This window comes from Pelophylax lessonae, assembly GCF_965119305.1.
Source record: "Pelophylax lessonae genome assembly, chromosome: 3".
Classification (NCBI taxonomy): domain Eukaryota; kingdom Metazoa; phylum Chordata; class Amphibia; order Anura; family Ranidae; genus Pelophylax; species Pelophylax lessonae.
The window spans coordinates 244,121,356-245,223,550 of NC_138770.1; the positions used below are offsets into that span (position 1 = coordinate 244,121,356).

The window sequence follows — 1,102,195 nt, forward strand, 5'->3', positions numbered from 1 at the left end:
TTGTTTGCAAAGTGAAATTTCACCACATTCACTAAGCTTTGGCGCAAAATCCCTCGCAAAGTGCAACTACCCTTGCAAAGTGAACAGCCTATTTATCTTTAGTAAATCAGACCCACTGTAGATAAGATGAAGGAGAACACACAGTCAAGACCGGTCAAACATATTCTCAGTCACATACACTCTTGAACAAAGTTCACACACATGCACACCTTTTTAAAACTAAAATAATAAAACTTCCCCAGTTCTGGTAGATCATAGGCTTAAAGTGGAAGTAAACCCTTTTCTGGCACTTGTACCTACAGGCAAGCCTATATTAAGACTTGCCTGTAGGTACAGTGAATATCTCCTAAACCTGCACAGTTTAGAAGATAGTCACACTGCATGCTGCAGGTCATGCCACCGCCACATATGCTCTGAAGGGATGGTATGCATGCTAGCACAATATGCTTTTACCTTGCAGGGTTTAAAAAAAAAAAAATAAAATTGGTGCGGTTACTACCACTTTAATAATAGCATGCAATGCCAAGCTACGGTTTACTAAGCAAGCAAAGTCCTTTCTTGTATTAACAGAGGCATGGACTCCAGAGAAAGAGATACCAATTTGCCTCTGCACAAATCATTAGCAAAACCTCATTTGGAATATGCATTTCAGTTTTGGGCACCAGTTCTCAAAAAGGATATCGGGGAACTGGAGAAAATGCAGAGAAGGGCAACCAAACTGATAAGAGGCATGGAGGAGCTCAGCTATGAAGAAAGATTAGCTATTCTTAATTTATTCTCTCTTGAGAAGAGGAGATTAAGGGGGGATATGATCGACATGTATAAATACATAAGGGGGTTCATATAGTGAACTTGGTGTTAAGGTATTCACTTTGTCATCACAGAGGACAAGGGGCACTCTTTTAGCCTGGAGGAAAAGACAGTTCATCTCCAAATACAGAAAGGTTTCTTCACAGTAAGAGCTGTGAAAATGTGGAATAGACCCCCTCAAGAGCTGGTTTTGGCCAGCTCAGTAGATTATTTTAAGAAAGGCTTTTATTCTTTCCTAAATGTAAATGTAGCACCCTCCTGGGTAGGTGCTAGTGAGAGAGTATAGTTTTTGACTGTCTGCATATCAGAGGAGCAGCAGGCAAATCAATATTGCTTTCTGCCTACCAGAGAGCAGGATCTGTTAGTTAGGTCTGCTCAGTGTGCTCAGTATGTGATTCATTGGGTCTAGAGAGTGTTTTACACTGGTCCAATAGGGAGGCATGTTGGACAGTGGGAGGAAACCTGACCAATGGGTACATAGGCAGATTGGCAGAGACTGGCTGTCTCTGTGCATCCTGGGATACTGTAAAAAAGCCAGGAGCACATGTGCTCCAGGGTCTTTGGCTGGTGAGCAGAGTCCCGGAGGGAGGGTGGCGGCTGCCTCCTCCTCTGTAGCAGGGGCATGTGGCATCAGGAGGTCGTCCTGAGGGCCAGAGGAACAGGGATGATACCCAGAGGTCCAGGAAAGCTGACTGAGGGGGAGACACTGGAGACCCTAGAAAAACAGTATCGTGAGTACAGGGGGTCGTGTCAAGGGGCCTGACCGGAGGGGGGCCACCCCGGAGTAGGATAGTCAGAGGACAGGTGTCAGCGGTCGAGGATGCTAGGAAAGTGTCCTGAGGAGAATTTCGTTCAGGGATCCTCAAGCTACGGCCCTCCAGCTGTTGCGGAACTACATATCCCATGAGGCATTGTAAAACTCTGACATGCACAGACATGACTAGGCATGATGAGAATTGTAGTTCCTGTACAACTTGAGGACCATAGTTTGAAGACCCCTGATTTAGTTCATCAAGTCATCTGGATAGAGACTTAAACCCAAATTCACCTAAGTGGCAGGGTGAATCAACAGCCTGGCTGTATTGAGAATTAGAAGTCCTCCATCTTGTGAATTGTTAATTTGGAGTATCCCACTATTCCCTTCTCCCATCCCTATTTAAAGTAAAACACCAAAAACAACTACATACCCCTAGACTGATCATTGACTGAGCCAAGAAGTAAAGTGTTAAATTTGTGAATGCCAGTATTGCTAACAGTAACCCAGGGGGACCCGAAAGTGTAATATACAGTAGTCCTCAAGGGGGCAGTGCTACATAAATAATATGACTGAATACTAATATTTATAGGTACATTTGATCCAGGGAAGGTCTAATTGCCTCCTGGTGTATCAGGAAGGAATTTCACCCTGCTGGAGCAAATTGGATTATGCTTTGATGGGGGTTTTTGCCTTCCTCTGGATCAACTGTGGGTATAGGATTGTATATACAGTATCTCACAAAAGTGAGTACACCCCTCACATTTTTGTAAATATTTTATTATATCTTTTCATGTGACAACACTGAAGAAATTACACTTTGCCACAATGTAAAGTAGTGAGTATACAGCTTGTATAACTGTAAATTTGCTGTCCTCTCAAAATAACTCAACACACAGCCATTAATGTCTAAACTGCTGGCAACAAAAGTGAGTACACCCCTAGGTTAAAATGTTTAAATTGGGCCCAAAGTGTCAATATTTTGTGTGGCACCCATTATTTTCCAGCACTGCCTTAACGCTGTGTGGCATGGAGTTCACCAGAGCTTCACTGGTTGCCACTGGAGTCCTCTTTTACTCCTCCATAACGACATAATGGAGCTGGTGGATGTTAGAGACCTTGCACTCCTCTGCCTTTCATTTGAGGATGCCCCACAGATGATAAATAGGGTTTAGGTCTGGAGACATGCTTGGCCAGTCCATCACCTTTTACTCTCAGCTTCTTTAGCAAGGCAGTGGTCATCTTGGAGGTGTGTTTGAGGTCATTATCATGTTGGAATACTGCCCTGCTGCCCAGTCTCCGAAGGGAGGGGATAATGCTCTGCTTCAGTATGTCACAGTACATGTTGGCATTCATGGTTCCCTCAATGAACTGTAGCTCCCCAGTGCCGGCAGCACTCATGCATGCTTGACTGTAGGCAAGACACACTTGTCTTTATATTCCTCACCTGTTTATTGCCACACACACTTGACACAATCTGAACCAAATAAGTTTATCTTGGTCTCATTAGACCACAGGATATGGTTCCAGTAATCCATGCCCTTAGTCTGCTTGTCTTCAGCAAACTGTTTGCCGGCTTTCTTGTGCATCATCTTTAGAAGAGGCTTCCTTCTGGGACAACACCCATACAGACCAATTAGATGCATTGTGCGGCATATGGTCTGAGCACTGACAGGCTGAACCCTACCCCTTCAACCTCTGCAGCCATGCTGGCAGCACTTATACGTCTATTTCCTAAAGACAACCTCTGGATATTACACTAAGCACGTGCACTCAACCTCTTCGGTCGACCATGGCGAGGCCTGTTCTGAGTGGAGGCTGTCCTGTTAAACCACTGTATGGTCTTGGCCACAGTGCTGCAGCTCAGTTTCAGGGTCTTGGAAAACTTCTTATAGGCTAGCCCATCTTTATGTAGAGCAGAATGCTTTTTTTCAGATCCTCAGAGAGTTCTTTGCCATCAGGTGCCATGTTGAACTTTCTGTGACCAGTATGAGAGAGTGAGAGCGATAACACCAAATTTAATACACCTGCTCTCCATTCACACCTGAGACCTTGAAACACTAACGAGTCACATGACACCAGAGAGAGAAAATGGCTTATTGAGCCCAATTTGGACATGGTCACTTAGGGGTGTACTCACTTTTGTTGCCAGCGGTGTAGACATTAATGGCTGTGTGTTGAGTTATTTTGAGGGGACAGCAAATATACACTGTTATACAAGCTGTACACTCACTACTTTACATTGTAGCAAAGTGTCATTTCTTCAGTGTTGTCACATGAAAAGATATAATAAAATATTTAGGAAATGTAAGGGGTTTACTTACTTTTGTGAGATACTGTATATATTTTTTCCCTTCTATTGGTTGAACTGGATGGACTTGTGTCTTTTTTAAACCAGACTAACTATGTAACTATGTAATTTCATGCAAAAAAATGAATGTAACTTTAAAAGGATCAGTCCTATTAAAAAAAATATATATTAATTTGTATCATAAAAAGGCTATAATAAAAATTATTTTTGTATTTAATACCCCCTCTTTCAAGACTGCAGATAAATACAGAGAAGCAGATATAAAACACTATTCCTATTGTGGAATATATATATTCTAGGGATGTTTGCCAATCTGCTGTAGAAGAACTACAAGTCTCAGCATCAAGTACAGCATACTGGATCATATATCTTTAAGCTGCAGGTTACCTGATTGCCTAATATTTCCTTTTCATGTCTTGTGCATGAACCACCTCCAATCATGACAGCAGTGGAGTTCCCTAGGGATACTAGCAGGTCTATTTAATATTATTACAGGTAAGGTAGCAGATTCACTAGTTGCTGACAGCAAAGCTTCCCTCACCTGACTGACAAATGCACCATGTTATGTGTGATTCAGCATCTGCTAACCTCCCCTGGATTATCCTATACCTTCACCGGTCAATAACTGAAAACAAGCCTCTATAGCTAGGCTAGCTACTGGACCTAAACTGATCATCTCTGACATTGGCTCTATTTGTGCTTGTCATCACCACAACCTACAATATGTTAATTCTCAAGGACACCAAGATGTTCTGTCTACTTGTCACCTTGACCATCTGCCTACAGGACCAATTTGTAGACCATGTTCAGGCTCAGGAGTGCAGATTGATAGGGAAGTTTGATCTACATGGATTTGTAGAATCTACAAACCATGAGCTGATCATTGGAGGACTGTTCCCTTTTCACCAAAGAACCATACTGAGCAATGACACCGATATGGAGGAGCCCAAGTCTCCAAAGTGTGAGGGGTGAGTCCATTTTTTCTGATCTTGATAAAGGAAGAAATAAGAAAGTTATAGTTATAACTTTTTTTTTTAAGTGATCAATAAATCCAACCAATTTATTTCTAGCCATTCTGCTGTTGAATATAGTATAGCATTTTGGTATTGTATATGGCTTTACTGTATTGTATTTGTTGGTATAAATCTTTAGCTAGAAAACAAAGTAATCTTAATTACTGTAGAATTATAATATTATAAGTGACATATCTTAGCAAGGTTTTTTATCATTCATGTACCAGTAGGCTTAGTTTGTAAGGCTGTGCAGAGAACAGAGAGCACATATACGCATGTGTTTTGTGGTTTAATCAGTTTGGCCTATTGAATTTTTATGGATAAGAGAACTTCTTGCTTCATCATTACTCCCTGCTTCAGCTTGGATGAGTAGTTTTCAACTATCTCTAGATCATAGTTTTGGAATTTTATCTTTTCCCTTTTCACGAGAAACCTCATTTTTACTTTTTAGCACATCAGATGTAATCTTTTATATCACGAATATACAATTTATTGTGCTATATACTGTCTACTACTGTCACAAAAAAAGCAAAGATACGCAGTTATAAGAGTATTGCCACTATTGCATAATTACCAATGACTGTGTAACTACATGTATAGCAAACTGTAGCTTCTAATATCTAATATCAAACCCAATATTAAAGCAGGGTTATACAGTATGCCAGTATATGATTTTTTTTGGTTACAATAGCATTTGGCTCATACTTTTTAAATAAAAATCATAGGTTTGTTGTCAAGGCATTATATTTCTAAGAAAGTAATGTAGTGAAGGGTTTCTTATTGTGGAAAGTTCTTGGAAGAAATGAACCTGTGCCTACTTCAAACATCCAAATCTTTACAGAGAAGATCTTGTTTTTTAAAGCACCCCAATCTGATCCTTGATGTAAACACAAGCTTACTTCACTCATCTAATCTCAATTGTAGAATCTAGATTTTGTGTATGTATGTGTACGTAATTGTGAGTCATGTTGTATATTAAATAAAATTATTGATTGGACCTGTTTTACATACTTATTTATATGCAGTATACTCTAAAACATGACCAACTGTATTTTGCAAGGAAAGTTCCAAAGTGTCAAAAATTTTAAAAAGAATCGCTGAGCAGACAGGGACTTGCTAAGGGGGTTGCTAAGAGCAGGTTCTGGAAGTTAACTCGATGTAGGGCACTGAGCAGTTTTTTGAGAAAGATATTGAGCCTGATCTACAAAATGAAATGAACAAGGACAAAGATAACTCATGATACACCTGCATCGAAGGTCACATGAGCATAGAGATGTATGTGCATATTGTAAATGTGATCCCTGAGCAAATCCTACGCTGATGCTCAATGTGTATGGTGAGGTCTCAAATTAGAATGTGTGTTGACCATCCAAATAATAATTATTTTGTATTTTTTGTTCATGTAAGCTTCAAAACATTTGTTGCAATGTGTTACTGCCATCACAGTTTTTTTGTATTGTTTAATACAGGAATGTAATATGGATAATATGTGGATAATATAATAGGTATTTCATCTTTATTTGTGCACTTTACTGGAATTTAAAGATCGTCAAGTTACAGTAACTATAGGGAAAAGTTATTATATTATTTTATTTCATTTACATCGACATGCGGAGTTACGACAGGTGTGATATTCAGTTGAGATTTAAGCCTGCTAGCTGCAATTTATAATTAGGTAGTGCAACCCTCAATTACAGTGAGATGAGTTACTTCCCTCATCCTTGTTTATAAGAATCCCTCTGCATCATCTCAGCCTAAAAGCTGTGCTTGAACTGTAGGACATTGACATGAATCCTATAATAAAACAATCAAATTGCAATATACACCTTCATTTTGTTACTTAGACTACATGCTGATGGGTGCGTTTGCCCATGCATTGTAAAGACACTGAGTTGATTTAGTAAAACTGGAGAGTGCAAAATCTGGTGCGGCTCTGCATAGAAACCAATCAGCTTCCAGTTTTTTTTGGTCAAAGAGTAATTGAACAAGCTTAAGTTAGGAGCTGATTGGCTATCATGCAGCTGCACCAGATTTTTCACTCTCCAGTTTTGCTAAATCAATCCCTAAGTGTATTTCTGGTGTCTTCTAGCTAAGTACAATTGCCCATAGCCATTAATGGATGAAAGCGGCTGTACACAGCTATTTGCGTAAAGTAGTGCATAAGAACAGAAGTATTACACAACATGCACCTAAAGTGCATTTGGTGCAAAGGAACAGAAGTATTACACAACACGCACCTAAAGTGCATTTGGTGCATTATGTCTGTGTGCGTCCACTACTTTACACAAATAGCTGCATACAGCTGCTTTCACCCATTCATGGCTATGGACAACTGTACGTAGCTCTAGGACACTTGGGACACCAGAAATATGCCATGTCTTCATTCTGCATTGTCAAATGTGCCCATGTGCATGTAGCCATACTCAGTAGAAGATGTAAAACTGTATACTTACACTATGTTTAATTATAATGCATTAGTGGTGGATTTTTGCAATTGTTTTATTCTCCGGGTTAAAGCATGCTCCAGGTTATGAACTAAAATGTTCGACAACAGTGATAAATGCCTGCATGAAAGAGACTGAGCTACTATTTGATTTAGGGGCACTGGTCAGGAGATATTGTTGTGTGTACTGTCCAGTGCATGAACCATATTGTATTAAGCAGAAAGCCATGGATGACAGAGAACTGTGTGGTGCTACAGAGCTGCAGGATCCCAAGCAAGAGACCGACTGTTAAGAGCTACAATGGCAGAGAAGTATAGGGCAGAGCCACAAAACAAGGGCAGAAGGCCCTTGATTCAACAATCCTGGCTTGAAATGGGAGTGCTGTCAATTTGGTGTGACCTCTTGCCTGGCATTTACGGGACTGCCTGAGACCAAGTAATGTAACTGTGGTGAAAGGCCTCTTCGCCATAATTTACTGCACTTTATCATGCTTTGATCTAGTGCCTCAATGCTGGAACACTGTTTGTAGCCCCACTGGCATAGGAAGTACACTATCTAGATAGGCCATATGGTTGACCTAAAATACCTGTCTACAATTGTGCTGATCTTTATTTGTTACATAGCCTGTATTTTCATTTACATTTGCTATCTAACCAAACTTTTTTCTTGCAGGGCTTTGTCTATTAATAAAGCCCACTTAGTCCCACTGGTGTGTCTGTGAGTTTGAGTTTAGCCAGGGCAGGTCATCACTGAAGGAAGACTGGAGGCCCCATCTATCAAGAGACTCTTTCGGGGGTATTGCTACACAGCTAAGGAGTGTAAAGTGGGCACTCCAGTGGAGAGAAGGTCCTAGTGACTGTACTACGCGCATACAGGCAGGCATCTATGTATTTAGGTATTTTGTAAACAATGGCTTGGGGAGCCAGTCTGAATGATGAGGCCTCAATGTAGTGCACTGGAAACAAGATTAGAGGTTTATCGGATAAATTCTGGTGTCTCTTCTACAGACTCTGGATAGAAGTAACAGGTGCGGAAAAATTGATCTTGATGAAAGTGAGAATTGCCTTGCTGTCCAAAATTTAAATGATATTCACTTGTCAAACAGGTGTGGCAAAATTGGTCTTTGGGTGTCTGTAGCGCCTTCACACTGTACCCTATAGAGGCACTCTTGATGAAAGCAAGATTTGGCATTGCTGTCAAAAATTTAAATGATATGCACCTGTCAAACCACCTGACTCTCCATCACTGTTTTCGCCCCTAGATAATCGTCCACCATATGATGCAGATGCTGTCGATGGGATGTGGAAGCTAAGAGCCCTGGGTGGCGAGGACTAAAAAAGTTGTGAACTGCATCACTTAGGCGGCCACCTTGTCCACTGCTCCTCTTATGAGCAAAATAAGCCTCAAAACTACTTTTTCCATGACACTGTAAGCTACCAGAGTCAGGAAAAGCATTATATAAACTCCTCTTTAAAGTGTCCTCAAGAGATTTCATCTTCTGCACCCTCTGTGGGGATGGGATGAGTTCTGAGACTTTCTTCTACTAATGATGGCCAAGGAGGGTTGCCAACCAAGCGTGATCCTTCTCCTTGATGCCACGTATTATTGGGTCTTTTCGCAGGCTTTGAGCCCATGCACCACAAGTTTGAGGAGGCATGAGAAGCAGACTCCTCGGGGTCACTGAGGATTACAGTATCTGCAACTGCCTCCTCCCAGCCACGTACTACTCCCAAGGAATCTGGGGATGAAAAACCATCTGTTGAGGGTTGATTTATTTCTTCCTCTGCTTCAATGCCTCAAAAACTGCCAGAATCCTCCCCCTCCTCCCTCTCCTCTTGTGTGTTCTGTGGCGTAGGAAGAATGGTGTCTGCAAAATGTAGGCCTTGAGAGGAAAGGAAGTCCTCCTCCTCCTCCTGCTGCTCTGCCTCGAGTGCCCTGTCCATAATGCCATGCAGAGTCTGCTTCAGCAGGAACACAACAGGGATTGTGTCACTGATGCATGCATTGTCATGGCTCACCATCCTTGTGGCCTCCTCAAATGGTGACAGTACAGTGCATGCATTCTTTATCAGCAGCCATTGGTGTGGGGAAAAAAAGCTGAGCCAGGCTGAGGCTGTCATTGTGCCATACTCACACAGGTACTCATCGACGGCCCTCTGCTGCATGTGCAGCCGCTGCAGCATTGCCAAAGTCGAGTTCCACCTCGTGGGCATGTCACGAAGGCGGTTTACGGACCGGTGGAGTACCCGCTGAATTTCAATCAACTGACTGGCTATGTATGACCACCCAAAATGGCTATAAAAGAGAGCAGGGTCTGAGACTGCTATATAGGTAACACACCTCCATCCCTATTCGTACATAAAAAGAAAATAAAAACGCCCATGGGACTTTAAATGAGGTGGGTACCGTAGGCCATAAATGCTGCATTTTATTTTGTCATACAATACACAGTAGACAGGATCAAAAAGTAAAAATAGAAAAAAGTATACATATAGGTCCATAACAGTATAAATTGCAGATTGGTACATAAACATCTTGAGGCTCAATGCATTTCGTGAGATTCGACTCACTTCTTCAAGAGCAGATGTGTATTTGGTTTATAAATAAAATACAATATAGTGTCATAATACAATGCAGTAGTCGTAAAATTTTTATTTTAAAATGGACCTAAAGGCAGATAAGTACTCACATCGGCTGAGCCGGGATGAGAGACTTGTGCAACCCCCAGGTAGCGGTCGCAAACGCCTGATGCGGGAGTTGAAGGAGTGGAACAAACAGATAGCCTCCAAGGGGGGACATGTGGGAGATAAGTGTGGTATATCCAATGTGGGAAGATATCCCTTGTGCGCCATAGCGGTCTGCTGTAATAGATATATGTGTATATGCGTATATAAGAATATATAAAATTAATTAAATAAGGTCATCTACTATAAATAGTAATGGAGTAAAGGAGGTATCTGTGTAATATACATATAGTAGAGCACAAGCAGGAGTATGGAGCAAGAGATAAAAAGATCAAAGATGTATAGTGAAACAGATGGAGACCAGGAAAGTGGAGGAAAAATAATTAATAATACCAAGAGAGTATGGCAAAAAAAAAAAGTCAAGAAAAAGTGAGATGTATATATAGGGGTAGGAAAATGTGAAATCCATAGGGAATAACGAATATACCAGAGTGAGTGGAAGTCTGCCAAGGCATACAAATGTGAAGCCAGTGGTGTGGGATGATTCTCCTAGGTGACTCAGTGAGTCTGCAATTCCTGATGCAAAAACCTCCCCTATGTACCCCCAAGGAGGTGTGGTGAGCGCCACGCCCAAAGTCTCAGGGGAAGAAATGGAGCCAAAACTCCGGTTTCCCCAAGCCTACAAAAGGCGGAACAATCATGGCCGATGCAATGGCATCACTGGTGTGATCGTCAAGCAGCGGGCACGGTGCATGGCGCCGATGTGAAGGTGGCCCCGCCCATCCATGTAGTGAAAAGGAGGGGACAGCAGGGGAGAAAGATCTCCCCAAATCACATATTGCAACTCCTGGAGCAGGCCAGACCAACGACCAGAGGGAGTACAGGTTAATCAGAAATGGCTACAGACTCTTCTGGCCTGCTTTAGCAGATCTTAGCAGATCTTCCAAACCTGGGTACCTATTTAGGAAACACTGCACCACCAAATTGAGGACATGTGCCAGGCATGGCATATGTGTCGACCTTCCCTGTCTAAGGGCGGACGGGAGGTTTGTGCCATTATTGCACACCCCCATTCCTGGCTCCAGCTGGTATGGCGTAAATCACCTCTGGGCCTGTCCCTGCAGAGCTGCAAGAATCTCTGCTCTGGTGTGATTCCTGTGCCCTATATACACCAACTGAAGCACTGCCTGGCACATTTTAGCTTTACTCATTGAATAGCGCCTTGAACGCTTAGGGGTACCTGTGGTTCGTAGGACAATTCAGCAGAGGAGAGCATGGAGGAGGAGGAGGAGAGGGTAGAGCTGAAAAATCTTGCATCATCACCACTAGCTGTATGGAGACATTGCGGCACAACACGCTGCAGCACTGAGCCCTGTCCTGCATCCTTCCAAATCACAATCAGAGTTACAAAGTGTGCTGTGAATGAAATATAGCATCCCTAACCATGCTTGCTGGACCACGTGGACTTTGCGCCTGACTACCTTGCCCAACGATGCCACAACATTGCCTTCCACATGAGGGTACAGAGCTGGAATGACCTTACGTGAAAATAAATATTGACTGGGAACCTACCATTGTGGTACAGCACATTCTGAAAATTCAAAAAAGTAGACAGAATCCACCAGATGAAAAGGCAGAAGTTGTAAAGCCAGCAGCTTTGACAAGCTTGCATTTAGATGCTTGGCATGTGAGTGGCAGTGACTGTATTTTTTTCCCCGCTGCAGCAGATGGGGCAGAGACATTTGCCAGCTATAGTCTTCAGCTGGTGGTGTGTTACTGGCAGATGTCCTACAAGGACCTGGGACACCATGCGCTATACCATCATCCCTGTCAGTGGAGGCTGCTGAGAGGTCATGAGGTATAGCGGGGATAGACTGAGGTAAGTAAGGAGGAGGAACAGAATTGCTTCCCTTTTGTGTGGCTTTCAGGTGCTCTTGCCAACGGGCTGAGTGGTGGGAGGTTAAATGCCTTATCAAGCATGTGGTACCCAAATGGCTGTTGTTTTTGTCACGCTTGATGTGCTTGAGACAAAGTTTTCAAATTGCAATAGTGCGATTGGCTGCAGATGTGATAAAAAAGGCCCAGACAGCCAAGCTGTGGGAAGGGTCCCGGGAGATAACAGCTCCACAATCTGATGGAACGCTCTACTCTCTACTCTTCCATGATGGCTGCCTCCTTGGGGTTGTGCTTCACCCTCACTTTCCTCCTCTGCTCTATCTGGCACTCCAAGTAGCGCCAGTGACCTCATCATCATCATCTCCTCCATCCTCATTATCACTGGAGACAACTTGGCAATACGCTGCGGTTGGGGGAACATGACTGCCAATGTGTGTTCCAGTGTTCTCCCCTCTCTGTAGGCTCATGTTCCTACCTTGCTCAACCTCAGAACCAACATCTGAATCAAATAATGGCTGTGCATCGTCAAGGAGCAAGTGGCTGACGCTTGGGTTCATATAACTCAGCTGACTCTTCCATGCCTGATGCTTGGGCTATGGCAAGAATAGATGTGAACAATGAAGCAGATTTAGCCACTCTGGCAGCTGCAGTGGACTGCGCACTAGTCTCTGCTTGGGTGACAGAGGATTAGGAGGGTGAGGATGGTTTAGTAAGCCAGTCCACCACCTCCTCTGCATGCTGTGGTGTGCTGATAGCACCGGCAACATCACTAAACTGAGGAAATAATGCCCTGCCTGAGGACTGACCACTTCCACCTTTGCCTGTGGACACATACGCTGCTGACTCCCTCACAGTGCCATGGGAACATCTGCCTCTCCTTGATGGCCTCCCTGACTAGATGGGAAGGTGCTTATTAACAAAATGTAATAAAGATGTGGAAATGTGCACGTGGATGCACTTTAATCAATGGAAAATGGTGTTTGGTTCACTTTAACCTGAGTACTAACTACACAGACACACATACCGCCACACTACAATATACTGCAGTAAAATTGCATTAACGCACAGAAATATACTGCGTTAAATGTGCACTAACGCACAGAAATATAGTGTGTCAAATGGCATGTAAAGCACAGAAATATACTGCACTAAACATGCACTAACACACAGAAATATACTGCGTTAAACGTGCAGTAATACACAGAAATATACTGTGTTAAACGACTTGCAACACCCTGAAATATACTGCGTTAAACGCGCACTAACGCACAGAAATATACTGCGTTAAACAGCATTTGACGCACTGAAATATACTGTGTTAAATGTGCACTAACACACTGAAATATACTGCGTTAAATGGCATGTAACGCACTGAAATATATACTGCATTAAACATGCAGTAACGCACAGAACTATACTGCGTTAAACGTGCACTAGCACACATAAATATACTGTGTAAACGTGCACTAATGCACTGAAATATACTGCAGTAAATGGCACTTAACGCACTGAAATATACTGCGTTAAACGTGCAATAATGCACAGAAATATACTGCATTAAACGTGCACTAACGCACAGAAATATACTTTGTTAATGCACTGAAATATACTGCATTAAACATGCACTAACGCACGGAAATCTACTGCGTTAAACAACACAAAATGCACTGAAATATACTGCATTAACCTCCCTGGCGGTATGATTCTTTTGGATTTTAGGTGCTGAAAGCGGTACCATTATTTTGCATGTAATTCTTTTGAATGAGCAGCCCAAACCAACTGTATACATTTATTATATATATTATATATATATATATAATGTATACAGTTGGTTTGGGCTGCTCATTCACAAGAATTACGTATATATATATATATATATATATATACGTGTGTATATATATATATATATATATATATATATATATATATATATATTACGTATATATATACATATATATATATATATATATATATATATGTGTGTGTATATATATATATATATATATATATATATATACTGTATGTATGTATATACATATATGTATATATATATACATATATTTACATAAAAAGGACAGTAAAACTGCAGGAAAGGGCACTGGGGGGGGGGGGGGGCAATTTAATGTAAATTTTTTTTATTTTGAATGGTATCAGTGTGTTTGGTGTGTTTTACATTTGAATTTGCCGCCGGTTCCACCCCCCGGCGGACGTCACGTCGCAGGAGACAGAAGCCGGGGCTCGCAGACGATCGGGGGTAGCTCCGCCGCTGATTACCAACCGCATACTTCGCTGGATCCCGGAGAAAAGGTAAGTAAAACCTCTACCAGGATCCAGCGATCTTCCTAGCGGTACCCCGAGTGTGGCTTGGGGTTACCGCTTTTGGCTCTAAAATCTAACCCTGAGTCACGCTCTGGAATACCGCTAGGAAGGTTAAGTGGCAGGTAATGCTCAGAAATAAACTGCACTATAATATACTGCATTAAACGGCACATAACGCACAGAAATATAAGGCATTTAAACGTGCAGTAACACACAGAAATATATTTTGTTAAACGTGCACTAATGCAATGAACTATAATGCAGTAAATTTGCCCTGACAAAACAAACTGACACTAAAGTAAAAATGAATGGTCACTCACTAAACTCACTGAACTATCACTAGATTCACACTAAAGTAAAAAATGAACGTTTTCTACGCTCACACTGACTGAACTATCACTAGATTCACACTACAGTGACACTGAAGTAAAAATAAATGATTGCACTACACTCACACTGACTGAACTATCACTAGATTCACACTGAACTGATATTCTACACTGACAATAGAATCAGAATAGCACACTATAACTCTCTATCACTCTAGTAGCACTGAACAGAGCCCTGTTCTATCTCTCTCCAAGCAGATATCACACTACAAATGGCCGCTATTGAAAGAATACTTCTATAGTGTGGGGTGGGACTAAGAGCAATGAGCCATGATTGAACAGAGTCATCATTACTTTCTCAAATCATGGCTCTGACAATGCTCTGTGCACTGATTGGGCTTCCAATGCACCGTGCAACGGTGCAGTGCATTGTGGTAATTTGGGGGGGCGAACAAACAGTAGAATTCGGGTGTTTGTTGAACGGGCGAACAGCCAATGTTTGGCCCGAACTCATGCTCGGGCCGAACCGTTCACCCATCCCTAGTGAGCACTCACAGTAAAAAAAAACCTAAATTGTTATTTTTGGATTGATTTACTATAATACAAAGGATCGTCTGCAAAGTACAGTAAGCAATAGCAACCTATCATCACTCTGCTGCATTTTGGTTAATCAAGCCTAAATACTTATTGGTTGCTATGGTCTACTAAACTTTGAGAAAAGTTTTTTGGGCTATATTGTATGTCTGGGGTTGTTTAAAAAAAAAAAAAACATTTATAAAACTTCTAAGAGCTTCTTCACATCAAATGCAATAGAAAGCGTAGGTTAAATGACCCTCTGCTTTCAGTGCATCCCAGTAGCAAATCTTTATTTTATGCTTTTAAGGATTGTAGTATCATCTGTCCCCTACTGTCTGTATTAGTAAATCGCTATTGCTTGTTAATGTCACTGAGCGGTTTATGTACATCACTTCCTGTCTCTGTGTGAATAGGCTAGAAACCCCAGAGGGAGGAAGTAAAAAGGTTCTAATACCACATGTCCTGCTATGGAAGGGCTGCTGCTGAATTCAATCCAGAAGCAAGAATTATTAGGCACATGCTCCTATATTAGTTTACTATTGTTGCCCTTAGCTTCTGGGTGTATTTACTGTATTTATGTATAGAATGGTGACAGAAGTATATCTGTCCCCTTGTTATCTTACATGCACTATACCAAATAGTTCAGTCTGTGACACTGTAAGGTATACCAGATTCCCAGCACCAGAAAACCAGTACTGACTTATGTTTATATTCGTGTGCGTGCGCATTCTAAGCAAAGAGGCAATGTTAGACGTACTGTTCCATCATTCATGCTTAGGTTCGCACACACCAACTAGCATGCGCACTGCACATTTGGCGCCCAGTGGCCTATTTAACTGATTTGTCACCTTGAGCAGTTACTGAATGGTTGTCTGCTTGTACCTGTATTCTTGAGACCCTATCCACTGAACCTTATTACCTCATCTGATCACTCTGACCTCAGCCTGTTTCCTGGACTTGTCTTTGCTTGCTGATTCTGTACTGCACTGCCCAGCCTTTCCTTACTTTGGCCTGCTTCCTGGACTTGCTTTGTCTGCTGACTCGGCCCCTCATTGCTCTGCTGTTGCTGGTCATTGTCTGCAAACTGATTCTGCTGCCATCTCCCGCTCAGGAGCCAAGCTGCTTCAGCATCCTGTCCTGCGCCTTTAGCTTCATCCATCTAAGCAGCAGACTTCGCCAGCCAGCTACTCCTGACCTCACACTCACTGTTTCCACCTTCAGGAGTGTTGTGCAGGAGGTCCAACGGAGGCCTTCACAACATTCCAGTCCTCACCAGGTATGTGATAGATTCAGTGGGATTAGTGTTTTAGCTCAGGGCTCATAAACCAGCATAGGCTAGAGCAGTGGTTCTCAAATCCGGTCCTCGGGACCCACTAACAGGCCAGATTTTAAGTATTACCTTGGGGGATGCAGACTAGAATACTGCAATCACTGAGAAGCAAATGAGATCACCTGTGATGTAATTTAGTTATCTTGCAAACCTGGCCTGTTGGTGGGTCCCGAGGACCGGATTTGAGAACCACTGGGCTAGAGCCAGGTCAGGCATCCGATGGCCACTTCTGGTAGTCAGCCCTCTGGCTGCATTACAGATTAGAAGCTACTAGGGACCAAGAAGCAGAGTAGATAGGCTGACTCTGAGTTTAAGTATTATACCACTGTTTTTGCTGGTGAGAAGCATTGTTCCAAGCCAGTTGGACAACAGTGGAAGGATCTTCCCATCATTGCTGATCTTGTCTTTAGGTCTTCAGCATTAAGGCATATGCTGCATCGTGATCATCAGCAGGGGCCCCAGCAAATGGACTTTGATGCTACATTCATTTGGGGGTATCTTTTATTATTAGCTATATATATCCGGGTAAATATGCACAATTCCACTAAGACGCCTGTTGGGCCCTTTGCTGATATTACCTGCTTGTACAGTGGATGCATGTACAATTAAGAATATTTTAATACATAAAGCTCATATTATTTTCATAATGACGTGCATGTATATGCTTATGGTTAATGTTATAAACTGGTTACTGTAGATTCTCTGCTTCCTATTACTTGATTTAATTACTGGAAGAAAATCCCCTCTGTTCACAGAGGCCCTGTCCTAGATGGAGGCACTGCCAACTTTATTATCAAACCCACTATTAGCAAAGGTTTTGGTTCTCTTATTTACCTACAAGTTTAGTACAATATCCTGTTTGGGGAAAGTCATTTCCCAGAACCCCTCCCCCCACTCCAAAAGAATGCTACAATAACTTTAAAGTGAATATAAAGGCAGAAGGTTTTTTATCCTAATGCAGTTTATGCATTAAGATAAAAAAAAAACCTTTAAATTTACACACAATTACCACACCGGCTCATCCTAGATTAATTGAGTAATTGCCCATATGGGCAAGTCTCCAACCTATATACCCTTTCACCAATTATCCAATAGCTTGGTTGGTGTAGTCCCAAGACCTGACATAGAAGTAAAAAAATACAGCGACCACCAAGCAAGTCTCATATATTGGAAGAAAATGATACAGGTTACCAGTACTTCCTCAAATGGGTAGTCATGTGAATTAATCTTATCTTGCTGGACTGGGTTTCAGATAGCCTCCACTATCCCTTATATCCTGCTGCCATACTTACCCATCCCCACATTGAAGCCACTTATCCACACTTACTACTACTATTTCTACTGCATAGTGGCCTCTATATATATATATATATATATATATATATACAGTATCTCACAAAAGTGAGTACACCCCTCACATTTTTGTAAATATTTTATTCTATCTTTTCATGTGACAACACTGAAGAAATGACACTTTTCTACAATGTAAAGTAGTGAGTGTACAGCTTGTATAACAGTGTAAATTTGCTGTCCCCTCAAAATAACTCAACACACAGCCATTAATGTCTAAACCACTTGCAGCAAAAGTGAGTACACCCCTAAGTGAAAATGTTCAAATAGGGCCCAATTAGCCATTTTCCCTCCTCGTGTCATATGACTCATTAGTGTTACAAGGTTTAAGGTGTGAATGGGGAGCAGGTGTGTTACATTTGGTGTTATCGCTCTCACTCTCTCATGCTGGTCATTGGAAGTTCAACAAGGCACCTCATGGCAAAGAAATCTCTAAGGATCTAAAAAAAAAAAATTGTTGCTCTACATAAAGTTGGCCTAAGCTAGAAGATTGCCTTGACCCTGAAACTGAGCTACAGCACGGTGGCCAAGACCATACAGCGGTTAAACAGGACAGGTTCCACTCAGAACAGGCCTCGTCATGGTTGACCATAGGAGTTGAGTTTACATGCTCAGCGTCATATCCAGAGGTTGTCTTTGGTAAAGAGACGTATGAGTGCTGCCAGCATTGCTGCAGAGCGTGAAGGGGTGGGGTTGTCAGCCCTATGATGCCCTATGATGCACAAGAAAGCCTGCAAACAGTTTGCTGAAGACAAGCAAACTAAGGACATGGATTACTGGAACCATGTCCTGTGGTCTGATGAGATCAAGATAAACTTATTTTGTTCATATGGTGTGAAGCATATGTGGCTACCACCAGGTGAAGAGTACAAAGACAAGTGTGTCTTGCCTACAGTCAAGAAAGGTGGTGGGAGTGTCATGGTCTGGGGCTGCATGAGTGCTACCGGCACTGGGGAGCTACAGTTCATTGAGGGAACCACGAATGCCAACATGTACTGTGACATACTGAAGCATGATCCCCTCCCTTCAGAGATTGGGCCGCAGGACAGTATTCCAACATGATAATGACCCCAAATACACCTCCTAGACAACCACTGCCTTGCTAAAGAAGCTGAGGGTAAAGGTGATAGACTGGCCAAGCATGTCTCCAGACCTAAACCCTATTGAGCATCTGTGGGGCATCCTCAAATGGAAGGTAGGGGAGCGCAACATCCACCAGCTCTGTGATGTCGTCATGCAGGAGTGGAAGAGGACTTCAGTGGCAACCTTTGAAGCTCTGGTAAACTCCATGCCCAAGAGGGTTAAGGCAGTGCTGGAAAAAAATGGTGGGCACGCAAAATATTGACACTTTGGGCCCAATTTGGACATGTTCACTTAGGAGTGTACTCACTTTTGTTGCCAGCGGTTTAGACATTAATGGCTGTGTGTTGAGTTATATTGAGGGGACAGCAAATTTACACTGTTATACAAGCTGTACACTCACTACTTTACATTGTAGCAAAGTGTAATTTCTTCAGTGTTGTCACATGAAAAGATAGAATAAAATATTTACAAAAATGTGAGGGGTGTACTCACTTTTGTGAGATAATGTATATATATATATGGACATCATTTTTGAGGGTGGATGTGTTGGATGAGCGAGCATATGAATGGGTAGTTGCCTTATTCCCCTATTGTTTTTGGACATTGGCAACATCATTTTATTCGACGGTGAAGGTTTTTGTGATTATTGGTCACTTTTTTCTCTTTTTTGTATTAATGTCCAATCTTTAAAAAAACAAACCTGAATTAATACCTGAGTGTCCATATATGACGTGTGTGTGTGTGTGTGTGTGTGTGCGTGTGTGGTTTCATCTCTTTACTATTTTTCTCTGCTGTTTTTCTTTTTTATCTCTTTCCTTTCTTTCTCAACTCTTCTTCCCCCCCTCTTTTTCTTCTCCTCTCTCTTTATTCATCCTTCTGTTTCTTACTCTCCCCCTCCTCACCTGTCTTTTTTTAAAAAAACTTCTCTGTGAAGCAGCCCCCCTCAGCCCCCCCCCCCCCCATTTACCGGAGCTCAGTGGAGTATTTAGGTTTTGTGCTGCCCTAGGCCTGACTAAACCTGTGCAACCCCTGATTGAAATATGACCCACCCCTTCCTGTAAATCAGGGCACCATATCAGTGCAGCCCCATCAGTAAAACTTATCAGTGCTGCCTCGTGCCCATCAGTGCAGCCTCATCAGTGCCCATCAGTCCAGCATACCAGTGCTGCCTTATCAGGGCAGCCTTATTAGTGCCCAACAGTGCAGTTTATCAGTACCCACCATTGGCAACTCATAAGTGGCCATCAGAGCAGCATATTGGTGCCCATCAGCGCAGCCTATTAGCATCCATCAGTTCAGCATATCAGAGCATATCAGTGCTTATCAGTGCAGCATATCAGTGCTGCCTTATCAGCGCAGCCCCATCAGTTCTTTTAAGATATTTGGACTTGTGTTTGCTGCCACTGATTGTAATCATAGGATTATGTCACTTATTTGTATAATGACTAGGAAGTCCATAGTCATTATACAAATACGTGAAATAATCAGTGGTAGCAAACACAAGTCCAAATATCTTATAAGATTGGAGTAATCAGTGACATATTGGGATAGCACATATGAGGTGAGCAGGTTCAAAATATTCTTGCCATCATATACAATTAAAAGTAACTGTATATGATGCAATTCAATATTCTCGCTCAAGGACAAGGATGTTTAAAGAAATTAAATTATATTATTGACATGATTCCTGCCATACCTGGGGGCGGAGGAGAGTAGGCAGAGCATGAGACTGCAGTGCCACACTTATTAGCATTGGCCGTCAGTCCAGTTGTATTAAGTGTGGTCGGCGGCCTGCGGTCTCTCCGAATGTCCTCACCAGCCGGTATTATCATATCGGCAGGTAGCAGTGTGACCGCTTTATGGGGATGCCAGACTGATTTGCCTCCTGGACCCTGCCCTCAAGCCCAATTCGCCCCATAGTACTGCCACTAGACTAAAAGGGTAGCACAAGCCGGCAGGGACCCTTTTCGTGTGGGAGTCGGGAGGAGGCTGTTATTTTTTCGTGCGGGGTGCAGCTTTTTTGCTGCCCCCTCTGCAAAGTTCTGCCCTAGGCCTGGGCCTTGTTGGCCTAGGTCAAGAAACAGCACTGCCTGAGCCCCATCTCGATTCAGAAATGTTGCATGAGAGCCTCAGCTGTCCATATCTCTCCCTCCTGATTGGCTAAGACACAACAGCAGGGACCATTGGCTGCCGCTGCTGTCAATCAAAGTCCGTGAGCCAATGAGGAGAAGGGGGGAGTCACGGCTCGGTGTATGAATCGACACACAGAGAAGCGGCTTGGCTAGGGTGCCCCCATAGCAAGCTGCTTGCTGTGGGGGCATTCAGCAGGGGGAAGAAGCCATATGCGCTGGCAAGAGACCCGAGAAAAGAAGGATCTGGGCTGCTCTGTGCAAAAACATAAAAAAAATGAGACTTCAATATCACTTGAATTTCTTTGCATGGAAAATCATGTAAGTTGTTCCATGCATTTTTTTAGTGCTGTTAGGGAGTATAATTAAAGATGAGCAGCAGTTTTCAATGTCATTTCAATGCAGAGGACCTATTTTTCTGTAAATAAAGCATTATATTTAGTGTTGAGCGAACACGGACTGTATTATTCGTGTTCGTACCGAATAATTGGATTTTTTGTACCCAAACACGGACACGGACACTTTACTGTATGTTCGGGTAAAACTCCGTGTTCGGTCGTTTTATTTCCGGATTTTGCATGCTTTGGCGCTCTTTTCATGGCGGGCTTTCAACAGCCAATCAACAATCGTTTAACTGGTGTGCCTTAAGCCATCCCAGCCATGCCTGCAAATGTCTCAGTAGCTGTGATTGGCCGTCTGAAGCATGTGACCAAGTCTTTATAAGTTCCAGGCAGCCGCAGCGTCTTCATTCTGCTGCTTAGATCAGGGACAGAGCACACATCAATGTGCTGGCTGCTGATTAGGGAAAGACAGGCAGGAAAAAAACATTTGTGTCCGGATAGAATTGAGGGACAGGTCGGAGTGTTTAGGCAGGGCGAGTTGTAGGCATTTTAGGGATAGAGTCTGCTGAATTATAGGGTCAGTGTCTTCTACAAACTACAATCGATATTGCTGTGTGGGGGGTGGGGTCTGCACTCAATCCTGATCTACGATCTCTTCTCAATCCTGTTAGGGAGAGGCTGCTGCTGAATTTTAGGGTCAGAGTGTTCTACAAACTACAATCGATATTGCTGTGTGGGGTCTGCACTTAGTCCCGATCTACGATCTCTTCTCAATCCTGTTAGGGAGAGGCTGCTGCTGAATTTTAGGGAAACTGTGTTCTACAAACTACAATCGATATTGCTGTGTGGTGTGGGATAGGAGATAGGCAGGTGTCAGTGATCCACATCCATTTTTCTGTGTGTGAGCTGCAGTGAACACAATCTTTTTGGGCTGCAGTGAACACAATCTTTTTGGGGTGCAGTGAACAAAGTCCTTTTTGGGGTGCAGTGAACAAAATCTTTTTGGGGTGCAGTGAACAAAATCCTTTTTGGGGTGCAGTGAACAACATCCTTTTTGGGGTGCAGTGAACACAATCTTTTTGGGGTGCAGTGAACAAAATCCTTTGTGGGGTGCAGTGAACACAATCTTTTGGGGTGCAGTGAACAACATCCTTTTTGGGGTGCAGTGAACACAATCTTTGTGGGGTGCAGTGAACACAATCTTTTTGGGGTGCAGTGAACAAAATCCTTTTTGGGGTGCAGTGAACACAATCTTTGTGGGGTGCAGTGAACACAATCTTTTTGGGGTGGAGTGAACAAAATCCTTTTTGGGGTGCAGTGAACAACATCCTTTTTGGGGTGCAGTGAACAAAATCCTTTTTGGGGTGCAGTGAACACAATCTTTTTGGGGTGCAGTGAACAACATCCTTTGTGGGGTGCAGTGAACACAATCTTTGTGGGGTGCAGTGAACACAATCTTTTTGGGGTGCAGTGAACAAAATCCTTTTTGGGGTGCAGTGAACAACATCCTTTTTGGGGTGCAGTGAACAAAATCCTTTTTGGGGTGCAGTGAACACAATCTTTTTGGGGTGCAGTGAACAAAATCCTTTGTGGGGTGCAGTGAACACAATCTTTGTGGGGTACAGTGAACAGAATCTTTGTGGGGTGCAGTGAACACAATCTTTGGGGGGTCCAGTGAACACAATCTTTTTGGGGTGCAGTGAACAAAATCCTTTGTGGGGTGCAGTGAACACAATCTTTGGGGGGTACAGTGAACACAATCTTTTTGGGGTGCAGTGAACACAATCTTTGTGGGGTGCAGTGAACACAATCTTTTTGGGGTGCAGTGAACAAAATCCTTTTTGGGGTGCAGTGAACAACATCCTTTTTGGGGTGCAGTGAACACAATCTTTTTGGGGTGCAGTGAACAAAATCCTTTGTGGGGTGCAGTGAACACAATCTTTGTGGGGTACAGTGAACAGAATCTTTGTGGGGTGCAGTGAACACAATCTTTGGGGGGTACAGTGAACACAATCTTTTTGGGGTGCAGTGAACAAAATCCTTTGTGGGGTGCAGTGAACACAATCTTTGGGGGGTACAGTGAACACAATCTTTTTGGGGTGCAGTGAACAAAATCCTTTGTGGGGTGCAGTGAACACAATCTTTTTGGGGTGCAGTGAACAAAATCCTTTTTGGGGTGCAGTGAACAACATCCTTTTTGGGGTGCAGTGAACACAATCTTTTTGGGGTGCAGTGAACAAAATCCTTTGTGGGGTGCAGTGAACACAATCTTTGTGGGGTACAGGGAACAGAATCTTTGTGGGGTGCAGTGAACACAATCTTTGGGGGGTACAGTGAACACAATCTTTTTGGGGTGCAGTGAACAAAATCCTTTTAGGGTGCAGTGAACACAATCTTTGTGGGGTGCAGTGAACAAAATCCTTTTTGAGGTGCAGTGAACACAATCTTTGTGGGGTGCAGTGAACACAATCTTTGTGGGGTACAGTGAACACAATCTCATACTTCTGAAGATTTGAGGGTGCTGCCTGTTCCATACTCCTCCTCCTACTGCTCAACCATCCTTTTAGGGGTACAAACAATAGTAATTGGGGCCTAGTGTGGTGGTGTACGTGTGAGATACATACACTTTCTTTTTGATCATATTTTCTATTCCGCTATTCAATTAAAACCTTTGGGGATCAATTAAATTGCGTGATAGTCTGTGTCGGTACGTGTGAGATCCACCTTTCCAAGTTTTTGGGGTTCATCTCATACTTCTGAAGATTTGAGGGTGCTGCCTGTTCCATACTCCTCCTCCTACTCCTCAACCATCCTTTTAGGGGTACAAACAATAGTAATTGGGGCCTAGTGTGGTGGTGTACGTGTGAGATACATACACTTTCTTTTTGATCATATTTTCTATTCCGCTATTCAATTAAAACCTTTGGGGATCAATTAAATTGCGTGATAGTCTGTGTCGGTACGTGTGAGATCCACCTTTCCAAGTTTTTGGGGTTCATCTCATACTTCTGAAGATTTGAGGGTGCTGCCTGTTCCATACTCCTCCTCCTACTCCTCAACCATCCTTTTAGGGGTACAAACAATAGTAATTGGGGCCTAGTGTGGTGGTGTACGTGTGAGATACATACACTTTCTTTTTGATCATATTTTCTATTCCGCTATTCAATTAAAACCTTTGGGGATCAATTAAATTGCGTGATAGTCTGTGTCGGTACGTGTGAGATCCACCTTTCCAAGTTTTTGGGGTTCATCTCATACTTCTAAAGATTTGAGGGTGCTGCCTGTTCCATACTCCTCCTCCTACTGCTCAACCATCCTTTTAGGGGTACAAACAATAGTAATTGGGGCCTAGTGTGGTGGTGTACGTGTGAGATACATACACTTTCTTTTTGTTCATATTTTCTATTCCGCTATTCAATTAAAACCTTTGGGGATCAATTAAATTGCGTGATAGTCTGTGTCGGTACGTGTGAGATCCACCTTTCCAAGTTTTTGGGGTTCATCTCATACTTCTGAAGATTTGAGGGTGCTGCCTGTTCCATACTCCTCCTCCTACTGCTCAACCATCCTTTTAGGGGTACAAACAATAGTAATTGGGGCCTAGTGTGGTGGTGTACGTGCGAGATACATACACTTTTTTTGATCATATTTCCTATTCCGCTATTCAATAAAAACCTTTGAGGATCAATTGAATTGTGGGATAGTCTGTGTCAGTACGTGTGAGATCCACCTTTCCAAGTTTTTGAGGTTCATCTCATACTTCTGAAGATTTGAGGGTGCTGTCTGTTCCATACTCCTCCTACTCCTCATCCATCCTTTTAGGGGTAGAAACAATAGTAATTGGGGCCTAGTGTGGTTTTGTACGTGCGAGATACATACACTTTTTTGGATCATATTTCCTATTCCGCTATTCAATAAAAACCTTTCTAGGGCAAGATCTTAAATTACAGAAATATGAGGAGACCGTCAAATTAGGGCCGTGGCCTGGGTCGTGGTGCTGCTGGTAGAGCTCCTGTTGCAAGGAGAGGACGTGGTCGATCTGTGCCAGCTACACGCACAAGTGAAACACCTTCCTCAAGTGTGAGTAGGCGACAGAACCTGCATCAGTATTTGGTAGGGCATCATACGCCCCTAGAAGTGATGAGGCCAGAACAAGTGGAGGCGATAGTAGATTGGTTTGCTGCTGACAGTGCCTCCAGTTCCTTCACATTGTCTCCCACCCAGTCTACTGCAGAAAGGTCACAGTTGGCACCTGCAGCCGATGTCCAACCGTCTTTCACCTCACCCCCTTGCAAATCAGGCAAGCAGTCTGAGCCCCAAGCCATACAGCAGTCTCTTCTTCTTTTTGATGACTCTGTCAGCAGGGTTTTCCAGGGCCATCCACCTAGCCCTGCCCCAGAAGTGGAAGAGATTGAGTTCAGCGATGCCCAACCACTTATTTCTCAAGATGAGTACATGCAAGGATCATCGCAGCACGTCTCCGATGATGACGAAACGCAGGTGCCAACTGCTGCGGCGTTCAGCATGGTGGAGACCGACAAGGAGGACAGGGGTGAAGACTGGGTGGAAGATGATGTGGAGGACGATGAGGTCCTCGACCCCACATGGAATGAACGTCATGCAGGTGACCTGAGTAGTTTGGAGGAAGAGGCGGTGGTCGCACAGAGCCACCAGCACAGCAGAAGAGGGAGCAGGGTGCAGAAGCGGAGCGGCCGTGCCCTAGACACTACGCCCGCTACTGCCCAACGCAGCAAGGGAACGAGCGCACCAAAGTCAGCTCAAAGGAGTTCTCTAGCGTGGAAGTTCTTTAGAAAATGTGCTGATGACAGGACACGAGTGGTTTGCACCCTGTGCAATCAGAGCTTGAAGCGAGGCATAAACCTTCTCAACCTGAGCACAACCTGCATGATCAGGCATCTAAGTGCAAAGCACGAGCTGCAGTGGAGTACACACCTTCAAAACCAAGAAACGTCTCTGGCTCATCCTGCTTCCTCTTCTGCTGCAGTCTCGGCCGCTCCAGCCACATCTGTAGTGATACCGGCACCTGCCACCACGCAAACAGACGATATGTCCCGTGGAAGCGTTCAGCTTTCCATCTCCCAAACACTTGAGAGGAAGAGGAAGTACCCCCCTACCCACCCGCGATCCCTGGCCCTGAATGCCAGCATTTCAAAATTATTGGCCTTTGAAATGCTGTCATTCCGTCTGGTGGAGACGCACAGTTTTAAAAACCTTATGTCGGTGGCTGTCCCACAGTACGTCGTGCCCAGCCGCCACTACTTTTCCAGGCAAGCCATCCCTTCCCTGCACAACCAAGTGGGGGAAAAAATCAGGTGTGCACTGCGCAACGCCATCTGTGCCAAGGTCCACCTAACTACCGATACGTGGACCAGTAAGCACGGTCAGGGGCGTTATATCTCCCTAACGGCACACTGGGTAAATGCAGTGACGGATGGGCCTGAGGCGGATAGCAATTTGGCGCATGTCCTTCCACCACCGAGGATTGCAGGGCGCTTCAGTTTGCCTCCTGTTCCTAACTCCTCCTACTCCGCTTCCTCATCCTCTACTGCCTCCTCATCCGGACAGCGTAACACCTTCACCACCAACTTCAGCACGGCCAGGGGTAAACGACAGCAGGCAGTTTTACAACTTGCCTGTTTGGGGGACAAACCACACACCGCGCAGGAGTTGTGGAGGAGCATGGAACAGCAGACAAATGAGTGGTTGCTGCCAGCGAGCCTCAAGCCCGGCCTGGTGGTGTGCGATAACGGGCGAAATCTCATAGCAGCTCTGGGCCTAGCCGGTTTGACGCACATCCCTTGCCTGGCGCATGTGCTGAATTTGGTGGTGCAGAGGTTCCTTAAAAACTACCCCGATATGTCAGAGCTGCTGCAGAAAGTGCGGGCCGTTTGTGCGCACTTTCGGCGTTCTCACCCTGCTGCTGCTCGCCTGGCAGCGCTGCAGCGTAACTTCGGCCTTCCCGCTCACCGCCTCATATGTGACGTGCCCACAAGGTGGAACTCCACCTTGCACATGCTGGAAAGACTGTGCGAGCAGCAGCAGGCCATAGTGGAGTTTCAGCTGCAGCACGCACGCGTGAGTCGCTCTGCGGAACAGCACCACTTCACCACCAATAACTGGGCCTCCATGCGAGACCTGTGTGCCTTGTTGCGCTGTTTTGAGTACTCCACCAACATGGCCAGTGGCAATGACGCCGTTCTCAGCTTAACTATCCCACTTCTATGCCTCCTTGAAAAAACAATTCGGGCGATGATGGAAGAGGATGTGGCACAGGATGAGGAGGAGGAGGAGGATGAAGAGGTAACATTTCCAAGGCTTTCAGGGCAGTCATTCGCAAGGGGCTCCGAGGGTGGGTTCCTGCACACACAAACGCCAGGGACACAATTGTCCAGCAGGGGCACAGTTCTGGAGGATGAGGAGGATGAGGAGGAGGAGGAGCTGGAGGAGGAGATGGAACCATGTTCACAGCAGGGTGGCACCCAGGCCAGCTCATGGCCATCACTGGTGCGTGGCTGGGGGGATACAGAGGACACGGACGATACACCTCCCACAGAGGACAGCCTTTCGTTGCCTCTGGGCAGCCTGGCACACATGAGCGATTACATGCTGCAGTGTCTCCACAACGACCGCCGAGTTGCCCACATTCTAACTTGTGCTGATTACTGGGTGGCCACGCTGCTGGATCCCCGTTACAAGGACAACGTACCGTCCTTAATTCACTCACTGGAGCGCGATCGCAAGATGCGCGAGTACAAGCGCACGCTGGTAGACGCCATGCTGCTGGCATTCCCATCTGACAGCGGGGCCGCAGTGGAAGCCCAAGGCAGAGGAGGAGGAGGAGGAGGTCGCCAACGCAACCAGGGCACCGCCAGCACCTCAGAAGGCAGGGTTAGCATGGCCGAAATGTGGAAAAGCTTTGTCAGCACGCCACAACAAACAGCAGCACCAGCAGCTCAGATGGAACGTCTTAGCAGGAGGCAGCATTTTACCAACATGGTGGAGCAGTATGTGTGCACACGCCTACATGTAGTGAATGAGGGGTCTGCCCCCTTCAACTTCTGGGTCTCCAAATTGGGCACATGGCCTGAGCTTGCCCTTTACGCCTTGGAGGTGCTGGCGTGCCCTGCAGCCAGTGTATTATCTGAACGGGTATTTAGCACGGCTGGGGGCGTTATAACAGACAAGCGCAGCCGCCTGTCCAGAGACAATGTGGACAAGCTCACGTTCATTAAAATGAACCAGGCATGGATCCCACGGGACTTTTCCATACCTTGTGCAGAATAGCAATGGATACCGACCTTACCCACCCATTGTTCCATTTTTGCTCTTTCTCACTCTTTTGGGGTGTACCCTCATTTAAAATTTGTGAAAAGAAGCAGTGTTGGCTACCTCGTCCTCCTCCTCAGGGCCAGATTAACGTAGGGGCTATTGGAGCTGCAGCTCCAGGCCCCTACCTTTTATATAGGCCCCGGGTTGGCCATATTCACTGTTACCGCTCTTCTGTCACTTGTAAACACAGAAGTCTGGCTTCTATGCTCGCTTCCCCAGGCAGCACCCTCAGAACCTCCCCACACAGTGCGAAGGCCGGACAAGGAGGGACAGTTGCCGATGCATGGATGTGTTTATGGGCTTCAGAGACAGCATCCCATGTTGAATTAGGCATGCATGGCTGCACCCTTCCTCCTCTGGGTGCATGGCAAGGCACGGCCCTTAAGGCCCTTCAAAATCCTCAGCACCAAGCCCATGATGCTCTTAATCCGGCCCTGGTCCTCCTCCACCGCCGCTTCCACCTACACCGCCCATAGGTGTGCGCAGCCTATTGCATTAAGGTGTGTACCCCAAAGTTGAAATACACATGCATGTGTTTGCCAGCAGGGAGAGTAATGTATCGGGGCCATGTACCTGTAGGCAAAGAGAAATAGAGCAGAGCAGGTCCGAGGGAGATCTTTCCCATCTCCTCACTGGCAATGCTATGTGCCCTAGGTGATTAAGGTGTGCCCAGGCACACCCGGCACACCCTGTGCGCATGCCTATGTCACCGCCACATCCACCACCACCTCAACCTCCCTCCTACTCCATATGGGCCTCATCCTTCAGAGATGAAGAAGAACATTGTTTTATTTTTCTGTTTTTTTTTGTTGTTTTAAGTTATTTCCCTATCCACATTTGTTTGCAGAGCACTTGCCATGCTCTTAATTACGTTTTGCTGCCATTTGCAGCACTCTAGCCCTTTCCTTTGGTGTTTTAGAGCCATTTTAGTGCCTTAAAGTTCGGGTCCCCATTGACTTCAATGGGGTTTGGTGTCCGGGAAAAGTTCGGTAAAAGTCCGGGACACGGACCCGGACTTTTTTTTAAAGTTCGGCCGAACCCGTCGAACACGGACATCTAGGTGTCCGCTCAACCCTAATTATATTACAGAAGCTGAAGCCATGCCATAAATATTGAAACATCAAACATGGCATCGTTTTTTGCTTTTTTGACCTTAACAAAAAAAACATAATGCGTTAAATGTCCTGAGATGTATAGTAACTAAGTAGAACTACTTCACTACTGTACTTAAGTACCGAAAGGCGGTATCTGTACTTTCCTAGAGTAGAATTTTTTTCTCCTACTTCCACTTTTACTTCACTACATTTTTTCAATAATTTCTATACTTCTACTCCAATATTTTTTTTTGTGCTGCATAGTTACTCGTTACAATTATAAAAAATTACCACTGCCGGAACAGTAGATGGCAGGTTTCATGAAGCTCAAAACGTGTATTATCAGAGAATACGAAAATACATGCTACTGTAGGTATAAATAAAAGCTGCATTTGAAATAATAAAAAACAATATGATGTTCAAACTTTTGACTTCTTTCTTTAATAACTACATAACACTTTTACTTTCAGTGCTTGAGTAGCAATTTTTTTTTCAAAACTACTGGTACTTTTACTTTCAGTACTTGGTAGCAAAATTAAAAAAAAAACTACTTGCAATACTTAAGTAAAAAATTTTTTGAATACTTTAGTACTTCTACTCAAGTCACTTTTTGATCGAGCACTTCCACTTTTACTCAAGTCACTTTTTGATCGAGCACTTGTACTTTTACTCAAGTATGGGTTTTGAGTACTTTATACAACTCTGTAAATGTCAAATAGCTATTGTAAAATAATTGCTATCTAAATATACACATAATATTGATAATCAGCTGTGCAATGCAGAATATGAAATTATAACAAATACTTAAAGGAGTACTCTGAGAAGTATCTCTGGAAGGACAGCAGGCAATAAGTGTTGTATGGTAATAAAGTGTCCCTTCCCAGATCAAGCTCTCTGAAAACTTTGCCAGGAAGGCAGCTTTACTATTAGCTAATAGCTATATCCTTCTGTCCACATGATTTCCACTCCTGATGCCTTCTATTAGGGCCCATTAGATGTATATTGCAGTGACTAAGGTATATTTCCTGGAGCTCTTGTTTAATGAAATTAATAAAACAGACTTCATGCAAAAGGCTTAAGAAAGAGCCTAGGCACCCTGTCAGCAGAATAGACACACTATCCTATTACAGTGTGTCTTCCAGCATTCTGAGAAATCTAATGCTGCCCTTGGTCAGGGCCTACCATTAAAAATTGATATCTTTCTGTTTTAGTTTATACAGGAGTGATCCTAGCCTTTTGCTGCCCGAGGGAAAGTGTAAAATTGTGCCCCTCCTCCAGTTAACATTAACCCCAGAAAACAGCTTTAATTCATTATCATTTACTTTTAATCAAATGACCAGGGCAGCTCCTAATGAGGCAACCTGAGACTTTTGCCCCAGGCGGTCCCTTGTTCAGTCACATGGTGGTTGAATGGCAGCTCGAACATGCTGTGCAATATGCCTACCCAGTGGCGTAGCGCGGGGGGTGCAGGGGGTGCCGGCCGCACAGGGCGCAACATCTGGGGGGGCGCATCCTGCAGTGTCACTCTGTCTGACATTATATATATATTACAAACATGGTGTCATCACACACTGTTTGCGGCTGCTGCCATCTTTAGGCTGGGAGATAGCCGACGGGCGCCCTATGGCTGGGAATTGCGGGTCGAGGCGGGGCGGAGCTAGACTGTGCCTCCCCTGCCCATTGGCGTAGCGTTGCAAGCCAAGCCCCGCCTCTCGGCGACATGTTCTGCACAGCTCAGTCAGCTCAGCGAATCAGCAGCCTTCTTTTCACTCCCGCCGCTGTCACAGGAATCATTCATCTCTATCTTTCCAGTTGTGGCACTCAGCCAGCACAGCGTGAAGAGGACTGAAGAGAGAGTTGTGAGAGGTGAGACCATGAGAGATGTTTTTCTGGACTGACAGACACACAAGGCATCTAGGGAGGGAGGGGGGGGGGAGCAGCCTGGACTGGAGAGCACTGACTGCAGTAAAGTGAAAGTGGAACTGTAGGGGAGGTCAGTGTAGGTGTCAGTGGGGGTTGGGTCAGTGAAGGGGGGTCAGTGTAGGTATCAGTAGGGGGGGGGTTAGTGAAGGGGGGGTCAGTGTAGGTGTCAATGTGGGGGGGGTCAGTGTAGGGGAGTCAGTGAAGGGGTCAATGTAGGGGGGTCAGTGTAAGGGTTCAGTGAAGGGGGTCAATGTAGGGGGGGGTCAGTGTAGGTGTCAGTGTAGGTGTCAATGTGGGGGGGGGGTCAGTGTAGGTGTCAGTGAAGGGGGGTCAGTGAAGGGGTCAATGTAGGGGGGTCAGTGTAAGGGTTCAGTGAATGGGGGGTCAATGTAGGGGGGGGGGTCAGTGTAGGTGTCAGTGTAGGGGGGTCAGTTTAGGGGTCAGTGTAGGGGGGTTAGTGTAGGGGGGGTCAGTGTAGGAGGGGGTTCAGTCTAGAGATCAGTCTAGGGGTCAGTCTAGGGGGCAGAGAAGAAGGGTCAGTAAAGGGGGGGGACAGTGTATGTGTCAGTGTAGGTGTCAGTGAAGGGGTCAGTGTAGGGGGGGGTTTAGTCTAGGGGGGTCATTCTAGGGGGGTCAGTGAAGGAGGGGCAGGGATGGAGGGGCAGGGAAGAAGGGTCAGTGAAGGGGGGTAAGTGTAGGTGTCAGTGTAGGTGTCAGTGAAGGGGTCAGTGTGGGAGGGGGTCAGTGAAGGTGTCAGGTAGGTCAGTGTAGAAATCAGGAATGTCAGTGTAGTGATCAGGGTTGGTTAGTGCAGGAATTCAGGTAGGTCTGTGTAGTGGTCAGGTAGGTCTGTGTAGGTGTCAGTGTAGTAATCAGGTAGGTTAGTGTAGGAATAAGGTAGGTCTCTGTAGTGGTCAGCTAGGTCAGTGTAGGTGTCAGTGTAGTGGTCTGTGTAGATTTGTGTAGGGGGCGCAAATTACTTACCTTGCCCCGGGCGCCGACAACCCACGCTACGCCACTGTGCCTACCTGCTGTCCCCTTCATTAGTACAGACAAATGGCTCATTCCCCACTTGTCTGTACTGTCTTCTGTAGATGTCTTCTACTATCTATATCTACACCCTGCTCTGCCTGACTCTGACAATGCTCTTTATTTTTTTATATTATCCTCTGCTGCCATATGTTTAAACCTATATATTTAGTGCTAGCTCGTGAGCAGCATGACTGGTGATTGATTCTCAACTTCATTTGGCTTGAGTGATCAAGAGACTCAATAATCTTTTTGACCCTAATGTGAGTCTGTGGCTGGTCTGGTATTGTCCATCTCCCCTCCCATATTCATGTGTCTCAAATTAGATCCTAAAATGATCAATTGACAAATGCTTGCCTATTCAATCTCCCTATAAATTTAAAGCGGCCTATGGGGAGCACAGACAGGAGCAAGGCGCAGACACCATGTCTCTTTCCTGAGTGTCTCTGTCACAAGTGTTGCACAGTTTCACCACTGCAGTTTAACTAAAGCAAGATTACTAAAGTTTATGAAGATTGAACAAGACCTCTGCTCCACTCTCGAAAGATGGCAAGCAAACCAGCATTTCACATTTCAATTATTTGAAGTCCGATTCTCTCTCTCTATCCACTAACTACCCCACAGCATACACATATAAACCTCACTTCTACCCTATCCCTACTTCTGCACCCATCACCTCCTGCAATTGCTGAACCCACATGCTGACCTAAACACCAGGGTAGTCAGACATGTGTGCTCATACACATCCCACTCTCATCTTCTTCACCCTCCTTCTTCTCCTAGCCTCGGGGGGCATTTCTCCAAATCCTGGTCCTCCATTTTCTAACTGCCATCCACATATCCAACACTCCTCCTTTTCTGGCAACAGCTGCAATCCACTCAGTTTAATTTCTATCCCCCTGCTCCCTAAAATCAGCCCCCCAATCTCACGCTCGCCCTTTGGAATGCCCGCTCTATCTGTAACAAGCTCACATCTGTGCATGACCTTTTTTTTTACCTCTCATGGCTTTAACATACTTACCATAACTGAAACCTGGCTTTAAAATTTTGACTCGACTTCTCCTGCTACCCTCTACCATGTAGAAATAGATGGTGTAGCGCTTAAAAAATGTTAAATTAAAATGAACACCACAGTCCATGTAAAAATATCAATAATTGGAAGGAAAGTCCATGTCAGAAAGACGTGCTCCCAAAGGTGTAGCCAATCACTTCACACTCCAACAATTCTGTGCAGAGAGACCACCACCAAGATAAAAGATGGCCCCTTACCGCAATGAATGGATCCCCACTACAGAGATCAGATCCAGCTCTATTCGTACGTCTATATGACCATATCAGACCGTGCCCGGCTCTTAGTGACATCCACATCAACTCCAATGGTTACAGACACAGGTATGGATGCATATGTGAAGAAAAGGGGACAACTCCCATAGTGAAGTACAGTAACAAGTGTGTTTATTAAATGCACTGGCATAAAATTGGCAACTCACATTTAGCAGCAGATATTATGGCATGTCTCTCTCATGTATCGCCTTTCGGGTCCGGTTCCCAACCAAGAAAATGGCCGCCGCGTCCCTCGTGTGTCCCAGCGTGGCGTGCCACAAGCTCCTCCTACGCGTTTCGTCGATAGATGACGTCGTCAGGGGGTGTGGCCTGCGGTAAACCAATCACTTTTATACGCCGGACGGGACGGAAGAGGCGGAACTTTGCATAACCACCCAAAACCGGAAGTCGGGTATATGCGCTCCAACAACCGGAACTTTCGGGTCAGAGTACTATAATTCTCCATCCTGGCGCCCAGCGCTTGCACTCCAGCTCCCTGGAAACATGCGCTTCAGCAGTCGGAACCAGGAAGTTCAACCCTCAATAATCCATACCAGATGTCAATCTAATAACACTCCGAACACAGATCAGAATGTATGGATTGCGGATTGCGATATATATAAGCACTCAATCTAATAATAATGGGGATGCCGTGAAATCACATAATAACGTGACATGGCCAAATCCCCAATTCTGGGCAACATTGATACTAATGGGAATGGATGCTTAACTCTTGGCTTCCAAAATACCAGTGGTCCCCATACTTAGTAGCCAAATAGTGCTATAACGCACAAAAACAGCGCCACCATAATGGATCCACCAGGGTGCGCAGTGCCATTAACCGGTCACGGAAACAGACCCCAAAGGCTACATACTAAATACAGTGCCATTAATAAAAACAAAAATCAAAAGTACAATAAAAATACATAAATAAAAACAACAAGAAGAATATAAAAATTCTATGGGCATCTTTTACTAAGACAATAAATATACCCCAAATTAATAAATATTCTTAGAATTGGGACAAACGATCTGACCATGGGACATCGAGAGGACACATCACCTATGCATTATTGATGAACGCATTGATGTCCCAATCGATGTTTAACCCATGGGACCTCACACCCACAGGGGAGGGACTTCATACCCCCCCTTCGACCTGGGGGACCTTATTATCAGAGAGGGGATGAACAATGGGCCCGTAATACACAAGGCTATAACCCTCCCCAACCAACGCGCTCTAATCCACCTGGGGGATATGGACCTTACAGGCCACCTAATACCCCTTTTCAGGAGGGGACCCCCAGGAGCAAGAGGCAGAAAGAAGGAAGAGAGGGACTAGAGGGGGGAGGAGGGTCCGCAACAAAAAGAAGGCGGCGCTAAAAGATCAAGGTCTATTTAATTTAAGCACGGCTCCCCTCTCTATAGAGGAGAAGTATGTGCTTAATCATGGCCTGAAATATGCCCCCCCTAAGCCTTTGAACAAGTTTGACACGTTCATCGACCTACACAAATATGTGCGGAAGATGAGCATAAAGAGGCATTTCATGGGGAACCCAATTGCTCCCAGATCAGAATATGTTATGGGAGTAAAAGCTACACCGTTTGCAAACGCCTCGCTCTTTAATCCTCCTGGTTCCCTGGCTCCTTCCCTGACGGTGTTTCGGGATTTGGTTGCCAAGGATTTGGACAACCTTAGTCTTAAAAAGGTGCATCAGACCAGTATGTTTAGACGAGGAATGTGTTCTTTAAAAAAACGGGAGGACATTATTGTGAGGCCAGCAGACAAGGGGGGGGGGATAGTTATTTTGGACACCTCGGCCTACAATAAGGAAATGGAGAGGTTGCTATCCGATAGGGAAACCTATATCCCCCTCAGGGGTAATCCAACTGTGGCGTATAAAAAGGAGCTTATTGCACTAGTGGAAGAGGGATTTGAAAGAAAACTCCTAACCAAGAAAGAAAAGTCATTTTTGGTGCCTTCTGCTCCTAGGGTACCCATCATGTACTACTTACCCAAGGTGCATAAGGATGCGGTGAGCCCACCCGGGAGGCCAATCATTAGTGGCATTGATTCGGTTACCTCCCGGGTGGGGAAATACATCGATTTCTTTTTACAGCCACTGGTGATGAAAACACCCTCCTTCCTAAGAGACTCTATGCAGGTAATCAATATTCTTAAGGACATAGAGTGGAAGGATAGCTATATTTTAGCTACTGCCGATGTCTCGTCACTGTATACGGTGATTTCGCATCGGCATGGGAGAGATGCTGTTGAGCACTTTTTGGGACAAAGTAGTATGCTGAACTTTCAGAGTCAATACATTCTGGCCCTCCTTGACTATGCCATGGCCCATAACTTCTTCTGGTTTGGGGGCACCTTCTACAGACAGAACAAGGGTGTGGCCATGGGCGCGAAATTTGCGCCAAGTATGGCCAATTTGTTCATGGCCAAGTGGGAGGAGGATGTCATCGGTGACGTTCCAAGACCGGAGGTTGTCCTCTGGCGGAGGTACATCGATGACATCCTCCTCCTGTGGGATGGTGACTTTGAATCCCTGAATGTATTTATCTCGGAGCTCAATGCCAACGATAGAGGTATCATACTTACCCATGAATCTAGCAGTTCTGAGATCCATTTTTTGGATCTCAGGATTAGGGTTGCGGGTAATGTCTTAGAGACCTCTACCTTTTTCAAAGAGACTGACAGGAACGGATTTATTGACACATCCAGTTGCCACCATGTGTCGTGGCTTAGGTCCGTTCCTGTCAGTCAATTTCTCAGATTGAAGAGAAATTGCTCTAATAGGTCTGACTTTCTGCGGGAGGCGGATACCCTGAAATCCAAGTTTTTGGAAAAAGGGTACAAGGAAGAGGACCTTGAGAGAGCTCTTGTACAGGCAGATGACCGTAACAGGGAGGATCTGTTGCAACCGAGGGTGCGAGATGTGAATGAGGATTTTCAATATGCCTTTTTTTCCTCTTATTCTATCCAGCACTTCTCGGTCAAAAAGATCATCCGTAGGCATTGGCATGTTTTAAGGAATGACAGTATATTGGGATCTGTATTGCCGGAAGCCCCTAAGATCATTTTTAGGGGTGTTCCCCCTTTACGGTTGCAGGTGGCTCCCAACATCATAGATCCGCCCAAAACTGTTTCATTCTTCCAGCAGAGAGGGGGGTTTTACCCCTGCAGACGTTGTGCCGTTTGCAAAATCAATGCCTGTAGGACAAGAAGGGTTGAGTCGTTCTTCTCCAATTCCACCCAATTAGATATTAAAATTGAGCCGTTCATAACTTGCACCACGCGACATGTGGTCTACTTGTTGCGCTGCCCATGTGGCCGCGAATATGTGGGCCGTACGATTCGTATGCTGCATGTGCGCCTGCAGGAGCACGTGGCAAATATTATTAAGAAATTCCCAAAGCACAGTGTCTCGCGTCATTATGATCTTTGCCATGGGGGAGACCCTAAAGGCACTGTGTTTTTGGGAATTGACAAATTTTCTGGCAGCTGGAGGGGTGCCAATCGTACTAGAGGTGTTTCCCAGTTGGAAACCAGCTGGATTTATCGATTGAAAACGTATGCCCCCCATGGGTTAAACATCGATTGGGACATCAATGCGTTCATCAATAATGCATAGGTGATGTGTCCTCTCGATGTCCCATGGTCAGATCGTTTGTCCCAATTCTAAGAATATTTATTAATTTGGGGTATATTTATTGTCTTAGTAAAAGATGCCCATAGAATTTTTATATTCTTCTTGTTGTTTTTATTTATGTATTTTTATTGTACTTTTGATTTTTGTTTTTATTAATGGCACTGTATTTAGTATGTAGCCTTTGGGGTCTGTTTCCGTGACCGGTTAATGGCACTGCGCACCCTGGTGGATCCATTATGGTGGCGCTGTTTTTGTGCGTTATAGCACTATTTGGCTACTAAGTATGGGGACCACTGGTATTTTGGAAGCCAAGAGTTAAGCATCCATTCCCATTAGTATCAATGTTGCCCAGAATTGGGGATTTGGCCATGTCACGTTATTATGTGATTTCACGGCATCCCCATTATTATTAGATTGAGTGCTTATATATATCGCAATCCGCAATCCATACATTCTGATCTGTGTTCGGAGTGTTATTAGATTGACATCTGGTATGGATTATTGAGGGTTGAACTTCCTGGTTCCGACTGCTGAAGCGCATGTTTCCAGGGAGCTGGAGTGCAAGCGCTGGGCGCCAGGATGGAGAATTATAGTACTCTGACCCGAAAGTTCCGGTTGTTGGAGCGCATATACCCGACTTCCGGTTTTGGGTGGTTATGCAAAGTTCCGCCTCTTCCGTCCCGTCCGGCGTATAAAAGTGATTGGTTTACCGCAGGCCACACCCCCTGACGACGTCATCTATCGACGAAACGCGTAGGAGGAGCTTGTGGCACGCCACGCTGGGACACACGAGGGACGCGGCGGCCATTTTCTTGGTTGGGAACCGGACCCGAAAGGCGATACATGAGAGAGACATGCCATAATATCTGCTGCTAAATGTGAGTTGCCAATTTTATGCCAGTGCATTTAATAAACACACTTGTTACTGTACTTCACTATGGGAGTTGTCCCCTTTTCTTCACATATGCATCCATACCTGTGTCTGTAACCATTGGAGTTGATGTGGATGTCACTAAGAGCCGGGCACGGTCTGATATGGTCATATAGACGTACGAATAGAGCTGGATCTGATCTCTGTAGTGGGGATCCATTCATTGCGGTAAGGGGCCATCTTTTATCTTGGTGGTGGTCTCTCTGCACAGAATTGTTGGAGTGTGAAGTGATTGGCTACACCTTTGGGAGCACGTCTTTCTGACATGGACTTTCCTTCCAATTATTGATATTTTTACATGGACTGTGGTGTTCATTTTAATTTAACATTTTTTAAGCGCTACACCATCTATTTCTACAATTTTTTCATGATCTGTGTTTTCTAATTCATGATCAGGTGTTGGCAGCTTTCGCTTAGAGAGGTTGAGCTTTTATTCATTGTTGAGTGTGTAAGCTTATTTAATCATGTTTTAGCGCAGTAATTCCCATATTTTTACCCTCTACCATGGTAGCCTCCACTGAACTCACTCCCCCAGAACTAACGGACAGAAAGGAGGGGAAGTTGGATTTCTTCTATCCCCACAAAGCACCTTCCAAGTCTTTCCTCCCTCTCTCTCTCTTCTTTCGAGATGCACTGTATTAGTCTGTTTTCTCCCATTTCTCTGGGGATTGCAGCAATTTATCGGCCTCCTGGACCAGTATCACGCTTTTTGGATCACTTTGCTGCCACGCTACCTTACTTTCTCTCCTCTGAAATACCCACTATTATTCTTGGTGACTTCAACATTCCTGTCAATATTATCACCCCAGCTACAGCCCAACTTCTCAACTTAACCTTATCTTTTGACCTAACCTAATGGACACACACTTCCACTTACTCCAATGGTAATACCCTCAACCTCGTATTCTCCAAACTCTGCACTCCCGGCAACCTCACCAACACCCACTTTCCTCTCTCTGATCACAACCTCATTAGTTTCACAGCATCCTTGCCTCCACCATCCATCCCTCTAAGCAGCAAAAATTTACTTGTAGGAACCTTCGCCACCTTAACCCTTCTCTTCTATATTTTGCTACGGACCACCTACATGACATAATCTCTCCCCTGTTCTGTCCTGACCTGGCCACCTCTATTTACAACAATTAATTATCATCATCACTGGACACACTTGTTCATCTAACTACACGCAGAATCAGGCCTGACCACTGCCATAACTGACAACACTAGAAATCTCAAGAGACATTGCTGTGCTCTTGAACAACTGTGGCGTAAAACCAAATGCCTGCAGGACTTCACTCTATATAAATCTGCCCTTCTAAAATACAATTCCTGCCTCCATGCTGCCAAACAAGTCTACTTTGTCTCTCTTATTGATACCTTGTCACCGAGCCCCTGTCAGCTCTTCCCAACCTTTAACTCTCTGCTTCGTCCCCCACCCGCTCTACCCACTAACTCACTCACTGCCCAAGAGATTACCAATCACTTCAAAGACAAGATTGATGCAATACGTGAGGACACCTCCACTGTGCGTACATCTTCCCCACTCAACATACCTTGCCTAACAGCACAGTCAGCACTCTCCTCTTTTGAACTGACTACTACTGAAGAGGTTACAAAACTCTTCTCAGATGCCCTTCTAATCAATTGTCCATTGGATCCTGTTCCATCACAACTACTATGGTCACCCTCTTATTCAATCCTATGCTCCCTCACTCACATCTTCAATCTCTCCCTCTCTAGTGGCACCTTCCCCTCCCCTCTAAAACATGGACAGATCACTCCCATACTTAAAAGGCCCTCACTGGACCCCACCAACCTGAACAAATTAAGACCCATCTCACTGCTCCCATTCACCTCTAAACTTCTAGAACGCTTAGACTTCAACTGTCTTTGCTCCTACCTCAGTGAAAATTACCTTCTTGATCCCTCACAGTCTGGCTTTCGCTTGCAGCACTCCACAGAAACTGCCTTACTAAAACTCACAAACGATTTACTAACTGCTAAAACCAATGGCCACTACTCCATACTCCTACTACTTGACCTCTCTGCAGCCTTTGATACTGTTAACCACCCGATCCTTCTCAATAAACTCTATTCCCTTGGTCTCCAAGATTCTGCTCTATCCTGGTTCTCCTCCTACCTATCACAGGGCTCCTTCAGTGTTACCTACAACTCTTTCTCCTCCTCTCCATTGTCCCTTTCTGTGGGGGTCCCCCAGGAATCCTTCTCTTTTCTATCTACACCTCCTCCTTTGGTCACTACCATCTATACGCTGATGACACCCAAATCTATCTGAAAGAGGTAGGGGGTGGCGCTGTCTAATAGTCCAAGAAAAGGGGGTTATTTGTTAGTGCTATCACTAGTCACGTGTAACAGGTATAGACCCAATATATAAACGAGGTAGCTATTGTGTCAAAGTGCCAAGTATGTGTAATTCACCCTTAAGGTGCCTAATGCTGTACATATAAAAATGGATGTAAATGACACTTGAATGTCAGGTAAAATATTGCACAAGTGTGATATAACCAATAAATAATCATAAACAATTATAACCGTGCATAAGTGATATATCTATATAAAGTGACAAGTGCTGAAGTGAATGCTGACAATAATAATACAGTATAAGTGTATAGAACTTAATACAACATAATACATATAGATCTATGTGCAATCGTGCTTGGAAAGTAACTCAAATAGTCCCCAATGATTAAAGTGACCTGTGCAAATTAAATAAAATAACGTGACTGGTAAATAAGGGGGAATAATTTAAATGGTGATAATAAAGTGACATGTGCTCAAGACACCCAACATGAGTATCCAATGTCCAAAAAAATAGATGAGTCTCTATTTAGTGAAGCAGTGATGGGTGCTCATATTCTAGGAAGCTGTAACAGATTTCTTCGTGTGTCCTGTACACACCAATGGATAACCCCGTGGTGGGTAGTGAGGTGAACCGTGACCCCTATAGTAGGTAACACACTCACCAGAAATACCCACCCCACACAGGGGTATAAGGTGGGTATATGAGATGGATAATTCTCCCTCCTACTCCAGGTCCTGGGGGGGGGCAGCTGGGAAGGTCCCTGGTGGTCCAAGGGTTAAAGGATATCGACTGTGTACTGTATGGGTCTGGTGAAATTTCAGGGGTGTCCACTCCGGGGGTCCGCGGTGTGTATAAAGCAAGGGATCAAACGATAAAGAGGCACATAGTGTGAGACTGTAAATACAGTGCTTTATTCTGATAAGGCAGGGTAAAAGTACTCACAAACGTGGGTGATATATAGGCAGGGAAGTCGAGCGTCCGGAGCGCTATGCAATCCAAGCCTCGATGTGGGAACCGGAAGTGATGCGACTTGCCGGCAAGTCGCATCACTTCCGGTTCCCACATCGAGGCTTGGATTGCATAGCGCTCCGGACACTCGACTTCCCTGCCTATATATCACCCACGTTTGTGAGTACTTTTACCCTGCCTTATCAGAATAAAGCACTGTATTTACAGTCTCACACTATGTGCCTCTTTATCGTTTGATCCCTTGCTTTATACACACCGCGGACCCCCGGAGTGGACACCCCTGAAATTTCACCAGACCCATACAGTACACAGTCGATATCCTTTAACCCTTGGACCACCAGGGACCTTCCCAGCTGCCCCCCCCCAGGACCTGGAGTAGGAGGGAGAATTATCCATCTCATATACCCACCTTATACCCCTGTGTGGGGTGGGTATTTCTGGTGAGTGTGTTACCTACTATAGGGGTCACGGTTCACCTCACTACCCACCACGGGGTTATCCATTGGTGTGTACAGGACACACGAAGAAATCTGTTACAGCTTCCTAGAATATGAGCACCCATCACTGCTTCACTAAATAGAGACTCATCTATTTTTTTGGACATTGGATACTCATGTTGGGTGTCTTGAGCACATGTCACTTTATTATCACCATTTAAATTATTCCCCCCTTATTTACCAGTCACGTTATTTTATTTAATTTGCACAGGTCACTTTAATCATTGGGGACTATTTGAGTTACTTTCCAAGCACGATTGCACATAGATCTATATGTATTATGTTGTATTAAGTTCTATACACTTATACTGTATTATTATTGTCAGCATTCACTTCAGCACTTGTCACTTTATATAGATATATCACTTATGCACGGTTATAATTGTTTATGATTATTTATTGGTTATATCACACTTGTGCAATATTTTACCTGACATTCAAGTGTCATTTACATCCATTTTTATATGTACAGCATTAGGCACCTTAAGGGTGAATTACACATACTTGGCACTTTGACACAATAGCTACCTCGTTTATATATTGGGTCTATACCTGTTACACGTGACTAGTGATAGCACTAACAAATAACCCCCTTTTCTTGGACTATTAAACAGCGCCACCCCCTACCTCTTTCTTATACGCCATATAGTCTTCGGACTATATTATAGGGAGGCAGCAGTCTTTACTATATATCCAATTAAGCCCGAGGCGCGGAGTTTCCCAATTCATACACCCAAATCTATCTGTCTACTCCTCACCTCCCTCCTTCAGTCTCTTCTCATATTATTAACTTATTAACTGACTTAGCATGGATGTTGCACCAGTTTCTTAAACTAAACCTCTGTTAAAAGGAGCTGGTAATATTCTCCCCTGCCCATGCTCCCCTCCATGACTTTTCCATCAAAATCAGTAATGCAACCAATAAACCCCTACCTTATGCCAGGGTACTAGATGTAATCCTAGACTCTTACCTGTCCTTTTGGGACAAATCCAATCATGAATGCTGCTGCCAGGCTTATCCACCTCACCAACTGCTTGTGTCTGCCACCCCTCTCTGCCATCTCCCACACTGGCTCCCGAACGCCCAGCGAATTAAATAAAAAAAAAAACTAACCACAATATACAAAGCCATTCACAACTCTGCCCTGAGCTACGCTACCAATCTTGTCTCACCCAAACCGTTCTCTTCCTTCCACTTAAGACCTCCTACTATCAAGCTTCTTTGCTCATCTCCAGGATTTCTCCAGAGCCTCTCCCATCCTCTGGAAAGCTCTACCTAAGCCTGTCCGGCTATCTCCTACTCTAGTTGCCTTCAGGCAATCCCTGAAAATTCATCTCTTCAGGGAAGCCTATCACTCCTCCAACTAATCTTTTACGTCTTCCACCAGCTCATTCCCTAAAGGTTACAACCTTTTGTACCACCTGTCCCACCCTATTAGATTGTAAGCTCTTCTGAGCAGGGCCCTCCTAATCCTTGTATTTTATTGTATTGTAACTGTATTGTCTCCTTTTTATATTGTAAAGTGCTGCGTAAACTGTTGGCGCTATATAAATCCTGTATAATAATGTAGCACCCTCCTAGGTAGATGCTAAAAGAGAGAATATAGTTTTTGGCTCTTTCTGCTTACCAGAGAGATTGCCAGGTAAATTTATATTGCTCTCTGCCTACCAGAGAGTAGGATCTGCTAGTGAGGTCTGCTTATGGTGCTCAGGTGCAACTCAGTTTGTTTGAAGTGTTTCACACTGGTCCAATAGGGAGGCATATTGGACAGTGGGAGGAAACCTGACAAATGAGTGCGCAGGCATTTAGTACAGCTCTGGTGATTGGCAGAGGAAAGTGCTTCGGTGCATGCTGGAATACTATATAAATGCCAAGGGCACATGTGCTCGGGGTCTTTCAGCTGAAGAGTGGGATCCCAGAGGGAAGGGACGGCTGCCCCTCCTCTATAGAAGCTGCCATGCAGTCTCAGGTGGTTGACCTGAGGGCCGGAGAGTTAGAGAGGAACTGAACCCAGAGGTCCGGTAAAGCTGACTGGAAAGGAGACACTGAGGAGGATCTGATTCTGCCTACAGTGAGTACAGATCTGTGTCATGGGGCCTGTTCTGAGAGAGCCACCTTCTTATAGAAGAGTCAGTGGACGGGTATCAGTCAAGGGGATGCTAGAGAGTGTCTTGAAGATAATGTAGTTGCATCAAGTCTGCTGCTAGAGAGATCAAGAAGACCTACTTCTTCCATACAAATTGAAGTATGGAAAAAGCAGTGTGTCTGCTTCCACAAATAACCTGGTGAGACCAAGTGAGAGTTGCCCTTTTCTACTTTGAATAGTTCCAGTTTGAGTATCCCATTATTCCCTTCTCCCATCCAAGTTCCACAATAAATATAAAACCAAAACCCCTGGACTGTTTATTGAGTAACGAGCAACTGGCAGTAAGGATGGAAGTGTGAACTGTCCCTAAGTGACTGTCTGCAGGTAATCAGAGGAGGCCCAAGAAGTCATCACAAAGCAAGCCCTACGGGGACAGTGCTACAATAATAATAATACTGAAACCCAGTTGAGCTGAGTGCTGACTCTAACCACAACGTTCAGTGTACAGATCCTTCTGTACATCTTTTATATTTTACAAAAAAAAAATAAGGTAATGTATTGTGCTTAACTTTAGTGTAATTTTACTGAAAACAAATGTCCTAAATCATGTGACATAAAACTTTGCAAATACCACCATTTATTTCAGAGAATATATAATGTTTGGGGATTTTAACTAATCTTCAGGCCTACATTTTTTATTTTAATATGTGGGAACCCCCCCCCCCCCAAGAAACAAAATGGCTGTGAAATAGTTAAAGGCTTCACACTAGAGGATGTGGGGAATAACTCTTTACTCTTTGTCTTGAACTCTTTTGTCCTTGTGTGTCATGGGAAGGGTGCACAAGATGTTTGTAGCATGGTACAGGTGAGGCAGGTATTGGCCTATGCACAAGTTCAAGAAGATTTAACTGGATATCAGCCTGCTGCAGTACCAAATCAAGAGAAGGGTCATTTCAACCCTTTTAGCTGAGCTTTATTGTTGGAAAGGGTCAAAGTGATTCTAAAGGTTAGTTTTTTATTGTTTACTTACCTGCTCTGTGTAATGGTTTTGCACAGAGCAACCCCAATCCTCTTTTTCTCAGGACCCCCCTTCGCCGCTCCTCACTCCTCCCCCCTCCCCCTTGACCAGTGCCCCCAATAGCGTGCCGCCGGTGGCTATGGGAGCACTGGTGCATGATCGCTCCTGAGCCCTTCTCTATGTGACCATAAGACACATCGATCTGCAGCTCTGTCCCACCTCATGCTCTCTCCTCATTGGCTCACTGGCTGTGACTGATGGCAGTGAGAGTCAATGACTCCTGCTGTGGACTCCTGCTCTGGACAGCAGAGGCTCATAAAATGCATGAAGGCAAAAAAACTTCAGCCTTTACAACCACTTTACAGTTCATATTTCTTTCTTTAATAGTGAAGTTGTCTAAAAATATTTAGACCTAATAAGTAATTGAAGATGTTCAGGGTGACTGCATAAAATAGAGTTAAAGAAATTATCCTAAAGACCAATTAAACCTTGTATGTGGCAAGGATTGCTTTGCTTTCTTAGGTGGGGCCCTAATTCTGCCATGTTTATCTTGTAGCCAGGAAGACTTTCAAAGGTCAGTTGTCATGATGCTAACACCTGTCCAATATGCCTGTAATGGAAACTGGCATTCTTTGGCTACCTTATTGCACACTTTTATGAGGGCAATGATGCTACTGTTTCTCATTTTTACTGTTAGTGGCAATGCTGCTCCTGAAGTGTGGCTAAACCCTTCATTTTTTTTTTTGGATAGAGCAGAAAAGGGCCCTGGATGTGATGTTAGCACCCCAAGCAGGCTTTTTTTTTTTGCTGTCCGTGTCCCTGAAGTTTCTCAAAATTTAAAACTTCCAAAAAATCTTATCCATGGTCAACAATGAGCAAAGAATGCTTGTTGGCCTCGCTAAATTTCCATTATGCATGAACTTGCCCAGATAGCTAATCTAGATAATGCAGTTTATGTGTTTGCTTGCCAAAAGGCAAGAAGAGCACCTACTAATTGAATAGCAGGGCTCAAAATATAAAGTCCTGATATACTAGCCAGGCCTTAACGGTTACTCACCACCAATTGCCCCACCCAACCCCCACCCTGCCCCGCACCTAATTCCCCCCTAAACACGCCCTCATAAATTATCTCATAAAATGACAATGTTAAAGGTTTTTGCATAATGCAGAAGTTACAAAAAAAAAAAAAAATTAATAAAAACTTTATCAGTGCCCAGCAGTGCAGCCTCATCAGTGCCCATAAATGCAGCTATCAGTGCCCAACAGTGCATCATCATCAGTTAAGCTTACCAGTGCTGCCTCATCAGTGCCCATTAGTGAAACCTCACGAGTGGCCATCAGTGCAGCCTCACCAGTGCCCATCAGTGTAGCCTCACCAGTGAAGCCTGATCAATGCCCATGAATGCAGCCTCACCAGTGCAGCCTCATCAGTGCCCATCGATGCAGCTATCAGTGCCCATCAGTGCAGCATCATCAGTTAACCACTTCCGGCCCGGAAGGATTTTCCCCCTTAATGATCAGGCCATATTTTGCGATTCGGCACTGCGTTACTTTAACGCACAATTTGAGTGGTTGTGCGATGCTGTACCTAAATAAAATTGATGCCAATTTTCCCCACAAATAGAGCTTTCTTTTGGTGGTATTTTATCACCTGTGCAATTTTTCTTTTTTTGAGCTATAAACAAAAAAAAGAACGACAATTATGAAAAAAAACAATATATTTCACATTCTGTTATATGACATTCCCAAAACAAAATAATTAAAAATCTAAATTCTTTACCATTTTAGGCCAATTTGTTTTCTTCTACATATTTTTGGTAAAAAAAAAATGCAATAAGCGTATTTGGATTGGTTTGCGCAAAAGTTATCGCGTTTACTAACTACGGGAAAGATTTATGTCATTTTTATTGTTTTGTTTTCTTTTTTACTAGTAATGGCGGCGATCTGCGATTTTTTGCAGGACTGCGACATTGCGGCAGACAGATCGGTCCCCTGACTGACATTTTTGACACTTTTGGGGGGACCAGTAACATTACTACAGTAATCAGGGCTAAAAATATGCACTGTTACTGTAATAATGAAACTGGCAGGGAAGGGGTTAACACTGTGGGTGATCAAGGGGTTAAATGTGTACCTAGGGGAGTGTTTCTAATTGTGGGGGGGGGGGGGGGGGGGGGCTTGTGAAATGATCACAGAGACCAGTGTTCCTATATACCAGGATCACAGGCGCTCTGTGATCATTCCAGGGAGAAGAACGGTCAGCTGTGTTTACAACAGCTGCCCGTCCTTCTCTCTCAGCTGGGAACGATCGCGGGTGTCAGGCGGCAATTGGAGCCGCCTGCCCCATGCATTGGCTTTCCCTCTGACGAGCGGGGGCGGGATCGTGCCACCGGCGACACGGGCTCGCCCCCTAGCTGCCTGCGCACAACCGACGTATACCTACTGCGGTTCGTGCAGGTGTGGCTGCCTGCCACAGTATAACTGCAGCGGGCGGTCGTAAAGTGGTTAAGCTTATCAGTGCCACCTCATCAGTGCCCATCAGTGAAACCTCACCAGTGCCCATCAGTGCAACCTCACCAGTGAAGCCCATGAATACAACCTCATCAGTGCCCTTCAATGCAGCCTCAATAGTGCCCATCAATGCAACCTTAACTGTGCCCATCAATGCAGCCTCATCAGTGCCAATCAATGCCCCCTCACATTCATATAATCATATACTATACAAATTCAAATAGTCATATCATCTAATCAACATTTCAATATTTTCATGAGACAACAGGCTTAGCAAAGTATCAGGATACACATTCTGGAATAAATAGGGGAAAGGTAATATGGAGGGGACATTTAAGTTTTTAGGAAACATATTCTACACCTGAAAAATCTGCAAAAAATGACATCTCTAACATAAAAATACAGTCCTTCTTTCGGGATGTAACATGTTACTGTGCTCCAGTCCCTGCACCTCCCCCCGATCCCCCACTGTGACAGTGGGCGGTAGATCTTCTCCCTGCACCCGCTGGCCCTTTTTTTTAAAACAGAGCGGCTGTATGGGTCCTTCACAACTACGTTGTTCATTTCCACAATCCTGTCTGCTACCACAGCTGATGGCTTGTAGTTCTCAATGAACTACAAAGGCAGTGGTGAGTGCTTTCGCAGTTCATTCCTTTTTCCTGCAATTCAGTAACCGTCTGCCCTTACAGGAGGTATGGATAGACAGCTATATTGAGTGTCTGCAGGAACCCAACATTGTTAAAGTTTTACAGGCTGAAGTTTAAAAAAAATAAATAAATCAATGCACATTTTTTTTACCTGCAGAGTCATGTGCATTTATTTATTCATTTTTAAAAGGTAAACTTAGCTTTAAAAAAATCTAAAGTAATTAATAAAACCGCAAAAAAAAGTTTAAAGCCCTCTCACCCCCATGTGCAAGCACATATGGATATAAATGCATACGTCAAGGGTGCCTACGTATGAAAACACAGATTATGTAACACATGTTATGTATTGCCTCACACACTTAAAGCTTTATGCAAATCCATATAATTGCCGCGCTACATTCCCAATGATTTGCAAACATAATTAACAATTAATACAACAAAAAATTGTGCATAAAATAATATAATGTAACTTAAATTGTGTATAATAAACCTGCAGTATAAATGTGATATAATCCACATTTCATATATTCCCGTATGCTGTGTCTATTCCAATATAAACGTGATCAAAGTCATTATTCCAATTTGGTGCTCCAATCAATATTGTGCTCCAGTAATTAAGTGATCTGCCAGCTCACTCATGCCCCCAACCCTCCTGATTGAAGGCTCACCTCAAGAGATGTGACCCCACAATTAAGCTAGGTCAGAATGTGCCTGCGAACCTCTCTGGGTTCAATCAATATGATGTAGATCTCATTGCCACTCTGTTCACACATACAATGATCTTCCAGTCAGATGTGATGATACATAAAAATAAGAGGGCTACAATAGTGCTTTTACCATTCAAAAATCTTCCTTTATTTGTTCAAACAATTGAGTACTAACATGCTCATGGTACTTCCAGTGCACCAGGCTATGCGAAACAAATGTTAAAAGTCTCCAAAGCCGCACAACCATAAGGATTATCAGACTCCTCAACCTTGTATGAGTCCGACTGCCTTTACCGTCCTTGCTCTTTGCCTACACGTTTTGACACAGGATTTTGTGTCTTCCTCAGGGGAATTCCATCCTGAAGAAGGCAGATTTTTAACCGGTATAAGCACTATCAGGAGCCCTCTCATTTTTATGTATCATCACATCTGACTGGGAGATCAGTGTATGTGTGAGCAGAGCGGGCATGAGTTCTAAATATATGTAGCAAGGTTTCCAGGCCTATGGCCTGATGTGGGTCTGCCATTAGTACCGGTAATCTCTCTAGCCCATGTGAGTTGCGACCCTGGGTGTGACAACTGAAGCAGCAACAACTCCGGCATCTTTGTTTGTGTTTTTTTTTTATTGGAATAAAGGGGATGGGAGAAGGGAATGAGTGGGATACTCCTTGAGGCTTAAACGAATTACTTCTGAAATGCCCGTTGGCGCTTCCTTGACGCCAGCTGGCGCCAGCCAACGCTCACTGACACTGAGAACACTCTAGAACAGAAGAAGTGCTGAATTCTCAACTTATAGTCCAGAAGATCCAAGACTGAGAACTGTAGAACTCCTGACACTGTTGTACTATGAAAGTCACTGAATACTTCCCCCGCCTGGCAGCTAGAGGTAGTATATAGTAGAACTCTGTATAGCTGTCACTTTAACTGGCACGCTCTGTGCAATTCAGGGCCCTAACTGCAGGTGCCCCCTTTAACCTTGAACTCTTCAGGGTCCACTGACTATGTACTCCCTCTGTAGCTTCAGGGTCCTCAACCTAGGTACCCCCTTTACAGCTAGCTGACACTGGATCCCAGAACCTTTTAGAGTGGTCCCCTCTAACATCAGGCAGACCCCCAGGGGCAATCCTCAGTACTCATGACCTGTGTAGGCTTTCCTGGGACTGGACCCCTCTCTCTCCGCAGGCTCTCAGCACACCTGATCCCCTCAGCTCAACTCAGCACTCTCTGGACATTCAGGCGACACCCGCCTTCCTCAGACAGGAGGAGAGACAGCCGCACTCTCCTTCCTAGGACTCTGCTCCCGCCAAAGACACCATGCCACGCACTTTCCCCCAAACTTATACCCACTCCAAGAATCCTTTGCAGCATAATCTGCATTCTGGGGTAGTTACAAGCTGGGATGTGTCCCCTGATTGGGCTTCCCACACTGCCCTATGAGAAGCCTCTCACAGGAGCCAGTGGGGATACTTCTCCCCTCAGCAGGCACATCTGGAAGTCCTGGCACCCTAGCTAAATAAATCACAGCCCTGCTGTTAGGCAGACAAGGCCCACTATACATTTACCTAGCACCTACCTGTAGGGTACTACACATGTTTATTGAACCCAGGGAAGTTTGCAGGCACATTCTGACCTAGCTTAATTGTGGGGTCTCATCTCTTGAGGTGAGCCTTCAATCAGGAGAGGGAGGTGGCAGGTCACTTTATTACTGGAGCACAATATTGATTGGAGCACTAAACTGTATTAAAGTCTTTTTATATATTGGAATAATCCCTGCATATGAAAATATATGAACTGTGGATTATATCACATTTATACTACATGTTTATTATACAGATGTAGCAACCTCCTAGATAGGTGCTAGGAAGGAGTGTAGTTTGCTCTACTAGCTTAACAGGGGAGTAGCAGGTAAAACATAGTCTGTTCCATCTGCTTAATAGGCGAGCCTGATCAATAGTTATGCCTTTTGCATGTGTCCATGTGTGATTCATCTGGACTAAGGGAGTGTCCCCACTGTATCCAATAGGGGAGCCTGTTGGACAGTGGAGGAAACCCAGCCAGTGACACACAGGCTTTGTAACTATCCCAGTGGGTTGGCAAAAACAGTGGTGCATCCTGGGATATGCTATGAAAGCCAAGGGCGCATGTGACAGGGTGTCTTTGGGCGGGAAGCCAGGTCCCAGGAGGAGGAGGGTGACGGCTGTCTCTCATCCTGTCTGTTGTGGAAGGTGGTCACAGGCCATCGGCCTAGTGAACCAGGAGTGTGGTGCTCAGCCAGGAGGTCCAGGAAAGCTGACAAGTGGAGCTGGAGGCAGAAGCAACCTTGAGAAAAACAGTGTCTGTGATTACCGGAAAGCTTGCCAGGGTTCTGCCCAGGAAGGTGGAAGGCTCCAGTGGAGTGTCAGTGGACAGGAGTTCAGCACACACAGCAAGTGAGAAAGGGGGTGCCAAGCTAGGACCCTGAAAAGTAATTTAAACAGGATCATACTTTCTATCTTCACTTCAGTGGCAAGGTGAAGCAGCGGCATTGCCGTACACACTACAGTCAGTTGTCCTCAGAATTGTGCATAGTTTATAGTTGGAGTTTCCCACTCATCCCTTCTCCCATCCCAGTTCTAAATAAAACACAAAAACCAAATCCCCTGAACTATTCATTGTCTGAGCCAAGCATCTAAAGTGATAAGTTTTCACAGACTGTTGCTACGGGCAACCCAGGGGAATCCAGAAGGTGCAATTCTCAGCAGTGCTCTAGGAGGCTGTGCTACACACAGTTTAAGTTACATTATATTATTTTATGCACAGTTTTATGTTTTATTACTTGATGTTTATGTTTGCATAACATTGGGAATGTAACGCGGTACTTTTATGGATTTGGATTGAGCAAGCACATATAATGGGAGTGTGATCAGTTTCAGCAGCTGGTTCCGTAGCTTAATACTACTTTTACTATTAGTGGACTCACATGGTAGCTTGCGAGACTCTCTTTGTATAATTTTCGCTTTTAAAGCTTTACTTTTGGACAATTTATGGTAGTGAAGTTTGTCGCCGTTTCACAGGCACATGTAACTTTAAGATTGGACATGTTTGGTAACAATTTACTAAAAATCCTCATCTTTTATATTTTTTCAAGGAAATGGCCAATATCTTCATGTCGGTCTGGACTAAAATTAACTTTTGCATATTGTTTACTAAAAATAAGCATTTGATAAATGTGTTCTAATATCACGTGACACAAAAAAATTGCAACTACCATCACCATTTTATTTTTAAGGGTCCCTGTTTTCCTAAAATACATACCGTATATACTCGAGTATAAGCCGAGTTTTTCAGCACATTTTTTTGTGCTGAAAACGTCCCCCTCGGCTTATACTCGAGTCAAGGAAAAAAATGTCCTCTCCGACGGGTTTAAGGTTTAAAAATGGCGCCGCCCGTCGCATACATGTTATCGCGCACGCGCCGCCGCCGCTCGTGTAATTTCGGCTATTCCCGGCGCCGCTCGGGAGAGGCCGGGAATAGCCGAAAGTATACGAGCGGCGGCGGCGCGTGCGCAATGACGTGTCGGCGCCGGGCGGCGCCATTTTTAAAATGAAGGCGCCTCTGGAACAGGTAAGTGAAACAGCTTCACTACCTGCCATGGGCTGCGGGCACACTACGAGGGATGCAGTGCTGCGGGCATGGTCCACATGTACCATGTCCACAGCACTGCATCTCCTGTAGTATGCCCACAACCCCGGATCCTCTAGTACCATGCCAGTACCCTGCAATCTCCTGCACCATGCCAGTACCCTGCAATCTCCTGCACCATGCCAGTACCCTGCAATCTCCTGCACCATGCCAGTACCCTGCAATCTCCTGCACCATGCCAGTCACCCTGCAATCTCCTGCACCATGCCAGTCACCCTGCATTCTCCTGCACCATGCCAGTACCCTGCATTCTCCTGCACTATGCCAGTCACCCTGCATTCTCCTGCACCATGCCAGTCACCCTGCATTCTCCTGCACCATGCCAGTCACCCTGCATTCTCCTGCACCATGCCAGTACCCTGCATTCTCCTGCACCATGCCAGTACCCTGCATTCTCCTGCACCATGCCAGTACCCTGCATTCTCCTGCACCATGCCAGTCACCCTGCATTCTCCTGCACCATGCCCGCCGCCCTGCATTCTCACCCTAGGCTTATACTCGAGTCAATGATTTTTCCCATCTTTTTGTGGTAAAAGTAGGGGTCTCGGCTTATACTCGGGTCGGCTTATACTCGAGTATATACGGTAATATGTGTTGGGTTTAACTGTTGTTCCGGCCCTAACTTAACACTTTAACATGTGTGAGAAAAAAAATGCAAAAACAGATCTGGATGGGAAAGGTTTAAACTGAAGTATATGAAGTGTGGTACACATTATAAGAAAATCGGACAAACGATTGTCTGATTTTCCTCATTGTTTCACAGCAAATCAGAACCGATGAAAGAAAATTTGCATGAAAATTCTCATACGACAAGGAAACTTATGCAGACAAACAGAGACCATGCAGACTCCAGGCAGGTAGTGTCATGGTTGGGATTTGAACCAACAACCCTAGTGCTACCAGGAGCATGTGCTAGCCACTTAGCCACTGTGCTGCCCACCTGTGTTGCACAAACTGTCCAAGAAATTTCACGTCAAAACAAATATAGAGGAACACAAAAAAAAGTTACAATCAATATCAGACCCTCATCTAGGATAGGGATCTAGTATAGATATTGAGGGGAATCCTGGTTGTTTTAATAATAAACAGAAGGAAGCAGCTGGGAAATGTTATTTAAAGACAATTTATATTGTATTTTTTTTCTTTGTAAATTTCACTTTTGCTTTATTACATAGTACAGGTGCACCATTTGACATTTTTACATAGTACAGGTGCACCATTTGACAGGTGCACCATTTATCCCCAAGCATGGTATTTATAGGAAATGTTAATTTCTACAGTATGTTTTACTTTAAGCCTTATTGAAAGAGCTGCTCCATGCCGAATGGTATTTAAATAGTTTTTTTTTTCCCTTGGTACTTGTCCCCCCTGGCAATGATTAGTCCCCATTGTCCTTTACTTGATAATCGCTTAGCCTTAAAAAACGACTTTGTTTACTGACAGACAGAAGCTTGCCAGGAAATGTCATTTAGTAGCATATTTCTTTTGTTTTTTTAAATGTCACATTTGTTTACTGCCTATAGATGTGCCACATCGCAGGCAGATTTAAGGCAGCCCCAAGCGTGCTATTTAAAGGAATTGTATGTGTTTAATGATTGACTTTACATAACCTTAAGTGGCCACACGTTTTTTACAGTAGGCTTTAGTACACCCTACAGATTCACCATTTCATAGGCAGGTTAAAGTGATTGTAAAGGTTTTTTAACCACATAACGACCGTCCAACGCAGATATACTGCGGCAGGCAGCCGCTGCTGGGCAAAGTGACGTAGGGGTACATCACTCGCCCACGAGCCTCTAGGGGGCGAGCGCGTGCTGCCGGGGGCGCGCTCCCACCCCCGCTCATTCCCTGACATCCCCGCGCGAGTGACCGGCGGCTCCGATGTCCGCCGGCCACTTGCGATCTCCCGCTGGAGAGGGAGAAAGGCAGATGGCTGATGTAAACACAGCCATCTATCATTCTCCCTGATGTAACTGCAGAGACTATACGATCCTGCTATGTAGGATCGTATGTCTCTGTGGTTACATCCCAAGCCACGCCCCCCACAGTTAGAATCACGCCCCTAGGGATACATTTAACCCACTGATCACCAATAAAGTTAACCCCTTCCCTGGCAGTGTCATTTTCACAGTAACAGTGCATATGTATAGCACTGATTACTGTACTAATGCCACAGGTACCCCCAAAAGTGTCAAAAATGTCAGTCAAGGGTCCGATCTATCCGCCGCAATGTTGCAGCTCCGCAAAAAAAAAATCGCAGATCGCCGCCATTACCAGTAAAAAAAAAAAAACAATATAAATGACATAAATCTTTCCCGTAGTTAGTAAACGCAATAACTTTTGTGCAAACCAATCAAAATACGCTTATTGCGATTTTTTTTAGCAAAAATATGTAGCAGAAAACAAATTGGCCTAAAATGGTAAAAAATTTTCATATAAAAAAATGTGAAAAATATTGTTATTATTTCAAAATTGTCGCTCTTTCTTTGTTTATAGCGCAAAAAGTAAAAATCGCACAGGTGATCAAATACCACCAAAACAAAGCTCTGTTTGTGGGAAAAAAAAGACGCCAATTTCATTTGGGTACAGCGTCGCACGACCACGCAATTTTCCGTTACAGTCACGCAGTGCTGAATCGCAAAATAGGCCCTGGTCTTTGAGCAGCCAAATCCTCGCGAGTGGTGAAAAGGCACCCACTTCAGCTAACATCATAGACATGCAGGTTGTTAACCCCAGGCATATCTCTTCATTATGGAAGAACCTTGGGCCATCCTAAAACATTTTTAAGCTCAATTCCAAGTTTCAATTATATTTAATGGACAAGAGCTTAAGGTGTCTGTCTAAATATAAGAAAAAAAAACATACAACATCAAAAAATATTGCAACTCAAACAAGTGAGGTACTATCTGCCTTGGATTTGGCAGATCCTGTCGGATAATTTGATTGTGCTTTTAACATGCAATATAGTTACATAGTTACATAGTAGGTGAGGTTGAATAAAGACAATAGTCCATCCAGTTCAACCTGTGTAGGTGTGTGTGGCTGTACTCATCTCACATACCCCTGAATGTTCTGATCCTTGAGATGTAAGTCTAAGAGTCTTTTGAAAGCCACCATACTACCCGCAGAAACCACCTCTTGTGGTAGAGAATTCCACAATCTTGTAGCCCTAACAGTAAAGAACCCCCCACGTTGCCTGTGGTTAAAACGCTTCTCCTCTAATCGCATTGTATGCCCTCGAGTCCTCATGCAATCCCTTCGAATGAACAGCTTTTTTTCTAAGCTGGGATCCCCATTAAGATATTTATAAATTGCTATCATGTCCCCCCTCAGACGTCTCTTCTCCAGGGAGAATAAATCGAGCGATTGTAGACGCTCTTCATAGTCAAGGTCCTCCAATCCCCCAATTAGTTTAATTGCCCTTCTCTGGACTCTCTCCAGCTCCAACACATCCCTCCTGAGGACTGGCGACCAGAACTGGACAGAATACTCCAGATGCGGTCGGACCAGAGTTTTATAAAGTGGAAGGATTATAGTCTTATCTCTGGAATACATCCCTTTCTTTATGCATGCTAATATTCTGCTGGCTTTGGCAGCTGCCGCTTGACATTGCATGCTGTTGCCTAATCTATCATCAACCAAGACTCCCAGATCCTTCTCCATTTTTGATACCCCCAAGGGTTCCCCTCCTAACGTGTATTGTGTTTTTATGTTTTTAGTCCCCAAGTGCAAAACCTTACACTTCTCCACGTTAAACCTCATTTGCCATGTCGTTGCCCACTCTGTAATTTTGTCCAGGTCATTCTGTAGGATATCTGCTTCATGCTGTGCAGTTATTGCCCTGGCCAATTTTGTGTCATCTGCAAAAACTGATAACGCACTACTTATCCCGTCCTCAATGCTGTTTATGAATAAATTGAACAAGGTTGGTCCCAGGACTGAGCCCTGGGGCACCCCGCTTACAACCTCAGACCAGTCTGAGTATGCGCTGTTTATTACCACCCTTTGGACACGCCCTTTAAGCCAATTCCGTATCCAAGAGCAAACTCTGCTGTCGATACCTGCAGACCTTATTTTATAAATTAAGCGCTTGTGGGGAACTGTATCAAACGCCTTAGCGAAATCCAAGTACACCACATCCACTGGTCTGCCCCTATCTAGCTCACAGCTTACCTCCTCGTAGAATGCTAAGAGATTGGTTTGACAAGAACGCCCATTTGTAAACCCGTGCTGATTACTGCTGATGATGTTGTTGTCTTTAGCAAATTCTACGATATAGTCCCTTATCATCCCCTCCAGAAGTTTACATACTATTGATGTCAAACTGACAGGCCTATAATTTCCCGGGATATGCCTCTGCCCCTTTTTGAATATCGGAATCACGTTAGCTTTCTTCCAATCCCCTGGTACATCTCCTGTCCTAATACTGTCAGCAAAGATCAGGAACAGTGGTCTGGATATAACCTTACTGAGTTCCTTGAGTACTCTCGGATGTACGCCATCCGGGCCTGGTGATTTGTTTGTGTTAAGTTTATCCAGCCTTTCCCTGATTTCACCCTCTGTTAGCCATAGTGGCAAATCCTGTGTATTACTACTAACCATACAGTCATGGTCAGTGTACCCCTCCGTTTCCTGTGTAAAGACTGACGAGAAAAAAGCATTCAGCACGGTTGCTTTTTCAGTGTCCTCTGTAACCATCCCCCCATCATCGCTAATTATGTGTGCAATATGCTCTGCCCTAGTTTTTTTGCTGTTGATATATTTAAAGAATTTCTTTGGTTTTTTTTTACTATCCTCCGCTATTTGTCTCTCAAAGTTGATTTTAGCCATTTTGATTTCGTGTTTACTTTTCTTATTTGCCTCCTTGTATTGCTCGAAAGCCAATACAGTGCCCTCTGATTTATATTTCTTGAAGGCCAATTTTTTTCCCCTAATAAGTTTTTTAACGCTACGGTTTAGCCAGCCAGGTTTGGCTTTGTCTCTTCTAAATTTATTTCCCATAGGAATGCACTGCAAGATGCCTTTGCCTAATATGTTCCTAAAGCATTCCCATTTTTCCTCTGTGGTCAGGGATCCCAGGGTTTGGTCCCAGTTTACCCTTTCCATCAATGAGTACAATTTTGGAAAGTTTGCCCGTCTGAAGTTTAGGGTTCTTATGTTCCCCACTTGCCTTGTTATATTGTTATTTATACTAAATGTGATCATCCTGTGATCGCTAGAGCCCAGGTTGTCCTGAACTACTACCTCCGAGATTATGTCTGGGTCATTAGTGATCAATAGATCCAGGACTGCATTTTCTCTAGTCGGAGAATCCACCAACTGTGACATGTAATTATCCAGTAAGGTTTCTGTGAATAGGCGGGCCTTCTGTGAGTGTGCAGTCCCCTCATCCCAGTCAATGTCAGGATAATTGAAGTCCCCCAATATGATGACTGATCCCAATTTTGCCACTTTACTCATTAGTGCTAAGGATTCCAGCTCTACCTCCTCCCCTTGGTTAGGTGGCCTATAGCAAACCCCCACAATTACTTTCCCCTTTTCTCCTTCCCTATGGAGTTCAACCCACACAGATTCTAACTCCATGCTCATCCCATCCGTAATGTCACTCCTTTCTATCACCTTTATATTGTTCTTGACATAGAGACATACCCCTCCCCCTCTTTTTCCTACCCTGTCCTTCCGGTACACCGAATACCCTTGGATATTGGCCAGCCAGTCATGTGAGGGGTCGAACCAAGTCTCTGTTATTCCCACAAGGTCTATGTCCTCCTCATGTACTAACATTTCCAACTCATCCATTTTATTAGCTAGGCTCCTGGCATTAGCATATACCCCTCTTAGTTTTACGGAAGTTGAGCGCAATTGGTGGTTATGTTTATTCCTGTTTTGTCTGAGGTTTTCCCGCACAGACCTACCGATTGGAGTTGTGGACCTACTGTTGCTGCTGACCCTACAACTGCCTTCAGTCCTCTGCTCCCTCCTGACTGATTCTACTTCTGAGCCCTCCCCCCCGTCTCCTAGTTTAAAAGCCCCTCCAACTTGGTGGCCATCTTTCTCCCCAAAAGAGCTGTACCGTCCCCATTAAGGTGCAGCCCATCCTTACTAAAGAGCTGGTAGCCGACTGAGAAGTCAGCCCAGTTCTCCAGGAACCCAAACCCCTCCTTCCTACACCAGTTCCTCAGCCACTTGTTAACTTCCCTAATCTCCTTCTGCCTCTCCTGTGTGGCTCGAGGTACAGGCAGTATTTCAGAGAAAACCACCTTGGAGGTCCTTTTCCTCAATCTATTACCTAAGTCCCTAAAATCGTTCTTAAGGATCCTCCACCTACCTTTAACTTTGTCATTAGTGCCCACATGCACCATGACCGCTGGGTCATCCCCAGCCCCCCACATCAATCTGTCTGCCAGATCTGCGATATGCCGAACGCGGGCGCCCGGTAAACAACAAACTGTTCGGTTCACGAGATCTTTTTTACAGATTGCCCTCTCTGTCCTCTTGATAATTGAGTCCCCAACTACCACAACCTTTCTAACCTTTCCTGAGTTACGGCCCCCCTTCTTCCTGGAGCCGACCCCCCCCTGGCAGCTGGGGGAGGGTGCATGCTCCAGCTCTGCCACCCCTGAGTTGATATCCCCCTCAACCTGCAACTCGGCAAATTTGTTAGGGTCTATCAACTCAGGATTGGCCTCCCTGGCACTCCTCCCTCTACCCTTCCTAACAGTCACCCAGCTGCGTACCTCTGCTGCTTGCGTCTCCTCTGTTCCTCCCTCCTCTATGCTGGCCCCTACCAGCTCCTGATAGGCAATGTCCAAGCTCCTTTCCAGGTTGTTGATGCCACGCAGTGTTGCCACTGTGTTCTGTAGGTCCAGGATCTGGTCTACCAGAGCAACAAGTCGCTCACATCTTGCACAGCAGTATTCGCCCTCGATTGGTTCATCAAGGAACGCATACATGCAGCAAGAAGTGCACTGAGTGGCATCCGCAATCCTGTCGGACATTATTACCCTCTACTCTATGGGGATAATATTAACGACCTGCTCTTCCTTACCTACACTACCTCTGTCTCCCCTGGTACTAAACCTGGGGTCCTCACCAGTCGCTAAGATACTCACCAGTCACAAAGATCCAACAGACGGTAAGATACTCACCAGTCGCAAAGATCCAACAGACGCAAAGATACTCACCAGTCACAAAGATACTCACCAGTCGCAAGGATACTCACCAGTCGCAAGGATACTCACCAGTCGCAAGGATACTCACCAGTCGCAAAGATACTCACCAGTCACAAAGATACTCACCAGTCGCAAGGATACTCACCAGTCGCAAGGATACTCACCAGTCGCAAAGATACTCACCCGTCGCAAAGATACTCACCAGTCGCAAAGATACTCACCAGTCGCAAAGATACTCACCAGTCGCAAAGATACTTACCAGTCGCAAAGATGCTCACCAGTCGCAAAGATGCTCACCAGTCGCAAAGATGCTCGCCACCAGTCGCAAGATACTTACCAGTCACAAAGATCCACACCAGTCGCAAGATACTCACCAGTCGCAAGTCGCAGAGCACCTCTCAGTCTATAGTAACCCCTTAGTAACCTGTATTGCTTGTAGTGTTTGAACTTGTATGTAGTTTGTACTTGTAGTCCCCCCACCAGCCCGCCTCCCTACCAGGAGATCAGATCAGATTGTTTCCAACTTACGTCCCTCGGTCTCAGTCTGGTCCTTGTCTCCCCTGCACTGGTTCCCTGGTCCGAGGCTCCGAGCTCCTGCTTCCTAGTGCGGCTTCCCCCGCTCTCCTCCGCACGTGCGTCTCCTGCTTCCTAGTGCGGCTTCCCCCGCTCTCCTCCGTACGTGCGTCTCCTGCTTCCTAGTGCGGCTTCCCCCGCTCTCCTCCGCACGTGCGTCTCCTGCTTCCTAGTGCGGCTTCCCCCGCTCTCCTCCGCACGTGCGTCTCCTGCCCCCGGCTGTCCCCCGCACTGGTTCCCTGGTCCGAGGCTCCGAGCTCCTGCCCCCGGCCTCCTAGTGCGGCTTCCCCCGCTCTCCTCCGCACGTGCGGATCCTCCTCTACACACACACACACAGCTCTCAGCTCTCCTGGCTGTGTGTCGTTTCCGGTTTCCGGTTCTGTATAACGCACCAGTATTGCGCCAATATACACCAGTCAACCATAACATTATGACCACTAAAGGCTAAAGGTTTTTACAAGGGCTAAATTGTAATGGCTTGAGGATTTGATCAGAACAACTTCAAAACTTCACCTCTTGCGGGATGTTCCTAGTTTGTAGAGATCAGGGCCTACCAAAAGTGGTCCTAGGAAAGCTGGCCTGTGTACTCTGATTCCGTAGAAGAGCTACTGTAGCTTAGATTCCTGAAAAGGTTAATGCTGGTTCCGACAGAAAGGTGCCAGAACACACAGTGCATCACAGTATGTTGTGTATGAGGCTATGTAGCCGCAGACTCTTTAGGGTGCCCACACTGACCCATGTCTACAGCCAAAAGCACCTACAATGGTCAGGTAAGCATCAGAACTGGACCACAGAGCAATGGAAGAAGGTGTCTTTGGTGGTGTTGACATGGCCTCCAAATTCCTCAGATCTCAATTAAGCATCTGTGGGATGTGCTGGTCCAATCTATGGAGGCCCTACCTTGCACCTTACAGGACCTAAAGTGATACTAAAGGCTCAGTTTATATTTTTTTAAAATAACAAAAATGTCATACTTACCTGCTAAGTACAATGGTTTTGCACAGAGCAGCCCTGATCCTCCTCTTCTTGGGTCCCCCACCGGCGCTCCTGCCCCTCCCCCCCCAGCTGTATGCCATCACAGCAAGCCACTTGCTATGGGGGCACTTGTACGTGCTCACTCCCAAGTCCCTCTCTGTGTGTCTATAAGACACACAGAGTGGGGCCTAGCCACACCCCCACTTGATTCTCACTGGCTGGAGCTAATGATGCCCTCTGCTGTGTTTTAGCCAATGAGGCAGAGAGTTTGAAGAGCACTGCTCTCATGCACATTACTGGATAAAGATTGGGCTCAGGTAAGCATTGGGGACTAGGGGGAGGGGGGGCTGCATACTGAAGGTTTTTTATTCTATGCATTAAGGTAAAAACCTTTAGCCTTTAGTATCGCTTTAAAAGATCTGCTACTGATGGCTTGATGTCGAGTAACCACAGCATACCATCAGATGTCTAGTAGAGTCTGTACCTCAATAGGTCAGGGCTGTTTTGCTGGAAAAAGGGGGAACTATGCAATATTAGGTAGGTGATCCTATTACGGTGGGTGGCCGTAATGTTGTGGTTGATCGGTTTGTATGTTTTCTTCTTTTATCTTCAAGAACTCCATCTTATGTAAATATCCTACTTTTTTGACAACTACATATAAGTATGAGGTGACTCTCAGGTTATAGAGCAGGAGTCACTGTCTCCAAACTATGGCCCTCCAGTTGTTCAGGAACTAGAATTCCCATCATGTCTGTAAATGTCAGAGTTTTACAATGCCTCATGGGACGTGTAGTTCTGCAACAGCTGGAGGGCCATAGTTTGGAGATCCCTGTTATAGAGGATCTCATGCCCTGCCAATGAGACAATACAGTAAACCCCCCTCCATTGCGGGGGTTACGTTCCGGACCCAGCCGCGAAAAGTGAAATTCCGCGAAATAGAAAAACCCTATTAAAATGCATTGTAGGCATGATTTTTTTACTGTCACTGTACGTGTAGAAGCATTTTAAGGTCTTTAAACACACTTTTAAAACAATAGAAACTCATTTAAACACATAAAAGATACTTAGAGACAGAGCAAGAGCTAAGCAAGGCCCGGAGTAAGGGAAGAAAAACCTAGCGGAGGGCCGACATGACAGGGTTAAAAGGGGGTTTGGAGTAATAATTTAAGGAGGGTTTAATGGAAATAGTAAAGGGGATACTTACAGGATTGGTGGAGCGTAGGGAACAGGTGGGGCTTTAGGGGTCAAACAGTAGGAGGGTCCTGGAGAGGTCTTCAATCTTGAGAGAGACAACGTCAGAACAACTTCTGCTCCTGAGGCGCCAGGATCCCTCTCCTCTGGGGCCTTGGATGGTTCACTATATTTTCGGACATGGGGGCTAGGAGGCCTGCTTTTCAACTGCGAGTTGCTGCCACTGGTCGGGGACGGGCTTGGCTGAGGACCCAGGTCTGCCTGCTGCTGGGGGAAGGCGGGCTGCGGGCTTCTTCTATGGCCCCGGTACGGCTACACGTGCTGCCTGTTTGACTCTCTGGGGTCGGCGCAGCACTGGGAGCCACATTTGGGCCTTCCGGATCCCTCACCTTGACTCGGTGCTGCTGCGGTGCGGGATCGGCTGGGAAGGGTTCGCATGGCGGGAACGGCGGCAGCCATCCGGGTGGCCCAGCGTGGGAGTGTGGTGGCGGCGGGAACGGGCCTGTTGACAGTGTGTCCCTGCCTGGCATCCGGAGCGCTGCAGTGCGGCTCCTTGGGCTGCAACACACTAGCTGGGGTCGGCTCCTAGGCTAGTCGCCGGGCACGCTGCGGAGGACTGAGCGGGAGGGCAGCCGGTGATGAGGTCGGGAAGGGGCGGGTCGTGAGCCCTGCGCTGGCTGCGAATCGCTCGGTGCCTCCTCTGGTCCTCCTCACTGCGGATGGCGGACTGGATCATCCCAGCAACGGGGGATCGGCGCTATCAGCTTGGACGCAGGACCTGCGGCTGGTGGGGCTTAGTGTCCTGGGCAGCCTTGTAAGTATGTTTTTCTCTTATATTTTACTGGGGATTTAGTTCCGGTTGCTGGGGGAGTAGGTGGGGGATGTTAGGTACTGTGGGGTGTGGGGGGCTTGTTGTCTTCTTCGGTGGGCCGTGGTAACTAGCCTATTGGGGATGCCCTCTTAGCAGGTCTGCGGGTCTGGCGTTTAGCGCTTGTATGGGTTTGGGCGACGCCTTGTCTTCCGTGGGGTTCATATTATGGGATGGGGCTGCGGGGGATTTACTGTCGGCTCCGGTTTCCCACTCTCATTTGCAGCGCTATGCGTTGTGGCGGCGCCTGGCGCTGTGTTACTTGGGGGGATGCCTGGGGCAAAAATTGGACCCATACGGCAGAGTGGGTTATAGGGCTGCGGATGTGCCCCATTTGGCAGTTTCGCGGGATATGCAGTGTTCGGGTGCTTTGTGGGGCCCTGTCTCAAGCGGGCGGTGGACATTGGGATGTGCAGGTGAGTACTTGGTATTTTTCCCATTGCGTCTGCCGGATGAGTGCAACCAGATTAAGGGTGAGTATATCCAGCTCAAGGAAGATAACATGGGAGGGTAGATATTTGGTGTTCCGCGCTGTTGCCATCTTTGTTTGGGGGTATTGGGGTGATAACGCGGGACGCTGTTCCACATGGTTTATCGCTATTTTGGCGTTCGTGGAGTGGCTCACCGGGTTTATGGGATGTTGCCGGGGGTTGCAATATGGCTTGGGGGCCTTGGGCCGCTGGGGTGAGGTCTGCGGCAGGTGGCAGGGATGCTTCTTTTGCGACGTGGCTATACAGCTCCCTGTGCGGCCCATTCGGTGGGCGGGTATTGAGCTTGGGGTTCGGTTAGATAGGTGGCCATCTTTTGTTCCTTTCCTGCAGGCTCTGTTTGTCCTGCGGTTATGCCCAATGGTCCTTTTGTTTTGGCCAAGCTGTCCACAGGACAGTCGCTTGGGCCACAGGGCTGGTCCTTCTCGGACCCCTCGCTGGGACGGTTTCTAGGTTCCCCTTTTGGGTGCCGTCCCCAGTTTGTGTACCTTGATGAGTAAGACATACAAAAAAAAAAAAAAAAAAGGATCACATAACTAAATGAACCCAACGTGGTTGACTCATCCTGTATCTTGCCAGTGGGCTGTGTCAGTTTCAGCTCAGGCCCCCGGGCAGTGTTCCGTGCGATACGGGATGTGTAGGACCCATTCTATCATTGCCTGTTTATCCGGGGAGTTTCAGCTTTTGTGGGCCTGATGGCTGGCGGCTTAGTAGCCTGGCCTTGCTGCAGTGGTGGTTTGCTCTCTTGCACTGGCCTACGATTTTCAATTCCTGTTAGGGATGGTTGTGCCACCGTACCAGGGATTCTTTTGGTTTACCTTGGTGGGCTGCGTGCAGGTCCGGCGGATTTTCTAAGTACGCTGTCTTACTGATTTGTGGGCGGTGGGGAGTATTGGGCGTACCTTTGCTTTGACGGGACGGAGGATCTCTCCTTCGGTCCTAGTTTTGTGGTGGAGTTCTCCCACCGGTTCGGCGGGTGACCGAGGTTTCATTCTTTGAGTTTTCGTTTGCCTGTTTCCGCTTTCTAGGCATTTTGCTCACCACTGGGGTTGCGGGCGGCTGCTCTGTGGAGTATGCCCGGTTTGCCTTTCTAGGCTCTGCGGGGGGCAATTAACGGTGCAGTGCCGTTGCTTACAGCAGTTTCCATTTCTGTTGGACACACCTGGGTTGGCTGGTCTCCTCCTTCATGCAGCATTCCTACAATGGTTGGGTCGGCATGTTTGGGGGAGGCTACCAGTATTTTCGTCTTGTGTGGTTCGTGGTGAGCAGCGTGTTGGGGTGGGCTACTACGGGGGCTTTGGTTACCCCCTTTCCCCGGGCCTCCAGGTGGGGTGTAGGGGGCGGGGTTCCTACCAGTTCCCTTGCTGGCTTTCACCATTGTGCTGGCTGTGGCCGGTTTGGTGCATATTTTGGTTATCTGTAGGCCTGTTTCAATTGGGTTACTGGGGTTGCTGTGGTTGCGATTGCTAGAGTTTCGACAGCTCTCTATGGTTTCGCTCGTTGTGACATATTGTACTGTCTTGCTTGCATATTGAAACGTTTTTACGCCGCACCCGCGCCTGTTTGTACTAGCTCTCAGGTGCAGGTCAACGTGGGCGCAGTTTTTGGGGTGACATTGGGCTGTTCTGGGTCCTTGGTTGGGACTGGCGGGGGCATCTTGCTTTGTAATATCGGAGGCGCTGGAGCTGATTCGCCAATCGGTTGGCAACATCCCTGGTCGGTTTTCCCAGGTGGAGTGAGGGTGTTCATTTGGTTTCATGGTGTGGGGTGGTGTGGTTCATGCGGATCAGGTCCTTCTCTTATTTGCTAGTTTCTGGTAGTCATGGGGCTGCTCGGGTCTGTGGCAGCTTGGCGTTTTTGTTGGTCTTTGCTGGCAGGGGAGGTGAACAGTTTGGGATAAGGGTATGGTTGGGACTCATCGTTGGTATGTGTCCCTATGGTGCATTCCATTTACTGTCAGTTTAAAGGGAATTTAAAATGGTGGCACTGCGGGGAGTGGGTTGTCTCTGAGCTGGTGCCGCGGCTGGAGGCCTATCAGGGCACAGGTCCCGCAGTGTAGGGTTTGGAATTTATTTGGGGGGTGCCTCAAAGACCAACAGGCTTAACGACTGGTTTGTTTCTGTTTCAAGGAATGTTTTTTTTTTTTCTCCTTATGTTAGTTTTAAGTTTAAAGGGTTAATAAACGGGCATGTTGCATTGTGTACCAGTGGTTAGTGCCACTTGTCGTGGCAGGCCAGTTCGCTGCACCGGGTGGCTCGCCCTGGTGCTTTTGGCCTTGGGTCTACTGGGTTTTACAAGGGGGACGCGGGTTGCGGGCGTGTTTGGTACGGTTTTGGGTTTTGATGCCCGCCTACATTGGGGGTTACCTCTTTGTTATGTGCATTTTAGTGGGACCCCCCCCCCCTTTTTTGCTTTTGTTGAATTGTGGCCTGTGGCCTGGTCGTAGTGTTTGGTTGTTTCTGACTATGGGGTGTCGTGCCGTGGCTGCTGTGCTCAATTGCTTTATGTTGGGCATCATGGCTGCAGCTTGATTTTGCTTCTGTTCATAGACGGCGGTCCTTGGATCACAGGTCGGGGAGCTGCCCCTAGCTAGGTTACTTTTGGATAGGCGGCAGTCCTTGGATCCCTGGTTATGGAGCTGCCCCTGACTGTGTTACTTTTGGACGGGGAGAGTTTCTTTTGTTTCGGTATACCTTGTTCCTTGGTTGCTCGGTTGTGTGCAACCGACTAGTCGGGTATGGTTTCTTTTGGTTGGTTTGTTTATGGGCCAGCCTGACCCCCCTTTTCGGTTTCTCTGTTTCATGGGGCATTCCTTTGTTTTGGGGGGCCTGGTAGTGTCTGTGCGGCGGGGTTATAAATAGCTGGGTTATCTGCATTGGCAGGTGCGGATTGATGGCGGTGTGCACCTTAAGACAGGTGGTAGGTTTCATACCGGTGCTGCTTTGGCAGTTGGAGTCCTTGACGGGGGTCCAGAATATAGTGGCGACCGAACTCGTGGTGGGGCCTCATCTCGGGCATGGAATCCTATGGTTGGTCTGGTTCGGTCCCGACCTACCGGGTTGCACAAGGTGGTGGGGGCCTGCGGTCGGTTAGAATCGTCCTCGGGGCGGTGTTTCGTGTCTGGGGGCCAGGATCTACTTTATTGGTACCGCATTCCCCGAAAGTTGTGGCAGGTGATATCAATTAGAATCTGCAACCATTCTTTTGCCGGGCTTGGTTTGGCTGTTTTCGGTATCAGCAGGTTCAGGTTTTGTTTCATAACAGGCCGTACCGGCCGTTTATCCTTTTAAGGGGTAATGTTTGCCATACGGGAGTGCCTGGAGGGTCATGTGGCCATGTAGTGGGGGAGCTTTCACCAATTCCTGTGCCTCACCGGAGCTACTTACAGGTCACCGGTACCTGAGGGGGACTATGTTGGGGGTCTTTTCTCCATGTCGGAGCTGGTGGGGGTCTTCCACTGGATTTGCTACTTCTTTGTTTCTCCTTCCCTGTTTCTCCTTCCCTGCTCCCTTTCTTTCATGGTCAGAGACGGTAGCACATACCCAGTGGGTATGGCTCTCTTAGTGATGTTACACAGGGTTCGGGTGAATCTCTTCGGAGTCGGTTATCGTGGTGAGTGTGGGTGGCCTGGGGGTCGAACCCGGGAGTTGGAGTGGGACACCTGACAGTAATCATGTGGTGATGGTGTTCACATTGTGTATTGATGGGTGGGGGATAACGAGCAGAGGGCTCTGTGGGTGTGGTGGAGCGCTCAAACACGAGGTGTCATGTTTGTGCGCCGGTGGCGGGGTACAAGGTCCTTGTATGTGCTTTATTTGATAAATGGAAATTGGTAGGGACCCGTCTTGGGTACGGCTCCCTGTGGTTTTGTCTGGGTTGTATCTGCTAATAGTGGTGTTGTCTCCGAGTCGGTGTTTGCGGCTGGAGGCCTAAGTTTGGTCAAGCAGGTACGTGAAGTAGTGGTGCCTACAAGGACCTTGGGGCTCAAAATTTCAGAATGTACTTACTGTTGCTGGTATGAGTTATGTATGGTATTTATGCAATTTGGTTTAATAAAAGGCTGCTTTGGCCATTAAACTCCAACTATGGTGTCTAGTGTTTTACTTGGGTAAAGAAATAAGGGGGAGTTTTGGTCAAGCAGTATGGAGACAAAATCATCTTTTATACCCTAGTCAAGCAAGGCCCGGAGTAAGGGAAGAAAAACCTAGCGGAGGGCCGACATGACAGGGTTAAAAGGGGGTTTGGAGTAATAATTTAAGCAGGGTTTAATGGAAATAGTAAAGGGGATACTTACAGGATTAGTGGAGCGTAGGGAACAGGTGGGGCTTTAGGGGTCAAACAGTAGGAGGGTCCTGGAGAGGTCTTCAATCTTGAGAGAGACAACGTCGGAACAACTTCCCACCCTCCCTCCCCTTTTGTTTGGTGGTTACGTTCTTGGGTACTTTTGGGCTGTTTTCCTGGGTGGTATGTCAAGGCAGCTGGCGGGGTACAAGGTCCTTGTATGTGCTTTATTTGATAAATGGAAATTGGTAGGGACCCGTCTTGGGTACGGCTCCCTGTGGTTTTGTCTGGGTTGTATCTGCTAATAGTGGTGTTGTCTCCGAGTCGGTGTTTGCGGCTGGAGGCCTAAGTTTGGTCAAGCAGGTACGTGAAGTAGTGGTGCCTACAAGGACCTTGGGGCTCAAAATTTCAGAATGTACTTACTGTTGCTGGTATGAGTTATGTATGGTATTTATGCAATTTGGTTTAATAAAAGGCTGCTTTGGCCATTAAACTCCAACTATGGTGTCTAGTGTTTTACTTGGGTAAAGAAATAAGGGGGAGTTTTGGTCAAGCAGTATGGAGACAAAATCATCTTTTATACCCTAGTCATGAAAAACACAAAAATCTTTCATTTTTAATAATTTATATAGTAAAATAACATTACAAAAAAAAAACGCGAATTACCGGGACCGCAAAAACTGAACCGCGATGTAGCGGGGGATTACTGTAGACCAGATGTGACATGGGGGTTTCAGAGCTGCTACTTTGAGGATCATAGGTGTACGCGGCCTTTTGCATTAGGGTGAGCACCCCAAAGCTCAAACATACATGTTTTTCCACTGACATTTACGGACAGGAGAAAAGTGCCTGTTTTTTCCAAACCACATGTGAATTTATTGATGGTTGGCTGCCACTGTGATGCCTTGTTACGTGACCATGAATTCAGGAATTATAACCTTTGTTTTTGCTGTGGTTACAGCACCCGGTGAACATGACCTGCTCAAGTGTCTTGGTCTGTTCTGCAAGCACCCCACAACAGTGTGTAATGCAGATGGTTGTGGTATTCTAGTGCAGGATTCTAAGGGTTAAAGCAGGTGGTGTAGAGGTGATACAATGCCTCCTCACTACCTGCCAAATGCTCTATGTGAAGCATTCTGAATGCAGATAGCTTTTCAGAGACAAAAGCAAATGTGAACGAGCCCCTAAAGGGATGTTGGTGCTGGGTAGTAAGGGGTTATAACAGAAGCAGTAAAAACCCCATCAGTTTATCCTACTAGCAGATTGTCATCCATACCCCAATTGTACTAAGTGGGTGATTAGGATGTGCCCAGGCACACCCGGCACACCCTGTGTGAACACCTATGTTAAGGATTGATTTACACAGGGCTTTTTTTCAGCAGGAACACGGGGGAACGCAGTCGCGGCACCTCCGGCACTGACTGTAATGGCAAGGGGTGCTGGAGTGTACTGCAGGGTCTATTAATGCTGGCTGCTGGGGGATTTATTCCAGCTGGAGGGGATCTATTTTTTGCAGGGGAGGTCTGTTGTTGCTGAGGAGGTCTATGGTTGTTGGTGGGGCCCCTACTGTTGCTGGGGGTGGGTCTTATATTGCTGGGGAGGTCAGTTCTTGCTGGGAGAGATCTACTGTTGAGGGAGAGATCTATTGTTGTTGGCTGCAGGAAGATCTGTTGTTGCTGCGGGGAGTCTACTGTTGATAGGGGGAAATTTTGTTGCGGATGGTCCTTTGTTGTTAGAGGGATCTATTGCTGCTGGTGAGGGGCTATAATGTTGCTGCCTACAAGGAATCTATTTTACTGCTTTTCTTGTTATCATTACCATATTCCCAAAAAATTACTTAACGCCACTAAATGATACTTGGTTCTGTATTTTCTAAAAGGACAGTACTAGGAGGTAGGTAGGGGTAGAACCATGGAATGGTGCTTGGAGGTGGGTAGGATCAAGGAAAACGGGTGACTTGGAAAGGGGTTCCTGCACCTATTTTGTGAGAAAAAAAACCCTGGATTTACATATATGTTTGTTATAGTTTTGTGCTCACAACTGTTCTTTGAGTATATCTGCCATCTGCTGTTCAAGGAGCCATATTTTTTTCAATTGTGCGTGGATATAGTTTGGAGTTGTATATGGATACATGTAGCCTCAGTCCACCGCAATGATCTGCCCTGTAGCATGAACTGGGTTGTCATCATTACATTGTTGCTGCTGCCACTCTTGCACGTCCACCACCTGGGAAAGCAGAGAAAGCAGCAATTGGTTGCTATGCAGGCCATGCGACAGCAAAGTTTGATGGGAACTGCCATTGATTGTGGGGGATATAGTCCCTAGAGAAAATTTTCCTATGGACTGAATGGACTACAAATCCCAGCATGACAGGTAGCTGGGTTGATAAAAAACGGAGTTCCTGGGTTTGAGGCAGTTGTGTGCAGGATTGTGTGAGGTGCACATTAAAGTAGGTTGCTGTGTGAGAAATGCCTGCTGGAGGATTCACCATGGAAACAAAGAGAGACTCAGCTCTTGACATCACTAGGTCTGTGAGAGGTCATAATCGTTGAGTCTGATGTCACTACTTACATCTCTAGGCCTTTGGGGAGATCATCAATGCTGAATCTTGCAGCCTAGGTCTCTTAGTCCAGAAGGAGAGTGGGAGGGGGGAAATCCCAGGTCATTTGGAGGTGAGAGGCAGCTGGCCGCAACTTTCTGCCCACTGCCCAAGTGGCAAAATGATCTGTTTTAGGATACAGTTTGGCAGGGCAGCCATCAGAAATTTTGAGGCCCCTTACACAGTTTTAGGCCTGGGCCCCCCCCCCCCCCCCCGGGCCTGACCACCAACATTCCCCAGGGCCCGCCTACCATGTCGTCATCCTCCTCCTCCTCCAGTCCCATGTCCTCCTGCATCCCATGTCCTCCTCCTCCAGTTCCATGTCCTCCTGCATCCCATGTCCTCCTCCTCCAGTCCCATGTCCTCCTGCATCCCATGTCCTCCTGCATCCCATGTCCTCTTCCTCCAGTCTCATCTCCTCAATCCCAGGAACATAAAGGTGAACGGTTCTAGTAAATGCCGCTCCTCCTGTCCAGGAGTGAACAGCTGGAGAACAGGGGAGGGTTGGGCCTACAGCTGTTTGTGAGGGCTAGTGAGGGGCAGGACCCCCCACATAGTGCCAGTCTGCGGAGAATGGCGGAGCTTGCAATTGAATGGTATTGCAAGGACAGGTGGCAACCCTACCGTGTTTGGGGCCTCTCGGGACGCCTGGGCCCCCTACATGTGTATAGGCTGTACCCCCCTGATGGCAGCCCTGCAGTTTGGGTTCTTATGCCCAGTTTTGTGGGATTCACTCAAGTTTCAGCGCTCCAACCCAATAACTTTGAACCCCAATAATCACCAACACAAAGCCAGTGGGAGGCGTTTCACAGAGACTAACAGACCTTTAGTTTTTGGCACCACCCCTTAGTTAGGACCTTACTGCCTGGGGGTAGAAACATTGGGACAGTGTTCCACAACTTATGCATTTTTAGTACTTGTGCACTTGTTCGCTATATTTAATGTAAAAGGGTAACTGTATTGGTGCTGTGGAGAGTGTGGTGTTGTCCAGAGGGTCATCATTGGCACTGGGAACAGGATACCCAAAAAACAGTGGCTCCTATATATATATATATATATATATATATATATATATATATACATATATATTTAGAATTTTATATATTAAAAAATACTGTATACTGGTCTTTTGCCTCCCTGTTGAGTTCATTGACTTTTAATCATATAACCAAAAATCTGCCATAATAAAACAGACAACTTAGGTCAAGAACGTGAATTTGAAATGTTGACTCTGCAGATGTGACATAATTGCCTTGCATATACTGTATATTCTAAGGTACTTCTTACACTGGCACAGTAGGAAGGAACATATCTTGCAAGTAATTTCACCTTGTAACATAAGTCAGCTGCATCAATGTCACAGTGTTTGCCAGATAAAAGCATTTTCTCAAGTTGATCATACTATCTTTTGGGATGTCATATAAAATTCCATATATATGATTGTGTTCTCTGAGCTGCAAGAAGTGCTTCCCAACAGACTGTATTGCACAGTCTATGACTCGGTTAAGAAACTCCACTTTAAAAATGTTTGTGGGTCCTTTATCTGTTCATCCTTGGCTTTATATAGGAATAGTTTTTTGGGGTCTTTTTCGGTGGTGTATTCATCCATCCTTCACCAGTGGAACGCTGTCATCAAGTTTCAATTTTTTTTTGCTTGTTTCTGTGTAGGGTCCGCTCTGTCCCCTGCTGAATCGGACAATTTTGTTTTTTTTCCAGCTGTGGAAGTACATTAGAAACATGGAATTCAACTGTTTGGAGCTTTTTACCCATGACATTTATTTTAAACAAAACATTAACTTCCAACACTAAGCCACATATAGCAACATGAAGTAGCATATGTTGTTCTGGAGATACACCTTGCTTCTGAAACTGTTCTGAAGTGGGAAACAACTGCCAAATTCACCTGGATTCCCCATAACTGCGGTATTGGCATATTTTTGAAGTTTGATTCCGTAAAACTTTTACAGCATCAATGCAACTTTTCCAGCGAGTGGTATCTAATGGTTTCAGTGTGATGTATTGCCTTTAGATCGCTAGGTGGATTTTAAGATTTTGCCAGCGGTAAATAGTATCTGAAAAAATACATAGATGCTCTGGATGATATTAAAAATTCCTCAGCTTCCACACAGGCCAAAAGAGCAATGCTAACTACAAGGTTTAAGGAGTGGAAACTGCAAAGTACAAGAAAAGTCAGAGTCTGTACTCCACTGATTTTTCCTTTCATGTTTGCCCCATTACTGTAGTACTATAGCCGTGCCCTCTCAAATTATTATTATCAATGTACAGTATACCTCTTCAATATGTTTAATAAAGAAAGAGCTAGAGAAGCGTTCTTTAATATTTACAATGGCAGGTCCACTTTCAGTATTTTCCTTCACTGTAACAAATCTTATCTTTAGTGTCATTTTTTCAGTATGACTTGTATCAGGAGTACAGTGGAGTAATATTCTGCGGCATTTAATTCTGCCACAATTTTCTGCCTGATTTGCTGAGCAAGTAGCTGGATAACATAATTTTATATTCTGCTGCCAAGGTTATAAGTGTGTGTTTCATAATTCATAACGAATTGCTTTTTAGGTATTGCACCAAACTCGCTTGTTCCTTACACAAATTTTTAAGAAATTTCCATTGTTTGATGGGAAAAGTTGACTTGACTTTCCTGGCTAAATTTTATATTGCCAGGATTCAATCAATATAATTAACCTTTTTAAGCCATTGTGCCAGGGCAAAGTTTCAGCTTCAATTAATTCTGCAATTATGTCCTCAATTGTTCTTTTTAATCTGCGTCTTGTCTCCAGTTTTTTCCATTTATAGAATGTTCTAACCTTATCATGGTTAACCAAATTTCTATCTAGGTTCCTCCAATCATTTGTTCCAGTAGAGCACAGCAAATATACAACAAACTTTGGTGGGAAGAGTTTGCAGCAAAAACAGTAGGCAGCATATTTGCTCTCTGCACATGATACATGAACCATTGTCTTCCTAAAATTCCTCCATTGTGCAATTCACTTTTCTGATGCTTTCTGAAGTCAAATGCTCTTTTTGTTTTGATCATTTGGAAATGTAAAATGTGTCACTTGTTAGGGGCCATGTAATACATGGAAATCTCTCAGACTTTTGTTCATATCCATCCATATACCTGGATCCCATTGCAGTGAAGCACTAAGTTCCACATTGGACTCTGACTCTGGGATTGTCCAATAAAGACACAGCTGATACTTTCATGAGCTTCTACCTCCACATCCTTTTCTAACATTAAATTTGTCATCAGCATCACTGCCATGACATCTCTTATCTCTCCCTAAATCTAAAAAACTGAGGATGGTGTTGAACTAGTATGTTGAGGTGTCACAGGATTAGTAGGAGAAATACTTGTGCTAACTTCAATGTCAGAGCCAGCGTGTTCACTCTGAGTCTGTGCATCAGGTACACTCTGTGTGCAAGGTGATGTGCTTTGTGCTTCTGGAGTTTCCAATTACAAAATTGCTTCTTTCTGTGTAGGGAATGTACTGCCCTCTACTGTCTGTATTTGTAAATGCCTGGCTGCTGATATAATATGCATGCATTTCCTGTTTCTGGGCTGTTGGGCTGAAAACCCCAGAAGTAGGAAGTGGAGAGAGAGAAAGTCTGAGACCACATGTCCTGTCTATGAAAAAGCTGTTGCTGAATCCAGGCCAGAAGGGATTATTAGGCAAGTGCTTCTATTTTTAATAGTTTACTATTGTTGCTCATAGCTTCTGGATGTATATATCCGTAAACACTGATGACAGAACCATAGCTTCCAACTGTCCCTGATTTCGAGTGACTGTCCCTGATTTGGAACAATGTCCCTCTGTCCCTCCTTCCTCCTCATTTTCCCTTATTTTTGACTGATCTATATAGCTGTATACAGTATAAAATGCACTTTTTATCCTTCAAAAAGTGCTAAACCTTTCATCCAATTTCTAGATTGCTGCATTTGTAAATTTCAAAAGCCAGCATAAATGAATAGTAGTAATAAAGCACTTGTGGGTTTAACTAATCATATTTTTTTGTTTTCTCCTTTAAGCAGAGATGTATAGTAACTAAGTAGAACTACTTCACTACTGTACTTAAGTACCTAAAGGTGGTATCTGTACTTTCCTGGAGTAGAATTTTTTTCTCCTACTTCCACTTTTACTTCACTACATTTTTACGATGATTTCAATATTTCTACTCTGATATATTTTTTTTGTGCTGCATAGTTACTCGTTACTATTATAAAAATTACCACTGCCAGAACAGTAGATGGCAGGTTTCATGAAGCTCAAAAAAATGTGTATAATGTCATGTGTAAATCATACAAAAATAAATGCTACTATATGTATAAATAAAACGGTCTACATATCTGCTGTTAAGGGGAAAGAGAACCTCCCCCAACCAAGAAGAGTCACAAGCGTACATAGACCTTTTTTCTGGTAAGAGGCTGATTTTACTTTTTTCACTGGAAGTTGAGAGCACAGGTTTTGCAGTTTTGTTTCACTGGAAGAGTCTATTTGGATATTGTTTTGCACTTACCTTCATCCGCCGGGTAAGGGGGAAATCCACAAGGTGGTAGGAGTCTGCACCTATTATTTGGAATAGCACCTGTTTGATTCCTGCACCTTTGAAAATATATTCATCTTGTTTTGTCACATATATATGGTATTATGGCATTATATATATGGACTTTTTATTGACTTTGATTTCATACACTCTTCCTTTATTTCATTATTGGAATATATTGTTGTATATCACATTGGTTTATATATGATTTTGCGCACCAATAAGCTGTGGAGAAAAAAAACATGCAGGGAAGAGAAGGAGGGATGCTTTAAAGGGGAAAGGGAGGGACATACTTTATCTGTTTTTGTTTACAAAAAGTTACAGCCAAAGGAATTGTGATTGTCCTTTAGGTTAAGCATTTGAAATAATAAAAAACAATATGATGTTCAAACTTTTGACTTCTTTCTTTAATAACTAAATAACACAGTGCTTGTACTTTTACTTTCAGTTCTTGGGTAGAATTTTTTAAAAAAAAACTACTGGTACTTTTACTTTCAGTACTTGAGTAGCAAAATTTAAAAAAAAAAACGACTTGCAATACTTAAGTACAAAAAATGTTGAATACTTTAGTGCTTCTACTCAAGTCACTTTTTGATAGAGCACTTCCACTTCTACTCAAGTCACTTTTTGATCGAGCACTTGTACTTTTACTCAAGTATGGGTTTCGAGTACTTTATACAAGTGTGCCTTTAAGGGGGTGCAGCGAGGGGGGGTGTCCTATGCCTACATATATTTGCTAATAGGTGTCCCTTATTCCCATCTCAAAAAGCTGGGAGGTATGATAGAAGTATAACTGTCTCTTTGATGCTATCTAACATGCACAGTACCAGAAAGCTAGGTCTATTCTACTGTATGTGTGTAGTGATCACCTTTCAATATATTAGTACGTAAACCTGTTTATTGCAATAGAGTTAATATACAACTATTGCTATTTTAGTTAACTCTGTCCCTTTTGGTCTGGGGTTGTATAGCTAGCTTTAGTGTAGGTCTCAATAACCAGCATAAGCTAGAGCCAGGTGAGACATCCGAAGCCTACTTGTGATAGTTTGTGGCCCGGTTGCATGACAGATTAGATAACACTAGGAACTAAGGCTGGCCATACACTATACAATTTTCTTATTCAATTTCCTTTAGATTTACCTTTAACTATGTAGTGCAAGGGCCTGCCTGACTGCATACAAATTGAAAGTGTTTAGGTTTGACCCTATATTACATGGTTTTGGTAAATCTAAAGGAAAGTTGAACAAGAAAATTGTATAGTGTATGGCCAGCCTAAGAAGCAGAATAGAAAGGTAACTCTGAGTTCCAGTACCACATCACCGTTTCTGCTGATGAACAGCTGTGTTCTGAGCTGGTTGGACAATGGTTGGAGGATCTCCCCATCACCACTGATCTTGACTTCTTGTCTCTGACACAAAGAAGGATTCGTGCTACTTAACTTTGCTGCAACATTCAGTTGGAGAAATCTTTATTAATAACTATATATTACTGGGTATACAGTATCTCACAAAAGTGAGTACACCCCTCACATTTTTGTAAATATTTTATTATACCTTTTCATGTGACAACACTGAAGAAATGACACTTTGCTACAATGTAAAGTAGTGAGTGTACAGCTTGTATAACAGTGTAAATTTTCTGTCCCCTCAAAGTAACTCAACACACAGCCATTAATGTCTAAACCACTCGCAACAAAGAGGGCTGCATCTGCTGTTTAATATTATGCTACTGGGAGATGCTTCCTTTCATCAGATATTCTTCTGAGACTATGTTTTGATCTAAAGAAATGAATCAACACTTGCCTAATGTATAACTAATAGGAAACTAAAAAAGGAGAAACATAAATAATAAATTATCCCTGATTATCTTGTAGAAACTAGACTGGTAGTCTAAGCCTGGTTGGCACAGGAGGAGGGTCAATTTTTAGCACATAATCACATAAGTACTGACCTGGCCATACATCATATTGCACTATATAAGCAACTAAATCCTCCAAACATCAAGCAGTTTGAATAAATATTTAACTGTTAACTGGCTGTGAGAAGACATATATACAACGACAATACGGCCTATCAAAAAATAATTATTAAAGCAAGATAAGTTATCCTTATCCTCCTCCCCTCTCCTCATTGTAGATTTTTTTTTTCAGTGTGTAGAAGTTCGACCCCACTGCCGCAACTTCCTGGGACACATCACAGGTCCCAGGAGACTGTGAGACACTGAGAAAGCGCAGTAGACCCTATAACTTTCACACAGACTAAATAATATACATTTATGTGTTTGCTTTTTTACCAAAGAAATGTAGCAGAATGCATTTTAGGTAAAATTTATGAAGAGAGATGATTTATTTTATATAGTTTATCACAAAATGTAAGGGAAACTTTTTTCAATTATTATGGCTTTTTTTCTTTCCGTTGTATAGTAATAAATAAAGAAACCCTGTAGCTATAAAAAATACAACCAAAAGAAGACTCTATCTGTGTCAAAAATACAATAATTATACCAGAAATTATCAGTTAAACTACCACAGCACTAAAAGCTGAAAAATGGCCTAGTAATGAAGAGAAGGTAACATGCTGGTATAAAGGTGGTTATAAAAGACAATAATGGCGCTTTTGCACTGCATGGTACGGATCGGTTTGGCGCCTTTCCACTGCATGGTACCGCATGGTACGAGTTAGAACGGTTTGGTATGGTTTGGTACAGCGGCGCTTTTCCACTATATGGTATGGCGTCGGTATGGCTCGCTTAAACAGTACCACCTCGGTTGGGGTTCCAAGCAGGCCATACTGATACCATATCCCACAATCATTTGCATGCAGCATTGATTGTTTGTCACTACTAGCCACTGATTGGTCAGAGAATCGTTGTAATCCCAACCACTTACTACTAAGTACTACAACAATGGAAAAGCAAACCGAGCAGAGTAGAGCCTATACAGTGCTGAAAGGTGCCGACTCATACCATGCAGTGGAAAAGCAAACTGAGCCGAGCTGGGCCAAGCAGTGCCGAGTGGAGCCGAGCCAGTACTTGCAGTGGAATAGTGCCATAAGTCTCATTACACAGGTACTCCAAATAATATAAACACTGGTATGTCAACACATGTCAAGAATATTCTGTTATGCATGTTCACATGAAAGGAGTGTGGGGGCTGGTAGGGTAACATGGGAAATACGTTTTGGCTTTAGGTAGGTTTTAACACAATAGGTAAGCTTAAACAAAGACAACTGATACATGTAGGGCTCGTTCACACATGTGTTAATTCCCTGTGTTTATGCAGCATTTATTCAGCTTCATACCCACCCTTCAATGCCTGCCATGAATATTACAATGGCACCACACAGTGCTGTTCACACAGAAGTTGTAGCGTTGTGTTGTGTTAAAAATGAATCCGCATGTTACTTTCATTAGACATTAACACTTGCCAGCCACCTCCATTGATTTCAATGGTAATGCTCTGTAACCCCACCTTACCAGCACCTAGAACATCTATAGCAGTGATGGTGAACCTTGGCACCCCAGATGTTTTGGAACTACATTTCCCATTATGCTCATTCACAATGCAGTGTAGTTGAGTATCATGGAAAATGTAGTTCCAAAACATCTGGGTTGCCAAGGTTCGCTATCACTGATATTTGGCATGCTAGTTAAGCATTTACAAACTGTTAACTGACCACTGGGGGAGAGACAATGGAGGTATCTGTATCCCAGAATGGGCTTGGAAATAATAGAGAACCAAGACACACCAACCCCAGCCACTTTCTGTTCGTACAGAGCAACCATGTGGTAACACCATTAACTTCTGTGTGCAGGCAAGAGCATTAAACCAGCCAGCAATACTGCCAGTGCTAGGCAGGGGCATTTGTAGGCAGGTTGTTTATTTCTGCAATGGTTAGTTAGTGACTGGCCCAGGCTGAGGGGGAAAGAGTTAAGTATGCGTGTTCAGTTTCCTGGGCTTTTTGGATCCAGCCTACTCACCAGTGAAATACACCTGGGAGAAGGTTGGGTTCGAGGGTGAGTAGGCCACACCCATACATTAAGCAATATTGCCAGTGGCAAAGCTTTTTTTTCAGCAAAGTTGAGCTAGGTGTCAAAGAGTCAAAGTGTCAAAGAGATCAAAATATCTTGCAGAGAATTCACAAAAATGTCTGATATCACACCGCAACCTAACCACATCTCAAAGAAGATCATTTCCTCTAGATCACTTCTTCTTTAAGCACTTCCCATTAGAAAAGCAACTTTTCCATGGGCATTTATCAAGCATTCTTGAAGCTTTTTAAGTTCTTTATGAATACAACAAAATGCATCTTCGCCTAAGTGGACAAAAATCCTTGCACCGGCCCTACACAGAGACATTACTCAGCTGCATCTGGCTAAAGGTTTGTCTCTGATGGTACTTTTTGTACATCCTCTTCTGGCTCAGCAGGGAGATAAGTCTGGACCCTCAGTAGCCAGAGTGGCAGGACAGATTGTTCAGCTTGCCCAATAACAGTGAATGCCTTGGAGTGTGCATGGGTCATGGGCCTAAAACTCATGCTGCCTGCCAGTGGCAGGTTAGTGTCAATACTAAACTCAGCTGGACTTCAGCACAAAAAAGGGGGCATGAGCAACTTGTCTGTACTAACGAAGGGAGTGACAGGTAAGTATACTGCATTGCTAACATGATGCTCTGTATACCACCCCAGCATGTGACTGAAGCTGCTAAACAAGGTGATGTCTGAGGCAAAAGTCTCAGGATGCCTCATTAAGCATGTCAATATATTACTTGACTAATCTTCCGTATTCTGAGGGTAGTAGAGTTGGAGCCACATCTTAACTACTTGCCCACTGAGCCAATTCTGACTTTTCTCTCAGACATGTAAAAATCTGCATTTTTCCTAGCAAATTACAGAGAACTCCCAAACACGGTATTTGCGCAACAGCTTTTCAAATGAAATTTTTTTTGGAAAAAATACACTTTAATGAATTTTAGTGCACACAAATACAATATAACACCCATATTTCTGTAAAATATAAAATATGATATTATGCCAAGTAAATAAATGGCAAACAAGTCATGCTGTAAAATTGCCTGTGGAATGGCGACAAACTACAGTACATTAAATTATGCTTGAAAAGCCTTTACAGGTTACCAGTTTAGAGTTACACAAAGGTCTTACACTAGAATTATCTCTCTCACTCTGATGTCTGCGGCGATACCTCACGTATGTGGTGCATTCACAGTTTACATATGAGTTTGGGACTCATATGTGCGTGTTTGCATTTGCGCAATGGTATAAACAACATCCCTTGTGATAGCATGGGCCATAACGAGTCCTCTTTTTGGAAAGATTAGGGATCTGTTAGACCTCCATATCTCTCCTCTGGCCTCCAAAGCATCTTTTTAAACAGAACCTCAAAAAGAGACCCACCTAATGCCTTTAACCCTGATATAGGCGGTCCACAGGTTACGAGCATGATAGAGACTGTAGGTTTGTTCTTAAGTCGAATTTGTTTGTAAGTCAAAACAGTGCATTTGTAAGTGTAACTCCTGCCTACGCTGGGTTGTGGAATGTTCCGAGCGCTTTTGGGTGCACAGTCATGTTATCTGGGGCTCTTGTGGCCATGCAGTACTGCAGTGGGTGATGTATCCGGCGCTGCAAGTTGGCTGCTCGGTTGTATGTGGGACCAGCGTGGAGCACAAGCGGCTGGCATTGACATTCGTTCGTCAGTAGGAGTCGTTTATAACTCAGGTGTTCGTATCTCGGGAACTGCCTGTATCAGGTCATTAAAAATGTGTATCCTCCATTCAGGTCATTGTGGGTTTGGGGTCACACTGCAAGTCATCCACTGTTATCAATCTGTACTCAATCTCAACAACAAGTAGTAGACCAAGCAGAAGGCTTGGGTTGTAAGTGTGGATCAATGTTATTTAGTATGGAGAAAAATTTGTCCTTGCAGTAAAGGCGTCAATGGAAGGAAAAAGCTCCTCTGTTTTGGTGGTGTCACTGAAAGGAAAAAAAGCAACGTAGGTGTCACTGGAAGAGAAAATTGCCCCTGTTTTGGTGGTGTTTTTTTTTTCTGCTTATAAACTCCCCTGCCCCTAAACTACTGAAAATGCCTATAGTGTGCATTAGCACATATGCTAACATGAAGGGGAGTTTACAGGCAGAGACAAAAAAGCTCAAATGCCTGAAGAAGCAGCTTATCTGAGCTGCCGTGTGCCTACGTTTTAAGAGTCAGTGATTTGAATTTATTAGACAACCCTTAGTGCCACAAATTTATATAAAAAAAAAAGTTACATTTTACCTTTTCCTAGGATAAAAAAGGCAAAAACACATTTTTTTTAATTTACTGAAATCAAATCAGTTAAAAAATGTGATTCAATGTTAAATCAATAGCAAAAGAGTGCCTACTTAAATCTATGCATAAATATGTAAATATCATTCAAAAAAATATAGAAAACATCCATCATAAATAAAGTATAGTCCATAAAACATCTATAAGTCCATGATTAAACACCCAAAATGCAAATGAAGATCTTTCTGCCACCGTTGTGCTGATAAAGTGGAAATCAAAAACAACCAGTGATTGCTCCCATAAGAGAGCAGTTCATTGTCACAATCGATCCCTAAGATTAATGAAATATCGGAAACTGCTTTTGTTTAAACCATTCCAAACATCTGTCCTCATATTTGAATCCTGATCATAGATCCATACATCAATATGAATATGTGCATAGAAAAATAGGCTAACAATAGTGAAGTGCCACTTAAAAACTATTTCTTAAAAAAATAAAAGGTTACACCACACACATAGGAAGAAAAAATGCTGGCATGTCAAAAATCGCATAAAATGCAATGGATTCACACTCAGGTGCCACTAACTATGCACTCCCATAGCTCAAAAGTATCCAAGCATGATGACAACTAAGGATGGGCTTTATGTTTGAGTCTGAATGCATGGACACCCATGGCGCTCGGCGGAAAGCTTGCCCATCAACGAGCACCTTATAATGCACTACGCAATCACAATGCATTACGTGCTTGTGATTAGCCAAAGCATGCTGTCAGAGCCATGATTGGCCAAAGGCAGGGCACCTTTATCCAATCATGGCTCAGGGGCTAAGATCCTGACCCACACTATATAAGGCTGCTGGTGACATGGCAGCCATGTATAGTATGTTACAATAGGTAGGGATTAGGCAGGTAGTTAGTGGATAGTGTGTTTAGTCAGTTTAGTGCAGTCTGTGTAGTGTACAGGCATACTCCACTTTTAAAATGCATGAATATGTTGTAGTTCTGGGTCCCCTCTCGGTGCTCCCCAAGTTTTGTGTCCCTGTCACTTACAGTTCATGAGCAGTGCCATGTCAAGCTGACTTAGATTTCCCATAGATGTCAATGTTAAAGACAGGAAGCAGTGCTATGTCAAGCTGACCAAGATTTCCCATAGATGCCAATGTTAAATACAGGGAGCAGTGCCATGTCAAGCTGAAAAAATGACATGGACTTGCCCTTAAAATGGGGAGGGTGCTTTGGGGTGCCCATGTTGATTGGGACAAGGACCTCCTCCCGACAACCCTGGGTTGTGGTTGTTGAGGTCTGCAGGTTGAGGCTTATCGGAATCTGGAAGCCCCCTTTAACAGGGGGCCCCCAGATCCCACCCCCCCCCCCATGTGAATGGGTTTCGGGTACATCGTACCCGTACCCATTCACCAAAAAAGTGTAAAAAAAAGTAAAAACCACAGGAAACTGTTTTTGACAAGTCATTTATTAAAAAGAAAAAAAAATAGTGTCGCTCAATGTAAATCCATCATCAATCACGACGGCTGCTGAACCCGAAAAATAGAAAAAAAAATTTAAAAACGCTTCACCTCTTAAGAGGCTACCTGCTGTCCGCCTGATCTTCGGCTTTGACAGTTCTTTTATAGGCAAGGGGTGGGGCCACCCGGGTACGTCACCTGGTTATGTCACAGGATGTCACGGGTGATGAAGTCGGGTGGCCCCGTCCCTTGCCTATAAAAGAATTAACAAAGCCGAAGATTGGGCATACAGCAGGTAGTCTCTTAAGAGGCAAAGCGTTTTTTTACATTTTCTTCTATTTTTTGGGTCCGGCGGGTGTTTTGACTGATGATGGATTTACATCGAGGGACAATAATTTTTTTCTTTTTAATAAAGGACTTGTCAAAAACTGTGTTCTGTGGTTTTTACTTTTTACACTTTTTTGGTGAATGGGTACAGGTATGATGTACCCGATACCCATTCACATAGAAGGGGGCAGGGATCTTGGGGCCCCCTTGTTAAAGGGGGCTTCTACATTCCGATAAGCTCTCCACCCACAGACCCTGACAACCACAGCCCAGGGTTGATGGGAAAAGGCCTTTGTCCCTATCAACATGCCCCTCCTGCCCCTCCTGCCCCAAAACACCCACCCCCCCATATGTTGAGGGCATGTGGCCTGGTATGGTTCAGAAGGGGGAGGGGCGCTCGCTCCTCCCCCCTCTTTCCTGACCTGCCAGGCTGCATGCTCGGATAAGGGTCTGGTATGGATTTTGGAGGGGGCCCCATGCCATTTTTTTTAAATTTTGGCGTGGGGTTCCCCTCAAAATCCATACAAGACTCGAAGGGCCTGGTATGGACTAGGGGAGCCGGAAATACATTACAGCCACGAGCAAGTTTAAATGACATTTTTTCCTTTAGAAATGTCAGTGTTGCTGCAGCAGGCTCCATACATCGTACAAATGCACCACTTTACAGGCACATTAAGGGGACCCTCCAGGCACGATTTGGTAAAGGAATTTTTCTTTTTTATTGTTTCACTTTAGGCATCATTAAACTCACTGCTTCTTTAAAACGATTGTTTTTAAAAAAAATGTTTGCATTGATACAGTATCTCACAAAAGTGAGTACACCCCTCACATTTTTGTAAATATTTTATTATATCTTTTCATGTGACAACACTACAATGCAAAGTAGTGAACAGCTTGTATAACAGTGTAAATTTGCTGCCCCCTCAAAATAATTCAACACACAGCCATTAATGTCTAAATCGCTGGCAACAAAAGTGAGTACACCCCTAAGGTAAAATTTCCAAATTGGGCCCAAAGTGTCAATATTTTGTGTGGCCACCATTATTTTCCAGCACTGCCTTAACCCTCTTGGGCATGGAGTTCACCAGAGCTTCACAGGTTGCCACTGGAGTCCTCTTCCACTCCTCCATGATGACATCACAGAGCTGGTGGATGTTAGAAATCTTGCTCTCTTCCACCTTCCGTTTGAGGATGTCCCACAGATGCTCAGTAGGGTTTAGATCTGGAGACATGCTTGGCCAGTCCATCACCTTTACCCTCAGCTACTTTAGCGAGGCAGTGGTCATCTTGGAGGTGTGTTTGGGGTCGTTATCAATACTGCCATGTGGCCCAGTCTCCGAAGGGAGGAAATTATGCTCTGCTTCAGTATGTCACAGTACATGTTGGCATTCATGATTCCCTCAACAAACTGTAGCTCCCCAGTGCCGGTGTTCCGTGAAAAAACCCTACCCGTGAGAATGCCCTACCCTCGTCACTTCCGGTGCACCTACGTCATTGAACAACTGAGCAGCCTAGCAGTGCGCATGCTCTAAGCTCTGAAGGGTAGGGAATTCTGACGGGGTAGGGTTTTTTTTACGTTACACCGCATCAGCTGTTGCCGCGGTTACATGAAAACATCTCGGCTGCAACATGAAATCATCTCCGCTCCTACCCCTGTCATTTTCCTGAACTCGGCTACTAAATGTAAAAGCGGCGGCGGCTCTATGAAAATATAAATCACGGAGCCGAGATCTCCGTGATCTATATTTTCATACACCCGCCGCTTTTACATTTAGTAGCCGAGATCAGGGAAGTCTCAGGGGTAGGGGAGGAAATGATTTCTTGTTGCAGCGTAGATGTCTTCATGTAACCGCGGCAACAGCTGATGCGGTGTAACGTTACAACACACTACCATGAAAATTCCCTACCCTCCAGGACCTTCGAGCATGCGCACTGCTAGCCTGCTCAGCTGTTCTGTGACAGGAAGTGGCGAGGGTATGGAAATTTCACAAGGTATGGTTTTCTAACGTTACACCAGCACTCATGCAGCCCTAGACCATGACACTCTTACCACCATGCTTGACTGTGTGTTGAATTATTTTGAGGGGACAACAAATTTACACTGTTATACAAGCTGTACACTCACTACTATACATTGTAGCAAAGTGTAATTTCTTCAGTGTTGTCACATAAAAAGATATAATAAAATATTTACAAAAATGTGAGGGGTTTTGTGAGACACTGTACAAGTTCCCCAGGGCAGTACCCAGGTCCCCATACACTTTTTATGGCAATAACTTGCATATAAGCCCTTAAAATGAGGACTTTTTATATTTCATGTTCGTGTCCCATAGACTTAAACCACTTAAGGACCAGGCCTATTTCTGACACTTGTTGTTTACAAGTTAAAATGAGTATTTTTTGCTAGAAAAATACTTAGAACCCCCAAACATTATATATATATATATATATATATATATATATATATATATATATATATTTAGCAAAGACTCTGGAGAATAGCTGTCGTTGCAATATTTTTCATCACGCGGTATTTGCGCAGTGGTCTTTCAAACGCAATTGTTTTAGAGAAAATTTATTTCACTGCATTTTAAAAAAACTAAACAGTAAAGTTAGCCTAGTTTTTTTCTATAATGTGAAAGATAATGTTACGCCAAGTAAATAGATACCCAACATGTCATGCTTCAAAGTTGTGCGACAAACATTGGTACTTCAAAATCTCCATAGGCGACATTTTAAAAATGTCTACAGGTTACCAGTTTAGAGTTACAGAGGAGTTCTAGGGCTATAATTATTGCTCCCACTCTAACAATGGCGGGGATACCTCACATGTGTGGTTTGAACACTATTTACATATGGGGGCGTGACTTGCGTATGCGGTCAATTCTGCGCGCAAGCTCCGAGGGACGGGGCGCTTTAAATTTTTTTTTCTTTTTTTTTTTATTATTTATTTTGCCTTTTATTTTTTATTTTTACACTGTCCCTTTATTGTGAGATCTGGGGTCAAAAAGATCTCACATTTTCACTAAATAGCAAAAAAAATATATAAATTTTCATCATGAAAAAAATGGGCCCCTTAAGGCCGTTGGGAGGAAATGAGGTATGACGTCACTATGGTCCTCCAAGGCCATAGAGTCGAGTGGGGGCCAGCTTACCACTTGACTTCCTGCCTTGGAGGGGATAGGACCGGATCCTTTCCCCCACTACCGATGGCTCCGATAAATGGGAAAAACGACCGGGAAGCGCCGCCGCCCTAAAAAGTGATCCCGTGGCAAATCCGATGCTGGGGCTAATTTTATGTGAAAGAGGACCACCTACCCAGTAAAAAAATACTGGGTTTATGGCAGCTATCTGCTTCCATACACTCAGTATTTAATGTCAAAGTAGCGACGTAAAACTGCGGCAGGCGGTCCGGATGTGGTTAATAGAGTTCGCATTTTTGCTAGAACTTTTTTCCTGTTCGAGATGTTCTGGTGCAAACTGAACAGGGGGGTGTTCAACCCATCCCTAATGACAACATAGGAAATCTGCCCTACTCGTACTGTATGAGTTTCTTCTGAATGACTTCCTTTGGGGCCCTGAGAAAGCACTTTCAGACTTTCCGTTATACTTGGGGGTCAATTGATTGCTATTGGTTTAACATTGCATGTTTAATATTTATGAGCTGGCTTCCAATTTATTCCTTTTTTTGGATTTTGTATAATTATTACTTGGGCACAGCACAATCATTTTGTGTTTATTAGGCTAAAACCTCATATGCTAAAGTCAATTAGATGATACCTTGTGTGTTGCATATCACCACTGCTCTTTGCACTTCTGTACTGATTACGCCTGAAGTGAACTTTTTTCTTTCTCTTTTTCTTTGGCAGCTTCAACTTCCGGGCTCTGCGATGGACTCGAGCCATGATGTTTGCGATTAATGAAATTAATCAGCGCAAGGACATCCTGCCAAAAATAACCCTGGGGTACCAGATATTTGACACATGTTTTACTATATCCAAATCAGTAGAAGCAACTTTAACATTCCTAACTGGGCAGAATGAAACCCATCCAAACTTTAGGTGCAGTGCCGGAGCTCCCCTGGCTGCTGTGATTGGAGCAGGGGGGTCTGCGTTATCCATTGCTACAGCCAGAATACTGGGGTTGTACTATTTCCCACAGGTAACATGGTTATGGTCTTTATGATCTAATGTTTGTAGCTTTGTGGATATGTGTTTGTCTCTAAAACGCTAATACAGCAGCAATAATTATTAGAAGACACTTTTTTTGTCTCCTTAAAGCATTTAGAGACAAAATACAGGACACGTAATCTAAAGTTAGTTTTTCTTTCAGAAGTAGACTGGTTGAGGCTGGGCAGGCAATGTAAAATCTACTTGGTCACAAATACCTGCTCTTCAGATACCTGCTAAACTTGCCACATTACTAAACAGGACTAACGCTAGGTTTGCACCTATGTGTTTGTTGCAGCTCACGTTTAAGCGGGCACAGCAGCCTATTTATTTGAAAAGTCTGCTGTAGCTATGGGATATGCAAGATTCCTTCACTTTTCTAAACGCTGCTGAACGGAAACCACATGCCATTTTGGCACCTGTGATTTCCTGCACCTGAAAACATACTGCGTTTTCAGATGCATGGGGGTGCTGTTAAGAATGAATGGCAGCCCCTATGTGTCTGCAAAGAAACAGGGCATTTTGGCTTCGGGTGATTGCGGGTATGGGAATGGGTGTGATTTACATGCTGTCCCGCACCCACAATCATCTGCAACAGAGTGAACCTAGCCTAAGCAAGTGAAATCCATGGGTGTATGGACCCCCAGATTAATATTATTTTTATACAGGATTTAAAAAGTGCCAAGAAATTGATTTGTAACTCCTACAATTCTCTACCTCAAAGCAGCTGCTGTAACATACTGTAGCTATTACACTGTTAATATTATTATTACTACACAGGATAATATAGCACCAACAGTTTGTGTAGCACTTTACAGAATAAAGGAAGACACTACAGTTTACAATAAAAAAGACAATACAATTTGATACAAGAGGATTAGGAGGGCCCACTCATTAGAACTTCCAATCTAAGATACTTTCATATTTGTATTGCTTACTGTGCGGGAGCTTATTGATAACAGGGCATTCAATATGTATGGCTAAAGGGCCAGCCAAATTATAAACAGAGAGTCTCTATCTGTGATTTAACCCTGGTTCACACTAGTGCTGCTATGAAATCAATATACTTCAGCATGATTTCACATCTGCCCAATGAGTGTGATTTAGATCTCTGATTTCATTACAGTTTGCAACTTCATTTAACAGAGGTCAATGCAAGTCACAATGAAATCATAAAAAAGTAATGCAGGAACCTTTTTCAAAGTCGCTGTGACTTGAGTGGCAATGATTTAAATGGTTCCATTTCCGGCAATGGGGTGTGACTTGTCATGCAATTTTCAACTGTCAAATTGCATAATAAATCACATTGGTGGGAACCAGGGCTTAGGGGAGTAAAATCAAATACACCGGCCGAATGTCAGACGGCATCGGGTGGTTCAATAGAAACCGACATTCGCCCCATCTTTACTGTAGTTGGTCCGACTGTGGAAGGGGCATGACCTGAAAAAGATCTGTCAATCAACTCCCAATCAGCGCTCTCAGGCAATGGCTAAGAGTACTGACTGGATTGTGCTGGTGGAACACAATAGAACAGCAGGGGAGATTGCTGTACTAACGTCAGGTAGTTAGTACATTGGTTCCTCCTGAGTTGTGTTTTTTTTTTTTTTCATTCAGCCCTGCTGGGTTTACCGATAAAAAAAAAAAAAAAAAGGGAAAAAAAAAACTACTAGTGTGTACGAGGCTTAAGTTAAATCTCAAACAAAAGGATAAAAAATCAGCCTACAGGACATTACTTACCTTCAGTAACATGTGTCTCTTGTGCTGCTGTGTCCTTGTTTGGCCAAAATCTTCCCCCTCCGATGATCCCTCTTTCATAGAAGCTGTAGAAATGGCTTCAATGAATAGAGGAGTGGCATGGAGGGGGAAGAAATAGTTTTGAAATACAGGAAAGAGAGTGATAAACTGTGGCAGTGGGTTCATAAGGGGTGCAGGGGCGCTGCCCCCCCCTAGTTTGCATGAGGGGCGCTGGACTAATGGCTTTCTATGAGGTCTTTCATTTTTTTTACAAGCACGTGACTAGAGCCTGAGGCTCTAATTGGCTTGCAAAAGGTTGTAAGCCAATGCGCCCCAAATCCTCCCACTTTTATTACTAGCAAATCAATATTCGCCATTGGATTCCGACTTCTCATCTCGGCCAATCAGGACCGGATATAAAGAAGAACAGGTTAGCTGGGTGAAAGGTGGGGAAGCCGTGATGCCATGACCACTGGAGGGGTGAGTGCGGACCTGGGGGGGTTTGTTTCCCCCCCAAAAAATGTGAACACACGAACACCTGATGTTCGAGTCAAACTTACATTGGACTCGAACATCCAGCCCATCCCTACTCTTGAGCTAAATCGGGGTTTATCCACATAATCAAGGGTAGAACATTAGTGTTTTTTCTTAATATGGATTTACTATATACTGGTCCACATATAAAGCTTATTTATAGTATTTTAGTGCTCCCTGTTCCTATCTCATTCTGTATTTATCAAAATTTTCCTTAAAAATGATGATTCACAGAATAATCCCTTTTTTACATGAATGGTTTTTTATCAAAAGCTAAAAATAAACTTAAATTTACCCATAATCCAAGTATGTGGATATGGATCCATTTATGAGAAATGTCCTTCTCAAAAAGTAGTTAAAGTGTTACTAAACTCACAATAGTAAAATCAATGTGTATATGCAGTAAAGCATACTTGTTATATTCACCTGAACATAAGGGGTTAATCCTCTGCATTGTGTAAAAAGGCTGCTTGATCCTGTCTTCTCTGATCCTCCACTTCTTCCACTGTCCCCAATCCACCTCCTAAAAGAACAGAGCCTTGCGGGCTCTCTGCACATGCTCGGTTTGGTCTGTATTGCTAGAGAGGTTCTTTTTTCTTCGGAGAGTGCATGTGTACAACAGAGGGCCAATCAGCACTGTCTAGACAGAGGGTCAGGAGTCCTGCATCCTCATAGGACAGTCAGAGTAGAATGAACACTCCTCCTACAAGTTTTAACCAGACACTGATAGAAATCAGAAGATACTGCTATATAGTGCTGATGAGAAAATGTATTTCGCAGTTAATATTTACTAAAATAATTTCATTTCCATGTTCTGTGTACTGTGGAAGACCAGATATAGTGAATGCAGGGTCCGGGGTTTAATATCACTTTAAGTGTCTGCAGAATGTTTTCTTTTACAAATGGAAAGTTGTACAGTACATGCACAAAGCTGTATCAGCTGCTTTTAACTGTTCAATCAGCCAGTTATAAAAGTTGTAAGTAGAAACAATTATCAGTGTCTCCAGTGTTGAAAGGATACAAGTTTATTATTGGGTTACTTCCATCCAAAGTTCACCACATTTTCTCATAAACATTTTGAATACAAGATAATATCCACAGCCTTTCTCCGGACTGGGAAATCCTTGTGCACCCTATTCTTTAGAGCTACATGAATTGCACTAAGGGTCCTTTCACACGGGCTTTACGCCCTGCGGACTCCATTTTGCTCAGCGGCGATCGTTCCGCCAATCCCCGCTGAGCAGGAGAAGGACAGCTCTGTCTCCGCTTACTTTGCAAATCCCTGCTCTCCTCTATCAGAGATCAGATGAAAACGGACCGCCTGTCCGTTTTAATCCAATCCGATCCTCCAGACGGATGGAAAATAGGGTTTCCATCTGTCTGGATTTCACGGACCGCATCGGAGAGCAGCGGGTTTCAGCAGAGATGTCACCGCTAACATCCGCTGCTCCATAGAGGTACATGAAGCATCCGATCAGGTCCGCCTGAAAAACTCACAGCGGACCTGATTGGAAAGCCCGTGTGAAAGGGGCCCAGTGAGGGTTCCTGCAATTAGCTGCGAGAGGCAACGCCATTGAAAACAATAGGAGGCAGCTAGTTCCCTCAACTAACATGCCCATTCACATATAATTGCTCATGCAGCCCTCACATGCAAGTGATCGTCTCTGGACAAACACTGCCTGCATCAAGGGCTGATCACTCGCTTGTACCAATTAAATCAATGTGCCACGCTAGTGAACCTTAAACAATGATTTAAACATACATCCTCTTTTTGTGTATCCAATAAATAATAAAACTGATTTAAAGCATTTTTATGAAATACCCAGTAAATAAAAAAACCTGTGTCCTTGCAGATACAGTGATATATATCACATATAATAGTGCAGTCATTATTTTAAATCCGGTGATAATATTCAAAGCTATACTGCCATCCACCAAAATTTGCTGCTTGTAGTTCTCTAATGGTCTTTATTAGTGACTAAGTGCCAATTCACACTACTCCGACTTGTCAGGCGACTTGGAACCGTTCTAATAGGAGCGACTCGGGTCGCTCCGACTTAGAAAAAGGTTCCTGCACTACTTTTGGCCGAAGTCGGAGCGACTTGCATTGACTTCCATTATGTGAAGTCAGTGCAAGCCGCCCCAAAGTCGTGTCTCCATAGTGTGAACCGACTCTGAAGGGGATAATTTTGGGACTTTAAATGAGGCACAAGATACTGGACCAAGCACCTACATCCCTATTGGAAATTGGAAACAAGAAAAGTTTGAGACTTTAAATGAGGCGTGTGATACGGTCGTTAGAGTAAAAACATAATGGCATATTTATTGTTGCAATAATGGTACATAAGACATATAATCAAGATAAAAATCTCGGTAATAAATAGAAAGATATGAGCTAATATACATATTCCAGTATCACAATTTAATACATTGTTGCACACAGTAAAGTAGTATGACTGTAGATACACATAAATCATAGAACTGCATCAAAGTAGGCTCAACGCGTTTCTGTGGACTGTATTCCACTTCATCAGGAGCAATATGATGCATATCTGCAAAAAAACACGTATATCAAAGAAATACCAATGTGGTATAATGGTTATAGCAGGGGGAAAGAACAACTCCAATCAACTTACAATATAGCTCAAATCCTGCAAAACATGCTGACATAAATGCTGGACACGGCAGAAGAATGGTCTTTATTAGTGTATCACCACCCTCGTGCTTCCCTGTTATGGGTATGCTCTCACCTTGCTGTGTGACCTCACACTTTAGTTTGGTCAAAAGAAGCTTTTTAGCTTCTCTAGGGCTAAAGTGTAAGTGATCTGTGTCTCCTTCCATCAGATGGCATATGCAAAGAAAAAACACCAATAGTGCTTATACCTTAAAAACGATCCATCTATATTAAAAACATTTTGGGAAAATGTACTCTTTAAAAAATGTACATTTTAAAGGTGCTTTCAATGCACCACTCTGTACACGCTTCAATTGAGAGATGAAACAAAGAAAAAGAGAGATAAAAGGTAAATTTTACCTATATTTAGACATTTTGCATTTATTTTTATAAACATGTGAGTTTAGTGTCAGCAAAATTGGTTGTACATCATGTCATTGCCATTGGCTCTCAGGTGTCTTTGCCTATCTAGTAAGGAGTGCTATAAAACCCTTGGTGCACTGCAAGCCTTCATACACACATGCATGTCTGCATCTAGTTCCCATGTCTACTAAGCATGCTTAAGGTAGCATAATGCAAAACTAAGAATTTTCTATTTTTTTTTACAGGTGGGATACGCTTCCTCCTGCTCTGTGCTCAGTGATAAATTTCAGTTTCCATCCTTTCTGCGCACTATACCCAGTGATTTAGCCCAGTCCAAAGGCTTTGCTGATCTAGTAACATATTTTGGATGGACATGGGTGGGTACAATAGCAGCAGATGATGACTACGGCAAATATGGTATCAAAGTTTTCAAAGAAGAGGTAGAAAAACATGGCGTGTGTATTGCTTTTTCTGAAACACTTCCTCGGATCTACAACAAAGAAACGATAGATACTATTGTTAAAACAATACGTCAATCATCAGCCAATGTCATTGTCATCTTTTCTTCAGACATTGATCTTAGTCCATTAATGGAAGCCCTAGCAGAAACCAATATCACTGGAAAAACATATATCGCAAGTGAGGCCTGGACTACATCAGCTCTGATAGCTAAGCCACAGTATTTCTCATTTCTTGGAGGAACAATTGGTTTTGCAATCAATAGAGCAGAAATACCAGGATTTGAAGATTTCCTCATGGACATACATCCAGAACATGGCACTGGCACTGATGACCTAGTCTATGAGTTCTGGGAAGAGGCCTTTAACTGTACCTGGCCCACCCAGAGAGCAGCCTTTTATACCAATATCACTATAGAAGCAATTGTTGCAGGTCGAAAAAGAAATATTTCTCCAAAGCTATGCACTGGAAAAGAGAAACTTTCTGATATTTCTAACACATACAAGGATGTGTCAGAGCTTCGGATCACATACAGTGTTTATAAAGCTGTGTACACCATTGCTAATGCTCTCCATGATTTAGATATATGCGTTAAAGGGTCAGGGCCTTTTCCTGGTCATGAATGTGCAAATTTGCTTGATTTTGAGCCATGGCAGGTAAGTGTTCTGTAGATTTGATACTCATGAATATTTTGAGATGGAAGTCAGAGTAGTGTAAAAATTTTCAGAAAGTAATTTTTGAAGATTGGGGAAAGGGGGCTCACATCAATGGTCAAATATAACACTGACCATGCTTGGTACATGACTGGGGCCTGTCCTATGATGCAAGTCTCTGTTGGGAAAGAATAGTCTTGACTGTCAGAGTGTATTCTCTTTATTGTCCTAAGAGCCTCTTTTTACTAAGATTTAAAATGATAAAAAGTCTAAAATTTTGTGTTGCCATCAGAACAGAAATAGAACCGAAATCTTCCAATAGGCATACTTTTTCTAGTGACAACAGTATATGAGGGGTTTTCCTTACTTTGGAGTGACTTCCCGTCTTTTCCTGTTGTGTCTACAGGACAGGAAGTAAAGGGAAATTTCTCTAAAGGGATACAGACAGACAAAGTAAAATGGTCAGGGATTAAAACTAGTTCCTTCTTTACCCAAAAGTTTTTGATTTAATATATACTTTAACTATGCTCTGATATTATAGTTTATGTATGATTAAGGGCAAAATTACTTATTAGTGTTCTATTATTTTAAAAATGAACCAGATATCTGCATTATGGCTTTCTGGGTAAGCAAATTATCATAATATTTCACTTAACCAGAAAGCCATAATGCAGAATAATAAAGCTGTGCATGGAAAAAAAACTAATTGAAACTCTCTTTAGTTAAACTAAAGTGAATAGGTTGCTTGGGGTTAATGTAATTTTTAGTTTTTACATTTTACAGCTTTTAGGCTTTGCTCTACTTAATAATAAATAATAACATTACTAGCACATGGCTGCATTTTGCCCCTTGTGTGCCGTCGAGATATCTTGTGGGTAATTTCCCAGTTATCCCCATTACACTATGCTCTCCACCTTCCCACTTCTTCCCCCCCTTCCCACCCCACCTACTTCCCTGTGGACTAGTGACCATTATGGGTTGGTTCAATGGCGGTCATATGATGACTACCATTATGGGTTGGTTCGATGGAGGTCATATGATGACAAAGGTAATCACTGTAAAAGATACAGTGGCCTCCACCTCAGTTCGATGTAATATTTTCTCCAGAAAAGGGTGATTTGTGAATTTAGGGTATTCTGCATAGGTGTTTCTTGAGGGAAATGCTTTGAGTTGAAACGTGTACAGAGTTTGTTGGCAGACACCAGCCAACTGCCATTTTAAAAAAGATTGCATTTCAGTGAGGTACAGTGCTTTTCTCAGAATAGGGTAAGCAATGATTTTGGGCATACTTGGAGGTCCTCAATGAATAAAATGTTCAGCTTGAGACCAGAACCTGGATAGCATCAAAGAAAATAAGAGGCAGAGTAACAGTAAAAAAAGGTGAAAGATGATAATAGATGCTTTTTATTGCTAAAAAAAAGTTTAAAGAGGAGAAAGATGCTGGCAGCTGAAATAAATTTTACTTCTTTTGTGGGTCCCTGATATTCTGTGAGGTCTAGGATAGTGCTTTATTTGGGTGCTGTACATATTGTCTTTAGCACTACTGAATAAGCCTACATACATAGCTATTAGTTCGTGAGGCATGCTTGGTACATACTATACAATTCCAGCAATGTAAGGATCTCCTCAGTGAATTTAAATATTTTTACATTAAGATTTACACCAGAAAAGTTAGTTTTACTGAGGGAAAATATAACTTTTGCCTTCTTTCATCTCCATAGGGTTTATTTTCATTTTTTCTGCTTTTCTACAGCTTATGTACTATTTGAAGAACACCAAATTTTCAGTCTTCACAAATGAATCTCTCAGATTTGATGACGCAGGAGATGTGGATGGCTATTACGATATTTTAAATTGGCAGAGGCACGATAATAATACTCTATCATTTGTTAAAATAGGACATTACAAAGCTTCTGCAGGACGTAGTGAGCTCAAAATAGATAACAGCTCAATATTTTGGAATACACCAAATAGCCAGGTAGGTGTTATCAATATTAAAAAAAATAGATTGCCAAGAAACATATTTTAGTCTGCATTTTCTATATATACAGCCTTGACCAAAAGCTTTGAGAATGACACAAATATTAATTTTTCACAAAGTCCGCTGCCTCAGTTTTTATGATGGCAATTTGCATATACTCCAGAATGCAATGTAAATTGCAATTAATTGCAAAGTCCCTCTTTGCCATCAAAATGAACTTAATCTTATAAAAAAACATTTCCACTGCATTTGTGAAGGCTTCTGGGCATCCAAAAAAGTCTAGCATGTGCCAGGACCATCTCAGCTGTGGGATCGGGGCACGACCAGTGCAGAGCTTGCTCAGGAATGGCAACAGGCAGGTGTGAGGGCATCTGCATGCACAGTGAGGTGAAGACTTTTGGAGTATGGCCTGGTGTCAAGAAGGGCAGCAAAGAAGCCACTTCTCTTCAGAAAAAAAACCTTCAGAGACAGACTAATATTCTGCAAAAGGTACAGGGATTGGACTGCTGAGGACTGGAGCAAAGTCTTTTTCTCTGATGAATCCCCTTTCCGATTGTTTGGGGCATCCAGAAAACCTTGTCTAGAAAAGAAAAGGTGGGCGCTACCATCAGTCATTTGTCATGCAAACAGTAAAGCATCCTGAGACCTTTCATGTGCAGGGCTGCTTCTCAACCAAGGGAGTGAGCTCACTCACAATTTTGCCTGAGACCACAGCCATGAATAAAAAATGACACAAAAACATCCCCCCAAGAGCAACTTCTATGCATCCAAGAAAAGTTTGGTGACAAAAAATGCCTTTTCCAGCATGATGGAAATTTGGGGAACAAAACATCATCATTTTGGGTCCATGGCCAGGAAACTCCCTAGACCTTAATCCCATTGAGAACTTGTGGCCAATATTTAAGAGGCGGGAGAACAAAAAAAAAAACCCACAAATTCTGACAAACTCCAAGCTCTGATTATGCAAGAATGGGCTGCCATCAGTCAGGATGTGGCCCAGAAGTTGATTGATAGCATGCCAGGGTGAATTGCAGAGGTATTGAAAAAGAAAGGTCAACACTGCAAATATTGACTCTTTGCATAAACTTAAAGTAATTGTCAATAAAAGCCTTTGACTCTAATGAAATGCTTGTAATTATATTTCAGTATATCATAGTAACATCTCACAAAAAGATCTAAAAACACTAAAGCATCAGACTTTGTGAAAATTATTATTTATGTTATTCTCAAAACTTTTGGCCATGGCTGTAGTACATCGTCACTGAAAGTTCACAGAAACTGCTAACATTTTTATAATTTTTTCATGTAGCATTAAGAGAAATTGCCCTCCAAAATGGTCAACTAACTAATACAGCTCTAATCCCACTTTCACATACTGTATGTATCTGTTTATGTGCTTTGTTGAAAAGAGCCTTTTTTTTTTTGTTAGAAAGCTGAATAGCTCATACTGCTATTTACACATGCAACTGAATGTGTTAGAGGAGTGACTTAAAACCCCTACTTCCCACCTCTCCCCACCATCTCTGTTCAGATAACCAAAGAGTCCAGTTAGAGGTATCATGTGGCTCTTTAACGAAAGATAACTAAGGCAGACATGATACATAATATATATAAAAATCTGTATACAGAATTCAATTTTAAATACCCACCATAGCATACATACCTGTACATATATATTAAAATTAATTTTATTAAATATTTGTAAGATTAAAATACATACAAGAAAATCCCAGCAATGTAAGCAAAAGTGAGATGAAGGCCCCGTTGTTAATTAATAGTAATAGACCACTCTGTAATACTATAAACAGGGGTCTGCAGCAGGGGTCTGCTCCCAAAAATAAAGAGGAATGTTAATAACTAAAAATTACACCATGTCTTCTGAATTGCAATAATTTTCATCCTGGTAATTTATCTTGTTCCTCTGCTGGCAGAATTTATATGGCTGATGGTATAATAGCCTCAAACTAAACATGTGAAAAGCCAGGGCAGTTGTGTTTTATCAGTTCATTTACAATAATAGTAATAATAATGTACTTTATTTTATATAGCTCCTTTTAAGAGCCCATTCACACTAGGGCGACTTATGAGGCGACTTGTGTCGCCCCAGGTCGCTTTACATAACAAAAGCAATGTTAATAAATCAGTGCCGTCTTAATTGGCACTACTGAAGTCGCTCCGACTTCAGAAAAGGGTCCTGTACTACTTTGAGGTGACCTGTGATCCGACCTGCCCCATATACTTCAAAAGGGAGTCACCTCCTTATCTTAATTGACATGACTTGTGATCCGACTTTCCATAAAAATGGTATTGAACAAGAAAAAAAGAGCATTTTTCTTATAATTTTTATTACAACAGGAATATGGCTCCTCTCCACCTGGCCGTTTTTCTTGCAGGCATTTATCGGGCATTTTTGGAGGCAGGCATGACTTTTTTTGGATTAGTGTCTGGGGGGGGGGGGTCTAAAAAGTGTACTTGTGAAGTTTCAGCTCTGTAGAATGTCCAGAACCCAAAAAAATTATCATTTTTCTTATAATTTTTATTAGAACATTAATATGGCTTCTCTCCACCTGGCTTTTTTTCTTGCAGGCATTTACCTGGCTTTTTTTGAGGCAGGCATGACTTTTTTTGGATTTAGTGTCTGGGGGGTCTAAAAAGTGTCCCTGTGAAGTTTCAGCTCTGTAGCATGTCCAGAACCCCCAAAAAATTATAATTTTTCTTATAATTTTTATTAGAACATTAATACGGCTTCTCTCCACCTGGCTTTTTTTCTTGCAGGCATTTATCGGGCATTTTTTTTAGGCAGGCATGACTTTTTTTGGATTTAGTGTCTGGGGGGGTCTAAAAAGTGTCCCTGTGAAGTTACAGCTCTGTAGCATGTCCAGAACCCCCAAAAAAATATCATTTTTCTTATAATTTTTATTAGAACATTAATACGGCTTCTCTCCACCTGGCTTTTTTTCTTGCAGGCATTTACCTGGCTTTTTTTGAGGCAGGCATGACTTTTTTGGATTTAGTGTCTGGGGGGGTCTAAAAAGTGTCCCTGTGAAGTTACAGCTCTGTAGCATGTCCAGAACCCCCAAAAAAATATCATTTTTCTTATAATTTTTATTAGAACATTAATACGGCTTCTCTCCACCTGGCTTTTTTTCTTGCAGGCATTTACCTGGCTTTTTTTGAGGCAGGCATGACTTTTTTGGATTTAGTGTCTGGGGGGTCTAAAAAGTGTCCCTGTGGAGTTTCAGCTCTGTAGCATGTCCAGAACCCCAACAAAAATGATCATTTTTCTTATAAAATAAGATCCCAATAAGATAACCCAATAAGATCCCAAATCCATCCTCTGCCCTTATAAGCATTCAAACACCAAGTTTTCAAATCCTTTTAATTTTTAAAAATGGCTCAGTTGACATCCAGGTAAACTGGAAGAGATGTCAGGTCATCACTTCCAGGTTACCATAGCCGATCAAAGCTGATCCCGGCTTTGTTCGGCTCTCCAACCAACCGACGGATGTAATAGCTGGTTGCTCAGGTCTCCTGGTGGGATGGGAGAGCCCAAGAAAGTTTCAGAATGCAATCCAGCCGCTCAAAAAAACACTACCAGCAGGCATCATCTCGGTATAACCACATCACTGGTCGGGATGGGTATATGAGAAGGTTCAAGTTTTTAATGGGGCAAAGGTGTCATGGGAAGATGTAAGCAAATGAATAAGGGCATCTTTTTTTTACCAACAAGGGTGTCAGAGAAGGGGATACAGGATAGGGAACAAGTAACAAAATTTTCAAATTTAGGCTGATTAATAAAAGCCCATTTGTGTTCATTTACAGATAGAGACAAGTGTTAAAAACAGCTAATTCCAGAATGAAAAGAATAGCTAGGTGTTCAGATAGTCCTAAGTCAAGGGAAGAGCAGTCAGAGACAAGACAACAATTAGCAATGATAAGGTCCAGGGTGTGTCCTTTGATATGCTTGGGGGTGTAAACAAATTGAGTTTGGTCAAAGCATCCAGACAAAGCCAGAATTTTTTTTAGCTGACCTGGAAGACTCTGATTCAGTGTGTATATTAAAATCCCCAAGGATAAGGATTCTCTTAAAACTAAGGCAAAAAAAATGAAAGAAAATCATCAACTTACCTAAGAAGGCTCTACAAAGTCTTGGGTGGTCGATAAACAGTACCAACAACAGAAGAGTGGGGAACACAGACATTGAACAAGGCATTCAAAAGAAGAAATAGAGGGTACATTAACATGGAATAAACTGTAGAGCAAGTTGTAAATAACAATTATACCTCCACCTTTGCCCGAGAGACGTGGGAGGTCAAACAATCCACACCCCGGAAGGGTGAGTTGGTTGAAAAGGATGCCATCATTGTGTTTGTGCCAGGATTCAGGTAAACACAGAAAGTTCAACTTATTATCTGCAAAAAAGTCCAATATAAATAAAGCCTTGTTATTAGTGGAGCAAGTGTTTAAGAGCGCTGATCTGGCCTTCCTTGGAGGATCCATGGGAATCAGAGTGAAGCCAAGGCATGTCAGTAAAAGTAGGCTTTTGAGGTCCACGCCAGTCCGAGATGGTCTTGCAGCCTTGCGCTGACAAACAGGGATTGAGACAGCATAGGTACTTGAAGGGAGGAGACGGCGTCCTGTGCCACTATGCATGTATCTCTTTGGTTGTAAAATCGCCTTTAGCCAAGGAATAGTTCTGTTTTAGTTGCAGGAGCTGCAGTGCAGTGTGCCTCAGCAGCATGATTGAGAGATCTGTGTACAGTAGAGAAAATAATTGTCCAGTTATTCACAGCGCTATGCAAGAAAAGAGTTCTAGTGCAGGGCAGGGAAAGAGTTCAAGTAAAGATTAATAGGTGAGTAAGCAGCAAGCTGGGGCTGATTGTGAAACAGGGAGCCGTCACTTATAGAGAAACAATCCCAGAGAACGGAGAAATAAGAGAACTCAATCTAGGGAATCTAAAAATCCAATAAAGCAATCCTAGTAGTCGGAGTTTCAGAATTTTAAGTCAGAATTTAGGAAAAAGTGAAAAAGTTGAAAAGAAAATAATTAATTGTAAAATTGTAGCTGGTGTGAGGAGCGGCAGCCAAACATACCAGTGTTCCCTCCCCAACCAGGAGGTGAGCAAGCAGAGCTCCATCCACCTGAGAAGTCAAAGGCAAAGTCTTTACTACCCTCTGGGCCATTACACTCTTGCTAAAAATGCAAACAGGAAAATCAGCACAAGGGACATAACTTACAGGAAGTATGATTTGTCTCTTTTGTTGATTCTTCCTGTTTTAGGGAAATCTTCCTCCCCTCTCCCCCCTCCCACAGGGGAGGAGCTAGTAATCATCAATCCATCCCCCATTCTGAGATCCTGTGTCATTTATGGGAGCTGTAGTTTATAAATATAAAGATTTATTCTAAAGCAAGAAGAAACAACACAAGGAATACATCATATTAACTGTAAGTTATGGCCTATGTGCAGATTTTTCTGTTTGCGTTTTTAGCTAAAATTAGGCTTTAAATGAAAAAGAAAATACAGATGAATGATACATATACAACAAACATCATTGACGTTATTTATGCACATTTCTCTAGTCTCCCCAGTCGGTTTGTAGCATCAGCTGTATCCCAGGATCAAGGAAAGGCATTAAACAAGGAGAGCCGGTGTGCTGCTTTGACTGCATTGCATGTGCGGATGGAGAAATTACTAATGAAACAGGTAACACACTTTTTCCTTTATTATGATAAAAATCAGAGAAATGCAATCAGGTTTGCTATTCTGAAAAAAATTATCCCAGTCCTTTTTTTGGGGGGGAATTTAGCATTTTAAACAATAATCTTTAAAGTCCAACTCCAGGCAATGTTAAAATGGCCACTTGCGGTGGGGCTGTGCCTGCACTATAGAGGTTAATTACTCATTTTGTCAAGGTGAAAGGCCAAACAGTTTAAATTACCTGATCCCTGCTCCACCGGCCCACAATCCAACAGTGAACTGTCCTTCAGCATCCTCACGTCTTGGTGGCTTCGGGACCCTAGACTGGTGGAACGTGGGGATACAGACACTGTGGGGGCAGGTCTAGTTGAGGGGGGAGTGGAAGATCGAGTGTAAATCTTTTTTTTTGGTTTCCCTAGACACAAACGAGCAATTAACACTTGAAGTGTGGGCACTGTCCCACTGCAGGGGGATAATTTTTAATTTGCCTGGGGTTGGGCTTTAAAAACAAATTTTTTTTTAAATTCTGTATGTAGCGGGTGTTTTGTATCTCCCACGCCATGCCAGGCGGACCAAGGCTCTTACTGAAGGGATACATTGCCTGCCAGCATCTGCTGGGGATTTCCTCCCCATCTTCTCCTCATAAGACAGTGACTCAATTTTGTTCTGCTCCCTCCCACTGCATCCTCATTGGCTGACGCACCTGCATCGGCTGTCTGAATCGCTCCAGTGTGAGGTGAACAGTCAGGTTACCAGAAGAGCCTGCCTGTTCCAGGATATTCGTTTGGGCCCTCACTGCAAGATTGGTGAGAGGGCACTTGCCCATTTGCAGGAAACAAGGACACTGCACACAGACATAGTTATTTCACTTTGCTCTCACTTGCCAGAACCTGGGTCTTATTGAAGCCCTGTTAAGCAGTCAAAGTGTCTGCCTTGCTATCTAGATACTGTCAGCATACCACATACATTTTTGCTAAGCAGGAGTTCTAAGTGCATCAACTAAAGTAGCTAGCCGAAGATACAAGGCCTCATCTTTCTTCCAAGGGACTGAAGTAATTGGTGCCATACGGGCACGCACACTCATACTCAGGGCTCTGTATATGTAGTGTATGTTCAGTGTAGTCTGACTTGGGAGTTAAGTCACTAAGCACTGAATTAGGTACAGTGTTTGTAGTTGGGCCTGTGGTGTCAGGGGAGACAAGAGAGAAGTCTAACATAGGAGAAAGTCATTCTTCTGCTCTCCTCCTGCCTGGACTCATACCGCCAATTTAAGTAGAGGTAACCCAGCTTGTGCTAAACTGTTATATTGTGATATATTGTTGTTTAAGTGCTTGTCTCTGCTTCTGGGGTAGTTCATGGATGTGGAATTCCCTAGAATCAGTATGATATAATACATTGAGTAATATTGCTCTTATTCTCTGTGATTGCTAAGTCACTCAAGAACACACTTTTACTGTCTGTTATTTTTGCCCAGAAACCTTACAGTAAAGACATTTCTGTGTTTTATCATAATGTGTGTTTTTACACTATTGCCAGGTGTGCCAGAGGGGCGGAGCTTGTTCTTGGGGTTGAGAAGCAGAGTACAGAACCTATCATACTTAAGCGGCTCCTGCAGGATTAGCGCTACATGTATAGGTGTTACGATTTCTGTTTTAACCCTTTGTAAGATCCTGGCACTCTCAGTGCCTTCCTATCACATCATTTCCGGGTGCGTTCCATCTACCTAGGTAGATGAAGCACATATAGGTGTGTTTCCCTTTAAGAGTGCTGACATCATCATGAGGCGCCGGACTGAACAGCTATTTAAACCACCAGCTTTCACTCACATGTGTTCGTTCAATGTGCCTTGATGCTTACCTTGTCTTGTGCTGCCGGAGCTTCCAGCTATACCCTTTACCTGAACTGAACCGAACCGGAACCTCGCTACGGATCCCGTATCTCGCTACCGGATCACTCCTTACTACTGGACTTTGCTACTGCTAACTATCTAGTGATAAGTACCCCACAGGGGATCCCTTACTAACTTTACTTCACTATCATCTACTGCATATATCAAGACTATCTCTATCTAAGCAACTCCTATCATCTGCATAGATTGTGAGCTCTTGGGACTACCATCAACTATCTTTGCACTGGGTTACTCTATCTTCTATACATGATTGTTAGAACCTATCTGCATACTACCATCACCTACCACTCTCTTGAATACTATTACTGAGTGCTCACCATACTATCGCCTGTCTCTCACCTCTATACTATCATATATTCTATCACTCCAGGAACATCATATAGAGTGCATGTATATTGCATAACCAGGCTGTGCACGGTGATGAAGTCCTGAGAGTTGGATATGTTGTTCAACAGAATCTCTACACGACTACTGAGTGTAACAATTCTGCAGCTGCAAATCCATTCACTAACAAAAAACGCATGAGCGTTACACCCTTGCACAAAAACTGTGTTTGTCTGTGTCCATGATTGAGATGTCAAAAAAACTTGACGTTCTTTACTTTAATCAAAAGGAAATAAAACTGTTTTGGCCGGAGCTGGGTTTTAACCTCTTGCCGACCACCCGCTGCAGATATAGATGGCTCGGCTGCACGAATCGCTGTACCCATACATCGCACCTCGGGGAAGCAGTCGATTCACAGAGGGGAAGCTGATCTGTGGGGTTGGCGGGCACGATTGCACCCTCGATCACTCCCCAGGAAGACAGAACTGCAGTCTGCCGTTATAAACATGGCAGACCGTTGTTCTGTCAGCAATCAACACAGGACTCCTGTGTTCCTCTTATTTAGGAACATAGGTCCCTGTTTGATTCCATAAGACCATCCCCCTGAATCTCTACACGACTACTGAGTGTAACAATTCTGCAGCTGCAAATCCATTCACTAACAAAAAACGCATGAGCGTTACAGATTGAACGAACCTTAAAAAAAAAATATGGATTCAGCAGAATTGTCCACTCAAGTGACACAGTTAACACAACAAGTAAATGAATTAATACTTGCTCTTACTGAGGTAAAAGAGGAAAATCAGACATTGAGACAGCAGATAGCCCGTATTTCACAGCCTACTGCCGCTCAACCCCCAGAACCTCTTGTCTTTCTACCAGACAGGTTTGATGGTTCCCGTTCCTCTTTTCTTTTTTTTCGGATGGATTGTGAGCTCCTATTTGTCCTTAAACCCAGGACCTATCATAATGACTTTATTAAAGTTCATGCTGCCATTAATTTGCTTTCTGGCAAAATGAAAACATGGGCATACCAGAAACTGCAAGAAAAAAGTCCGATCCTAGACAATTGGGAGTCATTTGCAATTGCGATGCACTCCCAGTGTCTCCCCTCCCAAAAATCTACTCCTAAACCTGCTCCAGGTAACCGCAGACCCCGGCTACCTAGGGAAAAAAGGAAACCAAATGAATATGGTGATCCTGCCTGGTCATGGTACAAGCCTGCCTTAAACAGTCAGCCTTGTCACTCTGACACATCTCATTTGAACCCTGATCCTACAGAGATGGATGAGGAGCCTATGGAGATTGGTGCCGTACATACTAAGTTGTCCTTACAAAAAAAGATCACAGGAGAATCTGTGGCCTTTGTTTTTATTGTGGAGAAGGGAGACATTTCATTACATCTTGCCCAACCCGACCCCCTAGGCCTAAGGCTCTCCCAATGGAGGCCAGGCGAATCCGAACTGTCTTCCCTGAAAAACAGCCTGGAAATTGCCAAGGCTGTTGCCAGCCCTGTCCCCGTTCTATATCAGAGAAGGACACCCAGAAATTGGCAGATGTCGGTATAGATACTCCTATTTTGGCAAGCACACTTATAGCTCCCAATGAAAACATTGAGATTCTTGCACCTGACTGCGTACGCGCTTCTAATGGCACAGTGGTACGTAGGAAGGATCTGAGGTTATTTGAAGAAGCATTGGTTGCTATGTCTACTTCGGATGTTTATGCGTCCTATTTTAGTGAGGGGTTCATATAGCAGACAACCTGATCCGATTTTCACATCGGTTACCAACCTGATCCGATTCTCGTATCGGCAACAAGTCCTATCCGATTCCCCCATCGGTTACCAACCTGATCTGATTCTCGTATCGGCAACAAGTCCTATCCGATTCCCACATCGGTTACCAACCTGATCCGATTCTCGTATCGGCAACAAGTCCTATCCGATTCTCACATCGGTTACCAGTCTTATTCGATTCTCGCATCGGCAACCAGTCTTATCCGATTCTCATATCGGCAACTAGTCTTATCCGATTCTCATATCGGCAACCAGTCTTATCCGATTCTCACATCGGCAACCAGCTTTATCCGATTCTCGCATCGGTAACCAGTCTTATCCGATTCTCATATCGGCAACCAGTTTTTTCTTCCCCGATTCTCATATCGGCAACCAGTCTTATCCGATTCTCGTATCGGCAACCAATTTTTTTTTTTCCTTCCGATTCTCACATCGGCAACCAGTTTTTTTCCGATTCTCATATCGGCAACCAGCTTTATCCGATTCTCGCATCGGCAACCAGTCTTATCCGATTCTCACATCGGCAACCATTTTTTTTCCGATTTTCACATCTGCAACCAGTTTTATCCGATTCTCACATCGGCAACCAGTCTTATCCGATTCTCACATCGGCAACCAGTCTTATCCGATTCTCGCATCGGCAACCAGTCTTATCCGATTCTCATATCGGCAACCAGTCTTATCCGATTCTCATATCGGCAACCAGCTTATCCGATTCCCACATCGGCAACCAGCCTTAGAGGCCTTCCGGAGCCGGCCTTACGGGGGGGGGGTACTGTAAGATCCTGGCACTCTCAGTGCCTTCCTATCACATCATTTCCGGGTGCGTTCCATCTACCTAGGTAGATGAAGCACATATAGGTGTGTTTCCCTTTAAGAGTGCTGACATCATCATGAGGCGCCGGACTGAACAGCTATTTAAACCACCAGCTTTCACTCACATGTGTTCGTTCAATGTGCCTTGATGCTTACCTTGTCTTGTGCTGCCGGAGCTTCCAGCTATACCCTTTACCTGAACTGAACCGAACCGGAACCTCGCTACGGATCCCGTATCTCGCTACCGGATCACTCCTTACTACTGGACTTTGCTACTGCTAACTATCTAGTGATAAGTACCCCACAGGGGATCCCTTACTAACTTTACTTCACTATCATCTACTGCATATATCAAGACTATCTCTATCTAAGCAACTCCTATCATCTGCATAGATTGTGAGCTCTTGGGACTACCATCAACTATCTTTGCACTGGGTTACTCTATCTTCTATACATGATTGTTAGAACCTATCTGCATACTACCATCACCTACCACTCTCTTGAATACCAATACTGAGTGCTCACCATACTATCGCCTGTCTCTCACCTCTATACTATCATATATTCTATCACTCCAGGAACATCATATAGAGTGCATGTATATTGCATAACCAGGCTGTGCACGGTGATGAAGTCCTGAGAGTTGGATATGTTGTTCAACAGAATCTCTACACGACTACTGAGTGTAACAATTCTGCAGCTGCAAATCCATTCACTAACAAAAAACGCATGAGCGTTACACCCTTGCACAAAAACTGTGTTTGTCTGTGTCCATGATTGAGATGTCAAAAAAACTTGACGTTCTTTACTTTAATCAAAAGGAAATAAAACTGTTTTGGCCGGAGCTGGGTTTTAACCTCTTGCCGACCACCCGCTGCAGATATAGATGGCTCGGCTGCACGAATCGCTGTACCCATACATCGCACCTCGGGGAAGCAGTCGATTCACAGAGGGGAAGCTGATCTGTGGGGTTGGCGGGCACGATTGCACCCTCGATCACTCCCCAGGAAGACAGAACTGCAGTCTGCCGTTATAAACATGGCAGACCGTTGTTCTGTCAGCAATCAACACAGGACTCCTGTGTTCCTCTTATTTAGGAACATAGGTCCCTGTTTGATTCCATAAGACCATCCCCCTGGGGAGAATGAAGTGCGTTAGTTTACCTTTTCATTGTTTGTAAAAAGGTGAATCTTCACTTTAACCTTTAGATGGAAAAGGAATCAAAATGTTGGTGTTTTTTTGTGTTAACATGCATGTTCTTAGCTGCTTGTTGCAGATGATCATCCATGCACAAGCTAAACATATTAACATAGTATATCACCTGGACCAGTTTCACCCTTACACAGGAGCACACTATTTATACAAGCCCTCTGATAAAGGGGGGTGCTACTGAGTCCCCAAAATGCACTGGATATACATGCAGACCTTACTTGAACATTTATAGGAATACATGTTTTTTGGATCTTACCTTTGCTTTTCCACTAGAGGTTAGTGTTGACTGCTGGATACCTAACAATGCATTTGCGATTTAAAGTTATCCTGTTAAATATTTTTACACATATTCTTGGGTATTATACTGGCTTTTCAGTCAAACAGAAAAAGTTACAGTTGATAAATCTGTAATATTTTACCTTACAAAGATTTTTTCATTTCCTCCAGCCAACCTTGTAATTTATCTGCCTGTGCCACATTTCACATCCAGGAGGATCACACTACCATTAACTATAAAAACGGGAGTAGGAAAATGTATAAAAAACAACCCACTCACCCAGCGCTAAACATAAAATATTATATGATAATACACCTGATAATATCAACAGCTGCTGCTATAAATCCAAAGTATGTAAAGAGAGGTGTAACTTGTTCAAATAATGAATATAGAGCAAAGTAACACTAGCAGCGCTTAAAAGTAAAAGCAAAACAGGGACACAGTCACAGTGCAAAGCATGCAGGTGTTCAAACTTCACAGTGCCTAGATCTTCAGATATGTAAAAGTCCAAATAAAGTGCAAGATCCTCAAACATATAATAATGTGCTTCCTCCGAACACCAGTGCACCTCCACCGTCACTCCGTGCCACCCCCGTAAGAATGGACACTCACTAGAGATAGGTTAATAAGCGCCTGTATGAACTACTTCAATGGTACAATACACCAACGGATATGGATCAGCTTCACCTCAACTCCAATTATCTCTGTGTCCCAATGTGAATTAAACTCACGCCAGCATAGTCATGTAGGTGAAAGGACAAGAGCGGGGACTCATAGCATAACTTTGTAAATTTTATTCATACATCACACAAGGAACATGAACCCCGTTCCCTTAGAATGCTACTCACAATATTGCAATGTAATCAGGCGTGTACATAAAACAGTCCCGGTTGTCCAACGCTACTTACGAATATCCCGCCGTTCGGTACCTGAGCTGGCCGGAGACTGTAGCGTGACGTCGGGCGTAACCAAGGTGGCCACGCGTTTGTGACAATTGGAGTCGAGGTGCAGCTTATCCATATCCTCTGGTGTATTGTACCATTGAAGTAGTTCATACGGGCACTTATTAACCTATCTCTGGTGAGTGTCCATTCTTACGGGGTGGCACGGAGTGACGGTGGAGGTGAACTGGTGTTCGGAGGAAGCACATTATTATATGTTTCAGGATCTTGTACTTTATTTGGACTTTTCCATATCTGAAGATCTAGGCACTGTGAAGTTTGAACACCTGCATGCTTTGCACTGTGACTGTGTCCCTGTTTTGCTTTTACTACCATTAACTGGTTCAGGTTTAATACTTTCTAAATTACTTCTCTGCTAACTGGACAACATTGATTCAGCTTACTGGTAGTAGACTGGAGGCAAACATTGCATATGAGGCTGTGTTGCTAAATTGAGGAACAAGTTACTTCTCTGGCTTTGTAGTGTGGCAGATGTGTGTAGATAACAAGATTAACTTATATATATATATATATATATATATATATATATATATATATATATATATATATATATATATATATATATATATAAATAATTTTAAAAAAATTCGGCAAATATAACATAGGTAACAAACATGAATTGTGTATTGAATGCATTTTTTGTGTATTTAACTGTGTTCCTGGAGTTCTACTTTGATCATAGATATTAAAGGGGGGTAGGACATTCAGGCAATAATAATGGGCAAAATTATCCAGACAGACAGTTGCTAGTTTACATTTCATTGATGGTCAACTCTCAGTGTGAGGTACTGCAAATATATAGACATGAATAATAACACCCAATCTTATACAACAATTGTGTAAATAGAGAAATGGAAGCAACCTTTTTAGCATTTGACCTTTCAGAATAGGATGTTTCTAAAAAGTTTTCCAAAAGGTTTATCCATTGGTCCGTTATGCAGGGCAAAGTCAAAGGTTCATTTAACTGTCCTTCTCCCCAGCCCTAGCTTCACATATTTTTCCTCTTTTCAATGCCCCACTTCAATGCCCGGGGGATCGAGGTTTCGGGTCCTACCTCTTCGGAGGGAAGACCATACGTTTTCGCACACCCTGTGCACTTTTTGTGTTCTCACTTTGTGTGTGTGCACTTTTTTATGCACCGGGTGGAGTCTTTTGAGTGTGTTTCACACGCTACGGGCTTTAAGAAAAAAAAAAAAAAAAAAAAAACTTCTCTGTTCAGCTGCCAAAATTGAAGAAATATCCAGTACTTCAAGTTATGTGGAACATGTGTCTTACTGCCCATATTAAAACACTGGTTCTTGGTTATTCAAGAGGCAGGTATGGAGTCCTAAGCCCTGTGTAAGATTCAGTCATAAAATATAGGGCTTTCTGTCTTTCCTACCATCCAAATGGAAGGAATTTAAAGTTTTTCTATGTGCTCACATGACTGCATAGCACAGGCTTTTGTGCCTGTCTGAGAAGGCCCGACAAGACTACAGATTTCCAAGCGCTGTGATGTCATCCCATTGGCTTTCATCATTCTAAGGCATTGTTGGTTGGAAGAGTGTTCACACTCACCAACTGCACAAGTGACTGCATAGAAAAACTGTAAAAAATGGTATTCACATTGTGATTTAGGCCCCGTTCACATACAAGCGACGCTACTTCGCACCGCGACCTCGGAGCGGCCGCCACGGACTTCATAACATTGAAGTCTATGGCGGTCGCCTCCAGGTTGCCCCAAAGAAGCTCCGGACCCTTTTTCTAAGTCGAAGCAACTTGTGTCGCTCCTATTAGAACGGTCCGCAGCTTCCCTATGGAAGGCGACCTACGGCGACCTGTGAGGCGACCAGGTCGCCTCACAGGTCGCCTTAGTGTGAACGGGGGCTTACAAGAAAATGTATGCACTGAATATCAAAACAATGGTGGCACAATATTTAAAAGTCTGTTATTGTTTACCCTTCACTTCTACTTTATGTGAGTCTGTTGGTCTGTGCTCCACAGGAAAAGCAACAGGTTCACTTTAAGGCCTCATGCACACAGGGCAATAGAAAAAAACGAGCTGCAGAGCCACTACCAACGCCAGTAAAAAGCAGCTGTAAAAATGTGCTTTTAGTAGCTTTTTCCATTGGCGTTAATGCACGTTTAGCCTCGTTAGCTTTTAGCAGGGTTTTGCCGCCTCTATTGAAAATCAATGGTTGCCTATGAGCCGTCTTTGATACGGCTTTAAGCCCATTGATTTGAATGGAAATCGCATCCAAGTCAGATCATGATGATCCAACTCGTGGTGCGACTTGCCCTCTGAGGATCTTGATGGGGAACTCCACGCCAAAATGGAAAGAAAACAGCGTGGGGGTTCCCCCCAGGTTCCATACCAGGCCCTTTGGGTCTGGTATGGATTTTGAAGTGGAACCCCACACAAAAAATCAGCATGGGGTCCCCCCAAAATCCATACCGGACCCTTATCTGAGGATGTAGCCCGGCAGGTCAGAAAAAGAGAGGGGACGAGCGAGCTGCCCCACACCCTCCTGGAACATGCCAGGCCATACGCCTTTAACACGTGGAGGTGGGTGCTTTGAGGCAGGGGGGCCCTGTGCCCCCCCACCCCAAAGCACCTTGTCCCCATGTTGATGGGGACAAGGGCCTCTTCCGGAAAACCCTGGACGGTGGTTGTGGGGGTCTGCGGGCAGGGGACTTATCGGAATCTGGACACCCCCTGTAACAAGGGAGCCCCCAGATCCCGGCCCCCCTATGTGAATGGGTATAAAAATATACAAATAGAAATATCACCTAGCTCAATTTATGAAAATAACTACACCAAATGTTTGAAGTAATTACATTTTCATTACTGTTTTTTTCATAGATGCAAGAGAATGTATAGCATGCCTTCCAGATTTCTGGTCTAACGCACCAAAGAATGAGTGTGTTTTGAAGGAGGTGGAGTTCCTGAACACAGATGAAGCTTTGGGGATCACACTGATATTCTTGGCTGTGTTTGGTGCTTCCTTGGTTATTGCTTTTACTATTATCTATACTATTTATAGGGATACGGCATTAGTCAAGGCTAATGATCGCACTTTGAGTTTTCTAATTCAATTCTCACTGGTTTGTACGTTTATGACATCTATCCTTTTTGTAGGCAAACCAGTGGCATGGTCATGTATGGCCCGACAAACTACTCTGGCTCTTGGATTTTCCTTATGCCTCTCAAGTATACTTGGCAAGACTATTGTTCTGATGTTAGCAAAGCGAGCTGCTAAAGTTAAGAAGGGTAATAAGGGTGGTAAGGGTATTAAGGGTGATAAGGTTGAAAAGGTTGATAAGGTTGATAAGGGTGATAAGAGCTGTCGGATAGTCATGAAACCACTGTATCAAAGAATAGTTGCAGTAACTGGTCTAATTATTGAAATCGGTATAGTTACAGCTTATCTGATCCTGAAGCCACCTTGGGTTTATAAAAATATGGAATCCCAAAACATTAAGATAATTCTTGAGTGTAACGAAGGTTCCATTGAATTCCTGTGCTCTATGTTTGGGTTTGATGTCTTTCTTGCTATCCTTTGCTTTATAACGTCCTTTGTAGCCCGAAAACTTCCAGACAATTTCAACGAGGCTAAATTTATCACATTTGGAATGCTAGTGTTCTTCATTGTTTGGATCTCCTTTGTCCCAGCTTACCTGAGCACACGAGGGAAATTCAAAGTAGCTGTTGAAATCTTTGCCATTTTAGCATCTAGTTTTGGTTTGCTTGGTTGCATTTATGTTCCAAAAGGGTATATAATTCTCATAAAACCAGAAAGAAACACAGAAGAAATTGTTGGTGGTAAAGGCCCCACTAACGATAAGAGTGCACCAGCAACATCAGCTTCCATTACTAGCGAGATCAACAGTACAACTGTGTCCACAGTTGTGCTTGATGATTAAAAAGTTGACTAACGGCACATGTGGAGCTCTGGCCTTCTTTTCACATCATAAAAGGCTGTACACACGGGTTGAATATTGGGCGGCATTAGTGGGCAATAGCCCGCTGGGTTGAATGAAAAAAACGAAAAGTGTGTACCAGGCTTTAGCATGATTACTTGTCAGCTGTGCTGATAATAGCCCCTTGTTTACAGAACTCCAATGAGGCTTCAGAGTACTAACTCCTCTTTACCTCCATAATCAGATGGATAAATCTGAGATTTCAGTCAGCACCTATGCCCTGCTATGATCTCTTATTGGCTGACCCAAAAATTCTACAAACCCTTTATATTGTATTAAATATTTATTTGTAAAACAGAGATTGTAAACAGATAGTACAAAACAAGTATGTAACAGTTAAGAAATATATAAACTTAACAAAAACCAAAAAAAAAAAAAAATGACCCAAAAACATTATATGTTACCCTTAGGCTGTTAAATGTTGCTGAAGTAATGAGAGCTTATTTCTTATCGGCTGCTGTGACTTTCTGAAAATAATTTATTTTACCATTTTATTACACATATTTCTATCCATTGAAGATACAGAAATAATAAAATGTAAGAGTTTTTGTAACATATTAATAACTTTTTTCTGAAATATTTACTTTTTTCAGGTCTGGAAATAAAAATGAAAGCATAAAATATATTTTACAGAAAAATAAGGGGAAATGACATTTAAAATAAAAAAGTAGTAGCAGTGCACACCTAGCACTGATCTTTTTATATTTCACTGTGTTTGCATTATTGAGATCAGTAAGGTATGAGCATGAACAAGCAAATGTACTGTATGTTACACTTTATTGGATTACCTGGCTCTTATTAATAAAATTTAAAAGAAGGCGTGTTCTACATGTGTTTGTGCTATAATTAAAATGTAGTAATGTTTTGAGGCTTAGTTTTAATTTTGTTCCCCTTGAGATTCAAGCAGGGAGGTGTTTGATAAGGTTTAATTGTAAACGTATTTATCCCATTTAAAAGCAACCTGTACTGCATTGCTGACATCTGTTTCTATAAACGTTGCAATGCTGACACTTTGGTGCTGACTTAGAAAAAGTATGCAGATCAGAAGTTCTGACTTTTTAATCCATATGGTTGTTCCAGATCAATAAGTGTAAGGCTGGCCATACACTTTACAATTTTCTTGTATGACATTCCTTTATTTTTACCAAAACCATATAAGATGAGGTCAAGCCTAAACATTTTAATTTGTATGCAATCAGGCAGGCCCTTGCACTACATAGTTGAAGGTAAATCTAAAGGGAATTAAATAAGAAAATTGTAAAATGTATGGCCAGCTTAATATTACTGAAGACAAGCAGGCAATTAGTATTCTTAGGAATTCATCAGTGACAGCTCCTGTGTATCTCAGAACAGGGTAACACGGCATTCACACTGAAGCGGCACGACTTCGGGGGCGACCTGTGAAGTCGCGTGCAGCGCGACTTTGGCACGACTTGCACGGACTTCACAGAATGAATGTCTATGCAAGTCGCTCCAGGTCGCCCCGAAGTAGTACAGGAACCTTTTTCTAAGTCGGAGCGATTTGTGTCGCTCCTATTAGAACAGTTCCCGTACCACACAACGGACCGCGACGGACCGCGACTTGTCAAGCTGACAAGTCGCCTGACAAGTCGTATTAGTGTGAATGATGACTAAATGTGCATTTTTTTTTTCATTCTTAGGATTTGTATCAGATTAGATGCAAAACATTTTTGATGTAATTAACCATAACATCCTATACTTTTTTTTTGTGGAAATAGACACAGAAATAAGCATGCATCTTCTTATATTTTAGGTTTTAGCTAGACACAGGGAAGAATTGAAATTAAATCATTTTCAACATTTTAGAAAGAGTGTTGATGACACACTGTCATTTGTATCATTCATCAAATGTCTTTCTCAGTGATAAAGCTATGTGTATGAATGTTCATTATATGAAAAAAACACTATAATACACATTATTACACATATTGTCCTGTGATCTGTTGAAGCTGATTTGGGACAAATTCTGTATATGTATAGATTCTACTGATCATTATACAGCATTGCTCATGAAGGTTGGATGTGCATTGTACATTTTTATAATAGAAAAAATGACCCCAAGATACCATGCTCTCAATAGTCTACAAAAAATCTGTTGTGCTAAAGTGAACATGACCCAGTTTAAAACATTTATAATATAACAAAAGTTTTGAAGTGATGTGTTGCTTTGAATCACCTTGGACAGAAGTCAAGAACCTTCGTACAGGTTTGACCTATAATCCAAAGCAGATCACAAAAAACCACAGGGTTTACTTTGAAGACAAAAAATACCACAAAATACCCGCTGTTAAGCCTTGTTATTATTATTTTACAGGATTTATATAGCGCCAACAACTTGTGTAGCGCTTTACAACGTTAGGGCAAACAGTACAGTTACAATACAATTCAATACAGGAGGAATCAGAAGGCCCTGCTTGTTGGATAACCATTTACAGCTAAACTCCAGGGAAAAGAAAAATCCTCCCTCATGACCCGTACCCATGATCCGAAAACCGGACTAAAGATTGTCCAGTTTTTTTTCTTTTTTTTTTGCATGCTAGTCGAATATCAAAAGTGAAGAGGTTACTAAAGTTACGAAACATCTCGTATGAAAATATAAAAATTCAGAAGTGATGTCATGTATTGTACTGTACTTACGAAAGACAGCCATACTGAATAAAAAAAAATTGTACAATCTGATATTGGTAAATATCTCTAAAGCTCTGTACTAACAATCCAATTATCGTACGATCACTTCGAAAGCGGTATTTTTCATCAGATTTTTGGATCGCGTGTATGGGCCATTACGGTTGCATTGCCCCTGAGCTGCAAGGGTTTAAATGCTTGCTTAGCAGTTAGACCAGTGTCTGCAGTCTCTTCCCCCCATGTTCTGCCATTCGCAGGTCCTCTGAGGTTATCACATCCAATGCAGAGCACAAAGCCTTGCAATGGATGTAAATAAGCCAAGGGACAGTGAACTTCCAAAGCATAGGGGAGTAGACGAGAGTGCTAGCTGCCAGGGGATCAGAGGATTGGGCAAGTAAAACAGTTTTTTTGTCCTCTAGACCAAAATGAGCATATAATCCCTGCAGTGCAGGGGCAGACCTACTGCATGGGAGGAGTTTTGTTTTCTCTAAAGATGCACTTTTAGGTCGGTCAGGTTTACTTTAATGTCATTGCATTTAATCTAAACATAGAACTTCCCAAACCAACATCCAGAGCACAGACATTGCTAGCATGGCCACCTTTGCTCCTTCTAGATTTCTCTTAACTTAAAGGAGAAGTACAGCAAAAGCCCGCTGTCGGTTGATGTCACAGAGCAGGTCCACACTTGGGCAAAATCCTGACAATGGAGTCGAAATCTGCCCACATGCCTGGACCGGCACCTGGCTCAGCCTCCCAGCAAGCTGCTGAGAGCCTGAGCCGGCCGCTCCTGCCCCCTCCACGGCTTAGCACTCCCATGAGCACGAGGGAAGAGCAGACAGCTGCTGATTGACAGTCACCAGCTCTCTGCTCAGGGAGCTGTAAGAACCTAGCGATTGGTGTGTTTGATCGCTCGGTTATTAGTATTAAGGCACCAGGGGACAGATGCTGCATCCACCTAGGTAAGTATGAATCTTAAAACATACATCTTTTAACTAGGCTCTGTACAAGGATCATCCAGGTTGCCCACTACCACCTTTGGACCACAATATTTAATTTGTATATTTGAACAAACTGTATACTGTGAACATGTCTAAAATGTTAGGTTTTGTGGGGCAGAATTTAACAATTCTGTTAGGATTTACAAAAAGGTTAAAGTTGATTAAGATTCTTAAAAAGGACTGGTTGGATGGTAATACAATATGTAATTGCATTTATTTTTTTAATTAAAGAATATTTAAGATCACATTAATTTTATTATGCAGGCTTACAATCCAGGCTTAATTACAAGTAGCATCTTTTTGAACCCTTGTCTTGGTGGCTGTGGGAAAAAAAGCCACATCCTATGGAGCAGTAGTGGTCACAGAAAACCCTCCATTATTATATATGTGTATGCTGTATAAGTCGCAGCCTAAAAATTATAGTCCCTATTTACCTCTTGTGGCCATTGAGTGGTAACCACCCCTACGCTTGACCATTGAATGTCACAGTCCTGAATGAGGATGAAAACATAGAAAACTGTCAGTAATGCATGATGTACAATTATACCATGTTCGGGTACAGAATGTAATCTGGTTCTTCCATTACCCTGAATGTTACTTCTTATTGTTTCTAATTGTTATTCATGACACCATTGTACATTATTTAACAAATTGTTTCTTTGGATGGGTTTTCACATGAATAAAGTCTCTATAAGCAATAATGTTTGGCTGTGATTATGATGAAATGGATAAAATAAAGTCTCCAAATTTGTCAAATAATGTGTGTTTCCGTGAGTTGTTCTCAGGAATACAGCATGAGCCATAGGGATAAAATGTCGCTATACCAGTACATCAAAGTTAAGGTTACCCGATTTTCAAAATGAAATCCTTACTGAACACATCCATTTTAAAACACACCCTTATTTGTAGCCATGCACAAGAAAAGGAATGAAGGGTTTGGCCACATTGTGGTAACAGTGAATAGGGCTTGAGTAGGTATGGTTAAAGAGGAAGTGCAGTCTGCTCACGTAATCTATATTAAAAACATGCAGTTCTGAAGCTTCCCCCCAACCACTTTGCATATTATTTTATATATACTGTGATTCTGTACTTGCCAAGTATGCTGCAAAAATCTCCCTCCACTAAGTCTGGCTGCAGCCATTTTAACTTTGGCCAGCTGAAGCTGCTGCCTGTTCACTTTCTGGACTTACACAGACACTCACATACACACACACCACTGCTTGCCTGCACATTTCTCCTCATGGATCTCTGCAGTCTTCTGGTATCTCCACCCTCATCCAGCCCCCTCCAGCTTTGCAGCTCTCATTGGCTTTCCTATGAATCACACCTCCTCCCTTACTGGCAAACTCTCACGAGAGTTAGAGAGAGAGCTGTGCATGATGTCATTAGCCTAGGCTTTTTACCAGACAAGAAAGAGGAAGTGGGCTGTATAAGGTATTTACTGGCAGAAAAAAATGTTTTACTATCTAAAATTAAAACAACAAGTGCATAAGATTTAATAGATGGAAAGACGACTGATGAGCCGCTTTAAATAAAACCTAAGTCTCTGATGTTATAGATTAGAAAAATGTAAATCGTAGATTGTAAGGATCAAGATTATAGGCTAAGTTCATCTTTTTTTTTTTGTTCTAAAATGCAGCTCCTCTATGTACCAAAATGTCATTAATGTACCTTGGTTGCAGAAAAATACAAACTTTCTTTGACTTTGAAAACAAGTCCTTACCTTAGCCATTGCTCTATTTCTTAGAAAGCTTCAGAGACTCTCTGGTTTACAGACAGAAACAGAGAAACCAGTAAGACACAGGAAAGAGTTTATCCGGCTGACCTCATAAGCACACACCCATCAATTAAGTTTTCACAGCACTCCTGGCATTTCTCCATGCATGCAGTTGCCTGGCTTCCCCAGCAGTTATTCAGATGGACTCAGGCTGCATGCTAAACTCCCTGGGGCCGCATGCAGCCCACGGGACACCCCTGATGTAGTGCAAGGGCCTACCTGATTGGATACAGAGTGATTGGATAGATGGTGTGTCCTACTATTTTATAGTTTTGGAAAATCTAAAGGAGATTTTACAGAGATTGTATAATCAGATTTTATAGTGATTAACCACATTTATACACCTAAAATTACTTAGTTGCGCTTTTAGTGTCATTAATTGTTAATGGCCCACCAAACACAGGAGCAAACACACATTTTGACACGTAAAAAAAATAGGTGACAAACGCAGTAGAAAACGTGCAACTCGCACCACACTAATATGTCTTATGTACTACTTTGCCACGTGTAGAGGAGCCCATTGAAATCAATGGGCTGCATTATGTGTGTCACTGGAAAAACAAGCAAAAAAACATGTGCTCCCACTACTCTAGGTGTGAACGGGGGCCTGAAAATGAAATTGGTGTGTTTACACAAGAACAATGAGGCTCCATTTACATCTGTGTGTTTTTAAATGCATAGCATACTGCACAGAAAATGCATGCTTTGTCATGCCTTTCAGAAATGCTGCAAGTGCGCATTGTGTTTGTGTTGTCATTCATGTTAAAGGCACCCAAGTGAGGCAAATGCGCCATGCTCCACTCCAAAAAAGTTCTGGCTCTTCTCTGGGGCGATGGTTACATGTAGGGCGGCTTATTCAAGTGAATTGGCTGCCCTATGGGTAACGGTGAAAAACACCCAAAACAAACACATACGGGAATGTAAAATATTGTAGATGTGAATGGGGCCTGACAACTCCCTCCTATGTACTTGTATAAAAATGACCATACACTTTTCAATCTGTACAATCAATGTACAATTTCCTTTAGATGTACCAGAACTATGGAATACATTCAGTTTGTATCAAATCAGGCAAGCCCTTGTATTACATAGCTGATAGGAGATCTAAAGGGGATTGTTTAATCAGATTGTATAGAAAGTGTATGGAAGGTGGAATTGTAATGAGGGAGGTGTGGTCCAGAATGGTGAACACACCCCATCATGCCCTTTTCTGTGATTCAACAAGGAAGTGAAGGCTTCTAGGAGATGACCTAATGGGAAAAGAATGCTGAGAAAATCTGAAAATCATTTAAAAAATTCAAATAAACTGACAAGATTTTAAACCTCCGGTGGATAAGGTAAGTGAGAGAAATGCACATTGGGATGGCTGGACCAGAAATGGTTTAGGAAAACAATTCCATTTATTATGAAAAGTATAATTTTGCCGTTTTTTTTTTTTTTTTGTAAAATAACAAACATGTCCTACTTACCTGCTCTGTGCAATGATTTTGCAGACAGCTGCCCCAATCCACTTCTTTTTAGATCCCAAGCTGGTGCTCCTGGCTCCTCCCCCTCGAGCAGTGCCCCCAGAGAAAGATGCTTGCCCTGGGGGTACCACTGTGTGCTCACTCCCGAGCCACTGCTCTTTGTGTCCAAAAGGCTTATAGAGCCACGGCTCATCCCCGCCCCCCATTTTTCCCCATCCAGCGAAGGCTATCGTGAACATTGCTGGATTGGATGGCGCTCAGGTAAGGATTAGGGGGGCCGGGTGGGAGACCGCTGCGCACAAAAGGTTTTTTACCCTCATGCATAGAATGCATGGATGTAAAAAACCTTCAGCCTTTAGAACTACTTTATCCAGTTGCGGACCACCCGCCACAGTTTTACTATGGCAAGGTGACTCAGCTGCGCAAACCAACGGAACTGTACGTCGGACACGCGCGGGGGTAGGAGGTGCGCACACCTGCCGTCCCCACGATGTGCTGATTCGATTCAGAACCAAGCAGTCATCAGGTCCAGGCCAATGATTGGTTCTGACCAATTGCAATATGTCCTGTGCCTGTGTAATGTAAACACAGGCACAGGAAATGAAGATGCTCACACTATTAACAGATCTATAAATAATAAGAAAATACTGCTTCCTAGTCACCTGCAGTAGGTAAAAACCAACCGCTGACGGGCTTACTTAATTACAAAAAAAAAGGGGGGGGGGGGGAGAGGAGAGAAAAACTATACCCAGAATGCAGATAATTTACTGATCACTGTATTAGTGTCACTTGTGACGCCAGTTAGTGTGAGAGGCAGTTAGTGGTAGTTTAGTGGCAGTCCCAGATAGGTTTAGGGTAACCGCCATATATCCCCTAATAAAGATTTAACTCCCCGATCACCTCCTGTTAACCCCTTCATTGCCCTGTCAGTGTGTCACTATTATAGTGTACAGATCTTTTTTTGCTGATCACTGTATTAGTGTCACAGGTGACATCAGTTAGCATTAACGTTAGTTAGCGTCAATCCAGGACAGCGTCAGATTTCCCTCCACATATTTAATAATTTTATTTATTTCAGGTACTTATATAGCGCTGTCAATTTACGCAGCGCTTTACATATACATTGCACATTCACATCAGTCCCTGCCCTCAAGGAGCTTACGATCTAAGGTCCCTAACTCACATTCATTCATAGTAGGGCCAATTTTTTACAGGATCCAATTAACTTACCAGCATGTCTTTGGAGCGTGGGAGGAAACCGGAGTACCCGGAGGAAACCCATGCAGGCACAGGGAGAACATGCAAACTCCAGGCAGGGAGTGTCGTGGTTGGGATTCAAACCAGCGACCCTCTTGCTGCTAGGCGAAAAGTGCTAACCACTACACCACTGTGCTGCCCAATAATAAATTTTAACCCTTTGATTGCCAGTGCCACACACACTAAACACCTCCATGTAACGCTCCTGCGTTTTTAGTATAGGCTGGATTTGCAGCTGCAAAATCTCCACTCAGTAGTCATGTAGAGATGTGTTGAATACCAGATCCAACTCTCCAGGACTCATCACCGTTTGCCTGTCAGCTTCAACATACAGATATATACACACTCAATGAGATGTTCCTGGAGTGATAGGATGTATATGATAGTATGAAGGTGATGTGCTGAAGGGACAGGTGTGAACAGTGACAAGGATGGTAATCACTTGATAGGTTTGTATAGGAGAGTTCAAGATGGTATTTAGGAATGCAGATAGGTTAGTATCGAGTATGCTAACAGGTGGTGAGGACAGCAGATGACAAATACAGGATAGACTAACCCAGTGCAAGGATAGATAGTAGTAGACAGGAGAGCTAGCAATCTATGCAGCAGTGCAGATGATAGATGGTAGTAGGCTCAAGAGCTAGCAATCTATGTAACAGTGCAGATGATAGGATAGTATGGATAGGTAGTAACAGTCCTTAATGTGCATAGGTAGATAGTGCAATAAGGTTATGGAGGGTTCTCCTGCGGGGTACTTATCACTTGTAATGTTAGTAGTTTAGAGAGGTCCAGTAGATAAGGAATGATCCGGTAGCGAGATACAGGGATCAGTAGCGAGGTTCCGGTCTGCTCCAGGTAAAGGAAATAGCTGGAGGTTCCGATCGAGAGACAGGCTTGAAAGCATGTGGATAACAAGGCAGGTTGAACGAACAATGTGAGTGAGACTGCCGGCGGTTGAAATAGCTGCTCTGCGGCGCTCAGCAGTGACATCATCGTTCTTAAAGGTATATGCGTACCACCTGAAGAGAAAGGTGGGACGCATTACAGAGAAAGTGGTGATTAAGGGTACCGGAGGTACCAGAATCTTACAGTATTCCCCCCTTAAGGCCGGCTCCGGAAGGCCTATAGGACAGGTTTCTCTGGGTGTTTCGAGTGAAAGTTCCGTATAGGTCTAGGCGCATGAATATCAGAGGTATCTAGCCAGGTGTCGTCTTGGGGTCCATAGTTCTTCCATCTTATGAGATACTGGAGTCTTCCTCTATGGATGCGAGAATCCAAAATTTCCTTGATCTCATACTCTTCTCCGCCTTCAACTTGTATTGGAGGTGGAGGCAAGATGGTAGGCCTTATTCCTTGGTTAGGAACATGGGGCTTCAGTAGCGACACATGGAAGATGGGATGGATCTTGAGATCTGCTGGTAGGGTGAGCTGTACTGCAGCTTTTCCGATAAGTTTTTTAATTGGGAAGGGTCCCAAAAATAAAGGTCCAAGCTTCTTGCTAGGGATTTTTAATCTTAAGTTCTTTGTCGATAGCCAAACAAGGTCCCCAATAGCATACTGAGGAGAAGGTCTTCTACGAAGGTCGTAGTACTTTTTTTGTTGACTGTGAGCGTGTGATATAGTGGTATTGAGTAAACCCAAAGAGTCTTTTATTTGGGTAAGGTAATCCGAGGCTACTGGGTTACTCGATGGCAGGATGCGTGGTGGAAGAAGAGTGGGATGAAACCCATAGTTCAAGTAGAACGGACTTTGCTTCGTAGTACTGTGGGTTGCGTTGTTGTAAGCAAATTCTGCTAGAGGAAGGAGATCCACCCAATCATCCTGCAAGTATGATGTGTAGCAACGTAGATATTGCTCAATGCACTGGTTTACTCTTTCAGTCTGTCCGTTGGTCTGAGGATGGTAGGGAGAAGTGAGCTTTCGCTCAATGCGTAAAATTTGACAAAGTGCTCGCCAAAATTTAGAGATGAATTGTGAACCACGGTCGGACAAAAGAGTTTTTGGAATTCCATGCAACTTAAACACATGTTTCATCAGTAGTTCCGCTGTTTGTTTAGATGAAGGTAGTCTACGGATAGCAATGAAATGTGCCATCTTTGTCAAGTGGTCCACTGACACTAGGATGGTATTAAATCCTTTAGAGGGTGGTAGTTCTACTATGAAATCTAAGGACACAACTTCCCATGGAACCTGGGGTATTGGTAGACTACAAAGTAGTCCAGATGGTTTTGTAGTGTCAATTTTGGACCTTGCACAGATGTCACATGAAGAAACAAATTTTTGTACAGACGTCTTCATATCAGGCCACCAAAACTGCCTGGTGAGCAAATTAAAGGTTTTCGTTATACCCATATGTCCTGCCATGGGCACATCATGCAATAACTCCAAGATCTTGGTGCGCATAGTAGGGGGTATGTAGAGTTTGTCATTGTAATAGAGGAAGCCTTCTGCATCAGTACTTAGTTGTGGTGGAGGTGAATCCATTCTTATACTGTGCAAAATCTCTTCCTTCAAGGAACGGACAACACCAATAATGCGTTCATAGGGTATTATGGGAATGGAAGGGATTTCGGCGCAGTTATCGTCGGTTAATCGTGATAGCGCATCCGCTTTTTTATTTTTGTCTGCAGGCGTGTAGGTCACTAGGAAATTAAATCTTAAAAAGAATAATGACCATCATACCTGCCGGTGGGAGAGAGTCTTGTTAGTCTGGAGGTATTGAAGGTTTTTATGATCTGTATATATGAGTATTGGTAACTGGGTACCTTCGAGCAGATGTCGCCAATTCTCCAGTGCCAGCTTTATGGCAAGCAACTCCTTTTCACCCACTGGGTAATTCACCTCTGGGCTGCTTAGTGATTTTGAAAAGAAAGCAACTGGGTGGAGTGATGAAGTGTTTGTTGGTCGTTGGGAGAGAACTGCTCCTACTGCCATATTTGACGCATCTACCTCTAGAATATATTGGAGGGATGGGTCTGGATGGCGTAGTATGGGAGCAGAAGTAAAGCTTGATTTTAACAAGCAGAAAGCTTGATTTGCTTCTTCTGACCATTTGAATGTTTTTTTTATACTTGTCAGTTGTGTGAGAGGTCTCACAATAGCGGAAAAGTTCTTGATGAACTTCCTATAGAAGTTCGAGAATCCAAGGAATCGCTGTAGGGCCTTACAAGTTGTTGGTATAGGCCAGTCTAGAATACAGGATATCTTACTCATATCCATCTTAATTCCAGTTTTGGATATGAAGTATCCTAGAAATAATATTTCTTCTTTATGAAATAGACATTTTTTTAATTTCACATATAGTCTGTGTGAGAGCAGTCTGGACAACACGAGTCTTACATGTTTTATGTGTTCAGGCAAAGATCGAGAATAAATAAGTATATCGTCTAGGTATACTACAACACAGACATCAAGTAAGTCTCTAAAGATGTCGTTTATGAATCTTTGGAAAGCTGCAGGAGCATTACATAGCCCGAATGGCATCACAAGGTATTCGAATAGTCCGTATCTGGTTCTGAATGCTGTTTTCCACTCATCCCCGTCACGGATTCGGATTAGGTTGTATGCCCCTTTCAGGTCTAATTTGGTGAAATAAGTAAAGCCCCACGCACCTGTTCAATAAGTTCAGGGGTGAGCGGCAAAGGATAGCGATCCTTTATCGTAATCGTGTTCAATTGCCTATAATCGATAATAGGCCTGAGACTGGAATCCTTATTGCGGACAAAGAAAAGTCCTGCAGCAGTGGAAGAAGTAGAGGGTCTAATGAACCCTTTTGTCAAATTCTCATCCAAGTATTCCTTGAGATGAGAAAGTTCAACCTGTGAAAGGATATAAACATGACCGAAAGGCAATTTGCTGTTAGGGAGTAGATTGATAGTGCAATCTTAATCCCTATGGGGAGGCAACACTTGAGCATTTTTCTCCAGGAACACTTCGGACAGATCCTGATAGCATAGTGGTGCAATTTCATCTGACACCACAGACAGAATCTTCCCATAAGATGGGAGGTTACACGTATTCTCACAATAGTGAGAAGGGAAAACCAAAGTCCGTTTTTTCCAATCTATGATTGGTTGGTGTGTGTGTAACCAGGGAAGTCCCAAAATAATAGGAAAATGGGGTGAGGATAGTATGTCAAAGGTGATGGTCTCCACATATGATTCGTTGGTAGTGGCAAGGAGTGCCTGTGTCTGGTTGGTGATTGGACCAGAAGACAGTGGAATACCATTAATGAAACTAACAGAAACAGGCTTAGATTTTGAAATAATAGGTATTTTATTTAAGGTAACAAAGCGTGTATCAATATAGTTTCCACAAGATCCAGTGTCGACCATAGCCTTGGTGGTGATCCTAGTTTGGTCCCACTGTAATATTAAATGAACAAAAAGATAGGGGTTAGAAAAGGAAGTCGTTAATCCTCCCAGCAAGACATGTGAACACTCACCCTCTTTTTTGCGGACAAGGGGACAGGTGCTTATCAAATGATCCGAGGATGCGCAGTACATGCAGAGATTTCTGGATGTTCTTCTAGCTCATTCAGTAGTCGTTAAAGGTGGGCGTATGGTTCCTACATCCATGGGAGTAGGGTCAACGGCCGAAATCTGAGAAGGACTAGACAATGGCATTCCCATCTTTTCAGCCCTTCTTTCTCGCAGTCGTCTGTCGATGTTGATACCAAGTTGTATCAAGGCCTCCAAGGTGCCACGTAAATCCGCTCGGGCGAGCTCGTCTTTAACAGCTTCTGATAACCCGAGTCTGAATTGAGTTCGCAAAGATGTGTCATTCCACCCTGAATCAAGGGTCCATCTTTTGAACTCAGATACAAAGTCTTCTACAGGTCTCCTTCCTTGTTTTAAGGCCCTCAACTGAATATCAGCAGTACTCTGCCTATTGGGGTCATCGTATAAACTAGCGAGTTCCGCTAGAAATAAGGAATAGGTGTTGAGAATCTGATCATTATTCTCAAAGAGAGAGTCTGCCCAGGCCCGTGGATCACCCGTCAAGTATGAAATAACGGTACAGACTTTTATTTGATCAGTGGGGTATGTACGAGGTTTTAACAAAAAAAGCAATTGACATGCGTTTTTGAATTCACAAAATTTTTTCCAATCACCTGTAAACACTAGAGGAGGGTTTATTTTAGGTTCAGGAGGCTGAACAGCAGTAAGCCGTGAGAGCTGGGTTACCTACTGTGTCAGAGTCTGATTCTTTTCTTGTACGTCAGTCAGAGCAAGTATTAACGCTTTTACTTGTTGTGTTAATTGTGTCACTTGAGTGGGTAATTCTGCTGAATCCATTTTTAAGGTTCGTTCAATCTGTAATGCTCCTGCCTTTTTAGTATAGGCTGGATTTGCAGCTGCAAAATCTCCACTCAGTAGTCATGTAGAGATGTGTTGAATACCAGATCCAACTCTCCAGGACTCATCACCGTGGGCCTGTCAGCTTCAACATACAGATATATACACACTCAATGAGATGTTCCTGGAGTGATAGGATGTATATGATAGTATGAAGGTGATGTGCTGAAGGGACAGGTGTGAACAGTGACAAGGATGGTAATCACTTGATAGGTTTGTATAGGAGAGTTCAAGATGGTATTTAGGAATGCAGATAGGTTAGTATCGAGTATGTGAGGACAGCAGATGACAAATACAGGATAGACTAACCCAGTGCAAGGATAGATAGTAGTAGACAGGAGAGCTAGCAATCTATGCAGCAGTGCAGATGATAGATGGTAGTAGGCTCAAGAGCTAGCAATCTATGTAACAGTGCAGATGATAGGATAGTATGGATAGGTAGTAACAGTCCTTAATGTGCATAGGTAGATAGTGCAATAAGGTTATAGAGGGTTCCCCTGCGGGGGTACTTATCACTTGTAATGTTAGTAGTTTAGAGAGGTCCAGTAGATAAGGAATGATCCGGTAGCGAGATACAGGGATCAGTAGCGAGGTTCCGGTCTGCTCCAGGTAAAGGGAATAGCTGGAGGTTCCGATCGAGAGACAGGCTTGAAAGCATGTGGATAACAAGGCAGGTTGAACGAACAATGTGAGTGAGACCGCGGGCGGTTGAAATAGCCGCTCTGCGGCGCTCAGCAGTGACATCATCGTTCTTAAAGGTATATGCGTACCACCTGAAGAGAAAGGTGGGACGCATTACAGAGAAAGTGGTGATTAAGGGTACCGGAGGTACCAGAATCTTACACTCCATTACTAGCATAGTGTCTGAATGGATCAATATCTTTGATCAGATCAGAACTATACTAGCGTCCCCAATAGTTTAGTATAGTGTTCCCAAAACACAGCATTAGCAGGATCAGCCCCGACACCTACCAGAACCTGTGTTTAGCCCCTCCGCCCTGCCCCCAAGAAGTGCAGTATCAGCAGATTACTGTCACTTCCAATACACAGCACACAAAACCGCAGCGTTAGCAGAGTCAGGCCTGATCTCTGCTAGCACTAGCAGTTAAGTTTTTTGGTAGTGGTTCAAAAAGTCCTTGACAACCAGGTGCTTTTTTACCTGTGAGTCACACTAGGTACCTATAAATGTATTGGCCAAAATGTCCAAACAGAGGTACACTAGTGAAGAGGCCTACACGATGCTGAGCATGACACATGAGAGCGATGGGGAAGCCTCACTATCAGAATCAGGGTCAATATTTAAATCTGTAGAGAGCAGCAGCCCCCTGACAGATGGCTCTGATGATGGAGTAGTGGTCCCTGCTAGGGTCAGGCATACCCAACCGCATTCTTCTGTTGCTGAGGTGCAACAACCGCAGGAGAGTGTCAGTACTAGTCCCCCTCAACCTTCTGGTGAACTGGCAAGCAGCAGCAGCGGCCTAGTACATGGTCTTAATCAAGCCAGCATTGCAGTAACACTTGGTGAGGTGACAAGTCCCATAAGTGCAGTTTAAGCTAGTGCGGTGGCTAGCACAAGTAGTTTCCTGCAGCCACCAATAATTCTAAGACAGGACTTTAGAGCCAACCATAGTGTCCTTCCTGATGCACTTGCAAATCCTGATTGGGAGCCCACCACTTCCGCTGGTATAAAAAAGTACTTTTTCCAATTGGCTCTGCTGAATGCTTATGTGCTATACAAAGCATCAGGATGAAGTGGATCCTTCCTAAAATTCCAGAAAGAGATCATCACAGCCGTTCAGTATCCAGAAGGTGCTGTGGCCCAAATTCACAATCCAGATGCAGTAAGTCGGCTGCATGAGAGGCATTTTCCGGACGTCCTCCCTGGTACCCCTACCCAAAAAGCACCCCAAAGTAGATGGAGGGTTTCGGGTTCCTGGAGAGCTGGGCCAACTTCTCAGTCTGCAACCAGCTCTTCAGTAGGAACGGATTGCATCCGTACTGGGTGAGAAGATGTCCAACAAGTTAGAGGGGCTTTTAAACTAGGTGATGGGGGAGGGTACAGTTGGAGAATTAGCCAGCAGGGAGCAAGGTTCAGTGGGCACAAATGGGGACATTAGCGGTAGGGTGATCAGAGTTCCGAAATCCAAGGTGGGTATGGGGAAAAATCACAAGAGCAGCCTAAAAACAACATTGAATGAGGATATAGTATGCAACCGGACAAAATTACTTGGTTTGTATACCAATGGTAGAAGCCTGGCCAACAAGATGGGAGAGCTGGAGCTGCTGATGTATGAGGAGGACTTTATAGGGATCACAGAGACTTGGTTCGACAGCTCTCATGATTGGCTGGCGACCATTCAGGGGTATTCCCTTTATCGCAGAGATAGAGAAGGTAAAAAAGGGGGAGGGGTATGTCTGTATATTAAGAACAGTGTACAGGTAAATATGAGGGATGATATTAATAATGGAGCTATGGATGAGGTAGAATCCCTATGGGTAGAACTTCAAAGGGAAGGCACTATGGGGAAAGTAATATTGGGTGTATGCTATAAGCCCCCAAACCAGAGGGAGGAGGGGGAGGCGGACCTACTCTCACAGATTGGATTGCCAGCAAGGATGGGAAATGTCATTTTAATGGGGGACTTTAATTATCCATATATAGACTGGGCAGAAGGAACCGCGCATTCATCCAAGGCTCGGCAGTTCCTAAATGTTTTGCGGGACAATTTCATGGGTCAGATGGTAAACGCACCGACAAGAAACAATGCGGTACTTGACCTACTGATTACCAACAATACAGACCTGCTCAAAGATATATAGAAATACGGGGCAACTTAGGAAACAGTGACCATAGGTCAATTAGTTTCAGTATTAATCATAGTAATAGGAAACACAAGGGTAATATAAGGACACAGAATTTCAAAAGAGCCAACTTCCCAAAACTGCGCTCTTTGCTAGAAAATATCAAATGGGATAGAACCCTGGGAACGAAGAACACGGAGGAAAAATGGGAGTGCTTCAAGAGCATAATAAACAAAGGGATTGGCCAGTGCATCCCAAAGGGAAATAAATTTAAAAGAGCAAATTTAAACCCTGGGTGGCTAAACTCCAACATAAAAATTCATATTAAAACTAAAGAAAAGGCCTTCAAAAAATATAAGGCTGAGGGGTCATTGGCAGCATTCAAGCATTACAAAGAGTATAATAAGAAATGTAAAGGAAAAATCAAGGCGGCTAAAATAGAACACGAGAGACATATAGCAGAAGAGAGTAAAAAAACCCCCAATAAATTCTTTAAGTATATAAATAGTAAGAAAGCAAGGCCATAACACATTGGCCCAATAAAAGACGATGAAGGGAATCTGGCCACAGAGGACAGAGAGAAGGCGAAAGTGTTAAATAATTTCTTCTCTACAGTCTTCACAAAATAATTGGGGGGCTACACTAACCCAGCATGTAATTCAAAACTAAATAATACACCTCAGGAAGTACCCCCATAACTAACAGAGGATAGACTTTGAACTAAACTAGAGAAACTTAACATAAATAAATCACCGGGATTGGATGGCTTGCACCCAAGGGTTCCTAAAGAGCTCAGCCAGGTGATAGCCAGACCATTATTCTTGATCTTTAAAGTGGAGTTCCAGCCTCAAAATGAAAATTTGACATCCGCTTGCTCTAAGTAACCTAAAAAAGAATTGGATAATCACGATTTATTTTTTTGCTTTACTTACCTTGTTTTTGAAAAAAATATACTTACCCTCCCTCCTCTTCCTCCCTCTGCGGCCGCAGCCTGCGCCGTGACTTCCTGCTTGCATTGACTCCTGGGAGCCGAACGTCATCGCTCCCAGGAGTCAATGTGCCTGCAGGGCATTCTGGGACTCCGACATCACCGAAGAGGACGACCGAAGATGGAGCTCTGGCTTCAGCTGCCCACACCTGAGATGGCAGCGCTGGACAAGACATTTTCAAGGTAAGTATTTCTTCTAAAACGTAAGTGAACCCGGGGACAGTTCAGAGGCTATCATTGCTGAAATGCACTAGCCCTGACTGTCCCGGGGGTATTTTTATCGGAAAAAATGTTTTGAGGCCGGAACTCCGCTTTAAGGATAGTCTACAGAGGGGTATGGTGCCAGCTGATTGCAAAAAAGCCAACGTGGTACCAATATTTAAAAAAGGGCCGAGATATATCACGGGTAACTATAGGCCAGTCAGTCTAACATCAGTAGTCTGCAAAATTTTGGAGGGGATGTTAAGAGACTATATACAAGACTATAGTAATGAAAACGGTATTATTAGTAGTAATCAGCATGGATTCATGAAAAATCGTTCTTGCCAGACCAATCTATTAACCTTCTACGACGAAGTGAGTTGTCATCTAGATAAAGGAAGGCCTGTGGATGTGGTGTATCTGGACTTTGCAAAGGCATTTGACACAGTTCCCCACAAACACTTATTGTACAAACCAGAGGTGGGGGACTTGAGTCACATGACTTGACTTAAGTCAGACTTAAGTCACCAGTTTGAGGACTTGAGATTTGCTTGACCAAAACGAATAAAAGACTCGACTTGACTTTGACTTGGTATTCATGACTTGAGACTTAACATTGACTTGAGACATATGACTCGAAATGACTTTACTTTTTTAAGTTATTAAATATTTGCATTTTTTCAAGATGTGTTGAAGCAAAACTAATGTGCCTGTTATGTTTCTGACACCACAGTCACTTAAAACACCTCAATGTGTTCTGATTTTTAGGACACTGGCTGTTTAACAATGGAAATACTTAACATGTTATTAGTGACTGTGGTGTTGAAACATGACCGGACGATGGATTTTGAGCTGTTTGGACATTCAAAGTGTTTCTTTAATATGCCAAGAAAAAAGCACTTAGCAGTTTTGTTAATGTTGAAAATAAAACAAAACCTTTCCTGACCACTGACTTTTAACTGATTTAAAGGTGAAAATTGGGGTAGATCAGTATTTTGACTTGATTTGTGACTTGACCAAAATAAATGACTTGACTTGACTTGCTTGACTTCTAGCAGGGACTTGACTTGCTTGCTTTTCGCCACAGTAACTTGGGACTTGCTTGAGACTTGAAGGTTAAGACTTGAGACTTGCTTGTGACTTGCACATGTGTGACTTACTCCCATGTCTGGTACAAACTAAGGTACGTTGGTATGGACCATAGGGTGAGTACCTGGATAGAGAACTGGCTCCAGGGACGAGTCCAGAGGGTGGTGATAAATGGGGAGTACTCGGATTAGGCGGGTGTGGAAAGTGGGGTCCCCCAAGATTCTGTCCTGGGACCAATCCTGTTTAATTTATTCATAAACGACCTAGAATATGGGATATCTAGCACAATATCTGTATTTGCGGATGATACTAAACTAAGCATGCCAATATCTTCTATGCAGGATGTGGAAACCTTACAAGCAAACCTGAACAAAATAATGGGGTGGGCAACTACATGGCAGATGAGGTTTAATGTTGAAAATGTAAAGTAATGCACTTGGGCGTCAGAACCACGAAAGCAAGCTACTCACTGGGGGGGGGGGGGGACCTCTGGGTGTATCTAAGATGGGAATAGACCTGGGGGTACTAGTGGACAACAGGCTTGGCAGTGGCATGCAATGCCAAGCCACTGCAAGCAAAGCCAACAAAATACTGGCATGTTTAAAAAAGGGGATTCACTCCAGAAATAAAGAGATTTTTCTCCCACTCTACAAGACTCTGGTCCGGCCACATCTGGAGTATGCTGTCCAGTTCTGGGCACCAGTCCTCAGATAGGATGTGCTGGAACTGGAGAGAATCCAGAGAAGAGCAACAAAAATAATTAGGGGAATGGAGGACATCAGCGACTAGAGGAAAAATGGTTTAACCTTAAAATACGTAAGGGGTTCTTTACTGTCAGAGCAGTAAGGATGTGGAATTCTCTTCCACAAGCAGTAGTATCAGCAGGTACCATCGATAGTTTCAAAAAACTATTAGACAGTCACCCTAAAGACCACAACATACAGGGGTATACAATGTACGGTGAACACACACACACATCATAGGTTGAACTGGATGGACTGATGTCTTTTTTCAACCTCACAAACTATGTAACTATGATGTTGTGTCTGTAGAAAACGTGAATATAGGTGTGACACCCGCTTTTTATGTCCCTCCTGTCCTGGCCAACCTGGTCTCTGCATCACGGACTGTTTCTGTCACTACCATACACTAGTAGATTATTAGTATAGGGTACAGCACGACACAGTATAGGGCACACTTTCACACAGGGTCTCGAAAGATGTTAGATGGCTATCCCATTTTGAGAGACCCTAGCGTGGAACCTTTAAAGTTTTTTTATAGTTACAAAAAAAGTGTAAAAAAAAGTTACAAAAAAAAAATTTAAATGAAACAATAAAAAAGCCAAAAATAGTTGTCATTATATTGAGTTCATTTTCTGTTCTTACTGTTTTACTGTACTTTATAATATGCTGCTATACTGTAATAATTTATTTTTACTGTTTTTCCTATTTGTTGACCATAGTTTGCTTTTCAGAAACCACCATTCTACTGTTTTACTGTACTGTATGCTATTATAATGTAATTTTTTTGTTGTTGCTGTGTTTTTCATTGTTAACCATAGTTTTCTTTGCAGATGCCACCATTCTACTGTTTTACTGCACTATATGCTATTATATTGTAATGTTTTATTGTTACTGTGTTTTATTTTAACCATTGTTTGCTTTGCAGGTACGCCCATCAGCTGGAGCACTAATTTGTTTATTCTAACAGCAACAGAGTTTGCCGTAAAATAATGATTGCAGCACTGTAGGAGGTGATTTCCCCACTGCAGTTAAACAAAAGAGCATATATGGCGAAGCATAGGGGATGGGGTGGACACTGAAGGCGCATATAAAGTGCAAACAGGTATATATAAATATATAAAACGAAAAATATAATGTAAAAATATAAATATAAATGGTGAATATGTAAATAATACCACAATATAGTGAAATTCCAACATAAAATGGTATTGGGAATGAGTTAATATGAAATATATGAAAAAATATAAAAATATAATAATAAAATAAAGTGAAGTATAAATAACCACCAGAGTGCGTAGTATGAAAAGCAAAGTACTAAAATATATATATCTCTTAGTATATACCTAAAATAATAATATCAGCATGTGGCAATAAAAATACAAAGGCAATGATATAAAAGGTGTGCAAAAAGTGCAACAATTAAATTGGGTGTGCAGGAAACTTTTACAGAAAAAATATGAGTAAAGTGCGGGAAACTGTTTTTACAAAGTGCAACAAGAAGTGATGTGATCTAGATTCATGTGATAAATAGTCCGTATAATAATAAAGGTGCAAACAGTATTATGGGCAAGCTCAATGTGCAAAGAAATATGAACTCCAAGGTAGAAATGAGAAATGGTATTAGATCAGATCAGCTATTAAGATAAGTCCATATATAGATGGTTGTGCCCCGAGGAGTGGTGAATGGATAAGTATCCAGCGGTGACCCCCAAGGTGGGTGACTGGCGAGTGGTGGGGAAACCTCTAGTAGAAAAACCTACTCACCAGATGTACCCACCCCACACAGGGGTATAGGGCAGGTACTGTAGTAATATCCTGTTGGTCCTGGCTCTGGGTAGTGGTTCCCTTCCTGGGGGAGATGTAGTATAGGGTCCGCAGGGATATCCTAAAGTGAAATCCTATCCGGTAGTGGGATATCCAACGATCCGTGGGGTGAACTGATAGGGCCGCTCAAAGGTATGTGGATGGAGGGATCATATAAATGGAAAAGAACTCGATAGTGTGATACCGTTTTTAAAGTTTATTCCTTCCAGCAGTAACATAAAAATGGGTACTCACATAGATAAAATCAGTAAACAGCGAGGTAATGGCGTCCCGGAACGCAATGCGTTCCAACTGGAGACCGGAACCGGAAGTGACGTGACGGCGCTGTACGCGTTTCGTCATGTGACGTCTTCTGCAGCGTCCAGTCACTTCCAGCGTAAGCCCTTTTGTATATGGTGGTTGCTAAGCGACGGGGCTCATTTGTGAAATACAACGAAAAGTAACAGGTGTTCAATATAGACTGATGCCGTGGGTCAATTGCGAAAACGTGTGGTGCAACTAATAAGAAAATACGACCATGGCTTTCTTATTGGCAATTGCAAACCAAGTGTGTGTATATTTATATCCTATGATAAATCCAATAACCCACGTCCGCTTGGTTGAACCACCATATATACATACAGGGAGGTATACAACATATATATATATATAATAATAAAAAATACTAAACATTTTATTTATTAACAAATATTATAAAAACAGAGGATAAATATAAAATATTATATATTGTGTCGTCTGGTGGAAGAAAGTATGTAGAGGAAGAGGGGAAAGAGAAGAGGGAGGAAGAAAACGAAGACGAGAATTTTAGGTCAAGGGATTTTTAACCTTACAGACATTATTTTTAATGAGGATGAACTTCAACTTTTAGATCTTGGCCTCAAATTCGCTCCCACCAAGGATGCTGACCCCTTTGAAATTTTTATCGACCTTCACAAATTTTTAAGAAAATTGAATATTAAAAAATTTTTTAAAATAAAAGGACACACACAGTCTACTTCCGACCCCAATTTTGTACACTCAGGCCTCAGGAACAACTCGGTTTTTAACCCATCAGTCCCTGGGGGTGAGTGTATCAGCGCTTTTAAGAAGATGGTAGAGGAGGATTTGAGGAAGATAAAGAAACCACATAAAAAATTCAATAAAGTAAAAGCAGCTATCAAACAATTGGAAGACAGAAAGGGAATCATAATTCGACCCGCAGACAAGGGAGGAGGATTAGTAATTCTGAACAAAACTGATTACGAACAGGAAATGAATAATTTATTAAGTGTGGAAGATACCTACAAAAAACTGAAAAGCAACCCAACTACGACATATAAGAAAAAGTTAAAAGATTTCATCAATAAGGGTAAAGAATTGGGGATTTTGAACAAGAAGGAAGCACAATATCTATTACCCAATTCAAGTAAAATTCCAGTACTGTATTATTTACCCAAAATACATAAAGATCCCGTTAAACCCCCAGGAAGGCCCATCGTGAGTGGTGTGGACTCACTATTTTCCAGACTGGGGGAGTATCTGGATGGATACTTACAGCCGGCTGTAAAAATGGGAAAATCATACCTTAAAGACAGCTCAGAGCTGATAAAAGCACTAAAAGAAGTACAATTACCAGAAGGATGTATCCTGGCGACAATAGATGCTAACTCTCTTTATACCAGCATCAACCAGACGGAGGGATTAGAAGCAGTGGATATTGCTTTACATGAACGCACTAAGTTAAAACAAACGCAAATAAAATACATATTGGATGGTCTAAAACTCACTATGAGTAGTAATTTCTTCTGGCATAAAAACAAATATTATTTACAAACAAAAGGGGTCGCAATGGGAGCACGCTACGCACCTAGCGTAGCGAACCTGTTTATGGACCTTTTAGAAGAGAACATCATTTATAGCCAAAATATACCAGAATTGATATTTTACAGACGATATATAGATGATATCATCATTTTATGGGAGGGGACTGAAGAAACTTTGAGCAATTTCTTTTTAAAGATGAATGAGAATCCATATGGCATTAAGTTTACAGGAGATTGGAGTTTTAACCAGATAAATTATTTAGATCTTAACATTTTTAAAGAAAACAATATACTTAAAAGTAGGACTTATTTTAAACCTACAGACAGGAACGGATATATACCCAGTACCAGTTGTCACCATCCTAGATGGAAAGAAGGAATCCCAAAAAGCCAATTCGTCAGGATCAGAAGAAATTGTGACAATTTGGAAGACTACATACTACAAACGGATATTTTAATAAACAGATTTGAAGAAAAGGGATATGACAGACAGAAGCTAATTACGGCCAGAAATAAAATATTGAGTACGGATAGAGAAGAATTACTACATAAAACTAACGTGCCGGAACAAAAATCGAATGAGCTAGCTTTTATTACCGGTTTTCATCAAAACTTCAGACAAACAGAGAAAATTGTGAAGAAATACTGGCCTATTCTGAAGTCTGATAAAACTTTGTCCAAAATGCTACCCAGACAACCGAGATTTATATACAGAAAAGCCCCTAACCTACGCAACCAACTGGTTCACAATGCAGTTGATCCCCCCAAACCAGTGAAATTGTTCCCTGATTTAAAAGGGTTTTTTCGATGTAATAGATGTTTACCCTGTAGATCAACCAGCAAACAACCTAGAAAGACACTACATTTTAAATCCAGATGGAGTGGGGAAGAGTTCAAGATTAACAAACTAATAACTTGTCAGACCACCCATGTGACTTATCTAGTAGAGTGCCCTTGTCGGCTCCAATATGTGGGCAGGACCACCAGGCCTTTGTTTGTACGCATTAGAGAGCATGTTAAGAACATAAAAAAGGGGTTTACGAAACATAGTCTCTCTAGACATTTCGCAGAGGTACATAATAAGGACCCAAGGTGCCTTACTTTTGTGGGAATCGACTCCATTACTGGACACTGGAGAGGCGAAAATAAAAGAATCAAAATCTCTAAAAACGAAACTAGCTGGATTTACCGGCTTAATACACTTCAGCCTAGGGGACTCAATTTGGACATAGACCTCAACTGTTTTATTTCCAATTTTTAATTCTCCTTCTTTTTATCTTATTTTTTCCATTATCCCAATACTTTTATCTTTTATTTTTTATATCCACATTCCTTATTATCCTAATTTATCACTATAAAATGTATTTTAATTTTACATAACCTCCAATCTTATTTAATGCTATTAACCTACATCCCATATATATTTATATTTATATTTATTAGTCTAATCATAACATCTGAATATATTACATTCAATCCTTTTCACTTCATCTATTTAGCATCTTATTTATTTACTCTCGATGTAGTATATTGACCATCCACTAGATGTCCTTCTCTGTATTTTGCCTTTCATAATATACTATTTTATATTTTAATCCACATTACTTTTCACTAATTATCACATTTATATATTAATTTTATATATATATATTTATTTTACATCACATCTTCATGTTATATAAGCACTTATAATTATTGATATTCAATATTATCAACTGTATAATTTTTTATATTTTTTTATATTTTTTATATAATTTTTATAATTTTCACACCTTTATTCACATTGCCTTTCACCAATTACCACATATTAATTTTATAACTATTTTTATAAATCACTATCATGTTTTATAATTATTTCTATTTAATTATATACACACTTTTAGTATATACATCATATAGTTAATACCATATATATGTTTGTCCACCAGATGGCGCATTACATTTCTTATCTCCTCTACATACTTTCTTCCACCAGACGACACAATATATAATATTTTATATTTATCCTCTGTTTTTATAATATTTGTTAATAAATAAAATGTTTAGTATTTTTTTATTATTATATATATATATATGTTGTATACCTCCCTGTATGTATATATGGTGGTTCAACCAAGCGGACGTGGGTTATTGGATTTATCATAGGATATAAATATACACACACTTGGTTTGCAATTGCCAATAAGAAAGCCATGGTCGTATTTTCTTATTAGTTGCACCACACGTTTTCGCAATTGACCCACGGCATCAGTCTATATTGAACACCTGTTACTTTTCGTTGTATTTCACAAATGAGCCCCGTCGCTTAGCAACCACCATATACAAAAGGGCTTACGCTGGAAGTGACTGGACGCTGCAGAAGACGTCACATGACGAAACGCGTACAGCGCCGTCACGTCACTTCCGGTTCCGGTCTCCAGTTGGAACGCATTGCGTTCCGGGACGCCATTACCTCGCTGTTTACTGATTTTATCTATGTGAGTACCCATTTTTATGTTACTGCTGGAAGGAATAAACTTTAAAAACGGTATCACACTATCGAGTTCTTTTCCATTTATATGATCCCTCCATCCACATACCTTTGAGCGGCCCTATCAGTTCACCCCACGGATCGTTGGATATCCCACTACCGGATAGGATTTCACTTTAGGATATCCCTGCGGACCCTATACTACATCTCCCCCAGGAAGGGAACCACTACCCAGAGCCAGGACCAACAGGATATTACTACAGTACCTGCCCTATACCCCTGTGTGGGGTGGGTACATCTGGTGAGTAGGTTTTTCTACTAGAGGTTTCCCCACCACTCGCCAGTCACCCACCTTGGGGGTCACCGCTGGATACTTATCCATTCACCACTCCTCGGGGCACAACCATCTATATATGGACTTATCTTAATAGCTGATCTGATCTAATACCATTTCTCATTTCTACCTTGGAGTTCATATTTCTTTGCACATTGAGCTTGCCCATAATACTGTTTGCACCTTTATTATTATACGGACTATTTATCACATGAATCTAGATCACATCACTTCTTGTTGCACTTTGTAAAAACAGTTTCCCGCACTTTACTCATATTTTTTCTGTAAAAGTTTCCTGCACACCCAATTTAATTGTTGCACTTTTTGCACACCTTTTATATCATTGCCTTTGTATTTTTATTGCCACATGCTGATATTATTATTTTAGGTATATACTAAGAGATATATATATTTTAGTACTTTGCTTTTCATACTACGCACTCTGGTGGTTATTTATACTTCACTTTATTTTATTATTATATTTTTATATTTTTTCATATATTTCATATTAACTCATTCCCAATACCATTTTATGTTGGAATTTCACTATATTGTGGTATTATTTACATATTCACCATTTATATTTATATTTTTATTTCTCAATCACATCTGTGTTTTTACATTATATTTTTCGTTTTATATATTTATATATACCTGTTTGCACTTTATAAGCAGCGCCACCACTTCATATTTACATACATATTTATGTAGCCTTTGGCTATATTTTAAGTGAGGCTGCAGCTTACCTGTGCACGCATTTAATTTATCCTCTGACATCCTTAGCGCGGATTTATTTATATTCTACTGAAGGCGCATATGCTTCGCCATATATTTTTTAACATTATTCTTGGCAGAGATTTCTTCATCCACATCGATCAATGCGAATGGAAGGATCTGCTATGTTCTTTTTTTCCTTCGGCCCACGGGCTAAACAAAAAAAAAGATCATTGCATGTAGGCCCATCATCCCATAGGAGTGGGTGGATGCTGGGTGGTCTAATGGTGGGCATACCAAACACTGTCTGGCAGAGATTTCTTCATTTACATCGATCAATGTGAATCTGTTAGGTTCTCTTTTTTTCATGCAGCCCACAGGCTGCATGAAAAAAAAAAAACCTTACAATATATGCCCAACAAGGATCAGCAACATACTGGTACGTCGTTGGAATTTGAGTGGTCATACCAGGATGATGCCTTCAGATTTAGGCATCATCTTGGTAACGTGTTTTACAGCCAGTGGTCGGCTTTCATGTAAAAGAGGTCCTAGCGGCTAATTAGCCCCTAGACTGCTTTTACGAGCAGTGAGCTACCCCCCCCCCCCCCCGCCACCTTCCACGGTTTTCTCGGGCTCTCCTGTGCCACTGGGTAACACAAGAGTGGAGCCGGTGGTTCCATCAGCTGACCATAGAGCTGATTGGAGACCAGAATGGCACCAATCATCTCTATGGCCTAAGATACCGGAAGCTACGAGCATTTCCTGACTTTGGTTTCGCCAGATATAAACAGCGCCACTGGGAAATTAGGAAAGCATCTGATCACACCAATCTGGGTGTTTTTTCCCCCAAAAAATTGCGTTTGGAAAATCTCTGGGCAAATACCATGTGATAAAAAATTTGAAACACCCTCATTTTGTTCTGTAGGGCTTCTGCTTTAAAAATATATACTGTTTGGGGGTTCAAAGTAATGTTCTAGTAAAAAAAAAAAAAAAAAGTTTTAGAAAAGGCTTGGTCTTAGAGTGGTTAGAAGAGTGGGTGATGTGTGGCATAAGCTTCTAATATTGGGCATAAAATGCCAGGACAGTTCAAACACCCCCCAAATGACCCCTGGAAAGTAGACACCCCACGCTATTTGCTGAGAGGCATGTTGAGTACATGGAATATTTTATATTTTGCCAAAGGTTTCAGGAAAATTAACATTTTTTTAACACAAAGTTGTCACTAAATGATATATTGCTCACACATGCCATGGGTAAATGTGGAATTACAACCCAAAATACATTCTGCTTCTTCTCTTGAGTACAGGGATACCACATGTGTGAGACTTTTTGGGAGCCTAACTGACCCCAAAACCAATCACTGCCTTCAGATTTTCTAAGGGAATAAATTGCTCATTTTACTTCCTCACTACATTTCACAGTTTCGGAGGCCCTGAAATGGCAAGATAGAACAATTGATTTTCGGGGTCCTGTAGGTGGCTGGACTGCCAAAAAGTCTCACACATGGGGTATCCCCATACTCAGGAAAAGCAGGAGAATGTATTTTGGAGTGTGTATATCCACATATACCTATGGCATGTGTGAGCAATATATCATTTCAATGAAAAATTTGTGAAAAAAAAACCAAAAAAACATATATATGTATTTTTTTTTTTGTCATTTTTCAAATACCTGTGACAAAAAAATGTAATATTCAATGGGCTCAACATGCCTCTTAGGAAATTCCTTGGGTCTACTTTCCAAAAGGGGTAATTTAGGCGGGTGGCGGGGGGGGGGGCGATTTGTATTGCCCTGCCATTTTAGCACTTCAAGAAATGGGATGCGCAGTCAGAAAGTAAAAGCTGCGTGGGGGGGAATTGGTTTCCGCATGGCGCTGGTGAGTCTAACCGACCTAAATCATGGGAAAAGAACAGGAAGAACATTGACAGCTAAATCTGGCCACTTGGGGTCCATTAAGCGTTTTCGAGCAGCGGGGACCTAGGACTCGCTAGATGCCGGGGACTCAGCGGCTTTGCCGTGTGGAGTCCAGCTGACCCCGCAGCAGCCGGCATGCTGGAGGCACAGCTCCCTTGCCTCCTCATACTGCTCGGACTACCTCCCATCCAGAGACCCCCCCCCCAGTGACATCGATGTTGCAATGTTGGTGACGGTGAGTGGTCACCCCACTAAAAATAAACTGGCCTCCATGCTGCATAATTTAGAGCGATCTATCAAAAAAGAGGTCACTTCCATGAGATCAGAGCTGGCTCACACACACCACTGTGTGAAAGACACTGAACAACGGCTATATCACCACCATACAGCTATCCCTGACCTTCAGACCCATGTCCATCCTCTAGCTATAGCCCACTGCATGGCACTTTACAAACTAGAGGGCCAGGAAAAGAAACAATCTCCGCATTAGGGGTCTCCCGGAAGCCACAAGAGATGTAGATTTAGCTAACATGGTCAGAGGCATTTTTAATTCCATCTTGGGAAAGCCAGCCAGAAAATACTTACTCTTTGACCGAGTGCACTGGGCCTTCTGCCCCCATGTCACTTCAGACGCTCCAAGAGATGTGATCTGCAGGCTACATCACTACACAGACAAGAAGGCTATCATGAAGAAATTGAGAGATCTTCCCTTATACGACTTTAAAGGAGCGATTCTCACCATCTACCCTGACCTAGCAAAGGAGACCCTCGAATGTCGTTGAGCAGAGCACAATGTGAAGTTAATGCAACTTACAGATGGGGATTCCCTGCATGCCTCATCGCTACTAAAAAAGGTAGATCCTCCACCCTACGCTTCCCTGAGGAATTGGAAAAGTTTTGCCACGATCTGAAAATTGATCCACCTGACATCCCGGAATGGCAAGAATACCTGCCTATCTTCAAACCACTTCCAGGGCAACAATGGCCGCTCAAACACACCAGGCTCTTCACACAAAAATGGGTGAGATCTAACCATTCTTGTGAGCTTTAGCTCTTACTGAGTTACCTACTAGAGATCTGAAAATGGGACTCTAAGCTTTTTCTTTGGATTCCCCCGCTCAGACTCCTCCTTTATTTTTGAGTTGGTGCTAGTTAGCATGTTTTTTCGGTATTTACCATTTACTGACATAGTGCTTATTCTTTTACTCATGGATCCATCAGAATGGCTCCTCCTACGGAGAGTCTCACTGTCTTGTTGAATATTGGTTTCATTCATTACATCCATCCTCACGGTTATACCCCCCCCCCCATGTTGTCTTGGGGTTCCCCCTGGGCTGCGACCATGCTGTTGGGGGTCGTTTACCCTGACGGTGGGAGCGCTGAACAGGGAGTTCAAGCCCCAATCTACCACTACATTAATTTGCATGACTTACCTAATGTTGTTTGGTACTTCTCTTTGCATTTCTCTCTTCCCCTCTCTCATCCTATCTTTTTCCTCCTACTATCTACTTTCCGCTTCCAATACTCACCTTCTCTCTATTCTCCGTGCTTGAGATCCCAAATATATGTATTTGAAGCTGTATCCTCTCCTATCTCCTCATGGCGACTTTAAACACCTTATCATACAATGTACGTGGCTTACATACTGCAGGCGAGAGGCATCAACTATTACGTGAACTTCAGCGTTTCTCTTGTGACATTGCATTTCTACAAGAGGCACACCTTACCCACTCCACTTCTGTCAGAATTGCCTCCAAAACGTATCTCACTTGGTATTAGAGCCTTTCTGATATTCATAAGGCAAAAGGAGTCGCCATTGGGTTTCATAGGAATGTCAGCTTCCAATTACAGGACATGGTGGTAGACCCCAAGGTAGATTTATATTTCAGAAAGGACTCATTGGGAACACTCTTTGTACTCTAGCAACTGCTTATTCACCCAACAGCAGCAGGTGGATTTTCTATTAAAAATGCTAAGTAAGCTTTCCACCTTTGCTCAGGGACTAGTGATTTTTGCTGGAGACGTCAATATGGCCCATTACCCCCACATTGATACAAGGCTTGACTTATCTCACCAACAAAAAATTGTCTCACATGCGTAAATGCTTACACAAACACCAATTGATGGACACCTGGCGAACACTACACCCAACGGGACAAGACTACTCTTATTTCTCCACATTTCACTCCACGTACTCGCGGATTGACTACATCTTCATAGACCATCATCACCTAGAGTGGCTAAAAAAAAAAAAAAACAACATAGAGGCAGTGACTCTATCTGACCACGCCCCCGTTACAGCACAATTTATCATTCTGACATTACCCATCGAAAAAAAAAATATTGGAAACTCAATGACTCTCTTTTCTCTAAACCCGAGCGACGTCTCTATACTCAATACACATCTCTAACAGTATTTCACTGATAATGACGTGAAAAATATCTCCCTCTCACTAAGATTTGGGCATGTTGGCTCAACTTTAAGTCCACTCCTCACCATACAGAAATAATATCCACTGAATAGTTCTAATCCCACTCCAGGCTCTAATGTATTATTTTCACAATGGGAAATGCCTTAATGATACTACTACCCTCGGTACAGTTTCTCATCTATACGTAACCTCCTTATATGACATACTTTGGGATCCCGATACATAGCACAGATCTAAACCCTTCCCCTTTTCCCCTTACTTTTTAAGATGTCAATCATATCTATGCTCAGATATGTAAAAACTGCATGCCTCAAGACAATTTGTATCAAAGTGTTCAAAATATTATTCTGTATGACATGCTTAATCATCTCAATAAACATATATAAAAAAAAAATAAATAAATAATAGTAAAAGCTGCGTAAATTCCAGTATATAAACCATAGTTTGTAGATGCTATAACTTTTATGCAAACCAATAACTATACGCGTATTGAGATTTTTTTTTTTTTTATCAAAGACATGTAGCTAAATACATTTTGTCCTAAATGTATGACAACAATTGAGTTTATTGGATATTTTTTATAAGAAAAAGTAGAAAATGTAATTTTTTCTCAAAATTTTCTGTATTTTTTCATTTATATTGCAAAAAATAAAAATCGCAAAAGTGATCAAATATCACCAAAAGAAAGCTCTCTTTGTGGGAAAAAAAGGACATAAATTTAGTTTGGGTACAGCATTGTATGACTGCGCAATTACCAATTAGGCCTCATGCACACTGGACGGTACAAAAATGCCAGTAGCTTTGCAGTGAGTTTTTAAGTTTTTTAGCTTTTTTGCATTAGCGTTTTTCAGCGTTTTTGGGGGGTTTTAGCTAAAAATCACCTCTCTGCTATTTTAGTAACTCTGACTTTCCCGCAATGCAATGCTTACCAGAATTGCATCGCATGGGTGTTCACACCCATGCGATAAGATTTAGGTGCGGGGAGTTCTGTCAAGCTCACTGCATTTTGCAATCTGTTTCGGGGTATTGATCATGGAACATTAAGCCCCCGTTCACATCGGGCAGATTTAACATGTGATTTGACATGTCAATTCGCATGCCAAATCAGAGCCTATTGCTGGCAACGTCACTGTACGAATTGGTGCAACCCTGACTTTGCGGCACCGCACCGATTCCCAAAAGTCGTTTCTGCACTACTTTTGGCGACTTCAGGGTGATTTCAATAGACATCTGTGCATGAACCCGTACAGATGTCTGTCATCTGATAAAGAGAAGGGTGTGGCACCCAACCCTTGGAGTGAAATATACCGCCAAAGATCGTGAAAAGGCATGCAAAAAAAAAAAAAAAATCTGCTGTAGCCTGATTCCCCACATCCCTGTTTATTTTACTTTTTATTTATTTTACTTTTTATTTATTTTATTGTTTGTTTATTTATTTATTCATCTTTTATATTTTTTTCTATGAAGTACTGATTATATTGATTCTGGTTACGATTTAGTGTTGATCTGAAATATTGTATATGCTGCATATTTGATTGTACTATTTTATTTTAGATATCATGATATTCTGAAAGTCTGTTTAACGCTCACACACCATTCGGATCCTGAGGAAGCTGTTACAGCGAAACGCGTCGATCCATTAGTGGTCACGCGATGCATTCTAGAGACATATTGTTATATTTACATGACTATGGATAAAAAAATATTTATATATTTTACTGTATGTTATTCTTGTAATAAATTGATTATCTCTGATTTTCCTTATGTTAGTATCGATTTTTACCTCTTTAATATAGGCACATTGAAATCCCCATCTCCAGGTTCTGGTAGATTCATCTACCAACCTGGTAAACTTATACTATTTCCAGTTTGTAGGAGAAGTTTTCATTTCTCCCACAATTGTCCTATCAGGCTACAAGACCCTTTATTCTCTGTCTGAACATGTCTGGACAGTGCTGATGGGCCCTTTGCTGATCACATGTACCCTTCCAAGAAAAAAAGAAATCATCCATCAATAAAGATGTGACATCCCACCCATTGTGTTCTTTTTAGTTATTGGGCATGGGGGAGGAGGGAGGGACTGGACTTTCATTTAGGATCTCTATACAAGCCCACATGTGTGATGCTATAACCATGTGACCTGAATAGCTCAGCTAAAACCAGGAAGTGTTCTTTGAGCAATAGAGACCAAACTGAGCATGTGCAGCTGAACTACACTTAGGCCCCTTTCACACGAGCGATCCAATCAGATCCGCCTGTCAGTTTTTTAGGCGGATCTGATTGGATCCCCCATGCATCCTTATGGGGCAGTGGATGTCAGCAGTGACATGACACCCGCTGCCATCCGCATCCGATCCTGTCCGTGAAATCCGGACAGATGGAAACCCTATTTTCCATCCGTCCAGGGGATCGGATGGGATCAAATGAGAGCAGACAGGCGTTCCACTCTTATCCGATTCCCCCATAGAGATGTATGGGGCTCTGACATCCCCCTCTCCCCACACAGAGCGGAGAGGGAAATGTCACCTTCCTGCTCAGCGGGGATCTGTGTTTACAATCCCCTGCTGAGCAGCATGCATCCGCCTACGGATGTCTGCAGTCTCTGACCATCTCTTATATCATGGCTGCAGTCTCTGACCATCTCTTGTATCATGTCTGCAGTCTCTGACAATCTCTTGTATCATGTCTGCGGTCTCTGACCATCTCTTGCATCACGTCTGCAGTCTCTGACCATCTCTTGTATCACGTCTGCAGCCTCTGACCATTTCTTGTATCACGTTTGCAGTCTCTGACCATCTTCTGTATCACGTCCGCAGTCTCTGACCATCTCTTATATCACGTCTGCAATCTCTGACCATTTACTGTATCATGTCCTCAGTCTCTGATCATCTCTTGTATCATGTCCTCAGTCTCTGTCCATCTCTTGTATCATGTCCTCAGTCTCTGACCATCTCCTGTATCATGTCCTCAATCTCTGACCATCTCCTGTATCATGTCCTCAGTCTCTGACCATCTCCTGTATCTTGTCCTCGGTCTCTAACCATCTCCTATATCATGTCCTCAGTCTCTGACCATCTCCTGTATCATGTCCTCAGTCTCTGACCATCTCCTGTATCATGTCCTCAGTCTCTGACCATCTACTGTATCACGTCTGCAGTCTCTGACCATCTCTTGTATCAGGTTCGTAGTCTCTGACCATCTCTTGTATCATGTCCCCAGTCTCTGACCATCTCCTGTACTATGTCCGCAGTCTCTGACCATCTTCTGTAGTATGTCTCCTATCTCTTACTCAAACTTAAACACATTGTTAATAGTATTAGCTATCTGTTAATGCCAAAGGTAGGACTGTGCAGGGGAGGCAGAAAGTGCAAAAGGGGAACTGTGATTAGAGAGACGGGGGGCAGACTGCAAGGGGCACTGTGACGGGGGGCTGTGAAATGTGTGCAATAAATATTCTTGAAAGCATTACAAATTTTTGTGGGTGTTTTTACATTTTAAGTTTGGGGGGGGGGGGGTGCCAGATATAGGATCCGCCCTGGGTGCCAAATGCTCTAGGTACGCCACTGCTAATACTTCATAAACAGTTGTTTTCTTTTGGGAAAAAAGAGTTTACATAAATAAAAGCACCCCTATGTTATGTAATAGTTTATGTTTTTGGGGGTTTTCGGGATGTGCAATGAGAGATCACACAAACAATCACACACAAATATATAACATTTACTTGAGTTATGACAGATAGCATGGCAGTAGTACCAATGTAATAATATCAAAAGAATACATAAAGAGACTTAGCAGCAGTTAGAATATAGATGCTCTTTAAGAGTCCCTGCCCATTTTTCAATGGCTTGGCTGATGATCAGGGCAGACACGTGCTTATCGCAGTTCTGTTAGAGGACTGGTCTTTTCCAATTTTGGCTGTGGTATATACAGTGCTAATGAGTATGTAACAACCAATGGTAACTGTTTGGAAAGTGATATCAAGATAGGTCAGTTAAGCTGGATACACACTATCCAACTTTTGTGGTTAGATTTCCTTCAGATTTACCTTTTCTATGTAGTGCAAGGGCCTGCCAGATTGCATACAAATTGAAAGTGTTTAGGTTTGACCTCATATTATATGGTTTTGGTAAGTCTAAAGGAAAAAGTCTTCAGAAAATCTTATAGTGTGTATGGCCCATTAGGGACCAATTAACCAGGTTTTGGAGGCATTCTTTTACATTTGTGAGTCACAATCAATTGCAAATTTCCATCACCCCTGTCAATGGGAAATGGTTTGTTTCAACCTTCTAACTGCTGTATTTGCAGGATAGCTTGTTCTGTTGAAAAACAACAGACTTACTGGCCAGATCACCAGGTGAAAACAAAAGAAAGAAAGCCTAAACAAAAATGAATGCAGCCATCACCTCTAAGAATTGGTAAGCTGCAGTATACAAAATGTTTGCTTTTGAGTTTATTACCCTTTTTAATCCATTACTGGAGGAAAGCGATGTGTCTGTTTAGTATTGCATTAAAGATGCACACAGATACATATTCTTTACACCTGAAATGGTAATAAAACACTGATTATTTTTAACACAATAGCCTTTTTTGAAGGAAAAAAACAATAATTTAAAAACATGGGTACAGCAAAATTTCCTTTCCTAAAGAACAACATATAAAAGGTAATTATGTGTTCAACCACAAAATAATTTGTTGAATATACATATAAAAATATAGATAAGTGCACAAAGATTAGGAAAACATCTGGACAGAACGGTAAGAGCCCATTCACACAGGGGCGACACGACTTGCCAGGGCGACCTGTGAAGTCGCGGTGCACAGCTTGCACCGCGACCTTGGCGCGACATGCACGGACTTCATATCATTGAAGTCAATGCAAGTCGCCTCCAGGTCGCCCCAAAGTAGTACAGGTCCCTTTTTATAAGTCGGAGCGACTTGTGTCGCTCCTATTAGAACGGGTCCTGTGCTAATCAATGGCAGGCGACCCACCGCGACTTGTCAGGCGACCAAGTCATCTGACAAGTCGCGCTAGTGTGAATGGGGATTAACACAAGCAACATATGGACCAAAAAAGAAGTTTGTTTGTGAAACACTTATTCACGTTGCAAGAATACAGTACAAACCAGGGGATTCATAATATTTAATCTATGGCTACCAAATTTTCTTGAACAACAGTATGGAGTTGGATTTATTTGGAATCATTTCTGATATCATAACAAAGGTAATGCAGATCTGTTTTGCCTCTAGCAAGTGGGTTAGAGATTTCTGCATGGTTAAATATATGTTTTTTGGCAGCCATCGCCTTGGCCATGTGTTGGGTTAATTAGAGGCAGAGATTTCCTATTATATGTGGCCATGTATCTGCTAGTAGAAGGACCAATGGGATAAGGGGAACATTATTTTGGAAGATTCTGGATAGCAATTTATTGATCTGGGTCAAAAGGTTGATAGAACTGATAGATTATCAGCTGAATGATCAATCAGATAGGGGTTGATTTACTATAGGAAAATAGGCAAGAGAACATTTCCCAAAGCTTATTGAATGTGGTGAAATTACTCTTGGAAAAGAATACCCAATGCCATGCACTGAAAAAACCCCAAAAACAGCTGTTTCCTAAATCAATCAACAGGTAAGTATATCCAGTAGGTTCAATCTCAAAGATGCATACTAGATTTCTGACCCATACACTAATCAATGGGTTTAATAAAGCTTTTTTTGAGTCCAACGTCTCTGTGTTTTCCTTAAACCTCTTCACAATCTCTCCACTGTATCCCCCCCCCCCCCCAAAATAGAAAAAACTCATGTAGTGCAAACTTTATTACACTTTCCACTCATGTGCTCTAATGAGCACATGACATGGCAATGGCAGAAATTATTTTGGTCACCTACAAAGAGGTAAACATTTTAAGTTTCCAGAGACACTCTAAAATACAGTACTGATGGTATCAAAAATTGTGAAATTAAAAAAGTATGATCTGAGAGAGAGAGATTTTACAGTTTGTAATAAATGTTGGTGTTATCAGCACTATGGAGCTGCCTGTTTTTCCATGGCTCGGTAACTTCTGATCTTTGGGGTTGATTTACTAAAACCGGAGATCGCAAAATCAGGTGCAGCTCTACGTAGAAAACAATCAACTTTCATGTGTTTCTATCACAGCTTAATTGAACAATCTGAATTTAGAAGCTGATTGGCTACCATGCACAGCTGAACCAGATTTTGCACTCTCCAGTTTTAGTAAATCATTCCCTTTGTGACTGTCAGTTTGTCTGCCAGAATATCAGTGTGAACGAAGGAAAGTGATACAGCCATGCTGAGCTGAAAGGATTTGGAGGTTCGTACCTTGAGTGTTATTTTACCTTTCACATTGTGGAGACAGCACTTTTGGGTAAACATTTTTACTGTTTTAGGCCTCATGCACACAGGGCGTTTTTATAGCTGCTTTTAGGAGCGCCAATTTTTTATTTTTTTTGCAGCTTAAAAAGGCCCCTCCATGTTATTCTATGGCCTCATGCACACACAGACTTTTAGGAGTTGTAAGTGACATAGGCGTTTTTAAGCTGTAAAAAAACCCCAGGGCCAGCGCGTTCTGGATCAGCAGCGTTAAGGCCCGTACACACGATAAGAAAATCTGAAGGAAAATTTCATCCGACGAGCGATCTGCCAATTTTCGGATTGTTAGTATGGTGCTTTCCACAGCCGACTCCGACTTTTTGTCTGAAAAAATCCTGATGTGCAGGCTATAAAATTTTTATCGTAGTCCGTAGGTCCGTAGTCTCTGACCATCTCTTGTATCATGTTTGCAGTCTCTGACCATCTCCTGTACTATCTCCGCAGTCTCTGACCATCTTCTGTAGTATGTCTCCTATCTCTTAAGCCCCGTACACATGTACTGATCGTCGGCCGAACGATCGGCCGTCTTTTGTCCAGGGCTTTTGTGTCTGTTGAAAACTGCAAAAGACTAGACACGAATTTTGTCGGCCAACAACAGCCGACTGCAGAAGTGATGTCATGTGATGGTTAACTTTCCTTGTCTTTTTTTCTTTTCTGAGCATGCCCAGTCTTGCTAATCTGCTGTCTGTCGGCCGAAATCTGTACTGACTGGCGAACAATCGGCCGTTCTGGTGTTGGCCAACAAAAATTTTAATGCCTGCACGAAAGATTCTCTTCGGCCGAAAATGCGCTGTCGGCTGTCGGAAGCATCATACTAACAAGCCTACAATCGGCCGATCGTCGTCGGCCGAATATTTACGGCCGACAATCGGTACGTGTGTACGGGGCTTTACTTAACTTAAACACATTGCTAATAGTATTAGCTATCTGTTAATGCCAAAGGTAGGACTGTGCAGGGGAGGCAGAAAGTGCAAAAGGGGAACTGTGATTAGAGAGATGGGGAGGCAGACTGCAAGAGGCACTGTGATGGGGGGCTGTGAAATGTGTGCAATACATATTCTTGAAAGCATTACACATTTTTGTGGGTGTTTTTACATTTGTTTTCTTTTGGGAAAAAAGAGTTTACATAAATAAAAGCTGATCATTGTAAGCACCCCTATGTTATGTAATAGTTTATGTTTTTGGGGGTTGTTAGTATGGTGCTTTCCACAGCCGACTCCGACTTTTCGTCTGAAAAAATCCTGATGTGCATTAGTACAGTTTGACGGAAAAAAATCCTAAGAGCAAGACTAGGCATGCTCAGAGACGAAAGAACACATACAAAAAAATCCAACACATGACATCACTTCTGAAGTAGAATTCTGTCGTACGGGAAAATTCGTATGAAAATAACCTCTTTACTTTCCACATCAGATTAGCATGGCACAAAAAACGGACGACAGATCGTTCGATAATCTGATTGTGTGTACGAGGCTTAAGGCTGTAAAAAACTGCCTGACGCTGCTAAAGGCTGTTAAAGGCTACATACAGCGTTAGGCCACATCAGCCGTTTATAAGCTGTAGTAATTGGATTTGAGGTTGGAAAATAAAAGAGGGCAGAGAAAGGCTGCGAAACGCTAATGTTCTGTCTCAGCATCGATTGTACCTGTGACCTTCTTGTAGACCCAGTCTGAAAGTGTGTGCAGCAGGTTGAATGATGGCTTTAACAGATAGTTTACTCAATGAATAAAGACTCCAGAGGTTTTCTCCAATGCTTCTTTATGCTTCAAGTTAGCAAAGGCATAAACATAGAGACTTTTCCATAGGTAAATTTCCAATGAAGTTACACAGCTTCCACACTCTGCAGTCTCCTCATAACAACTAAACAAAATGGGAGTTACAGGAGGAAATGGAGGTGGGAGCAACCATCTAGCCGGAAACAGCAGGGGTGCAAGGATGATACCAATAACATAACATGTAATAACAACTGCTAGACAGTTAAAGCTGCGTGGCAGCACACTCCCCGCCTGGTATCGTGAGATACCACTACACAATTATTTTCCATAAACATACAATTAACATTGCATACAGTAGAATGCTATGTAGCCCTCTAGTCCAAGCTAACTATACTAGCGGTCTAAGTGACTCCTTCACATAACACTGAATCAGAATTTTTGGAAGCAGGCATAATTAGGACTGTCTCAGTGACTGGTCTCAGGAAGGTTTTTGGGCTCCCATCCTTTACAATCCTGACTTCCACACTTCGGACCTTTCCATCATCACTAGCAATGGCCTTTGTAATAACTCCAACTGGCCACTGGATCCGATTGGTTTGCTTGTCTTTTATAAGAACCAGGTCCCCTTCCTTTAAGTTAGGCTTCTGGGTTTGCCACTTTTTACGTCCTTGGAGAAGTGTGAGGTATTCCCTCCTCCATCTGTCCCAGAAACAATCTGCAAGGTATTGAGCGTATCTCCATTGACGTTTATATATGTCCTTTTCATCAAAGATGCTCTTTGGCGCTGGGATCTGTCCAATTTTCCGGCTCAATAATGCAGCTGGAGTTAAAACAGTCGGACATTCTGGGTCTGTGGATACAGCGGTCAACGGTCTTGAGTTGATTATTGCTGCGACCTCAGCAAGGAATGTAGTAAGTACTTCATGGGTAAGACGTGAAGAACTCACATCAAGCAACATAGAATCCAGTATGCGCCTTGCCATCCCAATCATACGTTACCATGCTCCGCCCATGTGTGAAGCGTGTGGTGGGTTGAATTTCCACATGCAGCCTAGATCACTCAAATAATTTCCAACTTGTTGTCGGTCGATCTGTAACTCTCTGCAAGCACCAATGAAGTTAGTTCCACAATCTGATCTCAACATCTTCACGAGACCTCTTAGAGCAAAAAATCTCCTTAGAGCATTGATAAAGCTCGAAGTATCCATTGACTCGATTACTTTGATATGCACAGCTCTTACAGTTAAGCAAGTGAACATTACAGCCCATCTTTTGCTGTTGACTTGACCACCACGACTTCTTCTAGCCGTTACTGTCCATGGTCCAAACACATCTATTCCGACATATGCAAAGGGTGTATCTTAACTCAGTCTGTCTGCAGGTAGGTCAGCCATCTGTTGAAACTGCTGTCTACCCCGTAACTTCTGACATTTAACACAGTTGTGAATGATTGTGGCTATTTGTCTTTTCACTTCAACTATCCAGAACCCTGCAATTCTGACTGCACCTTCTGTGTAGTGTCTTCCTTGATGTTTGACTCTCTCATGGTAATGCTGTTTAATCAATGTTCCCAAATGGTGGTTTCTTGGTATTATCAAGGGGTTCTGTTCTTTCCCTAGCAGGTTTGACCTTTTCAGTCGTCCACCGACTCGAAGCATGCCCTCGTTGTCGATCACTGGGTTCAGTGTGAATAGTGGGCTACATTTTGGGACTGGTCCATTGCCTCTTAAGCACTTAATCTCTTCCACAAAGACTTCTTCTTGCACACGACGTATGATGAACAGCTCAGCCCTCTCATACTCGAATGCGTTGGGTGACTCCTTACAGGTGTGCCATCCATGGCAAGAAGATGTCTGATTCGATTTGAGGAAAATCTGTGCAATATGAATCAATCTTGCTATAGTCTTCACCAACCTTTTCCAAGAGGAGAAACATTCAAAACGTCTTACCTCCAAATTTCTTCTTGAGCAGATGTTGGAACTCAATGCTACAACTTCAGGCCGGATGTCCGGGTCAGTATCTGGATCCTCCGGGTGGAAATCGATAACTTCTTCTGAGTTTGTAGAAGACTGGTCCATTAAAAACTTGGGTCTGTTGGAATTGTCTTTGAAGAACTCTTCATCCATAATATTGATGAACTCCTTGTCTTCGACTGAAGGAGCAATCTTGTTGTCATCACAAGTAGTCTGGTACACTGAATCACCAAAGTCCTTTTGAGAAGTGAGCTTGCAGTTAATACTTTGAAGTGCTTGATATGGAACTTCATTTTTGAAATCAAGTCTTTCCTTCACATAATAGTGTAATGGACATTTCATCAATCGACAGGTAAAATTAGTTTTGTAGGAAGCTACATCCAAGAGCTTGTGAGATTGGTCCAAACAGACTTCTCCTATTATCACCCATCCAAGATCAAGTTTCTGGGCCTGAGGAGCATCATCTGGACCGTTACATAACTCTCTTATTTTATGAACTCTAGGAATGTCTCTCCCTAGTAGAATCAAAATCTTAACATCCTTGTTAAGTGGTGGAATGTAGTTAGCAATGTTGCTCAAATGAGGGTGATGACGTGCAACCTCTGGTGTGGGGATTTCTTCTCTGTTGTTCGGTAACTGATCACATTCGATTAGAGTTGGAAGAGGAAACTCTGTGTCCTCATATTCTGATGCAACTATGAAGCCATGGGCTCTTCTTCCAGAAGTATTGATCTTTCCTGCACATGTCTGCAAGGTATAGGACCAGGTCTCTCCTTGAATGTTGAATAGGTCAAAGAATTCTGTACTGGCCAATGAGCGATTGCTCTGATCGAGTATGGCATACATTTTTATGGAATTTTGTGGACATCCTTCAGGAAAAACCCTTACAAGACATATCTTGCTACAAGACTTGCTATGAAGCCCTTCTCCACATACCTCTGTACACCTTGTGGTTACGGGGTTGGCATATTGCTCAGTTCTCTCCCCGCCATCATCTGATGTAGTCTTGGGGTTGCTGCCGGGTGAAGGTTTCCTTTTGAACAGGTCTGAATGAAGAGCGTCCACATGTTTGGCACTGTTGCAGAGAGAACATCTGATGGCGATCTTACAGTCTCTAGCTAAATGATCGGAGAATGCACAACACTTAAAACAGATATTATGCTCTGAGAAATGACTTGCGTTCTTCAATAGGCTTGTCCTTAAATGCACGACATTTGGAGAGAGAGTGTTAATCAACACTGTTGATTAAGATTGCTTGCTTTGATGTCTGCAGCTAAGACGTTGGATGCTATCGCGGTCTTCCTCACGGCAATAGGATGCCTTAAATTCTTGAATTTACTGTTGGTGGCAATACCCCTTGAAGTACTTAAAGGAATGGTGGTTGTATCTGGATAGAAGAAGCTTGGGTCATTCTTGGATCTTGCAACCTTCCGCACAAACTCTGCTAAATAACAAAAGGGAGGGAAGGAAACATGATGTTCATACTTATACTTTGATCCTACACTAGTCCACTTTCCCTGAAGATGACTAGGCAACTTTGCTACAATAGGATTTACGCCCTGAGCAGTGTCTAAATAGCTAAGAGCTGGTAAACTAGGATCTAGCTTAGCAATTTCAAGTTCATGAAGGAGGTCACCTAACTCTCTAAGCTTATGATTGTCCTTAACAGAGATTTTAGGAAAGTCGTTTAGTCTCTGGAATAAGGCAGATTCAATTACTTCGGGGCTCCCATAGTCTTTTTCTAGACGTTCCCAGGCAGCATCAAGGCCTGCTTTAAAGTTATAAATGTAGACAGATTTAAGTCTCTTTACTTGTTCTGAAGATTGACGCCCCAACCACTTTATTAGGAAGTCAAATTCTGCTTGAGGATCAATGTCCAAGTTCTTGGTTACCGCCTTAAATGTAGATCTCCAACTCCTGTAGTTCTCTGGGCGGTCATCAAATCTAGACAGTCCAGTTGTAATCAACTCTCGTCGAATCATATACTTGCTGAACTCTGCAATGTAAGTGCTTTCAGTTTTTATAGCCACAGGGGGTACTGATGGTGCGCCGTCTTGGACCATGGTTGGTATATGATGTTGGCTGGTAGGTAGAGAGAAAGGTGTTGCAGATGGGTTTAATCTAGGTAAGGGTCTGTCGTCTGAAGGTCTCTGAGCATTTGAAGTTAAAGAGAGCTGTATCAAAGGGGGTATAGTGTTCATTCTGTAGTCTTCTGCTGTGCCCTTGTAATCTATATGCACATAGGGTTGTGGTGGCACATGAGCTGCGTAGGTTGATTCACTTGATTTTGTGACGTGCGGTAGTTGTGGAGGGTCTCTGTTAGTAGGTGTGTCTAGTTGACCAGCTTTCTTTGGCGACAAAGTTGGAGAAGAATCTCCAACTGTAGGTGGGACTGTATTGTCGTGGTTCTGAGTTAAGACAAACTGTAGGGTCCTTTCAACAGGGTCTTGACAAGCAGCCAAGCTGGTACAAGCTGCTCCTTCTTCTTCCAATAGGGCTTGTTCCAAGACAGATAACTCTGCTAAAGCTACTTCCTTTTCTCTGTTTTTCTGAAGAATTTCTAGCTGAGCCTCTGTTTCTGCTTGTATTCTTGCTTCCTTGCATTTAGCTTCTGCCTTGAAGGCTGCATCTTTTTCAGAGCAGGTGGCTTGAACCTGGGCTACTGCAACCCTTTGGCGAGCTTTGAGAATTTGGTCGCTCAGTATTGACCTTATAGAGCAGGACCACAATGACTTAGAAGAAGATTTATGATATGAGCGGGCAGACCTAGAAGATTTTCCTGAGTGTCTGGAAGAAGCAGATTTACAGGATGTAGTTTCATGTAGCTGTGCTAATCTACCTTCTATCTGTGCCTTTGCTTCAAGATATGTGCTATGCCTCTGCTGGTCATTAGAAGTAAAGTCCTTTAATTCCAATTTAGCTTCCTCTATGTTGGAATGTGACAATAGGGAATAGTACTTCTCAGAAAGTCTTTTATAATTCTCAAATGTCTACTTAACCCTTGAGAGAGCAGTGTTCAATTGCCCAGAATTGTTGCTAGTTTCATTAGTGGCTGTTATACAACTTAAAGTCTTTTCCCATAATGCAGTCAGGTTACTAGATGTTTCTTCCTTACTTGCTTCATAAACCTCCCTTGCCTTCAAGGATGGATGAGGGGCTCTGACAGGACGAGAAGAATGAAGTAAGGAGTCTGCTTTATCTTGACTAAATGCAGGTAACTCTGTGAGATCTCTGTCAGACATAATAAGTACTGTATTTTTGGTGTCTTGTTAGAAATCTGCCAGAGCTCAGCTCTGTAAGTAGTGACTTCTGTTAGTAAGCAGGCTGGGCTGAGAAGCTGGGTATTTGTTGTTACAATAGCTAGCTAGTGCTGAAACTGGTTCAGACTGGATAGCTCATCTCAGAAGGCTGTAATAGTGTAACGCTCCGGCGTTTGTCTAGTGAACTGGATTTGCAGCTGCAGAATTTCCTCTCAGTAGTCGTGCAGAGATGTGTTGAATCACCATATCCAACTCTCCAGACTCATCATTGTGGCCCAGCCTGCCTCAGCATGCAAATATACAGGCACTCCGATAAGATGTTCCTGGAGTGATAGGTTGTATACGATAGTATAGAGGTGATGTGCTGAAAGGACAGGCGTGAGTAGTGATAGCAATGATAGGCACTCAATCGTAATGTTCAGGAGTGTTAGCAGATGGTGATAGATAGTATGCAGATAGGTTAGCAATCATGTACAATTAACAGGTGGTAGGGGACAACAGATGAAGTGTACAGGAATTGCTAACTCAGTGCAAGGATATAGATGGTAGTAGACTCAAGAGCTAGCAATCTATGTAACAGTGCAGATGATAGAAATAGTAATGCATAGATAGCAACAGTCTTTAGTATACAAGAGTAGATAGTGTAAGTTGATAGGAAGGAATCCCCTGCGGGGTACTTATCACTAGTTGGTTTTAGAGAGATGAGGGGTCCGGTAATGAGGAGAAGGATCGGGTAACGAGATACGGGATCCGTAGCGAGATACAGGAAATAGCTGGAGGCTTCGGCAGCGTCAGACAAGGCTGTGTAACAAGCGGTTTGCACAAACACCTTGTGAGTGAAAGCCGGCGATTGAAATAGCCGCTCAGAGCGGCGCCTAGTGATGACGTCATGAGAATTAAAGGGACAGGTAGCTATATGCGGAAGAAATGGGCTGGAAGGGTACCGAAGGTACCAGAATCTTACAAATAGTAATGAATCATTCAGTAGGTGGCTGGTTTCATATGCAGAGTAATGCTTCTGGTGACACACAGGCAAGTGTTTACTCACGTTTCTGAAGCTGCAGATACCTGTGATGGATGCTTCTGGAAATTTACTTTCTGAAGCTGCAGAGATAACCATGTGATGGATTCTTGGAAATTTACTTTCTGAAGCTGCAGAGATAACCATGTGATGGATTCTTGGAAATTTACTGTTCTGTCTCAGCATCGATTGTACCTGTTACCTTCTTGTAGACCCAGTCTGAAAGTGTGTGTGCAGCAGGTTGAATCATGGCTTTAACAGATAGTTTACTCAATGAATAAAGACTCCAGAGGTGTTCTCCAATGCTTCTTTATGCTTCAAGTTAGCAAAGACATAAACATAGAGACTTTTCCATAGGTAAATTTCCAATGAAGTTAAACAGCTTCCACACTCTGCAGTCTCCTCATAACAACTAAACAAAATGGGAGTTACAGCAGGAAATGGAGGTGGGAGCAACCAACTAGCCGGAAACAGCAGGGGTGCAAGGATGATACCAATTAACATAACATGTAATAACAACTGCTAGACAGTTAAAGCTGCATGGCAGCACAGCTAACACTGCTAAACGTGGCTAAAACGTGCATTATTTCCAATACAAAACGATTCTAAAAGCACGTTTTTACAGCTGCTTTTTCCTGGCGTCAGAACTGGCTTTGCAGCTTGTTTTTTTCAAATGCCCTGTGTGCATGAGGCCTTAAGTGAAGGTGGCACAATTTGGCTTGATTACATTGGGGGATGACTATTAGGCCTCATTCACTTAGGTGTAGTGTTCGGTACATCCATGGAGACAGACTGCATTCTGATTTGTGCATGAATCTACATTCCTAAATTTGTTTGGAGATCTGTGCAGATCTTTACAGCCATCTACCTGTCATTGGTTTTAACAGACTGCCTGCATGTAGGTGCACGGAACACCTGTGCTTCCTGTGTAGTAAACACACACATTTGCACAGGTGTATAAAACAGTATTCCCACATGAAACTGGCTCAATTATGAAGTGCTGAAAGTATATTACCTATACTTGAGATATTTAATCACACAGTATTATGTAGGCTACTTGCTAAGAATTGGCATTAAAAGAAACAAACTACAAAATACACAAATATAAATTTTATATTTTAATGGGTATTTAAATATATGTTGGTAAGAAAAGCTGTTGGTAGATTTAATGTGTGTGTAGATTAACTGCACCCTGAACCATAGTTCCTTGTCAATATAAATCTTAAATATTGTTCATTGATGTCATTCTAGCCCTGTATACTTGTAAATTGTGTAAAAAAGTGTGGCCCCCCACAGCTATATACTACATGGTTCATGGAATGTAAGACAGACTTCATCAGGTATCTGCTGTAGAATATAGGAATTAATAATACTACTGAGTGATTGATCAAGGGTTGGAAACCTCCACCTCACTGAATAACCCCCCTGGGGGGACGAGCAATGGAATGGCTGACTCTGACTGAATGATTACTTCGTTATTGAGGATTTGATATCACACTTATACACAGCAGAAAAACTCAAAGGAGTCCATATTGTCTTTCAGCTCTTTTAAGATCAAAATGGTTAATGATGAGCTTTGTACCCAGATTCTAAAACTACTACTGAAGTGTCTACATAGGTTTGTCTCTAGAAAATAATATCCCAATATGGTTGCCATCATCCCTAATATGATAAAATCACTGTTGTGTTGGATCCTCGACCGAAGAAAAGATGGAATTCTGTATGCAAAAGTATATAGGTGAATAAAACATAATTTTATTAAGATAAAAAATATATCATGAGTTTGCAAAAGGGTATGATAAACATTCCTCATAAAGTTTAGCACATGGTCAACATATGGCAACTAGGCCACATAGTTTAAACATTACTTAATGATAAGATGGTGACTCCCGATGTTTAGTGTGTAGACATCCAAGCGGGCAAGTGACTGAGGATGTGACTAAACAAGGGGAAACTGACGCGTTTCGGCTTTATTTAAAAAAAAAAACAAGCCTTTTTCAAGGTTATCACCAATTCATTCTGTGTGGAGATGCCGGGTTTGAAAATTGGGGAGTGCTTTCACCTTCCCTCCATCCCATGACCTACAGCAAGATTTAAAAAAAGTGGTGAGGAGCAGCTGGCCCTGTTGTGAGGGTTACTGGGATTAAATGTGTTTCCAAATAGGACTCTTGCTTGCAGAGGTGGGTCTCTACTGGTGTGCCCCAGTTTTCCAATCACAAAAGTGGATATTCCTGTTGCTGCACCCTTATGTTAGTGGAAGAAGGGAGTCTCTGTCAACATGAGGCTCTTGCTTGCAGAGAGGATCTACAAACGTGCAACACTTGGAAGCCAGAAGAGGGTGCCAGCCGGTCTTCCGAGACTCTCATTCCTATCCCTAGTGTGGGGAATGGCTACACAATCCCATCTTTTGTTCGGTCGAGGATCCAACACAACAGTGATATTACTGAAGTGTCTTGTGCAGAGGATATCTGGAAGGAAGCCTCTCCTGCTGCTATGATGGTTCATTATCTTGAACATTTTTTTTAGGGATACCAAATGACTGAATTATACACGCTTGCCCAAATGTGTAAACCAAGTTCAAAATTAAGTTCAAGTCAAGTCAGGTGAACATAGTGAAAAAACTATCAGCGCAAGACTAAGTGAAATTCAAATGTGTATAAATGTGCTAGAATAAATCAATATATAAATCCGGCTGCATACACAAATTGTGTCCACACCTCACAACAAAAACATAAAAATCAAAAAACGTGCTGCGCCAGAAGTGCACAAAAATAATAAGTGATTAATGAATCAACAAGTGTTATCAACAAAATATAGTGTCCATCATATGTGCTCTGATGAAACATAAATGTTCATATAAAGTGCTCCAAAGTAATGATTAGTATATCCAGGTGATGACAGGACAGCCTCAATCCCTTGTGAATCAAGCAGGAACCACCAGTGTGTGAACTCCCTCCACCAGTAAGATTGGCCTCTCACCTTGATACCAGACCCAAACGGGCCAGCATGAGCATATCAGGGGATAAACAGACTATCACAGGTAACCTCTCCAGCCTTCACCTCCGGGGGTCGCCAGGACATAAAATAAAGATAAAGCAAAGATCTAGTGCTCTCTGAATGTAAATAATGAGCTTTTATTGAGCATAAAGGGGTAACTCACATTTGTTGGGCACTTAGCCGTGCCTGCTGTTATGGCATTCAGTGTTAGAGAGTAGCACCCGAGCGATCGGCGTCAGGCACGCAGGCTCCGCCTCCCTATACGCGTTACGCCTGGAGCGTGGGCTCTGTTTGGCTTCTTCGGTAGGGGTGAAGTTTGCGTGTCCAGCCTCGCCTATTTACCAATGCTGCTAACGGTGGATTGGCCAGCGGTCACATGTCCTCCTCACTCTGAGCTATGCACAGGACACCGGAACCAAAAGATACACTTCCTGTGATCTTCGGTGTCACTAGCTATTATATCGAGGGGGCAATTTGAAACATATATAGATCTACTAAATCACTACCAGAGACCGCGTGACTGCGCCGCCATCCCCCGGGTGTTTCTCCTAAAATCATCGCATAAAAACATCTTTATTACATAAAATCGCATCATAAAATCGCATTAAATCAAATTATTGCCATAATGTTAAAAACTCACAAAATATATTATTGGTAAAAGTGGAATACCTCTAATATATTGCTAATTCTATAAAATGACACAAAAAAAAATATTTTATGTATATAAAAATATATAAAAATTAAAAATCTGTATAAAAACTATGACAAATGTCTATATATTAAATGATGAATAGTGAGTGAATCTACAGATATTTCAGGGAGGGGGGGCTATCTATCACTAATGAAGCAGTTGAGGTCAAAATCCTTATTTAACCCCCTGGGTGCCAATACTTTCGTCTCATACACCCAGAAGGACTCTCTTCTGCTTAATTGTCGAATGTAGTTTCCCCCCCTCCAATGTGGCTGGACATGTTCAATTCCCCAAAACTTTAGAGAATGAGGGTTTCTATCATGGACTTCTCTAAAGTGCTTGGAGACGCTGTGTGACACCTCACCCTTTTTTATATTTTTGATGTGTTCTCCTATTCTTACGTTCAGGGGTCGTGATGTGCGACCCACATATTGGAGTCCACAGCCACACTCCATCATGTAGACCACCCCAATGGTGGTACATGTAATTAAATCTTTAATATGGTATTCGTTGCCTGTGCTGTTAGATTTAAACGATTTTCTTTTCTTTATGTTTTTCCTCGTTTGTCGACAGACACCGCATTTCCCACATGCAAAAAATCCGGATAGAAACTGGAAAACAGTATTTTTCATACGCTTAGGGGGATCTACCACTCCCGGTGCTAACCTATCTTTCAACACAGGTGCTCGCCTGTATATGAAACCAGGTTTCTCCGGAAGGTGGGGTCCCAAAACTTTATCTTGTTTGAGGACACTCCAGTGTTTTTTAATGATGCGTTCAACTTGCTTGTGTTGAGCATTATAATCAAGCACAAGCTTAAAATTATTGTTCACCTCCCTTGGTGGTGTCCTCTTGTTTTCCAAAAGTTCAGTTCTATTTAATAATGCTACTTGTTGTAAATCAGAATTCACATGGAGAAAGTGAATTCTGATTTACAACAAGTAGCATTATTAAATAGAACTGAACTTTTGGAAAACAAGAGGACACCACCAAGGGAGGTGAACAATAATTTTAAGCTTGTGCTTGATTATAATGCTCAACACAAGCAAGTTGAACGCATCATTAAAAAACACTGGAGTGTCCTCAAACAAGATAAAGTTTTGGGACCCCACCTTCCGGAGAAACCTGGTTTCATATACAGGCGAGCACCTGTGTTGAAAGATAGGTTAGCACCGGGAGTGGTAGATCCCCCTAAGCGTATGAAAAATACTGTTTTCCAGTTTCTATCCGGATTTTTTGCATGTGGGAAATGCGGTGTCTGTCGACAAACGAGGAAAAACATAAAGAAAAGAAAATCGTTTAAATCTAACAGCACAGGCAACGAATACCATATTAAAGATTTAATTACATGTACCACCATTGGGGTGGTCTACATGATGGAGTGTGGCTGTGGACTCCAATATGTGGGTCGCACATCACGACCCCTGAACGTAAGAATAGGAGAACACATCAAAAATATAAAAAAGGGTGAGGTGTCACACAGCGTCTCCAAGCACTTTAGAGAAGTCCATGATAGAAACCCTCATTCTCTAAAGTTTTGGGGAATTGAACATGTCCAGCCACATTGGAGGGGGGGAAACTACATTCGACAATTAAGCAGAAGAGAGTCCTTCTGGGTGTATGAGACGAAAGTATTGGCACCCAGGGGGTTAAATAAGGATTTTGACCTCAACTGCTTCATTAGTGATAGATAGCCCCCCCTCCCTGAAATATCTGTAGATTCACTCACTATTCATCATTTAATATATAGACATTTGTCATAGTTTTTATACAGATTTTTAATTTTTATATATTTTTATATACATAAAATATTTTTTTTTTGTGTCATTTTATAGAATTAGCAATATATTAGAGGTATTCCACTTTTACCAATAATATATTTTGTGAGTTTTTAACATTATGGCAATAATTTGATTTAATGCGATTTTATGATGCGATTTTATGTAATAAAGATGTTTTTATGCGATGATTTTAGGAGAAACACCCGGGGGATGGCGGCGCAGTCACGCGGTCTCTGGTAGTGATTTAGTAGATCTATATATGTTTCAAATTGCCCCCTCGATATAATAGCTAGTGACACCGAAGATCACAGGAAGTGTATCTTTTGGTTCCGGTGTCCTGTGCATAGCTCAGAGTGAGGAGGACATGTGACCGCTGGCCAATCCACCGTTAGCAGCATTGGTAAATAGGCGAGGCTGGACACGCAAACTTCACCCCTACCGAAGAAGCCAAACAGAGCCCACGCTCCAGGCGTAACGCGTATAGGGAGGCGGAGCCTGCGTGCCTGACGCCGATCGCTCGGGTGCTACTCTCTAACACTGAATGCCATAACAGCAGGCACGGCTAAGTGCCCAACAAATGTGAGTTACCCCTTTATGCTCAATAAAAGCTCATTATTTACATTCAGAGAGCACTAGATCTTTGCTTTATCTTTATTTTATGTCCTGGCGACCCCCGGAGGTGAAGGCTGGAGAGGTTACCTGTGATAGTCTGTTTATCCCCTGATATGCTCATGCTGGCCCGTTTGGGTCTGGTATCAAGGTGAGAGGCCAATCTTACTTGTGGAGGGAGTTCACACACTGGTGGTTCCTGCTTGATTCACAAGGGATTGAGGCTGTCCTGTCATCACCTGGATATACTAATCATTACTTTGGAGCACTTTATATGAACATTTATGTTTCATCAGAGCACATATGATGGACACTATATTTTGTTGATAACACTTGTTGATTCATTAATCACTTATTATTTTTGTGCACTTCTGGCGCAGCACGTTTTTTGATTTTTAAGTCAGGTGAACAACTCTTTGCATATTTGATGAACCTAAAGGACAAGTTCAGTTTTAATTAAAAACACATTTCCAACCTTCCCTATCACCATAATCTATTCTAACCATGACCCCCTTCCCTCCCAAAGTTCCCTTTACCTCTTAATGACAATACTGCTCTCCTCCTATGTTTATCCTTGTACTCAAGCTAAGGAGGGTAACAGTGCAGTCATTTAGAGGTATGTAAGCACCTGGGTGTTGGATATGTCTTAGTTATATTATCTCGGGAGAATAGAAAGTGTGGGCTACTGGGCTTAAAATACAATTGGATGTGTACTTGAAGTAAAAAAATAGACCATTGCTGTACTATAGGAAACCTCTAAAAATGCTGATTGTACCTATGTATTATTCTAAAAATCTACCTTTTATTCAAATTTTTTCCTGAAAAATAACAATACATTTCCTGGTATGTGAGTGTGTCTAGAGCTTCATAGCTGTACTGTACATCTGCTGTATGAGATCATCAAAGGCACTGCTGCACACAATTGCGAGTCAACAGTTAGAGTGAGATTTAATGATGTCGCTACTGTGCTGCTTGCTGGAGGGGAATCTGCACTGCATGCATCCCCATGTTTCTTCAATTAATCTGTGGAACTGTGCTTTGTGAACCACCCCTGCTGCTTTTTTTTTTTTTATATTTTTCTAACAGTTATTAGATCGTCAGTCATTAGAGGCAGCTTTGAAAAGAGGAAGAAAGTCATGTTCCTTTAAAAAGATGAAACACAGAAACAGTGCAGAACAAGGAATGGTAAATCAGTAATGGGAGAAAAGGCCAGCTGCAGTGAGACCATTGACAATAGTGATGACTAGTCCTTTCACCGCTGCACGCCTTTTTCGGGCACAGCTTCCAGAGTTCAGATCTTCTTAAAAGAATACGTTCACCTTTTGACAAAAAATAATATATGCATCATTTTTTGCTGGTAATTATTTTTTGTTGCAGGAGCCTTTAAAGCGGTTGTAAACCCTAAAAAATAAAAAAAAAAACCCTGCAAGACAAAGGCATAATGAGCTAGTATGCATCGCATACTAGCCCATTATGTGTAACTTACCTTAGAACGAAGCCCCGACACGGACCCCCGGACATCGCTGCAGGCGCTGCCATGATCCCTCGCCGTCTCTTCCGGGTTCGGCGGCTCCGGCGCGGTGATTGGCAGGAATAGACGGCTCCGGCGCAAACTAATTGAAGGTCCCCCCGGACCTTTAGAGCGCATGCGCCGCTCGCGCGAGCGGCTGCATGCACTGTAAATATCTCCTAAACCATGCCGGTTTAGGAGATATTATTTGTACCTACAGGTAAGCCTTATTATAGGCTTACCTGTAGGTAAAAGTGTCAAAAAGCGGGATACTACCGCTTTAAAGCATTGCACCAGTGATCAGCAGATTGCTGATGCCATGCAGATCTCCAGCAGACCTGTCAGTGTATCTGTATGCTCATACCTCGTACGAGCAAGCCAAAACACGCTGACAGGAAGAATCAGTGAACATGTTGTATGTTAATTCTATATTACATAAATTAGCAGCCAAAATGCCAATAATAAATGAGCAATGTAATATACAGTATATTATTGATCAGGAATATTAATGTATTTACCTGGCAAATCTTTGTGAAAAGATAATCCTGTTTGCATTTAATGATTCTAAGAAGTTACTGAAGAGGTTAAAGGTATGAGCATATGATAATGCATACATTACATAGCCAGTTTGTCAGAAACAGGATCAGATGTTAATTCATAATCGTTGTCCCTGCAGAGATTCATTCATGAAAAACAGCCCCTGGGTACGATTGCCCAAGAGAGCTACACGTGAACCTCTGGTATTGGATGATTGAATATATGCAGAATATTTTTTTCCATTAAATGACAAGTAGGGTGTGAAATGGGAGCACTGGGAAAGTACAATCTACATGGCAGCTTGCAATTGGCCAGCTAATTGCTGTTCATTTAACGTTTCAATCACCTGAGGAGGAAGCAAACAATTATATACATTACATTACAAGGTTCCGTTATGTTCAACTATATACACAGGTATAAAATATATATTTATGTATTATTTACATATGCATACACAGACAAAAAAAGGCCATTGGAATATTTTTCTGGGAAATACCAAGTGATAGTGTGGACCACCTAAAGTGATTGTAAAGTCTCATTTTTTTTACTATTAAAATAACAAACATGTTATACTTACCTGCTCTGTACAGTGGTTTTGCACAAAGCAACCAGGATCCTCCTCTTCTCGAGACCCTGGCTGAAGCTCCTGGTCCCTCCCTCCTGTTGAGTGCCCCCACAGCAAGCAGCTTGCTATGGGGGGGCGCCTGAGTCGAGCTGCAGCTCCGTGTGTCCATTCAGACACAGAGCTTCTGTCGACCCCACCCCCTCTCTCTCCTGATTGGCTAACCGAGTTTGAGTGATAGCAGTGGGAGCCAATGGCGCTGCTGCTGTGCCTCACCCAATCAGGAGAGGGAGAGTACCAGATGGCTGAGGCATTCGTGCACATCGCTGGATAGAGAGGGGGCTCAGGTAAGTATTAGGGGGTGCTGGGGAGGCTGCTGCACACAGAATGCTTTTAATGCTAATGTATAGAATGCATTAAGATAAAAATCCTTCTGACTTTACAACCCCTTTAAGGGACATACATGATTATATAGGAGTTGTTCTAATAAGGACAGATAATGACAAGGGTGTTAATTAAAGTGAATAACTGTATAACCTTTACAGATATTTTAAATGCACCTTGTTACCCCTCTGAAATGCCGCTGATCCTCCATTCATCCAGCTGGACCCTCTGCCAACATATTTTCTGTCTGGTCAGGCATGTTTTTTTTATTTGGCTCATTGCTGTCTATTTTCCAAAATATGGAATTTCATGAAATAGTGCCGTAGTCATGGCTGGGATGCTACCAGACGTAAAGCTTACATTCTGCTCAGAAAACTGTGTCTTGCTTCTGCTTTGTCTCAATCTGTAATCCTAGTGTAGCAATATTTCCAGGCATTGGGCCTGATATGGTTCTGCCATCGTTACCGGTAACACTTCCAACACATTTAAGTTGAAACCCCAAGTGTGAGAACTGAGACAATGACCATTTCGGCATCTTCGCTTTGTTTTGTTTATTTTGTAATGGGGATGGGAGAAGGGAATGGGTGGGATACTCCTCTGGCTCAACTAGGTTCAACTGGGACACTGTACAGAAAAATGCCTATTAGCGCTGTCTTGACACCAGCTGAATGCCAGCCAACGCTCCCTGGTGCTTGAAGATACTGTTCTGCTGAACTTTGCTGAAACTTCGACTTTAATACTCAGATTAACTCAGAAGATCCAGGACTGTAAGACATTTGACTCCTGACACTCTGTTTAGCTCAAAAGTCCGGTAAGCAGCTCCCTCCAGCCCTTCACTGATGGAGGTAGCTCCTTGTAACTGCTTGTGCTGCTGCAACTCTTAACACTGTACACTTCACACTGTACACTTAACTCTTCAGGGCCCAACTGCTGGCGCCCCCACAACACTTCAGGGTCCTCTCACTAGGCATCCCCTCTAACACTTAAGGGTCCTCTCACTAGGCACCCCCTTGACACTAGCTGGCTCCTGAATCCCTGGGACCTTCACCGAAGTGATCCCCTCTACACTTCAGGCAGACCCTCAGGGGCAATTCACAGTACTCACAAACTTGGCATTCTTTCCTGGAACTGAACCCCCTCTATCTCCATTGGTCCTCGGCACACTGGATCCTCTCTGCAGCTCAGCTCTCTCTCTGGACTCTCAGGCAGAAACCCAAGACACCTGATCCTTTTGACAGGAGGAGAGACAGCCCAACCCTCCCTCCTGGTACTCTGCTTCCCACCAAAGACGCTGCGTCATGCGTTCCCCTCAAACTTATACCCACTCCCAGAAGCCTCTGCGGCAGAATCTGCCTTCTGGGGTAGATAAAGGCCTGAATGGACCACTGATTGGGTTTCCTCCACTGCCCAATGAGAATCCTCTCATGGAGCCAGTTTGGAGACTCCCCTCTCAGCAGCCAAACCTGGGAGACATGACAGTCCAGCTGAAAATCATGGCCCTGCTGTTAGGCAGCCAAGGCCCACTATGCTTTTACCTAGCACCTACCTTGTAGGGTGCTACATCAGTTACAATTTTTGCTTGTCCTCTACCTTCTGCTATATGCTATTTGATTTCTCCTCCTATAGTAGCTGAACACATTGGGGCTAATTTACTAAAACCGGAGAGTGCAAAATCTGGTGCAGCTCTGCATAGAAACCAATCAACTTCCAGGTTTTTTTTTTTTTTTTTGCCAATGTTTAATTGAACAAGCTGAAGATAGAAGCCAATTGGCTAACATGCACAGCTGCACCAGATTTTGCACACTCACGTTTTGCCAATGTTTAATTGAACAAGCTGAAGATAGAAGCCGATTGGCTAACATGCACAGCTGCACCAGATTTTGCACACTCACGTTTTAGTGAATCAACCCCACTATGTATGCTGCCAGTGTTTGTATTTCGGTCTAATTTCCCAACTTGAATAGTGACTTACCTAATTTCTGCCTGATATTGGACTATGCTCTTTCCTCGTGATTCACTACTGCATTCAGTTGCCTAAACATTAAAGTGATTGTAAACGATCATCTTGTGAAACAGCCCATTTAGTTTTAAATAGAAATGAAAGGCCAAACATTTGTGTATAGATATAAAAAAATCATTATAAATACATTTTTCCCTTTTTTTTTTTTTAGTGATCGCATTCCCACTGTTCTCAGCTGCATAAGAGCTAGGGGGAGGAGAAGCAGCAGTGCACTGATATCCAGTGAAAGGCTGTGTGTTTGAGTATCAGGACAAGTCTGATCATTGGAGGAGAGTACACTGAGTTCCCAGCATAGCTAGAGAACTGACTACAGTGTATTCTCCTGCTTAGTGTGGTCAGTTTTTAATAGGAGAGCAGAAGGACTGGCAGGAACACCAGGGATTTCACACAAAAGAAGCATTCCAAAGAAAACAGGATACTTTTTCATACAAGTACATGGGACAGCAGACACATATCAGGAATATGAAATGTTGGGGTAGCAAACACTTTAACTGCTGACAGTACTAAAAACCAGTGAGCTGTGTCCTGGAAGTTACCTGCAGTAAAACCCAAATCTAATTAAAAGTATCCATGGCGATGACTGGACACCCTCTTCTCTCTTGATATTAAGGGACCCACAAGTACCCCTTGTGACCCAAAGAACCAATTCAAGTCTGAAAGGACAACCACATTTGCTAATTATGAGGCTGATATACTAACCGCCTGTGTTGGAGAGGTTTGATTTTGTGTCAATGGCATCAGTTTGACATTCTTTGACAGAAGCATTTCGCCTGCAGTTGACCACCCTCTAAAAAAAAAATGAACATTCACTTTAATTATTCAATCAAGTGAAAAACACATTTCTGTTTTTTTATTCTGCACGTCATAGTTAAAGTGAATCACCACTTTTGATTAAAAACTGAAACTATTTTAGTGAATCAGTCTCTTTGCATGTAGGGCATGCTTCTGCGTAACAAGACCTCAAAAAGTAATTTACTGCATTGCTGTTCTTATCAGATACAGATTGTTAAAGTGATTGTAAAGTCTCGTTTAAAAAAAATAAAAAAAATAACAAACATGTTCTACTTACCTCCTCTGTGAAGTGGTTTTACGTAAAGCAGCCCCAATCCTCCTCTTCTCGGGTTCCTCTTCTGTGCTCCTGGCCCCTCCCTGCTGTTGAGTGCCCCCACAGCAAGCAGCTTGTTATGGGGGCACCCGAGCTGAGTCACAGCTCCCTATGTCCATTTAGACACAGAGCTGCAACTGGGCCCTGTCCCCTCTTTCTCCTGATTGGCTGACTGACTTTGATTGCCAGCAGTGGGAACCAATCGTGCCGTGCTGCTGTGTCAGCCAATGAGGACGGGAGTCCTGGGCAGCTGAGAAACTCCTGCAACATTGCTGGATATAGATGGGCTCAGGTAAGTATTAGAGGGGGCTGAGGGGGAAGCTGCACACAGAAGGTTTTTTAAAAAGCCTTCTGACTTTACAATCCCTTTAATCATACTTTTACCTAATGAACTAATTGTGACATTATCTAAGTAGTTGTATGACATAGAGTTGATCACACTCACTGACATGTACAGTATATATCAAAATGTCTAGAACTAAATACAATTATATTCAGTATAAATACTGTACGTTAGCCCCTTAAGGCCTTAATAATGATATTTAATTGTTCGTGTGATACAAAGGCAGTATGATGGAGTAACTGAATTATACTGCATGTAAATGAAGCAAGATGTAAACCAGTTTGAAATCTTTTCTTCATATGAAATCAAAAATATGAATACAAAGCAGAGAACTATCCACAAGGGATTTATACAGAGATCAGCAGCGAGACTTTCCATTCACCTTGAGAAAAACTGCAGCCTCCCTGTCGAAACGCGTTGGCTGTAACCAGAAAACCCAGTGATGTCACAGAAGTTTCACCATGCTTCTGAGCTGCAGTCACCAGCCAGAACTGTATGATTATTCCTCTACTGAGTTTTTATGAAAAGTATAGTTTTCAATTTTAACCATTCATTCGCTATATTAGGTAATGATTCCATCTATCAGCCAGTTCACATACAGGATTTAGGATTGAGTTTTCAGTTTTATAGTAAATTATTGATGGTTTCTAAGGGGACATTTTTACCACTAGCTGCTAAATAATTCCTTTAGTCTTTCCTGTGAGCACTCTAAGGTTTACATACAATATAATATTGATGTGCTGTCTATTGCCCTGCTGACCCTCCATTCTCCATTCTCTGTCCTGCTGACCTCCTGTCCGCTGGTCTGCTGGTCCCCAGTCCTCTGCCCTTCTGACCCCAGTCCTCTGCCCTGCTGGTTTCCAGTCCTCTTCCCTCCTGACCCCAGTCCTCTGCCCTACTGGTACTCAGTTCTCTGCCCATCTGACGCCAGTCCACTGCCCTACTGCCCTATTGACCTCCTGTCCCACTATTCACTGGTTGGTAAGAAAGCCAGCGGCTGCCCGCTACTTTCCAACTATGTTTTTTACTGGAGTGTAAAAAAAAAAAACGCTGGGCACTGGTGCTTAGCAGCTTCTAGCAGTGTTTAGGAGCTTATAGGCGCATTCAGAGGTTTTTTTCTACTGAAAAATTACTCTCAAAAGCACAAACCAGAAGTTTTTTTTTTCTGTTCCTAGAAGCTGGGCTTAAATGCCTCTAGTCTGTTGCCAACCACCTACCGCAGATTTATTGTGGCAAGGTGGTGCGGCAAGGTGGCTCAGCTGCGCGAACTGACATAACTGTACGTCAGTCGCACGTGGGGCTAGGTGCGCCCGCCGTCCCCACAATGTTCTGATTCGGTTCAGTACTGATCAGTTATCAGGTCCAGGCCAATGATTTTTGGTCTGGACCTGGTGATCGCTTCTGACCAATTGCAGGACATCCTGTGCCTGTGTAATGTAAACACAGGCCCAGGAAATTATGCAATCTTCTTTCCTGGAGCCCTTTTCGGTTACAGCGTTAGAAGAGAGAACATCAACTGTGAGTACGCAAGCACTACACTGACACCAGTACACATTGGCACACATTTAACCCCCTGACCACCCCCAGTTAACCCTTTCACTCCCTGTTACAGTGTACACTATATACAGTATACAGATAATTTACTGATCACTGTATTAGTGTCACTTGTGACTAGTTAGTGTGAAACACAGTTAGTGATAGTCCCGGATAGGTTTAGGGTACCAACCATACATCCCCTAATAAATATTTAACCCCCTGATCACCCTCAGTTAACCCCTTCATTGCCCTGTCACAGTGTCATTATTATAGTGTACAGATCTTTTTCTGATCACTGTATTAGTGTCACAGGTGACATCAGTTTGTGTTAACATTAGATAGCGTCAATACAGGATACTGTCAGACTGTCCGCCGCATTGCCAGGGACACACACAAACACACACTAAACACCCCCATTACTAGTATAGTATCTGAACAGATCAATATTTTTGATCTGATCAGAACTATACTAGTGTCCCCAATAGTTTAGTATAGAGTTCCCAAAATGCAGGGTTAGCAGGATAAGCCCAACACCTGCCAGCACCTGCATTTAGCCCCTACTCCCCCCCCCCCCCCCAAGAAGTGAAATATCAGCAGATTACTGTCCATTCCAATACACAGCAGACTTAACCACAGCATTAGCAGAATCAGGCCTGATCTCTGCTAGCACTAGCAGTTACATTTTTTGGTAGCGGTTCAAACAGTCCTTGACAACCAGGTGCTTTTTTACCTGTGATTCACACTAGATACAGTGGGTATGGAAAGTATTCAGACCCCCTTAAATTTTTCACTCTTTGTTATATTGCAGCCATTTGCTAAAATCATTTAAGTTCATTCTTCTTCCTCATGAATGTACACATAGCACCCCATACTGACAGAAAAACATAGAATTGTTGACATTGTTGCAGATTTATTAAAAAAGAAAAACTGAAATATCACATGGTCCTAAGTATTCAGACCCTTTGCTGTGACACTCATATATTTAACTCAGGTGCTTTCCATTTCTTCTGATCATCCTTGAGATGGTTCTACACCTTCATTTGAGTCCAGCTGTGTTTGATTATACTGATTGGACTTGATTAGGAAAGCCACACACCTGTCTATATAAGACCTTCCAGATCACAATGCATGTCAGAGCAAATGAGAATCGTGAGGTCAAAGGAACTGCCTGAAGAGCTCAGAGACAGAATTGTGGCAAGGCACAGATCTGGCCAAGGTTACAAAAAGATTTCTGCTGCACTTAAGGTCCCTAAGAGCACAGTGGCCTCCATAATCCTCAAATGGAAGACGTTTGGGACGACCAGAACCCTTCCTAGAGCTGGCCGTCCGGCCGTACATTCATGAGGAAGAAGAATGAACTTAAATGATTTTAGCAAATGGCTGCAATATAACAAAGAGTGAAAAATTTAAGGGGGTCTGAATACTTTCCGTACCCACTGTACCTATAATTTTTTTGGCCAAAATGTCCAAACACAGGTACATTAGTGAAAAGGCCTACACAATGCTGTGCATGATGGATAAGAGCGATGGGGAAGCCTCACTGTCAGATTCAGGCTCAGTATTCAAACCTGTAGAAAGCAGCAGCACCCTGACAGATAGCTCTGACGATGGAGTAGTGGCCTCTGCTAAGGTCAAGAGTACCCGACCCCGTTCTTCTGTTGCTGAGGTGCAACAACCACAGGGTTCATGTATGCAACAGAGTGTTGGTACTAGTGCCTAGTACATCCTGGTCAAAGTCAAACCAGCACTACAGTAACACTTGGTGACGTGGCAAGTCCCATAAGTACAGTTCAAACTGGTACGGTGGCTAGCACAAGTAGTGTCTCGCAGCCACCAAGAATTTGAAGACAGACCCATAGAGCCCATAGTGTCCTTCCTGATGTGCTTGCAAATCCTGATTGGGAGCTCACCACTTCTGCAGCGCCCGTACCTTCCCCATGTACTGGCCAACCAGGAATTCAGGTGAAAATAGCCGATTTTACTCCACTTGATTTTTATGAGCTGTCTTTCATGAAAGATCTGTACAGATCTATTGTGGACCAAAGCAATTTCTATGCCGATCAATTCATTGCCGCAAATCCAAATTTGACCCTTGCCAGAGAATTTACATGGAAATGTATCACTGGGCATTACTAGAAAGAGTATGTTGCGGTCATATTGGTCCACTGACCCAATTCATCATATGCCTGTGGTCTCTTCTGCCATGGCCAGGACTAGATACCAGCAAATCTTGCAGTTGATGCACTTCAGTGACAATGAATTCTGTCGTCCTCGGAGTGACCCTGGATATAACCGGCTTCACAAAATTCAGCCCCTCGTAAATCACTTTAACAGGAAGTTTACAGCCTTGTATATGCCCCAACAAGCTGCCCGCGTTGATGAGTCCCTGAATAAATGATCTGGCCCCTTCGCTTTCAAACAATTTCTCCCCAGCAATCGTGCCAGTTATGGAGTCAAGATGTTTAAGCTCTGTGACAGGGCACAGGCTACATGTAGTTTCCAGATTTACGAGGGAAAAGATAGCAATGTGCAGTCCTCCAACTGCCCAGACTACATGGGGAGCAGTGGCAAGATTGTTTGGGACTTTGGTGTCACCCTTATTTGGAAAGGGGTACCATTTATTTGTGGACATTTATTACACAAGCGTGCCACTTTTTAGTCACTTTTTGATTTTGGAATTGGTGCATGTGGCTCCGGGGCGACCTAATCACTGGGGCTTCCCCCAATGGCTTGTAGATTCCCGACTTAGACGAGGGAAGAGAGCCTGCTTAAAGTGTAATAAATTGCTTGCAGTGAAGTGGAGGGACACATGGAATGTTTTCGTTTCTCTGTCCTCCATTCACAGAGATACAACAGTCCAAATTGCAATGGTGACTGGTGTTAAGAAGCCCCTCTGTTTCCACGAATACAACCTTAACATGGGAGGGGTGGACTTCAATGACCAGATGATGACACCGTACTTAATTTCCCATAAGGCCAGACGCTGGTACAAAAAAAGTGTCTGTATACTTATTCCAATTGGCTCTGCTGAACGCTTATGTGCTACACAAAGCGTCAGGAAGAAGTGGATCCTTCTAAAAATTCCAGGAAGAGATCATTACAGCCTTTCTGTATCAAGAAGGTGCAGTGTCCCAAATTAACAATCCAGATGCAGTGAGCCAGGTCCATGAAAGGCATTTTCCGGATGTCCTCCCTGGTACCCCTACCCAAAGAGCACCCCAAAGTAAATGTCGCCTCTGTAGAAAACACAGATATAGGCGTGACACCCACTATTTTTGTCCCTACTGTCCTGGATAACCTGGTCTCTGAATTGGGGACTGTTTCCATTGCTACCACACACTAGTAGAGTATTAGTATAGGGTACAGCACGGCACAATCTAGGGCACACTTTCACACAGGGTCTCGAAAGATGTTAGATGGCTTTCGCATTTAACCTCCCTGGCGGTATGATTCTGTCAGGAATTCTGTACCAAAAGCGGTACAATTCTTTTCATGGAAATTTGGCGTTATGTATTATAGGCCTACAATTCTTAGTAATTACTGACTTACACCTGACCAAAACAAGACTCTAGTAGACATCCCAGATGTGATAAATTTGAAACACAAACGCGTGAATTATAATCAAATCAATAATATAATTTTATTATATAATATATAATATATATAATAAAATTATATTATTGATTAGATTATAATTCATGCGTTATATATTATATATATATGTGTGTATATACATATATATATATATATATATATATATATATATATATATATATATATATATATATATATATATATATATATATATATATATATATATATATATATATATATATATATATATATATATATATATGTATGTGTGTGTGTGTGTGTGTGTGTGTGTATATATATATATATATATATATATATATATATATATATATACACACATATATATATATATACGTGTATATACGTATATACATAACGCATGAATTATAATCGAATCAATAATATAATTTTATATATATATATATACATATATATATATATATATACATATATATACATGTATATATATATATATATATGCATATATATATATATATATATATATGCATATATATATATATATATATATATATATATATATATATATATATATATATATATATATATATATATGCATATATATATATATATATATATATATATATAATATAAAATGTGTTATGTGTTTTGTGCAACGTTTTTTTTTTTTTTTTTTTAATTTCCCTCCCTAGTTCCGCTCCCATGCAGCATTGCTGCTGCAGGGAACGGAACTAGGAAATCCTCCTACCGACAGACGAGCGGCGGAGATCTCGGCTGGCGGTCACAGCAAAGAGAGCTCATCGCTGGATCGCCAGGATAAGGTAAGAGACGCTCCGCTGCGCTGTCTGCATAGCTCTGCCATTCACCCCGAGCGTGACTCGGGGATACCGATAATAGCAGAAAATTCCTACCCCGAGTCACGCTCGGGTTTACCGCTAGCGGGGTTAAAGAGACTCTAGCCTGGAACAGTTTTTTTTACAGTTACAAAAAAAGTGTAAAAAAAATTAAGAAAATTATTGAGATAATTTCCTGTTCTCTCTACTTTTCTACTCTTTCTACTTTTACTGAACTTTATAATATACAGCTATACTGTAATGTTTTATTGTTACTGTTTTTCAATGTTAACCATAGTTTTCTTTGCAGATACCACCATTCTACTGTACTGTATGCTATTAAAATGTAATGTTTTATTGTTGCTGTGTTTTTTATTGTTAACCATAGTTTTCTTTGCAGATACCACCATTCTACTGTTTTACTGCACTGTATACTAGTAATGTTTTATTGTTAACCGTTGTTTGCTTTGCAGGTACACCCATCAGCTGCAGCACTGATTTGTTTATTCTGACAGGAACAGCATTTGCTCTCAGCATATATGTAAATCAATGATTGCAGCGCTGTAGGAGGTGATTTCAGCACCACAGTTAAAAAAAGAGCATCTATGATGAAGCATAGGGGATGGGGTGGGCAAAGAGGGCAGATCTCCCCTATGCTTCACCATATAATTTTTAACACTTTTCTTGTAAGAGATTTCTTTATCCACATCGATCGATTGCGAATGGAGGAATCTGCTATGCTCTTTTTTTTGTTCAGCCCATGGGCTGAACAAAATCAAAGTACATTGTATGTATGTCCATAGTTACAAATGGGTGGATGCTGGGAGGTCTAATGGTGGGCATACCACACACTTTCTAGTATTGTTTTTTTATAGCCAGTGGCTAGCTTTTATGTAAAAGCAATCCTATCAGATAAATAGCCGCCAGACTGCTTTTACAAGCAGAGGGAGGGGACTCCCCCTCCCGCCGATTTCCACGGTTTTCTCTGGCTCTCCTGTCCCACCTGGTAACTCGAGACTGCAGCTGGTGGTTCCGTCAGCTGACCATAGAGCTGATTGGAGACCAGAATGGCTCCAAACATCTCTATGGCCTAAGATACCGGAAGCTACAAGCATTTCATGACTTCAGTTTCGCCAGACATAAACAGCAGCATTGGGAAATTGGGAAAGCATCTGATCACACCACTCTTGGTGTGGTCAGATGCTTTAAGGACAGAGGAGAGATCTAGAGTCTAATAGACACCAATTTTTTCAAAAAAGAGTACCTGTCACTACTTATTGCTATCATAGGGGATATTTAAATTCCCTGTGATAACAATAAAAATGAAAAAAAAAAAATGAAAGGGAAGGTGTCAAAATAAAATAAAAAAGCAAAATAAAAAAAAATAAAAAAAATTCATGCACACCTGTTTGTATGGTAAATATTTTGCAGCTCTCGTTTGTTTTGGAAAATAAAGAAAGAAAAGAAAAATTTATTTTTTTTTCTTTTTAAAATTTTCAAAACTTTGTGATAAAAAGTGAGAGCTGCAAAATACTCAAAATGCCTCTCAGCAAATAGCTTAGGTTGTCTACTTTCTGTAGACAACTGTAGGGGTTTGTGCTGTCTTGGCATTTCATGGCCTGGGAAACTGGGGTAGGTAGTGAGGAGTGAAATCAACAATTTACGCCCTTAGAAAGCTTGAAGGCAGTGATTGATTTTCGGGGTCCTGTACACGGCTAGACTGCCAAAAAGTCTCACACATGGGGTATCCCCATACTCAGAAGCAGCAGAATGTATTTTGGGGTGTAATTCCACGTATACCCATGGCATGCAAGAGCAATATATTATTTTAATGACAACTTTGTGTAAAAAAAAATATCCAGAGCTCCAAGTCTATTGGCAGTGGGGAACAGGCCTGGGCTTCTATGGACACCCAATCTGGTCTATAATGATTGTAGTGTAATTAACATAGCAGTGTAAGTTGGGCTACAAGGTAGTATTTCTGAAAATCTTGAACCCTCAGGCCACCCAGGCCCTTGGGCACATACATTGTGGTCCAAGCCAGTCTACTGCCCTTTGTACCCCAAATAAAATTGAAAATGTTTGTCTGGGACTGCACAGTGCATATTTTTTAGCACTGATCATTGTATTGGTGTCACTGGTCCCCAAAAAGTGTCAAAAGTGTCAGTTAGTGTCCCGACTGTCCGCCGTAATATCGCAGTCCCTCTATAAGTCGCCGATCGCCGCCATTACTAGTAAAAAATGAAAAATGAAAATAAATTTACAAATAAATATTGCATAGTTTGTAGATGCTATAACTTTTGCACAAACCAACCAATATACACTTAATTGGGATTTTTTTTACCAAAAATATGTAGTATTTTTAATTGGATGTGTTTTATAGCATAAAGTAAAAATTATTGTTTTTTTTCTTCAAAATTGTCGGTCTTTTTTTGTTTATAGCGCACAAAAATAAAAACCTGCAGAGGTGATCAAATACAACCAAAAGAGAGCTATATTTGTGTGACAAAAAGGACACACATTTTGTTTAGGTACAGCATTGCATGACCGCACAATTGTCAGTTAAATTAATGCAGTGCCGTATTGCAAAAAATGCCTGGTCATGAAGGGGGTAAACCTTCAGGAGCTGAAGTGGTTAAGAGGAAAAGCCTATCCAAAGAAGAGAAAGGTGACTGCACTTCAAGATTCAAGGAAATTTTTATTTCATAAAATCAACCAACATAAAGTAACGAAATCATAATAACTTCAAGACACACATGGAAAGGAGCATGGTTGACGCAATTCACGAACTCAATCGCTTAGTCATAACCTACCTGTTAGTGTGTCGACTGTCTGCCGCAATATCACAGTCCCTCTATAAGTTGCTGAATAGTAAAAAAAAAAAAAAACCTGTGGTAGGTTTTGACTAAGCGATTGAGTTCGTGAAATGCATCAACCATGCTCCTTTCCATGTGTGTCATGAAGTTATTATGATTTTGTTACTTTATGTTGGATGATTTTACGAAATAAAGATTTCTTTGCATCTTGAAGTGCGGTCACCTTTCTCTTCTTTAGATATACTGGCCAGACGGCGGACTGGACCTGCACTCAATCTTCAAGGAACATATCGCTCTCACCTGGAGCAGCGTCAGCTTTTCTCCAAAAAGGAAAAGCCTATATGTATATGCAGAGTGTGCTATACTTAGCAATGACACAATTAAAATGCCTGAAAGATTATGGAAAAAACAAAACACGAGTAATAAATCAGTTTTATGTTGCCATCTGTTGGTCACAATCAGTATTTCACCAACTAATTTATTTTAGAAGAAAATGAATAGCAGGGTGCTGAGGTCAGTAGCAAATTAATAAGCAGCACACCTACATAGAAGTTAGCATGAAACAGCATTTGAAGAAGAGGGCATGTCCCTGGAAACGCATCATGCACTCCACCCTCTGCCAACATCCACCAGGCATTTTGACAGCTGTCATCCTCGTGTGCTGCCCAGAACACTGCTGCCAATACCCATACTTTGAGCTGGTTGGCTCCCTGTCATCCTCAGTCTCTGTTTTTCTCAGTGATGTCTACAGCCTCACATTGATTACAGCTGCTTGATTCCAGGTGTTTCCTATTCATGCTGTTCCATGCTAACTTCTATGAAAGGCCCCTTTTCACACTTGCCTCTCCGTCGGCGGACTCCGTTTTTCTCAGCGGGGGATCGATCCGCCGATCCCCCGCTGAGCAGGCGGATGGCAGCTCTGTCTCCACACTGTGTGCGGAGACAGAGCTGTCAGGTCCCCGCTCTTCTCTATGGGGGAATCAGATGAGAACGGACCGCCTGTCCATTCTCATCCAATCCCATCCAATCCCATCCGCCAGACGGATGGAAAATATGGTTTCCATCCGTCTGGATTTGACGGACAGGATCGGATCGGATGTCAGCGGACATGTCTCCGCTGACATCCGATGCCCCATAGAGATGCATGGAGGATCCGATCAGATCCGCCTGAAAAACTGACAGGCGGATCTGAACAGTCCACAAGTGTGTTGCCTTTTTTAATAAAGTGTTTTTAATTTGACACTGACCTCAGCGTCCTGCTATTCATTTTCTTCCACATTGAGGTGATCTTACCCAGATCTCCTGCGGGAGCGGCAGAGGTTCCCATCCCGGTCCCTTCTCCGGTTCATCATCCATCCATCCATCCATCCAGTTGCCTCATCCATACCTCTACCCTGTTCATGGTCTACAGATACAGATGAAAATCCCAACAAGCCAAGGGACTATGCTCTTCTCCTATGAGCACTGTATGTACTGTGTACTTGTACAATCTTTGGTTTTTCTAATCTATTTTAGAGTCATTTTATTATTCTATGCCAGCAGCAGTATTTTTACTAGCTCCCAATTCTAAAATGATGATAGCTTCCTGTTTTTCAGTTGTCAAACTATTCTGTTATCTGATCTGAAATGTTTTTTGCAATAACTAACCCCTAGGGATCTGTACAGACCATAAAGTTATAGTAGATATACATTCTAAATGTAGCATAGATTCTGACAGCTGCTCGGTATAGGACTGTCAACCCTATATGCTATCCTTTTTTTTGCAAACTACAACTCAAAAAAATAAAAGCTCATGATTAGAGTTGAGCGGACACCTGGATGTCCGTGTTCGACGGGTTCGGCCGAACTTTAAAAAAAAAGTCCGGGTCCGTGTCCCGGACTTTTTTCCCGGACACCGAACCCCATTGAAGTCAATGGGGACCCGAACTTTCAGGCACTAAAATGGCTCTAAAACACCAATGGAAAGGGCTAGAGTGCTGCAAATGGCAGCAAAACGTAATTAAGAGCATGGCAAGTGCTCTGCAAACAAATGTGGATAGGGAAATAACTTAAAACAACAAAAAAAACAGAAAAATAAAACAATGTTCTTCATCTCTGAAGGACGAGGCCCATATGGAGTAGGAGGGAGGTTGAGGTGGTGGTGGATGTGGCGGTGTCATAGGCGTGCGCACAGGGTGTGCCGGGTGTGCCTGGGCACACCCTAATCACCTAGGGCACATAGCATTATCACTCTGTTTGCCAGTGAGGAGATGGGAAAGATCTCCCTCGGACCTGCTCTGCTCTATTTCTCTTTGCAAGCAGGGAGAGTAATGTATCGGGGCCATGTACATGTAGGCAAACACATGCATGTGTATTTAAACTTTGGGGTGCACACCCTAATGCAATAGGCTGTGCACACCTATGGGCGGTGTAGGTGGAAGCGGCGGTGGAGGATGACCAGGGCCGGATTAAGAGCATCATGGGCTTGGTGCTGAGGATTTTGAAGGGCCTTAAGGGCCGTGCCTTGGCATGCACCCAGAGGAGGAAGGGTGCAGCCATGCATGCCTAATTCAACATGGGATGCTGTCTCTGAAGCCCATAAACACATCCATGCATCGGCAACTGTCCCTCCTTGTCCGGCCTTCGTGCTGTGTTGGGAGGTTCTGAGGGAGCTGCCTGGGGAAGCGAGCATAGAAGCCAGACTTCTGTGTTTACAAGTGACAGAAGAGCGGTAACAGTGAATATGGCCAACCCGGGGCCTATATAAAAGGTAGGGGCTGCAGCTCCAATAGCCCCTACGTTAATCTGGCCCTGAGGAGGACGAGGTAGCCAACACTGCTTCTTTTCACAAATTTTAAATGAGGGTACACCCCAAAAGAGTGAGAAAGAGCAAAAATGGAACAATGGGTGGGTAATGTCGGTATCCATTGCTATTCTGCACAAGGCACGGAAAAGTCCAGTGGGATCCATGCCTGGTTCATTTTAATGAACGTGAGCTTGTCCACATTGTCTCTGGACAGGTGGCTGCGCTTGTCTGTTATAACGCCCCCAGCCGTGCTAAATACCCGTTCAGATAATACACTGGCTGCAGGGCACGCCAGCACCTCCAAGGCGTAAAGGGCAAGCTCAGGCCATGTGCCCAATTTGGAGACCCAGAAGTTGAAGGGGGCAGACCCGTCATTCACTACATGTAGGCGTGTGCACACATACTGCTCCACCATGTTGGTAAAATGCTGCCTCCTGCTAAGACGTTCCATCTGAGCTGCTGGTGCTGCTGTTTGTTGTGGCGTGCTGACAAAGCTTTTCCACATTTCGGCCATGCTAACCCTGCCTTCTGAGGTGCTGGCGGTGCCCTGGTTGCGTTGGCGACCTCCTCCTCCTCTGCCTTGTGCTTCCACTGTGGCCCCGCTGTCAGATGGGAATGCCAGCAGCATCGCGTCTACCAGCGTGCGCTTGTACTCGCGCATCTTGCGATCGCGCTCCAGTGAGTGAATTAAGGACGGTACGTTGTCCTTGTAATGGGGATCCAGCAGTGTGGCCACCCAGTAATCAGCACAAGTTAGAATGTGGGCAACTCGGCGGTCATTGTGGAGACACTGCAGCATGTAATCGCTCATGTGTGCCAGGCTGCCCAGAGGCAACGAAAGGCTGTCCTCTGTGGGAGGTGTATCGTCCGTGTCCTCTGTATCCCCCCAGCCACGCACCAGTGATGGCCATGAGCTGGCCTGGGTGCCACCCTGCTGTGAACATGGTTCCATCTCCTCCTCCTCCTCATCCTCCAGAACTGTGCCCCTGCTGGACAATTGTGTCCCTGGCGTTTGTGTGTGCAGGAACCCACCCTCGGAGTCCCTTGCGAATGACTGCCCTGAAAGCCTTGGAAATGTTACCTCTTCATCCTCCTCCTCCTCCTCCTCCTCCTCATCCTGTGCCACATCCTCTTCCATCATCGCCCGAATTGTTTTTTCAAGGAGGCATAGAAGTGGGATAGTTAAGCTGAGAACGGCGTCATCGCCACTGGCCATGTTGGTGGAGTACTCAAAACAGCGCAACAAGGCACACAGGTCTCGCATGGAGGCCCAGTTATTGGTGGTGAAGTGGTGCTGTTCCACAGAGCGACTCACGCGTGCGTGCTGCAGCTGAAACTCCACTATGGCCTGCTGCTGCTCGCACAGTCTTTGCAGCATGTGCAAGGTGGAGTTCCACCTTGTGGGCACGTCACATATGAGGCGGTGAGCGGGAAGGCCGAAGTTACGCTGCAGCGCTGACAGGCGAGCAGCAGCAGGGTGAGAACGCCGAAAGTGCGCACAGACGGCCCGCACTTTCTGCAGCAGCTCTGACATATCAGGGTAGTTTTTAAGGAACCTCTGCACCACCAAATTCAGCACATGCGCCAGGCAAGGGATGTGCGTCAAACCGGCTAGGCCCAGAGCTGCTATGAGATTTCGCCCGTTATCGCACAGCACCAGGCCGGGCTTGAGGCTCGCTGGCAGCAACCACTCATTTGTCTGCTGTTCCATGCTCCTCCACAACTCCTGCGCGGTGTGTGGTTTGTCCCCCAAACAGGCAAGTTGTAAAACTACCTGCTGTCGTTTACCCCTGGCCATGCTGAAGTTGGTGGTGAAGGTGTTACGCTGTCCGGATGAGGAGGTGGTAGAGGATGAGGAAGCGGAGTAGGAGGAGTTAGGAACAGGAGGCAAACTGAAGCGCCCTGCAATCCACGGTGGTGGAAGGACATGCGCCAAATTGCTATCCGCCTCAGGCCCATCCGCCACTGCATTTACCCAGTGTGCCGTTAGGGAGATATAACGCCCCTGACCGTGCTTACTGGTCCACGTATCGGTAGTTAGGTGGACCTTGGCACAGATGGCGTTGCGCAGTGCACACCTGATTTTTTCCCCCACTTGGTTGTGCAGGGAAGGGATGGCTTGCCTGGAAAAGTAGTGGCGGCTGGGCACGACGTACTGTGGGACAGCCACCGACATAAGGTTTTTAAAACTGTGCGTCTCCACCAGACGGAATGACAGCATTTCAAAGGCCAATAATTTTGAAATGCTGGCATTCAGGGCCAGGGATCGCGGGTGGGTAGGGGGGTACTTCCTCTTCCTCTCAAGTGTTTGGGAGATGGAAAGCTGAACGCTTCCACGGGACATTGTGGAGATGGTTGTTGGTGACCCAGGTGGTGGTGTTGCTGACAGATCGTCTGTTTGCGGGGTGGCAGGTGCCGGTATCACTACAGATGTGGCTGGAGCGGCCAAGACTGCAGCAGAAGAGGAAGCAGGATGAGCCAGAGACGTTTCTTGGTTTTGAAGGTGTGTACTCCACTGCAGCTCCTGCTTTGCACTTAGATGCCTGATCATGCAGGTTGTGCTCAGGTTGAGAAGGTTTATGCCTCGCTTCAGGCTCTGATTTCACAGGGTGCAAACCACTCGTGTCCTGTCATCAGCACATTTTCTAAAGAACTTCCACGCTAGAGAACTCCTTTGAGCTGACTTTGGTGCGCTCGTTCCCTTGCTGCGTTGGGCAGTAGCAGGCGTAGTGTCTAGGGCACGGGCGCTCCGCTTCTGCACCCTGCTCCCTCTTCTGCTGTGCTGGTGGCTCTGTGCGACCACCGCCTCTTCCTCCAAACTACTCAGGTCACCTGCATGACGTTCATTCCATGAGGGGTCGAGGTTGATCTCACACGTACCGACACAGACTATACCGCAATTTAATTGATCCCCAAAGGTTTTTATTGAATAGCGGAATAGGAAATATGATCAAAAAAAGTGTATGTATCTCACACGTACACAACCACACTAGGCCCCAATTACTATTGTTTGTACCCCTAAAAGGATGGATGAGGAGTAGGAGGAGTATGGAACAGGCAGCACCCTCAAATCTTCAGAAGTATGAGATGAACCCCAAAAACTTGGAAAGGTGGATCTCACACGTACCGACACAGACTATCCCGCAATTTAATTGATCCCCAAAGGTTTTTATTGAATAGCGGAATAGGAAATATGATCAAAAAAAGTGTATGTATCTCACACGTACACAACCACACTAGGCCCCAATTACTATTGTTTGTACCCCTAAAAGGATGGATGAGGAGTAGGAGGAGTATGGAACAGGCAGCACCCTCAAATCTTCAGAAGTATGAGATGAACCCCAAAAACTTGGAAAGGTGGATCTCACACGTACCGACACAGACTATCCCGCAATTTAATTGATCCCCAAAGGTTTTTATTGAATAGCGGAATAGGAAATATGATCAAAAAAAGTGTATGTATCTCACACGTACACAACCACACTAGGCCCCAATTACTATTGTTTGTACCCCTAAAAGGATGGATGAGGAGTAGGAGGAGTATGGAACAGGCAGCACCCTCAAATCTTCAGAAGTATGAGATGAACCCCAAAAACTTGGAAAGGTGGATCTCACACGTACCGACACAGACTATCCCGCAATTTAATTGATCCCCAAAGGTTTTTATTGAATAGCGGAATAGGAAATATGATCAAAAAAAGTGTATGTATCTCACACGTACACAACCACACTAGGCCCCAATTACTATTGTTTGTACCCCTAAAAGGATGGATGAGGAGTAGGAGGAGTATGGAACAGGCAGCACCCTCAAATCTTCAGAAGTATGAGATGAACCCCAAAAACTTGGAAAGGTGGATCTCACACGTACCGACACAGACTATCCCGCAATTTAATTGATCCCCAAAGGTTTTTATTGAATAGCGGAATAGGAAATATGATCAAAAAAAGTGTATGTATCTCACACGTACACAACCACACTAGGCCCCAATTACTATTGTTTGTACCCCTAAAAGGATGGATGAGGAGTAGGAGGAGTATGGAACAGGCAGCACCCTCAAATCTTCAGAAGTATGAGATGAACCCCAAAAACTTGGAAAGGTGGATCTCACACGTACCGACACAGACTATCCCGCAATTTAATTGATCCCCAAAGGTTTTTATTGAATAGCGGAATAGGAAATATGATCAAAAAAAGTGTATGTATCTCACACGTACACAACCACACTAGGCCCCAATTACTATTGTTTGTACCCCTAAAAGGATGGATGAGGAGTAGGAGTATGGAACAGGCAGCACCCTCAAATCTTCAGAAGTATGAGATTGTGTTCACTGTACCCCACAAAGATTGTGTTCACTGCACCCCAAAAGGATTTTGTTCACTGCACCCCAAAAAGATTGTGTTCACTGCACCCCACAAAGATTGTGTTCACTGCACCCCAAAAGGATTTCGTTCACTGCACCCCACAAAGATTGTGTTCACTGCACCCCACAAAGATTGTGTTCACTGTACCCCAAAAGATTGTGTTCACTGCACCCCACAAAGATTGTGTTCACTGCACCCCAAAGGGATTGTGTTCACTGCACCCCACAAAGATTGTGTTCACTGCACCCCAAAAGGATTTTGTTCACTGCACCCCAAAAAGATTGTGTTCACTGCACCCCACAAAGATTGTGTTCACTGTACCCCACAAAGATTGTGTTCACTGCACCCCAAAAGGATTTTGTTCACTGCACCCCACAAAGATTGTGTTCACTGCACCCCAAAAGGATTTTGTTCACTGCACCCCAAAAAGATTGTGTTCACTGCACCCCACAAAGATTGTGTTCACTGCACCCCAAAAGGATTTTGTTCACTGCACCCCACAAAGATTGTGTTCACTGTACCCCACAAAGATTGTGTTCACTGCACCCCAAAAAGATTGTGTTCACTGCACCCCAAAAGGATTTTGTTCACTGCACCCCACAAAGATTGTGTTCACTGTACCCCACAAAGATTGTGTTCACTGCACCCAAAAAGATTGTGTTCACTGCACCCCACAAAGGTTGTGTTCACTGCACCCCACAAAGATTGTGTTCACTGCACCCCAAAAGGATTTTGTTCACTGCACCCCACAAAGATTGTGTTCACTGCACCCCACAAAGATTGTGTTCACTGCACCCCAAAAGGATTTTGTTCACTTCACCCCAAAAAGATTGTGTTCACTGCACCCCACAAAGATTGTGTTCACTGCACCCCAAAAGGATTTTGTTCACTGCACCCCACAAAGATTGTGTTCACTGCACCCCACAAAGATTGTGTTCACTGCACCCCAAAAGGATTTTGTTCACTGCACCCCACAAAGATTGTGTTCACTGCACCCCACAAAGATTGTGTTCACTGCACCCCAAAAGGATTTTGTTCACTGCACCCCAAAAAGATTGTGTTCACTGCACCCCACAAAGATTGTGTTCACTGCACCCCAAAAGGATTTCGTTCACTGCACCCCAAAAAGATTGTGTTCACTGCAGCCCACACACAGCAAAATGGATGTGGATCACTGACACCTGCCTATCTGCTATCCCACACCACACAGCAATATCGATTGTAGTTTGTAGAACACACTTTCCCTAAAAATCAGCAAACTCTATCCCTAACAGGATTCATAAGAGATCGTAGATCGGGACTGAGTGCAGAGTGCAGACCCCACCCCACACAGCAATATCGATTGTAGTTTGTAGAACACACTTTCCCTAAAAATCAGCAAACTCTATCCCTAACAGGATTGATAAGAGATCGTAGATCAGGACTAAGTGCAGACCCCACCCCACACAGCAATATCGATTGTAGTTTGTAGAACACAATTTCCCTAAAAATCAGCAGCAGCCTCTCCCTAAAATGCCTACAACTCGCCCTGCCTAAAACACTCCGACCTGTCCCTCAATTCAATCCGGACACAAATGGTTTTTTCCTGCCTGTCTGTCCCTAATCAGCAGCCAGCACGTTGATGTGTGCTCTCTCCCTGATCTAAGCAGCAGAATGACGCCGCTGCGGCGCTGCCTCGAACTTATAAAGACTTGGTCACATGCTTCAGACGGCCAATCACAGCTATTGATACATTTTGCAGGCATGGCTGGGATGGCTTAGACACACCAGTTAAACGCTTGTTGATTGGCTGTTGAAAGCCCGCCATGAAAAGCGCGCCAAAGCATGCAAAACCCGGAAATAAAACGACCGAACACGGATTTTTACCCGAATATACAGTAAAGTGTCCGTGTTCGGGTAACAAAAATCCAATTATTCGGTACGAACACGAATAATACAGTCCGTGTTCGCTCAACACTACTCATGATATTTTTAAAAAAAATATTTTAATCTATATCTAAAGCCATTTTTTGTCTTGGAATAGGGAATGATTGAGGCCTCTGTGTCCAAATGGGGAAATCACCCCCAAAGTAAGGGAAAACTCAGCTCTTAGATCCCAGGCGCCGAAGCTGTTTCTCAAGGGGTGCATGCAGCTCTTTGCAAAGTGCAGCAATCCTTAGTGAAGTGGGAGCATTGAGGTTAGAAGCACTGAATCAAATTGCAATTTGGTTTTACAGTGTAGTGTAAAGTTTGTGAAGTGACTCTGGTTAGTCCGCTCTGAAACACAAAAGGGCCCACCATAAAGAGATTCAGGAGGTATAGAAGGAGTAGATGTGTCACACCAAGGGGTGTGGTCTTTGCGCTCATGAGAGCAGTTGCATTTCAGAGAGCTCCCACTGGGTAACCTGTATGCTAATAGGTATCCTGTGGACATTGGGACCCGCAGTCTATATCCTACTGAGCCAAAAAGTTTGTTCAAATATAACTTTGTGCGGCTTTTGGGGGGCAAACACTTCAATTTAATATGTTACATCCCTGAAACAATTCTGGATATAGCCAAAACTAAACAGACTAGTCATAATTACAGTGTGCAGTAAAGGAAATTCTCCCATTAAATTCATGGAAAAGGGTCCCATCGGGTGCCCTCTCGTCCACCGCCACAAAGGGGCCCACCTCGATCACTACTGATAAAGATCCTACATTATAAACTAGAGAAATTATCTTGCACAAAGTCAGATAAAAAAAGAAAGTCCCACCCTACAATGAAGCTAAGGTCTCTATTTGCCTGGATTCCTCAGAAGGGTAGCAAAGGCAAGCCCCTACATATATTGATGTAAATAAGCATTTATGAAACCCCCAGCTTCCTTATGCCATGTTATACCTCTCATGCCTCCGTGTGGTGGTTAGGGATGGGACTTACTTCATTTAAGCTCCTACAGCTCAATCTTTCTAACAAGAGCACAAAGAATGCTATCTAGATCCTGGTTAACTCTACTTCCAAGCTATTGACCTTGCTGCTCATTCCTCTTTGTGACATGCTGGCACTCTACCCTTGAAGGCAGCCTGCTTTTCCAGGTTTTATCAATGTGCATAGTTTCAAAGTTTTTTATTTGCGTGTCTGCACATGGTTCTTTTTGCTCACTGGCACCCAGGCTACTCCTGGTTCCCCCACCAATTTCCGGCATGGAGTTCAACTTTGAGTTAAGCCACTGTTTGGCTACAGTTAATGAAGCACTAAATAAAGGTTTTACTTTTCTCTTTGTTTGTCATATCTGTTCTTGTCATTGTGGGTTTCCATGTCTGACCTTGTAGGTCCCTGTCTGTCTAGAGGCCTATGATTCTTTCTCTATGGGTTGATTGCAGATTTACTACAACCCACTTTTTACATCACCTGGATATACTTCCACTTTGGCAATATTTTTATAACTCTATTCCACCTGATCACTTATAAGTTGAACTTAACTGTAGTTGTGGCATTGAATGTATGGGGTTTGGGGGATCTGGTTAAAAGCAGTGCTGTCTCTAATACCCATGGTGCACTTAAAGGGTTACTAAACCCACAACAGTAAAACCAGTCTGTATATGCAGTAAAGCATGCTTCTGATACTCACTGTGGAACTTAACCACTTAAGCCCCAGGAGATTTTACCCCCTTCCTGACCAGGGTTTTTTTTGCGATTTTTTACTGCGTGACTTTAACGGACAATTGCGTGGTCGTGCGACGCTGTACCTAAACGAATTTCACGTCCTTTTTTTCCCACAAACAGAGCTTTCTTTTGGTGGTATTTGATCACCTGTGCTATTTTTTGATCATGCGCTATAAACAAAAAAAGAGAGTAATTTTTGCAAAAATAACAATATTTTTCACTTTTTTTATATGAAATTCCCCCCAAAAAAATGTAAAAATCAAAATTTTTTAACATTTTCGGCCAAATTGTTTTATGCTACATATGTTTGGTAAAAAAAATCTCAAAAAGCGTATTTTGATTGGTTTGCACAAAAGTTATCGCGTTTACTAACAAAGGGAAAGATTTTTGTCATTTTTGGTGTTTTTTTTTAACGAGTAATGGCGGCGATCTGCGATTTTTTTTGCGGTACTGCGACATTGCGGCGGACAGATCGGACCCTTGACTGACATTTTTGACACTTTTGGGGGTACCAGTGACATTACTGCAGTAATCAGTGCTATATATATATGCACTGTTACTGCACAAATGACACTGGCAGGGAAGGGGTTAACTGTATTGGACAGGGAGGGGTTAAGTGTGTCCTAGGGGCGTGATTCTAACTGTGATGGGACATGGCTATTGGTGTAAAAACAAAGATCAACGGTTCTACATAGTAGAACCATCTGATCTCCATTTTTACACAGGGGAGAATGACAGGCGGCTTGTTTACATAAGCCGCTCTGCCTTTCTCCCGCTGTACCGACGATCGGCGAGTGACCGGCGGACATCGGGTCCGCCGGTCACGCGCCCGCACTCCTCCCTGAACGAGCCGAGGCGGGCTCGCGCCTCAGCGGGCGCGCGCTCGCCCGCTATTGGCTCCAATCTACGTCTATGTCACTCTGCCTGGCCGGGGCTGACTGCCACATTAAATATACTGTGCGCAGTCGGCAACCGGTTAAGGGGTTAAATATCTGCATTGTGTAAAAAGGCTGCTTGATCCCGTCTTCTCTGATCCTCCCCTTCTTCCACAGTCCCCAAACCATATGCTGATAGAACAGACACTAGGGGACAAGCTGCACATGCTCAGTTTGGTGTATAACGCTAGAGAGTTTTTATTTTTCCTTGGACGAGTGAATGTAATTGGCACAGGGCCAATCAGCACTGTCCAGACAGAGGGGCAGGGGTCCTGCAGCCTCACAGGACAATCAGGGGTGAATGAAAACTCCTCCTACAAGCTTTAAGCAGGCACTGATAGAAGTCACAAGACTGCTATATACTGCTGATGAGAAAAGGTATTTAGCAGTTCTATATTTACTAAAACTATTGCATATCCATGTTCTGTGCACTGTGTGAGACCAGATATAGGGAATGCAGGGTCCTGGGTTTAGTAACACTTTAAAAATCTCACTGCACTTTCCGCTGGCATATTCACTCTCGGATCACTCTCCCCTGGTGTGGCATCTGCGCCTAAAAGCCTGTCCTTGCGCCACTGATTTGAAAGTGGGTCTTTTCTGGCTAGAGCTATTGGCTTCCATCTAAGATGATATACAGGGTGTGCTATGATTGCACTACGTACTTTTTTGGCTGTAAGTAGCATATATAAGGTAAAAAACTGATTAAAATCATTAAATGTTTTTAGTACCAAAATTAACATTTTTTTTTTTTATTCTTTAATAATTATCTGCACAACAGGAGTGTAAGCACTCTGAGCCAATCAAGATTTTTTTGCTTTGCACAATGCTGTCATTGAACATGAACAGTGAACATGTTTACAGAAGAGAGGACAGGGATGACCTCATCAACCCACATTGGGGGAACTGCATGCAGCTAACTTAACAGTATGTGTGATCACATCTCTTATGTGGGTGAACGCCATATTTGGGCTGTAAGCCATACTACTTCACCAGGCTCTAGATACAGAAGAATAATGTTCTTATAGCCTGCCAATGATTCCTGTCCCAGCACTATAGAAGGTGGAGGATAAAAAGTGTTTATTACTGCCCCCTTACAAGACAGTACACTTTTATCCTCCAGCACTTCTTCACAACACTCACTTTACATTTACTGTTGTTCAGCCTTAAAGGCAGAGAGAGGAGCCTCTGCACTACTCACAGGGCCCTGAATTCACATGGTTCCAGGCCCAGTTCCTAGGAGCATTCTCTATTGCAGCGGGCCCGATAATAGGGAACCTGCCACAAAATAGAGTGCCCTGTGACTGGCAGAATCTCTGTCGCTGGCTACCACCACTCTACACCCAAACTGGCTGCTCCTCCTTCTTGACTCACTCTACTGCATAACCTCAGGGGCTAACTGTGGCACACACTCTGTTCCATAACTGCAAGGGTTAATTTTGTATTAACGCACTTCACTGCATAACCGGAGTGTTCTTTAGCTACACTAGGAACATACTGTTTCAGTACACACTTTGTTTTTCTTCCCCCAAGTAACTTAGTTCTGCTTAAACAGTAATTTAGTTTACTGAATAAATTATATTTACAATCCACAAACATCTAAGGCATCACTGGTAGTGTGGCATATAGGCATCCTTGAATATTCACCTTCTTACATGCAATTGACTATTATTAGGCCTTTTGGCTGTTATCCGTGTTCTGGTTCCTGGAATTCGCAACAGAGTCCCACTGGGGTGGGGGGGATTCTAGGACTGGTTGAACAGAGTGATTGTAAAGCCATATTTTATTTTATTTTTAAATAAAATATGTTTCATACTTACCTGCTCTGTGCAATGGTTTAGCACAGATCAACCCCAATCCTCCCCTTCTCGGGTCCCCAGCAGGTGCTCTCCGCTCCTCCTCCTGCTGGGTGCCCACCATAGCAAGCGGAATAGAGGCTCTGTCCCACTCCCGCCTCACTGGCTGTGATTAAAAGCAGCAGGGGCCTATGAGGAGAGGGATCGAGGTGAGAGCTGCTGCTCTCCGCTCAGGTAAGTAGAAGGGGGGCTGTGGGGAAGCTGCTATCAGAAGTTTTATTACCTTACTTTATAAAATGCATTAGGATGAAAAAACCTTCAGCCTTTATAACCACTTTAAAGAGTTTTTCACCATAAATAAAAAAAAAAAAAACAATAATAACAATAATAATTGTTTTTCACAGGTAAGACAATTCATTTAATTGTGTTTCAATGTTGTCTTCAGCTGTTCGTCTGAGTTCAACCCCTGTGATCTTGGTGACTTAAAAGGTTCTCTTTTCATTTGAATTCTGAAAATGGCTGGGGGTCACAAGGATTGTCTAGGTGAGCCTCTTTCTGTTTGAGAAGAAACAATTTGACAAGCCTGCCTTATACACTATATTACCAAAATTGACACTGAAGTGTAATTTCTTCAGTGTTGTCGCATAAAAAGATATAAAATAATAAAATATTTTCAAAAATGTGAAGAAGGTAGTCACTTTTGTGATATACAGTAGATGAGCGAGTTTGGGGTGGAGGATCTTGACTGGCCTGAACAGAATCCTGACCTAAACCCAACAGAATATCTTTGGAATGAATTAAAGCGGAGACTGTGGGTCAGACCTTCACGTCCACATTAGTGCCTGACCTCACAAATGCACTTCTGGAAGAATGGTCAAACATTTCCATAGACACACTCCTAAACCTTGTGGACAACCTTTCCAGAAGAGTTGAAGCTGCTATAGCTGCAAAGGCTGGGCCAACTCAATATTGAACCCTACAGACTAAGACTGGGATGCCATTAAAGTTCATGTGCACGTAAAGGCATGCGTCCCAATACTTCTGGTAATATAGTGTATATAGTCTGGGATTTAATGTATCTTCAATGTGTACTGCATAAAGTGGTTACTAGACAAATAGCAACGCAACTAGTTACAAAAATCTGTGCTCTATGAATGTCAAAAGCGGCCCAATCTCACAGCCTCACTGAAAATGAGTAAAATGCTATGGCTTCATGCCGTGTGAAAATTGAAAATAGTTTATCATGTTTATCAAAGGAAATTTATATGATAAAATATTGCTTATGTCCCTTTTTAATAATGCCAGTGTCCTGGCTGTCATGGCAAGTCATGGCTACTTTCATCATCACTTTAAAAAAAAAAAAATGCAGATAAGTAGTTTTGTATGCGTATTGCAGGTCATTTAATCAGAGGATCCATATGACAGCCATGAAACTAGCATTTTTCAGAATGGGACAACAGTGGCAGTCCCCACATTTGTTTCATTGCAGTTTTCCTTTTTTGGTTTGTTTTGCGTAACGTATAGGTAGTCTTTAAACACATACTGTACTTTTTTTTTTTTTTTTTTAAATCAAAAATAGTTCTCTGCAATCCTGGCTTATTGAAACATTGATCTTTCCAAGTGACTTTCCAAGTCTTCTTCCTGATTTTTTCATAAACATGACAACCTTTTAGACGATTTTAGAACAGAATGTTTAGTCCTGGTTCTGTACTCTCATTACACATGCACCATCTGTTATTTAATTCCTTTCGTCTCTGAGATATTTGCATGATTTAACTTGTTTTCCTTTCCTTATATAACACCATGCTAAATACATTTCTGGTTTGCCCACTACTCCACTTTATGACTACAATAGCAAATTGTCATCTGCTAGACAATTAACATTAAAAGCCTTCTCCAATAAGATAGGATTTTAATAGCACAGTGCATGTAATATCTGAGCTGATCTGCACTGTTTATTTGTTTCCTGAGAGACACATGAATGCTGCCATTGCTGATCACATTTTGAAAATGCTAGTTGCCTTGCTATTGTGTTGATCCTCTGGGTTTAATAATGTCTAAATTACTGACTTGGGGAAAAAAAATCTCCTTATCAGGAAAGGAAATGCTATGCTAAAGTCAGATGTCCTTATTGTATCATCCTTTCTAGTGAAGTAAAATGTTGATACTAGCATTATCTACATAAAACCTTAGCAAAGGCAGCCTTCGTCTTCCATTCTGGGCTCACACTAGTGCGTGCGGAAAACTGCATTTGATGTGCACAGAAATCGCATCGCATTCCTATGCACATCACTTGTGATGTCTATTCATTTTGTATGGCTCAAATTGCATCCGCACCAAAGTGCAGTGCAGGACCCTTTTTTCCCCCATGCAATGCAATTCTGGCAATCCCACTGCATTTTGCAATCTATTTCAGAGTGTCTTTAACCCCTTGCCGACTGCGCACAGTATATTTACTGCGGCAGTCAGCCCCGGCCAGGCAGAGTGACGTAGATCTACGTCGCCAGCCTGTGACCGGCTTTTGAGCCAATAGCGGGCAAACGCGCGCCCGCTGAGGCGCGCGCCCGCCCCAGCTCGTTCACAGAGGAGTCTGCGCGTGTGACCGGCGGACCCGATGTCCGCCGGTCACACTACGATCGTCGGTAGAGCGGGAGAAAGGCGGGCGGCTTATGTAAACAAGACACCTGTCATTCTCCCCTGTGTAAAAATGGAGATCAGACGGTTCTACTATGTAGAACCGTTGATCTCTGTTTTTACAATAGGAGACATGTCCCATCACAGTTAGAAACACGCCCCTAGGACACACTTAACCCCTCCCTCTCCAATACAGTTAACCCCTTCCCTGCCAGTGTCATTTTTACAGTAACAGTGCATATGTATAGCACTAATTACTGCAGTAATGTCACTGGTAACCCCAAAAGTGTCAAAAATGTCAGTCAAGGGTTCGATCTGTCCGCCGCAATGTCGCAGTCCCGCAAAAAAAATCGTAGATCGCCGCCATTACTCGTTAAAAAAAAAAAAACACCAAAAATTACAAAAATCTTTCCCTTTGTTAGTAAACGCGATAACTTTTGCGCAAACCAATCAAAATACGCTTTTTGCGATTTTTTTTACCAAACATATGTAGCATAAATCAAATTGGCCGAAAATGTTAAAAAATTTTGATTTTTACATTTTTTTTTGGGGGGAATTTCATATAAAAAAATGTGAAAAATATTGCTATTTTTGCAAAATTGACGCACTTTTTTGTTTATAGCGCATGATCAAAAAATCGCACAGGTGATCAAATACCACCAAACGAAAGCTCTGTTTGCGGGAAAAAAAGGACGCCAAATTAGTTTAGGTACAGCGTCGCACGACCGCGCAATTGTCCGTTAAAATCACGCAGTGCCGAATCGCAAAATACCCCCTTTTTGGTTTAGCAGCCAAATCCTCCGGGGCTTAAGTGGTTAAGAACAAGGAACACACCAGGCAGGTCTGAGATACTGTTGTGGAGAAGTTCAAAGCCGAATTTGGATACAAAAAGATTTCCCAAGCTTTAAACATCCCAAGGAGCACTGTGCAAGCGATAATATTGAAATGGAAGGAGTATCGGACCACTGCAAATCTACGAAGACCTGGCCGTCCCTCTTAAATTTCAGCTCATACAAGGAGAAGACTGATCAGAGATGCAGCCAAGAGGCCCATGATCACTCTGGATGAACTGCAGAGATCTACAGCTGAGGTGGGAGACTCTTTCCATAGGACAACAATCAGTCGTATACTGCACAAATCTGGCCTTTATGGATGAGTGGCAAGAAGAAAGCCATTTCTTAAAGATATCCATAAAAAGTGTTGTTTAAAGTTTGCCACAAGCCACCTGGGAGACACAACAAACATGTGGAAGAAGGTGCTCTGGTCAGATGAAACCAAAATCAAACTTTTTGGCAACAATGCAAAACATTATGTTTGGCGTAAAAGCAACACAGCTCATCACCCTGAACACACCATCCCCACTGTCAAACATGGTGGTGGCAGCATCATGGTTTGGGCCTGCTTTTCTTCAGCAGGGACAGGGAAGATGGTTAAAATTGATATGAAGATGGATGGAGCCAAATACAGGACCATTCTGGAAGAAAACCTGATGGAGTCTGCAAAAGACCTGAGACTGGGACAGATATTTGTCTTCCAACAAGACAATGATCCAAAACATAAAGCAAAATCTACAATGGAATGGTTCACAAATAAACATATCCAGGTGTTAGAAAGGCCAAGTCAAAGTCCAGACCTGAATCCAATCGAGAATCTGTGGAAAGAACTGAAAACTGCTGTTCACAAACGCTCTCCATCCAGCCTCACTGAGCTTGAGCTGTTTTGCAAGGAGGAATGAGCAAAAAATTTTGTCTCTCGATGTGAAAAACTGATAGAGACATACCCCAAGCGACTTACAGCTGTAATCGCAGCAAAAGGTGGCGCTACAAAGTATTAACTTAAGGGGGCTGAATAATTTTGCACGCCCAAATTTTCAGTTTTTTATTTGTTAAAAAAGTTTGACATATCCAATAAATTTTGTTCCACTTCATGATTGTGTCCCACTTGTTGTTGATTCTTCACAAAAAATTACAGTTTTATATCTTTTATGTTTTGAAGCCTGAAATGTGGCAAAAGGTCGGAAAGTTCAAGGGGGCCGAATACTTTCGCAAGGCACTGTATGTCTGATGACCACTAAATCACAAACGTATGAATAAGTGAATAAACCTAAAACAAAAAACACTAAATGACCAGTGTAAAGCAAATAATAAAAGTGCAATGATTTTGACCGTTAAAAATCACAAACCCATGAATAATATAGGTGAACAATAAATCAAATGAGGTTAGTCCATAAATAGAACTTAGTATAGTCCCAAAAATGCAATCCAGAATCAAGGTAATGATGAGTGAAGTGAATGGAAATGATCCTGTAATGTTATTCACCACGGTGCTCCCACACAAGTGAAATGTCTTCCTACCAGATTCTGGTATAAATGAGCCTCTATGAATGGTTCCTCACAGCGCCACTCTGAAGAGATCCCAACTCCAGCAAAACCCCAGGTTATGGCCAGAACTGGATAGTAGTACCAGTAATGTCCACAAAATGGAGCTCTGTAATTTTAATAGTCGGCATTTCACAGTAAAGGCATCTAGGATTGCTCACAATAAAAAGTAATTTGAAAAAATGTCCATGATTTAACTCTAAATAGTATTTTCAGAAGCTTCACCACCCTTTTCTCATCAAGAGTATATAGCAGCCTTGTGACTTGTATCAGTTCATAGTAAAGCTTGTATGAGTAGGGATGATCAACCTTTTCAAAAGTTCGGTTCGGCCAGAACATCCGAACTTCCCGAAAGTTCGCCTGGATTTCAGAACCCCATTGAAATCAATGGGACCCGAACTTCGGTAATAAAAAAACACCATTTTGAAGCCCTAAAACCCAATAAATGCCCCTAAAAAGTGCCTAGGGTTCTGGGTCATACCCCAGGGACTATTAATCACACAAAAAAAAGTTCTTAAACATTTTAATTTTTGATAGAGAGCCAATTATTGAAAAAAAATAAATAAAAAAATAAAAAATAAATAAACATTTCTTTGGATTTAGTATCTGGGGGGGTCTAAAAAGTGTACCTGTGAAGTTTCAACTCTGTAGCATGTCCAGAACCATAAAAAAAAAAAAAAGATTGTTTGTATTAGGTCACTTATAGAACAGGATAGTGGCTTCTCTCTTTTCACACCTTGCCGGTTTAGTAGCAAGCGTTTTTTTGGGCATTTTTTGGGGTCTTTTGAGGCAGGCAAAACATCTGAACTTGTGTATACAGGTATATATACACACATACTTATATGTATATACACCTAGACATATATAGACATATGTGATAGTAGCAGAAATATATGCTTGCGCTAATGAAATCATTTAAACTAATATGGCTCCGCTCCTATCACACCTATATATGTGTAAGTGTAAAATACATATAAGTATGTGTGTATCTATACCACTATACACAAGTTCAGATGTTTTGCTTGCCTCCAAAGAACCCAAAAAAATGCCCAAAAAAACGCTAGCGCCAAAAAAAAATGCCCAGGTGTGTTGTTGCAGGCATTTTTTTGGGGTTTTATAAAAGATATAAAACTGTAATTTTTTGTGAAGAATCAACAACAAGTGGGACACAATCATGAAGTGGAACAAAATTTATTGGATATGTCAAACTTATATTATTTGCTTTTCACTGGTCATTTCATGTTTTTTGTTTTAGGTTTATTCACTTATTCATATGTTTGTGATTTAGTGGTCATCAGTGTTACACTTGTGTAAGACCGATTATTTTTTCTGCAACTTCGGCTTTCTTTTTAAAGATTAAGCTGCAGTGGTGTTGCCTACTAAAAAATTTGTTTCTTTTTTGGGGAGCCCTTACACCACATGTCAACATTTGAAATCTTGTTTATAGTCCCTAAACTGCAATATAGCTGTATCATCCCTGTAATCCTGAGGAAGTAAAATATGGGAAACATGTTGAGCAGTGGCGGCCGGCCCATAGGGGGCGCAGGGGCGCCCCCCCCCCCCCCAAAAAAAAAGAAAAAGAAAAAAAAAAGATTTAAAAAAAAAAAAAAAAAAAAAAATTTTTGCCCACAAGGGGCGCCCGTCTCATTGGTGCCTATGGGGGTGGGGTTTTCCACCCGCAGAGGCGCCGATAGACGGCCTTCTGGGGCGTAACTGTAGCGCAGAGCTCTGCGCTCCACCACCCCTCTTTCGGCGTCCGCCGCATTGGTGCCGATGGGGGGTGGGGTTTTCCACCAGCAGAGGCGCCAATTGGCGGCCTTCTGGGGCGTAACTGTAGCGCAGAAAAATGCGCTACACCACCCCCTTTTGTGATGTCTTGGATCATGATTGGTCCAGACTCCAGCCTGGACCAATCATGATTCAGGACATCCATGGTGACCTCGTTGGGGGCGGTGCCGGTGCGTGCATCAGTCACTCACCGTCACCGCCCGGTCACTTTCCCGCCGCAGCCCGCGAAGAAGAGGAGTCGCGAGGAGGGGAGAAGCCGCCGCCAGGAGCCGAGCAGAAGAGGACGGACATCAGAGTCGCGAGGAGGGGAGAAGCCGCCGCCGGGAGCCGAGCCGTCGCCAGGTAAGTGCCTATTCCACCACCTGCGCCATGCCTGTGCCATGCCTATTCCACCACCTGCGCCATGCCTGTGCCATGCCTATTCCACCACCTGCGCCATGCCTGTGCCATCTGTGCCATGCCTATTCCACCACCTGTGCCATGACCTTACCACCACCTGTGCCATGACCTTACCACCACCTGTGCCATGACCTTACCATCACCTGTGCCATGCCTGTACCATCTGTGCCATGCCTATTCCACCACCTGTGCCATGCCTGTACCATCTGTGCCATGCCTATTCCACCACCTGTGCCATGCCTGTACCATCTGTGCCATGCCTATTCCACCACCTGCGCCATGCCTGTGCCATGCCTATTCCACCACCTGTGCCATGACCTTACCACCACCTGTGCCATGACCTTACCATCACCTGTGCCATGCCTGTACCATCTGTGCCATGCCTATTCCACCACCTGTGCCATGCCTGTACCATCTGTGCCATGCCTATTCCACCACCTGTGCCATGCCTGTACCATCTGTGCCATGCCTATTCCACCACCTGCGCCATGCCTGTGCCATGCCTATTCCACCACCTGCGCCATGCCTGTACCATCTGTGCCATGCCTATTCCACCACCTGTGCCATGACCTTACCACCACCTGTGCCATGACCTTACCATCACCTGTGCCATGCCTGTACCATCTGTGCCATGCCTATTTCACCACCTGTGCCATGCCTGTACCATCTGTGCCATGCCTATTCCACCACCTGCGCCATGCCTGTGCCATGCCCATTCCACCACCAGCGCCATGCCTGTGCCATGCCTATTCCACCACCTGCGCCATGCCTATTCCACCACCTGCGCCATGCCTGTACCATCTGTGCCATGCCTATTCCACCACCTGCGCCATGCCTGTGCCATGCCTATTCCACCACCTGTGCCATGACCTTACCACCACCTGTGCCATGACCTTACCATCACCTGTGCCATGCCTGTACCATCTGTGCCATGCCTATTCCACCACCTGTGCCATGCCTGTACCATCTGTGCCATGCCTATTCCACCACCTGTGCCATGCCTGTACCATCTGTGCCATGCCTATTCCACCACCTGCGCCATGCCTGTGCCATGCCTATTCCACCACCTGCGCCATGCCTGTGCCATGCCTATTCCACCACCTGCGCCATGCCTGTACCATCTGTGCTATGCCTATTCCACCACCTGTGCCATGACCTTACCATCACCTGTGCCATGACCTTACCATCACCTGTGCCATGCCTGTACCATCTGTGCCATGCCTATTCCACCACCTGTGCCATGCCTGTGCCATGCCTATTCCACCACCTGCGCCATGCCTGTGCCATGCCTATTCCACCACCTGCGCCATGCCTGTGCCATGCCTATTCCACCACCTGCGCCATGCCTGTACCATCTGTGCCATGCCTATTCCACCACCTGTGCCATGACCTTACCACCACCTGTGCCATGACCTTACCATCACCTGTGCCATGCCTGTACCATCTGTGCCATGCCTATTTCACCACCTGTGCCATGCCTGTACCATCTGTGCCATGCCTATTCCACCACCTGCGCCATGCCTGTGCCATGCCCATTCCACCACCAGCGCCATGCCTGTGCCATGCCTATTCCACCACCTGCGCCATGCCTATTCCACCACCTGCGCCATGCCTGTACCATCTGTGCCATGCCTATTCCACCACCTGTGCCATGACCTTACCATCACCTGTGCCATGACCTTACCATCACCTGTGCCATGCCTGTACCATCTGTGCCATGCCTATTCCACCACCTGCGCCATGCCTGTGCCATGCCTATTCCACCACCTGCGCCATGCCTGTGCCATGCCTATTCCACCACCTGCGCCATGCCTGTACCATCTGTGCCATGCCTATTCCACCACCTGTGCCATGACCTTACCACCACCTGTGCCATGACCTTACCATCACCTGTGCCATGACCTTACCATCACCTGTGCCATGCCTGTACCATCTGTGCCATGCCTATTCCACCACCTGTGCCATGCCTGTACCATCTGTGCCATGCCTATTCCACCACCTGCGCCATGCCTGTGCCATGCCCATTCCACCACCAGCGCCATGCCTGTGCCATGCCTATTACACCACCTGCGCCATGCCTGTGCCATGCCTATTACACCACCTGCGCCATGCCTGTGCCATGCCTATTCCACCACCTGCGCCATGCCTGTACCATCTGTGCCATGCCTATTCCACCACCTGTGCCATGACCTTACCATCACCTGTGCCAGACCTTACCATCACCTGTGCCATGCCTGTACCATCTGTGCCATGCCTATTCCACCACCTGCGCCATGCCTGTGCCATGCCTATTCCACCACCTGCGCCATGCCTGTGCCATGCCTATTCCACCACCTGCGCCATGCTTGTGCCATGCCTATTCCACCACCTGCGCCATGCCTGTACCATCTGTGCCATGCCTATTCCACCACCTGTGCCATGACCTTACCATCACCTGTGCCATGACCTTACCATCACCTGTGCCATGCCTGTACCATCTGTGCCATGCCTATTCCACCACCTGCGCCATGCCTGTGCCATGCCTATTCCACCACCTGCGCCATGCCTGTGCCATGCCTATTCCACCACCTGCGCCATGCCTGTGCCATGCCTATTCCACCACCTGCGCCATGCCTGTACCATCTGTGCCATGCCTATTCCACCACCTGTGCCATGCCTGTACCATCTGTGCCATGCCTATTCCACCACCTGCGCCATGCCTGTGCCATGCCTATTCCACCACCTGCGCCATGCCTGTACCATCTGTGCCATGCCTATTCCATCACCTGTGCCAAGCCTGTGCCATGCCTATTCCACCACCTGTGCCATGCCTGTACCATCTGTGCCATGCCTATTCCACCACCTGCGCCATGCCTGTGCCATGCCTATTCCACCACCTGCGCCATGCCTGTACCATCTGTGCCATGCCTATTACATCACCTGTGCCATGCCTGTGCCATGCCTATTCCACCACCTGCGCCATGCCTGTACCATCTGTGCCATGCCTATTCCACCACCTGTGCCATGACCTTACCATCACCTGTGCCATGACCTTACCATCACCTGTGCCATGCCTGTACCATCTGTGCCATGCCTATTCCATCACCTGCGCCATGCCTGTACCATCTGCGGCATGCCTATTCCATCACCTGTGCCATGCCTATTCCATCACCTGTGCCATGCCTATTCAATCACCTGCGCCATGCCTGTACCATCTGTGCCATGCCTATTCCACCACCTGTGCCATGGCCTTACCATCACCTGTGCCATGCCTATTCCATCACCTGTGCCATGCCTGTAACATCTGTGCCATGCCTATTCCATCACCTGCGCCATGCCTGTACCATCTGCGGCATGCCTATTCCACCACCTGTGCCATGCCTGTACCATCTGTGCCATGCCTATTCCACCACCTGCGCCATGCCTGTGCCATGCCTATTCCACCACCTGCGCCATGCCTGTACCATCTGTGCCATGCCTATTCCATCACCTGTGCCATGCCTATTCCACCACCTGCGCCATGCCTGTACCATCTGTGCCATGCCTATTCCATCACCTGTGCCATGCCTATTCCACCACCTGCGCCATGCCTGTACCATCTGTGCCATGCCTATTCCACCACCTGTGCCATGACCTTACCATCACCTGTGCCATGCCTGTACCATCTGTGCCATGCCTATTCCACCACCTGCGCCATGCCTATTCCACCACCTGTGCCATGGCCTTACCATCACCTGTGCCATGCCTATTCCATCACCTGCCCCATGCCTGTACCATCTGTGCCATGCCTATTCCACCACCTGTGCCATGACCTTACCATCACCTGTGCCATGCCTGTACCATCTGTGCCATGCCTATTCCACCACCTGCGCCATGCCTATTCCACCACCTGTGCCATGACCTTACCATCACCTGTGCCATGCCTATTCCATCACCTGCGCCATGCCTGTACCATCTGTGCCATGCCTATTCCACCACCTGTGCCATGACCTTACCATCACCTGTGCCATGCCTATTCCATCACCTGTGCCATGCCTATTCCACCACCTGTGCCATGACCTTACCATCACCTGTGCCATGCCTATTCCATCACCTGTGCCATGCCTATTCCATCACCTGCGCCATGCCTGTACCATCTGTGCCATGCCAATTCCACCACCTGTGCCATGACCTTACCATCACCTGTGCCATGCCTATTCCATCACCTGTGCCATGCCTGTACCATCTGTTCCATGCCTATTCCATCACCTGCGCCATGCCTGTACCATCTGTGCCATGCCTATTCCACCACCTGTGCCATGACCTTACCATCACCTGTGCCATGCCTATTCCATCACCTGTGCCATGCCTGTACCATCTGTTCCATGCCTATTCCATCACCTGCGCCATGCCTGTACCATCTGTGCCATGCCTATTCCACCACCTGTGCCATGCCTGTACCATCTGTGCCATGCCTATTCCATCACCTGTGCCATGCCTATACCATCTGTGCCATGCCTATTCCACCACCTGCGCCATGCCTGTGCCATGCCTATTCCACCACCTGCGCCATGCCTGTACCATCTGTGCCATGCCTATTCCACCACCTGTGCCATGCCTGTACCATCTGTGCCATGCCTATTCCATCACCTGTGCCATGCCTATACCATCTGTGCCATGCCTATTCCATCACCTGTGCCATGCCTGTACCATCTGTGCCCTGCCTGTACCATCACCTGTGCCATGCCTGTACCATCACCTGTGCCATGCCTGTACCATCTGTGCCATGCCTATTCCATCACCTGTGCCATGCCTATACCATCTGTGCCATGCCTATTCCATCACCTGTGCCATGCCTGTACCATCACCTGTGCAATGCCTGTACCATCACCTGTGCAATGCCTATTTCATCACCTGTGCCATGCCTGTACCATCACCTGTGCCATGCCTGTACCATCTGTGCCATGCCTATTCCATCACCTGTGCCATGCCTATACCATCTGTGCCATGCCTATTCCATCACCTGTGCCATGCCTGTACCATCACCTGTGCAATGCCTATTCCATCACCTGCGCCATGCCTATACCATCACCTGCGCCATGCCTATACCATCACCTGTGCCATGCCTATACCATCACCTGTGCCATGCCTATTCTACCACCTGTTCCATGCCTATACCATCTGTGCCATGCCTATTCCATCACCTGTGCCATGCCTGTACCATCTGTGCCATGCCTATACCATCACATGTGCCATGCCTGTACCATGACCTCAAAGTCATGCAATTTTTTTACCTCGTTTTTTGCCGCGAAGCAATACCTATTACATTTTTGTTTTTGCGCCCCCCCAAAAATTTTGAGCACCAGCCGCCACTGATGTTGAGCGATGCCATGTGCAGGGATCGGTAACTGAATTCCTGTGGATTCCAGACTTACAGATCCAGAGATATGATTTAACTATCACGGTGCTTTTGGCACACTGGTCCTTGGTATAGCCTCTTTATGAGTGTTTGTCTTTATGTACTAATAAAAGATGATGGCTTTAAAGTCTTGGTTGATTTCCATCATCCAATCATGTGCAAGGAAAAATGCACCTTTTTTTTTTCCCTTGCACCTGGTTGAGTATTCTTTACAAAGTGAAGCTTGGCCACATTTACTAAACTGCACTAGAGTGAAATTGCACAGTCTTCAGTAAATCTCTTTAAATTTAGTCTCATGGACGCCTTGGGGTTGATTTACTAAAGGCAAATAGACTGTATCAGTGGCATAATTAGAACCTTCAGGGCCCTGATACAAGAAACCATAAAGGGCCCCCCGGACAGGGTCCTTCCCTCCCAGCCTGGTGGTAGAATGCAGGGCAGGTCGCAAGTGCGATGTTTGTGTGGTAGTTCTGTCACTGGAGTCAGTAGTTTTTTTATTTTAATTACATTTTTCTACCATTTGCTTTATTCATTTTTTTTGTACAATATTATTTTTTTAAAATATTTTTTACAATTTTTTAGGAGCCCTGTTGGGGGACTTTGGTGAAATATCAGGAGTTTAAACAGACCTCTGATGTTCCACCTTTGAGACACAGCTTTCCATCTCCTTCTCTGAAGCCTCAGATACACAGAATAAATGGATAGGATTCGGAATAGCTCTGTACAGAGCTTCCCATTCATTCACATACTGAAGCATTGTAAACACAATGGATCACTGACTCTCCATTCAGAAAAGGTTTCATCCTGACAGATCCCCCGCAGCAGCCAGTGTGAGAGGGGAGGGGGGGATTGGGAATGGGGCTGCACTACAGCCATCCCGCAATTGTGTGCATTGCATGCAGTTACAGCATAGTGATGATGCATTTAGGGGTTAAAAAAGGCGTGAGGAGTCAACATATTGCCTTTTCACCGCCTGCCAAATGTCTCTGAAAAGCGATATGAGCATGGATCGCTTTTCAGAGGAACAGCATTTTCTTGCTGGTACTATGAACAAGCCATAAAAAAAATCACTTCTGATTGTACACATATATGGGGTCAGGATTAAAAGTAATGTGCACACAGACACATGAAAACGCACATATACATACTCAAATATAAGCACACATTAAAACACATATACATACTCATATATAAGCACACATACACACATATATATATATATAAGCCTACACATATATAAGCACACACGTACACACAGGGGTGTTGCTAGGTGGGAAAAAGACCAGGGGCTTCAGCCCAAAGATAAATTTGATTACCCCTCCCACATTTTAAAGTAAGTCCAGCCCACGCTCTACCCAATGCCCCCTCACCCCTGCCCCTAGCCCACCATGCTCAATGCCCAGTGCCCATCAATGCAGCCTCACCAATGCACATCAGCTCAGCCTCATCAGTGCCCATCAATGCAGCCTCATCAGTGCCCATCAGCTCAGCCTCTCGGGCCCCCTGCAGCATGGGGCCCAGTCACCATGGCGACTCCTGTATGTCCGCCACTGGACTGTATACTTTGCAAGTGCAAATGCACTCTGCAAAGGAATTTGCTCCAGAGCTTAATAAATGAGATGAAGCATCGCGTTGCAAAGAATAACCAATCACATGCAAGGACATTTTTTTTCATTTTTGCTTGCACTTGATTGGAAGTCATCAGAGCGTCCTCTCATTTCCTAAGCTGTGAAGCAAATTCCCTTGCAGACTGCAACATCACTTGCAAAGTTCACAGTCTATTTGACATTAGAAAATCAACCCCATTGGGTTTAGCTGTATCATGTCCTTTGCTGAACAATCCTTGGCTGCAGACATCTGTTTTAATAAGGCCACTTTAAAAACGTATTGATCTGGCAAGGGGCAGGAAAACATTCCTTCATATGTAGAAAGTTAGTTATAAGATGCTTATAACCATCGCTGAAAAGACCGGACGAGGGAATTTTCAAACAACATATCATTGCTTTATATATCAATAAATAGAACAAAGCAACATGTTCATCCCAATACTTTCAGGGTGTCCATATAAAAGAGACTTCTTCAGTGATTTCAGTTAGCAGGAGGACATCCCCCATCTTCCACATGGTTCATATGGTGACATATTTCTTTTACACTGATCACAAGTTTTTTTTTTTTTTTTATAAATAGTGGACAGGTGGGTAGAATATCAAACACGTTTGTTGCTTTTAAACATTACTCTCAGTTTTTATATGCACAATACTCTTTACAAGGAATCAATAACATTTTAAAAACCTAAGCCAGAATACATCATTTAAAAAAAAATGAGTAATTCAATATACAATCTGTTCTTTGTTCCTATTGATTTTACACTGCATTGTAAAGTTTGGTATACGAGTTAGCAATAAGTGTTGGCTATAAATTTGCAGGGACTAAAAATACTAAAAATCTAGTAAGCTTATTCTACATTGCTGAAGTGCACTAACCATTATCAACCAATCAGATTTGATCTTATTGAAGTAACACCACTGATAGAAGATTTTTGATTATATTTTGTTTATTTGCTGAGCAGCTATTGCTGTGACTTTTGCCATTTCTCTTGATTGCTGTTGCCATTGATAAAATTCCTTATGCAACTACTACAGATTATTAAGATATACTGTACAGTGCATTCATAAGGTATTCAGATCCCCTACACTTTCTTCCAATTTTGTTATTTTGCAGCCTGATACTAGAGTTATTTAAATATTTTTGTAATTGTTTCTCATTATTTTCTACACTCAGTACCCTATAAATGGCAAAGTGAAAAGGGAATTTTAGAAATGTGAAAAACAAAACAAAAAAGAAAGCGCTGCCCCAAAGCTTAATATAGGTGATTATATTACCCAAAACGAATAATATGCACTGTCCCTTTAATAGAAAAATCCAATGCTAAATGAATATGATTACACTGTATATGTCATTTAATACTGAAAATGCACACAATAATTCTGCATGACGCTAATGTGTACTCAATAATGCCCTTTGGGGATCTACTTCTTCATCTGTGCTGCTATTTCAACAGTTTGTGATTAATCATTTGTGCTGTGCTTCGTGCCTTCACAGTGATTTTGATAACTATTGTATGTGGAAACACACTTCACACATGCTTAGTACCCCCCTGTGGGTGATCCAGCATAAGATGGTTATCAACATCACTGTGAAGGCATGAAGCATTAAATCCGCTACCCTTCGCATTTATGAACTTTTAGCAATAATTTTGCACTTTATGTTATATATTTTGCACAATATACAGGATTGAATTCTGTTTGCTATTGTTGTGAGCAGTGGCGGCTGGTGCTCCATGGGTCGGGTGGGGGGGCGGTGGACCACACCATACCCCCCCCTCGCGACCACATCATCAGCTCTAGCCCGCACTGTCCCCCCCCCGGACGCCGGCTCATTCCCCCTCAGTCTCCTCCCTCCTCCTCCTCCGCTCCTTATAGCATGGCTTTTCCTTTCTGCCAATCTCCTCCTGGCCAATCTCAGGACCCCCTTCCTGATTGGCCAGGAGGAGAATCAGTGTGGCAATAGCGAATATTTATTCGCTATTGTCACACAACTGGGTGGGCTCGGGCCGCAGTGCTCTGGCTCTAATCACATGCTTCAAAAAAAAAAAAAAAAAAAACCCTATTGGAATCCATGCATCTGACGCCCTGCGTGTAGATTAGGGGCCAGATGCATGGATTGGGGGGGGGGGGGGGGCGGCACCCCTGCGCCCCCAATGCGCCACTGGTTGTGAGTGCTATTATTGTGTAAGTGAAGTAGCTGTGAATAGGTTAGAGGAAACTCGCTTCACCCACAAATATGTATATATTTTGTACATGATTTAGTGTGTTAAATTTTATTTACATATTTGGTCAAATATTGGTAGAGTTAGCACATTTTTAACCACTTAAGCCCCGGAAGATTTTACCCCCTACCTGACCAGGGCCTATTTTGCGATTCGGCACTGTGTGATTTTAACGGACAATTGCACGGTCGTGCGACTCTGTACCCAAATAAAATTGACGTCCTTTTTTTCCCACTAACAGACCTTTCTTTTGGTGGTATTTGATCACCTGTGCGATTTTTTGATCATGCGCTATAAACAAAAAAAGAGCGCCACTTTTGCAAAAATAACAATATTTTTCACATTTTTTTATATGAAATCCCCCCCCCCCACCCCAAAAATGTAAAAGTCTAAATTTTTTAACATTTTAGGCCAATTTGTTTTCTGCTACATATGTTTGGTAAAAAAAAATCACAATAAGCCTATTTTGATTGGTTTGCGCAAAAGTTATTGCATTTACTAACTAAGGGAAAGATTTTTGTCATTTTTATTGTTTTTTATTTAATGAGTAATGGCGGCGATCTGCGATTTTGTTTGCGGGACTGCGACATTGCGGCGGACAGATCGGACCCCTGACTGACATTTTTGACACTTTTGGGGGTACCAGTGACATTACTGCAGTAATCAGTGCTATACATATGCACTGTTACTGTAAAAATTACACTGGCAGGGAAGGGGTTAACTTTATTGGAGAAGGTTAAGTGTGTCCCTAGGGGCGTGATTCTAACTGTAAAGGGATGTGGCTGTTTGTGTAACTACAGAGATATACGATCCTACATAGCAGGACCGTATGATCTCTGCACTTACACAAGGAAGAATGACAGGCAGCTTTGTTTACATTAGCCGTCTGCCTTTCTCCCTCTGTACCGGACGTTCACGAGTGACCGGCGGACATCGGGTCTGCCGGTCACATGCGCGGACATGTTAGGGAGTGAGCAGGGGTGGGAGCACGCCTCCGGCGGCGCGCGCTCGCCCCCTAGAGGCTCACAGGCCAGCGACGTAGTCCTACGTCACTTTGCCTGTGAGGGGCTGACTGCCGCCGTAAATAGTCGTGCGGCAGTCGGCAAGTGGTTAATCTGTAGAAACATCCGGGCAACGATCTAGAGAAATAAAATGCACCTAAGCCAAATTTCAAGTGCTGTTGCAAAGTTTCTGAATACTTATGCCAATGCAATATTTCAGTTTTTCCTTTTTACATACATACATTTGCAAACATTTCTAAAATTCTGTTTTTACTTTGTCATTATGGGGTACTGAGTGTAGATTAACGGGAACAAAAATTAATTTAAACAACAGTAATTTCAGGCTGCAACATAACAAAATTGAACAAAGTGAAGGGGGTCTGAATATTTAATGAATGCACTGTATATTACAGATGTACCAAAATATCCAATACAGGGCCGTCTTTAAGGCAGGGCAAAAGGGGCAGCTGCCCCGGGCCCAGTCATTGTTGTTGGGCCTAAAGCAGCTGCCCTTTGAGCCTGCACTGCCTGAGAATAGTTCATAAGTGGATTTGGGAGGGCTTAAAGAGGAAGTAAACTCGGCAATAAAAATCAAACTTTTAACATGTATGAAACATATATGCAATATAATTACATTACACATACATTGTAAGCATCATACATGTTTAAAAGTACCTTTTTTTCAAATTTAATGTATCTTCTACTTCCTGTAATAGGCAGCGCCATGTCTTCTCCTGTTTAATCGTACCCCCGCTGACGTCATTTCTGCCCTTACTGCATTATTTGCCGAAATCTCGCGCAGACTCTCTATGAACGACTGGCTCTCACTGTCTAGGAATGCTTCACTTACTCCCCCTCCCCCTGTCAGAGAGATAAGATAGCTCGGGAGAGGAGAGGAGCATCGCGAGACTTCAGCTGTGCCGTTCTCATTTACTCCCCCTCCCCTTGTGTAACTTCTCATGGTCACTCCCCTGTGAGAGAGAGACACGGAAGCTGACAGGGAGAATCGCGAGACTTTAGCCATGCCGTTTTCAGATAGACCGGAAGAACTCAGAGATCCTTTACTTACTGAAACGGCATACAGACTGTGCCGTTTATTGGATAGCAGACTGGGCATGCGCCCATGACGTCATGAAATATTACAGGAAGGATTACTGGAAGAATATAAAAGTAAGAAATCTTTTACATCCACCAATCGATTGCTGTGTTTATGCTGATTACAATGAGCCTAAGTGAAAATTGTGAGTTTACAACCTCTTTAAGAAAATGTTTGCCCAGGGTCCAATTATTAATAAAGACGGCCCTGATCCAATATTACATACTGTATGTGTGAAAATTACATCATAACATAAGGCTGCAAAATACAAGAAAACTTCAATTAATTTCCATATCAAATATAAAAACCCATTAAAATAGTGTAAGAACAATGTGGTATATCAACATCATAATGACAAAAATAGAAAAATAATATTACTCCATATCTATAATTTTACCATGTCCAATATAGACAGCTAAGTATTCAAAGTTGATATTGATCAATCCCATATTGAATTTTGTGCATTGTAGGTAAATGTAATATAAAAAAAAAAAAAATCCCACTTAGAAATTATAGTATAGTTGTGTCCTCTATGAATATGTAAGCACATATGAGTCCCAATGAACAATTTAGTTGATATATGGTACGGCAGGTGTAAAAAATTGTTTTAACCACTTCTGGACCGGAAGGATTTGCCCTCTTAATGACCAGGCCATTTTTTGCAATTTGGCACTGCATGAATTTAACTGACAATTGCGCGGTCATGCACTGCTGTACCAAAACAAAATTTACGTCCTTTTTTCCCCCACAAATAGAGCTTTCTTTTGGTGGTATTTGATCAACATTTCTACTTTTTCCTATAGAAAATATCCAATAAACTACATTTTTGTCATACATTTAGGCCAAAATGTATTTAGCTACATGTCTTTGATAAAAAAAAATCTCAATAAGCGTATTTTTATTGGTCTGCTCAAAAGTTATAGCGTATACAAATGGTGTATATGGTGTATATACTGGAATTTACGCAGCATTTACTTTCTGACTGCCTATCTAATTTTTTGAAGTGCTAAAATGGCAGGGCAGTAGAAAACCCCCCAAATTACCCCTATTTGGAAAGTAGACACCCCTAGGAATTTTCTGAGAGGCATGTTGAGTCCATTGAATATTTCATTTTTTTGTCACAGGTGTTTGAAAAATGACTAAGAAATAAAAATGTTTTCCTTACACAAAGTTGTCATTAAAATGATATAGTGCTCACGCATGCCAAGGGTATATGTGTAATTACACCCCAAAATACATTCTGCTGCTTCTCCTGAGTATGGGGCTACCCCATGTGTGAGCCTTTTTGGGAGCCTAAAGCCCCGTACACACGTACCGATCGTCGGCCGAACGATCGGCCGTCTTTTGTCCAGGGCTGTCATGTCTGTTGAAAACTGCAAAAGACAAATTTTGTCGGCCAACAACAGCCGACTGCAGAAGTGATGTCATGTGATGGTTAACTTTCCTTGTCTTTTTTCTTTTCTGAGCATGCCCAGTCTTGCTAATCGGCTGTCTGTCGGCCGAAATCTGTACTGACTGGCGAACAATCGGCCGTTCTGGTGTTGGCCAACAAAAATTGTAATGCCTGCACGACAGATTCTGTTCGGCCGAAAATGCGCTGTCGGCTGTCCGAAGCATCATACTAACATGCCTACAATCGGCCGATCGGTCGTCGGCCGAATATTTACAGCCGACAATCGGTACGTGTGTACGGGGCTTTACTGTGTACGGGACCCCGAAAACCAATCACCACCTTCAGGCTTTCTAAGGGCGTAAATTGCTGATTTCACTCCTCACTACCTATCACAGTTTCCGAGGTCATGAAATGCCAAGATAGCACAAAACCCCCCAAATGACCCCTTTTCAGAAATTAGACACCCTAAGCTATTTGCTGAGAGGCATGTTGAGTCCATAGAATATTTTATATTTTGCGGAAAAATTACAATTTTTTTTTGTTTTTTTTTACACACAGTTGTTATTTGAATGATATATTGCTCACACATGCCATGGCTATAAGTGAAATGACCCCCCAAAATACATTCTGCTGCTTCTCCTGAGTACAGGGATACCACGTGTGTGAGACTTTTTTGCAGTACAGGACCCGAAAACCAATCACCGCCTTCAGGCTTTCTAAGGGCGTAAATTGTTGATTTCACTCTTCACTACCTAACACAGTTTTGGAGGCAATGAAATGCAAAGACAGCACAAAATTCCCCCAAATGACCCCTTTTCAGAAAGTAGACACCCTAAGCTATTTGCTGAGAGGCATTGTTGAGTGTTTTGCAGATCTCACTTTTTATCACAAAATTTTGAAAATTGAAAAAAGAAAAAAAAATGCATTTTCCTTGTTTTTCTTAATTTTCCAAAATAAATGAGAGCTGCAAAATACTCACCATGCATCTTAGTAAATACCTTGGGGGGTCTGCTAGGTAGTGAGGAGTGAAATCAACAATCTACACTCAGAAAGCCTGAATGCGGTGATTGTTTTTTGGGGTCCTGTACGTGGCAAAGGCTGCCAAAAAGTCTCACACATGTGGTATCCCCGTACTCAGGAGAAGCAGCAGAATGTATTTTGTGGTGTCATTTCACATATATTCATGACATGTGTGAGCAATATATCATTTAATGACAACTTGACATTGACATTGACAACTTGTTAACGACAATGTAAAAAAAAAAAAATTTAATTTTCCCGAACCTTGTGGCAAAATATAAAATATTCCATGGACTCATCATGCCTCTCAGAAAGTAGCTTGGAATGTCTACTTTGCAGAATGGGGTCATTTGGGGGGGGGGGGGGGGGTTGGGCTATCTTGAAATTTCAGGGCCTCCGAAACTGTGACAGGTAGTGAGGAAGTAAAATAAACAATTTACGCCCTTAGAAAACTTAAAGGTGGTGATTGGATTTCGGGGTCCTGTACACAGCTAGGCTCCCAAAAAGTCTCACACATGTGGTATCCCTGTACTCAGGAGAAGTAGCAGAATGTATTTTGGCATGTCTTTTCACATATAAACATGACATGTTTGAGCAATATATCATTTAGTGACAACTTTGTGTAAAAAAAGCAAAAAACAAAACCAAATTGTAATTTTCCCAAAACTTGTGGCAAAATATAAAATATTCCATGGATTCAACATGCCTCTCAGCAAATAGCTTGGAGTGTCTACTTTTCAAAAATGGGTCATCTAGGGGGTGTTTGAACTGTCCTGTCATTTTTTGCTCAATCTTAGTAGCTTATGCCACACATCACCCACTCTTCCAACCACTTGAAGACCAAGCCTTTTCTGTGACTTTTTATTTACATGAAAAAAAAATATTTTTTTTAACTAGAAAATTACTTTGAACCCCAAACATTATATATTTTTTAAAGCAGAGGCCCTACAGAACAAAATGGTGGGTGTTGCAATTTTTTATGTCACACGGTATTTGCGCAGAGATTTTCCAAATGCAATTTTTGCGAAAAAAAAAAAACATTTAAAAGATGACCTTATGCCAAGTACATAGATAACAAACACGACATGCTTTAAAATTGCACACACCCGTGCAGCGGCGACAAACTATGTACATTTTTAAAAGCCTTTACAGGTTACCACTCTAGACTTACAGAGGAGGTCTACTGCGAGAATTATTGCCCTCGATCTGACGTTCACGGCGATACCTCACATGCATGCTACAATTGCTGTTTACATATGACACTAGACCGACGCTTGCATGTGCATTTGCGCACAAATACCACAAAGGGGGGGGGGGGCTTCTTTACACTGAAGATAATTCTTAATGACATTGGCTGTATGTTTTCAGTCATTTGTGTATACAATAAATTAATATCCGCGCTGTGATGTATAATTTAGTGAAAAAAAAATAAAAAAATTTTTTTTTTTTTTTTTTTTTGAAAATTATTTGAATAAATCCTGAAGCTGCTGCTAACTAGGTAAACTACCAGAAGAATGTAAAAAGATATAAATAGACAGCGCTAACAGGTAAAAAAATATATATATATATATAATGTGCTATAAAATTAATAAATATGCTGTGACAAAAATACATTCATAATCGATGGGTATAAGTTATTAAAGTGCCATAATGTGCAATACATAAGTGTCCATAATCTATAAAGTGCAAGTGAATTGATTAAGTGCAGTCCAAAAGATGGTTTCTTCCAACGAAACTAAAGTGCCAATAAAGGTGCTCAAATCCTTTAAAGTGCCCAGGTGCTCTTCAAGAAAAGAAGGGGAACCCCCAATGGGGATGCACTCACCAGATTAAGAATATAAATGGGCCTTGAACATATATATAGTGTTCTTTGTTCGGATTGCAGGATAAATGCAGCTACCCAGGCTTGTACAATATCCCTTGAACGGATGGATGGATAACATGCACGGCTTAGGATGGCTCCTTAAAATAGTCTCCTCTCTCTCTCTCCAATATGGGTTTTTAAAAGAAAAGGAAGAAGCCATACATGGTGAAGCCCGTAGGGTTTATTAAGATCAAAAGTAAAAAATAATACTCACAAAGGTATCATCAATAGATAGCATTGAACAGCATTGAATATCCTATGCAGCTGATCCCTTTACTTCCGTGGCGCTGCCGGCGTGCGTACCAGAAGAATGTAAAAAGATATAAATAGACAGCGCTAACAGGTAAAAAAATATATATATATATATAATGTGCTATAAAATTAATAAATATGCTGTGACAAAAATACATTCATAATCGATGGGTATAAGTTATTAAAGTGCCATAATGTGCAATACATAAGTGTCCATAATCTATAAAGTGCAAGTGAATTGATTAAGTGCAGTCCAAAAGATGGTTTCTTCCAACGAAACTAAAGTGCCAATAAAGGTGCTCAAATCCTTTAAAGTGCCCAGGTGCTCTTCAAGAAAAGAAGGGGAACCCCCAATGGGGATGCACTCACCAGATTAAGAATATAAATGGGCCTTGAACATATATATAGTGTTCTTTGTTCGGATTGCAGGATAAATGCAGCTACCCAGGCTTGTACAATATCCCTTGAACGGATGGATGGATAACATGCACGGCTTAGGATGGCTCCTTAAAATAGTCTCCTCTCTCTCTCTCCAATATGGGTTTTTAAAAGAAAAGGAAGAAGCCATACATGGTGAAGCCCGTAGGGTTTATTAAGATCAAAAGTAAAAAATAATACTCACAAAGGTATCATCAATAGATAGCATTGAACAGCATTGAATATCCTATGCAGCTGATCCCTTTACTTCCGTGGCGCTGCCGGCGTGCGGGCAGCGGAACACAGCAGCGTCATTTCCTGACGTAACTTCCGGGCAGCGGAACACAGCAGCGTCATTTCCTGGACGTAACTTCCGGGCAGCGGAACACAGCAGCGTCATTTCCTGTAGACGTAACTTCCGGGCAGCGGAACACAGCAGCGTCATTTCCTGTAGACGTAACTTCCGGGCAGCGGAACACAGCAGCGTCATTTCCTGTTAACCACCGTGAAACGCACGCCGGCAGCGCCACGGAAGTAAAGGGATCAGCTGCATAGGATATTCAATGCTGTTCAATGCTATCTATTGATAAAACCTTTGTGAGTATTATTTTTTACTTTTGATCTTAATAAACCCTACAGGCTTCACCATGTATGGCTTCTTCCTTTTCTTTTAAAAACCCATATTGGAGAGAGAGAGAGGAGACTATTTTAAGGAGCCATCCTAAGCCGTGCATGTTATCCATCCATCCGTTCAAGGGATATTGTACAAGCCTGGGTAGCTGCATTTATCCTGCAATCCGAACAAAGAACACTATATATATGTTCAAGGCCCATTTATATTCTTAATCTGGTGAGTGCATCCCCATTGGGGGTTCCCCTTCTTTTCTTGAAGAGCACCTGGGCACTTTAAAGGATTTGAGCACCTTTATTGGCACTTTAGTTTCGTTGGAAGAAACCATCTTTTGGACTGCACTTAATCAATTCACTTGCACTTTATAGATTATGGACACTTATGTATTGCACATTATGGCACTTTAATAACTTATACCCATCGATTATGAATGTATTTTTGTCACAGCATATTTATTAATTTTATAGCACATTATATATATATATATATATATATATTTTTTTACCTATTGTTTTCAGTCATTGTCCGACTGCAGAATACATTTGGGGCCCTTTAAACGTCTTCCAAATGGTATGGCATGATGGATAAGTATCTGTCTGTATTTCTCAGCATTGAGGACACCATTGATCCTGACCAAATCTCAAACTCCATTTGCAAAAATGCAGGCTCAAGCTTTCAAGGAACCTCCACCATGCTTCACTGTTGCCTGCAGGCATTCATTCTTGTACAGCTCTCCAGCCTTTCAGGAACAAACTGCCTCCTGCTACAGCCAAATATTTAACATTTTGACTCATCGATCCAAAGCAACTGCATCCCAGTTTCTGTTTTCATGCATTCTATACAGACTTCTCCGGACAGTAGATGAGTGTACCTGAGCCCCATTGGTTTCTGCCAGTTCTGTGCTGATGGCACTGCTGGACCTCCTCCATTGTTGAAGGGAAATAAGCATGATGTTTCTTTAACCTGAGGCATTAAGTTTCTTTGGATCTCCAGTGTGTCTACGGTCCATAATGTTGTCAGTTTCTTTGTGCTTCTTTAAAAAATCTTGAACAGCCCATCTTGAAACCCCAGTCTGCTTTAAAATCTTTGTCTTGTTGCTGTGCTCAGTCTTGCCATTGTGACCTGTGACATGAAACTGTCTTTCACAACCTCACTTTAGTAGCAGAGTTTGGCTGTTCTTCTGTTCTGTTCTGGCTGTTTTAGTTAATAACTGTGTTTGAAACTACATATGAAATTGATGATCAATAGCACCTGATTAGTATAATTGGTTAATTATATACCAGAATCTAATCCAACAACATCCATGACTTTGTGCAAGTGAACAAAGTGTGCAAGTGTAAGAATTAATGCCAGTTTGAAGCCAAAATATTAGTTTGAATTAGATTTCGATTTTTCTGTTCATTCACTTTGCATTTGTGTAGTACCCACCTAGGTAGGTGCTAGAGAGAGAGAGAGAATGTTTAGTTTTTAATCCTCTCTGCTTACCAGAGGGATTGCAGGTAAATCTATATTGTTCACTGCCTACCAGAGAGCAGGATCTGTTAGTGAAGTCTGCTCAATGTGCTCAGGTGCCACTCATTCTGTCTGCAGAGTGTTTCACACTGGTCCAATAGGGAGGCATGTTGGACAGTGGGAGGAAACCTGACAAATGAGTGCACAGGTGTTTGATACAGCCCTGGTGATTTGGCAGAGGAAAGTGCCTCGTTGCATGCTTGGATACTGTATAAATGCCAGGAGCACATGTGCTTGGGGTTTTTCGGGTGGATAGCGGAGTCCCGGAGGGAGGGGACGGCTGCCTCCTCCTCATTAGAGGTGCCATGTGGCCTCAGGTAGTCAACCTGAGGGCCTGGAGAGCGCTACTGAGGAACTGAACCCAGAGGTCCCATGAAGCTGACTGAAAGGGGAGACACTGGAGGATCTGATTCTGCAGTACAGTGAGTACAGCACTGTGTCAAGGGGCCTGAGTTGAGGGGGGCCACCCCTGCAGCTAGAAGAATCAATGGACGGGTGTCAGTAAAGGGGATGCTAGTGAGTGTCCACAGGAGAATTTAGTTCACCAAGTCTATTGCTGGAGAGAAAGAGAAAGGAGAATTAACCCTTCCATACATGTGGCAGAATAGATTAAAGCGGAGTTCCACCCTGGGAAAGCTTTTTTTAATAAAAATACCCCTGGGACAGTCAGGGCTAGTGCATTCCACAATGGATAGCCTCTGATCTGTCCCGGGTTGCACTTACCTTTTAGAAGAAATACTTACCTTGAAAATGTATTGTCCAGCGCTGCCATCTCAGGTGTGGGCAGCTTAAAGCCAGCGCGATCCTCTTCTGCGTCCTCTTCCGTCTTCTTCGGTCCCACGATGCACTGCACCGGCCCCGCCGTCACTTCCGGTGCCACAGCGTCATCCCTGCACAGCTTCTGGGCATGCCCAGAAGCTGTTTAGCAAGGTATGACGGCGCCTGCACCGGAACTGACGTCGGGGCCGGTGCAGGCGCATTGATTCCTGGGAGCGATGATGTTCAGCTCCCAGGAATCATTGCAAGCCAGGAAGTGACGAATCGCTGTGGCCGCCGAGGGGAGGAAGAGGAAGTAAGGTGAGTATATTTTCTTCTAAACAAAGTAAGTAAAAAAAAAAAAAAAAAAATTGCGATTATCCATTTGTTTTTCAGGTGACCCGGAGCAAGAAGATGGAGGTAAGTATAATTTTAGGGTGGAACTCCGCTTTAAGCAGTGCAGCTGCTTCCACCAGCAACCTGGTGAGGCTAAGTGAGAATTGTCCTTATACTTTTTGAATAGTTCCAGTTGGAGTATCCCACTTTTCCTTTCTCTGCTCCAAGTTTCAAAATAAACACTAAATACCAATACCCCCTGGACTGTTTTTTGAGTGACGAGCCATCGGGAGTAAGGAGAGCTGTGTGAACTGTACCCTAAGTGACTGTGCACTGGTAAACAGAGGAGGCCCAACAAGTCATTATCCAGCAAGCCCTACAGGGACAGTGCTACATTTGGGGGCGTCGTCCAGCATTTCCTCTGAGTTACAGCGGCGTTTGCTACTGGCAACAGCCGAGTATTTGCCCACGTAACGCTATGTCTTCTCAAGCAAAGTACTGGAGTGTTAGCGGAGAAAGTAATGTCTGCTCTACAGTGACCAGTAAAAGTGTGCTGCCAAGTCATGGTCACGGCAGATGTTGTTATCGGCAATGACCGGACATTTACCTTGGAAACACTATGTCTTCTCAAGTAAAGTGTTGAAGTGTTGATGAAGAAAGGATGTGCGCTATTGTAGGAGAAAATCGTGTGCTTTCAAGTTATGGTCAAGAAAGCAGTGACCCAAGACGTGGGGATCAGCGTGTCAGGGGTTGTGTCTATACATGTACTGGGAAAGAAAATGTCTGCCGTGCAGCCGGTTACAGTCGGACAATTTCTAACAGCAGTAAGGGAGTTTGGTTGGCTTGTAAGTGGAGAAAAGCAACTGAAACTAAAGTTCAGGCAGAAGAGGCAGATGTATGTGTATCTGTGGCAGGGAACACAATCTACATCGCAGTACCATTTGTGCAGGCTGGGCATCAGGCTGAGTTATGGCAGCGGGAAAGGGTTAACTGCACCGCATGGGAAAGTGCACGCTCGGGGGATCTGCCTTGCAGGAGGAACCACCGCCACAGAGTCAGCTAGTCTGGGGCTGTGGGCAGAGTCGTCATCTGTGGGCCGCCAATCTGAGTGGAGGTAGGGAGCTAAGACGTCACTTTCGCCATCATGTGTTGGTGGAGTACCTGTTGAGCAGAATGAGTTGCCGAATTCGACTCTGTGGGACACCGGGGTGCCATTAGTGCCCAAAGGAAGTCTGGCCCTGTGCAGCGGAGTGGATACGGAGCATCTAGGACTGGTATGTAACAGATGCCTGAATGTGTCCATGTGGCTGCGGGGTAAGTGTGGGCACTGCAGGGACATGTTTTTAGAGATGGAATGGAGTGATTGGCAGCCCAGAAGACTGTATATAAGCTGGGAGACAGGAACCACTCTGGAACTGCTGACACCTAGAGTGGCTATCCCTGTTGGAAGAGGATGGAGAGTGGCGAAAGTACCGCTGGGGCCGGGACCAGATGCAAACCCGCACTACTATCTGCAAAACCAGGGAGACCCTCATCTCAGAGGTGCAGTGCATGCAACTATAAGGCCTGTGCAGTGGCTGTAAGATGCATCAGCAACCGTCTCAACAATTGACAGTCCAGCTCCTACAGAGGCAGAGGGCAGTCAATGGGCCCAGAAGATGAAGGCTTCCGGTTCGTCCAGTGAGGGGGAGGCCAGGGCCATTGATGTAGGGTCACCCAGTTTCCAGCATCGTTGTGGGTCCCTGGAAGAGGGAATCGATGACTGGAGATCAGATGTGGAGACTGGGTGGGACTGGGGAACTGAGGAGAGGAGAAGCCCTACGAGTTCCAGTTCGCTCAGTGAAGAGACTGAGGCAGCCATCGTCCCTATGCTGTGCACTAAGAATTTGGGGTTCTGTGAGGCCTATGCAAATAGGGTCCCAGATCTGTACCCACCTCGCAACTTCACCCGGCCTCCGGCCTAGAACGACGCCTACTCCAGTCTGATCAAGAGAGTGGAGACCCTAAACACCATACCTGGGAGAGAAGACAGGCAAAAACTTCCCAGGTTCTCCCGCTTTCAATGCCTTATTCAGAGGAAGGTGGCCATGGAGTATGGGTACGATTATCCGTATGCACCCTGGGAGATAATAGAGGAGATCGAGAATAAGAGAGGGGCTTGGTGTGAAGAAGCCGCCTGGGACTTTCTACATGTCCCCATACAACAACAGAACAATTCCAAGCCTCAATTATGGGACACCTTCCTATCTTTCAAGGCAAATTGGAATCTGGGGCAGTCCATCTACATTGACCGAGTGGAAGTCAACCACTCAAATGGAAAAGGCCAAGCCTGGGCCATCAGTATCTGATATCCTGAGGGCAAGATTGTCTGCATACCTCATCCTGATCACTATTACTGAGGTGTGCTTAGTTCTTGTCCTTATTGAAGAAGTTGAGTTACCAAGCGGCTAGTTAGCCTGAAGAGTGTGATGTGATGACTGGAAAGAGTTACAAAGGGGCTGGTGTGCCTGAAGAGTCCCTTTGACAAGTTCCAAAATAAACACTAAAAAACAATACCCCTGGACTGTTTATTGAGTGACGAGCCATCGGGAGTAAGGACGGATGTGTGAACTGTAGCCTAAGTGACTGTGTGCTGGTAATCAGAGGAGGCCCAACGAGTCATCATACAGCAAGCCCTATGGGGACAGTGCTACATTTTGTAAATTGATAAAAATAAACAATTATAATAAATATTTTTGAAAGCATTCTTATTTTACAGCATTTCTTCACACCTGCCTAAACTTTTGCACAGTACTATATAATAATGACTTAGAACTGTATTTCCAAGACATTAACTGAAAAAGAAGAGAGCAGGTTGATAAGCATAGAACATGTAATCCTGACCTTGTATTCTTTTGAATATTCATATGAAGAAGAAAATTTCCCATATATCACACATTGACCCTTTCCCTAGAAGGTATCCTGCCAAAAGTATAGAGCGGGCATCACTAAATGGCGGCCCGCGGGCCGTCTCCGGCCCGCGCTGCTGCTCCATCAGGACCGCCGCCATCAGCTGCTGGATTTCTTCCCTGTCTCTGCTGCTGTCATTAGCAGAGCAGGGCGGATGGCAGGAGGCGGGACTGAGACTGGGGGCGGGACCGGCATTGAATGGAGGGAGGCAGCTGCCTGAATTAGCATTTCAGGCTGGAGGTGATTGGCTGCTGGGAGGCGGAAGGTGATTGGCTGCTGGGAGGCGGAAGGTGATTGGCTGCTGGGAGGCGGGAGGTGATTGGCTGCTGGGAGGCGGGAGGTGATTGGCTGGGAGGCACACAGTCGGCTGCCTCTATGCATGCAGCGCTGCTGTTCCTCTGTCTTCCTCGAGATTGTCCCGCCTCCTGCTCTCCGCTCTGTGTAAGGTAGGAGAGTGAAGGGAGGACAGGGCTGTGAAGTTTGATTGGGGAGCAGGGGTCATGTGCAGGGGGGGTAGTGTGGTGTTTCATGTAAAGGGGAGCAATGCTGTGGGGGTGATATGTTAAGAGGGTAGTGGTCTGTGTTGATGTAAAGGGGGGCAGTGCTATGGGGGTGTGTGTTAACAGGGCAGTGCTGTGTATGTGTGTGAGGGTGATGCAAAGGGGCAGGTCTGTGGGGGTGATATAAGGGGGCAGTGGTGTGTGTGTGTGGGGGGGGGGTGATGTAAAGAGAGACAGTGCTGTTGGGGGGATATGCAAGAGGGACAGTGCTGATGGGGGGATATATGAAGGGGACAGTGCTGATGGGGGGATATATGAAGGGGACAGTGCTGATGGGGGGGATATATGAAGGGGACAGTGCTGATGGGGGGGATATATGAAGGGGACAGTGCTGATGGGGGGGATATATGAAGGGGACAGTGCTGATGGGGGGATATATGAAGGGGACAGTGCTGATGGGGGGATATATGAAGGGGACAGTGCTGATGGGGGGGATATATGAAGGGGACAGTGCTGATGGGGGGGATATATGAAGGGGACAGTGCTGATGGGGGGATATATGAAGGGGACAGTGCTGATGGGGGGATATATGAAGGGGACAGTGCTGATGGGGGGATATATGAAGGGGACAGTGCTGATGGGGGGGATATATGAAGGGGACAGTGCTGATGGGGGGGATATATGAAGGGGACAGTGCTGATGGGGGGATATATGAAGGGGACAGTGCTGATGGGGGGATATATGAAGGGGACAGTGCTGATGGGGGGGATATATGAAGGGGGCAGTGCTTTGTGTGTGTGTGGGGGGTGGTGATGTGAAGGGGGACAGTGCTGTGTGTGTGTGTGGGGGGGGGGTGGTGATGTGAAGGGGGACAGTGCTGTGTGTGTGTGTGTGTGTGGGGGGGGGGGGGGACAGTGGTGATGTGAAGGGGGACAGTGCTGTGAGTGGTGATGTAAAGGGGGATAAGCAGCTGCACAGAAAACGTGCAGGGTACAATTGACTCTTAAATGCAATGAAATACAAGGTGCGGTTTCCCACACATGGAAATTGCATGGTACATACGCGCCATGCAGTTTCAATGCAACAGCGTTTTTAAAAAGGTGCCAGGGCCTTTTCCCAGCAGAAAACACAGACACAACAGCCCATTCAAATGAATGGGCTGTCGTGCCTGCACACCTGGGCTGTGATGTAAAGAATCCGAGTCATCACGCAAAAATGCAATCTGGACCTCTGCTGGAAGAAAATTTTGCTAATCGGACCTCCATGAATTTTAATTCAATACCCCTGGTATAGAGTAATGTGAATTCCAACTGTATGTTAGAGATGGCAACTGTGTCCCAGAAGGCATGACATCCAGTGTACTGTATCTATATCACATCATCATGAAACTGAGTGTGCTAGGGAATCATCTCTTATACTGAAGGGATGCAGTTACATTCATTTGCAAGCAATAACAACTTACTTTTAACTCCAAATAGACAAAGGAATAAACATAAAGCACACAATACAGCAATTCACATTTTTTTTCCCAAAAAAAAAAAATTGCTGGCTAATGATAGGAAAAATCTCTTTTTTTACCTTGACCTTATAAGATGTTACAAAATTTTGTGGAAAGCTTATACAGAACTGATTTGCGCAATTTTATTGAATCCATTGTGTGCCTTTTAATTCACAACCTGGTACAAGCTAGCCAACAGGATATTGTTCATGTGTCTGTGCATTTTTTTTTTATCCTAATCCATGCACAAAGCAGAAACATAACAGTCACAATATAGCGTGGGATTAAACATCTGGGTTTTCATCCTTCCTGCCAGATCTTTTTTTTTTTTTAAAGATAAATCTCCTAGGCTTGCATGGGATTGAAGTCAAGCTTGTAAATCTGCCCCGAGAAGCCTATTCATGGTGCAGAAGGATCCTGGACACAAAGAACAGGTGAAGCCTTTGGCTAGTGCACAGCAGGGAACTGGCCAGTTTTCAGTGAGAACAAGACAGTTTGGGTCAAAACACTATGATATGGAAGCTGGATCATGAATCTTTTAACAGATCTTGGTTTTCTAGGAAGAAGATCTCTGTACAGCTTGTACATTTTTCATAGGCCTGCTGATGTTACTTGGTTGGGATCATAAAAAATGTTTCTCACTCTTGTACAGTATTGTAGGCTGCTTGCAGGGGACTGCACAAATGGAATATATATTGTATATATTTATCTATATAACTATATTCCCACACTGGGAATTAGATATCCAGCAGTGGGAAACTGCTAGAACCAGCATCACTCACATGGCCAGGGCTTGTGTAAACAGTAAACCTATAGTAACTGAATTATTTATGGTAGACAAGACCTTATGTCTTACTTGAGAACAGTACTAAATCAAGATGCTTGGTGAGATCCTAGCCTGTTCTGTAATTACCCTGCGTAAAATGAGAACTGCAGAGATATTTCCTGTATCTTCTGATTTTATAATAATCTTTTTTATTTTGGTTTATTTAAAGGGATTGACAAAGTGAGTAAAAAATTAAAGCAGAAACTCCGGTATAAGCAAAAATTGTCTAAAAACAAGGGTGTGGGCTTACGTTAACCACTTCCCACCCGGCTATTCCCTCTTCAGCAAGAAATTATTTCAGTGGCTGAACAGGGGGTCCCCCTCCTCACCGCCTTTCTCTGGCTCTGCTATTCCATTGCATAGCCCGGGAGTGATTCAACAGTGGCACAACACAGAGAGAGAGGAATTGATGTTGTTCCTCCCTCTCTGTGACCCCAGAAAGCAAAAAGGATTTAGTCACTTCCGGTTTTGGTTCTTTGTTTACTCGGCCGTTGAGGAAAGCAACTAATCAGACCGATCTGTCTCTGATCGGTTGCATTGGAGGCCAGAGGAAAAAAATGTAATAAAATAAAATTGAATAAAACCCAGATCTCTCCATTAAAAAGGACCTGTCACGGCCCATGCTTTCACAAGAGATGCTGTTCATCCCTTGTGAAAGCAATAAAGTTGATACAAAAAAAAAAAAAAGATATTTTACACTTCTCTATGTTTTTTAAATTTCATATCTTTTTTTATTTTTTCACCATATATTTGAAAGCCTCAATGTGTTGAATACCACTTACTTAAGTTATAGATGGACTTATTTCCAAGACCACTATTTTAAAACCATTTTTCTTCCTTCACACTGGCTTGGTTCTGGTCGGGTCATTTCACAAGTGGTTATGGGGAATGAACAGCATCATTTTGCTAATTGGTGTAACATATCAAACTGTATTTGCTCTACTGATATTTTCCTTGTGTAACCCAGCCTTCTTCAGGGCTTTGTCTTTAAATGCAGCACAATGAAACATTTTTAGATATGTTTGTGTTCTTGGATCCAGCTACAGGGTGGACCTATATAGGTCGAACATCTCCTCTAGGGGTAGCGCTACACATAGCAAAAATCAAAACACAGCTGATATTTTTAGTTGATGGACTTTTAATAAATTATATGTATGACGTAAGCCCTGTTTTGGATTTTTGCTAAATAGGGAAGGCAGGGCTCTGGTTGCCAGCACTAATTGTAGGTGCTGTCTGTAATATATATATATATAGCACTGTTGGCTGCACCTGTGTTTTTAAACCTGGATCTCCTCATTAACCTCATGTAGAATGAACTTAGCCTATGCAGCTATAAATGTGAGACTCAGGACATTAGAAAACAGGAGGTGCTTGTTTATATATTGAAAGAGTTTAAATGCCTGATTAGTACCGGTGTAAGATGATTATATATTGAAGTTTTGGAATTGTGAATCATTTATGTGTGTTCCTACCTGAAGAAGGGCGTGAACGATATATAGCCCGAAACTGTTAATTTTGAACCTTTCTATTTTTGTATATTTGTATATATTTTTTCTATTTTTTCAGTAAATTTGAGAGCAGCAATCCTGCACTTTTTCATATATATATATATATATATATATATATATATACAGTGGGTAGGGAAAGTATTCAGACCCCCTTAAATTTTTCACTCTTTGTTATATTGCAGCCATTTGCTAAAATCATTTAAGTTCATTCTTCATCCTCATGAATGTACACATAGCACCCCATACTGACAGAAAAACACAGAATTGTTGACATTGTTGCAGATTTATTAAAAAAGAAAAACTGAAATATCACATGGTCCTAAGTATTCAGACCCTTTGCTCAGTATTTAGTAGAAGCCCCCTTTTGATCTAATACAGCCAGGAGTCTTTTTGGGAAAGATGCAACAAGTCTTTCACACCTGGATTTGGGGATCCTCTGCCATTCCTCCTTGCAGATCCTCTCCAGTTCTGTCAGGTTGGATGGTAAACGTTGGTGGACAGCCATTTTTAGGTCTCTCCAGAGATGCTCAATTGGGTTTAAGTCAGGGCTCTGGCTGGGCCATTCAAGAACAGTCACGGAGTTGTTGTGAAGCCACTCCTTCGTTATTTTAGCTGTGTGCTTAGGGTCATTGTCTTGTTGGAAGGTAAACCTTCGGCCCAGTCTGAGGTCCAGAGCACTATGGAGAAGGTTTTTGTCCAGGATATCCCTGTACTTGGCCGCATTCATCTTTCCCTCGATTGCAACCAGTCGTCCTGTCCCTGCAGCTGAAAAACACCCCCACAGCATGATGCTGCCACCACCATGCTTCACTGTTGGGACTGTATTGGACAGGTGATGAGCAGTGCCTGGTTTTCTCCACACATACCGCTTAGAATTAAGGCCAAAAAGTTCTATTTTGGTCTCAACAGACCAGAGAATCTTATTTCTCACCATCTTGGAGTCCTTCAGGTGTTTTTTAGCAAACTCCATGCGGGCTTTCATGTGTCTTACACTGAGGAGAGGCTTCCGTCGGGCCACTCTGCCATAAAGCCCCGACTGGTGGAGGGCTGCACTGATGGTTGACTTTCTACAACTTTCTCCCATCTCCTGACTGCATCTCTGGAGCTCAGCCACAGTGATCTTTGGGTTCTTCTTTACCTCTCTCACCAAGGCTCTTCTCCCCCAATAGCTCAGTTTGGCCGGACGGCCAGCTCTAGGAAGGGCTCTGGTCGTCCCAAACGTCTTCCATTTGAGGATTATGGAGGCCACTGTGCTCTTAGGAACCTTAAGTGCAGCAGAAATCTTTTTGTAACCTTGGCCAGATCTGTGCCTTGATACAATTCTGTCTCTGAGCTCTTCAGGCAGTTCCTTTGACCTCATTATTCTCATTTGCTCTGACATGCATTGTGATCTGGAAGGTCTTATATAGACAGGTGTGTGGCTTTCCTAATCAAGTCCAATCAGTATAATCAAACACAGCTGGACTCAAATGAAGGTGTAGAACCATCTCAAGGATGATCAGAAGAAATGGAAAGCACCTGAGTTAAATATATGAGTGTCACAGCAAAGGGTCTGAATACTTAGGACCATGTGATATTTCAGTTTTTCTTTTTTAATAAATCTGCAACAATGTCAACAATTCTGTGTTTTTCTGTCAGTATGGGGTGCTATGTGTACATTCATGAGGAAGAAGAATGAACTTAAATGATTTTAGCAAATGGCTGCAATAAAACAAAGAGTGAAAAATTTAAGGGGGTCTGAATACTTTCCGTACCCACTATATATATATATATATACAGTATATATATATATATATATATATATATATATATATATATATATATATATATATATTAGTCATATTGACAAAGTTAACTCAATGGTCTACTGGTTGTTAGTGAGTTCACATCAACCAGGAAGTGCCTTATCAGGGTTATATGGCCCCCCTCCTGTGATGCTGCTACCCTCCTGTGACACTGCTCCCCTCCTGTGACGCTGCCCTGCCCCTCTCCTGTGACACTGCCACCCTCCTGCCATGTTGCTCCCTCCTGTCCTGCTTTCCCTCTCTTGTTACCCTGCCCCCACCTGTCATGCTGCCCCTCACTTGTCACATTTGCCCTTCCTGTTCTGTTGCCCCCCTCCTGTCCTACTGCCCCCCCACCTGTCATATGGCCCCCCACTTGTCCCACTGCCCCACACCTATCCTACTGCTACCCCCCCGTCCCTCTGCCCAGATACCCCTCTCCTGTCACAATGCCCTTCTGTCACAAAGGTGGGTGTGGCAGGAGGATGGTGTGGTGAGGGGGTGCAAGATGGAAGGTGGGGGCTAGGGTGGCAGAGTGCACTTTCACCTAAGTAGACAAAAATCCCTGCACTGGCCCTGTAAGCACACATGTCTCCTAATTGGAGACCTGACCTGCTTTTAGGCCTTTGATTATAAGGACTGTTCACACTTGCACACACACCCTACTAGTCTCCTGGACACAAGGTTAAAAGCTTTGTCCCATACAAGATTCTTTGAATCATTTGGATTCTGGATCCAAATTCGAGAATTACAGGACCTGGAGAAAGCTGATAAGCCAGTGTCCTAAAGCGCAAAATCGACATTTGGGAGCCCTGCACTGTGCATTTGTGTGAACCCTGTGTCAATTTTGCTTACTTTCACATAGCGACAAGGCCTTGCACTGTCATTGTGTGTGTGTGTGTGTATGTGTATAAATAATTATATATATATATATACACTGTATATATCTATATACCTATATATATATATATATATATATATATATATATATATATATACATTATCTCACAAAAGTGAGTAAACCCCTCACATTTTTGTAAATATTTTATTATATTTTTTCATGTGACAACACTAAAGAAATTACACTTTGCCACAATGTACAGTAGTGAGTGTACAGCTTGTATAACAGTATAAATTTGCTGTCACCTCAAAATAACTCAACACACAGCCATTAATGTCTAAGCCGATGTCTAAGTGAGTACACCCCTAAGTAAAAATGTCAAAATTGGACCCAAAATGTCAATATTTGGTGTGGTCATCATTATTTTCCAGCACTGCCCTAACTCTCTTGGGTATGGGGTTCACCAGAGCTTCACAGGTTGCCACTGGAGTCCTCTTCCATTCCTCCATGATGACATCACGGAGCTGGTGGATGTTAGAGACCTTGCACTCCTCCACCTTCTGTTTGAGGATGCCCCACAGATGCTCAATAGGGTTTAGGTCTGGAGACATGCTTGGCCAGTCCATCACCTTTACGCTCAGCTTCTTCAGCAAAGCAGTGGTCGTTTTGGAAGTGGGTCAATATGTTGGAATACTGCCCTGCGGCCCAGTCTCCGAAGGGAGGGGATTATGCTCTGCTTCAGTATGTCACAATACACGTTGGCATTCATGGTTCCCTCAATGAACTGTAGCTCCCCAGTGCCGGCAGCACTCATGTAGCCCCAGACCATGACACTCCCACCACCATGCTTGACTGTAGGCAAGACACACTTGTCTTTGTACTGGTTGCCGCCACACACGCTTGACACCATCTGAACCAAATAAGTTTATCCTGGTCTCATTAGACCACAGGACATGGTTCCAGTAGTCCATGTCTTTAGTTTGGTTGTCTTCAGCAAACTGTTTGCGGGCTTTCTTGTGCATCATCTTTAGAAGAGGCTTCCTTTTGGGACGACAGCCATGCAGATCAATTTGATGCAGTGTGTGACGTATGGTCTGAGCACTGACAGGCTGACCCCCCACCCCTTCAACCTCTGCAGCAATGCTGGCAACACTCATATGTCTATTTCCCAAAGACAACCTCTGGATATGACGCTGAGCATGTGCACTAAACTTCTTTTGTTGACCATGGCGAGGCCTGTTCTGAGTGGATCCTGTCCTGTTAAACTGCTGTATGGTCTTGGCCACCATGCTGCAGCTCAGTTTCAGGGTCTTGGCAATCTTCTTATAACCTAGGCCATCTTTATGTAGAGAAACAGTTCTTTTTTCAGATCCTCAGAGAGTTCTTTGCCATGAGGTGCCAAGTTGAACTTCCAGTGACCATTATGAGAGCGTGAGAGTGATAAAACCAAATTTAACACACCTGCTCCCCATTCACACTTGAGACCTTGTAACACTAACGAGTCACATGACACCAGGGAGGGAAAATGGCTAATTGGGCCCAATTTGGACATTTTCACTTAGGGGTGTACTCACTTTTATTGCCAGCGGTTTAGACATTAATGGCTGTGTGTTGAGTTTTTTTGAGGGGACAGCAAATTGACACTGTTATACAAGCTGTACACTCACTACTTTACATTGTAGCAAAGTGTCATTTCTTCAGTGTTGTCACTTGAAAAGATATAATAAAATATTTTCAAAAATGTGAGGCGTGTACTCACTTTTGTGAGATACTGTTTATAATATATAGATACTATATAGATATTGGTGTTGACCAAACCAAGGTTGTTTTATGTATTTTACTGTGTTCAATTTCAATAACATTCATTATATGAAGACTCCAGGATGTAGCTACGGATCAGGCTTTTTTTTTTTATATCACTGTTGATTTAAGTCCGTTTAATCCCACTCTAGCGTACACTCATGATTACAAACTAAAGACAGCTCTTCCTCTATCACAATAAAAAGCAAAGGCACAACAGTCACAGCACAGCAGTGCTATAACAATCCCCAGATTAAAGGGTCTTAGATGCCAGTGTTATTTATTTATTTTTTTAAGCTTTGTGAAACTCTCTTCCACACAAGGAACAAAAGCATTATTTGAATGACAGCCTATTCTACAGCTCGCTTCTGATTTGTGCAAGTTACCTGTGCCTGGTAGAGTGCACTTGCGAGAAATTCAAGTTGGAAGAAACCTCCAGTTTTTCATTCCTATTAACCCCTACACTGCTGAAGGGGCCTGCAGCGCATCTGCTTTGCAATGCGTTGCTGGCCCCTTCAGGACATAAGGGGTTAAACTGAATCAAGAAGGATCTTGTTACCTTTGCATGACCAGCGTAAGACTGTAAGGGAGGACCAAGCAGTGAGAAAAAAAAAATCTATCCACACTCTATCTCTGATGACAGTGACATAGTGTAAGGCTAGTAATAGGGCACAATGCTGGCAGCTCGTACTGGGACAGTGGGGGGAAAAATTGTGGATGAAAGCAACAAATTGAGGAAGTACTCTGTGGTCTCTTTGGGAAACAAGGCTCCAAAAAGTGTAGCAGAGAATGGGAAAGGCAAACGCCACAGCGCAGCAGGGCAAGTCCAACCAAGAAGTAGCAAGACCTCTCTCCTGTATGAGCTGGAGATGAACTGGTACCTAAGAGTATGTGAATTGTCCTATGACAACACAGTTGCCTGCAGAACTGGGATGCCCTACAGGTAAGCAGATTACTCTGCTGTAAAGCAGTTTTGAACTTTTTGAAAGTTATGAATGAGACTTACCTTTAGTTAAATTGTTTAACAAGTACTTACTGAGCTGTACTATTACCTAGCCTGCTGGGATTTACAGGATGCTTATGTTGAATATGAGTAAAATTGGATTATATGTAGAAACATTCCTTACAGTTGAAGATAAATTGCAATGATTATAAACAGCTAGTTATTGTTATGTTTTTTTTGTTTGTTGGTAATATTGGTAAAACTGTACATATTGGAGCTTTTGTAAAGATGCATTAGTGTTGGCACAGTTGTCTTATGCATTGCCGCTGCAGTAGTGTACTTTAAAGTTTTGAGTCCGATAAAATATTTATTTTATTGCATTGTTGACTCTTTTGTATAATATAGTGTTGGATAATAAGACAGACAACATTTCTAGTGATACTTTTGGTTTATTTTTTTGTTTTGCAAGTTCTCATAAAGTGTACCTGTCAGGAGAGAATTATAAATGCTGTCACTGCTAATCTCTCTAACTGAAAACAACAGTTGCCTGACTGTCATGCTGATGTTTTGCCTTCAATACAGTTATTTGTGAGGACTTTTGACTTTTTGCTGATTTTTATTTTAGACATGCTTGTTTCGAGTCTATGAATATTTGAGGCCGGGCACATACAGGAAACTAACATTTTTCAAAATAGTTCAGTAATAGCACTTAAAGGGACTCTGTCATGAGAAAAGTATAAGGGCTGTTATTGCTGGGTTTCTTTTAAAATTGAGAGTTGTCTGAGAAGGGCAACCAAACTGATAAAAGGCATGGAGAAGTTCAGCTCTGAGGAAAGATTAGAGGAACTGCATTTTTTCTCTCCTGATAAAAGGAGATTAAGAAATAATAACCATGATTAAATACATAAATTGTATGTTGTCCATACAGTAAACTTGATGAAGAGTTATTTACATTGAGGTCATCACAAAGGACAAGGGGGTACGTCTGAATGAAAAGGGATTTAGCCTCCAAATACAGAAAGGCTTCTTCACAGTAAGAGCTGTAAAAATGTGGAATAGGTTGGTTCTGACCGGCTGAGTTGGTCGGTTTAAGTAAAGAAAGGATTCTTTCCTAAATCCACAAAATACAACTGATCCTTTAATTTATAGGTATTGGCATTGATCCAGGGAATGACTGCTTCCCTCCCTGGGCTGCAATTGCTGCGTTTCTTTAAAAAATGGGGGTTCTCTGGCTGTGTCTAGCTTCAATACATTAAGTCAAAGAGTTGAAATTAGGGTCCTGTAGGTGAGTGTCAGAAAAGTCTCAAGATTTGTTTCAGGAGAGTTAGAAACCATTGAAACCAAGGCATTAGCATGACAACCAGGAAGTAACATTCTCAAAGGAGAGATCAGCAATGGCAGCCCCATACTTCTCTCATGAGTTGCTTTAAAAGTAAATGTGTTACATATGAAGATCAGTCTGTTGTAAAACATACTGAAGTCATTTTATATTTTACATTCATGCTGCCATTGCCAAGTAATCAGCAGTTTTTGTGTAACAGAAATGTACAAAGTGATGGGAATTTCTGGCATTGTACTGCAATCGGACAAGCTAAAATTAGTTTGAAATTGCCAAAGTCAGAATGGATTTAGTGTTACATTGTAGCATTCTTCCAGATACCAACTGACTTAGAAGTTTTGTTGATCTACTTAGTGAACTGCTGTTAGCCCAAGCATTCTTTTTCGTAGGCCCCATATGTAAATTAATATTCAGCAATATGGAGTCACAGTCACCATTTCTTCCAGTTGTATTTAATGGTTAGAGATTGGAATCCTCTCTATCTCCAGTTGATTGAGGTTAGAAGTCAAATTTTTGGATGTATTTTCCCAGTATTGTATCTAGTTTCTTTAAAGCTTATTTAAGGCTTTTGGGTTCATTTACATATGAGTTCTACTCCTTGCTCAGTATTGTATCTAGTTTCTCTAAAGCTTATTTAAGGCTTTGGGGTTCATTTACATATCAGTTCTATTCTTGAATAACTGTAAAACATGTGTACTGTTCCACTATACCCAATGGCAAAATTCAGATATTGGTGGGCACTTGGTGGGAGAGCACCCACTTTCCTGCATGCAGCTCATTAGAGGTGATTCACATAAAGTGCTATTTACCAGGAGTAAGAGACTTTACCACTGCATTTAAACTGCTGTTTGGAGAATTTTACCTGTGGTTTTCAGCACAGATGTGCCTAAACACCAAACTAGACAGTGGAATAATGTCCTTACTGGATGTTCCAAACTTTCAAGCAGACCACTATTTAATTAGGCAAATGAGGTTTAATGTTGGTAAATATAAAGGTATGCACTAGGCTACAAACATGCATGCATTATAGATACTAGGATGGGGTACAGTGAAATAGTAGCAATTTATGGCACCCTAAATGTGAAATCAAATGTGAATAGCTGCCCATTTAAATAAGTGATGGGATCACCTCCAAAAAAAGAAACACAATAAGTAAAGATATTGGTGCTTCACAGTGTAAAATCATATACAAACATACATCTCTCAGTGTATGGACCTAAGAACAAAATATGGAAACAGGATGGAGTACAACTGCGAGAATCAACGGTGAAGGAGGATCTGGGTGTTCGGATAGATTATAGACTTAATAATAGCATGCAATGGCAAGCTTTACTTTCTTAAGCTAGTAAAATGCTTTCTTGTATTAAAAGAGGTTTAGACTCAAGCAAGAGGCATCGTTTGCCCCAGTACAATTAATTAGTAAGTCCTCATCTGGAATGCGCAGTTCAGTTTTGGGCACCAGTTCTCAAAAAGAATATTGGCGAATTGGAGAAAGTTCAGAGAAGGGCAACTAAACTGATAAGAGGCATGGATGAGTTCAACTATGAGGAAAGATTAGAGGAACGGAATTTATTCTCTCTTGAGAAGAGGAGATTAAGAGGGGAAATAATAACCATGATTAAATACATACACTGTAAGTAGTCCATACAGTAACTCGATGTAGAATTATTGACATTGAGGTCATCACAAAGGACAAGGGGGCACTCTTTACGTCTGAATAAAAAGAGATTTAGCCTTCAAATACAGAAAGGTTTCTTCACAGTAAGAGCTGTAAAAATATGGAATAGGTACCCTCAGGAGCTGGTTCTGGCCGGCTGAGTAGATTGGTTTAAATAAAGACAGGATTCATTCCTAAATGCACAAAATACAACTGATACTTAATTTTATAGGTGTTAGCACAGATCCAGGAATATCTGCTTGCCTCCTTGGGAATCAGGAAGGGTTTTTTTCCCCACTGGAGCGAATTGGATCATGCTTTATTGGGTTTTGAATATGGAGGTTTTCTTAGTGCTTGTTTGTGCATTTTTTTTCTACTGGTTGAACTAGATGGACTTGTGTCTTTTTTTTCTAACGTTGGCCATACACTAGCCGAAAAATTGTTAGAAAATCTGTCAGTTGGTCTGTTCATTCACTTTTCGCCCAGTTAATGGGCAAAAATAGAAAATCAGTTTTAACTTTTCAGAGCTGAAAAAACGAAGGAACAGTTTGAAAATTCTGCCAAATGAACGATAAATTAAAAGGTTAAGGTGTTTCTCGCCTGAACTGTCTGCACTAGGTATATGTGACAAAATTAACGAAAATCGGATTTATTTATGTCCATTGAATGAATGATCATTCAAAATTCGATCATTACATGATGACACGATAGTCTGCCCTCATGGCCGAGTGTTCGTTTTTCGAAAATGAGTTTGAAGGATTTTTCATATAGTGTATGGCCAGCATTAGACCTCCTTTACACCAGAACACGGTGCAGAAAAACCTGTGTTCCACGCATGTTTCCTGAGCTGCATTCAAATGCACTGGGTGTGCGATCTACTGGGGGTGTCAGTATAATCCTAATGACACCCCAAACTCAGATTGCAAACACAGTGAGTTTGCCTGCACCGGATTGCATGGTAGCATAATTTTATGTGATCTAGTGCAGTGTGTTTTTAAAAAGTAGTGCATGCACTAATTTTGGTGCGGTCTAGTGCCATTTCAGACCATTCAAATGAAATTTGGACCTTGTTGCTGTGCGTTTCAGGTGTTAAAGAGGAAGTAAAGTCCAAAAAAAAAATCAGAGAAAAAAAAAGCCCTGTAAAGAGAAAGGCATAATGAGCTAGTATGCATCGCATACTAGCTCATTATGTAGTACTTACCTTAAAACGAAGCCCCCGCCGTGCCGCCACCTCAGCGACAGCACGGCGACATGTCCTGCCGTCCCGCTTCCGGGTTCTCGTCCTCCGGCCATCTGATTGGCCGGAGGCGCGATTACATCACTCCCGCGCATCCGCGCGGGAGCCGCCGTTCACGGCACTGAGCTCTGAAGGAACGGCACGGGTGGCCGTTCCCTCAGAGCGCCTGCGCCGATGACGTCATCGGCAGTTTGCGCTGTAAATATCTCCTAAACGGTGCAAGTTTGGGAGATATTTATAGCACCTATAGGTAAGCCTTAATATAGGCTTACCTATAGGTAAAAGTTATACAAGAGGGTTTACAACCTCTTTAACTGGCCAAATTTGTCAAATAAAAAGCGACAGTACACATTGTGTTTTATCTTTATTTTAGTTTTGAAATCCAGATTATTTCAAGAAAGAACATTCCTGTTTTTGCCTCAGAATGAGATCTAGTAAGCATATTTAATAAGGCAATACAAAGGGCTAATCTGAAATCTAACTGCAACAAATTCATCACCTTTCACTCCAGAGGATGGAGTTTACTGCAAGATGAATTCTGCGTCTGCCTCGATGTCAACAGATTTTTATAGCATAAATGTGCAGTAAGAACACAGCCCACATCAAATCCAATTAAATGCAGCTCAGAGAGTCGCTGTTTAGTGCAGTATAGCACATGGCAGAATACCACACTTGCCTTGTGTATGTATTGCAATTTATCCTTTGATGTGCAGAGCTAAAAAGTAACTCTGCCCACATATTTATCTCTGCTTTTTTTTTTTTTAAAAGGTAGATTTAATTGTTTTTTTTTTTTTTTTTTTTGGCATAAAATCAAATACAAAGGTACAAAAGCCTATTTATGTACCAAACTAAAACTAAGAGAAAAAAAATCCAAAATAAATGATCTTGAGTCCACTCAATACATTATTGCCATACAGAGCAAGAATACAAGTCCTAGATTTCTAACAGCACATATTATATAATCCAGAAAATCAGATAATAATGGGAGGGTCAAAATAACCCTTGTAGGTCATAGCTGCATAGCATTACATACTTATATAAGTCATTTTAGTCAGGAGGGATTGTGGCTTTTGTATTTAACCAAGAGGATCAGATCTTTTGAAATTTCCTAGGGCAACCTTGGGCCTCATATATTCATTTATACATCGGAATAACTTGATTAATAAGTCTATGTTATTGGCATAGTGTAGGAGCTAGTTTGTGATTTCCACTGAGAAAATATTATTTTCTTAACATAATAAAACAATAGGTGTAGAAGGAGTTTTGTACAGTTAGGTAGAGAATTATTGTCTAGATATCCCAATAGACACCGGGAGGGGTTACATATATTAGGTAGTTGGAGCACAGAACCAGTAAAATTTGTAACTGCAAACCAAACCGTGCATACGACCAGGCAATCCCATACCATGTGGTAAGATGTACCATCCGCTGCCATACATTTGGTGCAAGAAGGAGATGATAAATTACAGATTCTAAAAAGAGTGTGTTGTATATATGATGCATGAACTTTACTTGGATTACTTTATCTCTGAAAGAAATGACAATAAGGATCTGAAAGGACAGAATGTCCTGCCATGCTTCGGCCGTTAATTGAGGAATATCATTTCTCCAATGAGATTCAGTTCGTTTAGTTTAAAATTTAACTAAAGCAGAGTAAATAAGGGAGACAAGGTTACGATGTTCTGGTTGAGAGAGCAATTTCTCAAGTTCAGAAAGTTGTAATGTTACATGGTAAGGCCAAACTGAGCCGCAGCAGTGTGGCGTATTTGCAAATATCTAAACTACACTGTAGGTAATAGCCCAAATTCCTGGCTGAAACAGATTTGAAAGTATCCTTATTATAAAGATGAGAGACAATTTTCACTCCATGTCTAGCCCAGAACAAACTATCTGTTCTCAAGAACAATTCACTCAATTGTGGGTTATGCCATATAGAGGTATTAGGTGAGCAGGTAGTGTTTCCACTTGACGGGACCAAGGGAGACACTTGGAATATACAAAGTGTCTTAGCAAAGATTGAAGCACTATCACGTTTTAGGTTACATCATCTATATATTACATTTTTAAGAGATTCATCTGATATAAGGATAGCTGCTTCTAAAGCAGCAGCTGCTTTAATGGCCTCTGGGTACAGCCACCAATGGGCATGAGTCTGTTGTGATGCAAAATAGTATGTCTGAAGATTAGGTACTGCCTGTGCACTCTCTGATGGAGGTAGTTGTACAGTATCTTTAGCAATCCTGGTGGGTTTACCTTCCTAGTGTCTACATTTTCATGCGTTTTTTTAGTGCATTGCATAATTGCATTAGTTGCATTGATATGTTAGCCAATGAAAGTGAAACAAATATCAGTGACTGTGGGTGTTGGTAAAATGTTACATGCCTTTTTCATGTACACCTGTTGAAGTACAGTATAAGGGGCTAAAAATGAACTCTGCTATACCAAAGTTGCCCTGTATCACAAAACATAGGTGTGAATGGGCTCCATAGAAAATACTTGGATTCTTCATGTTGTGCAACAGTTGAAATGCTTCCAATCACACAAATGTGAATGGGGTCTAAAGTGGAATCAACATTGTCTGTCTGTCTGTCTACCTTTTCATAGTGAAGCACAATGCTGATATGTTCATTATGTTCAGTATGGTATTCCACAATTATGAAAGGGAATATAAAGTAGGAAAAAGAAAATAGGAAGTATAAAAATAAAATGACTTAGGAGATAACCATAAGTCAGACCTTGGCTAGGAAATATATTTATGTGACCTTTAACCTACACACATTTTCTGTTGCCTTTCAGGGCTATTGTGACTAGGCACGGGGTTATTGTACTGGGGGAGTGAGTCACAGCAGAGAATGTAAGCTGTCACTCAGCTCATGGCCCAGAGCACGTGCTGCTAATAAAGTGCACTTACTGCTGGCTTAAAGCGGAGTTCCGGGCACAGAAATGATTTTTTGCTGAACATACCCCCGGGACAGTCAGGGCTAGCACATTCCACAATGGATAGCCTCTGATCTGTCCCGGTTCGCACTTACCTTTTAGAAGAAATACTTACTTAGAAAATTTCTTCCACAGCGTTTCCATCTCTGTTGTGGGCAGCTGAAGCCGGCGCGGTCCTCTTCTCTGTCTTCTTCCGCGTCTTCGTGTCCCAGAATGCACTGCACCGGCCCCTCTCGTCACTTCCGGTGCGGCGCCGCATTCCTAAACAGCTTCTGGGCATGCCCAGAAGCTGTTTAGCAGGGGAATGCGACGTCGCCCGGAAATGATGAGCGGGGCCGGTGCCGTCGCATTGATTCCTGGGAGCTATGACGTTTAGCTCCCAGGAATCATCGCGAGGCAGGAAGTGACGGGGTGAGCCGCGGCTCCGAGGGAGGAAGCAGTCAGAGGTGAATATTTACGATCTTCAATAAAAAGGTGAGTAAACAAAAAAAATAAAAATAACTATCCAATCCAATTCCTTTTCAGGTGAGCTCTACCTAGCGGAGGGGCACAAAAAAAAAAAATTGTTTTTGTGCCCGGAAATCCGCTTTAAGTCCCTCACAATGCCTTGGATGTCAATAACCTTTTCATCACTGGTGGTATGTTTTTTTTGCTGTAGCAGTAATATATTTTGAAACTGTGATGCAGCTTCATTTAACAATTAATGACTTTAAGGCTGCATTCACATTTGAGCTGAATGTCTTTAGTTGTTTTGTGCGCTTTAGTGTTGTACAGGCATGTTTTTGGACATTTGAAGCTCAATCGTTTTTTTTTTTTTCCTAAATTATTTTTAGTCAATAGAAAGTTAGCTATTAAGGAGAAAAAGGTGACACTTTTGGGGGGACCAGTGACATTACTAAAAATATGCACTGTTACTGCACTAATGACCCTGGCAGGGAAGGGGTTAACCCAGGGGCCATCAAAGGGTTAAATGTATGCCTAGGGGGTGTTTTCTAGCTGTGGGGGGATGGGATTATGGAATCATCACAGGGACCTGTGTTCCTAAATAGGAGTATCACAGGAGCCCTGTGATGATTACTGAGAGAACAACGGTCTGCTGTGTTTACAACAGCAGACCACCATTCTCTCTCCACGGGGAGAGCTTCCCCGCTGGCGAATGGGGGCGTGCCCCCAGGATTGCTTCTGCAAATCGCCGTACAGGTATGGCGATTCACGGGAACCTGTTAACCTGCCTGCCATATATAGGCGACAGCTGGTCGGCAAGTGGTTAAATAAAGGGAGAACCTAAAGGGTTCTTGGGAAAAAAAATATAAAAGAAAATAATATAGCATACACAATTGTGACACAAGTCATATTGTAATTAAACATTATTAAAAATGACTTTTACTTTTCAATCTGCAGCTGCTGTAATGTTTCTGTAAAATGCAATGCAATATGGCTACCTGGAGGCAATCCGTACACAGAATGTGTACAGAACGCCCTCCCAGATATGTAATTCCCTGCTTGTGTGATTGGCTCACCCATTTTCCCAGAAGTCTGCACTAAGATACAAGTCAGATTTCAGGCATCCCTTGCAACAAAAATGTAATTTTTTGATGAGATACTTCCAATAGTAAATCACGTCTAAAGGGATGCAGACCCAGCAGCTTTCCTTATTAGAGCTTTGTAAGTGCAGCAGTTGGTTGATAGTTAAGAAACCACTCCCATTAGACTCACTTTTGCACATAGGCACAGACAAACACACAGGGATTTCTTCAGAATAAAAAAAGGTAGGAATCTGCAACAAAGTTTGTCAAAACCCTTGCAATGTACATAGATAACCCAGAGGGGAATGTTTTTTTCTTAACAAAAGTGGGGTTATGCTTTAAGGCTGCATTCACATCTGAGCACATGTAAACATGCGTTCTTGCACACCTCCTTTGTGAACAATTCTGCACATTTTCACACTAGACGCATAGGGCAGCCTATTCATTTGTATGAGTTACCCTACACATCGCAAATGCACCAAAGAAGTTCATCATGTACCTTCATGTGCCCATTTTTAACTGTGTGTTTTAACTTTTTGTGTGACTGCTTGCCATGTTTGGGGTACCATTATCAATGAATGGCACCACAAGTGCAACATATGGAACGCTTAGATGTGAAAGCAGCCTATTGCACTGCGAATTGCCAAACATTGACAAGCTGTCAATGTAAAAATGTTGATGTAAAAAGATCCTGATATCTTTACAAATATCTAATGTACCCTCAGTTTGTGTGATGTATTTACTATGAAGCTACAACATTTTCACTCTCTCTCTTTTCCAGTGTTTCAAAGTATTTGCTTCATTTGGCTAATAGTGCCGTGAAGCAGAATCCTCTAGAGAGATATCAAACAAGATATTTCCTAAAAATTGAAAAAAAAAAAAAAATTAAGGATTAATATTTTTTATATTCAATATTGTAACTTGCCAGGCTTTACATGTGGTGGCTTTATTAGTTTTTTTGTTTAAAATAATTGTAAAGTCTTGTTTTTTTTTGTTTTTTTGTTTTTTAAATAACAAACATGTTATACTTACCTCCTCTTTGCAGTGACTTTGCACAGGGCAGACTGGATCCTCCTATTCTCAGGTCCCTTTTCGCTCCTTTTAGCCCCTCCCTCCTGTTGAGTGCCCCTGTTCTATCAGATCTCCCTACCCCATCAGAAATCCCTACCTCCATCATTTCCGGTGCGGATCAGCTGTGGGTTCATCACGCATCAGCTGTAGTCGCGTCACACGTCCTACTGCACATGCGCGGAACAGGTAGGGAATTTTGACAACATCGCAACAGGTCGGGCACACGTCCTAGTGCGCATGCGTGCAACGGTCAGGCAGCGGGCAGGGAGATCTCTTAAAACAACTGCACCGACCCGACAATGGGACACAGCCATCAAATGGACATTCCCTACCCCCACATGCACACCCACTGTTATATTTATATATTTTTATATTTATATATAAATTTCCTACCCCCACATGCACACCCACTGTCCATTTAATGGCTATGTCCCATTGTCGGGTCGGTGCAGTGTGGGGCATAGAGATCGGATGGCTGTTTGTTATAAGAGATCTCCCTGCCCAATGCCCGACCCGTTGTGCGCATGCGCAATAGGATGCGTGCCCAACCCGTTGCAATTTTGTCAAAATTCCCTACCTATTCCACGCATGCGCAGTAGGAAGTTTGACGCGGCTACAGCTGATGCATGACGAACCCACAGCTGATCCGCACCGGAAATGATGGAGGTAGGGATTTCTGATGGGGTAGGGAGATCTGATAGAACACCCCCAATGCAAGCAGTTTGCTATGGAACACCCAAGCCAAGCTGCTGCTCCGTTTGTCTATTCAGACACAAAACTGGGGTTCGGGCCACCCGCTCTCTCTCTTGATTGGCTAACTGACTTTGATTGACAGCCGCGGGTGCCAATGGCACCGCGGCTGTGTCTCAGCCAATCAGGAGGGAGAGTCCAGGGAGGGACGAGGGACTCGTGGACATCGCTGGACAGAGATGGGGCTCAGGTAAGTATTAGGGGGTGCTGGGGAGGCTGCTTCACACAGAAGGTTTTTTATCCTAATGCATAGCATACATTAAGATTAAAAACTTCTGTCTTTACAACTCCTTATAAGGGCTTTTTTTTCTACATTTTCATCTGGTGATATTAGTGATACGGATAATAACAAACTTTTTGTCCTAGGGTGACAATGCTCACTCACCATATTGTATCTTAGGAAGAGCATTGTTCCCCAATGAAGATTGCTACAGAACACCTACCCCTCTCCTCAAATGCATAGCATAGAAGGGAGGTGTTCCCATAACCCTGCTTGGGATTTCAGTGCAGCAGAGACAGTATTTTCAGCTCACTACACAAAGTTTAGCCCCGTACACACCTGCAATTATTTTTTTTTTCGTTCAACCCAACAGGGCTGAACGAAAAAAAACCTGACCGTTAAGGAGAAGCCGCTGTACTAATAATCAGATGTTAGTATAGCAATATCCCCGGCTGTTCTATGGTGTTCTGACAGGGGGACGACCTCCCCACCAGAACACCAGATCAAACTGCCGGCTTCTGTCGGACCGACTCCAGTACACACAGGCTGAATGTCGGCCCGTTTCTATTGAATCGGCTGATGCCACCCAACATTTGGCCCATGTGTACTAAGCTTTAGGAGCTCTTAGAATTTCTAAAATAATCAGTGGAATTTAATTTATTTATTTTTGTATGTATATGACAGTTATAACAAAATGTTTTCAATGGTGTATTTAGGCACTTGCCGACCGTATAACTTACATAAACTGTGGCAAGGAGGCTCTGCTGCGCAGGAACAATGAAGAGAGATAACACCGCTCAGGCTAGTCAAAGTCCACGATTTAAGGTGGGTGCTTAACCACTTGCCTACAGTGCACTTTCACCCCCTTCCTGCCCAGACCGATTTTCAGCTTTCAGCGCTCTCACACTTTGACTGAGAATTACTCAGTCATGCAACACTGTACCCATACAAAAATTGTGTCCTTTTTTTCACACAAATAGAGCTTTCTTTTGATGGTATTTGATCAATACTGGGTTTTTTATTTTTTGTGCTATAAATAAAAAAAGACTGAAAATATCGTGAAAAAACGAATTTTTCTTTGTTTCTGTCATAAAATTTTGCAAATTAGTCATTTTTCTTCACAAATTTTGGCAAAAATTTATACTGCTACTTATCTTTGGTAAAAATAACCCAAGTAAGTGTATATTATTTGGTCTTTGTGAAAGTTATAGAGTCCACAAGCTATGGTGCGAATCATTGAAAATTGATCACACTTGCTCACACCTGATGTACTGAAGGCCTATCTCATTTCTTGAGACACTAAAAAGTCAGGAAAGTACAAATACCCCCCAAATGACCCCTTTTTGGAAAGTAGACATTCCAAGGTATTTAATAAGGGGCATGGAGAGTTTTTTGAAGTTGTCATTTTTTCCCACAACTCTTTGCAAAATGAAGATTTTTTTTTTTTTTTTTTACAAATTGCCATATTAACAGGTTATTTCTCTCACACAGCACATGTATACTTGCAACTACACCCCAAAACACATTCTACTACTCCTCCTGAGTATGGCGATACCACATGTGTGAGACTTTTTCACAGCCTGGCCACATACAGAGGCCTAACATTCAAGTAGCCCCGTCCGGCATTCTAGGAGCACAAATTACACATATAATTTCCTGACAACCTATCGCACTTTTGAAGGCCCTGGAGCACCAGGACAATGGAAACCCCCATAAAATGACCCCATTTTGGAAAGCAAACAGCCCAACGTATAATTTTTGAGGCATAATGAGTCTTTTGAATATGTCATTTTTTTCCACAAGTTTTTGGAAAATGTGGAAAGAAAATGAAAACACATTTTTTTTTACACAAAGCTGTCCATTTATGCAATATTTCTAACACATAGCATGTACATAGCAAAAATTGCACCCCAAAATACATTCTGCTATTCCTCCTGAGTATGGCGATACCACATGTGTAACACTTTTTCACAGCCTGGCCACACACATAGGCCTAACATCCAAGTAGCGCTTTACACAAAGTTGTCCATTTATCCACTTTAAGACTGGGCCTATTTTTGACACTTGGTGTTTACAAGATAAAATCATTTTTTTTGCTAGAAAATTACTTGGAACCCCCAAACATTATATATTTTTTTTTAGCAGAGACCCTAGAGAATAAAATGGAGATCGTTGCAATATTTTTTATCACACCATATTTGCGCAGCAGTCTTCCAGATGCGATTTTTTTGAAAAAAATTCACTTTTTTGAACTAAAAAATAAGAAAACAGTAAATTTAGCACAATTTTTTTCCATAATGTGAAAGATAATATTACGCCGAGTAATTAGATACCCAACATGTCATGCTTCAAAATTGCGCATGCTCACAGAATGGCGCCAAACATTGGTACTTAAAAATCCCCATAGGCAACATTTTAAAAATTTCTGCAGGTTACTAGCTTAGAGTTACAGAGGAGGTCTAGGGCTCAAATTATTGCTCTCGCTCTAACGATCGCGGCGATACCTCACATGTATGGTTTGAACATCGTTTACATATGTGGGCGGGAATTGCGTATGAGTTTGCTTCTGCGCGCGAGCTAACGGGGACAGGGCGCTTTAATTTTTTTTTTTTCCTATTTATTTTATTTATTATTTTTTTATTTTTACACAGTTTAAAAAAAAAAATGTTTTGATCATTTTTATTCCTATTTCAAGGAATGTAAACATCCCTTGTAACAGAAATAGGCATGACAGGTCCTCTTTATTGTGAGATCTGGGGTCAAAAAGACCTCACACCTCACAACTACACTAAAAAAGAAAAGAAAAAAAAAAAATTGTTGAAAGAGGAAAAAAAAAAAAAGAAAAAAAAAAAGCGGCCCTTTAAACCGGTTGCTAGGCAACGTCTTTTGACGTAGCTCCGGTCCTCCAAGACCATAGAGTTGAGTGAGGGCCATCTTGCCCTCACTCGACTTCCTGTCTCTGAGGATCCGGGACCGGATAGTTTTCGCCGCTGCCGGCTGGTCCGGTAAGCTGGGAAAACGTCTGGGACGCGGCAGGAGGGGGGGGGCACCTCTTCCCCTGCACCATAAGGGTAATTCCGCGGCGAATCCGCCACTGGGACCACCCTTATCTGAAAGCCGACCGCCCGCCGTTTCAAAAAATACCGGGGTTATGGGGGCTATCTGCTGCCATAACCCCAGTATTTAGCTTTTAATGGCCGACGCATATAGTCGTTAGGCGGTCAGTAAGTGATTGCATGCATATGGCAAACAGGTGACGATGACTGATGGGGTGAGAGGTGACGATGACTGATGGGGTGACAGGTGACAATGACTGATGGAGTGACAGGTGACAATGACTGATGGGGTGACAGGTGACAATGACTGATGGGGTGACAGGTGACGATGACTGATGGGGTGACAGGTGACGATGACTGATGAGGTGACAGGTGACGATGATTGATGAGGTGACAAGTGACGATGATTGATGGGGTGACAGATGACAATCACTGACGGGGTGACATGTGACGATGATTGATGGGGTGACAAGTGAGGATCACTGATGGGGTGTCAAGTGACGATGATTGATAGGGTGACAGATGACGGTGACTGATGGGGTGACAGGTGACGATGACTGATGGGGTGACAGGTGACGGTGATTGATGGGGTGACAGGTGACGGGCGATGGTCACTGATGGGTGACAGGTGACGGGCGATGGTGCACGGCGGTACTGATGGCAGTCTCTGGTGACCGGTGAATTTTAGGCTACGTTCACATGTGAGCGTAGCGATCACGGGCAGAATCACTGCGATTCTGCCCGCGATCCAGAAATCATTGCAAATTGCGGGACGCCTGTGCGTTGCCCGTGATTTGCAATAGCACCCCAAACGCTGTGCGATGTTGCTGCGATTTCCGCCTGCCGAATTGAGGTAACATCACGCAAACAACGCATGACGCCCCAAAGAAGCTCTTGTACCTTTTTTGGGCGTCATGCGTTGTTTGCGCGATGTTACCGCGATTCGGCAGGCGGAAATGGTGGCAACATCGCACAGCGTTTGGGGTGCTATTGCAAAAAACGGGCAACGCACAGGCGTCCCGCAATTTGCAATGATTTCCGGATCGCGGGCAGAATCACGGTGATTCTGCCTGCGATCGCTGCACTCACATGTGAACGTTATGGGTGTCAATTTCTGGGCACTGATGAGGTGACTGTTGGGTGACAGGTGACATTGGGGGGGGCTGAGGACTGTGTGGGGGGACCTTTATTAGTGTGATTTTACTTTTACATGTGTACAGAGCAGTAACTCACTATTTCTAGCTCTTCTCCCCTCATACTGGAAACTGTATGAGGAGAGAAGAGCTAGTAACACTGAGTTACTGCTCTTTGTTTACATTTTCTGATCGGCTGTGAATGGATTCACAGCCGATCACATAGTAAACAGTCACTATCAGTGACTGTTTACTACTGCCGGTGACAGCTGTGTTCCTACGGAACACAGTGCCACCGACATGACCGCGCTGCGCGCTCCCGATCGCGCATGCGCGGTCATCTCCCGGCCGCCTCCATTGTGATCGGCTGTGTCATTGGAACACAGCTGATCACGTGGGAAACAGCCACGCCCAGTGGCTGTTTCCCCCCTGCCGGTGACGGGGGGTGTCCCGGGGACACCCCGACACCGGCAGTGCACGGCGGCGCGCCCGCGATCGCGCGCCTGCCGTGCATTTCCTGGGTCACGTCATATGACGTCCGCCCAGGATAATAGCCGCACCGTCCCGCCGTCATATGACGGCGGGACGGTGCGGCTATTATCCTGGGCGGCCGTCATATGACGTCCGCCCATTCAAGCAGGGCAGGCGCGCGATCGCGGGCGCGCCGCCGTGCATTGCCGGTGTCGGCGTGTCCCCGGGACACAGCCGATCACCGGCAGGGGGGAAACAGCCAATAGGCATGGCTGTTTCCCACGTGATCGGCTGTGTTCCAATGACACAGCCGATCACAATGGAGGCGCCCGGGAGATGACCGCGCATGCGCGATCGGGAGCGCGCAGCGCGGTCATGTCGGTCATGTCGGTGGCACTGTGTTCCGTAGGAACACAGCTGTCACCGGCGGTAGTAAACAGTCACTGACAGTGACTGTTTACTATGTGATCGGCTGTGAATCCATTCACAGCCGATCACAAAATGTAAACAAAGAGCAGTAACTCAGTGTTACTAGCTCTTCTCTCCTCATACAGTTTCCAGTATGAGGGGAGAAGAGCTAGAAATAGTGAGTTACTGCTCTGTACCCCTGTAAAAAGTAAAAAGCACACAAATAAAGGTCCCCACACAGTCCTCAGCCCCCCCCCCAATGTCCCCTGTCACCCAACAGTCACCTCATCAGTGCCCAGAAATTGACACCCATAACGTTCACATGTGAGAGTAGCGATCGCAGGCAGAATAACCGCGATTCTGCCCGCGATCCAGAAATCATTGCAAATTGCGGGACGCCTGTGCGCTGCCCGTGATTTGCAATAGCACCCCAAACGCTGTGCGATGTTGCCGCCATTTCCGCCTGCCGAATCACGGTAACATCGCGCAAACATCGCATGACGCCCAAAAAAGGTACAAGAGTTTCTTTGGGGCGTCATGCGTTGTTTGCTTGATGTTACCGCGATTCGGCAGGCGGAAATGGCGGCAACATCGCACAGCGTTTGGGGTGCTATTGCAAATCACAGGCAACGCACAGGCGTCCCGCGATTTGCAATGATTTCTGGATCACGGGCAGAATCGCAGTGATTCTGCCCATGATCGCTACGCTCACATGTGAACGTAGCCTAAAGTTCACCGGTCACCAGAGACTGCCATCAGTACCGCCGTGCACCGTCACCTGTCACCCATCAGTGACCATCGCCCGTCACCTGTCACCCCATCAATCACCGTCACCTGTCACCCCATCAGTCATCGTCACCTGTCACCCCATCAGTCATCGTCACCTGTCACCCTATCAATCATCGTCACTTGACACCCCATCAGTGATCGTCACTTGTCACCCCATCAATCATCGTCACATGTCACCCCGTCAGTGATTGTCATCTGTCACCCCATCAATCATCGTCACTTGTCACCTCATCATCGTCACCTGTCACCTCATCAATCATCATCACCTGTCACCCCATCAGTCATCGTCACCTGTCACCCCATCAGTCATCGTCACCTGTCACCCCATCAGTCATCGTCACCTGTCACCCCATCAGTCATCGTCACCTGTTTGCCATATACATGCAATCACTTACTGACCGCCTAACGACTATATGCGTCGGCCATTAAAAGCTAAATACTGGGGTTATGGCAGCAGATAGCCCCCATAACCCCGGTATTTTTTGAAACGGCGGGGGCGGTCGGCTTTCAGATAAGGGTGGTCCCAGTGGCGGATTCACCGCGGAATTACCCTTACGGTGCAGGGGAAGAGGTGCCCCCCCCCCTCCTGCCGCGTCCCAGACGTTTTCCCAGCTTACCGGACCCGCCGGCAGCGGGGAAAACTATCCGGTCCCGGATCCTCAGAGACAGGAAGTCGAGTGAGGGCAAGATGGCCCTCACTCAACTCTATGGTCTTGGAGGACCGGAGCTACGTCAAAAGACGTTGCCTAGCAACCGGTTTAAAGGGCCGCTTTTTTTTTTTGCTTTTTTTTTTTCCTCTTTCAACAATTTTTTTTTTTTTTTTTGCTTTTTTTAGTGTAGTTGTGAGGTGTGAGGTCAGATCTCACAATAAAGAGGACCTGTCATGCCTATTTCTATTACAAGAGATGTTTACATTCCTTGTAATAGGAATAAAAATGTTAAAAACATTTTTTTTTTTAAACTGTGTAAAAATAAAAAAATAATAAATAAAATAAATAGGAAAAAAAAAAAAAAAAATTAAAGCGCCCTGTCCCCGTTAGCTCGCGCGCAGAAGCAAACGCATACGCAAGTCCCGCCCACATATGTAAACGGTGTTCAAACCATACATGTGAGGTATCGCCGCGATCGTTAGAGCGAGAGCAATAATTTGAGCCCTAGACCTCCTCTGTAAATCTAAGCTAGTAACCTGCAGAAATTTTTAAAATGTTGCCTATGGGGATTTTTAAGTACCAATGTTTGGCGCCATTCTGTGAGCATGCGCAATTTTGAAGCATGACATGTTGGGTATCTAATTACTCGGCGTAACATTATCTTTCACATTATGGAAAAAAATTGTACTAAATTTACTGTTTTCTTATGTTTTAGTTCAAAAAAGTGAATTTTTTTTCAAAAAAAACGCATTTGGAAGACTGCTGCGCAAATATGGTGTGATAAAAAATATTGCAACGATCTCCATTTTATTCTCTAGGGTCTCTGCTAAAAAAAAATATATAATGTTTGGGGGTTCCAAGTAGTTTTCTAGCAAAAAAAAATGATTTTAGCTTGTAAACACCAAGTGTCAAAAATAGGCCCAGTCTTAAAGTGGATAAATGGACAACTTTGTGTAAAGCGCTACTTGGATGTTAGGCCTATGTATGTGGCCAGGCTGTGAAAAAGTGTTACACATGTGGTATCGCCATACTCAGGAGGAATAGCAGAATGTATTTTGGGGTGCAATTTTTGCTATGTACATGCTATGTGTTAGAAATATTGCATAAATGGACAGCTTTGTGTAAAAAAAATGTGTTTTCATTTTCTTTCCACATTTTCCAAAAACTTGTGGAAAAAAATGACATATTCAAAAGACTCATTATGCCTCAAAAATTATACGTTGGGCTGTTTGCTTTCTAAAATGGGGTCATTTTATGGGGGTTTCCATTGTCCTGGTGCTCCAGGGCCTTCAAAAGTGCGATAGGTTGTCAGGAAATTATATGTATAATTTGTGCTCCTAGAATGCCGGACGCTGCTACTTTGATGTTAGGCCTCTGTATGTGGCCAGGCTGTGAAAAAGTCTCACACATGTGGTATCGCCATACTCAGGAGGAGTAGTAGAATGTGTTTTGGGGTGTAGTTGCAAGTATACATGTGCTGTGTGAGAGAAATAACCTGTTAATACGGCAATTTGTAAAAAAAAATAAAAAAAAAATAAAAATCTTCATTTTGCAAAGCATTGTGGGAAAAAATTACAACTTCAAAAAACTCACCATGCCCCTTATTAAATACCTTGGAATGTCTACTTTCCAAAAAGGGGTCATTTGGGGGGTATTTGTACTTTCCTGACTTTTTAGTGTCTCAAGAAATGAGATAGGCCTTCAGTACATCAGGTGTGATCAAGTGTGATCAATTTTCAATGATTCGCACCATAGCTTGTGGACTCTATAACTTTCACAAAGACCAAATAATATACACTTATTTGGGTTATTTTTACCAAAGATAAGTAGCAGTATAAATTTTGGCCAAAATTTGTGAAGAAAAATTACTAATTTGCAAAATTTTATGACAGAAACAAAGAAAAATGCGTTTTTTCACAATATTTTCAGTCTTTTTTTATTTATAGCACAAAAAATAAAAAACCCAGTATTGATCAAATACCATCAAAAGAAAGCTCTATTTGTGTGAAAAAAAGGACACAATTTTTGTATGGGTACAGTGTTGCATGACTGAGTAATTCTCAGTCAAAATGTGAGAGCGCTGAAAGCTGAAAATCGGTCTGGGCAGGAAGGGGGTGAAAGTGCACTGTAGGCAAGTGGTTAACCTCGGCTCGTCACCAGGAGAAGCGTGAAAGAAGAAAATGGTCGTACACCACCATGGAATCCAATGAATAAAAGTTCACTAGTAGGTAGTAAACAAGCATGTAGCAGTCGTGTGAAACGCATCTAGTCCTACCCTGCTGTACCTTGTACCACTTATGTGAATAAAGAACTTTTCTTCATTGGATTCCGTGGTGGTGTGCGACCATTTTCTTCTTTCCTGCTGCGCAGGAACACGTACCTAGTATGAGATCCTGCATTTCCATGTCTGGCGAGCACTCACGCACCGCCGCCGGCCCACTCCCGCTGTGATTATACACAGTGGGAGCTAAATGGCAGGTAACGCGGACTCGATGTCCGCCAGCGTCGGATGCTTAGGTACAGAGGCAGAACAGTGATCTGCCTATATAAAGAAGGCAGATTGCTGTTCTCTCAGTACAGAAGGCATGGATCCTGTGTCTTTGCAGAGCAGGGGCACCAATCCATGCCTTTCCCTAGTACAAGCACCTCCCCCACAGTAGTAAAACACCAGCTAGGCACACAGTTAACCTTTTGATCGTCCCTGATGTTACCCCTTCCTAGTCAGTGTCATTAGTACAGTGACAGTGCATATTTTTTTTTAGCACTGATCACTGTATTAGTGTCACTGGTCCCCAACAAATGCCAAAAGTATCAGTTAAGCCCCGTACACACGTACCGATTGTCGGCCGTAAATATTCGGCCGCCGACCGATCGGCCGATTGTAGGCTTGTTAGTATGATGCTTCCGACAGCCGACAGCGCATTTTCGGCCAAACAGAATCTGTTGTGCAGACTTTAAAATATTTGTTGGCCATCACTAGAACGGCCGATTGTTCGCCAGTCAGTACAGATTTCGGCCGACAGACAGCAGATTAGCAAGACTGGGCATGCTCAGAAAAGAAAAAAGACAAGGAAAGTTAACTATCACATGACATCACTTCTGCAGTCGGCTGTTGTTGGCCGACAAAATTCGTGTGCAGTCTTTTGCAGTTTTCAACAGACACGACAAAAGACCGCCGATCGTTCAGCCGACGATCAGTACGTGTGTACGGGGCTTTAGAGTCCGATTTGTCCACTGCAATATAACAGTCCCACTATAAGTCACCGCCATTACTAGTTAAAAAAATAAATAAATATCCCATAGCTTGTAGATGCTATAACTTTTGCGCAAGCCAATTAATATACGCTTATTGGGATTTTTTTTTACCAAAAATATGTAGCAAAACACATATTGGTCTAGATTGATAAAGAAACTAGTTTTGGTTTTTTTTTGGATATGTTTTATAGCAGAAAGTAAAAAATATTGTTTCTTTTTCAAAATTGTTGGTCTTTTTTTTGTTATAGCGCAAAAAAATAAAAAACGCAGAAGTGATCAAATACCACCAAAAGAAAGCTCTCATTTTGGGAAAAACAGGACATCAATTTTATTTGGGTACAGCGTCACACAACTGCGCAATTGTCAGGAAAATAACGCAGTGCCATTTCACAAAAAATGGCCTGGTCATGAAGGGGGGTACATCTTCCTGAGGTACAGTGGTCTGTTAACCACTGTACCTCTGGAAGATTAACCATAAGAAAAGTGCATTGTGAGGGTTTACATACACTTTAAATTGTCGCTGGATCTCCAATTATTAGTTGCTAAATTCATGATATTTTTCTGCTTGCCGAACAAGTAATTATTGTATTTATTTGCTTTAGCATTATATATGAAGCATTGTTATCATGACAGACGTCTCTGTCAGTTTACAAACAAGTTTTAAATGGATTCATTCTCCATACAAATAATAGAACAGCTGTGCATACTGCTCACCTGGAAAACAGCCCTTAGCATCCATTTAGGGAAATATTATCCTGTCACTCCTGACTGTTCACGAAAATCAGGACAGCCATCGATAGGAGCAAAAATGTCACTGGAGCATGTCAGGGAAATTTAGCCATAACCAAAGCACCACAGTCACTATGCAGAACATGTAAATAGATGTACTGCAGGAGGTGTAATTGGCACCACCACATACCTTTTCTGTGTAGACATATAATATATACAAAACAGACATTCTTTGTTACTTAAACTTTAAGGGCCAGTTCACACCACATGCAGTCCAGTGCATTTTTTTTCTGCATCAAAAATGCATGGATAGAAGACTATACTGTTTTTAACCACTTGCCGACCGCCCACAGTATATTTACTGCGGCAGTCAGCCCCTCACAGGCAAAGCGACGTAGTACTACGTCGATAGCCTGTGAGGCTCTAGGGGGCGAGCGCGCGCCGCCGGAAGCGCGCTCCCGCCCCCGCTTGTTCACGGACCCCCCCCCCCGCGCGGGCACTCGTGATTGTCCATTACAGCGGGAGAAAGGCAGGTGGCTAATGTAAACAAAGCCGCCTGTCATTCTCCCCTGTGTAAGAATGGAGATCATACGGTTCTGCTATGTAGGACCGTTGATCTCTGTTCTTACACACACAGCCACATCCAATCACAGTTAGAAGCACGCCCTAGGGACACACTTAACCCCTTCTTCTCAAATAAAGTTAACTCCTTCCCTGCCAGTGTCATTTTTACAGTAACAGTGCATATGTATAGCACTGATTACTGTAGTAATGTCACTGGTAACCCCAAAAGTGTAAAAAATGTCAGTCAAGGGTCAGATCTGTCCGCCGCAATGTCGCAGTCCCGCAAAAAAAAATCGCAGATCGCCGCCATTACTTGGTAAAAAAAAAACAACTAAAATTACAAAAATCTTTCCGTTAGTTAGTAAACGCAATAACTTTTGCGCAAACCAATCAAAATACGCTTTTTGCAATTTTTTTTACCAAACATATGTAGCATAATACAAATTGGCCTAAAATGTTAAAAAATTTAGATTCTTAAATTTTTTGGGGGGAGTTTCATATAAAAAAATGTAAAAAATATTGTTATTTTTGCAAAATTGACGCTCTTTATTTGTTTATAGCGCATGATCAAAAAATCGCACAGGTGATCAAATACCACCAAAATAAAGCTCTGTTTGTGGGGAAAAAAGGACGTCAAATTAGTTTAGGTACAGCGTCGCACGACCGGGCAATTGTCCGTTAAAGTAACCCAGTGCCGAATCGCAAAATAGGCCCTGGTTAGGAAGGGGGTAAAATCTTCCGGGGCTTAAGTGGTTAAGGGCATAGTTCACACCAGTGTGGTGAGCTCCAGTGCATTCCAGTTCTAGCAAAAAAAAAGAACATGCTGCATTTTTTCTGCATTGAACTGCACTGAAATGCGGTAAAACGCCCACACTGGAACACACATGTCCTTATTTAAAGTGAAGAAAAAATAAGGGGGAACGCACTGGAATGCATCAAAAATGCACCAAAAACACGCATGCAGAAAAGCATCTGGAATGCATCCAAACTGCCTTTCTATGGTGGGAACTGGCGACATCTACGCACAATAAATAATAAATTCTGCACAATAGATATTTAATTTGTGGCCTTGTTTTGTGATCTGCATAGGTGCCTGCACTTTGAGTTTAAAAACAGTTTCCTGCAGATGTTTGAATATTTGAAAACACTGTGCATACCTAGTTGTTTTCGCATAGGCTGGTGCTACAGGTACTAACAGAGGCAGATAGCTAATTGTGTAGCATACTGTACATCTTAATTTTATGTTATGTCTTGATTTATAAAAAAAAAAATGTGTTTGTGTAAATCTTCTAAGTATGTATCCAAGGAAACAAGTTGTGCAGTTTGCAAAGCCAGCAAAATAATGCAGGGGTTCACCCTAGTAATTATAATGCACTGCCTGGCTTTTTAACTAAGAGCAGCTGAAAGATTCAATAATGGGACTTTTAGTTAAGCCAGCTCCCTAACTAAAAAAGGGGGGTGGGTTTCAATCAGCCATATTGACAATGTTCTATATCTTTGATAGGGAAGTCATAGGGAGTGCTGCTGATAGAGTGCATAGGGAGAGATTAGTGTAAACTGTAAAGCTTGTCGGCGGCTCGGCGCTGACAATTCTCTTAATGTGGATCTAAACCCTCACTGAATGTCTTGTAGGCAGCAAATGTTGTGTATCTTGGAGAATTTGGGGGTCGAAGGAGGAAAAGGTTTTTACCATTTTTCATCCTTTGTAACATCTAATGCTGCTGATGTGCCGCAGACACTTTACATCCTGTACCCATGCACAAACCTGCTGGAAACTTCCAGAAGAATGGGAGGGAGGTTAGGAGAAGCTGCCTGGAGTATTCATGAAGACCCTGACCAATCCCCAACAGATGGAATTGCCCCCCTGAGTTAATACTTTATTGAACCACCTTTTGCTCAATTACAGCTGCAAGTCTTTTTGAGTATGTCTATACCAACTTTGCACATCTAGAGAGTGACATTTGCAAAATAGCTCAAGCTCTGTCAGATTGGATGGAGAGCATGTGAACAGCAATTCTCAAGTCTTGCCACAGATTCTTAATTGGATTTAGGTCTGGAATTTGACTGGGCCATTCTAACACATGAATATGCTTTGATCTAAACCATTCTATTGTAGCTCTGGCTTTATGTTTAGGGTCGTTGTCCTGCTGGAAGGTGAACCTCTGCCAAAGTCTCAGGTCTTTTGCAGACTCTAACACGTTTTCGTCTAAGATTGCCCTGTATTTAGCTCCTTCCATCTTCCCTATAACTCTGACCAGCTTCTCTGTCCCTGCTGAAGAAATACTTTCCCACAACATGATGCTGCCACCACTATGTTTTACGGTAGGGATGGTGTGTTCAATGTGATGTGCAGTGTTCGTTTTCCGCCACACATAGCATTTTGCTTTTAGGCCGAAAAGTTCAATTTTGTCTCACCTGACCAGAGAACTTTTTTTCACGTTTGCTGTGTCCACCACATGGCTTCTTGCAAACTGCAAACAGGACTACTAATGGCTTTCTTTCAACAATGGCTTTCTTCTTGCCACTCTTCCATAAAGGCCAGATTTGCAGAGTGCACAAATTATAGTTGTCCTGTGAACAGATTCTCCCACCTGAGCTGTGGATCTCTGCAGCTGCCCCAGAGCTACCATGGGCTTCTTGGCTGCTTCTCTGATTATTGCTCTCCTTGCCTGGCCTGTCAGTATAGGTGGATGGCCATGTCTTGGTAGGTTTATAGTTGTGCCATACTCTTTTCATTTTCGGATGATGGATTGAACAGTGCTCTGTGAGATGTTAAAAGCTCTGGATATTTTTTTGTAGCACCCTACAGGTAGGTGCTAGGTAAATGTATGGTGGGCCATATCTGCCTAACAGCAGGGCTGTGATTTATTCAGCTAGAGTGTCAGGGCTTCCAGATGTGCCTGCTGAGGGGAGAAATATCCCCACTGGCTCCTGTGAGAGGATTCTCATAGGGCAGTGTGGGAAGCCCAATCAGGGGACACATCCCAGCTTGTAACAACCCCAGAAGGCAGATTATGCTGCAAAGGATTCTGGGAGTGGGTATAAGTTTGGGGGGAAGTGCGTGGCACAGTGTCTTTGGCGGGAGCAGAGTCCCAGGAAGGAGAGTGCAGCTGTCTCTCCTCCTGTCTGAGGAAGGTGGATGTCTCAGGGTGTCACCTGAGTGTCCAGAGAGTGCTGAGGTAAACTGAGGGGATTCAGTGTGTCGAGAGCCTGCGGAGAGAGAGAGAGAGGGGTCCAGTCACAGGAAAGCCTACATAGGTCATGAGTACTGAGGATTGCCCCTGGGGGTCTGCCTGAAGTTAGAGGGGACCACTCCGGAAGAGGTTCTAGGATCCAGTGTCAGCTAGCTGTAAAGGGGGTACCTAGGTTGAGGACCTTGAAGCTACAGAGGGGGTGCATAGTCAGTGGACCCTGAAGAGTTCAAGGTTGAAGGGTGCACCTGCAGTTTGGGCCCTGAATTGCACAGAGCGTGCCAGTTACAGTGACAGCTATACAGAGTTCTACTCTATACTACCTCAAACTGTGTCAGGCAGGGGAAAATATTCAGTGACTTTCATAGTACAACAGTGTCAGGAGTTCTACAGTTCTCAGTCTTGGATCTTCTGGACTATAAGTCGAGGATTCAGCACTTCTTCTGTTCTACAGAATGTTCTCAGTGTCAGTGAGCATTGACTGGCGCCGGCTGGCGTCAAGGAAGCGCCAACGGGCATTTCAGTAGTAAAGTCCCAATTGTAATTAGTTTAAGCCTCAAGGAGTATCCCACTCATTCCCTTCTCCAATCCCCTTTCTTCCAATAAAAACCACAAGCAAAGATGCCGGAGTTGTCTCTGCTTCAGTTGTCACACCCAGGGTCGCAGCTCACATGGGCTGGAGAGATTACCAGCACTAATGGCAGACCCACATCAGGCCATAGGCCTGGAAACCTTGCTAAATTTGAATATAACCTAACCCTGCTTTAAACTTCTCCACAACTTTATCCCTGGCCTGTCTGGTGTGTTTCTTGGCCTTCATGATGCTGTTTTGTTCAACAAAACCTCTGAGGGCTTCACAGAACAGAGATTAAATTACACACACAGGTGTATTTTAGTTAAGGGTATCAGAGTAAAGGGGGCTGAATACAAATGCACACTGCACTTTTCAGATATTTATTTGTAAAAAATTTTGAAAACCATTTATCATTTTCCTATCACTCACAATTATGCTCCACTTTGTGTTGGTCTATCACAATAAAGCCCAATAAAATACATTTATCCTTTTGGTTGTAACATGACAAAATGTGAAAAATTCCGAAGGGGTATGAATACTTTTCCAAAGCACTGTATATGAAAAATTTTAGATCCAACCTTTTTTTATAATATCCCCATCCTTGGACTTGTGACGCAAGGTACTACACAATTATTTGACCACCTGCTTTATTTATTGTCTATTCATTGCCTCTTCAAGGTATTGAATTGTATTTACGTTATGCCTGTAACATACTGGAAGATATAAAAATAAATAAATAAGACTGTTGTTAAAGAAAAAGGAAAAAAAAAATCTATCTCGACCTTGACCGTGGGTTCTGATGTTTCCAGGAGGGGCAGAGAGCTCATTGTGCCATAGCGAAATCCCGCAAGAATATGCCCCTGCAATGGGCTGGAATGCATTCTCATGGGATTTCAAGTGCCCAACTATCCCAAGGGGCAGCTATAGGACCTCCCGGAATCACTGAAAACCAGGACCAACATAAGTATTTTTGGGGTTTTTTTCTGTTTAGCAACAGGTTTGTTTTTAAATTGCCTTTGCACACAAATTGACTTTGCGCAGACGGGGATGTTTAATAGAGCAGACCTTCCATTTTCATAAAAGGTCTACTTTAAACGGTGCATCAACACTGCAACTTATAGCTTTGTTTAGAAAGCATGTGACAGTGATTTATACAAGGCAGGGGAATGAGACAAACCGGGGCAGAGCATTGTCACCCCATTACATAAAGTGGCCAAACAAGTTGGATTGATAATTACAGTATAATAATATTTATTAGTCATCCATATATATATATATATATATTGATATAGGTTATAGGTAGATGTGGGTTTGATTGATTTGCTCTGTTCTGCCTTGCCTGTCTCCCCCTGCCTTTTCAGAAAGTGCTGCAGCATAGTGGGTGGAGGAGGTAGAGCCTAAGCTGATCATGTATACAGCCCCAGCCATTCGCTGGTCAGGAGAGTGACCAGCAGGGGGGGTAAGAGGTGTACATAAGGTCTGGTGCTAGGTTTGCCTTCTCATCCCTTTAATTCAGGACACATATTAATCACACAGGTTCTGAGGCTAATATAATGCACATAAGGCACTAAGTGAGTTTATTTACCACCTTAATCAGCCACAGACCTGTGTAAATAATATGTGTTCTGGTTTAAAGCGATGAGGTGGAAACCCTATCTGGAGCATGGGCCCCAGCAATAGCAGGGCCCTTTGCCTGCTTGAGAGGGACCCAGCCTAGAAGTGTCATTAAAACTTCCAAAGCCTTTGAGAGTCTGCAAGAAGTCCTGAGTTCAAAAAAAGAGAAAAGAAAGAGGCGCCTCTAAGTGCAGACTAAAACAAACATATTTATTCCATTAAAATATGCACTCACATTGTGCGTATGTAGAAAACGTGTATAAGAAATCCTCCTGGGGAATTCCAAGATGGATCCGGTTATAGAGGGGTCATCCTGTCCGTGCTGCCAGCTGGGGAGCCGGTCTCCTCTTCACCGCAGCCTGCAGTAAGCGGCGAAGCCCCCCTGCCCTCCCCCCTATCCTAAATTATTCCATCCATTTACCCACACCTACTGGACAGTATATGGACTTATATGGACTCATGTTTTAATATGTGGCTAAACGCCTGTTATATGTTTTTATTAAGAAGTCCTGAGTTGTTCAGGCTCAGGAGGGAGTGGAGGATTATACACAAGTCACAGGAACAGCTGAGGCAACATCCAGAGAGGATCTGGATGGGAGGCGCATGGTGCAGAGAAAGATTATACTGGAAAAGAAGGGATGCAGACATGCCTGGCCTCTGCTGTGTGCAGTGGCGGAGCCAGAGGGTTAGCTGGAGTGGCAATTGCCACCCCAGAAGAAGTCATTGCCACCCCTGTTGCCACTAGGGTTGCCACCTCATCCCTTTAAACCAGGACACACATTAATAACACAGGTTCTGAGGCTGATTAAGGTGGTAATTAAACTCACTTAGTGCCTTATGTGCATTATATTAGCCCCAGAACCTGTGTAATTAATATGTGTCCTGGTTTAAAGGGATGAGGTGGCAACCCAAGTTGCCACCCCAATCCTGGGTGGGTGCATGGCAGCGGAGGAATCACACAGGGGATTGCCGTGCGGTATGGCCGGGAGCTGCGGGGGCAGGAGGGAGGCGGATGGAGAGCACTTAGACAGGAAGACCGGACAATCGTCCTGTGTCTTACTTTGTGTCCTCCCAATTCTCCGTGATCATGTCATGAGGGAGCAGTGGCGTCGGCAGGGGGGCTGAACGGGGCTGCTAATTTAGCCCAGAGTGTCAGTGTGCCCCCAAAAAGCCCCGGGTCTCCTGTGGATCGTAGCCCCCGAGTGTCAAATATGCCATTGCTTGCTCCTCCTTCCTTCGGCTCTCAGCTGAGCAGCGCTGCAGCCAGAAGAAGACGGAGGGGGTGGAGGCGGAGCCAATGCTAGCCTAGGTGGCAAGGAGAGGAATTTGAAATCCTCATCCGCTCCGAGAACCTCTTCTGCTGTCACATGACGAGAGGAGGAAAATCCTCTCCTTGCCGCCTAGGCTAGCATTGTGAGTGTCCGACTGCCCCAGGGGGGGGAGGAAGAGGAATGTGAGTGCCCGACTGCCCGAGGGGGGGGGAGGAAGAGGAATGTGAGTGCCTGACTGCCCGAGGGGGGGGAGGAAGAGGAATGTGAGTGCCCGACTGCCCGAGGGGGGAGAGGAAGGTGAGTGCCCGAGGGGGGGGGAGAGGAATGTGAGTGCCCGAGGGGGGAGGAAGAGGAATGTGAGTGCCCGAGGGGGGGGAGGAGGAAGAAGGTGAGTGTCTGAGGGGGGAGGGAGGAGGAAGAAGGTGAGTGCCTGAGGGGGGGGAGGGAGGAGGAAGAAGGTGAGTGCCTGAGGGGGGAGTGAGGAGGAAGAAGGTGAGTGCCTGAGGGGGGGAAGGAGAAGGAAGAAGGTGAGTGCATGAGGGGGGGAGGGAGGAGGAAGAAGGTGAGTGCCTGAGGGGGGGAGGGAGGAAGAAGAAGGTGAGTGCCTGGGGGGAGGGAGGAAGAAGAAGGTGAGTGCCTGAGGGGGGGAGGGAGGAGGAAGAAGGTGAGTGCCTGAGGGGGGAGGGAGGAGGAAGAAGGTGAGTGCCTGAGGGGGGAGGGAGGAGGAAGAAGGTGAGTGCCTGAGGGGGGAGTGAGGAGGAAGAAGGTGAGTGCCTGAGGGGGGAGGGAGAAGGAAGAAGGTGAGTGCCCGAGGGGGGGGAGGGAGGAAGAAGAAGGTGAGTGCCTGGGGGTAGGGAGGAAGAAGAAGGTGAGTGCCTGAGGGGGGGAGGGAGGAGGAAGAAGGTGAGTGCCTGAGGGGGGGAGGGAGGAAGAAGAAGGTGAGTGCCTGGGGGGGAGGGAGGAAGAAGAAGGTGAGTGCCTGAGGGGGGAGTGAGGAGGAAGAAGGTGAGTGCCTGAGGGGGGAGGGAGGAGGAAGAAGGTGAGTGCCCGAGGGGGGGGAGGGAGGAAGAAGAAGGTGAGTGCCTGGGGGTAGGGAGGAAGAAGAAGGTGAGTGCCTGAGGGGGGGAGGGAGGAGGAAGAAGGTGAGTGCCTGAGGGGGGGAGGGAGGAAGAAGAAGGTGAGTGCCTGGGGGGGAGGGAGGAAGAAGAAGGTGAGTGCCTGAGGGGGGAGGGAGGAGGAAGAAGGTGAGTGCTCAAGGGGGGGGGAGGAAGAAGGTGAGTGCCTGAGGGGGGGAGGAGGAAGAAGGTGAGTGCCCGAGGGGGGGGAGGAAGAAGGTGAGTGCCTGAGGGGGGGAGGAGGAGGAAGAAGGTGAGTGCTTGAGCAAGTCTCCCTGTGTGACTGGATAGGAGGGGCATCCTTGGAATCCATCCACAGTGGCGGCCGGTGTACAGAGGGCGCAGGGCGCCGCCTCCCCATCCATGCGTCCGGCCCCCTAATCTGCATGCAGAGGCGCTGGACGCATGGAGTTCAATGGGATTTTTTTTTGCATCACCTGATTAGAGCCTGAGGCTCTAATAGGGCGATGCAAAGGGTGGACCCAGGGTTCAGAGCAGTGCGTCCCGAGCCCACCCATTGTGTGACAATAGCGAATGAAAATTCGCTATTGTCACACCGATCCTGGCCAATCAGGAAGCGCGTCCGATACGCGCTTCTTGATTGGCCGCAAGGCAAACCCCTTGCCATTAGCCGAGGAGGAGGCGAAAGTGGAAGGACGTGGAGAAGCGCCGCCGGTCACCGGGACTCAGAAGAAGCCGCCCGCCGCCGCTGCTGCTGGAAGGACTCGTGGAGAAGCGCCGCCGGTCACCGGGACTGAGAAGAAGCCGCCCGCCGCTGCTGCTGCTCCAGGTAGGTAAGGGGGCACACACGCTGATCTCTGCATTGGGGGCATGTATGCTGGTCACTGCATTGGGGGCATGTATGCTGATCTCTGCATTGGGGGCATGTATGCTGGTCACTGCATTGGGGGCATGGTATGCTGGTCACTGCATTGGGGGCATATACGCTGATCTCTGCATTGAAGGGGGCATGTACGCTGGTCACTGCATTGGGGGAATGGTATGCTGGTCACTGCATTGAAGGGGGCATATACGCTGGTCTCTGCATTGAAGGGGGCATATACGCTGATCTCTGCATTGAAGGGGGCATGTACGCTGGTCACTGCATTGAAGGGGGCATGTACGCTGGTCACTGCATTGAAGGGGGCATGTATGCTGGTCACTGCATTGAAGGGGGCATGTACGCTGGTCACTGCATTGAAAGGGGGCACACTGGTCACTGTGCATTGAAAGGGGGCACGCTGGTCTCTCTGCATTGAAAGGGGGCACGCTGGTCACTGTGCATTGAAAGGGGGCACGCTGGTCACTCTGCATTGAAAGGGGGCACGCTGGTCTCTCTGCATTGAAAGGGGGCACACTGATCTCTCTGCATTGAAAGGGGGCACGCTGGTCTCTCTGCATTGAAAGGGGGCACATTATACCTTGGTTACTGAAGGCCCCTTTCTCACTTTTGCAACCTCAAAGTCACGCAATTTTTTTTTTTTTTTAGCAGAGTGGCAGATTTTTATGGGGCTAATAACATGTAGAGGGGTTCCAGTTGTGATCTAGACTTTGAGTTGCCTGTTTTTACCATCCCCTGACCGCTCAGAAAAAAGTCTTAAATGGGCAAAATTATCTGAAAAAACTGACCCTTTAACTACTTCAGCTCCCCCTTAATGACCAGACCATTTTCTGCGATACGGCACTGCATTGCTTTAACTGACAATTGTGAGGTCGTGCGACGCTGTACCCAAATACAACTGATGTGTTTTTTTCCCACAAATAGAGATTTCTTTTGGTGATATTTGATCACCTCTGCAGTTTTTATATTTTGCGCTATGAACATAAAATTAGCGACAAATCCTTTTTACTTTCTGCTATAAAACATTCCCAATGAAAAAAAATCAAATTTTCATAAATTTAGGCTAATATGTATTCTGCCACATATTTTTTGTAAAAAATCCTAAGGGTATTTTGATTGGTTTGCAAAAAGTTATTACATCTACAAACTATGGAACTTTTTATTTTTTAATTGTTTTTACTAGTAATGGCAGCGATCAGCGATTATTAGAGGGACTGCGACATTGCGGTGGACAAATCTGACACTAAATAACACTTTGTATATTGACCCCCCAAAATAATACCTTGTTACCCCTTTGCCACCCTTGTTTTAAAAGTCTAGCTCCGCCACTGGCTGTGTGCAGCCCAACCACTGCATCAATACCAAAAAATACCAAAAAGTAAAAATAAAAAAGACATTTATATTATAAAAAAAACATTAGCATAAACAAAAAAAGAAATTGTGGATGAGAATTTGACATTTCGAGGGAAACCCAGGCCAGTACATTTCAACTAGAGCATATAGGAGAGGAGTTGCAGCTTATTTCTGCTGTTCCCGATGCTAGCTGTTGCCCACTGCTATCTGTAGCTTTACTTGTGGCTATTATCTCCCAAATATTACACTCTAATTTCTATTCCAAGGTAAAACCTGTCTTGTCTTTAACTTAGCTGCTTATATTATGTCCAGCCACTGCACAATATTTGTGCTTACTGTCTCTTAGATAGTACATTCTAACTTTTATTGCAACATAAAACCTACTTTGTCATCTTCTATTTGCTACCTATTCAAGTGCCTCTGTCCTGTCCTGATGATAGCCAGTTTATTTAAAATGCACACCTGAGATGTGTTGCAGAGGAAAAGGTGTGGACTCTCTCCCAAGCTGGGTTGTATCCGTCCATTGACACACACAGCTTGGCTTAGCCTTGCCTCCCTCCCAGTGCTCACAGCATTTGATTGACAGCAGCAGAAGCCAATAGCACCTTTTGCTGCCTCTTGTTCTGTGAACGCAGGGAGAGAGGAGACAGCCGCTACAGACTGGTACCACACTGGATGAAGTGAGGACTTGATTCAGTAGCGGCAGGCACGTTTTGATAGTACACTCTAATTTTTATTGCAACATGAAACTTTCTTTGTCACTTTCTATTTGTTATATATTCAAGTACCTCTGTACTGTCCTGATGATAGCCAGTTTCTCCAAAAGACACACCTGAAGTGTAAATTTTTAATATTTTGGGAATCATCGGGGATGTAAGGGTTGTGGCCCATTGTGGAAGGAAAGAAAGTTGCATAATATATGTTCTGCTTAAGTTTATGGTTTGTGGATTTCAGGCATGATTCAACTAACTCCCCCTCCCCTGCCACAAATCCAGGCAGATTTACTCATCTCTAGTGTTAACAAGAAAAGGTGCTCATCACACAAGGTGTCCATATGTAATATCCAGGGAAATGCAATGAGTATAGGGCATGTTGAGTGAAATGAATAAACAAGCCAATGCAACTAACATATGAAAGAGAGATGACAATATTTATAAGAGCATTCACCCTCTCTCTAAAGTTTGTATCACTTTCTCAGGTTTGCTCAGTCCGTTCCAAGCATTGTGATTTCTTGGCTCTCTTTGATGTGAGAGCCATAAATTTGTCATCATCAGTACAGAATTCTATTCAGCTGTTAGCTAACCTTTATCTTGCAGACACTATTGTTTCTCAGCCATGGCTGATTATGTCCAATTGTTATTGCTAATGGTTGCATTAAAGAATCAAATTTACCTATGTTTCTTGATATTACATAGTAGCAGAGGTATAGCATATTTTAAATTGAAGTAATAATTGTATAGTGTCAACTTTATTTTTTTAAGTTTTGAAATTGATGCTTTATACCTGTTTTTACTAGCTATACAATATTTGTTTTACATATAAACATTTAATTCATTAAAACAGAATGGATTCCCTGAGAACTATGGATTCTTTAAAAGAGCAAAACAGAGATTATATCGCAGCCACATGTGTTTGGTTTACCTAAACACTGTTCACTTTGCAAAGTGAATGTTTACTTAGCTTAGTTAATAAGGTAAAGCTGTGTTCACTTTAATCATCCAATAATGTGTAAGCAAACATTTTTTATATTCAGGTAAATATATATATATGACAGATTATGTATTCCTATACCATGCCAGCAGCTGGAGTTTTAGGCTAATTTTCCTGTGTACACCTGTATGAAGGCTCTATATAAGGTTTCTGTCAAAAAAACATAGTGAGGTTGATTTACTAAAAGAGTAGGGACTATTTTTTTTTTTTTAGCAAAGTGTATCTTCATTTATACAATTGCATATAATCTGGCTTTATTTTTTGGTCAAATGCAGTTTTTATTGCAAATTGTGTCCTGATTCAGCAAAGGGAAATGATAATGTTTTGAGTTTACTTGATCAAAGAGCTGATATCATCTTTATGACTATCTCAGTGACCTGTCTTATAATGAACGTTTCGCTTTTCAATCACGTGTTTCTGATAGGATCTCTCAATAAATTTAGATCAATCTTTGGGGAATGGCACAGCCAAGGGGCTTAAGGCACAGACAATTTACATTTCTGCACAAGTATCGGTGCAGTTTAAAACAATAGTTAAACTAAAGGGCCATACACACTATAAGATTTTCTGAAGACTTTTTCCTTCAGATTTACCTTTTCTATGTAGTGCAAGGGCCTGCCAGATTGCATACAAATTGAAAGAGTTTAGGTCTCACCTCATATTATATGGTTTTGGTAAGTCTAAAGGAAAAAGTCTTCAGAAAATCTTATAGTGTGTATGGCCCATAAGGCAGAAACAAAAAAGCCTCTGTAGACAATGTTCTCCTCTCCATACATACTGGAGTATGAACCTGCATTTCCCCATCCAGTTCATTCCTTCCAATTTTCTTCCTACTACATATATATATATATATATATATATATATATATATATATATATATATATAGGTCTGGCTAGTAGCCCAGGACATGGCATTTTGAGCCCTATGTATATTTATATACACATATATATTTATATATTTTTATACTGTATATGCAGTATATATATATATATATATATATATATATATATATATATATATATATATATATACTGTATGTATATATATACACACAGTATCTCACAAAAGTGAGTACACCCCTCACATATTTGTAAATATTTTATTATATCTTTTCATGTGACAACACTGAAGAAATGACACTTTGCTACAATGTAAGGTAGTGCGTGTACAGCTTGTATAACAGTGTAAATTTGCTGTCTTCTCAAAATAACTCAACACACAGCCATTAATGTCTAAACCGCTGGCAACAAAAGTAAGTACATCCCTAGATGAAAATGTCCAAATTGGGCCCAATTAGCCATTTTCCCTCCCTGGTGTCATGTGACTCGTTAGTGTTACAAGGTCTCAGGTGTGAATGGGGAGCAGGTGTGTTAAATTTGGTATTATCGCTCTCACTCTCCATACTGGTCACTGGAAGTTCAACATGGCACCTCATGGCAAACAACTCTCTGAGGATCTGAAAAAAAAATAATTGTTGCGCTACATAAAGATGGCCTAGGCTATAAGAAGATTGCCAAGACCCTGAAACTGAGCTGCAGAACAATAGCCAAGACCATACAGCGGTTTAACAGGACAGGTTCCACTCAGAATAGGCCTCGCCATGGTCAACCAAAGAAGTTGAGTGCTCAGCGTCATATCCAGAGGTTGTCTTTGGGAAATAGACGTATGAGTGCTGCCAACATTGCTGCAGAGGTTGAAGGGGTGGGGCGTCAGCCTGTCAGTGCTCAGACCATACGCCGCACACTGCATCAAATTGGTCTGCATTGCTGTCATTGCAGAAGGAAGCCTTTTCGAAAGATGATGCACAAGAAAGCCCACAAACAGTTTGCTGCAGACAAGCAGACTAAGAACATGGATTACTGGAACCACGTCCTGTGGTATGATGAGTCCAAGATAAACTTATTTGGTTCAGATGGTGTCAAGCATGTGTGGCGGCAACCAGGTGAGTATTACAAAGTCAAGTGTGTCTTGCCTACAGTCAAGCATGATGGTGGGAGTGTCATGGTCCGGTGCTGTATGAGTGCTGTATGAGTGCTGCTGGCACTATGGAGCTACGGTTCATTGAGGGAACCATGAATGCCAACATGTACTGTTACATACTGAAGCAGAGCATGATCACCTCTGTTTGGAGACTGGGCCCCAGGGTAGTATTCCGACATGATAACAACCCCAAACACACCTTCAAGATGACCACTGGCTTGCTAAAGAAGCTGAGGGTAAAGGTGATGGATTGGCCAAGTATGTCTCCAGACCAAAACCCTATTGAGCATCTGTGGGGCATCCTCAAACGGAAGGTGGAGGAGTGCAAGGTCTCTAATATTCACCAGCTCTGTGATGTCATCATGGAGGAGTGGAGGAGGACTCCAGTGGCATCCTGTGAAGCTCTGGTGAACTTCATGCCCAAGAGGGTTAAGGCAGTGCTGGAAAATAATGGTGGCCACACAAAATATTGTACTCACTTTTGTTGCCAGCAGTTTAGAAATTAATGACCATGTGTTGAGTTATTTTGAGGGGACAGCAAATTTACACTGTTATACAAGCTTTACACTCACTACTTTACATTGTAACAATTGTAATTTCTTCAGTGTTGTCACATGAAAAGATATAATAAAATATTTACAAAAATGTGAGGGGTGTGAGATACCGTGTATATATATATATATATATATATATATATATATATATAAAATGTATGCACAGTATACATATCTAAATATATATATGTGTATATAAATATACACAGGGCTCAAAATTTCATGTCCTGAGCTACTAGCCAGACCTTAAGAGTTAAGCCTAGTACACACGCAACGAATTTCCGCCGACCGGTCGTCCATCTTTTGTCCAGAGTGGTGTTTTGTTGGTTGGAATGTGCCTAGACTGCACACGAATTTTTCTGCACAAAAAAATTCTACTTCAGAAGTGATGTCATGTGTTGGTTTGCTTTCTTTGTGTTCTTTCTTCTCTGAGCATGCCCAATCTTGCTCATAAGATTTTTCCCTGTCGAAATCTGTACTGACTGCACGAAAATCGGACGTGTTTTGACGGAGGCCAAAAATTTTATAGCCTGCACATCGGATTTTTTTCGGCCGAAAAGTCGGTGTCGGTTGTCGGAAGCATCATACTAACAAGCCGAAAATCGGCAGATCGGTCGTCGGATGAAAATTCCCGGCCGAATTTCGATTCGTGTGTACGGGGCTTTACTCACCACCAATTGCCACACCCAACTCCTACCCATTTTTAGTGGGACCTCGACATTGCAGCAGACAAATCCGACACTAAGGGCCTAATTCATTGTACCTCCAACGCTGATTTTGTTCTATTTTACCTCCATTTTGACTATTTTTAGGTGCAAATGCAATTTACTATAACCCCATCAGAAACGTTATGAGCAGTGTCAAATTCACTAAGATCAAATAACGTCAGGACTTGACCTAAAAACAGTCCAGCTAAAAGGTGGACTTATTTTTTCAAAATCACAAAATTTGGCAGGAAAAAAATAAAAAACTGTGTGGGAAAGATGTGTTATATGATTTTGAGCTAAACTGCTTTTAAACTGTGTGAAAAATTTAAGTAGAAAAAAGATATTAATAAAAGTGTTAAATGCGAAAATAGCTCCAGAGTCAATTTCTGGCAGATAGCCCATGTGCGCATGCTCCATGCCAAAAATTAGGCTGAAAATAAAGTTTTTGAAAGCGTTAGTGGGAGTTATAGTGAATTTGCCGCAAATACCGCCGTAAATTCGCGGTAAAACTGCGCTATTTCGGTCGCTAATGAGAGAAATGCACATATCTTTTTTTACACATATCTATGTATGTCTATATATATATATATATATATATATATATATATATATATATATATATAAATCACAAAAAAATATATATATATATATATATATATATATATATATATATATATATATATATATATATATATATATATATATATATACACATATATATATATATATATATATAGATATATATATATACATACACACACACACATATATATGTATATATAGATGCCCAAAAATTGATTTGCCTATGTGTGTATATATATATATATATAAAAAAAAAGCAACACTAATATGGTTTCTCCCCAAAAATGAAACATTGTATATGTGTGAAATTAATACATTTTTGGGTTGGTTAGATATAGAAAGTAACAATAATATATGGGTTTTTGCATATGCATATATATATGCAAAAGACAATATATTATTGTTACTTCCTATATCTAACCAACCCAAAAATATATTAATTTCACACATATACAATGGTTCATTTTTGGGGAGAAGCCCTATTAGTGTTGCTTGTCATTTATAACAACAGACAGTTGTAGGTAGTTCAGGGATTCAAACACCCAAATACACTGTTGCACGGCAGCTGTGCTAACCACTTAACTACCTGAGGCTAATGAAATCTTTTTCAAAGCATGTGTGATTTGTGCTTTTTAAAAAAGAAAAAAAATGTATGTATATGTCTATATAGATATATAGATATATATATATATATATTTATATATCTATATATAAATATTCTATTTAGACCCAATTCAAGCTCAAATAATTTTTATTTATTAAAATTTTTTGATAGACTAATCAAATCAAACTATATTAATTTTTAAGGTGCCAGTGCATGTATGTTTGGTATAAAGATAACAAAAAAAACAAAAAAAAAAACCTCAGAGACCACAATTCCCAAATAATTAACCTAGTTTAGTGAAACTGTATAAAATCAACAAATTTTTAAAAATAATCCTGCATGCTGGAAATTATATATAGGTGTTTAAAACATTTATTTCTGTGAAAAATGAGTATTTTAAATATAAATTGATAGGCTAAGAAACTATCAGTGGCATATATTATGAAATACATGTAACAAAGTGATTATGTTTGTGTAAATTGTGTTTTGCAAAATGTTGCAAATATGTATTGAGCTTGAGCTTGATTAAATAAACTGACCAAAATATCCAAGTGGTTAGCACATCTGCCATGCAACAGTGTATTTGGGTGTTCAAATCCCTGAACTACCTACAACTGTCTGTTGTTATATATGGCAAGCAACACTAATATGGCTTCTCCCCAAAAATAAAACATTGTATATTTGTGAAATTAATATATTTGTTGGTTGGTTGAGTGGGGAGCCATATTAGTGTTGCTTCCTATATAGGGCAACATTACACTAAGAAAAATAGCAGTGTTTGAGCTTGCAAATCTGAGAATTTGCAAATTGATTGAGCATATGCAGTGGAACCCCAGAACTCAGAATTCAACAACCCCAAAAAATAAAAAAAAAAAATATATATATATATATATATATATATATATATATATATATATATCCCCAAAATATAATGTATACTTTATATATACAAACATTTGCTATATTGCCCTTAAAAAAAAAAAAAAAAAAAAAATACTACATCAAGTCAACACACATAAGAAATGCTTTCAATAATCTCAGCATGAGCACAAGGCGGCTTTTTCATTTAGACTAAGGCTAGTCATACATGATCCAATTTTCTTACAATTTTCTGTCCAATTTTCTTGAAATTTACCTTCAAGTATGTAGTACAAAGGCCTGCCTAATTGGATACAAGTGAAAGTGTTGTTTAGCTTTGACCTAACATTATGTGGTTTGTGGTAAATCTATCAGAAAATTGTACAACAAAAATTGAAAATGTATGGTCAGCCTAAAGGGTCATACACACTATAAGATTTTCTGAAGACTTTTTCCTTCAGATTAACCTTTTCTATGTAGTGCAAGGGCCTGCCAGATTGCATACATATTGAAAGTGTTTAGGCTTGTCCTCATATTATATGGTTTTGGTAAATCTAAAGGAAAAAGTCTTCAGAAAATCTTATAGTGTGTATGGCCCATTAGGCTGGCCATACATGTTCAACTTTTGTTGTACAATTTTCTGGTAGATCTACCACAAACCACATAATGTGAGGTCAAAGCTAAACAACACATTCACTTGTATCTAATTAGGCAGGCCTTTGTACTACATACTTGAAGGTAAATTTCAAGAAAATTGGACAGAAAATTGTAAGTGTTTTGTGCTCATGCTGAGATTATTGAAAGCATTTCTTATGTGTGTTGACTTGTAAGAAACTTGGATCATGTATGGCCAGCCAAACACTCATTCATTAGTGAATTGGTGATTTTGGTTTAGGAACCAACAGACCCAATTAATTACTTTGCTGGGCGTTTCCTATACTGGGTGGGTGTATTTTAACCAAGGTTATATAAAGGGATGTATAAGAGCAGCTCATTTGGCTTCTGGCAGCAGGGCCACATGTCTTTATGTCCGAATTTGCTTTTGAGGGTGGAGGGGGTTTGCAGGCATGCCTAAGGACCCATATTGCAGTAAGGGTATTTTGTTGGATGAATACTTTTCATGCTCTAAATGTTTTGTATAGTTTTTGCAAAGTGTGTCTTTATGTACTCTATGCATGTTTTTTTTTTTTTCATGCCTCTGTGTAGCTGTATGTTCTACTGATTTGATGGTATTTAAATGGAAAGGCAGGCTCATGCAAACAATAAACATAAAAGTATGTTGGGTATGTTTTATGCTTAATACAGTCTACAACTTATTTTGCTTGACTTTTGGATATTGTAAGCTCTATCCATCATATGTTGTATCTTTGCACTGTAATTTGAATCTAAATTACTTGATTTGGGTTTTTTTTTTTTTTGGGGGGGGGGGGGGGGGCATTTCACATTTCACATGCCTGTTTGAGTGATTACTGATGTTTTATACATGTTCAATAAAGCTTATTCATTTGTACACAGCTCCTGGTTTTTTGTTTTCTTTTCTTCATATTTGTCTGGATGTAATTCAGATATCTTTTGTGTCTATTGAATGTAATCCATTTCTTGTATTTTTTGTGTGTGTGCTATGGCAGTACAGTATGAACATGGGTAGGGTTTCTCCCTTTACTCCAGCGAAGTGTGTATGGGGTGGGGAGAGGAGTGTGTGGGGGAGGGAGAGAAGTGTGTGGGGGGGGGGAGGAGTGCGTGTGTGGGTGTGGGGGGGGAGGAGTGTGTGTGTGAGGGGGGTGTGTGGGGGGGAGGAGTGTGTGTGTTTGTGTGTGGGGGGGAGGAGTGTGTTTGTGTGTGTGGGGGGAGTGTGTGTGTGTGTGGGTGGGGGGGAGGAGTGTGTGTGGGGGTGTGTGGGGGGGGAGTGTGTGTGTGGGTGTGGGGGGGAGGATTGTGTGTGTGTGTGGGTGTGGGGGGTAGTGTGTGTGTGGGTGTGGGGGGGAGGAGTGTGTGGGTGTGTGGGGGGGGAGTGTGTGGGTGTGTGGGGGGGGGGAGGAGTGTGTGTCTGGGGGGAGGAGTGTGTGGGGGGGGAGAAGTGTGTGTGTGGGTGGGGGGGAAGGAGGGGGAGTGTGTGGGGGGGCTAAATTGTAAGAAATAATTAAAGTGTGTATGTATATATTTAGCTAAAAATATATATAAATTAAGGAATAATACAAAATTTCCATTCAGCCTCTGTGGATGAATGTAACCAAAACATTTAATAAAAAATCACTAAAAATGATTACTAAATAAAAGATTGCTACAGCGCTCACTCTCACTTTTTAGTTGGCCTTGGCAACATAGGTGTTTTGTAACATTTCCCATGATGCTCACCTACACTGCAGAGTACATGAGCATTGTGGGAAATGTAGGGCAAAAACATCTAGGGGGGGGGGGGGGTAAAGGGTTACCATCACTGGCCTAGGTAAAACATTTCCAATACATTTTAGTTGTCTGTGTGCGCCATTTTTAAAATAAAGCAAAATCACTTTACAATAAATTGAAAATGGCACATTGGCGTTCGCCCTGGACCAGTGTAATTTTTACAGTAACAATGCATATGTATAGCACTGATTACTGTAGTAATGTCGCGGGTACCCCCAAAAGTGTCAAAAATGTCAGTCAAGGGCCCGATCTGTCCGCCGCAATGTCGCAGTCCCACAAAAAAATAAAAATCGCAGATCACCGCCATTACTCGTTAAAAATAAAAACACCAAAAATTACAGAAATCTTTCCCTTAATTAGTAAACGCAATAATTTTGCGCAAACCAAACAAATACGCTTATTGTGATTTTTTTACCAAAAATATGTAGCAGAAAACAAATTGGCCTAAAATGATAAAAAATTTTGATTTTTACATTTTTTTTTGTTTATAGCGCAAAAAGTAAAATTGGCACAGGTGATCAAATACCACCAAAAGAAAGCTCTGTTTGTGGTAAAAAAAGGACGTAAATTTGGGTACGGCATTGCATGACCGCGCAATTGTCAGTTAAATTCGCACAGTGCCGAATCGCAAAAAGTGGCCTGGACGTAAGACAGCAAAATCCTCTGGTGGTAAAGTGGTTAAGCAGAAGCTACATGCTCTTGTGCTCTTCGCCAGCAGCCCACACGCTGGATATAGCAATGAAAGACCCAGTGCCTAGTTACAGCCCACATGCCCAGTCACTACTTTCTCATCAATTATGATGCCTCTGAGCACCCAAGGATGGCAAACAATGGAATTTATATCTTCTGGGCTTGTCCAGGAGTCTTTGGGATGGTGGAAGGCAAGGAGATTGTGGGAAAAAAATTAAAAGGACTTGCACCTACTGCTGAAAAATGTGGATAAATATAGATTTCAGTACAGTGCTATTATCCTATAGACAAATGGAAGCTCAATGGCATCTACATTGTTTCAGTGGAATTTGGCCTCAAACTTCCCCTACCATGTTAAACCTACTACTCCTAATATACTCTATCTCAGACTTAAAACCTTACTTAACAATTGTTCATAAAGTCAAAGTAGTCTAAAAGGAATGTTAAGTTTTGCGTATGCTTGCACCAAGCTACATTTTGGAGTTGCTGTTAGCTGGTCTTGTACAATATTAGGATATTGGGATTTGCTAGTGCCGGCATCAATAACCCTTCGTCGTAGTTTTACTGCGGCAGGTCGGCTCAGTCCCGCAAAATGACGTACCTGTACGTCGCTTCGCGGGACCGCTAGTGGGGACACATGCGTGCCGCCAGTGGTGCACGCACGCACCGATTGGCCACAGGGGGAGCCAATCATTGGGTCCGTAGCCGCGATTTCCGCCGGGCACCTGCAATCGCTCTTTGTGGAGAGAGAACGGTGGTCTGCTGTTGAAACCACTGTTCTGTTAGTAAGGAACACACGGATACTGTGTTCCTCCTATTAAGGAACACAGGTCTCTGTTCATGCAGCAAGCTCATCCCCCACACAGTTAGAAAGCACCCCCTAGGAACACATTTAACCCTTTGATCGCCCCTGGTGTTAACCCATTCCCTGCCAGTGTCATTAGCACAGTCACAGTGTATATTTTTAGCACTGATTACTGTAGTGATGTCACTGGTCCCCCCAAAAGTGTCAAAAATGTCAGTTAGGGGTCCCTTCTGTCCGCCGCAATGTCGCAGTCCCGCTAAAAATCGGCAATGGCCACCATTACTAGTAAAAAAAAAAATAATTACATAAATCTTTCCCATAGTTTTTTTTTTTTTTTTTTTACCAAAAATATGTAGCAGAACACATAAAACAAAATGGTGAAAAAAAATTGATTTTACATTTTTTTTATTAGGAATGATATATAGCAGAAAGTAAAAAATATTGTGTCTTTTTTTCAGAATTGTCGCTCTTATTTTGTTTATAACACAAAAAATAAAAAATTGCACAGGTGATCAAATACCAGCAAAAGAAAGCTTTATTTGCGGGGAAAAAGGACGTCAATTTTGTTTGGGTACAGTGTCGCACGACTGCGCAATTGTCAGTTAAAATAACACAGTGCTGTATTGCAAAAAATGGCCAGGTCCAGAAGTGGTTAAAGCGATATTAAACCCGAAACCAAAATGTATTATATTGCTGATTACCAATCATTAGATGTGGTGGCTGCATCAGTTTTCTTTTCTTATACCTCGTACACACGTACCGACCGTCGGCCGAACGATCGGCCGTCTTTTATCCAGGGCTGTCTTGTCTGTTGAAAAATGCAAAAGACTGCACACGAATTTTGTCGGCCAACAACAGCCGACTGCAGAAGTGATGTCATGTGATGTTAACTTTCCTTGTCTTTTTTCTTTTCTGAGCATGCCCAGTCTTGCAAATCTGCTGTCTGTCGGCCGAAATCTGTACTGACTGGCGAACAATCGGCCGTTCTGGTGTTGGCCAACAAAAATTTTAATGCCTGCACGACAGATTCTGTTCGGCCGAAAATGCGCTGTCGGCTATCGGAAGCATCATACCAACAAGCCTACAATCGGCCGATCGGTCGTCGGCCGAATATTTACGGCCGACAATCGGTACGTGTGTACGGGGCATTAGGCTTTCTTTCTGTTTTCACCTGGCAATCTGGCCAGTAACACACCTTCTTCATTGTCAGTCTGGGGGGAAGGGTAGTGTTAATTGTATGAACAGATTTAGAAGCATTAACAAATTGAAGCCAAACTCCAACTCACACTTTATAATCAGTTACAGTGTCACTTATCTTTTGGGATAAAGGTTTTACATGAATAAATAAAAGCTGATCACTGTAAGCACCCCTGCCAGTGTTAAGTGGTTTGTCCCATCCATGTAAACTGATACATTCCACTGGACAGTTTGTGCTGTGAAAAACGACTTGCTGGCCGGATTACCTGATGAAAATAGAAGAAAGCCTAAAAAGGAAACTACGGCCATCACATCTATTAATCAATAAGCTTTAATATAATAAATGTTTGCTTTTGGGTTTAATACTGCTTTAAGCTGTTATTTAGGTCTTAGCAAATAATACTCGTTAATCGTGTATGTGCTTGGTGAACTTGGAATCTGGGCAAGTCCGGTTGTGTTGGGGGTCACCTAGAGAGCAATAGTAAGCAACCTTTCAGAAAATCTCTGGATGAGCGTATGCCAATGGTTCATTTTTTGTGTAGATAAGAAGGCAATGTTTTCCCCATGAGTTTTCCAGACCAACCTGCTGCATTAGTTATTGAGCATTAGTGTTGAGCACACCACGGCTGGTTACATCACACCGCACAGAAGATGGGCAGATGTCAAGCAACGGTGCGTCTATTGCTAACCTTGGTCACTGTGATTTTATTTTGTTGATTACACTGCCTGCTGTATAGCTTGCTCATTATGGGTGCAAGGACGAGAACCATGATAAAATGATGGGCTGTTATCAGTCCTGTACAGAGGGACTTGCTTTGTCCACCCTCTTTGAAATACAGTAAAATGCCCGTCTTAAAATAAAGTTGTCACGACTACCTTCAATAGAAAGAAATGAAGAGAGACTAATAGAAGTCCTGCTTCTACATGCTAATCTGTGATGTATGTTAATCATCTGCTTCCTGGGGATTTAGTAAAGCCCAGCATTTTGCTTTTAGCATACTCTGAGAACAGCAATCCCCATCAGTAAGTGGGACATGTAAAATATTCTCCAACAGCTTTTCTTGATTGATTCTGACCTTCGGAAAGAGAACTTACGGAAACTTGAATGTGCAGATGCAAATACAAATTTAAAGATCAAGCCTCTTATTCTCTTATTCTCTTGGTCATTCTCTCCGCAATTTATATTTACGAATCCTCCTGTGCAGCAATTCCAACAGAGCACACATACCATCCATCCCTATAATAACTGGGAGGAAATACTTGCTTCTTATATTACAGGATTTCATTAGGACTACAATGCCAAGTTATAACAACATGTGGACCTTAATGAGAGGCGCATGAATGTTTAGTAACTATTGGTGTCCAACCTAAGGTAGTATTTCATCTGGAATGCACTGGGTATTTTAGGACCAGTATGAAAAATAAACACACAATAATCATACCTCCCAACTTTCTACAATGGGAGCGAAGGACACCTATTAGCAAAAGTATGTAGGCATATGACACACCCCTTACCACGCCCCACTTAAAAAAGACTTATGCAAAAAAAAAAAAAAAAAAATATTGGTTAAACCCACAAGTGCTTTTTTACTACTATTATTCCTTTATACTGTCTTTTGGAATTTACAAATGCAGCAATTTAGAAATTGGATGAAAGGTTTAGCACTAGGAGACACTTCTTTTATTTTTATAAAAAGTGCATTTTATATACAACTACATAGATCATACCAAAATGAGGAGGAAAGAGGGACAGAGGGACTTTGTTCCAAATCAGGGACAGTCCCTCGAAATCAGGGACAGTATCTCAAAATCAGGGACAGTCCCTCGAAATCAGGGACAGTTGGGAGCTATGCAATAATAATAGTAGTAGTAGCAGTAAAAATTACAGTAATATTACAACAGTAAATTTATTTTAATAAAATGCAAATGAATGTACTTACATGTTGCTAATATGAATTAGCCCCAGACATTATGCAGTTTGACAAACAACTTTAGGCTTTAATGTGTAACACGTTTACCTGCTTTGTCCAAAGATGGCTTTTTGCTCATTTTATTTTGTGGGAAATGCATACAGACTGAAGGAGTTCAGTGCTGTGAAATTTGAGGATGAATTGCTTCTTAGTGCCTGAAGCTACAGAGGTCAGATAGAGCTAACTTTGAAGCTCATTTGCTTGTTAAGAATACAATACTTGAAATAATATGGGTATGATTTGCAAATTAAATGGTTGTAGCCTTGCCAGAGTTTCTCTTTATATCAAAGATTGATTAAGTCAAGTAAATGTGCAAATGAACCACTTTCTCTAAAATGATTTTGCCATAGAGAGCTAGACAGAGACATCATGTGCAAACTTTGCAAAATGTCAGTGTTTTTGCATGAAATTGCCAAAAAGGCAAATTGTAAATTTTGGGCATATAGTTATATAATGCACAACGGCAATTGTTAAATTCTTACTATTTAAAAATGTCCCCTATTTGTCAAAATATACACTGCTCAAACAATTAAAGGGACACTTTTAATCAGAGTATAGCATCAAGTCAAATAAACTCCTGGTATGTTGATCTGGTCAGTTAAGTAGCAGAGGGGGTTGTTAATCAGTTTTAGCTGGTTTTGCTGGTTTGGTGTTAATGAAATTAACAATAGGTGCACTAGATGGGCAACAATGAGACAACCTCCAAAACAAGAATGGTTTTACAGGTGGAGACATTGATATTCTTTTCTCTACTCATCTTTTCTGACTGTTTCTCACTAGTTTTGCATTTGTGCATCCTGTGCATTTTGCATTAGTGCATCTGTGGCGAGAGTATGCCGCCAGTTCCTCGAGGATGAAGGAATTGATACCATTGAATGGCCTCTACGCTCGCCGGACCTAAATCCAATAGAAAACTCTCATTATTACTTTGTTAAACACTTTTCATTAGATATGAGCAAGAATGTTCACAATCAAGATCCCTAATTTCCCTTTATGTACATTTTAAAGAGAAGAAAGAGATTCTAAGATATTGAATGATGAGACATGATAATGGATCTGTTAATTTTGAAACATATTTTTTTCATTATTGATAAACATACTGTCTTCATCTTCAGCCCCCGTTCACACTGGGGCGACCTGTGAGGCGACCTGGTCGCCTCACAGGTCGCCGCAGGTCGCCTCCCATAGGGAAGCTGCGGACCCGTTCTGATAGGAGCGACACAAGTCGCTCCGACTCAGAAAAAGGGTCCGGAGCTTCTTTGGGGCGACCAGGAGGCGACCGCCATAGACTTCAATGTTATGAAGTCCGTGGCGGCCGCTCCGAGGTCGCGGCGCGCTGCTCGCACCGCGACCTCGGAGGTCGCGGTGCGAAGTAGCATCGCCCCAGTGTGAATGGGGGCTAACTCTCTTGGATGCAAACAACCTTCAAGATGCCTGCACTGCATTTTTTTTTTTTTGTGATCCTAAATAAAACATATAATAAAATATATCCTCTCTAGTAGAGTGGGGTAGGGTTAGAACTTTGCTGTTGTAAAGGTTCAGCTTTTTTTCTCCTAAAATAAAAAACATTTTATACTTACCTGCTCTTTGAAATAGCATTGGGCAGAGCGGCCTAAACCTCTTCTTCTCCTTTATCTTGGCTCCTCCTCTTCTGAGTCTACCACCATAGCAAGCACTTGCTATGGGGGCTGACACCCAGGCTCCCTCAAATAATGAAATAAACTCTACCCAGTGTAGGAAGTTCAATGAACAGCCAGTTGCTCACTCACCTAGAAATATAACTGTGTAAGGGATATGACCTAACACTTAAAACTAAAAAATACACTGGGACAGACCCTGGGAGAAAAGAGGTTAATATTAGAATAGATTTTACATTTTAGAATGGAGTGCCCCCAGACCGTCCATAATTTTTAGGAGGCGCCTCGAGACTGTCCATAATATTTAAAGGGTGCCTTGATTACAAAAAGGCTGAGAAACACTGCTCTAAGGCACAGTTCTGGATCGAAAAAGGAGCCAAGTAAGTATTGGAAGGGGAACTGGGGGTAGCTGATATTATCTTGACCACTTAACGCAAACTTAACGTAGACCTACGTCGGTTTACTTAAAGTGGTTGTACGGGGATGATGCCTCTAGCTAGTTTAGAGCCGGCGGTCGACTTTCCGGCGGGAACGACCGATGCGCCTTGGGAGCTGCTCGATCGTTACCCCAACGGGCGGGAGGGGACGTCCCCCCCCTCCCGCCACCTTCCACGGCTCTGCCCGGGTCTCCCGTCCCACCCTAGCAACCAGCCGACGCATCCTGGATGGAGTCCCGATCTAAGCCAGATGCGGCTTTGATCGGGTCTCCGATGATGTAACCCGGAGGCGGCGCCCATGACGTCACATCCGGGTTACTTGGCTGCTAAAGGCGGCAGTTTCAAAAAATGAATGTATTCAAAAATGCAGTTTTTGGCATTTTGAATACATGGAAGTGTAGCGGAGGGGTCTAGGGTCTTTTAGACCCTCGATCCCTCCATAAAGAGTACCTGTCACTGCATATTGCTGTCACAAGGGATGTTTACATTGCTTGTGACAGCAATAAAAGTGATCCGATTTTTTTTTTTAAAAAAACCTGTGTTAAAATTCAAAAAGAAAATAAAATAAATAAGAAAAAAAAAAAAGCTCGTGGCACGAAAGAAAACGTATATGGATGTCGCGCCACAAATGAAATCGCTGTTCAAACCACATATGTGAGGTATCACCGCGATCGCCAGAGCGTGAGCAATAATTTTTAAAAAAAGGAGCTACACTCTAACTCTAAACTGGTACCTGTTGAAACTTTTTTAAAGCGTCGCCTATGGAGATTTTTATTGACAATAGTTTGTCGTCATTCCAAGGGTGTGCGCAATTTTAAACCATAACATGTTGGGTATCTATTTACTTGATTAAAAAATGGGGGTACTGCGCTAAAACATTAACTTCAATATCAACAGTAAAGATGATACATATGACATGGATTACTGTATAAAAATGAACCACATCCACTAAAATCATAAAAACTGAGTGCAGCTGCCAACACCTGATCTTAAATTAGAGAATACAGATCATGGGAAAAACGTTTGCTGGTAAATGGTGTAGCGCTTGCAATATTAAATTGAACTGCACAGTCCATATACAAATACATAAAATCAACTGGTGGAAATCAAGTCCATTCCGAAAAAAATGTGCTCCCAAAGGTGTTTGCCAAACTTTCCACGATCCAAAAGCCCAGTGCAGAGAGACCACCACCAAGAGATAAAAATGGCCCCTTACCGCAATGCAATGATCCCCGCTACAGAGATCATATCCAGCGTGTACCACACATCACAAGACCCATGCAGATTATAACACAGCCCGTAGCGATATCCAGATCAGCTCCGCTTGATATAGGTACATGTGTGAAAGAAGGGAACAACTCCCATAGTGAAGTACAGTAAAGAACGTGTTTTATTGATGCAAAGGCTAAAAAATGACAACTCACATAGAAGACAATACAGCGCGTCTCTCTCATGTAGCACCTCCGGGACCTGGTTTCCAACCTAGAAAATGGCCGCCGCGTCCCTCGCGTATCCCAGCGTGGCGTGCCGCAGGCTCCTCCTACGCGTTTCGTCAGTAAGTGACGTCGTCAGGGGGTGTGGCCTGCGGTAAACCATTCACATTTATACGCTGAGCGGGACGGAAAGGGCGGAACTTCGTATCATTGACCCGAGCCCGGAAGTTGAACACATGCGTTCCAGCGACCGGAAATACCGGGTCAGGATCTCACTAATCCATAACCGGATACCAGTAATTTGCGTACCAGCACCCCGGATGTATGCGTTCCAACAATCGGAACTAGTGGTGCTATTTACATGGTGTGACATCATCTTTCACAATATACAAAAAAAATGGGCTAACTTTACTGGTTAGTTTTTTTAAATGCAGTGAAATGTGATTTTTTTGTAATTTTTCCAATAAAATGGCGTTTGAAAGACCGCTGCGCAAATACGGCGTGACAAAAAATATTGCAATGACCGCCATTTTATTCTCAAGAGTCTTTGCTAAAAATATATATATAATGTTTGGGGGTTCTGAGTAGTTTTCTAGCAAAAAATACTGATTTTAACTTGTAAACAAAAAGTGTCAAAAAATAGGCTTGGGGCTTAAGTGGTTAAAGACATTTCCCCAATAGGGAGTTAAAATTGTTCAGAAAATTATGGAATAAGTCAGTAAGGCCCCTTTAACATGATGGGCCTGATCGGGTCCGCCTGTCTGTTTTTCAGATGGACCCGAAGGGGCCATTCATTGCCATTCATTGTCCATGGGGAAGCAGATATCAGCGGACATGTGTCTGCTGACATCCGATCCAGAAAAATACGCTGAAAACAGGCGTATGGCGATACGTTCGCCACACGCCTAGCGGGTTGGAACGGATGGGATCAGATGAAAGCGGACATGCTGTCTGTTTTCATCTGATCTCCCCATAGAGGAGAGCGGGACTCTGACAGGTCCGTCTCTGCACAGTGAGCGGAGACGGACCTGTCATCCGCCTGCTCATCGGGAATTAGCGTCAAAACAGATCTGCCCTGCGTGAAAGAGTACTAAAAGTCTAACAGGCGCTCTAAATATTCCATATTTCATTCAAAACAAACAAAGTTTTGCCTGCAGATCAGCTTTGTTTACAATTCCATGGCATACTTATTGGATTTACATTTTGGTTAGTAATTAACAACTCAAGCATGTTTCATGTCAGATGGTAATGTTTTCATTTTAATTAAAAAAAAAAACTGTGGTTCCAATCATAACAGCACAGAAAGAGCACAGTGTTTTTGTCTGGAAAAAATAAAACTTTTCCCAGAAATGTGATTTGCTATATGGCCACGTTAGTTTGTAAACCAAATGTTTTCATGTGTATGTGTTATGTAGGCATAGCTGTTCAAATTCATTTAAATGATCAAAAGCATCCGGTTAGACCTGGATCAATGGCAGAACATCTATCAGAAAAGACTAATGACGAGCTTTCCTGTGCAGAGCGTGGTTTTAAACAGGCTTTGCTGCCGTGGATTTCCAGGCTGTATATATAAATCAAAATATAAGCATCTGCTAACGTATTATGCACTGCTGATAAGAGTGTTTAAATTGGAAAATGATTAAAGTGACAGCTGAATTAGCAAGTTAAGTTCCTTGCCCAGTGAAACAAACTGCCCTGTCTGCTGCTAAGCTATCTGCTGACAAGTAAATATTTTACATAACATGTTAGAAAGTAGGATTGTATCATGAATAAAAAAAAGATCATTCCAAATTCAACGTTTGTAGCAGAATATATAATAAAAATCTATGCAGACTTCTGTAGAATTGACCTTGAAATGAGTGCTTTATCATTAATAATAAAACGAATAAATAGATATGGTGTGTATGATCTTTCTCTTTATCTGTAATTATACATGTAACCGCTGTTACACTTGTGGCCACTATGTGGAGCTGTATTTAAACATCATGCTGCCTTGGGCACTCTCTTTCTTGCAAAAATAAAAACAGTTGAGATCAATGGATTTCTAAGCTATACAGTCTTGTATATCCTCCAACAGTCTACCCTACATTTCATTTTTTTTTTTTTTGCTGCATTTGCACAGAAGTGGCCAGACAAAATAAAAAAAAAAACATTATTAAAGACATGACTAAACTAAATAGAAAATAAATGTGAAACTTAAAATTTAGCATTTAAATTTAGCATTCTGCCTTAGTGCCGGTTCACACTTATGCGATGCGGGAAGGCTGCGAATTTGTAGCCTGTTCCTGCATCGCAAACGCACCCTTGGCAGTTCACACTGCCATATGCGATACGCTGGGGGTGTCAATGAAATGTTAACGACACCCCCAGTTTGATCGCATATCGCAGTGCGATCTTTACAGTTCGCACAGGATCGGATCACACAAGTGTGAACCACTGTGCGATCCGATCCTAATGCGGCTGAAAAAAAGGGTCATGTGCGACTTTTGTGCGGGTGCAGTGCGAATTTAGCCATACAGCCGCAAGAGTGTGAACCGGCACTTAAGTCACAAGCATTTGAGTCCCTAGATGACAGAGAAATAGAGAGAGAGTATATAGCGTATGACATTCTTAGCTATCAAGAAGTTGACTCTCCAGAGACCGGAAGCTATTTGCAAATTTTAAGAATGCGTGTAAGTCTTTCTTCCACCTTAAGCCTCACTCCACTGGTTTGGATGCTTAGAAGATAAATTTAAGATTTCTCACCTTTCAAAAAAGTACAGCAATCTGTATGTAGCTTAAACTTTCAAGACAGATATGTGGGATTTATTTTTTGCTTGACTAGAACAGCATTTACTTTTGGCTTTTCTTACCTATCTAAACAAAAATGATCTAAACTAGTTCTGAGGCTTCCCTAAATAAAATCTCTACTTTCATAAAAAAAAATACTATAGCATATAAAAGCAATTTTGTAATTTAAATCAGGTGCGCTATCCCAAAAGTATATAAATAACACAACGTAAAAATGAGGATACGTGAAAATGATGAAAACAAAGTATAATAAAGTAAATAAATAATCAGACAAGTGTGAATCAATGCAATGAGTCCAGTGAATCACCAGTGTAAATCAAACAATAGTGTCCAAAAGGTTAAGTGGTAAACACTCCAATTCAAAGATGAATCCAAAATTCGTGCTCTAAACACAATATATCTGAAGAAGGTGCAAGCCACGTGATAGAAAGGGTCAGCGTCCCACCACCAGCTTAGCTCCTTACCGGAAAATGGAAATGTAAGGGCATATAAGGATATCCCTGCTCCAGAGATCATGCAGCAAGAGGAAGGTTCCAAATCACTCAGGCTGACACTATTACACAAAGGGAGTATCTAGACTCTTACCAGAATGAACATAGAGACAAGCCTTGGACAATCCTGAAATCCTGTCCTGCATGGAATCACTATGCGGTGGATAGCTGATGTGATCTCAGATGTCTTTTTACCTCAATAGTAAGGGGACAGAACAGAGGGGACCGCCATGGTGCATTATCGACAAAATATTTATTTGAACAAGAGAAATGCACTTACAGAATAGTAGACAGTATTCGTTTGGGTTCCCTCAGAGGTGAAGCAGGTAGCGGCGGCCGCCTGCAGTGCGGACCGCCGTATCGGTCTGTTCGTATCGGTCTGTTCGTGATGACGCAGCGCCTCCTCTCTGGCGCGTTTCCCCCGATTGGGCATCCACTGAGATAGGAGGTGGTTATATGTGATATGATTATGTCAGGAATTATGTACCAAAAGCGGTACAATTGTTTTCATGGAAATTTGGCGTTATAGGCCTACAATTCTTAGTAGTGAAACACAAACGCATGAATTATAATCGAATCAATAATACAATTTTATTATATAATATCTAATATATATAATAAAATTATATTATTGATTAGATTATAATTCATGCGTTATATATATATATATATATACAAATATATGTGTGTGTGTGTATATATATATATATATATATATATATATATATATATACATATATATATGTGTGTGTGTGTATATATATATATATATATATATATGTATATATATATGTGTGTGTGTGTATATATATATATGTATATATATGTGTGTGTGTATATATATATATATATATATATATATATATATATATGTGTATATAGGTATATATATATATATATATATACACACACATATATATATATATATATATATATATATACATATACAGTATACATATATACACACACACATATATATATATATATATATATATATATATATATATATATATATATATATATATATATATATATAATATAAATGTGTTATGTGTTTGTGTTTTGTGCAACGTTTGAATTTCCCTCCCAGTTCCGCTCCCATGCAGCATTGCTGCTGCAGGGAACGGAACTAGGAAGTCATCACACCGACGGACGAACGGCGGGGATCTCGGCTGGCGATCACAGCAATGGGAGATCATCGCTGGATCGCCAGGAGAAGGTAAGAGACAGCGCTGCGCGCTCTGCACATCCACCCCGAGCGTGACTCGGGGGTACCGATCCTAACCTAAAAAATCCACCCCGAGTCACGCTCGGGGATACCGCCAGGGAGGTTAAAGTGACGCAGTGCTGAATCGCAAACAATGGCCTGGTCATTAAGGGGGCAAATCTTCCAGTCCAGAAGTGGTTAAAGCTGCAATCGCCTAGTATTTGCATTGTTAAGCTCACTGTGAACAAGCTTATTTATTTTATATCTGCTAATTTATGTACGGTATATACTGCCATTTATCCTTATCTAAAGCAATATACTTACTTTACTTTCAGTTGACCAGTCTGGTGTTTATTCCCTGTCCCTGATGCTATAGTTTAGACACATGAAGGGTGTTCATATTTGTGCTCCTAAAAGCTTTTGTGGTCATTTCCATTCAACCAGGTGTGTCAGAGGGGACAAGGTTGTTCCTAGAGTCGAGTCCAAAGAACAGATAACCCAACATACCAAGTATCTCCTGCAGGAATGAAGCGCTACATTTGCAATGTACATGGATCACTCTGAGAGAATTTTTCTTTTCTCAATAAAAGTGAAGTTGCCTTTTCCGTAAGTCTTAAGGCTTATTAGTTTGTTTCAAATGTGTAGCTCTATTACTTGGAAATGGTAAGAACAAAATGAGGAAGTTGTTGCTTACCTGTTTATGAAGCAGCATTATTCTATTGTTGTTTAATTACTTAGTGCACCACGATAAGTAGAAGCCATGGACGTGAAAGGAAACACAGCTGTTCTGGGCCATGGACTCTCCAAGTAATAAAGGAGAAGGTTCCAGATCATGCACCTTCAAAAATAGGCTAATACTATCTAAGCTTAAACCTGCTCCCACCCCAATTCTAAGCCTCATATTATTTATCCTGTAAAAGATTTGTATACTTACCTAATCTAAGGGTGCTCTGGTGCAATCACATGATCTTTCCCTAGCTGCCAGCTTCATGGGAGAGGAGAGAGCAGTGACAACGTCTGAAATGCCTTGGCTGTGACATCACCTATAGACCTACTATGGGGCATCCATTGTCCGCTGTCCTTCCTCTCCCCTGAAACCGTGTGCTGTTCTTGCGACTGTAGCACCCTTGCATTAGGTGGGTATACAAATCTTTCTTTTACAGAATCATTTGTATGGGACTTAGAATGGGCATGGAAGCAGGTTTAAGCTTAGATTGAAAAAAAAAAAAAAAACAGAGATTTCTAAGCACAACTTACGACCAGCCTGCGACCAACCGAGTTGACCTGTCTAACAGTATGCGTTAAAAACAGGGGTTTAGTTGCACACATTTGCAAATACATGCGTAAACAACAGAACCCCGGCAAGGCATTCCATTTTCTGTGGACCTAACTCCAATTTCTGTGAGTCCCCAACAATGGAAGCACATGCCTTTAAAAGGACAGGTGTGGGGCAGATAAACCTGAAGGGAAACTTAAAATAACAACTGGCGCACAACGGGGAAGAAGAAGTATCACCAGGGACTTCACGGGTGTCACTAAGAAAAAAACAGCAGGGAATCAACCAAATGAAATAATATCAAGCAAAGGGACAGTTCCTGAGTCCATATAAAAAAACCCATAAAAAATCCCAATAAACACTCCTGAGGCAGCTCTGGTGACAAGTAGAAGATGCTTGGAGCCAACTGGAAGGAAAACACAGGTGCCACTCTAAGTGCAGAATCTTGAGATTTATTTGATAAAACCAAAGGAAAAGGTACTCACAAAGGTAATAATGTACAAAGCATCATAGACAATTGGAGCGATATTGGATCAGGATGGCTTGAGCGGTTGCGGTGTACAGGCAGTAAACGGTTGCAGTCCGCAGTTCCTGTTCGCGGGGACACTTTGATGCCGATCCGTCGTCACTTACGGGATACGTGATTACGTCATGGCGCCGGCACACTGAACACCCAACTCATAGCACTATGGCAGCAAAGGTGTTAGTGCATTGCCTGGCCAATATAATTTATAGTACAAAAAAGTGGGTATTGCCCTCACCTGTAACTGGTAATTGCAGCAAGGAGCATTGGAAAGGCAATAAATATGAAAAAAAAAAAATTCCAAGCTCAAAGTACTGACCAGCCTTCCACCAACTGAGTTGACCTGTCCAACAGTATGCGTTAACAGGGTTTTTGTTGCACACATTTACAAATACATGTAAAAACCATGCAAAAAAATTGTACATTATGGCGAATATACCTCCGTTATTGCAACCTTCGCTGAAATGACTTCCACTCCTGCCATCTCCTTCCTTTGGCAATAGGGTGGCCAGTGATGATGCAACTCCTCTATATGTGCAATGATTATGGCACTTGGCTCCACTCTTTAGCATCTGCCAGATGCTGGTAGTGTATACTGTATAGCACATGTGATTTAGGCAGTATTAGGAAAAAAATTGTTAGCAAAAGAAAAATAATATTTTGGCAGAAGAGACATAAATAGGGTTTGATTTACTAAAACTGGAGACGGCAGAATCTGTTGCAGCTGTGCATGGTATCCACTCAGCTTTTAACTTTAACTTGTTCAATTAAGCTTTGACAAAAAAAAAACATGGAAGCTGATTGGTTTCTATATAGAGCTGCACTAGATTTTGCACTCTCCAGTTTTAGTAAATCAACCACAAAGGCTTTTCTACTAAAAATGTAAGCATGCTTGCACATTATTTTTAGATTACAAGTCTATTTTAATAAAGTAAACAGCAATGTGCAAACTGCAGTAGCCTATAGTACCCAATGAAATGTATTCTCTGTCCAACTCTTTCTCAAGACCATCTTATATTTATTAACTTTCCATCTGTAAAGTAAGTCATGTTTCAAGTGTAATCATAACCATTAAACCTTTTGTGAAATAAAATACCACTGGGCAAGGACAGCGTGTTTTTTCCATCTGCTTTGTAGACTGCCCTTGTTAGAGTTATCTGCCCTTTTACCAGTCTGTTTGAGTCAGAGCCTTAAATAGACACCATGAGAAAAAGAATTTGGACTGGATCCTGCAAAAATGTTTTTGCTTTACCTAAATATAAGGACATGGGAAAAGCAGTATGTCCCAAGGGCATCGACTTTATCCCCATTGTCAAATCTAGACTAAGGATAAACTGAACATAGAAAATAAATTCTTGCTGGCAGGGGTCCACGACATGATGGCTTCAATAAAAATGTATCAGTGACAACCAGTTCCACTGGGAGAGAAAGGTAGCAGCAAATTCCCATGATGTTTATTATATCCATTTTGCTTCCCTACATTTAGATCTGTTAAGGGACAACAAAGCACAACTCTTCCATGAGAGCTTGGAGACACATGGAGTTTTATTAAACAGAAGCAACTGTGCTGCCTCTGCCCAAGGAATATGCATCTTTACAAGCCAAGCTATACAGATATTCCGAACCCAAAACTTGGGGGGCAGAAGACTAGTGATTCTGCTGCCAAGGTTAAAAAGACAGATGCTGCCCCCAAAGGTTGTCTACCGCTTCGTTGTTGGGCTAGGACACTTAACTCAAGCATGGAGCAGAAAGGTCTAGAGAGATTTGTGTATGTTCATGGGCTGTCCCTGAAGGAAACAGTTAAGGCTGAAACAGGAATGATCTACAGGTAGACTTTATGTACTATTTTGTATAATAGCTTATTGTGGCAAGATTAAGCACATGGCTTGCAGTTAACATTCAAAGTCATAATACTATATTATTATTTGTACATCCAAATAGAAATAATATGATGTTAATAGGGGCTTCAAAAACTATTTGGAGTTAACTTGCTAATAAAGTGTATTTATAATCTAATAAGAAAGGTGTATGGTAACAGTTACATATATTACTTGCTTTAAAAATGTAATTTGTAATAATATAATTATTTAATCAATTCCAAGAACCTTTGCAGAAACCCAGAGAAACACATTCAATTCACTTTTAGTTTTTTGTTTTCAGCTTGGTGAGAGAGTGGTATTTGCTGATTGGCTGCTGCACAGTGCAATTCACTGATTTCAAAAATCCATGCCTTTTTTACCTATAATGTGGTCCTAAGAGCGGGGACAATCTAAAAACTTCTGCATTGTAGAACACCTAATTAGATATACAGTCATCAAAAATCTGAACATGGCTATGTTATTCTAAGTAGTTGCTATGGGTTATTTCTGTTCACCTTATACAGGGGAATATGGAAATATATTGCTTTCAGTAATTTTACATGCACGTTTTTGAAAACTATTAGTGCTTGTGCGCAAAGTAAGGCTTGTTTAGGTTTATAGACTCATACATGGGTACTATTAAAGGGTTCCAGGTCTGGGCACAGCAGGGGTTGGGATGACTTAAGCTGGATACACACAATACAACTTTTGTTGTTCAATTTCCTTTAGATTTACCATCAACTATGTAGTAAAAGGGCCTGCCTGATTGCAAACAAATTGAAAGTGTTTAGGTTTGACCTCATATTATATGGTTTTGGTAAATCTAAAGGAAAAAATCCAAAGAAGATTGTATAGTGTGTATCCAGCCTAACATGATTTGGTGTCTGAGTTTTTGGAGGGCACTTGTTATAAAATAAAGCATATTCACATTGTGTCATTGGTATGCATATTACTGAGGGGCAGGTACAACTGTATCTGGATACGATTGGAGAGATGTTGGCCACTGATGTTGTACTTACCAGGAACAACATATGTAAGGCCAATTACATGTATGTATGTAAGCATGTAGTACACCATGGTATTGTTCTCAACCTATGAAATCTGTTGATTTCCCTTAATTCCCTGCAGTTTCCGCAGTATAAAGTTGGTGGTTGCTGCAACACAAGTCATGCCAGATTAACCATTGAATAAGAAGTGCAGATTTATTCAATAATGCTTTAGGTGTTTATAGCTGAAGATACCATGTTAGGCGTGAGTACACGTAGGCATTTCCAGGACTTAAAGCAGTATTAAACCCAAAACCAAAACTGTAATATCTTGCAGCTTACCAACTATTAGATGTGGTGGCTGCACTCGTTTTCTTTTTTGTTTTTTTTCGGTTCGTTTTTACTGGGTGATCTGGCCAGTAACACACCTCCTGTATTAGAGTGCCCCCACTCTGGATGAATGAGCACAAGGGGCACCTTTGGACAGCAACTTTGGTAATCTGGAGGGAGGGCAGTGTTCTAGTGTACTAGCAGATTTAAATACACTAACAAGTTGAAGCCAAACTCTAGCTAACAATTTATCAGCGGCTACAGCAAAATGTTTTTTTTTTTCCTTTGGTATAAAGGCTTTACATAAATAAATAAAAGCTGTTCATTGGATGCCCCCCTGCTGGGGTTGAATGGCTTGCCATATCTCTGTAACTAGTACATTCTGCTAGAGAGATGTTCTTTAGAAAAACAACCAACTGAAAATAGAAGAAAGAAAGAATAACTGTTTTTTCCTGGTGCCTCCATGGCAGCATACTAGTGATAGAGCTCCGCCTCGACTCCACCTTCAGGAACAGTGAATAGCATAAATTAAAAGGTATAGCCCCCCCCATCATTCTCCTTTTTTTCCTCATACCTCTTGAACAGTGAAGATTGCAGCAGTATGTCCCTACCTCTGCCTGTGAAAACGGGCAGCTTCCACCGGGTTCAGCCTCTCCCGTGTGCAGTCCCTGTTCTTGGGCCGCTAAACGCGCTAATAAGACTGGGAACCCCTTCTGTGGATCTTCTGGGGTCTGTGAGTAACGGCGTTTCCTAACGTGGAACAATTATGCCGTCTTTTCTAAAAATATATTTATATGCATATGCGTATATAGATACATCTGTGTTGATAAGTATGTATATGAAAATCATTACATATGAGGTGGAAGTTATGGTGGCAGAAGGATCAGCAGTCTGTCCTGGCTTTTCTGTTTTGTCTACTATGGTGTGTTTGTTTCCTGTACTGGCTCCTCTTTAGGTAGAAATTATCCGCTATTTATTCATTTTTATATGTCTGCTTTTGTTAAGCTGTACCTGGGAGCTTTTGCCTTGTATCCTTTTTTCTTTTCTGCCGTGGGTTTCCATGTCGGGGGCCGTGGCGTCCTCGTGTTCCAGTTCGCGCCGGTCGCGCTGTGATGACGCGACGGTCGCGCATGCGCACTGGCTCCCGATGCGGCCATTTTTTCGGTGGGAGCAGCGTTGCGGCGACACGTCGGGTTGCGGCGGCGGCTGCGCATGCGCGGTAACTTCGCGACGGCGGCGCATGCGCGGTAGAGATTCCGGCGGCCATTTTGCCATGGTCTTAAAAAAAAAAAAAAAAAAGGGGAAAGGTCAACTAAAAATATAGATTAATGATACTTTAAAACAGGCAAAAAAAATTTCTACATAGGGTTATATCAGGAAACAGACTGGGGAAGCTAAATTTGACAATGGATTAGAGACAGCATAAATTGGCTGTTCCCTTAAAGAGGCGGTACCAAAAAAAAAAAAAAAAAAGAAGGGGGGGGAATCCGATTAAAGGCTTTCCTGTATCCTATTGGTACCTCGGTTCAGGTGGAGGTGGAGCTTGAGGTATTTAAGGCAGGAAGTTTAGAGTGGTGGTGTCTTCGGTTTCAGCTAGCCTTGCCCTGCAGACCCCTTTCGTTTGCTCTCACTCGGTAGGTAATTTCAGGCTGTCGTTCTTACCTTTCCTTTATATATATGTATATGTTTATTTGTATACATGTTTTTCTTTTATAATTCTTCCTTTTTCAGCTGATCCTTTTGCCCTTACCATGAGTCATTCCTCACGAAACCAAGATCCACCTGACCGTAATAGGTATGGGACCAACTTTTCGTGAGTATAAAAAAAAAAAAAAAAAGAGTGCGCCACTGACATCCATTATTTTTGGTTTGTCACAGTCCAGTACCATCGAAGAGATCTCAAAAATCATCGGGAAGACGGGATGACCACAGTCCTGATCGCAGGTCACATTCCTCAAGATACCCAGAGAGATCAAGATCCAGAAGCCGTTATCGCTCTCCTTCACCACATTATTCTTCAAGAAAAAAGTGCTGGTCTTGTGGCGCGGAACCCCTCCCGAGAAAGCTGGTCTGTAAAGACTGTCTCAGGGATTATGCGGCCAGTTGTGACACGGAGAGCCGCCAAGTAGTTGATCTACTTAAACAAACAATGAAGGACTCAATTGCAGAGTTGGTGTCCACCATCCCAGCTCGTCCTATACCACAGGCTTCTCAGCCACAGGAATCGGATCCGGTGATCGCAGGTCCTTCCGCTATCACTGTTAGCGCAGTTCCAGCCACTAGAGATCCTTCCTCGGAGGGACATTCGGACAAATCTTCAGATGAAGAAGAGCCTTCAGGTTTCAACTTTGCTTTAGTTCAGCCGTTTATTCAGGCGGTTAAGCAGGCCATCGCCTGGGATGAACCAGCGGAACCCCGGCCTAAGTCAAAGTCATATTTCCCTTTCCTCAAGAGGAAACAAGTCGCTTTCCCTTTAATGGGAGAAATAAGGGAAGTGATTGAGAATGAATGGAGTAAGACAGATAAAAAATTCTCCTTCAACAGAGTGAATAAATTTTATCCGTTGCCGGAAGAAGGAATACAAGCCTTATCTTCCATGCCAGTAGTGGATGCAGCGGTGGTGCGTCTAGCGAAGAACATGACCCTTCCAATGGAAGATTCAACTTCATTTAAAGATCCATTGGATAGGCGCATTGATCTTGACCTAAAAAGATGCTATCTGGCCGCAGGGGCAGCTTGTAAGCCCGCTATTGCGCTGACTTCAGTCTCAAGTGCCATTCATTCCTGGACTGACAACGTTGAGACAGCTCTGCGACAGGATGTCCCTAAAGAGGATATTATCAAGTCACTTGAGGAATTGAAGTTAGCGACAGACTTCGTGGGAGAAGCCGCCATTGACACAATTAGGTGCGCCTCTCGTTCAATGCTCCACTCAGTGATGGCTAAGAGGGCACTATGGTTAAGGCCTTGGACGGCTGACTTGGCATCAAAGCAGAGCTGGTGCAAAATACCTTTTGATGGTAAATCGCTATTTGGTGAAAGATTGGAGAAGGCCATTTCCAGGGTCACTGGAGGAAAGACTGGTATTCTTCCACAAGATAGGAAGGAACGCAGAACAAGGGGTTTCCTCTCAAGGTTCCGCCAGTCAAATTCTAGAGGCTACAGACAGACCCGTCCATTCAGGGACAATAAGAGGCCCTGGAAAGGTACCCAGTCTTCCTTTCTGGCATCCAGAAAAAATAAAAATCTCACTACCCCACAAGGGGAGACAAAGTCCTTTTGACGCCAGAAAAGAAGTGACCGATACAGTGGGAGCCCGACTTCGCCACTTCTTACCAAATTGGATGACAAAATGCCAGGACCCTTGGGTCCTTTCTACCATCCATTACGGTCACTTCTGGACATTCCAACAGCAACCACCTCGGGCGACTTACAAAAAGACGACACTACCATCATCCCCACAGAAGGCACAGGCCTTAAAGGACTTTCTAGTTTCACTTCAACTTCAACAAGCGGCGGTACCGGTACCCTATGGGGAACGCTTCACAGGTTTCTATTCAACCCTGTTCCTGGTGGAGAAGAAGACAGGGGGTTGGAGGCCGGTTATAGATTTGAAAGGTCTAAACCGCTATATTCATCTGGAAAGATTCAAGATGGAGTCCTTACAGACAATAATCCAAACAGTACAGCCTATGGATTGGTTGATATCTGTGGATCTGCAAGATGCCTACCTACACATTCCTATACTTCCCGCCTTCCAAAAATATCTAAGGTTCGCAGTAGGTCATGTCCACCTACAATTTCAAGCTCTGCCTTTCGGCCTGTGCACATCCCCAAGAGTCTTCACAAAGGTCTTGATTTCGGCCCTTGCCCCCCTAAGGGAGAAAGGGTTAAGGGTATATCATTACCTGGACGATATCCTCCTCCTAGCCGACTGTCCACGGAAATTGATTCTCCACAGGGACATTCTACTACAAACCCTGAAGGATCTAGGGTGGTTAGTAAATCGGCAGAAGAGTCAACTATCTCCAACCCAGGTGATGGTATACTTAGGGGCAGAATTCAACACGGCCAGAGGCACGGTCTCTCTACCCCAAATGAAGGCAACAGCAATAATTCAAAAGACACTTCATGCCATAGGAAGGGACTACATGTCAGCTTCACAATGTATGAGTCTGATCGGCTCAATGTCTTCCTGCATCCCTCTAGTGCCATGGTCACATTGGCACCTGAGGTTCTTTCAGTCGGGATTCCTGTCCCAGTGGCGCACACGTCAACTCTCGCAAACGATCCAGATAACATCGATAATGCGCAGAGGCCTTCATTGGTGGACAGATCCGGAGAATCTCGCCAAACCTCACCATCTGGGTTCTCATTCCTGGACCATGATCACATCGGATGCGAGCAGCCAGGGATGGGGAGCGCATTGCGAAACAATACAGATTCAGGGGAGATGGTCCTTTCCGGTGAAAGACTTGGTTTCCAACATTCTAGAGCTGAGGGCGGCATTCATGGCACTAACCTCACTAGCTCCTCAGGTGAGGGCGCAGAGGGTCCTACTACGCCTAGACAACAGGGCAGCGGTTTCATACATCCAGAAGCAGGGAGGGACCCGCAGCAGGACCCTCCTGAGGGAAGTAGAGCCCATTATGATCTGGGCAGAAAGGAATCTGGTGGCCCTCAGAGCAGCCTATCTACCAGGCAGATTGAACACAGTGGCGGATCATTTATCAAGAGACTTCGAGGACGCCAACGAATGGGCAATACATCCGCACATTTTTCAGCAGATCCTCAGCCTATGGGATCTCCCACAAGTGGATCTATTCGCAACACCAGAGAACTCCAAGCTTCCGAGTTTCTTCTCACGTCTCCCTTACCCGCAAGCGGAGGAAGTGGATGCTCTGTCCTGCCCATGGCGGTTCACGACAGGCTACGCCTTCCCACCACGTCCCCTAATTTACAGGTTCCTACTGAGGTTGACGAGGGAACCAGTACAGATACTGGCAATCCTTCCGTATTGGCCGAAGAGGCCTTGGTTTCCGTTGGCCCTACGCATGAGCGTATGTTCTCCGATCAAGATTCCTCCCTTCCCTCACCTACTATCACAAGGGGGGAGGTTCCATCCAAGACCACAGACTCTGAACCTTCGAATATGGCTGTTGAGAGGAGGCGGTTTGAATCCTTAGGATGCTCCCAGCAAGTCATCAATACTCTCCTCAAAGCCAGAAAGCCAGCAACCAATTCCGTATATGCTAAGATCTGGAATAGGTTTGTGTCCTACGCGGAAACAGAAGAATTTGATCCCATCACGCCTTCTGTTTCAAACGTATTGGCCTTCCTTCAGTCTGGCCTAGACAGGGGTCTCGGCTTGAGTACACTTAAAGTTCAGGTGTCAGCGATTTCAGCGGCAACCAGCATCAGATGGGCAGATAATCCGCTGGTAATCACCTTTCTCAGAGGAGTTCTTAAGATTCGTCCTCCAAGTAGAAGTCCCTTTCCTCAGTGGGACCTTCCTCTGATTCTGGAGATGCTGTCCAAACACCCTTTTGTGCCGGTGGAACAAATTTCGCTATGGAACCTGACTTTGAAGACAGTTTTTCTAGTGGCGATCACGTCCGGCAAAAGAATTTCAGACTTGCACTCCCTGGGAATAGGGGAGGAGCATATATCGTTTTTCCCTGACAGGGTGGAGCTACGGCCTCTTCGAGGTTTCACTCCGAAAGTGACTACGCCAGACAACTTAAGTGAACCTTGGGCATTACCAGTCTTCTCAGATTCGTGTCAGGAACTAGATGTTCCCAAGATACTAAAAGCCTATCTGGAAATGACAGCAGCCTTCAGGAATTCGGAAAAGCTTTTCGTGATTCCTTGGGGTAAAAACAGAGGAAAGGAAGCCTCAAAAAGGACCTTGGCATCCTGGGTAGTCAAGACCATTCAAAAAGCCTATACTGCACAAAACATGGATGTTCCTTCCAGAGTGAACGCACACTCAACAAGAGCAGTGTCAACTTCATGGGCAACGAGAGCAAACGTCTCATTGGAGACAATATGCAGGGCGGCGTCTTGGTCGTCACAGCACACGTTTCTCAGACACTATAGAGTTGATCCAGGGGCCCTAACGACGGTTGAATTTGGAAGACGAGTTGTTCAAGCAGCAATGTCTTTGTCTAATTAAACTTTATTTTTTGATTAAGCATTATCCCACCCGTGTAAGCTAGTTATTTATCACTAGTATGCTGCCATGGAGGCACCAGGAAAACGGAAAATTGTATCATACTTACCGTAATTTTCCTTTCCTGGTGCCTATCCATGGCAGCATACGATCCCTCCCTCGGTTTTCCTATTTACGGAGAATGATGGGGGGGGCTATACCTTTTAATTTATGCTATTCACTGTTCCTGAAGGTGGAGTCGAGGCGGAGCTCTATCACTAGTATGCTGCCATGGATAGGCACCAGGAAAGGAAAATTACGGTAAGTATGATACAATTTTCCGTTTTTTTTTTTTTTTGGTTTATTACTACTTTAATATTTTAACTTTTCATTTTTTTTCTCAATTTTTCTCTGCTTCTGCCTAGATTTGAAAATTTGTAGATAAATATATCAAGAAAGCGAAATGGATGCAGAGGATGTTTAGAGGAGTCAAAAGACTCTCGCTCAAGAAAAATGACCATTTCTGCTTTCACTTATTTGTTTATCTGTACAGTTAAAAGTATTTATCATTCAAGTGTACCAAGGGCAATATAATTCCCACATTTAGCCTTGGTTTTGAGTAGTGTTTTTGTAGTCTGTGCAAAGTATTTCCTAATGTCCCTACTTTTTGCACATATTTTCTATACATGCTATATTACTGTGCTAAGAAGCACAGGTTATATTTACAAGGTTTTCCTATTGACTTTAAAACTCCAGGTAGATATCATAGGCACCATATAATGAGCGCTGCATTTAAAAATACACTCTAAATTTATATTCTAAATAGATATACCCAAACCTTACATGGTATGAACCTCTTGTAGTCCACTGTACAAAGAAAAGCTAAGAAAAGGGGTCAATCAGGTTTCATGCAGCTCTTACTCCCCTTCCAGCCTCCGCTGTCTTCCTATTGATCAGTGAGTCTGCCCATTATGGTCATTGGGTACCAGGAGTCTGAGCGATAGGGCTTAGCAGCAAGCTGCAACACTACCTGGAAGAGTCAGAGCTTTTACTGCAAGAACAACCTGACATTTAGCCATTACAGATGGTCTTGTGCAACTCCTGCAGGTACTGTATGTGCGGGTACCTCTGGGTGGCTGTACTTCACATCTGGAGCAGTTTTTAGCCTTTAACCCCAGTGCCAGAGTCCATTTAAAGCAGTCTAAGTCTATTGATAATGGACGGTGGCCGCTTCTGACCACACAACAATGTCTTGACTTGCCAACAAATATATGGTAATATTTTTTGTCTGCTGTCTCCGACCTACATAGAAGTGTAAGATCTCATCCCAATCTTAGGCTGGCCATACATTATACAATTCTCTTGTTCAGTTTCCTTTAGATTTACCTTCAACTATGAAGTGCAAGTGCCTGCCTAATTGCATACAACTTGAAAGTGTTAAAGTTTGACCTCATATAATATGATTTTGGTAAATGTAAAGGAAAATTGTACAAGACAAATTGTTTAATGTATGACCAGCCTAAGAGTAAAAGATTTTGTTTGAATTTCTTGCACTCTGGTAGTCCTATAAGATTAGAAGTTGTCTACAGAAATATCAATTGTACCCAATCCTTAAAAAAAAAAAAAATGTCAGAATTATCCAGGATTAGCTTATATTTGTGGTTGTCTGTGAAACACAATAGTGGGCTTTTAACTATATTGAAAGATTTTTCTGACTTCCCTGCACCAATGTTTTATCTGATCATCATTTAAATGCACAGTTATTGTTTGAAATTGAGAGAGTTGGGAAGAAAGGAATTGAATGTAATTTAATACCATTGCCATATGCAAATAACACAAGACTTCTTACGTCATTTTACCAATGCCTCATCAAAAAATAATGTATAGGAAAAGCAGTCTGCATGACTTCATGGTTACTTTGTCTGAATAAAGGTTTAACATCATAGAACGCCACCTGTGTTTTTGTCTGTGGTTCTTTCATTAAAAATTAACTTTGGACATGCCTTCCTTTTCCTGTTGACTCTAAAATCATAGAAATGGTGTATGTATATGATTCAATACCTAATAAACTTTATTCTTAAAAAAATATAATAATAAAAACTTTGGGTATGTGCTTGTAGGAGGTGTGGATGCTACGCTAGGCACCTGAAACAGAGTCACTTGCCTGGCACAGGGGGGATACCTTTACTCGTGCCAAGCCTGTGTACACCTGAACAAATAACTGGACTCCATACATGCACTTAAATAACTCTTCTGTACACGTGCACAGGCTGAGGACCTCGGCGGTGCAGATCTGCCCCCATTGCTATAGTAGACAGATCGCTGTGGGAGGAGTGCTGACAACAGCTCACTCGCTGAAATAGTCTATCTCGCCTGCCACATGAACATGATTAACAACAGGTCACTTGCCAGACATCCATTACCCTTGGAAATCACCGTAGCGTCACACTGGATTGACTCATACTGATGTCTTTATACCCCACTGTGCTAGAGACCCAAGCTGTAGACTATATGTGCCGGTTCCTTGGAGTATCCCATTCCCCATACATACCACTCCAGTCACGCAGGCTTTGATTGACACGTGTGCAGTGTACCTTAAGTTGGGGGCTGCTCACTGCAATGTACACAGCTCCTTGGAGATAATGCTGAGGATAATTAGAGCTTAATCCTGACCTGTGATCTGTGCATTACCTAATCTTGACCCCTGAACTCTATGCATTACTTAATCCTGACCTATGGTTTGTGCATTACCTAATCCTTACCCCTGAACTCTATGCATTACTTAATCCTGACCTATGGTTTGTGCATTACCTAATCCTTACCCCTGAACTCTGTGCATTACTTAAAGCAGAGTTCCAGCCACCTGTCAAAAAAATAAAAGTCAGCAGCTACAAAAAGTGGAGCTGCTGACTTTTAAAAAACAGCCATTCACCTGTCCCACTCAGCCCAGTCGTCTTCATCCTCTGTCCTCCCTCGGTGGTGCTGGCAACTTCACTATGGGCACCCGGCTGTGACAGCTTGTGGCTTCACAGCCGGGTGCGCACTGTGAATGTGCAAGTCGCATGGCACATTGTGAATGGTGGATGCAGTCTTCTGGGACCTCTCAGTGTCCCAGAAGACTGTAGGCGGGAGGGAGGAAGGAGAACCTTAGTTGCCGAGCACCGAGCCGGAAGTGAGAGCAGGTACCTGTTAAAAGGGTGGACCCGGGGCGCAGAGCAGTGCGTCCCGAGCCCACCCATTGTGTGACAATAGCGAATGACAATTCGCTATTGTCACACCGATCCTCATCCTGGCCAATCAGGAAGCGCGTCCAATAAGCATCTCCTGATTGGCCGCAAGGCAAACTTCATGCCATTGGCCAAGGAGGAGGCAGGAGCGGAGGACTCAGAGACTCAGAGACAGAGGAGAAGCCGACGCCGAGAGACTGATCAGAAGCCGCCCGCCGCCGCTGCTGCTCCAGGTAAGTAAGGGGGCACGCATGCTGATCTCTGCATTGGGGGCATGTATGCTGGTCACTACATTGGGGGCACGCACGCTGATCTCTGCATTGGGGGCATGTATGCTGGTCACTACATTGGGTGCACGCACGCTGATCTCTGCATTGGGGGAATGTGTGCTGGTCACTACATTGGGGGCACGCACACTGATCTCTGCATTGGGGGCATGTATGCTGGTCACTACATTGGGGGCACGCACGCTGATCTCTGCATTGGGGGCATGTATGCTGGTCACTACATTGGGGGCATGTATGCTGGTCACTACATTGGTGGCATGTACGTTGGTCACTACATTGGGGGCATGTATGCTGGTCACTACATTGGGGGCACGCACGCTTATCTCTGCATTGGGGGCATGTATGCTGGTCACTACATTGGGGGCATGTACGCTGGTCACTACATTGGGGGCATGTACGCTGGTCACTACATTGGGGGCATGTACGCTGGTCACTACATTGGGGGCATGTATGCTGGTCACTACATTGGGGGCACGCATGCTGATCTCTGCATTGAGGGCATGTATGCTGGTCACTACATTGGGGCACACACGCTGATCTCTGCATTGGGGGCATGTATGCTGGTCACTGCATTGGTAGAATGGTATGCTGGTCACTGCATTGAAGGGGGCATGTATGCTGGTCACTACATTGGGGGCATGTACGCTGATCTCTGCATTGAAGGGGGCATATATGCTGGTCACTGCATTGAAGGGGGCATGTACGCTGGTCACTGCATTGAAGGGGGCATGTACACTGGTCACTGCATTTAAAGGGGGCACGCTGGTCACTGAGCATTGAAAGGGGGCACGCTGGTCACTCTGCATTGAAAGGGGGCACGCTGGTCTCTCTGCATTGAAAGGGGGCACACTATACCTTAATTACTGAAGGCCCCTTTCACACTTTTGCGACCTCAAAGTCACGCATTTTTTTACAGCGTTTTTTGCCACAAAGCAATGCCTATTACATTTTTCTGTTTGCGCCCCCCCAAAAAAAAATTCTGAGCACCAGCTGCCACTGGAGAGAAGTGTCCTCAGCTCAAAGCCGAGTTCCACTCAAAAGTGTAACTTACGTTTATCTGTCTCCCCCCCCCCCTCCAGTGCCACATTTGGCACTTTTCAGGGGGGAGCAGGTACCTGTTTTTGACAGTTACCCTGTCCCCTCTTCTGTTGGACCTCGCCGCGGCGAGGTACGTCAGAAGTTCAGCCTCCTCCTCCTCCCTCCTCCTTCCTCTCTTCTAGGCCAGTAAGAGAGCACAGCGCGCTTCACGCATGAGCAATAGGGACCCGCCAGGAAGTCGCATGGCTTCACTGCCAGGTTCCCTTACTGGCAATGGCGGCAGCATCCGACAGCTGATGGAAACATCGGCTGTGGTGCCAACATTGCTGCACTCCAGGAACGGTAGGTTTCCTAAGATTAAAACTCAGCTGCTACAGTATGTGTAGCTGCTGACTTTTAATTTTTGGAGGGGGGGGGGGCGGAACACCACTTTAAGTTTGCACACAGGTTTGCATGGGTGTCCGCAAGGGGGGGCAAAGGGGGGCAACTTCACCTTTAAAGTGGTTGTTAATCCACTTTATACTGTCCTGTCTGGTCTGTTTAATAATCCTGTGTGCCCCTGCCCCTGTGTTTGTTTATGTGTTTTTTTTAAAAAAAGACGTTATTTACTAGTTGTCAGAGCACCATTCTTCTCTCCCTGTCTGACAGCTGCCTGCAGTGGGCGGGGCCGAGGGTACCCCACTGACATCAGTCGGGGGGGGGGGGTGGAGGAGAGGCCGAGAGGAGGAGAGAGGCGGTGAGTCACGTGAGTGGCGATTGGCGCTCTAAAAACTGGTAAAGAATGGCTTATTTTTATAAACATACACAGGGGCACACAGAATTATTAAACAGACTGTAGACAGGACATTAAGCTTTAAATGAAACTACAGCAGCAGGAGGTGAGGGGGCGGGCACTGACACAGGAGCAGACAGGCAGGGAGGGGAGGGGGGAGGGGAGTGGGGAGAGAGGGGGACAGGAGGGCTGCGGATAATGGAGACACGTAGACTGACCACAGTGTCAGGGCTCAGCAGCCATGGTATACCGTATTCAGTTTACAGAGAGGAGAACATAGCCAGGCAGGATCAGCCAGGTATTTTTGGTGATAGAAGGGGCCAAATTACACAGCACAAGCACTGTGCTGTATAACATGTTTTAAGGGAACAGGATCAATATATATTTTTTTTTAGGTTAACAAATGCTTTAAAAATAATTTATGCCGTTTCCCCTTTAAAAATAAATACCCGAAAATAAATATAATGACTAATCCCCTCCCCTTCATGACATTGTCGAAAAGGGGCAGAGCATGGGTGACCTAAAAAATTATGCCCCCCCCCCTGAAAAAATTTCTGCAGATGCCCATGTGTTAGGAGTATCCCATTCCCCGTGCATACCACTCCAGCCATGCAGGCTTTGATTGATGCTTGGGCAGTGTACCTTATATTGGAGGCTGCTCTCTGCAATGTACATGGCTCCTAGGAGTACATGCTGATGATAATGAAGAGCTCTAAAGTCGGACACCAGGCACAATCTGGAGTTACTTGCCTGATCCCTGAAATCTGAACTCTACGCCTTACTTAAATCTTACTCTTGAACTATGTGCAATTCTTAATCCTGACCTATGACCTGTGCAATACCTAATCCTGACCCTTGAACTCTGTGCATTACTTAATCCTGACCTATGATCTGTAGATTACCTAATCTTGACCCCTGAACTATGTGCAATACTTAACCCTGACCTATGATCTGTGTATTACTTAATCCCAGTGGTGGCTGGTGCTTAAAATTTTTTTTGGGGGGGGGGGGCGCAAAAAGAAAAATGTAGTAGGTATTGCTTCGCGGCAAAAACGCGGTAAAAAATTGCGTGAGTTTGAGGTCATGGTACAGGCATGGCACAGGCATGGCACAGATGATGGTATAGGCATGGCACAGGTGATGGTATAGGCATGGCACAGGTCATGGTACAGGCATGTCACAGGTCATGGTACAGGCATGTCACATGTCATGGTACAGGCATGGCACAGGTCATGGTACAGGCATGGCACAGGTCATGGTACAGGAGATGGTATAGGCATGGCACAGGTCATGGTAAGGGCATGCCACAAGTCATGGCACAGGTGATGGTACAGGCATGGCACAGATGATGGTATAGGCATGGCACAGGTGATGGTATAGCATAGCACGTTACCTGTGTACAGTGTAATTGGCCTGGCCTGCACTGTCTTATATTGTGTACACTGCTAAGCAGGCTGCTGGCCTGGCACTATATATTTATTATTAGTAAATTGGACACAGCGGCCTGGTATAAGATGGTTCCCAAGTTGGGAACCATCTTATACCAGGCCACTGTGTGCCATTTACTATTAATAAATATATAGTGCCAGCAGCCTGCTTAGCAGTGTACACAATATAAGACAGTACAGGCCAGGCCAATTACATTGTACACAGGTAAAGTGCTATGCTAAGTTAGCATAGCACTTTACCTGATGTACAATGTAATTGGCCTGGCCTGCACTGTCTTATATTGTGTACACTCACTGCTAAGCAGGCTGCTGGCCTGGCACTATATATTTATTAATAGTAAATGGCACACAGCGGCCTGGTATAAGATGGTTCCCAATGCTCCCAACACATCATGGTTCTAGTGGCTGGCATCTATCCTCCAGAAGACTGACTGGCTGGCTCCTGCTGACTTGGAGAGAGAGGACTCGGAGGAAGAAGAGGTGTTCTGGCTGTCGGGCTGGCCTGGTCAGACTCAGTCAGACAGACTCTGACTGAGTCTGCAAAGTTGCCCACCGCCGGACGGACACGAGTCCGCAGGAGAGAGAGGAGGGAGGCACTGAGACTAAGGCATCACTTCACTTACCTCCATCACGACCGGACCGAGTCGACTCACACTGCCTGATGCCTGGCGATGTGATGCTGCTGATGCTGACGGCCGGGACTACTCTGGAGACGAGACAAGCGACCTCTTCTCCTCTTCTTCCTCCTCGATCACGCGCGTCGGCCCGCTACTCCTCCTCTCTGAGTCCGTCTGACGGCGGGCGGGAAGGTGATGACGTGACGCCGGGACGGTGAGTGACTGACGCACGCACCGCCCCCACGCAACGTCACCCGGGATGTCCTCCTGTATGATTGGTCCAGGCTGGAGTCTGGACCAATCACAGCCAGGACAGCACTACAGTGGGCAGTGTCGGGGTGCATTGCTCTGCACCCCGATGACCCCCAGAAGGCCGCCAATCAGCATTATTTGCTCTTGACCCCAGCACTCTTTACATTACTTAATTTTGACCTCCCCACTCTCTTGACACATAGCAGCATAGGCTTAGGTTTTATTTACCATACCTCTTTAAGCCCTGCCCACAGCAGTTTGGCCACATCCTCAATATACACATGCTGCATCACTGCCATTCTCATAGTGCCCAAGGTTTTTTGGGTTTGATTTACTGAAAGCAAATAGTTTATTTTGTGGAGGAAATTACACTGTGCAAAGATATTTTACCCAGAGCTTAGTGAATTTTGGTGCAATCCAGTTTGATTGCAGCCCCTTCAAATGAGTAGGCTGAAAATTGCACTGCACTCAATAGCACGGGAACAAGGTCCGTGTTCCTGTGTGATTCTGGTGTGAACTGGCTCTTGAAGGGGAACTACATTTTCTTATCCTTTAAAGCCAAGGAAGCTTCCATCTTATCCTCTGTTTGTTCTACAGTTGCCATGGTGTTGCGCATATGATCCGCTATGACACCAGTCATTGGATGATTTGAAAGTTTGGTAAGAACATAAGCAAATATTACAATTATCATTCACGGCATGCCTTGATTGTAACTGGAAATGGGTAAATTGATGAGTTTAGTTCTACTTTAAGCGTGGGAATTTCGGCAAATTTAACACCAGTGTTTAAAAAAATATGAATATTTAATAGACCTGTCAGTGATGTAGAGTGCATTATTTGTTATTGCAAATATTATATCCCTGACACTTGTACTGTGGTGAGCAGTCTTATTGGATGTGGCTATACCATCCTTTTTGGGGTGCATTTCTTCTTTGTTTTTAAGTACTTAGGTACCTGCAAAATAACCTTCCCAAGCACCACTCACTGTTATCAGACTGGAGTCATACTTCTCTTTGCATGCATAACATATTCCTTAAAGTGGAGTTTCACCCAATTTTTCTTCTTTTAATGTGTGTTTTAAGCATTGCAAGCGCTTTTCCAAATTTTTTTGTAATAAAATACCTTTTTTCTTCTTTTCCCTGCTGCACTGCCTGATGCCTCGGCCTAGGCGACTACGTCACTAGGCAATTTGCAAGGGCTCCTGGGATAGCGATCTTCATGTATCCCAGGAGTCCTTGCAAAACGCCTAGTGGTGAAATCTCGTGTTATTTCCAGATTCAAAATGATGTGCACAGGAGGACAAGGATGGCACAATTGGCTCTGTCAAGTCATGTTCATGAGAATGTAAACTATTCCCTAGGACCTAATCAAATTATTGAGAATTAAGGAATTTACAAGAAACTGATAATCTAGGATTATCCTTAGGCCACAAATAAGCTACCAATAATGTGATCAGGTTTCACATACTTTCATTCCCATCATATTTTCATGCATTTTTTAGCTTTTTGGAAATCATGCAAAATTAATGTACAATGAAAATAGCTTTTTCCAGAGTTTACTCTCACGTATGCATTGAGACAAGTCATGCATTCTGCATTTTTCATATGTAGTCCTGTGTGCTCCTATTCAAGATAAAGAGACCCTGTCAGCCTCTAAAGAAAATTTGAATGCAAGTCTCCTGCAATGAAAAGCTCTTATACGCACCTCTCTAGTGGCTCGTGTCTCTTACCTTATATTCATTTTAAAACTGCGTCTCTTTATAACTTTTTAGCATTTGATACTGTTGGGAGAGTTGGATGCCTGTTTCTTCCTCCATGCACAGTCTTTACCCCATGTTACTGCTGAGTACATAGGGGGCTGGAGGATGGAACCAAATTTATTTAGGTAACTTACAGAATCACTTTAAGTGAACTTTTCAATGCATTGAAACTAATGATGCCATATTTGTGATGGGGTGGTTGACACCTAAAAAGAAATGTCATTAATACACTTTATTCAGTGCACATTGCAAGTGATCACCTCAATACAGTCACATATTTAACAAAATAAATCAAGAATACATACTGTATGCACTGCCAATGAAATTCCAATCCTTACAGCTGCTGCTTCTACCCCAGTGTCAGTTCAACGCCAAACTATCAAAATATAAACCAAAATCTATGTTACACTGCTGTATATGAGAAACCTTTTAAACTACAACTGTGTATATATAAAATAAAGTTACTGCATGTACAGTATCTCACAAAATGAGTACACCCCTTACATTTTTGTAAATATTTTATTATATCTTTTCATGTGACAACACTGAAGAAATGACACTTTGCTACAATGTAAAGTAGTGAGAGTACAGCTTGTATAACAGTGTAAATTTGCTGTCCCCTCAAAATAAGACAACACACAGCCATTAATGTCTGAACCGTTGGCAACAAAAGTGAGTACACCCCTAAGTTGAAATGTCCAAATTTGGCTCAAAGATGTCAATATTTTGTGTGGCCCCCCTTATTTTCCAGCACTGCCTTAACCCTCTTGGGCATGGAGTTCACCAGAGCTTCAGAGGTTGCCACTGGAGTCCTCTTCCACCTCTCCATGACAACATCACTGAGCTGGTGGATTTTAGAGACCTTGCACTCCTCCACCTTCCCTTTGAGGATGCCCCACAGATGCTCAATAGGGTTTAGCTCTGGAGACATGCTTGGCCAGTCCATCACCTTTACCCTCAGCTTCTTTAGCAAGGCAGTTGTCGCCCTGGAGGTGTGTTTGGGGTCATTATCATGTTGGAATACTGCCCTGCAGCAGTGTTAATTTCGTAGACTAAAACCGACTAAAACGTTTTCGTCGACTAAATTAACACAATTTTAGTCGACTAAAATACGACTAAAACTAAAACAATTCAGATGACTAAAATACGACTAAAATTAAAATGGCATTTTAGTCTTAAGACTAAAATACGACTAAAACTAAAATGGCATTTTAGTCAAAAGACTATAACTAAAACTATATCAAAATTTGCTGCCAAAATTAACACTGGTGCATGCTGAAAGCTTAATACCACCATAAATAATAACATATTAGATTTTTCACTCCAGGACCAGCAGTAGTATATAATGAGTTTGGAAATTGTAGAGAAATGCTTAAATAATGCATTACAAATTACAATTGAACTACACCCATTCGATTATAGATGACTAAAATGAGTTTTAGTCGACTAAAATGTAGGACGTTTTAGTCGACTAAAATGTACTGGAGTTTTAGTCGACTAAATACGACTAAAACTAAAACACTTGCAGAAGACTAAAATGGGACTAAAACTAAAATGCCATTTTAGTCCTAAGACTAAGACTAAAACTAAATTGAAATTTGCTGCCAAAATTAACACTGCCCTGCAGCCCAGTCTCGGAAGGGAGGGGATCATGCTCTGCTTCAGTATGTCACAGCACATGTTGACATTCATGGTTCCCTCAATTAAATGTAGCTCCCCAGTGCTGGCAGCACTCATGCAGCCCCAGACCATGACACTCCCCCCACTATGCTTGACTGTAGGCAAGACACACTTGTCTTTGTACTCCTCACCTGGTTGCCGCCACACACGCTTGACACCATCTGAACCAAAAAAGTTTATCTTGGTCTCATCAGACCACAGGACATGGTTTTAGTAATCCATGTCCTTAATCTGCTTGTCTTCAGCAAACTGTTTGTGGGCTTTCTTGTGCATCATCTTTAGAAGAGGCTTCCTTCTGGGACGGCAGACCAATTTGATGCAGTGTGTGGCGTATGGTCTGAGCACTGACAAGCTGATCCCCCACCCCTTCAACCTCTGCAGCAATGCTGGCAGCACTCATACATCTATTTCCCAAAGACAACCTCTGGATATGACGCTGAGCACATGCACTCCACTCCTTTGGTCAACCATGGCAAGGCCTGTTCTGAGTGGAACCTGTCCTCTTAAATCCTTGTATGGTCTTGGCCACTGTGCTGCAGCTCAGTTTCAGGGTCTTGGCAATCTTCTTATAGCCTAGGCCAGTGATGGGGAACCTTGGCACCCCAGATGTTTTGGAACTACATTTCCCATGATGCTCAACTACACTGCAGAGTGCATGACCATCATGGGAAATGTAGTTCCAAAACACCTGGGGTGCCGAGGTTTGCCATCACTGGCCTAGGCCATCTTTATGTAGAGCAACAATTTATTTTTTCAGATCCTCAGAGAGTTCTTTGCCATGAGGTGCCATGTTGAACTTCCAGTGACCAGTATGAGAGAATGAGAGCGATAACACCAAATTTAACACACCTGCTCCTCATTCACACCTGAGACTTTGGGGAGGGAAAATGGCTAATTGAGCCCAATTTGGACATTTCCACTTAGGGGTGTACTCACTTTTGTTGCCAGCAGTTTAGACATTAATGGCTGTGTGTTGAGTTATTTTGAGGGGACAGCAAATTTACACTGTTATACAAGCTGTACACCCACTACTTTACATTGTAGCAAAGTGTAATTTCTTCAGTGTTGTCACATGATAGAAGATAGAATAAAATATTTACAAAAATGTGAGGGGTGTACTCACTTTCGTGAGATACTATATATATAAAAAATATATACAGGGGGGAAAAAACTCCAATACTTCTAATTGTGTGCCCACAATCTGACAAACAATATTAACCACTTCTGGACTGGAAGATTTTCCCCCTTAATGACCAGGCCATTTTTTGTGATTCGGCACTGCGTTACTTTAACAGACAATTACACGCTGTGCCCAAAATTAATTGATGTCCTTTTTTTCCCACAAATAGAGCTTTCTTTTGGGGGTATTTGATGACCTGTGCGGTTTTTATTTTTTGCGCTATAAGCAAAAAAAAGGGACAATTCTGGAAAAAAAATGTTTTTTACTTTTTGCTATAAATCATTACCAATAAAAGAAAATTAAAAATCAAATTTTTTCATCATTTTAGACCAATATGTATTCTGCTACATATTTTTGTTAAAAAAAATCACAAATAAGTGTATATTGATTGGTTTGCGCAAAAGTTATCGCGTCTACAAACTAGGGGAAAGATTTTATGTCATTTTTATTTATTTAATAATTTTTTTACTATTAATGATGGTGATCAGCGATTTTTAGCGGGACTGCAACATTGCGGCGGACAGATCGGACACCTAACTGACATTTTTGACACTTTTGGGGGGGACCAGTAACATTACTACGGTATGCACTGTTACTGTACTAATGACACTGGCAGGGAAGGGGTTAACGCCAGGGAAGATCAAATGGTTAAATGTGTTCCTTGGGGGTGCATTCTAACTGTGTGAGGGATTGACTTTCTGGATGAACACAGAGACCTGTGTTCCTAAATAGGAGGAACACAGGATCCCTGTGTTCATCACTGAGAGAACAGCAGTCTACTGTGTTTACATCGGCAGACAGCCGTTCTGTCTCCACGGGGGGCGATCGCAGATGGCAGGTGGACATCGTGTCCGCCAGACCCCCTAATTGGCTCCCCCCTGTGGCCAATCAGTGTGTGCGCGCGCCCCCACTAGCTGTCCGCAAAACGACGTACAGGTGCTAGAAGTCAAATAGTGACACACATTCACATAAAAAACATAAGTGAAATAATTTGATGTGAAAAATCAATCCTAAGCATCAAACTATGTCCATACTTTAGCAAATAGTCTATGCAGTTATATTCGTGTTGCTGTAGTTCGCTACTTCCTACGGGGAAGTGACACACAGTAGGGAGTGGTGAACTACAGCAACAGTCACGTTTGTGCCCAATTTAAGGCTCCGTTTACACCTTTAGATGTATATTAGGAGCTGCGCCAGACATATATTAAACAATCTATCACAGTAATACAGACCATGGACAATCTAATGGAGTAGAACTGCAGGTAGAAAGAAAGGACCCGATCCAATCAGCCAATCACCAGTGAATAGTGAGAGAGATGAGTTACACCCTGTGCTGACACCCGTAGCCTCTTACCGGAACTTTTGACCCTCCTGTCACAGAGTGGTCAAACAGGGATAAGAGCAAACATTCCTCACATACCTTAGCAGGGAGAGAGAACTTCACAATTTACAGATGTACAATGCCTTCACAGGACCCCACAGAAGTGTCTTTCACATGCAGGCTCAGAAAAAAGACAAAGGGGCAACCAATCGTGAAGTACATCGAGGCACATACATTTATTAAAAAGTAATGCACTTACATAGTAGTCATCATATAACAGCATCAATGGATAAAACCGCGATATGTAGCGTGCTCAGCTCCGATACGTCCGCCTTACGCGTATCGTCAAACATCCATGACATCTTCAGAGGCATGGTATAGCGGTGTGAGCACGCATTTAAATGAGCTGGCGTTTACACCTGGGTGAATTAAAAAATTATTTGAAGCTTCACCAAAAGAGCTTCAATACTCGACAACATGATTGCCATTATATTATATCCAATTGCACATGTTCACATCTGAAATGTTGCATGAATCTTGGCTAAACCTTTCACTTCTAGATTGCTGCATTTGTAAAGGCCAAAAGCCAGTATAAAGGATGGTATAAAGAAAAAAAAAAAACACTTGTAGGTTTAACTAATCTTGTAGCGGCCCCTTTGGCATCGATTAAAAAACGAGAGGAGAGCTTCTGACGGGTGCAGTACTTTTATTCTTATGCATCAAAGGTGTGCAGGAGGGTTGAACGTTATTCTCTTTAACACCATGAACACCATAGCACCATAGCACCGTTGCACCGTGAAAACTGTAAACGACATACAATACATTTGTTTACAGTTATCACCAAAAAGGGGGTTACAAGGTTAATTACAAATGTGAAGTTACAAGGTGGATTACAGTTGTCTGCACACATATCTAAATGACATTAAACATATAAGGAAACATGGCCAACATGCAGGATGCTTTGGATTATCTATAGCATATTTAAACTAACAGCATGGACACAAATTATGTCTAAGAACATATACATCTTTATATATAATGCACTCTTATTGCGTACCTCGCTCCGCTCACCAAGGGGTGCTAAAACTTTAAACCTTAGAAATCCTCTCAGCAGTCATCTTCCTGCTCTGTATGTAAAATCTGAGTCATAGAAAACTTTTACCTCAGAGAGAGTGGGAGTGGTCTAGTGGTTCTGCTGATTAAACATTCCTCAGGGAACCAAAAGGAAGGCAGAATGGTTCCACCTAGCAATAAGTGCTGAACACAGATTTACAGTGATAAGCGGACAGTTACACTCCCACCAAATTATGTAATGATGAACATAACTTAAAGAGTCATACATAATTTACAGAACATAACCATGGCCGCTATAAAACATGGCACATCGTACACAATTTTGCTTATAGGTACCTCTGTAACTGGCTACTGTCTTGTGTGGTGGTATGCTAGTGTATCACTAAAACTGAACTTATTTGCTTTCTATGAGGACTACTAGCTTTTGAATAGGACGTTCAATAATTGAAGGTTTTGATACATAGTCCTTCTTATCTTGCAATCACCTTAATGAGCATTAACCAACTGGAGAACCTGCTCAGACGATTTAGAATATCAGTTTGTTCGCTGGCTTGTGATGCAAGGGTTGTAATGGGCTTGACTTCAGGGTCGCCTACAATTAGTTCTGCCGAAGAGCTTGAAGATGCGTGCACTTCAGATTTCCAAAGGAAACTAGGTCCAGATAACCAACTTGAGGGGGAGATATCTGCTACATGTAGACCCCTGGATGCATGGTCGGCTGGGTTTTGTGTCGTATCCACATAATGCCACTGAGTTGGATCTGTAATCTCTCTTATGAGTTGAACACGATTGGCTACAAACACATGAAACCTTCTCGCTTCATTATTGATATAGGCCAAGACTACTTGGGAGTCTGTCCAGAAGAATTCTTTGTCAAATTCTATTTCAAGTTCTGCCTTCAACATGACACTAAACCTTGCTGCGGTGACAGCAGCTGAGAGTTCAAGCCTTGGGATGCTCACAATCTTCGTTGGTGCGACTCTTGCTTTAGCCATTACGAAGCTGCAATGGACTTGATCTCTGACATAAGCTCTCAGGAAGTGCTTCATACCAACTGATGCCCCTGCGGCAAAGCTCTTGAAGAATGCACTTGCCACTCAGTATGAAGGGGGCTATGAAGCCTAGAGGATCATATAGAGAGGCTACAATTGAGAGGATACCACGACGAGTTGAGGGTTGATCCTTTATGTCAACACTGAAACTGAAGGTGTCGTTTTCAATTGACCACTGAATGCCAAGTACTTGTCCTTCTGTTATTGAGTCTGGGTTAAGTTTGACAGGTACACTAGTTGTTGCTCTTTCTGACAGAGCTATACAGGACAGGACGTCCTTTTTATTAGAGTTGAACTTATGCAGTCGTAGGCCAGCATTTTTACATAATTCTTGTGCTTCGAGGATTAGATTAGAAGCTTCACTGACTGTTGGAACGCTGGTTAGGCCGTCGTTGACATAAAAGTTCTTCTCGATGAAGGCTGATGCTGAGGGATATTCTGACTTGTGTTGTTGTGCAAGATACTTAAGGCCGAAGTTGGCACATCCTGGAGAGGAACTGGCACCGAAAAGGTGAACTGCCATTCTGTATTCTTTCGGTTCTGTTTCCAACTGACCGTTCTCCCACCAAAGGAACCTTAAGTAATTGCGCATTTCTGGGGGGACGTAGAACTGATGGAACATCTTTTCAATGTCTCATATCACAGCAACTGCTTCCTTCCTGAAGCGGCAGAGGACTCCCACTAGAGAATTTATCAGGTCGGGACCTGTCAGTAAGGTGTTGTTTAGGGAGATGCCTTTGAACTTTGCTGAACAATCAAAGACAACTCTTAACTTGTCTGGCTTCTTGGGGTGATAAACACCGTGATGTGGGATGTACCACACTGTCTCTTCCTCTGATAATGAAGGGGCTGGTTTTGCATCACCTTTTCTGATTGTTTCTTCCATGAATGCAGTGTAGTGTTCATGGTACTGTTTATTTGCCTTTAATCTTTTCTTTAGATGATGAAGTCGAATAAGGGCCAGCCTCTTATTGTTTGGTAGTGCCAGTTGACTGTTGTCTTTGAAGGGTAACGGCATCTTGTAGTGTCCATCTTTCCTTTTCATTATGTTTTCAGAGAGAAACTGCACAAAACAAACGTCATCTTGAGACACGTACTTATCTTCATAATTTCTTTCAATGAAGTCCATTTCTAAAGCCTTTAACACATCAGTGACCGGAGGCATTGGCATTTCTTTTACTGCGACTCGGTGTACAAAGCTCTGGCTACCCTGTCTATCAAGATGTGGATTTGCTGATCCTATAATGCTCCAGCCAAGCATAGTTTTTTGAGCGAAGGGTTCATTTTCGGAGCCGATAACAACCTCCAAGGGAGCCAGTGCTGATGGGCAGTCATAACCGATCAGCAGTCCTACTTCGCAGTCTTGAAGTGGCTGTAACTTGTTTGCCAAGTGTTTGAGGTGTGACCACTGGAGTGCAGTCTCCTTAGTGGGGATGTGAGACATATCTACTGGAATGAAATCTCTCATATAGGCTTGAGGGAGTTGAACTTGAACTTCAGAGTTGAAGCCACGCACTTGCAGACCATGAGCAATTTGGCTTGATATTACTGTGTCAACAGCTGTCATTGTGCTGAGCTTTAGCTGTAACGGCTTGGTGCTCACACTTAACTTCGATACCAGGTCTGCCAGAATAAAGGTCGAATCACTCTGCGTGTCAAGTAAAGCATAAGTGAGGATTTCCCTCTGAGGCTCTGCCATAGCTGACAACAGAACTGGAACAATGCAGGATGTGGCAGAAGTATGTCTTGTCAAAGTATGGGACATAACTTTGGGAACGTTGTCGTTTACCTTATTTCCCATGCCTACTGGATCATCGTTTGATGTTTTGACAGGCTCAGTGTTTCTCTGTATGTGCAAACAGGTTGGATGACGTAGACTGCATATACTACACGTGTGTCTTCCTTTGCAGTTTTTTGTAGTGTGGCCCTTTCTTAAGCAACCAAAGCAGAGGTAGTTTTCATGAATGAAGGCCTTCTTTTCATCGATGGTCTTTGCTGCAAAAGTCGGACATTTAGCGACACCGTGTGTTTCGTCTTTGCAGACTAGGCAAGGTGGTTTTGGTCTTGAAGCTGAGATCTCTGGAACGTTGGAGGTCGAGGGCTTCATTTGAGTGCTTGTGTTGAGCGCTTTGGCTCTCTTGGGAATTCTCTCATCTGTAGTCTTGGTACTGAGGAGAAAGGGAGAGGCAATGGGGTTGCATGCAATCTTGGCTTCCCTTTGCAGGAACTCTGTGAAGCGAGCAAAGGTTGGATATTCTTGAGACTTGTCAAGCTCGTCCACAACAATGCGACTCCATCTGCGCACGATCCATTCAGGCAGTTTCTTGAGAAGCTTGTGGTTTTCTTCACAATCATTTAGAATAGCTAGGCCTTTAACATGAGGAATGGCCTCCACACAACCTTGAAGGAAATCCGCAAACTCTCTTAATGCTACAGGGTCGTTTGCTGATATCTTTGGCCATTTAGCCCAGTGGTTCTCAAATCCGGTCCTCGGGACCCACCAACAGGCCAGGTTTGCAAGATAACTAAACAGGTGATCTCATTTGCTTCTCAGTGATTGCAGTATTCTAGTCTGCATCCCCCAAGGTAATACTTAAAATCTGGCCTGTTAGTGGGTCCCGAGGACCGGATTTGAGAACCACTGATTTAGCCAACCTTTCTCTGAAAGCTCTTTGCACTATGAATGGACCTCCATACCTGTCCTGTAGGATTCCCCAAGCACCTAGATAGGCATCTTCTGAATTTCGGTAGAAGAACCCTTCCACTGCCTTATGAGCTTCACCACCGAGATACCTCTTCAAGTACAGCATTTTTTCGCACACAGGGAGTGGTTTCTGATCAATCAGCGCCATAAAGGATATCTTCCAATCTATGAACTTCAAAGGATCACCTGTAAATACAGTTGGTTCAGGTAAAGGGAGGCGGTTGGAGATGAGCAGACTTGCAAGTTCTGGGGTTAGACTAACTTCTTCTTTTGGTCTTGAAACCTCAAGTGGTGAATTTGAAGGTTGAAATGGCACAGTCTTTAGATTCAAAGAGGTTTGAGGTTTATTATTTTGGCAGAGGTATTGCACCTTGTGGTCTGTCTCCTGTTCATAAATTTCAAGACTATCAAAGGCGTGGTAGGCTTTCACCCTTGCTGCAGCTACTTTGACTTCATTTTCTGCTTGTAGCTGTTGCAGTCTTGTCTTTTCCTCTTCTAACTTAAGTTTAATTTCTGCCTCCAGTTTGCTCAGCTTTGCCTGTTCTATCTTGGCTGCAAGATCTGCTTCTGCGTCTGCGCGTTTGCTAGATCTGGAAGTGGCTCTCGAGCTTGCGTTGGAGTCTGGTAATGACTCTGAGAGGACAGTTTCTGTTTCTGAGTTTCCAAAGACTGACTCATGCTCTTCTTTATTAAGCACCATCCTCACCTTTTCCTTCTCAAGTTGATCGTTAAAGATTTCATCTACATTCTCTAGCCGCTTGCTGATGAGGTTGCAGATTTCAGCCGTTAATGCAGCGCATGCATCCATTCTCTTAACAACGTATGGGGTAGTGGAATTATTTCGGCACATGGACTCATACTGTTGGTGTACTAACGCTTCTTTGGCTTTAATCTCTTTCAATCTTGTATTAAGATCTTCAGTTGAGCAGAAATCCTTTAACTTTGTCCTAAATTCCTTTGCTAGCTCCTTCCAAGAGCTGTACACCTTGTTGAATGCCTTTTCATTTTTCTTAACTGTTTCTTCGTGCATTTCTTTGCCCTTTTCTGTTAGGCTTCGCTCTCTGGAGCTGGACCGCACCTGTTGTGACTGTGTGGGTTTGTCTGTTTCTTCAGCAGGTGACAACATTTTGTTCTAGTGTGCCTTTGCCTTTCAAGTGTGTGTGCCTGAAACCTAACTTGAATGAGTGTTGCCTCAAACTTGCTACTAAAGCCTATGACAGAAAACAGGCATTTACACTTGTAACTAAGGATTAGCAAACAATGCATACAATATGACAAAATGTTTTAAACGAATATACTGCTGACACTTCCTAACCAGACAATTAACCCTTTACGTAACTAGCTGCAGTTAGGTGGATTAGGAACTTGGAAGATAGCGTTGTTTTAAATCTGACACTAGGCCTCTAAACACAAATATAATAACTTAATCACTGCTTTAGAAAAATATTAATTATTTGGCTCGCATACTAATTAAGGGTGGCTTCCAGTTCACATATAAAGAGCCCGCTATATTTAAAAGTCCACGTGACACGTTTACTTTTCAGCCAAGTCTCTGTTGCCAAGATGGCGTCCGCATGTGTCCTGCGGGGCGTTGGGAAGCCTTTACTCACAGTTTGATGAAGACTGCGACGCAGCCGATGATTCACTTCAGTGACAGGTTTTTACTTCAGCGTCGGGTCTCCACCGCAGCGACGAGTTTTCACTGGCAGTGACCAGTTGTTACTTCAGCGATCAAGTTTTCACTGGCAGTGACAAGTTTTACTTCAGCGACGAGTTTTCACTGTAGCGGCCCCTCTGGCATCGATTAAAAAACGAGAGGAGAGCTTCTGACGGGTGCAGTACTTTTATTCTTATGCATCAAAGGTGTGCAGGAGGGTTGAACGTTATTCTCTTTAACACCATGAACACCATAGCACCATAGCACCGTTGCACCGTGAAAACTGTAAACAACATACAATACATTTGTTTACAGTTATCACCAAAAAGGGGGTTACAAGGTTAATTACAAATGTGAAGTTACAAGGTGGATTACAGTTGTCTGCACACATATCTAAATGACATTAAACATATAAGGAAACATGGCCAACATGCAGGATGCTTTGGATTATCTATAGCATATTTAAACTAACAGCATGGACACAAATTATGTCTAAGAACATATACATCTTTATATATAATGCACTCTTACTGCGTACCTCGCTCCGCTCACCAAGGGGTGCTAAAACTTTAAACCTTAGAAATCCTCTCAGCAGTCATCTTCCTGCTCTGTATGTAAAATCTGAGTCATAGAAAACTTTTACCTCAGAGAGAGTGGGAGTGGTCTAGTGGTTCTGCTGATTAAACATTCCTCAGGGAACCAAAAGGAAGGCAGAATGGTTCCACCTAGCAATAAGTGCTGAACACAGATTTACAGTGATAAGCGGACAGTTACAAATCTTTTTTTTTTTATAATTGTCCTTTAAGGGGGCGTGGCAGAGGATGTGTCCTATGCCTACATACTTTTGCTAATACTATAGGTGTCCCTTGTTCCCATCTCAAAATGTTGGGAGGTATGGAGACCAGATATGGTGAATGCAGGCTCCTGGGTTCAATAACACTTTAATTTAAACATTCCTGTACAAATGCTCAAAAAAGATGTGTAAAAATGACCAATAACCCTAAGCTCAGATGTGAAAGGGGCCTTAGTGTCAGTTATCTTTTCAAGACCTCTTTTATTAATACTGTGAATAACAATTTGCACTAACGCACTGGAATCATAAATCTCTTACTACAACTATTTTATACAGATGATGAAATCTGGTTGTCATGCAAAGCTTCACAAAACTGCCTTTTTTGCTACCTTATTAAAAAGTTTAATTGAGAATGGCTTATAAAAGGAGGAACAGGAGTCCTTTTTTTAGCTGAGTGCGGTTTTCTCACCCTTTGATGAATGCACACTGTAGTTTGGGTTTCTAATCCCCAGTATACAACAAGGATGCGGCATTGTGTTCAGCTGCATCACTATGGATTCCGCTTTCTGATGTAACTAAATTCTGCCTATTGCTATTGTTAGCATGACATGAGTTTACTTGTATACCTGAATAAATCATTACAACAAACATGTAATCCTTACCCATTGTGGAGCAGCAGTGCATCATGGGACTCCTGGCAGCCTGCTGATTAACCTCTAAGCCTAGTTTAAGTCTTTATTGCTCCTGCTTTGTTTTATTGTGGGATCTTTCCTGTCTATAATTGGCTAGTAAACAGCTGTAACTAATACGAATCACATTTTTCATTCCTCACTGACAGTATGGGCTACAAATACACCTTATAAATAGTATGAGAAAAAATATATCATATATTGGCACTGTGTCATATGGAAGCTATGCAGATGATTTCATTAAAATGAACTCATAGGCAAAAAGTGATTTTTACTGTTACACAAAGACTGGAAGAAAAGAAAATACAACTACAATAAAACTTTAGATTGAGAGTAACTTGGTTTGAGAGCGTTTTTCGAGACAATAAAACTTTTTTTTATAAATTTACTTGATAAACAAGCGATGTCTTGATATACAAGTAGCGTCATGTCACAACAGAGTATAAAAGAGAAGAGAGGCGCCTCTAAGTGTAGCAACATGATTAAATTTTTAACGAAGGTACAACATTTAGCAACTCAGATGGTCGATGATTAAAAGAGGCACATCTAAGTATACAGGCATCCGGGGTAAAGCTGTTCACATAGACCATCCTCCACACCACTGTTGACGTCATCCCTTCCACACTGCGCTCCACGAGCGCTTCAAGCCTCGCTTTCAGATCGCTCTACTGCAGGGTAGTCTTCCCAGTCACGACTGCAGACTGAGGGCGGTGAGAGCCGGCGGTGAGGAGGATGGTCAATGTGGACAGCTTTACCCTGGAACCCTGCATTTTTAGATGTGCCTGTTTTAATCATCAACAATGTGAGTTTTGAAATATTGTATCTTCATTAAATGTAACCATATTGCTACACTTAGAGGCGCCTCTCTTCTCTTCTCTTTTATACTCTTTTGCTCCTGCTGGATTTTGTGGAGGTTGCCTTTGGTGGATGGACATTTTATGGTTACATAACCTATCACATTTCTATAACCTCGTTAGATAAACTATAAACTGAAGGACTTATGCATAAATGGCTGTGGAACGAACCATCTGAGTTTCCATTATTCCTTATGGGGAATTTCACTTTGAAATTTCACCTATCTTTTAAAAATAACAAATTCTGGGCTCCTATCATCTTAAACATGCCTTCACACTCCTCTGGGCACTGCCACGTTGAATTACAATACAGACGAAAACCAGGAGATCCTACACCTGCTTATGATAGCTTATAGCCTGAGAGAATATTGAAAAGCCTGTCAGTCTATGAAAGCGGGGGCATAGCAATCAACATTGACTTCTTTTAGGTTTGCTCTAATTTTTTTTCTCTAGCTCCTGCAGGCATTGCTTCAATTGAAGGCACTTTTCCACTACAAGAACAGCCACAAGATGTATATTTGGGGGCTATTGCATGAATAGAAATCAGGGGGATTGTGGGAAGGGAAGCCAATTGATTTGTATCTGTAGCATCTGTAGCTTAGATACCAGGGAGCAGTGTTGGTCAATTTATTTGATATAGGTTGCCTCAAATATGACCCTTGATGTCACCAAAGAGCCACACCTAACATTCCATGAATGTAAGGCCTCATGCACACTGGAAGTTTTTTCAGCTGCTGTTTTTGGCTTCAGGCATTTTTTTCTGCAGTCAGTAAACTCCCCAGCATGTTATCCTATGTGTCCATGCACACATAGACTTTTATCAGCGTTTTTTGGCAGGGGTTTTTTCTGGCTGAAAAAAACCCCCAGAACTAGTGGAATTGAAGAGGACTTTTTCAGCTGTAAAAAATGCTCTAACTCTGAAAATGCTAAAAAATGCAGCTATTCTGCTTTTTTGAGCCATAAGCTTTTGCTAAAAAAATGCTAAAAAAGCAAACGCTAAGGAAAAACGCTGCAAAAAGCTGCAAGACGTTTTTAATGCAGCATTCTAAAGCTAAGGCATTTTTAAAAACATCCAGTGTGCATGAGGCCTAATGCTACACAAAGCTGCCAGAGACTGCAGACATTCAAAAGGAGATAGTCAAAGACTATGGTGTTGATTTACTAAAGGCAAATAGGCTGTTCACTTTGCGAGAAGTTGTGCTCTGCAAGGGAAATAGCCCCAGAGCTTAGTGAATGAGCTTAAGCTCTGCTAACCTCTAATCATGTGCAATCAAAACTGCTGTTTCTTATGTTCCTTTCACCTTTGCAAAGTGAAGTTTCACCACATACATTAAACTCTAGGGAAAATTCCCTTGCAAAGTACAACTTGATTTGCAAAGTGAACAGCCTACGTATCTTTAGTTAATCAGCTCCAATGAGAATGTTGGAAGTGATGGACAGAGACTATGAACAAGCTATAGGTGTTGTTGGAGACTGAGAATATGCTTTAGGAGACAGTGAAAGATGTAAAACATCTATCTATCTATCTATCTATCTATCTATCTATCTATCTATCTATCTATCTATCTATCTATCTATCTATCTATCTATCTATCTATCTATCTATCTATCTATCATTGATGTAAAACATTATATGACCTACTGTTCTATCGATCAGTGGAGAGGCAGAAAAATACCATATTTGATACTACAGATGAACCAACTCTTTTCTCAGTGGCCACCATAGAAGAACTCCTGAATCTGAGCGTTCACTTGGTTTGAATTGTAGGAAGACCACACCAGGACACCTAACATAGGATTGGTGATTAAAAAAAAAACATCTGAAGAATGGAACCAAGCCCATTCCCCATTTCACCTTTATACACAAGAGCAGCCTAAAAACAACATTAAACGAGGATATATGCAACCGGTCAGAATTACGAGGTTTGTATACCAATGCTGGAAGCCTGGCCAACATGATAAGAGAGCTGGAGCTGCTGATGTTTGAGGAAGGCTTAGATTTTGTGGGGATAACAGAGACTTGGTTCGACAGCTCTCATGATTGGATGGCGACCATTCAGGGGTATTCCCTTTATTGCAGAGATAGAGAAGGTAAAAAAGGGGGAGGGGTATGTCTGTATATTAAGAACAGTGTACAGGTAAATATGAGGGATGATATTAATAATGGAGCTATGGACAAGGCGGAATCCCTATGGGTAGAACTTAAAAGGGAAGGCACTATAGGGAAGGTAATATTGGGCGTATGCTATAGGCCCCCCAACCAGAGGGAGGAGGGGGAGGCGGACCTCCTTTTACAGATAGGATTGGCAGCAAGGATGGGAAATGTCATTATAATGGGGGACTTTAATTATCCAGATATAGACTGGGCAGAAGGAACCGTGCATTCAGCCAAGGCTCGGCAGTTCCTAAAAGTTTTGCAGGACAATTTCATGAGTCAGATGGTGAACGCACTGACAAGAAACAATGCGGTACTTGACCTACTGATTACCAACAATACAGACCTGCTCATGGATATAGAGATACGGGGCAACTTAGGAAACAGTGACCATAGGTCAATTAGTTTCAGTATTAAGCATAGTAATAGGAAACACAAGGGTAATATAAAGACACTGAATTTCAAAAGAGCCAATTTCCCAAAACTGCGCTCTCTGCTAGAAAATATCAAATGGGATAGAACCCTGGGAACAAAGAACACGGAGGAAAAATGGGAGTGCTTCAAGAGCATACTAAACAAAGGGATTGGCCAGTGCATTCCAAAGGGAAATAAATTTAAAAGAGTAAAACTTAACCCTGGGTGGCTAAACTCCACCATAAAAATGCATATTAAAACTAAAGAAAAGGCCTTCAAAAAAATACAAGACTGAGGGGTCATTGGCAGCATTCAAGCATTATAAAGAGTGTAATAAGAAATGTAAAGACGAAATCAAGGCGGCTAAAATAGAACACGAGTGACCTATAGCGGAAGAGAGTAAAAAGAACCCCAAGAAATTCTTTAAGTATATAAACAGTAAGAAAACGAGGCCAGAACACAGACAAAGGAAATATGGCCACAGAGGACAGAGAAAAGGTGGAATTGTTAAATAATTTCTTCTCTTCAGTCTTCACAAAAGAATCGGGGGGCTACACTAACTCAGCTTGTAATGCTAAACTAAATAATACACCTCAGGAAGTACCGCCATGGCTAACAGAAGATAGACTTAGAACTAAACTAGAGAAACTTAACAAAAAAAATCACCGGGACCGGATGGCTTGCACCCGAGGGTTCTTAAAGAGCTCAGCTAGGTAATTGCCAGACCATTATTCTTGATCTTGAAGGATAGTCTACTGACAGGTATGGTGCCAGCTGATTGGAAAAAAGCCAACGTGATACCAATATTTAAAAAAGGCCTGAGATATATCTTGGGTAACTATAGGCCGGTTAGCCAAACATCAGTAGTCTGCAAGATTTTGGAGGGGATGTTAAGGGACCACATACAAGACTTTAGTAATGAAAACGTTATTATTAGTAGTAATCAGCATGGATTCAAGAAAAATAGAGAACTGGCTCCAGGGGAGAGTCCAGAGGGTCATGATTAATGGGGAGTACTCGGATTGGGTGGGTGTGGAAAGTGAGGTCCCCCAAGGTTCCGTCCTGGGGCCAATCCTGTTTAATTTATTCATAAATGATCTAGAGGAGGGGATATCTAGTACAATCTCAGTATGTGCGGATGATACTAAACTAAGCATGCCAATATCTTCTATGCAGGATGTGGAAACCTTACAAGCGGATCTGAACATAATAATGGGGTGGGCAACTACATGGCAGATGAGGTTTAATGTTGAAAAATGTAAAGTAATGCACTTGGGCGTCAGAAACATGAAAGCAAGCTCCTCACTGGGGGAGAAACCTCTGGGTGAGTCTAGGATGGAAAAGGACCTTGGGGTACTGGTAGAAAACAGGCTTGGCAAGCCGCTGCAAGCAAAGCCAATAGAATACTAGCATGTATAAAAAAGGGGATTCACTCCAGAAATAAAGAGATTATTCTCCCACTCTACAAGACTCTGGTCCGGCCACATCTGGAGTATGCTGTCCAGTTCTGGGCACCGGTCCTCAGGAAGGATGTGCTGGAACTGGAGAGAGTCCAGAGAAGGGCAACAAAAATAATAAGGGGAATGGAGAACATCGGCTATGAGGAAAGACAACAAGCACTGAACTTATTCTCTCTGGAGAAGAAACGATTGAGGGGGGATATGATATCAATGTACAAATACTGTACTGGCGACCCTAGCGTAAGGAACAAACTTTTCGGAGAAAGGGAATACAATAAGACACGTGGCCACTCACTAAAACTAGAGGAAAAACAGTTTAACCTTAAAATACATAAGGGGTTCTTCACTGTCAGAGCAGTAAGGATGTGGAATTCTCTTCCACAAGCAGTCGTATCAGCAGGGAGCATTGATAGTTTCAAAAAACTATTAGATGGGCACCTTAAAGACCACAACATACAGGGGTATACAATGTACGGTTAACAGCAAACACAAGCACATCATAGGTTGAACTGGATGGACTGATGTCTTTTTTCAACCTCACAAACTATGTAACTATACAGTGATATTGGAAACTGGATGGGAAAGTGTTGGTTCGTTCCAATAGGAAAAATAATAATTATTCCTTTAGGCACATTTTCTTATATGAGGACAGGTGACAGAAGAGGACAGGTGACAGAAGAGCGGAGGTAACTGCTGGCCCTGAAGCTGCAAAAGTCTATGGTGTTTCTAACATTCTAGTAGATGTATTTCCATACCAAGTATTATGTTTTTTTTTTTTAATCAGGTAGTTTTTATTGAAAAGTTTTTCTAGTTTCAAATACAAGTATGCTTTTTTACCGGTCAATTGCTGCCTTATTAAAGAACTGTGTTCTATCTGCTATTGTAAAAATGATACAAAAGGTATCATAATATGTAATAAAACAGATGAACTGTTCAGTGCTATCAGCCTAGACTCCTAGACAACCTCCTTTCCTGGTGTTCGTGCACACCATAAACACAATGCATCCTCATTAGGGAACATTTGTTCTCATGTAGGAAAAGTTCCCAGGTGACATTGTCATCTAAATGCACTTTAGGAACAAGTCAAATAAGGTAGGGGTTGAGCTTAATTAAACCTTTCTAGGCTGTTATAATGATGTTTGCCACAATAGGATCTACTGTATAGCACAGTCCACAGGTGACACGGCAACATTGATTTAATAACAAACTATGCACATCCTAACTAATGGATAATTATACAAGCAGTATACAATCAATAAATATAATTTACAAGAGTAAAAAAAAACATCAAACTCCCTGGCCAGAATTGTTTCTTTAGAACCTCTGTCATACTGTATTAAATTATAATATGTTACATATTCTATTTAATTAGTAGTAAAATTGTATACTGTACATTAAGTAGGTGTGTAAAAAATATTTTACATTGCTTTTGGTGAAATTAGAAAAAGAGAGACAGAGTGTTTTTTTATGGTAATAAATAATAATATAATAATAATAAATAAAAATAATTATAAAGTATTCTCAGAATATAGCAAGAAGGCTAAATGGGTAAAGCAGGTGTGAAGCAATGAGGAATCTGCATGAAATATATTATATATATTATGTATACTGTAATATATATATTATTATATCTTTTGATCAAGATAGACGGAGGACTAAAAAAAAAAACAAGAACCAAACAGGCACTGGATGAGCTGCACCAGTTCTGGTTTAAACATCTAACTAGCTTGTTTGGAAACAACATTAGGGTCAATGATAGGGATAACACTACATGCCATTCAAATACATCTAGAAATTAACCATATGTGTATAAGTAATGGAGTGGAAAACAAACTGTCACAATACTATATGGAGGAAGGATCCACCCCTGATTGACATGATAATCTCAGAAACCTGTAAATGAATAGGATGCTCATGTCGCTTGGATTGATTGCGGGAAAACCTGACTGTCATAAATAAAAACTGACTGTAATAAATAGTTTCTGAAAAAGGAAGGTATGTAGTGGCAGGGCAGTCAGTGAGCAGTATGTAGTGGCAGGACACTGCGGCAGGGCCAGAGGGTTAGCTGGGGTGGCAATTGCCACCCCAGACAAAGTCCTTGCCACCCCTGTTGCCACCTCAATCCTGGGCGGGTGCATGGCAGCGGAGAAATCACAGGGGATCGCTGTACGGGAGCTGTGGAGGGAGGCGGATGGAGAGCTGGTAGGCAGAGGGAGGGAGGAGGAGCGGAGTAATCACAGGGGAGCGCCGCCGATCCATCCCACACCAAGACAGGACCGGACAAGCGTCCTGTATCTTACTTTCACTTTGTGTCCTACCTCTGGGTGATGTCATGAGGGAGCCAGCCAGGGAGGGACTAAGGAGAACCTCAAATACCCATTGGCTGGGGAGGCAGCAGGAGTCGGTGCAACCTAAATCTTGCAGGCTGCACCGCCTCCTGCTACTTACACAGCCAATGGGTGCATCGGAAGCGCTGTCTGTCAATCACATGCCTTAAATCTTCATCCCGATTCCCGCGGTCTTCCTGTCTTGGTGTGGGTCTTGTGGGATGGATGCATGGATTAGCTCTGAAAGGAGTTCCTGGGCAGCCTGCAGTGACTGAGGTGAGGGACGGTTTTGCCCAAGTAGCAGAAGCGCCTGTTCCTGTACAGTCTATGCTCCTTACCAAAAATGTTTCCCCCATAAATAAGTCATTGTAATGCCACCCATATTCTTGCCCTTTTACCAGGGTGAAAGTAACCTAACACCTGTGCAGCATTAGCGTCAGCTAACTGTCAGTCACCCTGTTTAAAAGGACAGGAATATGGGTGGCATTACAATGATTTAGTAAAGGGGGCAAAATTATTTATAATAATTCTCCTAAATCCTGCTTTTTTATTTTTAGCAGAGTGGCAGATTTTTTATGGGGCTAATAAGCCACAACAGCAAGCCAAGTGTTTGGCTTATGGTTGTGGCATGGCCACATTGACCTGGATAGCCAAATTTCACATAGGCTTAACATAAACCATCAAAGCTGTGGCACATGTCAGTAGCGGAACTATCAGGGTCGCAGCGGTCGCGCTTGCGACCGGGCCCTGGAGTTCCGCCACCTGAGGGGGGGCCCGCCAGCCCCCGTTCTCTTATCGCGGCCGCGGCGTGAGGGGGCCCGTCCGTCCGCCTGACTGTTCGCTAGTGGCTGAGTCTGTAACTGGATGCCGGCTGCCGCACTCCCTGATCATTGTGCGGGGGGGGGGGAGATGTCTACAGCGGCCAGTTTTCTAAAGCAATCTGCTGCTGCTGCCTGCACCCGCCCGCCCTCAGCCCTGCCGATCCTCCAATCAGAAAAGGCTGATGCAGTGAGGACCAATAGAGTGCAAGGGGAGGAGGAGTTCTCCTCTCTGCGAGTGCGAAGAGACACCAAATGCTTCCTGTTCCTGCTAGAAGAAGCGTGCGTGCCTGCCTGCCTGGAGTTGCTGAGTGAGGGGGACTCATAATAATCGTCTGACTGCTAATTGTAAGTGAACTTGCCTTGAATTTTGATCCCAAACTCCACCCTTGCTGGCTTGCTGCCTTAATGATCCCATGCCTGCCACAGAACAGATCTCATCCCTATCTACAACAGAGGTGTTGGGGGGGTGTAGGGATGAGATCTGCAGTGGTGGGGGGATGGGATCAGTGAGACAGAGGTGGTGGTGGTCGGGGAGGATTACACCACATAACACCCCTCCTCCACCCCCCCCCACCATCGCCCCTCACAACCACCATTGATCCCACCCCACCATCCACCCCCTCCTCACCACCGCCACTGATCCCACCGCCCTCACCATCGCCGCCACTAATCTCACCCCCCCTTCACCACCATCACCATCTCTGATCCCACCACCGCCGCCACTGATCCCTTGCCTCTCCCCACCATCACCGCCTCTGATCCCACTTCCCTCCCCACCACCACCACCACCACTGATTCCACCCCACCACCGCCACTGATCTCACCCCCCTCCCCACCATTACCGCCTCTGATCCCACACCCCGCACCACCGCTGCCACTGCTCCCACCCTCCTCACCACCATCGCCATGGTTGATGCACTATTACTGATCCCATTCCCCTCTTCACCAGCCCTGAAACCAGAAACAGAAATGTTTTACTTTGTTGCAAAAAAAATAAATAAAAAAAAAGGTCAAAAACATGCTTTTTCAGGGGGGGGGGGCCCAGTCCAGGACCTCCTCTGCACCAACCCCCCAGCCCAGGGCCTTCTCTGCACCCCCCAAGTCTAGGGTCTTCTCGGCCCCTCCCCTCCAGTTCACGGATTTCTCTACACCCCCACCCCAGTCCAAGGCCTTCTCTGCACCCCCAACTTCCTATAAAAGGGCCTTCTGAACACAAACCCATCTCCTTGTCCTAATAAATGCCTTCCAGTTCCAGGCAGGCTCTCTGATATAATCGTACTGTAGCTTGGATGCCTCATTCAGAAACGGCATTGGGCTATTTGGCACTGGGCAGGACTAGGTGGGAGACCATACAGCACTCCGCCGAGGGTGTCTCTTGCACCTGGTGCCTCTGCCCTAAGGTGTCACTGCCGCTGGTTCAAGTGTAATGGACAGGAAGCGCCCCCTGCATAGTTTGCCAAATACTGGAGAAACAAAAAGGGGGGAGACCGCACAGGCGCACTAGCATATATAAAGGCATTCCAGAGCGACGCTGCAGCTACTGTTGCTTAGCAACATAGCAACAGTAGCTGAAGCGTCGTTCCGGAATGCCTTTCTATAGGATGGCTGGGAGGGAGGAGCAGATTTATTCAGCACTGGCGCACCTGTGCGGTCTCCCTCCTATTTGATTCCTTGGTATTTGGCAACTATGCAGCAGGCGCTGACTGTTCATTACACTTGATCAGGTGGCAGTGACACCCTTCAAGCAACGGTTCCCAGTGTGGGTAGGGGCGGAACCCCTGATGGCGCCCCTCTAGATGTGCTGCCCGGGGCATGTGCCCCTCCCATAGGGAATATGTTCATTGAACCAGTGCATGTATATACTGGGACCTGTATTACTGACTCCACCCTAACTTCCACCCACACTACCCAAAGGGAAGAATAGAACTTTGTAAGGAGTCACTGCAGAAGAAATTCCATCAGTACTGTACTTGAGCAGCAGGTAGGGGAAGGTTTAGTGGAATCTGACTGGAGAACATTTTACACTGATGACGATTTTCAACTTATAACATCCAAATGAACGATATAACATCAACATGTCAGAAAAAAAAAAAAAAAAAACAACTCAAAAACAGAATCACTGAGTTGGAAAAAGGATCACCCCTCACTCCTCAATTCCGTTGCAATTTGCTAAGGACCAAGGACCTACTAGGGGAACTCGGTGACTGAGGGCTATAAGGGGACTTTTAATGGTATCGTAATTCAAATGTATCACAACATTTAAAAAAAAAAATATAAACACAATCACGAAACATGTCAGACATGGATGCAGGGGTGGGGCCCTAGTGGCCCATCCAGTAGAATGCATTAACAATGATAAAGTTCTAATGTGTATTGTTATCTTTATTGCCATTTTCTTCTTTTAAAAATATTGGTTGTATATTTACAATTTTTTAGATGTAAAATTCAATAAAGTGTTTATATCTTTTTTTTTTTTTTTAATGTTGTGATGCATTTGAATTACAATTCCATTAAAAATCCCCTTATAGCCCTCAGTTACCGAATAAGTTAGTATTTTGTTGGACCACACTTTGCTTTAAGTTCAGCCTTTAGTCTGTTCTCAGACACAGCTGGGGAATAGGGGAGTAGTCTTCCTTGAGCAGTACACTACTTATCATTACAGCTTTTAATCTATTGGGATATGTCTCTACTAACTTTGCACAGTCTTCCTTGCAGAACTGCTCAAGTTCAATTAAATTGGAGGTAACTGTTTGTGGACTGCAGTCTTCAAGTCATTCCTCAGATTTTCTGTGGGGTTTAAGTCTGGGCTCTGACTAGACCAGGCATTTCCAACTGCGGCCCAGAACCGCAGGGAATGCGCCCACTGCCCCCTGACAATTTATTTTTTTTGCTGGGGAGGAAGTAAGTCGGGTCGGGGGCACGGCCACAGCGAGCATGTGTAGTGTTTCTGACTCCTACCACCATGACCACTTCAAGTCACTGAAGTGGTCATGGTGGTTAGAGTGTTCCTTTATTATCTCTCAGAAGAAGTAAACCTCTGTATACTGATTCCATTTTATTTGATCATCCTCTAGTTGTGTTAAATTAGTGCGCGGGGCGTGGCGGCGCAGGAAGGGTGCGGCGGCATTTTATTACTTATATACCTTAACTATAGTATATATTTTATATGCGGCCCGAGAAAATTTCTCTACACTCCTTGTGGCCCAGAGAAGCCAAAAGTTTGGACATCCATGGACTAGACCATGCAAGGACATTCACCTTTTTCTCCTCTAACCACTTTGTGGTCATTTTTGCTGTGTGCTTTGGGTAATTGTCATGTTGGAAGGTAAACCTTCTTCCCATTGGCAGCTTTCTGGCAGAGGGCAGCAGATTTTCCTAAAGAATTTAATGGTATTTTGCCCCTTCTATCCTGACTGCTGCAGTCCATGCTTTTGATAAACAGGCCCATAACAGAATATAACCACCTCCTTGCTTTACTGTAGAAATAGTGTTATTTGGATGGTGATCTTTATTTGATTGTCGCAAGACATATCCTTTGTTGTTGAGACCAAATAATTTAATTTTAGTCTCATCTGACCATAACACATTTTGCATGTGGCCTCAGAATCTTTAAATTGTGTTTTGGCAAAGCTAAGTTGTGACTACATATGACCTTTCTTGAGAAGTGGCTTTTTTCTTGCAACCCTCCCATACAAGCCACATTTGTGGAGAATTTGTGATATTGTTGTCACATGCACACAATGACTATTCTTTGTCATAAATTCCTGCAACTGCTTCAGAGTTGCTGTAGGCCTCTTGGTAGCTCCTCGGGTTTCCTCCTGGCTCTTTTATCCAGTTTGGAACAACGTCCTAAACCAGGGAGGGTCGAAACCGGGGAGGGTACCAAATACCTTCCAATTCTTAATAATAGACTTCACTGTGTTTCTAGGCATTGATAAAGCCTTTAAAATGTTTTTGTATCTATCGCCTGACTTGTGCCTGCTCACAACTTTATCTTTTGACAGCGCCTTGCCACCCATAGTTGATTGTTTGCTTCAGTTGTACTACCAGGAATTGAAATGCTCCAAGAAAGCTCTTTTCATACTAAGCTAATCAAAATGACCACAGCTGATCACAGTTGAAAGTCAAATAGCTTTGTGTGCCATTGTAAAGGTGATTTTTAGGAGGGGATGATCCTTTTTCCAACTCAGTAATTCTGTTTTTGAATTTATGATTTTTTTTTTTCTGACATGTTGGTGTTATATTTTTCACTAGGATGTTATAAGTTGTGCCAAGCAAATATAGCTCGATAAAACAAAAACTGTGTCTGTTTTCATTTCAGGCTGCAAAGCAACAAAATGTGATTATTTTAAGGGGGGTGATTCTTTGCTATACCCATTGTACATGTAACCATGAGTTGTGTTTATCTATTCATTATTCTTGGTACAGATTTACATAAATAAAAAGAATATTTCTACATTCACTTAAAAATGCTATAAATCTTTACAGCATAATAATGATCAACTAGGCAGTCTAGCAAACAAAAAGAAAATAAAGGACTTATATATAAATATGACTGGAAATGACACAGCAAATCTCATTACATATTAGATAAATATATATTTTATTTGTAAATATGCCTTCTTAATTGTAACTACTTTAGAAAGGAAAATTATTATTATTATTATTTAGTGTTTCTCAGTCATACAGTGTTTACATTATTAAGGTTTCTGTTAATTTTTTAAAGCTGTCAGCAGGGGGAGCTCTACATTTACATATTGCCAGGGTTTGTATCGCCTTACATGAACTTGCTGTAAATTTGAAAGTTGAGTTTATCCTTGTTTTAACTCTTTCTTGTTTCAAAAGTAATCATCACTGTGTAAGGATATAATATCAGTAAAAATATTAGAATTGTTTGGATAACAGTGTTGTGCCTACAATAATAAGCAATAAAAATCCTATGTCTATATTTTCTTATAGCAATAAACAGGTACATTTTGGTGTTAGTGCATGCTGCTGTTTTTCTTTAGTTGGCTTTTTTTTATTTTCTCTTATGAAATAAAGAAAATACAAAAACATTTCAATAGGAGAGCTAGTTCCACACTTAAGAGTAGGTAGGCACTGCATCTTTGTCTGCCCTAGTCTATGGGCTCACTTTTATGGTTAATGTAATATCGTACTTCCAACTGTCCCTGATTTGGAATTGCTGTTACAATATTGGAACCAAACCCAGCTGTCTCTCCTTACTCCTAACATGTCCCTCTTCTTTGTCTATTTTTTTAGACCTCAACAAAAAATTACACTATAGGAGTATATTCATGAACAATTTGGAGAGCTATTCCTCCTGTAAAACTGCATGTACATTTATTCTGTGCGAGTCTGAACACAATCAAATGTTACTAAGAAATTCACTCTGCAGGTTGAATCTTATTATTTACAAAGAACAGAATGAATCAGGGGAACGCTGCACACTGGCAACTAGATAGAGCTGATGGTAATAGTAAATTAGTATTCATTCCCTATGATACTCAGCTCCATCTAGTGGACATATTGCAGTATTTTCTTGATTTACTTTACCCTTTATGAATGAATAAAATTCAATCTTCAGAGAAAATAGCCTAATAGCATTTGATTTTTCACCCATTTGCACAATGTACATTCATTTCAATTCTCCTTGTCTCTGGGGGCATAAGGAAAGGGTGTGTCCCTGGCCTACATGTTTTGTGCCAAGGGTAGATTTAGAAATGTGTCTAAATCTCCGTTGCCTCTGAAGCCTCATTCATGTTCAGGTTGCACTCCAGAGGCTACTGACAGGAAGCGATGCAATGCCTCCCCATTACCTGTTTTAACCCCATTTTTGCAGACAAATGTGGCACAACTGAGTGTATTGCATGAGGTTACAGGGCATTTGTGGTGCTTCCCTATTGACTTGAATGTGTCGGGTCAACTTTTTCATGGGCGCAAAATGAAGCGCATGTAAATACTACTGTCTGTTGCCTATTGCAGCTGAAGGGTGGGAAGGGTGATTTTTTTTCTGCCCCCCCCCCCCCAAACTGCAAATCTAAAGAGGCCTAAAGATGTCACTCTTTGCCATCTCAGAAAGTTGGGAGGTATGGTAATAAATTTATTCTTTTCTTGGCATTATTGTATAGCAGGTTAATCAGTAAAAGTAGACTGTAGATGTACTGTACAAACATGGCAAATGATGTTAGTCTCACATATATTGGGCAAATACTTGTATCCTTTCCTGTCCAAGGGTACATTTGGGCAATTTTCAAAAACTTCATTTGTAGTTTTGTCATACCAGAACAATATTTGTATTGGAAACTGCCTTTAGCATAGGAACACAGAGCTTTACTTCTGAGTTCAAAGTCCATAACAAACGATCCCTATATGTAGTTTGTAGGCTTCAAAACAAATTGGCTTTACTATTGTACGGGTAATTCTGGATGACCTTTTTTTAAAAAATCCATTGCAGCCATCTACTTTCAAAACCTGAAAACGGATTGGTTGCCATGGGCTGCTACACTTTGTATATCAACATCAAATCTCCATTTTTCCTTTTACATTATTATTGAGTTTTGCTTATTGAACAAAAGTAAACACATGGGTGCTATATGAGTGTTTTAAATTAAATACATACATTAGGAATTAAATGTTGAAATATTGTGATAATATGCATTTTGCTTTAAACATAAATGGTACCTGTTAAAGGACAAGGGTTCTGAATTATTTAGGAAGCCCTCAACCCTTATGAGTTATGAATTGTTATAGGTTTGAGAGCATTTTGCAAGACAAGCAAATTTTTAAAAATTTTTTTATAAACTTTGACTGAATAAACAAGCAATGGTTTGATATACAAGTAGCGTCACTTCACAACTGAGTACAAAAGAGAAGAGAGGTGCCTCTAAGTGTAGCAATATGGTTACATTTAATGAAGGTACAACATTTAGCAACTCACTTGGCACATATAAGAATGCAGGCATCCGTGGTAAAGCTGTCCACATAGACCGTCCTCCTCACCGCCATCAATGTCATCCCTTCCACACTGCGCTACACGAGCGCTTCAAACCTCGCTTTCAGGTCGCTCTACTGCAGTGTAGTCCTTCCCAGGTCACGACTACAGACTGACATCGGTGAGAGCTGGCGGTGAGGAGGATGGTCTATGTGGACAGCTTTACCCCGGATGCCTGCATAGTTAGATATGCCTCTTTTAATCATCAACCACGTGAGTTGCAAAATGTTGTACCTTCATTAACCACTTGCCGACTGCCGCACGACTATTTACGTCGGCAGTCAGCCCCTCACAGGCAGAGTGACGTAGATCTACGTCGCTAGCCTGTGAGGGACTAGGCTACTCCGGCGCGCCCCCCCCGGAGGCGCGCTCCCGCTCCCGCGCGGTCACGGACCCCCCCCCGCGCGTGTGACCGGCGGACCCGATGTATGTATAGCACTGATTACTATAGAAATATCACTGGTAACCCCAAAAGTGTCAAAAATGTCAGTCAAGGGTCCGATCTGTCCGCCGCAATGTCGCAGTACCGCAAAAAAAAAATGCACATCGCCGCCATTACGCGTTAAAAAAAAAAAAAACAACAAAAATGACAAAAATCTTTCCCTTTGTTAGTAAACGCGATAGCTTTTGCGCAAACCAATCAAAATACGCTTTTTGCGATTTTTTTTACCAAACATATGTAACATAAAACAAATTGGCCTAAAATGTTAAAAAATTTTGATTTTTAAATTTTTTTTTGGGGAATTTCATATAAAAAAATATGAAAAATATTGCTATTTTTGCAAAATTGACGCTCTTTTTTTGTTTATAGCGCATGATAAAAAAATCGCACAGGTGATCAAATACCACCAAAAGAAAGCTCTGTTTGTGGGAAAAAAAAGGACGTCAAATTCGTTTAGGTACAGCATCTCACGACCGCGCAATTGTCCGTTAAAGTTACGCAGGGCCGAATCGCAAAATAGGCCCTGGTCAGGAAGGGGGTAAAATCTTCCGGGGCTTAAGTGGTTAAATGTAACCAAATTGCTATACTTAGAGGCGCCTCTCTTCTCTTTTATACTCTGTAGCTCCTGCTGGATTTGGCTTCTAATCCCCTTGTGGAGGCTGCTATTTGTGGATGGACATTTTATGGTTACACATCCTATCACATTTCTATAACCTTTTTAGATAAACTATAAACTGAAGGACTTATGAATAAATGGTTGTGGAATGAATCATCTGAGTTTCCATTATTCCTTATGGGGAATTTCACTTTGATATAAGAGTGCTTTGGATTACAAGCATGTTTCCGAAAGGAATTATGCTCGCAATCCAAGGTTTACTTTATGTCTTATCTTTGAGATGAATAAGAAAGCACTGTTATGAAAACTGAAAAATACATTATGTATTGTATAGAACGGATAGCCTGATTAAAATGCTCGCAACTCAAGGTTCTACTGTATTTAGGATTCATTCTGTTGCTTTGAGTTGTATTGTGATGCTGTAAAATTGTGAATAAAAGTTATTTTTTGAGAAGAAATCCAGAAGTTTGTAAGGTAAGGGAGATATATAATATATCCTGACATCAGATTTAGAACAGTGGCCAAACCAAGGCTACAAATCTTACGAGAGCTGCAGAGTCCTCCATATACTTACTAGGTTGGCTCTGCTGACCTAGTAAGGTTATGTCACTGCAGAAGGTCAGGGGACAGAGGCAATCAGAGCAGGCAGATGCTGGTAAAGCCACCCATATAAAGGGAGAACAGTAGCAATTTGGTAAAGTTTTACTATTTGCCTAGTTAGTGTAACTCTGGGAAGAGTGGATCAGCAGGTGTCCACCTTCTGCCAAAGATGTGAGAATACAAAGAATCGTTTCTCAATGAGCGGTTTACCTGACAAGAAAGGCCGACTGGGTAATAACTGAGTTTGGGGGTCAACAACACTCGCAGGGGGGGCTGAAGATTCTGCCATGAGAAATATGTATTAAGCAACACTTGGTGTCAGCTTGCATATGAGCAGCATAGATATTAAAACAATAAACAGATTTGCTCCTCTCCAAAGCAAAATAGAAATAAAATTTGTATTGGAGGCTCCAGATCCTATTACCATAATGACAGCGATCAGTAAACATCCAGTACGTGGGCAGCAAAATATAAAACTTTAAATGTTGCAATACTTTGAAGAATACAGATTTCAGATAAAAAGGAAGGGAAGATATTTTACACACATGATTTGTAAGGACTTATGGGTTTGATGTGGAAATCAGAATATACTTCAGATTCCCAGAATGGTAATCAGCTGTGGAATTGTCGTTCTTTCATGTTGGCATCTCTACTCAGAAGTGGAAATTGAATTAGAAGCATACAAAGCTAGAAAATATTCTGTAGCTGGAGATCTTAGTGATAATATATAGGCCATTTGTTTATAAGTCTAGTTACAGTATGCCAGGTTATCAGTGGTCTAATTGTTAGTAATACTAGTGATACAGTATATACCTATTGTATACAGTATACGTTGTAGTTTTGACTGACTCTGGGATCCTGTGCAAACAAGTCATATATTTCCACTAAAACTGCCACATAATCACTACAGCTTTCAACAGCTGAGCTCTAAATCTATGACTGTTGCAAATGTTCTACATCCCTTATATAGCTCTTTACAGTGTATGGCCTATAACTAGCATTTCCAACGGTAGTTAACAACTCAGTACTACGGGTCTTTGGGTCATTTGTAATGTCATTGGGACCTTCAACATCCATATACTAGACACTTTTAGTATAACTTCTGGCTATGACATTTCTGGGATATACTGTCACTAGGGCTACCACTGTCCAGCCTACCTAAAGCAGAACTACACTGCATCTGAGCACATAAAACTAAAAATGCTATTTAATACAGTTTTAATATTCAAAGCAAAAATCCCCCCTCCATGTCCCCTTCTTTTATTTTGCTGAAAAATCACTTTGAAAAACAACACCTGGCATTTCTGTCCATGGCCATTTTGAGTAAGGGCAAATGATTCATGTAGCATTTACTTCCTGTAACCCATCTGCCTTTAGCTCAGGCATGCAGGCAGGAGGCTGTGCTTAGCTGAGAAACCCCCCGAAGACTCCTGACATCATTTTAACCAAAACTATAACCGTACTAATGTGAAGAATAAAAAAGCTGCAGCTTCCAGTGTGATATCACCAATTAGCCAATGTAAATAAACAAGCTGCGCTAAGTGAGTATATAAGTGATCAATCATAAATCATTAATAATAGATTGTGATCAAGCTGACATAAATCACAACTGCCAATACAAATGATCAAATAATCAATGTGTGATCAGAAATTAATGCATAAAAAATTTGATAAATAAGTGCAAAAATGATAGTCTCTGAAAATGATCCAATAATTATATGTCTGATCAAAAATTAAATTATGATCTGATAATTAAATAAGTGATCAAAAATCAGTGCACAATAAATAATTTGATGAATAAGTGCAAAGATAAAAGTCTCTAATAAGTCCAAAAGACCCAAGAACTGTGATAGGAAGGGAAATCCCAATCTGTGTTCACCGCAGGTGCTAAATCCTCCACCGATATAAATACTGCTTACCAGATGTTGGTAAATTTGTGCCTGTAAGTCCCGACAGGGAACACTCAGTAACTTCACACGGACAAAAAAAGGGGATGGCCAGATATCCTATTGGAGTCGCCCAGGGACCAACTCTATTCTGCTGAACTGTCACCGTTATAGCGCCACCGTCATATAACAAAAGATAAAAGCTCCATAGCGTAAAACCATAAGATGTATTTATTATTATAAAATAAAGGTTACACTCACATCCAATGCAGAGTATACACGCAATAAAAACAAGCGAGCCGCCGGCCGGTCGGCTCTTCCTCCCGTCCTTCCTGGAACGTAGGGGTGACGTCAGCACGCCGTGACCCGACGCATTTCGTCCGAGCTGACGTTATCAAAGGTAACCGTATCATCAGAGCTGACGTTATCAAAGGTAAACCTCATAATGAAATACTAGCTCATAATGAAATCCCTTAGAACGAGCCCCCGCCGTGCCGCCCGCTTACCTCTATGATGGGCGACATGTTCAGTCGCCCGTGTTCCGAGATCGCGGCATCCGGCCATCTGATTGGCCGGAGCCGCGTTGATGTCACTCCTGCGCACGCGCGCGGGAGCCGACGGTCACGGCAGGGGGCTCTGAAGGAACGGCTCCAGCGGCCGTTCCTTCAGAGCGCATGCACCAGTGATGTCACTGGCTGCATGTAAGGTAAATATCTCCTAAACTGTTTATGTTTAGGAGATATTTACAGTACCTATAGGTAAGCCTTATCATAGGCTTACCTATAGGTAAAAGTTGCAGAGGAGGGTTTACTTCCCCTTAAACAATATCTAGAAAGTGCATACAAATGTACAAAATATACGCTGATATGCAACTACTCATGATTAAATGTGGTGTTGCATAAAAGCAAATATAATTATATATATATCCAAATAGCAATATCCATAAAGTGCATACAAATGTGCAAAATATGCAAAAATAAGAGTGAACAAAGAACTGAAACAACAGTGAGCAATGGATATGCAGTGTAACAACAACAATAACAATAAATAAAGTCCTTTGAACATAAATTCACTACGTGGAAGTGAGTGAATGAAATCCTCAAAAATAAAAAAGGAGCTATGAAAAATAAAGTCCATATCCAAATAGGAGAATGTTAGACATAACCTTTTGGAGCTAAACAAAGTACAGGTAGACAGTCTGTTGTTTCACTGAACACTGCTTTTGTTCGGAGCAGGAACTCGTTTATTCCTTTTGAGGCATAGACTAAAACATGAACTCACAAATGTAACACTGCCATCTAGTGGTCATACAATGTAATAGGCACACAGTAATGACATACAGTGGTTGTTGCTGATTAAATACAAACCTTGTATGCTAACACCCCCACTCAACAACTACTATCTATGTCAATCCCATTTCTGATCTAAGATCCACAAATCTGGTTCTAGCTAGTGGCTTTGTCAAAGCATCAGCAATAATTTTTTCCGACTCACAATACACAAGTACAATCACTTTCTGATCAACTAAGTCATGAATGTAATGATGTCTGACATCGATGTGCTTGGTTCTTCCATTAATTTTCTCACTTGTTGCAAGCTTAATGCAAGCCTGATTGTCCTCAAATAAGACGGTAGGTTCTGATGTTGCTTCTCCAAGGTCCTTGAGTAATTGCTGTAACCACACAACTTCTTGACTGGCATAAGCTGCAGATATGTATTCAGCTTCTGTAGAGGACAATGCCACTGACATCTGTTTCTTGCTGGACCATGATATAGGACTGTCTCCCAATTTTAATAACTTGTGGATTTGCGTGTGCTGTGATCACCTGCCCAATCGGAGTCCACATATCCTACGAGGTTTAAACTACCACTTGCTGACAGTTTCAAATTTAAGTCTTTTGTCTGTTTCAGATATCTCATAACTCTTTTGATCGCATTCCAGTCTCTTTGACGTGGTTTATCAACTCGCCTGCAAAGAAGAGACATGCTGGCTGCAATGTCTGGACGTGTAGTGGTTGCAATGTAGAGAAGTGCCCCCACTGCTTGTCTGTATTGTTCATTGAATGTGAGAAGATCATCTTCTCCTTCTAACTTTGGATAGACTGTATCCATAGGTGTGCTTGCTCCTTTCGCCTCTGTCATGTTAAATTGCTGAAGAATAGATTCAATTTTTGCACTCTGATTCAACAGGAAACTTCCATCTTTCTCACGCTGGATGTCAATTCCAAGATAATATGTTATGTATACTTCACCTAGATCTTTAGTTTCAAAGTGCTTGTTGAGTACTCCTGTTAACTTTGCAATTTCATTGTTGTTTTTGTGAGAAATGATCAGGTCATCTACATAAATTAGCAGATACATCCACTCAGTGTCTACTTGTTTAGCATATAGGCACGGATCAGCTTTGCTTCTTGTAAATCCTTCATTTAGTAGAACTTGATTAATCTTCAGGTTCCATGCTCGAGTTGATTGTTTAAGGCCATAAAGAGATTTATTCAACTTGCAGACAAGATGCTCTTGTCCCTTTTTCAAATATCCTTCTGGCTGTGACATGTAAATTTCTTCTTCAATATCACCATTAAGAAAAGTTGTCTTAATATCGTGATGTTTCACAATCATTTTACGCATGGCAGCCACTGTCATTAGTGTTCTGAAAGTACTTTGTTTAGCAACTGGAGCAAAAGTAGCATCATAGTCCTCACCGAACTTCTGTGAGTAACCTTTAGCAACCAGCCTTGCCTTGTACCGACAGACTTTCCCTTCAGAGTTACATTTGGTTTTAAAAACCCATTTACATCCTATGGCATGTTTACCTTGAGGTAGCTCTGAAAGTGTCCATGTCTGGAGATCTTTGAGTGATGTCATTTCTTCATCAGCGGCTTTATTCCATACTTGTTTCTCATGCATTGGCAGTTTCTGCATCTCTTTCCATGAACCTGGTTAAGTTTGAACAGCTCTGCGAGCTATGTAAGATAAACGTTCAGCTGGAACACCTTTATTGATTCTGGTTGATTTTCTGACTGAAGGTATTTCTGGTTCAGTTTCAGGTTTTAAATCTTCTGCAGAAATTTCTATTTCTGTATCACTTTCCTTATTTTCTTGAGTGACTGATGTTGATTCTTTCTCAGTTTGAATAGTTTGTTCAAACTTTGAGCACACAGAACTTTCATCAATAATTACACTTCTGCTGACTGTTACTTTGTTTGTGTCTTGATGTAAAATCCTGTATCCTTTTTGAGATTCACTGTACCCCACAAGTACACCTTCTTTTGCACATGCATCCCATTTTGTACGTTTTTCTTTTGGAATGTGTACATAGGCTTTACTTCCAAAAATTCTGATGTGTCTTAAATCTGGTTTCCTTTTGTTCCACAGTTCATATGGAGTTTTTGTTGTTGCTTTTCCCGGCAAACGATTTTGAAGATAACATGCAGTTGTGATAGCTTCTCCCCAGTATGTAGTTGGCATATCAGCATCAAATAGCATGCTCCTCCCACTTTCACACAGTGTGCGGTTCATTCTCTCTACAACTCCATTTTGCTCTGGGTTAAATGGAACTGTTGTCTGGAACACAATTCCATGCTTCCTGAGAATGGCTTGTGTTTTACCACTTGTATATTCTGAGCCATTATCTGTTCGTAGCACTCTGGGCATTCCGCCAAAAATATTATTTACTTGAGCGAGATACTCTTCTAATTTCTCTGGCACTTCATCCTTATTGTGAAGTAGAAATACTGTGGTATATCTGGAGTAATCATCAATGAAGGTCATGAAGTACTTTTTCTTTCCTGGAGTCATAGTTTTCATTGGACCACAAAGATCTGATTGTATTAAGTCCAGAGGTTTTTGGGATTTGCTGTTGGTCTGCTTGGGAAAAGGTGTCCTTGCCATTTTTCCTTTAATACAGCTTGTACAAATCATTATGTGATCACATGGATTAATCTTAATACCACTTGCATAGTTATTCTCAACTATTTTCTTTATTGTATCAGAATTTCTGTGCCCCGATCGTCTGTGCCAAGTGTGGATGCAGTTTGAATGTTTATCCTCTTTGGCTATTTTAACCATTTCACTGCAGTTCAGCTGATACAGTTCATCTATGATTTTAGCCTTTGCAAGCAAGCAATCCCCTTTTGTTATGATACAACTGTCACCCTGAAATGTGACTACATTGCCTTGGTTAGTGAGTTTCTTTACTGACAAAAGGTTGCTTTCAAGATCTGGCACATACAGAACATTCCTCATATGGATCTTTTTAGTGATATCTGGAGAGATAGGACAGTATAGAAAGCCATCTCCTATTCCCACTGATTTCATAAATTGTCCATTAGCTGTAGTTATCCCTTCTGTTTTGCTTTCATCAAGCTGAGTGAAGAAACTTCGGTCATTTGTCATGTGACTTGTAGCACCTGAGTCCACACACCATGCTTGCACAGAGGTGACACCATTTTTGGATCCGAATGCATACTCCTTTGTTTCTATGACATTCTTAGCTTGTTGCAATGCACTTTGTTTTTGCATTCTAGCTTTCCAGATTCTACAATCTGCTTTTAGGTGTCCTGGTTTCTTGCACACAAAGCATTCGCGCTTTTCTAGCTGCACGTTACTGTGTTTATTTTTTGATTTTTGTCTTTAAAGCTGTCTCTGAACACACACTCACATTACTCATGCTTTCAGTTTTGTGCTTGTATTCATCCACAAGCTTGCCTTTAACATATTCCAGTGTCAGATCATCATCTGGACGTGCATCTAGTGCTGTGACAAGTGTCTCATAACTTTCAGGAAGTCCACTTAATAACAGCGCTGCAACATGGAAATCTTTTATCTCTTCTCCAATCCCTCTCAGTCTCTCCACCATCTCTAAGGTCTGTCTTATATAGTCCTGCATGTCCTGGTCTTTCTGTAGCTTAGTCTGATAGAGCTTTCTGATTAAATACAGTTTATTGCTATGATTAACTCTTTCATGTGCTTTCTGTAACTCTTCCCACATGTCTTTAGCAGTCTGACAGTTACATATATGTATGATTTGATCATCATCTATGCACAGGGAGATTGTGCTCTGTGCTTTCTGATCTCTGTCTAACCACTCCACTGTGGGCTGTCCAGGTCTTGGTTCATTTATACATTTCCACGTACCTTCTCTTATAAGCAGCATTTTCATCTTGAATTTCCAAGATTGGTAGTTCTGATTTGTCAGATTTGCAATGGAGAACTTCGCTGAGGGGATGGCAGCAGCCATTTCTGCTGTTTGTCTTTCTGTTGCTGTCTCCTGCACTTACTTGCTTTAGCTCACTGTATCTGGCTATATCCGGGGGTAATCTGTATTATATCCTGGGCTTCTGTAACATGTACTGGGCCCATAACCTGTTAGACATAACCTTTTGGAGCTAAACAAAGTACAGGTAGACAGTCTGTTGTTTCACTGAACACTGTTTTTGTTCGGAGCAGGAACTCGTTTATTCCTTTTGAGGCATAGACAAAAACATGAACTCACAAATGTAACACTGCCATCTAGTGGTCATACAATGTAATAGGCACACAGTAATGACATACAGTGGTTGTTGCTGATTAAATACAAACCTTGTATGCTAACAGAGAAAGATTTCCCGTATTCGGAAGCTAAATGTGACCAACACCAGGATAGGGAGTCAGGAGCGCTTACCAAAATGTGTGGACTCTAATACCCTAAGTAAGGAGTCATTCAAGCAGGAAGTTGTGTCACTGGTAGTGTTGAGCGAACACGGACTGTATTATTCGTGTTCGTACCGAATAATTGGATTTTTTGTACCCGAACACGGACACGGACACTTTACTGTATGTTCGGGTAAAAATCCGTGTTCGGTCGTTTTATTTCCGGGTTTTGCATGCTTTGGCGCTCTTTTCATGGCGGGCTTTCAACAGCCAATCAACAATCGTTTAACTGGTGTGCCTTAAGCCATCCCAGCCATGCCTGCAAATGTCTCAGTAGCTGTGATTGGCCGTCTGAAGCATGTGACCAAGTCTTTATAAGTTCGAGGCAGCCGCAGCGGCGTCATTATGCTGCTTAGATTCAGGGACAGAGAGCACACATCAACGTGCTGGCTGCTGATTAGGGAAAGATAGGCAGGAAAAAACCATTTGTGTCCGGATAGAATTGAGGGACAGGTCGGAGTGTTTAGGCAGGGCGAGTTGTAGGCATTTTAGGGATAGAGTCTGCTGAATTATATAGGGTCAGTGTCTTCTACAAACTACAATCGATATTGCTGTGTGGGGGGTGGGGTGAATCTGCACTCAATCCTGATCTACGATCTCTTCTCAATCCTGTTAGGGACAGAGTCTGCTGAATTTTAGGGAAACTGTGTTCTACAAACTACAATCGATATTGCTGTGTGGGGGGTGGGGTGAATCTGCACTCAATCCTGATCTACGATCTCTTCTCAATCCTGTTAGGGACAGAGTCTGCTGAATTTTAGGGAAACTGTGTTCTACAAACTACAATCGATATTGCTGTGTGGGGGGTGGGGTGAATCTGCACTCAATCCTGATCTACGATCTCTTCTCAATCCTGTTAGGGACAGAGTCTGCTGAATTTTAGGGAAACTGTGTTCTACAAACTACAATCGATATTGCTGTGTGGTGTGGGATTGGAGATAGGCAGGTGTCAGTGATCCACATCCATTTTTCTGTGTGTGAGCTGCAGTGAACACAATCTTTTTGGGCTGCAGTGAACACAATCTTTTTGGGCTGCAGTGAACACAATCTTTTTGGTGTGCAGTGAACACAATCTTTGTGGGGTGCAGTGAACAAAATCCTTTGTGGGGTGCAGTGAACACAATCTTTTTGGGGTGCAGTGAACAAAATCCTTTTTGGGGTGCAGTGAACAACATCCTTTTTGGGGTGCAGTGAACACAATCTTTTTGGGGTGCAGTGAACAAAATCCTTTGTGGGGTGCAGTGAACACAATCTTTTTGGGGTGCAGTGAACACAATCTTTTTGGGGTGGAGTGAACAACATCCTTTTTGGGGTGCAGTGAACAAAATCCTTTTTGGGGTGCAGTGAACAAAATCATTTTTGGGGTGCAGTGAACACAATCTTTTTGGGGTGCAGTGAACACAATCTTTGTGGGGTGCAGTGAACACAATCTTTTTGGGGTGGAGTGAACAACATCCTTTTTGGGGTGCAGTGAACAACATCCTTTTTGGGGTGCAGTGAACACAATCTTTTTGGGGTGCAGTGAACACAATCTTTGTGGGGTACAGTGAACAGAATCTTTGTGGGGTGCAGTGAACAAAATCTTTGGGGGGTACAGTGAACACAATCTTTGTGAGGTGCAGTGAACACAATCTTTGTGGGGTGCAGTGAACACAATCATTGTGGGGTGCAGTGAACTCAATCTTTGTGGGGTACAGTGAACACAATCTCATACTGAAGGTTTGAGGGTGCTGCCTGTTCCATACTCCCCCTACTCCTCATCTAGCCTTTTAGGGGTACAAACAATAGTAATTGGGGCCTAGTGTGGTTGTGTACGTGTGATATACATACACTTTTTTGGGATCATATTTTCTATTCCGCTATTTAATCAAAAACCTTTGGGGATCAGTTAAATTGGGGGATAGTCTGTGTTGGTACGTGTGAGAGAGATCCACCTTTCCAAGTTGTTGGGGTTCATCTCATACTTCTGAAGGTTTGAGGGTGCTGCCTGTTCCATACTCCCCCCTACTCCTAGCCTTTTAGGGGTACAAACAATAGTAATTGGGGCCTAGTGTGGTTGTGTACGTGTGATATACATACACTTTTTTGGGATCATATTTTCTATTCCGCTATTTAATCAAAAACCTCTGGGGATCAGTTAAATTGGGGGATAGTCTGTGTTGGTACGTGTGAGAGAGATCCACCTTTCCAAGTTGTTGGGGTTCATCTCATACTTCTGAAGGTTTGAGGGTGCTGCCTGTTCCATACTCCCCCTACTCCTAGCCTTTTAGGGGTACAAACAATAGTAATTGGGGCCTAGTGTGGTTGTGTACGTGTGATATACATACACTTTTTTGGGATCATATTTTCTATTCCGCTATTTAATCAAAAACCTCTGGGGATCAGTTAAATTGGGGGATAGTCTGTGTTGGTACGTGTGAGAGAGATCCACCTTTCCAAGTTGTTGGGGTTCATCTCATACTTCTGAAGGTTTGAGGGTGCTGCCTGTTCCATACTCCCCCTACTCCTAGCCTTTTAGGGGTACAAACAATAGTAATTGGGGCCTAGTGTGGTTGTGTACGTGTGATATACATACACTTTTTTGGGATCATATTTTCTATTCCGCTATTTAATCAAAAACCTCTGGGGATCAGTTAAATTGGGGGATAGTCTGTGTTGGTACGTGTGAGAGAGATCCACCTTTCCAAGTTGTTGGGGTTCATCTCATACTTCTGAAGGTTTGAGGGTGCTGCCTGTTCCATACTCCCCCTACTCCTAGCCTTTTAGGGGTACAAACAATAGTAATTGGGGCCTAGTGTGGTTGTGTACGTGTGATATACATACACTTTTTTGGGATCATATTTTCTATTCCGCTATTTAATCAAAAACCTTTGGGGATCAGTTAAATTGGGGGATAGTCTGTGTTGGTACGTGTGAGAGAGATCCACCTTTCCAAGTTGTTGGGGTTCATCTCATACTTCTGAAGGTTTGAGGGTGCTGCCTGTTCCATACTCCCCCTACTCCTAGCCTTTTAGGGGTACAAACAATAGTAATTGGGGCCTAGTGTGGTTGTGTACGTGTGATATACATACACTTTTTTGGGATCATATTTTCTATTCCGCTATTTAATCAAAAACCTCTGGGGATCAGTTAAATTGGGGGATAGTCTGTGTTGGTACGTGTGAGAGAGATCCACCTTTCCAAGTTGTTGGGGTTCATCTCATACTTCTGAAGGTTTGAGGGTGCTGCCTGTTCCATACTCCCCCTACTCCTAGCCTTTTAGGGGTACAAACAATAGTAATTGGGGCCTAGTGTGGTTGTGTACGTGTGATATACATACACTTTTTTGGGATCATATTTTCTATTCCGCTATTTAATCAAAAACCTCTGGGGATCAGTTAAATTGGGGGATAGTCTGTGTTGGTACGTGTGAGAGAGATCCACCTTTCCAAGTTGTTGGGGTTCATCTCATACTTCTGAAGGTTTGAGGGTGCTGCCTGTTCCATACTCCCCCTACTCCTAGCCTTTTAGGGGTACAAACAATAGTAATTGGGGCCTAGTGTGGTTGTGTACGTGTGATATACATACACTTTTTTGGGATCATATTTTCTATTCCGCTATTTAATCAAAAACCTTTGGGGATCAGTTAAATTGGGGGATAGTCTGTGTTGGTACGTGTGAGAGAGATCCACCTTTCCAAGTTGTTGGGGTTCATCTCATACTTCTGAAGGTTTGAGGGTGCTGCCTGTTCCATACTCCCCCTACTCCTAGCCTTTTAGGGGTACAAACAATAGTAATTGGGGCCTAGTGTGGTTGTGTACGTGTGATATACATACACTTTTTTGGGATCATATTTTCTATTCCGCTATTTAATCAAAAACCTCTGGGGATCAGTTAAATTGGGGGATAGTCTGTGTTGGTACGTGTGAGAGAGATCCACCTTTCCAAGTTGTTGGGGTTCATCTCATACTTCTGAAGGTTTGAGGGTGCTGCCTGTTCCATACTCCCCCTACTCCTAGCCTTTTAGGGGTACAAACAATAGTAATTGGGGCCTAGTGTGGTTGTGTACGTGTGATATACATACACTTTTTTGGGATCATATTTTCTATTCCGCTATTTAATCAAAAACCTCTGGGGATCAGTTAAATTGGGGGATAGTCTGTGTTGGTACGTGTGAGAGAGATCCACCTTTCCAAGTTGTTGGGGTTCATCTCATACTTCTGAAGGTTTGAGGGTGCTGCCTGTTCCATACTCCCCCTACTCCTAGCCTTTTAGGGGTACAAACAATAGTAATTGGGGCCTAGTGTGGTTGTGTACGTGTGATATACATACACTTTTTTGGGATCATATTTTCTATTCCGCTATTTAATCAAAAACCTTTGGGGATCAGTTAAATTGGGGGATAGTCTGTGTTGGTACGTGTGAGAGAGATCCACCTTTCCAAGTTGTTGGGGTTCATCTCATACTTCTGAAGGTTTGAGGGTGCTGCCTGTTCCATACTCCCCCTACTCCTAGCCTTTTAGGGGTACAAACAATAGTAATTGGGGCCTAGTGTGGTTGTGTACGTGTGATATACATACACTTTTTTGGGATCATATTTTCTATTCCGCTATTTAATCAAAAACCTCTGGGGATCAGTTAAATTGGGGGATAGTCTGTGTTGGTACGTGTGAGAGAGATCCACCTTTCCAAGTTGTTGGGGTTCATCTCATACTTCTGAAGGTTTGAGGGTGCTGCCTGTTCCATACCCCCCCTACTCCTCATCTAGCCTTTTAGGGGTACAAACAATAGTAATTGGGGCCTAGTGTGGTTGTGTACGTGCGAGATACATACACTTTTTTTGATCATATTTCCTATTCCGCTATTCAATAAAAACCTTTGAGGATCAATTGAATTGCGGGATAGTCTGTGTCGGTACGTGTGAGAGAGATCCACCTTTCCAAGTTGTTGGGGTTCATCTCATACTTCTGAAGGTTTGAGGGTGCTGCCTGTTCCATACCCCCCCTACTCCTCATCTAGCCTTTTAGGGGTACAAACAATAGTAATTGGGGCCTAGTGTGGTTGTGTACGTGCGAGATACATACACTTTTTTTGATCATATTTCCTATTCCGCTATTCAATAAAAACCTTTGGGGATCAATTAAATTGCGGGATAGTCTGTGTCGGTACGTGTGAGATCCACCTTTCCAAGTTTTTGGGGTTCATCTCATACTTCTGAAGCTTTGAGGGTGCTGCCTGTTCCATACTCCTCCTCCTCCTCATCCATCCTTTTAGGTGTACAAACAATAGTAATTGGGGCCTAGTGTGCTTCTGTACGTGTGAGATACATACACATTTTTTGATCATATTTCCTATTCCGCTATTCAATAAAAACCTTTGGGGATCAATTAAATTGCGGAATAGTCTGTGTCGGTACGTGTGAGATCCACCTTTCCAAGTTTTTGGGGTTCATCTCATACTTCTGAAGCTTTGAGGGTGCTGCCTGTTCCATACTCCTCCTCCTCCTCATCCATCCTTTTAGGTGTACAAACAATAGTAATTGGGGCCTAGTGTGCTTCTGTACGTGTGAGATACATACACATTTTTTGATCATATTTCCTATTCCGCTATTCAATAAAAACCTTTGGGGATCAATTAAATTGCGGAATAGTCTGTGTCGGTACGTGTGAGATCCACCTTTCCAAGTTTTTGGGGTTCATCTCATACTTCTGAAGCTTTGAGGGTGCTGCCTGTTCCATACTCCTCCTCCTCCTCATCCATCCTTTTAGGTGTACAAACAATAGTAATTGGGGCCTAGTGTGTTTCTGTACGTGCGAGATACATACACTTTTTTTGATCATATTTCCTATTCCGCTATTCAATAAAAACCTTTGGGGATCAATTAAATTGCGGGATAGTCTGTGTCGGTACGTGTGAGATCCACCTTTCCAAGTTTTTGGGGTTCATCTCATACTTCTGAAGCTTTGAGGGTGCTGCCTGTTCCATACTCCTCCTCCTCCTCATCCATCCTTTTAGGTGTACAAACAATAGTAATTGGGGCCTAGTGTGCTTCTGTACGTGTGAGATACATACACATTTTTTGATCATATTTCCTATTCCGCTATTCAATAAAAACCTTTGGGGATCAATTAAATTGCGGAATAGTCTGTGTCGGTACGTGTGAGATCCACCTTTCCAAGTTTTTGGGGTTCATCTCATACTTCTGAAGCTTTGAGGGTGCTGCCTGTTCCATACTCCTCCTCCTCCTCATCCATCCTTTTAGGTGTACAAACAATAGTAATTGGGGCCTAGTGTGTTTCTGTACGTGCGAGATACATACACTTTTTTTGATCATATTTCCTATTCCGCTATTCAATAAAAACCTTTGGGGATCAATTAAATTGCGGGATAGTCTGTGTCGGTACGTGTGAGATCCACCTTTCCAAGTTTTTGGGGTTCATCTCATACTTCTGAAGCTTTGAGGGTGCTGCCTGTTCCATACTCCTCCTCCTCCTCATCCATCCTTTTAGGTGTACAAACAATAGTAATTGGGGCCTAGTGTGCTTCTGTACGTGTGAGATACATACACATTTTTTGATCATATTTCCTATTCCGCTATTCAATAAAAACCTTTGGGGATCAATTAAATTGCGGAATAGTCTGTGTCGGTACGTGTGAGATCCACCTTTCCAAGTTTTTGGGGTTCATCTCATACTTCTGAAGCTTTGAGGGTGCTGCCTGTTCCATACTCCTCCTCCTCCTCATCCATCCTTTTAGGTGTACAAACAATAGTAATTGGGGCCTAGTGTGTTTCTGTACGTGCGAGATACATACACTTTTTTTGATCATATTTCCTATTCCGCTATTCAATAAAAACCTTTGGGGATCAATTAAATTGCGGGATAGTCTGTGTCGGTACGTGTGAGATCCACCTTTCCAAGTTTTTGGGGTTCATCTCATACTTCTGAAGCTTTGAGGGTGCTGCCTGTTCCATACTCCTCCTCCTCCTCATCCATCCTTTTAGGTGTACAAACAATAGTAATTGGGGCCTAGTGTGCTTCTGTACGTGTGAGATACATACACATTTTTTGATCATATTTCCTATTCCGCTATTCAATAAAAACCTTTGGGGATCAATTAAATTGCGGGATAGTCTGTGTCGGTACGTGTGAGATCCACCTTTCCAAGTTTTTGGGGTTCATCTCATACTTCTGAAGCTTTGAGGGTGCTGCCTGTTCCATACTCCTCCTCCTCCTCATCCATCCTTTTAGGTGTACAAACAATAGTAATTGGGGCCTAGTGTGTTTCTGTACGTGTGAGATACATACACTTTTTTTGATCATATTTCCTATTCCGCTATTCAATAAAAACCTTTGGGGATCAATTGAATTGCGGGATAGTCTGTGTCGGTACGTGTGAGAGAGATCCACCTTTCCAAGTTGTTGGGGTTCATCTCATACTTCTGAAGGTTTGAGGGTGCTGCCTGTTCCATACCCCCCCTACTCCTCATCTAGCCTTTTAGGGGTACAAACAATAGTAATTGGGGCCTAGTGTGGTTGTGTACGTGCGAGATACATACACTTTTTTTGATCATATTTCCTATTCCGCTATTCAATAAAAACCTTTGAGGATCAATTGAATTGCGGGATAGTCTGTGTCGGTACGTGTGAGAGAGATCCACCTTTCCAAGTTGTTGGGGTTCATCTCATACTTCTGAAGGTTTGAGGGTGCTGCCTGTTCCATACTCCCCCTACTCCTCATCTAGCCTTTTAGGGGTACAAACAATAGTAATTGGGGCCTAGTGTGGTTGTGTACGTGTGATATACATACACTTTTTTTGGATCATATTTTCTATTCCGCTATTCAATAAAAACCTTTCTAGGGCAAGATCTTAAATTACAGAAATATGAGGAGACCGTCAAATAAGGGCCGTGGCCTGGGTCGTGGTGCTGCTGGTAGAGCTCCTGTTGCAAGGAGAGGACATGGTCGATCTGTGCCAGCTACACGCACAAGTGAAACACCTTCCTCAAGTGTGAGTAGGCGACAGAACCTGCATCAGTATTTGGTAGGGCATCAAACGCCCCTAGAAGTGATGAGGCCAGAACAAGTTGAGGCGATAGTAGATTGGTTTGCTGCTGACAGTGCCTCCAGTTCCTTCACATTGTCTCCCACCCAGTCTACTGCAGAAAGGTCAGAGTTGGCACCTGCAGCCAATGTCCAACCGTCTTTCACCTCACCCCCTTGCAAATCAGGCCAGCAGTCTGAGCCCCAAGCCATACAGCAGTCTCTTATTCTTTTTGAGGACTCTGTCAGCAGGGTTTCCCAGGGCCATCCACCTAGCCCTGCCCCAGAAGTGGAAGAGATTGAGTGCAGCGATGCCCAACCACTTATTCCTCAAGATGAGTACATGCAAGGATCATCGCAGCACGTCTCCGATGATGACGAAACGCAGGTGCCAACTGCTGCGGCGTTCAGCATTGTGGAGACCGACAAGGAGGGCAGGGGTGAAAACTGGGTGGAAGATGATGTGGAGGACGATGAGGTCCTCGACCCCACATGGAATGAACGTCATGCAGGTGAACTGAGTAGTTTGGAGGAAGAGGCGGTGGTCGCACAGAGCCACCAGCACAGCAGAAGAGGGAGCAGGGTGCAGAAGCGGAGCGGCCGTGCCCTAGACACTACGCCCGCTACTGCCCAACGCAGCAAGGGAACGAGCGCACCAAAGTCAGCTCAAAGGAGTTCTCTAGCGTGGAAGTTCTTTAGAAAATGTGCTGATGACAGGACACGAGTGGTTTGCACCCTGTGCAATCAGAGCTTGAAGCGAGGCATGAACCTTCTCAACCTGAGCACAACCTGCATGATCAGGCATCTAAGTGCAAAGCACGAGCTGCAGTGGAGTACACACCTTCAAAACCAAGAAACGTCTCTGGCTCATCCTGCTTCCTCTTCTGCTGCAGTCTCGGCCGCTCCAGCCACATCTGTAGTGATACCGGCACCTGCCACCCCGCAAACAGACGATCTGTCAGCAACACCACCACCTGGGTCACCAACAACCATCTCCACAATGTCCCGTGGAAGCGTTCAGCTTTCCATCTCCCAAACACTTGAGAGGAAGAGGAAGTACCCCCCTACCCACCCGCGATCCCTGGCCCTGAATGCCAGCATTTCAAAATTATTGGCCTTTGAAATGCTGTCATTCCGTCTGGTGGAGACGCACAGTTTTAAAAACCTTATGTCGGTGGCTGTCCCACAGTACGTCGTGCCCAGCCGCCACTACTTTTCCAGGCAAGCCATCCCTTCCCTGCACAACCAAGTGGGGGAAAAAATCAGGTGTGCACTGCGCAACGCCATCTGTGCCAAGGTCCACCTAACTACGGATACGTGGACCAGTAAGCACGGTCAGGGGCGTTATATCTCCCTAACGGCACACTGGGTAAATGCAGTGGCGGATGGGCCTGAGGCGGATAGCAATTTGGCGCATGTCCTTCCACCACCGAGGATTGCAGGGCGCTTCAGTTTGCCTCCTGTTCCTAACTCCTCCTACTCCGCTTCCTCATCCTCTACCGCCTCCTCATCCGGACAGCGTAACACCTTCACCACCAACTTCAGCACGGCCAGGGGTAAACGACAGCAGGCAGTTTTACAACTTGCCTGTTTGGGGGACAAACCACACACCGCGCAGGAGTTGTGGAGGAGCATGGAACAGCAGACAAATGAGTGGTTGCTGCCAGCGAGCCTCAAGCCCGGCCTGGTGGTGTGCGATAACGGGCGAAATCTCATAGCAGCTCTGGGCCTAGCCGGTTTGACGCACATCCCTTGCCTGGCGCATGTGCTGAATTTGGTGGTGCAGAGGTTCCTTAAAAACTACCCCGATATGTCAGAGCTGCTGCAGAAAGTGCGGGCCGTTTGTGCGCACTTTCGGCGTTCTCACCCTGCTGCTGCTCGCCTGGCAGCGCTGCAGCGTAACTTCGGCCTTCCCGCTCACCGCCTCATATGTGACGTGCCCACAAGGTGGAACTCCACCTTGCACATGCTGGAAAGACTGTGCGAGCAGCAGCAGGCCATAGTGGAGTTTCAGCTGCAGCACGCACGCGTGAGTCGCTCTGCGGAACAGCACCACTTCACCACCAATAACTGGGCCTCCATGCGAGACCTGTGTGCCTTGTTGCGCTGTTTTGAGTACTCCACCAACATGGCCAGTGGCAATGACGCCGTTCTCAGCTTAACTATCCCACTTCTATGCCTCCTTGAAAAAACAATTCGGGCGATGATGGAAGAGGATGTGGCACAGGATGAGGAGGAGGAGGAGGATGAAGAGGTAACATTTCCAAGGCTTTCAGGGCAGTCATTCGCAAGGGGCTCCGAGGGTGGGTTCCTGCACACGCAAACGCCAGGGACGCAATTGTCCAGCAGGGGCACAGTTCTGGAGGATGAGGAGGATGAGGAGGAGGAGGAGCTGGAGGAGGAGATGGAACCATGTTCACAGCAGGGTGGCACCCAGGCCAGCTCATGGCCATCACTGGTGCGTGGCTGGGGGGATACAGAGGACACGGACCATACACCTCCCACAGAGGACAGCCTTTCGTCGCCTCTGGGCAGCCTGGCACACATGAGCGATTACATGCTGCAGTGTCTCCACAACGACCGCCGAGTTGCCCACATTCTAACTTGTGCTGATTACTGGGTGGCCACGCTGCTGGATCCCCGTTACAAGGACAACGTACCGTCCTTAATTCACTCACTGGAGCGCGATCGCAAGATGCGCGAGTACAAGCGCACGCTGGTAGACGCCATGCTGCTGGCATTCCCATCTGACAGCGGGGCCACAGTGGAAGCACAAGGCAGAGGAGGAGGAGGAGGAGGTCGCCAACGCAACCAGGGCACCGCCAGCACCTCAGAAGGCAGGGTTAGCATGGCCGAAATGTGGAAAAGCTTTGTCAGCACGCCACAACAAACAGCAGCACCAGCAGCTCAGATGGAACGTCTTAGCAGGAGGCAGCATTTTACCAACATGGTGGAGCAGTATGTGTGCACACGCCTACATGTAGTGAATGACGGGTCTGCCCCCTTCAACTTCTGGGTCTCCAAATTGGGCACATGGCCTGAGCTTGCCCTTTACGCCTTGGAGGTGCTGGCGTGCCCTGCAGCCAGTGTATTATCTGAACGGGTATTTAGCACGGCTGGGGGCGTTATAACAGACAAGCGCAGCCGCCTGTCCAGAGACAATGTGGACAAGCTCACGTTCATTAAAATGAACCAGGCATGGATCCCACGGGACTTTTCCGTACCTTATGCAGAATAGCAATGGATACCGACCTTACCCACCCATTGTTCCATTTTTGCTCTTTCTCACTCTTTTGGGGTGTACCCTCATTTAAAATTTGTGAAAAGAAGCAGTGTTGGCTACCTCGTCCTCCTCCTCAGGGCCAGATTAATGTAGGGTCTATTGGAGCTGCAGCTCCAGGCCCCTACCTTTTATATAGGCCCCGGGTTGGCCATATTCACTGTTACCGCTCTTCTGTCACTTGTAAACACAGAAGTCTGGCTTCTATGCTCGCTTCCCCAGGCAGCACCCTCAGAACCTCCCCACACAGCGTGAAGGCCGGACAAGGAGGGACAGTTGGCGATGCATGGATGTGTTTATGGGCTTCAGAGACAGCATCCCATGTTGAATTAGGCATGCATGGCTGCACCCTTCCTCCTCTGGGTGCATGGCAAGGCACGGCCCTAAGGCCCTTCAAAATCCTCAGCACCAAGCCCATGATGCTGTTAATCCGGCCCTGGTCCTCCTCCACCGCCGCTTCCACCTACACCGCCCATAGGTGTGTGCAGCCTATTGCATTAAGGTGTGCACCCCAAAGTTGAAATACACATGCATGTGTTTGCCAGCAGGGAGAGTAATGTATCGGGGCCATGTACCTGTAGGCAAGGAGAAATAGAGCAGAGCAGGTCCCAGGGAGATCTTTCCCATCTCCTCACTGGCAATGCTATGTGCCCTAGGTGATTAGGGTGTGCCCAGGCACACCCAGCACACCCTGTGCGCACGCCTATGTCACCGCCACATCCACCACCACCTCAACCTCCCTCCTACTCCATATGGGCCTCGTCCTTCAGAGATGAAGAAGAACATTGTTTTATTTTTCTGTTTTTTTTTGTTGTTTTAAGTTATTTCCCTATCCACATTTGTTTGCAGAGCACTTGCCATGCTCTTAATTACGTTTTGCTGCCATTTGCAGCACTCTAGCCCTTTCCTTTGGTGTTTTAGAGCCATTTTAGTGCCTTAAAGTTCGGGTCCCCATTGACTTCAATGGGGTTCGGTGTCCGGGAAAAGTTCGGTAAAAGTCCGGGACACGGACCCGGACTTTTTTTTAAAGTTCGGCCGAACCCGTCGAACACGGACATCTAGGTGTCCGCTCAACCCTAGTCACTGGTACTGCAATGGTCTCACAAGGGTTGTTACCTTCTCCACAAATCTTATGATAGCCATAAAGGAACTCAGGTACCCAAGAAAACAAAAAGCCTCCATTCTCCTCGATGGTGTCATTCAGTGCAGCCCAGGCCATGGCATCCTCCCTCCTCCTGGGCAGAGCGGGTTCCGGGTGATGGACACCTCAGAGCTCTGCGTCCTCACAGCCAAAGGAACCAAGATCCTTTATGTGTTTTTATGTGTGTTTATGTGTGTGTGCTATTTACAGGCAGTGAGACATTTCCCGGTCCGTAGCTGCACAGATCGCGAAATGTCTCACTGCCTGTGATTAGCGGTGTGCAGTGCCGGCTTCCTGGCAGGATCGGGCATGTGGGTTGGGATTAGGATTCCGAACATGCCTGAGCCTATCTATCTCTAATAAAACCACAAACCAATTTGGATACATTTTTTGGTTTGAAGTTTTTTATTCAGTGCACTCACCAACATTTGAATGTTCTGCAAATCTGCAGCAATGGTTTGAATGTTATGAATATCAACTTTAATTTCAGCTATAATGTTTAACCACTTCAGTACTGGGCACTTTTGCCCCCTTCCTGACTAGGCCAATTTTCAGCTTTTAGCGCTGTTGCGTTTTGAATGACAATTGCAACACTGTATCCAAACTAAATTTTTATCATTTTTTTCACACAACTAGAGCTTTCTTTTGGTGTTATTTAATCAACACTGGGGTTTTTTACTTTTTGGTAAATAAATGAAAAAACAAAATGTGTTTTTCTTAATTTCTGTTATAAAATTTAATACTAATAATAATAAAATAAATACCTTTTCTTCATAAATTTAGGTCGAAGTGCTCCATTTCTTTGGTGGAAATAACCCAAATCGGTGTATATTATTTCATCTGTAGGAAAGTAGAGTCCACAAACTATGGTATATAACTGGAAATGGATCCATCCCCATGTACTGACAGTCTATCTAATTTCTTGAGGCCTGAAAATGCTAGGACAGTACAATTACCCCCATGTCCCCTTTTTTGGAAAATAGACAGTCCAAGGTTTTTAGTAGGAGGCATGGAGATTTTTTTGAAGTTGTAATTTTTTTGTCATAATTTTTTAGAAAATTAGGAAATTAAAAAAAAAATTCAACATTTTTATTTTACATACGGTCACCAGTGCAGTACAGCATTGTCAAATAACTAGTGTGGCGGTTATCAGGGGCACTGACTGGTGACAGTAAGAAAAAAAAATGAAATCATTTTTTTTATTTTTTTTATTTTTTTTTGACAATGTTTTTTTTTTTAATACACTGTGACCAGAGCAATATAATGTTAATATTATACTACTATGGGAAGGTGATCTGGATTTTTTTTTCACATTATGATTGCTCAAAGCAGTGCATTACATTGCTATAAGCAAGCATTTTACTGAATGAAACCGATTCATTCAGTTTGTTTGGTTCTGACTAGCTGTGATTAGCCAGAGCTAATAACATGGTACAGATGGGCTGTGATTGGCCCTGTTTGTACCATGTGATCACTCTGACCAATCACAGTTAGCAAGACAACTGGATGGCATGAAAGGAAGCCATCTATTGTGTACAACTGTCATTTGCCCTGCTATGATTGGTCATGGCGGTCACCTGGTATTGGCAGTGAGCCAGGACTCTGATCAGTCATTGGCTGTGTTCAGTGGACGAATCCGGTGACTGATCGTGACTGCGCATGAGTTGCAATCCAGGAAGACATCATATGACGTCCACCCAGATGGACTAGATGCCCACCCAGCCATCATATTTTAATAGGCTGTGCTGGAACTGGTAAAATCCATTCTTTCCCCTTTTAACAGTATCTGCTGTAATCCACCACATTTTGTTCTTTTATATTTAGACTCTCTATATCAGCCTTATTCCAAATTGAACTATCCAAACTGAGTCCTGATATTATATCAGTACCCAGATCCCTATTCGAAACCTTCCTAAAATTAAGCCCTTGTGTAGCATTCAAAAATAAGTTCAGGTGTGTTTAAAAACAGTTTTAAACTATGTTCTCATTGATTCTGAGCAACTCTCTGGAATGTTAAATAATGAAAAAGTGTGGGCTGGTCATGGGGACTATGAGGGGGGAGGTGGGGGAGGGGAAAAAAGCCAGGGGGGTCAGGGGATAACTGTCCACTGTAGCGGCTGCCGGCGGGAGAGACAGGACTGATCTCTGGGGGAAGACAAGAGGAAAAAAGCACAGCGCCTTCTTAGTGCAGCAACACATTTAAATATGGTGTAAATAAGTAATACACTCACATAAACAGGTGGATTAGAGGCTCATTGTGAAGAAATGGAAATTTCTCATCTGGGGCATCACTGGAGCAGAGAGTCCTGGTAGTGGAGGCAGGGGGTCCCGGTGATAGAGGCAGGGGTGTTCCTCCGTGTGTGGTGGGGTGGTCTCGGTGGTACCCGTAGCCTCCCTGTCGGCTGGTGGAACGCTGAGCCTCGTGGGTCCTGGGATCCTGACGTCACTTCCTGGCAGTGATGCGGGACGCTTACGGCGACACGTTTGCGGAGCATGCGCTCCTTCTTCAGGCCTAAAGAAGGAGCGCATGCTCCACAAACGCATCGCCGGAAGCGTCCCGCATCACCGCCTGGAAGTGACGTCAGGATCCCAGGACCCACGAGGCTCAGCATTCCACCAGCCGACGGGGAGCCCACGGGCACCACCGAGGCCACCCCACCGCACACGGAGGAACATCCCTGCCTCTATCACCGGGACCCCCTGCCTCCACTACCAGGACTCTCTGCTCTAGTGATGCCCCAGATGAGAAATTTCCATTTCTTCACGATGTGCCTCTAATCCACCTGTTTATGTGAGTGTATTACTTATTTGCACCATATTAAAATGTGTTGCTGCACTTAGAATCCGCTGCGCTTTTTTCTCCAGTCTTTAGAGCTGGTGACCATTATATTTAGGATTTTTTGTATAGACGATGTACAATGTACCCAATACCCATTTACATTTACGTAGGGGGGGGCGGGATCTGGGGGCCCCCTTGTTAAAGGGGGCTTTCAGATTCTGATAAGCCCCCACCCGCAGACCTCGACAACCACAGCCCAAGGTTGTCAGGAAGGCCCTTGTCCTCATCAACATGGGGATAAGGTGCTTTGGGGTGGGGGATTCAGAGCCCTACACTGTTTGTTTTTTTTTTTTTAATTTTGGCGTGGTATGGACTGGGGGGGGGGGGGACCCTTCTCATTTTTTTTACATTTTTCTATTGCCAGGCAATGCCAGCATTCTTTTATTTACGTTCATCTGTCAGTGGGGAAGCCCACTGACTGATGATGGCTCATGGTTGTTAAGGACGCAGGCGGCCAGCTTCCTGGCCCACTGTCTAACAACCAGTAATTTCTTCTTCACACTGAATTTGGATCGGTCGATAGTTTTTCAATCGATCCGAATTCTAACCGTCCTGAAAAGATGGAATTCATTAGAAAATTATTAAATTAAATTAATTTTAACCAAAACTAAATTAAATTGAACAAAAACAAAACTAAACTAAACTAATTCCCAAAACAAAACAAAATGAATTTCATGACAAAAGGAAATTAGTAAGATAACTCATTTATCCAAAACAAAACAAGTTTTTACTGTTCTGCACATGTCTATTAAATATCTTTAATCTTTAGTTGACCAAAGCAGATGGTCTTTTCTTTACTAAAAGATTGATCCAGGGTGTGTTGCTTTAGTAAATTGTTCGGCATAATCCAATTTGTCTTGCTCTTCTGGTCTAATTTATATGCTAGCTCTTAAAACGGCTGAGGCATCATATTGATCTTGTTTGTTTGCCTTTTCATATTGGTTATTTCATATTTACCTAATTAAAATAAAAAAAACATTTTTGATTCAATTTAGTACCTAATATATATTGTATAATTATAATATTCAAAAGGCAGTACCATGTACATTTCCTTTAACATTACTGGTCTGATGTGTAAATTGGAGGAAAGGAAACATAAAAGTACAATCTTTACCTGTAATCTGCTTTTGAAAAATTAATACAATCGAGAAATGTTTTTTTCAAATGTGGCAGTATGAAAATGCCCCGTGTGTTTATATCCTTTCTGCTACAATAATTTAGATTTCACAACAGTCTTTAAATTTAAGATAATTTAGTGCCCAGAAACAATATTCTTAAAATTTAGTTTAAAATGTGTAGTGTGCTACTGTATTTGTCATAATTAATATTATTGGTAAGTACATACCTTCCAACCTTTCAGAATTTGGACAAACTAAAATCTGCCTTTGACATGGTAAGCCCATAATTGATAATTTTTGTTTTGAATAGCAAAGCCCATTTTTGGATGGAGAAATGATGACAATGTCACACCTTCAAGACTGCAGAGTGATAAGGTATTGCAAATATACCATTTTTAATATACTCACATAGGTAAATACTTTCGTTATATAAACATCATATACATATTTCCACTTGCAATAGAAAGGGAGCGTTGGATTCTTAGGGCCTTATTTAAACAAATAGGCCGGCAAAAGGTGTACATTTCTCATGTGTGCCAGGGCATGCAGGAGAGTTTCCTTTTACCCCCATGGTGAACCAAGCTGCAATACCCACATACAGGTCATTGAGCACTGCACATCAAGATATGCTCCTCTGTGCAGTTTTGACCTGCTGCCTTAATGTTTTAATAAACCTACACAATATTGTCAAAAGTATTAGGACACCTGCCTTTACACACACATGAACTATAATGGCATCCCAGTCTTAGTCCGTAGGGTTCATATCGAGTTGGCCCACCCTTTGCAGCTATAACAGCTTTAACTCTTCTGGGAATGCTGTCCACAAGATTTAGGAGTTTGTCTATGGGAATGTTTGACCATTCTTCAAGAAGTGCATTTGTGAGGTCAGGCACTGATGTTGGCCGAGAAAGCGTGGCTCACAATCTCCGTTCTAATTCATCCCAAAGGCGTTCTATTGGGTTGAGGTCAGGACTCCAAACTTGCTCATCCATTTCATTATGGGATGCCATTAACGTTTACGTGCATGTAATGGCAGGCGTCCCAATGTTTTTGACAATATAGTGGATGTACAGGTATATTAATGGATATTTATTTCATCCATCCTAGCAATTTTTATTTACTTCAGAGGTAGTATTTTTGGTAATACATTGCTCTTCCTGGCTAATTAATATGTATAGTTTTGGACTGGAACTAGTTAATCTGTTTTATCTAGCTCTTGAAAAAATGTATTCTCTGCAATTTGTTTATAAAACACAATTGGGTTTTGCTTAATAGATATGTTGCTGCTTGTGCAGAAAAAGTGTTGATCTATGACCCTATCTGTGTGTATTATTGGCACTAGAGCAACATTAATTGTCTGGGCCCTTTGTTTTCCACATGTTGGAGTTAATGCCAATACTCTGCTAACACATTAATCTCGTCTCTTATCAGTTAAGCACTTCCCCTTCGATAGGGAATTAAGCACAATATATGGGTTGGATAAAGTCACCTAAAAAGATAAAAGCCATTTGTAAATGCCTGTGATAAATTGGATCAGGGGTTTGTCATCTCACTGTTTTACACGAGCCATTAGTCACTGAGAGAGTTTCTTTATGTCAGTATATACATTAAATCCTACATATCAATATTGGTTCTGAATGAGAATACCATATTCTTCTTCTTCTTTAGACCTGCTGCCCCTATCTTCATCTTTTTTGTACAACAAAACCATCTACTAGCCACTGCCGATTGCTCCAGTTGGTTGCACAAGAATAATAGGCTTTTTGACTTACCAAAAAAATCCCTTTCTATGAGTACATTAATTTATATATAGGGTTAAGCTGCTGCCTTAAGTAAATTGGACACTGGCAAAAGAAAGCTGTAAGGACAGCCTAGTATAACCCGTCCCACTCACATTATGCAGTTTTGTACCTAAGCAATAGTAGGAGTAGATTAAAAGAACGGAGGGAATAGACTCCTGTCCCTTAATATAATTCAAGAAAAGGATTCTACAACAAAGCCGGTCAAGCACTGATTAAATTTGAAGCACTAGTCTCTATGAAGCACTAGAAAGGGTTCTTTGGAGGATAAGGCCACAAACCCAGAAATTTGCCCTGCCAAAGTGATGGCAACAAGGAAGGCAACCTTGTGAGTGAGAGAGTGATAGTGAACAGGGGAATGTAGCTTCAACGAAAAAATTTGAGATGGAAACTCCAAAGTTCTTGCAAATTACTTTATTGATACATGACAGTGATTATAAAGGTCATGGTGGTAATTTTGTAGGGCTCTGGCAGTGCTCATCCTGTTCCTCTTTACACAAATGAGCAGATACCAGTCTAAGGACTGTCAGAAGACAGGTTAATGCCTGCAGGCAAGTCCCTGTTCCCCAAATCTCCCAAAGAAAAGGTGCGTTAGCGCATGCGCCCGCATCTGCACATGAGCAGGCGAACCGATATGTGCCCGAATGCAAACAAATGCAATGTGCACGGCACATACCGTGACAGATGAGGGCGCAAAATCAGCTATTTAAGCTGGATCAGTGCTGTCTTGTCTACAGTGTTCTGTGAGTGTCCTGTTCTCTGTTACCTGCATCTGCCCTTTAAATACTAACCCCGCTTGCTCTTGCCTATTCCTGCTCTCCACCTGCATCAACCCCGGCTTGTTCCTTGACCATTCTCCTGTCTCCTCATCTGTACCTGATCTGATCGCTCTGTGTATAATCCGGCTTGTCTGACTCTGCTTATTTTCCACTGTCCTTGGAGCTACTAAGTCGCTATACCTGTCCATCTGCTACTGGGACATCTGCTACCAACTGGTGTCCTACTCAAGCGGCAGCTCAGCAGCTTGCATATCTACTGGCACTCGTGCGACTCTGCACTCCTGCGCCACCTGTATACTCTAACAGGGGCCCGACTCAGAGGTGTAAAAGAGGCCTTCCTTTGCATAAACCAGGCTCTACCCACCAGGTACATGACAAGGACCTTCCTTGGTCCTGTCCAGCTCTCCTAGAGTAACTGCCTGTCTTCTGGAATCTCCTCCATGCTCTCGAGACTGTAGTGGTGGAAGATAAAGCATACCTTCTGGCAATGGCACGTATTGATGTACCATCCTGGAGTAGTTGGAATGCTTGTGCAGCGCACTATAGGGTCCAGGTATTGCCTCATGCTACCAGTAGTGACACTGACCCTAGCCAAATGCAAAACTAGTGAAAAACAGTCAGAAAAAATGGGTAGGGAAAAAATGTTAGTGGCCTCCACCTGTAAAACCATTCTTGTTTTGGAGGTTATCTCATGGTTGCTCCTGTTGTTTATTTTCTTAACACCAAAGCAGCTGAAACTGATTAACAACCCCCTCTGCTACTTGACCAGATCAGTATCCTAGGAGTTTATTTGACTTGATGCTACACTCTGATGCTACAACTGATTAAAAAGTGTTCCTTTAATTTTTCTGAGCAGTGTAAGTACCTGTATTAAATAAATTCATTAATATAACGGTATTAATGAAAGATTGCCTGTACACTACTGCTTTGATAACTGCTATTATAACATTTGGAAATTTGGAGTGTCTTTGCGAGCTCTGTAGTAAGAGTTGATGATACTGTTACTGTCTACTTATTGTTCTTCTAAGGGCCTGCTAATGAGGAGTTTATAGTTTGAGGACCTGCTGTGTGAGGATCCCCTAGCTCTTGTATTCTGCAGCTGTCATGTTTCTATGGATCTGTTGCTCCTCCAACTCTCCTGCAATCTATTGATGTGTCTTCCCTCTTGTGCTGCAGCTGCCTCTGGATCTGTGACTCCTCCATCTCTCCTGCTGCAACTTGACAATTTCTTTCCCATTGCTAGTTCTCTATTCATCAGTTCATTAAGTCACACAATATAAGGTGATGGGACTGACATGGAAACGAAAAGTGTTGCTCTTTTAACAAGGTGGCAGTCACTAATATAGAGATATAGTCATCCAGTGGCGTCACTAGGGTTGGTGTCACCTGGTGCAGTAAAACATGGTGTCACCCCCCCTATATTCGGGCCGGGCAGCAGCTCAGCGTTGGAGTTTTTTATAGCAGGTTGCGATGGTCAATAAGGCCTACAGGATAGCAGGTTAGGCACTTCCTAAAGGCTCAGTCCCTAGGAGCAGTAACGGATAATGGCTGACAGGCCATCCTGCCAGGACCAGCAAAAATGCAGCAGTGATCCCTCCAGTTAGACGTTCTCAGTCCTCCCGCCTCCTCCTCGGCCAATGGCATGGGGTTTGCCTTTCGGCCAATCAGGAAGTGGGCCAGGAGGAGGATCCGTGTGACAATAGCGAATTTTCATTCGCTATTGTCACACAATGGGTGAGCTCGGGGGGCGCACTGCCCTGCGCCCCGGCTCCACTCTTAGCTGAAGCCTATTAGAGCCTCTGGCTCTAATCGGGTGATAAAAAAAAACCCCATTGAACTCCATGCGTCCGACGCCCCACATGTAGATTAGGGGGCTGGACGCATGGATAGGGGGGGCGGCCGCCACTGGCTGGGAATAACGCAGAGAGGCGGTCTGGATCGGATTTTTTATATTTCTCTCCCCAGTGCATGAAAGATGAAACAGGGAAGACCCACTAGAAGGATATCTGTACTGTCTGTACTCAAAACACAGGGGTCCTTGCAGGCCCAAATCTGTCTGGGGAGTGGCCCTGGGCCCTGGCTTGCACACAGAGGAGGGGGAATACTTCACATGACTGACACTGTCTGTCTGCTGAGAGTGAGACAACAAGCACTACCTTCAAGTCTGCAGACTAACTGGGTTCACATATGTTCAGGGCCAGTTTTAGTGTAAAAGCATCAGGCATGAATTCAGTGTAAAATGGAGAAGAGCAGCTGCCAGGACATGAAGAAAGCAGCCAGCTAGTAGAAGATTAGAGGTGAGAGAGCTGCAGGCTGCCCAGACTGTCGCTGGGTTTATTGCAGGCTTCTGCAGTGAGGTGGAGAGGGGCTGCCAGAACCTGAAGATACATTTGCCGGCTAGCAGGGGATTGGAGATGGAGGAGGGAAACACATACTGACTGATGTGTCAAAGATGGGAAATGTACTTGCCAAAAAGCCTACTGTTTACAGATGATCTGCTAAAACTTACTGACGGCCGGGTGACCGACATAATGAAGTTCAAGCTGTCTTAATCATCCTATCTGCATATTTAATTGCAATATCTTCATTCTTCACCCGGCCGCCCGCAACTCTACTCACATGTCTCCTCACCGTCACTGGCTCCGCCCCCGCCCCCGCCCGCCTGAACGTGAGGGCAGGGAGTAAGGGAGGGGAGGCTCAGGGCGGCCAGAGAGGAGGAGAAAGAAGTCCAGCCTAGGCACTGGCAACAGAAAGTCTGACACTCACTATGCGGCACAGCGGCGATGCAATGCCAGTGTAACATTAGAAAACCATACCTCGTGAAAATTCCATACCCCCGTCACTTCCTGTCAGAAACGTAATGGAACAGCTGAGCAGCGTATCAGTGTGCATGCTCACAGCTCCGGATACGTCATTGAACAGCTGAGGAGCTTACTAGTGCGCATGCTCGGAGGGTATGGAATTATCATGGTAGTGTGTGTAACGTTACACCGCATCAGCTGTTGCGGCAGTTACATTAAAGGTTACATTAAAACAGCTCGGCTGCAATATGAGTCATCTCCGCTCCTATCCCTGTCACTTCCCTGATCTCGGCTACTAAATGTAAAAGCGGCGGCGGGTGTATGAAATCTACTGTAAATGACGGAGATCTCGGCTCCGTGATTTATATTTTCATAGACCCGCCGCCGCTTTTACATTTAGTAGCCGAGATCAGGGAAGTGACAGGGATAGGAGCGGAGATGACTCATGTGGCAGCCGAGCTGTTTTAATGTAACCGCCGCAACAGCTGATGCGGTGTAACGTTACACACACTATCGTGAAAATTCCATACCCTCCGAGCATGCGCACTAGTAAGCTCCTCAGCTGTTCAATGATGTAGGTGCTGACGTAGGTGCATCAGAAGTGACGAGGGTATGGAATTTTTACAGGTATGGTTTTTTCACGGAACACCGGCCCGCGTAGATGAGGAAGGAACGGAAGAGAGGCAGAGCGGTGTCACCCTCCACCCAGTGAACGCCCTGGTGCGGTCAGCCCCCCCCCCCCCGCACCCCCCTTGTGACGCCACTGTAGTCCTCATTTATTTCCTATGAAAAAGGTCATCTGCAGGGAGTCTATACTGGTGACTACTCCCTGACCTTCTCTACTAGGCATTTTTGTGCACATTTTGCACAGTACAGGTCTTCTATTATAATAGAAACTTAACACAAGACACGTTACAAAATGGAACAGCAGTAACTATAGGAAAAGTTTGCAAACTCATAGTATGCAATACTTTGTCAGTATAGTAGGCCAGATTTAAAGCGATATTAAAACTTTTTTGTTTTTTTAAAATAACAAACATGTTTTACTTAGCTGCTCTGTGCAGTGGTTTTGGAGCAGCCCTGATCCTCTTCTCGGGTCCCCTGCTGGCACTCTTGGTTCCTTCCTCCTGCCTGGTGCCTTCACAGCAAGCTCTGGGGGAACCGAAGCAGGCGAGATCCTGACCCACAGCTCTGACTGTCCATTCACACATCTCCTGATTGGCTCACTGGCTGTAAATGACAGCAGAGGGAGCCAATGGATCCTGCTGTTGCCAAAAGCCAATAAGGAGTGTGAGTCCCCAGAGAGGCAAGGCTCTCGCGGACATCACTGGATCAAGAGGGGACTCAGGTAAGTATTGGGGGGGGGGCTGTTGCACACAGAAGGTTTTTTAACTCAATGGATAGAAGTAAGAAAATGGGCCGCAGAGTAGCATCACAACAACACTGAATATCTCCTTGCAGATGACACTGGTATGTTTCCAAAAATGCATGCTAGAACTAGGAAAAAGGTTAAAATAGGACAAGGTAGGGAGTCATCCACATCCATTCTCTGGGATTTAAGCGACCATCAGTGGATTGTTACTAGGTTTTTAACCTTAAAGTGTTTCTAAACCCAGGACCCTGCTTTCACTATATCTGGTCTCACAGAGTACACAGAACATGGAAATGCAATTATTTTAGTAAATATAAACTGCTAAATACTTTTTTCTTGTCAGCAGTATATTGCAGTCTTGTGACTTCTATCAGTGTCTGGTTAAAGCTTGTAGGAGGAATTTTCATTCTGCACTGGCTGTCCTATCAGGATGCAGGACCCTTGGCCCTCTGTCTGGACAGTGTTAATGGGCCCTATGCTGATCACATGCACCCTCCCAAGAAGAAAAAAAAAAACTCTCTAGCATTACACACCAAACTGAGCATGTGCAGACTGACTCCAGTAACTCTGTCTTATCTGGACATGTTATGGGGACAATGCAAGAAGAGGAGGATCTATGCATACAGGATCAAACAGCTTTTTTACACAATGCAGATGATTACTATGACAAGCATGCTATACTGCATATACAGACTTATTTTACTGTTGTGGGTTTAGTAACACTTTAAGGTTTCCATATATGAACATAATATAAAACGTATGTAACATGTTAGTCCATGTTCAGATTGTTGCATTTGAAAATGGGACCAGCCCAGTGTTTTGACTACATTTGCAGTGATGGTATCTACATTCATGTGAATTGAAGTGTGCAAAAGGTAATATGTTTCCTTATTATGAGAGCATTGCCACCTGCTGTCCCAGAAGAATAGATCGCTAGCTTCTATTGATTTGTGCACTTTCCTGATGTAGACCTAGATGAATTATGCCAAGATTTTAAGTACCTTTTATTCTTAGCCTGCAGAACTCTGAATTTCTTTTGTCATGAAAACAGCTTTGCAGATTTCTTTTTCTATTAGAGCCATAGCTCTGTTAATCAAAACCTAGGCTCTGGATTAATGCAGGATACATCAATACATGTTAATCTTTATAGTATTGATAAACGATTCACATATTTTATTCAATGTTAGGCAGATTTGGATATAAGATGAAAATATTAAGATAAAAATAGGACTGAAAAGAGATTTCGTTAGTTAAAAAAGGTTTTCAAGATTCAGCTGATGTGATTTTATTGCTTCAAAGTGCAGCTACATTCAGTTCTTGCAAGAACATTAAAGTTTAAAGCGGAACTTCACCCAAAAAGGGTGAGTTTCACTTGTCTGCCCCCCCCCCCCCACCCCTCCTTATTAAGTTCTTGGCTCTTTGTTTTTTTTTTGGGGGGGAGCAGGTACCTGGTTTTGATAGCCACTTCTGGTTGGATCATCGTGGCAAATCGAGTAGAAGTTTGCCATCTCTTCTTCCCCCACAGCTTTCTGGGACACGTCACAGATCCCAGAAAGCTGCGGGACCATTTACAAAGCATAGTGAGGCTTACGCATGTGCAGTGAGGAGCCAGCTGTGACGCTGCAAGCAGTCACAGCCAGATTTCCAAAGCAAACATGCCAGCGCCTGAACCTAAAGATGGCTGAAGAGCCAGCTCGAGTGAGGTGTTGGTTTCCTGGACAGGTAAGTGTCCTATTATTAACCACTTAGTGACCACCCTAAAGCAGTTTTACTGCTACAGGGTGGCAGTTGTGCGCCAGATCACGTATATATACGTGTTTCCGAAATTCCGCCTGCAGAGGGCGCGTGTGTGCCGCCAGTGGGCCTTCTGCTGTGAAAATGTATCTGTGGGTCCTGGGGGAAAATCTGCTGATTTGTGGATCCTGGGGCTCTTGATATTCTCTGGCACTTGCTGATTGTGGGTAAACAACACATAACGGGGATCTGCCTATGTAAAAAAGGTAGATCCCGGTTCTGACACGAGGGTAGGCATGGATCCTGTGCCTTTCCAAAGCAGGGACTGGAATCCATGTCTTCCCCTAGTAAAAGCAGCACACACAATCACAGTAAACACAAACACTGGCTAGAAAAAACATTTAACCCTTTGATCGCCCTAGATGTTTAACCTCTTCCCAGCCAGTGTCATTACTACCGTGACAGTGTATATTTTTAGCACTGATCACTGTATTAGTGTCACTGGTTCCCACATAGTGTCAAAAGTGTCAGTTAGTGTCTGATTGTCTGCTGCAATATGGCAGTCCTGCTATAAGTCACTAACTGCCGCCATTACTAGTATAAATAAAAAATCATGAATATATATCCCATAGTTTGTAGACGCTATAATGTTCACGTAAACCAATCAATATACGCTTATTGGGACTTTGTTATACCAAAAACATGTAGCAGAATACAAATTGGCCAAAATTTATGAAGAACTGTGATTTTTGAAAAAAAAAAAATGTTATTAGACATGTTTTATATCAGAAAGTTTTTTTCAAAATTGTCAGTCTTTTTTAATTTATAACACAAAAAATAAAAAAAACTCGGTGTTGATCAAATACCACCAAAAGAAAGCTTTATTTGTAGGAATAAAACGACATAAATTTTATTTGGGTTTAGTGTCCCATGACCGCGCAATTTTCAGTTACATAGTTACATAGTTACATAGTAGGTGAGGTTGAATAAAGACAATAGTCCATCCAGTTCAACCTGTGTAGGTGTGTGTGGCTGTAATCATCTCACATACCCCTGAATGTTCTGATCCTTGAGATGTAAGTCTAAGAGTCTTTTGAAAGCCACCATACTTCCCGCAGAAACCACGTCTTGTGGTAGAGAATTCCACAATCTTGTAGCCCTAACAGTAAAGAACCCCCCACGTTGCCTGAGGTTAAAACGCTTCTCCTCTAATCGCATTGTATGTCCTCGAGTCCTCATGCAATCCCTTCGAATGAACAGCTTTTTTTCTAAGCTGGGATCCCCATTAAGATATTTATAAATTGCTATCATGTCCCCCCCTCAGACGTCTCTTCTCCAGGGAGAATAAATCGAGCGATTGTAGACGCTCTTCATAGTCAAGGTCCTCCAATCCCCTAATTAGTTTAGTTGCCCTTCTCTGGACTCTCTCCAGCTCCAACACATCCCTCCTGAGGACTGGCGACCAGAACTGGACAGAATACTCCAGATGCGGTCGGACCAGAGTTTTATAAAGTGGAAGGATTATAGTCTTATCTCTGGAATACATCCCTTTCTTTATGCATGCTAATATTCTGCTGGCTTTGGCAGCTGCCGCTTGACATTGCATGCTGTTGCCTAAAGTAACGCAGTGTCGTATCGCAAAAAATGACCTGGTCATGAAGGGGGGTACATTTCCAGAGGTCAAGTGGTTAAAAGTCAGCAGTTACAGTATTTGTAGATGCTGACTTTCAATTTTTCAAAGAACTGCTGAAAAACTGCTATAAGGAATGATCCTCAACACATAGCTTCAGCTTACTTTTGTATTTTTCATTGGATTCTCATAGCATTGAGATTTCAAGTATTTTGTCTAAACGCCTTCTGCACTATACACAGCACTAAGCTAATTCTGTTTAAACAGTAGGTGTTAAACTCTAGTCAAAATTGAAGATAAGCCTTGATATACATTTGGGGTGTACAGCCTACCTGCTCAGTACTTCAGTATTTCTCTCAGATTCAGGCATAGCTGAAGGCATACAAAGTCACCACAAACCATTTGGATATTAATTTGAGAACCCCACTTATGCTACAGGAATTCTTATAAAAGAGCAGCTGCAGCTACGGGGATGGACAAAGAATATGAGGACTGCAGACATTTTCAAAGTAGGAAAAAACACTTCAACAATATTAATACAGCATTTGGAGTTAGCGATTAATCATTATTAATAGTTAAAGTAATTAATGTGACTTAATTACTACTTAATTACTACTTAACCACTTACGGACCACCCGCCGCAGTTTTACGTCGGTACTTTAACGTTAAGTACCGGGGTTATGGCAGCAGATAGCATCCACCACCGCTGCCAGTGGCGGGCGTCTGCTTTAACATAAGGGTGTTCCCAGCGGTGGATTTGCTGTGGGATCACCCTTATGGGTGGCAGGAGAGGTGCCCCCCCCCCCCCCCACTTCCCGATCATTTTTCCCGGACCTGCCGGTAGCGGGGAAAGCGATCCAGTCTGCTGTCCTCTCAGGCAGGAAGTCGAATGAGGGCAAGATGGCCCTCACTCTACTCTATGGCCTTGAAGGACCAGAACAACGTCATACGTCACTTCCTAGCAACAGATTTAGAGAACCCATTTTTTTTATCATGAAAAAAAATGACTTTTTTTTTTCTTTTTTAGTGTAGATGTGAGATCTGAGGTCTTTTGACCCCAGATCTCACATTAAAAAGGTCATGTCATGCTTATTCCTATTACAAGGGATGTTTACATTCCTTGTAATAGGAATAAAAGTGATCAACATTTTTTTTTTAAATAGTGTAAAAATAAAAAATAAAAGATAAAATAATAGGAAAAAATAAAACATTAAAGCGTCCCATCCTCGTTAGCTCACGCGCAAAAGCGAACGCATACGCAAGTTGCGCCCACATATGTAAATGGTGTTCAAACCCCACATGTAAGGTATCGCCACGATCGTTAGAGCGAGAGCAATAATTTGAACCCCTAGACCTTCTCTGTAACTCTAAACTGGTAACCTGTAGAAATATTTTAAGTGTCGCCAATGGGGATTTTTAAATACCAATATTTGTCGCCATTCCATGAGCGTGCGCAATTTTGAAACATGACATGTTGGGTATCTATTTACTCGGTGTAACATTATCTTTCACATTATAGAAAAATAATTGGGCTGACTTTTTTGTTTTCTTATTATTTCATTAGCAAAAGTGTATTTTTTCGAAAAACATTGCGTTTGTAAGACCACTGCGCAAATACGGTGTGATGAAAAATATTGCAACAATCTCCATTTTATTCTCTAGGGTCTCTGCTAAATATATATATATATATATATATATATATATATATATATATATATATATACATATATATATATATATATATATATATAAATAAATAATGTTTGGGGGTTCTAAGTGATTTTCTAGCAAAAAAAAAAAGGATTTTAACTTTTAAACAACAAGTGTCAGAAAAAAGGCCAGTCCAGAAGTGGTTAATTACTACTTAACTACTACTTTACCTTTTTAGTAAATAGCATTTGCAGGTAGCTTACAAAGATTTACTCTTTCTTCATTATATAAAGAATGAAGGTAATGCACTGTTTCCTGTCAGCAGTGCTGGGGCTTACTGCACACTTTCAAATTTATACCCTCAGTAAGCATGCACCACCTCACTCTCTGCTCTTCTTCTCAGTATTCCACTACACTACCCCCTCTGCTCTCTTCCTGACAGCTCTTTATCAATGGAAATTACTATAGAGATGGGGCTGAAAAAGATGTTTAATTGATGGACTCTCACCATACCAAACCGAAAGCATGCAAGCAGAAACATTTACATAGAATGCATTAAGGTGAAAAACCTTGAGATTTTACAATACCTTTAAGGGTGTACTTTAAGCAGTCCATAGACATTAGATGAAGGTTCCAAGATCCAGATAAGTTTGCCTTTGAATATGTAAATATGTAATGTTTATAGTGGCTGATGCATACCCACATACAGACAGTTCTAAGAGGGAACACCAATAAGACAAGTAATAATACATGTCCAATTTACAAAAGTCGCCCCCTGAGATAAGGGACATTGGCAGATATTATTTTCACTGCCCCCACTTGCATTGACAAATGACTTAAAGCGGAGTTCCGACGTTTTTGTGTTTACTAAAAGTCAGCAGCTACAAAAAGTGTAGCTGCTGACCTTTAACCACTTTAAGAATGGAAGATTTGACCCCCTTCCTGACCAGGCCCTATTTTGCAATTCAGCACTGCGTTATTTTAACGGACAAATGCGGGGTCGTGCAATGCTGTTGCAAACAAAATTTATGTCCTTTTTTTCCCACAAATAGAGCTTTCTTTTGGTGGTATTTGATCACCCGTGCGATTTTTAATTTTTGCGCTATCAACAAAAATAGCGACAATTTTGCAAAAAAAAAAAAAAAACAATATTTTTCACATTCTGCTATATAACATTCCCAAAAAATGTTTTTAAATCAAAAATTTACATTTTAGGCCGATTTGTTTTCTGCTACATATTTTTGGTAAAAAATCGCAATAAGCATATTTTGATTGGTTTGCGCAAAAGTTGTCGCGTTTACTAACTACGGGAAAGATTTATGTCATTTTTATTGTTTTTTAATTCTTTACTAGTAATGGCGGCGATCTGCAAATTTTTTCGGGACTGTGACATTGCGGCGGACAGATCGGACCCCTAACTGACATTTTTGACACTTTTGGGGGGACCAGTGACATTACTACAGTAATCAGTGCTAAAAATATGCACTGTTACTGTAATAATGACACTGGCATGGAAGGGGTTAACCCTTTGGGTGATCAAAGGATTAAATGTATGGCTCATGCTTACTAAGGTGTGTGGGGGGGGGGGGTTCTGTGACACAGACAGAGATCGCAGGTTCAGCTATGCTAAATCCTGTGATCTCTTCCTGTCTGTCACTGAGAAGGTCCGCCTGCTTTGTTTACATAAGCAGGCGGGTCTTCTCACACTTTCCCCGACGATCGGGAAAGAGAGGCGGAGATCGCCGCCTCTCCTCCTCCGGGCCGACTCCCGCTGTGTCTAAACACAAAAAAATGGCATTGCAAATGTGGCATGTCAGGGGGTGAGGAGGCCTTAAAGAGGAAGTTCCACTTTTGGATGGAACTCTGCTTTAAGAAGGAACTTGGGTCATGGCCATGATTTTGAGGTTAATTCGGACCACCTCTTCTGCGTTTTAACATAGCACAGATGGTAAAGCGGGATTGATAGTGACAATTATATTTACAGATTTATAGATTAATAAAGGATTGTCAATCCTTTGTTAGGTGCAAGCAACTGTTTGTGTTTAGATGTCTTATCTTTTCTTAAGGAGACTGTATCACTAACTTGAATGTTTGCAAATAAAAGCAGAGAAAATTGTATAAGTATTCACTTCCAGTGTTTTTGCTTTGCACAAACAATTTTTTGTTAACTTGCAATATGCCTTAGAATTTAATAGCAAATCTGACCACTTTAGAAATATAAATTCCTAGTGCAACCCCCTCTACATAATGGCTCTCTCCTTATCTGGTAGTGTAAAATTATCATCTAAGCTGTTTTCTATCCCTCGCCTCCTTACACAGTCTTTTATGTAGCTGTTGGAGGAGGACCAATGGGGAACACTATGGAGCAGAGATCCTCAAACTACGGGCCTCCAGCTGTTGTGGAACTACACGTCCCACGAGGCATTGTAAAACTCTGACATTCACAGACATGACTAGGCATGATGGGAATTGTAGTTTCTGAACAACTGGAGGGCCATAGTTTAAAGACCCCTGCTATAGAGTGTAATTTGGGTGACAGCTTAGAGTCTTTTAGAGCTGCGGTCACCACATCCAAGACAGCAGTGCCCAGCTACAGTCTTAGGGGTTTTGGATATAGGGAAGCTTTTACAGGTAAATAAGGTTGCTAAAATACATTAAACGCACATATAATCCTAATATAAGTTGAAAGGGTTGTTGAACTGTGGGATGACAGGGTCTTTTAAACATTTAGTGTTAGGCAGTTTCAACCCTTTTTAGTAACCACAGGGCATATACTGGCATTTAACCCATTTCCATTAATGCCCACTTTCCTCCCCTCTTTGATAATTCACCCCAATTTCCACCAATGCCCACTTTACTTCAAAGTCTACTTTCCTCCACTCTGTAGTATTCACTCCACCTACATCAATGCCTCCTCTTCTCTCTGAACACTCTTCCACTTACAGTACATCATTGCCACTCCTCTCAAGTCATTCTCCACCCATTTCCTATCACCTTCCATGATAATTCTCCTTCACTGCCACCCTTGCCCTTCTTACCCTGTGACCATTATTCTCTGCTTCCATCATACTTACTCCATCTCTGTGATAATTCTCCTTCACTTCCATCTGCTTTCCCCAGTGGTCATCATCTCTGCTTCAATCTATGCTTGCTCCCCTTCCTTCTGTGATAATTCTGCACCTCTATCCTGGACAGTTTGATTAAACAATAAGGACTTTACAAAACATTACATTAAACACAAAAAAAGATTAGACTAAAGAAAATGCACCCACACATTAGCCAGTTCTAAATGTTCTTTGCCATCTAAGCTCCCTCAACTGGTTCATAAGTCCTCTAAATCCTTGTGGGGAAATCAGATCTCACATATCTTAGTTTGCACCTTTTCTAGTTGTGAAACTGGATGGCAGTTGGCCCACACACACATGATCTTGATACTGAACAACCATTCTTAAAGCAACAATAATTGGTTTATGGAGAAGGAAGGGATGCTGATATTGATGAAATCAAAATCAGTCCGCCAGGACAATTCTTTCTTTCCCCAATAGCACTTAGCTAGTAGATGCTAGGTTAAGAAGGGTAGACTAGAGATTGTAGTAGACTGTAACTGGCACATTCAGATGAACGTTTTCCTGTGTCTGTGTGTACATTTTAATAAAATCAGTATTTATTGAAAGAGATAAGGTACAATTGCTGATCCAAGTGATATCATTTGACAAGAGTAGTCTGTGGGGACATTTTAAGTGCCAAGGGTTACAATCTTAGAGGCTTTTTGTGTATTTTAGCTTAATAAGAACCAATAAATTTTTGACAGTTTTCTTTTCGTATGTTTGCCATATGCTAATACATGACAATTAACATATTATGTGTAACAACGACATAATTTACGATGTTATGGTGTATATATATATATATATATATATATATATATATATTCTGCAACACAAGATTATCTCAAATAAAAATTACCTGTGCCACTTTCATTTAAGCTGTAATATGATTTTTAACACAATGGAAGACTGTAAATATACTTTGACACCAAATGCAGAAGTTTTGCAAAGCTTGCTTGTTTGATAATGTCCAAAGAGCTTGTGTTAGATTTTTAGCTCTACAATACCCTCAAGCACATTTCTCATTCTCGGAAATCTGCTGACTGCACAATGGCTGCACTAGAAGAAAAATAGAATTTCTCTTCTAAGTCTTGCACAGCTAGATTTACAAATCCTTTATACATATTTTAGGCAAGTAGTTAAGCTTTAAAAAGGAGTATGAACTTAAAGTAGCCTTTAGGGTTATTTTATCCAGGGAGCCAAATTGGGCAAGTGCTTAAAAGTCAATAAGGCTCTGGCCACTCCAGGCTCAAAGCACCAATTCCTCCTTCGCACCCCCCCCCCCCAAAAAAAAAAAAAAAAAAAAAAACTCTGCTACAGCCATTCTTGCCACTTGTAACTCTACATTTTAGCAAAGGTGTCCTGCATTACATCATATTAAAGAATCAAACTTTGATGCGGCCCATGAAATGCAGCTATATAACACCAGAATGCAGTGATAAACAGGAAAGTAGATACCACCAGGAACTGGACGAATTTCGATCCATCTATTGGCAGGCTGGTTGTACTGAAGTTGATCCATTGACTTCAGTATAATCAGCCTGTCTGGGTTTTTTATGTCATCACTGCCATCGGCTATAGCTGCTGGCAGTAATCATTGTGTTTTGACAGCTGGGAAACCTCTCACTGTCAGAATACAATAGCGCAATAGCACAGGGAATTCAGAAATTCCCCGGAATGTGTTGATGGGGAAATCAAGCAATTTTCTTTCTTTCAACTACAGATTGTATAATGTATGGCTTGCTAAAAGCGGTGTTCCAGCCTCCCCCTCCAAAAATTTAAAGTCAGCAGCTACACATACTGTAGCTGCTGACTTTTAATATTAGGACACTTACCTGTCCTGGAGTCCAGCAATGTCGGCACCGCAGCCGATGTTTCCATCGGCTGTCGGGTGCTGCTGCCGCCATTGCCGGTAAGGGAACCCGGCAGTGAAGCCTTGTGGCTTCACGGGCGGGTCCCTACTGCGCATTCACAAAGCGCGCTGCGCTTTCAGATTGGCTCGGCCGCGGGGGAAGAAGGAGGGGGCCAAACTTCCGAGGGACAGTGCCACGGCCGTCCCCCCTCCCCCCTGAAAGGTGACAAATGTGGCACCGGCGGGAGGGGGGGAACTTTGCTTTAAGATTTAGGTTTCTAATACATATAGCATGATCACTATAGGATGATTATGGTCAGATCACCAAACAATAGTATGATTAGGCCTCTGCAGACACCCAGGCTGAACTACTCTTAGGGGAAGAATCATTTATCAGGATTGGGTTTTCCCCTACTTAACTGATGGAAGGTGTGCCAGCTGGAACACAAACTTGCCATCAAATACCTACAGTCAATAAGTGTGGCAAGCATTTGGTTCATAATAGGAAGTATGAAGCATGAATGAGCACACTGCTGACTGCACAGAATTTATGTCTGTGGGTACCTTCATTTTGTTCTACTCACCAAAGATGATCTTAATTCTGTAGTTCTAAATGCACACCTAGATATGAGGTAGTGTTGAGAAAACCTTACCCTTAAAAGACCGTTGCGGTATAAATATGAACCATTTTACCTGAACTGAGAAAATCCATTCTGGTTGAAATGCATGGGTCAAACAGAGGGTCAAACAGAGGGTGTCTGCAGCAAAGGTTGGATTTATTGGATAACAGTCATCTGATAATTATAGGTACGTTACCAAAGGTTCAACATCGTGAACTGTGAAGAAAGGCTCAGTCTTGCCTCAAAAGTAACCAAAATTCTAACAAAGAATATATAATCAAAATCAAAATAAAATAATTTCATTCGCCCCACCCTTGTCTTAGGAAGTAAAAACTAAAGTCACTCTCAGGGTACAATTTGATATCAGTATCTACTCAACAGTGTTTTCACCGCACATGAATGTTCTGCAGTGCTTCTTCATCCACCCAAGCAGAATTTACATGATTGAGCAGTCAGATTGTTAGCAGCCTTCAAAAATATGTAGAAGTTAACTTTTAATAGCTGTAATAGCTGCTATTAATGTGTTTCTCCCCAGTCCATTAGTAATACATACAGTATATATAGTTGCTCTTTATATCACTCCTCTGCCTCTGGGTACTTATTGCCTTCCTGCACCTCAAGCAGTTATTTTGCTCACTGGTAATATAGCGCTACCCCTTCTGTTTTCTGCCACAAACTCACAGGGGCCTCGCCACTTCTGACACATCAGGTTAATAGAGGAAAAGAACAGACAACACAAAGAAATTCCTTAACACTTATGCTATCTTGAGTGAGGCACTAATAAGGCTATGAATAAAAGCAAACTTATATATTATTATTATTTAGAAATGTAATTTGTGTAGCCGGTGCAGCGTGGTGTGAAAGGCAGTAAATAGTCTTAATTTGCAAAGAATGATGTATTGAAACAGCAGGTTAACAGCATAAACAGGCCTGGCGGGTAGGCGCACTCGTCCAGTGGCATTTACAATTACGAAGGGGATTACCATTAACCAGAAGACTCTGGAATGCCAACAGCATCTGCCACGCAGAGAGAAGTGCAGCCTGGCTGGTCCGACCCAAAAGCGAACCTTCCTGAAAAGGTTGATATAGTCCCTGTTCTCTCCCTACTCCACCGGAACTTCACCCTATCGCTGGCACTATCCCTGTTAGATAGGGAACCTCTCCCTACCCTGTCCACTAGCACAAAGTGCACTAACCCCAGAGTATAGACTCTGCTTTATCCAAGATGGCCACCTGGGTCACATGGGGCATGTGCATCCAATCCGATCACTGCATGGGTGATCAAGGAAATCATAGAGAAACCCAGCTTCTCTTAACTTTTCTCTTAACCCGTTATGGTTCAGCGCCTCCGGCAGTGGAGAATATAGACCACACCTGCCTACACTTCCTCCCCCTCCCCCTTTTACAGATGCCGTCCTCGACATCATACAGAACAAAGATCAATACAACAATACCACAATACAGTTATAACAAAAAAAACTTCAAACAGCATACTGTAATCAGAATACTTTGCAGGGAGTTATCTGCGGTTAGACCAAAATAGACAGCCGACCCCACCATCCTCTGTGGGGGTCACCATCAGAGTCCTTATCTTCCCCATGGCACTCTGAAGCCTTAGGCTTCTGGGGGACAAAAGAGTCAGCAATACCCTCTTCACCCGAGCTGGAAACTGAATCTCTGGAAGAGTCCAGGAAGTCAGCGGGGCTGTCCACAAGCACTGTGATTAGGCTTTCTACTTCAAGATCAGCAAGGGTCTGAGGCTCTAATATAGGAGGAGGCAGGTACCATTCAAAAGGGACTTTTTGTAATGGTAGACCATCTATGGAACTTTGTTCTTCTTTATCTCCAGCAAGCTTGGCAGAGCAATTGCCAATCAACATGTAGGGCCTCAGCAGGTTGCCACATCCTACATTGGGATTGGATGAAAAGACTGCTTCTCCACCCGACAGGGGGTGCGCTCCCACTTGGATTCCAGCTTTTGCCACTTTCACCTTTAGTGTTCTTCACCAACACCCAATCCAGATGTTGGAAATGGTCCTCGAATGAGTTGGAGAAAAATATGATATCATGAGCGTAGACTAAAACAGCTTCAAAATTTAAATCTCTCCAACACCTTTCCATCAGGCACTGAAATGTACTGGGGGCATTGATCAATCCGAAGGGCATATGTTTTAATTTAAATAGCTCTAGGGGCATGATAAAGGCGGCCTTTTCGCAGCTTATTTCCCTTACTTGGATTTGCCAGTAGCCACTCACCAGGTAGAGAGTAAAAAAAAAACTTTTAGCTGGGCCCAGCACCAAGAGCGACTTTTCCACCCAGGGGTAGGCACCCAGGTGGGTGCAGGTGTTTAGCTTGCGATAGTCCACACAGAACCACAGGTTTCCATTCTTCTTCAATACCATGATAACAGGAGCACCCTTTGGGCAGCAGCTCTCCAGAATTACCCTACTCTGTACAATGTTGAGGATCAAGCCCTTGACCTCCTGGCACAGGCCTGGGGGAACATGGTGGTACTGCTCCTGGATGGGTGGAGCATCCCCCGTATGAATTGGGTGGTTGCAAAAACCAGTAGGTGCTTTTCCAGTAACTGGAGAAGAATTTGCTGCTCTGGTAGACAGTTGTCCCAGAAAGGAATGGATAACTGCTCCAGCAGCTTTTTGTATTATATTAAGAGAGGTCATGGCTGCCTGTAATGTGGCACAGGCGGCTTCCACTCCTGGCTGGGCCTCGGAGATTAATGACCAGGCACCACATAGAGGTCTGCAATGGTGGTTTGGTTAGGGAGTGGGATTGGGGAGGTCCCCAGATTGATAAACTGGACTAGCACCTTCCCTTTGTGGAATTTGGATAAGATGCAGGTGACCAGTCAGTCCCTTGGTACCCTTAGGTCTTTGCAAGGTTCCACCATTACTGTGGCTTCTTGCAGGCAGACCAGACTACCTCTTGGAAAGGTGCCAGGAGTAACTTCGGCTTGAGGGAGGTATGAGCAACCCCCACTTGTTCAGACTGTCTTCTGACTGCCCGTGAATAGGCTTCAACGGCTCAGATCACTTTGAGCCAGACAGCTCACAGACCATGCCGGCCTGAATGCGCAAATTAAACTAGAGCATTAATAACTCTCTTGCTAATGAACAAGGGACCTCTTATTTATTGACTAAAGTGTTAATTACTGAACTTGGTGTGACCATGGCCTCTGGTCTGATGGGACCTTGTGTTGACGATCCTGGGGGGTACTTCCCTCAGTCCCAGGAGCCACTAATTTAATGGTGGTCTGCGAGGAAACTGGCATTCACTTTTTAATGACTACAAGAGGTTCTCTGATTGGACAGAGAGGATGAGCAGTAATGACACAATCTCCCCGCTTATCCAATCAGAAAATGTTGCCTTTCATTCATTACAAACATACAAGGTGTTCTGGGAGAGGCGTTAGTACCAAGCACATGAACCCCTGTGGTCAATGTGCAGAGGGGAAGCCATTTGACACAGGACCCAGAAGATCATGGCTATTACTGTAGTAGTGCCAATTGCTACAGTGATTGTCAGCTTCCCAAGTGTTCTCTCAGGTATGAAATATGTGTACCTACATTGCTCCAGGCTGGACCAAAATGATCATATCTAGAGTTTGCTTTTATGAGAGTTCTGTTGCTAGAAAGCCTGCCTGCAGTTTATTCAAAATGTCAAAGACAGGTTCCCAGTTATAAAGTTAGGAGTTTTTTTTAAAACTATCTTTCATTCAGAGACATGAGACATGCATCCATTGAAGCAGTGACAGCACTTGGGTTGTTTTTAGATATTATCAAGATTTATGCAACAAAAAACTGCAATGGTAGAATGCATTGCTTGGCCGCCGACATAAATGACACATTACTTACAATATTCCCCACCCCATTAACAATATAAAGGCAAGAAATGATAGTGTAACCTTTAGAAAGCTCTAACAATTGCTTGATTTTTCACTAAAAGCTATAATTTCCTCCTCCTGGCTCATTGTGTGTAGGAGGAGAATCTAAACTGAGTAATATTAGAAGTTTTAATTACATTTTAGAGGCAAAAGTTCTACATGCCTTGTCACTTATTTAAAACATTAAACTTTGAAGACTTTTGCCTCAAAGAACATTTTGAAAGTCTCTTTATTTCCTTTGACAATCCCTCTGGTGACTGGCTATAATTAGGAGCTGATTTGCTCCCCAAGAATTGATGGAAACAGGAGGCGTATCTAGAGCCTATAGAGACTTCTAAAACAGTAAGTTCACTGATTGTTTGTTACAAAAATGACAATAGGCAATTAGCCAAAAAAAAATCAAGGTATAAGGTATATAGCAGCTGGGCTGACTAAGTCCTCTTTACATGTTTCGGCATAAATGCCTTTTTCAAAAGATAAAGTCAGCAGGTAGCCAGTACTCATATATATAAAAAGGTAAATCATTGAGTACACCTGTATGGAATGGGCAATGGACCGCAATAAAACCGGAAATAACGCCGGCGTGCGTTCCAAACCTCACTTTGATATGGCGCCCAAACAATAGGCTTATTGTGTTACAAGGGGAGTAACAACAGGAAGTGATGTAGTTGAAGATTTAACAGGAAATAGCGTCTATGGGGGACGGCAATTGCCATCATCAGCCCCAAGCCTCGTTCTGGAATACAAAACCGGATATGCCGACATCACATCCGGGATTGGGCGGAAGTGATGTCAGCGAAGTGCGGCGGACCACTAAACCGGAAGATCGGGCACATGAATCGCCGTGTCAGCATCCAGAAAAAGGGACAGCTCGAATTAGCAAATAGGACTATGCTATATGACGCCAATAAGAGAACAGAACGGGGACATAAATAGCAACATGATTATCGTACAAAGCTATAATATGTCTTCATATGGAAATGACTCAAAAATGTGTCAAAAATGTGGGATATCTATAATTAAAGAAACAAACTATGGGATATCCATAATGAAAAAAAGACATATTAGCTAATTTTGTACGGTCCATAGTCCATCTCCATATTTGGTGACCCATAATACAGGATGTCTATATTAAAAAACATCATACATTAAAGCAATAAAATAAATGATGTGTACAGCCAATAAATTAATATGGATGTAATAAAAATATACATAAAAATGAATAAAAATACATTAAGAACAATAAAATCATTTTAAAAATGAAAAAGGATAAAGGGAACAACAGTAGCTAGAAATAGCCAAAAAAGCAGATAAAAAATGAGATAATGAGTGGGATAATAATACACTAAGCTGTATTTATAAAAGCGTTTATATCCCACTCTATATTCAACCCGAAGGTATTATTATTAATTATTATAATTATAAAACATTTGTTTAGCTCATTACATGAAAAGTAAGGGTAATAATATAACTTAGATTACAAATGTTCAGTTTTATTAAAATTAGTTGATGCAAAAATGAATACACCCTACAACAAAACTACTACAGCACCAAGTCTTCTAGGCATGAAATGAACAAGTTGGTGATATATTGCAACATCTATTTTTTTCCATTCTTCAAGAATGACCTCTTTTAGAGCCTGGATGTTGGATTGAGAGTTATGCTTAACTTGTCTCTTAAGAATTCCCCATAGGTGTTTGATTGGTTTTTGATCTGGAGACATACGGTGCAGGCCACTGTTTCACTTTCACCCTGTTCTTCTTCATTGTTTTGGATCATTATCGTGTTGGAAAAGTGCATGACAACCAAGGGCACAGAGTGAGGGTAGCATCTTCTCTTTCAATATAGAGCAGTACATCTGTGAATTCATGATACCATGAATGAAAGGCAGCTCCCCAACAGGAGCAGCACTCGTGTTACCTCACAGAAGGACAAAGCCACCACCATGTTTCACTGTAGGCACCATGCATTTTTTTTTCTCCTCATTACCTTTGCGAGGCATACAGTTTTGAAGCCATCAGTTCCAAAAACATTTATCTTGGTCTCAGCATTCCAGAGTGCAGAGTCCCAATAGTCTTCTTCTCTTTCAGCATGGGCCCTGGCAAATTCTAGGCGGTTTGGGAGAGGCTTCCTTTGTGGATGACACCCATGCATGCTATTCCTCGGCAGTGTATTCCATATTGTGTTACTGGAAACAATCACCCCAGTTTGGCTTTGTACTTCTTTAGCTAACTGCAGTGAATTTGTGTGACGCTCCTGTTGAGGTGTTAACTTCCATGGATGGCCTGGACGTCTCTGTGAGATGGTTGCAGTTCCATCTTTGTTAAATTTTTGTATCACTGTTGCTACAGTATTCTGACTGATAAGTAAAACTTTGCTGATCTTCTTGTAGCCTTCACCTTTCTTGCGTAAATCAATTATTTTCTTTCTCAGGCCTTGTGACATTTCTTTTCCATGTGGTTCCATTGCTGACAGCATGAAATGGGAAGGGGTTTTCTTTAAGTAACACCCTTTTATAATCAACTGTCTGCTGGACATCTTTTAATGAATAATTATATTCACCTGTAGTTGAATTCTTGTTAATTAGGCATTTCTTGTTTGGCTCGACTGTAGGGCGGTTCTTTTCAATCTGCAGCCGCTTTACATTTCTGAAAATGAAATGCAATATGGCTACCTGGAGTTGTTCTGTACACAGAATGTGTACTGACCACACCCCAGAAACATAATTTCATGCTCGTGTGATTGGCTCACTGATTTTCCAAGAAGTCTGATACAAGTCAGATTTCAGGCATCCCCTGCAACAAAATGTCATTTTTGGGGAGATAATCTCAATTGAAACACATTTAAAGGGATGCAGGTCTAGCAGCTTTCCTCAGTAGAGGCCTTCAGGTGTTCAGCTGAAGTCGTTTTAGCATTAGAGAAGAGGGGGTTTATTTCCTGTGTATACCAGTGGCTGCTTGCATCTGTACAAGACCCTGCAGCATTCAGGAGCAGTGCAAATGAGAATCAAACTGGTTGCACACTGCAATTGTAATCCAATAAAACGTCCTTTATTCTTCAAACAATGGACAATAGCGCAGGACAGGTTACAGTTGATGTGTTTCACATGTAGGATCGCTTAGTCTTAATGAATAAGCACCCCTATGTGTGAAACGTGTCAACTGTAACCTATTCTGTGTTATTGTCCCATTTTTGAAGAATAAAGGACGTTTTATTGGATTACAATTGCAGTGTGCAACCGGTTTTCTTCTCATTTACACATTACTGAGGTAGCAAGCCACAGTCAGAACCTGTGAGTAATCCTTTGCATACCACACCTGACTGGTATCTTGTTCTCTAGTTTGCATTCAGGAGCAGGACAACGTGGATAGAAGACATTGGAGGGATAGATGGAGAGCACTGGGATATGGCCCTATAATCAATCCCCCTTATCTCCCTATCCTCCTCACAAAAACTCTCTCAGCTCTTTATATTGTATCAATGCCTATAGAACACCAGCCCAACTGTTTAACTGAGGAAGGAGAGATTCACCTTTATGTCCAAAGTGTACCTCTTATAAAAGCTATTTTATCCTTATTATATGGAGGTATCCGAAACTTAAGAGATACTGGACACAAGTGGTCCAAACTGTTTCTTCAGTTTCTCAATCTACCATAACTGTTGATCCATTAGTGTGCTTATTGGTTGCCTTGGACCCTGAACTGTACCAACCAGATGTGTACACAATGATTTCAAGACACCTATATTCATCCAGAAAGTTGATAGCAAGATTTTGGATGGCCTTCACCCTTCCAACAGGTAAACAATGGCTATGTTTTATGTTAATTCTCTACTAATGAGAGAGCAACTTGCTTACCATCACCATAATGCTATACGCAAGTTTCAGCGAGTTTGGCAGGGATGGCTAGACTCACCAGGGTTGGCCCTCCACAGCTAGTGATGGATAGATTACTGCACTTTGGAGGTTATCCCACATAGTACACTAGTTTTTAGTGCTCCCACCTCATGGAATCTATTTAGCTTATTTTTTCTGTTTGTTAATTTTATGATTTGCACTTTAACTTACAAAACTCCTCTTTAGTTGTAACAATAGACTCAAAAGTTACTGATATATGGGTTATGATATTTTCTGATCCGTCTTATTTATGCACGTCTGTATATCCTATATGAAGTGCTATATGATTTAACTATTTATTTGCTCAGACTTTTGATATTAATAAAAGAGTTTGGATTTTTTTTTTAAATGATAACTAAACATGGCAGACAAAAATCTGCATTTGCCAGACTATGCTCTTTAATCCATGCACTTTGATTAAGGGGCGGCACCCGTCTATGAGTTGCCAATACCGTTAAAATATAATAATCGAATTCTTAGGTGTTAGAGTATTGTGAGTGGAGTATCAAATTAATCCGGCAAAAATGATTGCAAGCAGAATATTAAACAAACAGACAAGAATCACCAAACTATAGCACACTGTTAGTTACCCTCCAAGTAGATGAAATGGATCACTTGGGATGGGAGGAAGGCGCCTTAAGATGTCTGCCGACCAAACTCTCAAAAATGGCAATGATGGGTGGAGCTGGATCAAGCAAGATGGAGTCTGCCTTTCAAAATGGTGTTGATCTCAGAGGGAGAGGAACTTCAATATGGAGGCCCTAATGGTGACGAATGGTGATCTTGATTGGTGATGTGTGATCAGTGATCGAGGTGAATGATGTGTGTCGCCTCTCTCTCTGAACTTGCTTATTTATCTAGCTAAAAAAACATTCAGTTTAGGGATACTCCCAGAGGGTATCATTGGTAATAATTACTCAAAATTGGAGGGTCAAATTATCGATTAACTAATTGTTTGCATAGTCAATAACTTACCTGACCACTAGATGGCACTCTGAAAATAGAAATCCCTATATTAGGTTTTTGGGAATAAAATGTATTAATTGGATTCAATATCTGTAGGCTAAACCCTGTACATCCTTAGATTGCTTTTACTATGTTATTTGGTTTAGGGGGTATATTCTACATCTAAACTTGAAACCTTGTCTACAGGGATGGAATTATTTATACAGTGATCCATGTTAAAATAATAAGATGCTTCCTAAAATATTTTGTACTCATTTTAAATTTTTGCTATCTTACTCCTGAGAATGTGTAGATTATGAAACACATATTTCTTACTGCAATGATTACAGGGAAAACAAAAACTCAGTATTTGTATCCTAATCATAATTACATTTCTTTGGAAAGGATGCTGTCTGAAGGCCTTGTAAACATAGAACAGTTTTATTTAACTTTCACATGTTCAAATGTCTGAAACCATTTCAGTGTACCCAGGATTATTCCCTTTTCAGGGTGTGACAAGTTGGGGGGTTTCTTTCATAGTCTTTTCAAAAGTGTCCCAAAAATATCAACTTTTGTTTTATAAAATATTAAAAAAGTTAAATTAATTTCTCCATAAATTCTAATCTACTCCAGGAGGAACAATGTGTTCTCTTGTCATTAAAATGAGTAAACAAGAATGCTGATCTTAGACACCTGGGTACACAGATGGTGTCATCTTCACAATAGGACACTTGTGAGCTCTGAAGGCCATGTAAACATAGAACAGGAGTTTTATTTAACTTTCACATGTTCAAATGTCTGAAATCATTTCAGTGTACTAAGGATTATTCCTTTTTCAGGGTGTGACAAATTTTTTTTTTTTTTAACTCAATAGTAGGTAAAAAAACAATGAGTTTACTCCACGCTAGAAGTATTTTCAGGGCTTTCCTACCCACTTTTATTTAAAGAAACATTAAAAGTACATACAGGTATATCTTACCACGTGGGGGGTTCTCACCGTCGTTATCAACAAACATAACATTCAGCCTCCTGGCTCTCTTGTGGCAGCTTTACTGCTCCAAGTAATACCACTTGGTCCTCCTGATCTTTAGTATCTTTTGGTCCTCCTGACCATCAAACACATCCCAGTGTTCATGGGCAGATGCTGTACCTCAGCTCTGCATCTTCCTTGCAGCTGCCCAGCCACTCTGTCCCTCATGGACTCTTTCTCAGGTCAGGCCTCTGGTTTATGGTACCCTGTCTCTCAGCTTCTTTGCCTGTCCTGTCCTGGACAGTTTGGTGCAGGCAAGTACCCTCTTGTCTCCTCACAGATACTGACCAACTAGGGAGGGTGGGGCCCTGAGCTCTGAGGGTGGGGCCCTGAGCTCTAACTCTGGCTCTCATATAAAGCCAGGATGCACCTGTGCCATTAATGTGCTTGCTTCCTACAAAAACTGTCGCACACCCCCAAATTAAACAGTGGCAGGGGCTTGTCCTGCCACAAGGGTTATTTACTCAATTCATTGTTTTAGGATATTCATACTCCCCAGTATCTCCTTGTTTTGGCAAACAATTCCTCAAGGTACTTGTATTTCTAAAACTGGGAAACATTCACGTGACACTGAATCTTGGTATATTTGAATCTTCCCAGTTCCTTTCACACCCTGTTTCATAGTTCAAAATCAGAGAAATCATATATGTTAAATTTTTTAATTCAGAGAGGCTCTGACACAGCAGATGGGCTCTCCCTGTGTAGGCAGGTCTTCAGTGGCACCCCTCTTAAGTTCCTAAAAAGGTTTGTGGCTGAGCAGGCCATCTCAGGGATCCTGATGAGCAGGAATTACCTTTCAGCAATACAGCCAGGAAGGCAGGCAGCCCTCCCTGTCTAGCAAATTCTTCTCCTGGACAAGAACATTGGGCTTTGGACTTTAGGCTCTTTATACACTCCCCAGCCACCATCTGGATACACCTCCTCAGGGACTGTCTGGGGTTGCATACATATTCAGGTCGCCCATTTAGCCCTACTACCCACTATGTTCTGGAAAGCTAGCAGTCTTCAGAGCCCAGAGCAGTTTAAAAGAATCACTCAACAAAACAGCTCTGCTGGTTACAGGAACGCAAAACTAAATTTGCCTAACCAAAAAAACCTAGCAGCCTGGCAGGAGGGTGCTACATAATGTTGTTATAACAAAGGCTGGTAAAAGCAGTAAAGAATGCTCTGGGGGTTTATTTGAAGAAACTCTGCATCACATTTTATTTTATGAATTTATACAACCAACTCAGAACAACAGTCCTTAAATTTCCTTAGTAACAAGAGATGAGTGCACTGACATAGAAGATGTGTTGCCTAGCAATCCATCACACCCACAATAGTTTCATCTTTCTTAAATCAAAAAGCTCAATGAACACCCAGTAAGTCAAATGCTAGCAAAACAAGAAACAATAAATTGTGATGATTTAATTAAGATAAAATCTCATAAAATTTTTGATTTGCTTGAAACAGGACAAAGTCATCTTTGGATTGTTATGCATATCAGGTATAGAAACCCTTGTATATCATTGACTGTATGCTTTGTAGACTGGACTAGATGCATATATTCAAGTGAATGAAATATAGCAATTTGCTGATTTTGCCTTGCTTGCACATCAATTTGTTAACCACATATCCTTATTTCAGTGCATCTGTCAGTAATAGAACTTGAAGACACATGCAATACAAATATTCTTTGATCAACAGTATATCATGACTACAGTGTGTACCAGAAAAAAACGTAACTCAAATCTGTGTAAGTCCATTAAAACTGGCCTAAGGGTATTGCCTTTGGCTGCAGTCATCATTTTCTATTGCTTTAGTTTGTCTTGGCTAGAAAACTGTGGTTATTTTCAGATTTGAACAACAAACTATGTCACTTTTTCACATACACATTTTTTTTTTCTGATGGGTAAAAGATGTTTACTTATAAATATATCTGTTTAGCATGGACTCAAGAATACCCAACGATTGTTGCTAAGAAACCAACGCTGTGTATAAATAGATAGGAGGATATTTGTATAGTCAATTTTGAAGCTTGGTAATTAAATTTGCCCTTTTCAGTGTACTAAGCATTAATTAGAAAAAGTTAGATAAAGTAATGTGTATAGGGGTATAAAATAATGCTCCCCAACATAGTTTTAGGTGGACTTGGGAGAATGGTCATCGTCATTATCAAATTATAATACACAAAACAGTCATTTATTCGGAGCGTTCTCTTTAAATTCTAATATGTATTCTCTCCTGTCACAGCCACTGAGCTCATCATATACAACAGGAGAGAGTACACACTGCACAAGTGTGTCCCAAAAGAACAGGATGACCAGCCTCCTTTGGGACTAGGGGGTGCTGGTCCCAACAGCTCAATCCTTGCAATAACTTGGGATAGAGCCATGGCCAATATGTATTCTGCAATATGTTTTTGGTAAAGAAATCCCAATAAGTGTATATTGTTTGGTTTATGCGAACGTTAAAGCATCTATAAACTATGGGATATATTTATGGATTTTTTTTTTTTTTTTTTAATACTAGTAATGGCGGCGATCAGTGACTTATAGCAGGATTGCGATACTGCAGACTATTGGACACTAATTGACACTTTTCGGGAACCAGTGACACTAATACAATAACAATAAGTGCTAAAAATATACACTGTCACTGTTCTAATGACATTGGCTGGGAAGGGGGTTAAACATCTAGGGTGATCAAAGGGTTACTGTGTGCCTAGCCAGTGTTTTTGTGTACACAGTGTGCTGCTTTCACTAGGGGAAGAGACCAATTCTAACCTCTGCTTTGCAGAGAAACAGGATTGTCTCTTCCTCCCCTGACAGTTACTGAGATATACCTTGTTTACCCCTATCATATTGTAAATAGCCAACAAAAGAAAATGGGATATCCTAAAGAGAAGATAACAGCATCATAGTCTTATTCTAAATATCATGCAGCAGGTTTGAAGTGAAGTCTTCCATGAAGTAATAATACAAAGTCAATTTTAATTAAACACATTTGGAATAAGGTCACCTATAAATAAGTTCAACCTGCGGCAATGCTCCCCACTGAGCTATTGTATTCTGACAGCAGGGAGACTTCCTTGCTGTCAGAATCCCCTGATCAGTGCCATCAGCTATAGCCTGCAGTGTCGATTGTTTTGACAGGGTGGTTGTACATAATTCGATTGGTAAATTGACTTCTGTACAACTTCCTTGCCTATACATGGTGGATCAAAATTCAGCTGGTCCCTGGCCTTATTATTTCTTTATTTACCTTATCAACTTGTCTACCTGGACAGTTTTAACACATCTTGAAATCTGAATTTTTGTAGGAAATTACCTTAAACCCCCAATTATTTATATATTTTCTGAAAGCAGAGGCCCTGAAGAATAAAAGTAAGGTAGTTGCATTTTCTTATGTTGAGCGAAATTTGTGTGACCGTTTATCAGTCTAATATTTTTAGAAAAAAATACATAAAAAAAATTATAGTGCAAATATGCATAGTATTATGCCCAATTTTGGTAAAATATAGAAGATTTTTGCCATTCAGCACTCTGCTACTTTACTTGGCATTTGCTCGGTCATGCAACACTGTATCCAAATGAAATGTATACATTTTTTTTACACACATAGAACTTTCTTTTAGTGGTATTTTATCCCCACTGTATTTTTTATTTTTTTCTAAATTAACAAAAAAATCTGGGCCGCTCACAGCAGCCCAATATTGAGCATCACAATCAGCCGTGTTTGGTGGACACAGTGGTTGCTGAGCGAGCTGCTGCACTCCCCAGGGGAGATGCGCAGTGCACATTAACACCGCAATGTATGAGTACGTCGTGGTGCCTGGAAGAGCCGTCCCCCAGCAGTAAATGTATTGTTAGTGGTCTGCAAGTGGTTATGTGCGTCTTTGATATTGCAAAAAACTATGGTGTGCATCCTATGACAGGTGTTTGCATTGCTGTGGCAGTGGAGGGGGAGGTTTTGGAATTTTCCTTTTCATTATTTTTATTCTCTTTATTGCAATTTATTTAATTATTTTTTTCTACATTTTTTGTTTATAGTATATCAACTATATTGGGAGTGTATTGTTCTTTGTGTATTAGCAGACTTGCTTTGTTAGAAGAAGTCATAAAAATAGCTACTGTGTAGCACTGCTAGGTAGAAAGCAGAGCCTACATGTTTATTTAGCAAAATGGCTTCCCCCTTTACATATGTAATAACAAATTTTGCAAAGAGACCGGCCTTTTATACATGAACACATTTATATTTTTTCTAAACTGATCTCTTTTCTGTGTTTGAGTAAAAAAAACTGTGAAGGCTATACTTTCCCTATAAGGGTGGGTGAAGAAGACCTAAAGAACAGTAGCTAGCTATCGCACATTAAATCTGTTGTAATATTTTATAGTAAAATTCAATGCTAGATCTAACTAATCGTAAAACTGCCCCATCCCCTTTCTAACTCCTACACTAACTACCCTGTAAAAGGAAGATGCTTATACTTATATTCTCATTCTCATGATGCTGCAGTCCGATTACATGATCTCTCCAGTGTCTATCTTCATAGGAGAGGAGAGAGTGCCGACAATGGCTAGAATGCCTGGGTGGTGAGTGACATCACCTACAGGGTTACTATGGGGCATCCCAGTGAAGCTGAGTGCTGGGAGCTGATAGATAGATAGATAGATAGATAGATAGATAGATAGATAGATAGATAGATAGATAGATAGATAGATAGATAGATAGATAGATAGATAGATAGATAGATAGATAGATAGATAGATAGATAGATAGATAGATAGATAGATAGATAGATAGATAGATAGATAGATAGGCCTAGGCTATAAGAAGATTGCCAGGACCCTGAAACTGAGCGGCAGCATGATGGCCAAGACCATACAGCGGTTTAACAGGACAGCTTCCACTCAGAACAGTCCTCGCCATGGTCGACCAAAGGGGTTGAGTGCATGTGCTCAGCCTCATATCCAGAGATTATCTTTGGGAAATAGGGGTGGGGGGTCAGCCTGTCAGTGCTCAGACTATACGTCGCACACTGCATCAAATTGGTCTGCATGGCTGTCGTCCTAGAAGAAAGTCTCTTCTAAAGATGATGCACAAGAAAGCCCACAAACAGTTTGCTGAAGACAAGCAGACTAAGGACATGGATTTCTGAAACCATATCCTGTGGTCTGATGAGACCAAGATAAACTTATTTGGTTCTGATGGTGTCAAGTGTGTGTGGGGGCAACAAGGTGAGGAGTACAAAGACACGTGTGTTTTGTCTACAGTCAAGCATGGTGGTGGGCGTGTCATGGTCTGGGGCTGCAAGGATGTTACTGGCACTGGGGAACTACAGTTCATTGAAGGAACCATGAATGCCAACATGTACTGTGACATACTGAAGGAGAGCATGATCCCCTCACTGGGCCACAGGGCAGTATTCCAACATGATAACCACCCCAAACACTCCTCCAAGGTAACCACTGCCTTGCTAAAGAAACTGAGGGTAAAGATGATGGCCTGGCCAAGCATGTCTGCAGACCTAAACCCTATTCAGCATCTGTGGGGCATCCTCAAATGGAAGGTGGAGGAGTACAAGGTCTCCAACATCCACCAGCTCTGTGATGTCATCATGGAGGCGTGAAAGAGGATTCCAGTGGCAACCTGTGAAGCTCTGGTGAACTCCATGCCCAAGAGGGTTAAGGCAGTGCTGGAAAATAATGGTGGCCACACAAAATATTGACACTTTGTGCCCAATTTGGGCCTTATCAATTAGGAGAGTACTCCCTTTTGTTGCCAGCAGTTTAGACATTAATGGCTGTGTGTTGAGTTATTTTGAGGGGGCAGCAAATTTTCACTGTTATACAAGCTGTACACTCACTACTTTACATTGTAGCAAAGTTTCATTTCTCCAGTGTTGTCATATGAAAAGATATAATAAAATATTTACAAAAATGTGAGGGGTGTACTCACTTTTCTGAGATACTGTATATATATATATATATATATATATATATATATATATATGTATATATATATACTGTATATATATATATATATATATATATATATATATATATATATATATATATATATATATATATATATATAATATAAAAATCTATCTATCTATCTATCTATCTATCTATCTATCTATATTATACTGTATTTAACCACTTCTGGACCAGAAGGATTTGCCCCCTTACAGAGGAGGCCATTTTTGGCGATTCGGCACTGCGTTATTTTACCGGACAATTGCATGTTCGTGCCATGCTGTGCCTAAATAAAATTGATGTCCTTTTTTCCCCACAAACAGAGCTTTCTTTTGGTGGTATTTGATCCCCTCTGCGATTTTTATTTTTTGCGCTATAAACAGAAAATTGCGACAATTCTTAAAAAAAAAAAAAAAAAAAAGGATCACAGGCGCTCTGTGATCATTTGAGAGAGCAGAACGGTTGTCTGTGTTTACAACAGCTGACCAGTGTTCTCTTTCAGCGGGTAGTGATTGCGGGTAACCGGCGAAAATTGCGCGGTTGCACCCAGCACCGCTTTCACTAACCGATGTACCCATACGTCAATTCACGCAGCCGATCCAGCCTGCGGCAGTATACATGCGGCGGACGGTCGGCAAGCGGATATCTAATGTATTTATAATTTGACAAAATGGTTTTATTTTTATTAGTAAAGAAAATACAGTCTGGTCTGGCATAACCTGATAATTCCCGAAACAAAATAATTGAAATTTCTACTAAGTTTAAGAATAATGGAACTTATTCTAGGTATTCTTATGAATAGAGAGTTGGTGAATTGCATGTAAGTGCAAACATTCAGTTACATTTAATGTCTTCCTGTGGATGCATGTACTTGGGGGGGGGGCTACTCTTGTAGGCACTTAGAGAACTAATCTACAAGGAATGGTCACATCTTTAAAATTCAAGTTCCTTTAACATGCTTCATAGACAATGAATAAAAACATTTTATTCATGCTATATGGGTCTTTGTCAAAGAGCATTTCATAGACAGAGAAACTGTTACATTTAGACCATTTGCCCATGTTTTTTATATGCTGTAAGGAGCAACAATTAGCTATACCCTGCCTCGCTTGCAGACAAATGCCATTCAAATGTGTACTACATGTACCATTAAAATTATTGTCAGATATGATTAATCATGGTTACAAGTATTTTGAAAGAAATGCAATGTGCCTTTAGGTAAAATATAATTGTAACATACAGCATACAGTGGCAAAAAAAAAATATTGTATGACAGGTACGTTAAAAAAATCATTAAATTTCAGCAACATTGTATATTCTGAACAGACTCCCATTAGTTCTCTAATTATAACACACTTAATTAGTTTATCTATTTAATGGTTGTGACATACCTAAAGAGACCATGTCTGCAAAAAAGTTCCATGAAAACAAACTGTCTTTGAAGAATAAAATGACTCATGGACCGAGCTGTATGCGTTTAGTTTTTCAGACACTAGATATTTTCCTCTTGACGTTTGTTTTTATTATGTTTTATAGTTCAAATTAGAGCTGTAAATATAAGAATAAATTGAAGCTAAAAATGTTTACTTGCTGCAGCTGCTTTATTATGCATTGTACTTGAAAATGTATATGGGATATTTATTTTTAACAGAGATTGTATAAACTCTGGTTTTGTGTATTCAGTATACTTTGCTGATTTATTGCTATTGCAAAGTATATAAAAACATGCCAATTATGCTCAAAGCGAAGTAGAGTGAAATATTATCTAACTTTTGTAAACAGGAGAATCGGTTGCATACAAATTCTCTATTGGTGTTTTTTTCACTTGCAGATTTGAATTTGGTGTTGCAACTGCCGTTGTTGAGGGCAGGAATAAATGTGTGGCCAGTATAAGGTTTAGGATGGTCTAGGATAGCAGGACCACTAGAGATGACACCAAGTAAAATAAACAAATCTGGTTTTGATGATTGCTATCCCCTTTTTAACATTAATATTTATTAAGCAAACCACAGTGAAAGTTCTCTGATACATCCAACACTGGAGGTCTAAGGTGGTAGTGGACTGCTAAGCAAGAACCATTTGTGAGTGGGTGGCTTGGGTTCTGTTCGGTGGCCAGACAGCCGGTTACATACCTGGTGAAGGAGCCTAATTTGATGATAAAGGCCTTACTTAAACCTCTGGCCCAGGGCCCCTGACAGAGTGGACAGGCGGCACAAGAGCGTAGATTTGCATGAGCGCCTGTTGATCTATCAGCGAAGCCAAGCAGAATATTCAAGCTGGAGCAGAAGGAAGTCAACAGTGGACCACAGCAAAATGGACTGGCTGGGTAAAAACAGGTAAGTAGTAGGCTAGAACAGGCAGGTGCAGGCTGGCAGCAGACAGAGGATGAGCTGGCACTGGCCGGTAGCAATCAGATTGAGAACAGGCACTAGCTGATAGGCAAGTGATGAGCAGGTGCAGTGATGAGCAGGTGCTGGCTGGTCAGCAAGTAGGCAATGAGCAGGTACTGGCTGGTAGCAGGCAGGTGTTTGGAGCGAATTGCTTAGCAGCGTGTGGAGGAACAGCAGAGTTAGATTTGCAGAGACTGGTAATTGGATCAAGTACAAGTATATAAACAGGAGCGTGGTCAAGACGCAGACCAGATTCAGTATCGAATCAGCAGTATAGTGGCAACAGGAGCAGGCAGAAGCAGAGGTCAGGAATCAAGCCAAAGACAGTGTGGCAGGACAAGCCAGGTCGGCAACTAGACCACACAGAAAACGCAGACAACACTAAACCTGAGCTCTGGCTCAGTTTAAATAGCTTGCCTGGGGCCAACTTTTCATGACAGATGCATCTGTAGGGGCACTCAGATATGTGAGAGCATAAGGGTGCATGTGCACATTAGCATTTGCACCATTTCCATGTGGATGTGAATGACTGCTGGCATGCCCTTCCTGACACAGTCCCTAAAAGTATATCTAAAGCCATTTATTTTTTCATTTTAGATAGAGTAGGGAAGGGTGAAAACCACTGTAAGTTGTTTTTTGTTGCCATCTGTCCTGTCCTTTGGACAAAAAGCAAGTGGATATCTTTCAAATGTGAGAGAAATCCCCTTCTAGAAGTATCCCCAATTGGAACATTTCCCCTCCATTCCTGTTCTCTTGGAAAATAAAAATTGCAGATTCACCCCTACTTACGTACATTCTCAAAGACATTGGTGATCAGAGAGAGTGGCAAAGACAGTAATGACGTTTGTCTTTAGTTAAACTTTGAGCTGTAAGAGTAATTTGAAGCTTACTAAGTTTTGAAGTTTACTAAACACATGCAAAATTAGAATCAATTATGCAAAAGAGGGTCGGGATGGCAAATAGCATGCCTACAATGCAGACTAATACAAAAGAGATTATGGAGGCTGCACACAAATATGGATTCCTCACATTAATGTCCTTCGACTCGAACAGGGTAACGTGGCTGCATAGAATTGTCTTTATAAGCCTCTATAACCATAAAGAATCTAGCTGAGAATCACTACTATGGTAAAACTGTTCAGAACACAGCTACTTTCATATATTCTCAAAAACAGAATTCCTCTCAGTGAAGTCCAGGATAGCTCTTATAACAGATGTAAACAGCTTGGGGGATCCAAGGCCAATGGACAAAGGGCTACCTCATTGGAACTGGAGCAGTCTGGTAGCATTTATAAGGGACTCCCCACAGTAGCTGAGTCTTCTGGAGAAGTTGCATGCTATTAGGCTCTAGCCTGGCTGCCTGTATGACAGTTCTGACAGTGGAGAGCCTCCCAACTGGCTGCAAATCACTTGCTCAGCTACCTCTGCCTCATCAGGTTTGGCCTCTCTGAGCAGCTAAAGGAGGGAAGTAGAGAAACATATCTTTCCTGGGTGTCTTCAGTTACCCAGGGAGTTTTGAGAAATAGAGTTATAGGGGCCTGCAGACATATGATAAGTTCTTCCCCTGCCTAAGGTAATAGGACATCACATTTTTTATGCTATTGTATACCGTTAATGCTACCAAGTGGTTTTGGGGTAGTCAAATGCCTATCTGGCATTCATAAAAAGGGTAGGCAATTAGGCTATGGTTTATGTGCTGTTCAGATGCACACAGTATACCTGGGACTGGTACTAGTTTTCCTGTTTGCAATTTTATTTTTGTGGTGGTAAACAGAAACACTTCATTAAAGCTCTGGTCTTGCCCATTTTTTCCAAAATCTGAATATGGACGTATATACACAGGTGCATCTCATAAAGTTGAAGCAGATATAAGAGCAGCGCTCATCTAAGTGTAGATTATAAATATCAAAGGTACACTTTATTGTGTGCACTTACAAACAGGTGGAAATTCAGAACCTTTTATGGGATAACATCCTGCAGGTCCGTGTTGGAGACAGCACGACGTCCTCAGAGTGCCACGTTGCCAGCAGCGCTGGTGGGTTCCAGTGCTTTGGGTCCGTGAATGGGGAGAGGAGTCAAGTGTTGCTGAGGGAACGGAAGGTCACTGCAGGGTGGGTATATGTCAGGGCGCGCGTTCGGAGCATGCGTGCTCCTTCCTCAGGCCTGAAGCCCTAAGCACTGGAACCCAGCAGCGTGGCCCTCGGAGGACGCTTTGCTGTCTCCAACATGGACTTGCAGGATGTCATCCCATAGATGCTTCTAAATTTCCACCTGTTTGTAAGTGCAACACAATAAAGTGTACCTTTGATATTTATAATATACACTTAGATGGGCACTGCTCTTTCCATACAGAGCCCTTCTTACTCTGACAAGCTGGTTGCCTTTCTGCATAGACTTTGTTTTTACCATAATATCTGAATTTGCATGAACTATCCACATACTGGATCCCCTATATGGGCATCCCCTACAGCCCCACCCCCCTCTGGTACTGATACCACCTCCCACCACAGTTTCTTTGCCACTGTAGACCTGCACAGTGCTTTCTTACTAACTCTTCACATCTCATAAAGTTGGAATATCTTCAAAAAGGTTATTACAGTAATTCAACTTGTTTATAGTGATGTCGCGAACCTAAAATTTGCCGTTCGCGAACGGCGAACGCGAACCTCCGCGAATGTTCGCGAACCGGGAGAACCGCCATAGACTTCAATAGGCAGGCGAATTTTAAAACCCACAGGGACTCTTTCTGGCCACAATAATGATGAAAATTGTTTCAAGGGGACAAACACCTGGACTGTGGCATGCCGGAGGGGGATCCATGGCAAAACTCCCATGGGAAATTACGTAGTTGACGCAGAGTCGGGTTTTAATCCATAAAGGGCATAACTCACCTAAAATTCCTAAATTGTTTGGAATAATGTGCTTTAAAACATCCAGTGTGTGTATACGATCAGGTATGATGTTGTATCAATCAGGTAGTGTAAGGGTTACGCCCGCTTCACAGTGACAGACCAAATATATTTTTTTTTAATTTGCAAGGTGCTGTGCCACCGTATATATGAGTGGTGGGCACTGCAGTGGGCACAGTACACTCTGTTTTTTTTTTCACTACCAATTTTTTTCATCTAAGACTGATTGCTACAATTTTCTTTGGACTTTTTTTCACAGTCTTCACCCTCACACTGCTATTCAGTGCATATATCTAATTTGTAGATATATTTCACATTTATCACTACTAAGATTTTTTTGCTACTGAAGAGTTTTAGTGGTTCACCCTTCATAGGGCACTTAAAATATTTTTTTATTTTCCTCCATTTTAGCACTTTACTTCTTTAAGATGATCACATTCGTCACTTTTTATTGATTCACTTTATTTGATTGAAGAGTTGGATGGGTTCACTCTTCATAGGGCACTTCACTTTATAATATTGTTTTCTTCTTTCTTCTGCTGAATGTTGGATCAGTACCCTTTATTATTGATTCTTTCACAGCATTCACTTTGCACAGGATACTTATTCAAGTGCTATTGATTCAGCATATTGAGGATCTCACTTTTTTATCATATTTATGCACTTTCACTTTGGCACTCAAGCACCTTTGTCATTTTTATCTGAAGGTTGATGTATTGATTTTATACTATTGATTTTGAATTATTGATTATTTTAAAGATCTACTTTTAGATATCTATGGTTCACCGGTTTTAGAATATCTGCGCTGATTTTTACTTCTTTATTTTATCTAGTTGTATGTGGGGACACTACAAAATGGTGCTCCATTGTTCTATATTGATACCTCCTCTTTTTTCCGTTCCCTTCTCTTCATTTGGTAGCGCATAGATTTATCTTCATATACATTCTGTGGACCTGACAGTCACTGGCAGGCCAGGCAACTGCAATTATGAAAAAATATATATATTTGTAATTTGCAAGCTGCTGTGCCACCGTATATATGAGTGATGGGCACTGCAGTGGGCACAGTACACTCTGTGGACCCGACAGTCACTGGCAGGCCAGGCAACTGCAATTATAAAAAAATATATATTTTTTTAATTTGCAAGCTGTTGTGCCACCGTATATATGAGTGGTGGGCACTGCAGTGGGCACAGTACATTCTGTGGACCTGACAGTCACTGGCAGGCCAGGCATCTGCAATTATAAAAAATATTTTTTTTTTCAATTTGCAACAAGCTGCTGTGCCACCATATATATATCAGTGGTGGGCACTGCAGTGGGCACAGTACACTCTGTGGACCTGACACTCACTGCAATTATGACAGAGGAAAAAAATATATATTTTTTAAACTGCAAGGTACTGTGCCTGTGCCACCCGAAATGAGTGTGGTGTGCACACAGTACAGTCTGTGGTGGGTCTGTGGCCTATCGCACACAGCGGGCAGGCAACTGCACAATATATACAGTATATATATATATATATATATATATATATATATATATATATATATATAAAATTACTCAAATACCAGCCCTAAAAAGGGCTTTTTGGGGACAATAGAGATTGATATATATATATATATATATATATATATATATATATATATATATACATATATATATATATATATATATATATAAAAAAATACTCAAATACCAGCCCTAAAAAGGGCTTTTTGGGGTGCTGTCAGGATGCTGTCCTTACAGCAGGAGTGGACTGAGAATACTGACTAACAAGACCGAGAACACTGACTAACAACTGTCCCTAGCTATTAACAGCAGCAGCATTCTCCCTGCTCTCACTAACACACTGCTTCAGAATGATCTAAGATGGATGCTGCCCTTCCTTTTTTATAGGAGGTGGGAGGGTGTGGGAGGGAGGGTATGCTGATTGGCTGGAATGTGTCTGCTGACTGTGAGGTACAGGGTCAAAGTTTGCCACAATGATGAAGTATAGGGGGCGGACCGAACATCACATATGTGCGCCCGCAGCGGCGGACGCGAACAAGCGATGTTCGCCGGGAACTGTCCGCCGGTGAACAGTTCGGGACATCTCTACTTGTATATTGTATATCGTTTTATTACACACAGAGTGATATATTGCAAGCATTACTTTCTTTTACTTTCGATGATTATGGCTTACAACTAATGAAAACCCAAAATTCAGTATCTCAGAAAGTTAGAATAGTACACAAGACCAATAACAAAAAAAAAAAAAATATTTTTAATACAGAAATGTTGACATACTGAAAGTTATGTCCATGTACAGGATAGTATGCACAATACTTGGTCTGGGCTCCTTTTGCATGAATTACTGCATCAATTCAGCGTGGCATAGAGGCGATCAGCCTGTGGCACTGCTGAGGTGTTATGGAAGCCCAGGTTGCTTTGATAGCGGCCTTAAACTCATCTGCATTGTTGGGTCTGGTGTCTCTCATCTTCTTCTTGACAATACCCCACAGATTCTCTATGGGGTTTAGGTCAGGTGAGTTTGATGATCATGGTAATTGCTTGATTGCCAGAAAACTTGCCTGACCTAAACCCCATAGAGAATCTGTGGGGTATTGTCAAGAGGAAGATAAGACACACCAGACCCAACAATGCAGACAAGCCACTATTAAAGCAACCTGGACTTACATAACAAACCAGCAGTGCCACAGGCTGATCGCCTCCATGCCACGCTGCATTGATGCAGTAATTCATGCAAAATGAGCCCCAACCAAGTATTGAGTGCATACTATACTGCACATGGACATACTTTTCAGGAGGTCAACATTTCTGTAATGAAAATACTTTTTTTTTGTTTTATTAGTCTAATGTAATATTCTAATTTTCTGACATACTGAATTTTGGGTTTTCACTAGCTGTAAGCCAAAGTACATAAAAATTAAAAGAAAGAAACACTTGAAATATATCACTCTGTGTATAACGCATCTATATAAAGTACAAACCCAAATCCAAAAAAAATTGGTACACTGTACAAATTGTGAGTAAAAAAGGAATGGACTAATTTACAAATCTCATAATCTTATATTTTATTCACAATATAATATAGATAACATATCAAATGTTGAAAGTGAGACATTTTGAAATGTCATGCCAAATATTGGCTCATTTTGGATTTCATGAGAGCTACACAATCCAAAAAAGTTGGGACAGGTAGCAATAAGGGGCTGGAAAAGTTAAATGTACATATAAGGAACAGCTGGAGGACCAATATGCAACTTATTAGGTCAATTGGCAACATGATTGGGTATAAAAAGAGCCTCTCAGAGTGGCAGTGTCTCTCAGAAGTCAAGATGGGCAGAGGATCACCAATTCCCCCAATGCTGCGGCGAAAAATAGTGGAGCAATATCAGAAAGGAGTTTCTCAGGGAAAAATTGCAAAGAGTTTGAAGTTATCATCATCTACAGTGCATAATATCATCCAAAGATTCAGAGAATCTAGAACAATCTCTGTGCATAAGGGTCAAGGCCGGAAAACCATACTGGATGCCCGTGGTCTTCGGGCCCTTAGACAGCACTGCATCACATACAGGAATGCTACTGTAATGGAAATCACAACATGGGCTCAGGAATACTTCCAGAAAACATTGTCGGTGAACACAATCCACCGTGCCATTCGCCGTTGCCGGCTAAAACTCTATAGGCCAAAAAAGAAGCCATATCAAAACATGATCCAGAAGCGCAGGCATTTTCTCTGGGTCAAGGCTCATTTAAAATGGACTTTGGCAAAGTGGAAAACTGTTCTGTGGTCAGGCGAATCAAAATTTGAAGTTCTTTTTGGAAAACTGGGACGCCATGTCATCCGGACTAAAGAGGACAAGGACAACCCAAGTTGTTATCAGCGCTCAGTTCAGAAGCCTGCATCTCTGATGGTATAGGGCTTCATGAGTGCGTGTGGCACGGGCAGCTTACACATCTGGAAAGGCACCATCAATGCTGAAAGGTATATCCAAGTTCTAGAACAACATACGTTCCCATCCAGATGTCGTCTCTTTCAGGGAAGAATTTGCATTTTCCAACATGACAATGCCAGACCACATACTGCATCAATTACAACATCATGGCTGCATAGAAGAAGGATCCGGGTATTGAAATGGCCAGCCTGCAGTCCAGATCTTTCACCCATAGAAAACATTTGGTGCATCATAAAGAGGAAGATGTGACAAAGTAGACCTAAGACAGTTGAGCAACTAGAAGCCTGTATTAGACAAGAATGGGACAACATTCCTATTCCTAAACTTGAGCAACTTGTCTCCTCAGTCCCCAGACGTTTGCAGACTGTTATAAAAAGATCGGGGATGCCATACAGTGGTAAACATGGCCTTGTCCCAACTTTTTTAAGATGTGTTGATGCCATGAAATTTAAAATCAACTTATTTTTCCCTTAAAATTATACATTTTCTCAGTTTAAACATTTGATATGTCATCTATGTTGTATTCTGAATAAAATATTGAAATTTGAAACTTCCACATCATTGCATTCTGTTTTTATTCACAATTTGTACAGTGTCCCAACTTTTTTGGAATCGGGTTTGTATATCAGTTTCACTTTTTGAATTGAATCACTGAAATAAAAAACTTTTTGATGATATTCTAATTTTATGAAATGCACCTGTATATTGTACATGGACATACATTTCAGTAAGTCAACATTTCTGTATTTTAACTTTTTTTTTTGGGTTTTCACTAGCTGTAAGCCATATTCATCAAAATTAAAAGAAAGAAATGCTTAAAATATATCACTCTTTGTGTGTCATCTATAGAAAATATATGAGTTTCACGTTTTGAATTGAATTACTGAAATAAAATAAGTTTTTGATGATATTCTCATTTTATGAGATTCACCTGTAATAGTCATCACCTGATCCTAAAACAAAAAGCAAACAAAAAGATGAAGCAAAGTTTGTTATAAGTCATAATTCCGTTACAAAGAGTGGTAAGCAGAGATCACTGAACCTTATGTAAAACAAATTATGCATCCTCACTGACTTTTTAGAAAAGAAATAATGGATCATGAATACTTCATGTTGAATTTTTGGCACTTGTGACGTTAGTCAACAATATCATTTTGAAGACTTCAAGCAGTGTTGTAGTGCAGTTACTTACACAAGGTCTGCAGGTGCAGACCAACTTCCAGCATGAAAACTCTTCTTGTGTGGCACAGGTGCACAGAGAATAAAAGGATTATAAGACATCTGGAGTATCTCATCTTAACCTAATTCTGCTGCTTCCAGCCTGTTGGTTTTAAATTATAGGGACTCTTAAGTGTTATGAAAGCTAAGAATTTAAACTATTCAATATGCTTCACTGATGTGAGAAACTGGTCTCAATGACAACTTAACGCTAAATTACACTTTGATTTTGTGACCACCTAATTATCATGTTATACAGGGATTGTGTCTTTACACTATTGTATTAGATTGCTGCTTATACTTGATTGTTATCCATCACCTTTTGTCCCCTCTTTCCCTCCATCCCTCTTGATTGTAAGCTTGTAACCTTGTAAAGCCAGGGTTCTCTCTGCCAATGATTTTAGCTGTATTTTTTTTCCTTATAACTGAATGTACTTGTCTTTGGAATATTTTCTAAATTGTAATAACTGCCCTTGTTATTTCTATTACTGTACTTTGTACAGCACCAGGGGAAATGATGGCACTGTATAAATCAATAAAAGTAACTGCTGCGCTATGGAAGCAACAAATATATGAAAAATATCAATAATTATGAGGATACACAGCTGGCCTGTATAAGACTACATAGAAAAATGATCTCCTGCAATTTAGGCAGCTATGCAACCAAATTACAGCTGTAAATGATCATTTTCTTTACATAGCAATCAAACTTCAGGGTGCTAGGTCTGACATCAATCAGTTTGTTTCTGTAAATACAAAATTCACTGTAACTATCTGATCTTATTTTCTCCTTGCCAATCAAATGTGTATTGCAAGTGTTTATCCTTAGTAAAATGTATCCATCTATTAGATACAAACATTTGCCTCTAAGCTCACCCTGGATGATCAGTCCACCTGTAAAGTGAGACCAATTTTTACCCTGGGTTTAATCATGTGTAGCTGGATCCTCTGCTTGTTAAATCTCTATGGTTGCTGGTATGTTTTAGTGATGGGCGAGCAATTGGATATTTATCATGGATCACTGATTTGCTCATTAACAGATTAATAAATTAACTTGTAGAGGGATCTTTGGTATCCTTTCAAGTTCACTTCATATTTGCATAAACGTATTTGGTTGAAATGGTGTCAAGCGTGTGTGGAGGCAACCAGGTTAGGAGTACAAAGACAAGTGTGTCTTGCCTACAGTCAAGCATGGTGGTGGGAGTGTAATGGTCTGGGGCTGCATGAGTGCTGCCGGCACTAGGGAGCTACAGTTCACTGAGGGAACCATGAATGCCAACGTGTATTGTCACATACTGAAGCAGAGCATGATCTCCTCCCTTCGGAGACTGGACTGCAGGACAGTATTCCAACATAATGGCCCCAAACACACCTCCAAGGTGACCATTGCCTTGCTAAAGAAGCGGAGGGTAAAGGTGATAGATTGACCAACCACGTCTCCAGATCTAAACCCTATTGAGCATCTGTGGGGCATCCTCAAATGGAAGGCGGAGGAGCGCAAGCTCTCTAACATCCACCAGCTCTGTGATGTTGTCATTAAGGGATGGAAGAGGACTCCAGTGGCAACCTGCTCTGGTAAACTCCATGCCTAAGAGGGTTAAGGCAGTGTTGGAAAAAAAGGGTGGCCACAGTGTCAAATATTGACACTTTGGGCCCAATTTGGGCATTTTCACTTAGGAGTGTACTCACTTTTGTTGCCAGTGGTTTAGACATTAATGGCTGTGTGTTGAGTTATTTTGAGGGGACAGCAAATTTACACTGTTATACAAGCTGTACACTCACTACTTTACATTGTAGCAAAGTGTCATTCCTTCAGTGTTGTCACATGAAAAGATATAATAAAATATTTTCAAAAATTTGAGGGGTGTTATCACTTTTGTGAGATACTGTATATAGTGCTGTCAATTTGCCCTCAAAGAGCGTACCATCCAGCAAGGGAGTGTACATTTTTCAGACCCAAGATTCAGGCCTACTCTTGGCTTTATCCACCCCAGGCAGTAGGCCTTGGGGGGCAGAGTCCTCCATCACAGCCACCACACCAGGCAAAGCCCAAAAAACATAAACCTTCCTTGAATGTCAATCCAAATATTTATATCTCCCCCAGCATGCACCACTAGCAATAAACCTCCTAGTGGTTGGCCAGAGAGACATGAATACATTACTATCTTCTTACTCTGGGGTGGGGGATGTCTTCTGGGGGGCTCTGCTGTATTCCCTCGGTAGAGAGCGCGGTATGGGGGCTGTATGGGATCCCTCTAAAATCCACTTCTAAACCTCGTTGGTGGTATGGTCTCAGCAAAAAAACATGAGAGAAGTAGGGAGGCTCATAGTGTAGTATTTTTGATGTAAAGTTTATTGAAATAAGTATCACTTACATTGCAGTAAAGAACAGCCAGCCAGATCACAGAGACGCAATAGTGCTTCCGGTTTGTGTTCCAAATGCGTTCCAATAGCCGGATGTGACGTAGGGGCGTACCGCGGGACCCGACGTGTTTTGTCAGCAAACACCTGACGTCATCAGGGATCACCCAGAGGAACACGCCCCTGATTCCATCGTGGTACTTAGAGGGACTTCCGGGAATTGCATAAAGTGGACCCCTTACTTACACTAGACCCCAAGGGATCATCTGGTAAGTGGGCTGTTATTACGGTGAAGGACCCCCCACTCAAACCTACACCTTGATGTTTATGGTCACCACACTATTGTTTGTTTGACCACAATCGAGCACAAGAGCACTTTTTTGAAAAACTGTAAGGTATTGTCACGTTTGGAACACTATATATATACCATTCAAGACTTTTCCATACATTTATTTGTATATGCACTGAGGACGTGGTAACAAGTCCAGAAATATTCACACAGTGCACAGTCATCTTATTTTTATGTCATATGTTATGAGCACTATTGGTGTTGAAGTTATGTATTAATTTATTCATATATTTGTTTAATTTATATATTGTTATATATTTATATACAATATTTGGGAAAGTATTTTTATGCACTAGCACTTGAGCGCTGTCCTTTTACCCTTTTGCACTTTATCCAACTTTTGTTGTTTGGACTAGCAGCTCATAACTATTTATTTATTTATCTATTATTTATTTTTTAACATAGATAGACACATTTATATCCCCACATACTTAGTAAGCATAGTGATTTCCTAGGCGCGACCACCTGAGTGCACATCACTCATTTTTTCAATATACCTATATGTAAGTGTTTCTTGTGACACACACCAGTCACTGCTGCTCTTTCTTATGGTGCTTGGTTACTGCTCTTGTATTCATCGCCCCCCCCCCCTAGTTTTTTCTAGTCAGTTTGCAGGGGGAGGACCTGCCGGGTCCCACCCACAGCACAGTGATGTCAGCGCTACTTTTACAATGTAATAATTAGGTTTGCAAAGGTATTTTGTATACACATAATAATATTTTTCCACGGTCTGAAGGGTTTCTTAGCCACTTGCCACCCGTATAACTTACTTATACGATGGCAAGGTGGCACTGTTGCGCCGGATCACGTACATAGTGCATGACCCAACACTTTCGGGTCTGGGGTTGCACATGTGTCGCCACCAACGCTGGCCCGCCCCCCCCCCCCCCCTCTGTGATTATACACAGTGGGAGCTGATTTGTGGACTCAGTGTCAGCTGGCACCAACTGATCATTAGGCAGAGAGACAGAATGGTGATTTGCTTATATAATCAAGGCAGATTGTTATTCTGTCAGTAGTGAAGGCATGGATCCTGTGCCTTCCCCTAGTAAAAGTACCTTTCCCAGTACACCAAAACACTGGTCAGGTACACAGTTAACCCTTTTATTGCCCCTGATGTTTAACCCCTTCCCAGCCAGTGTCATTAGTACAGTAACAGTGCATATTTTTAACACTGATCACTGTATTATTGTCACTGGTCCCAAAAAAGTGTCAAAAGTATCAGTAAGTGTCCGGCTATCAACCACTGACCAAAAAGCCGCTGACCAAATAAATAAAAATATCCTATAGTTTGTAGATACTATAACTTTTGAGCAAACCAATCAATATATGTTTATTGGGATTTTTTTTTTACCAAAAATACATAGCAGAATACATATTAGCCTAAATTACAAAAATTAATTAGATTTTTTTTTTTAAATTTTATTGGAAATGTTTTATAGCAGAAAGTAAAAAATATTATTTTTTTTTCAAAATTGTCAGTTTTTTGTTTATAGGGCAAAACATAAAAACTGGAGAGGTGATCAAATACCACCAAAAGAAAGCTCAATTGGTGGGGAAAAAAAGGACATTTTTTTTTGGGTACAGCTTTGCACGATCGCGCAATCGTCAGGTAAAGTAAGCATCTTTTCACACAGGCTTTCCGCCCAGCAGACTCCGTTTTGCACAGCAGGGATCAATCCGCTGATCCACGCTGAGCAGGCAGATGACAGCTCCGTCTTCGCAGAGACAGACCTGTCAGATCCCCACTCTCCTCTATGGGAGATTGGATGAAAACGGACCGCTTTTCTGTTTTAATCTGATCAGATCCGATCCCATCCGATGGAAAATAGGGTTTCCATCCGTCTGGATTTCACAGACCACATTGGATCGAATAGCAGCGGGTATCAGTGGAGATGTCACCGCTGACATCCGCTGCCCCATAGGAGTACATGGAGAATCCAATCAGGTCCGCTTAAAAAAAAGTTTTTTCAGGCGGACCTGACCGGAAAGCCCACGTGAAAGGGGTCTAACGCAGTTACGTATCGCAAAAAATGGCCTGGTCAGGAAGAGGGTAAATCTTCAAGGGATAGGTTCAGTGGTTAACTGATTTTCAGAAACCCAGAGGCAAACTGTCCTCCACCCTTACAACAGACGATGTGATTGGATGAGCTTGCATTTTCAGTGGCCAACTTGTGGTTTGAGTAAATACTGTATACTGTATAAATTCCTAAAAACGAAAGGGCACTGAACATAGAATGTTGTATTACTCCTACCTGCTACCTCACCCAACATATATATTTATTTAGAATATATGCTAGTCTAGGGTGACCAGACGTCCCCAGTTTCCGGGGACAGTCCCCGGATTGAGGACACTGTCCCCGGTCCAAGTCTGTCCCCGGTTTTGTCCCTGGATTGAGGACACTGTCCCCGGTCCAAGTCTGTCCCTGGTTTTGTCCCCTGATTCAGGGGTAGATTATCGTAGACAGGACATCCCATGCTGGCTGAGAAACAGCCTAGTGGCTCAGATGCAGGCGCCCCCTGCTGGACGATCTCACTGCACTGCTGCTGCTCCTGTTCCTGCTGCTGTTCAGTGGAGGAGAGACAGAGCCAAAAAATTGACTGTGTGGAGGGCTGAGAACGGGGGATGAGTAGATGGGGGGGGGGGTCTGTTTGTACACAGGTGAGGGCAGTGGGGGAGAAGGGGTCAGAGCAGATGCAGCTGCATGGAAATTTGGAGAGTTTAGCTGTTTTGGGGGAAGGGCTAAGTGGAGGTGGCTGCAGAGATAATCTGTGAGAGAAGGGTGCAGATGCGAGCTATGGATGTGGGGGCAGAAGTGTCCTCTGTGCATAGCAAACCTCAGAACCCTGTACTCTATGCCTAACAACCTCCTGTATATTATGTAGTCCTGTGTCCAGTGCTCTGTGTACTATGCAGTCCTGTGCCCAGCACTCTGTGTATTATGTAGTCCTGTACCCAGGGCTCTGTGTATTATGCAGTCCTGTGCCCAGCGCCCTGTGTACTATACAGTCCTGTGCCATTTTCCAATAATAAAAAAAAATATAGATATATATGTCCCCGGATTTCATTTTTTAAATCTGGTCACCTTATGCTAGTCACAACTGTAGTTTGATTAGAAAACCAAGCTCAGTCAGTGAATTATGTGAGTATAGAGGTGATCATAACACCAGGGTCTCTCTGGGGGAATCACGCTTGCCTCATTACACCACAAATGAACTAGAATGTCTCTTAAAGTGTATCTAAACCTAAAACAAAAAAATAAAATATATTGCAGCTTTCTTGTCTTTGGTGTATTTTTGTTAAGCCTATTTTCTTTATTTTCACCCAATAATCCTGTAAAGAACACACTTACAGTCCTTGGTTGGCTACATTATTCCTCCACTGTGTCTATGGAGGGAGACATGGTTGTCACCCTAAGCTGCACTCCAGATATGGACTATATACTGTATATATTAGATGGGGGGCAAGGCAATTGGTAAATTACAGAAGAAGGCATTGTGCAGTGTAGCCCTTAAGAAGTGATGAGAACACTGCATTACTGGAAATATTACCAGATATTTTCTGATTCGTTTAACATTTTCTTAGCTTGAAAGAAAAAAAAAAAAAAGAAAACAAATGTGGTCACATCATCTAAGGACTGTAAGGTGCAATATATTGCATTTTTATGTATTGGTTTAGTTCTTCTGTAATTAGCATCCAGTTCTTCAAGGATCAATACCAATATTCCTCTATAACAAACAAAAAATAACTCAGAGGTTGCTTTATTTTTTTATCACATTTGCTATTTCGAACTAGTTCATCAAATTGATGATGAGAACCTTTCTTCAACAATTTTCTTTATCCGCCCCCCACATTTTCCATAAAAAGAAAACACTGCAGGCATACACTTGAGTTTAATTACCCGAAAACCTGGTATCTGATGACAGCTTTCCTTCCTCTCTGAAATTTCTTTCCACTGTGTTTTAATAATATTGCTTGTACACTATGGAGCATTTGTCTGAAATGGTGTTCCACTTGACGTTAAATTATGGATCATCCACTTACCTCCAAGGTATGTTTCTGTGAGATAAAATTTTGGTTTGTTGCAACACATCAGCACAAAGGGTATGTATTATCAGGAGGAAAGAGTGGTTTTCATAGAACTACAATATATAGAGCTTAATGAATGCAGAATTAAAGCTGAACTCTAATCAAACAGCTAAATACACAGATGAATTACATGTTTATGAACTTGTAGTTCTGTTCAGCTACTCTTGAGATCCTGGTACCAAAGCCATGCCAAACAGCTAAATTGGTGGCCTTGCTTTTCTTCACTAAATTTAAAGTGTAAGTCCACTTTTGGTGAGATAAAAACATTCCCCTCTGGGTGATCTCTGTACATTGCAGGGATTTTAACAAACTTTGTTGCAGATTCCTACCTTTTGTTATTCTGAAGAAATCATTGTTTGTTCTTCTGTGCCTCTGTGCTGAGTGTGTCAAATGGGAGTGGTTTCATAATTATCTATCAGCTGTGGCAGCTTCAGAGCTCTAATGAGGAAAGCTGCTGGGCCTGCATCCCTTTAGACGTGTTCCTATTGGGAGTATCTCACCAAAAATGGCATTTGTGTTACAGGGAATGCCAGAAATCAGACTTGTTTTTTAAGCAGACTTCTGGGAAAATTGGTGAGGCAATCACACTAGCAGGAAATTGTGTTTCTAAGGTGTGGTCAGTACACATTCTGTGTACAGAACAGCTCCAGGTAGCCATATTGCATTGCATTTTCAGAAAATTACAACAGCTGCAGATTGAAAAGGAAAGGTCATTTTTAATAACATTCAATTACAATATGATTAGTGTCGCAATTGTATATCCTATATTGTTTTTTCTTTATTTGCTGATTTTTTTCCTCACTAAAGTGGAGTTACCCTTTAACCACTTAAGCCCCGGAAGATTTTACCCCCTTCCTGACCAGGGGGTATTTTGCGATTCGGCACTGTGTGACTTTAACGGACAATTGCGCGGTCGTGCGACGCTGTATCTGAACGAATTTGGCGTCCTTTTTTTCCCACAAACAGAGCTTTCTTTTGGTGGTATTTGATCACCTGTGCGATTTTTTTATCATGCGCTATAAACAAAAAAATAGCGTAAATTTTGCAAAAATAGCAATATTTTTCACATTTTTTTATATGAAATTCCCCCCAAAAAAATGTAAAAATTTAAAATTTTTTAACATTTTCGGCCAATTTGTTTTATGCTACCTATGTTTGGTAAAAAAAATCGCAAAAAGCATATTTTGATTGGTTTGCGCAAAAGTTATCGCGTTTACTAAAAAAGGGAAAGATTTTTGTCATTTTTGTTGTTTTTTTTTAACGCGTAATGGCGGCGATCTGCGATTTTTTTTTGCGGTACTGCGACATTGCGGCGGACAGATCGGACCCTTGACTGACATTTTTGCCACTTTTGGGGTTACCAGTGACATTTCTACAGTAATCAGTGCTATACATATGCACGGTTACTGTAAAAATACACTGGCAGTGAAGGGGTTAACTTTTTTTGAAAGGGAGGGGCTGTGTGTGTCCCTAGGGGCGTGCTTTCTACTGTGATTGGCTGTGGCTTCAGATGTATGAAGAGTGATCAATGGTTCTACATGGTAGAACCGTATGATCATCCTTCATACACAGGGGAGAATGACAGGCGGCTTGTTTACACAAGCCGCCTGACTTTCTCCCTCTCCCCCGCCGATCGCAGAGTGACCGGCGGACATCGGGTCCGCCGGTCACACGCGTGGGGGGGGTCCGTGACCACGCGGGTGCGGGAGCGCGCCTCCGCCGGCACGCGCGCGCACGCTCCCTAGACCCTCACAAGCTAGTGACGTAGCCCTACGTCACTTTGCCTGTGAGGGGCTGACCGCCGACGTAGATAGTCGTGCGGCGGTCGGCAAGTGGTTAACGTTAAAAACAGATAAATAAACAGCTGAAATACAGTACATTATCGGAGTTGGTTTACCGGCCTCCCACCAAAAGATTTGTACATACAGTATATCAGCCTAACCATTTCTGAGATTTACACAACCCCGTCCAGCAGCACAGCCAACTTGGATACCTGTGTAGTTAAAGGGTTTGTTCACCCTTTAAATGCCTATGTATTTAAGGGGCACCAGTACATAAAAACAAACTATGCTGCTAAAAACAATAATAAATAATATACTTGCTATTGCTGTAACCAGCCTGAAAACTCTCATAGCAAGCATTTCACAACCTTGCCCTTTTGCTAGGGCAAATGTATAATGCTCCAGCCAATGATGCTTGCATCCACATAACAAGAGCTCTCTTTCTTGCAAACCCCAGCTCCATGCATGTGCTCTCTCTCATCTGTCACAGTAACTCTGAGCTCAGTGTTGTGTAGGTGGGGTAGAAAGCACACTACATGATATTTGGATCCAGGAGAGGGCTTGTGGTGGTGGAGGTGAGCATATACAACTGGAGTGTTGGCTTAATTATCATAGCAACATACTAACAACAGGATAAGACAGGGGAAAGGTAAAGCCGGCTATGAGAATTTTTCGGACAGACTTCTGGGGGGGGGGGGGGGTAAATAACTTACAACAATAGCAGATACATTATTCAGCATTGCTCATAGCAGCACAGTTTGTTTTTATCTACAAGTTCCTCCTAAATGCATAGGCATTTTTTTGCATAGGTAAACTATCCCTTTAGGTAATTCAACTAAAGCAAGCTATACACATTCAGGGGGAACTGGCTGAATTTTGATGTGCGTGTTTCCCTTTCTGTTCAACAGAAGCTGGTCAGTAGACCACCTTCTGTGGAACAGTCCTACTGAAAAAACAGCATTTGATCAGTACATGCAGCCAATGGCTGCAGCGCTGATCTGTGTATTCTGACAGTGGTGAGTCCTCGCTGCCAGAATACAGTAGCACAGTGATGGAGAGTCCCGCATCAACATTGCTTGTGTGGATGCAGGAATATGTCAGTTTCTTTATGTCCACCCGCTGGTTAAATGAAAAAAAAAAAAACTCATTGTGTATACCTAGCTTGTGTCTCCCCGGCCTGCGACTAGTGTGAGGTTGGAAATTCTCTGCAATGCAGTAGAACCTTTGGCTTATATTATTGCCCTTTCTTCTTTCAGCCCAGCAGTGGAGGAGTTACAGGAAGTTTATAAACTTTAGTTCATGTTCTTATACTAGCTGTATTTAAAATACAATGGGGGGCATCTATTATCCCCTCACACAGAAAGGCAATGCTAAACAGGAGCCCCGAGATAGATTTGAGAAAATTAAAACAAAAATAAGGGCAACTAATAATACACCAAATCTATATCAAATCACATACTGTGTACATAACATACATTCTCATTGAAATATCAAGTGCGAATAGAATATAAAAAGTCCTAGTGCTGTAGCAATCTTCATAAGCTTAATGCAAGACAGTTAATGTTGAAATTATAAATACATCGTCACACAATTATGATGTACTGTAGAAACCACAAAGTCCCATTGCTGTTAACCAAACTTTCTTGCTAGATATTATGACCTGCAACCCCAGTGCTGCAAAAACGCAAATCCAGTGCTGTAAAGCTGCTCCACTTTTGTGTCACCACAGTGTCATGACCATGTTAAGGTTGGGCCCTCACCTTGAGGATAAAACCCGTAAATGAAAATAGACAATTTTCCCCACGCACACATTCAAGATAACCGGCTGTTCAGTGAGGCTAGGTGCTGTAATGACCATAGGTTTCAAACCGTGGATACTCAAAATGAAGATTTCTCATTGGCACACCAAGGATTCCTCGAAAGGGTCCAAATTCCCTGGTCACATGATAAATATGTAACAATGTTTCGGAGTCACACAGGGCCCCTTCATCACTTGCCTGATGAAGGGGCCCTGCGTGGCTCCTAAACGTTGCTACATATTTATCATGTTACAACGGAATTGTCAGAATATTTATACTGCTCTGCATATAACAGTGTCTATTTATGTCAATAAGCAAAGATCTGTGAGGTAGGAGAATCTCAACTTATTTCCACAAATCAATATGTAACAAGTTCTTTTTAATTGATTAATTTCTTTTTAAAAGCATATACCAATCTTAGTGAGTACAGTCTACAGTAAGGAATATATATAAAGATATTTATTCACAAGACATGTATTCACAATACATGATCAAACTGGAAATGACACAAAAAGATAACTCTACACAAAATACAAACTTAAAACAATAAATGCAATGTGATATTTAGCTCAATAATGAAAGTGAAAATGAAACAAGGTTAACTTTTCTCCAGGTATAGCATAAATCATAGGTAAGTGTTTATATAATCAGACCACAATTGTCTGCGAATTGCACTGCTGACAGTCACTCCACTGCAGATGGAGCAAAAATAAGCTATGCAAAACGAGAGACTAAAATCACAACAATGCGCTAAATCTGATATTAATAAAAATGTATAAAAACAAAAATCAGCTTTTTAGAGAAAAATCTACTATGGTTTATACGGCTGGGATTATAATCTTATTACCCTTAAATATGCAATATAAAACATATAAGGAAGGAAATAAACAATATTGAATAAAATCAAATAACACAGCAAGGTATATTTACCATACTTAAAATGGCTGCGAGCTTCAAATGGTCGTTACCAGAGTCCTTAAGATGGATGCCTTGCTAAGATGGTGGCCACTGAGGGAGGAGTTTAGTTTTGGGTCCCTCAAAGTTTCAGATAAATTATGGAGTAAGATGGAGTAGGTTTAGATGAGTATATGTATGGATGTGAGTAGTGTGTGTGTTGCAAGTGTAATGGGTGTTGTCAGTATGTGTCCCGTCTCACATCTGGGTTTTCCTTTTTATATGGTATTGAACAAAGGACTATTAAAATTACCATAAGTTAAACCAAGAGGGAGGAACATTATCCCCATTGGTTAGGATATTCTACCCATTAACTGATGATGTCATAGTCACACCTCTTTAATCATGCCCAATATTTTGAATAATAAAACTATATGATAATTCCTTTATATTCAAGATTAACCATAAAAGTAACATAAAAACTTGTCCATACTCTCAGTACATACATAAATGTCCATCCATATCTCCATCATGTACCCTGGCAATTATTGGATCTGGTAAGCCATTTAAATAATTATATTTTTAATACAATATATATATTTATATTGGAAAATACTGAATTACCTCAAGACTGCATTTGGTAGTATCTCCAAAGGGGGCAGTATTGTACTGTTCATTAGATTCAGCATATAAAATAATTAGAACATACAATAAGACCACTATTTAAAGATAACCTTTGACCTCTTGGCTAGTGAAAGTCCATTAATTATTTGGATGTGTCCTATACCGTCAAGAAAAGCGTCTGGCTTGTAGGATTTATATCACTTAGTCCAGTTTAAAGCAATCCTTATATAAACACTCCTACCACATGCCTTAAAATGAAGTAATTTAAATGGAATTAGTTTTACCTAAGTAAGATTTGTTATTTAGCAAGAATATAAACCCAACATATGGTAGACAGATAATTTCTAAATATGTATATGCCTTACATAATATAATGACATAATTATTGCTAATATCTTCTCACACATAATAATGTATCTTTAAAACATATTTTAAATGAACCTGATGAATACACTATTGTCCATTGTTAAATACAGACAGACTAACGTCTGGACATCAGTGACTAGTATGGTGTCTCACTAATTGACCCTTATCTGATGAGATGTCCATGTACCCCTTATTTATACCAAAAGAAAACAGAAATATCTGCTGAAAGACCCTATTGTAAGAGACATTTTGCAAAAGAACATTTATGAACTTTCATTCACCTCCAAAACAAGATGGAAGCCGTGCTATTCAAAATCTATATGCATAAGATGGAATATACATGGCTTTTTAAATCCATTTTTTTTTCTATTATTTAATCACCCCAATAAACCTGACAGAATAAAGCTATGGACCCTTTCGAGGAATCCTTGGGGTGCTGATGACATTTCTTTACTATAAATTAATATAGGTTTCACAGTGCTTTTCCCTACCTGTTGGGGGTATGAATCAATGGCTCTGGGGTACCTCCAGCTCACTTTCACTTCCTTCACTGTACCCAAATACTGTGCCTATACTTCATGCAAGACATTCTGGCACTAAAATACTCAGAACCAAGAAGAAAGGGCCACTTAGTGCAGTAAAATATATAATCAATCCTTTATTTAATATGAAATGCACTCACAGATACAAAGTATTCACTGGTACAAAGTAAATCCCCCCCAGCTCACTGATCCTGCTCGTTACTCCCGAATGTGGTGCTGACTTCACCCTGGCTATCCCTTATGTGTTACACCACTGGTCACATGGCTTCATCATAGGATGACGTAACGCATGAGGCATAGCCGGGGTGACGTTATGGTTGCATTTGGGAATTACTAAAATTTAGGGATTAACTCAGGCATGTTCAAATCCTGGTCTGAACTCACTTCAGCAATCTCTCCAGAAAGATGTCACTGTCCTAGGCCAAAAAGTGGCCGAGACATTCCCTGTAGCCACATGTATATAGCCTCAGAGCGAGGAATGCCTTGACCGCATACGGTTGGCCCAGTACAGGTTACAGCTATCTGGCGGGATTGCTCAGATGGGGACCAGGATCTGAACACACCTGAGCACATCCCTACTAAAAATAATTTATATTAACCAAGTCCCCCACCCCCCAAAAAAGGCACTGTGGAGTGGTATGAGAATTGTCAGCTGCAGAATTGTCTGTATGAACAGAAAAATGCCAAACAGATTTAGCAAGTGGCTTAAATTTAGATTCTGTTTCCTTTCACAAGTGTGACATTATTAATGTATTGTTTAAGTTACACGCTGTTCTCTTGCCATTTCCTCATCAGCAAGATGTAAGCTTTATCATAGTGTTGGGAAATGTATTCATTCGGATGCTTGAGCAAGCAGACAAAAACTATTTGTTCCTGCATTTTGTCCCATAGGAAAAGCAGATGAGTTTGGATTCTAAATGATTACTGTGCTATGGTTAGCAAAATAGCCCTATTGACATTTTTCTGTGTCAGACATATGGCTAGTGCTAAAAATATGTTTTGTATTCCCACATTGAAAGTGACTGCATTAACAGAAAAAGTTCTGCAAGTTCAACTTCATTCTTTACAGGTTCAGAGTATCTATCTAAAATCTTTTTTTTCTTTTTTCCAACTACTTTTTTTGCTACTTTGGTACTTGTAAAGTGCAATTGAGACTTTAACGTTTGACATAATCCAAAGGAAAAGGCGCACACCGATAATGTTTTCACAGGCAAAACTTTAAGCAGCTGACAAGCTTCAGCACATGGTCTGCCTCTAAAACCACTTTTCTAGTATGTTTAATCCGATGGGTCTCATTATAGATGATGCCCCATGAATAAGCCCATTGCGTAAAACATGTCAGAGGGGCTGTCCGGTGATGGGCCCTGTGCTAAAACATTTCAGATTAATGTTTTACCTGTGAAGATATCATCTGTGTACAGATTTTCCTTTGGATTATACCAAACTATATGTGATGAGGAGTGATGGACTGCAAGCCAGAACCTGACTCCAACTAATGAGGAGAGAGCTTGGAGGCAGGGCTTGGACAAGGGGTGGGTAGGAGGATCTGCTGCCCTGGGCACAGTGGTATCATGTCAGGTGGGGGGGGGGGGGGGCAACACAAGGTTATTGGGGATAGGAGATTTGTGTTGGGAGGGGGGGATTTGAAAGGTGGCAAGGGGTAATAATTGTTCTAGTAGGGAAAATTTGGGGAGGTGTGCTAGGAGTTGTGGTTTGGGGTGATTTGTGTTGGGAGGGGGATTTGGGGAGGTTGTGCTAGAAAAGGTGATATGGTGTGGAAGGGGGGGGGGTTATACTAGTAGTGATTGGGGGGGGTATGTATGCCAGAAGGAGAAGTTTTTTTTTGGGGGGGTGGGGTATTGTGCTAGGATGGGGGATTGGGATTTAGGGGGTAAGCATGCAAATAAGTGCTCAATTTTTTTTTTTTTTTCTTGGGGTAGGGGATTTTTGCTGATACATAATGCTCATACATATTGGGGGGGGGGGGGCGAGGGGGCACAAGTTGTCATGTTCTAGATGACCTTGTCCCGGCAGCAGTGTATTTTTCTTGGACTTTAAAAACTGAGGTCAATTGTGACCTCAGACAATTTTTCAAATTTTTGGGAGAATTTGATCTCTGTGAGGTTTTTAATACTGTGTCGATGTTGGGGAGTGAACAACATTGTCATAGTAATAGAAAGTGTTGAGAACTTCCTCTAACTGGGAGACAACTGCAATAACATTTTTGGGAAAGGCTTAAAACTGGTCAGACATTTTTTTTTGTAGGTAGCTGCATTGGAAATGTACCTATACTTCCTGTCTCCATGACAGTATCATTATCTGGACAGGAATGAGGCCAAATCTCCCCATCTGGGCCACAAACAGCAATAAAACCGAAATAGGTTCCAACCCTTCTGTAAAAGGAGATGAATATGTTTTAGCTGAATGTTTGTTAAAAGATATTACATATGTAGGCACAGTCAACATTTTTTCTTACTACCCATAACTGGACTGGTGGTGAATGACCTAAACACCACATTCCCATGTACATCCAGACAAAAGAAAGAAAGACAGACAGACATGTCTGTATGGGACTTCAGAGATGCCAAAGACATAATGACTGGTCTTGAACTATTAAAATTTCAGTTTTTATTGATACAAAAACAATAAAAGACATGAAAGGAATAACATGTAAATAATTAAAGTACACATATTTTAGAATTTTTCTAATACCATAAGCTTCACAATCATCTAATACCTCTAATAGCTGCCCCTTATGTCCTTTTACCTAGTGCCTTAACATATAATTATTTTAATACATGCAATACTTGTCTTTAAAAGGTAACTCCACTTTCCTGGGGGCAAAAATAGCAAAAAAAGAAAAAATAATACAGCATATACAATTGCGACACAAATCTATTATTAAAAATTACCTTTCCTTTTCAGTCAGCAACCACTGTAATTTTCAGAAAATCCAATGCAATATGGCTACCTGGAGGTGTTCTGTACACAGAATGTATACTGACCACACCCCAGAAACATCATTTCCTGTTTGTGTTTTTGGCTCACCAAAGAAGTCTGCACTAAGATACCAGTCAGATTTCTTGCATCCCCTGCAACAAAAATGTCATTTTTGGTGAGATACTCCGAATAGGAACACGTCTAAAGGGATGCAGGCCCAGCAGCTTTTCTCATTGGTGCTCTGCAGCTGTACAGTTGATTGATAAATATGAAACCACACCCATTAGACCCACTAAGCCCAGAAGCACAGAGGAACAAACAGTGATATCTTCAGAATATTAAAAGGTAGGAATCTGCTATAAAGGTTGTTAAAATCCTTGCAATGTACATAGATCACCCAGAGGGGAATGTTTCTCTCAACAAAAGTGGAGTTACATAATAAATATGGTAAATCTTGCTTTTGTGAATGATTGGATTCATCAGGAAGACTGAAGTTATGTGCTACAGGCCAAACCTGTAAAAGGAGTGTATGACACAACTTCTGAGCCATGTCCCCTTACACCTACTAGGAGAGGAGCTGCAGGAGGAGAAAAATAGGAGAGACAAACAACAGCCATTGGGATTTATATCCGTTATTAACTGTTATATCTAAAGTTTTATATATATATATTGTAAGGGATTAGCTCGGTGGCGGGTGTGGATGACCCCTTTGGGGGGTGCGTTTTCCCAGAGAGGTAGCCGACAAGTGCTTGCAAACAAACAGTGTGGTTTATTAAATGGTGTTTTCTTCACCTTTGCTGTATGCAGCAAAACATCCAAAATAAAATAAAACAGAAAATAAATCCTTGCCTCTGTGGGCGGCTACCTTCTCACAACTGGAACCTGCCTAAGTGTCTGTCTCCAACCTACCGTCGGGCAGACTTCCTTGTCCTTCAGCGGACACTCAATAGTCCTTTTATAATAGCTTCACAGGGCAACACAGTCCTTTTGTTTCTTTCACACAGAAACACTTCGTCTTCTCACCTTTGAGACGTATTCACCCTTGGTTACCGTCCCGGGCACACATCACTCCGGGGGGTCTTCTCCCAGGCCCACACATCCTGTCGGGAGGCACACGCTGACTGTCCTCCTGCTCCCAGCCCACATGGCTTCAGGATGCAGCTTCTGGAGGCAGCAAACAATAGGACTTTCTCTGAACAAATTATAGAGCCTTAACTCCCTCATTCTGAACAGGTGAAGGCCTTTCAACTTCCTGCTGGCTAGCTCTGTAGCCAACACCCTAAATTAATTAATGGACTTCTCAATCAGGTGGAAATGTATCTCCTTCCTGTGACTACATTCCCAGATTTAGCTGACTTCCTGTCACATACCCCCCCCTCTTGTTTCAACCCTAGGGTTGGGACACATATTTCCAGGCACGCATGTGTCAGGCACTGCTGACTCACTGATAAGCCTCCTATTATCCTCAAGCTTCCGGATGAAACTGTTTTGTCATCTTCATTGACGGATTTCTCATAAATGCCACACAGTTTGTCTCTCATCTCATATACACATTCTTCAACTGCATTTTTGGCATCATTTTGCTCCTTCTCGTTTCTGTCATCTTCATTGACAGCTTTCTCATAAATGTCAGACAGCTTGTCCCTCATAACCGTCTGTCCAATCCACCATGGAGGACCGTGATCCATAGGCAACTCAATTGGGCTAGTCTTAATGTCATCAACATTCTTAAGACGCCTCTCTCTGCAATCCATAAATGTTTTCCACAAAACTTTGAGAACCTTTGCTTCACTAAGCTTTGTTCCAAGTAGGGACTCTTGACATCCCTCTGTGACTTGAGTTGCCTCTCCATACATCTGTACACAATCATTGACTTTTTGTTGTAAAAGGGAATGATCTTCCTTCTTGAGCTTTGCTTGCTCTAAGATGCTGTGCAGAGGATTTTCCAATTGAGACAACAGGCTGTCACACATTTCTTCAAAGTGACCCCTGTTCCTTTTCCCAGAGATATCAATATCATTCACCAAACATTTCATATTCATAGGCAGATCTGAAGCATTTGCACTCATCAACTTCTTAAACTTTTCGCCCTCCTGAGCGAGTCGCAGTAAAGGCCTACTATTTGATTTGATATTCAGTTTATATTTCTTGCCAAACTCTTCACAGAAGAAGCCAACCAGAACATCATCAACTTTCCTTCCACCAACATAGGGGTCAAAGGCAACAACACAGTTGAACCCAGCGATCTGGGTGGTATCCATTATAGACCTCCTCTCTGCATCAGTGAAGAAGCATGGAACTGCAACACATTCTTTTACAGGTTTCTTCAATGCACTTTCTGCTGAACTATTTGACCGCTCAAGGTCACCTAGTTCTTTTTCTCTATCTGAATTCCACATGGAATGCATCTCAAGATCACGACCAAACTTCTGCCACCCGTCTTTCACCAGTTCCATTTTGGAAACACTCCCTGAAAGGCACTTATTCATTTGCTTCACGTTTTCACCAACAGCCTTAGTTTTCTCCACTAGGTGGCGTTTGCTTTTTTCTCCCAGATTTATATCACTTGCTTTAGTTTTCTCCGCTTTAGTTTTCTCCACTAGGTTTTCAGCCTGAACTGAGAAATCATCACATTTCTTACACAGCTCCTTTGTTTGCTGAAGTTCTAATGATACATTTTCCAATGCTTGAAGTTTTTGAAGGAACGGTTTATTCCAAAGGGGTGATTCAAGCCACATGTCATCACATTTCTGAGGCTCACTCAGGACAGACCCCAAAACACTGATCCTTTTAAAAACTGCATCAGGCACACTATCCCCTCTTTGGGACAGATCCTCTGTTGCCTGGAATTCCTCTTCCAGTTCCTGCAACGGAATCTTCATCTCTTCTACTTGCTGTTCTAAGGCTCGCTTAGACTTTTCTAGCTCCTGAACGCTTTTCACAACATCATCCTTGGAGCTGACCAATTCTTCCATTTCTGTACGCAGCTGTTTAACACTTTCTAGTTCAGCCTTACACTCTAGAGCTTCCTCCAAAGAGCGAGCCAAGAACAGGGCTTTGCTCTCGTTATCACGCACCTCCGTTTCTGCACGTGCGCGTTCTTCTGCATATTTTGCAGACACAGTCTTCTCTTCACCAAGCATCTGATCAAACTTCTTTTTCACATCTTCAACACACTGTAATGAACCAACGCTTTCTTCCATGCGTTTTTTCATATCCGCTATCTGAGCTTGCAATGTTGCGACTTGCTCTGATAGGTTTTTCTTTGCTTCCGCCTCCTCTTTTAATTGTTCCAGGAAGCCATTTTTCTCATCTTCCATTTGTTTGAGCTTTGTGCTAAAACTCAGCCTTTGACACCTCTCTTCCTGTAAGAGTTCCTGCGTGTCTTGCAGCTGCGATTCCAAGATAGAAAAATCTTCCGCAATTTCTCTAGATTTGCTGTCTGCTTGAGAAAGCTGATTTGTAACATTGTCCAACTCAACCTGCAGTCGGTTTGCCTTCTCTGACAGCTTAGCACACAATCGGTCACCTTCTGACACCTTGACTTGCGATTCCAGAAGCTGTGCCTCTACTTTTTCCCTCTTATGTTCACAATCTCCTTTTCCCTGCATAAGAGCCTTCACCTCATTGGCTAGCATCTGGGAATAAGAATGTAATTCTGCCACACAGGCTTCTTTCTCCTTTAACTGCTGCTGGACACGTTGGGCTTCCCCTTTCCAACTTTCACAGTCCGCACGCCATTCATCTACCACATTGCTCAAAGTAGTGAGCTCATACACAGTACTCAGTAATTTAGCCTCTCTTTCACTTTTCTCTTTGTCGCTGAGAGACAATGTCGCTTTCAGAGCAACATTCTGTTCCTGCGACTCCTGCAGGTCTATTTTTGTAGCTCCCAAAGACTGAAGACTTTTTTCCAGCTGATTACGCAACTCCAACATATCAGCCATACTTTGCTTCTGCAAAGTCTGAATTTCACTTTCCTTTTCCATGAGGATGGTATCTTTCTCCATTATAGTCTCTCTGCGTTTTTGCAACTCGACCAAAAGAAGAGCAGTGGATTCTTCCCACTGTAACACATGAGACTTGAGTAGTTCATTCATTTCCTGCAAGTTTCTATGCTCCATTTTAAGCAATTCCAAGGCTTGTTCCTTTTCTTCCATTTTCCGTTGCAAGGTATCCAACTCAGCCCTGCACACATACTCGGTTTCCTCCAAACCGATGGCCTCCATTGGCTGCTGGCGTCTCTGTTTCCAGCCTGCCATGCTCTCTTGATGAGCCTTTTGTTGAGCTGCAAAGCTCTGCTGAAAATCCGCATTTGCCTGCTGTTGAGCTGCATTTGCTTGCTGTTGAGCTGCATTTGATATAATCAGATGTTTCAACATCTCCTCCATTTTGAGTTTACTTTTCATCTGAGCACACTGCGTCTCCATAGCGATTTCATCAGTGTTGCTAGGGACAACAACCTTCCTCTTTAGTAGACTCTCTTTAGGCATGGATGGGGCTGGTTCAGACGGCAACATCCCCTCCATCCATAGAATCCGGTCTCTCATTTCATCTATCTTTGCATTCTTCAGGCGTTTTGAACGCCCCATCTTCAATAACTCCACAAACAAATTTTTCACAGTCCAGCAAAAAATTTTCAGACCACTGTCTCTTTAACACATGTAGTTTTTCTCTCTCTTGCAAGATCTCTTTTCCTGCACACACAGTTTGTGCAGTCACTTGCACCAGACACAACAAAGTTCAAATAATTTTGAGACCGCTGTCTCTTTAAAACACACTTTTTTTTTTTTTTTTTTCTGTCAGGATCTTCTCTCCTGCACACATAGATTGTGCAATCTCATGCACCAGATAAAGTTCATCAAACATTTGCACTTCCTTGCAGGGATCTCTGCTTATGCCCACTGCATACCTCCACCATATGTAAGGGATTAGCTCGGTGGCGGGTGTGGATGACCCCTTTGGGGGGTGCGTTTTCCCAGAGAGGTAGCCGACAAGTGCTTGCAAACAAACAGTGTGGTTTATTAAATGGTGTTTTCTTCACCTTTGCTGTATGCAGCAAAACATCCAAAATAAAATAAAACAGAAAATAAATCCTTGCCTCTGTGGGCGGCTACCTTCTCACAACTGGAACCTGCCTAAGTGTCTGTCTCCAACCTACCGTCGGGCAGACTTCCTTGTCCTTCAGCGGACACTCAATAGTCCTTTTATAATAGCTTCACAGGGCAACACAGTCCTTTTGTTTCTTTCACACAGAAACACTTCGTCTTCTCACCTTTGAGACGTATTCACCCTTGGTTACCGTCCCGGGCACACATCACTCCGGGGGGTCTTCTCCCAGGCCCACACATCCTGTCGGGAGGCACACGCTGACTGTCCTCCTGCTCCCAGCCCACATGGCTTCAGGATGCAGCTTCTGGAGGCAGCAAACAATAGGACTTTCTCTGAACAAATTATAGAGCCTTAACTCCCTCATTCTGAACAGGTGAAGGCCTTTCAACTTCCTGCTGGCTAGCTCTGTAGCCAACACCCTAAATTAATTAATGGACTTCTCAATCAGGTGGAAATGTATCTCCTTCCTGTGACTACATTCCCAGATTTAGCTGACTTCCTGTCACAATATATATATATATATATATATATATATATATATATATATATATATATATATATATATATATCTTTAAACAAGGAGTATAAAAGGGCAAACAGTGAGTTACACTATTCATGCTCTGTGATCAACTTTCTGCAATATGTAAGACTTGATGGAGCCCAGTGGTTTATTTTGGTTTTGTGCTGCCCAAGACAAGACTAAAAACAGGCGCCTCCCCATCTAAATTTGTCCCACCCCAGAAAAACGACACAAATGTTACTATCCATAGGCATCACTTTAAAAGCCTTTGAAGGTTACCACTTTAGATTTATAGAGTAGGTCTGGTGCTAGAATTACTGCCCATATGATATTTGTGGTGATACCTCACATGTGTGGGACTATCGCTGTTTGCATACATGCTGTACCGACATGCACATTAGCATGGGAGGAAGGGGGCACTTTAAATTTCTTTTTTAAATTTTGAATTTATTTTGTTTTTTTGTTTTTTTACACTGTTGCTTTAAATTTTTTTTATCACTATTATTGTTGTCACAAGGAATGTAAACATCCTTGTGACAGCAATAGGCCCATGACAGGTACTGTTTTATGGAGCGATCTGGGGTCTATAGGACCCCAGATCCCTCCTCTGCACTTCAAAACACAAAACACTTCAAAAGCATTCAAAACCCCAAGATCTGTGTTTTTGAATGCTTTAGGTTTTTAAAAACTGGTGCCAATGGTTCCCAAGTAAACCTGAAGTGATGTCATGTCTGTTACGAACAGCCAAGCAAAGCCACTCCTGGCCAGCTGGTTGCTCAGGTCTCCTGGAGAGCCCGGAAGAGCCGCGGAAGGTGGACATCCCTTCCCGCTGCTAGTAAAAGCAATCTAGTAAGCCATTCCAATTGCTATTATAAGAGAGCTGACTGCCAGTTCTAAAAAACTTTATTGGGGTGATGCCTGCAACTGCAGGTATCATCCCAGGACAGACCCTGCCCCCCTAAAAAATGGCGACCCAGGCAAAGGCCTTGTTTGCCTTGTGATAGATAAGCCCCTGCTGGAGCCAGTGATTACTATTTCATGGTCCTTTCACAGTACTGGGAAATGCTTAATGCCCACAATGTGAACCCTCTTGTTACTCTTCAGCATTTATTGTGTCTCCCAATAGTCCCTGATTGGTGTCTTCCAAAGGATATACTTCCTGTACACATCAATTTTTTCTTAGTTATAAAGCACATGGAAGGGTTATAACCCCTACCAGTGTTTTTTTTTTTGCAGTTTTTATCCCGTTTGGGAAATTTATCTTCACTTCCTGTCTCAGAGATACGACAGAAAATGAGAGGAAATCTAGAAATTGAGGGTAATTTCCAACACGGGTGCTCCCACTTTCTTCTGTCATTAATTTTTAAGATTCCGCAATCAGAGGTAATCAGTTTAGGCCAGTCTATTATCTATGGAATGTCTGCTATAACAGGGAGCAGTTTCAGACACAGGCATTAATGTGACATAGCCTTTCTAATTTAATGAGCAAGAAGAGAGAGCTAATATACATGTGGGATGAAAAAGCAAGTAAAAAAGGACAAAGGTACAATAGTTGAATATTTACAGGGTCATTGGCTGTATGACCATATCTTGTAGCCTGAATGGTCTTGTGTATTTTAACAGAAACTGAATTGCCTACAGGCTCCGGGGAATTAACTAAACTACCTTCGTCATTATAATGGTTTTTAAAACTGTCGGGAGGAGTGGAAACTAGCAAAGGTCTGCCTATAATTAATAGAGGGAATGCTGCAATTTTCCATATAGAAAGTTGCTGCAAGAGAACCCCCTTTTTACTTTTCAGCATTTACTGTGTCTCCCAATAATCCCCGTATTCGTTTCTTCCAAAGGCTATACTCCTTGTACAAGTCCATTTTTTCTTAGTTCTAAAGAACATGGAAGGGTTATAACCCCTGCCAGTGTTTTTTGGGTTTTTTTCTTTGCTGTTTGTATCCAGTTGGGGAAATTTTTCTTCACTTCCTGTCTCAGTGATATGTCAGAAAATTTGAAGAGATCTCTAGAACTTGAGGGGAATATCCAACACAGGTGCCCCCACTTTCTGTTGTTATGAAAATTCCTGCCAGGTGTGACCTGTTGTACAGGATGTGAGCTGTCCATACACTACTTACATCCCTCTCTCTGCTTGTGTAGTGATTACACTACACAAGCAGAGAATCCACCAACCTCCTGTTTAAAGCTCTAAGTGGGGGAGGAGTCAGGCACAGCAAAGAGAGTGGACATGCAGCTCCAGCTCTTCACATTCTATGCTGCCTGTCACAGGCATTACAGAACACAGGACCGACCTTTTGTTAATAGGGAGCAGCAGCAAATCAATTTTTTGAGTTTTTTTCAAATTCTTTATTTATATAAAAGAACAAAGCATCCATCAGAGCAACGTACAACAGAATAGGTACAATAACTCACATAATACAGAGGCGATTCAAAGAAGCATGATATTATAAAGGGAGAAATGCAAGATATGTTGACATCACTAAAATCCACATTAATTTCTCACTTCCAAAAACAAGGAGGTGACTTCAGACAATATGCCAGAGCTTGCTCGGGCAGACACTTTAGTTTTTAGAGGAAAAGGAACAAGAACAGATAAACTAAAGGATGCCTATGAGCGCCAAGAAAAAAAGAGGGGGGGGATCCAGGGTGATGGAATGCGAGCGTGCATTGGCATGAAGGATAGGAGGACCTCAGTCCCCAGAGCAGCTCTCCAGGAGTAACCTCCCCCTCATCTGAATATACAAATGTCCCAATATGACTATGTTTTGGTATATTGTCCTCTCCTGTCATGGGCGGTAAGCACCAGGTCTTCCATGACAATGATACTCCTGACCTTATTAGGCCACATAGCAATGGAAGGAGGTTTAGCGTCCTTACGACACAGGGTAATACAGGCTATTGCGACATTAATCAAGTGACAGTACTGATTTCTTGTATGTCTGAAGCGGGATTTGTGAGTAGTCAAGCAGGAAGAAGGCAGGATCCTCCAGTATTAGGAAGTCAGTGAATTTTTGAGAGATTTTCTACACCTCCGACCAATACTGTTCAAGTTTCGGACACGACCAGAAAATGTGAAGTAAGGTTCAAATCAATTGTTTATGTTTATAAGAGTGGTGCAAACTTGTGCATACATACTAGGATAATCTTTTTTTATTTTATTTTTTTCACTGTGTTGGTGACAAAAGTCATGAGGACAAATAGAGAGGGGAAACTACCTAGTGGGGCATAAACAGCAATAATAACATGACAGGAGTTCTTACCCTGCCCATCTCTATCCAAAAATAAAAAATATGTTTAAATTATACATAAACCTTAATGATAAAAGGATGAAAAATTAAACTGTTACGGCATATTGTTACATGCCAGGAAATTATTATTGTAGACTTGTACAGTCTAGTGGGCTGACCCTTTTGATGTTATTCCTAACAGGCTGGATTTGTTTATAAATCACATATCTGCAATATTCTTGTTTTACAAAAAGCTCATATGCATCACATTGCAAAATACCTCTAATTATCCCTTCTTTGTAACAGCTTGGGGGAAGCATCCCACGTTAAAGATATACCAAGTAGCAGACAGATGATAAAATGCTATGTAATTACGCTCCGCAGAAAGTACCTTCCCATTTTATAAATCCATGCCTAAAAACAATTTCTTTGAAACTTGGGCATTCACTAAACAATTATTTTTAGTTAGAAAAAAAGAAATCTTGCACTATGGTTACCATGGAAATTGTTTTTAAGTAAACATAATGGTTTTGCTTAGCAGCAATTTGTTGCTTGCCATCTTCAGACATGTTGTGAAAATGGCTTTTTGTTTGCATTTTGCTAGCAAAGATAAAGGAAAATTACATCTTTTTTAATGATTCTGTCGTTCATTTAATGACATTAATTTTTTAAGTAATAAATACTTTTTGCTGCACACTGAAAGGACTTTTTATGTGATTGTTATTACACACTATCTATCTATCTATCTATCTATCTATCTATCTATCTATCTATCTATCTATCTATCTATCTATCTATCTATCTATCTATCTATCTATCTATCTATCTATCTATCTATCTATCTATCTATCTATCTATCTATCTATCTATCTATCTATCTATCTATCTTTCCTTGATGTAGATTTTATTTAACTCTAAGCAGGGCCGGCCCTACCATGGGTCCCGGTGGGACCATGGGACCCAGGCGGCACTTAGAGAGGGGCGGCCCCCGGCCGCCTCTTCTCTTCTTCAGCTCGAGTCCAAAAAAAAAAAAAGTCCGCGGCCAGCCCGACATGCACACTGCGCATGTGCCGCCGCCGCTCGGGAAAGCCCGTACACGTTCGTCTATTTCCGGGAATAGCCGAACATTTACGGGCTTTCACGAGCGGTGGCGGCGCATGCACGGTGACGTGTTGGCGCCGGGCGGCGCCATTTTCAAATTTAAAGCCTCAGGAACAGGTAAGTGACACTCCTCCACAGCCACACTACCTGCTGTTATTCGGAGCTGCAGGTATACTACAGAAGATGCAGTTCCATGTACAATGCCCACAGCACTGCATCTCCTATAGCATGCCCACAGCCCTGCATTCTCTTGTACCATGCCTGCAGCCCAGCATTCTCTTGTACTATGCCCGCAGCCCTGCATTCTCCTGTACAATGCCCGCAGCCCTGCATTCTCCAGTACCATACCGGCAGCCCTGCATTCTCCTGTACCATGCCCGCCGCCGCATTCTCCTGTACCAAGCCCGCCGCCGCATTCTCCTGGAGAACTGGGCTGACTTCTCAGTCGGCTACCGGCTCTTTAGTAAGGATGGGCTGCACCTTAATGGGGATGGTACAGCTCTTTTGGGGAGAAAGATGGCCACCAAGTTGGAGGGGCTTTTAAACTAGGAGATGGGGGGAGGGCTCAGAAGTAGAGTTAGTCAGGAGGGAGCAAAGGACTGAAGGCAGTTGTAGAGTCAGCAGCGACAGTAGGTCCATAACGTCAATTGGCAAGTCTGTGCGGGAAAACCTCAGACCAAACAGGAATAAACATAACCACCAATCACGTTTAACTTCCGTAAAACTAAGAGGGGTATATGCTAATGCCAGGAGCCTAGCTAATAAATTGGATGAGTTGGAAATGTTAGTACATGAGGATGACATAGACCTTGTGGGAATAACGGAGCCTTGGTTCGACCCCTCACATGACTGGCTGGCCAATATCCAAGGGTATTCAGTGTACCGGAAGGACAGGGTAGGAAAAAGAGGGGGAGGGGTATGTCTCTATGTCAAGAACAATGTAAAGGGGATAGAGAGGAGTGACATTATGGAAGGGATGAGTATGGAGTTAGAATCTGTGTGGGTAGAACTCCATAGGAAAGGAGAAAAGGGAATAGTAATTGTGGGGGGTTTGCTATAGGCCACCTAAACAAGGGGAGGAGGTAGAGCTGGAATTTTTAGCACTACTGGGTAAAGTGGCAAAACTGGGATCAGTCATCATATTGGGGGACTTCAATTATCCCGACATTGACTGGGAAGAGGGGACTACACACTCACAGAAGGCCCGTCTATTCACGGAAACCTTACAGGATAATTACATGTCACAGTTGGTGGACTCTCCGACTAGAGAAAACGCAGTCCTGGATCTATTGCTCACTAATGACCCAGACATAATCTCGGAGGTAGGAGTCCAGGACAACCTGGGCTCTAGCGATCACAGGATGATCACATTTAGTGTAAATAACAATATAACAAGGCAAGTGGGGAACATAAGAACCCTAAACTTCAGAAAGGCAAACTTTCCAAAATTGTACTCATTGATGGAAAGGGTAAACTGGGACCAAACCCTGGGATCACTGACCACAGAGGAAAAATGGGAATGCTTAAGGAACATATTAAACAAATGCATCTCGCAGTGCATTCCTATGGGAAATAAATTTAGAAGAGACAAAGCAAAACCTGGCTGGCTAAACCATAGCGTTAAAAAACGTATTAGGGGAAAAAAACTGGCCTTCAAGAAATATAAATCAGAGGGCAAAGTATCGGCTTTCGAGCAATACAAGGAGGCAAATAAGAAAAGTAAACACGAAATCAAGATGGCTAAAATCAACTTTGAGAGACAAATAGCGGAGGATAGTAAAAAAAACCAAAGAAATTCTTTAAATATATCAACAGCAAAAAAACTAGGGCAGAGCATATTGCACACATAATTAGCGATGATGGGAGGATGGTTACAGAGGACACTGAAAAAGCAACCATGCTGAATGCTTTTTTCTCGTCAGTCTTTACACAGGAAAAGGAGGGGTACACTGACCATGACTGTATGGTTAGTAGTAATACACAGGACTTGCCACTATGGCTAACAGAGGGTGAAATCAGGGAAAGGCTGGATAAACTTAACACAAACAAATCACCAGGCCCGGATGGCGTACATCCGAGAGTACTCAAGGAACTCAGTAAGGTTATATCTAGACCACTGTTCCTGATCTTTGCTGACAGTATTAGGACAGGAGAAGTACCAGGGGATTGGAGGAAAGCTAACGTGATTCCGATATTCAAAAAGGGCCAGAGGCATATCCCGGGAAATTATAGGCCTGTCAGTTTGACATCAATAGTATGTAAACTTCTGGAGGGGATGATAAGGGACTATATCGTAGAGTTTGCTAAAGACAACATCATCAGCAGTAATCAGCACGGATTTACAAATGGGCGTTCTTGTCAAACCAATCTATTAACATTCTAAGAGGAGGTGAGCTGTGAGCTAGATAGGGGCAGACCAGTAGATGTGGTGTACTTGGATTTCGTTAAGGTGTTTGATACAGTTCCCCACAAGCACTTAATTTATAAACTAAGGTCTGCAGGTATCGACAGCAGGTTTTGCTCTTGGATATGGAACTGGCTAAAAGGGCGTGTTTAAAGGGTGGTAATAAACAGCGCATACTCAGTAGTTCGTTATCAGTTTTTGCAGATGACACAAAATTGGCCAGGGCAATAACTGCACAGAATGAAGCAGATATCCTACAGAATGACCTGGACAAAATAACGGAGTGGGCAATGACATGGCAAATGAGGTTTAATGTGGAGAAGTGTAAGGTTTTGCACTTGGGGACTAAAAACATAAAAACACAATATACGTTAGGAGGGGAACCCTTGGGGGAATCAAAAATGGAGAAAGATCTGGGAGTCTTGGTTAATGATAAATTAGGCAATAGCATGCAATGTCAAGCAGCAGCTGCCAAAGCCAGCAGAATATTAGCATGCATAAAGAAAGGGATGTATTCCAGAGATAAGACTATAATCCTTCCACTTTATAAAACTCTGGTCTGACCGCATCTGGAGTATTCTGTCCAGTTCTGGTCGCCAGTCCTCAGGAGGGATGTGTTGGAGCTGGAGAGAGTCCAGAGAAGGGCAACTGAACTGATTAGGGGATTGGAGGACCTTAATTATGAAGAGCGACTGCAATCGCTTGATTTATTCTCCCTGGAGAAGAGACGCCTGAGAGGGGACATGATAGCAATTTATAAATATCTCAATGGGGATCTCAGCTTAGAAAAAAAGCTGTTCAATCGTAGGGATTGCATGAGGACTCGAGGGCATACAATGCGATTAGAGGAGAAGCGTTTTAACCTCAGGCAACGTGGGGGGTTCTTTACTGTTAGGGCTACATGATTATGGAATTCTCTACCACAAGAGGTGGTTTCTGCGGGAAGTATGGTGGCTTTCAAAAGATGCTTAGACGTACATCTCAAGGATCAGAACATTCAGGGCTATGTGAGATGATTACAGCCACACACACCTACACAGGATGAACTGGATGGACTATTGTCTTTATTCAAGCTCACCTACTATGTAACTATGTAACTATGTAACTATGCCCACCGCCGCATTCTCCTGTACCATGCCCGCAGCCCCGCATTCTCCTGTACCATGCTCGCCGCCGCATTCTCCTGTACCATGCCCACAGCCCTGCATTCTCTTGTAGCATGCTCTCAGCCCCGCATTCTCCTGTACCATGCTCGCAGCCCTGCATTCTCCTGTACCATGCCTACAGCCCTGCATTCTCCTGTAACATGCCTGCCGCCGCATTCTCCTGTACCATGCCCGCAGCCCAACATTCTCCTGTACCATGCCCGCCGCCACATTCTCCTGTACCATGCCCGCAGTCCTGCATTCTCCTGTACCATGCCTACAGCCCTGCATTCTCCTGTACCATGCCAGTCGCCACATTCTCCTTTACCATGCTAGCAGCCCTGCATTCTCCTGTACCATGCCCGCCGCCGCATTCTCCTGTACCATGCCCGCAGCCCCGCATTCTCCTGTACCATGCCCACCGCCTCATTCTCCTGTACCATGCCCGCAGCCCTGCATTCTCCTGTACCATGCCTACAGCCCTGCATTCTCCTGTACCATGCCTACAGACCTGCATTCTCCTGTACCATGCCAACAGCCCCGCATTCTCCTGTACCATGCCCGCAGCCCTGCATTCTCCTGTACCATGCCTACAGCCCTGCATTCTCCTGTACCATACCCACAGCCCCGCATTCTCCTGTACCATGCCCGCAGCCCTGCATTCTCCTGTACCATGCCTACAGCCCTGCATTCTCCTGTACCATGCCTGCAGCCCTGCATTCTCCTGTACCATGCCTACAGCCCTGCATTCTCCTGTACCATGTCTACAGCCCTGCATTCTCCTGTACCATGCCCACAGCCCCGCATTCTCCTGTACCGTGCCCGCAGCCCTGCATTCTCCTGTACCATGCCTACAGTCCTGCATTCTCCTGTACCATGCCTACAGCCCTGCATTCTCCTGAACCATGCCAACAGCCCTGCATTCTCCTGTACCATGCCCACAGCCCTGCATTCTCCTGTACCATGCCTACAGCCCTGCATTCTCCTGTACCATGCCTACAGCCCTGCATTCTCCTGTACCATGCCTACAGCCCCGCATTCTCCTGTACCATGCCCGCAGCCCTGCATTCTCCTGTACCATGCCTACAGCCCTGCATTCTCCTGTACCATGTCTACAGCCCTGCATTCTCCTGTACCATGTCCGCAGCCCTGCATTCTCCTGTACCATGCTCGCAGCCCTGCATTTTCCTGTACCATGCCTACAGCCCTGCATTCTTCTGTATTATGCCCGCAGCACTGCATTCTCCTGTACCATGCCCGCAGCACTGCAGGGCACTGTGGCACTATAGACAGTAGAAAGCCTGCTCATCTGCCCAGTGTCTACTACTCTGTCCTGCTCCTGCTGTCACTCCATACACAATCACACCCCTCTGACTGCTTTCATAGTCCTATAGAATGTGGGGGCCTTTTGGAGGGTGTGAATTTTTTTTGGGGGGGGATGGGGGGGCAGCATTTCATTCTTGGACCCAGGCAGCACAATGTCTTGGGCCAGCCCTGACTCTAAGGCTAACCATATGGAGCGGGGCTCCATATGCATAAAAGATGACTGTTTGACATTTGAGAGGAACTCGGCTCCATCTAGTGGCCAAAATGACACATTGCAGCTGCTCTGGAATTTCCTGTGTTGTGATGTGATTTTCCTGTCAGGAAGTTTAGCAGACTACATCGTCCATAATGCTCTGGGAGTACCAGGGTGCACTGCCTCACTGCACAGCCTTCTGGGGAAAGCTTTATAAAGGAAGGGAGGAGCCAGGCTCTTTCTTTTCTGGACTGGACTCTGAGCCAAGCAAGAAGCCAGCGCTGTGGACTGATGCTGTATGTTAGGCCAAAGCTTCTGGGCCTAAAGTGACTAAGTTGAAACGTTCCATCTTCAGCAGAAGACCCTTCCTGGAGGTCCTATCGATGCTTGCAGAGACCGGGATCGTCCACCACTAACACCTAGCGCGGCTGGTGACAGAGATCAGAGACTAAGACAGCAGTGGAGGGTTCCAGAGGGAAAATCCTGTTGGTGAGAGGGCACCTGCCCAAAAACTTACTCTATCTATCAAAGCAGTAACTTTAGTCAGGGTTAGCCTTAGAGTAGTAGGAGGCAACATACTGGGTGGCCCAGTACATCTCTCACAGAATTTTTACCGCCAAGCCTGCACAGACACCCCGCGGAGTTTACTAACTGTTTGCTGCTATTTTCTCTATTGATTATTCATCCTCAATACGGATTACAAATCGCATGCGCATCAACTTTGCTAGCGAAGATATAGAGAAGAAACAGCGGAACTGCACGTGGGACTCAGATAGGCCTACCTGTCTGGTACTGTGTCTAGCATTTATTATACATGAGTGTGGGGGTATTTTTATCTTTCTAAAGTTGGTACAAGTAACTTCTTAAGGAGCCATATTTCATTGTATCTCATTTGTTCATTCTGTTACATAGTAAATTTAGCCTTAATTTAACGCAACCCTGTGTGTTGTCCCATTGTGTCATCCAGAAGGACTGCAATTTGAGAAAGGTAACAAGTCATTATTACTTGCTGAAGTGTAATATTTTAAGTTGTGTTCTCTTGTAGTCAGTTGGTGTTCCAGTCCTATTCTGGGTCAGTTGTGCCTAGGGAGGGTTCGAGCCAATTCTGTGGGTTGTTAGGCAGGGTGTAGACCCAATAACATAATCAGCAGCTCCTGCGGGGGTGGTGCTACACATACATTATACAAATTCGTTGTACAATTTGCCTTTAGAATTACCAAAACTTTATAATAAGAGGTCAAATCTAAACTTTCAATTTGTAGGCAATCAGGCAGACCCTTGCAATACATAGTTGAAGGTAAATATAAAGAAAAGAATATTGTACGGTCAGCCTAATTCTGGCATCTATTCAGTTCCATACACTTTGTGTTGAGCAGAGCTGAAAGCAAAGTAACATGAAAGAGAGGGAGTCAGAAACTTGGTGGACAGCTGAAGTTAAAGCGTAGTTCCAGGCTAAAATGCCACTAGGTCCTGAACAATAGAGCACCCCACCCTCATTTGTGGATATTGTTTGTTTTTTTTATTTATTTTGTACCTTTTCTGTTGTTTTTAAGCCGCCTTTCCATCCTACCTCGCCAAGGCGAGGTACCTCATTTCCGCATTTAGGTCGGCCCATCCTCCTTCCCCCCAACTGCCTTCTGGGACACACACAGGTGTCCCAGAAGATGATGGGACCATTCAGAAAGCGCAGCGCAGTGCAACTCGCCCATGCGCAGTAGGAAACTGGCTGTGAAGCCTGAAGGCTTCACTACCAGTTTCCATTACTTGCAATGCTGGCGCCTGCACCCAAAGCCAATGGATGAATCAGCTTGGGGTGCCGACATCGCTGGAACCCTGGACAGGTAAGTGTCATATTAAAAGTCACCAGCTACAGAATTTGTCGCTGCTGACTTTTAATTTTTTTTTTTATAGGCTGGAACTTCGCTTTAAGCGTAAAAGCAGCAGGATGATAAAATAATGGCAATGAAAATAAAACATAGAGTTTTCTCAAGAGTCTAAAATCCAGAGTCACGTGGAACTAGCTGTGTGGTCCAAACCCATATTTATTCCACTAGTGGTGGTGATGGTGGTGGTTGCCAGCAGAGAACACAGAAACAGATCAGGAATCTAGTGAGAGTAGGCAGGAGAATGCAGACAAGAATGCAGGCCATTAAAAGGGAAATTACCCAAAGAGTGAAGATTTGCTATGCTAAAGACAAAATTTAGAAATGTTGATTGCACCCCAAGCAGTACCCTGAGAAAGCACATCTTGTCTGGATTTCTTCTTAGAAAATGTAAACTTCCTATAGTATAGTTTTTGGGACTTTCTGCTTACCAGAGAGATTACCAGGTAAATGTATGTTGCTCTTTGCCTACCAGTGAGCAATATCCATTAGTGAGGTCTTCTCATGGTGCTCAGGTGCAGCTCAGCTTGTCTGAAATGTTTCACACTGGTCCAATAAGGAGGCATATTGGACAGTGGGAAGAAAACCTGACAAATGAGTGCACAGGCATTTAGTACAGCCTTGGTGATTGGCAGAGGAAAGTGCCTCGTGCATGCTGGAACACTGTGTACATGCCAAGGGCACATGTGCTCTGGGTCTTTCAGCTGGAGAGCGTGGTCCTGAAGGGAGGGGATGGCTACCCCTCCTCTGTAGAAGTTGCCATGCTGCCTCAGAAGGTCGACCTGAGAATCAGAGAGGAGCTGAACCCAGAGGTCCTGCAGAGCTGACTGGCAGGGAGACACTGGAGAGGATCTGATTATGCCTAAAGTGAGTCTGATTCTGCCTAAAGTGAGTACGGATCTGAGTCATGGGGCCTGTTTTGAGAGGGCCACCCCTTCTGCCAGAAGAGTCAGTGGATGGGTGTCAGTCAAGGGGATGCTAGAGGGTATCCTGAAGATAATGTATTTGCATCACGTCTACTGCTATAGAGAGCAAACGGACTTAAAGCAGAGTTCCACCCAAAAGTGGAACTTCCACTCATCTGCTCCAACCCCCCCCCCCCCCTCCGGTGCCACATTTGGCACATTTCAGGGGGAAGGGAGGAAAGGATACCTGTTTTTGACAAGTATCCTTCTCCAATTCTGGGAGACAGCACCACGGCACCATCCCTCAGATGTTCGGCCCCCTCTCCTCCTTCCCCAGCCACTGAGCAAATTAGAATGCACAGCCCGCTTCACGCATGTGCAGTAGGGAACTGGCTGTGAAGCCAAAAGGCTTCTCTGCTGGTTTCCCTTAGAACGAATGGCGACAGCAGCACCCGGCAGCCGATCAGAAAATTGGCTGGGGTGATGACATTGCGGGCTCCCTGGACAGGTCAGTGTCTATATTTTTAAAGTCAGCAGCTACAGTATATGTAGCTGCTGACTTTTCATTTTTTTTTTCCCCAGCTGGAACACCACTTTAATTCTTCCATACAAGTAGCAGTATGGTTAAAGCAGTGTGTCTGCTTCCACAAATAACCCAGTGAGGCCAAGTGAGAGTTGCCCTTTTCTACTGTGAATAGTTTAAGTTGGAGTATCCCATTATTCCCTTCTCCCATCCAAGTTCCACAATAAATATAAAACCAAATCCCCTGGACTGTTTATTGAATAACGAGCCATTGGGAGTAAGGATGGATGTGTGAAAAATCCCCTAGTGACTGTCTGCAGGTAATAAGAGGGAGACCCAAGAAGTCATCACAAAGCAAACCCTATGGGGACAGTGCTACAACAGCAATGGCAGCTCCCATTATTTTATCCTTTCAAAAGGTATTTTGAGCAGTCACAGATTTTTTTTGGACAGTATTGCAGTCATAATGTTTTTTATTATACACAATGGAACTTTTTATCCGTGGCTTAGAACCCAGCATTACACAGGTTAAGGGACATGAGATTTGACAAGCATTCCAAGCAACAGGCAATATAATAAATAAAGCTTACGTTTAATAATTAATCTGCCCGGTCCCCACTTATAGAGCACTTTTTATTGCTGGAAGCTATAGTCCAGATTTATGAATGGAGGAGGGGTTTGAAAGGGTAGGCATAGTCAGCACTTGTGACAGGTCCAGCAGCTTGCATTAACCCCCACACCCCTGGAAAATCACAGCTGTGTGGATATTTGTAGGGGGTAGGTAGGGTGGGGAATGGACAAGGGAATGAAGATTTCACTGAATAGACTAGTCACCAGCACAAGAGACACTTGGATGTAAATCCCTTGCTGATTGAAAAAAAAAAATTAAAACCACCCCTCAGCTTTTTGCAGTATATTATTGGTACTTCTCATTTCCCTAATGATTAAATGTAAATAAGTTCTATCTACTAAACAGCTCAATAGGTAAACCCTCTTAGAAGAATGTGCTGAATAGATTGTATTAGAATTCCACTATTTCCTAGCTGACTGTATTGAAAGCTTTCAAATCAATACGATTGTGCTTTATTCCCCTGAAATCATTGTGCTGTCCATATCCGTAGAGATACTGCTATTGTACTGCAGCATAAAAAAATATATAAAATAACTGTTACATCAAGTTTTTAATATGATCTAAGGCTGGCCATACACTATACAATTTTCTTGTTCAACTTTCCTTTAGATTTACCAAAACCATGTAATATAGGGTCAAACCTAAACACTTTCAATTTGTATGCAGTCAGGCAGGCCCTTGCACTACATAGTTTAAGGTAAATCTAAAGGAAATTGAATAAGAAAATTGTATAGTGTATGGCCAGCCTTAGACAAGTACAAGAATCTTCTATATTAGTTTCAAATTTCTGACAAGCCCAACTTGCCTTTTACTATTTAATTAACTTCTGCACAAGATTACACATAATCAGGACATGCAGAACCTTTGATTTGTGTAGGACTCTTTAAAGTACTCCCTCAATCATTCACAAAAAGACCCTAATTAGTTTAATATTCTGTAAAGCCAATATCAGGTTTTCTATAGGGGTATAGGATAGGATAAGAGGGATAGGTCACATCGTTGTCAGGTCAGTCCAAACTCTAAAACATCACCTTTTTACAAACATTCTTGGTATTTCCACCCAGAAATAGGTGTACCTAAATCAGTGATGGTGAGCTTTGGCACCCCAGATGTTTTGGAACTACATTTCCCATTATGCTTAAATGCACTGCAGAGTGCATGAACATCATGGGAAATGTAGTTCCAAAACATCTGGGGTGCCAAGGTTCGCCATCACTGACCTAAATTGACACAACTGTTTATGACAATTCTCATGTTTTTTGTGGGCTTTTATTTTCTTTGGTGGACTTGCCAGTATCCTAACCATCAGAGGTTTTATCAGTTCACAGCTAAACTTGTAATTCATCAAAACACTACACAGTATGATGCTATCACATCTTTAGCAATATTGTTATTGCAATGTGCTTGACAAGCCCAACATCAAAGTTTCATCTTGACTCCCTCAAGAATTGCTACAGGCTCTGTCTGTTGAAATGAGTTTTAGGACATGATTTACTCTGTTCACAGTTGAATCCGAGCACAATTGTACAATATGACAGATCTTGTGTTTCTATCCCTTGCTGTAACCCTGTATTGTGTATTTGTCTGTTCTAAAATCAATAAAGCACTTGTAAAATAAATTAGAGTATGAACGGGATATTACCAGCAACTTCACTTTAAAGGCTATGTGCCTTTTCATTACAAATCCCTTAATCCAGCCTTTTCCCACTCTCCCCATTCTATTCGGGAGCAGTACAGATTTCAGATGATCATTGAAGCTTCTCATTTCCAAGTGTTTGCTTACTTGGGCTCTCCAGCTCCAGCACAGTATTGTACCTTTTTTCTATAGAAAACAATTTTCACCTTAATTTGTAGCTTGATGCATAAACCCAGGATGGCTTGTATTCTCTAAACCTTGGCATATTTGGTATTATTTCAGAGCACACTGAAGGTCTACATTGCGCTAGAAGAAATTAATAAGGCAAATGGGGGTTGGGGCTCAGATTAATGAATTGAGTATGGATGTGCACTCCACCTTTAAATTAATAAGAACTGGAGATAGAAGTAGATTGAAGTGTGTAAATGAAATACACCTCAGTGAACCTAATTTTAAGACTTACAGCTTGGGCCCCAGGCACGTAAAGCCACAGGTGCACACATTTGTAGATAAGAAAAAAGAATAAGATATCTTCTCATGTGTTAACATGATATGGTACATGACCAAGTGAGGTGGGGAGGTGCCCAAATTGGGGACATATTCACAATTTAAATACTCCATTTAACAGTGAGTTTTACCAATAAAAATACCTGACTAAAACAGTGAGTTTTACCAATGAAAATACCTGATAGACTCTGAATATTAAAGAATGTAAATATTTCTGACTAACCAGTAAAAAACACTTTAAAACAAATCCTCATTTACCTCTGTAGCTATAGGCATTGTTGAGAAATTCATCTTCAAAGTTCAGAACAGGGGATTACTGTAATCTAAACTAATTTTGCCTATTTTCTGCGGAGAACAGTATCTTGACAGCCTGCCAGCACTTTATTGTTAACACGTAGCAAGTATTTCTAAGCTGTTAAAGTAATTTCAGATGGGAGCTACCAACAGAACTACCTGATAGCTTTTCAGCAGATCAGAGTAGAAGTTGAATGTTAGTCAATAGGCTACCCTCTAGAAAAAAGGTTTGCATCCTTTTCCACTTTTTTAGACCTAAACATGACAGATTGGAATAAAAGGATGTAAACAGATGCATGCTCATTCACATCTACCTTTACATAGGCCTAACATGGGTCTGGTTTCAGGCTGGAGGTGAATCCTGAACAGATACACATGTAAAAATGTGACAACCATTCTGTTCTGCTCCAATTCAGCAGGGGATCTGTTCATGGATCCCCTGTTGATTGTAATGGATGCCAGTAGTCTGAAAGAAACCTAATAAATGGCTGAAAGGGGACTTTGTGGTCATTGAGGACATTTGTGAATGAATAACCTCAGAGTACAAGCAGCTAAATAAGTCAGGGATAGCTTGTTTTAAAGCGTCTTTTACTGCTTCTTAAGAATATGTCAATACTTTAATGTTCATACTCTGGACATAGGGGCACTTTAAAGGCTCATCCACACCTGTCATAAGGACTGTCTGCCACTGTTCACATGTCTCTGTACCTTCAGCAGTTACCTTCAGTTAGGGACAGATAATAGGACCTTGGCCCTTTCTGGTCCTAATCAAAGGTGTGAATAAGCCTTAAAGTAGAATTAAAATGTGTGTATATATTAAAGCAATGTTCTATAGTGCCATTAAAACAGAACTAAAATGTATCTGAGCACCACAAACTAAAAATGCTATTTAATAGCTCACCCATCCATATCTCTATGCTTTATTTTGCTGAGAAAGCATTTTGCAACCCCCCCCCCCCCCCCCCAGTAGCATTAATAGCCAATAGCCACAGCCATGAGTATGGGCAGATGATTAATGTATCATTTACTTCTTGGAATCCATCTGCCCTTAGCTCAAGCATGCAGGCATAGGTGTGTGTTTAGCTGAGATAGCCCCTCCTCCCTTACTTCAGATGAAAGAAAACAAATGCCCATGAAGACCCCTAGGATGTATGGCATCATTTTGACCTAGACTAGAAAGCAGGAAGCAACGCAAGAATGTAAAAAACAAGTCAAAATAATATACTGTACCTTTCTATCTATTTATTAATTAAAAATAGGCAAGGTTGATTAGGAGAGTTTAGTTCTGCTTTAATACATTTAAAGTGTTACTAAACCCACAGCAGTAAAATCAGTCTTTATATACTGTAAAACATGCTTGTTATACTCACTGTGAAACCTAAGGGGTTAATCTTCTGCATTGTGTAAAAAGACTGTTTGATCCTAACTTTCCTGCCCCCCCCCCCTTCCACACACACACTTCTTCCACTGTCCCTAATTAATCTCCTGATAGTACAGAGCCTTTGGAGTCACTCTGCACATGCTCAGTTGTGTGTGTATTGCTAGATAGTTTTTTTTTCTTGGGAGAGTGCATGTGATCAGCACGGGGCCAAACAGGACTGTTCAGACAGAGGGTCAGAGGTCCTGCAGGCTCACGAGACAGTCAGAGTAGAATAAAAACTCCTCCTACAAGTTTTAACCAGATACTGATAGAAGTCACAAGACTGCTGTATACTGCTGGTGAGAAAAGGTATTTAGCGGTTTATATTTACTAAAATAGTTATATTTCCATATTCTGTGTACTGTGGTAGATCAGATATATTGAACACAGGGTCCTTGGTTTAGTAAGTTTATGTGAACAATCTTATTTTACAGATTATATAAACTGATTGTGTTTTCATGTCAGGGTTACCTAGGACTCCTTAACCTTAAACACAAATAACATTAAAGAGGAAGTGCAGTCTGCTCACATAATTTGTAATAAAAACACCTTTGCCATTCTAAAGCTTCCCTCCAACCACTTTGCATATTATTTTATATATACTGTGATTCTGTACATGCCAAATATGCTGCAGAAATCTCTCTCCACACACACACACACACACACACACACACACACACACACACACACACACACACACACACACACACACACACACACACACACACACACACACACACACACACACACACACACACACATATATACAGACACACATACACACACACACACATATATACTGACAGACAGACACACTCACATCACTGCTTGCCTGCACATTTCTCCTCTCTTGATGAATAACTCTGCAGTCTCCTGTTATCCCCACCCTTATCCAGCATCCTCCAGTTTTGCAGCTTTCATTGTCTCTCCTATGACTCATCCCTCCTTTCTTGCTGGCAAACTCTAAAGAGATTGAGAGAGAGCTGTGCATGATATCAATAGCCTAGGCTTTTTTACCAGACAAGAAAGAGCAAGTGGGCTGTTTAAGGTATTTACTGGCAGAAAAAAAAATTTTTTATATTATCCAAAGGTAAAACAACAATGGCAGAGGATTTAATAGATGGAAAGATGGAAAAAATGACTGAAGGTCTTCTTTAAGGCATATAAACATTTGCCACTTTTTGTTTTTAAATGTATTTGCTTATTTGTGCAAAAAAAAACTTAATTTGTGAAAGATTTCCGGTAACCAATTGAATTTAAATTAACTAAAGCTGAAAACTCTGCTAAGTGTTGTGTAGCATCCTCCTAGGTAGGTGCTAGAAGAGAGTATAGTTTTTGGGTCTTTCCGCTTACCAGAAAGATTGCCAGGTAAATTTAGATTGCTCTCTGTCTACCAGGGAGCAGGATCTATTGATAGGGTCTGCCCATGGTGCTCAGGTGCAGCTCAGCTGGTCTAAATGTTTCACACTGCTCCAATAAGGAGGCATATTGGACAGTAAGAGGAAACCTGACAAGTAAGGGCACAGGCATTGTTACAGTCCTGGTGATTGAGAGAGGAATGTGCCTCGTTGCATGCTTGGTGACTGTATAAATGCCAAGGGCACATGTGCTCTGGGTCTTCGGCTGGAGAGCGGGTCCTGGAGGAAGGGGGCAGCTGTTCCTCCTCTGTAGAAGCTGCCATGTGGCCTTTGGTAGTCGACCTGTGGCCCTGAATGTTAGAGAGGAGCTGAACCCAGACGTCCCGCAGAGCTGACTGGAAGGAAGACTCTGGAAAGGGTGTAATTGTGCCCACAGTGAGTACAGATCTGTGTCATGGGGCCTGTCCTGAGATGGCCATCCCTTCAGACGGAAGAGTCAGTGGATGGGTATCAGTAAAGGGGATGCTAGAGAGTGTCCTGAAGATAAAGTAGTTGCATCAAGTCTGTTGCTAGAGAGAGCAAGAAAACCTACATCTTTCATACAAGTGGCAGTATGGTCAAAGCAGTGTGTCTGCTTCCACAAATAATCTGGTGCGGCCAAGTGAGAGTTGTCCTTAATTACTGTGAATAGTTCAGTTGGAGTATCCCACTATTCCCTATTCCCATCCAAGTTCCACAATAAATACAAAAACCAAATACCCCTGGACTGTTTATTGAGTAATGAGCAAACGGGAGTAAGGAGGGATACCTGAAAACCCCCAGCAATTGTCTGCAGGTAATCAGAGGAGGCCTAAGAAGTCAACATACAGCAAGCCCTAAGGGGACAGTGCTACGTTTGTTTCTGTGCAAAGATCATCTGAAATGATCAAATCTACACTTAAATGACTTCCAGGACAACATTTTAGCTTTTTCTCATTACAAAAAATAATAAGCAACTTTGACAATAAGTTATATTTACAGATTGTCAATGTTTAATCCTTTAAACAATATCCTTTTTTTCTATTAGACCGAAGCAGATTACTGACATACACGCTTGGATGTCCATGAGCATCATACTCTGTCTATAATATTTGCTTTATATATGCTGTAGATAATTGAAAGAGCTGCATGCAGATCCAAACGATGGCACAATTTCTGTGTACCCACATTAATCTACTGACTAAAACTGAACTTTTCTGGCAGCTCTATAGGAGATTGATAGACTCTGACAACCACCATAGAGACAGATAGAGCTTGACAGGCTTATTTCATTGTTTGCTGAAAAAGACAGAGCGGAACAGGCTCAGCGTTTATAGGAACGTCAAGAGGAAAAGAAGGATACGATAAGAAGCAGGTGCTGAAACTTTTTTAAGCTATATTTTTCAGTCGTTCTGCAAAAAGTTGCTGGGGAAAAAAAAGGTTTAATAAAGAAAATTTTCAGAGGTAGAGCAAAGTCCCTCCCCTGGTGCATTTACAGATCACATTATGTGGATTTTCTGTCTCTGTTCCTGCAGCAGAAGGAGCCTGAGTATTTCTTTCAGTGGTGGAAATACATGCTTTGCCTTGTAGTCCTATATGAGACCCCCCCCCCCATCATGTGACCATAAGACATGCTGTGCCTTGTAGTCCTATATGAGACCCCCCCCCATCATGTGACCATAAGACATGCTGTGCCTTGTAGTCCTATATGAGACCCCCCTTAGCCATGTGACTAGAAATATGGAATGCTGAGCCTTGTAGTCCTATAGGAGATGCCTCCCCCCATCATGTGACCATAACTAAGACATGCTGTGCCTTGTAGTCCTATATGAGACCCCCCTTAGGCATGTGATTAGAAATATGGAATGCTGAGCCTTGTAGTCCTATAGGAGATGCCTCCCCCCATCATGTGACCATAACTAAGACATGCTGTGCCTTGTAGTCCTATATGAGACCCCCCTTAGGCATGTGATTAGAAATATGGAATGCTGAGCCTTGTAGTCCTATAGGAGATGCCCCCCCCCCCAACCATGTGACCATAAATAAGACATTCTGAGCCTTGTAATCCTATATTAGACCCCCCCAACCATGTGACCATAAAGATGGATTGCAGCCTTACCTGTGCAGGAGAAGAGAGAGGAAGAGGAAAGGCGGCCGGATAATCAGAGCAGGGATCACTGCACTGTAACATCTTTCATTTGCATTGCCGGGTGCTCAGCTTCACACGTAGTCCCACCTCCTGGCTCGGCTCCTATGATAGACGTCACACGTAGCGGTGGTGTTCTGTCTATCAAAGGAGCCGAGCCAGGAGGCGGGACTACGTGTGAAGCTGAGCGCCCTGCAATTCAAATGAAAGATGTTACAGTGCAGCGATCCCCGCTCTGATTTTCCGGCTGCCTTTCTTCTTCCTCTCCTCTCTCGTCCTCGCCCGCAATAATTTTCCACTCGCAAAATGTGAGCAGGCGAGTGGAAAATTTGAGGGCTGTAGTATGAATTCTTACAGTATATGTTTTTTGACTCATATATTCGTATTGTAGAAAATAGATGCCTCCCACACCCCTCAGGAAGGAGCTGTAAAACCTGGGTGGAGGACATCAGTTTTGAACACCTTTATATTAGATATGCACGATTCTGGATAAAATAGGAATCACAATTTTTTTTTGCTTACAATAAAGATCACGATTTTCTCACAATTCTCTCACGATTCATGGCGTAACATCATCTTTTACATTATACAAAAAAATTGGGCTAACTTTACTGTTTCGTTTTTTTTTTTTTTTATTCCTTTTCCTGCGTTTGAAAAACTTCTGCGCAAATACAGTGTGACATAAAAGATTGCAACGATCCCCATTTTATTCTCTAGGGTCTCTAAAAAATATATATATATATATATATATATAATGTTTGGGGGTTCTAAGTAATTTCCTAACAAAAAATACTGATTTTAACTTGTAAGCAACAAGTGTCAGAAAAAGGTTTAGTCTTTAATAGGTTAAACTGCCCTCACTTACAGACAGAAATTCATTCCTTTGATCTAAAAGAAAGAAATGATACATTGTAAAATATTGTGTTTTAGTTATCTAGCAGCCTTAACAATGTTGATAAACATTTGCTGGAGGCTTAGTCCCAGTTCACACTGGTGTGATGCGGGAAACCCTGCAAATCATTGCTGATTCCTGCATCGCACCAGAATCGCACAATGGTTTGCACTGAGATCTGTGAATTGCTGGGGGTGTCAATGTGAAGTTAATGACACCCCACATTGGTTCACAGATCGCAGTGTGAACTGTGGAATGGTGCAGGAATCGGATCGCATAGGTGTGAACACCAAAGCGATCCGATTCCAGTGCGAACCAAAAAAGGGTCCGGCACCATTTTGGTGCGAATGCAATGTGATTTCAGCCATACATTTTGTATAGCTGAAATCGCATCACACAGACATTGCATTTGATCTGCACAGCAATGAGGTGCGAATCACATGTCTGGCATCGCACTAGTGTGAACCGGCACTAAAGAACTTGAGGGGGGGGGTAAATCAAGGTCGCGATTTTCTAATGATTAATCATGCAGCTCTACTTTATATATTGGTGTAACTTTAGTTTTGCACTCCATGTATACTTTGAAATGTATTTATAGATGCAATATAAATAAAATTGTTTTTATAAAATACAGTTATACTATATACTATATACTCAGTGCCTACAAGTCCCACTATAGGAGAACTTCCAATGTTCTGTTTCAATTAGGGATGTGGCACATTCTGAAGAATCAGCGATATCTTTAAAAATTAACAGTACTATCCCCCCCCCAATAAAAAACAAAAAAAATCCCCTCCTAGCACAACTTTCGTCCCCCCTCTACTATATCACCTCTTCTAGCACAAACCCCTCAAATCCCACCTCCTAGCACAAATCCCCCCTCCAAACACAAATCATCACTCCTAGCACCCCTCCTAATTTCTCCTTCTAGTCTTATCCTCTGCCACCTTGTAGCTTTCCCCTCCCAACACAAATCCCCCCTTCTATCTCCTCGTGGTGCCCCCCACCTCACTTGATATCATAGTGCCCAGGGCAGTCATCCCTTCTGCCCACCCCTTGTCCCGGCCTTGATTTCTTTTATAATCTCTCTAACATTACATTTATAAAATGCATTCAGTAAGGGGAGTGGGATTCCTGCATAATGACTACAATAAATTGGCACACCTGAGGACTTGGATGAAGACCTCTTGCCCCTAGAACCCTTAAAATCTATGAGTAAAGGCTACATGTACACGGGACGTTTTAAAAAGTCCTTTGAACGCTGGAACTTGACAGTTACAGAACGACGTTTAAAAACGCCCGTTGTGTTGCGTTTGCATGCTGCGTTTGGACGCGTTTAGCGGCGTTTGCGCTCAGAGGCGTTTTTTGCAAAACACTTCTGGAGACCCTCCCAAATACCCACAATGCAACAGAAATATGTTTATGTTTTTCAGCCATTTTCATTTGAATACAAATATACATATATATATATATATATATTTATGTATATATGTGTATATATATATATATATATATATACATACATACATATATATATATATATAAACACCTATATATATAGATTTATATATATATAAAGGCCTCCTGAAAATGCAAGCGCTAAACGCGGGTGAACGCGTTCGGTCGCGTTCGGCCGCGTTTTTGCGTTTGACACGCCGGGAAACACACGTTCGCACGTTCGAACGCAAATAATTGCTTTCCAAAAAAACGACACTGAACTCAACCTCCTGTAAATGACTGTAAACGACCCTGTGTACATGGACAGATAAGATAACATGGAGGTAGGTTCAGGGGCTTCTGAAAAAACGCCCAACTGCTCCTAAACGGCCATTTCAAGTTGCAGTGTACATGGACCCTAAGTGGGAAATTCAGGCTGTTAGCATCTAACCCAAACTGAGACCTGATCTTTTGAACCTTAAATGGCCATGTGATATCATGTCAAAGCATCATTCATATCAGTTAGTGGTTTGGCAATATCCCATAGGGTCTATTTATCAATGCTTTTACAAAAAATTCACACAACTTTCACTTAATATTCACACATTTTTCTAATTTCGATTTTTAGGTGAAATGTGTGAAACTTGAGTATCTTGAGAATCTAAGGCTGTCCATAGACCGGGAGCAGACAAGTGCTTGTCAGGAGGGATTCCCTTGTCAGCACTGTCTGTGATGATGGGGGAATCGTGCATATTTCTTTCCTGCATGGGAATTTTCTTTCCTGTGGTTGCAGGAAATTTATTTGCACCGTCTATGGCCTGCCTTAGGTGAAAACACTGATTGATAGACTCCATAAGTTTCAAAGACTTTCTAATGGTTTTTCTTTGTTCAGTAAGAACAAAGTCACAATTTTTCCTGTGACACCAATGCACACACCTTTGTGTGGACAGTAGCTACTAACCTGTTTTATAGGCAACATTTTTTTCTAAATGTTTTCTTTATTAAGGCCAAGTTTAAAAAAATACATAATTAAAATGTCTAAATATTATTATTATTTTTTAAATTGCATATGCATATTCAACCAGCAGGTGAAGCTGTAGCCTTTTTTTCACATGCTCATTCGATTCTTATTGTGCCATTTTAAAAAAGCTTGTTGTTTACAGCTGTAACCAACAATAGTTGTAGTTGAAATTTAAACACAAAGATGAATGACTCAGAGGAGTGACTTCTCAAATTAGAGAGTTCAGCTGAAAAAACAGGCTTTCTTTGAAAGCTAAAAAAATAATTGAACAAAAAGTTCAAAAGGTGGGACTTTATATGAGGCTCTGCCCATGGGGCTAGATGCCTCCATCCCTGGTCATGTATATATAAGGGGAAGGGAAAATAAAATTGGTAAAAAAAGGTACACCGGGCAATGGGCTTAGTAACAAAGATAATATGGTAAAATCATAATGTAATGTTAAACTCAAAGTAAATTATTATAAATTGGTACAAACAGCCCATTACCTAACATATCTGACAGGGGAAACAATAAAAAAAGGGGGGAAATGGGACTTTGTGTGAAGTGTGGGATCAAGCGGTTGGCAATAAGAATGGTAAGTCATTGATAATAAGATGTGCATAAGAACAAAGGTAGCTATTGGTAAACAGTTATAAAATCCAAGTATATGATATGGTACAGGATGCATCGATAGTAGGCTCGACTCGTTTCCTGGACAATTCCACTTTATGCTGAGCAAATGCATCTTACAAAGGATTCAGCAGTAGAGTCAATATTCAATAATATAATAAGAACATCCTGAGCATTGGTCCAGAGGGCAAAAACATCCATGCCGGGAGCTGTGGGAGACCAATCAGCAGCCAAACAGGGCACATCAGGAGGAAACTCAGGGAGGGCGTGATAGAGCCAAAGTGGTGAATAAGGGACGGTATCACAGATAGCAGTCTCCAAAGGTATCTATATGGGTGAATATAAAATTAAATATACTGTATAAGCATTCACTGATGCTTGCAGTGTAGATAAAGTGCCTTAAAAACCATAAACAACGTACCTCTTCAAGGGAAGCGATCGCGGGTGCCAGGCAGTAATCATGGCCGCCGGCCCCGTAGATCGGCTTCCTCACTGGCGAGGACCCCCAGGATCGCTCCAGCGGACTGCCATACAGGTAAGTGGCAAGTGGTTAATTAGGAAAAAAAGAGTGTGTCTGAATGTAATTGTGTACGTGTGTGTGTGTGTATATATATATATATATATATATATATATATATATATACAGTATATACTGTATATACCATCCAGCCCAGAGATGATTTCTGCCTCATAGCACAACCCTGTTTGGCAATGCAGGAGACTTAATTCTCTCTCTGCTGCACTTAAAGCGGAGCTCCGCCCAAAAGGGGAAGCTTCGCTTGTCTGCCTGGAGCTTCTCTTTAAGTAACACTTACAGATTTTGTCTAGGGTTCATCAAACCCAGCATGAAATCCAAATTTTGCTAACTTTAAAAACAGCCCCATTAAAGTGTCATTTTCAAGGCAAGGACTGCAAAAAAGGCAACGACACTGGCAAGGGGGGCATGTACCAATGCAAAAAAAAAGAAAAATTAGGATATCGTACAAAAGGTAGATGATCCTTCTTTTTTTGCAGTTTTGAGGTTGACCTGGGTGTCTATACACCAATACTTTAAATGCTTGGTAGACATCTTTGTAGTTCTACCCTCTGTAGAATATTAAAGTCTTTTTTTTCTTTTTTTTTTGTAAAAATAATAAACATGTTATACTTCACAGCTCTGTGTAGTGCTTTTGCATAGAGCAGCCCCCATCCTCCTCTTCCTGGGTCCCTCGCTGGCGTTCCTGGCCCCTCCCTCCTGCCCAGTGCCCCAACAGCAAACAGCCCCACCTCCTCTCTCTTTATTGGATCATTGAGTTTGATTGACAGCAGGAGGAGTCAATGGGCAGGGAAAGTCCCAAGCAGCCGAGGTTCTCATGCAACATCATTGGATCAAGATGGGGCTCAGGTTAGTATTAGAGGGCTGAGGGGGGGCTAAGAAGAGCTGCTGCACACAGAAGGTTTTTTCATCTTAATGCAAAGAATGCAAAGATTAAAACCCTTCTGTCTTTACAACCACTTTAGGTTAACCAGTTATTTTCCAGAGTTAGTGCAGAGGCAGCCAGGCACAGAGTTTTCTTTCTTTCTGGCTCACTAAAAACTCTAGGGGATGTCTTTTATGCTCTTTCTTGCTGTAGAAACTTTGATGGGTGAGGGTAAGCATGGGATACCCCAGGGACACTGAATAATAAGAGGACACTTCTTCTTCTCCTAAACAGTCTCTGTACGCAAGGGCAGGAGAGGTAGGTGAAGTAGCATTTGCGTTCAGGTCGGTATTTACAATGCCACAGAATCACCAGCTGCCTCCTTCCGATATCCACCGGGAACTCTTCAGTGAGGAAGAAGCAAAGCTCACATGGCCACAAGACAGCTGGGCACCTCCTCCCAACTTTTACTAGGCACTCTTCAACAAGCTCGAGTCCAGACAAAGATCCCAGATGAAACCCTTCAAATAGGCCACCAGCTATGCTACCGCTGCAACCTCATTCAGCATATAGTAGCGTTCCGGAGCCCCCTAAGGCTAGAGAGTCCTTGTGCAGGACTGGATCAGAACCAACTTAGCTCCTGCTCCAGACCTCCAGGACTATTTATGGGCTCTACAGCCACCTACCGGGCACACCTCTGCACAGACTCGAGCCACCTACCAGGCACACCTCTGCACAGACTGGCTGGGTACTCATAAATATTCAGAATGCCCTTCTGCCTTTCCTCCCACTGTGATTCCAGAACCAGGCTAAAGAAATCAACAACTAATCCACTGCCTACAGAGGAGCCAGACTGAATTTACCTAGCATCCTAAACACTAACTAGGAGGGTGTTACACCTTTAAACTGTTTGTGGCGATTTGGAACAGTACAATTGTCACAGACATCGACAATAAATTCTGGCATCACATATTTCGCATGAGAAATAGATTTTTTTTTGTTTTACATCATTGCTTGGCTTGAATACAGCAGCAGCACCCCAATATAATTCATTAAAAGCTATAGGAAACATTACTCTTAAACTAATGCCCTCAACTTTGTATCAAATGGCCAGTGACCCAACAGTTTTTTAAAATAGTTTTTGAGCTTCTTTTTCCACAATACAAAACTATATAGTCTTAAAAGTTATATAAAATAACAAAAAACTGAGTAAACAAAAACACTTTCAAATCACAACCCCAATTATTCTCATATGATTAATAATACAGATTATAGGCGGTATAATTTGTGAGCATTAGTAAGACAGGGCTTTTTTTCATCTGGAACTTTGTGGAACTCAGTTCCACCACCTTTGGCTCAGGCCCTCTGCTCCCTGCTCACCAATACTACTTGTAAACAGAAATCTGGCTTCTGTGTTTACAAGTGACAGTGTGTCTCCCAACGGCTCCCACAGATCTAATCTCCTGAGTGGCTCCCACTGAGTGCATGATGCGGACAATGATGATCTCCCCACAAGTGAGAGAGGCCACCCTAACTACAGTGTGTGGGGAGGTACTTGAACTGACTTGGTGCTTCAGCTTAATACATCATCAAAAGTAAGACATGTGGAAGATGGTGGAGCTTTTAAGGAGGTGGGGAGAAAATGGGGCAGTGGGGGGGGGGGTTGCTTGCAGAGGTCAGAGCTGAAGATGTTTGAAAGTGAGATGTGAATGGGGGGTGCAGAGGTAAGCAGCTGTGGAAAAAGGCTGACCTCAGCACTCTGTATGCAACGTACCAATGAACTCTGCACTATGTATGTAGCGCACCCCCGAACTCTGCGCTCTGTGTGTAACCCCCCCCCCCCCCCCCCCACACACACACTTCCTTAACTCTGCACTCCTGGTATTTAATGCCCCCTTAAGACCCTCCCACTGTTTGTGAAATTTGACCACACCCACTATTTGATGCAGTTCAGGGCTGATAAAGTCTGAGGGGTCGTGTTTGAGTTCCTGTACCTATTTTCTGAGAAAAAAAAGCCTGGTGAAAGAGTGCTTGAATAGGCAGCAAACAGAAATAGTGTGGGTCATTTTTAACAGATTTGCTGCCAGCAGCATTGTTTTGGCCTGCTGCATCTACCTAAATCCTATCAACCTTGGTAGAACTACAAGCCTTTTGGGTACCACCTGCATGAGGAAAAACTATATATATATATATATATATATATATATATATATATATATTTCAATGGGTCAATCCACCCACAGATTATATTTCATTTTTGGTGGATTTTGAGGAGTCACACTACCACTGCCAATGTCACGTGTGCCATCACACATTCTGGTCTGCAGATACTCTACGTATAATTTTCTTACATATTTTCTTGGCAGTAAATATTTATCCAGTATCTGCTAACCAGTGATGGTGAGACTTCTAGTTCACAGAAGGAAACAAGCACACATCTCTATAGCGTGTGCACATATTACCATTAACATTACAGAAGAGGCTTTGTAGTGTCTGTTTCTGTGAAAATAATTAAACCTGTCAGTGTGTAAAAACAATGCATTTTCCAGTCCAATCACCATAGGAATCATCTTATCCACTGGATACTTGCCTGGTACATGGTTTTACATGTTACTTGGTATTGGCATACAATAAAAAGCAAACACAATTATCAAGTTTATTTATAGCAGGAAACTATAACATCAACTAAAGGCAGTCGATGCACACTCACTTTGTATGTTTTTGTTAAAATATACATTGTGCATTTCAGAGTTAGTGTCGGTTCACACTATGGTGATTCGACTTCGGGGGCAACCTGTGAAGTCGCATGCACCGCGACTTTGGCACAACTTTCACGGACTTCACATAATGGAAGTCAATGCAAGTCGCTCCGATGTCGCCCCGAAATAGTACAGGAACTATTTTTTAAGTCGGAGCGACTTGAGTCGCTCCTATTAGAACGGTTCCCGTAGCACAGAATGGACCGCGACTTGTCAGGCTGACCAGTCGTCTGACAAGTCGCGGTAGTGTGAACCGGGACTTAGAGAATGGTACAACTTTGCTTCAAGCCATGTGAGCCAATCATCTTGTTGTCAGCGTAGCTTTGATTATATTTTATTTTTATTATTATATAAATCATAGCTTGCCATAATTCATGATTGAAGTCTGATATAGGTGTGACATATAGCAGAATCAACCAATCACCAGCTCTACCTGAACTTTGATCCACCCTTTCAGCAGAGAACACTTGACCACTGCTCCAAAACCTGGTTATGTGGCAGGAGCCCAATAAACTAATTGCTGCAAGCAATAGAATTATATCACCACCTTTTGTTGCATTTACAAATTTAAGTGAGTGGTACTGCCATGATGTTGGGGGAAGGGGTAAAAACAGTATAGCTCTATATTAAGTACAATGTTTTTTGGACAATACAATGGGTAATGGGAGTGTGTGTATGTGTGTGCACAGCACAAGGGAAAATCAAGTTGACCACATATGCAGGTAATTGTGTTATGTGCAAATAAAACTTTTGTGCTTGTATTAACCAAACTCTCCACACAGGCTGCTTGATCAAATTTGCTTACATTTGTCTATGGCAAACTATCCCAACTACTTTGCTTCCAAGCCTCCCCTTACTGCTCACCCAACTGAGGGATGTAGGCTCCAAAAACAGTCCACAATCTGCTCACATTAAAGGTAAACAAACAAGGATGGAGCCGCTCAACTTCAAAAAGTCCAAAGAAATGTTATTGGTATCATCTGATACAAGAAAAGTTCTGTATTTTCCTGTATTGGATGATACCATTAAAGATACATTGGACTTTTTGAAGATGAGCAGCCCCATCCTTTTTGTCTGCCTTTTATTTTTTTTCTGTGGACACATAGGTCAAAGACACTTTTGTTCACTGGCTGTGAACCTAGTAAAAGCTTCAGGTCCCCGTCTGACTTGTACAGTCCAGCCCGGTGTTCCGTGAGAATTACCTACCCGTGAGAAAAACCTACCCCTCGCCACTTCCGGTTTACGTCAGTCTGTGTAACGCGAGCAGTTACATTAAAACAGCTGTTCTGCACTATGAGTCATCTCCGCTCCTGTCACGGTCACTTCCCTCATCTCGGCTACTAAATATAAAAGCGGCGGCGGCTGTATGAAAAGATAAATCATGGAGCCGCCAGCCGCTTTTATATTTACTAGCCAAGATCAGGGAAGTGACCGGGACAGGAGCGGAGATGACTCATAGTGCAGCACAGCTGTTTTATGTCACCGCCGAGTCGGCAGGTTTTTTTCACGGACACAGAGATCAATTCAGACTAGTGCGCATGCGCACTAGTCTGATCCTCAGCTCTTCCATTAGGTCTCCGGGGCTGTGAGCATGCGCACTGCTGCGCTGCTCAGCTGTTCCTGGCCGGAAGTGACGTAGGTAGGTTTTTCTCACGGGGTAGGTAATTCTCACGTTACACCGGTGGATTCCATCCAGGGTGCAGGATGGGCAAAGAGTCCATCAAAACTGCTTACACTATCATAAACTAGGTTGTTAACCCCAAACCGAATAATCCCATGAATCAAAGTGGTGATAGTAGCCTCAGTCTATTGCAGTCCCAGCCACACCTATCTTGCGTTTCGCCCTGCCTGCAGTGCTTAGTCTTGAAACACTATTGTCTTACTGGTTAGACTAGTTTTTAGATGTATGGCCAGCTTTAGGCCCATCATTGCAATAATGGTAAAAATTTTCAATGCAATGTACGTTGTTCTAATTGTTTACTGCTGATGTAATGTAAGTTAGACCATGTTAACAGCTCTGATAATACAGGATAGCAAACTATTTGACCCCAGTCAAACCAATAACTTACATTAGAGGATCTTGTAAGAGAACATTGATATTCCGATATTTTGGGAGCATAATCCAGAAACCAAATAAATCACATTAGGAGGCCTTTATAGCAATGGTAATTGAATGCTCTAAATCTGATCTAGGTGGTGACATGGAGACCCACAGAATTATTGTCACATTAGCTGTTAACATGCCCATTAAATATTTATAGGCAAAGGTCAAATATGTTATAAAAGCTATGACTATAGCCTATGGGATTGTTTAGCTACACACTCCAGATGACTGGAACCACATTGACATCCACTGTCAAGGACAAGGGCAAAAGGTTGACGCGTTTCCCAAGTTTACACTTGCTTACTCATAACCACCAGCATCCTTATGGTTATGAGTAAGCGAGTGTAAACTCGGTAAATGCGTCAACCTTTTGTCCTTGTCCGTGATGTGTTGATGTCCAGTTGTGGATCTACAGTGGTGAATAAACTTCACATGTTCATTTAAATCGGTGTGCGGTCATCCCTTTGTGTTTGAAGATATTGCTGGAGACTAAGGATCTGACCTGCACCTGATTATAGATTCTCACCTGAGCGGCTCATCTGGATTTGTCTCAGTCTTTCTTTTGATGGTATTTGATCACCTCTGCGGTTTTTATTTTTTGCACTATAAACAAAAAAGAGCGACAATTCTGGAAAAAAAAAAAAAAAAAAAAAACAATATTTTTTTACTTTCTGCTAAAACAACATTCCCTATATAAAAAAATTAAAAATCTATTTTTTTCATCAATTTTGGCCAATATGTATTCTGTTACATATTTTTGGTAACAAAAATCCCATTAAGTGTATATTGATTGGTTTGTGCAAACGTTACAACGTCTACAAACTAGGGGAAAGATTTATGTAATATGTATTTATTTATTTATATTTTTACTAGTAATTTCAGAGATCAGCGATTTTAGTGGGACTGCAACATTGTGGCGGACAGATCGGACACCTAACTGACACTTTTGAGGGGGCCAGTGACATTACTACAGTTATCAGTGCTAAAAATATGCACTGTTACTGTACTAATGACACTGACAAGGAAGGGTTTAACACCAGGGACGATCAAAGGGGGTAAATGTGTCCCTAGGGGATGGTTTCTAACTGTGTGGGGGATAGGCTTGCTGGATGAACACAGGGACCTGTGTTCCTAAATAGGAGGAACACATGCCTATGTTCATCACTCACATAACAGCGGTGTGCTGTGTTTACTTCAGCAGACCTCCGTTCTGTCTCTATGGGGAGCGATCGCGGGTGCCCAGCGGACATCATGTCTGCCACACCTGCTGATTGGCTCCCCCTCTAGCCAAGCGGCGCGTGCACATGCCCCCTTTAACTGTTACACAAAACAACGTACAGGTACAGGTAACAGAGCCAACCTGCCGCAGTATAACTATGGCGGCTGTTCAGGAAGTGGTTAAATAACACCAAAAGAAAGCTCTACCTATCTAAAAAAAATGATAACCTTAGATTGTAAGTTCCATGAGGGCAGGGACTGATGTGAATGTGCAATGTATATGTAAAGCGCTGCGTAAATTGAGAGCGCTATATAAGTACCTGAAATAAATAAATAAATAAATAAATAAATAAATAAATAAAAATGTTATGTGGGTACAGTGTTACATGACTGAGTATTTTTCATTCAAAGTGTCAAAAGTGCTGAAAACGTAAAAATGGCCTTGGGCAGAAAGGCGGTGAAAGTGTCTGGTATTGTGGTGGCTAAAGGAAATATGGGTTGCAATTCCTACTCTCCTGCGAAAAATTCACATGACCCTTTTTTAATATAGCGCACTATAACTCATGGTATGTGCTTTGCAGGCACTTTAGCATGGCTGTGATGCTCAATACTCTCACTGTTCATTAGGATGCCAATCTTAATGAATAGCATTGCAACACCCAAGACAAAATGGGTTCTTGAAATTGCTTACAGACCTTTGATCACCAGCTGTATATTCCTGATCCAGCCACCACACTATTGTTCCTATGAACTAAGTAACAAACATGCATTAAGTCAGCTTCAATATTTACTCCTATGGAGTGGGGAGAGGAGAAGTTCTGTAAGAGCCAGCTGATCAATTGGTTATCCAAGTAGGATATTGTGAGGCATTAGGGGAAGCCTACATAAGTAAGAGAATATTGATTTGCCCTTTTATGGTCAGATTATACAAACATCTAACTACAGTATGGCTGCAGATAGATAGGTAAGGAAGGTAAGGAGGGGATTTAGGGGTTCAAACTACCACCAGAATGACTATGGCGTTGCAACTATCGCTAACACTGGGTGCACATTGACTGTCAGACTGACAGTCGTTGCACACCCGAAGTGCTGCTGCTGCTACCTATCAAGACTCAGAGGCAGGCAGTGGCAGTTTATAACAAGGGAGGTTCTCTTGAGCTCCTCCTCACTTCTGGTCACATGACCCAACTGAGAGAAGACCTCCTTTCATTAAGCTTTTTCCGGACTGCCTTGTTTAGTGAATGGATTCATGAAGAGGTCAAAGCTGCACAGTGGGGGGAGATTTGTCCTGGGGAATCTGTACCGAGAAAAGAGGATTTTGGCTTAGGGAGGGAGGTCATTTTTTTGTTGTACTTTGTCTTCTGACTTGTGCATTACTCTCTCCTGACCCCTACAACCTGTACATTAACATACACTGGCCCCTACACATTAAGTTATGTATTTCATACTCCTGACCACTTCACTTTTTATATTGTTAGTATATAGCTGTGAAACGCGTTTTCAGAATCCAACAACAGCTTTATTTGTTGTCACAGTAAAAAAACAGAGTGGATCTCAATGCTAATGCATTTCCACCCAGAGCAACCTTAATCATAGCTGTGATTTAAGGCTCATTCTGTGGAAAAACACGTTAGCATTGGGATCCACTATGTTTTTTAACTGTGACAAATAAAGCTCTTGATAGATTCTGAAGATGTGTGTCACTGTTATATACTAACCTACTGTAGATGGGGAGCAGGAGCTGCCAGCGAGCACCATATCTGCACAGTCTTTTAAGGATGCTGGAGGTCTGAGTGGTGTTTGTTTGTTTACTTTTTATATTGTACAATAGTTGCTGGTTGCAAAGTAGTCATTGAAAACATTTAATGGAAAAGTTTCATTTTAACAAATAATTGTACAGAGGTTTATACATGTCTTTTTGACTCTCACTTGTAGCACAGTAATTGAAGCATATTTTTTGGGTACAAGGATTACAGCATATTTTTCCATCGACACCGTGAGTACACTCAGGTTTTTTGCCTCTCCCACTGTGAAATTTTGCCATACTCAAAATTTGCCATGGCCACTGTGTGCTACACTTTGTTATTCTCTTCTGGATTACCAAAGCCGAAACACCCCTTAGGAAAAAATATACTGTATCTATGGTCCTGTATGCCTGCAGACACTTTCAGGCCAATGTCAAAATAGCACATTTATTGTTGAGATTTTTAACAACTATAAAATCAGTCTCTATAGTGTTTTTGAAACACCAAGGAAAGGTCTGTGTTGCTGGTTTTATTTCGGGATGCACTAATACAAATCCTGAAACCGATATTTTACTGATACTTCGTACTATACGTATTCGTGAATATGCTTCTATTACCGAAACGGATGTGGTGCGATTTGTGTCCAACTGTCCATACAAGAAGAAAGCGTTACAAAAGCAAACCGCCATGTAGAGCAGCAATAGGCAGTTTTTTTTTTTAAATGTTATTATAAAAACTCACAAAGTAAATATCTAGCCAAATGCTATTATCGGCAGGACAGGTCACTGCAGATATAGATTTGAAATGGTGTTAAAATTTGCAGACGACACCACGTTATTGGGGAAAATACGGGGCTGTGATGAGTCTGCATATCCCCAGGGTATTGAAAATCTAACTTACAGTTAAATGTAGCAAAGACAAAGGAGATTAATATTGATTTTAGGAAAGTATGGGAGGTTAGCTATTATTCAGTGGTGATTATTGGGATGGAGGTTGGGAGGGTTCTGCTTTCTTAGAACAAAAATTTAGGGAGGACCTGTCATGAATGGGGCATATATCCTGTCTGGTGGGCATGGCTCATCAGAAACTGTACTTTTTGAGAAAGCTATGAAGGGAAGGCTTTTCAGAGTGGGTCCTTTTTAGCTTCTATAAAGCTGCCAACGAAAGCGTGCCAATATATTACATTTCTTTGTGGCAAGGATCATGCACACTCCATGGCAGAAATGCTCTGCAGAGGGTAATAAAAACTGCACAGAAGATTATTGTAGTAATTAGTCTACCAGGAATTGATGAACTGAGGGAGATGTCTTCAAAGAATGGTTAATATATTGGCAGATACTTCACATCCTGGTAATGTTCTGTATTCATTGCTACCATCTGGTAGGCGGTATAGAAGTAATGGCTCTCATACTACCAGATTGCAGAATAGCTTCTTTACTCGATCTGTGCGGCTCTTGAACGCTAGAGGTCTTCTAGAATAAATGGATTGGGAGTTACAGTATGTATTTATTATGGTATGTACAGTATGCTGTTTTTCGTTGTGTTTTTATGCTGGGCGTGGATTTCATTTTTTAATGTGAAGAGGCTACAACTCTGTTTCATTTTATGATTGTTATTGTAAAATGTCAATACATTTTCTGATTCTGACTAGATATTTACTTTATGAGTTGTTATAACATTTAAAAAAAACTGCCTATTGCTGCACTACATGGTGCTTCGCATTCTTTACTGGGTTCACACACACAGGGACGGTAGGGGAAATCGCATGGGATTCAGACAGGAATCGCACTGCATTCCTGTTCATATCGCATGCTTTTCTTTGCAGTGTGATTTGCACCCATTCGTTTTGTATGGACGCATATCGCACCACAATGTATCGGTACTCATACTCGCTGATAAAAGCCTGGAATCAGTGCATCCCTTCTTTTAATGGTTTAGATTGAAAACATTAGTGGTAGCTTGTCTTTATCTGTTTGGTATTTTATCAGCTGAAGTCAGTGATTAAATTTGTCTTGTGTATAGTCAACATTAGAATCAGAAGATATGTTCAATGCACAATAAGCTACACTGTTTTACCAAAAGTATTGGGACACATGCCTTTACACACACATGAACTTTAACAGCATCCCAGTCTTAGTCCGTAGTGTTCAATATTGAGTTGTCCCACCCTTTGCAGCTTCTAAAGCTTTAACTCTTCTAGGAAGGCTGTCAAAACGGTTTAGGAGTGTGTCTATGGGAATGTTTGACCATTCTTCCAGAAGAGCATTTGTGACGTCAGGCACTGATGTTGGACAAGAAGGCCTGACTCTTGCAGTCTACACTCTAATTCATCCCAAAGGTGTTTTATCAGGTTGAGGTCAGGACTCTGTGCAGGCCAGTCAGGTTCCTCTACCCCAAACTCGCTCATCCATGTCTTTATGGACCATTCTTTGTGCACTGGTGCGCAGTCATGTAGGAACAGGAAGGGGCCATCCCCAAACTGTTCCCACAAAGTTAGGAGCATGAAATTGTCCAAATGTCTTGGTATGCTGACGCCTTGAGAGTTCCCTTCACTGGAACTAAGAGGCCAAACGCAACCCCTGAAAAACAACCCTACACTATAATCCCTCCTCCACCAAATGATTTGGACCAGTGCACAAACAAGGTCCATAAATACATGAGTGAGTTTGGGGTGAAGGAACTTGACTGGCCTGCACAGAATCCTGACCTCAACCAAATAGAACATCTTTGTAATTAATTAGAGCACAGACTGCGAGCTAGTCCTTCTCTCCAACATCAGTGCCTGACCTTACGAATGCACTTCTTGAAGAATGGTCAAACATTCCCATAAACACACTCCTAAACCTTGTGGACAGCCTTCCCAGTAGAGTTGAAGCTGTTAGAGCTTCAAAGAATGGGCCAACTGAATATTGAACCCTAAAGACTAAGACTGGGATGCCATTAAAGTTCATGTGCTTGTAAAGGCAGGGATCCCAATACTTTTGGTAATATAGTGTATGTTAGCAATTTTTTTTCTACGTAGTTAGCAGAAACCAGATTAGAATATAAACTTACCCCTTCACAAGCCAAGATCCACCTTACACAAATATATTGGTAAACATCAACCAAGAAGGACTACAAAACAAATCAACAACTGTTTTACTGTGGTCTAATTTCTAACACCACTGGGAGCATTATTATCTTCTGAAGTAATGAATAGGTTTATCTCTTTCTTTAAATGTCAGATCATTATTACTGGATACAGAAAAATAATGAGGTGTAATTTACTGCAGAGCTGTAACTAGGCCCTGAAGATTTAACCTTTTACATTTCTATAGCTGTAGGTTCAATAAGGTCACATGTGAACTGATGACCTTGGAGGAGGCTAAGTCCAGGTTAAAGTGATTCTAGCATGATTTTCCAGGTGAACTACGCTGCAGTGAGAATAAAATAGCATCATTTTAAAGACACAATAACACATGTTATTGACAATAAAAATTAAATAGATACCGGAAATTGAACTATTAAATTTTAGCTCTACATCCAGATAAGCCCCTTTGTCAGTAATATTAAAAGTGTCCCTATAGTTTCTTGTGTGGCGCTCACCCCCAAAGGGGCTGCAGATAATGACACAGATTTCCCTTACCTTTTCAGAGGCTACCAGGCCCAGACACCAGTTCACAGCACAGTGACAAACACAGAGTCATTATAAATGTTATCATTATTATACAGGATTTATATAGCGCCAACAGTTTATGCAGCGCTTTAATAAATAAAAGGGAGACAATACAGTTACAACACTATAAAATACAAGAGGGTTTAGAGGGCACCGCTCAGAAGAGCTTACAATCTAATAGTGTGGGGCAGGTGGTACAAAAAGGTGTAACTGTGGGGAATGGGCTGATGGAAGTGGGAAAAGATTAGTTAGAGGTGTGATAGGCTTCCCTAAAGAGATGAGTTTTTGAAGGCAGCTAGATTAGGAGATAGCTGGACAAATTGAGGTGGAGAGTTCCAGAGGATGGGAGAGGCTCTAAGGAAATCCTGGAGACGAGCATGGAAGGAGGAGACAAGGGAGCTTGAGAGCAGGAGGTCTTGAAAGGAGATGATATTTGGAGATATTGGTGATGTAGCTCGGGGCAGAGTTGTGAATGGCTTTGTATGGTGTGATTAGTATTTTGAATTTAATTAGCTGGGCAATTGGAAGCCAGTGTGAATGTCTTTTTTAGATTTATTGCACTGTTTCAAACAGGAGACAGGGATAAGGATGCAGGATACTGCAAAACTCAATACAGATATTGGACAGATTATTGAGCAAAGACAAAGATCCTTTAACTGCAGCCTTTGTTGGTACAGGGGATAGCTGGCAAATCTAAGACTCTGAATAAGCAATTATTGTCCTTACAGAATCCTCTGGCATTATCCCCCAAAGCACATGCACACCTGGGGTACAATGCCAAGGTCCTACCCACAATGTCCATGAACAGCTGTCATTCACTCAGCTTCCATGTGTAGCACCCTCCTAGGTAGGTGTTACAGAGAAAGTATAGTTTTGAATCCTGTCTGCTTACCAGAACGACTGCAGGTAAATCTATATTTGTTCTCTGCCTACCAGAGAGCAGGATCTGTTAGTAAGGTCTGTTCATTGTGCTCAGGTGCAACTCGTTCTGTCTGCAGAGTGTTTCACACTGGTCCAATAGGGAGGCATATTGGATAGTGGGAGAAAACCTGACAAATGACTGCACAGGCATTTGATACAGCCCTGGTAAGTTGGCAGAGAAAAAGTGCCTCAGTGCATGCTGGGATACTGCATAAAAGTCAGACCCACATGTCCTCAGGGTCTTTCGGCTGGATAGCGTAGTCCCGGAGAGAGGGGGCGGCTGTCTCCTCCTCTGTAGAGGTGTCATACGGCCTCAGGTAGTCGACCTGAGGGCCTGGAGGGTGCTAGTGAGGAACTGAACCCAGAGGTTTGGTGAAGCTGACTGAAAGGGGAGACACTGGAGGATCTTATTCTGCAGTACAGTGAGTACAGATCTGTGTCGAGGGGCCTGATCTGAGGGGGGCCACCCCTGCAGTTAGAAGAGTCAGTGGACAGGTGTCAGTAAAGGGGATGCTAGTGAGTGTCCCGAATATAATGTAGATTCACCAAGTCTATTGATGGAGAGAAAAGAGCAAGGAGATTTAACCCTTTTCATACATGTGGTAGTATGGATTAAGCAGTACAGCTGCTTTAACAAGCAACCTGGTGAGGCCAAGTGAGAGTTGCCCCTGTCCATTGTGAATAGGTACAGTTGGAGTATCCCACTATTCCCTTCTCCCATCCAAGTTTCAAAATAAACACTAAAAAAACAATACCCCTGCACAGTTTATTGAGTGACGTGCCATCTGGAGTAAGGAGGGATGTGTGAACTGTTCCCTAAGTGACTGTGTGCTGGTAATCAGAGGAGGCCCAACAAGTCATCATACAGCCAGCCCTACAAGGACAGTGCTACACATGCTACACTCTTCAGCGAGAGAAGAGATCCTTCTCCAGTCCAACTTCCACAAGGGATGCCCTCTAGTAAATATATTTCAATCCGAGCTCTTCCAGGCCCTCAAACAAGCATATGCTGTGGCCTAACAACAGCTCTTCAGTGCACCGAATGCCTCTCAAGGACAACAGCCTCAGGAGAATCCCTTTCTGGTCAAGCTCCCCTAACAATTATCTTCTCCCCAGCCACTTTCTATTGGCCCCTCCCAGGGATTGGCCAGAGGTCAGAACAATATTCATAAGGAGCAATCAGCCACCAGGTTTAGGGAAACCTGGCCACACCTAGAAAAAAGATTGCTACACTTATATTATATCATGTTTATTTTTTGGTGGTGCAGTATCCCAGCTTTATTTTTTGACCCATGGCTGAGAGTGAGTAACTCTGATGAGGTTGTCAATATTTTCAAATGACAATGTTGAAAACCCTCAGATTCCTGTGCTGTCTTTCATAATTCTGTAAATTAGCCAATAACAAATATTGCATTAATGAATGAGAGCACGGGGATTCCATGTACTAAAATGTGTAATCATTATTAGTTTGCTTAATTTGTGATCATGGCAAAATTTTTTTTAATATTAGTTGACTTTGCAGGGGGACCAGTTTTATGATTCTTTATACCAAATTAATAAAATTCAAATTACCCGACATATCAGAAAAAGATTTGCAAAATATTTATCTGCAAATCTGCCTGATCCTGAATGAATCCTACTGTGAATCAATAACTTATCAATCTCCAGCCAGAGTGTGGGCTTATCCCTTTGCATCAGAGGCTTCTCTGTGACTTTGCAACAGAAGTAAAGAAAAAAGACCAACCCTTCAGTGCTCATGAATGCAGAAACCCATAGCTACCGATCAGTATTTATCATATATTGGTCTGAATTTGTAAAATGAAGTTCTAATTTAACTAAAACTTTCTAATGAACAGCTCTTTATTAAATAAGGTTTACAATTACCATAATACATAGTAAAGTACTAATAGTTATCACAAAGCCAATTTAGTCATCAGCATGATAGACATCTTTTCATAGTATAATGCTGAGGGCACTTTGGAGTTGGAAACCCTATAGTGGTTCTAAAGCCTTCTAGGCTGCAGCTCCCCCCCCCCTTTTTTTTCTTACCTGAGCCCGATCTGATCCAGAGATGTGCACGAGAGTGGGGTCTCCCACCGCTGTCTCCCTCCTCATTCGGCAAATTGAAAGAAGCGGGAGCCATTGACTAGGCAAAAAACTGTACCTGCCATGATGTTTTCATTTTTAGTTTTACTTTAGGGCAGCTTCACGTACATGTGGTAGTTGTAGGTAGCTGAGTTTTTCTTTTATGAGTATACAATATAAATAATGTGTCTTGTCAGGATGGCCTAGTGGTCCAAGGCACTAGGTTCAAGAGTTGTTTCTTCACAATGTGTGGGTGTTCTGGTCTCCAAATGGAGGCTTAGGTTCAAATCCTACTTCTGATAATAATATAAATAAAGTGTTACTAAACCTAGGACCCTGCATTCACTCTATCTGGTCCCACATGGAAATGGAATTAATTTAGTAAGTATAAACTGCTAAATATCTTTTTTCATCAGCAGTGTATAGCAGTCTTGTAACTTGTTTCTATGTCTGGTTAAAGCTCATAGGAGGAGTTTCCATTCTCCCCTGATTGCCCTATGAGGTTGCAGGACTCCTGACCCTCTGTCTGGACAGTGCTGATTGGCCCTGTGCTGATCACATGCACTCTCCCAAGAAAAAAAAAAACTCTCTAGCAATACACACCAAACTGAGCATGTGCAGCTTGTCCCCTAGCCCCTGTTCTATCAGGAGATAGTTTGGCGACAGTGGAAGAAGGGCAGGATCAGAGAAGTCCGAAACAAACAGTTTTTTTACACGATGCAGAGGATTAACCCCTTAGATCCCACAGTGAGTATACAGACTGATTTTACTGTTGTGGGTTTAGTAACAATTTAAATGAAATTCATGTGATGGTCCACAGTATGTAAAGCGTTGTGTTATATTTTAACCTTTTTTTAAATATGAGAAGTAAAGAGGAATTGTAAGGCCTGCAATCTATTAAGATCAATTCACTAAGAATGGAAAGATCATGCTTTAGCCTTTGCCTACTCCTTAAAATGCCATGTGTAGCTTTATCCTAATACTATCACTGTAAATGTACTACTATTTTTATTCACATCCCTAAAGCAAGTGTCATAACCGCCTGTCATAGTGGTAATTATAGGTTAAGTATGAACATTTATCAATAGGGCACCAGAGCTAGCCTTGTTCAGGGTTCCTGTTTTTCACACCCTGACACACTGCATAAATTACTGCCTTGTAGATAAAGGCACTTTTCAATTAGAACAAATTGCTTTGACCTCTTTGAAATCCCATCTGAGACATTCTGAATATTTTGAACATTTGCTCTACACAGGAAACATATCTGACATTCTATTATTCTTGAAAGGATATTTATGTCAAGTGTATGACTAACTTATGAAAAATATCCATGCTGGAAGGTAAAGTTTCAGTAGGCAAAGTAAAATATTTCTGACATCACAAACAATATTTCTGACATTCATCACAATAGAAATTTCCTTTAAAGGCTTTGTATAGGCAATGCTCAAATTCCCCCACAAACTTTCTTCTCCCTTTTTGGATCATTTCTCAGCATACGTTTTTCTTTTGACGTGATTCAGTAATGAGAAACAGCTCTTATTACTCTCTGTGAAGTCAATACCAGACTTGTAAAGATCCTGCAGGCACAGCTGCTGATATGTTAGTTGTTATGGATATGGGCACATCAACCAGAACTATATCTCCCAAAAGCCCTTTCCCTACTTGCAGGTTTTTGGGAGCCAAGGCAATAGCATTGCTTTGCTGGGACACAATTGAATGTACAGTAAGCTAGGAGCACACTTGATTTCTGGCATATCAACAGTTATTTATCCATTCTTGCAGTGTTTTTAAAGGGATGGACATGGTAAAATTAGTGTTTCAGAGACGCACTGATTTTTTATTTTTTATTTGCCTTGACACTTGAAAATCAATTTTTTTTTGTTTCTTTTTAAGCCCCTTTTCAACCAAAGCAATCACTTTTACTATAGCTAGATGCTGATGGGTTGAATTGTTATCAAGGTTAAAAATGCTTTAGGGAGGCACAGATCATTCCTCGGAGTATGTCGAATTTTGTTTTACCTTTAAAGTGGATACTAATTTAGTGTAATAATTAAACTGGATTGACTCACCTAATTTTCATGGCATGGGTGGATTTTGACATGTATCTATGGCCAGAAAATGGATATTCAAAAATGTCCATATTATATCAAGCAGTAAATGAGCTATAAACAAGCACTCACAGACCTTGGCATCTGCAGGCACTGTGGAGGAATTTATCCACAAAGCTTATAGTAGAAGACTCTGGACTCATTCAGCTCCCCTTTCCAGTTGATTTAGCAACCTGCCAGCCTTGCAATCTATAATATTAACACAAAACAGGTGCACAGAAAGAGGTAAGAGCGGAGTGCTGAAACCTAACTTGAATGACTTTAGTACTTCGGCTGTGAATTTTGAAAACAAATTGTCCCACAGTGCCTGCAGCTACAAAGATCAGTGAGAAATAGTTTTTACTGTCATGTATTGTTTGTTAGGAATATATACTGTAAATACTCAAATGTTCATAGCCTGGCTGTAGGCTCACTTTAAAGGAAACCTGGAATGAGAAAAACACAGAGGCTGTCATTGCTGGCTCCATTTCTTAAATGCTTGTTCAAGGACCGTGACACATCAGATCAGTCATGTATTTAGTATTTTTAGAAGCAGAGGTAAAAAAAATGGCAGCCCATATGATTCTTTCAGTACAGGTTTACTTTAAATGGTCATGGCTATTGCTAAGATTGTGAAAAACCTGGGGCACCTTTGGACAGCCCGAGTAGAGCAATGAGGTGGCATGCTATGCATTGAGTGGCAAATTTAGGGGTGGCTAATTACACTAAAAGGGGAACAGTTAAATAAAATCCTGAGCTTATTCATTATATACATGGCACCTTTATGACACAATGCTTTTACCTACAAAATATGCTTTACTTACTGTGCCACAAGCGAGAGTCTCACAGACAGATAAAAAATGTATTAAAAATTATAATTTTTCATTACATATGTCTTGCTGCACACAGTGTACCTTAAAGAACAATTTTATTTAAAATCATCAGAGACTACATAGAAATCAGCCAATTAGAACTTTGGTCATGTAATGTGCAAAATAGCATGACGAATGCAGTGGTCAGAAGTAGAGATTGGAAGACCTGAAAAACAAAAAAACAAAAATCGGGAAAAAAAAACTTTTTTTTCTATTTTTTTCAAAGCCATTTGTGTTTTTCCCCTAAAAATTGGAAATAAAGGAGTGGGGAATATGTTCTTTTACAATAATAAATAATATATCTATAGCATGGTATTCAAATTATATAACATGAAGACCATAATGAAAGATATCTGAGACTTTATGTAAAGTCTTACATTTTTGCTCAGCTGAAGACAAGCAAATCCTGGAATATAGATCAAGTAACACTGTACTTCCCAATGCAGTTCTCAAACAAAATAAATATGCATTACTGCCACTAGGGGGGCACTGCAGGGGAAATGTTTCAGTTTTGTTTGCTTGTGGGCTCCATCTTGTACCACCTACAGCTGGGTAAATGTTGGGATACAGTAGATGATGGTTTCTGTTGTCTCAGTCCTCAAATGACAGGTAAGAGGGTGAATTTGTCAGACAATTAGTTTACCTTTATAACCTTTAAATTATTCTATTAATCAAAGTAATTACAGCATAATGTTTCCCTATAGTCTGGTCAGTTTTTCTTTTCCTTCTCTCAGCAAAATGCTAAGACCAACATCTAGTGTTTGGAAACATGCACAGTGCAATTTCCGCTTAAAGCAAAGCTGCAATTTTGCAAATATTGTGAGAAGAAATATTATTTTCCAATTGCTATAAGAATGACAAAACGCATCCTGGCATTCCAGAGGTTCCCTAAAGACACTAAAAAATACTTAATGGAATGAAATGATGAGGATCATAATGACAGTGCGAGTAGCTTTTCCCTCCACTCTTTCTGCTGCTTCTGGGTCATCACAAAGTGATCACAAAGTGTTTCTTCACCAGCAGCATCTTCAAGTAAGAAAGTGTTACAAACCAGGCCCTCACAAAAATATAAAATCCATTCATTTATAGACAAAATGACAACTGAAAATCAGGAGAACTTGCAAGAGCAATATATGCTTCCGGATTAGCATTGTCAATACCCAAAAATGCATATTGGCAGAAAGCTTCTAAATTATTATAAGGTAAAGGGGGCTGGTAACCTGTTCTCATGTATAGTTGAAATATTCTTAACATATGTAGTGCTTGTTAATATGTTTGTATTTGAAAATACAATTTTAAAAACCATATTAAGTTTATTTACTGAATAAGCTGTACTTTAGTTTCAATCATAATACGTTTAATGACACTGCATTTCACCTTCCCAAAGTAACAAAACAACTTTCAATTTGTAAAACTACTCCACACTGAATTCTTTTTTAATTTTTTCCAAGATTTCCATTTTTCCAATTTTTCCCATTGCTTCCCATTGAAATTGTATATCTGTAGTCAGGAGTATGTAATGTACAGTTTGCATAAATCAGGAGTATAGGTGTCAGGAGTGCATAATGCACAAAATGTAGGGGGCCAATAATGCATAACACAGAGGATGCAGAAGTCAGGAGTGTGTAAAACACAGTGTGCAGGGATTAGAAATGCATAACGTATAGAGTGCAGGGGTCAGGAGTAGGCAATGTACAGAATGCAGGGCTCAGGAGCAGTTAACATACAGAGTGCAGGTGCTAGATTTGTACGACACACAATGTGCAGGGCCACGGCATGTACTATACAGAATGCAGCCACTATAAGTATGTAACATACAACACAGAGTACAGCAGCCAGGAAAATATAGCATACAGCTCATACAGAGTATGGTGATCAGGAGAATGTAACCTACAACACAGAGTACAGCAGCCAAGAATATGTAACATGCAGCTCATACAGAGTATGGTAGTCAGGAGTATGTAACATACAACGTAGAGTACATCATCCAGGAATATGTAATATACAGCTCACACAGAGTATGGTGATCAGGAGAATGTAACATAAAACACAGAGTACAGCAGCCAGGAATATGTAACATACAGCTCATACAGAATATAGTGGTCAGGAGTTTGTAACATTCAACACAGAGTACAGCATTCAGGAATATGTAACATACAGCTCATACAGAGTATGGTGATCAGGAGTATGTAACGTACAGCAGTCAGGAATATGTAACACACAGCTCATACAGAGTATAGTAGCCAGGAGTATGTAACATACAGCACAGAGTACAGCAGCCAGGAATATGTAACACACAGCTCATACAGGGTATAGTAGCCAGGAGTATGTAACATTCAGCACAGAGTAAAGCAGCCAGGAATATGTAATATACAGCTCATACAGAGTATAGTGGTCAGGAGTATGTAACATACAACACAGAGTACAGCAGCCAAGAATATGTAACATACAGCTCATACAGAGTGTGGTGGTCAGGAGTATGTAACACACAGCACAGAGTAAAGCAGCCAAGAGTATGTAACATACAGCTCATACAGAGTATGGCAGTCAGGAGTATGTAACATACAACATAGTGTACAGCAGCCAGGAATATGTACCATCAGCTTATACAGAGTATGGTGGCAAGGAATATAAAACATACAGCTCATACAGAGTATAGCAGTCAGGAGTATGTAACATACAGCACAGAGTACAGCAGCCAGGAATATGTAACATACAGCTCATACAGAGTATAGTGATCAGGAGTATGTAACATACAACACAGAGTACAGCAGCCGGGAATATGTAATATACAGCTCACACAGAGTATGGTGATCAGGAGAATGTAACATACAACACAGAGTACAGCAGCCAGGAATATGTAACATACAGTTCATACAGAGTATAGTTGTCAGAAGTATGTAACACACAGCACAGAGTAAAGCAGCCAAGAAAATGTAACATACAGCTCATACAGAGTATAGTGGTCAGGAGTATGTAACGCACAGAGTAAAGCAGCCGAGAATATGTAACATACAGCTCATACAGAGTGTGGTGGTCAGGAGTATGTAACACACAGCACAGAGTAAAGCAGCCAAGAGTATGTAACATACAGCTCATACAGAGTATGGCAGTCAGGAGTATGTAACATACAACATAGTGTACAGCAGCCAGGAAGATGTAACATACAGCTTATACAGAGTATAGTGGTCAGGGGTATGTAACATACAACACAGAGTACAGCAGCCAGGAATATGTACCATCAGCTTATACAGAGTATGGTGGCCAGGAATATGTAACATACAGTGTACATTATATATTCCTGACCTCTTCACTTTGAGGTCTCACAGGTGGCGAGGAGTTGGGAACAAATGCTGGGTGGTCACAGCTTTGGGACAAAGGGGATGTGGGGAGGGTGCACTGGGTGACACTAGTGGGACCCATGGCTGAAATATCAGTTTTGGAATTTCTATACTTTTTAAGAACCTGGTGGCGCATTCAGTCTGCAGGGACAATAGCTGAACAAAGCTAACATTTTACATGGACTACTATACCTTTAAAGTATTGTCTTATTATTTACAACTGTTTCTGCCTGTTATTTAATATAATCTATGGAAGACAATTAAGATGTAGATTGCAGAGAATCCCAGTACAATGAAACAAACTGTTCCGCATACATGCTTGTGCTACATCATTATTGTTATTTAAATATTGTTATTAATATTTCATTGCAGTTGTACTAATATAGTGTTTTTACAACTTTATATTAGTGTTTATTGTAATCGGTGTATTCAAATGAAATATGACAATGGTAGGAAACGATAACATAGAAAATGCTGCCAAATGTAGAATGGGTAGCTTGGCATATACTGCGCAGGAGAAAAGGAACATAAAAAGATTATTGAAATTTGAAATTGCAGTCCAGTCTTGAAAAAAATTCTATTAAAACAAATAAAACTCACTGGTGGTTATAGCTCAGCTAGAAGTACATTACTTTGCACTACATGCACGGAGGAAGGTGGATGGTGCTGACATTAGTAATCTATTTATCAGCATGGGAACAACAATATCAATATTCACATTTCAGACTTCAAACTCCAAATAAAAGAAAAGCACAGCCTGGTGCATCTTCACAAGTATAAATGCCACATGTGTTCAGAAAGGATTAAAGTAACAGCAATCTATTTCCATCAGCCACAAAATCTCATTTAAATCAAGACTTTATTGATGGACAAAACAAAATTCAAACTTGATTATTCTAGTTTAGTTAGTGTTTTTTTTTTTTTGTCTGTGAGTATTTTCAATAGAAATTACAATCAAACTTCAATTTAAACTCTATCCATGCTTTTGAATTTTGAATAAAGTTGGAGGTAACATTTTAGTTGGATTTTTGTTTCCTTTCTGTGACTTCACTGGGGGGAGATTGTCCCCCACTGCCTGGTCCTGTGATGCCTATACAATAAATGGGAGGAGTGAATATCACTGGGATAGCAATAAGACATTGTCAAAAATTCAAACCTTCAAACTACAAATAAATGAATTGTTTTTTTCAGTGACCCCAATGGAGAGATTTCCATTCACTTCCTGCCTTGACAAAAATGGCAATAAAAAAAAAAAAAAACAACAGGTGCTTTAACCGTTCCCCACTGAATTAAAAACAACATTTAATAAATGGTTGCTGTTGGGCTTTGGAGTCTATATACAGTATAACCAAAACTGTTTTGCTTTTTTTTTGGAAAGCATGGGAAAAGGTTGGAACCTTTGTCAAGTTGCCACTGGTCTGCAATGCATGTGCATCAACAAGGTGCGTTCAGAATGAAGAGCACCACATCACACCATATAAAGTGCATCATCATGTGTTAGTGCAATGACAGTAGCCTGCATGGACCCACAAAGAGTTTTGGCTTTACATGCACTTTACATTACATTTTCAATACATGTTTACTAAGATGTTTTTAATGCTTGCTTTTCTTTCAGAGCTGTGATAACTTAAAATTCATTGTTTTATTTTGTATACCTTTTGCATACTTGCATTGATACAATCTAATAAAAAGAACATTTTCAGGAACAAAAAATAGATTATCCCACACCATGAGACCTTGGTAAATAATGGAAATTTTCATTCTCTTCCATTTCACTTCAACCTTAAAAACATAACTGAAAGTGATCAAGGTAAGCAATTCTGGGAGATGGAAATATTCAGAGCGTTAGATGGTTGTACAAATATATTGAATGCTTTTAGGCAATTTAACAATATGATGATTATAGTGGTTGTAGTAATGCCACCAGACATTAGAACCAAGGCTTAGCGGTAAAATACCCCATAGCATTTAAAAAAAAAAAGATTTTGCAATCCACTAAAAAAACTACTAAAATATCGCATGTGCTATTTCTTGAAGTGATGTGATATTTTAATAGTGAAAACTAGTGGCATATTAACACCAGCAGCTATGACTTATCTGCAGGATTCCTCGCTGACAGCAGAATGTAAACAAAAGAAGAGTCAGCATACATTTTTGTTTAAAAAAAAATACCTTGGAGGTTCCCCCCAATCCATACCAGGCCCTTTGTGTATTGTATAAATTTTAGGGGGAACTCATGCCTAAATTTTTCTAAAAATGGTGTTGGGTCCCCCCAAAATCCATACCAGACCCTTATCCCAGCATGCAGCCCAGAACGTGGGGGTACGGATGAGTGCCCCCCTCCTTCCTGGACCATACCAGGCCACATTCCCTCAACGTGGGCGCGGGGGGGGGGGTACTTTGAAGGGGAGGACTACCACCCCCAAAGCAACCTGTCCCCATGTTGATGAGAACCAAGGCCTCTTCCCCACAAAACTGGCTCGGTGGTTGTGTGGGTGTGGGGGATGACTTATCAGAATCTGGAGGCCCCCTTTATCAAAGTCCCAAGAGCCCCCCCCCCCCCCCCCCCGTGTTAATGAATATGAGGTACATGTCAAAGGGAAGTAAGCATGGTGTGTCTTTCACCTTCTTTATTGGGTTTCCTTGGCCGACCACCGTGCCCACGGTCCGCAACGTTGCCTGTTTCTTTGTGCTTCTTTTACTGAGCTTGAACAGCACATCTTGAAATCCCAGTCTGCTTCAAAATCTTTGGCTGGCAAAGAGCTTGTTGATGCTGCATAACTATATAACTATCTTGTGTCTTGTTGCTGTGCTCAGTCTTGCCATGGTGTATGACCTGTGACATGAAACTGTCTTCCACAATCTCACCTTGGCTGTTCCTCACCTAGTTTTATGCCTTCTAAACAGCCGTTTCTGTTTCAGTTAATGACTGTGTTTCAACCTACATATGAAATTGATGATCATTAGCACCCTCTTGGTATAATTGGTTAATCATACCCCTGATTCCAATCCTACAGAATCCCTGACATTGTGCAAGTGTACAAAGTGTGCAAGTGTAATAATGGAGGCTGGTTTGAAGCCAAAGGGTAATCACACCAAATATTGATGTGATTTCGGTTTTTCTTCCATTCGCTCACTTTGCATTTTGCAAGTTGAATAAAATAAACAATTAAAATATATATTTTTGAAAGCATTCTTACTTTACATCATTTCGTACTGTTTTTAATATATATATATATATATATATATATATATATACATACATATGTACACTATATTGCCAATAGTATTGGCACACCTGAATTTACACGCACATGAACTTTAATGGCATCCCAGTCTTAGTCCGTAGGGCTCAATATTAAGTTGGCCCACCCGTTGCAGCTATGACAGCTTCAACTCTTCTGGAAAGGCTGTCCACAAGAGTTAGGAGTGTGTCTATGGGAATGTTTGACCATTCTTCCAGAAGCACATTTGTGAGGTCAGGCACTGATGCACTTATGTTCCTTTATGTGCCTTTGCAAATGCAGATATTACTTTGTAAAAGTAGCAGTGAAGTTAACTCTATGCTGTACACAGCCTGTGCAGAGAGAAGAGCTGTGGAAGGGAACTGTAGGAAACTACAGGAGGGGGCGGATGCAGGACCAGTCACCCTGCACAAGTAGAGAGAGCAACAGTTAATGCTTTTATTACAGGAAGCTTCTCTATAAAGGCAAGTTCTTTTGCTGGATTACTGAACAGATCTGAAAGAAACACACAAAGCACACCATGATTCAAATAAGAATACACATGCTTCTTGAATTTAGACAATATTTGCTTTAATCTCAGCCAGTTCTGTTACCAAGTAACATAAAACACCATGCTAGGATAAAAACTGTGCCCCTCTAAGGCATCCACTGGGCAAATGAAAGCAAGAAATAATCCCAAAGAATCAGACATCCAATTCAAACACGGGTTTTTATCAGAGATGTATAGTAACGAAGTAGAACTACTTAAGTACTGTACTTAAGTACCGAAATGCGGTATCTGTACTTTCCTAGAGTAGAATTTTTTTCTCCTACTTCTACTTTTACTTCACTACATTTTTTCGATGATTTCGATACTTCTACTCAAGTATTTTTTTTTTGTGCTGCATAGTTACTCGTTACTTTTAAAAAAATTACCACTGCCAGAACAGTAGATGGCAGGTTGCATAAAGCTCAAAAAAATGTGTATAATGTCATTTGTAAATCAGCGCATACGAAAATAAAGGCTGTGTATAATAAAAGCTGCTATACCAAATCTTTCCAATAAAAAGAAAATATGAAACAAACAAATAAATGGTGCTACAGCGCTTAAAGTGCATCAAGAAACTACTAACAAACACAGGTTAATCATTTGAATAAATCATTTGAAATAATAAAAACAATATGATGTTCATACTTTTGACTTCTTTCTTTAATAACTACATAACACAGTACTTGTACTTCTACTTTCAGTACTTGAGTAGAATTTTTTTTTCAAAACTACTGGTACTTTTTACTTTTAGTACTTAAGTAGCAAATTTTTTGAAAAAACTACTTGCAATACTTAAGTAAAAAAAATGTTGAATACTTTAGTACTTCTACTTAAGTAACTTTTTCTGCGAGCACTTCCACTTCTACTCAAGTAATTTTTTGATCGAGCACTTGTACTTTTACTCAAGTAGAAATTTCGAGTACTTTATACAAGTCTGGTTTTTATTAGCACCACACACACACACACGCATATAACAGAAAAAAGGCAACAAAGGGGGACTTAATATAAAATATTCAGAAGTCCTTACATACCAGATAACACCTGTCACACCAACATTGCAATGTTCAGTTCTATATATAACTGTTTCTCATCCTGCCACTATATTAAAATGGCTACACAAGAGCATTGTCACTGGTGGGAGCTGTGCACAGCTTGCTTTGTGATCGCTGTGTACCTCTGACACAGCAGATCACAAATCTGGGTACAGAGACAATCACAGTGATCACACTTGTAAACAAAGGCTGCATGCCTTGCACTCAGAGAGTAAGGCCCCTTTCATACTTGGAGTCCGTCGGCGCTGAGCAGGCGGATGGCAGCTCTGTCTCCACGCTGTGTGCGGAGACAGAACTGTCAGGTCCCCATTCTTCTCTATGGGGGAATCAGATGAGAACGGACCGCCTGTCCGTTGTTCCCATCCGATCCCATCCGCCAGACGGATGGAAAATAGGGTTTCCATCTGTCCGGTTTTGACGGACAGGATCGGATCGGATGTAAGAGGACATGTTACCCCGATACCTATTCACATAGGGGGGGCGGGATCTGGGAGCCCCTTTGTTAAAGGGGGCTTTCAGATTTTGATAAGCCCCCCACCCACAGACTCCCACATATAAGGGTCTGGTATAGATTTTGGGGGGACCCCACACTTTTTTTTTTTTTTTTTAATGTATGCCAGACCCAAAGGGCCTGGTATGGACAGGGGGGGGGGGGGGGGGGAACGAATCCACGCTGGTTTTTTTTTTTCATGTTCTTTTTATCTGTCATTTTCTTTATCTACCATTGCAGCCGTGAGCAACTTTAATTTAATTTTTTTCCTTCAGAAATGTTAGTATTGCTACAGCAAGATCTATACATAGTAAAAATGCACCACTTTGCAGGAACATTAAGGGGACCCTCCCAGGCACGATATTTAAAGAAATTTTTCATTTTTATTGTTTCACTTTAAGCATTATTAAAATCACTGCTCCTATGAAAACAATAATTTTAAAAACATTTTTCTGGATTGATACATGTCCCCCCAGGGCAGTACCCGAGTCCCCATACACTTTTTATGGCAATAACTTGCATATAAGCCTTTAAAATTAGGACTTCATGTTCATGTCCCATAGACTTTAATAGAGTTTGCATGTTCGCTAGAACTTTTTCCCTGTTCGAGATGTTCTGGTGCGAACCGAACAGGGGCATGTTCGGCCCATCACTACTAGTTGAATTCTTAGTATTTAGGATTTTCTTGTATAAAATATAGCTTTGCAGGTAAGACTTTTATTGGGGTGAACTCATTTTTGCAACATGGCCTTGAATGATTTTGTTAGGAAAAATACTTTTTTGTGTGTACAAATTAACAAATCTTGGTTACAATCAATGGCTCGCATTTGCTGGAATATTTTGTAGTATAATGTCCCATAATGTTGATTCTGAAAGGAAGGTAAAGGTTTTCTGACAGATCTCTTGGGGTGTACTCATTTATACACAGCACTGCATATAATACTATGTACAGTGCCTTGCGAAAGTATTCGGCCCCCTTGAACTTTTCAACCTTTTGCCACATTTCAGGCTTCAAACAAAAAGATATAAAACTGTAATTTTTTGTGAAGAATCAACAACAAGTGGGACACAATCATGAAGTGGAACGAAATTTATTGGATATTACAAACTTTGTTAACAAATAAAAAACTAAAAAATTGGGCGTGCAAAATTATTCAGCCCCTTTACTTTCAGTGCAGCAAACTCTCTCCAGAAGTTCAGTGAGGATCTCTGAATGATCCAATGTTGACCTAAATGACTAATGATGATAAATAGAATCCACCTGTGTGTAATCAAGTCTCCGTATAAATGCACCTGCACTGTGATAGTCTCAGAGGTCCGTTTAAAGCACAGAAAGCATCATGAAGAACAAGGAACACACCAGGCAGGTCCGAGATACTGTTGTGGAGAAGTTTAAAGCCAGATTTGGATACAAAAAGATTTCCCAAGCTTTAAACGTCCCAAGGAGCACTGTGCAAGCAATAATATTGAAATTGAAGGAGTATCAGACCACTGCAAATCTACGAAGACTTGGCCATCCTCCTAAACTTTCAGCTCATACAAGGAGAAGACTGATCAGAGATGCAGCCAAGAGGCCCATGATCACTCTGGATGAACTGCAGAGATCTACAGCTGAGGTGGGAGACTCTGTCCATAGGACAACAATCAATCGTATACTGCACAAATCTGGCCTTTATGGAAGAGTGGCAAAAAGAAAGCCATTTCTTAAAGATATCCATAAAAAGTGTTGTTTAAAGTTTTCCACAAGCTACCTGGGAGACACACCAAACATGTGGAAGAAGGTGCTCTGGTCAGATGAAACCAAAATCAAACTTTTTGGCAACAATGCAAAACGTTATGTTTGGCGTAAAAGCAACACAGCTCATCACCCTGAAAACACCATTCCCACAGTCAAACATGGTGGTGACAGCATCAAGGTTTGGGCCTGCTTTTCTTCAGCAGGGACAGGGAAGATGGTTAAAATTGATGGGAAGATGGATGGAGCCAAATACAGGACCATTCTGGAAGAAAACCTGATGGAGTCTGCAAAAGACCTGAGACTGGGACGGAGATTTGTCTACCAACAAGACAATGATCCAAAACATAAAGCAAAATCTACAATGGAATGGTTCACAAATAAACATATCCAGGTGTTAGAATGGCCAAGTCAAAGTCCAGACCTTAATCCAATCGAGAATCTGTGGAAAGAACTGAAAACTGCTGTTCACAAACGCTCTCCATCCAACCTCACTGAGCTCGAGCTGTTTTGCAAGGAGGAATGGGCAAAAATTTCAGTCTCTCGATGTGCAAAACTGATAGAGACATACCCCAAGTGACTTACAGCTGTATTTGCAGCAAAAGGTGGCGCTACAAAGTATTAACTTAAGGGGGCTGAATAATTTTGCACGCTCAATTTTTCTGTTTTTTATTTGTTAAAAAAGTTTGAAATATCCAATAAATTTCGTTCCACTTCATGATTGTGTCCCCACTTGTTTTTGATTCATCAAAAAAAATTACAGTTTTATACCTTAATGTTTGAAGCCTGAAATGTGGCAAAAGGTCGAAAAGTTCAAGGGGGCCGAATCCTTTTGCAAGGCACTGTATAGTATAGAGAAGTAAAAAAGGTCTGTATAATCCAGGCTACATCAACCTCCTATTTCCTCAAGAATCTACCCTAAACTTCCCTCAAGGGTAGTCTACCAAAATGTATTGTGGAAAACTCGGGCCTTATATGTGTCTCAGACCTTTTGGATCCAGATGGACGAGTCTTTTTTATTAATACAGGCTACCTATGCTATCTCAGCTAGTCACTTCCTATGTTGTGTCCAAAATACTATTATGGGTGGTTGACCCTGAGTCACACATTCAACTGCATCAGTCATTCAAACAATTGCTTACTCCAAAAACACAAAAATATTCCATCTCTGGGATTTATGACCATTTTAGTTGGGCTCAGACTATTAATACATACAGTATGCCCATAACCATCAAGGTTTAGGACAATATTTTGCAGCTTTCACTTGAGGTTACTCTGGAGCTGTTTGAAGAGAGCTAGGCAGATACAATAGATGTCGCTCCTCACCAATTACTGCTATTTTCCAGGTTAAATATGACTCCGGCACATCAGAAACCATCCAAATTTGAATACTTATGCCTTCTGGTAGTTAATAAATGTATTCTTCAACGATAGATTTATGTTCATCTGTCAATAATCCAATACTTTCTCTAATATCTCTACAAACTCATGACTATGGACAGACTTGACACATTCCAATCGAAGCAATAGTGGACCTCCAAATTCTTGTACTCCATTCCTCCTCCATACCATGCCCCAGAATTAATCAAAAATAACTGGCCCAAAAATGTCTGTGTTTTGTTTAACCCAAGGTACTTTTCTTGTCACAGTTAGGTTAACTTTGGAATTACCAATGCAAATCCTTTACAGTTGCAACTGTTGTTTATAGGGAAAAATAGTTTGGAGAAGTACATTATTTATTTAAATACATTGTATATCTTTTTCTTGCTGATACTTAGCATAATTCTCTGCCTGTGAACCAAATATCAAAAAGTTTACCGTATGTTTGCTTCTTCTACATCATGTGCATACTTGTACTTTTACTTTATATATACTGCAATGTACTGTTATTTCTACATTCTCTTTAAAAAAAATGTATATGGATAAAACAAGCAGCAATAAAATATTGTGTCCCTACATAGTTTTGAATGTCTACTGTATCTCTTTCATTTATGAATTTTGACAGTTCCCTGCAGTATCAACGGCTGAACTGTCTCCTCCTGAATCATTTCAATTGCTTCATAATGGCCTTACTGGTCAAAAGGATAGAACAAGAGAAGGTTGGCTAACTTTCAACATTGAACATGAAATCCCCCCCAACCCCCAGGATTCATATCTCTTGGGTTATTTGACATGACCTCTGAATTCTATTTCTGAGACCAGTCAACAATATTAGAAGCGACAAGCTTATTTAATTTAAAGGTCAGGCGCAGGAATTATCGCAAGAAAAACCCCTGCCCCCTCTCTAGCATAAAATACTTTAAGTTGAACCATCCCCACACAGGTGGTGCTTACTTGCTACATGTTCCATGTTGTCTACATTCTGGCCATTAAAAAAGTGGTGCTCCCTGCACCTGTGTGCACTAACATAACATAGACTTGAATGTGAGGGTGCTCCTACAGTATACGCATGTCACATTCAGACTGAACTTGTCCATTAAATTACCCTGTCAAGATAAAAAATGTAGTATCTGTTATTGCTAATCTCTAATCTATCATTAACCACTTAAGCCCCGGAAGATTTTACCCCCTTCCTGACCAGGGGGTTTTTTTGCGATTTTTTACTGCGTGACTTTAACGGACAATTGCGCGGTCGTGCGACGCTGTACCTAAACGAATTTCGCGTCCTTTTTTTCCCACAAACAGAGCTTTCTTTTGGTGGTATTTGATCACCTGTGCGATTTTTTGATCATGCGCTATAAACAAAAAAAGAGCGTCAATTTTGCAAAAATAACAATATTTTTCACTTTTTTTTATATGAAATTCCCCCCAAAAAAATGTAAAAATCAAAATTTTTTAACATTTTCAGCCAATTTGTTTTATGCTACATATGTTTGGTAAAAAAAATCGCAAAAAGCGTATTTTGATTGGTTTGCGCAAAAGTTATCGCGTTTACTAACAAAGGGAAAGATTTTTGTCATTTTTGGTGTTTTTTTTTTTAACGAGTAATGGCGGCGATCTGCGTTTTTTTTTGCGGTACTGCGACATTGCGGCGGACAGATCGGACCCTTGAATGACATTTTTGACACTTTTGGGGGTACCAGTGACATTACTGCAGTAATCAGTGCTATACATATGCACTGTTACTGTAAAAATGACACTGGCAGGGAAGGGGTTAACTGTATTGGACAGGGAGGGGTTAAGTGTGTCCTAGGGGCGTGATTCCAACTGTAGTGGGACATGGCTACTAGTGTAAAAACAGAGATCAATGGTTCTACATAGTAGAACCGTCTGATCTCCATTATTACACAGGGGAGAATGACAGACGGTTTGTTTACATAAGCCGCTCCACCTTTCTCCCGCTGTACCGACGATTGTAGTGTGACCGGCGGACATCAGGTCCGCCGGTCACACGCCCGCACTCCTCCGTTAACGAGCCTCAGCGGGCACGCGCCTCAGATCTACGTCACTCTGCCTGGCCGGGGCTGACTGCCGCAGTAAATATACTGTGCGCAGTCGGCAACCGGTTAGTTGTAAAGTCTCAAGGTTTTTCACCTTAATGCATTCTCTGCATTAGGGTGAAAAACCTTCTGGGTTGCAGCTGTCCCACAGACCCCCCACCCCCCATTAATCTCACCTGAACCCGAATGTTCCAGTGATGAGCACAAGCTCAGTGGCTCTAACCGCTTTCTCGGGTCCTCATTGGATAGATTGATAGCAGCAGGAGCCATTGGCTCTCGCTGCTGCCAATCAAATCCAGTGACATGGGAGCCAAGTCCTGCTATCTGTGTCAATGGACGCAGCAGTGGGCCTCGTGAGTGCGCCCACATGGGTGCCCCCATGGAAAGCGGCTCTCTGTGGGGGCACCAGATGAAGAGGGGGAGCCAGCTCAGCTGAGACCAGAAAAGGAGGATCAGGGCTGCTCTGTGTAAAACCCTTGCACAGAGCAGATAAGTATAACATGTTTGTTATTTAAAAAAGAAAAAAAAATAACCTTTACAATCACTTTAACTGCTTAACACATGTATACTTTAATATAAATAAAAGTAATATTAAATAACAAGCCCTTTAGGTTCTATAGGTTTCCTAATGGGGACAAACTACTTCTGGTTCACAATACCTAACAGACCAGATCTTGACCTTGAAAGTCTGTCGATCTTATATGTTAATCAATTTGGGACTGTCTGTGCTGCCCAAAAGCAGCCATTTGGATTCAGACAGTGCCTCCTGTACTGTGGTTTTCAGATGTAGACTGAAATCTGATTGGATATTCACAATTAATAAATAATGTTCTGTGTTACCATGTGCTACGAAATGCTGACCTATCTCAGATAAGAATAACCATACATCAAAACTGTCTGAAAGAAAAGGTTGCCCACAGCATACAATTAGATTCCTTTCATCTGATATCTTGTACTGGGAAAAATGACAGCTAGAAATAGATCATTTGCTATGGGGAAAAAAAGCCACTTCTTTCCGAAACTTTTGATGCACAAAGCAAAGTTATCCAGCCCCACTAAATTTCACAGCAGGTAGAGAATGTAATATGTGTGTTTATTTGACATAATCTGTTCAATCTTGTCATATCGAATCCATTAAGGCAAGTCCTTATTTTATAGAATAATGTCATTGCATCAACCACTAAATGTAACTTGCACTATTTGTAATATAGGATTTGTCAGTTAAATATCAGTACACAAAAGATTGGTGTTGGTTAAAAACAAGCACCCTATCCTTCTTTGCTCAAAGTATTCTATGCTGTAATTTAAGATCAAATTATTTATTTTAAGACTGTGTTTAAAGCTAAAGTTATGACATAGGGAAGGTCAGTTAAGCAATAATCAGCTATTCCTAATCCGGCATTGCTATTAGATTGTTGCAATGCCCCAAAAACTAATTTTCCTATGTAATTAGCATATGGCCTGCTAGCATTAAATGATCAAGGCTAAAAGCTGCTAACAGCAACTGTTATCTTATTTCAGTACCTTGGAGAGCTTGTGTTCCATTTACCAGGGATAAGCATTAGCGGATTAACATCTTCACTGCTAGAGCAAGAGTATACTTTGGCAATGATCTTATGTCCCCTATGGCATTTAAGGATTTAAGTAGAACCCTTCAAAGGCATTGGCACACTACCAGATTCCCCAAAGCATGTTCTACGTTAACAATTGCATTCTCAAATCCATTGACTAAGTGAATTGTTGGCTGCTGTGTCTGTATACTCAAGCATTTATATGTAGAGAGCAGTTTTCATTTTGTTTCATAATTTAAGATACGCTTAGCTGCATTGTAAAAATGGATCGTAAAAGCTTTCCTGCCCATGCATTATATTGAGAAGTAACCATCTGGGAACTTAAATGTCAGTCTAATAAATTCACCACACTTTACTTGGAGGTCCAATCGTGTTTATCCACTTTTAGTCTGACAAAATGTAGCCTATTCACCCTAATTTCTTAAGAAAATTCTAAAAGAAAAAGCCTGTTGTGCTTTCTTTACCCTGTGGCTCTGTATCTAACAGACTTCTTAACCACTTGACCAAGGTCATACTAGGTACACGCTGTAGGAATTCAGCTAGGCCCAAAAGGCATATCTAGATGTCCTACAGTAGACAAGAACTACCAACAGTGCCTCCTTGCTAAAATAATCACTGTAACAGCAAGCTATAGTGACAATAGATGGATACATTTTAACTATTTTATTACATTACTTTATTTGTACAATGTCACTTATTTAATTGATGCAAAAGTCATTTTAGTATTGAATATTTTCTAACTCTTTTAAAATAACTCAAATGCCACTTTCATGCAAGATGGCAATCCAAAGGTATCGTTTGTGTACTGGACTCCCCCCAGTAAATTTATTTTCTGCTTCGGCTGGCTTACTGCTGTATGTACTGACCTACAAGTCAAATTTATTCCCAGCAATAAGAGATTTTTTTTTTTTCGTAGAAAACTTTTTAAAGCTCATCAACATTTAAAGGAGTACAGGCTTTTCTTATTACAACATGAACAGTGCATCAGGCAACCCTACCATTCGGAATTCAGTTTTAGAAAGGAAATGCTAAGGGCCTGTATATATAGGTATTTGTGTTGGAACTGATTTTATCCCAGTATAAAAGAGAATACATAAGCAGCTCAGCCCAGCTTGGAACAATTTATAAAAAGGTCAAAAAAAGGTCTGTAGCAGCTCAGGAGGAACTCTGATGGAATGCATCCCAAGCTGAATACACCTGAAAGTATTCTGAATCTGTCCATCTACACAAACTGTACAGAAATCATGAATCACCTCACAACAAAGAAAGGGATGAATCTGCAAAAAGGTTTGCTGAAATACTTACAATGCAAAAGATTTCAATTTAGGGAATAAAGAGAAAGGGCACAAAATGGGGCAGGACTTTGCATATACCTTTGAGAACACATCACACATATGAATGGTAAAATAGTATTTATTAAAGTTTATACATGTAATAAAGGTGTCTCATAGCATAAAAACATGTGATTTGTAGTACCATACAGTATAGAGCAGTGATGGCAAACCTTGGCACCCCAGATGTTTTGGAACTACATTTCTCATGACGCCCATGCACTCTGCAGTGTAGTTGAGCATCATGGGAAGTGAAGTTCCAAAACGTCTGGAGTGCCAAGGTTGGCCATCACTGGTATAGAGTATATATCTTGAAGATATCAGAGTAACGATATACAGATTTTATAGCTTGGTCTGGTTGATACATTTCACGGGGCTACCACTTCTTCAGGACCACACAAACAAATATGATATATCGCTCTTAACTTCAATAAACATATTATAGTTTGCTAGTTATACTGTAGCTCATGTAGACATTATCAAATAAAAGAAAGAATAGCACAGATCTCTAGGTGGAGATAGCACCTACTGGCCCAGGGGAGTAGTCTACTTCATGCAGATGTAAAGGTAGGTCTAAGTTGGAAAATGTGGATTCAAGGATATTCACATAGAAAAAAAAAATGGGGGGGGGGGGGAGAAGTGGGAGTTTGTGAATAAATCCAGAAAATTCCATTAGGAATGGTCAGAAAGTTCTGTCCATATCCTGGAAAACATCAGTAACCAGAGTCAATGTTAGGCACAAATGAAACGAAATACCTTTACTTTACAAAAAAGATTTCAGTTTAATTTAAATAATTGCATGACTATACTTTGTATCAGAAACATCTGCAAATCAGGACACATAGCAATGTAGAATAAAATGTATATTTACAGTAAATAGTTGTTTTAAACGTATCAAACTGGACAAAAGACCTGCTCCAAAAGACCCATATGCCATGTTACCGAAGGGAAAAAAGTTGGTGTATGTACAGATATGAATAACTGGAACCCCCCCCCCCCCCCCCCCTTCTGAGCAGAAGCAAATGGAATCACATACCACAATGGCACTGATCAAAATGGGCAAATATACTGTAGACTGTGACACTTTCATTACAGTATAAGCTATGGCTTTGATATTTATATCTGTCCGTACTTATAGCAGTATGTACTTCATGCAGTATTGTTCTCATACACAAAGTGCATGTTAAATAGCTAAGAGCAGTGAAAAAAGCCCCCAAAATCACAACAAATAAATCATATTTTATATAAAGCATGGTATCAGCTGGCATAGGTTCAGATGCTAGAGTTTATATTATTTAGCAAAATTGAATTGTTAGTGAATTTGTCATATGTGCACTAAATCTGTGCACACAACAAGCACATACTAAATGCTGTTAAAAAAAAAAAAAAAAATCTGTTTGTTCGGCCCTCTCCACAGATGACCAATAGGCAGATGTCAGCACATATACATTGGTAATCACCCTGCATTATTGTTAAAAAGAATCTGTGCCCAGAATATTGATTTACATATTCACTCTGATGCTTTTAGTTCAACACCTGATGTTCCAAAAGCTACATGAGCTACTTCTGAAGCTGATCTGGGCATTTTTGGCCCTATAGACTTCAATGGGAATGCCTGTAAACACTCATTTTTCAAGCACTTTTCTGGCATACTTCTGGCAATTCTTAGCCTGTAAAAAAGTTGCAGTTGTATTTGCACATAGTGACCCTGATCCTCCACTTCTGGGGTCCTCTTCTGTGCTCCAGGCCCCTCCCTCCAGTTGAGTGCCCTCCCCTTACACCATTGCTTTCTATTGGTTAAAACAAAAATTTCTGAAGCTTGAATATGCATGTAAAGCACTTAAAATATGCTTTCAGAACGCTTGTATCTGCACACCAAAATGCTCAAATAAAGATGCCTAAAATGCCTGTCTGCTCAGAGGTGAATGCACACTAGAGACCTACTAAAACCCGATTTAAAGGCTTTTGTGATCTTTTGGATGAATTACTTAACAGTTTAAGAAGCTACATAGATAAAAAAAAAAATTGCTTTAAAGTGATATTAAAGTCTTGTTTTTTTGTTCTGTTTAACCACTTGCCGACCGCCGCACGACTATCTACGGCGGCGGTCAGCCCCTCACAGGCAAAGTGACGTAGGTCTACGTCGCTCGCCTGTGAGGGTTTAGGGAGCAAGCTCGCGCCGCCGGAGGCGCGCTCCCGCTCCCGCGTGGTCACGGACCCCCCCCGCGCGTGTGACCGGCAGACCCGATCGCCGCCGGCCACTCTGCGATCGGCGGGGGAGAGGGAGAAAGTCAGGCAGCTTGTGTAAACAAGCTGCCTGTCATTCTCCTCTCTGTATGAGAGCTGATCACATGGATCTACTATGTAGATCCATTGATCACTCTGCATACAGTTGAAGCCACAGCCAATCACAGTTAGAATCACGCCCCTAGGGACACACACAGCCCCTCCCTCTCAAATAAAGTTAACCCCTTCACTACCAGTGTATTTTTACAGTAACAGTGCATATATATAGCACTGATTACTGTAGAAATGTCACTGGTAACCCCAAAAGTGTCAAAAATGTCAGTCAAGGGTCCGATCTTTCCGCCGCAATGTCGCAGTCCCGCAAAAAAAATCGCAGATCGCCGCCATTACGCGTTAAAAAAAAAACAACAAAAATGACAAAAATCTTTCCCTTTGTTAGTAAACGCAATAACTTTTGCGCAAACCAATCAAAATACGCTTTTTGCGATTTTTTTTACCAAACATAGGTAGCATAAAACAAATTGGCCGAAAATATTAAAAAATTTTGATTTTTACATTTTTTTTTGGGGAATTTCATATAAAAAAAAGGGAAAAATATTGCTATTTTTGCAAAATTTACGCTCTTTTTTTGTTTATAGCGCGTGATCAAAAAATCGCACAGGTGATCAAATACCACCAAAAGAAAGCTCTGTTTGTGGGAAAAAAAGGACGCCAAATTCGTTTAGGTACAGCGTCGCACGACCGCGCAATTGTCCGTTAAAGTCACGCAGTGCCGAATCGCAAAATACCCTCTGGTCGTTTAGCAGCCAAATCCTCCGGGGCTTAAGTGGTTAAAAAAAAAAAAAATGTTATACTTACCTGCCCTGTGCAGTTGGTTTTGCACAGAACAGCCCGGATCCTCCTCTTCTCTGGTCGCTCTTCTGTGCTCCTGGCCCCTCCCCCCTGTTAAGTGCCCCTACAGCAAGCAGCTTGCTATGAATAGAATGCATTAAGACAAAAAACCTTCTGCTTTTAGAACCACTTTAAGCTCTTTTACTGCTTGTTATGAATTTGTAAATATTTTAAAGTGGTTGTAAAGGCAGAAGGGTTTTTTTTTTTTTATCTTAATGCATTCTATGCATTAGGAGAAAAAAACTTTCTGTGTGCAGCAGCCCCCCCTCCCCCCAGCCCCCCTAATACTTACCCGAGGACATCTTTATCCAGCGATGTTGCAGGAGTTTCTCAGCCTCCAGGGACTCCCCTCCTTATTGGCTGAGACAACAGCATGGAGCGATTGGTTCCTGCTGCTGTCAATCAAAGTCAGTCAGCCAATCAGGAGAGTTGGGGGCGCAGGTCCCGACTCTGTGTCTGTATGGACACACGGAGCTGTGTCTCGGCTCGGGTGCCCCCTTAGCAATCTGCTTGCTGTGGGGGCACTCAACTGGAGGGAGGGGCCAGGAGCACAGAAGAGGACTCCAGAAGAGAAAGAACAGGGTCACTATGTGCAAAAACAACTGCACAGAGCAGGTAAGTATAACATGTTTACTATTTAAAAAAAAAAAAAAAACAGAAAAAATGAGACTTTAAAATCACTTTAGCCCCGGTTCACACTTATGCGATGCGGGAAGGCTGCGAATCTGCAGCCTGTTCCCGCATCGCAAACGCACCCCCCGGCAGTTCACACTGCCATATGCGATACGCTGGGGGTGTCAATGTAATCTTAACGGCACCCCCAGTTTGATCGCATATCGCAGTGCGATCTTGCAGTTCGCACAGGATCGGATTGCACAAGTGTGAACCGCTGTGCGATCCGATCCTGATGCGGCTGCAAAAAAGGGTCCATGTGCGTGTTTGCTGCGGGTGCGGTGCAAATTTAGCCATACAAAGTGTATGGCTAAACTCGCACCGCACAGCCGATCGCATGTAATGAAGGAGCAGCGCGCTCCGACATTACATGCGAACCCCGCAGCCGCATGAGTGTGAACCGGCTCTAAATGTCAAAACTCTGAGCACTTGTGCACTTTTTAGCTTTACAAGCTGCAAATGTTGGGAAAAGACAGCATACAGGAAAACACTGAAAAGATGAAACGTAAAATGCATTTTCTAAAAGCCATCAAGACCGTAATAATTGGACATCCTCTTTAATCTATACTAAACCAAAGTATATTTCTGCTGTTTAGGTACAAAACCTTTTAAAATCACAACTGGCATATGAATAATTAACATTTATTATAGCAGAACTCCAGGCTGGTTTTTAAAAATGTCATTTTCTGCCTTAAAAAAGGTGTACAAATGAGAATGAGTTGTAGGAAAGTTCTTCTCTAAAGTTTGTGATATTTAGAGCAATTTGTCCCGGTCATTCACAGAGAGACAAGGTATAGAGCTTGGTCACTAAACAAATAAAACACACAGAGATTTCTACAGTATTACTGCTCTTTACAGACAAGATGCTAATCACTTTCAATGGTCCAAGTCGCAGGCTAGCTTTGGTGATTAGGTCTACCCAAAAAAGCAGAGAATTCCACATCCTACAAAGCATAGGGTAGGGAGAAGTGACTAGGAAAGTTGAACTATGGTGGCCATTTGTGCTCATAGTCTCCCATAAACTAGGTATGTACCATTACCATGATTTATGTGGACAAAACTGCTGAGGCTTACCATGCTTTGACTTCAAACTATTGAAAAGGTTCAGAAGATCGCATGTTGACATCTGGATAAAGAGCATACTAGATAAGACTAGGGGAGAACTGGTGTGGCAGGCATGTAGGTGCGGTGCAGTGTGTGAGGCGGCAGTAACTCACACAGACAAGCACAATAGAAAACTTGTATTGAAGTAAAGCAGTGACAGTTTACAATACCCGAAAGGACACCTGCCCAATCGGGTACACTCAGGAATTCCAACGATGTGAAGATGTCAGGTATAAGCCAGTTTGACAGCGTCTGTTGAAAGAGCGGAATGCCGCCTGGCCATCCAGTGCCCAAATTGGGAAGATGTACAAAGGAGTTGTGGCCCTATGCCTTCCCTCATCAGGAACCCTTCCCTATCGCTAGTGCTAAAAGGGTGCCTGTCCCTACTCTACCAACTCGCCAAAAGTGCGCCAAGCCTAGAAGCCAGGGCCTTAAGCAGGCTCTGCCTGACTCAAGATGACTGCTCGAGTCACATGGGGCATCAGCATCCAATCAGGTGCTTCCCCAGTGACCCAGAAATCCATAGTGGAACTATGTTCCCCTTTGACTTCCTCTCTAACTGCAGTGCTGCTGCAGAAGAATGCCACCTGCAGTGGAGTAAGTAGACTGCATCTGCCTACAAGTTTGGGGGCATTTGCTCCTTGGGCCAATTCTAATACGGCATACTGGGCTGGTGGCCTTGAGCAGAGATACTTCACCATTCAGGTAACAATTAATGTGGGACCGACAGTCGATGATCCATGCTGGGGCATTATATAGCAACCTACTCCTTTTTCAGACCTGTTTTCAGAGCATCTGGCAGATGAAAGTGTTCCAGTACCAAATTCCTTTGTGACTCTCAGATGTCACTTGACCAAGAGGCACAAATGATGCTTGTGATGGAATGTGTGAAAATGTACAGCATGTCAAAATAAACCATATCCTTAAGAAACACCCGCTTTTCATCATGCCAAGAAATAAAAGCAACACCATGGCATATTTTGTGTAGTATACTTCACTTTTGCCTATAGAAATATAATCTTATCATGAAGATTTAGATGGTTGTGTTGGCCCACCACACTTTGCCCTCCTGGGCAAAAGGTTCCCAGTTCTTTTTGAATTACAGAACTGGAAAAATCATGCAACTGGTAAAGGCCTTGTGAAATCAGAGCTCCTACACTGCATGCTTGATCTTGACAGAAAATATAGGCAGTATTGGAGTAATATGACAGCAGGGGGACTTGCATTTTCAGAAAGAAGTCAGCAAAAGCAGCCTATGAATTCTCTTAGTTCAGGTCTCCTTTATATTGGACATAGTCCTCCAAACTCTTGATTTGAAATTCCTAGGTATTGGCTCAGACTTAGGCCTGATTCACACCGGAATGCTTTTACGTGCATTTTGCAGCGCATTAAATGCATGTGTCACAAAAATACATTGTGTTTGTTCTAAAACACTTACTGTATTGTTTACCCATCACTTTTTTGTATAACCCATCACTATTGTATAACTTTGTACTGACGCCTAGTGGTAATCTAGTATAACCACAGTTTGCAATGTAATATTTGTAAAATGGTACAGTCCAGTTATCTATGTGTCTAGATTTGTTAGTTTAGTCCTGGACTAGACCCCTCCCTTCTTTTCCATGTTCCTTAAGCGGAGCTCCAACCAAAAGGGGAAGCTGCGGTTATCTGCTTCCCCCCTTCCCTCTGCTGCCACATTTGGTACCTTTTGGGGGGGAGTGGGTACTTGGATTTGACAGGTACCCGCTCCCACTTCCGGCTGAGTTCGGGCCCCTCCTCCTTGCCCCACAGCCGGCCCCATTAGAGAGCGCACCACATTTGTGCATGCGCAGTACTAGACCGGCTGCGAAGCCGCATGGCTTCACTGATGGTTTCCTTTAGTGGAGATGGCGGCTGCAGCACTCAAATGAAAAATCTGCTCAGATGAAACACCGCTGGATTCCTTGACAGATAAGAGTCCTATAGATAGATATAGATCAGGCATGTCCAAAGTCCGGCCCGCGGGCCAAATGCGGTCCCCGGGCTGCTTTAATACGGCCCCACAGGTAATTTGGAAAAATACATTGGCATCATTGATTAATTTTTTTGCTGCCATCATTAATCATCATCGGTGGGTTCATATAGCGCTTATATGTGGTTAACCCTTTGTGTTACTGATTAGGGAGCAGGCATGCTCCGGATTGAGATGAATACATTGTAAAGTCTCAGTTAACGTCAGTTGGTCTAAATCAGTTATCAATATATTTGAACACAACATGTATACTCTGTGTTATGTTCCTGTTCATATTTTTTTTTTTAACTTAAAAGTTGACAGACAACCTTTATTACCAATAATATGTAATATACTTTACAATGTTCCTGACATATATTTCAGCTTTCTGGATTTTTTTTTCATCTGGCCTTCAGATATGAAAGGCAGAGTGATTTAACATCCGTTTAGATTTGTCATCCATGTGATGAAAGGAAAAGTATGCAGTTTGCAATAAACTTTGCATAAAAATTTGAATGGTCCAAAGAATGTCAGGTAAAATGGTCGGCCCTCACGCAGGTTCACTTCATGAAATATGGCCCTCTTTGAAAAAAGTTTGGACACCCCTGATATAGATGGATTATGAATGAATCCACATATTGCACTTATTGTATTTGGGTTTATTTATTTAGGCAAAGACCTATGCAAAAGTGCAAGGCAAAGCAACAGGGTGGCTCTAGTTTATTCAAGTTTTATTTAAATTTTGCACAAGAAAAATACAAAACATGCCACATAGTAACAACAAAATCCCACGACAAGGTACACAGTAGGATTACAGTATGCACCAACATTTCTTACACCAATCCACGTAGACATGGGAAAACAAAAGGAGGAAAGCCAAGTCATTTAACCACTTTAAGACCAGAAGGATTTCCCCCCTTAACAACTTTCCGACCGCCCACCGTAATATTACTGCAGCAGGGCGGCTCGGCTGCGTCCAGTCACGTAGTACTATGTAACTGGAGTGCATGTGGTTTCGGCGGCGTGCACAGATCGCCTCAATTACTGATAAAAAAAAATAAAAATAAATAAAAAGTCCAAAAATCTATCCCGTAGTTTGTAAACGCTATAACTTTTGCGCAAACCAATTAAAATACGCTTTTTGGGATTTTTTTTTTACCAAAAATATGTAGCAGAATACAAATTGGCCTGAACTGATAAAAAAATTTAATTTTTGAATTTTTTTTGCTGGGAATGTTTTATAGCAGAAAGTAAAAAATATGGCGTTTTTTTCAAAATTGTCACTCTTTTTTTTGTTTATAGCGCAAAATCTAAAAACCGCAGAGGTGATCAAATACCACCAAAAGAAAGCTCTATTTGTGGGAAAAAAAGGACATCAATTGTATTTGGCTACAGCGTCGCAAGACCATGCAATTTTCCGTTAAAATAAAGCAGTGCCGAATTGCAAAAAATGGCCTGGTCATTAAGGGGGTAAAACCTTCCGGGGCTGAAGTGGTTAATGACCAGGCTACTTTTTTCAACTTGGCACTGCGTGACTTTAACTGGCAATTGCACAGTCCTGCGACGCTGTACCCGAACTAAATTTACGTCCTTTTTTTTTCCTACAAATAGAGCTTTCTTTTGGTGGTATTTGATCACCTGTGCGATTTTTATTTTTTGTGCTATACACAAAAAAAAGAGTGACAGTTAGAATCACTCCCCTAGGCTCACATTTAACCCCTTGATCACCCACAATGTTAACCCCTTCCCTGCCAGTGTCATTATTACAGTAACAGTGCATATTTATAGCACTGATTACTGTAGTAATGTCAATGGTACTCCCAAAAGTGTCAAAAATGTCAGTCAGGGGTCCGATCTGTCCGCTGCAATGTCGAAGTCCCGCAGAAAAAATCGCAGATCGCCGCCATTACTAGTTAAAAAAAAAAAACAATAAAAATTACATAAATCTTTCCCGTAGTTAATAAACGCAATAACTTTTGCGCAAACCAATCAAAATACGCTTATTGTGATTTTTTTTTACCAAACATATGTAGCAGAAAACAAATTGGCCTAAAATGTTAAAAAATTTTGATTTTTACATTTTTTTTTTGAGAATTTCATATAAAAAATGTGAAACATATTGCTATTAGTTCAAAATTGTCACTGTTTATTGTTTAGGTACAGCGTTGCACGACCACGCAATTGTCCGTTATAATCACGCAGTGCCGAATCGCAAAATAGGGCTTGGTCTTTGAGCAGCCAAATCTTCCGGGGCTAAAGTGGTTAAATTGTAATACAAATGTATATTTGAAATCAAATCAGGTGTAGGTGGATTTCTGTCAGTGACAGGTTGTGCCACGCCCCTCAAGCCTGTGTCTTAGAATTTCAAGGAGGTGAAACCTCCATCAATCTACATGTAATATCCCACCCCCATTGTGTTTAGCTGGTTAGTGGGGATGGAGGAAGGAGGCAGGGAGGGAGAGAGTGGGCTGTCATTTACCATTGTGTATATGCCCACATGTGTGTCTCTATAGTTCAGGGTGGATTTGATTTAAATCAAGTCAATTTAAATCACGATTTACATCAGAATTTAAATCACTGGTAAAAGGTTTGATTTAAATTAACTCAATTTAAATCATAATTTTTAAATAGCAACTGTCATCTCTGTCCCGCAGGGGCTCCTCCTCTGACCCGCTGTTGACTTACCGACAGTCTCGTTCATTTTAATGGGACAGCTGGTGATGCAGCCGTAACACAATAAGGTGAGGGACGTGGCGGCAGCAGGTGGGTGGATGCCCGCTAACAGGCGCTGCCATGATGGATCTGAAACGACAGGTGCTCTTTAAATGTAAGGACTCATTCTTGCTAGTAGTTAGTGTGAAATTGTGTGGATGCATCAATGCATTGCATGCTTGCTGATATGGTGTACTGCACTTACACATCTATCTTTTTTTTAACACATATGGCCCCATTCACATGGCCGTAAAAAAAAACACATTGCTACAATTTTTACTCATTACAAAACAGATTTATTTACTGATCATTATGTAGGAACTTTTGTTCGTTGCCTTAATGATCAGTACATTTTTAATGGCTGTGTTACAGCTATGTGAATTATGCTTAAAGTAGCATATATATCAATATATATGGCCTCTGTAAATATATACTTAGGGAGTACCAATTCTACTGATTCATAGCCCCATCATTTAGAAAGGAATTAATCAGATCCCTTGGCCCCAGCTGCAGTATCTAGGATACAGAGAGTGCACAGAGGTATAATTCTAGAGTAGAAAGGTTGCACAGCAGAGGGTTACCGGTAAAATGGCTACAGTACTAACATTAGGAAAATCTCAAAAATTAACTCTACCGGTGTTTTTTCACAGTGTGTAAGTTGTCGTTCACTTAAGAATTGTCTGGGATAGTGAACTAGAAACCCCTGTATTCACTGTTTGTATTAAACATAAGATTTTCATTGGATGCCATTCATACCCATTTCTAGAAGGAGATCAACAACGGCAGCCCCCCTAGTACCTTATGAAAGGTTTACGTTAAAGCTGCCCCATTACATTGCTTTAGGCAGGAAGATCATAATAAAATACAGATCACCACCCTAAGTGCCGGTTCACACTAGGGCGACCTGTGAGGCGACCTGGTCGCCTCACAGGTCGCCGCAGGTCGCCTCCCATAGGGAAGCTGCGGACCCGTTCTAATAGGAGCGACACAAGTCGCTCCGACCTAGAAAAAGGGTCCGGAGCTTCTTTGGGGCGACCAGGAGGCGACCGCCATAGACTTCAATGTTATGAAGTCCGTGGCGGCCGCTCCGAGGTCGCGGCGCACTGCTCGCACCGCGATCTCGGAGGTTGCCCCTGCAAGTAGCGTCGCGGTAATGTGAACCGGCGCTAAGTGTTAATGTATTTCTATTTAATACAATAACAAAAATATGGATCAGCAAGCATTAACCACTTCCGGACCGCCCGCCGCAGATTTACTGCGGCAGGCTGGCCCTCCTGCGCAAACTGACGTAGGCCTATGTCGGTCACGCGCCTGCAGCTAGGGGGCCTGCCCCCACTCAGCAGCGGGGACTCCGATGCACAGGGCGGGTGGCTCTGATTGCCGCCTGACCCCCGCCATCGTTCTCCCACTGAAAGAGAAGAATTGTCAGCTGTTGTAAACATAGCTGACCGTTCTTCTCTCTGGAATGATCACAGAGTGCCTGTGATCCTTCTATGTAGGATCACAGGTCTCTATGGTCATTTCATAAGCCCGCCACCGTACAGTTAGAAACACGCCCATAGGCACACATTTAACCCCTTGATCACCCAATGTGTTAACCCCTTCCCTGCCAGTGTCATTATTACAGTAAACGTGCATATTTTTAGCACTGATTATTGTAGTAATGTCACTGGTCCCCCCAAAAGTGTCAAAAATGTCAGATGTCCGATCTGTCCGCCATAATGACGCAGTCCCCCTAAAAATCGCAGATTGCCGCCATTACTAGTAAAAAAACAAATAAACAATAAAAATAACATAAATCTTTCCCGTGGTTTGTAAACGTGATAACTTTTGCTTATTGCGATTTTTTTTTTTTTTACCAAAAATATGTAGCAGACAACAAATTGGCCTAAAATGTTAAAAAATTTTGATTTTAAAATTTTTTTGGGGGGGAATGTTATATAGCAGAATGTGAAAAACGCAAAAAATTAAAATCGCAGAGGTGATCAAATACCACCAAAATACAGCTTTATTTGTGGGAAAAAAAGGACATCAATTTTATTTAGGTACAGTGTCGCACGACCGCGCAATTGTCCGTTAAAATAACGCAGTGCCGAATCGCAAAAAAATGGCCTGGTCATTAAGGGGAAAGATTTTCCGGTCCAGAAGTGGTTAAACATGTGAAAAATAAATCTAACATGACTTTAGGGTGATCCTGTGCCCTTGCAGGATAAACCAGCAGGTTCATTTTAAATAATACTTTACTTACTTTACTTAGGAATTTATAAGTAGAGGAAGTCCTGTGTAAGTTACAAATAACCAGAGTCGGTTACATCGGGCTATGGACTTCCATTGTGACAGCCAGGAGCGCACATCAGTCTGGGGCGCCGTCATGTTTCGGCACTGGACTCCACTACTCCCCCCTGTCTGGTGCAAGCTGTGCTGAGCCTTGCTCAGTGCCAAGCAACACAGTCCCCCACCTCCACCCCCCAGTCAACAGCCCACTGCACATTCCCCGCCCGCTGGTACTGTGCATCCCCCGCCCGCTGCACATCCTCCGCCTGCGGCACATCCCCCGCCCGCTATATATCCCCGAAGAGGAGATAAAAGGAGGTAGGCTAGGTCTGCCCCACCTCCTCCCCATGTCCCCCCGTGTGCCCGCCCACACATCTGCGTGCAGCCAATCTGTGCCTGGGAAGGGGGTGTGGGCAGGAGATTTCAAAGCAGCCAGTGCTCCTGTCCTGATGTGTGCCTGAGTCTCTGAAAACATTGCAGCCTCAGGTGAGTAAACTCCCCCTCTCTCTCTTCCTTAAATGTGCCAAAGTCTTCCGGCCTTCCATGTGCCATAGTCTTTCTGCCTTTTATGTGCCATAACGTTCCTGCCTTCCATGTGCCATAGTGTTCCTACCTTTCATGTGCCATAGTCTTCCTGCCTTCCATGTACCATTTTTTTCTTGCCTTCCATGTACCATAGTGATCCTTCCGTCCTGCCTTTTATGTATCATAGTGATCCTTCCTGCTGTCAGGGTGCCAACAGCAGTAGAAAGCATCTCTACCAACACTTTGGCAGAAGAAGTATTCTATGACCCAGTATTTCTACCAGCTCTTCACCTGGGCATTTATAAGGAAGCTTGCCAGTGATTTTAGTTGCTGGTTGATCTTGAGCTTCCCCCGTGTGTTTCTGTTTTCCTGTGCTTGATATTATTTGATTTCCTGTTACCGACCTGGCTTGCCTCCATTTATGGCTTTGACCCTTGGCTTGTTCCTGTTACCCCACTTCTGCCTGCTGCTCTGTACTTGACCCCTGGCTTGCTCGTTTGACTCTGCTACTGCCAGATTACCAGTGTATGATCCCAGCTAACTCCTGACCCTGCTTTCTGCTTACTGCTGGCTTCCGTGCATGAGTTCTGGCCTGGCTCCTGACTTTGCTCCTGGCTTTCCCTGCTGCCAAGTCTCACCCGGTACTCCTGAGGGACAGTGCATTCTGCTCGTCAGCTGCCATCCAGCAGACATCTCTGCATCACCTCAGCCTGTCGCAGCTGGCAACCCCTACTTCTCTGAGCACAGCACTCCTTTAGGGGCGCTCTGCACTTAGCGGCAAGAGAAGCCCTCTCAGCACTTCGGCCTCCGACCAGGTACATGACAGTATCAATCAGCAGTATGTCAGAGGCCGACGGAGGTGCTTCCTTGCTCATAGCTTTGTGCCTGCAAGTTGCAGCTCTTACCCAAGCAGTGCATTGTCTTTATGATAGATATTACCAGTTGGAAGTTTGCTTGCAGAACCTGACAATGTCCTTTGCTACGGAAACTCCCAGTCCACCTGCTGCAGTCGCTATGTCTGCTTCACCTGCCCAAGAACAATCAGCTCCTGCTCCTACTGTGATGGTCCCACCTCCTGAACCAAGGGTACCTACTCCGGAGTGTTTCTCAGGTGATCGAAGGAAGTTCAGAGCATTTAGGAATGCTTGCTTGCTTTACCTGGCCCTTCAGCCAAGAACTTTTTCACTAGAATCTCCGTATTGTCCGATGAACCTCAGTTCTGGGCCCATCACCTGCTGGAGCAGAAGAGTCATGCTATCAATTTGGTGGATGCGTTATTTGAGGCCATGTCCTTGCTATATGACGATCCGCAACACATGGCCACTGCTGAATCTGCCTTTATTGCAGCAAGGGCAGCGCCCTGCAAAGGACTATACAGTCGACTTTCGCAGATTGTCTGCAGACACAGGGTGGAGTGAGGCCACCCTCAAATATCAATATGGAACTTTCTGAAGCTCTCAAAGATGAGTTGGCACGAGTACAGACCCAAGATACTCTAGAGGGGCTCATTCAGCTAGCAATTCAACTCGACAGATGACTGCGGGAGCGGCGGTTGGAACATTCACAGTCCCTCCGACCATCATGAATGCTCCCAAAGGCCCTACCTGCCCCTGCACCTATGCCTGCATCCTCTACTGCAACAGCGTCAGATGAAAGACTTCGACGCCGACAGGCCAACCTCTGTCTTTACTGTGGAGGAAGCGGACATTTCCTGCGCAACTGTCCTGTGAAACCCAGTAGGTCCTCTCCTCAAAGCCCAACAAACTGCCAAGTTTCTGGATCTTCGCTGAGTCATCTTATTCTCCATGTCTCCTTACAGGTGGTGGAAGGGGAGGTCAGACTGCCAGCAATAGTTGATTCTATGGCATGCAGTTGATTGGTGGACATTTCCCTAGCAAGAAAACTTTGTATTCCCCTCCAAACTAAGAGGCAGAGACTTTAGGTCCACTTGGCTGACTGCACCATCCCCAGATCTGGGCACGCAACTCAAGAGGCTCTACCCATACTTACCTCCACTGAATCCTGCCATCAAGAGTTTCTTTACTTTGATGTTTTCTGTTCACCGATGTTCCCTGTGATCCTGGGAATCCCATGGCTACGGGCCCACAACCACAGATTGACTGGATTAAAGGGGAGATCCTCTTCACATTAACCTACTGTATTGAGTCCTGCTTAATTCCTGAACTTGCCAGCTGCCTCACCGTCCAACTGGCTTCCAGCGCCAGCAAGGATGTTCCTGCAGTTTACCACAATTTCCTGGATGTTTTAGATAAAAATAATGCGGACGCATTACCACCTCATCGCCTTTACAACTGTCCAATCAAATTGTTACCGGGTGCAGAAATTCCCTTTGGACGAGTATTTCCACTTTCGGAGACTGAACTTGAGGCTTTACGTCAATATATTGATGAGAACCTGGAAAAGGGGTTTATTCATCCTCTCCTGCTGGTGCCGGGATTTTTTTTGTACATAAGAAAGACCATACTCTCAGGCCATGTGTGGATAATAGGGAGCTCAACAAAATTACTGTTAAGAACCGCTATCCTATCCTTCTCGTTCCTGAGCTCTTCCAGAGGTTTTGTGATGACCAGATCTTTACCAAACTGGACTTACGGGGCGCTTATAACCTGGTGCACATCTGTGAGGGAGATAAATGGAAGACAGCCTTTTGAACTCACTTTGGGCACTTTGAATATCTTGTTATGCCTTTTGGACTGTGTAATGCCCCAGCCACCTTCCATCATTTTGTAAACAAAATGTTTAGAGAATTCCTGGATCACTTCCTGATTGTTTACTCGGACAATATTATCATTCTCTCTGCCACCCTGGAGCTACACAGAGTCTATGTTAGAAGGGTTCTGTCCTCATTAAGGAAACATGGAATTTACGCAAAAGCAGAGAAATGCGATTTTGAAAAAACATCCATTCAATTCCTGGGCCTAATCATTTCCGTAGACTGAGTGGCTATGGATCCTCAGAAGGTGTCCGCCATCCTGGAATGGCCAGCTCCCACCAATTAAAAAGGCATCCTAAGATTCGTGGGGTTTGCTAACTTCTATCGAAGATTGATTAGAGACTTTTCAGGCATCATTGCCCTAATTACCCAGCTGACCCATCAACACACCCGTTTTCAGTGGTCCAAGGAGGCCCAAACTGCCTTTGATAAATTGAAGGCCTTGTTCACATCTGCTCCTGTTCTACAGCACCCAGACCCAGCTCTACGCTATGTTTTGGAGGTCGATGCATCAAAAATGGCCACAGGAGCTGTTCTGTCCCAACGGCAAGGTCCTAAGGCATTGCTACATCCAGTAGCTTTCTTCTCTTAGAATATGAGCAAGTCCGAGAGGAATTATGATATAGGTGACTGGGAGGTATTGGCTATAAAGATCACACTCGAAGAATGGCGGTATTTGTTGGAAGGAGCAGCATCATGATATTCACAGACCACAAGAACCTATCTTAGATCGGCCAAACGTCTAAGACCACAGCAAGCTTGGTGGGATCCATTTTTCTCTGGGTTCAACTTCCATCTCACGTATTGTCCAGTGTCCAAGAATGGGAAGACCGATATGCTCTCATGCATGTTTCCGGAAACTCCAGAGACTGTACTCGATATAAAGAGAGTCGCACACAAGCTTGGGGCCTGTTAAGACCATTGCTAGCCCCAGACCTACCCTTGGAAAATGCTGTCCGTGGACTTTATAGTAGATTTACCCCTCTCTGAGGGATTCTCCACTATCTTGGTAGTGGTCGATCGCCTGTCGAAGACGGCCCACTTCCTGCCCCTGGTGGGTACTCCCTCTGCCATGGATACAGCACACACGCCTTTATCAAGGAGATTGTAGGATTGCACGGCCTGCCAACAGCATTGCCTCTTAAGTAGGAGTGCAATTTACCCCCAGGTTCTGGAGGGCTCTCTGTAAAGCCTTGAATATTGAAGTTTGTCTGACATCAGCTTATTGCCCTCAGAGTAATGGCCAGACAGAGAGAATCAGACGCTGGAACTATATCTCCATTGTTTCTCTACATTCTCGCAAGATAACTAGGTATCTTTGCTTCCCTGTGCCAAGTTTGCATACAACAATTCCATACATGCTTCCACCAGTCAATCTCCATTTTGGGCAAATTACAGATTCCATCCTTTATTTCTGCCCAATACTGTGCCAGAAGCAGCAGTACCTGCAGTACAGCCGGACAGGTTAACTCTTATCCAGGAGAATTACCAGGTTCTTCAGGAAACCATGTGAAGGGCGTAGGAGGATTACAAAAAATATTATGACAAGAGGAGAAGAAGAGAATTAACCCAGACTTGAAGGCTGGCGACAAAGTGTGGCCCTGCACAGCAAACCTTAAATTATCCTGCCCTTTGCAGAAGTTGAGTCCAAGATTCATTGGCCCATTTGCAATTAAGAAGGAAGTTAATCCTGTGGCCTTCGAACTGTCCTTGCCAGGCTCTTATAAGATTCACCCAGTCATTCATATTTCTTTGCTTAAGCCAGCTACTTCTGGTTTCTTTACAGGAAGAGAGGATCCACCTCCCATCACAGTAGATGAGGAAACGGAGTTTGAGGTAAAGGCTATTCTGGACTGCCGAAAGAGGGGAAAACAGGTCCAATACCTCATAAAGTGGAAAGGGTACTCACCTGGGGAGAGTTCATCGGAGTCAGCAAGTAATGTACATGCCCCTAAACTCCTGCGTGAATTCTTCAGCAAATACCCAGAGAAAATTGTCCGAATGGGCATCTGGATGTGGGGGGGGGGGCACTGTTAGGGTGCCAACAGCAAGAGAAGGACTCTAGGACCCAGCATTTCAACAAGCACTTCACCTGGGCCTTTATAAGGAAACCTGCCAGTGGTTTTAGTTGCTGGTTGCTCTTCAGCTTCCCCCATGCGTTCCTGTGCTTAATAATATTGGAATTCCTGTTACTGACCCGGCTTGCCTTTGACCTGTCTTATCTCCATTCCCAGCTTTGACCCTTGGGTTGTTCCTGTTACCCCACTTCTGCCTGCTGCTCTGTGCTTGACCCTTGGCTCACTCTTTTGACTCTGCTACTGCCAGATTACCAGTGTATGACCCCAGCTGACTCCTGACCCTGCTTGCTGCCTACTCCTGGCTGACATTCCATGCATGAGTTCTGGCCTGGCTCCTGACTTTGCTCCTGGCTCTCCCTGCTGACAAGTCTCACCCGGTACTCCTGAGGAACTCCTGCCCAGCAGTGCATCCTGATCGTTAGCCACCATCCAGCTGACATCTCTGCATCACCTCAGCTGTCACAGGTGGAAACCCCTGCTTCTCTGAGCATAGCCTTCCCTGGTACAATCCTTTAGGAGCGCACTGCACTTAGCTGCAAGGGAATCCCTCTCAGCACTTTGGCCTCTGACCAGCTACCTGACACATGTCTTCCATGTGCCATAGTGGTCCTTCATTCCTGCCTTCCAGGTACCATAGTGATCCTTCCTGCCTTCTATGTGCCATAGTGGCCCTTCCTTTCTGCCTTCCATTTGCCATAGTGATTCCTCCTTCCTGCCTTCCATGTGCCATAGTGTTCCTACCTTCCATGTGCCACAGGGATCCTTTCTGCCTTCCAGATGTCATAGTGATCCTTCCTGCCTTTCATGTACCATAGTGATCCTTTCTTCCTGTCTTCCATGTACCAAGGTGATCCTTCCTGTCTTCCATGTACCAAGGTGATCCTTCCTGCCTTCCATGTGCATTAGTGGTTCTTCCTTCCTTTCTTCCATCTACCATAGTGATCCTTCCATTCTTCCATGTACCTTAGTGATCCTTCTTGCATTCCATGTGCCATAGTGTTCGTTCCTTCCTTCCTGCCTTCCATTTGCCACAATGATCCTTCTTGACTTCTCGGTGTCATAGGGATCCTTCCTGTCTTTCAAGTGCCATAGTGACTCTTCCTTCCTGCCTTCCATATGCCATAGTGATCCTTCCTGCCTTCCAGGTGTCTTAGTGACCCTTCATGCCTTCTGTATGCCATAGTGATCCTTCCTGCCTTCCATGTGTCATAGTGACTCTTCCTTCCTGCCTTCCATATGCCATAGTGATCCTTCCTGCCTTCCAGGTGTCTTAGTGAGCCTTCTTGCCTTCTTTATGCCATAGTGATCCTTCCTGCCTTCCATGTGTCATAATGATCCTTCCTGCCTTCCATGTGCCATAGCGTTCCTTAGTTCCTGCCTTCCATGTGCCACAGTGTTTCTTCCTTCCTAACTTCCATTTGCCGCAATGATTCTTCCTGCCTTCCATGTGCCATAGTGATCCTTCCTGCCCTCCATGCACCATAGTGGTTCTTCCTTCCTTTCTTCCAATTACCATAGTAATACTTACATTCTTCCATGTACCTTAATGATCCTTCCTTCCTGTCTTCCATGTACTATAGTGATCCTTCTTTCCTGCCTTCCATGTGTCATAGTGATCCTTCCTTCCTGCCTTCCATGTGCCATAGGTATCCTTCCTGCCTTGCAGGTGCCATAGTGATCCTTCCTGCTTTCCATGTACCATAGTGATCCTTCCTTTCTGCCTTCCATGTGCCATAGTGGTCCTTCCTTGCATGTGCCTCAGTGATCCTTCCAAATGGTACAGTGCTCCTTCCTGCCTTCCATGTGCCATAATGATCCTTCCTTCATGCCTTCCTAGTATCATAGTGATTCTTCCTGCCTTCCATGTGCCAAAGTGATCCTTTTGCCTTCCATATGCCATAGTAATCCTTCCTGCCTTCCACGTGCCATAGTGATCCTTCCTGTGTTCCATGTTCCATAGTGATCCTTCTTTTCTGCCTTTCATGTGCCATAGTGATCCTTCCTGCCTTTCAGGTGCCATAGTGATCCTTCCTGCCTTCCATGTGACATGGATATCCTTCCTCCCTTCCAGGTGTCATAGTGATACTTCGTCCTACCTTCCATGTACCATAGTGATCCTTCCTTACATGTGCCACAGTGATCCTTCTTGCCTTCCATGTGCCATAATGATCCTTCCTTCCTGCCTTCCATGTGCCACAGTAATCCGTCATGCCTTCCAGGTGTCATAGTGATCCTTCCTGTCCTCCATGTGTCATAGTGATCCTTCCTTCCTGCCTTCCATGTGTCGTAGTGATCTTTCATGCCTTCCATGTGCCATAGTGATCCTTCCTGCCTTTCATGTGCCATCATGATCTTCCCTGCCTTCCATGTGCCATAGTGATCCTTTCTGCCTTCCGTATACCATAATGATCCTTCCTGCCTTCCACGTGCCATAGTGATCCTTCCTACCTTCCATGTGCCATTGTGATCCTTCCTGCCTTCAATGTGCCATAGTGATCCTTCCTGCCTTCCAGATGCCATAGTGATCCTTCCTGCCTTCCATGTGCCATAATAAACCTTCCGGCCTTCCAGATGTCATAGTGATCCTTCCTCCCCTCCATGTGCCATATTGATCCTTCATGCCTTCTATGTGCCATAGTGATCCTTCCTGCCTTCCATGTGCCATAGTGTTCCTGCCTTCCATGTGCCACAGGGATCCTTTCTGCCTTCCAGATGTCATAGTGATCCTTCCTGCCTTCCCTGTACCATAGTGATCCCTCCTTCCTGCCTTTCATGTACCATAGTGATCCTTTCTTCCTGTCTTCCATGTACCAAGGTGATCCTTCCTGTCTTCCATGTGCATTAGTGGTTCTTCCTTCCTTTCTTCCATCTACCATAGTGATCCTTCCATTCTTCCATGTACCTTAGTGATCCTTCTTGCATTCCATGTGCCATAGTGTTCGTTCCTTCCTTCCTGCCTTCCATTTGCCACAATGATCCTTCTTGACTTCTCGGTGTCATAGGGATCCTTCCTGTCTTTCAAGTGCCATAGTGACTCTTCCTTCCTGCCTTCCATATGCCATAGTGATCCTTCCTGCCTTCCAGGTGTCTTAGTGACCCTTCATGCCTTCTGTATGCCATAGTGATCCTTCCTGCCTTCCATGTGTCATAATGATCCTTCCTGCCTTCCATGTGCCATAGCGTTCCTTATTTCCTGCCTTCCATGTGCCACAGTGTTTCTTCCTTCCTAACTTCCATTTGCCGCAATGATTCTTCCTGCCTTCCATGTGCCATAGTGATCCTTCCTGCCTTCCATGCACCATAGTGGTTCTTCCTTCCTTCCAATTACCATAGTAATACTTACATTCTTCCATGTACCTTAATGATCCTTCCTTCCTGTCTTCCATGTGTCATAGTGATCCTTCCTTCCTGCCTTCCATGTGCCATAGGTATCCTTCCTGCCTTGCAGGTGCCATAGTGATCCTTCCTGCTTTCCATGTACCATAGTGATCCTTCCTTTCTGCCTTCCATGTGCCATAGTGGTCCTTCCTTGCATGTGCCTCAGTGATCCTTCCAAATGGTACAGTGCTCCTTCCTGCCTTCCATGTGCCATAATGATCCTTCCTTCATGCCTTCCTAGTATCATAGTGATTCTTCCTGCCTTCCATGTGCCAAAGTGATCCTTTTGCCTTCCATATGCCATAGTAATCCTTCCAGCCTTCCACGTGCCATAGTGATCCTTCTTGTCTTCCATAATCCATAGTGATCCTTCCTTTCTGCCTTTCATGTGCCATAGTGATCCTTCCTGCCTTTCAGGTGCCATAGTGATCCTTCCTGCCTTCCATGTGACATGGATATCCTTCCTCCCTTCCAGGTGTCATAGTGATACTTCGTCCTACCTTCCATGTACCATAGTGATCCTTCCTTGCATGTGCCACAGTGATCCTTCTTGCCTTCCATGTGCCATAATGATCCTTCCTTCCTGCCTTCCATGTATCATAGTGATCCTTTCTGCCTTCCGTATGCCATAATGATCCTTCCTGCTTTCCACGTGCCATAGTGATCCTTCCTACCTTCCATGTGCCATTGTGATCCTTCCTGCCTTCAATGTGCCATAGTGATCCTTCCTGCCTTCCAAATGCCATAGTGATCCTTCCTGCCTTCCATGTGCCATAATAAACCTTCCGGCCTTCCAGATGTCATAGTGATCCTTCCTCCCCTCCATGTGCCATATTGATCCTTCATGCCTTCTATGTGCCATAGTGATCCTTCCTGCCTTCCAAGTGTCATAGTGATCCTTCCTGCCTTCCAGGTGCCATACTGATCCTTCCTGCCTTCCATGTGCCATAATAATTCTTCCTTTCTGCCTTCCATGTGCCCTAGTGATCCTTCCTGTCTTCCATGAGCCATAGTGATCCTTCCTGCCTTCCATGTACCATATTGATTCTTCCTTCCTTCATTTTGCCATAGTGATCTTTCCTGCCTTCGGGGTGCCATAGTGATTCTTCCTTGCATGTGCCACAGTGATCCATCTTGCCTTCCAAATGGCACAGTGATCCTTCCTGCGTTCCATGTGCAATAATGATCCCTCCTTCCTGCCTTCCACGTATCATAGTGATTCTTCCTGCCTTCCATGTGCCATAGTGATCCTTCCTTCCTGCCTTCCAAGTGCCATAGTGATCCTTCCTACCTTCCATGTGCCATTGTGATCCTTCCTGCCTTCCATGTTCCATAGTGATCCTTCCTTTCTGCCTTACATGTGCCATAGTGATCCTTCCTGCCTTCCAGGTGCCATAGTGACCTTCCTGCATGCCATGGGCCATAGGTATCCTTCCTGCCTTCCAGGTGTCCTAGTGATCCTTCCTGTCTGCCATGTACCATAGTAATCCTTCCGTCCTGCCTTCCATGTTCTATAGTGGTCCTTCCTGCCTTTCATGTGCCATTGTGATCCTTCCTGCCTTCAATGTACCATAGTGACCCTTCCTGCCTTCCAGGTGCCATAGTGATCTTTCCAGGTGCCATAGTGATTCCTTCCTGCCTTCCATGTGCCATAGAAAACCTTCCAGCCTTCCAGGTGTCATAGTGATCCCTCCTTCCCTCCATGTGCCATTCCGATCCTTCCTGCCTTCCATGTGCCATAGTGGTCCTTCCTGCCTTTCATGTGCCATTGCGATCCTTCCTGCCTTCAATGTACCATATTGACCCTTCCTTCCTGCCATCCAGGTGCCATAGTGATCCTTCCAGGTGATAGAATGATCCTTCCAGCCTTCCACGTGCCATAGAAAACCTTCCGGCCTTCCAGGTGTCATAGTGATCCTTCCTCCCCTCCATGTGCCATTCTGATCCTTTCTGCCTTATATGTCCCACAGTAATCCTTCCTACCTTCCAAGTGTCATAGTGATCCTTCCTGACTTCCAGGTGTCATATTGAGCCTTCCTGCCTTCCACATGCCATAATAATCCTTCCTTCCTGACTTCCATGTGCCCAAGTGATCCTTTCTGCCTTCCAAGTGCCATAGTGATCTATCCTACCTTCCACGTGCCATAGTGATCCTTCCTGCCTTCCACATGCCATAGTGATCCTTCTCGCCTTCCATGTACCATAGTGATCCTTCCTTCCTGCCTTCCATCTGCCATAGTGATCTTTCCTGCCTTCCATAGGCCATAGTAAACCTTCTGGCCTTCCCGGTGCCAAAGTGAAATCCTTCCTCTCCTCCACGTGCCATATTGATCATTCCTACTTTCTATGTGCCACGGTGATCCTTCCTGCCTTCCAAGTGTCATTGTGATCTTTCCTGCCTTCCAGGTGCCATAGTGATCATTACTGCCTTCCATGTGCCATAGTGATCTTTCCTGCCTTCCATGTGCCTTAATGATCCTTTCTTCCTACCTTCCACGTGCCATAGCGATCCTTTCTTTCTGCCTTCCAGGTGCCATAGTGATCCTTCCTGCCTTCCATGTGCCATAGTGATCCTTCCTTCCTGATTTTGATGTGCCATAGTGATCCTTCCTGCCTTTCAGGTGCCATAGTGATCCTTCCTGCCTTCCATGTGCTATAGTGATCTTTCCTGCCTTCCATGTGTCATAGTGATCCTTCCTGCCTTCCCTGTGCTATAGTGATCCTTCCTGCCTTTCATGTGTCATAGTGATACTTCCTTCCATGTGCCATAGTGATCCTTCCTTTCTTATTTTCATATGCCATAGTGATCCTTCCTCTCTTCCAGGTGCCATAGTGATCCTTCCTGCCTTCCATATGCCATAGTGATCCTCCCTGCCTTCCATATGTCATAGTGATCCTTTCCGCCTTTCATATGTCATAGTGATCCTTCCTGCCTTCCATGTGTCATAGTGATACTTCCTGCCTTCCATGTGTCATAGTGATCCTTCCTGCCTTCCATGTGTCATAGGGATCCTTCTTGCCTTCCATGTGTCATAGTGATCCTTCCTGCCTTCCATGTGCCATAGTGATCCTTCCTGCCTTGCATGTGCCAAAGTGGTTCTTCCTTCCTTTCTTCCATTTACCAAAGTGATCCTTTCATTCTTCCATATAACTTAGTGATCCTTCCTTTCAGCCTTCCATGTGCCATAGTGTTCCTTCCTTCCTGCCTTCCATGTGCCACAGTAATCCGTCATGCCTTCCAGGTGTCATAGTGATCCTTCCTGTCCTCCATGTGTCATAGTGATCCTTCCTTCCTGCCTTCCATGTGTCGTAGTGATCTTTCATGCCTTCCATGTGCCATAGTGATCCTTCCTGCCTTTCATGTGCCATCATGATCTTCCCTGCCTTCCATGTGCCATAGATATCCTTCCTGCCTTCTAGGTGTCATAGTGATCCTTCCTGCTTTCCATAAACCATAGTGATCCTTCCTTCCTTCCTTTCTGCCTTCCATGTGCCATAGGGATCTTTCCTGCCTTCCAGGTATCATAGTTATCCTTCCTCTCCTCCATGTGCCATATTGATCCTTCCTTCATTCTTTGTGCCAAAGTGATCCTTCTTACCTTTCAAGTGTCATAATGATCCTTCCTGCCTTCCAAGTGTCATAGTGATCCGCCCTGCCTTCCAGGTGCCATAGTGATCCTTTCTGCCTTCCATGTGCCATAATGATTATTTCTTCCTGCCTTCCACATGCCATAGTGATCCTTTCTTCCTGCCTTCCAGGTGCCATAGTGACCCTTCCTGCCTTCCATGAGTCATAGTGATCCTTCCTGTCTTCCATGTGTCATAGTAATCCTTCCTTCCATGTGCCATAGTGATCCTTCCTTCCTGCCTTCCATATGCCATAGTGAACCTTCCTGCCTTCCAGGTGCAATAGTGATCCTTCCTGCCTTCCGTATTCCATATTGCTCCTTCCTGCCTTCCATGTGCCATAGTGATCCTTCCTTCCTGACTTTGATGTGCCATAGTGATCCTTCCTGCCTCCCATGTGTCATAGTGATCCTACCTGCCTTCCATGTGTTATAGTGATCTTTTCTGCCTTCTGGGTATCATAGTGATCCTTCCTGACTTCCATGTGCCACAGTGATCCTTCCTGCCTCCCATGTGCCATAGTGATCCCTCTTGCCTTCCTTGTGCCATAGTGACCCTTCCACTCTTCAATAAACTATAGTGATCCTTCCTGCCTTCCGTATGCCATAGTGATCCTTCCTGCCTTCCGTATGCCATAGTGATCCTTCCTGCCTTCCACGTGCCATAGTAATCCTTCCTGCCTTCCATGTGCCATAGTGATCCTTCCTTCCTGACTTTGATGTGCCATGGTGATCCTTCCTGCCTTCCAGGTGCCATAGTGATCCTTCCTGCCTTCCATGTGCTATAGTGATCTTTCCTGCCTTCCAGGTATCATAGTAATCCTTCCTACCTTCCATGTGCCACAGTGATTCTTCCTGCTTTCCATGTACCATATTGATCCCTCCTTCCTTTCTTCCATGTACTATAGTAATTCTTTTTTCCTGCCTCCCATGTGCCATAGTGATCCCTCCTGCCTTCCATGTGCCATAGTGATCCTCCCACCCTTCAATGTACTATAGTGATCCTTCCTGTCTTCCTCATGCCATAGTGATCCTTCCTGGTGTCATAGTGATTCTTCCTGCATTCTGTGTCCTATAGTGATCCTCCCTGCCTTCCATTAAACATAGTGATCCTTCCTTCCTGCCTTTCATGTGCCACAGTGATTCTTCCTGCCTTCCATGTGCCACAGTAAACCTTCCTTTCTTCCATGTACCATAGTGATCCTACCTGCCTTACATGTACCATAGGGATCCTTCCTTTCTGCCTTTCATGCACCATAATGATCCCCCCTTCCTTTCCTCCGTATACCATAGTAATCCTTCCCTCTCTCTCTCCCTAAAGGTTGATTCATACTGCAGTACTTATTCTCTGTTTCCATCCTGGGCTCCTCAGACCCTTCATAATAGTCTATTTTAAACTCTCTGTCTCTTTTCAGTGTGTACAAAACCAAATGTATTGAAAGCAATCTTCTAAATGATTGTGTTGAGGTTTATATCAGTGGTGGGATTCCAAAATTTTAGTAACCAGTTCCGACTTTCCCAGCAGAATGACCAGCGTGCCCCCTTTCAATGCACAGTGACCAGCGTGCCCCCTTTCAATGCACAGTGACCAGCGTGCCCCCTTTCAATGGACAGTGACCAGCGTGCCCCCCTTTCAATGCAGAGAGACCAGCGTGCCCCCTTTCAATGCACAGTGACCAGCGTGCCCCCTTTCAATGCACAGTGACCAGCATGCCCCCCTTTCAATGCAGAGAGACCAGCGTGCCCCCTTTCAATGCACAGTGACCAGCATGCCCCCTTTCAATGCACAGTGACCAGCGCTGCATGCCCCCTTTCAATGCACAGTGACCAGCGTGCCCCCCTTTCAATGCAGAGAGACCAGTGTGCCCCCTTTCAATGCACAGTGACCACAGCATTGCCCCCAATCATTGCAGAGTGCCACAGCATTGCCCCCAATCATTGCAGAGTGCCAGTCACAGCATTGCCCCCAATCATTGCAGAGTGACAGCCACAGCATTGCCCCTAATGATTGCAGAGTGCCAGCCACAGCATTTCCCCTAATGATTGCAGAGTGCCAGCCACAGCATTGCCCTCAATGATTGCAGAGTGCCAGCCACAGAATTGCCCCCAATGATTGCAGAGTGCCAACCACAGCATTGCCCCCAATGATTGCAGAGTGCCAGCCACAGCATTGCCCCCAATGATTGCAGAGTGCCAGCCACAGCATTGCCCCTAATGATTGCAGAGTGCCAGCCACAGCATAGCCCCAAATTGCAGAGTGCCAGCCACAGCATTGCCCCCAATCATTGCAGAGTGCCAGCCACAGCATTGCCCCCAATTGCAGAGTGCCAGCCACAGCATTGTCCAAAATTGCAGAGTGCCAGCCACAGCATTGCCCCCAATTGCAGAGTGCCAGCCACAGCATTGCCCCCAATTGCAGAGTGCCAGCCACAGCATTGCCCCAAATTGCAGAGTGCCAGCCACAGCATTGTCCCAAATTGCAGAGTGCCAGCCACAGCATTGCCCCCAATTGCAGAGTGCCAGCCATAGCATTGCCCCCAATTGCAGAGTGCCAGCCACAGCATTGCCCCCAATTGCAGAGCGCCAGCCACAGCATTGCGCCCAATTGCAGAGCGCCAGCCACAGCATTGCCCCCAATTGCAGAGTGCCAGCCACAGCATTGCCCCCAATTGCAGAGTGCCAGCGATCCCCCCCCCCCCGCGAGACCCATGCACTTACCTCATGGACGGCCTCGCAGTCGCAGCTTCTCTTCAGTCCCCGGCTCCCCGCGTCTCCGAGTGCTCAGTCCTCCCGCGGCGCCTCCTCCTCGTCCAATGGCACGGTGTTTGCCTTTCGGCCAATCAGGAAGCGGGAGGACCCGCTCCCTGATTGGCCAGGAGGAGGATCCGTGTGACAATAGCGAATTCTCATTCGCTATTGTTACAGAATGGGCGGGTTGGGGCGCACTGCTCCGCCCCCCGGCCGCCACGTCTGCCCGCGTCTGCCCGAGTCCTTAGACGCGCAGAGGGATTCAGCCGGTTCTGCGAACTTGCAGAAAGTTAGCAACCGGTTCTATGGAACCGGTGCGAACCGGATGAATCCCACCACTGGTTTATATGTATTCCTGAGACTCCAGCTTGCGGCACAGCAATTAAAGCATATTTTATAGGTACAAGGTAGCCCAGGTTTTGTTTAACCATGGCCCTTAAGCCCCTCCCACAATCATGTTTTGCCTCACCCACTTTTTGCTGCAGCGCTTCATGCGTGCGGCAGGTCACTGTCTCTTTGCACTGTCCCTCATTCTTAAGTTCAAAAGATGGGAGGTATGTATATACATGGGCAGTGCAAAGGAGTGGAGTCAGGGGCGGATCCAAGGGGGGGCTGCAAAATAAGGGTTTGCCTAGGGTGTCAAAAAATCATACACCAGCCCTGGTGACAGCTGACCACTGTCCCATATAGCGAATAACAACCTCCTCCATACCCATATCTAACTAAAAAAGAGCTTGAGTTTCCTTGAGGGAGCTCAAAGCAAAGAAAAAAGAAATACACACTAACACAACTATATACTCATTAATACTTTATTACATCATTTTCTAAGTTTAAGTAGTTTAAGTACCTCAGTTTGATCTAGTATGAACATCTTGCAGTACCTGTACAGCAGAGCTCAGAGGGTGAGAAGAAGAAACAATCCAAGTCAATCATCTTATCTGCTCACAAGAAGCATGCTGATAGATTGAGATAGAAGAGTGGCAGAAAGACAATCTTATTACTGTGCTGCTTCTCCTTTCACTGTCCAGTCATAGGCTGATGTAGATCCAGAGCAACCTGGGCTCAGCAGAAGTAGGTTGAATGATACTGAAAACATCTAGGAGCAAAACAAATCTCTGAGTGGAACGTGAATATTGCAGTAAAAGCTACAGTTCTACTTCAAATCAAACATGTTATTTTGTCCTAAATGGGCAAATCACAGGTTTGCTTTGTGTTAATAATTAAAAAAATTGCTTACTGATAATACACCACAGAAATTTGCAAATTCTGAAAATGCTAGCTGCCTGGCTGTATGTGTCTTCAATATTACCAGAGTGGTTGAACAGGAACAGACATGTGGCAACCAGATTAAGGTTAGATACAGAACAACTGATCTGCATATCTGTTGTAAGTCAGAGACTCAAGAAGTATTGAAGACATTAGATCAGAATGAACACCAGATACCTAGCATTTTCAGAAGCAGAGCTTAAAAATAGTAACCCTATTTTCTAAGGACAAGTCTCCTTTGAATTAGCCTGGGGACATTGTTTCCTGGGGACATTAGCAGACCAACGGTTTTCCTTGATGCCTAATCAGCTATGGTCTGGAGCTGCTTTATAGCCTGATACTGGCAGCATGTGCTTTATATTCTGTACAGTATACAGCATACATTATGTTGTCTAGGGATTACATTCAAACATACAGTCTATGAACCTGAAATAACACGTGCTCCTGAGTACCAAAAAAAAATACAGAATGTTAACAGAACAAATGTCATGTAAATAATACAAGAGGTATTTGCATATTTCCCCATCTGTAGCAGTCAGCTTTATAATTAGTATTTGATGTAGCTGCATCTTAAAGGGATAAATACTTTAATTCCTAAACAATTTAGTTAGCATTTAATGAGACATATGTGTCCCTATGGATTGTTCTAAATGATATATACTATGCACACATTGACTTTATTGATTACCCCATGCCGCAGCACTGCAGTACCATGGTTAGGGCAATAGTCGTATGGTGACCATACACACTTTGATTTCATTTTCCAATCAATGCAAAATTTGATCAAAATAATTAAAATGGCAAAAACTTCCCATCCCGAGCGATTTAGACTCAATTTAGATTGGAATGAATCGGCCAGGGTTAAAAATGATCATTGATCAGCAGCACTAAGATGCTTTGGTCATGAATTGGGTTGTATTTGGATCAATCAGATTATGAGATTGCATAGTGAAAACAGAGATGTGGAGAACAGTTGTAATGAAATTTATAACTTTGTTTTATCACCAACCCAATTAGAATTATAGTAATATGCATATGTTTGTCCTTTGACAGGTGACTTCTCAGGTTGCTGAACAATTAGGGATCTTCTATAACCAGATTGTAAATTTGCAGTATTTTGTTATATGTGTGTTGGCTTCCTTTTGACTGCATGCTCATCTAACAGTTGACAGTCCCTCTGTTCCCCTCTTAAAGAGGTAATAAACCCAAAATAAACATTTATTATATTGCAGCTTACCAATTCTTAGATGTGATGGCTGTGTTCGTTTTCCTTTTTTAGGCTTTCTTTCCTGTATTTTCACCTGGTGATTCTGCTAGTAAGTCTGTTGTTTATCATTAGAACAAGCAGTTCTGGGGATGTAGCTGTTAGAGGGTTGAGACTAGGGTTGAGCGGACACCTAGATGTCCGTGTTCGACGGGTTCGGCCGAACTTTAAAAAAAAGTCCGGGTCCGTGTCCCGGACTTTTACCGAACTTTTCCCGGACACCGAACCCCATTGAAGTCAATGGGGACCCGAACTTTAAGGCACTAAAATGGCTCTAAAACACCAAAGGAAAGGGCTAGAGTGCTGCAAATGGCAGCAAAACGTAATTAAGAGCATGGCAAGTGCTCTGCAAACAAATGTGGATAGGGAAATAACTTAAAACAACAAAAAAAAACAGAAAAATAAAACAATGTTCTTCTTCATCTCTGAAGGACGAGGCCCATATGGAGTAGGAGGGAGGTTGAGGTGGTGGTGGATGTGGCGGTGACATAGGCGTGCGCACAGGGTGTGCTGGGTGTGCCTGGGCACACCCTAATCACCTAGGGCACATAGCATTGCCAGTGAGGAGATGGGAAAGATCTCCCTGGGACCTGCTCTGCTCTATTTCTCCTTGCCTACAGGTACATGGCCCCGATACATTACTCTCCCTGCTGGCAAACACATGCATGTGTATTTCAACTTTGGGGTGCACACCTTAATGCAATAGGCTGCGCACACCTATGGGCGGTGTAGGTGGAAGCGGCGGTGGAGGAGGACCAGGGCCGGATTAACAGCATCATGGGCTTGGTGCTGAGGATTTTGAAGGGCCTTAAGGGCCGTGCCTTGCCATGCACCCAGAGGAGGAAGGGTGCAGCCATGCATGCCTAATTCAACATGGGATGCTGTCTCTGAAGCCCATAAACACATCCATGCATCGCCAACTGTCCCTCCTTGTCCGGCCTTCACGCTGTGTGGGGAGGTTCTGAGGGTGCTGCCTGGGGAAGCGAGCATAGAAGCCAGACTTCTGTGTTTACAAGTGACAGAAGAGCGGTAACAGTGAATATGGCCAACCCGGGGCCTATATAAAAGGTAGGGGCCTGGAGCTGCAGCTCCAATAGCCCCTACATTAATCTGGCCCTGAGGAGGAGGACGAGGTAGCCAACACTGCTTCTTTTCAAAAATTTTAAATGAGGGTACACCCCAAAAGAGTGAGAAAGAGCAAAAATGGAACAATGGGTGGGTAAGGTCGGTATCCATTGCTATTCTGCATAAGGTACGGAAAAGTCCCGTGGGATCCATGCCTGGTTCATTTTAATGAACGTGAGCTTGTCCACATTGTCTCTGGACAGGCGGCTGCGCTTGTCTGTTATAACGCCCCCAGCCGTGCTAAATACCCATTCAGATAATACACTGGCTGCAGGGCACGCCAGCACCTCCAAGGCGTAAAGGGCAAGCTCAGGCCATGTGCCCAATTTGGAGACCCAGAAGTTGAAGGGGGCAGACCCGTCATTCACTACATGTAGGCGTGTGCACACATACTGCTCCACCATGTTGGTAAAATGCTGCCTCCTGCTAAGACGTTCCATCTGAGCTGCTGGTGCTGCTGTTTGTTGTGGCGTGCTGACAAAGCTTTTCCACATTTCGGCCATGCTAACCCTGCCTTCTGAGGTGCTGGCGGTGCCCTGGTTGCGTTGGCGACCTCCTCCTCCTCCTCCTCTGCCTTGTGCTTCCACTGTGGCCCCGCTGTCAGATGGGAATGCCAGCAGCATGGCGTCTACCAGCGTGCGCTTGTACTCGCGCATCTTGCGATCGCGCTCCAGTGAGTGAATTAAGGACGGTACGTTGTCCTTGTAACGGGGATCCAGCAGCGTGGCCACCCAGTAATCAGCACAAGTTAGAATGTGGGCAACTCGGCGGTCGTTGTGGAGACACTGCAGCATGTAATCGCTCATGTGTGCCAGGCTGCCCAGAGGCAACGAAAGGCTGTCCTCTGTGGGAGGTGTATCGTCCGTGTCCTCTGTATCCCCCCAGCCACGCACCAGTGATGGCCATGAGCTGGCCTGGGTGCCACCCTGCTGTGAACATGGTTCCATCTCCTCCTCCAGCTCCTCCTCCTCCTCATCCTCCTCATCCTCCAGAACTGTGCCCCTGCTGGACAATTGCGTCCCTGGCGTTTGCGTGTGCAGGAACCCACCCTCGGAGCCCCTTGCGAATGACTGCCCTGAAAGCCTTGGAAATGTTACCTCTTCATCCTCCTCCTCCTCCTCATCCTGTGCCACATCCTCTTCCATCATCGCCCGAATTGTTTTTTCAAGGAGGCATAGAAGTGGGATAGTTAAGCTGAGAACGGCGTCATTGCCACTGGCCATGTTGGTGGAGTACTCAAAACAGCGCAACAAGGCACACAGGTCTCGCATGGAGGCCCAGTTATTGGTGGTGAAGTGGTGCTGTTCCGCAGAGCGACTCACGCGTGCGTGCTGCAGCTGAAACTCCACTATGGCCTGCTGCTGCTCGCACAGTCTTTCCAGCATGTGCAAGGTGGAGTTCCACCTTGTGGGCACGTCACATATGAGGCGGTGAGCGGGAAGGCCGAAGTTACGCTGCAGCGCTGCCAGGCGAGCAGCAGCAGGGTGAGAACGCCGAAAGTGCGCACAAACGGCCCGCACTTTCTGCAGCAGCTCTGACATATCGGGGTAGTTTTTAAGGAACCTCTGCACCACCAAATTCAGCACATGCGCCAGGCAAGGGATGTGCGTCAAACCGGCTAGGCCCAGAGCTGCTATGAGATTTCGCCCGTTATCGCACACCACCAGGCCGGGCTTGAGGCTCGCTGGCAGCAACCACTCATTTGTCTGCTGTTCCATGCTCCTCCACAACTCCTGCGCGGTGTGTGGTTTGTCCCCCAAACAGGCAAGTTGTAAAACTGCCTGCTGTCGTTTACCCCTGGCCGTGCTGAAGTTGGTGGTGAAGGTGTTACGCTGTCCGGATGAGGAGGCGGTAGAGGATGAGGAAGCGGAGTAGGAGGAGTTAGGAACAGGAGGCAAACTGAAGCGCCCTGCAATCCTCGGTGGTGGAAGGACATGCGCCAAATTGCTATCCGCCTCAGGCCCATCCGCCACTGCATTTACCCAGTGTGCCGTTAGGGAGATATAACGCCCCTGACCGTGCTTACTGGTCCACGTATCCGTAGTTAGGTGGACCTTGGCACAGATGGCGTTGCGCAGTGCACACCTGATATTTTCCCCCACTTGGTTGTGCAGGGAAGGGATGGCTTGCCTGGAAAAGTAGTGGCGGCTGGGCACGACGTACTGTGGGACAGCCACCGACATAAGGTTTTTAAAACTGTGCGTCTCCACCAGACGGAATGACAGCATTTCAAAGGCCAATAATTTTGAAATGCTGGCATTCAGGGCCAGGGATCGCGGGTGGGTAGGGGGGTACTTCCTCTTCCTCTCAAGTGTTTGGGAGATGGAAAGCTGAACGCTTCCACGGGACATTGTGGAGATGGTTGTTGGTGACCCAGGTGGTGGTGTTGCTGACAGATCGTCTGTTTGCGGGGTGGCAGGTGCCGGTATCACTACAGATGTGGCTGGAGCGGCCGAGACTGCAGCAGAAGAGGAAGCAGGATGAGCCAGAGACGTTTCTTGGTTTTGAAGGTGTGTACTCCACTGCAGCTCGTGCTTTGCACTTAGATGCCTGATCATGCAGGTTGTGCTCAGATTGAGAAGGTTTATGCCTCGCTTCAAGCTCTGATTGCATAGGGTGCAAACCACTCGTGTCCTGTCATCAGCACATTTTCTAAAGAACTTCCACGCTAGAGAACTCCTTTGAGCTGACTTTGGTGCGCTCGTTCCCTTGCTGCGTTGGGCAGTAGCGGGCGTAGTGTCTAGGGCACGGCCGCTCCGCTTCTGCACCCTGCTCCCTCTTCTGCTGTGCTGGTGGCTCTGTGCGACCACCGCCTCTTCCTCCAAACTACTCAGGTCACCTGCATGACGTTCATTCCATGTGGGGTCGAGGACCTCATCGTCCTCCACATCATCTTCCACCCAGTCTTCACCCCTGCCCTCCTTGTCGGTCTCCACAATGCTGAACGCCGCAGCAGTTGGCACCTGCGTTTCGTCATCATCGGAGACGTGCTGCGATGATCCTTGCATGTACTCATCTTGAGAAATAAGTGGTTGGGCATCGCTGCACTCAATCTCTTCCACTTCTGGGGCAGGGCTAGGTGGATGGCCCTGGGAAACCCTGCTGACAGAGTCCTCAAAAAGAATAAGAGACTGCTGTATGGCTTGGGGCTCAGACTGCTGGCCTGATTTGCAAGGGGGTGAGGTGAAAGACGGTTGGACATTGGCTGCAGGTGCCAACTCTGACCTTTCTGCAGTAGACTGGGTGGGAGACAATGTGAAGGAACTGGAGGCACTGTCAGCAGCAAACCAATCTACTATCGCCTCAACTTGTTCTGGCCTCATCACTTCTAGGGGCGTTTGATGCCCTACCAAATACTGATGCAGGTTCTGTCGCCTACTCACACTTGAGGAAGGTGTTTCACTTGTGCGTGTAGCTGGCACAGATCGACCACGTCCTCTCCTTGCAACAGGAGCTCTACCAGCAGCACCACGACCCAGGCCACGGCCCTTATTTGACGGTCTCCTCATATTTCTGTAATTTAAGATCTTGCCCTAGAAAGGTTTTTATTGAATAGCGGAATAGGAAATATGATCCAAAAAATTGTATGTATCTCGCACGTACAAAACCACACTAGGCCCCAATTACTATTGTTTCTACCCCTAAAAGGATGGATGAGGAGTAGGAGGAGTATGGAACAGACAGCACCCTCAAATCTTCAGAAGTATGAGATGAACCCCAAAAACTTGGAAAGGTGGATCTCACACGTACCGACACAGACTATCCCGCAATTCAATTGATCCTCAAAGGTTTTTATTGAATAGCGGAATAGGAAATATGATCAAAAAAAGTGTATGTATCTCGCACGTACACAACCACACTAGGCCCCAATTACTATTGTTTGTACCCCTAAAAGGATGGATGAGGAGTAGGAGGAGGAGTATGGAACAGGCAGCACCCTCAAATCTTCAGAAGTATGAGATGAACCCCAAAAACTTGGAAAGGTGGATCTCACACGTACCGACACAGACTATCCCGCAATTCAATTGATCCTCAAAGGTTTTTATTGAATAGCGGAATAGGAAATATGATCAAAAAAAGTGTATGTATCTCGCACGTACACAACCACACTAGGCCCCAATTACTATTGTTTGTACCCCTAAAAGGATGGATGAGGAGTAGGAGGAGGAGTATGGAACAGGCAGCACCCTCAAATCTTCAGAAGTATGAGATGAACCCCAAAAACTTGGAAAGGTGGATCTCACACGTACCGACACAGAATATCCCGCAATTCAATTGATCCTCAAAGGTTTTTATTGAATAGCGGAATAGGAAATATGATCAAAAAAAGTGTATGTATCTCGCACGTACACAACCACACTAGGCCCCAATTACTATTGTTTGTACCCCTAAAAGGATGGTTGAGCAGTAGGAGCAGGAGTATGGAACAGGCAGCACCCTCAAATCTTCAGAAGTATGAGATGAACCCCAACAACTTGGAAAGGTGGATCTCACACGTACCGACACAGACTATCTCGCAATTGAATTGATCCCCAAAGGTTTTAATTGAATAGCGGAATAGAAAATATGATCAAAAAGAAAGTGTATGTATCTCGCACGTACACCACCACACTAGGCCCCAACTACTATTGTTTGTACCCCTAAAAGGATGGTTGAGCAGTAGGAGGAGGAGTATGGAACAGGCAGCACCCTCAAATCTTCAGTAGTATGAGATGAACCCCAAAAACTTGGAAAGGTGGATCTCTCTCACACGTACCAACACAGACTATCCCCCAATTTAACTGATCCCCAAAGGTTTTTGATTAAATAGCGGAATAGAAAATATGATCCAAAAAAAGTGTATGTATATCACACGTACACAACCACACTAGGCCCCAATTACTATTGTTTGTACCCCTAAAAGGCTAGATGAGGAGTAGGGGGAGTATGGAACAGGCAGCACCCTCAAACCTTCAGAAGTATGAGATGAACCCCAACAACTTGGAAAGGTGGATCTCTCTCACACGTACCAACACAGACTATCCCCCAATTTAACTGATCCCCAAAGGTTTTTGATTAAATAGCGGAATAGAAAATATGATCCAAAAAAAGTGTATGTATATCACACGTACACAACCACACTAGGCCCCAATTACTATTGTTTGTACCCCTAAAAGGCTAGATGAGGAGTAGGGGGGGTATGGAACAGGCAGCACCCTCAAACCTTCAGAAGTATGAGATGAACCCCAACAACTTGGAAAGGTGGATCTCTCTCACACGTACCAACACAGACTATCCCCCAATTTAACTGATCCCCAAAGGTTTTTGATTAAATAGCGGAATAGAAAATATGATCCAAAAAAAGTGTATGTATATCACACGTACACAACCACACTAGGCCCCAATGACTATTGTTTGTACCCCTAAAAGGCTAGATGAGGAGTAGGGGGGGTATGGAACAGGCAGCACCCTCAAACCTTCAGAAGTATGAGATGAACCCCAACAACTTGGAAAGGTGGATCTCTCTCACACGTACCAACACAGACTATCCCCCAATTTAACTGATCCCCAAAGGTTTTTGATTAAATAGCGGAATAGAAAATATGATCCAAAAAAAGTGTATGTATATCACACGTACACAACCACACTAGGCCCCAATTACTATTGTTTGTACCCCTAAAAGGCTAGATGAGGAGTAGGGGGGGTATGGAACAGGCAGCACCCTCAAACCTTCAGAAGTATGAGATGAACCCCAACAACTTGGAAAGGTGGATCTCTCTCACACGTACCAACACAGACTATCCCCCAATTTAACTGATCCCCAAAGGTTTTTGATTAAATAGCGGAATAGAAAATATGATCCAAAAAAAGTGTATGTATATCACACGTACACAACCACACTAGGCCCCAATTACTATTGTTTGTACCCCTAAAAGGCTAGATGAGGAGTAGGGGGGGTATGGAACAGGCAGCACCCTCAAACCTTCAGAAGTATGAGATGAACCCCAACAACTTGGAAAGGTGGATCTCTCTCACACGTACCAACACAGACTATCCCCCAATTTAACTGATCCCCAAAGGTTTTTGATTAAATAGCGGAATAGAAAATATGATCCAAAAAAAGTGTATGTATATCACACGTACACAACCACACTAGGCCCCAATTACTATTGTTTGTACCCCTAAAAGGCTAGATGAGGAGTAGGGGGGGTATGGAACAGGCAGCACCCTCAAACCTTCAGAAGTATGAGATGAACCCCAACAACTTGGAAAGGTGGATCTCTCTCACACGTACCAACACAGACTATCCCCCAATTTAACTGATCCCCAAAGGTTTTTGATTAAATAGCGGAATAGAAAATATGATCCAAAAAAAGTGTATGTATATCACACGTACACAACCACACTAGGCCCCAATTACTATTGTTTGTACCCCTAAAAGGCTAGATGAGGAGTAGGGGGGGTATGGAACAGGCAGCACCCTCAAACCTTCAGAAGTATGAGATGAACCCCAACAACTTGGAAAGGTGGATCTCTCTCACACGTACCAACACAGACTATCCCCCAATTTAACTGATCCCCAAAGGTTTTTGATTAAATAGCGGAATAGAAAATATGATCCAAAAAAAGTGTATGTATATCACACGTACACAACCACACTAGGCCCCAATTACTATTGTTTGTACCCCTAAAAGGCTAGATGAGGAGTAGGGGGGGTATGGAACAGGCAGCACCCTCAAACCTTCAGAAGTATGAGATGAACCCCAACAACTTGGAAAGGTGGATCTCTCTCACACGTACCAACACAGACTATCCCCCAATTTAACTGATCCCCAAAGGTTTTTGATTAAATAGCGGAATAGAAAATATGATCCAAAAAAAGTGTATGTATATCACACGTACACAACCACACTGGGCCCCAATTACTATTGTTTGTACCCCTAAAAGGCTAGATGAGGAGTAGGGGGAGTATGGAACAGGCAGCACCCTCAAACCTTCAGAAGTATGAGATGAACCCCAACAACTTGGAAAGGTGGATCTCTCTCACACGTACCAACACAGACTATCCCCCAATTTAACTGATCCCCAAAGGTTTTTGATTAAATAGCGGAATAGAAAATATGATCCAAAAAAAGTGTATGTATATCACACGTACACAACCACACTAGGCCCCAATTACTATTGTTTGTACCCCTAAAAGGCTAGGAGTAGGGGGAGTATGGAACAGGCAGCACCCTCAAACCTTCAGAAGTATGAGATGAACCCCAACAACTTGGAAAGGTGGATCTCTCTCACACGTACCAACACAGACTATCCCCCAATTTAACTGATCCCCAAAGGTTTTTGATTAAATAGCGGAATAGAAAATATGATCCAAAAAAAGTGTATGTATATCACACGTACACAACCACACTAGGCCCCAATTACTATTGTTTGTACCCCTAAAAGGCTAGGAGTAGGGGGAGTATGGAACAGGCAGCACCCTCAAACCTTCAGAAGTATGAGATGAACCCCAACAACTTGGAAAGGTGGATCTCTCTCACACGTACCAACACAGACTATCCCCCAATTTAACTGATCCCCAAAGGTTTTTGATTAAATAGCGGAATAGAAAATATGATCCAAAAAAAGTGTATGTATATCACACGTACACAACCACACTAGGCCCCAATTACTATTGTTTGTACCCCTAAAAGGCTAGATGAGGAGTAGGGGGAGTATGGAACAGGCAGCACCCTCAAACCTTCAGAAGTATGAGATGAACCCCAACAACTTGGAAAGGTGGATCTCTCTCACACGTACCAACACAGACTATCCCCCAATTTAACTGATCCCCAAAGGTTTTTGATTAAATAGCGGAATAGAAAATATGATCCAAAAAAAGTGTATGTATATCACACGTACACAACCACACTAGGCCCCAATTACTATTGTTTGTACCCCTAAAAGGCTAGATGAGGAGTAGGGGGGGTATGGAACAGGCAGCACCCTCAAACCTTCAGAAGTATGAGATGAACCCCAACAACTTGGAAAGGTGGATCTCTCTCACACGTACCAACACAGACTATCCCCCAATTTAACTGATCCCCAAAGGTTTTTGATTAAATAGCGGAATAGAAAATATGATCCAAAAAAAGTGTATGTATATCACACGTACACAACCACACTAGGCCCCAATTACTATTGTTTGTACCCCTAAAAGGCTAGATGAGGAGTAGGGGGGGTATGGAACAGGCAGCACCCTCAAACCTTCAGAAGTATGAGATGAACCCCAACAACTTGGAAAGGTGGATCTCTCTCACACGTACCAACACAGACTATCCCCCAATTTAACTGATCCCCAAAGGTTTTTGATTAAATAGCGGAATAGAAAATATGATCCAAAAAAAGTGTATGTATATCACACGTACACAACCACACTGGGCCCCAATTACTATTGTTTGTACCCCTAAAAGGCTAGATGAGGAGTAGGGGGAGTATGGAACAGGCAGCACCCTCAAGCCTTCAGAAGTATGAGATGAACCCCAACAACTTGGAAAGGTGGATCTCTCTCACACGTACCAACACAGACTATCCCCCAATTTAACTGATCCCCAAAGGTTTTTGATTAAATAGCGGAATAGAAAATATGATCCAAAAAAAGTGTATGTATATCACACGTACACAACCACACTAGGCCCCAATTACTATTGTTTGTACCCCTAAAAGGCTAGGAGTAGGGGGAGTATGGAACAGGCAGCACCCTCAAACCTTCAGAAGTATGAGATGAACCCCAACAACTTGGAAAGGTGGATCTCTCTCACACGTACCAACACAGACTATCCCCCAATTTAACTGATCCCCAAAGGTTTTTGATTAAATAGCGGAATAGAAAATATGATCCAAAAAAAGTGTATGTATATCACACGTACACAACCACACTAGGCCCCAATTACTATTGTTTGTACCCCTAAAAGGCTAGGAGTAGGGGGAGTATGGAACAGGCAGCACCCTCAAACCTTCAGAAGTATGAGATGAACCCCAACAACTTGGAAAGGTGGATCTCTCTCACACGTACCAACACAGACTATCCCCCAATTTAACTGATCCCCAAAGGTTTTTGATTAAATAGCGGAATAGAAAATATGATCCAAAAAAAGTGTATGTATATCACACGTACACAACCACACTAGGCCCCAATTACTATTGTTTGTACCCCTAAAAGGCTAGATGAGGAGTAGGGGGAGTATGGAACAGGCAGCACCCTCAAACCTTCAGAAGTATGAGATGAACCCCAACAACTTGGAAAGGTGGATCTCTCTCACACGTACCAACACAGACTATCCCCCAATTTAACTGATCCCCAAAGGTTTTTGATTAAATAGCGGAATAGAAAATATGATCCAAAAAAAGTGTATGTATATCACACGTACACAACCACACTAGGCCCCAATTACTATTGTTTGTACCCCTAAAAGGCTAGATGAGGAGTAGGGGGGGTATGGAACAGGCAGCACCCTCAAACCTTCAGAAGTATGAGATGAACCCCAACAACTTGGAAAGGTGGATCTCTCTCACACGTACCAACACAGACTATCCCCCAATTTAACTGATCCCCAAAGGTTTTTGATTAAATAGCGGAATAGAAAATATGATCCAAAAAAAGTGTATGTATATCACACGTACACAACCACACTAGGCCCCAATTACTATTGTTTGTACCCCTAAAAGGCTAGATGAGGAGTAGGGGGGGTATGGAACAGGCAGCACCCTCAAACCTTCAGAAGTATGAGATGAACCCCAACAACTTGGAAAGGTGGATCTCTCTCACACGTACCAACACAGACTATCCCCCAATTTAACTGATCCCCAAAGGTTTTTGATTAAATAGCGGAATAGAAAATATGATCCAAAAAAAGTGTATGTATATCACACGTACACAACCACACTAGGCCCCAATTACTATTGTTTGTACCCCTAAAAGGCTAGATGAGGAGTAGGGGGGGTATGGAACAGGCAGCACCCTCAAACCTTCAGAAGTATGAGATGAACCCCAACAACTTGGAAAGGTGGATCTCTCTCACACGTACCAACACAGACTATCCCCCAATTTAACTGATCCCCAAAGGTTTTTGATTAAATAGCGGAATAGAAAATATGATCCAAAAAAAGTGTATGTATATCACACGTACACAACCACACTAGGCCCCAATTACTATTGTTTGTACCCCTAAAAGGCTAGGAGTAGGGGGAGTATGGAACAGGCAGCACCCTCAAACCTTCAGAAGTATGAGATGAACCCCAACAACTTGGAAAGGTGGATCTCTCTCACACGTACCAACACAGACTATCCCCCAATTTAACTGATCCCCAAAGGTTTTTGATTAAATAGCGGAATAGAAAATATGATCCAAAAAAAGTGTATGTATATCACACGTACACAACCACACTAGGCCCCAATTACTATTGTTTGTACCCCTAAAAGGCTAGATGAGGAGTAGGGGGAGTATGGAACAGGCAGCACCCTCAAATCTTCAGAAGTATGAGATTGTGTTCACTGTACCCCACAAAGATTGAGTTCACTGCACCCCACAATGATTGTGTTCACTGCACCCCACAAAGATTGTGTTCACTGCACCTCACAAAGATTGTGTTCACTGTACCCCCCAAAGATTGTGTTCACTGCACCCCACAAAGATTCTGTTCACTGTACCCCACAAAGATTGTGTTCACTGCACCCTAAAAGGATGTTGTTCACTGCACCCCACAAAGATTGTGTTCACTGCACCCTAAAAGGATGTTGTTCACTGCACCCCAAAAAGATTGTGTTCACTGTACCCCCCCAAAGATTGTGTTCACTGCACCCCACAAAGATTGTGTTCACTGCACCCCAAAAAGATTGTGTTCACTGTACCCCCCAAAGATTGTGTTCACTGCACCCCAAAAAGATTGTGTTCACTGTACCCCCCAAAGATTGTGTTCACTGCACCCCACAAAGATTCTGTTCACTGTACCCCACAAAGATTGTGTTCACTGCACCCCAAAAAGATTGTGTTCACTGTACCCCCCCAAAGATTGTGTTCACTGCACCCCACAAAGATTCTGTTCACTGCACCCCACAAAGGATTTTGTTCACTGCACCCCAAAAAGATTGTGTTCACTGCACCCCAAAAAGGATTTTGATCACTGCACCCCAAAAAGGATGTTGTTCACTGCACCCCAAAAATGATTTTGTTCACTCCACCCCAAAAAGATTGTGTTCACTGCACCCCACAAAGATTGTGTTCACTGCACCCCAAAAAGATTGTGTTCACTGTACCCCCCAAAGATTGTGTTCACTGCACCCCACAAAGATTCTGTTCACTGTACCCCACAAAGATTGTGTTCACTGCACCCCAAAAAGATTGTGTTCACTGCACCCCAAAAAGGATGTTGTTCACTGCACCCCAAAAAGGATGTTGTTCACTCCACCCCAAAAAGATTGTGTTCACTGCACCCCACAAAGATTGTGTTCACTGCACCCCAAAAAGATTGTGTTCACTGCACCCCAAAAATGATTTTGTTCACTGCACCCCAAAAAGGATGTTGTTCACTCCACCCCAAAAAGATTGTGTTCACTGCACCCCAAAAAGATTGTGTTCACTGCACCCCACAAAGGATTTTGTTCACTGCACCCCACAAAGATTGTGTTCACTGCACCCCACAAAGGATTTTGTTCACTGCACCCCACAAAGATTGTGTTCACTGCACACCAAAAAGGATTGTGTTCACTGCACCCCAAAAAGATTTTGTTCACTGCACCCCAAAAAGATTGTGTTCACTGCAGCCCAAAAAGATTGTGTTCACTGCAGCCCAAAAAGATTGTGTTCACTGCAGCCCAAAAAGATTGTGTTCACTGCAGCCCAAAAAGATTGTGTTCACTGCAGCCCAAAAAGATTGTGTTCACTGCAGCTCACACACAGAAAAATGGATGTGGATCACTGACACCTGCCTATCTCCAATCCCACACCACACAGCAATATCGATTGTAGTTTGTAGAACACAGTTTCCCTAAAATTCAGCAGACTCTGTCCCTAACAGGATTGAGAAGAGATTGTAGATCAGGATTGAGTGCAGATTCACCCCACCCCCCACACAGCAATATCGATTGTAGTTTGTAGAAGACACTGACCCTATAATTCAGCAGACTCTATCCCTAAAATGCCTACAACTCGCCCTGCCTAAACACTCCGACCTGTCCCTCAATTCTATCCGGACACAAATGGTTTTTTCCTGCCTATCTTTCCCTAATCAGCAGCCAGCACATTGATGTGTGCTCTGTCCCTTAGCTAAGCAGCAGAATGACGCTGCTGCGGCTGCCTCGAACTTATAAAGACTTGGTCACATGCTTCAGACGGCCAATCACAGCTACTAAGACATTTGCAGGCATGGCTGGGATGGCTTAAGGCACACCAGTTAAACGATTGTTGATTGGCTGTTGAAAGCCCGCCATGAAAAGAGCGCCAAAGCATGCAAAACCCGGAAATAAAACGACCGAACACGGATTTTTACCCGAACATACAGTAAAGTGTCCGTGTCCGTGTTCGGGTAAAAAAAATCCAATTATTCGGTACGAACACGAATAATACAGTCCGTGTTCGCTCAACACTAGTTGAGACAAATAATTTACCACTGACAAGGGTGCTTACAATGTTTAGATTTTATTTATTTATGTAAAACCTTTACCCCAACAAAACAAAAAAGTTGTTTGCTGTAACTGCTTCAAAAGTGTTAGCTGGAGTTTGGCTTTGAGTTGTTAGTGTATTTAAATCTGTTAGTGCATCTAACACTCCCCTCCTCCAGAAGGACAATGCTGCTGTCCAAAGGCCTCTTTGTTGCTCCTATATTTAGAGTGTACAGTAAGCACTCTAATACAGGAGGTGTGTTAAGCCGGCTATAGATGGATCAAATATTGGCTGGTTCAGCAGGGACTGGCCAAGAATTGATCCATCTATGGGAAAGCTGGTTGTTGATCCATTGACTGATTTGGGTACAACCAGCCTGTGGGATTTTTCACATCCAATTACTGCTGGCGGCTATAGCCACTAGCAGTAATGATTGTGTTCCATCGGCAGGAAAGGCTCCCTGTTGACAGAACACAATAGTGCTGTGGGAGTGGTTCCCCCATCCACACTGACTATGTTGATGAAGGAATCCAGCGATTGTCTTTTGGTGGTGGAAGGAAAGAAAATCAATTCATCTGGCACACCTTAGGTGGAGTAAACACTAGAAAATCGGGCGAACGATCGTCTAATTTTCCTCATTGTTTCACAGAAAATCGGAACCGATGAAAAAAAATTTGTACGAAATTTGAGGAAATTTGTTGTTTATTGGTTTTGATCATGCGCAGTCTTTTGTTTCGTTTCTGATTTTTCTCGTACAAAAACGGTACATTAAGTGAAAGTCGTTCTCTTTCTGTATGAAAAAAAATTTGGAGATTGTCTCTTTGGAAATTTTCATTCAGAAGGTCAGAATCAGCTGTAGAATGTTGTGTACACATGATACGCAAGTCGTACGAAAGTTCTTTGGGTGAAATTTCTTGCCCGATTTTCCTACAGTGTGTATGAGCCTTTTCAGGCAGGATCACAAGGTAAAAACAGAGGAAAAAAGCCTGCAAAAAATATTAGTAACGCAGTCACCACATCTAATGATTGGTAAACTGCACTAGATTACATTTTTGAAGAAAAGAAAGGGTGCCGCTTACCAACCCAGTGCATTAGTATGTAGTTTAGTCATTCTCAACCAGGGTTCAGTGGAGGGGGTTTCTCCAGGAGCTGCCAGGGGTTCCTTGAGATCTACCTAACTGACTTATTTTCTGATGGTGCCTGTATAGTTTCAGGTCCAATGCCACTTTGCAGAGCCAGCGGCATGGCTGCAAGGGGAATTCTGACCACCCATGTGGGGGAGGGGGTTGGGGTTGCATTCTTCCCAATTACTACCGCCAATGTAAAGATCACTTTCCCAATGACTAATCTTACCAGGGGTTCCATGAGACCTGAAAATTATTATAAGGGTTCCTCTTGGCTAAAAAGGTAGAGAAAGGCTGATGTAGACGAATGTGGCCTCAGCCAGCGTAGCTCCAGCCACGTCCACCTACAGTTACCCTTTAAAATGTTCTTTTGGTTTTGGGTTTGACTTTAAAAGATAAGTTCACTTTTCATAATGTTAGATGGTACACCCATATTCAGGGAGTAACATGTTATGAATGACCGGCCCCCACACCTCCCTGATCCCTGCTGTGACAGCTAGGGGGGTTCTTCTCCCTCCCTGCTAGCTGTCACCATTTTTAAAAAATGTGGCCGAGTGGGGCTTCACCTGCCTGGCTTAATCATTGATTGACAGAGATCGGTGCATGGAAAACTAAAAAGTCTGGAAGCCTTTGCGGCTGTCAGCTTGTAGATTTCAATGAACCACCACGGCGCTGTGGACCGCCATGGTAGTTCATTCATGCTTCCTGCTAGATTGTATCCACGTAGGGGCAGGCAGATACACTAGCACAGAGGTCTTCAAACTATGGCCCTCCAGTTGTTCAGGAACTACAATTTCCATCATGCTCTAGTCATGTCTGTGAATGTCTGAGTTTTACAATGCCTCATGGGACGTGTAGTTCTGCAACAGTTGGAGGGCCGTAGTTTGAGGATCTCATCCCTGCAACTAGCAGATCTGCTGAAATCCTACATGGCACTAACAATCTGCTGATCCACTGGTGCAATGCTTTACAGGCTCCAAAATAAATAAATGCACATTTTACTACCTGCAAAAAAAAAAAGCACATTTATTTATTTATTTTTTTCCAAAAAGTGAACTTATCCCTAAAATAAAGAATTTATAAAAAGAAAAAAAAAAAAGAGAGAGATGAAAGCGACCATTTCCGATTGTATCCTCCAACTACCCAGCAAAATCAATTTTCCTGTTTTTGGCAAATCGATGGACTGGGCTGTCGACGTTAGATCGACCATTCATGTCAGGAGGGATCGATCGGAAAAAATAAATCGATCATTTATCAAAGCGTGGACATTTATCTGCCTTTAAATGGGAGACACATAAAATAAATGTTCTCCAAGTGAGGGCTAATGATTGGAATTAGGAGTGTGTAGGAGTTGTAGCTGCAGTGCTGCATGGAGGATGATGTAGAGATGTGAAATGGAGCAGCACCAGGTCCTGGCTGATAAAATGTAGAAGGTGCGGTGCCTCTCTTTGTGCGGTGCCTCTCTTTGTGCGGTGCCTCTGTGTAATTAGCTTGATAAAGCTGGAAAGATGATAGTAAAGCCTTGCAAATCCTGACTCAGGATCTGGAGCATAGATGTGTGTTTTTTTTTTTTTTGGCATCATGCAATGGGATGTGCTGGGATTGTGCAGTGTCACATCATCGGATTGTAAGGGAAAGAGCTGACACAGTTGCTCGGTGTGTGACAATGGCCAGATGATCCCTTGCTTCTTATCACCTCGTCCTGATGGCTTCTGCTTGTTAACCCCATGGCTTCCGATGGCTGCATTGCTTTATGACACCCACTTGTTCAGTATGAGTCACTGAAGCAATAATGTGACATGGGGGCATGTGCTAACTTCTGGGGATGGAGCGGTGAAGTTGTTCTGTAGGTCCCTTTAAACAGGCTTGCTGCAGATGGTGTGTGGAGCGATGTGCTGCTCGGATCTCCAGCATGCTGTGTGTGGTTAAAGAAGCCCTCTCCTCCCTATATGATCGCTGTCACAGCAGCTGCAAGCTGGAGCGCTCCGCACTCTTTGTACGCTCGGCTGTCACACTTGTCAACTAGATCTCCTGTCATCAGCGATCCTGCCCATAGCACACTTACCGGAGGCATCACTTTCCTGGACCATCTGCGATGACTGCATTCATCTCCTCTCCTGTGTGTGGAATCATGACTGTGTGCTGTGACTGAAGGAACTTATTTTGGAGGTAGATAAGACCCAGCAGCTCTGACTTCTCATCTCCTGGGACATCAGGGCTCCTGGGACATTGGGGCTCCTGGCCAACCTCCTCTGAACTCTAACCCTTGTCCCTGACACTCATTGATCTTCCTACAAAAGCCTGGCCAGCTTCCAGCACAAGAAGATCTTTGTTGCTCCATGAGTGTTCCACCACTGAGCTAAGGAGCCCAGAAGAAGCCATGCAAGTGTCCATAGCCTGCACTGAACACAACTTGAAGGGCCGGAATGGAGATGACAGGCACAGCAAACAGAACTCTAGTGGCCCCAATGTGGTCAATGCTGCCAGGGCCAGGTTCCGTACTGTGGCCATTATTGCAAGGAGCTTGGGGACATTCACTCCTCAGCATCACATCTCTCTGAAGGAATCCACAGCAAAGCAGACTGGCATGAAATATAGGTATGCACTGTCTATGTATTTCATGTAGATGGGACCATTACCTAGGTATATAGATGTATACCCCCATAATTGTATGCTTGTTATTAGAAATATGTACAGGTCTATACACTAGTATGTATTGCCTGTTCATAGAATTTGTAAAAGCACGCTGCTAATATTCTGAATTTTTATTCTTTTCTTAACCTTTTTTACTTTAGAACAACCCTTGAAATAGTTTTCAGGTCTCAGGAACTCCAACTAAAATTAATTCCTTGAGGGGATTAATGCTCCTTACATTAGTGGACAGTGGGAAGAATGTGCCCTCTATTGGTGTACAGTGGGAAGAATGTCCCTTATAATGGTGGGCAGTGGGAAGAATGTGCCCTCTATTGGTGTACAGTGGGAAGAATGTCCCTTACAATAGCGGACAGTGGGAAGAATGCCTCTTACACAGGTGGACAGTGGGAAGAATGCACTGTACATTGGTGGTCACTGGGAAGAATGCCCCTTACATTGGTGGTTAGTGGGAGAAATGCCTCTTACATTGGTGGACAGTGGGCAGAATGCTCTGTGCTTTGGTGGTCACAGGGAAGAAAACCCTCTACAGCAACCCTTGAAATGGTTTTCAGGTCTCAGGGAACTCAGACTAAAATAAACTCCTTGGGGGTCAGTGGGAACAATGTGCCGAACATTGGTGGACAGTGAGAAGAATGCTCTGTACATTGGTGGTCACTTGGAAGAATGTCCCTTACATTGGTGGTTAGTGGGAAAATGCCTCTTACATGGGTGGACAGTGGGAAGAATGCTCTGTACATTGGTGGTCACTGGGAAAAATGTCCCGTGCATTGGTGGACAGTGGAACGAATGCTCTGTACATTGGTGGTCACTGGGAAGAATGCCCCTTACATTGGTGGACAGTGGGAAGAATGCCTCTTACAATGGTGGTCCATGGGAAGAATTCCCCTTACATGGGTGGACAGTAGGAAGAATGCTCTGTACATTGGTGGTCACTGGAAGGAATGTCCCTTACATTGGTAGACAGTGGGAAGAATGCTCTGTACATTGCTGGTCTGTGGGAAGAATGTCTCTTACATTGGTGGTTATTGGGAAGAATGTCTCTTACGTTGGTGGTTAGTGGGAAGAATACCACTTAGAGCAATCCTTGAAATAGTTTTCAGGTCTCAGGCAACTCAGGCTAAAATAAATTCCTTGGTGGTCAGTGGGAAGAATGTCCCTTACATTGGTGGACAGTGGGAAGAATGCGCCATACATTGGGGGTCTTTGGGAAAAATGCCTCTTACATTGGTGGTCAATGGAAAGAATATCCCTTTCATTAGTGGCTAGTGGGAAGAATGCCTCTTAAATTGGTGGTTAGTGGGGAAAAATGCCCTTTACATTGGTGGACAGTGGGAAGAATGCTTTGTACATTGGTGATCACTGGGAAAATGTCTCTTACCTTGGTGAACAGTGGGAAGAATGCTTTGTACATTGGAGGTCACTGGGAAGAATGTCCCTTACATTTGTGGTTAGTGGGAAGAATGCCTCCCACATCGGTGGTCAGTGGGAAGAATGTCCCTTACATTGGTGGTTATTGGAAAGAATGTTTCTTACCTTGGTGGTCAAAGAGGAGAATACCCCATAGAGCAATCCTTGAACTAGTTTTCAGGTCTCAGGGAACTTAGGTTAAAAACAAATTCCTTGGGGGTCAGTGAAAAGAATGTCCCTTACATTGGTGGACAGTGGGAAGAATGCCCCTTACATTGGTGGATAGTGAAAAGAATGCTCCGTACAATGGTGGATAGTGGGAAGAATGCCTCTTACATCGGTGGTCAGTGGGAAGAATGTCCCTCACAATGGTGGACAGCGGGAAGAATGCTCTGTACATTGGTGGTCACTGGGAAAACTGTCCCTTTACATTGGTGCTTAGTGGGAAGAATGCCTCGTACATTAGTAGACTGTGGGAAGAATGTCCCTTACATTGATGGTTAGTGTGAAGAATGCCTCTTACATTGGTGGTTAGATGGAAGAATGTCCCTTAAATTGGTGGACAGCCGGAAGAATGCTCTGTACATTGGTGGTCACTGAGAACAATGTCCCTTTACATTGGTGGTTAGTGGAAAGAATGCCTCTTACACTTGTGGTCAGTGGGAAGTATGTCCCTTACATTGGTGGTTATTGAGAAGAATGTCTCTTATGTTGGTGGTGAAAGAATACCCCTCAGAGCAACCCTTGATATAGTTTCAGGTCTCAGGGAACTCAGGCTAATATGAATTTCTTAGGGGTCAGTAGGAAGAATTTCCCTTACATTAGTGGTCACTGGGAAGAATGCACCTTACATTGGCAGTTAGTGGGAAGAATCCTTCTTACAATAGTGGTCAATGGGAAGAATACCCATTACATTGGGGGTCAGTGGGAATAATACCCCTTACATTTGGGGTCAGCGGGAAGAATGTTCCTTACTTTGGTGGGTCAGTGGGAAGAATCCCTCTTACATTGGTGGTCAGTGGGAAGAATGCCCCTTAAATTGGTGGTCAGTGGGGAAAAATGTCCCCTACATTGGTGGTCAGTGGGAAGAATGCCCCTCACATTGGTGGTCAGTGGGAAGAATGCCTCTCACATTGGTGGTCAGTGGGAAGAATGCCTCTCACATTGGTGGTCAGTGGGAAGAATGCCTCTCACATTGGTGGTCAGTGGGAAGAATGCCTCTTACATTGGGGCTCAGTGGGAATAATGCCTCTTACATTGGGGGTCAGTGGGTAGAATACTTTTTACATTGGTGGTCAGTTAGAATAATGTCCCTTACATAGGTGATTGATCAGTGGGAAGAATGCCCCTTACATAGGTTATCAATGGGAAGAAAGCCTCTTACATTGGCGGTCAATAGGAAGAATTCGGGATGTATCAAGCCAGATGTTGAGCATCCAGGAACATGACAGGAGTTGTGAAAGTTTGTGAATCCATCCCTAAATACATAACCCAATCACCAAGGTGCCAAAGAGTTTTATGACACATTTTAATTGTTCTAGTTACATGAATAAAGGTGTGGATTCGTTTAAAATCTAAGTAAAAAAAGCCTGGATCCACATCCAAGGTAGTTTAGTTCAATTTGGAGCTTATCACAACTATGCTTTTTATCTGAGTTTATAAAATCACTGAATAAACAAGCAAAGTGCTCATAAAGCAGAGAGATGTGTATTAGAAAGCTGGCTTACAATTATCCACTTGATAGCAATTGTATTTGATATTATTATATCCTTTCATTATTGTTGTATATATTGTAGTAGTTTACCTATATGAATAGTTAGCAGGGATCCAAACACTTTTAATATTTATCTAGTATTAAAAGTTAAGAGCTCCTCTAGCTCCAGCTATTCCTCTGACTCTCGTTTACATGGATAGAAAACAATTCTTACATTTTTCTATTAGAGGGAAACTGTCTCTGGGGGTTGCAGGTGGTTCATAGCAACTAGATAAGTGCTATCTTTCTTGGAGGGGGCTTGATTGTCAGGCGTGAATAAATATAATGATGAAGATAAAGACTGAAGTGAGTTTTATTGCAGCTTGGTGGAGTTAGGGATTCCAATACGTCTACAAATGACTGCATGCTGTTTGTAAATGTATTCCTCACTGTGCCTCTATTCAGAGTAGATTGTTGAGCTCCTGAAAAGCTCAGGATTTGTTTGAAAGGAAATGTTCAGGGGGGTGTAGAGCTGAAGGACCATGAAGATGATGGATAATAATTGAAAGAAGCAAAATGAAGTTACAGGGTTGGAAATAAATCAGAGTATATAGTTAATGATTACTGGAAGGTGAATCCCATAAATAAGCTTTCTACTTTCATACCTACTGTTCTATAGGCAACGCTAATCATTTATCATGCACAGCTCAGTGGAGCAGAAAGTGATCGAGCATTAATGCTGGTGATCTGCAGGAAAGTGAGTAATATACTGTAACTGCTGCAGTGCACACTCATTGCTTCCTCACTTATGGAGGAGAAGGGAATAGCGATTGTACAATTCTGAGCACACAGGGATGAATATTCATAGGTTCTCATGATTGCAACATAATTCACACACCCCCATAATTGCTACATAAAGCCAATAAGCCAATGGTGATTATTATATGTTACACATAATGAGACAACCAGTTATGCAATGAAGGGAGGGGGATAAGACATTCATTTAAAGCACACAAAATGGTACATATGGGGTGACGCAGGCATGCATCTGCATCCTGTAATGGCGTTAAATTACGAGCATTAGGAGGATTTGGGGAATTTAAACACCGAGCTGATGTGGGCTAGTGTTTGTGAGCTGATCTCAGTTTCTCCCTTCTTAATAATAAATAACTGTACCGAAGGTGCAGACACATTTGTGTAGCATACAGTAGTCTGTTAGTAAGTAACATCTAACACCGGCCTGCAGGGCAGCCATCAGGGGGGGACAGCCCATACACATGTAGGGGGCCCAGGTGTTCCGAGGGGCCCGGCCGCCCAAGCCCCCACCAACGAGACCGAGTTGTTGCTGCTGTAGTAACTAGAAATTGCTAAGCAGGGCAGCTGCAGAGTTAGCCGATGCAGCTGAAGGGATGTCTCTTTGCTGGATTGGGATGTATCTTTGCTGAATATGAGGCTGTCTCTTTACTGGATTGGGAAGTGTCTTTTCTGAATATATTTGAGGCTGTCTCTTTACTGGATTGGGATGCCACTTTGCTGAATATATAAGGCTATTTCTTTGTTGGATTGGGATGCCACTTTGCTGAATATATAAGGCTATTTCTTTGTTGGATTGGGAATGCCACTTTGCTGAATATATAAGGCTATTTCTTTGTTGGATTGGGATGTCACTTTGCTGAATTTATGAGGCTGTCTCTTTACGGGATCGGGATGTCTCTTTGCTGAATATATGGGGATGTCTCTATGCTGGATTGGATTCATTTTCATGTAATAGGTTGTAAGAGTGTTAAAATAGAAGTGGGTGCACTGAAGGACTCGTGGGATGGCCAGTGGGCGGATTTGGTGGGACGATCAGAGGGCGGGCCCTGCGGAATGTTGGTTGTCAGGCCCGGAGGGGCCCAGGCCTAAAGCTGTGTAAGGGGCCCCAACATTTCTGATGGCTGCTCTGCCGGCCTGTAGTAGAAAAGAGACAAGAAACAAATGCTTTCACTGACATCTGAGCTGGTAAAACTTTGGCGTTGGGTGTAATTGTTCAGGCACATTGACAATCTGGCTTCCGAAAAAACATGGCCAGTTTACCAAAACTTTTTTTTTTTACCAAAAAGTGGTCAGACTTTGATTAGCAACACAAAATTGGGCACATATGCTGTTTTCTAGACCTTTTAATTCTCTTACACTTGGTGATTCAGATTTGACTTTCTCATTTGCAAGTTCAGCATATCTTCATTCACTTTCAGAGGTTTATCACCATAGGATGATAGGATCATCAAACTGTTAGCTTTAAACATCCAATCAGGTTAAGGACTAGAGAAAAGTGGAAGAAAAGAGGTTTAGACCCATTTGAAAAGTAGCACAACCTTTTAAATAGATAAGTGAAGAAATGACAGTTGGCACCTCAAATGGCTATTTTGAAGTGCCAGCAATGCCATAATGTAAGCAACGTGTATCGATTCTCAGTGAGCTGCAACATTTCTTGGGTAGCAGGAGCAGTTATTAGATATAATCTGGTTGGCAGAACCAGGTAGAAAGAAAATGGGGTGTTAATGCCTTGAAATGTTTACCATTCTGCAGCAGGAATCTTATACAGTATATATATATAGACATCAGACCTTACTTTTTGAACGTTTAAAGTATGCTGGGTATAATTGGACATGTAATAAGAACATATATATATATATATAGTATATATATTATAGCTAACATTTGGTGTTGCTGTTTGAGAACTATACAACAAACACAGCAGACATCAGACCTTGCTTTTTGAACGTTTGAAGTATGCTGGGTATAATTTGACATGTCATAAGAACACAGTTAGCTTTTTTAGCAAAGTGTTTTAAGACATTGTCTCTGGAGGACACTAATCGCAAAGCCAGAAAAGTTGTAGGGAGTTACAATGATTGGATTAAAAATACTGCATCATGCATTTTTTTTTTAAACTTTGTTTCCTTGTTTCTTACAAAAGAAAAACTTTAAACGCATGCATCTACTGTACATGTCAGCTGAACTGTCAGTAGAACTTTCATATAATCCTCATTGCCTGCCAGTTCACTAGAAGATCACTTAGCTGACAGCCCTCTCCTTGTTTGAAGCTACTGCAATTCCCTGCAAAACAGCCATCCCCAGTTATGCCCCTAAATTGTTTATTTTTGTTTCTCTAGTAAAAATGATAGGATCTTGTTTTCCTATCGATTTCATATTTATTTTCAGTATAATTCCAAACGTATTTTTTTATTATGCATTGTTGAGATGATATTTACCAATTGCATCTAATGTTTTTCCTAGAATGGATACACTCTTGCTCCATAAGAGGAGAAATAGGAAGAGTGACTTGTGCAGTCAGTTGTGAGTCAATGACAGCTTGAGTACACGCAATGATCAGGTGAATGAAGTTACAGTAGATGGATACTGGAAAGAATAAAGGCTGAGATTAGGAATTAGAGAAGAAAGAGACTGGGGACAAGACCTAAAGGGTTAGCAACTTCAGCTCAGAAAGGTAGGGGCAAAAAGGTAACACAATTTGTTTAAAAGCTTCCTTACCCTTTAAAGCTGGTCACACAAATTGCAATGCTAGAGTTTAAATTGGACAGAAATTGTAACCTGTGCATTTGTATGAATCAGTAATTGGATATGTGGGAGTGGGGCATTTTTTATCTGATTGTAGTGTTGGCCAGGAATCAGTTTTTTATTCAATTGGTTTTATAATTTTTATTGTTAAGCTACATATAGGTGGGCTGATGTCTCCACAAGTACAGCAGGTAGGAAACGTGTCTGTGCTCTGTATTGCCAGGACAGGGCACTGTTTCTTGATGGCTTGCCTTACAGAGATCTCAGTACACCATCTTCTTTTTAAAGAGACCCTGTCACCAGCTTCAAGTCATTTAAATGCTTACTTGCAGTGTTTTTCCTTTCCATTAATTATTATTTATTCATTTTTATTACCTTTGAACTTGCCAGAAAATCCTCCAGGAAGAGTCAGATCCCTAGTGCAGACCCCTCACTCCTTGTTCGCCATAACTCACTCCTCTTCTGGGACTGTCTAATTACTCTCTGTGCTGATCCAGCTCCCTGCATAACCTTTTATCTAGCAGCCAGGAAAGAAATACTATATACTTTAGCAAAGTACAATAACCTTAACACACCCCCAGTTACAAATGCAAAAAATTATCAGTTAACTGTGCTTCTTTGTAACAATTCTTTCCTTTTTACTGGATTAAAAAGAGAATTAAACACAACAAATACAATATTAGAGATGTTGGGTAAATGATTAGTGTAGCATTACACTTTTGACCATTAAATCTCAACTCTGGGCTGGAAGAAAAAAAATACCCTCATAGTGCCTCCCGTACTGCAAGGGCTTGAATGCTCATTTTGGTCTGTAGGGAAATTTAGAAGGCAGCATTACTTACTTTATCCCTGCTCCAGTTGGCTCTGGATTTCTCCTCTTCTCCTCTGGTGCTCTAGACTGAGGGTGGTCCTTCAGGGTCATCACGTGCAGTGCAGGGTTATTAACTCTGCATTGTACTTGGAGGAAGCAAAAGTGCAACTGTGGCTGAAGCACATTAGAGAGGAGGCTTCAGAGGATCCCTACTTGAGCGAGGATTAAGGAATGTATTCGAGATTATTCCTCTACCTCTGAGAAAAGAATAACATTTAATGCAGGGGGGGGGGCTGGCAGCCTTAGGCCTGGGGGGCAAGTCCAGTCAAGTGGCCCATTGAACCACCGAATCAGCTCACCATCCATCTGCACCACGTTGCCCACAGAGAGAGAGAGAGAGGGGGGGGAGACTGCTCAACATTGCCGTACAGAGAGTGAGAGAGACCGCTCCACATTGCCTTAGAGACAGAGAGACCGCTCCACACTGCCTGCACAGAGAGAGAGAGAGAGAGAGAGAGAGACCACTTCACACTACCTACACTGAAAGAAAGACTGCTTTACAGAGAGAGAGAGACCGGTTCACACTGTCTGCACAGAGAGAGAGAGAGACCGCTCCACATTGCTCGCACAGAGAGAGAGGGAGACCGCTCCACGTTACTTGCACAGAGAGAGAGAGAGACTGCTCCACAGTGTGAACCGGTCTCTCTCTGCACAGGCAATCTGGAGCTGTCTCTCTCTCTGTGCGGGCAATGTTGAGCGGTCTCTCTCTCTCTCTCCGTGGGGGCAGTGTGAAGCGGTCTCACTCTGTGGGGGCAGTGTGAAGCGGTCTCACTCTGTGCGGGCAGTGTGAAGCGGTCTCTTTCTGTGCGGGCAGTGTGAAGCGGTCTCTTTCTGTGCGGGCAGTGTGAAGCAGTCTCTTTCTGTGCGGGCAGTGTGAAGCGGTCACTCTCTGTGGGGCAGTCTCTCTCTGTTTGGGCAATTATGTGGAGCAGTCTCACAGACTGATTGCCCCCAGAGAGAATGAGACAGAGAGCCTGCCCCTTCCCCACACTCAGTACACAGAACAAAGAGACTGCAGGAAGATTAAGACTAAAGTTTTGGCTGTCACTGCTGCCACACTAAGCGCTACTTGTGGAGTTTGGATCTTCTCTGGTGAGTGAGCACCACACCACTGGGCAAGCCAAGCAAGCAGTGTAGCTGAGAGTCACAGTGAGCGCAGCAGGCTAAACACACAAGTCAAAATGGGTAGGGGGTGGAGGGACGGAGAGATCCCCCCAGGAATGGTAGCAATAAAAGGCTCACTGGGATTGCGGTGCAAACGGAATAACTTTATTAGTGAAGATGTACATACATGGATGAAATAAATAATCAATCAGTAAAACAAGTGTGGGGGCTCATCAGGAGAACTGATTGACTCTGTGGACCGCTATGGGTGTCAAGATCATACAGACAGCAAATAGAACACGTGTAGGTCCCCGCCCATCCAATCCCAAAATAGCACTGTTTAGGACGAGCTTGGTGTGATAAGTCGGGACAAGCCGACCTGAAAATCACTCTGAAAGCCCGAGCAACTGTGCTTGTGGCCAGGAAGAAGACTCATAAGGAGCCCTGTGGAGAAGGCGCCTGGGTATGCCTGAGAAGAGTGTAAGATATGTTGGGAAAGTCACTCAGAGAGTGACTAAATGTCATCAAGTGTAAACAGTACATCACAGACAAAGGGCAAAGTGCGGCAACATGATCTCATAGAATGTCAAACAACAAGGGCACAATTCCTGTAATGTGAGTTTCATAATCTAGCTAGAAACCTCCAGAGAAAACCGGGCCCCATGGGGCAGTTCATGGCTACCAGTGTTGGAGGGATCCTGGCTTAAACAGCCATACAGCTTAAACAGCAGTGGGAGGAGGGTATGTCACCAAAGTGGGATCCCCCGTGTAAGGCAAAGAAGGAACTATAAACTAGTCCCAAGTAGTGGCTGATCGCCAAAGATCTGTACCTACTGACTGGCTATCCAGGGTATGGCAGAACTGGAACAATAAGGGAAAGTATTGGAGTCAATCTGCATCGGGGGAGTCCCGATCGGACCATTGGCTGGGGTTGCTAGGTGTTCCGGGGATATGGTATAGCGACCGTACTAAACACGCAAGTCCTGCTGTCTCCCTGGGCACAACCACTAGATTCTCCAGGCTGCAGGCTCCTCCTGTGTCAATTGCGGTTAGTGAGAAAAGCACATGCAGGTGCACCGGCCCCCAGGGGCCAGATTAAGGGCATTGTGGGCCTGGTGCTGCAGGTTTAGGAGTGGCAGGAATATGACGTACAGTAAGTAACATCATATCCCAGCTCTCCTCTTACTGGCCAACCACCTGTGTTTCCAGGAGCCTTTGCTGGCTTGTGTCCATATTTGGTGGCAGCCACACAGGTTTAGTGCTAGGGAAGCCTGCCATTCGATTTACCAAACTTCCATAAGAGTCGTGTGTTGGTGTGTGAAAGTTTCCCAGCCATCAGAATACAGTGAACACTGCCGGAAGCTAAAACAGCCAGCAGTGATCGACAAAAAAAAAGACACGCTGGTTGTACTGAAGTCAGTTGATAAATTCTGTACAACCAGTCTGCACATAGATAGATCTAAATCCTGCCGGTTCAGCAGAAATTTCAATCTGTCTATGGTGGCTTAATTCCATTATTCTCTGGGTTTAATAATATCCTCAAATCCAGAGGCGTATCTAGAACCTTCAGGGCCCCTGTGCAAGAAACCATAAAGGAGACCTTCCCTTCAAGCCTGGGGCTCTTCCCACTGATCCTGGGGCCCTTTACTCTCATTGCGGGTCCTTTATTAAGGTCCCGCAGTGGGACCCTTTCACAAGTTCTGCAGTGGGCCCCCTTCCTGCCATCTTGGGGCCTCCCCACGGTGGTGGAATGCCAGGGCTCGGTTGCAAGTGTGACCTTTGCGATCTTGGAAGTTCACCCACCGGTGTCAGTAGTTTTTATTATTTGGTATTTTAATTGCATTATTTATTATCATTTTATTTTATTTTTTTACAATGTCACTGACTATGACTCTGTCCATTCAAAAAAGGAAGGAGCTGGTAAATTACATATTTATCAACCTCTTTCTGGTTCTCTATTGTGACACATCCCCTGCAGCAGCCAGCAGGAGAGGGGAGGGAGCACAGTGCGGGGCGGGGGGGGGGGGGACCAGAGGAGCACACAGGGGACCAGACCAGAGACACCAGAACACAAGTGAACTGGATAAGAGGAGTGGCCGGGGCAGCATAAAGAGGAACCAATCTCCTCCATTTTCCTCCTGCAGCTACAGGAGGAAAAAGGAGGATATTGATTTTTCTACATGCTGCCCCCGCTGCCCCTCCTATCCAGGCATACAGGGGAGCTGCACAGGCCCCCCTGGAGCATGGGGCCCGGTTGCAATTGCAACCCCTGTAGTTACGCCCCTGCTCAAATCTTCTAAAAGGGATGCTCCACTTAGGTGAAGAAATTCACTTTGAACACCTTATTTCCATAACTCTCTTTAGGTAATAGATGTGCAAACAATGAGGTGGATGGAATAGAAATAAGGTGAAGTTCAAAGTGAATTTCTACACCTAAGTGGAGCTCCCCCCCCCCTTTTAGAGGTGCCATTAACCTAGAGGGACTGGCATTTAGGAAGTTAATACAGGCAAGGAGGAAATGTGATATTACCTCCTCACTGCCTGTCAAATGCCTTTTGAAAAGTGACCTGAGCATGGATCACTTTTCAGTGAAGTGGCAGTTCCTGCTATAAGTGCATACAAGCCTTTGGGCTCACACTGGTGTGCTGCGGTTCTCGCAGTTTTCCTTAGCCGCAGTCCCTTAGACTTATTTTAGGTTGTGCGTTTTTGCTGCATTTTCAGAAATTGCACCAAAGATGCAGCATGCAGGATTTTTTGTGCACTTTCAGAACATGCAGTAAAAATGTACACTCTAATAGGAGGTCTATGGGACTGGGGGTAACATGCAGGAAGGCTGCCAGTACACCAGCATTGCAGCCAAACCACAATATACCAGTGTGAGCCCAGTGCATAGCAACTATGGCAAGCAAAGTACTGCACGGCTGCTGGAAATAAAAATCTCTCTGCAGAGAGGGGGAAGGAGAGACAGCAGGGGGGGGGGGGGGGGGGAGACTCACTTACTTGGACGGGCACTGGACATTCACAGGATTCATGTTAAGGCTCTGTCTGTCTAGCCGTCTGCTCAGCTTGAACTTTCCCACCAACACATCCTCTTCACAGACAGCACACAGTGTGGGCGGGCAAAGAGAGGGAAGAGCAGCCTCTAGCAGTCAATCCGTGTAGAGGAGGGAGGGGCTGGATAACTCGTTCCATAACACGGACTGTCATCCCTGTCTGTGACAGAACACATTGCTTCATGTACAGCTGCACTCGGCCAGCTCTAGAACTGCCCGTGTGCAGTTCTGAGCTAGCGACACAGCAGCCTTTTTACAGCACATCAAAGCGGCCCAGGGGGAAATTGCCCCCCGGCCCAGTCCGCCCCTGATTTAATGCTTGAAGTGTGTGGCAGAGGGGCAATGTATGTGTAGTTTTCTGCCTGGAGTTGGCTTTAAATATTATTTTTTTATACATCACACCAGACAATGGGATGGAGGTGAAGGTAAGAGAGACACCGGGATTTTTCAAGATTTTTTGAGGTGAACATATCTTTATTGTTTTACAATATCTATAAGATAAAATACAGGAAACAACAGCCAAGAATTAAGGCTAATGCTAAATGCAGGTCATATGCATAGTGTGCAATCATAGTGAGCAAGTTATACCATTAACAATGACCACTGACCAAACAAAGGGTATATATAGAAAAAATTGACTGGTAAGGACAAGTGATGTACATGTGGAATAACAGGTGTAAAGGGTGGTATGGCATAAATTGCCCAAATCTATAGTAGTAAGAATATGGACATGGCCTAGTAAAATATGATGGGGAGCAAATTAAGAGAGAGAGACAAGAAGGGAGAGAGAAAGACCAAAGGTGGTCGGGAAGAGTAAGAAAAGAAGAAAGATAAAGACATAGAGAAGAAAGATAAGCAAAAGGCCAGTCTTTGAAACCAAAAAGGCAACAGGTAAAATTATAACAAAGATATGGAAATGAAAGGGCTGTATGCCAAAGGGGGGTACTGAGGTCAACTATCGCAAGAGGCCTGGAGAAGTATCAATGGTTTACTGAGCTGTCCTGTTCAAGGACTAGGAAGGTACAATCGCTGAACCACCAGAAGATGATGTTATCTCCTTAAAAGAGAAGTATGGGGTTTTTGCAGATTTCTACTTACCTAGGTGGATGCAACATCTGTTTAATGCTGCATCTGTCCTCCCACTGGCTTTAACACTGAGAACCGAGCGATCTAACAACCCCCAATCGCTATGTTCTCACAGGTTCCTGAGCAGAGAGCTGCTGACTGTCAGTCACCACTCTCTGCTCTGCCCCTTCCGTGCTCACTGGAGCACTGGGCTGGGGAGGGGCGGGAGCAGCTGGCTCAGGCTCTCAGCAGCTTGCTGAGAGACTGAGCCAGGTGCCGATCCAGGCATTTGGGCAGATCCCGACTCCAGTGTTCTATGAGTGGTCAGGAAAAAGACAAGAAAAACATTTGAAGTGTATGTTAAAGATACTGAAATCTAGGTAATGCTAGCCATATTACATGATGATAAATATCTTATAGTCTGTATAAATAAAGCAAACTGACTTAAGTATAGGTACAATACAAAACCTAAATAAAAATTAATGTGGAATAGAGATTCATAAATAAGTACTGTACATTCATTGAAAATAGGTCCATCTGGTGCAAGGCTCATTGGAATTGTGATGCAACCCCTTCCCGTATAAATACAGATGGCAAATCTTGTAGCTCGGCTTGATTAATCAAAAAAAAAAAATCCTCTTCATTGTTATTCAGTGGTATCATGTATATCTGTGAGTCTGAAGCGTTCATAGAAAACTGACTACAGACATTAAAGTACGACAGTGTAATATTAGTGAGATTCTCCAGCAGCAAAAAAAGTACAATAACCATTCAAACTGGTGGTATAAGGAATTTTGCAAAAAAGTTCTAAAATATGCTACATGCAGACATTTGACATCAGTGTTGTAAATGACAATGAAATTAACAAAGATACCTGTAAAAATATGTATCTTACACTATCTCTCATCTTGAAAGGTTGACCCCAAGAATAGTTTAATGATATGATAATGATGATAATTAATATTATTATTATATTTTCATCCATGGATCCTTATGTTGATAAGTAAAAATAATTCTGTAGACAGCAGATACATTTTTATAGCATAACATATACAACAAAATTAGGTTTTCTAGGTATAATTGCAAGGATGTCATACAGACGTTATAGTTTTTTCCTCATTCTCATTATACAAGTAGAGTTGTAAGTTATTACTTTTTTCAGAACAGTCTGAGAGTATGAGTTTTAAAGGAGTAAAGACTATTTATTTTAAATAAGGAGACAGCTTTGTACCCAGTCATGTACAAAAGTAAAAAAAAAAAAAAAAAAAAGAAAATCTAGATCTAGATCTAATCCACATGATTGGATTAAAGTGAACATATCTTTATCTTATTCATATATAAGGTAAAGTAACATTCACATTGCAAAGTTAACATGCACAGTCTCTTCCTTTTATAAATTATTCCTTATAAATATCTCATGTAGAGGTAGTAACTTTTCTCCAACCTGCTGTCATTTTGAGATCAGTTCTGTATACAGTACATTAACCACTTTATTACCTCTGTACATCTTTGAACAGCATGGTGGTGGATGGAAATTTACCTTTAAAAAACCGCATTGGATAAAGCACCGTCAGATATGAGCAGCTATTGTATTCACTGATATCTGTGAACCAATCTGTTCTTGGGTGGCTCTGTTCACAGACATGGTATACCGAGCTGATCCAAGCAGCTCTGTACCTTAAAGTGGAGTTCCACCCTAAAATTATACTTACCTCCATCTTCTCGCTCCGGGTCACCTGAAAAACAAATGGATAATCGCAATTTTTTTTTTTTTTTACTTACCTTGTTTAGAAGATAATATACTCACCTTACTTCCTTCTTCCTCCCCTCGGCGGACGCGGCGATTCATCACTTCCTGTCTTGCAATGATTCCTGGGAGCTGAACGTCATCGCTCCCAGGAATAAATGCGCCTGCATCGGCCCTGACGTCAGTTCCGGTGCAGGCGCCGTCATACCTTTCAAAACAGCTTCTGGGCATGCCCAGAAGCTGTGCAGGGATGACGCTGCGGCACCGGAAGTGACGGCGGGGCCGGTGCAGTGCATCGTGGGACCGAAGAAGACGGAAGAGGACACAGAAGAGGATCGCGCTGGCTTCAAGCTGCCCACACCTGAGATGGCAGCACTGGAGAATACATTTTCAAGGTAAGTATTTCTTCTAAAAGGTAAGTGCAACCTGGGACAGATCAGAGGCTAGCCATTGTGGAATGCACTAGCCCTGACTGTCCCGGGGGTATTTTTATTAAAAAAAAAGTTCACTGGGTGGAACTCCGCTTTAAGGTATCTGTGATTGGTCATAGATGGACAAGTCACAGCAATCACATGATTGAACCTGCCTCTTCTGCACAATGAAGTGGTAGTCAAGTCTTTTTGACTACTTTTACCTACAGGTTAGCTCATAATAGATCTTACCTGTAGGTAAAATAAATGTCTCCTAAATGTGTACGATTTAGGAGATATTCCAAAGAGCAGCAGCCGATGATCTCACCGGCATATGCGCTCCGGAGGAACAGCGCACCGTGCCATTTTTTCAGAGGTCTGTGCCAGAAACCGTTACTCCCATGCGTGGGAGTGACGGCTCACCCAGTCAGACGGCCGGAGCACACTCCAGGTGAAGATAGAAGCACTGTCAGCAGTGACAGCCCGCCACTGAAGGGCTTCATTTTAAGGTAAGTCTTATAATGTGCTAGTATGCAATGCAATTTTTTTTTTTTTTAAACAAGATTTACTACCACCTTAACTCCTCCATCCCTATCCTCCTACTGTATGTGATCTGTATATTACCTCGTTACCACCTTCTCCCTCTGTGTAACACTTGCATGTGCTAGATCTAGTGCCATATACAAAGAAATTAAGGGTGCCACTTCAGGTTCTAGTGGGTCCTGTTGACAACCACTGAGAGTACAGGCAGGAATAGAGCTTGTATCAGCTCCATAGATGTCATTGAGGAAGAAAGCCTCAGCCTCACGCTTTGCTAGCAGCAACAGGTTAATGGCAGCAGTGTCCTCTCGCCATTCTTAACGACAACGCAACAGGCATCTCACTGTTCATATGTCAGCTCACTTCTAGGTCTGCCTGGAGCGACTCTGGTCCTCCACCCATGGCCGTTGACTTGTGGCCGGTCGATATGCACACAGGAGCAGCAATGTGCAAGTCTCTGTATTGAGCCTGAGAAAATACAACTCTCCTTCCCCTTATACCCGGCTTGCATTGGGAACTGTAGTTCAATGATCCATAGACTGCCGAAGTAAAGTTTCTTTCCCAAACATCATCTTCCATGATTCAATGCTGTCAACCATCAAGTCTCCAAAGCTCCTTCTGTTTGTCAGCTCCCCCTTGTAAGTAGATGAATCAGTTTAGCTGGGGGGCTGATTGAAAAAAGCTGAACAGATTCCCCCATCCACGCCAGCAAGGTGGATGGAAGAACCCCCCCCCCCCTGCTGTGTTATAGTATTCTGACAATGAGACTCCCCCACTGTCAGAATACACTGATCAGCGCTACAGCACTGATTGAAGGAACATTTTTCAAAAAGCTGGTTTGAGGGAAGTTGATTATTAGATCGACTTCTCTGGAATGGGAATGGGCATAAATGGATTGAAATTCTTCTGGTCCCTGCTCAACCGGCAGAATTTTGATCCATTTATGGCCAGTTCAAGTGTAGCCATGAATTGGCTGGGAGTGTGCTAGTCAATAGATTACCAGGCAAAAATAAAGTAAAAAAAGTTTGAAAAAGTAATGCAGCCATTACACCTAAGGCTGGCCATACACCCTTAGATTTCACCAAGCAGAAATTCCCAAACAGACGCTGTGTCGGATGCAGCCACTGTTTAGCTGATATTTCTTTGCACAGCTTTCTCAGTTTGTTGGATCAAAAGATGTTGGGCAAGAGGGTGCTGACAGGGCAATACATGGCTCATATTTCTATAGGTGGCCCTGTCAGTGCTCTTCGTGTATGGCCAGTTTATAAGCTAGGAAGCTTAAGTATATTTTATATATATATATATATTTTTTTTTTTTTTGGGGGGGGGGGGCGGTAAGTTAAAAAAAAATCACCCACTACTGAAGGAAGAAGGTAAGAAAACCCAGTGACATCACAATAAAGATTTATTTTAAGGGCGCAGGGGTACTCCAATGAGATTATGAGGGGCAAGTGGGAACATTATTTTTTTGTTTTAGTGTGTTTTACAGTTGCAGTTGACCAGCTATTACTGCTACAAAACCATATTAGCAGACAAGGCTGCTGATAAGGGGGTACAAGCGGCTCTCCTGTACCAGGTCCAGGTCCCATAGAGTCAGGAAAGGGGCTCCACAGGGAGCATGTATGTGAGGGTTGTCACTATCCCCCTAAATAGGAGATCACCCTGTATCTTACTATATGTCCTCCCGGCCCACCCAAATAGTGAACTAGGGAGAGACTAATGAGGGAACCTCAAATACCCATTGGCTGAAGAGGCAGCAGGAGGCAGTGCAGACTAAAGCTTACTGGCTACACCATCTCCTGCTGCCTCCACAGAGAATGGGTGCATAGGGAGTTCTATCCATCACGTGCCTTAAATCTTCATCCTGCGGTCTTCCTGGTCAGGTGCGTGATGGAGCAGCTCTGAACGAAGTTCCTGGACAGCCTGCAATAAGGTGCCCTTTGCCCAAGTAGTAATAAAGAAAAACTGGGGAACTCCTTATCAATAATTTTGCCCCCTTTATTAGGTAATTTTAACAAGATAAAAGTAGCTTAACACCTCTGTAGCATTAGTGTCAGCTTACTGTCACCATGTTAAAAGGACAGGACTATGGGTGGCATTACAATAACTTATTAATGGGGGCAAAATTATTGATAATCCTCTTGAATCCTCCATCTCCTGAATCCTGTCTTTTTTTTGCTGAGTGGCAGTTTATTATGGGACTAATGAGCTGCAACTGCCAGCCAAGTGTTTGGCTTATGATTGTGGTGTGGCCCTATTGACCTGAATGGCCAAATTTCACATGGTCATGACACAAACCATCGTAGCTGTGGCACATGTCAATGGCCTTCTCCAGCTGTATTCTAGACTTAGGATGGGCAGCCAAGGGGCAGTAAAATTGCAGCTGAACTGCCAGTATTTACCCCCGTCTGACCTCTTAGGAGAAAAAAGTCTTAAAGGGGGAAAAATGATCTGTCTGAAATAACTGACCCCTTTAAAAACCAGTAGATGGCTATGCACTTTGTACATAATGCATTCCTGTCCCTTGCACTCTGTGTGTGTTACCCACTTATGAGCCCTGCACTCTATGCATTATATGCTTCTGCACATAGGCGTGCACAGGGGGTGTCTCAGGTGTGCCTGGGGACACCCTAGTCGCTAGGTGCAGTGCCGATTCACCCTACTGCCCGGGCTTCCCCCATGTTGACCTCCCCAGCCCCACAGTGCTGCTGGCTTCCCTCCTTTATTCTCCCCCCAACTGCTGCGCTTGATGTTTCAGGATGGAGAGTGGGGAAACACAGTCACTCACTGTGTTCATTCATAAATGAAGCATAGTAAACTGTGTTTGTGAATGAACAGGAAGCTGCTCAGCACAGAGCACTTCCTATTCATTCACTGTCCCGTGCAGAAAAGGCATGGGTGTTTGAGCTTTGGGGTGCACACCCTAATGCAATAGGCTACACACATTCATGCTTCTGCACTATGTACATTACATGCACCTGACACCCACACTCTATACATAGGCTTAAGTTTTAAGCCCTTACCACTGTTAACACAATGTTGTCACACAGATGGGTCACCTCATAATTCACTATTAGGTGCCCAAGAGGTGGCCCTGCCAGATAGAAATCATGGGGCCCCGTACAGCCTAACAGCATCCCTGTTGGTAGATAGCTGTATTTGATCTAACTGGGGTACAGTTTTCTTATGATGAAGTCAGTGTTACCTGACCTAAACAGATTTAAATATATAAATTGCAATCCCTGTTGTACACATTGCTACACCTAATAACACCCCTTTGGACATCAAGGAACTAATCTAAACAACTTGTTAGAATAGATTGGTCATGTAGGCTTTGCTTAGCAAAGTACATTAATGTTTAGAAATATCTGAGACTAAACTAGAACTTTACATAGACCTCTTACAGATACAAAGAAGAGGCTGTACTCACAAAGAGATTTCTGATGTATAAAGACCATTACCCCTCGGACTAATTATCACAAATAACTTTCATATTGAAGTCAGAATGTCAGGGTTTGGAAGAAAAATAGACAGGGTTCAAACATAATTAAAATTTTCAGCACTCCAGAGATCTCGGTTGTAATGGGCAGTAGAAGTACATCTGCGCCTGTCATTCCTGCAAAATGTCTGATAATATGATCGGCAGCAAGTATAATTTAACTGTTTGTATTCTGATAGCTAAATCAAACTGCTACACCAAAGCACGTGTTGCATTTATTCTGCTATCTATCAATGGAATATAATAGTACTTGATATGAAGAAATATGGGCATATTTTACATTAAACCTGGGCATATTCATGTATTATAAATATGGTGAATTTTATTCCTACCTAGATTACCTTGGGTACAAAAAAAAATCCAGAAGTTAAAGAAAGTGTTGTTGTAATATCAAAAAGACATCAAACTAATAGGAACAACCGTCAAGATGAATTTTAAACACTTTCTAAATATACCCAGTAATTTTGATGTAAAACTGGTAAGTGTAAACTGACTAGAATTTCTGTGTTCCATATTCCCCATTCCTGCGGGTAACGGCCTTCTCCTCTTCTCCTCAAACATCTGGTCTGATGATGGCCATTGTATACAGAGGGAGCATGCATGCGACTGCAGCCATGAGCAGCTTAGAGAGGAGGCAGCACTGGACCTGTCGCATGAATAGAGGGAGCATGCTGGAGCATGCAATCAGGGCCGGATTAAGAGCATCATGGGCTTGGTGCTGAGGATTTTGAAGGGCCTTAAGGGCCGTGCCTTGGCATGCACCCAGAGGAGGAAGGGTGCAGCCATGCATGCCTAATTCAACATGGGATGTTGTCTCTGAAGCCCATAAACACATCCATGCATCGGCAACTGTCCCTCCTTGTCCGGCCTTCGCGCTGTGTGGGGAGGTTCTGAGGGTGCTGCCTGGGGAAGCGAGCATAGAAGCCAGACTTCTGTGTTTACAAGTGACAGAAGAGCGGTAACAGTGAATATGGCCAACCCGGGGCCTATATAAAAGGTAGGGGCCTGGAGCTGCAGCTCCAATAGCCCCTACGTTAATCTGGCCCTGCATGCAATAAGGTATTTCTGCTTATTCCAGCACCCCTAGATATAATGAGCATTTACTTTAGCAGTGCAGAGGGCCCCCACTGCAAGGATATTTTTTGTTCCAGCCTGGAGTTCAGATTTATTTCAAATGTAGGATGAGGTGACAGGGTATTTTTAATCACAGCTGTGTTTCAGGCCATGGTGCAAGGAAACAGTGCATCTAACTGGTAAATGACAGGATATATTGCTGATAAGCACATATATCCTCTATAATTACATTTACTATAGAGGTGACAAATTTTAACAGATAAACCATAAGCGAGGCTACAGGTCGGCTAAAGTTTCAACAGAAATGACAGGTGGTGGTCTAGCTGCCAAGAATGACAACAACTCTGGTGCAAAAATATGCATGGATGTGGCATATGTTCTGTCCTGTGTTTCCTTTTCTTCATGTGAAAGGGTAATACTAACTATCATTTCCATAGACATTTTTCAAAAATTAGGAAATTACAATGGTTTCCAAAATGGTCATGACTCTACTTCTATGTGGTCTGATTCAGTGATGTTTAACCATTTGCATGCCCTACAATAGACTGTGTACAGCGGGTTTGAATATTTGTTTAGACATTGTCATATCTCTCAGTTTCTCTGCAGTTAGATGGTTTAAAATACTATATGAATTGCTCAGTCACTATTAATTCACATCCCTGTTGAATTCCCATGGAAACTGCTTGCATCTTGAAAATGTTAACATTATTAACTAAAACAGTTAAAAGCACCCACTAGAGCCTACAGACTTATTATTTGTTTGCTAAGATATAATTGTAAGGTTTCCTACAGAGACCATTGTTATACAAGTTCAACAGAGTACCCATAGATACACCATGGTAGGCAATGCTAATTCATTTTGTTTAGTTGTTGTAACTTACTGATTTGCTAAGTGGGATATTGTCAGCACCATACTGGGCAAACTGTTCAATAAAATGCAAGTAAAAAGATTTTCACAGAACACTAGGAATTATCATATTTAATCTCCCTGATGTATTAACCAGCTCTCACCTACCTGACTATGGAGCTTGAGATGACGAGGGTGACCTCTTGCGCAATTCCCATCCAAGCACCCCTGGTAATAGAGACAGGGACTGCTAGGGCAGTAGAAGGGGAGCAGGTGCCCAGAAGCTGTAGCAGTGAACTGTAGCTTGGAGACACAAGAGTCCTTCCAGTGGTGGTATGGAGTCTGGTCACAAGCCTTGTTCAGCGACAGCCAGGCAGTCAGGTTCAGGGTCAGGATCACATTCAGGGTCAGGAACAATTAGAAGTCAGTAACATGCTGGCAGTGGGGTACCAAATTAGGAAACAGAGATGTAGTCAGAAATCCAAGCCAAGGTTGGTAATATATGCAAGCAGCAGACAGGGGTGGTCCAAAAGAGGTGTCAGACATAGCCAGGTCAGGAACAAGGTTAGCAGACTTTCTAGAATCAGAGTTGAAGACAATCCAGCACTGAGGCCAGGCAGACTCTCAGTTTAAATAGGCTGCTGGGTGCCAGAATCTGTGGATACATGCGCGTGCCTATGTGTACGGGCATGTGCCCGTATGTATACGCCAATGGGCATTTGCATTTGCATGTGCATAAGAATGAGCACATGCTGTATGGGAATGAGCACTTGCTGTACGGGAATGAGAATCTGCTGCACAAGATCCCTGACACCAGCCAATGCAGAAAAAGTACTAGATTAGATAAAGTCAAAAAAAAGCCAAATCTCAGAGCCAAGACAAAATATTATGTAGTATGCATAATATATAAATTACCCTAAACAATTACATTAGGTGTTTGAATCATCAGAACTGATATTGCATAGTGTTTTGACTCCAAGAACCTGCCATTAGTAGTCTTCAGGTTCTTGGAGTTTTCAGAAGTCAGTGAAAATTAAAACATTTCCCCACATGACCAGTAACCAAAAGCTAACACTTACTGTGACCCGAACACATAACTCTGGCCTGGCCTCCGAATATAAACCTAACCCCTAAAATAATGTAAAAAAATCAAATGAAAGCATAAAGTACTGAAGCATAAACTGCAGGTACCTAGAGGTGTCTACTCACACCTCCAATAGGTTCCCAAACTCCCATCACAGACAAATACCAGGCTGTTCTGACTCATGACAATGCAGCAGCTTGCCCACCCATTAAAACACCTGCACATTCCTTTTGACCAGTGAGCATATTCATCATAGTGATGGGCTACTAGTAATGTGTGGGGGCAGAGCTCAACGGCAAGCTCCGAGTCTACTTTGCCTGACAGAATCAACTGGGTTTTGGTCATAACAGGAGGAGTTTAAAGGCTGCTACAGATATGTTCAGGCACCTCTAGATCAGAAAGTATAATAAATACCATATGAAGGAGGAATTAGGGGCACATACTATCATTTGGGGAAAGCATTACCAAAGACCTTGGTTCCGCCTTTGGTCAATTTTTTGGCCTTGTGCAGTCAAAAAGCACATGCCACTGATCCTAACATGCCCTAAATTATGCAGTGTATGCATACATTACTATGGTAGGGATATTAAAGTGTATTTAAACCTAAAACATAAATATTATATGTTGAAATTTACCAGTTCTTAGATGCGGTGGCTGCATGTTTTTTTTTTCTTTTTTTTTTTTTTATTAAGGCTTTTTCCATGATTTTTACCTGGTAATCCTGCCAGTGGCACACTTGTTGTTCTTGGGTGCTCACTCACTGTACTATATGTACTCAGGAGTAGCCATTTCACCATAGGCTGCTCTCCTCATTTGGACCACCCCCACCCTCCCCATCCATATTACATAGGGATCCCCCACCCTCCCCATCCATATTACATAGGGATCCCCCACCCTCCCCATCCATATTACATAGGGAACCCCCTCCCTCCCCATCCATATTACATAGGGAACCCCCACCCTCCCCATCCATATTATATAGGGATCCCCCACCCTCCCCATCCATATTACATAGGGAATGCCCACCCCCCCATCCATATTACATAGGGAACCCCCACCCTCCCCATCCATATTACATAGGGAACCCCCACCCTCCCCATTCATATTACATAAGGATCCCCCACCCTCCCCATCCATATTACATAGGGATGAGGGGTTGTGCAGTTCACAGAAGATAGCTGGAAAGACTGATATTATCGACTGAGTATTTCAGAGATTGAGGTTGAGAGTTCAGTACACAGGAAGCTACAAATATACTGGATTTTTTATTTATCAAGATCAACATGTATTTTTTTTGTACTTCAATAAATGTAACTAATGCATCCACCACATTAAAATACTGCTAATTATATTACATTTTTGTTCTTGGTTTGATATACTTTAGGGTTAAGGCTATGGAGAACAAAGGCAACTTACTGCACAAAATGTACAGAATACTGGGAAATGTATTTAACTGCTTCTGTACCGCCCACTGCACATTTACTGAGGCAGGACAGTCCGTCTGCACGAACCGACGTACCTGTATGTCGCATCATCTTCCTGGTCTAAAGCGCGCGCCGCCGGTGATGGCTCCCACCGGCAACGGCTCCCGCTGTGATTTGACACAGCCAATCAGAGGGTCCGGTGGATGCGATGTCCACTGGGACCCACCTAAACAAGGTAGATCGCCGTTCTGTCAGGGGAGAAGAAAGAGAAACAGGAACACGGATCTCTGTCTTCCCCCAGTCAGACCATCCCCCACACAGTTAGCAAGCACCCCCTAGGGACATATTTAACCCTTTGATCTCCCTTGATGTTAACCCCTTCCGTGCCAGTGTAATTAGTACAGTAACAGTACATATTTTTAGCACTGATCAATGTAATAATGTCACTGGTCCCCAAAAAAGTGTCAAAAGTGTCAGTTAGGTGTCCGCTGCAATGTTGCAGTCCCACTAATTGATGATTGCCGCCATTACTAGTAAAAAATAAATCAATAAATAAAAATGCCATAAAATTATCCCATAGTTTGTAGACGTGATAACTTTTGCGCAAACCAATTAATATTTGCTTATTGGGATTTTTTTACTCAAAATATGTAGCAGTTTGAATACATTATTATAACAGAAAGTAAAATATATATATATATATATATATATATATATATATATATATATATATTTATTTATTTTTCAAAATTGTCGCTCTATTTTTGTTTATAGTGCAAAAAAAAAATAAAAACCGCAGAGGTGATCAAATACCACCAAAAGAAAGCTCTATTTGTGGGGGGGAAAAAAACATTGATTTTATTTGGTTACAGCATCACTCAACCGTACAATTGTCAATTAAAATAACGCAGTGCCGTATTGCAAAAAATGACCTGGTAATTAGGGGGTAAAACCTTCCGGGGCTGAAGTGGTTAAGAGAAAAAAAACGTAAATGAGAGATTTCTGACTGGTTATATCATTTGGTATCCCAAGTCAGGGAGCCCCTCAGGGAAATTGCTGTGATTATAATAATCACCTTTGTGATCAATGTTCCTACACAATTGTGTGAAACAAGGCCATTGTGGGGAAAAAAAAAAAAACAATCATTGCATTGCAAGTTGTAATAGCTGCCTGCGCAGACCTCCAAGCCACTTTTATTACGTTCAACTATATATTCTGAGATATGGGGGCTCCTAAATGGTCTCTTGTGCATTTTGAGACGCTGCCTATACTACACACTGTTTATTACATCACCTAATAGAAAGTACAATATTCAGCAGATCTCAGCTGCACATTTGTAAAATGTTAGAATTAGAAACGTAATGCAGTGTTTGTCCACAAAACTGTTTTAGTAACAGATGTATTATGAGACTACATTTTTGTTCATGTACAGCAGCAGAAAGTGAAAACTCTTCCTGGCTGATGAAAAAATACAATTTTAATGATAAGCCTAAATGATTAATCGCACAGCTCCCAACTGTCCCTGATTTGGAGGGACTGTCCCTGATTTGGAACAAAGTCCCTCTGTCCCTCCTTCCTCCTTATGTGTCCCTCATTTTGGTCTGATCTATATAGTTTTATATAAAATGCATTTTTTTATCTTTCAAATAGTGTTTTTCAGTGCTAAACCTTATATCCCATTTCTAAATTGCTGCAATTGTGAATTTCAAAAGCCGGTACAAAGGAATAGTAGTGGTTAAAAAAAAGCACTTGTGGGTTTAATTAGTCTTTTTTTTTTATAATTCTCCTTTAACCACTTCCCCCTGGGCGGACGTCATATGACGTCCAAAACTTTGCGGGGGTATACCGGGATGATGCCTCTAGCTAGAGGCATCATCCCGGTACCGTGGTTTAAAGCCGACGGTCGGCTTTCCGTCTGTACCGATCGATGCGGCTCGGGAGCCGCTCGATCGTTACCCGGGGGGCGGGAGGGGACGTCCCCCCCCTCCCGCAGCTTTTACCGGGGCTCCCGTCCCACCGGGAGCCTCGAGCACCCAGCCGGCGCGTCCACCGGCTGGATGGAGTCCCGATGAATGCCGGAAACGGCATCGATCGGGTCTCCGATGACATAACCCGGAGGCGGCGTCCATGACGTCACTTCCGGGTTAGTGTGCTGCAAAACGGCGGCAAATTTGAAAAACGGCTGTATGCAAAAACGCCGTTTTCGGCGTTTTGCATACAGGGAAGTGTAGTGGAGGGGTCTAGGGTCTTTTAGACCCTCGATGCCTCCATAAAGTGTAACTGTCACTACATAGCGACAGCAACAGCAATAAATGTGATCAGATTTTTTTTTTTTTTTAAAACTGTAATAAAGTAAAAAAAATAAATTAAATAAATGGCAAAAAAAAAAATTTAGCCGCCCCGGTCACCGTTAGCTCGCGCACAAAAAAAAACGTATACGGAAGTCGAGCCGCGAATGAAATCGCTGTTCAAACCACACATGTGAGGTATCGCCACGATCGCCAGAGCGTGAGCAATAATTTTAAAAAAAGAGCTACACTCTAACTCTAAACTGGTAACCGTTAAATAAATTTAAAGTGTCGCCTATTGAGATCTCTATTGACCGTAGTTTGTCGCCATCCCACGGGGGGGCGCAATTTTAAACCGTAACATGTTGGGTATCTATTTACTCGGCGTGACATCATCTTTCACAATATATAAAAAAATGGGCTAACTTTACTGTTTAGTATTTTTTAAATGCAGTGAAATGTAATTTTTCCCAAAAAAATGGCGTTTTAAAGACCGCTGCGCAAATACCGCGTGACAAAAAATATTGCAATGACCGCCATTTTATTCTCCAGAGTCTTTGCTAAAAATATATATATAATGTTTGGGGGTTCTAAGTAGTTTTCTAAGAAAAAATACTGATTTTAACTTGTAAACAAAAAGTGTCCGAAATAGGACTAGTGGTGAAGTGGTTAATAGAGCGTAGCAGGGGTTGTGTCCTATGCCTACATACAAAAGTTGGGCGGTACCTAATCATAAAGAAGTGACATTGGGGTTGATTTACTAAAACTGCAAAATGCACAATTTGGTGCAGCTCTGCATAGTAACCAATTAGCTTCGGGTTTTCAATGAAGTCAATGTAGCATGTTCAATTAAGTCAACGCTTAATTGAACATGCTACAGTTAGAAGCTGATTGGCCACCATGCACAGCTGCACCAGATTTTGTACTCTCCAGTTTTAGTAAATCAACCCCATTGTCTTTTTTAATTGTTACATGTTTCAGATGTCCTCTTTGAAGATTATTACATGAAAAGCTCAAAGTTATTAGGTATTTTTTCTAAAAAGTTAAAAGTAAGGTTATATTCTAGTTTTTAGTTCTCATTTAAATGGATTTGCGTACATTGTAATATACATATATTCCACCAAGTTGAAAGTGGAGAATCAGGTGCTGTGGACAAAGCACTCCTGCATATGGCTGCTCAGATCCAGGGACACTGGGACTTTGTTGAAATCCAATCACAGTCCCATGAAACCTGGGACTGTGGGGGGGGGGGGGGGGGCATACTTTTCTATTATAAACAATACACATTGCTCCTTCTCATAATACATGTCTGGGAGGTAAGCTAGCTTATTTAAAAGAATGCATTCCAATGTGGAATCTCTACATATTACTCAATAACAAAAATATGGAAGACAAGCATATAAAGATGTAAAAGTCACATTAACCACTTCTAGACCGGAAGGTTTTCCCCCTTAACACCTTTAAGATCGCCCGCCTCACATTTACTACGACAGGCTGGCTCTCCTGCGCAAACCGACGTAGCCCTACATCGGTTGCGTGCTAGCGGTGCGCTTCTGCCCCCACTAGGCAGCGGGGAAGCCGATCCACGGGGGCTGGTTGCCGCGATTTTTTGTCATTTTTCTTTATTTTTTTTTACTAGTAATGGCGGCGATCAGCGATTTTTTAGCGGGACTGCGACATTGCGACAGACAGATCAGACACCTAACTGAAATTTTTGACACTTTTGGGGGGACCAGTGACATTACTACAGTAATCAGTGTTAAAAATATGCACTGTTACTGTACTAATGACATTGGCAGGGAAAGGATTAACACCAGGGACGATCAAAGGGTTAAATGTGTCTCTAGGGGGTGCTTTCTAACTAGGGGGGATGTATTTACTGAATAAACACAGAGACCTGTGTTACTAAATAAGAGTAACACAGGAGCGAGTCTCCACGGGGAGCGATCGCGGGTGCCGGACCCACTGATTGGCTCCCCCTGTGGCGAATGGGCGCCACAAAAGGACATATAAGGGCAGTTTAGGTCTTTCATAGGGTGACCATGAATACTTCTCGTCAGTATTGTTTGTTATTACATTGATTCCCTGTTTGCCAATAGATATTTGTTGGCAGATCTGTGGGTGACATGCTGAAGGTTCCCTTCCTCACTGAGTAAAGTGAAGGAAATCATTACCCAAGCAAGCATTACTTACATTTATTAGATTAATTGAAAACTATTCCCCTGATATAATGTGCTTTCAGATTCATGTGTTGACACATGTGGCCATGCATTTTTCAGGATCACTGTTCAATTGAATTGATGGGAAGTTACAAGTCAGCTCACCAAAGATAGCAGCATACAGGGTTTGCTATTGCAAAAGTAGCACATTCGTTATAATGAGTATTGTTTATTACATCTTTATATTTTTTCTGTGCTAGAAATTCATAAGAAGGTTTCTGGTGAGACCAATCCTTTTGACTGTAAACTACCAATTTATTGACATTGTTAATTATTTGTTTCTATATGCTGTTTGCAAAATAACTGAGAATGTTTATACTGCTTATTCCTATTCCATTTTATTGACCACTAACTCAAATTATTATTATTATTATTATATAGGATTTATATAGCGCCGAAAGTTTACGCAGCGCTTAATTAGGGAAGTTGCCTCTAAATGAACAGTTCTGGGAAAACACCTTCCTACTGCATTAGTGCTTGACCACAAAGTTCTGCTGTTTAGCTAACTGGCAACCTACACTGTGATATAAACGTAAAAAAGGATATTCTGGGAAAATGGCCTGATATCTGCTGATGCACAGCCCCTAGAATGACAGGATCATTATCGGACATATTGCTGCCATTGTCAGATGGAGCTAACAAGCACCAATGACAATACAAGTGGTCCTGCTTGTGTGCCTAAGAGCTGAATGGCTGCATCTAATTCAATTTGGCCACTCAATAATTTCATTAATTTAATTAGCTGTGCAAGCACTTATATAGCTGTATTTTTAAAGCTGAATGGGATCACAGGGAGAATTTCTGTTCCATAGAAAGCCTTCTCTGATGTCATCCTGCAGCATTGTAGCAATACTCTGGTGCTTTGAAGTGTGAAACCATTACTGCAGTTCTGCAGGACCTTACATAAAGTACACTGCAACTCAGTGATCTCTGCAACCTGCTTGGCTTTAGATACCATATTACAGCTTTTTAGTGTTAATATACTGTAGATTTTCTTTGTTTTGAGAGAAGGAGTAGAGCATTTCCCCAACAGGCTGTCCTTACACTGCTCGACCATATGGTAAAAGATATTTAAAGGGTTGGAGTACCCAAAGTTGATACTTCAGTTTTGTACAGGTGTGGGCTGGTAAAACACACCAATGTTTGTTATATTTCCCAAGGACCTAGTATGAGCTTTCTAAACCTTAATTAGCAGGCTCATTTACTGCCCAAGTCATTACTGAGAAGCTAAGCCTAATTGAGCAATACAAATAATGTAGCAGGAGAAGGCAGAGTCATAAGAAAGAGTTGATACTGTACTGTATGTCCAGGAACATGATATTTGACTCATTTACCCATTACAAAAATATCTATTTTTGGGGAAATTATTCTGTCCACACACAGCCAGATGAAGTAAGGAAAGAGGTCTTTTTGTGTTCTGCTTGGTTGCAGCCAGCTCCTTGTCGCGCCTCCATCTCCTTTTGAATAGTGATGGACGAACATCGGACGGGGCAGCCGCAAATTTTCTCATAAGTCCGCGAACCGCGAGTTCGCGGCGGGCCCCATTGACTTTAATAGGAGGCGAACTTTAAAAACCTTTAGGTCATATTTGCAGCCACAAAAGACATACTAGCTGTGCACAAATAGTCCCAGCACATGGACAATGTCATTGCAATTGAAAAGGTTGCCCTAAATTTTTTTTATTTATTTTTTTACAGCAAAACATATATTTTTTTTTTTCATAAATCAGCCAGAACTGACAGCAGCCGGTAAATACATTGTCTAATACATATATTCCACAATTTGGCGGAACCTTTACAGACTCATTGTTTTTCATTTCCAGTCTGAAAAATTAGGCATTCACAGGATAAAGAAGTAAGTGTCGGCCATTCCAGGCCCCAAAAATTAGCCCACATGCGTTTACCTGACAGCTAAGAACGTAGTATTCTGTGGCTGAAGGTACATTAGGCATTCACAGGTAACAGAAGTAAGTGTTGGCCAGTATTGGCCCCAAAAATTAGCCCACATGGGTTTATCTGACAGCTAAGAATGTAGTATTCTGTGGCTGAAGGTACATTAGGCATTCACAGGATACAGAAGTAAGTGTCGCCCATTCCAGGCCCCAAACATTAGCCCACATGGGTTTACCTGACAGCTAAGTACTTAGTATTCTGTGGCTGAAGGTACATTAGGCATTCACACAGTATACAGAAGTGAGTTTCGGCCTGTATAGACTGCAAAAATTAGCTCACATGGGTTGAACTGACAGCAAAGAACGTAGTATAGGATGGCTACAGGTACAGTAGGCGTTCACAGTATACACAAGTAAGTGGCGGCCTGTATAGGCTCCAAAAATTAGCTCACATGGTTTGAACTGACAGCAAAAAACGTAGTTTTTGATGGCTAGAGGTACGGTAGGCGTTTAAAGTACACAGAACCGTAAGTGTCGGCCTGTATAGGCTCCAAAAATTAGCTCACATGGTTTGAACTGACAGCAAAAAACTTAGTTTTTGATGGCTAGAGGTATGGTAGGCATTCACAGTACACAGAACTGTAACTGTCGGCCTGTATAGGCTCCAAAAATTAGCTCACATGGTTTGAACTGACAGCAAAGAACTTAGTATTTGGTGGCTGGAGGTACATTAGGCATTCACAGAAAAAATAATTGTCGGCCCTGAAAGTCCCCTAATATTTGCCATTCAATGGACATGAAATGTTCGCAGTATGTAGCGAAGCCAAGGACCAGGAATTGTTGTGGGTGGAGGAATTTCGATGAAACCTGGTCTACTGGTCACATGTGTTGAATTCCTCAGAGATCCATGCCTCATTCATTTTTATAAATGTGAGGTAGTCTACACTGTCATGAGCTAGGCGAGTGCGCTTATCGGTCACGATCCCCCCTGCTGCACTGAACGTCCTTTCGGACAGGACACTGGACAGGGGGCAAGCCAACATTTCTATTGCAAATTGTTCAAGCTCTGGCCAGAGGTCAAGCCTGCCCACCCAGTAGTCCAGGGGTTAAGCACTCCTCTAGAGCGTCCATATCGGCCGTTAACCCGATGTAGTCGGACACCTGTCGGTCTAGGCGTTCCCTCATGCTGGATCCGGAGTACAGCTGTCGATGGTTCGGCTGATAGAAGGATCTCATATCTGAAGTGACCAAGACATCTTCCAACTGCCCTCTTCTTGCAGGCGCTGTTGGATTGCTACCCGTAACTGTCTCTCTGTGACTGGATATTCCTCTGCCAGCGCACGGAAAAGCAGAATGCAGCATTTCCCTCAGCAAGGCCTGGAAGTGCTGCATTCTGACCGCCCTCTGTGATTGAGGTAACATTTCCGCCATTTTGTGTTTGTACCATCTTGCTCCTCCTCATCCCCCCCAGCACCATCCTCCTCCTCTGACTCCTTTTCAGACTCCTGCTGTTGATTTTTCTCAGATGGAGTAGCACCCCCTGGGAATTCATCCAACATTGCGACTTCCTGATCTTCCTGCTCCTGCTCCTGCTCCTCGATGGCTTGATCAATGACACAACGCAATGCATACTCCAGAAATAAGGCGTAAGGTATGATGTCACTTATGGCGCCCTGACTGACCAGTTTGGTGATCTCATCGAATGGCCACAGAAGTCTTCATGCGTCCCGCATGAGCAGCCACTGGCGAGGTGAAAAAAACCCAAGCTCCCCAGAACCTGTCCTGCCGCCGAGTTCGAACAGGTAGTCATTAACTGCACATTTCTGCTGGAGCAGCCTATCGAGCATATGCAAAGTTGAGTTCCATTGCGTCGGGCAGTCACAAATAAGACGCCTGAGGGGCAGGTTGTGTCGCCGCCGAATCTCAGCAAGGCGAGCCATGGCTGTGTAAGATCTTCGGAAATGGCCCGAGATTTTCCTGGCCTGCCGCAAGACGTCCTGGACCCCAGGGTATTTGCCAACGAATCGCTGCACCACCAAGTTCAGGACGTGTGCCATGCATGGCACGTGTGTTATTTTGCCCTGTTTCAGCGCGCTCAGCAGTTTGGCACCGTTGCCGCACACCACTTTACCAACTGACAAATTCAGCGGTGTCAGCCACTGATCTGCCTGTGCACGCAAAGCTGAAAGGAGTGCAGGACCAGTGTGGCTCTTGGCTTCCATGCACAACAGACGCAGCACAGCATGGTAACGTCTCACCTGGCATGTGGAATAGGTTCCGGGGATCTTGGGCGGCGCAGAAGAAGAGACGGTAGCAGCGGAAGAGGAGGAGTCAGCCGAGGAGAAGAGGGAGGATGGAGGAGGAGGAGAAGAAGAGGCAGGCCCGCTTGAAATCCGTGGCAGTACAACTAAATCTACACGGGTGCCACGGGTTACATGCTTAACGGCCGTCAGAAGGTTCACCCAGTTGGCAGTAAAAGTGATATACCTTCCCTGCCCGTGTTTGCTAGACCATGTGTCTGTGGTCAGATGTATCTTGGCACCAACACTGTGTGCCAGAGATATATTCACTTTCCGCTTAACATGGCCATACAGCTCTGGAATGCCCTTTTGCGAGAAGTATTTCCTGCCTGGGACCTTCCATTGTGGTGTTCCAATGGCCACAAATTTACGAAAGGTCTCCGAGTCCACCAGTTGATATGGCAGTAGTTGGTGGGCTATCAGTTCCGACAAGCCAGCAGTCAAACGTTGGGCAAGAGGGTTATCCGGCGTCATCATTTTTTTCTGCTCCAACATTTGGACCACAAAAGCCTGCCTTTTTCCAGAACAACGTGACAACGGCATCATGGAAGGTGGAGTGGAGGGCAAATGTGAGGAGAGAGGAGAAGGAGAAGCAGAAGAAGAAGGGGCTGGACGGTGAGAGCCTGGAGTGTGGCTTTGTGGGTTCTGATGGTGTTGCTCCCACTGGGCTCGGTGATGGGAGTTTAGGTGCCTTCTTAAAGCGGAGTTCCACCCTCAGAAAGTTTTTTTTAATAAAAATACCCCCGGGACAGTCAGGGCTAGTGCATTCCACAATGGATAGCCTCTGAACTGTCCCGGGTTGCACTTACCTGCAAGAAGAAATACTTACCTTGAAAATGTCTTCTCCAGCGCTGCCATCTCAGGTGTGGGCAGCTTGAAGCCAGCGCGATCCTCTTCTGCGTCCTCTTCCGTCCTCTTCGGTCCCACGATGCACTGCGCTGGCCCCGCCGTCACTTCCGGGGCTGCAGCGTCATCCCTGCACAGCTTCTGGGCATGCCCAGAAGCTGTTTAGCAAGGCATGACGGTGCCTGCACCGGAACTGACGTCGGGGCCGGTGCACGCGCATTGATTCCTGGGAGCGATGACGTTCAGCTCCCAGAAATCATTGCAAGCCAGGAAGTGACGACTCGCCATGCCGCCGAGGGGAGGAAGAGGAAGTAAGGTGAGTATATTTTCTTCTAAACAAGGTAAATAAAAAAAATTGCGATTATCCATTTGTTTTTCAGGTGACCCGGAGCAAGAAGATGGACGGAACTTTGATTTTAGGGTGGAACTCCGCTTTAAGGCGGTTGTCCCTAGGTGAGTGTTGGGCTTACCGTGACTTATGCGTTGACTGCAAAGGCTGCAGATGGCAACACTGTTGTCAGCAACGGACACATTAAAAAAAGCCCACACTGCGGAGCCATGTGCCGGCATCCTGGGAGCGCCAGATGTGACTGTACATGGTTGATGGCTCGCTCCTGATACGTTTGCAGTCTGCTTTCTACCTCTTGTGCAATGCAAGTTCTGCCTGCCTCTCCTCCCTATCTGCCGATCCGTCTCTCCCTCTGAACTCCCTTCCTCTTCCTCTCTTGTGGACTCCCACGTGATGTCCATAAACTCGTCATCATCCACGTCATCTTCCCCACCACTAACATTTGAGATCTCGGAGTAGGCAGCCACAGCGGGGACCAACTTCCTTGGGCTGATCTGGGTACTGTCGTCAGACTGCTAAGTGGCGGCTGTTGCTACCTCCTCTTCCTGATCCGATGCCAACAATGGCTGCACATCGCAAACGTCTTGTGATGGATCGGAAAATAATTCCAGTGACTCAAGTGGAGGGTATGTGGTGGTGTCTTTGGGGGTGCACACAGCAGAGCGTGAAGAGGGTGCAGATAGAGAGGATGAGGAGGGTGCAGAAGAGGAAGGCTGAGTGACCCACTCAACCAAGTCTGGTGCATCCTTTTTCGTAATTGCACGCGGCTTTTGAAACTTCACAGTTAGGCTCCGGCCTACTGCTCCTGCGCTACGTCTCTGCCTCTTCCTGTCATGTTTTTTAATTACCCTGTGACAAAAGTCTCTAGAGAATCGCAGTATATCTGGAAAAAGGTAGATAACACCCCGCTTCAATCTGTGGTATTGGGGGACCACAGGTTTATCACACCAGTTCTACAAATAATTGGCCAGTAACTGTTGTCACTGTGTGTAGCACAGTTAACACAGCAAAATAGGCCAAATTTTTGCAGGACTAAAATACAATCTTAGAAAAGTATACTGTTAAATAATACCCCGCTTCAATATGTGCTATATGTGGGGCCACTGGTTTATCACACCAGTTGTTGAAAAAATTGGCCAGTGAGTTTGGCGCTGTGTGTATCAGACTTCACACAGCAACAGAGGCAATGTTTTTGCAGGAAACAAATACACTTGTAAAAGTATACTCCGTCAGATAACACCCCACTTCAATATGTGCTATTGGGGGGCCACTGGTCTATCACACCAGTTCTACAAATAATTGGCCAGTAACTGTTGTCACTGTGTGTAGCAAAGTCAACAATCTCTACATATTACTCAATAACAAAAATATGGAAGACAAGCATATAAAGATGTAAAAGTCACATTAACCACTTCTAGACCGGAAGGTTTTCCCCCTTAACACCTTTAAGATTTCCCGCCTCACATTTTTCTACGACAGGCTGGCTCTCCTGCGCAAACCGACGTAGCCCTACATCGGTTGCGTGCTAGCGGTGCGCTCCTGCCCCCACTAGGCTGCGGGGAAGCCGATCCACGGGGGCTGGTTGCCGCGATTTTTTGTCATTTTTCTTTATTTTTTTTACTAGTAATGGCGGCGATCAGCGATTTTTTAGCGGGACTGCGACATTGCGACAGACAGATCGGACACCTAACTGAAATTTTTGACACTTTTGGGGGGACCAGTGACATTACTACAGTAATCAGTGTTAATAATATGCACTGTTACTGTACTAATGACATTGGCAGGGAAAGGATTAACTCCAGGGACGATCAAAGAGTTAAATGTGTCTCTAGGGGGTGCTTTCTAACTAGGGGGGGATGTATTTACTGAATAAACACAGAGACCTGTGTTACTAAATAAGAGTAACACAGGAGCGAGTCTCCACGGGGAGCGATCGCGGGTGCCGGACCCACTGATTGGCTCCCCCTGTGGCGAATGGGTGCCACAAAAGGACATATAAGGGCAAGTGGTAATTTGGTTCCTCAGGCCAGAGGGTGGGACTTTTAGGCAAATTATTAGAAAGGAAAAGTATGAAGGGTTTTAAATGTTTTATCATAAAACAAGATTTCTCATAAAATGATTTTACATGTACAGAACATGAAATGTAAAGTGCTCGATGGGTGAGAGGCCCATCCGTGATGGTGCACGAAAGAAAAGATTGTGACACTGTGATAATAGGTGACTTTTTTAGAATCGCAAATTCCTGTCATCCATAGATGTTGGATGTTGCAGGATGCGTATTCAATCCAACGCGTTTCGGCTGAGCCTTTTTCAAGGATTTTCACCGTATCTATGTAAAGATATTTAGTCTTTATTAGTGTCATATTAGAAAGTTTGAGCAGTTTTGTTATGTAGTTTACAATATTTAGCTTACATTAAGTTTTTTGTGCAGTACTGGATCTGTTTTGGAGGAGCCCCCTCTTGTGTCCCAAAGCAACCACAGGATCCCGAAGATGAGGAATGGCGGTGGCGATGGGTTCTGAAAGACCACCAATTGTAAATGGTATATAGTATACATGCACCCCTTTAGGTCTACAAAGTTTACTTACAGGCTAAAAATATTTTTTGTATAGATATTTGGATTTGGAAAAAAAAATATATAAGAAAAAATATATATGATCCAAAGGTAGGCAAGTTTATTTTAGCTGCAAATAAACTTGCCTACCTTTGGATCATATATATTTTTTCTTATATATTTTTTTTTCCAAATCCAAATATCTATACAAAAAATATTTTTAGCCTGTAAGTAAACTTTGTAGACCTAAAGGGCTGCATGTATACTATATACCATTTACAATTGGTGGTCTTTCAGAACCCGTCGCCACCGCCATTCCTCATCTTCGGGATCCTGTGGTTGCTTTGGGACACAAGAGGGGGCTCCTCCAAAACAGATCCAGTACTGCACAAAAAACTTAATGTAAGCTAAATATTGTAAACTACATAACAAAACTGCTCAAACTTTCTAATATGACACTAATAAAGACTAAATATCTTTACATAGATACGGTGAAAATCCTTGAAAAAGGCTCAGCCGAAACGCGTTGGATTGAATACGCATCCTGCAACATCCAACATCTATGGATGACAGGAATTTGCGATTCTAAAAAAGTCACCTATTATCACAGTGTCACAATCTTTTCTTTCGTGCACCATCACGGATGGGCCTCTCACCCATCGAGCACTTTACATTTCATGTTCTGTACATGTAAAATCATTTTATGAGAAATCTTGTTTTATGATAAAACATTTAAAACCCTTCATACATTTCCTTTCTAATAATTTGCCTAAAAGTCCCACCCTCTGGCCTGAGGAACCAAATTACCACTTGCTTCAATCAGGGATGTTGGCACCAATACATAACTCAAAATTACTTTAAATTTCGGTTTTCTAGAACTCAACACAAACTATATGGACATATAAGGGCAGTTTAGGTCTTTCATAGGGTGATCATGAATACTTCTCGTCAGTATTGTTTGTTATTACATTGATTCCCTGTTTGCCAATAGATATTTGTTGGCAGATCTGTGGGTGACATGCTGAAGGCTCCCTTCCTCACTGAGTAAAGTGAAGGAAATCATTACCCAAGCAAGCATTACTTACATTTATTAGATTAATTGAAAACTATTCCCCTGATATAATGTGCTTTCAGATTCATGTGTTGACACATGTGGCCATGCATTTTTCAGGATCACTGTTCAATTGAATTGATGGGAAGTTACAAGTCAGCTCACCAAAGATAGCAGCATACAGGGTTTGCTATTGCAAAAGTAGCCCATTCGTTATAATGAGTATTGTTTATTACATCTTTATATTTTTTCTGTGCTAGAAATTCATGGTGGAGTGGAGGGCAAATGTGAGGAGAGAGGAGAAGGAGAAGCAGAAGAAGAAGGGGCTGGACGGTGAGAGCCTGGAGTGTGGCTTTGTGGGTTCTGATGGTGTTGCTCCCACTGGGCTCGGTGATGGGAGTTTAGGTGCCTTCTTAAAGCGGAGTTCCACCCTCAGAAAGTTTTTTTTAATAAAAATACCCCCGGGACAGTCAGGGCTAGTGCATTCCACAATGGATAGCCTCTGAACTGTCCCGGGTTGCACTTACCTGCAAGAAGAAATACTTACCTTGAAAATGTCTTCTCCAGCGCTGCCATCTCAGGTGTGGGCAGCTTGAAGCCAGCGCGATCCTCTTCTGCGTCCTCTTCCGTCCTCTTCGGTCCCACGATGCACTGCGCTGGCCCCGCCGTCACTTCCGGGGCTGCAGCGTCATCCCTGCACAGCTTCTGGGCATGCCCAGAAGCTGTTTAGCAAGGCATGACGGTGCCTGCACCGGAACTGACGTCGGGGCCGGTGCACGCGCATTGATTCCTGGGAGCGATGACGTTCAGCTCCCAGAAATCATTGCAAGCCAGGAAGTGACGACTCGCCATGCCGCCGAGGGGAGGAAGAGGAAGTAAGGTGAGTATATTTTCTTCTAAACAAGGTAAATAAAAAAAATTGCGATTATCCATTTGTTTTTCAGGTGACCCGGAGCAAGAAGATGGACGGAACTTTGATTTTAGGGTGGAACTCCGCTTTAAGGCGGTTGTCCCTAGGTGAGTGTTGGGCTTACCGTGACTTATGCGTTGACTGCAAAGGCTGCAGATGGCAACACTGTTGTCAGCAACGGACACATTAAAAAAAGCCCACACTGCGGAGCCATGTGCCGGCATCCTGGGAGCGCCAGATGTGACTGTACATGGTTGATGGCTCGCTCCTGATACGTTTGCAGTCTGCTTTCTACCTCTTGTGCAATGCAAGTTCTGCCTGCCTCTCCTCCCTATCTGCCGATCCGTCTCTCCCTCTGAACTCCCTTCCTCTTCCTCTCTTGTGGACTCCCACGTGATGTCCATAAACTCGTCATCATCCACGTCATCTTCCCCACCACTAACATTTGAGATCTCGGAGTAGGCAGCCACAGCGGGGACCAACTTCCTTGGGCTGATCTGGGTACTGTCGTCAGACTGCTAAGTGGCGGCTGTTGCTACCTCCTCTTCCTGATCCGATGCCAACAATGGCTGCACATCGCAAACGTCTTGTGATGGATCGGAAAATAATTCCAGTGACTCAAGTGGAGGGTATGTGGTGGTGTCTTTGGGGGTGCACACAGCAGAGCGTGAAGAGGGTGCAGATAGAGAGGATGAGGAGGGTGCAGAAGAGGAAGGCTGAGTGACCCACTCAACCAAGTCTGGTGCATCCTTTTTCGTAATTGCACGCGGCTTTTGAAACTTCACAGTTAGGCTCCGGCCTACTGCTCCTGCGCTACGTCTCTGCCTCTTCCTGTCATGTTTTTTAATTACCCTGTGACAAAAGTCTCTAGAGAATCGCAGTATATCTGGAAAAAGGTAGATAACACCCCGCTTCAATCTGTGGTATTGGGGGACCACAGGTTTATCACACCAGTTCTACAAATAATTGGCCAGTAACTGTTGTCACTGTGTGTAGCACAGTTAACACAGCAAAATAGGCCAAATTTTTGCAGGACTAAAATACAATCTTAGAAAAGTATACTGTTAAATAATACCCCGCTTCAATATGTGCTATATGTGGGGCCACTGGTTTATCACACCAGTTGTTGAAAAAATTGGCCAGTGAGTTTGGCGCTGTGTGTATCAGACTTCACACAGCAACAGAGGCAATGTTTTTGCAGGAAACAAATACACTTGTAAAAGTATACTCCGTCAGATAACACCCCACTTCAATATGTGCTATTGGGGGGCCACTGGTCTATCACACCAGTTCTACAAATAATTGGCCAGTAACTGTTGTCACTGTGTGTAGCAAAGTCAACAATCTCTACATATTACTCAATAACAAAAATATGGAAGACAAGCATATAAAGATGTAAAAGTCACATTAACCACTTCTAGACCGGAAGGTTTTCCCCCTTAACACCTTTAAGATTTCCCGCCTCACATTTTTCTACGACAGGCTGGCTCTCCTGCGCAAACCGACGTAGCCCTACATCGGTTGCGTGCTAGCGGTGCGCTCCTGCCCCCACTAGGCTGCGGGGAAGCCGATCCACGGGGGCTGGTTGCCGCGATTTTTTGTAATTTTTCTTTATTTTTTTTACTAGTAATGGCGGCGATCAGCGATTTTTTAGCGGGACTGCGACATTGCGACAGACAGATCGGACACCTAACTGAAATTTTTGACACTTTTGGGGGGACCAGTGACATTACTACAGTAATCAGTGTTAATAATATGCACTGTTACTGTACTAATGACATTGGCAGGGAAAGGATTAACTCCAGGGACGATCAAAGAGTTAAATGTGTCTCTAGGGGGTGCTTTCTAACTAGGGGGGGATGTATTTACTGAATAAACACAGAGACCTGTGTTACTAAATAAGAGTAACACAGGAGCGAGTCTCCACGGGGAGCGATCGCGGGTGCCGGACCCACTGATTGGCTCCCCCTGTGGCGAATGGGTGCCACAAAAGGACATATAAGGGCAAGTGGTAATTTGGTTCCTCAGGCCAGAGGGTGGGACTTTTAGGCAAATTATTAGAAAGGAAAAGTATGAAGGGTTTTAAATGTTTTATCATAAAACAAGATTTCTCATAAAATGATTTTACATGTACAGAACATGAAATGTAAAGTGCTCGATGGGTGAGAGGCCCATCCGTGATGGTGCACGAAAGAAAAGATTGTGACACTGTGATAATAGGTGACTTTTTTAGAATCGCAAATTCCTGTCATCCATAGATGTTGGATGTTGCAGGATGCGTATTCAATCCAACGCGTTTCGGCTGAGCCTTTTTCAAGGATTTTCACCGTATCTATGTAAAGATATTTAGTCTTTATTAGTGTCATATTAGAAAGTTTGAGCAGTTTTGTTATGTAGTTTACAATATTTAGCTTACATTAAGTTTTTTGTGCAGTACTGGATCTGTTTTGGAGGAGCCCCCTCTTGTGTCCCAAAGCAACCACAGGATCCCGAAGATGAGGAATGGCGGTGGCGATGGGTTCTGAAAGACCACCAATTGTAAATGGTATATAGTATACATGCACCCCTTTAGGTCTACAAAGTTTACTTACAGGCTAAAAATATTTTTTGTATAGATATTTGGATTTGGAAAAAAAAATATATAAGAAAAAATATATATGATCCAAAGGTAGGCAAGTTTATTTTAGCTGCAAATAAACTTGCCTACCTTTGGATCATATATATTTTTTCTTATATATTTTTTTTTCCAAATCCAAATATCTATACAAAAAATATTTTTAGCCTGTAAGTAAACTTTGTAGACCTAAAGGGCTGCATGTATACTATATACCATTTACAATTGGTGGTCTTTCAGAACCCATCGCCACCGCCATTCCTCATCTTCGGGATCCTGTGGTTGCTTTGGGACACAAGAGGGGGCTCCTCCAAAACAGATCCAGTACTGCACAAAAAACTTAATGTAAGCTAAATATTGTAAACTACATAACAAAACTGCTCAAACTTTCTAATATGACACTAATAAAGACTAAATATCTTTACATAGATACGGTGAAAATCCTTGAAAAAGGCTCAGCCGAAACGCGTTGGATTGAATACGCATCCTGCAACATCCAACATCTATGGATGACAGGAATTTGCGATTCTAAAAAAGTCACCTATTATCACAGTGTCACAATCTTTTCTTTCGTGCACCATCACGGATGGGCCTCTCACCCATCGAGCACTTTACATTTCATGTTCTGTACATGTAAAATCATTTTATGAGAAATCTTGTTTTATGATAAAACATTTAAAACCCTTCATACATTTCCTTTCTAATAATTTGCCTAAAAGTCCCACCCTCTGGCCTGAGGAACCAAATTACCACTTGCTTCAATCAGGGATGTTGGCACCAATACATAACTCAAAATTACTTTAAATTTCGGTTTTCTAGAACTCAACACAAACTATATGGACATATAAGGGCAGTTTAGGTCTTTCATAGGGTGATCATGAATACTTCTCGTCAGTATTGTTTGTTATTACATTGATTCCCTGTTTGCCAATAGATATTTGTTGGCAGATCTGTGGGTGACATGCTGAAGGCTCCCTTCCTCACTGAGTAAAGTGAAGGAAATCATTACCCAAGCAAGCATTACTTACATTTATTAGATTAATTGAAAACTATTCCCCTGATATAATGTGCTTTCAGATTCATGTGTTGACACATGTGGCCATGCATTTTTCAGGATCACTGTTCAATTGAATTGATGGGAAGTTACAAGTCAGCTCACCAAAGATAGCAGCATACAGGGTTTGCTATTGCAAAAGTAGCCCATTCGTTATAATGAGTATTGTTTATTACATCTTTATATTTTTTCTGTGCTAGAAATTCATGGTGGAGTGGAGGGCAAATGTGAGGAGAGAGGAGAAGGAGAAGCAGAAGAAGAAGGGGCTGGACGGTGAGAGCCTGGAGTGTGGCTTTGTGGGTTCTGATGGTGTTGCTCCCACTGGGCTCGGTGATGGGAGTTTAGGTGCCTTCTTAAAGCGGAGTTCCACCCTCAGAAAGTTTTTTTTAATAAAAATACCCCCGGGACAGTCAGGGCTAGTGCATTCCACAATGGATAGCCTCTGAACTGTCCCGGGTTGCACTTACCTGCAAGAAGAAATACTTACCTTGAAAATGTCTTCTCCAGCGCTGCCATCTCAGGTGTGGGCAGCTTGAAGCCAGCGCGATCCTCTTCTGCGTCCTCTTCCGTCCTCTTCGGTCCCACGATGCACTGCGCTGGCCCCGCCGTCACTTCCGGGGCTGCAGCGTCATCCCTGCACAGCTTCTGGGCATGCCCAGAAGCTGTTTAGCAAGGCATGACGGTGCCTGCACCGGAACTGACGTCGGGGCCGGTGCACGCGCATTGATTCCTGGGAGCGATGACGTTCAGCTCCCAGAAATCATTGCAAGCCAGGAAGTGACGACTCGCCATGCCGCCGAGGGGAGGAAGAGGAAGTAAGGTGAGTATATTTTCTTCTAAACAAGGTAAATAAAAAAAATTGCGATTATCCATTTGTTTTTCAGGTGACCCGGAGCAAGAAGATGGACGGAACTTTGATTTTAGGGTGGAACTCCGCTTTAAGGCGGTTGTCCCTAGGTGAGTGTTGGGCTTACCGTGACTTATGCGTTGACTGCAAAGGCTGCAGATGGCAACACTGTTGTCAGCAACGGACACATTAAAAAAAGCCCACACTGCGGAGCCATGTGCCGGCATCCTGGGAGCGCCAGATGTGACTGTACATGGTTGATGGCTCGCTCCTGATACGTTTGCAGTCTGCTTTCTACCTCTTGTGCAATGCAAGTTCTGCCTGCCTCTCCTCCCTATCTGCCGATCCGTCTCTCCCTCTGAACTCCCTTCCTCTTCCTCTCTTGTGGACTCCCACGTGATGTCCATAAACTCGTCATCATCCACGTCATCTTCCCCACCACTAACATTTGAGATCTCGGAGTAGGCAGCCACAGCGGGGACCAACTTCCTTGGGCTGATCTGGGTACTGTCGTCAGACTGCTAAGTGGCGGCTGTTGCTACCTCCTCTTCCTGATCCGATGCCAACAATGGCTGCACATCGCAAACGTCTTGTGATGGATCGGAAAATAATTCCAGTGACTCAAGTGGAGGGTATGTGGTGGTGTCTTTGGGGGTGCACACAGCAGAGCGTGAAGAGGGTGCAGATAGAGAGGATGAGGAGGGTGCAGAAGAGGAAGGCTGAGTGACCCACTCAACCAAGTCTGGTGCATCCTTTTTCGTAATTGCACGCGGCTTTTGAAACTTCACAGTTAGGCTCCGGCCTACTGCTCCTGCGCTACGTCTCTGCCTCTTCCTGTCATGTTTTTTAATTACCCTGTGACAAAAGTCTCTAGAGAATCGCAGTATATCTGGAAAAAGGTAGATAACACCCCGCTTCAATCTGTGGTATTGGGGGACCACAGGTTTATCACACCAGTTCTACAAATAATTGGCCAGTAACTGTTGTCACTGTGTGTAGCACAGTTAACACAGCAAAATAGGCCAAATTTTTGCAGGACTAAAATACAATCTTAGAAAAGTATACTGTTAAATAATACCCCGCTTCAATATGTGCTATATGTGGGGCCACTGGTTTATCACACCAGTTGTTGAAAAAATTGGCCAGTGAGTTTGGCGCTGTGTGTATCAGACTTCACACAGCAACAGAGGCAATGTTTTTGCAGGAAACAAATACACTTGTAAAAGTATACTCCGTCAGATAACACCCCACTTCAATATGTGCTATTGGGGGGCCACTGGTCTATCACACCAGTTCTACAAATAATTGGCCAGTAACTGTTGTCACTGTGTGTAGCAAAGTCAACACAGCAAGAGAGGCCAAATTTTTGCAGGACTAAAATACACTCTTAGAAAAGTATACTGTTAAATAACACCCAATATGTGCTATTGGGGGGCCACTGGTTTTTCACACCAGTTGTTGAAAAAATTGGCCAGTGAGTTTGGCGCTGTGTGTATCAGTCTTCACACAGCAACAGAGGCAATGTTGTTGCAGGGCACACATACACTTGTAAAAGTATACTCAGTCAGATAACACCCCACTTCAATATGTGCTATTGGGGGGCCACTGGTCTATCACACCAGTTCTACAAATAATTGGCCAGTAACTGTTGTCACTGTGTGTAGCACAGTCAACACAGCAAGAGAGGCCACATTTTTGCAGGACTAAAATACACTCTTAAGAAAAGTATACTGTTAAATAACACCCAGCTTCAATATGTGCTATTGGGGGGCCACTGGTTTATCACACCAGTTGTTGAAAAAATTGGCCAGTGAATTTGGCGCTGTGTGTATCCAACTTCACACAGCAATAGAGACAATGTTGTTGCAGGACACAAATACACTTGTAAAAGTATACTCAGATAACACCCCACTTCAATATGTGCTATTGGGGGGCCAATGGTCTGTCACACCAGTTCTACAAATAATTGGCCAGGGAGTTTGCCACTGTGTGTAGTGTTGCTGCAGAAACGCTCAGATTCACCACCACACCTGTCACAATGCTGCATAGTGCACAATAATACTACTAATCCACTATAATATGCTTTCTACAAAGTATATTATACTGTGGATGAACCCCCTCCCCCCCCCCCTTTTTAGTGCACTACACAGCAATACCAAAAGATTTGCAGCCCTTTAAATGACTTTTGTGGACATTGACAGATCGATTTGTGTGTGACTGCAGCCGATCTCTAACTGCCCTTAAAGCAACCACTGGATACCTGCCCCTATAGTAAAGAGACTGTAATAGAGCCTAGAATGACATTGGAGCACTTTACATGACTTTTGTGGACATTGACAGAGCGATTTGTGTGTGACTGCAGCCGATCTCTAACTGCCCCTAAAGCAACCACAGGATACCTCTCCCTAAGCTCAAAAGATACTAGACCTATACCGAAATACCGGCCCTCAAAAGGACGTTTGTGGACATTGACAGAGCGATTTCTGTGTGACTGCAGCCGATCTCTAACTGCCCCGAAAGCAACCACAGGATACCTCTCCCTAAGCTCAAAAGATACTAGACCTTTACCGAAATACCAGCCCTCAAAAGGACTTTTGTGGATCTTCACAACGCTATATGTGTCTAGCAAACTCTCCCTGATGAGCACAGCAGACCTCTCCCTTCACTGGCAGAAAGCAGAATGTGAAATGGCCGCCAGATCGGTTCTATTTATTGGGTAGGGGGACTGTCCATGTGCTGGAATGTTTCAATTGGCTGTCCCGTTCCACCTGACGGCTGTGTCACGGGTCAAAATTCTCCCCAATGTAAACAAATATGGCCGCCGTGAACGACGCCATGTGTTCGCAAATTTGGCGGGTAACGAACAAGCACAATTCGCCGCGAACTGCAAGGCCATCTCTATTTTGAATGCAGACCTCACAAAATTATTAAAACCTGATTATAATTCTATATGCAGTGGTATATTTTATCCCAGATCAAAAAAAAAGCATTGAACAGTGGACCTCCTGAAACTGTAGTTCTTGGTGTCCTTTCCATTGACACACAATATTGAATAGTAAGTAATTGGAAGGGAAGTATTGTCAAGAGACGTTCTTTGTGAAGTATGTTCTTCTTATTGGATAAGTGTCTGTCATTATTATTCAGGAAAAAGACAGGCAATTTGTCAAACATCAGAGTATTGTGGAATCCTTGCCAAAATTAACCCAGTGAGTGAATTGTTTGTGTTCTATGTATCTATCTGCAACATTTAAGCTCCTAGCATTTATATCCCTATTCAACAGATTTAACATAGGATGTCCTATTTACAGAACGCATATAAGTAACACATGAGCGAGGCATTTTGGTGCACATATAAAGTTGAGGGGACTTTTTCTCCAATTATTCATCCATCCTGATCTGTTTTGCAGTGGAAAAGATCTACCATAATTCGCAACATTTCCTACTTTGGGTTATTTTAGTGATTATTTTCATGAGAGAGCAGAAGAAAAAATATCCCCTATCGAGTGTGTAATAAAGTCTTCTATTTTATGATCTAAAAAAACATTAGACAAGAGTCCAGAAAAAAAAAAATATTTAGACAAGCATGTTTGGGTAGGGGAGTGGAGAAAATGTTAGTGATTTATCAAATTTCTTTCTCTGAGATAGGTTGCATTGTGGATATAAGGCTATTGGCATTGAGGGTGATGCAATATTTACTTTTTTTGAGGTTCAAAATCTAAATGCAGCCAAAGATTTTTGTTAGTTTTTGATAGAGTGGGAAAAATCAACCTGTTTTTAGATTTTTATGTATGTCTTTTTGTCTGTTTGTAGCCCACTAGCCAGATTTTCTATTTTTTACACCTGTTTTGACTTTACCACGACTCCTTTACCTGTGATGTTCCCACAAGAACTAGGGAGTGCAGTTATCACAGGGACCAGAAGGCACAGACAGCAATAAAACACTTCTAACACAACCTTACACATTTAAAAATGCAAAAAAAAGCTACAAATATATATATATATATATATATTTGCCCAAATTGTCAATATTTTGTGTGGCCACCATTATTTTCCAGCACTGCTTTAACTCTCTTGGGCATGGAGTTCACCAGAGCTTCACAGGTTGCCACTGGTTGCCTTTTCCACTCCTGCATGACGACATCACGGAGCTGGTGGATGTTAGAGAACTTGCGCTCCTCCACCTTCCATTTGAGGATGCCCCACAGATGCTCAATAGGGTTTCTGTCTGGAGACATGCTTGGCCAGTCCATCACCTTTACCCACAGCTTCTTTAGCAAGGCAGTGGTCATCTTGGAGGTGTGTTTGGGGTCATTTCATGTTCGAATACTGCCCTTCGGCCCAGTCTCTGAAGGGAGGCTCTGCTTCAGTATGTCACTGTACATGTTGGAATTCATGGTTACCTCAATAAACTGTAGCTCCCCAGTGCCAGACCATTACACTCCCACCACCATGCTTGACTGTAGGCAAGACTCACTTGTCATTGTATTCCTCACCTGGTTGCCACCACACGCTTGACACCATCTGAACCAAATAAGTTTATCCTGGTGTCTTCAGACCACAGGACATGGTTCCAGTAATCCATGTCCTTAGTCTGCTTGTCTTCAGCAAACTGTTTGTGGGCTTTCTTGTGCATCATCTTTAGAAGAGGCTTCCTTCTGGGACAACAGCCATGCAGACCAATTTGATGCAGAGTGCGGCGTATGGTCTTAGCGCTAACAAGCTGACCCCCCACCCCTTCAAGCTCTGCGGCAAAGCTGGAAGCACTCATACTTCTCTTTCCCAAGGACAACCTCTGGATATGATGCTAAGCACGTGCACTCAACTTTTTGGTGGACCATGGCAAGGCCTGTTCTGAGTGGAACCTGTCCTGTTTAACCACTGTATGGTCTTGGTCACCATGCTGCAGCTCAGTTTCAGGGTCTTGGCAAACTTCTTATCACTTATGCCATCTTTATGTAGAGCAACAATTCTTTTTTTCAGATCCTTAGAGAGTTCTTTGCCATGAGGTGCCATGTTGAACTTCCAGTGATGAGTATGAGACAGTGAGAGCAATAACACCAAATTTAACACACCTGCTCCCCATTTACACCTGAGACCTTGTAACATTAACGAGTCACATGACACCAGGGAGGGAAAATAGCTAATTGGGCCCAATTTGGAGATGTTCACTTAGGAGTGTAATCACTTTTGTTGCCAGCGGTTTAGACATTAATGGCTGTGTGTTGAGTTATTTTGAGGGGACAGCACATTTACACTGTTATACAAGCTGTACACTCACTACTTTACATTGTAGCAAAGTGTCATTTCTTCAGTGTTGTCACATGAAAAGGTATAATAAAATATTTACAAAAATGAGAGGGGTGTACTCACTTTTGGGAGATACTGTATATATATATATATATATATATATATATATATATATATATATATATATATATTTATATATGAACGGCTGTTTCATGCCAAATGATTTGTTACTGTTCAGCCAGTCTTATGATTCACGCAGCTCTGTCACACTATTTCGACTGGCAAATGGAAACCTGTTCTCCCACTTCAGACTTGCAGCTTTCTCAGTTACATCTTTACCTCTAGTCTGCTCATAAGTAGTAAATCAGCATCATCAGCTCTGTTCAATGAGCAGCCAGGTGACTCACTAAATAGTAAAGCTAAAACAAGACATTGGCATCTTCCTGGTTATGCAGTGTGGCAGGCATGTCTGAATGACAAGATTAGCATAACATAATTTAAAAATAAATCCTAAAGCAGGAAAGCAGCTCACATAGATGAAGTAATACTGTATATTAGGCAGCTTTCCTGGGGTTCTTCTTTAAATCCCATTGGCCCTTAACACTTGGTGAAAGACTGACTTTTGGAATAAAAAAGTGTTAAGAAGTGCAGGTACTCTGTCACTTATGAAAATCACCACCCTGCTTTGTATTTTACACTTGCCATTTGCTATGTTAATGTGCATCTATTTCATAAGTCTCTTGTGCACGGTTGGTGTCTGTCACATATTAGAAAAGAAGTGACAGGTGCAGCAATTATATATTCAAATTCTCTTCTTCACTCACAGTCCTGGTTAAAGTGCAGCGATGTAGGATAATAGTGTTAGCTGAATGTCTGTACTATGTGAATGTTTTTGCAAATGTGTTCTCTTATAGCAAACCCAAATGCAGGCTGGTGACACAAGGAGAGAATGGTGATGATAGATTAAACCACTATTTCCCTTCTTCCAGGCTAAGCAAAGCACCAAATATACAGTTTTCCTAAGAAATCAAAATGTGATAAGAGAAATATGATTATCTGACACACTGAGGTTGATTTACTAAAACTGGAGAGTGCAAAATCTGGTGCAGCGTGCATGGTAGCCAATCAGCTTCCAGTTTTTTTGTCAAAGCTTAACCACTTCTGGACCAGAAGGTTTTCCCCCTTAACCACTTGCCGACCGCCACACGACTATTTACTGCAGTGGTCAGCCGCTCCAGGGCAAACCGACGTAGGACTACGTCGCTCGCCCAGGAGCCTGCAGGGGGTGAGCGCGCGCCGCTGGAGGCGCGCTCCCGCCCCCGCTCGTTCCCTGACACCCCCGCACGAGTGACCGGCGGCTCCGATATCCGCCGGCCACTCGTAATCTCCCACTATAGAGGGAGAAAGGCAGGCGGCTGATGTAAACACAGCCCTCTGTCATTCTCCCTGAAGTAACTGCAGAGATCATATGATCCTGCTATGTAGAATCGTATGTCTCTATGGTTACATCACAAGCCACGTCCCCCCACAGTTAGAATCACGCCCCTAGGGATACATTTAACCCACTGATCACCAATAAAGTTAACCCCTTCCCTGCCAGTGTCATTTTTACAGTAACAGTGCATATTTATAGCACTGATTACTGTAGTAATGTGACTGGTACTCCCAAAAGTGTCAAAAATGTCAGTCAGGGGTCCGATCTGTCCGCCGCAATATCGCAGAAAAAAAAAAACGCAGATTGCCGCCATTACTAGTTAAAAAAAAAAACAGTAAAAATGACATAAATCTTTCTCGCAGTTAGTAAACACAATAACTTTTGCGCAAACCAATCAAAATACGCTTATTGCGATTTTTTTACCAAAAATATGTAGCAGAAAACAAATTTGCCTAAAATGTTAAACAATTTTGATTTGTACATTTTTTTTTGAGAATTTCATATAAAAAAAATGTGAAAAATATTGTTATTTTTTCAAAATTGTCGCTCTTTTTTTGTTTATAGCGCAACAAATAAAAATTGCACAGGTGATCAAATACCACCAAAAGAAAGCTCTGTTTGTGGGAAAAAAGGATGTCAATTTCATTTGGGTACAGCATTGCACGACTGCGCGATTGTCCGTTAAATTCACGCAGTGCCGAATCGCAAAATAGGCCCTGGTCTTTGAGCAGCCAAATCCTCCGGGGCTTAAGTGGTTAATGACCAGGCCATTTTTTTGCAATACATCACTGCGTCACTTTAACTGACAATTGCGCGGTCGTGCAACACTGTACCCAAATAAAATTGATGTCCTTTCTTCCCCACAAATAGAGCTTTTTTTTTTTGGTAGTATTTGCTCACTTTTGCGATTTTTATTTTTTGCGCTATTAACATAAAAATAGCTACAATTCTGAAAAAAAAAACAAAAAAACAATATTTTTTTACTTTCTGGTATATAACATTCGCAATAAAAAAAAAAATGAAAAATCAAATGTTTTCATAATTTTAGGCCAATTTGTATTCTACTTTATATTTTTGGTAAAAAAAAAATCCCACTAAATGTATATTGATTTGGTTTGCACAAAAGTTATCGCATCTACAAACTAGGGGAAAGATTTATGTCATTTTTATTTTTTTATTTTTTTTACTAGTAATGGCGGCGATCAGCGATTTTTAGCGGGACTGCGATATTGCGGTGGACAGAGCGGACCCCTAACTGACATTTCTGACACTTTTGGGGGGACCAGTGACATTACTACAGTACACAACATCTGTATATACACAAATGTACAGATCAGGTTGTCTCAGCTGCTTTTGAAGGATATCTTTTGTGTACAAGTACTGTCTTTTTTTGTTGTCAACTTTTAACTAAGGTTGCATTCACACTTGAGCGTAGCATATTACCGCGTTTTTTACCGCGATTTTACCGCGATTTTCAGGCGTTTTTTTTTTCAGGCGTTTTTGGAGGCAGGCATTGACATCTATCAAAAACGCTGGTAATCAGCCCAAAAAGAAGCTCATGTACTTTTTTCAGTTACAGGCTTTTTGCAAAACGCTCAGATGTGAACAGGGGCCATTTAAATGAATGGGGTTTTACTTGTTGGGCGTTTTGGAACATTTTTTTTGAGCGTTTTTGGAGCTGAAAAACACTCAAAAACGCCCAGGTGTGAATGGAGCCTAAGAAAATTATAACAAAAACACAGAGCTGCAACAGGATTTTATCACAATCTGAAAACCAAACAAATGAAAAATATAAAACAAAGAGAACAGGGTGCATAACACAGTGTCATCATTTGGGCAAATGCAGATTGCTTTCAGGTGCATTTAGCTTGCATTTGACATCTGTTAGTTGACAGGTGCATTTCACCCACTATTACCACCTTCTGACCTTCATTACACTTTATTCTAAGCATCATCATATCAACCATTGACATGTATGGGAAGAAAAGCATTTCAGACATGAATAGCCTGTAAACACAGATCAGTACTTAACCTAAATTATTTTCGTAGAATCTATGTATCCACTTCCTTGTCAACTTGATAGCTGCTTTTTGTCAACAATGTCTTAAGGGTTCAAACAAATTAAAAATAAAAGTTAAAAGAAAGCAGGAAATTTAATATTCCTAAAATTGCACTTCCCATGGTTTTTCTGTGAGTGCCTGATGGTAAATATGGACCTAAGTATACTTTCCTGTATTCTTTTTGTAGCATCTTCCTAGCATAGGGTGCTAAGTAAATTTGGTTTTTGGCTTCTTTTGTAATCAAGGAAGCAGTGATTGTTTGCTCTGGTCTTTTCAGGGTTTCACAGGCTGGGAGTTCGATTGCTTTGCCCTGCCTCCTAGAATAATTTTCAGGAGCTTAGGGAAAGAGTTGTCATTTAGGGGTATTGTTTGTAGAATTTTGAGGAAAATAATGAATTTAATCCATTTTGGAATGAGGCTGTAACATAGTGAAGTGCTGTGAATACTTCCCGGATGCACTGTAAGTGCCAGAGGTAGCTTGGACTAAGACAGCTTTCATAGGGTCTCAGATACTGGGCATTCCCAATCATCAGCAGCATCCTAGACTGTGAGCTTAGAGAAGAGTGCCCTTCTGTTCTGTACAGTGTTCCTGAGATTGCACTGGGTACCAATAGCTGTGCAGTGATGCAAGGTAACCAAATGCCAAAGAAACTTGCCTCGTGGTCCCCAGTGGGAGGCCTAACACTGTCAATAAATCACAAAAGGTAAACCCCAAGAGCCAAAGTGAATAGACAGTTGTTTGGGTGGCTGGTGGCCTCTGTACTGTTTAAGGGGAGAACCAGTTAAAACCAGCGGCCCCTGAGGGGGTAGCCCTACAGAACATCATGCTTCTATTGAGTCAAGATGCCATGTAAAAAGTTGGTTGAGGCACTCATAGAGCTTAGCAGCAAGAGAGCAATACAGCAAAACAAAAAATTGTGTCCAACATTTCGGTATGGAAGAGTCCATTATTATTAAGGTAGACTGATTTGGCAAAGGTGTCGCACAGAAACATTAGACACACAATAAATGTTTTGTTTAGCTAAATTGCTCCTACTGCTAAGTTCTGTGAGTGCCTTAACCAGCTTTTGACTTTTCCACTGTCTACTGTCCATCAACTGCAAGGCTCCCTGGTGAATATGAGCTGGAATGTTATGTAACAAATCTTGGATGTGATGTCAGCAGCCCCTGCACCCAGTGCTGTCATTCAAGCTCCCCTTTGTAGACATTCAATATCCCTGAAGCTGCTACTGGGCAACAACATAATGTGATGTCAACTGTCCCAGTAGGTTTAAAGCTGTCACTCTAGTAACAATATATAGTATTCTTCTTCAGTCTTCCCCTGGCATAAAATGCAGTGGAGGAGAACTTCTTGTTCTGAAACCCTTCACTTTGACAGGTATTGACAAGGGAGCTCGACAACAGGGACAAAGACATTAATAAAAACCTGCTGGTTATGCCCTATCCATACTCTAGTAGAATACTTGATTTTACTGCTGTCCATGTCCATATGTTGTTCATGCATTCCTTGCTTTAGGCTGGGTTCACACGTGTGTGATGCAGGAACCAGTGCAATTCCAGTGCGGGTTCCGGCACCACATGTCACTCGCAGGGAGTTCACACTGCTCTCTGCGAACCACTGCAGGTCTCAATGTAAAATTCATGACACCCTCAAATTGTTTCACAGATCGCAGTGTGAACTGTGAAATCAAACAGGAATCAGTCTAGTGCGGACCAAAAACAGGGTCCTGCACCATTTTGGTCTGAATGCAAACCAAATTCAGCCACACAAACTATATGGCTGAATTCGCATGTGCACAGTAATGCAGTGGGAATCACATGCGATTGTTGTCATTGCAATAGTGTGAACCCAGCCTTAAGGTAAAAAATGTTTAGGTATTGATTTTGGCTCCTCGCTCCCCTTTAAACTTACCTGAGCCCTTTTTCGATCCACCGCTGTCCAGGTATTCAGCTCTTTTCTCCCTTAACTTCCATATCTCACTGGCTTTGCTGTGGCACCAGGAGCCATTGGCTCCCAGTGCTGTCAATCAAAGCCAGTGACGAGGGAGTGGGGGTGGGGTCGAGTCTCAGGAGGGAGCACATACGAGTGTCCCCATGGGAAGCGGCTTCCCGTGGGGGCAATGAACATATAGGCCAGCAGCATCGATGGGGGACCCGAGAAGAGGGAAAAAAACTGAGAAGAAAAATAATTCTTTACAATCACTTTAAAGTGATATAAAATGTTATTTAAAAAAAAACAAAAAAAACATCTTATACTTACCTGCTCTGTGCAAGGGTTTTGCACAGAGTAGCCCCACTCCTCCTCCTCTCAGGTCCTCCACAGGCACTCCTGGCTCTTCCTCTTCTCTGAATGCTCCAATAGCAAGCTGCTTGCTATGGGGGCACTCGTGCGTGCTTGCTCCCGAGTCCTGCACTGTGTGTCCATAAGCTCCCGCCCCTCTCCTTTCTTACTGGCTGTGATTGAAAGCAGAGGGAGTAGCCGCTCTCATGCACATTGCTGGATTGAAATTGGGTTCAGATAAGTATTGGGGGGGGGGGGGGCCTGAAAAAGGATCTGCACACTGAAGGTTTTTTACCTTCATGCATAGAATGTACCTGTCTCGGTTTGAGATTGATTTGCAGAGCATGACTAAAATGTGGGTGCTGGACCCGAACCCTCTTGAAGTAAATTAGAGGTGAATGTTCTGAAAAAAGTATTAAGTACGCTCCCAGGTGGCGGTATCCTGGGCGTCTATGTAGCGTAATAAGTGCCACATCCTATTGAGGGATCAAAAACAACTATATGGAAGGAAACGTGGACTTTGGAGACACTAGGTACTTAAAAATATAACATTTTATTAACCACTTAACCCCGGAAGATTTTACCCCCTTCCTGATCAGGGTTTTTTTTGCGATTTTTTACTGCGTGACTTTAACGGACAATTGCGCGGTTGTGCGACGCTGTATCTAAACGAATTTCATGTCCTTTTTTTCCCACAAACAGAGCTTTCTTTTGGTGGTATTTGATCACCTGTGCGATTTTTTGATCATGCGCTATAAACAAAAAAAGAGCGTCAATTTTGCAAAAATAACAATATTTTTCACTTTTTTTTATATGAAATCCCCCCCAAAAAAAATTTAAAAATCAAAATTTTTTAACATTTTCGGCCAATTTGTTTTATGCTACATATGTTTGGTAAAAAAAAATCGCAAAAAGCGTATTTTGATTGGTTTGCGCAAAAGTTATCGCGTTTACTAACAAAGGGAAAGATTTTTGTCATTTTTGGTGGGTTTTTTTTTAACGAGTAATGGCGGCGATCTGCGATTTTTTTGCGGTACTGCGACATTGCGGCGGACAGATCGGACCCTTGACTGACATTTTTGACACTTTTGGGGGTACCAGTGACATTACTGCAGTAATCAGTGCTATACATATGCACTGTTACTGTAAAAATGACACTGGCAGGGAAGGGGTTAACTGTATTGGAGAGGGAGGGGTTAAGTGTGTCCTAGGGGCGTGTTTCTAACTGTGATGGGACATGTCTCCTATTGTAAAAACAGAGATCAACGGTTCTACATAGTACAACCGTCTGATCTCCATTTTTACACAGGGGAGAATGACAGGCGGCTTGTTTACATAAGCCGTCCGCCTTTCTCCCACTCTACCGACGATCGTAGTGTGACCGGCGGACATCGGGTCCGCCGGTCACACGCCCGGACTCCTCTGTGAACAAGCCTCAGCGGACGCACGCCTCAGCGGATGCGCGCTCGCCCGCTATTGCCTCAAAACCCGGCGACAGGCTAGCGACGTAGATCTACGTCACTCTGCCTGGCCGGGGCTGACTGCCGCAGTAAATATACTGTGCGCAGTCGGCAAGCGGTTAAATAGTCTATATAAAAACATCAAAAGAAAATCACAAAAAACATAACGATATAACATCCCATAATGGAGGGGAACATATTAATACATCATAAACAATTCCGGTAGTTACATTACTAGTGAAGTAATGAGCAAGTACAAAACATTTGGATAACAGATTGAAATAAGTGGTACTTTACATCCAACGATCCTAGCCGGAGGTGACGGGAAGATGTGCTGTCTTCCCAGGAAGATCGAATGATGTATTAACACATAATCATAAGGTTCCGTTGAGCCATAGTGCTCGACATGTTTCGCGTTAAGCTTCCTCTAGAGCTAATGGGTCAATGCTCTGTGCATGGTCAGCAAGTAATGACAGTAGAGGTAGAAAAATAAGTAAACGGCGGGGAGAGTGGATGGAGGGTCCAAGTCACCAAAAATAGTAGAGATGCACATAAGCTGCCAAACATCATCGGCCAGCAAATATGGCATGTAGCACGTCAGCTGGTACGCCACAGAGATAATATGTAATGGGGCAGAGTTAACTGCATAATACATAAAACTAGTCTGTTTCCTGGAGGGGCCAATAGAGGTGAATGTTAAAAAACAGTAATTACTTTTTTCCAGGCAAATAGCGACCAAAGCAAAAATAAAAACAAAAAAATAATTTTGGCGTAGAACAGTAAAGCTTTAAGGTCAAGGTAAAAATGCAAAATTCCTTTAAATAATATGACTGGGGGCTGCCCATGCCCTGTATGTGAAGTAGCACATCTGAAATGATGTATAAATCTTCTACAGCAAGAAGAGGGTCTGACATAGATGTTAATGGGGAGCCCCACAAAAAACTGTGTGGGGTTTCCCCCTAAACACACATACCAAATCTTTATCCTTGAAAAAAGGAGTGGGGTCCTCTCCAAATTCTCTACCAGACTTTAAAAGTCTGATATTATTTTTATCTGAGCAAGTAGCCTGACAGGCCTGGAAAGAGGGAACCAACCCGTACCCCCCTCCTGAACTGTACCAGATGATTAATGCCATCAACATGGGGAGTACCTTGTCCTAATGTTGATAAGTAAAAGGGCCTCTTTCCTAAAATTATGGCCCAGTCTATGGGTGTGGGGGCCTGTTGGAAATTGAAAGCCTCCTTTAGCAATAAAGAGGCATCCAGATACTGCCCCCCATGTGAGTAAATAAGGGGTACCCAGTACCCCTGCTCATTGACACATAAAAGTAAACAGTAAATAAAGATACTTACATAGTGTGGCCATATTTGGTCCATAATGTCATGGTATACTCACACCTTTGTATACATGGCTGGGTGTTCCTAGCCAGTAAGTGGAGAGGTAAGATAATGTCAGTGATGGCTCCTACTGCTTCCTTACCAATAACAGACAGGAAGCTTTCATATATATAGTAGTGGTAGAAATACTGTTACTATATACAGTGCCGGGACAAGGTCATCTAATTCCATGTACGAATCCGCCCCTCTGCTAAAATCCCCCCTCTCAGCATAAATCTTTGCCTCCCCCCCCCCCATCACTTAAATCCCCACAGCTCAAATGCCCCCTCAAAAAAAAAAAAAAAAATACACTCCTCCTTGCACAAATCCTCTACCCCTAAAATTGTTCCTCTTAATACACATCTCCCCCCTCCCACTTCAAATTTTCCCATCCCAGCACAAATCCCCCTTCCTAGCACAATTTTTTTCCCCCTTACAATACAAATCCCCCTAAATCAGCACTATTAGCAGCCCCCCAAATTCCCCCTCCTAGAACAATACCTAACCCCTGCAGTCCCCCCAAATTCCCCCTTCCAAAACAAATACCCTCCTCCCAATCTCTTTGTGCCCCCCCCCCCACATTACATGATACCACAGTGCCCATGGCAACTGTTCCTCCTGCTCACCCCTTGTCCCGGCCCTGACTATATATGATGCACAGGCTAAAAGTCTGGTTGAACCTTAAGCTCATCCCTATTAACGCTGTCCCTTAATCATGACTCTATATTTTACAGTGCAAACCAATCCCTGAAAGCTCTTACTAGTACCCCTGACTCACTGCGTAACAGATAAACCTGCACATATTGTAAGATCTCATTATCAGACTCCTTCTCTAAACTGTGGCATTAATGGCTCCAGTATTATCAAAGTGACACTTAGATGTGAAAGACTGTCACACTCGTTCTCTAACTGCAACCTCGTCATTGCTCTACTAGTCAAATACAAACAGTACAGTATAACCAACATGAAGTGCTGTTACCCAAAATAATCTTCAAGCAGAAACTACATTTAGTAACATTCTTTGTGCATGCAGGAGCTGCTTTGGAAAAACATGTAAAACATTTCTTCATTTATCCCTTTTCTTGGAATCCTAAACAAATGAAAATGTGTACAAAGAGGAAAAAATGGCAACCAGACTTTACCTTTCACTTTGTGGAGGAATAAACAAGAATTCTGGTCTCTATGGACTAATATTATGCCTATTTTCTTTTTTGGGGGGTTTTGGTGAATAAGCCTTATTCTATCTAAGCAATATACAGTACACGCATATGAACTTTAATGGCATTCCATTTGTAGAACATGGGAATCAATATTGAGTTGGCCCATCCTGTGCACAAGGCAAGGTCCATAAAGACAATGATGAGTGAGTTTGGGGTGGAGGAACTTGACTGGCCTGCACCTCGACCCGATAGAACACCTTTGGGATACATTAGAGCAGAGAGTGCGAGCCAGGCCTCTCGTCCAACATCAGTGCCTGACCTCACAAATGCGCTTCTGGAAGAATGGTCAAACATTCCCATAGACACACTCCTAAACCTTGTGGACAGCCTTCCCAGAAGAGTTGAAGCTGTTATAGCTGCAAAAGGTGGGCCAACTCAAAAATGAACCCTTCAGACCACTGCCAATAAAGTTCATGTGCGTGTAAAGACAGACAACCCAATACGTTTGGTAATATAGTGTAGTTTTGAAGGGAAATATCAAGAGAACATGTGATTAAGGCTTTTAAAATACTGGCTGGGCATAAAGACTTTTTATCTAGTAGAAGTATTCCTTTTATCTTCATTTCTTGAGGAAATATGTGGTCAGGAAAATGGGCAGCACATAGACCCAAGGCTGCTCTAAAGCCTTCCTGCTGAATTGGCTAAACTTTAAGCTGTGAGTGACTCTGCAAGCACCACTCAACTCAAAAAAAGTTCCAGCCACGTTGGGGGACATCTATATCTTTCAGCCTGTATGACCCATTTACTTTACTGTAACTTGGATTCATACATATGTTCCAGTGAGCGCATTCATATCACGTTGGTTTGGGGATTTTCTCAGTTCACTATCACCTTATGATTTTTGTGGATGCCATGTCTTCACTTTGGACTATGTTTCACATGCACTAATGTGTTCATCACTGGACTTATTTCCTTCACTGTTTTTATTTTTTATTTTAATTCACATCTTACTATTCATTTGTAAGACTTTCACTGTGTTTATTTATGGTTTAGCACTGCACGTCATTTTATTTCCTACATTTATACGAGTGTCAGTTGTGGTGTCAGCAGCTTATTCCCATCTATTTGATGTTTTCATCACTTGGTTAGCGAAGCTGGATATCTTCATTTTTTGCACATTTAATAAAGTAGCCCACATAGAAATTCATTTTATCAAAATATCATTCAATTCATCAAAAGTCTTCCCATAAGATATCTGGGCTTTTAAAACATTTCATGCAAGGATGGTTATTTGGTGCACAAAAAGTGATTCCTACATATATGTCACATGGAGCTGCAACAATGCAACACAATGGGTGAGAAAAGTCCATAAAAACGAATGTGAGAGTCTCTGCGGTAAAATCCAAATGATGTGAGCATTTGACTTGAGCACTTGAAGGCAGTCAGTTCCAATACGGGCTAGAAGGGAAGAGAAAAGGGAAACAGTGCCTCTAGGTGCAGTAAGGTAAAACACTCTTTAATAATAAAAAGTATGCAACTAACAAAAGTAGGAGAAACAGTACTTGTAAACATATAAGTCCCGCTGTGCAATTCCAGAGTAGTCCCACTGGGTGTCTCTGTGTGCAAAGATGACAAATTGGCAGCTGCGGTGGTGAATTCCAGTGTTTCCTACTGTGCTTGTAGACCCTGTGAACGCAGGAGGGGGCGCCAGTACCGGTAATATGTGAAGGCAATTGGCCCGAATGCATCCACCTGAGTCTGCCTATCAGTTTTACACACGATCCTGGTGGCTGCAGCCATCGGATTGTGTGTGAAACCCCCTGCTGTCAGGTCTGTATTATATATGGACCTAACAGTGCAAGGGTTAAAAGGCAATTATTGACAAAGCTTTTACTGGTATATGTCTCTTCTGGATTACAGGAGTGCACTTTCTTTTGAACTCCTGTGACCCAGAATCAGTCAGCTGACATCACAGAGCGGGTTCAGGCTCTGAAAGGATCCAGACAATAAAGTTGAGATTCACTAAGATGCCTGACTCACAGCTGACTCAGCTTCTTAGAGCGCTGATGAGAGCCTGAGTCAGCTGCTCCTGCCCCCTCCATAGCCTGGTGCTCCAGTGAGCACTGGAGGGGAAGAGTAGAGAGCAGTGACTGACAGTCTTCAGTCTCTTTGCTCAGAGTGGACTGAGAACTGAGCGATTAGTGGTTGTGTGATTTCCCAGTTCTTGATCTTAAAGCCAGCAGGGACACCATAAAGGTGAGTACATGTTTATTTTTTTACAATTCCACACTTTTCCTGTGGAACTAGGAACTATGGCCACTGATAAGATTTAACAACTACAAATACTCTAGCTGCTGACCTTAAATAAGCAAGTGCTTACTAGCCCAGAAGTACAGAGCTGTGCCAGTACTTTGCCGGTCTTTGGATTCCCAGTGACTGTGGAAAGCTGGCTATGACTTCCTGCTGTTTCACAGCACGCTCCCTACTGCACATGCGCCAGTCGCACTGCTTTTTCAGACTGGTCCTGCAGCTTCCTAGGACACATCACATGTCCCAGAAGGCTGCGGGTCAGGGGCAAATGTCTGCAATTCTCACCTTAGGGAGAAATGCAGAAGCGGGAGTGGATACCTGTCAGAAAAAGTACCCACTCCCAGAAAAAGAAAACTGTAAATAATGGTGGGGGGGGGGGGAAGAGTGGAACTTTGACTTTCAAAGCAGTAGTAAAGTTAGGGGGAAAAATGGGCCGGCCCCCTGCAGGTTTATGTTGTAATGTGCTAGTATGTACTGCATACCAGAACATTGTGGCAGAATTACCTGTCAAATGAAGCCCTGCAGCAGTGTCTTTGCCAGGGCTTCCATCTTCACCTGGTCTTCCTTGCAGGCTCATGCACAACCGCCCGTACACACGGGAGACATGATCACGGCACAGCACGGCATACTCAGTGTGCCCTCAATGCAGAGCACAATGCGCATGTGTCAGTGATGTCAACATTTGCTGAGATAGCAAAATTATTGTAAGCTTACCTGTAGGTACAAGTTAAAAATGAGAGTTTACTACCACTTTAAGTGAAGTTCCGAAAAGACTCTCTGCCTGCATCCAATTAGAAAGTATCTCTCCAAAAATGCAACTGCTAATGCCGGAATGCCTAAATTTGATTTGTAGCTCAGTGCAGACTTTTGTAAAAAGCAGTGAAATAATAACACAAAATGAATATTTTTGGGGACTTTTGTACACCGATTGTTTACAGAACGCTGCCAGATGACCATTACAGGGAAGTGCCATTATAGATTAGATTTGGGGTAAAAAAAGAGGTCATTTATAATAATACAAAGCAATAAACATTTTTATGTAATATATTATATTCAATTTTTTAGAAGAAGTGGCATTTTCCTTTAAATGGTAAGCTGTATTGCGGCAGATGCTATTATGAATTGTAACACGTTGTGTCTGAATATAATGAATACATGCAGTGCGAAGCACACAGGCAGAAGCTGTAAGCAGACCCAGACCATTCATATCTAAAATCAATGGTACAATTACAGTTTAATGAAAAAAGACTTATAGCTGAATTCAGCAAAGATTAGCAGTGTGTTAATGCTGTCTTAGCAGGTTGCTAACATTGAGCGCTTGTATATAGGCTTATGGAAGCTGGACAATTACCCATAGCTGCTAGCAGGTATCACTTGGCAGGGCCATCTTAATAGCATCATGGACCCCTGAGCAAAGTAATGCACTGGTTCCCCTACCAGCCTGCCCCAATTCATGCACCTACTCTCAAGAATTAAAGTATATTAAACATATATTTATTAGTACTTTTAACAGAATTGATTTTAAACAATAGGAAAACATGCATAAACATAAATCAAAGACTAATTCACATAAAGGACACAGTATGAAGGGGCAGAAAGGCACAGTACAGGGGGATTCAGGTGGGCACAATACTGGGATCAGGAGGGCACAGTACAGCTTCTGGGATGCTGCCCAAGACAAGACCTTCCCAGGAAAGCTTAGTAAAACACATGACTGTCCCGGCAAATCTGGGACAGTTGGCAAGTATGATGTAATGCAAGATTATCATAAGTCCCCTATGCAATAAAGTGATTGTAAAGTCTCATGGTTGTTTTTTTTTTTTTTTTAACAAACATATAATAATTACCTGCCCTGTGCAGTGGTTTTCTTCTCCTTTTCTCGGGGTCCCTTGTAGAGCTCCTTTGTCTTTAAAGCGACCACCTCCTCCTAGGTTGAGACTCAGTGATGCATCTATCCAATAAGTCTCCTATGTTTTTGGCTCAAGGGAACATCTATCCAGTGGATCTCAAAAAATGCAGGGAAAATATCTCATTATGCAGTAAGTTTTTATTAAATAATAGCAGCGATAAAAGGTAAAAACTCACATTTAAAAGTGCTGCGAATGGCACTTGCTGAGAGCATAAAAATCAAACAGGTATAGCAGGAACCGATGTACTGAGTTCCACTTGCGTTCCACGCTCCAAACAGCCGCAAACCGGAAGTGACATACTGGACCCTCAATGCTTTTCGCCCAGATATGGCGTCATCAGGAAGTGTCCTGATCACTGATTACTTCCTGATGACGCCATATGCGGCATAGACATATTGGATAGATGCATGCCTGAGTCTCAACCTAGGAGGAGGTGGTCGCTTTAAAGAAAAAGGAGCTCTGCAAGCACTGTAGGTCCCAGATGCTTGAGTGCTTCTGGTAAGTGGCCACTACTTACTGGGTGGAGGATCAGATATTGGACGTATCACTGAACCTCTCCAAAGGAAGAAGCACAGCACAAGATTTGATATCACCCCATCGATAGTTTATAAACACTATCTATTTATATATTTTTTTGTCATATTTACTAAATATCTATTTGTTTGGCACCTACTTTTTGGTTGTTTTACTTAGGAATACATTTATATATATATTTTTTTTTTTAATGTAGCACTGAGCACTTTACATCATAGTCCCATTTTGCATACCTAGTACACACACACTCCACTTATAGCACTAATACTATTCATTTGTCATTGGCTGATTCATGCACGCTTGACACCAATGTCTACTCTGATATTTTTTACAGTGCACTATTTCTATCAGCACTTATTGTCTTTACAGCACGTTTTTGTCATCAGCACTGGTTATTATATATATTTATTTCCATTTTCTATTTTCACTTTGATTCATATTATTGTCTCACGTCACAGTGGGTGGAATTTTGCAGTTTAAATTGCGATTAGTGCTGGTCTTGTTTTATTATATTTCATTGGTTTTCATTTATGCTCATGGTATAGTATTAGCGCCTCACTACACCCACAGCTTCTGGGATGCTGCGCAAGACACAGCCATCCTGGGACAGCTTAGTAAAAAAATTTAACTGTCCTGGCAAATCCGGGACAGTTGGCAAGTATGATGTAATACAAGATTATCATGGGGCCCTCATGCATTAAGACAGCCCTGTCACTAACCACAATCAATATCAATTGACTACTGTGCCACTGCTTACAGCAGCTTAAAGCAGAACTGTAGTCACAGGCCAGGAACTGAAAGGCAATTTCTCCAACAGAACCATCACAATGAAAACCTCAGACAGATCCTAACCCTTTCTTTTTTATCCAAATGCTAAAATGCCAAAAATGCCTGGGTTTCCAATTTAAAGCTGAACTTTGGGATATAAATTGTCTAAATGCAAGAATCATGTCTATTCTTACCTGAATCTTGATGTCCTTTGTGTATTTCTCAACAATCTGTTTAGTAATCCAATGTAAAACTTTGCCTCTGCACAGGAGTTTCCTGTAATAAAGACCAATCACTGCTGCTCTCCCTCCTTGTGCAGGGTGACCGGTCTGGTCTCCGCCCCCTGCTGTAGTTTTCTGCAGCCCGCCTGTAGTGGGTGAAGCCTACTGGATTCCTCCCTTACCTCTGGTCTCTCACAGGCTCAGTGCAGCACAGTGATGTTGTCACTGCTACTTTTACAAGGTAAAAGGTATCTGGGTTGGTGAACACAAAGTGGGTTTATATTTGTTGGGGCTTTTGAGCCACTGAATGTGTTGATGGGGGAATCAACCGATTTTCTTTCCTTCAACCCTTAGTGCTCCATAAACATTCCTCAGAACAGGAGGCTTGTTTGCCAAGAGAAGTGATAATTCAGTAATGAATCACCTTTGTTGGACATCCTGATTGTTTGTGTCCCCATTGTCTAGGACCTCAGACTGTTCTAGCACTGAACTATCTTCTGTAGGACCAAAGCAATGTAACAAGTTAGAGGGGCTAAGCGCTATTGGTGCAACTCAGGTCTTCAAAGACATTTTCAAATTGCTACATTCCCATAAAGGTGCTGGGGCCTTTAGGTTATTATTTTATTACAGGTACTTATATAGCGCCATTAATTTATTCAGTGCTTTACATATATATTGTACATTCACATCAGTCCCTGCCCTTGATAAGCTTACAAGCTAAGGTTCCTAACTCACATTCATACATACACATACTAGGGCCAATTTACCTACTAGCATGTCTTTTGAGTGTGGAAGGAAACAGGAGTACTCAGAGGAAAGCCACGCATGCACAGGGAGAACATGCAGATCCCAGGCAGGTAGTGCTATGGTTGGCATTCGAACCAATGACCCTAGTGCTGCTAGACAGGAGTGCTAGCCACTTATCAATCAGTAATTACCTGGCTGTTAATGTGAACCAAGGTGGGTTGATTGGATGATCAGCAACTATTTTAATAATAGTTGCAAATTTAAACATTTGAAAACAACTTTTGAATGATATTTACATGTTAAAGATTATACCGTATGAAATCTCAGTGATTGGATTTATATACTTTTAAGTGGCCTTGGAAATGTGAGTGTTACCACAGCTGCTCTGTGTTGGAACACTGTTGTTTTTTTTTTTTTTAAATCTAGTACTTGTATTTTTACAGAGACACAGAGCCTGTAAAATAAATGGAGCCTGTTGTTTAATCCCCTTGACTCTGCTCTAAACAGCAGGGAACTAATAGCAGGGCATGTGATTTAGTGCCAACTCCCCCACAAGCTCCCTATTGTGAGCCGATATAAGACAAGGGAATTAGAAAATACACCAATTTTATTTGTATGTGCTTCAAAACTCCTGCATTTTCCTTGCTGTAGAACAAATTGCAATCTTATTTATGGAGTGAAGTCGATGATTATCTGTGCTTAGCTATTTTACTACCTGACTCATAAAATGTCTCGAATGGTTGTAGTTTTCCCTGATAGCAAATGAGGTGATTTAATTGTAATTTAATGGGAGCCACTTGTAGGTTTTGGCAGCTTGAGTTAACAGTAGTGGGAGCATTTCAAGGGTCGTTACCAGACAGTGGCAGTCTGTGTCTGGAGTAAATTGAGTGCAAGATCTCTTGTAATAACATATATTGCAGTTATTGGCACAGAAATTGGATGAGTAGCAGAAAGCAGGTAGAACAGAGAACGGGATAGAAATGAAGCATCATCAATTTAAAAATGTAGAGCAACCAATCTCACATAAAACTTTCCATTTTCTGCGGAGGAAGAGGTAGAAGCTTGGATAGAAATAAGCATTCACAGGAGAGGTAACGTATAGATGCTAAATCAAGGTTTCTCAGGTTGATAACATTATCATGTTCTGTCTGACACCTTGTTTCACCTATGTTCAGTTAAATGCTGCAGTTATGTTCCTTTCCGTGGAATTCTCTTATTTTCTATTATGGGTAATATGTGTTTTCTCATCCTGAAGGGATTTGATGTAACTTCCTGGGACTGAGAGCAGTTATACCCCCTTAGCCAGTGGGAAAGGTCTATAGTAGTATAATCTTCAGGTCACCTTCATGCCCATCAGCTAGAAAGCTTTGCAAGCTCTAGCTACTTTAGACCACCGGATTGGCATGTGTTAGGTACCATGCAATAGGATCAGTCCATACAATGCCCGTGTGATAAAGGGTGAAAAAAGAGGGATCCTAGATGGAACAGTTGGTGCTCTCAGTGCACTAAAATCCACCACCTGCAGAATTGGCCTCTCACCTTCAAAACACTGGAATCAAGCATAAACTCCTTGTGCAGACTGCACAGACTGTGTTCCCAAAACGAACTCCCTCTTAGGCAGATACACCAATCAGCAAGCACTCCAAATCAGTATACACTTCCTGGGTCCACTTATCCCTTATTGGCTCCGCTCATACACATATATGAAAATACAAATGGGCAGAACCATAGCGTAATACTGATAACTTTTATTCAGAATGCATAAAATAGACAGCCTCTTACTTGTAAATGGATGGAAAAACGGCATATAAGTAACAGGTTTTCGGCGAGTCCTCCTCGGATCTCACCACTTTCCAGATGGCAGCGGGTGACGTCACTCGCTGCCATCTGGAAAGTGGTGAGATCCGAGGAGGACTCGCCGAAAACCTGTTACTTATATGCCGTTTTTCCATCCATTTACAAGTAAGAGGCTGTCTATTTTATGCATTCTGAATAAAAGTTATCAGTATTACGCTATGGTTCTGCCCATTTGTATTTTCATATATGTGTATGAGCGGAGCCAATAAGGGATAAGTGGACCCAGGAAGTGTATACTGATTTGGAGTGCTTGCTGATTGGTGTATCTGCCTAAGAGGGAGTTCGTTTTGGGAACACAGTCTGTGCAGTCTGCACAAGGAGTTTATGCTTGATTCCAGTGTTTTGAAGGTGAGAGGCCAATTCTGCAGGTGGTGGATTTTAGTGCACTGAGAGCACCAACTGTTCCATCTAGGATCCCTCTTTTTTCACCCTTTATCACACGGGCATTGTATGGACTGATCCTATTGCATGGACCCCTTTCTATTAATTTAGTCATTTTCGTATTCTGTTCTCGGTCTGATTGTTCAGCGCTGCACTATTTATTATTATTTTTTCCTGCTTACTGGTTTTATAGTTTGGCCTGAGTGTTCAGCAGCTTCAAACTTATTTGCATTTTCTGTGCGCTGATATTTTCTATACATGTGTTAGGTACCACCTATTTTAACATGTTTGCTATTGGTGATGCCTGTATCCAGGGCTGACTTTTTAAATTTTTCCACCCAGACCATCCTCTATCGCACCAGTTGTCTGGCTTTATATATATCTTTTTACATAGTCATCTGGCTAGATTTAGCATTGCACTAACAAGAAAAGAAGCCAGAGCCTCCAAAATACACAGACACTAAAGCTGGCAATACATATATTGAATTTTGGCTAATTCTTGCTGAATCAAGCATAATTCAGTCAATTAGTGGCCCTGTTGGCACCACGTGGCCTGACTTAAGTTAAATTTCACTTTAACCCTTTTTTTCTCTATTCTGCTACTGACCACCTATATGAAATAATCTCTCCCCTGTCCTGTCCTGACCTGGCCACCTCTGTTTACAACAATACACTGGACGCACTTGCTACTCTAACTACACGCAGAATCAGGCCCCTACCATTGCAACCCTGGCAAACTGACAACAGTAGAAAACTTAAGAGACATTGCCATGCTCTTGAATGACTGTGGCGTAAAATCAAATGCCTGCAGGACTTCACCCTATATAAATCTGCCCTCCTAAAATACAATTCCTGCCTCCATGCTGCCAAACAAGCCTACTTTTGCTCTCTCATTAATACCTTGTTATCCAGTCCCTGTCGACTCTTCTCAACCTTTAACTCTCTGCTTCGTCCCCCCACCCCCTCTACCCACTAACATACCTTGCCTAACAGCACTGTCAACACTCTCCTCTTTTGAACTGGCTACTACTGAAGAGGTTACAAACATTTTCTCAGATGCCCACCTAACCAATTGTCCCCTCGATCCTATTTCCTCACAACTACTACGGTCACCCTCTTATTCCATCCTATGCTCCCTCACTCCTATCTTCAATCCCTCCCTCTCTAGTGGCACCTTCCCCTGCCCTCTAAAACATGCGCAACCTGTCCTTTCAGCCCCAAATCCAATCATTGTCAAAAGCTTGTAGACTTCACCTCCGTAACATCTCTAAAACTTTCCCCTTTTTAACAACCGAAACCACCAAGCTACTCATTCACTCCCTTGTTATCTTTCACCTCGACTATTGCAACTCCATTCTCATAGGCCTACCTCTCCATAGGCTATTCTTTCTTCAGTCTTTGATGAATGCTACTGCCAGGCTTATCCACCTTACCAACCGCTCAGTGTCTGCCACCCCTCTCCGCCAATCCCTACACTGGCTCCTGTTTGCCCAGCGAAATAAATTCAAAATACTAACCACAACATACAAAGCCATTCACAACTCTGCCCCGAGCTACATCACCAATCTTGTCTCCAAATATCATTCAAACCGTCCTCTCCGCTCCTCTCAAGACCTCCTACTGTCAAGCTTCTTTGTCTCCTCCTTCCATGCTTGTCTTCAGGATTTCTCCAGAGCCTCTCCCATCCTCTGGAATGCTCTACCTCAACCTGTCCGGCTATCTCCTTCTCTAGCTGCCTTCAGGCGATCCCTGAAAACTCATCACTTCAGGGAAACCTATCAATCCTCCAACTAATCGTTTACCTCTTCCATCAGCTCATTCCCCACAGTTACAACCTCTTGTAACACCTGCCCCACCTTATTAGATTGTAAGCTCTTCTGAGCAGGACCCTCTTAATCATCTTGTATTTTATTGTATTGTAACTGCATTGTCTCCCTTTTATATTGTAAAGCGCTGCGTAAACTGTTGGCGCTATATAAATACTGTATAATAATAATAATATTAATAATAATTTTTCAGTCAACTTTTACCAAAGAAGGCAGGCAGAAAACTTTTGTCCAAACAGTACTGTGCCTGTATCCAATCCGTGGCTGTCAGAATACAACAGGGGGCATTGCAGATTTGTCCATACACAATGTTTAGCGTGGATGGGGGAACCAAATGATTTCTCATGTTTAGCCCATGGGGCTGAATGAGGTAATTCCTAACATACTTAAAGCGGAACTAAAGTCTCCATACTTACCTGTTCAACAGTCCGGTGCTAGCATCTTCTTCTGTTCTGTTTTTGGGCCTCTTCATTTGCCGGCAGGGGATGACGTTACCCCTGCGCATATGCAGGAGCCTATCATCCCGGCACTTGGAGACTGGCCTGGCACTATAAGTTGAGCTGTACAGGCAGCTCAATTTACAGTTCCGGAAGGAGATGGTGAGCTGGCAGGCAAGGGCATTGTTTTGCAGAAGAGACAGTGCATTTGGCTCTTTGTTTGCCTTTATCTGACCCTTTTTCTCAATTCATCTCACTAATACTTACTATAGAGCACTATTCCTCTCACTGACACTAACAATTGGGCACTATTCCTCCCAATTGCACTGATGGGGCGCTATTTATTCCACTGTCAAGATAATGGTGTACTATTCCTAATACTAAAGATGAGGCGTTGTTTACCCCCACTGATGCCAGGACATTTTCTACTCTCATTGGCCATAATCTGCCCCCTAAAGTCTGAAGAACAATAAACTGGTCCTTTGTTTAGAAGGTTTGGACACCCTTCTCTTGGCCATGGGCTTTTTTTGCTATGAAGAAATCTGTCCACCAGTATTAGTGTCAGTGGACACAATAAAAACCTTGAGCATTGGTGCAATTGAGAGCAATAATAGACCCTAGCATTGGTGTCAGTGCTACCAAATAAGTATCTCCCCACAGTGGACGTGCTGTTACATAACCCTCTGTTTTGGTGGTCAGTGCTGTTAAATAACCCTCCCACATACATGAATTGATGGTCAGTGGCAGTGCTGTTACATAACACCCCTATATCTATAATCAGTGGCAGTGCTTTACCATCCCCTCCCTTCCACAATGGTGCTTAGTGGTAGTGTATTTACATAACTCCCAGCACTGGTGTTCTGTGGTTAAGTTGCTTGATTACACGTTCCCACGTTGTTCTCTTTCCAGGGCATCGAATTGCAAATATAGTTTTACTGTCAAGCGTAGATCGCTCTATTTGACACTACTACTGGCTTTCTGTCAGTACCTGCTGATGAATTGCAGACAGCTTTAGGCATTTGACTCCCTGTCATGCATTCCAGGTCCTGCAAGACAGCCTCCAGGACATAGAGACACTGCAGGGCAGTGTCCAAAATGACCCTACTATCCCATAGGATTTGGGACACTTGGCAACACGCAGCACTTCTAGTGCTTTTGGTACAATATTTACTGCCTGACTACCTCAAGAGTTGAGATTGAGATTAGTTGAGATTTGTGACAGGTCATTTTTTTTTTTTTTTTTGTGGGGAATCCCACACTGGCCATCTTGTTAAGGACCCCTATAGCAACTGCATGGGCTGAGGTGGTCAAAGCTCCATCTAATACAGTAAAGAAACCGACATGACAACATGGAAACAAAGTTGGTTTACACAGGAGTTATTTCAATATTAATGCAGTTCTTCAATAAATATTAATGTAGTAGATAATATAAATTTTACCTGGCAAGCAGATAAAAATATTGTGCAGCCAGTCAGTTAGAAATGAAAAACCAATAACCTGCAGAGCTGTAATTAAAGATCAAGCTGATTTTGGCTCAAGTGAAAAATACGCGATTTCATAAACCTATTTAAAAATTAAAAGCCTGTTGCACTTGTGGAAGCAGCATACAATTTGCTTTTCATACAAAGCTACCCTTGGACTGTATAGCCCATCAGTCAAGAGTCTACAGGAATGAAGAATTGGATACATGTTGCTGAGTTACAGTTACATAGTTACACAGTTATGTAATGTTTATCGAACAGGGATCTTAATATAGATCATATTGGATCTTAATATAAGGTGTTCTTTGAGCAAAGGGTTTCCAATATGCTATAACATATTGAGTAATATTTGTAATGTTTGGAAGTGTCTATAATACAACTAATATTAATTATCCTATAGGACACACCTCTATAGCAATGCTACAGTCTGCTGCTTCATTTGCAAATAAATAGGCCAGGTATGGCCACCAGGGCCGCTGATAGGGGCGACCACCAGTCCTCCTGTAGGGGGCCCGGGCACACAGGGGGCCCCAACAGCACAGAGAATCGGTACAGTCGGGCTGAGGGGCAATTACAGATGGTAGCCCTGTGCATCTCTCTGCAGGCAGCAGCTGAAAGCCAGTTTCTCCCCCTCTTGCCAGCTTTCAGCTGCTGCAGTGAGAGACACAGGGCACAATCTCCCTGACACAATCCTATTCTGCCGGCTTCTGATTCCCCACCTCCCCATGTGCCCCCATTTCACTATGCCACCCCCCTCTTGCAGTGCTGAAGGCTTCTCTGTCTTGTAAAAAAAAAAAAAATTGTAAAAACAAATAATAATTAAACATCGTAATAATTTTTTTTTAAAAAATTGTAAAATAAAATAATTGTAAACACTTTTAACATTTAATAAAAATATATATATTTATTAATTTTTTTAATTTAAGAAACAAGTAAAAAGGGCTATTTCATACAGGTTCTTTGTTATGTTTGTGTCCGCTAAAAATTATTTTAGTGTATTTCTAAAGAAAATATTCTCTTGATATATTTGTGGGGGGGGGGGGGCTGCCAGGTAGGCTGTATGGGGCCCTGTTATTTCTAACATCAGCCCTGATGACCACAGTAGGCCCCAGATAGAGTTGTATAGTATTCTTAAGCCTTTATCCATGAAACTAGGCAGCGTATTTAGATTTTTCCATAGTGGTAACAAATTATCGCAGGACATCAAATAAGCTGGCCATAGACGGTTCGAATTTCAGCAGGGACTGGCCGAGATTCAAACCCTCTATGGGCAGGCTGAACACAATAGCTCTGTGGGAGGGATTCCTCCATCAGCACTGACTGGTTGCAGGAAAGAAAATTGCACCATCTATCTATCTTAAAGTGGTTTCAAAGTCAGGTTTTTCTTATCTTAATGCATTCTATGCATTAAGATAAAAAAACCTTCTGTGTGTAGCAGCCCCCCTCAGCCCCCCTAATACCTACCTGAGCCCAATCTCTATCCAGCGATGTGCAGGACTGCCTTGGCCGTCCGGGACTCTCTCTCCTGATTGGCTGAGACACAGCAGCAGTTCAGCTGGCTCTCCCTGCTGTCATCCAAAGTCAGTTAGCCAATCAGGAGAGAGAGGATGCGGGGCTGATCTGCATCTCCGTGTCTGAATGGACACATGGAGCTGTGGCTCGGCTGTCCCCAAAGTCCTCCTTCCTGTGGGGGCATTCGTCAGGAAAGAGGGGCCAGGAGATCCTGCGTGGAACCCGAGAAGAGGAGGATCTGGGCTGCTCTTTGCAAAACCAACTGCACAGATCAGGTAAGTATGACATGTTTGTTAATTTTAAAGAAAAAAAAACAAGACTTTACAATCACTCTAAGATGTAGACTGGCTTGGATATTTTTGGATGCTTCCCGTTGTTTTCTGTGGTATGTGCATTGCCTAGTTGGTAAAGCTGGCCACAGACAGTTTAAATCTTAGCAGGTTCAGCAGGGGCCAGCTGAGATTCAAACCATCTATGGGCAGGCTAATTGTATCCAAGTTGATCCATCAATCGACTTGGGTACATGTTGAATTTTTCATGTAATTATTGCCAGCAGCTATAGCTGATAGCAATGATCATTGTGTTATCTCCCAGCAGGGATGTCTCTCTGTGCCCTCCCACCAGGAGAACACAATAGCTCCATGGGAGGGATCACCCAATAAATACTGACTGTAGGAATCAAGCGGTTTTCTTTCCTGCCACCTGTGGTAGCAGGAAAGAAAATCCCATCATCTATGTCTGGCTTAACCAGTAGAAACCTACTGTACAAACTCACTTCTTTCCCATGATTGTAGGTTGTTGTAAACGGAAATGGACACTACGTTGTATATGGGACTAACTATTAACTGCAAACAGTTGCTTTCCTCCAAAATCATTCAACAGTGTATCTCCCCACAGTTCATGGGCAGATCACCTTCATTTACAATTGCTGAAAAGCCCACAACCATGATAGTGGCAGCAGTTTTTGTTTGTGCTGCAATGTGAGTTCATATGGTATATACAGTAATCTGGGAATATGTGTTGGCAGCAAACAATCATGATCTTTTGTGGGCTGGATTGTTTGCAAAGAAAACAGCTAAATATCATTGTGTTTAATGAGCTGAACTACCGACATGAGTCAAACATTTTATAGCTAAATAACTTACTAACCTAATGATTGGCAGTTTGTTTTTGTTTTTTGTATATTTTGATTAACTGGGATTTGCATTTTATTAATTAGGCATAAAGAAAATCTTTTGACTAAGGGTTACATTGACATTTTTATCTTTTGTGTCTATTCAGTGTTCTGTTTTGCACCTCCTGTTAAAGGGTAACTCCACTTTCGTGGGGGAAAAAAAACAAATAAAGAAAAAACAAAATAGCGTATACAATTGCAACACAAATAATATTGTAATTGATTGTTATTAAAAATGACCTTTCCTTTTCAATCTGCAGCTGTTGTAATTTTCTGAAAATGCAATGCAATATGGAGCTGCTCTGTACACAGAATGTGTACTGACCACACCCCAGAAACATAATTTCCTGCTTGTGTGATTGGCTCACCAATTTTCCCAGAAGTCTGCAGATTTCTGGCATCCCCTGCAAAAAATGTTATTTTCGTGAGATACTCTCAATAGGAACACGTCTAAAGGGATGCAGGCCCAGCAGCTTTCCTTATTAGAGCCCTGCAGCTGCCACAGCTGATAGATAATTATGAAACCACTCCCATTAGACCCACTCAGCATAGAGGCACAGAGAAACAAACAAACAGGGATTTCTTCAAAATACCAAAAGGTAGGAATCTGCAACAAAGTTTGTTAAAAACCTTGTAATGTACAGAGATCACCCAGAGGGGAATTTTTTTTTTCTCCACAAAAGTGGAGTTATGCTTTAAGTCTTATTTTTTGCTTGTAAAGAAAGATGTCATGCAGAAACTTTATTCTGTAATTTTGCTTCCACTGTTCCCCTGATAGATTAGCTATCTTAGCAGTTAGTTATCAGTCCCAGACTGCTTAGCTAAAAATAAGGACCTCAGCTAGGTACACTTCGGTCTGTATCTGCTATCTGTCATGGAGAATAAAGGAAACATGTTTTATTGCAGGATGATACATGGAATAGAGATGGTTCCTCTTTAATGAATCTGTTCCAGTAGTATAAACCTCTAAGTTCCAATTGAAGGCACGGAAATACATATTCAGTCAAACAATTCAGGTATTTTAGTATTAGCTTCATTTTTCTGTTAAAGCAGTTCTGCGAGGTGTCTAAAAAGGACCATGCAGTCCAACAGCACCAGATGTGGGCCTAGTGCTCTCAATAATCAGCACTCAGTAATAGACCTGTTCTGACACGTCTCCTATTTTCTACAATACCGGTGAGTTTGAGGACACTTGTGCTGACGGTTTGGTTTTTACCCACTTCTATCAGTGAAAAGCACTCAAGCTGAATGGGAGGAAATAACATTTTCACAGAGTAAAGGGTATTTCAAGCCATTTCCAAGAACAAAGAGTCACACATGATAGTATTGGGTGTACAGGATTATATAAAGATGTCAAACTAAAGCAGGGCTTTAAATAAATGGATATGATTGTTGGATATAGACTATGGGGTTGATTTACTAAAGACAAGCACACTGTTCATTTTGCAAGAGAAATTGCACTTTGTGAAAAGGTTTATGTGATTCCACGCTTAGGATGGGGGGTATATAAGTAAAGAATGACACCACACCTGGCTGCTGCCCACTTCAGAAAATGCAACCCTAAAAAGGGAGCATTTAAATATGGAAAGAAGAAAGGAAGTGATTGGCGCTGCCTAGTGGGGTGTTTAGGGAATGCAATTTGTGGTTGCTACACTCCTGAGTAGGGTTTTATATAAAAGCCTATGCAATATAATTTATATTCAGACCTGTATATAACATACTAAAATCATATACCAAATGGCAAAACTGTGTAAAATCAGAGTAGGTCTATGTGCAAAATCCAAACATAAAGTAAAAGCCTTTTAAAATTAAATCAGCAAATACATACAATGTGTGCAATGTGCAGGAAAGTGCAATAGTGAATATAAGGAGTGAAGTGATAAGTATTAAATATCGATTAAATAATATCCAATAATAACTTAGCAACCATGAAATAACAATTAATAGATATAATCATAAAAATCCTAATAAATATAAGTGAAATTAATATATATATATATATATATATATATATATATATATATATATATATAACTGCCAATGAATAAATGTGTGCAAAAGTGCAAGGGTGAAAAAAATCCCTTCTTATAAATAGCTGTGCAAAAATGGCAGTATAAAAGGTAAAAAAGTGTCCATATAGATTATCAAATGAATAAATCCAAACACATGTGCAATCTCGGTGATATCAGATCCAGAAAGAGTCCTAAATAAGTATAGTCCGTATATGGTGGTTAAGGTGCTCTTTTTTTCTAAGCCCAAAGTGTAGTGGGTGGGCCGAAGGAAAAGTGTTCCCTGAGCCTGGGGTCCTGCGCTTACCAGATTCCCTTACCCCTACAGGGGTAAACAGCGGGTCGATTTTTAGGGGATCGCTCCCACACACTGGCAATCAGGATCTCCCCAGACCTCGATTTCTCTCCTTTGTTGGTATTCAGATGTCAGCTCAATAAGTATATTAAACTCCAGTGCAGTACCCGGGTATGTGGAAGAAAAGGGAAGGAGCCTCCGATAGTGTAGTATTGTTTTTTAAAAGCTTTATTATTGAAAAAGACATGTACTCACATAATAGTAAAATCCATAGGAATGCCCGTCTGGCATAGGAGCCGCAACCACCTCTCTCGCGGTGCACACTTGGGAGTAGCGTGTGTGCCAACCGCCGGATGTGCGTTCCAAGCCTCGGGTTCAGTAGACGGAAATGACGTGGTCACGCTCTCGACCGGTTTCGTCAAACTGACGTCATCTGGATATAAGCTTTTTTCAATAATAAAGCTTTTAAAAAACATTACTACACAATCGGAGGCTCCTTCCCTTTTCTTCCACATACCCGGGTACTGCACTGGAGTTTAATATACTTATTGAGCTGACATCTGAATACCAACAAAGGAGAGAAATCGAGGTCTGGGGAGATCCTGATTGCCAGTGTGTGGGAGCGATCCCCTAAAAATCGACCCGCTGTTTACCCCTGTAGGAGTAAGGGAATCTGGTAAGCGCAGGACCCCAGGCTCAGGGGAACACTTTTCCTTCGGCCCACCCACTACACTTTGGGCTTAGAAAAAAAGAGCACCTTAACCACCATATACGGACTATACTTATTTAGGACTCTTTCTGGATCTGATATCACCGAGATTGCACATGTGTTTGGATTTATTCATTTGATAATCTATATGGACACTTTTTTAACTTTTATACTGCCATTTTTGCACAGCTATTTATAAGGAGGGATTTTTTTCACCCTTGCACTTTTGCACACATTTATTCATTGGCAGTTATATATATATATATATATATTAATTTCACTTATATTTATTAGGATTTTTATGATTATATCTATTGATTGTTATTTCATGGTTGCTAAGTTATTATTGGATATTATTTAATCGATATTTAATACTTATCACTTCACTCCTTATATTCACTATTGCACTTTCCTGCACATTGCACACATTGTATGTATTTGCTGATTTAATTTTAAAAGGCTTTTACTTTATGTTTGGATTTTGCACATAGACCTACTCTGATTTTACACAGTTTTGCCATTTGGTATATGATTTTAGTATGTTATATACAGGTCTGAATATAAATTATATTGCATAGACTTTTATATAAAACCCTACTCAGGAGTGTAGCAACCACAAATTGCATTCCCTAAACACCCCACTAGGCAGCGCCAATCACTTCCTTCCTTCTTTCCAAATTGCACTTTGTGACTACATTTTCTCTTGAGCTTAATGAATATGGTGAAGCCCTGCTGACTTCCATCATCCAATCATGTGCAAGCAAAAACAGTTCCTTGCACATGATTGGGTATTCTTTGCAAAGGGAAATTTCATCACATTCATTAAGCTCTGGGAAAATTCCCATGGAAAGTGCAACTTCCCTTAAAAAGTGAACAGCCCATTTGTTTTTAGAAAATAAACCCCTATATTAATAGACACTAAAGGGGCCTGTTTATATGAATGTAGGAAAAGAAAATGGAAAAATGCCAAGTGACAGTCCTAGTGACCCATCAGATTTTTATTTTTATTTTCCTTGAAACGAAAACTTAAAACGTGATCATAAAAAACAAGAACAAGAATGTGGGACTTTATATGAGGTTAACTAGACATGAAAGTTTATTACAATAATACATAAATATAGATATTGTTGCATAAGCACATACAGAGATGTAGCATACAGTAGATAGCATAGTACACATTGATACAAATAAAATACAATGTTTCTAGGATCACACAGGGATCTCTCAAAAGTAAATGAGTACAATAGGACCTCATGATCTCTGCATGCTCACAATCTAAGATATGTCACAATACAATAAAACATCTGAGTAATAGTAGGTTCGACGCGTTTCATGGATCTCCGTCCATTCATCAGGAGCTTGAATATAAGTTTTTGTGTCTAAAAGTAAATAAAAATATGGGTTGTAAAAATATGCTAGTATAATGTATTGAATTATACTGAGGAGTATGTTGTAAAAACACAACCTTAAGCAGTGTTGTAGATCCATGAGCGGGCCAGTGTAAGAGAGGGAGACCAAAGCCGATCCAGGGAACGCCTGACCCGGGGCTGAGGCACGGATCGCCTCCAGCAAACCGGGACAACATGGAGGAAAGGGCCATAAACAGGGCAGAATACAACTTGGAAGGTTTCAAGAATAACACTCCAAAGAGAAGTAATTATAGGCACGCTGAAACCACAGTGGAGTCTGAAAATGTATATATGTAAAAAGGGAAAGAAAATGAATGAATGGAGATACTCCATATTACTTATAAATAATTAAATATATATTTAAACAAGTGGGTCCCGAGAAATTGCCAGGGCGAGGAAGCCAACGAGATAAATAGCCAAATAAGAGTAGCCAAATGGTAGTGCAAGAAAGGTGCGTGTGAAAATGGGTAGGAACCAAAAGGGTGAAAAAGAGGAGTGAAAAGGAGGAAGATATCTTCCAATGAGGAGGGGGAAGGTGGGTTGGTCAAGGAAAGAGTGCTGAAATAAGACTAAAGATAAGTGCATAAATGAGAAACCCCAACAGAACGACCGCTAGTAGATTGAAATGTCCAAGTGATAAAAAGGCATGAGTGATCAATAAAACAGAGAACAGAGTGAAAACGTTTTCTGATTAACCGGATGTGGGAGGTTCTTTGGCCATATATACTGACGTCAGCATGGCGCTGGCGTGGATTCGCTCTCGCACCGTGGGACAAACAGCCTGGATCGGACCATCATCTATCTTCATTTTTGTTTTTTGGTAATCTATTATCACTTTTTCACTCTATTCTCTGTTTTATTGATCACTCATGCCTTTTTATCACTTGGACAACCTTTTTATCCTTGACCAACCCACCTTCCCCCTCCTCATTGGAAGATATCTTCCTCCTTTTCACTCCTCTTTTTCACCCTTTTGGTTCCTACCCATTTTCACACGCACCTTTCTTGCACTACCATTTGGCTACTCTTATTTGGCTATTTATCTCGTTGGCTAACTTGCCCTGGCACTTTCTCGGGACCCACTCGTTTGAATATATATTTAATTATTTATAAGTAATATGGAATATCTCCATTCATTCATTTTCTTTCCCTTTTTACATATATACATTTTCAGACTCCACTGTGGTTCCAGCGTGCCTATAATTATTTCTTTTTGGAGTGTTATTCTTGAAACCTTCCTAGTTGTATTCTGCCCTGTTTATGGCCCTTTCCTCCATGTTGTCCCGGTTTGCTGGAGGCGATCCGTGCCTCAGCCCCGGGTCAGGCGTTCCCTGGATCGGCTTTGGTCTCCCTCTCTTACACTGGCCTGCTCATGGATCTACGACACTGCTTAAGGTTGTGTTTTTCCAACATACTCCTCAGTATAATTCAATACATTATACTAGCATATTTTTACAACCCATATTTTTATTTACTTTTAGACACAAAAACTTATATACAAGCTCCTGATGAATGGACGGAGGTCCATGAAACGCGTCGAGCCTACTATTACTCAGATGTTTTATTGTATTGTGACATATCTTAGATTGTGAGCATGCAAAGATCATGAGGTCCTATTGTACTCATTTACTTTTGAGAGATCCCTGTGTGATCCTAGAAACATTGTAATTTATTTGTATCAATTTGTACTATGCTATCTACTGTATACTACATCTCTGTATGTGCTTATGCAACAATATCTTTATATATTTATGTATTATTGTTATAAACTTTCATGTCTAGTTATCCTCATATAAAGTCCCACATTATTGTTCTTGTTTTTTATGTATACATACAAGGATGGAGGCCACTAGACATGTTATATGGCAAGTCATAGACGAATTTCCTCCTTTTGAACTTAAAATGTGATGTTCACTATAGGCAAAGCCCCCGTTATTTTCTGATTTCATTTTCTCTCGTTTTATAATTAGGCCATTATATAGACATAACCTGCAGACAATGGCGCATTGTGGCGCTCTTTATAGCCTCAAGGGATCAACAATATTATTGCTCGGCGTATAAATTCAGCAACTAGTACAGAGAAACAGCAAAAGCTTGCTAAATTGTATAAACTAAAATTAAACTAAAATTATTTAATTTTTCATGTATTATATACTACTTAAAAAAGGAGCAAAACAACATACTAAAATAAAACATCTTGACAACAACCAATACTATATTTACAAATTAACAATTATTATATATAAGGGAAAAAAATCGAATCATGCGCTAACAATAAGGATTAAGCTGCCAGCACTGAATAACTGAAATACAGATTATAAAGAAACAAGTAATAAATATGTGCAGCCTAAATAAATTGATATGACAGTGAAACATATCCACAAAAACAATGAATCACATAATAAGTATATGAAAAAAGAATGTCCATATAATAGTGATAAGTGACATAATAACTTGATAGTGACATCAACAAAGTCCCATATATGAGAAAAAAGATTCCAATAAGTGAAAAAAAACTGGTCCAATCCACCAGATGCTGTGGGTCTGTGATATCATACGACATACAGATCAAACAGACTTTTGATATGTAATCCAAGATTCCTCCTTAGGATACCATAGATGTTGCTCCAGGCTTATAGGAAGTGGGGGGAGAAGTAGTGAATCCCAAACAATACACTCAATGGAGTCAGGCAGGGCAAACAAACAAGTCTCCAAGCGAGAGAGGAAAGGGAGTAATGTCCGCAGCATGGCTCCGCCCCCCTGAACGCGTTACGTCGGCGCTAAGGGCTGTGATTTCTTCAGCAACTTCAGCAACTTCTTTGTTGATGTCACTATCAAGTTATTATGTCACTTATCACTATTATATGGACATTCGTTTTTCATGTACTTATTATGTGATTCATTGTTTTTGTGGATATGTTTCACTGTCATATCAATTTATTTAGCGCTGCACATATTTATTATTATATATAACTTTGTGACCATAAAACAGTTTATGGCCCTCAAATAAATTCATAGTAATAATATTGCTAGGAAATCAAATATGTTAGGGATGTGCAATATATGGTAAATTGGGAGTCGATTGCTTTAGGAGATTTCAGGGTGGATTCATTGTAGACATGTGCAGAATAAAAACATTTTTTTTGTTTTGTTTGGATTTGTTCTTTACATAAATTTGTTTAGTTAAATTAATTTAATTAATTTTCGGAAATTTGTTTTCTTATTCGAATTCAATTTGATTAGAATTTTCTTAATTCCAATCAATTCAAATTTTCCTAATCTAAATAGGTTTAAATTCCATTCAAATTTGAATCGAATTCCATTCAAATTGCATTCGAAATCAATTTTGTTCTGTTTAAAATTGAGTTTTGGATGATTGTTATATTATTTCTATTCCATTCTATTTTATTTCATTTTGTTCTTATATTATAATCTTTTATTTTCTACTATTTTCTATTCTATTCAAATTCTAATATATTATATTCAAAATCTTAGAAAATTATTATATTGTTATATACTTTCTGGTCTATTCTTTTATTTTATTCTATTCTATTATATTATTTTCTATTCTAATATTTTGTATTCTTTTCTTTTCTATTTGAATTTAAATGTATTCTATTCAAAATTCAAATTTTCGAAAGATGGTTATATTCTATCCATTCTATGTTATTATATTATATTCTGTTTTTTATATTCTAATTTATTCTTTTCTATTCTTTTTGAATTTGAATTGATTCTATTTGAATTTTGGGAAACCATATATTCTTTCTATTCTATTCTATTGTTTTTTTAATTCTATTCTTTTATTTTCTATTCTGTTCTATTCTTTTCTATTGTATTCGAATTACATTTTTAATCTACCGTATTTATTTGAGTATAACGCGCACACGTGTATAACGCGCACCCCTAATTTTCGATTAAAAATTGGTATAAAATTTTGTTTCACACCAAGCATTGTAATTGACAAAAAAAACGTTGTTGAACACGTGCGGCCATGATAAAAATCATTTATTGACAACGTAAACTGGTATAAAATCAATACCTTTCTTGGCTAGCTGCTCGATTTCCGTGAATTTCAGTATGATCAACAACTTTGAGCTTGAATGAAGCGTCATATGCAGAACGTTTTCTCTTGATACCCTGAGTTGCCATCTAACGGGTACCAGTATATCAATTAAAATATGAAGAACACTGAACTACGGTACACAAAACACTGAATTGTACAAAAGCAATGCTTACCGTAACGTGTGGGCGAGGCGAGGAAATGAAGCGGCGACCATACAGCGGATAATAAGAATTCTCACCCCCAGTTCGGGCCGCCCACTGTACGCGACGAGGGGACGTTTTTTTTTTCTTCGCCCTCGCGTACATTGAGTGGCTGCAGCCCAGAAAAGGCGCAGTGCGAACTCACAATTCGTCTGCGCCCTCAATGGACCGGCCGCCACTGCCACCCCACCCCAGCCCTCGTTTATAACGCGCACCCAAACTTTGATTTCTTTTTTTGGTAGAAAATTTTGCGCGTTATACTCGAATAAATACGGTATTTGAAATTTGAATTTCAGAAGATGGTTATATTCTTTCTTTTCTATTCTATTCTATTATTTTTGTTATTTCTATTTGAATTTGAATGTATTCTATTCAAAATTCAAATTTCGAAAGATGGTTATATTCTATCCATTCATTTTATTCTATTCTATTCTGTTTTTTATATTCTAATTTATTATTTTCTATTCTTTTCGAATTTGAACGAATTTGAATTGATTCTATTTGAGTTTTGGCAAATGGTTATATTCTTTCTATTCTATTCTATTGTTTTTTTAATTCTATTCTTTTATTTTCTATTCTGTTCTATTCATTTCTATTGTATTCAAATTAAAATTTTAATCTATTTGAAATTCGAATTTCAGAAGATGGTTAAATTCTTTCTTTTCTATTCTATTCTATAATTTTTGTTATTCTATTCTATTTCTTTATTTATAATTCTTTTGTATTCTGTTCTTTTATTTTATATTCTATTTTGTTCTGTTTTACTCTATTCTTTTATTTTATATTCTGTCCCTTTATTTCCTGTTCTATTTTTTTTCTATTCTTTTATTTTCTATTCTGTTTTGTTTTGCTCTATTATATTCTATTCTTTTATTTTCTATTCTATTCTTTTCTATTATATTATATATTTTTTTAATCTATTCCTTTATTTTCTGTACTATTTTATTCTGTTTGGAAATTCTAAAATTAATTGAAAACTATTCAAATCGAATTTGAAAACTATTCAAATTTGAATTTTTTTCCCGTTATTTCGGATTCTATTCTATTCTAATTCGTTACTATTGTAATTTAGAAATTCGGACAAAAAATTTGTCCGAACTTCAATTTGGAATGAAATGAAATGCACATGTCTAATTCATTGACCCCTGGGAACAACACACAAATTCTGTGCTATACTTGTACTATTTCCTTATTATATTGCCTTAATAAGCAATTCCTTAAAACTCAAGTCCAACCAAAACTTTTTTTTGTGTGATTTAGTATTGGATAGATTAAAGATCACGTCACATTTTCATTGCAGTCTATTCTCCTGTTGGGAGGTTTCACCTCACTTACTTTCTTTCTGACAATCTGTGACAGCTAGACAAGGAATCAGTAGAGTTTTGTCCCCGGGAGACATTAACAGCCTGCCAGAAGTTCTAACCCTTCTTTATTTTAGTGGAAAATATGTTTGTGTTGCATTCTGTGCCCCCACTGTCCATTGCCCACTACCCACACGTTTTAGTTTATAAACGGAGTTGCCTTTTAGATCTGAGGGTTCAAACAATGGCTAATACAGTACAGAAGCTGTAACTATGCAGGCGTAATGGTAGAGTCATAGTACTAATTTATTACTGCCCACAGCACCCATTTCTTTAAAATTTCTCGGCATGCCCTAGCGAAGGAAAAAAATATCAGTGTGCCCTGGCCCCATGACAGATTTGGCAGTAGATATGTTTTAATATATTTAGATCTAATTAAAAAGAAATATATTGTCTTAAAATAAATAGAAGTTTAATTAACTAAATACAGACAATTATCCTATCACTCATAGAAGTGTTGCACATGCCCCTACTCTCTTTAACTATGTCATGCTAAGTGACAGGCTAGTTAACATCTAACAAAGAAGTAAAGTGTGTAATGCATCATGGGAGCTGAGCATTTTGCTAAGTTCAGACCTACTCATTACATAGTAAGGAAGAAGAGTGGCTGAGCACAGCAGCAAAACTCTCCATGTTTCCTAAAGGCACAAGCCTGGTGTGCACTCACACTTTGTTCAGTTTACCTAAACCAAGACCAAGTTTGATTCTCCCCCCTCCCCACTCCCTCCATTGGCATGCACTCACACTGGATTATAAGGAAGTGTTCCCGGGCATGCTCCTCTGCTACTCAGACCAGCGATCCCTGTTTTACTACAGGGTTCTTTATGGGGAGAACTGTACTCCCACATGGCTTGCACTCACACTGTAACAAACCCTACCACAACACAAGTGAACTGCACCCGGGACCACCAGTTCCATGTGGTCCCAAGCGCAACATGAGTAATCGGCTGAAACACTTACACTATACAAACAACCAGCTCAGGGGGCTAAGTCCCATCCAGGACCGGTTTAGAGTGCTAGTATGAGTGCCCCCTTGGACCTCCCTCATACAGGCATCAGACTTTACCGCCTTCTGATGAGACAACACTAAAGGTCACTGATGAGGTGTCACTGACTAGGAGGCACTAATATGCAGCACTGATAGGTACTGCTATGCAGCACTGATAGACAGCACTGATGAGCACTGACAGGTGGCACTGATAGGTGGCACTGATGGGCACTGATAGGTGGCACTGATGGGCACTGATAGGCATCACTTATGGGCACTGATAGGTGCCACTAATGGGCGGCACTGATGAGCAGGCACTGATGGGCACTGAAAGGTCGCACTGACTGGCATCCCTGCTGGGCACTGTTGGGGCTGCACTGATAATCAGGACACTGATTATCTGTGCAGATCTCCGCTGTAAGGAAATGCCGCTGATTGGCTCTCTCCTCACACACTGTCAGTCGGAGGAGAGGAATAGCGATAATCAGAATTTCCTAGTTTACATGTGATCAGCTGTGATTGGACACAGCTGATCAAATGGGTAATGAGCCTCGTCATCAGCTCTTTATCGGGATCAGTGATGCTCCATGTCCCATGGACAGAGCGTGCCACCATTCGCAGCGCTGCACAAGCGTGACGAGAGTGAGACAACATCAAATGACGTCTTCCTAGAAGAAGAGAGCCACCGCCCACCCGTCATTTGTCAATAAGGCGGGCGGTGGTTAATACAGCACAGTGAACTCGCAACTAATTACATGTGCCACACCATGGCAACTGCAGATCAAGCAGAGCTAAGATGGCAGGCTCCTTGGCTGTAAAGGATAGGAGGGTTTTAGGTGAGTCAAGTTGCCCAGGGGACATTGCCAATATTCTTCAAGGTATAAGAACCCATGCAGAATGAAGATAATATTGATGCCTAAAATACACATTCCTGTTGTCTCCTCCAAATACCCTACAAATGGCATGCATAAAAGAGTATATGAATTTTCTGGATTACATGCAGCATGCAGGCCACACAGCTACTGAAGGCACAGTGATTTCAAACTTCCCGTGCTCCTTCTAGTGAACCCTTGGCCATCAGATTGTTTGACATACCAGAATACAGGTTACAGAAGCTATGATTGCCAGATACACTCCTATTGTGTGCAATGGCTGTTATAGCTGCATGGTAATTTGTTTTAATGGATTTCTTTATTCATAATGTAGCCAGGTGTTTTGCACAGAAAATAAGAGAAACACTGGCTGCAGCTGCCCTCTGTAGCTGCTGCCCTGCAGTGCAGAACTGGTTAACAGCTACAGTATATCAGCAAGAGGAGGGAACTGCAGAGCAGAAAGCATTCAATAGACTGGGTCAGGTAGCATTGCATTGTGGAAACTGTAGTCCAGAGGAGAGAGACTCTACTGTAATCAAGAGCTTTTGAACTGCATTCCCAGAAGGAGAAAAAAAAAAAAAAAAAGTTGCATTTTCTCTTGCCATGTGGGAGCCTGGGGAGCGTACATCACTCTCCAGTGTAAACCATTACTGCTACATAATGAGCAGGATCTGGAGTGCTGAGAGTCAAGGCGCAGAACAGAGAATCCAAATTGCCAAGCAGCTCCTGTAGGGGTAGTGCTACAAGAATTTAAAAATAAAAGCAAATTCTTCCTTATATCCTAATAGTAAATATTTAGTGAATTTGTTAAAATTTTGATCTGTTGAATAGCTTGAACTATCATAATAACATACTGTAGTTATAACATAATGTAATGGAATGTTGTTTATAACAGCGGATAGAATTAGCTTTAATTAGAGTGTAAATGGTCAGAGACAGGTATCTGGTGTCTGCAGCACATCCTGGAACTGGCTAGAAACAGCAAATTGCTGCATTTATGAAATAAGTACAAGAATATTTCTTCAACCCATTCCTAAAAAATTACTTCATTTTATATACATATATATCCTGAATAACTAGATCCAAAGAGGTTCAATTCAACCATTTGATCACAGGCCCACCATAACATATGTCCTGCAGATGGACAGTGCATACGTTATTGAGTTTAATAGTTCTGTCCATTATTCCATAAAATATTCATAATAAAGTTTTATGTTATGTGGTGCCTAGTTAACTTATCCATTTCCATTACATCTAATTGTGACATTATAGTTCAGTACAGTACATTTAGATCTTCAAATAACTGGAGGGCATTGATTTCAATATCTATTTATCAAAGACTTAATGTTCAAGCTCTTGCAGTACCGCTTACTTTTACGGAACTAAAACAGTAAAAGCTTCCAAGTTTATTATTTATATACGAGGGGTCTTCAAAACGTTTCCGCACTTTTGTATATTTAATTGAGTTTTAAAAAGTGTGTAAACTTAAAGAACATAAATATATATATATATATATATATATATATATATATATATATATACATACAGTATACAGTATATTGGAAATCTGTTTCATATTCAGCCCTCTTGAAATGTTCTCTAGACACAGTGTCTACTTGGGTAATAAAAATGAAGAAATCCTTTTCATTGCTGCACTTCATTGTTTTGTAAATTTACCCTAAAGACATTTTGTATACGGTAAGGCAGGGTTATAATCCCTATAGTTTTTTTTCAATATGTGTCTCATTGGAGAGATATGAGTGGCATGTGGCCATTAAGGCCAACCTCCTTGCCGCTGCACATGTGTTATGTAGTCAGCAAGAGGATAAGGCTTTATTTTTTTACTCATAATTATGTAAGTTTGACTTTCTTGAAAAACTATGGAGAAATATGTGAAAGATTGTTTACATGTGACTTTAAATAATAAAAACTATATGCTGTTTTATTGGCTAAACCAATGTGGTTCCAAGAGGGACACTAGCATTTATATCTAGTCTATGTGTCATATGGAGGGTCAGAGATCACCAGCAAGCCACTTGTAAAAGTAATAATCTTTAAAGTAATTGTAAAGTCTTGTTTTTTTTTAGTTAAACATAACAAACATGTTATACTTACCTGCTTTGTGCAGGGGTTTTGCACAGAGAAGCCCAGTCCCTCCTCTTCTTGGGTCCCTCTTCAGAGCTCCTGGCCCCTCCCGTCTGTTGACTGACTTAGATTGACAGCAGCGGGAGCCAATGACGCCACGCTGCTGTCTCAGCCAATGAGAAGGGGAGTCCCGGGCAGATGAAACACTCCTGCAACATCGCTGGATAGAGATGGGCTCAAGTACGTATTAGGGGGGCTGATTGGGGCTGCTGCACACAGAAGGGTTTTTATCTTAATGTATAGAATGCATTAAGATACAAAACCTTCTACCTTTACAACCCCTTTAATGATGTTCTGTCTCTAAAATCTAAGCACAAAAGAGTGATCTCTATAACTGATCCAGTTGTGGCAAGATAGCTGTAACTTACAGTCTCAGTAGATTTAGCAGACAGTGATTTGATCCAAACAACATCTTGCAGATCATAGAAAGCTTTAATCCATGATGTGGGCAGATCTTCACAGATGAACATCAGATAAGTAAAAAATTATAGTGTGTCTAGCTTCAGCGATTGTGTGCTCAGAACAGCAACTAAAGACACACTGAAAAGAGGGAGGGACTAGCTATATATATATATATATATATATATATATATATATATATATATAAATATATATATAGCACCCCCTAGCTACAAACAGAGGAAGTGACAAATGTATTTAAAGGCAAAAAAAACAACATTGCATGTGTAACATGAATATTGGTCCCTCAAAACAGGCAAACACAAATAGCTTTCTTCAGCAAAAGTAAAGCAAGCAGTTCATGGTCCTGATATCAAGAAAACCATACAACAGGCTCCCCCCCAGGTTCTCGGTCCCACACTAGGGTTTAGAGTTCCCAATGTCGCAAAGGTTGCAGGGGTTCAGCAACAAACGTCTCAGTTACATAGTTGGTAAGACTGAAAAAAGACACCCATCCAGTTAAACCTGTGGTGTGTGAGTGTGCTTGTGTTTTTGTCAATAGTAAATTGTATATCTCTGTATGTTGTGATCATTAAGGTGCCCATTTAATAGTTTTTTTAAACTATCTACGCTCCCTGCTGATACCACTGCTTGTGGAAGAGTATCCCACATCCCTATTCCTCTGACAGTAAAGAACCCTTTACGAAGTTTCAAGTTAAACAGCTTCTCTTCCAATTTCAGTAAATGGCTGTGTATCTTTTTAAACTCCCTTTCACTGAAAAATTTTCACCCTATGCTGGGTCACCAGTATGGTATTTGTACATCGATATAATATCCCCTCTCAAGCGTCTCTTCTCCAGAGAGAATAAGTTCAATGCTTGCAGTATTTCCTCATAGCTGAGATCCTCCAGTCCCTTTATTAGCTTTGTTGCTCTTCTTTTAACTCTCTCCAGTTCCAGCACATCTTTCCTGAGGACTGGTGCCCAGAACTGGATGGCATACTCCAGATGTGGCCGGACCAGAGTCTTGTAGATTGGGAGAATTATCATTTTATCTCTGGAGTGAATCCCCTTTTTAATACATTCTAATATTATGTTGGCTTTGCTTGCAGCAGCTTGGCATTGCATGCCATTGCTGAGCTTGTCATCTACTAGGACCCCCAGGTCCTTTTCAATCCTAGATTCCCTCAGAAGTTTCCCCCCTAGCAAGTAACTTGCATTTGTTATTTTAGCACCCAAATGCATTACTTTGCATTTTTCAACATTAAACCTCATTTGCCATGTAGTTGCCCAAACCCATAATTTTTCTTTGGTCTTCTTGTAAGGTTTCCAGATCCTGCGCTGAGTTTATTGCCCAGTTTACCTTTGTATCATCCACAAATATTGAGATTGAGTTATTTATCTCATCCTCTATATCGCTTATGAATAAATTAAACAGAATTGGTTCCAGGACAGATCCCTGGGGGACCTCATTTACTACACTGGACCATTCTGATCACTTGCTATTTATCCCCACCCTTTGGGCCTGCCCCGGTAGCCAGTTTTTAATCCAGGTACTCACCCTATGGTCCATGCCAACAGACCTCAGATTGTAAAGTAAACGTTTGTGGAGAACTGTATCTATTGCTTTTTCAAAATCCACAGACCTTCCTTTATCTAGATGGCAGCTTACTTCTTCATAGAATGATAATAGATTGGTCTGGCAAGAACAATCCTTCATGAAATTATGCTGATTATTACTAATAATACCGTTCGCTTTACTAAAATCTTGTATAAAGTACCTTATCATACCCTCCAATAGCTTGCAGACTATTGATGTTAGGCTAAATGACCTGTAATTTCCAGGGATATATCTCGGCCCTTTTTTAAATATAGGTACCAGTTGCCAGAGAGCTCACACTAGCTCACAACTTTTGAACAACACCAATCGGCCTTACAGACACAGGTGCTAAATCTCTGCTGCTGCCTTTCAAAACTTCCTTGCAGATGGCTTCAGGTTTTGGGTTTCTTTCCCACCCCAAAGGTCTCTCCAAACCTCCAACTTCATTCTCAAGAGAACCTGTATGGACAGAAATAGAAATCCTTTGACCATTCCATTATCTGTTTTAAATCTGTGTATGTAGCTGTTTGCCTGATGTTCAGCTTTAAAAAAAAATAAAACCATTTTTTTTTTGCCCCAGAACACACAAAGAAAAATAGTATATACATAAATGCTACATATTTTCTTTACTGCAAACTTTGGTAGGAGATCTGCAGAAGAGAGATCTCTAAGTATCTACAGTATATGTTTTTCTGCTAATGCAGCGCCAACAAAGAGGTAAAATTAGAATCTAGTTCAAATTGGAAACATTAAATGCTTATTTGTCAGATTCATTTCAAACAACTCTCCGCTCTAGCTTCTGCTTCCATGTCCCTCTTGGTAGTTTGCGTTATGTTATAATAGGGTTTTTTCCAACAACAGATTAATTGTCTCAATTTGCCCTAACAACTGTAATTTATCACACTAATGCAAGTCACATGCACATTTACACTGTTTAGCTATTCAATTTGGTTATTTTCCCAACTTAAAAAAAAAAAACTGCCAATAACCTTACTAGCCGTATACATTTATAGGCCACTTAAAAAGTACACAGGCTCAGTTACAAAAAGATTGTAACTGGGGTCCTAAGCATCTTTTAGTGTAAGCAACAAGCAAGCATACTGTAAGTCTAGCCTAGGAAATAGAAAAGTCACTGATCTAATCAAATGGATCCAATGAGCCCATGTATTCAGAATGAATAATAATTAATCTATCATAGAGATTTATCTTTGCAATTTGTATTTTGGGGACCTTGAAAATCTTTTCTAATTTGTGTGGGGCCCTACCTCTTCCTTTCAATCCTTGAAAGACTACCAAAAATGTTAGCTAGAGAGACAAGGTGGTTGAGAAATGGGTCTTTGCATAGATGGATATTCTACCTGGTGCATCAGCCCAGTGACCAGAGCAGTCTACGCTGTGTCCAAAATAAGGATATTTGGATTAGCGAAGCTTTATATCCAGTCTCTCCTGACTAGCATTATGATCATGGTTATCAACATGAAACCCCGATGAAGAGGGCGCCTAAGAATTCCCTAAAATGTTTTGGCTGTTTAAATCGATTACTTATTCTACAAACCCAGAGATGTTTACCCTGAGGGCTTACCCACTTTAAGACCGGAAGGATTTGCCCCCTTCCTGACCAGGCCCTATTTTGTGATTCGGCACTGCGTTACTTTAATGTACAATTGCGCGGTCGTGCGAGGCTGTACCCAAATAAAATTGGTGTCCTTTTTTTCCCACAAATAGAGCTTTCTTTTGGTGGCATTTGATCACCTGTGCGATTTTTATTTTTTTTGCTATAAACAAAAAAAGAGTGACAATTTAAAAAAAATATATATATTTTTCACATTCTGCTATATGACATTCTCCAAAAAAATTTTTTAAAAATCAAAATATTTTAACATTTTAGGACAATTTATTTTCTGCTACATATTTTTGGTAAAAAAACAAATCATAATAATCATATTTTGATTGGTTTGCGCAAAAAGTTATCGCGTCTACTAACTACGGGAAAGATTTATGTCATTTTTTATTGTTTTTTTTTACTACTAATGGCGGCGATCTGCAATTTTTTGTGGGACTGCGACATTGTGGCAGACAGATCGGACCCCTGACTGACATTTTTGACACTTTTGTGGGGACCAGTGACTACAGTAATCAGTGCTAAAAATATGTTACTGTAATAATGACACTGACAGGGAAGGGGTTAACATTATGGGTGATCAAGGGGTTAAATGTGAGCCTAGGGAAGTGATTCTAACTGTGGGGGGGGGGGCGTGGCTTCAGAAATGACCACAGAGACATGTGATCCTATATAGAAGGATCAAATGGGCTCTATGATCATTGCAGGGAGAAGAACGGCCAGCTGTGTTTACAACAGCCGACCGTCCTTCTCTCTCAGCGGGGAACGATCGCGGGTGTCAGGGGGAAAATCTGAGCCGTCTGCCCTGTGCATTGGATCCCCGCTGATGAGTGGGGGCAGGAGCATGCCACTGGCGGCATGCGCTCGCCCCGTAGCCGCGTGTACGAGAGTGACGTACAGCTACAACGATTTGCCTGGGAGCGGCTGCCTGCCACCATATAACTGCAGCGGGTGGTCGGCAACCAGGGAGTTCTATGTATAAGAGAGTTGCCTGGAAAAATGATCCTGGTTCTTAGATGGCCTCCATGGTGAAAGGAAATCTCTAAACCAGTCATTGGGGTTGATATACTAAAGGAAAATAGACTGCTCACTCTGCAAGGACATTTGTCCCAGAGCTCAGTAATTGAGGGGAGATTCTGCTGACCCCCATCCAATCATGTACAAGCAAAAATGCACTTTTTATTTTTATTTTCCTGTGATTGGGTATTTTTTGCAAAGTGAAGCTTTCCTCATTTACTATGCTCTGGAGGAAATTCCCTTTTAGATTCCAAATGTACTTGCAATAAATGGTACTATTCCAAGCTATTGGAATGCATATTAAGATACATGCTGTCCCTGTGCTCAGAAGCACAGATTTGAGACATTTGAACTATGTAATGGTTTGGGAAGAAAGAAATTCAGGAGATGAGGCAGCAGCAACCACAAAGACTTTCACTGTTAGGGCTCTTTCACACGGTCTGCCTCCATAGGTGGATCCGTGCTGCTCAGCAGGGGATCGTAAACACAGATCCCCGCTGAGCAGGAAGGTGACATCTCCCTCTCCGCTCTGTGTGCAGAGAGGGAGGTGTCAGAGCCCCATGCAGCTCTATGGGGGATTCGGAGAAGAGCAGACCACCTGTCCTCTCTCATACGATCCCATCCAATTCGATCCCCTGGAGGGTTGAAAAATAGGGTTTCCATCCGTCCGGATTTCACGGACAGGATCGGATGCGGTTGGCAGTGGGTGTCAGCGGACATGTCTCCACTGACATCTGCTGCCCCATAGGGATGCATGGGGGATCCGATCAGATCCGCCTAAAAAACTGACAGGCGGATCTGATCGGATCGCTCGTGTGAAAGTGGCCTTATACAGAATCTAGGGAGGGATGACAATTAAAGGCAACAGGTGGTCTCTGTCCTATGTGTTCTTTGGCTGTATGCTTCTTACCCTTCAGACCCCTTTCACACCAACGTCCATTCAGTTCATCAGTTCAGTCACGTCAAATGTATCAGTTTTCCATCCATTTTTTTTATCCGTTTTTCGTCCGTTTTCATCAGTTTTTCGTGCATGTTCATCCGTTTTTCATCCATTTTTCATCCGTTTTCCAATCCGTTTTTTATTTACATCCACTACCAATGCAAAAACGGATGAAAAACGGACCGTTTGTCCGTTTATATCCATTTTTCGTCCAATCCGTTTTTTTTGACGGATGAAAAATAGGGCACTCATCCGTTCCAAAAACCGGACATTGACGGAAGCGGATGAAACTGGTGTTAACGGAAGATCATCCGTTGTCATCCGTTTTTACATAGAGATGCATTGATGTCCGTTTTTCATCCGTCAACGGATGGATGAAAAACGGACAAACGGACCGTATGTGTAAAAGGGGCCTAACAGGGATACAAGCAGCAATAAAACCTGAGAGAAGTAATAACATTTCCCCATCCTATATGAAGTAATTTTTAGAACGAGAATTTTGTTTTTTCAAATTCAGTTAAAACTGAAATATGCTAAATGTCAAAAAAAAGAAATCTGAATACATAGGAAATACATTTTTTCATGTATTTTAAGAAATATATTGTTTAAATACTTGGCTATAATGGTATAATGAAATGGTGCACTTACAAGCAATATAACTCTTTAAATGCACCCTTTGTTTTGGTAATTGATTTGACTCCTCTAACTTTGATTTTCCCAGAGGAAGGTTTTTTGAAACTGCATGTCCCTTTGCCAGAATTTTTATTTGACAAGAAAGTACTTATGCATAATTTTACAGGACATATGGCTATCAGCAACAGCCAGTGATCAAGTCTTGCATGCAAGTGCATTATATAATTGAGGCTAAAAGCACCCATGCTCATTGGATATGTTATGACCTTTCTTCAGGGTAGATGCTGTAAGATCTTTTGGGCATATTGTCAGGAATATGTTATGTTTAATAAATAATTTTATTATATATCACTCTAATCTACAGGGATTTATTACAGTGGTTAAGACCGGTATGTTTTTTGATGGGTTTAGAGGGGACTGGTAATTTTATCTTAACAGTTTAGCCTTATAGAAATAATCACAATATTTTTAGTTATTAAAAACAATCCTTTCTGAAAAACATTTACACATAGTTGCTGGTAGTGTTCTCTCTGCAGCGTTAAAGGAGAAGTACAGCTAAAGCTCATTTGGCTGTACTTCTCCTCGCTGAGAGTCGGCAGCTCCTGCCTCTTCCACAGCCCAGTGCTCCAGTGAGTGCAGGGGTAGCAGAGCTGAGAGCTGACAGTCAGCGGCTCTCTGCTCAGGGAGCTCTGAGAACTGTGCGATCAGCGTTGTCCGATCGCTCGGTTGTCAGTGTTAGAGCCGGCGGGGGACAGATGCAGCATCCGACCGATGGTGCATTCATCTAGGTAAAAGTATGATTCCAACAAAAAAGGAAATCCCGTTTCTTTTAAAGTGGACCTGAAATAAAAAAAACAAGAATTTCCCTTAAAAACAACCCTGAAAAATGTACATTTTATTTCGGATTTTACCTAAATGCTTCCTGTGCCTAGGTAGTTTTCTGCCTTTAGTCATAGCTGTGTATCTGCAGTGTGAAATTCTAAAGCCCCATTGAATGTCTGACAGCCTGTGTGTACTGCAGCCGGTCCAACAGAAGCACAGAAGCCGGCTGTTTGGGTATGACCGAAAAAGGTCTGCTGACTGGCTCCCGGGTCCCAATGGCTGAGAGTGCTGACCGGAGGTCCAGGCTCAGGAAAAATTGCGACCATATGGTCGGGATATGGCCACATACCTGGATTGGCACTCGGCTCAGCTTCTCAGCGAGCCACTGAGAGCCTGAGCCAGCAGCTCCCTTCCCCCCCACAGTCCAGTGCTCCAGTGAGCGAGGGGGCAGAGCATAGAGCCAGTGACTGACAGTCATCAAGTCTCTGCTCAGGAGCTCTGAGAACCGAACAATACACTGTATTTTATAGCTTGGTTCTCAGCCTTTAAGCTGGCAGATGTCAACGTCTTACCTTGTCCTCCTGTTGGCAGTAATCTTAGACATGTGCAGACTGCTGCCTCCTATAAATTCTGATTGCATCATCCCTTGCCTGCTGCCTGGGTGTCACACAGTGATGATACTGCACACCTGACTTTATCTATCACCTGATGGGTTGCAGGCCTTGTCCTTACGTTTGTGCTCCTAGGTGCATCTCTGCTAGCAGTCTTCTGTTCTCCGTGTTCCTCCATGTATGACCTGACTTAGCTGATGGCTCTCGACCCCGCATCAGCAGACAACCCCACATCGGCAGACGACCCGGCATTGGTAGACTACCCGCTTCTGGACCTGACCCCGGCTTGTTCCTGTTCTGAATTCCTCTCTCTTGCTGTGCGTTTATTGTTGTTTGCTCCAATAAACTGCTTTACCTGCATCCCGTGTGATCTGGTTTCCTGGCACCCTGACAGCGGAGGACAGATGCAGCATCGATCTGATGCTGTATCCACCGAGATCAGAATGATTACAAAAAAAAAACTCCCATACTTCTCTTTTAAGTCTAGGTGTGGTTTATATATTGTACAATACAGGAAAAGGACAGAGAACTCACAAGTCCTATAATGTCTTGTCAGGTTTTGAACATGTGGGGATGTGAATAATTTAAATGCAACTGACATTTTGACATTGTTGGGGCACACCATACACTATATTACCAAAAGTATTGATTCACCTGCCTTTACACGCACATGAACTTTAATGGCATCCCAGTCGTAGTCCCTAGGGTTCAATATTTAGTGTTCCAACCATTTGCAGCTATAACAGCTTCAACTCTTCTGGGAAGGCTGTCTTCAAGGTTTAGGAGTGTGTCTATGGGAATGTTTGACTATTCTTCAAGAAGCGCATTTTTGGGGTCAGGCACTTATGTTGGACGAGAAGGCCTGGATGGCAGTCTCCACTCTAATTCATCCCAAAGGTTTTCTATTTGGTTGAGGTCAGGCCAGTCAGGCCAGTCAGGCCAGTCAAGTTACTCCACTCCAAACTCGTTCATCCGTGTCTTTTTGGACCTTGCTTTGTACACTGGTGTGCAGTTATGTTGGAACAGGAACGGGTCATCCCCAAACTGTTCCTACAAAGTTGGGAGCATTAAATTGTCCAAAATGTCTTGGTATGCTTACGGTTTAAGAGTTCCCTTCACTGGAACTAAAGGGCAAATCCCTGAAAAACAACCCCACACCATAGTCCCCCTTCCACAAAATGATTTGGACAAGTGCACAAAGCAAGGTCCATAAATGCATGGATGAGCGAGTTTGGGGTGGAAGAACTTGACTGGCCTGCACAGAGTCCTGACCTCAACCCAATAGAACACCTTTGGGATGAATTAGAGCCACGCCTTCTTGTCCAACATCAGTGCCTGAGCTCACAAATGCGCTTCTGGAAGAATGGTCAAACATTCCCATAGACACACTCCAAATCCTTGTGGACAGCCTTCCCAGAAGAGTTGAAGCTATTATAGCTGCAAAGGGTGGGCCAACTGAATATTGAACCCTACAGACTAGGACTGGGATGCCATTAAAGTTCATGTGCGTGTAAAGGCAGGCGTCCCAATACTTTTGGTAATATAGTAAATATAGTGTACATACCTTTAAGAACTGTTAGTGCCTATTTTGTACCTGTATGTATAATTTTATGTAAACTGGCTTGCCTAAAAAGCATTCGTAATTAAGTTCAGCTAACGTTCTGATTCAAACAACCCTGCCAAAAAGTACAGTCAGATAAGTGACTTTAGATAAGCAGTACTGTTTAATCAACTGCCACGCTCCTAGTGTGCTACCTGGACTATAAAAGGCAAAAGCACACTGAGGAAGTCATTACTCTGTTCTATCCTGTAGTTATCAAGATTGCAATATTAGATTGACAATACTGTGCAATGAAATGCAATAGGACAATGATGACCCATTAATGTTGACCTGTCAATATCAGTCCTGCTGTGCAGAGCATTATTCAAATCGAATATAAACAGATTTTAGCCACTATACCAGCCGTATTAGAACATATTTATTTTTAATACATAACTGAATTTAAGGCTGGCTTTTTATATTTCCTTGGAGCCAAGGTTTATATCTTCTGTTCTATCAATAAATAGTTTTATTAACTCCATTTTCTGCCTTTATAAGCGAATAATGCAATTTTTTTTTCATGGTCAGACTTACTGAGACCTTCATAAAAAGACATAGAGGAGAAAAAGAGGATAAAAATCACATAAGATTTCCAGCTACGGGGTCAGTTCAATAAAATTTAGAAGTTATTTTACCTTCATTTGGCATTTTATCCGATGATGATTTTCTTTTTAAAATGGCCAGTTTACAAACATAAATATGTCTCAGGTGTGATTTTTTTTTTTCCCCATTTAAAAGCTATTTACCTGCTTAAACCTTTCCCTGTTCTCATTTTAAATTAAAGCTAGTGGTATTGTAAAGAGCTGTCCGAAGCCTAAAGCTGTCCATAGATGGGTCTTTTTCCCATTAGCTAATGAATGGATTCCTCCATTCACACAAGTGAGGTGGATGGAGGAATCCTTCCTGCTGTGCTACAGGTTTCCGACAGCGGGTACCCCTTAGCTGTCAGAATAAACTTCTCAGGGATGAGGCTGCTGGTTGAATGAAAATTCTCCAATATCCTGTTGGTTAAATATGACTTTGAGTAGAAATGGCCACAGATGGATCAAAACTCAAGCCGGTTCCTGGACTAGACACATTCCAATCCATTTATAGTCAGCTTAAGGTTCCTTTCACACACTATGTCCGTCAAACGGACTCCGCTTTTCTCAGCGGGGGATCGAGCCGCCGATCCCCCGCTGAGCAGGAGGATGACAGCTGTGTCTCTGCGCTGTGTGCGGAGACACAGCTGTCAGTTCCCCATGCATCTCTATGGGGAAAATCGGATGGGAACGGACCGTCGGTCCGTTCTCATCGGATCACGTCCGATCCGATCCGCTGGACGGATGGAAAATAGGGTTTCCATCCGTCCAGATTTGACGGATCGGATCGGGTCGGATGCCAGCGGACATGTCTCCGCTGACATCCGATGCCCCATAGGAATGCATGGGGGGACCGTTTAGATCCGCCAAAAAAACGGACAGGCGGATCTGAACGGTCCGCCTGTGTAAAAGGGGCCTTAAGTATAACTAAAGGCAAAACTTTTTTTTTTTTGGTTTGGATGGAGTGGAGATGGATCACAACACCTGTCCATTTTTATTGCTGTCTGTGTCCCCATTAAAGAGGAAGTAAACCCGTTTAAAAAATGTGGAAAAAAAAAAAAACCTGTAAAGACAAAGGCATAATGAGCTAGTATGCATCACATACTAGCTCATTATGAAGTACTTACCTAAAAACAAAGTCCCCTCAGTGCCGACAGGACGGCCGACATGTCCGGCCGTCCTGCTTCCTGGATCTCATCCTCCAGCCATCTGATTGGCCGGGGGCACGATCACATCACTCCCGCAATGCGCGGGAGCTGCCGTTCACGGCACTGGGATCTGAAGGAACAGCACGGGTGGCCGTTCCTTAAGAGCGCATGCGCCGATGACGTCATCGGCTGCATGCACGGTAAATATCTCCTTAACGGTGCAAGTTTGGGAGATATTTATAGCTCCTATAGGTAAACCTTAATGTAGGCTTACCTATAGGTAAATGTAAACAAAAGGGGTTTACAACCTCTTTAACCACTTGCCTACTGGGCACTTAAACACCCTTCCCATCCAGGCCAATTTTCAGCTTTCAGCGCTGTCACACTTTGACTGACAATTGCACGGTCATGCTACACTGTACCCATATGAAATTTTTATCATTTTTTTCACACAAATAGAGCTTTCTTTTCTGGCTTTTTTTTATTTTTTACAAAAAAAAAGAATAAAGACAGAAAATTTTGAAAAAAAAAAAAAGTTTTTCTTATTTTCTGCGAGTAAATTTTGAAAATAAATTTTTCTCCTTCACTGATGTGCGCTGATGAAGCGGCACTGATGGGCACTGATAGGCTGCACTGATGGGCACTGATGAGGTGGCACTTATGGGCACTGATGAGGTGGCACTTATGGGCACTGATGAGGAGGTACTAATATGCCGCACTGATGAGCACTGATAGGCGGCACTGATGAGCACTGATAGGCGGCACTGCTGGGCACTGAGAGGTGGCACTGCTGGGCACTGCTGGGCACTGAGAGGCGGCACTGACGGGCGGCACTGATGGGCACTGAGAGGCGGCACTGATGGGCACTGGCGGATGGCACTGATGGACACTGACGGGTGGCACTGATGAGCACTGATGGGCGGCACCATCAGTGCCCACACTCAGTGCCCATAGTGCTGCCAGTCAGTGCTCATCAGTGCCTAGATGAGCAGGCACTGATGGGCACTGACTGGCAGCACTATGGGCACTGATTGTGGGCATTGATGGGGGACACTGATGGCAGGCACTGTGGGCACTGTTGGGGGCAATTTGTGTATGTTTTTTTACCTTTTAGTAATCAGGGCACTGGTGATCAGTGCCCTGATTACATTGCTGTGTTTCCCCGGCGGCTGACGGCTCCCCCTCCTTCCTCACACTGCAGTCTCTGTGTGAGGAAGGAGCGCCGGCGATGAGAGATGATCTCATATGTTTACATATGAGATCATCTCTCATTGGATGGTCCGATCACGTGGTGAATGGCCGCTGTGATTGGCCATTCACCACGATCTGTGATCGGCTGTGTCCAAGGGACACGGCCGACACAGATTCTCCCCGATGCGTGCTCGCGGGAGCGCGCGGGGAGCCTGCTTCTGGGAGGCCGTTTAAAAACGGCCTCCCGAAAATTCGAGTCCGCACTGCAGCTGTATATAGGCTGTAGCGCGGATGCAAGGTAGTTAAAGCGGAGTTCCGGCCACTAAAATTTTTTTTCAATAAAAATACCCCCGGGACAGTCAGGGCTAGTATATTCCACTATGGATAGCCTCTGTACTGTCCCGAATCGCACTTACCTGCAAGAAGAAATACTTACCTTTAAAATTTCTTCTCCAGCGTTGCCATCTCGGATGTGGGCAGCTGAAGCCAGCGCGATCCTCTTCTTCGTCCTCTTCTGTATCTTCTTCTCCCAGAATGCGCCTGCACCGGCCCCGCTCGTCACTTCCGGTGCGGCGCCGCATTCCTCCACAGCTTCTGGGCATGCTGTTTAGCAGGGAATGCGGAGCCGCACCGGAACTGATGTCGGGGCCGGTGCCGGCGCATTGATTCCTGGGATCGATGACGTTCAGCTCCCAGGAATCATTGCAAACCGGAAGTGACGGCGCGGGCCGCAGCCGCCAAGAGAGGAAGTGGAAGAAAGGTGAGTATATTTTTCTACAATAACAAGGTAAGTAAAAAAAAAAAATCTTAATTATCCATTTCTGTTTCAGGTGACAAATAGGAAGCGGATGGCCACAAAATCGATTATGTCGATTTTGTGGCCGAAACTCCGCTTTAAGGAGATTCACCCTCTCTATTTGTCCTGTTTACTATTATTATTGAAAGTGAAGATGAAAGAAAATCCTAAACTTTGTTTTGTCCTCAGAAAAACTAGAGGGATAATCTTTCAATGGGGACACTAGATCTGGTGACCTGAGGGTCCCCCAAGGAATTCCCTTCATTTGCAGGGATGTTTTCTTACTTCCTGTTTGCCTGTGGGACAGGAAGTGAAGGGAAGTCTCTGCAATGGGACACAGATGGAGAAAAAAAAAAAATCTGACAGGGGTTATAACCCCCCCTTTCTCTATCCAAAAAAAAAAAAAAAAAAAAAAAAAAGCTTTGCCCATAGCTCTACTTTAACTCTAAACAACATTTTTTCTTAAAGTTTTTGATACAGTGATGATGAAAAGCTAAGATTTCTGTCAGTTTTTATTTCTGTCTATGACACCAATGAGGAGATTCTCCTCATTTCCCATCCTTGCCTTGTAATGTTCATACAAAAATATTGAATGTGCCCATAACCAGCACATAAAGACACAGATTAGATGTTAAAAAACATTGTCAGTAGATTAAAAATGTCCTTAGTCTATTAAAAAAAGTAATTTTTTTTTTTTTTACTTGTGTCTTTGAAAAAGAGATTTCCCAGGAACAGGAACAGGAAGTAATGAAATTTTAACCAGTAGGTACTAGTGATCGACCGATATTGGATTTTAGTTGCCGATACTGATATTTTGGCCAATGCATATCGGTATCGGCCGATATTAGCCGATATTTTTGTACATTAAAAAAAAACTTTTTTTTTTTTTTGACAGGTACTTTTGTGGAGGGACCCCAAACCCCTCCTCTGCACTTAAAAGCATTCAAAAACGCCAAGTTTGGCTGTCATAATGAATGCTGTAATTTTTTTGAATCTGGCGCCAGACAGTACCCGGAAGTGATGTCACTCATGACATCACTTCCGAGTTTTTGCATGGAAACCCGATCAGAGCCGAATGCTGCACTGATCAGGTCTTCGGCGGCCGTGCAGGCTGGTTGCCTGGGTCTCCCGGTGGGATGGGAGACCCGGGCTAGCCGCGGAAGGTGGCGAGAGGAGGGGGGACGTCCCCTCCCGCTCCTTGAAATGACAACAGAGCAGCTTCTCAGCCGCATCGGTTGTCATTACAAGACAGCCGACCATCGGCTTTTGACGCCGGTACCGGGGTGATGCCTCTAGCTGCAGGCATCTCTCTGGTACAAGCACTTTCGAAATATCTGCAATATTGGTAACCTCAGGGGCCGATTCCAATATATCGGGGAAAGTGCAGATCGGCCCTCGATATATCGGCTTTGCCAACAATCGTTGGATCCCTAGTATGTACACAGTTGAAAATAGAATTGATAGGGGCTTTAAAGAGCTTCCTAACCTTTTTTTAACCATAGCACCCTTTAAAATTTTGCAAAATTCCTAGGCAACCCTGTCACATCAGAAGTCCCACCCGCCCTTCACATTGGAGTCCTCACAGCCCCCCCCCCCTTCCTTTTCCCATCAGAGTCCTCAGTTTTCTTTTGTCTTTCACACCAAAGTCTTCAGTGCCCCGCCCCCACATAAGAGTTCTCAGTCACCCCTTTCACAGCAGAGTCCACAATCCCCTCCCCCCCCTCCACATCAGAGTCCTTAGTTCCCTTCTTTAATTCCAGAGTTTTCAGCCACTCTTTTACATCAGAGTCCTAATCCCCCCTTCTTATCAGTGTCCTCAGTCTCCCCCTTCCCATCAGAGTCCTCCCCTTCACATAAGGGTCCTCAGTCCCCCCCCTTCCCTTCACATCAGAGTCCTCAGTCCCCCCTTTCACATCAGAATCCTCAGTTCTTCCCCCCTTCACATCAGAGTACTCAGTTCCTCCCTCTTTCAGATTGGAGTCCTCAGTTCCCTCTCCCCTTTCACATCAGAGTCCTCAGCTCCCCCCTTCCTCCCCTTCATATCAGAGTCCTCAATCCCCTCTACCCTTTAACATCAGAGTCCTTAGCCCCCCCCCCTTCACTGAGAGTTCCTCCCCCTTGCACATAAGGGGCCTTAGTCCCCTTCCCCCCTTTCACATCAGTTCTCCGCTCCCCTCCTTGAACACCAGAGTATTTAGCTCCCCCATTCACATCAGAGTCCCCCCCCCTTTCACATCAGAGTCTTTAGTCTCCCCTCACCTTCACATCAGAGTCCTTAGTCCCCTTTCATATTGGAGTTCTCAGTCCCCACCTTTCATACCAGAGTCCTCAGCCCCCCACTTTTCACATCAGAGTCCTTATTCCTCCTCTTTCACAGTCATTAGTCACTAGTCACAGTCACTGGTCCCCCCCCTCCCCTTCACATCAGAGTCCTCAGTACCCCTTTACCTATTCACATTAGAGTTCTTAGCCCCCCCCTTAACACTAGAATCCTCCGTCTACTCCCCCTTTCGCATCCTCAGTTCCCCCAACCATTTTTTTCACATCAGAGTCCTCAACCCCCCTCCACACACATACTTTTCCTTTTACATCAGCCTCCTTAGTCCCTCCCCACCACGCTTCACAAGCAAGTCCAACCCCAGTCATCACCAGGGCTTACCACTGGTGCATGGCAATGGGCAGGAGGCAGAGCAGGATAAACAGAGGTGGACTTCCAATCCCTTCAGAATGCTGAGCTGCCCTAAATGCCACCTTCTCTGAAGTCATGTGTTTTCATGCTGCTGGCAACTAGCTCAGCTGCACAATAGAAACAGATGACACTGTGCAAAAAAAAAAAAAAAAAAAACATGGCAACATGGCAGTTCTGACCAGCTGAGATGGCACCCTGGCAAAAAAGCACTGCTCTAACCCTTTCACTCTCTTAAAAAAAAAAAATAGTTTTGGTTGGAGTTGTACTTTTCCTATGAGAAATATTGGGGGCTGCCACTGCTGACCTCTACCTGTAAGGCTCTGTTCACACTTGTGAGACTTGTCATGCAACTTTGGAGACATAAAGTCGCATGGCAAGTCGCAGCCTATTGATTTCAATGGCACCAACTCAAATCTATGCAACTTAAAGTCACAGCGATTTTGAAAAGGTTCCTGCACTATTGATGTGACTTGAGTGACAGAAAGTTGCGTAAAAGACACATCAAAGTTGCACTCGAAATTCCCTCGTTGTTTTTATGATCCTCATAGATTACATATGATTTATTCGTTTAGCTTTTCAGGGAACTGGAATTGTTTTACTGTGTGGAGAGTCTTTTCAATTTCTTTAGATCAGCGTGCTGGCCTCTAATCAATAAAGTTATAGCGTAAAGTAATAAAGACAGTTTTGTGTTGATCTGAAAACCTGACAGCCTTGTCACGGGGATTTTAAAAATAATCCACTGAAGATGAACACAAATCCTTTTCCTTCTCAGTTTGCAATGTTTTCTTTGCAGTCTGTTTCAAAAATGTTTACAGTGGGGCAGAAACAGGGGGTACAGAGTGGACAGTTGTGATATATTCCTCTGCATGTAATAAACAAGGTATACTGCAGATCACCTGCTGTTTGATGTGGTGGCTGCCTTAGTTTCCTTTTTTAATCCTGAGTACATGTTCTGCAGATACAGAAAATGATCTGTTGTCCTGATAGAAACCTCATGTCTTTGTAAGTCCCTGGGGACTGAACTGAAATCTAAAAAACAATGTTATCAGCTTTCTCTTCTATTCTGGGTGAAGAAATATTTGTGGTCCAAATCAGGAGAGCAGCCTAGGATCAGTGTCATCTTAAGAGCATTAAAGGGCCCCAGGCAATGCAGTGCACTGGGGCCTTGCCTACACAATCACCCACGAGAATAAAAATGCAAATAAAAACGCAGTATAACTGTGGCAGGCAGTCGTAAAGCGGTTAATACGAGATTGAGCTGTATAGAAACCAGTAATATCTCCCTTTGAGTGCAGAAGAGTAATAGCCTGGTACAAGGCCTTGTATTTATCTTCACCGGCAGTTGGAGCTCAGAAAAGAACAAGAGATCCTCAATGTATAACAGAAAGGGGCCAGTAATCAGCTTAAATGTGTTTGATGTATTTCACCCCTATCTTCCAATGGGGACTAAGGATTTCTGGCAGGTCACCAGGTGAAAAAAAATCCTGAAAAAACAAAATGAATGCAGCCATCACATCTAAGGATTTATAAGCTATAATATGCAACTTTTTTAGGGTTTAGATATGCAAGCTGCTAACTAATCTTTAGCCTGGTTTCACACGTGGATTTGGGAACATGTGTAGATAGCAGAGGTTCCCATATCCGCAAGCACCTGCAGCTAAAATGTTCTGCTCTTTTGCAAACGTGCGGGAGTACCAATAATTTCTAATGGCACTTACATGCATCAGAAAATGCAGCGCAAAACGGCATGCAGTTGCAAAGGGGGTGCGCTTTGGGAAAAGGATTGGATACTTTTTGCACGCATTTCCTTTAGGTATAGCAGCCCATTCGAAAGCCTATGCAAACGCACCCTCACAAAATGCGTCGGTGTGAATCTAAACTTTGATATTAATGTGTGGAAATGTTTACTTGCTGTTTGTATATAGTTGAATAATAGTACTTCCTCCAACAACAGCATAATCTGTCAGTTAGCATTTTATGAATACATCTGCTCGGAGGAAGGGTATTGTTTATTAGGGATGATAGAACTTTTCAAAAGTTCGGTTCGACCAGAACACCCAAACTTCCCGAAAGTTCGGCCCGGATTTCAGAACCCCATTGAAATCAATGGGGCCCGAACTTCGGTAATCAAAAAACACCATTTTGAAGCCCTAAAACCCAATAAATGCCCCTAAAAAGTGCCTAGGGTTCTGAGTCATGCCCCAGGGACTATTAATCACACAAAAAAAGTTCTTAAAAATTGTCATTTTTGATAGAGAGCCAATTATTGAAAAAAATATTGAAAAAAAAAAAAATGAGATTTCTTTGGATTTAGTGTCTGTGGGGTCTAAAAAGTGTATCTGTGAAGTTTCAGCTCTGTAGCATGTCCAGAACCAGAAAAAAAAGTTTGTTTGTATTAGAGTACTTATAGAACAGGGATATGGCTCCGCTATTTTCACACCTTGCCGGTTTTGTAGCAAGCGTTTTTTTGGGCATTTTTTGGGGGTTATTGGAGGCAGGCATAAAATCAGAACTTCTGTGTAGGGGTATATATACACACACACTTATATTTATATATACACATACACATATATAGGTGTGAAAGTAGCAGAACACTATACTTGCACTAATAAAATAATTAACACCAATATGGCTCCGCTCCTTTCACACCTATATGTGTGTATGTGTATAATACATATAAGTGTGTGTGTATATATACCCCCATACAGAAGTTCAGATGTTTTGCCTGCCTCCAAAGACCCCCAAAAAATGCACAAAAAAAAGCCTGCAATAACACACCAGGGCGTTTTTTTTTTTGGCGCAGGTGTTTTTTTGGGCATTTTTTTGGGGTCTTTGGAGGCAGGCAAAACATCTGAAATTCTGTATAGGGGTATATATGCACACACACTTATATGTATTTATACACATACACATATATAGGTGTGAAAGTAGCAGAACACTATACTTGCGCTAATTAAATAATTAACACCCATATGGCTCTGCTCCTATCACACCTATATGTGTGTATGTGTATAAATACATATAAGTGTGTGTGTATATATACCCCTATACAGAAGTTCAGATGTTTTGCCTGCCTCCAAAGACCCCAAAAAAATGCCCAAAAAAACTTGCCTGCAATAAATAGCATTTTCTCTATAGCGGTCACCCTGAAATGGAAGGGTTTGGTCACCCTGCCATAGCAGTCAGAGTCAGTTAACCCTACACTACACTACGGTCACCCTGGCACTTAACACTTTCCCTACAGAAACTAGATTTTTGAATCTAACTAAAGTGGAAAATAGCTACCTAACTACACAAGATATCCCTTTCCTCACACTAATAATTGCTAAATGACACTTTTAGAGCAGAAGTAACAGAACTGCTTCCACTCTCTTCCACAGCCCTGTATTACAATGCTAGGAATTTGGCGGGGCTATCTTATATACTGGGGGGCGTATTCACTAATGATTGGCCTCTGGACCCCCTAGTCACTCCAATCACATTCCTAGCATTCTCCTGCCCCCTAAATTGGCTTTTACTGATGGTTCTGGTCCAATCACGGGCTTTTAAAGCCCATTTCCTGTCCCATTACATTTTGGTCGGTTCTGGTTGCCGAATTCCAAACTTTTTCAGCAAAAAGTTCGGAATTCGGCTGAATTTCGAACACCCAATGTTCGGGTCGAACCGATGGTCGACCCGAACCATTCGATCAGCGCTCCAGATGACGTCGTATGACGAAACGCATAGGGCGTGGTTTGTTACGTCAGTACGTCACTTCCGGTAACGGTGGTTTGAGCCGTTGGAACGCGGAAGCAACTCGGCGAACACCTTATGCTGAAAGTGAACTCCCTAAATGTGAGTGGATGCTACTTGCTCTAATATGACCAACATATACTACGCAATGGAGGCTTCTCTTGTGTTTCAGTGACCGAGAAGTGGCTGAGTCATCTGCCTTACATGTGCGGTAAGCAGCGGTGCAGTTTGTGGGGATCCACAGGCGCCATATTCATTATTTAAAGGCACATAATCACTCACGTGGTTTATTGCAATATCAGCACTCAGCACTTTATATGCATATATGATATATGATATGGTACACTAAACACAGCCCATGCACTGTCTACTGAAGTTTTTTAACCAGCACGCAGCACTTTGTATTTAAAAGGGCAAATGCACTATATGCACCATATGCACTTTATTAAAACGTATGATTTTATGCAGCTTATCTTTTATTAATGCGCACAGTACACACTTTTACTATTGAAATATTCCAAGTGATAGCGCCGATCCCAACAACTTTGCACTTTTTCATTTTTACTACCTCAGAGGTAGGTTGGTGGCAGCTTACATCTCAATATTTATCCTAGTCCAATTAAGGTACTGAAACTCCATAGCGCTGGTATTAACCCTATTTTCATATAGCTCCCAACTGTCCCTGATTTCGAGGGACAATCCCTGATTATGAACAAAGGTCCTCTGTACCTTTTTCCCTTTAATTTTTCCCTTATTTTGGTCCGATCTATTAGTTGTATATAAAAATGCATTTTTTTTGTCTTTCAAAAAGTGTTTCCCAGTGCTAAATGTTTCCTTTTTTTTACAAATTGCTGCATTGGTAAATTTGAAAAGCAAGTATAAAGGAATATTAGTGGTAAAATAAAGCACTTGTGGGTTTAACAAATCATTTTTTTGTGTATTTCTCCTTCAAGGGGGCACGGTAGGGGGTGTGTCCTATGCCTACATTGTTTTGCTAATAGTTGTCCCTCATTCCCATTTCAAAAAGTTAGGCGGTATGGACTAATGTCTCTTCTGTCATTAATTCTTCTACTTGCCTGTCAGCACTTTTGTCTATAACTGTACACCATGCACGAGCAACTCATTGTATTGTCTTGGCACGGTTCTGTGCCAGGACAAAGTAGCTGCCATGCACATTCTAGGTAAGTCTGCCCAAATGTGCAAATATGCTGAGCACACTTGAACATTATAGAAAAAATATGCCGGGGGCCCAAAAACTTAAATTCAGTCTGTTAAGTCGCGTGCACCGCGACTTTGACGCGACTTGCACGGACTTCATAAAATGAATGTCTATGCAAGTCGCTCCAGGTCGCCCCGAAGTAGTACAGGACCCTTTTTCTAAGTCGGAGCGACTTGTGTCGCTCCTATTAGAACCGTTCCTGTACCACACAATGGACCGCGACGGTGCACGACTTGTCAGGCTGACCAAGTCGCCTGACAAGTCGTATTAGTGTGAACCGGCACTGAGGGTTTACTTTTGCTTTTTGTTATTGAATTCTGCTACATATAAATTCCTTGAATCCTGACAGGTTTCTTCAAAATTCTGCTGTGTCAGTCACAGTTTTAATGAAGTGCACATGTCTCTACAATCAATTAATGACCGTTGTTTCCTCATGAAGAAGTTAGTCAATTAATAGAGGAAGTAAACTTCCATCTTTAAGTTTTACCCATAGGTAAACCTATATTAAGACTTACCTACAGGTAGTGTAAATATCTCCTAAACATGCACCATTTAGGAGATATTTATTGAGCTAGCAGCCAGTTATGTCACTGCCGCATGCCACTCCTGCCGTTTCTTCAGAGCAGTGTGCCATGACTGGCCGCTCCCATGCGCATGCACGGGAGTGATGTCATTGCGGCTCTGGCCAGTCACAGAGCCGGAGCCTGCGAACCCAGAAGGGGGACCGGGTATAGGTAGATGCTGCTTCCAGCGATGGCATCGTATCGCTAAAACACTTCGTTTTTAGGTAAGTTCAACTAAATTTGCTTGTACAGTATGTGATGCATACTAGCAAATTATGCCTTTGCCTTGCATGTAAGTAAAAAAAAAAAAAAAAGTGCAGCAGTTTACAACCGCTTTAAGGATCATTATCATTAAATTGTGCACAGTGACAAAAAAGTGCAAGGCCTAAAAAAAAAAAAAGAATTGCCCTAGCACAGTGCCATAGTAAGAATCCTAAATACGATTAAATATGCCAAGTCTCTAATCTCTAGTTAATGGCACTAGGTTCTAGAGAATGGGTATGCTAAAAATTGAATCAGCAAGAGATTAAGGAACCATTAACATCCCAGGAGAGGGGAATGAGAGCCAGTGGGATCCTTTGTACCCCAGGCAAGACATACACTATATTACCAAAAGTATTGGGACGCCTGCCTTTTCACGCATATGAACTTTAATGGCACCCCAGTCTTAGTCCGACGGGTTCAATATTGAGTTGGCCCACCCTTTGCAGCTATAACAGCTTCAACTCTTCAGAGAAGGCTGTCCACAAGGTTTAGGAGTGTTTCTATGGAAATGTTTGACCATTCTTCCAGAAGTGCATTTGTCAGGTCAGGCACTGATGTAGACGAGAAGGCCTTGAGGTCAGGACTCTGTGCAGGCCAGATACGTTCCTCCACCCCAAACTCGCTCATCCATGTCTTTATGGATCTTGCATTGTGCACTGGTCCAAATCATTTGGGGGAGATTATGGTGTGGGGTTGTTTTTCAGGGGTTGGGCTTAGTCCCCTTAGTTCCAGTGAAGGGAATTCTTAAAGTGTCAGCATACCAAGGCATTTTGGACAATTTCATGCTCCCAGCTTTGTGGTAATAGTTTGGGAATGGCCCCTTCCTGTTCCAACATGACTGCGCACCAGTGTACAAAGCAAGTTCCATAAAGACATGGATGAGCGAGTTATAAAAATTAAACACATCTAATGTCTCCATCAATTTTGTAAAGCGCTTGCGTAAACTGCTGGAGCTATAGAAATCCTTAATAATAATAATAATTAATAATTAATAATAATTTAGGCCAATATGTGTTCTGCTACATAATTTTGGGAAAAAAAATCCCAATAAACGTATATTGATTGGTTTGCGCAAAAGTTATAATGTCTACAAACGATGGGATATTTTTTATTTATTTATTTATTTTTTAATAGTAATGGCAGCAATCAGAGGCGTAACTAGAACCTTCAGGGCCCTGATGCAAGAAACCATGAAGGGCCCCCCAGACCCCTGGCCGGGGCCCTTACCTTCAAGCCCAGGGCTCTTCCCACTAATCCTGGGGCTCTTTACACTCGTTGCATGGCCTTTTATTATGGTCCCGCAGCAGGATTCTTTCACAAGTTCTGCGGTGGGCCCCCTTCCTGCAATCTTGTGGGCCCACTTCCTGCAATCTTGGGGCCTCCCCACAGTGGTGCAATGCCAGGGTTCGGTCGCAAGTGTGACCTTTGCGATCCTGGAAGTTCACCCACTGGTTTGCTACCGGGCCCCCTGGAGCATGGGGCCCGGTAGCGATTGCAACCCCTGCAACCCCTGTAGTTACGCCCCTGGCAGCAATCATTGATATTGGGATATTGTGGTGAACAAACCAGAATATGCACTGTCACTGTACTAATGACACTGACTGGGAAGGGGTTAACGATCAAATGGTTAACTGTGTGCCTAGGCTGTGCTTTCTGTGGTGCTTTGACTAGGGGAAGGCAAAAATCTTCTGCTTTGCAGAAACACAGGATCAAAGCCTTTGCTGCTGACAGAAGGACAATCTGCCTTGTTCACAAAGGCAGACTGTCATTCAGCTTGTATCCCGTAGGATTCGGGGAGTCCCGCTGGACATTGAGTCCACTGGACCTGCTGATTGACTCCCCCCTGTGTCCAATCAGTGCCCCAGACCTGGAAGTGTCAGATCACGTGCTAGATACGTGATCTGGCACAGAGCAGCCACCCTGCCACAGTAAATGTACATGGAGCAGTCGTTAAGTGGTTAAATCAGCTTCACCCACACACCTGTGTCATTCATTCACACAGCTCTGTGTCTGAATGAACTACAAGCCCCGACATCCTTTGCGGCAGTTGGCTTGTAATTCTCAATGAACTACTACGACGCTGTGGAGCACTGTGGTAGTTCATTGATTCTTCCTGTCAGATTGTATCTGCCTGCCCATACAGGATGTATGGCCATACAGATATCATTTTTTTCCAGGCTCCACAAAAAAAAAGCAAAAAAATAAATGTGCATTTTTTTTTTTTTTTCAGCTTGTTCAATCAGGCTTTGGCAGAAAAACCTGGAAGCTGATTGGTTTCAATGCAAAGTTGCACCAGATTCTCCAGTTTTAGTAAATAAACCCCATAGGGTCCAGGCTCTCCCCTTAAATAAAACGGGTGCCTCTACTTTGGTTTGGTGATAAGTACACATTAGACAACAATATGACTGTGATATTTGCTTGTTTTTGTAAGCTTTGTAGTCTGTACTATTTAGCCAATCATTAACTAGAAATAAACATGTTATTCTATTTTTTTAGATGTTAATTTAGAACGATCAGAGCTAAGACAATAGGCCATATCACATATTTAAGGTAATATAAAATTGTTAATTAGATCCCAGCGGTCTGCTCTGTGTTTTTCTGTACACAAATAGGCCCTTGGGAAAGCCGTTCTTTGTAACTGTCACAATTTGCCCTGTGCAGAAACGAAAGCTTTCATTCTGGTACCTGCTGTGGGCTACAGGATGTGTTTTTCATTGAATTTAGTCTATGATGAAGGACAACACATAAAATAGCACTTTTATTGCTGCCTAAGTGCTGATTTTATCATATTCATTTTTTTTTATTATTATTATACAGGATTTATATAGCGCCAACAGTTTGTGCAGCAGTTAGAAAAATGAAGGCAGACATTACAGTTACAATACACTTGATACAAAAGGAATAAGAGGGCTCTGCTCTTTACAGTTTACAATCTAGGAGGAAGAGTTAATTGATACAAAAGGTAATAGCTGTGGGGGATGAGCTGATGGAAAAAGTGAAACAGTGTATTAGTTAGTAGCCAGGTAGGCTTCTTTAAAGAGAAGGGTTTTCAGGGATCGTCTAAAGATGGATAGATTAGGGGACAAGGACAATCGGACAGATTGGGGTAGAGAGTTCCAAAGGATGTGAGAAGCTCTGGAGAAAGCTGGGAGATGAGCATGGGAGGAGGTAACAAGGGAGCCAGAGAGCAGGAGGTCTTGGGAGGACCGAAGAGAGCGGCTTGGTTGATATTTTGAGAGCAGGGTAGTGATGTAGCGGGGGAGCAGAGTTGTGGATGGCGTTGTAAACCATTGTTAGTACTTTGAATTTTATTTGTTGGGTAAGAGGAAGCCAGTGAAGGGATTGGCAGATAGGGGTGGAGGACACTGAATGGTTGGTAAGGTGGATGAGTCTTGCAGCAGCGTTCATTATGGACTGAAGGCGGGATAGACTATGTAAAGGTAATCCAATGAGAAGGGAGTTGCAGTAGTCAAGGCAAGAGATAACCAGGGAGTGAATTAGAAGCTTGGTGGTGTCGTTGGTTAAAAAGGGGCGTATTCTAGAGATGTTGCGGAGGTTAAGGCGGCATGATTTGAATAGGGATGGTATGTGGTCCTGAAATGAATAAAATAAAGTCCTTAGTTATATAAAAAAAAAAAACGGCTCTGAGAATTAAAGTCCATATCCAAACAAAGAAGGAAATTCAGATGTTCAAAAATGGAGAATTGTCACCCTGGGTGCAACCATCATCAATAGAGAGAGTCAAGAGCGCTTACCAGAATTCATGGACTCAAATACCATTGGTAAAGAGTCATTCAGGCAGGAAGTGGTGTCACCTGTGGTGCAATCCCAATGGTTGTCACCCTCTCCTCAACTCTTTTGATAAGCATATAGGAACTCGGGTACCCAAGAAAACAAAAAAGCCTCTTCATTATGTAAAACCATCAAAGACAGACTTTATTTAAATGTAGAAAACATACATTCTTTTAGTACTTAACAAGCGATTCTGGTACAAAGTAGTATGATCACAAGGAAATCCAATTGGCACAATGTTAAGGAGCAAACACAATAGACCAGATGCGTTTCTTCCTCATAGACTTCAACTTCATACCCCAGTTGAAGTCTATGAGGACGAAACGCGTCGGATCTATTGTGTTTGCTCCTTAACATTGCGCCAATTGGATTTCTTTGTGATCACGCTACTTTTTAGTTATTAAGGGGGCAAATCCTTCTGGTCCAAAAGTGCTTAAACCCAAAACCAAAAATGTCATATATTGCAGCTTATCAATCATTTGCTGTGGTGGCTGCATCCGTTTTCTTTTTTGACTTTCTTCCCCCTGTTTTCAACTGGTGATCTGGCCAGTAACACAGCTCCTGTATGAGTGCCCCCACTCTGGATGATGGAGCACAGGGGTTAGATTTGGACAGCAGCATTCTCAATCTGGGGGGAGGGTTGTGTTAGATGTACTAGCAGATTTAGATACACTAACAAATGGAAACCAAACTCCACCTAATACTTTATAACTAGTTATAACAAACAGTTTCTTTTCTTTTGGGATAAAGGTTTTACATAAATAAATACAAGCTGATCATTGTGAGCACCCCTGCTAATGTTAAATTGTTTGTCTCATCAAAATGATACATATGGAGGAGAGCTTGAACTTTTGAAAAACACTTGCTGGATCACCATATAAAAATAGAAGAAAGAACGCCTGAAAGAAAATTATTGCAGCTATCATATCCGAGAAATGGCAAGCTGCAGTAAGATATATGTTTGCCTTTGGGTTTAACAGCACTTTAAGCTTTATTCTTAAAGCAGAATTTAAGTGTGTCTGAGCACCACAAACCGAATATTTTATGGCTGATTTAGGTCTGGTTCATTTGCCGGCCACACAGTGCACGACAGTGGATTACTTTGTACTGTGCTGCGCTGAAAAAAAGGGCTGCATGCAGTGGTGTGAACCAGGCACATAGGAGACAATGCATTTTGCCTTTTCTATGCAGTGGGATTGAGCGGGAATAGCCGCCCAACGCAGTCCCACCACATCTGGTGTGAACCAGCCCTTAAAGTCAGCAGTCACATAGTGCCTAAACATTTTATTTTTGCTGCAAGACTTTCTTTTATCAAAATGGACTTTTGTTTTAAGGGGACAGTATCTTTGGGTTTTCGGGTTTTTTTTAATGCTAGGGTATTTCAAGCTGAATTCCAGAAAATTAAGCTCCTTTGTAAAAATGAAGGCATACTATGAGATAAGGCCAGCCAGATGCTTGCCACCTCCTGGGCTTAGCTTTATTATTTATATTTGACAGATTTATAGTACTTCCAGAAGACAGCTATTATTTTAACCATGGGAGCCCAACGCTGATCCTTCTAAGGTTTGCATATTGAACAGGAGTGTCGCTGCAGCTGCTTTGCCTGTTTAAAAAATACAAAGGCTTCTCTGAATGGGCAACAGAGGGAAGGGGAGTGGAGGGGTTGGGCATAGCTCCTCTGTGTGCCTTTCTCCTCTCTCACACCCCCAGTGTCTTGATTGTAATTCCTGGCAGAGCAATAAACCTGTCAGATAAAAATAATAGAGTTAATCCCAGGAGATGTCAAGCAGCTCCTTGGACCTAACTCATATTGTGCCTTTACTTTTTACAAAGTGGCGGATCTCTTGCAGTTCAGCTACAAAGCACATCATCACTTTTGTTGCCAGTCTACTCTGGCAACTGCATTTTCTTTGTGGCATGTTGCTGCATCTTTTGAATTAAAAAAAAAAAAAAAACCCACAAAATTAAAAGCATAGTCAGTGTACACCAAAATATTTTCTTACTATCACCCATGTTTACTGCACCCATAGTAAAAATTAAAATTAGTCATGCTCAGGTTAGGCCAATCATTACTGATTAAACTGTCCTGCTGCAGGAAATTTTACACTGCTGTATCCTTTGCAGAATCTTAATTTTTGTTTTAACGCCCCAGCCTCTACTCTTTGTCTCTAATAAATTGAACCTAGCCTTGTTCAATAAAATCATCCTGCTGCTGATCTGTTTCACACTGCTGTGTTATTTTCAGTCTCTTTATTCTTGTAGTAAAACACCAGCCTGTACTCTTTGACTCTAGTACATTTCGGCCAATTCTCCCCCCCAAACAAATGTCCTGCTGCTGGCTAGCTTTACACTGTTGTATCACCTGCGGTCTCTCAATTCTTAATGTGAGTTTGATAGAAATTGGCTAGTGGCAGGACATTTGGCATCACGAGAACAGTGACAACCTCATCAAAATACTGCCCAATTTATATCTGGTGAAAGTGGGCCCATTACCACTTGATGAAAAAGTATGTGTTGATGCTAAGTAGTGTTGCTCAAACTAGTCTGATTGAAGCAGTTCCAATGGCAGCATTCCACTTAATATTCCAACCAGACCCCTATCCAGGTTTTTTGGTAGTGAATGTACCAGACCAGGCCACATGGCTTTCAACATTGGGGTGGTGGCAAAGCTTCCCTTCTTGCAAAGTACCCTTGCCCCAATGTTGAGGGGCAATGGCTTCTTCCCCACTTCTGGTGCCCCAAAATGGATGTGGAGGTAGTATGGTGGTGACTCATTGTAGAATCTGGAAACCCATTTTACAATAAGGGTGTGACCAGATATCCCCCCTCCCTTAACAACAATACAATACAAACTTTTACCTGACTTTAAAGTAAAATGTATTTGTGTTCCTAGAAGTAATTCCCAGTCATTTAGGGCATTCAGCAATTAATTCTATGTCAATCACAGCATCGAGTGATGTAAACCCAGCATGAATCATGCTGGCTCATCTTTCACCGAAGTGTACATACCACATTTCTGTCACTTAATGACAGATTCCCGGCTGTGGTAATGTAAATTGACAGCCAGGAAATGCAAGTAACGTCATTGGCCAATAGATTGGCATATGCTTACACATCCTGCGGCACAGAACCTCTTTTTCCTGCAGGTCTAATCATCTTTTTATTCATGAAGGAAACACAAAAGCATCTTTGTGGATAGAAATACTGGTGTTCTTGCATGAGAATGAAGGAACAACATTTGGAGATACTTATTTGGTTAGTGAGGAGGGTCACTTCAAAAGCATGCTAAGAGAAATTGGTATGTCGATGTACCTACTTGCATTGCTATATTGAATGTTATGTTATTGGCTATAACAATCAAGTAGTTTATAGATGATAAATGAGTGATATCAGGTGCCTAAATAGTGTTGAAAACCTGGAGCACCAGTATTAAATATTTTCCAGCATCACTAAAATTATTTAATACTTAGCTGGAACAGTTAGTATATAAATATATATATATATATATATATATATATATATATATATATATATGTAGATAGGACTTTTAGGGTACCCAAGCTTGAAATTTTTTTTATAAATTGGCACTTTTCAACTGCAAGTACCGGCTCGGCTCTACTCGGCCTTGCTTGGCCCGGTTTGCTTTTCCACTGCTGGTACCGCATGATACGGTGTTGGAACAGTTCGGTACGGTATGGTACAGTATGGCTTGCTTTTCCACTAAAGTAGTACTAAAATTAAGTGGGTGGGATAACAACGGGGTGGGTGGGATTCTCTGACCAATCAGTGGCTAGTAGTGGCTGCATGCAAAGGATTGTGGGATATGGTACCGGGTATGGTACCTCTTGGAACCACAATCGAGTAGGTACTGTTTTTGAGAGCCTTACCGTTCGGTTCCATGCAGTAGAAAAGCGCAGCCGTACCGTACCGTACCGAACCGTTCCTACACCATACCATGCGGTACCAGCAGTGGAAAAGCACAAAAGCGAGCCGAATCGTTCGGTTCCATGCAGTGGAAAAGTGCCAAAAGTATACATTTTGTTATTAACTTCCATAAAAGCAACGTTTAAAATACAATAGTCAACATATGTATCCAGAAATTATCACTGCTCTACATTTATATAGCAGTCTATTTAATTATTAATTTACTTATTTATTACAGAGACTATCTACTCCTTTGACCACATGTATTATAAAGTTATTATCATAATGACGAATTATAATAATGATAAAGACCACATGTGGAATCCAACAATAATACTCTTCTTCAGCACTTAATTCAATAAAATTCAAATATATATGGTTATTGTCTCTTTAAGCTATATGTTTTTTCCAATATAACTCTTAACCACTTTGCCACTGAGTACCGTAGTACTACTGCGGCAAAGTGGCTCGTTATCGTCTGACGACGTAGACCTACGAGGTCAGACACTCCCCCTTGTGGGCGGCGCTCGCGCGCCGCCGGAGGCTCGCTCCCGCTGTATTCAGTCACAGCGGGAGTCGGGCCAGGGGAGGAGCAGCGGCGATCGCCGCTGCTCTGCCCCAATCGTCGGGGATCTAGTGTGGAGATGTGTAAACACAAGCGGGCGGATCTCCCAAGTGACAGGGAGTGACAGATCGGAGTGTTCAGCATAGCTGGACATCCAATCTGTCACTGGCTCACACAGTCACCTCCCCCCCCACACGTCAGTAAGCACCAGGCATACATTAACCTCTCCCTCTCCAATAAAATTAACCCCTTCCCTGCCAGTGTCATTTTTACAGTAACAGTGCATATATATAGCACTGATTACTGCAGTAATGTCACTGGTACCCCCAAAAGTGTCAAAAATGTCAGTCAAGGGTCCGATCTGTCCGCCGCAATGTCGCAGTCCCGCAAAAAAAATCACAGATAGCCGCCATTACGCGTTAAAAAAAAAACACCAAAAATGACAGAAATCTTTCCCTTTGTTAGTAAACGCAATAACTTTTGCGCAAACCAATAAAAATACGCTTATTGTGAATTTTTTTACCAAACATATGTAGCAGAAAACAAATTGGCCAAAAATTTAAAAAAATTTCGATTTTTACATTTTTTTGGGGGGAATTTCATATAAAAAAATGTGAAAAATATTGTTGTTTTTTCAAAATTTACGCTCTTTTTTTGTTTATAGCGCAAAAAGTAAAAATTGCACCGGTGATCAAATACCACCAAAAGAAAGCTCTGTTTGTGGGGAAAAAAAGGACGTAAATTTCGTTTGGGTACGGCATCGCACGACCGCGCAATTGTCAGTTAAAGTCGCACAGCGCCGAATCGCAAAAAGTGGCTCAGACGTACGACAGCAAAATGCTCTAGTGGTAAAGTGGTTAAAAAATAGATGCGATCTAAACATAAAGTCAGCCTGCCCATACACCAAAGGTCCAGCAAGTTGTCATGGGTAAAAAAAACAACAACTTTGTTAACGCCTACCGAACCTCTATGTGCAAAGTTAACCCTTTTCTTTACTCTCTATACTTTATATAGGTTGCTGCACACATTGATATATTTCCACACCTTAAGATATTGTGAATTATTAATTAACACTGCGCTAATGTACCTATCAGACTGATCTATGAAAATACTATAAAATGTTTAGACTCACCTAAATGATATAGGATGCCCAGGTCTTAATACAGCATAGGTATTATGTTGTGGTCCAAGAATAGATGGACTTCTATGTATATGTAGAGCCGTGATCATTTCTGCATGCATATAGTATATCAGTTGTTGTATTTTAAACCTTGCTTTGATGGATGTTTGTAATAAAATATATACTTTTATACATGTTTTCAATTGTGACTGCCTTAAAAGTCCTATGTGAATAAATACTCATTTTCTATCTATCTATGGAGGATGTGGCACCATGGGCATATATTAAAAAAAAAACTCCAATTCTGATAGCTGGAACAATTGTCCTCAAAATTTGCCTGTCCACGTCTACAACTGTTCAAAGGAACAGCAAAGCTAGCTGACCTCCCTTACCAATTGTGCTTCAGTAGTTTTTAGAAGTAGGAGAAGTTTACTTGGATTTTTATTAACTGAATCCTTTTGCCTCTACAGCTTGGAATTTTGCAATCTCTGCAAATCCATGTAACCAGCTGTTGTTTAATAAACTACCAAAGCGTCATTTGGTAACTGTTTTGCTTCTACATCAGCAGTTAGCCAAGAAAAAGGAACATTCTTCATGCCAAAGGATTTTGATCATCATAAATAAACAAAACAAAATAATAATCACAAATAAATCAGAGATGTTATAGTAATGAGGGAGGTGTGGTCCATAGAAGTAAAACACGCCTCATTCTGTGATGCAGTAAGGCAGTGTATGATGAGATATGAGGTTTCCTGCATTGCCATATGATGTTACAGGAAGTTGGGGCTCAGAATGCATTTTTTTTTTTAATTGTGAACCAGGCTTTGGCAGAAAATACTTTAGAAAAGGCTTCAGTTTATTATGAAAGAATATGCAACTATTATGACTAGATATTGCTTTCCAAAAAACATCTGCTCATATAGCACCAAATTGCTTTTAAATGATTATATACTGAACCAGGAAGAATCAGTAAACTGATTTGATGTGTGGATTGTACCCTTATATTTTTGTATAAATAGAGAAAGATAAGGGTGAGTGGATCGAGGTAGAAAGTGGCCTTCATCCCAAAAGTACAATTGAAAATAAAAAAAAAACCCCAATAGTGAGGAACTTTAAAGGCCTATTAAATGTAAATAAGTAAAACCAAAGGTAACAGACATAAAAACTAAACGTGGTGGCTCTAGCAGCAGCCAAAAGCAACAAATGGGTAAACCTCTTCCACATGCATGCACACTATAGTAATAGTCCCCGTGAGGACCTGTTGCCTGTCACTGGACACTGCCGAGAAGACACCCAATGGAGAGCTTCCTTCTTTGGGGGTGTGAAATTCTGTAGTGTTCGGCAAACACTTCTACAATATGAAAAATATATATATGTAATATATAAATACATGAGCATCCCCATCCTGGTAACTAGTATGGTCTCCCAATTATTTACAAGTGCACTTACGTGGTAGTAGAGGTTATACAAAGAGGCCACCTGAATCATATAAAAAAACAAAAACACATTTTCACCGATCACATGATACTAATAAGTATCTAAAGATACAGAAAGTTGTTGTTGCCATCCGTGTGCTCCAACAAGACCTGGCAGAGATATCCACGTCGGCCCGGGAATGAAATGTATAGGCACAGAGTCTAATAAAAAGAATATTAGCTATACAATAGTAGGAAGTATATTTTTGTATAAATCAGCTTTTCTCAGCTAGGATTCCTCCAGAGGTTGCTAGGGGTACTTTGAGCTATGAGCAATTTCTGCCTCATAGATAGGTGATCACTTTTTAGCTCTCTGTAAGGGGAGAAATCTTTCTACTGACCTCAAATTTATGGAGCATTCTTCCCACTGACAATCAACTCTGTTCCTGAGCCTGAGAACTCAACCGCCGGCTAGGGGAGGGAAAGCGCTTTGAGACTGAGGCAAATCCATGGACATGCAAACAATGAAACCAAAAGTGATGTCATTTCCATTTTCAGAGCCACCATTTCCTGGCCAGTACAGCCAGCGGACCCATCCAACCAAGCCGATCTGTGCTTGGTTAGATGGCATGAAGGGCAACGAAGACATTGGGGTCTATTAGACCCCTAATGTCTCCATAGAGAGTACCTGTCACCTGCCCAATGCTATCACATAGTGTTTATTAACCAAATTGTGATAGAAATCAAGTAAAAATAATTTAAAAAATTATAATTAAATATAATAAAATTAAAAAAAAATTGCTGTAACCCCCTTTGCCCTGCACAACTGCGCAAACACAAACGCAAGCCCAAACCAAGAGTGTGCAAGCGTATGTAAACCGCGGTCGCACCACATGTGTGACATATCCCTGTGAACTTCTCAGAGTGAGAACAACAATTCTAGCGCAAGAGCTCCTAGTTACAGTAACTCTAAACTGAGGAGCTATAAAGGCTTTTGAAATTTGGGCACCAAAGTTTTTGGCGATATCGCAAGCGCACGCAACATATATTGTCCAGGGGTTTAAGTAATTTTATTGCCAAAAAAAAAATGATTTTTACATGAATGCAACAAATAAAGAAAATTGCTGTGGAGCCAAATTGGATATAGTAATTATTAGTAGGAGTCTCCTTGAAACAGAAAGTTATTTCAAGGGTTCTGCCATGTTAATAAGGTTGAGAAAGACTGGTAAAAATGTATAAGCTATGTTAACAAGCCATGGATTCCAGGCTCTGCTTCTGTCCTACAATATATGCAGTTCCTTTTCCACATTATCACAGCTGCTAAATGCTGTATTGTTCATAAAAAAATTCTCGTATTACATTCTAAATGCCAGGGCTAGAGCTAAACTATTTCATAGATCACTTTTCCTCCCACTTGTGCTTTTCTCAGAGGTCCAAAACCTGCCCATCCTATCAACATTCATTATTTTTATGCACTGGGTGTCTTTTTTCCCTGTCAATAAAAATCAGCACAATTTTAGGTGTCAATTGTTATTCTGCAATGCAGTATTCAAGCAGCTGCAGGAAGGTAAAATATCTCAGTGTTACCTTTATTGTGATAGAAAAGTGTTATCCAACATCTGCTACGTTTGCTGTTAAGACCAGAAGCTGTCATTGTTAGATGCCTAAATAAGTTCTCAAATGCCAGGTATAAAGTTAAAATAAGCCTGCTGCAGACAATTATCATGGCGATGTGTTACTCAAATATAGATTTAATTCAGAAAAAGTTATAAGTTAAAAGAAAAAAAAAATAAGCAAGACAAATACAGGAGCTATAGAAAATAATCAAATTTTGCTCTACAGCCTAAAATGAAGACAGACAACATTTTTGTTTTATCCAGCTGTATTTACTTGGTGCAACTTATAAAATCCAAGTAAAAGATATAACACTAACATGTCAAAATAACATTTTTAAAAATCAAAAACAGAATCACTGAGGTAGAAAAATGATCACCCCCTATGTCAGTATTTTGTTGAACCACCTTTTGCTTTAATTACAGCCAACTAATTAGTCTGCTGGGATATGTCTCTACTAACTTTGCACATCTAGACTTTGCAATATTTGCCCACTCTTTGAAGAACTGCTCAAGTTCAGTTAAATTTAATGGTGACCTTTTGTGGACTACAGTCTTCAAGTCATTCCACAGATTTTAACCTCCTGCCATCCGCGCTATAGCCGATAGACGGCTACAGCACGGACTCACATTTCCGGGAGGCCGTCTTTATACGGCCTCCCAGAGACAGTCTCCCCGCGCGCTCCCGCGAGCACGCATCGGGGAAAATCTGTGTTGGCCGTGTCCCTTGGACACAGCCAATCACAGATCGTGGTAAATGGCCAATCACAGCTGCCATTTACCACGTGATCGGTCCATGCAATGAGAGATGATCTCATATGTAAACATATGAGATCATCTCTCATCGCCAGCGCTCCTTCCTCACATGGAGACTGCAGTGTGAGGAAGGAGGAGAACCGATCAGCCATCGGGGACACAGTGGAATGTAATCAGGGCACCAATCACCAGTGCCCTGATTACTACAGAGGTAAGAAAAAAAACAATGTGCCCACCATCAGTGCCCACAGTGCCCTCCATCAGTGCCCCCCATCAGTGCCTGATCGGGCACTGATGAGCACTGACTGGCAGCACTATGGGCACTGAGTGTGGGCACTGATTGTGCTGCCCATCAGTGCTCATCAGTGCCGCCCATCAGTGCCACCTGTCAGTGTCCATCAGTGCCACCCGCCAGTGCCCATCAGTGCCGCCTATCAGTGCCCATCAGTGCCGCCCATCAGTGCCGCCTCTCAGTGCCCGGCAATGCCACCTCTGTGCCCAGCAGTGCCACCTATCAGTGCTCATCATTGCCGCCTATCAGTGCTCATCAGTGCCGCCTATCAGTGCTCATCAGTGCGGCATATTAGTACCTCCTCATCAGTGCCACCTCATCAGTGCCCATAAGTGCGACCTCATCAGTGCCCATCAGTTCAGCCTATCAGTGCCCATCAGTGCCGCCTCATCAGCGCACATCAGTGAAGGAGAAAAATGTATTTATTTTCAAAATTTACTCGCAGAAAATAAGAAAAACTTTTTTTTTTTTCAAATTTTTTCTTTTTTTTTGTAAGAAATAAAAAACCCAGAGATGATTAAATACCACCAAAAGAAAGCTCTATTTGTGTGAAAAAAAAAGGATAAAAATTTCATATGGGTACAGTGTAGCATGACCGCGCAATTGTCATTCAAAGCGTGAGAGCACTGAAAGCTTAAAATTGGCCGGGATGGGAAGGAGGTGAAAGTGCCCGGTAGGCAAGTGGTTAAATGGGGTTTAAGTCTGGGCTCTGACTAGGCCATGCAAGGACATTCATAATTTTCTTCTTCAACCATTGTGTGGTCATTTTTGCTGTGTCCTTTGGGTCATTGTCATGTTGGAAGGTAAGCCTTCTTCCTATTGACAACTTTCTGGTAGAGGGCATCAGATTTTCCTCAAGAATTTAAAGGTATTTTGCCCCATTCATTTCTCCTTCTATCTTGAAAAGTGCTCCAGTTCCTGTTGCAGAGAAATGCCCTCATAACAGGATATTACCACCTCCATGCTTTACTGTAAGAATGGTGTTATTTGGATAGTTAGCTGTATTGGATTTCTGCCAGACATAACGTTTGATGTTGAAGCCAAAAAATTTTAATTTAGTCTCATCTGACCATAACACTTTTTTCCAGAATCTTCAAGGTGCATTTTGGTAAAGCTCAGTTGTGACTGCATGTGGCCTGTCTTGAGGAGTGGCTTTTGTTTCTTGCAACCCTGCCATACAAGCCATATTTGTGGAGAATTTGTGATATTGTTGTCACATGCACACAGTGACCATTCTTTGTCATAAATTCCTAGAACTGCTTCAGAGTTGCTGTAGGCCTTTTGGTAGCCTCTCTGACCAATTTCCTACTGGCTCTTTCATCCAGTTTGGAGCGACATCCTGATCCAGGGAGGGTTTGTGTTGTACCAAATACCTTCCACTTCTAATAAGAGACTTCACTGTGCTTCGAAGCATTGATAAAGCCTTTAAATGTGTTTGTATCCATCTCCTGACTTGTGCCTGCCCACAACCTTATCCTAGATATCTTTTGCCAGCGCCTTGCCACCCATATTTTTATTTATTTTATTTATTTATTTCAAGTACTTATATAGCACTGTCAATTTACGCAGCACTTTACATATATATTGTACATTAACATCGGTCCCTGCCCTCAAGGAGTTTACAACATAAGGTCCCTAACTCACATTCATACATACACATACCAGGGCCAATTTAGACAGGAGACAATTACCCATAGTTGATTGTTTACTTCAGTTGCACTACCAGGGAAAATGCTCTGAAATGCTCTAAAAAAGCTCTTTTAATGCTGAGCTAATCAAAATGACCACAGCTGATCACAACTGAAAGTCAAATGGCTTTGTGTGTAATTGAAAAGGTGATTAGCTACACCTGATTGAGTTTACAAGTCATTTTTAGAAGTGGGATCCTTTTTCCAAAGCAAAGCAACAAAATGGGATTATTTTAAAGGGGGTGATTCTTTTCCATATCCACTGTACATTTTTTGTGGTTGCCATGTGACCACTATACCAGCCAAAGGCTGGGTATAAGAATACAGGCATTCTGTGCATCAGCATGGCATCCTGTAAGTTGTAAGGAGGAAGCAGGGATGTAAAATGACTACATAAACAAGGATGCTCTTCTGTGCATAGTATGGTCAGAAACAAATAGGAAGGGCTTCTTTATGAAGTGGACTGGTAGGATCAACAGATATTTATTGTGATTTGGGATTCTTATCTAAATAAAAAATATATTTTAATGTGGGGAACAAAAGAAAATGAGTCCTTAACTGATGTCATTTAGGTTAACATACACCAAACTGAAATCACTAAATGCACAGATGCACATATACACATAAGTGAGCTATTTTGCCTGCCAAACGTTTTGTATTTATGTCCATTCATTCCTGACACAGCCCTGCCAGAAAGAACAGCCAGTCTGGTGACCTGACTTTACTATACTGCAGTTCAAATGGTTTTAAAAGCAGAAGGCTTATTACCCTATTTCATTCTATGCATTAAGGTAAAAACCTTTTGCATGTAGTCCCCCCCCCCCAGCCCCCCCCCCCCTTATACTTACCTTACCCCAATCTCGATCCAGCATTGTGCACACAACCAGAGGCTCTCTGCTTTCTGCTCTCTCCCATCTCATTGGTTTAGGGACAGCAGTGGGAGCCAGTGACGATGGAGCAGGGGTAGGCTGCTGTCTGTGTCAACAGGCGCAAACAGTGAGGCTCGGGAGCAAACCCGCATGAGTGCCCCCATAGCTAATGGCTTGCTATGGGGATTCTCAGAAGGGGGAAAGCAAGAAGAGGTGGATCAATGTACTCTGTTCAAAACCACTTGCACAGAGCAGGTAAGTATAAGATGCATGTTATTTTAAAGAAAAAAATACATTTACTAAATGTACAGCCTTTTTAGCACCGAGTCTGGCCCAGCTTTCACCTCAGAGCAGGCTGTTTGCAAGCCAACAGGATCACATAAAGAGTCACTTCATTAAATAATTCCATCATTGGGTGAATTTGCAGTTTTCCGATTTTTCCAATTTATCTTACTTGATCACTTAATAATACGAAGGATGTCTTTAGTTTTGGAGTAGAGTTTATCTATCAAATGTGTCAGTACTGGATACACATTGTCTGTTTACTTTTTCTAGCATTGTGCAGGTTATCTTAAAGCATGTCTAAACCAAAAAAGCAAAAATGTAATATACTGCAACCAACCAGTCCTTAAAGTGATTGTGATCACATTGCAAAACAACGCATTCATTTTAAAATCCAAATGAAAGGGAAAATATTTGTGTATTGATATAAAAAAGAATAAAAATACCTTTTTCCCCTTTTTTATAGTGATCACATTCCCTCAGCTGCATAAGACCTGGGGGGAGGAGAAGCAGTAGAACACTGAGCTTCCCAGTAAACGGCTGTGCAGGGGGTGTTAGGACAAGTCTGATCATTGGAGGAGAGTACACAGAGTTCCCAGCACGGCTAAAGAATTGATCATGGTGTGCCCCCCTGCTTAGTGTGGTCAGTTTTTAATAGAAAAGCAAGGGGGCTAGCAGGAACACCGGGGATTTCATATAAAAGGAGAAATACAAAGAAAACAGGATACTTTCTTATACAAGTACATGGTACAGCAGGCACATCAGGAATATGAAGTGTTGGAGTAACAAACGCTTTAAATGTGGTGGCTGCATTATTTTTTTCTGTTTTTGTTTCATTTTTATCACCCGGTCACCTTGCAAGTAACACATTTTGCAAGTAACACATTTTCTGTATTATAGTGACACTTCTGACAAGGTTTAGCTGCAGCTGGTAGGTACAGGTGCTCGTGCAGCCCTTCTGACAGCTGCTGTGGCTGGTAGGGGCTGGGCGGTGCACCCAGCGATATGTCCATTTAGGACAGTGTTGAATGTTCGGAGCACAAGCAGTCTGCGTTCCAGGCATTGTTCCTAAGCACATACTACCTAAATTAAATTGCTGCTCTCATAAGGTTTGAAAGGCCAATAGCAGCAGGCTGGGCGATGTGCCTGTGCCTGGCAGCTGAACACAGGAGCCTCATTCACCAGGGTGCAACGCCCAATGTGCATAAGGCCTTGACTATGAAGGACTCAGGACTCACAATTAATAGTCTCTGAAACAAAAGATTATGACTTACACAAATTAGAAGTTGTCTAAAAAGGCAAAGGAACATGGATATGAGACACTCAACAGCTAATGAAAGGTAGGTGGACCTTTGGATTTGACTTTGGAAGCTGATACAGATGTCTTAAAAAGCAGAGTTAGGGGGTAGAAATTTTACATCATCAATCATTTTTTAGAAAACAAATATAATGCATGATAAAATATGTACAATAGCATTTACTCTTAAGCAGTGCACAGTATTGTTTATTATGCTGTTTTCATTTTTTGACTAAACTTGGCTAATTACATTAAATAATAGTGTTTACAACATCCATCCAAAGTTAATTTAACGCTCGAGAACTAAAGCCCAGAAGGCTTAAAGTACAGATCCATAAAATCAGCAAAGCACTTTAATATTCATAAATTGTAGTATAATATGGGCACAATTAATGGTGTACAGTTGCAAGCAGTCTTTGAAACAGCAGTCGTCAATTGTGTGTCTCTGCCAGTTCCTCTTTCTCTGTGATCTATGGAGTCCCTTGGAACTAGAGAACAGCATTATTCACTAAATGCACAGTCTAATTCCCATAATCTGTGTTTTCACATGCCAGTAGAAATTAAAGGAAAAAGCAGGCGCTTGTCCAAATATCAGCTGTAAAACAGGAACATTTCCATTGTTTGCTATCTGATGTTTTGGATGTGATGACTAAAGTTGGTGAAACATGGGCCTAGGCAGCCCATAGATGAGTCAGGTTTTTTTAATTCAACCGAAAAAAACTGACTCAGTTTCCCCATCCAAGCACTCATGGTGGATGGGGGAATCCTTCTGCTGAGCTATTGTATTCTGATAGTAGAGAGACTTCCAGAATTCATTGATCAGCGTTGCACTTGACCAGGGAAAATCCATCACAGTGGTTGTACAGTCAATTGATAGATCAACTTCTGTACAACCACAGTGCCTATACATGGATTGAAATTTGGCCTGTCCCTGCTAAAACAGCCAAATTTTGATCCATGCTGTGGCTGCATTTGCTCATGCACAGCAGCATTTTCATATGAATGAGCTGCTGTATCCACCGAAAATGTAGGCAAAAGGTCCCTTCACCTTTCAGAGGACATGGCCGTAGGGAAACCCCATAGAGCAGTGTGGTTCCAAGTGCGGTAAACTGTGTTGTGGTTTTCATCTCCTGAGCGGCAGCAATTTTTTCCCTGTGGGTGACTGCGGTTGTGGGAACGGGTGCGGTCCCTCAGCAGCAACTACACACACAAGTGTAAACCTAGCTTTAGACTGAGAAATGTTAATAAAAACTGATACATGGTTTTCATTTGTTTGCACCAGTCTATACTTTGTACCTTCTCATACAGGTAAAAAGAAGAATATTGCTTTACGTCTCATGCACACGGAGCTAAAAAATAAAATTAGCTAATAAACGCAATCTGAATTTTTTTGTATGCCTGTAAAAGCACCTATATGTTATTCTATGATGTCATGCACACATAAGCATTTATAGGTGTATATGAAGAGGAGTGCAGAAAAAAATGCACAAAAGGCGTAATTGAGCATTAAAAAGGTGTGTAAATGCATCTAAATGGCGCATATGCGCAAAGGAACACTTTGAAAACACATCAGATCTGAATGGGTAAAAACATCATGCTGAATATCTAAACTGATATGGACTGGGTAATGTGTAGGAATGTAAGGATGCCACATCGTTTGATGGTAATGAAAATTATCAACCTACAGAGGGCTGAATTCAAACACACCCCGAAAATCAAAGTGAAAAAATGATGCAGCAGGCTAGTCCATTTTGCTAAAATTTCGTTGCAGCAACTCATAATGGTACTCAGTAGATTGTATGGCCCCCACGTGCTTGTATGCATGCCTGACAATGTTGGGACATGCTCCTTTTGAGACGACGAATTGTGTCCTGGGGTATTTCCTCCAAGATCAGAAACAGGAGATTACTGAGATCCTGAACAGACCTGGTGGTGTCAGATGGACCTAAACATAATGTCCCAGAGGTGTTCTATTGGATTTAGGTCAGGCGAGTGTGGGGCCATTCAATGGTATCAATTCCTTCATCCTCCAGGAACTGGCTGCATACTCTCGCCACATGAGGTTGGGCATTGTCGCACACCAGGAGGAACCCAGGATCCACTGCACCAGCGTAGGGTCTGACAATGGGTCCAAAGATTTCATCCTAATACCTAATGGCAGTCAGAGTGCCATTGTCTAGCTAGTAGATATATTTGCTTCCCTGCATGGATATGCCTCCCTAGACCATCACTGACCCACCACCAAGCCGATCATGCGGAACAATGTTACAGGCAGCATAACGTTCTCCATGTCTTCTCCAGGCTCTTTCACTTCTGTCACATGTGCTCAGGGTGAACCTGCTGTCATCTGTGAAAAACACAGGGTGCAGCACAGGGCCCACTAGAGGACGCCAGGCCCTCAGGCCACCCTCATGAAGTCTGTTTCTGATTGTTTGCTCAAAGACATTCACACCAGTGGCCTGCTGGAGGTCATTTTGTAGGGCTCTGGCAGTGCTCATCCTGTTCCTTCTTGCACAAAGGAGTAGATACCGGTCCTGCTGATGGGTTGAGGACCTTCTTTGGTCCTGTCCAACTCTCCTAGAGTAACTGCCTGTCTCCTGGAATCTCCTCCATGCTCTTGAGACTGGAGGAGTTGGAATGCCTGTGCAACCTCTATAGGGTCCAAGTATCGCCTCATGCTACCAGTAGTGACACTGACTCTAGCCAAATGCAAAACTAGTGGAAAACAGTCAGAAAAGATGAGTAGGGAAAACTTTTTTAATGGCCTGCACCTGTGAAAAACATTCTGTTTTGGAGGTCGTCTCATTGTTGCCCATTAAACACCAAAGCAGCTGAAATTGATCAACAACCCCATCTGCCACTTAAATGACCAGATCAATATCACAGGAGTTTAATTGTCTTGATTCTGTACTCTGATTAAAAAGTGTTCCTTGAATTTTTTTCGAGCAGTGTATTAGAATACATTTACACTCAAACAACATATGCACATAAATGTGCATATATATTGTAACATTAGAGGTGTTTAATTTGACAAATCAGCAAAATGCGGCTTATTTTCATAAGCCCATGTGCATGAGGCCTAAAAGTGAAGGGCTGTTGACATCATGTAATGCCATAACAAAACTGTACATAATTGTAATTTGTAATTGTAATACTCTCCTTTCCTTTAACAGTCCCCATCCCTCACCAGCACCGACATCTTCTGTGTGCCATTTTCTGACTATCTTCATTGGCCAAAGTGGGATGACATTACTCCTGCGCATGTGCAGGAGCTAGTCATACTGGCAAACAGGGATTGGGCATGCCACTGTAAGCTGTGATGAGCATATGCAGCTCAGTTTAAATGCTGGGGTTCACTGTGAGCAGGCAGTTAGGTGTGTTGTTATTGCAGAAGAGACATTGCAAGCCTGCCTACTCACAGTGAATAGCAGTGAAAACTTTAGTTCCACTTTAATACAAAGGGGAGAGGTAAGAAGGAAGAGATGCACATAAACCCTTAGTGTGCCTACTGTTATACATGGGTTAAGGAAAAAAAATCTAAAGTATTTCCCCATCCATGCTGTTGGCTACTGCCAGCTATTGTATTCATACATCCAAGGTCCCTATGGCTCCCGGAATACAATGGCCCCACAGGCAGCACCGGGTTTGGCAGAACTTGATTTAAAAGTCAACTGTGCTCAGTGAAAAATTATTGGCTAGCAGTGACTGCCCCCTATAAGATGCAGTCACTGTTCAGCCAATAACTTTTCACCTAGCACAGTTGACTTGGGTTTGAATCCCAACCACGGCACTACCTGCTTGGAGTTTGCATGTTCTCCCTGTGCCTGGGTGGGTTTCCTCTGGGTACTCCAGTTTCCTTCCACACTCCAAAGACATGCTGGCAGGTTAATTTGATCCTGTCTAAATTGGCCCTAGTATGTGTATAGATGTGAGTTAGGTAGTGTATGGGGGTCTGAGTACTGTCCTGGGGGACATGTACCAATGCAAAAAAGACTTGTCAAAAACTGGCTTTTGTCTTTATTTTTTTGTACACTTTTTTTGTGAATGGGTAGGGGTACGATGTACCCGATATCCATTTTACATAGAGGGGGGGCTGGGATCTGGGGGCCCCCTTGTTAAAGAGGGCTTCCGGATTCCGATAAGCCCCCCACCCGCAGACCCCCACAACCACAGCCCAGGGTTGTCGGGAAGAGACCCTTGTCCCCATTAACACAGGGACAAGGTGCTTTGGGGGGCACCCCAAAGCACCCTCCCCATGTTGAGGGCAAGTGGCCTGGTATGGTTCAGAAGGGCTCACTCGCCCCCCCCCCCCCTTATCCTGTCCAGCCAGGCTGCTTGCTCAAATAAGGGTCTGGTATGGATTTTGAGGGGACCCCACACTGTTTTTTCTTTTCAATTGTGGCGTGGGGTTCCCCTTAAAATCTGTACCAGACCTGAAGGGCCTGGAATGGACTGTGGGGGACCCCATGCCGTTTTTGTCATGTTTTCTATCTGTATTGCCGGGAGCCGACAATACATTACAGCTGCAAGCAAGATTAAAGAATCATAAGAATCAGCCCTACACTGCACTTCACTGCTTAATATATATCCTGCAATAACTGATAAATATATATATATATATATATATATATATATATATATATACTACACTGACTGGTCTAATCCTAGATACAACACACAATCCACTAACTACCTACCTAATCTCACTCCTATCTCACCTAACACACTATACATGGCTGCCGTATAAGCAGCAGCTTTATATAGTGTGGAGGGTGGACTTAGCCCCTGAACCATGATTGGATAAAGGCACCCTGCCTTTGGCCAATCATGGACATTGTGCTATGATTGGCCAAAGCATACAGGTCATGTGCATGCTTTGGCCAGTCATCAGACAATCAGTAATTTATTCACTGCACCAGTGCAGTGCATTATGGGGCACTCATTGGCGGGCAAACTTTCCGCCGAGCGCCCCATGTGTTCGTGTGTTCAGCGAACACACGAACGCCCGATGTTCGAGTTAAACTTATGCAGCGTCCCACTCAGGACATGTGGGAACTGCAAATGTATTACTACTTTGTCATTGCTGTATTGCAAGTGCATTGCTACATTTGTTAATCCCTGTTCATAGGCTGGTCAAGTGTGCTTCATACTTCCCACCACAAGATGGGGATAGCACCACTTTGGGATATCTATCCCAGCTCAGGTTTATCTGTGGTCAGTTGTTCAGTTCAGGAAGTGAGTGTACAGAGAAAAGCACCATGTAGAGGTTAGTGAAGGTCAGTCCAGAGAAGGGACAAATTGGAACTGCTAAAATCAAAGGGTAAAAGCCACCAAACGGCAGCAACTGACCTTTGAGAATAAAGGTGAAGGATTCCTTAGCCACTGGCAACCTCACCAAATTTTACTGGATTCTAAAGGGACCAGAAACAAGTAAGCATTATACTGAATCACAGCCTGAGTCAAGACCTACCAAAACCTATTAACAGTGGATCAGCAGAATTCCTCTATTTACCCAGAGACTGTATTCTATCTGGATGTTTATGCTGCAATCAAAACCAGTCACAGTAAAAGTTGTGAGTTGTATCCTACCACTGTCTACCTCATTCTTCACTATTGCTATTACAACTGGTTGTACCACCATTAACGGTACTGGCGTCACGACAAATACCATCAAGGGACCCAGCCACCACAAGCACTCTAAACACCCCTGTCATCACGGGCGCCTCAACCACCATCTTGGCTGGCGTTTCCCTATCACAGAGCTTGCCCAGGAGGATTTCGTGCTGTCTTCCTCTTCACTGTGCGACCAGCCCAGGGAGGCTTTCTGCTAACCGTGAGTAAACCGATGAACTGTATTATTTCTGTCTCTCATCGGCCCACCGTGCACCTCACGTGTCGCCCCTGTGGTTCTGGCTCGTCGCACTTACGTTCGACTCAAACTCAAAGCTCATCCCTAATCACTAGAGGAGTCATTTGCAGCAGGAAGGAGATCCTGATCCCCATTTATAGATCTTTAGTTAGACCTCATTTAAAATACTGTGTCCAGCTTTGGGGACCTCACTTACAGAAAGATATGGATAACATAGAAATCCAGAGATGAGCAACAAAAATGGTGAAAGGTCTGAAGAGGAAAAAATATCAGAAGAAACTTCAAGAACCTAACATGGACAGTCTGGAGGAAAGAAGGGAAAGTAGAGACATGACTGAAACCTTTAAATACATCAAAGAGGTGAACAGGTTCAGGAGGGGAGTAATTTAATGATAAAAACCAAGATCAGGAACACGGAACCTGACCTCAAACTAGAAGGAGGAAAGTTCTAAACTAATCATAGAAAGTATTATTTTTACCAAAAGAGTAGAATAGACTTCCAGCAGAGGTAATGAGTCAATCGTAAATCATAACAGTAAGTGGATTCAAACATGCTTGAGACAACCATAGATATATACTCAGACAAAAAAAAATTGTAGAAAAAAAAAAAATGGGGCAGACTCCATGGACCACTTGTTTTTTTTCTGCCGTCACTCTTCTACAAGTCTTTGTTTCTATTTCCTGAATCTGATTTTAGCATTGTGAAGTTATAAGTATTAGTTGAGTATTTTTCACATCAGCATATGTTTGCTTTGAGTATACTGTATTGTTTTAAATATATTTTTGTATGTTTTTAAATTCCTCTGAACCTTTTCCATAGGTAAATGTATTCCAGAGTGAAAATGACTCCTTTAGCATATTGGCCCCATACAGTGTGCCAATGGTATTAGCTGCTTTTGAAAGAAAGATAACCAGTCCGACTGTAAAGGCCATCAGAAGTATGATAGTTGCTAACCTGCTCTAGCTCCTGAAAGACTTAAGACTGACAAATAGCATAGCTTCTTAGATAAAAATACAGGGCTGTCTTATCTGGTAACTGCTTTGTACATTCAGAAGCTAGAGAACAATGTGTGACATGATGAAGTTGACAGGGAAACACTTTTTCAAGGTGAATAGTCATATTCAAAGTGCCCCTGCTTTATAATTTTTTTCAGATTCAGAATTTTGCATAAGCTCAGTTATGTAATGGGAAAAGAAATTCAGTGCATGTTGTGACAATTACACTCTAACCATATGCAGAGATTTTCCAGCTTGTCAAGCAACAATCTAAGCATCAGCTGACTGAGAACAATCATCATTGACAACAGGTTAACTGAGCAGTCAACCCATTTCATAGATGTGGCAGCCGCCACCATGCTTTAATGGAAATGTGCACCATTCATGGCATCCAGTGTTGCAAATATAACCTTTAAAAACTGTCTATCACCCACTGCCACTCCCAAGCAGGAATGTAACAGAGTGTGCACTATGGAAGCTTCAGCACAAAGGCGAAGTTCCTTAATTTCTAGTTGGAGCACTCAGAGATTTAGCCTAATGATAGTTGAACTAAGCAATGTGTTTTGGAGAAGGGGATGTGGAATTACCCTAATGGGCAGTGCATTTAGACATAAGAGGTCATAAAAATGTAATGAGTAAGCTGTGGGTCGCAAGCACTTTTTGCACAGTGGTAGTATATGTTGTCACAGTGTCAATTTTATGTATATTTCCCATGACTATGCTTTGTGGGTGGGGCAAAACATGTCAGGAGTGTGGCTTGGACAGAGTCTAGGCCAAGGCTGCTTCTACTCTTCACATGAGTGTTTTGTGTGATGTGCGGCTCCTAGGACTTTTCCTTCCTCACTGACATCTATGGAGCTGAGATGAGCTCTTTCTCTGCCTGCACTCCTAGTGGTTGTCAACATGTATGGACCTACTAGAACCTGAAGCGGCACCTTCTTATTTCTCTGTATGGGGTCACAGTTTTATGTATTGTCACTTATTTCAATGAGTTTTGCACAATTTATATATAATCTTCTGTTTATATTATATGTAGTGCTACCCCCACAAAAGGTGCTGGATAGGATGGGTCCCCTGTTCTCTGCCTAGACCTCCTTAATGACTTCAGCGCTTTTGACACTCTAGGTTAAGTGCACAGAGATACCAAAAGGCAACACCAAGTACACTGTAATGATGTGTATCAGAAAGAAAACACCACCCAGATTGGGGAAGGCAGATCTCAATATATTTTCACACAATATGATTAATAATAATACATCCATGAAAATAATTTGGCAATAGAAGTAATGCAACTCAAAATACTGTAAGACCTGTATTTAGCAGTTGGTTTAGAATAATGCTATACACCAGGATCAGCATAAACAGTAGCAAGGTCGCCTTGAGAGCAGGAATGGACAGTGATGGAATTAGGTTTACTGCGTTCAGGAGACTACCCTTCCAAAGTGCATTAAGGGCGACAATGCTACGCCTAGGCTAACTGGATGAAAGTAGCCTTTATAGAAGTAGTAGCATGCCTTCCAACTTTCTGAGATGGGAATGAGGGACACCTATTAGCAAACGTATGTAGGCATAGGACACACCCCCTGCCACACCCCCCTTAAAGGAGAATTGTACAAACAAAAATGATTGGTTAAACCCACAAGTTCTTTTTTTTACAACTACTATTCCTTCATATTGGCTTTTGAAATTTACAAATTTAGCAATTTAAAAATTGGATGAAAGGTTTTGAACTGTAAAACAGTTTTTGATAGATAAGTAGTGCATTTTATATACAACTATATAGATCAGACCAAAATGAGGGACACATAAGGAGGAAAGAGGGAGGGGGAGCGGTAAAATTGTTTTATTTTATTGTATGCTTCTATATTCTTCTACCAGCTATAGTTGGACCCTTTAAGAAGCATTGGTGCACTTAACAACAGTCTTGATAAACCAGCATGCAGTATAGGTACAGTATTGGTGCAGTATAGGTGTTATGTACAAAGCGTTTTGCTTCCAGTAACTCATTCTCTTGATCAGCTATACAGTAACTGCTGAATGTGGGAAACCAACTGTATACTTGGAGGCTACAGATTTTTCATTATAATCACCATATATAAAGTAAAGATAAGGCCCCAGGGGGAGTTAGGGCCAACTATAGCGCTTGCTGAGATTAAACCAGGGGTGGACAAAGGCTTAACCATGTCCCAGATTGGGGAAGAGTAGGTGTAAAAATAAAGTGCTGGGTGCTGATAAATAATCAATCAATAAATTAATTGTATGTTGTGGATAAATAGCATAATAATAACAATAATACTGTATGTGGATGGATAGCAATCAAAATTATCATGAAAATAAATCAAATAAATATTGTCACAATAAAGACATTAATGGTGCTTCAAGTGCAATTGTGCAACTAATAGTTCAAATAAAAGTTCATTTGTGACTTGAGTGAAAATACAAAATAGATCTTGAGTGCCAAATAAGGAAAGTGCAGGTGCCCTGTGCTGAATCCTCCAATGATCCAAGCTGGTACTTGTGGTGTCACCGTGAGGAAATAATAGGGGAATGCACTCACCAGACGTAGTGGGTCTTATATACATGTTGATGTACATATTTTTGCATTCTTTTTCACATATTTTACATTTTTGTAGCAGTAGAGAATTGACTTGTTCACCACTAATTGGGAATTACTGAGTACTTGAGATATTATCTTTTCTTAAATCAGGTCTTACCGGCAGCATTCCAATGAATAGCACAGGTTGTATATATATTCCTATTACTTCTGTATCTTTGAACAGCAGAACCCGCCAGTATTAGTTAACTTACAGAGAGCTGATGTAGATAAAGCTTTAGAAAAACATGCTGAACATATGTTGCTGAGAGCAACTGACCTAAAAGTTGCAAGCCAATCACCTTGCTTCGAGCAGTCTTCATTGCTGAACTCTAAGCTATAAGTATGAAAGACTTGTAGGAGCCACAGGGCACTGCACATTAATGTGAATTCAAGGGGTTGTCGTTGCCAAGGATGCAGGGGGCTAGAATCCATCCCAAGAATTTGCCTCTGGTAAGTCATTGCCCCTTTACATCTCTTGTGTAATTCTGTCAGGAGTAAAGCGGATATGAATTGAAATAGAAATGAATTTAAAGAGAAGAAGGATGGGAGTTTTTGTTGGCTCCAAGCTCTTCAGATCTAATATCGTTTCCACTGTCTCTCCTATTGCTTCATTATGTCATAGGAAAACATCAATCAATATCCCTGGTTTACTGACTGATCTGACATAACCTCTGTCAGGTTCAATTATTTCTTACTACAAAATGTCTTCATTCACAATTCACAGCGGAATAGGTTTGTTCTCAACTTTTCCCAATTTAAATTACATGTCTTTTTCTTTCCTTTCCTTTCATAATGGAAGATTTGTCTGTGCGTGCTCTTTTGTCTCAGAAGTCTACTAGTAATAACACAGAAAGATATTTCTTTTTGTACTGTAATGGTATATTAGCAAAGAGTGCTATTGCTTTGTGTGATATTCTTTTAACAGCATGATTAGCTCAGGCTTATAGCATGCTCTTCACAGTGCCAAAGCAGATCTAATTTAAAAGAAATAAACTGTATACTGTATAGGTCTCCTGTTTTATTAATAAAGCAAAAGCATCACTTAAATTTCAGTAACAAACAAATAGACTGAGACTTACGTAGATATCAGCAAACATCAAAAATTTACTTTTTTGGAGGTTCGCTACATCCACACTATATCACATTTTGGCCTTAGATCCAAAAATCACCATATTAATTTTTTTTATATGTTAAAGGAGGTGTGGGATTTTAAAAGAAAGGCAAAGTCACCTCCATACTGCAGCATCTGTGGGATGATGCAGCTGGATCACATTGGTTCTAAGACTGAGAACTCAGTGATCACATGGCTGCTGATCACTCAGTTCTCCGTCTGCCCTGACTGTCAGTCACTGCTTCCTGCTCTGCTCTTGCAGCTTTCTCTAAAGCTTCAGGTTGGGGAGAGGGTGGGAGTGGCTGGCTCAGGTTTTCAGATGCATGCTGACAGGCATAGCAGGCTGTCAATCAGGGGGTATCTCAACATTATTGTTGGGATGCTTCCTAAACATGGACTGGCTCCTTCCCATCAACTGATAGCGGGCAATATCAGCTAACTCTGGATCATAGGAAGGTGAAATATTTGTTCTCATTTGACCCACAAAAGAGAAGTATGGCCAAAAAATCTTTGGCCATACTTCTCTTTAAAAGAAATGAAAAAAGATTGCTTAACCACAGCTTCTTATTGCTACAAGCCCATGTGATCCAAGCATATGGGTTAAAGAGGGTTGGTAAGTGTGTGCTATGTTGTCACCAGGCTGTCTGAAGTGTGTGTAGCTGGGTTAAGGGTTTAAAAAAACAGTTTTAATTGAAAACATTTTATATAAAACATAATACCACGTGAAGTACAGGCATGCAATAGCTGTCCAAATAACTACGCAGAACCTACATGGGTCAGCTGTAATAGGACAGTATTATATTAAGAGTAACATGTGTTCACAGTAAGCAACTGTGGTATTAAAAACATAAAATAAACAAAACCCCCACACACAAACAATCACACCTCCCGTTCTCTCTCTCCCCTTAGTAAGATATAGATTATCACTCATACAGGTATGGTCCATGGCATACAATTCTAAGTTACACCCTCTATTAAGGAAGACCAACATAAGAGTTACAACATCAAGTAGACTAGTGAGATATAGGTAGGTCATCATCTTGAGATAAGGAAGCATCCAGCCAGGGCTGCCAAATCTTATAAATTGTTTTTTGGCAAGCCCTGCCTGCAGGGCCATCTTAACGCATGGGCACTCCTGGGCACTGCCCTGAGTCCTTAGGGTCTACCACTATAGGCTGACAGGAGATGTGACAACCTAGTCTTGAAAAGTGCGGCCAGGCAGGGGAAGACAGACACTGCTTTTTGTAGTATTCCAGTAGAGCCTTGACAGTTAACTGTCTTTAAACACTGAACTGCAGAGCTGGAGCAAGCAATAATGGGCAGAGCTGTGCACAGGAAAAGCTGTCCCACCTCCCTTCCATGCAATACTGCTTACACAGGCATCTTATTCAGTGGAGCAGGTGCCCAACGCTGCTCAGCCAGGTGTGTATGTATGTGACTGTGTATGCATGAGTGTGTATGAGTTTATGTATGTATGTGAGTTTATGTATGAGTGTACGTGTGTGTGCATGTACATGTACGTATGTACTGTATGCATGTATGCGTGTACATGCGTATATTTACACTATATTACAAAAAGCGTTGGGATGCCTGCCTTTATACACACATGAACTTTAATGGCATCCCAGTCTTAGTCCGTAAGGTTCAATATTGAATTGGCCCACCCTTTGCAGCTATAACAGCTTCAACTCTTCTGGGAGGGCTGTTCACAAGGTTTAGGAGTGTGTCTATGGGAATGTTTGACCATTCTTCCAGAAGCGCGTTTGTGAGGTCAGGCACTGATTTTAGAGAAAAAGCTTGGCTCACAGTCTCTGCTCTAATTCCTCAATTCCTCCCAAAGATGTTCTATCGGGTTGAGGTAAGGACTCTGTGCAGGTAAGTCAAAGTCCTCCACCCTAAACTCACTTATCCATGTCTTTATGGACCTTGCTTTGTGCACTGGTGTGCAGTCATGTTGGAACAGAAAGGGCCAACCCCAAACTGTTCCCACAAAGTTGGGAGCATTAAATTGTCTAAAAATGTATATTCTGACGCCTTAAGAGTTCCTGTCACTGGAACTAAGGGGCCAAGCCCAACTCCTGGAAAAAAAAACAACACCATAATCCCCCCTCCACCAAATGATTTGGACCAGTGTACAAAACAAGGTCTATAAACACATGGGTAAGCGGGTTTGGGGTGGAGGAACTTGATTGGCCTGCACGGAGTCCTGATCTCAACCCAATAGAACACCTTTGGGATGAATTAGAGCGGAGACTGCGAGTCAGGCCGTCTCATCAAATAAGAGTGCCTGACCTCACAAATGTGCTTCTGGAAGATTAGTCAAAGATTCCAATAGACACACTCCTAAACCTTGTGGACAGCCTTCCCAAAAGAGTTGAAGCTGTTATAGCTGCAAAGGGTGGGCCAACTCAATATTGAACACTACGGACTGAGACTGGGATGCCGTTCATGTGCATTTAAAGGCAAGCGTACCAAATTTTTTGGTTATATAGTGTATAAGCATGTGTGTCTGTATATCTGTATGAAACTGTTAGACCTTGTTCACACGGGCATACTTAAGTGTACACCCATGCAAGGGCCATGTTTGCCTGCAGAGGCATGGGATGCACAGGTGTTGTGTGCATCCCCATGCAGGCAGTCCCATTCATGTCATTTGGGTCGCAGCGGCTACATGGACTGCCACTGCTCCCAATCTGACATCCATGTGGGTGCAGGTCCCTAAACACAGTGTGGATTCGAGAACTTGTACCCACATGGATGTCAGATTGGGAGTAGTGGCTGTGTCCATGAAACTGCTGTGCCCTAACTGACACGACTGCATGCATGAGGATGCACTGAACACCTGTGCATCCTCATGCCCGTGCAGTCAAATATGGCCCTTGCGCCAGTGTACACTTGAGTATGTCCGTGTGAACAAGGCCTAATAGTAACGCACGTACATACATAACCACAAGCCGCTGACAGGCTGGGAGATGCATTTATGATAGGGGACAATGTGTACAGGGAGCGGGATAGAGAAAAGAAGAAAAGAGGGTCAGTGTATATAGGGGGACAGTGTGTACAGAGGATGAATTTAATGTGGGATAATCCCCTAAATAGGTTTATTTGTTGCTTCTAATCAGACTAAAAAGCCACGCACAATATTTAGCATAATTTATCCACACCATGTTTCTGCTGGGGTATGCTACATGCACACCGCTATCTCACTGGTAGGGGCCCCAGGGCATTACTTTGCCCAGGGGCCCATGATGCTGTTATGACAGCCCTGCCTGCCTGCCTGCCTGCCTGCCTGCCTGCCTGCCTACCTGCCTACGTAAATTAGCTTATATTTAGGCAGATTAGAGTTGACTAGACAGCAAACAGTGCACAGTAGGTGGGATCAACTTCTTCCAGTATAATAAAATGGCTTTCCAGGCATAAATTATGTTCTTTTTAGGCATAGCTTGGTGTGTTGGGTTAGTTTTTGGCTTCCTATAGGTCTTCTTGATACCCCAATAGTAAATTATATATGCCATAACAGGTAAATGTATGCCTGCACACCTAGGTTTTGGTGTTTCTGCTCACCTTTGTGCATTTTAGTATGAAGGCTTGCAGACCCAGGAGGCAAAAATGTCTCACTAACAGAGTCCCTGAGACATATAAGAAAATATTTACCAGAATATAACAACTAAATATCAGTTTTTGGTTAACTGGCCCTTTAATATATTAGAAACTGAGTAGCTTACTAGAATGCAAAGCAGTCCAGATATATTGTTAATTATCTTTTTGGGGCTGCTAAATTAAAAGTCAGTGGCATAAAAGTATGTAATTAGGGCTATGATGCACATTCTGTACAACATTATCAGAAGATTGGAATTGTTAATGATCAAGGTGATTAGGTACTGAATGGGTAACATTTTTCTTTCGGTTTACCTGCAGGAATCTTGGAAAATCCGGACTCCGAGTGTCTTGCCTAGGACTTGGTAAGCCCTGTTATATTAATTATAATAATAATACGATGTGAAGCAACACTGTACAGAAATACTGCTGGAAAGTGTATAGTCATTTTCAGTTTGAATAAGCCTTTGCTGCCCCTGATTATTATTCCACTTTTACTTACATCTTCCAATGGAGTGAAATTATCAATTCATTTTATGCACTTTGCCAAAGTTGAAACCTTGTATTTATATGATTAATTAGCACTGATTCCACCATCATTTACTTTCAAATACTCATGTATTGCAAAGAGACTTTTAATTTTTATTTGACTCCATAAAGGCAGCTCCTGTGTATTTAACCACGATAGTGGTATTTAATAGATATAGATCATGCTATTTGGAATCATTTTCTAATTAGTTACAGTTGAATTCCATTACAAGAAACCATGCAGGTGAATGAAACTGTATTCCATTATATTAACAAAATCCTTATTCAGCAAAGTATTTATAGAAACATTAGAGATGGTGATCCTGCTGGGTATTATTGTCAACAGAGCTAGAAAGCCAACATGGAAAAACATGCATAACCAAACAAATAGTATTATTTTAAATTTGTATCGGTTTTTGATATACACTATATTACCAAAAGTATTGGGGCACCTGCTTTACAAGCACATTAACTTTAATGGCCTCCCAGTCTTAGTCTGTAGGGTTCATTATTGAGTTAGCCCACTCTTTGCAGCTATAACAGCTTCCATTTTTCTGGGAAGGCTGTCCACAAGGTTTAGGAGTGTGTCTATGGGAATGTTGGACCATTCTTCCAGAAGCGCATTTGTGAGGTCAGGCACTTATGTTGGAAGAGATGGCCTGGCTCGCAGTCTCCACTCTAATTTATCCCAAAGATGTTCTATCAGGGTTAAGGTCAGAACTCTGTGCAGGCCAGTCAAGGTCCTCTGTCGCAAACTTGCTCATCCGTGTCTTTATGGACCTTGCTTTGTTCACTGGTCTAAATCATTTGGTGGGGGGGGGGGGATTGTGGTGTGGGGTTGTTTTTCAGGGATTGCGCTTGGGATCTTAGTTCCAATGAAGGGAACTCTTAAGGTGTCAGCATATCAAGACATTTTGGACAATGTCTTGCTCCCAACTTTGTGGTAACAGTTTGGGGTGGCCCCCTTCCTGTTCCAACATGACACTGCACCTAATTAAAGATTTAGCCCAAATGGTAAAAAAAAAGTTCGATGTCCTGCCTTTGGATTTTTTTTTTCCTTTTTGGCAGAAGCTTTCATTGGCCTTTAATAGATGACAAACAATTCTCAGAGCACGATGGATTACCTAAGTAGACAGCAGGACAGATGCTGCCTGCTTTGAGGCTTCTTTGACTAAAACATAGGAAAATACATCTGATAAGGGATAGGTCCCTGTAATGAGTCACTGCTCTGAATAATAACCTATGTGGCTGCAGGTTATTACGAAAATACAAAATAATAACATGCAATATGCTTTATTTACATGACCAAAATCTAAATATATTTTTTAAATATTAAAGTTTCATTAAACCCAAATATAGATTAGTAGAGAATGGTTATCTGTTGCTTCCATATTCAGCGTGGAAACTTTATGTTGGCTGATCTTCATCCTTCTGCATCGCCCCTCTCTTTGTGCAGGCTCTATTTTCAGTGTTGGAAAGTCCTGTGCTACATGTTCCCCCAGTTGCTCCATGTGACATTCCTGCATGTTATGCAGTGCGACTCTAGCATTGCAGTTGACAGCAGAGCTCTTCCATTGCAGTCACAGAACGAATTGTTGGGAATAAAAAAATTAAACACATTCTTTAAAGGAGAGGTTTGGGCTATATAAAAAACAAACATATATACTCAACTATAAGGTACTCTATGTAAGGTTATAACCCTCCCTTACTGTTTTTTCCTATAGTTCTACTTTGAAATTGAAAAATTGCTCCAAATTCTGTCTGCTCCAGTCTTCGAAAATTTGAAACTTTTAAAATTATCAGCATAATAATACACATGCAAATTTGACATGAATAGAGATTAGAACAACTACCTTTACTGTATCTACAGAAGGGTGCTCCTCCATTCATTATTTCTAGCTGTTTTCCATAATAGAAGTTAACTATTGAAATTCTTAAATGTTTTAATTATGGTGCACCATTCATGTCCTACCATGCATTCTATTTTACAGCTAATTGCTTTTATACAGTGGATAATAATCATACACATAATTCCTTCTTTATCTATATTAGGGCTGTTAAAGTATATTGTTGGAAATAAAAAAGACTTACTTGTTAATGAGGATTTTTTTTGTATGCCAGAGCAGACCTAACATCAGATACACTTGATATTTTTTGCATGAGCATGTAGTAAATTGTAACACTTACAGGTATTTGACTTTGAATCAGATTGCAGTAAACTGTAAACCTCCTGACAATGTTTTCATTGTAATTTTTTTTTTCTGTGGAAGAGCAAAACAATTTTTTCAAGTATGACTTAGGCTCCATGCACACAGGGCGTCATAAAAACGTGCTCCAAAGCTGTTTACTTGACGCCGGGAAACAGCAGCTGTAAAAACGTGCTTTCAGTAGCTTTTTCAATTAGCGTTATTGCACGTTTGGCCACAGTAGCTGTTAGCAGTGTTTTTTCTGCCTCCATTCAAAATCAATGGTTCCCTATGGGAGCCTATTGATTTGAATGGAAGTCGCACCGCAGGTCGGATCAGGGTGATCTGACTTGCGGCGCAACTTGCACTGTGAGAATCTTGAGGGGGAACTCCACGCCAAAATGGGGAAAAAAACGGCGTGGGGTTCCCCCCCAAAATCCATACCAGACCCTTATCCAAGCATGCAGCCCGGCATACCAGGAAAGGGGAGGGGACGAGCGAGCGGCCCCACCCCCCCTGGATCATACCAGGCCACACGCCCTCAACATGGGGGGGTGTGGGTGCTTTGGGGCAGGGGGGGCTCTGCACCCCGCACCTCAAAGCACCTTGCCCCCATGTTGATGAGGACAAGGGCCTCATCCCCACAACCCTGGCCGGTGGTTGTGGGGGTCTGCGGGCAGGGGGCTCATCGGAATCTGGAAGCCCCCTTTAACAAGGGGGCCCCCCAGATCCCGGACCCCCCTCCCTATGTGAATGGGTATGGGGTACACTGTACCCCTACTCATTCACCACATAAAAGGCAGTGTATGGAAATAACGACAGGAGACGTTTTGGAAAGTTTATTAAAAATCTTCATCCGGCTCTTCGGGGTCTTCTCCTCTCCGGGGGTCTTCTGCTCTTTTGCTGCCCGCTCCTCTCCGGGGTCTTCTGCTCTTTTGCTGTCCGCCCTTCTGCTGTCCTCTCTTCTTGTCTTCTCCTCTCTGGGGGTCTTCTGCTGTCTTCTCCTCTCCGGGGGTCTTCTGCTCTTTTGCTGTCCGCCCTTCTGCTGTCCTCTCTTCTTGTCTTCTCCTCTCCGGTCTTCTGCTCTTTTGCTGTCGGCTGTCGGCTCTTCTTCTTCCTCCGGTCCTCCGACGACGACGTCTCATGTGACACAAGGGGGCGTGGTCTCCCGATGACGTCATCTGGCGGCCATGCCCCTAATGGCTATATAATAAGCTGCAGAGACCAGAGGCCGGCATAATCACCGGAGACGTCGTTGGAGGAGGACCGGAGGAAGAAGAAGAGCCGACAGCCGACAGCAAAAGAGCAGAAGACCGGAGAGGAGAAGACAAGAAGAGAGGACAGCAGAAGGGCGGACAGCAAAAGAGCAGAAGACCCCGGAGAGGAGCGGACAGCAAAAGAGCAGAAGACCCCCGGAGAGGAGAAGACCCCGAAGAGCCGGATGAAGATTTTTAATAAACTTTCCAAAACGTCTCCTGTCGTTATTTCCATACACTGCCTTTTATGTGGTGAATGAGTAGGGGTACAGTGTACCCCATACCCATTCACATAGGGAGGGGGTCCGGGATCTGGGGGGCCCCCTTGTTAAAGGGGGCTTCCAGATTCCGATGAGCCCCCTGCCCGCAGACCCCCACAACCACTGGCCAGGGTTGTGGGGATGAGGCCCTTGTCCTCATCAACATGGGGGCAAGGTGCTTTGAGGTGCGGGGTGCAGAGCCCCCCCTGCCCCAAAGCACCCACACCCCCCCATGTTGAGGGCGTGTGGCCTGGTATGATCCAGGGGGGGTGGGGCCGCTCGCTCGTCCCCTCCCCTTTCCTGGTATGCCAGGCTGCATGCTTGGATAAGGGTTTGGTATGGATTTTGAGGGGGGACCCCACGCCAAAACGGCGTGGGGCTACCCTCAAATTCCATACCAGACCCGAAGGGTCTGGTTTGGAACCTGGGGGGGAACCCCACGCTGTTTTTTTCCCCATTTTGGCGTGGAGTTCCCCCTCAAGATTCTCACAGCGCAAGTCGGGTCACCCTGATCCGACCTGCGGTGCGACTTCCATTCAAATCATTAGGCTCCCATAGGGAACCATTGATTTTGAATGGAAGAAAAAAAAACGTATAACGTGGCTTAACGCACGTTAAGCCACGTTATTCAGCCTTTAGCAGCGTCAGACGTTTTTACAGGTTGACGCTGCAGCTCCAGAACGCACAGTTCCTGGGTTTTTTTTGGAGCTGTAAAATGCCTATGCCACTTGGAGCTCCTAAAAGCTCTATGTGTGCATGAGGCCATAGAATAACATGGATGGGAGTTCTGCAGCTGCAAAAAAAAACGTCTGACGCTGCTAACAGCAGCTCCAAAAACGTCCAGTGTGCATGAGGCCTTAGGGTCAGCATCTATTTTTTGGTCTCAAATACTAGCCCATAGATGACACAGTAATGTTTATCATAGTGTCTGTAAAGTGGCATGTATTTTCTTTACTGCTAGCATATATTCCACACAGGTCAGCTTGCGGCTATGTCTCTTTCTTTGTGAGCTGAAAGTTACAATGATACAATAGTAGAGGATGTCCTGCCAAGTTTGACAAAATTTGGAACACATTGTTAGAACTCCCAGAAACGATTAGGGATCCAGGGGGGTGATTGTCCTCTTTAATCCTTCTCCTCATGTTCTGTGCTTAATTTCCTATCTCCTTTAGTGATGCTACTCCTACCTATGTCTATCTGGGAGACAGTGTAAAACTACAAATTTTACGGCCATTTTTTTATCCTCTATTTTTGTGGAAGCCTGAAGTTCTTTCAAATTTGATCTAGTCGCTTGTGTTTAATGTATGATTACTTCCTGCTTTTAAAGTTTCCTACAAGGCTTTTTGGCGCCTACTACTGGTAGCTGAGGCACCCAATGTGAGATTGTATTTATGGAGCAATAATTAGAGACTTGTTGTTTAATATACACTGGGGAAAATAATTATTAGATCCCCTGAAGATTTTGTAAGTTTTCCCACTTACAAAGAAATAAAAGGGATATTATTTCTATCCTAGGTGTATTTTAAATGATAGAGACAGAATATCAACCAAAAATATCAACAAAAAATCAACCAAGAAAAAACACATGATACAAATGCTATAAATTGAGTTGAGGTTCAGTGAGTAAAATAAGTATTTGATCCCCAAGCAAAACATGACATAGTGCTTGGTGGAGAAACCCTTTTTGGCAAGTACAGAGGTAAGATGTTTCTTGTAGTTGGATACCAGGTTTGCTCACATCTCAGGAGGGATTTTGGTCTACTCTTCTTTACAGATCTTCTCTAAATCCTTAAAGTCTTTTGGTTTCAAATATTTAGCTACCTCTATAACTTTTCTATAGGATTAAGGTCTGGAGACTGGCTAGGCCAGTCCAGAACCTTAATGTGCTTCTTCTTAAACCACTCCTTTGTTGCCTAGGTGGTATGTTTTGGGTCATTGGCATGCTGGAAGACCCATCCACGACCCATCTTCAATGTTCTGGCTGAGGGGAGAAGGTTCTCATCCAAGATTTTACAATACATGGCCCCATCCATTGGCCCCTCAATAGCAGTTACTAACCTATACTTGTACACCCTCAGTCAGTTTATATTCAAGGTCTATATTGTGATCTTATCCTTGCAGAAGATGCAGGTGTGTGTTGAGAAAAAAACAGTTTTTAGAGTTCTTTTCAATCGTTTCCTACTTAACCCCTAATAACCCTAGCTAATTTCAAATTGTCCAAAAGGTATCTTGCATTGACCTTAGATACAAATAATCAAGTTTAGTGTTGGATGATTTTGCATAGTATAGTACTGTTCTGAAAAGATTGACAAGCCCAGATCACACACAAAAAGCTCAAAATGCACATATTTATACTAACATAAATTCAAGTAGTGAAGGAAATCTTTAATAAGAACCTTCCCTATATGTTTAAAGATGCATTTGATACACAATACACATAATTTAATTTTCTGTTTCATTGCTCACCAATAGCTAATTAAACGCGTCTTTAAGGCCTTCAGAGATTCCTTTGAAAAGCCCTTTGACACGTCATGTTTTCCAGTGAGTACTCCTTTCTTTCAGTAATTCAGATGGATAGGTGATTGCTAATGACCCAGGAAGAGTTTAGATTCATGAATTGCCCAATACAAAACAAATTAGCCTGGAATAATACAATATAAAAAAAGTTTTCTTAAAGAGATAGGAGTAGATTTACTAAAGGCAAATGGGGTAAAAGGAAATGTTCCCTTACTTTAGGGAATGAGATGAAGCTCTGCTGGCTGCTGGCCTGATACCAATGTGCAAGCAAAAAAAATGTATTTTTTATTTTTCTTGCATGCGTTTGAATATTCCTTTCAACGTTAGGCTTTGCAACATTCACTAAACTAAGGGAAAACCCCCTTGAAAAGAGAGCAGCCTTTTTGCCTTTAGTAAATCAGCCTCATAATGTTTAGATACTAGGAAAAAAAAATTCTAAATTTCAGAGCATTAGACCCCTCTGCCAGCAGCATTTATTTAAACATGCAATCTTAGAAACACAAAATATATTTACTCTGTGAGCAGCATAGGATTATGCAATATATTTAGAACTGCAAATGCATTTATGGTGAAAGGAATGTGCAAGTCAGTCCTCCCTAATCCAGTTCTGAAGTGGGTCACGTAAATTTACTGGAGCCACAATTTCCAGAGTCTACCTGTTCAGAAGGGTTGCTCATTGCATAGATGGTAATGGGGTCCTTGGGACACCTTACCCGTTCAACAAAAATTGTGATATCCCCCATCCTTTCTGTAGTCATTATTATGATACATTGCATAAACCTATAGTTGTGCTTTGTCAACAATAACATTATTGTGCATATTTTGTTTTTCACTACATCAGCAAATATGTCATTGGTGTGAGAAAATGCCTGCAAATAAATGGAACCTATTGGGGCCCCCCAGATCACCAGAACTAGTGTTCAATTTGGAAGATTTGGCCTTTATTACTGTTCTGGGAACAGCCCAAAGTTTGGGATTTTTCTTTTACCCTCACTTTTGCACCTTTGGTGATAAGAGTGAACAGGACAAATAGAAAAGATGAATCTCTCTAATAGGAGAAACAGACAGTAATACAAACAGGTGTTCTAATCTCTCTCCAGTCTATCTTAAACAAAAAAAAAAAATTCCCTTAGTTATATGTTAAATTACATGTGAAAAGGTACAAGTCAAGTGGTCTGGTATATAATTACACACTGCAAGTATTTGTATTTGGTCTGTGTGTTCATGTGCTTATATATGTCAGTTCCAGTTGGTTTAGATAAAATTCTTCTTATTTTCCATAAATCAGAAGACTACCTTTATCACAGAAGAAGCAAATCTGGAAATATTTTCCATAGCAGACTGCTTATGCATTACTATTGGTGCATAATGATATATAAGTGAACAGAGCTTTTCTTGTCCTTCAGGGTTGAGGATATACAGATATTCATTAGAGCTTGGCTGTAAACAGCATATTTATATTTGTTTCCAAAGAAAAATATTCCACCAGAGGTAATCTTGGCGACCTGTTGCTTTGCAGAACAATGATTTATGGTCATAATCTAAAGGAATATTCTTTAAATAGTGATGGTAGTGTTTATGGAACCATTTCAATACCCAGGGACAGACTTTTAAAATATAAATAGCAGTCTAAAAAGAGCAGAGTCTTTGCTGTGCTTACATAGGTTTCACAACCAGTGCCCTGAATAGCTATGGACATACAGTGAATTTGTTTCTGAGGGACCATGCCAATTTGATTCCAGGACAAGAAAGGAGTAATCATTGACGAGAAAGTTAGTATGAATTTGAATGATACCTTAGTTTGAGATTAAGGTTAGAAATTATGTTGAGGTTAGAATTTATACCAGGGGTTAATAGTTAAGTGTGCACAGATGTGTAGTGGTTCGCACTTTCCCCTAGCAGCAAAAGGGTTGCTAGTTCAAATCCCGACCATGACACTACCTGCCTGGAGTTTGCATGTTCCTCTGTGCCTGCGTGGGTTTCCTTTGGGTACTCTGGTTTCCTCCCACACTCCAAAGACATGCTGGTAGGTTAATTGGCTTCTGTCCAAATTGGCTCTAGTATGCGTATGCATGAATGTGAGTTAGGGACCTTAGATTGTAAGCTCCTTGAGAGTAGACTGATGTGGATATACAATGTATATGTAAAGCGCTGTGTAAAATGACAGCGCTATATAGGTAACTGAAATAAATAAGTGTGGGTTTCACATGGATACGTTTAATCGGGCTGACAACTCTGCAATAGCACCTCTCAATTACAGCAGCATTGTCATCCACCTCCTGCAGCATCTGCCAAAAATCATCAGTACGATAGTGTTTTACCATAGAAGAAGCTCCAACAATATCTCCTGAAATCTTGGCATTACAGTCCTACTTTGTAGGACTGTACGCTGTCAGGGCCCCCAACCAGCCCTACAAGATGGAATAAAAAATGTTCACTTGCATGTGTACGTGAGGCCATTGCCATTGCATGAACTACCCAGCATTGAGATCTTGCCACTTAAAGCCAATATACTAAATAACCCTATGCTGCAAGATTAGAATACATTTTTTTTATATCAAAGAAAAAACTAAATTCCAATCCCTTAAAATATAACTAAAGGCAAACATTTTTTGCCAGTTTAAGATAGAGTGGAGAGGGATTTTTTTATTGATGTCTGTGCCCACATTAGTACAGCGTAGATGTGTTATGGATTGGGTACACTTGGTGTCCTACTCTGAGTAGCTCAGTCCCTGCTAGCAGTATCAACAAGGGGCAAAAAGCCCTCTCACCAGTCCCTGAGATGCTGTGGTGACCTCTCGCTGTAGAATGGGAGCCCGCTCTCTCCCTGAAAGCCTCCGGTGATCAGTGTTGGTAAACAGAAAGTAAGTGGATGCTCCTAGAGAAGCTGTGATGTGAGTGGGGCTGCACTGTCCCTGAATCTATTCACTCCCAGTCTGAGGCTTGAAACTTCACTGGTATAATTCACTGCACAGTGCCTATTGGGACCTGAAGTGTAAGGAGTCTATTCATTCCATTATATGGTTGCCGTCTCAAACTGCAACTCCCAGGAGTCTAAGCACTCTGCATAGTAGTCTATGGGCTTGCTTAGCTGCTTTAGCTCTCCCCCTGCTGGCAGGAGGAAAATGGTGCAGCAAAACATCAGTATCTTAGCAGAGGGATATATGAATAAAAGGCTTCTCCTTCTCGTTCTCCTTCTCCAGCATCTGACTGCAACAAAAAAGAGACATCTTCATTGAACATTGTCTACAGTTAAAAAACGTTCTAAAATTTTCAATCTCATCTCTGTACTAGTAATGCATAACACTGACACCAGCAGAAATTAGTATTTAATGTAGGAGTACTTTTAGGATTTATGTTTTTATGTCAAGCTCGACTATGTGTAAGAACAGATAAAAACAGTTAATCGCAAATTACATAATGATTATGTTCAGATAGACAGTCAGTTGTGTATGCCAAACAGGTGTTCATAAATATGGTTACAGTCCATGCAAGCAAAAATAGGATCCTTTGCAAGGAGGAGGTAACAAGGGAATCAAATGTTGTCATGGTAGCAAAAGATGCATAGTATCATTCCAAATGTGCTGTGTATAAAATGCAGTGCTACAGCAAGACAGACCACTTCATGCAAATATTTGTTAAAACTATTGATGTACACTGGCCAGCGCATTGCTCACAGGGATTAGGGCACCTATGTTTATTTAACAAGGTTTGAATTGCTCAAAATGCAATGCTTCAGAAGAGCGATGGTAGAAAAAAGACCAAGTGGTTCATCAAATATGCCCCATTTATATATATATATATATATATATATATATATATTTTTTTTTTTTTTTTGCAGTAATCTATGTAAATGGATCCTATTTACAATACATCCTTACATAATTAAAAGAAAATCTTTTTGGTTACTGTGAGTTAGTGCCCTTAGCTCTGGATATATTTATTGCATACATTTACTAACATATGTGGAAATCGCATGCAGTATTGACTGCCTATGACGTGAAGCTCTACTGTAATCTTTGAAAGTAACCACAGTTGAACATATCTATGCACAAAGATAGTCAAGGAGATGGCTGTCATTCCTAGGGCAATGCCCAGCCGATATGTAATATATCAGAGCCTTGCTGGAATACCACACAGGCCAGGCCTTGGCAAGGCACTCAGTGAGATCCTCATGATTTCTACGTTGTCCACACTTTTATTGCATATAATAATGAGATGGGTGGGGTGTTATGGGATTTTTTGAAAGTGTGCTTCCTCTTAAATGTACAGTAACACATTCCAGACTGTCCCATGGCAATTAAAGATATAAAAAGAAAAAAAAGGTCATTTTTATTTAAATAATAGTATTTTCTTCCAGGACTTTAAAAGAACAAATCAGACAAACTTAAAAAAAAATCATCTCACTAGGTATTGTTCTCTTTGGATAAAATAGAGATAAGCTACCATTCCCTTATCATCTAACATGGACTGTGCTATAAATTCAAGTGAGTTATGTAAAAAGAAAATCTTTTATGAGAAAGCAGAAACAGTTTTTAAAACCTTGTGCATGACTAACTTTGCCTACATTCAGAGAATAGCATATATTACAACATTAATTGAAACAGGGTCAATAATCAGTCCTTTTAGCCAAGATAAATAAGGTGGATGTGATTCGTTTTGTTAAAGTGTTTCTAAACTTACAAAAAATGCAATATATTGCTGTATACCACTCCTTAGATGTGGTAACTTCATTATTATTTTTTTTCAGGCTAAGAACATGTTCTGCTAGTACAGAAAATTACCTACTGATCCTGAAATGGTTGGGTGTGTTTAGGCAGGCCATACATGGGTTGAATTCCAAAAGAATTTTCTTAAGAAAATCACAACTAAGAATTTTCTTTCGAATTTTGCAGCAACAGCCGATTTTCATGCGACCATCAAATTTCAAAGTCAATGGCAGCACCATCAGATCACAAAACACATGAAATTTCTGATTTTCGAAAGAAAAATTAGTATGGAATTCGACCCATGTATGGCTGACTTACTAAAACTGGAGAGTACAAAATCTGGTGCAGCTGTGCGCGGTAGCCAATCAGCTTCTAACTTCAGCTTGTTCAATTAAGCTTTGACAAACAAACTGTAAGCTGATTGGTTTCTGTGCAGAGCTGCACCAGATTTACACTCTTCAGGTTTAGTAAATCAACCCGGTGGTGTCCTTGTAGATTTTTGTAGAATAAGCAGATATTCCAGTCAATGTTATCAGCATTCCTTCTTTCCCCATGTTCCCTCTGTGAACTATAGAATACTTACCCCTATGTTATGGAGATGAGAAAAGGGGTAGGTGTTTGAAATCCAAATCAGAAAAGCATCCTAGATTGACAATGCTGCCCCTCCATGGATACAGTGCAGTGAAAGAGTGTTGTCATCGTAGGACAGGAACTGTTTTACTGTTCAGATCATCAAGTGAAATTGAAGTGAAAAAATACAAAAGAAAAAAAAATCCAGGCACTTTAACGACTGGTGAGCTGTAATATTTAACATTTTTGTTTTTGTGTTTATATATGCTTTATGCTCGGTGGTAAAAGCCCACAGAGCTATATAGTCATGAAAATAACAAAGCAGCTTGTAATTTTATTGCCCATCTAAATATTAGTAAAGAGAGGATGGGGTGGGATTTGCAACTTAATGTATAACATGATTTTTAAATTAAAGACCTCAAACTGAATTCTAATGAAACTGTAAATACATCAAAGGGAAGCCCCAAGGATGGAGAATAAGGAAGAAAAACAAGAAAATTTCCATGATTTTTATGGTGTGGTAACTATGGTGACAGAATCTGTGGGTGTCTCACTCTCTGCTTATTAAAGAAACACTTTATACATGTATCACAAGTGCTTGGATACAAAAACAGAAGGGCTACATTGTAGGAAATATTTTCTTATGGCTCACATCGCCTGCATAGCCCCTGCCATCGGATTCTGTCCAATATGAAAATAATGTAGCGCCCTCCTAGGTAGGTGTTAGAGAGAGAATATAGTTTTGAATCCTGACTGCTTACCAGAGGGATTGCACGTAAATCTATATTGTTCTTTGCCTACCAGAGAGCAAGATCTGTTAGTGAGATCTTCTTAATGTGCTCAGGTGCAACTCATTCTGCCTGCAGTGTGTTTCATACTGGTCCAATAGGGAGGCATATTGGATAGTGGGAGGAAACCTGGCAAATGAGTGCACAGGCGTTTGATACAGCCCTCGTGATTTGGCAGAGGACAGTGCCTCGTTGCATGCTGGGATACTGTTAAAATGCCAGGAGCACATGTGCTTGGGGTCTTTCGGCTGGATAGCAGAGTTCCGGAGGAAGGTGGTGGCTGTCTCCTCCTCTGTAGAGGTGCCATGCGGCCTCAGGTAGTCGACCTGCAGGCCTATTGAGCTCTAGAGAGGAACTGCACCCAGAGGTCCTGTGAAGCTGACTAAAAGGGGAGGATCTGATTCTGCAGTACAGTGAGTACAGATCTGTGTCAAGGGGCCTGACCTGAGGGGGGCCACTCCTGCAGCTAGAAGAAGTGGACGGGTGTCAGTAAAGGGGATGTAGGAAAATGTAGTTCACCAAGTCTATTGCTGGAGAGAAAAGAGCAAGGAGACTTTACCCTTTCCATACATGTGGCAATATGGTTTAAGCAGTGCAGCTGCTTCCACAAGCAACCTGGTGCGGCCAATTGGGAGATGTCCTTATCCATTGTGAATAGTTACAGTTGGAGTATCCCACTATTCCCTTCTCCTATCCAAGCTCCAAAATAAACAGTAAAACCAATACCCCTGGACTGTTTATTGAGTGAGGAGCCATCAGGAGTAAAAAGGGATGTGTGAACTGTACCATGAGTGACTGTATGCTGGTAATCAGAGGAGGCCCAACAAGTCATCATACAGCAAGCCCTACGGGGACAGTAAACTCCAAAATTAAATATCTTCACTTTTCTCAGAGGCCTAGTTGACTGAGATTTTTTATATTATTTTTTTCACAGTAATGCAGCATCTGTTTTATAGAAGAGACAGTTTCTGTATGTGTGTTTGTGGGTCTGTTTAATGTCTGTTTAAATTCATTTGGTACACTGGTAAGTTAAATGTATTAGTGATAGGGGCTTTAGATTATAAGCTTCTTTTTGAGGCAAAAACTGATATGAATGATGTACAGCAGAACTCCATGCATACATCTGAATATACAGTTAAAACACAAATAGTGCTTGGCATAAATATCCCCCATCCTTATGTTTTTCCAATACAAACTATATTTAACATGGATTTAATTTATACACACTATACTTAGCATGTTTTCACTGGCTTGAGAACTATTTCCCACCCCAAGTGACAGCACTGGGGAACTTGTAGGCAGGTAGGGGTTGATGCTGCCCCAGCCAGGAAGTTGTGAGGTAATAGTGCTTCCCGGGTTTTTCTTGGTGGGTTTTTCCTGGATCTGACCTCCCCGTCGTGTGTTCTATAAAAGGAATGGAGGTCCAGGCCTTAGAGTGACCTAGGGAGTTCTTGCTACTGATCGGTTCAGTTCCAGGCAGTTTGTTTTGGTTGGACCCATTTTCTGCCATTAACGGAGTTTGAACTGCCAGTATTATCCCAAGGTCGGAGTTCCCACTGCCTAGGAGGATTGCTGGAGCTTTCGAAACTTTGCCTTTGCCTGGTCTGAAGTTACTCAAGGGGTGTAATGCAAGTGATCAGCACATATAGCTTGGGTCACTAATCATAATGGAGTATGAAGATAATGGTACAAGTGTTCTGTCTCAGCATCGATTGTACCTGTGACCTTCTTGTAGACCCAGTCTGAAAGTGTGTGCAGCAGGTTGAATGATGACTTTAACAGATAGTTTACTCAATGAATAAAGACTCCAGAGGTGTTCTCAAATGTTTCTTTATGCTTCAAGTTAGCAAAGGGCATAAACATAGAGGCTTTTCCATAGGTAAATTTCCAATGAAGTTACACAGCTTCCATACTCTGCAGTCTCCTCATAACAACTAAACAAAATGGGAGTTACAGCAGGAAATGGAGATGGGAGCAACCAACTAGCCAGAAACAGCAGGGGTGCTAGGATGATACCAATAACATAGCATAACATAACATGTAATAACAACTGCTAGACAGTTAAAACTGTGTGGCAGCACACTCCCCGCCTGGTATCATGAGATACCACTTACACAATTATTTTCCATAAACATACAATTAACATTGCATACAGTAGAATGCTATGTAGCCCTCTCCTCTAAGCTAACTATGCTAGAGGTCTAAGTGGCTCCTTCACATAACACTGAATCAGAATTTTTGGAAGCAGGCATAATTAGGACTGTCTCAGTGACTGGTCTCATGAAGGTTTTTGGGCTCCCGTCCTTTACAATCCTGACTTCCACACTTCGGACCTTTCCATCATCACTAGCAATGGCCTTTGTAATAACTCCAACTGGCCACTGGATCTGATTGGTTTGCTTGTCTTTTAGAAGGACCAGGTCCCCTTCCTTTAAGTTAGGCTTCTGGGTTTGCCACTTTTTACGTCCTTGGAGAAGTGTGAGGTATTCCCTCCTCCATCTTTCCCAGAAACAATCTGCAAGGTATTGAGCTTATCTCCATTGACGTTTATATATGTCCTTTTCATCAAAGATGCTCTTTGGCGCTGGGATCTGTCCAATTTTCCGGCTCAATAATGCAGCTGGAGTTAAAACAGTCGGACATTCTGGGTCTGTGGATACAGCGGTCAACGGTCTTGAGTTGATTATTGCTGCGACCTCAGCAAAGAATGTAGTAAGTACTTAATGGGTAAGACTGGAAGAACTCACATCAAGCAACATAGAATCCAGTATGAGCCTTGCCATCCCAATCATACGTTCCCATGCTCCGCCCATGTGTGAAGCGTGTGGTGGGTTGAATTTTCACTGGTTTGCAGTGGCGGAGAAGGTGGCCCTTGGAGGTGGCTCTGTCTGAGAAGCTCGCTCCCGCAGGGGTTTGTTAATGCTCTGGGACGCTCTCTCGCTATAATTGAACTGGTTGGTCAGTTTTCTCTCCTTCTTGTTCCTGGATGGTATTTCCTCACCTTCTGTCCATTCTTCACTAGCCTGAGCGTCAGACTTCCCATCTGTATCTTTGTCTCCCGGCTCTGTGGAGTCGTTGGTCTGAGTCTCTTCAATGACTCCCAACTTCGCCCCCTGTCGCCGCGCTTCATCAGAGTCTTTGTGTAACATGTTTCCATCCAGGGAGAAGTGTACGGCCAGCTGGTCCACGATGCTAATGGGTTTGTAGGCCCGTTCCTTAAAACTGTACCTCACAATGTTCTGGGGGGCATGAGGGTTGTCTGCAGTCAGGATACCAGTGAATTCCTCCTTAAGTTCAGCCTCGCTGAGTTCCAGCTGGTCCGGAGGCTTAACCAGAGTCTTGGCCTGCATCCATTCATCAGCTCCATCCCCCATATCTGTGGAGTCATCTTCATCCTCCAAATTTCTTCTTGAGCAGATGTTGTAACTCACTGCTACAACTTCAGGTCGGATTTCGGGATCAGTATCTGGATCCTCCAGGTGGAAATCGATATCTTCTTCTGAGTTTGTAGAAGACTGGTCCATTAAAAACTTGGGTCTGTTGGAATTGTCCTTGAAGCACTCTTATCCATAATCTTGATGAACTCCTTGTCTTCGACTGAAGGGGCAATCTTGTTGTCATCACAAGTAGTGTGGTACACTGAATCATCAAAGTCCTTTTGAGAAGTGAGCTTGCAGTTAATGCTTTGGAGTGCTTGATATGGAACTTCATTTTTAAAATCAAGTCTTTCCTTCACATAATAGTGCAATGGACATTTCATCAATCGACGGGTAACATTAGTTTTGTAGGAAGCTACATCCAAGAGCTTGTGAGATTGGTCTAAACAGACTTCTCCTATTATCACCCATCCAAGATCAAGTTTCTGGGCCTGAGGAGCATCATCTGGACCGTTACATAACTCTCTTATTTTATGAACTCTAGGAATGTCTCTCCCTAGTAGAATCAAAATCTTAACATCCTTGTTAAGTGGTGGAATGTATAGACAGTACGTGGGGATAAAAATGCAGAAAATTAAAATCACTTCATTGAATGTTAGGGGACTGTCTACACCCGAAAAACGAGTACGTTTACTGGCAGATATGAGACGAAATCGGACACAAATACTTTTCTGCCAGGAAACGTATTTTAAAAAGGAAGCAACCCCAAAATTACAGAACAAAGATTTCCCTTGGTCGTATCACGCCCCCACCCCCATCCCTAAGTCGAAGGGGGTGAGCATTATTGTAGCCAAAGAGATACCATGGACATTTCTGGAAACACGTGTCGACCCACAGGGAAGATACCTGATGGTCAAGGGCAAGATAGGGGAAAAAACAATTACCCTGATAAATGTGTATTTCCCTAATCATAATCAAATTTCATTCTTAATGCTTATTACACCAATCCTATTAGAGTTCCAAGAAGGGATGGTAATTATGGGTGGAGACTTTAATTACGCCCCAGAGCCAATCATAGACACCTCTCAAGGAACATCACATCTCTCATATGCTAGACTAAAAAAACTTAGTAGGGAAATTACACTCCTCAATCTCGTAGACCCATGGCGCATTATGCATCCTAGTGAAAGGAACTATACGTACTTTTCTATGGTGCATAACAGATATTCTAGAATAGACCGTATTTTAATATCTCGGGGAGACCTACACAAAGTGGTAGCTACACAAATTGGTTCTTTCTCCATGTCGGATCACTCTCCAATTGATATTATAATTGACTTTGAAGAAGGACCTACAAAATTTCCGTCATGGAGACTGAACGAATCATTATTACAAGGATTAGAAACAAAAACAGAGATAGAGGCAGAATTGAGGAGGTATTTCCAAGAAAATCAAACACCACAAGTGACACCATCAAGCATATGGGAGGCACATAAATGTGTAATCAGGGGAGTGTTGATCAAAATGGGAGCAAAACGGAAACGAGAAAAGGAAGAGAAGATTGTTGAGCTGCTGACACAGATAGAGGTTTTGAGCGCCAGTCATAAAAAATCAGTGGCGAGGGAACAGCTGATGCCTCTCACCGCGGCCAGGGAAAAATTGAACGAGTTACTTTATGAGAAGGCTATTCGAGTAATGGTGTCACAAAAAAGGCATTATTACGAATATTCTGACAAACCGGGCACTATGTTGGCTAGAGCATTAAGGGGGCCCCAGAGAAGGACGGTAATAACACAAATACAAACAAGAGGGGGACAGATGAAACATGGACCATCAGAAATAGCGGAAGAATTTAGCAGATTCTATCAAGAGTTATATGACATTGCCTCATCGGAGACAGCTGGAGGGGGGGAGGCTGGCTTCGATGAGGCGATCAAATATATCAGATCTACGAATATGCCCACCCTGAAGGAAGAGCAAATCTTAGCATTAGAGGGGAAAATAACAGAGGAAGAATTAAAAGTGGCAATATCACAAGTAAAGCCACATAAAGCACCAGGCCCAGACGGTTTGACGCTGATATATTATCAGAAATTTTATGAAAGCCTAAAGACCCCCTTATTAGAACATTTGAATTATATTGGGGAGGGAGGGAGAGTGCCACTGGATTCGTTGCGAGCATACATCACATTGATTCATAAAGAGGGGAAGGACCCAGCGGCGTGTGGGAGTTACCGCCCAATATCGTTATTGAATTTAGACACTAAATTGTTTTCCAAAATATTGGCTAATCGAATTCTACCCTACATTCCACAACTAATCCATTACGATCAGGTCGGTTTTGTTCCCACGAGAGAGGCAAGAGATAACTCTACTCGAACAATCGATGTGATAGATGGCATGCGAACACGGGGAATCCCGATGATGATCCTCTCAGTTGAGGCTGAAAAAGCATTTGACAGGGTGGCATGGAATTATATCCGTGCCACCCTGTCACATCTTGGCCTGGGAATATGGATGAGGACAGCTATTCTGTCAATGTATTCTAATCCCACGGCGGCGGTGAGAGTAAATGGCTGGTGCTCTAACTTCTTTCATATAAAAAACGGGACCAGACAAGGTTGCCCGCTATCGCCACTGATTTTTATATTAGCTCTAGAACCCTTTTTATGTAAGATCCGCCAAAATGCTGAAATAGAAGGAGCACAAATGGGTGGGGGACAGCATAAAGTAGCGGCCTATGCAGATGATCTTTTGTTCTATATAACAAATCCTGATAGAACACTCCCACTGATACTAGGGGCGATCCGAGAGTATGGGGAGGTCTCGTATTTTAAAATGAATGTGTCTAAGTCGGAGGCATTGAACGTGTCAATACCAGGGAATAAGTGGAATCAAATAAGAGCCTCTTTTCCATTCCAGTGGAAGAATAAAGCAATAGTATATTTAGGGATCCATATTACAGCAGATCCTAGGGATTTATTTGAGACAAACTTTATCCCATTGACAAAATCCATTAAAGCTGATCTACAAAAATGGCAGACACTAGTGCTGTCTTGGTTTGGGAGGTGTAGCGTAGTAAAAATGAACATCTTACCAAGACTATTATACATGATACAGGCCATCCCGATAGCAATTCCAATGACGTTTTTTATACAGATCAGGGCAGCTTTAAGGACATTTGTATGGGCTAGAAAATCCCCACGAATTGGTATACAGACCTTAACATTACCAAAGGTGAGAGGAGGGGTGGGTCTACCAGACCTAATACGCTATTATAAAGCTGCACATTTAATGCGAGTGTTGGACTGGCATTGCAACAGGGAACATAAGCAGTGGGTGCAAGTAGAAAAGGAGATCATGTGCTCTACAACTATCTTAGCAGCATGGACGCCTATACCAAAAGATGACAAGATACATTTACATCCGACGATCGGAGCGACATTAAGCGAAATGAATAAGGTACAGAAACATAGCTTAGTGGCACCAGCAATATCACCGATGACACCCCTGGCAGGTAACACCAACTTTCCCCCAGGGAATTCCAACGCTAAAATTATAGGACTAATCAAGAGGGGCAGGGTCAGATTATGTGATTTTTGGACCCAGAGAGATCCCCCGACGATAACAGAAATGCTATCTTGGCCAGAAGGAAACTTAGACATGTTCAGTGCTTACCAGATCAGACATTACTTAAAACAAATACAGAGGATGGGATTTACTCCACGCCCCCTAACTCCATTTGAGACCCTATGCAGGGAAGGGATCAGAATACCACATGCTCTATCCTATCTGTACGAGCTTCTGGGGACATCACAGGAGGGAAGACCACTTAAATTTATACAAAAATGGGAAAGAGAGTTGGAGATACCTCTAAATCAGAAACAGGTAAATAAAATTCTAAGACTGACACATAAAACATCGATATCAAGCAGATACCAAGAGATTAACTACAAAATTTTGACCAGATGGTACCGTGTACCAGCTAAATTACATAAAATTGATAGAAAACATCAAGACAGATGTTGGAGATGTGGAGAGGAAGGCGGAACGATGCTGCATATTTTCTGGACGTGTGCATCGATGGGGGGTTTCTGGGACGAGGTAGCTCGCTTTACCGAGAAGTTAACGCTGACTAAAATACGGGAGGATCCCGTGCTATGCTTACTACATGGCACGAGGAGCTCGGTCAAGAAATACAGGAACTCCCTATTGATGCACCTTCTGAACGCAGCAAAAGCTTGCATACCGGCTCTATGGAAACAAACATACCCACCTACAGTACAGTTATGGTTTACCAAAATTAGGGAAATATACAGGATGGAAAAGCTAACTGCAGCTCGTCTATGTATGGAGGAGCGATTTAGGGTAAGATGGCAGCCATGGTCCCAATTTACATGCTCGGAGGATTATCTTAGACTGATAAATTAGAGGGGATGTTGTGAGGAAGGGATGCTCGAGGAGATGGGGAAAGACATAAAGTTAAGGAGGGAGGGGGGAGGGTAGGGGGGGGGTTTTTTTTTTTTTTTTTTTTTTTTTTTTTTTTCTTAATGGGTGCTAGTACCTTTCCCAGATACCAGACACCCCTCTCCGCGGGGAGCCAGTGGAGGGATCTTTAGGAGGCCTGACGAGTAACGTCAGGAGGGATTGTATGTAATGTACATAAGATGTATATAATGTAATAAGATGTCTGTATGTTCTGAAGGAAGCAAAGTATTGGTGTCGTGATATGAAATATGGTTCCTCCCCCCAATGTTAAAGGTAAAGGGGGGGTGGGAGGGGGGTTTCACGGGGGCATAATTTTCCCCTTTTTTTTTTTTTTTTTCTCTCCCTTCTCTAAATGAGAAGAAGGGTCATACACCGCTCACTTATTCTTCCTGATGAGGAAGTCTTATAGGATGGAACACGATTGGAGAGGGACCCCCCCTCCTTGTGCTCAGGGAGCATAGGGGAGGGGAGGAGCCCAAATATGCGGGGGTTTTTTTTTTTTTTTTTTTTTATCACTTAGAGTATGATCATGAGGTTTGACAAGTGTGGCACGGTTCGGGGCATGAGATTATAGGGAACACTACTATGTTTTTGTTGTGATATGTGCGGAGGAATTTAAATACTGTGGGTGGGATGTGCTTTTTTTTTTTTTTTTTTTTTCTTTCTTCTCTCTCGCACCTTGAGTGCGAACACGTTGGTAGATAAGTAATAAGTAGGTCACGGATGAGGGTAATATACGAACATGTTTTTTTTGTTTTTCCAGGTTTCCTCTGAGTTTTGCCTGGAGGATTTCTTACACTGTGGGGGGGGGGGGGGGGGGGGGATGGTGTGTGAGTTTTTTTTTTTTTTTTTTTTTTTTTTTTTTGCATCAGGAGGGATAACGGGGGGGAGGGGCCAGGAGAGTGTTTTGGATTGTGACTGTATACATGTAAGTAATAATATGTAATGTATTGAAAACAATAAAAACTTGTGAATTAAAAAAAAGTGGTGGAATGTAGTTAGCAATGTGACTCAAATGAGGGTGATGACGTGCAACCTCTGGTGTGGGGATTTCTTCTCTGTTGTTCGGTAGCTGATCACATTCGATTAGAGTTGGAAGAGGAAACTCTGTGTCCTCATATTCTGATGCAACTATGAAGCCATGAGCTCTTCTTCCAGAAGTATTGACCTTACCCGCACATGTCTGCAAGGTATAAGACCAGGTCTCTCCTTGAATGTTGAATAGGTCAAAGAATTCTGTACTGGCCAATGAGCAATTGCTCTGATCATCGAGTATGGCATACATTTTTATGGAATTTTGTGGACATCCTTCAGGAAAAACCCTTACAAGACATATCTTGCTACAAGACTTGCTATGAAGCCCTTCTCCACATACCTCTGTAAACCTTGTGGTTACGGGGTTGGCATATTGTTCAGTTCTCTCCCCGCCATCATCTGATGTAGTCTTGGGGTTGCTGCCGGGTGAAGGCTTCCTTTTGAACAGGTCTGAATGAAGAGCGTCCACATGTTTGGCACTGTTGCAGAGAGAACATCTGATGGCGATCTTACAGTCTCTAGCTAAATGATCGGAGGATGCACAACACTTAAAACAGATATTATGCTCTTTGAGAAATGACTTGCGTTCTTCAATAGGCTTGTCCTTAAATGCACGACATTTGGAGAGAGAGTGTGGCGCATTATGAATAGGACACTGTTGACTAAGATTGCTAGCTTTAATGTCTGTAGCTAAGACGTTGGATGCTATGGTGGTCTTCCTCACGGCAATAGGATGCCTTAAATCCTTGAATTTACTGTTGGTGGCAATACCCCTTGAAGTACTTAAAGGAATGGTGGTTGTATCTGGATAGAAGAAGCGTGGGTCATTCTTGGATCTTGCAACCTTCCGCACGAACTCTGAAAAATAAGAAAAGGGAGGGAAGGAAACATGATGTTCATACTTATACTTTGATCCTACACTAGTCCACTTTCCCTGAAGATGACTAGGCAACTTTGCTACAATAGGATTTACGCCCTGAGCAGTGTCTAAATAGCTAAGACCTGGTAAACTAGGATCTAACTTAGCAATTTCAAGTTCATGAAGGAGGTCACCTAACTCTCTAAGCTTATGATTGTCCTTAACAGAGATTTTAGGAAAGTCGTTTAGTCTCTGGAATAAGGCAGATTCAATGACTTCGGGGCTCCCATAGTCTTGTTCTAGACGTTCCCAGGCAGCATCAAGGCCTGCTTTAAAGTTATAAATGTAGACAGATTTAAGTCTCTTTACTTGTTCTGAAGATTGACGCCCCAACCACTTGATTAGTAAGTCAAGTTCTGCTTGAGGATCAATGTCCAAGTTCTTGGTTACCGCCTTAAATGTAGATCTCCAACTCCTGTAGTTCTCTGGGCGGTCATCAAATCTAGACAGTCCAGTTGTAATCAACTCTCGTCGAATCATATACTTGCTGAACTCTGCAATGTCAGTGCTTTCAGTTTTAATAGCCACAGGGGGTACTGATGGTGCGCCGTCTTGGACCATGGTTGGTATATGATGTTGGCTGGTAGGTAGAGAGAAAGGTGTTGCAGATGGGTTTAATCTAGGTAAGGGTCTGTCGTCTGAAGGTCTCTGAGCATTTGAAGTTAAAGAGAGCTGTATCAAAGGGGGTATAGAGTTCATTCTGTAGTCTTCTGCTGTGCCCTTGTAATCTCTATGCACATAGGGTTGTGGTGGCACATGAGCTGCGTAGGTTGATTCACTTGATTTTTTGACGTGCGGTAGTTGTGGAGGGTCTTTGTTAGTAGGTGTGTCTAGTTGACCAGCTTGCTTTGGCGACACATTGCCTTCTGATCCACTTGCTGGATGATTATGAGAAGAATCTCCAACTGTAGGTGGGACTGTATTGTCGTGGTTCTGAGTTAAGAAAAACTGTAGGGTCCTTTCAACAGGGTCTTGACAAGCAGCCAAGCTGGTACAAGCTGCTCCTTCTTCTTCCAATAGGGCTTGTTCCAAGACAGATAACTCTGCTAAAGCTACTTCCTTTTCTCTATTCTTCTGAAGAATTTCTAGCTGAGCCTCTGTTTCTGCTTGTATTCTTGCTTGAATGCGTTTAGCTTCTGCTTCCTTGCATTTAGCTTCTGCCTTGAAGGCTGCTTCTTTTTCAGAGCAGGCGGCTTGAACCTGGGCTACTGCAACCTTTTGGCGAGCTTTGAGTATTTGGTCGCTCAGTTTTGACCTTATAGAGCAGGACCGTAATGACTTAGAAGAAGATTTATGATATGAGCGGGCAGACCTAAAAGATTTTCCTGAGTGTCTGGAAGAAGCAGAGTTACAGGATGTAGTTTCATGTAGTTGTGCTAATCTTCCTTCTATCTGTGCCTTTGCTTCAAGATATAGAAGTAAAGTCCTTTAATTCCAATGCAGCTTCCTCTATGTTGGTATGTGACAATAGGGAATAGTACTTCTCAGAAAGTATTTTATAATTCTCAAATGCCTTCTTAACCCTTGAGAGAGCAGTGTTCAATTGCTCAGAATTGTTGCTAGTTTCATTAGTGGCTGTTATACAACTTAAAGTCTTTTCCCATAATGCAGTCAGGTTACTAGATGTTTCTTCCTTACTTGCTTCATAAACCTCCCTTGCCTTCAAGGATGGATGAGGGTCTCTGACAGGACGAGCAGAATGAATTAAGGAGTCTGCTTTATCTTGACTAAATTCAGGTAACTCTGTGAGATCTCTGTCAGACATAATAAGTACTGTATTTTTGGTGTCTTGTTAGAAATCTGCCAGAGCTCAGCTCTGTAAGTAGTGACTTCTGTTAGTAAGCAGGCTGGGCTGAGAAGCTGGGTATTTGTTACAATAGCTAGCTAGTGCTGAAACTAGTTCAGACTGGATAGCTCATCTCAGAAGGCTGTAATAGTAATGAAGCATTCAGTAGGTGTCTGGTTTCATATGCAGAGTAATGCTTCTGGTGACACACAGGCATTGCCTTTCAGCGCACAGTCTGACGATGGGTTCCTGTGTTAGGGTGTTTGTTATTCACATAGGCATGTGGATACTCACGTTTCTGAAGCTGCAGATACCTGTGATGGATGCTTTTGGAAATTTACTTTCTGAAGCTGCAGAGATAATCATGTGATGGATCCATGGAAATTTACTTTCTGAAGCTGCAGATTCTTGGAACTTTACTTTCTGAAGCTGCAGATTCTTGGAAATTTACTTTCTGAAGCTGCAGAGATAACCATGTGATGGATTACTGGAAATTTACTTTCTGAAGCTGCAGATTCTTGGAAATTTACTGTTCTGTCTCAGCATCGATTGTACCTGTGACCTTCTTGTAGACCCAGTCTGAAAGTGTGTGCAGCAGGTTGAATGATGACTTTAACAGATAGTTTACTCAATGAATAAAGACTCCAGGGGTGTTCTCCAATGCTTCTTTATGCTTCAAGTTAGCAAAGGGCATAAACATAGAGGCTTTTCCATAGGTAAATTTCCAATGAAGTTACACAGCTTCCACACTCTGCAGTCTCCTCATAACAACTAAACAAAATGGGAGTTACAGCAGGAAATGGAGATGGGAGCAACCAACTAGCCAGAAACAGCAGGGGTGCTAGGATGATACCAATAACATAGCATAACATAACATGTAATAACAACTGCTAGACAGTTAAAACTGCGTGGCAGCACAACGAGAGTTCACACAGTGTGAAGATACAATGGTTACCAAGGGTAAAGAAGGTCCCTTTAGCAGCTTGTCATAAGCATGTACATGTAGCAGGTGAGATAGCCTCTTGTAGCGAGAGAGATGTTGACAGCACTCCTTTAGCAAAAATTTGTCTCCCATAGCAAAGGGAGCAGATCTGCAGTGCCAAGGCCTTCGTCCTGTACACAGGTATGGAAGGGAAAAAGTTAGGTGAAGTGCACGCATGGAGTCCACGCTAGGTGCACAGTGGGACCCCATACCATTACTGGAAGTGAGATAGCGGTAATACGCTGGACATGTGGAGAGGCAAGGGCTCTGTGTGTCCCTCCTAATTGTGCAAATGACCATGGTGGTATACAGTAACATTGAGAGAGTTTATTAGGCATTCAGTCATCCATACAATTAAAAGTACCCCATGTGTAAGGCAATGACCCTATCCAAAGTGCCTAGCATAGCTTTGAAGAACCCTCCCCCCAGTAGGCCTCTCATGTGACCCTTGCTTGGCAGCCAACGAGGAGCGAAACATGAAGGATGTGATGACCAACTGCACCCCACCTAGCCCCTACCGTTACAGACTGAGCAGCTAGTCCCAAGCACCAGGGCTGTGGAAGGGATGAAACTTAGGATAGCTTGGGCGAATAAATCAATTGATTTAAATGGTGCGAATATTTTTATCCTGCCTGACGTTTTCCACCAAACCCTGTTCATGTGAAGACAGCTACATCCACTACTACAGCAGATGCGGAGGATGGGAGCTTCATACCAATAGGGCCACACTTCTTATTTGCAGGTGAGGAAGAAGAACTATGGTTTCCATCTACATCATCCAGACCAACTTCCAGAACTGTTCATCTTCCTGGAAATAGATCCTCTGGAGATACCTCAGCTTCTTCCTGCCCACAAGGCACTCAACAGGCCTGTTACCGTGGCAGAGACCTTGTTCCCGGAGAACGATTATCTACCTCTGTGGGAAACAAACACTAACCATACAGTACCTCCACTTCTGTGGTTTGGTCTGAGTGAGTTGTGGTAATATAATTACTTGCTCTTGATTATATTTATCTGCCCCATTAATTGAAAAATAATTTTGAATGGTCCAAGACCTCTCTATTTCATTGTCATATATACGCTATAAAATACTCGATCCTTGCACAAAGTACTTTAAGCATTGGATCATACCTGTTATAATTCTTTACAGTTGGCTATATTGAGCTTGCTTGGAGAGATCCTCAGGCTTTTGGGTTCGTTCTTAACTGATCTCCCAAGCTATTGAAACCCTCTAGAACATAATTTACATATTTTTTCCAAATCTGTTCATTATACAGCGATGTATGGCTCATCCAAGTGGAGAGTTGTTTTCCTACTTGGGAAAAGGGTTATTTATTGTTCATTATTTGTTGCATATTTGTCTGTCCTATATATATATTTTGGCAGGGCTTTCTTTTGGTGGAACGTGCCGGAACACCATTCTAGCACCTCTGCCAGACATGTTTAGTAAGACGGTGAAGCAGGGCAGCCTCGACATAAGGGGGCAGTTGTGGCATGATGAGGCAGCCATATAAGCTGGCAATCGCATATAGTTCTGGCTGCAGCCTGCCTAAGACAGTAGAGGGCAGAGTGATATAATCCACACTCCACCCCTCCCTGCAGACTGGATGCTCCCTTCGGTGACAGCAGCTCTAGGAGCAGCGTAGGGAGAGAGAGCGCATGCGCAACATGAGTAGCCTGCTGAGAAGCTGTGCAGCCTAAGTTGGTAATTTATTTATGCAGGATGGGGCTTTGTGATTGTTGCTTGGATGTGGGTCTGTGAGTGTCTCTGAGCTGGGATTGGGCTGTCTCTGAGCTGGGATTGAGCTATCGCTGAGCTGGATATGGGACTGTGTCTGAGCTGGTTGCTTTTTAATAACAGATTACTTGTATAGCTCCCCGAATTAAACCTTTTCTCTAAAGGTGCGGTGCTAGGAGGTGTGTAGGGGTAGGGACAAGGGGTGGTTCTAGGGGTGGGTAGGGAGCAGAGACAGGTGTGGCCTAGGGGAGGAGGGTGAGTTCCTGCTCATTTTCTCTGAGAACAAAAGCCCTGTAGTTTGGGGCAGACAAATGTGACTACATGTCACATCCCCTGATTCACATTTTGTTGCCTTGATCTCTTACACCCTACTATGATGCCTATCCTAGTGTAGTATGTACACTGACCCTCAAGTTGTTGGCCTTAGTCAGGGTGCTGGACCAGCCACCTTAGTAGCAATGGGTTTCCACTATGATAGATGTAGTTTCCAGTGATATAATTTGTCCCCAAAAGGTAGACTTGGAGATACTGAACTGGTATACGATCGGTAGGCAGTTGGCTGTTGGGGTGATAGTTCACCCTGGCTATGCCACACCATGTTTCATCCCCAAACTTCCTCCTTCCCATTTAGAGGTAGGTACTCATTAGGGAGTTCACCTGTAAGTGGATTGCACTCCCACATTTTACATGGAGGTGCCCCATTGTAGTGTGGGATCTTTATATCCTCTCTGGGGAATCATGAGTTTGCCTAGTTTATCTAGATAATTTTAAGATGATGAGTCTTGGGGTGATGGCCGCGGTTTTCTCAACTCCAGGACTGGTCCAATTTACATCTTGTAGGTCGCTCTAGCTTTAGCATCTAACTAATGGGGAATATCTCTAGAGCATTGTACTTTCTATTTTAGTATATATTTTCTGGTTCATATAGTATGTACTTTTGATGCAATTGTACTTATCTTTCTTTTTCTTCTACATCACATTCACTTTTCTACTTAATTTAGCACCTACCCCTCCTGAGAGACTAAGTGTAAGTTACAGGGGATAAAGCTCTTTCTATACTTCCAGGTTTCTAGCACCTTGAAGTGTCTGTTTTTTTATCTACTTCCATTTCACCTAACACTCTTTTGCTTGGTAGGAGGGGATAAACCTGCCTTCTCCACCACACTTTCCTATTTCAGACCCGCTTCCTACTATATTTTATTCCCCTCCCACCATCTTTTTTTTTTTTTCTTTATTTGTCAAGCCACTTTGAGAGAGGACATATCATACTTTTACCCATATGGCGAGTACTATGTAAGTTTCAGCACCACATGAGATTCCTAAACTCCCTACCAAACAAGGGGCTAAATATCTTTGGAAAAAGATCAAGATTGCTGGGTGATTTGTGGATGAAGAAAGCCCATGTGGGTTTCCTTCAAGAATTTTTTTTCATGAGAGGAAAATGCAGAAACTTACTAAGTGGCCCCACAGCTACTGGAGTTGCCTGTCTTTTGGTCTTCTGGTGTAGTACTGTTACTGTGATCATCACAGTCTGGCAGACTGGTGAAAATCCTGATGTAAAGGTGCTGTTTTTTTTAATAAAGTTGTTTTAACTTGGTATTAACCTCAGCGCCCTACTTTCCACTTTTTTTTTCCTGCATACGAGTTGATCCTACACAGAATCATTGTGGAAGCTGCAGAGGCCTACCCAACTCTCCACTTTCCAGTTCATTCAACCTTCTGCTCATCCATCCATCCATCAATTTGTTTTATCCTTCTTCTCACCTTGCTATTCCCATCACAGATGGAGTATTCACATGGAATAAGTGACTCTGTACTTCCCTGAGGAGCGCTATATGTACTGTGTACTTGTACACATTAGGGCTAACCCCAACATTTCCTGTCTCTTATCCCTGGCAGTGAACATAAACTGGTGGGATACGCTGATGATTTATTATTTTTCTTTACCAAATCCTCACTTTTCTCTCCCTAACTTAATAGCCAATATCTCAACCTATGGACACTTATCAAACTTTGAAATACATTTTCAGAAATTCGAGGCCTTGACACTCTATATTTCTGATCCAGAACTAGACTCTCCTAAATCTCACTTCCTATTCAACTCGGCGTCTCAATATTTTCTTTAGGCATCCAAATCCCACAGATTGAACCAAATTCTTTAATCTTTCCTAAACAAAGAGGGGATCTGGGCTTCCCTGACCCTCTAAATTACAATAAGGCAGTCCACGTGGCCCAGATTCTAGAGTTGTGTAAATAGGGTACAACAAAATGTTCGATCCAGTTAGAACAGGCCATGGCAAGGATTACCCTACAGAGTCTACCTTGGTACAAAAGAATTCTCTTCCAATCCATCTATTTTAATTTTATAATCTCAGCTACACTGTCTTCCGAACAAAATGGGCCTCTCAGGGACTCACCCTCATTCCTGACTCCCATAATAGGTAACCTGCAATTTCAACATTGGTAGTTAAACGAGACTTCCAAATTTCTGCTAAATAAAGGTAAGTTTTGCCTACAACACTTTCTTTCCTCTACGCCGGTGAGATCGATATCTGAAATTCAGTCGATGGCTGATCCCTCTCCCTCCTCCTTTCTGGCAGGCATTACAACTTAGATACTTCTGGAATAAACTATAGAAGAGAGGGACAAACCCCATCCCCTTTGATGGAGTTTGATAAACTATGCACGTCTTCAGCCCCAGTTTGTCACAGGTATTATACAAATTTACTCACCCACCAGAATTTCACTCTCCTTATTATCTGATGACTTGGGAGGCCGACTTTGAAAGGACCTTCACAGAGCACCAGCAGGAGAGGATCCTGCCACTTATTTACTCTGTATTCATTTGAAGCAGAATCTCTTTGGTACAGAGTCCCTTAAACCTTACATATACTTTTTCCACAGTCCTCTCCGTTATGTTAGCAAGGCTGTCAACAGAAGGGATCCATTTTGCATATGTTTTGGAGTCGCCCAGTCCTGCAGGACTTTTGGAAGCAAGTGGATGAAATTTCATTTAAATTGACTGATGTTAATCTGAATAATGACCCTACAGCCTCCTTCCTACATTTTGCCACACTTTCAATCAAATGTCATAGGAAAGCCATCTTTTAAATGCTGCAAAGGTATGTATCCCTTTTATGAATTGGAAACAAACTACTGCTCCAGTAGCTAAGAGAAGAAACCATGGCATTTGCCAATAGGAAGCAAGAACAGTGTAGCAAAACCTGGTTATATTGATTTTACTTACTCCTCAGCATATCGTGCTCCCCTGTCACCTGTGGACACCTAGGTCTATTGGAGCAGTATACACAGTAAAAGTACTCTTCTGCTCTTGAACCCTGTTCAGGGTTGGTGGCTCCCCTCAATGGCACATCCTTTCTAACTTTCTGATTTAAACATATTCCCCCCCCCCCCCCCCCCCTTTATTTTTATTTTTATTTTTTTCCTTCTTTTGCGACTCACCTCTCTTCCTTTTCTTTCCTTGAGACTGCATGTCCCAACCTATATTTCATGACTGTGATTTCAACCTCTTTTCTAGTGTCCAGTTATCTTCTCCAGTGTATCTTCCTCTGCAAGCGACTATGCAGGTCATTAATAATGTTGACTTTTTAATATTTATATTGGTAATGTCTTTCTCATATTTTGTATTGCTCTCATTCATCCTGCATGTATGGGATAGCTATATGACACATGTGTCTGTAATATCACCAGGTATGTCTTATTACTTAATTAACCTGTTGGTGATTCTGGTAGATTTCTTATATATATATGTCTTAAGGTCATTTAATTCTGACAGTTTTGTAAGAGGCATTTGTCTTTCTGTATGCATATCCTATCTTGAATGACTGTGTTATCTTCTCAATTTCCTTGTAAAATGAAAATAAAGAATTTATAAAAAAAAAACATAGACACTGTTGAGAAAGTCTAGTTTCGCTTTAAGGATAGTTTGAATGAAATTGTATAGACATACACACAACTTTTGGACTTTTGGCATTGCCATTGAGCATGATTCAATGTTCTTAGAACCCTGAATGCTAAATAAAACGATGTGGAGAAGCTGCGGGTGTAAATTTAGCTACATGCTGTAGGATAAAAAAACTGCACCTTTCGGACATTTCCCTGAGCCAGGATATTGGTGGGCCATTTTGCTGTTGCGGGGGTCGTAAGGTCATATATTAAAGGGATATTAAGCCTTCTGAGTGTGGGTCATTTTTACATTGACTTGCAAATGGGGAGCAATGGGCAGTCTGTATTTTGTTTAAGAAATCTGCATATGAATTGAGTGATTTGGTGGAACATTTATATCTGACTCATTTACTATTTTTTGGCATCCTAAAGAAACCATGCAGTAGTTTTAATAGATTAAGGAATATTCTTGGCAGAATCTCAGTGTGAATATTAAAAGAAAATGAGACTGTGGTGTTTGGCATAGCCTACAGTATGCTGAAATCACTGTGCAGAGATGTGTATCGGTTTTTACTGATCATAGACACAGCATCCAGTATTCTAAGAGCAACCTAACGGACACAGAAGATAAAGTAATAATGTCTATTAATTGGTTAAAGCGCTTGTAGCACACAAATTTTCATCCAGTGCATGAAACAAAATAGAAATGTAATAATCGTTCATGCTGAGCAAATAGCTAAGAGTACTTTTGCAACTTTATAACTATCCTAGACAGTAAGGTAAAATGCAATTGCTAGAAAGAACTGTTTCATATAATGTTTTTCCTCAGAAGAACATCCTTACAAATTAGATCTGAGGGAACACCCTATGCAATTTGTGGTTTGATATAAAGTATTTGGGAATTTGCTTTTAAAATGTATAGTATATATTGTATTATGACAATTTGGTTATTCAGTTTTTTTAAGTCTGAAAATGTACTGTTATCATTAGAAATAGGGATGAGCAAATCTGCCTGAGGTCGATTCATGGAGGGTTAGTCGAATCCTGCTTGGAAACCACAAAGTCCATTGAAATTTATAGAGGACAAACCTTCATAATAAATTCTGGCCATTTTCATGGTAAACAGAACATTGCTGTGAAGAAAAAAAATGAGAAGCTGGGCACTGCCAAAAAAAAAAACCTATAGTGGGGTTCTTTTATTGTGACTTTGAGGGCAACATGGGGAACACACCAATACCGTAATCTATATGCTTGGAAGATGCTTTTATTCAGTGCTGCTGTATATGGTGTTACAGAACAATGCAGTTTTCAATATCAGCATCAGTGACAACGTATTCTGGCATCAAATATTTTGGAGGTGTAATTGATTTGTTTAACTTTTACATTTTAGCTAGCATATCAACAACAGTGCCCCAATCAGATTCAATTCTACTTGAAAAACTGTAAAACTTGATTTAGGTAGGTAGGTTTAGAGGTACTCATTTTTGGATACCCTAATCTCCTAACATAGGTGAGTGAGCTGTATTGGACTTATAGATGCTACTTGTAGCTAATATGTTTTGTTACCTTGACTAATTATAATTATGTTACATATAGATATATAGGGGTGTGGGTATATGATACGTTTCAGCATGGTCTGCAAAATATTACTCTGGTAATTGCCCCTGTCTCAATAGAACTGGGGAAAGTTGAAGCCCATTCTGCTTTTTTTATGTTATAGGCCTAGGGGATCATATAATCTCTATAGAAGTACATTGACACATACTATACTTAGTGATATCTTTAAATCCCAGTGGGATTGATATGCTTCCCCCTGCACTCCCTTTTAGTCTCCTTTCTGTTGGTCTCGGTAATGTCTACATAAATAATTTATGCAATATTGATTTTTTAAGAAATTTGCTTTAAAAATCTGTGCAATGGATACTACTGATTATGCATGGATTTGATCTACTCTATGTATCGTATTGCTTATTTTATATTATAAACTGGTCACTAGAGTTGAGCGGATGTCCGTGTTCGGCGGGTTCGGCCGAACTTGAAAAAAAAGTCCGGGTCCGTGTCCCGGACTTTTTCCGAACTTTACCCGGACACCGAACCCCATTGAAGTCAATGGGGACCCGAACTTTCAGGCACTAAAATGGCTCTAAAAAACCAATGGAAAGGGCTAGAGTGCTGCAAATGGCAGCAAAATGTAGTTAAGAGCATGGCAAGTGCTCTGCAAACAAATGTGGATAGGGAAATAACTTAAAACAACAAAAAAAAACAGAAAAATAAAACAATTTTCTTCATCTGTGAAGAACGAGGCCCATATGGAGTAGGAGGGAGGTTGAGGTGGCGGTGGATGTGGCAGTGTAGGTGGAAGCGGCGGTGGAGGGGGACGAGGTAGCCAACACTGCTTTTTTTTAGTCATTTTAAATTAGGGTACACCCCAAAAGAGTGAGAAAGATCAAAAATATAACAATGGCTGGGTAAGGTCGGTATCCATCTCTATTCTGCGCAAGGTACAGAAAAGTCCTGTGGGATCCATGCCTGGTTCATTTTAATGAACGTGAGCTTGTCCACATTGTCTCTGGACAGGCGGCTGCGCTTGTCTGTGATAACGCCCCCAGCCGTGCTAAATACACGTTCAGATAATACACTGGCTGCAGGGCACGCCAGCACCTCCAAGTTGTAAAGGGCAAGCTCAGGCCATGTGCCCAATTTGGAGACCCAAAAGTTGAAGGGGGCAGACCCGTCATTCACTACATGTAGGCGTGTGCACACATACTGCTCCACCATGTTGGTGAAATGCTGCCTCCTGCTAAGACGTTCCATATGAGCTGCTGGTGCTGCTGTTTGTTGTGGCGTGCTGACAAAGCTTTTCCACATTTTGGCCATGCTAACCCTGCCTTCTGAGGTGCTGGCGGTGCCCTGGTTGCGTTGGCGACCTCTTCCTCCTCCTCCTCTGCCTTGTCCTTGTGCTTCCACTGTGGCCCCGCTGTCAGGTGGGAATGCCAGCAGCATCGCGTCTACCAGCGTGCGCTTGTACTCGCGCATCTTGCGATCACACTCCAGTGAGTGAATTAAGGACGGTACGTTGTCCTTGTAACAGGGATCCAGCAGCGTGGCCACCCAGTAATCAGCACAAGTTAGAATGTGGGCAACTCGGCGGTCGTTGTGGAGACACTGCAGCATGTAATCGCTCATGTGTGCCAGGCTGCCCAGAGGCAACGAAAGGCTGGCCTCTGTGGGAGGTGTATCGTCTGTGTCCTCTGTACCCCCCCAGCCACGCACCAGTGATGGCCATGAGCTGGCCTGGGTTCCACCCTGCTGTGAACATGGTTCCATCTCCTCCTCCATCTCCTCATCCTCCTCATCCTCCAGAACTGTGCCCCTGCTGGACAATTGTGTACCTGGCGTTTGTGGGTGCAGGAACCCACCCTCAGAGCCACTTGTGAATGACTGCCCTGAAAGCCTTGGAAATTATCCCTCTTCCTCCTCTTCCTCCTGTGCCACATCCTCTTCCATCATCGCCCGAATCGTTTTTTCAAGGAGGCATAGAAGTGGGATAGTTAAGCTGACAACGGCGTCATCGGCACTGGCCATGTTGGTGGAGTACTCAAAACAGTGCAACAAGGCACACAGGTCTCGCATGGAGGCCCAGTTATTGGTGGTGAAGTGGTGCTGTTCCGCAGAGCGACTCACGCGTTCGTGCTGCAGCTGAAACTCCACTATGGCCTGCTGCTGCTCGCACCGTCTTTCCAGCATGTGCAAGGTCGAGTTCCACCTTGTGGGCACGTCACATATGAGGCGGTGAGCGGGAAGGCCGAAGTTACGCTGCAGCGCTGACAGGCGAGCAGCAGCAGGGTGAGAACGCCGAAAGTGCGCACAGACGGCCCGCACTTTCTGCAGCAGCTCTGACATATCGGGGTAATTTTTAAGGAACCTCTGCACCACCAAATTCAGCACATGCGCCAGGCAAGGGATGTGCGTCAAACCGGCTAGGCCCAGAGCTGCTATGAGATTTCGCCCGTTATCGCACACCACCAAGCGGGGCTTGAGGCTCGCTGGCAGCAACCACTCATCGGTCTGCTGTTCCATGCTCATCCACAACTCCTGCGTGGTGTGTGGTTTTTCCCCCGAACAGGCAAGTTTTAAAACTGCCTGCTGTCGTTTACCCCTGGCTGTGCTGAAGTTGGTGGTGAAGGTGTTACGCTGACGGAATGAGGAGGTGGTAGAGGATGAGGAAGCGGAGTAGGAGGAGTTAGGAACAGGAGGCAAACTGAAGCGCCCTGCAATCCTCGGTGGTGGAAGGACATGCGCCAAATTGCTATCCGCCTCAGGCCCATCCGCCACTGCATTTACCCAGTGTGCCGGAGATATAACGCCCCTGACCATGCTTACTGGTCCACGTATCAGTAGTTAGGTGGACCTTGCCACAGATGGCGTTGCGCAGTGCACACCTGATTTTTTCCCCCCACTTGGTTGTGCAGTGAAGGGATGGCTTGCCTGGAAAAGTAGTGGCGGCTGGGCACGATGTACTGTGGGACAGCCACTGACATAAGGCTTTTAAAACTGTGCGTCTCCACGAGACGGAATGACAGCATTTCAAAGGCCAAGAATTTTGAAATGCTGGCATTCAGGGCCAGGGATCGCAGGTGGGTAGGGGGGTACTTCTTCTTCCTCTGAAGTGTTTGGGAGATGGAAAGCTGAACGCTTCCACGGGACATTGTGGAGATGGTTGGTGACCCAGGTGGGGGTGTTGCTGACAGATCATCTGTTTGCGGGGTGGCAGGTGCCGGTATCACTACAGAGGTGGATGAAGAGGCCGAGACTGCAGCAGAAGAGGAAGCAGGAGGAGCCAGAGACCTTTCTTCTTTCTGAAGGTGTCTACTCCACTGCAGCTCGTGCTTTGCACTTAGATGCCTGATCATGCAGGTTGTGCTCAGGTTGAGAAGGTTTATGCCTCGCTTCAGGCTCTGATTGCACAGGGTGCAAACCACTCGTGTCCTGTCATCAGCACATTGTCTGAAGAACTTCCACGCTAGAGAACTCCTTTGAGCTGGCTTTGGTGCGCTCGGTCCCTTGCTGCGTTGGGCAGTAGCAGGCATAGTGTCTAGGGCACGGCCGCTCCGCTTCTGCACCCTTCTTCCTCTTCTGCTGTGCTGGTGGCTCTGTGCGACCACCGCCTCTTCCTCCAAACTACTCAGGTCACCTGCATGACCTTCATTCCATGTGGGGTCGAGGACCTCATCATCCTCCACATCATCTTCCACCCAGTCTTCACCCCTGCCCTCCTTGTCGGTCTCCACAATTCTGAGTGCCGCAGCAGTTGGCACCTGCGTTTCGTCATCATCGGAGACGTGCTGCGATGGTCCTTCCATGTACTCATCTTGAGATATAAGTGGATGGGCATCGCTGCACTCAATCTCTTCCACTTCTAGGGCAGGGCTAGGTGAATGGCCCTGGGAAACCCTGCTGACAGAGTCATCAAAAAGAAGAAGAGACTGCTCCCTGACTTGGGGCTCAGACTGCTTGCCTGATTTGCAAAGGGGTGAGGTGAAAGACGGTTGGACATCGGCTGCAGGTGCCAACTCTGACCTTTCTGCAGTAGACTGGGTGGGAGACAATGTGAAGGAACTGGAGGCACTGTCAGCAGCAAACCAATCTACTATCGCCTCTACTTATTCTTGCCTCAACACTTGTAGAGGCGCATGATGCCCTACCAAATACTGCTGCAGGTTCTGTCGCCTACTCACACTTGAGGAAGGTGTTTCACTTGTGCGTGTAGCTGGCACAGATCGACCACGTCCTCTCCTTGCAACAGGAGCTCTACCAGCAGCACCACGACCCAGGCTACGGCCCCTATTTGACGTTCTCCTCATATTTCTGTAATTTATGATCTTGCCCTAGAAAGGTGTTTATTGAATAGCGGAACAAAACAACAACAGTATCGCACGGGTGTATCTCACAGTCAAATATGCAAACTATGCCGCAATTTATTTTTTTTTACCCCAAAAGGGTGTTTATTAAATAGCGGAATAGAAAAACAGTATACAAATACAACGGGTGTATCTCACAGTCAAATATGCAAAGTGTGCCGCAATTAAATTTTTTTCACCCCAAAAGGGTGTATATTGAATAGCGGAATAGAAAAAAGGATATAAAACGGTGTATCTCACACGTAAAAACACAGACTAGGGCCCGATTACAATTTTTTGTACCCTAAACGGAGGATGAGGAAGAGGAGTAGGAGGAGTTCGGAACAGGAGGCAAACTGAAGCGCCCTGCAATCCTTGGCGGTGGAAGGAGATGCGGCAAACAAATTTAAAAGGTGTATCTCACACGTACCGTTACAGACTATGCCGTAATTTATTTTTTTTCACTCCAAAAGGGTGTATATTGAATAGCGGAATAGAAAAATTTTTATAAAACGGTGTATCTCACACGTACAAACACAGACTAGGCCCTGATTACAATTTTTTGTACCCTAAAGGCAGGATGAGGATGAGGAGTAGGAGGAGTTCGGAACAGGAGGCAAACTGAAGCACCCTGCAATCCTCGGCGGTGGAAGATGCGCCCCAAAAATTTGGAAGGTGTATCTCACACGTACCGATACAGACTATGCCGCAATTTCATTTTTTTTACCCCAAAAGGGTGTATATTGAATAGCGAAATAGAAAATATGATATAAAAAGGTGTATCTCACACGTACAAACCCAGACTAGGCCCCGATTACAATTTTTTGTACCCTAAAGGCAGGATGAGGATGAGGAGTAGGAGGAGTTCGGAACAGGAGGCAAACTGAAGCACCCTGCAATCCTCGGCGGTGTAAGATGCGCCCATAAATTTGAAAGGTGTATCTCACACGTACCGATACAGACTATGCCACAATTTAATTATTTTTACCCCAAAAGGGTGTAGATTGAATAGCGGAATAGAAAATATGATATAAAAAGGTGTATCTCACATGTGCAAACCCAGACTAGGCCCCGATTACAATTTTTTGTACCCTAAAGGCAGGGTGAGGATGAGGAGTAGGAGGAGTTCGGAACAGGAGGCAAACTGAAGCACCCTGCAATCCTCGGTGGTGTAAGATGCGCCCAAAAAAATTGGAAAGGTGTATCTCACACGTACCGATACAGACTATGCCGTAATTAAATTTTTTACACTCCAAAAGGGTGTATATTGAATAGCGGAATAGAAAAAAAATTATAAAACGGTGTATCTCACACGTACAAACACAGACTAGGCCCCGATTACAATTTTTTGTACCCTAAAGGCAGGATGAGGATGAGGATGAGGAAGAGGAGTAGGAGGAGTTCGGAACAGGAGGCAAACTGAAGCGCCCTGCAATCCTTGGCGGTGGAAGGAGATGCGCCAAACAAATTTAAAAGGTGTATCTCACATGTACCGATACAGACTATGCTGTAATTTAATTTTTTTCACTCCAAAAGGGTGTATATTGAATAGCGGAATAGAAATTTTTTTATAAAACGGTGTATCTCACACGTACAAACACAGACTAGGCCCCTATTACAATTTTTTGTACCCTAAAGGCAGGATGAGGATGAGGAGTAGGAGGAGTTCGGAACAGGAGGCAAACTGAAGCACCCTGCAATCCTCGGCGGTGGAAGATGCGCCCCAAAAATTTGGAAGGTGTATCTCACACATACCGATACAGACTATGACAAAATTTAATTTTTTTTACCCCAAAAGGGTGTATATTGAATAGTGGAATAGAAAATATGATATAAAAAGGTGTATCTCACACGTACAAACCCAGACTAAGCCCCGATTACAATTTTTTGTACCCTAAAGGCAGGATGAGGAGTAGGAGGAGTTCGGAACAAAAGGCAAACTGAAGCACCCTGCAATCCTCGGCGGTGTAAGATGCGCCCCAAAAATTTGAAAGGTGTATCTCACACGTACCGTTACAGACTATGCCGCAATTTAATTCTTTTTACCCTAAAAGGGTGTAGATTGAATAGCGGAATAGAAAATATGATATAAAAAGGTGTATCTCACACGTACAAACCCAGACTAGGCCCCAATTACAATTTTTTGTACCCTAAAGGCAGGATGAGGATTAGGAGTAGGAGGAGTTCGGAAAAGGAGGCAAACTGAAGCACCCTGCAATCCTCGGCTGTGTAAGATGCGCCCAAAAAATTGGAAAGGTGTATCTCACACGTACCGATACAGACTATGCCGCAATTTATTTTTTTTTACCCCAAAAGGGTGTAGATTGAATAGCGAAATAGAAAATATGATATAAAAAAGTGTATCTCACACTTACAAACCCAGACTAGGCCCCGATTAAAATTTTTTGTACCCTAAAGGCAGGATGAGGATGAGGAGTAGGAGGAGTTCGGAACAGGAGGCAAACTGAAGCACCCTGCAATCCTCGGCGGTGTAAGATGCGCCCAAAAAATTGGAAAGGTGTATCTCACACGTACCGATACAGACTATGCCGCAATTTAATTTTTTTTACCCCAAAAGGGTATAGATTGAATAGTGGAATAGAAAATATGATATAAAAAAGTGTATCTCACACGTACAAACCCAGACTAGGCCCTGATTACAATTTTTTGTACCCTAAAGGCAGGATGAGGATGAGGAGTAGGAGGAGTTCGGAACAGGAGGCAAACTGAAGCACCCTGCAATCCTCGGCGGTGTAAGATGCGCCCAAAAAATTGGAAAGGTGTATCTCACACGTACGAATACAGACTATGCCGCAATTTAATTTTTTTTACCCCAAAAGGGTGTAGATTGAATAGCGGAATAGAAAAAAGTATATCAAATTGGTGATTTTTCAATAGCACATGTGAACACAGCAGTGTCTTATGTTTTATGTCATGGTCAGCAGCAGGCTATAAAGGGAAAAAAATTAAAATTCCCCTTTAAATTTGTAATTTTTAAATAGCAGATTAGTACAGACGATGCCACAATTACATTTTTTTTTACCACAAAAGAGTGTACATTGAATAGTGGAATAGTAAAAAGTATATAAAATTGGTGATTTTTCAATAGCACATGTGAACACAGCAGTGTCTTTTGTTTTATGTCACCGTCAGCAGCAGGCTATGAAGGGAAAAAAAAAAAATTCCCCTTTAACTTTGTAATTTTGTAATTTTTAAATAGCAGATTAGAACAGCAATCTGTAGTAAAATATAGCTGAACGTTGCACACAACAGACTGATAAAAATATATTTTTTTCTCCCTCCTCCTCCTCCTCAGTGGGCTCAAGTGAGGGCAAAAAGATTGTTCACTGCACCACCCCCCACACAGCAAAATCGATGTAGATCGCTAACGGACGATTGTTCTGTCCTGTGTCTCCTATCTGTCCCTGGCTAATCTCTCCAGCCTGTGCTCAAATATCTTTCCCTGCCTACACTCCGACCTGTCCCTGCATTCTTTTCGGGCACAATGTTGTTTTTCCCTGTCTGTCCCTAATCAGCAGCAGCCAGCACGTATGATGTGTGCTCTCTCCCTACACTACAGCAGACTGACGCACCGCGCTGTGTCTCTCGAGCTTATAAAGACATGGGTCACATGATTCAGATGGCCAATTACAGCTACTAATACATTAGTAGGCATGGCTGGGATGGCTTAACCACTTTACCGCTGCTTACGTTGATGCTACTGCGGCAAAATGGCTCTTGTAGGTCTGATGAGGTAGACCTACGTCGGCAGACCCTCCCCCTTCTAGGCGATCGCCGCTGCTCTTCCCCGATCGTCAGGGAATCGAGTGTGGAGATCCGCCCGCCTGTGCATAGCTGAACCCTCAATCTGTCCTTGTGTCACACAGTCACCTCCCCCCACACATGTCAGTAAGCACCAGGCATACATTAACCCCTCCCTCTCCAATAAAATTAACCCCTTCACTGCCAGTGTCATTTTTACAGTAACAGTGCATATTTATAGCACTGATTACTGCAGTAATGTCACTGGTACCCCCAAAAGTGTCAAAAATGTCAGTCAGGGGTCTGATCTGTCCGCCGCAATGTCGCAGTCCCGCAAAAAAAATCGCAGATCGCCGCCATTACTCGTTAAAATAAAAAACACCAAAAATGACATAAATCTTTCCCTTAGTTAGTAAACGCAATAACTTTTGCGCAAACCAATCAAAATACGCTTATTGTGATTTTTTTTTACCAAACATAGGTAGCAGAAAACAAATTGGCCAAAAATTTAAAAAAATTTTGATTTTTACATTTTTTGGGGGGGGGGGGGATTTCATATAAAAAAAATGTGAAAAATATTGTTATTTTTTCAAAATTTACGCTATTTGTTTGTTTATAGCACAAAAAGTAAAAATCGCACAGGTGATCAAATACCACCAAAAGAAAGCTCTGTTTGTGGGGAAAAAAGGACGTCAATTTCATTTGGGTATGGCGTCGCACGACCGCGCAATTGTCAGTTAAAGTCGCACAGTGCCGAATCGCAAAAAGTGGCCCAGACGTAAGACAGCAAAATCCTCCGGTGGTAAAGTGGTTAAGGCACACCAGTTAAACGCTTGTTGATTGGCTGTTGAAAGCCCGCCATTAAAAGCGCGCCATTACATACAAAACAGGAAATAAAATTACCGAACACGGATTTTAAACCCGAACATACAGTAAAGTTTTCAGGTCCGTGTCCGGGTAGCAAAAATCCAATTATTCGGTACGGACCCGAATAATACAGTCTATGTTCGCTCAACACTACTGGTCACTAACCCTCATACCTGATAAAATTGAAATTAGCTCAATGAAACGCGTAGTCTTACTCAGCAAGTCTTTTACAATTGTTGCTATTGTAACATGAATGCCTTTTCAACAATATTGTAAGTCTAAACTCGTAAGATATACCTATACTACAATATGATGAATAACATTTTTTTATACTTTGTAATTTCTTTTTTTATGTAATTTACAAATAAAAACACTTCATTTTATGAATAATATATATTGAGACAATTGTTTGGTACCTCAAAAGCTCCAACTACTTTATCTACATTTACAATTGTTAATGAGAATGTAGGTACCTTTATGTGAATATTGCAGGATTTGGGCCCATATATTCTTCTTATATTGTATTTAAGCAGTGTAATTAACTCACAATATAAAAGGAAGAAATGAGACAGGTTTTGTCTTGAAATAGAAAAGAGAGTGTATTATTGGGAGACAATAGCCAAAAGCTTTGTACATTGTCTGGACAGTGCAGCTCCAAATGGCAGCGGGCATCAGCTGGCCTCTGGTGCTTCAAAAAAAGCTACATTATAAATCCAGTCCCACTTTTTCCAAGCTCTTTAGGCTGCAACCTTTCCCATATATTATAGTGGACATTTCATGGCCTAGGTTGCTCCAGAGTGTAAAATTCTCACTTGCAATTTATTTTTTTATGTATTTTATTAAAATAATTCTTATTTTCATAGTTATTTATGATTTTTCATTTTTTTTCCCGTATATTTGGTTATGAATTTGGTGGTTTGGCTGCACACAGCAGAGGCCAGGCACAGCTCTGCTTTGGCTAAGATAGAATGGGGAAGAGTTAAGAATCTTGGCTGAACGCTACTGGCACCCAACTACCAAAATTAACTGATCTGGCCTTTTTATGTGTGGAAAAAAAATATATATATTTTAGCCACTGTATACCTTGGTACTTTGACGTTAAATACCTGGGTTATGGCAGCAGATAGCTGCCATAACCCCGGTATTTTTTAACCTCCCTGGCGGTATGATTGTTTTGGATTTTAGGTGCTGAAAGCGGTACCATTATTTTGCATGTAATTCTTAAGAACGAGCAGCCCAAACTAACTATTTACATATGATTTTTTTTACTGTGCTTTCTTCTTTATAACTTCTCGGGTATATAAGGTTTGAAACACAAAATCATAAATTATAATATAATAAATAACTATAAATAAGTTAAAGTATGTATGTATGTATATATATATATATATATATATATATATATATATATATATAATACTGTATATATACATATATATAGATATATAGATATATCTATATATATATATACATAAAAAGTGCAGTAAAACTGCAGGAAAGGGCTCTGGGGGGCAAACTAATGTGAATTTATTTTATTTTGTAATGTATCAGTGTGTTTGTGTGTTTTACTATTTGAATTTGCTGCCGGTTCCACCCCCCTGCGAGCGTCACGTCGCAGGAGACGGAAGCCGGGGCTCATAGCATCGGGCAGAAGATCCGGCCGGGATACATCGCTGGATCCCGGGGACAAGGTGAGTACCCTCTCTTACAGGATCCAGCGATCTCCTTAGCGGTACCACGAGTGTGGCTCAGGGTTTCCGCTAATGGCTCTGAAATCTCACCCTGAGCCACACTCGGGAATACCGCTAAGGAGGTTAAATGGCGGGTGGTCTGCTTTAGCATAAAGGTGGTCCCAGCGGCGGATTCACAGTGGGATCACCTTTATGGGCGGCGGGAGAGGTGAGCCCCCTCCACCCGCCGCTTCCGGGTCGTTTTCCCGGCTTACCGGAGTGGGGAAAACGACAGTCCTTTCTCCTCCTAGGCAGAAATTCGATTGAGGGCAAGGAAATAGGAAAAAAAAACAATTAAAGTGCCCCGATCCTGTTAGATCTTGCGCAGAAACAAACACATACGCATGTCACGTCCACATATGTAAACTGTGTTCAAACCACACATGTGAGGTATCACCATGATTGTTAGAGTGAGAGCAATAATTCTAGCCCTAGAACTCCTCTGTAACTCTAAACTTGTAACTTGTAGAAATTTTTAAATTGTCGCCTATGGAGATTTTTAAGTACCAATGTTTGTCGCCATTCCACTAGCGTGTGCAATTTTGAAGGATGACATATTGGGTATCTATTTACTCGATGTAACATTATCTTTCACATAATAGAAAGAAATTGGGGTACCTTTACTATTTTCTTATTTTTTAATTCAATAAAGTGTATTTTTTCCAAAAAATTGCTTTTGTAAGACTGCTGCACAAATACGATGTGATAAAAAAATATTGCAATGATCTCCATTTTATTCTCCAGGGTCTCTGCTAAAAAAACATATATATATATATAATGTTTAGGGATTCTAAGTAATTTTCTAGCAAAAAAAAAAATAAAAATTTTAACTTGTAAACAAGTGTCAGAAATAGGCCCGGTCCTTAACCTCCCTGGCGGTGATCCCGAGCGTGAATCAGGGTTGATTTTTTCTATCAGGAGCGGTGACTCGGGGTGAATGTGCAGAGAGCGCAGCGGTGTCTCTTACCTTCTCCTGGCGATCCAGCGATGATCTCTCATTGCTGTACCGCCAGCCGAGAGTCCCGCCGCTCCTCCGTCCTCCGTCGGTGTGATGACTTCCTAGTTCCGTTCCCTGCAGCAGCAATGCTGCATGGGAGCGGAACTAGGGAGGGAAATTAAAAAAAAAAACAAAAAACGTTGCACAAAACACAAACACATAACACATTTTATATTATATATATATATGCATATATATATATATATATATATATATATATATATATATATATATATATGTATATATGTATATATATATGCACACACACACACACACACACATATATATATATATATATATATATATATATATATATATATATATGTATATATATAAAATTATATTATTGATTCAATGATAATTCATGCGATGCGTTATATATTACATATATATATATATATATATATATATATATATATATATATATATATATATATACACACACACACACATATATATATATATAATATATAATGCATGAATTATAATCTAATCAATAATATAATTTTATTATATATATTATATATTAAATAATAAAATTATATTATTGATTTAATTATAATACATGCGTTTGTGTTTCAAATTTATCACATCTGGGATGTCTACTAGACTCTTGTTTTGGTCAGGTTTAAGTCAGTAATTACTAAGAATTGTAGGCCTATAATACATAACGCCAAATTTCCATAAAAAGAATTGTACCGCTTTTGGTATGTAATTCCTGACAGAATCATACCGCCAGGGAGGTTAAGTGGGTAGTTGATGCTTGCCTTGCAAGAGAAATACAATCAAATTCCATCCATGTCTTTATAGTCCTTTTTACAATTAAAATAATAAATATTATTAAGGTTATCTACATATTTGAGTAACAGAACACTGGGAGTTGAAAGTAGTAGAACAATGTCTTTTAAAGAACGGCAACTTAATGGTAATCACTTGCATTAATTAAGTTCTTTGAAATATTCATAAAATGGCTTCAATTAACAATGAGATGCTTGGGGTCTGTTCTGCAAATATTTTTTTTGTTTTGTTTTAGGTTGGTTGTACCTCATAGTGAAAGTAATACTTCACTGCATATAGACACAGCTTTTATGGCCAATACCTATAATAAATGCGTAGTTTCTGCTAACTGGCTCTTTTCATTTGGAGTATTTCTATAAATAGATTACTGCTGAAAATGCAGTAGACCTGAAATTAATTTACATTTTAATCAGAGTTCTACTAAAAGAGTCAGACACACTTTTTAGTCTATGTGGGATCATTTCTAATTTGTTTGTGTGAACACGTTTATAAGGTGAGAAGCTGTAATGACTGTGTGCGGCAATTATAGATAGATATTTTTATATACTCCCTTTGCTGCTATATATAGGCACGAGTTGAGGAAAGCGACTTCTGAGAAAGATGGGACAGGAACAAATCCTGCAAAGTCCAATGTAACTCATAGTGTCTAGACTTCTCACTAATGAATGACTAAACCTAGCATACATCCGGTGACTGTATTATATCCCTACTGTATATTTTAATAATAGCAAGGCGGCATCTTTAAAATTAAAGCTTCCGAGACGATTTTTGAATTACTTCCTATAAAACCTGTCTGTGAATGATCTGGCTTGTTAAGGTTTCCTGGCGCCCTGAAGATTAAAGGGAACCTGTCAGTGGAGAAATTTGAGAGCTACCTTTGTTGACTTATTTTAAAGGTGCACACTGCAGAGCTGTGATTCCTGTTGTTTGTAGTGTAGGGATCTACTGCCCTGGATAGAAAGCCCTTAATCAGTCTGCTGATACTATTTCAATATCCAATCATAAGCTTTGGGAGGGAGGTGACCAAACTGTATTGGTCAGCTACTATAGGAAAAAGTGAGGTCAGGCTATGAAAATCTGGGGACTTGCTGAGCAAAAATACAAAGCAACTCCTGTATGTATGTGCTTCCTCTGTGCATTTAGCTATTTCCCTGAAGTTTGCCTTAAAATATTATAGCTATAACAGTATTAGGTAATTACATAAAGATATGTTTTAAAAGGATATTGGTCTTGCTTCTAAGACCATCAAAAGGCCATGTTAACCACTTTACCACCGGAGGATTTTGCTGTCTTACGTCCAGGCCACTTTTTGTGATTCGGCGCTGTGCGACTTTAACTGACAATTGCGCGGTCGTGCGACGCCGTACCCAAACGAAATTTACGTCCTTTTTTTCCCACAAACAGAGCTTTCTTTTGGTGGTATTTGATCAGCTGTACTTTTTGCGCTATAAACAAAAAAAGAGCGTTTATTTTGAAAAAATAACAATATTTTTAACATTTTTTTATATGAAATTCCTCCCAAAAAATATGTAAAAATCATTTTTTTTTTAAATTTTTGGCCAATTTGTTTTCTGCTACCTACGTTTGGTAAAAAAAAAATCACAATAAGCGTATTTTGATTGGTTTGCGCAAAAGTTATTGCGTTTACTAACTAAGGGAAAGATTTCTGTCATTTTTGGCGTTTTTTTTAACGCGTAATGGCGGCGATCTGCGATTTTTTTTGCAGTACTGCGACATTGCGGCAGACAGATTGGACCCTTGACTGACATTTTTGACACTTTTGGGGGTACCAGTGACATTACTGCAGTAATCAGTGCTATATATATGCACTGTTACTGTAAAAATGACACTGGCAGGGAAGGGGTTCATTTTATTGGAGAGGGAGGGGTTAATGTATGCCTGGTGCTTACTGACGTGTGGGGGGGAGGTGACTGAGTGAGTGAGGGACAGATCGGATGTTCAGCTATGCTGAACACTCCGATCTGTCACTCCCTGTCACTTAGGAGATCCGCCCGCTCTGTTTACACAGGCGGGCGGATCTCCAAACTAGATTCCCAGACGATCGGGGAAGAGCGGCGGCGATCGCCGCCGCTCCTCCCCTGGTCGGACTCCTGCTGTGAATGAAAACAGCGGGAGCGCCGCCTACAGGGGGAGGAGTCCAGCGACGCAGGTCTACGTCGCTGGACGATAACGAGCCACTGTGCCGCAGTAGAAGCACAGTGAGCGGTCGTTAAGTGGTTAAAGTGGAACTTCACTCTTTCAATCAACATTGAATAAAACCAAATTAATGCAGCGCTAGCAACAAATAATATCAAAAATTACAATTTAGTTAAATTGAAACCAATCTATGTGAATACAATATGTAATAATAAATATATTAATCACATTAAAGTGCATAAATTTCTATATAAATATTTTAAAGTGCATATTTAAACTAAAATATAAACATTCAAATGTGAGATATAAAGTGCAAAAATGGTGGAATAAAGTCCTTATTGATGATCCAAAAAGGTGCCAAAGTGCCAAGTAAATAAAGGTGCTTGTGAGGTGAAGGTGCCCTCTTGGTTCCCCACTCACCGGAATTAGATAGTATAAAAGCCCTTGGTTTTATTGCACATTTGCCCAGGATCAGATATGGAATTCCTCCGATGTGTCCTCCGTATGGAAATCGTTCCCGATAACACCATTAAAAGAAAAGAGGGCCATACATCGTGAAGTACGTAGGTATAATTTTATTCCCCAAAATACGATTAAATACTTACAAGATCAAGGAATAAAAATGGCATATAGCATACAAAGCAAGTGGCGCCGCTCTTGGCGTGCGTTCCACATACAGGAAGTTCCCGACCGGAAATGACGTTACGTCCGCAAATGGTTGCGGACGTAACGTCATTTCCGGTCGGGAACTTCCTGTATGTGGAACGCACGCCAAGAGCGGCGCCACTTGCTTTGTATGCTATATGCCATTTTTATTCCTTGATCTTGTAAGTATTTAATCGTATTTTGGGGAATAAAATTATACCTACGTACTTCACGATGTATGGCCCTCTTTTCTTTTAATGGTGTTATCGGGAACGATTTCCATACGGAGGACACATCGGAGGAATTCCATATCTGATCCTGGGCAAATGTGCAATAAAACCAAGGGCTTTTATACTATCTAATTCCGGTGAGTGGGGAACCAAGAGGGCACCTTCACCTCACAAGCACCTTTATTTACTTGGCACTTTGGCACCTTTTTGGATCATCAATAAGGACTTTATTCCACCATTTTTGCACTTTATATCTCACATTTGAATGTTTATATTTTAGTTTAAATATGCACTTTAAAATATTTATATAGAAATTTATGCACTTTAATGTGATTAATATATTTATTATTACATATTGTATTCACATAGATTGGTTTCAATTTAACTAAATTGTAATTTTTGATATTATTTGTTGCTAGCGCTGCATTAATTTGGTTTTATTCATTTATTCTAAGAATTTCTTAGTGTTGCAGCAGCTGCACTCCTTCACAGTTTTTTCACAGAATAACATATCACTATTGTGTAGCGCGGGTTTAAATTTGTTTTTTCATTTCAATCAACATTGACTATTTTTGATCCTTATGCTGCTAGCATTAGAAAATAAATAGGGAAATAAATAAATAAATAAATAAAATAAATAGGGTATTATATTTACTTGTTTTAAACCTTTTTTATTACATGTATTCAGTTACTTCCTGGTTTCTTTCCTAAGCAAATTATGTCACACATTCCATGGGTCTTTTGGAGGGGAGGATGTTTTTTTTCAGCTAAGCACACCTTCCTGTCAGTCTGCCTGAGCTAAGGATTCTAGGAAACCAATGCTACATAAATCATCTTTCCTTTCTCAAGATGGCCACAGCCAGAAACTCTAGGCCTGGGGTTTTCAAAGTGATTTCTTAGCAAAATAAAGCATGGAGACATGGATGGATGGGGGTGTTTGCTTTGAATATTAAAAATAAATTAAATAGCATTTTTGCTTTGTGGTGCTCAGATGCAGTGTAGTTCCACTTTAAGCAACTAGTGAACCCTTGGCAACCATACTATTGCACTGCAAAATCTACAAGCTGTCCTGTATTGAAAAGCGTTACAGCAGCACACAGAACTACCTCCTAGCTCTTTACAGAGCTTGCAAGATGCCTCTGTAACCCTGACATTTGCTGCACACTCAGGTATGGTAAGCTCTACATTATTTCCTTTATGAGGCTAATTTAATTGGTAAGTCTCACTTTCTATATGGCACCTGGTACTGCTATGGTTACAATAATTGGGAACCTTCTACCATACTGTTTTTGAAGAAGAAAGCGTTACAGAAATGACCAATATAAAACAATCCACATGGGGTTGGAAGATTAACCACTTTACCACTGAGTACTGGAATAGTACTGCGGCAAAGTGGCTCGTTCCCGTCTGACGATGTAGACCTACGTCGCCAGGCTCCTCCCCTGTAGGCGGCGCTCGCACGCTGCCGGAGGCGCACTCCCGCTGTTTTCATTCACAGCGGGAGTCGGGCCAGGGGAGGAGCAGCGGCGATCGCCGCTGCTCTGCCCCGATCGTCGGGGATCTAGTGTGGAGATCTGCCCGCCTGTGTAAACACAAGCGGGCAGATCTCCTCAGTGACAGGGAGTGACAGATCGGAGTGTTCAGCATAGCTGGACATCCGATCTGTCCCTGTCTCACACAGTCACCTCCCCCCCCACACGTCAGTAAGCACCAGGCATACATTAACCCCTCCCTCTCCAATAAAATTAACCCCTTCCCTGCCCGTGTCATTTTTACAGTAACAGTGCATATTTATAGCACTGATTACTGCAGTAATGTCACTGGTACCCCCAAAAGTGTCAAAAATGTCAGTCAAGGGTCCGATCTGTCCGCCGCAATGTCGCAGTCCCGCAAAAAAAATCGCAGATCGCCGCCATTACTCGTTAAAAAAAAAAAACATCAAAAATGACATAAATCTTTCCCTTTGTTAGTAAACGCAATAACTTTTGCGTAAACCAATCAAAATACGCTTATTGCAATTTTTTTTACCAAACATGGGTAGCAGAAAACAAATTGGCCAAAATTTTTTTAAAAAATTGGTTTTTACATCTTTTTTGGGGGGAATTTCATATAAAAAAAATGTTAAAAATATTGTTATTTTTTCAAAATAAACGCTCTTTTTTTGTTTATAGCGCAAAAAGTAAAAATCGCACAGGTGATCAAATACCACCAAAAGAAAGCTCTGTTTGTGGGAAAAAAAGGACGTAAATTTCGTTTGGGTACAGCATCGCACGACCGCGCAATTGTCAGTTAAAGTCGCACAGCGCCGAATCGCAAAAAGTGGCCCAGACGTAAGACAGCAAAATGCTCTAGTGGTAAAGTGGTTAAAATCCTCGAAGTGAAAGGCACATGCAGTAAAAAAAAATATAAAGCTAACTAATATAGGTGAAGTGAAGTGTTGGGGGTTGGGGGGGGGGGGGCGGTAGAAGTAGTAACACAACTGAAAAACATAATATAGCTGTACATATTTTCATGTTAGTAAACATGACATGACATGGCTGTTCAGACGGAGTGCAAACATATGCAACAACATTTAAAAAAAGTAAATTTGTACACAGCACTTCAAGAACAAAAAAGCATAAGGAAAATTGCCTCATTACAGAGAGCAGAAATAATTCAACATTAACATAGGAGAGCCATATAAGATGTCATCCCATAAAAGAAGGCCATCTCTATAAGCGAACCGTGAAGGATTTGTGTATTAGCAAGACATTCTAGTGTGACCAGAAAGATTTCCACTTGCCATTTTTAATGGCCAACATAAGTTCACATTTTTTGCATATTTAGATTATTTATAAGAATGCAAAATCAGGAGGGTCTTTCTGCTTCAAGGCTGCCATTACAGGTTTCCTGGCAGTAATTATGCAATGAATAATAAAGGGTTACTCATTTTTTGCCCAGTGCTGATAATTTAACAGTAGGAGAGCCGTAAGTGTTTCTGGTGAACCGAGGACATACATTTTAAAATGTTGGTTCAGAAAGGAGAGACTTTGGGACATAACCACCAGATGTTTATTAATCTTCCCTTTAGCACCACAGTCTCTCTAACAGTCAGGGAAATTGGTGCTGAACATTTTGGATAGTCGTGTTGGGATGTGATATCAGTGAATATGCAACTTTTAGCTTTAATGAGGATTCAATCTATGTTAAACCACCGAAACTCATAAAATTATTGTGAAAGTTCAGTTTCCCACAACCTCATAGAGTGCAATTTTTCTCATTGTGTGGGAGCTGTAAACATAGGATAAAAATAGGAGACTCTTTCACTCAGTTTGGATTTGACTTGGATATGTGAGAGAACTTCCAACGGTATATTGATATCAGTTCAAGCGAAAGATTTCAAGGTATGTCTGAGGTAGAGATATTTATAGAAGTCCCTGTTTGGGAGAATAAATCGTTGTTGATGATTTGCAGAAGGAGAGTGTCGGGCCCTCAAAAACATGGCCAATTGTGTGGATCTCCCAAACTGTTATTGACTAATAAGTCATCAGTGAAGAACTCCAGGGAGTATAAGGCCCCTTTCACACAGGCGGACCATTCAGATGCGCTGTCCGTTTTTTTGGCGGATCTGAGCGGTCCCCCCATGCATCCCTATGGGGCATCGGATGTCAGCGGAGACATGTCCGCTGACATCCGATCCGATCCATCAAATCTGAACGGATGGAAACCCAATTTTCCATCCGTCCAGCGGATCGGATGGGATCGGATGAGAATGGACCGTCGGTCCGTTCCCATCCGATTCCCCCATAGAGATGTATGGGGAACTGACAGCTGTGTCTCCGCACACAGCGCAGAGAACAGCTGTCATCCTCCTGCTCAGTGGGGGATCGGCGGATCGATTCCCCGCTGAGATAAACGGAGTCCGTCCAACGGACGGATAGTGTGAAAGAGCCCTAAGGGAAGTGATATTATCAGTGAACAGACCAAACGTAATTCCAGGAAGTAACAGTCACTTTAAAGGTAAGATACAAGGATATCAGAGTAGGGAGGCCAGGAAGAATTGCTCCCATTATGCCCTTGAGTGGTTGACCAAGCGTCGATGATTAAATACATGTCGGTTGTTTTTTTTTCAGGTTGGGGACCACCAGGATTTAAATTGGTATTGGATCACTGTGTGGAGATATAGTATGAGGTTGGGTACTCATGTTCCTTTTGTTGTTGATTTGCATTTGTAGAGGATGTTATTTTTAAACAAGGATCTTTTCCTGCTTCTAATGTAGTGGGCGAGAGTCGAGTGTAAATTTTGATTTGAAAATCAAAGAGATAGGATGCTGTCAGAGGAATAGGAAGAATTTGGAAGTATTATAGGATAGTTGGTAATAATGTCATTTTCGTAACTGTGGCTTTACCTACCAAGGAGACTTGGAGTTTGGCAAGATCTTGAGTTTGTTGGCTTAAAGGGCTTAGGAAGGCTTCATAGTTGATCCAGAATAAGGTTGACCTTGGGGTGGATAGTGTAATGCCCAAGTATTTAATAGTTGCGTATGGGGCCCATGAAAAACCAGATGAAATTTGTCCAAAATCTTGCAGGAGTTTAGTAACTGTTGGTAAGAAGACTATACAGTTGGTCCAGGGTATAACCCTATTTTATTTTCTACTGCCCTTGTCTTAATACATTATATATTAGGCCTAAGTTAAAGATACAGATTTTTTTCCAATCAATATTATTGATCTCCTGTGTCACTTATGCGAACAGTGCTGTCACCTCTAATTAACCTTGTATTGCACTTACTGCTTACTTGCTCTGTTTTAGGAATTATTAAAACACTAATATGCGCACAATGGGGTTAATTTACTAAAGGCAAATGGGCTGTTCTCTTTTCAAGAGAATTTTCCTTTTGCAAGGGAATTTTTGCCTTAGCTTAGTAAATGTATATATTTGGATGGAAATCACCAGAGATTTTACTTTTTCAGTTAGCTAAGCTAAGAGAATAAGAACAATTCATAAAATAAATCTTGAAATTCTGGATTCATTTGTGCTTCCATAGGCACATGACTGAGACATGGTGGTACTTTATTAGTAATCATGTCCTGCACCATACATACCTTATTATACCCTTGATATTTTTAATCTGTGTGAATATAAGGCTTATGGAGACATTTTTATACCAAATGCTCCATATTGCTAATCTTTTATTCATACAGTCGCTGATGAGACTAAGATTACTCTTTTAACAGCACAGAATGGGATCAGAACTACATATTGCAGATATCACTATCTAGGTTTCTTAGAAAAATACTGTTCTTGTTTCACCGCGTTAAATGTGACTACAAAAGTGATAACATATCATTTACAATTATATTTATTTTTATTTCAGGAACTTGGGTTACATTTGGAGGTCAAATTTCTGATGAGGTAAGTTATAGGTGTATCTCTTAAAACGTACGTTTTAACTTAATACATGATTTCCTTACAGAACAGAAGGAATGTTTTATTTTAATAATTGCAAAGAATGCAAGTTATGTGCATCTTTACATTCTTCAGGGCAGTTAATGAATGGCACATGGTTTTGGACATTACCTCTAAGGGCACTTGCGCATAAGTGAACGCATATATCTGACAGAAGTATCATGACAGTACTCAGGTACACTTTAGAAAATTCATAACAGCCTCATTTACTTCTAAGGCAGACACACATCCTAATGCACATGCAGTATAAGTAAGCACTACAAGACTGCACCTGTTATAGTGTTTACTTTGCATGATTACTAGTGATTATTGAATCAGAAGAATTGTGCATTCAACACATTTTTTAAGCAGTAGATTTGTCTGATTAGTACACAATTTATTTAGAAATCCAGACAATGCGGTTTCATGAATTGTATTACACTCTGGAGCTTGCATAGATCAGTATAGTAGAGTTATGCAGTACATATTCAACAGATTACAAAAAAAATCCCAATTTACCAATCTACTGATTCCTCTCACTGTTGCTATTCAATCCAATTTACCCAATATGTCTCACTTTCACATAATGTTTGTGCATGCTTTGACCTACTTTTTAAAGTCTGTTGGGAGCAAGAAGGCATCTGTAAAGATGTTGCCTTTTCCAATATTTATGGACTCCAGGTCTGCATGTTTTCCAGTGATCAATATATAGGGGTGTTTGCTTTAGAAGACTTTAGTAACTGAAATAAAAATCTTTTAGTAGGTAAGCAATTCACATATATAGCATACAGGTGCACGTCATAAAATTACAGTATCATCCAAAACTTTATTTATTTCAGTAATTCAATTCAAAAAAGTGAAACTCACAATTGTTTTTATAGATGCATTACACACAGAGTGATATATTTCAACCATTTCTTTCTTTTAATTTTGATGATTATGGCTTACAGCTAGTGAAAACCCAAAATGCAATATCTCAGAAAATTAGAATATTACATAAGACCAATTAAAAAAAAAAAAAAGGATTTTCAATACAGAAATGTTGGCTTACGGAAAAGTATGTCCATGTAGAGTACAGGTTTGCACTCAATACTTGGTTGGGGCTCCTTTTGCATGAATTGCTGCATCAATGTGGCGTTGCATGGGGGTGATCAGCCTGTGGCATTGCTGAGGTGTTATGGAAGCCCAGGTTGCTTTGGTTGCGGCCTTCAGCTCATCCGCATTGTTGGGTCTAGTGTCTTTCATCTTCCTCTTGACAATACCCCACAATTGTCTATAGGGTTTAGGTCAGGGGAGTTTGCTGACCAATCAAGCACAGTGATACCATGATCAATAAACCAGGTATTGGTACTTTTGGCAGAGTGGGCAGGTGCCAAGTCTCGCTGGAAAATTAAATCAGCATTTCCATAAAGTTGGTCAGCAAAGGGAAGTATGAGCCCTCTACCAGGAAATTCTAGAGCACTTCATGCCTCCCTCTGCTGACCAGCTTTATGGAGATGCTGATTTCATTTTCCAGCAGGACTTGGCACCTGCTCACACTGCCAAAATAACCAATACCTGGTTTATTGCTCATGGTATCACTGTGCTTGATTGGCCAGCAAAGTCATCTGACCAAAACCCCATAGAGAATCTGTGGGGTATTGTCAAGAGGAAGATGAGAGACACCAGACCCAACAATGCAGACAAGCCGAAGGCTGCTATCAAAGCAACTTGAGCTTTCATAACACCTCAGCAGTGCCACAAGCTGATCGTTTCCATGCCATGCCGCATTGATGCAGTAATTCATGCAAAAGGAGCCCCAACCAAGTATTGAGTGCATACTGTACTATACATGAAAATACTTTTCAGTAAGCCAACATTTTTGTATTAAAAATCCTTTTTTTTATTGGTCTTAAGTATTACTCTAAGTTTCTGAGATACTGAATTTTGAGTTTTCACTAGCTGTAAGCCGTAATTATCAAAATAAAAAGAAAAAAATGCTTGAAATATATCACTCTGTGTGTAACACATCTATATAAAATATATGAGTTTCTTTTTTTGAATGAATTACTGAAAAAAATTAACTTTTTGATGGCATTCTAATTTAATGAGATGCACCTGTATAGTATATAGTTGAATGTATGTCTGAAGTTCAGCTTTACAGTAAATCTTTGGCCATGCTATCTATTTACATATTCTTAACAATTAGTAAATAGGCTTTTAAATAAGGAGAAGGGGAGGAGGAGGAGCTAAGCCACAGAGAGAATGATTTTGATTACTTCAGTGCTTCGTCTGAAAACTTTGAGAACTAATTATCCCACACCTCCTTCAGAGGTTAGTGATTTTATTTTTGTTTCAAGGATATTCGATTATAAAATATACAAAGTGTACCGTACTCTGCATTATAGAACTGTAACAAAACAAAACCAAAAAAAAACAACAATGTGACAGTGCAAAACCATAAAATATGATGGAAGTATGCTGCTGCAGCTCAGTGTTGCGGTAGTTACTCAAAAAATGTAACTAGCTACTAATTACTAGTTACTTCTGTAAATTGTAACGAGATTACTTTACTAGTTACTGCATTTGAAAAGTAACTTCACTACTTATTACTTTACCTTCCTCTTTCTTAATTGACCGTGTAGAAGAAGATACATGCATAGAGTTTATTGTATAAACACAGGCTTTGGGAAACATGAGAACAAAACCTGAAAAAACAGAATAAAACATAAAGTGCAACAAAAATTCATAAACTTCATCCCTCTCTATTCTTCGAAATAATGATTGTATCGCACGGCTTGGGTAACGCAGGAAAGCGCATTCCTATAGCCTAGTAAAGTAGTGTAGTTACCTCCTATAGCCTAGTAAAGTAGTGTAGTTACCAATATTAGTATTGTAACTAGTTACATTACTTCATTACCAAAAAAAGTAATGTAGTTACTGTAATCAGTTACTTTGTAACTAGTTACCCCCAACACTGCTGCAGCTTGCCAAAATTCGATACCTTAAACACAAAAATATTAATAAATTAACATTCAATGATAAAGTCCACTGGTATTCCCACTGTGTACAGTGTTAGTTTATTTTAACAACCAAGTGTATGGACCTGTTATTCCTAGCTGGGTTACTACATGCCTTTGGGGTATTCCCTCCAAAGAGTACCACCATCCAACCTGGGGATAGCCTTTTCCTCTGGTCAGGGGGGCAATGATCTCTTAGTAATCACCTGCTGCTGGTTAGGGCCCCGGCTGTAGCCCCTGGAGGAAAGGGGAGCAGAAAGAAGGACATGATGTGCGCATAGTAACCCAGCTAGAAATAGCGGGTCGATACCATCCAGTCAGTGTCTGCCCATGTGGGGATTTGGAGAACGTTTAAAATGGAACACTTTTGACTTACCATTATAAAGAGCACGAGCACTTAGTCTTTAAAATAAACTAACACTGTTCACAGTGGGAATACCAGTGGACTTTATCATTGAATGGACATAATTTTAATGTATTATTTGCAGCATTTCATACCCTACACATTATTGGATGGTTTCTATGTACTGTATGTTAATTGATGGATGATATACTGCTTTTTAAAACTATGTACTGTATATGCTGGAATGTATCCTTAACTTGCACCTTGTGTCCACTCTCAAATTTGATTGCAGTCTTTCATGTTGTTCCCAAATATTGTTAAGGAGGGATATTAGGCGTCATGACTATTCTCATAACTAGGGTTGCACCGATACTGTTTTTTTACCAGCGAGTATGAGTACCGATACTTTTGAGCCCTTACAAAATGAAAAATTTGCGGTGCAGTTTGAGCCCATACAAAATGAAGGGGCTCAAATTGCACTGCAAAGAATCGCATGCGATTTGAACAGGAATGTGGTGCGATTCCTGTCCAAATCACATGCAGTTTCATGCAGTGCTCCAGTATGAATCCAGGCTGAAGTCACTATGACAAGCCTGTGTTCACACGTGCAGGAAACTGCATGAGATTTGGACAGGAATCACACCACATTCCTGTTCAAATCGCATGCGATTCTTTGCAGTGCAATTTGAGCCCATTCAATTTGTATGGGCTCAAATTGCAACGCAAAGTTATCAGGTTCAAATATCAGAGCATTTGGATGAGTACAAATAGTGGCATTGGTGCAGCCCTACTTATAACATGTCACTGTTGTTCAGTTTGGCACTTGTGCTAGATGCTTATGGTATGATTATGTAGTCATTTACTTCAAATTACCAGCCAGATGTTTGGAATGCAATTTGCTTAAGAAAATGGTTTTATTGTTTTAATTATCAGATTATATGCTTGTATGTCCCATAGTTTTTCCCCTTATGTTATTGCAGTGTTCCATCGTGTTTATTATTCAGTTCTGCAACTGAATTCAAGGTACCTTTTATAAGATTACAACAATCAAGCAGATTGCACAGTCAATTAAAAAAAAAAAATGATTGAATATCAAGGTGAACATCTGCAAATATCAGGGCTAGGTGACAAAATCATTATAGGACTCCTTAGCTCTTCTTTAACTATAGGTTAAATGAAGAAGTCCTTCATTAATATACTCCCCATGTATAATTACTTAAAATTATAGAACTGAACTCATCCTTCTCTTCGCCATGCCAGTATTAGTCACATTGTTTCTGCCAAAGATTGATGTGTAGGCAGAGCAGGTCAGTCAGTGTGCCAAGCTCTGCCTCTTCCCCTCTGAGGCCATAAAACCACTGCTATGACAATGATCACTGATGGAGAACAGATGAATTCACAATATTCCTGAACAGGGCTCAGAGTTACAATATAGGGGATGATTTAAAAGCATTTGTGGCACTTTTATGATGGTATGGTTCCTTTAAAACCTCTTGCACCTAATTCACGAAAGCCTTGTAACAGTTTTGTTAAAAATTATGACACATGCAGCAAATTCAGGTAGTTCTTAGGTATGCCACTTTGCCGCAGCTATGGCAAAAAGATGCAAAAACGTAGCAACTAATGACGCACACCCGGCCCCATTCAGCTGCAAGTTGGGATATTCCCCAGCTGATAGCTGTATGTAAACAAAGGACAGGAAGTATTGGCTGATGTCATTACCCAAATACGAAGATGGCTATAATTGGTTTATGACAGGAGACAGGAGACAGGAATCTCCCAGCCTGCAGTTGACTTTTGATCCGGTTATTGGTTGCTAGGATGCTGTGAGCTGCACAGCTGACAGTATCCTAGCAAACAATGATGCTATGCAACTGACATTGTCCTAGGAACCAAGGACTCTGTGCAGAGACTCCATTGGGTGACTGCCAGCACTAAACAATGGATCTTCTGTCTGCTGATTATGCCTGCTTCAGGCTGAACCAGGCTCTGGCATGTCCCTCTTGTTTTCCATACCTCCAGCAGGAGAGCATGTGCCCCGGGTGTTGCATTGAGAGGGGTGCTGTGGAGGTCACTGATTCTCCTACAGCAGCTGAATGCCCTTTTCTCATCCTCCTCCCTCCCACCAGTATTCAGCTGCTGCAGTAGGAACATACAGGGACCAATACCAGTATGTCCCCCCCCCCAGCTGTCACTCCTGTCTATACTCCTTCTTCCTAAGTTGTCCAACCCAGTGCTCCCCTGGTCCCCCTAACCCCCTGTATTCCTGCCTTCCTGCTCTTTTGGCCCCCTCCGCAGAGCCTCCCTCCACTCCTCCCGCCAGCTTACTATGCGGGCATAATCCTCAGCATGGAGAAGTTCAGCATGATCGGTAAGACAGCCACAAAATAGTTGAAACATAACCCTTCTCATCAGCACTCATTCTCCTGGTTTTTCCTTCCCCCACTCTCCATCCTGCTGACTGCTTCAGCAAATCTATTCAGGATGGAGAGCAGGGAAAGGAAAGACCAGGAGAACGGGTGCCGAGGAGGAGGGTAATGTTTCAAATATTTTGTGGCTGTCTTACCGATCATGCTGAACTTCTCCATGCCTTAATTCAGCCCGACCCCTTACTGCACAGCCAGCTGGCGGGAGGAAAGGAGAGCTGCGGGGGGCCAGAAGAGCAGGAGGCAGGAGGGGGCAGTGGCAGGACCAGAGGAGTACAGTGGGTGGACAGATGACTGCACAGCTATTGCCTAGATGTTTTTTCTGCCTTATTGAGCTACTTCTTATCCTGTCTATTGTATCAGCTGTTGCACACTGTGTATATTGCACCCCTAAGCCCTGCACTCTGTATGCAATGCACCCCTAAACCCTTCACTCTGCACGCAGCGCACTCCTAAACCCCAGACTCTGTACATAGCACACACCTAAGCCCTGCACTCTGTATGCGATGCACCTTTAAACCCTGCATTCTGTACGCAGCGCACCCCAAAGCCCTGGACTCTGTACAAAGTGCACCCTAAGCCCTGCTCTCTGTACGCAGCGCACCCCTAAGCCCTGCACTCTGTACACAGTGCACCCCTAAGCCCTGCACTCTGTACACAGTGCACCCGCACACCTAAGCCCTATAATCTGTATGTAGCACACCCCTAAGCCCTGGACTCTGTACAAAGTGCACCCTAAGCCCTGCTCTCTGTACGCAGCGCACCCCTAAGCCCTGCACTCTGTACACAGTGCACCCCTAAGCCCTGCACTCTGTACACAGTGCACCCGCACACCTAAGCCCTATAATCTGTATGTAGCACACCCCTAAGCCCTGGACTCTGTACACAGGGCACCCCTAAACCCTACACTCTGTACACAGGGCATCCCTGAACCCTGCACTCAATACACAGACCACCCCTGAACCCTGCACTCTGTACACATCCTGCTCCTGAGCCCTGCACTCTGTACGCAGCCTGCCTCTGAACACTGCACTCCGTACACTGTGCACCCCTGATCACTGCACTCTGTAGACAGCGTGCCCCTGAACCCTGCACTCTTTATGTGAAGAGGCTGGCCCCTGCCTTTTCTGAATGAACACAGTTGTGTTTAATTTGCTTCAGTTTGTGAATGAACAGGAATCCGTTCAGCACAGAGTACTTCCCACTCATTCACTGTCCAGTGCAGCTGAGGCTTCAGAGAAAGGGAGTGGAAATCTTTCCTTAGTGCCTTTCTGTGTCTCAAAAATCAGACATCAGGGGCTTGTTTAGGCATTTTTGCCAGTTGGCATCTTTGCCCTGGGCACTAAATTAACTTGTTTCAGTGCTGGGGGGGGGGGGGTGAAAGAATGTCTAGCTTCACCACTGAGCATTAATAGATATTATTTTTGATATACACAGGGCTCTTGATATGCTATTAAAATGAAATAGTTTACTATTATTTATGAGGTTGATACATTTTTCCATTCCAAAACCAAATGTAATATTGCTAGTGCAGTTAAGTGTGTCTTTTGTCCATTTTTCGTTGTTTAATATGGTAGTTTGTCTCTCAATCTGTACAGCCTTTTTTAGTGCATTACATGATGTGTTTCTGGTGCTAATAAAAGTTTGCCATTGGTGGAAAATGTAACTGCTTTGCTTTTTAATATACTTCCACAGTTATGCTATAGTTAGAAGCAAAGGATGTTAGGGGGATTGGGGCTGTGTAGTTTAAAGGATACATTGATTTTAAAGACATGTCATCATGGTATTTAAGTATACAGTACATTCGTCTGAGACATTTTCAAGCTAAATGTAACAGGAGTTTTGCAATTATTGTTTGCTATGGCCTTATAAAGCTCTGAATTGTAACACCTAATGGTAGAGGGTGTTGATGTTACTGCTTCAGCAAATGTCCTGCAGAGATTAAGTCCAGTGCTAGGAGGTTTTTTTTTTTTATTTTTTATAAGCAATGAAGTTTGTTCAATAAATAATGACACCAATAGCTTGAAATGTAAAAAAAAAAAAAAAAAAAAAATTGAGGAGAAAAACAATGATCACAGTTTATTTTTTGGCTTAAATTATTACTAAACCCACAACAGTAATATCAGTGCGTATACGCAGTAAAGCATGCTTGTTATACTCACTGTGAAACCTAAGGGGTTAATCCTCTGAATTGTGTAAAAAGGCTGTTTGATCAGATATAGTGAATGCAGGGTCCTGGGTTTAGCAACACTTTAATTGCTACCACAGGCTCCTAAGACTTGATTTTATACAATTTAAAGAGGGCCTATATGCAGAAATTAAAGATTTTTTATTGTATAGAGCAGGGGTCTCCAAACTCTCTAAACAAGGGGCCAGGTTACTGTCCTTCAGACTTTAGGGGGGCTGGACAGTTAGAGTAGGAAATATCCTGGTGTCAGTGGGAATAAACAATGCCACATCTTTAGTGGGAGGAATAGTGTCCAATCATTGATGTCAGTTGGAGGAATAGTGCCTCACAATTGGCGTAAGTGAACAGAATTGTACCCATAATTGGTATCAGTGGGAGAAATAGTGCTCAATTGTTGCTGTCAGTACCAAGTATTATGCCCCCATTGTTGGTGACAGTAAGAGGAATAGTGCCCCAAGGGCCGGAAAAAAGGCAAGGAAAGGGCAGTATCTGGCCCTCATTCTGCAGTTTTGAGACCACTGCTATAGAGAAATTGTACCTAGACACACAATTAGTGTAAGTGGGTGTAATTGTTCCCATAATTGGTATCAGTGGGAGGAATAGTGCTCAATTGTTGCTGTCAGTAGCAAGTATTATGCCCCCATTGTTGGTGACAGTAAGAGGAATAGTGCCCCAAGGGCCGGAAAAAGGCAAGGAAAGGGCGGTATCTGGCCCTCATTCTGCAGTTTTGAGACCACTGTCATAGATAAATTGTACCTAGACACACAATTGGTGTAAGTGGATGGAATTGTGCCTATAATTGGTATCAGTGGGAGGAATAGTGCTCAATTGTTGCTGTCAGTGGCAAGTATTATGCCCCCATTGTTGGTGACAGTAAGAGGAATAGTGCCCCAAGGGCCGGATAAAGGCAAGGGAAGGGCGGTATCTGGCCCCCAATCTGCAGTTTTGAGACCACTGCTATAGAGAAATTGTACCTAGACACACAATTAGTGTAAGTGGATGTAATTGTGCCCATAATTGGTATCAGTGGGAGGAATAGTGCTCAATTGTTGCTGTCAGTACCAAGTATTATGCCCCCATTGTTGGTGACAGTAAGAGGAATAGTGCCCCAAGGGCCGGAAAAAAGGCAAGGGAAGGGCAGTATCTGGCCCTCATTCTGCAGTTTTGAGACCACTGCTATAGAGAAATTGTACCTAGACACACAATTAGTGTAAGTGGATGGAATTGTGCCTATAATTGGTATCAGTGGGAGGAATAGTGCTCAATTGTTGCTGTCAGTAGCAAGTATTATGCCCCCATTGTTGGTGACAGTAAGAGGAATAGTGCCCCAAGGGCCGGATAAAGGCAAGGGAAGGGCGGTATCTGGCCCCCAATCTGCAGTTTTGAGACCACTGCTATAGAGAAATTGTACCTAGACACACAATTAGTGTAAGTGGATGTAATTGTGCCCATAATTGGTATCAGTGGGAGGAATAGTGCTCAATTGTTGCTGTCAGTACCAAGTATTATGCCCCCATTGTTGGTGACAGTAAGAGGAATAGTGCCCCAAGGGCCGGAAAAAAGGCAAGGGAAGGGCAGTATCTGGCCCTCATTCTGCAGTTTTGAGACCACTGCTATAGAGAAATTGTACCTAGACACACAATTAGTGTAAGTGGATGTAATTGTTCCCATAATTGGTATCAGTGGGAGGAATAGTTATCAATTGTTGCTGTCAGTAGCAAGTATTATGCCCCCATTGTTGGTGACAGTAAGAGGAATAGTGCCCCAAGGGCCGGAAAAAGGCAAGGAAAGGGCGGTATCTGGCCCTCATTCTGCAGTTTTGAGACCACTGTCATAGATAAATTGTACCTAGACACACAATTGGTGTAAGTGGATGGAATTGTGCCTATAATTGGTATCAGTGGGAGGAATAGTGCTCAATTGTTGCTGTCAGTAGCAAGTATTATGCCCCCATTGTTGGTGACAGTAAGAGGAATAGTGCCCCAAGGGCCGGAAAAAAGGCAAGGAAAGGGCGGTATCTGGCCCTCATTCTGCAGTTTTGAGACCACTGCTATAGAGAAATTGTACCTAGACATTCCTGTTATGTAGCCTATTCATTTTATACAGTGTCTGCAGTGTGAGAACATCTAAGACACTGCTTCTTCTGACTGTCTACTACTAGTTTTTTGAGTTTTGGTGATGTCACTTCTATGTTCCTCACTGTTTTGTTCACTGTTTAGAGCTTACGGTGGAGAAAGGGAAGATTTGGAGTGAAAACATGTTATTTCACTGCTTCTGTGGATTTGTGCTTTCTGCAGCTCTTCTGCTGCTTCCTAAATATATTTCCCCAGATTACTAGTCATGAGGGGAATGGCTCTGACATAAATGCATATGCACAGCTCTACCCCTGTACCAAAATGGCCACCTCCCAATATAGACACAGAATAGGGCACTGAAAGTCAATAGAAGAAGAAGTGAAGAAGAGAAGATCAGCTGTAGGCAGCCTGCAAGTAATACTGGTGACTAGTCCTTTGCCCTCTGCTTACATTTGACTTGGGCAGAGCTTCCACAGTACAGTTCCTCTTTAAATATTATGTTTTCTTGATAATATTACATCTAGGAAAATATCTCATAGACACAATCTCTTATAAGGACAGTGCAAATAAATGTTGACTTCAGCATGACTGCTTTTTTCAGCAGCTAAAAAACAGTCCTTTGAGATCACAATTTCACAACCCGAAGTAGGCTCGAGGCAAACTTATCACATGATTCTTCCAAACAAGCTTCCAGATGTTGTTTATGTCAGTAGAATCTATAGAGGGATGTACTTTAATGGCTTGTCTTGTCAGGGTTTTGTTGCAAGCAGAAAGTGACAAGTGCTTTGCCAACCCTGGGAAGCAATCATATTTCCTTAGCATCAGTCATTCAACCTCTCATAAACATTTATTGCTTGTGTCAATCTCCAGGTCGCCACTCATTGCTCCCCAAAGACCATATGCACAATTGGTTTAAATATATGTCTATATTTAGATGGATGAGCAACATTTTCAAATGTTGTTTTACAAAATTCAATTTGATGAAAAATATGTTCTTTAATTAAGTGAGCAATCAAAGATTTCCAGCGTCTTTGAGCTGGTAATTTACCTTCTCTTTAAAGCAGGATTTCGTTTTGCCAAAATTTCTTAGCAAATATATCAAATACTCTATTTCCAAGACCTTGATATATGAATTTTTCCTTTTACACATGTGAACAAACCTAAATGTGAAATTATTAGTAATTGTGAAATGCAGAATAGCATTCACCAGTTAGTTCTATCCAGAGCTAGTTCTATCCAAAAAGGTTAACTGCTTCAAAAAAGGTCTGGGTCTGTTTCTAAATGTACAAAATATAAATGACTATTCATTTTTATAAAAAATAGAATTATAGAATGTATATTTAGAGAGCATCAGATGAGCTTGGGGAATCAGGAAGGAATTTCGTAGCAAATTGGATCACGCCATATAATTGTTCTTTGCCTTCCTCTTGTGATCATCTGTGGATTTTGGGTTCCAAAAATGTGAATTGATTCTTTTTTGGTCTTGATGGACTTGTGCCAAAGTTATTCAGCTCTTTTTAAAGTAAATATTAACAAAAGAGTTTGCTAGTCAAACCAATACTTAGATGTTCTCTCTAGTACTAACATGGTCATTTGATTTTAGGCACACCTAGTTATTCCGTAGTTGAATCTATAAAACCCAAATAAACACAGGGGAAACATGAGTCTTCATTTTAGTGTCCTGCGTAGGAACTCTTATTACAATTTCAGCCATTTTAAGCACAGTGTCTGAAAATTTCATAAAAGGGGTTGTAGGACAGATGTGCATAAACTCTATACAAGGGCCTCAAATGAGCTCCCACAATAGATTTGGCAACCTTAATTATTAGATATAGGTTTCTTTTTATTCTTAATACATTTGATAACTTTCTCATAAGAAAGGCTGAGCTTTTCTGATCTAAATAATACTAATGAGGTGTACTGATGTCAGGTACTGGGTGACATGAGGGAATACTGGAGTGGAAGTTGGGAAATTATGGTGTGTAGGCCGAGGGCTTATATCAGGACATCACCAACACAATTTAGTATAGCTGCCCTCTACTATTTCAATTAATAAGTGCATTTTTCCATACACAGGTGGCAGAGCAACTGATGACAATTGCATATGAAAATGGAGTAAACCTCTTTGATACAGCAGAGGTTTATGCAGCTGGAAAGTGAGTATGTTTTCTTATATTCATATATAATGTACATTCATAAAAGTCAAACATTAATGTATCTGTTGTGTATTCTGTTTAGAATTATACATACCAGGAGACTGATGAAAAAAAAAAAAACTACTGGTATGTAAAGATGAGCTAACTGGTCTACAACTTAGAGATATGTGCCTGCACAATTAATTATTTACTATAATCCTCACAATTGTGAACTCAAACGTGAACTGTTAGACAGGACAATTCGATTTGTTGCAGGCTGGTTGGTAAGTGAGCTGGGAATTTTTCTTGGTTGTTTTTTTGACAGTAAAAAGTACCAGCAGCTTTTTTAAAAATGCGCCTGAGCTTTTTCATTTTTACATCCCCGTGCTTGTGAGCAAGCTATTAGTAGTGAAGCGCATTAAGGTGGTTTTGGGTGGAGACATTAATGTATGCAGTTTTCATCTTATGATAAATTTAATAGAAAGAAGAGCTATGTTTTGGAGTACAGATGGGCTGTGGTAGCCAACACCTGGGTCGTCCGTAAGTCTAGGGCAGAGCTGTGGGTTTGGGTATGTTTCTGTAGCATAAGGCCTCTTGCATACTGCAGCTTGAAAAAGTTCAGTACAGTGTTTTTTTTTTTTTTTTTACTGAGTTAAAATATAGCCCATTATTTACAATGTGCCTGTGCACACAGGTGCATCAACAAGCACCAAATATTCCTCAATAAAAAATACATTTAAAAAAATAGGAAAATCTGCGTTCCTAGTCAGTATTTTGCACTGATGCCTGCAAATCTGCACATACAGTATCTCACAAAAGTCAGTACACCCCTCACATTTTTGTAAATATTTTATTATATCTTTTCATGTGACAACACTGAAGAAATTACTCTTTGCTACAATGTAAAGTCGTGAGTGTACAGCTTGTATAACAGTGTAAATTTGCTGTCCCCTCAAAATAACAACACTGCCATTAATGTCTAAACTGCTGGCCACAAAAGGGAGTACATCCTAAGTTAAAATGTCCAAATTGGGCCCAAAGTGTCAATATTTTGTGTGGCCACCATTATTTTCCAGCACTGCCTTGGGCATGGAGTTTACCAGGTTGCCACTGGAGTCCTCTTCTTCTCCTCCATGACTACTTTACAGAGCTGGTGGATGTAAGAGACCTTGCGCTACTCCACCTTCCTTTTGAGGAGGCCCACAGATGTTAATACGGTTAAGGTCTGGAGACATGCTTGGCCAGTCCATCAACTTTACCCTCAGCTTCTTTAGCAAGGTAGTGGTCGTCTTGGAGGTGTGTTTGGGGTCGTTATCATGTTGGAATACTGCCCAGCGGCCCAGTCTCTGAAGGTAGGGGGGTTCATGCTCTGCTTCAGTATGTCACAGTACATGTTGGCATTCATGGTTTCCCCAATGAACTGTAGCTCCCCAGTGTTGGCAGCACGCATGCAGCCCCAGATCATGACACTCCCACCACCATGCTTGTTTGTAGGCAAGACACACTTGTCTTTGTACTCTTCACCTGGTTATCTTGGCCTCATCAGACCACAGGACATGGTTCCAGTGATCCATCTCCTTAGTCTGCCTGTCTTTAGCAAACTGTTTGTGGGCTTTCTTGTGCATCATCTTTAAAAGAGGCTTCCTTCTGGGACGACAGCCATGCAGTCCAATTTGATGCAGTGTGCGGCGTATGGTCTGAGCACTGACAGGCTGACCCCCCACCCCTTCAACCTCTGCAGCAATGCTGGCAGCACTCATACATCTATTTCCCAAAGACAACCTCTGGATATGACGCTGAGCATGTGCACTCAACCTCTTTGGTCGACCATGGCAGGGCCTGCTCTGAGTGGAACCTGTCCAATTAAACCGCTGTATGGTCTTGACCACCGTGCTGCAGCTCAGTTTCAGGGTACTGGCAATCTTTTTATAGCCTAGGCCATCTTTATGTAGATCAACAATTCTTTTTTTCAGACCCTTAGAGAGTTCTTTGCCATGAGGTGCCATGTTGAACTTCCAGTGACCGGTATGAGAAAGTGAGAGCGATAAAACCAAATTTAACACACCTGCTCCCCATTCACACCTGAGACCTTGTAACACTAACGAGTCAAATGACACCGGGGAGGAAAAATGGCTAATAAGGCTTAATTTGGACATTGTCACTTAGGAATGTACTCACTTTTGTTGGCAGGGGTTTACACATTAATGGCTGTGTGTTGAGTTATTTTAAGGGGACAGCAAATTTACACTGTTATACAGGCTGTACTCTCACTACTTTATATTGTAGCAAAGTGTAATTCCTTCTGTGTTGTCACATGAAAAGATATAATAAAATATTTAGAAAAATGTGAGGGGTGTACTCACTTTTGTGAGATTATATATATATATATATACATATATATATATATATATATATATATATATATATATATATATATATATATATATATATATATATATATATATATATATGTATATGTATATATATATATATATATATATATATATACATATACACTGCTCAAAAAAATTAAAGGAACACTTTGAAAACACATCAGATCTCAACAGGGAAAATTATCATGCTGGATATCTATACCGATATGGACTGGGTAATGTGTTAGGATCGAAAGGATGCCACATCATGTAATGGAAATGAAAATTATCAACCTACAGAGGACTAAATTCAAGGACACCCCAAAAATCTAAGTGAAAAAATGATGCAGCAGGCCAGTCCATTTTTATGAATTTTCATTGCAGCAACTCAAAATGGTACTCAGTAGTTTGTATGCCCAACCCCCCCCCCCCCCCACGCGTGCTTGACAACATTGGGGCATGCCGTTTTTGAGATGACGGATGATGTCCTTGGGTATTTCCTCCCAGATCTGGACCAGGACATCACTGAGCTCCTGAACAGACTGAGGTGTAACCTGGTGGTGTCAGATGGACCAAAACATAATGTCCCAAAGGTGTTCTATTGGATTTAGGTCAGGCGAGCGTGGGGGGGCATACAATGGCATTCAAACCCAGGAACCACTGCACCAGCATAGGGCCTGACAATGTGTCCAAATATTTAATCCCAATACCTAATGAGAGTCAGGGTGCCATTGTCTAGCCTGTAGAGGTCTGTGCGTCCCTCCATGGATATGTCTCCCCAGTCTATCACTGACCCACTAACAAATCGGTCATGCTGAACATTGGTTCAGGCAGCATAACATTCTCCACGTCTTCTCTAGACCTTTTATCATGTACCTGGTAGCAGAGCCTGAAATGATGAGGAAGGCCTCTCTTACACCTCTGACTCCAGACCCCTGGTAGTGTGAACAGAAGGCGCAAGAGTGCAGAGTGGCACGAGTGCCTGTAGGTCTTGCCAGAAGCAGAGCGGCTATCTGCACCAGAAGGTAAACGTCAGTAGCAGACGGCTGGTAGGCAGCTGAAGGATGGCAGACTGAAGCCGGGTGGTACTGGCAACAGCGGGCAGGTAAGGCATGCACTGGTAGCAGACTGTAGAACAGCAGGAACAGCAGGATTTGTCAGGAAACAGGATGAGGCAAGCCGGGTTGTTTACTGGCAGGACAGATCAGGTACAGAGGAGTAGGCAATGGTGTGGTTTGGATACAAGCCGGGTCAGGAGCCAATCAGTGCAAAAGAAGCCAATGAAGTGGACAGAAGCAAAGGTCAAGGATAAGCCAGGGTCGGTGCAGACGAAGTTCAGAGAGTGGTCAGACAAGCCGGGACAGCAACTGGAATCAGGATACAGGATAACAGGAACACAGGATGCAGGGAAGGCTGAAAGACAAAGCAGCACTGATCCTGAGCACTGGCTAGGTTTAAATAGCCTGTTTGGTGTCAACATCTGACACAGGTGCATGTGAATGCGCGATGGAACATGTGTGTTAAAAGCTATTCTATGCCTTTGTTTGTCCCACTGGTTTGCAGTTTCCTCTGCTAGGAGAACTGCCATGGATATCTATGGGTCAAGCACAAACGGTGGGAACTGCAAACAGATGAGACTCAAAACAAACCTTGGCTAGTTAAATCCATAGCACCATACTTTCCAATGAACACTATGTAAAAGCATCATCCTTTAATAAAAAGTTATCAGTGATTTTATGACCCATGTAAAATGTTCTTTTGTTTTAATTGAGTCCCCTACTTTGCTCACAAAAGATTCACAATTTGAAGGGACCATTTTTAGAAGGTGTAGTCTGTGAAAAATGGCTGCAGTCATCAATGAAACACTTACCATATGCCTGTGTTCGCTCACTGGTGTCTGGAACATCTGTTCTATTTCAGACATACATAAATAGAGGATGTTTAGCAGTATCTAACGTATATATTAGTTGTGTAAACATCTTGAAATAAATGGGTATATCTGGATGGCTGTCTGGCTGAAGGAGTATAGGTGTACATGGAAGATTATCTATTTATCATCTATGTATATCTTTCATCTATCTATCATAATTTTGTATTTCTTTATCTAATTACTTTGTACACTGGTATGAACTGGCGGTGTGCCACCTCTAGCAGATGCTAGAAAGGCTGTTTATCTGAACGTACCTGTAGGACTGTGTGATCTCTGTCATAAGGACCCAATTCACACTTCTTCTCATAAAAAAAGACACAGAAAATTTGACGTGGGCTTCTGTGCACTTTGTCATGTGCTGCTTTTTTTATTTCTTATTTATGCCGTGTGCGTTTGCACATGTGTTTCTCCATCAGGGAGTGTACTTTCTACTTATGACTAGTTTGTATCAGGTGCCACATTTTTTATGAAAACTTTTTTTTTTTCAAACATTGAATCCGATATCAAAGACAATATATGGTAAAAGGTATTGATCAAGTATATGTTTTCTTTGATGGTGTTCTTCTTTAAAGGAAAAATACAATGAGAGAATAATAAAGATGCCACCTTCTAAAAATGTTGTTTGCCTGGCTGATTTAATAGTAATAAAACCCAAATTAACTTTTTTAATTAATTAATTAAATTTCAGTTTAAAACAGCTAAATACTTTCCAGATGCATCAACACAGAAGGTGTGCAGTCTTACAGTTTTTTGTTCTTTAGCATGCAGTCATATCCTGGGTAAAAAAAAACCTGTCTCCTGCCAGTATGCTGAAAAGAAGGACTCTAGCTCTATGTGTAAGCAGTGGTCTCTCTGCAGAGGTCCAACATGACTTACCACTTAGTCCTAGCTAGAACTCTCCAATCACCACTCTATAAGCAGCATGAGTTTTGCAGATTGCAGAGCTATAGATCTGACTCAATATGGTGCAAAACTGCTGCTTCCACGCAGAGAGAGCAAAAGTCCCTCTCTGCAGAATGCTGGCAGTGGACAGGCTTTTCTACTCAGGCTGTGGCTGCATGCTAATGAAAATGAACTGCATGGCTTTGTACACCTTTTGTTTTAATGCACCTGGAATGTATTCAGCAGATCTAAATTGAAAGTTCAGTTGGGGTCTAGTAGTAGTACATACCTCCCAACTTTTTGAGATGGGAATGAGGGACACCTATTAGCAAAAGTATAGAGGAGTAAGACACATACCCCTTAAAGGAAAAGTATCCAAAAATAATAATTAGTTAAACCCACAAGTGCTTTTTTTACCACTATTATTCCTTTGTATTGGCTTTTGAAATTTAAAAATGCAGCAATTTAGAAATTGGATGAAAGGTTTACTACTGGGAAACACTTTTTGAAAGCTAAAAAGGGCATTTTATGTAAAACTATATAGATCAGACCAAAATGAGGGACAAATGAGGAAGAAAGAGGAACAGAGGGACTTTGTTCCAAATCAGGGACAGTCCCTCGAAATCAGGGACAGTTGGGAGCTATCCTAGTATGCCGATAGGAGTTCTCACTGCAGTCAATTCTGCATGCTTTTTCAGGTCAGTGACTTAGAAAGTACTGAAGCTCATGATCAATTTCTTTCCATCCTTGAAGCCCTGGCTCGATTACCAACCAGTCTCTTGTTTTACTACACGGTTTCTGCAATTGTGATCCGAGAGCTTATGATTGTAGTCCTCCTAACCCATACTAGCTTTTTTGAACAAAGTGGTGTCACCTATGGCAAAGTTCCTTTCCCTGCCATCCTTCACAATTCCCCCCATCTTTTCTTTACTCGCTTTAGGTGTCTCTTCTCCATTTTCCTCCTCTCACTTGAGGGACACTTTTTCCTTACTTCAATTTTCATGCCACCTGGTCCCTGTCTACAGTACTTGATTGTTAGCTAAACTGCTGGGTCTATTTACCAACATCTATTGAATGTGATCTTTGGATAATCATACTGGGCATAGTTGTAGGATTCCCTGCACCTCATGGCCGACTCACTCAGTGGCGTAGCGTGGGGGGTGCAGGGGGGGCCGGCCGCACCGGGCGCAACATCTGGGGGGGCGCCAGGGTCCCCATAGATCCCCCTTTAGAGCAGGGTCCCCATAGATTCTCCACTTTAGAGAAATGTCCCCATAGATTATATGGGGACCATTCTCTAAAGGGGGATCTATGGGGACCCTGCTCTAAAAGGGGATCTATGGGGACCCTGGCCTGTTCTATAGGGGGATCTATGGGGGACCCTGCTTTAAAGGGGGATCTATAAGGACCCTGCTCTAAAGGGGGATCTATGGGGACCCTGCTCTAGCTCAAGTGCTAAATTCCCGCGGGTTAGGGGGCGCAAATTACTTGCCTTGCCCCGGGTGCTGACAACCCACGCTACGCCACTGGACTCACTTTCTCTGTTGCTCCGGTCCCATCCTTGTTTTATATTTCTTTAAGTTGCATATGTACAACCATTTTTGTATGTTCTTACCAACCCCTGTGTCGGTGTGTTCTATTTGTTTCTAAGCCGTCCCATGACTTAGTTGGTATGATATGTGTATGATTCTAACCATGTATGTGAAGCATTGTTTTCTTTTTTATAAGTTCTTTGGTAAAAGAGAGTATTGGAGCTATAGACAGGCAGGCAACTAGCAGTTTTAGCAGATTAACCTGGCAGCTCATAAGTACTGCTTTCTTTTAACCACATGCAGTCTGCTTCATTATGGATATTCAGTTTGCAGTCATAAAAGCTCCAAGCACTTTTTGTAAAACTGTTGCTTGTGTCTTCCAGGGCAGAAGTCATCTTGGGAAGTATCATCAGGAAGAAATGCTGGAGGTGAGATTACCTTGGTTTCCCCTTCTCTAGTCTCTGCTGGGTTACTTTAAGCACAGATATTGCACAGAAAGGTTGCCTGTGGAGATTTACTTTCCATGAAAATTGCATGGATCTTTTTGCAAGCTCTGTGTTATCAGCTTCAAGATTTGCTTTTTAATGAACAAGTCTCCTGAGACCCTGGGAAGCCGCAGGTTATATCTCATAGAGTGCTCAAGACTACACATGAAAGAAAAATATAGCCAGGATTCTATTCCAGAGTTTAGATCATACTCAGCAAACAGTTATAATTATTGTCACAGAAATTGTACAGTTAATATTGTAATTAACAGTTTATACTAATATAGAGAACAGTGGTTTAGTGGTTAGCATTTCTGCCTTGCAGCACTGGGCTCCCTGATTGGAATATCAGTCAGGATACTATCTGCATGCGGTTTTCATGTTCTTTTTGTGCTTGCACAGATTTCTTTACACACTCCAAAGATATGCTGGGAGGTATATTTTCCCCTTTCCAATTGGTCCTGGTACCCTAAATGATCACCTGTGGAACATGTTACATGTTCTATGTTTTTAGGGTGGAACATGTAACTTGTTCAAGCATCTGAACCCCGAACGCCCGATCCCCCCTCCCTGTAACAGCGGGTGGGGGATCTTCTCGCTGTCACAATTTGAAAACAGCGCAGCTCTGCAGGGCTCTGCCCGCATGGCTGCATCATTCATTCACAATTTCCTGTGAATGGATAGACTATAAGTACCATCAGTCATTGCGGCTGATGGCTTGTAGTACTCCATGAACTATGAGGGTGCTGGTGAGCGCTCCCGTAGTCCATTGATCTTCCTGCACTCAGGTAACTGCCTGCCCATATGATGCACGGACATACAACTATCCTTAAAGACTGCAGGAGCCTGAGATTGCAACCGCTATCTGGTGAATGTTAGTGCAATGCTCTGCAGGCTTCTTAGAAAAAAAACAATAAATGCACATTTTTTAACCTGCAAAAAGTGTGCAGTTATGTATTTTTTTTCAAAAGTTGAACTTAAGCCTGGTACACACTATGAGTCAGCACTGGTCGGAGCTGCTGTGCTCACTATGCAAAGTAATACAGGCGGTCCCCGAGTTACAAATATCCGACCTACAAACGACTCCTACTTACAAATGGAGGGAGACAACAGGAAGTGAGAGGAAATCTCCCACTCGGAAGGGAAATTCACTCCCGTAGGAGTTATCATGGGAATAAGGTGTCTCCACTGAAGGTTTATCACCAATCCTTGTTTCCACAACAACCCAAAATGTTCAAAATCAAATTGTCATAGGAACAGAAAGTGAGGTGAAATCATCTGAACAGAGGCACAGAGAGCAAAATAAATGTTACAGGGGTGTTAACCTTTCCCTATGCTATCTAAAAAATGTAAAAATATTTTTTTTGGCTGGAGCGACACTTAAAAAATGTTCCTGTTCCGACTTACAAACAAATTCAACTTAAGAACAAACCTACAGACCCTATCTTGTTTGTAACCCTGGGACCGCCTGTACAGCAATCTCCTCCACTGAGCTGTTTTGTTCTGACATGGGGAATGCCCCCCCCCCCCCTCCCCAGAACACTCAGAACAGTGCTTTCCGCACTCGTCTGACAGAAGCCGGCATCTAGCCCGTGTGTACCCAGGTTTAATATTTAAATTGTAAGCTCGTTGATGGTAGGAACTGAGAAGAATTTAAACTGCTGTGTCGACAATTGCCCCATTGTACAACCGTCCATAGGAAAGATTAGGGATGGGCAAGTGCACCAAATTCATACTCGTTAATGGTTAGTAATAATGATTTATTGGCCTGAAGACCTTAAAAGGAACTTATCTAGACAGAAATATGGCAACTGACCCTGCTGACTTTTTTCCAAGGGTGCATTCTGTTTGTCTTTTATCCTTATCCTTACTTCACTATTTACTTCAACATCATTTGATTTATAAACAACTGAGTCTGAATATATTTATGTTTTATCTACATTAAATTTACAAATGAGATCTGTCAGGATAGAGATATGGGAGCTGCTATTACCATTTTGTTTTTGAAGGTGCTTAATTCAAGTCGGTAAAGATACCTAAAATGGTCAGATCAATGATGCAATAAGTAGTGAAGTAAGGATGTAAAAGACAAACAGAATGCACCCGTGGAAAAAGTCAGCAGAGGCAGTTCCCATATTTCTGTCTAGATAAGTTCCTTTTAAGGTCTTCAGGCAAATAAAACATTATTACTAACCCTTAACGAGTATGAATTTGTTGCACTTGCCCATCCCCAATCTTTTCTCATGAACAGTTGTACAATAGGGCAATTGTCAAGGTCAGATTTCTATTTTTTGTAGGCTCTAGGCATACTTCCACTCTGCCCCAGAAATCCATGGCATAGATACACTGCTTTCCCAAACAGCGAGGGGATTACATTATAGCTGCAACATGGACACAAAGGATCTGAGGTTTCGGGCTCCACCGAATAGCCATTTTAGGGAAGCCTGTGTCTCTTTGAGATGCAGTGGGTTCCTTGGTTCGCACATACCCCTGCAGTGAGGCAAGGGGTACTAACTACTATTTCACCAGTTTTCTCCATGGGGGGCCAGAGCCTTTGTTAGCCATCAGGCCAGTGTCTACATGTGCTTAATGGCCAACCCAGGTTTGCCAAATGACTATGATCAAACCAGCAATGCAACCCTCAATCATCAGTTATTTTATAGCAGTCAGTCTGAACACATATTGACTATGTAGTGTATCTAAACCAAAACTTTTATTGTAGTTTTGAATAGAGTGGGAAAGGGTAAGAATCAATTTTTATTGCTGTCACCCTCTCTATTTGTCTGAATGACCATAGTCACCAGGGCAATCAGTGAAGGAAAAACAATTCAGAAACATTTGGAAACAATAACATCATCCCATACCTATATTCTTCTGATTGTCTTTATTACTTTATTATTAGCAGTTATAATGTTGAGTCACTGGCAAAGAGAAGACCATATGTCAAAAATCCTTTTTTTTTTCTTCTTCTAGGAGATCAAGTCTGGTCATCACGACCAAATTATACTGGGGAGGAAAGTGAGTATTAATAATGTTCTTGCTATATCATAGCCTTATTGGAAACTGTTCTTATTGCCATAAACTAGGTTACTGATTTGGAAGAGCTATGATGGCCAGTCTTTACTTTGAGCATTGCTATAACTGGATATTTTTTTAATAGATGATGTATAATAAGAAATTAAAAGCTTTCGTGTGACCATGACTTTACACTGCCAGTAAACACAAGATGACAGCCACGGGACCCAAAAATATATATGAGAATCAGTATATGAAAAAATATATGTGTAAATAGGAAAATCAATCAATAAATAAATCATTGATTTACTTATTGACACATTTTTTTTATATATTGAGTATTATATATATTTTTGTATGCTTTATTGGTATCATTGTGGGCTTTGGGGAATTTTAACATCCATCTGTGCTTGTCTGTTCTTTTGTAACTTCGCTTAACCATGTGGGCCCATTTTCCACAGCTCATGTGGGTCCGTTTCACAGCTCCTGGTACAGACGCCCTTGGTGCTATCCAAAAAGTGCTATAACTTATAGTTTCTTTTTGAAGCTGATTTGTAAGGGCATCATTTTATAATCTGTCATTCAGATAGGACTTCGCATCCACCCTTTTGGCAGATAAACTTATGATTGCATCAATATAGAATTCTTCTTTGTTATTTTTAATCTTATAGGAGTAAGATCTACTCCTGATGAAGTGAATGTTCACAAAATGCTTTGAGATTTGTGATGTATTCTATCTTTTCATTTTTCTTTCATAACTTTTGACTGACAACAGTAAATCAGTCTTAAATATATTTTTAACACACTTCATGTTCCTGTAAAGAGAAAATGTTACCTGTTGATATTCTAATAAGGTTTTTTTTATTTACATAGTTTGTTGCATAGATTTACCTCAATAAAGTCCCACGGACACTTAAAGTAGAACTATAGGCATTTTTTTTTTTTTTTTTTTTCCATTTTGGATAGATCCCATTGCAGATTTCCCTTCACTTCCTGTTCAATAGCCAAACATGAAGTGGGAAGAAATCCCTGAAAAAAAAGGGAATTTATTGGGGACCCCCAGGTCACCAGAATCAGTGTCCCCATTGGAAGATTTCCCCTCTATTACTTTTCTATGGACAACCCAAAATTTGGGATTTTATTTTACTTTCACCTTCAATGATAATGGTAAACAGGACAAATAGAGAGGGAGAATCTCCTTAGAGGAACACAGATGGCAATAAAAACTGACAGGGGTTCCCTCTCCACTCTATCCAAAATGAAAAAAAAGTTTTGCCTATAGTTATACTTTAACCACTTGCCGACCGCCGCCCGACTATATACGGCGGCGGTCAGCCCCTCCCAGGCAAAGTGACGTACCGGTACGTCACTAGCCTGGGAGCGAATAGGGGGGGAGCGCGTGCCGCCGGAGGTGCGCTCCCGCCCCCCGCTCGTACCCGACGAAGCCGACGCGTGTGACCGGCGGACCCGATGTCCGCCGGTCACTCGCGATCGTCGGGCAGAGAGGGAGAAAGGCAGGCGGCTAGTGTAAACAAAGCCGCCTGTCATTCTCCCCTGTGTAAAAACACAGATCACTCGGTCCTGCTATGTAGGACCGTTGATCTGTGCTATTACACCACTAGCCACATCCAATGACAGTTAGAAACACGCCCCTAGGGACACACTTAACCCCTCCCTCTCCAATAAAGTTAACCCCTTCCCTCCCAGTGTCATTTTTACAGTAACAGTGCATATGTATAGCACTGTTACTGTAGTAATGTCACTGGTACCCCCAAAAGTGTCAAAAATGTCAGTCAAGGGTCCGATCTGTGCACCGCAATGTCGCAGTACCGCAAAAAAAATCGCAGATCGCCGCCATTACACGTTAAAAAAAAATCAACAAAAATGACAAAAATCTTTCCAAAAATTTTAAAAAAATTTTAATTTTTACATTTTGGGGGGGGGGGGGGGAATTTCATATAAAAAAATTTGAAAAATATTGTTATTTTTGCAAAATTGTCGCTATTTTTTTGTTTATAGCGCATGATCAAAAAATCGCACAGGTGATCAAATACCACCAAAAGAAAGCTCTGTTTGTGGGAAAAAAAGGACGTCAAATTCGTTTGGGTACAGCGTCACATGACCGCGCAATTGTCCGTTAAATTCACGCAGTGCCGAATCGCAAAATACCCCCTGGTCAGGAAGGGGGTAAAATCTTCCGGGGCTTAAGTGGTTAATATTGGTTCTCAAGTTCTCATGATGAGAGCTTCTGACAGCCCTTTAGTTCTATTAAGCCCTGGCACACCGAAAGATTATGTCAGCAGAGTGGGGTGGTAGGACAGAGGAAGATTTCTCCTAAAAAAATAATTTAGGTAAAGGGACTCATACTAAAGCCTAATACACACGGACCAAATGTCGGGTGGCATCAGGTGGTTTAAAAGGAAGCCATCCAACATTTGGCCCCTGTGTACTGCATCCGGTCTGACAGAAGCCCGCTGTTTGGCCAGCTTCTGTCGAAGAGACAAGGCTGAAAAAGGTCTGTCGATCTGCTGGCCAGAGTGTTCTGGCAGAGGGGGCCGTCCCCCTGTCAGAACACAATAGCACAACAGGGGAGATCACTGTACTAACCTGGCATGATTAGTACAGCAACTCCTACTTAGCTGTCAGGATTTTTTTCGTTCAGCTGGGTTAAATGCAAAAAAAATAGTAGTGTGTACTAGGCTTTGCTGTGCGTTATGTCCCTTGTGCTGATTTTTATGTTTTTGATTTTACCTGAACTAAGGCTTTAAGCAAAACAATGGGGCTGATTTACAAAAGGAATGGAGGTTGTTTACTTAAGAAATCGAAAGTTAGTACAGAACATGTGCTAGCAAAAATATTTTTTTTATTTATTTCCATCAAGCATGACTGGTTATTTACGAATATTCAATTTGCTAAGTGAACAGCCCTAACTCTGTAGTAACTCAATCCCGTTATCAGTAAAATTACTCATATGGCCTTATCCTAAGGGGAAGTAGAGGTGCAGCTCCAATTCCAAGTAACGCATTCCAAGTGATTTCCCAGCATCTACAGACATCCACAATCTAACACTTACCTATCTAGCCCTGTAAATAAGAAATCAGTATACATACCTTTTTGAAGCCGATCCGATCCGGTCTCCAGCGGCGGAAGCTCTGCAGAGGACACGGCTGACAATGGCTGTGAAATGAATGGGGAGTGACGTCACCCATTAACTTACTATAGGGCTTCCCTTGTCGGTTGGGTCCTCTGCAACCACCTCTACAGTGAAGCCGTCGCTGACAGCTTAGCGTGGGTTGGGTCGGATCAGCTTCAAAAAAGGTATGTATACTGATTTCTTCTTTACAGGGCTAGATAGGTTAGTGTTAGATCATGGATGTCTGTAGATGCAGGGATTTTAGTGTTAGGGTTGACTTACACTTTAGGTCCCTTTCACACTAAAGTCGTGTGATTTTGCCGCGATGTTGACTGGACTTTAAGCAATGCTTGTGTAATCTTGAGATCTATGAACCTCAAAATGCATCAAAGTCGGACCAAAGTAGTGCAGGGACTACTTTGAAGTCTCTGCGACTTGAAGTCGCACAGATATGAACGGTACTCTTTGGAAATCATGGAGTACAACTTGTCATGCGACTTTGCAGTCCCAAATCGCAGGACAAGTTGCACAAGTGTGAAAGGGGCCTTCATGCTATAGTGGGTTAGATTGGCACACATGCCATTGAAATCTCAAGCATCTGAGTAACTCATCACACTAGCAGATAACAACTCATATACCAAGCTCATGAACACAGCTGTTTTTATTGTTGCTTTTATTTATTTGTATGTTTTTATTTTTTGTTTGTTGAACAGTTTTATAAGTAACCTGTAAGCTAATTATTTGAGCAAGAACTCCCTCTTCTAATTTTTCCTGCAGGCATTATGAGAACACAATTAAAAAGTAATGTTCTAGAGGAGAAAAACAATAAAATGGAATCATAGCACTAATCAAAGATAATAAGGAAGTCTTGCTTGTTACATTATCCAGCCTGAGTATTCCCCCGAGAAGGTGGCGACTTAGTGAGACCATTACAAAGCATATGCAGCAAGTGTATGACATGGTTCACATATTTGAATTTAGCTTAAAACATTAATGGCAATACCATTAAGTAGTTTGTTATTGCCGATTATGAGGCACTGATCAGGTATAGGCATTTTTTGTCATTGATCTGTATATATTTTTCTAGAGCGGAAACAGAAAGAGGTCTCTCAAGGAAGCACATCATTGAAGGTAATTTTCTTTTATATGGATGTTGTCTTCATTATAGTTGTAGCTAATCTAAAGTATCACTAGAACTAAACGTAAACCCACCTAACTATATATTAATATTGTATGGTACCAAATGCATGCCTTATAGCAGTATTAAACCCAAAAGCAAACATTTATTAAATTGCAGCTTACCAATTCTTACATGTGATGGCTGGATTAGCTTCCTTTTTTAAAGCTATCTTTCTTTTATTTTCATCTCGTGATGAAGCCAGCAAGTCTGTTGTGTTTCACAAGCTCAAGTTCTCCAGCAGACTGTATCAGTTTACATGGATGAGACAAACCACTTAACACTGGCAGGGGTGATTAACCACTTTACCGCCTTAATGACCAGGCCGTTTTTTTGCGATTCGGCACTGCTTTACTTTAATGAACAATTGCGCTGTCATACTCAAATACAATTGATGTCCTTTTTTTCCCACAAATAGAGCTTTCTTTTGGTGGTATTTGATCACCTCTGCTGTTTTTAGATTTTGCGCTATAAACAAAAAAAGAGCGACTATTTTGAAAAAAAAACACAATATTTTTTACTTTCTGCTATAAAACATTCCCAATAAACAGAAATGTATAAAAAACACATTTTTCTTATCAGTTTAGGCCAATTTGAATTCTGCTACATATTTAGGTAAAAAAAAAAAAAATCCCAAAAAGTGTATTTTAATTGGTTTGCCCAAAAGTTATAGCGTTTACAAACTATGGGATAGATTTTTGGACTTTTTTTTGTTTGTTTTTATTAGTAATGGCTGCAATCAGTGATTTTTAGCTGGACTGCGACATTGTGGTGGACAGATCGGACCCCTAACTGACATTTTTGACACTTTTTGGGGACCAGTGACACTAGTAAAGTAATCAGTGCTAAATATTATGCACTGCTACTGTATAAATGACACTGGCAGGGAAGGGGTTAACACTGGGGGTGATCAAAGGGGTTAATGTATGCCTAATAATGCTTACTGACTGTGGGGGGGAAGGGCTCTGTGACAGGCACAGAGAGATCGAGGTTTCAGCTTAGCTCCCGATCTCTTTCTGCCTGTGTGACAGAAGACTCGCCTGCTTTGTTGACATAAGCAGGTGGGTCTTTTGTCAGTTTCTCTGAAGATTGCGGGAGGGCAGCAGTGATCGCCGCCGCTCCTCCCGCTGCCTGACTCCCGCTGTGTCTAATCACGTAGATCTATGTAATTATGCGCAGCAGAGCCGCCCTGCCACAGTAAATCTGCGTGGGGCGGTTGGCAAGTGGTTAAAATTATCAGCTTTTATTTATTCATGTAAAACCTTTATTCCAAAAGGAAAAAAAATGTTTGCTGTAACTGATTATAAAGTGGCTTCATTTTGTCAATGTATTCAAATCTGCTAATAAATTTACCAGTACCCTCCTCCCTAGACTGACAATGCTGCTGTCTGCTGTGCCTCCTTTGCTCATTTCTCCAGGAGGTGTTTTAGTGACCAGATCATTAGGTGAAAACACAGGGAAAAAAGCCAAAGAAAAGAAAAGTGATGCAGCCACTACATCTAATCATTGTTAAGTTGAAATATAATACATTTTTGGTTTTGGGTTTAATACTGCTTTACTGGGCACACTGACAGTTCGGTTCACACTAGTGCGGGCCGTGCATCCCACGCTTGCCTATTCATTTAAATGGGCTACTGTGCCGCGTGAACCACACAAAAAAGGTGCATGCTGCGTTTTTTTCAAAACGTGGCCACAGGGAAACCACATAGTCTTTTTGACCATGTGGTTACCCTGCGGTTCCTGCACCCACGATCGTGTCACGGGCTGAGATGCATTGAGATGCCATTCAGAATGAATGGCAGCCCCGCGCGTCTCGCAAGAGCACCGCGATTCAGCTGCGAGTCGATGTGATTTCTACATCCGCATCCAGAACGCACGGCCCGCACTAGTGTGAGTCGAGCCTTGAAGCATACCTTCCAAATTTCTGACATGGGAACAAGGAACTCCCTTTAGCACAATGTGTGTAGGCAAAGGACACAACTCCGGCTACACCAGTTAGTAGCCTATGAAGAATGAATAAGAAAAAGTGATTGACTCAACCCAAAAGTGTTTTTTCATCACTAGGTTTCCTTTATACTGGCTTTTAAAAGAATAATGTAAAAATAAAAACGTTTGTGTGTTAGGTTTAGTGTAGCCCAACACTTTTGATAGTTAAGTATTGCATTTGTTTAGAGGCCTACACATCTGTCCAAAATGAGGAACAACTGAGAAGGAATTGGGAACAAGGATTTGGTTTCAAAGGAGGGACAGTCCCTCCAAATGAGGTGTAGCACTACTCCCTTGGGAGCTGCTGGTTACGGGTTCCCCTTGGTTACCATTAGCAATGACACGACAGTTCAACATTTCCCAAGTGCTTTAGCTCAGTCAGTCCAGTAGCTTTGGTTTTTGTGTTTTTACTTAGAACTTGGATAGGAGAAGGAAATGAGTTGAAAATGCTGATTAACGCTGAGCAACTCTGAGTAACGCTAGTCATGGCTAGGCCGCTGCTTCAGTCTGTCACAAGCTGTGATGCAGGGCTGAATGAGTTTTCTGAGGTAAACTGTATCCTGAGGTAAACTGTAAAGGAGAACACAGGCGCAGTATATAGAGATTTAATAGGGTAAACCAAATGAAGGGTACTCACAAAGATAAATGTAAAAGAAGCATCATCGTCCATACAAGCATTTGCTCCCGGTATCCTGATCAGGATGGCTCGAGCGGTCTCTTGGCAAAAAGCTGTACCTGAAAGTGAGTCTAAAGGCCTATTAGACTCACTATCCCGCATGGATACAGACAAACACACAAGGATTTCTTCAGAATAACAAAAGTTTTAATGATCAAGTTGTGGCCGGCGCCATTACGCAATCACGCTTCCCGGAAGTGGTGTGTCCCCGCGATTAGGAAGTGCCGTTTTCCACCGGCTACAGCTTTTTGCCAAGAGACCGCTTGAGCCATTCGGATCAGGATACCGGGAACAATTGCTTGTATGGACTATGATGCTTCTTTTACATTTATCTTTGTGAGTACCCTTCATTTGGTTTACCCTAATAAATCTCTATATACTGCACTTAGAGTGGCGCCTTTGTTCTCCTTTTCAGTTGGCTCCAAGCACCTTCTACTTGTCATCAGAGCAGCCTACGGAGTGTGGTTTTTGGGATTCATAACCTATGGACTTTGTTTTATGGACTTACAGTAAATGTACCATCTTTGATGATTTTTTTGACTGTATCCATATCTGTCCTTGTGTTCATACTAGTGGAACTTGTGAGGTCCCTTGACTTTTCTTTCCCCGCTGTGCGCCAGTTTTACCACTTTGAGGTAAACTGTATCCTGAGGTAAACTGGACTGTACTGCAGAACAACTTCAGGGCCCTTCCTGGCACCCCCTTTTGTTACTAATCTTGAGGGTCAACTACACGGCACCCCCTTCATTGATACACTCCTTGTGTGAGCTAGCTCCTTGATCCCCTGACTTCTCTGGAGTGGTCCCCTCTCCTAGGCAGATCCTTAGGCAGCTCTCCTGGTACTCACAATACTGTTTTTCCCAAGATGATTCTGCTAGCAGCTCCACTTGTCAGCACTCTGGATCCTCTGCAGCCCAGCTCCACACCTGGTTCACTAGGCCGACCTGCCTGAACCACCTTCCTCACACTTGCAGGACGAGAGACAGCCGTCCACCTCCTCCTGGGACTTTGCTCCCGCCAAAAGACACCCTGTCACATGCTCCAGCCGGGTTTATAGCCAAACCCACGATGCATTGCAGCAATGCCCACCCACTGAGACTGCCATAAAGCCTGGTGTGCTACTGGTTATGTTTCCTCCACTGTCCAACAAGCTCCCTTATTGGATACCAGTGGGGACACTCCCTTAGACCCAGTAAATCACACCTGGAAACATGTGACAGGCTAAACTAACAGACCTGGCTCTCCTGATAAGCAAAAAAGAAAAGAGCCACCAAATGCATTTTCCTATCACCTACATAGGAGGGTGCTACAGGGCGACAGCTGGGAGTTTTCCTTAAAGTGAACATGTACCTAGATCATTCACACTTACATTTTTGCATATTCTGAACAAGAAGTAAACCCACTTTAATACAAGTCTGCATTTATAGTTACATATAGTTAGTCAGGTTGAAAAAAGACACAAGTCCATCCGGCTCAACCAATAAAAAACAAAAAAAAAACAGTAAAGAAAACCAATAATTCTAGCTCTATACCTCTTGTGTAACTCTAAACTGGCAACCTGAAAAGACTTTTAAAGCATCGTCCTTGGGGATGTTTAGGTACCATAGTTTGGGCGTACACAAAATAAAGCGTGACATGTTAGGTATCTGTTTATTTGGCTTAAAATCATCTTTTTTATATTACTAACCAAATGGGTATTATATTGTGCTTGTGTGCATTAAAATTCATTAAAGTGTATTTAAAAAAAAAAAATTGGTTTTGAAAAACTGCTGTGCAAATACCGTGCAACATAAAAAATTACAACACCCAGCATTTTATTGTCTAGGACTTCTGCCTAAAAAAAATATATGTAATGTGAGTTTTTCTAAGTATTGAGAGAAATGTCAGAACTGGTCTGGGTGGGAAGCGGTCAAGAAGCAGCAGGCTAGGTTTACATTTATTCCCAGGCTAAGTTCACATGTATTCAAAGGCTAGGTAAGTTCACATGTATTCAAAGGCTAGGTTCACATTTAGGTGTCCTTTTATGAACGGGTGAATTTTTTTCTCCGTTGGCTTCTCTACAGTTCTCCAGGGAAAATGATCACCTCTGGCACCCCTTTTATGAATGGGAGAACTTCAGTTCGCCCAGGGTGATCAGAGGAGAACGGTTTTCTCGGAGATCTGTGTAGAAGTCAATGGGGCATCTGTAATCTCGTGAGACAAAGCGAGATTACAGTAGTATGAAAATCCCTGGCGCGCTTTAACAAGCAGAGATAAATTATCACTGCTGAGTACACGAGGTTATAAATAATAGTCCCCTTACATAAATATATATATATATATACACTGAATACACATACACATACATTGTATATATATATACACATTAAATATATATCTACGTGTATGTGTGTATATATATACATGTATATATATACATAAATATGGCAGGGGGACATGATTACTGTGTTGGGGGGTCTGAACGAGGAAGAAGGAAGTCGATAATCTTCCTTTTTCCCCCTCAGTTCTCCCCCGATTCTGTCTTCACTCCCCGCTTCACAAGCTCCAGGCTGGTGAACCCAGGAGTGTGAATTCTGACCCAGATCGCCAGTGAAGTGCGGGGATCGCAGCTTCATAGTCTGGCCATTTCTGTGTCTGTCAATGACAGATTCCCGTGTGAAGAGATGATCAGCGAAGAACATGTTCTCCCCAGATCATTTCTGTTTCATAAACTGAGAATGATCGGAAATGAGCTGTGATCAGCAGGATCACTGCTCATCTCCATTTCATAAAAGGACACCTTATTCCCAGGCTATGTTCACATGCATTTAGAGGCTAGGTTCACATTTATTCCCAGGCTAAGTTCACATGTATTCAAAGGCTAGGTTCACATTTATTCCCAGGCTAAGTTCACATGTATTCAAAGGCTAGGTTCACATTTATTCCCAGGCTAAGTTCACATGTATTCAAAGGCTAGGTTCACATTTATTCCCAGGCTAAGTTCACATGTATTTAGAGGCTAGGTTCACATTTATTCCCAGGCTATGTTCACATGTATTTAGAGGCTAGGTTCACATTTATTCCCAGGCTAAGTTCACATGTATTTAGAGGCTAGATTCACATTTATTCCCAGGCTATGCTCACATGTATTTAGAGGCTAGGTTCACATTTATTCCCAGGCTAAGTTCACATGTATTTAGAGACTAGGTTCACATTTATTGAATGGACTGCCAATGTACCTAATCATGGAAAAAAAAAGAATATAAGAATACAGTGCATAGCAACACACTACCATGCCTTGCCATGCATTTCAGCACTCTGCAGGTTAAATGCATTGCCATAATTTGGTGGCGTGACAATGACCTAAAGGGCATTACGACGCGATGTGGTACCGCACTTGTTGCCGCAGTGCAATAGTTTGAACTGACCTTTAAGGTATATCTTATATTCAGTATCAGCAGACTGTTATTCTGGCATTCAGCAGAAGGACCGATGTCTCTAAGAGCATTAGCTTTCTTGAGTTGTACATCCTTTGCTGCACAGCCAGTGAAAATACCAGCTCTGCACACATCAGCACTTCTAGTGAAAAAGCACTACTGTAACATACCCAGTGCATGATAGATATTTTTTTTTCGCTGACAAGAATATGATGAAATGGGTGGGGGGTTGCATACTTTGCTTGCTCTTATTATTTTCCAGGGCTACTAAAAGGTCTTAGTCAGCAGCCGTGATAACTATTATTGTCAGGACATGCGTGCCTATTGCTTCTAAAAGCACAGCAGGATGGTTGGTTGTTAAAAAGAAACATGTCAGAGAATTGTGTCTACTTTGTTGGATTTCTGCCAGAGTGACAGTGCACAGCAGTGAGACGCTGGAGAAAACGACAGCATAAGATTTAAGATTAATAGGAAAAAGGAACAAAACTATAAAATCATTTTACAGTGGCTCTGTAACCCTTTGCTGTTTACACCAATACCAATAATCTGAGTAAATTGTGTTTATGCATGTATTTTCTTAATTCAGATAAAATGAACAATTATATGAGAATATTTCATAAGTACCATCTGCAGCCAGCAGGTGGCACACGCAAGTCATTTAGAACCAGACTTATGTACATATGTCATGAATAGTGTTGTGATATAGCAAAATAATAGATTACAACTAAATGATTAAGGTGTGTGTGTGTGTGTGGGGGGGGGGGCATATCACCTGCTCTCACTGCTGGTGATGGTATTGTCTTCATTCTTATTCAGTAGGGTGCATACGGCAGGTACAGGTCTAGTGCTGTCTGGGGATGGGAAAGAACTACTTAGGCAGTGGGAAAGTTTAAAGGCAAGTTATGGCTGCATTATTATTTGCAAGCAATATGAAAACATCACTTTGTATTGTGTATATACTATTACAAGAAATGTGAGATATTTCACAGCCAAATGCCTAAATTTTCACCAATATTAGCCTACCCAGTTCTGTTCTTCACTTGAGCCAATCTTAGATACCCAAAAATGGCATGACTGCCTCCAACCCAGCCATCAGCTAGTTCATCCATGTCTGTTGGTGAATAAGGAGGAATAGGAGAACATGTTAAAAACCTTGTGCAGTTAATACTGGTTAACCAAATGTAATGCTAGAGGGGTCCTTAAGCCCCTCCTGCACCCCTCTTCACTGGTCAAAAAATTGAACACTCAGCAGAGCCAAGTGTTTGCTTTCATGTGACAGCCATACATGCTGGTGTTTTATAACAGTCTAAAGGTCTGATTCTCCTCCAAAGTTTAATAACAATTTAAAAGTATCATGCACACTATCTGTAATGACTTATATTGCTCTGGGGTGCCTTGGCAAAATGCCTAAATAATGATCAAAAGTTGTATACAAGCCAGCAGGTGGATGAAGCCTGCCTTTTAGTTACACAAAGCCACGGGTTTTTATTATGCACCATTACGACTTCCTAGACACTGACATCCTAACAACCAATGACATCTACAGATAATAAGAAGGATGCCTGTTGCCTCCACAGCATCCTTGTTTGACCCTCCTGTGCCCCTCTCCCTCAGCACTGGGGTGACATTAGCTGACTGATGGAGATAAATTGAGGGAGAAGAGAAAGATTGGTATACTAGTCAGTACCAGTGTGCATAGGTGTATTTGCTTTGGAAGAAAAAATCACCTCTAATGTTGTGTGTCCTATGTGTTGATGTTGCTTCTTTGTGTAAGGCTATTAGGATAGTTTTTTACATTTCAGAATGGGGTTCCCTGTCCATAAATTTGAAGGGTGCCTTAACTGTGAAAAGGTTGAGAAACACTGCATTAAAGGACTTATTTAATTTTTAAAGTACAGTTATCCTTTAACTAGACCAGCCTTTATCTTCAAACATTTACTTGACAGGTGTGCTCTAGGTGCCCTTGACACTTTGGGAAATGTGCCTTTCGGAGAGAGCAATTCAGGACAGATGAAGTGATTTTCTGAGATGTCTGGTAAATATCTCCTTTAAGCTCTTCTCTCACCGTATGTTTTCATTTTTCTTCTGCTTGTAGGATTAAAGGGCTCTCTGCAGAGGCTGCAGCTGGAGTATGTGGATGTGGTGTTTGCGAACCGGCCGGACAATAATACCCCAATGGAAGGTTAGTATGAGATGATTGATTCGGCTTTACAGATTTCTGTCACCTGAATCAAGAAAATTAAATTCTGTTTATGAAGAATATAGGCCAGGCAGCTTGCCATAGATAAACAGCAAGGCCACAAAGCCTTTCTCATTTTCAAATGTATTAAATGTAATAACAGCAAAATGATATCCATTCTAGGAATACAGAAAATTATATCAAGAGATCACTGCTCTGTTTTCATTTGGTGACAGTGGAATTTATTTGTATGTGACCTCTGCAGAAAGTTATTATCGCCGCTACTAAATATCGTAAACTTAGCTTCAACGAGGAAGAGTCATCTGCTGTACTGTATGCTCTTAGAATCTCTGCAATAACTTCACCCAATCGGCATGCAGTTATTTAAACAAGTCATCTCTTTCATTTCAAATCATTTTTAGGATTCATGCACATGGACCTTCACAGAGTAAAAAACACCTAGGAGTCCCCAACCAGAAGCCAGTCAACATTGAAGACAGGCTCAAATATGCATCAGCTGTATGCACATCCAAGTAGTACTCATGTACTCATGTACTCATTGGCCCTTAGGAGTCCCCAACTAGAAGCCAGTCAACATCGAAGACAGGCTCAAATATGCATCAGCTGTATGCACATCCAAGTAGTACTCATGTACTCATTGGCCCTTAGGAGTCCCCAACTAGAAGCCAGTCAACATCGAAAACAGGCTCAAATACGCATCAGCTGTATGCACATCTGAGCAGTACTCATGTACTCATTGGCACCTAGGAGTCCCCAACCAGAAGCCAGTCAACATCAAAGACAGGCTCAAATATGCATCAGATGTATGCACATCTGAGCAGTACTCATTGGCACCTAGGAGGCACATCTGCGCATTTTTTCTGGCTCTGAGGAAGGGGGCTCGCCCCTGAAACACGTCAGCCTAGCCACAGCAGCCCCATGCGACCATCTGCATGTCCATTCGTCACAATTGGGACCTGGCTACCTTGGAGACTGTATATGCTATTCTTGATGTGTGTTGTATCACACCAGTCTTGTGAGTACTTTGTACACATTTTAATATTTTAATAAATGGTTTTATGGTAATGCACTAGGTCGGTGCGCCCCTCTTTTTCTTTTTTGTCTTTTCTAAAATACGCATCAGCTGTATGCACATCCGAGTAGTACTCATGTACTCATGTGCTCATTGGCACTTAGGAGTCCCCAACCAGAAGCCAGTCAACATCAAAGACAGACTAAAATGCACATCAGCTGTATGTACATCCGTGCAGTACTCATGTACAGGGCTGTATGCATACAGGGATGTATCTGTGTTTCTTTGTTTAGAGCACAGAGTACACATACAGCCCTGTAAGTATATGGCTACATATTTCAGCCTATCATTGAATTTGACAGGCTGCTGCCAGCAGGTTGTCCTCACCAACCCTTTTTTGTATGCTCTATAGACAAATGCTATCATGTGCATGAGTCCTTATGCTAAGAAAGTGATCATTCATTAAAAATGAAAGGTAAAGTTGCATTAGTGTCAATATTACAAGGGGTCTTTAAAAAGTTTCCACACTTTTATATTTTCGTTGGGAATGATGAGGGCATGAGGAGTAGTAATTGATCATGTCTGAGAGTTGGTACAATGCTAGGAAAAATGCATCGCAAAGGTAGGTGACTATGTAGAAAAGTGATGTCATTTGTTTTTTAAATTCCTAATGAAAAGAGTTTAAAAAAGTGCAAAAACTTTTTGTAGAACCCTTGTATTCTTTATTACAGGTGTTGATATAGTTTTGGCAATTTATGCAGCACTTTTCATTTTTTACATTTACATCAATCCCTGCCCTCAAATAGCTTACAATCTATCTTATATGCATACACGCACATACTGGGACCAATTTGGACAGAAGCCGATTAACTTTCCAGCATGTTTTGGAGTATGAGAAGAAACCAGAGTACATAGAGCAATGATGTCGAACCTTGGCACCTCAGATGTTTTGGTACTACATTTCCCATGATGCTCACCTACACTGCAGAGTGCATGAGCATCATGGGAAATGTAGTTCCAAAACATCTGGGGTGCCAAGGTTCGCCATCACTGACCTAGAGGAAGCCGATAGAAACATAAGGTGAGCTTGGGGATAACCCAATAAAGGCAGTCAACGGATTACGAACAAGATAGGTTCTGTAGGTTTGTTCTTAAGTTTACTTTGTATGTAGGTTAGAACATGTACATTTATTAAGTGTAACTCCAGCCAAAAAAATTTTTAAGTTTTGGATAGCATAGGGAAGGTATAACTGGCCATGCAGGGATGTGGGATTGCTATCAGGTCCACTAGACCGGATGGCAGCATCCAGTAAGCAGCAAGTTGGCCACCCAGCGGTTTCTGGGACCAGTGTGACATCACGCTGATTCCATTTGTAAGTATGAGTTATATGTAAGTCGGATGTTTGTAATTCGGAGACTGCCTGTATTCAGTGCTTTAAGTGGGCTGGTATGCACTGGTACTCAGTACCGCCACTTCCAAATATGGCTCTTGAGCATACCGCCACCTCTCCATGCGTCTTAGCGTACCAGTATGCTCATTTTGGACATCTGTACCCTCAATTGCACCCCCCCAAGAATATTTCCCACTCCAGAGCCAGACCAGTCACCACCAGTGAGTCCCCCTGCTCCGGAGTCGCAGCCCAGGCCAGGGGGGGTGCTCTGTAGGGACCCTGATGTAGGGTGGGCAAAAAAATGTATAGGCTATAATAGAGTACCGGCACCTCTTTTGGGCCACTTAAAGCACTGCCTGTATTGAATAAATAAGAGTCGTGTGTATTCTTACTTGACTCTTGGTGTGCTTTGTATATTTCTTCCAGATCTGTGCAGTAATCCAGTGTGAAACGTTACCTCTATGCAGGAGCTTCCTGTATCAAGACCAGTCAGTGCTGCTCCTTCTCTTTGTGCAGGGTGACTGGTCTTGTATTCGCCCCCTTCGGCAGTTTTCAGCACGCACCCTGTAATTGGCGGTTAGACTCTGCTATAGGGCCCCTGTGCTGACAGGAGGGCTGGGCAGAGTGATGATTCATCAGTGTGCTGATTCTCTTTCATTGTCCAGTTACTAATCTGTTGATGCTTTCTTGACCAAGAGGTGCTACTACTGCAGTGTGGGTTGAGGACCTGGCTGGACCTTGTAGCAGGGGTATCTGGATTGCTATACTGGCTAAACGGAATTACAAATCCTTTAGCAAGTAACACAGTTCACATACATGTATTTCAACTGTGTGCCTGGAAGTCAGCTCTAAAGACCTTTCCCAGTGCATTTAGGCCCCTTTCACACACTCCGTCCGTCAGACGGACTCCGTTTTTCTCAGGGGGGGATCGATCCGCCGATCCCCCGCTGAGCAGGAGGATGACAGCTGTGTCTCCACGCTGTGTGCGGAGACACAGCTGTCAGTTCCCCATGCATCTCTATGGGGAAATCAGATTGGAACGGACCGTCGGTCCGTTCTCATCCGATCCCATCCGATCTGCTGGACGGATGGAAAATAGGGTTTCCATCCGTCCAGATTTGACAGATCGGATCAGATGTCAGCGGACATGTCTCCGCTGACATCCGATGCCCCATAGGGATGCATGGGGGACCGTTCAGATCCACCAAAAAAATTGACAGGCGGATCTGAACGGTCCGCCTGTGTGAAAGGGGCCTTAATGTTTACTCAGAGGAATGTTTGTGCTGTGTTGTGAGGCAAGAATAGTGTAATTTCACTTAGATATATAAATTATTTTAAACCTGTTTTATTATTTTAAACCATTATTTTATGTATCAAGAATTTTCTCAACAAAAAGATATATTTTCAAAGTTGTGAACTTTTTTTTTTCTCATGAAAATAACCATTGCAGGCCTTTCTTTATCATAAATCATTACTGAGGCCCAATCACACTATATGCATTGTGTTGCACTGGGCTGCCTTGCCCAATACAGTCCAAACACATTGACCATGTAATTTGCCTTCAGATGTATGAGTTCAGTTCACACCACTGCAGTAGAGTGAAAACAAAATTGCCATGCATTGCTTTTTATAAATATCACATATGTTACGTTTTAGTAAATTGATCCTAATGTTCTCAATTATCAACCTTTAGCCCTACTGCACAGAAGAAGAACGTTTCTGTGGCACCCACCACCTAAAAATAATGGAGGACAACCAAACTAAATGTATGAGCTCTTAAACAAAAGAGTAGATACACCTCTTTAGATCATGCCAATTCTCCTAAAGATTACTATTAGAATCAATAATCCAAATACCGCAGAGCCTATAATCCTAGGTCCCATACATGTCAATAAAAAAATAATAATCCATATACTACAGAGCCTATCATCCTAGGTCCCATACATGTCAATAAAAAATAATAATCCATATACTGCAGAGCCTATCATACTAGGTCCCATACATGTCAATAAAAAATAATAATCCATATACTACAGAGCCTATCATCCTAGGTCCCATACATGTCAATAAAAAATAATAATCCATATACTGCAGAGCCTATCATCCTAGGTCCCATACATGTCAATAAAAAATAATAATCCATATACTGCAGAGCCTATCATCCTAGGTCCCATACATGTCAATAAAAATAATAATCCATATACTGCAGAGCCTATCATCCTAGGTCCCATACATGTCAATAAAAAATAATAATCCATATACTGCAGAGCCTATCATACTAGGTCCCATACATGTCAATAAAAAATAATAATCCATATACTGCAGAGCCTATCATACTAGGTCCCATACATGTCAATAAAAAATAAAGTGCAATTTGAGATTTAAAAATTGTGTAGTGTTTTAGATTTGGCTGTTCTGGCTTACGCTGATGAAAAAGGACAGTAGAAAAACACATTGGTGACCAGGGAGAAGACGGTTGAATTTAGAGCAGAGAGAGTTCCTGCAAAGCGGAATAAAACAGTTTAAAAACCCCTGATGGTCATGGTTTGGAGGCCATGGGTCTGGTAAAACATGTCATTTCTTGGGCCAAGAAAAGTCCTACTGTAAAATCTTACAATTTTCATGTAGATGACAAAGGATAGTAGCATGCATATTAGCACAATAGAATGCTTTCAAGCACTGCATGCAGTTATTGTATGCTGGAAGGGTTTTTAGCTCTCCTTGTAATTCAGATTTTGCATCTGCTGTACCATCTGCTCTGATATATCTGGCACATATTATAGACGTGAAATCTTGAAAAAGCCACACGAGTCATACTACAACTTTCCTTACTAGGGACCAGAATGTAGTTTGAAGTCTTTCTTCTTCTGCAAACACTTTGTTCACGTACAAAATTATCAGTAATTCCCTTCTGTAGTTGAAATGAAAATAAAAAATAACAGCTTGTGCAGCTTGTTCATTCTATCTCACGAGAAATAGATTATTCGTTTTGATATCCATCACATGTACATTTGTCTAAATTTTAATTTAAATTACATTGGAGTATAACTATGGCTAGTGGCAGCACTAGGGTTGTCGATTCGAATTTCAACCACGGCACTACCTGCCTGGATTTTGCATTTTCTACCTGTGCCTGTGTGGGTTTCCTCCGGGTACTTCGGTTTCCTCCCACACTCCAAAGACATGGACAGCGCTACAGTGTCTTGAAAAAGTATTTATACCTCTTGAAATTTTCCACATTTTGTCATGTTACAACCAAAACCGTAAATTAATGTTTAATGGGTTTTTTTTTATAGACCAATACAAAGTGGCACATAATTGTGAAGTGGAAGGAAAATGATAAATGGCTTTCAAAATTTTTCACAAATAAATTCCTGAAAGTGTATGGTATATTTGTATTCAGCTCCCTTTACTCTGTTACCCCTAACTAAAATCTAGTAGAACCAATTGCCTTCAGAAGTCACCTAATTAGTAAATAGAGTCCGCCTGTGTGTAATTTAATCTCAGTATAAATACAGTTGTTCTGTAAAGCCCTCAGAGGTTTGTTAGAGAACCTTAGTGAATGAACAGCATCATGAAGGCCAAGGAACACACCAGACAGGTCAGGGATAAAGTTGTGGAGAAGTTTAAAGCAGGGTTAGGTTATAAAAAAATATCCCATGCTTTGAACATCTCACTGAGCACTGTTCAATCCATCATCTGAAAATAGAAAGAGTATGGCACAACTGCAAACCTACCAAGACATGGCCACATGTCTAAACTGACAGGCCGGGATGGGAGAGCATTAATCAGAGAAGCAGCCAAGAGCCCCATGGTAACCCTGGAGGAGCTGCAGATATCCACAGCTCAGATGGGATAGAATGCCTTAAGATAAAAAATCTTCTGACTTTACAAACACTTTAAGCTTTGGCTTTCTATGCAGAGTTGCAATAGATTTTGCACTCTACAGCTTTAGTAAATAACCCCCACTGCAATAGTATGAATCCAGCAAATAACCTTCATTCTTTAGTCCTTCACTGAGAATTAAGAGAAATTCTTCCCCACAGTGATTTTAAGGGCAGGGCCGGGCCACCTATAGGCAAGGTAGGCGCCGGCCTAGAGGGCAAACCAGGCCGCCAGGGCCGAAACTAGGGGGGCAGGCAGTCGCCCGCCCGTTCTGCCACTGTGGGGGGGGGTGTCCACTGTCTGTTTCGCCAGTGTGGGATGGGGGGCAGCCGCTGCCAGCTCGATCACCGCTGGGGAGGCTGAGCACTGTCACCGCCTATCCTCTCCAGAGAGAAGCAATGTTAGGAGGAGGAAACTGAACAAGAACACATTCAACTTTCTAGCTGATAACCAATAGAGGTAAGGGGGAGGAGCTCTGCCAGTCATCCTCTCCCATCCCTGCTGCCACTAATCCCATTCCATCACTGCTGCCACTCATCCCATCCCATCACATCCCTGCTGCCACTCATCCCATCCCCTCCCTGCCTCCACTCATCCCATCCCATCCCATCACTGCTGACACTCATCCCATCCCATCCTTGCTGCCACTCATCCCATCCCATCCTTGCTGCCACTCATCCCATCCCATCCCTGCTGCCATTCATCCCATCCTTGCTGCCACATATCCCATCCCGTCCCTACTGCCAGTCATCCCATCCCAACTCATTCCTGCTGCCACTCATCCCATCCCATCTCATTCCTGCTGCCTCTCATCCCATCCCATCCCTGCTGCCATTCATCCCATCCCATCCGATCACTGCTGCCACTCATCCTATCCCTGCTGCCACTCATTCCATCCCATCCCTGCTGCAACTCCTCCCATCCTATCCCTGCTGCCACTCATCCCATCTCAACCCTGCTTCCACTCATCTTATCCATGCTGCCACTCATCCCACCCCATCCCATCCCTGCTACCACTCATCCCATACCTGTTGCCACTCATCCCATCAGCCACTCATCCCATCCCATCAAATCCCATCTGCCACTCATCCCATCTTTGCTGCCACTATTCATATCCCATCTCATCCCACCACAGCTGCCACTGATCCCATCCCCACCACAGCTGCCAATGATCCCATCCCCACCACCGCTGCCACTCATTCCATTCCCTACCACTGCTGCCACCCATCCCACCACCGCTGCCACTTATCCCATCCCACCACTGCTGATCCTATTCCCTACTCCTTCATCCCTGCTGCCACTCCTCACATCCCACCACTGATCCCACTCCCCCTCACCCACCACTGCTGCCATTAATACAATCCCCCCACCACAACTGCCACTGATCCCATCCCCTCCACTACAGCTGCCACTGATACCATCCCCTCACCACCACTCATCCTATCACCACCACAGCTGCCACTCATCCCAACACCACCACAGCTGTCACTCATCCCATCCTTCCCATCACAGCTGCTACTCATCCCATCCCCTCACCAGCTGCCATTCATCCTATCTCATCCCATCCCCTCCACCACAGCTGCCACTGATCCAATCCTTTCATCACCACAGTGGCCACTCATCCCATTTCATTCCCCCCCCCCCCACAGCTGCCACCCATCCCATCCCATCTCACCACCGCCGCTGCCACTAAGGCTACATTCACACCTGAGCGTAGCTTTTTCGCGCGATCTTTACAGCGATTTTTACCGCGATTTACAGGCGTTTTTACAGGCGTTTTTTGTGCAAGCGTTTTTAGATTGAATAGAGACCAATGGAAAATGCCTGTAATCTGCCCAAAAAGAAGCTCATGTACTTTTTTGAGCGTTGAGCGTTTTGCTCACAGCGTCAAAACGCTCAGATGTGAACAGGGGCCATTGAAATGAATAGGATTTGTCTTGTTGGGCGTTTTGAGAGCTGATCCTAGAGCAGAAAAACTCCCCAAAAACGCCCCAAAACGCCTACATGTGAACGGAGCCTAAGCCAAGTGGGGGTGGGGTGGGGGGGGGGGGCTTAAAATTAGGTTTTTTCCTAGGGTGTCAAAAATCCTTGCACCAGCACTGTTTAGGGGCCTGTGAAGCTTTCTGCTTGGGGATGCCCAGTGACTTCACTGTGTTTATTACCATATTGGCTATATACAGTTTAAGAATGGCCAGTCAATCAGGACCAAGAAGAAAGAACTATGCAACAAAAAAAAAAAAAACAGCAGAACAATTGGTGCAAGTTCACAAGGTGGAATATGGTCAAATTTAAAACCTTCCCAAACCAAGGTCTTTTACCCAGTTCCCAGACCTAATTCTGGATAACTAGGTTCCAGTTCTAGCTATTTAGAGAGCACTTCCCAGACCAGGCCCAGGCAAGATTGCGACAATGAAGTTGGGATTCACCCATATGCCTGGACCAGCACCCAGCTCAGCCACTCACCAGCTCTCTGCTCAGGGAGCGGTTAGAACTGAGCAATCGGCGGTGTTTGATCTTTCAGTTCTCAGCCTCTCACCAACTCTCTGCTCAGGAAGCTGTGAGAACTGAGCAATCGGCTGTGTTTGATCACTCAGTTCTCAGTGTAGAGGCGCCGGGGGACACTGCATCTACCTAGGTAAGTTTGATTCTTTAAAAAAAAAAAAAAATACATCTCTTTTAAAGTGGTTGTATACCTCAGACATGAAAAAGGAACAAAGCATATTCTTTAGCATTTTCTATAGCATTTTCTATAGTGTGTACTTGTCTCAAACCCAGAGCACTAAGTGTCACTTCTGTCTGTCTGCTGCTATCATCATGAATCACTTCTGACAAGCTTTCCTGACACCAAGAGAAAAAAGGTGACAGGGGAAAGACCTCTTGCTGGTTGACAGCCTCAGCTCTGTTCCTGTGGGCTGTGTGGAAGGGGGTGTGTCCCTTCCCTCCAATCATCTATCAGAGGGCAGCTCTCTACCCCCTTTTTTCGGAATAAGACAAGCTTTATAATTCATCACTTTGAACAGATGTAGAGAAGAGAGAGCTGCAGATAGACAGGCACAACTTATGTAGGAGGATTTGTCTCATCTCTGTGTATCACGTGAAGCCAGTCACTTCCCTGGGTATATGCAAGGGTTTACAACCACTTTAAATTGTTTCTGTTTTTTTCTGCCTCCTTGTAACCTCCTCCAGGAGTTCCAGAACCTCTCCTTTTTCCCTTTTAGTTTGTTTGGAATGAGCGGTTCACATCAGTTGTGGTCATTTATACAATACAAGTCCCATAGTCTACAGTCCATGAGCCCTAGTCCATGTCGGGAACAAGAGGGTGGCTACCTTCCTACATACAGTGACTTCCTGTAACAGAAAATTGGATCACATCAGCAAAACAAAGTACAATAGAAGGCACTTTTTTGAGTTAAGAATGCATACTTAAATAGAGATTTTTTTTTAACTCTTTTTTGGAATATTCCTTTTAGAGGACCACTAATATCATACCACAGCATGACATCATTCAGTTTAGTTGCTGAAAGTGAGTCACGGCCCAGAATACCCCATCCATTGTGTATGCTATCTTGTGGTTATACACGCATAATTCATGTAACCTTTGTTGAGTGTGAAAATCCTAGGTAATGGCAGCTGTATTGCTTTAAATATGTTTAGGCATTCCATCCACAAACTAGTATCATGTAACTGAAGATTAGCCAACGTTCTATTTTAAACAGACGTAGCCATCCAGGGTAAATAACAGGAGAAAAAGAACTGTAAAAAGAACCACAGCATAACTGAGGCTTGTGTTCATGGCCAAATACAGCATGTTGTACTTTGAGATGTTTCTGAGATCCTTAACCACTTTAAGACCGGAAGGATTTGCCCCCTTCCTGACCAGGCCCTATTTTGCGATTCGGCACTGTGTTACTTTAACGGACAATTGCGCGGTCATGCGACGCTGTACCCAAATAAAATTAATGTCCTTTTTCCCCACAAATAGAGCTTTTTTTTGGTGGTATTCGATTACCTGTGCAATTTTTATTTTTTGACCTAAAACAAAAAAAGGGCGACAATTTTGAAAAAAAAAAAAAAACAATATTTTTAAAATTCTGCTATATGATATTCTCAAAAAATGTCAAATCAAAATTTTTTAACATTTTAGGCCAATTTGTTTTCTGCTACATATTTGTTACAATAAAAAATCGCAATAAGCGTATTTTGATTGGTTTGCGCAACGGTTATTGCGTTTACTAACTACGGGAAAGATTTATGTCATTTTTATTGTTTTTTTTTTTTTACTAGTAATGGAGGCAATCTGTGATTCTTTGCGGGACTGTGACATTGCGGTGGACAGATCGGACCCCTAACTGACATTTTTGACACTTTTGGGGGGACCAGTGACATTACTACAGTAATCAGTGCTAAAAATATGCACTGTTACTATAATAATGACACTGGCAGGGAAGGGGTTAACATTATGGGTGATCAAGGGGTTAAATGTGAGCCTAGGGCAGTGATTCTAACTGTGGGGGGGTGTGGCTTCTGAAATGACCATAGAGACATGTAATCCTATATAGAAGGATCACATGGGCTATAAGATCACTGCAGGGAGAAGAACGGTCAGCTGTGTTTACAACAGCTGACCGTTCTTCTCTCTCAGTGGGGAACGATCGCGGGTGTCAGGCGAAAATCAGAGCCGCCTACCTGCTGCATCGGCTTCCCCGCTGACGAGCGCGCGCTCGCCCCCTAGCCTCCCGAGAGTGAGCGCCGTACATGTACGGCGATTTGCCTGGGAGCGGCTGCCTGCCACAGTATAACTGTGGCGGGCGGTCCTTAACCGGTTAAAGTGGTTGTAAACCCTTACATATACCCAGTGAAGTCACTGGCCTCAGGTGATACACAGAGATGAAACAAATCCTCCTACATCAATTGTACCTGTTTATCTGCAGTCTTCTCTTCTCTACAGCCATTCAAAGTGCAACATTTATACAGCTTGTCTGATCTTTTAGAAGGAAGGGAGCGGAGAGCTGACATTATACACTGCAGAGCTCAGTACACAGGAATAGAGGCAAGGCTGTCAATCATAGACTGTGTGCTGGAGATCCCTCCTCTGTCAACTTTTTTCTCTTGGTGTCAGAAGAGATTCATGCTGATAGCAGAGGAATGAAGCAGCAGACGGAAATTACACTTAGTCCTCTGGATTGAGACCCACACTATAGAGGGATATGCTTTGTTCATATTTCAAGTTTGAGGTTTACAACCACTTTAACCACCTCCCACCCGGGCCATTGTACATATACGGCCGGGTGGGAGTCTCGTCCTTCTGATCGGAGCTCCTTCGGAACGTCCTTCAGAAGGAGAGAGATTGCGCCGCTGCGGGCACGCGCAGCGGCGCGATCTCGATGTGCCTGTGTCCCTAGGACACAGAGCAACAAGACTCGGCAGGAGGGCCCTCTGATTGGTCCTCCTGATCACATGACGGCTGTGTCCAATCACAGCCGTCATGTAATGTCAATACAGCCGTTGTAACGGCTTCGATCTCTTCTCCTCCTGACAGATCCTGTCAGTGTGGAGAAGAGGAGAGGATCGATTCTGCAGCCGGGTGATCAGTGAGTATTTCTAATTACTCACTGATCACGGGGGGGGGGGGGGGGGAGGTCTGTGCTGGTAATCAGATGATTGATTACCAGTGCAGCCCTGGGGGGAGGGGGTGCCACTAGAGCCACCAGGGATATGCCCACCCATGACCACCAGGGATGCCCACCATGGCCACCAGGGATGGCAAACAGGGCTCAGAGAGCCTGCCAGTGGTGCCCCCCTTTCAGTGCTGCCCACCAATGCCATCTATCAGTGCTGCCCACCAGTGCCCGTTATTGCCATCTATCAGTGCCGCCCACCAGTGCCCATTATTGCCCACCAGTGCTGCCTATCAGTGCCCATCAGTGCCCCCATCAGTGCCGATCAGTGCCGCCCATCAGTGCCACCTATCAGTGCCCATCAGTGCCGCCTATCAGTGCCCATCAGTGCTGCCGATCAGTCCCCATCAGTGCTGCCTATCAGTGCCCATCAGCGCTGCCTATCAGTGCCCACCAATGCTGCATATCAGTGCTATCTATCAGTGCCACATATCAGTGCCCATCAGTGCTACCTATCAGTGCCCATCAGTGCTGCATATCAGTGCCACCCCATCAGTGCCACCCCATCAGTGTCTCCTCATCAGTGCCTGTCAGTGCGGCATCATCAGTGCTCATCAGTGCAGGAAAAAACGTATCTATTTACAAAATTTTATAACCTAAACAAAAAAACTTTTTTTTTTTTTTCAAACTTTTCGGTCTTTTTTTATTTGTGCACCAAAAAATAAAAAACCTCGCGGTGATCAAATACCACCAAAACAAAGCTCTATTTGTGGAGAAAAAATGACATACATTTGGTTTAGGTACAGTGTTGCATGACCGCGCAATTGTTATTCAAAATGCAACAGCGCTAAAAGCTGAAAATTGGTCTGGGAAGGAAGGGGGTTTAAGTGCCCAGTATTGAGGTGGTTAAGGAATCTTTTACATGGGCGTACTTAGCATACATCTATCCGAAGGGCTGCGTTTCCCCACACAGGATACGCAGGTGTTCAGTGCATTTATGTGTAGGCAATTCCATTCATGCACATGTGTTCAGTGCATCCATGTGTAGGCAAGTGTCTCTCAGAATTCAAGATGGGCAGAGGATCACCAATTCCCACAAAAATAGTGGAGCAATATCAGAAAGGAGTTTCTCAGAGAAAAATTGCAAAGAGTTTGAAGTTATCATCATCTACAGTGCATAATATCATCCAAAGATTCAGAGAATCTGGAACAATGTCTGTGCGTAAGGGTCAAGGCCGGAAAACCATACTGGATGCCCGTGATCTTCGGGCCCTTATACGGCACTGCATCACATACAGGAATGCTACTGTAATGGAAATCACAACATGGGCTCAGGAATACTTCCAGAAAACATTGTCGGTGAACACAATCCACCGTGCCATTTGCCATTGCCGGCTAAAACTCTATAGGCCAAAAAAGAAGCCATATCAAAACATGATCCAGAAGCGCAGGCGTTTTCTCTGGGCCAAGGCTCATTTAAAATGGACTGTGGCAAAGTGGAAAACTGTTCTGTGGTCAGACGAATCAAAATTTGAAGTTTTTTTTGGAAAACTGGGACGCCATGTCATCCGGACTAAAGAGGACAAGGACAACCCAAGTTGTTATCAGCACTCAGTTCAGAAGCCTGCATCTCTGATGGTATGGGGTTGCATGAGTGCGTGTGGCATGGGCAGCTTACACATCTGGAAAAGCACCATCAATGCTGAAAGGTATATCCAAGTTCTAGAACAACATATGCTCCCTTCCAGACGTCGTCTCTTTCAGGGAAGACCTTGCATTTTCCAACATGACAATGCCAGACCACATACTGCATCAATTACAACATCATGGCTGTGTAGAAGAAGTATCCGAGTACTGAAATGGCCAGCCTGCAGTCCAGATCTTTCACCCATAGAAAACATTTGGCGCATCATAAATAAGAAGATGCGACAAAGAAGACCTAAGACAGTTGAGCAACTAGAAGTCTGTATTAGAAAAGAATGGGACAACATTCCTATTTCCTAAACTTGAGTAACTTGTCTCCTCAGTCCCCAGACGTTTGCAGACTGTTAGAAAAAGAAGAGGGGATGCTACACAGTGGTGAACATGGCCTTATCCCAACTTTGTGTTGATGCCATGAAATTTAAAATCAACTTATTCTTCCCTTAAAATGATAAATTTTCTCAGTTTAAACATTTGATATGTCATCTATGTTGTATTCTGAATAAAATATTGAAATTTGAAACTTTAACATCATTGCATTCTGTTTTTATTCACAATTTGTTCAGTGTCCCAACGTTTTTGGAATCGGGTTTGTATATATAATTGTATTCGACTTTTTAATTAATATCATGAATTTAAATGAATATGAGTTTATTTTTTGGTCATTATTAGCAATATTTTTTCTATCTTCAAAACGCAGATAACCCTATTTTTGGCCGATATATCAGTGCATCCCAATCTATTGATAGTTTTTTATGATTTTGTTTTCGTGACACTTTAAAGAGGAGCTCCAGGTATGTATCAAAAATATAAAAGTCAGCAGCTACAAAAAGTGTAACTGCTGACTTCTAAAAAACAGCCACCTGCCCCACAGTCCAGCAGTGAGCTCACCCAAGGCATCTTCATCCTCCGCCCTTCCTCGCCGGTGCCGGCATCTTCACTATGGGCATTCGGCTGTGACAGATTGCGGCTTCATAGCCAGGTGCCCACTACGCATGCGCGAGTCGCGCTGCGCATCCTGACTGGTGGATGCCTTCTTCTGGGACCTGTCAGTGTCCCAGAAGACTGCAGGGGGGGGGGAGAAAGGAAAACTTCCATTGCAGAGCACCGTGGTGCTCAGGTATCTGTCAAAATCGCTTCCCCCGCTCCTCAAAAGTGCAAATTGTGCAAGAGGAGAGGAGGATGAGTCCTTAAAGCAGAACTTCCTCTTTGGGGTGGAGTTTCACTTTAAGTATGTTGATGTGAATGAGCCCCTACAAGTGAGTCTGATCTGGCCCACATCTGACTACTTTCCAAGCTGCATCAAGCTGTTTCAAACTGCTTTTACTTTTCCATTAACTTTTATAGGGTGAGAAACAGATTTGACAAGAACAAAAGTCTGTGTACTTAAATTACAGTGAAATGTTCACTGGCAGACAAAAACATTCAGCATGCTTAAAGTCAAAATTCAGCCTAAAACTAACTGTCTCTAAATCTACTGGCAGCCACATTCTAAGATGAACCTATCTAGCCTTGTAAAGTGGAAATCCCTATACATACAGTACCTTTTCGGAAGCTTATCCGATCCGGTCTCCAGTGGCAGATGCTGTGTGCAGGACACAGCCAACAAAGGCCTGGGAAGTGACATCACCCATAGACTTACTATGGGGCTTCCATTGTTGGCTGCCTCCCCTGCACACTCCCACAGACAGAAGCCACCATTGACAGCTCAGCGTGGGACCGGACTAGAGCAGCTTCCGAAAAGGTATGTATAGTGCTTTCTTCTTTATAGGGCTATATAGGTTAGTCCAGGGCCTGACTGGCAACTTTCGGCCCGGGGGCAAGTACAAACCAGAGGCCCATGGTGCAGCAACTCGGCCCTCCCCCCACTCTCCCTCTTCCTGGCCTCCTCCTGACCCCCATTCCAGGCTGAAGCTCCACTCCAGGTACTCTCTACTCACTGGCCGAACTCAGGGCTGGCCCGGGGGAGGAGAGTCTCCAGTGGGCCATGGAACTGGCCTCTGCTCAGACACAGTATACACCATCCATGCTGGGGGGGAGGCCACGCTCTATCCTTGCCTTTATCCCGTACTCAGTAGGTCAGCGGTGGGAAACTTTTACTTCTTTTCACTAGGAATTCTTTAGGCATGTCTGTGGCAGAAGCAGTGCAGCCTTTTTACGGGGCATCTGAGCAGCCCGGAGGGCAATTGCCCCTCTACCCCCTGGCCCAGCCCTCCCCTGGGTTAGTCTTAGACTGTGGCTGCCAGTAGATTTAGAGTTAGCTAGTTTTAAGCTGAACTTATAATTTAGGCAGGTCATACACTAGTAGAATTTTGTGTGAAAATTTTCACTTTAGGAATGTTCATTGGATTTTCTCATCGTTACTGTGTGGACTAGTGATGGGCTGAACACCTGCCTATTCAGTTCGCACCAGAACATCTCGAACAGGGAAAAAGTTCTAGCGAACATGCAAACTCTATTAAAGTCTATGGGGCACGATTATGAAAAATCAGAAGTCCTCATTTTAAAGGCTTATATGCAAGTTATTGCCATAAAACGTGTATGGGGACTTGGGTACTACCCTGGGGGGCATGTATCAATGCAAAAAAATGTTTTAAAACAATCCTTTTTACAGGAGCAGTGATTTTAATAATGCTTAAAGTGAAACAATAAAAATAAAAAATTCCTTTAAATATCGTGCCTGGGGGGGTCCCCTTAATGTGCCTGTAAAGTGGTGCATTTGTACAATGTATGGAGCCTGCTGCCGCAATACTGACATTTCTAAAGGAAAAAATGTCATATAAATTTGCTCGCAGCTGTAATGTATTGTCAGCTCCCAGCAATACAGATAAAAAAATGAAAAAAAAAATGGCGTAGGGTTCCCCCCCCCCCCCCCATACCAGGACCTTCGGGTCTGATAAGATTTTAAGGGGAACCCCATGCCAAAATGTAAAAAAAACAGCATGGGGTCCCCCCAAAAATCCATACCAGACCCTTATCCGAGCATGCAGCCTGGCTGGCCAGGATAGAGGAGGATGAGGGTGCTTTGGGGTGCTTTCCCCAAAGCACCTTGTCCCCATGTTGATGGGGACAAGGGCCTCTTTCCGACAACCCTGGGCTGTGATTGTGGGGGTCTGCGGGTGGGGGGCCTATCAGAATCTGGAAGCTCCCTTTAATAAGGGGGCCCCAGATCCCGCCCCCCCCTATATGATTTGGCATCGGGTACATCGTACCCCTACCTATTCACCAAAAAAGTGTACAAAAAATAAACACAAAAGCCAGTTTTTTACAAGTCCTTTATTCAATGATAAAAATAAAAAAATATTGTCCCTTGATGTAAATCCATCGTCAATCACAACGTCTGCTGGACCCGAAAAAATAGAAAAAAAAATCAGATACTTCGCCTCTTCAGAGGTATCCCACTGAAATAGGCGCTTGAGCTGTGACAGCTCTTTTATAGGCAAGGGACAGGGACACCCGGTTACATCACCCGGTGCCATCGCCCCTTCTGATGTCATGTGACATCCTGTGTGTAATTATCACACACTATACACAGCTGCTGTATAAGCAGAAGCCTTATATAGTGTGGGGCGTGGACTTAGCCCCTGAGCCATGATTAGCTAAAGGCACCCTGCCTTTGGCCAATCATGGCTCTGACAGGACATTGTGCTGTGATTGGCCAAAGCATACAGGTCATGTGCATGCTTTGGCCAATCATCAGTAATTTATTCACTACACCAGCGCAGTGCATTATGGGGTGCCCCATTTGTTTATGTGTTCGACAAACACATGAACAGCTGATGTTCGATTCAAACTTACGTTAGACATGAACATCAAGCCCATCCCTTCTTTGGACATTCGTTTTCAATCACAGTGATGAGAGAATTGGAGGGAGCAGGTTGGAAATTGAATGTTAAAGACAAATGCTTTTTGAACTACAATCAGAACTTTCATGCAAATGTTGGAAGCAGTAGCATTGGAGGATCTCATGTTTAAATGTTTGTTTATTGTAAAAATAGAAACCTACACTTCCCCGATTTGTTAACCACAGTGCCGTTACTCATGAGACAATTTTTCAGGCAGAATTATTTATCTTTAAGAAGGAAATTCATGAAACTCATATTCATAATCTTCTTCCATCCAATTATTTCAGACAAAATCACCTACTCAGCCTAGAAAGTCCTGAAGTCAGCAGCTAGGTTCATTTAATCTAAAAATGACAAAACTGGTTTGCAATTTACTGATTACAGCTATGAATTCAAGTGAGATTAAGGTTTTCTATGCTGCCTGTTAAAGCAGTTTCTGCATTACAGAAATAGCCCATACAGGCCTGATTTATATAGCTACAATATCACGTATTGCATACGCCAGCCTCATGCACACTGCAAGTTTTTACAGCTGCTGTTTTTGGCGTCAGACTTTTTTTTCAACAACCAGTAAACTCCCCAGCATGTTATCCTATGTGTCCATGCACATAGCCTGTTATCAGCAGTTTTTGGCAGGGCGTTTTCTGGCTGTGGGTTTTAAGAGGCGTTTTTCAACTGTAAAAATGCTCTAACTTTGATAAAAGCCTAAAAACGCTGAAAAACGCAGAAAAAAAAATGCATCTATTCAGCATTTATCAACGTTTTTGAGCAATAGGCTTTTGTGGGAGCATAGAGAAAAGCTTAAAAACGCTACTGCAAAAAAGCTGAAAAACACCTTGTAGAGCTAAAGCTTTCTACTGACGTTTTGGTAATGTCCAGCGTGCATGAGGCCTAATAGTGCTGAGGACAGCACAGAACAGACCACTCCTTATTCTTTTAAACTGATATTTGCTTAAAATGAGCACTAACCAATATTTTATGGTTCTTTACATTGTCATACAGGAAAAACATTTGCATGTAAATAATGCATTATTTGATGATAAGTTGTTGGAAATCTGCTGCGGATATGGCTCTTGCCAATCAAGGTAGTGATGGGCACATGGCTGAGCTCTTCTTGTTTTATTGGGAAAAACAGTAGCATAGAGACAGGAAATTACATCATAACCATGTAGCTCCACCAAAAAGATGCCTACATTGTTTCAGCATTAAATATAATACTACCACCTAGTGGCAGAACTACTAATCACTATATAATACAGTACAGTACAACCTTAGATTGCGAGCATATTTCCTTCCGGAAACATGCTTGTAATCCAAATCACTCTTATATCAAAGCAAATTTCCCCATAAGAAATAATGGAAACTCAGATGACTCCTTTCACAACCATTTATTCATTAGTCCTTCAGTTTATAGTCCATATAAAAAGATTATAGAAATGTCATAGGTTGTGTAACCATAAAATGCCCATCCACCAATGGCAGCCTCCACAAGGGGATTAGAAGCAAAATCTAACAGGAGCTACAGAGTATAAAAGAGAAGAGAGGCACCTCTAAGTGTGGCAATATGGTTACATTTGATGAAGGTACAACATTTAGCAACTCACATGGTTGATGGTCAAAACAGGCACATCTAAGAATGTAGGCATCCGGGGTAAATCTGTCCACATAGACCGTCCTCCTTACTGTCAGCTCTCACCGCTGTCAGTCCGCAATCGTGACCGGGAAGACTACCCTGAAAGCAAGGCTTGAAGCGCTCGTGGAGTGCAGTGTGGAAGGGATGACGTTGATGGCGGTGAGGAGGACGGTCTATGTGGACAGCTTTACCCCGGATGCCTGCATACTTAGATGTGCCGGTTTAATCATCAACCATGCGAGTCGCTAAATGTACCTTCATTAAATGTAACCATAATGCTACACTTAGAGGTGCCTCTCTTCTCTTTTCTACTCAGTTGTGACGTGACACTACTTGTATAACAAGACATCGCTTGTTTAATAATTAAAAATGTATAAAACAATTTTGCTTGTCTTGCAAAACACTCTCAAACCAACTTACTCTCAATAAAAGGTTTTACTGTTAGGGTCCTTTCACACGGGTGTTCCGTATGTCTGTTTTTCCTCCCATCCATTTGCAGATGAAAAAAACGGACATAATGTAATTCTATGGGATTGCGGACGTTAGCAGATGACCATCCGCTGACATCCGTTTTGCGTCCATTCCGTTCAGTTCCATTTTTTGAGACGGAAGAGAACTCTATTTTTCTTCTGTTTAAAAAACGGAACGGACACAAAAACGGATGTCAGAGGATGTCATCCGCTAAAGTCCGCAATCCCATAGACAAACGGTTGGATGAAAAACGGACATACGGAACGGACCCTACAAAAGTGTCAACCGTGTCCATTTAAAGAAAAAAAAAAGCGCCTGAGCAAAAAAAAAAAACGGACCGTGCCGTGTGAAAGGACCCTAAATAACAATGATTGTTGCACCTATGTCTGTATAAACAGCATGCTAACATAAATAATAACATTGAAGGAATTCTGCAAAAAAAATCACAGAACACTGCCTTATTTATTTTAAGTTTTGGATAGAGTTATAAATAGACAATATCCCTTTGGGAGATGCAGGGCAACATGAAGTGAGATTAAATTCTGCAAAGGGAAAAGCTTTTCTTACACAGCTGTCATTGAAAGAGATTTTCCCTTTGATAGATTTCCCCTCACCTGTTATTCCAGTGACAACTGTAAAATTATAAAGAGTGATAGTGGTCACCAGGACATGTAGAGAGGGTAAATATCACCAGTGGGAATATAGACAGCAACAAACACCTGTATATAGGAGGTAATATGTACCTGGGATGATATCTGCCTTTACCATACAAAATGTATAGATCATAAAAAAACCCTCCTTTAAAGCAGTAGTAAACTCTTAAAAAAAAAAAAGGGAAAGTTTTCCCCCTGCAAGGCAAAGGCATAATGTGCTAATATGCACCGCCTTATGAAGTGCTTACCTAAAAACGAAGTCGCCCAGCAGCGCGCTGTCACCGCTGCCGAGGCTTCTATCTTCACCTAGTCTTCCTTCTGGGTTTGAGGGCTTCGGCCGCTTGATTGGCCAAGCCGTGATGACGTCACTCCAGCATGTGCGTGCGGGAATCTCGGCCGCGGCACACAGCTCTGAAGGAGCGGCACGGGTATGCCATTCCTTCAGAGTGCATGCACCGGTGACGTCAGAGGCTGCTGCTCCCTAGAATATCTCCTAAACAGTGCACGTGAAGGAGATATTCATTTTACCTAAAGGTAAGCCTTATAATAAGCATACCTGTAGGTAAAAATAAAATATAAGAGTTTCCTACCACTTTAAAAACATAATACTATGAGAAACAACAGAAGTTATCAACTCAATCAAATTTAGGGCCTATTTGCACCCCATTATCGTGGTGTGTGCTTTAACCTCCTAGGCGGTAATCCCGAGCGTGACTCGGGGTGGATTTTTCATTGCAGGATCGGTAACCCCGAGTCACGCTCGGGGTGGATAGGCAGAGAGTGCAGCGGTGTTCTCTTACCTTATCCTGGCGATCCAGCGATGATCTCTCATTGCTGAGATCGCCAGCCGAGAGTCCCGCCGCTCCTCCGTCCACCATCGGTCTGATCACTTCCTAGTTCCGTTCCCTGCAGCAGCAATGCTGCATGGGAGCGGAACTAGGGAGGGAAATTCAAAAAAAAAAAAAAAAAAAAACGTTGCACAAAACACATAACACATTTTATATTATATATATATATATATATATATATATGCATATATACATATATATGCATATATATATATATATATATGCATATATATGTATATATATATACCGGTATATATATATATGTATGCATATATATATATATATATATATATATATATATGTGTATATATGTATATATATATATATGCACACACACACACACATATATATATATATATATATGTATATATATATATATATAAAATTATATTATTGATTCAATTATAATTCATGCGTTATATATTACACATATATATATATATATATATGTGTGTGTATATATATATATATATATATATATATATATATACACATACACACACACATATATATATATATATAATATATAATGCATGAATTATAATCTAATCAATAATATAATTTTTATTTTTTTTCCATAATATAATTTTATTATATATATTATATATTAAATAATAAAATTATATTATTGATTCGATTATAATTCATGCGTTTGTGTTTCAAATTTATCACATCTGGGATGTCTACTAGACTCTTGTTTTGGTCAGGTTTAAGTCAGTAATTACTAAGAATTGTAGGCCTATAATACATAACGCCAAATTTCCATGAAAAGAATTGTACCGCTTTTGGTATGTAATTCCTGACAGAATCATACTGCCAGGGAGGTTAACAAGTACTAAGCTGCAATGTGTAAGTAACATGCATCACAGTACTTTACTTTATTAGGTGTTTTAACACTTAAAATAGGAGCAGGGCCTTGTCTCCACTTTTGGTGACTCTAAAGGCTGAAAGCTTTTTATATTAATGAATTAATTGCATTAAGGTAAAATTCTTCAGTATGTGTCAATGGACACACAGAGCCAGCTCAGATAGGATCCTGCACGAGTGCCCCCCGAGCAAGTTGCTCGCTATGTGGGGCACTCAGTGGGGGAAAGAGCCAGAAGCGCTGGCAGGGGACCTGAAAAAAGGAGGATCGGGGCTGCTCTGTGCAAAAACATTGTGCACAGCAGGTAAGTATAACATGGAGTGCAGTTGCTCCAGAGATTAGGAAATGAGCAGAAGCTCTGCTGACTTCCATCATCCAATCATGTGCACGCAAAAATGCTGTTTTTTGTTTTTTTTTTCTTGTATGTGATTGGATATTCTTTGTAAAGTGAAGCTTCATCTGATTCACCAAGCCCTGGAGAAACTGCACTTGCAGAGTGCACAGTCTATTTGCTTTTAGTAAATCAACTCCACTCTCTTCATGATGTACAAAAGTATTGAAAGCTCTAAAAAGTACTTTTCTGCAAGGTCAGGGATCTCAATAACTTAAAGTAGGGTTTACGTTAAAATGACAAAGTGTGCATGAATGGTTTGTATATACAGACAAGCCATTTTTTTTTTTCAAAATTTTATTTAAGAAAGAAAGGCAGTTTCCATGGGAACATACATAGCAGATATATTGGTAACAAAGCATCAGAACAATAGGCACATACCAAAAGAAACAAGAATTGGACCAAATCTGTGCATCAAGGTTACTAAGATATATCAATAGGACAACAAAAAAGGTAACTCGTCCCAACAAAGGGAATAGAGGAAGAGACTCCAAAGGGCAAAAAACCTGAGATATCAAGAGAAGGCCCCGGTCAGGGATCCTAAAGTGCAACAACCCCCAGTGGATCCCCTAATGGATCAGAAAACTGCCAGATTTTACATAGATAATAGAAACAAAAGACTGAGAACAGAAAAAAATAAAAGGAACGTTGCAGAAAGAATGAAAGGAATGAGGTGGGGGGGTCATTATGAAGAGCCAGTCAGAGTTAAGCAGCGTGATACGTAGACTCAAGACACACCGATTTTTATTCTTGTCAAAACTTTTAACAGCTTGCGTAGTTTGTGCCAATATATCCTTGGCAGGGAATTTGGTTTCCTGATGTTATCTGTTGAACGCTAAGGCATTTTGAGGTAATAAGTACAGACAGTATGGATTGATGGGACAGCTAAGCAGTAAAGTGAAGATAAAGGAACTCTAAATGTAAGTAAACATCTTTCATACAAATTATGTGAATGATGCGCAACAGAAAAAAAAAAAATAGAGAATGTGGAAATAGAGCTTTTTTTGTATATTCAAACTGGATGTTTAAAGTAAGCCTGATAAAATATAGCTTATTAACTTTTCACCCAGCGTAGATTCCACTCCACGTTTGGATGGGATGGATCATTAATATATTTAAAGTAAAACTAAAGACAATGGGTATCATTGTCATCGTACCCATACCCATTCACCAAAAAAGTGTAGAAAGAGTAAAAACCACAGAACACAGTTTTTGACAAGTCCTTTATTAAAAAAAAAAAAAGAAAATGAGTGTCCCTTGATGTAAATCCATCATCAATCACGATGCCCGCCGAACCCAAAAAATAGAAAAAAATTAAGAAACGCTTCGTCACCTGGTGGCACCACCCCCTTCTGACATCACGTGACATCATGTGACCTCAGAAGGGGGCAGTGCCACCGGTTGATGTAGCTCGGTGGTCTCCCCCCCCCCCTGCCTATAAAAGAACTGCCAAAGCTGAAGATTGGCTTTGGAGCAGGCTGAGACCCCCCTGCCCCAAAGCACCCAGCCCCCCATATTGAGGGCATGTGTCCTGGTATGGTTCAGTAGGAGGGGAGCGCTCGTTGGTTCCCCCACCCCCCCTCCCTTTCCTGACCTGCCAGGCTGCATGCTAGGATAAGGGCCTGGTATGGATTTTGGGGAGGACCCCACGCCTTTTTTTTGTTTTTAATTTTGGCGTTTTTTTAATTTTTTTTATCTGCATTGCCGGGAGCTGACAATTTATTACAGCCGCAAGCAAGTTTAAATTACATTTTTTTCCTTTAGATATGTCAGTATTGCTGCAGCAGCCTCCATACATCATACAGATGCGGCACTTTACAGGCACATTAAGGGGACCCCCCAGGCACGATATTTAAGAGTAGTTTTCATTTTTATTGTTTCACTTTAAACATCATTAAAATCACTGCTCCTTTTAAAAACAATTGTGTTAAAAAATGTTTTTGCATTAATACATGTCGCCCAGGTCAGTACCTAGGTCCCCATACACTTTTTATGGCAATAACTTGCATATAATTAGGACTTTTGATTTTTCATGTTCATGTCCCATAGACTTTAATAGAGTTTGCAAGTTCGCTGGAAATTTTTCCCTGTTCGAGATGTTCTGGTGCGAACCAAAAAGGGGGGTGTTCGGCCCATCCCTAGTCATTAAACTCTTGTGTGATTGGCTTACTGATTTTCCTAAAAGTCTGCACTAAGATACACATTCGATTTTGTGCATCCCCTGCAACATAAATTGACTTTTTGGTGAGATATTCCCAAAGGAAATCATGGCTAAAGGGATGCAGGCCTGGCAAATTTCCTCATTAGAGCCCCACAGGTGCAGCGGCTGATTGATAATTACAAAATCACTCCCATATACATTCACTTTGCACATGGACACAGACAAGCAGCTACTTCTCCAGAATAACAAAAGGTAGGAATATACAACAAAGTTTGTTTAAAATCCTTGCAATGTACATAGCTCTTCCGGAGGGGAATATTTTTTTCTCAACAAAAGTGGGGTTACTTTTTAAAATCTGTAAAAAGAGGTTTTACAGTATCACTAGTTGATTGTGATATTAGGTTTGCAGCAGTTACATAATACAGATTAACCAGCTAAATCGTTATTCGGTTTATTGACCCGTTGGTCTCTGAACCAATCTTTGAAACGTTTAGACTGCTCTGTAGATTAATACTATCCTTACCTTCAAAATCAAAAACACGTTTTCTTTGTGCAATATTTATTTACTTTGTCTATAAATAAAATGATTTTAATAGATGAACACCCTATTACTTATGATTAAACAATTTATTTAAAAAAATGAAACGAATTTAAACTCCCACAGTTGATCTTCGTAAAGTTTTACTGTTTGCAGTTTATCTGTTACCCTTAAAATATTAGTGTCAGAAGACATATTAGAATAATGCGTATCACATAAAACACTATATAGAAGAATAAAGAAGAAGCAAACCCCCTCCTAAAAGTGGAGTTCCATCCACATTTTCTACTTTGCATCATCCTCTTCAATCCAGCACTTAAATCCAGCAGGTTAGAACAACATTGGCATTTTTTTTCCAAGCTTTCTTGACCTTCTTTTCAGGGTGTATTATTTTTCTTCCTGTACAGGGCGCGAGGGCGAGGTTAGTCATATCCTGTGGTGCCCTGGCTCCTGGGAGATGTGTGTCATCATTTCCAGGAGTCAATAATAGGGCGGGACCTTCCTTCGATGCCGCTGTTGTGATGGCAACCAGAGATACAATTGGGCACCGCATCTCGGGTTTTACGCGCATTTGCGAGATCGGGAGGTGTATGCTGGGTAACCAGCAGCACCTTATCTCAGAAGACTACACTTCACACTACACTAGACTACACATGGGAGCGCACAGCCAATAGATTATAAAGGTTTGTTTTATAAAAAAAAAATACTATAATATTACAGCGACTTTGCATATAGTTAGCTTTTAAAAAACGTAGTGATAAGAATATCCCGGTTCTCTTTTTTAAAAAAAAATAAAAATTACGTCTGGAACACTGCTTTAATATAGCATAGACAGGTTGATGCAGTGTAAAGAAATCCTCAAACTCTTAAGCTGGATACACACTATCCAACTTTTGTGGTTAGATTTCCTTTAGATTTACCTTTTCTATGTAGTGCAAGGGTCTGCCAGATTGCATACAAATTGAAAGTGTTTAGGTTTGACCTCATATTATATGGTTTTGGTAAGTCTAAAGGAAAAAGTCTTTAGAAAATCTTATAGTGTGTATGGCCCATTAATATAGCAATAGTCAATCCACTTAAAGTCTGCAGTGCAGGCTGGTTCTGCAGTATGTGTTGGTTTGTAATATCAAATCATTACTTTAAAATATAAATTATATATCAAGTACTCTAAAGAAATGTACTCTGCAAACAGCCAATTCATAAACAATTCTACTATCAATACATTGACAATAGGAGGCTTCTGGCGATGAGAGAGAGAAATGAACTTGCTCGTTTCTGCCACTGATTTAAAGGAGTAATGAAGATCTGTATACTGGATGGAGATAAAAATAAGCAGAGCGGAGGACTGCTCTGGTTAAAGCTGTTTCAGCTTCTTCTTCATGCAGTATTATGTGGGTTGGTGCTCATCTACTGGAGTTGCTTTATTTCACATAATCCATAACAACCCAGGCACTCAGCTGTCAGACAGAACTCGCAAAGCGAGAAAACGTCAAGAGATGAGCAGCATTCCGAGCCTTTTTTGTGCATGTGCGCTGAAGGGGACAAATTGAAACTGATAACTTGTGTCATCCTCCCCAAATGCTTACACTTTAATCTTTTGGCTGAAAGGACGGCGGATGATTGCATTAGTATTCGGAAATGCTGCAGGACCATGTTGCCAGAGGATGCTAAATGAGGACTTTCCTTTTCTGTTTCTTTAGGAACAAATAAATAAAATGATCATGACATGGACTCTCAGGTTTAAACTTTCATTTGAATGCTTCATTTATAAAGGGGAATATAGTGGAGTTCTAATGCAGTTCTGTTCATATGACTATTGCAGGAAAAGATTGCAGCAGACGCCATGAGGTCTATTTCTAATAAGGCAGCAAAAGAGCAGGCATAGTGTACAATGTAATAATCATCAATCATCAGAATCCATCTCCTATTTGATTCTTCTAAAAGGAACTGAAATTTTATTGGCTGCTGGGGGCTACAGTAAGGCAGACATAGGGTTTTTTTCCTTGTATCAAAACAGCACTTATTTGTTTCTGCAGATATTTTTCCAGTTGTGTCATTATGATACAAAATGGTGGAGGTTTACTAAAACTGGAGAGTGCAAAATCTGGCGCAGCTCTGCAAAGAAACCAATCAGCTTCCAGGTTTTGTTGTCAAAGCTTAACTTAACAAGCTGAAGTTAGAAGCTGATTGGCTACCATAGATAGCTGTGCTAGATTGTGAGTGCTCCAGTTTTAGTAAATCAACCCCAATGTGTCTGTGGACATGCTTCTGGTTGTGTCATTATAGTGCAGATTCTGTTAGTCAATTGAATTCAATGCCTATCTGACTTATCTAGAGGGAACTAATATTTGATTGGCTCCTGGGGGCTACAGTATGGTGCTGTTTGTGTCTTCTTTTGGTTGTACCAGTACAATACTTATCCATTTCTGCAGACATGTTTATGGTTGTATCAGTAAAGTACTAAATGTGTCTTTGCAGACCACTGGTGTGTGCAGCCTATTGCATTAGGGTGTGCACCCCAAAGCCCCAAAGCTCAAAAACACATGCACGTGTGTGTAAATGTGTGTGTATATATATATATAAGAAATGATCCGTCTGTAATTTTAACGGTAGGTTTATTTTACCAGTGCGAGACATAATAACGCCAAAAAAAAAAAAAAGAAAAGCGCATTTCAAAAAAGTTATAAATTGATTTGCATTTAATAAATGAAAAAAGTAATTGATCCCCTATCAATCAGCAAAATTTCTGGCTCCCAGAAACACAAAATAACTGTCAATCTCCCTTGGTCTGGGGCTCCATACAAGATCTCACCTCATGGAGTTTCAATGATCATGAGAACAATGAAGAATCAGCCCAGAACTACACTGGAGAATCTTGTCAATGAGCTCAAGGCAGCTAGGACCGTATTCACCAAGAAAACAATTGGTAACACACTACCCTGTGAAGGACTAAATACCTGGAACCCCCACAAAGTCCCCCTGCTCAAGAAAGCACATGCACAGGCCCATCTGAAGTTTGCTAATGAACATCTGAATGATATAGAGGAGAACTGCGTGAAAGTGTTGTGGTCAGAGGAGACCAAAATCAAGCTCTTTGGCATCAACTCAACTCGGCGTGTTTGGAGGAGAAGGAATGCTGCCTATGACCCCCAAGCACACTATCCCCACCATCAAACATGGAGGTGGAAACATTATGCTTTGGGGTGTTCTTCTCCTAAGGGGAAAGGACAACTTCACCACATCAAAAGGACGCTGGATTGGGCCATGCACTATTAAATCTTGGGTGAGAACCACCTTCCCTCAGCCAGGGCATTGAAATGGGTCATGGATGGATATTCCAGCATGACATTGACCCAAAACATATGGCAAGAAGGAGAAAGGTTTGGGACTTTGAATGAGGTGTGTAACCAATAGTTGGTATATTGCATATATAAATTGTATACATTTAAGTGCAAAAGATTTATAACAATTATTTCATGGGTAGTCTCATCAGCAGATTATAAAAATATAACATCATTATTGCTACTATTCATATAATAAATTACAGTATATACATCCATGATACAGGTGAGCCATTACCCACTGATGGGGGATATGTGAAATTGAGAGCCAATTTGTGAAAGATCACAATTAAGTTACAATGTTGGTCTATGATAAACAAAAGATAAGTATAAAAACAAATATCTAAATACATGATTAAAACAGAAAGATTGCACCCTGTATTGCGCATCGCGTTTTCGTGGAATTCAATCCACTTCCTCAGAAGCAGGTGCAATCCATTTGTCTACAAAAAAAGTATATATATAAAAATAACAATGTATCTGAATGATTTGCAAACAATATATTAAAGAAACCAAATAAGAGCAATGCCCTTCACAAGTTATTCCTAACAAATCAGCTCAAACTGTTGACATATGGTGTTTAGGACCAAGGACCATCTAGGAGGGTCTACACCGGGAACTGTGGCAGTAATACCCATATACGTCAGATAGAGATCGGAGGACTGCAGGGAGATTGAAAATCTCCATAGGGGGATCACTGGTGACTTCGCAAGCCATCCTTATAGGGTACTATAAAAAATGTACATTATGTTTATAGTTGTAATGCAAATATATTAGTTATTTGGGTGACCTTTATAGTGTGGCTGATAGTTGGATCCCAACTCCAGGAGAGGAAAGAACCATGAAGTATTGTATTCTAATACAATAGGGATGGAGGCACATCATTTGTATGTACCTCATTCAAAGTCCCAAATATATTATTTCCTTGTAAAACACATGGCAAGGGCAAAAAAGGAGTGGCTCAAGAAGAAGCACGTTAAGGTCCTGGAGTGGCCTAGCCAGTCTCCAGACCTTAATCCCATAGAAAATATGTGGAGGGAGCTAAAGATTCGAGTTACCAAACGTCAACCTCGAAAACCTTAACGACTTGGAGAGGATCTGCAAAGAGGAGTGGGACAAAATTTCTCCTGAGATGTGTGCAAACCTGGTGGCCAACTATAAGAACTACAGTTCATTAAGGGAACCATGAATGCCAACATGTACTGTGACATACTGAAGCAGAGCATGATCCCCTCCTTTTCGGAGACTGCAGGGTAGTGTTCGAACATGATAACGACCCCAAACACACCTCCAAGATGACCACTGCCTTGCTAAAGAAGCTGAGGGTAAAGGTGTTGGACTGGCCAAGCATGTCTCCAGACCTAAACCCTATTGAGAATCTGTGGGGCATCTTCAAATGGAAGGTGGAGAAGCGCAAGGTCTCTAACATCCACCAGCTCAGCTCTGTGATGTCACCATGGAGGAGTGGAAGAGGACTGCAGTGGCAACCTGTGAAGCTCAGGTGAACTTCATGCCCAAGAGGGTTGAGGCAGTGCTGGAAAATGGTGACCACACACAATATTGACACTTTGGGCCCAATTAGGACATTATCACTTAGGGGTGTACTCACTTTTGTTGCCAGCAATTTAGACATTAATGGCTGTGTGTAGGGTTATTTTGAGGGGACAGCAAATATACACTGTTATATAAGCTGTACACTCACTACTTTACATTGTAGCAAAGTGTAATTTCACATAAAAAGATATAATAAAACATTTACCAAAATGTGCGGGGTGTACTCACTTTTGTGAGATATTAAAAAATATGGGTGGTGTCAGTAGTTCAGTGTACGGTGTCAGTGGAGTAGTGGACTTTGTCAGTAAAGCAGTGGAGGGGATGAGTAAAGCAGAGGGTGGGGTCAGTAGGGCAGTGGACGGTGTTAGTCAGTAGAGTAGTGGACACAGTCAGTAGAGCACAGGTTGGTGTCAGTAAGACAAAGGTTGGTGTCAGTAGAGCAGTGGATGGTACCGATCACTCCCTCTGCTCTTTTAGAAAAGGAAGGGGCCAGTAAAAAACATATTTACTGGCCCCTTCCCCGCTTTCCATCTTGAAACGATCCACACTCCCCCCCCAGCACTTTTTCTGGAAGATCCTCCCAAGCTGAGAGCCAGGCACTGGTAGTGTCCTGTCCACCTGGGAATGGAGCTAAGCAGGGGGGTCGATGGCAGAAGGTGGACTGATATAGAACAAGTCGGGACTTTATTTCAATTGTCAGAACCGTAATGCAGTAGGTCACTCTGCCTGCACTTGAAGTGGTTAAATCGTGCCCTTTCTGCCTGCAGGTCCTAAGCTCAATAATGGGAACTAGGAAGTTTATATTTAAATGGCTGCAGAGTGGGGGGTGCCCAAAATATGTCAGTCGGACTCCTCTCTCTAACGCTGCCGAACAGAGCAATGTGCATGGATGATTAGGTTGTGGGCACACTCCATGTGCATGCCTATGTTGCAGCCATGTTTGGTTGATTAGGTACAATACTTATTGTGGCTCTGCACGCATTTCTGTCTGTGTTACTATGGTACTGGTACTGTTTGTGTCTCTGCAGAAATGTGCCTGGCTATGCCGCCATCTGTCAAACTGGGCCCTTACAGTTTCAGTTGTATATCTATGACGTGTCACAGCACCCTACTGGTTGTATCTAATTCAGTCTAGTTTTCTTTTTGTCAGTATGCTCTACATAAAGATGGCCATTGTTGCTTTTTGTATTGCCTTATATAAACCCAAAAGCAAAAATGTAATATATTGCAGATTACCAATCCTTAGACGAGTTCTTTGGTCACAGCATACAGTTTCATTTTATAACATCAGCATTGTAATAACAATACAAACAATAGTTAGTTTTGACAATCCAATATATAAGCTTGCTTGAAAAATGTCCAGTTATGTTGTGAGTCTGCTGGCCATCTCTTTTTACAACTTCATGGATTCCCTACATGCTTTGCTGTTTATTTTCACTTTCTAAGGACTACAAATCCCATGGTACCCTGCTGCCTGCAAGCAGTGATTCCTATATTGACTACTCCGAGTCCCCGCATCACCTCTGTGGTTCAGAGGGCAGGCTCTGTGAAAAGTGTGACATGGCAGTGCCTACTCAAAGGGCATAGTGAATGTGTCACAGAATTCAAGGAAATGTGTGGGGATCTTCAAAAAAAAAAAAACGTCAAAATCACTCAGACTAACCACTTTAATACCAGACACCTTCATCCTCTTGCCGCCCAAGCTAATTTTCAGATTTTAGCGATGTCACAATTTGAAAGAAAAATACTCAGTCAAGCAACACTGTACCCACATGACATTTTTATCGTTTTTTTTAAGCAGATAGAGCTTTCTCTTGGTGGTACTTAATCACAACTGAGTTTTTTCATTTTTTGCTAAATAAACATAAAAAGACCGAAAGTTTTGAAAAACATTTTTCTTTCTGTTAAATTTTTTTTTTAGTTTTTCTTTTTCACGTATGTGCTCTGATATGGCTTCACTGATGGGCACTTATGTGCATTGATGAGGCCGCACTGATGAGGCTGCACTTATGGGCACTGATAAGCTATATTGATGGGTACTGATGAGGCTGCACCAATCATCAGGGCACTGATGAGGCTGCACTAATCATCAGGGCACTGATGAGGCTGCACTAAACATCAGGGCACTGATGAGGCTGCACTAATCATCAGGGCACTGATGAGGCTGCACTGATTATCAGGGCATTGATGAGGCTGCACTGATGATCAGGGCACTGATGATGCTGCACTGATAATCAGGGCATTGATGAGGCTGCACTGATGATCAGGACACTGATGAGGCTGCACTGATGATCAGGGCACTGTGTAGCACTGCAAAATACTGACTGCTCCAATTACAGATCTGGCTCTCCTTCTCTCACACATGGTTTCTGTGTGAGAGAAGAAGAGCAGTTAACGGGCAAAGACCTGTTGTGTTTACATCTGTGATCGCTTGTGATTGGTCACAGCGATCATGTGGTAAAGGGCTGCTGTGATTGACCCTTTACCCCAATCTGTGATACGCTGTGACCAAGGAACAGAGCAGCCACAGAGATTTCCTAGTGCGTGCACACAGGAAGATGTCCGGGGACACCCTCCCGGAAGTAGAGAATAGCAGTGAGGCAGTATATTGAACATAGAATGGGCAGAGGTGATAGGTGTAGGCTAGAAATAATGGAAATACAGTGTGGAATTGAATATATGATTTTACATTTTATCCATTGATACACTTTAAAAGAATTGGTTGTAATCATTTAACACTAACAGGAATGCTTACAGTAGATGCTCACATGCCCCTCCATAGAGAGCCTTTCCAAGCCACCCTAAGACAGTAAGTGTGTTTTTGGTTGGGTCAAGAAGTGGTGTGGCGGGTGTGCACTTTGTCCTCAGTGTCCTCAGAGATAGGTGAATTGATGAGAAAAGTTTCAGATTTTAGACCAGGCTGATTGACAGCTGGTCAGTATCTGTAAGAATCACTTTATCTAGCTTCTGATATGCCAGCCAGACCTAATACCTTGAAAGTGGTTTTTTTTTTTTTGTTTTTTTTTTAAATAAAATTGATTTGATTATCCCTCGAACTTGACTCAACTTGAAAATGCAATAAAAGCTCATTGTACGCATAATCACTAAAAGCTCCTTTTCAGCTAAGTCCTCTTTTTTGCATTTTTCTAATTTGCTCAAAATAGCTCAAGGTTACACATTTACAGCTTTAATCTTTTTCACAATATGTTGCTTGCATAACTTTTTAATATAGTTTACATAATATGTACCTGGCTTTCTGTTATAGGTATTGGGAATATTGACGGTGTATATGTGTCACCCAGGTTTCTCACATATACATGGTGAGAGGCTCCAAGGTTGATGGTTGAAACATTTTGTTTTCCTATAACCTTAAAATGGTATTTAACCCAAAACATGTACTCTAAATGATGAAGCACCGAGACACCTTTGGACAGCAGCATTGTCAGTCTAGGCTAGGGGGTGTGTTAGATGGACTATCAGATTTAGATACACTAACAAATTAAAGCCAAGGCCAGCTCACACTTTATAAGAAGTTACAGCAATGTATTTATTTATTTTTTTTGGGGGGGGGGGGATAAATGTTTTTAATAATGCAAAGCTGATTATTGTAGGCACCCCTGTCAGTGTTAAATGGTTTGTCTGATTCCTGTAACTACTACATCTGCTAGAGAGCTTGTTCGTTTGAGAAATAACTTACTGACTGTATCACCAGGTAAAAAAAAAAAAGGATAAAAAAGAAAAATAACAAAGCTATCACATCTAAGAAACTTTTTTAGCTTTGGATAGAGACTTTATTGCTGCCTGTTCCCCCATTAGGAAGATTCACCCTCTCTATTTGTCTTGTTTACCATTATCACCAAAAGTGACAGTGACAGAAAGTCCTACATTTCGGGTTGTCACCAGAAAAGGAATATTGGGAAAGTTTTCTAATTGGGACATTAGTTCTGGTGACCATGGTAACAACACAGGATTCCCTCGTTTTTGTTTTGGCTCTTGGACAGGAAATGAAGGGAAATCACCCCAGGGGGACCCAGATGGCAGAAAATAACTAACAGGGATTACACTATCCTTTATAAAAAAAATAGTTGTTACTTTAGTTTCACTTTAAGAAGTCCTGTCCTGGGTCCTCGGGAACAGAGGCTTTGTAGAGTTTGGAGGAAAAAGCCTACATTTCTAGGCCCATATCTTACCTTGCAGCCAGACCTTCTTATTAGTCTCAGCTGTACACAGGCCTTTACATATTTGAGCTGACTGATGCTCAGGGCTCTCTCTTGCTCTGTCATCTGTAACAGTTGCTGATGTGAAAAGGTTGAGTACTGACAGAACACTAAAAAGTTACAAGTCACTCATGAGCTTCCATGGCCTATCTGTTGTGGGTGATCCTCGTTCTCCCCTGCAGCAAAAACTGACACAGAGGAGCCAGAGCTGCTGGATCACATGACTGGACAGGACAAGATTAAAAAAAGGTATTTACATTGCTCTTTTTTTTTATAGAGCATGCAGGATAGTTAGGAGGAGGGGGAGGGAATGTTTTTAAGATTAGTTAGTGTTAGCCTTGTCTTCCACTTTAAAGTAAACCAATGACCAGACTTAAAGTGATGCTAAAGGTTTTTTTTTAATTTTTTTTATTGAAAAAAAAAAGATGTTATACTAACCTTCTCTGTGCAACGATATTGCACAAAATGGTCCCTTACCTCCTCTATGGCAGTTCCCCACTAGCGCTGTCCGCTCCTCCTTTCTCAGGGTATTTCCTTAGCAAGCCTGGTACTAGGGGGGCATCCGTGCATGTGCATTCCTGAGCTGGCCTTTGTGCATCCATAGACACACTTCTTTCTAACAGGAGTTTGACTGACAGCAGCAGGAGCCCATGAGAGGTGTAGGGTAATACAGCTTTAAAGACTAGTACACACTACTAGGAATTTTTTTTTTTGGGGGGGGGGGGATTTCTTTTGCCCTTTGGGAGGAGAGTGGAAAAGATTTTCTAGAAAGGACACAAGTCTACAGGAGAAGTAGTTTATTGGAATCACGTGGAAGGCTGACTTTTATCATTTAGAGAGTAAGGGTGTATATAATAGAATGCATCTTCATTTTTGCATGTCTTTTGATTTATTTTGTAAATGTAAGCACATCATAAGAATGCAGTTTATGCACATATGGAGTTAAAACATACTACATTATAGAGCTTTTTTCTTTTCAAGATTTACTGGTTTGTTAAGTGGATTACCAATAAATCCTGGATCAGTGAAGACCATGTGGATTCCATGCTTTAAAAAGTGTTGAAGATCCTTGAAAGGACATTTTTTTGGACTGGGTGTGAAAGATATTAACAGCTAGCGCTGATTTTATATTGAGTATAAATGCATGATAGAATACATTTTGTACCTTGGTTCTAGAGATGAGCTTGGTGTCCTCCAAACTCATCTCTAACCTGAACTCGGAACGTCTGCTTTTTTGTACTCCAAAGAGCTACAGTATGAGCTCACAGGAGCTGCCAGGGCTTGGAAGGACCTGGCTCACAGCTCACTGGAGTACAAAAAAGTGGGATTTCAGAGTTCCAGTTACAGATGAGTTCCGAGGACACCCAAGCTCATCTGTAGTTAGCTCTTTTCCTGATATCTGATCACCACATTTTTTCCATAATTTTATAAAGAAGATTAAAAGAGGAGAAATAGCAAAGTCAAAGGGTAATCTTTTGTCACTCTTTCCAAATTCCAGACCATTTCTGGTAGTATAGAGGAGAAATCACACTGCAAGGCAACAAGCAATAAATACAAATAGAATATAGATATTGAATATAAATATACATCAATAAGGAAAATCTTTATATAACTATTATTACCACTATAGCTTCTTTTGCCTTGGTCGTTGCTTGGTAAATGGAACATTAAACCACTAATAGTTATCATCTGATGACTTGCGTCAGTCAAGTACAAAGATAATATGACTTTCTCTCATCTCTGTGCCATGTAGAATGATTTTGATCAGCGTGTGTTGTAGAAGTGCTGAACTGTGCTTTGTCAGTACAGTTATGGATGGCTGGAGATCTCTGCGAATGAGCATTCACAGCAAGCTGTAATGTGATAATATGAACAGACATGATAACAGGAATGGCCAGAACAATCAATTGGCTAGGGCTCCAGCACAGGATTTATTACGCTGTGCAGCTTCTCAGCTCACAGCTCCTAGCAATGCATGAGTGACAGGTGCATAAACCGGCTCCCACAAGGACATCTTAACTCCTCTCCTGTGCAAGATGAACCTGTAACAGATCCTTTGTTATTTTGTCTAATATCTGCAGGAAGTGCACAGAGATCAGGAAATAGGAACAGTGGGAAATTATACAATATGTTATGGTAACAAGTCTGATTTTAACAAGGGTCACTTGAGGACCCTTGCATATGTCCATGGTTGCACTATATGCTGGAACAGGATACATTTAAGTAAATGTTTAAGTAAATGTTTGTTTAATTATCATTATATGCAGAGCAGTTTAAATGAGATGTTGTAATGCATTTTATATAGAAGTGTTATTTATAACAGTAATTATTTGTAATTCTAAGTCTATATATATATATATATATATATATATATATATATATATATACACACACACAGTGCCTTGCAAAAGTATTCGGCCCCCTTGAACTTTGCAAGCTTTTGCCACATTTCAGGCTTCAATCATAAAGATATAAAACTGTAATTTTTTGTGAAGGATCAACAACAAGTGGGACACAATCATGAAGTGGAACGAAATGTATTGGATATTTCAAACTTTTTTAACAAATAAAAAACTAAAAAATTGGGCGTGCAAAATTATTCAGCCCCCTTAAGTTAATGCTTCGTAGCGCCACCTTTTGCTGTGATTACAGCTGTAAGTCGCTTGGGGTATGTCTCTATCAGTTTTGCACATCGAGAGACTGAAATTTTTGCCCATTCCTCCTTGCAAAACAGCTCGAGCTCAGTGAGGTTGGATGGAGAGCGTTTGTGAACAGCAGTTTTCAGTTCTTTCCACAGGTTCTCGATTGGATTCAGGTCTGGACTTTGATTTGGCCATTCTAACACCTGGATATGTTTATTTGTGAACCATTCCATTGTAGATTTTGCTTTATGTTTTGGATCATTGTCTTGTTGGAAGACAAATCTCCGTCCCAGTCTTAGGTCTTTTGCAGACTCCATCAGGTTTTCTTCCAGAATAGTCCTGTATTTGGCTCCATCCATCTTCCCATCAATTGTAAACATCTTCCCTGTCCCTGCTGAAGAAAAGCAGGCCCAAACCATGATGCTGCCACCACCATGTTTGACAGTGGGGATGGTGTGTTCAGGGTGATGAGCTGTGTTGCTTTTACACCAAACATTAAGTTTTGCATTGTTGCCAAAAAGTTCGATTTTGGTTTCATCTGACCAGAGCACCTTCTTCCGCATGTTTGGTGTGTCTCCCAGGTGGCTTGTGGCAAACTTTAAACAACACTTTTTATGGATATCTTTAAGAAATGGCTTTCTTCTTGCCACTCTTCCATAAAGGCCAGATTTGTGCAGTATACGACTGATTGTTGTCCTATGGACAGAGTCTCCCACCTCAGCTGTAGATCTCTGCAGTTCATCCAGAGTAATCATGGGCCTCTTGGCTGCATCTCTGATCAGTCTTCTCCTTTTATGAGCTGAAAGTTTAGAGGGACGGCCAGGTCTTCGTGGATTTGCAGTAGTCTGATACTCCTTCCATTTCAATATTATCGCTTGCACAGTGCTCCTTGGGATGTTTAAGGCTTGGGAAATCTTTTTGTATCCAAATGCGGCTTTAAACTTCTCCACAACAGTATCTCTGACCTGCCTGGTGTGTTCCTTGTTCTTCATGCTTTAAACTGACCTCTGAGACTATCATAGTGCAGGTGCATTTATACGGAGACTTGATTACACACAGGTGGATTCTATTTATCATCATTAGTCATTTAGGTCAACATTGGATCATTCAGAGATCCTCACTGAACTTCTGGAGAGAGTTTGCTGCACTGAAAGTAAAGGGGCTGAATAATTTTGCACGCCCAATTTTTCAGTTTTTTATTTGTTAATAAAGTTTGAAATATCCAATAAATTTCGTTCCACTTCATGATTGTGTCCCACTTGTTGTTGATTCTTCACAAAAAATTACAGTTTTATATCTTTGTTTGAAGCCTGAAATGTGTCAAAAGGTCACAAAGTTCAAGGGGGCTGAATACTTTCGCAAGGCACTGTATGTATATATATATATATATATATATATATATATATATATACACACTGATTAAAAAGTGTTCCTTTAATTTTTTTTGAGCAGAGTATAGCGTCAAGTCAGTTAATCTCCTGGGATATTGATCTGGTCAATTAAGTAGCAGAGGGGGTTGTTATCAGTTTCAGCTTCTTTGGTGTTAAGGAAATTAATAACAGGTGCACTAGATGGGAAAAAATGAGACAACCTCCAAACCAGGAACGGTTTTACAGCTGGAGGCCACTGAACTTTTTTTCCTACTCATCTTTTCTGACTGTTTTTCACTAGTTTTGCATTTGGCTAGGGTAAGTGTCACTACTGGTAGCATGAGGCGATACCCGGACCCTATAGAGGTTGCACAGGCAGTCCAACTCCTCCAGGGTGGCACATCAATATGTGCCATTGCCAGAAGGTTTGCTGTGACTCTCAGCACAGTTTCAAGAGCATGGAGGAGATTTCAGGAGACAGGCAGTTACTCTGGGAAAACTGGACAGAGCCGTAGAAGGTCCTTAACCCATCAGCAGGATCTGCTCCTTTGTGCAAGGAGGAACAGGATGAGCACTGCCAGAGCCCTACAAAATGACCTCCAGCAGGCCACTGGTGTGAATGTCTCTGACCAAACAATCAGAAACAGACTTCATGAGGGTGGCCTGAGGGCCCAACTTCCTCTAGTGGGCCCTGTGCTCACTGCCCGGCACCATGGAGCTCGATCAGTATTTACCATTGAACACCAGAATTGGCAGGTCCGCCACTGGCGCCCTGTGCTTTTCACAGATGAGAGCAGGTTCATCCTGAGCACATGTGACAGAGGTGAAAGAGTCTGGAGAAGCCATCAAGCACATTATGCTGCTTGTAACATCGTTCAGCATGACCATTTTGGTGGTGGATCAGTGATAGTCTGGGGAGGCATATCCATGGAGGGACACACACCCCTCTACAGGCTTGGCAATGGCACCCTGACTGCCATTAGGTATCGAGGATGAAATCTTTGGAACCATTGTCAGACCCTACGCTGGTGCAGTGGGTCCTGGGTTGCTCCTGGTGCACGACAATGCCCAGCCTCATATGGCGAGAATATGCAGCCAATTCCTGGAAGATGCAGAAATTGATACCATTGAATGGCTCCCACGCTCGCCTGACCTAAATCCAAATCGAACACCTCCGAAACATTATGTTTCGGTCAATCCAACACTGCCAGGTTGCACCTTAGTCTGTTCAGGGATGCCCTGGTCCAGATCTGGGAGGAAATACCCCAGGACACCATCCGTCGCCACATTAGCAGCATGCCCCGATGTTGTCAGGCATGCATACAAGCACGTCGGGGCCATACAAACTGCTGAGTACCATTTTAAGTTGCTGCAATGAAATTTCAACAAAATGGACTAGCCTGCTGCATAATTTTTTCACTTTGACTTTCGGGGTGTCTTTGAATTCAGCCCTCTGTAGGTTGATCATTTTCATTTCCATCAAATGATGTGGCATCCTTTTGATCCTCAGAAAGGGCAAAATAACCACTCCAGTGATAAGGTAATCCCAACCATCAAAAATAAGGTGCAGCAAGGATCCGCAGTCCAGGCAACTATAATGTATAGAGAGAAATAGCCGCACTCCAACTTGAAGGTGAAAAATATCAAATCTGTTTTATTAGTATGCAAAAGATAAAATCAATTCAAAGTGTATCCATAATATAGTCAGAGACAAGAGATGAACGCATAGTAGTTGACGCGTTTCACGGATAAACGTCCGCTTAGTCCTAACTAAGCAGACTTTTATCCGTGAAACGCGTCAACTACTATGCGTTCATCTCTTGTCTCTGACTATATTATATATACACTTTGAATTGATTTTATCTTTTGGATACGAATAAAACAGATTTTATATTTTTCACCTTCAAGTTGGAGTGTGGCTATTTCTCTCTATACATTATCCTTTTGATCCTAACACATTACCCAGTCCCTATCAGTATAGATATCCACCATGATATTTTCCCCATTGAGATCTGATGTGTTTTCAAAGTGTTCATTTTATTTTTTTGAGCAGTGTATATTAAAAAGTTATGTAAGCGACATATACAAAAGAATAAAGCTGTAAATGTAGAACTTGAGGCTATTTTGCACATATTAGAAAAATCCAAAAAAGAGGACTTAACTGAAAAAGAGCTTTTGGTGATTATGTGTACAGCGAGCTTTGATCAAGTTTTCCAGTTTATTCAAGTGCAAAGAAACACAGAACACTTTACAATCACTTAGACTAGGTTCCATACAGGAGGTGTGTTACTGAATGGACCACCAGGTGAAAACAGAGGGAAAAAAGCCTAAAAAAAAAAGAAAACTAATGCAGCCACTACATCTAATGATTGGTAAGCTGCAACATTTCTGATCTTGGGTAAAACATATAATATATAATATTCAATAATTTTATGGGTGGGTTCCAGTTTGTGGTCTGTTTATGCATATGGTAGCTTCTGTCCTTACTGAGCTTAAGCATTTAGAAGGTATTCTAAAATGACGTGCACTATAGACTGCTTCAATTCTGATTGGAAACTGATATGATTATATGCATAGGCGTGCGCACAGGGTGTGCCGGGTGTGCATGGGCACACCCTAATCACCTAGGGCACATTAGCATTATCAGAAAGGGGGTTTGGTGTAACCAAAAACTGCGCAAATGGTTCAACCGTGTATATAAATATATATAAAATATAAATATATGTGAATAAATAAATAATTATTAATTTAAAGGAATTGCTTCCTTATAGTGAGCAGCAACAAAAAAAGCAAATGTGCTGAACGATTGTTTAAAAGAAGAAAAGTGTCGCGCTCAAACATAAATATAAAGTGCCTGTGCAGATATTAGATCAACAATTCATAATTAGTACCAATCCAAATTCAAAACATCAATCAATCTGTGCCCAACATTATAAAGTGCAAACAGTCCATATGCAGCATCAACCAGTCCACATATCATTGGTGTCACACAATGTAGCAGAGACTTGATAGTTAGTGCAGATTAAGCCTTCACCTCCACACTTCACCCAGTGATCTAGTAAGGTACTCCTTACCGGAAATATATGACCCCTTGATTATAGGGGGTCACATAGACATTTTCTCCAACTCAATGCACGATCCTCAGCTCCTCTGTCACACAATAGGTTCCAGTAACAAGCCTTTAGAGCATAGCTCGGATCAGGTGGCAAACATGGGTGGAATGAAAAGAGACTCTCATGGTGCAGTAAATCAAAACATGTCGCTTTATTTAAAAAGAAATGCACTTACTAGAATCTCCATAAAAGAATCGCCTTTCTCATAAAAGTATACAGCGGGGTTAAGAGCACTGCCGATCGTACAGCGCTCCTCTAACCCGGAAGTGGCTACTGTCTCACGTTTCCCTTCCCGACGTACGTTTCGTCAGTACGACCTGACGTCATCTGTCACACAATAGGTTCCAGTAACAAGCCTTTAGAGCATAGCTCGGATCAGGTGGCAAACATGGGTGGAATGAAAAGAGACTCTCATGGTGCAGTAAATGAAAACATGTCGCTTTATTTAAAAAGAAATGCACTTACTAGAATCTCCATAAAAGAATCGCCTTTCTCATAAAAGTATACAGCGGGGTTGAGAGCACTGCCGATCGTACAGCGCTCCTCTAACCCGGAAGTGGCTACGGTCTCATGTTTCCCTTCCCGACGTACGTTTCGTCAGTACGACCTGACGTCATCAGGGGATCATCTGATGACGTCAGGTCGTACTGACGAAACGTACGTCGGGAAGGGAAACGTGAGACCATAGCCACTTCCGGGTTAGAGGAGCGCTGTACGATCGGCAGTGCTCTCAACCCCGCTGTATACTTTTATGAGAAAGGCGATTCTTTTATGGAGATTCTAGTAAGTGCATTTCTTTTTAAATAAAGCGACATGTTTTGATTTACTGCACCATGAGAGTTTCTTTTCATTCCACCCATGTTTGCCACCTGATCCGAGCTATGCTCTAAAGGCTTGTTACTGGAACCTATTGTGTGACAGAGGAGCTGAGGATCGTGCATTGAGTTGGAGAAAATGTCTATGTGACCCCCTATAATCAAGGGGTCATATATTTCCGGTAAGGAGTACCTTACTAGATCACTGGGTGAAGTGTGGAGGTGAAGGCTTAATCTGCACTAACTATCAAGTCTCTGCTACATTGTGTGACACCAATGATATGTGGACTGGTTGATGCTGCATATGGACTGTTTGCACTTTATAATGTTGGGCACAGATTGATTGATGTTTTGAATTTGGATTGGTACTAATTATGAATTGTTGATCTAACATTAGCATTATCGCTCTGTTTGCCAGTGAGGAGATGGTAAAGATCTCCTTCGGACCTGCTCTGCCATAAGAGAAGTGCCACACACTTCTATTTCACTTTGCCAGCAGGGAGAGTAATGTACCGGGGCCATATACATGTAGGCAAACACATGCATGTGTATTTAAACTTTGGGGTGCACACCCTAATGCAATAGGCTGCGCACACCTATGATTATATGCATTTTATTGGTTTCACCAGCGGCTGTGTATACTTATTTGAGACTTGATTTGCAATACCTTCAGGCTCTATTACTTGCACCTGTTCAGCTGGGACTTTAGAAATATGTTAAGGCTTCTTGATCCCAATGTTTCCTTACCCATTGGAATTTTTGTAGCGTGATCAACATCCATAATACAGAGTTTACCAGTTTACTCGTTTGTTGTTAGTACTTAATCTGGAAAATAGTGAGCCTAGAGGTCAAGAGTGAGTTGAATGGTCAATTGAGGGCTGACACCACTGATGTTCCGTAAGGCTCACTCTGGCTTGGTCATTACCACCAGTCTGTGAAGTTGGTGTGCATGTATGTGGACATTAGAGATGGGCTTTGGCGTGTTTGAGTCCCTGCGTGCCTGATCCCACCAGGAAGCCGACACTGCACTCTGCTAATCACAGGCAGTGAGACATTTCTCGATCCACAGCTGCATAAATTGGGAAATGTCTCACTGCCTGTGATTAGCGGAGTGCAGTGTCGGCTTCCTGGCGGGATCGGGCATGTAGCAACTCGAACACGCCAGGGCCTATCTTTAGTGGACTTAGCTGTGAACCCGGGTGTGTGCTTTTAATTATAACGTTGTCTATTTTTATAAATTTTTTTGTGCATAGAGAATTGAGCCCTGGATTACTGCACAGAACTGGAAGAAATATGCAAAGCACATCATAATTCCAGTAAGAATACACATGACTGTTGTAATCAGGCAATACCTGGTTATATTAGAGTTCAGCTTTTATGTAATGATAATGGTATTCCTGAATCAATGGGCACATAGGTAAAATGTAACAATTGTTTGGGTCCACAGGGTGTATACAGGTGCAGCAAATGTAGTGGACAAGTCTACCTACCACTCCAAACCTCAGTATCTATAGATATTTTTTACATGGATATGGTCAAGTTTTTTTTTTTTTTGTTTTTTGTTTTTTGTTTTTTATCCGCATATTGTGTAATATTACTTGAGAGAAAACAATTACAGTATTTTCCGGCGTATAAGACGACTGGGCGTATAAGACGACCCCCCTAATTTTCCAGTTAAAACATAGGTTTTGGGCTATACTCGCCGTATAAGACTACCCCCCTTCCGAAGCAAGGCAACACCATTGAAAAACATCAGATTTCTCATAGATCTCCAAGGTACCCCAAGTACTGTAATACATGTAATCTCTCATAATATCTCCAAGGTACCCTAAGTATTGCCAGTAGATGTAGTCTCAAGACGCTGGCTGTGCGGGAATCCTGTACTGGTATACTGTATGTGTACCGTAGCTTCGGCTACATCCAGTATACCTCGCTGAGCCAATCACAGTGAGCGATGTATTCTATTATTGAATGCAAAGCCTGCTCGGATTGGCAGAGTAAGAGAGGCGGGCTGATGTTGCTCCGCCAATCTGAGCAGGCTTTGCATCAATAATAGAATACATCGCTCTCCCTGATTGGCTCAGCGCGGTACACTGTATGTAGCCGAAACTACGGTACATACGGTATTCCAGTACAGGATTTCCACACAGCCAGCGTCTTGAGAGATTACATCTACCGGTAATACTTATACTTAGGTTACCTTGGAGATATTATACTCGGCGTATAAGACGACCCCCCATTTTTGGGGGATTTTTTTTGAGGTTCAAAAGTAGTTTTATACGCCAGAAAATACAGTACTTAAGTGCAACAACAGGGGGCTTGGTTTTGGGTGTAGCTTGTTTATGGGTTGGGCTTAAAGATGACATATTCTCTGTTCCTGAAAGTAAATGATGCCAAGGTTATACCTTAAGGGGGTATACAGTGTACAGTGTACAGTGGTCTTATACCTGTCTGTCTTGTTTAGAAAGGTTCACTTTACACCTAGATTTACACCATTAGCTAGTGTAAGTACTCTTTCAAAACTAAGAGTTCAATATCTTTTGGGCAGGTTATTATTTATATTAGTTTTTTTTTTTTCTTTACAATTGTAAAAAGCTAAGTGGAAGAGATCTGTTCTTTGTCCTCTGGGGATAGTTATTTAAAGAAGGGGCATAAAAATAAACACTGCCATTTACTATGAGTTAAACAATGTGTCCCTTGGATGAGTTCCAGGATCTGCTTGTTATAAGCATGAATACAAACCATTAGTCCATGGCAATGGTAGCACCAGTCATACATTTACCCCTTTGATGTCAGTAATTAGAAAATCATAAGAATGGTTACTGCACACTTAACGGTTTAACATAAAATTAATGTCTTTGTGTTCCATCCATTTAAAGATAACCAGTGACAGGATAACTGATATCTGGGAGTCTAATACCCTGGGCAATGTTAGGGGAAGATTTTGTAATCACGTCCAATGCATACTGTGACGTATTCAGCTCATGGCATTTTATACTGGCAGTAAGCTTTTAATTTAAAGCAGAAAATTCCTGTTCTAATACTTCTGCTGTAAAAAAGATCTATTCCATAAAGGGGCTCTTCAGTCATTTTTTCATGTTTCCATCTATTGAATCCTCTGCCCTTGTTCTTTTAAATTTGGATAGTAAAACATTTTTCTTGCCAGTAAATAATTTCCTCTTTCTTATATGGTCATTAGCCTAGGCCAGTGATGGCGAACCCTGGCACCCCAGATGTTTTGGAACTACATTTTCTAAGATGCTCAACTACACTGCAGAGTGCATGAGCTACATGGGAAATGTAGTTACAAAACATCTGGGGTGCCAAGGTTCGGCATCAATGGCATAGGCTAATGATATAATGCACAGCTCTCTCTATCACTTTTGTGAGAGTTTGACAGCAAGGGAGACAGAGATGAGTCACAGGAAAGCCAGGGAGAGCTGCAGAGCTGGAGGGGGCTCGATGAGGGTGAAGGTAACAGGAGACTGCAGAGATCCATGAGTATTCATTCAGAGAGGAGAAATATGCAGGCAAGTAGAGGTGAGTGTGTCTGTTTGTATATATATATATATATATATGTGTATGTGTGTGTGTGTGTGTGTATATATATATATATATATATTGGTAGGCGTTCGGCTTCATTGTAAAGTGTTGACATGCTGCGGCGAATCTCGTGGCCAATAGGCGGAGATGTGGGGTTATTTAGGCGTGTGAGTTGCGTCTGGGGTCACGCCCAGACGAAGTCTATTGAGACGAAACGTTGGCGACTCCAGACGCAACGTCCACACGCCCCCTGAAATTTAGCCGGCCTTCACCATTTTTGCTACTTGGGACTATTCGCGGGACGCCGCACCTTCATCCCTTGTTCTAGCGACATTGACAAGCCTGTCTATTTACGATAAATTGTGAGTAATGTTTTTTTAATAAAGTGGAATTTTTTTAAACGGGATTACGCTATGGGCCTCGCTTCCTTTTCTCTTTACATATTCATTTATGTTTGATGAAAAATACTGAGGAGCGCCAATCCCATATTGATCCTTTGTACACATCTTGAGAGGAGGCATCCATGTAACATCAGATCTTCAGTGATTGAAAGCTGGGAGAGGCTGACTCATTAAGTTGAGCAGCCAATGAAATCTGGTAAGCTGCTTAACATATTCCATCACTGAGGTGTTCCCTTCCTTCACATACCCTTGGTGTCACGGGTTGAATCACTCCTTGGAATATTGTGCACGCGGATTCATGATTTTATTTGCACATCGTCTGTATTGGGACTCATTCATTTGGACACTCTTATACCTACACTTTTTTCTTTTTATTGTGATTATTATTTTTCCCCATTCATTTGGACACTATTTTTTATTTGTGTGATTATTAATATTTTTAGCGCTACACTTTTATGTTTTATATATATATATATATATATATATATATATATATACACAGTATCTCACAAAAGAGAGTACACCCCTCACATTTCTGTAAATATTTCATTATATCTTTTCATGTGACAACACTGAAGAAATGACATTTTGCTACAATGTAAAGTAGTGAGTGTACAGCTTGTATAAGTGTAAATTTGCTGTCCCCTCAAAATAACTCAACACACAGCCATTAATGTCTAAACCGCTGGCAACAAAAGTGAGTACACCCCTAAGACAAAATGTCAAAATTAGTCCCAAAGTGTCAATATTTTGTGTGGCCATCACTATTTTCCAGCACTGCCTTAACCCTCTTAGGTATGGCGTTCACCAGAGCTTCCCAGGTTGGCACTGGAGTCCACTTCCACTCCTCCATGACAACATCACAGAGCTGGTGGATGTTAGATTCACCTGAGGGGCTGAAGAAGAAGCTGAGGGTAAAGGTGATGGACTGGCCAAGTATGTCTCCAGACCCAAACCCTATTGAGCATCTGTGGGGCATCCTCAAACAGAAGGTGGAGAAGCGCAAGGTCTCTGACATCCACCAGCTCTGTGATGCCATCATGGAGGAATGAAAGAGGACTCCAGTGGCAACCCGTGAATCTCTGGTGAACTAACTACAACAAAATATTGACACTTTGGACCCAATTTGGACATTTGCACTTATGGGGTGTACTCACTTTTGTTGTCAGCAGTTTCGACAATGTAATACACTCACTACTTTACATTGTAGCAAAGTGTTATTTCTTCAGTGTTGTCACTTGAAAAGATATAACAAAAATTTACAAAAAAGGAAAGGGGTGTATTCACTTTTGTGAGATACTGTATGTGTATATATATATATATATATATATATGTTTGTGTTTGTCTGTGTAAATCCAGGAAGTGAACAGGCAGAAGCTTCAGCTATCCACAGTTAAAATAGCTGCAGCCAGACTTAGTGGAGGGAGGTTTCTGCAGCATATTTGACAAGTACAGAATCACAGTATATATAAAATAATATGCAAAGTGATTGTAGGAAGCTTTAGAATGGAAAATATGTTTTTATCACAAAAGGCTGTTTGATCCTGTCTTCTCTGATCCTCCCCTTCTTCCACTATCCCCAATCTATCTCCTGATAGAACAGCCTTGGGAATACGCTGGTTTGGTGTGTATTGCTAGAGTTTTTTTTTTGTTTTTTTTTTGCTTGGGAGGGTGCACGTGATCAGCACTGGGCCAATCAGCACTGTCTAGACAGAGGGTCAGGGGTCCTGCTGCCTCATAGGGCAATCAGGGGAGGATGAAAACTCCTCTTACAAGCTTTAAACAGACACTGATAGAAGTCACAAGACTGCGGTATACTGCTGATGAGAAAAGGTATTTAGCAGTTTATATTTATTAAAATAATTTAATTTCCATGTTCTGTGTACTGTGGAAGATCAGATATAGTGAATGCAGGGTCCTGGGTTTAGTAACAATTTAACTATAAAGTATAGCTACTTTATCAGTGTTGCATATCCATCCTGTTAGCACCTTTGAAAGTTCAAAGTATTTAGGCTTCATTTAGACATGCAATTGGGGGTCGGCAAAAATGCACAGTTGAGCTACGTTTTTTGCTGCCTAACAACTGCCCCTCCTTAAGTTGCAAAAGGCAGCAGGCGGGGGATTTTACATTCTGCAGGCTCAATGCATTGCTTCGCGCCCAGAGTTGGCAGAGTTTACCTGACATATAGCGATCAGCGGGCGAACACCCTACAACCACAGTGAGAAGGCATAGTATCGCCTGTCAGCAGCCTCTGGAGTGTGATCTAAATGCAGAGGAAAGGGAGATTTAAATGTATGTCCAAATTTATCCTTTCGGTGGCTAATAGGTAGCCAAAACAGTGTTTTCAGCTTTAAATAGAATTAAAAGAATTATTAAACACATTATATATTTACCTAATTAAAAAAAAAATCTTAAAATAAAAGTCTCAAATGCTTACCTTAATCCATATTCATGTATTGCACCACATCTGCAGTGTTCTATCACTGCATCAATGCCTGGGTTATTAGGGCACTTCCTACTGGCTGTCTAGCAGCGAGTTCCTCTCAGGCTTTACAGAATGACAACAGCAAGAGGAAGCGACCAGCCATCATGGACACCAACTGCAGTGGTGGACCCGCCAGTTGTTGCTAAATAAAAAAGGAGGGTGGGGAGTTAAGTTAGCGGATGGGCTTTAAAACCCATCAGCTTATTTTATGCTTTCTGTGATCTATCTGGGAAATTTCTCTTGAAATCCTGTCGCAGAAATGCAGTAGGAAGATAGAGGAAACCTCTATAAATTGAGGCGACTTCTGCTCTTAGAAAGTTGGCACCAAAACAGATTTACCTTCACCTCTTGTTCTCAGGATAGCGCTAACATGTTGGATTTTCCTTCACTTTCTGTCCCAGTGTCGGAACTCAAATACAGAGGGCGAATCTCCTTAGCAAGAACACATACTGCAGTAAAAACACACTTTTAAGCTGACTTTGCAGTTCAATGTAAGGTCCACTTATAATGTTCAGAAATCCTTCCCATACAAAAGTTGGTAGCTCATACTATGGGGTTCATTTACTAAAGGAAAACAGACTGTTCACTTTGCAAGAGATTTTGCACTTTGTAAGGGATTTTTCCCCAGAGCTTAGTGAATGGGGGGAAGCACTCCTTAGGGCTCTTTCACACGGTCCACTCCGTAGGCGGATCCGTGTTGCTCAGCAGGGATCGATCCGTGATCCCCGCTGAGCCGGGCGGATGACAGCTCCGTCTCCGCTTGCAGAGCGGAGAGGGAGGTGTCTCAGCACCCGCTGCCCTCTATGGGGGATCGGATGAGAGCGGACTGCTTGTCCGCTCTCATCAGATCTGCTCCGCTCCGATTACTGAACGGATGGAAAAATAGGGTTTCCATCCGTCCAGATTTCATGCACAGGATCGGATGCGGATGGCAGCGGGTGTCAGCGGAGGTGTCTCCGCTGACACCCGCTGTCCCATAGAGCTGCATGAAGGATCCGATCAGATCCGCCTAAAAAACTGACAGGCGGATCTGATCGGACCGCCCGTGTGAAAGAGCCCTTACTTACATCATCCAATCATGTGCAAGCAGAAATGCTGTTTTTTTTTTCCTTGCATGCAATTGGGTTTTCTTTACAGGTGACATTTTGGCACTTTTAGTAAACTCTGGGGAAATTTCCCTTGAAAAGAGAACAACCTATTTTTCTTTAGGTAATCAAACTCTATGTTCAAAAGGTACCTGCAAAGTTAAATGTTATAATGACCTTACCCCTGCCGTCCGCCAGCAGCTCCTAGGTGAGAATGATGTCACGCTTCTTTTGGCTAGGTCCCAGGGGAATACAGAGCAACCCATATATCAGGAGAAGATGATTTTACAAAGGACTGGAGTGCCTTCCAGTCTATTTATTTTTATTTTATTTATTTCAGGTTCTTATATAGCACTGTCAATTTACGCAGCGCTTTACATATACATTGCACATTCACATCAGTCTATTCATCTAGAGTTCCAGTCTATCCATATCCTCATGGCACACATAGATTAGAAGAGGAAGGAGACATTTTCTAAATTTGTTTCTTATACACTAACCCAATACAAGTAGGATGATCAATTACTTTACAGAAAGGTGAACCCTTATCTGAGTGCTTGTTCCAGGCCCAAATGTAAGGATAGTCAAGCAAGCAGTGGTTTCAGAGCGAGGGCTTAGCAAAGGCAGTTTCTCTCTTGTTTTCTTTGAACAACAATCTACAATATGCATTATGCTTGTCATTTATTATTTTTATTTTAATCAAACTAGATAGAAACAAATGTGTGTTGAAATAAAAATAAATATGCCGCCGTGATACCGTCTACCATATCATATCGGACTGAATACGAATCATTGAAAAGCTGTGTTTGAAACAACACTGCCCCCTTGAGTTCCATATGTCAACTACTGATGTTCTAAGCTGCAAATAAATGTTTCATTCCTTATGCAGCCCTGTGGGTGCAAGTCAGCAAAAAAATGAAGCCAAGAAAACAATAGATTTTTCAAAAGGGACTAATAAATATAGGGAGACTGCAGAGACCAACATGTTGCTCTCTGCTGATTACTGAGTGTCTAGTTCTACCATTAAGCTTGAAATGCTTTCATTTTTAAGTATTAAACCAGGGGTTTACTCTTCACTATTATTTTTTTATGAAAATAAGTAATGCCTTGCTTGTGTCTGGATATAGTTAGGTCCATATATATATATTTGAACACAGGCACCATTTTCGTTTTTTTCCAGGTATTTACCAAAACATATTCATGCTATAGTTATATAATGAATATGGTCTGAAAGTGCACACTCTTAGGTTTAATTTGAGGGTATGTACATCCAAATGGATGAAAGGGTTTAGGAATTACAGCTCTTAACCACTTGCTGATCGCCCGCTATAATATAACTGCGGCAGGGTGGCTCGGCTGCGTCCAGTCACATAGTACTACGTGACTGGAGTGCATGCAGCTTCGGCGGCGCGCGGGAGGAGCAGGGGCGATTGCCGCTGCCCTCCCGCAATCGTCCGAGAAACCGAGAGAAGACCTGCCTGCTTATGTAAACAAAGTAGGCGGATCTTCTGTCAGATAGGCAGGGAGAGATCAGCAGTTTCAGCTAAGCTGAAATTGCGATCTGTCTGTGCCTGTCACAGAACCCTCCCCCCCACACAGTCAGTAAGCATATTAGACATACATTTAACCCCTTTGATCACTCCCAGTATTAACCTCTTCCCTGTCAGTGTCATTTATACAGTAACAGTGCATATTATTTAGCACTGATTACTGTATTAGTGTCACTGGTCCCCAAAAAGTGTCAAAAATGTCAGTTAGGGGTCCGATCTGTCCGCCGCAATGTCGCAGTCCTGCTAAAAATCGCAGATCTCCGCCATTACTAATAAAAATAAATAAATAAAAAGTCCAAAAATCTATCCCATAGTTTGTAAACGCTATAACTTTTGCACAAATCAATTAAAATACGCTTTTTGGGATTTTTTTTACCAAAAATAAGTAGCAGAATACAAATTGGCCTAAACTGATAAAAAAATTTATTTTTTAAAAATTTTTATTGGGAATGTTTTATAGACGAAATTAAAAAATATGGCGTTTTTTTTTCAAAATTGTTGCTCTTTTTTTGTTTATAGCGCAAAATCCAAAAACCACATAGGTGATCAAATACCACCAAAAGAAAGCTCTATTTGTGGGAAAAAAAGGACATTAATTGTGTTTGGGTACAGCGTCGCAGTGCCGAATCGCAAAAAATGGCCTAGTCATTAAGGGGGTAAAACCTTTCGGGGCTGAAGTGGATAAGAAAAGCCATTAACCCTTTTTCAAAGTGCCAAAAGTAATTGAACAATTAAATCAAAAGCTGTTTCAAGGCCAGGTGTGGGCTACTCCTTCATGTTTTCTTCTACAAATAAACAGCTAAAAGGTCTGGAGTTGATTCTAAGTGTGGTATTTGCATTTGGATTCTTTTGCTGTGAACCTACAACATGCATTCAAAGGAGCTGTCCATTCAAGTGAAACAGGCCACTGTAAGGCTTCAGAAACAAAACAAAACCACCAGAGAGATAGCAGCAACATTAGGAGTGGCCAATTCAACAGTGATACATTCTGAGGAAAGAAGAATGCACTGGTGAGCTCAGCAACATAAAAAGGCCTGGACGTCCACGGAAGACAACATTGGTGAATGATTGAAGGATCCTCTCTATGGTAAACAAAAACCCATTCACAATATCCAGACAAGTGAATGACGCTCTCCAGGAGGTGGACATTTCATTGTCATAGTCTACAATCAAGAGAAGACTTCACAAGAGCAAATACAGAGGGTTCACCACAAGGTGCAAACCATTCATAATCCTAAAGAATAGAAAAGCCAGATTAGACTTTGCCAAAAAAAAATCTAAAAAAGCCAGACCAGTTCCGGAAAAGCATTCTTTGGATGGATGAAACTAAGATTAATCTGTACCAGAATGACTGGAAGAAAAAAGTGTGGAGAAAGCTTGGAACAGCTCATGATCCAAAGCACACAATGTCATCTGTAAAACATGGTGGAGGCAGTGAGATGGCAAGGGCATGCATGGCTTCCAGTGGCACTGGGTCATTTGTTATTGATGATGTGACAGAAGACAGAAGCAGCCGGATGAATTCTGCAGTGCTTAGAGATATACTGTCAGCCCAGATTCAGCCAAATAAAGCAAAGTTGATTGAACGGCGCTTCACAGTACAGATGTACAGTGATCCAAAACACACTGCAAAAGCAACCCAGGAGCTTTTGAATGAAAAAAAGTGGAATATTCTGCAATGGCTGAGTCAATCACCTGATCTCAATCCAATTGAGCATGCATTTCACTTGCTGAAAGCAAAACCAAAGACAGAAAAACCCACAAACAAAGAACAACTGAAGACAGCTGCAGTTAGAGCCTGGCAAAGCATCAGAACGGAGGAAACCCAGTCTTTGGTAATGTCCATGGGTTCCAGACTTCAGGCAGTCATTGCCAGAAAAGGATTCCCAACAAAATATTACAAATGAACATTTTATTTATGATTATATTAATTTGTACAATTACATTTAAGCCCCTGAAAATGGGGGGACTGTGTATAAAAATGGTTGCAGTTCCTAAAATTTGTACTTTGATATTTATGTTCAACCCCTTGAATTAAAGCTGAAAGTCTGCACTTCAAATTAATTTGGATTGTTTTGTTTTGTTTTAACTTTATTCTGGTGTCATACAGAGAAAAAATATGAAAATGGTGTCCAAATATATATGGACCTAACTTTATAAAATAAACAATGTGTAATCTCAATTTTGGGGAAAAAATTATTATTTTATTTTGTGTAATATGTATGTGGAAAAGAGGTAAGGAAATGTGCAAAAGCTTTTGAAGTAAGAAACCAATATAAAGCTGTAGGATATATACTATTGCCTTCCAATTGAGTTCCTGAGTACATTGCCTACAGTGTCATATTGGAATAATCTCTTAAAAACTGTTGTGTGTGTATATGTATATATATATATATATATATATATATACTTAATATATTTAATTTCACATTTGTGTTTTTTTCCAGAAATTGTCAGGGCAATGTCCTATGTAATTAATCAAGGGATGGCAATGTACTGGGGGACATCCCGCTGGAGTGCGATGGAAATTATGGTAAAGTATGCCTAGATATTACCTAATACTAGGTAATTATTTATTTATTTATTTTTTACTTTCAAGCACAGTGAATGATTATATTTTATTTTATGATGTTACATAGTTAGTCAGGTTGAAAAAAGACACGAGTCCATCTGGCTCAACCAATAAAAAAAAAAAAAAAAAACAGTAATGAAAACCCAACCATACAATCCCATATACAATTCCATATACACAATCCTATACCCGCAGTTGATCCAGAGGAAGGCGGGAGGAAGGGAGGATTTGTATATTAATACAAATAAATCATTCAAATAAGAAACAATTTAAAATAAAAGCTACAATCAGATCCAGCATACAGCATGTATTCTCGTGCACACTCATGCTACAAATGTATAGATTATTTTAGGAGGAACTGTAGATAAGCAGTTAACACAATACAATGTTTAAATACCTATAAAGTGTATAAACCTATTTTGCTTGCCTATAGACTAGTAATTCTGTTCAGCCAGTCTTCTGATTTACACAGGTTTTAACACTGCATAGCAAAGGCAGATACATTTTTTTCCTAGATCAACAATGCAGCTTCAATAGTCATCTCCCTATATCCTGCTTACTTTTTTGGACAGTGAATTGCCATAATCACTGATTATTTGCAAGGAGGTGTGAATGGAGCAATAAAGTTGAACCAGTTAGGCTACATTCGCACAGGTGATTAGGCCCAGTGTGAGTGACAGCGGCAGTAATCTGCTGATTCTTGTTCCATTTTTTGCCACCTGTGTGTGGCTAGCTGAAGTCACTAAGCCTGTACTGTACACTTTAATGACAGTTTGGTGGTGGCCACAGCTATCCATGGCTGTTCGCACGGCTAACATTTACCTGCGGTGATTGCTGGCTGTGTGAACAGCCACGGATAGCTGTGGCCACTGACGACCTGTCATTAAAGCGTACAAGCTCAGCGGCCACTCACAGGTGGCAAAAATTGCAGCAAGAATCAGTAGATTACTGCTGCTGTTATTCACCCTGAGCAAACTCACCAGTGCGAATGTAGCCCGGGTATAACAGTGATCTTCCTGGCTGTCTAGTGTGGCAGAAATACAGTGCCTTAAAAAAGTACTCAAACCCCTTGAAATTTTCCACATTTTGTCAGGTTACAACCAAAAAGGTAAATGTATTTTATTAGGATTTTAAGTGATAGACCAACACAAAATGACACATAATTGTGAAGTCGAAGGAAAATGATAAATGGTTTTCAACATTTTTTACAAATACATATTTGAAAAGTGTGACGTGCATTTGTATTCAGCCCCCTTTACTCTGACACCCCTAACTAAAATCTAGTGGAACCAATTGCCTTCAGAAGTCACCTAGTTAGTAAATAGAGTCCACCTGTGTGTAATGTAATCTCAGTATAAATACAGCTGTTCTGTCAAGCCCTCAGAAGTTTGTTAAGTTAGAGAACATTGATGAACAAACAGCATCATGAAGGCCAAGGAACACACCAGACAGGTCTGGAATAAAGTTGTGGAGAAGTTTAAAGCAGTGTTAGATTATAAAAAAAATATACCAAGCTTTGAACATCTCACAGAGCACTGTCCAATCCATCATCTAAAAATGGCAAGAGTATGGCACAACTGCAAACCTACCAAGACATGGCCACCTAAACTGACAGGCCATGCAAGGAGAGCATTAATCAGAGAAGCAGCCAAGAAGCCCATAGTAACACTGGAGGAGCTGCAGAGATCCACAGCTCATGTGGGAGAATCTGTTCACAGGGCAACGATTAGTTGTGCACTCCACAAATCTGGCCTTTATGGAAGAGTGGCAAGAAGAAAGCCATTGTTGAAAGAAATCCATAAGAAGTCCCGTTTGCAGTTTGCTAGAAGCCATGTGGGGGACACAGCAAACATGTGGAAGAAGGTGCTCTGGTCAGATGAGACCGATAGTGAACTTTTATGTGTGGTGGAAAACTATCACTGCACTTTACCCTGAACGCACTATCCCCACCGTGAAACATGGTGGTGGCACCATCATGTTGTGGGGATGCTTTTCTTCAGCAGAGATAGGGAATCTTGTCAGAATTGATGGGAAGATGGATGGAGCCAAATACAGGGCGATCTTAGAAGAAAACCTGTTAGAGTTTGCAAAAGACTTAAGACTGGGACGGAGGTTCACCATCTAGCAGGATAATGACCCTAAACATACAGCCAGAGCTACAATGGAATGGTTTAGATCAAAGTATATTCATGTTTTAGCAAAGAAATTAGAAGATTCTGGATGGCCGCACTCCAAATGCGAACATCTTTATTAGAGTGATAAAATCCATACAGCATAAGAGAACACAGGTACAGCAGCAGTTGACACATTGCACACCCTTCACTGGTGCTTAATCATAGTTGGTCGACCAGAATCTTCTATTTTCTTTGCCTGAACTGCAGAGCCGGCACATGTCTGCATGGTGGAGGTGTGATTTAGAGGGCTGACACTTGGAGCGGTAATACCTATACTGTATATTCATGTTTTAGAATGGTCCAGTCAAAGTCCAGACCTAAATCCAAATGAGAATCTGTGGCAAGACTCCAAAATTGCTGTTTACAGACGCTCCCCATCCAATCTGACAGAACTTAAGCTAATTTGCAAAGAGGAGTGGGCAAAAATGTTACTCTCTAGATGTGCAAAGCTGGTAGAGACATCCCCAAAAAGACTTGCAGCTGTAATTGCAGCAAAAGGTGGTTCTACAAAGTATTGACTCAGGGGGGCTGAATACAAATGTACACCACACTTTTCACATATTTATTTGTAAAAAATGTTGAAAAACATTTATCATTTTCCTTCCACTTTACAATTATGTGCCACTTTACCACTTTGTGTTGGTCTATTCCAATAAAATACATTTACGTTTTTGGTTGTAACGTGACAAAATGTAAAAAATTTCAAGAGGTATGAATACTTTTTCAAGGCAGTGTATGTATAAAGGTTAAATTGGGCGTGCAAAATTATTCAACCCCTTTACTTTCAGTGCAGCAAACTCTCTCCAGAAGTTCAGTGAGGATCTCTGAATGACCCAATGTTGACCTAAATGACTAATGATGATAAATAGAATCCACCTGTGTGTAATCAAGTCTCCGTATAAATGCACCTGCACTGTGATAGTCTCAGAGGTCTGTTTAAAGCGCAGAGAGCATCATGAAGATCAAGGAACACACCAGGCAGGTCCGAGATACTGTTGTGGAGAAGTTTAAAGCTGGATTTGGATACAAAAAGATTTCCCAAGTTTTAAACATCCCAAGGAGCACTGTGCAAGCGATAATATTGAAATGGAAGGAGTATCAGACCACTGCAAATCTACGAAGACCTGGCCGTCCCTCTAAACTTTCAGCTCATACAAGGAGAAGACTGATCAGAGGTGCAGCCAAGAGGCCCATGATCACTCTGGATGAACTGCAGAGATCTACAGCTGAGGTGGGAGACTCTGTCCATAGGACAACAATCAGTCGTATACTGCACAAATCTGGCCTTTATGGAAGAGTGGCAAGAAGAAAGCCATTTCTTAAAGATATCCATAAAAAGTGTAGTTTAAAGTTTGCCACAAGCCACCTGGGAGACACACCAAACATGTGGAAGAAGGTGCTCTGGTCAGATGAAACCAAAATCGAACTTTTTGGCAACAATGCAAAACGTTATGTTTGGCGTAAAAGCAACACAGTTCATCACCCTGAACACACCATCCCCACTGTCAGACATGGTGGTGGCAGCATCATGGTTTGGGCCTGCTTTTCTTCAGCAGGGACAGGGAAGATGGTTAAAATTGATAGGAAGATGGATGGAGCCAAATACAGGACCATTCTGGAAGAAAACCTGATGGAGTCTGCACAAGACCTGAGACTGGGACGGAGATTTGTCTTCCAACAAGACAATGATCCAAAACATAAAGCAAAATCTACAATGGAATGGTTAGCAAATAAACATATCCAGGTGTTAGAATGGCCAAGTCAAAGTCCAGACCTGAATCCAATCGAGAATATGTGGAAAGAACGGAAAACTGCTGTTCACAAACGCTCTCCATCCAACCTCACTGAGCTTGAGCTGTTTTGCAAGGAGGTATGGGCAAAAATTTCAGTCTCTCGATGTGCAAAACTGATAGAGACCTACCCCAAGCGACTTACAGCTGTAATCGCAGCAAAAGGTGGCGCTACAAGTATTAACTTAAGGGGGCTGGATAATTTTGCACGTCCAATTTTTCAGTTTTTTATTTGTTAAAAAGTTTGAAATATCCAATAAATTTAGTTCCACTTCATGATTGTGTCCCACTTGTTGTAGATTCTTCACAAAAAATGACAGCTTTATATCTTTATGTTTGAAGCCTGAAATGTGGCAAAAGGCCGCAAAGTTCAAGGGGGCCCAGGGGCGTAACTACAGGGGTTGCAGGGGTTGCAATCGCTACCGGGCCTCATGCTCCAGGGGGCCCGGTAGCAAAACAGTGGGTGAACCTCTAGGATCTCAAAGGTCACACTTGCGACCGGGCCCTGGCATTTCACCACTGTGGGGAGGCCCCAAGATTGCAGGAAGGGGGCCCACTGCAGAACTTGTGAAAGGATCCTGATGCGGGACCATAATAAAAGGCTATGCAATGAGAGTAAAGAGCCCCAGGATTAGTGGGAAGAGCCCCGGGCTTGAAGGGAAGGGCCCCGGCCAGGGGTCTGGGGGGCCCTTCATGGTTTCTTGCATCGGGGCCCTGAAGGTTCTAGTTACGCCTCTGAGGGGGCCGAATACTTTCGCAAGGCATGATAGATAGATAGATAGATAGATAGATAGATAGATAGATAGATAGATAGATAGATAGATAGATAGATAGATAGATATTGAGTACTTACTGTATACAGTAATAATCTTTTTGCTTGCTTCTAGGAAGCATATTCAGTAGCCAGACAGTTCAACCTTATACCACCAGTTTGTGAACAAGCAGAATATCATCTCTTCCAAAGAGAGAAGGTGGAAGTCCAACTGCCTGAGTTGTATCACAAAATAGGTAAGTCTACAAGTGCATGATCACCCTTTAATTGATTGGCGTGTATCATGTATTAGCCATTAATGCTAGTAGCACAATGCTCCAAGTTTGTTAAATTCATCTTTACTACATGAAACTACATATGTAGCAGTCACCTTTGATTGCTTGGGGGCATAGATGGACAACAAACGCTATTGCAAAAATATGCGCCCAAAGCCTGTTTATGTAGAAAAACTAGGACGCAGAAGATATTTTTCAAAAAAATAAAAGATAAACAAAAAATGGCCATTATTTCCTGCCCAGAAAAAACAAGATCAAACATTTGCAAATATTTCATTTTTTTTTCTTTTTCCTTCTCAAAGACAATTATAATTGTTGGATATGCATGTATATGTAATTAGCTTTGCAAAGCGCTATGTTACATTACCAGTTCCCACTAGAAACAAATCGTCAGTGACAGAATCTGCACACACCTTTAGTTATGATGTGGTCTACTTGCAGGCTGGACCAGCAAGATATCACACCATGACGTCTTCCTTGCTATTCATTTAGATTCTTCAGCATTCTTGATAGTAAGGGAGCAATGTTCTTTGAGTAAAACGGATTAGTACTTTAGAATGGCCAGTGTGATGTCAGGTGAACACATTCAATAAATATTTTGGACTAGCAACAACAGATAGTGCCCATACACTGGACCAAAAACCATTAAAAAAACCGTCATTCAGACAATTCGTTCATTTTTCGGCCAGTTAATGGGCACAAATCAGTAATCGGTTGTGACATTTGTGAGCCAAAAAAATAAAGGACAAGTTTGGAAGTTTTCTGCCGAACGAACGATAAATTGAAAAGGTAACGTGTTTCTTGTTTGCACTAGGTATATGTGAAAAAATGAAGAAAAAAAAAAGATTAATTTATGTCCATTGAACTATTTGTCGGTCATGATATGATGGCAAAACCATTTGCTCTCACGGTCAAGTGTTCGCTTTTCGAAAATGAGTTTGAACGATTTTTCAGATAGTGTATGGCCCACATGAGAGTGCATCTTTTAGTTGCATAACATTCTATCCTGGCCAGAGTAGTGCCAGAGGCACAATATGTACAGTTATCATTTATTGTACACTTTATACTGTTCTCTATATCACAAATTCAGTCTCCTCTAAAATCGGAAGCTGATTATTTAACAGGGAAACCTAAAAGTGTTCTGTTTTACAGGTGTAGGTGCAATGACGTGGTCACCCCTTGCCTGTGGCATTATCTCTGGGAAATATGAGAATGGGGTTCCTGAAAGTACGCGGGCATCGCTAAAGGTATTGTTTTGTATGTCAGGGAATAAGAAAAATATGCAGTACATCGCTGCAATATCCCTTTAAAGACTCTGCAAATACAGAAAAATACCTGGTGATCTGCCAGAAATGCTGAGTGGTGTCAGCCTTGCCCAATTATTTTTTGATAAACTACCCAGACCCTCAACCTTATACACAACATAGACTCTAAAGCCAGCCATAGACAGTTCCAAACCATTCCGAGATTCAAACTATGTGTGGACAGGCTGATTGTACCCAAGTTGATCGATTGATCAACTTGGGTACAACCAGCCTGTCAGATTTTACATGCAATTATTGCTAGCAGCTATTATAGCCGCTAGCAGTAATCACGGTGTTCTTCCGGCGCAGACGGCTCCCCCTGCTGGGAGAACACATTGGCTCCACAGGAGGGATTCCCCTAAACCTGACTGTGTTCATGGGCAAATAGAGCGATTTTTAGAGCAAAAGAAAATAGCTCAGTTTCTGGCTGGCTTCATTGTTCCGAAGTCCAAGATAACAAATAGGAAGGCTAATTAGTCTCCTTGGGATAACACAGAAAGTGTGCAAGACAAAGGAAAGCCCTGCATTTCTGACATGCCAACAGGTATTTTTTTTTTTTATTTATTGAACAGATATGACAAAATGCTTTAACTGTATATTTAACAGACCAAAAGAGAGCAAATAAAAGAAGTTCATTGTTAGGGTTTACATACACTTTATCAAAATGCCTCCTATGTCCAGTCAAGTATGTAAAACTTTGCTGTAAAATAAGGTTACTTTGAATCCTCAGAAAATGTTTTCAGAATTCTTCTGAATAAAAAAGAATCAGCCATTAATCAGCAATCATAGCATAAGTTCAATTACCATGCAGCACATAGCAGCAGCTGCGGAAAATGGAGCAAATGTCTACAGACGTTTTTATGTAACCTCATAAAGTAAAATGTTAATTTAACATTCTCCATGAATCTGCCTGTCCATATGTACTCTGTAAGCAGAGACTCAGCTGGGAACACACGCATTTTAGATGTCTGATGAAAACAAGTGTTCTCTGTAAGACAAACAGCCTTACTATCATTGGGCGCTCTCTGAGGTACATTTTGAAGGGTACAGCTGTTTAATGTAAGACAGGCTGAAAAGTGTGCCTTATTAAAATTCTGCTTTTTCTTGCAATTTATGTTTTAGTCGTTTTTGTTTATTTAATTTTCCTCTCTGAAGGCATCAGAATCTCTAGGCTTGGATCAGGGACCCCCCCTTTTTTTTCATAAGAAGGGGCCATATAAAAAAACATAGGGCCTGTATCTTAACACTAGACCCATGCTGAAAGTTCACCAGGCTTTGCAGCTATGGTGCTCCAAGAGGAAGTATGGGGATCCTGGGGTAGTGGGTATATCTGCAGTAGACCGAAAACAGACCTGTGAGGTGGAATCACTAAGAAAAGATACTGTGATAACTTTGCAATGTGTGTGACACCCTGAGTTTGGACTACATGCTGTATGAGTTCCGATGAGGGCTGCAGCCACTTGCCTACTGATCTTATGCCCTGTGAACTTGGTGCTTGGTGGGATTTGCCTATCCTCTAACTTTCTTGGATGGATAAAGGCCCTGGCTGGGTGTAAGCCACAGGCGTTATTGACCGCTCTTTGTAAGAGGTCCATGAAGCTGGTAAGCTGGCATTTTTGTTACGGTGGAGGTTACACTACACTTCTGGTGTCAGCATCATGGGAAGGATTTTGCTATATCATAATTGGACTTCATACAATGTGGTTTTGATTCTAAATTTTTTTCTTTCATTGTTTGCACTGGTGTTCCTACCTGGATGGACTCTTTCACTTTAGGACATCCTTTCTTTACTGTTTGAATGGTTTTATTGATGTATTCAATATATGTTAACGCAGCTCAATTTTAACTGTATTTATTCACTGTGTCTGTCTCACAGCTGAGTTGCTGCATTTGGGAATCTTTGTATATATAAGCACAGTTTCTTTTTTCTTTATATCTGCAACTTCTTTATTCCCAGTCAGGGGAAAATATTAAGTGAAAAAACTGTTGAAAATGCAACATTCTCAACATATATAGCAATATAATGAAAAAGGTATTCTGGCAGGGTTGTCCTCGTGTTTTTTTTTTATTAAAAAAAAAGAAAAAAAAAAACGTGTTTAAAACAGAATTAAAGTGAGTGAAGCTGGGATTTTTTCATTCAGTCCAATACAGGCACTCATTAGTACAGCGGGAAACTACAACCCCCCTCCTGCAAGCCTTTATACTTTTAAAATAAGCACAAACTGTGCTTAATAGATTGCCCAATGTTTGTACATTTCAACTTTATGTAATTTGGCCAAATCCAAATGTGATCTGAACTTGGCCAAATGAGTTCACTCATCCCTCCTAGTTATGTAAGTTTTTCTATATTCCTTTCATCACATTTTTATCTCTATTTCTGTCATATAACCAGTGCTACCAGTGGTTGAAGGACAAAATACTGAGTGAGGACGGTCGAAAACAACAATCCAAGCTGAAAGACTTGGTACCAATAGCAGAGCGTCTTGGGTGCACTTTGCCACAGCTTGCAGTAGGTAAGATGATATGTGGTCAGACATTAAATTAAAGTGGATCTGAAGTCTAATCATTTTTTACTTTATGCATTCTTTACAGTAAGGTAAAAAAAATGCCCCACTACCTGTTCCTCATCCCCATCCCTAAACACATTCCTGACTCCTCTCCCTGATCCAGTGCTGTCCCAGCTACATCACTGCTCCTTCTCTTCCTAATCTCATAGGAGAAAACTTCTGTCAGTCAAACTCCAGTGAGGGAGTGGGTGGGGGGCTTACTGGCACTGTGTGTGTCTATGGATGCACACAGAACAGCTCGAGAGCACATCCACATGGGTGCCCCTAAGCACACGACTTGCGGAGGCACCCGGTGGAGAGGAGGGGTGGAGAGTGCCAGATGGGGACTCCAGAAGAGGCGGTAAGTAAGTAACACCATTGCACAGAGCAGGTAAATATAATATATTTTTTATTTTAAATATAAAAATTTCCTTCACAATTACTTTGAGTACAAAGATCTCTAAAAAATAAAAAAACCCATTAAAACTATAAGTTAAGCTTTGAAGAATGCTGGGGGCAGCCCATGCTTGAATATCCAGATATATGATATTCCTTCTGTGATCTACTGTACACTTCTCCAAGAGAGTCAGTGCCTTATTCCCTTTATCCCCCTGTTCATGCTTGGTGGTCCTAATAACACAATAAAAATAAAAACAATGATCTGCAACCATAAAAAGTATCCTGTCACAGACAAGCCAACTAATTGATTGTTGTGAACTCAAGAAAGTGGCACAATAGTATTTGGCATAATAAAAAGTGCCCTTGAATATTGTATGTGGAGCCAAAAAAAAAGTAAATGCAACTTACCAAATAATAGTATAACAATTATGACACGTTCTAGAAAAGTAAAATAGATAAGTAACCAAAAACATATGTGTTTAATTCTTAATATATGATTTCATTTGCTATTAAATATTACCAAACAGATGTTCTGTTATAATAATTTTCGACCACAATTGAAAATCTGATGTCTTTGCTTTGCAGCTTGGTGCCTGCGGAATGAAGGAGTCAGTTCTGTCCTGTTAGGTTCTTCCAATCCAGAACAACTCGTAGAAAATCTGGGAGCTATTCAGGTAGGAGAGGTTATGAATGTTCTAGTGTGAGCTTAACGACTGAATGTATAAGGATAATAGAGTATACAAAGTTATGCAACCTTAGGGAATGTGAAGAAAGCTATCCAAGAAGCTGTCGGTGACCTGCCAGCACTCAATGCATACACAGTTACCTTGCACATAAGCACATTGGGCCATATTCATTACAAAAAAATGCCCACCTGGCTTTAAATAAATTCCTTCCCCTACACAGACGTTAGAGGCACCTCAGTGTTGCAGTATTTCCTCTCATATTCTAAGCATAGCCAAGCTATGTTATCAATGCAAATTGGGATACTGTCCTTATCCACTGTGCAGACCCACTAGCCCAAAACGCCAACCAAGCTGGGACATGGGTATACTCTGGACTGCGGTTCCAAAATCAGGAAATAATTGTGACCCATTATATTACTGACTTAGAAGTCAACCTTTATCTTTTGATTATAGACACACTATATATTAGAGGATCAGTAGACCCAAAAATTACATTTCATTAGTAGAAAGTGTTTAATGGACTGAGTCAGCCCTCGGCTTCTTTTCTTTTGTAGTGTCTTTACTACATGTTCTTCCTTCTTTGCAAAAGTTCTGGCTCTATTTCCAACCACCTTGGAGTTAATCTTGCTACAAAATGCCAACATGTACTGTGACATACTGAAGCAGAGCATGATCCCCCTCCCTTCAGAGACTGGGCCGCAGGGCAGTATTCCAACATGATAACGACCCCAAACACACCTCCAAGACAACCACTGCCTTGCTAAAGAAGCTGAGGGTAAAAGTAATGGACTGGTCAAGAATTTCTCCTGACCAAAACCCTATTAAGCATCTGTGGGGCATCATCAAATGGGGGGTGGAGGAGTGCAAGGTCTCTAACATCCACCAGCTCTGTGATGTCATCATGGAGGAGTGGAAAAGGCAACCAGTGGCAACCTGTGAAACTCTGGTGAACTTCATGCCCAAGAGGGTAAGGCAGTGCTGGAAAATAACGGTGGCCACATAAAATATTGACAATTTGGGCCCAATTTGGGCATTTTTACTCAGGGGTGTACTCACTTGTTGCCAACAGTTTAGACATTAACGGCTGTGTGTTGAGTTTTTCTGAGAGGACAGCAAATTTACACTGTCATACAAGCTGTACACTCACTACTTTACATTGTAGCAAAGTGTCATTTCTTCAGTGTTGTCACATGAAAAGATATAATACAATATTTACAAAAATGTGAGGGGTGTACTCACTTTTGTGAGATACTGTACAACCATAGAGCACACACCATCTCAGATATAAGAAACCATTAGTCTGTTTTAATGTTTTTGTTGCTTTTAAACAATTTGCCTTAAAAAAAAAAACACTATTAGTCACCTAATACAGTAACTGAGTCTCAGGCTTGTATCCAAACTCTTTAAAAGCACACCATTAGGAAATAGTACTCCAGAGTGAACAATATCATGTCAATGGAACATTACAATGTCTTCTTTGAGAGATGACTAATGAATTTCAAAGGACAATGTTTTAATGGAAGGAATTCATTAGTTCCCCAGAGTGCCCTCATATTTGGAGATTTTCAAAGGATTAAGTGCTTATATAACTCAGTATTCCCAACTGCCACATCCAAGGACTCAATTAGACACTTAGTTTAACGTTGCTTCTGAAAATGGCAGGTTGCCTTGATTAACGTTTCTCCCCCTTTCCCCTTACCCGCACGCTTCTGCTTCTTATTTACATTTTTCGTGCTCTTCTCAAACAATTTCTGCACATATACTACATACATGTAGCTTTGTGTGATTGCATAAAACATATGCAACAAAAATACTGTTTTTAAATCATTTTATGTTTCTTTATACATTTTCTTCAAAAAATAAACCATTCGTTTGATATTTCCTTAAAATACACTAAACAAATATATCTATTTTATATAGATTGTCCCTTTAAATCGCTTCATACACTTCTAAGGGTTTTATGTACCAAGCATATTGGATAGAACAATGATAGGCAGTTATCAGAAATCAGCTTTTCCACCAAGCAATTGCAGCTCAGTTAGGGGGGTTTTGGTGGCTAAAGGATACTATCTGCAAAAAGGTTTGGCTACAGCAAGTTATTTTCTGTATTTATTTTTCACAATTCTATATAGTGTAAGAATAGCCACCAACATTAATCCCTTACCCTCTGCAAGCTCACAATTCTAAAGATGCTACATGCTCACTCTCACTATGGCCTTTTTTGTGTACCCATAGCAAAAGTAAAGATTTTGTATAACTTAGAAATTCAAACATTGCCTATCTGGTTGGCCATAGTCAAGAGAACAAGTGGCAGACATCTGATAAACTATCAATCCTTTGAATGGTGGAAGAGAAGCACTGTGGAGATAAGCATAATAATAATGTATTTAAGTAATTTAAAGTGATATTGAATTTAAAAAATATATTTTTGCTTAAAATTAAAAAACAGTATACCTACCTGCTCTGTGCAATGGTATTGCACAAAATGGTCCCTCAAGCCCCGTACACACGCGTCGAAAATTGGCAGGGAATTTTCGGCCAACGTCCGATCTGCCGATTTTCGGCTTGTTAGTATGATGCTTCCAACAACCAACTCCTACTTTTAAGCCGAAAAAAATCTGGTGTGCAGACTATAACATTTTTGTTGGCCGTCAACACAACGGCCGATTTTCGTGCAGTCAGTACAGATTTCGACAGGGAAAAATCTGATGAGCAAGTCTGGGCATGCTCAGTGAAGAAAAAACACAAAGAAAACAAACCAACACATGACATCACTTCTGAAGTAGAATTTTGTTGGCCGAGAAAATTTGTGTGCAGTCTAGGCACATTCCAACCAACAAAACACAACTTGGACAAAAGTCGGACGATCGGTCGGCCGATAATCGTTGCGTGTGTACGAGGCTTTACTTCCTTTTCTGGAGCTCCCTGCCTGACATCTCCTCTCCTTTCCTGCGTGTGTTCCCATGCACTATGGGGACACACGTGTGGGCGCACTCCTGAGCAGGGCTGTGTACATCCACAGACACACACAGCGTGGCTCGGCTGTGCCCCTGCTCTCTCTTTACAGGATTTGACTTTGATTATATTGCCACCTACAGGAGAAATGGACACCAGACACATAGAAACTGAAGACCAACCCCCTAGAGCAGTGATGGCGAACCTTGGCACCCCAGATGTTTTGGAACTACATTTCCTATGATGCTCAACTACACTGCATGAGCATCATGGGAAATGTAGTTCCAAAACATTGGGGTGCCAAGGTTCGCCATCACTGCTCTAGAGGCTATATCCCCTCCCACCTGTTCAGTTTAACTTAGTGTACGCAGGAGAAAGTATTTCCTCGGCTATTTTTTTCACTTGATTTGGAAGATTTCTAGTAGCTACTGGTAGATCCGTGCAAGATATTAAAAATCCTGGAATTTTCATCGGTTAGCCCTCAAGCTCTAAATTTCTTAGTTCATTTAGTCAGTAGAAGGCAGGTTTGGCGACTTCAATGTTGGTGTTGGTCTTCTCTATGGAGCTGCACCTGACTCCAGGAATTAATGTTATCCAACTTCAAAGCAGTTTCCTTTGGCTTTTCACTCCAGAATTTTACAATGGAACATTGATGGACAGGTCCGGCTGTATGGGGGAATCAGATGGGAACGGACCGATCCCATCCGCTGGACGGATGGAAAATAGGGTTTCTATCCATCCAGATTTGATGGACCGGATCGGATGTCAGTGGACATGTCTCCGCTGACATCCGATGCCCCATAGAGATGCATGGGGCATCCATTCAGATCCGCCAAAAAAACTGACAGATGGATCTGAACAGTCCGCTAGTGTGAAAGGGGCCTTAGGCTTTTTGATATCTGTCTTCTTTGTCTCAGATCTGTAAGGCTACAACCTTGTCTTTTGTTTACACATTACCTACACTCACCAGCTACACCTTGCTAGTACCTGGTTCAACCCCCTTTTGCCTTCAGAACTGCCTTAATTCTCCATGGCATAGATTCAACAAGGTGTTGGAAACATTCCTCAGGGATTTTGGTTCATAGTGACATGATAGCATTACGCAGTTGCTGCAGATTTGTAGGCTGCACATCCATGATGCGAATCTCCCGTTCCACCACTTCCCAAAGGTGCTCTATTGGATTGACATCTGATAAATGTGGAGGCCATTGGAGTACAGTAAACTCTTTGTCATGTTTAAGAAACCAGTTTGAGATGATTTGAGCTTTGAGACATGGTGCGTTATCCTGCTGGAAGTAGGCATCAGTAGATGGGTGCACTGTAGTCTCAAAGGGATTGACATGGTCAGGAGCAATACTCAGGTAGGCCGTGGCAATTAAACGATGCTTAATTGGTACTAAGGTACTATGGGGCCCAAATTGTGCCAAGAAAATATCCATCACATCATTACACCACCACCACCAGCCTGAACTGTTGATACAAGGTAGGATGGATCCATGCTTTCATGTTGTTTACACCAAGTTCTGACCCCACCATCTGAATGTCGCAGTTGAAATCGAGACTCGTCAGACTAGGCAACGTTTTTCCAATCTTCTATTGTCCAATTTTGGTGAGTCTATGCAAATTGTAGCCTCAGTTTCCTGTTCTTAGCTGACAAGAGTGGCACCTGGTGTGGTCTTCTGCTGCTGTAGCACATCTGCCCCAAGGTTCAGTTTGTTGTGCGTTCAGAGATCGTATTCTGCATATCTTGGTTGTAACGATTGGTTATTTGAGTTACTGTTGCCTTTCTATTGTCTGTCTGGCCCTTCTCCCCTGACCTCAACAAGGCATTTTCATCCACACAACTGCTGCTTACTGGATTTTTTTTCTCTTTTTTGGACTATTCTCTGTAAACCCTAGAGATGGTTGTGTGTGAAAATCTCAGTAGATCAGCAGTTTTTGAAATACTCAGACCAGCCCGTCTAGCATCAACAACCATGCCACGTTCAAAGTCACTAAAATCCTCTTTCTTCCCCGTTCTGATGCTTAGTTCGAACTTCAGCAAGTCGGCTTCACCACGTCTAGATGCCTAAATGTATTGAGTTGCTGTCATGTGATTGGCTGATTAGCAATTCATGTTACCAAGCAGATGAACAGGTGTACCTAATAAAGTGGCCAGCGAGTGTATGTTTTACAAGGTCAGTGTATCTACTTCTACAGACGCTAGTTTTGGCTTAAATATTCTACAAGCTGCTTTAAATTGCCCTTGTTTTACCCTTGTTGTGTGATTTTTTTTTTTTTCTTTATGGCTTGCCTGCCTTTTGAGTTTGGACTGCATTTGAACATCCCTTGTTATGGATAAAGCTGTATTCCTCAAAAGAGTAAAAAGAAAATAGGATTTTTATATTCGCCGTAAAATCATTTTCTCTGAGTCTATTGAGGGACACAACTTTATCCGCTTTGGACTGCTTGTTACTACTGAGCATGTGTGAGGTCAGAGGGGTTTTAGCCTCCAGGGACTAGTGTTCATTTCTCCTGTAGGAGGCAATCTAATATATGGTTACTTATCCAAAAATCTGTTTCCATCAATGGGCCCTGAGAATAAATATTTGCAACTACTCTGGCCCTGTAATGGGAGTCCTTAAAGAAAAACGAGATTTTTGACTTACCGTAAAATGCATTTCTCTTATGCTCATTGACGGACACAGCTCCTGTCATTCTTGACCACTGGTTATACTGCCCCCTACAGGAGTAGAATACTGGGCAGAAAAAAAACTTCTATCTAAACCCATGGGCAGTCCCAGGGGTATACTCCCTCTCCCTGCTATAGTCACTCAGTTTTGTAACAAGCAGTGTCAGAAGAATTGTAACTCCACAGAGGGGTGGGTGCTGTGTCCGTCAATGAACATCAGAGAAATGGATTTAATGGTAAGTCAAAATCCCATTTTCTCTTTTGTTCATTGACGGACACAGCTCCTGTCATTCTTGACCATTGGGATGTCCCAAAGCAGTGTTAAACATGAGGAGTGGGAAACAGAAAAAAAATTCCCAAGGCTAAACATTAGCCAACCAGGCAACAGGGGCTCAACCAAAACAACTGGAGCCCACCTGAAAAAAAACAATACACCCTCAACGAGGATCAGGTCCCCTTAACAGCAGCTTGCAAAACCTTGCAGCCTAAGGAAGCATCCATAGATGCCAACTTTATAAAACTTTAAAAAACTTTGTAAAAGTGTGCATCAACGACCAGGTGGCCGCCTTGCAAACCTGCTTCACTGACGCCTGATGACGGAAAGCCCAGGAGGCACTAAGCGACCTAGTAGAGTGTGCCTTGACAGGGAAAGGAGGTACCTGACTCCTGATGGAATAGGCCTGAACCACCGTCTGTCTGATCCATCTGGAAATGGTCGCAAAGGAAGTGGACAACCCTTTGCTAGGTCCATCCGTGAGCACAAACATAGAATCGGACTTCCTGAAAGACTCTGTAGCTGCCAAGTACACCCTAATTGCCCAGACAATATCCAAGGCATGCAAGGCAATTTCCTTTGGATGTTTAGGCCTGGGACACAGGAAAGACAACACAATGTCTTCATTCAAACGAAAGTCAGAGACCACCTTAGGAAGGAATAACGGACAGGGGATAAGCACCACCTTATCCTTGTGAATCACCAGATAAGGTGAATGACAGGATAACGCCGCCAGTTTCGACACCCTGTGCACAGAGCTAAAAGCCACCAAAAAGGCCACCTTCTGGGACAATGTAAGCAGGGGAATCTCCCGAATATGTTCAAAGGGAGGCTTCTGTAGAACTAAAAGCACCAGATTGAGATCACAAGGCAGCAATGGAGCCCGCACTGGAGGGACTAAATGTAAGAAAGGTACGCATCAGGAAGTTTGCGGCCAAAGGCCATTGTAAAAAGACCACCAAAGCGTACACCTGGCCCTTGATGGTACTCAAGGCCAATTTCTGTTCCATCCCCTGTTGAAGGTAGGTTAAGATCCGAGCCACCGAGAAGGAGTGAGGAGGCACCCCAAAAGACTCACACCACGTAATGTACGTCTTCTACGTACGATGGTAGATCTTCCTCAAAGTAGATTTCCTAGCTTCAAACAACGTAGGAATCACCGACAAACCTCTATCCTTTAGGAAAGCCGTCAAAGCCAGCAACTGTAAAGCAGGATGGAAGATCAGTCTTTGGGACAGCAGATCCTTCCTGAAAGGAAGCTTCCAAGGAACATCGGCGACCAGCTGCACCAGATTGGCGTACCAAGCCCGGAGAGGCCAGTCTGGGGCCACTAAGATGACCGGAATCCCTTCTGCCTCAATCCTGTGTAGGAGTCTGGGCAGAAGCTTGAGAGGAGGGAAGGCTTATATCAGACGATACTGACCCAACTGGGCAAACCAGCAAGTCTGTGGCGTCTGCCAGTGGATTCCTTGACCTAGCCATAAATCTCTGCACCTTTCTGTTGAGCCGAGACGCCAACAGATCCACCTCTGGAGTGCCCCACCAGAGACACAGCTGATGAAACACCTCCGGATGAAGGGACCCCTCCCCAAGGTCCAACGCCTGCCGACTGAGGTAGCCCACCTGACAATTTTCCACCATGGAAATGTGTACGGTGGAGAGGGCAGGAACGAACCAATCTGCCCACCTTAGAATGCCTGTTACCGCCAGAGCTGCCAGGGCACCTCTTTGTACCCCCCTGGTGATTGACTTAAGCAACGGTCGTGGCATTGTCCGATTGAATGCGCACTGGGCATCCCTGAAGATGAACCATCCAATGATCCAGACACAGTCTGATCGCTCAGAGTTCAAGGACATTGATGGGTAGTCTGGACTTTTCCAGGGTCCAGATCCTCTGAGCGGAATGTTTGCCGAGGATGCCTCCCCTGCCAGAAAGGCTGGCATCCATGGTGACCACTGTCCAATACAAGGGGAGGAAGGATTTTCCCAGCCGAAGCGCCGGAGAGCAAAGCCAGATCTGATTGTCCAGAGACTGTGGAGCCTTGTCCCACTTGGTCAGAATCTCCCTTTGCAGGGACCTCGTATGGAACTGTGCAGACTGAACCACCTCGAAGGTAGATACCATTAGGCCCAGCATTCGCTTGCAAGTCCAAGGGATGACCATCTGTTGGACAGCAGGAGACAAATTACAACATGAGTTTGTCCAGAGAAAGGAACACTCTGGCTACGGCCGAGTTCAGAGTCAGGCCCAAATAGTCCAGATTTGTTGATGGAACCAGGGCAGACTTCGGAAAATTCAGAATCCAGCCAAACTCATGCAGAGTTTGTATTGTGATCTCCAGGTTCTCCACCAGAGCAGAAGGAGACTCCGCTCGCAGAAGGAGATCATCCAACTAGCCCAGTACTGCGATCCCCCGTTGGCATAGCAAGGCTAGCACCAGAGCCAACACTTTTGTGAAGACCCAAGGAGCGGAGGCGAGACCAAAGGGTAACGCCAGAAACTGATAATGCTCCTCTCCCACAGCAAAGCGGAAAAACTGCTGGTGACTGGCACATATTGTAATGTGAAGATAGGCATCCTTGATATCTATAGAGGCGAGGAAATCCCCCTGACACAGGCATGCCACCACAATTCAAATCGACTCCATTCTGAACTTCTGTACCCGCACATAGCATATTAGCGCCTTGAGGTCCAGGATTGAATGCATTTAAATTCCTTCCTGGGGACTGTGAACAGGTTTGAGTAAAAACCCTGAAAACATTCCAAAGTCGGAACTGGAAAAAAATCACCCCTTGAAGGAACAGGTCTTGTACCGCCCCAAATAGACCCTGTAAGCAGTCTAAGGACAGGCGCAGGTTGGAAGGAAAAAACCTTGCCAGGGAACAAGAGAGAAACTCGATCTTGTAGCCGGACCAAATGACTTTGTGAACCCACTTGTCTTGTATTGGGGAAGTCCTGTAAGGTTCTGGCACTCTCAGTGCCTCCTATCACATTATTTCCGGGTGATTTCCATCTACCTAGATAGAAGAAACACATATAGGTGTGTTTCCCTTTAAGACTGATGCTGTCATCACTCAGCGCCGGACTAGATGGCTATTTAAATCGCCGGTTCTCACTCACATGTGTTCGTTCAAACACCCTTACCTGGATGCTAACTTGGCTTGAAGCTTTCGTGCTTGCAAGCATACCTCGCTGACGGAACCTCGCTGCGCTGATCCCTGTATCCCGCTTCCGGATCATCCGCTCCTCCTGAACCAACCTTCGGCTGTATTGCTATTAGTGCTAAGTACCCCGCAGGGGAACCCTCTATAAACTTATACTAAGCTTACACTATCTAGCTCTGCATAGTAAAGACTATTTATCACATCTGCATATCTAGATTGCTAGCTCTTAAGACTACTGCTACTTATTCCTGCACTGGGTTGATCTCTCTTGTATGTCCACCTGCTACTCTGTCATCTGCTACCATACATGATTGCTAAACCTACCTGCATCCATCTGCTACTGTCTTACCTTCAAGTGTCTGTCACCTACCACCTCCACTCAACCTGTCTCTTAAATCTTCATCACTGTGTTACTACATACATAAAGTCACTATAGGAACCAGCTTGTTGAGTGTGTGTATTTACTAGCTGAATTAAGACCTTCCACACATGATGAGTCATTGAGGTTGGGAATTGTATCTCAGCATCTCTCTTACATGACTACTGAAGTGGAATATTTCTGCAGCTGAAAATCCACACCATACATGAAACGCAGGAGCGTTACAAGTCCACGGGTCCGGAAACCAGCAAAGACATCCCCCCACCCCCGATACGGATGAGGGGGCACCTTCATGCAGAAGAAGCATGAAGTCTGCCGGTCTGGAGAAGCCCGCTCTTGGCTTGCCAGACCAGGTTCGTTTGGATCCACCAGAGGAGGTCCTGAAAGGCTTCGAGCCCTTGTTAGTCGCCCCTGAGGGATGAAAAAACATCTTATGAGTCAAGAAGGAGAGGTCCATGATGAGAATCCTTGCCCTTAGTAGCCTTCGGAAGAAAGATACGCTTCCCCCCTGTGATACCTTTAATGATGTCATCCAGGGTAGCTCCAAACAGGCGATCTCCTTGAAAGGGAAGATCAGTCAAGGCCTTTTTAGAAGTCTGATCCGCAGACCAGCATTTAAGCCAAATGACTTGCCGAAGGACCACTGCCAAAACAGAGAGGCGAGCCATCAGAGGAGCTGCATCCAAAGAGGCATCACAGATAAACTGCAGCCCCTGGACCAGCTAGTCTGCTAGCTCAGCAAAGTCAGGGGGGAGCTGTTCTCCCTCCAGGTCACGGGTAGAAGCTTAGCCCCACTCGGTCAGAGTTAGTGACACCTGGCCTTGGGTAAATACCGGCCTCATCGCTAAACCAGCTAAGGTGTACATAGTGTGGGCCACAGCCTTCGCCTTCTGGTCAGCTGGGTCCTTAAAGGCCGGGGACTCTTCAACCAGAATCATGATTGCCTTGTTTAATGTGGAAACCGAAGGATCAACCACCGGTGGGACAGTCCACTCCTTAAGAAGGGACCACTCATAGGGGTAACGCCTAGCAAAGCGCTTAGGAACCCCATCGGGAAACTTTGGTCGTCTCCACTCTTTTGCAACAATTCTGTCAAAATAAGCAGGGAAAGGAAACTCCTTTGCTGCTCTGGATGGCTTGAGAGTGCTAAAGGGTACCTGCGCCTCTGTCACAGCTTCAGCTGCGTCCGCATCCGCAGCGGCCAGATTAAGGATCTGATGAAACAGATGAAGCAGGGGAAGGTGGGGGGCGCTTTTTGATAGCCCATCGCCCGCAAGCCACCTCCACCCAGGACACAAGGGACTCCAGGACCACCGTCAGTGCATGAATGGATGGTTATTTGGGACCCAGAGGGCCCTGCAGTCTCAGAGAGGGGATCAGGTGGGGAAATGTGCTCCAAAAATTCCATGAGTCACCAGGGGGACCCCACAAAAAGTATAACACACTGCTAAGGGATGACCACCACCGCGCTGGCAGCACCACCTGGTTGTCAAGCACAAGGCACAGAGCGATCCTCAGCAGAGAGGGAGAGGACCCCACCAGACTCACCACCCACCAACACAGGCTTCTGTAACCACCAAGAGAATCTGCACTACATGTGCGGCAATCAGGAATCTAAACGAGTCAACACCATGGGATAAGGAGGGGCTCCCAACACCGAAATCGCCGCCCACAGGGCTCTGCTGTCATGGCCGCTGCTATTTGCAATTAAGACCACAAGAAAATGGCCACCGGACTACACAAACATGGCCACCGTGTATAGGAATACACAGGCTACAACAAAATTGCGGCCATGAGGTATACAGGGAACCAGAAATCAGAGCCAGGCCTCAAGGACAGATCCAGGCAGGACAGGGGGCCCTGGCAGGAACCCCCACCAAGTACAAACTCCCCCCTCACACAGTTGATCGTCTGGTTGCTGGCGGTGCACTTCCCCAGCCCCCATCGCCAGTTAGTGCCCTGCCTTCATACCAGGCCAGTGACCATACCACCCAAACAGCCACAGTTTATGTGGAGGGGAAGGGCGGCTGAGGGACTTGGCAAAAACAGGGGGGGGGTGCCTGTGAGGAGGGGAACCCGGGGGTCCGACCGTCCCAAGGAGGGGCCATGTACACCCCAAAACCCTCTAGGGGCAGAGGGGGGACAGTTACTCACCATACCAGGAACCAGGTGGGCACCGCTCCAGACAGATCCTCCTCTCCATTGAAATGGGGGGGGGGCTGTTGGCCAGGAGTAACACTGTGAGTCAGGCCTAGGTCAGGTCGTATGCGACTTCGCAAGACATTTAACTCGCAGGGCCATCCCCCGTCCAGTGGGGCTATGTCGCGGCCGACCTAGCGCGGAGCTGAGGTCTGCACACGCGCGCTGGCCAGACTGGGGTGACCACAGGAACTAGATTAACCAGCCTGTCGCCCAGTCGACAGTTGATAGTAGATCTCACATGAAAAGTCCAGGAGGAAAAAATTGTCTATCTACAAAATTTTGCCAGGACCAAAGATCCCAGAAAGAAACTAGGTCATTACTTCAACAAAAAAACTGAGTGACTATAGCAGGGAGAGGGAGTATACCTCCTGGGACTGCCCATGAGTGTAGCCAGAAGTTTCTTTCTGCCTAGTGTCCTACTCCTGTAGGGGGCAGTATAACTAATGGTCAAGGATGACAGGAGCTGTGTCCGCCAATGAACGAAAGGAAAATATACATTTGCTGCACCTTGTTAGCCAATTATGTGTACTGTATATGTGTTTCTGCACAAGCTGCTCACAAAAACATGATAAATGTGCAAATTTCAGCTTTGTACCTTGTCCTTCTTCCTGTTTTCCATTCATTAGACAACGAAAATACGCTTGCATACAAACATTCCCTTTGTTGTACCTTATATGATGCTGCTGTTCACTAGCTGGGCTCAACAAGCTTTTCATTTCAGCCCTTTATTCTCCGATGAAGTCTGCCACTGAAAACTTGTTAAACAAATCCTGAAATGAGAGCAGGCTACATTGTCAGAACAAGATCACCATGTGTATACTGACTGTTCCATGACTCCCCCTCTACTGTAGATACAGTTACTCTGTGCAATCATTATGCCTCATTATCCGTATAACAAATGTGTGGGGGGAAAAAAACAGCCAGGAATAGTTATTGTTCACAAATACATAGAGGAAATGAAACCACAACACCTACATAAGATTTATAGATGATTTTGATCAACACTGGAAAACCATTAAATACCAAGTTGTATGATGAATAAATTAGTACAGTTTAAAGTCGTTTGGATTGATTTTTTTTATTACTCAGTTTATCCATATGAAAAATAACTAGTATGCCTCCTGTTTGTATTATTTTTTATTTATTATCATGGGCATTGAACTGCAAATATGTCTTATGATCAGGAAAAGCTATCGCTGACCTTTATCATTGTATCATACTAACTGTAAAAGTTTTGGGTAAGATTTGCCAAACAGGTTTCCAAGGGGTCAGTTTAGGTGACCTTGGGTGCCTGGCCATTGTGTGTTATATATCCAATGGCTGTCTAGTGGTGTCTGCACCATAAGGTTAATTATTAGCATGATGCTGAAGCATGTTACAACTTCAAATAGAGAGTGTCTCAAAGAATTAAACTGGTCATACAGTGTGCAAGTTTCAGCCGATTCCTGATGAAGTGGTCCTGTCAGCTCCCTCCCGCCCAACTTCCTTTGATTAAAAATTGAAGGAGCCAGGCAGGAAATTGTTGATATCTGTGCTAGATTGCGTGATTAGAGGAATCATTTTTTTTTTGTTTTGTTTTTTTTTTTTTTAACCTGTAGGCTAATCAAAAAATATCTAATAGTGCATGGCAAGCTTTAGACCAGCCTTTCTCAACCTATTCAACACAGAGGAACCCTTAAAATAACTTTCTGGTCCCAAGGAACCCCTGCTAAAACGTACTATATCTACAACTTATGATACATTAGTGTGATGGTCGGTGGGAATAATGCTTCTCACACTTGTGGTCATTGGGAAGGATTACCCCCTTACAGATAACAAAAAATATTAATGGTGTCAGTGGGAACTTATCTGAGAAACAGAAACTGCTCATTGCTTAAGGGACCCCTAGCAACCTCTGGAGGAACCCTAGGGATGCATGGAACCCTGTTAAGAAACCCTGCTTTAAACCATTGGGGAGAGTACATTTTAGGCTAAGTTTAGACATGCTGCAGGCCTTGCTGCCCCTCTGAATAATGATCCATGATAGATTGCTTTGTGAGGCACTATGTCACCTCCTCACCACCTGTTTTAACCCTGTCATTGCCATGCCAAAACCACATGCATGGTAGTTGTGGTGCCTGCTTGTTTGCTTGCATAGTTTGCATTCAGCAGGCAGTACCAAGTACAGGGGGATCATTTTTGCCATGGTTGCAGCATATGTATAACTCCATCTGGCTGCCTTCGAAGCTTAAAGTAAAAGTGTGGCTCAACTGCCTGTTTTTACCGCACTACCCCTGCAAGTGGAAATGTAAGTGTAAGCTTCCTGCCTATGTTTATTTATGGCTACAGTGGAAAATATAAAGGTTTACCCTCATAGGGGTTTGTTTCAGCCACACAGCAAATTTCAGCCTTCTGGCTATTTGGCCAGCCATCTTGGTCAACATAGGCTCTCAGCTTGTTCAATCAGTCTTACGGAGTAGACAGTGGCCCACTGCCATTTATGTCAGATGTTGGTTTGGTTAGGGTACCTGTCTATTAAGGCCAGATAGACTTGGACAAGTGCCCGAGCATGTCCTCACACATTTGCTGCCTCGACAGCAGCTACCTCCAGAGGAGCCCTACTGACTATGGACTTTCTTCTTTGTCGACCAAATCCACCTTTTCCTACTGGGCTTCCTGTTCTGAGCTGTCAGGAACCCTGTTGCTGCCAAAACAGGCTGTCCACGGTTCATTTTTACAGTGGCAGGCTTTTGTCACACATCATCTGGACTAGGTTTTATAGACCCTTTCATTAATGGAAGATATTTATTTTCTAGCTTTTTTTTGTTGTTTTCTATATATCACAGAAAAGAGACACCATTGAAATACATGTCAGATACATCAGAAGAGACCTATTTAGTATTAATACAATCAACAATAATATTTTTTTTTAAATTACTTCTCCAAGCATGCATAACATCAATAAATTAACATCTATGAACTACTGTATTTGCTTGCTGGTCTATTAAAAACACCTAAACAATGTATTGTCTAGTATCATGCTAAAACCAGATTGTTAGAGCAGGATTAAGTGAAATAAAGCGTAATAGAAGATTAACCATTTGCTGATTTGCCTATGAATACAAAGTTCTTATTTGCTCTATACAGTGCTAGTTTGCAGAGAGTGTTATGCCTACTTTCCATAAGGCCATGGTAATGACACCAGCTGTAATGCTTTAGGTTATGGAAGATTTATATGGGATAGGAACAAAATCCTGTTTGCAGAAAACAAGATTTGTGTTCTCTGCAAACTGGAAAGATGTCGATGTCTCTTGGCAGATAAGAAAAAAAGATACAAATGAACACAACTTTAAAGTGGATGCAAACCCTCACATACACCCAGTGAAGTGAACAGCCTAAGATGATACACAGAGATAAAACAAATCTCCCTACATAAGTTTTACATGTATATGTGCTGTCTTCAGCTTTCTATACTGTTAAGAATTAGAAAGTGCACGTCCTGTTAGAATTTTCTCTTCCTGATTCACCTGAGAGTGTGGATTCTTGCCATTACACTGTGAGACAGCTGACTGGAGGAAAGGCACACACCCCCTCTCCATGTAGGCAGAAACATGAATAGCTGTGCTGTGAACAGACCAGCTCTCTGCTAATCTATTTATAGCACCCACCCCTACAAAAAATTCAGCCTGTTTTTATCTCAGTTGACAAAGAATTTGTCAGAAGCTATGCTGATAACAGAAAAATGGAGCAGGAGAAAGCCATGGGACTTAGGGCTTTCACGAGAGATAAGTAAGCACTGCAGATAGATGTGCCCAGGTCAAATTTAATGAATGGGGTTTACATCCACTTTAACTTCACTCTCCCAATCAACATTGATTTTTTTTTTTTTTTTTTTTACACATAATTGGAAAAAGGAACTCCAAGATAGTCATATACCTGCGTGCCCCCTCGTGACTATCTTGGAGTTCCTTTTTTCAGTTTTGTGATTATAAATTTTTAGTCACGGGAATGCACCAAGTCCTCTGTGTGGCGTTGGTGATAAGGTGCATTAAGGTGATGGAAATACTACTGTTTGTTATTTTCTTGTTTATTGTGGTAGATCCGGTGGAGAACCCCCTTCCTTTTTTATTTGATCTTTTTTAATCATCATGCTGCCAGCATTAATAAATAGATTGGAAGGCATATCATACATACTTGTTTTAATATTTTTACATTTCTTCAGTTACTTCCTGTTTTTTTGCCTAGGCAAATTATGTCATACATCGCAGGAGTCTTTAGGAGGGGATAAGGAGAAGATTTTCGCAGCTAAGCACACTCTCCTACATGCATGATTGAACTAAGGGCAGATTCCATGAAGTAAATGAAACATTAATAATTTGCCCTTGCCCAAGATGGCCACAGCCAGAAATGCTAGGGGAGTGATTTCTCAACTAAATAAAACAGAGACATGGATGTATGGGGGTGTTGCTTTGAATAATAAAAAATAATTAAACAGTGTTTTTGGTTTGTGGTGCTCAGATGCAGTGAAGATCGGCTTTAATACATCATTATGCTATTTTTTAAATGTAAGTTCTGTAAATACCCTATCTATGTTATCTATTTTCCACATCTTACAATCCACTGTACATGGCTCAGCCTGGGATAGAAAAAAGCATATGCTGACAGGCAGAGAAAACAGAGTGACAGAGAAATAATCTCATCACTGTGCTGCTTCTCCTTTAACTGTCCAATCATGGACTGGAACCAGGTCTTTGATAGCCTGGGCTCAAAGGAAGTGAGCGGCCATTTACCTCTGAGGATGGAATACAGAAAAGAACATGTTACGTAAAGTCTAGAAGTTGTTTTTAATTAGATGTCTCTTTCTGTTAAAGTCATTAACCCCCAAAATGTGTTGGCTTTACATAACATGTCTGATGCTTTCCTCCCTGCACACCAGCAATAAAAACTGGATAGAAGTTCTACTGCTTATCTATTATACATAAGAAAAAAAAAAACAAAATAAAAAAAGTTTTTGCTTTAGTTATAGTTAAATTCATCCAACGTGTTCTACAGTATTTGTATAGTGCCATCTTATTAATACTGTAGTACCTGTTAAACAAAAACGGTGTGGTATATCATAAACTATTATTACATTTCTTTTTTTTTCTCAATATCCTTAGGTTCTTCCAAAGATGACATCACATATTGTGACTGAAGTTGACAACATTTTGGGAAACAAGCCATACAGCAAAAAGGACTACAGATCATAACCCACTGCATGAAGTGCGGACTGCATGGTTATAATAGTGCCCTGTATATAGTGCTGGAAGCCTATGTTTAATGGATTCCCTTGCTTCCAGTACTTGTCATGACCGGAGATTGCTACCACTTGACTCCTAAAATTAGAAGCACATGAGAAAAACTCTTAAGTTTGACTATTCTTTGTACCAGTTTCTTAACATTTAACTTAATGCATACTGCTTATGCTGGGATACTAAGAATGCCTTTTTAACATGGCAGGAGAGGTTCTAGGACTTTTCGCATGGAAAGATTTTATAGAAGACGGTTGTAATATGCAATGTTTTATTACTAGATTGTTGTCCTTCGAGGTCAGTGGGGAAAATACAATATGTATTATATCAGGAAACGGTTTTAAAAAACTATGCATCGGCCTCAGATATGGTATTATTATTTTCACTTGAAAAAAAAAATACATAAAATGTAATAGTTCTGGTATATTTTTAGGTATTGTCAGTCGTCACATTTACCCATGAATGGCACAGATACAAAGGAATACTGACCATGTTACATATCTAAAAGAGTTCAACCAAGCCTGAAAGGACAACTGGACCTCTGTACATGTTGACATTTGATGGATGCAGCCCCCCCAGAGGCAATCCCCCTGGTCCAATCCTCATCCTCAATCCCTCCATCTTAACTGTGCGACACCCCTGGGTGCTGCATTGCCTTGTTTCTAAAAACCTTCTTGCTAGGTTAATTTCAGCCGCATGTGCGCCTCAGCTCCATTCATTCCTATGCGGAACCTTATTCGTGTGGCTTTCAGTGGTCCTGCAGAGTACAGCTTTCCCGATCAAAGTAAATGAAGCCGTGGAGCACATGTGCAGGCTGAGGAGGACACGGTGAGGATATTTTCATCGGGGCTGCATAGTGAAGATCATAGGATTAGGGACATACTGTAGGCGAGTATGAGGTCAAGTAGGTTGTATTCATTAAAGTGTACCTAAAGGAAGAAAAAGGGATTGGAACACCCATCAGTTTTTACTCTAATCTGTGACCCCGCTAGGGATATTTACCCTCTCTATTTGTCCCTATTACCATTATTGAAAGTAAAAGATAATTCAAAATTTTAGGTTGACATCAAAACAGTAATAGAGGGGAAATCTTCTCATGGGGATACTAGTTCAAATGACACCATGGGATTCCCTCACTTTGAAGGGATTTTCTCTCACTTTCTGTTTTAGATTTGAGACAGGCAGTGAGGGGAAAGCTCCCCAATGGGGCACAGATGGTTAAAAAAAAAAACTGATAGGAGTTATAATCCTTCCTTACTCTTCCAATAAAAAAATAAAAAAAATTGCCTTTAGTTACACTTTAAAGGACAACTTGTACCAAAGGTACAGTTGTCCTTCATTTCTTTAGATATATAAGATGGTCAGCAAGCGGGTCATAGTTTTTCTTCTATAATGGTGCCAAAGGTACAGTTGTCCTAAGTTCTATTTTTAAATGTATTTTCTAGTATACTTGGCACCATATACTGTATCACTGTACACCGTTTTCTTAGGGGAATCATTTTTTGTGCCTTGTATTGCAACCTAGAGATTCTGCCAATATCACTACCTCTTGCAGGTTGACAATGCTATGTTGCTGCCTCTCAGTTATCAGCAGTCTTGTCAGCCAGCCTTGTGCTCTAGTTGGCTGCTGGGCTGCTTACCAGGCTTAACAGGCAGGCCAAAAGTCAAGTGAAGCTTGCACAGCGGGCTGCTGCTAATTCAGGGCAGTAATTTACTGTTGTCAGGGACCAATAGGAAGTGCTGTTTTTGCAATAGTGCGGAGTTAACTTTGCAATAGAGTTACAAAAAAATTGTAAAGGAAACTGTATACAGTAAGGTATAATGGCAAACATACTTAAGATTAGATTTAGGGTTTATATATACAGTACTTTAAGAAGAGCAACTTATATATTTATTATTGTAACTATATTTAAAAGAATGTCAGATTTCGATATATTACTAGAACCACATAGTTTTATAGTGTAATCAGGGAAGAATGCACTTAAAGTGGTTCTAAAGCCTTAAGGTTTTTCACCTAAATGCATAGAATGCATAAAAAAACCTTCTGTGCGGCTGGATCTCCCCAGCCCCCCCCCTTTTTTTTTTTTTTTACCTGAGCCCGATCCGGATGGGCACAAGAGCAGCAGCTCTTTCCACTGTCTGCCTCCTCATTGGGCAGATTGATAGCAGTTAATCAAATGCTATGCTGAGCAAGCGGAGCGGAGCTGCCTGCTCTGTGTCGATAGATGTGGACAGGCTGGCTACGGAGCGAGTACGCACAGGTGCCCCCTTGCAGCTTTCCACAGGGGCACTGGGGGGGAGGGGCCTGGAGCGCTCAGAGCAGGTAAGTATAGCATGTTTGTTATTTCAATTAAATTTAAAAAAATAAAATAAAGCTTTAATGTCGCTTAAAATCAAACAACTGAATTGATTTGCAATTAATTCAAGTGAATACAAATTTTTATACTAAGCTTTTAGCTGAACTCTGGGGGAAAACCTTTATTTTAGATACTGTACTAATCAAGTAAGATTGTCCTAATACTACCGTATGTATACTGTGAGCGGATGGCTGCGGCAAAGCAAAATATTCAGAATTCAGCTTGTAGCAAGGTATAATTTTTATACTTTCCAGCAGCTATACTCACAATATACAACAGATATAAAAACAAAAATTCTCAGAAATCAATTAAAAAAAAAACAACAAACTATCTTTAATCTTGTAAAAAAATTGCATTGGAAAGAACTCTTAAGCTATAACCATTTTTTACTTTAAGATTATAAACTGACCTGAAATCTGCATTACAAATGCAAATTTCCCATCTGTGACCAGTGTAACCTATTCCATCTTTTAAAACATATATTAGTCCAAGGTTTTTAAGGCACGGCCAAAGATTTGTTATAAAGATATTCAACACTTGAAAACTACTTGAGAAACAACTTATCATACACAAGGCTAAGTGAGCTTCATGAGAAACAATAGGACCCCAAATATACCATGCATGGTTTTCCCAGCAAAGGGCAAAGCTTGCTACTTGGACAGCTTTGATTTAATTCATATCAATATAGTGCTGTGAAAACTGGAAGATATGTTGTCTTTCTGCATTTTTAGTCTTTCATCCATATTAAAAGAAAACCTATAGAAAGCATAAACTAAAGGCAAACAACATATGGCTAATATCCAGTTATCAATCTGGAAGACCGCAACCCTTAACTTAGCAGCCAACACATAGTAATGCTAACACTAGTATGTACTTTGAAGACTTTGCATGTGATACTTCTAATAATCAGTTAAAGGGTCATTCCACCCAAAGCATGTATTTGTTAAACCTCCTAATAGTGTAGCAGTAAAATCTTTGCTCTTGAATATTCAAGCCTGAATACCTTCCACTTGCTCTTGGATTTTGAATGTATTTCACATTATGGTGAATGCAACAAGAGCAGTTGGAACAGGTGAGAACACGACCAGGTAACCTTACTTCTACATAAAAATAAACGTTATCTAGCCTAGTAGAATATAATTAAAGGGTCAGTCCACCCAAAACTGATATCCCAGGTTTTTATTTTTTTTTTAATTTTTTTTTTTAAAGCGTTTAACCACTTCACATTGTCTTAAATATCTTGGGAACTCTATCCATGAGAAATCTGTGCTTCTCATCAATCTGTTCTTGGGTATGAACACTTGTGGCATTATTAGGGTTGCAAGTACAATCAAAGGTGGGTGGGAACACCCTTAATTCGTAGATTAACAGGGATAAAGTTGGAATATATGGCAGGGAGATCTTGCTGTTGGGATATCCAAGACATCTAAGTGGACAAGGGCTCACCAGGCTATGAATACATTTAAAACATAGTATTTGAGTGGACTGTTACTTTAATGCATGGGTGTCCAACCTTTTGGCTTCTCTGGGCCACATTGAGTGTAGAGAAATTTCTCGGGCCGCATATAAAATATATACTATAGTTAAGGTATATAAGTAATAATAAGCCCCGCACTAATTTAACACAACTAGAGGATGATCAAATGAAATGGAATCAGTATACAGAGATTTACTTCTTCTGAGAGATATTAAAGTAACACTCTAAGAAGAACACTTGAAGAAGTGGTCATGGTGGTAGGAGTCAGAAACACTGCACATACTCGCCTCCCCTCCCCCCCTCCCCTCCGAGGCAACCTCTGCCTACTGTTAGTTGGAAGCCACTGTGGCCATGCCCCAGACCCGACTTCCTTCCTCCCCAGCAAAAAAAAAATTGTCAGGGGGCAGTGGGTCGCATTGCCTGGGGTTCCTGGCGCATGTGGCCCCCGGGCCGCAGGTTGGACATGCCTACTTTAATGCATGAATTAAAAATGTATGCCTTTATAGACACTAATGCTTATGGATGTGCACTATAGCTACATTAGAACCATAAAAAAATGTTCTTGTTTAGTCTCAGTTTAAATCCTATTTTTGATTCTAATTACTTTCCTTTTCCTGATATTTATGTGTTTCTGTAATTTGCATTTATTATTGTAATGTGACCCAGGAAAACATAAGGGTTTCTTTGGTGTACCTCACTGAAAACATAGAATTATCCTCATCTATGGTTTAAAGATAAAGGCAAGAGTGGAACCAGTCAGCATTTGTTTTTGTTTTTGCATGGAGGAAGCACTTGGCTGGGTCAACGTATGGCTCAAAGCACACATTGCTGTTCTTTAGTGTCCCTGTGTCATCCAAGAGCAGAACAGGCCTGACTTTGTATGAATAGGTTTTATCAAGTCCTACAAGGATTGCAGCGGTAGTGCAGATGTAAGTCAGTTAATAGAACAGGTCTGTTGTGTCTAGAGCAAGGCACCCATCTATAGCTGCATTTAGTCTACTATACTGACACTACCCAAGGTCAGCTGTCATCTAAGAGCTGCACGATAACAAATTCCTGTGTACACAAACCCTAAGCCCCCGTTCACACTAAGGCGACCTGTGAGGCGTCCTGGTCGCCTCACAGGTCGCCGTAGGTCGCCTCCCATAGGGAAGCTGCGGACCCGTTCTAATAGGAGCGACACAAGTCGCTCCGACTTAGAAAAAGGGTCCGGAGCTTCTTTGGGGCGACCAGGAGGTGACCGCCATAGACTTCAATGTTATGAAGTCCGTGGCGGCTGCTCCGAGGTCACGGCGCGCTGCTCGCACCGCGACCTCGGAGGTCGCGGTGCGAAGTAGCGTCGCCCCTATGTGAACGGGGGCTTAGAGGTAGGTGTGAAAACAGGTTATCTGTTATCCAAATGAATATCATTGCTTATCATCACCCATAAAATATTTTGTTTTCCCTTTTAATTATACTAAATGGCAAAATTGTTACATACGATTGCTGGTTTTATGAAGATACTAGAACTTCAATTTTGATATATTTTTTTTTTTTCTTAAATGTACCTAATCTGTAAAATACAAGCAAATTTAGATGTACTGACTAATGTAAAGACTACAGTATGGTATTTTTGATCATGTATATTTTATAAGAGAAGGAAGTTGGTGTAATTTCTAAGTAAAACATGTTTGCTGCAAAGATCACGGGTAATTTTTATTTCATATTCCTGTCCTGTATGTTAAGCTTTTCTGTTATACAGTACGCAATTAAATGCACACCAATATATGTTAAACCATTAAAAAGAGCAGTAAACCTAAAATACATGCTGCTGTTTGTAAAATTATTCATGTGAAACTTGACGAGTCATCTACCTTTCTAATTCAGCACTGGCAGCAAACAGTAGGCACCCCCAGGTGTTTGAACATCAGTTTCTTCCACACTTTAGGCATTTCTGGAATGCCCAGGAGCTATAAAATACACTTACTTCCTGAGTTAATGCATTGGGAGTCAGGCTCAACCCTTCCCTTTTTATAAGCCTTTCTACTGGCCCATTACTGTAATGGGCATCCTAAATGACCAATAATGAGAAATGGGATAATGGCATTAAAGGGCAACAGGTTGCTTACACTGAAGTAGGACTTTGTCATTCAGGTACCTGGAGGTGCTGGCAACAGTTTATTGGGCAAGTATGCGGCAACTGAAGTTTTATTCTTTAGTGGATTGACCCTTTCACAGACCCAATTCACCAAAGTATTACATTTCATTTACAGTTGGCAAATTATGTGATGAGGTGTCCCCCTAGCAAATTATATCAAAATTTCCCTGCCATGATTACTGTTTGGCATTCCCAGATTTCCTTTAACGTGTTGTGTAAAAAAAATTCCAAAAAGGGGGGACCCCTTGTTAAGGCAACAACAGATGTGCAAATTAAAAAGCAAACACCTCCACTGGAACGGGAGCAATCCACATGTATGGATGAGTATCATTAAAGCTTCTTATCCTACAGGTCTTTGGATCCATGTTGCATACCATGGGAGGAAGAAACAGAAGTAGGGTGCTACAGAGTATCATCTGAATAAAGCAAGCTAAATTTAAAGAAGGCTTATCTATTTTTTTTGCAGGAAAGACAATCCAGTTTACCATGGTAATTGCACTCCTACACTCCTTGGTACACTGGATTGTGTTCCCACAAATGATTAGAAGAGCCTGTTAATCTTACAGACACCCTACTTCTCTTTTCACATGTCTGCAGCAGACAATAAAGAGGGTTTATGTAATATTGCTGCGCTAAGTGAATAAAAACAATCGCTATGTGATGAATAAATTAATTCATATATAAATATATTGATAAAGTGACCAAGAATCTTCTCCAAACAAAGATATAAAAAAAAAAGTGAACCGTGATAATATAAAGTCCCAATACACAGTGAAAATAAAGTGACACAGTAATAACTGAAATCTTCATCTGTGAGTGTGATCAAAGGTGCTGCATGCTTCACTCCAAGTGATCCTAGTGCCAAGTGTAAGGTTAGCAGCCTCAGAGACAGACTCCTGAGAGTCAAACACGTTTTGGGTAAATCACAGTCGCCTGGTAAGCTCTCCTATCACTGCCTCCAGATACTCTCTCCAGGAATCAGCGTGATGATGTGCAGGCTCCTCCCCCGTACGCGTTGCGTCATAGACTTCGTCAGCGGGGCGCTCGTCATCACGCTGATTCCTGGAGGTTGCAGGAAGTGTTGTAATGCCCAGAAAGTCCGCACTGCTTAAGTGCTTGACAATGTAAGTGCGATTTCATCTTTTGTGTTAATAAATAGCCTTTATAAAGACAGAGAGCACTAGATCTCCTTTTATATTTTTTACACCGAATGCCTTATATGTCTGGAGAGAGTATCTGGAGGCGGTGATAGGAGAGCTTACCAGGCGACTGTAATTTACCCAAAACGTGTTTGACTCTCAGGAGTCTGTCTCTGAGGTGAGCTGCAAACCTTACACTTGGCACTAGGATCACTTGGAGTGAAGCATGCAGCACCTTTGATCACACTCACAGATGAAGATTTCAGTTATTACTGTGTCACTTTATTTTCACTGTGTATTGGGACTTTACATTATCACGGTTCACTTTTTTTTTTGATATCATATCTTTGTTTGGAGAAGATTCTTGGTCACTTTATCAATATATTTATATATTAATTAATTTATTTATCACATAGTGATTGTTTTTATTCACTTAGCGCAGCAATATTATTTATTCAGCTTTCATTGGTGTTTTTGTGTTTGGCACTGATTGCTTGCAGCTTTGTGCACAATATTCTGTATCAGTTTATTAGGGCTTGCGCTGATTATTTTATTTTAATAGAGAGGGTTTGTATTAGCCTAAAATTGCTTTGAGGCCTCTATTGTTGATCCTTGAAATGTCTCTTGTACTAATCCTAAGGCTGGCCATACACCATACAATTTTCTTATTCAATTTCCTTTAGATTTACCTTCAACTATGTAGTGCAAGGGCCTGCCTGAGTGCATACAAATTGAAAGTGTTCAGGTTTGAACTTATATTATATGGTTTTGGTAAATCTAAAGGAAAGTTGAACAAGAAAATTGTATAGTGTATGGCCAGCCTAAGACTCCCACATTTCAATGCACCAGAAATATGCAGCTAGTGAAGTCAGGACTGCATTCTGCATACTTGTTTTAGGTCAAGGATACAGAGTACTGTGCTTTGTCCATACATAGCTACAACCAGAACAAATTTGTTGATTATATGGGGTTTTATCCTATTTGATGGACTAAACAATGCAGTGTCTATTTCCCCACTAATAATTAAGTAAACAAGGCATTTATGTGACCTGTGAAGAAAGAAAGGGATGGGGGCTTAGGGAAACATCCACATGAATCCTAGAAATGCCCTGACTATGTTCAGTTTCTTCAAGGTGGCATCCACCTACAGCTTTGGTGCAAAATCTCCAAGAAAGCTTTTATTTGGGGACTTGTCTAGGATTTACCTTAGCTGCTTTATACTTGCACATTAAAGTTCAACTAAGCACACACTGTTTAATTTACATTGTCCCTTCTATTTCTGCATGTGGATGATGGCACCGTAATTATATTAATTAAAAAACAAACAAACATCCAAGTCCCTTTAAGCGCCGGTTCACACTGGCGCAACGCTACTTTCAGGGGCGACCTCCGAGATCGCGGTGCGAGCAGCACGCCGCGACCTCGGAGTGGCCGCCACAGACTTCATAACATTGAAGTCTATGGCGGTCGCCTCCTGGTCGCCCCAAAGAAGCTCCGGACCCTTTTTCTAGGTCGGAGCGACTTGTGTCGCTCCTATTAGAACGGGTCCGTAGCTTCCCTATGGGAGGCGACCTGCGGCGACCTGTGAGGCGACCAGGTCGCCTCACAGGTCGCCCTAGTGTGAACCGGGGCTTATAATTGATATACAGATGTTACATGGCCCAGTTCTTTCCCAGCCTGTCTGCAGGGAAACATAAGCAAGAGAAGCAGTCCTCTGGTGCTGGTCACATGTTCAAAATAATATAAAAAAAACAGCCTTTGGGATACAGAGTAAAAATTATTAATATCAATAAACTGTTTAAAATCAACATACAAATATATATTTGAAATTAAATCTTTAATATTTTGTGGAAATAACATGATGTAGGTGGATTTCTGCAAGTCACAGGCTGTGCCACGCCCCTCCAGCCTGTGTCTTAGAATAAGGGGGAGGTGAAGCCTCCATTATTTACATGTAATATCAAGTATGGACTGTTTAGGAAATGCTTAGCATAGAAACTCACTGAAAACTGAGCATGTGCAGAGCTACCACCACAGCTGTATTGGAGACATGAACAGAAGGTGGAGACAGAGAGCAGCAGAATCAAATAGGTTATTGGCTGTTGATCTGCTGGAAATGTACCCACCTCAAAAGTCCTGTTGTGGGCTGAAACACACATCATTTTTGTGGATTGAGTGTGACAGACCCACCCAGTTGTCTTTGCTAAACTACATAACCACTCCTACTCTCAGATCAGAACAAAATATAAAGGCCAATCATTCTGAAGTCCAATATAAGAACTAGGAGGGTTATTTGAGATAACATAGGGAGTGTGGAGAGGACACAGGACAGCTCTGAATTTCTGAAAAGTTCAACAATTTTTTCTTTATGCACTCATCAAACACATAATAAAATGCTGCCAATGGTGTATTAAAAGTGACCAAATAAGATAAGTTCACTGTTAGGGTTTACGTATAGGGTTGAGTGGACACCTAGATGTCCGTGTTCGACGGGTTCGGCCGAACTTTAAAAAAAAGTCCGGGTCCGTGTCCCGGACTTTTACCGAACTTTTCCTGGACACCGAACCCCATTGAAGTCAATGGGGACCCGAACTTTAAGGCACTAAAATGGCTCTAAAACACCAATGGAAAGGGCTAGAGTGCTGCAAATGGCAGCAAAACGTAGTTAAGAGCATGGCAAGTGCTCTGCAAACAAATGTGGATAGGGAAATAACTTAAAACAACAAAAAAAAAACAGAAAAATAAAACAATGTTCTTTATCTCTGAAGGACGAGGCCCATATGGAGTAGGAGGGAGGTTGAGGTGGTGGTGGATGTGGCGGTGTCATAGGCGTGCGCACAGGGTGTGCCGGGTGTACCTGGGCACACCCTAATCACCTAGGGCACATAGCATTATCGCTCTGTTTGCCAGTGAGGAGATGGGAAAGATCTCCCTCGGACCTGCTCTGCTCTATTTCTCTTTGCCAGCAGGGAGAGTAATGTATCGGGGCCATGTACATGTAGGCAAACACATGCATGTGTATTTCAACTTTGGGGTGCACACCCTAATGCAATAGGCTGCGCACACCTATGGGCGGTGTAGGTGGAAGCGGCGGTGGAGGAGGACCAGGGCCGGATTAAGAGCATCATGGTCTTGGTGCTGAGGATTTTGAAGGGCCTCAAGGGCCGTGCCTTGGCATGCACCCAGAGGAGAAAGGGTGCAGCCATGCATGCCTAATTCAACATGGGATGCTGTCTCTGAAGCCCATAAACACATCCATGCATCGGCAACTGTCCTTGTCAGGCCTTCGCGCTGTGTGGGGAGGTTCTGAGGGTGCTGCCTGGGGAAGCGAGCATAGAAGCCAGACTTCTGTGTTTACAAGCGACAGAAGAGCGGTCACAGTGAATATGGCCAACCCGGGGCCTATATAAAAGGTAGGGGCCTGGAGCTGCAGCTCCAATAGCCCCTACGTTAATCTGGCCCTGAGGAGGAGGACGAGGTAGCCAACACTGCTTCTTTTCACAAATTTTAAATGAGGGTACACCCCAAAAGAGTGAGAAAGATCAAAAATGGAACAATGGGTGGGTAAGGTCGGTATCCATCGCTATTCTGCACAAGGTACGGAAAAGTCCCGTGGGATCCATGCCTGGTTCATTTTAATGAACGTGAGCTTGTCCACATTGTCTCTGGACAGGCGGCTGCGCTTGTCTGTTATAACGCCCCCAGCCGTGCTAAATACCCGTTCAGATAATACACTGGCTGCAGGGCACGCCAGCACCTCCAAGGCGTAAAGGGCAAGCTCAGGCCATGTGCCCAATTTGGAGACCCAGAAGTTGAAGGGGGCAGACCCCTCATTCACTACATGTAGGCGTGTGCACACATACTGCTCCACCATGTTGGTAAAATGCTGCCTCCTGCTAAGACGTTCCATCTGAGCTGCTGGTGCTGCTGTTTGTTGTGGCGTGCTGACAAAGCTTTTCCACATTTCGGCCATGCTAACCCTGCCTTCTGAGGTGCTGGCGGTGCCCTGGTTGCGTTGGCGACCTCCTCCTCCTCCTCCTCCTCTGCCTTGTGCTTCCACTGTGGCCCCGCTGTCAGATGGGAATGCCAGCAGCATCGCATCTACCAGCGTACGCTTGTACTCGCGCATCTTGCGATCGCGCTCCAGTGAGTGAATTAAGGACGGTACGTTGTCCTTGTAACAGGGATCCAGCAGCGTGGCCACCCAGTAATCAGCACAAGTTAGAATGTGGGCAACTCGGCGGTCGTTGTGGAGACACTGCAGCATGTAATCGCTCATGTGTGCCAGGCTGCCCAGAGGCGACGAAAGGCTGTCCTCTGTGGGAGGTGTATCGTCCGTGTCCTCTGTATCCCCCCAGCCACGCACCAGTGATGGCCATGAGCTGGCCTGGGTGCCACCCTGCTGTGAACATGGTTCCATCTCCTCCTCCAGCTCCTCCTCCTCCTCATCCTCCAGAACTGTGCCCCTGCTGGACAATTGTGTCCCTGGCATTTGTGTGTGCAGGAACCCACCCTCGGAGCCCCTTGCGAATGACTGCCCTGAAAGCCTTTGAAATGTTACCTCTTCATCCTACTCCTCCTCCTCCTCATCCTGTGCCACATCCTCTTCCATCATCGCCCGAATTGTTTTTTCAAGGAGGCATAGAAGTGGGATAGTTAAGCTGAGAACGGCGTCATTGCCACTGGCCATGTTGGTGGAGTACTCAAAACAGCGTAACAAGGCACACAGGTCTCGCATGGAGGCCCAGTTATTGGTGGTGAAGTGGTGCTGTTCCGCAGAGCGACTCAGGCGTGCGTGCTGCAGCTGAAACTCCACTATGGCCTGCTGCTGCTCGCACAGTCTTTGCAGCATGTGCAAGGTGGAGTTCCACCTTGTGGGCACATCACATATGAGGCGGTGAGCGGGAAGGCCGAAGTTACGCTGCAGCGCTGACAGGCGAGCAGCAGCAGGGTGAGAACGCCGAAAGTGCGCACAGACGGCCCGCACTTTCTGCAGCAGCTCTGACATATCGGGGTAGTTTTTAAGGAACCTCTGCACCACCAAATTCAGCACATGCGCCAGGCAAGGGATGTGCGTCAAACCGGCTAGGCCCAGAGCTGCTATGAGATTTCGCCCATTATCGCACACCACCAGGCCGGGCTTGAGGCTCGCTGGCAGCAACCACTCATTTGTCTGCTGTTCCATGCTCCTCCACAACTCCTGCGCGGTGTGTGGTTTGTCCCCCAAACAGGCAAGTTGTAAAACTGCCTGCTGTCGTTTAGCCCTAGCCGTGCTGAAGTTGGTGGTGAAGGTATTACGCTGTCCGGATGAGGAGGCGGTAGAGGATGAGGTAGCGGAGTAGGATGAGTTAGGAACAGGAGGCAAACTGAAGCGCCCTGCAATCCTCGGTGGTGGAAGGACATGCGCCAAATTGCTATCCGCCTCAGGCCCATCCGCCACTGCATTTACCCAGTGTGCCGTTAGGGAGATATAACGCCCCTGACCGTGCTTACTGGTCCACGTATCGGTAGTTAGGTGGACCTTGGCACAGATGGCGTTGCGCAGTGCACACCTGATTTTTCCCCCACTTGGTTGTGCAGGGAAGGGATGGCTTGCCTGGAAAAGTAGTGGCGGCTGGGCACGACGTACTGTGGGACAGCCACCGACATAAGCTTTTTAAAACTGGGCGTCTCCACCAGACGGAATGACAGCATTTCAAAGGCCAATAATTGTGAAATGCTGGCATTCAGGGCCAGGGATCGCGGGTGGGTAGGGGGGTACTTCCTCTTCCTCTCAAGTGTTTGGGAGATGGAAAGCTGAACACTTCCACGGGACATTGTGGAGATGGATGTTGGTGACCCAGGTGGTGGTGTTGCTGACAGATCGTCTGTTTGCGGGGTGGCAGGTGCCGGTATGACTACAGAGGTGGCTGGAGCGGCCGAGACTGCAACAGAAGAGGAAGCAGGATGAGCCAGAGACGTTTCTTGGTTTTGAAGGTGTGTACTCCACTGCAGCTCGTGCTTTGCACTTAGATGCCTGATCATGCAGGTTGTGCTCAGGTTGAGAAAGTTTATGCCTCGCTTCAGGCTCTGATTGCACAGGGTGCAAACCACTCGTGTCCTGTCATCAGCACATTTTCTAAAGAACTTCCACGCTAGAGAACTCTTTTGACCTGACTTTGGTGCGCTCGTTCCCTTGCTGCGTTGGGCAGTAGCAGGCGTAGTGTCTAGGGCACGGCCGCTCCGCTTCTGCACCCTGCTCCCTCTTCTGCTGTGCTGGTGGCTCTGTGCGACCACCGCCTCTTCCTCCAAACTACTCAGGTCACCTGCATGACCTTCATTCCATGTGGGGTCGAGGACCTCATCGTCCTCCACATCATCTTCCACCCAGTCTTTACCCCTGCCCTCCCCGTCGGTCTCCACAATGCTGAACGCTGCAGCAGTTGGCACCTGCGTTTCGTCATCATCGGAGACGTGCTGTGATGGTCCTTCCATGTACTCATCTTGAGAAATAAGTGGTTGGGCATCGCTGCACTCAATCTCTTCCACTTCTGGGGCAGGGCTAGGTGGATGGCCCTGGGAAACCCTGCTGACAGAGTCCTTAAAAAGAATAAGAGACTGCTGTATGGCTTGGGGCTCAGACTGCTTGCCTGATTTGCAAGGGGGTGAGGTGAAAGACGGTTGGACATTGGCTGCAGGTGCCAACTCTGACCTTTCTGCAGTAGACTGGGTGGGAGACAATGTGAAGGAACTGGAGGCACTGTCAGCAGCAAACCAATCTACTATCGCCTCTCTGTGTTCTGGCCTCATCACTTCTAGAGGCGTATGATGCCCTACCAAATACTGCTGCAGGTTCTGTCGCCTACTCACACTTGAGGAAGGTGTTTCACTTGTGCGTGTAGCTGGCACAGATCGACCACATCCTCTCCTTGCAACAGGAGCTCTAGCAGCAGCACCATGACCCCGGCCACGGCCCCTATTTGACGCTCTCCTCATATTTCTGAAATTTAAGATCTTGCCCTAGAAAGGTCTTTATTGAATAGCAGAACAAAAGAACAACAGTATCACACGGGTGTATCTCACAGTCAAATATGCAAACTATGCCGCAATTTAATGTTTTTTACACCAAAAGGGTGTGTATTGAATAGCGGAATAGGATAAAAAACTGTGTATCTCACACGTACAAACACAGACTAGGCCCGATTAAATTTTTTCCTACCCTAAAGGGAGGATGAGGAAGAGGAGTATGGAACAGGCAGCACCCTCAAATCTTCAGAAGTATGAGATGAACCTCAAAAACTTGGAAAGGTGGATCTCACACGTACCGACACAGACTATTCCGCAATTTAATTGATCCCCAAAGGTTTTTATTGAATAGCGGAATGGGAAATATGATCAAAAAAAGTGTATGTATCTCACACGTACAGAAGCACACTAGGCCCCAATTACTATTGTTTGTACACCTAAAAGGATGGTTGAGGAGGAGGAGGAGTATGGAACAGGCAGCACCCTCAAAGCTTCAGAAGTATGAGATGAACCCCAAAAACTTGGAAAGGTGGATCTCACACGTACCGACACAGACTATTCCGCAATTTAATTGATCCCCAAAGGTTTTTATTGAATAGCGGAATGGGAAATATGATCAAAAAAAGTGTATGTATCTCACACGTACAGAAGCACACTAGGCCCCAATTACTATTGTTTGTACACCTAAAAGGATGGAGGAGGAGGAGGAGGAGTATGGAACAGGCAGCACCCTCAAATCTTCAGAAGTATGAGATGAACCTCAAAAACTTGGAAAGGTGGATCTCACACATACCGACACAGACTATTCCGCAATTTAATTGATCCCCAAAGGTTTTTATTGAATAGCGGAATAGGAAATATGATCAAAAAAAGTGTATGTATCTCACACGTACAGAAGCACACTTGGCCCCAATTACTATTGTTTGTACACCTAAAAGGATGGATGAGGAGGAGGAAAAGTATGGAACAGGCAGCACCCTCAAAGCTTCAGAAGTATGAGATGAACCCCAAAAACTTGGAAAGGTGGATCTCACACGTACCGACACAGACTATTCCGCAATTTAATTGATCCCCAAAGGTTTTTATTGAATAGCGGAATAGGAAATATGATCAAAAAAAGTGTATGTATCTCACACGTACAGAAGCACACTAGGCCCCAATTACTATTGTTTGTACACCTAAAAGGATGGATGAGGAGGAGGAGGAGTATGGAACAGGCAGCACCCTCAAAGCTTCAGAAGTATGAGATGAACCCCAAAAACTTGGAAAGGTGGATCTCACACGTACCGACACAGACTATTCCGCAATTTAATTGATCCCCAAAGGTTTTTATTGAATAGCGGAATAGGAAATATGATCAAAAAAAAGTGTATGTTTTTCACACGTACAGAAGCACACAAGGCCCCAATTACTATTGTTTGTACCCCTAAAAGGATGGATGAGGAGGAGGAGGATGAAACAGGCAGCACCCTCAAATCTTCAGAAGTATGAGATTGTGTTCACTGTACCCCACAAAGATTGTGTTCACTGCACCCCAAAAGGATTGTCTTCACTGCACCCCACAAAGATTGTGTTCACTGTAATCCACAAAGATTGTGTTCACTGTACCCCCCAAAGATTTTGTTCACTGCACCCCACAAAGATTGTGTTCACTGTACCCCACAAAGATTTTGTTCACTGCACCCCACAAGGATTGTCTTCACTGCACCCCACAAGGATTGTCTTCACTGCACCCCACAAAGATTGTGTTCACTGTACCCCACAAAGATTGTGTTCACTGCACCCCAAAAGGATTGTCTTCACTGCACCCCACAAAGATTGTGTTCACTGTACCCCACAAAGATTGTGCTCACTGTACCCCCCAAAGATTTTGTTCACTGCACCCCACAAGGATTGTCTTCACTGCACCCCACAAGGATTGTCTTCACTGCACCCCACAAAGATTGTGTTCACTGTACCCCACAAAGATTGTGTTCACTGTACCCCACAAAGATTGTGTTCACTGCACCCCAAAAGGATTGTCTTCACTGCACCCCAAAAAGATTGTGTTCACTGTACCCCACAAGGATTGTCTTCACTGCACCCCACAAGGATTGTCTTCACTGCACCCCACAAAGATTGTGTTCACTGTACCCCACAAAGATTGTGTTCACTGCACCACAAAAGGATTGTCTTCACTGCACCCCACAAAGATTGTGTTCACTGTACCCCACAAAGATTGTGTTCACTGTACCCCACAAAGATTTTGTTCACTGCACCCCACAAAGATTGTGTTCACTGTACCCCGAAAAGATTGTGTTCACTGCACCCCAAAAGGATTGTCTTCACTGCACCCCACAAAGATTGTCTTCACTGCACCCCACAAAGATTGTGTTCACTGTACCCCACAAAGATTGTGTTCACTGTACCCCACAAAGATTTTGTTCACTGCACCCCACAAAGATTGTGTTCACTGTACCCCACAAAGATTGTGTTCACTGTACCCCACAAAGATTTTGATCACTGCACCCCACAAGGATTGTCTTCACTGCACCCCACAAGGATTGTCTTCACTGCACCCCACAAAGATTGTGTTCACTGTACCCCACAAAGATTGTGTTCACTGCACCCCAAAAGGATTGTCTTCACTGCACCCCACAAAGATTGTGTTCACTGTAATCCACAAAGATTGTGTTCACTGCACCCCACAAAGATTTTGTTCACTGCACCCCACAAAGATTTTGTTCACTGCACCCCACAAGGATTGTCTTCACTGCACCCCACAAAGATTGTGTTCACTGTACCCCACAAAGATTGTGTTCACTGCACCCCAAAAGGATTTTCTTCACTGCACCCCACAAAGATTGTGTTCACTGTACCCCACAAAGATTGTGTTCACTGTACCCCACAAAGATTGTGTTCACTGTACCCCCCAAAGATTTTGTTCACTGCACCCCACAAGGATTGTCTTCACTGCACCCCACAAATATTTTGTTCACTGTACCCCACAAAGATTTTGTTCACTGCACCCCACAAAGATTGTGTTCACTGCACCCCACAAAGATTGTGTTCACTGTACCCCACAAGGATTGTCTTCACTGCACCCCACAAAGATTGTGTTCACTGTACCCCACAAAGATTGTGTTCACTGTACCCCCCAAAGATTTTGTTCACTGCACCCCACAAGGATTGTCTTCACTGCACCCCACAAGGATTGTCTTCACTGCACCCCACAAAGATTGTGTTCACTGTACCCCACAAAGATTGTGTTCACTGTACCCCCCAAAGATTTTGTTCACTGCACCCCACAAGGATTGTCTTCACTGCACCCCACAAGGATTGTCTTCACTGCACCCCACAAAGATTGTGTTCACTGTACCCCACAAAGATTTTGTTAACTGTACCCCACAAAGATTGTCTTCACTGTACCCCACAAAGATTTTGTTCACTGCACCCCACAAAGATTGTGTTCACTGCACCCCAAAAGGATTGTCTTCACTGCACCCCACAAAGATTGTGTTCACTGTACCCCACAAGGATTGTCTTCACTGCACCCCACAAAGATTGTGTTCACTGTACCCCACAAAGATTGTGTTCACTGTACCCCGCAAAGATTTTGTTCACTGCACCCCACAAGGATTGTCTTCACTGCACCCCACAAGGATTGTCTTCACTGCACCCCACAAAGATTGTGTTCACTGTACCCCACAAAAATTTTGTTCACTGCACCCCACAAGGATTGTCTTCACTGCACCCCACAAAGATTTTGTTCACTGTGCCCCACAAAGATTTTGTTCACTGCACCACACAAAGATTGTGTTCACTGCACCCCAAAAGGATTGTCTTCACTGCACCCCACAGAGATTGTGTTCACTGTACCCCACAAGGATTGTCTTCACTGCACCCCACAAAGATTGTGTTCACTGTACCCCACAAAGATTGTGTTCACTGCACCCCAAAAGGATTGTCTTCACTGCACCCCACAAAGATTGTGTTCACTGTACCCCACAAAGATTGTGTTCACTGTACCCCCCAAAGATTTTGTTCACTGCACCCCACAAGGATTGTCTTCACTGCACCCCACAAGGATTGTCTTCACTGCACCCCACAAAGATTGTGTTCACTGTACCCCACAAAGATTGTGTTCACTGTACCCCACAAAGATTTTGTTCACTGCACCCCACAAAGATTTTGTTCACTGCACCCCACAAAGATTGTGTTCACTGCACCCCAAAAGGATTGTCTTCACTGCACCCCACAAAGATTGTGTTCACTGTACCCCACAAGGATTGTCTTCACTGCACCCCACAAGGATTGTCTTCACTGCACCCCACAAAGATTGTGTTCAATGTACCCCACAAAGATTGTGTTCACTGCACCCCAAAAGGATTGTCTTCACTGCACCCCACAAAGATTGTGTTCACTGTACCCCACAAAGATTGTGTTCACTGTACCCCCCAAAGATTTTGTTCACTGCACCCCACAAGGATTGTCTTCACTGCACCCCACAAGGATTGTCTTCACTGCACCCCACAAAGATTGTGTTCACTGTACCCCACAAAGATTGTGTTCACTGTTCCCCCAAAGATTTTGTTCACTGCACCCCACAAGGATTGTCTTCACTGCACCCCACAAGGATTGTCTTCACTGCACCCCACAAAGATTGTGTTCACTGTACCCCACAAGGATTGTCTTCACTGCACCCCACAAGGATTGTCTTCACTGCACCCCACAAGGATTGTCTTCACTGCACCCCACAAAGATTGTGTTCACTGTACCCCACAAATATTTTGTTCACTGTACCCCACAAAGATTGTGTTCACTGCACCCCAAAAGGATTGTCTTCACTGCACCCCACAAAGATTGTGTTCACTGTACCCCACAAAGATTGTGTTCACTGTACCCCCCCAAGATTTTGTTCACTGCACCCCACAAGGATTGTCTTCACTGCACCCCACAAGGATTGTCTTCACTGCACCCCACAAAGATTGTGTTCACTGTACCCCACAAAGATTTTGTTCACTGCACCCCACAAAGATTGTGTTCACTGCACCCCAAAAGGATTGTCTTCACTGCACCCCACAAAGATTGTGTTCACTGTACCCCACAAGGATTGTCTTCACTGCACCCCACAAGGATTGTCTTCACTGCACCCCACAAGGATTGTCTTCACTGCACCCCACAAAGATTGTGTTCAATGTACCCCACAAAGATTGTGTTCACTGCACCCCAAAAGGATTGTCTTCACTGCACCCCACAAAGATTGTGTTCACTGTACCCCACAAAGATTGTGTTCACTGTACCCCCAAAGATTTTGTTCACTGCACCCCACAAGGATTGTCTTCACTGCACCCCACAAGGATTGTCTTCACTGCACCCCACAAAGATTGTGTTCACTGTACCCCCCAAAGATTTTGTTCACTGCACCCCACAAGGATTGTCTTCACTGCACCCCACAAAGATTGTGTTCACTGTACCCCACAAAGATTTTGTTCACTGTACCCCACAAAGATTGTGTTCACTGTACCCCACAAAGATTTTGTTCACTGCACCCCACAAAGATTGTGTTCACTGCACCCCAAAAGGATTGTCTTCACTGCACCCCACAAAGAATGTGTTCACTGTACCCCACAAGGATTGTCTTCACTGCACCCCACAAGGATTGTCTTCACTGCACCCCACAAAGATTGTGTTCACTGTACCCCACAAAGATTTTGTTCACTGCACCCCAAAAGGATTGTGTTCACTGCACCCCAAAAAGATTGTGCTCACTGCAGCCCACACACAGAAAAATGGATGTGGATCACTGACACCTGCCTATCTCCTATCCCACACCACACAGCAATATCGATTGTAGTTTGTAGAACACACTGACCCTATAATTCAGCAGACTCTATTCCTAAAATGCCTACAACTCGCCCTGCCTAAACACTCCGACCTGACCCTAAATTCTATCCGGACACCAATTAGTTTTCCCTGCCTGTCTTTCCCTAATCAGCAGCCAGCACGTATGTGTGCTCTGTCCCTGAGCTAAGCAGCAGAATGACGCCGCTGCGGCTGCCTCGAACTTATAAAGACTTGGTCACATGCTTCAGACGGCCAATCACAGCTACTCATACATTTGCAGGCATGGCTGGGATAGCTTAAGGCACACCAGTTAAACGATTGTTGATTGGCTGTTGAAAGCCCGCCATGAAAAGAGCGCCAAAACATGCAAAACCCGGAAATAAAACGACCGAACACGGATTTTTTACCCGAACATACAGTAAAGTGTCCGTGTCCGTGTTCGGGTAACAAAAATCCAATTATTCTGTACGAACACGAATAATACAGTCCGTGTTCGCTCAACACTATTTACGTACACTGGTCAGGCAATGTAAAGAAAAAACGTTTAGCAGGTTCCAATACTTTTAATTGATTTACTACAATCCCATTCGCTGTCAATCACAAAAACACCTACTCTGGCTTAAATCAAAGCAATATATTTCTGTTTAGTGAAGTTACCATCTATCATCTGTGAATTAAGCACAGACCCGATTTTAATAATGCTGTTTTATGCTAAGTAGAGACTCTAAATTAATTTTCTGTCTTCTATTCTGCAGTGTACACCACAGAAAATGCAAATAAATGCTAGGGCAAAGAAAATTACTGACTTGTTTTACTGCATGAATCATAGACTACTGCAAAGGAAAATTACCAGAACAGAGTTATTAACCCGACAGCTAGCAGAACCCTATACCCCACCAATCTGCTTTAAAACTACTCTCAGCATGAGGAACAAAAACAAGATAGCTAAAATGTATTCCTTTTACTTTATATACAAAAAGCACTCATTTCCTTAACCACTTGCTGACCGCCGCACAACTATTTACTGCGGCAGTCAGCCCCTCACAGGCAGAATGACGTAGGTCTACGTCGCTAGCCTGTGAGGGTCTAGGGAGCGAGCGCGCGCTGCCGGAGGCGCGCTCCCGCTCCCGAGTAGTCACGGATGCCCCCGCGCGTGTGACCGGCGGACCCGATGTCCGCTGGTCACTCGGCAATCGTCGGGGGAGAGGGAGAAAGGCAGGCGGCTAAAGTAAACAAGCCGCCTGTCATTCTCCCCGGTGTATGAATGATGATCATACGGTTCTACTATGTAGAACCGTTGATCACTGTTCATACATCTCAAGCCAAAGCCAATCACAGTTAGAATCACGCCCCTAGGGACACACATAGCCTCTCCCTCTCAAAAAAAGTTAACCCCTTCACTGCCAGTGTAATTTTACAGTAACAGTGCTAGCACTGATTTCTGTAGAAATGTCACTGGTAACCCCAAAAGTGTCAACAATGTCAGTCAAGGGTCCGATCTGTCCGCCGCACTGAGTACTGTAGAAATGTCACTGGTAACCCCAAAAGTGTCAAAAATGTCAGTCAAGGGTCCGATCTGTCCGCCGCAATGTCGCAGTACCGCAAAAAAAAAAAAATCGCAGATCGCCGCCATTACGCGTTAAAAAAAAACCAACAAAAATGACAAAAATCTTTCCCTTTGTTAGTAAACGCGATAACTTTTGCGCAAACCAATCAAAATACGCTTTTAGCGATTTTTTTTACCAAACATATGTAGCATAAAACAAATTGGCCGAAAATGTTAAAAAATTTTGATTTTTACATTTTTTTGGGGGGAATTTCATATAAAAAAATGTAAAAAATATTGCTATTTTCGCAAAATTGACGCTCTTTTTTTGTTTATAGCGCATGATCAAAAAATCGTACAGGTGATCAAATACCACCAAAAGAAAGCTCTGTTTGTGGGAAAAAAAGGACGTCAAATTAGTTTGGGTATGGCGTCGCACGACCACGCAATTGTCCGTTAAAGTCACGCAGTGCCGAATTGCAAAATACCCCCTGGTCAGGAAGGGGGTAAAATCTCCTGGGGCTTAAGTGGTTAAGGAACCACTGCTTAAACCACCACCTCAACTCAATGTTTGCACATTTTATATGATGCAAAAGGCACATTATGCTGTACCGCATTTTCCAAATGAAAAAAAAATAAAATAAAATATACTAAGCCTAGAGTGGAAGCTTACAGACATAAAAGCAATCAAAATAAATATTTGCTTATAGAATTGCATGCGGTCACTGCTGACCTCTCTTCCTAAAAATGCAAGCTTCCTGGCCAACATGCTCAGAATTCTCAGTGTTCGAAAACCTAGCACAAGCATGCAAATCAAGTTTTAGACTTCACTCACTGTGCACTTGTTCCAAGTCAGCAACTCAAAATGTCATAAGATCAGAAGGCTGCTTGGTATTTCCCCAATATTCTAGGAGGAAACTATTTTAGAGGGATTGTTACCTAAATTGTAGGTGGTAGGAAGGATCTGAAAATCTATGAAGAATGCAAATTGTAAGGTTAAAACTGAATCTACTGGGCCTCCCCAAAGAGGTGGAAGGAATCTGCTACTGCCCCAAAGCAGTTAACATACCTGTAGTCTGTATAACATTTCCTTTCACATATTTCCAGCTAAAGCAAGCATTTCTTGCAGCAGATTCCAGAATACTTCTATATGAGGCAACATGTCTGTGCCTTGACAGTTACATCAATATCCTATTCTTATCAACCACTGACCCTGCACAAAGCTCATGTAGAAATTATGATGTGTGCAGCAAGGAAAGTAAGTGCGCGTTCCAAAAAAAATATACAAAGGAATTTGTGAAATGCAATACTCATAAAATTTGTTACCTCATTACACTTTATGGCTTAGTGATACAATACACTAACCATAAAGTTGAACCCCAGGCAGAAATGTTATGATATATGTATACAGCTGCTCTCATACCTTTAAATAATTTCTTGATGTTACAGTGCAAAGTCCCCTTGCCAGTTAGACACCCAGTCTTTTTCGTTCTAGGAAATGCCTGGTGGCCGATATGCCCTCTATCATCCTGGCCACCAGTCTTGTACATTCCCCACTGTAGTTCTTAGTAAAGCAAGCAGTGACATCACTGCTTGCTGCAGTAGGTAGACATGGACGGCTCAGACTCACTGATCCCCCCCCCCCCCCCACTGTGCTTACATAGTTGGATTGACAGGCCAGGAGTCCGATATTCTGAAGAACCCCACTGTCCCACCCACTTTGCCACCCATTTCAGATGCTATATTCCAAGGCATGATGGGATTTGTAGTCTTAGGGTCCATGTACACGGGACGCTGGAAATGGACGTTTAGGAGCAGTTGGGCGTTTTTTTCAGAAGCCCCTGAACCCATCTACATTTTATCTTATCTGTCCATGTACACCAGGTCGTTTACAGTCATTTGCAGGCAGTTGCGTTCAGGGACTTTTTATAGAACGCAATTATTTGCGTTCGAACGTGTGTTTCCCGGCGTTTCAAACGCACAAACGCGTCCGAACGCGCCTGAACGCGTCCGAACGCGTCTGAACGCGATGACCCGCGTTTAGCGTTCGCGTTTTTCCATTTTAAAGAGGAATAATTTTTTTGACCTCTAGGAACGCTTCTAAACGCAAACGCCGCTAAACGCGGGTACAAACGCGACCGAACAGACGTTTCAAACGTCCTAAAAATTCCAGCATTCAAAGGGACTTTTAACAACGTCCCGTGTACATGGAGCCTTAGGTTTTGTTCACATCTGTGCATAGCATCACGTTTGGCATTGCATATTTTAGCACATCAGCCCATTGACTTGAATGGGCTACCTATAGCTTGACAAACGCACCAAAGAACCTTAAGTACCAAATTTGGTGATGTTCATTTTTTGCACGTTTTGTCACACAGAAAACGCACAACTTCTACCAGTGTTTGGGGTGCAATTAAGAAAAAAATGGCATCGCAAGTGCGTCCTACATTTGTAAAAATACAGGCAGAAACATACAGCCTTGGAGAGTGGTGACAAAGATTAAGAGAAGCTATGTCACTGCTTCCGAGATACCTCCTCCTGGAGTGGATGGATAGGTGGATGATATTTCAGATTTTTAAAGCAGTGAATTTTACACAAAGTTTTTAATCAAAATCACATTAGCGGTATTGCTTAATCAACTTCACAGGGCTATTGTACAGATTTATTCACCAACCCAGAGTTCTTCTTTAATTACCAAATTTTAGCCCAAAGTCAGAAAATCTAGCTGCACTTATTTTCATGAATCCTTATTTTTTTAAGTTTGGTCATAAGGTATAACAAGAACGCTACCATATAACAAATGTATTTATAGCATCTGAAAGTGGGTGGGATATATTAGACAACAAGTAAATATGTTGTCCCTGAAGCTGATGTGATGAAAGCAGTAAAAATGGGCAAGCATAGGGATTTGTGTGACTGTGACAAGCGCCAAATTGTAAGGACTAGACTGGGTCAGGGCAACTGTACAGGCCCGTACACACGATAAGAAAATCGTAAGTAAAATTTAGTCTGAACGATCGATCTGCTGATCTTTGGATCATTAGTATGGTGCTTTCGACAGCCATTAATGAGTTTCGGATGACAAAAACTGAATGTGCTGGCTATTCAATTTTTATCGTAAGTGAACACGTTAGATTTTTATTTACTTTGTACAGTTTTCGTCCAAAAAAAATCATAACAGCAAGACTAGGCATGCTCGGAAACTAAATAATACATATAAAACAATTCAACACATGACATCACTTCTGAAGTTGAATTCTGTCGTACAAGAATTTTTGTATGAAAGTAACCGCTTCACTTTGGATATGATACTAGCATGTAACAAAAAACAGACGAAAATTAGTCCAATAATCTGAACGCATGTACGAGGCTTTTGGCTGGGTTCACACATATGTGAATTAGATGCGGGTTACCCCACATTCAATGTGCATGACATGCAAGTGTGACGGGCTCTCAATGAAGCCCATTCACACGTCTGGGCGGCCGAGGTCCAGATTTAAAAAGGGTCTTGTGAGTCTTCTGGTCCGAAACAGGCTAAAATTCGGACCCGATTCGCACCTGAACCGGTGAACAGGGACGCCCCGGACCCCAGGCACAAACCTGCGACTGGACATGTGTGAATGGAGCCTAAAACTGCAGCTCTTGTTGGATGTTCTCAGTCTGCAGTGGTCAAGATATACTAAGGAAGGAAAACTGGCGAACTGGCAACAGGGTCATGGGAGGCCAAGGCTCACTGATGCACCTGGGCAGCAAAGGTTGGCCCATGTAGTTTGATCCAATTGAAAAACTACTGTAGCTCAAATTGCCAAAAAAGTTAATGCTGGTTCAGATAGAAAGGTGTCAGAACACACAGCGCATCGTAATTTATTGTGTATGGTGCTGTGCAGTCACAGACTAGTGAGGGTGCCTATGCTGACCTGTGTCCACAGCCAAAAATGCCTTTGATGGGCAGGTGAGTATCAGAACTGAGCCACAGAGCAATAGACGAAGGTGGTCTGGTTTCAGTAATTCAAAAAATGGTTTGAGGATCAAAAAACAAGTTTGAGGTGTTGGCTTGGCTTCCAAAATCTAATCATTTCAATCCAATTGAGCATCTGTAGGATGTGCTGGAAAAACAAGTCTGATCCATGGAAGCCCTTCCTTGCAAACTTACTGGACTTAAAGAGACTGCTACTCGGGGCTTGGTGGCAGATACTAGAAAAATGTAAGGGTGAGTGGATCAAGGAAAGAAGTGGCCTTCATCCCAAAAAGTACAATGGAAAAGAAAAAAACCCAATAGGAAGGGACTTTCATGGCCTAATGAATGTAAATAAGTAATACTAAGTTCTAAAAAAAAAAAATTCACATAATGTATTGAATAGTAAATTAAAAATAGTATATTAAAACCAAAAGGCGACAGACATCAAAACTAAACATGGTGGCTCTAGCAATAAGCAACAAATAGGTAAACTTCTTCCACATGCATGCACACTATGGTGATAGTCCCCGTAAGAGCCTGTTGTCACAGGATAATGCCCAGAAGACACCCAATGTATTTCGGAGAACTGTCTTCTTCAGGGATGTGGAATTCTCTAGTGTTCGGCAAACATTTATGATTGTATAATTCTACTAAGAGGCCACCTGATTTATATAAAAATAAAATGTCCACCAATCTTATGATACAAGTATCTTAAAAGGTACAGAAAGTTGTTGCTGCCGTCCGTGTGTTCCAACAAGACCTGGCAGACGTCCACGTTGGCTCGGGAATGAGATGTACTGTAAAAGGCACAGAGTCTGCTGGATAGTAGTTTAAAAAATTGGTGTCGGGAAGATGTCAAAAAAGAACAGCCATGCTGCAACCAGAGCATCTGTACTATTCAATACATTTTGCAAAGCTTTTTTTTTTTTTTTTTAGGACTTGATGTAGCAACTTTCTAGATAGGTGCTAGGTAGGCAAAGCATAGTTACTCTTCCTGCTTATCAGGGGAGCCTGATCAGTAGTTAGGCCTGCTCAGAGGGAGTGTCCCCACTGTATCCAATGAGGAGGTTAGATGGACAGTGGAGGAAACCTAGCCAATGATGCATAGGCTTTTGTACTGTCCCAGTGGGTTGGCACAGAGAGAGGTGCATCCTGGGATAGGGTATAAAAGCGAGAGCACATGAGGCAGGGAGTCTGAGCGGGAAGCCAGGTCCCGGGAAGGAGGGTGATGGCTGTATCTCCTTCTGTTGCTGTGGATGGTGGTCACAGGCAGTCGGGCCTTGTGAGCCAGGAGTGAGGCTGAATTCGGAGGTCCAGGAAAGCGAGTGACTCTGTAAAACCAGTGTCTGGGGGATCTGCCCAGGAAGGGGACCACTCCAGTGGACAGGTGTCAGCACACACAGTAAGAGAGAAAGGGGGTGCCAAGTTTAGAACCCTGAAGAGATAATTCAAGCAGGAACACTTCAAGTATTAAAGTATCTTCAATTCAGTGGCAAGGTAAAGCCACAGCCTTGCCACATCCTAAGTCAGTTGTCCTCAACATTGTGAATAGTTATCAGACCAGGATGTGGACACGGGTCAGCATGGGCACCCTGACCAGTTTGTTGCCACACAGCCCCATAAACAAACTGCAATGCCCATTTTTCCACTTTCAACACACTTCACAAGACAACATGTTTGCTTGCTTCCTAATATATCCCATTGACCATCAGATGCCATTTGTGACAAGGTAATAAATAAGGTAATTTTAAAAATAAAAGGCAGCTACACATCTCAAGAATAGGAATACCTCCTAATAGAAAAGGCATTAGCACAAGGACACATCCTACATCTAAAGGAAGAGAATTTCAAGCTTTTAACATGTTAATGTAATTTCAAAAGTAATTTTTAACATATGTATGAATCTCCAACTTTCATTAAAATATTTGGTGACCTGCCATGCAGCTCTTGCTTAACCACTTGCCGCCTGAGCAGTGCGGCTCTCGTTCTGGGATGACGTCATATGACGGAGACCAAGAGGGAGCGCGCAGCGATCGCGGCCACGCCGAGTTCCTAGGACACGGCGCGACCCCGATCTTGTTAAAGAGCTAATGACGCAGCTCTTTACCCATGTGCTCGGCTGTATCCAATCACAGCTAGTAACATGTAAATGCAGAAGTGCCATTTATCGGCACCCCTCACCTCACACTGTCAAGGTGTGTGGCGAGGAGAGCCAATCAGCGGCTCTTCCTCAAAGGGGTGACAAGGACAGGTAATCAGTGCACTGATCATCAGTGCCCCGATTACAGTAAAGCCCCAGGAGTGCCCATCAGTGACACCAATCAATGCTCAACAGTGACCCCAATTCATGCCTGGTCCTCTGTGCTGCCTATCAGCGCCGAAAATTATTATTTTTTTTTTTTTTTTCAAAAAGGTTTTAGTTTTATTTTTTAATTTATTTTACTAAAAGACAAAGAGCAGTGTAACCGCGCTGAAAGCTGAAAATTGGCCAAGGCAGGAAGGGGGCGAAAGTGCCCAGTAGGCAAGTAAACTAACCCAGTCACACAAGCTTGGTCATCATAATGTTTAATAAATATTAAGTGCCTATGGGAAGGCATGATTGCTTTGCACTCCGATTCATTAATGAAGCACGTTTCACCATAGAATATATACACTGCTCAAAAAAAAAAAAAAAAAAAAAACACTTTAAAAAACACATATCTTAATGGGGAAAAATGATCATGCTGGTTTTCTATAGTGATATGGACTCCTTAATGTGTTAGGAACGCAAGGATGCCACATTTGATGGAAATGATCAGCCTACAGAGGACAATTCAAAGACATCTTGAAAATCAAAGTGAAAAAAAATGATGCAGCAAGCTAGTCCATTTTGCAGCAACTTTATTGCAGCAACTCAAAATGCTACTCAGTTTGTATGGCCCCCACGTGCTTGTATGCATAGATCTGGACCAGGGCATCACCAAGCTTCTGAACAGACTGGAGGTGCAACCTGGTAGCGTTGGATGGACCGAAACATTATGTCCCAGAGGTGTTCTATTGGATTTAGCTCAGGCGAGCGTGGGGCGGGGAGGGGGAATTCAAAGGTATCAATTCCTTCATCCTCCAGGAACTACTCGCCACATGAGGTCTGGCATTGTCGAGCCCCAGGAGGAACCCAGGGCCCACTGCATCAGTGAAGGGTCTAACAGTGGGTCCAAGGATTTTATCCCGCTACTGAACGGCAGTCAGGGTGCCATTGTCTAGCCTGTAGAGGTCTGTGTATTCCTCCATGGTTATGCCTCCCCAGCCCATCACTGACCCAGCACCAAACCGGTCATGCTGAACGATGATACAGGCAGCATAATGTTCTCCGCGGCTTCTCCAGACCCTTTCACGTCTGTCACATGTGCTCAGGGTGAATCTGCTCTCATCTGTGAAAAACACAGGGCGCCAGTTAGCGAATCTGCCAATTTTGGTGTTTAATGGCAAATGCCAATCAAGCTCCATGGTGCCAGGCAGTGAGCACAGGGCCCACTAGAGGATGTCGGGCCCTCTGGCCACCCTCATGATTGTTTGGGCAGACATTCACACCAGTGGCCTGCTGGAGGTAATTTTGTGGGGCTCTGTTATTCCTTGCACAAAAGGAGCAGATACTGGTCCTACAGATGGGTTAAGGACCGTCTATGGCCCTGTTCAGCTCTTCCAGAGTAACTGACTGTCTCCTGGAATATCCTCCATGCTCAAGACTGTGCTGGGGGAGACAGCAAACCTTCTGGCAATGACACGTATTGATGTACCGTCCTGGAGGAGTTGGACTGCCTATGCAAACTCTATAGAGTCCAGGTATCGTCTCATGCTACCAGTAGCGACACTGACCCTAGCCAAATGCAAAACTATTGAAAAACATTCAGAAAAGATAAATATGGGGAAAAAAAAAAAGTCAGTGGCCCCCACCTGTAAAACCATTCCTGTTTTTGAGACTGTTTCATTATTGCCCATCTAGTGCACCTGCTAAAATCATTAACACCAAAGCAGCTGAAATTGATTAACACCCTCTGCTACTTAACTGACCAGGTCAATAGCCGAGGAGTTTAATGGACTTGATGCTTTATTGTAACTAAAAAAAGGCTCCTTAATTTTTTTTCAGCAGTATATATAAAAATATGGCAATTGTTTGACACAAAGTAGAAAACAAAATGGAATTCTGTTATCACTTACACAAAAACAGTGGAGAGGAGATATAAAAAGGCAATACGATTAGAAATCCAAATTGATGTTTATTGTACATGTTGCAGACTTTAAAAAACAAAAAAAATACATAAAAGGTTTGTTGCACCAGTCAGTTTCCAGTCAGAGACTTTACTTTGATCCCGTGGACAGCAGAGCAATAAGACCCGAAGCAACACTTAATGACAAAATGTAATTTCTGAGAGGGGGCAAGTTAAGGAAACTAAAGTAAATAACATACCTGAAAAGCAAGCAAGCAAGCAAAAAAAAAAAAAACAAACAAACACACACACACAAAACTAGCTGCTATTATACGGCCGACAAAAGGTATATCTACAAGTCATTTTCGCATCTGCAATATTTTATAATTTAATACATCTTGTCCTATGCCTATATTTCTTTTATTTTTAAATATGCAATTGAATGCCCTGCCCAGCCAGGAAAAGAAAATTGCATATTGCACTCAGTCCCATTTAGAAAAAAATGGCACAATGGTATCTTGTCAGTAGCTCCAAATGTGCACCGCATTGCTGTGCAGATCACATGCGAAGTCTGTGCGATGCAAATTCAGTCATACAAACTGTATGGCTGAACTTGCATCGCATTCGGACCAAACTCCTGCAGGACCCTTTGTTTGTCCACAACAGAATCAGATCGCATGGGTGTTCACATCTATGCAATTCAACTCCAGTCGTACTGCGATCCAATCTGGAGGTGTCATTAAAGGAGTTGTAAAGTCAGGAAGGTTTAATTTATCTTAATGCATTCTAAGCATTAAGATAAAAAGCCTTCTGTGTGTAGCAGCCCCCCCAGCACCCCCTAAGACTTACCTGTGTCCCCTCTCTGTCCAACAATGTCCTAGAGTCCCTCGGATGTCCTGGGACTCTCAGGAGAGAGAGAGAGAGGGGCGGGGCCGAATGGCAGCTGTGTGAATGGACACACGGAGCAGCAGCTCGGCTCGGGTGCCCCCCATAGTAAGCTGCTTGCTGTGGGGGCACTCAATGGGAGTGAGGGGAAAGGAGCAGGAACCAGGGACCCAAAAAGAGGAGGATCCTGGCTGCTCTGTGAAAAATCAACTGCACAGAGGAGGAAAGTATAAAAACAGGTTTTTTTTTTTTTTTTATTAAAATAACACGAGACTTTAAAATCACAAACTTTGTATTGACACCCTCAGTGGTTTGCAGAGGGAAGTGTGAACTGCTAGCGATTCAGGTGCGATGCGGGAACCTGCACTGGATTTTCAGGGTTTCCCGCATCGCACCAGTGTGAACCGGCCCCTAGATCCTATTCACACCTCGCATAGCAGGAACACCAGTTCCCGATTTTTTTTTTTGCACATTGTTGGTGCATTACACATAGGGCAGCCCACTCACTTGAGGCCCCATTCATACTTGGCATGAGAATGCTAACCCTGTTTGGGGTGGCATTAAAAATTAATGGCATCACAAGTGCGCTGCACATTTCAAGTGCGTTCTTTGCTTGACAAATGCGCCAAAGAAGCTCCAGAACCTTCTCTGGTGTGGAGCGTTGCACGTTTGATACGAGCCCAACAGTGTTTGGGGTGCCATTAACAATTAATGGCACCACAAGGCCGAAGCATGTTTGCATCATTTCTGAAACAGGTGTTCCGAAAACATCAAGTGTGAATGCGGCCTAACTCTCTGCTTTCTTGGACAGCCACAGCAGCTATGTGGGTAAATAAGCAGTGCAGTGAGGAACTACATATCCAGTGCTGTTCACTCACTCTTCTTGGGATGCAGGCTGGAGGAATTTCATGTACTTCGGAGCTGCACACCGACAGGCTCCCTTTCTCTTGCTACAATGAGTGACAGAGCTGATCTCTAGTGGCACCAGCTGGCAGAGATGAGAACTGTCACTAATATATCCACCTCTTTTGATCTGTGTAGACAGGGGTGGAGGGTTAGCTGTCAGTTTGCTGCTCAAAGACAGCATGGATTTTAATAGGACCGAATGCATGGTGCATTATATATATATATATATATATATACACACACATACACACACTTTTGTATCACTTGACCCTTTTAGAATGAAAGCTCTTATGAGCAGTATCCTCCGATTCCTCTTGTATTAAAAAGTGTATTGTAACTAATGTCTGCCATCATGTTGTAAAGAGCTGCACAAATTTCTGGCGCTATATAAATCCTGTAGAATAATATTAATTAAACAATTAAAAATTATATGAGTGGACAATCACTAGCAAAAGGATACACTGTAGGGTTGAAGTTTTTCAGTATAAAGAAGGAAATAACAATGATCACAACCAGGAAGAGTGTGTTGTTGTAGAAGATGGAGAAGGTGGTGGCTTCATAGTCAGCAACTTCATTTTTCTTCCAAAGAATCCTGAAACAAATAAAACAATTTAACTCTTGTCCCAATTTGATAGTATCATAAATCATTACTGTGGCAAGCATCGCCACTTACAGAGTATTCTGTCAGGAATGATTGTCCAACTGTATTATGTGTGTATTGTATGTGTAAACGTAACCCGTGCAGTACCTGTAGGATTTTGTATTGTGTTAGCTGCTGGCTCATGAATGTGTATTGGAAACCCCTGCTGCCCCTCTGTGGAGACCCCGTGTGGCAAACACAGCCACTGGATATTGCCCTATTGTTTGTCTGGCAGAGTAAGGTATTATGGGATGTTCAGTTTTGTGTGTGGAATGTCTCGAAGAGGGAGGGGTTTTGGCTGAGTGTAATCCCTGCGTTTTTCAATAAACAAGGCAGTCTAGTGTTGACCTTCAAGCCATGTGTCTGCTGGTTATTATAGGGTTGTTAATATTATACGCTACCAGGATTATTGTATGCTGTGCCTGACTACCAGTGGAAATATCGTGGATCGTACTGCTACTCCGCTACAATTGGTGGCAAACGACGGAATCTTTATCCACACAGCAAGCAGCGTTCGGCAGTATTCATGCGAACAAAGAGAAAAAGAAACCATTCAGATGAAACCGGAGTTCGGCAGTACATAAAACTACACGACAGGCTGGTGAATGGGAACGGATTATACACGGATAAAGCGGCAGACATTGAAAGCATTGCTGGAGGCAAGAGGGGGAAAAGCCAGCCGCAAAAAACAAAAGTGACCCTTGTAGCAGAGCTCATGGAGGGAGACAGCGGGCCCACAGGAGGCAGAACGCAGCGAATTTGACAAGGAGCTACAGAGCAGACTGGCCTACTACCCAGAGCCCCACTCAAGAGAAATACTGGACCGGCTGATGGCGGACGTACAGGAATACCTGGTGGTCAAACACCAAGCGAGCCAGCGAGAGAGCTCCAACGCCTGTCCACATTACACAGGGGAAGCCCAAAATACTGTACCAGGCATTTAAAAACTTCACGGACACGGAGGGAGAAATAGATGGGTATTTGCAAGACTTCGAGAGGCTGTGCCAGTTACATAACATTGACCCAGAGGATCAGGTACAGATATTGGCTGGGAAATTGGCCGGGCAGCCGATGCGTATCGGGCAGTCCCTAATGCCGACATCCGGGACTACCAGAAAGTTAGGCAGGCGATTTTGACCAGGTATGCCATCACCTCCGAGGCATACCGACTCCAATTCCGGGATCTTAAAAAGCAGGACCAAGATTCCCACACTGAGTTTGCCCATCGTTTGCACAGGGCGGCCACCGGATGGTTAGATGCAACACAAGCCACTTCACGAGAGGATGTTTTGCAATTATTATTGTTGGAGCAGTTTTTCCCGGAGACTACCTGAAGAAATGCAGCTCTGGGTAAGGGACCGTAAACCTTGCACCCTTCCAGAGGCTGCTAAATTAGCAGATGAGCACCAAGACACTAGACGGGAACAACGACCACCGCCTAGGGTAGTTGCCCAGCAACCCTATCACCGACCAGCAGTCACCGAACCAGCACACCCACGTTCAGGAGGAGGTAACAGTCAGTACCCCAGGTACCAACCAGGAGCCCATACCCGGTGCCATCTCTGCAACCAAATGGGGCACATACAGAAAGACTGTCCCCGAAATCGGCCTCGTCAGCCCTGGCCGAATCAGGGCTACGCACCAGCACCTCGAGCCATTGTACACTGTTACCAAGCAGCCGCTGCATTACAACCCCCCCACAGCAATCCAAATGGAGGAACCCCTGGGCAACCTACACGAGGTTAACCCCATCCAAGCGGCATCGGACAATCGACAAAACCACCGACAAGCTGTTCACCTGGAGGGGAGACAACTAGAAGGGTTACGTGACTCTGGGGCTACCATCACGTTGGTCCGGAATCACCTTATTGCATCCAGACAACTCACTGGGGACTCTGTAGCTGTGCGAGTAGCTGAGGGAGCCATTTTCAAAGTTCCCACTGCGAAAGTACACCTGAATTGGGGAGCTGGGTCAGGGAATGTGGAGGTGGGCATGATGCAGGATTTACCCGCAGACGTTATTTTGGGCAACGACCTGGGGGAGCTCACTTCAGCTTTTGTTCCCCAATCTACCATCCACGAAGCTTATTTGGTTATTACCCTGCAGCAGGCTCGCACCACAGGACCACTACTACCACAGACGGGGCGGAACTCCTCCAGACACCCAGATACCCGTCCCGCAGTGGGGTACAGTGCCACAGGTGCAAGCAGTTTGGGCACTATCGACGAGACTGTACCCATAGCAGGAACCAAGCTGCATGGATCCGACCAGGGACACCCCCTTCAGCACGGACAACGGTCCCCTACTATCCCACAGAGGTTTCCCCAGTCGTACCCAGGTTCAAACACACAGAGGAGCAATGGGGTACACTTCATGAAGCTAACCTGGTGCAAGCCGCCACGGAGAACCAACAGCATCATCTACAATCGGTCCAGTTAAATGGAATGCCCGCTCAAGGTCTCCGAGACACGGGAGCCACTCTCACCTTGGTCAAGCGACACCTGGTTCCAGATGCCGCCCGAACCGGAGGCTCAGCAGTGGTACGGATGGCAGGGGGAGCAGTACACCGACTACCCACTGCAAGGGTCCACTTGAATTGGGGTGCCGGGGCAGGTCTGATTGATGTGGGGCTGATACGGGAGCTCCCCACCGACATCTTACTGGGGAACGATCTAGGCCAGTTGCCCTCAGCGATCCTGCCAGTCCAGAGCCCCGGCCAATATCCCGGAGACCTAATGGCCTTCTGAGGTCCAGACGCTTCAATGTTTGGATTAAGAACAGTATTGAGCCCGGTTGTTGCACTGGAGTTTGGCGTTACAACCTTATGACTACTAGTCACTACCGCCCCGGAAAACAGAATGGCCATGCTGACGGGTTATCGCGACAAACTGAACTGGAAAAATGATCTGTGAGCGTTCCTCCGGACATCCCCAAGCCGATCAGTTAGGATCAGACTGTGTATGCCGGCTTGGTTCTGGGGGAGCATTGTGGCAAGCATCGCCACTTACAGAGTATTCTGTCAGGAATGATTGTCCAACTGTATTATGTGTAAACGTAACCCGTGCAGTACCTGTAGGATTTTGTATTGTGTTAGCTGCTGGCTCATGAATGTGTATTGGAAACCCCTGCTGCCCCTCGGTGGAGACCCCGTGTGGCAAAAACAGCCACTGGATATTGTCCTATTGTTTGTCTGGCAGAGTAAGGCATTATGGGATGTTCAGTTTTGTGTGTGGAATGTCTCGAAGAGGGAGGGGTTTTGGCTGAGTGTAATCCCTGTGTTTTTCAATAAACAAGGCAGTCTAGTGTTGACCTTCAAGCCATGTGTCTGCTGGTTATTATAGGGTTGTTAATATTATACGCTACCAGGATTATTGTATGCTGTGCCTGACTACCAGTGGAAATATCGTGGATCGTACTGCTACTCCGCTACAATTACCACATGGCAAACATACGTGTAGCATTATTGGCAAATTAAAAAAAAAAAAAAAAAAAGAAGAAACCCTGGTATATGCGCTCATGTATTAAACACACACATTCTTTATCCTGAGAGCAAGCTTCTTCCTCTATGGTACGTGATGAAGTCGCTAATCCCGCCCTATGCATTTCATCACTAGGATCATCATTCATGATATCCTTCTGGCGCGCACACACACACTTTCAGATTACTAGCGGTAATGCACTTTCAGATTAGTTCCACTTTATCAGCACAGAATACATCCCCATGGCAACAATCCTATTACCAGTTCTGGACCGGAATTTGCCCCCTAATGACCAGGCCATTTTTTGCAATTCGGCATTGCATTACTTTATTGGGCAATTGTGCTGTTGTGCGACATTGTACCTAAATAAAAATGGGTGTCCTCCTGCTCTCTAGCTCCCTTGTAACCTCTTCCCATGCTCACCTCCAGAAGTTCTCCCGAGCCTCTCCCATCCTCTGGAATGCTGTACCCCAATCTGTCCGACTAGCTCCTACTGTCCACTTTCAGACGATCCCTGAAAACACATCTCTATCTCTTCAGAGAAACCTATCTGGCAACCACCTAACAACTGTACTTTTATTTTCTCCATCAGCCCATCACCCACAGTTATTACCTCTTGACCCTCTCTTAGATTGTAAGCTCTAACGAGCAGGGCCCTCTGATTCCTACTGTATTAAAGTGTATTGTACTGTCTACCCTCAAGTTGTAAAGCGCTGCGTAAACTGTCAGCGCTATATAAATCCTAAATAATAATAATAACAATAATCCTATATAGGGGGAATCACAGGTGCTGTGATCATTTCAGATATAACAGTCAGCTGTGTTTACAACAGCTGATCGTCCTCTAAGCAGGCGAGCGAACGCGGGTGTCCGGTGGCAATCACGGCTGCTGGCCCTGTGGATTGGCATCCACTCTGCCTGGGGGGGGGCTGCATTTTCTTTCAACGGCAACAGCAAAATGCCGACAATGCTGGCTTCTCCTCCTCTCCTTCCCATCTACACATTCAGCTGCTGCAGGGAGGAAAATACAGCCCATTGGTTCCACTAAATGATGCCACTCCTCTCCAGGTTTTTCTTGTGTCCCAATCCATGCAGCACTGTCTGGCCCCTCACCTCTCTAGCTGAGGAGGATGTGTCAGGATGGAGAGCAGCATTCATTCTTTTTTTTGGCTCAATGAACACAGGGATTGGTACCGATCACTGACTGTTCATTCACAACTGAAGCATAGCAAAGTGATTACTATGCTTCATCTTGTGAATAAACAAAAAGCCGCTAGGCACAGAGCTGTCCAGTGAATCAAGGCTGACAGTTACAAACATGACGGGAATTGTAGTCCCGCAACAGCTGGGAAAGCCACAGATAAAACACCCATGAGTTAGGCCTGAACCTCAGTGATTTTTTATCTTTCATGTTGTTCAGGTAGACACTACATATGTATATAGTAGGGATCGGCCGGTTTTTCGTTGCCGATACCGATATTTTGGCCATTGCATATCGGTATTGGCCGATATTTTGTACATTTAAAGTTTTGCAAAATAAACACAATTTTCGACACAAATCTGTTACTGAACATGTTAATGTTCGTTTATTAACATTTTTACCATTAAGGGCTCGTTCTTCACACCTTAACTGCATGAAAACTGATAGGAAAACCGCACTTGCAGGGACATCAGTTTAACATTATCTGATTGTGAATGATGCATAAACTGCTGCAGTAGTGCACTCACTCACTGCAATCATTTTAAATCACTACTGCAGTGCAGTCAGTGCAAAACTGCTCAAACAAAAGCTAGACAAACAGCTAGACAGTGGATTGGAGTCAGAGGACTACCGCTGCAGTAGTGCACTCACTGCAATGATTTTAAAATCACTAACTGCAGTCAGCGCAAAACTGCTAGAAAAAACAGATAGACAGTGGGGAGTCAGTGGACTACTGCTGCAGTAGTATACTCTCACTGCAATCATTTTAAATCACTACTGCAGTACAATTACAATACAATTATTGCAGCAGTGAGTGGCGCACTACTGCAGCAGTAGTCCACTGACTCCACCTGACCTGTGGAGGGTGGCTGGCTGGCCCCCCGTGTGGAGGGTGGCTGGCTGGCCCCCCGTGTGGAGGGTGGCTGGCTGGCCCCCCGTGTGGAGGGTGGCTGGCTGGCCCCCCGTGTGGAGGGTGGCTGGTACAGGCCCAGGGCCTGTTACTGGCTAGCTGGTACAGGTAGGACCTGTAGCTGGCTGGTACAGGCCTGTGGGTGGGTGTATGTATGTGGCGGCTGTGTTAAACACACTGTGTGCACTGTACACTCACTGTCCCGAGACTCCCCGACTCCAGACGAGGCTGAGGGAGGCGGCCTAAGAAGGCAGAAGCTGACCCAGTGCGTGGAGGCGCAACATAAACAATGACGTTACGACAATATCGTCAGAATTGGAAACCTCCAGGGCCGATTCAGATATATCGGGGAAAGTGCATATCGGCCTTGCTGATAAATCGGTCGATCTCTAGTATATAGGGATGCCCAATAAAATCAACCATTTTCTATTTTTTTGAGGGATGAAATGTATTTTAGCATATGATATTTATATGTTAAATTGTGTTCAAACAAAAAAAAACTAATTTTTAGTTTGTTGTTTGTGAGCATCCTAAAAGTCCATAGTGTCATTGTATCAATTTACAACACATCACATTAAAAGCAGCAACAAAATAACAAATAAATACATTTTTAATATATTACAGCTTCCCAATCCTTAAAGGATGTGGCTTTATTATTTTCCATCTATATGCTCCACCCCTCTTTATATTTACTTTTTGATCTGGTCAGTAACAAACTTCATCTCTTAGGCTACATTCACATCTAGGAGTTGCTATTTTTACAGGCGTTTTTCAGGCGGTTTTTTCAGGCAGTTTTACCGGCGTTTTTTTGTGCAGGCGTCTTTAGGTTGACAAGTGACCAATAAAAAAAAATAAATAAATAAAATAACGCCTGTAATCTGCCAAAGAGGAAGCTCATGTACTTTTTTAAGCGACGGGCGTTTTGCTTAAGGCGACAGAACGCTCAGATGTGAACAGGGGACATTGAAATGAATGGGAGGGATTTGTCTTGTTGGGCGTTTTTAGAGCCAAGGCTTAGAGCTGAAAATCGCCTAGATGTGAACAGAGCCTTAGGGTGTCTCCACTCTGGATAGAGAAATAATGGCGACAGCATTTTCAAAATGGGTAGAAGGTAGTGTTAAGAGGCATCAGCAGATTTATATGGATTTGATGAACATATTAAAGCAGAACTCCAGTTAACACTTTATAAGCACTTACAGCAAAGGCTGACCATTGTAAGCACCCCTGTCAGTGGTAAATGTTTTGTCTCAACCCCTACCGCTTTTGCTGAACAGCTTGGTCTGCTGAAAAAACAGACCTACTGGCTGGATCACCAGGTGAAGAAAAAAAAAAGTATGTATGTATGTATGTATGTATGTATGTATATCTCCTTTATTTCTTAAAAACAATGCCATAAAAATTAATTACACTAGGCTCACTCATGAAAACCTCTAAAAATGACTGGATACTCTGACTTTTAAACGGTTTCTTAAATATTGTTCCTATTTAAATTATTACTCATTTTCTTTGACCCATCATCTTTTTGTACACCGTTACTTCCCCCCCCCCCCCCCATTACTACTCATAGCAATCCTTTTTCTTTACTGATGGGTCTGTCACATGATTGACCCGTTTTGTTTGGATCTCAAAGATGTAGCCTTTCTATAGATTAGCGGTTTCCTAGGTAACCCAGATCCCATTGCCTTACCCCTCAGTAAAGCTGAATATAAGAATAGGTCAGCTGTTCTCTCTTTACCTCTCATCCTTTTCCTTACGGGACATCTTCCTATTGTCAGCCTCAGACAGCTTGCGGGTCACCTCTCTGGAGACAGCATCCTCTCGCTTCTGTGCCACCCTGTGCAAAGGAAATTTAAATCAAGTTTAGAAACAAAATCAACCATTACATGTCTTGTAAAACAGTACATTGGAACTAGATTTTCTCTCATTTAATGAAAGTGATCATATCAATGTGTGCATTTTTAAAACCTTGCTTGTTCTGTATGGTTTGTGAATGCATACTGTATGTACATAAGGGCAACCACATTTGCTCATCATTATATGTGCAGGCTCCATTTCCAGAAATTGAATTGAATGATTGCAGTCCACGGGACATGGAAGCGCAACAAAGATTGAGCCTGAATTTGATGTAACATTGTGCCCTCCCCCTTTCCATAAGACGTTACTGCTGATGGTAGCCACAACTTATAGTGAAGCAGCTGGATCAGCAAAACTGACATCTGCCATTTTCAGAACATTTTAACAATGGCAGGATACATAGATTCATTATATCAGCGTCCAACTCTGCTGCATTGTTATTCTAGCTTTACTACATGAGTGACTGACCTGCAAGACTGTCAAGAGTTAACTGGACGCATGTTTGTTCAGGATCAGCAGTAATTCTGTTTACAAAGCTGAAGGAGGAACTTCACCCCCATTAACGTACTTTTCTTTTGTCCACAAAACCCATACGCCCACACCTTAGCAAACCCATCACTGTTCACTAGGTCCAGCTCTGACATCTACAGGAGAAAGCCATCTCTTCCTGACTTTAACAGCCAACCCCTGGATGACAAGCATGCATGGCGTCATCAATGAGCTGGCTGCAAGAACCAAGAAGAGGCAGCCGAACCCTCTGATGAAGCAGAACATAAGCGTTTTCACATAACTGATCTGAAACCTCCTGGGATGCATGAAAAGGAAAATTGGAAAGGGTGATGGTGGTTCTCTCAAAAAAGGAAAAAAAAAAAAAAAAAAGACTTACTTGTGTTTGAGAACAAATTTCACATTCTTATAGGCAAAGGCCACAAGGTATGTGCTGACAAGGGTCATGACACTGTACAGGACAGCTGATTGCACCAGATCCATATGCCATATTCTCCAGTACAGCCCTGTAATAAAAATACAAAAAAGAACATTGCTCAGGCAGACATTACAAACAGTTTCAAAACATCATCAGAACTATAAGCTATAGAAAGATCTGTCACAGATTATGAGTGTAGAGTATGCCTTCCTAAAGACAACTCAGTGGTGCCCAGGAGGCTGGGCACAAACTGACTAACGAGCCATATGTCTAAATAAACTGAAGTGATCATTTAAGGGTCTGATTTCTAGCTTGCTGTACAGAGACTGCAGGAGAACACTGTTGGACCTGCCTATGAATGGCCACCACTAGGTAAAGTGCACACTGCTTAAACAAGGTTAACACAACCAGATAAGGAACCTTACTTTCAGAAAAGTAACAGTTATTTTCAGTGATGGAATTTGAAGTTAACGCTTTGTGAACTGAAGTCAATTGGAGTAATTTATGTACTCCTGATTAGATTTCATTCTAATTAGCAGTGGATCAACAATTTAGAGATCTCCTGCTGATTGGAACAGAGTGGCCAGATGACACATCCATGTCCTCTCAATTTCTGCAGTGCAGCCACGGACAGAGCCTGCTCTGCTCTATGGATGGTAGGGTATGCTGCGCACTTCTAAATTAACTACAAAACAAAAGAAATAAATGAATGAGCTGCCAACACGTTGATCTAAGAATTAGAACAATAGATCCCCATGAAAATTAAAAACAAACAGGTGTGGCGTTAAAAATGAATAAGTGAGAACTACAAAGTCCTTGACAACAGACAGTCCAAATCTGTATAATCAAATTCCAACAGGAAAAAAGACAGGGTGCTCCAAAGGACACTTCAAACTCCAATCACCGTATGTAGGGAGAACCGCCACCAAGACATAAGCTGGCCTCTTACCACAATGATTTGACCCCCATTACAGAGATCAATTGCAGCCTGTCTGCAGGCACGGTGTGTGACCCGGCTCAGCCAGAACCAAGTGACACTATCCGATTGGGAGTGAAGCGGTCGGTGAAGGCTTTGACACCGGTCAACCAGTGGATACCTTACAGGCTGCAATTGATCTCTGTAATGGGGGTCAAATCATTGTGGTAAGAGGCCAGCTTATGTCTTGGTGGCGGTTCTCCCTACACACGGTGATTGGAGTTTGAAGTGTCCTTTGGAGCACCCTGTCTTTTTTCCTGTTGGAATTTGATTATACAGATTTGGACTGTCTGTTGTCAAGGACTTTGTAGTTCTCACTTATTCATTTTTAGCGCCACACCCGTTTGTTTTTAATGCTCTTCTCTATGGGCAGCCAGGAGAAAATGGACGTTGCTGTCTGTTTACACCCAGCTAGCCTCTGATCTGACCTAAACAAAAGACGGCTGATCCCCTTCCATTTATTTTTATCTATTTTCAGAGAACTGCATCAGACACGGAGGTAGGCCTGGTAAACAGACAAGTCAGTTTTACAACCACCTGTTCAAAGAAATGCATGGACTTTTTGATCAGGTCCTCCTGAAAAGCTGACAGGCAGACCGGATTGTATCGCCTGTGTGAAAGAAGCCTTGAAATGGAACTAAACCTCAGTTTTGGACAGCTGTGAGCAGGCAGCTTCTTATTGCAGTACAGACATGCTAGGTCTCTTCTGCAATAATACAAACTACCTGCTTGCAGTTTTCTACTACCATACACTGTGCTGTTTATGTGCAGCTCAGAGAGCATTCCTGGCATAACTTACTCCCGTGATCATGCACAATTGACATTGCCTGCCCGCCAATCAAGAGACTGTAATACTCAGCACTGCAATATGACAGCAGCCAGCAAGGGATGCAACTCTAGAAGCTAGAGGAGAGTATACTGAAGGGTTCAGTTCTGCTTTTAGGCTCCATTTACACCTGGGCATTTTGGTATTGCGGCAAAATCGCTGAGATTCTGACTACAATCTCAAAACGCAGAGTTAGGTGCCATTATTTTCAATGGCACATAAAATGTGGTGCGGTGTTGCCGCGATTTATCGCAAAGCAAATCCCACTGCATGAAGCTTGTCGGCTAAAAAGGAGCAGGAGCTTCTATTGGGTGACAAGTTTTTTACGTGATGAGATTTGGCACAACAATTGAGGCAGAACCACACCATTGAATGGCAACTAAACCTAAGTTTTGCAATTGTAGTGCGTTTTGAGAACGTAGGCAGCGATTCTGCCGCGATCCCAAACGCCCAGGTACGAATGGCACCTAAAGGATAAGTTCACACCGATATTCAGGGTGTAACATGTTACAGATGCACCTGCACCCCTCCTCGAGTCCCTGTTTTCACAGCAAGCAGGGCATCTTCTCTTCCCTGCTCACTGCCACAATCTAAAAAAACAGTTCTGTAAATGTGAAAACTATAAGTACTGACAGCTTGTAGTTCTCAGTGAACTACCAGTGTACTGTTGATCCCTCTAGGTCAGTGATAAACCTTGGCACCCCAGATGTTTTGAAACTACATTTCACATGATGCTCAACTTCACTGCAGAGTGCATGTTCATCATGGGAAATGTAGTTACAAAACATCTGGGGTGCCAAGGTTCGCCATCACTGCTCTAGGTAGTTCATTGATCTTCCTGTCAGTCAGTAACTGCCTGTATCAGAGGGATGGACAGACAGCTACACAGACAAATCTCAGGACCATGGCATTACACTCACCATCTGCTGATCACAAATGCAATGCTTTACAGCAGGGATATGCAAACTGTGGCCCTCCAGATGTTGCAGAACTACAAGTCCCATGAGGCATAGCAAGACTCTGACAGCCACAAGTATGACACGCAGAGGCATGATGGGACTTGTAGTTTTGCAACAGCTGGAGGGCCACAGTTTGCATATCCCTGCTTTACAGGCTCCTAATAGAAAAAATAATCAATCTGTATTTTATTGTTCCCATGCAAAAAAAAAAAAAAAAATGTGCATTTGTTATTTTAATGGTAAGAAGGAAAATCCTTCACTAGTTTCCCTCACTATGGAGAGATTTCCACTTCCTTCCCATTGTGTCTTGGTGACAGGAAGAAAAGGTAAATCTCCCCAAGAGAAACAAATTAGAATGGAACTCCTGACACTAGAGACGTGGGGAGAAATGTATGTCAGTGGTGGGATCTCTCCTCCAATCAGCTCACACACATACAGAGAAGCGCAGTGCTCCCCCGCCACGTCTGCAGGATGAATGGGCTGTGATGGAGGCCAGGCACACACTTACAGATAGGGATGGCGGACACGATGAAGGCGTTCCCATAGAAGAGTGCGGAGGACTTGGCGGACAGGTTGCGGCTGAAGTCCTGCAGTAGTAGGTCCTCTTCGGACTGCTGCTTGTTGCTGCCTTTGGGTGGCATGGCCGGAGAGGAAGGAGACAGACAGAGCAAAGCGACACGTCTCACACTCAATGACCCTTCTCGGCTGCCGTCAGCAAATACCTTCTACTGATTCGTCAGCATTAAGACACCGGAAGCGGAAGTCCCAGAACATGGGCGGAGGGAAACATTTACTACGTATGCCAACCACAGCCATCTACTTCCGCATACCTGAGACGGTGACGGAAGGCGGTGATGAGGGGCGTGGTTTGTGCTTGTCGTCCACGCTGACTTGGCCTTCTCTAGTAGTTAGTCACAGCGTCAGAATCAGAAAGGAGAGCGGTAGTGAGGGATATGGAGATGCCGGAAAGTTACCAGATATTTACAATACAATAAGGAAACGACCTCCTGACGGTGCCAAACCTTCATTTTTACCCACTTTTGGACTGGAAGGTTTCCCCCTTAATGACCAGGCCATTTTTTGCGATTTGACACTGCTTTATTCTAACTGACAAGTACGAGGTCGTGCGAAAAAAATGAATGTCCTTTTTTACCCCACAAATAGAGCTTTCTTTTGGTGGTATTTGATCGCCTCTGCAATTTTTATTTTTTGCGCTATAAACAGAAAAAGAACGACAATTCTGGGGGAAAAAAAGCAATATTTCTGCTATATAACATTTCCAATTAAAAAAAAAATGTAAAAATCAAATTTTTCATCAATTTAGGCCAGTTTGTATTGCTACATATTTTTGGAAAAAAAAAATCCCAGTAAGTGTATATTGATTGGTTTGGGCAAAAGTTCGCATCTACAAACTAGGGGAAAGATTTATGCCATTTTTATTTTTTTTTTTTTACTAGTAATGGTGACAATCAGCGATTTTTAGCGGGACTGTGACATTGCGGCGGACAGATTGGACCCCTAACTGACATTTTTGACACTTTTTGGGGGGACCAGTGACATTACTACAGTTATCAGTGCTAAAAATATGCACTGTTACTGTACTGACACTGACAGGGAAGGGGTTAACCCAGGGGCAATCAAAGAGTTAAATGTATGTCTAGGGGGTGTTTTTTCTAACTGTAGGGGGGGGGGGGTGCGCTTATGGAATCATCACAGGGACCTGTGTTTCTAAATAGAAGGATCACAGGCACTCTGTTGATTCCTGAGAGAACAGCTCTCTCTCCACGGGGAGTGATCGCAGGTGCCCGGCAGCAATCGCGGCCGCCCGCCCCGTGCCTCAGCTTCCCCGGTGATAAATGGGCGCGCGCACGCCCCCAGGATCGCTTCCACAAACCGCTGTACACGTACGGTGATTTGCAGGAACTTGCCGACCTGCCGCCGTATATAGGCGGCGGCTGGTTGGCAAGCGGTTAATGACAGGCCATTTTTTTACGATACAGCACTGCTTTACTTTAACTGACAATTGTGCTACCCTGTACCCAAATAAAATTTGTCTTTCTCTGACAGTCGCCGCCCACTCATTCAGTCTTCACCAATGGGTATTGACCTCTTATCCATAGGAGCAAGCTAGGCATAAGACTTGTTAAAAATGAAGTCCCACTGGTCCAATACCCCCCTGCTATCAGCATTCCCAACTCAGTTTGACTTCTGCCTAGTTAGGAGCAAGATAGGCTCTCCCTGTGCTGGGGCTACAGTCTCAGCCTTCTTCTATTTTATTACTTTTATTTCATGCTAAGTGTTTTTTTCTTGCACTACTAGCTTTTTATTTTGTTCCTGCGCCTAGTTAGTTTGGATCTTCGGAAGACTACGGCGTTTGCAGAGCTGGGAGTCGGACTGGTCGTCCTGGTGCTCCAGGACAGAGGGCCTTATGGAATCCCAGCCCGCCATTGAGCGTTTAGCAGGCTATGCGTACGCCCTGGCCTCGCAAACGACCTGTCCCTGTCCTCAGGGACGAAAGTCTTGGACGTCTCAACCGCGGTTCCGTGCGTTGCTAGAGTCCTGCGTTTTTTGGCTGATGACACCCCACCGCCAGGGGTGGGAGGCTTCCCGTCGAGGAGAGGCGCCCACGCACTCTGGTACGGTAAGTACGTTCTGTGTGGGGCCTCTGTCTGGGGATGGCAGTCTGTGGTATCCCCTGATGTCTGTTTGTGTGGGACTCGCCTTACTCCCAATCCCTGCGGGGGCTCTAGTGCGTCTATGACGCAATGTGGGGGGTTGTGGGGGTCCCTACCCTGGGTGACACTGTTGTGGCTGTGTTTGGGTGCAGACATGCATGGGCGCCCCGCTGCGGTGTAAAAAACCACGGGTCCGCCATTTTAGGTGTGGGCAGCTGCTTAGCTTCACTGTGGGCACTTTCTGCAGCTCTCTATGTAGTGTGTTTTGGCGCCTTCGGGCGCTATCTTGCGTGTGGCAATGTGTTTCTTCTGTGTACATGTCGGCGGCCATTTTCCCGGAGCACCCCATTGCTTTCTATGGGCAACCATTTTCCCTTAGCCTGAGTCCTGTTCAGCTTCATGCGGTGTAACATCACTTCCTTTCTCATACAGAGGAGATCGTCAGCCAGCATGGTAACACTTGTGGGGGTCTGTTCTTGCTGTTTTTTGTGGGGAATATCTCTGGCTATCAGCTTTAGCGAAGGTGTTTCTGCCGGAGGACAAGCTTCGGACCCTGCAGGACGAGGTCAGGTCCCTCAGGGACAACGAGTCCTCGTTGCTCATGACCTGTATGCGGTCCCTGGGGTTGATGGTGTCAGCCTTTGCACAGTTTCACACGCGGTCTCTCCAGGCGGAGATACTGGCCAGATGGGACAGGTTTCCTCAGTCCTTGGACTTGAGGGTATCTTTGAGTCACCAAACCAGAGTGGATCTTCTGTGGTGGCTCCAGTCTCCGGCTGTAGTGGAGGGGAAGTCCTTCCGGCCGTTGCTGTGGACGGTGATTATCACGGATGCCAGCCTGTCGGGCTGGGGTGGCACTTGGTCAGTGGAGGAATCCTCCCTGCCGATAAACATCTTGGAATTGAGAGCGATCAGGCTGTGCCTGCTCCATTGGTTGGATCATCTTCGGGGCCGCCCTGTATGGGTGCAGACGGACAATGCCACTGCGGTGGCTTACATCAATCACCAAGGGGGCACCAGGAGTGCCCGGGCGGCCCAGGAAGTGACCACCATTCTATCTTGGCCCGAGACTCATGTTCCGGCGATTTTGGCAGTTCACATTCCGGGTGTGGAGAATTGGCAGGCCGATTATCTGAGCCGCCAGACCCTGGACCAGGGGGAATGGTCCCTGCACCCAGAGGTGTTTCAAATGCTGTGTGCGAGATGGGGATCCCCGGATGTGGATCTGTTCGCGTCCCGGGTAAACAACAAGGTGGGAAGGTTCGTGGCAAGAACGCGCGATCCTCTGGCAGACGCCTCGGATGCGCTGGTGGTGCCTTGGCACCGGTATCGTCTGATATATGCCTTTCCCCCGATTCAGTTGTTGTCCAGGTTCCTTCGCAGGTTGGTCTCGGAACCGAAGTTGGTGATTCTGGTGGCCCCGGACTGGCCGCGCCGGTCCTGGTACGTGGACATCATTCAACTGGCCGTCGAGCCTCCATGGCGGCTACCATTACGAGACGATCTACTGTCTCAGGGACCGATCCTTCACCCTGCTTTACAGTCACTGGCTTTAACGGCATGGCTGTTGAAAGCCAGATCCTGAGAGACAGGGGTCTCTCCGCGGAGGTCATTCCTACTCTGCTCAAGGCTAGGAAAGCCTCATCTGGTAAGATCTATTACCGTACCTGGAAGGCTTATTTTGCCTGGTGTGAATCCAGGGGCATCCCTCCTCGCTGCTTCTCGGTGGCGAGGGTATTAGCCTTCCTGCAAACTGGTGTGGACCAGCGCCTTGCGTTGACCACGATTAAGGGCCAGTTATCTGCACTGGCTGTCCTTTTCCAGCGCCCCTTGTCGTCTAAATCTTTGATTTGCACCTTTATTCAAGGTGAGTGTCATTTGGCCCCTCCTCGGAGGGCGCCTTTACCTCCTTGGGACTTGAACTTGGTTCTGTCCGTTTTGCAACGTCCTCCCTTTGAAAACATCAGGGAAATTTCTTTGCCTCTGCTGTCGCAAAAGGTTGCCTTTCTAGTGGCGATCACTTTTGCGCGCAGAGTGTCGGAGTTGGCGGCCCTGTCTTGCCGCTCCCCTTACCTGGTGGTTCATAGGGATAAGGTGGTCTTGCGACCTAACCAGTCCTTTCTTCCTAAGGTGGTTACTGATTTTCACCTTAATGAGGACATTGTTTTGCCTTCGCTATGTGCGAATCCTAAGAATCCTAAGGAGTTCGCTTTACATTCCTTGGATGTTGTCCGGGCGATCAGGGTTTACCTGTCGTCCACTGAATCCTTTAGGAAGTTGGATTCTCTTTTTGTCCTTCCTGAGGGACCCCGGAAGGGTATGGCTGCGTCTGCGGCAACCATTTCTAAATGGCTCAGACAGACGATTGTACAGGCCTATTCACTTAGGGACCGGGCTCCGCTCTTCCCTGTCAAGGCGCACTCTACCAGAGCAGTGAGTGCGTCCTGGGCCTTCCGGCATCAGGCTTCGGTGGTCCAGGTGTGCAAGGCTGCGACTTGGTCGTCAGTGCACACCTTTTCCAAATGTTACAAACTTGATGTTCTGGTATCAGCTGATGCCTCCTTTGGCTGCAAAGTTCTCTGTGCGGCAGTGCATTAGGTGGACCCTGGTTTTGCGGGTCCCTGGCTGTTGGGGTTGTTTTTCCCCTTGTTTATTTGCTTTCCTGGGTTGTTGCTCCGGTTGAGCCTTTTTTTTGTTACCCAGAGGATTTACCTTTCTGTTCAAGTAAGGTTCCTTTCTCTGACTTGGGTGCTGTGTTGCCTTTGTGACAGTTACGTTTCCCACCCCTCTTGTCTACACTGCTTTGGGACATCCCATTGTTGAAGACTGAATGAGTGGGTGGGGACTGCTTCCTCTATCAGTGAGTTCTCTAAGAGTTCAGGTGTCGGCTATTTCAGCCTTTACCGGCATTTCTTGGGCTACCCATACACTAGTCCGACAATTCTTCAAAGGGGCAATGAAACTCAGGCCCCAGAAGAAGCCAAGGTTTCCTAAGTGGGATCTCCCCTTAGTTCTGGACTTTCTATCACAACGATTACATGACACAGATGAAACTCTTACCATCAAGGAATTGACATTGATGACCGTGTTCCTGGTAGCCATTACATCGGCAAAAAGAGTCTCTGAAATCGGAGCTTTAGGGGCACAGGAGCCCTTTCTAACCTTTTTTTCCAGACAGGGTAGTCTTAATCCCTATGCTGGAGGCTAGACCGAAGGTTACTTCAGTTTTTCATGAAAACACGGAAATAGTTCTGCCTACTTTTAGGCAAGAGGAAGGTTCTTCTGTCCATCCACTGGATGTTGGAAATTGCCTTAAGCAGTATCTGGACGCTATGGTCTCCTTTCGACAGTCAGATTATTTGTTTGTCATTTTCGGTGGAAAGAACAAGGGTCTTTAGGCTTCTTCAAGGTCCATCTCTTCTTGGATCATCCAAACTATCCAATGGGCTTATAGGGCTAAGGGCTTGACCCCTCCAGTGGCGATTAGGGCTCATTCAACTCGGAGTGTCTCTACGTCCTGGGCAGTGTCCAGACACGTCTCGCCTGAAGTGATTTGTAGAGTAGCATCCTGGTCCTCTATAAATACTTTTTTGTCTCACTATTGTGTTGAGCCTGCGGCTCTTTCTTCTTTTAACTTTGGTTTACAAGTCCTGTCTGTTTGACAGAGTAAAATTAAACTTTTTGTTCAGCACCTGCCCACCCTTTTGTGTACGGCGAGTTATTTCCCGATATGTATGCTGCCATGGAGTCTGTCAGGAAAACTGAAAATTTATATCAAATACTTACTGTAATTTTCCTTTCCTGATGGACTCCATGGCAGCAGGAGTTCCCTCCCAGATTCTGAGGAGGATAGTTACAGAACACGTGTGCTGAAAAGGGGCAAAGATTTATGGGATTGATGTCCTATGGGTAGGTTTGGAGGTGGGGCCAAACCCAATACATATGCTGCCATGGAGTCCATTAGGAAAGGAAAATTACGGTAAGTATTTGATATAAATTTTCAGTTTTCATCCGTTCAAAAAAAAAAAATGGATATTGACGGAAGCGGATTAAAACAGATGTAAACTGATGATCATTCATTGTCATCCGTTTTTCCATAGGAATGCATTGATGTCCGTTTTTCATCCATCAACGGATGGATGAAACACAGGCAAATGGTCCGTATGTGTGAAAGGGGCCTAGGGGTTATCAGGGCACATAGAAAACAACTGTTTTCTACGTGACCTCACATTTTTTCTAGCTTGAATAAGCTCTTGCTGTTTGTTTGCAAACTTGTTTTCATTTATTTAATTTGTGTGCCATTATTTGAAAAAAAAAAAAGTGCAGAATTTAAAAAAAAGACTAAAATTTGGTAGCCCCCATATTTTTCTTATTACAGTTTTCTTTAAGGGGTCTTCAAGCTATATATAAACATCACTTGTTCCCTGTCCAATAGCTATGTATTTATGTGCAGTTCAACTGACATCTGGTGGCCAAACAGACTGCACCCAGTGACTGCTACTGGCTATTTTGCGAATCATGGCTACATTAATTAAAACAAAACCTGGAAATCAAAACTGCAACCATACTCGTATTTTTAGGCATATTGTGGAAACTTCATGCCTAGGGTTGGCTTCTCGATCCTCCATGACAGCATGACAGGCATGTCAAACTAGCATCTTTTGGGCCAAGTGCAGCTTTTGTACTCCTTTGCATCTCTTAGCTGGTTATGCATTTTGAACTGAACAAAGCCCTGACTGTCCTCCAGTTGATGAAAGTAATGCTTCCTTCCATATGTTTGCAGCCATACACATCAGGGCATGTTTACTGGCCAGGTATAAAATGTTCTAGGTTACAAAGACTACCATAATCACTGGAGCTCCAGAAGATTTACCCCCCTTCATGACAGGGCCTTTTTTGCTATTTGGCACTGTGATATTTTAACTGGCAATTGCATGTGTAGCACCCTCCTAGACAGGTATTAGGAAGCAGAATAGTTTGCTCTGCCTGCTTGACAGGGGAGCAGCAGGCAAATCATAGTCTGCTCCATCTGCTTATCAGGGGAGCCTGGTCAGTAGTTAGGCCTGTTGCTTGTGTCCATGTGTGATTCATCTGGGCTGAGGGAGTGTCCCCACTTTATCCAATAGGGGGGCCTGTTGGACAGTGGAGGAAACCCAGCCAGTGACACAAAGGCTTTGTAACTATCCCAGTGGGTTGGCACAAACAGTGATGCTTCGTGGGATATGTTATAAAAGCCAAGGGCACATGTGACAGGGGGTCTTTGGGCAGGAAGCCAGGTCCCAGGAGGAGGGTGACGGCTGTCTCTCCTCCTGTCAGTGTGAAATGTGGTCACAGGCAGTCAGCCCTGTGGACCAGAAGTGTGGTGCTGAGCCAGGAGGTTTGGTGGATGCTGACAAGTGGAGTTGGAGGAAGAGCAACCTTGGGAAAAACAGTGTCCATGAGTACCAGGAAGCTTGCCAGGGGTCTGCCCAGGAAGGGGACCACTCCAGTGGAGAGTCAGTGGACAGGGGCTAGCACACACAGCAAGCGAAAAAGTGGGTGCCAAGCTAGGACCCTGAAGAGTAACTTTACCAGGATCAAATTCATTATCTTCACTTCAGTGGCAAGGTGAAGCAGCGGCCTTGCCGCACACTACAGCTAGTTGTCCTCAGAATTGTGCATAGTTCATAGTTGGAGTATCCCACTCATCCCAGTTCTAAATAAAACACAAAAACCAAATCCCCTGGACTGTTCATTGTATGAGCCAAGCATTTAAAGTGATATGTTTCTACAGACTGTTGCTACAGGTAACCCAGGGGAATCCAGAGAGTGCAATTCTCAGCAGTCCTCTAGGGGGCAGTGCTACACATGGTTATTAAATGCTGTACCCAAACAAAATGTATTACATTTTTTTACACAAATAGTGCTTTCTTTTGGTGGTATTTGATCACCACTGGATTTTTTATTATTTTGCGATATAAACGATAAATGTCTGAATATTCTGAAAAAAAAAAAAAAATTTTTTTTTACTTTCTGCTATAAAACATATCCATTAAAAAAAATTTAAAAATCGAATTTCTTCATAAATTTTGGCCAAAGTGTATATTAATTGGTTTGCATGAAAGTTATAGCACTTACAAACTATGGTATATATACTGGAATTTGTATTCTTTTATACTACTAATGGCGGTGATCAGCGACATATAATAGAATTGGGACATCACCAGTGACATTAATATAGTGATCAATGATAACACTATTGTAACGCTCCTGCGTTTTTGTTCTAGTGAGCTGGATTTGCAGCTGCAGAATCTCCACTCAGTAGTCGTGTAGAGATGTGTTGAATTACCAGATCCAACTCTCCAGACTCATCATTGTGGCCCGGCCTGCTTCAGCATGCAAATATACATACACTCAATAAGATGTTCCTGGAGTGATAGAATGTATACGATAGTATAGAGGTGATGTGCTGAAGGGACAGGCGTGAGCAGTGATAGCAATGATAAGCACTTGATAGTAATGTTCAGGAGAGTAGTAGATGGTAATAGGTAGAATGCAGATAGGTTAGTAATCATGTATGGTAACAGGTGGTAGGGGACAGCAGATGATATATACAGGAGAGACTAACCTAGTGCAAGGATATAGATGGTATAGACTCAAGAGCTAGCAATCTATGTAACAGTGCAGATGATAGAATAGTAATGCATAGATAGTAACAGTCCTTAGTGTGCAGAAGTAGATAGTGTAAGTTTGTTATGAAGGAATCCCCTGTGGGGTACTTATCACTAGTGAGGTTAGTAAGCAGAAGGGTCCGCTAGTACGAGAGTGATCCGGTAGCGAGATATGGGATTAATAGCGAGGTTCCGGTCTGTTCCAGGTAAGGAAATTAGCTGGAGGCTCCGGCAGCATAAGACAAGGCTGTTAAGCATGCGGTTTGAACGAACAACCTGTGAGAGAAAGCCGGCGATTGAAATAGCCGCTCAGAGCGGCGCTCAGTGATGATGTCATGCGGCTTAAAGGTATATGCGTTCCACCTAACTGAAAAGGTGGGATGCAATATGCAAAGGAAAATGGGCAATAAGGGTACCGAAGGTACCAGAATCTTACAGTACCCCCCCCCCCTTAAGGCCGGCTCCGGAAGGCCTATAGCACTGGCTTCTCCGGGTATTTGGAGTGAAACCTTCGTATAAGCCTGGGTGCGTGAACGTCAGAAGTATCCAACCAGGTGTCGTCTTGGGGTCCATAGTTCTTCCATCTTATGAGATATTGGAGTTTTCCTCTGTGGATACGAGAATCCAAAATTTCCCTAATCTCAAATTCTTCTCCGCCTTCAACTTGTACTGGAGGTGGAGGCAAGATGGTAGGCCTTATTCCTTGGTTAGGAACATGTGGTTTCAGTAACGACACATGAAAGATGGGATGTATTCTGAGATCTGCCGGTAAAGTGAGTTGCACTGCAGCTTTTCCAATGAGTTTCTTAATTGGGAAGGGTCCCAGAAATAAAGGTCCAAGTTTTTTACTAGGGATCTTTAACCTCAAATTTTTTGTCGATAGCCACACGAGATCCCCAATAGCATATTGAGGAGAAGGTTTCCTACGAAGGTCGTAGTACCTTTTTTGTTGACTATGAGCGTGTGAGATGGTGGTATTAAGTAAACCCAGAGAGTCTTTTATTTGGGTAAGATAATCCGAGGCTACTGGGTTACTTGATGGCAGGATGCGTGGTGGAAGAAGTGTGGGATGAAACCCATAGTTTAAGTAGAACGGACTTTGCTTAGTAGTACTGTGGGTTGCGTTGTTATAAGCAAATTCCGCCAGAGGGAGGAGGTCCACCCAATCATCCTGTAGGTATGAGGTGTAGCAACGTAGATATTGTTCAATGCACTGGTTGACTCTTTCAGTCTGTCCGTTGGTCTGAGGGTGGTAAGGAGAAGTGAGTTTTCGCTCAATCCGTAGTATATGACATAGAGCTTGCCAAAACTTGGAGATGAACTGTGAACCACGGTCAGATAAAAGAGTCTTTGGAATTCCATGTAACTTGAACACATGTTTCACTAGTAATTCCGCTGTTTGCTTAGATGAAGGTAGTCTGCGAATAGGAATGAAATGTGCCATCTTTGTCAGATGGTCCACTGACACTAGAATGGTATTAAATCCTTTGGAAGGTGGTAATTCTACTATAAAGTCTAAGGACACAACTTCCCATGGAACCTGGGGTATTGGTAGACTGCAAAGTAGACCAGATGGTTTTGTGGTGTCAATTTTGGACCTTGCACAGATGTCACATGAAGAAACGAATTTTTGTACAGACGTCTTCATATCAGGCCACCAAAACTGCCTGGTAAGCAAATTTAAGGTCTTAGTCATACCCATATGTCCTGCCATAGGCACTTTTTTTAATTTCACGTATAGATTGTGTGCGAGTAATCTGGACAACACAAGTCTTACATGTTTTATATGTTCAGACAAAGATCGAGAATAGATAAGTATATCGTCCAGATATACCACAACACAAACATCGAGTAAGTCTCTGAAGATGTCATTTATGAATCGTTGAAAAGCTGCGGGAGCATTACACAACCCGAAAGGCATCACAAGATATTCGAACAATCCGTATCTGGTTCTGAATGCTGTCTTCCACTTATCTCCGTCACGGATTCGGATTAGGTTGTATGCCCCTTTTAGGTCCAATTTAGAAAAGTAGGTAGCCCCGCGCACTTGTTCAATGAGTTCAGGGATGAGCGGTAAAGGATAGCGATCCTTTATCGTAATGGTATTTAATTGCCTATAGTCAATAATAGGCCTAAGACTTGAATCCTTATTGCGGACAAAGAAAAGTCCTGCAGCTGTGGAAGAAGTAGAGGGTCTGATGAACCCTTTCGCCAAATTCTCATCCAAGTATTCCTTGAGATGAGAAAGTTCATCCTGTGAAAGAGGATAAACATGACCGAAAGGCAATTTGCTATTAGGGAGTAGATCGATAGAACAATCATAGTCCCTATGGGGAGGCAACACTTGAGCATTTTTCTCAAGGAATACTTCAGACAGATCCTGGTAGCATAGTGGTGTAATCTCATCTGACACCACAGACAGGATCTTTCCATATGATGGGAGGTTACACGTGATCTCGCAATAGTGAGAAGGGAAGGTTAGAGTCCGTGTTTTCCAATCAATGGTTGGTTGATGTATGTGTAACCAGGGAAGTCCCAAAATAATGGGAAAATGTGGTGAAGATAGTACATCGAAAGTGGTGGTCTCCATATGAGACTCGTTAGCAGTGACAAGGAGTGCTTGTGTCTGATTGGTGATTGGACCAGAAGATAACGGAATACCGTTAATGAAACTAACAGAGACAGGTTTAAGTTTTGAAATAATAGGTATTTTATTTAAGGTAACAAAACGAGTATCGATATAGTTCCCACAAGATCCTGTGGCGATCATAGCCTTGGTGGTGATCCTAGTTTGGTCCCACTGTAATATTAAATGAATAAAGAGATAGGGATTAGAAAAGGAAGTCGTTAATCCCCCTAGCAAGACATGTGAACACTCACCCTCTTTTTTGTGGGCAAGGGGACAGACGCTTATCAAATGATCCGGGGAGGCGCAGTACATGCAGAGATTTTCGGATCTTCTCCTGGCTCGTTCAGTAGTCGATAAAGGTGGGCGTATCGTTCCTACCTCCATAGGAGTAGGGTCAACGGGCGAAATCCGAGAAGGACTGGACAATGGCATTCCCATCTTCTCAGCCTTTCTTTCTCGCAGTCGCCTGTCAATGTTGATACTGAGTTGTATTAAGGCATCCAAAGTGCCAGGTAAATCCGCTCGGGCGAGCTCGTCTTTAACGGCTTCTGACAACCCGAGTCTGAACTGAGTTCGCAGAGATGTATCATTCCACCCTGAATCAAGGGTCCATCTTTTGAACTCTGCTACAAAGTCTTCAAAAGGTCTCCTTCCTTGTTTTAAAGCCCTCAATTGGCTATCAGCAGTACTCTGCCTATTGGGGTCTTCATATAAGCTAGCGAGTTCCACTAGGAATAAAGGATAGGAGTTGAGAAGAGGATCATCTTTCTCAAAGAGAGAGTCTGCCCAGGCCTGTTGATCACCCGACAAATATGAAATAGTGGTACAGACTTTAATTTGATCAGTAGGGTAAGTACGAGGTTTTAGCAAGAAAAGCAATTGACATGCGTTTTTGAATTCACAAAATTTTTTCCGATCACCTGTAAACACTAGAGGAGGGTTTATTTTAGGTTCACGGGGCTGAGCAGCAGTGAGCTGTGAAAGACGGGCTATCTGCTGTCTTAGAGTCTGATTTTCATTTTTTACTTCAGTAAGAGCAAGTATTAATGCATCTACTTTTTGTGTTAATTGTATCACTTGTGTGGGTAATTCTGCTGAATCCATTTTTTAGGTTTGTTCAATCTGTAACGCTCCTGCGTTTTTGTTCTAGTGAGCTGGATTTGCAGCTGCAGAATCTCCACTCAGTAGTCGTGTAGAGATGTGTTGAATTACCAGATCCAACTCTCCAGACTCATCATTGTGGCCCGGCCTGCTTCAGCATGCAAATATACATACACTCAATAAGATGTTCCTGGAGTGATAGGATGTATACGATAGTATAGAGGTGATGTGCTGAAGGGACAGGTGTGAGCAGTGATAGCAATGATAAGCACTTGATAGTAATGTTCAGGAGAGTAGTAGATGGTAATAGGTAGAATGCAGATAGGTTAGTAATCATGTATGGTAACAGGTGGTAGGGGACAGCAGATGATATATACAGGAGAGACTAACCTAGTGCAAGTATATAGATGGTAGTAGACTCAAGAGCTAGCAATCTATGTAACAGTGCAGATGATAGAATAGTAATGCATAGATAGTAACAGTCCTTAGTGTGCAGAAGTAGATAGTGTAAGTTTGTTATGAAGGAATCCCCTGTGGGGTACTTATCACTAGTGAGGTTAGTAAGCAGAAGGGTCCGGTAGTAAGAGAGTGATCCGGTAGCGAGATACGGGATCAATAGCGAGGTTCCGGTCTGTTCCAGGTAAGGAAATTAGCTGGAGGCTCCGGCAGCATAAGACAAGGCTGTTAAGCATGCGGTTTGAACGAACAACCTGTGAGAGAAAGCCGGCGATTGAAATAGCCGCTCAGAGCGGCGCTCAGTGATGATGTCATGCGGCTTAAAGGTATATGCGTTCCACCTAACTGAAAAGGTGGGACGCAATATGCAAAGGAAAATGGGCAATAAGGGTACCGAAGGTACCAGAATCTTACAACTATACACTGTCATTGTCACTGTACTAATGCTTCTGTCTGGGAAGGGGTTAACATCTAGGGCGATCAAGGCTTAAATGTGTGGCTAACTATGTGTAAAGTGTGCTGCATTTACTACTAGATCTCTGGATGAGAAACTGACAGATTACTACCTCTGTACAGAGCGTTTATCAACACAGAGCTCTGGGCTGTTATTGCAGTTTAGCAGGTGTGCTGCCACGCAGCTTTAACTGTCTAGCAGTTGTTTTTAATGGTTATATTATGCTATGTTATTGGTATCTTCCTTGCACCCCTGCTGTTTCCGGCTAGTTGGTTGCTCCCACCTCCATTTCCTGCTGTAACTCCCATTTTGTTTAGTTGTTATGAGGAGACTGCAGAGTGTGGAAGCTGTGTAACTTCATTGGAAATTTAACTATGGAAAAGTCTCTATGTTTATGCCTTTGCTAACTTGAAGCATAAAGAAGCATTGGAGAACACTTCTGGAGTCTTTATTCATTGAGTAAACTATCTGTTAAAGTCATCATTCAACCTGCTGCACACACTTACAGACTGGGTCTACAAGAAGGTCACAGGTACAATCGATGCTGAGACAGAACAGTAAATTTCCAAGAATCCATCACATTGTTATCTCTGCAGCTTCAGAAAGTAAATTTCCAGAAACATCCATCACAGGTATCTGCAGCTTCAGAAACTTGAGTAAACACTTGCCTGTGTGTCACCAGAAGCATTACTCTGCATATGAAACCGGCCACCTACTGAATGCTTCATTACTGTTACAGCCTTCTGAGATGAGCTATCCAGTCTGAACCAGTTTCAGCACTAGCTAGCTATTGTAACAACAAATACCCAGCTCCTCAGCTCAGCCTGCTTACTAACAGAAGTCACTACTTACAGAGCTGAGCTCTAGCAGATTTCTAACAAGACACCTAAAATACAGTACTTATTATGTCTGACAGAGATCCCACAGAGTTACCTGCATTTAGTCAAGATAAAGCAGACTCCTTACTTCATTCTCCTCGTCCTGTCAGAGCCCCTCATCCATCCTTGAAGGCAAGGGAGGTTTATGAAGCAAGGAAGAAACATCTAGTAACCTGACTGCATTATGGGAAAAGACTTTAAGTTGTATAACAGCCACTAATGAAACTAGCAACAATTCTGAGCAATTGAACACTGCTCTCTCAAGGGTTAAGAAGGCATTTGAGAATTATAAAAGACTTTCTGAGAAGGACTATTCCCTATTGTCACATTCCAACATAGAGGAAGCTGCATTGGAATTAAAGGACTTTAATTTTACGGACCAGCAGAGGCATAGCACATATCTTGAAGCAAAGGCACAGATAGAAGGTAGATTAGCACAGCTACATGAAACTACATCCTGCAAATCTGCTTCTTCCAGACAGGAAATCTTCTAGGTCTGCCCGCTCATATCATAAATCTTCTTCTAAGTCATTACGGTCCTGCTCTATAAGGTCAATACTGAGCGACCAAATATTTAAAGCTAGCCAAAAGGTTGCAGTAGCCAAGGTTAAAGCCGTCTGCTCTGAAAAAGAAGCAGCCTTCAAGGCAGAAGCTAAATGCAAGGAAGCAGAAGCTAAACGCATTCAAGCAAGAATACAAGCAGAAACAGAGGCTCAGCTAGAAATTCTTCAGAAGAATAGAAAAAAGGAAGTAGCTTTAGCAGAGTTATCTGTCTTGGAACAAGCCTTATTGGAAGAAGAAGGAGCAGCTTGTACCAGCTTGGCTGCTTGTCAAGACCCTGTTGAAAGGACCCTACAGTTTGTCTTAACTCAGAACCACGACAATACAGTCCCACCTACAGTTGGAGATTCTTCTTCTAATCATCCAGCAAGTGGATCAGAAGGCAATGTGTCGCCAATGCAAGCTGGTCAACTAGACACACCTACTAACAGAGACCCTCCACAACTACCGCACGTCACAAAATCAAGTGAATCAACCTACGCAGCTCATGTGCCACCACAACCCTATGTGCATAGAGATTACAAGGGCACAGCAGAAGACTACAGAATGAACTCTATACCCCCTTTGATACAGCTCTCTTTAACTTCAAATGCTCAGAGACCTTCAGACGACAGACCCTTACCTAGATTAAACCCATCTGCAACACCTTTCTCTCTACCTACCAGCCAACATCATATACCAACCATGGTCCAAGACGGCGCACCATCAGTACCCCCTGTGGCTATTAAAACTGAAAGCACTGACATTGCAGAGTTCAGCAAGTATATGATTCGACGAGAGTTGATTACAACTGGACTGTCTAGATTTGATGACTGCCCAGAGAACTACAGGAGTTGGAGATCTACATTTAAGGCGGTAACCAAGAACTTGGACATTGAACCTCAAGCAGAACTTGACTTACTAATAAAGTGGTTGGGGCGTCAATCTTCAGAACAAGTAAAGAGACTTAAATCTGTCTACATTTATAACTTTAAAGCAGGCCTTGATGCTGCCTGGGAACGTCTAGAACAAGACTATGGGAGCCCCGAAGTCATTGAATCTGCCTTATTCCAGAGACTTAACGACTTTCCTAAAATCTCTGTTAAGGACAATCATAGGCTTAGAGAGTTAGGTGACCTCCTTCATGAACTTGAAATTGCTAAGTTAGATCCTAGTTTACCAGGTCTTAGCTATTTAGACACTGCTCAGGGCGTAAATCCTATTGTAGCAAAGTTGCCTAGTTATCTTCAGGGAAAGTGGACTAGTGTAGGATCAAAGTATAAGTATGAACATCATGTTTCCTTCCCTCCCTTTATTTAGCAGAGTTCGTGCGGAAGGTTGCAGGATCCAAGAATGACCCAAGCTTCTTCTATCTAGATACAACCACCATTCCTTTAAGTACTTCAAGGGGTATTGCCACCAACAGTAAATTCAAGGATTTAAGGCATCCTATTGCCGTGAGGAAGACCGCAATAGCATCCAACGTCTTAGCTGCAGACATCAAAGCAAACAATCTTAATCAACAGTGTCCTATTCATAATGCGCCACACTCTCTCTCCAAATGTCGTGCATTTAAGGACAAGCCTATTGAAGAACGCAAGTCATTTCTCAAAGAGCATAATATCTGTTTTAAGTGTTGTGCATCCTCCGATCATTTAGCTAGAGACTGTAAGATCGTCATCAGATGTTCTCTCTGTAACAGTGCCAAACATGTGGACGCTCTTCATTCAGACCTGTTCAAAAGGAAACCTTCACCCGGCAGCAACCCCAAGACTACATCAGATGATGGCGGGGAGAGAACTGAGCAATATGCCAACCCCGTAACCACAAGGTGTACAGAGGTATGTGGAGAAGGGCTTCATAGCAAGTCTTGTAGCAAGATATGTCTTGTAAGGGTTTTTCCTGAAGGAAGTCCACAAAATTCCATAAAAATGTATGCCATACTCGATGATCAGAGCAATCGCTCATTGGCCAGTACAGAATTCTTTGACCTATTCAACATTCAAGGAGAGACCTGGTCCTATACCTTGCAGACATGTGCAGGAAAGATCAATACTTCTGGAAGAAGAGCCCATGGCTTCATAGTTGCATCAGAATATGAGGACACAGAGTTTCCTCTTCCAACTCTAATCGAATGTGATCAGCTACCGAACAACAGAGAAGAAATCCCCACACCAGAGGTTGCACGTCATCACCCTCATTTGAGTCACATTGCTAACTACATTCCACCACTTAACAAGGATGCTAAGAATTTGATTCTACTAGGGAGAGATTCCTAGAGTTCATAAAATAAGAGAGTTATGTAACGGGTCCAGATGATGCTCCTCAGGCCCAGAAACTTGATCTTGGATGGGTGATAATAGGAGAAGTCTGTTTAGACCAATCTCACAAGCTCTTGGATGTAGCTTCCTACAAAACTAATGTTACCTATCGATTGATGAAATGTCCATTACACTATTATGTGAAGGAAAGACTTGATTTAAAAAATGAAGTTCCATATCAAGCACTTCAAAGTATTAACTGCAAGCTCCCTTCTCAAAAGGACTTTGGTGATTCAGTGTACCAGACTACTTGTGATGACAACAAGATTGCTCCTTCAGTCAAAGACAAGGAGTTCATCAAGATTATGGATGAAGAGTTCTTCAAGGACAATTCCAACAGTTGGGTAACTCCATTACCCTTCCGAGTACCAAGGCTTACTCTCCCTAACAATCGAGAACAAGCTTTAACCAGATTTGCTGCACTTAAGAAAACTCTCCATAACAAACCTGAGATGCAAGAGCACTTTCTAGCATTCATGCAGAAGATTTTAGATAACCTTTACGCTGAGCCAGCACCAGACCTTAAGAAAGGTGAAGAATGCTGGTACCTTCCATCCTTTGGAGTCTACCATCCTCGTAAACCGGGGCATATCAAAATAGAACGAATAAGTAAAAACAGTAGACCTGAACAATGGAACTATGTCCCGACTGGTTTGAATCCCGCAGACATTGCCACTAGGTCAGTGCCAGCAGTTGTCCTCACACAAACCATTTGGTTTTCAGGACCCAAGTTTTTAATGGACCAGTCTTCTACAAACTCAGAAGAATATATCCATTTCCACCTGGAAGATCCAGATACTGATCCGGAAATCCGGCCTGAAGTTGTAGCATTGAGTTCCAACATCTGCTCAAGAAGAAACTTGGAGGTAAGGCGTTTTGAACGTTTCTCCTCTTGGAAAAGGTTGGTGAAGACTATAGCAAGATTGAGTCATATTGCACAGATTTTCCACATATCGAATCAGACATCGTCTTGCCATGGATGGCACACCTGTAAGGAGTCACCCAATGCATTAGAGTATGAGAGGGCTGAGCTGTTCATCATACGTTGTGTGCAAGAAGAAGTCTTTGTGGAAGAGATTAAGTGCTTAAGAGGCAATGGACCAGTCCCAAAATGTAGCCCACTATTCACACTGAACCCAGTGATCGACAACGAGGGCATGCTTCGAGTCGGTGGACGACTGAAAAGGTCAAACCTGCTAGGGAAAGAACAGAACCCCTTGATAATACCAAGAAACCACCATTTGGGAAAATTACAGCATTACCATGAGAGAGTTAAACACCAAGGAAGACACTACACAGAAGGTGTAGGCAGAATTGCAGGGTTCTGTATAGTTGGAGTGAAAAGGCAAATAGCTACGATCATTCACAACTGTGTTAAATGTCAGAAGTTAAGGGGTAGACAGCAGTTTCAACAGATGGCTGACCTACCTGCAGACAAACTGAGTGAAGATACACCCTTTGCATATGTCGGAATCGATGTGTTTGGACCATGGACAGTAACGGCTAGAAGAAGTCGTGGTGGTCAAGTCAACAGCAAAAGATGGGCTGTAATGTTCACTTGCTTAACTGTAAGAGCTGTGCATATCGAAGTAATCGAGTCAACGGATACTTCGAGCTTTATCAATGCTCTGAGATTTTTTGCTCTAAGAGGTCCCGTGAAGATGTTGAGATCAGATTGTGAAACTAACTTCATTGGTGCTTGCAGAGAGTTACAGATCGACAGACAACAAGTTGGAAATTATTTGAGTGATCTAGTAGGCTGCATGTGGAAATTCAACCCACCACACGCTTCACACATGGGCGGAGCATGGGAACGTATGATTGGGATGGCAAGGCGCATACTGGATTCTATGTTGCTTGATGTGAGTTCTTCACGTCTTACCCATGAAGTACTTACTACATTCCTTGCTGAGGTCACAACAATAATCAACTCAAGACCGTTGACCGCTGTATCCACAGACCCAGAATGTCCGACTGTTTTAACTCCAGCTGCATTATTGAGCCGGAAAATTGGACAGATCCCAGCGCCAAAGAGCATCTTTGATGAAAAGGACATATAAACGTCAATGGAGATACGCTCAATACCTTGCAGATTGTTTCTGGGACAGATGGAAGAGGGAATACCTCACACTTCTCCAAGGACGTAAAAAGTGGCAAACCCAGAAGCCTAACTTAAAGGAAGGGGACCTGGTTCTTCTAAAAGACAAGCAAACCAATCGGATCCAGTGGACAGTTGAAGTTATTACAAAGGCCATTGCTAGTGATGATGGAAAGGTCCGAAGTGTGGAAGTCAGGATTGTAAAGGACGGGAGCCCAAAAACCTTCCTGAGACCAGTCACTGAGACAGTCCTAATTATGCCTGCTTCCAAAAATTCTGATTCAGTGTTATGTGAAGGAGTCACTTAGACCTCTAGTATAGTTAGCTTAGACTAGAGGGCTACATAGCATTCTACTGTATGCAATGTTAATTGTATGTTTATGGAAAATAATTGTGTAGTGGTATCTCACGATACCAGGCGGTACGTGTGCTGCCACGCAGCTTTAACTGTCTAGCAGTTGTTTTTAATGGTTATGTTATGCTATGTTATTGGTATCTTCCTTGCACCCCTGCTGTTTCCGGCTAGTTGGTTGCTCCCACTTCCATTTCCTGCTGTAACTCCCATTTTGTTTAGTTGTTATGAGGACACTGCAGAGTGTGGAAACTGTGTAACTTCATTGGAAATTTAACTATGGAAAAGTCTCTATGTTTATGCCTTTGCTAACTTGAAGCATAAAGAAGCATTGGAGAACACCTCTGGAGTCTTTATTCATTGAGTAAACTATCTGTTAAAGTCATCATTCAACCTGCTGCACACATTTACAGACTGGGTCTACAAGAAGGTCACAGGTACAATCGATGCTGAGACAGAATAGCAGGCCCCACTGTGAATTATTGGCTGGGACTTGCTGAAAAGCTCCTGCTGTGTACAATCACAGCAGGGGGCGCGCAAGCGCACCCTAAACCCAGAAGTAGGCAGCGACATACGGATACGTAGCTTTGCCTACACCAGCTGCTCATCCGCAGTACATTGCGGACGGGCACTCAGGAAGTGGTTAATGGTCATTTCCAAAGAGCTATACATTTTTTTTGAGTGAAGTGTGGCCCTCTATAGAAGATGTGGCCCCTTGAAGAATTATTCCACTCAATTTGGATAACTGTTTCATTTAAGTTTGACATGCCTGTTCCATGGTAAAAATAAATTCTAGACTTTCTACTTTTTTTTTTTTGAACATCTTCTGTTACCCTTTTCTTTGTAGCCAAATGCATTGGGGTTTCAGAATCTAGCGTTGGGACACTTTTTTACCAAAAGATGGATGACCTTTTTCTTGACTCTGCATTACTCTTCATTTGTGTACTTCTCCAGATCTACATTGCAGCAACAGGGGGAGCCAACCTATTTATTTTGGAGCATGTCATACCAGTTTTTCAGAGAAGCAAAGTGTAAAACTGCACCTATCAATAGAAATGTGCACACAGCATTACAATTGTAGTCACACCTTAATATAGCCACAAATGTTTCAATCACTCCTTCTAATATAAATCTTAAAATGTACTATACTGTTATACTGCTACTTCTGGTAAAAGCTTGTAGTATCATTTATTACAGCCTACGGCCAATACAGGTATAAGATCTCTTTAACATAAATGCTTTATCCAAAGGGTCCTAGAAGCTAGTAAGAAAATAAGAGGAAAAAAAAAAATGTCTGCTATTACTCTAACCCTAAATCCTAACCCTAACTCCAACCCTAACCTTTAGTAACATGTTACACCCGTCCCCCACAGTGACAGCAAACGGGGCCACTTTTGAATACCCTTCCACAAATCTATCCACAATGGTATCCACAACCAGTGGCGGCCTGTGCATAGGGGGCGCCAGGGCGCCGCCCCCCCTAAAAAAAAGGAAAAAAAATTACAAAAAGAGCAATAAAGTTTAAAAAAAAATCGTGTTCGCCGGCCTATGTGGAGGCTGTGGGGGGGGGGGGGTTTACGACCCAGAAGAGGCGCCGATTGGCTGCCTTCTGGGGGCGTAACCTGGGCGCAGGTCATAACGCTAGGACACCCCCACTTTCGTGATATCCTGGCTGTGATTGGCCCAGTCTCCAGCCTGGACCAATCATCATCCAGGACATCCGATGCTGACCCCGTTGACGTCACGTGCGTCAGTCACGCACCGGCGCAGACCGCAGTGATTGTCAGAAGAAAAAAGCAAGAAGCTGCTCTCACGGACCTGACCTGGCTGGAGGAGTGTGTCGGAGGACCGGAACGTTCGTCTCATCTCTCAGTGACAGTGCACTCTCGGTCTCACCCTCGGCCCAGACTTACCCTCCTCCGGGCTCCCAGACTAATTTCTGGACTCTGAAGCCTCTTCCTGGTAACAGCCTCAGGTAAGCAATCAATCCCTGCCCTGAGCTTAAGCAAAACCAACAGACCCAGGCCAGGATAAAAAACATCGGCACAGACTGGGGTCAGCCTAGCACTGCAGTAACACATTCTAAAGAGGCATAGCAGCATTTTTAGGCAGCTCCCCACAACTCACAGTCACAGAAGTATGTTTCTGCGTACCTTTCTGGGAAAGGTGAGCTGGGGTGCACAACATACGTAATGTTACCGCAATCCATTTGTGTATACAGGCCCTAAAAATGCTAGGTCACTGGCTGTCTTTCATTTTTATGATTTCAGAATAAAATACCTCCAACAATCAGAAAATATATTTTTTTTCCGGGTCTGTAATGGATTTCCATGTGATTAGCGTAGTTTGCCTGGCCATGCCTTATACAGCTATCATAGGGGCATGTATACTGGTCACTGTGCATTGAAGGGGGCATGTATACTGGTCACTGTGCATTGAAGGGGGCATGTATGCTGGTCACTGTGCATTGAAGGGGACATGTATACTGGTCACTGTGCATTGAAAGGGGCATCTGTGCTACCAAAATTTCACCGCAATGTCTCCTGCTCTACCAGAGGGGACAAAACACTGGACCAGGTGTACACAAACATACCTGGGGCATACACAGCCATTACCCTCCCCCACTTGGGTAAGTCTGATCATCTCTCTTTGTTCATGCTACCCAAATACACACCATTGATCAAACGTGTGAAACCAGCTCTGCGGACAGTAAAGGTATGGCCAGAGGGGGCCATTTCTTCTCTACAACAACAGTTTCAGGATACTGACTGGAACATGTTTGCCTCACAGGCCACACTGGACTCTCAAACAGACATGGACACTTACACATCATCTGTTTTGGACCATATTAGCATGTGTATTGACAATGTCACTACCGTCAAACACGTGAAATGGTTTCCCAACCAGAAGCCATGGATGAACTCTGAAGTCCGTCTCCTGTTGAAAGCAAGAAATGCTGCCTTTAAATCTGGCAGTGCAGAGGACTATAACAGAGCCAGGTCCAACCTGAAAAGGGGCATCAGGAGAGCAAAGCTCACATTCAAACTACACATAGAAGAGCACTTCCACAACTCTGACCCCAGACGCATGTGGAAAGGCATCCAGTCAATCACAGACTACAAACCTACAGCTCAACCAATCAGCAGTGCCTTCCAACCGAACAAACTTAATCACTTTTTTGCTCGTTTTGACCAATGCACAGGACATTTTACACCAACCATGGACTCTGCTACTGTTTACAGCTCACTTTCACTCTCAACAACGGACGTCTATTCAGTGTTTAGCAGAGTGGATGCACGTAAGGCAGCTGGCCCGGATGGCATACCGGGACGTGTTCTCAGAGCATGCGCTGGACAACTGGCACAGGTTTTTACTGACATTTTCAACCTGTCACTGGCCCAAGCCACAGTACCAACATGCCTGAAGACCACTACTATCATACCAGTGCCCAAGCACTCAGCTGCTGAATACCTGAATGACTTTCGCCCAGTTGCGCTCACCCCCATTGCTATGAAATGCTTTGAGAAGCTGGTCCTGAATCACCTGACTGCGGGTCTACCACCTACACTGGACCCACACCAGTATGCCTATCGCCCGAACAGGTCAACTGAGGATGCAGTTTCTACAGCTCTTCATTCTGCTCTCACCCACCTGGATAAGAGTAACACATACGTCAGAATGCTGTTCATTGACTTTAGCTCTGCATTCAATACAGTCCTCCCCACTGTATTGATCACTAAGCTCAGTGAACTGTGTATCTGCACCCCTATTTGCAGATGGATTCTGGACTTTCTCACCAACAGACCTCAATCTGTTAGGTTGGGAAACCAGGTATCCTCAACCCTCATTCTGAACACTGGCATACCACAGGGCTGTGTTCTGAGCCCACTGCTCTACTCCCTGTTCACCCACGATTGTGCTCCTCTGTATAAATCCAACATCTTTATCAAGTATGCAGATGACACCACCGTGGTCGGCCAGATCGAAAACAATGACGAATCGGCCTACAGGGAAGAGATTCGTAATCTGGCATTATGGTGTGCCACCAATAACCTGACTCTCAACGCCACAAAGACCAAAGAGCTTATTGTGGACTTCCGGAAATCCAACAGCGGGAGACATCTACCAGTCAACATCAATGGAACTGAGGTAGAGGGAGTCTCCAGCTTTAAGTTCTTGGGAGTTCACATCTCTGAGGATCTGTCCTGGCAGCAGAACACGTCAGCTCTGGTAAAAAAAAGCACAACAACGCCTGTACTTCTTGAGATGTCTCAAGAAATCTCATCTGTCCCCGGGGATTTTAACGAGCTTCTACCGCTGCATCATTGAGAGCATCCTGACCTACTCCATCACTGTATGGTACGGAAGCTCCACTGTGTGTGAACGTAAAGCATTGCAAAGGGTGGTCAAAACCGCTCAACGCATCACTGGCACTCAACTACCTGCCATTGAGCACCTTCACCACAGTAGATGTCTGCGCAGAGCTCACAACATCATCAAGGACCCTTCGCATCCCAGTCATAAACTGTTTAACCTCCTTCCATCACGAAGGAGATACAGAAACTTGCGCACCAGAACCAGCAGGTTCAGGGACAGTTTTTTTCCATCTACCATCATACTACTGAACTCAACACTACACCGTTAATCCCTACAAAACAAACACAAACAAAAGACTGTGTATGCCCTCTGTACTATACGTGTACATACTACATAGTATATCTTTTCACTTCTCAGTACATCTGCACTATTTATATTTGTATGTAACTTTATCATTACGGTACATTCTGCCCAACATTTCACACTCATCTGTGTATGTAGTGTATGCGTATGTGTATGTATGTATGTGTATATGTGTATGTGTGTGTATATGTATGTATGTATATATATATATGTATGTGTGTATATATATTTTTTAATTTGTAAATATGCTAGATGGTTATCTGCACTCTTGTACGACTGCTACATTTTGCATTTCTGGTAGATGCTAAACGGCATTTCGTTGCTGTGTACCTGTACTATGCAATGACAATAAAGTTCTATCTATCTATCTATCTATCTATCTATCTATCTATCTATCTATCTATCTATCTATCTATCTATCTATCTATCTATCTATCTATCTATCTATCTATCTATCTATCTATCTATCTATCTATCTATCTATCTATCTATCTATCTATCTATCTATCTATCTATCTATCTATCTATCTATCTATCTATCTATCTAATCTATCTATCCTGGTCACTGTGCATTGAAAGGGGCATGTATACTGGTCACTGTGCATTGAAAGGGGCATGTATACTGGTCACTATGAATTGAAGGGGGCATGGATACTGGTCACTGTGCATTGAAGGGGGCATGTATACTGGTCACTGTGCATTTAAGGGGGCATGTATACTGGTCACTGTGCATTGAAGGGGGCATGTATACTGGTCACTGTGCATTGAAAGGGGCATGTATACTGGTCACTGTGCATTGAAGGGGGCATGTATACTGGTCACTGTGCATTGAAGGGGGCATGTATACTGGTCACTGTGCATTGAAGGGGGCATGTATACTGGTCATTGTGCATTGAAGGGGGCATGTATACTGGTCACTGTGCATTGAAGGGGGCATGTATACTGGTCACTGTGCATTGAAGGGGGCATGTATACTGGTCACTGTGCATTGAAGGGGGCATGTATACTTGTATACTGGTCACTCTGCATTGAAGGGGGCATGTATACTGGTCACTGTGCATTGAAGGGGGCATGTACACTGGTCACTGTGCATTGAAGGGGGCATGTATACTGGTCACTGTGCATTGAAAGGGGCATGTATACTGGTCACTGTGCATTGAAGGGGGCATGTATACTGGTCACTGTGAATTGAAGGGGGCATGTATACTGGTCACTGTGCATTGAAGGGGGCATGTATACTGGTCACTGTGCATTGAAAGGGGCATGTATACTGGTCACTGTGCATTGAAGGGGGCATGTATACTGGTCACTTTGCATTGAAGGGGGCATGTATACTGGTCACTGTGCATTGAAAGGGGCATGTATGCTGGTCACTGTGCATTGAAGGGGGCATGTATACTGGTCACTGTGCATTGAGAGGGGCATGTATACTGGTCACTGTGCATTGAAGGGGGCATGTATACTGGTCACTACATTGAAGGGGGCATGTATACTGGTCACTGTGCATTGAAGGGGGCATGTATACTGGTCACTACATTGAAGGGGGCATGTATGCTGGTCACTACTTTGAAAGGGGGCATGTATACTGGTCACTACATTGAAAGGGGCGTGTATGCTGGCCACTACATTGAAGGGTGCATGTGCTCTGGTCACTGCATTGAAAGGGGCATGTACGCGGGTCACTGCATTGAAAGGGGGCCTGTACTGTGGGGTTTGTGCTAGGGGGCCTGTACTGTGGGGTTTGTGCGGGGTTTGTGCTTGAGGGGTTTGTGCTGGTGGGGTCTGTACTGTGGGGTTTGTGCCACTCTCAGTCAGTGTATCCCATAATAGAGTGTCTCTCACAGTATATCCCATAATAGGGCCCCTGCTCCCTATTATGGGATATACTAGTACTGATGGACCCCTTAATATGTGATATATTGGGAGAATTTGTTCATGCAAGCAAAATACAGGGGACAAAATGGGTGGAGTCTATAAGGGGTGGGGCTTCTTAGAAATGAAAGGGGTCAAAATGGGAGGGCGGGGTCTTGCGCCCCACCATCTTAAAACTTCACCAGCCGCCACTGTCCACAACGCTGTAATATTCTAATGCTGAGGCCAGTTCACCAATTGCTTCAACTTTGGGTGGATCAGTGGCTGCTCCTTCAGCAAAAACAATGTGACTTACATAGGTGACTGATGACCTACACAACTTGCACTTGTCTGCTGACAATTTCTGTCCTTCTTGTTTAAGGTAATGTAAGCCTCAGCCAATACCTGGGGAGGTGTGCTCAGTAGGTGGCTAAAGAACACATAACTAGTATGGGGCCTGTTTTTCTCCAGGAGGATAAGCCCCCAGCCTAAAGGGCTTACAGAAGCTTATTGAGGTCCTAGCTACGCTAGAGCTCGGGGGGCCTACTGTTCTGAAAATAGCTGAAGTTGATCAAGGGAGTCCACTGGAGAGAGTTCACATGGACATTAAGAGTACAGACCTGAGTGTAGGATCCTAGTGACTGTTGGGTCATTTCTTATGGTTTCCCAGTGCAGCTCATTTCTTTAACTGCTACTAGAGGGACTGTACCAATATTTTATTACTGTACAGTGTTGCTGGAGTATCCCACCTCTTCCTGTATTCCGTCCAACTTTATGCAGCAATAAATCTCAAAAGAGTAACCCCTAGACCATTATTTCTCAACCTTTTTTCAGTCAAGGCACCCTTCAAAATTATAGACAATCTTAAGGCACCCTTTAAAATTGTGGACAATCTCAAGGCACCCCATTCTGAAATGAAAAAAAAAAAAAACTATTCTAATAGTTTTACATAATGCAGCAACATCCAGCAATGTAGGACACCCAACCTTAGAGGTGATTTTTTTCTTCCAAAGCAAATACATTTTTGCACACTGGTTCTGACTAGTATTCAAATGTTTCTCTTCTCCCTCAATTTCTCTCCCACAGTCGCAACTGCAGAGGGAGAGAGGCAGAGGAGGGTCAAGGATTCTGTGGAGGTGACAGACTTCCTCCTTATCAACTGATGACATCATTGTTTGTTAGGATGCCAGTATCTAGAAAGTCAGATTTGCTGTTTGGAGGCTGAAGAGTGGGAAATTTCAATGGAGAGTGATAAACAGTTTTGCTTTTGACTGCTGGTGACTGTTTGCATTTTAAGGGGCTCTTTCCTTTATTTTTACTCTATTTTTTCTGTCACTTTTTAAATTGCCCTTTTTTTTCTTTCATTCCTTTCTTCAGACTACTAATAAGGGGAGTGGTTAATTGGTCACAGGTGCTTCAGGTGCTTTTTACATTTCTGCAGGACTCCTTTCTGAGCTTCAGATTTGCTGTTTGGAGGCTGAAGAGTGGGAAATTTGAGTGGAGAGTGATCAACAGTTTTGCTTTTGACTGCTGGTGACTGTTTGCATTTTAAGGGGCTCTTTCCTTGCAGTTTTTTTTTTTGGGGGGGGGGTTTTCTTCCCCTTTTTTTTTTACTCTTTTTTTCTGTCACTTTTTAAATAGCCTTTTTTTCTTTTTTCTTTCTTTCGTTCCTTAACCACTTCAATACAGGGCACTTTCCTCCCTTCCTGCCTAGGCCAATTTTCCCCTTTTAGCGCTGTTGCATTTTGAATGACAATTGCACGGTCATGCAACACTGTACCTACACCAAATTTATGTCATTTTCCCCCTACAAATAGAGCTTTCTTTTGGTGGTATTTGATCACCTGTGGGATTTTTCCTTTTTGCTAAACAAATAAAAAAAGACCGAAAAGTTTGAAAAAAAAAAAAAACGTTTTTTTGTTTATGTTATACAATTTTGTAAATAAATACGTTTTTTCCTGCACTGATGAGACTGCACTGACAGGCACTGATGGGGTGGCACTGATAGGCGGCACTGATATGCGGCACTGATAGGCACTGATAGGTAGCACAGATATGCAGCATTGGTGGGCACTGATAGGCGGCACTGCTGGGCACTGATAGGCGGCATTGATGGGCACTGATAGGTGGCACTGACGAGCACTGATAGGTGGCACTGACGGGCACTAATGGGCACTGATAGGTGGCACTGGTGGGCCCTGATGGGCACTGATGGGCGGCACTGATCGGCATTGACGGGCGGCACTGATCGGCACTAATGGGCACTGATAGGCGGCACTGGTGGGCAATAATGGGCACTGGTGGGCGACACTAAAAGATGGCAATGATGGGCACTTGTGGACAGCACTGATAGGGAGGGCACTGGTGGGCAGCACTGATGGGGAGGGCAATGGGGGGCTCCCTGAGCCCTGATTGCCATCCCTGGTGGCCATAGTGGGCATCCCTGGGGTCATAGTGGGCATCCCTGGGGTCATAGGGGGCATCCCTGGTGGTCCTAGTGGCACCCCCCGAGGGTCTGCACTGGTAATCAATGATCTGATTACCAGTGCTGACCCCCCCCCCCCCCGTCAGGGGAGCCGCCGATCGGCGCTCCTTTACTCGTGCCTGTCAGGCACGAACTAAGGAAAGCCGATCAACGGCTGTTCCTGTTTACTATGTGACCAGCCGTGATTGGACACGGCTGATCACATGGTAAAGAGCTACGTCAGTAGTCTCTTTACCGAGATCGGAGATGCAGGGTGTCAGACTGACACCTCGCATCACCGATCGCCGCTCTGCGCGCCCCCGGGGGGCGCCCAGAGCTGTATTATCCTGCCGCCGTCATATGACGTCCGGTCAGGATAATACAACCACATTCCCGCCGTCAATTGCCTATAGGGCGGGCGGGAAGTGGTTAAGACTACTAATTAAGGGGAGTGGTTAATTGGTCACAGGTGCTTCAGGTGCTATTTAAATTTCTGCAGAACTCATCTGAGCTTGCTCTTTCTTGAGCTTCCCACCTTTTTGCTTGCTAAAAATCTGAGCAAGTGGAACTTGACTAAGGGGTGAATTTAAAACCAGAGATTATACGTAACAGGAGTCTTCATAACTGTAAGTAACATCTGAAATTTTCTATTAATTGTATTTTTGTTGTAACCAGGAAAATGTGTGCTAGCAAGATTGAAGGTTTTGTGCAGTGCACAGTGTGCTGCATTTATACAATAACGGAGCAACCACTCCAGGATGGATACTGCTGCGACAGATGTGAGCAGGTTGCCCTTCTGGAAGCTTACATTAGATTCTGGAGGAGCAAATTGCAACACTGGGCAGAACTGACAACCTTGAAAGGGGTTCTCTGCTTGCTGAGCAGGTGACTAGTGGGGTTAATGGGGGGGTGGAGGGGTAAGTCAGGTTTATCAGGTAGGAAGGTGGGTTAATACAGTCAGAGGGAGTGGTAGGGGCTCACAGAAAAGAAAGGCCAGCCCTGGGTTTGAACACCCTAACAGATTTGCCATGTTGGGTGAAGATGTGGGGCTGGCAAGCTCAGAGGTGGCAGTCCTAGATGTTACTGCTATCCCTAACAACCGGGAGAGCAGTCCCTGTAGTAGAGGTGGTGAGGAGACTGTAGGTAGGCCTAGACAGTTGGTGGTAATTGGGGATTTTGTAATCAAAAGGACTGATAGAATAATTTGTCGCCAGGATCACCGCAACCAAATGGTTTGCTGTCTCCCTGGTGCCAGGGTTCAGCATGTGGTGGACAAATTATTTGTCCACAAAATTATCAATTGGTTGATAAATTACTGGGAGGGGCTGGGCATGACCCAGCTGTCTTGGTCCACATTGGAACCAATGACAGAATATATGGAAGGTGGAGGCTCCATAAGAACCAATATAATGAACTAGGTTGCAAGTTGAAGGGAAGGACCTCCAAGGTGATATTCTCTGAAATATTGCCTGTGCCATGTGCAATACAGGAAAGACATTTTTGGGTTTTTAGAGCACTGGGCTCACTTTTCATTGGGGTGCAACCTATATGCTAAAGATGGTTTGCACCTAAATGGAAGGGGGTCTTTTGTGCTAGGGGAGAGGTTTATGGGAAGGCTGGAGAAGTTTTTAAACTAGGATTGAGGGGGGAGGGTGAATTAGATTATAATAGGTCAGACAGGTCAGACAGGGGTCAGCCCCTATTGGTGGGTGGAATGGGGAAAGATGGGGGGAGAGTTAAGGCAGAGGATTAGAAGGTTCCCATGTTAAAATGGCACTTTTCCACTGCAAGTACCGGCTCGTGCCGGCTTGGCTCTACTCGGCCCTGCTTGGCCCAGTTTGCTTTTCCACTGCTGGTACCGCATGGTATAGTGTCTGAACGGTTCTGTATAGGTTTGCTTTTCCACTAAAGTTGTACTAAAGTTAAGTGGGTGGGATAACAACGGGGTGGGTGGGATTCTCTGACCAATCAGTGGCTAGTAGTGACTGCATGCAAAGGATTGTGGGATATGGTACCAGTTTGGTACCTGTTGGAACCACAATCGAGTAGGTACTGTTTTTTCAGAGCCGTACCGTACCGTTCGGTTCCATGCAGTGGAAAGCAAACCTATACCGTACCGAACCGTTCCGACCCTATACCATGCGGTACCAGCAGTGGAAAAGCACAAAAGCGTGCCGAACCGGTACGGTTCCATGCAGTGGAAAAGCGCCAAAACAGCCATTGGAAATGGTACTAGTTGTACCAAAATTAAAAATATGCAAAATAAGTGTGCAAAATGTGACAATGAATTAAAGTGTTTGTTCACCAATGGCAGAAGTCTGGCAAGCAAAATAGGAGAGTTGGAAGCTCTGGTGCACGAGGAGAACTATGACTTAATTGGTATTGCTGAAACTTGGCTTCATTCTTCACATGACTGGGCTATTAATATTCCTGGCTATGCTTTCTTTCGTAAAGACAGGGTAAAACGGAGGGGTGGTGGTGTCTGTCTCTATGTGAGAAGTGATCTCAAAGTGAGTGTGAAAGAGGTCCTAGTTGATGGAGAGTGTGCTGAGTCTGAAGCAGTATGGGTTGAAACGTACATGGATGTGTGTAATGCAAAGATTATCATTGGAGTTTGTTATAGACCTCCCAGTATTAATGAGGAGGTGGAGACTCAGCTCCTGGCACAGATAGAAAGGGCTGCAAGGGCTGGGACAGTGTTAATAATGGGGGATTTTAACTACCCAGACATTGACTGGAGTAATGGCACTGCTGGAACAGTTAAAGAGCAAAAATTTGTAAACCTATTACTAGACAATTTTATGGTGCAGTTTATTGAGGTCCCCACTAGAAATTATGCTCTGTTGGACCTGGTAATCTCAAACCATGCAAAGCTTATTATTAATGTTCATATAAAAGAACATCTGGGCAGCAGTGACCATAACATGATTTCATTTAATGTTAGCTGTAAGCAAAAAACGTATACAAGAAATACAAAAACACTTTTCCAAGGATGAGGGCTGCTCTCCAGGATTTAGACTGGGAGGGAATATTGGCATCGATGAGCACAGAACAGAAATGGGTAATTTTCAAAAAGACTTTATGCAAACTCACTGCAAAGTATATTCCCATGGGTAATAAGTTTAAAAGACTAAAAATAAAACCTATGTTGCTCACGGCCAAAGTTAAAAAGCTATAAATAAAAAGAAAAGAGCTTTTAAAAAATATAAACATGAAGTAACACTATCATTGTTTAATTGTTACAAAGAATATAACGGAATATGTAAAAAGGAAATCAAAGACGCAAAAATTCTAAATGAACGACAGTTTGCAAAAGATAGTATGACAAACCCCAAAAAATTCTTCAGATATATTAATAGTAAAAAGGTTAGGTCTGAGCATGTAGGCTCTTTACAAAATAATCAGGAGTGGGTGACCGGGGATGAAGAGAAGGCAAATTTATATTAAATACTTTCTTCAGCTTTGTGTATACAAAGGAGCATGGGGGAGATCATGACTATAATGAGGATGGTATTGATGCAGCCCTAAATGATCCACAATGGCTCAAAAGTGATATGGTCCAGAAATATTTAGACAGAATAAGGCCCCTTTCACACACGGAGTCCTTCAGACGGACTCAGTTTTTCTCAGCGGGGGGATCGATCCGCCGATCCCCGGCTGAGCAGGAGGATGACAGCTGTGTCTCTGCGCTGTGTGCGGAGACACAGCTGTCAGGTCGCCATGCATCTCTATGGGGGAATTGGATGGGAACGGACCGTCTGTCTGTTCTCATCCTATCCGATCCGCTGGATGGATGGAAAATATGGTTTCCATCCGTCCAGATTTGACGGATCCGATATCCGATGCCCCATAGAGATGCATGGGGTGACCATTTAGATCCGCCAAAAAATCTGACAGGCGGATCTGAACGGTCCGCCTGTGTGAAAGGGGCCTAAGGGTGGATAAAGCGCCTGGACCAGATGGCATCCACCTATGCATCTTAAAAGTATTGAGCACTATAATTTCAAAGCCTTTGTTTCTCATTTTTAGGGACTTGTTAAGGACTGGAATAGTACCACTGGATTGGCGTAGGGCCAATGTGGTGCCTATATTTAAAAAGGGATCAAAGTCTTTGCCAAGTAACTATAGACCTGTTAGTTTAACTTCTATAGTTGGGAAGATACTGGAGAGTTTAATAAAAGACCATATAGATGTGTTCTTGCTGGAAAAAAATATTTTAAGCAACAGACAGCATGGATTCATGAAAGACAGAAGTTGTCAAACAAACCTGATTTCTTTTTATGAGGAGGTAAGTAAAACATTGGACAGAGGGGGGGACTGTGGACGTAGTATACTTGGATTTTGCAAACGCATTTGACACAGTTCCCCGCAGATGGCTAATGTGTAAGGTAAAGTCTACAGGCTAGGAAAGATCAGTTTGTAAATGGATAGAAAATTGGCTAAAAGATAGAATTCAGAGAGTAGTGGTTAATGATTCTTACTCTGAATGGTCTAAGGTTATCAGTGGTGTACCCCAAGGTTCAGTGTTGGAACCCTTACTTTTTAATATCTTTATAAATGATATAGTGTCTGGGATTAAAAGTACCATTTCAGTCTTTGCAGATGACACAAAGCTTTGCAGTGGAATAACTTCTTTACAGGATGTCTCCAACTTATAAGCTGACCTCCATGCATTGTTTCATTGGGCAACTATGTGGCAAATGAGGTTTAATGTTGATAAATGTAAAGTTATGCACTTGGGGGCTAAGAATATGCATGCATCATACATACTAGGTGGAGTACAACTGGGGGAATCCATAGCGGAGAAGGATCTGGGTGTTCTGGTAGATCATAAGCTTAATAATAGCATGCAATGCCAAACTGCAGTTTCCAAAGCAAGCAAAGTCCTTTCTTGTATTAACAGAGGCATGGACTCCAGAGAGAGAGATATAATTTTGCCCCTGTACAAATCATTAGTAAGACCTCATCTGGAATATGCAGTTCAGTTTTGGGCACCAGTTCTTAAAAAGGATATCGGGGAACTGGAGAAAGTGCAGAGAAGGGCAACCAAACTGATAAGAGGCATGGAGGAGCTCAGCTATGAGAAAAGATTAGAGGAACTGAATTTATTTTCTCTTGAGAAGAGGAGATTAAGGGGGGATATGATCAACATGTATAAATACATAAGGGGTCCATATAGTGAACTTGGTATTGAGTTGTTTACTTTAAGGTCAACAAGAACTTGGTGTTGAGTTGTTTACTTTAAGGTCAACACAGGACAAGGGGGCACTCTTTACGTCTAGAGGAAAACAGATTTCGTCTCCAAATACGGAAAGATTTCTTTACTAGGGATGATCGAATGGTTCGGGTTGACCATCGGTTCGACCCGAACATTGACTGTTCGAGGTTCGGCCGAATTTAGAACTTTTTGCTGAAAAAGTTCGGAATTCAGCAACCAGAACCGACCAAAATGCAATGGGCCAGGAAATGGGCTTTAAAAGCCTGTGATTGGACCAGAACCATTAGTAAAAGCCAATTGATGAGGCAAGAGAATGCTAGGAATGTGACTGGAGTGACTAGGGGGTCCAGAGGCCAATCATTAGTGAATACGCCCCCCAGTATATAAGATAGCCCCCGCCAAATTTCTACCATTTTAATACAGGGACATGGAAGAGAGTGGAAGCAGTTCTGTTACTTCTGCTTCAAAGTGTCATTTAGCTAGTTAGGGTGCTATTTTCCACTTTAGTTAGCTTCAAAAATCAAGTTTCTGTAGGGAAAATTGCATTGGTCCCAGTTTCTTCAGGACCAAATCACTAAGAACATTCCAGATGGCTCTGCAAGTATCATGTATAATATTGCTGGCAGTAGTTTTGCCAAATGTAAACTTGCAAAGGAATGTCTAGTTGCCAGGTACCTAAAATGGAAAATAAAGAATATTAGATTGATGCATATTAACAATATTCTAATACAAAACAAGCTAGCTTGGAAGAAGGTGTCTGAGGAAATAAAGGTAGAAGAGGAGCAGGAGAAAGACACTGTTAAAAAGAGACATGCCAAACACCATCACACCCACAACTACATAGGGGTCACAAAATGATGTGGATCTCCAAATGCCACACAAGGTAAAAAAAAGAAAAAGTACGTATGAAGAGTTACCTCAATGTTATAATGAGTCTTTCCAATGGGCGGAATACTCCTTCGGAAGCTTGTGTTTTGTCGCTCTAGATGGCTCGAGAGCAAAGCCAACAATTCATCAAAACTATAAAGAAAAAATATATGACAATTAGCTACATTGTCCATGTAAATATTACATAAATAGAGAAATATACAGCTCAGCCCCGCACATGGAGGAGACAGGCATAGCTGCATAGCGGTAGGTAAGCCACTTACCTCCCGCTGTATGGCCTGATCATCAACTGCTCATTGAGCGGGTAGCCCCGGCCCACCGGGCAGATGCCCAGTCTGCCCTATGACCGGTCCAGGCCTGATGGTGATCATGCATATACACGTTTTCCTAAAAAATATCTTGTGGCATTTGCAAGTTGACATGTACATATGTTCTCACCTTTTAATTGTCATCCGTGTGTAATTGAAGAATTTGTCTTCATGAGTACAGAGGTCCTGATAAAGGATCCTGAACTGGTCTCTCTCTTCCCTTTGGGGGATGACAGGATGGATCCATAACCTTCGGTTATCCTCTTCTTCTTCATCAATTACGGCTGCTACAGCAGCCATAATGACTGCTGACCCAACATATTGCATAGCCAACATGTTTGCTGCACTATACAATACTGATACCAAAAGAGGAAATGACGTCATAAGCAAAAGGAATTATGTCACTTTAAACAAATCGCATAACATCAAAGTCACAAGAAGTCATTGTAAAGTCGCACACAAGTCGCATTACAAAGTTGCGCTTGAAATCGCACAACAACACTAGCCGCATTAGTGGAAACGTAGCCTAATACCACTTTTAGCAGAATGTTCATCTAAGTAAGATTGTTTGTACAAAAAGTCAGTCTTTTGGAACTGTGGAACTGTATGACCATATTAGCTGTATGAAAGATCTATTCTCATGTTTGTTTTATCTCATTTGAATAGAATGCAGGCATATGAAAAATAGAGCTGTTCATAGGAGTCAGCTTCTATTCGATAACATTGGCTAAATGAAACACGGATTTTGATTACTAAGGACAACAGCCCCCGTATTCTTTGTTCTGTTTTCACAGTTAGGAACACATCTGTCTGTACAAACAAGGATGGCTCAGCAAAAGCTGAAAGGACAGTTAACCTCATGTATAAAAGAACTGTCTTTCCCCTTTAGCAGTCGGCTTTTCACTTTACTTTAGTTGGTATGGATTAGCAAATAAAAGGGAGAAGCTGATTGGCTGGTAGATACTTCTTATAGGAGATCCATTGAGCCAAATGTATTAAAGTGTAATGTCATGTTCCCTTTATACACCCAGTCATATAAATAAGAATGTCATCTTTTGTCCACGTTTCCCTGCAATTGATGGGGCTGTGAATACAGGTCCACTTCAGATCACCTTACACGTTAGTAAATCAGGTCCATTGTTTCTGACATCTTTTATACTCCATTTCTCCTGAGCACTGTGTATATGTGCAAGTTCCTTCCTTTCCCATGCCTGAAAGCTGGCAGGTAAACCCATGTCTCTTTATAGAAGCTGGATACAGTCACATTTTAACCACTTCAGCCCCGGAAGGTTTTACCCCCTTCTAGACCAGGCCCTATTTTGCGATTCGGCACTGCGTTAGTTTAACGGACAATTGCGCGGTCATGCGACACTGTACCTAAATAAAATTGATGTCCTTTTTTTCTCACAAATAGAGCTTTCTTTGGTGTTATTTGATTACCTGTGCAATTTTTATTTTTTGCGCTATAAACAAAAAAAGAGTGACAATATTGAAAAAAAAAAAACATATTTTTCACATTCTGCTATATGACACTCTTATAAATAAAAAATAAAAATCAAAATTTTTTAACATTTTAGGCCAATTTGTTTTCTGCTACATATTATTGGTAAAAAAAAATCACAATAAGCGTATTTTGATTGGCTTGCACAAAAGTTATCGCGTCTACTAACTATGTTGTTAAGTAACACAGGCAGGTCACATCTGTTCCTGGGATTGGACATTGAGGGAACAGCAGCACACAAAGAATGTAATCTCTCTGCCTTTTTTTTTTTACTTCAAAAACAGAAAAACTTAATAACAGTTCAATAACAGCCTGAGACAAACATGGCCCAGTGTGCAGTGGAACGGTCCACATATTGTTGTGATTTAAGCCCTCCAGGACCGGCTAAATTCGGGCAGCAACAAACAACTCACAAATTCTGTATGCCAAGAGCAAGCCTAAAACTGTCCAGTATTTGAAACTCTTGGTACAGTAAAAGGTAGTCACAGACTGTATAAATATTTAGACACAGAAGTGGAAGAATCAGTTGTGCTTCTCCTATGGCAGCAATGAGTAGAATTGAGTTTCATGTCATATTACTTCAAAGATCAGGACTCTGGCTTGGTAACGTTCTTGGTTAATGAAACAAGGTAAGCTGTTTAACATGGCTAACTCTGAAGGGCTTTAGGTAATAAAAATACCAAATTATTTAAGTCCATCGTTTATTCCTTGAATCTTGCAAGCGAGCTTTATGTCATCATCACGCTCGCCCCCTAGCCTCCCGAGAGCGAATGCCGTACATGTACGGTGATTTGCCTGGGAGCGGCTTCCTGTCGCAGTACATCTGCGGCGGGCGGTCATAAACTGGTTAATTGTGCTAGTCGGTCTTAAGCTGGATACACACTATACAATTGTCTTTAGATTTTTTTTCCTTTAGATTTACCAAAACCATATAATATAAGGTCAAATCTAAACATTTTCAATTTGTATGCAATCAGTCAGGCCCTTGCACTACATAGTTGAAGGTAAATCTAAAGGAAATCAAACAACAAAAGTTGTATAGTGTGTATCCAGCTTAAGCGTCCTTTCGCATGGGTTTTCTGCCCTGCGAACTCCATTTTGCTCAGTGGGGATCGATCCGCCGATCCCTGCTGAGCAGGCGGATGACTGGTCCGTCTCCACTCACTGTGCAGAGACAGATCTGTCAGATCCCTGCTCTCCTCTATGGGAGATCGGATGATAACAGACCCCCTGTCCGTTTTCATCCGATCTCATCTGATCCGCCAGACAGATGGAAAACAGGGCTTCCATCAATCTGGATTTCACAGACCACATCGGATCGGATAGCAGCGGGTGTCAGTGGAGATGTCACTGCTGACATCCGCCGCTCCATAGGGGTGCATGGAGCATCCGATCAGGTCCGCATGAAAAACTGACAGGCTGACCTGATCGGAAGTGCAATAAAACTTCAGTTTTAGGAAAATAAGCATTACATTAAGTCCGTTTTAAGCTGAAGAAGAGCTCCAGTCTCTCCCAAAAAATGAAATGGCAGCAGCTACAAATACTGTAGCTGCTGACTTTCAATATAAGGACACTTACCTGACCAGAAATCCAGGGCTGTCCTCACTCGAGCTGATTCTTCCATTGGCTTCGGGTCCAGGAGTCTGCATCTAAGAGAATCCGGCAGCGACTTCACAGCTGGTTTCCTACTGTGCATGTGCTTTGTGAATGGTCCCTCGGTCTTCTAGAAACTGTGATGTGTTCCAGAAGGCAGTGGGTGAGGGGAGCAAACTTCCGCTCGATCTGACTGAAAGTTGGAACGGATTCCTGTCAAAACCAGGTATCCGCTCCCCTTATCAGAAAAAGTGACAATTAGTAAAGGGGGGGATACAAACAAAGTTGATGGAGGGAAAGGATAACAAATTTAAAGCGGAACTTCACCCAAAAGTGATGTCATCGCTGGGTATCTGTTCTTCTCTATGTAATGCGGGCAGATCAAGGCTGGTGGGAAAGGTTAGCAGCTTCCTAAAAACATCACAGCAACCTGCCTTAGCATTCCTCTTAAAAGCCCACAGCTTTGATGCAAGCAGTTTGAGAAGGGTTGAGCAATTATTGAAATGCTTTGATAGATGGATGTGAGCCTAGAGGAGTGGCCATTCCCAGGTAGACCTTATTTGCATGTACGCTGCCCTAGATAACACCTACATGTTATGATGAGCCTTCATTTGAATGAATGAAAGGGGCAGGCCAGGAGGGGAGGAAAGCATTAGACGATGTTAGAAGTCCTCCAGCCATAAAATGACGCAAGCTCTAGCTGACCTGCTGCAGCTTCTAATGCACACTGTGAGAAGCCGACTGTGTGCAATAAATTAGAGTAAGCAATTTCAGTACAGGAGAGCCAGTAAAAGACTGAAACTATGCAAGGTAGGGCTGCAGCTCAGCTTAAGCAAGGTATTTATTGGAAAGCTCGATGTAAGGATGTATTAATGAATGCACAGGATGGCTCAATACATAAGAATGTGCAGAAAAGCCTTTGTAATGTGTTGCCCTGTAATACATGTGGCAGCCCTGGTTTGCATTGATTCTGCAGTCCGTGTCCATGGCACTGGTTTATGTAGGCAGGGGTCTGCATTTTATGGAAGGAAAACATTGTTGTCTTTGAAAGTGTGTTGATTGTGTATCATCATGTATCATTTGTGTTTATAAAACTGTATACAGGTAAATGATCTTGTGCTAGAAAATATTTTGCGCTTTGCATACTTTTTAACCACTTGCCGACAAGCCGCCGTACATATACTGCGGCAGGTTCCCGCAAAACGACGTTTCCGGAGCACTCCTGGGGGCACGCATGCGTGCCGCCCATTCGCCAGAGGGGAAGCTGATCTGCGGGGCCGGTGGCCGTGATTGCGGCCTGGCACCAGTGATCGCTCCCCGTGGAGACAGAACGGCGGTCTGCCATTGTAAACACGCCACACCGCTGTTCTGTCAGCAATGAACACAGAGATCCTGTGTTCCTCCTATTTAGGAACACAGGTCTCTGTATTAATTCCAAAAGCCCATCCCCCGCAGTTAGAAAGCACCCCCTAGGGACACATTTAACCCTTTGATCACCCCTGGTGTTAACCCCTTCCTTACCAGTGTCATTAGTACAGTTACAGTGTATATTTTTAGCACTGATTACTGTAGTTATGTCACTGGTCCCCCCAAAAAGTGTTTAAAATGTCAGTTAGGGGTCCGATCTGTCTGCCGCAATGTCACAGTCCGCTAAAAATTGCTGATCGCCACCATTACTTGTAAAATAAATAAATAAATATGACATAAATCTATCCCCTAGTTTGTAGACACAATAACTTTTGAGCAAACCCTATCAATATACATTTATTGGGATTTTTTTTTAACAAGTATTTGTAGGAGAATACAAATTGGCGTAAAATGATGAAAAAATTAGATTTTTAATATTTTTTTTTTTTGGAATGTGATATAGCGCAGAAAGTGAAGAATGTGTTTTTCTTTTTCAGAATTGTCCCTCTTTTTTTGTTTATAGCGCAAAAAAAAAAAAAAAAAAAAAAACACACAGGTGATCAAATACCACCAAAAGAAAGCTCTATTTGTGGGAAAAACAGGACATCAATTTTATTTGGGTACATCGTCGCATGATCGCACAATTGTCAGTTAAAATAACGCAGTGCCGAATCGCAAAAAATGGCCTGGTCATTAGAGCGTAAAACTTTCCGGTCCAGAAGTGATTAAAGCAGTGAATGCGACATTCACCAAATATTCACTGCAGCTGACTCAGTGTCTGTAATTTAAAACACATGGTGACCAGAAACATACACCTGCAGTGAATGTTTGCAGAGTGTGACATTCACTATTTTATAAATATGTCATTGTTTTCCACTAGGTGGAACTCTATTTTTTAAATATCCCATTGTTTACCACTAGATGGTACTCTAGAACCATCATTTCTAAATGCAGTTCTTGGTTATCTATTGTGTTCATCTGTTTTTTTTTTTTTTTTTTTAGCAGCAATGAATATTACCGGACTCATATGCTGCAAACAGAAAACATGACTACACATATAAACTAGAGCTGTCAACAGGAAACCCTCTTTTTGTTTGACTATATTAAACTGCAAAAGTGATTCTTACATACAGTATCTCACAAAAGTAAGTACACCCCTCACATTTTTGTAAATATTTTATTATATCTTTTCATATGACAACACTGAAGAAATGACACTTTGCTACAAAGTAAAGTAGTGAGTTACAGCTTGTAAAACAGTGTAAATTTGCTGTCCCCTCAAAATAACACAGCCATTAATGTCTAAACCGCTGGCAACAAATGTGAGTACACCCCTCAGTGACAATGTCCAAATTGGACCCAAAGTGCTAATATTTTGTGTGGCTATCAGTATTTTCCAGCACTGCCTTAACCCTCTTGGGCATGGAGTTCACCAGAGCTTCACAGGTTGCCACTGGAGTCCTCTTCAACCACTCCATGATGACACCACAGAGCTGGTGGATGTTAGAGACCTTGCGCTCCTCCACCTTCCATTTGAGGATGCCTCACAGATGCTCAATAGGGTTTAGCTCTGGAGACATGCTTGGCCAGTCCATCACCTTTACCCTCAGCTTCTTTAGCAAGGCAGTGGTCGCCTTGGAGGTGTGTTTGGGGTCATTATCATGTTGGAATACTACCCTACGGCCCAGTCTCTGAAGGGAGGGGATCATGCTCTGTTTCAGTATGTCACAGTACATGTTGGCATTCATGGTTCCCTCAATGAACTGTAGCTCCCCAGTGCCGGCAGCACTCATGCAGTTCCAGACCATGACACTTCCACCACCATGCTTGACTGTAGGCAAGACACACTTGTCTTTGTACACCTCACCTGGTTGCCGCCACACACGCTTGACACCATCTGAACCAAATAAGTTTATCTTGGTCTCATCAGACCACAGGACATGGTTTCATTAATCCATGTCCTTAGTCTGCTTGTCTTCAGCAAACTGTTTGTGGGCTTTCTTGTGCATCATCTTTAGAAGGGGCTTCCTTCTGGGATGACAGCCATGCAGACCAATTTGATGCAGTGTGTGGCGTATGGTCTGAGCACTGACAGGCTGAAACTCCACCCTTTCAACCTCTGCAGCAATGCTGGCAGCACTCATACGTCTATTTCCCAAAGACAACCTCTGGATAGGACGCTGAACACGTGGTCTCAACTTCCTTGGTCGACCATGGCGAGGACTGTTCTGAGTGGAACCTGTCCTGTTAAACTGCTGTACGGTCTTGGCCACCGTGCAGCAGCTCAGTTTCAGGGTCTTGGCAATTTTCTTATAGCCTAGGCCATCTTTTTGTAGGGCAACAATTCTTTTTTTGAGATCCTCAGAGAGTTCTTTGCCATGAGGTGCCATGTTGAACTTCCAGTGACCAGTATGAGAGAGTGAGAGCGATAACACCAAATTTAACACACCTGCTCCCCATTCATACCTGAGACCTTGTAACACTAACAAGTCAAATGACACCGGGGAGAGAAAATGGCAAATTGGGCCCAATTTGGACATTTTCACTTAGGGGTGTACTCACTTTTGTTGCCAGCGATTTAGACATTAATGGCTGTGTGTTGAGTCATTTTAAAGAGACAGCAAATTTACCCTGGTATACAAGCTGTACACTCACTACTCTACATTGTAGCAAAGTGTCATTTCTTCAGAGCCGGCGGTTCACACTAATCCAACTCAAAGTCGCCTCGACTTTGGGTGACTTTGAAGTCGCCCTTGCAGTGCCACTTCATCGCGGCTTGCAAACGACTTCTCATAATAGAAGTCAATGCAAGTCGCTCCGACTTCGCCAAAAAATAGTGCAGGAACCTTTTTCTAAGTTGGAGCGACTTGAGTCGCTCTGATTAGAACAGTTCCATTGCACAGCATTGGGAGCTACTTGTCAGGCGAACCAAGTCGCCTGACAAGTCGGAGTAGTGTGAACCGGCTCTCAGTGTTGTCACATGAAAAGATATAATAAAATATTTACACAAATGTGAGGGGTGTACTCAATTTTGTGAGATACTGTATGTATAAATATATACCATATGTATATCAGTGGACATATTTAATAAGATTCTAGACAGACTCTACTCCATGGCACTGTCTGCATACTTCCCATAATGCTACAGTGTTACTTCATGCACGTTGGAGCTTTTATAAACGGTTTGCTCCTGGGAGAAGAAAAGCAGCTTCAAACACATTTAGGCGCGTCAAGCGCTTTGGGGTTTATTATTTCAGACGGCCTGAAGAAGGAGCGCATGCTCCGCAACGTCTCGCCGTTAGTCTGCAGCTCGGCATCCAGGAAGTGACGTCATGGCCCTCGGACATATGGACGATCGGAGCTTCGGCAGTCTATGGACCAAGACAGCCTCCTGCCAGCACACAGGAGACTTCTGTTCCTCAGCATAAGCTGTGTCCGGTACCAGGACTCCCTAGATGCCTGATGCCCAAGACCATCCCATCCTATCTATTATTCACGCCTGTTTACACGCTACTCTTGTGAGTAACATTGTTTTTACCTTGTAATAAGTGTCTTCATACTACACTTAGATTGGCGCTTGTGGTTCTCTTCCCTTTTATTTATTTCATTGGCTAGAATATTAATTCTACAATTCGTACAAAAAAAATACCGCTATCAAATTGATCGTACGATAATCTGATCGTTAGTACACAGCTGTTGTCCGAAATGTTCTGAAGGGACAGACACGAAAATGTTTATCGTACAATACCAGATTTGCGTTTAATCAGTACAGTTTTCGTACGAAAATACAATACAAAGAGATTACATTACATCACTTCCGAATTTTTATTCTGTCCTACAAGAATTTTCTTGCATTAGTAACCTATTCATTTTTGATAGAGATTAGCATCCAAAAAAAACGGATGATCATCGGTCGGATAATCTCATCGTGTGTACGAGGCTTTAGTGTGTCCTGCTTTGCTTGTCATTCCAATGCACAAACATTGCTGCTGAGATTAATTGGACACTTTCATCTGTAGGTGACCTCGGGTTTATGTTATCTTTCATTTGCATTTCCTTGGTTACATGATTTTTATAAAGCATCTTGGATTTGAGTGGTTTAAAGCCGAAATCTGGGAAAAGAAGTGTTTACATGTTTGCCAAGTAAAAATGAATTACTCCTAATGATGTGTTATCCTCTTGGTGGATGCTGCTGCTGCGTTAGGAAAAGATTCTGAATTTCATTCATTCTGACACCGCTGTAATAGCAGAGCCTCCATCTCTGAAAATCACACCCCCGGCTTCCAGCGAGCCTTCCCTGTATGCAAGATCCAGGAGTGTCATTTTCAAAGCCACAATTCCAGCGCATACGGCGGTGTCGGAATTAATGAAAGTTCTTTACCTAACGCAGTGGCATCCACCAATAGGGCACACATCATTAGGAGTAATACGTTTTTACATAGTAAACATGCAATTTTTTTTCTCCTAAGGTTCAGCCTTGAAGTGGTTGTAAACCTCAGACATGAAATATGAAAAAGCATATCCCTCTATAGTGTGTATTTGTCTCAATCCAGAGCACTAAGTGTTATTTCTGTCTGCTGCATCGTTCCTCTGCTATCAGCATGAATCACTTTTGACAAGTTTTCCTGACACCAAGAGAAAAAAGGTGACAGGGGAGGGAGCTCCAGCAGATTGACAGCCTCTGCTCTGTTTCTGTGTGTGGTGTGAAGGGGGTGTGTCCCTTCCCCCCAATCAGCTCTCAGAGCTCTCCTCACTGAGCCCTGCAGAGGATAACTTCAGCTCTCCGCCCCCTTTTTTCTGACAGCTCAGACAAGCTTTGTAAATTCTGCACTTTGAACAGATGTAAAGAAGAGCAGTTAAACCACTTATGCAGGAGGATTTGTTTAATCTTGTGTATCACCTGAGGCAATTCATGTCACTGGGTATATGAAAGGGCTTACAACCACTTTGAGTTAAAATGGCTGTAAAGGCACAAGGTTCTTTTACCTTCATGCATTCTATGCATGAAGGTAAAAAGCCTTCTGTGTGTAGCAGCCCCCTCAGTCCCCCATAATACTTACCTGAGCCCCCTCTCGATCAAGTGATGTCCAGGAGAGCCTTGCCTCTCTGGGGACTTGCATTTCTGATTGGCATTTAGCAATAGCAGGAGCCATTAGTTCCCACTGCTGTCAGTCACAGCCAGTGAGCCAATCAGGAGACCGAGGGGATGGGGCAGAGCCACGGCTCTATGTATGAATGGACACACAGAGCCACGGGTCGGAAGCTCACCTGCTTGGGTACCCCCAGAGCAAGTTGCCTGCTGTGGGGGCAACCAGCAGGAGAGAGGAGCCACAGAGCAGGTAAGTAGGACATGTTTGTTATTTAAAAAAAAATTAAAATGAGACTTTGATATGGCTTTAACCCTTACTAAGTAGACTATTGGTCAACTAAGTACATTCACCATTCTCATTTACAATTAATTTATTTTCAAGGTAATGGGGCTTACAGGGTCCATGCTGATGAAGAAATTGATCACCACAATATCAGTTTAGTTTGGAGATCTACCTTTCCTAATCAAATGACACTTTTTTTAATTTGTCCTAAGCATAAAATAATGTAAAATATAGTGGTTTTTGGCAAGATTTCATTTTTTTAGGTTTATTTGAAAATAAAGGAAAACTGTCAACTGATTCCCAACCTCTCCCGGTTACACCAGGAATTGGAGTTGCAGTACAAGATATGGTCCCCTACTGGTAAAGCTTGGTATTGTAGCCACATTATTAATCCCGTTAAGCAAATGTTTGTGTTGACAGTGAAGTTCGGTATCTTGCTTATCTTGTGATGGCAGTATTGAGTGCGGTATTTCCATACTGATATACTGAAAGAAGTCTGTAATATCTGTGTTGTTTTTGTTTATCTTGGTAAACCTCATTTTTACATTTTTTTTTTTTTTGGGGGGGATAATTAATTTTTATTTATTTCAGGTACTTTTATAGCGCCGTCAATTTATGCAGCGCTTTACATATACATTGTACAGTCATATCAGTCCCTGCCCTCATGGAGCTTACAATCTAAGGTAATAATTGAATATTAACAATAGTGCTTATTACATTGATGGATTTTCAAATGATTTGCTTTAGCACTGCAAGGGCAAGCCTTCCATGATGCCATTCATATGTCAGATGACAGCGCTTATCTCCATAAACATAAAGCTTGCTGTAATTGTTATTTCAGCTGCGGCCTTAACAAGATAGTGTGAGTGAAAGCGATCTATGAACATATTTTCCAGCTCCAGTCCAGGAATGTTATGTCATTTGTAACCTGATCTTGACATATGACAGTAATCTAAATTCTGCCTTGTCCAATTGGGTGCCTTAGGAAATGTTAGCATTTACAACTATGATGTAAGTGCCATAGCATGATCTGTTAGCAACAGGAAAGCCACATAAACATTTTAACGGCCATTTGTTTAGTCTTTCTCCGCTATGGTACCAAATCTAATCACACACTGTGGTCTCCATAATAAACACAAACAGACTTCTCTCATATATCAATAGAGGTAGTAACTAGTCCTGCTTATATCTGTGCATGAAACATGATTTCGTGGGGGTCAGGCTAACAAACACGGTACTGGTTTTACCTTCTAAGGAAGATTACAAGAGCCAGAGAAGTTCCCAAGTAGAAATAATACACATTAACTATTTACCAGGTTCCAAAACTGAATTATAAACAAAGAGTAGGTATACATACAATTGACTTTATTCTGGAATGCATGATACTGCTACACAGTACAAGACTGATTTTAGAGAAGGATGCATGATATAATGTTACATAGACATAGCTTCCAACTGTCCCTGATTTCAAGGGACTGTCCCTGATTTGGAACAAAGTCCCTCTGTCCCTCTTTCCTCCTTATTTGTCTCTCATTTTGGTCTGATCTATATAGTTGTACATAAAATCCACTTTTTATCTTTCAAAAAGTGTTTGCCAGTGCTAAACCTTTCGTCCAATTTCTAAATTGCTGCATTTGTAAATTTCAAAAGCTAGTATGAAGGAATAGTAGTAGCAAAAAAAACACTTGTAGGCTTATCTAATTTTTTTTTTTTATAATTCTCATTTAAGGGGCGTGGCCGGGGCCATCTTACTGAATGGGCACACTGGGCATTTGCATGGGGCCCCACTTGCCCCGGGGGGCCCCACATGCCCAGCGACCCAGCCCCAGACAACCATTAGTCCTGATTCCTCTGTGCATCTCACCGCCAAACTTAGCAGGTGGCAAGCGCCTGTTGGCCCTGCCCTGCTGTCAGGCCACTTGGGCCATGGAGGGGGAGCCCACAACTGCAGGAATGCCTGTCCGCCTCCACGGAAACAGGCACACACAGGACAGTCGAGTCTTGGAAGCTGTCATTAGCCTGGCACTGCTGTACCAATAAATATTGCCTTATCGATGATTTGCATTTTTATTCTCGTTTGTGATTATGTAGGCGGGGCCCCAGTGCACTGCATTGCCCGGGGGCCTTTAATGCTCTTAAAATGGCACTGGGTGTGGCAAGGGGTGTGTAAAGTATGCCTACATACTTTTGCTAATAGTTATCCCTCCTTCCCATTCCAAAAAGTTGGGAGGTATGCATGTATGTCATGTTAGGGACAAGGACTGTCAAAGAATGCTTTCAACTTTCACCACTTCAGCTCCGGATGGTTTACCCCACTTCATGACCAGGCCATTTTTGTGATACAGCAATGCCTTACTTTAAAGGGTCGCGACACAAATCATATTGTAATTGAATTTTATTAAAAATGACCTTTCCTTTTCAATCTGCTGCTGTTGTAATTTTCTGAAAATGCAATGCAATATGGCTACCTGGGGCTGTTCTGTATACAGAATGTGTACTGACCACACCCCAGAAATATAATTTCCTGCTTGTGTGATTGGCTCACCAATTTTCCCAGAAGTCTGCTTAATATTCAAGGCAGATTTCTGGCATCCCCTTCAACAAAAATGTCATTTTTGGTGAGATACTTACAATAGGAACGTGTCTAAAGGGATTCAGGCCCAGCAGCTTTCCTCATTAGAGCCCTGCAGCTGCCACAGCTGATTGATAATTATGAAACCACTCCCATTTGACCCACTCAGCACAGAGCACAGAGGAACAAGCAATGATTTCTCCAGAATAACAAAAGGTAGGAATTTGCAACAAAGTTTGTTAAAATCCCTGCAATGTACATAGATCACACAGAGGGTTACGCTTAAACAATTTTTATTGGTTACCAATTTAGAGTTACAGAGGAGATCCTTTTCTAGAATTTTTGCTCTTGCTCTGGCGATTGTGGCAATACCTCACATGTGTGGTTGGAACACCGTTTTCACTTACGTATGCATTTTCTTTCGCGCGGGAGCTCACGGCAACGGGGGCACTTTAAATGTTTTTTTTTCCTATTTATTTTATTAAATATTTTATTTTTAGGACTGTGTAAAAAAATAAAATAAAAATCTGATCACTTTTATTGCTGTCACAAGGAATGTATACATCCCTTGTGACAGTGATAGGCAGTGACAGGTACTCTTTATGGAGGAATCAGGGGTCTAAAATACCCCAGACCCCTCCACTGCACTTCAAAGTATTCGAGAAATCAGCATTTTTGAATACTGACCTTTTTTTAAAATCGGAAGTGACATTGTTTCCGGGTTACTACATTAAAGCGGAATCCGGCTTCATTTGGGACTCCAACCAGCCAGTGGACATGCCGGCTGGTTGCTCGGGTCTCCCGGTGGGACGGGAGACCCAGGCAGTGTCACGGAAGGTAGTGGAGGGGGGGGGGGATCTCCTCCAGCTCGCTGGGATAACGGTTGAGTGGCTGCTGAGCCGCATCGGCTGTTATATCCTGAAAGCTGACCCCCGGCTCTAAAAACAGTGGCTGCAGGCATCATCCCGGTACAACCACTTCTGCAAGCTGACGTACAGGTACGCCCATTTGCAGGAAGTGGTTAAAGTGATTTCTCAGCAAAATAAAGCATGGAGGCATGGATGAATGAATTTGATTGGATATTAAAAATGAATTAAATAGCGTTTTCAGTTTGTGGTGCTCAGGAACAGTTCAGTTCCGCTTTAAGGAAATCTTCAGTTTTAGTTTGAGGATGTTAAACACAGGTCCTAATGGAAGCGCTGTCACTGTTAACAAACTGCTTGCAGACCTCTTAGGATGTAAAAGCTAGCTATACTCATGGCCCTTTTGACTAGAATATTTAGGCTGAATTCCGTGTGTACTTGGTCCAGTGCTGTACTGCAACTTGACCCAGTGCACGAGACATCTCATTTATCCCACAAATCCACATTATGAGTACCAAGCAAAAACTCCAATGGCTACAGGAGTCAGGAACATGGTTCCAAGTGACCGATGAGCAAACTCTCCTCACCATAGAGGGAGCAGCAGCAGGGGCCTGGTACAGGTGGTGATTGCCTGGTACAGGTGGTGATTGCCTGGTGCAGGTGGTGATTGCCTGGTGCAGGTGGTGATTGCCTGGTACAGGTGGTGATTGCCTGGTTCAGGTGGTGATTGCCTGGTACATAGTTGCCAACATTTGAAAAAAATTTCCAGGGACACTTTGCAGCACAGCTATCAATTACTTACCACACCCACTTCCCTGAAGCTCCGCCCACTCTGCGTAATTAATATCCGCCTACTTATCAGATTATAGGGTCTACTTCATAAAGAGAGAATTACAGGAATTTGAAAAGGGAATTGAAAACTTGAGGCCAAAGTAGCAGAATTGGAATAATTCTCCCATTCAGATGCACTACTTCTGCCTAAAGTTTAAAATTTTCATCACAATTCCCTGCAATTCTAAAGTGTCAGCTTGTCGGAAGGCGCTCTGCCTCCCCCTGCTGGCGGATTTCGGAAAGTGTACCCTGACACCCTGCCTCCGGTGACACGTTAAATTTGCGACAGGCGGGAAGAGTGAGCGGGCACCGAGAGAGAGACAACCTGCTGCCAGAACTACAACACCTATCTGGGGTGAGAGCGACACTATGTGGAACAAAATTAAAAAAAAAAAAAAAAAATTATTTTTTTTTAAATGATTTACATTGTCCCTGATTAACCACTTAAGCCCCGGAGGATTTGGCTGCTAAACGACCAGAGGGCATTTTGCGATTCGGCACTGCGTGACTTTAACGGACAATTGCGCGGTCGTGCGACGCTGTACCGAAACGAATTTGGCGTCCTTTTTTTCCCACAAACAGAGCTTTCTTTTGGTGGTATTTGATCACCTGTGCGATTTTTTGATCACGCGCTATAAACAAAAAAAGAGCGTAAATTTTGCAAAAATAGCAATATTTTTCCCTTTTTTTTATATGAAATTCCCCCAAAAAAAATGTAAAAATCAAAATTTTTTAATATTTTCGGCCAATTTGTTTTATGCTACCTATGTTTGGTAAAAAAAATCGCAAAAAGCGTATTTTGATTGGTTTGCGCAAAAGTTATTGCGTTTACTAACAAAGGGAAAGATTTTTGTCATTTTTGTTGTTTTTTTTTTTAACGCGTAATGGCGGCGATCTGCGATTTTTTTTGCGGTACTGCGACATTGCGGCGGACAGATCGGACCCTTGACTGACATTTTTGACACTTTTGGGGTTACCAGTGACATTTCTACAGTAATCAGTGCTATACATATGCACTGTTACTGTAAAAATGCACTGGTAGTGAAGGGGTTAACTTTATTTGAGAGGGAGGGGCTGTGTGTGTCCCTAGGGGCGTGATTCTAACTGTGATTGGCTGTGGCTTCAACTGTATGCAGAGTGATCAATGGATCTACATAGTAGATCCATGTGATCAGCTCTCATACAGAGAGGAGAATGACAGGCAGCTTGTTTACACAAGCTGCCTGACTATCTCCCTCTCCCCCGCCGATCGCAGAGTGGCCGGCGGCGATCGGGTCCCTAAACCCTCACAGGCGAGCGACGTAGACCTACGTCACTTTGCCTGTGAGGGGCTGACCGCCCACGTAGATAGTCGTGCGGCGGTCGGCAAGTGGTTAACAGGGACAATGTAAATTACCCGGAACAGGCTCCTATTTGCCGGGATTGTACCAGGAAAAATGGGACAGTTGGCAGGTATGCTGGTACAGGTGGTGATTGCCTGGTGCAGGTGGTGATTGCCTGGTGCAGGTGGAGATTGCCTGGTACAGGTGGTGATTGCCTGGTACAGGTGGTGATTAGCTAGTGCAGGTGGTGATTGCCTGGTACAGGTGGTGATTGCCTGGTATAGGTGGTGATTGCCTTGTGCAGGTGGTGATTGCCTTGTGCAGGTGGTGATTGCCTGGTATAGGTAGTAATTGCCTGGTGCAGGTGGTGAATAGCTAGTGCAGGTGGTGATTGCCTGGTGCAGGTGGTGATTGCCTGGTTCAGCCCCCCCCCCCTCCGCTCTCTCCTCATTTGCTCACTGGCTGTGATTGACAGCAGTAGGAGCCAATGGCTCCTACTGCTGTGTGAGCCAATGAGGAGAGAGAGTTTCGGGAGAACCCCTGCTCTCATGCACATTGCTGGATGGAGCTGGGGCTCAGGTAAGTATAAGGGGGGTGGTGGGAGGGAGCTGCAGTTTTTTTTAACTTAATGCATAGAATGCATTAATGCTTACCATGGATAGTGCTTAAATAAAATTTCTCTTTTTTTTTAGCAGATCATCTACAAGTCACATGAGAGGTTAATCAATGAAATTAGATGCAGGGATGGTCAGTTGAAAATGTGCATGGATGAAATGTAGATTATCACATCTTGCATATCACAAACACGCTTTACTTGTGGTCTAATGTGTTACTTTGGAAAGAGCGCAATTTCCTTCCTGACCCCATATACTGCAATAAGGCTAAAGGACAACTCCAAGGAAGAAGTAAAACCAGTCAGCCAATTGCTGAGGTTATTCAGAAGACATTTTAACTGTACTAACTTAGAAAGTTCATTCAGTTAGCCAAAAATCGGAGCTGCGTGTAGAGTCATGTGCAAAAGTAAAGACATCCCTGGTCAAATGACATGCGAGTGAAAAGAAGTTATCACACCTCCACATGGAGCAAATGTATATTATATTTTCACACATTGTGTTATCAGGAAAATGAAGGGTAAAGGGCTCTGAAAGTGCTAGAAGAAGCAGGTAATACACACGTAGACCATTAAAATACAAGGCAGAGATTAAAGTGAACCTGTCACCCATTACAAACTGTTAAATAAAGTAAACGTCCTGCCTAGGGATGGCATTACAAGACACCTGCTGTTACTTTAAATACGGTAATTGAAAAAGCTTCTGTGCCCCTGTTTGATGTGGTTTCCCTTTATTACTGCATCTTGACTTCCTCTGACATCTCCCAGGTTTGCTTTTAGTTCATGCAAATAATAGGAATATATTGCAAAATACATTTTGACATAGAAATATACAGAATAACAGATCTGCTTGGTAATGGAAGTTGTCAGGTAAGTTACCAAAACTCAGCATGGGCGCCGTCCCCCTAATCCCTATGCGCCAGCCTCTAATCTCCATGTGGGGCGCCGGACACATGTATTTCTATGAGTTTTTTTTTTGTTTTTTTTAGAAGCACATGAGCCTGAAGCTCTAATTGGCTTAAAAAAGAGTACTGTGCCCCAAGCCCACCTACTTGTGACATTAGTGAATGTTGATTCCCTGTTGTCTTCCTGCTCCTCCTCCTGGCCAATCAGGACAGGAAGCAGGTCCTAAGACTGGATTGGCCGGGAGGAGAAGCGACTGGACTGGGCAGGGAGAAGAAGCTGGGGTAAGCCCCCCACGACCTGGATGCGGTAAGTGCGGGGCTGGCGGGCACTGCCTACTACTTCTACCTGTGCCGGCTGCTGCCATCTGCATCCGAGGAACCTTTACCTATACTTCCCAGTGGGCACTGCATATATACTGTGGACTGACTGGCGGATACGCAGTGGGCGAGCGGCCGGGGGGGTGGTTTGTTTGTCGACCCCCCCCCCCCCAAAATGAAGCACCAGCCGTCACTACCAAAACTACTGGGAACTATCCAGCTGTAGTCAGTGCATTAGACCCTAGTGGATTAGAAATCAGTAAATTAGTAGGAGCAGCGCAGTGGTGTAGTGGTTAGCACTTTCACCTAGCAGCAAAAGGGTCACTGGTTTGAATCCCAACCACAACAATACCTGCTTGGAGTTTGGTGTTATCCCTGTTCCTGTGTGGGTTTCTTCCCACACTCCAAAGACATACTGGTAGGTAAATTAGGTCCAAATTGGCCCTACTGTGTGTGTATGAATGTGGGTTAGGGACCTTAGATTGTAAGCTCCTGCATAAATTGACAGCGCTATATAAGTACCTGAAAAAAAAAAATGAATGCACAAAATGTTTCTGGAACTGATTGCTCCTCCCTGTGCTCCTGTGACAAGGAGAACCTTCACCATTCTATTCTAGGCTGAGCTAATGGATCTCAAAGAGTGAGACATTTCACACACCTCTTGGAAAAGAACTTGGTGCTACTGCTAGGCGAGATAGAAGACATATTATTAATATTGTTAAGCAAGCAAAGCAGGAAGGGGACAAATGACCTGGCTTGCAATGAATTGTCAGAGGTGAAAAAATCTTTTATCACACTTGGAAATGACATACAGGATTTTGCATCCACCATTTCATTTTCTGAAGTTCTGCCTGTGCATAATGTTCAGAATGATAGGCAGAGGCGCATAAAGGAGTTCAACATATGGCTTAGTAAATGGTGTCAAGAGCAAGGATTTGGCTTTGTTTCTCATGATAGCTCTACTTGGAATAGAAAAGAACTGTACAAAAAAGATGGTTTGCATCTTTCTCTCAAAGGAACAAATGTACTTAGTGAACAACTCCAAGAATTTGCGAAAGAGTATTTAAACTAGGAAGGGGGGGCAAAAGAGTGGAAATACAAGAGTCCAATTGCCCCCCGAAACAATGCCAGAACAGGTCAGAAGCACAGAGGTTAAGAAATGATAAGCTCAGAGTCCTGTCTACAAATGCTCGCAGTTTAGGTAAAAAAATCAATGAACTTGGGTCAATAATGGCATCTGAGAATGTAGATTTAGTGGCTGTTACGGAGACATGGTTTAATGAAAGAAATGACTGGGACATAACCATACCAGGGTACTCTTTATACAGAAGAGACAGAGAAGGCAAGAAAGGAGGAGGAGTGGCCCTGTATGTGAAAGATAGCATTAAATCTAACCTAATACAAGTTGGTGAGGCCAACATAGAGTCAGTTTGGGTTACGTTGCAGTTTGCTAATCATGCAGTAACTCGTGTAGGTGTGATATATAGACTACCTGGTCAAGTCAAAGAACTAGATGATCTACTAGTTGAAGAAATAGCTAAAATGACAATGAAAGGAGAAGTTATCATTATGGGAGATTTCAATCTTCCAGATATAAACTGGAAAACCAAAATAGCAAGTTCTACCAGGAGTACAGATATTCTAAATTCCCTACTGGGGTTGTCTCTGCAACAAGTGGTTGAGGAGCCAACCCGGAGGGAGGCCATTTTGGATTTGGTATTCACAAATGGGGATTCGGTATATGATGTCATTGTAGGCGAAACCTTGGGATCTAGTGATCACCAGTCAGTGTGGTTTAATATAAGAACTGTGAAAGAGTCACACCACACAAAAACAAAAGTTTTAGATTTTAGAAAAACAGACTTTTCAAAAATGAAATTAGTCATAAATGAGTCCTTATCAGACTGTAACGGATTACATGGAGTCCAGGAGAAATGGGACTACTTAAAAGGTGCATTATTGAAGGCAACAGAAAATTGCATTAGACTTGTCAGTAAAAGCAAAAAAAGGAAGAGACCACTGTGGTACTCAGCAGAAGTGGCCCAAATCATTAAAAATAAAAAGCTAGCATTTTGTAATTATAAAAAAACCCAGAGCAATGAAGATAAGGAAATCTACAAGATTAGGCAGAAAGAGGCCAAGCAAGTTATAAGAACTTCTAAAGCGCAGGCAGAAGAAAAACTAGCTCAGTCTATGAAAAAGGGGGATAAGACATTCTTCAGATATATAAATGAAAAAAGGAAATTAAAGCAAGGAATAACTAAATTAAAAACAAAGGACGGAAGGTATGTAGAAGAGAATAAAAGGCTAGCCGACTGCCTTAATGAATACTTCTGTTCAGTTTTTACAGAAGAAAAAGAAGGAGAAGGACCTCCACTTGAAAGGATGACTAATGAATCATTTGATGCATGTGTCTTTACAGAGGAAGACGTTCTAAGATTGCTGTCTAAAGTGAAGACAAATAAGTCACAGGGTCCTGATGAGATACACCCAAGATTATTAAAAGAGCTTAGTGGTGAGCTGGCAAAACCATTAACAGATCTATTTAACCAATCATTAGTAACAGGAGTCGTCCCGGAGATTGGAAATTGGCAAATGTTGTGCCAATTCACAAGAAAGGTAGTAGGGAGGAATCGAGCAACTATAGACCAGTGAGTCTGACATCAATAGTAGGCAAATTAATGGAAACCCTATTAAAGGATAGGATTGTGGAACATCTTAAATCCCACGGATTGCAAGATGAAAAACAACATGGGTTTACTTCAGGGAGATCATGTCAAACAAATCTTATAGATTTTTTTGACTGGGTGACTAAAATAATAGACGGTGGAGGTGCAGTAGACATTGCATATCTAGATTTTAGTAAGGCTTTTGACGCTGTCCCACATAGAAGACTTATCAATAAACTGCAGTCATTGAGCATGGACTCCCATATCGTTGAGTGGATTAGGCAGTGGCTGAGTGACAGACAACAGAGGGTTGTAGTCAATGGAGAACATTCAGAACAAGGTCATGTTACCAGTGGGGTACCTCAGGGATCTGTACTGGGACCAATTTTGTTTAATATCTTCATAAGTGATATTGCAAAAGGCCTCGATGGTAAGGTTTTTCTTTTTGCTGATGACACAAAGATATGTAACAGGGTTGATGTTCCTGGAGGGAAACGCCAAATGGAAAAGGATTTAGGAAAACTAGAAGAATGGTCAGAACTCTGGCAACTGAAATTTAATGTGGATAAGTGCAAGATAATGCACCTGGGGCATAAAAACCCAAGGGCAGAATATAGAATATTTGACACAGTCCTGACCTCAGTATCTGAGGAAAGGGATTTAGGAGTAATTATTTCAGAAGACTTAAAGGTGGGAAGACAATGTAATAGAGCAGCACGAAATGCCAGCAGAATGCTTGGATGTATAGGGAGAGGTATAAGCAGTAGAAAGAGAGAAGTGCTTATGCCGCTGTACAGAACACTGGTGAGACCTCACTTGGAGTATTGTGCGCAGTACTGGAGGCCATATCTCCAGAAGGATATAGATACTCTAGAGAGAGTTCAGAGAAGAGCTACTAAACTAGTACATGGATTGCAGGAAAAAACTTACCAGGAAAGGTTAAAGGACCTTAACATGTATAGCTTGGAAGAAAGAAGAGACAGAGGGGATATGATAGAAACTTTTAAATACATAAAGGGAATCAACTCGGTAAAGGAGGAGAGCATATTTAAAAGAAGAAAAACTACCACAAGAGGACACAGTTTTAAATTAGAGGGGCAAAGGTTTAAAAGTAATATGAGGAAGTATTACTTTACTGAGAGAGTAGTGGATGCATGGAATAACCTTCCTGCAGAAGTGGTAGCTGCAAATACAGTGAAGGAGTTTAAGCATGCATGGGATAGGCATAAGGCTGTCCTTCATATAAGATAGGGCCAGGGACTATTCATAGGATTCAGATATATTGGGCAGACTAGATGGGCCAAATGGTTCTTATCTGCCGACACATTCTATGTTTCTATGTAACTTCTACATGTCAAGTTGATCATCTGACATAGTCTTGGTCAGTGGGAAGGGTAACAAATGCTTATATTTCATCACTGGCCCTATTTTAGAGACTTGAGAGGTAAATATTCCATTCCAGAAGCGCTATATAGATTTTTAAGTCTCCCAATGTTATGCAAAATGTATAACCTATATTTTCAATATATGCATTTATTTGCTAACTAAACCCATTGGTGAAGGCAAAACTAGAAACTCATTTGCTTTTTTTTTTAACCACTTGCCAACCGCCATACATATACTGCGGCAGGTCAGCTCTGTCCCCCGAAAATATGTAACTGTACGTTGCTTCACGGGACCGCGAGTAGGGGGCCACAGGGGAAGCTCATTTGCAGGTCTGGTTGGTGGCCACGATTGCCGTCGGGGCACTGACAATCGCTCCCCGTGGAGACAGAACGGCTGTCTACCTTTGCAAACATGGCAGACCACTGTTCTGTCAGCAATGAACACAGGGCTACTGTGTTCCTCCCATTTAGGAACACAGGTCTCTGTGTTCATTCCATAAGTCCATACCCCACACAGTTAGAAAGCATTTAACCCTTTGATCTCCCCTGGTGTTAACCCTTTTCCTGCCAGTGTCTTTAGTACAGTAACAGTGCATATTTTTAGCACTAATTATTTCATTAATGTCACTGGTCCCCCAAAAGTGTCAAAAATGTCATTTAGGTGTCCGATCTGTCTCCCACAATGTTGCAGTCCCACTAAAAATTGCTAATCGCCGATATTACTAGTAAAAAATAAATAAATAAATAAAAATGACATAAATCTTTCCCCTGATTTGTAGACGCGATAACTTTTGCGCAAACCAATCAATTTACACTTATTGATATTTTTTTACCAAAAATATGTAGCAGAATACAAATTGGCATAAAATGATGACAAAATTTGATTTTTAATTTTTTATTGGGAAGGTTATATAGCAGAAAGTGAAAAATATATATATTTTACTTCAGAATTGTTGTTTTTTTTTGTTTATAGCGCAAAAAATAAAAATTGCACAGGTTATCATATACCACCAAAAGAAAGCTCTAATTGTGGAAAAAAAGGACATCAATTTGATTGGGTACAGCATTGCACAACCGTGCAATTGTCAGTTAAATTAAGGCAGTGCCGAATCGCAAAAAATGGCCTGGTCCTAAAGGGGGAAAACCTTACGGTCCAGAAGTGGTTAAATAATATTAAAGCATACATATAATTTATACGTATTTCCACAACAGCTCCCAACTAAATAGTCCTGCACTAAGTGGACAAAAAGGAGTAGAAACAGAAACTTTACTTTCTAAATATCAATCTTGAAACTTGGCAAGCAGATCTCAACATTTCCCTTTTTACGAAATGTTCTAAAAGTAGACAACTCAACTCTTCTTTTTCTCACTGCATATGGTTTTGTAAAGGAACCATAATGTTTTAGAACAGAGTGTGCCATTTTAAAGTGTGTATATATATATATATATATTGTAAGTGTGAAAATGCCCAAATAGGAGCGGCAATAGTAAATCATGCACCAGACAGGGACAATCAGGAACAGTCCAAGCAGGTTTTTACCTGCACCTTTTTTCAGCAAAACAGCAAACAAACACATTTTCAATGAAGGGCTTTGTATAGGAAATCCATACCATAAAAAACAAACAAAACATTTGCTTATCCAAACTATTAACTAAACTCAGGTCAGCTCCTGACTAACAGGGTGTCCCTTTGTGGGTCCCCAAAAAATAAACAGGTAGCTTTTGTGGCCTCTTTAGTGTTCTATCTATCATCAGTCAGCCTTTTCATATAGCAAAAGGCTCCCAGAACAGAGGGTGCAAGAGAGAGAGTCGTGAGCATCAGTCAGCTCACATATATACAGTATAGGACTGTGCACAGCTGAGATTTTTAATGATGTCTAGCTACAAGGTCAGGTGTGGACCTAGGAATGGAGGCTTTATCTCTCCCAAAGCTCTACAAAGCCTCTGGGCTACGTGACCCGGAATAGAACCTATTCATATTCTGAGAAAAACAACAAATTGGAGCTCTTCATCATGTATACATGAGAAACCTAGGTGACACATACTGTATACTAAGGTTACTAGATATTCAAAATTAAATCCAGGGATACCCTACTGACCATCCTATTTGAAGACACACCCACAAAATCTCATCCCTATTTGGAGCCACAACTATAAAAGTATGCCCTCATTTTAACACACCCTTCAAACAATTGGTCAAAGACTTTTAAAGCAAGAGGCAAACATCCAAGGTATAATGACTAAACAAAGAGACACCAAGATATGCATGCACAGTTTGGAGAGACGCAATAAAAAAATGCAATGCTGCATGGCCAATAAAGTAGGTATTGCTTAGTTTGTACCAGGGAGGTATAAAAAGCTCCGGCATTGGTGTAATTGGCAGTAAATGTCACCTCGAGCTTTAATGCCATTGACAGCAATACTAACACGCAATGGCATCCTCCATATTTCTTTCAGGAAATAAATTACTTTAATCAGCAGACACTTGTGGATTATATGAAGAGCAGCGGAGACCTGGTATTACTGGACACTGTCCACTGATGTACAGGTTAGCTTGACTGTACTTTATTTTGTCCTGTCCTTCATTTTCTCTTTGCAATAAGATAAAGACCAAAGTGTAATAACGCACAACAACCATCCAAAACTAAAATCTGATTGATTTTCTTAGATTACTGCAAGTCACAAGTCATCCTTGCTCATTGCACACTATTTGATTGCAGAAAAAAGACATGGCCATATTCAAACCTACAAGCTCTGCAAGTTCTTAGAACAAATAAGGAAAATTATTCTGATATAATTAATGGGCAATTAAACTAACAGGCTTGTTGAATAAGATAAATGACAAAACGCACACACTATATTTGTTCAGTGTTTGCCTACCCTAACACATGCTCCCTCCCTGGGCACACTGTCCCAGTCAAGACGAGTCTATAGTTCAACTCTCGGGCAGCGATTAAAGTTCCAGTGATGCAGAGAAAGCTCCAGCATCCGACACAATCCTGCCACACTGCGTATTGCCATCCTCAGCACCCTCTAAGTCATTGTGCCTGGCTTGGACCCTTCCCTATTCCCCCAAAGTATGCCACTGTCACCGGAGACAGGGCTACCATCATGGGGCCCTGTACACAACATTATATTTGGTTAAAACCCATGGACATGTGTCTTTTTTCAAACTGTCTATGCATAGATTGCCCCCATACCTCCATGATCACGTTTGTACAATGACTAGGCTGGTAACCCAAGAAAGTGTTAAACTAAACCAGGAAATAGTATAAAGATTTTCCTGGCTATGCATTCGGGCAAACATATGTGAATCATGAGATTGACTGAACAGAATAATCTTTTGGAAGGTAAAACTGTTCACATGTACTGTACTGTACAAAGGTTTTAGTTTTAGGAAGGTGAAAAAAAATGCTGTAAATTAGGAAAGTTTTCAGAAATAGAAGTGGTAATAGTTTATTTCTATCAATTAAAAAAAATGGAAAGTTCATTTGGACTGCCAGCTGTAGCCTGCTGGGACAAGTCACGTGATAGCAAGGTGAAGTTCCTCTTTAACCTCAGTTGAAGTCCTTTTCAGGGCGTGGTCACGCGGTCACCAGGGTTACCTACGTCCTACGTCACACCCGGAAGTTTGACCGTCTAGGTACCGAGCGGCAAGCTGGACACGAGTGGGGAGCGACTGGACACAGGTTTACCCTAACCTTTACACGCTTTCACCTACAATTTTTTCCGACTCCTGTGTATCAGTGTGAGGAGAGGGTCCCATCCAGGGTTTCAAGTCTCTTGAGGATCGGACATCCCCCTTGTTGTGACATACATTGGCCTGTATTCAGTGGCCTCTGGTAACTTTATTACCATAAGGCGTGCACAGAGGTGAGGTGGAGGCTTTCTAGGATTTGAATGCACCATTGTGGATGATGTGTAACCTTGGATTCTTACTTTGAATTGGGGACTTTTTGCATGAATTTATTTCACATTGTTATTTCCAACAACAGAGACTCTATTTCATCTTGGGATTTGTACATCCTATGATAGCGCTGCTAGTGTATTATTTGAGGTTGAGAGGAGTATGTTTTATCACATTTGAGATACACCTACTTATGTAAATCAGAGTTATTACTTCGAAGCAAATAACAGTTTAAAGGTAATTCTTTTCCTCTCTTTTGAAATATTTGATTAATTACGCCATTATGCAAGATTCTTTGTTCAGCTATTTAGAGTTTTTATGAGTCTTTGTTTATGCTTCAATAAAACAAATAAGTATAGATTACACTAAAAATACAATTTTTTATAATCTTCCTGTGATCTTTAGTTATTTCCGTTTGTTCTTCTTGTGACTTTTCCTTCTCCTTGGTATCCTTACCCTTTTCTTCCTTCTGTTCCTTACCATCCATATTGGACTGTTATATCCTTCATTAGAGGTTACCCACACTAGTGCATTGTGTTTTTTAAATCAAAGCTTGCCTATGCACACATACAGTATACAGGTTAGTTGACTATATCTTTATGTTGTTGATTTTGCGAGGATCTTGCTTTATAATGTATGTTTTTTTCCATTTCAGCTCTACATACCAAAGATCTTTATGCTACTCTCTGGTCCATGACATGTTCACCATGGCTTGTAATTTATATATCGGTAAGATGGCAAATCTAAGCATCCTTTTTTCTTGTACCTGAAGCCTTGCAAGATTTTAAATACAAGAAGCTCTGTGTGCACTCCCTGCGAGAACTCTGTGGGCAGGGGTGAAAAAATAATGCTGATATCACATGACCAGCTTACCTGGGAAAGTGCAGGATTGCTTTCCTGACTTACTTGGAGAAATCTAAATATGGTTGAGGTTGGGCTTGCTACACTAGCAACATAGTGGCTTTTGTCGACCGGCTTTTGTTCGCTACAATCAGGCTTTGCATTGCCATACTAGTCTATGAGAGCGCACAACTCATTAGAAGCAGATCAAAAGCAGCCCAGAAGAAGGAATCTGCAGTTCAGATGTAACTGGCACAAAATTCTGAATGATCTCAGAAGCATCCCAAACTCATGTCAGATGCCACCAACAAAAGCCCAATGACATGGTCTGTTTACACAAGGATTCTTAGCGCTTACTTTCCAGTGTGCAAAACAAATTAAAAAATAAACGAATTGGATTAAAAAAATATTGCTGGAAATCTCAACATATGTCCAGCATGAAATGACAGAAAACATAATGGGGCCTATGTGAAACGAATTTAACTCACATCCTTACAGCACCAAAGAAAATTGATGTATTCTGTGTAGTATAATTATGTCCCAAGGTAGTAAGCCCCAGCATGGCTCTTACTATCATTAATGATAATTATATTATATAGAATATAGCAAGTTATAGAAGGTTTCGTCTGAGGTGGATGGATGTGTATCACATTAATTCAGCAAACTTTTTATACATAGACCCTATAGTTATACTACAAATGTAATAATATCAGTTGTATGAATGTGAACATATGTAATATGTTACATATGACATGTTTTCATACCTGTCTTCGGTTCACCAGAAACATACAGGCAAATATTGTAGTGTAATTGAGCATACTCCCACACCATATGTATATTATGGGATTTCTCAGTAACTTAACATGCAATTTAAATTAGATATGAGTAGGCCGAGCTGCATCTAAGTTTTTAATTAGTACAAAGATGTGTTAATGCTCGTGATTACCAGCACTCTAAAAAGATTAGCTTCTCACACTGGGACCAATTAAGAAGTTCCCTATTATTGCAGTGTTCTGAGAAGTGTTATTAAATACATTCATTCCGATATACAAGTGTGTGGTTCAAGACTAGTTCACGACTCCTAGAGGTAATTTATGTCAGCGAGTGTGTGGGCAGCAGGAAGTCTGTCAAAAGGTTCTATGCTTTCATCTACACGAGAATGTGTTTGCTATTTTGGCTTGTTTCATCAGTATCATAGAAACATCTGCATTTCTACTTCACTATGGTTACCAATGAGAAAACTTGACTCTGTCCCATGTTGAATTTCAAGTACCAATGAACTTCTGATCAGGAAAATAGTGTTGAAGAAACATACCTTACAAGGATAATCCCCCCCCCCCCCCCAATATGTGAGGGTTCTGGGGGTGAAATCAGGGGGATCATTAGTGGTTGGACCCCAAAAATACTGATACCTGTTATAGGAAGTTGAACCAGCATGCATGTGTGTCTATCGATATGAGCACCTATGCACAGGTTGCCCAAACATCAACCTGCAAAGGAAATAAGTTAAAAAAATAAACAACAAGATAGGAAATATTGGCAATTGTTAGGTTGAGGACCTTTATTGGTGTTAAAAACAAATGAATTTAACAAATATAACTTTACCAAAATGTAATACTTAATAGCTATAAATCAAACTTTTAAAGCCTGACACCTCAACTCGTTTAGGCCACACTGGCCCTAACAAACTATTTACTTCACCATATTATATGCTATACTATTGATATTTTGGTCAGGCAACGCACTGACGCGTTCAAATGTTCAGTGTGCCCCTAAACCTGTTTTAACGCATACTGTTAAACAGGTCAATTAGGTTTTTGCAGGCTGGTCAGTAAGTAGAGCTTGGAATTTTCCTTAAATTTTTCTTTGATTTTCTTGGCCTTTTTGTGACATACAGTGGGTACGGAAAGTATTCAGACCCCCTTAAATTTTTCACTCTTTGTTATATTGCAGCCATTTGCTAAAATCATTTAAGTTCATTCTTCTTCCTCATGAATGTACACATAGCACCCCATACTGACAGAAAAACACAGACTTGTTGACATTGTTGCAGATTTATTAAAAAAGAAAAACTGAAATATCACATGGTCCTAAGTATTCAGACCCTTTGCTGTGACACTCATATATTTAACTCAGGTGCTTTCCATTTCTTCTGATCATCATTGAGATGGTTCTACACCTTCATTTGAGTCCAGCTGTGTTTGATTATACTGATTGGACTTGATTAGGAAAGCCACACACCTGTCTATATAAGACCTTCCAGATCACAATGCATGTCAGAGCAAATGAGAATCATGAGGTCAAAGGAACTGCCTGAAGAGCTCAGAGACAGAATTGTGGCAAGGCACAGATCTGGCCAAGGTTACAAAAAGATTTCTGCTGCACTTAAGGTTCCTAAGAGCACAGTGGCCTCCATAATCCTCAAATGGAAGACGTTTGGGACGACCAGAACCCTTCCTAGAGCTGGCCGTCCGGCCAAACTGAGCTATCGGAGGAGAAGAGCCTTGGTGAGAGAGGTAAAGAAGAACCCAAAGATCACTGTGGCTGAGCTCCAGAGATGCAGTCAGGAGATGGGAGAAAGTTGTAGAAAGTCAACCATCACTGCAGCCCTCCACCAGTCTGGGCTTTATGGCAGAGTGGCCCGACAGAAGCCTCTCCTCAGTGTAAGACACATGAAAGCCCGCATGGAGTTTGCTAAAAAAACACCTGAAGGACTCCAAGATGGTGAGAAATAAGATTCTCTGTTCTGATGAGACCAAAATATAACTTTTTGGCCTTAATTCTAAGCGGTATGTGTGGAGAAAACCAGGCACTGCTCATCACCTGTCCAATACAGTCCCAACAGTGAAGCATGGTGGTGGCAGCATCATGCTGTGGGGGTGTTTTTCAGCTGCAGGGACAGAACGACTGGTTGAAATCGAGGGAAAGATGAATGCGGCCAAGTACAGGGATATCCTGGACAAAAACCTTCTCCAGAGTGCTCTGGACCTCAGACTGGGCCGAAGGTTTACCTTCCAACAAGACAATGACCCTAAGCACACAGCTAAAATAACGAAGGAGTGGCTTCACAACAACTCCGTGACTGTTCTTGAATGGCCCAGCCAGAGCCCTGACTTAAACCCAATTGACAATCTCTGGAGAGACCTAAAAATGGCTGTCCACCAACGTTTACCATCCAACCTGACAGAACTGGAGAGGATCTGCAAGGAGGAATGGCAGAGGATCCCCAAATCCAGGTGTGAAAGACTTGTTACATCTTTCCCAAAAAGACTCCTGGCTGTATTAGATCAAAAGGGGGCTTCTACTAAATACTGAGCAAAGGGTCTGAATACTTAGGACCATGTGATATTTCAGTTTTTCTTTTTTAATAAATCTGCAACAATGTCAACAATTCTGTGTTTTTCTGTCAGTATGGGGTGCTATGTGTACATTCAGGAGGAAGAAGAATGAACTTAAATGATTTTAGCAAATGGCTGCAATATAACAAAGAGTGAAAAATTTAAGGGGGTCTGAATACTTTCCGTACCCACTGTACGTTGCCCCCCAATGCTCCTTGCTGCAAAGGCCAGTTATAAATGGGGAAGTGGCTAACTTTTTGTACTATTTACTGCACTAACAGGTACAGTTGCCAGGCACACTGTATTACCTACAGTATGTATAGCCTTAGCTACTTGCAGTATAGTATACAGTGTTGTGTACTGGTAGTGGGATGGAGACTTCCTGTCCCACTCCCGAAACAAAATAAGGTCAGGCTGAGCGCTCACAGGTGGATTGAGGTGGATAAGCAGGTGGATTAGGAAAGAGGAAGATCTGAATTCATTCATAGAATACAAATTTTCCTGGTGTTCCTGGACTAAAATCCATCTCTTTCCATAGTAAAATCAGCATGTGCAGTAGACAGAAACACAGGCACACACACAGTAAATTCTTTAATTGCCCTAGATGTTTATCCCCTTCCAAGCCAGTTTCATTTGTACAGTGACAGTGCATATTTTTAGCACTCTATTAGTGTCACTGGTTCCCGCAAAGTATCAAAAGTGTCAGTTAGTGTCCAATTTTCCACTGCAATATCATTGTCCCGCTATAAGTTGCTGATCCCCACCATTACTGGTATAAAAAAAAATTCCATAAATATTTACCATAGTTTGTAGACGCTATAACGTTTGCGTAAACCAATCAATACGTCTATTGGAATTTTTTTACCAAAAAACATGTAGCAGAATACATATTGGCCTAAATTTATGAAGAAATTAGATTTTTTAATTTTTTATTGGATATGTTTTATAGCAGAAAATAAACAAAATGTGTATTTTTTTTTTTCAAAACTGTCAGTCTGTTTTTTTTTTTTACAGCTCAAAAAAATGCTGTGGTGATCATACACCACTAAAAGAAAGCTCTATTTGTGGGACAAAATTGACATCAATTTTATACAGCGTGGCATGACCGCGCAATTGTCAGTTAAAGTAACGCAGTGCTGTATCACAAAAGGGGCCTGGTCATGAAGGAGAATAAATCTTCCCGAGGTCAAGTGGTTAAAGGGGCATTAAACATGGAGTTAGACTTTAGGATAAATGTCACATTTCCAAAAGCTCAGTCACCAAGACTCAAGCTCACCATAACCATTGTGTTAACCAGTGTGTTAATGTAGTTAACCACAGTGTCCACCCACAAATGTGGCCGAAGATACCCCCAACAATAGATAGCCGTAACAAAAGGAGGGAGGGCCGGACAAATCAGCTTGATTAAGGATCCAACTGCTGACAGGAAGAGACATTTTTAAAGGTAGTTCCAATCCACGATCGGTTGCCAGGTTTTCCACCAAAAAATCCTGGGCCAACTCTCACTAACAAGCGAATGACAGTTCTACCTGGTGGAGTGACTTCCTGTGTAGTGACAGCTAGTGAGGGTGACCTGAAACAGAAAAAAGGGACAGCCAGAAACTGCGGAGTGCAAGAAACCCTATAAGCAACAGCCTTAAAGCTTTAATTTAGGCTTAAACTAAAGGGCCTAGGGGTTTCACAATTGCATGGCGCCACTTCACACATTTTTGTGGCCCTACTATTTTAGTGTCTTGCCCTGCATATAGGGTTAGCACCGGGCAACTCATGTCATATATGCTATGCCCGACACCAAACAACCTATCTATTCTCAGTTCTGCCTAAGCACTATGGGCTTCAGCAGTATCCTGTGACCTACCCTAGTTAGCCCTCTCTCAATCTGTGACCTACTTCTGGGTCCTGCCTGCCTGCCGGGGTCAAGTTCGGAAACGGGAAGTCATCCAAGCCGGGATCGAGTCCAGCAACAGGTAGTCATGCAAGCCAAGATAGAGTACAGAAGCGGGTAGTCTGCCGAAGCCAGGTCGCCGTCTGATGTGGGGTCTTCTGCCGATGCGGAATCCAGAGAGAGGAAGGTTGTCAGCCAAGCCAAGTCATGCACGGAGAAACCACAGAGACCAGAGGACTGCTAGCAGTAATGCACCTTGGAGCACAAAAGCAAGTGCAAGGTCTGAAAGCCATCAGGTGATATATATATATAATCAGGTGTGCAACATGATCACTGAGCGACACCCAGGCAGCAGACAAGTGATGATGCAAACAGAGTTTACAAGAGACAGCAGTTTGCACATGTTCAAGATGGCTGCCAACAGGAAGGCAAGGTAAGACCTTGACACTGAGCTTCTGTAAAACTGTATCCTCCCACTGCAGTGAATAAATGCAACTTTTCTTTCATCATCATTTGGACTCACTATCTCATCTTAAAGGTCTTGTTTGAAGACTCCCTAACTGAAAGTAACATCCCCATTCTACCTTTGAACTTCCTTTTCAGGAGTTGGCTGAAGCCTCCTGGAATATGTGGCTTGGATATTGCTGAGGATGCACATCATCCTTACTTAGGCATAAAATGGTGGTGGGGTTAGGGCCAGAATAAAAGATGTAGAAAAAAAAACAGAAAAAAAGAATGATTTTAGAGTAAATATCTGCTCTAAAAAACTTTATAGTGTGCATTTCTTGGTTCACCCTTCTCCCTTCATCAACTTGTTAATTATATTTTTTTTGTTTTCATTACATACCTTAATGTAGACCCAGTGATGTCATCACTAGGTCTCTCTGAATCTTTATGAAATGCAATTCGATCATGGTTTGCAAAAGTGGTTGCACATAGCTTTGTGAAAACATCAGACTGTCCTAGGTAATATCCACATTTGCCACTAAGCCTCCATGATTGACAGAACTGAAATCCAATGAATAAAAGCAGCCGTCGAGGGACAGTTCAGCTGGAAACAAAAAGGCTAGATGATGATGGACATCCTCCAGCCAGGAAGTAAGTCAACCTCCATCTGGATTGCTGCAACTTCTAATGCACACTGTGGGAAGCTCACTGTGTGCTGTGAAATCAGAGTAAGTAACTTCAGTACATAAAGGTAGCCTGTACACTTGTGCAAGACTGAAGGTAAGAAACAAGGTCAACCTTACCCTTTACAGTAGTTTTGTACTTTATTCATGGAATCTTCTGACTCACAGGTATCTATTGGTTTGTTTTGCCTTCTGTCAGTGGGAAGTACAGTTTATTCACTTACCTCACATCCATCTTTCTTCATATATTACAACACATCAGGATGAAGTTTGAGGCTTCATGGGGGGAACATGTGTGAAAGTGATGTTTTTATCTTCAAAGCGTAGTAGTGTGCATTCCATCTGGGTGCAATACAAAGACCTCACTCCATTATTTCAGTCACATAAAAGCCCACCTTCCCAGTTATTTAATATCTGTCAAAAGGGAGCTAATGTAACATGTCAATCTCATAGATGTATACCTATAAACTGATGTAATGTCTGTGATCCCCCATGTGTAGTTTGTGTGATTTGTTGCCTATGTGGTTTGTTAAATATTGTTCAGATGATTACACTGGTAGTGGACAGAACGCTGTTGTATGGTTGGGATAAACTGAATTGCCTCCTCTGGCAGACTTGTGAACCAGGCACGGTCAGATGACAAAAAGGACACCCCACTATGTTGGGACTGCGACTATTGTGTAATCGACCTAACAATGAATTAACCTGGATAAAAAATAAACTTTCCAATGGACACTAAAACACAAGAAAAAAACTACAAAATATTGACCATATGGTATTGTGTGCCCATGGCTCTGCCCCGGTTATACCCCTATGCTACCGATCTCTGTTGGAGAGGCTGCGGCCAGAGAGGTATGCTCTTGCATATATGGTGGGAATGTCCCCAGATTAGACCCTTCCGGGATTGTATAGCTGAGATCTTGAAGACTGACCTCCCCTTTTCCCGACTCACTTTTTGTTCCATATCCCCACTGTGCCACTAGTACACTATAAACAAAGCGCTCTCCGTCATTTGCTTAATGTAGTTAAACAGCTTATACCATTTCATTGGTAGAGCACCCATTTTCCTAGCCGTGGGGACTGAATCAAGAAGGCAACAGAGATTATGGTGGCTGAGGAGTGGATTGCTACATGTAGGGAAAAAAGAGGCTGTTTTGGTTCCATTTGGGTACCCTGGAAGTGATATACATCTAGGTCGAATAAGGTCTCCTCTAGTTTGGATTATGCTTTTTTAGCCTTAGCTGACCCCTCATTTCTTCAACTTGTCCAAGCGAACTAAGAAATCTAATCATATAAACCCTTCCCATGGGCGTCCGCAGAACTTTTTTCGGGGGGGGCATAATTTTAAGGTCACCCATGCTACGCCCCTTTTCAACAATGTCATGAAGGATAGGGGCTTAGTCATTATACTTATTATGAGTATTTATTTTTTAAGAGCAAACAGCAGCATTTATTTTTAGCCCCGGTTCACATTAGGTCACTCCGACTTCGGGGGCGACCTGTGAAGTCGCGTGCAGCGCGACTTCGGCGCGACTTGCATGGACTTCACATAATGGAAGTCAATGCAAGTCGCCTCCAGGTCGCCCCGAAGTAGTACAGGACCCTTTTTCTAAGTCGGAGCGACTTGTGTCGCTGCTATTAGAACCAGTCCTGTACTACACTATGGGAGCGACGGTGCACGACTTGTCAGGCTGACCAAGTCGCCTGACAAGTCGTACCAGTGTGAATGCATTTGTTAACCTAAAAAAAAAAATATTGATCATGTTCCCTTAAAGCATGTGATACAGCACAGTGTTTTGCTGTGTAATTTGGCCCCTTCTATCACCGAAAATACCTGGCTGACCCTGCCTGGCTATGTCCTCCCTTCTTTAAACTGACCACAGTATACCATGGCTGCTGAGCCCTGACACTGTGGTCAGTTTACGTGCCTCTGTCATCCGCAGCCCTCCTGTCCTCCTCTGTCCTCTCTTCCCCCTCCCTCCCTGCCAGTCTGCTCCTGTGTCAGTGCCCCTCCCCTCCTGCTGCTGTAGTTTTATTTAAAGTTTCATATCCTGTCTACAGTCTATTTATTAATCCTGTGTGCCCCCGTGTCTGTGTTAAAAATAAGCCATTCTTTACAAGTTTTTAGAGTGCCACTCGCAGCTCACATGACTCGTTGCCTCTCTCCTCCTCCCCCCCCTCCACTCCTCCTCCCCTCCAGACTGACACCAGTGAGGAATCCTTGGCCCTGCAGGCAGCTCTCAGATGGGGAGAGGAAAGACCTGACGGGTCACGTGAGTAGCGCTCGGCCCTCTGAAAACTGGCAAAAAAAGGCTTATTTTTTTTAAAACACATACACAGGCACCCAGGATTATTAAACAGACCAGGCAGGATGGTATAAAATGGCTTAACAACAACTTGAAAGGGGAAGTTGAGATTCCAGAGATGGGGGGGGGGCATTTGCCCCCCCCCTGCCCCTACCTGCGGATGCCCATGACCCTTCCTTTATCCTTTTTTGGAGGAGGCCTCTGGTTTCATTGCTCTGGACATGGACATGTTAGGAGCATTTGGGACATTCAATTATACCAGCGTCTCTTTTTTCACCTGTTTTTCTCACACCCCATTTTTTTTTATATGAGGGTTTTATTTTCCTTTTTTTTTCTTTTTGCATTTTTTCTATGTCTACTGCCGTGTTTCCATTCTTATCTATTTAGCAGCTGTCCCCCTGCTGTGACATGGTACATTTTAATGGCCAGTCACAGTGGGAAGGTACCTCAAGCTCTGCTACCCTACTCACAGACATAGCAGCATTGTGGATGTTGTACAGACCATGCACTGTTTGGTACCACTCATATTAGTCTGCCTAAAGGTTATCTATTTTTGCTGTGGAACTTATGAGTGCCAATGGACATACATTTGTGTTACCTTTAGGAATTGTTTAGTTTCTTCTTTTTATGTACATTCTTGGCACATGAAGTATAGCACTTTTTGTTTACATGCATTAAGACTGTTAAACTTTTAGCTACTGCAATGAGCATTTCTTCTAACTGCACTGCAAAAACACTGTTCTCTATGTGCCTTTTCTCTTTTGTAATACAAAACCAAAATAAAGATTATATATATAAAAAAAAAACTTCTTTGAGCAAAAAAAATATGAATATACAGTGCATCCGGAAAGTATTTACAGCACTTCACTTTTTACACATTTTGTTATGTTACAGCCTTATTCCAAAATGTATTAAATTCATTATTTCCATCAACATTCTACAAACAACTCCCCATAATGACTACATGAAAGAAGTTTGTTTGAAATCTTTGCAAATTTATTGAAAATAAAAAACAAAAAAATCCACGTGTACATAAGTATTTACAGTCTTTGCCATGACACTCAAAATTGAGCTCAGGTGCATCCTTTTTCCACTGATCATCCTTGGGATGTTTCTACAACTTGATTAATAAATTCAGTTCTTTGTACGTGATTTAGAAAGGTACCTGTCTATATAAGGTTCCACAGTTAACAGGGCATTTCAGAGCACAAACCAAGCCATGAACTCCAAAAAAATGACCCCATTTTGGAAAGCAAACACCCCAATGTATATTCTATGAGGCACAATGAGTCTTTTGAACGTGTCATTTTTTTCCACAAGTTTTTGGAAAAAGTGGAAAGAAAATGAAAACGCATTTTTTTTTTACACAAAGTTGTAAATTTATAAGATATTTCTAACACATAACATGTACATAGCAAAAATTACACCCCAAAATACATTCTACTACTCCTCCTGAGTATGGCGATACCACATATGTGGGACTTTGTCACAGCATAGCCACATACAGAGGCCCAACATGCAAGGAGCACTGTCAGGTGTTCTAGGAACATAAATTACACATATAATTTCATGACAACCAATCACACTTTTGAAGGCCCTGGAACCCCAGGACAATGGAAACCCCCACAAAATTACCCCATCATGACCTGTCATCAGAGTACCCGAGTACCTGTCATCGGAGTACCCGAGTACCTGTCACCAGCCCATCAGAGTACCCGAGTACCTGTCATCCGAGTACCCAATTACCTGTCATCAGAGTACCCGAGTACCTGTCACCAGCCCATCAGAGTACCAGAGTATCTGTCATCAGAGTGCCCAAGTACCTGTCATCAGAGTACCCGAGCACCTGTCACCAGCCCATCAGAGTACCTGAGTACCTGTCACCAGCCCATCAGAGTACCCGAGTACCTGTCATCAGAGTACCTGTTGGGCTGGTGACAGGTACTCGGGTACTCCAATGACAGGTACTCAAAGTACCTGAATACCTGTCATTAGAGTACCCGAGTACCTGTCATTAGAGTACCCGAGTACCTGTCACCAGCCCATCAGAGTACCCGAGTACCTGTCACCAGCCCATCAGAGTACCCGAGTGCTCTGATGGGCTAGTGACAGGTACTCTGATGGGCTAGTGACAGGTCCTCTTTATTGGGGGGGGGCAATCAGTGTGTTTTGGGGTGCACTATGATCGGTAACTAGCTGTTACCACAATCTCCTCCTCACACAGGATCAGTGTGTGAGGAGGAGAACACGGTGACAGCTAGTTACCGTGTTCTCTGTTGACATTCTGTGATCGGCTGTGATTGACAGCCGGTCACGTGGTAAAAAGCCAATTTCATTGGCTGTTTACCTTGAGGCCCTAAATGTATCCCTGTGCACTGACGGGGTACCACATTACGGTGAGTATTCTCATTTTGCCTCATGACAATTATGCTCCTGTTCATGGGACACAGTACAGTTTACAATGTGAGGCGAAGACAATACAGTTACAATACAATTCAATACAGGAGGAATTAGAGGGCCCTGCTCGTTAGAGCTTACAATCTAGAAGGGAGGGTCATGTGAAACAAAAGGCAATAACCGTGAGGGATGGTCTGATGGAGAAAATTGAGATATAGTTGTTAGGTGTGGGTAGGATAGGCTTCTCTGAAGAGGAGGGTTTTCAGAGATCGAGTTAAAAGACAAGAACATAAGAGGAGCACTTTCAGAATCGCAGTTTTGGGTGGAGTCCCAGTCTTAGTCCATAGAGTTCAATACTGAGTTGGCCCACCCTTTGCAACTGTAACAGCTTCAACTCTTCTGGGAAGGTTGTCCAAAAGGTTTAGGTGTGTGTCTATGGTAATGTTTGACCATTCTTCCAGAAGTGCATTTATGAGGTCAGGTACTGATGTGGACGAGAGGGCCTTTCTCGCGGTCTCCGCTCTAATTTATCCTAATGGTGTTCTATCGGGTTGAGGTCAGGACTCTGTGCAAGCCAGTCAAGTTCCTCCACCTCAAACTCGCTCATCCATGTCTTTATGGACCTTGCTTTGATTACAGTCCAAATCATTTGGTGGAGGGGAGGATTTTGGTGTGGGTTCTTTCAGGGGTTGGGCTTTGCCCCTTAGTCCCAGTGAAGGGAACTCTTAAAGCGTCAGCATACCAAGACATTTTGGACAATTTCATGCTCCCAACTTTGTGGGAACAGTTTGGGGATGGCTCCTTCCTGTTCCAACATGACTGCGCACCAGTGCACAAAGCAAGGTTCATAAAGACACGGATGAGCAAGTTTGGGGTGGAGTAACTTGACTGGCCTGCACAGAGTCCTGACCTCAACCCGACAGAACACCTTTGGGATGAATTAGAGTGCAGACTGCAAGCTAGGCCTTCTCTCCAACATCAGTGCTGACCTCACAAATGTGCTTCTGGAAAAATGGGGAAACATTCCTATAGACACACTCCTAAACCTTGTGGACAGCCTTCCAGGAAGAGTTGAAACTGTTATAGCTGCAAAGGGTGGCCAACTCAATATTGAACCCTATGGACTAAGACTGGGATGCCATTAAAGTTCACGTGCGTGTAAAGGCAGGTGTCCCAATACATTTGGTAATATAGCGCATCTTCAGATTCCTGTATCTCTGAATATTCTGATCCAGGAAATAATCAGATCCTTCTTTTAATTTTTAAATCTACTGTAAAGAATATTAAAGTAGAATTTTGATTGGCTTCTATGGATCAACTGCTAAGAATTCCTCTTTCCAGCATTCCCACTGAACAACTCTGCCAGCGACACATTTTTTTTTCCTAGTTTCTTTTTATAGCACATGTTCTGTAGCCCACACAGTTTAGGATCTTAAAAAACTGACACACTAAGTGAATGGACCTTGAGTAAACTTTCTATCATGTGTTAAAAATAGCATAAAAGACAGACATAGTGGGTGTCAAGGCTCTGTTGTACAGCTGGCCTCCAGTGATCCAGTGATGAATATGAAACACACAGATCTCAACAACATCATAAGAATTCTTCATCTGCACTATTACAATGGCCTCCTTGTTTTACATTGAGAGAAAAAAGTCAAAGCTGAAAGGTTGTATGCACAATTGATTTTAAATATGATTATTTTAGGAAAAATAAAATTCATGATACATAACTTAACCACTTACGGACCAAGTCTTTTCTTGGCACTTTTTGTTTTAAAAAAGAAATCTGTATTTTTTGCTAGAAACTTACTTAGAACCCCCAAATATTATATATATATATATATATATATATATATATATATATATATATATATATATATATATATACTGTATAAATATATATATATATATATATATATACTGTATAAATATATATATATATATATATATATATATAGATAGATATATATAGATAGATAGATAGATAGATATATTAGCAGAGACCCTAGAGAATAAAATGGTGATTGTTACAATTTTTTATGTCACACGGTATTTGGGCAGAGGTTTTTCAAACAAAAATTTTTTTTAAAAAGTACACTTTAATGCATTTTAATGAAATATTTTTTACAGGTTGCCTATTTAGAGTTACAGGCGGTCTACTGCTTGAAATATTGCTCTCGCTCTGATGTTCATGGAGATACCTCACATGTGTGGTGTGCACACCGCTTACATATGCATTTGCTTCTGCGTGTGAGCACGGAGGGATGGGGGCAAACTCTGGTTCTAGGAATGCTAGAATGTAACAAAGTAATCTCTAGGAAGAGGACGGAGAAGTAGACATTCAATTTTTTATCCTATTTTTATTCTTTCTTTTACACTGTCCATTTTGTAGTTTTGTTATCACTTTTATTCCTATTACAAGAATGTAAACATCCCTTGTAATAGAAATAAGGAATGACAAGTCCTCTTTTTGGAGATATCTGGGGTCTATAAAACCCCAAATCTTTCCTCTACCTTTAAAAGAAAAAGGTAAAAAAAAAAAAAAAAAAGACATTGATCTTATGCTTTAAAAAAAGAAAAATGTTCACTTCCACCCTAGACCGAAAGCTCCGTCGCTCCGGTCCTCCTAGATCATAGAGGTGATCAGAGACAATCTGGTTTCTCCTCTTCTCAGTAACCAGCCACGCGAACCTTCGGATGGTCTCACATGCTCATAAGAACAGTAGCCTCGAGAAACACCGACAAGCAGTTTCTAAAAGCGATCCAGCGGCTAATCAGCCACAAACCACTTCAAAGCCACAATGTATATACTGTAAATGTATTGCAGTCTTGAAGTGGTTGTTCTATATAAATTCCTATGAGGAATTTGAGGTACAGTGTGGAGTTTGCATACCAATGTCCACTCCAACTGAGAGTTATGCTGAACATGCAGGGCTTAAATTTCCAGCAACCAAAATAATAGAAAATACTTTTTCCAAATAGGTAGCGCAACAATCTTACCCCCTTACAATAAAATTATAACTGCATATACAACAATGTCCATTTGTCTTCACTAATAGTTCATATTATCATATTATTCCATTAATCATCCGATATTCTCACCACGTGCAAGCGTGCATACCATTCCCCACAGGTCACAGACTCACCAGAATAATTAGCCTCTCATACTACTGATCGGCAAAAGCACTTTCAGAAGTATTCCTTTTTTTGTTTCCCAGATGTACCACCACTTCAATACTTCATCCTTAGTAATCCTCCCCATTCCGGGTTTCATTAGGAATTAAAAATAGAGAGAAATCCCAATAGCATGATATTGTATGACCATTTTATTAAAATCAAAATGCCACTCACAAAAGCAAGTTAAAATCTAGGCTTATCATAAAGCTCATACACACTCGACCATCAGAACCATCAGTACTCATTGGGATTACTAAGGATGAAGTATTTAGGTGGTGGTACATCTGGGAAACAACAAAGGAAATACTTCTAAAAGCGTTTCTGTAGATCAGTAGTATAAGAGGAAAATTATTATGGTGAGCCTGGGAACTGTGGGGAGTGTTGCACACGTAGTCAAATTATTGGATGATTTATGGAATATTTTGAACTATTAGTGAAGACAAATGGACATTGGGAGACACTAATTTGTGGACTTTTACATCAAGTGGACATATCTCTTGCACAAGGTGGATGCTGTATGTGTTGTATATGCAGCTATAATTTTATTGTGAGGGGTTAAGATTGTTGCGCTACCTATTTGGAAACTTTGTTTTTATTTTTTTGGTGGCTGGGTATGTGTATCAGTTAAAGGTGGCTGAAGTTGCACAACTATTTATTTTAGTAAATTAGGTTGTAATTCTTCTGAGTGCAGGGTTATAATAATAATTACTGTAAGGGCTTGAACTTTTTGGCCAACTGCTGGCATCACCACCTGGCTCGACAAATTTGGAACTGAAAACTGAAGGAGCCCATTAGTTAGGTTGCAGGCCAGTTGCTGCTTGTTACTGTACTTTGTGCATTAATGCCTGGCATGCTAATTATTCTTGCACATATCTAAACAGTGGACACTACTCTTTATCTTCAGGCCACAGAGTATTTCAGGGAACATTGCTTTAACTTCAGAGTGAAAACCATTAACATCTCTGCGACCATCCAGAACCACCTATAGCCAGGTCTTGGACTACAGAAACATGGAGAAGGAGACTTTCACCTTCTACTACTTTGCTGGTTAATGTGTTGCACTATCTCCTCCAGTCTGCATGGAAGGGAGCTATAGCCAGGAAAGCATATGGACATCTATGAAGAATGCTGAGGATCATGGGAGTTGAAGTCCAGGACACCCACCATACAATGGGACTCATGGATCCTTTTTACAACAGTTCCCAGAGTACACTGAGGCAGAGAGAGAGAGAGAGTGGTGGAAAAGCTTTTACTGGACTGCTCTAAGAACTGCTTCCTCTTGGTAGCATAGAAGTCCATGTGAGCACGTCAGCCTGTGTGCCTACATCTCTGAGGAGACCAGATCGGTGGGGACTAGAGCTTGAGGCCTGAGAGCAGTGACACAGGGGCAGCGCTGCACAGATCCAACGATCCTATTCAGCGCATGTTGCAGGGAGACTGAAGTGCTCCCTCACTCTCCCCTCCTTCACTCCAGATCACCAGAGTCATCTGTACAGAGACCAAGAGCCCCTTTCTTACAGCTGCATCTCAGGGACTGGCGAAAAGGCTCACTACCCACCATTCACACACTGATAGACTGACTTGCTGGAAGCAGGACACTTATTATATAACATCTACATACACTGCATGCTAATTTACCAAGACAAGTGCACCAGTGCGGTTTATGGGTCCCAACTATAGCCAGCTTAAGAACACAGTGAAGGACTGACCCTATAAAGCCATTCTACAAGCCCCTATATATTACTCAATAAAAGGGTACCTCTGTGCAGTTAGCCTAGGCCTATCATAGTCACCACTAATGCTCTTTGGCTGTATAGTGTCCCTAAATGCAGCTAATTCAAACATATTACTGTCCATTGCTGCACTCACAGTGATCTTACTACTGTTTAGTCTGATCCTGGTGCATAGTGTTTTCCTATTTCTACTGCTGACTATCGTTACATAAATATAAATACATAGTTAGTCAGGTTGAAAAAAGAGACAAGTCCATCTAGTTCAACCAAATAAAAAAAAAAAACAACAACCATACAATCTCACATACACAATCTTATACCCACAGATGGCCCCAGCAAAGCATGATCCAATTTGCTACAGAGGCAATCAGATATTCACTGGATAAACTTTATAAATATTAGTACCCAGTTATATTATGTACATTTAGGAAAGAATCCAGGCCTTTTTTTTAAGCAATCTACCGAGCTGGCCAGAACCACCTCTGAAGGGAGCCTATTCCACTTTTTCTCTGCTCTTACTGTAAAGAAACCTTTCTGTACTTGGAGATAAAATCTCTTTTCCTCTATCGTAAAGAGTGCCCCCTTATCATCTGTGATGGCCTTCAAGTGAGTAATTCAACACCAAGTTCACTATATGGACCCCTTATGTATTTGTACATGTTGATCATATCCCCCCTTTATCTTCTCTTCTCAAGAGAGAATAAATGTAGTTCTTCTAATCTTTCCTCATAGCTGAGCTCCTCCATGCCTCTTATCAGTTTGGTTGCCCTTCTCTGCACTTTCTCCATTTCCCTGATATCCTTTTTGAAAACTGGTGCCTAAAACTGAACTGCATATTCCAGATGAGGTTTTACTAATGATTTGTAGAGGGGCAAAATTATATCTCTCTCTCTGGAGTCTTTACCTCTCTTAATACAAGGAAGGACTTTGCTCACTTTGGCATTGCATGATATTATTAAGTTTATGGTCTGACAAAACCCCTAGATCCTTCTCCACTATTGATTCCCCCAGTTGTACTTCCCCTAGTATGTATGATGCATGCATATTCTTAGCTCCCAAGTGCATAACTTTACATTTATCTACATTAAACCTCATCTGCCACATAGTTGCCCAATGAAACAGCGCATTGAGGTTGGCTTCTAAGTTGGAGACATCCTGCAAGGATGTTATTCCACTGCATAGCTTAGTGTCATCTGCGAAGACTGAAATGGTACTTTGTTTTATCCCAGACCCTATATAATTTATAAAGATATTAATCATACTGATATTGATCATACTGTATGTCATCATACTACTTTTGCTAATTCACTTTACCAATCATCCTTTTACCAATCACCTTATGTGACAATATATTGAATCTTGCCTTTACTTGTTTGGTGTCCGTTTCCTAAAACAGTTTCACTATTGTGTATCTGGTATTGGTTTCAGTGATTTCTTTGGCATTGCAAGCTGTGCTCATTCAACCTAGTGTGTCAGAAGGGCTGAAGTCATTAAAGAGGTTAGGGCAAAGAACAGAGAACCCATCCTATCCAGCGGCTCCTAGAGGGGTAGTGCTACACATAGGTCTTAGTGCGCCCAATCTCACATGCAGCACTCAGGGGCCCTCTGATTGCAGATCCAAAGGCTTCAAAACCCTCAATGAGACACATTCCATCTGCATGGTGAACACATATTCACCCTTTAATCTCCAGGCCCACTCGGGGAGGTCACACCATCCATTAGTAGTTCAGTCCCTTCAGACTTCTGTAAACATATTGTAGCATCTAGAAGCAGGAAGATGCATCCACCTCTCTTGGTGTGACCACAGTTATGTGCATCTGTCAACACGCACGAAACCCAGGCTGCTCTTACGGGCACTCAGTGCTCAAGTTCTTTGCTGATAGTAAAGTAACTGGACACACTCACAAGTCTGGATACAATAAGGATTTTATTGGAACTCTTGTAAGAATTTAACATAGCAGGACTTATGATCAGCAGATTAGGATCTGATGGCCATGCATCTGTCAGTGTGACGGCAGCAGTGACCAGGATGAAGTGCATTAAGGTAGGAGTTTTCAGTATGGACATTGTAACCTCACTACCAGGCTCTGACTAATTCATGTACCTATCTCTCTGACAGGTACAAGAATCAGGTATGGGCACCAACTACAGTATTTTGGTGTGGCAGCCCAAAACAATTCTAAAGGATGTCAGCCCCACCCCCCAAGTGTGTTTCCCTTTGATTGCATATTTTGAACTATTGTGCATACCCTATATAAAGTTGTAAATTCTTCCACTAGTGACTGTCTGTTTATCAGGCAGTGCAGTCAGCACCCTTGCAACAGCCAAGGAAAAATATAATACATATAAGTCATGTACAGTAAAACCTTGGATTGCGAACATAATTCGTTCCGGAAACATGCTTGTAATCCAAAGCACTCTTATATCAAAGCAAATTTTCCCATAAGAAATAATGGAAACTGAGATGATTCGTTCCACAACCATTTATTCATAAGTCCTTCAGTTTATAGTGCATATAAAAAGATTATAGCATTGCGAGAGGTTATATAACCATAAAATGTCCATCCACAAATAGACGCTTGCCCAAGGGGATTAGACGCAGAATCCAGCAGGAGCTACAGAGTATCAAAGAGAAGAGAGGGGCCTCTAAGGGCTCTTTCACACGGCCGCTCCGTGTGAAAGCTCCGCTGCAGGACTATTTTTTTTTTTCACGGAGCGGATGACATTTGTGTCATCCGCTCCATATGCCCGCATATCATCCCATCCGTTTGCGGATGATATGCGGACATAATGTAAGTCTATGGGCATTGCGGATGTCAGCGGATGACACCGCTGACATCCGATTTTCCTTCCTTTCCGTTTTTTGAACGGAGGAAAAATAGGGTTCTGTTCCGTTCCAAAAAACGGAACAGAACTGAAAGGAGGAAAATCGGATGTCAGTGGATGGTATTCCGCTGACATCCAGTGCCATCTTAAGAGCCTTATAGGCCCCCGGGCAATGCAGTGCACTGGGGCCCCGAGAGAGAGAGGGAGAGAGAGAGAGAGAGGGAGAGGGAGAGAGAGAGAGAGGGGGATATATAGGGCAGGAATAGGATGGCACAGACAGTCAATGGAGAGAGAGTGAGAAAAAAGAAATCAAGCAGCTGCAGCAGTCTACATACCTTCCACAACGGCTGCACAGCACATGAAGGGAGGAGGTGGGTGGAGCCCATCTTCTAGGCGCGGAGAGAGGAGGAGGAGCCGACGAGGAGGATCCTCCTCCACTGTGCATGATGGGTCCTCTCAGAACGTCACTGGTTGCTAGAGGCCAATCGGCTGGCCTTCCTAGCAACCAGTGTGCAGGGAGACTCAGAGCCACTGGCGGACAGCGGGGGGGGCCTGGCGGACAATGGGGGGGTGGCCCTAGACCACCAGGTAAACTTATCTGGAGACTGGCCTGGGGGGGACAGTGTAATTGCCACCCTGTGTGTGGGGCCCCTTGGCAAGTGGGGCCCCCGGGCAACCGCCGGGCGTGCCCAATGGTAAAGATGGCCCTGCTGACATCCGCAATGCCATAGACTTACATTATGTCTGCAAATCATCCGCAAAAAAATAGGATGATTTGCGGACATACGGAGCGGCCGTGTGAAAGAGCCCTCTCATGGTTGATGAATAAATCAGGCACATCTAAATATGCAGGCATCCGGGGTAAAGCTGTCCACAAAGACTATCTTCTGCACCGCTTGCTGCCAGTCTGTAATCCTGACCGGGAAGACCACCCTGCAGTAAAGCAATCTGAAAGCGAGGGGCAGCATGGAAGGGATGACGTAGATGTCGGTGCGGAGGATGGTCTATGTGGACAGCTTTAGCCTGGATGCCTGCATCCTTAGATGTGCCTTTGCCAATCATCAACCATGTGAGTTGCTAAATGTTGTACCTTCATTAAATTTAACCATATTGCTACACTTAGAGGCGCCTCTCTTCTCTTTTATACTCAGCTGTGACTTGAGGCTACTTGTATATCAAGACATCGCTTGTATATCAAGTCAAAATTTATTTGAAAATGTTGCTTGTCTTGCAAAGCGCTCTTAAACCAAGTTGCTCTCAAACTAAGGTTTTACTGTAATGTTGTTTAGTGAACCATTACTGGTTTGAGCTGACCCATCAGATTGCACTGAGATTAGAGGTCCAGTAAAGCACAATCACAGCACTGCACTGCAATACTGAGCAGACAGCATAATATGTACTGTATATGTACACATATAATACCAAACAATATACAGAAACACATTTTTAAAACACTAAAGCCTGCACTGCCCATGAGATTTTTTACTATTCAGTAGCTTTACATTGACCTCTTGCTGTGCCAACCACTTAATTTGCAAGGCATTGATGCTGGTCGCTCTCTGATGTCTATGACCAGTTAAAGGAATAAGATAACGTGATTGCTACTAAGTATATAAGCACTTATTTAAACAAATTGAATTGAACTCAAGTGTACTTCATAATGTGCCCACTGAAGCAAATGAACACATAGATAGGATTAAAGCAGACTACAGTCCAGCTGATAATTATAACTTCTAATAGCATTTTACACACTGCACACTCGTCCTTTGATCCCCTAAGGCTTGAAATCATTACTTTATTTTCAAAATACTGTCAGATCATTTTTCCCTTATACACAATGTACTCATTATTGGAGAAAACTCGCACGGAAGAGCCAACTGTGGACAATTTCTAATGATTACATAATATAAATCTACTATTTTAGACATGCAATATCTTTTAAAGGCAAAAGAAATACAGTATCTTTCAAATGACCTTCTGAACTGGATTGATGAAGTAATGTAATGCAGTATAGAATTGTTTATTTTTTGACCAAACCATAAAAAATGTAAAGTACACAAAGAGACATGGACTCAAATTTTTGACTTGTATGTCATCTATAACCTTTATGTGCACAGTTCAGTAAAAGCAGCCAATAAAAAAAAAAATGTCATATGATTCGATTACAATAAAATTAAATATGATTGAATTATATTATGTTAACTGCATATGCTCTTTGCATTGCTTTTCTAAAAAAAGCCAAACAATATAACACATACAGATAAAAATAGTGGCAGAAAACGAAAAGGTCACAACTGCCAATCCTTGCTTTGTTTATGATATTCAAGGATGCATAAGTCTTTAATTAAATCCAAAAAGCTTTTTCTGCTGAACCACATTCTCATTTTTTAGCACTTAGGCCCTCCAGATTCCATAAAAAGGTAGAAGGAGGGAAGAGGCTTTTTAGATAAAATGAATAACTTGTACTTTATAAAAATAACTTGTACTTTCCACCCTTTTTCTCTTCCTGTTGTATAAAATCTGCTGAAAATATAAAAGGATGGCCATTAGAAATCAGTGAGTAAGGAAAGATTCACTTTGTGTGTGATGAAATAGAAATAAAGAAGGATTGGACCGGGCAGAACCTTAAGTCTCCATTCACACTAGTACGACTTGTCAGCCTGACAAGTCGCGGACCGTCGCGGTGCATTATGTAGTACAGGAACGGTTCTAATAGGAGTAACACAAGTCGCTCCGACTTGGAAAAAGGGTCCTGTACTACTTCGGGGCGACCTTGAGCGACTTGCATAGACATTAATTTTATGAAGTCCGTGCAAGTCGCGCCGAAGTCGCGGTGCACGCGACTTCACAGGTCGACCCCAAAGTCGTGCCGCTGCAGTGTGAACCGGCACTTAATGAAGCAGATTTATTGATAAAAGCTGGGAACAGGTGAAAGCATGTTCATAGACATAGGGGCTCGCAGGCCTTATTTATACCAGATTTTACAATAGAACTACATTGGCTACAATAGGAATAATTTCTAAGGTCTATGTCACTGTAACTAACCATAAAGTTTATACCTGTCATACAATCAGACAAACCTATTCATTCTCAGAATTCCTTTTCAGTATATTTATTAAACATTATTTGTAAAAGTCATTGTCCATTCTTCCACCATTAAAATTATTATCTGCAGACAGTATGACTAGGGTTGCCACCTCATCCCTTTAAAACAGAACACATATTAATTACACAGGTTCTGTGGCTGATTAAGGTGGTAATTAAACTCACTTGGAGCCTTCTCTGCATTAAATTAGCCTCAGAACCTGTGTAATTAATTTGTGTTCTGTTTTAAAGGGATGAGGTGGCAACTCTAAGTATGACACCCAACGTATGCATGGGACCTTGAATCTAGTGAAGATCACTGTAATAGCTTTGCCTACTAATTTGAACTAAAGTGATTTCCAGCTTTCACAGGGATCCCACAGTTATGTTATATATATATACTTACATTGATCCAGGCTGAACCAATGTAACTATGTAAAAATTGCCATACCTGGAAGTCAGCTTTAATTATCACAAGAACCTTTCACAGTCCTGAACTGCTAGGAGCAAAGGCGGATTTAGGTAAAATAGGGCCCTAGGCAAGGTAGTAGCTTTCTTTCCTGTACCTCATGGACTGACTATAGTCCAAGAGGTGTCTATAATATGGCAACAGGCACACTGAAGCCATCTCATTTGCATTATCGATACTAGTGTGGTACCATTAAATGTCAACTGCCTGAAAGAGCCTCCTGGTCCACTTTAGGTGCATGAAGGTTGTATCTGGGCCCCCTGGCCATCCACTGGGCTGTAGGCTGCTGACTAGGTTGCCTTGTGGATGATCTGACTCTGGCTCAGCAATAATAATGAACACCTTGAAACAGTTATCCAGATTTTTGAAAAAGTCTCTGTGTACAAGGCCTCAATCTGTGCATCACTGTCAGTGGTAGGGTAAGGATCATGAAGTGTCTCAGCACTGAAGTGATTCATCTTAGGACAGATATAAATCTACTGGATCTGAGGGACCCCATCCCTACTGGAAGATCTGAAGGCTTGCCTTATATAGTATATAGCACATCTGTTGTTAATACTATCCAATCCCCTATTGCTTCTGTTATATTGCTTCTGTTGTCGGTCACTTCTTGATGTTAAACTGAAACTTGTTTAATTAGCTAGAAAAAGTATGCAACCAAAGGTCAGAAAACTGATGCTTTCACTTGAAGATCTCTGACAAGCATTTAACCACCTCCCTACCATGCTATAGCCATTGTAAAGCTACAGTGCGGCTCTCCAGTTCTGGGAGGGAGTCCCTGGACGTCTTCCAACATGTGCATCTCCCCCGCACACCCTGGGGGGGGGGGGGCGCTTTGTGACTGCTATGTGCCTTGGACACAGCGGATCACAGATCAGGTTAAAGGGTCAATCACAGCAGCCCTTTACCATGTGATCTGTGTCCAATGACAGCTGTCACAATTTAAACAAGTCATTTGCAAGTTATTGGCTCTCCTTGTGAGGATAAAAAGAGCCTATCTGTGAGGGGCACAGTGAGTACATTTGTGCAATGATAATCAGTGCCTTGATCATCAGTGCCCTGATTATCAGTGCGCTATCAGTGCCCATCAGTGCCGCCTATCAGTGCCCATCAATGGTGTCTCATCAATCCAGCCTTGTTAGTGCCGCTTCATCAGTTCACATCAGTGCAGCCTCATCAGTGTCCAACAGTGCCCATCAGTGCGCATCAGTGCAGCCTCAAAAGTGGCCATCAGTGCTGCCTCATAAGCGCACATCAGTGAAGAAGAAAAATTACTTATTTTCAAAATTTTATAACAGAAAGTAAGACATTTTTTATTTTTATTTATTTAGCAAAAAATAAAAAACCCAGTGGCGATTAAATAACACCAAAAAAAAAATCTCGATCTGCCTCAAAAAAATGATAAATATTTCATATGGGTAGTGTGATGCATAAATTAGTCATTAACAGCGCTGAAAGCTGAATATTGGCCTGGGCAGGAAGGGGTGAAAGTGTCCTGTATTGAAGTGGTTAAAGTAGTTGTAAAGTCATATACTGTATTAAGCCCACCTTGTAAGGACCACCAGTGATAAATGTTTATTAAATAATGTTATAAATGTCCCATTTTAAATGTTATTTCTGCGGTCATATGGCCAGGTTTCTCCTTTATAGCTGACCTTGTCCTAGGCCAGAGCTGGGCTGGGCTAAGCCTCAACATGTCACATATTCTAGTAAAGCTGCTTCAGTCTTTCCACACCCCCCCCCCTTCCACAATATGCAGAGTGGGCTGCACTGTCAGTCAAGTATCTGATCTTCCCCACGGCCATGCACAATGGAGCGTGTGGTGATTCAAGCATCTGATCTGCCTCAAAGGGTGAAGCAATTGTTGCACCCCCTAGCTGTGTTGCCAGAGTGCTAGGATTTTTGTTTGTTACTGTAGGTAATTTGTTTGGCTTGGCTAGCAGCCAAGCCTGGTGTTTATCTGGGTCAGGGTTTGAAGGACTCAGTTAGAGCTGGATGACTCACAGACTGCACTACTAAGACCTCCCTCTACTTCTAGAAACTTGCAAAATATTCTAGAAGAATGGGAGTGAAGGTGAGGAGGAGTTGTCTGGAGTATTCTGAGGGCCCTGACCAATCCGCAACAGATGAGTTGGCAGGCCCCCTCAAATACTCAGGGTCAGCCCAGCTGGGGCAGTGGAGTTCCGGTGGAACCTGGAGTGTTAGGCTGTCGGTGGACCTTGAGGGTAGCCCCCTAGACTGGGGGAGGGGGGTGACTTCGGGCCTGGGCTCGGGTGCGGAAGGGACCCTCTTCAGGACACACAGAGGTGTCCTGACCGAGGCACGGGAGCACATGAAGGACAGCAGGAGAACACTGGTGGGCAAATCTACAGGAAGTAAGACAGTGATACAAGTGATACAGTTGGAGAGAACTGAGAGGCATGCTTGAGAGGACTGGGAGAGAGCAGTCTAGGATGGATGCAGAGTCAGTCTGGGAGGACTGTAGAGTCTTAAGGGCCATACACACTATAAGATTTTCTGAAGACTTTTTCCTTCAGATTTACCTTTTCTATGTAGTGCAAGGGCCTGCCAGATTGCATACAAATTGAAAGTGTTTAGGTTTGACCTCATATTATATGGTTTTGGTAAGTCTGAAGGAAAACGTCTTCAGAAAATCTTATAGTGTGTATGGCCCATTCGCCAGGAAGGCTAGAGAAAGAGGCAACTGCAGCAAGGTGGTGCTGGGATCAGTAGCCACAGGAGGAGGACAGCTGGGCACTAGGACTTCGCTGCACAAACAAGGGGCCCGCAGTCCCTGCCTGTAAAGGGCATTGCAAACTGGTTCTGGGAGTTGAAGATCTACAAGCAAGATTTGTGCTGGAAAGAACTACCAGTGAATGGCAGGATCAGCAGGAAAGCTTAAAGCTGTATTCAACTCAAATGCAAATGTTTATTATATTGCAGCGTGCTAATTCTTAGATGTGATGCTGCATTTGTTTTCTTTATTAAGCTTTCCCTCCTTTATTTTCACTTGGTGATCTGGCCAGTAAGTTTGGTGTTCTTTTTTAACAGAACAAGCTATCTTGTAAATGCATCAGTTATAGTGTTGAGGCAAAACATTTTCCACTTCAGTTATCAGCTTTTATTAATAATTAATAATGTAAAACCTTTATCCCAAAAGAAACATAACTTATTGTAATTGGAGTGTTAGCTGAAGTTTGACTTTAATTTGTTATTGTATCTAAATCTGCTAGTCCATCAATCCCCTCCCCTCAGATTAACAATGCTGCTGTCCAAAGGTGCCCCGTGTCCCCTTTATCCAGAGTGGAGTGGTTCACTAATACAGGAGGTTTGTTGCTAGCCAGATAACTCAGTGAAAACAGAGGGGTAAAGTCTAAAAAAAAACACAAATGCCACCAAATCTAAGGACTAGTATGCTGCAGTATATGACATTTTCATTTTTAGGTTTAATACCACTTTGAATAAAAAATCAAGGACACAGGTTGATCATTAAAATTATTAGAAAGGTTGTAGTGCTTTTTTGGAATTACAACCACTTAAAAAGCAGTATGGATGAGCACGGGGCACAGCAGACAACTGCATTGTCAATCTTAAGGGGGGGGGGGGAGGCGGTAAATATACTAGCAGATGTAAATACACTAACAAATTGAAGCCAAACTCTAGCTAACACTTTATGGGTTCATGCACACTAGACATCTAAAAAAATTCCAGAACCTCTGGCAGGAAAAGCAGCATAAAAAAAACGTTCATAGTGGTTGGTACTGCCCAAGAGTTGCTTACACAGAACTCTAATCCTGATTTGTGAAAGTGTACACAGCATGCAAGTGTAAAAACTGAGGCTGGTTTGAAGCCAATGGATAGTTACACCAAATATTGATTTGATTAAAAATGTTTCTTCTGCTCGCTTACTTTGCATTTTGTAAATCGATTTTAAAAAAATCAATTAAAATATATATTTTTGAAAAGCATTCTTACTTTTTGGCACGCACACATGTGCACCCTTTGGGCACAGCGCATCACATATTGTGCTCAAGAGCCGATGACGTAGACGCTTTACATGGTGCTCTTTACCATGTGATCAGCTGTGTCCAATCACAGCTGATCACATGTAAACAAATGTCGGTTATCTGCATTTTCTTTCCTCAGTACTGTCTGTGGCTGAGGAAAGGAAAGCTGATAACAAGCTTTCCTGTGGTAACAGGGGCATTTACACTGATAATCAAGGCACTGATCATCAGTGGCCTGATTATCAGTGCAGCCCCATCAGTGCCGATTAGTGCTACATATCAGTGTCCAACAGTGCTGCGTATCAGTGCCCATCAATGCTGAATTTCATTGCCAATTAGTGTCGCAAATCAGTGTCTATTAGTGCCACCTATCAGTGCCCATCAATGCCACCTTATCAGTGCATCCTCATCAGTGCCCATCAGTGCAGCTTATCAGTGCCTTTCGTTGCCACCTCATCAGTGCCACCTCATTAGTTCAGCCTCATCAGTGCCCATCAGTGCAGCCTATCAGTGCCCATCACTGCACCCTATCAGTACCCATCAGTGCAGACTATCAGTGTCCATCAGTGCAGCCTATTAGTGTCCATTAGTGCAGCCTCATCAGCACAAATCAGTGAAGAAGACATATATAGTTACATAGTTACATAGTAGGTGAGGTTGAATAAAGACAATAGTCCATCCAGTTCAACCTGTGTAGGTGTGTGTGGCTGTAATCATCTCACATACCCCTGAATGTTCTGATCCTTGAGATGTACGTCTAAGAGTCTTTTGAAAGCCACCATACTTCCCGCAGAAACCACCTCTTGTGGTAGAGAATTCCACAATCATGTAGCCCTAACAGTAAAGACCCCCCACGTTGCCTGAGGTTAAAACGCTTCTCCTCTAATCGCATTGTATGCCCTCGAGTCCTCATGCAATTCTTTCGACTGAATAGCTTTTTTTCTAAGCTGAGATCTCCATTGACATATTTATAAATTGCTATCATGTCCCCTCTCAGGCGTCTCCTCTCCAGGGAGAATAAATCAAGCGATTGCAGACGCTCTTCATAATTAAGGTCTTCCAATCCCCTAATTAGTTTAGTTGCCCTTCTCTGGACTCTCTCCAGCTCCAACACATCCCTCCTGAGGACTGGCGACCAGAACTGGACAGAATACTCCAGATGTGGTCGGACCAGAGTTTTATAAAGTGGAAGGATTATAGTTTTATCTCTGGAATACATCCCTTTCTTTATGCATGCTAATATTCTGCCGACTTTGGCAGCTGCCGCTTGACATTGCATGCTATTGCTTAGTCTATCCTCTACCAAGACTGCCAGATCTTTGTCCATTTTTGATTCCCCAAAGGTTCCCCCCCTAAAGTGTATTGTGCTTTTATGTTTTTAGTCCCCAAGTGCAAAACCTTACACTTCTCCACATTAAACCTCATTTGCCATGTCGTTGCCCACTCTGTTATTTTGTCAAGGTCATTCTGTAGGATATCTGCTTCATGCTGTGCAGTTATTGCCCTGCCCAATTTTGTGTCATCTGCAAAAACTGATATAGAACTACTGATCCCATCCTCAATGCTGTTTATGAATAAATTAAACAAGGTTGTGTGAGGATTAGCTCGGTGGTAGGCGTATGGGTGACCCCTTTGGGGGTGCGTTTTCACAGAGAGATAGCCGACAAGTGCTTGCAAACAAACAGTGTGGTTTATTAAATGGTGTTTTCTTCACCAGGCTGTATGCAGCAAAACATCCAAAATAAAATAAAACACAAAATAAATCCTTGCCTCTGTGGGCGGCTACCTTCTCACGCTGGAACCTACCTAAGAAGTCTTTCCAACCTACTGTTGGGCCGACACTGCTGATCCTACAGCAGACACTCAAATGTCCATTTGTTTGCTTTTCACACAGCACAAACATTGTCCATTGAACATGTCCCTTTGTTTTCTTTCACACAGCACATGTTCATTTATAACAGGATCCTTTACTCTTCAGATTCTTCACATTGAACACAGTTCATTTAACAGGTCCCTTTACTCTTCACACTCTTCACATGGAACACTTTGTCTTCTCACCTTTGAGACGTCTTCACTCGTGGTTACCCTCCTTAGCTTCACATCGCTGTAGGGGGTCTTCTCCCATGCTCACCAGCTTGTCGGGAGGCACACATCCGACTGTCCCCCTCTCCCAGCCCACACGGCGACAGGCGGCAGCAGTCCTTCTCCCATGCCCACACGGCGTCGGGAGGTACACGTATGTCTGTCCTCCTCTCCCAGCCTACACGGCGACAGGAGGCAGCAAACAATAGGAATTTCTCTGAACAAATTATAGAGCCTTAACTCCCTCATTCTGAACAGGTGAAGGCCTTTCAACTTCCTGCTGGCTAGCTCTGTAGCCAACACCCTAAATTAATTAATGGACTTTCTAAATCAGGTAGAAATGTATCTCCTTCCTGTGACTACATTCCCAGATTTAGCTGACTTCCTGTTACATACCCCCCCCTCTTGTTTCAACCCTAGGGTTGGGACACATATTTCCAGGCACGCATGTGTCAGGCACTGCTGACTCACTGATAAGCCTCCTATTATCCTCAAGCTTCCGGATGAAACTGTTTTGTCATCTTCATTGACGGATTTCTCATAAATGCCACACAGTTTGTCTCTCATCTCATATACACATTCTTCAACTGCATTTTTGGCATCATTTTGCTCCTTCTCGTTTCTGTCATCTTCATTGACAGCTTTCTCATAAATGTCAGACAGCTTGTCCCTCATAACCGTCTGTCCAATCCACCATGGAGGACCGTGATCCATAGGCAACTCAATTGGGCTAGTCTTAATGTCTTCAACATTCTTAAGACGCCTCTCTCTGCAATCCATAAATGTTTTCCACAAAACTTTGAGAACCTTTGCTTCACTAAGCTTTGTTCCAAGTAGGGACTCTTGACATCCCTCTGTGACTTGAGTTGCCTCTCCATACATCTGTACACAATCATTGACTTTTTGTTGTAAAAGGGAATGATCTTCCTTCTTGAGCTTTGCTTGCTCTAAGATGCTGTGCAGAGGATTTTCCAATTGAGACAACAGGCTGTCACACATTTCTTCAAAGTGACCCCTGTTCCTTTTCCCAGAGATATCAATATCATTCACCAAACATTTCATATTCATAGGCAGATCGGAAGCATTTGCACTCATCAACTTCTTAAACTTTTCGCCCTCCTGAGCGAGTCGCAGTAAAGGCCTACTATTTGATTTGATATTCAGTTTATATTTCTTGCCAAACTCTTCACAGAAGTAGTCAACCAGAACATCATCAACTTTCCTTACACCAACATAGGGGTTAAAGGCAACAACACAGTTGAACCCAGCGATCTGGGTGGTATCCATTATAGACCTCCTCTCTGCATCAGTGAAGAAGCATGGAACTGCAACACATTCTTTTACAGGTTTCTTCAATGCACTTTCTGCTGAACTATTTGACCGCTCAAGGTCACCTAGTTCTTTTTCTCTATCTGAATTCCACATGGAATGCATCTCAAGATCACGATCAAACTTCTGCCACCCGTCTTTCACCAGTTCCATTTTGGAAACACTCCCTGAAAGGCACTTATTCATTTGCTTCACGTTTTCACCAACAGCCTTAGTTTTCTCCACTAGGTTTTCAGCCTGAACTGAGAAATCACCACATTTCTTACTCAGCTCCTTTGTTTGCTGAAGCTCTAATGATACATTTTCCAATGCTTGAAGTTTTTGAAGGAACGGTTTATTCCAAAGGGGTGATTCAAGCCACATGTCGTCACATTTCTGAGGCTCACTCAGGACAGACCCCAAAACACTGATCCTTTTAAAAACTGCATCAGGCACACTATCCCCTCTTTGGGACAGATCCTCTGTTGCCTGGAATTCCTCTTCCAGTTCCTGCAACGGAATCTTCATCTCTTCTACTTGCTGTTCTAAGGCTCGCTTAGACTTTTCTAGCTCCTGAACTCTTTTCACAACATCCTCCTTGGAGCTGACCAATTCTTCCATTTCTGTACGCAGCTGTTTGTTAACACTTTCTAGTTCAGCCTTACACTCTAGAGCTTCCTCCAAAGAGCGAGCCAAGAACAGGGCTTTGCTCTCGTTATCACGCACCTCCGTTTCTGCACGGGCGCGTTCTTCTGCATATTTTGCAGACACAGTCTTCTCTTCACCAAGCATCTGATCAAACTTCTTTTTCACATCTTCAACACACTGTAATGAACCAACGCTTTCTTCCATGCGTTTTTTCATATCCGCTATCTGAGCTTGCAATGTTGCGACTTGCTCTGATAGGTTTTTCTTTGCTTCCGCCTCCTCTTTTAATTGTTCCAGGAAGCCATTTTTCTCATCTTCCATTTGTTTGAGCTTTGTGCTAAAACTCAGCCTTTGACACCTCTTTTCCTGTAAGAGTTCCTGCGTGTCTTGCAGCTGCGATTCCAAGATAGAAAAATCTTCCGCAATTTCTCTAGATTTGCTGTCTGCTTGAGAAAGCTGATTTGTAACATTGTCCAACTCAACCTGCAGTCGGTTTGCCTTCTCTGACAGCTTAGCACACAATCGGTCACCTTCTGACACCTTGACTTGCGATTCCAGAAGCTGTGCCTCTACTTTTTCCCTCTTATGTTCACAATCTTCTTTTCCCTGCATAAGAGCCTTCACCTCATTGGCTAGCATCTGGGAATAAGAATGTAATTCTGCCACACAGGCTTCTTTCTCCTTTAACTGCTGCTGGACACGTTGGGCTTCCCCTTTCCAACTTTCACAGTCCGCACGTAATTCATCTACCACATTGCTCAAAGTGGTGAGCTCATACACAGTACTCAGTAATTTAGCCTCTCTTTCACTTTTCTCTTTGTCGCTGAGAGACAATGTCGCTTTCAGAGCAACATTCTGTTCCTGCGACTCCTGCAGGTCTATTTTTGTAGCTCCCAAAGACTGAAGACTTTTTTCCAGCTGATTACGCAACTCCAACATATCAGCCATACTTTGCTTCTGCAAAGTCTGAATTTCACTTTCCTTTTCCATGAGGATGGTATCTTTCTCCATTATAGTCTCTCTGCGTTTTTGCAACTCGACCAAAAGAAGAGCAGTGGATTCTTCCCACTGTAACACATGAGACTTGAGTAGTTCATTCATTTCCTGCAAGTTTCTATGCTCCATTTTAAGCAATTCCAAGGCTTGTTCCTTTTCTTCCATTTTCCGTTGCAAGGCATCCAACTCAGCCCTGCACACATACTCTGTTTCCTCCAAACCGATGGCCTCCATTGGCTGCTGGCGTCTCTGTTTCCAGCCTGCCATGCTCTCTTGGTGAGCCTTTTGCTGAGCTGCAAAGCTCCGCTGAAAATCCGCATTTGCCTGCTGTTGAGCTGCATTTGCTTGCTGTTGAGCTGCATTTGATATAATCAGATGTTTCAACATCTCCTCCATTTTGAGTTTACTTTTCATCTGAGCACACTGCGTCTCCATAGCAGTTTCATCAGTGTTGCTAGGGACAACAACCTTCCTCTTTAGTAGACTCTCTTTAGGCATGGATGGGGCTGGTTCAGACGGCAACATCCCCTCCATCCAAAGAATCCGGTCTCTCATTTCATCTATCTTTGCATTTTTCAGGCGTTTGGACCGCCCCATCTTCAATAACTCCACAAACAAATTTTTCACAGTCCAGCAAACAATTTTCAGACCACTGTCTCTTCAACACATGTAGTTTTTCTCTCTCTTGCAGGATCTCTTTTCCTGCGCACACAGTTTGTGCAGTCACTTGCACCAGACACAACAAAGTTCATCAAAAAAATTTTGAGACCCCTGTCTCTTTAAAACACTTTTTTTTTTTTTTTTTCTGTCAGGATCTTCTCTCCTGCACACATAGATTGTGCAATCTCATGCACCAGACAAAGTTCATCAAACATTTGCACTTCCTTGCAGGGATCTTGCTGCTTCTGCCCACTGCATACCTCCACCATATGTGAGGATTAGCTCGGTGGTAGGCGTATGGGTGACCCCTTTGGGGGTGCGTTTTCACAGAGAGATAGCCGACAAGTGCTTGCAAACAAACAGTGTGGTTTATTAAATGGTGTTTTCTTCACCAGGCTGTATGCAGCAAAACATCCAAAATAAAATAAAACACAAAATAAATCCTTGCCTCTGTGGGCGGCTACCTTCTCACGCTGGAACCTACCTAAGAAGTCTTTCCAACCTACTGTTGGGCCGACACTGCTGATCCTACAGCAGACACTCAAATGTCCATTTGTTTGCTTTTCACACAGCACAAACATTGTCCATTGAACATGTCCCTTTGTTTTCTTTCACATCAGCACATGTTCATTTATAACAGGATCCTTTACTCTTCAGATTCTTCACATTGAACACAGTTCATTTAACAGGTCCCTTTACTCTTCACACTCTTCACATGGAACACTTTGTCTTCTCACCTTTGAGACGTCTTCACTCGTGGTTACCCTCCTTAGCTTCACATCGCTGTAGGGGGTCTTCTCCCATGCTCACCAGCTTGTCGGGAGGCACACATCCGACTGTCCCCCTCTCCCAGCCCACACGGCGACAGGCGGCAGCAGTCCTTCTCCCATGCCCACACGGCGTCGGGAGGTACACGTATGTCTGTCCTCCTCTCCCAGCCTACACGGCGACAGGAGGCAGCAAACAATAGGAATTTCTCTGAACAAATTATAGAGCCTTAACTCCCTCATTCTGAACAGGTGAAGGCCTTTCAACTTCCTGCTGGCTAGCTCTGTAGCCAACACCCTAAATTAATTAATGGACTTTCTAAATCAGGTAGAAATGTATCTCCTTCCTGTGACTACATTCCCAGATTTAGCTGACTTCCTGTTACAGTTGGTCCCAGGACTGAGCCTTGGGGGACCCCACTTACCACCTCAGACCAGTCTGAGTATGCGCTATTTATTACCACCCTTTGGACACGCCCTTTTAGCCAGTTCCGTATCCAAGAGCAAACCTTGTAGTCGATGCCTGCAGACCTTATTTTATAAATTAAGTGCTTGTGGGGAACTGTATCAAACGTGGATATGTGAATGCAGCGCTGCTTAAAAATATATCAATATGAATAAATATTTAACGATCATATACTCATAATTATCATAAAATTATACAAACATATATTTCTAATAATCAAATAAATAGGATTAAATAAATGTATTGTGCTTGAAATAAAAGTCCATTAATAAATCCTTCCGGAGTGGTGTGTCCTTCCCCAATATTTATAAAGTGCTTGAGTGCTTGATCTGTGCTTTACATGGGGTTTCCCCCTTCAGATGTCTACTTACCACTAAGTAGATATAAGCAGGCATGAACAATTAGACTTTGCACTCCGCATCTCCAATAAGGCAAGGAAAGAATGTTGCTGGAAGATCAAGGTTCATTCCCCGTGTCCTCAAGGAAAAAAACTATTCATAGTGAAGTTCGTTTAAACATCACATTTATTGGATATACAACGGGGGTTTATACTCACAAACATCACACAGTAACATGCAGGGAATAAAACAGAACGGCTCGGTGGTGTGCTGATCCCGCAGCATGCAATCCTCCGGCCGGAGATCACGTGGTACTCGCTCTACCTATCGCTAGACGCGTTTCGCTGTGACACACAGCTTCATCTGTAGCTCAAATCCATAAGCGCAGGGTCCCTCAGTTCACAACTGTATCAAACGCCTTAGGGAAATCCAGGTACACCACATACACTGGTCTCCCCCTATCTAGCATCCCCGCTCATCTCCTCATAGAATGTTAAGAGATTGGTTTGACAAGAACGCCCATTTGTAAACCCGTGCTGATTACTGCTGATGATGTTGTTGTTTTTAGCAAACTCTACGATATAGTCCCTTAACATCCCCTCCAGAAGTTTACATACTATCGATGTCAGACTGACAGGCCCATAATTTCCTGGGACATGCCTCTGCCCTTTTTTGAATATCGGTATCACATTAGCTTTCCTCCAATCCCCTGGTATATTTCCTGTCATAATACTGTCAGCAAAGCTCAGGAACAGTGGTCTAGATATAGTCTTACTAAGTTCTTTGAGTACTCTCGGATGTATGTCATCCGGGCCTGGTGATTTATTTGTGTTCATTTTATCCAGCCTTTCCCTGATTTCACCCTCTGTTAGCCATAGTGGCAAGTCCTGTGTATTACTACTAACCATATAGACGTGGTCAGGGTACCCCTCCTTTTCCTGTGTAAAGACTGAGGAGAAAAAAGCGTTCAGCACGGTTGCTTTTTCAGTGTCCTCTGTAACCATCCTCCCATCATCCTTAATTATGTGTGCAATATGCTCCGCCCTAGTTTTTTTGCTGTTGATATATTTAAAGAATTTCTTTGGGTTCTTTTTACTATCCTCCGCTATTTGTCTCTCAAAGTTGATTTTAGCCATTTTGATTTCGTATTTACTTTTCTTATTTGCCTCCTTGTATTGCTCGAAAGCCGATACTGTGCCCTCTGATTTATATTTTTGAAGGCAGGCCATTTTTTCCCCCTAATACGTTTTTTAACATTATGGTTTAGCCAGCCAGGTTTGGCTTTGTCTCTTCTAAATTTATTTCCCATAGGAATGCACTGCGAGATGAATTTGTTTAATATGTTCCTAAAGCATTCCCATTTTTCCTCCGTGGTCAGTGTTCCCAGGGTTTGGTCCCACTTTACCCTTTCCATCATTGAGCACAATTTGGGAAAGTTTGCCCTTCTGAAGTTTAGGGTTCTTATGTTCCCCACTTGCCTTGTTATATTGTTATTTACGCTAAATGTGATCATCCTGTGATCGCTAGAGCCCAGGTTGTCCTGGACTCCTACCTCCGAGATTAGGTCTGGGTCATTAGTGATCAATAGATCCAGGACTGCATTTTCTCTAGTAGGAGAATCCACCAACTGAGACATGTAGTTGTCCTGTAAGGTTTCCATGAATAGATGGGCCTTCTGTGAGTGTGTAGTGCCCTCTTCCCAGTCAATGTTGGGATAATTGAAGTCCCCCAATATGATGACTGACCCCAGTTTTGCCACTTTACCCAACATTGATATAAATTCCAGCTCTACCTCCTCCCTTTGGTTGAGTGGCCTATAGCAAACCCCCACAATTACTTTTCCCTTTTCTTCTTCTCTATGGAGTTCTACCCACAGGGATTCTAACTCCATACTCATCCCTTCCATAATATCACTCCTTTCTATCACCCTTACATTATTCTTGACATAGAGACATACCCCTCCCCCTCTTTTTCCTACCCTGTCCTTCCGGTACACCGAATACCCTTGGATATTGGCCAGCCAGTCATGTGAGGGGTCGAACCAAGTTTCCATTATTCCCACAAGGTCTATGTCCTCCTCATGTACTAACATTTCCAACTCATCCATTTTATTAGCTAGGCTCCTGGCATTTGCATATACCCCTCTTAGTTTTGTGGAAGTTGATAGTGAATGGTGATTATTTACCAGACAAATTATTTAAAGTCAAATTACTTTTTTGCAGAATTAAAAAAAAAAAATCTCTTTTTTTTTTTTTATATCTTCGGTCTTTTTTTGTTTGTTTAACAAAAAGAAAAAAACCCCAGTGGTAATTAAAAACCACCAAAAAAATCTCTATTTGTCTCAAAAAAATTATAATTTGTGTGCAGTTTTGCATGACTACGCAATTGTTATTCAAATTGCGACAGTGCCGAAAGCTAAAAATTGGCCTGGGCAAGAAGGGGGTGAAAGTGCCCAGCATTGAAGTGGTTAATTATGGTCTTCAAGGAGCTACACAGATTAATATAGCTGGAGGCCACAGCTCCAAGATACAGATACATATACATTTTGGGAGGAGGATAGGAGGATAGGTAGGGGTTAATTTAGAATTGATAAAGGGGTACGAAAGGGATCAGTACACATTGTTTGAAAGTGCACTTACGCTTTAATATTCCGGAAGCTGGCTTTGTTTTTGTTTTTTGTTCTCTTTTTGGAGAAATACAAAAATTTCAGAAAACATGAAGAAAAAAAGCATAAAATAAGTGCTGCTGCATTCTGTAAAAAAAGGCATACATGCTGAGATGATCACCATGTATTTACCCCGAACGTTTATTCATAACACTGAGCAATTGAACATAAGATGTCAGGCAGGGGGATGACTTGTTTAATATACAGTATACTTTAATAGATTTGAAATATGGTGCTTTGAATTATAGAAACGTGCCTGTTCTGGAATCCTAGTATCCCAAATGTAATAGATAGTTCTGTATATGTTTATTGATTTTGGGCTTTTATATGTATTTATTCCTCTCTGATATCTTTACTATTTCTATCATTTACAATCGACATAAACTTTATTTTCTTACAATCCACCTTTGACAAAATGCAATTGACTGTTCCAGATACAAATGTAAAGCTTGGAAACCAAATACTTTATTTGACAATTTGAAATCAGCCATTGCATGCATTGTTTGCTGGAGATACTTAAGCCTGATTGCATTCAGCTCATTGTATTAGAGAGCAATGAATGTGGACACTTTTCAGCGTCTGTGCTTCTGCTGTCAGGCACATCATCTCAGCAGGGGGCTGCCTGCCCTGGAGACACTACCATACACAAGGATTACCGTTTTCTGCCAGCAAACCATTGCTATTAATCCTCTAAAACATACCTGACCCTGGTAAGGGTAAAATATTCAACTATAATATCCTAATATACATAGTTAATTATATAAGTATATGACAACACATTTCATCAATCTGAGTGGGTATTTTTATTGTTTATTTTATTTATTTATCATTTTCCATTGTTCCCACTTTGTAAACAAATATACCAAAGGCTTTCCTGCAATCGGTTTCCTGTAGTGTTAGGTTAAACCCTCCATAATCTTATGTGTAGGAGCAACACAGTTCTTCTGAATTCCGTTTTGTATATATATAATGTATAATGTATTGTATGTATAGCTATGTACCATTATGTACTAAAAAATGTTCTTGCTAAATGTTCTATGCAGGAACTGTGCATAAGACAAAATTGCCATTCCTTTTCTTTTCAAAAATACTGAGGGAATTCTTAGGCTGGGTTCACACTTATGTGAATTGGATGAGGATTCCCCACATCCAATTCGCATGACAGGAGAGTGTGACTGTCTCTCAATGGAGCCAGTTCAAACAGCTCCGGGGCGGCCACAGTCCACACTGGAAAAGGGTCCTGTGCGTCTTTGGCTCTGTTTCAGGTCTAAATTCAGGCAAAATGTTTGCCCCTGAAACAGAGAACAGGGCACTGTAAACACCCATTAGGCCTAGTACACACAGACCGAATGTCGGCCGGCATCAGCTGTTCAATAGAAACCAGCCGACATTTGGCCTGTGTGTATGGCAGCCGGTCCGACAGAAGACAGCAGTTTGGCTGGCTTCTGTCAAAGGCTCATGACTGAGAAAGGTCTCCTGATCCAATGGCTGAGAGCGCTGACTGGAGCGTTCTGGCTGGGGGGGGACTCCCTGTCAGAAGCCAATAGCACAGCAGGGGAGATCGCTGTACTAACATTTTTTTTCTGTTCAACCCAAAAGAAACTAGTGGTGTGTACTAGGCTTTAGAATTTGTTGGCTATCACAGCAAAATTGTAACTGCTTAAGATTGATCTATGTACCTATCACAGACAGGTACACAATTCTCAGATCAGTGTACATATTTGCCATCACAGATCCTCAAATACCATCCAAAGATTTTATTGAGGATTAATCATTTTTGAATTGGTGGAAAAACTGTGTAAAGAAATACTACATGTATTTTTACAAGCGTTTTCATACTTTTTCTGTTTCAATAATTTTTATTCAAGTTTAACAAGTAGCTAACATGCTATAGTTCCGCCAATGCAGGGGCTAGCATTGACTGTTATCACAAGGGTTAGCTTAGGAAGACAGCCAAAAAGAGGCCAAAGAATTTATTGAAGAATGATCACATCACAGTGTAACAAGTGCAACATTTTAGACACTGCATGTGCATACAGTAGTCTAAAGAAAGATATTTATCTCCTTCCGGCCCTTTAAAAGGTTCTAAATGCCGGTATGCAGAGGCGGGCATTCTGTTCATGTAATTTGGCAAGTATACATCGAGAGCTTTACGGTACCCGCCGGTTACTGTGAAGGCAGCATGCAGGGAGCACACTCTCAGCACAGCAATGTATTTACATAGGGCTGCATATATGCGGCTTCTCTGCATTAAAGCCCACCCGCTGAGAGGCTGCATTTATGCTTATAGTCAGCGTGAAGTGGTTAAAGTGCCATTAACCAATCAAAAACAAGAGAAAATAAAATACTCTCTGTCCACACCTGACAAAATATTCTAGTAAACAAAAGCATGTCATCATTATCCACAGTTGCTTAAATTGCTGCCATAATTCAGAGAACAAAATGCCAAAGACTGATACAACACCAGCAAGTGCTGTAGGAGCATCCATGCAGAGCTATGGAGGTAATATGTGTCAGCAATTTTTCAGGTACACAAATCTGTCAGCGTTGGGGCCTCGAGTTGGAATGTCCATGGATGACTGCATCCATCTCACTGACATGCACACAGGTGGAAGTGTTTTGTAGTTGGGTGGGCAGAACCTGTTTGGATGCTGAGAGGCTAGTTCCCCATTAGGTCCACCTGACTGTTGATTGACAGCACATAGCAGTGAGCGGATTCATAGCTGCTATTCAGGCAATAGCAGCTTTCACATCAGCTTAGTGCAATGTGCAATGTGCTGTCAATCAACAGCCAGGCAGACCTGATGGGGAACTAGCCTCTGCCCCCCAGTCACACAGCATTGCCGTATTTGGGTAATTACTTCACCGCTAACCCTGTCCCCTTTCTTTACATTTAGCTTTTGACCTGGGAATTTCCCAGCCATCAATTGAATAGGCCAGAAATGTGAGGGAAACTGTCACATACATGACAACTTCCCAGCACGGATATGCCCCACTCTAGGTACTAGGTACCTCTGTATGCCAGCTCAGAGCTGGTCCTAACTACCAAACTGTGCAAACTGACTGTAATTCTTAAAGCTTGCCATTCACCCATAAATGGTTTAACAAATGTTTGTATAATTATTTGTGTAGCACTGTCCCAGTAGGGCTTGCTGTGTGATGACTTCCTAGGCCTCCTCTGAACACCTGCAAACAGTCACTTAGGGACAGTTCACACATCCATCCTTACTCCCAATGGCTCGTTACTAAATAAACAGTTCAGGGGTTTTGGTTTTTGGTATTTATTGTGGAACTTGGATGGGAGAAGGGAATAGTGGCATACTCCAACTTGAACTATTTATGAGGACAACTCTCACTTGGCCTCACCAGGTTACTTGTGAAGGCAGTCACACTGCTTTAACCATACTGCCACTTGTATGGAAGGGGTTAGATCTTCTTGCTCTCTCTCCAGCAACAGACTTGATGAACTACATTATCTTCAGGACACACTCTAGCATCCCCTTTACTGACACCCATTCACTAACTCTTCTAGCTGAAGGGATGGCCCCCTCAGGACAGGTCCCTTGACACAAATCTGTACTCACTGTATGCAGAATCAGATCCTTTCTAGTGTCACCCTTCCATTCAGCTCTTCAGGACCTCCGGATTCAGCTCCTGTCTAACTCTCAGGCCCTCCGGTCGACCACCTGAGGCCACATGGCAACTTCTACAGGGGAGGGGTATCTGCCCCCTCCCTCCAGGACCCCGCTCTCCAGCTGAAAGACCCCGAGCACATGTGCCCTTGGCATTTATACAGTATCCCAGCATGCACCGAGGCACGTTTCTCTGCCAATCACCAGGGCTGTACTAAATGCCTGTGCACTCATTTTTCAGGTTTCTTCCCACTGTCCAATACGCCTCCCTATTGGACCAGTGTGAAACACTTCAGACAAACTGAGTTGCACCTGAGCATCATGAGCAGACCTCACCAGCAGATCCTGCTCTCTGGTAGGCAGAGAACAATATAGATTTACCTGGCAATCTTTCTGGTAAGCAGAAAAGATCCAAAACTATACTCTCTCTCTAGCACCTACTAGGAGCGTGCTACTTCTGTATGAACATTTGTACTAAAATTCTCAGTACTGGCGATGACTTGACATATGTCGGTCGAAAGTACTCCAAACGTTCATTTGTTTTCGATACTGGAATGAATGTAATTTGCTGAAAGAAGTCCATATACACTGTTAGAAATGTGTTTATTCGAGAAACAATTTCTATCCCGCTCCTTCAACTTTTCTCATTGCTGCTATTTGACCCTAATAATTCTAACTATTAGAACTCTGAATAAATGTGCCTAAAACAACAATTTTGGGCACAATTCTTCTAGTGTATGGCCAGCTTTAGGAATCTGTCGCTGCAATAGCGACAGGTTCTTAAATCGGAGTTCCAGCCTGTAAAAAAATAATTTAAAGTCAGCAGCCACAAATACTGTAGCAGCTAATTTTTAATATAAGGACACTTACCTGTCCAGGAATCCTGCAATGTCAACACCCCAAGCCAATTCGACTATCGGCTTCAGGTGCAGGCGCCGGCATTGCAAGTAAGGGAAGCCTTCAGGCTTCACAGTCGGTTTCCTACTGCACATGTGCAAGTCGCGCTGTGCTTTCTGATTGGTTCCAGAAGGCAACAGGGGGAAGGAGGAGGGCCCGGACATAACGTAGATCATCGTGCGGCGATCTTACCAGCAGTGGCGGCCGGTGTGTTGGGGGCGCAGGGGCGCTGCTCCCCCTATCCATGTGTCCGGCCCCCTAATCTACATGCGGGGCGCTGGACGCATGGAGTTCAATGGGCCAGAGGCTCTAATAGGGTGATGCAAAGGGTGGACCCGGGGCTCAGAGCAGTGCGCCCGAGCCCACCCATTGTGTGACAATAGCGAATGAAAATTTGCTATTGTCACACGGATCCTCCTCCTGGCCAATCAGGAAGCGTGTCTGATACGCACTTCCTGATTGGCCAAAAGGCAAACCCCATGCCATTGGCTGGAGAGGAGGCGGGAGCCGAGGACTGAGGACTCAAGAAGACGCCACCATGCCGTAGAAGCCGCGAGCCACCGCTGCTTCCACCTCAAGCTGACCGACTCCGCTCTCCGTTATGTGCGGTACTTTCAGAAGGCACAGGTAAGTCACCGCATCTGTCAGTGTGTGTGCCCAGAGCCGTTCATTGCAATACTAATTATTCTACCAAATGTCATCTGTCAGTGTGTGCCCCAATCAGTGCAATACTTTACCCTGTGTGTCTGTAGAATACCCAACTCATGGGCAGCATCTGTCACTGAGTCCCGATCAATGCAATACTTTCCCCATATGTTTGCTGTACACCATCAGCCAGTGTTTGTCCTGATCAATGCAATATTTATATCCAATCATCTGTGCTGTACTGTACCTGTCGGCATGTGCCCAGATTAATGCAATACTTTATGCCCACATATATCAGCTGTACTACATCTGTCAGTGTGTGCACCCAGATCTGATCCATGCAATACTTTACCCCAAATATATCTGCTGTACTGCATCTGTAAGGGTGTGCCCAGACCCGATCATTGCAATATTTTACTCCAAATATATTTGCTGTGCAGTACTTATCAGTGAGAGCCCAGGGCATGCTGGCATCTCTGCATTGAAAGGGGGCACGCTGATCTCTGTGCATTGAAGGGGGCACGCTGGTCTCTGTGCATTGAAAGGGGGCATGCTGGTCTCTGTGCATTGAAAGGGGGCACGCTGGTCTCTGTGCATTGAAAGGGGGCACGCTGGTCTCTGTGCATTGAAAGGGGGCACACTGGTCACTGTGCATTGAAAGGGGGCACGCTGGTCACTGTGCATTGAAAGGGGGCACGCTGGTCTCTGTGCATTGAAAGGGGGCACGCTGGCATCTCTGCATTGGAAGGGGGCACACTATACCTTGATTCCTGAAGGCCCCTTTCACACTTTTGTGACCTCCAAAGTCACGCAATTTTTTACAGCGTTTTTTGCCGCAAAGCAATGCCTATTACATTTTTCTGTTTGCGCCCCCCAAAAATTTTGAGCACCAGCCGCCACTGCTTACCAGGAAGTGGGAGCAGGTACCTGTCAAAACAAGGTACCCGCTCCCCCCTCTCTCCCCAAAAAGTGCCAAATGTGGCAGTGGAGTGGGGGAGGGTACAAACAAGTGGACCTTCCCCTTGTTGGTGGAGCTCCGCTTTAATGTGGAACAATAAGAAAAAAATTTAAACGAAGAACTAAAAATAAGAATCTGTCACCAATGTTGGTATTGGTAATGATACTAAATACCTGCCTTAATTAGGCACCAGTAATTCTAAAGGAAACATTTATTCTTTTGCAGCGACTTTCTACTCTGTCTGTTTGATTTTTGCTTTACTTTATATTATTAGAAATGCATCAGGTGGAGTGGATAATACCATTGCAAATGCCAAGGGGGCTGCAAAGATATCCAGGAACTATAGTGGGAAAGTCTCATCGCTAGGGTCCTCATAGATGTAAGACACAAGTCGGCGATTTTGAGTAACAAATTTCATCTATATCTGAAATACTTTTTTTGGTTGGACGGACCCTTTAGGTCAAACACCTGATATTGGTGTTTGGCTTAAGTTAGCTTTCTACTACTTGAACTTCAGCTCATTATTTCTGAATCGGCAGAATTTCAATCTGTGGTTGGCACCACCCGGCTCAACAAAAGTCAATCTGAAAAAATAGACTGAGCCACATGGTAAATGATTAGCTGGACAGTCACTGCATCCTATTAGGGGCTGCCAGAATAAGTTAGTCAGCAGAGGAGATTCTTTCATTCATGCTGTGTCTAACTGTGTATGGCTAGCTTTACATATACATTATATTGTCAAAAGTATTGGGACACCTGCCTTTACATGCACATGAACTTTAATGACATCCCAGTCTTAGTCCATAGGGTTCAATATTGAGTTGGCCCACCCTTTGCAGCTATAGTAGCTTCAACTCTTCTGGGAAGGCTATTCACAAGGTTTAGGAGTGTGTCTATGGGAATTTTTGACCATTCTTCCAGAAGCGTATTTGTGAGGTCAGGCACTGATGTTGAACGAGAAGGCCTGGCTTGCAGTCTCCACACTAATTCATCCTAAAGGTGTTCTATCAGATTGATATGAGGACTCTGTGCAGGCCAGTCTTGTTTCTTCTCCCCAAACTCACTCAACTAAAAACATTTGATTTTTCCCAATTGGCACAAAATGAATTTACATGCAGTTTCGATGGACAAACAGCTATACAAAAAATTGCACTCCTAAATTAAATAAATTCTCAATGCACCAAAAAACCCAACCTCTCTAAATAAAGAAAACAAAGAAGTAGATTTTTTTCTTTTTCAAGCAAATATGCTTAAACAGCTCAGTTAGCAAAATTAAAGCGGAGTTCCACCCAAAAGTGGAACTTCCGCTTTAGGGAGTCCTGACCCCCCGACATGCCACATTTGGCATGTCATTTTTTGGGGGGGGGAGCGGGTACCTAGTTTTGACAGGTACCCGCTCCCACTTCCGCTCGGAGCGCCGCGGCGCCCTGAGCGGAAGTTCTCCTCTCCCCCTCCCTCCCTGCAATCTTCTGGGACACGTCAGAGGTCCCAGAAGATTGCCGGCCAATCACGGCGCGCAGCGCGACTCGCGCATGCGCAGTGGGTACCCGGCTGTGAAGCCGCAAACTGTAACAGCCGGGTGCCCACAGCAGTGATGCCGGCGCCGAGGGAGAGGATCGAGGCTTCCGGCGGCCGCATCGCTGGACCGTTGGACAGGTGAGTAAATGGCTGGAACTCCGCTTTAAGTTTCCAGTTCTGCAAAAATCACTCCACGTATCACTATTCTCTTCAGAATAGAGAATAAAACTTGGTAAACATTGCTCTAGTATGAAGTACAAGTGCCATATTTGTGCATTTGCATATTTGTTATTACTATGTTGTATTATTATTGCCAACAAAAGTGTGCTTGTTGCCATTGTTTGTGCAGCAAAGCTGATCGTTACAGAGGAGTGGGTGGTAGAGGTGGACGTTCTGTGAGTGTAGGGGGAAATGGATGGGAAAGTCTTTAAGTCAGGAGTCACTGAAGGTGGTAAAGAGGTATTATCAGCCAGGAACAGGGTTGGTGGGAGGTACCGTGACCAGGGGGTGTTGTGGCTTCGAGCATGCCTTTTAATGGCTAGTTGGGGTCATGGGTACCAACGAACATCATTATGTTACAAAATCTTCCTATTGCATTCACACCATCCAATAATGGGCATAGTTAAGCGGCTTTTTATTCTATTTGTTGTGTTTAGTTCTCCTTTAGGCCTGAGAATGTTGCTTATACAGATATAAATTACAGATTTCAAGAAATTTTTGCATAACTGGCTGCTGAATGCATTATGTCATTGTCTGCTAATTAACCACGGGACAGATAAACCTATTTTTTAGACTATGCAGGAAATCTTCCTTGTGTAATTTTACTCCTGCATGCACTTCTTTGCCCTTGCAGAGAAAACACACAGAATCTGCTGTGTATTCAACTGCCTCAAACACATTCTTTGCAAACGACATATAACATTGCCAAAAGCAAAGCAATGGCCATAGGCTGAATATTAATGGATGGGCACGTATACATTATGACACAGTGCTGTGTTCTAAAACAGGGTGTACTGTGCGCTGTACATTCACAAGAGAAAGTGAGTGACTAATTTATTTTAAAATATTGCAGTATTCCCCCCCCCCCCCCTCCCCTCTTCTTTAATATTGCAGTATTTTATATGACACGACAAAATTGTTTTAATGCTTCAAAACATAAATCAAACCAACATAATTGCTCACAGGAAAGGACAACATTTTTTTTGCAAATGCAGGTATGGCGTGAACAATAAGGGGCATATTGCAAGGGATATTAGTAAAGGACAAATGGCACTTTACTGGAAATAAATGCTATAGGAAGTATTAGTCTGAAGATGACAGGGTAAGAGGCAGCTTTTCTCTGTATATTTATTACCATCACAATTTCCTCACAATTGGTAGAAATACTCTATAAGCCTATGAAAATATATTAAAAGTGCTGCGCAAAAATATATGTGATTAAAATAATGCAATATATCCGTGATGATAACCTAAATGCATAGCTTGTGACGATCTCTACTAAAAAATATAAATATCAGATGGATAAATCGTTTGTAAATAGACCTTATATGCTGAACATCAAATATTTATTAAAATGTATATATCACTTACATTTGTTGGGTGCATAAAGCGCACCAAACTAATCAAGCAGGGTATATAAGATCAACCCGAGGACAGAGAAGCCCATATACTGCTCACTGTTGAAATTTGGCATTCCTCTCGCTGCCGAACAATCTGTGTCACCAACATGGATATGGCCCCTCCCCTACGCGTGACGACACAGGGACTATGTGTCTTCCTCAGGGGAATATTGGGGATATATACACATATTAATACATTTTTGATTTTATATAAAACTGTATTTGCACTATAGATACACATTTTTCTCCCACACATGTGAGCGATTGAGCCCATCCAATTAAGCTAATAACCAGCACACCAGAGGAGATCACCCACCCTACATCTACAGGAATCTGTTGATGCGTTTATTTGACCAAGCTTAGCTGCGAGGTCACATTCCTTAAGGTGAGAATTCACTTTGAGGGGGGTCACAAGAGTGGAAGTGACACCTTTGGCAACCATTTAAAAATTACAGTGCAAGGACTGTTAATTTCTCATAAGAGCACTGGTGAATGGAAATATGTTTTGCATTTTGGAAGCACGGACAATAATTTTATAACATTTTTTGCACTATTGTGTTTTCATCATTTTTATCTTCACGTTTTATCACATATATATTTGTATATATAAATATACCACATATAAGGTCTATTTACAAACTATTTATCGATCTGATATTTATATTTTTTAATATAGGTTATCACGGATATATTGCATTATTTTAATCACATATATTTTTGCGCAGCACTTTTAATATATTTTCATTGATTTATTCACACTTACCATAAGGGAAGTGATTAGTGCAAGCAGCATTATCATTGATTACTTTTTCTGCACAATCTAGTAGCTTGCAGGATCATTTATTATGTATACTCTATAAGCCTAACACATTGTCATAATATACTAATAAGTCAGATAAGGGCCAGTAAAACACACCAACCTTCAAGGTATAGGAGAGAGATAGGCCCACAGGAGTAAGTGACAGTCCTATGCTTGCCACAGATACAGACAACACAATGCCAGGTGGGAGACTGCTTACACTAGTAGGTCACATAACAGTACTCAGGCATTAAAGCGGAGTTCTGGCCTCGGGGGTGAAATTTAGATAAGAATACCCCCAGGACAGTCAGGGCTAGTACATTCCATAATGGATAGCCTCTGAACTGTCCCGGGTCACACTTACCTTTTAGAAGAAATACTTACCTTGAAAATTTCTTCTCCAGCACTGCCATCTCAGGTGTGGGCAGCTGAAGCCAGCGCGTCCTCTTCTGCGGCCTCTTCGGTGACGTTGGAGTCCCAGAAAGCCCTGCACCGGCCCCGCTCGTCACTTCCGGTGCAGGTGCGGCATCCCTGCACAGCTTCTGGGTATGCCTAGAAGCTGTTTAGCAGGGAATGCCGCACCTGCACCGGAAGTGACGAGCGGGGCCGGTGCAGGCGCATTGACTCCTGAGAGCGATGACGTTCAGCTCCCAGTAGTCATTGCAAGCCGGAAGTGAGGGCAGGGGCCGTGGCCGCAGAGGAAGGAAGGTAAGTATATTTTCTTCTATAACAAGGTAAGTGAACAAAAAAAGCGGGAGCATCCATTTCTTTTTCAGGTGACACTCAGCAAGCGGATGGCCCAAAATCGATTTTTTCCGCTTTACCTAAGGGTGAGAGACCCTTATCTTTCTATCTATTGGCTCAGCCCTGCTTCCAGCTGCTTTTGATCCCTGAAAACAAAATCATTTCCATAAAGTGAACCTCTGCTTTGCCATGTGAGCACAGCAATGGGTTCAAAGCTAAACTCGGGCGCAAGCAAAAATGTATATGTTTATTTTTTTTTACAAGAGGCATGTGTATTCTTACTTGAACCTCTGTCTGATTTGTATATTTCTTCCAGATCTGTGCAGTAATTCAGTGTGAATCCAGTGTGAAACTTTGCCTCTTTGTAGGAGCTTCTTGTAATAAAGACTGGTGACTGATGCTCTTTCTCCTTGTGCAGGGTGACTGGTCTAGATTGCTTTAACCACTTTACCACCAGAGGATTTTCCTGCTTAATGTCCAGGCCACTTTTTGCAACTTGGCACTTGGCACGTTAACTGACAATTGCACGGTCATGCAACACCGTACCCAAACAAAAATGTACGTCCTTTTTTCCCCACAAACAGAGCTTTGGTGGTATTTGATCACCTCTGCGCTTTTCATTTTTTTGCGATATTAATAAAAAAAAGCGAAAATTTTGCGAAAAAATTTACATTTTCTACTTTGACAGTTAAAAAATATCCAATATATTCAATTTTTGTCATATATTTAGGCCAAAATGTATTTAGCTACATGTCTTTGACAAAAAAAATTCAAAATTCTTTTGACACTTTTGGGGTTACCAGTGACATTACTCAGTGCTATACATATGCACTGTTACTTTAAAAATTACACTGGCAGGGAAAGAGTTAACTTTATTTGAGAAGGAGGGGTTAAGTGTGTCCCTAGGGGCGTGCTTCTAACTGTGATTGGATGTGGCTTGAGGTGTAAGAACAGAGATCAACGGTCCTACATAGCAGAACCGTATGATCTCAATTCTTACACAGTGGAGAATGACAGGCGGCTGTGTTTATATTGGCCGCCTGCCTTTCTCCCGCTGTAACGGACAATCGTGAGTGCCCGTAGACCTACGTCACTTTGCCTGTGAGGGGCTGACTGCCGACGTAAGTCGGCAAGTGGTTAAAAAAGGCCTGGTTTCTTTCCTAGGTGTACATAATATAAATGGGTACTAACATTTATAGCTAACGTTGATCCAGGGAATATCCGATTGCCTCTCGGGGGATCAGGAAGGAATTTTTTCCCCCTGATGTAGCAAATTGGATCATGCTTTGCTGGGATTTTTACGCTTCCTCTGGATCAACTGCGGGTATAGGATTGTGTATATGGGATTGTATGGTTGGGTTTTCTTTACTGTTTTTTGTTTTTTATTGCTTGAGCCAGATGGACTTGTGTTTTTTTTCAACCTGACAAACTATGTAACTATGTAACTATGTCTTGTATCCGCCCCTTTGTAGTTTTCTGTAGGCAGCCTGTAGTGGGTGGGGCCTCCTGGGTCCCTCCTACAGCTCTGCTCTCTGCATGGAGTACAGTACCGTGCTTAAGTCACCACTACTTTTAGAAGATTTGTAAAGGCACACAAAATGGATTTAAAGTAAGTTTTTGGGCCTTGAATTTAACTATAACTACTACCCTCCCCGATACTCACATACACATAATTTTCCTTTGCTCTCTGCTATTCTGCTCAGCTCATAGGGGCAGAGGGGGGAATACATGGTACTTTTGAGTATGGCAAGCATCCCCTTCTTCCTACGTGACAGCGCTTGCATTGATGATTGGTAGCTCACGTGCCCAGTGTGTTACATGGGGGTGAGGAGAGTCTACAGTCCTGTGTGACCTTTTAATTTGAAAATCTGAGCTTACACAGGGCTTCCTTTCATTACTCTGGTTGACATAACAGTAGGGGGGGCAAAAGAAAGTTGAAACTCCCACTTAGGTTCAGCTTAGTATTGCTCATTCATCCAGGTACACGTTCCACAGTGTTGAAAGGAATGGCCTTAAGTTCATTAAAAAATACAGTATATACAGTATGCCCTTATTTCCTGATGATAGTGCTGAAAGTGTGGGGGAGGTCTCAGGTATTATCGGGACACAGCTGAAACCCGTCAAGGGATAAGAAGAAAACTGTGAGTACAGATATTTATTGTTCTGCACAAAATAAATATTCTGAGGAAGTGAATTGCCATCAACAGAAATGTTGTACAGTTTACTTCTTGACTTCCTTCTATTTAAAACTGTTTCTATATTTGTACTAGCACTATACTGGGCAAATCCATTTAAAGGAAACCTGCTTTGAGACAACAGGCGACCGTGGCTGACCTCCTTCTGAAAATATTCCTTGTTTTGCTGTCTCTAACTTAAAGCAGTATTTAACCTGAAATCAAACATTTATTATAGTGCAGCTTACCAATTTTTATATGTGATCACTGGTTTCCTTTCTTCTGTTTTCATCTGGTGATCTGGCCAGTAAGTCTGTTGTTTTTCAAAAGAAAAGCTCTTTTGGCAGTTCTAGAGTTGAGACGGATCATTTAACACTGGAAGGGGGGCTTAAAACGATCAGCTTTTATTAATTCATGTAAAACCTTTATCCCAAAAGAAAAAATACTGCTCGTTGTAACTGAATATAAAGTATTCGCTGCAGTTTAGATTCAATTTGTTAGTGTATCTAAATCTGCTAGTAGTTTTAACACTCCCCTTCCTGCAGAATGAAAATGCTGCTATCCAAATGTGCTCCATCATCCAGAGTGAAGTCACTCTAATACAGGAGGTGGGTTACTGGCCAGAACACCAAGTGAAAACAGAAGGAAAAAAAAGCCTAAAAAAAAGAAAAGGAATGCAGTAACCACATCTAATGATTGGTAAGCTGCAATATATGAAATTTTTGGTTTTGGTTTAATACCGCTTTAAATTTAATTGTTCAGATTTTCAAAATGAATACCGATTCCTCCTGGCTTATTAATTATTTTTTATGAGTATGAATTTGGTACGAATAGTTTATTATTCATCGCATCGAATATCAGCATCTTTTATCTACATCATCTGTAGCGCTATCCCCGAAGAAGCCCCTGGTTGAGATGGGTCCTCTGACATTGGCATTGTCCTTCCCAATAACCTCAGCCTCTCTGACACACCCGGCTCAATACGCAAACACTAGATATCACAAACAAAATCACTGATTAAAAACTCAACAACCAGCAATAATGCTATTTTAAATAATGAAGACTAGATTGTATAATTAAGGGCAAACTTTGTTGACGTTATTATTGACGTTTAAACGATGTAACAAGAAAGTGATGAGATAAAGATAATTAAAATTACAGAGATAATAGTACACCTGTTGTAACCGAGCAATTGACAACCCCACAGAGAGAACATTAATTAATTACACAGGCCTAGATAATTCTCACATCTAAATTAAACAAAGTAACCTCCCCTCAATTATGAAACAGGGCCAGCTTGCTGTTTATGAGTTATCAATTTAGGCATAGCCTATTGGGGTGTGTCAGAGGGCAGGTACAGGTCGCCTACCAAATTTCCTGTAAAAGGAGCTCAGCCTATTATTAGTCAGTTGGGTGCCATGGGTGACTTCTTCTGAGCTTTACCCCCAAGTGTCACACTTAAGTCTTTTTGGTGGTCGAATGAGCTTAGCTTGAGATTCGTGTTCCTTAGTGGGTTTGGCATTGGCGACCACAGGGATTTCAGTCAATTTCTGCATCTTCTCCTATGGGTGATATTAAAAAGGATTTTGGGGAAAAGTGCAGAGAAGGGCAACCAAACTCATAAGAGGCATGGAGGAGCTCAGCTATGAGGAAAGATTAGAGAAACTGAATTTATTCTCTCTTTAGAATAGATTAAGAGGGGAAATTATCAACATGTACAAATATATAAGGGGTCCATATAGTTAATTTGGTGTTCAGTTATTCACTTGAAGACCATCACAGATGAATGATAAGGGGGCACTCTTTATGATAGAGGAAAAGAGATTTTATCTCCAAATATAGAAAGGTTTCCTTACAGTAAGAGCAGAGAAAAAGTGGAATAGGCTCCCTCCAGAGGTGGTTCTGGCCAGGTTTCTTCACAGTAAGAGCTGTGAAAATGTGGAATAGAGCTCAGTAGATTGCTTTAAAAGACTAGCATCAACGTGCATGCAGTTCATAGGATTTGGAAGGATAAGCTAATATCAGGGCATTGCTCAGGCTTTTTTTTTTTTTTAAATAATAAAAAAAATTTGCTATCTAATAATCGTACAAAAATTTGCATGTGATAAGTACTGGTTTGAAAAAAATTATCCAAAGCAATAATATACAATTTGTCTAAGTGACAATGTGTATCAATATATAAACCTGTGTATAAAAACACAATATGAGACAAAATAACCTTTGTGAAATTAATACTCAAATAACTTAAACAATTAGAACAGATCAAGCCCAATAAGCGAAACTGTGACAGAAGAAACTGTGACAGAAAGTCCACAGCCAGTGAAACAAAGTTAAATGTGCTGAGATAAATATTCTTCAAGGTGCTCAGTGATCCACTTTCATGCTGATTTATAGATAATGGCCGCTTACCAAAAGGCTGCGGTCACTTTTACTGCGTTTTTTTTAGCTGGTTAAACTCCTGCCCACTCTGTTCCATCCATTGATTTAGGACAAACTCTTAAGGTTTCCTAGGCCCTTTATTGGACTTTGATGTCTTCACAGCCTCGTCTTCCTCTGACTTTAACAACTCTGTGAGGGTATCTTGGTAAACCCCTCAACAAATTTTCAGTAACAAGAACAGAACTCTAAGAATGATCTTAGGTCAGTGACTTTAGACAGCCTAGGCCAGTGATTGCGAACCTTGGCACCCCAGATGTTTTAGAACTACATTTCCCATGATGCCTAACTACACTGCAGAGTGCATTAGCATCATGGGAAATGTGGTTTCAAAACATCTGGGGTGCCAAGGTTCACCATCACTGGCCTAGGCCAAGAGGTTACGGCTTCTAATTTCTCCAGGTCAGTAGCTATCCCTACTACGTGTCCCAGGTAGGTAACTGAAGTTTGGTAAATCTGGCATTTTTCTAACGACAGTCTTTGCAGCATTTACTCTAGTTGCTGTTCATGTTCTTCCAGGGTCTTCCCGAAAATTATGATATCATCAAGATATACTTGTACCTCTAGCAGGACCATGTTCACTACGGTACCTTGCTTCAGCCTCTGGAAGGTTGTAGGGGCTCCTGACAATCCTTGAGGCATTTTACTGAACTTGAAAAAATCCACTGGGTTGATGGAAGATATCTTCTCTCTGTCTTCAGGGTGCATGGGGATCTGATAATACCCGCTCTTCAGATCCAGCACACTGAGCCACTTGTCCCCCAACAGGCTCTGTAAAGCATCCTCTATCTGTGGTGGTGTACTGGTCTGGTATAATCCTCATGTTCAGTGTCTGATAGTCGATGCAAACCCTCAAAGACCTGTTCTTCCGCAGCACTACCATGAGAGAGGCAAAGAGACTATGCTTACCCTCTTCAGTTCTGCCAATTGCTTATGAAGGTCCTTAATGTTGCTTAGTGGAATTTACTAAGGTCTCTCCCTAAATGATTCGTCTTCTTGGAGTAAAAATACAGTGCTGAGCGCTCTTAGAACGCCCCCACATCATAATCATTTTTCGAGAACATCTCCTGCCACTTAAGGAGCCGTCTTTTCTTCCACTCAGGTGGTAATGAGGAATCTTGAAGGTAGAACCTGTCTTCACCCAGGGCGTCCCCACTAAATCGGTAGGGGCTATTGGCATGGCTGCACTCACCTGTCCTAACAGCATCTGAGGCTTCAGTCTGACTGGGAGGCCGGTAATATTACAGACACTGACAGGAACCTTCCCATGACTTCGCCGTAGGGCCTTGGTCGATATCACTTCCAGGATCAGCTCTACCCCAATGTCCTTTCCCTGAGTATAGGCATCAAGGGCAACAAAGGGCCCAGGCTGATCCCACATTAACTTGACAGAGGCCCACAAGCAAGTGATTTCTCCGGGTTGTAGCACCCTCTCTTGAGCACCAAGTCGCTAAAATTTTCCCACCCTGTCCTTCAGGGCTTTCTGCTCTTAAAGGACTTGGTGGTGGGGGTAAATATCCTTAGTAGAAGAATTGTCTTTTACGTGTATGGGGGTATACCGTGGGGAGTAATATAGAGAGAGAGCAGACATGTCATTGAGCCGCTCCAAACATTGAGTAAGTTAAAGTTGCCAGCACCTGGCTACACATCGATAATACATTTTTTAATCTGTTAATTCTATACTTTACCTAATATTTGTTTAGTATGATGTTTTATTTCTCTCCAAATATTTATGGCCAAAATAATTAACGGCTTGCCACCTGCCCCATAGCAGTTGTACTGCTACAGGGCAGCAACTGTGTGCCAATTCATGTATACAGTGGTGATCGAATGTTTGGACACCCCAGGTAAAAATTTGTATTAATGTGCATAGAGAAGCCAAGGAAAGATGGAAAAATCTCCAAAAGGCATCAAATTACAGATTAGACATTCTTATAATATGTCAACAAAAGTTAGATTTTATTTCCATCATTTACACTTTCAAAATAACAGAAAACAAAAAAATGGCGTCTGCAAAAGTTTGGGCACCCTGCAGCGTTAATATCTTGTACTGCCCCCTTTGGCAAGTATCACAGCTTGTAAACGCTTTTTGTAGCCAGCCAAGAGTCTTTCAATTTTTGTTTGAGGTATCTTTGCCCATTCTTCCTTACAAAAGTCTTCCAGTTCTTTGAGATTTCTGGGTTTTTGGTCACGCACTGCTCTTTTAAGGTCTATCCATAGATTTTCAATTATGTTGAGGTCAGGAGATTGTGAAGGCCATGGCAAAACCTTCAATTCATGCCTCTTGATGTAATCCCCTGTGGATTTCGAGGTGTATTTAGGATCATTATCCATTTGTAGAAGCCATCCTCTCTTTAGCTTCCGCTTTTTCACAGATGGCATCAAGTTACCATCCAAAATTTGCTGAAATCTTATTGAATCCATTTTTCCTTCTACTCGTGAGATGTTCCCTGTGCCACTGGCTGCAATACAACCCCAAAGCATGATTGATCCACCCTCATGCTTAACAGTTGGACAGAGGGTATTTTCATTAAATTCTGTGCCCCTTCTTCTCCAAACGTACCTTTGCTCATTCCGGTCAAAAAGTTCAATTTTAACCTCATCGGTCCACAGAACTTGTTTCCAAAATGCATCAGGCTTGTCTTATATGTTCATTTGCAAAGTTCAAATGCTGATTTTTGTGGTGAGGACGTAGAAGAGGTTTTCTTCTGATGACTCTTCCATGAAGACCATATTTGTACAAGTATCTCTTTAGAGCCGGTTCACATTTGTGCGGCTGCGGCGTTCGCATGTAATGTCGGAGCGCACTGCTCCTTCATTACATGCGATCGGCTGTGCGGTGCGAGTTTAGCCATACACTTTGTATGGCTAAATTCGCACCGCACCCGCAGCAAACACGCACAGGACCCTTTTTGGCAGCTGCATCAGGATCGGATCGCACATCGGTTCACACTTGTGCGATCCGATCCTGTGCGAACTGCAAGATCGCACTGCGATATGCGATCAAACTGGGGGTGTCGTTAAGATTATATTGACACCCCCAGCGTATCGTATATGGCAGTGTGAACTGCCGGGGGTGCGTTTGCGATGCGGGAACAGGCTGCGGATTCACAGCCTTCCCGCATCGCATAAGTGTGAACCGGGGCTTATAGTGGAATAATGTACCACAACTCCAGTGTCTGCCAGATCTTTCCTGAAGGGATCGTGCAGTCAAACGTGGGTTTTGAATTGTTTTTCTCACAATCCTGCAAGCTGTTCTGTCTGATATTTTTCTTGATCTTCCAGATCTTGCTTTAACTTCCATTGTTCCTGATGACTGCCATTTCTTAATTACATTCTGAACAGAGGATATTGACATCTGAAAACACTTTGCTATCTTCTTATAGCCTTCTCCAGCTTTGTGAGCGTCAACTATTTTCAGTTTCAGTTTTCTAGACAACTGCTTAGAAGATCCCATGGTGCTGATTGTTGGGGCAAGGTCAGATGAGTCTGGGCATTTAAAACCTTTCAGATTGACATCACCTGGTCTTCCTAGACGATGATTGTGAACCATCCATGACACTGGCAGGTCTCAGCCTTGCAAAGGGGGCAGTGCATGCTATAAATTCTGCAGGGTGCCCAAACTTTTGCAGACACCATTTTTTTGTTTTCTGTTATTTTGAAAGTGTAAATGATGGAAATAAAATCTAACTTTTGTTGTCATATTATAAGAATGCCTAATCTGTAATTTGATGCCTTTTGGAGATTTTTCCATCTTTCCTTGGCTTCTTTATGCACATTAATACAAATTTTTGGACTATTTATATTTATTGGCAAATACTTCATATATTGGGACTTATTTGCACAGCACAGACTTCTGAACATTATATTATATATATATATATATTGTGATTTATTTGTTCACTTTGGATTTTTGCACATTTTGGATATATTTATTTATTCAGTTATTTATTTATTTTTTCACTATTTATGATATTTATGATTTTGCCACGTTTGGATACACAGTTGTATGACACATATTTATTTATTTATTGTTTCATTAATTGCACAGCATTTTTTGGATATATTGTTTATGAACTTATGAGATAGTGGAGTGCTCGCAGCAATTAACTTTAGTCCAGATGCTCATGGAATTTATTTATTGCAGTGCCATATCCTAACACATGGCCTGGTTATGAAGGAGGGTAAATCTTTGGGAGGTCAAGTGATTAGGTTTACAATTCATATCAAGAGTCCTAATTTCTGGTGAGTACCTACAACACTGTTCTTATTTAGCACAACAGGAAATCAATATGGATTTTTGTTTATAAAAAAATTTGCTTTGAGAATGTCCCAGAATTTGTACACAAGTAATTATGAGGAGCGTCTGCAATCACTTGATTTATTCTCCCTGGAGAAGATACGCCGGAGAGGGGACATGATAGCAATTTATAAATATCTCAATGGTGATCTCAGCATAGAAAAAAAGCTATTCAGTAGAAAGGATTGCATGAGGACTCGAGGGCATACAATGCGAGTAGAGGAGAAGCGTTTTAACCTCAGGCAACGTGGGGGGTTCTTTACTGTTAGGGCTACAAGATTGTGGAATTCTCTACCACAAGAGATGGTTTCTGCGGGAAGTATGGGGGCTTTCAAAAGACTCTTAGACATACATCTCAATGATCAGAACATTCAGGGGTATGAGAGATGATTACGGCCACACACACCTACACGGGTTGAAATGGATGGACTATTGTCTTTATTCAACCTCACCTACTATGTAGCTATGTAACAAAAAATACCCTCAATGTTTGCAGTATGTATTTATTGTCAAATTTTATTAGTTGCCTGTCACACTTATGCAGATGTGCCTCAAGGCTTTGGGACCTGGCAGAGACCCATCAGAAACCTACAGCACATCTGTCCATGTGCCAGATTTTCAAAGATTGCAGTGCTAATGTTACTCACAGCTGAGCAGAGCGCTTTCCTGGTGTAGGGATCTGCTGCCCTCTACTGTTTGTATTTGTAAATTGCTGTGTTAATTTTGGCAGCAAATTTCAATTTAGTTTTAGTCTTAGGACTAAAATGGCAATTTAGTTTTACTCCCATTTTAGTCTTCTGCAAGTGTTTTAGTTTTAGTCATATTTAGTTGACTAAATTTCCAGTACATTTTAGTCGACTAAAACGTCCTACATTTTAGTTGACTAAAATCTCCAGTACATTTTAGTCGACTAAGATCAGTTTAGTCGACTAAAACTCATTTTAGTCAGCTAAAATTTCATGGGTCTAGTAAAATTGTAATGTGTTATTTAAGAATTTCTCTACAATTTCCAAACTCATTATATATTACTGCTGGATTTAAAAGTCGAATATGGTATTATTTATATTATTAAGGTTTGAACATGCGCTACAGAAAAAGATTTAGTCGTTATATTAGGCCTTTATTTAGGCAAAACAGTTTTGTCAAGAATATTGCTTTTTCGGCAAAAGGGTAACGTAAAAATATAAAAAAAAAAAAAAATTAAAACTCTTTGCGTGATCATGATGATGCCACCATGAAGTGCAAATTTACATGAACTTTAACAGTTCAAGAAGCTGAACAGAACACAACAAAATATTTCAGCAGCTTGGCCTGGTGTCAAGAAGGGCAGCAAAGGGGCCACTATCTCAATCCAGGAAAAACTTTAGGGACAGACTGATATTCAGCAGAAGGTACAGGGATTGGACTGCTGATGACTGGAGTAAAGTCATTTTCTCTGATGATTCCCCTTTCTGATTGTTTGGGGCATCCGGAAAAAAAACCTTGTCCAGAGAAGAAAAGGTAAGCGCTACCATCAGTCCTGTATCATGCCAACAGTAAAGCATCCTGAGACCATTCATGTGTGGGGTTGCTTCTCAGGCAAGGGAGTGGGCTCACTCACAATTTGGCCTAAGAACACAGCCATGAATAAAGAATGGTTCAAAAACATCCTCCGAGAACAACTTTTCTTAAACATTCAAGAACAGCTTGGTGATGAACAATGCCTTTCCAGGATGATGCCATAAGGCAAAAGTGATAATGGCCAGAAACTCCTCAGACCTTAATACCATTAGGATCTTGTGTTTAATCCTCAAGGGGTGGGTAAGTGAACAAAAAAACCCCACAAATTCTGACAAACTCCAAGCATTGATTATGCAAGAATGGGCTGCCACTGCCAGTATCATCAGTCAGGATGTGGGGCAAAAGTTTATTGACAATGACAACATGCCAGGGCAAATTGCAGAAGTCTTACAAAAGAAGGGTCAACTCAACACTGCAAATATTGGCTCTTTGCATAAACTTAATGCCATTGTCAATTAAAGCCTTTGACAGTTATTAAATACTTGTAATTCTACTTTAGTATACCATAGTAACATCTGACAAAAGATCTAAAAACCCTGAAGTAGCAAAGTTTGTGAAAATTTATATTGGTGTCATTCTCAAAACTTTTGGCCACAGCTGTACATGTACAAGCACAGCACACACAGACAGCACATTGCACAGGCACTGTAACTGCATGTCTGGCATAGCATAATAAACCAATACTTGAGGAGGGTAATGATTTTTTTTCTACAATAGGAATCAGAAAATGTCTACAATAATGCCATTAGTGTGTGGAATATAACAGTAACCACTTTTTATCAACTCCTCTGTCCTCTTTCTCTCAGCATTCGCAATGACAGTAGAGGTAAATATTTCACTAAAAAGACTACTGGGGCAGGACCTCGACGTAAGGTTGCCCTTTTTGACCATTACTGATCTATTTTTCTTTTTTATTACTGTGATATTTACCTCTGTTGTCAAATGTGTCAATGTTAAGAGAGAGAGGAGTTGATAAAAAGTGGTGATTGTTATTGCTCCACATACTAATGGCATTAGTAGCCTGTGCATTTTTCCTATGAATTTAATTGACAATTAAAACTGTTGTTGAACTATTAATTTTTCCTAACGCAATAAGCACAACCCACAAGTATTAGGTATGCTTCTTTTATTAGAAATATAATTACCTGGAGAATAAAACACTTCTTTTTGTTTGTTTCGATTCATTTTAAGGCAAGCACTTTGTGCCAACATGACCCTTGCTCTTTTCCGCCGGCCTCTAGAGAGGTCACCTGTAACACTGAATACCCTCTCTGCAATGGCTTGAGAAGCTGGCTTAGCCAGCAGGTCTAAAGCAAAAGGTTTTAGCTAATGATGAATAGTGTCACTCTTTGAAAGCCAAAAATCTGTTGCTGTGTCCTCCTCAACTTGGTGCAAAAGCTCTTCCTTCAATTTTCTGATCTGCTGTTTTATGCTGTTTGGGGAGATCCTCTCCTGGGTCTTCTGCAGCATTTAGAAAGAAACCTAAAGGTTGGCTGCTTAGATGTGGATGCCGGTGCTTCTTCTACTTCCTGCGATTTTTCAATGTTCTCCTGTTCCACATCATCTTCAGACAATTCGTCTTGTTGTGTGTGGGGCAATGTGGATTTTCTTACGGCATACTCCTCTGCCTTTTTAAGCAATTCCTGAATATTCTAATCTGCCAAATCAATAAGAGTTTTACAGGCAGTAGGAGTGACAAAACAAGTAGCTACTGCAAGTGGCGAGAACACCGCAGATCTTCAATTTCAGCCTCAGCCTCAGAGTCACTTTCCGTCATGGGGAAGACCATCTCACTAGAGCTGGGTGGTTCTTCTGCTGCTGTGGTTTGTTTAAATGCTGCCACCATATTGCTCCCATTGTCTGTTATCACTGGGGGATCTTTCTCTTTGGTATGTCCCACTCTTGCCAGCATTTGTCCACATATGCTTTAATTGACTGTGCAGTGTGTGGGTGGGCTACTTGTTCAAAGGCCAACAATATGTATTCAGGTTTATGTTGTTCAACACAAAAGTAGTATGCACTTATAGCAAGGAATGAATCTGAGAGTCCTTTTTTGGTCCACAAATCAGTGAAAATAGATACTCTATAGGCAGCAGTCAGTCTCTTTTTGAATTTTTGTTTTTTATCTTCATACTGTTTGTCAATCAGATTGCTTATTTTAGTTTTCTTTGGAACAGTCAGCTTCCCATTTACTGTCTCCATCATGCTAACAAAGTCCTCATCTTCAATCATTCTGACTGGTAATCCGGTGCACCCAATCCATCTTGTTATGGCCTCCTCCCTGGCCTGTTGTTCCTTAGAATCATTTTTGTATTTTGAAGCACATAAAAGAGCAGTGTAAATAGTTTGCTGTGTTGCACTGGCTTGACTTGGCTGATCATTTGAGGTTTTCTATATCTGTAAGGTTGAATTAGGGGGAAAAAATTCAAGTTATTCTGATTTTACATTCTCTTTCACCCCACACAGTCAGCTCAACATGCATAGCCCTTCCTGGTGCCGGCCTTAGGTCTTTAGGTGCCCTGTGCCATGCAAAAATAAATTGACAGTGCTCCAGCCCCTGCCAGTGACCACATCCTTCTATATACATTTTGATGAGATACTTCAATTCGGGGAAAGCAGCAGCTGATAATATGAAATCACTCCCATTAAGATTCGGTAACTAAAGTGCACAAAATGGACAGAAAAACAAACAGCTATTACTTCAGAGTAACAAAAGGTATGAAATCTGTCTGCAAGAAAGTTTGTTAAAAAAATCCCTTCAATGTACATAGATAAGACTGTTCCTAACGATAGTGGAGTTAAGTGCGGTGCTTACCTCTGTGTGAATTTCAGGATGAGTTGTCCGCAAATTATGCTTCAAGTTTGTTGTATTTTTACCAGTGAGTGTCGCTCCACATGGTTTTTAAAGGGTCTTGTTGTCCTTATCATCAAATGTAAAATACATCCATAGATCTTTTCTTCTCTTTCTACCAGTCACAGGCACCAACATTTTCTGTATACTTTGTCCAGCAGTGGGGATAAGAAATAAGGAGGAGTGACTCAGTCTGAGTCCGACTCACCTCAGTGAGGCCTGGATGTGGACGGTGAGGAGGAGGTCTGTAATGCACAGTGCTCTGGATGGTGTGCGGACAGTGAGGGGCCCTGTAATTCTGCACAGTGATCTGGACGGTGGTCTAAGAGGCCTGTAATGCTGGCCTGTGCTCTGGATGCCACTGGTTAGAGGAGAGCTGTAATGCTGCACAGTGCTGGATGGTGGTCTCATGTTTGACTTGGGTGGCCTGTAATGCACAGTGCTTTGGATGCCAGTGGTCAGAGGAGGCCTGTAATGCATACACATACGTATATATATACATATATATATATATATATATATATATATATATATATATATATATATATATAATATGTATACAGTTGGTTTGGGCTGCTCATTCACAAGAATTATGTATATATATATATATATATATATATATATATATATATATATATATATACTGTGTATATATATATATATATATATATACATACATATATTTACATAAAAAGTACAGTAAAACTGCAGGAAAGGGCACTGGGGGGCAATGTAATGTGATTTTTTTTTATTTTGAACGGTATCAGTGTGTTTGGTGTGTTTTACATTCGAATTTGCCGCCGGTTCCACCCCCCGGCGGACGTCACGTTGCCGGAGACGGAAGCCGGGGCTCGCAGACGATCGGGAGAGAGCTCCACCGCCGCAGACCGCTCGCAGTCTTCGCTGGATCCCGGAGAAAAGGTAAGTAAAACCTCTTCCAGCATCCAAAAGTGAGTACACCCCTCACATGTTTGTAAATATTTTACTATATATTTTCATGTGACAACACTGAAGAAATGACACTTTGCTACAATGTAAAGTAGTGAGTGTACAGCTTGTATAACAGTGTAAATTTGCTGTCCCCTCAAATTAACTAAACAGACAGCCATTAATGTCCAAACTGCTGGCAGCAAAAGTGAGTATACCCCTAAGTGAAAATGTAATTTTCCCTCCCAGGTGTCATGTGACTTGTTAGTGTTACCAGGTGTCATGTGACTTGCTAGTGTTACAAGGTCTCAGGGGAGCAGGTGTGTTAAATTTGGTGTTATCGCTCTCTCTCACTCTTTCATACTGGTCACTGGAAGTTCAACATGACACCTCATGGCAAAGAACTCTCTGAGGATCTGTAAAAAAGAATTGTTGCTCTACATAAAGATGGCCTAGGCTATAAGAAGATTGCCAAGACCCTGAAGCACAGTGGCCAAGACCATACAGCGGTGTAACAGGACAGGTTCCACTCAGAACAGACCATTGAGTGCACATGCTCAGCGTCATATCCAGAGGTTGTCTTTGGGAAATAGACGTATGAGTGCTGCCAGCATTACTTCAGAGGTTGAAGGGGTGGAGGGTTAGCCTGTCAGTGTTTAGACTTGTTGTTATCTCTCACACACTAAAACCCAGTACACACTGCAAGATTTCTTTCCTTCAGCCCAGCGGGGCTGAAATGTTGGTGCAGCAATCTACCCGGCTGTGCCATTGTATTCTTTCAGGGGGAATCCCCCCTTCCGGAATACACTGATCAGCTCCCGCAGCCTATTTGGCAGGGCCATTTCTCATAACACTCCCTCCCCTATCCCAAAAGAGGGCTGTGTTAGTGAAGTGTTTTTTTTTTTTTAATGTGTTTTACAGGTATTTTTGCAGGGTATCGAGCTTTGGGTGTTTGTTTCCTCGGCTGGGTAAGGGGAGGAGAGCAGTTCCTTAGGAAGAGAGGAGTTCTTCAGGTGTAGGGTGTAAAGCATAGGGCAACTAAGCGTATAAGTGTGAACAGGAACAATTTTAAAGAATAGGATTCTGCATGTTAAATGTAGTCAAGCATAGGGAAACAAGCAGGAAAAACAGGTTGTGAATGGGGGTTCAAAGTATAAGGACAGGCAAAACTTTTTTTTTTTTATATAATGGAGAGGGATTAGCACACCTGTCATGTTTGTATTGCTGTTGGTGCCCCAATTAGGGAGATTCACACTGTACTGTTATCACTGAGAATGAAAGTGAAATAAAACCACAAACTTTGGGTTGTCCCTAAAATAGCAATAGAGGGGGGGGGGGGGTTACAGTGTGCAGTGTACAGTGTTAAGGGTTGCAGCAGCACAAGCAGTTACAAGGAGCTACCTCAGTCAGTGAAGGGCTGGAGGGAGCCATTCGCAGGACTTTTGAGCTAGACAGAGTGCCAAGAGTCAAGTGTTACTACAGTCCTGGATCACCAAGGAGTTAAAGTCGAAGTTTCAGCACTTTTTAGCAAAACTGTATTTCCAAGCGCCAGGGAGCGTTGGTCGGCATTCAGCTGGCGTCAGGACAGCGCTAATAAGCATTTTTCTACAAAGTGTCCCAGTTAAACCTAGTTGAGCCAGAGGAGTATCCCACTCATTCCCTTCTCCCATCCCCATTACAAAATAAACAAAACAAACCAAAGATGTTGAAATGGTCATTGTCTCAGTTCTCACACTTGGGTTTTCAACTTAAATGAGTTGGAAGTGTTACCGGTAACAATGGCAGACCCATATCAGGCTCAATGCCTGGAAATCCTGCTACAACTCTATAAAAAAATTGAAAAAACTTTTTAGTTTTACTTTATTCTTCTGTAAAGATACTCATTGAGCTCCAGTAATGTTCCTGGTGATGTTTTTGTTGATTTACTCTCTTCTTTTAATGTCAACCCTCCAAAGATTATTTAAAATGCTGTAACCATTAGATGGAGCCAAATAACTCCTATTGACTATCACAACCTCTACAAGTTCCTCCATAGCCTCGAACGTGTTACCTCAAGTGATTTATTAGGATAAGCTATATTACTGCTGTATGAATAGCACACAGGTCACAACTAATATTACTGCTAGAGCTCGGCTGAACTATAGTTGTCACTTTGGCTCAGCGCAAGAGGGATATTACCATGTTGCTACAGCTTCATAAAACTGATTATTTCAGCTATGATGCTAATCCAGCTTGAGGTCTGCTTGGGTTCTAGGCAGTGTTTTAGTATCTAGATAAAATGTTTGTTTTTGTGTCAAACAGATATCATTAGAGTACGGAGTATGTGAGTAATGGAGCATTTTGTCATAAAAGAAGAGAGAACTTGTCATGTGAAGCAGTATCACAGTTGTTGCAGAGCAAATTGAAACAATGCAGAAATCAAATTTGATTTAATAGAGATTGTCCTTGGTTTGGGTGTATTTTCTTCTACTATCTCTGACAGCTGGTAGCTGTAGATAATCAGAAATTACTGCGGCTTTAATGGAAAACTCATTAAACGTGTTTCATTAAATAATGAACAGCCATGAGGTTCATTTTCAAAGCTGCCATGGGTTAGTGGGAAATTCTTTATGTTCATGGATCTGGCGAATTAACCACTTTGCCACCGGAGGATTTTGCTGTCTTACGTCCAGGCCACTTTTTGCGATTCGGCACTGTGTGACTTTAACTGACAATTGCGCGGTCATGCTGTACTGAAACTAAATTTACATCCTTTTTTTCCCACAAACAGAGCCTTCTTTTGGTGGTATTTGATCACCTGTGCGATTTTCATTTTTTGCAATATTAATTAAAAAATGCAACAATTTTGAAAAAATAACAATATTTTTCTACTTTGACAGTTAAAAAATATCCAATATATTCAATTTTTGTCATATATTTAGGCCAACATGTATTTAGCTACATGTTTTTGACAAAAAAATTCTCAATGAGCGCATTTTTAACCGCTTTATGACCGGAAGGTTTTACCTTTACCCCATTCCTGATCAGGCCATATTTTGCGATTCGGCACTGCGTTATTTTAACAGACAATTGCACGGTCGTGCAACGCTGTACCCAAATTATAATTTATGTCCTTTTTTTCCCCACAAATAGAGCTTTCTTTTGGTGGTATTCGATCACCTGTGGGATTTTTACGTTTTGCGCTATAAACAAAAAAAGAGCGACAATTTTGAAAAAATAACAATATTTTTCACATTTTTTTATATGAAATTTCCCCCCCAAAAAATGTAAAAATCAAAATTTTTTAACATTTTAGGCCAATTTGTTTTCTGCTACATATTTTTGGTAAAAAAAATCACAATAAGCGTATTTTGATTGGTTTGCGCAAAAGTTATCGCGTTTACTAACTAAGGGAAAGATTTCTGTCATTTTTGGTGTTTTTTTTTTTAACGAGTAATGGCGGCGATCTGCGATTTTTTTTTTGCGGGACTGCGACATTGCGGCAGACAGATCGGACCCTTGACTGACATTTTTGACACTTTTGGGGGTACCAGTGACATTACTACAGTAATCAGTGCTATACATATGCACTGTTACTGTAAAAATGACACTGGAAGGGAAGGGGTTAATTTTTATTGGAGAGGGAGGGGTTAATATATGCCTGGTGCTTACTGACGTGTGTGGGGGGAGGTGACTGAGTGACACAGGGACAGATCGCAGGTTCAGCTATGCTGAACCCTGCAATCTGACCCTGCCTGTCACTTAGGAGATCCGCCCACTTTGTTTACACAAGCGGGCGGATTTCCACACTAGATCCCCGACGATCGGGGAAGAGCAGCGGTGATCACCGCCGCTCCTCCCCTGGCCCGACTCCCGCTGTAACTGAATACAGCGGGAGCGAGCCTCCGGAGGCGCGCGCGCCGCTGAGAGAGGGGATTGTCTGGTGACGTAGGTCTACGTCGCCAGACGATAACAAACCACTTTGCCGCAGTACAGTCAACGTGACTGGTCAGCAAGTGGTTAAAGGACCATGGTTAAAAGGATTGTAAAGGCAGATAAAATTAGGATAAAAAAAACTTCTGTGTGCAGCAGCTCCCTTCAGCCTCCCTAATACTTACCTAAGCTCCATCTCTATCCAGCGATGTTGCATGAGTGTCTCAGCTAGCACAGCCTAGCCTTTAAGCTTATACCAGCTTGCTTAACCACTTGCCGCCCGCCCGCCGTCAATTGACGGCGGAGCGACCATTATTCTGGGAAGACGTCATATGACGTGATCCCAGAATAGCAGGGCAGGCGCGCGATCGCGTGCGCGCCACCCTGCACTGCCGGTGTCGGGGTGTCCCCGGGACACCCCCCGTCACTGGCAGGGGGAAACAGCCAATGGGCGTGGCTGTTTCCCACGTGATCGGCTGTGTTCCAATGACACAGCCGATCACAATGGAGGCGCCCGGGAGATGACCGCGCATGCACGATCGGGAGCTCGCAGCGCGGTCATGTCGGTGGCACTGTGTTCCGTAGGAACACAGCTGTCACCGGCGGTAGTAAACAGTCACTGACAGTGACTGTTTACTAAGTGATCGGCTGTGAATCCATTCACAGCCGATCACAAAATGTAAACAAAGAGCAGTAACTGACTGTTACTAGCTCTTCTCTCCTCATACAGTTTCCAGTATGAGGGGAGCAGAGCTAGAAACAGTGAGTTACTGCTCTGTGTACCTGTAAAAGTAAAATCAAAGTAAAAATCACACAAATAAAGGTCCCCACACAGTCCTCAGCCCCCCCCCCAATGTCACCTGTCACCCAACAGTCACCTCATCAGTGCCCAGAAATTGACACCCATAAGGCTACGTTCACATTTGAGCGTAGCGATCGCAGGCAGAATCACCGCGATTCTGCCCGCGATCCGGAAATCATTGCAAATTGCGGGACGCCTGTGCCTTGCCCGTGATTTGCAATAGCACCCCAAACGCTGTGCGATGCCGCGATTTCCACCTGCCGAATCGTGGTAACATTGCACACAAACATCGCATGACGCCCAAAAAAGGTACAAGAGCTTCTTTGGGGCGTCATGCGTTGTTTGCGTGATGTTACCGCGATTCGGCAGGTGGAAATCGCAGCAAATCGCACAGCGTTTGGGGTGCTATTGCAAATCACGGGCAACGCACAGGCGTCCCGCAATTTGCAATGATTTCCGGATCGCGGGCAGAATCACAGTGATTCTGCCCGCGATCGCTACGCTCACATGTGGACATAGCCTAAAGTTCACCGGTCACCAGAGACTGCCATCAGTACCGCCGTGCACCATCGCCCGTCACCTGTCACCCATCAGTGACCATCGCTCGTCACCTGTCACCCCATCAATCACCGTCACCTGTCACCCCATCAGTCATCGTCATCTGTCACCCTATCAATCATCGTCACTTGTCACCCCATCAGTGATCATCACTTGTCACCCCATCAATCATCGTCACTTGTCACCCCGTCAGTGATTGTCATCTGTCACCCCATCAATCAATCATCGTCACTTGTCAACTCATCAATCATCGTCACCTGTCACCTCATTAATCATCGTCACCTGTCACCTCATCAATCATCGTCACCTGTCACCCCATCAGTCATCGTCACCTGTCACCCCATCAGTCATCGTCACCCGTTTGCCATATACATGCAATCACTTACTGACCGCCTAACGACTATATGTGTCGGCCATTAAAAGCTAAATACTGGGGTTATGGCAGCAGATAGCCCCCATAACCTTCGGCTTTCAGATAAGGGTGGTCCCAGTGGCGGATTCGCCGCGAAATTACCCTTACGGTGCAGGGGAAGAGGTGCACCCCCCTCCCGCCGCGTCCCAGACGTTTTCCCAGCTTACCGGACCCACCGGCAGCGGGGAAAACTATCCGGTCCCGGATCCTCAGAGACAGGAAGTCAAGTGAGGGCAAGATGGCCCTCACTCGACTCTATGGTCTTGGAGGACCGGAGCTACGTCAAAAGACGTTGCCTAGCAACCGGTTTAAAGGGCCGCTTTTTTTTTTTTTTTTCCTTTTTCAACAATTTTTTTTCTTCTTTTTTAGTGTAGTTGTGAGGTGTGAGGCCTTTTTGACCCCAGATCTCACAATAAAGAGGACCTGTCATGCCTATTTCTATTACAAGGGATGTTTACATTCCTTTTAATAGGAATAAAAATTATCAAAACATTTTTTTTTTTAAACTGTGTAAAAATAATAAATAAAATAAATAGGAAAAAAAAAAAATTAAAGCCCTGTCCCCGTTAGCTCGCGCGCAGAAGCAAACGCATACGCAAGTCCCGCCCACATATGTAAACGGTGTTCAAACCATACATGTGAGGTATCTCCGCGATCGTTAGAGCGAGAGCAATAATTTGAGCCCTAAACCTCCTCTGTAACTCTAAGCTAGTAACCTGCAGAAATTTTGAAAATGTTGCCTATGGGGATTTTTAAGTACCAATGTTTGGCGCCATTCTGTGAGCATGCGCAATTTTGAAGCATGACATGTTGGGTATCTAATTACTCGGCGTAACATTATCTTTCACATTCTGGGGAAAAATTGGGCTAAATTTACTGTTTTCTTATTTTTTAGTTCAAAAAAGTGAATTTTTTTCAAAAAAATCGCATTTGGAAGACTGCTGCGCAAATATGGTGTGATAAAAAATATTGCAACAATCTCCATTTTATTCTCTAGGGTCTCTGCTAAAAAAAATATATAATGTTTGGGGGTTCTAAGTAGTTTTCTAGCAAAAAAAATGATTTTAGCTTGTAAACACCAAGTGTCAAAAATAGGCCCAGTCTTAAAGTGGATAAATGGACAACTTTGTGAAAAGGGCTACTTGGATGTTAGGCGTCTGTATGTGGCCAGGCTGTGAAAAAGTGTTACACATGTGGTATCGCCATACTCCGGAGGAATAGCAGAATGTATTTTAGGGTGCAATTTTTGCTATGTACATGCTATGTGTTAGAAATATTGCATAAATGGACAACTTTGTGTAAAAAAAAAATGTGTTTTAATTTTCTTTCCACATTTTCCAAAAACTTGTGGAAAAAAAATGACATATTCAAAAGACTCATTATGCCTCAAAAATTATACATTGGGCTGTTTGCTTTCCAAAATGGGGTCATTTTATGGGGGTTTCCATTGTCCTGGTGCTCAAGGGCCTTCAAAAGTGCGATAGGTTGTCAGGAAATTATATGTGTAATTTGTGCTCCTAGAATGCCGGACGGTACTACTTGGATGTTAGGCCTCTGTATGTGGCCAGGCTGTGAAAAAGTCTCACACATGTGGTATCGCCATACTCAGGAGGAGTAGTAGAATGTGTTTTGGGGTTTAGTTGCAAGTATACATATGCTGTGTGAGAGAAATAACCTGTTAATACGTCAATTTGTAAAAAAAAAAAAAAAAAAATCTTCATTTTGCAAAGAGTTGTGGGAAAAAATGACAACTTCAAAAAACTCACCATGCCCCTTTTTAAATACCTTGGAATGTCTACTTTCCAAAAAGGGGTAATTTGGGGGGTATTTGTACTTTCCTGACTTTTTAGTGTCTCAAGAAATGAGATAGGCCTTCAGTACATCAGGTGTGATCAAGTGTGATCAATTTTCAATGATTCGCACCATAGCTTGTGGACTCTATAACTTTTACAAAGACCAAATAATATACACTTATTTGGGTTATTTTTACCAAAGATAAGTAGCAGTATAAATTTTGGCCAAAATTTATGAAGAAAAATTACTCATTTGCTAAATTTTATGACAGAAACAAAGAAAAATGCGTTTTTTCACAATATTTTCAGTCTTTTTTTATTTATAGCACAAAAAATAAAAAACCCAGTAGTGATTAAATACCATCAAAAGAAAGCTCTATTTGTGTGAAAAAAAGGACACAAATTTGTTATGGGTACAGTGTTGCATGACTGAGTAATTCTCATTCAAAGTGTGAGAGCGCTGAAAGCTGAAAATCAGTCTGGGCAGGAAGGGTGTGAAAGTGCACTGTAGGCAAGTGGTTAAGAAGGCCAGTAAGAGAGCTTTTAGATAAGTCAGCCCCATTAATATAAAAGGGTGAGTTTCCAGCATGTAAGCAGTTGCAGTTAGCCTTTCCACCTATAGGGGGCATAGTTTCATTATTATATGGGAATGGAAACCTCAAAAGAAAATTGGTCCCTCAGAGATTCTGTACAGTGCCTTGAAAGAGGAAAAAAAGACTGATTGGACTCTGAGAGACTTTATCGGCCATCTTGGATGAGAAAACCTTTTAAATAAAGAACCCTATGACATTTTTGCGCATCTTTCTGGTAGGGGAGAGGAACCCATTTGTGAGGGTCAGTGCGTAGCACAGGGTCAGGTTCTAGTTGAGGAGGGATAGCTCAGGAAAGGCTCCTTAATCATTTTAAACACTCTAGTGAGCAGTGCAGAGGTGTGGAGCCAGTGCAGAGATCTCTGCCTATTCAAAGAAGAGGCACTACTCCTGGTAACGTTACTACTGAGATTGTATGTTATCTGGATTGCTTATATCAGTACTGAAGAGCAGTTTATCTGTTGCTGTAACCAAACTGTTCCAAGAGTTATATAAAAGGCATCATCATGCTACAAATGCTACAACTTGTGTGCCAGTATTTCCTCTCAATACAAGGTACCTAACAGGCTTTGCCACCAAGCAGTCATTTTGACAATGTGCTATATGTTTGATAGGGAAAGTGTGGGGAGTACTGCTAATAAAGTGCATAGGGATGGATCAGTGTAGCACTGATAGGTCTTATAAAGCAGATGTTAACCTTTACTGAATGTCCCTCAGGTAGCAAAATGCTGTGCATCTTGGAGATTTGGGAGTTGGAGGAGGAAGGGTTTTTTTTTTTTTTTTTTTTTTTTTTTCACAGGGCTTATTTCCTAATTGTTGGTGGCTGCAGTTATTTTTTATAGGCCTTGTATTTTAAACAGACACTAAATTATATCTTTATTTATATCTCTTCTCAGGTCCTTTGCCAGCGCTCTTGGCCCCTCCCTCCTCCAAAATGCCCCCAGAGCAATCAGCTGGCAATGGGGGCACCCAAGCAGGCTCCTTCACAAGCCACAGCTCTGAGAGTCCATTCACACACAGAGTCGTGGCTTATCCCCACCCCCTCTGTGATTGGCAGCAGCGGGAACCAGTAGGTCCCACTGCTGTCTCAGCCAATGAGGAGGGAGTATCCCTCGTGCCCATCGCTGGAGGAAGTTCGGGTTCAGGTAAGTATTAGGGGGGCTGTTGCCCAGAGGAGGTTTTTTTTTACCTTTATGCATAGAATGCGTGAAGTTAAAAAACATCCAGCCTTTGCAACCACTTTAAGAATACATATGTAGCACCCTCCTAGGTAGGTGCTAGGAAAGAGCATATTGTGGCCCTGTCTGCTTATCAGGGGTGCCTGATCATTCAGCTAGGCTGTCATGTGCTTCCAGGTGTGTCTGTTGAGCTTGGAGAGTTTCCCCACTGTATCCAATTAGGGCACTTGTTGGACAGTGGAGGAAACCTGACCAATAACACACCAGGGCTTATATTAGTCTCAGTGGGTGGAACCTGCCGCAATGCACCCTGGGAGGGGATATAAGTCTGAGGGGAGCACATGACAGGGCGTCTTTGGTGGGAAGCAGAGTCCCAGGAAGAGGGTGACGGCTGTCTCTCCTCCTGTCAGAGCTAGTGAGGGTGTCCTGGGCAGTCGGCCTAGAGGACAAAGGTTGAGCTGAGCCGCATAGAGGGATCCAGTGTGCTGTGGACCGAATGGAGCTGCTGGGCAGAAGTTTCCAGGAAAAACAGTATTGTGAGTACTCGAAACTGCCCAGGGGTCTGCCTAGGAGAGGGGACCACTCCAGAAGGTCAGAGGGATCCGGAGCCAGCTAACCAGTAGAGGAAGGCTTTGAAAAGGGGGTGCCAGAGTCTAAGCCCTGAAGATAAGTGAGTGAAAGGGGGCGCCAGTGTGGGCCCTGAAGTGTTCAGCAGTGCAGCAGTAGTACAAATATCTACCTCAGCAAGGAGTGCTTAAGGGAGCTCAAAGAGGACTTCTTTATGCAAGAAAGCAGTCCAAAGTCAGTTTGGAGTTAACCAGCGTCAACCAACACTGACAGGCATCTAGCCAGCGTCAAGTCAGCGCCACTCTGCATTTTTCAGTTGTCCCTAGCAATTTGTGCATAGTTGAGTCAAAGGAGTATCCCACTCATTCCCTTCTCCCATCCAAGTTCTCAATAAATACAAAAACCCAAAGATACTGGACTGGTCATTGTCTCAGTGCTCACACTTGGAGGACATGCTTAAATGTGCTGTTGTTGCTAGCGGTAACCCAGGCGGACCCATATCCAGCAAAACGGCTGGGAATCCTGCTATTCATAAGAAAATAATATATATATTTACAGGGTTTTTGGCACTTCAATCGTCTGCAGAAGTAAGTAAAAAAAAAAACACTTTTGCTTAAAAAGAAATAAAAAATTTAAATTAAATAATAATAATTAAAAATAAATACTTACCAAGACCCAGCTGCATTCACCCTACTTTGTGGATGTCTTTTGGAAGAGCTGGGAGGTTAAAATTCCATGAGAATACACCTCTGCAAACGGAAGGAGTAGTAGTAATAGGAGAAGTAGAGGAAGGAGAAGGAGGAAGAATGTTACATTAGCAAGTCTCATCACCTACTAGCTCCATGTGGAAGCACCTATAACTGAACATCTCCTTTTAGACTTTCCTATTTTATTCAGGCTAAGACCATGACTGTAGGATTCTACAGTTCATTTTTTGCTGCCTCCTGCCCTTTCCCCAAGCCACAGGATTTCTCCCCTCCATTTGCTGTTGCCTGCCATTCCCCCTGCATTACAACAGTCTATGGTTATCAGTTTTCCCCCATAGCTTTGTCTCCAGTGCAAAGCATAAGAACTGTAGACTTGGCTGCCCTATGCTGTGTGCAGCTCAACCACCCCATTAACACCAAAGATAAAAAAAAATATATATATATAAATGCATGTGAAAATAAGAAGTATAAAAAAAATACCATAGGTAAAAACAAAAAGAAATTGTGGAATGGGAAGCTGCCACTCTGGGGGCAAGCCAGGATAGTAAATTTCCACAATATTATATAAGGAAGGGATGGCAGCTTGGACAGTGGGACTTAGACCATCGAACTTGGAGTGGTCTAGCTTTAGAGTCTAGCTTTTTTGGTCAGTTCCAGTTGGCAGCTGATGCCTTCTACCATCTGCAGGTCCACTGTCCATCAACTGTACAATGTTTGTGGATAAGTTTCTCTCAAATTTCACTCTAACTTATATTTTAAGATGAAACTTGTCTCATTTCTATCGCTTAAAATTCGGCCTAACCAAGCTGTTTACATACTGTCCAGCCACTGAACAATATTTGTGAATACCTGTTACACACCTGCACTCAGTGACTAAAAAATAATACCTCAATGACCAAGAATATCAGCTGCCACATGTAACACCTGATGTGTTTGCATAATTTCGCCCTTATTCACAGCGCTTAAACCATCACCCACAAATATACCAAATAATACTAATTTACTAAATGGTAAAATTTAGCTTCTAGCTCTACAATAATGTCCCATATGAAGACATTACAGTCCGGTTCTTCAGAGCCCGTGCCAGAAATGGATGCTCGTGCTTGGGAGTGACGTCATCGAGGCTCCTGCCTCTCACAGCGCCAGAGCCCGTGAACCCAGAAAAAACACCAGGGGAAGATGACAGCCATCTCAGCGGTGAGCAGGCGCCACTGCAAGGTCTTCGTTCTAAAGAAAGTATTTCATAATGTGCTAGTTTGGGAAGCATACTAGCACATTATGCCGTTGTTTTACCGGTTTCTTTATTTTTATTCTTCAGCGGTTTACAACCGATTTAAAGCAAAACTTCAATTTTATTTTTAATCTCTACTGTAATGAAATTGTGCATTCAGTATTACTGCACACAGTAAGCCACAGCAAGTCAAATAGAGCCTGCCTCATTTCCTGGCCAGAGGACATTCAGCATCATCTATTCCTTTTCTCTCCAGCCATTCTGTCCCAGACTGCCCCTTCCATGCACTAAATGCACATTTAGTTATAAGCCAAAACTAATGATCCAGTCTATCAATAAATTAAAGTGTATCTGTCGTGAGAAAAATTGGCACGCTGTCATTGCTGCCCAGTGTTGGCTTTGATGTTGTAGTACCAGTGTTGGCTTTGATGTGGTTGCAGTATGCATAATATAAAGGACAAGTTGTTTTCTAGTCAATGTTTTTAGATCATCCACAAAATCTGAATGTGTTTGCGTGTGTGCGTGTGTGTTTGTGTGGCCACCATTGCTCCACACTCTCATTTTCACTTCAAATAGTGCTAAATCAGCACAATCAAAGTAGTATTATCAATGAGTCTTCATTTTATGCATGACATTAAAATTCCACTGTATTCTTCCTGGTCTGTTCTATTTATATATATATACGACGTGACTAAATGAGCTATGCCACATTAGCAGATGTGATCTCATAATATTAAAAGACAGGCTTGAGCATGGTTATTCATATCCCTTACTGCAGAGTCTGCAATATATATCCTTGCATATTCATGTCTTATTGCAATACACTCAACAACCACAAAGTCTAACAATTTCATTTCTAAATATAGTTAGCTCTTACAATACCAAATAAGGGATTAGAAAAAAAAATGTGATTGATCTTCTATCTCTCAAACGCAGAAATAGTTTTTACTGATGGATTACAAATTGGTAGTAGGCATAGAGCCATAGGGCCTAGTGCAGGGCTGGGTCTTCCTCTGTTGCCCCCTTTTTTTTACCCCCATTCCTTAATGCCTCTTTTACATGTACTTATTATACTTATTATACAGAGTGTGCTAAGTAGAGGGTACCAGTGAAGTCATAAAGGGCAATGCAGTGCAGGGTGGCATTGGATTGTCTCATAGTGCAGGGATATTTCCATGTGTCCCTTGCACTTATGCGTGGGACATCACAACATCAATCTAAATATTGCTACAACCTTCTCTTTAGATATATGATATAGGGGGTCTGATCAAATGTAAAGAATATATATTGAAAGAGAACCCCTTTCACACTTGTACGTTAGTGGTGGCACCATTATAAGTCACAGTGACTTGGTTTCCAAATCTATGCTTTATGGCTTTCCTCCTGCAAAGTTCTGAGAAATAGCACCAATAAAACAAATGACACTGATTCAAAGCCAAGCACTGGGGGATCTGGCACATCGGGGCTCTTCCAGTTGACATCCCACTGATCCCCCTCACTAATTTACTCCTCATTACTACAGCTAGAAATATGCACTGGGTCTGTCTGTTATACATTTTTATCATCTTTCCTCCTGTCCCTAAAAATCATTCTCAGGCGTGGAGTGCTGAGTTTTTAGATGAAGAGAAATAAATGACAGGCTTGTTCTGCACTGTGTGTCCCCTGGCACAATTAACTTTCATGTTCCTGTGATCTTATCAGAACAGCCTGGACTCAGGGCATCAGACTGAAACTGGCCGATATTGTTTATTTAGCATGCACAGGGCTCAAAAGACCTGTGTACTTCAGCAAATGATCAAAAATAACAAGCTTTGAAATATGCATCTGTGATCTGTTGTAGAATCATAAGTAGCTTTAAATTGCAACATACTGTACATCACAGTAGGTTTTCTAGCTCTACAATATGACTGGACAGAGGTTACTGAGGCTATTTTACACCATGCACAATATGACATTGTGACAAACAGCCCAAAACCTAGGTCAGGAACTATGACTGGCGATTGTTTCCTTTACCTTTAGCAGCCCGTTTGCTTAAGGCAATAAGGCCTATCAGTACTTGGTTGGCCCCAGCTATTAGAACACTATGCTATCATGTCTGGTTATTTGGCACTGGAACTAAACAAATGAGGCAAGGAAGAGCACTGGAATTTCGAGGCTGATTTCCGACAGAAGACGCCATCTAATTATTTGGACTGCAATCTGAATTTGACTGTCCCAAATCAATCTGGGTACAAGGCAGGGTTTATCAACAAGGAATCCAACTGACAAGCAACACAGCAGGTAGGGCAGTCTTTAACACAGGGCAAAAGAGGCAGCTGCCCTGGGCCCAGTCATTGTTATGGGGCCCAAGGCAGCTTCACCTTGAGCATACACTGCTTGCAAATATTTGATAAGTGGATTCAGGAGGGCCCATGAAAATGTTTGCCAGGGTCCAATCAATATTAAAGACAGCCCTGAAAGCAGGCAGGGCATGGCAAAAAGGGAGCTAGATAGCATATGCTATCACAAGCCCAGAGCCCTGGGCTTGTAATCCCTAAATCTGGCATGAGAAAAGTGCAGCCAATCAGAGCAGTGAAGCCAGGAGCAGGGGTAAGTGGCCTATGGTTAACCTGGCAGAGGAGCAAAGCTAGGCAGATGGAGCTTGCCACCGCCCGACAATCAGAGCAAAGTGGGCGCTCTCCTCATTGATTGGCAATAAGGATGTGAGCAAAACTAAGGGCTGCTGATGTAAATAGCAGAGGTATTAGTGTGCGACTCACCCACGTTCTCAACAGCCATTGGAGGGAATTTACTAAAACTGGAGCAGACAGAATGTGTAGCAGCTGTGCATAGTAACCATTCAGCTTCTAACATTCGCTTGTTCAGTTAAACTTTAAAAATGAAAGCTAAAAGCTGAACGGCATGCACATCTGCTTCGTAGCATGTACTAAATCAGCAGCCCTGACACCTCCTGAGCCCCCATTTTGACAGCAGATGGGGGAATCATCTCCCCGCACCCCCTGTCACAATTTAAAAATAACACAGCTGTGCAGGGCTCTGCCCCCTAGCCGCATCATTCATTCAAAGAATTCTGTGAATGAGGGAACTACAACCACTGTCAACCATTGCGGGTGATGGCTTTTAGTTCTCTATAAACTATGAGAGCGCTGGTGATAAGTAGTTTATTGATTCTTCCTGCCATTCGGTAATGGCATACCCATAGAAGGTACGAGCAGACAGCTATACTGACAGTCTTCAGGATCCTGACACTGCACCTGCAATCTGCTGATCGAAGGTGCAATGCTTTACAGGTGCCTAATAAAATAAATAATAAATTCACATTTTTTTTACCTGCAAAAAGATGTGCATTTATTATTTTTTTTAAAGGAAATTAACTTAGCCTTTAAGGTCTTAGGTGATTTATTTATTGGTGGACACCTTCCTTCTTTTGCTGCATTGCAAGCTAAATATTCTCTTCCCAACTGGTATTTCTTTTGGAATATACAATTACATCAAGCCTGTGTTTTACAATTCAGTCTAGCCAATGTTAAATCAAATAGGTCTGATGCGATAGTAAAGTGCCTCCATCCTTAATGCATATCAGAAAAACTTTTTGACAACTGGTTAGGACTTTGATGGCATACAACAGAGAAGTTTAAAATCTAACAAGTTTATTGTACACACATTAATAGCCACACCCAAAAGTGTAGCGACATTAAAAATACTTAATCATATTGGGATCATAATGTACAGTATCATCGTAACAGATGATCAAAAGGACAAATGTTTAAACTGCAACGCATTTCAATTCAATTCATCCAGAATCTTCCTCAGGGGGTATACTGTCCAAGTCTAAATATAAGTACAATTGTCATAAGTGTATTATAAAGACATGGAGGTCATCTCATTAGTTAAACATATGTCACAATGAACATTTACTTACGCCGTTGGTACATAATACTCAGTATGAAAAATGTAGAGATAGCCCCAAGAGGAAAAAATAATGGAACACAAAGGGCATGAGAAACCCAAAGGTGAACAATCTGGATAACTATAAAAGGAAAAAAAGAATGTAAGAATGTAGCTATGACAATCATTGCTACCTTCTTACATTCTTTTGGAAACCCATTGCTCCACCAACCTTATTGGACGCTGCTTTCCACTCTCTACTGTATAGGGCCTCCTACAACATCCGAGGATGGCTTACATAATTTGACAAAATTTGTTCATTGTGGTTAGAAAATTCTGATAGACAAGTTTACCCCAATGTCTTCCTTTTCTGATAAGAACTGGTCTGCCAGTCATGTGCTTATTACGTTCCTCCACTTGGCCGATGGGTTTACTCTCAAGCAGTTCTGTCATATATTCACTATTCATCTTCTGCTGTTGTGTTGGTGACAGTATGAATTGGGTCTGGATGCTATTGTTCCTGAGCTTTCAGCTTATGAGCATTTGAATATTTTTATCCTCTTTGGAATCATGTTATTTGTGCCTCTAACCTTAAACTGTTGTACTACACAGTAGTGGAGTGGAGCTCCCTCAGATTTTGATTGCTGTTGGCAATTTTTTGTTTTTTTTACACTGTCTAATTGTCGAATTAAAAAATTAAATAAGATATAATTTTTTTAAAAAAAAGGAAAAAGTGGAAAGCGGTTCATTCTTTGAATAACCTATATGTTTTACGACAATTACTCAAGTCAAGGATTGGTTATTGCCTTAAAAGTCCCACACCCTAGGGGATTCTTTTTCAGTTTCTTTGAATAAACCGTTTTCTAATTTACATGGCAAATTTACAATTTTTACCTTGAAATACTTTTATATTAATTCCGTTACTAATGTACAAAGTTTATTTTTTATTTTTACACTAATCACATACCCAACTATTCGTTTACACTAGTGCCATTTCAGATGCGAATTGAGTCACACAGAATCGCATGATTGCATATTGTACAAGTTTCAAGTAACACCGCAAAGCTGAAGAAACTAGGACTTGACACATAGATTCATAATATCAAGGGCTAAAAACCCAAAATAGAAGAAGTAGCATATGTACAGAATGTGAAGATCGACAATAATAAGCAACAGAGGTGCAGTCAAACAATAAAGACAAAAATTGTAGGATGCAGCTTGAGAAGGAGAAGAAATAAAGAGAAGGGGAGGTTTTCTACAGGCACTTAGCAGGGGTGGAAAAATATTAGCACAATTCAGGGTTCTAAGGGAACATTCTCTGTAAGAGAAGAAAATGTTCTCTAAGAGAAGGAAAATCACATTGTTTTCAATGGTGCGCGTTCACATCAATGCAACTCAGCACAACACAGTTTTGGAAAAGCTTCCTGTACTACTCCCGGGTGTGATTATAGTATGACTTTGCAATATACAGAATATGCAAACAACTTCAGAGTAGCATCCAAGTTGCATCCAAATTGCACTAGATAAATGCATTGAAAATCGGAGACAAATCAAATCACAGCAGTGTGAACCTAGACTCAAAGTTAAAGAAGAACTCCAGCAATAACAGCCTTCCTTACAGGATTTCATGAAGTTTGTATGTTGCAAAGAATCTGGTTCAACTGCCTAACCCTAATTTCACATTGTTACATTTGCTAAGCACCCAGTCAAGCCTCAAGCACTATATCGGAGTTTGCAGTAGAGAGCAATAAATGGTCAGCAACTTATCCAGGTTTCCCATGTTCTCAGTTCCTTGCAAGTCCTGACTAATTTATATGAGACTAACAGTATGAGGAATATACTTGCTTCTTTACCTATCCTACATATTGTATTTGTATGTATTTATAAAGTACTGACATGTTCCATTGTGCTAAAGCCCTAAACCCAGGAGCATGCATTCACTATATCTGGTCTCACACAGTACACAGAACATGGAAATACATTTATTTTAGTAAATTTAAACTTCTAAATACCTTTTCTCATCAGCTATATATAAGTCTTATGACTTTTATCAGTGTCTAGTTGTAGGAGGAGTTTTCATTCTACTCTGACTGTCCTATGAGGCTGCAGGACACCTGACCCTCTGGACAGTGCTGATTGGCCCTGTGCTGATCACATGCACACTCCCAAGTAAAACAAATCTCTCTAGGATTACACACCAAACTGAGCATGTGCAGTGTGCCCCCAAGGCTCTGTACTATCAGCAGATGGATTGGGGTCTTTGGAAGAAGTGGAGGATCAGAGAAGACAAGATCAAAAAGCCTTTTTACACAATGCACAGAATTAACTCATTAGGTTCCACAGTGAGTGTAACAAGCATGCTTTACTGCATATACAGACTGATTCTACTGTTGTGGGTTTAGTAACACTTTAAGAACTCACAATCACGCCCCTTCCAAAATTACCATGGGCTGATTCAAACAAAAAGGAATAGCCAAGCAACATGTTTTGGAAATGTGGGGAAATTGAATGGGTACATAGTGAGAAGAGTCAACGCCTCAACTTTTTTTCTTCTTTGCATCCAGGACAGAATTTGTCTTTTATCTAGTGCGGACAAAAAGACAGAAAGTGGCAGGAAATATCTCCAACATGGGCATAGGTGGCAATGAAAACCTGAAGAAGGTTCCAACTCTTCCCCACTCTTTTGAAATTTAAAAAAAAACTTTTGCACTGGACTTTTTTACAGCTGCTGTTTTTGGCTTCAGGCGTTTTTTTTTTTGTTTTTTTTTATCCTATGTGTCCATGCACACATAAGCTTTTAACAGCATTTTTTTGGCAGCTGTGTTTTCTGGCTAGGAAAAAAAACAGGCACTAGTGGGTTTGAGAAGTTTTTCAGCTGTAAAAACGTGGTTATTCTGCATTTATGAGCGATTTTGAGCCATAAGCTTTTGTGGAAGTATAGATTTGTTAAAAAGCGCTAAAAAATGCGAACGTTAAAAAATGCTAAAAACGCTAATTCAGAAATGCTGCAAAACTCGTGGTTTTTTTATAGCGCCATTCTACAGCTAAAGCTACTGCCGTTTTTTTTTTTTTAACGTCCAATATGCATGAGGCCTTCCATTTAGGTTTCCTTTAAAATAACAATAATAGTAATGATAATAATAATGTACAGGTAGCTTTTAGTGAACAACTTGTTTTTCTTCCTTTTAAATAGTAGGTTTTCCTGTTGGTTAATTTGTGGTGTGTCAGTGGTTTTAAGATGTTCGTCAAGACGTATGAATGTCGCTGGCTGCATATTGCTTACAGTCAATAATGTCCCAGTGACCAACTGTGGTCAGAGTAACAAAACATATAGAAGCACTTCTGCACTTTTAGTTTAAACACTGCATTGCAAAATATCAACATCAAGACTAAACACAAAACAGAACAAAGCTAAATAATTAGAGGGTTGTCAACGTTTCAGTGCTAGTAGTTTACCCCTTATGCTGGCCCAAATTCTGTAATTTCAAGTAGTTTCAGCTGGCCCTAACATTATATATACAATTTGGGAGGAAAAGTAACTAACCCCCATCATCAGCAACACCAGCAATGATCCCAAAAACGCTTTCTGCTCCTTGTTTCCCCAGCTGTTAATGGGTGTCCACCCAAGAGTGTGTCCCCACTCTACAAGAAACTGTCAAAGAAATAAATAGAACGCACATCGGTGGCATCACAGAAAGTTAAAAGCAAGTATTCCAACGGCATAAGTACACATAGTGACATTCTGCTTGTCATTCACCAGACCAATGCGTTTCGCCTAAAAAAAAGGGTATTTTAATTGAGGCATTGAGTCTCCAAGATTAAGCCCCCTTTTTTCAGACAGTTTTTAATATGGATAAAAACTCTTTTGAAATAAAACAAATTTGGACTGGAGTTGGGACTTCAATTCAGCCAAATCTCATTGGTTAATTATTATGTGATTTAGGAAACTGGAACCTCTCTCAAGTTCAGTTGTTTTCTGTTTCTCCAATGACAACATTTTCCCCCACTTTATGTACTGATGCTCATCTAGAACAGAAAGTGAGAGAAAATTTTCTTAATGGAAACACAAATGATTAGAAGGAGCCACTGTTGCTATATGCAGCCCTTTGCTTGCTTCTATCCAGCCCTTGGGGCAATATTTTCATCCACTAATATCAACAATGGGAAATAACCCCCCCCCCCCTCCTCCCCATACACAATGACACCAATGAAGGGGCAGAATTACTCCCAATGACACCAACAATGGGACCCAATAACACCAACAATTGGGCATAATTCCTCCCAGTGACACCAATGATGGGGCATTGTTTATTCTTACTGACATCTGGACCTTTTCTAGTCCTAATAGCAACAGTCTGGCCCCCTTCAAGTCTGAAGGACAGTAAACTGGCCCTTTGTTTAGAAAGTTTGGAGACCCCCTGTTATGAATGATCAGTGTTATCTCACCAGGACACCTTTCTAATGTGCTACACTAGGGGTCTTCAAACTGTGGCCCGGGGCCAGATGCAGCGCTTTGGTGGCCTTTATCCTGCCCTTGGGGCATTATTCATTCTACTGATATGAGACACTATTCTGCCCTCTGACACCAAATATGGGACATAATTCTTGCCACTGACATAGGGTACCGTTCCCCCCCAAATACTAATGATGAGGCACGGTTTACTCCCACTGATGCCAGAAAATGTTTTTATTCCTGCTGGCCACACTCTGGCCTCCCAAAAGACTGAAAGACAGTAAACTGGCCCTTTGTTTAGTAAGTTTGGAGATCCCTGTGCTAGACAATCTGAAGAAAAAAGGATATGATATCTTTCCATTAATGAGGAGAAAGAAAATGTGTTTTTTTAACATTAAATAAGTAATACACCCTCAGTGTTTTTTTTTTTTTTTTTTAGCCTACACAATGAGCACAACAAAAATTACATCTCCCAATAAAGTATTGTATTTATCAAAATTGTTAGCCTAGCACTTTCAGTGTTCACAGGAAAGAGTTAAAGTGTTTGTAACCCTAAAAAAAAAAAAAAAAAGAAAAAGTGATCCTGTTTTCTTGTAGCCGATTAAACAGCACAGTGCTAATTTGCCCCTTTCTAAACTGTAAAAAACCTGGCTGATCCTGACACTTTTTGTGTCCCCCTCTCTGTACTGACCAAAATAATTATGGCTGCTAAACCCTGATTACCGTGGTCAGTTTGCGTGCCTCCATCACCTGCAGCTCTTCTCTGTACTCCTCCCCCGTCTGTCATCTCAGTGTCTATGTCTCTGTCCCCCCTCCTGCCGCTATCAGTAGAAAATTAAACTTTCAATAATGTCACTGCCAGCCCCTCTCATGTATTCAGCCATAATGCACAGTGTAAGTATTTTTTAAAATTAAGCTTCTGAATGCCTTTTTCAGAAATCTTCAGGCCAGTCACGTGACTCCTGACCCCTCTGCACCTCCGATCCAAGGCTACAGCATGAGGGGCTGAGCGGTCAGCACGCCAGCCATGTGACCTTCCCAGCTAACATCAGAGGGAGATCTCCTCCCTCTGCAGCCCTGGATCGGAGGAGGAGAGAAGCTGGGACTCATGTGGCCAGCCTGAGGATCGCTGAAAAAAAGGTATTTCAAGGCATCGATTTTAAAAAATACTTACACTGTGCATTATGGCTGATACACGAAAGGGGCTGGCAGTGACATTATTTATTAAGGTTACAAACACTTTAACAGTAAAAAGTGCAGCCTGGAGTCAGTTACATAGTTATTCAGGTTGACAAAAGACACAAGTGCATCTGGTTCAACCAATAGTTGAGTCAGTCTATTAGTTTGATGAAGGGAGGGGGAGGAGGAGGAAGAAGGAGTTCCTTGCTATCCAAAGCTACCGGGCTGTATGTTTCTATTGATGCACACAATGTAGGGAGACAAAACTCTAGTCCAGGAGTTCCCAAATTGTGGGTCTTGAGCTGCATTTGAGTGGGTCGCGCTGAGCCGGAAATCACTGAGAGCGGGCCCACTTAAATTGTGTTGTGCAAGTCTGCGCAAATTACAGAGAGCCAGAGCAGTCAAATCGGGATGGATTCAGGACCCCGCCCACGCAGTTTACGGAGGCTGGTCTGCATTTCCCACAAGGAGGACACTTGCATCAGTGAGTACGTATGTGGGTTATGTAGGATATGTTCATGGGGTGCAGAGCCAGCTCCTCGGTACTGCTGGCAGCGGTGGTGGCTAGACTGGCGTCAGGATTCTCTCAGCTATAGTGGGCAGAGACAGCAGCCTCTGTGTCATAGGAGGATCAGGTGGCCCGGCAGTGTCAGGAGTTCATGGCAGCTTCTGTGACCCCAGAGGATCTGAAAGAGAAGAGCCAGGACACCAAGACCAGCTTAGAGCTCCTCCTCATGGAGACTCTGGGTGAGGTGTGCTGGGCCCTGGAGAAGGCAAACAGGGGCTTCACCTTCACTGTGGACCGCTGGGAGAGGATGAGTGCCATATAGCCTGCTGATCACTGTCCTGGAGTGGTTGATTTATATCCTCTGCCTGCCTTATACTGTCTATGAGGGTGCTGATTACTTACAACTCCGCTTACATGCCACACATGCCACAGGTTTCTGACCCCTCACTTAGAACATGGTGGCCACACATAAGAAAATACTTTATGTATGGCACACTTATGAATTATTATTATTATTTGCATTTAAATAGCGCCAACAAATTCTGTAGCGCTTCACAATATTCAATTACAAGAAAGTGTGTCCCGAAAAATAACTGTATTCAGAAGTGGGTCTCAGACCAAAAATGTTTTGTAAGCCTTGCTCTAGTTCATGCAGGCAAGAGGGACTCCATAGGATGCTGCAGGAGAAAGGAGCCACCCTAAACAGGAAACTTGGAGCAGCAGTCATGGCACCAGCCTAAACAGGAGCATAGGAAAGGATTATAAGAAACCGCATACTCAGCTAGCAATTATATCAGCTGTTGAAAGTGCTTTATAAAATGAGGATTTAATATCACTTTAATGAATTACCATGTGATTATAAGGCATTTGCACATTTAGTAGATGCTGATTAAAAGTTATGTGCTTTGTCCCATAGTGAGAGTGCTTGTGAAATGTTTTAATAATGTACTGGGCCACATGATTGCTTTACTTGTCTTCGAGTTGGGTCTTGTTATAAAGGAACTAGTCTTCAAACATGCATATACATAAATCACAAAATGTAGCAGTGGAAGCAGCATCTGTTAAATGAGAAGAGAAAATTTGTTGAAATTAAGAGACAGACCCCTGGGTGTATCCTTGTAATATTGTCTCATTCGGTATAATCCTCTTCCGGGTTCTGAATATAAAAGCCTCCTATATAATTGCAATTTGCAATAATAACATAACAAATCCCAGGGCAGACAGCTGTCTTCTCTCCAGCGCTGTTGGTTTACACTTATGTTCACTTTATTACCTTTCGCAACTCCATCCTTCAGAGATGTTTTGACAGTGACCTATAAAAATCATGAAATGTTTTATAAGCCATGTTCTAGTAAGGGCTCTGGGTATAAAATGTCAGTTTGAACCGGCTAAAAGAGCAGATTTGACCTGAAACCAAAAGAATGCATTGTAAAACACGGCCAAGGGACCGCTTTCATTTGACAAGGCTTTAACCCTTCCTGCACAGCACTACAATGGCACATTTCTTTGCAATGAATGTCTTCATAAAGGGTATGTATACAGAAAACAGAAACTACCGTAGAACTATATTTGATTTTTTTTCATTCTTCTTTTATATTGACTACCAATGTTCTGTTTGTTGACCCCTGGGCATCTAAAAGGCCATTCAAAAAATGATTTTAAAATAAAAACAACAATTCTGTTTTAAAATATTTGTGGCATAAAAATGTTTTTATATAACTGCATACCGCAAGTGAAATGTCATCTCCAGCATAGCAACTAAACCCAAAGGTGAAGTGTATATACTGTATAAGAACTGTTTTACCTGGTCAAAAATGTGTAAAATAACGCACCCATCCCGCCCGACTGTGCTTTGGTGCCATAGTATTACGAGGGTGACAATATTTTTCACCATCAGCATTATTGTTTTATAAAAGAGCTGGATGCACTCCTAGATGCACATAATATAACTGGATATTAACATTTATAGGTAAAAATAAGAAGGATTGCTGATCCAGGAATTATTTGAAGGCCTTCAGGGGATCAGATAGGAACTTTCTCCAACGCTAGAGAAAATTGGACCATGCTTCATAGGGTTTTTAAGCCTTCCTCTGGATAAACGGTGGGAGTAGGGTTTTGTATATGGAGGTTTTCCATTTATTTTTCTGTATGTTGAACTGGATGGACTTGTATATTTTTTTAACCTAACTATGTAGCTACGTAGCATTTCTTCACACTGCATATTAGTGTTCTACCTATTTAGGCTAGTGAAGCAGTTCTAAATCCAAAACCAAAAAATGTAATATATTGCAGTTTACCAATCCTTAGATATGGTGGCTGCATTAGTTTTATTTGTTTTAATGCTTTTGTCTGTCTGTTTTCACCTGGTGATCTGGCTAGCAACACACCTCCTGTATTAGAGTGCCTCCACTCTGCACGAAGGAGCAGCAGAAACATCTCTGGACAGCAGAATTGTCAGTGTAGGGGGAGGGTAGTGTCAGATGTACTAGCAGATTTAGATACAATAAAATTCAAAGTGGCTCTAAAGGCAGAAGGCTTTTTTTTATCTTAATGCATTCTATGCATTAAACTTTGTTACCTTAAAAAAAAAAATAGAGATGCTGTTTCCTTATAGCAGGAAATAGTGGCTCTGGATTATTTCATTTTAATTTTAATTATGTACCCAGTATTCTTGGTCATTTCTACTCATTCATGCACCATTCCCATATGAATCAGCAGACAAGGAAAGTGAAGATTTATCAAATGCTGCAATTTTTATGTGTATGAACAATCAGAGAGATTCATCTAGATAAGATGACTGTGTTATACCCCATACAATTCCAATATTGGTCCCTTTTCAGTAAAGGAGCACATAACTTTCAAAATAGTGTATGAAACTGGAGTTTAAAATGTTCACAAAGATAAGAAAAAGCTCACATGAAAAACCCTGAAGGCTTTCAAAGTTCAGACTGTCACATACACATGTCTCGTGCGGACTTGCTACGTAAGCTGCTGCCAATCAAGGGCTACAGAAGAAGCAAAATAGAAGCCAGGTGCTTTGAATGGGTCCACTGATCCTGGTAATTTCACAGTAAATGTTACCATTTAGGCTGAATTTACGAATATGTGAGGCAATCATAAGGCCATCATCCATAATGTATGACAAGAAAAGGAAGAACGTTTTTTTTGTCGGACTACAGGCCAGAAAGGAGCACACAACAATTTATAAAATTCCAAATTTGTTTATACATATTTAAAAAAAACGTAGATGCTGGTGTGCATCTCCCTTATACAATATATCCCCAAATATAAAACACAAAAGTCACAGTAGTTGTGGTTACATGACAAGTACTACAACAGTGGATCCTCAAAATGCAAAGCGTTTTCGCTTATCGTTGCTTCATCAGGGCTTGGGGAGCCAAAAAGTACTTATCCATAACAAGAAGAATCATCATTTATACATCTATATATCAATACATATCATATAATGTACATGTCAGTCAATACAGGTAAACATGTCCATAGAACAGCACATGTGTAAAACCCACCTCAATAACACAACCACACAAGCGCAAATTCTCAAAATGTGCTGTTCTATGGATATGTTTTCCTATAATGACTGACATGTACATTATATGATATGTATTGATATATAGATGTATAAATGATGATTCTTCTTGTTATAGATAAGTACTTTTTGGCTCCCCAAGCCCTGATGAAGCAACGATAAGCAAAATGCGTTGGTTTTTGAGGATCCATCATTGTAGTACTTGTCATGTAACCACAACTACTGTGACTTTTGCATTTTATAATAGGGATTCATTGTATAAGTGAGATGCACACCAGCATCTATGTTTTTTTATATATGAATAAATAAATTTGGAATTTTATTAATTGTTGTGTGCTCCTTTCTGGCCTGTACAGTCTGACAAAAACATTCTTCCTTTTCTTGTTACCATTTAGGCTGGTGACACCTTTAAGGGCAAAGCAGAAGGTGTACGAGTCAGTAAGACAAGGAATATGGGCAAAATTAAGCACTGTCTTCAGTTTATAGAGTAAGCTTTAGCAATAAGTTTGTATTAGGCATATACATACAATAATACAACAGGTACAGATAACCAAATATGTCATCTAACGTCAAGCATAATACAACAAAGATATACACTTCACGGTTAAATTAGAAACAAACACGCATGCATATAGGTGCAATGAGCTACACTTAAAACGTATAAGAACTGATGTTCAGAAATACATACTGGAATTCAGTACCCTTCATAGTGTAATGAAAAGGAAAGCTGAGCCAGACCCTGGTGAAAAGAGAGAGAAGGAGGAAAAACCAACGTTTCGGGGATGTAAGAACCCCCTTTCTCAACCACAAGAGGTGGTTTCTTCGGGAAGTATGGTGGCTTTCAAAAGACTGTTAGACGTACAGCTCAAGAATCAGAACATTCAGGGGTATGCGAGATGATTACAGCCACACACACCTACACAGGTTGAACTGGATGGACTGTTGTCTTTATTCAACCTCACCTACTATGTAACTATGTAAGAACCACCTCTCTCCGTGGTAGGAGGTTCTTGAGAAACGTTGTTTTTTTTCTCCTCCTCTCTTATTTCATCAGGGTCTGGCCCAGCTTTCCTTTTCATTACACTATGAAGGGTACTGAATTCCTGTATGAATGAACATCAGCTCTTGCGTTTTAAGTGTAGCTCATTGCACTTATATGCGTGCATGTTTGTTGCTATGATTTAACCGTGAAGTGTATATCTTTGTTGTATTATGCTTGATGTTGGATTATATATAGTACTTGGTTGTCTGTACCTGTTATATTATTATATGTATATGCCTAAGGCCCCGTTCACACTGGGGCGACGCTACTTCCTAGGGCGACCTCACAGGTCGCGGCGCGCTGCTCGCACCGCGACCTCGGAGCGGCCGCCACGGACTTCATAACATTGAAGTCAATGCAGGTCGCTCCAGGTCGCCCCAAAGAAGCTCCGGACCCTTTTTCTATGTCAGAGCGACTTGTGTCGCTCCTATTAGAACGGGTCCACAGCTTCTCTATGCCAGGCGACCTACGGCGACCTGTCAGGCGACCAGGTCGCCTGACAGGTCGCCCCAGTGTGAACGGGGGCTAATACAAACCTAAAGCAGTTTGGCCTTGTGATGTGCTTACTCTATATATTCAAAACAAAAGTACTAACAGATTGATACAGTGTGTAGAGGTTAAAGCACCCTTAACTAATAATATATTATTGGTTGCTGAATGGTGTGGTTAAGAGTGGTGTGCAGGCCTTTATTGCTAATTACAAAATTAAAAACTGTGGCCGGTAGTGACTGCTGTAGGTGCCACATGAGTTCGTCATGGGGAACAAACATTGGCTGGATGGTCCCACTGTTAATTATATTTGTAAAGCAAAGTTGCTAAGCATCCGAGGTGGGTCCAAACTTTTCCTTTTGCACAGTGCTTTCTGCAGTCTACATCAGCCCCTGGTTCACAGTGATCCATTTTGCAATGTAATACTTGCAAAAAGCCCCTCATCTTAGAAAGTTTCCATGATGTGTTTTTCAAAACCTATGGGAGATAATCTTGCTATGATTTAAGCACAGAATGTCCTTATGTGACCAGCGAAAGGATACATTACATATCAGTTTCTCTACATACGTCAGTTTTTTTTTTTTTTTTTAACTTGGCTTAAAACGGCTTTAATACAGAAAGTAAATAATTCTGACACAAGAGACAGAATATAATGTTCAAAAAGCCCTTGCCTGACACAACCTGAATCAAGGAATGTTTTATTGCCTGTGTGGAGCTAGCATTTCCTTTGTTCAGCGAGCTCAGCAAACCTAATATTATTATAAATGGGTACAAAGAGAATGCTCAGAAGCATATTTATTTATTTTATGTGTTAATGTATTCCACAGAGGTCTACGGTGAATGCTGAACTATTCACAGCCATTATATTGGGCAGACTAGATGGGCCAAATGGTTCTTATCTGCCGACACATTCTATGTTTCTATGTTTCCTGTCCCCAAAATGTTTTAACATCCCTGGGACAGTCATACAGATACACAGATTCTAGGTGGAAACATAGAAAGACCTATTCACATACTGTATGTATGTAGAAGAACATAACAGCACCTGACCTGACAAACAAATCTTTGTATGTACAATGTCTCATATGGGGATGACTAAATAGAGAATGTAAGAGTGTCATAGCCCTTACCAGCGAGTCATGTTTCTGCCTCTGGTTAAGGGTAGTGTCTCTGTTACACGTAAACAAAAGATTCCACAATTTAAAGATGAATTCCAGCCCTACCCTCCATCTTGCACTGTTTTACAGGCTCCTTCTCTGTACTGAAATTGCTTACTTTGATTTCACTGCACAAACTGAGTTTCTCACAGTGTGCATTGGAAGCTACAGCACGTCAGATATAGCCTGTAGGCAGGTGCAGGTTGACCTCCCTACATGGGTGGTGCTGTTATGTCCGCCTTGCAGGCAGAGTGGGGAACAGGAGGAAAATCCATTTTAACTAAGGGCTTCACAGTCATTGAGTGGGCTGCTGTTCCATAGGACGCTGCCACCAGGGTGACCCCCCCAGTTATCTTCAGTGAGGGCAGAGCTTACAAAAAGCCCTGGACCATCTTGGTTGACCTGTTTAGGTAAGGGTAAAGGAACCCACTTTTCAGGGAGATTGAACTTAACTTAGGGAAAGGTTCCAAAGGAGGTGGGACAGCATAGGGATTCTTGCAGAGCTCCTTAGATGGTTGCTGCATTTGCCTTCCTGCACCAGGTGTTGATGGTCTCAGTGTACCGCTCTCCAGCTGTGAGTTCCATATACTGCCGTGAATGTTGCTGCTCGGTTTGTATTGTTAGAAAGACTCTGTTGTTGTATCTGAAACAGTTTAACATTACAATACGCATTCTCAACCACTGTGTGTGCCATGCCTTCTCTTCGGTGTCTGAAGTTTTCCCCTACCCCACAGCCTACAAGCCTACAAGCCCACCACCTTTCATGGCTGGAGGGCATTCAGCATCATCTAGCATTGTCTCTGACTCATCCATTTCATTTATTGGTTTTCAGTTGGCTTTCAATCATGGAGCCTCAGCAGCACATGTGGATTTTACCTAGGGTGGTCTGCATTCAAATCCTTTCCAAGAGCCAGCTGTTTGTATCAGGGCTTAGGGCTCTTGAGAGGGGTACGGTGATGTGTTCAGGAAGCTATGTACAACACCCTATTGGCCTTTCCTTCAGCCAAGATTTGCCTGCATTGCAAAGAGTAGCACAGAGACTCAGTGATGGCACCACTGGATCTAAAATAAGTTATGTAGTGAAAATGAAAAGGTATTATTCAAAATGTCATTAGCATGATGATGGAGAGGTGGCTACCAAGGATATCAAAATTTAAGCAGATTAAACTTTAGCTTTAAGTGCTGGTCCAGTGTTACAGAGGACGCAGCTTAGCCAGAATTACATTTATATTTCCTGACCTTCCTAAGTCCACCTGTACCTTGTGTTGTCCTCTCAACGTGCCTCGTGCCTTGGTATCACACTACAAGATTAGATGGCATACCTACATATGGTAAACATAGCTGAGAACTTGCCAGAATGATCCGGCAATGCCAGCGTTTCAATGCAATTCCCAGGTCATTGCCTGAACTGTCAAATCTCTAATACACCTGCAATGCTTGTGAACATGCAGTATTGAGATCATTCTATGAGTCACAAATGCAGGGTCGGATGGACCCAGAGGCAAAAGAGGTGGCCGCAGCACACACTGATTCTGGGCTGGCTCAGCTGAGGGCGTATAGTACTCACTGAAATGTGTAACTGATCAGAGATTTTAATACTAACTATCACATGACAGTGTCAGACTTTTTTCAATTGGCTGCAGTTTCAGATGTCTAATTGGTTACACATTACATTAAATTTGTATATTCTCTGGACTATGGGACGATAGCTATACACAGGTGATATTGAAATGGAGGAGGGTGATAAATGGGGGAACTGTAAATTAAAGGAGCAGTAGAGGTGATATATGGGGGACTTGTACATTATAAGAGGGGGAGGGGTGATATATGGGGGGGGGATCTGTACATTATAAGGGGAGGGGTGATATATGTGAGATTTGCACTGTGATATTGATACATTAATTTAGACCAATCCTTTAAAAACACACACATTTGAAAGCAGCTTAAAACCAGATTAGAAACAACTCAGAAACAGCTCAGAAGCATATTATATACAAGCTAAATCTATCTAAAGAGCATGCGGCAATTGTCTGTCTTTATAATCAAAGCCAAGACAAGAGGTGGGCAGGAGGGGTGGCTGCCCTGGATGCGATGGTTTATTGCAGGGATGGGGGCGCCTTGGCCCTAACCCTAAGGGAAGGGGGGGGCGCAGTTTGGCATCTGTGCCCCTGGACGCTGGGTGACCTTATCCTGGCACTGTTTATAATATTTTGTAACCTGTCGCCCACTATGCTCAGCTTGGTTCGGTGTGTATGGACCCAGGGTGGGTGAATTGAAAGTACACAGTACTATTATACCAACAAAAAATCACAGACTGTGCGGGGATATTAATGAATAGTATCTGGCCTGTTTGCAATGGTAATCTGGAACTTTTTTGGTAAATACAAGATTTTGTTACTGACTATCAGCCACAGGATGTGTAAGTGTATGTGTGCCACTTTTGGGTCATAAATTGTGTTGAAGCAGCACTGCAATAATGGGATACATGAAAACCTATGGGCCCTGCACCTTGCTGACCCAGCGCATACTTATTGCATCCAGCCTGTCCCCTGACTCAGAAATCACTCTGTCAGCTAATTTATCTACAGTGCTTTGCACTGACCTTTTTATGTCTTGGTTATAGGGAATTATTTTCATATATTACTACAAAGAAAAACTCCCTTTATAATTCACGACATCGCAGAAAGGGCAGAAACAGCCACATTTGATACATAAATCTCAGCAAATAACACCATGCATCTGAAGATTTAATACTATAATTAGTCAAGCCCCAGTGCTAGTCAAGGGCAACTAGTGTGTGACTCTATATATACATTATGTGCTGAGCTATACATTTATTAGTGATGTCCCCTGTGCTATTATGTACAGAGTTCACTTTATCACTGATGACTGAAAAGACAGACAGAAAATAAGCAGTAAAACATATATATATATATATATACAGTATACAGATGCATCTAAAAAAAAATTGAATATCATCAAAAGTTAATGTATTTCAGTAATTCTATTCAAAAAGTGAAACTCGTATATTATAAAGATTAATTACACACAGAGTGATATATTTCAAGCATTTCTTATTTTAATTTTGATGAATATAGCTTACAGCTAGTGAAAAGACAAAATTCTGTATCTCAGAAAGTTAGAATATTACATAGGACCAATAGAAAAAGGATTTTTTATACAGAAGTATTGGCTTACTAAAAAGTATGTCCATGTACAGTATTATTTGCACTCAATACTTGGTCTGGGCTCCTTTTGCATGAATTACTGCATCAATTTGGCGTGGCATGGAGGCGATCATCCTGTTGTACTGCTGAGGTGTTATGGCAGCTCAGGTTGCTTTGATAGTGGCCTTCAGCTCATCTGCATTGCTGGGTCTGGTGTCTTTTATCTTCCTCTTGACAATACCCCACAGATTCTCTATGGGGTTTAGGTCAGGCGTGTTTTCTGGCCAAACAAGCACAGTGATACCATGATCATTAAACCAGGTATTGGTACTTTTGGCAGAGTGAGCAGGTGCTCCGTAAAGCTGGGCAGCAGAGGGAAATATGAAGTGCTCTTGAATTTCCTGGTAGAGGGCTGTGCTGACCTTGGACTTGATAAAACACAATGGACCTACACCAGCATGGCTCCCCAAATCATCTCGGATTGTGCAAACTTGACACTGGACTTCATGCAACTTGGATTCTGTGCCTCTCCACTCTTCCTCCAGACTCTGGGACCTTGATTTCCAAATGAAATGCAAGATTTACTTTCATCCGAAAAGAGGACTTCGGACCACTGAGCAACAGTCCACTCCTTTTTCTTCTTAGCCCAGGCAAGACGCATCTGACGTTGTCTCTGGTTCAGAAGTGGCTTGGCACAAGGAATGCGACAGTTGTAGCCCATGCCCTGGATACATCTGTGTGTGGTGGCTCTTGAAGCACTGACACCTAAGGATGATCGAACTTTTGAAAAGTTTGGTTCGGCCAGAACATCCGAACTTCCCGAAAGTTCGGCCCGGATTTCAGAACCCCATTGAAATCAATGGGACCCGAACTTCGGTAATCAAAAAACACAATTTTTAAGCCCTAAAACCCAATAAATGCCCCTAAAAAGTCCCTAGGGTTCTGGGTCATGCCCCATTAACTATTAATCACACAAAAAAAAGTTCTTAAAAACTGTCATTTTTTGATAAAAAAGCCAATTATTGAAAAAAAAAAAAAAGAGAGAGAGATTTTTTTATTTTGACTTTGGATTTAGTATCTGGGGGGTCTAAAGTGTGTGCATGTGAAGTTTCAGCTCTGTAGCATGTCCAGAACCATGAAAAAAAAATTCAGTAGAACAGGGATGTGGGACCCTCCTTTAACACCTATATGATCTTTTTTCTGGTTCTGGACATGCTACAGAGCTGAAACTTCACAGGTACACCTTTTAGACCCCCCAGACACAAAATCACACAAAAAAAGTTCTTAAAAATGGTCATTTTTGATAAAAAAGCCAATTATTGAAAAATTAAAAAAAAAAAAGAGAGATTTTTTGATTTTTACTTTGGATTTAGTATCTGGGGGGTCTAAAAAGTGTACATGTGAAGTTTCAGCTCTGTAGCATGTCCAAAACCATAAAAAAAAGATCGTTTGTATTAGAAAACTTTCAGCACAGGAGGTTGGCTTCGCTGCTGTAACACCTTGCCGGTTTAATAGCAGGCATTTTTTTGGGTTCTTTGCAGTCAGGAAAAACATCTGAACTTGTGTATAGTGGTACTGTGCACAAGTTCTGATGTTTTGCCTGCCTCCAAAAACCCCCAAAAAATGCCAGCAAAAACACACCTGGGCATTTTTTTTTTACGCTAGTGTTTTTTTGGCATTTTTTGGGGTTCTTTTGAGGCAGGCAAAACATCTGAACTTGTGTATAGTGGTGTATATACACACATACATATATTTATATACACACATACTTATATGTTTATACACACCTAGACATATATAGGTGTGATAGTAGCAGAAATATATCAGTGTAAATGATTTCATTAGCACAAGCATATATTTCTGCTACTATCACACCTATATATGTCTAGGGGTATATATACAGACATATATGTGTATATATACCCCCTATACACATGTTCAGATGTCATGTCTGACATCAAACATGTCCTCAAAAAAGCCCCTGCAGCATAAAAAATGCTTGGCTGGTGAGAAGCCATATTCCTGTCCCGAAGCAACTCAGAGAAATGATCATTTCTCTATAGCGGTCACCCTGCTATGGAGGGGTTTTGTCACCCTTCCATAGCAGTCACTGTCAGTTAACCCTACACTACACTACGGTCCCTTTACACTTAACACTTTCCCTACAGAAACTAAATTTTTGAAGCTAACTTAAGTGTAAAGGAGCACTCTAACTACACTAGATATCCCTTTCCTCACACTAATAAATGCTAAATGACACTTTTAAAGTAAAATTAACAGAACTGCTTCCACTCTCTTCCATGTCCAGTATAACAATGCTAGGAATATGGCGGGGCGATCTTATATACTGGGGGGCGTATTCACTAATGATTGGTCTAGGGACCCCCTAGTCACTCCAATCACATTCCTAGCATTCTCCTGCCCCCTCAATTGGCTTTTGCTAATGGTTCTGGTCCAATCACGGCTTTTAAAGCCCATTTCCTGAAGCATTGCATTTTGGTCGGTTGTGGTTGCCGAATTCCGAACTTTTTGGGCAAAAAGTTCTAAATTCGACCGAACCTCGAACACCCAATGTTCGGGCCGAACCGATGGTGGACCCGAACCGTTCGATCATCCCTACTGACACCAGCCATAGTAGCTTCTGACACCCGCGATCGTAGCTTCCCAGTAGCTTCCCAGAATTCTGGAATGCCCTTTTCACAATCTTCTCAAGGTAGCAGTTATCCCTGTTGCTTGTGCTTTTTCTACCAAACTTTTTCCTTCCACTCAACTTTCTAATAATATTCTTGGATACAGCACTATGTGAACAGCCAGCTTCTTTAGCAATGACCTTTTGTGACTTACCTTCCTTGTGGAGGGTGTCAATGACTGTCTTCTGGACAACCGTCAAGTCAGCAGTTTTCTCCATAATTATATAACCTATGGAACCAGACTGAGAGACCATATAAAGGCCCAGGAAACCTTTACAGGTGTTTTGAGGTAACTAACTGATTAGAGCGTGACATTATTCTACAATTTTGAACTTTTCACAATATTCTTACTTTCTGAGATACTGAATTTTGGGTTTTCATTAGCTGTAAGCCATAATCATCAAAATTAAAATAAAGAAATGCGTGAAATATATCACTCTGTGTGTAATGAATCTATATAATATATGAGTTTCACATTATTAATCACACTACACTCAAATGAGCGCTGCTGTGTCTCCCTGCTATACTGCATGTGTCACCTAGGTTTCTCACCTAAACATAGTGAGGGGCTTGAAGGTTAGAATTGATGTGTGGATAAAACTGCCATTTTATTTTCTCAGAATAAAATCCTGGGTCCTGGAGGTTATCTTATCTGGTGGCCAAACTTTATTAGTAGTGTCGGCTGTGCACAGGCCTTTACTGTTAGTAGGGTGGAGGAAAACTAGAACCCTTGTTAGCTTTTTTTTACTTACTGTGTACCCATAGGAGTGTTTCTCTCACTAAATGCCAGAGTGATAATGCATCTCTAGGACAAGAAGTTATGGAAATCTTCTTAATTAACCACTTCAGCCCCGGAAGATTTTACACCCTTCCTGACCAGGCCCTATTTTGTAATACGGCACTGCGTTAGTTTAACGGACAATTGCGCGGTCATGCGACACTGTACCTAAATAAAATTGATGTTCTTTTTTTCCCACAAATAGAGCTTTCTTTTGGTGGTATTTGATCACCTGTGCGATTTTTATTTTTTGCGCTATAAACAAATAAATAGCGACAATTTTGAAAAAAATATATATATATATATTTTTCACATTCTGCTATATGACATTCTCAAAAAAAAAATTAAAAATCAAAATCTTTTAACATTTAAGGTCAATTTGTTTTCTGCTACATATTTTTGGTAAAAAAAAATCGCAATAAGCGTATTTTGATTGGTTTGCACAAAAGTTATCGCGTCTACTAACTACGGGAAAGATTTATGTAATTTTTATTGTTTTTTACTAGTATTGTTATATGTTACTAGTATTTTTTGTGGGACTGCGACATTGCGGTGGACATTTCGGACCCCTGACTGACATTTTTGACACTTTTCGGGGGACCAGTGACATTATTACAGTAATCAATGCTAAAAATATGCACTGTTACTGTAAAACTGGCAGGGAAGGGGTTAATATAGGTGATCAAGGGGTTAAATGTGAGCAAAGGGGAGTGATTCTAACTGTGGGGGGCGTGCCTTCTGAAATAACCATAGAGACATGTGATCCTATATAGAAGGATCACATGGGCTCTATAATCATTGAGGGCAGAAGGACAGTCGGCTGGGTTTAAAACAGCCGAGCGTCCTTCTCTCTCAGCGGGGAACGATCGCGGGTGTCAGGCGGCAATTAGAGCCGCCTGCCCTCTGCATCGGCTTTCCCACTGAGGAGCGGGGTGGGAGCGCGCCGCCGGCGGCATGCGCTCGCCCCCTAGCCTCCCCAGAGCGAGCGTCATTCATGTACGGCGATTTGCCTGGGAGCGGCTACCTCCCGCAGTGCATCTGCGGCGGGCGGTCATAAAGTGGTTAAATGAAATGTAATTGTAAATTGCCAGTAAAGTTAATAAAAAACACAAAAACAATGAACGGACACCAGTCTGCACGCTAAAATGCTCTAGCTAGTCCAGTGTGAATGTGGCCTAAAGCTGGCCATATACTAGTAGAATTGAATTCAAATTTTTTTGTTTTAAGGACGTTTGTTCAATTTTTTTTATCCTTATTGCTGTCAAATTGACCTTCGTTTTTGACCACAGTTGCAAGAAAACGTGAAGTTGCAGGATGGAAAATTTTTCTCGAACAAACAAATAGTATATGTGGTTTTTATTCAGGAAATTTTATTAACAAAAAAAATTGAATGGTAAAAGCAAATACAATTTTGAAGTGCTTTTCAACCAACATTTATGAAATCATTGAATGTATTGAGAATTTTAGTACAAATGTTCCTACAAAAATTTGTTTAATAATCTACTAGTGTATGACCAGCTTAACTGGTCTCATTAATTTCCAAGACTAAAAACATGCTTATGGCACTTTTCCACTGCAAGTACCGGCTCGGCTCCTCTCGGCCCTGCTTGGCCCTCCTTGGCTCGCTTTGGTTTTCCACTGCATGGTACCGCATGGTACGGTGTTGGAACGGTTCGGTACGGTAAAGTAAAGTGGGTGGGATAACAACGATTCTCTGACCAATCAGTGGCTAGTAGTGACAAACAGTCAAGGCTGCATGCAAAGGATTGTGGGTTATGGTACCGGTACGGCCCTCTTGGAACCACAACCGAGGTGGTACTGTTTAAGCAAGCCGTACCGTTCGGTTCCATGTAGTGGAAAAGCGCCGCCGTACCGTACCGAACCGTTCCAACACCGTATCATGCGGTACCATGCAGTGGAAAAGCGCAAAAGCGAGCTGAACCGTTCAGTTCCATGCGGTGGAAAAGCGCCATTAGAGATACAGTTTTGTTTACTGGGACGAAAGAAGTACTTCTCTAAGAACTTGTGTTCACTTAGCCATACCAACCATTTTTTTTTTTTTTTTTAATTTCTCCTGATAAGCCTAAACATATTACATTAACCACTTGCCGACCGGTCACGTTGACTGTACTGCGGCAAAGTGGCTCGTTCCCGTCCAGCGACATAGACCTACGTCGCTGGACCCCTCCCCTTGTGGGCGGCGCGCGCGCGCCGCCGGAGGCTCGCTCCCGCTGTATTCAGTCACAGCGGGAGTCGGGCCAGGGGAGGAGCAGTGGCGATCGCCGCTGCTCTTCCCCGATCGTCGGGGAATCGAGTGTGGAGATCTGCCCGCTTGTGTAAACAAAGCGGACGGATCTCCTAAGTGACCTGCGATCTGTCCCTGTGACACTCTGTCACCTCCCCCCACACACGTCAGTAAGCACCAGGCATACATTAACCCCTCCCTCTCCAATAAAATTAACCCCTTCCCTGCCAGTGTCATTTTTACAGTAACAGTGCATATTTATAGCACTGATTACTGTAGTAATGTCACTGGTACCCCCAAAAGTGTCAAAAATGTCAGTGAAGGGTCCGATCTGCCCGCCGCAATGTCGCAGTCCCGCAAAAAAAATCGCAGATCGCCGCCATTACTCGTTAAAAAAAAAAACCACCAAAAATGACAGAAATCTTTCCCTTAGTTAGTAAGCGCAATAACTTTTGCGTAAACCAATCAAAATACGCTTATTGTGATTTTTTTTTACCAAACATAGGTAGCAGAAAACAAATTGGCCAAAAATTTAAAACATTTTTGATTTTTACATTTTTTTGGGGGGGGGGGGGAATTTCATATAAAAAAATGTGAAAAATATTGTTTTTTTGTTTATAGCGCAAAAAGTAAAAATCAGACAGGTGATCAAATACCACCAAAAGAAAGCTCTGTTTGTGGGAAAAAAAGGACGTAAATTTAGTTTGGGTACGGCGTCGCACGACCACGCAATTGTCAGTTAAATTCACACAGTGCCGAATCGCAAAAAGTGGCCTGGACGTAAGACAGCAAAATCCTCCGGTGGTAAAGTGGTTAAGCTAGGTTAGTAAGCTGATAATGAAGAGAGACTGATATTTTTGCATGTATTTTCCAATCCTCCAAATTGCTGCATACCTTTAGCATTCCTTTTTTTTTTTTTTTTGTACATTGTAGCCGGTGCAGTGCCGAAGCAGTTGTCCGTAGACTAAATTTTCCTAATGTTTTCAGCTAAAACCTCGGAGACATCAAGCTGAAATTATGTATCTATGAAAATATCTTCTTTATTGTCTAAATGCATTTGGAAGCTTGAAGAAGATCTTCCCCGCAGATGATCTAGTTGCCAGAATTCATGTAAATTGGAAAGAACTGACCTTTGTGACAGTGTGTCAGCCCTGCAGCTGAGCGTTAATCAGTGACCTTGCACAGCACAGAAGAGCTGCTGAGACAAGTTGGATAGAGAGGGATGTGACTCCAGCAGTTCTCACACAAAGTACTAACCACTGCAGGAAAACATCAGCACTGGGAAGTTCCCACTATCAGTACATGCTTTGCCCAATGCCAGCATTCCTTTGAGTCACTGTGATTATTATTGACTACAGAGATATGGACAATGGAGCTGCTATTTCAAGGGTACGCAATACATGATCATACACTAAGACTGAGGCCAACTGCACCATGCCAACCTGTACACAAACAGCTGCAGCTATCCTTATATTGTAAATGGCCAATTACTTTTCCCATATGTATATTAGACACACCCCGGACAGATTGTGTGACCTAGAAATGCAAATTACCATGTGCAAACAGATGCTTCCTCCTTATTTGCTCCCATACACAGTCTGTTTTATACCTCTACAACGTAAAGTCATATATGTAATGCAGACATGAGCAGTGCACGCAACATTGCAGTCTGGACTGTTTGCTGTTAACCAATTGTTGTTTATGAATGACCACCCACAGGCACTCATGTTCATAAAGTGGTCAGAAGCAGTTCTACCCACACACTGCCTGTTCTTAGCAAATCAAAAGACATTCATTTTCTTTTGTCAGCGCAAACAGGCTTATTTTTTTCTGAAGCCAGGCCTAGCCTTCAGGGCTTCCTTCTCATCTCCTACTCTGTTATTCATGCTAGTAAAGAGAGGTGAGTTTCATCACAACTTGGCCTTTAGTTGCCACACTTTTCACTGATTGATAACCTCACATGATGACAAATAAAAATGGCTGCAATGAAGTGGGCACAACCCATCAGGGATGATAACATTTTAAGATATTTCTGAGGTCATTTGCTTTGGTCTGCAATAAAATAGAATTATATATATATATATATATATATATATATGGGGAAATGTGGAATACTGTAGTGTGGTGGCTTGGAAAGTAAAATCTGGGGTAGGGCTGGTGAGGTAATTAACCATTTGTGTTAGATTAAAAGAGAAGGAGTAGATCATTGCCGTGTGTGATGGGCCTAATTAGAGACAATGTGGTGATCCCACGCATCCTTTGGAACTTCTCTTTTCATATAAATCAGAGGTTAATTACCTCACCAGCCCTACCATCCAAGGTTACCCCCTTTTTTGCCATACATCAGGCATTTTTCTTGGTCCAGCATCCCTTGCATTGCATCAGACTTGCCCTTTTCTTCCTTGGATGTACATACTTTCAATCCTACAGTGCATGCGAAAAGTATTCACAGCACCTAACTTTTTGGATTAACTTCATTATTTTCCTTACAATTCTACAAACAATATCCTATAATGACACGAAAGAAGTTTGTTTAAAATCTTTGCAAATTTATTAAAAATAAAAAATGAAAAAAAATCACATGTACATAAGTATTCACAGCCTTTGTCATGGCACTTAAAATTGAGCTCAGGTGCATCCTGTTTCCACTGGTCATCCTTGAGATATTTCTACAACTTGATTGATTACAACCTGTGATAAATTCAGTTGATTGGATATGATTTGGAAAGGCACACACCTGTCTATATAAGGTCCCATGGTTAATAGTGCATGTCAGAGCACAAACCAAGCCATGAAGTCCAAGGAATTGTATGTAGACCTCCAAGACAGGAATGTATTGAGGCAAAGCTTTGGGGAAGGGTACAGAAAAATGTCTGCAGCATTGAAGGTCTCAATGAACACGTGGCCTTCATCATCCGTAAGTGGAAGAAGTTTGGAACCACCAGGACTATTCCTAGATTGGGCCACCCGGCCAAATTGAGCGATCGGGGGAAAGGGCCTTAGTCAGGGAGATGACCATGAACCCCATGGTCACTCTGACTGAGCTCCAGCATTTCTCTCTGGAAAGAGAAGAACCTTGCAGAGGAACAACCATCTCTGCAGCACTCCAATAATCAGGCCTGTATGGTAGAGTGGCCAGACGGAAGCCACTCCTCAGTAAAAGGCACATGACAGCCCACATGGAGTTTGCCAAAAGGCACCTGAAGGACTCTCAAACCATGAGAATCAAACTTCTCTGGTCTGATGAAACAAAGATTGAACTCTTTGGCCTGAATGGCAAGCATCATGTCTGGGGGGAAACCAGGCATTGCTCATCACCTGGCGTATACCCAATACTATGCCTACAGTGAAACATTGTGGTGGCAGCATCATGCTGCTGAGATGTTTTTCAGTGGCAGGAACTGGGAGAGTAGTCAGGATTGAGGGAAAGATGAATGCAGCAATGTACAGAGAAATCCTTGATGAAAATCTGCTACAGAGCGCTCTGGGCCTCAGCCTGGGGCAAAGGTTCATCTTCCAACAGGACAATGACCCTAAGCACACAGCCAAGATAACAAAGGAGTGGCTATGGGACAACTCTGCAAATGTCCTTGAGTGGCCCAGCCAGAGCCAGTACTTAAACAAGATTGAACATCTCTGGGGAGATCTGAAAATTGCTGTGCACCGATGCTTCCCATCCAACCTGATGGAGCTTGAGAGGTCCTGCAAAGAAGAATGGGAGAAACTGCCCAAAAATAGGTGTGCCAAGCTTTAAACATCATACTCAAAAAGACTTGAGGCTGTAATTGGTGCCAAAGGTGCTTCAACAAAGTATTGAGCAAAGGCTGTGAATACTTACAGTATGTACATGTGTTTTTTTTTGCTTTTTATTTTTAATAAAATTGCAATGATTTAAAACAAACTTTTTTCACATTGTCATTATGGGGTATTGTTTGTAACATTTCGAGGAAAATAATGAATTTAATCAATTTTGGAAAAAGGCTGTAACATAACAAAATGTGGAAAAAGTGAAGCGCTGTGAATACTTTCCGGATACACTGTATGTATACATCATTGGGTTCTGTAATATATCTTTTATCTTCTGATGAAGACTCTGTATGAGTTGAAACGCACTGAAGTGTTAGTGTAGACTGTTACTGAAGATATCTGCATATGATGGAATGTATACATGCTATATAAAAAAAACCCTGATGTAATTGATTGCAATCTTTTAAACTGCGTCACAATTTACATTTTTTTTGTTAACTAATAAAGTGTTACATTTTTATATAAAAGATTTTTTATATAAGTGTTTGGTACCTATACAAAGTCCAATTCCATGTTTGCATACAATAATATATTTAGGGATTAGGTACCCTATATTATAATGTTCAGATGAAAACAATATGAATTTAGAGCTATAGGATTGTTTTCACTGCCACATACCTATACTTTTTTAATCTACCTTTCCAAATTGGCCAGAAGATGCCAGAGATATCCAATCACAAAGAAAGGCTTTATGACTAATTGTCTGTTGCTGTCTTTATTTATTCTCCACCCAAACTCAACAGCCTTTGACGCACGTTTGAGTCCTTGACTTGTATTCCAAAAATTTGTTTTCATTTTCAACCTTTTTTTTAGACTTATTAACCATTTATTAATTCCATTTACGCCAATCTATTTAAAAGTGAAGGATGGACAGTCTCTTTAGATGCGCTAGTTAAAAATACGGAAGATCTAGGAGAAGCAGCACATAAAGAGCTGAGACTCTGTCTGGAGTCACAAAAAGGGCTTCTGCCAGGACATAATTGATCCCTAAATGACCCCCTTGGTAGTAGGTTGGTTTTCTATGACAGTAGTTCCAGCTAAAGTGGGGTATACACTATAAGAAAATCGGGCGAACGATTGCCCGATTTTCCTTGTTGTTTCACAGCGAATCGGAACCGATGAACTAAAATTCGTACGAAAATTCTCATATGACAAAGGTTTTTTTTGTTGTTTATGGTTTCTGATCATGTGCAGTCTTTCTTTTGTGATTTTTCTTGTACAAAAATTGTACGAAAACGGTACACATTAAACGAAAATCATTCGTTTTTTCCCGTACGAGAAACATTTTGGAGTTTGTCCCTTCGAGAATTTTCTTACAAAAATTCTGGATCGTCTGTAGAAAGTTCTGAACAAACTATATGAAAATCGTACGAAAATTCTTTGGACAAAAATGTTCGTCTGATTTTTTTATATTGTGTACGAGACTTTTGAAAGGGGAAGTAACTGTCTTGAGATTAGCTAAAGAAATACACCATATTTAATAGGCTGAGCCATAAACTCTTAAATACACTGCACCAAAAAAATCAACCCAGAGTTATTCAGATACAGTAGATGTCCCTAACTGGAAAATGACAAACTTTCATTAAAGTGTATTAAAGTGTACCTTTTTTCTTTATACAGTGGACAGAGTAATTTTGTGGTATTTTAAGCATCATATATGCTTTACAAGTATCAGATCTTTTGTGCCTTCCATGACAGATTTTCTTGTGGTAAATTCATCTGTAGTTTGGACAACTGGCGAAGAGGGCAAGGTCTTCTTGAGTTTCGGAAATTGGTGAAGAAAGTACATTCATCTAGAGTTGGAGAAAATGGTAACTTCCTCTGGAGATTGGGCAATTGGAGAAGATGTCATTTTATCTATTGTTAGTGGTAAATTAAAGAAGACGATAACGTCATTTGGAGTTTGGGGACTGGACAAAAGGGCAACTTCATCATGTGTTTGGGGAATGGAGAAGAGGAAAATTCATCTAATGTTTAAGAAACTGGATAAGAGTGTAACGACATCTGTTTTTTGGGAAACGGGAGAAAAGGCTAACTTCACCTGATGTTTGGAGAGTGGAGAAGAGGGTAACTTAATTTGGTGTTTACAGATTGGAGATGAAAGTGACATAATTTGGTGTTTGGGGTTTGCATAGGAGGAACATTTATCTGGTGTTTGGAGAATGGGAGAAAAGTGTAACTTCACTGGATGTTTGAGGATTGAAGAAGATAATTTTACTTCTTGTTGGGGAATAGGAGAAGTAGGTAACTTAAAGAGGAGCTCCAGTCTCCTATGTAAAAAGATTAAAGTCAGCAGCTACAAAAACTATAGCTTCTAACATTTATTAAACAGCCACTTAGAGAAAAGAGTAACTTCACTGGATGGTGCTAGATAAGTGAAAAAATGGGTCACTTCATCTTTCGGTTGGGGAACTGGAGAGGTTTAACCTTCCTAGCGGTATTCCCGAGTGTGGCTCGGGGTTACATTTCAGTGCCAAAAGCGGTAACCCCGAGCCACACTCGGTGTCAGAGAAACAGCCATGCTGCAACTGGCAGTACTTCCAATGGCCGCAATGGACTCAGGCCATAGACTCATTGTCAGTGAAATGGCTGTGCTGCAAACTGGCAACTTTTCCAGTACTTCCCATGGCCGCAATGGACTCAGGCCATAGACTAATTCACTGGCCTATAAAAGGGCTCTGCTCAGCCCATCAGATTGCTGGATTGTCTTCAGCTCTTCCTGTTTCCTGTGCATTGCTACTTCCTGAATTCCAGTTTGACCCGGCTTGTTCCTGACCTGTCTGCTCTCTCTCCTGGCTTTGACCCTCGGCTTCGTCTGACCATCCCTGCTCCAGTTTGGCTCTCCCGTTATCTGATCTCGGCTTGGCTCACGGACTTGCTTCCTGTCTACCTGCCCTCCAGTACCTGATCTTGGCTTCCCCACGGACTTGTCTGCTTCTGGCTTTCCTAACATACCTTTGGCTTGCACCTGTTGCAGCTTCCTGTGTTTGACCCCCGGCCGGTCTTACACCTACTGCCTGGTTGTTCCTGGTTCCTCCTTGGACTGTCCGGTGTATTCCTGCCCAGCACTCTGCTAGAGACCGCCTGTCTACCATCAGGACCCTGCCAGCAACCAGTGCTTCTGTGGGCGCTACACCCTCTGTCTCAACCCCAGGGGTGTGCCGCACTCAGCCGCAAGGGGAGCCCTTTCTGCATCTCGGCCTCGGATCAGGTACGTGACACTCGGGGTACCGCTAGGAAGATCGCTGGATCCTGGTAGAGGGGTTACTTACCTTGTCACCGGGATCCAGCGATGTATCCCAGCGGTGTGTGGCGGCGGATCTTCCTCCCGATCCTCTGTGTGCCCCGACTTCCGTCTCCTGCGACGTGACGTTCGCAGGGGGGTGGAACCGGCGGCACATTCAAATGTAAAACACACCAAACACACTGATACAATTCAAAATAAAATAAATTCACATTAGTTTGCCCCCCCAGTGCCCCTTCCTGCAGTTTTACTGTACTTTTTATGCATATATGTATATATATTTATATATATATATATATATATATATACTGTGACAGGAAGTCAGGTAAATCTGTGGATGTAGTCACAGACAGGAGATACATTTCCACCTGATTTAGAAAGTTCACCAATTACTATAGGGTGTTGGCTGCAGAGATAGCCAGCAGGAAGTTGAAAACCATTCAGCTGTTCAGAATGAGAAAATGAAGGCCTCTTTAATTTGTCCAGAGGAAGTCTAAGGATTGCTGCCTCATGTCGCCGTGTGGGCTGGGAGAGGAGGACAGTCAGATGTGTGCCCCCTGAAAGCTGTGTGAGCATGGGGAAGACCTCCTGAAGCGATGTGAAGCTGAGGAGGGTAACAAGTGTGAAGACTACTCAAGGTGAGGTCTTGGATCGTTTCTAGGTGAAAATAAACCAATGGACATTTCCTGTGTGAAGGGGAAATTAATTAAGACTGAAGACTACTCAAGGTGAGGTCTTGAACTATTTCTATGTGGAAGAAATCAATGAACTGTTTGTTATGTGAAGTGACAAGCAAAGGGACATGTTCAACGTGAAGAGGAAAAGGGACATGTTCAATGGACATTTGTTGTGTGAAGATAAAACATGGACTGTTGAGAGTCTGCTCTATGATCAGCCAAGTCTGCCCAACAGTAGGTTGGGGACAGACTTCATAAGATAGGTTCCGGTATGTGAGAAGGTAGCCGCCCACAGTGGCAAGGATTTATTTTGTGTTTTATTTTTATTTTGATGTTTTTGAGGCTTGCACTTGTGTGAAGAAAATAGCAAGAATAAACCAAAGTGTTGTTTGCAACCACTTCTCGGCTGTCTTCCTGTGTAACGAACCCCCCCCCAAGGGGTCATACATGCCTACCACCGAGCTAATCAACCCCACAATACATACATACGTGTGTGTGTGTGTGTATATATATATATATATATATATATATATATATAATATATGTATATATATATATATATAATATATATATATATATATATATATATATATATATATATATATATACATATATACATACATACTTTAACTTATTTATATTCTTTTATTATATTATAATTTATGATTTTGTGTTTCAAATTTTATCATACCCGAGATGTTATAAAGAAGAACGCACAGAAAAAAAAAAAATCATATGTAAATAGTTGGTTTGGGCTGCTCATTCTTAAGAATTACATGCAAAATAATGGTACCGCTTTCAGCACCTAAAATCCGAAAGAATAATACCGCCAGGGAGGTTAATTCACTGTGTGTGTGATGGAAAATGAAGATCAAGGCAACTTTATCTAGTGCTTTGGAAATCGGAGAAGAGGGTAACTTCATTTGGTGTTTGGAGTGTCTTGAGAACTGCATAACTCCATTTGGAAAACTAGAGAAGAGGAGAACAGAATACTTGTTGAATTTATTGATGTTATTTGAATAATAAACATTACTAGACTGTATTTTCCTTGGTTTTACACACAACTAGGTAGCGTGTTCTGTGCAGCTGGTAACTTCTTCCAGTAAACTTGAAACATAAAAGTAAAGAAAACATTTGAGAAACACATATGAATCTGCCATATTGTGATACACCACCAATGTGGGGAAGGCAGGAAAACCTTTTTCAAGTTACAGCTGCCCAAGTGCACTTGTATGGAAAGTCAGTATGCTTCAAATGGCCAGATTTACTATAATGCATCCTAACAATATCTTTTACATTTAAATGTGGCATTTCAGACTGAATAATAGGCCTACAATGGCCGAAGTTAGCAAAAAAAAAGTTTTTGTTTTTTATTTCACTTTTGTTTTATTTCACCCTTTACAAATATCAATAAACCATTTATAGTTGCAGCTGTTTAATATGTTGGGAAGGCAGTGTGCAATCTCATTTTATGATGTACACTGTGTACTGGTCAGTGACTTCAACAATGACATTCTCTTTTGGCCTGATCATAAGCTGAAAATTATTGACTCAAAATGGCACAGGAAATGTGCTATAGTATTTTTATGTAAAATGTGTTATAGTATTTGAATGTGTCAGGATAATATTTTTATTGTTCGTTTTAAATGCGGGATATATACAACAAATCTACATAAGCAGATTACGATTTTTGGGGTCACGTGAAAATTGTATTGCAGCACAAATGTACATTTATTTATTTTTTAATCTATAGGACTATCATTGTACTGCAGACACATTACATTTATTAATGGGATGTACCTATATCCATAGCTGGGGCCCCGTACAGCCTACCTGATGGGGCTCCTTCAGTCCCACCCTCAACCCCACCCTGCCCCCCCCCAGACCCCGCCTTGAAACAAAGTGCAGGAAAAGGCTGGATGAAGTAAATGTATGTTATCCTGCTTGCCGTGCCACCCTGCTGCAGTAAATGTACTAAGGGTGGGCGGCAAGCAGTTAAAAGGAAAAGGTTGGGGGCAGTTCCACATGACAGGTCTGATCAGGTACGCCTGTCTGTTTTTCAGGTGGACCTGATCTGACCATCTATTCACTACTATGGAGCAATGGATCTAAACGGACTTGTGTCTATTTACGCCCACCTACCTCCAATCCGATCCACTAAACAAAACGGAAAGGGATCTGTTCCGCTCCATCGACTTGGAAGGCAGTAGGGTGTAAACGGACAGCTTGTTTGTTTACACCAGCCATCCTTAGAGGAGAGTGGGCTGTGTCTGTGTCCACTCTACATAAGCTGAGTGATCACAGACCTGTCATCTGCCCACTCCACTCAGTGGGGTATCAGTGGACAGATCCCCACTGAACAAACAGATTCCACTCCGTGTAAAAGCCTTGATGACAAACATCAACACAGGGAGCTTAAGATCATCAGCATTGTGATAACACACAGGACGCAGTCAGCAGGTGCTCTATCATGGCTGGCACTGTCACAGTGTGTCACAGGACATGGCTGTTGGGTGCTGACCTTGTTAACTTATGACCAATAAGTTAACAAAATCAGCACCCAACAGCCATGTCGTGTGACACACTGTGACAGAGAACCTCTGCTGACTGCTGCCTGCGTGTTATAGATGGTAATATGGAGGGTGACATTATAGGAATGTACAGTGCACTGTAGTATATCTTTCATCCACCCCCAGCAGCTGCCTGTTGCCTCCGCCGCTCGCCTCACAGCCTCTTGCTTTCTGTCTCTCTGGCCAACTACTGACTTAGTGGGGAGCTGAGCAGAGGAAGATCACTCTGCCAGGGAAGGAAACAGGCAGCCGCAGCGGCAGGCCGGCGGCCAGTACTTTAAGCAGCGGAATGGGCGCAGAATGCACTGTACATGCACCCGAAACTAAGAAAAAAAGTCCCTCTACTCCCACATCATCAGAGAGGAGGGGCCCAGAAAATAGCAATGATACAGCCTCCTAAGCTAGTAGGAGCAGCAGAGTGGGGTTGTAGTTTAGAAAGCTGTTTGTGCTGTCTGTGAGGCTGCCCAGGCCCCCCCTGCTGAGCTGATGACGCCGGGCTCGGTGCAACAGGGCCAGTTGTACTGGCCTATCAGCGGCCCTGCCCCTACATGCTTTATTTAATTACTACCAAACTATAGACACAGGCCCAAAATGATATAATATTCACAAAAAAAAAAAGAAAAAATATACACACTGTATTCTGCTGTAATAACTGATGGGCACTTATGAGGCAGCAGTTATGAGCCTCCACTGACGAGGCTGCACTAGTGAGCCTCCACTGACAAGGCTGCAATAGTGAGCCTCCACTGGCAAGACTGCAATGGTGAGCCTCCACTGATGAGGCTGCACTGGTGAGCATCCACTGATGAGGCTGCACTGATGAGGGTGCACTGGTGAGGCTGCACTGATAAGCCTCCACTGATGAGGCTGCACTGGTGAGCCGCCACTGATGAGGTCGCACTGGTGAGCCTCCAATGATGTGGTTGCACTGGTGAGCCTCCACTTGTGAGGCTGCAAGGGTGAGGCTGCACTGATAAGGCTCCATTGCTGGGCCTCCACTGGTGAGGATGCACTGATGAGGGTGCACTGGTGAGCCTCATCTGGTGAGGCTGCAATGGAGAGCCTCTACTGATGAGCCTGCACTGGTGAGCATCCACTGGTGAGGCTGCAATGGTGAGCATCCACTGGTGAGGCTGCACTGATGAGGGTGCACTGGTGAGGCTGCACTGAAAAGCCTCCACTGATGAGGCTGCACTGGTGAGCCGCCACTGATGAGGTTGCACTGGTGAGCCTCCAATGATGTGGTTGCACTGGTGAGCCTCCACTTGTGAGGCTGCACTGATAAGGCTCCATTGCTGGGCCTCCACTGGTGAGGATGCACTGATGAGGGTGCACTGGTGAGCCTCATCTGGTGAGGCTGCAATGGAGAGCCTCTACTGATGAGGCTGCACTGGTCTGCATTGATGGGCACTAATGAAGCTGCACTGGTGGGCACTGATGGAGCTGCATTGATGGGTGCTAAGGGAGCTGCATTTATGAGCACTGATGGCGCTGCACTGATGGGCACTGATGGAATGAAGAGGCAGATTTGTATTCCCTGCCACTAACCTCCTCTGCAGTAGCTGAATCTGGCCGGAGCGAAACCGACCAGCAGCGCTGCAGGGAGGTGGTGCAGGGCATCATCAGTGAGGAGGGGGGGGGGGGGCAGAGCAGTGAGGGAAATCAAGAATTTATTTTTTACAGTTAAATCCCCTGCAGTGCTCCAAGCTGGCGGCAAGAGAGAGGAGCCGGTTCACAGAGCATCAGTGCTGGGGGAAGGGGGACAGCATAAGAAAGGAGGAGAGACATCTAAATTACAGTTGGAGGGGTGAGGGCAAGAGGAAGACGAGGGACAGTGTTAGATGGCAGTGACAGGTGGCAAAGGGGGAACGGGGTGTCTGTGAGACCCCTCCACCATTACAGCAAGCAGGGCTGAATTACAAGTCCCTGCTTGCTGAGAATTGAATTACAAATGGTAAGGGCCAAGACTGGTGGCTGTAGGTACAGGAGGAATAGCAGCCACAGGTCTTAGCAACAGGAAACCCTTGGGAAGTTATGGTTTTATTTTTAAATTATCAGTCATTAAAGAGCAACTACTGAAGTAGCAAAAAGATGAACGGCATATTTGGTGAAGGTAGGAGATCAGTAACAAGAACATATAAAAAAAGTATTTGCTCGGAGTTCTTCTTTAAACTTAGACTGTGTTGTTACATGGAAATGTGGCTCCAGTGATGACTAGACTATAGCGGGGAAGAATGAGTAACTGAAATGTCTGTAGAAAAAAATAGACTTCTGAAAATGATCAGCTGTGTGCAATACAGCCACAAACCATGAGTCTGCCCTAAAAATAGAAACACAAAATAGTGATGACAGGAAAAGACTTGTGGGTTGATTTACTAAAGGAGTACGGGCTGTTTACTTGGCAAGTTATAGTTTCATTCTGAAGAGAATGTTCACTTTGTGAATGTTATTAAATAAGGTGAACATATATTCAATTTGAATACCCATTCATGTCCACGAAAAACTGAAATAAAAAAAAAAAAAAAAACAGGATTTTTGCTAGCACGATTGGTTGATTGAAGTGTTTACAGTATCCCCTTATTTAGCAAGCTCAGTGAAAAGTCTATTTGAAAATGAACATTAACTTTCTTGCTTCTATAGTAATTCAGCACCTCAGTGGTCCATCGAGACTGCTCATTTTTTTGTTTACCTGTAGCACCATTCTACTGTAGTTAGGCTGCTAGGTAAATTTGGTTTTTGCCCCTTTTTGTAGTCATGGCAGAAGTTTATTTGATCATGTCTGTTCAGGGTTTCACATGCTGGGACTTTGATTGCTTCCCTTTGTCTCTAGAATATGTTTCTGGAGCTTAGGGAGAGAGAATTCAAATGACAAGCCTGACTATTGAGCTGGGCCTAGCCAATCCCTGGGAAGGTGTGCCCAGATGGTGTGTGGGATGCTGTTAAATAGTCCGGGATGCTGGAGAGATTTTCTTTTTCCTTCCTGTTGGGGGAATGAAGCTGTGAGAGTGGGGAGAGGTGCTTCTTGCCCCTGGAGCCTCTTCTGCCGGATGCTGAACTTCTCTACAAGAGGCTGCACCTATGGACTGATTGTGTTGCAGGATTTAATAGAGCATCATTTACTTGTGTTCAAAGCTACTTCATGGTTCCCAGCTTTGAAGCTATGGACTGGTCCAGTCTGCCTGTTACTTGTGTTGATGTCACTGAGGGAGAAGTGTCCTCTGTAGAATTGTGCTCAATCATTTTGGGGTATCCCATTCCTTATTGTCCTCCTCCTGTTACAAGTTTCTTCAACAATAAATACTAAACCCCCCCCCCCCCTAGACTGATTATTGAGCCAGAGTGAATGGACTGTTGCTGTGTGCTTGGCTGCCTCTGCATTATTTTGGGAAAACCTGTTGAATCTACAGCAGCCCCTTCAGGGGTAGCACTACATACCTTTTAGTCTTAGTATAGACCTACAGTATCTCACAAAAATGAGTACACCCCTCACATCCTTTTTGTAAATATTTTATTATATTTTTTTATGTAACAACACTGAAGAAATGACACTTTGCTACAATGTAATGTAGTGAGTGTACAAATTGTATAACAGGGTACATTTTTTGTCCCCTCAAAATAACTCAACACACAGCCATTAATGTCTAAACTGCTGGGAACAAAAGTAACACCCCTAAATGAAAACATCCAAATTGGGCCCAAACTGTCAATATTTTGTGTGGCCACTATTATTTTCCAGGACTGCCTTAACCCTCTTGGGCATGGAGTTCACCGGAGCTTCACAGGTTGCCACTGGAGTCCTCTTCCACTCCACCATGACGACATCACAGAGCTGGTGGATGTTAGAGACCTTTCGCTCCTCCACCTTCTGTTTGAGGATGCCCCACAGATGCTCAATAGGGTTTAGGTCTGGAGAAATGCTTGGCAAGTCCATCACCTTTACCCACAGCTTCTTTAGCAAGGCAGTGGTCATCTTGAGGTGTGTTGGGGTCGTTATCAAGTTGGAATACTGACCTGCGGCCCAGTCCCTGAAGGGAGGAGATCATGCTCTGCTTCAGTATGTCACAGTACATGTTGGCATTCATGGTTCCCTCAATTAACTGTATCTCCCCAGTGCCGACAGCACTCATGCAGCCCCAGACCATGACACTCCCACAACCATGCTTGGCTGTAGGCAAGACACACTTGTCTTTGTACTCCTCACCTGTTTGCTGCCACACACGCTTGACACCATCTGAACCAAATAGGTTTATCTTGGTCTCATCAGCCCATAGGACATGGTTCCAGTAATCCATGTCTTTAGTCTGCTTGTCTTCAGCAAACAGTTTGCGGGCTTTGTTGTTGTTGTTCATCTTTAGAAGAGGCTTCCTTCCGGAACGACCATGCAGACCATTTTGATGTAGTGTGCGGAATATGGTCTGAGCACTGAAAAACTGACCCCCCACTTGATCAACCTCTAAAGCAATGTTTGCAGCACTCATATGTCTATTTCCCAAAGACAACTTCAGGATATGATGCTGAGCACATGCACTTAAATTCTTTGGTCAACCATGATGAGGCCTGTTATGAGTGCAACCTGTACTGTTAAACCGCTGTATGGCCTTGGCCACAGTGCTGCAGCTCAGTTTCAGGGTCTTGGCAATCTTCTTATAGCCTAGGCCATCTTTATGTAGAGCAACAATTCTTTTTTTCAGATCCTTAGAGTTCTTTGCCATGAGGTGCCATGTTGAACTTCCAGTGGCCAGTATGGGAGAGTGAGAGTGATAACACCAAATTTAACACACCTGCTCCCCGTACACACCTGAGACCTTGTAACACTAACGGGTCACATGACACCGGGGAGGGAAGTGGCTAATTGGGCCCAATTTGGACATTTTCAATTAGAGGTGTACTGTTTAGACATTAATGGCTGTGAATTGAGTTATTTTGAGGGGACAGAAAATGTATACTGTTTAACAAGCTGTACACTCACTATTTTACATTGTAGCAAAGTGTAATTTCTTCAGTGTTGTCACATGAAAAGATATAATAAAACATTTACAAAAATGTGAAGGGTGTACTTACTTTTTTAGACACTGTATATTTGTCACACGTATGTTTAAAGCTTAAGTCTAAATTAAGGATGGGCTTGATGTTCGTGTGTTCCCTGAACATATGAAAAAATATGGCGTTCGGCGGGAAGTTCACCCGCCGCTCCCAAAAAAAAAAAGAGCTCCCGTCGCTTCACACGCGCCCAGCGTAATGAGCGGCTAGAGCTCTGACAGCTCTTTTATAACAACTGATGCAGTAAATACATTTCTGACGTCACGTCAGAATGGGCGGTGCCACCGCCAGGTGTCCCCGTCCCTGTCTTATAATAGAGCTGTCACAGCTCTAGCAGCTCATTCGCCAAGAGGCGTGTGAAGCGGCGGAAGCGTTTTTTTTTTCCTATTTTTCAGTGGGGCGGGCGATGTGATTGACAATGGATTTACATCAGGGGACACTATTTTTTTATTTTTATTTTTTAATAAAGGACTTGTCCAAAACTGGCTTTTGTCTTAATTTTTTTTGTACACTTTTTTTGGTGAATGGGTAGGGGTACGATGTACCCGATATCCATTCACATAAGGGGGCCGGGATTTGGGGGCCCCTTTGTTAAAGGGGGCTTCCAGATTCCGATAAGCCTCCCCCTCGCAGACCCCCACAATCACAGCCCACAGTTGTCAGGAAGAGACCCCCGTCACCATCAACATGGGGGCAAGGTGCTTTGGGGATGGGGGGCATGTTGAGGGCATGTAGCCTGGTATGGTTCAGGAGGGTGGGGGGCGGGGGGGCGCTCGCTCATCCCCACCCCTATCCTATCTCCTGTTCAGCCAGGCTGTGTGCTCAGATAAGGGTCTGGTATGGATCTTAGGGGGAACCCTGCGCTGTTTTTTTTTTTTTTTTTTAATTTTGGAGTGGCCTTAAAATCCATACTAGACCCGAGGGGCCTAGCATGGACTGGGGGGGGACCCCACTCTGTTTTTTTTTTTTTCATTTTTTTTTATCTGTATTGCTGGTAGCCCACAATACATTACAGCGGCGAGCAAGTTTAAATGACATTTTTTCCTTTAGAAATGTCAGTATTGCTGCAACGGGCTACATACATTGCACAAATGCGCCACTTTACAAGCACATTAAGAGGACCCCCCAGGCATGATATTTAAAGGAATTTTCAATTTTTATTGTTTCACCTTAAAGCGGAGTTCCGGGCACAGAAATGATTTTTTGATGAACATACCCCCGGGACAGTCAGGGCTAGCACATTCCACAATGGCTAGCCTCTGATCTGTCCCAGTTCGCACTTACCTTTTAGAAGAAATACTTACTTAGAAAATTTCTTCCACAGCGTTTCCATCTCTGTTGTGGGCAGCTGAAGCCGGCGCGGTCCTCTTCTCTGTCTTCTTCCGCGTCTTCGTGTCCCAGAATGCACTGCACCGGCCCCTCTCGTCACTTCCGGTGCGGCGCCGCATTCCTAAAAAGCTTCTGGGCATGCCCAGAAGCTGTTTAGCAGGGGAATGCGGCGTCGCCCGGAAATGACGAGCGGGGCCGGTGCCGTCGCATTGATTCCTGGGAGCTATGACGTTTAGCTCCCAGGAATCATCGCGAGGCAGGAAGTGACGGGGTGAGCCTCGGCGCTGGAGGAGGAAGCAGTCATAGGTGATTATTTACGATCTTCAATAAAAAGGTGAGTAAACAAAAAAAATAAAAATAACTATCCAATTCCTTTTCGGGTCAGCTCTACCTAGCGGAGGGGCACAAAAAAAAAAATAGTTTTTGTGCCCGGAACTCCGCTTTAAGCATTATTAAAATCACTGCTCCTGTAAAAACTATAATTTAAAAAAAATGTATTTTGCATTGATTCATGTCTCCCAGGGCAGTACCCAGGTCCCCATACACTTTTTTGGGCCAATAACTTGCATTTAAGCCTTTAAAATTACGACTTTTCATGTTCGTGTCCAATAGACTTTAATAAAGTTTGCATGTACGCTAGAACATTTCCCCTGTTCGAGATGTTCTGGTGCGAACTGAACAGGGGGGGTGTTCGGCTTATCACTAGTCTAAATGTTTGTTTTTAAATCAGAACCAGGGGCAGTACTTACAGTAAATGAAAAGCATCCCTTGTGCTGGTGGCTGCAATGTTCATTGAAATCTTCATTCCTTTGCCCCTCTACTCCTGGATACCCTTGCAGCTGTGATCTTCTGGCATTGCAGACTTCACGTAAAAACCTGAATACCTGTTCTCTTCAATGAAAAATGTATCCTTTGTAGTGGGGTTGCCTTTTGTCTAGGGGAGAGGAGAAACCATTTAGATTATCTGCAATGGATCATTTCTTAGTTGCTTGGAGTTGGGCTTATCTCTGCCTCATCTTGCCTCCTGACATTCCCAATTGGTCCTTATATATGATGGAAGGCTTTTTTGAGCAATAGTGAGCAATAGTTTTTGAGCAATAGTGAGGGTTAGGAGTTGGGAAGGTGAGTATAGACTCAACATTTACAGGGAAAGTCAGTAGTTGCTTATAACCTCATCTGCCTATATCTCTAGATCTACTGATGATTCTGTCATTGTTTTCACTGAAGGTATCATTTGCTTGGGCATTTTTTACATTTAATCAGTCTAAATTATTACATTCTCAACGGGTGCACTTCAATCTTAACAGTAACACTGACCCTAAAGTCGGCCATAGATGGAGCTATTTTCTTTTCTGCAATCGCTCAATTCCTCTATTAACACAGTCAGTACAATACTATAACATCAGTATATGTCTGTACCATTGTGTTCTCCTGTTTTCCCATTTGGACTTATATGGTTTATGAGTAGGGTTGAGCGAACACGGACTGTATTATTCGTGTTCGTACCGAATAATTGGATTTTTTTTACCCGAACACGAACACTTTACTGTATATTCGGGTAAAAATCCGTGTTCGGTCGTTTTATTTCCGGGTTTTGCATGCTTTGGCGCGCTTTTCATGGCGGGCTTTCAACAGCCAATCAACAAGCGTTTAACTGGTGTGCCTAAGCCATCCCAGCCATGCCTGCAAATGTATCAGTAGCTGTGATTGGCCGTCTGAAGCATGTGACCAAGTCTTTATAATTTCGAGGCAGCGCCGCTGCGGCGTCATTCTGCTGTTTAGATCAGGGAGAGAGCACACATCAACGTGCTGGCTGCTGATTAGGGACAGACAGGAAAAAAAAAACATTTGTGTCCGGATAGAATTGAGGGACAGGTCGGAGTGTGTTAGGCAGGGCGAGTTGTAGGCATTTTAGGGAGAGAGTCTGCTGATTTTAGGGACAGTGCGTTCTACAAACTACAATCGACATTGCTGTGTGGGGTGGGGTTTGCAGTCACCCGATCTACGATCTTATCAATCCTGTTAGGGATAGAGTCTGCTGATTTTTAGGGAAAGTGTGTTCTACAAACTACAATCGATATTGCTGTGTGGGGTGGGGTTTGCAGTCACCTGATCTACGATCTTATCAATCCTGTTAGGGATAGAGTCTGCTGATTTTTAGGGAAAGTGTGTTCTACAAACTACAATCGATATTGCTGTGTGGGGTGGGGTTTGCAGTCACCCGATCTACGATCTTATCAATCCTGTTAGGGATAGAATCTGCTGATTTTTAGGGAAAGTGTGTTCTACAAACTACAATCGATATTGCTGTGTGGTGTGGGATAGGAGATAGGCAGGTGTCAGTGGTCCACATCCATTTTGCTGTGTGTGGGCTGCAGTGAACACAATCTTTTTGGGGTGCAGTGAACACAATCTTTTTGGGGTGCAGTGGACGCAATCTTTTTGGGGTACAGTGAACACAATCTTTTTGGGGTGCAGTGAACACAATCTTTTTTGCTCACTGAGGAGGAGGGAAAAAAGTATTTTTCTATCAGGCACTGTGTGCAGCCTTTTTCCTTCAGCTGTGCTGTGCTGAGTGACTGATCATACACTGCTGTGTTCAGTTCACATGTGCTAATATTGAGTGGTTTCAAAAATCATACACTTTTTTTCTATTCCACTATTCAATATACAGCCTTGGGTTAAAAAAAATTAAGTTGTGGCCTGCAGCAGAGCTGAATGTTATTTGGGGTTTTTGGGGTTCATCTCATACTTCTGAAGATTTGAGGGTGCTGCCTGTTCCATACTCCCCCTACTCCTCATCCAGCCTTTTAGGGGTACAAACAATAGTAATTGGGGCCTAGTGTGGTTGTGTACGTGTGATATACATACACTTTTTTTGATTATAATTTCTATTCCGCTATTTAATCAAAAACCTTTGGGGATCAGTTAAATTGGGGGATAGTCTGTGTTGGTACGTGTGAGAGAGATCCACCTTTCCAAGTTTTTGGGGTTCATCTCATACTTCTGAAGATTTGAGGGTGCTGCCTGTTCCATACTCCCCCCTACTCCTCATCCAGCCTTTTAGGGGTACAAACAATAGTAATTGGGGCCTAGTGTGATTGTGTACGTGTGATATACATACACTTTTTTGATCATATTTTCTATTCCGCTATTTAATCAAAAACCTTTGGGGATCAGTTAAATTGGGGGATAGTCTGTGTTGGTAAGTGTGAGAGAGATCCACCTTTCCAAGTTTTTGGGGTTCATCTCATACTTCTGAAGATTTGAGGGTGCTGCCTGTTCCATACTCCCCCTACTCCTCATCCAGCCTTTTAGGGGTACAAACAATAGTAATTGGGGCCTAGTGTGGTTGTGTACGTGTGATATACATACACTTTTTTTGATCATATTTTCTATTCCGCTATTTAATCAAAAACCTTTGGGGATCAATTAAATTGCGGGATAGTCTGTGTTGGTACGTGTGAGATCCACCTTTCCAAGTTTTTGGGGTTCATCTCATACTTCTGAAGATTTGAGGGTGCTGCCTGTTCCATACTCCTCCTACTCCTCATCCTGCCTTTAGGGGTACAAACAATAGTAATTGGGGCCTAGTGTGGTTGTGTACGTGTGATATACATACACTTTTTTTTTATCATATTTTCTATTCCGCTATTTATTTAAAAACCTTTGGGGATCAATTAAATTGCGGGATAGTCTGTGTTGGTACGTGTGAGATCCACCTTTCCAAGTTTTTGGGGTTCATCTCATACTTCTGAAGATTTGAGGGTGCTGCCTGTTCCATACTCCTCCTACTCCTCATCCTGCCTTTAGGGGTACAAACAATAGTAATTGGGGCCTAGTGTGGTTGTGTACGTGTGATATACATACACTTTTTTTTGGATCATATTTCCTATTCCGCTATTCAATAAAAACCTTTGGGGATCAATTAAATTGCGGGATAGTCTGTGTTGGTACGTGTGAGATCCACCTTTACAAGTTTTTGGGGTTCATCTCATACTGCCAAGGATTTGAGGGTGCTTCAGTCTGCCTCCTGCCTGTTCCGAACTCCTCCTACTCCTCATCCTGCCTTTAGGGTAGAAAAAATTGTAATCGGGGCCTAGTTTGTGTTTGTACGTGTGAGATACACCGTTTTGTAAAATTTGTCCTATTCCGCTATTCAATATACACCCTCTTTGAGTGTAAAAAATTAAATTGCGGGATAGTCTGTACCGGTACATGTGAGATACACTTTTTTAAATTTGTTTGGCGCATCTCCTTCTACCGCCGAGGATTGCAGGGCGCTTCAGTTTGCCTCCTGTTCCCAACTCCTCCTACTCCTCATCCTGCCTTTAGAGTACAAAAAATTGTAATCGGGGCCTAGTCTGTGTTTGTACGTGTGAGATACACCGTATTATAACATTTTTTCTATTCCGCTATTCAATATACACCCTTTTGGAGTGTAAGAAAATTAAATTACGGCATAGTCTGTATCGGTACGTGTGAGATACACCTTTTAAATTTGTTTGGCGCATCTCCTTCCACCGCCAAGGATTGCAGGGCGCTTCAGTTTGCCTCCTGTTCCCAACTCCTCCTACTCCTCTTCCTCATCCTCCCTTTAGGGTACAAAAAATTTGAATCGAGGCCTAGTCTGTATTTGTACGTGTGAGATACACCGTTTTTTTTATCCTTTTTCCTATTCCGCTATTCAATATACACCCTTTTGGGGTAAAAAACATTAAATTGCGGCATAGTTTGCATATTTGACTGTGAGATACACCCGTGCGATACTGTTGTTGTTTTGTTCCGCTATTCAATAAACACCTTTCTAGGGCAAGATCATAAATTACAGAAATATGAGGAGACCGTCACATAGGGGCCGTGGCCTGGGTCGTGGTGCTGCTGGTAGAGCTCCTGTTGCAAGGAGAGGACGTGGTCGATCTGTGCCAGCTACACGCACAAGTGAAACACCTTCCACAAGTGTGAGTAGGCGACAGAACCTGCATCAGTATTTGGTAGGGCATCATGCGCCTCTAGACGTGATGAGGCCTGAAGAAGTACAGGCGATAGTAGATTGGGTTGCTGACAGTGCCTCCAGTTCCTTCACATTGTCTCCCACCCAGTCTACTGCAGAAAGGTCAGAGTTGGCACCTGCAGCCAATGTCCAACCGTCTTTCACCACACCCCCTTGGAAATCAGTCTGAGCCCCAATCCATACAGCAGTCTCTTCTTCTTTTTGAGGACTCTGTCAGCAGGGTTTCCCAGGGCCATCCACCTAGCCCTGCCCCAGAAGTTGAAGAGATTGAGTGCAGCGATGCCCAACCACTTATTTCTCAAGATGAGTACATGCAAGGACCATCGCAGCACGTCTCCGATGATGACGAAACGCAGGTGTCAACTGCTGTGGCGTTCAGCATTGTGGAGACCGACAAGGAGGGCAGGGGTGAAGACTGGGTGGAAGATGATGTGGAGGACGATGAGGTCCTCGACCCCACATGGAATGAACGTCATGCAGGTGACCTGAGTAGTTTGGAGGAAGAGGCGGTGGTCGCACAGAGCCACCAGCACAGCAGAAGAGGGAGCAGGGTGCAGAAGTGGAGCGGCCGTGCCCTAGACACTACGCCCGCTACTGCCCAACGCAGTAAGGGAACGAGCGCACCAAAGTCAGCTCAAAGGAGTTCTCTAGCGTGGAAGTTCTTTAGAAAATGTGCTGATGACAGGACACGAGTGGTTTGCACCCTGTGCAATCAGAGCCTGAAGCGAGGCATAAACCTTCTCAACCTGAGCCCAACCTGATCAGGCATCTAAGTGCAAAGCACGAGCTGCAGTGGAGTAGACACCTTCAAAACCAAGAAACGTCTCTGGCTCATCCTGCTTCCTCTTCTGCTGCAGTCTCGGCCGCTCCAGCCACATCTGTAGTGATACCGGCACCTGCCACCCCGCAAACAGAGGATCTGTCAGCAACACCACCACCTGGGTCACCAACCATCTCCACAATGTCCCGTGGAAGTGTTCAGCTTTCCATCTCCCAAACACTTGAGAGGAAGAGGAAGTACCCCCCTACCCACCTGCAATCCCTGGCACTGAATGCCAGCATTTCAAAATTCTTGGCCTTTGAAATGCTGTCATTCCGTCTGGTGGAGACGCACAGTTTTAAAAACCTTATGTCGGTGGCTGTCCCACAGTACGTCGTGCCCAGCCGCCACTACTTTTCCAGGCAAGCCATCCCTTCCCTGCACAACCAAGTGGGGGAAAAAATCAGGTGTGCACTGCGCAACGCCATCTGTGCCAAGGTACACCTAACTACTGATACGTGGACCAGTAAGCACGGTCAGGGGCGTTATATCTCCCTAACGGCACACTGGGTAAATGCAGTGGCGGATGGGCCTGAGGCGGATAGCAATTTGGCGCATGTCCTTCCACCACCGAGGATTGCAGGGCGCTTCAGTTTGCCTCCTGTTCCTAACTCCTCCTACTCCGCTTCCTCATCCTCTACCGCCTCCTCATCCGGACAGCGTAACACCTTCACCACCAACTTCAGCACGGCCAGGGGTAAACGACAGCAGGCAGTTTTACAACTTGCCTGTTTGAGGGACAAACCACACACCGCGCAGGAGTTGTGGAGGAGCATGGAACAGCAGACAAATGAGTGGTTGCTGCCAGCGAGCCTCAAGCCCGGCCTGGTGGTGTGCGATAACGGGCGAAATCTCATAGCAGCTCTGGGCCTAGCCGGTTTGACGCACATCCCTTGCCTGGCGCATGTGCTGAATTTGGTGGTGCAGAGGTTCCTTAAAAACTACCCCGATATGTCAGAGCTGCTGCAGAAAGTGCGGGCCGTCTGTGCGCACTTTCGGCGTTCTCACCCTGCTGCTGCTCGCCTGTCAGTGCTGCAGCGTAACTTCGGCCTTCCCGCTCACCGCCTCATATGTGACGTGCCCACAAGGTGGAACTCCACCTTGCACATGCTGCAAAGACTGTGCGAGCAGCAGCAGGCCATAGCGGAGTTTCAGCTGCAGCACGCACGCGTGAGTCGCTCTGCGGAACAGCACCACTTCACCACCAATAACTGGGCCTCCATGCGAGACCTGTTTGCCTTGTTGCGCTGTTTTGAGTACTCCACCAACATGGCCAGTGCCGATGACGCCGTTCTCAGCTTAACTATCCCACTTCTATGCCTCCTTGAAAAAACAATTCGGGCGATGATGGAAGAGGATGTGGCATAGGATGAGGAGGAGGATGAGGAGGTAACATTTCCAAGGCTTTCAGGGCAGTCATTCGCAAGGGGCTCCGAGGGTGGGTTCCTGCACACACAAACGCCAGGGACACAATTGTCCAGCAGGGGCACAGTTCTGGAGGATGAGGAGGAGGAGCTGGAGGAGGAGATGGAACCATGTTCACAGCAGGGTGGCACCCAGGCCAGCTCATGGCCATCACAGGTGCGTGGCTGGGGGGATACAGAGGACACGGACGATACACCTCCCACAGAGGACAGCCTTTTTTTTTGCCTCTGGGCAGCCTGGCACACATGAGCGATTACATGCTGCAGTGTCTCCACAACGACCGCCGAGTTGCCCAAATTCTAACTTGTGCTGATTACTGGGTGGCCACGCTGCTGGATCCCCGTTACAAGGACAACGTACCGTCCTTAATTCACTCACTGGAGCGCGATCGCAAGATGCGCGAGTACAAGCGCACGCTGGTAGACGCGATGCTGCTGGCATTCCCACCTGACAGCGGGGCCACAGTGGAAGCACAAGGCAGAGGAGGAGGAGGAGGAGGAGGAAGAGGTCGCCAACGCAACCAGGGCACCGCCAGCACCTCAGAAGGCAGGGTTAGCATGGCCGAAATGTGGAAAAGCTTTGTCAGCACGCCACAACAAACAGCAGCTCAGATGGAACGTCTTAGCAGGAGGCAGCATTTTACCAACATGGTGGAGCAGTATGTGTGCACACGCCTACATGTAGTGAATGAGGGGTCTGCCCCCTTCAACTTCTGGGTCTCCAAATTGGGCACATGGCCTGAGCTTGCCCTTTACGCCTTGGAGGTGCTGGAGTGCCCTGCAGCCAGTGTATTATCTGAATGGGTATTTAGCACGGCTGGGGGCGTTATAACAGACAAGCGCAGCCGCCTGTCCAGAGACAATGTGGACAAGCTCACGTTCATTAAAATGAACCAGGCATGGATCCCACGGGACTTTTCCGTACCTTGTGCAGAATAGCGATGGATACCGACCTTACCCACCCATTGTTCCATTATTGCTCTTTCTCATTCTTTTGGGGTGTACCCTCATTTAAAATTTGTGAAAAGAAGCAGTGTTGGCTACCTCGTCCTCCTCAGGGCCAGATTAACGTAGGGGCTATTGGAGCTGCAGCTCCAGGCCCCTACCTTTTATATAGGCCCCGGGTTGGCCATATTCACCGTTACCGCTCTTCTGTCACTTGTAAACACAGAAGTCTGGCTTCTATGCTCACTTCCCCAGGCAGCTCCCTCAGAACCTCCCCACACAGCACGAAGGCCAGACAAGGAGGGACAGTTGCCGATGCATGGATGTGTTTATGGGCTTCAGAGACAGCATCCCATGTTGAATTAGGCATGCATGGCTGCACCCTTCCTCCTCTGGGTGCATGCCAAGGCACGGCCCTTAAGGCCCTTCAAAATCCTCAGCACCAAGCCCATGATGCTCTTAATCCGGCCCTGGTCCTCCTCCACCGCCGCTTCCACCTACAACGCCCATAGGTGTGCGCAGCCTATTGCATTAGGGTGTGCACCCCAAAGTTTAAATACACATGCATGTGTTTGCCTACATGTACATGGCCCCGATACATTACTCTCCCTGCTGGCAAAGTGAAATAGAGCAGAGCAGGTCCGAGGGAGATCTTTCCCATCTCCTCACTGGCAAACAGAGCGATAATGCTAATGTGCGTTAGGTGATTAGGGTGTGCCCAGGTACACCCGGCACACCCTGTGCGCACGCCTATGACACCGCCACATCCACCACCACCTCAATCTCCCTCCTACTCCATATAGGCCTCGTCCTTCAGAGATGAAGAACATTGTTTTATTTTTCTGATTTTTTTGTTGTTGTTTTAAGTTATTTCCCTATCCACATTTGTTTGCAGAGCACTTGCCATGCTCTTAACTACGTTTTGCTGCCATTTGCAGCACTCTAGCCCTTTCCTTTGGTGTTTTAGAGCCATTTTAGTGCCTGAAAGTTCGGGTCCCCATTGACTTCAATGGGGTTCGGTGTCCGGGAAAATTTCGGCAAAAGTCCGGGACACGGACCCAGACTTTTTTTTAAAGTTCGGCCGAACCCGCCGAACACGGACATCCAGGTGTCCGCTCAACTCTATTTATGAGCAATGGGAATTCTGATTTATACACACAGATGGGTAGTGGATTTTGAAAAACGGCCTTAAGTTTTTATAATTATTTCTAATATTTTTCATAATTTTTTCACATATTCATTATTATTTATTATACTTATTAATAAATTGGCGAGGGCTGGTTTGTTTATTTTTATTTCCTGGTATGGGCGACCATCTCCGTGCTGATCCTTCGTTGGAACGCACAGATCATGTTACCATCTTCGGGCTAGGGTGCGATGCGCCTACATGGTATGTTGGTGATGGCCCTACGAGTAATTATTTTTGGAAGCCAAGCCTCGAGGTCAGATCGAGGCTTGGTTCCTGCTTCCCTTCCCATCGGCTGACGGTACACAGGCGCCGGACGCTCACTGTTGATTACGATATTTCAGACCCCTGATGACGTCAGCGCGTCTGACGAAACGTGCGTCGGGAACGTGAGACCGTGGAGTTCCGGGTTGGTGATACGCAGAAGCATAGGAGCGTCCCGTACACCGAACCCATGCTGCATTTACTGCATGAAGGCATTTGAATCTAATGTTTGAGTAAGTGCAATTTCATTAATAAACCCTAATTACCAGAACATACTACACTATTGGAGTTTCCTTATCTTTCTCCCCACAAATATCCTGAAATACTTGGAGTTCCTTATGCGAGCTGAGTCTTATATCAAGGGACCTGAAGGATAGCTTGGAGGCATTTGTGGACCATTTACGCTGCTTTAGACCCCCTGTAATTAAGGGGTCCATCAGCTTTGGTAAGAAGTATTTACCCCGAGCACTGGGTGGAGAAAAGTTTCTTAAGGTGGAGGTCCCTCACTTGAAGTTGGAGTGATATTCAGTCATTGCTGAGAGATCTGTATTGCACTGGGCACTTTAAAGACTGTTGATATTTATTTACCAAGGACCTTTTCACATTTAGGATTTTGTATATATTTATTTATTTATAACCATTTATTCACATATTTATGCACACAAGCACTTTTTGGTTGTGTTTTAAGTGTTGAGCGCAATTTATTCCACTTTTTTCACATTTATGCGTTTTATACGTTTTTATTGCAGCTTGCACTATGGAAGCAATTCCTCTTATATATATTTAATTAATTTATGACAATTTGATTGATTAATTTATTATCGAATATCACCAATTTTGCGCAGTTTCTTTTGGGCCACCAAAATTCTTTTCAGATATTTCAGACCAGCCTCGCTTTGAGAGTGAGGCTTGGCTTACACCAGAAAATATACATTGATTGCAGAGAGGCGTGGAACGCATGTAGAACGCCGGCATATACATGGGACACTATTGAAACATGCTGGCAAGGGTAACAACCAATTTAATGTATTATTTAAGCAATTAACTTGGGTATATATATATATATATATATATATATATATATATATATATATATATATATATATATATATATATATATATGCACAGTGTAAAGGACAGAAGCTCATACCCCAGATGAAGTCCAGGTGGACAAAACATACGTCAGGTTGGAGTGAGCTTCTCTCTCAATACTGCGCCCACTTGAGACATGTGATCTTATCCAACACTTGTTATTGATGTGGAAAATGTACGTTTTTTACCTTCTAATAAATGAAGAGGGACCATACATTTCAGGGTCGTTTCAACAAGGCCTCTTTACCTAATGCTCATGTGACTCTCTGCCATTAGCATTAGAGTCCACTATTTCTGGTAAGCGCTCCCAAGTTCTCTTCATTTGGTGATTGAAGCACTGGCGGTGTTTTTCCTTTTTCCTGTTTTGGATCACAGAATTCCTTTCCTCATCTATGGATCCTATTGTTTGATTTGGACACTTTTTATTTAGTCTTTGCGACTTTATTTGCACCATTGCACTTTTTTTTATTGAGAAAGTGAAAGCATCATTGGACTTTATTTAAATACTTCTGCACACTTTTGCACATATGCACTTTTGTTATTTCTATTTACACAGTTTACATATTTGTACTGGATTTTGCAATTTTACTATGTGTTATAACACATGTTGAACTAAATTTTTACAGTTTTCTATCTTTAGCACAGCATTGTTTATAGTTTGGTCGATGCGGGAATCCATTCCGTGGATTGTGTTCTCCTGGTGGGGCGGCGTGGGGAGCCGTCCCTGATGGGAGAACACAGTGATTACTGCTAGCGGATATATTAGCCACTCGCAATAATCACATGTAAAATCCAGCAAGCTAGTTGTACCCAGGTTGATCGATCAACTTGGGTACATTAAGCCTGCCCATACATGGCATACATGGTTCAGCAGCTGGCTAAAAAACACTAAATTCTAACAAATCTTACGTTGACCATTCAAGCTCTTTGTTTGTTTCAGTTCTATTACGTTCTTAGCCAAGGTGACATCTCTGCTCACTGTATAGCTGGGTGTGGTCTGCACAGGAATTACAGGAAGAGAACGTTACCCAGTCACCTAAATCAAGCATGGACCACACCCTTCAGGAATCTGTTGTTGATCTTCATTCAGATTAATCTATAATAAAGGCAGACATTTAGGTGAAAGCACTGGTTACTGAACCTATTGGGATAGGGCTTCCTGTTTCTGTTCTGTGCCTACTTTAAGCATGACCGGCATAAATGAAATGTAGACCAATGACATGTTCCAGGAGACTTAGCACATGACTGCTACCCTCACAGGACCTGAAGAAGGAATTTTAGGACACAGAGGGCAGAAGACATAGGACAGCCCAGTACTCTGCCCTATCTGCTGCTTTGCTCTACACCACTTAGAGATAATCTATAATTTCCTTAACATAGAAGCCTGGTCATTTGCGACATTCTGAATTTTTTTTTTCTGTATAATTTATAATTCTCAGTAAAGCCTGAACTAGTGTTCATGTTATTAAAAGTTCAAATTCAGGTTACATTAATTACACAAAAAATATGATACAACACATTTTTGCTTCAGGCTTGAAATACCAAGTGTCATTTTGTAGTGAGTCCTCACAGGTGAACTGTCTTCGACATATCTCAGCACTTTTCTCATTCTAACAGTAATCGCTGAAGAATTTGCCCCCAGCTGCTGCTTGTTGTTGTCATGGGACGGGTTAACCACAGAGCACGATAGGGTTTATTGTGCAGCATATTCTCAGTGGATGTTCCTATCTTCTCTGATTACATGTAATTTGGATATAAATATAGTATTATTTACTGGAAACAATATCAAGATATTGTTTGCAGAGGCTGCATGCTTAATAATATCAGTTGGCTGGCATTGAAAGTACTTGAGAAATATTCAGTGACACAGTCATATTACAAGGCACGTTAGAACGTGTTTTGCTGAGCTAGACTTCCAAGTGGCAGAATGCTTTGTCACTTGTTAAATCTATACTCCTTACTCGGTAATAACACATGGCTGTGGCCTTTACCTACAGTGCACAAAGTGTAAGGATGAATAAGCATTTGTTTTGTCAGAAAATCTAAAATGACTTTTAAATTGAGTTTTCTAAAAGCACTATGGATTTACGGGATGCTGCTTAATATTTAATGTGGGAATCTACACACAATAGTGCTGGTATTGTGGATGTCATGTGGTTGTTAGACATTCCTACCTGGTTTCCTACCAGTCATTGTATATTAACAGCTACCAACCAGATGGAGCATGGAGCTCAAGTGAATACCCTGCGTATACTAGATACTGTAAAGTTTTACTTAGCTTTTTGCAATACATATTTATGCTGATCACACCACCTATATACTTGAGACCATAAAAGATAACAACCCTGTAGTATTGTATGTATTCTCAAGAGCCAAACTGTACTGAACTAAGAAAAGCCAAGCAGATCAGAGCTCTATGTATGCTTAACTAGTTTTGGACATTAGGCGTGCACTACACATGACCAAAAAACATCATGGAAGTACATAGGGCATTTGTAGTATGACCTGTCTAAGCATGAGCTAAGGTTTGGTCTTACCCCCAGTTTAGCCCCAAGCCCTTGGAAAACTGTTAGGATATGGAACTGGCTTCAACAGTTGGTGGTGTCTGCAAGGAGTGTCAATAGTTTAAAAAACTTTCAGATGGGCACCTTAGCAAACACAATATACAGGGATATGGGAATATGGGAATTGGCAGTGACATAATCACATACACACACACATACACACATTGACACGGGTTGAACTAGATGGACTGTTTTTTTAACTTGACCAACTATGTAACTATATATAATAGCAGGCTGCCAGCCCAATCAGATAAACGTACCAAAGGGGGCCAAAATGCTGGTGATATCATTGACCTAATAGGGTCACTTGCCATATTTGGTCAATGGCTTTCTCCAAATATGGCCATGTGGCCATATTAAGTGAAGGATGTCACCAGCATCCCCACCCATTTGTTGCATGCAGAATTCCACAACCCCAGCTGATTAGGTTTCACTTGGGTTTGGTTGAAACCTTGACTTATCAAGGCCCTGCCGTTGCTCCTTCCCCCTCTGGCAATTCCAAAATATCAAAATGTAGAAGTTGCTGTTTAAACAAAGCAGCTGTAGAAGTTTCTGCTCTCAAAAAACAGACATCTGATACAGTGTTTTTAAACACTTTTCAAAATTACTGTTACTGTTGTATCTATTCTGCTCATTCATATACAAATTAGGAATAAGCTTTGATCTGTATATGATGTCTGTAAAAAGCAACTTGAAAAGTAAAAAAAAAAAAATGTTTTTTTTAATTTGTTCCTATTTAACCACTTATTAACTCTTAGTTAACCCTAACCAGCGTCTTCTCACCCTTACTATTATTTTCTTGTTTTTCTTTTTTTTTCTAACCAACTTTTTTTTGTTTGTATTCTTCAATAACTTTTTATTGGGTTTTTACTCATACCTTGTTTGTATTTTGTATTTAATATGTTCATTGATGGGTTTTTTTTTTTTTGTGTCATGTAGAAAAAGTGCAAAATTGAGACAAATTGAACAGATTAAATGCATTTAGATTCCTCCACTAGATCCCATAACACCACATCCCATCAATTCCATACTAAACACATAATTGTCACATAGGAGATTTGGGAAGGGGTCAGTATGCTACATTCATTACAATCACTCGTCATTCCTCTAAAATCAATATTTATAGTATTCATATGAAAGGTTACACCCTAAAATGGCTTCCAATAAAGCCACGTATTTATTTTTTAAAGCACAACTGTTCCATTCATAGGGAGAATATTCTCCTATGCCTGCACTCTACCATCCAGCTATTGGTATCTAATCCTCTGGGAATACATTAAATGACTATCTATTACAGAATATACCACATATTTTTCCAATGGATGGTGTTGGCTATAAATATAACTAATGCATTTCACAGATAATGTCTGCTTCTTCAGACAAAAATGGGAATAATTATATAAAGCACCAATTATGGTACCACTTTATGGGTAAATCCAGATCCCCATGGGACAGCAAGGGATCAGATGGACCAGAACATGTAGGAACCCCAGAGAACCCACCTCCTCATTTCTCTTGCTTTTTCTCTAACTTAGAATTCTTGATCCAATGTAATCCTGGAAAGCAACCTGTAGTTCTTTATAATCTCCTGTCTACTGTTGCTCTGCTATAGAGATCATTTGTTTTTTGGGTGAAGGTCCTCTTTGTTCAATATTGACAGAGGAAGCTGTCATAGATAGAAAGTTGTCAGATATATTTCATTTTCCGAACAAGCTAAAAAGTCCATGGTTTGGCTGCACACCTAAACAAGCAAAGTTCTGTCCAGAACTCTACTCTGCACCAACAGCAAGCAGTCATATGCCTAATGTATGTAGTACCAAGATCTCATCACCAGATAAACCACTTTGCTCTATTATTATCTAATCTATATAAAGTCAATAGTATTGGTTAGGGGTCTTTTTAAATTCCTATGTAAGCCCTGGAATATATTTCTAGAATTTTTAAAACCTTTTTAAAAACTAAGCAAACTCTTAATACTGTAGCAAGCCACATTTGACCATTATTACCCCACCTGCAATAATGTTTTCTCCCTGTAATTGCCATGCAGTGTGTTCAGAGCACATTTCTCTTGTACTCAAGACAATCTGTGCTTGCCATTCTCAGTGAAAGCTGTTAAATTCCATTAGCTTAGTTGTCATGGTAGCAAATGTTTTATTTTCTAGTGGCCAAGATAAAGTGAGTCCATTAATTAGAAACTTGTCTCCTCTTGCTGTGTAGTTCTACTTTCACAGCAATGAAAGTTATCATTTCATCTCTTTATAATATAAACATAATTTTTACCATCTGATGTTACAGATTTTAAAAAGCCTTACAGTTTGTCAGTTCCCAAAAAATAAAGGACTTTGGTAGATTTTTAATATATGTCAGTATAATCTAGTAAGTATTATAGAGTACTTGTGCGTAGAATATTACCAGAATAGAATTTCAGCAGTAATGTCAAAGCAGCAGCAGTGTAAATACTGAAGAACAGCACTCGTGGTGCAGTGTGACATAAAAGAGGCTAAAACACAAACATCAGAAGGAAATATATGACTTGGAATTGCTATCTGGGCACAGAGTCAGCCTTTCTGGATTTCTGAATAATGATAATAGTGAGCAATCTTTTCTGCTTGCTTTTGGGTACGACTTAAACTTTTAAAAGTTTAAAATGGATTACAGGTTCACTTTATGTATGTATAAGCTACCTATAGAGTCACATTGATAACTTAAAGTGGAGTTCCACCCTATTTTTATACTTACCTCCATCTTCTCGCTCCGGGTCACCTGAAAAAGAAATGGATAATCGCATATTTTTTTTTTTTTTTACTTACCTCGTAGCGAAGAAAATATACTTACCTTACTTCCTTCTTCCTCCTTCCTCGGCCGCGGCCCGTCGTCACTTCCTGGCTCTGCAATGATTCCTGGGAGCTGGACGTCATAGCTCCCAGGAATCATTGCGCCTGCACCGGCCCCGACGTCAGTTCCGGGTCGCGCGCGTCATCCCCGTCTAAACAGCTTCTGGGCATGCCCAGAAGCTGTGGAGGGATGACGCGCGCGACCCGGAAGTGACGTCGGGGCCGGCGCAGAGCATCGTGGGACCAAAGAAGGCAGAAGAAGACGCCGAAGAGGACGCGCTGGCTTCAAGCTGCCCACATCTGAGATTGCAGCGCTGGACAAGACGTTTGCAAGGTAAGTATTTGTCCTAACAGGTAAGTGCAACCCGGGACAGATCAGAGGCTAGCCATTGTGGAATGCACTAGCCCTGACTGTCCCGGGGGTATTAAAAAAAAAAAAAAAAAAATCCAGGGTGGAACTCCACTTTAATATTTATAACACATGTTGGCTCCTTAACACTTAATAGTTTTCTGTTTAATATCCAACAGTGTGGTGGCTGGCAACCTGCTAAAACAATGCTCTTGCCGCACAAAATGGTTAAAGTGACTCTTGCAAAAATGAAATTTTAAATAACAGATGTAAAGATTGCAGTAAATACTTGCCTCTTACAATGCCCTCACCGCTGAACACCTCTTTGATGAAGAGAATTCTTCCTCTTTCTTCATTGGTTTATCCTGATGACCCCCCACGTAGGTAAAGAACTCAATATACTTGTAGGGAGTGACAGGAGGAAGAACCCCCACATAGTGGGGACTCAGGAAATCGACACTTTCAGAAGTGTCAGTTGAGAAAGAAGCTTCAGAAGACAATTCCTCTTCTTAAAAGCTGTTTGGTGACACGGGCAGCTAGAGAAGTAAGTATTTACTCTCCTCTTTATATGTATATTTGTTATCTAAAGTTTTATCTTTGTGAGAGTCCCTTTAAGTGCAAATACATAATATGATCAGAAATACTATTACATTATATATATATACAGCTGCAAGAAAAAGTATGTGAACCCTTTGGAATGATATGGATTTTTGCACAAATTGGTCATAAAATGTGATCTGATCATCATCATCTAAGCTGCAGCTGTATATACAGTATCTCACATTAGTGAGTACACCCCTCACATTTTTGTAAATATTTTATTATATCTTTTCATGTGACAACACTGAAGAAATTACACATTGCTACAATGTAAAGTAGTGAGTTTACAGCTTGTATAAGGGCTCTTTCACACGGGCGTTCCGTGTGAGAGCTCCGCTGCGGTCCTTTTTTTTTTTCACGGAGCGGATGACAGAAATGTCATCCGCTCCGTAGGTCCGCATATCATCCCATCCGTTTGCGGATGATATGCGGACCTAATGTAAGTCTATGGGGATTGCGGATGTCAGCGGATGACACCGCTGACATCCGATTTTCCTTCCTTTCCGTTTTTTGAACGGAGGAAAAATAGGGTTCTGTTCCGTTCGAAAAAACGGAACAGAACTGAAAGGAAGGAAATCGGAATTGTCAGCGGATGGTATTCCGCTGACATCTGCAATGCCATAGACTTACATTATGTCCGCAAATCATCCGCAAAAAAATAGGTGGGGGGCGCCCCCCCCCCCCCCATCCATGCGTCCGGCCCCTAATCTGCATGCAGAGGCGCCGGACACATGGAGTTCAATGGGGCTTTTTTTTTTTTTTGCTTTACCTGATTAGAGCCAGAGGCTCTAATAGAGCGATGCAAAGAGTGGACCCGGGTCGCGGAACAGTGCATCCCCACTCCACCCATTGTGTGACAATAGCGAATGAACGCACGCTGGGCATGCACGCTGGTCTCTGCATTGAAGGGGGCATGTATGCTGGTTACTACATTGAAGGGGGCATGTATGCTGGTCACTACATTGAAGGGGGCATGCACGCTGGTCTCTGCATTGAAGGGGGCATGTATGCTGGTCACTACATTGAAGGGGGCATGTATGCTGGTCACTACATTGAAAGGGGCATGTATGCTGGTCACTACATTGAAGGGGGCATGTACGCTGGTCACTACATTGAAGGGGGCATGTACGCTGGTAACTACATTGAAGGGGGCATGTACACTGGTCATTGCATTGAAGGGGGCATGTATGCTGGTCACTACATTGAAGGGGGCATGTACGCTGGTCACTACATTGAAGGGGGCATGTATGCTGGTCACTACATTGAAGGGGGCATGTATGCTGGTCACTGCACTGAAGGGGGCATGTACGCTGGTCACTGCATTAAAGGGGGCATGTACGCTGGTCACTACATTGAAGGGGGCATGTATGCTGGTCACTACATTGAAGGGGGCATGTACACTGGTCACTACATTGAAGGGGGCTTGTATGCTGATCACTGCATTGAAGGGGGCATGTACGCTGGTCACTACATTGAAGGGGGCATGTATGCTGGTCACTACATTGAAGGGGGCATGTACGCTGGTCACTGCATTGAAGGGGGCATGTACGCTGGTCACTACATTGAAGGGGGCATGTATGCTGGTCACTACATTGAAGGGGGCTAGTATGCTGGTCACTACATTGAAGGGGGCATGTACGCTGGTCACTGCATTGAAGGGGGCGTGTATGCTGGTCTCTGCATTGAAGGGGGCATGTATGCTGGTCACTACATTGAAGGGGGCATGTATGCTGGTCACTACATTGAAAGGGGCATGTATGCTGGTCACTACATTGAAGGGGGCATGTACGCTGGTCACTACATTGAAGGGGGCATGTACGCTGGTAACTACATTGAAGGGGGCATGTACACTGGTCATTGCATTGAAGGGGGCATGTATGCTGGTCACTACATTGAAGGGGGCATGTACGCTGGTCACTACATTGAAGGGGGCATGTATGCTGGTCACTACATTGAAGGGGGCATGTATGCTGGTCACTGCACTGAAGGGGGCATGTACGCTGGTCACTGCATTAAAGGGGGCATGTACGCTGGTCACTACATTGAAGGGGGCATGTATGCTGGTCACTACATTGAAGGGGGCATGTACACTGGTCACTACATTGAAGGGGGCTTGTATGCTGATCACTGCATTGAAGGGGGCATGTACGCTGGTCACTACATTGAAGGGGGCATGTATGCTGGTCACTACATTGAAGGGGGCATGTACGCTGGTCACTGCATTGAAGGGGGCATGTACGCTGGTCACTACATTGAAGGGGGCATGTATGCTGGTCACTACATTGAAGGGGGCTTGTATGCTGGTCACTACATTGAAGGGGGCATGTACGCTGGTCACTGCATTGAAGGGGGCGTGTATGCTGGTCTCTGCATTGAAGGGGGCACGCTGGTCAGTGTTTTGAAAGGGGCACGCTGGTCACTGTGCATTGAAAGGGGGCACGCTGGTCACTGTGCATTGAAAGGGGACACGCTGGTCTCTCGGCATTGAAAGGGGGCACACTATACCTTAATTACTGAAGGCCGCAAAGCAATGCCTATTACATTTTTCTGTTTGCGCCCCCCCAAAAAAATTTTGAGCACCAGCCGCCACTGCCCAAAAGTGTCAATATTTTGTGTGGCCACCATTATTTTCCAGCACTACCTTAACCCTCTTGGGCATGGAGTTCAGCAGAGCTTCACAGGTTGCCACTGGAGTCCTCTTCCACACCTCCATGAGGACATCATGGAGCTGGTGGAAGTTAGAGACCTTGCGCTCCTTCACCTTCCATTTGAGGATGCCCCACAGATGCTCAATAGGGTTTAGGTCTGGAGACATGCTTGGCCAGTCCATCACCTTTACACTCAGCTTCTTTAGCAAGGCAGTTGTCATCTTGGAGGTGTGTTTGGGGACGTTATCATGTTGGAATACTGCCCTGCGGCCCAGTCTCTGAAGGGAGAGGGATCATGCTCTGCTTCAGTATGTCACAGTACATGTTAGCATTCATAGTTCCCTCAATAAACTGTAGCTCCCCAGTGCTGGCAGCACTCATGCAGCCCCAGACCATGACACTCCCACCACTATGTTTGACTGTAGGCAAGACACACTTGTCTTTGTACCCCTCACCTGGTTGCTGCCACACACGCTTGACACCATCTGAACCAAATACGTTTATCTTGGTCTCACCACAGGACATGGTTTCATTAATCTTTGCCCTTAGTCTGCGTGTCTTCAGCAAACTGTTTGTTGGCTTATTTGTGCAACATCTTTAGAAGAGGCTTCCTTCTGAGATGACAGCCATGCAGACCAATTTGATGCAGTGTGCGGCACATGGTCTGAGCACTGACAGTCTGACCCCCCACCCCTTCAACCACTGCAGCAATGCTGGCAGCACTCATATGTCTATTTCCCAAAGACAACCTCTGGATATGACGCTGAGCACGTGCACTCAACTTCTTTGGTCGACCATGGCATGGCCTTTTCTGAGTGGAACCTGTCCTGTTAAACCGCTGTATGGTCTTGGCCACCGTACAGCAGCTCAGTTTCAGGGTCTTGGCAATCTTCTTATATCTTAGGCCATCTTTATGTAGAGCAACAATTCTTTTTTTCAGATCCTCAGAGAGTTCTTTGCCATAAGGTGCCATGTTGAACTTCCAGTGACCAGTATGAGAGAGTGAGAGCGATAATACCAAATTTAACACACCTGCTCCCCATTCACACCTGAGACCTTGTAACACTAACGAGTCACATGACACCGGAGAGGGAAAATGGCTACTTGGGCCCAATTTGGACATTTTTACTTAGGGGTGTACTCACTTTTGTTGCCAGTGGTTTAGACATTAATGGCTGTGTGTGGAGTTATTTTGAGGGGACAGCAAATTTACACTGTTATACAAGCTGTACGCTCTGTAATTTCTTCAGTCTTGTCACGCGAAAAGATATAATAAAATATTTACAAAAATGTGAGGAGTGTACTCACTTTTGTCAGATACTGTATATATATATACATATATATATATCATTCAGAGATCCTCACTGAACTTCTGGAGAGAGTTTGCTGCACTGAAAGTAAAGAGGCTGAATAATTTTGCACGCCCAATTTTTCCAGTTTTTTATTTGTTAACAAAGTTTGAAATATCCAATAAATTTCGTTCCACTTCATGATTGTGTCCCACTTGTTGTTGATTCTTCACAAAAAATTACAGTTTTATATCTTTATGTGTGAAGCCTGAAATGTGGCAAAAGGTCGCAAAGTTCAAGGGGGTGAATACTTTCGCAAGGCACTGTGTATGTATATATATATATATATATATATATATATATATATATATATATATATATATATATATATATATATATACACATATATATATATATTTTTTTTTTATAATGTTTATTTTTATTTGCGTGGTGTCTGTAAAAAGTTGACCGTAATTTTTGGGACTGCTGCTCCCAAAAAAAAGATGTAGCCTGCCAACCTTGTATGGTAGCCACCCAATGCTCACTTGGAGCAGGGCCCTTTGCTGCTGCCATTATCTGTGTACTGCCGCCAATACCCTGCCTGTACCCCACTGCTCATATTGTAGTATCTTAAAGATCTAATTCAAAGTACTGGGGCATATTTTACATGCACAACATTATGTGTTTTTATCCTGCCAAAATGCATGAATACACTAGGCCAGTATAATTTTTAACATTCTTTTGTTGCTGGAAACCTGGTACTCTATAAGCAAACAAGTCTCAATCCTGTGATCCAGCCGACTGTACTGATTACAAAAACTTTTAGGTTAGAGGATTGCCTCATGAGTGGGGAGTGAGCACACTGGTTTTGATCTTAGAATGAACAAATCAAACCTTACAGTCTACGTTTATGTTATTAGGACTGTACTGATTACTCTGATTATCTGAGTTTCTCTTCAGTGAAACTATTTAAAGAGGCCCAAACCCTGATACAAAGCTAAACTATTGTACACCCCCAGCCCACCTTAACTACATAAACACTGAACTGATAAGAACAATTACCCGCCAAAGTTACCTGTTGAAGCCCCAGGCTCTCTTCAGTTGCTGATTCTGAAGTACAGCTACCTGTGGGTCTCTCAATATTCCTGTTAACACAGTGCCATAGCTAAGATAGTAAAGAAGTCTCTGGTCAGAGGTGATATGTGTTTCCAAGTAAGGCAAGTAGTCTATTCGCTAAACAAGAGGGAAGGAAGATTGTAAAATTGTTGCCAATGAGCGGGTAACATGAATGAGCAGTAGTTCACATTTCCCAAAATGTATTTTAAAGTTGGATAGAAGGTCAAATGTATGCACTTCGGACATCAACACCGGTAAATGCGTGGGGGGAAAGCTTGATGTTGCATGAGAGTGCGATGAGATTTTTACTTTCCGTGTGAGTCATTTGAGGGTTTGCTTGCATTATTGCTTCCTTGCCATGGGCTGCTAGCATTATTGCCTCCTTCACTCAGTATCTGCGTAGTTTACAGATGTAAACAAAGTAGGAGCAGCGCCAATAGAAAATACATATATATGTGTATCAAATTATATATTATTATTTATGAGGCAGGGAAGAAGGAAGAGATCAGTTCAGATTATCCAATCACCGGTGTATACAGTAGGGAAAAACCTATTTTCACCCTGTGGTGACAGTCAAGGCTCCTTACCAGAAAGGCTGACCTTCCTGTTACAGAGTGGTCAAACAGTCGCCAGCCAAATTGGAATACACTCAATGTGAGTAGAGCAATCACTCCCAACTTCTCCTGCTAAATAGGACTCCAAACCTCCAGGAAGGTGGTATAAATACAGGACCCCTCTGCACTCTCTGCATGAAATACCTCTGACCAGCTCAGCTAATTAGTACTGATCCTCAGAACTTTCAGTTGTGTCTTGGTGCTGTTCATGGTGACCGGTCTTCTCTAAGCCCTGGATTCTGCCTTTTGGGCGCTCTTCTCCTTCCTATGATCTTTCTTATTCTTACACCTTCACTGGCGGCTGTGCCCTTTTATTATTTGTATGCATGCAATTCCAACTTTTAAGCAGAATTTCCATCTTTCGGGATATAAATCACATCGATGAATTTAAATCACATTTGCTTGCATTCATTTCTCGTCACTGTTTGGACACACTTCAAATTCTTGCACCCTTCACTTTGTACATTGCACAGACCTCCTCCCTCACACCAGCTCCGCCTAGTTTACAGATGACATTCCTAGGTCTGTCTGTGTTCTGAGGGACAGGTAACAGGGCAAGGTGAACCCTGTCAACCTCAATGACATCCGGCGCTGCATCAACCAGGATTTGGTGGAAAAGGCACTGCACAGTGGGAAGAACATCCGGGGCACGTGTGGCTTCTGGCAGACCACATATGCAGATGTTATGTCCTTGGTCCCAGTTTTCGTAATCATCGAGCTGATCTAATACAGAATTCAAAACCTCTTCATGGTGTTTAGTGGTATCCTGCATAGCAGTGATGGACTGCATAATATCATTACCCCCCATCTCCAATGCTTCTACCCTGTGCCGCAGAGCTACTGTAAGCACAAAAAGTTATAGTCCAGCGCTCAACGTCACAAGGCTTGCTCCCCTTCAATAATAAAAAGCAGATGGCATATATGCCTCGTTTCCACTGAGTGGTACGGTACGGTTCGGTTCAGTACGGTACGGTTCAGAACGGTACACCTTGCGTTTCCACTGCCAATAGTACCGTTTTATGATAGGCGTGGTGTAGCAGGAAAGCTGTGATAGACGATTCTCTGTTAACCAATCAAAGTTCTGCAGAGTGTAGCTCCACCCTGTTGGTACGGTACTAATGTGCTTGGTACCCCAACGAAAGGGTCCCAAAAAAGTGGTACGGTACGGTTCGGAATTAGGGTACCATTCACAATGGAAACGGCAAAAATAGCGTACCGTACCGAACCGTACCGTACCACTCAGTGGAAACGAGCCAATAGAAATCAAAAAGCAGCTGTGGATAGAAGCTAAAGGGCTGGAATACTGCACCTGTGGTGTTGCAGAAGGTCCTGGGGAGCCGCAGCTGGAAGCAGAAGTTGCGTGCTGAGTAGGGATGATCGAACGGTTCGGGTCGACCATCGGTTCGACCCGAACATTGGATGTTCGATATTCGGCCGAATACCGAACTTTTTGCGGCAAAAGTTCGGTATTCGGCCACCAGAACCGCCCAAAATGCACTGGGACAGGAACTGGGCTTTAAAAGCCCGTGATTGGCCCAGAAACGTCTGCAAAAGCCAATGAGGGGGCAGGAGTCTCCTAGGAACGTGATTGGAGTGACTACGGGGACCAGAGGCCAATCAGGAGTGAATACGCCCCACACTATATAAGATGGCCCCGCCTAACCCCTAGCACAGTTATCCAGAGCCTGTTGAAGAGAGTTGAAGCAGTTCTGTCTGACTCCTGCTTGCTACACTACATTTCCTACATATCGAGTGGTTCTAAAGCTCCATATAGCAGAATTGTATTTAGCTTACAGCCAGTGTAGTTAGATACAGCGATTGTGCTGGTTCTTAGAGTTAAAAAAAAAAAAAAAAAAAAAAACTTAAGGGACAGTGTCAGTCTTCTGCTGTATGGAGCTTTCTATTTAGTGGAAAGGGATATCTAGTGTAGTTAGGGAACTTTGTACTACATTAGTTAGATTTGAAAATTTAGTTTCTGTAGGGAAAGTGTGAGGGTTCTGTTTAGTGAGCACGTGGCACAGTGCTGCTGTATCACAGCAGGTATACGTGCTTGCTAGGCAGCAAAATACAGTGACAACTTAACGCCTGTTGTTCAAAGCGTTAGGTGCACTGTACAAAAGCCTTTGCAACTGTGCGTGACACGCAACTGCTGTGCTGTATCCAGCGACAACTGTGGGTCACATAGCAGTGTGCGTTTTTCACCGCACACAGTTGCCAACGCATCAGTGACAACCTAACGCCTGTTGTTCAAAGCGTTAGGTCCACTGTGCAAAAGGCTTTGCTACTGTGCGTGAACCGCAACTGCTGTGCTGTATCCAGCGACAACTGTGGGTCGCATAGCAGTGTGCGTTTTTCACCGCACACAGTTGCCAACGCATCAGTGACAACTTAACGCCTGTTGTTCAAAGCGTTAGGTGCACTGTACAAAAGCCTTTGCAACTGTGCGTGACACGCAACTGCTGTGCTGTATCCAGCGACAACTGTGGGTCGCATAGCAGTGTGCGTTTTTCACCGCACACAGTTGCCAACGCATCAGTGACAACCTAACGCCTGTTGTTCAAAGCGTTAGGTCCACTGTGCAAAAGGCTTTGCTACTGTGCGTGAACCGCAACTGCTGTGCTGTATCCAGCGACAACTGTGGGTCGCATAGCAGTGTGCGTTTTTCACCGCACACAGTTGCCAACGCATCAGTGACAACCTAACGCCTGTTGTTCAAAGCGTTAGGTCCACTGTGCAAAAGGCTTTGCTACTGTGCGTGAACCGCAACTGCTGTGCTGTATCCAGCGACAACTGTGGGTCGCATAGCAGTGTGCGTTTTTCACCGCACACAGTTGCCAACGCATCAGTGACAACTTAACGCCTGTTGTTCAAAGCGTTAGGTGCACTGTACAAAAGCCTTTGCAACTGTGCGTGACACGCAACTGCTGTGCTGTATCCAGCGACAACTGTGGGTCGCATAGCAGTGTGCGTTTTTCACCGCACACAGTTGCCAACGCATCAGTGACAACCTAACGCCTGTTGTTCAAAGCGTTAGGTCCACTGTGCAAAAGGCTTTGCTACTGTGCGTGAACCGCAACTGCTGTGCTGTATCCAGCGACAACTGTGGGTCGCATAGCAGTGTGCGTTTTTCACCGCACACAGTTGCCAACGCATCAGTGACAAATATGCCTGGTAGACCAAGAAAAGGCATACGTGGCCCTGCTGCGGAAAGGGGCACAGCTTCTAGGGTGTCTAGAGGCAGGGGTGGACGTGGTGGTCAGTCCTCAGCCAGGCCACCATTTGGATTGTTCTCCGGCAGTGGCCAAGCTATACGTCCACAGTATGTACAGGAGGTGGTGGACTATATGAACAAACCCTCATCATCGGCATCATCTGCAACTATAGTGACCCAGGCAGAGAAAAGTGGTCAGTCTTCTGCAGTTGTCAGAACAAATACAGATGAGTCCATGTCCACCTCATGTCCTCCCTTAGACCCAATTTCAGACATGGCAGAGGAGTCAGCTGAGCTGTTTGACCACAGTGTCGGCCATCTACTCCAGCCTGATGCTCAGTCCTTTATGGAGTCTGATGTTGGGTCTGAGTTTGAGGAGGAGGCAGAGCAAACAAGAGGGGAGAGCAGACGGCCCGCTCCATCTAAGGCCGCACCTGTTGTCTCCCAGGCCAGGCCTGATGCTCAGTCTTTGATAGAATCAGATGTTGGGTCTGAGGTTGAGGAGGAGGCAGAGCAAACAAGAGGGGAGAGCAGACGGCCCGCTCCATCTAAGGCCGCACCTGTTGTCTCCCAGGCCAGGCCTGATGCTCAGTCTTTGATGGAGTCAGATGTTGGGTCTGAGGTTGAGGAGGAGGCAGAGCAAGCAAGAGGGGAGAGCAGACGGCCTACTCCATCTAAGGCCGCACCTGTTGTCTCCCGGGCCACTATACACACCTCATCTTGCTGGGCCTTTTTTGAGACATCCCATGCAGATAAAACAGTTGCGATCTGCAAGATTTGTAAGAAGGGTATAAAACGTGGCAAAAATGTCAACCACCTGGGTACAAGCTGCCTAAACAGGCATTTGACAACCCACCACTCGGCCCGTTGGCAGGAGCATTTAAAGAACCCACAAAAGGGCCAAAGATTGGTCAGTCGGCCTCCTAGTTCTCCTCGCGCTCCTCCTCATGCTCCATCTGCTCCACCTGCTCCACCTGCACATCAGTCTGTTCCTGGCCCTGCTATAGTCACTCGTCACCTGTTGGCAGCCTCCACTGGCAGGGATGATGATATAGCAGGCAGTGTCGCATCTACCTCCAGCACACCACCAGCTGTATCATCTAGACGCCAAATTTCGATTCCACACATGCTGGAACGAAAAAAAATGTATACTCCCCGCCACCCACATGCCCAGCGTCTAAACAGTAGTTTGGCTAAACTACTGGCTCTGCAACTATTACCATTTAACCTGGTAGAGTCTGCTCCCTTCCGTGACTTCGCAAAATGTGCAGTTCCACAGTGGCAGGTGCCAAGTCGGCATTACTTTTCCCGTAAGGCCCTGCCATCCCTATACCAACATGTGGAAGGCAATGTAGTGTCATCCCTGGCCAAGTCAGTCAGCCGTAAGATACACTTGACGGCTGACACTTGGTCAAGCAAACATGGGCAGGGACGGTACATTTCTGTCACTGCTCACTGGGTGACACTGCTTGCCAGTGGAAGGGATTGTAGCCAGGGCTCGGTGCTGCAGCCAGTGTTGCCCCCACGTCTGCAAACAGCTGGTGGTGTCGCTGATCCGGGTAGATCGATCACTTCTACCCCCTCCTGCTCCTCCTCCTCTACCTCCTCCATGCCCTCCTCTGCAGAATGGTCCTTTGAATATGATGAGATACCACGTAAACGTTCAAAGGGCTATTCTATGTCTCAGGCCAAAAGGTGTCACGCAGTGCTGCAGCTTGTGTGTCTAGGGGACAGGCAGCACACTGCCCCTCAGATTCTTGGGGCTCTGCAGGCACAGGCCCAGAGGTGGTTGACACCACGCCAGCTGCAGCCAGGGATGGTGGTTACTGATAATGGGTCAAACCTCCTGGCCGCCCTTCGTCAGGGAAAGTTAACCCATGTGCCATGCCTGGCGCATGTCCTGAATCTCGTGGTACAGCGGTTTTTGAACTCGTACCCGGGAATGCAGGATGTGCTAAGGATGGCAAGAAGGGTGTGCAGTCACTTCAGGCGGTCGTACAGTGCCACTGCACGTTTGGCCGAAGTGCAGCGCGAGTTTCACCTGCCGGTACACCGCCTCATCTGTGACATGCCCACCCGCTGGAACTCCACCTTGGCTATGCTGCAGCGCCTGTACACGCAGCAGAGGGCCCTCAATGAATACCTATGCGAGTACGGCACCAGCACTGGCTCTGCGCGCCTGGGCTTCTTTTCACCACGGCAGTGGCTTTTGATTAAGGATGCATGCGCTGTCCTCTCGCCATTTGAGGAGGCCACAAGGATGGTCAGCCGGGACAGCGCATGCATCAGTGACACCCTACCGGTACTGTTTTTGTTGGAGCACACTCTGCGTGGCATTATGGACAGGGCACTGGAGGCAGAGCAGCAGGAGGAAGAGGAGGACTTCCTTGCCTCTCAAGGCCCCCTTTATCCTGAGAATCCTGACCCCATTATGCCTAGCTCCCAGAGGCCCGAGCAGGATCCAGGGGTGGAAGAGGAGGAGGAGGACGATTCTGCGGGAACTTTTGCAGGGTTTGAGGAGGAGGAGGAGGAAGACATGCGGCAATCTGCAAGGCCTAGTTTGACTCCCTCGGGACACTTTGGAGTAGTACGTGGCTGGGAGGAGGAGGAGCCCGTTGAAGATAATGTCGTTATGAGTGACCCCGAGGAGTCAGCTTCTCAGGCCTTCGCTAATTTGCGACGCATGGGAAACATCATGCTCCAGAGCCTGCGAAAGGACCCCAGAATCAAGGCCATTAAAGAGACTAACCACTATTGGTTGGCCACCCTACTTGACCCCCGGTACAAGTGTAAAGTCTCGGAGCTTTTCCCATCCACCCATAGAGTCCACAGGATCAAATCCCTTGAGGACAGTCTCAAGAGGAATCTGGTGAACATGTTCCCCGACTCCCGTAGGGTGCAGGGGCGGGGACAACCTACCATGGATTCTACTGGTGGTCACGAGAGGAGCGTTGGAGAAGGCGTGCGGTTGACGGATGCCTTTCGGTCTTTTTTTAGTCCTCACCGCCCAGGCCTCTCAGCTGCCACATCGCATCGACAGCGTCTGCATCACATGGTGGACGATTACGTGAGGGCACAAAGTGACACAGAGGGCTTTTCATGTGACGAATCCGATCCACTGGCATACTGGGTCTTAAGATTAGACCACTGGCCAGAACTGGCCCAGTATGCCATGGAGTTGTTGGCCTGCCCTGCTTCCAGTGTCCTATCGGAACGGGCATTCAGCGCAGCAGGAGGATTCGTCACAGACCATCGAACTAGACTCTCCACCGACTCAGTCGACCGTTTGACATTCATTAAGATGAATCAGTCGTGGATATCAAGCTTTGATGCACCTGATGCAGACCTTGTAGACTAGGCTATCGTTGTGATGTGGCAGTTGAGCCTCAGTTTAAGCCTGGACCATGGTGCCACCCTCAAACCCTCCTCTCATTCTCTTTACGTTCACAGAACCTCATTTTGGTTATGACAAAAACGACAATGTTTGCGCACCTGTTCCACAGGTGCACACCTTTACAATTTTTGGGCCTCCTTCAACACCAGCTCTTTGGGGTTAAGGTGGGGAGGCTATGCTAAAACAAAAACGACAATGTTTGCGCACCTGTTCCACAGGTGCACACCTTTACAATTTTTGGGCCTCCTTCAACACCAGCTCTTTGGGGTTAAGGTGGGGAGGCTATGCTAAAACAAAAACGACAATGTTTGCGCACCTGTTCCACAGGTGCACACCTTTACAATTTTTGGGCCTCCTTCAACACCAGCTCTTTGGGGTTAAGGTGGGGAGGCTATGCTAAAACAAAAACGACAATGTTTGCGCACCTGTTCCACAGGTGCACACCTTTACAATTTTTGGGCCTCCTTCAACGCCAGCTCTTTGGGGTTAAGGTGGGGAGGCTATGCTAAAACAAAAACGACAATGTTTGCGCACCTGTTCCACAGGTGCACACCTTTACAATTTTTGGGCCTCCTTCAACACCAGCTCTTTGGGGTTAAGGTGGGGAGGCTATGCTAAACAAAAACGACAATGTTTGCGCACCTGTTCCACAGGTGCACACCTTTACAATTTTTGGGCCTCCTTCAACACCAGCTCTTTGGGGTTAAGGTGGGGAGGCTATGCTAAACAAAAACTACCATGTTTGCGAACCTGTTCCACAGGTGCACACCTTTACAATTTTTGGGCCTCCTTCAACACCAGCTCTTTGGGGTTAAGGTGGGGAGGCTATGCTAAAACAAAAACTACCATGTTTGCGAACCTGTTCCACAGGTGCACACCTTTACAATTTTTGGGCCTCCTTCAACACCAGCTCTTTGGGGTTAAGGTGGGGAGGCTATGCTAAAACAAAAACGACAATGTTTGCGCACCTGTTCCACAGGTGCACACCTTTACAATTTTTGGGCCTCCTTCAACACCAGCTCTTTGGGGTTAAGGTGGGGAGGCTATGCTAAACAAAAACTACCATGTTTGCGAACCTGTTCCACAGGTGCACACCTTTACAATTTTTGGGCCTCCTTCAACACCAGCTCTTTGGGGTTAAGGTGGGGAGGCTATGCTAAACAAAAACTACCATGTTTGCGAACCTGTTCCACAGGTGCACACCTTTACAATTTTTGGGCCTCCTTCAACACCAGCTCTTTGGGGTTAAGGTGGGGAGGCTATGCTAAACAAAAACTACCATGTTTGCGAACCTGTTCCACAGGTGCACACCTTTACAATTTTTGGGCCTCCTTCAACACCAGCTCTTTGGGGTTAAGGTGGGGAGGCTATGCTAAACAAAAACTACCATGTTTGCGAACCTGTTCCACAGGTGCACACCTTTACAATTTTTGGGCCTCCTTCAACACCAGCTCTTTGGGGTTAAGGTGGGGAGGCTATGCTAAACAAAAACTACCATGTTTGCGAACCTGTTCCACAGGTGCACACCTTTACAATTTTTGGGCCTCCTTCAAAGCCAGCTCTTTGGGGTTATGGTGGGGAGGCTCCGCCAACACCAAAACTACCATGTTTGCGCACCTGTTCCACAGGTGCACACCTTCATAATTTTTACGCCTTCTTCAACACCAGCTCTTTGGGCTTACAGTGGTATGGCTCCGCCAACACCCAAACAACAATTTTTGCGCACCTGTCACACAGATGCATATCATTGTAATTTTTTTCCTTACAAAGGCAATTATTGCTTTCATTACCAGCACTTTCATAGGGATATGGTGTCAAGGCATCGTCCGCACCACCAAATGCCCAATTTTTAAGCATCCTTTACTTCTATTCAAAGTCAAGAGACAACAGTATTCATCCAAAACATCTCTAATCTTGTTCACTCTGCACTACATTGTGGCCCCTACCCCTAACCCTCAATGTATCCGTGCATATATGTCTGTTTCTTGTGAGATTTCAAGTTAAAGTGCACCAAACACCATTTTACATGAAATAAAGTGCAATTACATACATCTTTGGACTTCTTGAAACATTTGGTAATAAAAGCCCCATTGTGGAAATACACCCGTTAATTATATGCACATTTAAAGAGACAGCACCTTTTTCCAAAAAAACCTCTAATCTTGTTCCCAGTGCACTGCATTATGTCCCCATCATACACATTGGCTGAGCCGTTGATTAGGAGCAAAAGAAAGGTGCGGTTAAGCAAAAAAGTCATTTTTGAAGGTTTGGTATGCTGTAATTCTGGTTCTGGACATGCTACAGAGCTGAAACTTCACAGGTACAACTTTTAGACCCCCCAGACACTAAATCCAAAGAAATCTCTTTTTTTTTTTTTTTTTTTATTTTTTCAATAATTGGCTATCTATCAAAAACGACAATTTTTAAGAACTTTTTTTTGTGTGATTAATAGTCCCTGGGGCATGACCCAGAACCCTAGGCACTTTTTAGGGGCATTTATTGGGTTTTAGGGCTTAAAAATGGTGTTTTTTGATTACAGAAGTTCGGGTCCCATTGATTTCAATGGGGTTCTGAAATCCGAACCGAACTTTCGTGAAGTTCGGGTGTTCTGGTCGAACCGAACTTTTCAAAAGTTCGATCATCCCTAGTGCTGAGGCGTCTTGCAGCTGGGTGCCATCTTGACCACGGGTCTGGAACAGTGTAAAGAAGGCCTGGAGCCCGCTAGCAGCAGCGGGATGGCATCGCTTGGGTGGCGAGGAAGAACAGGAATAGGCTGCTATAATGAGATGATATGTGCCTGGGGATAGCAGAGCTCACAGCTTGAGGGGTGAAGGGTGAAACCAGTGAACTAATGTTGTTATTCAGCAAACACTGTACCTGTGCCAAAGTATATTTAATTTCCCTGAGTTCTCGGGAATCCACTGTAACCAGATTTTACACAGCTCATCACATGTGGGGAGGGGGGGGGGCTGCTTTCTAATGCATGTGTTGAGTAAATTATTTTCTCTGTAGTGCAGCAGAATTTAAAGTGTTACTAAACCCACAACAGTAAAATCAGTCTGTATATGCAGTAAAGCATTCCTGTTATACTCACCGTGGAACCTAAGGGGTTCATTCTCTGCATTGTGTAAAAAGGCTGTATGATCCTGTATGCACAGATCCTCCTCTTCTTCCACTGACTCCAGAACATGTCCAGATAAGACAGAGCCTTTGGAATCAGGCTACACATGCTCAGTTTCTTGGTAGAGTGCATGTGATCAGCACAGAGCCAATCAACACTTTCCAGACAGAGGGTCAGGGGTCCTAGATCCCGATAGGACAGCTCAGTGCAGTATGAAAACTCCTCCTACAAGCTTTACCAGGAGCTAATAGAAGTCACACAGAAGCTGATAGAAGTCACACGATTGCTATATTTTGCTGATGAGAAAAGGTATTCAGCAGTTTATATTTACTAAAATAATTGCATTTTAATGTTTTGTGTACTGTGGGAGACCAGATATAGTGAATGCAGAGTCCTGGGTTTAGTAATGCTTTAAGAGATAGGCCACTGGAAAGGTCAATATACATCAGCTATAGTTTATAGCATGACTGACTTAGTTTAAATTGGAAAGCATATTGACAGGGTCTCCTTATGGGGCAATCTAATAAAGTGAACCCGTTTGCTTCAAACACTCGATCATGTACAGGCTCCCTTCAGCTTTTTTTTTTTTTTCATTTACAGAGCCTCCAAGGGTAGAGCCTCTGTGTTTTTTTTTTTTTTTTATTGCTATCTGTGATTTTAAATCTGTTCAGTGGGGACACAGGTAAAAAGTAAAAGAAAAAATGTATCAAAGTAAGGATTGGTTTAGAACAGGCAAGTCCAACCTGCATGCTACCCGGAACTGCAGGCAATGCGACCCACTGCCCCCTGACGATTTTTTTTTTCTGCTGGGGAGGAAGGAAGGCGGGTCGGGGGCACGGTCACAGCGGCTTCCAACTAACTGTAGGCAGAGACTGCCTTGGAAGGGATCATCCTCTAGTTGTGTTAAATGAGTGTTGGTGTGGTGCGCGGCAGTGCGGGAAGGTCGCGGCGGCGATTTATTACTTATATACCTTAACTATAGTATATATTTTATATGCGGCCTGAGAAAATTTCTCTACACTCAATGTGGCCGAGAGAAGCCAAAAGGTTGGACACCCTTGGTTTAGAACGTGATGATATACCTCCTTCTACCCCGCCCTCTCTTATCTCTTGTACAAGCCTCACAAGGACAAGAAGTGAAGGTAAATCTCCCCAATGGGGACTCAGATAAGAAGAACAACAAAAAAAGAGACATTTTAACTTCCCCTTTCTATGTAAAGCTAAAAAAAGGATAGAGGTAAGCTTTTACCTTAATAAATCAGCCTGTGAAAACTGACCATGAACAATACAACCTGATTATACAACCTTCATACAATAATTTTTTAGATACACCAAAACTATATAATGTAAGGATCTACCTTAACAGTCTTCTCAACTTGTACCCGGTTGGGCTGTTGGTAGATCCAAAGGAGATTATACAGTCAAACTGGAGCATGTATGACTAGCTTTAAAATGGGTGGATTACAAGCAGTAAAAGAAGAGTATGTTGCCAGCATTAGAGCCAGAAGTAATTACTATTGCTCTGCAGTGTGCCCAGTCATCATGTTAACTATACAGCTGGCTGTGAATGGGCGACTTTAGTGAATTTATAGACCACACTTTATGCAAAAATCTGTCCAGACCATAAACCAGCTGCTTCGGCTGTATGTAGCTAGTGTAATTTATAGCAAAAGTCTCCTTCATTTCTTACTGCAGTCTGTTAGCCTTCAGACATTTTGTCATTGACTAGGAATAATAAATATTCCATTTTTTTGTATACACATTGCAGCCCTGGCAGCCTATCAATTTCTAGTCAAAGGAACACAATAAACAAAAGGAATTGCTGCTGCTGTTGTTGTCAGGCAGCAGAATAAAACATTCTACAACACAGAACAATGCACAGAAAAAGTAGATGAAACTTGTACCATAGGGGTCAGCAACCTATGGCATGTGTGCCCGAGCCAGTGGCACCTGGAAACACCGATGCCATAAGATGTCAATTGTAAAGCCTGGACTGCCCTTCTGTGTCTGTGGCCATCTTACATTCCTGGCGCTCAAGTGTTGGTTCTCCTCCAAGTATTAGTGTAGAGTAGACCCAACTGTGGCTGCAAACAGCAGTATACAACATGAACAAGCCCTCTCACCTACTTTGGATCTGGGGTGTGAATCTGCATAAATCGGGTCTAATCTGAGATGCGAAGCTGTATGAATTAGGTCTGATCTTAGGTGTAAAAGTGAATGAATTGGAGCTGCTATGAAATGTGAAGCTGTATGAATTGGGGCTGATGAGGTTAAGAAGGTATAGAGACTGGGGCTTATCTGAGGTCTGATGATGCTGTTATATATGCTGATTTGAGGCCTAAAAATGCATACCCTAAGTCTGATCTGAGGCCTGTAGACACAGAAATAGGGCTGATCTAAGGCCTGAAGTTGCAGTAACTAGAGCTGATTTGACATGTAAAAATGCATGAATTGTGGCTTTTCTGAGGATAGAAGGTGCAGAAATTGGGGCTGATCTGAGGTCTTAAGGTGCTTGAATTGGGGCTTATCAAAAATTATGAAGGTGCATGAATTGGGGCTGATCTGAGGTTGCAGGAACTGGGGCTGATCTGAGATGTGAAGGTGCATGAATTAGGGATGATCTGAGGAATGAAGGTGCATGAATTGGGGCTGATCTGAGGATGCAGGAACTCGGGCTGATCTGAGGTGTGTTGGTGCATGAATTGGGGCTGATCTGAGGTACAAAGGTGCAGGAACTGGGGCTGATGTGAGATGTGAAATTGCATGAATTGGGGCTAATCTGAGGTCTGAAGGCGCATGAATTGGGGCTGATCTTAGGTCAATGGTCCATGAATTGGGGCTGATCTAAGGGTCTAAAGATGCATGAATTGGGGCTGGTCTGAGGTTGCAAGAACGTGGGCTGGTCTGAGGTTTGAAGGTGCATGAATTGGGGATGATCTGAGGTCTGAAGGTGCATGAATTATGGCTGATCCGAGGTCTGAAGGTACAGACAGTAACTGGGGCTGATGTGAATGAGTTTAACGTGACATTAGTAGCACAACTATGACTGCAAAAATTAAAAACAAATTATACATCTCTGGTGCGCTATTGTTCCCTGCATGCTGTCTAATGGTTTTGAATTGAGGCCTCATGCACACTCACTGGACATTTTTAAAGCAGCTGTTTTTGGCTTCAGGCTGCTTTTTTTATCCACCAGTAAACTCCCTAGCATGTTATCCTATGTGTCCATGCACATATACGGGTTAATTTACTAAAGGCAAATAGAAAGATTATTTTCCTTTAGTAAATCAACCCCATAGGCTTTTATTAGCATTTTCTGCCTGGACCCCCTCCCCAGAACTAGTGGGTTTGAAGAGAAGTAAGTACTCTCTAACTCAAAAAAACGCTAATGCAAAAACGCTGCAAAACTTGTGTTTTTAACGCAGCATTTTTTTTACAAATCTTTTATTTATGTGAAAGACAAGTTCCAAGGCTTCAAAACAGCAATATTCAAAAAAGTACATATTCTGAAACAATATGGAAAAGCACCAAACACAATGTGTTCATGAAACACAGTCCTGTATCTTGCATCAATAATAAGATATTCCAACAATTCCCTAGTGGGAAGGGACTAACAGATCCAATGAAGCTATTGGCATTTTTATAATGTCCAGTGTGCATGAGGCCTAAATGTGAAAAAGCTAGCCAACCTCTGGTGTACCATCTATCAGCAAAACACACTTCTTTTCCTGTCATAAAAAGTTATCAGATGTTCTTACTGTGAGTGGCAATAAGTGACCAGTTGCAGTAATGTATAGATCCAGGCAGACAGAGGCTGTTACAACCAGCTTACAAGAGCCATTAGTTCTCAGAAAGTGTGTTAAGAATTATTGCACAATAACCACAATGAGGGCACTGATCCATCATGTATTGTCATTAATCTGGTAAACAGGCAGTGTACACCGGAGCCATTACACTACTAAGCTACCATTCATTACAATGGTGACAGTGTTCAGCAATCCCCTTAAAGGCAGAGGCTTTCTGCTAAAACTAGAGCATTTTTTGTTTATAAATTACTTTATATAGGAAATCCCTACTAGGTCAGGAAAACTTTTATGTTCAACTAGTGTGTTTAAAATGAATGCAAATGCAGTTACTAAAGTCTATTAAAATCTTTACTTTGTTAATGTAGTTTCAAAAGTTATTTTTAACTAATTTAATTTAAATAATACCATGAAGGTCCTTGTTTATGCCCTTCTTGTTTTAGGGTGATAACTGTCTCCCCATTGTACTAGTGCATTGTCATAGGCAGCTCTGGTTAGGTCTACAAGTTGCTGAGCTGACACATATTACTGTTGTCACTAGCAAGATGCTGGTCTAGACTCAGCAGGGGTCTCAAAACTTTCTAAACAAGGGGACAGTTTTAAAGATTGTAGGCTAGCGCTGAGGATTACAATTTTTTCTGATACCACTGTATAGTGGGCTGCTGCTGGTATAAAAGGTGGTGTACCTTTGTAAAGTGTATAGTGCAAAAGTATACCTGCGCTGCTAACAAAGCAAATACATAAATAAATCCCAATAAATATGGTGTATAAATAATCTGTGTAAAGTGCTAGTGCTCAACTTCAAACACACATTCCTATATCATAATCCCAATCAATATATAAAAAATAATAAAAATACAATAAATGTATTTATTGTATTTTTATTATTTTTTATATATTGATTGGGATTATGATATAGGAATGTGTGTTTGAAGTTGAGCACTAGCACTTTACACAGATTATTTATACACCATATTTAAGGGGACAGTTTTATTGTCCTTCAGACTTTAAGAGGGCCAGACTGTGGCCAGCAGCAGTGTAAATTTTCCTGGCATCCATGGGCATAAACATAAGCACGTTTGGTATTAGGGGGAGGAATAGTGCCCCATCGTTGGAATCATTGATATCATTGGGAGGAATAGCACCCCATCGTTGGTATCATTGGGAGGAAAAGTACCCCATTATTGAAGTCAGTAGGAAAAATTGTGCCCCATTGTTGGTGTCTCATATCAGTTGGGGGAATAGTGCCCCAAGGGGCGGATAAAGGCAAGCAATCCACCACATCTGACCCCAGGGCTGCAGTTTGGAGACCACTGCTCTAGAGCAATGCTGAGCAACTGGATCTAAAGGAAGTGTAAGTAGACAGGAAGTGGCCAAAAAATATGGAAAAGATTAGCAGCAAATAGCTTCAAAGTATTTTTAAAAAAAAAAGTGGAATAACTTACAATCTGACTTCAATGCACTGTTTCATTGGGCAACTATGTGGCAAATGAGGTTTAATGTTGATAAATGTAAAGTTATGCACTTGGGTGCTAAGAATATAAATGCATTATACATACTAGGTGGAGTAGAACTGGGGGAATCCATAGCGGAGAAGGATCTGGGTGTTCTGGTAGATCATAAGCTTAATAATAGCATGCAATGCCAAGCTGCTGTTTCCCTTGCTGTAGCAAATTGGATCATGCTTTGCTGGGGTTTATTTTAGCCTTCCTCTGGATCAACGGCGGGAATAGGATTGTGTATATGGGATTGTATGGTAGGGTTTTCAATACTGTTTTTTTTTTATGGTTGAACCGGATGGACTTGTGTCTTTTTTCAACCTGACTAACTATGTAACTATGTATTTTTAAAAAAGATTTATAATATACAGTGCTTTAGCAAACTAATAGTCATCTACTTAGAGTCCACATCTACTTTAATTGAATTGTCCATTATAAAAGGCACAGATTAATGCAACTCTGGACTCATCAATAACCTTAAACATTTTTTTCTTTGCTGTCAAATTTGCACAAAACCCCACTATAAATGTGTTACGTCTTCCCATTCACACAGCATGCCTACGTTATTTTGAAAACATTTTGTTTACCTTTTAGATGTTTCACAGGAAAAGGTGTCATGGCTTACTGCAAAGAGTACAAACAAAAAAGGAGGTTGGGGGAGCACACCCTGAACATGCATTTCTAAAGCTGGTGCAGCTATAGACCAAGAGACATGCATATTTACAAAAAAGCGCACACATTCAAAAGAAATGACTATCAAATATAAAGGCAATCAATGAATAAATAAAAATGGGGATTTAGTCCCACCATATGGCCATATCGTGCTCAAGCCCACCACTACGTCAAAGTACCCCATTATCAGTGGGTCCTACACTATCCATATAAAAAAGGATGAATCCAACTTCTCAAACCCTTGGAGATACTTACTCCTAACTGGGAGAGATGTGGGACTGCACTATGAGGAACTCATCCAATATCTGCTAGTCAATGGACACTAATGGAGTACAGGTGTGGGAGGGTGGGGTGCTCACCTCAGAGTCTGGTCAGACCGACTGCAAAGAGTAATGCCTCGTACACATGTTCAGATAATCGTACGAAAAAAATCGCTTTTGACTTGATCGCACAATAATCTGATCGTTAGTACACAGCTTTCGACAGCCAATCACGACAGTTCGTCCAACAAACACGAAAACTTCTGTCCTACGAAAGCCTAGTGAGCGACAATCGTTTAATCAGTACAGTATGCATCCGCTAAAAATCGATAGACAAAAACCACGCATGATCAGAAACACAAAAATAACCCGGAAAAAGCCTGACTGACATAGTTTTTGTTTTGCACTATGTGATACGTAGCTAAGCAACCAGGAAGCTTTTCCAGAATCGTACGAAAAAAATCATACGCTAAGCATGCATTGTTGAATTTCGATATTAGTATCATGCAACAAAATGCAAACGATAAGTCGTATGATTGTCTGATCGTGTGTACGTGGCATAAGTCTGTCCTAATTAACACACAATGAAAGATGCTTAGGCTCTAAATGTTTAAACCTTTGTTAAGGGACAGTGTTCAACTCTACATAAAACTGATAATGAAGATCTGCCTGCACAGTCTAGACAGGTTTATTCTCTTGGCGCCAAGAGTACCCAAATATGCGACCCCTTGCCAGGTGGGCCTTGATGCCGAATGGCCACATATTTGCGTACCTAAATATAAACTATCTTGTGTTGAAAAGCACGTGCCATTCACGCTCCCGCCTCAGTTACTGGCACCTAATGGAAAGCTCCCAATTGCTACTTACGATCAGGAGCTTTCCTGATCATGTGACTGCTGTGACAGCTAATCACGGCATTCACATGATCATAAACCCCACCCTGCCTCCCGACATCAGAAACCCCTCAAAGAGCTAGGAGGCGCCAGCGTTAAGGGGTTAATTATGGCAAAAAGCTGCCCAACCCCCTCATAAAGAAAGGGAACTATGTAGGACTATGCAATTTTAAGTTATCCTATGTGAATGGGGGAATGTAACAAATATAAATTAGGTGTAATTCCAATTTGGTTATGAAAATGTAAATACACTTTAATGATGGGAATGGCATTACAGTGAACCTGTTGCTTTGCCCAGCAAGGTGCAAGTCCAGAGTGGGTTAGAAAGTTGTTGCTGACTATGCATGCAGTATTGTGGGGTGGGAGGTATGGGGAAGTGTCTGGAAACTGGAAGGGAGGAAAGTGCTTTTATAATGTCAAACCTGGCATCAGGTGCAAGGTGTAAGCATTTGTGTAAGCTGGGACATTGGAGGCCTGTTTTCAGAAAGTCCAGGCTGTTTAAGGGCTTGTTCACACTTGCTGTTTTCGGGGTAGGGGGGTGGCAGCTGAGTCACATTTTTACTTCACCCCAACTGACCCTCCTTAAGTTGTAAAGGCAGATGAATGGGGTGTACACATGCCGAGGCTGAAATCAGCAGATAGCACCACTGGGGAAAAAAAGGGTTAAAACAGGCAGCGAAGAGATGATATCTACTCCTCGCTGCACATAAAACACTTCTGAAATGATCCACCGTGGATCAATGTTCAGGGGGTGGCAAGCACTGCCGCTAGTGTAAACCTAGCCTTAAGTGATGTCTCAGAAGAGTAGGCACTTTTTCCATTTTTGGCATATACTACAGATCATAAAATAAAGTATTGTGGGATGTCTGGGAGTGGAGCATGATTTGGCAGAGCAGTAGGCACTTTACAGTAATAGTGGATACAAATTTAATATACATAATAAACCATATGCTGCTGCTAGTGAAATAAGGGTTAATACAGGGAAAGCTGCAGCTGGACACTCCTAAGTAGCATCCCTCTGGGTGTTTGTGAAAAAAAAAGCTGAATTTCAGGCACACAATGAAAAATCTATTTCCATGAAGGTTTATTTAGGCCGCATTCACACATTTGCATCCACATTGTTGCATGTGTTAATATACGCTATCATACATATTAGCATGCAGTACAGTAATGTGTACACAGTATTCCATGTTGCAATGCTTTTACCATTCATTTTAATGGTACCCCAATGCGCATACATGGGCAGAACAAATGCATCTGCTCCACAGCACACCATAATGCATGCAAAAAAGAGCCCATCTGTTGCTGTGAAATCTGCTGAAGAAAAAAAGTTAAATTGTCCTTTAAAGCTCAAATCTGGAGATCTTCACCGTGCTGTCTTGTCTGGCACCACACAGCCATACTATCGCCCCAGCTGTAGCCAGGTGCTGGGCTACAGCAATACACACTCTGGTGCAGCTGTGCATGGTAGCCAATCAGCTTCTAACTTTAGCTTGGTCAAATAAGCTTTGGTAATAAAACCTGGAAGCTGATTGGATTCTATGCAGAGTTGCACCAGATCTTGCACTCTCTCGTTATGTTAAATAACCCCCATTGCCTTTTATTCTTCTCTCCCTCTACTGGGATACTGACAATATGCTGCACCATTCTCCCTTGGCCAGCAGGGGGAGTGCTAAAGCCAAGCAACCCCATAGACTTCTACGCAGAGTGTTGAGAACCCTGAAAGTTGTAGTTTGAGACTGGTAGTAAGGACAACTGAGGTCAGCACAGCAGCGCTCACATCTAAGCAAGTGGACTGCTGCCACAGGGAGACTGGAACATCCACTCATCCTCTGCTTCCCACCACTGATCACCAGAGGCTTTCGTAGTGAGACTGAGGGGGGCCCTCCT

General features: G+C 42.6%; 3 protein-coding genes across 4 annotated transcripts; 2 read left to right on the plus strand and 1 right to left on the minus strand.

The window, feature by feature from the left end:
- Positions 1 to 4,598: 4,598 nt before the first annotated feature.
- Positions 4,599 to 113,366, plus strand: LOC309551204 (vomeronasal type-2 receptor 1-like; the record flags this gene model as incomplete). Its single annotated transcript, XM_082251702.1, has 6 exons — positions 4,599 to 4,843; positions 87,769 to 88,060; positions 93,619 to 94,488; positions 96,239 to 96,463; positions 102,048 to 102,171; positions 112,306 to 113,366. The coding sequence occupies 6 exons, from the start codon at positions 4,599 to 4,601 to the stop codon at positions 113,364 to 113,366; spliced, it is 2,817 nt and encodes a 938-aa protein (XP_082107828.1).
- A 176,495-nt stretch (positions 113,367 to 289,861) lies between these two features.
- On the plus strand, positions 289,862 to 841,287 carry KCNAB1 (potassium voltage-gated channel subfamily A regulatory beta subunit 1). 2 transcript variants are annotated; one of them, XM_082251304.1, is made up of 14 exons: positions 289,862 to 290,165; positions 672,169 to 672,212; positions 725,336 to 725,373; positions 737,514 to 737,593; positions 744,672 to 744,716; positions 747,747 to 747,791; positions 752,009 to 752,052; positions 760,272 to 760,358; positions 813,953 to 814,038; positions 818,929 to 819,049; positions 820,241 to 820,335; positions 822,785 to 822,905; positions 823,923 to 824,011; positions 840,808 to 841,287. In XM_082251304.1, the coding sequence occupies exons 1-14, from the start codon at positions 289,924 to 289,926 to the stop codon at positions 840,895 to 840,897; spliced, it is 1,227 nt and encodes a 408-aa protein (XP_082107430.1). In that variant the 5' UTR covers positions 289,862 to 289,923; the 3' UTR covers positions 840,898 to 841,287. The 2 variants fall into 2 exon arrangements, with proteins under 2 accessions (XP_082107430.1, XP_082107431.1); XM_082251305.1 differs by lacking the exon at positions 289,862 to 290,165 and adding an exon at positions 531,007 to 532,050.
- A 29,333-nt stretch (positions 841,288 to 870,620) lies between these two features.
- On the minus strand, positions 870,621 to 884,859 carry SSR3 (signal sequence receptor subunit 3). Its single transcript, XM_082252386.1, has 5 exons — positions 884,642 to 884,859; positions 881,334 to 881,460; positions 880,329 to 880,427; positions 872,823 to 872,954; positions 870,621 to 870,789 (listed from the first exon to the last, which is right to left on the minus strand). The coding sequence occupies exons 1-5, from the start codon at positions 884,772 to 884,774 to the stop codon at positions 870,723 to 870,725; spliced, it is 558 nt and encodes a 185-aa protein (XP_082108512.1). The 5' UTR covers positions 884,775 to 884,859; the 3' UTR covers positions 870,621 to 870,722.
- Between the last annotated feature and the right edge of the window lie 217,336 nt (positions 884,860 to 1,102,195).

Excerpts from the sequence above, each read along its gene's own strand:
- SSR3 (XM_082252386.1), bottom strand. The coding sequence starts at position 884,774 with ATGCCACCCAAAGGCAGCAACAAGCAGCAGTCCGAAGAGGACCTACTA. Across the intron at positions 872,955-880,328 it reads CGTAAGGAAAAGGATGAGAG|GATTCTTTGGAAGAAAAATG; the intron begins GTAAAGAGAGAA and ends TATTTGTTTCAG. Across the intron at positions 870,790-872,822 it reads AAAAACTTCAACCCTACAGT|AAATTACATTTTGTCATTAA; the intron begins GTATCCTTTTGC and ends GCCCCCTCTCAG.
- KCNAB1 (XM_082251304.1), top strand. The coding sequence starts at position 289,924 with ATGCATCTTTACAAGCCAAGCTATACAGATATTCCGAACCCAAAACTT. Across the intron at positions 725,374-737,513 it reads GAGGTCAAATTTCTGATGAG|GTGGCAGAGCAACTGATGAC; the intron begins GTAAGTTATAGG and ends TTCCATACACAG. Across the intron at positions 819,050-820,240 it reads TGAGTTGTATCACAAAATAG|GTGTAGGTGCAATGACGTGG; the intron begins GTAAGTCTACAA and ends TCTGTTTTACAG.